Here is a 1,084,256-nt window from a genome sequence, read left to right as displayed (position 1 = left end):
AAAAAAGCAGGATCGTGAATCGAACTTCGTTTAAAAGTATTGAAAAATGTTCTCCAACGAGATCGCAATGGACCGAAATGCTTTTTGATAATTGAACTTTCTAATACTGTAATTCGATTCTATGAAGTCGAAGGTATTCCAGTTTTTCGATGCTTACTGGCAACCAAAAGCAAAGGCCCATGTCCTTTGAGGGGGATGGAGGCTATCGTGGCATCGATGGTATAATTGCCTTCGGCGATTATCTCCGGTATACTGACAACGAAGGAGTAGGTGTCGGCCTTGACGTCAACTTGCACATCTTCTATGCGGAAATTCTTTCCTCCTTTCAATTTCAAGTTGACGCCCTTCGCGTTGATCCTGAGTGAATTAAATTTTTGAGTAGACACATTATTAATATTGTAGCTCGTTTATAATTACATCTTGACACGATTTTTTTTACTAATCGTAAACGCGCATCTCTTACCCGCGTCCCAAGTTCAGTTCCAACTCATCCAAATGGAGGGGGTCAATCGGAGGGACATCAAGTTCAGGAATTCCCGTGATTAGTATTGGCCTCAAATTTTCGACACTGCTTTTCACGCATGCTGACATGTGCTTATCGTTCCGACTACAGGTCCGTATGTAACTGGCTGAGGAGTTTAAACGAGAGGTGAGTTCGATTGATTAAAAATTCAAAGAGAAGAGAAACTTATCGCTAGAGCGCTCGTCGTATACCCCAACTTTGAAATGGAAAAGCCTTACTTCCATTGTCTGGCCAAGGGCCGGGGTAAATTTTAATTTCGAGGTATGTAAATACCTTTCTCAATGCATTTAAATATGAAAAATTTATTCAAATATATATCTCCATAGATATATTCAATACATGTATGTATCTATGATATCACAATTTTAAATATCCACATGTATCGCAGAGCTGTCGGATATCGACAAGTAAAATCACCGCACAATGAATATACGTATATCAAATCGCTCGAAGGTCACAGAATATTTAGCTTCAAATATTTAACGGGTAAATATTAGATTCGATGTGTGATATTAATTTTCAATAGCTCGTTCTCATCTTAGGGATATGAGTGTACATAGTATACCTATAAATTCAATAATTAGCCATGCTTTTTTTCATTACAGTGTCCCGTATGATAATGTTCAACTTACGTATTATTGCATCGACGGAAACAAGCGCGGCAGCGATTGCGATAAATTGTATCAAAATGAACTTCATTATCTCATGAGATGATGAATAATTTCTTACTAAAAAATATCTTAATAATTTCTTCCGCAAAGCGGTCTTTCGATCACTGCTGCACGATCAACAATGTTGCGATCTTAAAACGCGCGTTCTTTTTATACCGCGCTGTGCGTAGTTCCTCGATCAAGTTCATTCGTTTTGACCGGATAGAAGGAAGAAACGTAAGTGGAAAGAAACTTGAATAAGAGGCAAACAACCGTATAACCATTTTTTTCCTTTCTTTTTTTCCCCTCGTTTTCGGTGCCAATTATTCAAAACCATGAGCGCTCTCCTTATCGCCCTGACGGCATCTTTCAACGTGCTCTTCAGCTTCGGTGAATTAACTAATTCCCGCTCCTTAATTCTCGCACGTACAGATATTTACATTCATAGATAAATATATTACATACATCAAATACTGGTCGAGCATTGGCTGCAGCCACCAAAAATCAACTGCGAAAGACGCTTGTTGTTATTCGTGGGAACTAAAATTTGTTTCATAATAATATTAAGCGTCATCAACGTACCTAGCCCTGCTCGGCGACATGTTATTTGACGCTTTTTATTTATTTCCCAGCATATTTATATTTGAATTTTAATAATACGACCTTAAATCTATTCAAGTCAATAACCAAGCACGTTCTTCTGACTCACTTAAATATCTAACACTCCTATGTCGTTCACTCGGGAGATCACATATAGGTATAATTCAAATCCGCGGCTCACTTTGTATTAATCTGCGAGCCATCAAACGACTTCTCGTCGGTGTCGGATTTGTATTGACATACGACGTCTCGCGAATTAATTATAGTGGTAAATTGACTTGGTGTCTATTATTATTAATATTATTTTTATAACGTAATAGAATTTTATGGGCGCAGGCGGGTTAGCGTATAGAACTGTACCGTCTTTCGCGCTAATGATTTGTTTTTTTGGTTTTTTTTTTTAAACTTATTTAGTGCGCTCGTAATTACATCTTATAAAATCTCTTTCGTAATTTGGATGTACTAATTTTCAGATGTAATATAATAAACGATTCCGACTAATTACATATAGTTAAATATTCATTGATTCGAACGAAAAATTGCATTGTGGTGTACATTCCCCGAATTTCGTTTGCATCGTGTGCAGGTAGGAATGGGGGGAAGTCCTGAAAATGTAGATTAGATTAAATAACTGCGAAGTTATGACAATAAATCATGAGATTAACTTGGTACCGTGATATACAAGTTTCAAGTAAAAAGTTTGTTGATCCTTGTCGTTTGACCTCCAAAGATATTTATATTTTACATACCAGCGGAAATATCAATCGTATTAGGCCTAATTATATCCTTCGTATTTTATCGACTGTGAAATACAAGGCAGTCCGAAGGTCAGTTGTGATTCTTTTAATTTGGCACGTCGAATTTATAATTGCGATGAAACCAGTTTTATCGAATCTGCAAAAACAAAAGGAAAAAAGATTACAAAAAATACTGAATAAGGGATCGTTAAAGGATATTTTCATTACATTATACATGTAAAAATGAAAACATTATCTCTCTCGGTCATCTTGTAGTACGTATACGTACGTACGTACACTCGTTTTTTTGATACTATTCTTTGATACTGGTATTGATTCCCCTGTCTCATTATGTAAGTTTATACTGATTATTTATTACAAAACTGAAGATCAGCACCTAGGCCATATAATAAAGTTGTAAAAAAATCTGAGAATCGAAATTATTTATTCAAAAGCTGCTAAACAGACGCTGATGGTCAAGGAGCGGATCTGACCTCCCTACAAAATCGAGATATTTGGATAATGTGTACCTGATATCAGAGATTGGCACCTAACAATGGACACAAGAAACGAAAAATATATTTTCCAGAGAATTTAAATAAGCAACTCGAATGTGATACCAATCTTATTGTCCAAAAGTGAGAACGTAACATCAATTTCGAAGAGTATACATATGATACATTATAGACGCAACAAATTCAGACCGGAGGAGATAAAACAAAAACAAGAATAAAATAAATTCGAGAAAGGAGCAGCTCTGCAGTTTACCTCGTTCGGAGGTGCTGCGGTTTTCCAAGGATGAATTTTTTCGGAAGAAGCTTGTTAAGGAAAAACTTTTTTTAATTCTTGAGAAGAAGCAATCAATACCAGTGGGAAAGGCGAACCTCAGAAGTTTCTATACCTAATTAGATGGCTCACCCCTCTGCTTTATGTACGCTCTGCAGGCAATTAGTGCTGTTCAGCTTTCGGCTATGGGTACGTACGTTATCGCATTCATAAGATCATTACATAAGTATAACTATATGTATATACACTGTTGTATTTGAAAACATGATTCCACGAACAATTATCACCTTTTATTGGAACCTATTTCTCTCATAGAAGTGGATGCAGAAGAGAACGAAAATAATTAGCTTAATTTACGCTTATAGCGTAAATAGCTGCGATTTCGATATGCAGTCCCATAAAGGTGGCGTTTTCTCTCGTCTCTTCATTGTTTCATCTACAAAAAAAAAATTGTTGTGACGGCTAGCTCATCGCGTTGAACAAAAGTAGCTGCTACTGTATAAGACGATTTCCAAATTATTAAAATACTTATAAATTTCCCCGCTTCACGATTTCCTCCAAATTTTTCCATCCCGTATTCAAATTCGTTTCAGCAACAACAACAATTACGTTTTATGGTAATTGATTTCCCCCTCCTGCGTCTCATAATTTTTCCTTATCCTCATTTCCTCTTTTTTCTCTAGGTTGCTACGATTCGACCATAAGTTTTGCGTTTTTAATTTCTGGGCACCTGTGATTATACTTGATCTCAAAAGAGACTCCGAAGTGATATGGATATAGCCAACTCATCCCCCTGTACCTCTTTTCATTATCGAGTATATTGTAATTCATTTTATTGTAGTATGTATACCGTTTTTACTGCTGAGTCTTCGATTTGTTGATGTCGTTTATTTCAACACCGATGCGCTTTGCTCTTCAACACTATTCCCTCGTAGAAGGAGAGCGTAGGTACACCAAATTTTTCGATGTACGTACCTATAATCATTAACCGGGAAACAATTATACTAATACGCGGTGGGTTTTCCGATGATGCGGGTGTCCCAGACCTTTGCCCGTCCATTTTGAATTTGCAAGCAGCGTAGAGTTCGCTACCGCACGGATGAAATCTGATTTTCTTTTACCTTTTAATCAGCTCTGTAGGTGACGTAAAAACAGGCTAACGTATCAGTATTAGTATTAGTCAAGATGAATTTGCCTAATTTCAATAATTAGCGTGTCTGATGACATAACTAGATCGTGTAAGTGATTGAGATTAGACCACTGTCGTTGACTACCAATCTTCAGTCACTTTTTAAAATTACCTTTTATAGATTTCATGAGGCCAAAAGTTCATTAACTATTGTAATCCGAAGATTTTTTTTTATAAAATGAAATTATGGAGACTCACCATTATTGACGGGCAATAATTTGTGGATATTTGTCAGCGACAGGGACTCGGAACTCAACATCAACATAAATTTGTGCATAACCGAATTGGCGCAATTTTTTTGACACTTCAATTTCAGTTAATAAGTTACGAAGATGCTCTATAGAGGTCACGGTGAGTCGAGCGGAAAAGAGAGCTTGTGAGGCAAGCCATGCTTGCAGTTGAAAACTTAAAACCATGTGGCCTGTAAAGAGTTTTGGTGGCCTGTTTACGTGAAACACGGACAGTCCAACGAAATTTGAAAACTGATTATTAGTAACTAATTGAAGATTTAATGTCTTTTTTTATACGAAACAATCGTGGCGGTGGGGCGCCAAAAAGAAAGGTGAATAATTTTGGAAAATCTTCAAATTCACATACATCGTTACCCTCTTCATCTGGTTCAAAGATGGGTTAAGACAGCTTAGGTGGTTACCCACTCTCAATGTCCTTAAATCATTCGCACTGACTTGTAGTACCTCTGAGTATGATCTACCAAACCAAACGAGAAAGCTATGGCACTCGTCGACCGTCCTTATTATGTCACATCAAAGAAAGCTTGACAATGATCTGGAGCTCTATTATTTTATTTTGTTCACAGGCCAATGGGAATGTTGGCAAAAAAGTGGTAAAGGGTCCTCCGTCCAAAGTAAAAACCAAAGGTGCCAAATCAAATCCCGAGGATGACGAGAGTATTGCGAGCAGTGACGAAGAATTTGCTGAGGAAAGGTGCGGTAGTTACATACGTGTATATTTGCAGTGCATTCATTTATTGAATGAATTTTTTTAAATGTCGTTCATTGCATCAGAAGTCTACTTTCTAGTGTTTTCTGTATTACATCCATGTAATGTCTGCATACCATCAGAGACTAGGCTTAATTTTTTATTCCCTTCAGAGAGAGAAAAATTCACCAAGAAGATGAATCCAGTGATGAAGAGGAAGCTGAAACTGCACAAGAAAAACGTTTACGACTTGCAAAGACTTACCTCGAAGAGATTGAAAGAGAAGGTATATTTTGACATTTTGAATCTGAGCTCTGATGTTTAGTTTGATGTCTTCCTTGTTTGCCAATAGAAAAAGATCGTGCAGAATTCGAGGAAGGTGTGGTAACCAAGCGTTTGCAGGATGAGTATCTAGAGGAAAAAGGCAGACTGAGAAAGACAGTAGCTAATAACTACACAGGGCATGCAGAACCATTCTTGCTGCGCTGTAAAGATCAGAAAAGCTCTATTACATGCCTGTGCCTTTCCAGTGATGGAAAATTTGCTTATTCAGGCTCAAAGGATGGAACAGTGGTTAAATGTGAGTACATAAAGAGTAAAGCCAAATGTTAATGAGAAATGTGGCCGTTAGTGAATTAATTCCTCGAAACTTACAGGGTCATTGAATGAAAGGAGTAAGCTCAAAGTTATCAAGGGTAAAAGAAAAGGAACAGAGGGAATAAAGTATGTGCGATGCTTAGCTTTAAGTACGGACGGTAAATTTTTAGTGAGTTTCAAATACCTTTTCAAATCAAACTTCCCAAATGAACCAACAATGTATATTTCCTATGACACATGCTATATTATTTCAAAAGGCTGTTGGTGATTCTGGTTCTAAGGATATAAAAATCTACTCCGGAAACGATCTGACGCATATAAAAAATTTCCAAGGTCATCGAGGCGTGGTCAGTGGTCTTGTATTCAGGAGAGATACTTACATGTTATACTCTGCCTCTGAGGATCGCAGCGTGAAAGTTTGGAACTTGGATGACATGGCCTACGTCGAATCCATGTGAGTAAGACTATGACTATGTGGTACACTTTATCTGTAATGTCTAATTTCGATATCCTTATGATCACCAGGTTCGGTCACCAGAATGGGATCACATCAATAGACGCGCTTTCGCGCGAAAGAGCAATAACCAGTGGCGGTTTCGATGGGACGATACGGGTATGGAAGATAGTAGAGGAGTCGCAGTTGATATTTAACGGTCATTCCGGTAGCATAGACGCTGTGAAACTAATAAACGAAGAGAATTTCTTCAGCTGTGGCGATGATGGCCAACTCTGTGTCTGGGGATCTATGAAAAAAAAGCCACTGTGCTCCGTCCCAGAGGCGCACGGCAGAGACGAAAGTAATGGACGACCTACATGGATATCCAGCATCGCCACTCTACTCAACACAGACCTTGTTGCCTCTGGTAAGTCGCCTCCTATAAACTAGCTAAAACGAGAACAATATTCAACAGGTTTAAAAGCTATGAATGACTTTGCCAAAGAGATGAAAAATACCCTATGAGGTATTCGAAGAGCATGGTTGGACTTTTTAACGCAATTGTAGCTTCCGTTTCAGGTTCCAGAGATGGACTTATAAGGCTATGGAAATGCGGAGAGGCATTTAGAAGCTTGACGCAATTGATGGAGATAAAAGTCTGTGGATTCGTAAATGCCTTAGCATTTACGCCTGACGGAAGCAGTCTAGTGGCAGGGATCGGTCAAGAGCATAGACTAGGGAGGTGGTGGCGAATTCCTGAGGCAAAAAATTGTATAGTTGTTATACCCCTGATGAAAAAAAATTCTACATAACAATCATTGTATTTATATTAATAATAAAACCATTTGGAGCTATTTTACCTGCACGTTTTATAATACCAGATGAAACTTGATCTGTGTTTGATCCTCTCCCGCCCGTATTTGTTTCATTCTAATGTCGATAGCAATTCGAATCTGTGACGAACCTTGAATTTTGAATCTATAAATTACTTTACACCCACCCTGTATATCACGTGCTTAATGTAAGCCAGTCTTGATTAAATGCATGCGTTTTATTTGGTCGACAGCAGAAAACATACTAGAAATACCTTATATCTTTGAAATAGTTGATTTTAAAGATATGGTGTAATTCACAGGAATGTTTTTCGAGTAGTACTACAAAACTGAGGAAGTGAAAAAAAAAAAAATTTCCGAGATCAACAGAACAAAGTGGCTGCGACTGACAAGGAATACCCCGTATACATATGAATATAATCAGAATGGGAATGGTCGCCTACACACGTGGAATACACATCACAGATGTCCGAGCGCACGAACCAGAGTGTATCTGAAAGCAGCGATGGAGTAACATAAGTTTCAGTCAGGTCTGATGAACCGCGACCGAGACTGATTACGTTAAGAGATCAGAGATCACCTACACATTTATGAAAAGATAGCCGCGCAGTTGTCGTCATCGACATCATACAGTTTGTGTAGTGCTCGTGATCAAGCGATCGTTCCTAGATTTACAGCCTCCAGCGTGAAGATGAAGATCACTTACAGGGCGTTTCTTGTCGCTAATTATTTGTGCGCGTTTTGTTCGTTTCTCGCGATCGCCGAGGATCCATCAGTGACATCCGATAGCCAGTCGATCAGCAACGACGTTGCCGAGGATAGATCTTCCACCGCAGATCTTCGTGATTCCGATCATCCTGTGGAATCAACGATCGCCTCGGATAAATATCCACCCCTGAAGGAGCAACTCAACTCTGAAATTGTGATCACTGATAAGACCGGGAATTTAACAATTGGGAAGCTTTTTGACAATGCAGTCGAATCTTACCTCAGTGAGGACTGGGAGAGCTGCGTTGATAATTTTGAAGAAGCTATCAGGAGGTATAAGTTAAACCTGCTCTCTATCATATTCGGATATCCCTTCTCAACTATTGGGAATTGTGCTGTCTCTTTTCGGCTTTTCACAATTTCAATCATTTTATTCGCACTTTGCAGGTATAAGCTATATAAAAAAAGCGTCATTGAGTGTAGACGAAAATGTCGGTGGGAGGCGAACGCAGCGAAACCGATATTTTCGGATGATATTGAAGACCTGCATTTTTATGAGAGAAAAGTAAGGGAGACTTTGTGCCTGATGAAATGCAAGCACGCGAAGAACAACAAAGATATGAAGGCACAGCAGTTACCAATTGACGTTGAAATCAAGTACGTCGAACGCAGGCCTTACGAGTACCTCCATATCTGCTATTTTCAGGTAAAATCAAACCGGAAACGGTATCAGAATACCAAATTTGAAGGGAAAAAGAGAGCCTGCTGGACCCTTTTTGCGCGTCGGTCTGCAACGAGTTAAGGTTGATTTTATCCGAAAAAAATCTCATGTTTCTACTTTTTGTGAACATACAATAGATGAAAAAACATCAGGACGCGGCGAACGCAATTTTCACATTCCTGATGGCACACCCGAAGCACGAACAGAGTGAGAGGAACTTGCGGTTCTACCTGGACCTACCCGATGTTGTTCAAGTAGAAGTAAAGGACATGGAAGCCGCTCGATTTCTTCCTATGTACAAAGCGGGAATCGAAGCACATGACGATGAAAACTACCCGAAAGTCATTGAGGAGCTCGAAAATTCGCTCAAGGCTTACATGGATGCTGAAGACGATTGCCGACTGTACTGCGAAGGATCTTTTGATCAGGGATGGCTCCCGGATTTTACCATGTCTGTCGCAAGTGAGCACAAATTCTATCAGTCTCATTGCAATCACACCTATCAGATAAAAACCTATACTCATTACCGTTGTCTGGATTAGTTCTTAAATTGCGATGATTTTTGTTAAAAAGAATAACTTCAGAAGTTTTAAGAAATACTTCCGAGACTGCAGTTCTAAATTTTCATTAAAAAAAGCACAGTAATAATTAGATTATTGCTAATGTTATAGATCACTTTGCGTACACATTAAAATGCAAGCGTAGCTGTTCTTATGATTTGAACAACGTAAATGGGGAACAACGCAACGACCTACTTATCGACCACTATCATTACTTACAGTTTGCTTATTTCCAAAGTGAGTATCGATTATTCTGCCCTAAGAGTTATAATGTTTATGACATAATATGTATTTTTCAAACCATGATAATGTCGTTAACAATTACGTGGTATAGCGGGAAAATTGAAGAAAGCTTGCGCCGCCGTTGAGAGTTTCCTGCTCTTCATACCAGGTGATGAGACAGTGTTAAAGAACAAAAAATGGTTTAAAGAATTGACTGAAGTTAAACAGGACTACTTCAAGCCACGCAAGGTACATTTCAATGGCTTATAATTCATACATATTCCTGGTGACATGTGCATCCCTTTTTTAGGAAGCTGTGGAATACGTCAGACGTCAGGAGTACGAATTACGAATGCTGCTCTATATCCAGGAGGAATTCACTGCCGTGTCAAATTCTCAAATAGAATCAGAAGTTGCTGACTAACTAGAATTACTAAAATATGGTTGGGTTACTGACATACCTGAGTATAAATCACACCATTCAATTCAGATAATTATCTCGTAGATTTCATTCGGGATGAGTACTACCATCGAGGTGTGAAAATTTGAGTTTAATTCACTGCCTAATTTATACAAATATAATGCCAGTTATTTTATATAGCAAAGGAATTATGACATTTTTCTTAAAATATTTACATTACTTTAACAACGACCACTTCAACTGCTCCTTTGCTGACAGTAATACCTAAAATATAGAGAAAAATCTTGATGCGTGATGTAAAAACTTACTTTGACGAATTAGAAAATTGGTGGTCTTACCTGGGCAACGGTTTGCTCGCCAAGAGGAATGTCTTCAGGTCTTAGAGCAACTCGTGTTGCCACACTGCTCGCATCTGCGTGCAAAATGATGCTGAAGATAGTGAAAAAAAACGTGTCATTAGGTTTGACCAGATACATTTATGGGAAGAATTCTATTCAAGTTTGTCCGGAAGCTGGAGAATAATGTTTCTAAGTATTTGAAGGCTAGAACTACGAAACAGCTTACCCTCCATCGCAAATTTCATCCATTGCTAGCATCACAATATCCAGAGTATCCAATACAGCTCTTTTCTCAACGTTTTTCCTCAGGATTTGACTTATAGAATCGTACAAGCAGTTTAGCACACTCATGAGAATCAACTGTAAAATGAAACGTAATTTTTGACGTTTAGTTTCCTCTAGGCTTCTGAGTCAATACCAAATCTTTGATTAGAATCCAATAAAACTGTGATTACAATAAGTACGTTACCTCATTTTCTCTTGAGCTGCCCATGACATAAAAGAAGAGATCCACATTACTTTTGTAAACACAGGTTAAACCATCGAGCATGATAATTTCGGCGTCAGCTCTGTGAGTTTTGTTGAACAAATTTTTTTCAAATGCATTCTGCTCCTTGGATGTAGGAAATATACTTTTGTCGTAATACTTGGCCAATATTCTGTTGCCATCATTGTCTAGTATGACCATACCCTTAACAGTGTACAGTGAAGGTTCCTGATGGAAAAAGAATTACATTCAATATTATTGTTGTTACGGCATTTGTGCAGATACCAATTTAGTATTCCTCTGAACAATTCATACTTGGAATCATACCGAGTCTAATGAGATAATGATTATAAATAAATCTAGGTAAATTGTTTCATTTAGTGTTGTCACTTTTCAATCGATGTCCGGAATTTCGGATGGTAGAATCACGAATATAAATAGAAGGTGAAATGATTGCTAAGGACATGAAAGAAGGCTGCAAAAGTTTTTTCAAGACTAGAGTTCACTCGTGGTCAGGTTAACTTTGAGAACTGGAACGGTTGAGCAAGGATTGATGAGAGAAAATATTGACATAAAAGGTGTGAAATGTCATACTGCCGAGCCCCCCGATAATAAATGAATCATTTCTATAGATTATTACCCACCAACAATTGCTCTTCCATATTTTTTATCGTAAGTCTGCAGTTTGACTGCTGTCAATGGACGAGGTCTTTTACATACTACGTGTCAAACGTTGGTGTTGGGTCTACCACGATTACTTGTTTACCAGCGCATCTATCGGATTTATTTCGGAGTTAAGTCACTGTTTCCATTGACTGAAGATAACAAGAGAACTAGGGTCTTTAAACGAAAACCTCCCCTGCTCCCCGAGCAGACCCCGGCAGTCTTCAAAAATGTATTTGAAACTAATCATATTCCGATTATGGTTACAACAAAAGCTTTAAATGCCGTCGAGTATACATAAATAGATATATTTACATAAGCTATGAACTTATTATTAGTAAGGGCTCGATGACTAGCCCATGGAAAATGTGAAAGCAAATATACAAAATATGAGCATTTGTATGTAGATACATACTTACGTACAAATCTTTGTATGCGTACTTACGGTACTACGTACGTACCGTACCTACAACTTCCATCCAGGTACTTATATTAAGACAGTGCCACAATATTTACTTGTACGTACACTGTACTGTGCTAAATCTAATAGACGTATTGGAATTAAATTACAGCGGCACATAAGTGTCTTTCAAACGCGTCTATCTTGAGCATAAGTATTCTCTATACCTCGAAAACTCAAGAAAATTTGTACATCGCGATCGCCTATATGGTAGAAAATAAATTTTGACAAAACGACCAAATGGCTCATACTGAGATGAAAAATAAAATGGCAGTCATAACGAACTTTGATCTTCGTCGCCTCGAAGTTTTATGGAAGAAAATGTAAAGGTAAGGTCAAATGATTTCAAATTAAGGGTTTCATAAAAGAAAAATTTCATGACTTCTTCTTGTAAACAGATCATCCTGATGAATACTCGCTACTGTTACCTCAGAGGAAGAACAGGACATTTTGTAGAGCAGCATCTGGCATCCTATGTAGATATTGTCCGACCAAAAAGGCCAGTTTGTGAGCGTATTGACAAGGGGCAGGAACTCTGACTGTCCCACTCCAGTTATAATAAATATGAGTCAATTTATGTATGTGAGACGCTGCAACTTATCTGCATTTAGGCCAGCATTGTCCGATATTACATTGAAGGCAGTTGGAGTGACTGTTCCCGCCCTGACTGATTGTGGAACGATGAAGAAGACGTTTTTCTTGCCAATCATTTATTACGTATACCTACGTGTTTGACGGATTTTTTTGTTTTCAATCACAAATAAAGTGAATTGGTTTATTCCGATACTATTGCATGATCAGTTATGCGACGCGGTGGTTTCATAGCCAGGCGTTTCAAAATATGTAAAGTTCGATCAAAACAAATCGCAGTGTGTATAGCTGATTCACATTACACTTTTAATTACATTTCGCGTTGCGCTGCTTCACTTATCGTTATTAAATAAATATCAAACGCGAAAAATTTAATGCGGCTATCTGCTGATCACATGAAGTAGCCAAAACTGAAGGTCCGTTTTATTGCGTCCCAGTAGTACCTCTCCCAATTTGCCTTCGTTGTATCCGCTTCACTGAAACGACGAACATCTCATAAAGACACGGTAGAGAAGATTGAGAAAAATCACGAAAACGAATCGGATTTCGGGATTAATACAAAACGAAACTGAGAGCTGGAGCGACTTACGTTGACGGTACGCCAGTCTGTACGAGGTTTACTTCGGTGTGGTCATTTTTTTCACTTATTTCTAATGTGACCTTACTAAAATGACCGGAAGGCCACTGCTTGCAACGCCAGTTCTGGATAATTTTCGACGGGGTTACCTCGACGAAGTCTCCGTGGATATTGCCCCCGAACAGTTCAAACTTACCACCCTTTTTCGCTTCCAGCTTTACCGGGCCTTTGGTAAATGCTTGAACCATCTTCACAAATGTAATAGAAAACGAAAATAGCAATGAGTTTCCTAGGCATAATGCACTTTTGAAACTTACAAGCATTCTCATTTCAACGATACCTCGACAGACGTGAATACATTGTAGAACTCCTCAGCTCTGCATTGGAACTTTTGCTGCTGTTTCACCGTGGCTGTTGTTATTTTAACGCCGAGTGGCTGGTCGTTGGATTTCACAATGCTGTTCATCTGCATCTACGGAAATTATGAAAATTCCCAACGATTTATAACTTGCTGATTACATTAGAATGATCAGAAAACGTGAATGGCAATAGGCAAAAGTCAAATGTATTTTAATTGACATCTAGTTAATTGAATTCATTGAGGGGAAGACTCACCTTAGCGTCAAAGCCAGAGGTCATGGTAGATATCTTCTCGTTCATGCTTTCTTTTTTAGGTAAAATCATGCCTTTGCTAAATTCTGTAACAATTTCAACAAATTAGCCATTCGTGGAAAACCATGAATCATGTTTCTCTATGAATGCTCAATCGTTAACCTTCTTTGAGTGCTGCTACGTATTGGCCTAGTTTTTCTCTAATTGTCACCTTTCCTTTGGTATGTAAAAAATGCTTCACAACTTCTCCCTTATCGGTACTATCCTTGAGGGTGATTTCGATCTGTGAATGGAAAGCAATGTTGGTTGATGTAAATACACTGAGGTTTGATGGTAACTTCTGGAGCGTCATACGTTTTTGTGGATTTCACACGTCAATTAAATAGAATGCAATATTGTGAAACGTACATCGACCTCAGAGATGTCATTCTCCTCTGATAAATTGGGTATGTTAATTTTTCCAGTAATGTTGTCTTCCCCACTGTCCTCAAGAACCCATTTAAGTACTAGATTCCATTCGTAAAAAAAGATTAGTTTTCCTTTCCTATTATTTGCAACAGCTTCACCTTCGCATTTCTCAACATCAGTTATTTTGCATTTAACTGTAAAAATAAATATTCAATGGTTGTTATCATATTAGAGATAACCATGAATGAAAAAAGCACTGAAAACTATATGAGTTCAAAAACCTTGGCAAAAGAGGGTAGAGTGTTCACCCTTTATTATGCAGGCAACGTTATATGTATTTGAGATAGTTCAGAACCTCACACACTCACCATCGTCACCTTCGATGATCAGATTTGTAAATAACTCCTTTAGCTTGTCTTGCGACCATGGACAAGCATTCTTCTCAGTCCTGGAACACATGGTAGTTTGTTAAACAGTCAGCTAAGGACATTATGCCTAACCAGAGAGGAACTGAGATAGCGCTGGTTCGGATCAGGAACTCACGTACACTTTTCTTTCTCTTTAACGCTCATGTAGAATGCTATGAATTTTACTGTGCAAGAGAGAAGACACGGTTGGTCCTCTGTCGCACTCATGATAAAAAGCCTAAGCAGGTTCCACTATGAAAGAGAGACAGAAGACGACTATACCTATATTTGAGCATAGAGTTAGCGCTCACTCAACTCTTCTTTGGTTAAGTTGTGTCGACATAATGATGATTTTCTCACAACTTTAGATTTTGATGGGACCCATGAACAACGTTTGGAAAATGTTGTTTACATGCAACTCATAACCGAACCGGTTCAAATGATAGTGTTTCTTAAGCACTGTGAAGGGTGAGTTAAGTGACTGCTCATACCAGTGCCAGTTGTTGACATTGGTCGCATCTGGTCTCTCCTCTACAATCCATCGAGGATCTCCTTCGCCCCATTTGGCCATTGCTATAATCAATGTCCTTGGACAGACAGTCGAACTCAACCTCTTGTATGCTTCGGACAGTGATTTCTTCGCTCGTTGCAGCCCTCGAGTGACCGCCTAGAAAAGACAGAATAGATGTTAACAAAATTTCATGTTCGGTTTGAACGTTACTTCTACTTCATAAAGCATTCGCCTACGTTTGACACTCCAACACTCTTATAAGCAAGGCACCAACTGGTTTTCAGAAATCATTTTATTCACCTGATTGACTGAAACTTCGGCGTTTATGTAGTTCCACAAAATATGAGGCTAATACCCTTTGATGAACTGTGCTGTACGACGACAAGCGTGGTCTATAATCGCGATGATCTATCGTCTTAAACTCGCCAAACGAACTCGCAGAGATTGGACCTCGAATTCTGGTAGAGCCTAGATTATTCTACCGAAATTCTACTGGTCGCGTAGTGGGGGTGCGGCCTCTAGTGTTCAAACACCGAGCAACTATAAGCGTTCAGAACACTGAAAATATTTCAGTGGTTCAGCACGTGCGGCTGTCACAATTCTTCCAAACTGAATGCGACCCTTATTTGTGGTTACCACACGAGAACGGTAAAAATTGGGCAAAACTATGGGCAAACTGTTGCAAAATCGCAAGTGGCATTGAATTATAGAACCGTACGATAGGTGCTCAAATGTGCCATTCTGATGTCAGGGGCGCCATCACACCACGAGCTAAAAGAAAGAATCTTCCAATCGAAAATGATGAATTTTGGATCTCTTCAAGTACACTGGATAATGACGGTTGACACTTTTTTTTGTTGATGACAGACAGTAGATACATATCAATGTATCATATCGATGATTTGGATGTGCTGTAGTGTTTCATTAAAATTCTCAGCATATTATGTGACAGGTTAGGCAAAGATGTGAGCAGTGAGAAGGAATGACAGTTCACCAGATGATGAATCATGAAATATTTGAGACATTACCTTAATAACAGTTATTTACAGAGTTTATACAACGAAATGCTATTGAAGTCTTTTGTAATCAATCACTATGTTTAGGATCTTTAAGTAGTAACGATTTTTATATCATCAGAAGGGTGGTTGAATTCCTCTTCATTGATGTCGAAATCTTTCATCTTCTCTTCCAGCACCCACCACGTATCCATGAAACCAATGTCAATGATTCTATGATGGAATCCCAAGAGTTGTGGTTTCAGATACGAACACCTAGCTTTATAGTGGGCACATTCTTTCTCATAGTTATCCAGCCATATGAAAGATAAAATTCCTAGGCTGAACCTGCGAATAATACCTTCGTTGTAACACTGTTCTATTGATTGAATGTACCCTACGCTCACGGGATTGCGTATTGGCTTTCCCACTAGCATTAGCTTATTTGAAGATTCCAGCAGCAACACTCTGTATGAACTTTCGTCAGGGTTGTGTTTTGAGAGGTAGTATGCACTTCCTAAAACTGAGTCAATAAATACAAGGATTAGACATACGGACAATAACAAAAGATGAGTGTTTAGTAAAAAATATTCTGCTACGTATTACCTCAAAAATATTGTGTGCGTTGTTTTTACTTACGGGAGAAATAAGTGAAGGCCCGAACTGGCCTCTCTTTACATCCCTGCACGACATCCAGAGCAACATCTTTGTAGTCGATGTAAAGGTTCTTCCAGTATTTTGCTGAAAGAAAAAAGCATATTTGAATGATTATGACGACTGTTCTCACGAAGAAAACTAAATTCGCGCTGTATATATATTGTTTAGTAGCGCAATCAACTACGTTTTCCCAGAATAGCACTATAACCTCAGAAGGGTAGTTCAAAAAATCATTTGTATTTACCCCAACGATCCAAAAGTCGTTCCTTCACTTGCCCGGCTACTTCGGAAGTTTGCAGCTTGCCTACGTCAGCAGTATTACTCGTAGATCTTCTAGTTAAATTTTTAAATCTACTCCGACATGACAGCAATGTTCGAGACGTCATGCTTCTGCTATGTTTTGACGTAACCTCCCCTTACCGTACTACTCGACTATGAACGTGGGTACAAAGAGCCAAAAAGTACTCTACAATTGTTGGCTAAAGTAAGGAGGATTATGGAGGGATATCCCTTTTGATAATGAAGAGGACAATCCAGAATGCTTATAATAGATACAGAATCGGAAGATGAACTTTGAAACGACTGGACCGTCAAACAGATCAACCAGAGGTGCGACCGGTCTACAAATGAAGATCAAAATGGAATTCCCAATACCAATTGGAGACACGATGGATATTGGTGGTACGCAACACCTCGAGAAAGAGTGCTACAAACAAGAGCTTATATTACGAGCTGTGCGCCAGGGCCAATCCGACGAGCAAGAAATGTTTTGACTCTACTCCAAGCATGGAATTTGCTATTTCCATACTCTCTGCTGAAAAAAGTCCTACCCCACACAACGAAGATACTACTGATATATTATAATCTGCTTTCAACAACATAGAACTCACAGAGCTCAAATCCAGGTAAACAAGCAAACTGTGCATTTTGCCCAAGATCTGTACGAGCTCTGCAGCGGCTGAGATTAAAAATAATTCCTGTTCCCTAGTATTTTAGTGCTTTTTGGCGTGATATGACAGAAATGATAACATCAGCTTTTACAATATAGCAATGATTGTTTAAATGATTCACCGGGATCTATGATATATACCGAGAATTATTTTTCCTCCACCCCAATTTTCAAAGACTTGGAGTTGTCGATCAAAAATTTTTTTTTTTAAAATGAGCGACTTCCAAAGGAAGATCACTTTTATTCGGCCGTTCATTGGTACAAGCGACGATATTTCGCGAAAAGTTATGCATTCTCACAAGGCTGGTTATTTTTGGTATTCCTAACTATGATTCAATCAACGTGGTATGGAAGGTACGAATTCCGGAAACGATAATAGAGACGAAGTCGTCATTTATGTATAAGTATATACCTATACTATACTTATGTGTGTAGTTATTGAAAAGCCGAAATAGCGTCATACACGTATCGTATATGTATGTATGTATAATACTACATCATAAACCAACAGTAATAACACAAATTTCTCGCAATACTAATTGAGCTAGACATGTCCAGTTCTGAGCAATTATAGGTATAATATAAGTATATAGTCTAGGTTGAGATTAGGACTAATAATAATCATCAATTATTCTTACATGCTGATTGAAAATTAATCGTTGTATTAAGAGTGCGAAGCTGAATCAATTAACATGATAAATTCTAAAGATTTATGTTTTATGTATATTATACGTATTCTATAAATTATACATATCGTCTAAGGGAAGCCATTCGGTATAAGTATATACGGATTATATCATTCTCTTTCATAAATACTGAACACACGATCGAAGTGAACGGCCCGCATGCCATTACATGGACATTGGCTGTACATTTGTTGATGATAATTAGGCCAAAAATCGCACAAATAGTAACATTATAATAAAATACAATTCTCTGTAAGGGTTGAGTCTACGCAATTCTATCGATACCTACATAGGCATATATGTATAGGTATGTATGTATTATTTATACACAATTTGTGGCCAGCATCCGCTGGACTGGAAATACATTGGGGTATTTCACACCGTTGTTCCTCACAATATGCTCAGATCCCATACTGGTAATAATAATAATAATTATGATGATAATAATAACAATTCTGATGAGGATGACGATGAAGATGATCATAATAATAATAATAGCAATGAGTAGTGGTAGTAATAGTAGTAGTAATAGTATAGTAGAAGAAAAAGTGTGATAGTAGTAGTAGCAGTAGTGGTAGTAGTAGTAGTATTAGCATTGAAAGGATTAATTATTATAATAATATTGATAATAATAACTACAATAATAACAACAATGAGGATGAAGACGATTATGATGCTGGTGGTAGTAATAACAACAACAACAGGAGAAATAACTGGAAGTGTGTTAACCTAGTAGAATGGAAATGTAGACGGATCGAGCTACATGTATATCCTCTGAGACTCTGTACCGCAACTCATTTGTTTCGTTTATGGTTCATGCGACATCCATTTGTTAATTTGCATCACAGTGGTAAATATCCATAGTGATACACGATACATATTCCTTTTCATTATTGATCGAATCTTCGGCCATTTACTTTGCAGTCACGCACCACAATCTTATTTTCACATGTTTCACACCACTAACATAAACTTATTTGGCGTATCAACAATTATTGGCGGAATACAACTATCCTTCGCTGACCGATGAAAGCGAACTGCGAGTGGAACCACCTGCACCGGTCACTGCTGTGTGGTGCATTAGATCGGGAAGATCTGGAAGATCGGGTAAGTCCGGTGGTAAGCAGAGAGGCACCGCCGATGGTCCATAAATTGCCTCCTGGACCTCCAACTGTTGTGCAAATTGTTCTTCCAATCTCTGCAAAATCACCAAAATTAATGGTTGATACATAGATGTTTCAACAGTTTGTGAACAACTTCAAACTGAAAATCTGGATCATTTCTGATTACCAGAATTTTTTATTGTAAATAAGTAGGTAGGATTGCAAAATGATGAGTATGTTAGTACGTGATATCACGTGTTTATACACCAGTAAATCAAGGATTGAAAAAATTCTGGACTAATTAAGATGAATTTCACTTGTGGATACCTGAAACAATTTGTAATATATCCAAATTCTAACTGAAAGAAAAGAGTTTCGACTGACCTTTGATAGAGATTTGAGCGCTATCCGAATTGATCTTGGTGATTTTTCGCATCGTTTTACTTATTCCCATTGAATAGTGACGTTCAAAGGGGTATTACAGGATAAATATGCACAAAGAACGATTTCACAAACAAAGTAATATTAAACCTAGATACAAGTACCCAAACCTAGGACGTGGACATAAATGAGAACGCAAAACGACAATCTACACAAATTATACGCATAAATAGAAATTTGACGTCGGATCAACATTGACGAGTTACAATACGAGGCAGGGCAGAGTAACTGAGGTGGTGACTTTCGAGATGAAAAATGCTTGTACGTACATAGCCAGAATTTAGAACAGGAGATGTAGAGAGAAACAAAGTTCAACTTGATTGTACGATGGCTGTAGATGAGTCCAAGAAAACAAGGATTAGCTAAACATCTTTGATGTATTGCCTACAACGAACTCTGAGCTTAGTTTGAATGAAGCGTGTGTCGATTAGACTTACAATAACAAGAGGAGGAGACTACTGGACAATCATTAAAAATTACTGTTTGCGAGGAAAAGGTGATTGGGCTGGAGATGAGTACGGAGATGGCGGTGGTGAGACTGGTGGTGAAATAGAAAAACTTGTGCCAGCATCAATGCTTCCGGCTTCAGAACCAACAAACTTGAGGGCTACACGAGGCAGGCTGAACAGCGAGGAAGAGGATGAGGATGCAGCGAGAGTTCCGGTGCTGGAAGAGTTTGACAATGAAGGGGATTTTGGTAACAGCGGCGACCTGCGCCAGGTGCCTGTGCTCGCCATAATTTGGTTCACCTCGATGTTTGTGGGAGTGGTGTTACCAGTAGTGTCTAAGGAGATTAATGAGAGATGGCTCAGATGGTGCGGCAATGAACCCCAATATCGGGATGCCAGTAATTTCTTCTCCACTGCTAGCTCAGCCTCTAATTTCTACAACAATTTCGTTACGTTTTCTTGGTTATTTCGGCACCACGTACCCGTTTCGATTAGAATAATGTTGCTGAAGATCAGGGCAACCATTGCATATGGGGATGAGATGAGAACCGTTTTCATAAATCTGCGCACCATAAATATAAAGTGAATGACAGAAAAAAATTTGCTACCGACCTGCTTCCGTGGCTTGAGTTGTGCCTTCCACTCCCTGAGTTCTTTTGTGTAAGCCTCCTCTTGTTCCTTGAGCTTCATAGTTTCATGCTCCATAAGCATTTTTCGTTTCTCATTTTGAAGCTGTTCCAACTCCTTGATAGTGGCGTCACTTTGAGCCCGCAGCTCTTCGAGTTGTCTCGCATGTTTCAACTCGAACCTCTGCTGTTCAGCTCTGTACCGTTTTTTCTCATTCTCCTGGAATTTCTTAAGTTTATCACGCTCAGCATCCGGGTCTGGTATGAGAGCGGCAGTCATCGATATCCGCATCGATTCACGGAACATCATCTCCCTGGCTTTCATTTCCGTGCGTATCCTTTTCGGAAGATTTCTACGTTCAACCGTCTGACGTTTGACTAGCTCCTCCTCCTTGCGCTGGTTCATTCGTTTCATTTGTTCCAACTCCTTTTCGTGTCTTATGAGCATCTGGTGCCTTTGCAAAAAGAATATGTCCTTCAGCTGGCGCTTCAGGAGTTGCTGACGTTCTTTAATCTGCCTCTCCTCTAGTTCCCATATTGCCGCCTCTCTTGCTCTCATAAGTTGCTGTTTCTGTTGCAAGAACTGCCTCTCCATGAGAGCGATCCTCTCTCGATGACTGTCGGACAGCCTTCGTAGTGAGATTTCGTGGCTCTCGTTCAACTTTTCCAGAAATACCTTCTCCCTGGCCTCGTGCTCTGCCTCCAATTTATCTTTTCTCGTTTTGAAAGCATTCTTTCGCCTTTCTTTGGGCATCAGGTCGACTTCTTGTTTGAGCAGTCGAAGCTCCTGTTTCAATCCTTCGCGAAATTGTTTCAGCTCCCTTTCTTGTTCGCCACGTATTTTTTTAGAGGCAAGTCTCAGATCGGCTTCTTGCTGCGTCTCGGCACGCTCAATCTGTTGGCGTTGCTGCCTGGCCAGAGTGTCGAGGTCACCCTCTGCCCCGCGCTCCAACATGAGTCTCTCCTGCTCGAAACGCTTTTCCTGTTGGTCCTTTGTGAACTGCGACTTTTGCGACAGATCCTGAAATTGTTTCTGTTCCATTTTCTGCAACATCTTGAGCTCCCGAAGTTCTTGTTTGCGGAATATCTGATCGTCGTAAAACTTTCCGTTCTCGTCGTCCCCGTATATGACTTTTGAGGTCGTGGTAGTGACGACCACACCGTCGATTTCGAATTTTCTCGTACGTTTCCGCGTCTTCTTTTTAAGATTCATAATCTGTATATCCTCCTTCGTTCTGTGTTGTCGCTGGGGCACATCCCGCGTCGTATACTCGGGCGGTTTTCTTCTAAGTACAACTTCGTCGTCGATTTCCGAAGACTGACGGGAATCTCGTCCCAAATGATTGTCTCTACTCGATCCACGACTGTCCTGACTTATCGTCGTCGATATTGACTCTGCGTCCGATCTATCGACGCTTTTGCTGGGCGTGTGGCACCTCGTGGATCCCTCGTCGCTCTGCGACCGGTGTGACCCGCCCTCGTTGCTGCAGCTACTGTCGGGTGAAATGCGTTTATTTCGGGATCCCTTGCCTTCAAATTCCTCCCTCGAATCACCGGCCGAATGCTTCGTCGTTGACCAAGGTGCTGCGGGCACGGCACCGGGAGTACCGTTACCTCGTGTCGACAAAAGACCATTACTTGTTACAGGTTTCGCTGGGTTAACCAGTGCGACGGAGTCGACATCCGTTGAACCTATCGTCGTCCCAGCAATCATCACAGACATTCGAGGCGACGCAACTTCGTCACCGCTGTCGCTCTTCGAACTGGACCGCCTTCTTCTCCTTTTACCCTCTACCATGGAGAGAGAGAGATCCGTACCACTATCACCTACGTTACGTCCGACGACAGACGAGTCCTTGACCCTCTCTCTGTCATCGCCAACGGTAACGACCGACACATGGCTGGTGTCCATCAGTTGATCGACGACGATGGGACTTACTATCACAACCTCCGACTCGTCTAGCTTCTTGCCGATGCACTTTGGGGTGTCAGCTGTGGATATTACGATCGGTTGCTCCTGCGGTGTGTACTCGAGACTGTCCAAACTGGTGAAACCGTCGTCGTCCGTCGAACTTTCGTTGACCTGGGTCTTGTTTGTTTCATTGGCAACTATCACCACTTCAGATGTTGGGGATGGACGACGTGGCGGAGGAGTGGACGTCGCATCTATCAGTACCGGTGGATGGGTTGTTACCACTGTGACTTGGCTCACATTGCTTGCCAAACTATTCGATGGATCTGGTGTTTCCGAAGTTATTCGTACCATAGACTTCTTCATTCTGCCATCGTCATGATGTTCCGATAATTGCGATTTAGCTGTTTGAAAATCAGAAAAAAGTTATCAGTGTCTAAGTAAAAATTGGGTCAAAAATAAAATGCCATGAATAAATAAAAATTTATACCGGTGACAACCACAATATTATCTCCGCTGCCACTCCTCGACGTGCTGCGACTCCTGACGGGCGTTGACGTCACAACAGAGACACTGGTCCCGGAAGATGACCCCCTCCTGTGATAACGATGCGCTCTGTCAACACCGTCTGTGGAAACGTCCTCATCTCCGCCAGCGTCGCTGCTCTCCCATTTCCCGTCAGGACTGCTTGTCCTGTGGATTTCATCCGACTGGGATCTGGATACATTAGTCTTGTCCAAGGATTCATTCCGCGACGAATCGTTGCTCCAACTTTTCAGCAGCGCATTTTGAGCCACGACCTTTGACTTTATATCCTCCACAGAACTGGACTTTGCCGTATCCTTCTCTGAGAGTTGCGAGACGTCACTGGTGCCAGCAGTACGTTTCAAGGTTTCGCTAGAAGCGTGATCCGTGTAACGTTTGCTGGAATCCATGGAAATCCGTTTTTCAAGCACAGCATTGAGCTTGTCTTCAACAGATTTACGTTTCTCCTCCAAACTTTGGAAATTTTCATCCCCGACGAATGGGAATTCCGGTCGGTGATCGGTCAAATACGGCTTTCCTGTATCCCTGTTAAAAGTCGATGTAAATTAATCAAAGCGGAGTATTGAAATTATTATCCTGGCCAAGTTGCCACGAACTAAACTGTATGGAATCAATGGTTCACCTTGTGCGTTCGTCCAATGACGTTTGTTTGACGTAGGCGGATTCGGTTGCTCCATCGGCGTTATAGGATGGTTTTACGGGTGCCGATTTCCGTTTATCATCATTACTAATTTGCCCTCTATCCGTCGCATGTTTCCTTTTTTCTTCTATAGACCTCCTTCTGGTGTTTGCATCTCTCGGTTTATCCAGAGGTGGCTTTCTCCTTTCTTCAACAGACTTCACACTCGGCACTAACTTGAGTCTATCGATACTCTCTTCACCGTTATTTCCCTCGACGTCGTTTCTGCATTCCTCCGCAACGTTTGGTCCCTGACCTGGTTTCTCGTTGTCAATTTGAGAACCCTGTCTCCTCATTGATTTTTTATCAATCGTTGGCTTTTCTTTGCCCAACGAAGACGTTGCGGCAGCGACAGGAGCGGCAGGGGTGGTAGTGTTCTTTTCGTCACCTGCTGCCTTTGGAATGTGTTCTTTTTCGTCAATCTTGCTGCTATCCTGTCGCATCAAAACACCCGGTGGTAGGGGCGCTGGACCCTTATCTCTGGATGATCGACGTTCGCTCGATTCGTGCCACACAGGTGGTTTGGGTGCCTAAAATATAAAGAATATCTTTTCAAGACTATCTATTACTATACGCGATTCTACGTAGACATCCATAGCCAAAACAGTCACGATACAAGATATAGGCAAAGCCGTGCGCATCTTACCAATTTTTTCTCAGTGGATAAAGGAATGTTCTCCTTAGAATCAGTCTTTCGCAACTTCTTGTTCCTCTCTTCCTTCTCACTCTCTCGTTCGCCTTCTCTCTTGTGATTCTCTTCCCCTTGATGGGTTATAGACGGTGCAGCGACGCTCTCCTTCTCTGTCACTGTAATAAGTTAAAACCAAATATCCTAATCAGTGATGTAGACGTGAAGTAATCAAACTTGCAGAGAAGCTGTATGACCTGACCCAACGGGAAATCAGTTTCTTTTTGAATAGCAGGGGTAAATTTAGGTATATAGACAAGGATCGATAGAAGGATAGAACATTAAAAATCTCGTACGTTTAACGTCGTTGTCGCTGCGCAGGGAGGCAGAGTCATCTCCAAGTTGGTCCAGCTCCAGTGGAAGTTGCGACGTGCGCTGTTCCTGGAATGAACCAGTTAGCCTTAGCATGTGGGAGCATCGGTGAACAATATCAATTAAACTGAAGTTTTATTCAACAAGGCATGATTGCGTAGATAGGTATTTCAGATTGGTCTACTGCTGATATGTATAGCAATATTTCAACCATTAATTTCTACAATGTAACAATCACGAATTATTGTAAGGAACAGATGCTCGGGTGATATGAGGTAAACAGTAAGAGCGTGAACCTAGCCGCAGATGTTCAGATTCCAGAGATCAACATTAACAGTGGCTCAATCCATGGAGATTGTCAACTGTACGACAAACATTAAATCGCAATTAATTCGTATTGGTATTAAAATGTCTAGACATTCTTCTACCAAAAAAATAATACCAATGTCAATTATAGCATGTCACTACATACAACTGTATAAAATAATTTTACAGGCAAGGAGCGAGCAATTCTTCGTTTCGTTTTATTGTTTTTTCAAAAGGCTCTGTCAAGAATTGGCAACAACTGATGCTACACACCTATCGAGACAATGAATATCTACTAACCTGACGATCGCAAGAGCAGGCGGAACAGGGGTGGCAGGGCCCGGGCCAGCCGCATGCACAGCCAAATTTTTAAGTTATATGTATACAACTAAGAAAGTATCTGCGGTATTTAGCCATTAATTACATGAGAAAGTTTATCAAGTGGATAATATTTGCTGCATGTTGCACATGGTTACATCCGTATCTTTGATGTACCTGATTCACCTATGCATAGGTACGAACATAACGCGGATAGCCTATTCTGCGTACAGTGCGGCTCTGCACAACTGTTTGAGGCATGCACATTTGATATGCATGCCAAAGTTATTCTATCGTCGTGCACAATATTCCGAAAATATGAGCGGTTGCTCTGACTACAGATTTCTGCAATATCATGGAATTCATTTGAACAGTTAGGGAAAGCGCAAAAGATTTCTATTGGTACAACGAAAGATTTAACATCAATTGACTGGTATTCAATCATAAGCTGCACAAATTCAAATTACCACATCGATAACTACCCCAAAAAATCGAAATGAGATACAGAAGAGAAGGAATTATGAAAATATATTATAGTACGCACACAATCTCACTGATAAGACGTACGCATACGCACGATATGCGAATAATATCGAGTTCACTTGAAATATAGCGTAACCTCTTTGAGTTGAATATAATACAGCGATCAACCAAGCGAACATTGATTGTTTCATTTAGATGCAACAAATTCTGGAAAATGTTACACTATTTAGCAGCTTACCGATCCGTTGATACTGTTCCCTGTGTTTTTTTGCCTTCCTAGCCTTCTACCATAATGCAAGCATGGAATCACAGGTGGGTGTATATTATTCATTCGTCGCTTGTAAGATAAGTTGTTGCAAGATTTTCATTATCAGTCAATGTAAACATGAAATAGCAAGCAGAGTTCAGTTGTCAACAAATCCGTTACAGGAACGAATAACGCTAATTATTTCAAACACCGGCCCCCAAACGCGGCTAGAAATGGACAGTTAAACCCATCAAGTCAAACTACATACTAGGTGCGCCAATCGTGCGTTGTTTGACATAAATCTAAACATTGAGATGTTATACCGATGGAAACTGCTGTATCGTGCCCGTTCTTTGCAAGGCATGCACAGTTTCAATCCTCATTGTATTCATTATTCATTGTCCCTTATTGAAGTCTCTTAGCAAAATTACCATTCGAAGGATATCTCAGCTGACAATGATGAAAATGAAATTCGACTGTATGGGGCGAGTGTAATCGTGAATGCATCCATGTTATTGTGACAGTAGAAACAAATGTAGAACAGCTCCACATTGAAATAATTTGAATTTAAGTCCTACCTCAGCGTCTTCATCGAGGAGCTCCTCTTCGACAACATCAGCCTTATATTCGAGTAATAAGTCACGCACAGGTTTCGCATCGAGGTTACGATTAATAAATGGATGCTTCAGCAATTCATCTGCGGTTGGTCTGGTCGCAGGGTCTTTTATCAATGCTTTGGCAACAAAGTCATTGAAATCCCTGCTCCATTTTCCAGGTTGATCGAGCCTAGGAGGGTCACTTTTCTGGATTTTCAAAAGAACTCGCATTGGCGACATCTCGTGGTTCGGTGGCTCCATTTGAGCAAATTCGATCAAAGTTATACCAAGCGACCATATGTCAACCTGACGAGAGCAAGGAAACAGACAATTTTAAAGCTATTTAATAGACGTGTGTTACAATATCAAGTAGTTCACGTGATATTGACAGCGGTTGAAAATACCTTAAAGTCGTAAGGATTGTCCCGGAACGTTTCGCACAAGACAACTTCGGGTGCCATCCAATAAGGAGTTCCAATGAAGGTATCATGCTTCTGAAGGGTGTGTTTATTTTTTGCAGATACCCCAAAATCGGCTATGGATAAAAATATCAAGAGCAATGTGGCATTCAATGTAAATCTTATTTATCAGGCTCATTATAAATTATAGAATATAAGGCTCACCTAACTTCACACCACCTGCCATAGTAAGGAGAACATTCCCAGCCTTAAGATCTCTGTGAATAACTTTGGATTTATGAAGGAAGGCTAATCCTTGAGTCATGTGTTGGCAAATGTAAGCTATCTGCGCTTCAGTTAAAGCTTTTTCCAGTTCTACCATTATAGAATCCAAAGCTCCACCATCGCAGTATTCTATTAGCATCTGCAAAATATCCAAAATTAACGTAATTACTACAAGGGCTACATGTCCCATTATATTTCAATAATATGTACAGCTTATCAATTCAATTTGAACAGAGCCTGAAATTTTTTGGTAGAAGTTCGTTGTTGTACGCACCCACAATTTTCCCTCCATGAAATAAGCCTCGTGCAGCTCAACGACATTGGGATGCTTACACTCGGAAAGAATATCAATTTCTATCATGAAATCGGAAAGGTCATCCTCTCCTTCCAATGCGCACATTTTAGCCGCAGCTAATTGTTGGGTTTGTTTACTTTGTGCCTATACAGAAGGTGACACAGAAAGACGGTTAGGCTAGAACTTGAATCGATTACCGTGATTAAAGTATTTGACAATAATATATAGTTACCTTATAGACTTTACCAAAAGCTCCATCTCCAAGCTCCCCAATCATCTCCCAGAATTCTTCTGGGTCGCAATCCATTTTTATGTTGTTGAATATCTTTTTTTTTTTGGCATCGTTGCCACCGAAGTGGAACGCTTTTTTTAAATTTGATAGAAACGACATTTTGGAATGTATATTTACAATCCACAATGAAATCTATTCAATAAGTTATTGAACATACCAATGTTCAACTAGAACTTAAGAAGTTTCAACTTTGTATGAAGTGCATTACAAAAGCTATTTTTTGACGACACTGCAATCACAAATATATACCAGAACACCATGGAAGTATATAACTATTTTTGTCCGTAGAACTATGACTCGTGACTAAAGCTAAGCACCACGCAATGCTTGTGTACTCGTTGCAAAGCCAATTACTACGTTATTCTTATGTGTTAAATTATTTTTGACTGCATTCCTGGCTCAGCTTTTGAATGGTTGGCAAATTGAGTTAGATCAGATCCCCGCCGAGGGTCGGGGTGAAGTTGATACAAATCTCTCCCGCATCTTGGCCGCATAGGTTCCTAAAGTTTTCTCAACGAGTTGACACCCACGGTTGTCGCCAATTTTGCAGGGCACGTACGATTTGGGCTGCGCACCCCTTCATCTCTTCCTAATATCTGACTGTGATAACAGTATTGACCGACAATTTTCCCGCCAAATACTGGAACACGAACATAATAAATAGGTGCGGTGTACTTATTTATGACACATGATAATCTGATGAGCCCCTGCTAGTGGCAACCATTAATGTAATAAAGTCGACTGGGTTTAATGATCCTGATGATGTATAAGATTGGAAATAGATATTCAATAAACAAGAGGTAAAACGTCGTTACTGATAGCTCATTATGTGATAACAATGATGCAACAGGAACAGAGATAGTATGGATACAAGTCTAATAATTTTTGATGAGATGGTTCGGTAATACTAGGTAAAATTCGCGTAGAATAAAATTGATCGAAACAAGGTATGTTAGTACATACGTTCATGCAAACTTATACACACTGCCAAAATAAGAATATTTTTCCTTTTCTACGGCCACTATCGCAAGGACGATTACGATTAATCACGATCAAGCTCATTTGCTCTTTCTTTCACTCACTCACTCACCTAATCAACGGATCTATCCAAAGTCATGTTTTTTCCTCCTGAGTATAGAAGCTCGTAAAAACACGACACCACTATGTTACTATGTTCCATAAAAAGAGGGCGGACACTACAGTAGAAAAATGTTTAAAAATTTCTGGGGGTGCAATTGTTAATGTATAATGGGAAGTACACGTAATGAGGCACCACACCGCGAAGTTATTTAGAAATAAGTGACAGAATTTGATAAATCTGGTCGAACACGGCCATTTTCATACCGCGCACACACTCTTAATGGACATGGACAGGGGCTGGGGCACTGATAGGCTGGGGGCACACCACGCCTGGAAGTGACGTAAACCAAGGCTGATCAGATCCACCCAGCTGCAGATCCATGAAATCGGCAAAATGCGAAGTCAAACAGAAGTAAAGAGCTACGTAAGAGTCTGCGTTGTTTGCCTATCGGTTATCAGCAGCTGCCTCACACCTGTCGGCATTCCAAGCAAGGCGAGCTGATATCTAAAGAGTCTCAAAATAGGCACCGATCCTGACCCGAAACGTAGTAGCACCTGACCGCAGCCCGATCAGTGAAGTGCAGTATTTTCGACTTACTGGATACTGCAGACGACCGACGAATGACGACTGAATTTGCCGACGACCACGAGCACACTTTCGATAACGACTGCTACGCTGCGACTACGAGAAAATCGGGAACAATTTCACACCACCGACCCGTTAACTCAATTTTAAACGGGCATTTCGAACCTGGTATAGCTAGGTCGACGCACTGATCTGAGAAGCTCCTCGGGCTCTGTGTCGGGTTTTGCAGTAGAGAAGCTTGGTGGTGCCGGCTCGTGAATGTACATACCTGCAGCACTCTTTCGAAATAGTTACAAATTCACAAGCAGGGTTCGATCAAAGAGGTAGCGATGAATCCTCTGATTAATGCTGATTTCTCCGGCTGCCCCATCCATCACCCGCACGCGCGACGGAGACTGCAGCCTTAAAGCTAAATTAAATTACACCTTCGCTAGCGTGAAGCCCTAGCTATTCGAGATCCTGTTAAAAATCCACGAATACCTTTTATTGAGCGATAACAACGATGATTAACATCGCCACAGGTGTAGATAGCATAGATTCTACATTAACCGATGGATAAGCTGAGTCCTATGCCCATGCTGAGGTCACTACTCAATATTCAGCTTCGTGCTTCCACCCCGAGGCGAATCTACCAAGCACATTGACCGGTAGGCCACAGTGCTTGAGACCCTTCTAGATGCGGCTCAAAACTAGCGAACCTGGCGACGCCACATACCACTGATGAGACCGGACGCTCAGTAGCCCCAATCTTATGGCAAAAACATTGTTTTTACTTGCTGGAGTTATTGGTGTAAAGTAATCAGTTCTGGTGGAATCATCGTTCCTTGATAATATTTGTACTTTCGATATTCATAAGTACGCCGTCGTTGGATTATCTGTCTCAAATATGAGTCGTAGGAGGGCACATGATGACGATGATGGATACGGTAGGGTTATAGCCGTATTACGGTCTTTCCCAATCACCCCATTTCTTACTCTTGATTACTGATGTAACTTTTATTTATTGCTTCGATTTTTTTGATTTAAAAAATCTTTCCTTACGGCCATACGCATTACCTGTATAAACTTTGGATTACCTTTACAGAGCGCGTCTACAAGAAGAGAAGGCGTGTGTCAGAGAATCAAGAAATCGAGGACAGACTCGAGTCGCTTATTCTACGAGTGGGTGAAAAGTCGACATCATCCTTGGAGAGCAATTTAGAAGGGTTGGCTTCTGTGCTGGAGGCTGACCTCGGTTTATTTCGTACTAAAATTCTTCGTATATTGACCGACTGTGCCATCAAAATGCCTGAGAAATGTACTATTTACACAACTCTGGTAGGACTACTCAATGCCAAGAACTTCAACTTTGGTGGTGAATTTGTTGATTACATGGTGAAAAATTTCAAAGACTCTTTAAAGAGTTGCAAATGGGATGCTGCCAGGTATTCGCTAAGGTTTTTAGCCGATTTGGTAAACTGTCACGTCTTATCGTGCGGTTCGCTAATGCAGCTCTTTGACAACATGCTCGATGCTGCCAACGAGGACAGTGTCCCACAAGTCAGACGAGATTGGTACGTCTTTGCAGTTCTCTCAACATTGCCTTGGGTTGGACGAGAACTCTATGAGAAAAAAGAGCAGGAATTGGATCACCTAATGGTGACCATTGAAGTGTTTCTCAACAAACGCAATAAAAAACATCAGCCCGCCTTGAAGGTATGGTCCAGCGATACTCCACATCCTCAAGAGGAATACCTAGACTGCCTTTGGGCACAGGTGCGAAAGCTTAGGCAAGACAATTGGGCAGAGAAACATATCCCTAGGCCCTACCTAGGTTTTGATTCCGTCTTATGTGTGGCTCTTCAACACAACCTCCCGACTCTTCTACCTCCGCCTCATCACGAGTCTTACTCTTACCCTATACCAACCGTCGTCTTCAGGATGTTTGATTATACAGATTGCCCAGCAGAAGGACCTCTGCTACCTGGCAGTCATGCTATCGAGAGATTTCTTATCGAAGAACACCTCAGGCAGATCATCGACAATCACTACCTTGAAAGGAAAGATTGGTAAGTACTCGAACAGTGGTAGTAGAGTTTAATTCGATTGTACTACTATTCAATTCTATAGCATTTAAATGATACAATGATCATACCGTTTTAGGAGACAAATGTAGAACTGTATCATTTATATTTTTAATTCACAGTGCTGCTCAACTTTTGAACTTTCCATACAAAGCAAAAATTCCTCTCGATTATTGTATAGTTGAAGTTATGTTTGGAGAACTCTTTAAGCTTCCCTCTCCGAAGCATTTGGAAATATGTTATGGGTCGATTTTGATTGAACTCTGCAAATTGCAGCCGTCCACAATGCCCCAGGTATGTAATTACAAGTGGATATGTTATAAAACTGAACGATGAAGCTTTGTCGTCAGCTGTAACAAATTGTTTTTTATCATTGACATATTTTCAAGGTTTTGGCACAAGCAACTGAAATATTGTTTCGCCGCATTGATAGTATGGCTGCAGCTGCATTTGATCGTTTTGTTTGGTGGTTTGCATATCATCTGAGCAACTTTCAGTTTCGGTGGTCTTGGGAAGACTGGGACTCTTGTCTACAGCGTGATGCGGAACATCCTCGCCCTAAATTTATAAAGGAGGTGTTATTAAAAGCTTTGAGGTGAGCCACTCTATTAAAGACATATATTATCTCTACCACAATTCTTGCCTTTACTGAACGATATTTTTCCCACGACATTCTGGCCAGTCTCTCATCGATACGATTTCACATTATAGATTATCTTATTACCAAAGAATACGAGACATGATGCCGGAAACTTACGCAGAATTGATTCCTTTGCCGCCAGAACCGATTTACAAGTACACTTCTGAAGGAGCAAGTAAGCATTTGTGTATAATGTTAACGTCCTCTTAGAATTTCCAGGGTTCAAGTTGAAACAAGGATTGAAAAATTTGGCTTTTCGTTTGTCTTATTCGTATTACGATTGCAGTTGAGCCATTTTTTTTATCATAACTTTTTCTTTTTTTTCTCAGGTAGTCTTCCGGGAACCGCAGCTGCCCACGAGCTCGTAGTTTCAATCCGTCGAAAATGTACGCCAGAAGAAGTGTTGACAGTTCTGAATACCCTGCCAGGAGAGGGGGAAAATGAGGAATCAAATACATTCAATCCACTCAAGATCGACGTTTTTGTCCAAACATTGCTAAATCTTGGATCAAAGAGTTTCAGTCACAGTTTTGCCGCCATTGGAAAGTTCCACTACGTCTTTAAGGTTTGTGCCAAAGTTATTGTCGTTATTATGTTTTCTTGACCCAAAAAATCTAATATCATTTTAATCTCGGGCTTTGTCAATAGGTTCTGGCAGAGTCCGAAGAAGCCCAGATATGCATTCTTCGAAATATGCACGCACTTTGGAAAAACCATTATCAAATGATGGTTGTCCTCTCAGACAAGTTCCTTAAAACTGGCATCATCGAGTGCAGCGCCATTGCCAACTGGATATTCTCACGAGAAATGGCATCCGAATTCACAAAGTAAGCAGATAATTCCAGAAATTTTCTCAATCGATATGGACAGTATATTGATTTAAAATTATATTCCAGGCTATACATTTGGGAAATACTCCATCTGACAATCCGTAAAAAAAATAAGCACGTTATCAAACTGAATACAGAATTGACAGATGCGAGAGAAAAGTTGCGAAGGGCGGAAAGTAGGTCTGGTTCTTCTTCCGAAGACGAGGACAACACCAAAGAAAAATCAGGTGAAAGACCGTCCGAAGATGTCGTTGAACGAATGGAAGAGAAACTAGAGGCAGCTCAAGCGGACCAAAAGAATTTATTCCTCATCATATTTCAGGTAGAGTTAGATGTTCTATGTGCGTGTGCATGTGTGGTTACTTGGAACGTTTCGATTTGACAATGGCTTGTTTTCTCTTAGCGATTCATAATGATCCTTTCCGAACATTTGGTAAGATGTGATACCGATGGCGTCGATTACAATACCCACTGGTACCGGTGGACAATAGGAAGGTTACAACAAGTATTTCTAGCTGTAAGTAAACAAGCTACTCCGAAACATATCGCGCCGTGTTGATTATAACAACGAGTGAAATTTGTTTTTCTTTTTTTTCTAATTTTCAGCACCACGAGCAAGTACAAAAGTATTCGTCAACATTGGAAACCCTCTTGTTCACGCCGGACCTGGACCCACACATCCTCGACGTTTTTCACCAGTTCGTCTCGCTACGTGCGTAAAATTTCTACAGATCTGGACGGAGCGTGCACGTATGCCAATCCTGATTTCATTTTATTATCAAAACCCACAGGACAATTACGATCGCAGATTCACCGATGTATATTACCCTGACCTTAATATATGGTTATAGAAACGTCGACTTTATTCATTGACAAACTATTGGCGGAAATTTGGATGTATTAAATCGATGATCGTACGTATGTACATATCATTTGCTATGTAAGGAGACAATTATACGTATTCGAGTAATTCATTAGTTCGCCCGATTCCGTATGCAGATCAATATGTCCGCAACGTCGTCTTTTGATCCCAAAAAAATTGGGCTCCTCTGGTGAATCGTCGATGGCTCGATGTCGAGTATGTCTATTTGACCGTTGGTCGCAGCACCACCGGCCTGCGTTACGATGTAAGCCATAGGTATACCTTCGTAGAGCAGACGAAGCTGAAAAATGAGTTGGTAGGGCCGGATTAAACCTTATACAGCGAATGTCTTGACAATCTGGAAAACGCACCTTTCCCTTGGGACTTGCAGTGGTAGCAGGGTACATGAATATTCCTCCGTACTTCAAGGTCCTATGTACATCCGCCACCATTGAACCCACATATCTGGCATTGTACGGTTCCCCGGTAGCAGGATACTTCTTGGAGTGTACGTAATCTCGAATCGCCGGCTCCCACTTGCCTTCGTGAGCCTCGTTTATGCTGCCGCGAGATAGAGAATAACAATAAACATTGATTTGCAGTAATAGCAACAAACAGCGGCCTGTGAAAATACCTGTAGATTTTTCCTCTTGTTGGTATCCTCATATTCTGGTCCGTGAGTATGAATTCACCGATGGCTGGATCGTACATAAATCCATTGACACCGTGACCTATCGACAACACCATCATGGTTGCTGACCCATAAAGTGCATATCCTGCTGCAACCAGATTTTTACCAGCCTGGAGGGCATCTTTTGCCGTTGGGGCAACATTCGAGGGTTCTAGTTTCTTGTAGATTCCGAATATTGATCCAATCGATATCAAACAGTCAATATTCGAGGACCCGTCCAACGGATCGAAGCAGACAATGTATTTTCCCTGCTTGCCAATTTCCACCTCAATTACCGTCTCGTTTTCTTCGCTCACCAGGAGGCACGTGGTGAATGATGACGTCAGCATATTTATGAAAAGTTCGTTGCTCATCACGTCTAATTTCTTCACCTCTTCACCCTGGACGTTCGTGCTTCCGGCGATGCCATACCTGTTGTGGGAGGTTTTTATTTCATCAAAGAACCGTTCCGTACATGTTCATATTTTAAACTCGAATTTAAACCCGCTCCGTCACTTAAGGGCGTTCTACCCTCGGTGGCGAGTAGACGAACTAACTTTGCCGCAAAGCGCGTGTGGAGATGATTTTAAATTTCAGGCAAGCATGCTGCACCGAAAAACGATTCAGTCGTTTACGATGCGATACATTTTCCATGGCATATGTAATAAATGGAACTGCAGGGGAGAGTGATGAACCGATAAACTTCACGACCCTTGACGTCATATCTAATCGCCATGGAGCTAATCGCTCAGTAGGAATTTCGAAGATAGGGACGACCATGACACTGCATGGCAACATCGTATAAACGAACAGTGTTTACACCTGCATCCTCAAAGCAACCGAAAGTAAATACATGCGCATGTCTAATTAACAGACGTAGTGTGAAAATATGGGTAGAGTGATAATAAAGATAACTAAAAATTTAATTCCATCTATGCTTCAACACAAATTACTCGACATGAGATACTTCAGTCAACGTTGAAAGTCCACATTGCGTAAGTAACGACCACCAACGGATAAAGGTCACCAGGTCTACACTCCGTGACTTACAATAAGATAAACTTGCAAGTTTATCAACTCTCTCTTAATAATACATATGTACACACCTACGTGACGATAGAAACAGAACAATCGAATGATGTGGTCATTTTGCAAGCAAGTATTGTACATTGTTTCGATATTATTGACAGACTGGAAATGAATATGAATTTCGCACGACGCGGTGCCTATTCCAAACACCGATTGTCGAGTAATTGTTGTGTGCACAGCTCGTTAGATAATAATAATAATATCATGATTCGTGAATCAGTGTTCTTGAGGGCTTACATATTAGCGATGCCGGCTTTTCTGACAGCTGAACTAACAGCTTTGACCGCAGTTTGAATGCTGTTCAAAAGTTGGGTGAGATCACCGGTAGCCGATGGTACCTTCCGCTGTTCGGCAAGAACGAACCTCGTCAGGGTCATGCAGTTGGAATCAAAGGGAGGCCCACTTGATGCCATTTCGCTTGGTAGGTAGCTCAAACGAATAGAAAACTGAGCTCGATTGGGAGTCGAATAATTGAACGATTCCGGTTCACCGTTAGCTTTGAGCCTCGAGGCCGTACGTATGCATACTGCGCGGGCCACAGCGGGCCAGCAGAAGAGCGGTCTCGTTATCACAAGCACTCACGATATTCGACAACCGCCTTTCGATAGTCGTTGCTATTTCGATCATCGAAGCTCGATTCTGAGCTCGAGTCGCTTCTGCTCGACGCTCATGTGATTTCACATGGTTTTCGCACCTCCGCCACCAGAAGGCCGTTGACAGAAACTCCAAAGGCCATTTGCATCTTGCTGGTCGCCGTAGCTTTCGTTTGCACCTGTCTTAGTTTTCCGATCTGAGACAATTAATCCTGAAAAATGGCAGCATCGCCAATTTCGGTTGTTCTATTCACTTTAATTTGGGGTGTCGTTGGAATTGTCCTACCATTCCTAGTGCCGAGGGGCCCGAACCGAGGGTAAGAACAATACGTTCGCCGTGCTTTGATTATGCATTGCCGTACACCCATTCGGATGGTGGGCCCATCCCACTTTTTCCGGACTATTTCGAATCTATTTTTCGGACCTATCCCATCGATAATATCAATATGTGTTTCAACTAACACCTGCTTCTTGAATTTCCGATCCTTGAACCTCGATGTAATTATTTGTACTCCTCTTGACGTGCCACGATGATCTTAAAATTGTCAATCTCTGCAATGACCGCCTAAAAAATATTTGCAGGGCAATAGTTTGAATGAATATATCAAGACTGGTATTGAGAACGTGTAAATAGTTTATTGTATTTTCCAGAATACTCCAAGCAATCCTCATGCTGACCGCGGCTACTTGTTGGCTATTGTGAGTAATCATGTACCTACTGTTCTAGCAAGAGTGTATCGTGCGTTAAAGCCATTTTTGTCAGCTTATCTAAACCAGATATGTTTCAGCTGGGTGTGCTGCTACATGGCACAAATGAATCCGTTAATCGGACCAAAAGTATCCACCCATACACTTTTACTAATGGCCCGGGAATGGGTAAGTAGTCGCACATCAATCGGTAGTAGTTCAAATTTGTGTAAAATCTAAAACAACACAAGAAGTAGTAAAGAGTGATCGGAAGATCATAGTACGTCTCATGCTCTATGAATATTTATAATTTGCATCACTCATTTCATTCAAATCTTATTCTGTAGTGATGGATTTTTGTTTGCTTTGTTACAGGGCAGTGCCGTGGATATCTAAGCAGCCTGAGACCCAACTGTTGCATTGTAAATAAATTGAATGAATATGATTCCCTATAAACTTCATAATTAAGATATCACTGTATATTAATTTCTATAGGCTAGTCAGAAAGTTAAAATTTCTAAGCGAGGATGGATTATTCATGTAATCGCTGTAGAGATATTCCAATGATGTATTTCTTCGTTGTTCATTCGTTCGTTCGTATGAATAGAAAAAGTGGTAGAAAAATGGAAAGAGAGAAAAAAAACATAAGAAATAAAAATTAAAAAAAGCTAAGTTTGTCAGTGCTGCGTATTTCATGTGCGATTATTTAAACAGTGCAGAATGAAACCTTCAAATCAAAACAGAAATTGGGAACAGCCTTCACTAGTCACGTGCATGCGGCGCCAGTCGCCAGTCGAATTTATCTTCTTTTACCTTATTAATTACCATGGCTAAGGCTACGGTATCTGTAATTTATTTATGTATTTATATTTCATATTTGATTTACTTCTCAGCATACGGTCATTTACCTACAACATCCTACAGTGATAATAGCAGATATTTTGCTGACTTATCGGCCGCTACTTGCAATTAGTTGAGTTTTTTTTAAGTGAGGACGCTCCTGACAACAACCGGCGAAAACTTGGAGCTTTTTGGTTTGCGAGCCAGGAATGATTCTTGTACGTGGAATTGAGAAACATTGCGAATCGTTGTGCAAATACTCTACCATTTTATATGCGGATATATTTCCCAGCTATAAGCTAGAAACGCAAGGCAAGATGACAGATTTTTTATATTCTAATGTTACAATATTACCTGATGAATAATTAATGATGGATTGAATCGATAATGATATATTGCGAACAATTAAGCTAATCAAACTCCGATACCAATTAACGAGATTTTTTTTCACAAATGTCGACATTTCTCATACATTTCTACCGCCTATATCATTTTATTATCATATACTGCATCATCGGATATTAAATTTGAAGCAAAAAGCATCAAATATGAGCTGCGCTTGTTGTTACCGATTTTATTACTCTCGTTATGATGATCCATTTTCAGGGGTGGGACATTCCATCGGTAACTATTTAATCGATTTATAACACTTTCAGTGAGATCGTTGGCGAACGAAACTTTGATATTTGCGGCACTACGTCCCTGGGGGTCTGCATTGCCATACAAAGACCCATACATGTGGTATTTGAGTGACATGTGGGCGATATCCATGATACTCGATGCTCGCTCCGCACAGCATCTGCAGTCTCGTGGTAACGCGACATCACGACGTTTGTGAAGTTTTTATTTCATTTTTTCCATAGTTTTGCGTATCTCATACGGAGAACACATGAAATTACGTGGTTGATCAACGCGTGCGAAAATCGTATGAATGCCTTTGCTTAAATCGATTTTTTTCTCTGTAGTTGAATGGTAAAATCTATTATCACCTACTCGACGAAGCGACAACTCTTCAAATACGACGATGACGAGGATATCCAAGGACACGACGTCGGTGACATCGCAATATCTTATATTTGATTTTGATCCGGAAATTGACGTTCACCAAGTGCATGTAATTCAGTTTTATATGCTTCGCATCGAATGCCGTAAGAAATTCAGGTGTTGGGCTTCATCGTCCAAATTTAAATCTGCCTCTGAATCCTCTGTAAACTTCTACATCGAAATATTCCTCATCAAGTAATATTCGTAACGTAATGCGACGGATAATAATGGTGTCTATATTTTACAGGTGCGTTATCGGGGTGCATTTTCCCAGGAATAGTTCAATCACCCGCGAACGTTTGCACGCTAGGAGCGCTGCTGCACTACCTTTAGTGCTAACAATGAGAAAAGCTGTAATATTGAGCCTAGGCGCGCGCTGAGAATCTTGATTGTATCTTGGGGGTGTGTTTCGCGTCAATGTAATCTCAGTCAGTTCTTTTGAAATCCACTTGTCACGGGACACCGGATTCGAATGAGATGTTCGTTATTCCGCGACGATGATTTTGGCTTCTTTATAATTCGCATCGATGTGCTATCCTACGACAATATATCGTACTCGCACTACATGTTTAGTTGAATTTGTGAGAAGCGGGAAAGTAACAACGCTGGCTTCTGATTGGCCGTCGATAAAATTGAGCCATCGGAGCGGGGGGTACGGCGTTATCGATTTAAATTTGGTTTCACGGGTAGCACGCGTCGGATACGCGAAGAGTCAGGCGGTAGTTCGTTTCTGCGTGTTCTGTTGCAGTATACTATAGTTGCACACGATACAGTTGAAGAATAATCATGTCGGCGCGCGCTAGGTTAGGTCTTGACCGAGATGACAATAACGGAGACATTAAAATAAGGGAATCCGAGGACTATGGGCGCCGGGAAGTTCTACCAAACAGGACGGACGCCAGGCGCTCCGATATGTCAATAAACATTGACGCTCCCACGGTCGTCAAAGGGACGATTCCGAAACACCGGTAAGAATCTGAATACACCCTATAAATCTAGCACTAGAACTATCCCGAAAAAGCGAACGAAAATCAAAAAAATAATTATGGGGTTACATAGCTCCTAATTCCGGCAGAGTACTGTAGCTCGGCTGAAACGAATGCACGAAATTTCTTTCGCTGTTTGACATAAAAGCCACGCCTAAAATGACTCACCAATTTAATAATATATCATATTCTTCTTTTCGTCTATTATGTTTAATTACACAACGTTAGTTGTAGCCGAAAAAGTTCATGTTTGCAGTTCTGGCAGTCGCTTACAAGTCGGGTTTATTCGCTGTAAATATATCGGTCAAAAGTGGCGCTCTGTGAAGTGTAAAAATGTGATATATTCGTACACATGCAGTGGGAACGTTATTTTCGTTCTTACATCACAGTAGGTTTACCTCTACTATTAACATTACAATCCGAACAAAGACGGTTCAAACTGAACAGCATCATTCTACTGCCGTTGATGCTAATGCATAGTATTTATTATTACTTTGAGTGGAGAACGTGCACTTGCAGTCCTCATACTTGCTGACCTTATACTTCGACCAAGAGACGCGGAAAACAGAATTAAAGAACATGGAAAAATTTTCCTGTGAAGATAATAGCTTTCTCTCTTCATTATCAACGGTTAAAAATCACATACCTTCGTAACTGTACCGACCGGATATTTATTTAATTTCATTGCGACGTGTGCTCAATTCAACAGACGATATTACCGGATTAAGTCGGATCGATCAGTCCGTGTTAACCTGACAGCGTATGTGCGTGAAGTATAGAAATGAAGATAATCATTTTTAACACATGCAGGACGAATCCGAGACTCACACAACGTCGTTAATAGTAAAATACATGAAATTCCATTAACGATAAGACGAAGGAAACGGAAAACCATTCCCCCAATTAGATAAATAGATTGCCAACGGTCCACGGGTCTTGGATTAATGGCAAGTTTTTATTGATGTAATTCTCAAATTATAAAGCGGATACGAACTCAAACGTTTTATCAATTTTTTCTGTTCTTTTTCTTTACTTCAACTAATCTTGCAGATAACGTTGTAATACGTAAAAAAATATCAGCCTATAGCCTGCCATAGATGTCGTTGATCCACCAGAAATATCTCCGATTTCATTGAATGTCACTAATTGTTGTATTTATTTTTTCTAGGCAAGATCTACTGAGATGGAATGGATGGGGCTACAAAGACTCGCAGTTTCGTGTCAACGACAAACAGCAATTAGAGTTCACTGGAAAAAGGTATGCCGATATACCCGGTGATGGAACGAATTTACTATTGATTTTGCATTGATTATCGGTTAATCGATGCAGTTGTCAATAGTATATTGCAGTTTCTTATCGAACTGTCCATCATCCAGGTGTCGAATACGAGATCACTGCGTTATAAGGGAGACGACAGTTGACGGGTCGAATGATGACACAATTCAAATGACTTGAACAGTCAATCGGCCTCGCATCAAATGCGAGTATTTTTACGTTGCCGATAAATAAATAAAAATACCTGTATGCTCGTACACGTTATCGTAGCCTTTAAAAAGTCATATGCGGAAGTTTTATGATTGCAACTGATACATGCCGATAATCTGCTGCTTGATATGCCAATTGCATTACCAATAATAATCCAATTACAGACTAAGAGATAACTGCAAGTAATGCGCTCTATTTTTTTCTATTTTATTGAGAAAAAAAATTATTCATTTTATTCATTCGCAAGATGTTGCGATCGATGCCTACGACGAATGGCTCTACATCAATTAATAAATTCACCAGATATGGAAGATGCAGTCACGGTACAGTTCGGTGTAAAATAATTTCAATACGTGCACGGGTTCATCGGGATATTATCGTCTGATTTAATTTCATGCACGCTTTTTACACAATTTTAATAATTAATGTACTAGTGATGAATATGAATGCCGAATGTATTACCAATGCGAATTTCGTAATCGTTTTACACTCGTCTTGTTGACACGCGCTGTAATAATTACGTATTCGAGTATGTATGGATAACTGCGTTCTTAATATATTTCGTGTAATCACGTAGCCACGGTTTGTTAGCATAAACTAAATATACCTGCATTGTCGATGATTTACGAGCAATTATGATATTAAAAATATCATACCTCGATTACTCGATACAGACATGTGCGTATACCTGTACATTATGTATAGGGGGATAATTGACGTGCGTTGGAAAGGATGATTAGTATTCAATTGATTAGCTGTTCTTAGTTTACAGAAAAGCAAATCATTTCGATTCTGTGTACATAAAGGACAATTCTGGATGATTTGGAAAAATAAAAAATTTAGTAGTCTCAAGACAAATGCGATCACACCGCGGACCTTTTGTACGAGGAAAAAACATTTGCAGATTCGAATCGATATTGCAGAGCAACAATTTTGAATTGAATGATTGTCGATCGTTTATTGCGGTTTCCTGAGAATATTTCAGAGATAATTAATACCGAATGAATCTAAAATTGATTGTCTTGAAAATTACATTATCTAAAAGAGTCCGGGTGGTATGTAAAGCTCATGCAAATGTCATCGACTAATTGTTTGCTACGTTATATTCTGTCGGTGACATCAGAGAAAACAGAATTTCATGTGTGTCCAAACTCCATATGAAAAGTGTTCTTTTCACGTGATATTTTTTTGAAAAATACCGCCCATAGATGCCAAATTTTTTCAATAACAGAAAATCTATTATAACATCAAATAAATAAACATTCGTGTCAATGTCAAAATCAATAACGTATATAGTTAAATTCATGACGTGCAAAAATTTGCGTAAAGCGAAGTACAATGGCAAACATCTTTAGTAAGTACCACTCCGTACGGCTGTATGAGATTCGTACCGCGCTTTATTTGACCAACCCGATTTGAACATTTGCGCGTACAATGATTAATAATTCTTGTAAACAGCCCAAGGTTTTTAGATATACCGCCAGACTGTTCACGTATTCATGGTTCGCTTTGCTTCGCAAATAATATGAAGTTGGCGGTGAAAATGATGCTTCTGATCAAAAACCGCATATAAGCATAAAATTGGAGCTTCGGCTCTTCGCGTATACTTCTCTGTACGGGATGCGCAGAAAATTTGAAATCACCGATTGTGAATTGTGTTTGAAAAGGTAATTGTCACATTTTTCTACCAATTTCAAGTCATTGTCAAGCATTCCGAGCGTCAAATTGATTGTAAATTATGTATTTAATTAGAGAGGCAAGCGCTAAGTCTCACGAGCTATAACGCATCCCTCCATTTGCGTGTAAAAATTGCTAAAATTTTGATAGGATTTTCAGACGGTTGTCGTTTGCTGACAGGGAATGAAATTACGAAATCAGCAAACGAATAATATATGATATCGCCAATTTATTTTTACGCACATAAAATATCCAGGTACGATTACGTCGTCGTTTACAAATACGCACCAGTACGGATCTCATTAGCATATCGAGGTGTTAATTTATCTAATTGTGAGTGTAATTGTAGTGATTGGTGAAAAAAAGTTGTTACGGGTGGACTTTGAACTCACGTCCAAAAATATAGCCCGGCATAAATGTCGGCTCACCCGGGTATTTACAATGTAGAATTCGGAATTCCAGACGTTTTTTAATATCTCAACGCTGCAGAGGTCAAATTTAAAAATTCTCTTGTTTTGTTGACAGGTACCTTATCGGAAACCGCCCGCTCCCCTATTTCACCGAATGGGTACTGCAGGTCTTCAACGTTGATGTAAACAGAACATTTTCTGCCCAACCTTTGCCACAGAGCTACCCGGAGCCTGTCGTCGCTTCGGAATTCATCGACAGTCTCGAGCACGAAAACATCGAATACTCCACCAAAGGCATCGACCGGCTCGTCAGAGCCCATGGACACACCCTCCGAGAGGTGTTCCTCCTTAGGCAAGGAACTTTACCCCGGATACCCGACATTGTCCTATGGCCGAGTACGTTGTCTTCTAGAGTAACGTCGGCAAATATTTGACGTACCATTTGCCGAATAATTACTTGCCTGATATGTCAGCAAACCGATGAAATGGTTTGATTTTTTCAGAGTCCCACGAAGAAGTGGAGAAGATAGTCAGGCTATGCGGAAAGTATATGGTAGCTTGCATTCCCTTCGGTGGCGGCACAAGTGTCAGCGGTGCCACGACGTGCCCTTCAGGTGAACTTCGGACCATAGTTTCGCTGGATACAACGCAAATGAACAGAATTCTCTGGATCGATCGTGAGAATTTACTCGCTTGTTGCGAGGCTGGAATTGTTGGGCAAGATCTGGAACGAGAATTGAAGAAACGCGGACTGACATCTGGTCACGAACCCGACTCCTACGAATTCTCGAGGTATGCAGGCAAGGCGAGAGATGTTCATGAATTATGAAACGACATACTGCAGTTTTCTTTCCGATTTAGGGCAAAGTTATCGTTAGAAATTCAAAATACCCTGTGAATGAACATGTCACGTTTTTTCTCAACCGTTAAATAATGAGGTGACGAAGGCGGCTCGCAATGACTCGAGTAATCCTTTCAGGGATTAGACACCACCGCTACCTGCAAAGAACGATTCATCACTACTCTAATGATATACGCGAATGAACATTAAGTCAAACTATTATTATCCCAAGTTATTCCATGGGCAGTCAACAATCTGTAAATCATAAATTTGCATAAATAACAATCTATCTCAAGTGTCTACTAGCTCGTTCCAAGTTCGCTTGGAAGGAATTCATTGGTCCGTCAGAAGGAGTTAGAAGGTATGAAATCGTTTCGCGATGTTGTTCAAACGAAGACCTTTGATACTTTCAGTTTGGGAGGATGGGTGGCGACAAGGGCGAGCGGCATGAAAAAAAACGTGTATGGGAACATCGAGGATCTGGTGGTTCGAGTGAGAATGGTCACCGGGAGGGCAGGAGCAGGTGGAAATAGCGAAGAAGTAACATTGGAGAGGGGTGCTCAGGTGCCTCGGGTCTCTGTGGGACCAGATTTCGATCACATGATCTTGGGGAGTGAGGGCACCCTTGGCGTCGTAACGCAGGTAGTTCTCAAAGTGCGACCGTTACCATCGGTAACCAAGTATGGGAGCATCGTCTTTCCGGACTTCGAGAGTGGAGTCCGCGCAATGCGAGAGGTATGAAAAAGAGTTCTCTTATTGATTTTCCAGCATTAAAAAATTCGAGTGTATCGAACTGCGAGTACAACTCCTTTAAAACTTTGTAACTTAGGTGGCTCGCCAGCGTTGTCAGCCAGCTAGTATTCGCCTGATGGACAATGAGCAATTCCGATTCGGCCAATCACTTCGTCCGGAAGCCAGTTGGGGGGGCATAATTCTCCAAGGATTGAAGCAGGCCTACGTGACAAGGATCAAAGGGTTTGACTGGAACTCAATTTGCGTTGCTACGCTCCTATTCGAGGGTGAATCGAAGGACGTTAATGTCCAAGAGGAAAAGATTTACAAACTTGTAAAGGAGTTCGGCGGTATTCCTTCGGGTGAATCGAATGGTGAAAGAGGTTACACATTGACATTCGTGATTGCCTATATTCGGGACATAGGGCTAGAGTTTGGAGTAGTATCGGAATCCTTTGAGACTTCGGTTCCTTGGGACCGAGCATATTCTCTTTGTCGCAACGTCAAACACAGGGTCAGCAGTGACTGCAAAACTATTGGCGTAACGCACTTGCACATATCATGCCGTGTAACGCAAACCTATGATTCTGGCTGCTGCATTTACTTCTACATGGCTTTCAATTATAAAGGGTTGTCCGATCCTGTCGACGCTTATGAACGAATCGAGCATAACGCCCGCGAAGAAATATTGTCAAATGGCGGTTCTCTTTCCCATCATCACGGCGTTGGAAAACTTCGTGCCTGTTACTATCCTCAAGCGGTAGGAGGAGCAGGAGTGGCTCTTTATCGAGCAGCCAAAGCCCACTTAGATCCCCTGAATATTTTTGCAGCGGGAAATCTCGACCCGGAGTACAAAGCTGGAGTAACTACTGTGTCGAAGTTATGAACATCGATTAGGTTGGCGCATACCTTGGTAAACACGCGACATTGATCATCTGTAAATTTTATCCAAGAACCCTTTCAGACAAGAAGAGTTCATTTCCGACAACAAAATGTGAATTTTTCCATTCCAAACTGACTGCTGAGGGTGACCGCTAATGTCAAAGCCAAATGTTCAGAAAGATTTTTAGTGAATTCTATTGCCATTGTGAACAAAAGTTCTTCTTACCCGTGAATAACAAGGTTATTAGTTGGTGCGAATGGTTAGTATTAGCATCACTTTGCCAAAAAGTGTACATATTACTTTTTTGAAATGGTTAGCTCTCAGTTTGAACTATTAGTGACACGCCTGGCTTTTGCTTCACTAACAGTCCAATGCTTTTGGGCAAACACCGTTACATGAGCTCACCAGAGGCATGTCGAGAGGGCGATATGAAAATCCAAATTGTGCCAGACATAACGCTATAGTAATAAATTAACTCATTAGAGTACTATAGAAGGATAATCATGGGTAATAGGGAGGTGACGATTGAATGAGAGTAATTAAATAATAAAAAGGCACCGTAGTCTTATAGTACAAATACAGAATTGTAATTGTAACGCTGTTTTTTATAAGTTATTATTATAAATAAGGGGGAAATCTTGACTGTCTGTGATTTCTTTTCCAACTATTACTTCGTCTACGAGAATCGCTTAGATTATAATGTAGAGTTATTTGAGCCATTGTTGGAAATTTAGCTCTGATTACAAGTCTCCTCTAAACGATTATACCCAACAATATAAGAATATCCATGTGTTCTACAATCGAGTTATCAAAATCATTATTCCAAAAAATTAAACAATCATAAACTCAGAACATCCATGCTTTTACCTGATACTAATCGTCACTTAATTGGTAAATATTTCTATGTATATAAAAAAAAAAGGGTAAATTCAAAGAAAACGGAAAATGTACGTGTTTGCATCTCGTTATAATTTGCATATGGTTGGTTTCAGAAATTTGAGAAATTTTTTTTCACCAAAATCGATTGTCTCGTGTAAGTGGCAGAAATAACTTGAAATTTCGTAATCCTATATCTGTAAAGCTTTATGTCGAACAGCCAGAGAATTTATGGAATGCTGAGATGTTGCACAAGGACAGAAAACCGTTTTTTTATTTTTCCAACTTACTTTTAGTAGAGTCTGGGAGTGGTAGTCTCAGATTGAACTAATACACATGTTCTTGATTCAGTGTCCAAATTACTCACGCAAGCACGTTGCATCTTGTTTGCCAAATTTTTTACAGTTGTTAATCAGAGAGGCTTCCTCACCTCCATAGATTCTTTGTAAACACACTTTTGTCCTTTTTTATCATTCGCTCAAAAAGTTTTTTTCATCAATCGTCAACTGTACAGCCTCAAAACCAGCAACTTATCAGCACTCTGCAGCGGTGAGTGATGTTGAGTGTGGTCGCAACTCTAATCGGCACTATTATTGCATTTTCAAACTTGTAATAATCACACTGTAAACACATACGAACTACACTAGTAGTTTTTGTTCATCGTATTATCCCTCTTTAACGACGTGAGAAATAAACATTAGAACACTGTGGGCCTTAATCGAATTCGGTCCAATAGACGGTAAATCCACACGTCCTCTTTGCCATAAGGTCCATGTGGCCAATTTTTTCGAACACTGATACTCGACTTTTGTCAACCCATTAGTTTTACTGTCCCGTCACGCACTATTTTATTACACCGAACGCAAGAATTATATAACTTCGACGTTTGCAAGAATTTCTGACAAAGAACACTGAAGTTAGACAGCAGATGGTTGATTCTCGCCACGTAGGGTTGATAAAAATGAATCAAGATCATACTCGTCGTCGTACTGCTGTTGCTCCCAGAGTTCCGGAAGGCTATTTAATACAGATCGGCTGACACCAGCAATGCCGGAAAATGCAGATCCGCTCCCGTCACCGCTACTAGAGCTGCCTTGACTGTCCGCCTTGCGATCTTTATTGTTGTCGAGTGAGAAGAGATCCAGTAGCTGTAGGATAGAATATTTCGGTGTTTGAAAGAAGAACAGAAAAATCTATCAAGCGTTTACCAGTTCGATAAAAGAAATATTTAAAACTATTAATATCGATATTACCTGATCGGTGCCCATGGTTTCTATGGATGCATTTTCCGTCGATATGACCGTATTGGCAGTGAGTAGTTTGAACTTTTGTAGCCCCATAATTTTTTCCTCCAAAGTTGCCCTTGTTATGAGTCGATATACGTTGACAACTTTTTTCTGGCCGATACGATGGGCTCGATCCATTGCCTGTAAATCTTTCATAGGATTCCAGTCATGTTCGACAAAAATAACCGTATCTGCTCCGGTCAGATTCAATCCCAAGCCTCCGACTTGGGTGGTCAATAGTAAAACATCGATCGAAGGGTCAGCGTTGAAACGAGCAACAACAGAATGTCGTTGCGACGCTGGAACACTGCCGTCCAGACGTAGATATGTAACTGTGGGTAGGTGAACTCGCAGTAAATCTTTCTCTACAATGTCTAGCATAGCCTTCAACTGACAGAAGATCAGAGCTCGATGCTGGCTCACTAACTGCTGTTGCTGACTGTCCGTTGCGATCGTGGAAGTCGAATGTTGCTGCTGCTGACCAATTCCACAATCCAGCAGCAATTGCTTCAAAGCTGGAAGTTTTGCTCCGTGTTCGATATCCGTCAACGAACTCTGTTGCTGTTTGAGAGATGCGCATACCTGTGGGAAATTAATCGGGCAAATTGATGTTCGATGCAGATTGATAAAATGTTAGATTAGTGATTTTAAATTAAAAAATGCGGGGTGCTTACGGTCTGATATTGTGGATGACGAGGTGTCAACACGAGTTTCGGGTGATTGCAAACATTTCGAAGATAACGAAGCGCCTGGAACACGTGTGTATTGGAAGTGTTGTTGGTCGGCACAGAACCACCCAGAGAAGCGGAATGGCGGGTGCGGAAGTCTTCGTACAAAGTACGCTGAAGAGGTGATAGCTCGCAGTAATAATCCTGGGTAATTTTTGGCGGCAAATCCTGTAAGACGTCTTCTTTGTTGCGTCGCAAGAGGAAAGGCAACACCTGAAAAGAATATTGACATATTTATCAAGCGCAATGACCTTTTATTTGTCAAAATGGTGGGCTTAAAATACCTGACGGTGAAGCGCTTCCATTGCCAATGCACCCGCTTCTTGATCTTTAGCGCCAGCTTTAGGCTCTCTACTTGCTAATATGGGTCTTGAGTAGCGAGCTGCGAATTGTTTTTCACTTCCAAGGAATCCGGGCATTAGAAAATCAAAAAGAGACCATAGCTCGAGAACGTCATTTTGTACAGGTGTACCCGAGAGTATCAATCGGTGGTGAGCTCGCAGTCGTTTAGCAGCTTTTGCACTTTTTGTTTTTCCATTTTTTATAACATGACCTTCATCGAGCACACAGTAGTTCCACTGGATAGCTTCGAAGAACTCTATGTCTTTTCGCACGATGTCGTAGCTAGCGACCACCAGCCGATATTTCGTGACGCGGGGTCGAAGTCTTTCTCTTTCGGGGGGAGGCCCGGCGTATTGAAGGGCGGAGAGGTCGTTATATTTAAAGAACTTATCAGCTTCGTAAACCCAATGGCCCGTAAGGGTTGGCGGACAAACAACGAGGCTCGGAGATGTGTGCGGATGGTGGTAATGATCCGTAGCCAACATGCACAGAGTTTGCAACGTCTTTCCAAGACCCATGTCGTCGCAAAGAACCCCGTGAAGACGGTAGCGATTCAAAAACGCAAGCCAGTTCAGCCCCTGGTGCTGATAAGCACGAAGTTCCGCAGACACCGGGACTGGCAATTTCGTGTCAGGTATGCTACGTGGATTTAATAGCTGGTCGAGAAAATGTCTTTCCTGCGCTTTCTCCTCTCTTGATTGAGAATAAAAAGTAGGAGTTTCGTCAAAGATTGCACATGAGTCTTGCCAATGATTAAAAAAGAATCACTATCTAAACCAGAGTAATCGACATACCCGAGTAGAGGTGGATCACCGATAGCCCCAGGATCCAGAGGCATAAGTTGAACGAGTGTGGCAAAAGTTGCGCTGCATGTGAGACGCACTCCTTGATTTTGGTCGCTCATTCTACCAAGTAATGGTACAACCAGAAGAACTGCATACGGTACAACTCCCACACTCAAACTTTCAACCAGACAGGCAAGGGCCTCTGCTGCCCCTTGACGTTTTGCATCGACCTCTGCTGGTATTATTATATGAGCTTTATTTTCGCTCGAAGTTCCTTTGCCACCACTAGGTTCCAACAACGGGATTACAGAATGCACTACATGCTTCATAACCTGTTGACAAAAATGAAATCATTGTAGCAAGTTTGATGTAATTCCGAGTACCTGACACACGAGTAAATCTCACCTCTTCCGTTCGCAGAGTAGCTAAAATGGCGATACAGCGAGCAGCCATATGTCTAACGGCTTTGTAAGGATGTGCTAAGAAATAGCAGAGTTGGGGAAGGCATTCGATGACAGGTAGCAGAAGGGAAGGGTCGAGACTCGGTATAACAGTTTCGAGAACTTGGAGACTAGATACAAGTGTGGTGGCCTCGTCTTGCTTATTCTGTGAAATTAAATAATGATCGGAAGTGAAATTTTTCAAAAGTGGGGGCAGCATGAGGTCCCAAAGTCTTGGAAGACGTTGGGGAAGTTGCGCGCCAAGGAGTTTTGTAATTGAGGAGAGTGCCAAAGTTGCTCCACGACGACGAGTTCTTGCGGCTATCGCTTCTGGCTCCTCACATGCCAGTAACTCTTCCAATGGTATTTCAGTCGTCGGTGGTCTTCCAGGGCCACGACCTCCGTTTCCCCCAAAACCACCACGATTGTAAGCCACTCTTTCAGCGTGACGCTGTCTGTTCGTTAATGTTAAGATCCCCTCGAAAGGTTGAGCATCGCCAGCTACTTTTGGTGTGAACTCTGCATCCGAGCACAAAAATGTGCAGAGATTCGTTGCGATCTATAAAATAAATAATTTTTTCACTTTGCAATAACTTCATCGACCATAATTCGCTCCTCACGAATTTTTAACGGCGTATCCAACCTTGTGATTTGGGGACGGCTGCCTTTCAACACAGAGATCGACCAGGTGCGCCAAATGCAGTGCGGCAAGGCTTTGAAGCTGATTATTTTCTTCACGTTTCACAGACTCCATGAGCGGTTTCACGAGTGGATTCAACGGAGAGTCTGGACCAGGAAGACATCGGAGCATAGTCGCTGCTCCCGCGAGGGCTGCCATGGACGTTACATTGAGCGCATGTTGTTGCATGGCAGTTGCAGTGGCACCAGCTTCTATGGCGCGTCTTCGTTCCTCAAGGCTCTCCAGTACTTTGGGTTTAAGTTTAACAACGGCATTGCTACCACCGGTTGTGCCTCCGATGTTCGCAAGACTTGAAATCGTTCTTCCGGTAAGCACTGTAATCTGCTCAAGAGTCATTACTCCTGCGCTAACTCCTGCTATGTCTAGACCTGTTCCTTCGGTGAGTGGTAACTTATAGTGTTTGAGAGTAGCGACGTAGTCACGCGTCTCTTGCAGTAGCCGAGTAAAGGTTACAGCGATCTCATCATAGTAGACGCACTCGTTTAGGCAGCCCAACAACTTCTCCCTGATAATGGAAGAGATTAGATACTACCATTTACCAATTATCAACTAAATGAAACATTTGGGATGGACGCTACAGGGTGCGGATTATAATGTGTCTGGTAAATACCTCAGGATATCAGGTATCGATGGTGGATTTGGATGTTCGAGCGTTGCCCAGTGGGCCATTGTGAGTCCAGCAACGGTGCGTTGAAGGGCTGATCGTGAGGCCAGGTGAACCAAGAGAACTTTGGCGTAGCAAAGCGCGGGACTCGGTATATCTGCGGTATAATTTACTCCAGGCGCAGGACGTACCACGTAGCATGACAGTAAACCCAGCATTCTTGCAGCCATACATCGTGCTCGTACCACATTTGCACGACGAGTTCCTGGTGCCACTGTTTCTACCCCTCCGATGTATACCTTGAGTTCCGACGTTGGCTTACTCCCCCCGTTACTAGAGTCTGATTGAGCGTCGCTACCGTTTGCGCTGTAACTTTTTGTCGATCTAGCATAATGTAAGAAAGGTTTGACTAAACATGCATCGTTTTCCAATCAGTATACTACACTTGTTGATGTGATAAAATAATCTACCTTGAGTTATGCTGAGTGGTAGTAGTTGTGACTAGTAGAGATGGACTGAACGGAACATGTTCAGGTTGCATCGCGAGACAAAGCCAGGTGCTCACCAAGGGACATGCTGCGTGTAAGAGCAATTCAAGGTCACTCCGTTCGACGAGATTCTGCCAAACTTTTTCCGCTACTTCTTGTATCCCTGCGACGTGTTCAACTAACGCTCGTTGGAAAACTTGACGCAAAGCTTCTTGTAAAACATTGCTACCTGTGTCTCCCCATCGGCCCTGGTCATCCTTGGAATGACTTTCGTCACCGGTTAATGTGAGCAACGTCTGCAGCGTCGCTTTCCGAACACTCGAACTTGAATGACCCAAAAATGGCCACAGCCTAGGTAAAACCTACAGTACAAGTACGGGGTATAAGTTGAGTTTCCACATGATTCTGATGTATGCAGAGAAATGAATAAGAGTTTCTACCTGAGATAGTGGCTGCGGCGTGAGGTGAGCACGGGCAGTGGGTAACGACAAGATAGCAGCCAACAGTCCCATGAAGCTGTTGCAAGCGGCAGCGAGGTCATCCTGTTCACGCAAGAGTTCCCAGAGTCGCAATACAACCGCTTCAAGCTGAGCAGGCGTGAGAAGTTTCGGCAGAATTCCAGCGACTGGAATCAAGGCACTAGCAGCAGCTGCACCAACATCGTCTACAGGATCTGCAAGTCCTCGCATAGCTGCGGGGAAGGCTCTTGGCAGTAATTCGTCGAGGAGGTCTTCCCGTACCGCGAGTAGGTATTTTAGTGCCAACAAAGCACCGTGCCTAGCCTCCCACTCGTTGTGTTGCAGTAGCTTTAGTACAACTGCCAACACTCCAAGGGCTCCACCCTCCTGGATTTCATTGCCTTCTTCTATTTTGTTCTCTAATTTTATTGGCTTCTCACAATTTCCATTGTTTTTCGAAATATCAGTGCACGGCATCAGCAATAGAAGAGAACCGAGCGCTTGGGCACAGGTCTCTCGCACAGGGGCCACGACTTGGTCAGAAACGAAATCCCCAAATCTATCTAAGCCCAAAACACACAGCAGTCGCAGAGCGGCGTCTTCCACCCACTGGCGGTGGTTTTCATCCATCTCTTCTTTCGTTTGATCGCGGGCTTTACCTGCACCTAAGAAGAATTGTTTGAATAGACAATGAGAATCCCTAGTTGCATCAATTCAACAGGACAGTTCAACAGTAGTAAGTGGAGTTTGAAGATTGACAGTTGCTTCGACACCTACCTTTTCCATGCAGGCGTACAAGTTCGCGTAATGCAGTTGCAGCGCCATGACGAACTTCCCACTTCTGGCTGAAAAGATCTTGGCAAAGATTTTCGGCAAATGATTCGAGTGGCCATTCAATTGCGGTATCTGGCCAGCATCCAGTTCCATCCGGAACGCCCAAACAGCCGTTCTCTTCAGTATTCCAGGTTGTTTCTGAAACTGCACTTTCATCTTGCTTTAGTTTTTTTACGGACGGTTCTCCACTCCCGCCCGTTACCGAACTCTGGTGATCCTGGGAATCGTCTGGCTCTCTCGAACGTTGCTTTGAAATCGACTGACGTGCCTGAAAACAGTGGCATCCCGGTGATACTAATAAAACTGCTATTTATGATTTTTCAACAATATTTATGAGGAACAGGTAGGATCTAAATTTTCTGAAAAATGGATTTGACATGTAACATACCTTACGCCGGGCACGGTTCATTTCTCGGCGGCTCAAGCCACCAGATTGACACATGGTTTCATCGATGGGAGTTTTTGTCTGCGCTGAACATGGTGCCTGCATGGAGGGTGCCAGGTCTTCGGTTGTGAACAATTCATTTGTATCAATTCCCATGAGTTGTGGATGAAATCCGAGTTTAGCTGCCATTATCTTCTCTGTTTGATGCGTGTTGGGGGGGTCACTACTTTCCACTACAACCAGATCATACTCGCTACCTTCGGAACCAGTTAGATGCGAACTACGTGCCAAGACTCTTGCCATATCAAAGTCCTGCAAACTCAGCCTGTGAGGTTTGATAGATTGACGAAGTTGTACTTCCTTGTGACCATCTGCAAAATGAGATACAATAGGTTTGTAAAAAATTAGGAATCACAGGAATGGTGAGAAATTAGAGCAAAGTCTCAGTAGCCCAATTTCGAATTTGCAATACGACAATGGCTGTGACAATTTTTATAAACGTCTAATCTGCAGGTTTGAAAGTTACGGAAACGACTCTATCAATTGTATTAATATATTTTATACTCGAAGAAATTTCAGACAGCTAACAAAATTGAGAAAAGACAGATTGGACCAGATAGATTACCCCATTGTTGTTGACTCTGTGGTGCTTCAAGTTTGAGAGGTTGTGGATCCCACTGTGGAACTTGGGCTAAAATCGCCTGGACAGCGTGAGCAGCAGCTACTCTTGTGTCCCATTGAAGCGATTTCAATAGCGTAGATACTCTGGCTAAGAGATGATGCAGTTCATGAGGATGCAGACGTTGTGCCTCGCCAAGCTGCTGTGCTGCTGCTCTTCGTGTTATTGCACTGGACCCTGTCTCTAGTAGCACGAATAGTCTGTCCAGCCTGTGCAAAAGGTATTAAGCTTGTAGGAGTATGAGATTAAAATAATTGTACTATAACTGGCTGGTACCCAAGATGAAAGTGAAAAGTAATGATATTGAGGTATAATTACCGTGACGTCATGATAGTCTACTGGAGTTGGCAGGGGTCAGTTGGAGATTCTCTGAAAAAAAAATTATGCGATTTCTTAAGTTTGTCAATCGATGAATATTTTTATCTGATAAACTTCATGTTTTTGACTTGTGGGCTGAGAAAGCATTCATCCACAAGCTGACAAAATTTTTATTCAAAAGTGAGACTTATTTAATAGGACCCAGGTATTGGAACATGTCTTGAAAGTTTACTTGTTCTAGTATCAAGTAACTTTGATAGTGCCAAATTTGACATAATTCTGGTAACTGTGTGGCAACTGAGTCTTTGGTGGTAGGGCAAAAATTAAAAATGTCATAAAACAAGGATACTTTGGAATGAATGTGCAGATTCATCCAAACTGAATTCTGGTTTCATATTAGAAGATTCTAGCAAACTCCTGATTTTAGCAACTTTTAAAACTGACGGTAGCTTGGAGCAATGAGTCGACTCCTGTTAATGGCAGTTGCAGGTAAGGGATAGCAGCGAGCCAAGGTGGACTGCGATTGTGTATGCCAACCGATATCCATCGTTCTTTGAAGAATGTGGAGTAAAGAGAAATAAATTTGTGCAAGAATTGTGGTGGTGAATCGGTGGAGAACTCCTAGTCGATAATCACAATATGGACATAATAACAATCGTCATTCGTGCAATATGCGTTGGATTGACGTTGTATACCTCAAAGGTAGAGTTTAGTAGGATTTAGTCTCGCGCTTTGGCTCACCTGAGATTCTATTTTGCCTCAGCTAACCTTCATAGCCATATCCCACAGGATAGCAAGAGTAGAAATAGCATTAATTAGAAAAATTAATGCGAAACCCTCGAAGAGAAATAAATTTTTTGGAGAGGAGCGCATCTTACAAGCATCAAATTTATACTGACAGCCATATTGCCAATGAACCCGAGTTTTGTCCGGGGATTTACCTCCGATTGGATGATTTCGTAGGAAGTAGGAAGGGGCTGACCAATGCCACGTGATCCTATAGGCGAATCGGAGCCCGCCTCGATGATACTCTTGTCAGTACAATCATTGAATGCCATCCCATGAATTCAGAAACACATGGGGAAAGTTTTCCAATGACAGGAGCCTAGGGCAAAGGCAACGCAAACGTGTAAATTCTGATGAGTGAGAATTGTTGAATGCAGCGTTGAGTTTGATGGAAATTGAAAATTACGGATTTGGAAGCAACATCAAACACCATTGTCGACGAGCTTCACACCGCAATCTTCGTACGTGCAGCTTACAGCACCCTGTCTTCTAGTTTTAACCAATTCACCTTGAATACTTGCTACGTTATTCACTAAAAATAATATATTTGATATATTGACAATTGACCCTCAAGATTTTATAGTGCAGCATGACCCAAAGCAGCAAAAAAAACGGGCGCATGTCGTCCCTCAAGAAAGTGAACGCTGTTCCGAAAGTGTTGAACGTTAATCGGACGCCCAGCCGACCTAAAAAACGAAAGAGTATCAATCTTGTATTCGATGAGGAAAAGAGACGGTAAGACATTCATCGTAGTAATTTAGATCACAGCCTAGTAGCCCCTCAGAACCAGTCCTGCTTTCCACTCATCGACCTTGCCGCACATATAACCTAATTTATTCTAACCAGTCTAATTCTAATTTGACTCAATACTCATGTGACTGGGTTATAGGGAGTTTTTGGGAGGATTTCACAAAAGGAAATTGCAGAGGAAGAAAAAAGCCCAGGAAGAATTACAGCGACAACTCAAAGAGGAGAGAAAGAAAATAAAGCAAGATGTAAGAATGCGCTCCTTTTTCATGTTCTTTCATTCTCAGTTTACATATTGTTTGTTAAGAGTCTGATATACTTCTGGCATAATTTTGAAGTGATATTTCTCCAAGAATTGTTCCAAGAATATGGTTTTCTGGGTTCACCGATATATTGTTATTGAACAGTAATTAATGTTTATAATTTGATGTTCACCAGGCACGTGAAAGCTACAAGAAAATGTTGGTATCTCGAAGAAATATCCCAGAACTGGAGGAGCTTCTTTCAAAAGAAGAGTACGAGGTAGAAGGACACACTGTAAGCGTGTTGGAATTGAACGCTGCAGATTTGGCTGAAAAGAGTAATTGGATAGGAGAAAACAGAGTATCTTACGACATTGAGGAAGAAGATGAAAAAGAAGAGAGTGAGGATGAGGAAGAACACAATGAAGAACAAGAAGTAGTTGGTATGGAATTGAAAGTAAAAAAAAAAAAGCAAATTGAAAGTGATGAATCTGAAACAAAAGGAATAAAGAAAAGTGGACTAAAAACAAAGAAAGAAGTTCAGCGAGTGATTAGACGACAGGCAACAAAGCAAGTACAGAAAAGTAGAGCCTTCCAGTTAAAACAGAAAATAGAACGTCAGAAAAACAAAAAAGCTTCTTTACAAAAGAAGATGCTGCGCGATAAGGTCAGCAAAAAAGGTTCACATGAAGGAAAGACTAAAAAGAAAGCGCGGCGGTAGAATTAGAATTTTATAATTAGGTTAGTTATTAACCTATACGGACGAAATAGGCATTTAAAAAAATATTGAAATGAATTATTTTGAACTCAATTTGTAATCGTTTCAATATCCTATCACGTTACAAAGTAACAGGCATTAATCTAGAGCAGCGGTGCCCAACCTACGGCCCGCGGGCCGGATCCGGCCCGCGAAGAAGCTCAATCCGGCCCGCGAGCTCCTAGTCGTATATTCGTAAATTATTGCCCAAATACCGCGTATTTTTTAAATTTATTAAAGTATTTTCTGTGAATTTTATTAATTACAATATTTCTGATATTGTTATATGTATTTTATGATTTACATTAAATTCTAAAAATAAATTAAAAAACGCAAAATTTTCATAAAATTTATAAATATTTAAAAAAAATGATTCACCACAAACATATTCGTGAATTCATTTAAAATGTTGAATTTTTTTCAAAGATGTTACTAAGATATGTAATTATAAAGAATCCGGCCCGCGAAATCGTATGTCATGATGAATCCGGCCCACGGACAAAAAAAGATTGGGCAACCCTGATCTAGAGGATCATCAATCATTTTCCTCTGCAACTCGCAGTTGCAATGATGAACCTGAACATAGCCGTTTATTCACCAGGTACGATGTTCAATTGGTAAGTGATGAGAGTGGATTCATAAGATCGGAATAATTGTAGTTGGCAGGATTATATCATATAAGCTGGAATGGATTACAAAGAATTCGAATCGATGAGCAGAGCAGTACCAAAATTATTTCGAGATTCTTTATCAGGCGTTTTGAAGTATGGAGGCCAGAGAAAACAAGGTAATTTATGAAACTACTATATAGTCTAAGTATTAGTTTTAAGAAACTGCGCCGGAATGCATCATCCAATGATGCTAGAAGATTTTGTTTGAATCAGTTCGAATCAACTCAATTGTTATTGAGTAACGAAAGACAATTTCATAAATTATACGACCCGTAGAAGGTCAAACCTGTCGAAACCATTTTGTTGTGATTCTCGTAGAACAAAATGGTGAAAAATTCAGACTTGGTTCACAATTTCGACGTCAAGATGTGCAGGTGAGGCAGTGCCTGGCAGGGTCGGTTGTCAACGAGTTCAAATTCGACAAAAACTTATTCAGCGTCATTGAGGTAAACATAATTATCATTCCTTGAACTTTAACAATCATAGATGGGTTTTTTTTTTGTTGTTTTATCACTACTACAGGTCATACAGCAAATAAACGACAACTTCATAGCTGCGGTCGCGTTAAGTCGCCAAAATAAGAAGGTCCTGCTTTTATTGGATCAACACGCAATTCACGAAAGGATTCGTTACGACAATTTGCTAAGAGGTACTGTAATGGTCGTTGAATGCGAGTGATGACAGTGCTGTTGTGAATTGAGTAACACATACTTGACGATTTCATGACGACCATAGCGATTTTCAGTAATATTATAGTTACATTGTTTTCAGATTACACCTCCTGGGATCGTAAGAGCTTTATACCAGCCAACTTAAGCATACCAATCATCTTCAGTGACCAGCCGATCCCGCTGTGCAATTGGATATTAGAACATTCAAAAGAAGTTCACCGTTCGGGTTTGAGGATAAGATCAGAGAAAATGGGATATTTGACCGTAACTAGCATACCAAAGTGTTTCGATAGGAGAAGGTTCCACCAAAACCGCACTGAATTGGAACGTGTTGTGAAAAAATTGTTGAACGATATAGCTAGTGACTTAAAGAATAATCACTGGAACGTTGCAACTACTCCCAGGATACCGATGACTATTCATAATGCTATTGCGACCGAAGCTTGTCATGGTAATAGTAATTCTTTTTCAATTTAATCTATTAATTTTAATTGTAATTTTCTTCTTCTCAACTAATAATGCAGGGTACTAAATAATAATTTAATGGAAAGGCCTCAGGCAAGTGGGGCATTTCAGTTTCAGTCCAAAAATTGTTCTATCGATAATAAAAATTCTTTGATTGTTTTAGGGGCCATTAAATTTAACGAAAAAATGAACGTTGACCAGTGTACGGAACTTGTGAGATTGTTAATGGACACAGAAGCACCAAGTCGTTGTGCACATGGTCGCCCATCTGTAATACCACTTTTGGAACTTGAAGCCTCTAAAATTCAAACGCAGCTTTTCAAGGTGAGAATCTCATGATAAAGAAAAGGGATAATTTGTAGCTATATTGGGATGCACTAGCGACTTCGAATTATAGGAGTATCGGGTAACGGAATTCATTTTATCGTTGGAAATCGAGACGTAGTTATAGTACGTTTTTATATTTGTCATTTCAAGTTTATACAAGTTAGCAAGGTCGCTTGATGGTTTCGTCCAAGGGTCGACTTGTATTTGAACTACTAATGATTTGAAATATCGCACTAGTAATTACAGTTTCGCAAAAAACAAAAAAGAAGAGATAGCAAAAATTAAAAAAAAAAGTCACAACCAAAATTACCTACTATTCACATCTATAGTTTTTGAGCTATTGTGGATAATTGAAAAGTGGAAAAATGTATCACAAATGCGCCAACTACTCTGAGTAATTAGATTTCTGGATAAGCCCCGAACAGAATTTCTTTTCCAAAGTAGATGATCTTGTACGTGAAAATATTGAAAGGAGTGGCCCCCAGGGTTATAGGACATACGCCGTTCGGCCGTACGTAGTAGCAGATAGTATAAAGGGCCATTTCCAGTTCCGGAGAAGTGCCCACGAATACCGTCGTCACCGGTATCACGATGTCATTTAGGGTGGCGCGTACCTTTACGATGGCGGCATTCTAAAGTGAGAAAAAAAGACTAGATAGAAAATCGTTGTCATAAAGTTTATATTCTGATCTATTTCAGTTGGAATTGGAAAATATAATGCGATGTGAATCTTATTCGATGGAAGTTAAAATACCGAGTCTTCAATGTTCGAATTCGGAAGTTATTGAGTGATCTTTGATCGTCTAACAAATTTTTCTTTTCCGCTTACGTAGTTTGGATGTTGAATCCACCAAGATAGGCTTTGTGTCATGATGCAAAACTTACCGTTCCAAGTTTGGTTTCCTTGATGTAGCCCAAGTAATTAGCTTTTCCAGCAGTTTCCTGGTAGTTGAAATAAACCCAATTTCGTAGCCCAACTACTTGATCACGGATTTTCTCAGCCAGAAAGACGCTCTCGAACCCGCTGCTAGATAATACGTTATTCTCCAATGCGTATTGCGAAAACCATATTCGTTTCAGCGCGTCTTTGAACTCGAATTCATCATTCGGAATCAAGCCTTTGTCAGATAGGAATTTCAGAGCCTTCTTCATGACTTCCGTAGAGGCGAATGTGTTTATCAATTCCGTTTCTTCTGCGCGTCTTTCCGCTGTCGTTTTTTCAGCCTCTTTGAAATCCATCTCATACTTTTCACTGATAGACCGCAACGCAGCAATGGTTGGTATTTTCAATGCTTCGGGATCCACGGTCAGTAAGCTGACAGAAGCAAAACAAAAATATTCACACCACGATTTCAAATTGGTTCAGCGGAATGCCTAGTAAGATATTCTGAAACATTTCACGGGATTCTCGAAGATTTTTCGACGGTAAAAATTCTAAGATTTCAAGAGGTGGGAATATTCAAGTATTTTTTGATCTCAACTCACGGTTCAGAAGCGCTGTCTGTAACACTGTCATCAGTTTTCTGTCCTTGTAGCTTCAGGGTAATGTACTTGAAAGAGTTATGAGTATCCGCATTGAAGAGTTCCTCCGTTAACTTGGCCAGCTCTTCGTTTGACACCAAATTTGTCTGTTCCGGGGGAGCCATCGGATTTCCAGAACTTTGAGCACTCGGTGCGTTCAAATCCGCAGTAGGTTTGACTTCTGCATTTAATGGTATAACACTCGAAGGGGTAGCAGAATTATCCTGCACCGGATTGGTCGGATTCGTTGGATTTGCCGAATTTGCTGGATTCACTGGTGCAGTATCACCAGTTGCAGTCATTGGATTCGCAGGGTTTCCCGCAGGCGGTATAACAGCGCCATTTGCTGCAGGTGCTTGTGGCATTGGATTGCCTTGACTATCCGTTGTCCCGTTATTGTAATAGTTGTTGTAAGTTATCTGAGTATTACCGCCTCCTCCTCCACTGCTCCCTCGAATTCCCCCAGGAAGTAGCCTATTGACCGCAGCATTTACTCCGGCGCTCACCCCCGCGAATACAACAGCCTCTTTGGCTATTTGTCCTATACCACGATTCGACGATCCCGCTGCTTGGGCTGGTGCCAAAATCACCGTTTGAACCGGTGGATTGTACGGCTGACCAGCTTGCTGATGATATGGTTGACCAACCGTTGGAGTGTACGGTTGCCCCATTGGTTGGTGATAAGATGGTTGTTGACCATACGATGGGGGCTGTCCATACGATGGCTGGTGGCCGTATGACGGTGGTTGTCCATACGATGGATTGTACGGTTGTCCTGCACCACTTGGATGATAAGAATGACCGCCGACCGGTGGATTGTAGGACTGCCCGTAGGGTGATCCCACCGCAGGATTGTACGAAGATGGATTATTATTCGGTGGATGATATTGTTGCCCGACTGATGGATTGTACCCCGTTCCGGATTGTTGATAAGGATTATGATTACTTTGGCCGGGATAGCCTGTACAGATAAGAATATACACACGTATAATTTGCCATGATACGTTACATCTGATGGATCATATAATTATGATTCGATTCCAAAATTACGATGAAGATTGTCGCGTGAAAATCAGCAGGGTCTGGCCTTTTGGATATGATTGGTAAAAAAAAATGAATAAATGTATAAAAAAGTCAATTACCGGATTGTGATGACGGAGCATTCACTTTGGTTGCAAGGTGTTGATCTGGTAGCGGCGCAGACGGTTTCGGCCCAACATTTCCGCTATTGGGTCTGTTATGAGATCCTGTGTCAGGAACATTCCAACCAATTTTGCTCGGGTTTACTGGGAATTGTAAAATACAGCCGTACATGAAAATTGGTTTCAGCTGATGCTTGAAAATTTGAATAACTCGCCCGCATTTTTTCAGTCAACTCACCATTATCGTGGTGGGAGGTTGTTGTTCGTGGCCGCGAAGTTGTCCGTGATGCAGGACGAGATCTTGATGAGGATGAAGATCCCGTTCTCTTCCGGCACTCGGCATTTCCTGTCGAGAGATTTTGTGTTTAGATATGTTTCATGAGCTGCGTAATTATCTGAATTTGAAAAAATGTTGAGCGTTTCTTTTTCCCTCAACTCTGAAAGCCCCAACTTTAACATATTTATCTCGTTTAAATTGACCATAGCAGAGGATCGACATCGGATCATGAAGAGTTGTAAAGTGAACAAATTGTCTGCAATTTGCACTAGCTGGTAGTCCAAAGTGAATAATGCGATACTAGTGCGTAGGTATAACTTTTGATTAGCTAACCCACGTATCCTCAGTGCCCCAACCGTAGGAAGTGTGATTTCACCCAATGATAATCCCAATGATGCACCTTATTATGTATGTCCCCTTGAATAAAAGGGTATGACTATATCATTGAAAGTGTAACGCCTATATATCCATCGCTGATTTCAATTATTCCGCTCCGACACGCACCTGAACGTAAACTATAATAGAGATTTTTTTTAGGAAGATAATAAATAATTAGCTCTTTTTGTTTGCGATGTCGTCAAATGTTCACGATTATTTATGCTAAAAATACTCCAAAGTTCTACAAAGTATAGAAATCGAACACCTATCGTATTTCACTTCAGCTATATTTCTCTCAGGTGTCAGGTGAAATACATCGTATAATTAAATGGCTGTATGTAAAGTATGTAATCAGATATTTGTGAGCATCGATCTTTACGTAAACGTTACTCGTTCATCAATTTGTAACGTACGTAGGTGGCACATCGAAAAATCTAACGGGTTTGAGGATAAAATTTTCTAACGTAAAACCGACAGTATAAGGAAACAATGCAAGCATCAGAGTTTCTTGTAACAAGATGATGTGATTCATTCATTCGAACTTATAAACGTTCAAGGTTGGCATTGCAAAGTTACAGTTTGGAATGTACACTGAATTTGTCAAGAACGTAGATTTATATGTTAATCAAATTCTAGAACGTAGTACTTGTACTGTAATATGGAAAAATACTCCATGATACATCCGTTGTTTTTCCGTTTTTTCGTTCGAATTATGATGGAGAATTCGATTTGTATAAAACAAGATATAATTATACAAATGACTCATAACTCCTGCGGAACCGTGTTGAACTATGTCCCAAACTTATCAAGTGAAAGCGAAATGGGATTGACAATTTCTAAATTTTCACATTTTTGCTAAAATTAAAACACTCCGTTCCCCAGAAGGATCACATTAGATATCGACACTACGCAGGCACGTGTAACAAGCCATCGATTATGCAAACAAAATAACATAAATGTAATTCAAATAAATAATTTCTCACCGGCGATGAGACCGATGATGAGCAGAACAATTAGCAAGTTGCTGCACTGCATGACTGCAGACTTCAATATGTTTTAATGACTGATCAGTATCGTTAGTGTTTTTAATTTCTTTACACGCATAAATTATTAAAAAAGAACACAAACAAACGGAACGCGAAATACGACAAGAACGGCTGTTTTAACGATTTACGTTGATGCTGGTCACTCCGCAAAGAACTAAACTGAACTGACAAGTATTTGTAAGCTTTCTCTTCCCATTGATACCCGTTGCTCGGAAACACAATCATGCGGGGCTTCACAAACCGGTGTTGGAGGTATATGTATAGCATAAAGTGGGGATAATTATACGGGCATGATGCTCACAGCTCATTGTCGACCTTGCACATTATACAGAATTTTTTCTTATCTTGTAAAACTAATTGTTAGTAATTATAGTTGCCCGTCTCGATGCAGGTCAGAAGACACCAATTCTCAGGGCTTCTTTTCAATGATGGATATTAACTCCTCTTCATTTATATTAATTAACAAAGTAACTGACACAATTGGTGATACTTTAATTTGTTCCAGAAGAAACTTAATTTCACTTTCACGAAGCGCAGCCGTGGTTTCAGTTTCAAAAAGATGTGAGCTTTTGAAGGCAGAAACGCGCGAATCCTCATAATTGTTATCGCGCGAGAAATGGCGGCATTTAAGTTTGTTGGTATACCAATTTGATTCCATTTTTGTTAAGTTTATCTTTATACAAGTAATCGACTCGTCGGCTAAGTGATACAACCATTATGGTTGTTCGGCGAAATGAATTAAAAAATTGAAAAAAAGAATAGGTACTTCACATTTATTTCATACTGCAGATTTATCGTTAAACAAATTACTCAACGTTGATCACACTCCGACACATCATGCCATCACGCCCTGAGTAGGAAAATTTGCAATACCGGAAGTGGCTATGCAGAGCCCTGATGTATGATATTACTTATGATATGACGTCTGTATGGATATGATGAGGCTTGCATGCAAGTGATGATAAGGAATACTTCTTTGCCTGTCATGTTTTCCTGATACTTTTTTTTGAGCCGAAATTTGTTCCCCATTTTTATTGCAGGACTCTGCATTACCACTTCCGGTTTGGTAAATTGACTCCAAACCTGATTTTGAAATCAGGAGAACATGACAGATGAAGAGGCGTTCCGAGTCTACATGTAGGGCAATAACATGAACATTACGAATTCATGTTTACAGAAAAGTTTAGTCATATAATCAATGCGTCACAATATCAACAATAGATCTATTTGAATTAACATTAAGAAATTAATAGAATTATTCTGAAAAATACCAGGAGTATCCAAAGTCGTCAATTTATGTATGGTAGCACTGCCTATTAATACATAATTAATTGCTGGGCAGATATGATAATTGATGCAGATGCACTGAAGAGTCCTCTGCTCCAGATATGTGATATGACTCTGTAATTTCTACGGACTCTAGCCAGTGATCGCTGTCACTCCATAAGGTAGTGACCTCAACGGCAATGCAGGAACTATATTTGCCGCAAGCCGCGCATATAGAATTGCTTCAAAAGAACGCAAGACTTCATTATCTGGAGCACTGTCCCAAGGCTAATTTGTACGTTACTTTAGAATTGATTCCTATTAGAACACCTCACCAAAAGATTACTTCAATTGCTTCTTATACAGTTTCTATCGTATTCAACATCAATATTGCCCAGTATGTCTTAGGAAACTGTCCATTACGTCCATACTTTCCTCTTAAGGAACAGCATAAATTCACTTTATCTAACAATAAGAATACAAGTAGCGTTCCATTTGGAATCACATCGCACTAATAATGCAAAGACAATCAGTCTGACCGTGACCCTTGAATATGGACATCAACCAGGCTATCAAACTATGAATTGAAAATAATTGTCCACTCAACCAAAGAATTGATTAGGTGCTGCATTTGGTTGGATCTATTTCTAATGCAAGAATAGTCAACCATTATACATGTAGAATGTACGTCAAATTGTATGTAAACAGGTGTCAGGCAACAAATATTATTCGTTGACTTTACCAAGCGTACATTGGATCAATATCTAATCCCTGAAAGAGGAGAAGAACAGGGATCTTTTAATACTTTGGCAACTGTATTGCTCTCTCTCTCTCTTACTGAATTTGGATACCAGAAATAGCGACAGTTACCTATACTCAGCACAGAATGTCGTATTCGTACAGGCAACTAATCGTTAGTATTTAAAAGTCAACGCAGACTTTTTTATCTAAGTTCTCTGGTATACAAACTGCCTGGGTAAAATCTATACATTATACGCTAGTGAAGTTTATATAGTTCTAGGTGACAGTGTTGATCCTCGTTCACAACTGGTGAATTATCAGACCGCTTAATCTTCTTTACTATAATATAGTCTTCAGACATTTAAATATTAGAGACAACAGCTGAAAGTCCAGAATCAAAATTGAAATTATAACCTCCATTTTGATTGGAGTGACGTGTAACGCCTTTTCAAGGCAATGACCTATCATGACCTGTTTTACGTACATGATATTTCACTGATATAAAAGTATGATCTGTATTCAACATCTAAAGTCTTCTGCACTGCCAGAGTCATTTACACCGAACAGATGTTAAATCGACTTATTAAAGCTCCATGATCCAAAGAGGAATTATAACTCATTATAGGATTTATAAATCAAACAAAGTTGAAGTAGATCTGTCCATCATCCATATTGAGTGCTGTGTATCCGGTGATCCTTCGGTGATCTCAATAATTGTTGATGAGAATAGAGGAGATTACAGCCCAAAGGGCATTTGAGACCTTGAATCTGTTTATTTTTTGTCGCATGTAGAAAGTGGTAGAGCATGGACCTGTTAACAAGAGTGTATAAAATTAGACAGGTGTGATAACCATAAGATTTTATAATAAAATCGCGCTGACATATGTGTCATGTTTATAAATACATAAAACCTAATATTTTCAGAGGATCTCGGGCGTATTATTACAAAGTCCAAAATTCAGGAAATTCGGCTACTGCGCCGGTCAGAATAAGGTGCGTGGCTCTAAACTCCTCAAGACACCGACCAATAACACATTGGTTATATTACAATATAATACTGCAGCTGACATCGGAAAGAATATTTGCGGATTCTGTTGGGAGCTGCAGCAGTAAAACGATCCCAAAGGTTACGTAAACCAAAAGCTTTTCGGAGTAGTGATAATAAAGTTTACGCGATTTGAAATATTACGATCCTAAAAAGCGATAATTAAAATTATCACACAACATGTCGAGCACCCGTATGCTCAACCCCGTTATCGCGAATTGGCCTAAACCATCGAGTGGAAATGGAGGGTGTTGGCCCGCAGATCGGACAGTCGGCGCGCGTATTCACCGTATTCGTTCATCGTCAGCGTCTGTCATCACACATAATAGTCGCGCAATGGCGAGTGTCGGTAGTTCCAGTGTTAACGGCAAGGTCTTGAGTTTAGATAATATTAATCCAAACCTGAAACGTATGGAATATGCTGTTCGAGGACCTCTGCTAATCAGAGCTCTGGAAATCGAAAAAGAACTCGCCAAGGTACGGTTATTTAAACGAATCAACACCATGCTTTCGATTGTTTTTCCAAAGTCGTCTGCTATCACCTGTCAGATGTCTGACATTTAAATTTGACAGGTAGCTTTATCATTTACCTTGTTCCCTCACACGTTAATGCAACTGGTGGGATATTTCATTGCATATTCAAGGTTGTTATTATTGTTGATTATTTAATAGAATCTACTATTTCCGTGATTAGAACCCACGAAAAAATAGACTCTGTTAGATAAAAATTATAATAGATGTTTAGATCACTCTTTCATACAGATGCCTTCCACTGGTAATTCACACAATCAACAGTTGGCTGAATGATTCTGCGTCATAAATGGTTACCGTCCTGTTACTCAAATTACTTGTTTCCTGTAATAGATACCTGTGCATGTAATTGAATCAACAATAGCACACACTCACTCGTAAACTTGCCTTGAAATTAAGCCCCGTACTCGAAATGAAAAGACACCTGCATCTGTATCATGCTTTGCCAGTATAAATACAATAAAGATTAAATGATTACATCAATCTCTAATCAGAATTGAAAAATTGATGGATGGATGGATAACATTAGTTCTACCTGTACTTGTACTTGAGATAATTGAGCTGGTAAAAATATAAACTCAAACACGTCGGCTCAACATTACCCAGCATAAATACGAATACCCCTAACAACCCTAATTGCATACGTACACATTACCGTATTACCATACCATTAAACGAAAATTGGCTAATCACACCAGCTCAGGAGTTCTTAGAAACCTTTCTAAATACATTATGCAACATATTTCGTTCACCGCTTTATGAACCCTTGTTATTTTTTGTCTTTTCATTTGAATATGAACACATTCAAATTTACAGGGTGTCAAGAAACCTTTTAACGAGGTGATAAAGGCCAACATCGGAGATGCTCATGCTATGGGACAAAAGCCTATAACATTTCTACGTCAAGTTCTGGCACTCACTGTGACTCCAGAATTTTTAGATGACTCGAGATTTCCAGAAGATGCCAAAAGTCGGGCTAGAGCTCTCTTGGGAGGGTGTAAGGGTGGTAGCGTTGGATCTTACTCGGAGTCGGCAGGTATTGAGGTGATTCGGAAACATGTAGCTGAATACATTCAGGAGCGAGATGGTATCCCCTGCAATTATCAGAATATAATTCTCTGTGGAGGAGCATCTGATGGCATCAAGGTATATTTTATATTCACAGTCTCTCTGTATTTATACTACCGGTTATTACTTTTTTACTTACTTTTCAGTCAATACTAAAACTGTTTATTGAAACAGTCAACGGAAAGCCATCAGGGGTAATGGTTCCGATTCCCCAGTACCCTCTGTACTCTGCAGCGCTAGCAGAATTTGGACTAACGCAAATCGGTTACTACCTGAATGAGGAAAACAAGTGGTCGTTAGATACGAGCGAATTGGAGCGGGCGATAGCGGAAGCAAAGAAAACTTGTACCCCAAGGTGTCTAGTCGTTATAAACCCCGGAAATCCAACGGGACAAGTATTAACTAGAAAAAATATCGAGGATGTTATAAAATTTGCGCACAAGCATAATTTGTACATTATGGCTGACGAAGTTTATCAAGACAACGTTTATGATAAAGATAGTGCTTTCCATTCGTTCAAAAAAGTATTAATTGAAATGGGAGAACCGTATTCGCAACTAGAACTTGCCTCCTTCATGTCAACTTCAAAAGGTCTTAACACTTACCTTATATTTTTGACGTCTAAAGATAAGAGATCTTTGCGTCTCTTCAGTTCTTGATATCTTCCTTTTTTCCTGTAGGATACATGGGGGAATGCGGTCTGCGAGGTGGATATGCGGAAATTTTGAACATGGATCCAGGGGTGACAGCTATCCTGCTGAAATCCATCTCGGCGATGTTGTGTCCAACAATTCTGGGTCAGGTAACGATGGACGTTGTAGTTAATCCACCGAAGCCACATGAACCATCGTACCAGAAATTTCAGCAGGAGAAATCCGAGGTACTTAAATCCCTTGCGGAACGATCGCGCATGGTCGTAGACACTCTGAACAGTATCGAAGGATTCAAGGTAAACCCTGCCATGGGCGCAATGTATGTTTTCCCCCAATTCACGTTACCGGAAAAGGCAATAAAAGCAGCTAAAGCTGAGGGAAAAGAACCTGATGTATTTTATGCGTTCAAATTGTTGGAAGCTACTGGAATCTGTGTTATAGCTGGTTCTGGTTTTGGTCAAAAGCCTGGGACTTACCACTTCAGAACAACTATTTTACCACAAAAAGATAAGATCAAAACAATGCTTGCTAGCTTAAAAGAATTCCACGAAAAGTTCCTCAAAGAATACAGCTAATTCGTCTGGAATCGTCCGATACGCGAGCTAGACTGCCTTTGAACTAATAATTTATTACCGATGTGACCATATCTTCTACATTTAATTGTGTTATACCATATTGATTTGTAAATACATTAGTAAAGAAGAAAGCAGAAAACCAATAACAGAGAATTGTAATTATATCGTATATAATCATAAAGATTTTTAAATTGCAAATATTCAATTAATAAAGAGAAGTTGTTAAAAATTTAAAGACTTACAAATTTCATTTTCCCTCAGCCAGGTAGCATTTTACTTTTTGTTTTAACTGAGAAAAACAAAACAAAGGTAATTATCGACAATTTCAGCTTACAATAAGACTACTTTTCTGAATTTTTTTGGCATCACTCCGTTTTGCAACTGGTAAAAATTAACAAGTTGGACTAATCCATGATAGTTCTAAACATTCACGTTATTCAATACCATAAATTAAATAAACAAATTATATGGGTTACTTATTCTACAGTTTAAACGCATTACAAGAGAGTCAGCCACAAGGCGCTTCCTACAAGTCGTTCGACAGCCTTTCTATCTCCTCCACAAAGAATTTTACATCAGTTTCCGTCACGCCTGAACTTTGCAGGACCAGCCTGAAGAAATTTGGATATTCCCTCAGAGGCTGATAAGTTATTAACATCGATCCCTTGCGTACCATATTTTCCTTGATAAGTGGAGCGATTTTTTGAAGACCCATTGATAATTCTTTCCCTTTTAGGTGTCTTTTACTGGGTGGTAGGTACCAGAAACAAACGTTGGTACATTCTGGTTCTAAGAGCAGCTTCCATCCATTCCTTTCTCTAATAAGATCGGCAAAGTATCTGGAGAGGTAGAATACCCTGTCTATGTGAGCTTCAAGGCCTTCAGATCCTTTTGCTTTCCACATAAACCAGAATTTAAAGACATCAGCTCTTCTTCCGCACTGCACGTGTTTGTCCCCAGAGTCGTAAGACGTATCGTAGAACTTATCTTTCTGGAACAGGTATGTAGCTTTAGCACCATGGGCAGACTGCAGGAGGTTTTCGTGTCGTGTTAAAAGTGTTGAACACTGTTGAGGCGCTGCTAGTAGTTTATGAGGATTCCAGGTTACAGAGTCCGCGAGTTCTATTCCCTCCAGGAGGTGTCTATGTTTTGCTGAAACCAACGCTCCTCCCCCCCAAGCGGCATCTACGTGCAGCCACATTTCATATCGTTTGCAGACTTCGGAAATTTTCTTCAGGGGATCAAACGCCCCGATTACAGTGGTCCCAGCGGTTGCGGATACCATGAGGGGGACACCGCCCTCATCTATGGCCCTCTGAATCTGTGCTTCCAAGTCCGTAACATCCATTTTTCCTTTCGAGTCCACACGTATATTGTAAACATTACGGGTTCCAATACCCAAAAATGCGCAGAGTTTTTTTATCGAATAATGGGCGTCCTCGGAAGTGAATACTACAAGACGAGGACTGGCACCTAAGCCCGATTCCTTCAACTCTGGACATCGGTGATGCCTTGCGATATTCACAGCATATCCATTGGCCATAGATCCTCCGGGACAGAATATTCCATCCCCTTTGCCGTCTCGCCACCCAACGATCTTCCGCATTTCTTTTAAAACGACCTCCTCCATTACAGAGAATACTGGAGATACCTCGAACGTGTAAACGGAGGGATTTAGCGCATCCGTCAACCACTGAGCAGCCAAGCCATATGGATCTATCGAGGAATATAGCTGGTTGATGAATCGAGGATGACCGGTTTTCACACTGTAGTGGATCACGTTTTTCGCTAAGGACAGCAGATCTTCGTGTGACAATCCTCTCGATTCCAAGCCCAAGTCTATGGAAGAGATTAAATCCGTAGGTGCGGTCCACTCAACCACGCGATTTTTTCTAGAGGTACCCTAGAATTACAAATAATTGTTGTAAGGAATATGTTATTGTTGAATTAACATTAGGACTTGTTATGTATGGATTAATGCAATTTGAATCCAAGCAGTGAACGAGCTGCAGTCGTATTTGAAGCAATGACACCATTTTTGAAATATCATGAGAAGATTACAAATCAATGACCTGGTAAGAAGAAATCAATTGATTCTATTTTCAAAGAAAAGTTTGTCATCAATCTAGTTCAATTAATTCCATATCTCACCTCAAACACAGCCTTCTCAATAACGAGATTCATTAAATCTCTGAGAAATTTTTCATGGTGTTCTTTTATCGGTAAACTTTTCCACGTTGCCTGATCACATCCAGATAATCCATTTCCTTTAACAGCCTGAGGGCAGCTATCCACGAAGATTTTCTCCTTCGAAGAATGGTCGTTGGAAATCGTTCGCTGATTATCATCGTGATTTTCGCTGTCGCCGATCGATTCTTTGATGATTTGTATCCGTCCTGACGGTGGAGAAGATGATAAAGTGCAGGCTGAATCCTGGCTTTGATTCCAGGACTGGTCCAGAGTGTCCTCAGTAGCTGGCATCGCTTCCTGGTTAGTGTTTAACTCGATGTAATCCTGAGGACTGTCTGACGATTCGCCTTGGGAACCAACTTTTATAAGCTACCGGGCAACGTAGTCACCAAGGACGAAGGAGACGATAAGGCAGGGGGAACTCCGATGGTCGGCGTACATTGCATGCGGCAGTTCGCAATTCCTGGCTTCATCGCTTAATACGACATATACTGGAATTACTCCACATTATATTCTTAATCAAAAGCAACAGGATTTAATTAACAATTTCAAGCGTACCCTTCTCAATTGTTATCATCATAATCATCCTCTGATCTCTCGCGTATAAACATACTGTAGGATGATTTTGCTCTTGCTTGAAAGATCCTCGCGCACCGCTCACTCTTTCTTCATCCTACTCTGCGTCAGCGGGTAGAAATATCGCATGCGACATGGACATTTTATTATCTTCGACTGCATTTCCTCAAACGGGTTCCAAGCAGTGCATTGACGTCTTTCACTCTTCCCTTATAGGAAAGTCCCATAGCGGTTATTCGCCGAATCAATGTACTCACATTAAAGCAATCAGGTTCTTTTTTGCTTTTTTTTCCATCCCGCATGACGTAGTCCTTAAAAACTTATGAAATAATATTTTCACGTACAATCGACTAGTACGAATAAAAGTATTACAAATTCACTCAAGTGAACTGTTTTATTCATTCAACGAGACGATGATTCAGAAATAGCGTTTATATATCAGTGCGGTGATTCCGATGCAAATATCCTGCAACGACAGTGAGTTGCAAACTCATGACATGTTTTCCCGGGCTTAGCAGGAACGAGAGCGAAAAGTTTATTTGTTTTTAATGGTTTTCTTCTAGGAAAACATACACGGAAAAAGATAACGTAAAAATAACAGGATCATTACACGGGATGGAAACAATTACAAACAATTATTTCCAACCGCTTTCAAAAGCTTTACAAAGACAATCGATTAAACTCGCTAATGAGGACTTGAATTTCCCAGTAAATCAAATAAAAAGAAGAAATTGTTCGGTTTTTCTCTGAGAAAATTTTTGTCTGCTAAACAAAGAAACTGAATAAATAATTGTCCGACTGGTTGATTAATGACACGAGGAAACGGATGCGTATTCTTATGCATATTTAGGTGTATATTCGTACCTAATAATTATGAAATAATAAATGTTAATCCATAACTAAATAAACGTCCGTGGCAGATAGCCTCGGCAATTGCAACATTTTTTGAAAGTATAGATTCCCAGCGGATTATCGACGTTGACCTAGATTTGTCTAGCTGCTATCTAGATATAGTAGAAACTGTAATAATTGCAGGATCGTTAGAAAAAACGTGAACGGAAATATGCTACACAACTACGCGACTATCGGTGTGGTATGTAAAACGGTAACGTACGATTCGCTATTCTCGTAAGTATAGTAAATTCGGAGGAGTGATAATTTACGCGAAACTATCTAGTCGCAATTTTACATAATGATCAAGTTTTCCATTCATATAAACTAATGCGCGTTGATATGTGGTCATTTTAGAAATTGTAAGTTTGATTTCTTATAAATTCACTGATCAAGCTCCTCTCTTTACTTCCTGTATGATCAATCTATCGGATGAAGATCGTCCTTCGAGTAATAGGTATTTCTATTTTTGACTGTATCGAGGTGTGTTTGTGAAATAGATATTTTCTCAGAACTTCCTCATATATTTAAATTTTTATATGAAATTTTGCAGATTACGTAAAATAATGAAAGAGAAGATAAATTCGATGACGATCAATGATTTGTGAAAATCAATTCAATTAGCGGCCGATGCTTCCTTCCTCAAAACTTACAATTACTTGTCAATCAACTGTAAATTTTTGATACCGAAATAATCAAGGCCTCCGGTATTTCAGGTAGCTCTATTATGCCATTGGATTTGTTTAAAATATCTCGATCGAAGGCTGCAGTAGCATACGGAAGTCACATTGTGTTCCGGATTATGATTCAGACACCGAAAATCAATAAAAAAAAAAGATAATAATAGGCTTAAGCGATTCATTAAATAAGTCGGGACGAGCTATAATTATTGTAATTTGCAATTTCCTGTAGGGTAGTGACAAATTTATTTTACCTGCGCACGATTATTGGATGTGGGGAAAAAAAGAATATTTAGTTAATTAACTTTAACGAACGTCTAGCATGAAACTGATTTAGCTCGTAGTCTTCCCTCTGGCTTCTGTTTGAGATAACTTTCACACAATAACGTTGAATGAAACGAATATTGCATTCATTCTTTCATTTTTTTGTCTTTTTATTGTTTATGCTCAATCTTTTCTTGATAAAAGAGCAATGTTCCAAGCAAAGTGATTCAAACGATCTGAATACATACTCTCTAGGTATATTATGCATCCATTATTTATTCACGAATATATGATAATTATAGTATGTACGATACAAAGTTATAGTATTTCATTATAGACAATATTTCTTTATATTTTTATTAGTTATATAATATATATATATATTCTTTATTTTTTGTAAATTTCTTTGAAACAAAATGCGTTTGCAAACATACGCTTATAATTATTTGAGGAATAATATACAACAATCCACCCGATTTAGATTGATCAAAGGATAATACTTGGTAACAAGTTGTAGGGGGGATAAATGGGTGCACGATATATGAGGTATGAAAGTAAACGTACCAGATAATTATTAGACCTTTTCTGAAGGTGACCTTTAGACTTTGAACGCGTAGTTATCACCTGCGCAGGGAATCCAACCGCGACGAAGATCAAGGAGGCATTAAAGAAAACTCTAATCCAAATATGATAATGACAGGTATATTTACAGCAGAATTAAATCAGTCAGAATGTCGTTTAGAACGAATTTTTTTTTCTAAAATGTGCTGTGTGCTTGTAAAATACATTTGACAAAACCTGTGGCCTGGAAATTATGACCACGACCGAGATACTCACGCACCGGGCATTTTTTATTATTTATACTCTAAATCGACCAACTCTCGCGAGGATTAAATCCAAAATAAATTCCAGTTAGGGTAACATACTTATCCGTATCGACTATTATCACCACTTACGACCAGCAGTGGATGGAGTTTTAAACGAGGAATTCCAATAATCGATAATCTCAATGTAAATTTTGAATAAACGCGTACATGATACCAACGAGCGAACAATTAATGAGGGAGAGACGGTGATTAGTTACAGACGCTGATAACTGAAGGGTTTAATGAATCGTTTGAGTTCACCACACAACAATTGATCTGTCTCTGAAACATTATTCAAGGCACTTGGAATAATATACATGAGCTTTTGATTGGCTCACTTTCGTGGCAGGAACTTTCTGATTTCAAAGGATGCTACCTTATCCAAAGTAAGCTCCGCAATTGGAACACCGACGATTTTTCAATGCCAGACAGCATAGGATACCGAGAGGAAAGAAGAAAATTGCACAGAAAAGACCCAGGCACGTGTAATCATCTTCGAGCATACCCACCTGTGAAAATTAGTTGTGGATTACAGCTTTTGTGAATGCATCTTTCATGCTTATTTTTGCTACTGAGAATACGACAGAGTTTCAATTATGTTTAACTAAAATGGCTATTCGCTTACTCGACAAGCAGGGCAAGCTCCGACTAGAATAATTTCTGGTACGATAACAGTTGTTGATACGGGTGCTGTAGCTCCATAGGAAGGCAAATATGTGCCTTGGGAATAAATTCCTTCACGTGGATAATATCCTGGTGGTGGCTGCCATCCTCCTTGAGCTAAATAATCAATCAGGTGGGTTAAGACAATGAGAGGTGATAAATTTGAGTACAATGTCAATCAGAATGATTCGAAGTATACTTGAGTTTTGTACTATTTTTAATTATTCTTTGAGATAGTAATAATTTGTGCATTTACATTGTGGTGGGTTGGTGATAGGTGCCACTGGAGAGTAAGGGGGTGGCCTGTCAGACGCTGATTTTAGGGGTTGCTGTTCCATTGCAATTATTTAGCTAATCGTAAATGTCAGACAGAACCAAGGAGGGATGGCAAAGTGACTAATCTGTCAAAAGCTGATAACAACTACGTCGTACGTAATTCGAGTAGACAATTATGACAGTTGGACCCGGTGACGCAACTATGGGATACAGAATTTTTACTTTGCGGATGAAATTTCGTTTGAACAAACGGTTATGCCAAATATAAAAACGGCATTTTAAACGTGTCTATTTTCTTCCGAATGATTGGAGTAAAATTACAAGATTTCCACACTGACCAAAGAACGACAACAGAGCTGACCACAACGGTCGTGACAATTTTGCTAAATCTCTTGTTATAAATGGCGCGAAAAAGAGGGCGCGAGTTTAAACTTCTCGTGATCTGTCAGATCTTGAAGTCAACAGAGCGCGCTCCCCAAAAAAGTGACACTGAGGCCAAAGGTTGGGATTGATTTTTTGATCATCGGTATTATTCAACTTTGTGGATCAGAATCGTGTTGAAGATCACTACACAGTCAGCCTTTTTCGATTTTTTCCCATTTTTGATGAATTTTCCCGGATATTTTTCATTTTTTTCCTTCTACTCTCATTCATGAGTACGTACATTTGATATATCCCCTGCTATCACCTGATGATGTGTAGTCAAAGTTACACCAGAACATATTTATTTCTAAATTTTTTCTGATTTTTTCAGATATTTTCCAATTTTCTTTCGATTTTTTAATTAATTATTCAATTACCGCATCTTCCCAACGCCAGACTGGCATCTGATGATAGCAAGCAAAGTGACACCATTCCAGGTTCATTCCCAAATTTTGCTTCTTTTTTCTGATTTATTTTCAATGTTTTAATTAATTATTCAAATTAATCCATCTTCCCCGCCGAAAAAGTGACACGTAGCGCCGAGTAGCGTAACATCGGCTCGCGGAACTTGCGTGAACTAAAATTCCAAGTTTCTTGCCCCTTGACGTCAGGAGACCCGCCTTACAGCGGAGACGTCGCATGTAATGCGGGTGCATCTATCATCAGGCGCTTTGGTCGCCGACCCGCATGTAATGCGGGAGTGCATATCGTTAGGCGCCTCGAGGGGCTAAAGAAGATGCGGCGGTGATTGAATGATTGAATCATTACCTAATTAAAAAATTGGTAAAATTAGGAAACAACATGGAAAGAATCTAGAAATAAACTTAAGGTCGTGTCACTCCACCTGCATATCATTGGGTGCTAGCAGGGAATAGGGGAGGTCTATCGATTAATTGAAAATCACGTAGAAAAATTGAAAAAGATTCAGGAAAAATGAGGGGATGAATATATGATCATTGATGACAAGGCAGCGATTCTTCATATTTTAATCTAGGAAGTAAGGATCTGATTACAAAATTGAACACCGACTGCGAACTACGAAGATATTACAATGTCGTTGCTCTTCTGTAAAACCATTTCAATTGGAAATACCATAGATCTAATAATAGTTCGAAGTTGTCGCAAATATCTCCGTGTCAAATGATGTAGTTTTCGAGTGGATAGATTCGCATGCAGAAATGGGTAGAGAATAACCCGAGGAGATCCTGGAATATGCATACGCCTCTCTCTCGATGCACGGTATGAATGCCGGGACCTTTTTTTTCTGAACTGAAGTATGCTGAAATCAGGAAAAAGGGAAATTGAAGGCCAGAATCAAATACCAGAAGTAATGATATAGAATAGCGGCCCGGGAATCCAAAATTCTTACCGAAAATTCAATTTTGTATCAGGAATCGGATTTCCGATAAAGAAATGCTCTAACCAGGCTCTTTACACCAGACATGAATGATACGGGATAAGTAGCGTACAGAAATCAGTTCAACATCCTCCTCTCAGGACTTTGCGAATGGAATCTGCAAGTTGAAGGAGAGGTGGCAATTTTTCCTCCAGTACAACCTCATCGCCACAGTTTTCTTCTCCAAGTTAGTCCACGATCGTTTGATTTGAGCATCCCTGTATTCGAAATAAAGAATTGAAACCAAAATTGAGATCATGCTTATGTTGTTTATAAAAAAACACTGACATTATTCAACAACACCTTGCCTACAACCCTCTCGTTTTGCTGTGGCGCCTACAATTATACTTTGTATACACGGCGACATTATGAACCCAGTTATCCTCTCAGATCTGACAGAGTAACATTCTCGTCGACTCAATTTATTCTTCAGATTCTCTTTGCTCAGGAGTCTACACTTGTCGTGCTTCGGTGTTTGCCTAAGCTTCAAGGATCCTTGTCGTAAGAGCCCCAGTCTATCATCCAAACCAAACTAGAGCCATGCCGAGGCATTTTGCAGGAGAACTTGAACCAGCTCACTGTAAAGTACGGAGGTATTAGAGATTGGAACTGGTGGATTAATACTACGGAAGAGATATTGAAATAGTTACTTGTATAATTCATACGTTTTGATTGAAAGTAAGGGCCCACAGATCCACTCCTTGTCAGGTCTTTGTATGGGATGATTTCAGCCCAAAATAGATCCTCTTGAAGTCTGCCGGTAGCATCTAGTGCGAGTCCTGTTTGATCCGTGTCTTCTAAACGTAGAATATAATTCCCTTAGTTTGCCTGAGCCAATGAATAGTTGCACCGTGTCGCACAGAGCTGTATGGATGCCTCCGAGATGCAGGTAACCTGAAAACGGCATCAAAGTGCAGAGAATCACATCGGTGAGAAGAGAAACCAGATCCTCATCTCTCGACTGACCAGTAAATCTTTTCTAAGCTCACCTGTGGGGCTCTGAGCAAGCAAGACAACCTTTGAAAAATGTCTCGAGATCCAAGGAGGAGAGTAGAGTACGCTGCATTTTGTACATGTTGCCGAATGTCACGCGTTAGAGATTATAAATTAGATGAATTCTCTTAATTTTCTCTGATCTGGGGGGTTATCTGCAAACGTCATTTGCGCGTGGAGTCAAACACGTCAAAGGTAAACGAGAGGGACCATCAAAATGTGCACCCATTCCAATTAATTTGTCAATTACCGCATCTTCCTCTGGTCCTGGAAGTGTTTTATGAAATGCAACTGAAGTTACACCATCGTAGATTTATTTTCAATCTTTCCTTATTTTTTCTAATTCTTCCTAATTTTTTCTGATTTTTTCCTAATTTTTCCTAATTTTTCCTGATTTTTTTCGATTTTTTCTGATTATTTAATTAATTATTCGAATTTTGCGCGCATTTCTCTGGGCGCCGCCATTTTCTGTAAGCTCCGCCCACCGCGAGTACAGCTAGCGCCATGTGGCGGATTTTCGGTGAACTAACCCCTCGAAAAACGCGAAAGTGTTGACCCTTCTTCAAGCGAAACCGAAAAAGTATTGACCGCCATTTCTCTGAGCTCCGCCCACCGCGAGTACAGCTAGCGCCATGTGGCGGATTTTTGGTGAACTAACCCCTCGAAAAACGCGAAAGTTTTGACCCTTCTTCAAGCGAAACCGGAAAACTATTGACCATTTTCTGAGCAAAAAAACGTGAAAGTTTTGACCCTCCTTGAAGCGAAAACTGAAAACTATTGACCACTTTTCCGAGCAAAAAAACGCGAAAGTTTTGACCCTCCTTGGAGCGAAAACTGAAAACTATTGACCACTTTTAAGAGCAAAAAAAAACGTGAAAGTTTTGACCCTCCTTGAAGCGAAAACTGAAAACTATTGACCACTTTTCCGAGCAAATAAACGCGAAAGTTTTGACCCTTCTTGTAGCGAAACCTGAAAAGCATTGACCACTTTTCGAGCAAAAAACGCGAAGGTTTTGTCCCCCTTGGAGCGATACCGGAAAAGTATTGATTTTTCTTGAATTATTAAAGTTCAAAATGGGTCAATACTTTCTATCATCAGTCAACGCGGGTCGGCGACCAAAGCGCCTGATGATAGATGCACCCGCATTACATGCGACGTCTCCGCTGTAAGGCGGGTCTCCTGACGTCAAGGGGCAAGAAACTTGGAATTTTAGTTCACGCAAGTTCCGCGAGCCGATGTTACGCTACTCGGCGCTACGTGTCACTTTTTCGGCGGGGAAGATGGATTAATTTGAATAATTAATTAAAACATTGAAAATAAATCAGAAAAAAGAAGCAAAATGTGGGAATGAACCTGGAATGGTGTCACTTTGCTTGCTATCATCAGATGCCAGTCTGGCGTTGGGAAGATGCGGTAATTGAATAATTAATTAAAAATTCGCAAGAAAATTGGAAAAAATCTAGAAATAACTGTCAAGTTGTGTTACTTCACCTACGTGTTTGTGGGCACTAGCAGGAGATAGAGAAGATCTGGTAATTATTTAAAACATGATTTAAAAATTGAAAAATATTTAGGTCGAATGTGGGATTCTTGGAAACGAGAATCCGACTACAAAATGGTACAACGACGGTAAGCCATTAAGATATTACGGTTTTTCTGCATTCCAAAGCGGAAAATTTGCCATACATTAAAAAATTCGATTGTTAAATCAATTTGGGAAAAATGGAAAAATATTGGAAAATCTTAGAAAGTTGGAAAAACTAATCTCTTCAGTCAAAGCTTTGAGTTTTGAATTGCGACAATCGCTTTCGTATATTTTTGGTTTTTTCGACGAATAAAATAATATACAAGCGTAAAATTTTGTGGAGTCACTTTATTATTCACAATAAATTGCATTGCATGGTTAAAAATTAAGAGATGAGCGAAAAAAAATGATCATCGTAATGATAATGATATACGTTTTTCAAAGAGGATCTCAAATATTGCACGAGATTTTATAAAAAATATATTCTACAATTATTGCATACATGTATGTTCTTTCTTTCTTTCTACTAGCTACGTACCCAGCTTAGGTATGATAGTTTCATCGGAAACTTTCGAGTCACAAAAAATTTCATTGAATAAGTGTGCTCATTTCTTGTGTGGAAAAATATTCTACTACAATAGCATTAATAAATATATCGTATTTTACATAATCTATAGGTATGTATATGCTTGAATAAGTAATGGCACGATCACTAGTAATTTGTTGTTCATTTTTGTTATTATGCCGTGAATGAGAATTGTTCTTTACGGAGGACATGATTTGCTAACACTAACAATGATCATCAGGAGTTTCCGAATTCACACCATTCACATTTTATGTTATTATATTACCCTGTTCTATATTCACCTAAATTTCGTTTTAAAAAGCATTGTCTAATGAGGCGTATATTACCGATCAATAATTTAGTAAGCATAATAATTTAGTAATTCAGTATCGACGCAGTGCCAATACCTTATTGATAATCATAAATTTTACTTATAGGTATTTGTTAACGCCCATTTTTTATAGATTTGCAATTCGTAAGGCAGTGGGCTAATTGTATCATTCTTATGTTTCTTTACATTGCTTAAATATCTCCAAAAGAAAACCAAACACTCATTTGGTATAATAAAGGGGCGGATTTTTACCAATTATTCAATACTGGTACCAAGGTTGACGACGAACCCAGCGAAGTTTCATGCCAGATGCGGTGCGTATTTTAATGCTCGCGCATTCAGCGGCACGAACGGTTTCTTTAACGCTTTGCATGAGATTTTGCGCATTTCCAACGAGCATATCCGTGGCTTCTTGATCTTCCTCCGTACCTAAACGTTGAAAAGGTAATAATTTTTAGATAGCGTCGACGTGGGCGATTATTTTTTAAAACACCAAAACAATATCGACTCAAACCTTTCTCACCGTAAATCTGAGAGATCAATATTTTTTTTGGGGTTGATCGGTACATTGCTTAGCTTGTGGAGGGTGGAGTTCAGTTAATTGGGAAAAAGAAAGAAGGATGTACCGTTCTCAAAAAATTTTTTGCAGTACTAGGGAAGACAAAAGACCGACGTACTTTCTAGTTTTAAAAATTAAATGGATAAAGACATGCTGACGTGAATTTACACGATGCTATAAACTAGATACCAAAGCTACAGAAACACTCTACTTCCTAATCCACTTTGGAATAGAGCAAACTTACTGCGACCAATCAATTCGTCTGCACCAATAGAGAGAGAGAGAGCGGTATGTTTTTCACCAACACACCGTGCATAATTAAGAACAAGAAATCAGAATACCATTAGTTAAAAAAAAAGATAGTTGCTAATTTTAAAGAGTAAGAGCTCAACGCTACAGTAGCAGCCAGAAATTAGAATGACCTGTTTCAAAAATAATTGTTGTGCAAAAATTGATAATTTCTACAACTTGAGATATATATATATATTTTTTTTTTTTTTGTCAACGAATTACCATTTGCAATATCCAGCAAGCTGTAGCGTAAGAAATCACTTCATAAATCATTTTTAAAACGATTGAATGAGTTCTCAATGGAGTGTTTTTTTTTCTAACGATGATGATAAACAACAACAAACATGCCTACCGAAATTTCATTTTTCAACTATCAAAAATTGCAGGTACAAGAGTGCTCATGCAAAATCGTTCAAGCAAATCACGATTTATGTTCAGCTTTTTTTTACCATTTAGTAATAATTCCTCCCAGCTGGGAAGCATTTCTATGCACAAAGAAATCATTTTGTCAGTTAAGCATTGATTATTGTTATCAGCAGTATTGAATTTGAGCGGTATTTACAGAAGCTGCGGTTTTACCTCAACTTGTTAGTTGTTTCTATCAGTAATTTTGAAATGAACGATAATCAAACATGTTGATGTGAACAAATAAATTAAAGTCAATAAACTCTAGCTCACTAGTATGTCTGAATAACTAGCAATTTTAAAAATGTAGCAAGGCTTCATTATCAAAAGTCTCTTCCGAAACATCACTGTCAGTGCATTGGGATTATTATTTAGTTGAAATTGTGAATGTAAAAATTAGTTTACATGACATGTGTGTACAGCGAAAATAATGATCACATGCTAGTCTGTGTCGATTACAGTTATGAAATTAAACAGATGAGCTGTACTATCCTTTTTCAATGAGTGAAATTTTTTTCCAAATTAGAGCAAGTATCTGCAAAGAACGTTCACTGTACCTTGTGCTCCGAGCATAGTAGCCTTCACCGTGGACAGAATCTTGAGCTGTGTACCTATGGTCGGTATACGTTCGCAGACTTGAAGCAGGTTCTATAGAAATAAAGAATTCGATTTCAATACCGTCTTGTGCGCAGAGATAATCCTCATTCTTCATCATGAAAATATCGATGATTGAAATTACCGTGCGAATACGTTTATCCGTGCACTCCCTGGCTAGTTCTTTGGCGAGACGTGTTACTTCTTGAGAAGCTTCCGCAATTGCTTTAGCACAGGCGATCAAATCCCTCTTATTTCCACCTTCGCCTCTAACAAGTCCGGACAATCTTCCCATCAAAATGGCCATCTTCTTCGCTGCAGCTATGATATCGTTATCCTTGCTCGACCACTGACGCACTTCTTGATGGAGGCCGTGCGCTGCCATCTACGATTTTGAAAATTCCCATAATTGAACACAGGGATTTGGCTATATGATATCGAATTAATCAAGAGCGGTGAAAAACTGACCATTATTGGCTGGTTGGGCTGCGGTGCATGCATAAACATTTCATCCTCGTCGTCGGTTTCTGGTGGCGGAGGTCTTGGTGGAGCCAATTCACCTCCAGGTAAAGGTGGGCGAGGCGGTGCCATTTCTGATTTCAATAAGTTAAATGCAAAATTATATAGAATTTCAAAAGTGTGGTGGAAAACCAGGATACCAGGAAAATAGTCGATCGATTGAAAATTTTTTTCAATAAGAAATATTGAAATGGGAATTTTCAAGAACCAACGTTCTGATTAAAACATGAAGGATTTTGATACATTGAAATTACATACATATTGAAAGCCTTACCGCTGTCATATTGACAGTAATCTTGCAATCCTGATAGCATAAAACATGAAAAGCAACAAGTTTCATAAATAGCAAGCCACTGTGTGAGATGCAAATTGATCATGCAACAAAAAAAAAAAAAAACAATCCCCAATATGCTCCCATTGAACATGAAATCATATAATTTAAGTAAGAGCAGGGCTGTTATAGAATCTCTGACTAATTCACCAATTAGAAGTATCAACCCTGGATTTACTTCTCAAGGCTACATTTTCGTACACCTGAATATAAGAACATTCATGTAGCAGGAAACAAATGCCAGCATCCCCTGTGGTATTGGAAATGCAGATAATGTGTCGGTGTTTCTTGATATCCAACTACAATTTTTTATGACTAGCTTACGTGCACATTCCAAAGAGAAACATGAAACTGAGAAAAGGACACTGTTTGCATGTTGCATGATCCGAGATCATGAGATTCGAAAGTTTGTTTTTCATTCTGGAATCTGTATAAATACTGTGGAATGATGATAATTTAGACTTCTGAAGTACAGAAAATGCAGAGGATTCCTAATTTGGTTTATAACGCAATGTTGCCTATATAATTCGGGTGTTGTTAGTCATTCAAATAATCGATCAGGCATTAAGACACGATGCAAAATTTTAAATTTACATTTTACGAAGATTACCTCTGACTCGAATTGCTTGTTCTAATTCATCCTCAGAAGCCAGCTCTTGGTAGAGAAGATCAGGGTTATCTCCTGATAATTGAAAGTGGTTTTGCATTATGTCTATCATACTAACACTCAAAGTTGGAGTCATCGTTGTTACTACTTGTAAATTCAAAGACTATTTTTGATATCCAAAATAGAAATATTCAGTCTTATCTAATAATTCTTTCAATACCTCCACGAGCCCATTTTGGTAAAGGACTGATAGAACGCCCTTGCGTTTTATTGACAGTCAAAGTTGGACTTGTGACACGCAAACTGCTCGGTGATGGCTGATTTCGCAACGGCTGCCCGACTAATATTATGAAAGAAGTATAAAGTACATAGATAACCAAATACGCAAATCATAAAAATTTTGTTGAAAATTCCAGTATTTGTTGATTGGAAATAAAAAGAAACAATAAATGATGAACTACTGAGAAAGATAATAGGAATGAAACCCACTGCAGGCCTTCTAATTGAAAGACGAGTCTATTTTTAAAAGTAGGCAATCCTTTAAAATGAAAATGAGAAAGAAAGAGGGAAGACAACATGCATAACTGCTCTTTTTTTGCAATGTTTTACATGACATTGTACCTTTATCTGTGAAGTAACTGTATTGTTGACCTGGCATTTGTTCCTCTGTAAAAAAAAACAGATGGAATCGTAACAACCAACTTTCGACGATTCAATAATCGATACAATGATTGGGATTGATTGAATTTCAGGGAAAAAAACAAAACAAAAACTGTTCACTTTCAAGAGATTCCCGAAACGACACGTGATGGCTTTAGGTCAAAGGACAGAAAGCAACTTTTTTTGTTTATCAAATTTAGTAGCTACCTAATGAGTCTACATAATTGTAAGGGAGTCGCCTGGTACTGGTGGATGTCGGTCGTGAGAAAATTTCACCCAAAACTGGTTTACTTATTATTTTCCCATATACTCCATCTACGTTGTTAATTTCTTTGATTATTAAATCAGATTAGTTAACATTCTAAAGTCTACTATAATACAGCTTATTAAGTGAAGAGATAATAAATTTGGTACTGTTTGAAAAATTCATTAAATTGTCCATCATTCTAATCCTAGTATTGTTAGATTTGAGTTTTTTAGATAAAAAATTTCTATTCTATGATCAAATCCAAAAGTTTAATGTGAAGTAAAAAAAGCTATGAATAGCGAAGAAAAAGAACCAGTATCAAGAATTTATTCTTCATACTTGCGTATTGAAGAAGAAAATATTGGGAATGATTCTTGACTTACCACTGTTGATTCGAAGCTGAGACATATCAGGAGGTGGGGGAAGATCTGGATTAACTGTAATAGCCTTTCGAACTTTGCCAACATTGGACAAGAGCTGAAATGAAATAATCATCTGAGACTCTAATATGTGACTTGAAATGCAATTTTTCTGGTAATCAAGAGGTTTGATTCAACTTTTATGAACACAAAGCAGATAAATCGTAATAATTTTTTAATTCTCGTAGAACTTACGGCGCGATTACTTTCCCTCCAGCGAGATACGGCCGGTCCATCTTTGGTATTCATAGCAACTGCTTTTGCATCTTGAACCATGGGAGCAACACCTGTTTAGGAATTGGAAAATTTGTAAGCTGAATTTTACCGCAAATTTGGCACCTTTTGCACCATGTTTAGGTAACGAATGAAATTTTGATTTGAAACCTGAATTTACAGAAGAACGTTGTTTCGCGTTATGATTTTTCTTTGATATGTTTCTACGATACTTGGTGTTACCGTGTCCCATGATCGTTCGTTACTGTTGAGAATTTAAGCGTATCGAAGTTGTCTAACGTATGCCAAAAAAACCGGAGTGTGTTAAACTCAATAGAGATTAATTACGAAACCAATTATGTCTGTGTTCTCATCAATTAGGCAAGGAATCGTATTTGGCATTGAAAACAAGAGACGGTCAAACTCTCCAAAGAGCAGTCAAAAGTAATAATAGATACTTGTGAACAAATAAAATCCAACCGATGCAAAATTTTATCTCTGTTCTTGCTTGTCAGAGAAACAAACTCAAAACTAGTCAACTCAAAAATCAAAACCGATGCATAATTTTAAGAAGAATTTTACTCACTATTTTGGAGTCCATCGGCAGCAAGATTGACACGTTGAATGAAAGCAGGATCTTCGCTGTTGTCACTTTCCTGTTTAGCGACGAGGATGACACGGTTAGCGAGCCTTGCAATGGACGCTGTATTGTCCACCATCTTTTGAGGATGATTTTTGTTTATGGCATCATCGCAGAGGAACGAGTGCTTTTGCATTTGCTCTTCTGAGGTTCTGATGAAATCCCCGCTGTCTGTAGCCTCGTCGCACAGGGCTCTTGCTCTTTGAATGGTCTCGGCGTACTGCTGCCGTAGATTTTCAAAGTGTTCATCGGCAGCTTTACTCTCCGGGTACGTCATCCTAATACGACCAGCATTAACCAGTTGGGGTGTCAACGATTCCACCTGTGACGCGCTCACCGCAAGTGCCTCGGCCAATTTTTTATTTCCGCTACTTCCTGTTTAAATAAATTAATACCAAATCAGTAATTCTTTCACGCTCACGCAATTTGATAATCCTTACCTCCAGCAGCGACCATTCTTGCAGTCTTAGCAGCTCTGTTTGAGAAATTTTGGAGAGCATGAGCTTTGTCATTGAAATTTTGTTCCCTTCCAGGCGTCCCTTCTGGGGATAAGACTGCGTCCGTGAATTGTTTTAAAGGTGTTGAAATATCAATAAAATCCTCAACGACTCTGGAAACTACAGCCTGCTGAATTCGGTTCTTCAGTTCGTACAATTTCTGTGACAATTGACGAGCAGTTTCTTGAGCTCTTGGTGTGTTTCCCTGACCACAGGCACAGAGATCACCAAGCTGTCGCGATAAGTTGTCTACTTCGTCGCATAGGTTCAATATCTCTGCTTTGTGGATCCCAGGTAATCCCTCGGCAACCTGAAGAGAGCATGAAAAAGATGTTAGAAATGAAATATCCTAATCACACAGCAGACCTAAGAGTCGCACTTACGTTAGCAAGATGTTGATTCTATCCATTAGTAGCGTTAGAGTTAAAAGAATTATTTTGTTTTTCATGAGCACTGTTTTAAAATCGAAAAAGACATACCTGTTTGCCCTCGTGGACGATCAGAGCGATCGCTCTTTGGCCAAGGCCCTTGTCATCATTTTGAGGGTTGAGGAGCCATTTGTTTGCCTGTTCCAGTCGTCCTGCTACAGTATGTGCTGTTTGCGCGATTCCAGATTTATCTACAGCTACAATTGTAGAATAAACTGTTGAGCGTAGATCATTCAATTTGTCTTTTATGGCACGAGCGAGCGATTCGGCTTGTGGAGTATTTCCTACACAGAAAATTTTTTTGAATTAGACGAACTTGACGATCGAAAAATTTAATCAGTGAAAATTACCTTTTCCATCCTGTCTAAGTTCGCAGAGGGCATCAGTCATCGTGGTAATTTGTGAGGCCAATTTTGTAATTGGTTCTGCTTGCGAAGGAGCCAGACATCTTTCGGCCAAACGTTCAGCCTGTTCCACAATTTGTCTGAGGCTTTTTTCTCCGACACCACCTCTCAGAGCACCTCCATCGTCGAGCCAATCTTGCGCAGCCCTCAATCGCGATTCGATTGCACTTTGCGCTTTTTTGAGGACCTGATATTTGAGAATATTTATTGAAACTTAAAAAAAAATTCAGTATCGATAAACATACCGTTAATTGGTCGGCATCCCATTCTTCCTCGTCATAAGTTGTGAGCTGAAGAACTCTTATGATCTCATTTAGCTCGTCAGACATACGGCTGGAGAGATAATTTCGATTTTCCGCAGCTTCTTCCGCACCTTTACCCCCTTGTGCTATTATGTGGATGAAGATTTTCATCGAGCAAATTAATATTGGTGCCAAAGTTTTTACCTTGAAATAAAAAGCGCGTTGAAATTTTTCTTCTTTGAATATTGAATCAAAAATACACTCTTCAATTCGTTTCTCCATCCTTACCTGATCCAGGCAGCGCACTAATATTTCACGATGAACCTGATGTGTCAGTTCTTTTTCACGCGCACTTACTTCTCGTGAAACTTTACTCAGACAGGGACTAAGATTCTTCAAAAAATGTACCAGATCTTCCATGGTCTCGATCACTTCAGCAACTGCCAAGTAATCCAGAACTCGTTTACACTCTCGGATAATTTTTCGAACCTCGCTCTCGTCGAAGCAAAGAAGGAGCGAACTTGTTCCTTGGAGGATCCCTCGTGATCCCTCTATCAACTTTTTCCTTGAATACCATGAGCATAGGTGTGTTAATATCTGTTTCAGCCAGCACTTTTTATCGCTTTGAATTTAACTAATGATCGAATACCTAGCGGGCCCAGAGTACGGATCTTGTTTAAGCATGGCAGATGCTTCTTCGAGAAGTCTGGAAGCCCCTTCGACCCGGTATAAGGCACCTGGCATGTCTTGTTTGAGTAAAGCATCGTCAGATGAATTGATGGTCTCACGCCCAACCTGGAAATCGACACATGAAAAGGACATGTATTTACTGTATGGTTACAACGATAATTTTCAACTCACTTTGACAAGGTTGGTGACGGCCCTGCTAACTGCCTGGACAGGCCTCTCCAAATCTGGCATGGCATTTCCATCTTCAGCTTCTTCGTGCAAAATGACCAGCCTCGACACCTATGAGAGTGTTAAATAAGGTAATGATTATGACGAAATCTTTTCTCGTTCAAAACTATACAGCTAATATGATCTATGACAATTTATAAATAAGCCTAAGAGCTCACAAGTAATCCCTAAAAATATATTTCTCTCTTTCTATTTATAATTCTTATCAAAATAAGAAACATGATTGTTCCAGTATTATATAACAGGCCAAATTATCAATTGGAGATAAATTCAGCGTATAAATAAAAAAAAATGGAATTACAGACTCCAAATAGTTTGAATATACATAATATGGTCTGATGATTCATAATGTACAAAACGTTGCTATCGGTCCCTTAATTATTCATATTTTTCATTGAGAAAAGGGTATACCCTATATATAGATAAAAAAACAGAATGTTTATTCTCGCAAATGAAAATAACAGGAGTGACCATATATGGTCACGAGATAAAATGCATCATTTCCATAAATCGTGTGGGTATACAAGATCACACAACACGAGACTGAGACTACAGCACATTATGATCATAATCTAAGGCATGATTACCCTGCAACCGTACTTGAAAAGGCAAGGTTCCAAGCTCCCTACAAGTAGGCCATTCAATAAGTCTTGTGTAAGAAGGCCTTTAGAACTCTTCGTCATCTACTACCATGGTGCCGGTTACACTGAGGGAGTCTTTATTTTCTGACAATATATTTTTAGATTTTGGTGTAAACTACCGACCTGGTGCTTCGAGCTACTACAAGAGCTTGCCAAGTGTACAAAATTCAGAATTATAGGTGTGGCTCAACATAAAAGTTCACATGTAAATTGTGTTATTATGATCTGTAATCATGCCCTTTAATAAGTTTCCTACTTATGATCATAAACATTTTATTTTTACCTGTTGAATATGTATGGTAATTTTTTAAACGAAATTGTTGTTAATGTAGGATAATGTCGGAGAAGCTTATCTATATTTCCTTCTAAAGCAAAAATTGACGGTCATGATCCCTACTCTGAAAACTAATGTCAATCTATGGACATGCGATGAGAAATCCTGAGACTAATTTATTGTAGTGAGATCGAAGAAAACAGAAACCACGCCCAAAAAGTGGAAAGAATCAACAACGAAACGTTTATTTTCCAGTTGAATATTACAGAATGTAGAAAGGAGATGATGTCACTGTTTTGTGTGTGTGTGTGTTGTGTGTGTGAAATGTGTCACTCTCGTTGAGTGTAATTCCAGGAGATTGTAATTCGTAAATTTAGATCTAAGTTCATGATTCCAAAACTGGTTGTTTCCACCCTGAACAATTAATTTGTATTATCATAGACATATTGAACTATGGTATTATACACGACGCACAAATGTACACAGTGTGCATTATAGTGAGCCACAAATAAACCTTTTATTGATAAACCCAGTTTAATTTATATCATTTTATTATATTTCTTATTTTTGTTTACGAAGAGAAGATAGGGAACAGAAGACGCCAATAGCAGATTTTCTATCGTTGGTTTAGCTGCTAAATGATGCAAAGGAATGTTGATAGTACGCTTTTTCTACCTCAGCATAAAAATGATGAATATTGACGAATACCTATAAATGTCAGTGACTAACCTGCTGTGCGACAGGTTCCAAAATGCTTTCGATTGTTTTAGTGTGAAATACGGGCATCTTGAGGCGATTTATATTCGGGATTTAGAAGAACACACTCGACGCGATTCACGTCCACTGATTGAAAACTTAAACGATTATTTTTTTCAGCAATTTTTTGCTGGCGTTCAAAAAAAAAAACCGCTCAAAACGGACGAACGAAATAACGCCCCCCAACGTGACAAGGGACCAAAGTCAACTGACTCAAATTTTCAGTCTGTAGCGCTGATCGTGAGATGAGCTTGGCCAACTCTTGACCAACTTGACGAGCTTCGCGTTTCGTCCCTACCACGTGACGAAACGAGGAACAAAGGCGCAATGTATCGAGTTTAAATGAAATAAAAATTTATCATACGCAATTATTAAGCAGAAAAATTTCATCAATGTCGCATTTTACCCGAATGTCCATAGCTTTGGACTCACTATTAAAAATGTAGGTTACGTAGAGAAGCATAATGGAATCAAGTAATGGATTCTGTTGAAAAACCGAGAACTGGAGAAACGCTTCATAACACCAACTGTTGGATAAGCTTCAAACTTCATTTTTTTTCATTTTAAAGTAGGAAACCAATAAAAGGAATAACAATATCATTAGGGAATGTAGAAAAATATTAGCCCCATTGTCAAAAATAGGCAATGTGCAATGCGCTATCCAAGACATATTTACAGTGGGACTGTGCACTCTTTATTTTGAGTACTTTGATAGCATCTTAAAAAGTATAAATACACTCATTTTCAGTTATTCTTTTGAAATTAAATTCACTGTTGATTACCTTAAATTTAATATTGTAGATATCGTTAATCGTACATAATCCACCCAACAATATTCACTTTTTAGCAAAGGATATCTTCATAGCATGAGATGGTGTAATTTTGAACCCTTGAAGCGCGTCTTTAGCAGCTCCAGATTGCACCTCGTTTTCAAATTCGACAAAGGCTATATCATGTCTATTGGGGACCAATCTAACTTCCTTAAAACCAGGGAACTGATTGAACAACATGGACAACATCATCTCGCTTGTTTCATCAGGTAAATTTGTCAGGAACAGAATTTGGTTTGGAGGCTGTTCAGGAACTGCTGTGTTGACCATTCCCGTATGCTGTGGTACTCCGGAATGGTAGCCCGCTTGCTGAGAGTGCTTGGCCTGTTCTTTAGCCCGCTTTTTCGCGCGTTTTGCTTCTTCCTCTGCCGCAGGAACAACACGCTTCGGCTTCTTTGGACGCTCTGCAAACGTCCCCTTCCGTTTCGCAATTACATCGCTGTCGGTTTTGGAATATTGTATCCTCTGGAAATGAAAACAATAAGGGAATCTAGAGCTCAATGTTTCATTTAGGATCTGCATTGAATCAACTGATTTAGAGAAGATAGCCATTGGTTCCAAAATATGCACAAGCAAAGACGTCCAAGTAAAGAATTTTCTATAAGGAAAGACATGTGAACTTCATAGAGATAGTAGTTTTACCATAGGTTTATCGTAGAATGGAAAGCCTTGCATGGATCTGACAGCATTGGTGGCACTTGCAATTTCTTTGAAGATGACGAAAGCTTGGCCACGCATTTTCAAAGTCTTAAGGGCAACGATATCGAGGATCTGACCAAACTGTGAGAATATCGCATAAAGGGATTTCTGCAGTTCCTCTTTGTTTATTTTTTCGTTCAGGTTATTTATGTAGATAGTATTATTGGGCCTGATATCCATCTTGATACGAACTGAAATGAATACAAACATTCTGTAATGAAAGATTTTTCGGATTTCGATATGAAAGCATATCTATTACAATTTAAAATGTCTCTCAAAGTTGCATAGCGTCTGGTCTCACGAAATTAGAAAACATTGCATTTCATGTATTACTTCGATGGATATGAACATATGTAATTTATGTGAAACCAACAAAGGGTTGAATAATTATTTTTCCGGCTCAAAGTTAAAACTTACTTTAAAAATTCACACCAAGCAATCGAACCGTTCATACACGCTCGTCTAGCGTCGAATATAAAAGGTTATGTCAGCCGTTTTTCTATCCTTCACCAATGATCTTCAACTGTCTTCAACCCAATCACACCACGAGTAACTTTACGACCGCGATGCCTCATAGATGGCAGTGTTTGAAACCTTTTGAAAGTTTGAAACGTCCAACAGTCGGCAACAATTGGAACAAAGGGTTAATGGCGGTCGAATTGAATTTGAAATTTGAATAAGCATCGCGCCGCAAAAAATTCTTTCTAAAAAGATATCTGAAGCGCTTGATTCATTTTGAATCAATTTCGAATAGATTATTGTGAAAACTGGATTCAAGCTGTCGAAATGCCGCATTTCGAAGTACGTAAATTTATTTGAAGTAATCCAAGTAATGTCAATTGAAATATGATTGACGCAATGACGTACCACGTTATTTCCTGGCTTTCACGTGATCAGATATAAGGAAAATATACATGGGAAGTCTATCGGAAGTCCGCCAAATTTTTATGACTGTTAATTCTCTTGTAAATCTGATCGAGACCAACTCCCGCAATTATGACTCCTTTCATCTGCTGGTCAATGCCATAGGTTTAGTGACCCTAGATGATGATAATTGTGATAACAATTACTCAAGTACCATCTTATCCTCTTTGATTCACAGGGTACAAAAAAAGTAGTAGTCATTGCATCAATCGTCATCGCAATTGCTGTCCTCTATTGGAAAGCAGAACATAAAATCCCAGAATTTTTGCCCCTTATTACGTCTTCTGCAGTTATATGCCCAGTAGAGCCTTAGGGATTTCCTTTCGCACACATAACGTAGCTTGCGGTTTTTTTTATCATTATTTTTTTATCATTGTTATTTCAAGCCTCAGACTTAATACAAGCAAACTGAAAAGTTTTTGCTTTGTACAGCGATTTATTATAAATCCAGAAAACTTCCTACCCTGCATTCAGTTTACGACCGACAACGAACGCCTTACAATAATTTACACAACTTACTGAAACAACGAAAGAAAGTTCAATTGCGTTATAGGTCAGCTTTTTTGGCATTTCTACGACCTGCAACTTGAGATTATTTTTTCTCTTGGATGAAATACGGATGAATCCGCCGGATACAACCAACGGAAATCGTGGCGACATGAATGACAACACGAGCACGATTTTCACCAATGAAATCAGTGACAACAGAAGATTAAATACTCTTAGTAACCCTTCGGCGACAGCAGTTAGCGAAGTGCATATTCCCGTATCAGAAAAAGAGATGGAAATGAGAAATAGAGAGGGATTCGTGAATCCGGACGAAGTTAACAAGGTGTCGAAAATCTCAATAAAAAAGATCCTCAGTGACGATCCAGACGCCAAAAACCGATCGGGTAATAGCAAACCAGCGTCATATGCAGCAAAGAAAACCGCTGCGCAAGGGATGATGGACATAGCTCTGTTAACGTCTAACGCAAATCAACTTAAAAATCTCGTGGAATATCAGGACAGCTCCTTGATTAGCTTCTACTTCATTTTTGCACTGATTCTCATCAGTCTCGGCTTACAGGTAAATTTCACAATTATAACTCGGAAACGTGATTCAGAAATTAAAGCGTCAAAATTATTGAACAATGGAATCTCCGTTCATTTCATGAAAGGAAATTACTATAATCCCATAGTTAATCATATCCGTGTTTCATTTCACTGGAATAAACATGGTGTAATATCATCCACGAATTGCGTCAATTTTATTTACTTTTTTTACAACAGGTCGGAGTTGGCGTTGGCTTGATATTCAAGGGTCGTTACGATTCCAAGGGAAAGGATAAGGCCGCTGCCGCAAGGGTTAACAAATATGTTATGTCTGCGGTATTTCTAATCACGGTGATAAATATATTTATAGCAGCGTTCAGCATGGGTTCTGCAAAGCCTGCACCTACCGCAGTACAATCTGCTCCAGCAGCTCAACTCTAACGGTCTTACTAATTTGAAGTAATTAATTAATTAATTAATTACCTACCCTAAGGAGAATTACACCTTATCGCATGATCCTCAATTTTGTCACAATTTATATTAAAGTGTGTCATTATATATGTATATTTATTATTGAAAAATAAAATATTTTTTATAAATAAAATAAAAAGAAATATTGTATGACGCTTTTAAGTAAGATCAGACTCAGTACCCTCACCTTTGAAAAAAGTGAAAATTTTGAAGTTTGCAGTTTCTTCTGACTTGTCAAATCGTAATTCTCAAAAGCGGCTATAATACAGATTATACCTGCGGTATTTCTTATCGCATATCGGTGATATGCATAATATGTGAGTATAGGTTGTTTATCGCCTAGCCTTCAGCAAATAGCATGTTTAAAAGCAGAAAGGCGTTCATGCGTCCTTAATAAGCATAAAGAATACGCCTTTTTATTTTGAGTATAGGCCTGCAAAGTAACAATCATGATTTAACTATACCGCAACCGAGGCCATAAATAAAGCATACAAACTCGATTATCATTGGAATATATTTGTATTTTTCCCGCGCTGAGTTTGAATAAGTTCGAGTTTGAAGATCGATTCCATTCGATTAATGAGAATTTTTAAATTATGATTTTAAGATAGGGTCGTCTGATAATCGCCATTAATTGGTAAACAAAAGCTATCTACATCCAAAATTCAATATGTTACTGTACACGAAAACGTCAAATTTTTGTCGAAAGAAGAAATGATATTGCAGCTGTATTTTCATACGAAGAACTAAGAGCTAAAGTTCGTTAATACTAATATAATGGCAAAAGGAAAGGGTGAGCTAAATAGTTATTGAATAGTAAAATTACGAATATAACAAACTTGGTTTTATTTGATTTTTAACATCATAGGCGGTGGTGGAAAAGGAGTGGACGTGAGTGAAAACGATTCTAATTTTACGTCAACGCTCTTGAAATTTTTCTCTCACGAATCCGCAATTCAATTATTCGAATTCAAATTTTGGCAATCAAACTTTGAATAAGAACGGTCTTTTTACAGAAAAAAATTGAGGTCGGAGGAAAGTTCATTCCGGTAGCAACGAGTTCCGCCGGATTTTCCGGAGGAAAATTCCACACGGAATCATCAAATTCGGAAGTGAATTCTACGAAAAAAAGGGGGAAAAAAGGTTACATCTATCGTTCATTGATACAATACCGGATGAAAACATTTTCAACTTGAAATAAATAATTGTAAAGGAAAAAAAATGGGAACAAAATTAGAAAAACAACGATCATTTCGCATATGATTTTGCAGTGGTGCGTTTTGAAGATGGCTGGATATGTAGAGCAGCTGCTCACAATTCGTTGGCAATGAAACGAAGATAAAGTATACAGAAAGAATCATGAAATGAAAGAAATAAGAGGAAACAAAAAAAATTTAATACAATCATCAATATATACATCCGTTTCGGAGACATTATATTATACTATCACAAATAGTATTCGTTGAAAAGTGTATGGACAAGATTAAATCGAATTTTCACATCGATGAACAAAAATATTTTGTAACTTTCACAATCTGTAATGACTAAAATTTGGCAATCGTTATTCCCGGTTGTTTATTCATTGAATATTTATTCTTATTCGGGTGGGCAAAAATCAGAAGTGTGGAGAAAAGCTACAGTTATTTGAAAATCGAAAGCAAACAGAAAAAAAGAGAAATTACTTTTCGAGCATACGTATATACAAAAAAATAATCACCTGTAATAGTTTACAGTGAATGAATATCCAGGAGAGAACAAAGTTACAATATATTATTGGTAATTAGACAGGGATTTTATATCGTAATTATTAATTATTATCATTTTTACGTATCAGCGGTTATTCATTCAATTTATTTGTTTTTTTCCGCTCGATCGATTGAGTATACAAAAATTTTCATTACATATATTTCCATAATTGGTAATTAATCTTCGGGTGAGTTGATCCATCGATTAATTGACAAGTCGTTTTATCATATCGCTGATTATCGGACACCGGAATTTGAAGTTAATCCGGTAATGGTTGCTGCACTACCCTTCGTAACCGTAGGATCGAAACCCGTACTGCCTCGCATATCGAACGCTGATATTACGGCGTTTACTGATACGGTCAAAACCATAAGAATCAGGCAAATATTATTCCAAATGTTCGCTTTTCGTTGGTCTTGAGTCTTATTTATGTTGTAAGTGGAACCCAGGAGAACGCAGATCACGCCTTGTACCACCTATATTTTTGTTTTTAGGAGTCGTTGGGATGTTTTTGGTTTTTATTTAAGGATTTTGGATTTGGATTAAGGATTTTATTAAGAATTTTCACAAAAATTTATAGATTTCAAAAATTAATTTTACACGATCCGTCGATTACGTTGACATTTTTTCAAAATTGTTGAATAAAAATCAATTTCATTTGATATTAAGGCGTAAAAATGAATTTGGTATATAATTATTGAGATGTAAGTTTAATTATTCGAGAGGGATTGAAACGGGCAAAGAAAAATGGAAAAAGAAAAGAAAAAAAGAAACAAATCAATTAAAGCGTATAAAAGTAAAATAAGACATGAAAAAATACCTACCATCTAAATAATGAACTAGAAAAAAACAGAATATGAAAACCGCCTCATCAAATTAATGAGCAGGAACAAAACATAATCATAAAAGACGCATGAAAAATGTGAAATACCGAAAGTTGCAGTGAAATTTCCATTTAACGACTTACAATTGTTAGAGTACAATTATGTACATATTATAAAGCTATAAAAATTAAATCATCATAAGATTTCTAAATCCGTTTGGGGAACAATTTTTGGTGCGATTGTTTCCGTCCGATTGGTTTTCAAGGCACTAGGTTGTTCGGTTAAGATTCGAGCGGTGTTACTGTGTTCTATACCAAATCCTGATATTATAACGTTAATTAAACTTATTAAAAATACGCCTATCAATATCATGTCGTTTATGATCAACGCAGCCCTGTGATCTCGTCGTTTGTTGATATTAAGTCCTCCGACTATCACGTAGAGGATACCCACCAACGCCTGATTATATATTACCAATTTTTATTTGTCAGACGTTTATCATATTGCAAATTGATCCAATTGCAACCGCGTGCTTTCTGTGTTATCAGATTCTAAAATTCATCAAATTGTGATTTTTCTTCTAAATATCGGTAATATTTATCGATCTCCAGAGTTGAGTAATCCGACAGTTTCGGACGTAAGGATAACGTTAAATCCCGTTGGATCGAATGTCGCGATAAATAAATTTACCAAAAAAACAACAAAGCTTAAAGTTACTCTCGCCTTTCCAATCCAATCTACTGAACGAGCGTAACTGTTGTCATCCATCTTGCAATCTCTCATCAAGTTCAACGATAGCGAAAGAAGACCGGAAAAAATCTGCGAATATGGTTTTTTATCTTTTTTTTTTTCTTTCTACTTATCACAATCGTAACTAATCGAGAGAAGTCAAAATTATAATTTTTATCTTGTGAATAAAATTATGATAAGAAAAAAGATATGCGTAATCCGTTTGCAGAAAAAAAAAAATCAAGAACGTTGTCCTTTATCGTCACAATTGGACCAAATTGCAAATTTCATTCATGTCAAATTATGGGGTGCCGTGTAATTCACTACCATATACCTAACAGATAAAAAAAGAAACCGGTAAAAAGCGAAGAAACTGAAATTTTTTTAAAAATAATACCTGAAGTCCAATAGAAACGCATATCAAGGAGAGCATCAGGGTGTAGAATTCGTGCTGTTTTCCAATCTGATTGATGATACGGAAAAATTATTACATATGAGTAATATTAATTGAAATTTTTACGTTACATTGTATCAGATGCTATTTATACCTGAAGTATGTATTTCAATTGCGATGCGTTGGCCGTTAATAAGGCGATGTCCAGCATTCCCTGAGCTATCGTTTTCTTAGTCGCATAACGATTCACATCCAATGACTTTATCTGAAAAACATAGAATTGAATTTATGAATTCGTAAAGAATGAAATTTTTATTCATAATTATCTCTATCATTGGATACAGATTTTTCATACTGCATGTAAAATTTTCTCAGATACGACGCTTTAAAAACTTGAGCCACAGTAACCCTCTAATTTCGAATCATAAACTCACGATATTATCTGCAGCTACACTCAAAATTGACATTATCAGGTATTGCGATGGATGATAATTCCGACAATCAATTCTTGATTTCCGGATTAATATTCTACGTATCTCTGGGTTTGCAGGTACGAACAAGTTCATGCATCAATTCTTAATTACTGCATCGAGAGTGAAGGAAATTTTCTTTATTTTTGTTTGGCTCCAACAGAATGGGCGAAAATTTGAGCAATACGAATTTGTAGACCAACCGCGAATGAAACTAGTTTACGTACTAAAATTATTCAAACGATTTTATGAATTAACGTGTGAATCAACTGCACCTCCTAAAATAAATTGTAGGCATGCATGTGTATCACGTCCAGCGTATAGCGATGCTGGTAATATAATTCATGCGAATTAGTCATTTTCAGAGTGCAGCACAAGGTGAAATTCGCGTTGCGGTAATCTAGGGTACATCGTACCCGCAGCTACTGGACATCCAACACCTCGAATGTAGTGCAATAATACGCGTGTGTGTGTCCTGTGACTTTTTATACGTATTTTGCGACACAACGATTATTCTTTAGATGCGTTAAACACGTCCGTGATGTATATGGATATTTTCCGCTATTTTTCAACTGAACTGGTACGAGGTGTTTTGTGGAAAACTGATGAGAATCAAATCAGAGAATGACAAGATCGCGAAGCTGCGAATGGAATTCGCGGTGCAGGAAAAAATATTGGCATACCAGTCAGTCAAGGTTGTGCGAGTTCATTGTTCATATAAGTACATTGCAATACGTATTTCTTTCCTTTTTTCACTTTGATTCGAACTTTCCTCACTTGTTGTTAATATATTAGAATTTTCTAACACTCTACTCTTGCGGTATTTTATTTTTCTATATGATTCGTACTCATCCTCTACTCTTTCGATTTCAGAAACTTGTTTTTCGGTGTCGGTTGAAACGAAGGAACAAAAAATTGAAAAAGATAAATAAATAAAAATAAATGAAAGGAACACAGAGTGGGAGGACAGTTTTGGGAATTTTCCACTGTACTGCTGCTACAACCAGAAGGGCGTACCCCTCAGTTTCGAAATGACTCGAAAAAGTGAGCAGAAGGAAAAATCACGATTATTTTCTTGTGGATTCTGTCGTTCTTATCTTCGACATGTTCGTAATGACGATTAATATTAATATTAATATTAGGAACGATTCTTACAACATTTACAACGGTCTTAAAACTGATGTCAGCTTTGTCCTCGATCATAGGTGCAGAATTTGTAGAATTAGGGGGGATAGTTGATGATATTATTTTCTCACGATCAACCGAAGCACGATTTTCCAGCTGAATCAAATGATGATTGGAATCATCTTGAGCCGATGATCGGTTCGATTTGTACTTTGAATTTGGATTAGCGTTAGCGTGGTTGTACGGTTCAAAGTCCTGATCAAATCCCTGATTCGCGTATCCTATTTTCGTATCTTTTTTCTCATCTCCGGATTTCACATCTCCGTCAAAATTCAAGATCTGTATGTTACTTTCATAATTTCCGGAATTCTCGGCTCCAACGGACGCGCGAAATGACGCTATGGCTTGAGCCGCACAACCGATCGAACTGTGAGACGGTGGCGATGGTTTCAATTTTTCCAAAGGGTTTTCATAGACTTTTTCAAACTCATCATCCGCACATGTAGCAGAACTAACTTCGACCGTCTTATTATTGTGATCCACGACGATCGATGCAGGTTTTCCAAATTGTGAAGGTTTTAGATTGCTCTCTATCACAACTTTCGAACGATTCGCTGACATTTTTTTGCGTATCACCACTCCCAAGTCCCACTCACGAGTCCCCAATTTTTTCAATTACTTATTTTGTTATAAAATGCAGAAACGATTATTATTATTACAGGTGTTATCATAGCGGTAGAAGATTGTTACGCGAGCGCGACAATTGGCGAAACAGTAGGCGCGATTTGTCTGCAGCTGTGCAAAATATAAAAAAGAGAATAGCTGAATAATGAAGCAATCAGGAGAAAAAGAAGCAAGAAATGAGAAATCTCATCCACGGTATGGCGGGACTGATTCGAATACGGTTTCAAGTGACGGTGAAGAATGATCCGTGAAATGTTGCTTCTTGAAGCGTCGCGGACCAACTGATTGTTATTTGGCAATTGCTGCCGCAATAACGTCGTGAGATAATCTGATCAGTTGAATTATTGCACCTTCGACTTCGATGCGGTTGTACGAAGTGTACCCGTAGTACTTCTGTGTTTTTAATTTATCTAGTCCTCGAGTCCTCCTTTTTCCTTTGTCTTCCAACTTTTCTTTCGATCTGCAGACTGCACACGCTTTCTATACTATACCTATAAGTACCGCAGGTTATCGTAATCGAAATAATTATCGTTGGAATAGTGTAGATAGACGGGGAAGTAGATTGCAAATTGTACACCTGCGTCTATGTCATCATATCCATAATCAGGTGTATTATGATAATGTATGGGTTTCATACATGATAAACGACTAGAAAAGAAACTACGTGTGTTTTTATTCACGATTGTCGTCCGTCAATGGTATTGTGCTAGCAATGGTCACTCATCGAACATTGTTTCGCTCTCTGTTCCGTGTATTTTCCAATCGCTTATCAAGTTTTTTAAAATTAGTTTTCTCAAGTATACATGGCTAACAGTGAGGTGATGGACACCAATCTCAGGGTTTCAAATTATTTCGCATTTTTTAGATTTTTGTCAAGATATGAGAATTTTGAGAATTTAAGAAGTTGAATGGAAATGTAATAAGAGCATTTGATAAATACGAGAGTTCACTTTTTCGCAGATTTGAATTTATGAGTTCTACTGAACATCACCTATCCAAAGTTACTATGTCTGCTTCAAAATGAGAAGTTGAATTTTTTTTCAAACCTGTCGAAACCGTAATTAAGTAAATAAGCAAATACCTACTCAACGTAAAATGATTCCTTTTACATTTTTTTCTTTTATGTTATCTTCAAATACTAAACTTCGCTTGCAACGTTTATCGGGGGTGTAACTCAGTGGTAGAGTGTCTGCTTCGCATGCTGAAAGTCCTGGGTTCAAATCCCAGCTCCTCCAACTACAGTAAATTTTTTTTTTAATTCCGAAAAGAACCTCAATGTTTCAGACTTTGCCTGATAAAAAAAACCAAATTCAATGTCATCTGGACTAACTAAAAATCTCTACTGCACAATTTGTATAAGTATGGAGGAAGAATGGTTCAATGTAATTTGATTTAATTTTTCGCCATGATATGAGATATCAATTCTCGACACCTTTTCGAATCGTTGACTACACGATTTTAATGTTAATTTTTTAATGTTATTCCCTTTTTTTTCACTTCTTTCTGTTCCGTTAATAAATGATAACTATTAATCACTGAGGAATCATCTTCATTGCGATATTTCACAAGGAAGAGGAAATGACCGTGACAATTCCCAATAATCTCATCGCAAGACAATTCATATCTCATGAAACGTCACAGAGTACGTCACGGCTGATTATTCCTCCAATTGAAAGAACAATGTTTCTTTGTTGATTATTTTCATTATCGTATTATAAATCGGACAGTGATAATTATGTGTGTATTGAAAAATGATGATCGACATGTGTCGAGTCTAGCAATTGACGTAATTTTTAATATTTGATACTGATAAATTTTATGAAATAAAACTTAATAATTCAATGTAGACATATGTACTCACCCCAGTGTTCGCGCCGTCAGGATTAATCGGCGATACGGTAGTCGTTGCCATTTTGTTAAATATATCAGAAGCCACAAAGCCGAACGAACGAAAAGAGCAATTGAAATAATCGGACTCAAAAACTGGAAAAAGGATTTTGATTCTGTTAAAAAACGAATTTACAAAGGTAATTTAAATTGCCAAAACACGAGAAACATACGTACCTTTAATTATACCATATCAGCCACTGATTACATATACAATTCAACTCATCAATGGCTCGGAGTTTCGGAAATCAGTATCGATCCAAATGATCTATTATTTGGAGATAATCAGAGTTACTAAGATAACAAAACGAACAATGAAAGGAAAAATACAATACGTTTCACTGTTAGAAACACGGTATTCGATCTACTAATAAAAACCATACATAATACCATAGCGCTTATCAATGTCTAATATTCCATGATTCGATTACAATGTCAAATTGCTTGTTGTTATACAGGATTTACCCGAGCGAAGGTAATTCAGCGATCGTTATCAGTTTCCACTAAAAAATTAGCACCTGAATACGCGAGTAAAAATATGAAAAAACAATTGATGTGGTATCCACTGTGTCTTCAGATAGAATGTAGTGCCGAAATGATATTAGAATGACGGTTTATAGATTTCATGTCTTATATTCACCGTTAATAATTTCTTTCTACAGATTTAAACCACAGTTAACGGCGGGTTTATACTGATTTACGTAAACAAATTTCTTTGCCCCTCTCCCGACTGAATAGCAGCAGTAATTTTTTTATTGCTCAATAATGAATATTGCCTAATCGAAACAAATTAATTTCTACCGATATCACCACTCGACACTGCCGCATTGCGTTGGATAATATCTTTTCGACACTGTCATATTAAAGTAGTATAACTTTAAGAGTTTTTAGACAAAGAAATGACAGCCTGATCGCAGCCGATATTGTTGTGTACCACTTATAGCCATGGTAACAATGCTATGACACATGCAGATATATCAGGAGGATAATATTGAATCATTACGATGCAAGTGACGAACACCCAGAGATCGTATCTAATGTAAAAATGCAGATTTCATTCAGCAAAAATAGCTAGTTTAATCTCAATGTTATGAATCAGATGAATGAACATCAAAACCTGATCGTCGTTATCATCTCATCTTCTATTGTCTTTACTTCCCTTTTTGTGTTATTTATACTTCGTATAGCAAAAAGTGAGGATTGTTTGTTTAAAATAGTTTTTATTGAATCTAGTCACCATCAATATAGTAGTAATAATATTAATAATAATAGTCATCATAATAGTAACCGTTACAAAGACATCCTACTAACATACTTTTTATACATTTTTTTTTTTTCTTTTTCGAATTTTGATGCAACTTATTACGATTTTAGATTCATTTCAGCATCTGTTTTGTTTTTTTTTTCTCTTTTTTCATTCTTTTCATTTTTGAGTCAACTTAAATATCTGTTAATTTGTCACTATAATAACTTAACTGTAGATTTATTGAGAACAAAAGAAAAAAAAAGCATAAAACTTATCCATTTTCCCATATTCGTCTAAAACTTGTTAATTTCGTATACTTAATTTCAATTTATTACGTTCGTTACAAATTGAACCAAAAACAAGGAAAAAAATAAAAAAAAAAGAGAAAAATATATGAAAAATTTTCCGACAAGCTTTTATTAAAATTGGTTTATTTAAATCCCTGATTGTGTTTTCTTTTTTTTTTTTACAATTTTTCATTGAACTTTTTTTTGATTTTTTTTCTTTTCTCATTCTTCTCTTGTGTTTAAAAATAAAATTAGGTTCCCGAAAAGCCATGAGCCTTACCGGGCTTCAACTTCCAAGTGAAAATTTGGGGAAATAACCGACCTGTATCGTACGTCTCCAAAGTTTGCACAGATCTAATCGATAATACGAAGCTAGAAGAAACACTTTTCAACTGTAACGTGTCGGTACTATTTTCTTAGTTTTAATAATAATAATAATAATAATAATAATAGTAATAATAATAATAATAATATTAATTATTATAATTATAATGATGATGATGACGATGATAATAAAAGTAAAAATAAGAATAATTATCCAAAGTTAAAAAGCAAGGTACAAACCTTAATCTCTGATATTACGTGTTGTTAGAGTTGTGCTATTTTATGACGACATTAATAATAAAAAAAGGTTCTTAAAACGTTCCAGTTTAAAAAATGTGTAGGTACTCATGATGTCGATCGCCAATGGTCCCTGGCAAACATTATTCACGTACATTAATATGGATTTAATTATATTTCCCCCTATTTCGTTTCGTCCCAACAACTTTCTATCTACTAAACAGTGATTCACTCCAAGAGAGATTGTTTGTTTTCATATTTTTTGATATCAAAAATATTGGTTGATGAATTGTAGATTATAACGTTATCTTTTGCAAGAAATTTTATCGAATAATTTGGATAAATTGTCAGATCAGGTGAGTAAAATTTGATACGATGAAGACAACATGAAATAAACAAACAAATGAGAAAAATAAAATTATCAACATTATCATATTTGTCGTTGTTTTATTTTATTCCTACGGTGATTTTAATGATCTTGTAATTTAAAAATTTCTGCATTGTAATTATTATTATTGTGTTTCCTTATGAAAAGATGAAACTCTGATTACTTTTTTGTAAAAAAGTGATAACACCGAGTGATGGCAGATATAATTGTTATTCGTTACGTTTATCTTTCTTTCTGTCATTTACTTCTCGTTGTCTTTCGATTTTTTTTTAGTCCCTTAATTGAAAATAATAAATACACATGTATACTCAAATAGTCTCCGATGGACTTTGCCAATTGTGCGCCTGCATTGATAATCTCTGATTGTTACTTGGTTTCAATGGGGTAACACAGTGTAACGAATCGGGAAATCTTTCACGGTAGCGTTCAAGTCGGAGATATTTTACAGTGACGAGTTTACCTGTAAAAACGGAAAGAATATTACGTTAATTTTAATAAAGTGGTCGTGGAATTTCACACTTTGTTGGATCAATTGTCATTCACCGGACTCACTGTCAAACCACCAGCCATGAAGAGCCCGATATGCCTTCCCAGCATCCTCTTGCGACATACATTTCATGTAGACGCAACCCTCTCGACTACCGCGATCAACACGAATGTGCAAGATTTTGACGTCTTCACCACATTTTTCTAATATAGCGTCCTGAACTTTCGTCTCCCAATCATCTTCGAATTCTCTGTAGAATCATTAAAAATAGTTGATCATTATATTATTGTTATTTTTCGAGTCGTAAAAAACAAAATTCAAGCTTGTTTTACTCACACATCTGGGTCAAACATGTAACGAATCTTTAGACAAGGCGTTGGTGAGCATGGCAAACTGTTGACGGAGCCCTCCATTGTTTCAAAAGCCTGTCCCTGCCACACTTTTGTTTTCTTATTTCCAGCTGTTCCTGTTTGAACCGATGATGTATTCAAGTTGTTGCTTGGCAGCCAACGCCAGACATGAAATTCCTCGCCTGTGACTTGTTGCACTTCTTGGCGAACCCTGCAAACAAATTAAGGATAATGAAAATTCATTGAATAGAGAATCCAATCAATAGAAGAAAAAAATCTTCATCTCTGAAGCACCTCATTACCTAGATTCGTTCTCGTCCAAAAACTTCACTGCCTTGTTCCAAATGCTTGCCATCTTTATTCGGTCTTTAGGTGGTATCAAATTGTCGCGTACGTGATTTATGGCTAGATAATTTTCCTGCGTACCACCTGGGCTCGCTACAGCTGCATTTTGATGGTGCATTTCGAGCATGCTTATAATCTCGCTGACCAAACGAAATACTTCATTTTCAGATTCTTTTTTCTGCCTTAAATGCCAGAGCAGTAATTTGTGACCTCCGATGATCAGAAGAGCCCCTAGATTGAATATGAATTTTGACAATATGTTACTTTTAATTTTACAGTAGCAGACACCAAAGAGAACTCAATAAAACACTGAAGTACGATCATTACGGCATAAATTTACTGACATTACGTAAAGCGTACAGCTTTCAATCATGCGTGACAGGTAAAAAGTTAAATGAAAAAACCACAGCATGGATGCAAACAAGTCTTAATTACGAAAATAACGAGTCAGTCAGAAATTTACCGACGGCTACGGCCAAAATCGATGTCAGCATGGTATAAAGTTTGTTCTTGATGAGGCACTTCATTGGAACATCAGGATGTAAAACAACCATTCCAACTTTTCCATTTAAACGTTTTTCCAAAACTCGCTCCTATGAATAAAATTCTCAAATATATTATAAGAACGAATAGGGTTAATTAAATTTTCCAATTCACTATATATCACCATTTTATCGATTATTTTGATGTCCGTCGAATCTTTGTTCTGGTCATCAACCTCAATAAGTGAAATCCCCCATTTGGGATTCTGGAGAATTAGTAACTGCGCATTGTACAGGTCTTCTTTGAGGTCTATTTCATCCTGAAGTAATAGTTTTTTTAATGATTACTTAAATAAATTTTATTGCAAATTTTACGACACATTTCAATTTCTATTTTACACCGGTTTGTACTCACCAAATTTTTACTTGATAACTGCGCAACATCCGCATCCGTCATGTAAGGGACATCGGTGGTATCCTCGCAGTTGTAACTGATAGCTTTTCTTGTTAATTCGAACTGCAATATCTTCAATAATTGTACAGCAGTACCCTCCGTTCCTCTCAAAATACAATTCACTCCAGGTTTATTCCAGTTTGGAACATCCGCTGAGCAGAATGGAAAATGGTTGTTATCTATAATAACAAATTCACAAAATTTATCATCTGTTATAACTCCATCTATAAAGTAATTCTAATGAAAATTATTATTTTTTTTAACGGCAAATATTTCCATGTGTTACATAATTTAAGAAAAAGTTTAAATTTTAATCACTCAGCAACAGAATGTTCCTCAATTTCTTTCTCAGACTATGAATGAAGATTATAAAATGTGGGAAAAGGAAATGAAATTACAGAAACTTTTAAAATCTCCAATACACAAACATTTATTGATAATATAATAACCAGAAAAAAGGTACATATTAAACTGTTAGATTTAATAAGTAATATAGATGATATTAGTAATTTTGTTGAATTATTATCTAAGAAAATCTAGGAGAGTTTGTTATTACCCCTTCACTTTTTATTGTTTTTTTTTTTTTTCTATTTCATCAACTATTCTGCACCATTTACTAACAGTGGCACTTGGGCAAAAATATACTAAAACTAATAATTAAGAAAATTGAAGGGAGCCCTCAGCCAACGTTCTGCGTTTAATTATTCAATACTCAAAAGAGAGCTTTCAATTCTTTTTAGTATTAGCTAATGCACTTCAAGTTTTGTTGCTATTCATATTATCATTAGATTTCTATCATTGACGGAAGAGAAAAATTATTCAAAACACTACCACGCAATCAAAATGTGCAATAAAAATTTATCCATCAACTGAAACACATTTTATTATAAACGAATTCATTGATCAAAGTTAATAGGTATCAATAACACATATCTGAGTATATATATATATATATATATATATATATATATATATATATATATATATTTTTGTTAATTAAAAGACTTCAAAAGTCCAAGTACGTTAAACTGAAGTAATTGAAAAAATTCATGGTCAGTTTTTGAGGACTTATCAGGATATTCTGGATTATGATGATAATTTCTTCTCTAATATCGTTACAAATATCTATTAATCTTTTATAGATTGTGAAAAATATTGCTATAATATCTTTGATATAATTATATAAATCTCTTGTCACTGTATGAGTATAGTATTGTGCCTTGTATCTTTTCAGATTCATATTGTTTTGTTTTCTGTTTTGTTATGGTTCGTACCTACCATCGCTAGATGAGAAGGCGTCGTTCTTTCCCGCACCAAGTCCCAAATAAACGACGGCCAAAACAATGAAAAACAGCAACAAAACGCCCAAGAGTATAACAGATATCAAGTTATGGTTGTTCTTCAATTCTTTACCGTCAGATGACAAAGGAAAGGTTCTTGCTATTGCAGGTCTTTCAGATGCCAAAATATTGTAACTGAAATCAAAATAAATTCATTTTTAATGTTATATTTAATCTTGAGGTAATTGATTTTAGTTTGACAAGAAATTTGACTCACCGTGTAGATGGAGACAGGTATTTCGATTGTAGAGAAGAAAAATGACCGTTAGTATCAGTTTCTTTAACCTCCGGCAATGCTGGAGAGTGGCGTAATATAGGAGCTTAAAAGTGATCAAAAGTTATTTAGCTTCTTGAAAACTCTTTTACTCGAAAACCTAAATCTTGTTCCTAAAAGATACTCACAGCCTAAACTAGATCTCGACGGAAGTTGGCTCGACGATATTCGGCTTAGTCTTCTCGTAAAATCAGATAAATATGGGGTTTCAATATTGGCAAGTGGGTCTTCTTTATCCCTGAAAGCTTCGTCTGTCCGGCTTTGAATGGGAGATATATTGACCTTGAAGTTCGATGCAACGTAATTATCTTCATTGTTGGTGAAAATAGACCTCTGTTTTGATTCGTATGGTTTTGCCGAAGGCTCATAATCAAGATTTGTAGGGACATAAGATGTGGTCTCTCTAGGCTTTGTCTCGTTGACCTTATATTTTGACGTTGAATAATGTTTCTCAGGTTCATCTGTTATATCAGAATCAGAACCAGTCTCCAAGCCATCGGCAGATACCGGCAAGGATTTGTAATTCCTAGTTACTTTCCTGGATGATACAGATTTAACGGATTTAGTAGAAACATTCACAGGGGTTTCAAGTTGTACATAAGGCTCCGGACCTAGACTAGTGTCATGACTATTTGTCCTGGAGGCAGTTCTGCGCCTTGAAGGGCTTTTCGGTGCAACTGCCGGTGCAGGAGGTGGCATGGGATTGGCAAGAGTTTGTCGCCTAGAAGTGCTAGATTTCTTTTTTTTTCCCGTCGATACTGAGTCGTCATCTGTATCATCGCTGCTGTATTTAGCCGCAAGAGACTGTCGGTTGGACCCTTTGAAGCCAGACTCGCGATCCTCGATTAATTTCTTGAGTTTCTTAACCAAGATATTTCTCGTCGTGAGGGTAACAGGCCCCACTGGGTATCCATACTCGGCTAATTTGCTCCGCAATTCCGAGTCTGATAAAGTCTCCACGGACATTGTTCTGGCGAGGTTTCGTCAAAAAGAATAATGATGAAAAATAAATTGAAAAAATACACCGGCGTGGCCGATCTCAGGAGACCGGGGGTTATATTTATCGCACTCACTAAATACTTAATTCAAACCTTTGAAAATGCACAAACGTACTTCAACACCACTCACTTATATCGACTGGCCCCACTTTTACTTTCAAACACTTCACAGAATGGCCCAAAACTAGTCTTAAGAACAATAAATTAATTCAACCTTTTCAGAGGAAAATGGTGAACGCCGTACCGCAACGCACTCGAGTCTCGATCACGCTTCAACGGTCGGAACCAAAACGCGCAAGTTTGAGCGCCAAATTGTGTTTTTTTTTGCTAATTTATACACATGTGTATATTATTTATTTTTAACAATTTATACCCTCGGAATTGAGACATAAATCACGTCACCAGGTGAAAGCATCTGCGCACGAATTTTTCTCCAAATAATCCTCGTATTCATCCAAACTCAATGAGAAAAAAAAACCACATAATTCAAGTGAATAATAAATAGAAATGAGGTAACGCTGCACGAAACAATTATCGACACAAAAAAATTTTCATGATTTCCAAAAAGTATTCAACCACTCGTTCAGGGTGTAATTGATGGGTATTGATTAATTTAAACGTTGATTGGCCTTTGAGATGATTTCCCGTTATATTTTATTAATTATTCGTGCTTCTTATTAAATCGCGGAATTGAAAATGTGTAACTTCCCAAGAATCTTTGGACCAGGGGACGCGTATGTTTGTAGCCAATAGCAACGAGGTATTCGGAACGCGCCATGAAATGAAATGATTTGATTTGGTGATTCAACTCAGAGATTACTGCTGCAGATTCGACATCTGCCATTTTGTTGTGGACGAGGAAAAAGCCTGTGGGAAAATCATTGGTAAAATCCAAAGTGAAGTTAATCGAAAGGGATTCCTCTTTTGACATTCGAGGTTCGAGATTATCATAAAGATCACGTGATCAAAGCGAACAACTCCACTTTCCGCTCATCTGCCAACCTGTCAAACGATTGCAAGATGGTCGTTCTATTCGATAGTTAAGACCGACTTTGATAAATCTGTCTTAATTAAATAATTAAATTAGAAATGATTTCGGTTTAATTTACACGTGATATAGAAAAACAGTTTTATATCTGATTAGAGTATAGGAAATAGTTCCGTTGAAACTGAAGTTAGTTTTATATCTACCATCGAAAATGGCTCTCAGAAAAGTGAAGGGTAATTTCGAGCGCATGTTCGACAAGAACTTGACGGATCTCGTGCGGGGTATTAGAAACAATAAAGAAAATGAGGTATGAAAAAATTAAAACTTAGTACTGCAATAATTTTCAAGTTGTTTCCCTTGACATAACCTTGTTCAAATTGTTCTGCTTTTCATCCGGTTCCAGAATCCTGCAGTGATATTTCATAACGGTATTATCTCATTCACTTGTCATTTTCAGGCAAAATACATCGCCCAATGTATGGAAGAAATCAAACAGGAGCTTCGTCAAGATAACATTGCTGTTAAGGCAAATGCTGTGGCCAAATTGACATATGTGAGTTTTCTGAACTTCGACGTTAGCCACCCTACTCACTATTCTGGCAATAATTCAAGTATCAATCATCTGCTTTTTACAGCTTCAAATGCTCGGCTATGATATCAGCTGGGCTGGATTTAATATCATCGAAGTGATGTCGTCCGCTAAATTCACTTACAAACGGATTGGATATTTGGCTGCAAGCCAGAGTTTTCATGCCGACACTGAAGTATGAATTTGTATTGTTTGTTAGGGAGAATAATTTGAATTACTCATAACTCTTTTTGTTTACGTTTCTCCCAGCTGTTGATGTTGACAACAAATATGGTGCGAAAGGATTTAAACAGCCAAAATCAATACGATGCAGGTTTGGCATTGAGTGGATTGTCGTGTTTCATAAGTCCAGATTTAGCAAGGGATTTGGTGAATGACATAATGACCTTATTAACGTCAACAAAACCTTATCTACGCAAAAAAGCAGTACTTATGATGTACAAAGTTTTCCTTCGGTTTCCGGAAGCACTAAGGCCTGCTTTTCCAAGACTCAAAGAAAAACTTGAAGATCCTGACAGTGGAGTTCAGTCTGCAGCTGTCAATGTAGTATGCGAGCTGGCCAGAAAAAATCCTAAAAATTATCTCAGTCTTGCTCCTGTCTTTTTCAAACTTATGACCACATCTACAAACAACTGGATGCTCATCAAAATAATTAAATTGGTTAGTTTTCGAACATTTTCAAACTATTCAATAGTCAATTTCCTTCGATTGGTTTCATATAATTCAGTGTCATTATTATTTATTTACCTAATTTTTTTCTTTATCAAGAAACAAAAACAAATCACTGATGACCCAAATATTCGATTGTGTTAAACTTTTATATTATGTTCTTTTTTTACATGCATACAGTTCTCTGCAATAACTCTAATTGAACCAAAAATGGGTCAGCGATTGACACAGCCACTGATAGATTTGATATCAAGGTTCATATTACAATGTTGAATACATATAGTATTTATTGTTACTTGACAGACTTGCTGTATAGTTTTCCAAAAGTATTCTTGTACAAAAAAAGAAAAAGAAAAAAAAAACCTAACGCTTCTGTTTTTTTTTTCTGAGTTTTTTCTTTTCTTTTTTGTATGCGAAAAGTTATACATACAACTCCTTTGAATCATTAGAGAATTTTATTATTTTATTTTTTTCATCGTTAGACGATTATACGTAGTGCATTGTGCTGTCCTTATAGATGGTATGTAATTTAATTTGCCAATTCGAATATAGAATGCTGTTATGATGTTTTTCCTTACAGTTTGGCGCATTGACTCCTTTAGAGCCTAGGCTTGGCAAAAAGCTAATAGAACCCCTTACAAATCTAATACACAGGTATTTCGCTATATTATATATATATACATATGTTTATATGCTTTTATTGATTTCAATTTAGGAAAAAAAAGAATAGAGCACTGCAATCGCATCATCATGGGGATTAACTGAAACCCTAAGTCGTCACTTTTGCATTGCATTCTTTTATCACGCATAACCACTGTGAGCTTTAATACATGCTGATTGAGGTCATGCCATTTTTAAATTCTTGAAAGTATATGCAGTCGTCACCAATTACTCAAATTTCACGAGGAATTTACGGATATTATCAAAATTCAAATGACAACTATGAAATATCTGGCGAGAAAAACGTAGAATTCGTTTTTTTTTCAATTGAAACCGCAATATTATCTGCTAACATAATCAAATAATAACTTTGATAAAATTTATGTTGAACGTATTTTTAAAGCTATATAACAATTTTAGCACATCTGCAATGTCGCTGTTGTACGAGTGTATTAATACAGTGATAGCTGTGTTAATATCAATATCATCGGGCATGCCAAATCACTCTGACTCGATTCAGCTCTGTGTTCAGAAATTGAGGATACTTATCGAAGATTCAGACCAGAATTTAAAGTATTTAGGACTTTTGGCAATGTCCAAAATACTCAAAACACATCCTAAGAGTGTGCAGGCGCACAAAGATCTGATAATGCAGTGTCTGGACGACAAAGACGAAAGCATTCGTCTCAGAGCTTTGGATTTGTTGTATGGAATGGTGTCAAAGAAGAATCTTATGGAAATTGTTAGGAAGCTGATGATCCATATGGATAAGGCTGAGGGGACGACTTACAGAGACGAATTGCTATCAAAGATCATACAAATTTGCTCACAAAATAATTATCAGTTTATCACATACTTCGAATGGTATGGATAGAAAGAATTGATTCGAAATTCTTGATAAAGTTTCCACATACTTCAGAAAATTTTTTTCTTTTAATTCAGGTACATTTCCGTATTGGTTGAGCTTACGCGTATGGAAGGTACAAAGCATGGTCAACTGGTGGCAACCCAATTGCTCGATGTTGCGATTCGAGTTCAGGCGATTCGTAATTTTGCGGTTCAACAGTGTGCCTTACTTCTGGAAAATGCGCATTTGCTGACCGGTCAACCTAGAGCTACCATGGCCGAGGTTTTGTATGCCGCCGCCTGGATTTGTGGTGAATTTTCCAGGTCAGTGTATAACTCTAGAGTTTGATATAGTATGTGAATCTTTTCTTTAAAAATTATGTTGTTTATAGTGAACTACAAAATCCTTTTGCGACGTTGCAATCAATGCTGAGATCCAGGGCGTCCACCCTTCCTGGTCATATTCAAGCTGTTTATGTTCACAATATCTTGAAATTGATAGCATGTACTTTGAGTAAAGCGGAAAAAGAAAATGACACCAAAACTATAGAAGAGGTATGATAATTGATTAGACCTTTTCAATTGGAAATTCTCAAACCTATTAACGATCCAAATTTTTCGCAGATATATTCACTCAGTGATAAAATATCCGCGTTTGTGTGCAGCGGTGATTTAGAGGTACAGGAAAGAGCGAGTTCGGCGCTAGTTCTTCTCGAATGTTTGAAAGAAAGTCCAGGTCTGGCGCCGGAATTAGCTGAAATGTTTGTCGGAGAATTGAATCCTGTCGCCCCTAAAGCTCAGAGAAAGGTAAAAGTAGACTCGATGCGATTAATTATCATCAGACGTATTTTTCTGTAACTCCTATTATTTTATGCAGGTACAAATCCCAGAAGGTCTAGATTTGGACGCATGGATAAACGATCCCCCATCTGAGAGCTCTGACTCTGAAGATCTTGACATGAACGATATTTTTGTAAAAATTGAAAAGCCCAGTGACTCCTATCGTAAACAGAATACAGTAGAATTAACACCTGAGGAACTTCAACAGAGACGAGATGCTCGTAAACTAGAGCAAGAAAACAATCCTCACTATTTGAAAGGGTCAAGTAACTCTTATAAAAATTCTTCATCTTATCACAATATTGCGAACAATATCGAGGATGAGTATCAAACGATACCCATTGTGGAATTGAACATACCAGTCTCCCTCGAAATACCAGGTCTGGCAAATTCAAAAAAACATTTCAATCTTCACGTTCAAGAAGACAACAGTGACAAGAGACAGAAGAGACGCAGCAAAAAAAAGCTGTCAAAAAAAAGTAAATTCAGTTTTTTTCTTTGAATGTCAGTTCTTCCTTGCAAAATAACCCACAATGTCTCATAAAAAATAACTCCTTGTTTCAGATAAGAGATCAAATAGTTCCGAAGATGAGCATGAAAGTGCTTATCCTACCCAGCTAGTTAACACGGGTGTTGGCGAATTACCACCTGGTGCTGAGCTTAGCGATGGTGATGATTATGATGCTGCGGATATGAACGATCCTCACAGGGCTTTAGATATGGATTTAGACATGCCGTTGCGAGAGGATGAAAGGTTACCTGTTCCCGAACACAGAAACGTTGAAAATAATCCAACCAACGAAGTGCCTGATGCCAAGCAAAGCAAAAAAAATAAAGTGAGTATCTCTTACTTGGCAAACGATTTCGTTTTGGCAGTTGATAGTTGTTCGATTAAAAATCTTCTCTTTCAGGATAAGGAGCATAGGAAGTCTAAGAAGAAGAGCAAAAGCTCAAAAGAGCATAAGGTGAAGGCGACTAAAATGTTAGAGGAGAATGGAAATAATATAGATCTGTGGTTGTCTGGTGACACCCCTCTGGAAAAACTCGAAAACTTAGATAGCGCTAATCAAATGGAAATACCGAGTAGGCTTCATTTGCAACCAAAGGAAGACGTCAGATCTAAGAGCTTAAAGAATAAAAGTAAAAATAAGAGTGATCACGAAGTAAAGCATAAAAAGAAGAGCAGGAGAGGTCGGGATGAATCTAATACACGCAAAGATAAAAAATCGTCTGGCTATGAAGAAACTGCTGGCATTTCTACTCCGTCGAAAGAAATTTTACCATCTTTGAACCACTTGATGAATCGATCGGATAGTTCCCTGATAAATATTCAATCTCAGTTCAACTTAATCGATTCGAGAGATTCCTACGATATTCTAGCTGCGGATAAAATGGTCAAACTTGCCTACGAACTAAAACAATTACCACAGGAAACAGATAAAATCGTTATTTTCCTTGTTCTAACCAACGTAGGTACGAATCTTTTAAAAGAATTGGATTTTAATATATCGGATACGTCGACATTGAAGCTTTTTAGAAACGTAAGTGAAGCTCTAAATTCTCTATGCTATCTTTTCCAATCACAGTCTTAATTAAGATTTTTTCACGCTTCCAGGCAGGCGATGAATTTGGTATGAAACTACAATTTCAGCTGCCTCCTAATTCTAGCAACGAGGCTCAATTCACTCTCTCCGTCTCTGATGTAACATTTTCTCAGAAATTACGAGGTACACTGACATATATGATTGAAGGAGAATCGAGAACTTCTCAGGAAAAACTTGACTTTGTCGTAACATTACCATGCAGCAGTTTTATGGTGGGTCATTTATCTCATAGAGATATACTAACGGAGTTATTAGGCGGTGGTCAATTAACGGAGAAAACAAAAAGTGAAGTTTATTCCGGAGGACAGGAATTTTCCCAACTACTTACTACAGTCTGCTTCAAATGCCACTTGACTTTAGTCGAACAAATTGATCAAACTGCATCACTCTATGGACATTCCTTAAAGGGACATCATGTGTGCCTTTTATTAAAACATAACGTAAGTGTTGAGACAAAAAAGAAAAAAAGTAAGTTTCGAATCATTTTCACTCAACATTTTGTTATTTTGTTTCAGAATGCTAAGTCGACTCTGGTGATAGAAGGTAAAAGTGACAATAGTTCGTTATTGTCGGGAATTGTTGAAGAAATATCAAGACTTCTGTCATAACGTCGTTAAAAGTCTATATCGGGAAAAAATAATAATGATTCAATCAATATTACCTACATTTACTTATATTCGTTGATATTCGATTCCTACATCAGCATTGCTGACGGACTGTTGAAAAAAAATATATACATACATATACATACATATATAAAATAGAGGTACATACGTCAATATGAGATTAACATGACAGCGTATTCTATTTCTTTCTTTTTGTTAGAACCCCGCGATTATTACTCAAGTTCACAAATCGTTTAAAGAACTTTATGCTGATAATTGTTATGTCAGAAGTGTTATTCATTTACAATTTTCTGAACTATACACACATTTATAAATATATTTACGATAAAGTTAGCTTTATCTTTGAGTTTTTCGCCAGTTCTAAGTTTTTATACGCTCCTGTCGGTACTGCTACTAGTTATAAATGATCCTGTACATAAAAAACAAATTATCATTATTGTTGGAAACAAAACAAATAAATACAATCTGATAAGCTGTATTAAATGTCAAGTGTGTCAGCCTAGCACGTGAATGACTCCTTAATTTGAATTACTTGAGAAACATATTAATATTGTCACTTTACACAATATTTTCTCTTGCGGTATTAGATCACAAAAATGACCAGCTATAATCCTCATAAGCTGATATTTATTGTGTTGTAACTAAACGAGAAAACTGACAGACATGAGTCAATGCTGTAAAGCTAAATAAATGTGTAAATGCAGTTCATCATCAGCTCAAAGCGACACTTTTTCAGTTCAAATTAATCGCTGGCCAAAAATGACTGCAAACCTTTAGACCGTCAGTTTAATACAACTGCCGTGAATTTTTCCAACAATAAACGCCTGCAAGTATCCATTGTGAGATAGTGTGTAAATTAAATATATGAGATCAACTTGGATGAGACTAACTTGGATGAGATCAACGCTATTATATCATTAATCATGTTATGAATTGTATACAGTAAAGTAAATAATATTCAGAATCAACCTACTCCAAAATAATTATTAAAATGTATTTTTTTCGTGATACCATCTCATTTTCTATTTCTTAATTTATTCACCCTACTCCCAATTCTTCAGTAATTGCCTACTGATATTAGGTCAAAAACGAAGGTAAAAATGCATCGAACATGGCGTTATTCAAAGGTAAAGCAGGAAGGTCCTCTCGATTAATTACCGACGTCATGAAGTGGTAGCCATTTTTCCCACGATTTTCTGCTACCACACGACCTGTCAAATTTTTGTTGTTTTCGCAAACAACTTGAATAGATACAAATAGCGAATACTTGATTGGTAAATATCGATGAATTCTTATTATTCAATGTTGAATATATATTATAAACGTGAAAACGCGGGCTTCTGCACGTGCGCAGAGGTATTATACTGTTAAATAGACTTGTTTTAGAGATCTCAACTTGTATACTGAATTCACAATAAGTTTGTTCATCATTATATCAAAGAGAACAACTTGTGGATGTAAGGATAAACCTCAGAGATTTTCTTTAGCAGTCTTACAAATCACTACTGTGTGAAATATCCGCAAATTTTCTCTTCCGATTGATTTTGGGTCACTGCAAACAAAGCTGAATCCTGTCAAGGTTATGCTTCATTTTGCCATTCTGTCGAGAATCAATTTATATTATAATTTTTTTTTTGTGTACAGTTTTCATGCTCTCTTGAATTTTCTTAGCAACGACAATGATTCCTTCATTTTGTATCAGTTAATCAGAATTCATAGAGCTAGTTTCAATCAGGATAGAAGTGACTGCAGTGAGTAGCACGTTTTGATGGGCTTATAGAATGTTTCAGTCAACTGAGCATTGGCTTCCATAGACTCTTTAGTTATTTTGGTCAATTTACGTCTTTATTTCAGATTAGAACAACGTAGTATTGGATCAGTGACGTAGCTTGGCTTTGCAACAACATTTTGATGTATACTTGGAATATAATATCTGAAATATTATATGATGAAACGATATGCGAATTCTTGTTGATCTCGATTCATCGATTATAGGAAACTTCCTTGTGTTCGAATTTCCAAATACTTGATGGTACTTTGAATGGCATGAAATTTCTTCAAACTTATCGATAATAAAATTCTAGGATTTTACTAGGATTTTCAAATAGCTGAAATATTTCTTTCAGGTGCCAGGTGCCTCGGATCACAATTCCTCAAATTGTTGCTGCACAAAAACTTGGATTTGGGTAGAGTATTATCGTGGGTATTTGAAAAATTATTAGCTTTAAGGAGTGTTGCTTGTCAGACAAAGGAAAAATGAAGGTTGATCTCTGGAGGATATGCTGGGAGAAAATTGTAGAGCTTTATCTTACACTCGTGGCTATATTTCTTCTTTTGGGCTTTGGCCAAAGATTTGTGAGTAAATGTGCGTGAGTTGAAATTAGATCAGGCTGTTTCCTAAACAAGCTTTTTTTACTCACTTTGACATCAAACTTTAACAGAAGAACTTCTTTGTCCTCAATTGTCGTGTGTTTTCAAAACCAAGGAAATATGTTTCAATATAGTATCACTAATTTCTATCTATCGCCTCCATGTTACGTGTTCTTCGTTTGCCCTGTGTGAATATTCAACTTATCTTGTTATATTGAGTCTTTTATTCGCTAGCTCTATTGTTAATTGTTGTGATGTATTTCAATCAGTTGTAGACGCAAGATGAAAGTCAAGCGAAGCAAGTCTCGATCACCCGAACCCTCCAGTAGCAATGAATATAAAAGGCCTAGGATCATTGATTCTGATCAAAAAAATGATGACCAGCTTGAATCTAATCTTCTCAACCTGTCGGACGACGTTTTATTGAATATCATGAAATACTTGAATCCGCAAGATCTGATGGCTCTGAGTCTGTGAGTATACCTTGAAATGTTATATGATTTGTAAATAATGTGATTCTTTAATTATGAATACATCGACAGCTGCTGTCAACGACTGGAGCAAGTAACACGTGATAGAACACTGTGGAGTTCGGTTGATTTTCGCAAGTCTCCAATAATGTTAGAGGACCTTGAAAAATATGTGAAATTTTTTAGACCCTGGATAACAAAACTCAGAATACGAGGAAATCTACAATCCGATAGATATCAAGGTCTAAGTCAAAGCTTTTTCACAGCTATTGGTGAGATTTGTAATCGACTTAAAGAGCTGACCGTGGAAGAATACGCGATCGACGGGAACAAAGTAAGTATTAACAACTGAAATTCCCTGCTCTAAAACTTTGAAATTAATACAAAAATATTTCAGATACAAATTACTGATTTTCCAAAAATGATAGAGACTTTATCGCTGAAAGGCTGTGATCTTTATCATCTGCAAACCAACAAATCCTACTTCTTCAAAATGGAACTTCACATGCCGAATTTAACGGTAAGGCACTATCTTACGGCAGTATTGTCATTTCGATCACATTCATAAATCTCTTGGAAATTTGTATTACAGTGTTTGATACTAAGCAATTGCGAGTGGTTTACACCGCATTCTCTGATGGTGATCAGTAAGATGCCTAAGTTGAAAGAACTCCGACTCGATTCGTGTCATCGTCTCAGCGAATGCCTTGCCTATGCGAGTCTGGCGACAAAATTTGGTTTCAAAACCTTAGAGGTAATATCTTCTGAAATTGCCCTGAGTGTACTACATCAAGTTATACAACCCCCATTTTTTTTTTTTTTTCATTACGATTTTGACTGGAGTATTCACCTTTTGATTCGGTAATGTTCTACCAGGTTCTTGACCTGCGAGATACAGCATTAGGAGACAGTGAAATCAGCTGTTTCAAAAGCACGAAGACTTTGACACACTTATATCTAGAATGCCCACCAATGCTTAGAAAAGTTCGACGACCATCAGAAGGCACACCTCCTCATGAGCCGCCGATGCATCGACCAGTATTTGAAGATCACAATCTATTGCAGGTAGTAATGAAAAGCATGAGAAGAAACCAGCAATGTTGTCGTTGAACTTTTAAACAAGAAAAATTTGTTTCAGCTATTAGTTGACGAAGGGAACTTGATGCCTCGACATAATTTTGAGCTGTGTCTCATATCAGATCGTGCTGTATGCGCGTTGGGAAGTTATGTATGTGATCAAAGAATTCTAAATAGTATAGAGGGAATGATTTTTGTTGAGGAGGACAGACGCATTGTCAATAATCCGAACCTTAAAGCGCTGGTTGTCAGGTGAGTCAGATTATTCCATAAACATCGTAAAAAATATAAACAAATACACATCGTTACTACTTTCATTCCAGATATTACCCACAGGTAACGAATCAAAGTCTGGTACATTTGGCAGCGAATGCATCGAGCCTCGAATATCTTGATGTAACTGGCACTGCGGTTACCCAGGAGGGTGTTCAAACTTTTAGATCACAAAAGCCTGGCGTCGAAATATTATCATCTTTCGATGAGACCTGATCTGAGGTATTAAAAGTGTAAGCATCAAATTCAAATGTCAGACAGAATTTTATACCAGTAACATTGGATTTTTTTTCGCATAACGCGTAAATATTACAGAATCAAAATTATGCATTAATATCTGTTTGACGTATGATAAATCGAAAATAAAATAAAATTTATCATCGATGTCCAATGTAAGTACTTTACATGTGGGGAATTCCAGCTCAACTCAACCATGCTCGAAACCTCATGCTCTTCGATTTTTTTTTAACATTTTTTTGGTAGGCAGTACTACTCGAAGTAACTAAAATCAATTCTTTAAGATTTTTTCCGAAAAATCTGTCTTAGTTATGACCTCCATAATTTTGATGCCACTCAAAATTGAGATTTCTTCTAACGACAATATCTTCACAACCGACCATCGTATCAAAAAATATCATCAGATCAAATTTACGTATTTTAGAGTGAAATCTTGAAAAAAATTTATTATGGAATTTTCAACTCCCCATACCCATACAAGCAGGAAACTACCCCTGGAAAGTGAACAATCTGGCTAACAGGTCTTTCAACCCTTTGAAATTGGTTTTGGTTACTTCGAGTAGTACTACCTACAAAAAAAAATATTAAACAAAAATCGAATACCATGAGGTTCCGAGCATGGTTTAGTTGAGCCGGAATTCCCCATATATTATACATTTTCAAATATCTAAGCTATGGTGCATTGAATTCTTTTTTTTTTACTATTAAATTAAATGATAATTCATATTAATATATTGTAAATGGTAATTAAAAGATTGAACTGCAATGACAAGAAATGATCTTGATGATACAATCGATTGTCAACAATAATAATTTGATGCACATTATTTATTCACCAAGAACTCGTGCGTATGCGAAACATAAGGAGATATTCAGAATTTCTTTTATCGAAAATACCTATATGATTTTTGTTATTCTTTTGGAATCTTAATTATTTGGATTATGAAATTATCGGATATTGACCAAATGTTATCGTCTGTGTGCTAGTGTGTTTAGCAATAGAATACTTCGTTCACATTGCGCTTGTATTAAAACATTGTCAATTTCAATATTACTATCAGTACCATTGTTGCATCGAACAAGTTTTTGTATCTGTAAACAATAAATTGTACTTTTTTCAAAGGCAAAGGTAATAGGAAGAGGCTCAATCTGTTCAATTGAAATTTCATGTACAACTCTAGTAAAATCATAAAGATGACTCGCTCACAAATGTATTGGATTTATTAAAAAAGTCGTTCTGAATATCGATCTTGATGTTGCCAAGGATCATGTTAGCCCCAATTGTTGCCCCAATCATTTTTTGGCAGCAAAAAAGGGTCCTACCATGTCCTACTGCAACAGAATGCAACAAAAGATCTCCAAACGCCATCTCGTGGGGTTTTAAATACGTCTTTGACACGCGTGTCTCGTATGCGTGAATATGTGAGAGGGTTACTCATCTCCGTATTTTGTACCAAGTTGTATTTACATCTGTGTGACCAGGGTGAAAGAGAGTATTAGTGTGGATAAGCGTTGTATCGTTTCAGATGTTTGATCCACTTTAGTTGATCCTTTAGTTTAGTTAGGAATGAATAGTGAACCATGGCGTATGTCAATGTTGCCGAATGGAAGACAGATCAGGTGTGTGAGTGGCTAAAAGGTACGTGGAGGATGTAATTGTTCGTCAGCAAATCTTCTCCACGATGAAATAATCGTTCTGTGTATTTATGACAGTAAACTACCTATCTGTTCTAATTACTTTCCATAAGAAATTCCATTTCCTGTGTATACTCCGCTGCCCTACCCCCGGCCTAGAGTTTATTACGTATGTAAGATGTAAGCTGTATTGTGGGAGAAACTCATTTCGTTCATTCACTTGCACTAATTGCGTAACTCATTGATAAATACATTACGTACCACTGTTGTACTACCTGGAGCTAACGTCATTCACTTATTTGTTTATGTCGATCGATGTTGCCTTTGTCAATGTCAAGTTAGCCACACATTATCATTTCATGCAGTTACACCCATTTATACCTGTAAGACCTACTAACCCTAAAGATTTTAAAACGAGCACTCACAATGATGTGTCATCCAGCCATCAACAAATTGACTCGTTACAATAAGCACCACATATCTTATCTCATCCTTTGTTTGCATGCTTATTTTGACAATTGAATGACATCGAATAAATTATGATCCAATAGTTTTCTCGGTTTGTTGGCAGGGTTGGATAATTCTGTACTACCTTACGTTCATAGTTTTATGAATCATGCCGTGAATGGTCAGCAGCTTTTGAATCTTCGACCAGAGGATTTAGAGCACCTTGGCGTACTGAAACTCGGTCATCAAGAAACTATCCTCGAGGCTGTAGAGTATTTAAGGAACTTCCATTATGAACTTGATCGTGAAAACTTACAGCTTTTGGCTTTGCAATTATCATGTCAAGCACATAGCCTGCATAATGAATTATCTCGCCAAACTGATTCCAAACCTGTCACAACGCAAACTTTATCTGACGTAGCCGCAGTTGTAACAGCGGTTAAGCCACTGGTATGCTGGCTTGATCGCTCGCCATTCAGTGGACAACTAGAGTATAATGACAAAAAAGCTGAATTGTTGAAATTGTCCATCGAAATGGCAACGTGCGCACAACGTGATAGATTTGCGGAAAGACCGATTGAAGAGATAAGAACTACTTGTGGGCAACTGGCTAAATTGGCTGATTATATTATTCAAGATATAGCAGATCCCATGATCTTGCAGCCTGCTAGTCTGGACCTAGCTACTTTAAAAAAAAGGCCAGGAGATGATCTGGTAAGTAACAGGCAATCATTCATCTTATATTAAAGGACTCGTATATTTTGCTATAAATTTCATTAGATATTTTGTCTCTATGCCTTGCTAATGATTCCACCTGATCTCAGATATTTTATATTCAGGGATTCTACATCTTACCATCGTTTCATGGCGCACATCAAATAGCTGAAATCAAATTTGGATCTGCTGCGCATCAGTGTGGTAAAATGGAAGAGGGCGATGAAATTGTACAGGTAAACCTATCCCGGCTACATCTTTGAATTCTTTCGATCACTACTGATGCGTCATATTGCTACTGATCAAGATTTTTTTTTTTAGGTGAATTACCAAACTGTCGTTGGTTGGGAACGAAAAAATGTACTGGAGTTATTTCGCGAAAGTCCAGCTGAAGTTTTGTTAACATTAAAGCGAAGACCAAGGCACACTAAGGTGTATGGACAAATATACATAAAACCTTACAGGTTACCAAGCAATAAAAAGACTACGTATACCACAAGGTGGCAGCATAATTTACCCTCGCCAAGACCTGAACTTCTCACTATACCAGATTTTACAATGCCGCTACCCAGGTAAACATTAGTTTACTTATTCCACTTGTATGTGTACCGCATATCTGCATGCTAATTGGTGTACCATACTATTTCGAGCACAATAACATATGACGTATTTTTGTTTATCAGACAAACACAGAAAATTCCCAGTCCAGAACCAGCCAGCATTCTAGATACTGTTATCACATTAGATACCATGCCATCTGATAGCAGTGATTCTGATAGTGAAGTTGAGCCGCCATCGTCCATTCGTTTATATTCTTCAAAACCAAGAAATTTGGTACAAAGGCGTGCTACGATAACTGGAGCTAGTCCAACAACAAAACATGGCGTAGATATCGAACAATTCTGGCGGGAACTGAAAGAGGAGCATATCACAACTTTTCAATTGCGAGACAAGGCTGCGTCTTGTGCTCATGGTTTGGACACCGTACCCTCAAATATAAGGCCACAGACTTATCTGGGCATAGAACAAAGTAAAAGAAAAAAAAAATTGGATGGGCATACCGACGACCGCAAAGTTCAGTTCCAGGATAGATTCGAAGAAGCTGAAAATAATCATGTGGATGATAAAGAAAAAACGAATCAAAACTCACATCCAAAACTTGGTCCTCAAAAAAGCATCTCCTTTGAAACAAATACAGTTTATCCGGAAAATAGACTCATGGATGTAGAATTCGATGTTAGCTCTAACACAAGTGATTCTCAAGTGCCTTTGAATGAATCAAATAAAAATACAACCGATTCTGGTATTATACAAGATGTTAGAATCGGTGAACCCAGTGCTCATCATAAAGAGCGAGGAAAGTTGGACAAAAGTTATAGCACCCCAGCCTATGATTTGACTGAAAATGACTTTGTTGAGAGAAAATTAGCAACTATCGAAAGCCATTCAAAATTGAGCTTAACTTCAAATACATCTAGCTGTTGTTTGAATAAGACTGAATCTTTGACAATTGATGGAACATTGGATAACGATGTCACAAAGTTCGATGATACGGGGCACAATTTGAATTTAGAATCAGAGAACATTGGTAATGTAGCACAAAAAATTAATAATATTGAAAAAAGTATTCGAAACATTGACACTGATGGAAAGTCTAATCTTCCAAAGATGCCTGAAAAAACAGAGTCATCTCAAGGTATTGTACATATCAAAATCAATGACTTTGACTATAGGAATAGTATTTACGATTACCAAAGCGACATTCGAAGTATTCAAAATCACGTGGAATGTAAAAAAGAAACCTGCACCCTCAAAGAAACTTACGTATCAGATGATAAGAGGACACAGAGGATAGATGTCGAGGATACACATGTTGACAATGATTCGCAATTCAATCATAATACCTCGAGTCATGAGAGTAGTGTTGAAAAGTCTGAGTCAACAAATAGCTACAACGAAAATGTGGGTAGCAGTAGCGATGGCGACACAACTATCAAAAAATTCGGAGATATTTTAGAAACTATTAATCACGCTTTGATTGCACACACTAAACTGGTACAAGTAAAAGCAAGAAGTGCTGATAACTTGCACAACAATAATGCAGTACATTCGAATTTGGATGTGAATAAAACTTCAGAATATTCGGAAAATAGTTCTGACACGAGCAGCACGCCAATGTTGGAGAGGAAAATTTCCACAACGAGCGTTCAAAATAACAGTTGTCAATCAAGACAATATGCGGACTGCACTACCAAACCCGAAATTAAACAGAGAATGACACCTCCTGAACCCCCACCGAGGAAATACTACTCAAAACCAGCGCCATTGAATTTATCCAACATCTGTAACTCTTCAGAGGTTCAGGATAAGCCTGTACCTTGCGAAAGGCTCAATTCCAGAGGAGATCTGAAACAATCAGAATCTTTTCTCGATAACTACGTAACTGTTGACGATGTGAATGGCTATCAAAAAAATCAAACCCTAGAAACATACAATGATTTTGTAGAGAAATCAACAGATTTTATCGACGAACCAAGCACCCCTTTCGGTGATTACAAGCCAACCCTATTGACAGATCCGTACGGCTACTCAGAGATTTACGAGGGTCAGTTTAAGGAAGAGAAGGCATTATTTGAAGGCTGTGATACTCAATGTGACAAAATAGGTGCCACAAACCCGATATTAATAGAACAGCATAGGATGGAAAATAATACTTCAAGAAATATGGATTCTCCTGATGGTGTAGGTTGTTCTAGACAAATGTATACTCCTGACTCAAAACCAAAAACATTGGAAAAAGACAAGAGCTCCGAGAAGGGCGTTGTCAACAGAGCTATGATGGTTGCTCGAAGTATAGGCTTACATGCTAGTTCAAGCAAAGCTTCGGGATCTAGTCCACGAAGCAGTCGAAAAAGAAATTTGTTGCTTGCCAGTGAGTCAGCCTTGCATGAATATTATACCTTTATCCAAAGGTTATTCATCCCTTTGCCAATACATTTTTTATTTTGAATTTCAGAACGAAGAAATGTTTCTGTCAAAGATGTTGGTTTAGGAGAACTAGAAGGATGGTTAACGCATCGTAGCAGAGGAGCAGGGGGAGCCTGGGCACGAGCTTGGTTTGTTCTGAAAGGCTCTTCATTATACAGGTATATCATTTGAGTATAATAATTTTTGAGGTAAACAGCTACTCACGAAATAATCTTCTGATTATTTTTCAGATTCAAAACACAAGAAAGCATTAAAGCTGATTGTTTAATCGCTTTGACGGGATTCACTGCATCCCAAGCTACAGAAGTGAAGTCTAGAAAATACGCTTTCAAAGTTTATCACACTGGAACTGTATTTTATTTTGCAGCTGAATCAGATGATTTTTTGTCTGTTTGGTTGGATGCAATCAATAAAGCAACTTTGGGAGCGGAAAGCCATGGCCAAACTAGTGCTTTGTTCAGTGAAACTGACGAAAGTGATGGCGAAAATAAGTCAAAAGCAAGAGGAAGTTGTACACCTGATAAACCAAATTTAGATAAAAAGTTTGGTTCTTTGAAAAAACTTGGTCGCAAAGACTCCGGTTTCAAAGAACAAGAGATCAGTGGTGCAAGCCTGGATAGAAAGTACTTGAGATTTCTCGGAGCAAGAAATCAAAATGTTCCAGTGCCAACCGCTCAATTTAGAAGTTATAGACGTGTTTTGCCCACATCTACACCAAAGAGGTAAAATCGTCAATTCAACTGTGTCTTTGCGCGTTTATTGGTAGTGGGGTATTTGTATAAAGAGCGTTACGTTTTTTACCACAGGAAACAGGATCTAATACCACACTCTCCAGATTTGCAAGTGACGGTCGCAGGCAGCACATTCTACGGGTTGAGTTCTTCTCATAGTGCAACGGATGTGCCAAGTAGTCATGACATGGGTGATTATCGACGAACATCTGACAGGTAATGAAGATACATACCATTTTTTCTAATAAAAAACGTTGATGAGCTTCTCTTCTAATTCCTCTAAATGCCAATAGTTTCTCCTTTACGGACTCAACTATATACACTATGAACAGCATGTTTTCCGAGTGCTATTTCAGTATTAACAACCATCTTAATTTTACATAGGATCTTATTAAAATCGTAGTTAAGACAATAATAATGTTTATAAAGATGTTATGCCTTCTATAATAAATTTTTCAATCGTCAATGAAGCGTGTATTCATTTTGTATGTCGACATTTTGTGCACGTTTGACCCAAATTCCAATAGATCGTTGATTAAATCTGTTAAATTCAAAAAGTATCGGATACAAATTTCCACAAACCATTACTGAGATAAAAAATAACATCTGCATGTAACTAATGAGTTTTATAATTGAACTTCGAATTTTAGATCGGCTAGTTTGTTATTGAATTTCGATGATTGCATGATCAAATGCTTTGTAGCATAATTAACACGTGACGTACTAGTAGCACATTTCGGCTATCTAAATAAATAATGAACTTGCTTTTAGCTGAACTTGATGCAGGTTGGTGAAAGATTGGCTTCACAGCTTCATGAATCATTTATCGCATTATTGCTATTTCAGATCGCTTGTAGACCAAATTCAATTATCAAATCTACTAAGCCAGTAGTGACTCGAAAAAACGTTCCTCTAGATTCAGAATCACAATTTTTTGATATACTCAACGACGAGCTGGGGTGTCATATTTACATGTAGATGATCTCTTCGAATTTTTGTATAATTCTTGCAGTTTGAAAACTGACTTATTATTATACCTTACTATTATTACAAAATTCTATACATAGATCACATAGCAATCGCAGTAGGAGGACAGACGATCTGCAGGGATTTGTTACTTTAGAACAATTTATGCTGTCTCATCAAGAGGAGGATCGTCGCCAAGATGCAGAAAATCGATCAATCTCACCTCGCGTTACGTTATTAACCAGCGATCATGTACATATACAGCACAGGAATTTCAACGATATTTCACCAAACAATGGAGTTATATATGGGCAGACAAGATACTTGGACGATGTTTTACCAACCAACGGCGTTATATATGGTCATACCAGAAATTGGGATGAGACATCTTCCAATAGCAGCAGTGCTTCTTATGGACTAACTAGAATCGTGGATGAAAATCATGTTCAGGGTAAAAGCAAGGAGGTGAATTACACCGATTCTAGCGAAGAGGCGCATACCCAGAACAGAGTCAATGAATATACGAATGAAGCACCCGTGGGGAAAAATAAACATTGTCAGCTAACGCACAGTTATAAAAAACAGTCTGATAGCCACGGACGGAGAAGCAGACCACAAGAAGGGGTGGTGTACTATCCCAATAGTCCGAATGAATCGCTGTATGGCCAGAATTTACCTAGTCTAACAGAAGCGAGTTCACCGCATCATAACCGGCATGAAATGATCCATGGATCAAATAGACAGATGGATGCAATTTATGGACAAAATGCGCATATGTATGGGCCTAGAAGCACTGTGAAACATGATCTTATGTATGGAAAAAAAGTTAGCGACAGCACAAGGGTATCGGATTCAAATGAAATACTTGCTGGTTTGCATTCTGCTCCCAAGAGGCTTTTAAGAAACGAAGGTATTTAGACAATTCTTGATGGTACAAAAGTTATAGAAGAATAGAAAATTTGAATACATATTGTAGAAAAAAAGTTCCTCTCATCAAAAATAGTAGAGTTTTTCCAAATCAATATAAGTTGTAAATTGATTATTGTGATGTTCAAATCTGTTGCAGGATATTCGGGGTCAAGTGGTGATTTGGCATCACCGGTGTCATCGGAAACATTACAACGTGCTAGAAAGGAGGCTTCTGTAACGCGGAAGGGCAGCTTCAATCTGATAGATTGCCGTCGAGATCAATCTACGCCAGACAAACATTGGATGGATTCATTGAGAAGAACTGATAAAAAGAATCAGAGCTCAGACAAAAACAGATTGAAAAATGCGGCGCAATATCAACCTCCACCAATACCAAGTTCACCATTCGAACAAGATGGTATGAGGCCTGCGTTTGAAATGCACTTGGACAAGAGTGAGCATGTTCAGAAAACGAACAGATTTAAAAGCTTGTTCGCAAGCAAAAATCCACAGAAGCCAAATACCTTGGATTTACCCAAGGATCATCAAAAAACGTTATTAGGTAATTTGAGTTGATACAAAATTATCGAAATACGTCAAACATTTATCAAAATATACTCGATGGATGGGGATTTGTTCACAGGTTCCCCGAGACTGCATAGAGCTATTTTCAGAGACAAACGTACCAACCAACAAAGTCATCAAAACAATCGTTCGGGTAGTCAAAGCCCTGGAGATAGTGGAATCAGCCAGTCATTAAGTTCATTTAGCGGAACCAGCCAGTCTCAAACACTCAGTCAGAGCTTCAGTTCTACAAGCTCAGTTAGTGATTGGAGTCCAGACACACCAACAGCGAACACCCCAAAGGTAACACTTTCCCTACCACTTCTCAAATTCCTACTTTCGGTTTATCCTACATTCTTACTTGACCACTGATAATTTTAGGCGTAAGATTTCAGCTCAAATGATGTGATAAAATGCAAATCCTATTATTTCTCATTGCAGTCTGCTCCCACCATAGGCAATGTTCAAAAAAGATCATCGTACTCACACAGGAATTCCCTGGCGCCTCCAACATTGCCATACATTCCACCGCCTACATCGCCACCGCCAGATTATCCAGGGTTAGAATATCCACCAGTATTTGAACCGGGTACCTACTCTCTGACCGATGCTTCTCTCATACGTAACCGCTGCAAAGGTGGTCAAACCAAAAATGACTCATGAATGAATAGACACATTCAAAAGCATATTTCATCGGAATAGGTCAAGGCAAGGTGGGTTTTATATAGTGAGAGAGAATAGCAGTCAATGACACGTTTGAATACAAAAATGATAACTTTAATCACGTATGATAAAACTAAAATCAATCCAGAATCGTTGATTTTCAGATTCGATAGCCTGATATGCCAGAAAAAATTAACATACTAAGCAATTTTAAATGAAAGCCTGCACTGACCAGAGTAAGGTATAACTAGTAATTAAGCGCAAATGAAGGAGCAATATTTCTATATCAGTGGTGTAGTATAGCAATCAGCCGTCCATGCCGTGCCTCTGGATAAAATTAATTGCCTATCAATAGTTTTAAAAAATCTTCATATCTACCTACAAAGAGCAATAAATATGTATCAAAAAGCAATTAATGTTTAGAAGTATTTACGAGCACATAGCCCCTGGATTTTCGAAATTAATGCTACTAATATTTTTCCACACAAGATTCAGTAGTTTCTTTAAACGAACTTGTTAGATAATTAATAGATAGATTTTCTACGCTATAGTATTATTATATATTTATTATTTTTCTGAATATAGTAATATCTATAATAAGGCTCGCTCATACCGAATTTCGGTAACGATAAAATAATTCTAGGTGTGCCTAGCATGGTGAAAATGAAAGAGAATTATTTTTCACTAGTTTAGTATTTCTTATATCGTTTAAGTTCTTCCATGACTAACAATAGTTGTTCGACCGAGCCTTGGATGAAGTATAGATTGCGTTCATTCTGATAACAAAATACCGCGCCTTTCATCGGCTTATGTAAATAATTTTTTACAGATTTTTGACATTATTGAAATTTTATTAGACGAGGTATGAAAGAAAAATGTGATGATATACATTAAAAGTGCCTTTTTCTTTGACGTAATAAATATCCTAAGAGAAACATGTACATATCCTAGCTAGCGATTACGGTTTTTAAATGATATTTATAAATGAGAAATTTACAAAAATCTACTGTGAATATCCGAAACACATTTGCTAGTTTATAAAACTCAGTATTAACATAGATACATCTAGGAGCGATGTAATTCAAATTCGCATAAATAAAAAACACGTGATCACGCAATAATCAACAGGTAGAATATTTCTACTCATGAGATTTCCATTTTTTTTTGTTGTTTTAGAATAATTGGAGTATGAAATTCCAACATAATGTGCAAAATTTTCCTTTTTTATATTCACTGATACCTCTTTCAGTGTCTACTTATTATGCATCTATGTTTTCTCGCTTATTCCCTAGGCTCTCAATATTACACATAACTGTAGAACAATGTGTCCTAATCATACCAAGATGTATATTTTACAAAGCTGTACAATATTATAAAATACAATCAAATGAAAGTAAAAGTAATCATTAATTATTATCCTGAATTTTCTAGAGAATTTTCCAATTCGAAAAAATGATTATGCTTCACTGATATATGTATGTAAGTATCAAGGTCAGTATACATACCGTATATTTGATGCAATATATTAGTGTACACCTACTTTATTTCGCCAAAAAATGAAAATCCACGATTTGAAACCAAAAAAATGTTTACCGCTAATCGAAAAATCGAAGGAGCGGTAAAGTCATTTGTTTTGGAGTAGTTTGAACGGTTTGAACCATGGACCGAATCGTAACGAATCGAGCCGGAAGCACCCGACCTTCATGCGGTACGAAATGTCGTTTCAGAAAAATCGAAAAGCACTTACCTTTTCTCTCCACAGAAAACGTGAAAATCCGGTGTGATTATTCCCAAATGTCTTGGATCCATATCCAACTGCAAAGATGTTGAAGTTGCACAAGAATTGAAAATTATTCAGCTGGAGCCATACGGCGTCCAATAACTTTGATTTGCAGTATCACCATATTTAATTCATAAAATTAAGCCACGTTTTACACCCACATCAGATAGGATTTTTCGATTCATCATTCAGATGACTGTCACAATTTTTTAAATCCGATATTTTAAGGTATAGTTAAATTCACAACGAGTCGCGTGGAGAAGTAGACGGTTCGAAGTTCGAAGATGTAATGGCGCCGCAGAGGCAGCGCTCGGTAGATGTAGGGACCGCATGGAGGCGCGCTCAACCGAGTTTGAGTTCGACCGAAAAAATGGAAATATTTCAAGTGGTTTTATCCGTAACTCAATTTAATCGACCGATTCGTATCCCTGAGGTTAAAATACGTAAGAACAACCGCCCTACCATTGATTTAAAAAATACTTCATTTTTGGCCCGAAAATCGAGAAAGCCAAAGGGGTGCCCTTTGGATTTTTTCTCGATTTTGAGGTCAAAAATAAACCTATTTTTTAAATTGAGTTTTCCATGCTCATCTCATGTATTTTGATCTCAGGAATTCGAATCTGGAAGCCATATAATTCTATCTTCAAAATTGGTCAACTTATCGCCAATTTATAGCTCTGAAATGTAAAGAATCAAGGATATCTCGATGGGATTAATTCATAGCTCAACTTAGTCGACGAATTCGTGTTCCTGAGGTCAAATTACGCTAGAAAAGGGTCCTGAAATTGATTTCGAAAATGCTTTATTTTTTGGCCAAAAATCGAAAAAATTCAAAGGCTACCCCTTGGATTTTTTTCAATTTTGGGGTCGAAAATCAAAATTTTTTTTTCTCCAGGATTTTTGTGCTGTTCTTGTTATTTCTATCTCAGGAATCCGAATTTACAAGTTAAATTGATCTATCTATGAAATCAATCGAGTTATCGCTAATTTTTTCGCTTTTCGGAGCAGGAAAATGGAGCCATTTGAATTGGTTTTTACCGTAACACTAATTCAGTCAATAGATCCGTCAAAGGATCAAGAAAAAATTCAAGGTATTTCACGATTTCTTTTCTTAGATTATTCATTCAATAGTTCGAATTTAAAGTTTATTTTTTTGTGCAACAGATCTTTTAGAGCTTCTATGAGGTCTGTGGCAAGGACGTGTCTGTGGCGCTTGCGGCTAATAAAAAGATGAAAATTATGTATGGGGTTGGAATCGCCATCTTGTAGTCGCCGTATTCGTCTTCTAAACGGTAATTTGACTGTAAACTACAGAGTCGATTCACAAACGTATTGTTTTGTGTAGTACGTACATAAAATCAAAAAGAATCCGCAATCCTCCCAATGAAGCTGTAGGATTGAAGTGCACGGTTTCTAAGGTTTGTAACAAGTGACCGGTTTCATTTATAGCTGAATTTGCGCTCATTACAGACCGTAACCTCTTTTTATTGGTGTTATTTACTTTTGATGCCCACAACACCGCAACCGGTGACTATTTTTTACCTGTAATAGGTGAACACCCAGTGGATTCTTATTTCTCTTTCAATAGATTATTACCCCGATTATTACCTGTTCACATTTTTTAATAACAAAGATTGGGTTAATAGCTCACTAGTTTCATTCACGAATTTAAATCAGTTGATATTTTACTTTCTTTCAGAACATACGCAAATTACTTGTAATATGACAAAGCCGAAATTGGTAACTCGTTCAATAACCAGTACCAGACCGGTCAGCATGACTCTGAATTTATTTTGCTCGGAGGAACCACTTAGCGAATGCCAAGTGGCCCAAAAACAAAAAATAAAAGAAAATTACGATAATGTAAGTGCAGACCGAACGAATCTCTTTTGAAATTTTGCAGTATTTTTGTGCTCATTTTAATCAAAAATACATTATAATACCAATATTTTTATTTTTTGTGTTTTTTGCTCAGGTTGCTTTAATGCTCGAAGAGATTATTAAAAACAGAGGAGGTTCTTTACTCTGCCAATCTGGTGTCGTCAAAGCATATCAGTATACAGTGTTAGTATATAATTATTGTTTGCAAAATTGTTTTTAATTATTCTCAGCAATCTGAAAATATTATTTTTTTATAACAGGCCAGAAGGTACCCCAGGAACTGGCATGATTAAGACTAGCCAGCCCTCATTGCTGAATGTTGTAAGTCGGATGCCCTTGTTGATCAACAGAACAGTATTCAAGCTAGAATCTGATCTCTAACAATCCCCGTTTAATATTTATCTAAAAAAATGTCTCACTCTTAGAACCACAATCAATCGCAGCCTGTAAAACTGAACATGATGGGCAACTCTAGCAATCAGGGAAACATTCAACTTGTTATGGATCCACGGATGGGCGTCATCCTGGGCACCATGTCACAACAACAACAACAACAACAACAACAACAACAACAACAACAACAACAACAACAGAGTAGGAAAATCATTGTATAACAGCAAACTATTGATGAATAGCTTCTGATTTAAAGTTTCATCTCTCCACAGTTACCACACCAGCAATCCAGCCACCTTCTACGCCGGTGACACCGCAAACATCCAATGAAAACGTAATAGCAATGATTATCTTACGATTTTTTGTAGTAACCATAGAAATTGCTCCTATATTACTAGGTATATATTTGTAACTTTTTAACCATACAGTACAAGTACACCAGATCGGGTCGTAGGACAAAGGTTCTGCAAATACAACAGCCTGATATTATCGAGGAGGTGAGTGAGTTGATATTTATATTTTAGGAACTCTGAATCAAATCAAATCGAAGTTATTTCTCCGTTTCTCTATCTACTGCAGCTTCCTAGTCCAGTTTTGAGGAACAGAAACAAAACCAGTTCATCGCATGTCGTAACTCCTAGTAAGTAGTCATAATAAATCAACTAGTATTGACCTAATTTAGTTGCACATCTTTCTCTAACTGATGAAATTCTATTACGGCCATTACAGCAACCACAAGTCCGCAGGGTGTTACAAATCTCAGAATCAAATCTGTCGGCAAACAGCAACAGTCGCAGCAAATTCCATCAGTTGCGCTGAGACCTTCGGAGCAGACTAGTATCGGTGGGATATCTGTGGGAAATAAGAATGCAGGTTCGAAATCTACATACCCATAAAATACTCAAACCTTCTCTCAATTTATCAAAGATAAGAAAGACATCAATCATGCTGTTTTTTTCAGTCGGTGAACAGATTGAGGAATCGAAACGAAATCTACCAGATGGTAGAGAGATAACATTCAATAAAATGAACGGAGGAAGGACATTTCCCTCATTGGTAGTCGTTGCCCGTCCAAACTTAGCCGCTAAGGAAGTTCCACAGCAAATCGCTCAAGCTGAAAGATCAGAATTAGGTATGCTTTATTTGGTTCTTGTGATGACGATCATGTTGGTTACTTTATGAGTAATTATCCTGAATATTGAACCTAACTGTGCAGATGTGAAAGTGAAAAGTGTCCTCATGTACTCCGCGACAAAATTTGCTGAATGGTTAATTCAGCAAGGGTTAGTCAGATCGGAACAATACTGCACGCAACATAGCTCGAATTATCAAAAGACGAAGCTGAAGTTGGGAATGTTCAGCGACTCTGGAACATTCCCATATTCCGGTGGCTACGTGTGGATATCGAGCTGTTGTCCGGATCGTTATGTCTCTGTATTTTCTGGCTCAATCTTTCAAGGAGCCCCTCACGCTCCAACCGTTCTTTTGAAGCTCATTTATCACTGGGCTTGTCAGACGAATGTTCAAAATGTTGTCTCATGGGTTAAAGTCAGCAACATTTATGTAAAAAATTTCTACACCAACCTCAGAAGCATCTGCACCGCCGCTGTCTGGGACAAAAGTCGAAAAATGGGTGGCAAAAATTCGATGGTTCAAGTGGGAGTCATCAGTCTTGGAACCACCTCCCAAGACGGCAATTTAAGACAGGTATGTATCACAAATTTCGTCGTTTGGAGTTGCATTGCTTGGTCTACTTTTTTCTTTGCCTTCAACTGTCAACTCTGATTGAACAGGTAAAAGTGGAAGTTTTGGGTATCTTGAACATGGAATCTCAAGAAATAAGATTGCGAGCATGCGATCCTCTTAATGACGGTGATAGGTCGTTCAAGCGAAGATTTCACAATATTTTGAACCCGCTGAGAGATTGGGTTCACAAGGATTCTACCATTCTAACAGATTTTACCGTGGATAAATCGACGCTGCAGGAAATGGGTTTCCAAAGCGTCATGCAGTCGGCATTTTCCGAACAAAGTCCAAGGAATCTACTAAGCAATTATCATATCATGGAATATCTGAGAAAAGTTGTGCCAAGAATGTTTCAAAATACATTAAGTCTCTTGAGCAGACAAATGATACAGCAATTCCTCGATGACTTGGTTTGGCGTGAAATGTTTGGTAGGACTGCCGCCCGTGCATTTGACAATATTTTATTGCACATAGCAGAACAAACTAGAATAGATTCTTGTAAGTTTCACGAGAAAAGCGATTTATCTATTCTCAATGTATATTCACGACGCAAAAACTTATAGCTTTTCGATTTGCAGCCGACTGTTTGCTGGACCGTTTGGCGAAGATATCTCTGAATCCGTTTCAGGATTGGTCGTATTCTAGTCTGACTCCACCCCTCTGGTCGCCAATGGTATCGATACCAAAAGAACCGACGATCACCAGCGGAGAAATCTCTCAGAATTCAAGACAAATTGAGTCATCTAAAAGCAGCAACAAACCAGGGCCTAAGAGAAACAGGAAAAGACCGTATATTCCGAGAAATACAAGTCCAGAACCTGAAGCAAAGAGACCCACCATAGAACAGAAGATTAAAGATAAAGAAGTCAAAGCGCCTCTTGATATTGTGCAACTTCAAGAATATTACTACGCAGTAATGGAGGGAGAGAGAAGCAAGGTTGTTGGCGAGAAGAGAAATTCTTTACACCTGAAGGTAAGGGCGGCGTGAATCAAAGATGAATATTTTCTAATCTACTGCGACCTTCATTTTCAAGTGAACTTTTTTTTCTGATAATGCGCAGTGTTTTTTGTGCCCGGTGATAATGCGATCGAATACAGAAATCATGGAACACATGGTAACCCACGTTCGACCACGAGTTCCCGGCCACACGGAATCAACCGTTTGTAGATATTGCTGCGCTGTTTTCTCATCGAAACACCAAATGACAACTCACGTTACAGAGGCACACAGTAATATGGGGCGCTCCGCTAACGGTGATATGAAGGTGTGTGCGATTTGCGAACAAAAATTCGGTAAGTCATGAAATTACGGTAGCTTACTCGAAACAAAACGTCAAACTCCTGTATGATCTGGAAATGGAATTGAAGAAAATTTTTGTTTTCCAGTCAACGGATTACTTTTGGCAAATCATATGGCGTCGAATCATTGCCCCTCGGAAATGCCCTATCGATGTGATACTTGTGGCTATCGTTCATCTAGTCATAAAGATCTCATTGATCACTATTACTCTATTCATGAGGAAGGTGAAAGCGTGTTATGTCCTTTTTGTCTAAAGGTAATTAGAAAATGATACATTTTTACTGCCGTAAAATTTTCCCTCGATGCTTAATAAAACAAATTATTTCACAGGTTATTCCGATCTGCAGCGAGGGTAGTCAAAATGCAATTTTGTCAACCGCTCATTCCTACTTACTACACATGCAAAGGCACTCCGTCCGGCGCGAAGAAGGCAGGGGCAATAAATGTAGACGGTGCTGTTTGTGGTTCAATCAAAAAAGCGCACTAATGACACATCAGAGAGAATTACACGTGTACAAATCTGGGCCGAGTAAGTCGGATGGACCCTTTTTTTTCAACTATTGTACCATCTAACTCGATTCTTTTAATTTCTGCAGAGGTAGTTCCGCAATCGATGGGTGAAGATGGTATCATGATCCCGAGACCTAAGATTCTGATAAAACATATAGACGCTGACAGTCCACCACGGGAATTACCAGACAGCGAGACTGTGAAAAAATGGTATGGTGGACCGATTAGAATTCATGCTCCTTCTAATTTGGCATGTCAAGAATGCGAAGAGGATGTGGACGAATATGAACACTATCCGTAAGCATGAAACATCGTCTTGTTTCGATCTTCATTCATGTTAGGTAAAAAATTTTGACTCAAATTTACCGAACGCAAAATTCTAGGGGCGAACAAAAGTGCCAGCAGTGCAAATATTCGACTTGTTGTTGGCGCGCTTTTAAGGAGCATCAGCAACAAATTCATAACACTAGACCTTTGATGATTGGCTCTGTACTTGTATCACCGCTTTTGAACATACCATTAGAAAATAAAATGCAGTGTCCTTGCGGGTTCGGGACCACAGATGGAAATCGATTAGGTAAGCTATGCCAAGTGTTTTTTAAAACTATCGAACTCTAGTCGCAGAATTATAATGGTATTATTTTTTCGTTACAGCTACACATTTGATAAAATGTAAAAGGATATCGGCTTATCCAACCGAGGGTTCTGAACCAAGTGGAATGCTGGACAGCTTGGGATTAGTTCCGAAAAATACTCAAGATGTATGAGTGTCATAATTTAAAATATCTCAGGAATGCGCCATTCAATCATACTTCACGAATTTTGTTTATCTTTGTTTTTTACCGTGGCACATGCCAAATAATAAAGATCCTCATTAAAACAAATAACATCTTTCTCAATATCACTTCATGCTTAACAAACTATAGAATGTAGTTGTACAATGTACATCATGAAACAATTTTGGTATATTCTGATTTAAGGCGGCTGAAGATCCGAAAAGTTTTTACCGGAAGTTGTCAACTGATCTTATGGATACTAGCGATCAGCTGGATCTCAGAGAGGATATCAAATCGGATGAAAAGATTACAGCGGCCAACAGAATGATGGCAAATTCTGTTTCTAAAAGTCCAAGTCCTGAGCCAAAAGAAATTTGCGGTACGTCAGAGAGCCCAAAATCTTCGGCAACAGGTATCAATCTGCCACAGATTTTATAAGATAAACTATTGATATATCATAGAGTATATCACAGGAGTATGAAAATAATCTATAAAAAATATGCTGAAAATGTTTTAGACTTGAGAACATATCCGACAGGAATGTCTTGTTATATTTCTAAATTTCTGCTGGCTTGATTTTCGTTCTGTACATTTGATGGTAAATAAAGTTAAAGACCTGTCATGAATCTTCAACAATTGATAAGACCCAGAACCGTAGCCTTACTCTGCCAGTCGGTACGTGAAACGTAACTTCCACCAAGGTGTCGAGATCCTTGATACCCTGCCCTACCGTGAAGTACTGTCCAGTTGTCAACGATCCAAACCTCTCCAGGTTGAAGTTTAACGTAGTTCTCCCGTGTTTTCTCAGCGACTATTGAAGCTATCATGCGTAAATCGTCATAGTGTTGCTTCATCTTATTTTGGGGGACAGTTCTCATCACAGATCGATCATAAAGGTTGAATCTATAACAGGTGCGAGTATTTACAAAGAAGCATCCATCAGAAAAAAACCAAAACTTGTTCATATAAAGTTTTTCTCACCTTATTTGCAAAAGTTTTTTCGTTACAGGATCCAGCTTTATGATAGGGTCCCGATATACGTGATGCTGACCATCCGCTATGTATGTTGCCGAGATTGGAGTATGTGTTAATCTTTCATAAGCTTCTGGATGCTCTGCTTTTAGTTTGAGAGTGACACTTAAGCCATCCACGAAAAGCGTTTCTCCTCCGATAGGGGCTGGTTTCAACATGTGAAAGACCTGCAGTCTTTGCATTAATATTATGACAGGAAAATTTATATTAGTGATAAAAAGATCGGTGAGTAGAACAATTGATAAAACTTACCCTGCAGCATCGCACCAATAGGTATTGTCTGTGTGAGCTCTGAGAGCAATAGCGGTATACGCGGTATCCTGGAAAACGTGAAGATCACCGTTTTCGAGCACATCAGCATCATTGCCATTATGATTCACTTCCCACATTTCACCAAATAGAGTTTTTTGAACCGGTGCTATCCTGGTGATGACCTCTTCGGTCGCAGCAAGGGTAGGATCCACCTGTAAAATCATTTATAGTGGTTTTTACGCATTGATAAATTTTTATTTCATTCAAGATTCTTACACCGGTGACAATTCCTATCCCATAACGCAGAACGGATGAAATTATAGAGGACAAACCAGCATCATTGTTGAGGTAGGGTTTCAAACCGACTCGGGCTATGTCTGGTAATTTCTGCCATGGAATTCTTGGTATTTTTTCTTCCTCACTATCATCTCCTATGAATCCAGCATTCTTCAATAGCCAAGATAGTTGGTAGTCAGATTTGTGCCCACCCATCCCTTGAAATTCAATACCAAGGAAACTGGCTAATTTGGTCATGAACAAAATTCTTTGACTTACAAGTTACTTGGAGTACTCCCTCAGAGCAATCATATTTTGAAGGGGCTATATTTTCTGGAAAATCTAGAATAGTGATATTCCTCTGATTTGTGGTTGCATTATAACACTCGTCACATCTGTCGGGCAAAAGAAAGATTTCTATTCGGTATCAACGTGAAAATGGAATTCAAATTCCATTCATACCTGCAGTGATCTCGCAGCCATTGATAAAGTACTGGGATAGATTTTACATTTGGAAATTTGATCATAAATAATTCCGTCCCGGAAAAAATTTCTGGAATTTCAACTATTTGCAGATTCTGTTACAAGAATGCAATAACATTAATGAATAATAATAAATTACCAGCTGTCATTTTTCCACCCTAACAGAATCGATGAGCAAACTGAACTTTTTGTAAGATGATTTGTCATAAGATACACCACATCGAATATTAACGCTTTACCAAGAGAACCTGCAGCTCTTATATAGCCCCGGGTATCAGTACAAGTGGAATGAATTGGCTTCAATGATGTTCAATTATCACATACATATGATTCAGAGGTCACAAAGGTGACCAACAACTAATTCAGACTTGATAAGTCTACTGTTTGTACATGCGTATTGAAACACATATAATCAGAAGAACTTCAAAAAATCTTCAATGAAACTTTATACCAAAACTGTTGTAAGTAGTACTTATTGAGTAATAAATCATACTAAATGTGTGAATCTGTTTTGTGAGTAAATATCAGAGAGGAAGAAACCCAATGATAAATAATACCATTATTGATTTAATATTTACATTTTGTATTATTGCTGGGTCTTTCCGTTTGTTTTTCTTTCATTTTTTTTTTCAAACAATACTTAAAATGTTATACAATTTGGTATTTTGTTACATTACTTGATGATAGTTTACAGACCCATATTCTTATATTTATATATTACATATATGAATATGTGTACATCCAGGCGTAACACATACAAATATATATGTATATAATATAATTAGTTAATACATGATTATTTATAATTTACTATAATTCAATAATAATAATAATAATTTATTATTTTATAATATGTATGTTCCATTTTTTAAACGTGTTAATTTCTTCGTGGTTTATCATCATCATCATCATCATCATCATCATCATTATTGTTTTATTATTATTAATATTATTATTATTCCGTTTCATTCCTTCGTTTTTTCTATTTTTTTCTCATAATGAAGCAGAATGGGTTTTTTTTTATACACCGACTTTAAATTTATAGCCTTTATCGTCGCTATTATAAGAATTATATGGGTATTAGGTATAGTAGTTTTTTAGGTATGTAAATTATACAGTTGGCATATAAAAATTACATAAACGACAGTATTACAATAGTAGCGTAGTATAAGTAGTTGAGTATGTAACGTCTTATCGTAGTTTAATTACACTGCCATATCTAGTTTAGAAAAACAGAAGAAATCAAATGTTATTTTCTTACGTTTGTTGTCTTCTTGTTTTAGATACGACTCGGCAAACTAAACCACGACTTGTTTCTCATAATTCAGTTTATTGTATTTACCCGAATCTAATAGTTATGAATTATGAATGATTTACTTAATTTATTTTTTTTAAATCATAAACGAACGTAGAATAGTATGACATCATTATGCAGAAAGTAGCCATGGGCAAATAGTAAAACTCAATTTTTTATATCTCACTGGGCACATCTGCCTGTTTCCAAAGATTTTTATGCATCGGTCACAAGTTAATTTTCTCAATTTTAATAATGTTTTTATTCGAAATGGGATTGCGTGCTATGTGATGAATCATCAGATTTTTTAACACATCTAGTTTGTCGTCTGGGCTTTTTTTCTATACCCTTTGAAGTTAGAAATATTATTATCAATTTTTAAATATGATTTATCATTGCGGCGAAACACAAGACGCTATTTCTCTTACTAGGCTTCAGCCATGCTATACTGTTTCATTTAATTATCAGAACAAATTTCAAACAATAATGGTCTAGTAAAGAAACTTTTATTTGGTATCTTTATTCATGATAATTATTCTGTTTCATTCTTTTGTCTCCAATTAGTGTTTAGCTGCATTACGATTTTAGACAGCAAAGGAGACATGGTTTAATTTCATGATATTAACATTAATACATAACGTCGAAATATTAGATATGTTAACGAATTATAGTAAGAAATTATAAGTGTTTATCTACATTTATACAATTATAACTAATGTTTTAGCTGGGAGAGGGGAACTAATTCAAATTAGATATGTAGAAAATACGAAATCCATCTCAAAGGTCGTGTATGCTTTTGTCCCAGTTATTTACATGGGAATTTTAATTCTTGAATTCATCAATTTCTCGTATGAAATCATTTGATTTGAAACCTTATATCAGCTAACCAAACATTTTTATATTTATATTTCATCTCAAAGGCGAAGTGTTTCTCTTATGATGTATAGCTTTTGATTTTGATGATTAGTATGTGAATAACAATTTTATAACACTTTTACAGGTAACTAAAGCTGTCTCTTAGATACATTATCTATATTATAGGTTTATAATAGAGTAAGGTATATACCTATAAAAAATTAATAAACTTAAGATTAATTAATTAATGCAATTTGCATATTCATATGGATAGGGAAAGAATAAAGTAAAAACATTTTCATACTCAGTATTATTAAAAATTGAGGGAATTAAATAATAGATAAAACATGGCTGAGTTTAATCTGTTTAGATTCAACAGAATGTTATATTTATACCGGTGAGTTTTCTCACTTATTTTTTTTTTTTTGAAACATTAATAATTTGATATGTTGCATCAATATTAATTATTTAAGTTAATCGGTATGATTATCGACATTATACATCTACAAAACATAAGACTTTCTCTTTAAATCTCTATATATTCATCTGTATATATATATATATATTTTGTTTCATATATATGTGTTCATATTTATACAGTTAACGATAGTTAAAACAAGAGAAAGAATTGAACAAAAGTAAAAATGAAATTAAAAAATATTTGGTAACTAATATAAGGTCGTAAGAATTCAACTTTAGTACATTTGAATACTTGTATGCATACACATATATTCAGTAAAGATTTAGTGTGTATTTAAACCAAAAAATTCAAAGCCTGGACAAGAGAAGTGAGTGGAAAAAATTGAAGATTTTCCGTTTCTATTGAGTCAGGATTTGATTTCTTCGAATTTTTATTCTCATTTTTTTGTCTCGATAAAATTGTTATAACAATTACACAATCTTTGGAAACCTGGGGTCACGTAAATGAAAACAATGACCAAAAATCCAACTCACAAATGATTATAAATCCATCATACTTTTGGAATGAAATTCATTTCTTCAAACAAGAAAGGAATAAAAAACAAAAACAAATATACATACTTATTTATAATATCTACATGACTTGCCGTCTTTGTCATAAGTAATGTATCATTACTACTATTATCATTTTTAGTCGACATAATTAAATATACCGATTATTCAAAATATTAACAGAAAAAGGTATATCATTTTAGTACCGTTATCGTTGAAGATAATTTGGTATTCACCGATTCATGTTTTATGATAATGGATGTTTTCTTTCTTTCTGTGCAGCAATATCTAATTGATTGAGAATAACCACAAGAGGCTATCGTTATTTTTTGTTTTCGTTTCCGAAAGTGTTTCAATCTAACTCGCTTGTGGAAAATTGAGTCTTGCTTTAGCATAAAACATATCCAACATTCTAGGTATCTCAAAGTACATTAAAAACTTTTGTGCCATTACACATTTCACAATGATAATTACAAATGTACGGAGATGAAATATGCATATATATTTTTTATCTTGTTCTCTTTTGTGTTGGTTTGGGTTCTTTGTTTGTTACTTTTGGTTTTGGAATGTCCATGAAAAGATTATTCATTAGCTATAATGTATCGTGTTATGAGATTTTGCAGTTGTTCTTTTCTTTTGTCTTACATAAGTTCAGTCATTTGCAAACACTGTGAACCATTCGAAATAGGGTCGAAGACTTGTATACATATTTATCATCCTCATACATATAATAGGTATACTTATAGATGTTTATGACGATGCGATGATGGTTATTATTACAGATATTAGTGCGCGGTATGATTTTTTTTTTTATCTATTTGTCTATATTTATGAAGGTTAAACTATTATTATTTAAGTACTCGTTAGAAGATATTATTTTGATAGTATCAGAAACACAAACCATATATTTATGTATTTATACATATTTTCTTTGAAGTTTTTTTCAATCAAGTTATTATCCATTCAAATTTCGATACAACATATTATCCACCATGCAATGTGCGATTTCAGAGAATGAACATTTTTCGGTTAGCAAAAACAAGAAATTGTCCAAATGTCTCTAGGATGATTCATCACTCGGAAGACACGTTACATGAAGTATTTTATTTATACGTATATGAAAAAATTTGTATAAAAAATGACGAACAGACGTACGTTTCCTGCTTCTAAATGGTGCGATTGTACTCTTTTTTTCTGATATCATTTTATACAGATATTTTGAAAACTGCGATTTCTAGTTGCAATAATAATAATATTAATCGCAACAAAATAATAATAATAATAATAATAATAATAATATCTTTTGCTTATCAGGTCAGAGACCCTGTCCAGTAGGTTGACAGTGTGCAGTTCATAACAAATGAATGGGTTTTTGCAGATATTATTTTGCAGGGGGTATGGGAAAGGGGGGAAACAAACATCAACAACAATGATCTTTCAGTATTCAACAACATTAACAACATCAGCATTAACTTATCGTCATTCACTACGATTATTAGTGTATTTTTTTTTTTCGTTTTCGTTTTATTTCATTTACACGATTTTCTTTTCTTTCTTTTACTATTATTATTGTATAACCAATAATTATTGTTATATAATATTATATCATCATAAATTTTTCCTAATTACAACACCTATGGCATCTCACGTCATTCAAACATCTTTTTTTCTTTTTTTGTTTTTTTTCTTTCTGTTTTTGTATAAAATGTTGTGTGTGTATTTATTTTCATTTCAACTCTCTCCATGCGTATTTTCATTTTTTGTTTAATTTAATTACGCGTTTTGGAATCATGAATACTGTTTTCCGATAACAGTGTCCATCGAGGGATAATTTGTTTCGTTTCTGTTAGTTTTTTTTTGTTTTATACCTTATTTCTCATTAATATCTCTCAATGCATAATCTACAAACATTTAAAATCCATTAAAATAAACGAGACATCTTTTTCTCCTTTTATCTTCAAAACAAAACAAGTTGAAAGTGAGAGAGAGAGAAAAAAAAATGAACAATTAATTAATTTTAATCCGTCTTCTCTCGTTAAAAGTACAGCATGTAAATGTAGCATAAGTAGGTAGGTAGTTAGGTAGGTAGGTAGGTATGTAGGTAGATGAAGAAGTGATATTTAAAGCTTTAACGACTTCAGTTATTAATTAATAACACACTCGCGCACAGATATTTAGCTTGGGGGAGAGGTTTTAGACTAGACATGGTGAGGGTGAAGATGAGGCGGCCTGTTAGACGGGCTCGATCAAGATTTAAGATTATTTGATTCGTCGGGTCGCCTGTCTGTCCCTACTGCCAATAAATTTGCAAACTCTCTTTCGAGTAGCTGCCGTGCCTGGAAAAAATTATGACAAACGATCGCTTTACCTTTGATTTAATTTGATGCTAGGAATTGCTTTAGTTATTTAATTAATTAGTCATTTATTTAAATTTGTATGACTGACCTGTGTATTTTGTGTGGGAATTTGTAAAGCCAACGCAAAACTATTCGCGTCAAACCCTGGGTCCAAAGCTATCAGAGCACCGTGTACTCCAGACTCGAGAAGATTATCCCCATATTCCTAAGGGTGAGAAAAGCGGTGTTTTAGTAAATTAAAATAATTGCAATTTCATACAAGTAGCTAATTGTTCGACATCTACCTTCAAACCTATCGATTGAACAAATCTTATAAGGCGCTCGTTACTCCATACAAGTACGTCGACATTTGCCGTTTCGGCGATCCTACGACGTTCTTCCCATTGTTGACGATCGTAATTTAATCTTTTCAGACAGGATATACCGTATTGAAGACTTGTTCTGAAAATTATGAATAATAAAGTTATTTTTCAGAGACAGAGATGAAGGTGAATGGTATATAAAGGAATTCACCTGTGAAAACTGTCAACCATTCTTAATTGACCCCTAAGATCCTTTTTGGTCAAATGATCAAGCATTCTGGCGTCGACAAGGCACTCCATAAAAGTGGACCGATATTGAGGTAGTCCAAGACTGAGAAGCCAAACATTTCCTATCCATTCGTGGTTCATGTCTCCGAATGCTAAAGTTGTGCGTGATGTTTTTGGAGCCGATGGACTAGTTAGAGATACCATCTCTTGTATGGCTAGTCTTAGCTTGAGTCGATGTAAAGGATTGCTGTTGAACAATAGTTAGATTATTAATAATACTTATTGGGATCACCCAAATACGAAAGTTAAATGAAATTGTCAGAAGCTTGCACGTACCTAATTCCAATTTCGCGCTGTATTTCCGTATCGCTTAGAGCGCTCATTATCGCACCACTTTTTACGTTCGCTCGACACGCAGCGACATACCAGGCAGGCATTCCGACCCATAATTCTAGCCAAACTACTATTGTTGGGCCATTCCACAGAGCGAATGGCGTCCCTGCTTTCATAGCACCCGCGAGTAACTCATGCCGCGAAGAATCCAATATGCTGCTTAATTGAGAAAACAAATAAACGTTGTATTTCAATCAGACTTTTGTAACAGGCACGGCTTGAGCTTATTTCGGTAAAAGACTGTGTTTTGATTCGGGAGCACAATGCCTACCTCTTTTTTTTCCTACGATCAAAGTCTCCTTTGCCACCAAGGGTACCAGCTAATGATATATTGTCACCATAATCTGCATCTGCAGGCGTGCTTGCACCGCCCATTCCTGGGACGTCTCCCGGCATAGTGGTATCCTTTCCTTTCGCCTGTCAAATCATACGATAGGTAAGTATGATGTACTTTCCTCTTTCAATCACAGAATAATTCACGTTCTCTCAATACGTAATAGTGAAGAATAATCTCAACCTTTTCCTTTTTACTGAAGAATCTTCCAAGACTGCTTTTAATCCCCTTTTTCTTTTGTGCCGCAGCAACAGCAGCAGCTGTAGCTGGGCTCATGTTAGACTGCATGTGTAGATGAGAGCTGGATAGTTGTCCGATGGGAAGTCCAACCCCGCCAAGATTATTTTTGTGCAAACTGTCCTGGCTGCTGTGACGTGAGGACAATGGAGAAGGGGGGGTCCCAGAATTGAGAGCGCTGTTGTTATGGTGTCCATGCCTGCTGCATGGAGCGCTAATCTAGTTTCTAATTCTACTCTAGGAGCTTTTGAAGCAGAGCTGAGATAATCATCTCTTGTATACATGTGGGTAATTATTATACATTAATTACCAAATAGCTTAGGTTTAGTCATGCATGACTAGGGAACTTACAGAAATTGTGCGATCTTAGATAACTACTGTGAGAGAAAATAGCGATACTCCAAATTTAAATCTGAAAAGCTTTTTAAGGTTTTTATTGCATCGGTATTTCCTCTAATGATTTAAATAGTGAAATGATTGAATATACCTACTCGGAATTACACGTGACACAGAAAAACCTGTAAACATGGCTTGCTGATTACTCTTTCAAAGTTTATAATAATTTATAATAAGAAACAACCTTGTTTTTGTTGCACCATTAGACATGTGTAATTCCTTTTTTTCCATAAGTTCCCTTGTTTGTTTGAGATTTCGATGTTTGTCATGAATGGGGCAGTTTTGAAGATACATTTCATGTGAATTATTGTTTTTTATTTCTGAGAATTGATTAATAGTTCGATCTCCAGATTTTCCGCCGTTTTTCCCTGAGTTTCTATTACTCTCAGAATAATTATTTTTACTTTGCACAGATCTTTCCCTTTCATCTTGGCAGACATCGTTTAGATAGGTTGTACACAACGGCACATTATACGATTCAATGCATGCAGTATTAGAATTTTTAGTTAACCTGTGCACGGAGTAACCGCTACTTGGAAATCCACTTTGTCCTGTGCGTCTGATAGCATGAATAATATCCAAATACGGAATATAAATAATCGCATGAATCTACAGTCAAATTTTGACTAAATAAGCTGAGAATATTGACATCACAATCATTTTTTTCATTGCATATCTATTATGAAAAATAACTTGAGGCAAAATTTTCCCATACCTTCGTAACTCTTCCTGACTGTGCGCCAACGCTTGTGCAACTCGTTCCAATCTTAATGATCTAGCTGTTAGCGGTGACGCCGCGCCACTTCCTCCGCTACCACCTCCGCCCATGCTATCTCTTTCACTGACCGAGTGTAATTCCTCTCCAGACAACTGCAGCTGCCACAGGCAGAAAGCATTATACCATTTTTGTTAAATTTATGAAATAAAAAAAATAAAATAAAACAAACATCCAACCGTAAAACCACAAACCTGGCTGGCAGGTAAGGACTCGGACAGTTGACCGGGACTAACAAGTGAGGCGGCGTATTGATGAAGATGTGCCGGGGACATCGAAGCTGGTGCCTAAAAGATTAACGTGACGATAATCGACCATTGATACTCAATTTTAAGAGTGACTTACCGTGTGGTATTTGTGGAGGTAATCCCTGTTAGGACTGTGATGAGACTTTGGCGTAGATCGTCCACTCAAAGGTGGAGATGCTCGTTCCAAGCTACGGCCACGAGCTAGAAGGTTCATATGTTCCAAACTTCCTACTCTAGATTCAAGTTCCTCGGCTCTCGCTTCCGTGCTTTGTTTTTCCTCCTGGAATAAGAGTTTTGTAGATCGTTAAACGATAAAATTCCAGCTAAAAAGGTGGTGGAAACTGTACCTGTATTAATCTTATTTCATTATTTATGGCATCTAGTTGTTCTTGAAGCATTAAAGCGAGAGTTTGTGCATCTGTGTGACCAGTCGGACTAATAACATCGGCAGCTGAGCTAAAAATACTTTCATTATCTCCGTCACCCTCTGCGTCACTCGAAACATCGAATGCCTGTTGTACATTTGCAAGTACGTGAGCCTGTTGCAATTTTTCCCACTCTTGTTCAGCTAATGTACGAGCGACGTATCCCTTTGTGGAATCATCGTCCATCGGAGGACGCTTGACTCCTCGCCTTGGTAACGAATGAGTGTCAAAACTGCTGTGACTCGCACTTCTAGAAAAGCTACCTGGATCGACGACATTTGGTGATAAACTTCTCGTTAAAGCATCGGTTTGTTGGATGTTGAAAGCTATTTCCTGTTGAAGCATTTGCCGTTTTACATTGTCAATCTCTAGACGTGCCTTGCCAAGTTCTTTAACAATCTCCTGCTTCTCGTTCTGTAATTCTTCAGCTATTTTTCTTGTTTTCTCTAACTCTTGAGTGAGAGCGTTCTTCTCCTCAAGAGCATGCATCCTCTCCTTCAAATGAACTTGTAATCTCTCATTTGACTCTGAAATTTTAATCGATTATTACTAAATTACTCGACATTTAACATTTTCAAATAATCAGATATATTTTTAGAATATTACCAGACAGTAGTTTATCGACTGTAGTACTGAGTCTGGTGTTGTGTTCTTCATTCATTTTTAGTCGTTGATTAAGACGCATAACTTCTGCGTTCTTTTCTTCAAGCTGAGTTTCTAGCCTCTGAATTCTGTCCTCAGCACTACCGTGTCTCTCTTGGGCCTGCTTATGACATTATACGACTATTATTCCGCCAGTTCATTGCTTAAGAAACCTTTTCAAAAGTCCAATGTAATAACAAATTTTTGACGTAGGTATGTGGCCCTTGTAAAAATATGTCACATAATACCAATGTGAAAACAAGAATTCACTGGCAGTTTCACAATAATTGGTTTTAAAATAGCTAATTTTAGGTAGGGATATCTCTACCATTTTCACCGAATATTGAATTATGTAATTGGATTCTATTTAGCCTAATAGTATTAAACTTGAGATAATTTTCAATGACAGAAGTGGAAAATTAGATAATTTCTATTTAGAATGGGTATAAGACTGGAGTATACATGCAGCTTAGATGAAGACGGAATAAATAATTTCTGTTTTTCCACTTATAAGGCATCAATCGTTCAAGACGTTCAATCAAATTTTGATCCACAAGCTCGTTCATTCATCTACGCCCGAAGATGGTACAACATTGATAGAATAACAAGAAACATCTGTGCATGCTGGTTGTGATAATTCGAGTCTGCAGAATGACATGCGAGAAGGGAATACAGGGTGGGAAATAAAATTGCAAGTCCCATACCCAGCATCAAGGTATATCGAGGACCAGGTAGCGCTCTCGCATCCCCACACTGCGACTGTACGCTATTTTACGTTCATGCAGTTTTCACTCTGGATTTGAGCTACCTGGTAATCTATTAACCTTGCGGTATCGATCGCTACGAAACACCAACATCCCATGGTCTAATATAATCGATGATATTAATTGTGGTAATTTAAATTTTATTAAACATCGTCGGTTAATCTGAAGTATATATAGCGACGAAAAATTGGATAACGGTTGTAGTAGACCACAAGATAAGTGCGTAAAAGGAAAACTCAGAAAATAGAATGGAATGAAGTAACATTCAAGTAATGTAGAGCTAGCGAGCGAGCGGACGTAGCAGCAGTGTGGTGATATGATTCGCCTGCGTACCTGGTTGGGCCTCCTCACCTGGGTCAGAGCCTCCATCCTCTGCTTGAGCTGCTCTTCCATTTCTGGCAATTTTGAATATTGTGCCAATTTTTGTTCAGCTAATTCTAACTTTTCTTGTATCGCAGCTATTTTTTCTTCCTGCAGCTGTAAAACGATAAAAAATTCCAACCGATTAATGGAAACACTTCGAAATTGAATACAAAAATTTGGATCCAAAGAGTTTTGATGTATGGAGAATCGCTATTAACATGGAATTACCTTGAGCTGAGCCTCTTTGTGCTGAAGCTCTTGTTCCAGTTTTTCATTAAGATCATGAAGACTAGTTGATTCTCTTTGAGCATTGAGATACCGTTTTTCTAGGGTGGTAATTCTCTCCTCTTGGTCTTCTTTCTGCGCTACGTTTTCCCGCAAATCTCTCTGTAGTTTGACGTTACTTTCCTGAGACTTCAAAAGTTCTTTTTGCGCCTTTGACAAGGTTTCTTCAAGTTCTGCTACACGTCCACTCATTTCTGCCACTCGACGCTGCCATGTACTCAATTCTGTGCTCTGTAAATATCAGATAATTGTGTAACGGTGCATAGTTTAATAATAATATGTAAATCGGATGTTATACATGATTGGGTGGTAATTAAAGTTGATCTTTTGTGAGTGTTGTTGCATGTCCTATACGTCTATGATTATAACTTCATATCACGCTAAACTTCATGCACTTACAATATTCGAATCACTAAAAATATATCATTCCACACGTCACAGTTCATGCTGTAAACAATTTCTAGACTTTTTTTTATACCCTAAATTTACTATCCTATTTGTATCTGAGATATTACACACAATTTATTACGATTAGGAACAAAAGACTTGACAACACTAATTTACAGTATGCAAATTTATAAATGACTAGTTAAAAAAACAAACAAAAAAAAGGTTATTACGGGCAAATACTAATTCGTTATTAGGTGGGGGGATGGGATGACGGTATAAACTTGGATCATGATCTCTCTATCCTACCTGATTGGGAGCTAAAAGTTTTCCAGAATGAACACAAAACTTTCGGAGTATGTACCATTGATAGAAATTATCTCTCTAAAATGGAGAAAAATAACTCAAAAGCTTATTACTTAGTTTCGATTGTACGGCGTATTCGCGTTATATACAGACAACTTCCCTAAAGTTTTTATGTCGAGTAGTGTGATATACCTATAAATAGATAAGCAATAAGACCGGTGAATCTAGAATTAGAATCTTGCAGAACCTTTGACAAGTTTAGATCTTGGAACCGGACAAGTTACATCTGACCAAACTTGAGTATGAATACATCAATAATTCATGTCTCTTTATAATGGTCGTCGTATTAAAAAAAAATGCTACAGTATCGTGTAATTCTGTGGACGTCAGTTGACAAGAGATAAGACATTAAATAGTATGAATGATGCATATGATTTCTAATGCACATAGGTATGAAAAACTTACACAAAGATTATTGGTAATGTTATTAATACAGCGGGTAGACATACGATGATGTTAACTATCGGGATATTGAGTGACTGTAATTGATATAATTTGCAGAAGTGTTTGTTTTTGCTATTTTTTCGAAAAAATATGAATTGCTGATCACACGGAGATAGTAAATTCATTATTTATTCATACCTGTTTATCAACGGTAGCCTGTAAGTCTATAACTCTTACTGCAGAGTCTTGCTCCGTAGGATCGAGGCTGCCGTTGCTCAACCTTGTTCCGGAGTTGGAGATACTTTGGTTTTGTTGTTGTTGCTGGTTCCCTGCTTGCTCGGCCTGATTCTGCCCGATCACAACACTACATTCAGAATGCCTCGCTTTGCTCGCATTTCTCTTTTACAAAACAACAAATAAACATCACCGCCCCAAAAAAAATTACTTGCCACCACTACTGTAGCTAACTATTCAATTATCATAAATATAATATACCATTAATGTACCAACTAATGCCACCCACACAACCTATCGTGAATACAACTACAAATAATATTACCTATTCCTAATTTCTTGGGTATGGTGCGATACCTCCTTTCTAACGTATGAGGTATTTTGGCCAAAGTCGATGGACCTATGATACTTTGAAAACTATTTATGATATTTCTACTGTGGAACTCACAAGAGTTAGAATCTAATTGCGAACACAAACTCTAGTCTCAAACTGATCTAAAGAAGAAGAAAAAAAAAAACATCCAACATAACGAATTAAGTAAATAAAATTCCTGCTTTTCACATTTTTCACCTCTTCAGAGAATAATTTTACGACCAGATGAGGTTTTTCTAATAAGATAATTATTGAAATTTAACCGCTAATAGATTTTCTGTTGCTCTTTGAAAATATGAATGCTGAGTACAATTAGTAAATAGAAGAGATAGAAAAATAAATATACGCAGACGATCCGATTAATACATTCAATCACAATGAAAAATGACGATCAGCCCATTGGATTACGAAAAAATTGTATGGAATAGTTTTCAAAAAGTTCAAAGCTATATAAATACTTATATAGTATATATATTTATAAGCAATTTTTTAACGATTACTGTTTAATTAGGCAAGATACACTTTGAATTCTAGCATGCGCAAATATATATAATATATATATGTATGTACCATATATTTGAGTACATTTCTCGTGTATATTTTCTTGATGCAAACTATGTATTATGTGTATACGTACAGGTACACCATACACATCATAGATAAGGTATATTTATAAGATATATGTCAACTACTGCGCATTCATGATTACGTCGATGCCGTGTTTGTAAGGGTGATGTGAGTGTATGCAATCCACAAGTTTTTCCTTTTTCTTTTTTTTTGTTTCGTATCTGTTTCTTTTTGTTTTTGATGTACTTTCTTTTTGACGATAATCTGACTAATTGAATAGCGTACCTTATTCTGTTGCTGATTATCCTCCGTTTGGCCATTTTCCTTAGGCCTATCGTCAATTGATTTTGGTTGATGTCCGCTTATTTTATACTGCTGGAGCTGCGGACGAAATTCAATGCTTTAAAAACCAAATATCAAAGCAGAGGTAGAAGAGGAAGATAATGAAATATGGCAAGCTTTTGATTGCGATTCCTATCAATTCACCTCTTCTTTGGTGTGGGCTAAATCTTCTTCTAATGTAGTGTTCCTTTCAAGAGCTACTCGCAACCGTTCTCGAACCTGGAATGAATCGGACGATTCAGTTATTGAGCTTAATGGGAAGGAAAATGGTATTTTGTGCAATTGAACTACCAAAGTATATTTTCACCTTCTCATCTAGGGCTTTGTGATGCTCGAAGAGGCTTTTCAGTGCTTTGAGGACTTCCACCTCCGATGATACACCTGATTGTGCAGCTGCTTGTCGTTTGACAACGGTCATCCTCAGCGAACGTTCGTGCCTCGACACCAGACATTCTAGATGTTCTAATAAAAGCTGTAACGGTGTAAACAACAAACAATTATTTTTCAACCTCGTCTTTGAGGGTAGGAAGAACTGACAACTATAATCACACGATATAACTTGTTCGTCCCAAGAATTGGACCAAGAGAAATTAGTTTGTCGGTGTATGTTAACAATTCGTACCCTCGTGTTATTTCGTTCAGCTTTTAACTCCGAAATTTCTTCTTCTCTTTCCAGAAGACTCTCGCGCGCCGATGTTAACTCTTTTGTCAGCTGAGAAAATTCCTGTAAACAATAACGAAAAAAACGTATCAATGCGAAATTCCACAACCCGGTCCAACTCTGTTCATAATTATTACTAAAATCATCACTCAGCGATAATCGATAAACACCTGTTGACGAGTTTCAAGTACATTTTTTCCTATCTCTGTACGATACAATTAAGAGAAAAGAAACAGAAAAATGACAAAAACGCAGAAGGTTACAAAAATTTCCTTCACCCTCTTTCGTGATCTTTGGATTGTTCTTTCTAATACTCAAATTACTGATTCAGACTCTAAGTTTTTTGGTGTTTTCTGTAACATTTTATGAAGGAATCCCGGGATGGTTTTGCAACTCTATAATATAAGGTGTTCAAAGGTGTAGGATATTGATCAAGCAACAGAGAAAGAGAGTGAGAGAGAGAGAGAGAAAGAAACTGTACTAGGCTGACAAGCCGTAAACGACGAGTATTAAAACATGTGATATGTCTAATATATTTACAGATATTGTAAAGACATAATGAAAAAAAAAAAGTTCAAAAACTTTGTTCCAAAGTGAGAAAAACGGATAGAAAGGAACAACTCGCTCCACGTCTCCGCATTTACGAGGTGGTTCATTGTATAGAAACCACCGCGAATCTCGGGGGAAAAAAAATTATAACGCGTTACATATAAATATACACGGTAGAAACATAGTTATGATATACACATGTATATCAACAAAATGGATTGGAATGCATCAAAGGGTAGACAAAAGCAGAGACGCGAAAAGAAAAATTTTCCGACTCCGCCACACAATTAAAAGAAATTTTTTTTTTTAAATTGTATGTTCTTTTTTCATTATTTTCTTCTGTTCTCCGAGGTGTGTAAGGTGGTATATTAAATAAAAAGTGGGAAAATTCAAAAGCGTCAAAGCGAAAGCTCCTGTGAACCTTACTACAAGCAATAAAAAAAACACTAGTGCGTTTGCAGCGAGGTTTGCAGCGATAGGTGAGAAAATACTAAAACTTAATACGATCAACGTGCTGTAAATATCAGGGCGCAACGACATTTTGCAGGCCGGGTGAAATAACTCCCATTTTCTTTTTCTTCTTCTAGTATTTTAAATACCTGAAGTAGAAGACGATGAAGAACGCAAGGGCAATTTTTTACACCGTTATTTTGTGTATTTTGTAATCGATCAGCAGAGTGGTAATTTTTACACTTTTGCTCTAAAATCAGTTCGAAATCAATCGGGTTTATTTTGAGGGAAGTCGAAACGGCCGGAGCTTTCGAAAGCGCGCCACGCATTTCAATTGCAGAAACAGTTGATTCCGAAGATCCTAATTCGGTCATAATCTTCAACATCGCAGCGCTTTCACTTCCGGACGGCTTTTGATGATCTCTGATTTTCCAAAATGATACAAATTTTCACAATTGATTTTCTACATCCGACTGTGACGAACATGATTCTCCGCCCCTCTTTTTCCTTTTACTATTGCCGAAACGGGACGTAGTTTCGATGACGGCGGTACGTTTTCAGATTTACAGAAACAGTGTCATTGCTAATCTCAACCCTTAAAATTTTAATAATAATTCATGGATAATCCTGACGCGGAAACAGCTGTTCCAGGTGCACGTCGATAACACCAAATTACTGCATACACATCACTGCTGCTGCTGCTGCATTTCAAGTATCTACTCGACATGATGATACGATGCGGAAAAGAAGGCACATATGCATCGACCTGTGAGAAGGTTGGTATGAAAAACCAAACGTACGAATAAAATTAGAAAAAAAAATTGCTCTCTGGATTTTGGGGTGCAGTTCCAACCCTTGATGTAATCGCGTCGTTTATAGCCCGACTTTCCGCGGGATCGTATAGAAAAGAAATCGAGAAAAGGGGAAAAGAAAGACAGCGAACAAAAAACTAACCGATTTATACGTATGAGGTGAACATCGATAAAAGCTACAATAATTCATACGTATGATACGCGATGAGCATCGGCAAACTTATGATGTTTTATATTGTTTTACCTGTTATACCCATATTATTCTCATGGTTACTGGTTAACAATAAACAATAATAAGAACAGAACGGTGATGTTCGAAGCATTGTTACACACGCTACACTATTTCTATCCGACTAAACGTCACGCGATATTCCGAACGTCGATTTTACGATCTGTAGTAAAGCCGGGCGAAAAGCATGCGAAACTGAAATCTGTAACCTATATTTAACGTATTGACAACGCGTGTTCTACACACAAGTGTGCCTGTCGGAAGCTATAGTACTTATACAGATATAAAACTAGAGGTAGTGGAGTAAAAAGAAATTGTAATAAAAAGCTGTTTTCAATCGTTCTTTTATATCATCAGTTATGGTTTTGAATTTAAAATTCATTTCATTTTTATTTTTATTTTTATTTTTATTTTTATTTTTATTTTTATTTTTATTTTTATTTTTATTTTCAATTACACATTTTATGTCACGAACTGCACATTACATCTTCCACAACACCCGTATATCTTTCTTTCTTATTTCATTGTTGTTGTTGTTAATTGTGACTCATTGTTGGGTTTTTTCACACACAAAACATACGTGCGATTAAGAATCTATGAGACAAAAATGCAGCTATGAGAAGAAAAAAATTTGAGCCAAAGAAGCGCATAAAAGTCTGCTGTGTTTTTGTTATCTGCAATAATGTTGGTAATTTTTATTTATTTCCGAACACCCTCTTGCAGGTGGTCTCAGGGAACTCTGAGCAAGTTTACTGGAATAACCTGCAGGAGCAGAAAACAGAGGCAGAAGGGGGAGGAAAAACAGAGAAGAGGGGTGGAAACGAAATACCTGGATGGGTATGAGGTAAGTATTTATATACGTATAGAGGGTAGCGCAGTCGCCGCAGCGACGACATGACATGACATGATGCGATGATGATGTCTATTATTATCGAGCATGCACACTTTTCTAATATTATACCATTTGATGCGGTATAGGAGCTCTACTTCTGCGGATTGATTAAGAGAGGAAAGATGAATTTGATTTTGAAAAAAGTAGGGAAAATCCAACGTCCATAATTTCTGCTGAATTTGCACGTCCTGCGAACTTGCGGGCTTCTTTTTCGGTTGAGACAATAAAAAGTTTGTATTTGACTAACTGAATTTGTGGACACAGCATTAAAAAAAAAGAGAAAAACTGATATCGCAATGAGAGCGACAGAAGAGAAATAGCAAATAGAATCAATGAAATAATCGCACGTCTATCGTGCAAATAAATCCTCGACTGACAATCGGATTTAGGTATAAGGTAAGCTCATGGGTATAAGCCGAGTAGGTACACAATAATGATTAGCTTTGGTAAATTGTAGAAATTTTGCAATCCTCTATCGCAACATTGCAACGAAAGAAAGAAAGTTGATTTCCATTTTCTTTATCTTTTTAAAACGAATTTTATATCCCAGATTATTCGACCGTATATGTGCTCCAAAATGGAATAGCCTGCGCCGCATTTTTATGAAGAAGACGAAGATGACGATGACGATATCGATCACCTTTCTTTTTTCGTTGGCATCAATTCAAACATGATACCGCAAGTATCTTACCCTTAAAATAATTCAAATTTCGGGCCCTCTGTTATGAAAGTCTATCCACAATTCCAGGTGTCCCCTACCGCCGCGTAAAAACCTCATTAAATCTCCATAGTATTAAATTCAAAACGAGTATGACGCGAGGAATGAACGTGCTGAATATATATTAAGAGTTTGATTACAGGCGAGAGATTTTTTTCTCTCAAAAACCGCGCAGTCGAAAAAAATGGCAGCAGGGAGATAATGATGCAGAGGCAGACTGCAGTCGCTTTGCATCCTTCTCTCGTGCTGGGGATCTACAATGATTTCGTGATCGATGACACAATAAGGACGGTAATGACGGAAACGATAATGACGACGTTACGATTCGAAGATCATTTTAAAGGGGATAGCCGGACTATCCACACCGCACCTTAATCTCCGCTTCATTGCCTCGTGGTTTAAATAATAACGTTGTATGAATAATTGTAAACTACGTTTACTGCGCTGCAAATAAAATTTCGCAATCGAGGCGACAATTTTATCACAGATTGTGAGTAGAAGTTTAAATTTTTTACATTATAGAGAAAATCTCCCAGTTACGATACAGAGTATTCGGATAACGTGACGTGCTGGAGAGCGTTTCAGTTTTTCTCTTGACTTTTACGTACGTACGTACCTATCTTAGTTTTCGACAAAATTCACGTACTATCTGTGCTGCGGAGCTGCAGCTTCAAGGTGAGCGAGTGAAAAATGAAACATAAAAAAAAGTCAAAAGAATAAAATTATAAATCTCGATTGTGGTGAGCAGCTACATGAATTACGTATACCAATGGGTGGTATGTGCACTTTGCTGGTTTGATTCTGCAAATGAATAGATCCGGCGAGTTTCACTTTTACTATTCAAATAATTGAGCGCGCTTCAAAGGTCGCTTTCAATTTCGATAATTAATTTTGATTTTTTGAACCAGATAATGACGCGAAGCTTCATTCGTCGATCAAATATTCAATCTCATTTTTTCTTCACAGACCACAGCGGCAGCAGCAGCGGCAACAACAGGACGAATTTTACAACAACAAAAAAGATGTCGGATCACGAAGAAATTGAAATTTATCCCTGCAAATCCCCGGATCACGCGATAATTGTTTCCGACAAAACGCGTAATGACGAGATAGTGGAGATGTTGTTGGAAAACTTCATATGCGATGAGACGATGTTGAAAAGTCTCAAGGAAAGCGAAGGTAAACTTTCCCCGTCCGAGGAAGCAGATTATCAAGCGGACAGTCGCCTCATGATGATGTCAGTGGTCGATGTGGCAACGGTAATTTTAGCGATTCATAAGGAGACTAATCGCATATCGGGAGCGATTTTCTTAATGATACGTGAAATTGCAGACGATGGAAATGAGAAAGGTATTTACAATCCCTATAGCCAAGGACTGTTACGTTCAAAAATAACGAAAGATTTTTACAACTACGCGGACAAGATTGTCTCGTCGATGAACGTTAATTTGAATAAAATTTACCCGAATTGCGGCAAATTATACGCCGAAGTTGAAATAGTAGCTGTTAATAGATTGGATAGAAATAATGGACTGGCATTAGATCTGTACAAAGCTGCTGTTGAGTTACTTAAAACTATGCAAGATGTTAGCATTATTTCCGGTGTCTATACATCCGTTTACAGCAAAAAAGTCGCCGAAAAAATTGGCAAAAAAGTTATAGCTCGATTTGACATAAAAACATTGAAAGATGAAAACGGTAGACCCGTTTTCCAGGACACGGAACCACACAATATCATGACCATGATGGCCATGAGAATTTGATCGAGCGGTCTTATTCGTGAATCTAATTTTTTATTTGATTCTCGAGTTACCGTGTTATTTATTTTTGTAACGACATGGTCGCCATTGTTCTACTTAATTAGACAACGTAGAAAAATAAAACAAAAAATTAGTCTCCGTATCATGCAAAGATTTGGGAGTACGATGTGCCAAGGTTAAACATTTCTATAGCACTGTACAGTTTTGATTGTGATAAATAAATTGAACCTCGCTGCAGACTGTGATAAAAATATCACTGGAAAAAATTTTTTTGTCAACTACGCACCCAACGCGTGATACGATGTGTCGTATCTACACGTGTGTATATCTGCGTTATCGCTATTGTTGGAGGTCCTATTTGTCAAAGATGGGTTCGATGCTTTGCGCGGCGGTAATAGCGAATTAAATCGCTATACAGGGTCGCGCGATTCCCGGTCCTCCTCACACATTTCTGTACATGACATACGACGCTGTGAGAAAATGGAAATAATACAAAAAATAAAGCTGTAAGAACCACGAAGGGCGCAACCAACAAAAGCTCCGGAGGGATGCGCTCGAAAAATTTACCCCTCGAATGTTTTCACACCTTCCGGCAATTTCGCGGAGATGTCGGCCCATTTTTGTTTCTGGGTTACGCCCTTTTGATTTCCTTCGATGAATTTTTTAAATGTCTCGCGGCTATTGCCCCTCGCCACCCACTCCCTTCGGAGGACGTATACTGTAATGAAATCACAGGGATGTGAAGGTGTTCTTGCACGTATGTGATACACGTAGAAGAAAAAAGAAATAAGAAAAGAAAGGCAAATTCGCCCACTCAAATTTTATTAATGGAATTTATCATCACCCACGTGCTGTCTGTCAGTCTGCTGGCGCTGTTACAGTATCTAATCACATTAAGATGGAGCTCTACTGTACTCACACCACATGCCGTAAATAGATAATCTGTCAAAAATCTCAATAAAAAAAAAAAGAAGAAAATTAAAAAAACAGTTCGGACGTGAGTTGATTTCGTCGGTGATTCCGTAGAGTAACGCATAAGATCGGGTGTACCCTCGGCGGGTTGGATTCTGGAAGTGAAATTCTATTTTTCAAATGCGAAACCGCTGCAGAGGAGTTTGGCGAGGATATAATCGAAGATGCCCAATCAGGAAGTGAGGCAGGTACAGTAGGCGAAAAAGGAGACGCACTTGTAGATTGGCTGATCGTGTAGTATAGGTAGGAGACAACGCGCGAGCTCCGGTGAGTAAAATGCGCAAAGAGTGAAGAAAGAAAGTGCGACGAGAGAGAGGATAAAGAGCGAGAAGGGATGAGGATAAAGGGGAAGTAGGAAGGAGTGAAAAAGAGGAAGGGCTAAGGGTGTTTCATTCATGCGCCGGAAGTGAGTATTGATCGAGGGAGCGCACGGTGCGTTGCACTCGGCCACTATCCATAGTCAATCCTTCCTCGTTTCTTCTTTTCATCCTCATCCTCGTTCTTATTTTTCTTCTTTTCATCGTGTGTGTTTACTTCGAAGAATGAACGGAAAAAAGGAAAGTTTCTCACCGCCGACAATTAGCGAACGTCATTAACGCGATTTTTTTTGTTCATCGATCAGACGACGACGCCGATGCAGAGACGAGGTTCGAATTTTCCTCGTTTTCTCTGGCTTCCTTGGAAATTTGGACTCACTCTCGTCCGACAATTATTTCAATTCGTTCCCTGGTCAGAGACGTCGTTAACCTCGACTGACTCGGTGCAACAAACGTGTCAGTATGTGCAAATTGGGATAATTATAGGTAACTATACGCACGCCGATGTTTCTTTCAGCGTTCATCATTGTTGAACCGCTAATTGTTCGAACACCTGTCGTCTAATATTTTAACATCGTATAAACGTACGGCAGGGCTGCGTGTCCGCGCGGGAAACATTTCATCCGCGATAATTGATAAAATGAGAAGGAGGCCGAAATCGGTCCTCCGCAGCGGTCGATGAATTTGTTCCAACGTGGTTTTTTTTTTTTCTCGCTCGTATGAATTATGAAATTTTAATCCTTCAATTTTGCGTATCGCTTCGAATAATCTCATGTACGATGAACTTCGACCTCGCGTTAGAATAATATAATATACCGTTCATACACATGAGCGTGTAGTTTACACAGCTATACGGTAAATAGAGAAGTAGTGTTGCATGCGGCTATAATTAGGGCGCTTAAAAAGCGACCGGAAATGGGCACGGTTTGTACCATACATAAAACATGAACATGATGCGGGTATACCAGCCTTATAGGTATAAGGTAATAGTATAATATGTACAGACGCACCGTGTCTAACCGTATAAAACGTAAGAGGAGAGTTACGCGTCCATGCCGATCACATAATCATCAAATGTCAATGCAATCCCACGCGGATTGATAATTTGATATATCGACGAGCAAAAAATGCAAAAGTTTCCTTTTTTCGTTTCTTCCCTCTCGAATTATCAGCGACGAATAACTCGATAGCCTATATGTGATAGAAACCCGGCGATTATCGCATCTCAATGGCTACCTCGGGATATCGAAAAAAAGAGCGAGGAGCTGAGAATTCCAAATTATGCATCGAACACAACAAGTAGATAAAAGTACGTGACGATAAATGAAAAATTGTCAATTTTGAATAAGTATCGAGTTTGTCGTACGTATGGTTTTGAATTATTCTCCGCAGGAGTTGTCATCTGACCCTAATCGTTTCGTGAGTGTACCGCTTGCGAGTAGTTAATTTTAGTGGCTAATGTTCACATTGCGTGGATAACAAATATTGCGTACGTTCTGCGTAATGTGTACATTTGTTACGAACAATCGTAATCCAAAATTAAGACTATACGTATGTATGTACTATGCAAGACGAGAGATATACGAAACGCGGATACGCAGCGTTATCCGTAATCTCGGATATAACGAGATAAACAATCGATAATTAAAAGAAAGGAAAAAAAAATACGAGATAACAATTATTACGTTAGAATTATGCACACTCATTGCGCAATTGTGCTACGTAAGTACAGAGGTATCTGAGTAATTTCCTCACCTTGAATCAAAATCAAGATGTATTTTCCTTACGGTTAGTTACGTCTTATGCGGTGTGGGTATATAAGTACAGCGCGATGTGTATAGGTAGGTTTTAATTTCATGGTGCATTTGGTGCAAGAATTGCTGCCACTGCTGCATAGGACGTAGACAATAATTTCAACCCTCGATCTGAACTCCCTTTCAGAAAATTCTCGACTTCGTACACACGTGTACGTGTATAACTGTATAGGTTTACTGCTCTTGAGAAGTTCGATTAGCACTCGATCAACCGAACAAACGAGGGGGTGCAGTTCGGATCATGCATGCATATGTGATGTTGTATACACTTGTCTCAGGTACATGTGAAACAGAATACGCGCGCACATGGAAGACCAATTTTTTTTGAACCCTTGCGATAGGGGAAAAAGGGATGGAAGTGGGAAAAAAAATGAGAGAGAGAGAGAGTATTCTTGCATACGTCGCCGTTATGCGGAAAATTATACGTGACTTTCAATGAGAACTGATCAGAGATTGGGAAAATTATTGTCGACGATTTCTCGTGAGTTTTTTCGCGGAATGAAATCATCTTATTTTGCTAATTGTACAAACGATCGTTCTTGGTCGTCTGATTCTCGTAAAGTTTTTAGTTAATCGAAGAAAATTTAATCCGGATATTGGTTCTTGTTAAAAACTCGTTATCAAATAATAATAATTTCTTTCCTATGTCCCTTTTACGTGCTCGAAATCCTATGGAGTGGAAATTTCGCTCTTTTTTGTTAGAGTGGCGCAAATTTCAAAGCAAAAGACAGAGTTATAATTCTTTGAGCGGAAGTGAGCCACTTCTGGCTGAAAAAAGAATGAATTTTCGACAGCTAATAATTTAGGGGGGAAATTCAGCTATTTTCCAATAAATCAATCGCCGAGTCGAGGCAAACTTTGAAGACTGTCGGGAAGGTTGGGTCGCAGCTGCGTGTGTGACGGAAAAATGAATGAATGATGGGTATTGAGAAAGATGATCTTCGGGGATGTGGAATCCCTTCGATTTTATCCTTGATTTTCACCCTGTCCCGCGCGCGCGGCTTTGTCGTAGTGGCGGGTGGCACACGCAGGGTCAGTTTAGCGAAAATGGCGCTATACGGCCCTCCGCCAATCAATAAACCTCGAAATATCTCGCATTTCGAGGTCGTCGTCGCAGCCACTACCACCGCCTCAAACGAATGTAAAACTGAACCAACCAACGGTTCGATGCTAGCCGGCCACATCTTATACTTTTTTACCGCAATCCAGGCTCCGGAGGGAGCCTGTGAGATCCACAGGGTTCTAAAAAAATCTGATCAAGGATACCCAAAATCACGGTTTCATCTCAATCGGTTGAAACAATGCTGTCGAAAAAATTGTCGAAAGAACTCACGTCAAATCCTAATCAGACATAGAGGAAGTCGAAAGAAACTCGGTGAGAAGATTGCAGTTCTACGATAAGAAGATGATCTCGAACTCGTCATCTTCATCTTCGCAATGTATTGATCGTCCTTTTTGTATTTCTGATCGATTATCGCAGTGTTGTTTCCTAAGCAATTAAATACACGAGATACCTAATTCATATTCATCGTACCTGGGGAATGTTGGCGTTTATTTGTCTGTTGAGAGCGTCCCTCTCTTTTTCAACTTCTTGTAGTCTAGCCTCAGCCTCCTGCAGTCTTTCCTGGCTCTCCCTAAGGGAATCCATAAGCTTATCCCTTTCGTCTAACATAGAGACCATCAGCTGTTCGAAATTCGCATCTTCGCCGGAAAATTGTGAACTCCTTTGACTTATGCTGTCTTCCGATATCGTCGGCATTACGTCGCACATCATGTTCCACATTTTGACACAACAATTTATACGATCTTATATTATATATATATATACTTTTGTATTATTATCTTAAACAGACACACATAGACACGCACAAACTTTTTTTTTTAACAGAAGAACCAACGAGAAGCTATTCTATTTTTCAGGGAGCGCCCTTCCTTTTTCTGTTTCGTTTTTGGTTTGTTATTACTTCACTTACGTTCACATTTGATTTGTTATCATCGTCGCTCACTATTCTTACTTTTTTTTCTCGATCGGTGATGACGATGACGATGATGACGAGCGGCACTTTTAGTTGACTATTATTGTTTAGAAAAGAAAGATGTTCTTTTTATATTTTTGAAAGCACGAAGGCAAAGAACGATAATCGAACTCGGGGTAGGGACGAGGTCGGCGCTTTGACAAGACCGAGATCAAGACGACGATGAGGAGGTGAATATCCTCGTTATTGTACATTAGAACCGGATTATTACCGAATATTAGAAAGCGGTAACGAAGGCAAACGCTTGCAATGGCAGAGCGATACGTACAAGTTGAAACTACGAAATATCGGCGACATTATTTACCGGACATAGAAAAACTATACCTGACACACCTACAAATTCCTAACAGCAGCACCCCCAGCCTACACTACTCCATTTTCGATACCGGCGGACATCTTGCCACCTGACGTCACACGTCAGATTTTCAACTATAAACTGGGAATTTATGAACACAAGAGATGAATTATCGCGAGAATTTTCGTCATTGAAACGACCTTGGCGACTCCAAACGGACGACTAGCTCAAGCTTTTTGGTCCGCGAACGGGGAGCTTCTGATTCGAATTTTACGTCACAGATGACGGCACATTATGGAAAAAATTTAGAAGGTCGAAGGGGTCGAAGGGTCGAAGTCGGAGATCAGTGAAGTCGAAGGATTATGTTTGCAGTCTAAACATGGCTGACGATAGTGGTGGTTGGTTTTCAAGGAGTTTAGTAGAATATTTAATTGTTTTTTATTCCGTTAAAAAATGTACACGTTTTATTTTATAGAAAAGTATAATTATTATTTAGTGATATGCCTGGATCGCGGAAAGCGGCAAGGCGAAGGCTGAATCCGCATGAAAACAACAAGAAATGTTTGGGAGGTTAGAATGTTGGAGCAAACGAAATTATTTCATTTTTCGATGATGCAATATGCTGCGAATTGTTATCTCACAGCGATTGATAGATTATACGTATATCCTACTAATATGCTGATATTTTTTCTCTTTCTTTTGAAACGTTATTTAACGTCACACTATATGTTTCAGATGTTACTTTGTACGATTTTGCTAATTCTCCATCTGGTAATCACGCGAGGCTTAAAAAATCAACAACAAACGTATCGTCTGAAGGTTAGAATTCTTTTCTGACAGCTGTCAATCTAGAATAATTCTGGTACTTGACAGTCAAGTTTGATTATTCATATTCAATCTCTGATAACCATCAATATTTCTGCAGTGAAACAAGGTATGATCAAGCAGGAAGATAACCGAGCATGGGATGAAAAGCTTGATGATTTTGAAGGAGATTTTGAACTAGTCGAACAAGAGAATGAGGATGGTAAAAAAGGTGTGTATCTTCATTGCTGGAATTATATTCATGAACAGAAATGTGTTTTTCACCTTCAAACTTGCCCAAACGAGTATTACTAACGATCATTATTCCCTTGCAGAAGTTATCCTTAAAAAACAATCAAAACCTTGCAGAAGAACAAAATTGAAAGAACTTCCAACGGCAGATACAGGTTAGAAAATAGACGAAAATAATATGATTTAGGTTTCCTTCCACATTTCATGATTCATCATTATTTACATAGGTGTTCAATATCCGTTGGATGTTTGGTTTTTGATATCAGAGTACATTAGACCCGAAGATGTTGGAAGATTTGCGGGTATCTGCAAGAGTGCGTTTCATGTTGTAAACACGGCAAAGTTTTGGTTCCACATGTACAAACGGTAACTATATTTTAGACTGACATAAATTTTGAGTTGATTTTTTGCGTATTCAGTCAGTGTCTTATTTTCGCACTGTAGATTCTATAAGTCAAGTGCTGGTCTACCGGAACGTCTCCAACCAGAATGCATGGTGCGCTTATATGGCCTGAGAACTTGCGTCATAAGAACACTTCATTACAGTTATTTTCCACAAAAAATAGACACGCAAGTCTTAGATGCGAGTGTACAAGAGGATCCTCATTCTCTTTTAAAACGTCAGTGCTGTCTGATGTGGCACCAGGTTAGGATTTAGATTCCAGTTCGTACGAAGACGTGTCACATTATCGAACGGATTGTTATTTTCAGAAGGGTAAAAATCAATGGTTCTTCTTCTTTAAACTGAAAGAGGTGACACTAAGCAGCCGTAGACTGTCTTGCCGTAATACAGAAGTGAAGCCTCGGCCAGACCTGATTGAGATGTTAGAGGACGTATCTGCAAATCCAGAAGACAGTTGCAAGATCCTCCGGGTAAAAAAATCCGCCGATGAACATAATAATCAGATTTACCTCTCAGAGGGTTCACATCGTCGGCGTCTTTCAGGTTACATGCTCGAAATATACGTTAGCGCCTCTCGTGATAGGCCTAATTCTGCAGTCGGTATCGATCACATTATCACCAGGCTTTCGTCATCATCGTTTGCATCTGGGATTTGGAACAGCCTTGACACCAAAGACACCAGCGAGCCAAGTGTTACTTTTAGACGGAGTAGTCGGTGTGAGAGTTCTCGATTGGTGGCATCCGTTGTATCCGCATCAACACGCAGCGTCCGCTGTCTTACCACCCTCCGATGACGCTTGGGATTAGGGTTAGTCCATTGGATTCTTTCAGAGTTTCAATAACATTATAAAAAAACTAGAAAATCCATTATCAGAACTCCGTGAGCTATGTGATGATATTAATAGACCCCCCCCCCCCCCCTCTTTTACCCGCCTTTTTTTTGTTTCACTGTTATTTTTGTTATTTTCCGTTTGGAAGTAGTTGCGTATCACCAATTTGTTTGCATTGTTTTTTTTTCCACCCAGTTCCAACTTTTAAATTTATTTTTAAACATTGATCTTACATCCAATACGGGATGTAAGAACAATTTGTTGCTCTTCGAGTTTCCGATCTAGATACTCGGTTTTATCCTTTGCTAAGCTTATCTACCACAGTATTGAGATGGCTTTATAAATTCAATTGTTCACCATTAGAGTGTCATCTTCCAGACGCCAATCTGAGGTATGTTTTAAACTTAGGTTGCATTAAGAAAGGAAATCCTAAAATACTTACAAGTTTGGAGCAACTCTGATCCCCTGCCTCTGTACCGCATATCAAAATCCAGCCGACTTCTAATCATCCCGATCCTGTCGAAAATCTATCCTAAGTCTAGTGTACGGTAAAAAATAATTACAACATTACTTTAATCGACTTGAATAGCCAGTTTATGAGAGTGAGATACTACATGTGACCAAAATAAAGATCATCGCAGCAATATGTTTAATCGTCTGTGTACTATTTATTTACTTCTCATAGCCAAGCTGTTTTAAATTTATTCAACTCTTGATTTTTGTGACATTTGAATTATCATACCTAATTTTTAAATCGTCGAAACTGAAGCAAACACAACAAATGAAAATTCATTAATTTGCGCGCAAGGAAATCGGCGTTCATACAAAGCTGTGCTATCCTCATAATTGATACATCAGAATAATCTTATTAAAAAAAAAAATCTGATATAATGGATAATCCTATAAATGTAGGCCCATTCATAAAATTAATTCACGACTTAATCAAATCTTTTTCCTATTCATCTCGCCGCGATGAGCGTTTTAACCGAAGCGTATCGTAATACGTCTAATAGAAAATAATGGGATAACAAGGAGAATACCGTCGAACTGGAAAATCTGCGCAATTTTTGAAGCGTCCGATTATTTAGAGTGTGGTGAGTATTTTGAAACGAAAGTCCATAGATTCGATCATCTCATTTTTATGAGAAGATTATCGCAACAGGCTACAGAGGTGACATACAGGCGAAACAAAAATAATTAATCAGGGAGTTCTAAAATCTTTTTTTTTTAATTTTTCGCGTTTTTATATCACCACCTCGTAATTGTTACTCATCTCCATAATCACTTGTTCTTTTAGCTTTCGTTTTCGTTATATTCCTTAAAATTATTTGCCTGACGGAAATTAAAAACAATAATTCTTTACTTTGTTTTACTTTTTCATTACTATTATTATTTTTCTTCAGATACTCGTGCCGGTCTTGCTCGATAGTGAATGAAGTATGATAACTTACTAAATGACCAATAAACTCTTTGAGTGCTTTTACATAATTTTCCATTAATAAGTAAAAACGATTAGTAAAGTCATTAACCACCACGGTATAATAAATTGTCTCTCGACGCGCACATCCCTCTTCTCACTGAAAAAATCAAAATTAATATCCCGGGAACATCGCTTGATTTCATTTAACGACTACACATTCAGGTATGTAAAGTATAGTGGCAAAAAATGCAAGCGACATTGAAAAAATTATGAGTATTTACGTGAATGTTGTTTTCATTTATTTTTTTTCATTTTACACCTATGATGCACGAGCTTCTGCACGCAATTTAACAGTTTCTATTTTCACCCCGCCATTTGAATGATCCAACGCGCAGATTAGCGGGGATTAATCTAATCGTTTGAAATAGCATGAAGCAATTCAAGTGTTCGGTAATTCCGAATTACTGAAATTCTATCCTGTTTTTTCTCTCTTGGTTTTATCATATTTTTTTCTTCGTCATCGTGCCTGATTTCATAAAGATACGATGGATATACGCCCGCAAGAGCTCCGAAAATCACTTTGGATTTTTCTGCAAATTTTTCGATCAAATAAAATCAAAAAGAAAAGATACACGTCAGTATCGCCCATCCGATTAATATAAGAGAGGGGAAAAAATTAATTTTGGCAAACAAATTTCGACATTCGCTAGCGACGCGAAACAATCACCCAGATTCAACCGATAGCCGATCGAACTACTCAAGTATAGATCACTGAACTAGATACATAGGTATGTATACATAATCGTTACCATGGAAGCCATCGCAGAAGCCTCGCCGTTATCCGATCTAAACCGATTCAAGTGAGTAAACAATCAAACATTATAATCTGTCATATTAATATTATTAAAAAAAAAAAAAGAAAGGTTCGGTGAGGTATTTCTAAATATACACTCAGGTGGAAGACGTAATTACCGTTTTTTTTTTGCTTTTTTGTCAATAACTTTTTCTTCTGCGATAATGATTTTATTTTCATCGCTATGCCCATGGAGCACAAGTCATCGGATTGCTTCTGTTGCATTTATTTATTTGTTCATTCTTCGCACATTCATTTATTCCCTCGTCGTTCGTTCATCCGTTCATTAGCAATTAGATGGCTTTGTTAATTCTATATTTCCATTTATACGTTACAATTTAATTGTCGAGTACGGTATCATAATACACGTCAATTAACCGAACCAGAATAAATAGCTAGTTATACCTCATGGGCAAAATAGAAAGATCTTCAACTCTTGATTCTACAGTACGAAATACTACGCTAGGTCTATTCTATTGTTTATTTCACTCGGTCATTTACCTTATGTACGTTCAAATATACCTTACATACTAAGTATATACCCGCAGGCTGTTCAATCAAGTTCTCATCCTTGAGTTGCTCTATATTTTCCTCTTTCTTTCTTTCTTTAGTTTTTCTTTTTCCAAATTTTCTTCCTCTTCCTTCTTTTTGTCTAAGGCAAGCGTCGTTGATTCCGACTATTCAGCGCTGGCGGTACCATTTCATGTAGGATATAGTGGATAGCAGCCTCGTCGTTGAATCAAGAGGAAAATGACGAGAATCAAAAAACAAAATGACAGAATTTTTATACAATCTTGGACAATCGCATAGGAAAATAAGGCAGGGCTGTAACATCGACCGGTTCACATCTTCGATTTGGCCAATAACCGTGACGATTTTCTTTAATTCTTATCCAATCGAATGGGGTAGATGTACCAGGTGTAACACTCGACCAATATCCAACTGACAATTTTATTATTAGATGAAATGAAACGAACGTATCGTTCGCACGTATTAATATCTGGGTACGATTTACGGGTTACGTCAATAAATCACATACTTTGACGTATACCTATACATATACCCAGATGTAATATAAAAGTGGCATAAGTAAATTGATCCGAAGAAAGTATATCCTGTCACGTACTACAAACTACTACCCCCATAAGTTTCATTTAGGAATCTGATATGTTTCTACAGAAATCTTTGCCTGCACACTTATATTGTCATTCGTTTCTCGTCATTGTCCGCTTATACGTATTCTATACGCACCATGCAATTGTGCTTTGAAAAATAATGGAGTTTTTGTTTGATTTTTTTTTTCATAACAACGTTTCCACGACGCTTACGAAGTCCTTTTTCTTCGGACGGCCATATTGTCACAGCCCGCAAACAAATTGGACTGAAAAATTCTTTCTAGGCTCTAAGATTTTTATTTCATTTTCACAAAGACAGTCAGCGCATCCATTTGAAAGATCCAAAAAATAAAGTAGGAAAAGAAAGAAGGTATAGATTTGGGAGAGTGAGAGACTGACGGAGAGAAGAGAAGGAGCGACGGGTAAAACTGAGAAATAAAAAAAATGAAAAAATGAAAAAACCGTGGAAAGAACAATGTACCTAATATATAAGGTGTTTGTTATTCTTCGGTGTCAGGGGTGGCTAAACACCGCGAACATAGCGACGAACGCATAGACGGACTGCGGAGAACGAGAAATGCTCTACGATGGTCATCTTTCACCTCTAATTACTTCTGTCAGGGAGGATTGAATCGATCCTCCGTTATGCACGGGGCACGAGAGTTAGTTATATACTTTTGAAAGAAATGAGCTTCTCATTCGCGGCGATATGCTGATATTTTTTCTGTTCCTTTCTTCGACATTTGTTGTTTAATTTTTCACGGTAGGTACTTGCATATTTTATTCTCTCCGTTCGCGCGTATTTACGATACGTGGCTCGATCTAATATAGGAAAACAAAAGATGGAAAAAGGGCCGTGTAATAATAAAATAATCAATCAACCGCGACATGATCACTGATATTACTACGGTGCAATATAGTTGAAATTTTACGAGGTATTTGTAGAGTCGTAAAAACGGAATCAATCAAGTGTTGGAATGATGTATGATTTATATGATGTTACTTAATTTGATCATAACCCTTTCGTTACAGCTGAATACCGGCGGATTAATAAATACAACTATATACAATGTACATCGTTCGTACGAAAGTATGTGTCTCATATTCTCGTCTCATATCTGAATGGATTTTTTTTTTTTTCTTTCAGGAAAATCCACCTGCGTGGCGCACCGCGTTACTCGGGGGTGGAAAAAGAAAATGGAATTATCATTAAAAGAAGAAGCAGACATCAAGTTCAGCCGTACGTAATTCGAATGTATACATATGTATGTATATTCATCGAGGCATTACACGCATTAACATGGCTGCTGGTCAAGATGAAATTTCGTCAATTGACGTTATTTTCGATAAAAGCTCGCGCCGCAGCCAAGGGGCAGGCTTGCAGCTTTTCATATAATAGCCGTTCTCTGAATACGACGTTAGCTCACTTGCATGATTCTGCGCAAAGATTCGGTTACAATAAAGATTTTAGTTGAACGCAGATATTTTTTCATTACAGAAAAAGGGCTCTCAAAATTAGGGAGGGAGGGGGAAAAAAAAGGAAATCCTAAGAAAAAAACCAGAAAAGAAAGGAATCGTCAAACGAGAAGGCATCGCGAGATAAAAATTTTTCCTTTTTTTCTCGAATTTAGTTTTTATTTTTATTGCCCCCAAGAATTTTGTTCCAACAATTTTGCCATGCGGTGGAAGTACACCCGAGGCATTCCATGGCGAATACGTACGTGGACGGAAAATGTGACAATTTTTTTTTTCACAAAATTCCCGTCCCCCTTATTAAGGTTTCGTCAATTTAGAATCTTTTCGATCCGACGAATTCGTTGTGACTGAGGATTCACTTTTTTCCATCCCCTCCGCATTTCGGTTCATGGTTTCTCTTTTATTCTTATTGGATATCCCATTTTTTCCCTGCAAATTCGGGAAGTCGAGGAGTACCTTTTCTTTCTCTTCACGATCACGTGATGGCTAATTATTTATGTGCTTTGTGGGTTGGATGTATGTACCGCGTATGTGTACGGTGTTGCTTTATCGTATAGTCTATGGTTTTATAGTTTTACTACGGGGTCGGAGGGTAGCGCCGTTTTCTACCCTTTTTCTTCGCTCGATCTGCCCTGCAAAAGTAGAAGAAGAAGTGAGTGCGTCTAGGAGGCCATAAACCGACAGCTGTGTACGTATACGTACACGTACCTATACGTGTAACGTACCTGTATATACCTATGTATGAGGATATAACTATACATATACGCACCATTCGCTTTTTACTTTACTGCGCGATTTATAGCTCGGCGTATATTAATCACCGATGGCCTGCAAACCCAAACCTCACAATAAACTGGAATTTGACTCAACTTCGAGGGGTCGTCGGTTGCGATCCGGAATCCGGGGGTGTACGTCTGTAATGCGGATCCGCAACGATACGAACGAGGAGAAATTAGAAACCCGGAACCAACGAGGATCTTTTTCGTCAACCGGTACGTGAATTGTGGTATTACGTTATCGCCGATAATTCATCGCCGGCGATCGAGTAGGTCTAAAAATTTGATGACCTCGTACGAAATAGGTGGTGCCTGGCTCGCTTTGGAAAAAAAAATCGTTATCCATAAACCGATGATATACGTAGAAATGGAAATCGCGAGAGGAACTGGGCCGGTCAGTAGAAAAATTTCGCCGTCTACACGGACACCTTATGTATACATACACGTACCCTTATTTACATATGCATAACACATAACGGTATGTAATCATACGTGCATTATATATATCTAGTCAGGTATAGGTATAATAATGTTGCCAGCGGAAAATCGCGGCTGTTGGTGAAGTTTGAGCGATTGTCGGGTTATCGCGAGAGGGCAGGGACTGCATAGGGGGAGGTAGGAACGGAATGGGATAGGAAGGAAGGAAAGAAGGAAGGAAGAAAGGGAAAAAGGACGAGGGTGCAGGAAACCGGTGGAAAGGGGCAACGCGAATAGCGGCGACGTCGATTAAACGGATTTACAAAGCCGGACGCAGGTCGAATATCCCCATTCGCTGCCGTTGCTGCCTATGCCACTTTCGATCTATCCGTAGGGATATGTGCGACGTATGTAGTACGTAGTACGTATGTAACACGGTCCGAGAGGAAATGAAAGGAAGCGACGGTGGGAGCAGCGGCATTCCGCATTTGTTGTTTATCGTATGTTTGTTGTTGTTTTTTTTCTCTGATCTTCCGAGTTTCTCAACGTTCGTCGTGTTTTCGAAAAAATTCGAAAGGACGGAGTTTCGGAATTAGGAAGGTGTTTCAATGGAACAATATTTATTTTGTCATATTCCCACAAGCGTATGGAATTTTATACGTATATCCCGAAGTGGGGACGATTATTTATTAATAGCTTGAAATTTTAATGGGGAGATCCGCGTACCGTGCATGGCAGGGTGTCGCGAAAATTAGTGACATCGCTTCGAGCGTATCAATTAAGAGTGGCGCAAAAGTTATGAAAAAAAAGCACCAGAGAATTGGAAAAATTTGACAAATTTCAGGTGCAGTCCGGTGTCCAAATTTTTTTGAAAATCAATACACTTTCGCACCGCCCGTGGTGGTATTTTTTGATCTTTCGAGTAAACGAGAGGACCAGAATTTCGGGGAATTCGATATTTTCTCAGGACAGATTTCCGCCGATAAAATCGGTCTGGATGTCGTCTAGTCATTTTCGTAACAGTCGACGTGTATTGTGCCTCGTGAGAAATCTTTCGGAGAGTTGAAAATTTCGGATCGACGCGTTGTCGCGATCCAGGCGAGAGACAAAGCGACGTGTAAGCGTGCCTTTTGTCTTTCGACGCGATGAGGGAGAAGAACCGGAAGTGGCTGTTTCCAATAATATCACAAACCCAACTTCTAGTCTCGCTCTCTCTCTCTTTGAGCTCCGTCATCTGCCTCCACCTGCGACTCCTCCAACTCCGCGGTTACCAGGTTCACTTTCACACTCCGAATCCACGCTCTCGCGTTTCTACCGCTGCGGGGTAGAAAGAGACGCGGCCGAAGAGCGGAGACGCGAGGTAAATCCTCGGGTGTGAAACATCGCGACCGTGCCACCGATGCTTATGCCCGTTGGTCTCTCTCCTAATTATACAAAGGTGCGAGAGGATCCTCTGTGCGCGGAGACAATATACCCTCGTAATATCTCATTTCTCATTTCTCATTCCTCATTATTCCACTCCGCGCTCACACCCCTTCCACGTGTACGCCTAATACCCCCGTACACGTCCAAGCTAGTCGACTCCCTTCGCGCCTATTAATAATTCCCTTGCAAATTTTACCAGCTCTCCGCACCGGGAAGCGTCGAACGTGCTCGGCGTTGCGGTCCTCCGCGTTTCTCTATCTGCCGATTGCGAGTATCACCGCAGAATTGCCATACCGACGCGCTCGGATCCTTCGCCCCGTTCTCCCGCTGCTCCTTCGCGGATCGTCCTGCGGCCGCTGCACCCACCGCACGGGCGATTGCCGCAGCGAATCGTTCGCATCGGACTAAAAAGCCCCGGGAAATCGGATTTCCCGCTTTCCTCAAGCGTTCGAGACCGAATTCTCATCTCGACCATCGCCTCGGACGATTCGGGGGATCCTCCCTTTCGTTTCTTTTTTTTTTATCGGAGATGAGTAGAAATGGTCGCACCGAGCTTCGTCGCGTTATCGCATCGACTTTGATCGTTCTTCGAATTTGGAATTGAATTCGAGAGGGAGAAGAAAACCGGTCGCTAAATGGCGGTTCGGTCAATTAGGCGACCTTTCAGTTTCATCCCTCGGCGAGAAGAATCGTCGCGTACGCGCACACGGCTATGTAGCGCATATGTATACCGCGTACATGTATTGAGAGTATAACGGGAATATAAGAAGGACCTGTGGCGTCCGTCCGACTCTGATTTTGTTTGTTTCGCAATCGTATAGCGAGGCTCCTCATCTCTCGCCCATGCCATTGCTCGCACACATATCCGTCTATTATGTACACCGTGTACGTACGTACGTACCAGCCATGTACGCGTCGCGGTTATGTAGTATACGTATACGTATACATACACGCGGTATTGCAGGCTTGGGGGTTGTTTCATACATGGCAATCCCGATTGGCTGATGTGGGAGGGAGAGTTTCGGGTGGTAGAAGGGGTGAAAAAGAGCGCGGCAGGGAGGAAGGGAGGAAGGGAGGTCGACGTCGTGACGGTCGCGGTCGGTTCGTTCCCGCACATCACCTCCGCCAGCTTATATAAACGGGATGTTCTTCAACGGGGGTTCACACCTGCCGCGACACCGAAACGGAGCAGGCTATCGTTGCGTCCGAGACGACTCGATTCTTACCCGATATCAGGCATACGTTGCGAAAGCACCGCCGGCGTCTACGAATCGAACTCCGTTCGAAAGCCCAGCGAAACCGGACCCCGGAAGTTTACGTTCCGATCGAGGACCCCGTCGCCGAATCCGACTACGAAGAGAGAATCGCACCCGCCTGGTCATCGCCGGCACGCACGCGGTCATCGCCAAAGGTCAGTGCCAACGAAACCGAAAAATATCGAATGGGATTGTGCGATGGTTGTGCGCGTTTTTTTCTTCTTCTTCCTCTTTTTTCAACGGTTTTTTTGGAGCAATTTTTGTACAAATGTACGATTTTTTTGATTACGGACAGTTTGGAGAAAAAAAAACCCCTGAAAATTGTCCATTTTTTTTTCATTCCGCTCGGAGGTTGCAATTATGATAATATCGAGGATCGGGCGATTGTTACTTTTCTCTTACAACCCGTTCAAACGACGGGTAGATTGTACCGTTCATCTCCGGGGTCGATTTCAAATTACCGATCTAATTGATAAAAATTCATTAACTTGTACGAAAATGTAGATATAATATAGGCTCACCGGCTGTAAAATTATACCGCGTAATCTCTAATATCGTACTAAGTAAATCACATTATACGTGCGGTGCAATTCGCGACAGGGATTATCAATACCCGAGTAATAATAAAGTTTGGGCACCCAAAATTTCGTGATCATGTTTCCGAAGTTAATTTTAACGGTGGTACTGCCGAGCGCCTGTCTCTGACAAACAAATTGAAAAAAAAGGACGAAAAAAAAACAACAACAACAAAGAATAAAAACGACAGGACATACGGTACACGTTGAAGTTTCTCCGGTGATAATAATTTTGTCCTCACACCCGCGGAACATATTTTTTGAATAAAATAATTGAACAATGAGAGAATGAAAAATGTTTGTTGTTATAACGACAATGGAGAGGAATATAGTATACGGTATACCGGAGTGTACGAATGATTATTTAAATATTACTATCGACGTTCCTTTCTTTTCATTTTTTTTTTTTTCACCTCGAAAGTGGAAATGAGGAAATACTATGGGCGATAATATATGTATACCGTCCGGTGGTTCATTCGACTTTTATTATTATTCAGGGAACGTCGCTTCGTTTCTTCGTCAGTTGGTGCGAAAATTGCGTACGTACAAATTATACGTATTGCGAGGGCGAAAAATTTACAGTTTTTCTCTCACCGCACGAGATTCGCACCAATATTCCGTCGACTGTCGCGGGATCTTTCGAATCAAAAATTTTCCACTTTTTCCATGGTTGACCTATTCGGTTTTCGGTCGTGATATCGCAAGCTTCGTCGATTCGGCGGAAAATGACGCGCGTAACGATCATTATTTCCTTATTAAATTGTAGCGGGGCACGGAACCTGCATACGAAATGAAAGGAGTTTAGTTGGTCGAAAGATGACGGGGAGAAGAAACAGCAAGGGGGTAAGAAAGTAGAGATGAAAGTGAATCGAGAAAGAAAAATGGAGGAGCGCGTTTGATCTCCTGTTTGCATAAACGCCATTATGGCTACCGTGCGGAGCTGAATTCTGTTTCTGAAATTATAGCTTCTTTTCTCGAGATCAGCGTGTTTTACGACGTCAAATTTCAAATGTTAATCAACGCGCTAAGTATATTTGCTCGATGAGGGTGTAATGAGTGAGACGCGAAATATGAAGTCGATGGAAAATAAAAAACATTCTCGCTAACAACAGCTACGCGACAAATTTTTACACGGAAATAACGGACGAGCGGAGCTAAATGTGCAGGCGAACCGAGTCGAGATTGAAAATATTTCACGAGTAACGCGACGCACTGAAGAGCGAAAATTTCTACGTTTTTTCTTTTTTTTATTCGATGGACAAAAAATTGGTAACAAGAACGATTGATTAACACGTGGAAATTCAAAGACGAATGTCTTCTTCTTTTTTTTCCGCATCTCTTTATAGAAATAATAGCGAAAAAAAGTGAAGAATAAGCGAGGATAATTTATGGGAGATATCTTAACGCCGATGGGTTTTTTAAATATAAGTCATCCCGTGGGCTTCCTTTTGAATCAGGGATTTATTAATATATTACGCGAATTTGTATAGCCGGTAGGGGTGGGTGGAGGTGTGCCAATTATTCGACTCGACAGAGGCACCTGTTGCCCCGAAGATTCATTGGGATATTTTTTTATTATTTCTCTTCTTTCTGATATTGCAAGTAATCCGAACGAATCAGATCTTACGGAATGACCAAATTTTCACGGACATTTTCACTCAGCTAGGACCGAATCGTCGGAAACTAGATATCGTGCGGAGTAACTTGAACGAGTCGTTTTAAATTTTCCGCATCGTGTTATTAATTACACGGAAATTATTACAGAGCAACAATTCCGATTCAATTTTCGAAGGGCCGAGGGGTGCGGGTATTATCCAGGTACACCTATGTACGTAACACACATTTTGAACGTGTGCGGTCGTTAAATCTGATCGTACAGTCCGTGTAATCCACGGAGAACTGTTATTACATCGTATAATTAGAACAAGTATGTTCATATCCGTATCCACGTAGGTACATATACCTATGTGTCGACGTGTATCGCAACTCGGAACGCAGAATATTCGCAAACCGTTGCTGACTTCGCAATCCAAATCAGGGTTGATTCCTCTCCCGAATTCATCTTTTTTTTCTTTTTTTTTTTTTCTCTTTCAACCAACGAAAACTCGACTCTTGCGATCGCCGAAAATTTTAGAAATATTCAAACGGTGATTCGTTGACGTCGACGTTGAATTCGACGAAGCGTCGCGGGGGTTCGCGATTGACCACCGGTTGATCCGGTCGTCCGACTCGTGAAGATTTTCCAGCTGCAACCGGACCCGATGTAAGTAATTAGTTGTCCGACGTAATCCGTATCGCAGGTGAAACGACGATGGAGAGTGGAATGATAAAAGGACGGATGATAATTTCGCCGGCGCGTGCGAGGCGGGTGAAATATGCAACCCCCCGAGTGACGATGTATGCATACCGGAATATGGCGAGGGTCGTGGCAGAAGCCGAGTTATAAAATTGAAATTTTCAAGAGTCGTCCGAGTCGTACGCTGCTGCATTATGTAGCTCATGTTGGAAAATGAACGAGTGCGTACCCCCGTAGTCTAGTTCCCCTGCAGGCGAGCAACGAAAGCGGCAATAAATAATACAGAAGCGGGAGTAAAAAAAATTGAAAGAATTTCTTACCTGTCAGAATCAGACGGCGAAGGAGTTTGTTGTACGCGTCTCGAGCGGCTATGCAGATTTAACGCAACTCCTTGTCTCACTTTCGAAGAACCAAATGGGGGTGGAAATGACCCGACCGCCTGCTTTTTCCGTTTCCGTTTCAATTATCATCGATCGCTGTGTTGTTTTTTTTTATAGACGAGGCCAATTCCGCTCGTTTCCCTCCGCTCGCCGGTCAGCTGCAATCGGCAAAATTGGAGTCGAAAGAGTTTGACCAGAAATACGTGGGGAAACGATCACCATCTAGCCCCCGATTCATCCGGTTGGGTAACAGATCGTGCGGCGGTATCTCCAGGCTATTCGCTAATCGCGAGGTGCAATTTAACGGGCAATCAGATAGTTGAGCCGATGTCGCAAATTAATCGACGACGATACACCCGCGTGTATGAGCGGACATCGATCAGGAAAATTACTCCGTGGCGGTATAACCGCCTCGGAGTACGCTTACGAGGTACACTTAGCTGGTTCGACGTTGGAGCTTTTATTTTTCTAAAAACCTCGAATATTCGGTACGAGCATCCGTCTGCATACCTCGTAGGGTATAGGTGAAAAATTTTAATCAGTCGAACTCACTCGGGAGCGCAGACACGGTCTTGCTCGAATAAATATAGGGGAGAAACGAGGGAAACGAGCCCGGTGAAAAAGTCTAGCCCCAAAACCGAGATCGAATCGATAAATTTTTGAAGTTCTACGACGGCAAAAAAACCGCCGGCCATCTTTTTTCGAGATAATTGAAGATTTTTTGCGACGGTATATACGTATTCCGGTAGCCACCCCGTTAACTTTGTATCAATAAAACCGGCATGGAGGTCCGCTTCGCCCTCTCTTCCCCCCACGGCGTAATTCTATAGCCTCGATTTCATTTTCACCATTTTACATAAGGTTAAACACAGCTGCAGTCGCAGCAGCAGCGGCGGCGGCGGCAGCGCCGGGAGAAAAAGTTAAATCTAAATCTAAATCGTCGTTTAAGGTGTCGCGTCGCGGGGGGTCGTTTAGAAGGAACGACGTGAAATTACCGCTGCCCATAAACGCGTATAACGTGATGTAAATGTGTGGAATAGCTCCGATGTAATCCTAACGGAAAATATAGTTCCTGTTAGCAACAGCTCCGCCACAATGCGGATGCGGATGCAAATTTTAAATCAGACTCAAAGTTTTACTCCGTTTTTTTTTCATTTTTCGCATTCGTTCCCTCTACTTTTCTACCTCTCTTGATAACGGGCGTGCGATTCCCGTTATTTTTAAAACTGACCTAGGATACATCGGACCAAATTACGCAATGTCCTTGTATTTTTACATCGCGATGCGTTATTTTTCGCAATTCTTACGGGGGACGAAGCGACCGGCGCAAAAAAATATTCAAAAGAAATAGAAATGGAAGAAGTTCGTTCGAGTTTCCGATCCAGCGGATTGTGATTCAAAGAAGAAACGATATGAAAGGGATAAAAAAAATATATAAATAAAATAAAACGAAGGACTGAATTGGATTCCTTCGAGTTTAGTACACCTTCGCTGCCTCAAAGGTGTATGCAAATCGGGAAGTATAAAAGAACTATAGGAACAAGGAACGAATCCCATTCCCTTGATTTCATGCGCAGTTTCAATCTTAAAGGTATTAGTTACACTTTCGAATGGTCGGAATGGGCGGGGGGGAAAAGATGCAGGCAATTATTAACGAGTAAGATATACAAACCGAATAAAAAGACAAACGAACGAAGAAAAAAAAAAAATAAATAAAACCAACGGCGAAAGATAAAGGGGGAAAGTTTGTTTCAGTTGTCGCACCCCGTTACATGCATGTGTTTACCTTTAATCGCGTAACCGGGTTTGCGGAAACTATAGGCGGGCGGCGGGCTGCGGCAACTTCCTTTGTGCACTTCCCTGTAAACTCCTGCGTTTTACTCGACTCGTTGTGAAAACAATGTGAAATTTTCCGAGAGAGGGTGGAGATAGGAAAGGGGTAGGAGTCGCCGTCGTCGCGTACACACAGGCGCACACCTAGATATTCGTGACTTTACACTTTTCATCCTGCGACCATCTACGTACGTACGCGAGTGTACATACGTACGCAGGTATTGTGTGCCCTTCATTCCGCGCCCGTATGTTTTATTATCCGTATATTTATTCTTTTATACCTCGTAGAGGAACGCGGGCTAACTTTACGTGTAGAAAGTGGGGATCGAGGGTCGGTTTTTGGAGAATAGCAAGGAAAGAACAGCTTTTTATCTCTAGGCAAACGAGCAAATAACTTTCACTTTTTCAGCGTAGAATGTGACGAGGGGGTAAAAAGGGGGTATGGTCTCGACCCTCCGTACCGACTACGTTCAACCCATATCCTCAGCCCTCTGATAATGCGCGTCTTCTATTTTCGAAAAATTCAACTTATCTCGCATATACGTAGCTGTATAGCTGTAGCTACGTACCGGTGCGCGTACGGAGTGTTGTGTGATTTTATTTTTTTTTTTTTTTTCTATATTCCTTACACAGATAACGCGCCGACAGAATTGACAATTTATATACCGTAGCGTGTAACGGTGTGTCGAAAAAACATTTTACCCTAGAGAGATTTATTGCATTCGCATATCTAGGCAAAGTGAAATAAAAAAAGGACGAATGAAATTGGAGAACATCTGAAAGAGTGATACGATTTTCGAATAATTTCCAGAGTATCGGACAACCCTTGATCAAGATTTTATCAAAGGTTGTTCGATTTTTTCCATTCGTAGTTGTATTGAGAAGAAATGAAGAAAAAAAAAAAACAACAACAACCAAAAAGGGTATCGACGGCGACAACAATGACAATGGTACGTTACAATCGTATAATTCGTTTCGATTTCGTTGAGGATCATATTATGATAACGTGATCGTCCCTTAAGTGAAAAATATCCCGGATGGGGATTACGGGAAAATTGGAGGTGAGAGCCGGCCTCGCTGTTGCCGCTGCTTTTTTTTCGCGGCCTAAAACGAGTGACGGATATTAGGATTGGGCGGATAGAAATCCCTCGGGTGGTTTGGTTAACAAAAAAACTGGAAAAAAGTGAATAAATAAAAAAATAAAACAACGAGAACCGTTACGCATACAACGCCTGTGCCTACCTACGTCTATGAATAAAATTTGGAGAAGAAAAAAATAAATAAATAAATTGGAACGACGCGCACTCATATTGTCGGAATTTTCAATGTCCATCGCGTGCGACGTGTTAAATAATTCGCTCTTTACACACGAGCGGTGAATTTATTTATTTCTTCGTTCGATTCAAGACAATCGAATTTTACCCGACGATCGTCAGACAGCGTGTATTAATCACTCGCGATACCGTACAGGTGTGGCATATGACTCTCCGTCGTTAATTTGAATAAAAAATGGAGAAAATAAGTAAAAGGTAAGAGCAAGAATTTCTATTTCCCATCGATCGCATATTCGGCGCGGTGTTTGAGAAAAATTTCGATGGGAGAATAACGGTGGTAATACTTTATACGTATAATAATGATAAAATAAACGGAGGCGAAAAGCATCTCTACTTCTTTTATGTGGTTCGTGACTGCTATTAAAATAATGGTATACTTAATTTTTATCCACACAATCGCTTCGTTTTTTTTCCTCCCTTTTTCATCGGATCTTGGCTTTGAATGTTGCTTTTTCTTTCCTCTTTTTCTTATTCTTCTTCTTCTTGTTCTTCTGAAATTCAACGCGATCAATTATTCGCAGCGGTTCGCCGACCTTCCGTAACCGATACCCAAATATTTCACCAAATGCGACGAAATTCATTCTCCAATATTTATCGAATCAATATCAGCTATTGGTGGCTACGAAAGTTGGGAAAAACTGTAATTTTATACATCGGTGCGCAGCGAGGTGGGATTTAGATTTAAATTCGAAAGGGGGATGGGGGCGAATCTTGGCGCGGAAATCGTTGCGCAGGGGTTGAAGTTTGAACTCATTTAGCGGTGTATCTACGCGGCGGTACGTAGGTACACTATATCGCGCTGTAGGGGATGCGGCAATTAGTTAATCTCCTTCTAATTACTGCGACGATTCGATTATCGGATCACTTTATCGGTACGGCGAACGTCGGTTGTTTTTAAAGCTTCTGGATTCGCAGATCGCGGATCGCCTGATTCTAATGATTCGGGGGGACGTTGGGAGCGGAGCGCCGCGGCGGGGGCGGAGAATTTGCCTGAGATAATTTATTGCCGATGGTGGCTGCCGCTGCATGGCGTCACTTTGTACCGATTATCGGAAATTACATAGAGAGCGAATATACAATTTGTACCTCCCGCCGTTGCCGTTGCGGTTGTGCCGAGTCGAATCCCGCGTATACCTGCGAATCGGGGTAAATTGCGAACGCCTCGACATCGACGTCGTGCCATTTTCAAAATTCTCAATCCTCCGGACACGAACTGTGGTACAGTACAGAAAAAAAGAAGACCCGGAAAAAGAGAACATCGTCGAATTCGCCTCCTCATCTGACGGACAAGACTAAGCACACCTTGAATCGCGGGCTAGATCCGCGCACCTAGGGCAGCTTTGCCGTGAAAAGGGGGTAGTAAGCTGCGGGTTATAGTCCGCTGAAAGGGGTTCTTCGCGGGGAGGGAGAAGTCGGTGGTAGAAGAGCGCGGGACGAGGGGGAGAGTTAAAACGTTGCGTTTGAAGATTCTGGAGGACCTGCGGATCCCTCGTACAGCTCCTTGTAATCTCTCCCCAGCGAGTCCCGAGTCCCATTATACGGGACAAGCGAGTGTGCGTAGCTAGGGATACGCTCGCGTATACGTATGATCTACACGAGGGTGTTCCATGTACACACAGGTATATTTGTATACATACGACGTCCCTCTTCGTCGCGCGGAGCTGTAAACAAAACGAACCTCATCTTTCCCACCTACAAACCCATTCTGTATACACCTGTACCTGCGTACATAGCCGCGGCGATCTCCTTCTCCTTTTTTTCTTTTTTCTTTTCTTTTCCTTTTTTTTTTTTTTTTTCTCTATCAAACGCATAATTTCGAGTTAATTTAATTTTTTCTCCTCCTCTCGGCTATTTCAATTCGACTCTGTTCGCCGCCGTCGGTTCGGTTTACTCCTCTTAATTTCTGATAAACAGTCGAGACGGTGCGTCGCATGCGGCCGCGGAAAACTAAGGGGATCGTTTGAGGAGAATTGAAATCTATTTCCAACGTCGTAGGTATACGTTCGCTCTCAGGTGGCGATCACACCGTGAGAAACGTGGCAAAGCTTCTGCGAAGATGCGGGCGTATGATACGTGCATCGCGGCAAGTATCTTATATACGTTTATACCTCTCCGCACGTAGCAGTTACAACCGAATTGAATTCTCCGGATTGATCCGCCGTCGCCCGCGCAATTTACACTCAGCAATCCGCAGGAGACCCATCCAGACGTTTTCATTCTCTTAACGCCGGACGTTCCCGAAGAAATTTAAATGCGACACCCGCGCGGCTCTCACCTGCTTTGTGAGTGAGGGAATCGGACCGGAACCTCGTCGGGCGAATACCGAAATTTTATCCGGCGGGATCCCGAACTGCGTTTCTCCGCTCGGGGGGGACGTGATCACCTCGAAGCTACGTTTTTAGTCTTCTAATTTCACGATAAATTTAATGCAAGGGTTGTTCGGAAAATAATTTCTAATTTATGGAGCGATTTTCGGTGCGAAAGAGAGAAGCGAAAAACTCGAAGAAAACTTCGCGACCTAAAATGAAATCGAGAACGGAGGCGGTGAAAAATTTTCTAATCCTCGGCGGCGAACTATAACGCCGATGTCGTCGGGAGAGCGCAAACAAAGTTACGGAATTGTATAGGTATGACGTAACGATACGGTGGGGGCTGCCCGCGAACGTGTGGATACAACCGCGACAGCTTAACAAATATTCTTGATATCGCGAAAAAAGTTCCACTTTTAATAAATATTTAAAGACCACTCGTGAAACGGGCGGGTCGACGTCGACGTCGAATTTATCCCTCACTTTTTGACGAGTTCCTTTTCCCTTGCCGAATATCGACGAGCTCCAGCCGAAAATAGAAAAGGCGATGAATCGAAACCGGTGTAATTTTTTTTTTTTTTGCACCAATCCTTTCCTCGCGTTCGTTACAACTGTATCGGGACGTGAGAGGGCATTATCGTGCAATCAATTAGCTCACCTAATTAGGCCAGCCGAAAACATGCCGAGGGGCTGAATAAATTGGGAGCAAAAAAATTACGCAGGGTGTGTAAGAAACGAAGGAGATGAACTCTCGTCGCACCCGCGGATTGCGAGAAAAAAAAACAGCGGTAAATTAATTTTCGAGCGGGCCATTCCGCGATCGAATATCTCGCGTAACGAAGCAACGACCGAGTCATCTACACCCCGCCAAATATTGTCGACGTGTTACACGTATATAATGTAAATCTATATTCATTGTACCTCAGCCGCAGCTGCCAAAATTATCCGAATTCAAATTTCATTCATTCGTTCGTTCGTTCGTTAGTTTATTTTCATAATTACACACACCCTTGAGTCTTGTTAATTATAACTTGTTTGTTTGCCATAGTTCAAGTACGCATCTGTTCGTTGTAATTTCCGGATATTTGTCGTCGGAGTAAGGGGGTTGGGGGCGGTGAAAAAAATAACATTGTAAAAAAAAAAATTCTTCAGTTTTTTTAATGTCGAGGAATTATGATAGAAAATGGTGGGGAAAAAAGAGGGAATGAAATTACGGTACAGAAAGGTGTCGCTAACGAACTCGAACATGCAGGCATAAAGTGATTTACGTACAATCGACTATAAAGTTGATCGATCACGAGTGTCCACTAATTCCGATGGAAAATCCGAAACGAACAAATTTTTAACAATTGCGATTCCAGGGCATCTTGTTTCTTCGACTTCCCGGCCGTATCTTGTGACGAATTAACTCGCACTCTTCTCATTGCGTCGAATAATGAAACCCGATTATCCGAAAGACGAATTATCCGGGATGTCTGTGTTACTCGAACAAAGTGGCGAAGATGAAGAAGATTAGGACTTTTCCCCCCGACTCCCAAACGGAATCTGAATTTATTATTTTCACTTATTATCAATTTCATTCGTTTCTCATTAGGTAGACGAAATTTGTTGCTCGTGTAACTGCGAAAGTTTGAAAAATTTGAAAAATCTTCGGACATTTTTCTCTTCCAATGATCCAGAACCATTGAAAATTTCCAATACGAAAATGCCAATAAATATTTCATTAATAGGGAAAATTTGAAATTGTTATCGCATATCAACCTCATCCTGCAAAGAAATTATGAGGTCAGCGGTAACAAGATTCGAAAATTCCGCACAACTATTCGACCGTGCATTATTATTCATCAACCGATTAAAATATATTATACGGTTAACGAAATATTTCGCGGTTCATCTTTCGTTGCACGCCCGAATAATTCAAGAATATTAATTCGTTCGTACGACGACGTAACGATAATAATAATAACAACGATAACGGTAATAATAATTCCATTTTTGGGCGACTGGGATTCGAGGGAATAGAGAGACCCATATTTTTACGTACGTACGTAGCGACTGCGTTTCGGAACCATGTAAAATATGAATAACTTTTCACCCAGATATTGTAAAATAATTTATTTCATCCCGTACTCGAACGGTGAATAGTGCAGCTGGATGTTTTTCGTTCGTGAGCTTGAATCGCATTACCGAACTTAAATTTTATTGCAAACATTTTTCACCTCGATTATTATATTTATTATTTTACCGTACACTCAAAATAACGAATAGGTACGTAACAAGTGTACGGTTACACGCTCGCGTACAACAACAATAATCGCGACGAAATTTACGCGAGACGCCATGAATTTTAAACTTGCGAAATCTAAACGATGATTAAATCATTTGTTTTCTCGTCTCCGCGCGCGGTTCTCGTGTTCCGCCCATCTAGAAGTTGGAAAAAAAAAAAAACTAAAAAACTAAAAAACTAAAAAAACTGGAAGAAAGTTCTCCGTCATTTTCCCCCCAGGACCACCTCACCCCTCTCCCCCTACGTAACTACGAAGTATTTTCTTTCGCGTACCCACGTATGGATTATTTTTTTTAAGCCTAAAAATAATCCTCGAAAGGATCGATCGATCCGATCAGCGGCCGGCTGATATGGGAAAGAAAAAAATAATTTGCAAAATTGGACGTGAAAAAAAAACAAAAATAAATAATAAAATAAACAGTCGCTTTCGGGACGACGTTTTAATTATAAATTTTCTTTGACGTATTTTCTTTTAATCTAGATTCTGTTTGTTTGACTGAAAATGTGCAACGTATATTGGATTCGATAAATCTAGTGACATAGATAACTCTAATTATTTATACGACCCGGCAATCGAGTGTCAATTTAATAATGAAATCGATCAAACTTCGTTCACTCATTCGGGCACATCTGTTGCTGTACTCTTGACATGGATGTTTTTTTTTTGTTTTTTTTTTCAAATCTTATCTGGACTAGAATATCTCCGGGGTTTATATCCTCGTCGTATAATCCATCCTAATTTTACTCAAGACTCGACGCGTTTATAAATTGCGGGCTTATAACCGCCGCTTCTTGTACGCGTGAGTACGGGACCTGCGGTAAAATATATATATATCCTTGTAAAAATTTTCTTTTTTCGTTCTTTCACTCGTCTCGCGTTCGTACAATTTTGTTCTTTTCATTCACCGTTAGTTTCGAAACGTATGTAACGTCGGGATTCCTACGGCCAAACTGAATCCAACTCGAGCCAGGATTTTCCTTTAGCCGGCCAGCGCGGTGTGTACGTACCGGGTAATTATTTGGCTCATTGTTCTATCGTCCATTCATAGTTGTTGCACATGTGAGAGAATATACGTATACGGATATCCTACCCCTCTTCTATTTCATCTCGTCAAAGTTGGGGTGGCTTAGATCTTAATTCATTTACATAAGAGTGTGCGCGGTGCGGTACAGGGGAATTAGGCTCGGGAGGTGTTGCGCAGTTTTACAATTTATCTCGTATAGCTTATACCGTGGGGTAGAACCACCGACGTTGGTATGCGTACGCGTGTACACCTGCTCAACCCTTTCTATATACCTTGAGCAAAACCAGAACCAACAACCGAAGGTCGGTCTGCAAAATTTAGATGGTTGTGGATATTACATTCGGTTACTAACTATCAACTCGGTACACCGTAGGCTTAATCTAAACTTCTGCACGAGGGGTAAACATTGTCCCTTGGCTGTGCCACCTGTTCCTATATAGGATCTACGTTTCTCATACCCCGATTAATGAGCCGGAATTTTCGAGGTCCGAATGGAATTCATTTTCTTTTTATTTTTCATCTTTTGATTAGCGAAATCCAGGACTCTTGCACCTGGTGTAACGTCGTTACACCTCTGCTGTACTTTCTGAGACCAGAAGCAAAGGAGGAAAAGAGAAAAAAAATTCATCCGCTCTTGCGTACTTTTTTAGTTTCGCCAAAATTGGAGTGTATACTCTGGAGTACATACATATATTGTAAAATAATTAATTTTTCTTTACGTGAAACATCGAGTCCCCCAAGCCGTGCTGTAAAAATTCAAGACCCAGGCGTAATAATTTGAAATGCAAAATGGGAATTATAAAATAAAAAAAGTGGTTTTACCTAGATTCCACGTAAAGAGCAGAGGGTGGTTCGCACAGAGACGGAGAGAGGGTGAGAATGAGGCGAAAATCTCATTTTCAACTTTGGACATCGTACCGCGAAATTATCGTTGTTCTTTTTCGTTCTCTTCAATTTTTGTCTCCGAAATTGAAATTTCCCTCCAGTTTTTTTTTTTTTCGTTCGATCGTCGAGTGGACAAGAATTAGTCGCCGTTGACGATGACGTCGATCTGTACCGGTATCGCTGCAAGTTTACGCACAGACTCCTCGATCATTTCTGGTTTAACGACGTTTTATCATTTTACAAAACCACGCGCAATCGTCTGACCGTCTTAATTAATTTGTTCAACACTCCGCTTGGGCATAATATTTCTAAGATATATACACAGTATACTGAAATGTACACACTTTTGTCTAAGAGTATAAATAATTCTTCTCCCTCGTTCTGTATAATTCTCGGTACATACATAGGTATACATAGGTATACCTGTACTCGAATCCCTTGCCTCAAAATTCCCCTCGGGTTTTCAAGTAGCTACGCGAAAGAAAATATTTTTCTACTAATTTTCTCCCTGATTAAATCGTTTTAACTTGATACCAGTGTTATGTTGCCAAGGTACCTACACGTATAGCGCAGTCGTACAATTAGAATACGAACGGTCGGTAGGATATTAAAATTCTATTCTATTTTTACCTGTTTTTTATTTCTCTTTCTTTTTGAGAGTTTTTCTTTTTTATCATCGACGACCCGAAGAGAACGAACTATACGAACCACACACGTTCATAGAGTGTCCGAAGAGAAGAGAAAGGAAGAAAAGAAACGAGTGCAATGAATCGAATTGCCTTATTCCTCCAGGGCTGTAATGTTCCCGTGCTTTTTTCTTCTTCTCTTTTCCACTCTTCCTCGCACTTAGAAACGAAAAACAGAGGAGCTGCATACCCTGTGACCATCGATACGTGAATTCATTTGTTGCTCGTAAGCGCAAAGTCCTTTTTATTTTACACTGTAAATCCGTTTCTACTCGTTGCCAAAGAGATTCCGTTCTCCCACTCGTCGGATAATAAATAGCAAAAAACGGAAAAGGTTCGCCGCGCGAAAAACACGAATAGTGACGAGATCCGATGTACCTTGTTAATTCTCCGGAATTGCAAGAATCATTATTCTGCCACATGTTTAAATTAATTCTTCTTTTTTCTGTGGGTGTAAACTGTTTCATAACGAATATGAAATGATACAGAGATAAAAGGATGGATAGAAAAATTGGAAAGACAAAGAAATGATACCATTAGAAATTCTGAAGACGATTCGGTAGCGACAGTCTCTAATCTATAGATCATCGATCTGGTTCTAGTCAAACTGTGGAGTTAGTTAACAACTATAGTTGCGTTTGGTATAATATTTACTCACCTAACCGACTATCTAACTAGCCATAAACTTGGTGTACTTCTTACCTTAACACGGTTTACATGTATAAATATATACGCGCGTATAAATTCAACATTCAATATGCAGTCTGACGTTCCCGAACTTTGATTCACCTACAATAATTAACGCGTGTAGACACGCGGATATACCGAGAGCTAAATTTGCGCTTTCGTTTTCAAAATTGAAATGGCTCGATGAAAATTTTTCAAACTCCACGAAAGTTGATCGGACCACAAGGTGAGTCGTACGAGTGCAAGGGTGGTGCGGTGCACGGATTTTTAGAGTAGAGTATCCCTAATTCAGTTCCAGGGCAAATTAGAATTTAAGATTCGCTTTCGAGTATCGGATGTATTCGGGAATCGGGTATGGCGCCGGCGGGAGTTGGATTCGCGGGAAAAGTCGAAGTGGCAGACAGGCGATGGGGGGTCGGCGGTTGACGCGATGGAATAGCGGGGCGAGTGTTTCAATAATGCGACGTCGAGAGGATTGGGATACGTATTAGCCGCCTTGCTTCTTTCGGTACACCAGCTACCTGCCACCTGCCACCTACCACCTCGGCGACGCCTCTTCCCTCCCCTCCGAGCGAACGGGGTGGTTTTATACGAGGGTTTAGGGGCAGGTTTATTCACCTCCCACGGGAATATTCTCGCGTTTAAATCTTTGCCGCGGAATAATCAGAACGACTGCTCCTCTATCGCCGCCAATCCCCGCGGATCGAAAAATAATACGAAAGAGACGAACGTCGAGTCGTCTACAGCCGCCCCGATAACTCTCCGAATCGCGGAGGTCGAGGAGGGTTCTTCGGATGAGGTTAACGTCGATCCCTACGCGGGGATCACGGCTAACTAACCCGCCGAATAACCGACCGACACCGATCCGAAAATCCTGGTCATTTCTCTCCGGTGATTCCTCGTTTAGAATTCTCTAGCTCCTCGACGCAGTGCAGCTGCAACTTACTTACTTTCAACCGTTTCGAACTCCATTTTCCTTTCCACCCTCCTTTCTTTTCTCTCGCCTTTTTTCAACGGTTCTAATAATTAACTAATAATTCTCTTCGTTGCGACGTATGAATGAAAATTCGAAAAATCATGACAGTTGCGACTCAATACACCGCATGTAACATAGATATTTCTTATTCTCCTCGTGATCATTATTGTTGCCGGTATTTTAATTTTTCCACACGCTCTGGGCGATCGGATTATACCGGCGCAGTGTACGATTCACAGGAGACCGAATACCGAAAATTATCGGCGATCAGGGGCTGCGAATAACATCAAGTTCCGTATACGGCGAGTTGTGCACACAGGGCGCATATCCGTCCACCTCTGTCGATGTGAAAATAAAAAGCGACGACAATAAATGAGATAATGGCGGTAATTGGACACCCACCTCATGGCCCTGCACCACCGGAACGGCGGAGGGGTCAAGGTGAAATCGATCCGTTGAATTCACGTGTCAAGCCAGGGGGAGTACGGTGAACTATACATATATGTATGCCGAATTTTGCGATTCGATAGAAAGTTGTTTGGTCTTTTTTTTTTTTTTCTTCATTCAACGAACGACTCGCATAAACTTCTACGACGTTTGGTTTGTCGTGTACAGGTACGAATCGTTAGCGCGGGACGTCACCGCGTTAAACGCGGAATACCTACCCTTTGAACTTATGCGATCCGCTGCATCGAGAAGGTGCCGTAATATTGTATAATGTTTGCCTACAACCGGTGGGTATATCAGCAGCGACTTTGAGGGTGAACTTGTTCAAAGTTTACACATGTATTATACCTTCGTATATGTATACCTACCCGGCTGGTGGGTGTGCGCACACCTCGGTCGTGTGTACCTAGGTATACAGTTATCCGCTGCGAATCTCCAGAATGCATAGCCCGAGGGAGGCTTTAGTCGTGGTCGTTCCGTTGTCGCCGAGGTAGCGCAGCTTGGGTATCTTCAATCCACTGAAACCGCACGAATCGCGACGATGATGCAGCAACGAATTAACGAGAACTGCACAAGCGAACACAAGGGGTGGCCCGAGTGAACTGGAAAAGATACGACCAACGTATGAGATTTCATTATTTCACTATGCGGGGTGCGAAGCAGAAAAATATCGGAACTTTCATCCCACGTTTCAGGAGACTCATAGAAAGTAAATTTTTTCGTACCATGCGGGAATCAACGTAGCGGGGAGTTGGAAGCAGAGACAAGGTGCCACCACGAAATGTCCGAATTTCGGAATACCCGGTAGATATTCCGTTCGGAACTTTCTCCCGTTCCCTTTATTATGCGCCACGCCTCGTCCCCTGATGTAGAGTTGTTGCATGACAATGCCTTTGGGGGTAGACCGAATCTATTATACCGTAGGAATACACATATTTATGTTGAGCAACTTGCAGTAGGCGTATAGGTATATAATATATGCATTCGACGCGAAGTGGAGTGCAAATAGACGATGCATCACATATGCAGTATACCCGTATTGAACTATACTGACCATCTCTGATTGCAGTTTTCGCGAGTGCAGCTGCATCGTATCTCGAACTCGATCGAACATAGATCGGTATTGGAAAGGGAGGTGAATAAAGCTGATCAAAAATGCAGAGACAGATCGCTCTTTCTTGGATGCTGATTGGCGTGGCTCTTCTGTTGACGGTCTCAATTTCTCCGCCATCGGCCGAAGCTGCTCCTTACAGGTGAGTGAAATTACGAATCACGCGATCCATCGATCAAACCATCAATCGCCATTCCGTCTGTGGTTGCAAATATATTTTCGCGAATGAAGCGGATCGATTAATTATACTCCGATCGTAACAAATCGATGAAATAAATCACGGGTCAGGCTAACAGGTGCCATAAATGACTGTCTAAACAGACTTAAGACGCGAAAGGCTCTAGGAGCTCTTTCGAACAATCTCAAATTACGAGCGCTGTTCATCAGCAGCAGCAGTAGCAGCAGCAGCAGCAGCAACAGTGGGCGAGAATTTAAGGCATTACGTAAATTATATTTTGTTTATTTTATTTATAAACGAAAAGCTGGAAGAGCCATGCCGACGAAAAATTATCCTAATTATATGCGGGGCATTTTGCGTGTACGTATCTTGTACGAATATTTATACAAGAACGAAGAAATCCGCGTCAAAATGGATACCCAATTTGAGCATGCGGTTCGTTGACATTTCGGCGAGCAGTGAAACTTGACTTAAATTCTCCCTCGCAATGCCGTCGACATATCTTGCAAGAACTATAACTGTTTACCGAACAATTTCCACGATACCAGATTCAAACTATTTCCATCACCCGTTCCAAGTTCACGCATAATAGCTACGCTCCTCTGGAAACTTTACACCCCAACCCGACCTGACTTCTTTGACGAGCTCACCGAAATGTGCAGCAGCATTATTTTCATTCGACTAAGAAAGAGAGAATTCCTAATTTTCGAATCCCATTTCTCGAAAGGAAGGGGAAAAAGAGATTAATCATTAACGGTGTGAAAGAATGATTCAAGGGAAATGAAATGGCGGCTCGATTAATTTTTCTTTTTAACAGCGCGCAGAGTTACTGGAATCAACTTGAAGAGGAGGATCCAGAGGTGATGTTGGAGATGTTGGCCCGTCTCGGTCAAAATCTGATTCGCACCCATGAACTTGAAAAGTGAGTTGAGATGAATAGAAAATAATAATAATTCCGAATAAATGATAGATTGAAATAAAATCATGCGATTCTTCATTTTTATAAGACGTATCGTCATTGTTTTTCCGACATTTCGAGTTGTACTTACCTTTTTCATTTGATTCGTTGATCCTCCGTGTTAGGGTTTCTTATTTCGTTCTTATTTCTCATTTTCAGTTCGAAACGTGGCCTCGACTTGGGTCTTAGCCGCGGATTCAGCGGATCTCAAGCTGCCAAACACCTTATGGGATTGGCAGCTGCCAACTACGCGGGTGGACCAGGGAGGAGGCGTCGTTCGGAACAAACTGCGTAAAAACGAATCATTTTTATTATATAATCCAACACACATCGCGTCAAGCTGATGTAATTTCCGCGTAGCTAATTACATACTATATTATATATATAAATATATATATATATATATATATTTTATCCAAACCCTCCGCGTCGCTAAACCCTTTAATTATATATATTATAATCATTTCTTTATTCGTTTCTTTTTGTATTTATTTCTCCGATCAATCGTTTGATTAGCTTTAGCATAGATATATTGAATGCTCCAGATTATTTATGGTCAATTTTTCGAATCCGACTGCACGGTTATGGAATTATGGAAAAACGATAAGAAAAAAATGTAATGGAAGAATATATCTACTGGTTGTTAAAGAAAAAGAACAGCAAGAAGAATAGCATCAATGTTCACGAGGGTATACGGTTGTTGTACATTAAAATGATATGTGATTTGAGGGATACATAGACACCAATATGTTTCTAACAAAAAAAGAGAAAAAGAAGAGGATACAAAGTGAAACAGAAAGTGTATACGATACTTTGATTGTTAAAATAGCGAATTATTAATTATTATTGTAGATACATCACGAGATAATGGTTTTTTTGTTGTTTGTTCTGTTACACATTTTGAAAATTCTTGTTGACATGCATTGTTTATTGTTAATCTTTATGATAATCTATTGTCAATATTATACGGGTGTTATCGATGCTGTTGGTTTGCTTATGTTTCCTTAATTGAGCATTGAATAATACTGGCAATAAAAATAAAACAGAAACAACAAAAATATAATGATGATAAATTGTTCGTTGCAATTATTTGAAAAATAATGACTAAAAGCACAGATTCAACATATTGCACTATGATGATACGTGATTTATGTTGACGGAGATGATGCCTGCTGACTATGGAAAAACATTCATTGTTAGTTGATAAATAGTATAACAAAAGGAAAAATAATAACAATATTCATAGAAAAAAAACGGCGAAACATCTTGTCTTGAATTTCCGCTCTGTGTATCATGAAGTTTTGCCCTAATAGGTATTCTTGTGAATAAATGTTACTTTGACCCAGTGGCATATGATTCTTGCATTGTTCTTTCTCCCCAAACCTCCCATTCAATTCGCGCAACTTATTTTCATTGCTTTTTAGATTTTTTTAATTTTCTCTTGAATCCCCACGTTTATACGATGTGAAATAGCATCTAAAATTGCTCGTTGTATGACCAAAAATGAGAATACTACCCAGTAGAGATGTTAAAGATTTGTTTCATATTGTTTTGTGAATTTCTGTATGTATTTATTTTTTCTTCAGCGCCAAGAATAGCGAATATTTTGAGTTTGTATATAAGTGAATCAACTTTGTTACTTGACTCTCATTATAATTACAACTTTATATCCATATCCTTGATGTGATATTCCTTTTATTACTATTATCGTATCGTATCAATATAAATGTTGTCTTGAATTTGTTCCCCTTATTCTTCCAGATTCTGCTGGCATCTAATGATATGCAATCAAAGTGATACCTTTCCAGATTTATTCCTACTCAGTTCCTTATTATTTCCTATTTTTCCCCGATTTATTTTCGAATTTTTAATTAAGTATTCAAATTACTCTATCTTCCCAGTCGAAGAAGTGACACGTAGCGCCGAGAAGCGTAACATCAGCTCGCGGAACTTGCGTGAACTAAAATTCCAAGTTTCTTGCCCCTTGACGTCAGGAGACCCGCCTTACAGCGGAGACGTCGCATGTAATGCGGGTGTATCTATCATCAGGCGCTTTGGTCGCCGACCCGCATGTAATGCGGGAGTGCATATCGCTAGGCGCCTCGAGGGGCTAAAGAAGATGCGGCGGTGATTGAATCATTACCTAATTAAAAAATCGGTAAAATTAGGAAACAACATGGAAAGAATCTAGAAATAAACTTAAGGTCGTGTCACTCCACCTGCGTATCATTGGGTGCTAGCAGGGAATAGGGGAGGTCTATCAATTAATTGAAAATCACGTAGAAAAATTGAAAAAGATTCAGGAAAAATGAGGGGATGAATATATGATCATTGATGACAAGGCAGCGATTCTTCATATTTTAATCTAGGAAGTAAGGATCTGATTACAAAATTGAACACCGACTGCGAACTACGAAGATATTACAATGTCGTTGCTCTTCTGTAAAACCATTTCAATTGGAAATACCATAGATCTAATAATAGTTCGAAGTTGTCGCAAATATCTTCGTGTCAAATGATGTAGTTTTCGAGTGGATAGATTCGCATGCAGAAATGGGTAGAGAATAACCCGAGGAGATCCTGGAATATGCATACGCCTCTCTCTCGATGCACGGTATCATAGATATATTGAACATAGTTCAATATGTTCAATGTATCAATGACGGTATGAATGCCGGGACCTTTTTTTTCTGAACTGAAATCAGGAAGAAGGGAAATTGAAGGCCAGAATCAAATACCAGAAGTAATGATATAGAATAGCGGCCCGGAAATCCAAAATTCTTACCGAAAATTCAATTTTGTATCAGGGATCCGATTTCCGATAAAGAAATGCTCTAACCAGGCTCTTCACACCAGACATGAATGATACGGGATAAGTAGCGTACAGAAATCAGTTCAACATCCTCCTCTCAGGACTTTGCGAATGGAATCTGCAAGTTGAAGGAGAGGTGGCAATTTTTCCTCCAGTACAACCTCATCGCCACAGTTTTCTTCTCCAAGTTAGTCCACGATCGTTTGATTAGAGCATCCCTGTATTCGAAATAAAGAATTGAAACCAAAATTGAGATCATGCTTATGTTGTTTATAAAAAAACACTGACATTATTCAACAACACCTTGCCTAGAACCCTCTCGTTTTGCTGTGGCGCCTACAATTATACTTTGTATACACGGCGACATTATGAACCCAGTTATCCTCTCAGATCTGACAGAGTAAGATTCTCGTCGACTTAATTTATTCTTCAGATTCTCTTTGCTCAGGAGTCTACACTTGTCGTGCTTCGGTGTTTGCCTAAGCTTCAAGGATCCTTGTCGTAAGAGCCCCAGTCTATCATCCAAACCAAACTAGAACCATGCCGAGGCATTTTGCAGGAAAACTTGAACCAGCTCACTGTAAAGTATGGAGGTATCAGAGATTGGAACTGGTGGATTAATACTAACGGAAGAGATATTGAAATAGTTACTTGTATAATTTCATACGTTTTGATTGAAAGTAAGGGCCTACAGATCCACTCCTTGTCAGGTCTTTGTATGGGATGATTTCAGCCCAAAATAGATCCTCTTGAAGTTTACCGGTAGCATCTAGTGCGAGTCCTGTTTGATCCGTGTCTTCTAAACGTAGAATAGAATTTCCTTAGTTTGCCTGAGCCAATGAATAGCTGCACCGTGTCGCACAGAGCTGTATGGATGCCTCCGAGATGCAGGTAACCTGAAAACGGCATCAAAGTGCAGAGAATCACATCGGTGAGAAGAGAAACCAGATCCTCATCTCTCGACTGACCAGTAAATCTTTTCTAAGCTCACCTGTGGGGCTCTGAGCAAGCAAGACAACCTTTGAAAAATGTCTCGAGATCCAAGGAGGAGAGTAGAGTACGCTGCATTTTGTACATGTTGCCGAATGTCACGCATTGGAGATTATAAATTAGATGAATTCTCTTAATTTTCTCTGATCTGGGGGGTTATCTGCAAACGTCATTTGCGCGTGGAGTCAAACACGTCAAAGGTAAACGAGAGGGACCATCAAAATGTGCACCCAGTCCAATTAATTTGTCAATTACCGCATCTTCCTCTGGTCCTGGAAGTGTTTTATGAAATGCAACTGAAGTTACACCATCGTAGATTTATTTTCAATCTTTCCTCATTTTTTCTAATTCTTCCTAATTTTTTCTGATTTTTTCCTAATTTTTCCTGATTTTTTTCGATTTTTTCTGATTATTTAATTAATTATTCGAATTTTGCGCGCATTTCTCTGGGCGCCGCCATTTTCTGTAAGCTCCGCCCACCGCGAGTACAGCTAGCGCCATGTGGCGGATTTTCGGTGAACTAACCCCTCGAAAAACGCGAAAGTTTTGACCCTTCTTCGAGCGAAACCGAAAAAGTATTGACCGCCATTTCTCTGAGCTCCGCCCACCGCGAGTACAGCTAGCGCCATGTGGCGGATTTTTGGTGAACTAACCCCTCGAAAAACGCGAAAGTTTTGACCCTCCTTCAAGCAAAACCTGAGAAGTATTGACCACTTTTCCGAGCAAAAAAAACGCGAAAGTTTTGACCCTCCTTGAAGCGAAACCTGAGAAGTATTGACCACTTTTTCGAGCAAAAAAAAACGCGAAAGTTTTGACCCTCCTTGAAGCGAAACCTGAGAAGTATTGACCACTTTTTCGAGCAAAAAAAAACGCGAAAGTTTTGACCCTCCTTGAAGCGAAACCTGAGAAGTATTGACCACTTTTCCGAGCGAAAAAAAGCGAAAGTTTTGACCCTCCTCGATGCGAAACCTGAGAAGTATTGACCACTTTTCCGAGCAAAAAAACGCGAAAGTTTTGACTCTCCTCGATGCGAAACCTGAAAAGTATTGATCTTTCTTAAATTATTAAAGCTCAAAATGGGTCAATACTTTCTATCATCAGTCAACGCGGGTCGGCGTCCAAAGCGCCTGATGATAGATGCACCCGCATTACACGCGACGTCTCCGCTGTAAGGCGGGTCTCCTGACGTCAAGGGGCAAGAAACTTGGAATTTTAGTTCACGCAAGTTCCGCAAGCCGATGTTACGCTTCTCGGCGCTATGTGTCACTTCTTCGACTGGGAAGATTAATGAATCTGAAAGTAATTTGAATACTCAATTAAAAAATCGAAATCAAATCGGGGAAAAATGGGAAATAATAAGAAACTAAGTAGGAATAAATCTGGAAAGGTGTCACTTTGATTGCATATCATTAGATGCCAGCAGAATCTGGAAGAATAAGGGGAACAAATTCAAGACAACATTTATATTGATACGATACGATAATAGTAATAAAAGGAATATCACATCAAGGATATGGATATAAAGTTGTAATTAAAATGAAAGCCAAATATACAATGTTGATGTACTTATATACAAACTCAAAATATACGTATAGTATGTAGAATTCGATGTAAGAAACTATGTATATCATTCCTATATGAACGTAATATGAATTGAACAAGATAAAAATTAAGCAAGGGTTAAAACTACACAGCTAACACCGCATACTTTAATCATTGCCAAAAAAAGAATTGAAGTAAAATATCAACACGAACAAAAATATAGAGAGAGCTAATAATTCCAGATATCAATCTTCCGATAATTTACACGAATTAAAATAGAGTGGGTAAATTTAACAAAACTGTAATCATTTTCACTTTTATAATTAATTAATTAAATAAATAAGTAGTTGCTCGAACACCGCATCTACATCTTTCATAATTATAATAATAATAAGAATAATAATGAATAGTTTTTGAATTACAAATACTCTGAAAATTTTCTCACACCAATCGATGCATACATAATATACATGTATAATATACATATGTATCTGTATATGAGGTAATTAACTTATTATCTCTGTTCATGTCGCGAATGAAAATCATAACAATAACAATAACAATAATAATAACGATAATAATAATAATTCCTATCGAACATCGCATTTCAATTTATAACTTGTACAATATGATACACCTACACCTGTGTATACCTATATTCATATACTATATAATATATACATTTTTTACTTAAAAAATAGTACATCATATGACTTATATATATCATTAACATTGTTATCGTTAACAGAACTTGAAAACGTATAAAAATTTTCAAAACGAAAAAAAAATCTCAAAGAAAAAAAAAAGATATGTAATATACAGTAGGCATTTATAGTTGTCGTACGAATCGATCTTGCCCGCCAACTGTGGTATATTTTTACACGTAGCATGAGAATAATAATTATCATGATAACAATGGTAACAATATATATGCAGATATAATGCGAAGTTATGTTCATGTCTATATATCATATAATTTGATAGCAATCTAGAGATTAATTTCAAGAATCAAAAGCCCTGTTTGTCCAAAAAGAGAAAAGAAAAATCTCGTATTGTCAGCTTACTCTTCCCCCCCTTTTCTATTCTCTACAAATAATGTTTTTCTCATGGTTATTCTTGTTGTTTTTTTTTGTGTTTTCTTTCTTTTCGGTATTCAGTATTTTCTTCTACCTTTTTTCTCGGCAATGTATGTGCCTAATACACATACAATATAGTAGTGCATCGATGAACGAGAGAATGATGAGCGATCATATCAAGTATATTAAATATTAATAATAATAATAATAAAATTAATCAATAATCACAAACAATATAACTAATAATCGAAAGAGAACCAGCCTCTCGCGTTATTTGCATAGAAATACGCATTATAATATTACCAAATGTAGGATAGATATAATATTGTACAGTTATTTTCCAAGGTCAAAGAAAAGTCTCAGAAATAATGCAACTAGAAATTAAAGAAAAACTAAAAGAAAGAATAAAAAAAAGCGATCCAACGATCATCATCCCCCCATCCTCACATCTCATTTAATCAATTATATAAACTATACCGCTTCACCCTGTTATGTAATTTGTTACAGGGCATACGCCAGAATCGTTATATCTTTTTACTTCTATCAATATAATTGTAATTCAGTTATAATAATTATTAATATTACGGTTAATGAATCAATGAATGAATTAGAATATTATTATTATTGTTGTTGTTTTTGATGTTGTTGTTGTTGTTGTTATTACTAGATATATATATATACGCTCGTATAGTTTAATAATAAAACTAATAGGACTCGTTTGGCTGGGGCTACGGCGAAGGTGCGCTGTCGGATAAAAGTTCGCTGGGCGTTCCATCGCTGGAATTAACGGAAAATGCCCTTGTCGTCGGCGGTCTACGTTGACGCAGAATAGCTGGGTCGAAATTTGGATGCCTCTTGGCGTGTTTGCTGAAACAAATATCGATTATTGTCGTCGTTGTCGTTGTTTCTCGTTGTTGTCGTCGTCGTCGTTTCTCGTTTTTACCTCAGATGATCGCTCCGCATGAATTTCTTGTTGCAAACGGGACAGGCGAAATTTTTTTCACCTGTGTGAGTCCTCGTGTGTCTCGCTAATTCGTCGCTCCTCGCAAACCTCTTCCCACATCCGGACCAACTGCACGGAAAAGGTCGTTCACCTGGTGTAATTCAAAATTAATTTAATTATAATAACGACAATACCTCATCGTCGAGCGATTAATTGCTTTATTTTACGATCAAAATCTTCGTTATAAGCGAACCCACATACTCGTACATTGCGTGTATGTATTGGCGGAGCGCAACGGAATAATACGCGAACAGTGAAAATACGAACGAGTGGGCGTCGCGACGACGACGTCGGATTTTTATATTCAAAATAATAAACAATTTAACGTGAAAATATCCGCAGCGAAAGAATTATACACACACATATAGTTACAGCTGCACCAAGGCGATCATCCGCGTTACAAACAGATGAAAATCTCAAATTCTCGTCAGAGTTAAATGATCTAGTAAAAAATAGATAAATAAATGAATAAATTATAAAACGAATCGTCAACCAGAGACCGACTATTGATCTTTCTTTTTTTCACTCTTTTTACTCCTCCCGATATTTATTGGTCCAATATAAGAAACTCTTGCGGAGATTGTAAAAAGTTTATACGGGATAATGTCGACGGAAGAAAAAGAGAGTAAGGGGAAAAAAAAAAAAAAGTAAAAATGTCGCCGTGCAGTAGTGCGATGATAAAAATCGGTTGACATCGTTTATCGTTCGCGATATAAACATAGGTATATATATACCACGCACACACACAGCGTTTGAATATATATAAACATACGGGGTGTGTGATAAACCAATGTGCATTAGAAGCACGTGACGTAATTATCAGAGACGCCTATTATCGATTAAAACTTACCGGTAAGCTATGTAACCGATATACATACCTATACGTACGTGTATTGTATATACCGTATAATTGTGTGCGATACGCGGCGTCATATTTTGCAATAACGGTACAGATACGGACATACTTGAAAAAATACAGATAGATGCGTGGTAGGTATACCATACGCGACAACTTTTCGTAGATACGTATAATAGATAAAGAAAGCGATAGAACAGGTAAGAAATGAATAGAGGAGGAGGAGGAGGAGGAGGTAAGCCCGAGCCTTTGTCGGTTCAAGGAAAAACCGGGTCTGTTTTAATACCAAAGAGAGCGGACACAAAGGAGACGACTGTACTCCTCGCGAAGAAATACAGCAGATGACAAGCTGACTGGCTAGCTAGCTCGCCGCTGCCGTTCTTTAAAAGAAGGTGAAAATACATCAAGCCCGTATACACAAAGCAGCAGACGACGCGCGAAGGCTGCACCAGCGGAGAACAAGAAGAGAGGAGGAACTGCAGCCAGCACCTGGTGTGTACCTACAACCCAACTGAAAAAACGAACTTCCTCCGAATCACGTCGCGGAAACCATGGCCCGCCAAAGGTAAATATATCCTCGCGGAGAGAAAAAAGGAGATCCTCGTGAATAGAGAGAGAAATGGGGGAAAAGGCGAAGAGGATTCGACGCGATCGTCCTGCTACGGTGTGTGTTCGCTACGCGTACGTTAATTTTTGCCCACCTTTATCGCCCTTATTTCGCGCCTCCGCGCAGGTGTTGCGCGTACTTTTTACCCGTGAGAAGTACCGAGTAGAAAAGCGGCGGCGGCGGGGCGAGGAGTCCCTCGGACGGAGCGAAGCGAAGAAAGGAAGGAGTATAAGGACGTGCGGGCGGTGGTCTCGGTTTGTGTGGATGAAAATTTTACAACGAGAGCGACAAAGAGGAGCGAATGTATAAAAGAGGCAGAGACAGAGCGGGTTTAACGCACTCGGACAAGGAGAGTGCCGAGGTTCCCGCTGCCCGCTGCTCCGCTACGTGCCCGACCGAACGACCGTATTCGAATCGGAGGATTATTTCCATCACATCGCAGCTTCTCACACCGCGGTCAAACGATTCGCGATTCAAGGACGAACGCGATATGATTGCACCGTGTGATCGGAAACGCGGGGAAATCTAGGTCCGAATTGGATCGACGGATCGATAGGAATCGCCGTTCGAACTTTGGGGGGGGGGGGGGGGGGGGGAGAGGGAGGAGGATCTCTGCTTGGAAATCGAAATTCAAAACACAGCCGAAGTATACGTATACGGACGCGGAGATAAGATGATTTAGTTTTTTGGACGCGCCGATCGGATCGCGTGGATTAATATACGGATATACCTGATTACCTATACCTACGGAGATTACACGTACAGCTGAATAATATGTAACGGACATGTGCCCGACGTTCCAAGGATATCTTCTTTCGTTACACCCTTTTTTTTTCCGCACGATCTATCCACCTGTAGTAGTACAAGGTGTATAAAAATTCAATTCATTTCCTGGATCCGCGTATCGTAGGAGATTAAATTTGGATATACAAAGCGCCGGTATCCCTCGCGATAATCGCAATCCACGCGATTATACGTATATCGGCGTGTCGGTTGTTGGCGCGTTGCACGGGATAGCCGCGGTATAGTTTGTCGAATTCGTTCAAGCCCGTTCTAATCTTAGTTGTTCTAAAAATGAACGAGAGTAAGTGTATAGCGTATACCTATTTACATATGCGTGTATACGTGTGTATATACGGCTATGTACCGAAGGTACATACGGAGGAATCTCCGTAGATATAGCGGACCAACTGTCACGCGCTCTCAGCTGTAGGTCAATGCACACACTTCGGCCCGACGTTGTGAAGAGAAAAAGAAAAAAAAAAAAAAAAGCTTTGAAAAAATCAAGAGAACGGGCCAATTGCGAAAGCAAAAATTATCCCGCGCGCGCATCTCGCTCCATCGCACGTACAAAGGGTAGACGTATTCTTTTTCGAGCTTCGGTGTATTATCCAACTGCAGCAGCCACGTGGGATGAAAAATTGGAGGTCAGTTTTTCGAGCGCACGTGGAATGGAATGGAATGGAATTTTCTTTTTCCATTCCACCGTAGACGCGTCTGTATAGGTAAAATAACTACGACGATCGATTGCCGGATGCATCGACGATACAGCCGCGATATATCTGACGGATGTGCGTACAGCTGTTAGGTGACTGATTTCAGCGTGGCGATAAAATTTTGTTAACAAATCGTCTCAAGATACAAATTCACCTGTAATTTACATTTGAACGTAAAGAGGAGATATATGATTATCGCGTCAATCGATCGATCGATGCATCGAACAAAACGCCTCGGGTCTAACGACGAGACTTAATTATTTTTGGCGACAATATTGTAGACTTTCATCGTGAGAAATGACCCGATAAAACCGAACGAAGTAACACCGAATGTTGAGATTGATAAAATAATAGCGATGCACGGAAGTGAGCGTAGGTATGTTATTGTATGTATATAGGTGTTTATCTTCTGCCGGTGCACGATAACGAGGATAAAAAGAGAAGCAAAATAAGGAGGAAAAGAAACCGTCCTGAAAAGATGTGCTAACAGAGCAAGAAAAGAGAACGGTGATTTGTTGCGCATGTAGACATTACACGACGTACAAATACGCATAGCATATAACAAACAATTAGAGGAAGTTAATTAGCCGGTGGCAACAGTAATATTTACCAATTAGCGTATTTCGTATAGATATTGAATGCATGTGCGCACTTATACCACGATACATACCTATGTACGTACGTATGGCGTATTTGGGATAGAAGAGCGGAACTGCAATAGGGAAAAAAGAGAGAAGAAAAGAAAAAGAAGGGAACGCGAGACAATTGGACGATGGAAAATGGAGCTTATCTCTCCGAAGTATTATAATAATCTCGTATGCGCGTACCGACCTGAGCAACTTGCAATATGTGGCTCACGTATAGCGTTGTGAAATAAAATTGCGTGGATAATTCGTACACACGCATGTATATGTACCTAGGTATATGGCATACGTAAATAAATGTTTTATTTTCAGATAGGAATTGGATCATGAATTCTGCGCTAGATACTAATTGTAAGTGGACGACGAGCGTGTACGTGTATATCTACTTGGGCGCATACATATACGTACAGTATACGATGACGTTATTTGCGGTGCGTTTTTCTTCGCTAAATTCCGCACGTGTATAATCGATCTACGAGGTTTCGTTCGCTCGGCCGATGGGAAAGGAGGATGAAATTTTTTTTCAGTTTCCTCAAGCCTACGAACAGCTCCGGAATAATTCTTTTGGGTATTTTCCTCGCTTTATTTAGTCATTGTACCCGGTATAGGTGCACAGAAGGACCTCCGAGACTTTATTCTAAAGGGTTTTTTCGAGTACCTACTACTATACATATATATTTACGAACTAAAACTCCACATAAAAAGGTCCCAATACTTATTGTCGGTCGCTGAGAACTCAGGTAGGTCCATATAAATGTGGATGCGACTGTACACTTATATACTCCGTAGGTAAAAGTGTGCGTTAATAATATAATGAGAATAGAAGGTACAAAGAAACGGACACGGGAGCAACGGGAGCAGCGGCGGCAGCTGGTTTCCCCTCTTATTTTTTCCTCTTTCCACTCCGCTCCTCGCTTTTCAAAATCATTCGCTAAACCGAAAAGAAAGCAGCTCCCTGGCCGCCCGTATGTGGGCGTTGTCATGTAAAAGGAAAAAAAAAGTGAATTTCATCGGTTTCGAACGAACAAATATCGTTGTACGCACTCGCGAATCGACGACGGTAACATTTTACGTTGTTTGGAATCCGCTCGTCCGTTCGGTTCGGTTGCGAGTTCGACTTTGCTTTGGGTTTGGGCCGTTGGTAGGATAATACCGGATGCCGCACGGCGATCCCTGACAAGTAGTTTAATGAGCATCATTCGCCTCCCTGTGCCGTACGTACGTACGTACGTACATCGTAACCCTTTCGGTTTAGCAACACAACACGCACGTGGTCACGTATACATATGTATGGGTACGGATGTATCGTGGGTCCAGCGGCAGAAGAAGCAGAAGCAGGCGTTGCCTGGATCGAACCCCGGCTATACGTGTTCGCAGTCGCATAGGTACGTGCGTACGTATTCTACACCTCCACGGTAGGTTGTATTACTTGACGGGCAACGAGAAGTGGGTGACATAAGAAACATGCAAATATCTGTACGGGAAAAAGGGCGGACATAAATTATAATGTATAAAACTGTGTTTCAGAATTTCATCGGCGCTGCTGCACCGATTACGATAATTATAACGATGATAAACTCTGGAGCAAAAGTCCAGATTGATATCGCTCAGTCGAAGCGTAGAAATTCGATTAAAACTATAATTGCAATATAAATAAAAATATAGTATTAAAGAGGCGAGCGTTGTTCAAACTGGTGTACACCAATAGAGAGATGTAAAATATCGATTTCCGTCATAATCCATTGATCCGTCCGCACGTGTAATCATAGTGTAATAAAATATTTGTTCGCTCGTACCGCCTGTGACCCTATGACAATAATAATGATGATGACGATGACGATGACGATGACGATAACAACCGAGTTGTACCGTATCGAGTTTTACAAACTCGTGTACGTGCATACGCGTACCGCCGATGTATAAAATTGGTACAGGGTAGTCTTGAAACAATTTTTTCTTTTATTTTTCCTCTCTCTCTTTAAATCGATGAGCCTATATACGTAACACGTACGCAAGTTGTGATACCGTATAGGAAGAAGAAGAAGAAGAAGAAGACCGGTTTTCAAAGAACAGGTTTTCCCGAAAAAATTTGTTTCTTTTCACAAAAGATAACGCACAATATACGGACGCTCCAAGTACACCGAGAGAAAAATCTCTGTGAACGAAATGTAAAAACTTGGAGAGAAATTGGATTTTCGTGTCTGCAATCACGCGTTCGAAATATAATTCAAGGAAGGACGTACGGAACACATCGAGACTTCGACGAGATAAAGGAAATGGAAATGAAATCTTTGCAACAGAGAAAAAGAAATTACTCGAGTCGAGGAAGGAGCACGTGCCAGCGTTGCTGGTGCCATTGTAACGGTTTATATTATAATTTTCTACGCGGTCGATCGTGTGAGGAGATGTGTTGTGTGATGCAGATTAGGTTAAACTTGACCTCGTGCCCTCTGGCCCCGGGAGCGTTAAGCCGGTACAATATAATTCAACGTACGTACCGTACGTACGTACGTACATACATGTGCGTTTGTTCATTATTCGAAACGCGGGCTGCTGCCGCCGCTGTCGTTACACGCCGCTTTCAGTTGTATTTGTATAATGCAAAGTTTTCAAGCCGTTCGAAATTATAACCAGCAATCATTCGCACGGTTTTTCTTCCTTTCCGCGCAGAGTGCACACACATCCATATGGATCGACGCATCGAATTTGTGTAATTACCAGCGCGAACGTGTACGTGAAACGAGCGAAGGTTGAGCTATGAAAAGAAAAAAAAAAAAAAAAAAAAAAAAAAGAGTGAAAAAACAAAACAAATAAATAAATTACAAGTTTATGACCTCGTCGTCTGGAATATTCAAGTGCTATAGGAGGTATTTATAATACATATACAGCAAACGCGATAACGACGACGTCGAAGACAGCAGTTTTCTTTGAAAAAATCGTGTTGTTGTTACGCCCATTTGTTATTCGAGCGACTGTATAATTTGGAAAAAATAAAATTAAAAGAAAGTGAAAAGAAGCGGAGTGATTTTTCCCGATATTTTCTATCGATTTATTTTCACCCTACCGTACACTATTTTTATTCCAGTTTCCATGTGCACGCCCAGACGTATGTACGTACATAACGTTAATGATATGTTTTAAACTATCCACGGCCATTCCATGTACCGTACGATAAGCTATCTAAAACGGATATATAAAATATTTCACATTGGCTTCTTTCATTTTTTTCCTCCATTTTTTACCGAGCAAATAATACAAATGCAAACATACGACCGCGATCGATCGCCGAGACGTGCATCGATACGAAAACTCGGCTATTTCTCCCTCCGGACGATTATATTTTTGCACACGTTATACGACGGGAGTGCGCGTTACGCGCGGTGCGTGCACAGCTACGATGAAATTGAAAAAAGTTTAATTCCGCAACCCCCGAAACGGCATTCGGTGGGGGAATACGAGATGGAATACGACGAAGAGAGAGGTGAAAAATGGCAGACGGTGAGGTAGCGACGCATCGCCAATTTTCAAAAGTACAACGATTCCAGATATGAAAATACACCACGCACGGTAGAGGCGAAGGGCGAAAGTAGTAGTCGAGGGTCGAACGTGGGCGTGGTCCTATAATCGATTTCGAGTCTCAACGTATAGGTGTACGTACCTACGCGCGTAGAGGTAGAGCCTCGTCGGCAACCCCGAGATTATCGAATGAACAAACGTCCGACACCAACAAGCCGGTTATGCTATTTTAACTATTTCCTCCAACATCCCCCTCGAAACTATAAATAATGAACATATGTGAACCGTGCGCTTGTTATAGGTAATCAGATACGCACCTAGAATCTTCTTTCTCCATTTTCTCTTTTATTCTCTGTCACGTCTAACGGAGTTATTCCGACGAAAGAATGTGAATTCAAACCTTTCGTTCTTTTTTTCACGAAATGACGATTACGTAATTGAAACAATTAAATATTACCCGATTGCGAATGTCGCGTAAGTTTTCGTCTTCAATTTTCATTTCGTCTCACAACAACAAGATGAATGCACAACAACAACGATGAAAGGCGTATATGTATGAATTTTTTTTTTTTCATACCAACGTAGCTGTTTGGGAAATCGGGTAACATGTGCAGCAGCAGCAGCAGCAGCCAGAGAGAACATACGTGTACACGTACGTATAGATATGCACATGGAGGCGGATATGAAACATGTGGTCAGCCGCGGGAAACGCGAAATGTCGCCTCTAGTCTCTTTCTCTACAATATTCACGCTGTTCGGAATAATTGTATCATGCGTAGAGATATATCTGCGAATAAAATATCACGGCGTAATTTCAAAACGAACGAACGACCGTCCGTGTAACGAGTACACGTAAAACGACGGTTATTTCCGACCGAGAGTAATTTTCAAAAAGATTTTCCGAAACACTCGCGTTCACCTTTTTCCCCATTTTCTCTCATTACGGCTGACGCAATTCTCGTCGTTAAAAGAGACACAGCGATCGGTGATGAGACTGCGATGCGCAGAGGAGGAAGCGGAGGTAGAAGAAGACGAAGAAGCGAGAGGATCGGTTGTGTGCTCGGAGACGGCGGCATCAGGAAGCGGATAACCGAGGTGGAGAGGTGAAGGACTTTTATCTCTCGGATTAACCGACGAACCGAAACTTAGAGGGGATTTCTCTATCCGGTCTCGTGTAGCGAACAGACGGCCCAGGTCTCACGGATTTGACATTTTTTTGTTCCTTCGTTTTTGTTACCTTTTTTTTTTTTTTTTGTTTTTTTTTTATTATTTCGCTCACACTCGTACGACCAACGCAAATCGTACGCCTCTCTGACCGTGACGTCGTGTATAATATACCAGTAGATATCTGTGTCACGCATGTACCGCTGATGGGAAGCAAAAAACTTTATATGCACATAAAATTCATGCGCCAACTCATAAATTGCAAATCCGAAAAAAGATAGGAATGAAGAATAAAGACGACAGCTTAATAAATGAATATAAATTTTTATTATCTAACCTGTGTGCGTCCTGAGGTGTGCCTTGAGGTGTGAACTTTTTCCATAAACTTTATCGCATCCCGAATAGTAGCACTTGTGTGTTTTCCTGATGTTGTTGATCGACGAGGATCTGTTGGATCTGTTGTTGTTGTTGTTGTTGTTGTTGGAGGACGAGGTGGTTTTCGAACGATTCTTCGATCTTCTTCTGCCGAGGGTTCTGCACCTCCCAGGGAGCGGTTTTCCCCTCATTTTATTTTGGTCGTTGACGAAATCCGGGAGCTCCTCGGCCGTGGGTACGTCGTCCTCCATTTCGATATCCTCGTCCTCCTCATCCTCCTCTTCGTCCTCGTACTCGTCGATATCCCGATCGTGATCCTGGTCCCGTTCTCCCGTCACCCGGTCCCTCAACAATCGCGTTTTTCGCTCGCAATCGACCCCGCCATTGTCGGCGGCGTGGTCCTTGAACGTTAGTATTTTGTCGACGATTTCCTCCTCCGCCTCTTCTTCGAGCGGCACTTCCGGTACCGGTTCCTGTTTTATCCTCGTAAGATCCGTCAGTATTCTTGCCACCATGTACAAGGAATTCGAACCTTCGGATCCCGGGGGATTCGATTGCGTCGTCGTTGTTACGGGGGGCGTTTCCTCGTATTTATTTTCGCCGCTCGCTTCCTCGATATGAATTTTATCGTCGTAGTCGTCGTCCTCCTCGTCCACGACGTCGTCGTCGTCGTTATTCTTTCGATCCTTCTTCACGGAGGAGAGTATTATCTCTACGTTGGGAAGCGCTTCGACGACGACACCGGGACTCGTGTTGTCCATAAAATTTTTGTGCAACTGAGAGTAACGAGCGGACGACAAATCGAGGGGCAAAGGAGACGTCGACCAGTTGTGATCCTTGGCGTGCGACATCGCCAGAAGACACTGAGCGGCGAAATTAATATCCTCTTGAAGGTCCAACGGTTGCCCGGTGTTGTACATTTTCAATTTTTATCAAAATGAATGTTGACGAGAGTCTTCTTTCAACCTCTGACCGATGTATTTTCACCGCCTATTACCGCGACACATTCGCTTTCGAAAACACCGAACCGTATCGGTGGATAGTAAAAAATAAAATTACAAAAACTCCACTCAAGTTTTATACCGCGAGTCGACCGACGAAATAGACGTTACGCCGAACGATAAGGCGACGAACAAAGGAAAAAAGCCGAGTGAGAAGAGAGAATTTCAAGTGCGGTAAAAAAAGAGCACCACGCGACGACGCGACGCCTGGTCATTCGGCAGGACGACCCGCCTCTTCGAAGCGCTGGGCAAAGACTGAGGAGCACCGGAGAAATGACGCACTCCGGATCGCGCGCCTACCCCCACCCCTGTTATTTTCTCCTTGTCAAGCAAAAGCTGCTTGACGACGAACGCCCATGTGCTCTGATGGCGACGCCGACGTTTTTCACCCACGCTTCGTACGATACGCAGGTTGGACCCGACCAGGATTTCAAATTTCAGATGTTTTACTACGAAAGATTGCCGGAATACTCCGGTTGTACGCGATCCACAATCTGGCTAGATAAAAGAAAGTCCGCACGATTAGACCATAAAAAATTTTCGAAACATTTACAGCATCGCCTCAATTTTAGAAAAATAGTTTATGGGCATTATAATTCATTTTTAAAGGGATAACAGTTATAATACTTCAAATGCGTCACGGGCTTAAGTTTTCTAGGCATCTGTTGCGACCTTTTATTTTTTTTTTCTTCATTATCTATTGCATGGATGAGATTATAATATTGTTTCTTTTCCCGCTCGTATTTGCGTACATACATGTATATGAATATATAATATTTATATAATTCGTATATCACATGATATTATTATCATTATTGTTATCATTATTAATATTATTGTTGTTGCTGTTGTTGTTATTATTATTATTATTATGCGGGTGTTTTTATACGTAATCGTGTATTATTTGTCTATAATCTATGTAAGAATTTGTTAATAAAAGCACTTAATTATTAATAATAATATTATGTACGGCATAAATTATTGTGGCAGCTTAAAAATCGTATTTTATATATATATATAATGTATATATTATTATTATTATCATTATATATAGGTGTGTATGGCAATTATGATCTACTAAATTACTTTATAATAATGTTATTAAATAATAAAACCGACTGAAAACAATTTCTATGTCATATTATAATAATATATTATAGTATAGTGCAGGATAATATGAATGTGTATACATATACATATATTAAATTATATACATATTGTCGTACATGTGTCAGTTATATTCATTTATATATTCATATAAATAAAATTAATATCAATAAAAATTCGCATAATTTAAATATCGTACGATTCATTGCTTTTTTTCACTTTTAGTTTGTTTTATTCCTCTGCGTAAATTCTATTTCAAATTTTACTTATTCACAAGATGTCTTACGTAAAATCATAAAATTAGATTGCTTCTTTCTTACATCTTTTTTTTTTCAGTAAACAGCTGCTGCAGTTCGAATAAAATGAACGTGGACATAAAATAAACTACAATAAATGGCAGTGTGTAGTGTAACTTGTATAAAATATATGGGATCTGATTGTCAAGTATATAAATAGAATTTATCCATCAAATTTGATTGGACCTACCGATTCGGAGTGACGATCATTCGAACTGCAACCGTTCAGGCATTGTACATATTTTTTTAGTTCTTTCACTTTTTATGCATGTAAGCAGACGTAAAATTGAATCGTATTTCATGTATCGTGATAACTGCATGTATAACGGTATGTATTTCTGTATTTCATAATATATTTAACTAATATAGGACTACTACTTGGTGACTATAAGGTGTACCCTAAAGGTAAGAGGTTTTTCCCATACCTCGTTCTCCGCGTTGGAATTATTATTGTTGTCATTGTCATTAATCGATGATGAATTTGTCGAGGGACGACCGTGAATTTCTACCATAAATTTACCACTAGTTTTCATACGTCTTCTGAAATGTAACGCCCATACGCCGTGTTTCTTTACCATTTCAAACAAATTGTTATCGTTGCCACGAACTACCGTGTACTCGATGTCCTTGTGCTGGAAATGAATAGGAAATTATGACGATAGTTGAAATTCTATGATCCATAAGTTTAAAAAATGAATTGAGATTTGCAATCGGTCCGTAGATACCTTGACGGCAGGTTGGAGTTTTATTATCCTCATACGGTGTTTGGTCTGTTGCAGACTGATTTTAAGAACGTGTTCCTCCCCGTGATGATGTCGTTTCACTTTGCGAGATCCGTGTTTCTTCCCTAACAGTTTACTAGCTCCGATTTTCGTTATCAATTCCCTCATTTCGGCTGTTCCGTTCTGCCGATTGATCGTCGATGATCTTCCTCTAGCCCCTCTTCTCTGTCTTCCTCCCCCACCCCCGTGCCCATTCAACTGTAGACAGAGTAACGATGCCTTTTAATTCCTCGAACAATATTCGGTAAAACTATAGGCATGATGTCAATCGATTCATACCTTGCAGGAGAAACATCCTTCCGTCGATATGATCTTGTCGTCGGCCGGTGGAATGTGATATGGATCGGGATTTATCGGATACGTTGGAACGTTTCCTATGTCATCGCCGTAACCGGAACTCTGAGCGAGCGGATTTATCGTGGAGAGACAGTGTCCCTGGAAAAAGATACCGAGCGAAGAATGTAGTCGAGAAGAATGTCGAAATTTCCGCTGATACCCGGACACTCGGTACGAGTAATTATACCTGTCCAATTTTTTGGTAACCCGTCGGGCAACCGCAGGTGAATCCGTTAACTCCGTTCGGAGTGCAGCCAAAGGAACAGGGACTTCCGGTGCAACCGGCGCTGACCTTCGCGACGTAAGTCAAGGTGAATAATAATTAACAAAAACCCGAAGTACGTACTCCAAATATAATATCGTTACCTGAACGCATATTTGCATATTATTGTCGAACTGGTAACCGTCGGGACAACCGCAACGGTAACTACCCATTGTATTTATGCAGGTGTTGCCACCGCAAGGAGAACTATTGCATTCGTTTTCGTCGATGCATTGATTGTAATAGAGATGCTGAACGAAACCGTCGGGACATCCGCATCGATAACTGCCCATCAGATTCTACGGAATGAACAAAGTGACCGTGTGATCGTAAGCGCGAAATTATATTTTTTTTACCGTACCTGACAACCGTGTTCGCAACTGGAATCGTCGGAACATTCGTTGGTGTCGGTGCAGAAAGTGCCGGTTTGATCGAGTTTGAAACCTCTGGGGCATACGCATCTGAAACTTCCTAAAGTATTTAAGCAGGTGCCGGGTTTGGGACAGGTGCCAGGTATGTCGATGCACTCGTCGATGTCTGTAAGGAATTATCGACGATTACGATTTCGAGATCTCACTCGGTATTTCATGTGACAAATTGAAGACTCGTATCTCGTCAATTTTACCAAGGCAATTGTCTCCGTGCTGAGTGTAACCCTCTCTACAGCCACATGCGTAACTTCCTTGCGTATTTATGCATTCTTGTTGACAGAGGTGATTTCCGGTGGCGCATTCGTCAAGGTCGCGACAATTCACACCGTCGGGATTCAAGATGAATCCAACTGGACAGGAGCAGATAAAACCTCCGTCTGTATTCTGGCAGTTGTATTTGCACGGTTTCACGCTTAGTTCGCACTCGTTTATATCTGTGAAAAGCAGAAGAAAAAACCAAATGAAGCAGGAGAACAATCGATGGGTACATTTGCATTTTCTCGAAAACTTTCGTACCTATACAGTGAGTCCCGGATTTGTCGGGCTTGTATCCCTTGTTACAAATGCATCTGTAGGAACCCAGGGTGTTGATGCACATGCCGTTTCTGCACAAATCTGGGATAGTTTTGCACTCGTCGATGTCTGAGATGTGGAAAGAAAAAAAAAAAAATGGAAATAACGAGTTAAGCTCCGGAGGATTTTGGAGGATAATTTTTCCGGGGATAACGATTATTGCAATACCTTGACCGTCTACCGAGTAGCCCTTTTCGAGGCAGAGCTCTTTGTAATCCTCGGATTCACGGTGTGGGCATATTTCACAGTGAGAACCCCATGCCGCTCCCATTGTACAGCAGCAATCTGCTTTAGTTACTTTCGGCTGACCAAAATTACGAGTCGTACAACGACCGCCGATTGTTTGTTGGAAGCAGAAGCCCTGCCTCCGATCTGTCGAGGAAAATAGAAGAAAAATGAAGAAATGGAAAATCTATAACTTTCGTATGATTAATCATCAACCTACCAATGCAGGATTTTCCGTCCTGGCTCGTTTCAAATCCTTCGTAACAGTCGCAGCGATAACCACCGTCGGTATTTCGACACACGCCGTGTCTGCACAGTCCAGAATTAATGGAACACTCGTTGATGTCTTTGCACTCGTCGCCGATACCGATTTGCTGATATCCGGACGGACAAATACACATAAAAGTTCCGATGAGATTCTTGCACTGGAACTTACACTTGTTCGCCGGGGTCGTGCACTCGTCGACGTCTGAAATTACGAAGGAAAAAAGTGAGAGCGAATGAGTCGCGTCGATGAATGGCGTTGAAAATTTTTTCCCGTTATAAAATTCTTACCAATGCAGTGACGACCGTCGGTAGCCAACGCGTATCCGTAGGGGCAAATGCATCTGAAGGATCCCGGGACATTGTGACACCTGAATGCGCACTGAGTGCCGAGTTCCTGGCACTCGTTTATGTCCTCGCATACCTGATTAGGACCCGGCGTGAATCCTTCGTTACACGAACACTCGAAACCGCCGTCGACGTTCGAGCAAGTCCCGTTGCCGCAGATATTTTGAACATTGAGACATTCGTTGTCGTCGACGCATTTCCTCCCGGTGGAATCAAGGACGTAACCTGGAGCGCACTCGCACCGGAACGAACCGTCCGTGTTTATGCATTCTCCCCCGACACAGGCGTCGGGCATGAAGAGACATTCGTTAAGGTCAACGCCATGGTCATCGCGGCCGACACCCTCGGGACAGAGTTTCGAAAACTCCTCTGGAAAGACGGAATACGTAAGAAGGGAAATTCCTCGTCGTTCAATTAGTCGAAAAATAAAACCAACCGCTTCCTTCCGCAGGGCATTGTTCGCAGTATCGACCCCAGGCCATTCCCATCGTACAACAGCAATGTTTTCTCGTTATTCCTCCCGCTCTGGGAGCGAGACATTGTCCTCTTCTATAATTATCGTAGCATTGTTCCTCCCTGATGTCCACGCATTTCACCGAGTCGATTTTCTGGCTCAATTTGTAGCCAACGGGACACTCGCATATCACGGCACCCTCCGTGTTTATGCATCTACCGTTCTCGCAGAAATCTTCGCTTTCCGAACATTCGTCGACGTCTGCAGAAACAACAACAACAACGTTACGGAGGTGGGTTTTTATTGGGGTCGTAACTCAAGAGAATTTCGGTCGCCGATACAGACCTAGACATCTCTTCTTGGTGTGGTCAAGTTCGTATCCCTGAGGACAGGTGCAGATGTAAGAACCCATCAAGTTTTGGCACTTCCCCGGAGCGGGACATAAACCGGATACCTGAAACCGAAAGAATTTTATTCTTCTCGTCCCCCCTCCTCCCACGTTCGACGCGGTTCTACCTCCTGACACTCGTCGATATCTCGGCAATGCTGACGATCCTGGGCAAGTACGTAACCGTCGGCACACTCGCAATTGAAAGACCCGATGGTATTCCTGCACCTCCCGTTCCGACACAGGAACGGCATAATTCTGCACTCGTCGATGTCTGATTCGAAAAACGAGAGAATCGTTAATATTGAGATCTTAGCGAGAAACGGAATTTCGACTCACCGACGCAGTCGTGGTTGGCACTGAGCTTGAATCCTTCGTAACAGAAGCACTTGTAAGTCCCCACGGTGTTGATGCAAGTTCCATTGTTGCAGACGTTGGGATTTCTTTGACACTCGTCGACGTCGACGCACGAATCCCTGTCTCTCGTCAGATGGAATCCTTGATTGCAAACGCACTGAAAACTACCTTGGAGGTTGTTGCAGATACCGTTGGCGCAGATGCCGGGCCTTTCGTAGCATTCGTCGATGTCGACGCAGTGTCTCTGATCGGGACCGAGTTTGTAACCAGCCGGACAACGGCATTCGAAATATCCCTGCTGGTTGATGCACTGAGCGTTACCGGAGCAGGGATTCGGTATTTGTTGACATTCGTTTTCGTCGACGCACTGGTGGGACTCCTCGTTGTAAACGTAACCTTGGTCACATTGGCACTCGAAACTACCGGGGGTGTTTATACAGCGACCGTGGGAGCACATAGTCGGCATCAAAATACATTCGTTTATCTCCTCCGAGCTGTTGGTTATCGGATTTTTTATCTGCCCCGGCACCATTCCGCAAAGGATCTCGTGCTCGCCTTGGAGAAGGAATGAAAATACACCAGTCATCGCGATCGTCGTGTCAACGAAATGAGAATAAAAGTAGAATACTAACGGCTTCTTTCGCGCGGGCATTTTTCGCACGGCCTTCCCCAAGCCGCTCCCATCGAGCAACAGCACAACATTCGCGTTTGCGGTTGTTGCATGGGATTTTCGCACCTGCCGGGTTCGTAGGTCATGTAACAAAAGTCTCTCCTCATGTCCACGCACTCCTCTGTTTTTCAGAAATTCAACGAACGTCAGTACAGGTACGATATCGCGTTGAACAAACAAACATACCAAACAAAACTCACTTCCTCCAGGCATCGTTTGATAACCATCGGGGCATTCGCAGTGATATTTTCCCTGGTCGTTGATGCAACGTCCTACCCCGCAAATTGTCGGATGAAGCGCACATTCGTCAACGTCTGTGAAAAAAAAATGACAAAATCAATTCTTCCCGCCTCGTGCGATTCACGTACGATCGCCACTAACCGACGCAGCTGGTTTTCGTATCGTCTAGTTCGAATCCCTCGCTGCAAGAGCACATGAAGCTGCCAAATGTGTTGGTGCAGTGACCGTTCTGGCAAATATTATCGTGTTCCTCGCACTCGTTTATGTCTTCTAAAACGACCGTGATGCTGTTCGGCCTGTATCCCGGCCCGCCAGGGCAAAGAGCGTCGTATTCGTCGGTTCCCGGAGCGGGGCAAGTTTCGCAACGACTCCCCCAAGCCGACCCAACGCTGCAGCAACATGTAGCCTTTGTAACGGCGCTCGACATGTCGAATACGCACTGGGGTCTTCCGCCGTTGAATTCGTAACCCGTGAAACAGGCGGAAGCTCTGTTATCTGGGTGGAGAAAAAAAAAAAAAAGAAAAAAACCATCAAGTGGACCGCTGTAACGGAATCGTCGAGCGATTAATTTCATTATCCCGTCACTTACCAACGCAGGCGTTTCCAGCTTCGACCAGTTCGTGATTGGGTGGACATTCGCAGAGGTATTTTCCCTCGGTATTTATGCAAGTTCCGTATTGGCAAGATTGCGGGCTATCGCACTCGTCTATGTCCGTACAATTGCCCCCAGATCCGTCAAGTTTGTAACCGTCGTCGCAGTCGCAGCGGAACATACCGAATATATTTTCACATCTTCCGAATACGCATAAATTGGTGAACAACACGCACTCGTCGATATCAATGCAAGCTTGTTCATTGTTTTCGTCGGGATGCATGAAACCCATTTCACACTCGCAACGGAAAGAGCCCGGGTAATTTAGGCAATGACCATTTTCGCAAAGCGTCGGATCGTTCGAGCATTCGTCTATGTCTTTGCAGGAGTAACCGTCGCCCCTGAATCCAGCGTCGCAGACGCACTGGAAACAATGAGAACAAAGGTAGCGAAATTAATCGGAAAGATTTTTTTTTTTTTTTTTTTTTTTTTTTTTGTTGATCCGATCAAAGATTCGTCGTTTGATCTCGTCCCCCGCACCTTGAACGATCCCTCGGTGTTTATGCACTGAGCGTTGGCATCGCATCCGCCGTTGTTGGTCAGACATTCGTTGATGTCTCTGCATTCGATTCCATTTCCTGCGAATCCTTCCTGACAAGTGCAAGCGTACGAACCCTGAGTGTTGCGACAATCGGCGAACTCGCTGCAGGTGTAAGCGTCCAGCATGCACTCGTCGTCGTCGGTGCAACCGGCGCCCTTGTCGTCCGGTTTCACCGAGAATCCGTCCTCGCAGCGACAGTTGTAGGAACCGATGGTGTTATCGCATTGACCGTAACCGCATATGTGCGGATGTGTGACGCACTCGTCAACGTCTAGCGGATGAGGAAAAAATTTTTGATCGAAACACAGGTCGAACATATTGTCGGCAAACGATTGTCATACCTATGCAGGATGTCCTGTCTTTTCCTGGCAGCAATCCGTCGGTGCACGTGCATACGTAACTTCCGATCGTGTTGGTGCATTTACCGCCGTTGCAAATCCTCGGGTTTTCTTTACACTCGTCGACATCGGTGCAGGAACGACCGTCGAGATTCAGAGCGAAGCCGTTGCTGAAAATAGAATAAAGAAATGGATGGATGGAGATGAATCGTTACGCGAAGTGGGAAGAAGATGAGCGAAATTTGAATCACCTGCAAGAGCAGGAAAAACTGCCGGGCGTGTTCAAACAGACGTCTTCGCATCCTCCGTTCGTCAACGAACACTCGTCGATATCCTCGCAGTGGGACTTCAGCCCGGTCTGTTTGTAACCCTCGTCGCAAACGCACTGATAAGTCCCCATCATATTCTCGCAAACACCGTTGGAGCAGATGCCGCTGGTCCTCGAACATTCGTCTATATCCTTGCAGGATTCTTTGTCGGGACCGAGTTCGTGTCCCGGTGGGCAGACGCATTTGAAACTACCCTCCGTATTCACGCAACTACCTCCGCGGCATAACCCCGGCGAATTTTCGCACTCGTCGATGTCTGGAATTAACCGAGTTTTGACTTGGCCTCTCGCGGTGGCGAATAATAATTTTTTATCAATCGATCGTATCTTACCCATGCAAATCTTCATTATCTCGCTACTCTGGTATCCGGAATTACAATCGCACTGGAAATTTCCCGGTGTATTTCTGCACGTGCCGTTACCGCACACACCGTGCATGATGCCGCACTCGTCGATGTCTGCGAGAGAGAAGGAAATAAAACGTATGAGAAACGTACGGTCGAATAAAATGCACGAGAGACAATCCCAAATTATCTCGAGTCCCACCTAAGCATTTTATCCCGTTCTCGTCGAGCGCGTATCCCTGATTGCACCTGCAGCTGTAACTTCCTATCGTATTTTTGCACCTTCCGTTCAAGCACATGTTAGGGAACTCCGTACACTCGTTGATGTCCTTTCTGTCGGTGATCCCGTTACCTTTGGGGCAGAGTTCGGCCCTCGCTTGCGAGCCCGGCTTCGGACAGGCTTCGCACGCGTCGTCACCCCATCCCCTTCCGATGGAGCAGCAGCAGAGGGTGCGAGAGAACCGGCCCTCGACGGCGTTCGAACATTCGCCGTGTCTGAATTCGGTGTAGCAGGTTTCTTTCCTGGTATCGATGCAGGTGGTGTCTGATCGTCGGGGGGGCGGGGGGGAGAAAAAAGAGAGAAACAGCGGATTTATCGATTGCGTGACGCGAGACATCGCATAATTATTTACTACTACTAACGTGTAGCGTCCAGAGTGAGTCCGGGCGGACATTCGCATCTGTACGAACCCTCGGTGTTCACGCAAATTCCACCGCCCTTGCAGATACCGGAGTTCAACTCGCACTCGTTGACGTCGGCGCACGATTTTCCGTCGACCTTCGCGTACCCTATGGAACACTCGCACAACGAACGATCGCATTCTTCGCAGGGACTTCCCCAGGCGAGACCGACCGAACAGCAACATTCGGACTTCAGAGCGAGACGAGGAAGATTGTTCTCGCAACGACCGTGAACCACTTTCGTCCAGCAGGAACCCTTTCTGTTGTCTGAAAATTTGACGCAAAGACGAACGTCGCCGCGAACGATAACTCCTATCGAGAAACGAGATGGGCTGCTCACCTATGCAGATGTGTCCGGTGTTGTCCAAAATATAACCGGGCTCGCATTCGCATTCGTAAGATCCCTGGTTGTTGATGCAAACGCCGTTGAAACAGGCGTCCGGCCCCAGATCCTGACACTCGTCCACGTCCTCGCACATCTGATTGATGGCGTTCAGCCGAGTTCCGGTCGGACAGATGCACTGGAAAGCGCAGTTTTTGCGAATTAGGTGATTGTCGTGCGAACTGGTCCAGCGGTTGGAAAAAAATACTATCGTTCGCCAAATTTTCTCTATTCTCAATACCTGAAAACTTCCGGGTGTATTTTTGCACTGTCCACCGCTGCACAGATTCTCCTCCAGGGCGCACTCGTTTATATCCGTGCACAATTTACCGGCCGCGTCCACTTCGTATCCGGTATCGCAAATGCACCTGTGCGTTCCCATGAGATTTTCGCATCCGCCGTTCACGCAGATATTCGGATTCTGCGCGCACTCGTTGATGTCTAATCACGGGGATCGTCGTCGAGGTGAAAATCCGCGGCGAAACGAAACTTGCAATAAAAAAACTTACCGTCTCCGTTGTACGTCATTCCCGGTCCGTGGGGACACAACGCGTCGAATTCCGGTGTGTTCGGTGCCGGGCAGGGCTGGCAATTGCTTCCCCAGGCCAAAGGCTGACCGAGGACAACGGTGCAGCAACAACAACTTGACCTCGTCACCGCCGTCGACGACGGATTGGAACATTGCCCGTCCCGGTACTGCGAGTAACACAAATCGCTCCTGGTGTCTGCGCGAGACGATAACAACGATACGATTAGTTTAATTTCGGGTGAAACTTTCGGGTAATCGGGGCTCGATTGTCGACCACCTACCGAGACAGGATCTTCCGTCTGGACCTAAATTGAAACCGGCGTGACATTCGCACCTGAAACTACCCTGGTTGTTGACGCATCTTCCGTTGTGGCAGGGAGAGCTCTGGCACTCGTCGATATCTGGAATGAAAATCGGTCGTAGGGGGTTTTGTTATTTTCGAGTTTTGTTGTATTTCCTTTCTCCTCAATCGACCGTACCGATGCAATGCTTGTGATCCGGTCCCAATCTGAATCCCGGATCGCAGACGCACTTGAACGATCCCTCCATGTTGATGCATTTCCCGTTGTCGCACATCCCCGTAACGCATTCGTCGGTGTCCACGCAAAATGTATCGTCTCGCGAAGCGGTGAAACCCGGCTGGCACACGCAGTGATAAGAACCCGGTGCGTTCTCGCAACGTCCGTTCAGGCAAATGCGAGGATTTTCGGAACACTCGTCGATGTCTGGAATGAAGATGTGAAAAATAGCCGAACCGAAATAGGATGTTTACGCGGTGGATCGTCACTCACCGACGCACGTGTGCGTTTCGGGCGATACGACGTATCCTTCGTTGCATTCGCACTTGCGACCGACGTTCGCGCTCACCCAATGTCCGTTGTCGCAAGCTCCGGTTATATGCGCCGCGTGATCTGAAATTTGTACGAAAGAAATGTAGCGGATAGGATAGGGATCGAGGATGACGTCGAAGAAATCACGAATATTCACGAGAAACCTACCCGTGCAGTACTGTCCGTCTTCGGAGGCCACCAAACCGGGTGGACACTGACATTCGAATTTACCGGGTAAGTTTCGACAGATTCCCCCTTTGCAGCTGCCGAGCGAACACTCGTCGACGTCTTCGCATCGTCCGTTCTTTTTCTCGTATCCGGAATAACAATGGCATTCGTATCCCTCCTGAGTGTCGACGCACCTACCCTGACCGCATATGTCGGGCCTCAGGGTGCACTCGTTGATCTGTGCCACGTAGTTGATGGATTCGAGGCAGAGTCTCTTGTGTTCCGCTGCGGGGCGTTAAAGGAAAATTTTGAATTTTGCTCTAGGCGCTCGTCGAAATGCGAGCGTATCGGTACGTTTTTTTTTTTTTTTTTTTTTTTTAAACTGACCACTTCCCGGGGGCGGACATTTGTAGCAATAATCTCCCCAACCTCTTCCCATGTTTTTGCCGCAGCAGCAATCCTTTTTGCTCAACCTCATTGCGAGTCGATTTTTACAAGCTCCGTTTCTGTTGACCGCCGTAAAGCAAAGGCCCTGGCGACCGTCTGACGAATGGTAAGAAATTCATGTGAAATCGGTTCGAATAAATCCGGTGAAATTCATCGACTCACCGATACAATAACGCCTGTCTTGGCTCTGAATGAAACCCGGATCGCACAGGCAGTAAAATCCGCCTTCGGTATTAACGCAACGTCCGTCGAGACAAACTCCTTCGTCGAGACACTCGTCCCTGTCCTTGCAGACGTTGGTATCAGGATCGCGAGCTTGTCCCTCGGGACACTCGCAGGTGAACGATCCTACGGTGTTCAGACATTTTCCACCCTCGCACAGACCGGGTATGGCTTCGCACTCGTCGATGTCTGAAACGGAGATCCTCGACCGTTGAAACGATAAACGAACGAACGAAAAAACCGAACGAATCAACTCGGACAAAACTCTTACCGACGCATTTTCCCTGATTAGTTTTCAGAAATCCCGGTTCGCAGTCGAGTCTGGGTGGGCATCTTTCGCAAGGGTGTCCCCACCCCTTTCCAACGGTAGCGCAACAAAGTTGTCTCGTACAAACGACCCCTTGAAGACTGGCCAAGCATTGTCCGTTCCTAACTTTTGTGTAGCACGGACCGGTTCTGTAATCGGTTTCGCACCTTCTTCCGGTGTATCCGTAAATACAGGCGCACCGGTCGGGCCCGATACATCTTCCCTGATTGAGACACGGTTCTCTGCAGATCGCTGAAAATATCGACGAAAAACTTAACCATTGAAACGAAGAAGAGAAATGGATGAGAGTCAACGCCAACGAACACTCACGTTCGTTACAAAATTCTCCCTGGTATCCCGTTCTGCATTGGCAACGTCCGTCGACACATTTCCCGTGAATGCATTGCGCTCTGCAGGAAGCGCCGGCAGCCTCTCCGCGGTGGTCGGTGCTTTGATTTTCAAAGCTAATGTGCGTACCTGGTCGAAGAAGAAAAAGAATAAAGGTGTTGTGTTTTTTACCGTTTATTCATTCGTTCTTTTTTTTTTTTTTTTTTTACGATTCCATAGTTTCCCCGAGAAGAACGGAGCAATCTTTTTCCAACGATTTAAATTAACTACCTACATACACGCGTCCGGTTATATCATACGCATTAAAATCTCCGCGGGGCGCTAAACGAGGAACGTATTGCGTAAGGTTCGTAAACGCCGTGTACGCGCATGAAGAGAAGAAAAAAAAAATAAATAAATAAATAAAAAAGAAGCAATCGAAGCGAAAGAAGTTACATATTTATTCATCGTGTTCCTCGTCTGTACGGAGTACCTATGCGCACGTTTTGAATCGAATTCATTCATTGTAGTGGTCGATAGAAAAAAAAAAAAAAAACAAAGAGAAAAAAAAAAAGAGAAAAATGTTTCTCGTACACGGTCGAGATATTCGATTCGCCATAAGCAACACTAAATTTATCGAGTCTATTTCTCTATGCGTAACGACAAGCGGCATCACTTTTCAACAGTCGCACGATAAATCAGCCCTCTGGTTTGAAGTGGTCGCGCGGTGGTTGAGCTCTCAACAGCTGGGTGCTCAGGCATTTTTATAGAAAGAAAAACAAAAACCACGTTTCTAAGTTCTTAGCGTTTTATTACCCACGCTGCAACGCGTCGTGCCGTATTATGTAGCCTACTCACTGTGTTACAAGTACAGTACAACGGCTGACAAAACGCCAAGTCGAACGAGATGTTTGCTCTCCGTGCCACAATGTAACGAGGTCTCGTGCTCGCGGTATTCCGAATCCAACTTATACGAAATCAGTCGACTCATCGTCGCCCCGTATAATCGAATCGAACACGGGGTGGACGGAATGCGCGTAGCAATTACGATCGGAGCACTCGTGAAAATAAGGCAATCCGAAAGCACGTCGTGACATTGAAAGTTGGGAGCGAAATTCACCCCAAACGGAGAGAAGAAAAATGTGGAGAAAAAAAAAAAATATCGCGAGTTCAAACCGGACGAGGCATTGACTCCTGTAGGCTGCGGTCCAGACGGTCTGGTAGGCGTCCCGAAGGAGATATCGACTCGCTCCGCGTTATTCCCATCGACTTTCAACACTTTGTCTGTTTTTGCAAAATACGCTCGTACCAACGGTTCGAATATTTCGAGGTCGGAATCAGCTAAAGTTGAATGTGCTGTGTCGCAAGTTAGCGACTAGGGAAAAATAGTCGATAACTCTATCGTTTCTAATTTAGCCAACAGAATCGGGATAGTATGCGAAACGTCTCGAACCTTTGTGGTGCCCATTTCCATGATTGCAGACCGAAGCAACGGCTCCACTTTCGCACATGCAAATATTCGGCTGTATGCATCTTCCTTGGTTCCCACATCGCCTCGAGCAAACGGCTGAAATTATAACGGAGAAATTAGAGTTTCGTTTAGCGGAGGATTCGTACGGAGATCCCTCCGAATCCCGATTCCTCGGGTCGTTTGTTTTTCATTCGTCGTTTGCTATCTACGAACGATTACTCACGAACAACGCACAGGCCTGAGTCCGCCTTTTTCGTCCACCCCGGACAGCAGTAATTCTTGTATCTCGTCCTGCAGACGTTGGGCCTGCGAAATGAAAGCAGATCGAATAAAAAATCTCTGACCAATCAAATACTTCGTATACTGCGGAAGCACAATCGCAACTTTCGATGAGTCACTTCCCGTTTTCGCGTCACGTCCAAGTACTGCAACGTGTATATTTTTATCTGCAAAAATTCCGCACGACTTACAGTCGCGGCAACGTTCGTTTCAAGGTCGCACGTACGCGCGGGTGAATAATAAAAAAAAACGAAACGAAAAGAAGTGAAAAAATGAGAGGCAAAAAAAAAAAACTTCTATTCCGACGAATCGACGTGACTCGATTTCCGTAGTGATATTTTACGGCGAGGGCGGGAACAGGAGATTTCAATTAGCCGGGGTGGTAGAGGCGGGCGAGCGACGTGAAAGGCTCGTGGCGCTAACGCGTAGGTCCCAATAATATGACGTAACGTTCGATTGGAAAAATTTTTCGAATATTTTCCGGTCTCCGGCTATTTTTATTCGGTATATTTCTACTCCGGGGAGATAACGAAATGAAAGTTGAACGTACCGAAGCCGCGTACAGTCCCGTGTAATTCCAACGTATACGATACACTTTATTCCCTTCTAATCACGTTATTATCCCCCTTGATCCGGGTCCATCCCGACACAATATTCCTAATCGACGGTGTCGCGTCCCCGTGTTTACCCGGGCATCGGACACACGCCGCTTCACCATTCAATCAGTCCTATTATCCGTCCGTTTCCATTGACGGGATCCTTCAAAATCTGACACGGGGTATAATTCGATATCGTTTATTGACCGGTATCACGTATCGGGCAAATCGTTTTTTACACGCGGCATCGCGTACGCACAAAGAACGAATCGACGTCACACGATCACAACCGTCGATTCGTACGACCTGCGCGGGTACCTTCTTCACGGCTATGAGCGACGTCGAAAAATTGACGCTAATCCCGATCGCGATCCCAATGATCGATGACGCGCTACGCCGCGATCTTCGTTCGTCGACTCCCGATCTCATACGCTGTAAATATGATAAAACGAAACAGAAAATACACGTACCAATTTTATATATATATCATTTTGCGCGATCGCAATCGAGCGTTTTTTGGAAAATCCCGATCCATCGAACATTATCCATCTCCGCGTGTTATTTTCACTCCCTTATGTAACTGCGGTCTCGTGTTTTAAAATCCTTTTTTTTTTTTTCCGTTCCTCCCACCGACACTTCGGTCGGCGTTAAGCCAACAACGAGAAGAAATGTGAGAATTTTTTTTTTTCTTTTTCTAACTTTCAACTTTTTGTGATTTGAAAGAAATTGGAAGGAAAAAAAATTGGTTCATTCGAATGCCCAGGAGCGAAAACAAGGCGCCCATTCACCATTCGGTGCATACGTGTATTACACACACCCCCTCCCCTCGTCGACCGGCCCTGTATATTAATTCACGTCAGCTGCGCCGTACGTCCATCTCGCTTTTTTCATTATTTTTCCACGTTTGCCATCGCCGTTAATAATTCACTCGGTTCTTAATAAAGTTCACTCTCCTATCGCCGAATGGAGAAGTTGCGGTGGTTGTTTGACGATGTCGCGTTACGCTATACGGGAACCGATCATCCTACACGTATGTGCAACAAATCGGCTGTCTCGATACCATATAACGAAGGAGTTTGATAGCTGACGTCTGTAACGCGTGAGTCAGATCTGGATACGTTATTCTTATTTGATATTCCGTTGCGAGAGTTACCGGTACGGTATGATTATCGGCGCCTACGTTCGGCCGTGAGCTACAGGTGAAATTAAATCTTAAGAAACTTTAAACGCGGAGCGACGTCCATTTATCGCGACGCGCAACACACTCCATTATTACGCCGATCTTATGCCGTGCACACGAATACACATTTCCCCAAATCGATCGTTGTGAACGTCATTTTTACGGTACATGACTCCAATCTTCCAGAAAAAGGAGAGAATTTTTTTTTTTTTTTTTTTCCCTTTTTTTCAAGAGCCAGGAGAGGAAGAACGCGCGGCTAATTTATCACGCAGATAATAATATCGGAGCAAGGGGTTGGTGGTAAAAAAATTCGTGCAGGTGTAACACCCACTAATATTGTTTGCGCGTTGGATTGCCTAATCATCGCGCATCTTTTCAAGTTTCTAACGCGAGTTTCACGCGTGGGTTTTGTGTTTCATTATCAGCGTACAAATATTGACTTTTGCCCGATATTACGCCGTTGTAGTGAACCCGTATATTTCGGGTATGAAAACAGAGAACAAAAAAAAAAACAAAACAAACATCGAGAGGACCGAAAGTCGCGTTTTCGTTTCTCATATATTCGTGCGCGTGGCGCGCCGGAAAAGGTAGATCGAAAAACGAGGGAATACGTTCATCTCATTTTTGGAAACGACGAAGGAACGAACGAACAAATCCGAGAATGAACTGTTGGAAACCCGCGTGTATCTACGTCGATACGTTCCGATGAAACGCGTCGACGGAGAGACGGAGAGACGGAGAGAGAAAGTGAGAAAGAGGATCGGGAATTTAAATATCTATTAAGTTATCCGAGTCCTAGGTCTCGAGTGTTTTTCGGTATACAGGGGGGGGGGGGGGGGGGGGGGGGGGGGGGGCGCCTAGCGCCGCGACGAATATGAGGCCCTTAAAAATCGAGGCTCCAACGTAACGATCGCGACAAACTCAGAGGCAGTCAACGTCCGATACGAACCGCCCCCTACTCTTTTTTTATTATTCTTCTTTTGGGCATGGTACAGTTTTTATTTTTCTCCACACTTTTAATGTACCCGTTCAAACGCTCTATAATTGATATGTTGGAAAAATGGTTCGATCATCAACGCCTTCGTCTCGCTACCGATCGCTATTTAATTATACCTGCAGCGAGAGCGATCGAAAAACCGTAGAAGTGAAAATAGAAAAAAAAATCGATATTTTGTTTTTTCTTCGATTAATCAGCTCCAGCGCGACGCTAAACGGGGCGCCAATTAGGATCCCTTTGTATCATTTCAATGATTGAGGATAAAAATTATAATTGTACTCGGAACGCGTGGGTCCCTTTATGGTTCGAATGATGATTACAATTACGTATAACGATAATTATTTTACAACGATTATTATTATTATGAGTGGAATTAGTTGTGTTAATCCATATTAATTGTAGGGTTGGGAGATCAAACGCGAACGGCTGGTATTCCATCTGAGGTCCTCTCATCTAGAGCAGAAGCCGAAACGGATTAGTCAGTTGGAATTTGATAATCGTAGATTTATAATGGTCCATATACGTACGTACATATATATATGTATACATATTTAACTACTGTGAGCGAAGATTAACGACGTTTTCAAACATCACCGTGCCACCCATTCCGCCTTTTACACGTGTCAAAATAATAATCACCCCGCGTGCTCGTGTACGGTGTACGCTTTATGTATATTATATCGTACATTCATCTACTTATTATTAATATTATTTCATTTTACTCTTTTTTTTTTTTTTTTTTTTCATAACCAGAGACTCGTTAAACGAGTTGAACTAATAGGCTAATCGTATACCGAACAATAATTGATTGGATGAATTATTATAATTTTATTCGGAGCTCTTTAAACGGAACTCGCAATCGGACTATTAATTTTTTCGAAAACTGATAGAAAGGAATAGCGTACGTCGATTATTTACACTGATTTCTTTCTTTCTTTCTTTCTTCAAACGCTTTTCGATTCACGCCCAAAGGATCGACCGGATATGTACATAGGTGTTTTTAATTGTCTGACGCTTCAAGCGCGGCGATTAGAAAGGTTTTCTAATGCTTCTCGAAAATCCAGCCACGACGCACCAATTTACGATCACGGCTCACACCTCTAACAATAAGAAAGACCGAGAAAATACACGAAGCTTCGCCGATCCTGGTGTCGAATTTTCGAGGCCCCTGGGGAAAAAATCAATTCCAGGATCAGACGGAGCGTATTTTTGGATTACCGAATTTTCAAAACCGGAGAAAAATAAAAACAGTTTTACATTTTCATCCGCGGGCCACCCCGTAGCGCATGGGTAGGTAGTCGGGGAATTAGTTCGACGAATCACACAGACACACATGGACCGGGTACGAGGATTAAAAATCCTGCGATTAAGGTCATGCGACCTGAGGGCTGCAGGTCTGTGCATACGTAACGGACGGTCGGACTATAGAGACATCCAGCTATTCCTACTCTCGAATTAACTACGAGTCATCGTAAAATATTTTGACTACCGTACGTACAACAGGCCCCACGTAACTAGGATGGAACAAAAGCCTGACAAATGGGATCATCTCCTCCGAAATTTTATTCCGTGAGATCGTTATCAAAGAAAAAGAGCAAAGAAAAATTTATATTAGCGCTTATTTAGGGTCACCAACATCTCGCCGCTTGTTTATAACTCTATAATCTCACAAAGTTATTTATCACACCTGTGTGTGAATAGAACGTACAAATTTTTGTCTCTCAATTTTTATTTCATTTTTTATTTTGTATTTTTTCAATTTTTTTGAGGAGTAGATCAAACTTCCTGCCGTAAAATCGACCTTGCCTAATTATACTACATCACAACGGATATGGAGCAAGAATTTACGAGTCTTGATTTTTTTTTTTTTCTTTTCTTTTCTTTTCTTTTTACCGTCAATGAAAATTTCGTTGCGTAATCGATATTTCAACGTTGGTTTTCCTCTTTTTGGTTCGTTTTTTATTTTTATTTTTCAGTTGTAAGTTTTACGGGATGAGAAAGTCCGTTTGAGAACGATACGCGCGTCAGCTACGGTTGTCAATTTTACAACGTCTCCGCATACGAGCATAATTTGCTCCGTTCGTTACACCGCGGTGCACGAGACTTTGGTTACGGTGGAGAGTGAAAAAAATGATAATCGAAATAGAATAGACCGAGTTAAAAATGATGTCGCGTACGTATCATCGATAATTATAACAACAACGACGATGATCTCGCTATCGCGTAGAGAGTTCACCATTACCAGGGCACGAAATTTTTTTGTGGGAAATCCGTTGTCGAAATGTGCGGTACGCGTGGTTCAAGTTCATGGATTTCAATTCCGATTTCGACTGATCGTGGATGACGAGGACGTTCGGTGCAGTAGATTTAAACAATATGATCGACCGACGTACTTTTTTCTTCTTCAAGTTCCGGAAAATTCGCGCGGAGAATGAAGATAAAAATGAATGAATGAACGGATAAGAAATCGAAATATGCGACAAAAATATCTGACGGTTTACAAGGAGGCACATCGCCGCGATTTCATCATCGTCGTCGTCGTCGTCGTCGTCGTCGTCATCGCAATCGTGTCGTCTAAATAATACGCTATTATGCGGTGTATGAATACATTTTCACATTAAATATTCTAAAATAATTTATTCCATCGGTTGTACAAAGAATAACGATGATCGTCGAACCGACGTGCATGTGAAAATAATTATACAACCAACCAACCGACTAATGCAGCCAAATAAACTAGGGTCAAGGAACACCGCATATTTTCACTCCCATCGTCGTCGTCGTCGTCGTCTTTTCTTTGTACATTTCACACGCATAAACGGCGTTTGTGTAACGATGCAGGTATACGGCGTTCCGTGACACCGGCTACTCCTTTTCACGAAGGTCTTCATCCGTATTTTATTTATGTTTTATTTCAAACATCGAATTATTTGATCAATTAATGAAGATGGATCGCGATATTTTATTGTACCTGTTCGGGGCGCGTAACCTGCAACGGTATATTAATCGCCCGAATTCCGGTGCCGCGGACGTGCGTTAATTAGTCACATTGTTTCAGATATTTTATGATTCGCCAACAGGTAGGTAGGCACGGATATTCAAGGCGGCGCTCGTCACGAATTCGATTTTTTGATCGAGGAAACTAAATAATAACGAATAAATAAGTCTCTACGCCCTTTTTTAATAAGTTTCGCGGCTAATTGATTGTTTCAGGCTAATTATTTTATCAAATCATGCTTATTACGAGCTTGTTATATACCGATTATACATGTGTAGGAAAAAAGCGTGGGTGCGGGTGGGTAGCGTCGTACGATTTTATCTTCACTACGTTATGATATCTGTCGATTATTGTACTAGAAAACTATATAACTGGTGGTGAAATAAGTGAGTGTGTTATGCGTGTGCGTGAAAAATACGTATTGGTATACGTGTGTGAGCACACATCTAGTAACGACAGTAAAAGGCAGCTGAGATGCGATAACGACTGCCCTACAAAACGTTGGACTTTGTCATTTAATACACACATGAAATAAAAATATACGTGTATACGGATAATTATAATTTAAGTAAATAATAATAATAATCATGGTATACGTGAAAATCAATTGCCGCGATCATAGAGAACGTCGCGTCGACGAACGAATCATTTTTATTTCAAGAAACGGAGATTTCGATATTCCAGTTATCCCGATCGACGCGATGTCGTTACCATGTGACACGAGTGCAGGATCGTCGCGATGAGTTTCCTAGATTTATGCTCATTGTCATTTATAAGTATGTTGCACTAGAAACTCAATTGAACTAGAATTAGTTGCCGGCCGCTGCCGCCGTTGAATTTATATTCATAAACCTAATTATCAAGAAACTGGGTCGTCCTCCAGAATATTAAAAAACCCTATATTATAAACCCTCTTCGTCCGACCTAATTTCATTTCGTGTGTACCTATTAGATCTGTTCAAGGTGAAACGTATCTCGTTTGTAGAAAAATCGACAAAATCGTAACGCGCTGAAATTTATATCATAGTAATAAGTGCGCTGCTGCACGGTTGAAATTGCAATTGAAACGTATGATCTGATAAATTCCGTATCCGGTGATTTCCAAATTAGGTATATTGTAGACATGCGCTATGTATGTCGAATTAAATAAATTTCAAATTTATCGCGGTTACAGTATGAATTTTACGGTAAATTTCACGGTCAAAATTATCATTATGAAATATCGCGTATTACAGAAACATATTATGTGCAAATTCAGGATTGCAGCTTGATAAAGTCAATTTTATAATTGATCTATAATTTTCAAAATTGCAACCCGCGTACGCTTATTTTAATTCTAAATTACGACAATTATATCGTTATCTGCGTAATATCGTAGCCGACGATCTACTCAATTGGTGTACATATAAGTATATAATCGTCGCATGTATTTATAAAATTATGAACGAATAAGAACATATACATACGTGTATTCCGAGATAGGTTAGTTTTAAAATTATATAAACTCTAAACCGAGCAAATATTTACGCATCATGGAAAAAACTTACCACAGCGATCTAAATAATTTGATAAATTATTGTGTAATGGTATAATACGCGAACATCGTATAATAAACGCCAGAATTAGCAATTTTAATCGCATTTGTAATTTATAGCTCGTAAATTGGTCGTTGATGTGATTATATAATGCGATATGTACAGTGATCACGATTCGCACGTTCGATCGATGGACAATAATTCAGAGATCCGTTTCTCAGGTTTTTATTTCTTTTCTTCCCTTTTCCTTTTCGCCTGTTTTTTTTTTTTTTTTTTTTCACGCTCCCTCGAATATTTTTTCACATTCCCCAATTCTTCATCTCCATACATTCAACTGTAAAAATGACGAGGAGATAAGATTATATAAAAATGAAGAAAAAAAAAAACAAAAAAAACGACGAATAGCGATCGAACCGTACGTTTCACCGACCGCCGACGATGCACAATGAGTCTGCCCTTTTAAGTATATATTATAAATTACCTACTTCGATTACAATCACATATCGATAGTTTAAAATCGTCGTTTCGGTACGTCCCACCTTAACAAACCCGATCGAATTATTCATCCCTCTCCGGGGTCCATTTCAGTCGTGGGCGTTTCTCATACAATCCAAAACGGCCTGTATTACGGTGCGAATTCTTTGGTACCAGATATAATGATTCCATTCAAAAGTTAATTTCCCCTTATCCCTTGCCCTTGCCGCCGCCACTTCCGATTTTTCTACCCGGCGACCCGATGGGACCGCCGGTCGCAATTTATTTGCTCGGACGTTGTTCGTGATTGGGAAAATTGCGACCTTGGTGGAAATTCATTTCGCGGGATGTCCGGGATTCTAAGGGACTATCGAGTTTCAGGTGATCCGTATGAAAGAGAGAAAGGGTCGACGAGATCCATGAATCACGAGGGGATTCTCGACGGTTGATAATTGTGAAAACTGATTTTCGTTGACAAAAGGTGTGCAGATGAATAAATGACTCACCCAAGAGGAGCGACGGGCTGCAAAGCGTTGTCGAGATCCTGACCGGGACCGATCGCGGTTATTTGTTGTCGATTATTACCCTGCAGCGGATCTTGCCGTACAGGAGTTACCAGGACGACAAGGACGACGGCGACGAGGGACAGGGGGAACGCCGACATCCTCTGCGAAGCCTCGAAGAATTCCTCTTCTATGGGTGTTTCGTTTTGATATTTTCAGATTGAATCCTTTTACTTTTCCGTTATTATTTCATCCGATGTTCTCGTTCCTTTGCACAACAATACTGTGCTGTAAAGTCCACTTTTATGCTTTTGAATATTATTTAATTCACATCAAATTTTCCAAGTCATTAAAAACTCCCGTTTACCTTTTAATTTCAATGTTCACCTGAAAATTTATACACCTTCGGATTAGAAAACGAATAAGAACTCGATTGATTGTAGATTTATGTAATTTTACTTGTAATTCGACCCGTTCGCTCGAATTTTGATTCCAAGAGACGAAAAAAGAAACGTCTTTGTGAATTCGGGACACTGAAATGTTACGCTACTACCGGACAAGAAATGTGCAGACCGATCGGAACGCTATGGATTGCGATTTTTTATTGAAAATTTTTCTCCCTCATTCTCCCCTCACAGTCGAATAGCGAAATTGACGAATGTGTTTTTTCGTCTTTTGGGTTCACGTGAAAAGATCCTATGTACGTATAAATTTGTGTACGTGTGACGATTCTCGTTGCTATCTCGTGGCGTAAATATATACATATGTAATTATGTAGGAGAGTCTCGCCGCTTCTTCTTCGTTATCAACTCTTCATATAAAACACATAACAAGAGAGAGCGAGCTTGAGATGAGTCCATGGGAAGGGCGGGAGCATCGGTATTATAACTTATACTATAAGTATCATACAAAAAGTGCATACGGAGGCGACGAATACCAACGATAACGGTTCAGCGGTTCAGCGGTTAGCGTTTCCCGCCGTTCGTACTTTTAACTTCCTCCTCCTCCTCCTCCTACTCCTACTCCTACTCCTACTCCTCCTACTACTGCTACTACTACTACTGCCGCGACTACTTCTCAATTATTAATTTTCATCTCCCTAATTAGGTGTACCATGAAAAACGCGTTATCGAATCTCTTTGAAAAAAAGGAAAAAATCATTCTCTAACATTGAATCGAATCGATTCCATTGATTCATTTATATCCATCGTTCGCGCGAGATAACATGCATATTATAATGACATAATCAAAATTTGCAGTAATCCAACGAATTGTTATTCGAATACTGTTATTGTCTTTCTGCGCTTGTTATTATAACGCTATACTGTAGGTATAATATTATATCTAATAATTAAAATAATACCGAGTAATATGATTTCATTTTCTAAGATTGAAAAGTCAGAGGGCAAACTGATTGCGCGAGATTCTCCTCTTTTTTTTTTTTTTAAATATTTTATATTTTTTCCTTCTTTCCACGACAAAAATGATTTCGTTGCGTGCGGTCCGAATAAAACTAGACCGATTTATAATCAGCGAATGTACTCATTGCGTACATGGTATGTTCTAGGTACATTTATTATCCATTCTTAGAGATTATATTCACGCGTACGTGGAAAAAAATATTACGTTCTTCGGGGTGAGAGTGCTTTGAACGGACCTATCGATAATAATTAGCGCGATTTAATTATTCATCGTCGTTATTATAATTGTTAATTTTTATTTCTATTTTCTCTCATCGATCTCCTTAATGAAACCAATGTACCCGGTATTAATACGTACATACATCGAGGGTTTTGAGAATCGGAATAACGTGATCCGCAAAGGTGAGCAAGGATTTTTTAAGAAATTTCTTTTGTACAGCAATTCCATTCGAAAAATTGAAGAACCGCGTTTATTTTGGCCCCAAAAATCGAGGGCTTCGCCCTTCCGATCCCGAGCCCTTGAATTATGTACGCACTGGTAACTCGATATTTTTATTTTTTGGAAAAATTATACGATTAGAAATTCAAAGTTGACGCGAGAATCTGCTTGACGTGATAAAACTGTTACAAGGTAAAATGCTAAGCGTATATACGGTTGTAATCATAATCGTCATTGCGTAAAACCGTCACTTATTTGCGTTTAATTAATAATTATTATAATGAAAAAGAAAAATTTACATCTCGAACTACGACAAACATAATATCTGCACGTTACTACGGTAGAGTTACAATCCTTCGATTTTTTCGTTAATGAATAAATTTACATACGATAAAGAACAAATTCTATTTATTCGTTCTTTCGATTGTCTAATAAGTATTGATTAATAATTCTGTGAAGTGTACAATGAAACACCTGTTCGAGTGATTGCGACAAAATCAGCGTTCGATTTTTTTCCGTAAGATAAAAGTGGAATAGAAAAGTTTCTTTCTTTTTATATTATTTTTTTACACTTTCTTCTTTCTTGTGTTTTGTTTTATAATAAAACAGTGATTTTTATCCCAAGGATAATCGTTACTTACGTACATTAATAAATAAATTTAGTAATTGGAAAAAAAAAAAAAAAAAATTTTCGATCATGTATCGTGGAATCTCCTCTTATACCGCACTTGATTAATCAATCAAACAATTAACATCATTCTGCACTTTCTTTTATGAAGAAAAAATTATATCCATCAAAGGACATTATAATACCGAGTGATTAATTTTATTAGGGTGGTTACGTTGTTGAATATCGAGTAATTTTGAAAATTCTTATTGTTTTCTTTCTTTTTAAATATGCCGCGATCGTGCAGATTGCAGCAGGTACAAGACGTGTTCAGGCCCCACGAGATGAATCTCGTTCGGTGAAGCTGCGTGGACGGAACTCTACGCGGCACTGGCGCGTGCAGCGATCAACCACTCCGCTCCGATCTCGTCTTCTTCTTCTTCGTCTTCTGCTTCTTCTTCTTCTTCTTCTTCTTCTTCTTCTTCTTCGTCTTCTTCTTCTTCTTCTTCTGCTTCTTCTTCTTCTTCTTCGTCTTCTTCTTCTTCTTCTTCTTCTTCTTCTTCTTCTTCTTCTTGATCTTCATCTACTTCTTTTTCTCATTTCAGGGCGTACAATCTAAGAGCAAGAGCACCGCATCCAACACACCATTATCTCTTCTTTCATACACAAAAAACCGAAAAAAAATACCCTCATGTGCATACACAGATTCATTCACTCACACGTATACAATATATATTTTATAAAGTCGCCTCTGCCTCCCACGCCAGCGTATGGAGTTCATCTCTTCGTCTCTTTTACTCGCACGAGTTTTCTGTACTACGGTATGTGCGGCGCGGCTAAGTTTTGTTTCTTTTTTGTGAAATCATTCACACTCGTATGATCGAGCACAGATCAAATCAGGCGTGATACCCTCCTTAACTCATTACCGACATATTGTGTTCGAGTTGATAGGAAAAAAATTAACAAGTAGCCGCTCGTAATCCTCCCGCAGGATGTTCGCCAATTGTAACTTCCGGTTTCGATCACGAATCACGCGTGAATATGCACGAGAGAAATTCAACAGGTGCGAATTCTTTTTCTTACGTGCAAAATAAATATAATAAGCGTGGGATCTTTTTCCTTGAAACATACCTATATGTATACCGGTATTTAGGTATGTGACATATTATAAAGTTTTTAAAATATGAAAGAATTTGTTTTGTAAGGTCATTCGAAGGTTCAAGGCTAAAATTTACCTTGCCGCGTGCCGCAGTGTGATTGACAATATGGCAAATATTTGCCACCCGCACACGTGTATAAGCATCTACAATTATACGTGGTACGTGACACGCGTATTTGATAAAGAAAAATTTATGCAAATTTGTTTTTGGATGTGTCACAACTAGGTGTGCTGTATAAAAATACGCTCGTCAACGATCAGGAGGACTCCTCGTAATCGTTGGCAAAATCTGGGAATATTGCTGCGATCGCATATCGTTAAAGAATTACATACATATACATAACCATCCCAGCTGATGGGTTATTATTACATTCCTCTTCTAGTCGAAGGAAGATAAGCGGCTAGCAGCGACAAGCGATGGTACAACGCATACCATCATCGACCGTATAACGTGTAGTACATGTAACTTCGTTACATGTATACCTATATGTATACCTAGGTATATACACATATGATACTTATTACCTCAGGTATATAGGAGTGGGAATAATTACGGAGAGTGAGTGATTGGCGTGAGTGTGTTTGTCAGAAATCAAAGAAGATATAGTAGAAGTAGAAGTAGAAGTAGAAGTAGTAGAAGAAGCTGGTAAAATTTTCTATGCATGTTATAAGCGTATCTGTGACGTCCTCCGTCGAAGGTTCCTCATTCTTATTGTATATCCATCACGCATGTGATCAGAACTAACCGCATTGCGTAACGCAGGTCCACACGCATGTATTTTACCTATACTGTTCCCACATTACATGTACACGTCGAAAATATACGAATAGATAATTATTAATTACCGCACCATCTTTTAACCCTTTGCCTGAACTGCACCGTGACGATCCGCATATTTAACCCCCAGGGTTTTTAATCATTTTAAACGATTTCACCGCACGTTGAACAAGAAGAGTGTCAAGAAGAAGCGGGCAACCGCGGTGAAATTTTCATTTTCATTCTCATTCTCATTTTTACAAACTTGAAAAAATGCTCAAGTCGTACGTGCTCCTCGCGGTTTGAAACGTTCGACAATACGCTTACATTAGTATGCAGTAAATAGAAGATTGATGACATCGAAATAGATTATTTTATCCGTTGCGCGATATCATCGGTCCCCTTTTTCTCAGTATACGATGATAATTGATATTATACCGAGGATCGTGACTAGCTTTCAATTATAATAACTGCAACATAATATTCGACATTTATTGTCACTCCCAAAATAATACCGGGCACACCTGTATGTATATTTTGTACAATCACGATCCCCTCTGCATCGTCTATTTGGTGTCAGATTATATAAAGATGTTGTTTTTTTTTTTTTTTTTTTTTTTAAAAGAGTCGTTACACAGCGGAAGATAAAAAATGAATCTTCGTACGACGATACATCTAAAAGAAACCGACGATAAAAAACTTCTCGAAAATTGTAAGAGCATTTTTTAACCGGCGTTTAATCAGGTGCGACGAGACTTTAGCGGCAAATATAATGAAGTTCTTTCATTATTCGCGTACACGTATGTGCGATTATTTATGTTCACCGTATTATGATAATTCTTGAACGATAATTACGATCGTTAAGGGACGGTGTATTGTTATACGTACCGCAGAGTGCGTAGGGTTGGACGATGTGTGTGTTTTTTTTTTCATTTTTCTCAAGCACAGCTAAAACATATTTTTCGAATTTTTTCCGCAAACTTTTTTCGGGGTCATTACCCCGTGCAATGCCGTTCTTTCATTGTTGTGTTTCATAAACCATTGCGCAAAAAATAAGAGAAATAATAAGTTAAACATGTACGTGCATATTACGTAAAGTTTTGTGACGTAAAGTTCGCGAAACACCTCGATTTTCGCATGCACGCTTTAAGCTCGCTCGTTATTAAAAATTTATTCAAATTTTCGTTGTCGGCTGTCCAGCCCGCTGCAATGAATACATGGTATGTATGTACTACACGCATAATATATGGATAGCGTATAACCATAAGAACGGGAAATGGGGAAACTGGTTTGCTTTTACGATTAGTAAATTGAGCAATCATCATACCACTTCAATCTATACCGAGATTGTTTTATCGATTAATTACTATCGCGATCAACTTTACATTTTTATAATGCACCGCTATGTATAAAGTAGTATAATACACTCCCTGATCCAATCCCTTTCAACTCATTCGTTCATTCTTATTTATTTCAGATGCTCCAGAATTCCATCAATCAGCTGAAAAACTCGTCAAAATTTTAATACGAGTGTTCGGCGTTTTTTGAATTGAGAAATAAAAGAAGAAGATATTCTGCGAACGCCTCACCATGCTTCAGCCTAATTAATTGACCGTGCTCTTTTATAAATTTTCATCATTTTATTGAGAGAATATGATGGCGGTTTTCGGTTGTCGATATGGCGATCACAGAGATACCATAGCTCGATGTCGTGAATTATAATTCAGATCTTTAGCTACCGCATTTCTCGGTACTACTCGATGCAGTAGACCGTCCTTACTGATAGGAAGGTACATTATTATACCTATAATCTGCAGTGTCTGAGCTCAGAAGCCTGGAGCAGGATGCCACTTTTCAACCTGGGCGCTCTATTTCTTCCTCTTTGACATTATTTTTGCTTTTTTTTTTTATTCTTCCCTCTCTCTGGATCTTACGTCCGTCCCTTAACCCGCAGTATTATTATACTCCTCTTTTTATCTATCTCTTTTGCTCATAATCTCGCTGCAGCTAGGATAAAACGTACGCCTTGTACACTTATACACAGGAACCGTGTGAAAAATCAACATTATATATGTGTAAGACCGATAAGAGATTTTAACTCGCGTGATACCTTATAGTTTATGCGCGCACTCCATTAGCGTAACAGCGTTTATTATTTCATTTATGTAATTTTGTTTCTGCTCGAAAATCATCTAGTTGAAAATCAACGCGGGAATATCTCCGTATAGATGATGAGATGAGAAGAAGAATTCACATCCCAGCACGCGGAATACGTCGAAGCGAAAAGCAATTAGTCTAGATTTCGATACAGGCGAGGTTCTTTTGCCATAATCATCGGGCCGTCCGTATAAGTGACTTCCGGTAAAGGGTTGGGCGACTCTTGAAATTGGGTCAAGTGGCGCTCTTCCTTTTCCTTTCTTTTATGTTATATGTAATTATCTACATATATCGAATATGTTTTCGTATGTATATCGGAACCATGATCGGATATTTTCCAATAAAATTATTGAGAATGTAATAAAAGTATATTGCGGTGGTGCTCGTTGACCCCCCCACCCCTCAATTGCCATTTTCCTTATCATTTCATAAATATTTATATAATATTATGATGTGAAATACGGAATTGCAGGAGCAACTGCCGTTTATCCTTTTGTATTTCTGCTGATCATCTTGACCTCGGTTATTATTATATTATTATACCCAACTCACGATCTCTCCCTTGGGAACAAAGCTTCCGGACTCTTTCAACTGACCTTGGACTTGGAAAGATCAAGACCTCGTTGTGTAATTGCTGCCGTATAGAATTCTCCCTCTCTGCTTACTCTCTCTTTTTTCTTCTGCGTTCAATGGAGATGGCATAAGCTAATGGAGAGAATAAATGAAGAAATAATTGTAATAATCGGATTAATGAATTCAATTTGGCAAATCGGTGTTATAGTTATCGTATGCTGTGAAACTTTCTAATTACCGTTTAAATTATCTGGCGCCATGCGGTATGATGGTAATAATAAATAATTCATATTTTCCCGTTACGTTATAGGCATACCCTCCATTCTGCTTAGCGACGACTACCTGTATAAAGATAAATATACCGCTGGTGAAACGGCTCCAGTAGTTGCATAGACCTAAAGTTGTTGTTGCTCCTGCTGCTGTTGCTGCCGGTGGTTCAGTAGCTCATAAATTTGAACGACAACTCGCATAGGTATATATGCATAAATATTTAAAATCCTCCATTATAAAATCCGTTCCCACATTATTATATAACATGTATATCCTCGCTGTGCGAGCCAGATCCCAAGAGAATTGATTCGTTCAAAGTTTGGAAAATTAGAAAAGTATTTGATTTTGATAATTACTTTACTTTTTTCTCTTCGTCTTTTTCTCCTTTTTATTGCTCTTCTCCCTTTCAGATTTTTCGCCTCTGATGGAATCCAAGTAAATGTTTCTTCTCTGATAAGCCGCGTCGTTTCGAATTTTCCACGACTCCATTTTCTCGTTGAAAGTAGCGAAAAGGTTCGAATTCCGGCGTCGCTGTTCATCGAGAAGTTTGGCTTCATCTTCGATATGCGACGCTTGCGATTGTTCAAAATCTTTGAAATTTATCGCTCTTTGATTCCTCAACATCTCCTCATCATCTTCCGTTTTAACCCAGCGCTCCTCTTCTTCATCTTCCTTAGAAATATACGCCGTGATATTCAACTCGGGAAGCCGGGAACGGGTTTGAAATCCTGAAGGTTTCAAGGTACGGCGCTCTGAAGTACTCGGATATAGTTCCGGGGGCACTAAAGAACCGCGAGAATTTACTTCCGACAAAGTAAATTCACCGTATTCAGAAGACGTTAGATTTTCCTCGAGAAATTCATCGCGCAACGAACGACCCCGAAATAAACGTCCCGGTTCCGCATCCTCCCAAGATCTTTTTATCCCCAAAATCTCAAGCTCCCTGCGCTTGTCCTGTTCAACCTGACGAAAAAAAAGAAAAAGAATGGGAGTGATGTAAACCATAATTCTTCATGCGATGGAGTGGAGAAGAAAGAACGATTTCTCCTCTCACCTGAATTTTACCATCAGAATTATCCACCAGGACCTGCATCCTCCATGAGGGTGATTGTAATCCTGTGCGATTGACATTACCGTCAAAAATTTCCTGGGACATTCGTCCGGTTCCTTTATTTCTTGATAATCTTTTGGATTTTCCCGAAGAATTGGACGCCCTGGTATCGCTTCTTGTATCGTAAACTGTTCCTCTTATCCTCGCTTCGGTCGAAACGTTCCATTCGGCGCTGGTAAACGGCCAGGAATCTTTTGCGACGTAAGCACGGATGTAAAACTCAGCTTCATCTTTACCCTCCTCGGGGTCAGGAGCGACGGAGCTGGACCGACTTTCCCTCTCCCCTTCTTCGTTATTTTTCATCTCCATACCTTCTCCGAGCCACAAGCATGGCAAAGTGATAACTGAGCCACCGTTCGCCTCGCAGAGGACGTTCTCATCCCCGTCAACGACCTTTAATCCGATCCTGACGCCTTTATAGCTCAGAGAAAGCCTAATGGTCACGAGAGCGTGGATATTACTTGGTTTGATCCTGATTATCCACCGACCAAGAATATTGTTAAAGTTCGGTAGATAGTAATCAGATATTTCGAGTATCTGGAGAGCACCGGGTGGTCCGATGGGATGGAATTTCGGCGTTCCTTTAACAGTGCTAATTCGTAAATGCCAATGTACTTCCTTGAGCTTGGGAATGTCCATCGATCCGTAGGCAATCAAAGTGTATCCGTCTTTAACGAACGGAAATTTCAATGGCGTCGCGACGCTTTTAACTAATCGCGTGACCTCCCGCTTTGTGGAATTGTTAACCACCCTTACCACGAACCTCTGAAGATTTGTGACCAGATCAATAACCGCGTTGACTTTTTCATTCCGGGATGCAACGTTCAATTGGATCCTCACCAAGGGGATCCACTGCCGGAGGTAGACGTTTCGAGTCGTTCCTTTCCACTCATCGATATCAGCTATGGTATTCAAGTCCTTTAGGCAAGGGTAAAACGTCCCGAATTCGTCAAGGAGAATTCTTCTCAACAAAATTTGTGCAACTGATTCACGTTTAGAGTAGTTGAATAGTTCAAGGAATTTTCTCAGGCTTTGAATGACCTCGGAATGCCTTGGGTTTGAAGGTGAGTGTAGTCGTTTATAATTTCTAATCAACGCCATCCGAAAAAATGCTTGGATCTTGATCGCTGATTTTTCTAAGATCGAACCGGGCTGATCTGGATTCGCTTCTTCAAATCTGTCAGATTTTATTTTTCCCACCCCAATATTCGGGTCTATAAAAAGGACTCTGAGCGAATGGCAAATTTTAGCAGCCTCGGGGACCGAAAACGACTGTTTAGTCACACTGGCCAGTTCCTCGAGGAATGCGCTGTGGATCCTTTTCGGGATTTCTGTACCTTCGGGTAAGTAACTTCTATAAAACTCACGTAGTTTTTCGTTATATTCGGGCTTCCCAAAGGCCTCAATCACTTTACTCGTCGCATTGCTAACACATCTGATGAACCCGTTAAACCTTTCCGATTCCGAACACATGAGATCCTGCACCCTGAACTTGTCCCCCATTTGAAAAATTGTATTGGACGCTATCCTGAGAAAATACGAACTTTCAGCTCGGATGAATATACGGAATAGAAATCGCCCTTCTTCCGCTTCGAATAAAGTTGTTCCCTGGGTAGTGCAAGTTTTTATCAAAGCGACCGGATCCGCGTCGGATGACCTCTCGAAAAAATTGTGCCTCTCGATGATAACATAATCCGTATTCGAAGTGCGTAGTCCTCTTCCGGGAACCGTAGAAAATTCTACCAAAAAGAATTTCGGCTGGATTGAATCAGTGAGAAGATACAGAGGGGTGTTCTTGGCGGCGGTGATTTTGTGCTGCCACTTAAATGTCCTGACGAACGAACTTGGATTCGTTCCTTTAACATCCTTTGACCTTGAAGCAGTCAACGACGTTTCGGTAGCGGTTTGAAGTACGTCGGAGACTCTGGTATAGTACTCGAAATCCGAAGGCATGTAAAAAAGTGAAATTTCTTCCAAGCCCGGCTCCAACTGTTTGAAATCAACCCATTCAACCTCCTCAATTTCCGGACCTTGGAAAACGCTAACGACCTTCAAACGTCGGGTTTCTGACCCTAGGTAATGCTCTCCAGAAATTCCATGCCTCGACGCCCATTCGAACCACCGATAAAGTTTCCATCTAACTTCGGGTGGCGGGATCTGTTGAAATAATCGATGTTATAAATAAATCTGCTGTATAACCATTGTAGAATTGAATTATTAAATTAGAATTTACTCGGTTGGAATCGGTAAGTGTCCCACGGGATTCGGGAATATAAACAGGATATTTGCAACTCGGTGAATTCTCCAGAGGATCGACATCAGTGAGAGTCGCAAAGATCTCGACAAGAGGCTTTCCGGGATTAGCATTGTCTTCGGGATTCTCCGGGTTCTTGCAGGTGTACTTGCAAATCAGATCCCATTTTTCGTCCGGAGATAAGGATCTCGTATCCAAAGTTATGCCGAGCCATCCTGTATTGTTTTTTCTCACAATTATCCACAGTTGAGATTGACTCGCTAATCAAAATCTATACCACTGACCGGTGAGACACGAGACCAGAAACAAATCTGATATCTCTCTTTTCCCGATCCAGCTTAGCGCCGCCAGTTTGATGATCGCTTTGCTGAGTAACATGGGCCAAAGTTCGACGTTGTTATCGGTGCGTGGGAGTAACGGCGTGCCATTCTCATCGACAGGGATTAAATCGTCGACGATAAAACGTCGCCAAAATCCCATGAAGAACAGTCGCACGACATATTTCCCTGAATTTGAAGTTTCTCATTTTCAGACCCCTTAATTTTCAGCGAAGAACATTACCGTGAAGGTTTATAACCGGCCGATGACTGCCCGCCGATTTTCCCGCCTTATTCATCGAATAAATGTTCGACCAGCCTTTCCAAGGGCGAGAGGCACCCAGCCAAACGAACCCTGAGGATTCACCCTCGATTCGAAGACCCCTTCGACCCAGATATTCCAGGTTTCTCATCGTAGATATGAAACTCCTGACGAACTGTATGAAATTGAAAATTATGAGATACATCGATGAATGGAAAGAAAAAAAATACAAAGATTCATGCCTCGCTGTGCAAAATGTGTCGATTATTCTTCACGAAATCCGAAAAGCCATCATCGGGTGAAAAAAGGACAGCTGAATCGCTCTAAAAATTAAATGAAAAAAAAAAAAAAAAATTAATCAGGAAAAGTGGTAGGATACAGAATTGAACGAGTAGCACGGTATATGAAATATCGTACGGATGGACTTTTGAGCAAAGGTCCTCTGATCCAGTCCTGTGGTTCCAGAGACACTGGCATCCATCTTGTCTCTGGGTCCAGAAAGTGACCATCTGCACCTGAAATTCGACGATGGCGAAGGAAGATTCAGTAAACCCCCAATTCTTCTTTTCGTCTCTTACTTTTCAACGAATCCCATTTTTCGGCGTTTAATTCGGCATCGTTCCATTCGGGCCATGGAATTGGGACTGTCGATTCCGACTGATAATCGCTCGTAGATAATTCCCGCGTTTTTCTTGACTTTGTAGACATTTTCGAGGTTTGTAAGGAATCGATAACGGCATGTATTCCAATATGACAGATCGACGGACTGATTGTTTTGTTTCCACGCAAAAATAATTTTCATTTTTTTCTTAGCACTCCGAACTTGTACGTCAAATCATGAACGTATATTTTTCCCGGTCTTAAAACGCAGGGCGGAAATCCCTCGGTGTTTATCGCATTAGGATAATTTTGGGGGGAGAGAATCATACCGCCGTGTTTTTGGTATCTAATTCCATCTTTTCCGGCAGGAGAATCATCCTGTTTTTCTGTCGTTAGTAATCTGCTCTTCATACCGCTATTTATCTGATCACCACAAGCTCCCTGACAACAGTTGAAATGATCGATATCCGCACGGCTGGGTTGCAGGGATTTTGGATCCGGGATGTCATTTCCCGTATAAAACTGGATTCCTGGCTGATTTGAATAAACTTCCATGAAGCGTCCCGAGCCGGGGTGCAGGACTCTTCAAAAGTGAAATGTATAAAACAAAAATGACGATGCGATTCATTCGGATCATGAACATTGCAGGATGTATACCTTGCGTGAAATCTGTAACACCAAACGCTAGGTGAATCTATGCATAAATTATGATCGTATCCACCGCCTGGAACTCGGCAAAGTCTTTCGTTGGTCAGACAAGTTGGAAATCGTAGATCATAGATTGTAGATTTGACGGATCTGATAGCCCCGTTTGGGATGCCGTCTTTGAGGTCCATGAACGTCCATTTTTCAGCGTTTATCGTCACAACATGTTTTTTTAATTCCTTCGCTCCTGTGCCCTAAAAAATTTGATCTAGCGTGAAACATAATTGCCATTTCGAACGTTTTCAATCAAATTATATCGCAATACTAACGTGTCCAGCAAGATTGAAGAGACAACGTGCGGTAACGTTTACCGGGGTTGGTCTCGTAGACGTGGCCTGAATGTTTATATTGAGTTGATTCTCATCAGTCCACGAATATTTAACCTGCGTCAGTAACTTCGCGCCTGAATTATTGCTGAGATTGCTCATCACCTGAAGGACGAACGAGAGACCTTAGGGCTAATACGTATTGAACATCAATTTTTGTACCACTTGGTTTCCCAAAATGTAGGAATCCCAGTTACGGTCATCAAAACCGTGAGATCGATTTTTCGTGTCTTCCTCGAAGTTCTTCTGCTTTCTGAATTTGGAAAGCTGACCGTTAGAAGAGATGTGGTTTTCCACCCGTCCGCTAATGTTTCGAAATTGATTATTTTTATTTTTCAGGTATCCTGGAATTTAGAATGGAATTCGGAATCCAATGCGGTGTCTTGTAATAACCTCGTGAAAATTTCACTCATACACGCAACAGGTAATACCATTCATGGAATCATATCCAAGGACGACGTCGCCCAAAATTCCCTTGTCATTCGGAATTTTTACGGACTGTATACCAGCCCCCCAGGATATAAGACGAACCGAAGATTTTCCAGAATTGGTCATAGTGTATCTATGATGAATATGAACGAAAATTTTAACCGATATCTCTCGTGTTTACTCACCGTTTTATACCTTCTGACGATTTCATAACTCTGTCGAGTTGAATTAGAGCTGGAATGTTGTCTGGGGATAAGACCGAAGCCATCTTCTTGCACAAGGGTGTTTGCAGAGGACATTTGTAACGGACTTTGATGGCACCAGATTATCAGCGATACAATGTTTATAATAATTTTGAAGGTCCAATTAACGAGTATAAGTATTGTAAATTTGTAATATTTGTCGCATCGTTAAATATTATTTGACTTCATTCAGAATACTGTGAATTTTTCTCATTGATTCAAAGTTCTCCATAACGTTTTTTCAACTAAACTGAACTTAGCTGTTAGCAAGAGATTCGAATATTCAAACCGGCCGGCGACCTAATGGGAGCAGCACTGGCTTTACCCGAAGCGCATGCGTGATGATTGGGTTGCTAGAATGCAGGCACAAAACGCAATCGGTTTCTCCTCTACTCTTCTCCAAGTATATTTAAAAAAATCACAAGGTAAGGTATGGAAATACAATCAGGGAGTACGATTATTCAAAAAAACGCTTGTTTTAATGATACCAGGTGTGGCACACAACGCATAAATAGAGGACACCGGTCAATCGGGAGTAATGGGCTCAGTTTCTAGAGCGGAGCGATTTTTTGCTGGGTTTGTCGATTCTTCTGCAATCCCATTTGAAGCCTGTACACCTGGTATAACATTACATTTATCAGTCTCATTGCGTTGACGATCCTTCGTGCAAGGTTTTTCTTCGCCTTTGTTTTTCTGTTTCTCTCCCTTCGAATTTCCCTTACTCGGCTTATCGATTTCTTTAGACCACGAACAGCTCCTGCGATTTGGAGTTCTCGGCAGAGACCAAGAACTGCTACGAGATTTGCGCTTTGCTGATATGCTGCGAGACTTTGCTCTAGTAATTATAACTCGTGAGGATGATCTCCGTTTACGTTTTCGTTTAGTCGAACTCGTCCCAGAACGACTCCTCGAAGATCTCGAAGGCTTTTTAGATCTCGATCGCGATCTTGATCTCGATTTAGATCTTGTATAATTCGTAGCTCTTTTTCTCGAGCGAGATCTACTCCGACTTTTGCACTCATTTTTACTTCTACTTCTAGTTTGACTATGACTTTTTCCCCGGCTTCGAGATCTCCCGCGACTTCGATTCCGTCTCCTGCTTCTGCTTCTACTGCTTCGAGAATGAGATCTTGACCTCGAGTAAGATCTGGATCTGGATCTGGATCTGGATCTGGACCGGGACCTGGACCTGGACCTGGACCTAGACCTGGATCTGGATCTGGATCTAGACTTGGATCTTCTTCGGCTATGTGATCTTGACCTCGATCTCCCGTCCCAGTCGTTTTCCGCATCTAAATCGTGGTACTCGTGCCCGGTTAATTTTGCAAAATACTTGTAGTACTGATCGTTATATAAATGCGGATTGTAAGGCCGAGGTTGACGAAATTGACCATGCCAAGGTGCAAACCCCCTGCCTCTTCCACGTGGGAAACGTCCCCGAGGAGGACCTCTCGGCATGCCACGCATCATCGGAGGAAAAAACATAGGTGGTGCCGCCCCGTAGTACCAGGCAGGATCAAAACCTGGATAAATAACTGAATAGGGTGCTGAATCCACAGGAGGCGGACCTGCTGTTGAGAAAAACAAGATCATTGCTCTGGGGTGGGCGAACATTAAAGGTAGAGATGAGAATAAATGAAGAAATGATAGGCAAATAGTACCCGAAGACGAGGACGGAAGTTGAGTACGTCCAGAGTTAAGGACGCTTTTAATTTTCTTTTTGTCATCGTCCGAGTTGCTATCTGCGTCTTTATCGGAAGTGGATTTTTTTTCTTTTTTCTGTTTCTTCTGTAAGGTCAAAGAATTCATAAATAGGTTTTTTTTTTCGTATGACAAGTTGTGTTTCACTCTTTCGGATAAGTCGGTTACCTTTTTTTTCTTTTCCTTATCTTTCTCCTTCTTTACTTTTTTCTTCTTTGACTTTTTGCTCTTCTTGTCCTTCTTTTCCTTTTTTTTATCACCCTCAGATTCCGAGCTTTCAGAGTCCTTACTGTGTCCCTGTTTCTCTGACTTTTTTTCATCCTTTTTTGACTCGGCATCCAACTTTTTTATTTCTATCTCCTTCTGCTCTACTTTGACCTGAAAATAGCAAGAAATACGATTAAGATTCTACTACAGCGGCAGCGAATACTGCGAAATGCCAGGCATGCGACTCACCTTTAATCTATCAAAGAGTTCGTCGAGCAAACGAATACTCTCTAACTGTCTTTGAGCTTTGATGAGCTTCTTTTCCTCCCTTGCTATTTTCATAGAAACTTTATCTTCCTCCTGCTTACGAATAATCGTCAACGCTTTCCGTTTTCGTTTATCCTCCCTTTTCTGCCGTCTTAATTGTTTGGCACTAAGATCAGCTTCCTCTTTTTTCCTATTTATACAACAAATGCTGGGCAAAATTGGAATCGGATTCGAATTGCAATCAGAAGATAGTACAAACCTTTGTTCTTCTTTGCGGGCTTCAATGGCTTCTTGTTTTTTTCTGAGTTTTTCTGCCGCTAAACCATCTTGGGCAGCAACTCGCTTTCTCTCCAGCTCACGGTGAGCAACACTTGTGTCATTCATATGCTTAGTTTTGTCAAAATCAACCTTTGAGAAACGATCCATTGTAAATCAGAGGCTCAACGACTGGTGAAATCGAATGTCCGGCGGCACCCTACCTTTATCGTAGCTGTGAGATACTTGAGTGGCTCCTTCTTCAGGAGTTTCATTCCACGTAGGGCGTCCATGGCGTTGACAAAGTCCATGTACTCGATGTACTGAATATAAGCATCAAAGAAGAGGCCGTCCCCATAGCTAAACTTTTGAATATTTGTACCGAGTCTCATCCTTGACCTGTAGGGATCAGCTGCAGGGACATCAACCCGACGCAAAGTTCCCCATTTCTTAAATATTTTAGCGACTAGAGGCTCGCTGGGAACTTCGACACCCTCTTCTGCAAACCATTTGACAGGAAGACCCTGAACATGAATGGTATCTGGTCGCTCGCCAGGCTTCAATTCATTCATGTGTTTAGCATCTCTGAAGTAAGAGTCCCAGGAATGCCGGGTAGGAAAGTCATCTTTAGCCTCAGCAGCCCTGACTTTCAGGATATTGGGAAAGCCAGCAAGATTTAAACGTTGAGAATCCAGTCTGGCAAGGACTTGCTGCAATCGGCATCTGTCTTCCAGGTCCCCCTCCAGTCTTATGAATTCCAAAGTACTTTTTGTAACTTTCAAGGATGAAAACTCGTCGGGTCGAACCAGGACCCGAATCTTCTCCATTACCTCCCATGTTGATATTGTTTTTCCTGTTTATATTTTACCAATGCGCTGTAAAACCTGCCAACTCTAGGGAGATTATTTAGCATAACAACTAGAGAGAATAACTTTAATCCCAGCACAATGAAAAAGAGAACAAGTAGACGCGCATTTTGTATTAGACCACGGCGTTGATGCGTAGCTCGACTTAATATTTTACCTGGTATCTTCAGTTGAGGTAGGTTAACGGATACATTAATTTTGGCAATAGGTTTCAAATATAAGCCTCGTGGTGCGTACAACGGAACAACATCGCTCAGGTCCCTGCAGCTCCGAAACCCGTTTACAACCTCTCCGCCACCTCCGACGCGACTTTCCCCTGCCTTTTTAACATCCATATCTAACCTAGCTTATGCTATCAATTTCTATTTATCTACGTAAAATTCTTCAAAACCAAAAGGGCAGGTGATCAATTTTTACGTTAATCACTAGGCTAATTACTAATCGGTCAAAGTTGGCTACCGAGAGGTTGTGTTGGATGTTGGAGTTGCGTGACATCACGTATCGTTCTATAACTATTCTATGTACGTTTGTTATGCCAGAAATGGTTTTAGTAGATTTATATCTTCCAGTTGCGGATAATCGAGTTATTGTAACTACGACTCAAATCTTCTTTTGCTTCGATACTAATATTTCCTTTTCACTATTTGTTGGTTGTACTTTTCGTGCGATGGGAGCCGGCCATGACATGCACACGTCACTCGTCAATGTCATGTGCAGCGCCAGTCGCGGTGAGATCGAGCGTTGTCAGGCGCCGTTTGTACGCTCTCGTTCGGCGCCAAAAATTCTGTTCTGCCAAAACCCCAATGGTTACATCGGATGGTTATATTTCTAATTTTTTTATCTTGTAAGAAAATTGAATTCTCATCACCCTGGAGATCATGGTTTATTTTTGATTGGGTGAAAGTCTCGTTGAACAATAGTGGAAAAGAAAACGTGTTGGCATGATGGTGCACAAAACGGACGCCACTGATTCTGGGACTTTGTTATCCAAACCAGGAGACGAAAAGCCGGTCGTTTTCGAAAGGACGATCGTTGAATACAAGGATCTTTCTCAGAGATTTAAACACGGAAAAAAAGATTTCAGTAAACAATTCTGTCATATCTATTTCGCGAGATTACAAGCTCTGACTGAAGTGCTGATGGAAAAAGTGACTGAAAAATGGGGTTAGTCTTGCATGCTTATTTTGACTTAAATCAAAGAACGTTTTGGTTGAAAAAATCAATAAGTAGCTAGACCAAATCGATCGATTTTTTTACCAGGAGATTTGAAGGGGGGCAGGATCGCAGACCTCGACGGGACTCAAGGTGAACGGTCCGTCGTTATTGGCACCCTTTACAAGCACCAGCGGTTGAAGCCATCGATTCTGAGAGAATTTAGCGAGGAGTACCAACTGGCGCCGCCAGCTCCAAACATTAATTACTGCTCGGACGAGGACCTTTTATTTCTTGAAGATGAAATGCTGAGAATTAAACTGGTTGGAAATCATCTTAACATCGAACAGATGGTAACAGGCATTGTTTGTGGTTTACTGGGAATTTTACAAGATGATGGAACCTTTGATGTGAGATAACTTTTTTTTCGTTGGATCTATCCAGGTTATTAATTTTTTCAATTTTAATACCCTGCTCATTCTTCGCGGACCTTCCAGGTAGAAGACTGGTGTTTTCCAGGTTGTATTCCCAGAACCGTGATGCCTAGCTCTGCAACGAGTGGAAAGATATTGTTGCTATCTGGTTTGGATCTGACTAACAAAGCTGAGAGCATGTCAATGGTCCTACTGACCGAATGGATAAATGGAATGATCGGAGATCCAGCTATCCAGAAGGAAGAAGCCTCAATTGTTAGGGTCATTATCGCAGGTGAATTATTGCAACGCTTATTTATTAAGCTAGAATTCTGACCTATTTGAATATCTCGATCACTAGGTAACAGTATCAGAGGAAGTGGAGAGATTTATACCATCAACAGCCTATTGAGCGAAAAAGCAGAGGATGAAGAAGCTGCCAGAGAAACTGCATTGGCTGCGCAAAGATTTGACACTTTTTTGAAACGAATCGTCGAGTGCTGCTGCGTAACTTTGATGCCTGGAGAGTTCGATCCAACGAGTCACATGATTCCACAACAGCCACTGCATCCCTGCATGATCCCCGAGTCTACTAGGTAACTAATCTCCCTGCTTTCTCCAAGTGATTGATTTTTTTCAGTTTTTATTGTCCTTCTTAATTTTTTCCAGATTCAAGAGCCTGCAAGGGGCTACCAACCCTTGGATCGGTAGCCTTGGCTCCCGCATAGTTGCTGGCTCGAGTGGTCAACCAATTGACGATATAATGAAAGTGTCCGGTGTGGCTGAAATTTCCCCACTCGCTTGGCTTGAGAAGACTTTATCTTGGAGACACTATACCCCGACTTCCCCAGACACCCTTCCATCTTATCCGTATTATGAAAAAGACCCTTTTATCATGGAAGAATTTCCCGACATATACTTTGCCGGCAATATGGAAAAGTACGAGACGAAACTGTGGAAAGGTGATTTGAAAATACTATTAAGTCAATAGAATTTGAAAGAGATTATCCCGGTACCAATCGTAATGATTGTTCTCTGTGATTCAATCTTAGATGAAAATGGAGAGGTGACAAGACTGATTTGCATACCTCGCTTCTCACAGTCTGGGACAGCAGTGCTGGTAGATCTTGAGACTTTGGATACACAGCCAATTTCATTTGGCACAAGTTGATGTTCGTTGAGAATGGGTATCTCCTGAATATGTTTATTAAATTATCATTTTTTTTTTGTCTCTGTTATTAAATTTAATATTTAATAACTTGGACGTGTCTCAGCTGCATGCGATGTAAGTTATAATAATTTGTAAAAATATTTCTACGTTTCTTACGTCTGGCAAAATAATTTCGTGATTCTGCAAGCCCTTGGATAGGTTAGGTTTCCAATTTTTCCAATTTTTTACCATATATCATTTGCCAATGACTTAGAATACAGTCTCTGAATTACAATTCAATCACTATGATTATCGTCTCATCAAATATACATATCTGAAATTTCCATTTCTCTAAAGATATATTTATTCATCCATTTTGGATATTTTTTTCTCGATGCTTTAGGTATATGTAGATACAATATTGAATATCGTAATACTAATTTTTTCGAATTGATATATTATAGCATATTTAAGGAAGATGTAATAGATTTTAGTAGCTAAAATTTGTCTACGTTTTGGCAACATCTTTTTGCTAAAATCAGCCGACGAATAATATTTGAATATATTTTCTCTTTGCCAAATCTTATAATTCCTCTAAAAATATTTTATCTCATTACCCGGAGATATTCTTTGTCGGTAATTGATCTCAATACTGTTTCTTCAATCTTCATTTAAACTTTTTTGGCACATGTTTTAATATATGATCACTACATCATCACTGGTAGGCTACTGGGAAGATTAGTGAAAATTGCTCACTGATTATCGTTTTCATTGCCTCTTAACAGCTGTACTTGGAAATACTTTCCATTGTCTGACTAGAAGAGCAAGATATTGATATCTAATCAGTGTTGCTTCAACTAGTTTTGATCGATCCTACAACTATAAAATAATGCCAACAGAAATAATACCGTCGGTTAGACCGACGTGTAGCGAATCCCATTGAGTTTTTAAAATACGTGACACTTGTCCGAGTTATTTTCCCATGACAAATCAGGCCCGCTGTTCTCGTAAAAACTCTGTGCTTCGGGGCTCGAAGGTCTCGAAGATCCTGGAGAGTTTATATTTATGTGAACTGTTCGATTTGATACGGTTTCGCTGGGATCCTCTGGTATTTGCTGGTCCGAAGATTGTTCGTCATTCCTCATCGCGCATATCACATCTGTCAGCGCTACTATGTAATTCTTTGCCAATGTCAATGTTTCAATCTTGGATAAACGTCTTTCTTTACTTACATGCGGAATTACCTCCCTCAAGGACTGAAATTTATCATTACCGTTGTATTAATCCGTCATTATTTCATGCCCAAAATGTATTTTACGATTCAACAATACCTGAAACGCGTCGTTCAAGCTGTGCATTCTCATTCTTTCTCTTTCATTGCTCTCCAATCTTCTCAACGTTCTTTCTCTAGGTGTAGTCGTTCGAGAATTAGCTCTAGACGATTTAAAATTCAGTCTCTCCGTCCTCCTAGATCTCCTCCTTATAATTCTACCTCCCTTAGTAGAGCTGGATGCCCATTCTTCTTCCAGACTGTCCACGTTACCAGCCCCTGACTTCATTCTCGATTAAATCACTATCTTTGTAACAAATGAAAAATTTATTTCAAATCGTAATAACAAATCCTATAGGAAATGATTTTGATCCGAGTATCAAGACTATGAGTTTAGATCACAGGTAGATCGAAGTTTTGTATTGAAATGCACAAAGAACTCGCAATTGATGATGAATTATTCAAATAATGAAGAATTGATTCGTCAGCGATTGCAAAATTTTTTAATTTTATCACATCAAATGATATAAACTATCACAAAAAATCCGAACCGATTGTTATTAACACTGACACAATGAATATTGAAATTATATTGCGATGCAAGAATGTGAAACTGACAAAATTCGTACGTCAAAAAGAAGTAACACCTCCTGTTTTTCAGCGTCAAAATTTCAGTGAGACTGGTAGATTTTTGAATCGCAAAGTCTACCCGGAAACTTGTTGAGCCCCGTCGAGGCGACGACTGATGTCGCGACGTCGGGGTGCGGCCGGCGCCGTCTTTCACCCCCGCGATTATACGCACACATGTAAAAGGAGTATCACGCCCGCACCTACGGGGTGTTTCAACGAGACGATTCAGAACGTTCCCAAATAATGACGCGGATCATTTTGACGACCTATCACAATAAAATCATCAATTCACGGAGTTGAAAAGAAAATTCCCGCTTCCAAAAATCGGTGAAATTCCAACTTTAAATCCGAGAAATAGATTATTCTATTATCTTCGCTGGATACAAATAGGGATATATATGTAAGTATAATTTTCCATTACCTGCGTAGGCTAGTTTTTTACTGTAATTATTATTCGTAATCGGATTGTACTTGCTTTATTTGTTATCCGCCGTTTTATGGTCAATACTTTTACCCAGAAGTGGGAACATTTGAAATAGATCATACTTTCCGCATGTTCTCTATTTTTCGAGCACCCTATGTGTAGCGAAATATAAGGGTGGTTCGTAAAACGTTTAGGTGGCTACAGGTGGGCGAATGACGTCATTCGCCCACGCGGCTCCTTCATCTATCCATTATTGCGATAACACCGTTACCCGTTACCAGCACCCTACCTCATGTGGCGATTGTAGTGGCGCGCGCATTTTTTGGCCGCGCAAGCTCCCGTATGGAGTTGACGTACCTTTCCTATAGCGCCCATAACAAAACTTATTTAATAATAAATTAATCGAAAAACGGAATGGCATTAACGGATATTCTTTTCCACAGCTTCCTTGTTTATTTTCACCATTTAAATCATCACAGTATTCTAGAATATATAAATTATCTTTGCCCTCAGTAATACTCAAATATTGAGTAAAGCCTCGATGATAGCGCAGTCGTATGAAAATAAGATACCTTGAATTGTTTGCTATTTGACATCTTTACATTTACCGCAACATGCATCGCTTTGTTTTTCCAGTTCTGCTGGCTTGTGGTTCGGAGTCCAAGGACCCAAACTTGCGGAAGCGTAGAAATCCATTGGATACGGTTTCTCCGCGTCGAATTCGGCGAGCTTTAAAGCCACAGCCCCCTCGAAAGGCGTCAATAATGGCTTCTCAAATGCGGTACCCCAATCTATGCTGAGCCTTGGACATGCCACCTGAGATTCGAACGTAGATGATGTAAAAATGAAAACGAATAACACGCGCGTACGAACTATGTGAATAACGCACCTGCACAAAAGCGTCTACGTCTTCAAACAGTTTCAGTTTATCAGGAAATATTTCAGAGAGCAAAATGGTCACAGCTTGTTTATTCAGGGTCCTTAATCTGTTCTCAATAGTCCTGAAAACGGTCGGGTTTCCTTGCCGCCCTAGAGTTCCCAAGATCAATCCATACTTGTCTGCGCTCTTAGTTGTGTCTATTGCCTTTTGTCTCGTTTTCAGCATTGTCTCATGATCGTAGAATTCCTCGGTTAATTTTTTTTCATAAGGGTCGTAGCGATATGCTCTTAACTTAGGATTTGCAATCATTGCTGCCTCTAGGTGAAATCGGCCATCTCCGAGATAGACCACTGCATCTGCGCATCGTATTTGCGGCGCGGTGCATCCCAATACCTGAATAATGTTTGAATTTTTATTTATCCCAGAATGTATTTGAGCAGATTCTCACCTCCCCTGGACTCAGAGGTCTACTTTGTGGAACAGTGACGTCGTATCCAGCTTTTCTCATCTCAACGGCAACTGCTTGTAGCGTAGAGGCAAACTGGATCGTGCTGACTAATGCTATCTTTGTGATGACCGGTAGATTTTGTTGTAGAGATTCTATACAGTGCATCGCATCGATCTTTATGTCGACAAATATGTAGAGTACTTTTATTCCAGTTGTTTGGTCTACCGGAATTAAACAGGAGTGACCATAATGTAGCAGCAAATCGACGTTTAGAGCTTTGGCAGTGTAGTCGTCGATGCAACAGGCACCTAGAGAACGAATTGCTATGAAATCTCACCAACATGAGATTGAGCTAGAATGATTATGTACCATAAGTTACATCCCCCATTATGACTGTCTCTGCATCTGTGAATTCCTCTATTATGTCACATATTGTAGTAGCAAACAGCAAAAGCCCTTCAGGCATCTGAAGAGCGACTCGCTTTGACTTGAGCTCTTTTATCCTCCATATTGTCTTGTGAATTTCAAAGTTATAGTTTGTCGGGAGAGCTGCAATTGCTGCGTTGAGTAAAGGGTCATTTAGCTGCTCTTGAGGAATTTTGTTTATCCTGACAGGTGCTTTGAAAACTTTTCTCACTGGCTTTGCTTTAACCACAACAACTAATTCGCTCGACTCACTCATTATAGTCTATTTTTTTATGATTGGCAACAGAATTTGCGTTTATTTGTCTATAATTTTTTTATATCCTTTGGCTAATTTTATCTTTATCAGTCATTACATCGTTGATCAGCTGCACGTCCGCAAAACTCACTTTAAGGTTATTTTGATTGTGTGTGATTTTCAACACGAGCGTCCATCGATGTGACGGAAATTGAAATCTTTAGGCCGTATACTTATGTTATCGACCAGAGTGAGAGGTACCTTTACAATGTTCAGTCGGTAGCTAGAATCTGCAATATTCTTGGGTAGCTGCCGATTGGGATGCTAACTGAATTCGTTGGATGATAAGCTATAAAAAACAAACCAACGGGAATTGTAGTACAATTTTATGTCCATCTTACCGACCGACTATGAGACATCTTCAATTAACGGATACTAGATGACTAGATCCAGTGATGAAAATTCGATACTTTTTAAATATCAAAACGACGAGTTCACCGTCATTCCGGGAGTCATTTTCCTCTTAGGATATTCCCAGAAGTTCTTTGGGGTTTCCGGGTTCGTATATTTCAGTTATAAATGAAAAAAATCCACATGCAAATTAGGGCTCAAGAATTTCGGCTCGTTCTTATATTGTTATAGTTGAATCATAGATATATTCAACGTTGAATCATGGAAATAAATGGACCGGTCTACAGACTGACGTATTCCCCTTTAGGACTGCATCATTTGTTGCACAATACTTGTAAAAATTTGTAACATCGAGTCTCATTAGTGCCATACAAGTTAAGCCTATAGCCTATTATATTTATTTCGACAAACTCACCAGATGTAGGTATACTTCCACTGATTGTGAGCGCGAAAGAAATTATGTTTGTGGTTACTATCATTGCCGCATCCTATTGCATCGAAGTCCCGCATATATTGAAATATATTGCTTCAATATAATGCATTTTATTTCAATTCATTATATGTATTCTCTCGACTCATAATTGGGACATGCCTCAAATTTTCAGGAATAATACGTAAGTACGTTCAAAGTTTTCTACGAATACAAATTTGATGGATGCAAATATCGAGCGTCCAACAATCGAGACTACGTTGCGAAGTATTCTACACGTGGTGAAATTTTAAGGGTTCCAAAACTTTGGAAATTTTTCATTATTCCTATAAAAATGATATATTCTTCAATACCGTAGGTTCGCGACGTGATATTCAAGATTTTATAAGCTGCGAGGGAAATACCCCCGCCTCTGACGTCACAGGGCTCGACTACCTCTACGGGCGTTGAAATCTCCGCTCGACTGCGGCGATTCTATACGAGATCTCTACGCGGTACGAGTGTGAAAATAACAATCATACGAATGTCGCAAACTTTTCATTGAACTTCCATAATGCAGATCAACTGTGATATACATATGAGGGCTCAAATAGAGAAGATCGCGATTCACCTTTTCTGTGGAATTTCACGGTGATCCCCGCGCGGAAGGTCTCGCTGCAGCAAGGTATACATACATAAGTATATTTTCATCGTATGGCTGCGAAATAAAAGTAAGGAATGCATTCGCAGGTGATTCACAGCCTCTAATTGAGAATGTTGTGTGTATACATCGTGTACCTATAGGTGTACCTATGTAGTTCATTGTGTGTTGCAGTGGTGATAATCAACTTGCAGAGGCAACCTCTGCATCGCCGTTCCGCGGAAACTCGTCATTTCGGGTACATAGTTGGACTTTCACCATTTTGAATTTGGTTGAAACGCTTTCTGCGGGTAGGTAGTAACGCGTCGCGAAGACCCCCAAACTCTTCATTTTTAACGTTTCGCACCTGAAAGGGAAAAAAAAACGATAACCCTCCAAATGAGATCACCGTTTTTCCCGTCCTAAAATTGCCACGATGTCGAATTTCTCGGGACTGAAATTAATTTATATACCGTATAATTATCCCGCAGTTAAAATTTGGCATAGTTTGAAGGCTTACTAACCCGCGGGTCTGAACCTGATAAATATTTTACCGCAAATTTAGGGGCGCGAGGGAGGAAAGGGGGGCGAATGGGGTAAATTTTGAAAGTCTTTCACTTCGAGTGAAATTAATAGATATATTCGGAAAATTCTGTTCATGATTTTTCGTATTGCTATAATCATAACACATTATTATTTACGGTATTATATTTTTCAATGTTTCTTTTTTCTTTTGTACTTTTCATTTATTACATTATGTTTTTACTATAAAACAAGGTATAAAAAGCCAAGAGTGTTCTCGACAACTGGATTAATGACTCGAACGAATGATATAAAGATAAAAAAAGCAGCGATTTAAAAACTATATACAATATAAGGGCACTATAGCTTATCATACGAGATCAATTACATTGAGCATCCATCGTTTTTCTGTTTTTTTTTTGTTTGTTCCACTTATATAAATAAAACATTAGTATATATGGAAAATTTAATTAATATAATACTGAGCTGGTAACGATTTTGGTACCAGTAGAATAATCACAGATTCGTCTATAATATCTGATTCGTCAATATTTTCCGTTTTTTCTATTCTTGCGTGCCTATTTTCACATTTGCTGTACTATGTACATTTCATTGTGCGGGCATGTTTATATGTCTGCGAGCTTTCTAAGTGATATATAAAATAATTGCGCATTCATACGCTTCTCAAAAGAAATATACAAATATAAATAAATATAAATAAATAAATAACGAAAATTTCGGCAATAAATAATAAATGAGTGAATTAAATTAAATTGAACGAACAACAATTAGCATAATAAGACGTATTTCAGTTCACAGGCAGTTTTTTGCAGGTCTAATTTACAGGCCGTGTAGTATGCACAGTCCGTATCTTCGAACCTATTAATTATTAGTTACTAATTATTACTAGCGTTATGTCAATGAATAAATTAAAATAGTTTAAATGTGTAATAGTTATCAACGGCGCTTTTGATTCGATTGATTAATTGCAGTTTGTATACCTATGCAGCGATGCTGGTGATTCTCTTAATTTTGTTAACCGTACCGTAAATCGTTATATTAGCCACATTGTTGCGCTCCGCGGGTGACCATTTGACCGATAATTGTTTGTTGCAGGGTATTTCTACACCAGCTTTCATTCCTACGAGTGAGCAGAGCTCACCGTTGGCCGTTGATCTATCGAGATCCCGTTGATCTTCCGAGCTAGCAGCCTCCGATGATAAATATGTTCCTAATGGAGCACTCGTACCGATCTCACGTCGCAATCTTTCGATGAGCAACATGGAATTGTCATCTCCTGAGGAGAGAGGAGTCTCCGCAGATACGCCGGAGTCTTCGACCCGAAGGTCCGCCCTAATCTGGGCTCGATGTCCTTCGATTCGACGATCCTTGTCGATCGATGGCAGAGATCTACATTCGGCGTTGACGATCAGAGCGATGATCAGAGCGGTATGTATTATCGATCCGTTCACGCAGCCGCTCAATCCTCCCATATTTTTCCAAATCTATTCCGGTTAGAACAATTTCTTCGAGGAGAGAAATAAAACGCGTTCTTTCTCTCGTTATCGTCGCTGGTTCGAGTGGTCGTAATCCTTGCGTTCGAGCCGCACGAAACCGATCCTTTTGTGAGCTTTTCACTTTCTGACGTATACTTATGTGAAAGTAGCGTGTATACTTTTGTGAATTTGTATCTGTAGCTGCTGGTCAGTTAGCTTCTTACGATTTACTGTGATTCTAAAGCTTCCGCAGGTTGGGTTTTATCCTTTTCAATCCGTGGGAGGATAGTGATATCCCCTCCAGCGATACGGACGGGCGTGTGCCACGCGCGTGCAGCGGGCCCAAGACGAGTTTACTCCGCGTTCACCACCGTCGTCGAGTCACACCGTGGTACTCGATGTCCTGGAGATGGAATAACGCCTTCGCCGCTTTAAGACGTCACGATAGTATTATTTGTAAATTTATATTACGTCAATATAAATTTTTCGACCCATTTCCTCATACAGTTTATAAGTATACGAGGGTTTTGTAGAAAAATCGGTGCCGCAATGCAATATTATTTACATTGTTATCCTTATAGCTCTCGACGTCACTCGATTATAATCACTTCCGATTCGACTCGTCCATCTCATTCAACTCAAATTTCAGGACTTTGACTCGAGTCTCGACGCACTCCGTTCCGATCGCCAGGTATCGTCCGACCCGTGGCAACGGGTCCGCTATTTCGGACATGACCCGGAGCGATATAATCATGGAAACGTCTTGGACGGACACCAGACGCGCGTAACTTTTGCATACGCAAATGGGTGATAACGAGCACTTCCCGAGCTGACGACAGGAAGGAAATCCGCGACTATTCGCGTCTTCGCGGTTCTTAATTGAATTACTACGGTGTACGAGTCACGCGAATCGGATCTCGATATTGCGGTATACGCTCAGATCCGTGTTGCACATTTATTAAAAATTCCGAAGTAAACAAAATGCGGCATAATTCGAGCGTGACGATAATTACCGAACTGTCAACGTTAGATTTTCATGCGGCGCAGGTGCGATATTCGCGAATAAACATTGATTCCTGCACTCGTAGTCCGTCAAATTTATCCGGACATAATCCGCACGCGGTGTACGACCCCCTCCACCTGCCGTGTAGAGCGTGTGCCAAGCGCGTGCTGAAGACGTCATTATATATTATCCTGGATCACTTCGTCACGTCTACGTCACTATGTTTTCATTCGTAACGAGTGTGTGTATCCAGATATCACATTCGATGACGCTGTATAAACCATGAGGTTTGTTGGCCCGGTTTCTCCTCGTTGTCACATATCGCGGTTATTGCATGTCTAGTGTAATGGTAATAGTAATGGATGCCCGCGAAATTGAACAAACTGCATACCGCACGTGGAATGCGATAATTAATAGGTAAATAACACTCGACGATTGATCAATATTTTTTTTTTTTTATTTCTAGTTTGTACTTTGTGTATAACGTGCAGCGTATACGATCAGATTATATAGTATAAAAAACGAAAATATTTTCGTTGCGAATAAATTATAAATGTATAAATAAATAAATAACTGTGAACAATCGGAGAAATCGTGGCGAAGGTCGATAGCAGGTAAATTAGTACTGCGGCGCCCAGCTGAGGACGAGTCCGTTCCCTTCTTCGTTAAACGCGATCACCATCTTCGTTTCCAATCCTTTGCAAGATATTACTTCCCCCAGGGTAATATTCTTCACGGGGTTACACGCTCGCCAGGACACACCGTGATCGAATGGGTGTTGCTCCGTTATCGGCAGGATCACTTTCGTCTCCCTTGTGTTCTCGACACCATTCTCGATTCTGTTATTGCAGTCGCAATTACATTGCAATAAGTCATCGGCGAGAGCCTCGTCCTTGGATGCGTTGTTGAAGGGGAGGCTATCGACCAACCAAGTCGAGGCGACGAGGGTTGTTGCGATGATGTAAGATACCGTTAGTCCGTTCATGATTTCAGATTTTTATGATCGACGATTCGAAAATTGATGCAAACAATCGGCGATATTTGAATTTTTCTATTTATCCACCGGTATCGGATTTCTATTTGATTGGACCTTGTATAACAGGCACGTGAAATATCGTTCCTATAAATCGCTCTCCGAACTCTGATCGAATTGACTTCGGCGTGTCCGCTGAGTTACTGTTATCCGTTTAAGGACCTCATTGTTATTTTATAAGACAATTTGCCAAACGGATTTGAAATGCACCCCACTTCTTTCATTTGTGTTTTTAACCAAATTCAGACGTGAATTTCCTAATAAACCAATCATATGATAGGAGCACACGCGTCACTCGTCCTGCAAAGTATCTTTGCCACACGCGCGCGCTTATCGTAACTTACACAAAATTACTCGGTCTTACGCACATTTCGACGGTCATTTGGTCATTTGGTGTACGTTAATGGATCGAGGAACATGCGGTTAGCAGAAACGTTGCTAAATAAGTTTATCATTCATTCATTTAAATTCAATAATTCTAACGCAAATTTCGCCCTGCACGCGTGGGTTTTTTTTTTTTTTTTTTAAAAAAAGGAAAAAAAAACTCATACATTTAAGTTCACCCCTTTGTTGTAGGGTGTGTATAGGTTTTTTTCTGTCTCTTGTTCATACGATGGTTCGTCATTAAATTTATCATGACGCTATACATATGACGCGAAGGGTTCATCGTACCTGCGGTGCAGCACCCGAGATTCTGCGAGCGCCGAGACGCGAAGATGTCTGAAAAGAAAATTAACAAAACTTTGCGAATTCCATTCCTCGTCGATGACTATTCGGCTGAAAAGAATTTTAAAGCGCTGCATAGTTTTCAATATACGAAACAGGAAATACCTTATCCTGCATAAGATGCGAATTAGGGTTCATCCGTCCTGCAATGATTATCAAAGATGCGTAGTATCATCATTTTTCGATAAAATTACCTATAATTACCTAATCCCAAAGATCGAATAATTGGCGATAACTCGATCAATTTTATAGATAGACCAATTCGGCTTCCATATTCGGATTCCTGGGCTCAAAATACATGAAAATACCATATGAAACAATTTTTCAAAAAATGTTGATTTTCGACCCTAAAATCGGAAAAAATCCAAGGGGTACCCCTTTGGATTTTTTTGATTTTTGGGTAAAAAATTAAGTATTTTTAAAATCGATCGTAGGACACTTTTCTTACGTATTTTGACCTCAGAAACACGAATCCGTTGGCCAAATTGAGCTACGAACTTTTCCCATCGAGATATCTCCATTTTTCTGCTCCAAAAAGTGAAAAATTGGCGATAACTCGATCAATTTCATAGATGGGTTATTTTGGCTTTCAGATTCGGGTTCCTGGTGCGAAAATACATCAGGATAGCATATAAAATAGAATATTTTTTTTTGGTCCAAAATCGACAAAATTCCAAGGGGTACCCCTTTGGATTTTTTCGATTTTTGGGCCAAAACTGAAGTATTTTTTAAATCGATCGCAGGACACTTTTCTAACGTAAAATGACCCCAGGAACACGAATCCGTTGGCCAAATTGAGCTACGAATTTTTCCCATCGAGGTATCCTTGATTTTTCACTTTTTGGATCGATAAATTGTCGATAACTCGATCAATTTTATAAGTCTCGTCCTGTTTCATATCGTATTCTGAGTTGTCATCAACTTTTTAGAACAGGATTATAAAAAAATTTCGTTGCATAGCCCGCTGCTGGACGTCATTTCGTGGTCGATTAAATAACATAATTATCAAGAATTGACGACGTTCTAATGCATCGGATATGCGGTTAAACTGCAACGATGTTCACGTACGTCAACGATGAAGAGTTGTTTGTGATCTGGTGAACATTCAATTTCGAATTTCTTCCAGAAATAACATTTCGAAAACGATTAAAAACGATTTGAGGTAAAAAACGATTTGAGTTCGGAAACTCAATAGATGAATCATCGAACGATTATTATTATTATAATAATTATTCGAACAATCTGATGTCGGTTTCGCGGTTAAATCCGTAGTCGTTATTATTTTTTTTCAATCAGAACCATGTAACACATATGGGTACAGGATGTCGTAATTTTTTAAAGGATGGCTAGGTTGATTAGAAAAGTTGTCGGGCAAAAGTTTTTTTTTTTTTTTCCGTTCAACATCAACCTCTCATTTGAAGAGGTGTTCCAAACCGCCAACTTCGAGATCCACGTCGCGATTTATTTCTCGTAGATTCCGAATTTCGATCGAAGCATTTCTGTAATCTCATGTGCGCCACCCGTACGAGAGGCAAGCACGTGGAAAAGGTATGAAATTCGGGATCATTGGCTCGTTCGTTGCGAACGCACCCGTTGCGGTCGAAAAATTCACCGTGAACCGATAAATTTATCGACGTCATAACTTGGGGACCGCGAAAAAAAATCGTGTGTCAACAATGGCAGCGACTAATTATCGTTTCGTATCCCGACACAAACGCAAAAGCGTGCCCTGGCACATTATGTGGTTTCCGTCGTTTGAAGCCAGCTGGAGCAATTTCCTCAATCTCTTCCTCTCTTTCTCTGTTTTACCTCATTCATCCTTTAAATTTCACGGATAAATCACGGAAATGAATGTGATAAGATCAAGAGGAAAAATAGATTGTGGTTAAAATCTGAGAAAAATCCCCAATTATATCCTCATCCGATCGAAAACGGAAGTGAAACAACAATAGCAAACTAACTAAAAATGAGTCATGACAATACAGCCGCCAAGATTCTGGTTTTCTTGGGAAAAAGTTCGGATCGTGCTGGCCGCAAACCTGGAAAAACTGAAAATGCCGTTAAATGGTCATAAAAAATTTGAAGTTATAAAAAGTTCTATATTACCGTTCGACTTATTCATATGCTAATAGAAACCATCCAAAATGTCGCGTGTGTTCGTTCAATTTTTTCATTCAATCAATTTTTTTTATTCTCTAGTCTTTAAATTTCGAAATTATTTCAGCAAAAAGTAGCCTTCCGCATGCTCTAGTTATTGACTGGAAGGAACAAATTTCCCTCATCAAAATTTTTGTGCAAATGGATTGAATCTTATCAAATTCGTACCAGCACCTGTCTTACAACATCATACGTCATGGGGATTCTGTCTCTTTCGTACTCCCAGATTTTTATAGCATCTGTAAATTTATTACGTTACGCGCGTTGAATAAATTATTTGAGTGGACGCATCGGCCGATTGGGTATTATTGTACATTATATGGGCATCATCTACTGGATAATTTGCATAATAAATCAGTATACATTAATTTTATTTATAGATTTCACACGTAAATTATATCGCAGCTGCTGTTTAGTATACCGAACATATAAACCTGATACGAGTTGTCTTTTTTTTCTATTTTTCGAATCCTCCGTTTGTTGTTCCGTAGGTACTTAGATCAACCGGTGTGTAAAGATAAACTTTACTCACACTCATTAGCAATTTTCTTATTTGTAAACAAAACAAGATAGGTGTATACTTAATCGTTGTACAGTTAGGTATGGGTGTGAGTGATTATTCTTATCATTATTATTCAATTTCCCTATTGAACAACGCGTGTAATCGGTTGTTAGCGAACGATTATTGGATTATAAATAGATTTCATAGATATGATACGCGATCTCGCGGAATGTGAATAAAAACCGGACATACGTGCAACGACCGATCGGCTGCATAGATCGTGTAGCTAATCTGTAATTATTTATTCTGTAATTATCTAATATCACTTGTTCAGTTACGTCGTGCACGGTGTGTAGGTTTATACTCGTACACCGTGGTATAACGTTATCGTTGTACGAGATTTGAAAAAAAAAAGGAGAGGAAGGAGGAAAACTATCGGATTTAAAATAAAGAAGAAATCGACGACGTTAATGCTGCAGATGCCGATTCTTGTGACGTCAAGTAAAGAGGTTTCTTCGTCATCGAGGAGCCATTCCCTGCTATTCCGTACCTGAAAATACCTTTCATGTAATCTCCAGTGGGCAGTGGAATTACCTGGATAAAGACACAGACGCATGAAGATTCTATTTTAAGAAACTATAATGTGATCTCGATCTGCAACAAAAAAGGAATTACAAAAATTATCCCTTCGCGGGGACCCATTTTCATAAAACAAATATTACGCAGGTACGTAACACCCCTTCGTTATCGCTTGCATTTCTCCGTTTTTCAAACTTTTCACCGCATTTTTCATCCGTCTAGGTGTGAATACGTACGAGGATTATGGAAAATCCGAATATACTTTGGATCCATTATCATATCCAGGATGGATCTATGTCGTTGAAAAGTGTCGCAATTCAACTGGTAAACTCCAATCTAGCTCAAGACTTTCCTCCACAGATGACCAACAGTTCTTATTCATCGTGTTCTACTGACTAATTGCGAGTCTTTGACGCAGATCGTCGTTGGATATTTAATAACCAAGTGGGAGAGAAAAATAAAGAATCGGATAAATTGTTATCACAGAGCGTGAGATGTGACGAGTTTGTAACAGCTTATACCAATATGCTCATACTATTTATGAATACTATCTTCTCGGTTCAACATTTTTCTCAAATCTATGATCTATACCTGAATCGTTGCAAACCCGCGAATTACGAGTTCCAGGGCGATTCCCGGAATATTTTGATGCGGTCAGGAAAAGGTTGAATGCACTCCGCACTTCTTAAATTCGTTTTGAAAGACGTGCGTCCAATATAGACCGCAAAATAATAGGACATACGTAAATTGTTCCGATCGTCGTCATTATATGTTTATTATTTTCAACTGTAATCAATGTCTGGTCTCTCCAACGTTTCTGATTATTATTTAGTTTTTTCATATTTTGTTCATTTACATCTTGCATCCGATTTCGAAGTTGAACAACAATTAAGCCACCAAGTAATGTAAATAAACGATGCGTTAATATGTCGTACAATATGATATACGTAATGTACGATATACATATAAGGACATCTGATGTGCATAATATAAACGCGATTATACCGCATTGGTATTGTTATCAGTTCGTTACATCTGAATAATCTGATAGTTGATACGCGAAAAACGAAACGCGCGGTTTTCCACAATTACTTGAACAATAAAATCAAGTTAATAACTGGCAGCACGAGCCATTCATTCATTCGTTCGTTCGTTGGTTCATTCATATTTATTTTTTGCGGGGAGCTCGACAACTTGTTATCTACCTCATAGTGAGAAGCGTAGTAACTGATACATTTTAATTGTGCTATTTTTAGAAGAGACTGGAAAGATTGTGAGCGAATGTTTCTATTTTTAAATCACCTACTTATGTATGCCACACTAGCACGGCGTCGGGATTTCGTGACGTAGAGCCAGAACCGGCCTTGCCTTCACAGTGGATATAGTATAAGTCGGTATATTTATTACACCTGATGTTAAAAGGTGGGAAATAATTTACTCTCGGCGTTCCCCATCACTACGTTGCGGTATTTTCATTCATCGTTGCGGCGCTCTTCCCAAATAGTATTGTAGCGTGTATAATGAGACTACAGGTTGGCGTCTGTTTTGCTTTACTTTTTTCGGATAAATAAAATTCAAATTATAGGAAGATTCGTGACGTATAGTGGTCGGTGACGTATACTCATAACTAATACAGTGCGACGACGGGTACATATTTATAGAGATCTGGTTTGTACGCATGTTAATTAATCAGCACACGTGCAGTATTAAACGATTAAACGGCTATGTTTCACGGGATTTTATATTCATTCGCCTGTTTTATATCATCGCCAATTAGTATTGTTGTGAGGCCTTTTTCATAACTTCCGACCGCAAGCTGCAACTATCCTAATTCATTATTTCGCTGACTTTTCATTTTATAATTAAATTGTTGACGATTAATACATGCATGTCATCGATGGGAAATTCACAAGGTTCGTTATTCTCGTTATTAAATATCACCGTTCTTCATTCATTACAGAAATTCAACATATTGATCCGATCGGGGAAAAAATGTATTTGACTTTGCGTTTGGCAATTGAATTCACGTTTACGTTGTTGTTTTACGATATTGCAATGTAGAAGAAATGAAATCCAAAAACCGTAAGATTATCCATTTATATCTCGACGAAGACTGACGTAAAGTGTCATTTATGAAACGTACATACGCACGTAGTCCGCGTCAGGATTTTCCTGATTTCATAGGATTCGCGCGGCTCCGTAGTCTCGACTTGTCGAATATATCGAGTTCCGATTCCAGCGTACCGTTGCGACTATTTGTGCAAACTGCGCCGCACTTCATCTGATTAAAATCTATCAAATTATAATTGGATTTTTGAGTGGTATCCAAACAGATATCTGTGATATAAATTTAACTAATTTTTACACAGTGCGTGAAAAAAAAAAGCGAAAGATGTCTACACCGGTCGTAATTGCTGCAACAGCAAGACACACGGCAACGGTAAGGGACAAGAATTCATTTTCACGTAACCGTTGTTAATTTTGCAGGTTATCAGCTTTATACTATCCAATTTAAACATTACGAAACCTCAGATTCATTGAAACGCTAGTAAGAATGTCGTTTCTTTGATTACGCTAGCTCGAATCTAGCATTCATTAAATTAACTATTCAAACACTAAATTGCTTCACCTAACCTCTACAATCACTGATCGAGCCAGGCGAGTACAGAGATTGAAAGAAGACTTCAGATTTGCTATAAACTAATAAGCATGACATGCGTTCTCCATGATGGAGCAGATGATCCAAGACACGATCAATTTCTCGTTTAGCTGATAGGTAAATTCTCGATCGTGGATCTCTAAATATTTCTTCATTTTGCAGCTCATATTCTTCCATGGACTAGGAGATACGGGACACGGATGGGCTAGCTCTATGGGAGCTGTGAGAGCTCCTCACGTAAAAGTCATCTGTCCAACTGCGTAAATAGACTATATAATATTCACAAGTATTTAATTTTTTCTAAATCTCATGTGTCGCTACTAGTCCCTTCTTATTTTACATTCAGACCAACTATGCCAGTGACACTTAATGGTGGCTTTCGAATGCCTTCCTGGTAAGTATGTGCTGTCATTATCGATAGATCAACGGATGAGTGAAAAAGTATTTGTACGATTCATTCAACATCAGGTTTGATCTGAGATCTCTGGACCCATCAGGCCCCGAAGACGAAGAGGGTATTTGTCGAGCAACTGAAGTTGTGCATTCTTTAATTGCACAAGAAGTTGCTGCCGGTATTCCAACCAAGAGAATTGTTATTGGAGGCTTTAGTCAAGGTGGAGCCTTAGCAATATACAGTGCTCTTACATTTCCTGAGCCATTAGCTGGCGTTATAGCTTTGTCTGCTTGGTTGCCTCTGCATCAGAGGTTCCCCGCAGTGAGTAGCAAACAAGAAATAACTCTCTTTCTGCAACTTTTCACGTCAATGCTCAAGTTATGGTTGATTTTTACATCCAGGATGCAGTAGGCAACAAAAATGTCCCGTTGCTACAGTGTCACGGCGATTGCGATCCACTAGTTCCTTACAAATGGGGACAGATGACAGCTTCTCTACTGAAGCAGTTTATGACAAATACGGAGTTTAAGACATATGGAGGAGTGATGCACACATCTTGCGACGAGGTGAATTATTAATTTTTTTTTATTTCAAATAAACAATCAATAAATATCTACCATCAGTGGTATCTGTAGTTGCCATGCACCGAAATGCGTTATTCTGATCTGTTTTTTTGAAATTCCATTTTCCAGGAGATGCGTGACATGAAAGCGTTTGTAGAAAAAGTTCTGAAGCCATAATGAATGAAACTAATTGTACGAATGTTAAATAAATAATAAAAATAACAAAAGAAACAACAACAAAAACAACAATGATAATAATGATAATAAAAATACCAATAATAATAATAATAATAATAATTACGAGGGTAATGATTATGAATAATAAACTCAATTCCAATGCTACGTTACTTTTAGACATTACTTAACTAGAAGAGAAAATGAAGGTTAGCCGAAATTATGATAATCGTCACCTGTAGTATGTACAAGTGGTTGTTTAAAATTCTCCAATACGCTACACGTTGTGGTAGAAAAAATTATTGAGGAACTCGAGAGAACGTATTACCACGTTACATTGTAATAAAGCAAAGATAAATAGAATAATTATTTAATGGAAATCAAAGTTGATCAACTCTGTTAAACATCTGACTGTACTATAATTAAATTAGGTATACCTGTAATAGGCTTATTTCAAATATCTTCAGATGGAGAACTCTTATCTTCTTCCGTTTCGATGAACTAATTGAATAGTACAAAATATCAAAAGTATTTTGATTTTCCAGGTTCCTCTTTAACGTCTAAGCTATTATTTGCCAAAATTCAATCAAGACTAGAAACAACTATTTATTAATTTTCCGTGTTGAAAATTATTTTGAAACGTTTTGCTGGCAAAACACATTGAATACTTAAGATGTAGTGGTTAATAAATCTGTAAGAAGCATGTGTACAAAGGAAGGAGAAAAAAACGAGTGAGATATGCCTCGGAACAATGAATATTTTCATTTTATTAGAATGTTATCGTTCTTTGCACCAAATATATTTTAAAAAACCGCACTATATTATCACAATTATAAGGCAAATGCAAGTATATTATTAATCGGATAATAATAATAATTAGCTTAATAGCCTTAAGCGTAACCGATTTAGAAAAATAAAATAATCAACTAATTATAGGCGATTTTTCAAACCTTCACTTGTAGATGTAGCTTCTCATTTATATCTCTGCTATTCGTTTATCATTCATGAAAGTATGCTGATTCTGGCCGATCTGTATTGCCTAGTTTTTGTGTTTCTGATGAGAACAACACTGCTGTTTGTATCGACAAGATCGAAAATAGAGGTCAGACAAATATAAGCGAGCCCAATGCCCTTTGACTCCGTGAAACTGAAGTCACCTTTAACAACGTACCCCATCACTTCTCTATCACAGGAATGCCGGACAGTCTTACATTTTGGGAGGTAAAGGTTCTTCATTATTTCAGCCTGTTTTTCCACCACGCTCAGAGCCTTTTTTTTAAGATTTTGGTTTACCAGAGCTTTGGCTACTGCGTCTCCTTGATTGATTTTATTCAATCCAACATTCGATGTCTTCTTGTGCTGCCTAAGTCTCTGCCTTCTCAAACGTCTGAGCAGTGCCAGATGACCCCTCTTCAATTTTTTTCTAGTAGATTCGTTTGGATCCGGTCTTATTTTTTCTACAGGACCTGCCCAATTTTCATTTTCATTCAATTTCTCTAGATCTTCTCGCACGGGTAAACAGACCACGGCAAAATCTCTGGGGCAGCCTCTTCCTTGCATGGAAATTTTCACACAAACCAGACAATTTGTAACGGGAAAAATAGATCTGTCGAAATTAAGTTGATTGTTTTCGTTGTTGATTTTTCTGATTTTTCGACCGCGGTTAACATTATGTAAAGACTCCAGGTTCTTGTTCAAGTAATTCAATAGTTTCTGATCTCGAAGAACATGGAAACCGTCCAAGCCTGTCCATTCTTTAACAAGTAAATTCCACTCGCATACAAAGGGACTAGAAATACCTAATTTCACGTAGTTGACTCTTCTGTTTGGTGGGTACCTAAAATACTTTTCTAGCAGGCTATATTTCGTGCCTGCAGCTTCCTCTGAATATGCTAGACTGTCCGGCGGATTAAAATCTGGTGAATTTAGACTCAGATTTTCAAAAATAATAGACTTCAGCTCCCTTAAACCCCCAGGCTTAGTACATCGTAGTATAAATGATATCCAAAATGGGACTGCCCACCCCGAAGGCAAAACCACATCGATCCCAGAGCTAAAACCTGTGAAAGAAAATTTCCCATCACATCAAAGTTACGTAGGTTTCTAATTTCTGTATCCCAATAAATATTATCTTTTCCTATTCTCACCGATGCCTTTATCCTTACGGCTGCATCCGGGTCTCTGTATTAATAGGATAGGCACCTTATCGATTGCCTCCTGGTCATATTGATCGTCGTTCCCAACTCCTGGCACTAGAGCCTCACTCCTTAATTTATTGATTTCACTCGTGGGTTTAAAATTCTTGAGTATTGACTTTCTGATACCAGATTCCCAGATTGGACTGAAATTCGCCAATGTAGGAGGTGCAGGCATTGTCTCAAAAGGAATTGCGTTCGTCTGAGACTTAGTTCTCTGTCTCGGGTGAAAAAATCTCGGATCCAATACTGTGAAGGCCATAATTATACCTGGAGGAAGTTGACTTGGCGACTTGAGGTTCTTGAGAATTTCGAAAACCTCTTTCTGAACCTTAAATGATTGGAAGTTTTCCAGTGATCTATAATAGTTGACATTCCATGATTCTTCGGCAAGTGTATCCTTCTCAATTTCTTCCACGTCCATTACCTCAACATCTGATACCTGTCTCGTCAGACCAATAATTTCCACATCGCTATCCGGGTCGGAGCTTTCTTTATCTCGCTTTGCGCCTTTTTTTGTATCCTCAACAATGCCCCCAAGTTCCGGCAGGCGTAAAGAATCTGTGAGCACTGCAAGACTCAGGGGCCCGGTTAGTCTGAATCTGATTAATTGATCCCGAAGTAATATCAGTCTACAATTATGAACGCCCGTATATTGCGGGACATAATCGTCTCCATTTTTGTCTTTGTCTAAAGGATGATCTACTCTGAAACCGAAGCTGTCACAAAGTTGCTGCAGAAGATGTTGATAGAATGAGGGATGGGACCAGATCCATATTGTCCTATCCTCATTTTCTATCCCATGCCTCTCGCTTGGTCTCCAAACAAACTGCACCGTACCAATTGGAGATTTTGGGTACCCATTTTTTTCAAAAAACATTAAACTTCCTTCTCTGGTCCCTTGGGAATAAGAACGAGCAGAAAAACTTAGCCTAGTGGGATCACAGTGGGCACTTAATCTCTCAGTGAGTGAATTGAATGGCCCGGTAATTTCTAGGCATGAATAGTAAGAAATGTCTTGTATCAGACAATGCTTTGCAACCGCTCGATAGCTGGATCTGAAGCAACGGTTGTTGGAGTGATCGGGTATCTTGTAGCCCCATTTCTTGATCATGTGAAACCTTTTTGCATGCCAAATGTGAGTCTCCATCCACGTGTATTCCGATTGTCTGCGTTTGTAAGCTGCCAAAAGGTTTTTGGGCCTTCTCCTATGCTTTCTTGAGGGGCGTTTGTTTTTTGGAGGTAGACCCGATTTGGACATCTGGCGAATATGACTCTCCTGCAATCTACGGGGCATCCTTTTTGCGTTGTGAGACATAACACGTCGACGCATGTGTATGGGCAACTTTTGAAAGATCAGCTTAGTCTGTTGAGGGTTATCTGAGGAAAGTTTACCGAATTTTCAAGCTGATAATTACACCAGTTTTCTTTCATTTTTACATTACTTCATTTCGATTCCTCTTACCTATCGAATAGCCCATGGCTGCTATTTCTGTTGCTCTCGACGAAGCTAATTTAAAGATGGAAACTTCTGCTGGTAGGTCTTGAGACCCCCCTAAAAAGGAGTCAAACTGTTCTTTTTCCATCATCTTTGATACTGATTAATCAACGAGACTCATATGACATTCCTGTGACAGAACTCTTTAGAGGAGGTTATGGAATAAACAGCAAAGACATGTGGGGTTTAAGTTGGAATATTCGAACAGCCATGCGTTGACGCGGGAGCGTCAGAAGGTGGTAGGGGTATACCGAATGATATCGACGATGGTTTTCTGCGTCAGTTCGACGCGAGGAAAAAAGCACCTTATTATCAGGGTGTCACAAATGCAACCCAGCTTCACCATCCCAGATTCATTCCTGATTTTTTTCTGATTATATCCATTTTTTCCCGATTTATTTTCGATTTTTTGAATAATTATTTAATGACTCCATCTTCCCCGCCGAAGAAGTGACAGGTAGCGCCGAGAAGCGTAACATCAACTCGCGGAACTTGCGTGAACTAAAATTCCAAGTTTCTTGCCCCTTGACGTCAGGAGACCCGCATTACAGCGGAGGCGTCGCGTGTAATGCGGGTGCATCTATCATCAGGCGCTTTGGACGCTTACCCGCGTTGACTGATTATAGAAAATATTGACCCATTTTGAGTTTTAATAATTCAAGAAAGATCAATACTTTTCAGGTTTCGCTTCAAGGAGGGTCAAAACTTTCGCGTTTTTTTGCTCGGAAAAGTGGTCAATACTTTTCAGGTTTTGCTTCAAGGAGGGTCAAAACTTTCGCATTTTTTGCTCGGAAAAGTGGTCAATACTTTTCAGGTTTCGCTTCAAGAAGGGTCAAAACTTTCGCGTTTTTTTGCTCGAAAAAGTGGTCAATACTTCTCAGGTTTCGCTTCAAGAAGGGTCAAAACTTTCGCGTTTTTTTTGCTCGGAAAGTGGTCAATACTTTTCAGGTTTTGCTTCAAGGAGGGTCAAAACTTTCACGTTTTTTTGGTCAGAAAAGTGGTCAATACTTTTCAGGTTTCGCTTCAAGAAGGGTCAAAACTTTCGCGTTTTTTTGCTCGAAAAAGTGGTCAATACTTCTCAGGTTTCGCTTCAAGGAGGGTCAAAACTTTCGCGTTTTTTTTGCTCGGAAAAGTGGTCAATACTTTTCAGGTTTTGCTTCAAGGAGGGTCAAAACTTTCACGTTTTTTTGGTCAGAAAAGTGGTCAATACTTTTCAGGTTTCGCTTCAAGAAGGGTCAAAACTTTCGCGTTTTTCTAGGGGTTAGTTCACCGAAAATCCGCCACATGGCGCTAGCTGTACTCGCGGTGGGCGGAGCTTAGAGAAAATGGCGGCGCCCAGAGAAATGCGCGGAAAATTCGAATAATTAATTAAAAAATCGGAAAAAATCGGAAAAAATTAGGAAAAATTAGGAAAAATTAGAAAAAATTGGAAGAAAATTAGAAAAAATCAGAAAAAAATTGGAGATGAATCTGAGATGGTGAAACTTCAGTTGCACATCAAAAAACGCTATCAGGGGCAGGGAAAAATGCGGTAATTGACAAATTAATTGGAATGGGTGCGCATTTTGATGGTCTCTCTCGTTTACCTTGACATGTGTGGCTCCACGCGCTAACGACGTTTGCAAGTACCTGCAGATTCGGGATAATTGAGAGAATCTGTCATCGAGATTAATTGTAGCATCAAAGTGCAGCGTCGCAGCCTCAAAAAGTTGAGTGGTATAGCAAATAAATAATAGTAACTGTGATTCGTGGTCAGAATGTGTTATTTATTTATTTATTTCTGTTTTCAACAATATTGCACCCTCTCGAAATTCTATATCTCCGTCCAAACTTCTCCAAAATTTTAATATCTGTAAAGCCACTTGACTTGTGCTCATGTGTTGTGTCAGCTTCTATTTTCCCACGTGGTCGTCGTTGTCGGCACGAAATCAATGACCTACCGACGAGTTATCCAGATAATCATCTGCATACGCTGACAATTTATGCGGATAAATATGTATAAATTACAATGGCCACGAAAATTATACGCAGAGTCATTTCCATACCAAGAGCACCGACCCCTGTCACAGCTTATAAATGAGTTTCGTATTTTACTTTCTCTCTCTCAATCTGCAGTTATGCGCGGACACCATACAAAATTATCTAGTATCAATTACATAACAAGGCCAAAGTTCGTGAAATCTACTGAGAGCGGGTGATTAGATAGACAAAATGAAAATATTTACTCTTTACATCTTGGGGTACTTAAAGAAATACGTCAAGTTGGTCAGTAGCTAAACTACATTGCACCGAACACATCGACGCTTTACCCAATTCTTGCTCGTGAATTTTTACTATGTCGACGATCGTGCGAAAAATTATCACGTCTCCATTGGCACCGAAACCAGTCGCCCCTTACAAGTAATTGGTTTATTTTATTTGAATACTCTGTTTACATATTGATGATTTCTAATCATAAAATCATTTACAGCCAAGCCATTCTCGTGGATCGAACAGTTTATCTGTCCGGAGTATTAGGACTGGATAAGAACACAGGAAAACTGGTAGGCAATGGAGCTGCCGGCGAAGCTCGTCAAGCACTTATAAATATGGGGCACATTTTGGCAGCAGCTGGTTCCAGTTTCGAAAAAGGTATTGCTGTCAAAAATGAATAGATTTCAAATTATTATAATCATTCAGTTACGATTTATTTTCAGTTATCAAGACAACTATATTACTGGATAATATCGATGATTTTTCCGTAATAAACGAAGTCTACAAAGAGTGTGAGTCCCATTGGTATTAAATTAATTATCGACTTATAATTAGCTTTTTGGATTATCACACTGGTCATTGACAATAATTATTTCCAAATCTCATGATCGTAGTTTTTGCCAAGGATTACCCAGCTAGATCTGCGTTTCAAGTTGGGAAACTACCATTGGTGAGCAACAATATCTGTATATCAAGTTGAAATGTCAGATAATGTATAGTTACCAAGGTCGATGAATGTCAAATTTTTCATTTCAGGGAGCATTGGTGGAAATAGAGGCGATCGCTTTGACTGGGAATGTAGAAACAGTTTGTGTCGAATCTACTTCGTCAGAGAAATGACTATCTTTGGCAAAGTTGTGATTTTCAAAGAATATTAATCTACATTATTTAAGTCAGGATTGAAGCGTGTCAACGTTTTATCGCTCTATGAGCAACTCGAAAAAAACAGAAAAATTTTTATGACTGTGTCAATAAAAAAATAATAAATGATCTCTGTTATTCTAATTCCGAATCTTCCTATGTGATTCAGATAACTACCTAGATCTCACGATAACCGCAAGGATGACTAGGTCACGAAATAACCATAATGATTTCTCGATAAGTCGAATTGGAATGCTCAGGAATAGCTTTATTGCAGTTGCCTGGAAAGGCAATGTTGATACAATGTAATTATTTAACAATTCTAAATACGATTATTTTTCGTCCCCGAATATTGTATTCAATATCGAGCAACAATATCAAATATTCATGCCCATTACTTAAAAATAAAATACTTACAAATACAATGAACAATTAAGACGATGAGTTTTAGACTTTTTTTTTAAACAAACCCAGCTTGTCATCTAACAGATCAATGCAACGCCAAGACGGCATTTCCAACATTGAAATGTTTGTTTGATAATCAACCAGCATTAAAATACATATTTTAGTAACGTAACTTTTTGTTACAATGGACAGTCACACAATTTTAGGTATAGAATATAATTAATTAATCTTCATGGTCCTTTAGACAAGCCAATTTGTCAGAATTTATTTTAGACGGCAGACTAATCCCCAACTGGTATCCAATTTTTCAACACAAGCACATGTACCTCGATAACGATGCCAGTTGAGGATTAAAACTTTACTAACTTCAGTTTTTCTTTTATGGGAATACTAGCTTAACTTGCTGGCGAGGGTGCGTTCACAGCTTCCGTTGTGGTGCTGACGCTATCGTTGACAGCCTGTTCCTGGAGTTCCAACCACGGCAGTCTTTTCTGCAGCTCTAGTCTGAACGAAAAAATAATTTCAAACCAATTTAGTTGCATCAATCTGTTTTTCATCAGAATCTCATCCTGATCAGTACCTGTATCTAGGATGACTGATGGCGTAAACGTACGGATCCAAACAAGCAACAGTTTTACAGGTCAATGCTGGAAGCATCGTCACACCTGGTGTCAGTAATGCCTTATTCCCATACGTCCCAATGAATGCTGTTACAGCATATGGAGTCCATGCGAGGATGTAAAGGAAGCAGATAGTGATTGCGGCCTGTGAGATGAAAAGATGATCGATTAAAGATAAATCGTTACTTTGAAACAGAGAAATATTTCTTGTTTTTTGTTCTGGAACGGTTTGTAAATTCAAGAATACCTTTGCAATGCGCACTTCTGCGCTCTGAGCATTGGTGTTTGCGTTACTTCTGAGACTCTCAACATTCATCTTCTTGGCCTGTTCCCTTAGAGCTTTCTCGTGGTTAACCACGTGGCTAACAATTTGACTGTAGTAATAAAGAATGAGCGACATTGGGATGACATAAGAGAAAGTAAATATGGTCAAGAAGAAGTAACGCGTCTCGTTGGTATCAGAAAGATAATCAAACGTGCAACTCGTCAGGAATCCCTCGGGTACGAATCTTCCCCACACTCCCATCAGGGGCATGAGTGCCCATGGCAAAGTGTAGAGCCATATCAGTACAATGAACAGTAACACCTGACCCCGAGACAGTTTTCCATCCAAGGGGTGAGCAATGGTACTATGGGAACAAAAATTCACAGGATGTGGACAATCACAAAGGAGTAGCCGTGCTACGAATTTTAGGATAATTATTATGATTAATTACCTGTATCTGTCATACGCAATCGCAGCATTGGTTATACCGGCGCCTATGCCGGATAACGAACCGACAAAAGCAAATATTTGGCAATATAGATGGCCCAAAGCAAAGCCTGTGTTGAAAGAGTTGTAAATAAAAATGGGGGCCTTAAGCATCATGAAGAAATCGCAGATTGCCAGATTCACCACAAACATATTAGATGGAGTACGTAGTGACTTGGCCCTGTAAAATATAATCAAAAAAAATATATGTATTTATTTGCTCTTCTGATATTTGTTCATCATTCGTACTTGGAAATAAGAATTTGTACTCACGCGCAGAATATCCAGATGACAAGTCCATTGCCGAGGAGAGCGGCAAAGGTGAACAAAATATAGAGGAGAGCCAGCAGGTAGTGAAGGGAGGGGTTTGGCTCCGGGTGGACCAGCCAGTGCTCAGGAATATGTATCAGTTCTTCAGCAGGGACGTTCCATCCAAGCAGGCGTGGTGGACCTGCGGGGAGAACCCGAGCTTCCCAGTGAACGCTGCTGTTTGACATGTTGGCCTACTGCCAGCCAGCCCCTCACCTTATCTCTGGCAAGCCAGGGAGGCTCCTTTTATATCATGCAGCAAGAGCTCACCCCATCTTGCTCTTTATCCACTCCTAAAACTCTAATCCAGTTAAAACAGGAACTGGGGCTTCCCTCGGCTTGGCTTAGGATTATCCGCTTTCACCCCTAGTCAGCAAAAAATTTCTCAAAGTCAAATTCACTGTCATTACTCATACACACACTTTCATACTTATGTAGTTTATATCCATCAGCAATTTCGTATTGTAAAGAGATTCAGTTCTGCAAACTCCTCCGACTACCTTTGAATTATATCCTACATTATGAACAGTGGAAAAGTTTTCTAGAAGGTTCCATCATTTATTTATTTCATTAAATTTTTTTTTTTTTTTTCTTGCCATTTAGCTGACCAGAGGATAAAATCTGCATTATCCAATTGTTAGTTTATCACATTTTGGTATGAGCATAGGTATCAGTACCACAAAAGCGAGTGATTTGAAAACTGTACATAACACACATCGCGTTATTATCTGAATGAGGAATAACTGAATAAGGAATAGGTGAATAATCATGGGACAAACAAAGCAAAAAAAAAGAATCAAAATTTTCTCGACCTTGTATTATTTAAGGCTGAAATATTTATTTTAATTTCTTCCCTAGTCACTCATTAGCGATACAACCAAAACTGTTTACCCAGTTTTGACAGAAGCCAAATACTGTGTAGTCTCTATTGCTATTTCACTCAAATAAAAATAATTTCCCCACAAACCGAGTTTTACAACCAGTGCAAACCTCTCAACTCATTGGTAAAAACAAACTGTATTAAAACTAACGATAATAAATATGTTCGATACTGCATAATTTGTAGAAACCATTGACAATAGATTCTACAAATGATTTGATCTAAAATTATACTGTTGCTCACCCTCTGCCTTGACGCTCTACGACTCCATCTTTCAATCTATACGCAGGAAAGTATCGCTCAGGATTATTTGGATCTTTCAGCAGAGAGTTGGGTTTCGTCGTCGCCTTGGATCCGAGACTTGTATAGCCTTGATCGTACAACGAGCAATACGGAATATTGTGCTCTAATAAAAATTCCCATACTTGGCTATATGTCCAATCTAATATAGGATTGACGCGCATCATAGCGGGCCAACCATTGTCCGTGGGCATAAATGTTTCCAACTTATCTGACCCAGGATCACCTCTTCTCATTCCCATTATTCCAGTATTAAGATTCCTTCGCTCCTCCAACAGTGATTCTAAAGCCGATCGGATGGTTCCTGTCATCCATATTATTTCTAGCCCGTAATACTTTTCTGCGTGTTTTACAAAGTCCTCTACCTGTGTGAATGAAATTATCTTTTGGATATCATACATCAAAATGTCCCAAATAGTTCACGAGTTGATTGGCCACTAAATTTATTTTACCTCTGGAAATGGATCATGAGATACATAGAGGCACACAGGTAGAGCTGCATCCATGATCTTGGCAACGGTTGCCACAAGGTGAAGCACGGCAGTGCAGTCCTTCCCTCCGTTGAAATTCAGAAACATTCCATCAGCATGCCTGTAAAATTTAAGGCGATATTCTTTATCTGTTAATTAGAATCCCGCACTGAGTTCAAGCTTGTAATAATATCTAATCATATTTGACTTACTTTGCATAGCAGAGGCGCAAAACATCTAGAGCTGATTTGATGTGTAGTTGATTCTCACTGCTGGCTATGACCGACTTAGCGTCTTCAAGGCCGAATTGATGGCTTGAATTTGGCAGTCTGGCTGTTAGAGCAGTTTGTAAATCTAGCTTTGCAGTTTCAACTGCACTTTGACTCCCTTCTAGAGTTATTCTTGTCAATGGCACTCGTCCAGGCTGGGGATAGCTTCCAACGGCAACTCGACCTGACCATTTGTTTACAAAATCATCCAAAATATCAACAAACATTAACTCCTTCAGATTCACATCAACAGAATCCGTGTGGAGAGTACTCCCTCTCTGAAGTAGCGGTATTATTACGTCGACGTCTGCTGAAAAATAATGGGGAGATCCAGGCAAGACATAAACGTTGGCTGCTTTGATGAAGGGGTAAGTTTTTACAGCGGCTTTCGTTGAATCTGTGGTAATAGGAATCCAGATATTTTTTGAATGAAGTAACAGTTGCGAATTTTTTTCCTATACCAAACAGTCTCGGTGAGCACAAACCTTGGCTTGGTTTGTAGATAACATCGCAGGGACTGGGAACATTGGCGAGACGTTTAGCTTCTACTTGTCCCGGAAACAACGTGGCATAAATGGCAAGCAGATCTTTATTCTCTTCCAATTTGAGACTCAAACCTTTTGCAACTGCAGCGTAAGTAACATCGTCATGAGTAGGTCCAACCCCTCCCCCTGTGAAAACTACCGAGTATCTTACAGATGCGAGTCGGACTTCCTCTGCAATATCATCGATCTGGGGAAGACAAAAATGTTGAATAAAAAATAGTGGTTCAACAAGCAATTTATTAATTAGATATTCCGGTCTGTACGTACCACGTCAGGAACAATGACGACTCTGCGCAATCTGATTCCTACTGCGGAGAGTTTCTTCCCCAAGTAGGATGTATTTGCGTCTGCTATTTGCCCTCGTAATATTTCATCTCCTACTATTATCAAACCAGCTGTATGTTCTTCCATGGTTTGGTAGTCTCAATTTATATGCTGCCTGGATTAAATTTGGCAACTTATTGACAGTATTCTTAAAAACCTGACGATTGAGTGATGGGTAGCAACTGATGAACAGTAGTGTGAAAATTGAGTAAACAATGGGTACAGGTGGTGAAGAATATTCCTCTTCATTTTATTTTGAAACTAACCATTTCATCATGTGTACAATCATTTTCAAAGAAATTACTAGTTGCGGTGTGAAACGCGCTGATCAGTGACCTATCAAAATTGCAAGCATAATCACCGACGAACAACGTTTAGAACTTTCTCACAGAATACCTGTAGTTAACTTCTACAGATTTATAACAATCAATAAATCAGGAATCTAAACTCATCCCGTTAAAATATAGTTCGTCTATTATAAATCTATTTTCTAGCTTTGAATTGTTGTACAATTTAACACTGATAATGTAATGTGTAAGTATAGATGTATTGCTATCTGTAAAATCGATCTTTAAATATCAGATATTAAGTACGAGTACTTGATTTTATAATTGCATTCCCCCAACCAGGTTAGCAGCTGCTTCAGTTTGAGCTCTTGTTGCCATTCGAGTTTTAGTATTTGCTACCTTCTCTTGGGATTTCTGTTTTTTGTTTGATACTTTGACAACCTTTGGCGATTTTGCCTGGAGGACTTCTTTGCGCAGTTCCACCAGCTGTTTGTCCACATCTGCCGTTGTCTTTCCCTTTGTTGATTTCTTCTTAGATTTTAAGTTCAACTGCGCAGAGAGATTCGTTTCATTCCAACTTCCGTTATGGCAAAATTACTTTCAATATTAATCGTAACTTTAATGTTAGTATGAATCTTGGTGCTTGATCATTTTCCGTTGTAAAATAACGGTTCAATCTATTTATTTTATTGCCTTTCTCTCATAGGAAAATTGAAGAATCAATTGGAGATCAGAGCTCAGAGTTAAAATTCGTTTCAGCAATTACCCAGATTAGTGCCTGGCATAGACGAAGGTCATAATATAAAATCATTATTCGATGTAGTAGCAACTTACTTTCTTCAGTTCGGTGGAGACCTTCTGTGCTTTAGCTTTATGCTTAAGGCTACGAGCTCCTGCTACCTTGAAGACATTTTTGGTCTTGTGAGGTGCCTTGTTCTTTCCCATCTTTTCCTATAACATTATCATCAATAAATAAATCGACATTATCAAGTTTCAATTTCTTAGTCGCCGGCTCATCTCTCATCAAAATATCACTAGTCAATAGAAAAGAGACTCTCATCATTTCTTTGTTGGGGGCAACATTTCTAACGTGATGTATCATCACTATAGACTCGTTTTTTAAAGGTCGCTGGAGTTTTTCTTCTACAAGTAGTTTTGCAAGGACATGGGGATCCTCTTCCTTTCCCAATTTTATGAAGCAGTAAAGATGGACCGTTGGAGGTTTTACAGAAACCAAATCTGCCTCCTCTGTGCTAAACAAGTTCTGAAAGACGTCTAAAAACTCTGCCGCCAAACCTGGAAGATTCATTGCGATATGCTCCAATCCTTCGGCCTTCAAGCTACGTCTTTTCAATATATCTGCCTTGACATCTTCTTGTAAAAATTGCCTACCATCCTTATTAATTGCCGTTATGTTGCCAAATGTCTTATTCAATTTGGCATTTTCTTTCAGCCATTTAATAGATTCAGGATTCAAATCATTTGCAATGACTCTGCATCCTTTTTTAGCCGCGGGTATAGCGAATGGTCCGACACCAGCAAATACATCATAGAGAATGTCGTTAGGTTTTAAATAAGAGACGAGAGTTTGATGTTCTGTGGATAATCGAGGGTTCCAATATACTGTTGCAAAATCAAATTTATAACGGCATCCGTTTTCAGCCACAGTTGCTAGAGTATCTTTCTCCCCAGCTATGATTTCCATAGCAAAATTCCTGTAAGTCGTATCAATGTTACTCAATTTATTTACAACCGTTCTAGTCTGTGCAATTTTGTCCAACAAAACTTCTCCAATGAAATGTTTATGGGGCAGCTGGTTATCCCGCAAATTCAGATGTACAAGGTGTCCTATCTTGCTGTATGCATTAGGAGCTTGAGATATATCCGGGAAAACGGCTTTGAAAATTTGATCGTATTGCCAGTTATCATAGTCGAGTGTAATAACTTTTCTTTGGATCTCAGTGATATTATAATCACGAAATATCTTTCTGTCCAACTCGTCAATATCTTCAAAGTTCTGGATTTTGGCTGGATCCAAACAGGCGACTCTGCCACTGTTAATTGAACTGTCATCTTCATTCTGAATAGGCTTGAATTTTTGCACTTTTAACATGTACTTTTTCAAGGCAGGCATTATTTTTGCAAGATTCACTTTGCCCAGTCGTAATGTTGGGACTTCAACCTGCACGGTAAAAGCAGCACGGTCCAACTTGGTCATTCCACGCACAGCAGCTGGTGGAACCAGCAAGGAAGCCATTACAGTTTTGCAAAAGTGACGGCCAAACTCCATCCGGTTACATGTTGTAAGAGCAGCGATCATACATCCACCCAAGGCCATTAACGGGAACCAACACTGCCCAACAGTACCAAATTGCTTTCTAGAGTTTCACAGCCAACCTCATTTGGACTGTGACAAGGTTTTAACTAAATACTTTCAATCTAGACTACCAATTTCCCGAAGAACTAATACTTTAATTACTTGCCTAATCAGAGCCAGATATGATTAACCACTATAATCGGAGGCATGATTAAGGGATGGGATTCTCTGCTTGACTAGAGACAGAGAGAGCCACGTTTCATGCTGTACGCGATAAACTATCATTGAGTGTTTGTACACAGTTAAATATAACAAAGATTCTAGCCTTCCCCGAGGGTTAGGATTTCGAGAGAAATGTGTGGCAGAAGCATAATACGATTGTGAAAATGCATGTTTGATAATTAACCAAACTTATAGTAGGAGTTATAGATAGTGAAATTTATAAACGAAAAGTAGTTATGAAAACTAGTTACCTAAAGTTTGTATTTCGTAAGTGAGACCACGTAGGATAATTGAAGCCAGGCTTGGGCAGGCGGTGATAACTCAGGTCCAAAAATTGAGAATATATAATCTAATATAAAGCGTACTTTCTGCACTCAAATTTCTGATAAATCATCAGCTTTAGTTGTATCGTTAACGGGTGTATCGAGGTTGAAAAAAAAAAACTGAAAAACCAAAGGGACGCCTGTCCCACTCACGTGCACGTGCCAAAGAGTTGCGTGCCTTGCGGTGCCTATGTTCCTCGTTCCGAATTCAACGCGCTATCGTGGCATTTGTTAATTTGTAATCTGTATGTCGCGCTCGCGCCATCTTCAAGCCACTTACTTAAACTAATTGACAGCGATTGTGAGAATAAAATAAAAATAAGATCAATGGGAAATGCGTCTAGTAACCAACAATACGTCAATGAAAAATTTTCAGAACTAACGATTTGAACGACGTAAGAGAACTGAAGAACTGCATCGGGGGAGAGAATTCCCAGAAGTACGAGAGTGAGTAAAAAGTGTAAAAGCCCAATGACGTTAATTGAAACATCGAGGCTAAGGCACCCCACACTACAAACAACACGCAGTGTAATAAAAATGTGCAACCTATGAACCGCAACGTGAGTCGGGCAGCATAAACGTAGTTGAAATAATTAGTACCAAAAGATGCTGCCGGGAATAGGACTCTTTGGCACTGGACAAGTCGTGCGTGTAATCGTTCCTTTCCTGCGGGCTAAGGGTTTCAAAATTGAGGCGGTATGGGGCCGAACTCTAGCTGAAGCAGCAGAATTAGCGAGAAGCTTGGAAATCCCATTCTATACAAGCCGGATCGATGATGTTTTACTGCGGAAAGATGTTGACCTGATATTCATAATGTGTTCACCGAATTTACATGCACAAATCGCAGTAAAAGCATTAGGGATTGGCAAACATGTAGTCTGTGACAAACCTGCAGGACTTAGTCAGCAAGAAGCTCTCAAAATGGTTCGAGCGGCTCAATATTACCCTTCTCTGATCAGTATAGTTAATCACAGTCTTCGATTCCTCCCAGCTTTTGTCAGGATGAGACGAGCCATTGAAGAAGGTTACCTGCGGGGTCCTGTTACCGTAATAGACATCAGAGTACAAATGGGTTCTCTACTGCACAACGGCTACGATTGGCTTTGCAACGATACCATGGGTGGAGGGATCCTAGCTTTGGTCGGAAGTCATGTAATCGATTTGATATTTCACCTGGTGGGTCAAAGAGCAATCAGGGTTCATGCGGTGGTGAGAACATTTACACAGACAACTCAATTCATCAATGGCATTCGTCATGTTTCCGCACCAGATTTTTGCACCTTCCAAATGGAATTAAGCGGAGGTGCACTGGTTACCGCTACTTTAAGTAATCATTTACCTGGGCAATTAACACAAGAAGTCCTAGTTTGCGGAGCCGGTGACCACCTTGTAGTAAGAGGTGGAGATTTGCATGGGTTTAGAGAAGGTATGAATAAAGATGGAAAGGAAGAGGTACTTTACTCAGATGTTGACAACCTGGAAGACTCTACGATAAATTCCATCGATTCCATTCCTCTGCCCTATGTGAAGGGTCTGAAGAAATTAATTGGTGCTTTGAGAGAGGCGTTTCAACCTGTGGAAGATAAAAAAGGATGGATTAAAGAACCTGTTTCATCTGCAGCAACTTTTGAGGATGGTTTATATGTGCAAGCAGTAATTGATGCTCTGAGACAAAGCAACAAGAGAAGGGAATGGATAAAGGTCTGCATTTTGACAGAAGAACCAGATCCGAATCCACTGCTTAGCGCAGCTGTTAGAGCCACTGCAATTTCAATCTGAAAAACCATGACTTCGATAGGATAAAATTTGTATTAATTTATGTAAGGTTCACGTTCTCTTCTTTTCTTTCATTCTTCTGTCAATAATCAGTATTACCATTAAGATTAATTTGATAGAAATTACATTGGAGAAAGTTCAACGGCAGCTCGACAGTACTTGACTTACGATCAGTAATGTCATTATCGATAACATTTTTGGTTGTAACAACAATTCTGCATGTATCGATAACTTTTCAAGCCCGTGGGAAACATTAACAATGACACGAGTATTAGATAGTATAGAGTAGTATAGTACTCATGTATTTATGAACCATTTATTAAAGAAGCTTCGTATCATTAATCGATATCGAATATTCGAATCTGTATTCCCTCCTGTCAAATTACCAGCTGCGCGCGCGGCCAGAATCAGGGGGATCGACTCTGGTCAGCTGACGTCGATCGCGAAGGTCAATGAACTCTGTGCGTTGCCATATTGAATTAAAGGGACGAAGGAATGCGAATACGATAATGACAACAGGTGTGTCGTAGGTCTGGTTGCCTACCCTATGGCGCCCACCCCTCTTCCACGTGCTCGTAAGGTCATTCATGGTCAGAATAGGATGGAGTCCACTGCTTAGAATCTCGCTTAGAATCAATAAGAAAATGCTCGTTGCGTAAAGTTGTCAGTTTACCAATGATACATACGATTCTATCTTTCTCTATAAACGCAAACGGTTATCATCAGGCGATTATGGGTGAAAATTTTCTCGCGCTGTTCCCAGTGAAAATAAAACAAGGCTCGATACGTTTGAAAATGCAAAGTAAAATACGAAAAAAGTAAATATATCGACGTCAAGAGTGTTTGGTTTACAAACGATTTACAGACTTGTTTTATTATTTTGTGGTGAAAGGCGAAAAGTTGAGGGTAAAAGAAAGTGGGACTACTAAAGAAGTGTCGGGTTGCTGGGGGTCTTCCCGAAATTTGTCAAACCGCTAACTCCTAAGTCAGTCTCAAATCCCTGTCGTTGACTTACTGCCTTTTCCTCGTGTTACAGGATTCGCATCCCTCACGCTAGACCCCTTGTTTCGAGGAAACGAATGACTCTACGTTAGCAGAGGACTAGGACGGATTATCACACGCGACATCCGACCCGCCCGCGTAACCCAGAAATATAAAAATTCAAACGAAGTTGAAAAACGATAAAAATGAATTAACATAACATGATACCAACAACAACACGATTTGAGGCAACATAGGAGCGTATAGTGAGTTTACACATCTCTATCTTTGGCCGCGAGTACGGGTACATCTAGACGGACGTAGACCGTATGGATAGACGTAAATAAAGTTATAAGGGGTCGGAAAGTGGATATAAGGCGTAACTCAACACCAGAAGAGCGAGATGTTTTCCTAATTTCAACTATAGAGACAAAGAAAAAGTGGACAGCGAGACGGGGAGAAGGTATTTCATACCGACGATAAAAACGTTCAAATGCACCGCCTACTTAGAAAAATTCCTCGTTATATCCTCCCCGCGTAAAAAAGAACCACTTTTAATGTGCAAACAGTTCATAGCTAGCCTAAATTTTATTATGCTGATACGTACAGAGAGCCCGCGACGGCGTAGAGAATGTCTCGGTATACTCGCGGGTGGGAAATTTTGCGCGTCTTTTTCCAGGTGGCTGCAGCCGTCGCGATGCTTCCGAAAAATACGGTCGAAGCTCAATAGAAAGAAGTGGAGGATGAAGAAGCAAAAGCATAACAAGTAGGAGGCGTCGCGACGGTGGTTCGTCGTCGTTTAAGAAAAGCTCCGCCCGTTTTCGGTACCTCCCTGCCGAAAGCCATCCCAGAGAAATCTTTTTTTTCTCGTGCTTTTTGCCCATGTTACCATCCCAGTTTCTCTTCCCTCTCTAGTACTCGGACCGTAGGCAGCTACTGTCTCTCATTCCGCGATCCTCCTACCATCTTTCGAGTTGGTTTCATTCTTCGGCTCGTTCGCCAAGAAAAATCTTAGTAAGAAAACCAGCAATTAGTTCCGCGTGACGGCCGATCGAAGTTAGACCCTCCTCTAAGTCGTCGAGGGTCTACGCAAATCGGTTCCAACAAGAATATAAAAACCTCTCACCAACTTGCCAGGCGAAATTTTCACTCACATCTCCTTTTTTTTCGTCCCCGATAAATCCATTCATCTTATAAGATCCGCAGCGAATCAAGGTATTCGCGATCAATCCGCAGCGTGAGTTTTCGTTTCGGGTACGTGAAAATCCGAGGGCTGAAGTGAAGTGAATTCGATAATCAGAATCTGTAAATATCAAGGAATTTCGATTGAAATCAGAGGAATCGGAGAGAAAATAAATTGAAGGAGTCTTGCGGAAACGTGATAGAAATAACAATTACTATCGTACGCAGGGATCCTCGTTGAGATTACCTGTATTGGAAATAAGCTATGCCTCGAAAACGTCGGGCTTCAACGGCGTCTCTTCCTGACATCGATGACGATGATTTTTGTTCGGAAGATAAATACGGGGGTTCGAGCAACAGTCGCGATAACGCTCAGGATTCCATGGACGGAGCGAGGGCGCCGAGGAATGCCGCGAACGCTAGAGAAAGGGCGCGAATGAGAGTACTGAGCAAGGCATTTTGCAGGCTGAAAACTACCCTTCCATGGGTTCCCGCGGATACGAAGCTTAGCAAATTGGACACCCTTCGACTCGCTGCTACCTACATCGCTCACCTTCGCGCAGTTCTTAGGGACGAGGGGGAAACCCACCCGGAAACTACGAGATCCCTCTCTCTAGCTTTGGTAAAAAGCATGAAAAATCGCGATTGCCCACCTCCGATATCATTTCATCCCATTTCTTGTTTACGTTGTTTGTTTTTCCTTTCTTGTTATTTCATTCACACCGTACTTTTCGGGTATCGCGGCCGGTACCAGGTGGATCCGATCGGTGTCGTACAGAGACGCAATGTGCGGCAGCCATAGGCATCGCGCGGAGCATTTTCTCTCCCTGTTTACGTCCGTCCAGGTGGACCGGATCACACCGTCGCGGTCTCTCCCTCGCCCCATTAACTCCGATATAGTTCCGTTGTTGGACTATATCCCGCATTAGTTTTCAGCATCGTAGAAGTTTTGAAAAGACACGCTATGCATCCAGTTCCGTTATACGTACATTACGATTTCTTTTTCATCTTCCATTACTCCGTTTCTAATAATACAGCCCGTCTCGTTTACCCGAATATTTGTACCAGAATTCTAACAAGAAAAGGGATATTAGATGAGCGTCGTGAAAACTTGATAGTCAAAACGATGAGAATTAGTTTAATTGTTTCGTCACCTTTTCATTCGCAGTCCTGGCCATTCGCGATTCAAGGTGGTGGCACGCCGATGTTGACGACAAACAATTGCAGCACCTCGGGATCATCTTCGACATCTTCGTCTCCCGGGGGTCAATTTTCTAGAGGTCATCAATCGCCGCATCACAATCTCCATCAACCTATGCACAATCATAATCGTCTTCACGGTATTCATCAGCAGCCTGTACATCCCCGCCACGAACATCACGAATCGCAGCTACCTTATTACTGATCGATTATATTCAAGGATTAATATTTTAACCCGCTAAACGATCGCTGCGATTATCTTCTAACCGCTGCATGCACCAATGATTTGATATTTATTCCAGTGTGCCTTATTTATTCATAATTAATTAATTAATTAATAATACGATAACAACATGCTAATAATTGTTTGAAACCAAAGAACGTCGGCTAGTCGAATAAACTAAAGACTTATCTTATAAAATAAAATGATTTCATATATTTCCAATAATCGGTGTTTCTCTGAACGTGTATAAGATTTCCATACGCGGGTAAAAAGACATCCGGAAGTCCGAGATGTTCGAATTGTTTTTTTTTCCCAAAGTTTTTTCCTTCTCCTTCTTAAGGGAAGTGTCGGCGTATATTGTAAGGGTGAGGAAGGATGTAATCTGAAGGAGTAAAAGAAACGCGAGTCGGATGAACGGACAAGTTAAACAAACAGTGAGAAGAACCTTTTGTTTAAACCCGATACTAAAATAATAAAGGTATGTATATCCAAACTCTGGACTTTTAACTCGAACAACTGAAACAACCGCAGTGTTTTATACAGAGGAGAGTATACTTTTTTTCATCTTGTCCTTTGATATTTGTTTCTGATAGCGACTTTAATAGTGAAATGAATTTGAAAATCATGGAAATGCGTAGCTATGTACGCGTACACCTGTATCGATGCAAAAGAAATATAAATAAATGAAGTTATAAAAAGTCGTGGTCGGTAAAGTTCCTAACCGTTCGTCGGTACGAAATGGTACTCGTAATTTACAACATAGCAGCAGTTGGTTACTTTCGGACTCGAAAACTGGAAGCAAGTTCCTGCAAACGAGTCAAGAAGGCGCTAGATGCGAGACGAAGTTAAAACAATTAGCGGCATTTACAAAAAAGGATAAGAATGAGTTACTTTTCAGGAAGCAAGAATCGAATATGAATTTATGAATTGAATATGAATTTCAATATCAAATATGAACTAGATAAATGATTTTGAAAAGTCTAGTATCCGCATCATCGGGATGCAGCAACGTTTGGAATTCTTCGACATCTTATACGAATACCTGTAAGAATATAGCGCACGAAACACGATATCGTTATACCTACACTGAACACATATCAGAGCCGGTGTGGCGTGAACGCCTTTAGGTGTGAACAGAACGACAGATTTCTTCAAACAAACCACATCCGGTATGTATAAAACAAATATCAAGTGTAAAGTATAAAGTACACCTTCCTAACATATTTAAAAACAATTCCAGCTATACTCATGTAAAAATAGTAGACTTTCATTTTAAGATTATACGCAATGAGAACGATCGTGCCAAAATAATCGCCCATAGAGCAGCCCGCTGGTTGACGATGGAAAATAATATTTCCAATAGCGAAATCGAAAAGGAACTACCCCTGCAATCTATGCTACCCCTCATACGTTTCTGACAAGGATGTGTCCGAGCCAACGAAAGGAAATTTGTCTTTACCTCGGTAACACAATTTTTCGAATATTCCGATTATCTGAATAATAATTTACTTTTTAGACAGAGTGGATAAAAAAATAATTAAGTGAACGAAATGAAATTAATATCGTAGTAAACCAGGGAGTATTGTGAACTGCAATGATCGTGACGTTGGGTTTACGTGGTCCTTGAGAAAACAATCGATAAAAAACTTCTTGCGAAAAGAGAGTGTCGAATCGGTTACAAAAAACTAAATGAATCAACAGGTGTCGGACATCGGATCGCAAACATGTACAGATTTATAACCGTTGATCTGAAATTCCGCGCTAAAAAAAAATGTTTTGACTCGAAACTGCAAGGCGTTAAATGGGCGATGACTAAATCACTCCGATGGATGGATCGAAATAATGCGTGGAAGATTTTGATTTTTCGCCCCAAAATCGAAGAAATTCAAGGTAAACCCCTTTGGATTTTTTCGATTTTTGGGCCAAAACTGAAGTATTTTTAAAATCGATCGCAGGACGCTTTTCTAACGTAAAATGACCCCAGGAACACGAATCCGTTGGTCAAATTGAGCTACGAATTATTGTTATCGAGATATCTCAATTTTTCTGCTCCAAAAAGTGAAAAATTGGCGATAACTCGTCTAATTTTTCATGTAGACCAATTTAACTTGTGAATTCGGATTCCTGGTGCGAAAATACATCAGGATAGCATATAAAATAGAATATTTTTTTTTGGTCCAAAATCGACAAAATTCCAAGGGGTACCCCTTTGGATTTTTTCGATTTTTGGGCCAAAAATGAAGTATTTTTAAAATCGATCGCAGGACACTTTTCCAACGTAAAATGACCCCAGGAACACGAATCCGTCGAGTAAATTGAGCTACGAATTTTTCCCATCGAGATATCCTTGATTTTTCACGTTTGGATTGATGAATTGGCGATATCTCGGTCAATTTTATAAATAGATCAATTTGGCTTCCAGATTCAGATTCCAGGGATCAAAATACATAAGATTCCTATAGGAACTCCAATTGAAGAAAAAATGTTGATTTTTGACCCCAAAATCGCAAAAAAATCCAAGGTATGCCCCTTGACGTGTTTCGAAGAAACACCTTGGCCTGTGAAAAATTTCAACCTAACGCCACAAAGCAATGCTGTAGTTAACGTAAAAAGAAACGGTGGTTGAGGACGTGCATATCTCTGAGAGAGACGCGCCATACGACGTCCTCTTCGTGAACTCGCGGTTCGACGATAAATAATTATGATAAATTTCAGATTCGCCAGATTTTTATATCAAAGGTCGACGAATGAATTCAATTCTTCTCCGAATCTCATGAACTATTTTTCGGTAGTTATTTTCAACGTTAAATAATCGACACCTACACGCCCATTTCTTACAGGTACAAATATACACATGTATAACATCCTCAGACACACCAGCACGGACTGGCCCAAAGGCCAAGACAGTTAGGTAGGCCAAGGTGATGGCGTTATCACGCGTCAGACAAACACACGCATTTCACATACACCTAAACAGACCATCTCTCTCCCTCTCTCTCTCTCTCTCTCTCTCGGATATGTAAAGAATTAATACATCTGCATACATACGCATTAAATCAATTATGACCAATTGGAATCTGAACTGTCACGATTCATTCATCAATCTTTAATATAAATGAATAACAAAAAAAGCATCCGTCGCGACTTCCGTGCCGATAAACAATACCTGTGTATCGCAGGTATGAAACGAGAGGAATATATTTTATAAATAAACATAATTTCAGTGATTTACCGAGGAGTCGTCGGGAGACCGGGGGGACCGGGGGGGGGAGGGTCCCCGCAGAGAATGAGTCGGGGGAGGAGGAAGAGGAGGAAGTTTTGCAGTCTTCGTTCCATCGTCTTCGTCGTTGTTCGGAACGGTGTACGCGGTGCGGTGCGACGCGACGAGGCGGCGAACGCAGGTGCGCGCCCGCCAGTCTGTCGCCAGTATATCCCCTTTCCCTTTTTCCCCCTTTACCAGCAAACCTCGCGTCAGACTGTGGCGACTGCGGCACGGCCAACGTCGGCAACCCCCCCGTTACCTCTCCGCTCCGCAACAGGTAGGTACGTACGTACGTACCTTTGGATCTGAAAAAAGACGTATACCTGTATACTTTCGTGCGGACGTCATACCTATACAAAAATGTGTGGGTGCAGCGCATCTTGTACACGCCGTACGGCATACGCCACGGTTATACGTCGCGCCGCACCGACTCTTTCGAAGGAATTTCGATATTCCCGTACGCCTACCGTGGACGAGTTTTCGGCCAAGGAGATCTCCGGCATGGCGGGCGAATCGATTGCGATTATTTTCACAATTCTCAGCCGATTATTCAGCTTCGGGAGCCTGTTGCACGTTCCGACGAGATTTCTTCTCCTTTGATCCTCGTATTCGTTCGTCTCCACGTTCCGCGAATGTCCCTACGAACATAGAAGTTTTTCACTTATCGACGACGAAATTGGAAGGAAAAATTAATTCTATACGCGGTACACTCGCACCGCACTGCAGCGATTCGTACGAGATTTGATATCGCTGTCGAAGAGATGGAGTGAAAATCATCGGGGGGGAAAAAAAAAAAAAAGAAAAAAAAAAATAAAAAATACAAGTTCTAGATATTATCGCGTGCACCAGAGAGGGCACATGTACTCGAATAAAATTAGATTCGTTTACAATATCGGAGCATATAATAACAATTGTCAATCGGGATCGGTGCAGACACCTGTGTGGCACAGATTCTCTCGCGCGCAGGTGTTCCAACTTTTAAGCGCGTTTCGTTAATTGTAAATGGCAAAGCACTCGAGCGGATAAACTCGACCTACCTAAACACCTGCTGGTGGTGCGCGTCGCACCTCTGTATATAGTATTACGTATGTACGGCAAAGTTTTTTTTCCATACGTGTACGCACGCCTTCGATGTGCACGAATACCGATACTCCGCCTCTAATTATGTAACGTGGTTAATTAGAAACTCGGAAATAAGAAAAAAAAAAAAAGAAACAAATACATTTCGCGATACAGATGCGTAATATTTGGACGGGTAACACCGAGCGTATCTCGGTTACTCTTGTTATTATCGTCATCGGCATTCCAGAGGCAGAAGGAATTTATCGGTTTTAGGATAGGCTTCGGAAGCCGAGGCGCCCGCGCCGCAGGTGGTCTTCGGCCAGTACCGAAAGACCGTTTCGCATTTTCCACCTGAATTTTACTAGTCGTAATTCTTACACCTGCAGCTGCCGAGAGTCGACGAACGAGAATGGCGCTGGTTGAATATGGAATTTATACTTCACGGCGCCTCGACGCCGGGCGTTAGAGAGAAACTTGCATAATGCGTGTTAATAGGGCGTGCGTATTACATACTACTCCGAACGCACCGAGCGAAAAATACAACTGCCCGTAGTGGCGATTAGGAGGCGATAATTTTTCCCTACCAGGCATTTTATCGATTGAACAATTGTTGTTATATTGTTCAATGCTCTCCCCGCGTCGCGCCCGATATCCACTCGAGAGAATCAAGCACATGATTGTTGCAAAAAATAAAGAAAAAAAAAATAAAAAAAAGTAAAATAAAGAACGAAAGAAAGAAGATAATAATGATTAGTGTGCGATTTTTATTTTTTTTTTCGAGAGAGATTCGAAACGATCTTTAGATAAGGGATATCCGCTACGACGAATCGTGGGATTTGGCGGGCGGTCGTCCGATGCGATCGGGTGTTGCGAGGTAGAAAAATAGGGGAAGTGTGCGGAGGAGAGTTTCTTAAAAAGGCGAGTGCGACGCCGGTATAGAACGCGCGGAGTCGTCGTGGACAGAAGAAGAAGAAGAAGAAGAAGAAGAAGAAGGCGATAGGTACTAGGTGGTAAGAAAATACTTCGGCGTAGGAGCATCGGGGTTTCTCAGGGTTTTCGATTCTCCTCGTCCTCGTCCTCTTCGTCGTTGTACTCTCGGTATCCTCCGCATCCCGAATAACGTGTATACATGCATCGGCTCCCACGATGCTCCGAGTAAGAGACCTCTACTCTCGGTATCCTCCGATCCTCACCGCACCTTCTTCTCCTCCTCCTCCTCCTCCTCCTCCTCCTCCTCCTCCTTCTCCTCCTCCTCCTCCTTTTCTTACGTACGTATTTCTTTCGTAGGAAACTCGATGGCGAGGAAAAGGCTACGGCTCGTTGTTTGCCGGATAGAATGGTACCGCCGAGCCACGTACGTATCGAAGCGCGATGAGCGCAAACGACCGTAGAACCCGAACAAATACGACCCCTCCACCTGCAACGTAGAAAAATATCAGAGGAGCTCGCTGGATCGTTTTCAAAAATGAATCACGCCGTCCGACCGTCCGCGACGGTCGCAAAACTCGGTCGACGATCTCTACACGATCGGATATCTGCGCACACACGGGGTCGGCAGGTACGAATCGTTCGTTGATCGATCGCTAGGCTTGGGCATACCCATCGCTGGCGTCGAGGCGTTTGTACAGTTGTGTGCGCGAGGGTGTAGAGTGTAAGGGTGTTGTAAAGGTATGTAATACGGTCTCCGGCGAGTAGCTGAGAGAGGGAGCGAGCGAGAGAGGGAGCGAGCGAGAGAGGAACGGAGACGGTTCGGACGGATGGACACCTGCACGCCTCTGATTGTATGTAAAGATCGAGGCGAAGCGAAGCGACCGGGTTGGCTCGAGTGGGGGCGAGAGAGCGAGCGAGAGAAGTTTAGTGAGGATCTCGAGAAGTAGCCGCGTCGGGCGGCCGGCTAGCTGCTGTTAACCGGTAGAGCGTAGAGCTCGGCGTACCTACGAACGCGACTCGAAGTGGGTAGGTGCCGCGCGGCGCCGTCGTGATTCAACTCGGTGCGCAGGTGTGCCTCAGACTGGCCGGCGCCTCCCTGGAATGCGCCTCTCCCTCCTCCCTGTAGCGGTGCCGCCGCTCTCTTCTGCTCCTCCCGCAGCTAAAAGAAGAAAGAAAAGAGTGAAATAAAATAAAATAAAAGTACGATAAAAGGTAAAAGGAGCGAGAAGGTGGTGCGGGAAAAGAGACGGGGCGAACTTGCTCCATGCCGGGACTCGGACGCGGCGATCTCGCTCGTCTTTTTCTTCTTCTTCTTCTTCTTCTTCTTCTTGTGCTTCTTCTTCTTCTCTTACTTATTTCTCGGGCACAACCACCACTCGATTACCGCAGCTCTCTTCTTCGCCTCTTCGCCTCGTCGGTGGGTCGCGTCGTCGCCGCTCGAACTACGGAGGGGCTACGTCACGTCCTCACGGCAATCAGTGCAGCTGCCCCGGCAACCCGCCAACGCGTTGCGTTACGTTCCCACGGGCCAACAAACCAAAGCGGTTCCCCCGCTAGCTACAAACCCAACTATATATTATTGCCACGGCGTGTATAGGTATAATGCTCGGAGACCGACTTACTCTTGGAATCGTCGCGTTCGTTCCGAGGCCAGGAGGGACCCGAAGCAGATTTTATAAGCCTCGCCGCCCGCGGCTCCGCCGATATTATAATCCGATGGATCCAGGATCTCGATTCTTTCTACGTCCTCTCGCGATTCTTCTTTACCGCGACCTCGTACACCTACGCGAACGAACACACGGATGAGTTTCATTATACAGTTACGGGGTCCGTTCCGTATGTCCAACGCTCGGATAAGTAAGACGGAAAAAATGTCCTTGCCGAACTCAAAGTCCGTAGCGGGGCGAGGTCGGATTCCTCGATAAATTCATTCCTTCCTTCGCACACTCGATATCGATTCACCCTCCTCTCGTTTCGAGTTTCCCCTAGAGGGGTCTGTGCGGAGCGAACACCGACGTGTAAATTAACATTTTTTTCAACCCATTAAGGATTACGTACGCACAGGCGATGACCGTGCGGATAAGTGAACGCGTCACACCTCGAGACTCTGCAAACATCGAGTAGACTTTATACCGACGATGTCGGTGCTTTGAGATCGTCGGATATTAAAAACAGATGACGAATTTTTTCTTCTCTCTGTTCCTCCTTCTATCCTGCACCCGGTTTGAACAGCTGTGCAAATAAATCCACGAAGACGATCCTCGTTGGAATAAAAGCTCGACGTATTACGTTCCGCTTTGATTTTTACGTAGTACGCCGAAGATTTCTTCCCGCAGAGAAAAGGCACACCTCGCACAACTCTCCACGCTTGGCTATAAATTTCTTTCTACCGTACCTGTATAAACAACAACGAGTAAATAATTAGTTTTTTTTTTCGTTTCTACGGATGATTTTTGGAAAATTATTCATCGTCACTTTCACACAGTTTATTCGAAATTCTATGTAACGTTATACCTCAGAGACAAGCCGTGTAATTATTTTACGGATGTTGTTCAGCGTGTACACACACCAGAGATAAGATTAGGAATCGGCGCACCGAACAACGAGTCAAACTCCTGACTCGCTCTTTCCAGACGAATGACAATTTTTCCTGAAACAAAAATACAACGCGTTACCAGCTGCGGAGAAAAACCGACGATAAATTTTCCAAACGAAACCAAAAAAAAAAACATTTCTCTCGTCGAGTATGTATGGGAGTATCAATTACCCGGCCATTAGCGCTAATAACAATGATAACAATAATCGCCATTATTATCATTATTTCATACGATAAAAAGAGATTAGGTGAGTGTACGTGTACGTGTACGTACATGTGACGAGTACACGTACACGTGCAATGGCAAAGTTGGTGAAATACATAACTATATATAAAGTATATCGTGTGTAGTTGCCGTTGGCGAGCGCAGGCAACACCAGCCAAAGCAGGCGAGCATGCCGCGAGGGATACGGATGGTAAAATGAGGGAAAGGAAAGGGGACAGAGAGGAAGGGAACGGAAGGGTCGGCGCTCACACGTGCGCCGTGCACGTGCACTCCCAAGACCCGACCCAACCAGAGCTCCAGCCTCTGGCACCGGGCACGTAATCACGGATGCCAAGATACACCGCTCGAAATAATCACGCTGCATAAAGACTACTGGGAGCTTGCACGCGGTACCGCGAGTCGATGTATCCGAGAACGATTCGGAAAAGAAGATTTTTGACGTAAAAAAAATTTTCAACCTCTCATCGTTCCCGGAACACCAGGGCCTGACAACCGCCGCCGCGGTTCAATGGTCGGAAGAGAATACCGCGATTCTCGCAATTCAATTATTTTCGATCAGTCGTACGCGAGATTCACCCAAAAATTCGGGTATCGCTGTTAAAAATAAAGTCATTTTTCATAGCGAATCGCATTTGATCGACTTACAATGAATATTTTCAGCGCAAACACAACCCCCCCGTCGTTCTGTGAGGCATTGAGATATTTTTTTCGGCAGAAAGCGAACATTTTCAAGAGTCGGGAAACAAACTGTTATCGCAACCTGGATGACGTGGAAAAAATACTATCTCCAATTTCTCGACGGAGAAGATTCGTTGCGCGTGTGAATTTTCCAGATCGGCTGTACGTATGTGTGACTTGGGAACATCTAGTACAGTTACCCAATTTCCATCGAATCACCCACATGAATAAAATGAATAAAATGTATACGATAAGGGTAATGATATACTATCTATTTCGTATGTACGCACACACCTATGTACGTACGTACGTACATATATACTCGAATAGAATAATGACACGTAGGCATAGTTGACGCCGAGTATAGTCCGAGTCGGCAGCTGCTGTTCTTCAAGTGACGTGAACTTTAAATTGGGTCTAACACTCTGCTCTTCGTCGTATGTGTGCGCGTACTGCGTGCATACATAACGCGAGAGAATCCGTACATAGGTATTCTCTATTCCTATTATGTGCCGTTGAAATTGAAAGAGGTTTTTCTTTTTTTTTTTTTTTTTACCTCGGTACGAGTGAAAAGAGAATATTTTTTTCAATCGTCACCCTAAATCTGTATCCATACGACGTTATATTCCTTAACGTAGGAATTCGTACGTACATACGTATGATATTTTATGTACGGCGTGTAGATATGTATATCTAGGGATTCAGCGAGGACAGGATGCCTACGATTAGCTGACGGGTGATGGCCGGTGATTCCCGTCGAGTGCGACACAGCTGCGTGCACCGAGAGTACAACCAATGTACGTACGTACGTACGTACATAATATCTCGCATAATGTAACACACGTAGAATTATTTTTCGCATACGCGTATCGCCCCACGCCGGATTTTCATATAATACATATCGCGAATGTGTGGCCTATAAAACACTCGTTTTGCTAAGTAGGTATTACGGTGTACACGTATGCATAAATATATACGTCGCGGGGCAGCCAAGTCATCCAGATTAGATTATCGAGCCGCAGATGCGAATATATAGTAAACAAGTAAACAAGTAAACAAATTCGCGAATTTCAATAATACGTACGTACGTACATGTGTGTCTGAATAATGCGACGTAGTCGTAACGCGTGTTTCGATATAATTAAATACCTATACCATAAATTACATGGCGCCGGAGGAATACGTTAACCATATACAGCGCATGTACGTACATATAACTCGATACTATATGTACAAATTGAAGCGCGGAGTTTAACCGCGACTTTATACGCTATACGCTATACGCTATATGTATACGTTGGTATGTATCGGAATAGGTATGAACATAGGTATCGCATACGTATAAGATATTCCGGTGCAAGAACGTCTATAAATAAAATACGTCGTCGGTCGTGTTGCATTTGATTTCTACAGGTACGTACGTACGTATTATACCGGAGAGGTGTACGGTGATCGGTGCGGAAGAAAAATATATAAAAGGACGTCTGTCTGTACGGTTTAATAGTTTACCGTATTACGCGACCGTTCTTTTTTCAATCCGTAAAGCGAATGAATAATCCTTTTCTTACGTAATCGACGTAGATTTCCCGAGATTGCGGGATGAATAATTCTCTCTATATCTAATTGTAAGTAAGTACTATGCAGTTTCCTATCAAATTTGGAGTTCAGGTGTACCCGCGAACTACCGATAAGATCGTGTAAAAGATTGCCGCAGCCGGTGCTCGCGTCCTCGCGGTTCTGGTACACGAAAATTCCGTTACAATTATTAATAACACCCGAGTCCGGTGAAAAAAAAAATAAGAAAATAATATTGCTCAACAAATAAATGAATGATCCATACGATTACTACTCGAGATTAGATAGGAGTTCGTACTTTTTATCGGGTATGGAAAATCCGCAGGTGTGAACATCGGTACGGATCAGCTGCGTGCACTAAATTTGTACTCTCGGTATCGCGAGGATGACGTGGATTATTTATCGCTATCGAAAAAATCTACAGGTGTCGAACGCGACGATGCGATAAAATTTTATCGTTATTGCATAGGTGTGTTTACGCGGGGCATTCTCTACCGAATGACACGGTTTCAAGGTGATGGAAAAATGGAGTTCGCGAATAAACGGAGATTGAGAAATATCGCACACCGAAAATACGAGTGTAGAAAAAAAAAAGAAACACGCGAAATCAGAAGATGGGTGATTTCTCACGATGCGACCCGTTCGCTTCGTTTCCACCGTCTTCGTGCCTCGGATGTGGACGTACGTGTAAAATGTGTGCAGACGTAATAAGATAACGAGGAGATAAGAGTTAGCATCGTTTCTCGGTAATCAGCAAATTGTTTCCCCCACGCGAAAATTGTACAGCTCATTATGTGTAATCATTATTTCGTAGGTAGACGCGTTGCATGCACTCGTAGCTACATGAAATCGCCCCCCTCCGACACGCGTGTCTACGATGACTTTCCTGTCAGATTATTATTTTTGAATAATAAGTGCGCTGGTACCGAACGACGCTCGGGTAGATCCGAGCAATCGATATCTTCCGCACCGAGGCAATCCAGTATTTACCGAATAAATTCGACACCGTCTCTTCAATATCTCGTGGCAACGTCTCCTCGACTCCCAACGTTTTGCCGAGAAACACGAGAGAAGCGGACAGATTTTCATTTTTAGAACAATTTTCTCCACATGCGTATCCTCGCGTACGCTTCGCCCACAGGTACGGGTACGGACGAATTATTTCAGCGTCATCGTACACCTATGTGTAATATTATATTCTCACCGCGACTTGTACAGACGCCACCGCTGTACGTATAATGAATCATTCATAAATCACGATCCCATAGGCGTTTCGCAGTTTGGAAGTACAGGACAATTCGACAAAGGCGTATGTGAGTGGTTCGTGAGCGGTGGCACGGGTTGGGTAACAGTTAAAATTCTACCTTCTAATCCCGGCGCGGAGTAACATCGGTTTTTTTATTCTTTCAATCTTTTTCCTTCAACGCGCACCGAGGAGGGAAAAAGCGATTCAAAATGCGGCGGTCGACTCGCGTCGTACGTACGGATTATACGATGATGTGAGCGATATTATTCTACTTTGTTTTTTATAGAAATAAATATTCAACGCCAACGACGATTGAAACGGTTCCACGGAGGTAAAATTTTAGTTACAAAACCATCGACGATTAGCGATCATCCCAGCTGACTTGAATCTAAGAGCGTAAAAAAGGGGAACAAGAAAAGGAAGAAGAAACGCGACGACTAATCAAATTGTCGAAGTCTGATGAAACAGGTGCTGTATAACGTGTGTATACAGACGGCATATAACACACGCCGTATCTGATCAATGGGAAATTCATTCACAAACTGAAACTCTATATACCTACTACGACATTAGAGAAGATTTTAAACACATTCCCGTTTCATTGAGCGGTGTTACAAATTACTTTATACCTGCGTCATACGCGTATAGGTATACGTATGTACGTATCGTATACGTATCGTATAATAATCGCTAATCGTTTGGTCTAACTATAATGAAGTAATCACGTAATGCGGTTTGTTGTTGAGTTCTCTACAACAATAATATGCCGCGGATGGCTAGTACGTACAGAATCATCTTCGCCGCGGCGTTGTGTCGCGTATAGAGAGACGATTTGCGATACGAATATGAACAGTTTTTCGCAGTCATATTTTCGTTCGGCGAAGTTGCGCGTACGGTACGTATGTCGCGTTACGAATATATCGTTACAAGTTGACGCGATTGCATCGGCATTGCCTTGCAATCCCGCGTCGACGACAACAATAAAGAGACGCGCATAGCCGATATACCTTTACATAAATATTCTCTCCGTTCGTTCGGACGGAACTCGTCGAGGACGCGATGACTGACGACGATGGTGTTCCCTGATTGCGCTTACGATGTGTGTAGTGGTCGTCATTGTGCCGGTTGGCGATGCCCGGTGTCCAGTGCAGTGGCTGGCGCCGCCGGACGTTCGACGGAAGATTTCCCCTTTCTCTCCTCATCGTATAACCGACGAGCCTCGAGACCCCGTCGAGCGTCGACACCCCCGACTAGCAAAGTATTCGATCCTGCAAAACGTCACGGAGTTAGTTGCGTTGTAAATTTTAACGAGCCACGAGTCGTTCGTCGTCGGGAAGTAGCCGACTCGAAATTTCCAAACGATTTCCGTCGTCGTTTATTCGCATTCTTTTTCCTCTTGCGTCTCCGGCCGCTCTTGCGGTGAACGCATATAAGGTACTCGGTGAAAATTACCGGGTAGAAGTTTACGATGTAAGTTGAACCGAAATACAAGTTGGCGTGTCGAGTCTTTCGCTATACGCGCAGGGAAGTCGTGCAACGATTGCGCCGTTGAAGAAGGCGCGGTACTCCCATGGTGGGAGATATCAAGGGGTGCAGAGGGGAGAAAAACCCGTCAGGGAGGGAGATGGCTATATAAACCTGGAGGTGAGGGGCGGAGGTTAGTCGTCTTCGAAGTGCAAGCGTGTTCACGTCGTCCGTGACTCGACGATGCGCAATTAATAAATTTCACACGTTCACGATATAATTGAAAAACAATCGCACGACACGGTACACGAGATAAGGGAAATTTGGAGCACCCCGCGATCGAGGGGGGAAGAATTTGGAAAAAACTGAGATAAACAGACCGGAAGTAGTAATTACAGTAATAATAACAATAATAACAATAATAATAATAATAGCAAGAGCGACACATAATTAACCGCAGTGATTGGAACACCGTATTCATTCAAGTGTGAGAACGTAGACGAGCCAAGAAAATAAGAGACCGAATAAATTGTCGACCGAAGACAGAAAAAAGTGAAGTGCTCTGCATTCGAGTGTATGAATAAATACCACAGTTGCATCGATTACCGAAGGAATATATTGAACGAGATTATTTGAAAAAAAAAAATAAATAAATTAAGTAAAAAGAAGAGGAGCCGGAAGGGATTCCAAGCGTAGCTTACGATTGTGCGCCGTTCTGCTCTGGGAATAATCGCGCGGCGCCTTTATAAGAAGGAACGACATCGGGTCTCTACCGTGAGAAATCAATACTCTTCGTACAACATACGTACTGTTGGAAGTTGAGGAGAGAAGCGGTGACGCGACTTATCGCAATCGTTGGCTGAGGAAAAAAACGGAGAAATTTGAATTTGAGAACATTATCGTTTCTTCCAAAATCGAGTACAACACGAGCGGCCGTCTTTACATAACAAGTAACAAGGCTAAATCAGGAGTATATACATATACGGAAGTGAATGCAGACCGCGTGATAAACTAATTGCTCCGTTTTCACCGTATCCGAGTATACCGAGTTTGAAAGAGGAAAAAAACTTACCAGATCACCGATTAACAATGAAGGCGATGGTGGTGAGTCCGGTCGGTGGTAGAGTTCCGCCTACGCGGGGCGTTTTGCACAACGGTTTGGGCCTGAACGGCAACCGACGAGATATGGAAGCAGAAGAAGTCGCCGCTTACCTAACGAAGTTACGTTCGTTGGTCCCCGACATGCCGCGAAAGCGGAAGTTATCAAAGCTCGAAGTGATCCAGAGGGTGATCGAGTACATATGCGACCTCCAAACAACCCTCGAGGAGACCAACGCTCCGGAGAAATCATCGCAGCAAGTCCCGCAAGGATCGGCTCAAGGATCCCAAGTACTCCAACTGCAACAACGTCAACCTTTGCAGCCACTTTCAAACGCTACAGTTATCGCGTCTGTAATGACGACGGAAACCTCGCCTGGGGTATCTGAACGGTGACGGAAAAAAGACGATAATCATTCTTAATTGATAAACGGTGGTCAGATTTTCAGATATTTAGAAGGGGGGCAAAAGGTAGAGGGAGCATGGAGAATGTAAATACTGTACATAGATATTATACTCATCGTCATTCCTCAGTACACGTCGAGAATAACCACGCGAATACCTCCGAAACCCGCTGAAAAAAAAGAAAAAAATCACAATTAATAACAAACCCAAAATATTTAACAGAATAGCTGCCGCTGGTACATCATACTTGCATACCTACGTACAATATGAACGCATGATAGTAACGGAATTTCTTTAATTTTATTCCATACCTATTCTCTATTATAATACTATAATATATGTAGAAAAAAAATATTCGCCAGTTTATTCCACGATATTATACGAATTTATGTCACGTTGTTTTCATTATTATTATTCTATTATTATTGATGTCTTTTTCTTTGAACAAACGATATTTTTTTCAAATTTTTATCGTCACGTTATCGTCTCTCCATAAATTTATTTTATTGTTTAGATTTTAAAAAAGAATTATTATTATTATTATTATTATTATTAGTAACTATTACGTTTAGATATAAAACTACATACTATGTAATGTATATTTACAAAGACTGAGAAAAAAAAAGATTTAAGTAAATAAAAGTAAATAAAATAAAATAAAATAAAACCTTGTAAATAATATAAGAAAGTGAAGTGATTATTACTTTTTTTTTTTTAATTTAAAAAAAATTTTCTCACGTTGGATGAATGAATAAAAATAAGAAACAGAATCGTGTCTAATTGTTGTACTTGATTAATTGTTTACTCCAATAATATATCAACCGCACTTCTATACGTAGATATTCTGTTTCATGAAACAATATCAGCCCTTTGAGGAAGAAAGTAGGAAAAAGAATTATGGTAGTCAAGTTCCTCTCTTTAGGGTGAATTCACGATTCACGATTTTTTTTTCTTTTTTTTTTTTTTTTTTTTTGATAAGGATGATAATGTATTCATGACGATATTCGTATTCAATGGCTGGAGTTAGTCCTCCTTTTAGCCCAGCTGCACGGATACCCCTAGCTGGTATTGATCCGCGCTTCGAGTCGCGTGCGCGTTGTGCGGGTCTCGGGGGTTTGGCTTCGGCCACCCCGCTGATTTCCATTGCTGGGAACGCGGGGGTGGAAAGGTTTCCACGCGGCACTCAAACGGGAATAGGGGAGAGAACGAGAACGAGGAGACACCCTCGCCGATACGTCCACTCCACTCTATTCCGCAACGTACCACTCCAATCTACCTCCTACTTTCTATTCATATACTGCGGCGGCAGCAGCCGCGGGGGATTTCGGCGAGGGCGAAGGGTGGACCCACCCTCGCCGGAGAGACATTTTATTCGCAAGGGTATACCTCTAGGATGGCTGGTGGCGGATGTGACGGGATACGAACGCATCGATGTCCCCCATTCGTAAATGTTATTTCGTGTCGCGGTAGGAGGAAGATTCGCAACTTTAAATAGATCTGCGTTGGTCGCATTTGCACGCGTTCGCATGAATAAAATATGCAAATAAATCGACGGAAGCGAATGAGGGCAAAGAGCATTAAGGGGAGGGCTTGCAGCCGGAATGGCGAACGCAAAAATGAGTACTCCTCTTTCGTTCGGAAGTGATGCGATTGCATTGGTTCCCACAAATTTATACTGTCAATCAAAAAATTAGTATATTTAAATCAATTATAATCATTATTTTATACACAGGTCTGCTGCCTTATTCGGAGTTCAAAGCTAGTTTTCCCCCTTTTAGGTAACGATACCATGAGATGACCACCAACGTAATAACATTTTGTATGTAGACGACGATTAATAATGGCGATAATAAACAACAACCTAGAAAAAATTTGATGCGGTATACATTAACATATTTATAAAGATGAAATTATTTTTCACCTGATTCGAAGAGCTTATTCCGATTGTCTCTCTCACCTCGCACGTGTGGCACCTTTCATTTGATTTCCACGTTACAGGATGATTACAAATAACTGTAACGATCGAAAATTACATGCGAAGTAATTTAGGGAATTTCAGACGATACCGACTTCGTACGAGTCAGGTATTTAAGTTCAGCCGGTAAAGGAATGACCTTCAATACCTGCATCAGAACTTGTGAATCTTTGAAAAAGTTGCGTAGGTAAAAATATAGGTATAAGAAACGAGTGACTAGGTTAAATGCATGTCGTTTAGAATTATGGATGGGATTGGAGGTACGATTTTATCGCCTCTCTGTCTCTGGCAAGCCACGCTGCGTTCAGTCTGATAGTTTCCACACTTTGTTGTACGGTTCTCTCCGTCCCAGGAGTTGGATGATCGGCAAAGAATTGTTCAACTTCGAGTGCGCTTTCTTCGGTGGCAAAATCTTCCGTTGTGAACTTGACGAGCCTTGAGAGCAAGAAACCCCCCTCGTACCTGTCCATCAGGACTTTCCAATTGTCCTTGAAAAATTGCCAAGCGAGGATTCGTCCCTTGTAGGTCATGGCGACCGACATTATTACAAATACCGTATCCTGGGCCCTGACTTCATCGCTCATAGCAAACTCTAAGACCCGTTTCAACAATCCCTCGTCCTTTATCGCGCCCAAAGCTCGCGATATTCGGTCTTTTTCCTCATGCAGATCCGCCTCCCTGTACAACTTCAACATTGTTGCAAACGTTTCAGCTCCGCCGGCCGAAAGAACCGCCCTGTAAACTGGGCTTCTAAGATCCGCGGATAGAACCTATTGTACGGAGAAAGTAAACTGTGGTGAGCAAATGAGCTGTATACAAAAATTCATTCATACTGATTGACTCTACCTTCGTCCCAGTCACATGCGCCTCGAAACATTTTTTAGCCTGCTCAATAGTGTCCTGATCATTGAGAGCTGCTAGTCGACCAAGTACCAAAGACCTGAGAAGAGTGTCGAGATGACTTTCGTTAGGTTTTGGGTCCCATCCAAGTTTATTGCCGATATCTTTCATCAGCGATCGTCCGAAGGCTTTGAAAGAATCCTCGTAGTCGACATGGGAAAGCAAAACGCCAAGTTTGCCCAGGCTATTCACGATACTGGACCAAACGGTATAGTTATCCTCTGCCTGGAAAGCGTGCATCAGCCGCAGGACCTCGACCGTTGATGCATGGCCTGCCTGGACCATGGCGAACAGATCATCGAGGAGTCCTAGCCTGTCAAGAGGTGGAAGGGAACGGTTTTTGACCGCTGGTAACAGCAGAGACAGTGCCTCGGTGCTGTACCGGGTTCGGTAAAAGCCGATTGTCCCAGGATTTATCTTGACCCAAGCCGACTGCGGCACATCTTTGAGAACAATTTCCTTCGTTGCCTGATCCATCATGGTACTGACCGCTACTTCGTGTGGAGCGGCGGATGTGCTGACACTCACCGGTATCATCCACAGACTTTTTTCTTCGTCCTTGGATCCATCGGCCAAAAATCTTTCCTGAGAAAGCGACAAAATTCGATCGTTTCCCTGCTGTCGCTGATCGACCTGGAATGGAAAGTCAAGAAAATTAATCGAACAACTTCGATATGTGCGTTTCTTATAACACACTATTTTCAGGATACATTACCTTAAGAACCGGGAATCCCTGCTGTTTTGTCCAAGTTGACATGACCGCACCCACGGGCTTGCTACTTGCTTCCTCTAATGCTGCCCAAAGATCTTCTGTCAGGGCATTTGAATATGAATGTCTTTTTAAGTATAAGCTCATGCCCTTCCTAAAGTCTTCGTCGCCAATGTAGCTATGCAGCATCCTGATTACACTGGCGCCTTTGTTGTAGGAAATATCGTCGAAGATTTCATCAATTTCCGAGGGATGTCCGACAGGAACCTCTATCGGGTGGCTATTTTTCAATCCATCAAGTTCTAGAGCTTTGATGTAGGTGTCTGTGACGAATTGTGTCCAAATATCGTATTCCGGAAAAATATGAGCAACGCAGAGAAACTCAACGAATGAGGCATATCCCTCGTTAAGCCAGAGGTGTGTCCACCATTCCATGGTTACGAGATTACCAAACCACTGGTGGGCTAATTCGTGACCAACTACTAAAGCTATCCATTGCTTTCTTACAGCTGAAGTATTTTGCGGGTCAACCAGCAGACAGGTTTCCCTGTAGGTAACAAGACCCCAGTTTTCCATTGCACCGGCAGAAAAATCGGCAATAGCTATAAGATCCATTTTCGGCAGTGGATAGGCAATACCAAAATAGGTGTTGTAGTAAGGCAAAACTTTCGTTGCTACCTCCAAAGCGAATTCTCCCTGCTCTTTCTTGCCTTTTGGCGTGTAAACCCGCACGAGAACTCCGTCGCTAGATTTTCCCTCTACATAGTCGTACTCTCCGACCACCACTGCCACAAGGTAGGTAGACATGATGGGCGTCTTCTCAAACTTTAGAACTCGAAACTCACCCTCCATAGACTCTGATTTCACAGGCTGGAATGGAAGAAAATGAGTTTTATGCTTCAACAAATAGAATTGAGTAGATTTGAGATCTGGCAAGTGCTGTTTGAATAAACTACAAAGGAAATATCCAGAAACTATTTTCTCAATATGTAAAAAAACAATACAGGTACAAATGCCAGGCACTGTTTACCATGTTGGAGAGAGCAACTCGGTCCTGAGGCACAGCAAGCGTAATGTCGAAGGTGGCCTTGAGGGCAGGTTCGTCCCAACAGGGAAAGCAGTGCCTTGCATCTGTTGCCTCGAATTGCGTTACAGCTGCATACTGATCCTCCCCATTAGCTCTGAAATAACATCGTTGAATAAATATGGGCAGTGCTGCTTACCATATTGGAGAGACCAATCTGTGAATCTAGGATCTTAAGATCAATAGAAAATGTAGCCTTGAGGTGCGGCTCATCCCAGCAGAGAAACAATCTACGTGCTGAGATTGGGCAGAGAAATGTAATTGCGCTATACGCATTGACCCCTGAGGCACTGAAATGTATTCTTGCCAGAGAACTCACATAAAATAAAGATAACATGCCGATGACAAGAGTTATGAACGTGAATTGAAATTTCGTCACTGGGAAAAATGACAAATAAAATTTCAACTGAAACTTACCCGGTATATTTGCTGCGATAAAAGCCTTTCATTTTATCATTTATTTCTCCGGTAAATACAAAGCTTATGAAGCCAACTTTTTCGCCAACAGGAAGTTGTTGGGGGAAGACAAGCGTTGCAGTTTCATCTGCGTTAGATAAGTGGATCTGGGCAGCAGCCATTGTGCTTCCATCATTGCCATGAAATTCTGCACTCTTGATGTCAATATCCAGAGAATTCAGGACCACCGTATGTGTACAATTTTTGACCTATTTACCACAGGGTTAATAACTGCTCTAGATTATTGAATTGGTGAAAAAAAACTGAGTGCTTTCAAATGTTTTACTAAGTAGTTTCTGAGAATCAAAGCAAGGCATAAGCAGAAAAGAAGATAGAAAAATGCTTACCAAATGCTTGCAGGGAATGATGATAATGTTGTAGGAATCGTGAAGGAACACACATTTTAAAGCCAAAACAGATTTCAATCTCACACATTCAACGCCAGTCCCCCATTCAAGGGCTAATTTGATTGTTACAACATCAAACAATAATACAACAAATTTAACATCTTGCGTTAGATTGTTAAAAACAATTATAGACACCCGTTGATTGTGATGACTACGATAGGGTTTGTTAACATTTGGTACTTACTGGTTGACATACATACATTTCTCGACAAACAATAGGTAAAAAATGTGTAGGTAACAACAGAAAAAGACCTTTTGCATCCTAATCTAAGACTTACCTCAGATACACCACATTCAATTTCAAATAATAAAATTAAACACACATGCGGCATATGGATTATCAGAGTGAGGCAGATAAGATCAAGTGAGTATATAGCCGTGCGGATGATGAAAATGTATATAAAAAATGACTTACGTCGATGTGAACTCGTTCTTCCCCATTAAACGTGAATTTGGCGAGATCCGGCGTGAGTGAAATGTCATAGTGGTACGGGCGTACGTCGGTTGGCAAACGGCGAAAGGGTTTTTTTTCTGCTGAGGGCATCTTTTGCTTAACAACCTCTTCAACGTTCGTTGTCGATGTCGCCGGAGATGTGGATGAAGCGGCGTAAAAAAACTTTTTCGAAACCTTGACTGTAGCGGCAGTAAGACAACGATGTTCTTGTAGCAGCTGCAACAAACACTTTCCACTTAATCCTTTCTCTTTTTGCAGACTCACAACTTGGCTCACACTACGGCGACCGCAGGCACGAAATAACCGCGAATACATCGAACGATAAACTCGATTTTCAATCTTTTGAACGTGCGACAACGGATTATCTCGAAACAATTGCGCACGCTACCCGCTCAACCCGCTCAGCGCTGATGGCGCTGAAGAGCCGTAATATTTTTTGTTTAATCGTCGTGACGACAAGGGCGCCGATTTTGAATTGATGAAGGACTTCGGGCGGGCGTATTCGGGGCTCCAATTATCGATCATATTCGCACAAAATTTATTACAAAGTCACATTTATTAGTTTAGCTCAGTTATGTCAGCGTCTTGAATAATATAAACCTGGAGTTCTATATACATTCTACCATACGCGCCTTCTGTTCTCAAACAATAATAATAATTATAATAATAACGCTTAATTTCGTTCTACTATAATATTTTTCCGTTGTCCTGTTTTAACATTTTACTTATTTAAGATTTTTCCATCCTTTTTCCTTTGATGCTATTAATTAAATGTGCTGAAAATCGGTATAAATATAAACTACTAGGGGAACAAGGGGCGGAGGAGGGTAATTAATGGCTATCATCGTCGCATTTATAATTTTATACTTTGAATATAAATCGGCGATATTGTAACTTAGATAAAATTTAGAAGACCTGTAACACTTTGATCGGCTTTATAATTAATAATTGGCCAATAGCCACTACGTATTTACCTTCGACCCAGTCTTAAGATACAAATAAACAATCAGGGTAGTTAAAGTTTGCCTGTAAAAGCGTTACAAGTCCTCTTTTAATGGTCATCCTAAGATTGTAGTAATTAGGCAATTGATTTACTTACTATTTTAGTTTATATTCTCGCTAGTCAATCGCCGCCACCCACCCCATGACTATCCATGGTTCGAGTTAATGTGGCAGGGACGCGAGGGTGGCAGTTTAAATTTTTATCCTTTCTTTTTATTGATTTTTTTTCTTCAACTTTTGATTCGTGTCAGTCGACTACATCTAGTATTTGGACGAAGTGCGAGGATGGGTAGTGCGTGCCTGCTTCCTAAATCCAGCGTGCATTTCTTTCAATGTACCATTATTATTATTATTTTTGTTTAATGATTACGTTTGTCTCGAAAAAAAATTTCAGTGCGTAGGTATAGAGCGCATTTTCCTATTTTGCATTGACTGGAGTTTATTACTGTATACGTGTACTTTTTATACAGTGGAACGTAATCGTCACCATTTTATTCTTTTTTTTTTCATTCTATTTTGTATTCTGTTACTCAATTATATAGTATTCTTTACTTTTTCTCTTTTCATCTTTTTGTTTGTGTTCTCCGATGTCTTTCTCCTGCAGTTTTTCTCAAATTTTTTGTAGTTTTAATTACGATGTAGTATTTCTTTAGACCAAAACTACTATCGGATATTGAAATGGAGATCAGGCGGCCCTGAGAGCGAATAAGATAAGAGATAGGAAAGGGAGAGTGGGAGAGAGCGGATAACGCGCCAGGGTCTGGATCTTCAAACTCATTTACCTTGGGCATTATATCTCAGTACTTGATAGCTACGTTAGTCTCAGGTCTTAAGGGCAGAGTGCCGCGATTCCGTGAACAAATGACAGCCCTCGACGCTGAATATGGAGACTTCTGTAATATTGAAATTTGATAGAATAATACATCGACCAAACATAGAACACCTGAGTGAAATTTCCATCATATTCACTTACCGTCAGGTAATTCGTAAAGTTTTCCAGGAAGCGTAGCAAAATAAGGGTGCCTAAGAGCTTCGTCAGCTCCTATCCGATTATCAGGATTTAACTGTAGAAGCGCTGTGGCCATATTGTCACCTTCAGGAACGTCGTACAGTCTAGGAAAAGAAAGCCCCAATTTTTGGGGTGGATAAAAGCCTAATTTGTGGGGTTTATAGCCACGTAGGTGAGTTACACCTGGCCAACTGTCTTCGGTAGGTGTTCCTAGAATTTTGAATATCTTGTCAAGTTGGTCGTACGTATCTCGAACTCCTGGGAAAGTCGGCACCCCTGTCAACATTTCGACAAATATGCAGCCCACCCCCCACATATCTAAAGACGTCGAATACTCCGTTGAACCCAACAAAACATCCGGTGGCCTGTACCACAAGGTCACCACTTCATGGGAATACGTATGTGATGGAACAGACTTGGCTCGAGCCAAACCAAAGTCTGCTAGTTTTAATTCTCCTATTTCACTTATCAACAAGTTCTGAGGCTTCACGTCGCGATGTAAAACCCTCCTGTAATTTTCCCGAACACAAGAATTATTTGATGGAAATCATTTTATTTCTAATACTTTCACTCGAGTTTGCGACAACTTACCTACGATGACAATAGGCAAGTCCTCGCAGTAGCTGGAAAAGAAATAATCGAACATTACGAGGGTCCAGCCCCCCGCCACCACTACCGTGCCTTTCCATATACTGCGATAAGTCCGTGTGAACGAATTCAAATACAAATGTAAGCGTTTCACGGGTATGAACGATATCATGGAGTGTAACTATATTGCTGTGTTTGAGCTCCTTCAAAAGGCTAGCCTCACGAATGGCAGTGAATGGTGCACCCTCTTCTTCCTGTAGTCTTATCTCCTTTAGCGCAACTATCTGGTTTGTCAGGTTACTATACCCTTTAAACACCGTCGCGTACGAACCTTCACCCAACTGCTCCAGCTTTATATATGCGTCAGACTTTCCAAACGGCGAATCTCCCTGAACAAATGAATAGAATCAAGCAGTTAGAAGGACATATCATAAAAATTTATCTTCACTGAGTAACAGAAACCTTGTCGTGCCAAGAAATTTGTGATAAATTTTCATAATTTACCCCAAATGCAGAGAATCGCTTTGCTCGTCTTGGAGGTGGATCTGGTCCTAGAAAAACTTCAGACTTAGGACGCGGGGGACGTCGAGGCCGTAAAATAACTCGTGCCTCTTCCCTTATATCTTCGTCCAGAAGTTTAGAGTCACTGGATACCGATAGTTGTCGATGAACTCTCTCATGTTCACCGACCCCTGCCCACTCTGAAAAAATAATCATTCGCTTAAAAAATTTTTTATCTAACAAGAATATTTAATTCATATAGTTTGAAATCCTATGCAGCAACATGGCTCAGTTCAGCTCCGACCAGTTACAATAGGTGTTGTGACCCAGCAAGGTTGAGCATGAGAGAATAGTAGCTTTTATAAAACAGATGTTTCTATTTGTGAGTCATATATACCTTGCATAGCACACAGCACAGTTCTTATCAATAGCAAACACTGATGAGCAACAAACGTTGTTTGTTCCAAGCAGTATTTTGTCTATAAAGTAAACAGTAACTTGTTTTACATATCCAAATGACACAATCTATGAGGGTACGACGGATAAAACAGAGTAGAATTCTAAATCCCTCTGAGAAACAGTCTTTGCTTATATATTAATGCAAAGCACCCTCTCATCGTTGTTATTATGGGTTCAGTAAATTTTCCAGACACTCAGGTAAAACTTGTTTATAAAATAAGCAATAACTTGTGGTTAGAATAATATGCCAAGCTTCCACGAGTTAATTATATCCTATCTAATGTCTGGCTAAAATTAATTCCTCTAGATTCTCTCTTCTGTTTGCAAATAATAATTCAAAATTTTTTATACATTTGGATGTACCTAAATATAACGTTGATACCAAATCCTGTGGAAAAAATAGGAATTCTTACCAGAGATATGAGATATATGCTTATGTATATCTATACTTACGTCCACAACCGATAAGAGAATTTCAAGATAATGATCAATATTTCCTGCTCAAATTTTATTTGCTTGCTGTGATAGCCGGAAAGTTGCGCGATTATGCATCAATTTCTTGACATTATCAAGGCCAAAAAATTCGAAGAATTCGTAGATAAAATAGAATAATGAACCTGAATTATGACGAGTAAAATGTTTCCGACAAAGTGCTCACCATATCTTCGGTCTTTGTCCGTAGGTATGTTGCCATTTGGCTCCAAGCGATCCAAGAATTCTTCCGAGTATCCATTGTATGGCAGCTGGTGTTCTCTTGTAGAAACTTCATCTGCTTCTTCTTTAGATATAGCTGAAGACAGAATGGACGTAGAATAAGGATGCGTGAAGTTTATTTGTTTTTCATGATTAGCTTTTGAGCAGCATCACTGTGTTAATCAAACGTTTCATTTGATATTCATAGTCTGAAAAACCTACTATACATTGTCTCGAATATTTTCTTATCAACTTCTGCTATTTACAACTCACAATCCACAGAATACTCTAATCGAGATACTAGAAAATGGTAGTGGGAGAATTTCTTTGTGCCAGTAAGATTAGTTCGAGCTTTGCGTAAAGTGATCCATGCCTTGTTACAGCAACCAAAAGGAGCTGTTGCCCTTCCAGAGTACAAGTTGATACACACAAAGTAGAAGTAGTCTTTGACAAATAGGTAAGTCAGTTCTGATCATGGAATACAAGTAGCATAATTAATTCGATGAGCTGTTATGACAATACTTACAGAGTCTTCCAAAACTGTGGCTAAGGCGTTTCTTGAGCTTCTGGACTCTGCTTAAGGCGCCTCCCTTCTTTTCCCGCATCGTTACAGGACCTCAACATACATAAATATCATTTTAATTACATTAATGGAATATACATTATCAATCACTAAGTGCAGATGCTGGTGCATACCAAGAAATCACACTTTGAGTTACAATTGTCAGGTTTGACCATTGCGCTCATTGCTCCCAAGCACTCTCGTACCAATGACATCACTAAACACGACTCACACTCTGATCAATGTATACACGAGTGACCACATATGCCAGTGCCCCTCAATCTTTTTATAATGCTCTGAAGAGAGAGACATGAATACTGTACACTCAATTCAGTCACCCACAAATTATAGTGGGTGATAAATTGTTTTATTTAATAAATTCTCAACACCGGGATGACCCACTAAAGTACTCAATGTATAAATAGAGTAAGAGTTAAGAATTCTGGCCTACCCAGCTAAACTATGAATGCTTACCTGCATCTGATCACTTATTAGTCTACTTTTTCTCAATCTCGGTTTTTGATGATCAAAGTTTCCACGATTTCCGACCTTCCAATAGACAATGATGACATATGACGGATGATTAACGAGTGAGTGATTCAGCTATGTCAAATGATTAATAAATAAACAAATAGTGGTTTGCAAAAGGTCCTCCCCTTCCTGTACCCTTCGGTGGGCCATACATATCTAGGAGACCGAGACATCCTGGTTCTGTTTTCGACCCGCGCGAAAATGTTCTTTTAAGTACAAAGGGGAGTAGTTGTAATGTTGATGGTGAAGGTGAAAAGTTGAAGGAATTTCATAGAAATATTCGTCGACGTAAATGCGGCGGGTGGGGACTCGCTGTGTTTTCAGTGGCGCGATATATTCTAGCGTCTGGAATTTCTAATACCGAATATGAGCTGTAAAGAGACCTCTGGTTACCACTAGATGCTTACCTTCTTTGCTTTTTGAGGCGACTGATGAGCCCTTATCTTGACAGTACATGATTATTCATTCATACACATGGGTGGGGACACATAGGTTCCAATTCTCACCGAACGGTAAAGCGTGCGAGTGATGAGGAACGGAATATCGGTGAAAAGTCACAACACCTTAGGCCGATCGCCATTAAACTTTATCCGGCTAAAATCCTTTCCTTTCACTCGATATTACTGTGTCAAGGAATGCCTCTATTAGGACGATTTTTAATCACGGATTTCAGGACGCGGAGGATTTGCCAGGGCACCGAGCTCAGACTCCTTTGAACCCGGGAAGTGGATCGGTCAAGTTAAAGACCGTGGGGAGGACGATCATGTCTTGCAGTGCGGGAAGCTGAAACGTCGAAAGCCTGACCCTCTGTAGACAAGCTTTGCCTTTTCTCTTGATGATTCGTGAATTCCGAGTTTCGGAATGACCGAATTACTGAGTTTCTGATCCTTGGCACTGCTGCTGCCCACACAAAGCAAGGCTCAAAACTGGCAGGAGTTGTAGAAAACTGATGAAACTGACCGAGTGACTGCCCCCTGCGTAGCACTGTTACCACCTCAAGTGAAGTGCACCAGTTTTAAAACTCGGAACAATGCATGCCCGCAACCCATCTACTTGAACTCGCAACTATCCATTCACGCGACAGAAAAAATTTATTTCGATCATTCCAAACTACAGCTACTGATGCCCCGTTATTTTTCAGATTTCACCTCCCACTGCGCGATGTGCCAATATCAAGTTAACCGATTAATATTCGACATTTAAATCCTCAACTTGCGAGGTTGACTTTTTAAGTGCTTTCAACTCGAAAACTTTTACCTGGGGTTGTGCGCGTGTAAACCTAGATGAGAAAGCGGGAACAAATTCCTTCCCGGATCGAAAGCGCTCGCCGGAGTTCGAACTTCGAGTAACGTCGCGGCGCTAGCCAACTTCAGAATGCAGACGACTGTCAAGTGAATGGGATTTTGTAATTGTAAATATGAATGAATGAATTTTGCATGTGATTTGGGAGAAAAATTGACGAGCGGCGAGTGATAGAAGAAACAGATAATAACGATATTCAATTCTCGAATAATTAAATATCTTACTTCCCTTTGACATTAGCTGGATAAAGTTAAAGCTCTGCTGTATTTTATCATGGATTCGAAGGGGGTTAGTATTGAAACTTTGGACAGTGGCTATAAACAACGAATGGATAGAAAAGAAATTAAAATTCTATGCTTCGATCTCACCGAATCCAGTCAAAAGATGCAACTCTTATGGTGCAGTGCCGGCGTCTTTGCTTTTTATTTACTGTACGGATATTTGCAGGTAAAAATCATCCCTCTGTTTCTCTGCTTTTCTTTCGTTTGAGGACGTTCAAGGAATTTCAATATCTCTTATTCTGTTAAGGAGCTTATATTCACCTTGGATGGCTTTCGTCCTTTTGGCTGGTACCTAACTCTGATTCAATTCACATACTATTCGATATTTGGGTGGATCGAATATCGCATGAAAGGAGTCACACGTAGAATTCCACTGGGAACTTACCTACTCTTGGCTCTTCTTACTTTGGGCACTATGGGATTCTCAAACTCATCTTTGGGATATTTGAACTATCCTACACAGGTATGCAATGTAGTTAGAGACGTGAGGGTCAATTTCCATCATATCTTCAAAATTTCCAGGTGATTTTCAAGTGCTGTAAGCTAGTCCCAGTTTTAATAGGCAGTATTCTTATACAAGGAAAGAAGTATGGTCTCTTGGATTTTTTAGCTGCAATTTTAATGTGCATAGGCCTGGCTTCATTCACACTAGCTGACAGTATGATATCCCCTCGCTTTGATACAATTGGAGTAATGATGATCAGCTGCGCGCTACTCTGTGATGCGGTTATAGGAAATCTGCAAGAGAAAGCCATGAAGCAGCACAAAGCCACAAACACTGAAGTCGTTTTGTTCTCTTACAGTATAGGATTTTTATATTTATTTTTTATCCTATTGGTGACAAGAGACCTACAAAAAGGCGCTGCTTTTTGTGCGGAGGTAAATTGAATTTTCTCAATGTCATTTAGCAATTGAGAGAGCAGATTCAATTCGTGATATGTTCTTTACATCTTTCTTCAGCATCCTATGGAGACCTATGGATATGGCCTGCTCTTTTCAGCTTCAGGATATTTGGGAATACAAATCGTTTTGACTCTGGTGCAAAGCTGCGGGGCATTTGTTGCAGCCACAGTGACCACCTGTAGAAAAGCAATAACAATCTTGATCAGCTTCTTGTTCTTCTACAAGCCATTCACCTTTCAATATGTCTGGTCAGGACTTTTGGTACTCCTCGGGATCTACTTGAATGTATACAGCAAAAAACGAGGCGCCGACGCTAAAGGTGGATTAAAAGAACTATGGATAGGAATTCAACGGTGCTGGATCAGGCACAATCGCATTCAGAGGCGATTACTGATTAATGTTTAGGCCTAGGCTCATTTCTAGTGACAATGTATAACGATTTGGTGAATTAATTTTTTTTGTTATCCAAGTGTTGGACAGTTTATTTTGACACAACGTAATCCCTTCCATCCTAGTTTCCGATTTTCTGATCAGTTCATAGTATGATGATATGGCAGCCAGATTAATCATAGACACAGAGCAAAAGTTTTTAAGATTAAAAGTAATTTTCAGACAAATAGAATTGGGAGAAGGCTTGCAGACCCAGGCGAAACTGAAAATCGTGAACGCTGAAGTCCTCAAGAAATTCGAATGAAGTATTCAAAATCAAGACCACAAGTGGATAGGTGATGACCGAAAGAATTATAAACTATTTTCATGATACCAAAAATTTGATGACATTCAAACTAGCACGAATAATCAATTTGAAAATTAGTCATTGCTGAATAATTCTTGAAAAAAAATTGTTAAGATAAATTTCTAACTATAATAAACCTTTGGAAATGTAGAAGTCAGGAAACATTTCGCGTTTGAAAATGCATTTTTCAAAAGATCGAGATCTCTCGATTCTGAGCTCATTTGATCGACTCATCGGTTATTATCGTGAAGATGTATCTAAACTGTATATGCTCGAAGTGAAATGCGCATGGATCATCATCATATTGCATCACATCATAGTTGGATGTCCAGATACAAAAGATATCTGAACTCATACTGAGCCTCTCGTTTCTTTCTCTTACCTAATTCTTTCGTGAACGTCATCTCAAAAAAGTGGCAGTCTTGTCAGATCATATCTAACTTTACAAACTAAACGATGCTACGCAGTGCAACAAGAATATTTTCAAATGTTGTTAAACGGGGATTCGCGAATGCTCCGGCACAAGAACCAGCGATTCAAGCTGCTTTTACGGTTCAAGATCCCAAAGATTTTGACGAACGTGTGAAAAATTCAAAAATACCTGTAATCGTCGACTTTTATGCTACGTGAGTACGAAAATATATTTTTCAATCATCGTCATCGTTTGACACGAGATCAGTCGGTTATTTATTAGGTTAGAAATGTTATATATCACAATCCAGAAGTAGTCTTCTCAAACTTCTTTCATCCATGCTCTATTTCATTTCTTCTTAGCTAATCTTATATTATCCCTTTCGACAGATGGTGTAATCCATGCCGAATGCTGACCCCACGAATAGAGTCTGTGGTTGCCGAAAAGCAGGGAAAAATTATACTTGCTAAAGTTGATATTGACGAGAACACAGACTTGGCATTAAACTATGAGGTTTGTGTACTTTTAGAGCAAAAGAAGAGGGATTACGTAATTCACGTTGTTCTAAAATTCTCAGGTGGGGTCTGTGCCGGTTTTAATTGCGATGAAGGATGGAAAGGAGTTGGAAAGAATAGTTGGACTACAGGACACGGACAAGCTGCGCCAATTTGTAGATAAATATGTGGACTCGAAAAAATTGTAAATTATTTTTAGTCCTACGGTATTTCCTGTACTAAATACTTCCTATACCGACTACACTAAGGAAAGAGGTTCGACAAGTCACCTATTGTAACAAAATAGATGCAGTTTTATTTATTGTGTAACATAATAAAATGTAATAAATATTCACTGTATATGTCGGATGTTCATAGGAAAATTTGTCCTGTACTTTTTTGAAATTGATAATCAGTTACCTGATTACGAAATGTCTGTTGGTAGAGCCTGCACAATTTGCCGTGCTCTCTGGTATTCTGGGGATTGTGTGGCGTCAATTTTATCATCATCTCCGTCTCCGTCTCCATCTTTGTTCTCTATCTGTTGTTGATCCTCTACATTTTTAATAACATCCATCATTTTTTTTATCAACTGTGTCCTGACCATTCCTTTACTCCCTTCAAAGTATTCCAATGCAATGGTGAACATAGAATCGGGTACAGATTTATCATCCAACAAATGATCTGTCAGCCAGATTTGTCTTAGCTTCTCAAACTTCCATTCACTCCTGGCATGTTTCCACTGCAAAATACATTAGTTAATGGCTAGAAAATGTTTTTCACAGCATTAATCTCTAGTTCTACCAACTTTTGATAGATAGTTCAATGCCTTTTGAGTAGATTCTAGTTTACTGGTTTCTCTTTGTTGAGCAACCATTTGCATGGCTTTTTCTCTTTTTTTTTGCCGTTTAGATGGTTCATTCGGTTTTTTGGGTGGACTCCCGTCATCACTGTCGATATTTTGATCTCTGAAAAAAATGGAAATTGATTAGACAAGCAAGATTTACCTACATTTTACAGAAATATTACTAACAAACCTTTGGCTCTGAATTTTACTGGAGTCACCTTGATCTCCCAAGCAATCATCAGTCGCTTTTTTCCTTTTTCTTTTATTAATTTTCTTCTCATCTTCTGAGACATGTGCCTTAGCAGGGTCTTGCGAGCGCAATTCGTTTTTTTTAACCTTCTTTTTTTTGGTGCGTGCATTTACTTCGGTAGACATCGCGGTGTTATCTGTCAGAATGTTTGCCTGTTTTATGAAAAATAATGTAACTTCTCTTATTTCTCTGACAAGTTAATTATAACATATCTCTTCTTAAACGGAGGGTGAGCAGCAGGGATAAGACGGTGTACAGCCCTGCGTTCTCTGTCAACCTTGGTAGACACCACGTGTAGTTTGTGCTAGGTGTTTTTCACGAAAACCACAAGGGGGCCGCACCCGAAAGCAATCTGGAAAAATCTACATGTCCACTCAGCTACAATCGCAATTAAGATAATTTCTTTGACAGTTGGCACTACTGTAGAAATACAGGGGACAGCTGGAAATAGCAGTAGATATTTTGCGACTTTGATCAACGAATAATTTTCGATTCAGGGTATACGAATTAATTATAAAAGTTCGTGAGTAAAATCGTCGCATCCACTAGTCTACCAGACGGATAATACCTTCAGAATAGTTTTCCGATGTCGGGCTCGGCGAATTTCCAGCGCTTAGATATTTGTGACACATTCTCTAGGTTTTGCCTTTGAGGTATGTATACTGGCTATATGCATGACTATCATGGTTTTCAATGCAATTTCTGGATTCATCCATACTCGTCTATTATGTAATAATATAAATACATATTCAAAGCTATGACATTCACTCAAATTTATCTCCCCTATACCTCCGTACAATGCTCCAGAGACTTTCCCTCCACCTTCAACGAGGTAAACATTTCCCATCTCGTTCTAGACACTGATACATTACCACCAAGATAACCACCTTAGCTGTGAAGTTGAAAAAAACACAATTACAAAATCCATTACTTTTCTGAGATCATTGACCAGAGATTCTTCATTAGCCAAGTCAAGTAGATGTCTCTCAGTATTAATTTGACATGACTGTATTTATGTCTAATTCTATTTATTGTGATTCCAGCTTGTTGTCAGCGCATCCCATATAATTAAAAAAAATAAAACCAACATGACGGAGGACATGTTAGGCTCAGACATTTGCCGAGTCTGTCGCTCTGAGGGTTTGGCGGATAGACCGTTATTCCATCCTTGTATATGCACTGGTAGCATAAAATGGATACATCAAGAGTGCTTACTGCAGTGGATGAGATACTCAAGGAAAGAATATTGCGAGCTATGCGGATACCGTTTTTCTTTCACACCTATTTACAGTCCCGATATGCCAAGACGTCTTCCTCTGAAAGATGTTGTTGGGGGGCTTCTGTCAAGTATTGTCACAGCTGTCAAATATTGGTTACATTACACCCTCGTAGCCATAGCATGGCTCGGAGTAGTTCCACTCACTGCCTACCGTACTTACAAGACTCTATTCAGTGGATCTCTAGATTTAGTCCGGGTTAGTAGTTTGAATAATTGTCATACATCGTAGAATTATTAGATTAGAATATTCTGACGTTTCATCTACCATGATTTTCAGATTATGTCACTGCCTGTGGACATGCTATCAACAGAGAATCTGTCTTCGGATGTGTTTGATGGGTGCTTCGTTGTCAGTTGTACGCTGTTTGGCTTCATCGGATTGATTTGGTTGCGGGAGCAAATACTACATGCTGGCGGACCTGACTGGCTTGAAAGGGACAATGTTCAGCTACCACCGGTAGATAATCCTCCTCACAGGGATGTTCAGGATGGCCAACAGCACCAAGATCAGCCTGCAGCCAACCAGCCACAAGTTCAAGACAATAATAATGTACCTCCTTTTGTAGAAGACCCGCCACTTTTGCGGGAGAGATTGCCGCCTATTGAAGGTTAGTTCCAAGATACTGTTTTTATAGGAAATATGGTTTTTGAAAATAATTTTTCCGTCTCTTCTTTTCTTTAGAAAATGAACTCGAAATCGAGCTGGATCCAGATATAGGCGAAGAGCTGCTGAATAATGGCGATCCACGTCCTCTACAGAATCCTGAAAACCCAGAAATTGGGGAAAATGATGCAATCAATCCACCTGGGGTTGGAGAACCAGATCTTGCAAGAAGAGAAGACGAGCCATTTCCTCCAAGAGATGAGCCTGGAATCGATGGCGCCCAGCCTAATGTACAGGCTGGCGGAGGTTGGCGTGCCCAAGGACAAGGTCAGGGAGAAGCTGAAGAGGCAAATTGGAATCCAATGGAATGGGATAGGCCTGCAGAAGAGTTGACGTGGGAACGTCTGCTTGGATTAGATGGCTCTCTCCTTTTTCTCGAGCATGTTTTTTGGGTCGTTTCATTGAACACTTTGTTCATACTGGTGAGTGGATGAGAAAAAAAAAGAAAACTTTCAATTGAATTAATCAACCTAATCCCTGATTTTATTTCAGGTGTTTGCATTCTGCCCTTATCACATTGGCCATATCACAATAGCGTGGATAGGTCTGCAGGAACATGTGACAGCATCACACTTCGAGGGTCTAGTTACGACACTTTGCGGCTACTGCGTCATTGCAGTTTCCATGGTAGTTCTACACACGTTAGCGGCGCTGCTCGGTCTGCAGCGATCACAGAGAGTTCTTGGCCTTTGTTATGTGGTGGTAAAGGTCTCCTTACTCTCTGTTGTTGAGATAGGAGTGCTGCCATTGGTGTGTGGCTGGTGGCTGGACATTTGCTCGCTTGCAATGTTTGACGCCAGTCTTAGAGACAGAGAATCTGCGTTCAAATTGGCACCTGGAACATCGATGTTTATCCACTGGCTCGTAGGAATGGTCTACATTTATTACTTCGCCTCATTCATCTTATTGCTTCGAGAAGTAGTGCGACCTGGAGTTCTGTGGTTTTTAAGAAACTTGAACGATCCCGATTTTTCACCCATACAAGAGATGATCCATCTTCCACTGCTCAGACATGCCAGGAGACTTGTCGGATCTGCCGTGATATTTGGAACCGTTGTCCTTCTCATGCTTTGGCTACCCGTTAAAATCTTGAGATGGGCTTGGCCAGGTTTCCTTCCCTACACTGTCACCGTTCAGAGTGAAGCACAGGTAAACAGAAAGTTTCCCATTGTCATGGCACAATTTTGTCAGCAATATTTTTTCTGAATAGGTTAGCGAACTTTCATTGGAGTTATTGTTGCTGCAAGTGATCCTTCCCGCACTGCTGGAGCAGTCGCACACCCGTACCTGGTTAAAGGCTTTGCTTAGAGGTTGGTGCAAGGTGGTGGCTTGGTTTCTGGATCTCCAATCTTACCTACTCAGAGACCAGAGCAATGAACCAGAACCAGCGGTGATCGACGAACCCCAGCATCCTCACTTAGCTGCAGCCCACCAAGCTCTCGTGCAGCGTGAAAGACCAGTTGGTTTCCAACCATATGTTAAACCCCGTTGGTTTCCTGCCAGGCTAATCGGCCTTCTACTCTGCGTTTGCATATCTCTGGTCGTTGCAAGTTTGGTGGCAATGACCTTGCCTGTTTGGTTGGGGCGTCGCGTAATGGCTGTTTGGATGGTTGGAGCACCTGCTCCTTCCCCACCTGTGATTATACCAGCTTTAGCCGCAACTGGTGAGTATTTCCGTTGAATCCAGTTTGGTCATTTTGCCGAGCACATTATCATGTTTGTTTCATACAGATGGAGGGGAGATTGTGGTAACGCTCTCTGGGAGAGTTCACGAAGTATATACCGTAGCCTGTGGCACTTATGTCTGTTGGGCCGCGGCTCGGGGATTGGCTCTTGCTTTATCCTGGCTTCCAAGAGGTCGAAGAGCAGTTTTTGACAGAATCAAACACTGGGCAGTACTGGGACTCAAGGCTTCCGTTGCGTTCGTCCTCCTAGTGGGTGTTATACCACTGCTGTTTGGTCTGCTTCTGGAGCTGGTGGTAGTCGTGCCGCTGCGAGTCCCCTTGGAACAAAATCCCATTTTATTCGTATGGCAGGATTGGGCGTTGGGGGTGCTTTACACAAAGATAGCAACGGCGGTGATGATGATGGGGCCCGAATGGCGACTTCGTCTTGCAATTGAGAGGGCATACAATGACGGTATTAGAGAAATGGATTTGAAATTCGTTGTTACAGAACTAGCGGCTCCCGTGATTTGTTGCTTTGGTCTCGCTCTGACGATCCCATACGCGGTAGCCCACAGCATAATTCCATTATTCGTTTCAAACTTACAAACACAAATTTTGATCGCAAGACGTCTCTACCCATTTTTACTCTTGGTGAATTTGGTTTGCATAGTTATAAGTTTCCAGGTCAGACAATTCAAAAAACTTTACGAACATATTAAAAATGACAAGTATTTGGTTGGACAACGTCTCGTTAATTACGAACATCGTAACAAAGCGCAACAACAGCAGAGATCTAGCTAACGCTATGCTTCCCATACGCGTATAGTGAACAGCAACCTAGGCTAGCTTCGTGTACATTCTTAATCAAGTAAAGAAACCATATTATTCAATTATTAAAATTCGTAACTTACGTTAAATATGTTTCAATTTCTAATATTCTTAATATATTTATGTAAGCGGATCTAAATAAATCACAAAGACTGTTTTTTTTCTTACAAAAACTTCACGATCCAGACCTTCCTTTTTTTGTTGTAGAATAAAAAAAAAAAAAAACAACAAATTCGTTTGCAGAACCATGCAAAACTACAGATGCCATATCCTGAATAAAATTAAAGCGGTTTTCCAGAAGTCAGTTTTAATCAGTTGATTTAGTTTATTGTACAATGCGCAGCTTTAGCTTATAAATCTATCAAAAGGAAATGGGTTCAGGTATAACATCGCACTGTAGATACAGAGTGTAAATAATAAAATAAAAATGTATTCTAAGTGTTGTTGGAAATAATCACCTGAACGTATGTACATACTAGGTAATTATATGTACATATGTAACATAAGAAAAGTTGGTTACAAATTACAATATCTCTTTGCATGATTGTGTATACAGAGTCGGCACCATTCTCGGTGTATCAAAAATGCTAGAAATTAAAAGCCTAAATGTTACGGTGGTAACAACTCTCCCTCCAGGCATTTTGTCGTCGGATTTTTGCAGACGCGAACGTTCATTATGCTGAAGATATTGATTACCTGGACACACAAATTAAAGATCAGAAAAACGGATCATGCTAAAGGTGAGAAGACAAATTTTTATTTAACATACCTGGGTCACGTTGGATTTCTTCCAAATAATCGTCAATGTTTGTACATCGTCATCCTTCGCGTGATGAACTGTTGCGTGTTTTTCTATTTTAGCGCAGTAAATACGTAAAGTGATCCCCATATTACAAATTACGACATCGACGCTACGATCTTTCACGTCAATGGCAATGGCAGTGCTGTCGACTGGTCCTGTGAGCCCAAGAAGATATGTCAAGTAGAAGTTGTTGCTCATTTCTTGTGCTCGTTTGGCATTGAGCTTCTGCTTATTGCAATTTGCAGCAATTCTGTAATTGTGAAAATAAAATATGTAGCAAAAAGAAAATGGAATGCTCTCACGGAATCCCGAAGAAAAAACTCACGAGCTACAAAGTTTTTGAGTCCAATGAGGTATGGCCTCATTCTGTATCGATGCGTGCAATAATCGGTGCACCACACAATCGGGATACCTTCTAATCGGAGATGTAAAGTGTGTGTAGAGTGGTACATTCAAAGCGTAATGTCTTGAGTCGGATTCGCTCATTTTAGATGATGTGCAGAAATATTTAGCACGCTGTAGGAAGAAATCATTGCATGAGGGGCATTAGATATCTTGGGCCAGTGAAAGTTGATTCTCAATTAACCACTGACCGTCATAGTTTTTGCGCAAAGGGCGTACAAGACCATTGATCTGACGCTAGCGAGGTAACTCTCCCTATTAAAAGCGCCGTTGAGGTCTGCTTCATAGTGAAGCAGACTCGCTTGCAGGGCTCCTGCGCTCTCTATATCGATATGTATTCCAAGCTTTGCAAGCATAGTCTGGGTTTCAGAAAGAGAACGCATCAAAGGAGGTCGATGACAACGCAGTAGAGCCACGTCTGGAAAGTTTTTGTAGATATGATTCGCAGTAGTGATATTAGCCAGCAACATGAACTCCTCTATCAGCCTGAAAATTAAGAGAATAATTAATCGAAAATAATAGACTAGATGGCACAACTGTATACGAAAAGAATTTTCTCTAATATATGATTGTTTCGTACTTGTTGCTGTCTTCGCGCTTTTCCACAGTGAACGAAACAGGCAAACCCGACTCTCTATCAACGATAACTTGCAATTTCATCTGGTCTATCCTTAGCGACCCTTCTTTCAATCTTCTCTCACGCATTTTGACTGCTAGATTGTTTAGATTGTTTACTATAATGCAAAGTTCCGATACTTTGTAAGGTCCTTTGATCTCTGGAAACTCTTCAGGTGACCATTCTTTCTCTGGATTCATGATCATCATCTGAGCATCTTCGTAGGCCAACTGGCAGCAGGAATTTATCACAGTTTTAGTAAATCTGTGCTTGACTACTTCCGCATCTGGCGTCATCTCAAATATCACAGAAAAGGCTAACTTGTCTAACCCTGGCAGCAGGGAGCATACGTTGCACAGCTGTTTGGGAAGCATGTGATAGACTGAGTCTGATAAATATATTGTTGTTGCACGTTTAGCGACTGCTTTGTCCAGAGGAGAAAATGCACTGAGAAAATGCGTCACATCTGATATATGAACTCCTACCTATAAGTAATTGGAATTTAGCCAGTTGATTCGAATGGAGCAAAAAAATTATGAAACAATGAAAAAAAAGTAATTACTTCATAGTTTCCATTCTCCAAGAGTTTGCATGACATTGCGTCATCCAAGTCTTGGGCAGTTGCTGGGTCAATGGTGAAGATGCACTTCTGCCTCCAGTCTTCTCTCCCATCGATATCGGTAAGAGTTGGCTGGTAGTTGCTCGGTGGTACATCTTTAATCAACTCAGGCGCATAGGGAGTTACATCCAAGTCATTTTCAAGCAAGATTGCCAATGACTCAGCTTTCAGGTCCCCAACTTCACCTATACCGGATAATATCTTCCTGAAGTCAAATCGAAAGACTGAAATCTATGAACTGGGTGTTTCGAGTTAAAAGAAAAATGAGACACATACCCACGTGCAAATCGAACGTCATTCCATGACACAATTTCTGCCAAGAACATTGTATTACTAAATGAATTTGGATCTTTATCAAAATTAGGAGGCCATGAGCTGCGATCGATGTTCAATCTAGGTACTTTGTGATCTTTTGGTGCAAACAGAGCAATTTGTGTGTTTCTGTCTGCCATCGGTTTCAGGAACCCAACTATTTTTCTAGGATGAATTTTTTCCAGTATACAAACAACTGTTGCCGTCTTCTGTACTCTTGAAGTTTGCAATCCATGCCATTTTTCCATTGGATTTATTTTAACTACCACCAAGTCTCCTTCTAGTGCCCGATTTCTATCCAGAAGACCATGTATTAAAAGATCTACTTCATCATTCAACATCGGTACGTAAGCTTCTTTGAAGAATTTCGGATTTATTCTTATATTTCCTTCAACGTATTCGATTTCTGAGGGCTTCTGTGCTGCTAATAATGATCGTGCAGTTTTCTTAGCTATGTAATCGGGGAACTTATTGTTCTCTGGATTCTTCTGGTCGATGCCAGAAGTTTGGGTTTTGGTATGGGTTTTTTTTTTTTTTTCCCCCTTAATATTCGTATTCTCTGTTATGTTACAAATCTCATTTTTCTCCTTTCTTGAATTTGTTTTTTGCTTCCTTGTCGACATTGAAGCTTGAACTACCAGATTAGCTTCCAACCTTTGATTAGAATTATCACTGAAATACACTGAATTTTTTTCAGTTCCTTGATCGGGTTTTGTCTTGTTCATCTGTTGGGCATAAGAACATAAATGAATAAATTGACAGGATCAGCAATGCAATGTGTAGGTAAACATTAATTACCTGCGTCTGTGAAAGTGTAGCCTTTGATTGAACAGCTGAAGGAGTGAGAGAAGCGGCGGCAACATTGCTTATATTGTGGCGTTCAATGGTAACTGGTACTCTTTGCTCAGGTACTTTCGGTCTTCGCAATTGTCTCTTTTTGGGTGCTACTTCAAGCTTAGCCATGGCAGCGGAAAGAAGGAACTGTTCCAGGGGATGGAGATCAGGTTTTTTGTTCCCTCGTTTGCCTCGACGAATTTTTTTGGGGCCACTTGTGGCTGCTGAAGCCTTGGGCTCCTGCCCATTTTTCTCATTCATCGAAAGATGTTGAAAATCAGTCGCTGACAGAAGAATGATGATTTTTGTATAAATGAACTGTTAAAAAAAAAAATAGTGAAAAAAATCAAATAAAAATACAACTATCGCTTTAATGTACTGTGCCGCAATCTAGACGAACGAGTGACGTTGAATGCCAGTGTTTCAGCAGAAATAAACCGAGTTGCTAAATTTTACATAATGTTGCTCAATTTCTTTATAGGTTACACTTTAGTACGTAAGTACAAAACTGTGGCATGACGCAAAGCTGTCAAGTTCCGTATCCAGTTTCGTGGTTCCGATGTCACGAGTGCTCCTTCTATTCTTCTGTTCCGTCTTTCCTTTCTGTTCGGCGCCGCTTTAAAGGTAGGAGTGAAATTTTATGCATTCTTGAATTTTTGATGTTACTATAATTATTTCCTGAGTTATGATTTACCGAGCATAACTCAAATTCTCAAAAAGTATTACTACATTTTTAAAAACTGCCCTTGAACGAACGATCTTTGGCTTTTCTAGACGAGTCGTGACGGTGCTAGCTGACGAGTGTTGAATCTACATGTAAGAACTCGTTACCGGACCTTAGGACTTTGAAAAAACTAATTATGTGAGTATAAATGTTTAATTCCAGCCCAGTATACTTCTAATTGCTCCTTCATCTCGTATTTCTGACCAAGAATATTCACTGACAGTCCCGTAACGTAAAAATCGATGCAGCTGCCATTTTACTTAATGCTCCAATTGTAATTTCAAACAGCAAATCGAGCATAATCCGCCAACTTGCGAGACTTTTAATTTTATCAGAAATGGGCAGACTTTTGCAATTTTTACCCACCCACCATGGAATAATGAATCGGCTAGCTTAATACATGACATTGACAATTGCAATTCCAAACCAATATCAAACATTGTTACAGGACGTACGGAGGATCAGGTGGGGGATATCGAAGTGGTGGCGGTCGTGGGGTTGGTGGTGGAGGCTCTGGGGGACAAAGAAATGGGTATGGAGGTAGCGGAGGGTCTAGTGGTAGTAGTGGTGGACGTTATGGTGGTCGAGGTACTGGCAGTGGTAATAACCGAGGTGGTGGAAGTCACAGTGGCGGTAGCCTAAAAAAACCAAACTGGGATTACGAAAACCTTAAGCCATTCAAGAAGGACTTCTACATACCACATTCAAACGTTTCTAGCCGTCTGCCAAGAGAGGTAGAAGTTTATAGAGGTGACAAACAAATAACACTCAAAGGTGACAGCATTCCAAATCCGATCCAATATTTTGAGGAAGGAAACTTCCCTGACTACGTAATGCAGGGTATTAGAAAACAGGGATTCGCAGAACCAACTGCTATTCAGGCACAGGGCTGGCCAATTGCAATGTCAGGTCGTAATATGGTTGGCATTGCTCAGACCGGCTCTGGAAAAACTCTGGGCTACATTCTGCCAGCTATAGTTCACATAAATAATCAACAACCCTTAAATCACGGGGATGGACCTATTGCTCTGATTCTTGCCCCAACCAGGGAACTTGCCCAACAAATTCAGACTGTTGCCACAGATTTTGGGTCTCTCTCATATGTCAGAAATACATGCATTTTTGGTGGAGCCCCCAAAGGAGGTCAGGCCCGTGATTTAGAACGAGGTGTTGAAATCTGTATCGCTACTCCAGGTCGTTTGATTGATTTCCTTGAGAGAGGAACAACCAACTTGCGGAGATGCACATACTTGGTTCTTGATGAAGCTGACCGAATGCTGGATATGGGATTTGAACCACAAATCAGGAAAATCATAGAGCAGATCAGACCTGACAGACAAGTTCTGATGTGGTCGGCCACTTGGCCCAAAGAAGTTCGCAACCTTGCTGAAGAATATCTAACAGACTACACGCAACTTAACATTGGATCATTAACTCTCTCCGCTAATCACAACATCTTGCAGATCATCGACGTCTGTCAAGAACACGAAAAAGAAACTAAGTTAGATGCTGAATAAAATCAAATGTTTCTGCTCCTTTTGATAGCATTATTGATGTTCATATTGTTTATTTTTCTATGGCAGATTAGGCAGCCTGTTGCAAGAGATCGGCAATGTAAATGACGATGGAGGAAAGACGATTATATTTGTGGAGACCAAGAAGAAAGTAGAGAATATCACTCGAAACATTCGACGCTACGGATGGCCAGCGGTTTGCATGCACGGCGACAAATCCCAACAAGAGCGAGATTACGTTCTTCGAGGTAATATTGTTAAAAACCTGAGCTCAGGTATCATACAATCCGTGCAGCTCGTCTGATTAGCGTAAACCCTTCCAGAGTTCAGGAACAAGAAAGGTTCGATCCTTGTAGCAACTGACGTCGCTGCTCGAGGTCTAGGTGAGCTGAAAATTTAATTAATTTTACCCAAATTGACGTTATAATGAATCCGATTTCTTTAGATGTTGATGATGTAAGATACGTGATCAATTTCGATTACCCCTCTTCGTCCGAGGACTACATTCACCGAATCGGTAGAACCGGACGTTCTCAGAGCACAGGAACGAGCTACGCCTTTTTCACTCCTCAAAACGGCAGACAAGCCAAAGATTTGGTTAATGTGCTTCAGGAAGCAAACCAAGTCATCAATCCAAAACTTAGCGAGTTGGCGTCGAGAGGAGGTGGCGGAGGAGGATATGGTGGCAAAAGTGACAATCCCATTGATTTTCTGCTCATTCATTTTCGTTAAGCATGGTTAATGATGCTAATTCTATCATTTTCAGATCGTTGGGGGTACGGAGGCGGACGGGGACGTGAAAATAATTATTCGGGAGGACACAGGCGATTTGACGGCGGCCGCAGCAACGGGTACAACAATTATAATTGACTTTAGTTCACCGTAAATGTTACTAGTAGTTGCTGTAGATGTATGCTACTAGTAAGATCGGTCTATCGGCGAGACTCTTATTTGATAGGCTCACAAATTTAATTGTGATGCTGTGAAGAGGAAGGCCATACAACTCGTCGAACTCATTGTCAGTCGAACAGCACCTAAGATTTGCTGCTCAAATACTAGGCCATGTAAACACTAAATATTTATCTTGGAAGTTTTCCTTATTTGTGGATAGCCGTTCAAAAGCCGGATTTGATTCTCACTAGACGATTATTATTTATGATAGCTGTATGTTTTAGATTTAATATCTTTCGAAGGCTGTTACTCTGACATTTCAGTATTCATTTATCCGGATCAGTCTGGAATATTCTATTTGGTTCTGACTCCTCCGGGGTACAAAGTATTGTTGCTGAATCAAGCAAGTATTTAAGTAATTACTTAATCTGATCTCTTTGTTATGTATTGATGTGGTAATAAAATAAAACTGTATTCCTTCATGCGTATCGCAATTTCAGTCCAACAAATCCATACAAATCATGGACCAGCCTTATTTGAATTTACCACGATATCAACGTGACGCGCCGTTCTCAACTCGCACTCGCTATTGGATTGTGCTCCGAACGGTAAATTCACGAACTAGCCACAAATCGGTGAAATTACAACACGAAAACAATGTGGATCTGTACACAGTGATATAATGTGCGACTTATAGGAAATCCAAACTTTGATAGACTCTTTGACCGATACTTAAAGTTTAAACTGGCGATAGATTGTTGGTGTTGGTTAGTATTGGATTAGTAGTTTTTTCATGTGCTCCCCACTTGAAAAATGCATGATGACAGCAGCGAAAATACGCTAGTTGCGGGTCAACCGCAGTCGCACACTGACCATGCAATAGCTGGAGCCGTTAGTGGTTTTGTCACCCGTTTCACCTGTCAACCCCTGGATGTCATCAAAATCAGATTTCAGGTCTAAATGTTAAATAATGAATCCCAATTTTCGTATCATCTCAAGAATCAGTACAGCGATGACAGTCGATAAAAATTGATCTCTGTGATGAATGGAATATGAGTCTTGTGAAAAGAAATAAAAACCTTACAACATTCGAATGGTTATCCACATTTTAGCTTCAGGTTGAGCCCATAGCGCACCATCATGTGAGCAAATACCAGTCCATACCCCAAGCCTTTGCTCTCATTGTGAAAGAAGAAGGAATCTCTGCATTATGGAAAGGCCATGTCCCTGCTCAACTACTTTCTGTTGTTTATGGCATGGGAAAGGTATGGAACCATTTATAGCTCTCCAGGTTCTATTTATTTGTGAATTCGTATCTCAATTTGTATCTCGTGGGAGTCTTTATAATCAACTTTTAAATGAAGTATTATCTGTCTGCAGTTTTCTTCGTACAATGCACTGAGTAAATTGGCAAACGAATACACTTTTCACGATCGATGGCAGCATATGATGCATTTTGTTGCCGGAGCAGGGGCTGGTGTTTTTGCAACTATCCTCTCTTTTCCATTTGATACTGTAAGAACAAGATTAGTTGCTCAGTCTTCCAATCACCGTGTGTATCAAGGGATATTACACTGCGGCATGTAAGAGTCTATTTGCATATAGCTCACAAAGATAATGCCGCAGATTATTTCAGTTGGTGTCATTTACACGTGTTGAGAACAGTCTCGATATTTTATCAGATTGTCAATAATTATTAAAAAATTGTGTTTTACCGTTTCAGGGAAATACTGAGGACTGAAACACTGAGGACATTTTTTCGTGGGCTTTCGCCAACCCTTCTGCAAATTGCCCCTCATTCCGGACTACAATTTGCTTGCTATGCTTTCTTTGTGGATGTTTACAGGCAGTACACCAACAACTCAGAAACCACCTTTGGTGGTTCGATGTTAGCTGGCAGTGCAGCTGGTCTAGTTGCCAAGACTGTCATTTACCCGCTAGATCTTTCTAGAAAAAGGTTACAGATCCAGGGTTTCGAACACGGGAGAAAAGGCTTCGGAAAATTCTTTCGCTGCAATGGACTCATCGATTGCCTCGTAGTCAGTGCAAAGACAGAAGGACTGAGAGGTTTATTTAAAGGACTTTGGGCCAGCCAGCTGAAGGCTGCTGCTACAACTGCCCTACATTTCACAGCATATGAGCAGGCTTTAATCCTCCTTAAATCTTTACGATAATTCCTCACCATGAAATTGCAAAGGAGGAACTGAAAAAGTAATTCGAAAGTTTCGCAAATTTCTAGTCAGATAAGGTATTTGAGTCTTGCAGATTTTCATACTTGCTATCACGTTATTCATTTTTTTGCCTAATTTCTACTTTCTGGTGATTTGCATCTGAAAAGCAGCTTGAGACTCTGGTATTACACGGGTTTTATTTTATTTTGTACCATCATAGATAGTGGTACTATGCTTTTCCTAATTTACGCTTTTGATGATGCAACTCCTTTTAAGCTTAGATTATATTACGTAATAATATTTCGAATCTTGACTAGGAATCTCAGAACTGTTGACTAGGCATATCCAATTATATTTGCAACATTTTATATCGGGAAACTTTGCTATCGAAAAAATTGTTTGCAACGGATGCCAGAGATAGCTGTCAAATAACCAAGATTTCTCTTTTTTTTTTCAATAATCCTTTATTACGATTAGTCATTTAGTACATAATGTTAGCATGCCGTATGCTTAAAATAGGCGAACTCAAGTGCTGAACACAGGCTGTACATAACCAAGCATGCACTACCCAAGATGTACGCACTACGTACACAACTGAAATAAATAGCTACGACTAAAAAATCATTTGTGAAACACCGAATAATTAAAACGGATTTCACAAAGGTGCTGATTTTCACAGACTTTGAGCGTCCGACCAAAAAACCTAGTCTGTTCAAAGTGAACTCCCCTAGTTTCATCACATCAAAAGTAATGCTGATTCTACCCATAACTGACAGTGAATCCCATTGATAGCATCAGGGTCTCTTTAATGGCAGGGTGAAGTTGTCTCTCGATGTAGCTGGTCAAGGCCTGGCTGGCCCCCTTCAAAAAGACATCTTCCATTTCTCGAGTGACGCCTTCCCTGACCTGCCAACCTCTACCATCAAAGTCATCTTCTGCCAAGTTGATATTATCGAGATCTTCTTCAAGCAGAAGTTCCCTAGGTCTCTGAGATTCTTCGGTGTCTGGTGCTTCAGTGGTCTCACGTTTGTAGTTGATCTTCAGATCCAAGTTCTCTCCGGTAATGGTTGTTTTATTCTCATGGAAATTCTGAAGATTCTTTGCTGCAGATAGCTTCGGTAGACTTGTAGATGATTCTGTATTCTCCGATAACAGAGAGCGGGCCTTCTTTGCTAAGGCCAGAGCAAAGTCTTGAGGGGTGATGTCTGCAACATTTCTTCGCCTCCTAGAGGAGGATGAGGAGCGTGTTACCCAATCACTCTTGCGCCAGATTCCAGGGCGCAAATCAGTTTCGAAAAGATCTCTGGCCTTTCGAGTTTCTTTGCCAACGACGATATCCTCCTCCGTCAAGGTTGAGGGTAATCCGCGGGGCTCTGCACCCTGGTAATCGTCAGAATTATTCTGATTCTCCAGAGGCGCATCGGTGACCTATCGAAATCATCATATTGTACGGTTTTGAATTGAATAGTTTCATAATGCAATGTGCATGGTTTATTCAATGTTCTAGCAATTTTATGCACAAAGAAGAAATAATACAAGGGTCGGCGGTGTTTATCAATTTGAATTTGAATTGACCGCGCGCTTGATGCGCTGCAACTCAAGTTGCATCGATTATAGGGACAGTTTTTCCCGCTGGGGCGCTACCATTCGCAACCCTTACAAGAATTCCCGCCATTCCGTGAGTAGTAACAATGCAGCGCTGTTGATCGTAGATTCGAAAACCTAACTGTGGCGCAAGCGTACACATAATTATTCAAAATTACCGAAGTTTTTGTCCGTTAGTATGGTTGTAAACAAATGCTCTTCGGCATACTTACATCATCCAGTGTTAACGGTGAATTGCTAAGTATTGTTTGGAGCGGTGGCCATTTATCCTGTCTTTTGATTTGCTTATCACCACGGGTAGGTCTACATCCGAAGGCGTAAATGGATGCAAAACGGGGTTCCAAAAAACTTGATTCGGTGCGAATTCGCATCTGCCCTCTTCCTCTGGCGATTGGGCTGGTGAAAAAGTCTATCCCTGCCCTTCTAAGGCGAAGGGTCATTCTGCAGGATTCTGCAGGGATAGGAGCACGATAATCCAATGGCAATAGAGAAACCCGACCCGAGACCGTAAGATCGTTGAAACTTAAACGTGTCTGTAATGAATTATTACTCGGTTCGTAAACGCAGCGTTCAACTTGTGCCCAAGGACCACCCCGTCCCCTGGTATCCTGAGGGAGCTGAGAAATCAAAAGTGCCATATAAGAGTATGAAAACCCTGGTGAGTTCGAAAGATTTATTCTGATTTCCTTCACCAACGATCATTTCATTGTACCTTAACGTTGACTCTTGACACCGTCATCTCCAGCGGAGCGGATCTAAGGATCTGTTGGTAGATGATTCCTGACTCCACGTGATCATCGTCTTTGAGGCGCGTCCTTCTCGTCGAGTCTCTCCTGAGGGCATCCAAGGCGCGTTCCAAGCGACCACCGCATCCTTCCCAATTTCCTATCGCTGCCTTCGCCAAACCCATCGACGCAATCATCAGCAAAAGTGTGGTCGGTACGTTCGCGGGCATCTCGACTATTCTTCAGGTAGGCCAGCCGAAGCGCAACTGAATGAACATACCATTCATCTCTCTTATTCGCGAAATTGTGAGTATATTCATATTGATACAAATAAGACTAGTACGCGAGTGTATCCTAAGACTCCGGCCCGGAAGAGTACAGGATGAGGATGAGCTTTCTCCATAGGCAGCTGTTCGGAGCACGAGGGTCTGAGCGAGCGCATAAAGCGTAACGTTCGTAGATTTGTTAATTAAGATATGGATAGTTTTCGTTAGAAGGTCAGCGACATATTCGTTTTCCACTCTTTGCCGCTACTGATTCGTGTAAAAGCGTCATCGACAAATTGCCGAAGCCTGTGCTCCGAAATCGAAACACGGGAAGCGAAGCACAACGCGCAAAATAAAAGGTAAATTACGCAGTATACCTAGCCATTTTTATCGGGTGATCCGAATGATGTGAACTGACGATTGCTTTTTGCCATGCGATTTATCAAAGTAATGTAATGTCAACGTTGTTGCATACTTACTTTGGCCCATTAAAATATCTTGGAACCATATCCTGTAGAAACTCGGTGAATTCACAGCACCCGCTCAAACAGAGCATGAATGCAAACTTCCCGAGGTAACGACACGTACCAAGAGACAAGAAGCTACCTGGTGAAACCAGGAAGTATAATTTCGACGGACAATTTGGTTTATATACCGTACATAACTATATCTATATGGGCATGCCATGCACCATGCATGTCAAAATGTTTACTAATAATTGCAACAATGTGACCCAATTTGGCAATTCTCACTTTTAAAATGGAAGAAAGAAAAAAAAAAAAAAAAAATGATGCCAAGTAGATTTTCATCACCATTGCAGCTGCGGTAGCAGCAGTTTCTCGGAGAATTGATTCGCCACAGATTGAAACTATTGAATTATTGTCCATTGTAAGGTAATCCACACTATTGTACCTATAAGGCGATTGCCCAAGCGCCGGGAGAGCTAGCTATTCTTCGCAGATCTGAAATATAAAATCCCTCCACAATGTTATTCTTTCACAAGATCACATTTGACATAATAATTTTATACAATTGAATCTGCATCGGTTATTTAATTTCAGATGATGTAAATGATGCGGGCCGCGGGTCCGCGTGACTGGTTATCTTTTACTTTCCTATTTTCTTGCGCTGGCTTTTTTTACATCGCTACTGCAGTTGGCGCAAAGGTTCTAAACGCCAGCAAATTTCGGTCTATGATCGCTTCGGATTGGGCCACCCGATTGTAATTGAGGTACGTAACACGTGCTGTATGAGTTTGTTTTGTAATTAATCGCTAACACGCGTAAACAACTCACACATTTATTTCGAAGAAAGTTACTCCCAAGCAAAACCAGCTGCGGATGTTACGGGCCGTTGAAGAAACCTATACTATATGCTATAGGTACACTTTCAAATGGATCTCGTGAAAAATATTCCCTAAAAATTTCGGCGAAAACGTCGCTAAAATCCCTGTATCTCCACGCGTGGCTGTGTTTCTTTTACCATATTCGATCGTCACAACAACACAGGTATGATTGAAATTTTTTTCAAATTCACGATACTGACCTTCGTATACTGCGTTCGATCTCCTGCTTCAAGTATCCTTAGCACGGTTGCAGAAGTCAAACGAGAGATTATTGAATGAAATAGAATCCGTTTCAAATTAAGAAAAATCAAGTGAGAAAAATTCCGATTCAGATATCCACGGAGCACCTCCTGCACGCGCAACAATGAAAGTCTGACGAGAGCTCCTCGGTTTCTGGAGGCGATTCAAATAGACGTGGTCCTATTGTCCCGCGAATCGTCGGAGTTCGGAGGAGGGTTTGCTGCGGGCAGTTCGCAACCGACCGGATCTAGTTCGGCACGGTATCTGGGATGGAACACGCCGAGGCACCAGACATATCTACCGCCTCATACCCGTAAGTTGAGACGCATTGTTTACTTTCGCGCGATCCGCCAAACCGCGAGAAAGATTCGCGTTCTTTTACCCGACAACAATAAACTTCTTGGCGAACTCGCAACGATTCCGGTCGAAGGCGTGCCACGTATCGCGCTGGGTCTCGCAGTGCCAGCCAAAAACGCCAATTTTATCGGTCCATCGTTTTTACGGGCCCGTCACGCCGTTCGCGTAAAATCCCACTGCGATCCCTGCGAAAGTCAATGCCAATTTGCCATGCATTGCGCGGTCCAATTGTGAGGGATCGTTGACCGTTTTTATACGCATTACATTATTTAGACGTCTACACGTTGGGATTTTAACGGGATGTATCTCAGGATACTAAAGGATTATAAAGTAAAATAAAATTCATAACAATAAGAATGCAGATTTATGCATAGCAAACTCTTCATTAACGTCGGGAGAAAGTTATGTGAATTACTCAGGACTTGTTGTTGGGTAAAAGTCATGCTAAAATAGTCTCTTCCATTCTGGATCTAATTAATTATAGGTATAATTAAATCAGCATTGAAAATCTTCAAACGCCTGGTGGCGGGCAGCTCATCGCACATGTTTACGTTTCAAGACGCTTTTCGAGACATTGCCCATATGGATTGTAAGAAACCGAACGGACAGGAGTATTGAAAATTTTTCTGATTTTTGTATTATTACAGTTGCCTAGGGGAGAACGTGGAATCCATAAGCGATGGCTTACAGCTATATGGAGCTTGCGATGCGCACGGCAACCATCGAAACTCGACGAATTCAAAGAAATTGCGATCCAGCCATCCAGGGATCAAATTTGTGGTGAGTATCTTTCAATAATTCTTTCAAATCAGCTATCACTTCACGATTCAACGAATATTCTCGTTGGCTGCTGCTGCACTTTCGGTTACTCATGATCAGCCATTAAAATATTACAAGTAAGTGAAAGGATTTTGGAAGAAATCAAGGATGGAAATCGGGATTCACAGTTATTGTATTGTTATTTCAATATCGTTATCCAGCTGACAGGATAATCATTCTTTTATGAAAATTTGTAGTACGGTGTATCGTGTACAGCGATGCTGGAGTCCTCCACCCTTGAGGATCCTTAATGAGGAGCAAAGAATGAAGAGGAAACTGATGATGTTCCAGGTATTCCATTACGCTGTCGTAAGTTGATCAACAACTTCTAGCAAAATATTCAATCTCAAAACACGTAGTTTCAACAACTGATTGGCGAGAACCAGAAAAAAGGCGTAATGAAAAATGGAGGGGGATGTACTTTTTTTTAAACCAGTATCTTCGAATCCGCAGCGAGATGTCCGATGATCAATCTCGCATAACCGCATTCGTTAATAAAAATAATATCTGCTTTAATATCACCGCTACTGGCCAACAAATTTGGGTTCGATGTCCTCCCCAACCGTTGCCATATCTACATTATTTAATCCAAAGAAATCTTGAAAGATTAAAACGATGAAATAACAATCAAAGTACCATTCCGTTAGTACACCTTCGTTGCAAGTAACTTCCGATTTTTATAAATCTATCGCAACGTTTTCAATCAACTCAGTCATATTTCAAACACATAAACTCCGTGTGCGAAAATGTCGCAGCATAATAATTTATATTATGTGCAGAGTATCTCGTTTCAAAAAGCACGGGTATAATATTCGCGTTATCGCAATCGTACACCTAACTATTGTACATACGCATAAATAGTTAACATAATCGCACGGTTTACTAAAATAAAAAAAAAGTATTATGCACGTAATTATATGCTGTCATATGATACGCGTGTATGAATAATAACGATTTGAAAAAAAGGAAAAAAGGGTGTGAAAAAAAATAAAAAATGTCCAAATGGTGCGACGAATAAAAAATTAGACAATTAACAGCAGTCGTTACCATTACTACCTGCGATGGTAATTATTATGTATATGAAAGTCGAATTCATACATCAGCTACAATAAAATACACGACACTAGACTATCCCTCGTGTATAAAAATTGCGGAGAAAATATCGATGAGATAAACAATAAAATATGCATGAATTACTTCCGCATATTTGCGACGATTATTGAGATATTATACAAACCGTTTTCCGGTTTTTTTTTTTTTTAAGTCATCGTAGAGTCGAAATATTGTAGTCCGTGGTGTGATCAACACGTATTCTGCACGGTATTTTCCAATATTCTACTAGCTCTGCATTTGTTGTGGCTTTTTTTTAAAAATATTTTTACAATTTCTTCCTTGCTAAACTCTTGAGGACAATAACGGTTCGGTAAGAAGATAGATTCTGGTAAAAATTCAAGGAGGCTCGTGCTGCTTCTCAGTTTTATATTCCAACAAATTTCGTGTAAAGTTCATTGAAACATTTTGTCAACAATTAAGAATATTGGCGGTACAATGAGACGTGTTCAGAAATCAGAAAATTATATGATGGAAATTACCTTACGTCCCACTAAAATGTTGAGAAATGAGATAAAAGGATGAGGGAATTTTTGGCGCAAAAGATCTTAAAAACTCGAAGAAGAGAGAAGATCATTACCGAATAATACTTGCGAAACTTTTTAATTATTATAATAGCTAGTCCGATAGATTGAGCAATAATTATTTAAATTAGTCACGCGATTAATAAAATAATAATTCTTGGTTCCATAAAAAGAGAAAGAAGAAAAGATCATTGAAAATTATCAAAGAGGTTCTTAATTTTTTTAATTACTCCTCTCACGATAAGCAGACACTGGTTGCCACTGGCCAGAAAATTTCTTGCAAAAGATTTGAAAAATTTCAAACAGCGGGTGCATTTATCATTCGTTTCTCTTTGATCCTGTAGAAGATTTTATTCGGATACATACTCCTTAGTCCGCTTCAGTTAAATATAGGCAAACTTCTGTGAATAATTTAATCCATAATGTGCGACAAGATTTTCAAAATATTTTTCTGTGAAATGATTGGCGAAAAAAATGAAATAAAAAAAGAGAAGAAATTTATTGCTAGGTTGTGTACACGAGTATGGTAGTGGTTATAAAAGACATTCGGAGGATGAGAGGAGCTCAGTACAACCGCGTTAGTCGTCCCGTTCATTGTTGATCCCCAACGCGAATATTATCACAGGGGGGATAACAAATGAGAAAGGGGTAAATTGCGAACACTCTATGCGAGACTTCATTCGTTCAAATAGTAGATGCAGTGTGTGCGATAAGGGCATTGATAATAAATTGAATCAACAGGTACGTCGGTTCATTCAAGTTAATGACGAATTTCTTGTGATTTCAGGATTGTAAAAAGAAATAGAAAAAAAAATAGATGATAATAAGAAAGAAAAAAGATCATGGAAACCCGTCGCTCAATCGCCCGAATTTCACGACTCATATATTTAAATGCACGTAGCGGGTTGGCTGAAGTGCAAACCTTTAATATCTCTTTTGGAAAAGTCCAAATTGTCAAACTCTTTCGAAAGATATTATAAATTTTCCACGATTCTTAAAAACAAGTTATCATTCCAAAAATCTTATTGTTAATTTCATTGATTCAATACAGTTATGCTCACTTCTCTCGTTCTCTCCGAAAGCAGTGCATCGCTGTAAAAAAAAAAACATCAAATTTTACGCTGTGGATAAAGCAAGCTATGTGCGTCTCGAAGGTTTTCTTCTCTTTTTTTTCACGTTTATTTGCCTTTTTTCAATTTCACGTAATTAGTGACGGTGAAAGTCATCGATTAGTCCACATGAAGGATGATCGTTGATACGTATGGTTTAAATATAGTCACACAATTTACACGAATCTGTGTACGTATACCATAATCATAAGTGAGCGAAAATTCAATATCAGTATAATTGAAGGGAAAGAGCGATCGTTAATCACCGCCCATCTAATTATGATATTTCACCAATAACTTTGACGATTTTGTAACCGTAATCATTCTCCGCTCAATACTGTGTTTTCGACGATCGATTTCGAATCGGTTGTAGATGATATCAACCTTTTTCCCCGGTTTGTGGGTCAGCCACATTATCTAATTGTACAATTGTGAATTTAAAGACCGTGTAATATCCGGTACTCTGCACTTTAGATGAATTTTTAGTGGATCAGTTAGGTGTTAGTTAGCATCCAGTTTCACTTGGTTCAAGGAGCGGCTTGTCTGATTATTGTGTAATAATTAGGCGAGAGATACGTTATACCCCGTTTCCTTTTTTTCTTCTTTATAGTTTTATTTGTTTCTCCGCCGTGCAAAGAAGTCAGGTAGGAGCATGTGGCAAAGGAGCGAACGGTGCGGCGTGAGGAAGGATATTTTCCGGACAATAGCCGTGTAACCGTGAGACAGACACGCGGCGTTGTTCTCAAGTTCATTAGTTTCGTCGCTTAATTATTATAAAACTCACCTCGTCGCACCGTAGAGTGTTAATTTTTGCGTGTATATAAAACGAGTAGTTGGATTTATTGTAGTTTCATTCCGTTTGTCCTTTTCATACTGCGTAATAACGATACGGTGCGTTATCGAATTTTCGAATCTATCATTCGCAGTTAATTATATCCCTTCTTCTCACTCTTTTATAAGGTCGATCGAGGTTTTATTCCCCAATAAATTTTCGTTTGATTCTTGTTCTTACTCATTTTCATCGATCTTCACTTTCGATCACGTTCACGTATCTAGGTATACGTTAATATGCAAATACAATCGTTTTCTTTTCGATCCGACCTTTACATTTTATTATTGATATAACATGTAACAACGTCTCATTTTGCGCTATAATATTATATGATTGTTGTTGCATCGGTCAGTGAGAGTAGGCAATTATGATTCCTCATACATATTGCGTAACTTGATCATCACCTATCATATACCAATAAACCTATAAAGTTTTTTTTATCATCATTATGTTATTACCTCTGCAATATCGCGTGTCACATCTGCTTGTATTTCCATGAGACGACTACTCGAAATGTCAACCCCCTACTTCGCGTCGAGATGCGCCGAAAAGTGTACGCAATGGATTTAAAACATATCGATCCGTATAGCTAGACGAATAAAATACGTACATGCTTATAAATAATTCTTTTATATATTAGGCGGGGACATTATCGGCACGTCTGGACTGTGGACTCCGAGACGCGGTCGCCCGTTATGTACTTAACTTATGCGAAGAAAGTTCATTCAAAGTCTCAGGAGTTGCCGCCTCGCCTAGTAACCCGTCTTTTCAAGCTCTTCTATTCACCTGTCGCCGCTTCTGCTTAGAACAAGGAACTTGACCGATCAGAACTGGAACGGATGACTTAGGTCGCCTAACGCATGCCAAACTTATTTCTTTCTCTTTATAAGTACATGATCATCGCGTAATCCGAGTGCACTTGCCGTATAAACCACGCGGCGAATTCATCCATTTTTGAACAGCTAGTCGAGCGGAGGAATTTCGAATGTAGGATAGAAAAATAATTGGGAGGGAAAAAATGAGGCAATCGCGGAGTTCCGAGACAAAAGGAAACGACGAACGCAAGACAAAATCCTGTACATAAAATCGAACTTTCGTGGGAATTCGCTGCAATGTGTTGTCGACATAACGGTAGGCATCGGACTCAAACTTTTCCGCTGCAACTTCGGAGCCTCGTTTCTATCGGGTTCGATTTCACATCTTCCAAGGATTCTCGTACTCGTAGAGTTCTAGGTAAAAAAGAACTTGGATTAGGTCATGACGAGACCGAGAACAATGAGAGAAAAAAGTTAGGGAGAAGAATAAGAGGACCAGGTCGGTTCAATCGGTTACGGAGACGCTGCGGGATCTCTTCTTATAGTGCAGGGTCATTATACTCGACTATAGGAGTACCGAGTGGAATTGATTTTCCTATAGATACAAACCCAAAGAATTAATCGGCGATCTAATGATCGTTCACAACGTGACGTACCTCTCGATGTTTTACTATGCGCTTCGCGTACGTTCAGTTCTTAAATACATACTATATCTTCGGCGACATGTCGTTCGGAATGAAATTAGCTCTTATTATATCGTTCGGGTTCTCAGTTTCCGTCTGGGTAACCCGGTCAGGCGCCATGCGCCATGTATCGTCATTATAAATTTACCCGATCGCCAAAACGGATCTCCGATAAAAATCGAATATACTTATTTCTAACGTTTTATGCGGTTCGCTTCTTCTCCGTTTCCCTCGGAGTGAAATGAGGCTGCAGGGTTGCTCGTCGGTCTCAGTGTGTACAGTTATATCCATAAGTCATCCCAGTTGGTCATATTTTTGTTCAATTTTTTTTTTCTTCTCATTTCATCTCTCCGCCTCACCGCTGTACGTGTATAATTGTCAGGGACAAACATTGGCTTGGCAGAGTGTCGACACATAAATTTTAAATAAAAATTCGCGGTTATATTTCTATTCGGATATCTAACAATTTACCGTACATGATCCGGAGACTCACCGTTGCCTCTGACTCGCGAAATGTTCATTATAATTTACAACGAAAAGTTTCGTATTTTTGCCCAGAGAGCACACAAATTATCACATTCACATCCCCTTCGGAGGCTTCATTAACCCAGAAGGAACAAAAAACCGGTTGAAAAATTCTTCTCTTTCCGTGCTTCATAATTTTTTTGCTCTCACAATCAGTATTCGAAGAATTCAATTTTGTTTCAAATTTTATAATTCATCGAGTACAGTAAAACCAGATGAGCGTGATGAGGAAAACCAAGGTTCGCGTAAACCGCGATTGCGTCCTGCAGATTGTGCAGATGATGTTATGGTCACGGATGATCGGATCGGCATGACTAGTCTAAATTAATTCTTGCGCCGGTTTAGATTTCAGAGTTCAAGATCATTGCCCTATGGGAAACTAGTCGCAATTTGTGGCGTTCGAATTCCATCAGCTTAAAACATTCTCGCATCTTTCGTACCAAAAATCATAAAAAATATCAGCTGAAAGTTGGTTCGTAGGATCGAGTGCCCTCCTTTTTTTTAAATTCCTTTGCGATAATGTATCTTTGAGAAATGATTATTTCTTTTTTGTTCCTAAGGTCTCGATCGGCGAGGGGGTCGGTATTAAATTCCTGGTTGATGGGTCATTGCTTTGATAGCGAAGATGTGGTGGGTTTCAAGTTACCCTTACCGTTAATAAATTCGAGTCGATGTTGTTCTGTAAAATATGAGAAGGAAGGTCAATGAAGGTGCACAAACTTTATCGAGTCGGGTGTCATCGTAGCTTATCCGTCCGAGCTTCATCGCAGTTACCAAAGATTGATGAACTTAAACGGCTATAAATCGAAAGCAAACACGATCGTTGTGTTTCTCCTTTTCGTAACTCATGTTTATTGCGATCCGTAATCGACGATTCCATCCGAGGAAATGAAAAAAGGGAAGAACAGCTGTGTCTATCTTTTTGTAACACGATACACGATATGTTACATTTTTTTAACTTCGTTTTTTCTCGTAACGTCGGTCGCGTGTGAATTTTGGGCTGTACGAGATGGTCGTTTCGAATTTTTTCAGGTTGAAAGTAAAGTAAACCGTTACGCGAGTGTTGCTCGTACCTGTGCAGAGACGCGACGGACTAACAGACGGACGGACGGTTTGGAAGTCCATCTGAAACCGCGACAATAACGCGTGCGTGGTTGAGTGAGTGAGCAAGAACTATGAGACACACAAGTACAGAAATGCGTGCACAAGTATTAAATGTTAACTGGTCGCGAGTACGCGTGGCATGCAAAACTCGTCTAAAATATGGTATCAACGTAACGAATGGTATGCCGCGCGCGCGGAAAGGTCTACAACCTCGAACCGACTGTTTGAAACCCAATTTCGGCGAAGGAACAAGATTGTCGATCGATATTTCTCCGCGAATTATCGCGGGACGAAGTTGGAAGGGGGACAGCACGCGGAAAAGGAGAAAAAGGTCGAAGGGAGTTTCGTCACCGACCGGAGGAGTCCGGGTATACCGTACTCGTTACCCACGCTGTTAATCTACCGCGAAATAAAAGAGACGATGATATTATTCCAGGCGATGACCGTTAGAAGTCGGATGACCGCTTGTGAACCAAACGAGATTCTGAAAATAAATGCGAGAGTCGGTAACGTTTTATAGGACCGGACTACCCCAAGGTGTGATCCCAGGGATGATATACGAATGAAACGGTCGGAAGTTGGCGCGATCGCGATCTCGGTTTTGGTTTGAAAATGATAAGTCGAGGAAGAGGAGTGACAAAGAATTGACGACGAGAGGCATCAAGGAGGCGAGGAGATGTACGTCGTCGTCGTAGTGGTGGTAGGAGGTTCTCTGCACCTGTAATGGTCCGAGACTGGATGGCCAACGACTACGTGCAGCAGAAGGGGATCCTGCAGGGGGACTTGGAAGTCTGGAGGTTCTCTGGTCTCTTTGTCGAGTAGTCTCTAACTGGGTAGTGGATAGCCAGTGGTGGTATACGGGAGTGAAGAAGGTGCAGGTGTGGTGATACCAGTCAGCGAGTTGCCGCGATCCAAGCCGGCCGCTTCTTCTCCTCTCGATATCATCGTCCGCGAAGCAGAAGTCGAGAATACGAGACACTCGAGAATTCAGCGATTCTGAGACGTTATCCCGCCGCCGGAGGACACCCACGCCTACGCGACAAACGTAATTCACACGATTAAATTCCAATAAATTGTCGGGTGTAGTCGAACACGCGCGACAAATAACGAAATCTCGGTTCAGGGGACTAAAACAGGGGTCACTACCCTTGCGGGGAATCGCAAGGCCACCGTAAGCCCAATATACGAATCACCTCATCGCCCAGAGAATACGCAACGTCGAGTGGTTCTTTTTTTTTTTTTTTTAATTATAACTCGATCGGGGTGTGATTTCATATTTACCCTACGCCGCGCTAATCGTTGCAGATCACTAATCGTTCTGAGGAGAATCGAGCGATCAGGGACGAAGGAAAAGAGGAGGGAAGTGAGGTCTGGATAATAATCTTCCAGTCGAGTGAGCTTCATTCTTTTGATAATTTGCTCCTAATAATCTTTCATGCTTCCTCCTCTCTTCCTCGTCTTTTTTCTGTTAATATTTTTCTCTCGAGCAGTTCTTCCAGAAAAATGAACGAGAACGAAACGGTGTTTTTACTTCCCTTTTTTACTCTTTCTTGTAGATCTTATCGCCCTTTACCATCTTATTTCTCGGCTCCGATATTATCGAGCCTGTACGAAGAGTAGGCCTCCGATCTCCGCCATTCCGAGCTCGTTTCCGAGAACGAATAGAATATAACGTTACCCCGCTGCTTCGGGCTGATGATGATTACATAGATTTATGTCTCGTTTTGTACCATATTTTCTTCATACCGCGTCCTTTTTCACCAATTATCGTATACCTACATAGGTATACCAACATCTATACGTTTGGACGCCGGTTCGCTCCGTGCATCGCGATCGGTACATCGACCCCCCGTTCCCTCGCGCCGAGAAAATATTTGAAAAAAAAAAAAAAAGAATCGAAAGAAAACACAATTACAGAGAATCGAGCCGCGAGTACCGTGCATGTAATTTCGTCAGTTATCGGGATTACCGGTACATGTCCCTGGGGTCACAAAAACCGTATAATTAGAACCCGAAACTTCCACTTCTGCAACGCCTGCGGGTGGTGCACAATCGGTTGCGTTAAACTTCAAACGCTAGTTGTTAGGAGCTAATTATATCCAGCCCGACGATTAGATCATACTCGAGGAATTCCGGTATGGGGTACAAAATATTTTCGACGACCAGTAACTCGTTGAATTTGTAGTTTCCTCAAAATGGGTGATGATTATTATACAAAAACCGAAACGAAGGGAAAGGAAAAAACGAAAAGAAGGTGGAAAAAATCAAACGCCCATCCCGCCACTCTCCGCATCGCGCCTGCATTTGTCATAGTAAAGTCCGTGGTCTCGTGGTGGTCAAGGTCGTCGGATCGCGAGTAGAAGAGCAACGTTCCAGAGCCCATTATATATCGTGGTCCAGTATTCTCCAGAGAAACTGGTAGCCCGCGAGCGTTCACTCGGAGTGCTACGGGCTGTCGAGAAGTCGAAATGATTTTTGCGCCTCGCCTACTTCCGGCGAATTATCCCGATGAGTCCCGCAGGTGCACCGAGCTCGTCCGTATAATTTTCACTAATCGTTTCGCATTTTGCAGCGCATGCCTCGACGTCGTAGCGGCGCAGATACGCGGATCATCTTTCGTTTCCATTTCATCTTTTTATTTTACCCACACCATCTCCGACGTCGATGTCGTCGTTCTCAAATAGTGGACAGCGTCCACGGTTATGGACCGTTTCTAATCCCGTTACGTTTCGTCCGTAATATCGAGTCCATTTAGCGGGTGTTTAGAATCGGTCGAAAAAGACCCCGAAAATTTTTGTGCGTCCGGCAATAGGTCGAGGTATGGCGTTACGGTAATTATAACCGCTGCAATCGGACTATGCTTGAAAAACAACGAATTCCAATGGCACAACCTCTGCCGAACGTTCGCCACAATTCTATTATGTAAGAGTCCGTTAAATTTCGACTTTCCTTCACAACCCTGAACAACGGCGAGCGTCCGACAATCCGAATTCTGCAAGTTGAACAAATTAATTACGGAACAAGCAATTTTCAATTTCCTACCCATCGTTCTTCTTACCGTTCTTTTCGCTATACGTGATCCGATTCCCTTTTGTACGTTTTTACACGTACGTACACCTATATATATTTTTCCTTCTTTTAGCCGGGTGATCGGCAAATATGTACGACCGCACTCGTCCCCGTTTCAATTCTCCGTACAGTCGTCGTTCGGGTCGTAGGTTGTCGATTCGCGTGTTCCTGCCGTTCGTATAATATTCGAATGTATCAGACGCCTATACTTACATGGTTCTGTACAGTTAACCGCGTCTTCGTGACATACTTTTGATATCCCAATTGAACGTCCACCTCCGCCGGCAGCTCTGGACCATTTTCATTATTTCGAGTACTCCAATACCCGCCCTCCCACGCCACGGATATACCGATGGAGAAATTGTTTGGAAATAGATTCGAAAAATTCATACCATCTTCTTAGGGATCGTTACCTGTCATAATCGTACGACAATTGGTTGGCGACAACGAAAATCCCGAGGACGAAGATAATCGTTTTCGTTTGCCGTCGAGCGATATTGTTTGTTTTCTATTTTTATTCGACCACCTCTCCGTCTTCTCCTTGACTCACCTTGGAGTCGGTTCGATGATAAAATTCGTCGCTGGAATCGAGAAGATCGATCCGGGGAAAAGAAACTTAATGAGGTAACGGTAGCGGGGCGAGAGGCTCAGGTTGTAGCCTAAGATAACTGTATTCCCCTTCGATCGAAAATCATTCGTCAACCAGCCGGTACCGTACACGTATAGTTCGTGGGAATCCGAGATCCGGAAATACAGGAAATCAATCTCCTTCATGTCCGTGAATTTCGCCGAGGCGATATCCAACGCAGTTTCGGCTGCACCTTGTTCGAAAAATATAACGGAGATCGATGACGCGTGTAGGGCGTTCGATTTGCCAACGAGTTTTGGCACCCACTTGCGATGACGAATAACTGGTCACGATACGGTGTCTATTTTTTTTCTCTTCAATCATTTTTACGTTATCGATGTTACGTGTTAATCAGTCGAACGTGGACGGTAGTTTGGAAGGGGAAGTGAGAATTATGACGGTGTTGAGGTGCCGGGGAAACCGGTTGACTTGGAGTATGCCTGTATATCTGTTATAAATATCTCGGCGATTTTGGGGCGTCACCGATTCGAGGGGTCGACGACCAGCCCGGGGCCTCGTAGACCATCTTCTTCTTTGGGTCAGTAGTCCCACACGGGGAGTACCTACGCCGCCACGTCGAACCCTGATCGGAGTCGTGCCTCCGATTCCCGCTTTTTATCGTGGGAAGGAAATTACAATTGATCGACGCCGCTGCGCGGGTTCCGTCCAACCGTAGAATGAAAATCGAACGATATATTCTGGATCGGGGGCGGAGATCCTGTATCTTGAATAATTAAGATCGAATACGTCACGACCTGCATCGTGAAAAACGTCGGGCCAAGTTTACTGGGTCGTTCGATGCTTCGCTACGTGTTCGGGGTTTTATTACTTACCGGGCAACCGATTTACGAGACGAAAACTTATCCGGATCGTGTCAGGCACGTCCCGACTTATAATTATACCTTCGTGACACGTAGCGTCGCGACGCCTTCTGTATATCACAGGTATAAGAAGCTATTGACCATTGATTAAGCGACGATCGGTTATCGAGCGCGTTCATCTTATTCACGTTATATTGACTTTGCTACAGATAATTGTTTGAGCGATACAAGACTTGTTTCGATAACAACGATCATATTTTTTCAGTTTTCAGGCATCGAACTCACCAAAAGATGTGGTGGGCTTCGCGATGGCTGCTTTTAGCGGTCACATTGATGGCTACCACCCGAGCACTTCCGGTTCCAGAGGAGGAGGTGGACACGTCGACAAAGCTGCTGGGTTCCAGGTGAGTGAAAAGCGACCATATTTTTCATTTCACATGGTGAGACGAGGGTTGTGTTTTTTTTTTAATCCTTTGAATATTTCTCGTGCAGCGTCGTGACCTCTGTTTCTGTGGTGATGGGTCACGAGGATGGTAACGATAAAAACGCGGTCGCCGATTCATCGGAGCAGAAGAAAGGAACCGATTCACTTCCGGCCTCGCCGGTGGATATGATGAAGCCGGAAAGCTTCCAGTTTTACACGGTGGACGACAAGGGGCAGCTAATCACGCGGCAGATGACCGATTCCGAGATTCAAAGCATTATCGCCGCGGGGGGAGGAGCGTTCCCGGCGGAATCCCAGGACTCTGAAAAGAGTGACAACCTCACAGGGGAAATGAAGGTGAATTTCGGTATATCATTCACGGAAAAATCTCATCGTCTTACGATTGATTTTGAATCAATTTTTTGTCGTCTCTGTTCCAGGTGGCCGACGTTGTTCAAAATGTACAAAATGTCCTGAAGGAAGAGCTTAGCAAACCAGCTGCAGCCATGGGAACCGTCCCGACTATTCCTGGACACGTTAACTCGGAGTGGAGCAGCATACTACCTTCGATTTTGGGAGCAGGAGACGCAGATTCTGCCCCGGTAACTTCCGCACAGTCCGATGACTCACTTCCGGCAGTTTTTGAATCGGAACAGAAGAAAAAACCGAGCTCGGTTGTTCCTCAAATCGTTCCTGAAACACAGACGAACCCTCTTGAACCCTCTAAGCCTGAAATCGCGAGTCAGCCAGAAACGATTCTGTTGATATCCGGATCGGAAATCTCAAAAGAAAGCGTGAAACCGAATGATGGGAATGCAGAAAATGAACAGAAACCGGAAGTCGTTGTTAAACCTGCGGAAGTCGAGACTGTGGTATTGGAAAAATTGAAACCGCTCGAAGTAGAACCAAGCAATAAAACTGAAGTTGAATCTGAAACACCGATTATGATTGAGGTGCCCGTCATTACTGCCGACAGTGTCCACGAAGGGATTAAAGAGACCGCGATGACCGAAGATAAGCCAGTCTACCAAATACTGAATACTATATCCGCTGACGAACTGAAGAACCAGAATAGCGCGGTTCCCGAAAAACCAAAGCCCGCCAGTGAGTCTGAAACCAAAGAATCCGTCGCTGTTGCGGAAGTTGAGGAAAAAAAGAATCCCGAACAACCAGAGGTCACGATGACTGACGATCGGGTGTCCGTACCATCGGAGACGGTTGAAAAACTGGTAGAAACGAGCAGTGTTTCGAGTGTGGAAGACGCAGAAAAATCGAAACTTGACGCCGATAAAAAGGAAGAAGAGAATCCCCCTGCTCCTTCGATTTCTCTAGAAGCTCCCGTCGCCCCAGAAAAACCTGCGAAAGAGGAAGAGCCCGCGGTGGTTAGTGAGGAATCAGCAGTGGAAATAAAACTCAAAGAACCCTCGGTAGAATCCACGGACGATGCTTCGGTGAGCAACCCTGAAGAGCTGCAAACCCCGACTCCCTCAAAGAATATTATCGAAGATGGAGCCGATAACGACACTCCCACCTCTCAGTCCACAGGAGCCACTGTTGAGGAAATTGCGAGCACGATGCCTTCCGAGAATAACGAAGAGTTCAAGACCGAAGTGAAACCCGAAGAGGTGCCGATGAAAATCGGAATGGAAACGGAGCTCGAGGATTCCAAAGAAAAAATTGTAGAGACTGTAGTGAGCTCTGATGATAAAAAACCTGACGCCGAGACCGTGTCGGTCGCGGAACCAGCTTTGCAAATTATTTCTGAAGCTACTCCCGATGAGAGTAGCGCAACGATTGCACCTGAAGAATCTGTTTCTGCTTCTCAGAAAATTGAAACTGAAACTGCAGCAGCAGGAGCTGAAGAGATGAACAAGCCTTCGGTGGCAGTCGATTCCACAGGACCGAAGATCAGCGAAGATGCCTCAAATACGCAACCGGAATTACCTGAGAAAAAACCGAGTGTTTCCGACCCTGAAATTAAACCAACAGAGGCGACTATTGGCGATAAAAATGAAGCTGCGGTCGTTCCGGGAAAAAAACCTGAGCCCATCTTGACCGAATTAGCGGATTCAGTTTCTAGCATGATTTCTCAAGTATCTGACACACTGCCTGCCATGGTTCCTATACCTCAGAAGAGTGAGGTAAACGAACAGCCGGCAAAAAGAGTTGAGGAGGGAACGAAGACCGAGGAAGAAGCTGATGTGGAAACCGCGATCAAAACAGAAGTTATGAACCCTGCCGTACCCGAGGTGACGAAAACTCAAGAGACGGAGGCGCCAGCTGAAAATGAATCTGAAAAGAAAATTGTGATGCTGGAAAATACTAAGCCAGCATCAAGTGACTCAAGTCCCGAATCCGAGGAGACGAAAGCTGAAAAGCCGTCTGATGAATCTGAAATGAAACTGGATTCCCTGAAGACCGAAACTCCAGACGCCGTAAATAAGTTGGAAGAGTCGAAAACTGAAATTCCGTCCCAATCAGACGACAACGTGAACAAAAACAAGCCCGAAGTAGTTGCGGTGGAAGTCGAAGATACCCTGGAAAAACAAGAAGTAGTTCCCGATGCTGAGCCGCCCAAGCAGGTGATGCCGAGCGAAGAACAAGCTGATAAAATCAAATCCGACGTCGAAGCACCTATAGTGAGAATCGACATAACTGAGGCGAAACCCACAGACTTAACCACGGAGATAAATAAACCTGAAATCGCCACGGACGAGGCCGGATCGACGGAATCATCGGTTGTCAGAATTCAGTTGACTAATCCTGTCGCGACGATTAACCAAATGATGGACGCGGCTCCTGCTCAAGTCCCACCGGTCTCTGTGGAGGAAATTTCCTTCCCAGAAAACAAAATAACGTCTTCTTCAGCTGAAAACGTTGGCAGCAGCCTCATAGCTGGAGAAAAACCAAGCGAAATTAAAAATGAAACTGACGCTGCTCCCGTCGAACAGCAGATAGATGACGCCGCAGTTGAGATGTCTTCGGTGGAGAAAGTGGAGAAGGTCCCAGAAATCGATGCACCGAAAATCCCTGAATCTCACGTTCCAAATACAAAAGTTGGACAACCAACGGAAACCGCAGAGCCCGGTACTTCTTCACCGATCGCAGAGTACGCCGAAACTAAAATTACAAACGTCACTTCTGCCGTCGACGATGGAAAACCTTTGATCAGAATCGATATCCCGATTCCCAGCGTCAATATCGAACACCCGAAGGCAACGCCGACGAAAAATGAAGAGCTCGCCGTAACTGAAAAGATCGCTGAACCTGTTGTACCCATTACAGAACCCGTCAAGACTGAGGAATCATCTTCCAACGCCGCACCCGCTGCCGAAATGCAGACTACAGAAATCAATTCGATCCCTACCGAAAAATCTGACATTATTGAAGATAGTAGCGTAAAACCTTCGATGGCTGAAGGGGAAAAGAGCGAAGAAATGCCTGAGGTAATCTTAACTACAGAAAATCTTATCTCTGCCGATCCATCCGATTCAGCCGTTTCAGCTCAGAAAGATTCTGAATTGCCTCAAGTTATTCCGACTGAAATAAGTGCCGAGCAATTGCCCGACAAATTGATAACTGACGTTCAAAACGCCGAGGCTGCCGGTCCACCTCCTTCGCAGATCGTAACTCAGACTCCAGAAACAACTCTGAAGGAGACTGAAAAGTTGCCGGAAACCAGCGATAAATCACCCGATAAAATGGAAGACAGCGAATCCGCTGCGATATCCCAATCGACGAAGAACGACGAGAACATATCTTCGTCGAGCGAAGAGAAACCGGCCGAGGAAGAGTCGTCGCTCTCAGGCGAGCCAAAGCCTGTCGAGGAAAGTAAGGATGAAAATTCCGCTCCCGCGACAGAAGAGATGCCTTCTCCCAAGCCCTCGGCTCCTGTCGTGAGGATCGACGTTACCCCTGAAAAGAATGACCCTGAAATTCTAGCAGCCGTTATGCCTGTAACCGATAATTCTGAGAAGGAGAGTTCAGTTGCTGCTGATAACGACAATTATGCGGAGGTTCCGATGCCGGAGATCCTGCCACCAAAAATAGAGGATTTCGTTTTGAAAAAACCAGAGAATTCAGGAACAGGTATGATGGCCGTCGAAAACGCGGAGGAAACGCAACCGACTTCGGAATCACCAGAGAAAAACGATTCTACGACCCCCAAGGCTGACGCAGGTAATTCACCTGTTATTCCGGCAACGGAATCATCAACGGCAAAAGTTGAGGATAATATAGCTTCTGATATGCAAAAAGTCGATGTTCAGGATATTGAAAAACCTATGATAAAAATTGACACGCCTTTGAAAACCCAGGAGATTCGAATACAGGTGAATGACACAGCTGTACTCGTAACGAAGCAGCCTGTGTCGCAGCAGAACGATATTCCTAAAATCGACGAACCGGCTAAAGAACTTCTGGCCCCTATTCCGAACTCTCTGATAAACAAACCCGTGGAAATTTCCGGTTCAACACCCGAATCTAAGCCAACTGATCCAAAGCCCGCGTCAAACGTTGTTTCGGAATCGAGCCCCAAGCCCATGATGCCACCGGATCAAGAATTCATCAAAAATACGAATGATATCGCGAGCAAACCTTCTGTGGCGGCGAAGGTGGATCCGGAAAAGAAGAAGCCCGCCGCAGATCCGTACATAAAACTCGGAGAAGAGGATAAAAAGGAAAAACCCGTTGATTCCCCCAACGCATCGAAAGCCCCGGTGAACCCCAGTGTGGTTTCCGAAGACAAATGGACTTTGATTCCCCAAAATTCGCCGGCTTCGGTTTTAAAACAGCAGCATGCTGACCAGAATAAAAACGACGACGATTCTCAAAGCGGCTCGTCCGTGACCCTCGAGTCTCACCAGAGCGCCGTCAGCCTCCAAGAGAGTACTCGAAATCTCGACAAGGACATCGCGAGCTTCGCAAAACTTTGCAACGATCTGGCGTTCAGTTTTTGGATAGCAACGAATCACGGTCTGAGTACCGCTAGATCACTGGCGCTTTCTCCGTTCGGCATGACCAGCATGCTGGCGATGGTATTCCTCGGAGCTCGAGGGCCGACTTCCGGTCAGATGAACGACATCCTTGGTCTCGACGACGTCGTGACGTTCAATCCTCATTTGGTATTCCAAAACATAACCGACAGCGTGAACTTGGCGAGAGGTCAAGGTATCGCTAACGCAGCTTTCGTGAGAGAGCTATTCTCCGACCGAGTCAAGGCCGGTAGGATTTTGCCATTTTACAAAGAAAGAGCGCAACAATTTTACGACGGGCACGTCGAGGAGGTGAACTTTGCTACGATAAGCGATCTTGTAAGACGTAGGACGAACTTGCTGATCAGACGTCAGACGGGTGGTCGTATCCGTGACTTTGTCAAGGGAAATGTTATGCCACTCCGATCCCCTCTGGCCGCACTCTCTGCGAACGTATTCCAGACGGACTGCACCGGTGCGAGTTCCGACGGTAGAGACGGGGAAATGTATTTTGCCGTACTCCCAGCAGTCAGACAAAGAAAACTGGTACCAGTCCCCGCTGCCGTTTGGCGATCCGGAGTCCTGGCGGGTTACGAGCCAGGATTGGATGCAACGGTCATCTCCCTAGGGGGTGTAGGTGACCTCGTGTCTACCATCTTCGTCCTTCCAGGTCAGCAAGGTCTGGCAGCACCCGGAGACAGTCTGGATCACTTGGAGAGGAGACTTCTGGAGGGTGCTTTCGAAAACCAAGCCTGGGAGCGACTCCTGAAAGTTTTGATTCCGAGGGTGGGACTTGAAGTACAGGTACCAAAGTTCAGTCACAGATCGGTAATAAATGCTACGGCTGCACTCAAGCGGATGGGACTGGACGAGCTGTTTTCGAGAGACGCAGATCTCAAGGGCGTAAACGGAGTTGGTAACGATCTCTTCCTCGCCGACATGCTTCAGGTGAGAAACGATGAACTTTTTCCAAATCATCTTCCAAACAATTCGTACTCGTTCAGCGATGAAGATCTCATTTTTCCCCCTTAGATAAATTTATTCAGCACATGCGGTGACGAAACGATAACCGGCGGTCGTCATCACGTCGAGATATACCCCGCGACTCCTCTTCGCGGTGCCCGTGGCGACGCAAACAAACTCCAAGAAGTTCAAGAGGAACAAATCGAAGAAGGAAAAGTCGAAGAAACTTCCTCCAATCTCGCAGATGATGATCATCCGATAGCCAGGAGAAGCGTCACCGTCGCCGATTACATAAACAGTTCCCAAGCTGCCGAAGAAGAGCAACATTCGCAAGCTGAGGAACGATCAATACGTTCTCCAGTCCTTCCGAAGGGTTCGAATGTCATGGGAAACAAAGCAAAACAAACCGAGCGACCGCGACTAAAAATAGACGGACCTTGTTTATTTTTTGTAAGACACAATCCAACTGGGATGATTTTAAACATGGGGCGTTTTAATCCTCGTTTAATGCCGTAGAATACGTAGATTTTATTCAAAAAATAAGATGGAGTTTAGAACTTATCTGATGGTATAGAGAAATTATGCGAAACGGAATGGAATGAGGCTTGGAGCGGTGTATATAATATGCGAGATTCGCATAAATACTCTGGGTAAGAAGTCGCGGTTATGGTACTACTAGATTTATTTATTAATTGGTAGAGAACTGGGGACGATTATTTTCGTGTTCTTTTTTTATAAAAATTCTAATTTTCGTCCTAGTTCTCTACCGATGTATACAATGATAATTTGAACATACATGCTATATGCGTTTCAGACAAGATCAAAACTTTTTTTCAATCTTAATCACGGTCCAAACAACGAGAGGAAATGACGTCGAAACACTTTCCTTGAATGTGTTTCATTTTTATACAGCTGTAATTTTTTTTTTTATTCAATTTCTTCTCTCGCCTAAACCAGAGACAATTCAATATATCGATGGTGATGATTATATTTGCTTGGACTCTGATTGACATTTTTTTTAAAACTATTTTTCATCGAATATTATACGTAGGTATATGTGTATACGAATACCAATACTTCATTATCTAAGTTTACAACTAACAAATAACAAAATAAATAAATAGATAAACTAAGTTCAAATAATTAACGTCAATAATTCAATACACAGGTAATACTATCAATTTTAACCGCAAAGTATTAACATGATAAACTGATAATTATACAACAATATGATAATAATATGTATCTCTGTATTTGTGAGAATTGTATATACAAGATATGAGTGAGATATATACGTAGATGAATATAAATTAACTCGACCAACTTGAAACACCGAAGCAATCATATTCTGATCTTACGTTAACAATTATGAATCTTGGATTCGATCGAATTTTAACGAAATAAAAAAATTAAACCAATTACCGAATTGCATCGCAATTTAAAAACAAACAACTAAGCGAACGAACACTAATACAGAAGTGAAACGATGTAGCACCATATCTGCATTGTTGTCACCAGACATTGTTATTAAAAATATTTACGAAGAATTTTCTACCCAATTTAACTGGGAAAATATTTAAATACTCCAGACACCTAATGTTATTGTTTTATCTATCCCGGTAAACAAAACAGTAAAACGAACGGAAGAAAAATAAAATAATGGACGGAATTCTGAATGAAAACTAATCAGATCTTTGTGCAGTGGGCAGGTAGCATGTAGCATCGTCATAGAGAATCAGCAGCATCATACGATCAAGGTATTAGTTTTGCTGAAAAGGTGGGGATTTTATCGCGGCAATATCCTACTGGTAAAGTTTACGCTGCTAGTATCATTCGGCCAGGTGACAGAGCCTCTTACGTCTCGATTCATGTGACGAAAAAAGTCGAGACAAAAAAAATAAGAACAATCGGTTCCAATATACGCGGTTGAAATGTGAACCGTACGAGCACATTAATTGTCCTGTACACCTGGCACTCGATAATTAATTAGTTTGCTGCTGAGTATTTTCTTGCAATGCAGCACCGGCGTCGGAATATGTGTTTTGAAAATAAGTTATTTATCGTTAAAATTAAACAAATTACCTGTGCGAGCGTCATTCGGATCCAAGATGAATTAAGACATCAGTAGAAATTATCGAGAAGAGGATAGAATTAAAGTGCAGAATTTCTTACTTATAGCAAACTAAAAACTAAAGTAAGTGTATTACGTTAAAAGTCCAACTCCCACGCCACGTACATTTAATTATTATAATGTTACACGATATGTAAGCACTATATTACTGTAGCTCTACTTTGGGCAGTATGATATGATCCACGCGAAGCTTATACATACGTACGTGTTTCTTTTAAACAAGATATATTATAATGCGAGTCTGCGCACCTAAATCGACCTGTAGAACAAGTAGTACGCATACTTGCATAAATGTTGTATATCACAAGCGACACTCGATTATTAGTATTATATTTGTATGCTCCATTATAGGAGAAAAATATGGTCGAGTATTTAACGTATGAAGTTTACTTGATATTCTCATCGCAATAAGTACAGTAGGTATTATTATCCCGCGATAGATTTCGGAAATTTTATTCCTTGAATCGCGATCGTTCTAATCACGAACATGCACATCGTGCAGCTTATCGTTTAGAATGATGATTAAAACTGTTGTTACAGATATAATAGATGAGATTATCTATCGGAAGAACAGTGATATGCAGCATTGATTCGAAAAAATTCTTTAGCAGTAGGTAATTATAAGATTTCAAAATTTGAGGCAACAATCTGTTCCCCACGACATTATCTCCGCCCGATATAATAATTGCGGTAAATTATGAGTGTAATAAAGTCTCTCATTTTTGCGGTACCTGCGCGCTAATGAACCTGCACGATATACTCATAGGAATTTCAATTCGAATCTCACTTAGAAAAGAATTTTCGTGCGGTTCCGTTGAGCCGCCCCGACATTATAGATAAGATTAATTTCATTTTATTTTTTATCGTTGTGAAACAATCTGGTCCTACTCTGATATCTTGCAAAATCAACCTTGTGCTGAGAAATTTTCGACTTGTCACATATGTTATAATATCACATCAGCGCAGCATCACCTACAGCACAGCTTCGATTAGCCGCGGAAAAGAAATTGATAATTGTCGTAATAACGCCCTGAAAGGTGAGAAATTGTGAATGTATATCATATAATATCTGAAACGATCGTCCGAATCTTGTGTAGAAATTAATTAACCCGCAAAATAATGTGGAATGCGGTGAATTTTTTACAGTACCTAAGTACTGGAAAATATAAAAACCTAAAGTCCATTTTTGAGTACATACGACCATTGAGAATATACCCTATCTATTCTCAATGATACGACCGCAAAATAGGTAAATTATGTACAGTGTAATTATGAATATGTATATTATTATTGCTTCTAGTTATAACAGCCTATCAGTCAAGACGTTTAAATCGCGCCTACGCCGTGCTCATTGCAGATAACAATGACTTATTTATTTTATCATCAGTCATACATATAATATAATGATCACATTCATACATTATTATTTACTTAGAGATATGTGTTGAAATGAAGTGAAACGAAAAAAAGAATACGCTAGCAGGATCCCTGAAAATAAGTTATACTTATTATAAATTTTGAAAAAACATTCTTCTTCTATTGTTGTATGTAATGATACGATGCTGTTTTTTCCAGGATCGGGAAAAAGGGAAAGAATTCCATATTATCACATGTCAAAGTAAAGCGGATAATGTTGCTGTATTGGCTGTTAGTGGTGAGTTTTAATTATCATAATAATTAAACGAAAATGAATGTATCGATCCTTGTAAATATCTTACATCTTTCCGACGTGTCTAAATGCCATCAGAGACCCTGAAAGCAATTAAAATATGTGTCAAATGAAAAGGAGCAAAAATATTTTTGATGTAATTACCAGCCTTACACACTTGACGGGTCGGAGAGCTGATTGTGAGCTGGATCAGGATTTCGTGGGAGAGAAAGAAAAAGAGAGAAAGGGAGAGATAGATGGTATAAATAGAGAAAGAGAGGGAGAGAGAAAGAGAGTGAGAAAGGGGAAACGCAAGGAGTTTGTGCGTAGAGGAGAGAAGAATATTTTTAATAACAAATAGAAAAGCCGTAAAGGGCTAGGGAGAGAAAAAATACGGGTGAAGGAGGAATTGCGATCATTAAATGCCACCGGCGTACGTTATCCGACACACTTACCTCGGCGCTGGACCCGAACAGATGCATCATCACAGACCGGTCGTGATGTTGGCCAACAGAATAGAAGATGATAACAGAGTACGTTCCCAAATCGAAATTAACAGACCTTATACTTTAATCATCACGAGAGCGAAACGCTCACTCGCTTCGCTATCCTTTGCAATTCATACTATCCAAAGTTCACTGCATCAAGTACATTATTCCCTGAGTTACACGAGAAAAAAAAATCAATTCAAAAGGCAACGGATCACCTGTATAATTGAAAAAAAATAATTGCTTGTACACGATCATAATTCATTGTGTTTGTAATAATAAAACGAGAATTATTCAAGGAGGCTGACTGCTCGGGTCGCGCTCTTGCGACTTTGGTCGTCGCATGGGTCGGCGCAGCCCTCGTGGCTTCGGTACTTTTGAAATGGACCGAAATGTGGATCGCTCTCGTAGTTTTGACTTTCCTATTCTTCGCCGCTTGCGGATATGCCGCATACGACGCGAAGAGGACGCACGCAAGAGCTTTGGCAAGGGAAGAAGAAAGGCAACTCGAAAGAAGACAGAGGAGGGAAAGGCACCAGGAATTCTTGTCAGCTGGGATCGACAATTTCCCGGAGGTAGGATCTGAAATAAGAACAATTGGGGATACTTGATTCATTTCCATCTTTCTAACTTGTTGAATCATTCGCAGATAATCGACACTCCCGAGTACCAGACCTACTGGGTTGCGGACCTTCCGCCTTCCTACACGGCAGCGATGGAATTGGAATCTCCCGGAAATCCCTCACGAGCCACGAACGAAGAGCAGCAAACGGGACGCTCGAGGCCGGAGAACGCGGAGGCAGAATCGCCAACCGGGGATGTACCGAGACTTTCAAATCCACCGCCATACGCGATTGCTATTCAATCGGAACCGATATTTATACCGCTCCACAACGTGGGTCTTGTCACCAGGGAGGAATGCCCCCAACACCCACCGACTATTCCGGATCAGAATTCAATCGGCGTTGGTCAGCCGACAATTTCGCCAAACGGGGATCATTCGAGCGATTCCAGGCTAGTCCTGCAAGTTCCTAATCAGTCGAACACGAGAGACGAAGACAAGGTCGAGGAGGGACCGGATCAATCGGTCGACGAGAACGCGGGAGAGAACAACCGTTCGCCACCTCGAAGGACACAGTATTTAACTTCGATAATAAATTCAACATTCGGAAGGAGGGCCGCACGCAGAACGAATAATCAGCAATCGCATCAAACGCAACTGCAGGCTAATTCTAATAGCGCGGGGCTAACTATTACGACGCCAACAAATGCTGATAATAGACAGAATGATCAACAGAATAATCGAAACAGAGAGCAAAATCTCAATGTTAATAACTCGACGAACAATGATAGAAATATTGAAAATAACTGCAGTAGTATGCCAGATCAAACATCATCTTTTCCCACCACGCTTTCTGGCAATTTCAGCAATTGTTAAAGACAAAAATTTTACTCCGCACGCGTGAAGATCGTTATATTTATCTCAAAGCTTCTACCGTAGGTATTCGATATACCTATGCTTGTACTTCCCCGTTGTCAATTGATTTTTTTAATGATTATAATTAATTTTTTTTCTTCTGCCCGCCATTGTTGCAGTAAAATAGGATGGCCGTAGCTGTAGCACGTTGTCACTGTTTCGTGCGTGCGAAGCGCTAAAAAAGTGACCAAGACTTAGCACGACCACGCTGCTTTGGATTTCCTTTTTTCTCTATTTTCATGAAATTTCTGATTTTAGACTGAAGATAATCCGTGGCTGTGTCCGATCACCGTAAAGAGTCTAGCGATACATGATGATTCACTATAGTTGCGCAGTAAGATCGCTGAACATCAATATACGTTGAGAAAATTAGTCACACCTTTGGATAAAGCACGGGCAACATTAATTGATGAATTTCCTCATTACGTAAACCCTTGCGTGATGCGAATACACGTCACTGCGTATACATACTCTCGAACAGTGTACGTAGTCTCGAAACGATTTCGAATAACTAGTTTTTAATATTACGGGTAAGTTATGAAAAATCACTTTAGAAGCCAGTGATTTCATAGTAATCGGTAAAACGTAAAAAAATCCATAGTGTACGTACGCAATTATGTCATAGAACCGAAAATAATATATTTTCTTAACTTCGTAAAAAAAGAAACAGTGTAATATCAGATTCTCTGATTAATGATGATTATATTATTAAGGCCAAATTACCAGAATGGGTTGAAAGAAAAAGTTTGAAATTCTTTTTTCATAAATCGATAATGTATTTAATAATCATCGAAGCTTTTTTTTTTTTTGCTTTTCTTCATCCATGAACTTGTTACACAGTGCAGCAGCTCTCACGAGTATCAAATAATCTTAAATGAATTTAGAGTAAATATTATTATTATTTATAATTTCATCTAAGCAGTTCATTCATTTCTTCTCCTTTTCTTGTTTGTCCTTGTTTTGCTGCAGAGAGCCAACCGCTTGACGTACAGCTTCAGACTGGGGATCGACACCTGGGAGATTTTCGAGTACAGATTGAAGGAACGCAGGATCAGACATTACTGCGGCATAATCCTCTTCCACATCCATCGCTTCGTCTTTTCCAGCTTCAGGCTCCTCTGCAGAAGAAATATCAAACAGGTTCATTATCCTCTCTTATAAAAGATATGTTCACTCGAACTTGCATACGAGATTTTGTTATTCTGATCTCAGAATTAAAAATCCGTTGACTATAGTAGGTTGCGACTGAAACCAATCGAGATATCTCAATTCTTCCGCTGCAAAAAGCAAAAAATCCGCGATAATTTCATCATTTCAACAGATAGATCAATTTCAAATTCCTGGGATTGAAATACGTGAGAATATCATGGGATCCCCAGTGATAAAAGATGTTGATTTTTGACCCCAAAATCGACAAAATTTCAAGGGGTACCCCTTTGGATTTTTTCAAATTTTGGTCAAAATTTTTTATTTTAAAAAATTGATCGTATGGCACTTTTCTTATGTATTTTGACCTCTGGAATCCAAATCTAAAAGAAAAATTGATCTATCTCTAAAATTGACCGAGTTATCGCCAATTTTCAGCTTTTAGGGGTCAAAAATAAAAAATTGATTTTTTAGTCTATCTTATTGTAATTTGAGCTCAGGAATCCGAATCCGGAAGAAAAATTGATCTATCTGCAAAAAGGACTGAGTTATCCCCATTTTTTCGCATTTTTTACCATAAAAATGGAGATATCTCGAAGGGAAAAATTCGTAGCTCAATTTGGACAACGGATTCGCGTTCCTGAGGTCAAAATACATAAGAAAAGTGCCATACGATCAATTTTAAAAAATAAAAATTTTTGATCAAAATTTGAAAAAATCGTAAGGGGTACCCCTTGGAAAATTTTCAAATTTTTGGGCAAAAATTTTTATTTTTTAAAATCGATCGTAGGACACTTTTCTAATGCATTTTGACCTCAGCAACATGAATCCGTTGGCCAAATTGAGCTAAGAATTTTTCCCGTCGAGATATTTCAATTTTTTTGCTTCAAAAAGTGAAAAATTGGCGATAACCCGATCAATTTGGCTTTCAGATTCGGATTCCTGCGATCAAAATACATAAGAATAGCACATAGAATTTAATCTGAAAAAATGTTGATTTTCAATGCGCGTACGATGCTAGTACCTTAAAATTCAATGAAAAGATACATAAAATATGTCAAATCTTACGTTGGTCCTGCATCGACATCTGCATGGCAAATGCGATTTGCTCTTCTTCACTCATATGGGCAAAGTCCGGAACATTTCCTGCAGTAGTAACAACAGCATCTGTGGTTGGCCCTGAGTCCTCTGCACCTTCGAGAGACATGGCCAGGGCCCGTTTTAGCATAGCTTCTTCATTCGGAGCCTCTTTTATTGTCTCCGGTTGCTTCGCTGGAGCATCAGTCGCCTGAGCTCGCCTGGCTTCGTCTTCTTGTCTCTGTCGCTGCTCTTCCATTGAGACACGAAGCGCCTGAGGAAAACCAAAAATTGTCAAGAATTATAGAACAAATTTGTCAGGGAAAAACGCACCAGCGCAAGCTCTGGATCCTCATTGGGATCAACGCCGAACTCAAAAGCGGCGCCGCCCATTCCTGCAGCGCCCATTCCATCCTCCCCTTGAATAATAGGAGAGGATATAAGAGCATCTGATAGGTGGGGACCAGGTGGAACGGTGACAAGATGACTCCCAGTGCCGTCTTTGCCATTCAAAGCGTTTATGAAAGAAGTTAGCACTTCGTTGTTGATGGTTTCTTCGCCAAAGCTAATTATGTCTACGTTTACTTTCTCCTTCTTTAAACGCTTTGCCAGTTTTACCAACTCCTTCTCATCGAGCTGAATAGGACTTCCAACAAACGCTACGATACGCATCTTGTGATTCTTTCCCTGGCGATGTTTTAGGGCAAGCTGAAGATAAAAAAAACAATAGTCAACTAAACTGAAGGTTTATGAAAAACAAGGGTGAACACAAGTCGAAAAAAGTACTCACATGAGCAATTCTGATTCCTGTAATCAAACTCAGGTTTCCATTTGGCTGCACTTGATGAAGTTTTGACAGAATGCGCCCAACATCACTCGTCAATGTAGCCAACACTTCAACGCTAGATTAAATCATAGGCTAACTGTATCATTTATTTTAGATTCTTTGTGTCTCAATTATAACAATGGTAGCAGAGAATCGAAATTGAGATTCATGAGTCTTGACTCATGAGTCATCACTTGGTTATAGTTGTTGAGAGTTTTAGGAAATTAGAAGTGAAGGAACTTACTTGGCCAGTGTTATGAGTCCTACGTTGTTTTCAGGATTCGACCGCGTTTTGGAATGGCAAACTAGATTGACAGCATCCTGTTGGGCCTGTAAACGGGTTGGAAGAAAGTCGCCATTTCTCATGTAGTCGCTGTTGTCGACACTGAAACGAATACGATAAGGATTATTCATTGTATCAGAAACAAAAGGTATCTTTATCAAGTTTCATTGTTCTACAATAAGCCACTAATCCATAGAATCATTCCGCGGTTCGAACAATGAGATAACCTAAAAACTGGGCCAAATAATTAATCCGATCTTGCGGTTCGATGGTTTCAGAAAATTGAAAAACGAATCACAAAGTTGACAGCCATCGAGCATTTGAAAAAAGTCGGTAACTGGAGCAGAGTTGAAACCTTTTATATGTTGACACGAAGCCGTTCAACTTTGCATTGTCACTCCGAAAACACCGACGGTAATTTGAGTCATTTGACGATTTTACAAAATCAAATTGACCAGCAATCGCATGGTCAGGAAAAAAATGTAACCCAGATTTTATCCCAGAACTCAGAGGTCCTCAGATTAGTAGGTAATTGACAGTAATTTAATGATATTTCAGAGCTTACCATATCATCGTACTTTCAAGCACCATCTTGAATAAACTGGTCCGTAATCCACCGTTCCTATTGTGTTCCCCGATTTTCAGATTTTTTTATTTTCCTAAACCGGAGCGCTTCAAAGCGCGGCGATGAAACCACGAACTTCATTCCAAATTTTGAAAGCGTCATGACCAGCGAAACGGTTTTCGAGTTGTTACGATAAACTGAATCCAAAGATAGAATAGGTTCCATGGAATCAAATAAATGGATGCCTGATGACAGGAAGCTCCGTATTGTGTTTTTCAACTTTTCACTTAACTCTGGGGATCAGGTAATTAGATTTCAATGAGTTCCTGTAAATACGATCAAGCTCTCGTTGAGACGTTTGTTCGTTGGAGCGTTGTTGATCTTTAGCCAAGGGTTGAAGTTTGGAACACAAAATTATGATATTGAAATCGTTTAATCATCCTTCTTACAATCCAACAACTCAATATACCTTGTAATACGATCATCATTAGCTTGCACCAACAACACTTTGATAACCCGGTGGCGGAGTTGACTGCGTCGAAGTCCTCTGGGAAAATCTTCTGAACCAACCACTGGAATTACTATTCCTGGATGTGTCAGATAATCTTGAGGTGGCCTGTGCCTGCTGGGAGGAATTATTTCGACTTCATTCATCGAATGCTAGTAGAGAGAAGAAAGAGAAAAGTAACTTGATTCATCGCACCTGCCCTGCATAGGTAGTAGACACCCACTCATCAGCTGCTGCTTTACGTTGTCGTATCGCTCTTTTGTTCTGCCACCACAGGAACAGACTTGCTAGTGCTGTGGCGAATCCTAGAACTGGTAATATAACAGCAAGCAATATTCCTGCATCAGTTACCCCCACGATCAGAGCTGCCCCGACCCCTCCAGCAGCTATGATAAGGATGACAGCGGCTGCACATCCTATCTGAGAGAATCCATAGCGGCGTTCTATTGAGGTAATATATGTACAAACATTAATTCAGATTGACATAATCTATTTTAATTATGAGAAACTCAAACAGATAGGCAAATAATAGTTTGAGCGATTATTTTTGCGCTGAGAATTATAGTTACAGCAGCGATTGTCCGAGGCGTATCCGCATTCGACGAAGAAACGGGCACGTTGATTAATAAGATGAAATAAATTCATGAGATAATTTACCGAGCACGTATACACTAGATACAAACTAGGGCCATGACTTTTACAACCGTGATACTATATTCTGCGATTGACCTCGACAGCGTTATGTATATCTAATATAGTTTGAGCATGTTGAGCGTAATTATTTACGCGACGTATATACTATGTATACCTTTATTTGTTTTCCATTTCTTGTTTACGTGTTTTTTTTTTTACCATATTTCAGGAGCTTGATTCATATGCGCACGGCTTATAATATCGATGTTTGGTTGGTCCGAGCAACAGCTTTACGGCGTAGATGGTCGCTGCCGAGGCGAGAGATTAATCGACAGATGAATGGAATAAAAACAAGGTACGCAAAAAACACTCACCGGTGGTCACAGGTGGGTTTCCTGGTATTCCACCGCTCTCTTGAACTTGATCAATTTCGATCGGAGATGACATGGGCCCTGAGATCGATTTCTTCCGCGTCGCTCATCTTCTCCGAAGAATATGAGGAAAAATTGTAAATATCAGCACAGGGATGGAGTGCATTTGTAAACTACAAAAGGATGACGAATAATTTGCAACGAATCTATCTAGGGAGGTATGTATACAGTAGACATATAGGCATGCATATAGGTAAGATAGACGTGAGAAATAATGAAAAACGATAATAGAATCAGACAGCGCGCAGAGGCGGACTTACCTGCTGATGATGGCTAGTCTCGTGTAACGAATGAATGCTCACCTGTAAATTGTAATAATTGTTATCTGAAAGAAAGTCCGTACGTCCGTTCGAGTTACAGAGAATTTCGATAGTGGGGAAGTGAGGACGCGTACTAATGCGTGTTTATTATCAGCTTTCGACGAATGCTTGTATCTTATCTTCGATTTTACACGCTGCACTGCAGCTGTATAATTATACGTGTTCGAAAGCCGAACCTACATAATCTGGTAGGTGATTCGAAAAGTGCAGAAAAAAACGAAAGAAAAGCATTCTAAAATCGTTTGAGAGTTCGTATTTTTTCATACGTACGGTTTTATTATACATTACATCTACAAATATAATACAAGTACGCTATAATACAATTCACAGTCATTATAAAAAATTGAAATACTTATATACCTTTATTTATTTACATTGCTTCAAGGTATAGGTATAATAATATCAAAAGTATACGTAGAACTATTCATAACCAGAGTTTTGCCTTTCTTCTATCAAACGCCCGACAGCTCACTATAATTATTTTAGCCACACCGTATAGACGGTATTTTAGGGCACGCGACATTAACTTTGCCATGCGTTACTGCAGTATAGTAGCTATAGCAGATTCGGCAACTGGTTGAGGTCACATTATACACGTTGCGGTCAATTAGAACCAATTTACGCGCCAATCCGCCCCCGCGTTATCCCATAAATTCTTAACTTCATATTTATTAGCCTACATCCAAAGGGTTATTCAGTTATTTATTTACTCGCTATATTTTTCCGTTAATTTCTCGCGTGTAGTTTAGTTTTCTTGGTTTTTTACCGTCACTCCTGTTATATGTATTATATTATATTTTTTCATTAACGCATACCTAAATATCACTTGCATATTTGATTAGAATCTATTGTATATACATTATACACATACTTTTATTTCTTTTACTTGATAATTTTATTCGTTTTGTTTCATGTGATCTTTTTTTCTTCCATTGGGGCAGTCTATTGCGTAGTCTTCGGCTTTTTAAAAGTATTATTATAACCGTTTTTGTCGAACGTGTGGTTAAAAATATGTATAGTACAGACATTATACATTATATAAATTCACATTGAATTGCTATAATAATTATCACAAGTTAGCAGCTACTGAATAACTAAATACATGTAACATCTAGCAGTCAGAGGTGAAACGACGATTCTTAAAATATTTGTTCTCAATCACACGTAAGGAAGTGACGATCCGAATTCAAAATCTATGGTCAGTTGAATTATCCTTGCGCCATGTTCGAGTCTCATTCTTCGTCTTTTGTATTATGTTATTTTTTGTTAATTCATTTCTGTCGCGGGGATTAGCCACTTCAGTGCCCCGTATAAATACACACTAATGGTTGAGTCACTGAAATTCGCACGGCTAACAACAAGATTTTATAGCCGCGGTATTGTACAGCCGAGTTTGCGGATCAACATCATTGCCATTTGTTACAGTCTGATGCGTAGAGCAGCATGTATGGGAAAACGCAAGACTAGCCATGCGCGATAATTAATTCTGATCGCGGTTTTCCTCGTTAATATACTATACTGTATGTTTTTTTCTCCGTATAAACATTGTTCTCCCGGTCTGTATTTTCGAGATAAGACATTTGTCAATATAAATGTAATATCAGACCTCTTGAATCCTGTTGACAGAGTCGTTAATTGGAACAGTCGTCGTCACTGTGTGGGCAACTGCCGTTCCCAGTTGCTGGGACGTTCCACCGATCGTGTTGAGACTGAGAGTCGAATATCTCGGGGCCTCGTCCATGAGGGTGGCCTGTTCGTAACTCGGGGGAAGATCGTCCTGTCCGGATAATTTTAGGAACCTTCTTTCCTGCCTCCTTTCGTCCAGAGCCCTGAGTACGATGACCGCGGGTCCCAACACCAGCATAACGGCGCCAACAGCGACCATAGCTACCGCGGCGGCAGCTCCACCGCCGCTCAGGTTCGACATTTTCATCTTATTTTTTGCCTCCAACGTGTTGTCGTATTTCTCGTACGGAGCCATCGGATCCGTTCCCAAAGTTGTGGTGGAATCTCCGTCCTCTTTGTCCTGGTCCACCGGTTCCTCCTCGGGGCCCAATAAGGAGTCTGGAAAATCAGGTAAGGAATTTTTTCCCGACCCGCCGACCGCGCCGCTCCCGATTCTCGGGGACGGTGCGTCGAATTCGTCCAACTTGGAACTTCCCGAAAAATGGTTCGAGGACCGCGACGTCGATAACGGCGACACGGTGTTCGCCGCATGTTCCTGTTCTCCGGAGGTGGAATGCCTCTTTTTCAGGTCGGAGGATATACCGAAAACTTCTTCCCACTCGGCGTCACCGAGAAATCCCGTCTCGTGCGGATTCTTCTCCAACGGAGAAGGCTCGTCGAGACGATCGGATTCCACCTCCTCGCGATCGTTGCTCGATCCGAAGCGCAACGCCGAACTGTGAGCGGCGACGCGATCGTCTTCACCGAAAATTCTTCTCACCTCGGCGTCGACCACGGTTTCGGTAAAGTTCACCTGCGGATCGTTGTACTTTAATGGAAAATAACCACGGACTTCTTTCCTTCTCTACAACTAGGGGATCGATGATCGTTACCTTGGTGGCGTTCCTTGCCTCGGCGGTTTTTTGCAACGAGGAAACCCCCTTCTGGAGGAGAACCATCCCCACTGCGCTCCAGGCAGCCAATTGGAGAACGACGACGATCCTCGAGGCCCACCTGTTCGCCCCTAGCGTAATCGACATCCTGGTGCAAGGGGCCTCCGCGGTCGCTGCGCTGATTCCCAACTGGTACATCAATTATTCCTTCCCTCTGATCAGATCACAGATCCGTGATTTGTCGGACGACCGGTAGCCGTAGGTCATCGATCCACCGCATCGGCGACAGCAACGATGACGGTGGTGACTTTTCAGAGTCGCTCTTTACGATCGAGAGCTTTGCATTACACCGTGCCGTTTCCGTTCCTACAGTTTCTGCCTCTGCTGCCGGTGAACGAGTATCGTAAAAGGGGAATCGCAGACACGGCAGGAGTTTGATCTCAAAGCAGTTGTTTGCAGTGCACGATGAAGCTACGTTGCGCTCGGCGATGAAACGGAAAACTGCCCAAGGCGTGACCATGTTACGGAAAGGAAGACGTGAGCCCGAATAATCGAGCTGAAACAGGTGATGAAAAAATAACGTAAAATTAGATCGATTCATCCCGTATAGAAGCCGGATCGTCGAAACGAAACAAAAACAACAAATAGTCGAACTACCGCTACGAAAAGTTATTTGAAACCGGTACCATCGTCACCGCGACGTTCGTATCACTCTTCGTATACCTTGTTATATGCATTATACATAGATATTCATCGATATAACGTTAATTGTAGTTAATCACGCATTGGCGAACATTCGCCCACGTTCCGCACACGTGTCGTCGTTGATTGTTCCGCAGACCGCATGGTGCGAGTGAAGAGTATCGGTGATCCCATGCGCGTAAGTCGATCGGATGGATCGAAAACGTGTACATACGTATACAACCGGAATAGGTAGAGAACTACGCTATTGGTTGATCGTATTTTATTTATACAATACTATTTCCTTTTAGCGATGTTTAATCGAGCGAGGCAATCGACGCGAACGATCCTTTGTTTCGAAGGTAGACGCACGTAGTGTCGGTTTGTCGCCGAACTGCAAAATTTATACACGCGGATCACCTCGACGATCGCATTCGCCGTGCGCATGTCGCCGACGATGATCTGGCTACGGTCTAATTATTCATCCCGAGGCCGAGCCGACGATAAGTGCAACACTCGAGTTAATTAATTAGCGTATCGTCGGTTTTTTGTTTTCGATGATTCCGAGTCCCTAAAATATTTTGTCGGTTCAACGACCTATAGGTCCCAGGGCCTGTGGCGGTGTGTAAGGTCGGAAAATAATTACCATTACCTCGACCTACTGAAATCCGTTGTTTCAGCTGCGTGACACGGTTATTTCATTTTATTTTATTCCTCTCATCGGTATACTTAGCGTACAATAACGCCAGACTTCGCAGAGTATTTGGGACGGCTTGTAGTACGAGGTACGATATACCGTAGTATTTTCATAGAAAACTATAGGAATAATAATTGAGTCGGTTCGGAAGTTTTATTTTTCCTTTTCGACCCAGCGCATCGCAAGCGATCAGAATTCAATAACTTTTGTTGCAACGGTTACTCGAACGAATCGATGGATAAATTAAATACGATCCCCGGGTGCGTTCGCGTCACGTGCATTGTAGCGCACATGCCAGCTGACCCCAAGTGAACGAATGGTCATCAACGTACAACAGTAATAACAATAATCTTATATATGTATGTATATATATTTTGGTACCGCGTCATTACTTTTTATAAATGTTTTGACAACAAGTAACCGGCAGATTGTACGACTCGAGCGACCGAGAGATAAGAAATTTCTCTATGCTCGACCAAATTTGCTTATCCCGATCCTATTCTCCTCGGTGTTTGTAATTGTCGCCGTTAAATACTCGTATCTTTTTCCCCGTATGCAATCGTTGGATATAGAAACGCACAGAACCCGTGGCGTGTAAGTATTACACGCGTCATGACGGTGAATAACTAATTAGTGAAAATATAATAACGTTAATTATTTCGTCCTCGGGCGTTGTATCCAGTGAAACTATTCCATCAAATTTCTAGGTATAAGCCGAGGAGGCGAAGATAGTTTTTCCTTGTTCGACGAGTATAGCGGCTACTATCGCGTACTTGCATCGCCCTTGAATCGCATATTTCATAATTCACGGTTCGATTATGTGCGACCGGTTTTTCTATCATTTGCTCGGTTACAAAAATATAAGCCCGGTTCGCTCCTCGATATTACCATTACGATATTCACAACTCATTGTTAAATAAATATTAATTCTTCGTTTATGTGTATGTGCACGCATGCAGCCACTCCGATAACAATGAAAATTAATTAGTATGACAATAATTACGCTGAAACTATTTTAACACGTTCGTAGGTATAAATGAAAATATTAACACCGAACTGCAGCATTTGCCGAGGATGGTGCGTCCGAGACTATCTTTAAATTGGCTCTCGTCCAATTATCCGCGAATCTCTTCTTTCGAACCTGAATCTTCTGGCGTATCACCCGCGCATAGTAGGTAAACAACTACTCCGTAGATATCGAAGCCTTGCAATTTTATCGCATTTATTGTCTGTATCAGATGTGATTGCCTCCAGCGGCTGAATTACATTTATATCGTATTGTATTTTACCTATACCAATTGTGAATGCGACTCGCGGCGAAGCTCGTCGGTGAGATTAGACCTTCTTATCACTGAAAGTAAATGCGGAAAAACATGAAACGCATATAAAACAAACGCCCGCAATCGCTCGACCGCAGCCCGGGGTGGACGACTTTTCCGAGTCTCTCCTTGAAGACGTGCATGCGCTTTTTATATAAATACATCAGGCGTAAACGCAAATGCCGACGACGCGTACGACGCGGAGTATACCAGCTACCCACTTGCTAATTTCTCTGTTTTTCATACCGCGAACTGCGCTGCCATGCGATGCCAAACGTGCCGAATAATTCAACCGCGTAAACAATATTTCCGACAAACTTTCGCAAAAAATAAATAAATAAAATCAAAAACAAACAAGTAAAATACAACGGTCGCGGAATTGTAAAATATTTGTACACTTCGGTACGTTCGTATGCTGAAATTCGTGGCAGGTGTAACATCGCTTATTTTACAATGAATTTTTCTATCTTCATTACAGAGATGCAACACACTCACTGGAAGATCTGCAGATCATTGATCACGCCGATGACATCCGATTAATTAGTTCGCACGTGTATCCGGGAGGACGTTCTCGTTGGTCGTTGGCGAAATCGTCGTCTTCGGTGTGATACAAACAATGAAAAGGAAGTTTCTGGGGATCGGCAGGACCGGAATAATGTATTTATCCGTTGATCCGGATCAGATGTCTTCCGGTGCCGACGATAATAATACCGTAGGTATGCTATGCGTGTAATTATATCACGAATATTATCTAATAATTGCCGGCATTATAATTGCTGTTTTTTTTTTTTTTTTGCTACATCGTTATCACACTGTTAAAACTCACGGCACACCTTTGTACGAATTAGTTATCAGTTCGAGAGCATTTTACGAGAGAATGACAATAAACTGATAACGTCTCGATTCCGTATTATTCGAAGCTGACAAAAGTTTCTTACGCAACGATCGATGGTGCGAAGGTGAAGTGAAAAGAAGGATTCATTAGCGATTGTTGCCAATGAGGAGAAAATTCAAACTTCTTGCGGGACGATGATACGGGGTGCAAGGGAAGCTGTCGAGTTCCGCGGTCGCGAGGATGTTTTGGAATCGACCGTAGGTGACGTCTCGGATGTCTCGGGTCAGACTGAGTTGCGATCGGTGCACGAGGTGCCGGAGTGCGACGGGGACTGACGACTACTGGGACCAGAGCGGCGACTCTGGAGTACGCGATATTATACGAAGTTTGCACAATTGCACCAGCTCCCCAGGAGGAGGTGGGTGACTCACCGATTCCGCTGAGTCTCACCCCACACTCTCCATACCAATTGACACGTCTTCCGTAGGATATTAAACTAGTAGCTGCGTTGTGTGTCCAGAACTGGACGCGATGCACACGCACGGTCTCCCTGGCACGCGACCAAGAACCGAGGGGGTGGAGAAAATTACGAATGAGAATATTTGGGAGGATTCGTAAATGGGCGTAGTTCGCGCCGGGAAATAGAAATCACACTCGTGAATTTTATTATTGAAAAGAGGGGGACATAAATAACGACAATAATGAGCGGATATAAATTTGCTGGAAAGAAATATCCTTGAGTTTTGAGAAACAAGGTAATCGATTATTGTTTTATATTTGTGCGCCGCACTTTGTGTTATTGTCTGCGGTATGCAGGTCGTTGTGGACCGAGCATGTCTTTTGTCAATAAATACAAAATGTGGCGTTTTTAATTTTATCCGAGAGTTTGGTCGGTTGCGATTCGCCGGAGACGACGCAAAGAATTCCATGAATCGTGGTACGGTGAACGTTGTAAAATAACGGAAGCAGACCCAACGAATTATCGAACACCGCGGTCGAATACGATCGTGATTCATTGTGTCAACGCTAATAATTCTCGCATCTTACCTCTCGATATAGTTGGAACTCTTTGATATGAATGTTACCGTTATAATTAGATCCTCTATCACCGAGACAAAGTTTTAATCATTCGAGCGTATAACGTAATATGTATATTATATTATTCATTGTTACAATAGCCGCGTCTTACGCTACAGGGAAAAAGTTTTGCGTTACGATCGTAGGTATTACACGTGTGCTTCGCGAGTTTCATATTTCCTTTGCCATTCGATCTGCGATTTCCACTTTGAACGATATTAAAAATAAAAAATAATAGCAGGATTCCGCGCAGTGCGGTAAGCGAGGCTGTAGATTATTCGAATATTATTGCAGAACAAGAATTAGATTAATTATATATGATGACTTCACCGCGGTATATAAACTGTCACCCGATATAAACTAACGCGATCTCTATCCCAGAATTCTGTACTAATTATTAGATGCACTTATTACGCTTGCACATGATCGTTAAAATGAAACGCATATGTATAAAGCGAGGTATATCATACCTACCGACATACGACTGTGTGCTAGAGCTGAGGTACATGAGCTCATGATAACACGGAAAGTATCGGATTCCCCGGTACACCCGTATCGCACTGCACACACACACTCGTGTATAATTATATATCTCCATATTATTGCCGCTGCAGTTGCGAAATCGCGTGATTGCGAATATTAGACTGCACGCGGTATAAATCAGCGATTAAAAAATAGAGGCGGCCACATTGATCCGTTTTTTCACGGAACAAGGAATAAAACTAAAAAAACTCATATCTCCGAAGATCCGCGGTTTAACTTTACAAGCCTGATTTTCTGCGCAGATAATATTTTAACACTATTCTTTCGTAGAATATTCTTATCTCCGCGTTTCGATAGAGCGAAAAAATGAATTATTAAGCCCTGAACGTGTTTTATCCGGAAATTACGGGAACGAACGCTCGAACAATTATAATATCATCGGCTAACTAAGGTATGAAATTTTGTCCTTTAACGCACGAACGCTCATTAACTCATGGCTATTTTTTTTTTTAATACATATTATATAAATTTTTTTGTCTCATCGCATTGTCTCGTATCTCACGGCTGCAGAACCGCTTCCCACTGAAATATGGGATTGCAAGAATTGAACCGAATGCAGAAGAATATAATGAATATGAGATAAATATATACATTGGGCTAACTGCAATTGTATAATAATGAGAAATGAGATTACGATTCTAGCAATGCCTACCGGGCATACGAATCTGCAGTTTAGTATTCGATCCTCGGAGGATTTCACCGCTTAAATTGAAGCCGCATAACTCAAGTTAAGTAGAAGAACAGGTGCGTCGAACAGGTGTGATAAGTATGACAACGCGTGACATTTAGCAAAGATTAGTGTAATTCGTTCGTTGTTGTGGGGAAAATTTATGCGAGTCAGGTCTTTTTATTAATGCGAATCGATAATGAAATTAATGTTACGATCAATATCTGGCATAGATCGTGTGCAGCTGGTCAACCCCTGAAAAGTATGAACGATCGTCGCGACCGAGGGTGATAAATTCGTTGATTTTATCTCGTGTAATGATATAATTACAGAAATTTTTACGGAGAGGCTTGTTATAACCGTATAGTATATTATTTTTACGTACAGTCATGAACCGGTCTGTAAATTGGAGCGGATACGGGCAGGTATAGATATTTTGCTTAATGTATCGAATAACAGGTAGGAATCATGAGACCCAAGACGAAACTCGATAGAATCGTTGATCCTTGTATTTCACATGGCTAATCGATAATGGGTCTAAGATGTGATGATATACGGCCTAGAAGAACGAGGAAAATAAAGACAGCGTGATAAAAAATTTCATGTATTTATGTACATTATACTATTATATTATATTATACGCGTGTCGATGACGAAAACCTTGAACGAACAACGAGCCCTTCTATTGCCTTGCTATCTCGTTCTTTCAGCTCATACATATGATATGTTTGTATTCATCGAAGTCTCGTGATAATCTTGGACATAATTCAATTTTATATTGTCGAATTTCACATTCAAGAATCACTAAATATTAATCGCGATGCTTCTCATAAGACATCCTGTGCGACGTCTCACCGATACGTTGTTGATGCGAGGTATGAATATAATAAATATTTCCGTGCGTTTGCGTATAAAAACGTTACGTAGGTAAATCACGTACACGCGTGCTTCACGGTCCCATATTAGCGCAAAGGTTACAGCTACGCATACAGATAGTTTTTATGCGAGGATAAAGGATTTCAACCGGCATTCGATTCCCTTCCTCATTAGATATCTCATACGTACATCACACCGCAGAAATTTCCACGAAAGGAAGTTAGTATTAATTAGTAAATTAGTAATATTGGTACCATTCGAGTTTTTTATGAATACCAATTTTCTCAGATGAGCACGAATCCGGTAAGGACGATAAGAAAACTCTATATTCTTTCGGGGGACTAACGCTTGGCAGGATCAGCGTCCTGATGTAATTCAGTGCACGTAATTTGTACCTGAGTATCATGCACAATGCATAAAATAGTCGTATACAGTGATTGTTGTACGTAACAGTCGAGAATACTTCGAAATTTTATAAATGTGTAATATTTGTGCGAATATGTACGGTGCAATGTGTTTACCAGTAGTCTGGGATTAAGATAGCCCTGGAAACCATGCTGCGCCTACACGGTAAAAATTAAGCCGCAAATATGTGTACTGGTTCGAACTATACGACCTCATGCTGCAGCTCCGTCGCAGAATTTTTTATTATTACTCTTTCTACCTAGTAGGACAAATAATATCACATACTAAACATAGAGATGTATACACTAGGTGTATATCGCGTTCGTTCCAATTCCTTTGTGCTGCGAACTGTGGTATTATATTAATTATAAAATAATGACACACGGAAAGTCATGTATGCGTAGAATAGTCAACTACGTGTATGCACGCATGAATGTACCTTCTGTTTATTCAACTGATAACTCGCGGGCAACAACGACCACTCTAATTACGACGTACCGGTATTGCGATCAAAAATGAATGAATAAACAAATGCGATAGCTACAAATCTGTAGAAGCTTTGGTTTATAACGATAATAACGGTACAAGTAGTTTAGCTTTTCTAATTGTCACTTTCAACGTTGACCGACAACACGTCCGTCAACGTAGTCAATGCGTTTAGCATTCAAAATGTTACGCGCATTTTTTTAAAGGTCAGTTTCGAGATGTCGATTCGATCGATTCAGGATCGATTATTGCAAAAGCGCTCGTCGACACTAGCGGCAATTGCGGCAATCTCGTGATCAGCTGTTCGAGCAAACTATGGACACATCCGAGGGTTTTAAATTCGTGTCTCGTAGAAAACGAGGAAAGCGTATTTCAAACGCTGTGAGTCGTAACGGGGAACCAAGGAATACCGAAGAAACTGAATTTGATGCTGATAAATTGAGTCGGTGAGTTCATAGCTAAAATCGACATTCAAACGCTGCATTGGCTAACACAGAAAAATTACGGCATCCCTTGTAACCTGGCAATCTCATATATCTTAACCATTTTCAGCAGGCTTAGCGAAGCCCAAAGTGAACTCGCAACCTCTGAATACGTAAATGAGGTTTTTCAGGCCCTCGTGAAATGCCAGAAACTCTTAAGCATCCACAGGATTGAGGAGATATTATGTTATGGTCTCGGCCATTTTTCAGACCATGTTAGTTCCCGATACCAACTTGCCTTACTTTTGGAAATCCGAAAGCGATATAATGTTTCCAAAGTGTGCCTATATGATCCACTGTTTTTTCATAGCGAAGTACAGTGCTTAGAATCACTGGGTTGTCAAGTGCTGAAAAATAATGAGGAGGGAAAGCGAAGAGTTGAAACTACAACTTTAGTCTACCTTCCTCACTGTCCAAAGCAATTGACCAATAATTTTCTGTATGCCAATTGGAGTGGGATGCTGAAGAATTGCATTTTATTATCGAATAGCTTCAAACAGATACTAGAATCTCACACTAGTGCTGTGCTTAAAAGTACAGCCAACTACATAGTTAGGATAAATCCCTTCGTGGAAGAATTCGAACTGCACAATTCGTTTAGGTGTAACAGCATTTTTAACGACTGTTCACTACATGTTTTCACTGAAAAGAATTTGAACAAGGTCTCTGAGATTTTTTGGAAAGATAAAGAGGAACCGGAATATCAAACGGAAGACTTAGAATTCATAACAAATTCTGTTGTACAAAATCTGAAACTCGATACAGGTGTTTAGCTTTGAAAGTCAATGTAAGTTTGTACAATGGGCAATAGAAGTAGTGCTGAACTAGACCCATCAAATGAAATTTTTTTTGATTATTCCAGGTCCTGAGATCCATGATGAACGCAAATTTGAAAATACTGCGGTCTCTGATCAGCGAGATAAGGCATGTAGCAAGAGAAAAGAAAATGGAAGACAACATAATGGTGCAGTACATATTGCAACAGTCGAGGATTCACAGGGAGACTTCCGAGGTACTCTGCAAGGCACGTGAAGAATTGAAATTCCTCGGACAGACGTACCTGAACTACTTGCAGGCGCAAAGAAAATACGAAGAGATCAGAAAGCACTACGCTGGAAGGGGTGAGAGAAGTGTACAGGAAACCGCGGATCTTGTCGGGTTCAAGTTACCCCACGATCCCAAATAAATTTGATAAACTTTATTTATTAGTAGAATAACGTCGATGTAAAACTGTCTCCAGTTTTCGGTAGCAATGTAAAAAAGTGGTTCATACTTTGCTGGTTCATTTCAACTTGATATGCGACCATAAATGCATTTTTGGAAATTTAACGATTCGTAAATCGATTTGATTCTTCTTCTCACCCCCCTTCATTCGATGGCGGGGTCCTCAGAACACTGTTTTGTTTCAGGAGTATTGCGTACGTATTGCTTTTGCAATTGTGGACAATTGCATGTTGCTGGTTCCTTCATAAATTGTACCAATTTTGCAATCCCTGAAGAATTTCTCCTGCGGGAAGTCCGTGGTAAACCCAACACCTCCCATAAAGTCGATGCACTTTGAAGTTACTTTTAATGCCGTTTCTAAATTTGATGAAAAATCAGCAAGCGTTAGGAAGATCTGCCGTCTGCTATAATAAATTTTATTATTTAACAAATATTCCCTTACCAGATGCAACTAGCTTAGCCATAGCTGCTTCCTTTACAAATGGCTTCTTTGCCTCTACAAGACGTGCCGCATTGTAAACCAGCAGTCTAGCAGCCTCAAGATCTGTAACGACTTGAGCAATTTGGTGTTGCATTCCCTGTGTTGATAAAAAATGAACCACATTAATTCTAATCGTGCTGTTACAGGAACTAGTCTTCCCGCGCATAAAAGTCCACTCTCAAATCTTCGAACCTAAATATTCAAACCGGTAATACCTGGAACGAAAAGATGTCTTGTCCAAATTGTTTTCTCTCAAGCGTATAAGGTATAGTGGCATCCAGGCATCCCTGGGCTATACCGATCATCTGGGCTCCGATACCGATCCTGCCTTCGTTGAGAAACCCTGCAGCATATTTGTATCCATGTCCGAACTCCCCAAGTATATTACTTTCTGGTACCTTATGCAAAAATATGTTACATTCAGATGATCATCGATCCATCAGTCATCTCCTACTTCCTCACCAACACCTACCCTGACGTTGTCGAAGTGTACCATACAAGTTCCAGACGCTTTGATACCGAGCTTATCCTCTGGTTTGGCTACCGAAAGTCCAGGAGTATCTCGGTCAACGAAAAAGGTCGTTATACCTCGATAACCCTAAGGTATAAGAGTTTGTTACAATGAAAATATCGATTTGACGCTAGAAAAATAATTTTGGTAACTCACTGCCGAAGGATTTGCGTTGGCAAATACCAGGAACACTCCCGCGATGTCGGAGTTTGAAATCCACATCTTGGTTCCATTAATGATATAATCTGAGCCATCTTTCTTCGCTTCTGTCTTCAATGAAAATGCATCCGATCCCGAGCCTGGTTCTGTCAGGCAAAAACTACCTGGCTGCAAGAAATGTAAGTTTGATTTATTTACATGTTGACTACATAATTATTATGGTCGATTAGATTACTCCCAAACATCTCCGAAGTTTTACAACCTGGCTTATAGCCCTGAAATTTATCATTGCGTAACAATGAGATATCTCTCTATTACTTCATTCCCAGTATCTCCATTATACGGGTTGATTAGGCGCTTATAAAATATGGTTGAATTTACTGATACCCAGAACGGACTGCTTACATATTTCTGCGCAAGATTTGGCAAATATTTAGCTTTCTGTTCCTCATTGCCGACTTTGATGATCAAAGAATTCACTAGGGTATTGTGAATATCAACAAGGGCTCCAACAGCACCATCAACTTTTGACACCTCTTCTACCGTCAATATGGTTGACATAAAGTTGCTACCGGTGCCTCCGTACTGTTCAGGAATTTCCATTCCCATAAGCTAATGAAAAAGAAAGAACTTATAAGTAAACATTATCACAATCAACCGAATTTCAACAGTTTAATTTTAGTACAGAATGCACAATTTTTGAGAATCTGGACCCTTGCTTAGAAGCGAATAGATTATATGTATACTCATATTAACAATCTTTGTCTCATTTGCCAACATGCGAAATTGTGCAACATCTCAGTTATCTGTTGAAACGTTATTTCGTAAGCCAGCTGTGCTGAGTGTGTTGATAGAAAAATGCAGACTTACGCCGTTTTGAAAAAGACTCTGCAATACGCCATCGTCGACCTTTCCTTCTTTTTCCATTTTTCGTACAACCGGTGCGATTTCATCTTTGGCAAACTTGGCGACTGTAATTCATTTGTATGTAAATTCAAGGTAAAAGGGTCAAATGTTGATAATGTTTAATTATTCGGTTAGTCTAACTATGTAAAAATTGTACAAACGTACACACACGATGATAACTCAAATTTATTGTAAATTATACTTTCATTCGCCATTGAAATCAAAGCACGTGTAACGTGTACAGAGTAATAAGCTTTGACAAGGTTTTTAATATCAACTGGTGTAAGCAAGATAATATATTGTTCTGGTTACTCTGCAAAGTAAACAAGCTGATAACGTCGCTCTTACGTGTCTTTTCAAAGCACGCGTAATTCGTCAATCTCGCCCATTGTACTTAATTTGATTTTTTTTTTCGCCAATTTGTTCATGATCATAGAAAATATTCAAATCGGTTATCCCATAGCGTAGAATTTATCGTGAGATAAATTCAACTTCATTAAGGCACAAGTACGATATTATCACCGAAAACGGCTGCCCAATAACACCTATGTCAATATTTCATATCGTATGAATGTGTTGATCATTCGACACTAACCAGTTTCCCTCATCATCAATTCATCGTCGGTGAATTCCGTGAGCGGACGTGGACCCGCTGTCTGAGATAGCGAAGCGGACCTGTGAAACTGTCTTCCTTCTAAAAACCTCCTCGGTAGCTGGAAAAATATTGCCGGAATTATGGGAATTTCTAAATTATCGAGAGCACAGATCGGTAATGCAAAGCCTGTTTTGATAATTCAATTTAATTATTATCGATTTCTAGAGTTCTTAAGTGATATCCAGAACAAAGCAATTCATTTGGATAAATCGAAAAGATCTTAGTACCGATTGATCAATGATCAATGATACTTACTTGACGAACGATTGATCTGACTGAGTTCATTTCGTCTTGTTAATTCGATACAGTTGCTTTAATCTGTTCAAAACGAGTAAAATTATACTTTTGTAATAAAAATCTGAGATCCAGCCGGTCTGGAGGAATTGTTTAATTGGCAACTGCCCAAGTCATACTGCAGCAAAGACTGGGCCTCGGCTTCAGTTCTGTTGCGAATCGGTATACCGGTGGTAGGGAACTAGTTATATAAAAAGAAAAAGACGATACGACATTCTACAGCAAACGAAAAGTAGCGAAACCAACGACCGACTGCTTATAACAGAGACCAATCCCAATGTTGATCGTCAAGAAATGCCTTATCGCTGAAACCTCAAATACCTTATCTACTCATCGCCAACTTCGTATTGAAATATTACGTATTTTGCTACCCGCCATTAATTATTATCCACTTTTCATATTTCAGTACTAATAGATAATTGATACCGTCGTCCAACAGCTGGGGGTAGAGTTGTTTTTCATCTCTCGTAATAAAAAATCAGCAAGTGCGTCGATACGGAACTGATATTGTTCTCGTTTCGTATTTGGAAATTAACTTTACTTGGAATATTTTGATTCTATTTTTTTATTGTTTTCTCTTTGTTATTTTTGCTTAGCCTTAGATTTTATGAAATGGCTAGAAACAAACAAATTACAATTAAAATAACCTTTAGAGATTCAATTTTGGATTGTTTTTTTTTGTTTTTGTAAAGAAAATTTTATTAAACGCCAGTGAAATGTACGGGCTACGACGCACGACGTACTGGTTGTTAGACCTAATATACTTGTAACATCAATTGCTATCTATTGAAGATGATGAATTTCATTGAATGTCTTGCCGTTGATTTGTGAATGTATACGTAATGCTACGTGTTCAAAATAAAATATTGCGAGAATCAATATATTTTCATATGCAATTTCGAAATGTTTCACTGGAAAAATGTTGAACCGGAACGAGAAGAGTAAAATTGGCTTTGTGTCAGCATTCTCGATATTAATGGTCACGTAAACACACCATATTTAAATTATGCAAACAACAATCTGGTCAATAATGCGAGCAGTGCAAACCGATATTTTCGAAAGCATTACGGTTACGGCAACATAACGCGTCATTGCAACGATTATACAGATTCATACAAATTCCGTTGGTCTGAATGGATGTGGGAGAATAGAGCCTTGGATTATGTACCTAGTATATTCTTATGATTGCTGATTAGCATAAGATCATGGAAACAGAATAACAAAATTTCGTGCGGCTGCTAGCGTGTCACCTTCGGGATAGCGTTTGAATAAATTCGCATGATCGAGATTCTCGAAAGTCGCATGATCGAGATTATCGAAATTCGAGAGTTCAAAGATATCGAACACGTGCCCTGCGCAGACTTTCAACTCGTCAGCCGCGTTCGTCTCGACCCTAGCTTTTCCGGCGCTACAACTTCTTCCGGTTAATGTCGCGGTACTCTGCTGTTGTCGGTGAGTGTCCAAAAATAAAATCTGCGTTAATCTGGGACACGGGCTCATTACTTTGTCGCAATATTGCAGAAATACAATAAAAGATGTATTCCTCGTTAAATGATCTCAACTATTTCAGTGCTACGGAAGTTTTCTTACCGATTAAATGTTGATCGAACAAAACTTTGTGACAGCGTAGACAGGGACATCGTCGCACTCCATGTGTGATGATGATGTTTATTTGCATCCCTTATTGGATATAACATAAGAGTCCCGACGAATTTCGGGGTTACGGTCGTATTTGGGCATACGGTATATATGACGATTGGTTTTTTCTACAGGAGACAAGACAGCAACTCCCAAATATGAAGTTTAATAGCTTGGTCTCCTCGTCGCGCAGGAAAAATCGCAAAAGGCATTTTACTGCCCCCTCTCACATCAGAAGGCGGCTCATGAGCGCACCCCTTTCCAAGGAACTGCGACAAAAGTACAATGTACGCTCCATGCCCATCCGTAAGGATGATGAAGTTCAGGTAATGAATTCACAATCTACTGTCTAACTTCACCTAACCTCAAACATCTGGAGTTTCATTTATCGGCTCAAGGCTTATCGCGTCTATCAGTTAATGGGGTCATTTTTGAAAAGACTTTTTTCCTGCTTTAACCTGATCTGAAAACTCATATCGTTATGATGAACCAAACCATTCACAGACGATACAAACAAACGACATTAATTTACGAGCAGCCCCCAAGGTTCTCTTGGATGGCAACTCTATAATTTTGTCCGGTTTGTATTTATGCAGAGAAATTGGCTCTGAACCAAACAGTATTTGTAAAATTTTAATATTAGTACACACCATTTTGTGACTGGCTTTCAAATCCACAATACAATAATGCGTTCCATTTTACCCCTAGGTTGTTCGCGGCCACTATAAGGGGCAACAAGTCGGTAAAGTGGTTCAGGTATACAGAAAAAAGTTTGTTGTATATGTTGAACGAATTCAGAGGGAGAAAGCCAACGGAGCTAGCGTGTATGTCGGCATCGACCCCTCCAAGGTGAGCTTGTGTATTTTCAGTTACTTCATATTTTCATTGAATGTATGAAAAAATTCCAGATGTGTATTAAACGTTTTGACAATGGACATTTAAAATGATGAACCAAACCATTCACATAGATTAGACAAACGGTTCGATTGGTGGCAAGGTGTTCAGGGTTTTCCTCAACATTAAACTGCCAATTTTACCCGGTTTAATCGTTGCAGAGAAGTTGGCACTGATTTAAATTTTAGTGAAAAATCTTCTGCATATGTCAGAGATTGTCTTTGTCTGTGATCGATTTATTGATTTTGTTTCGTTCCTGTCGCAGACGGTAATTGTTAAGTTGAAAATGGACAAGGATCGCAAGAAGATCATTGACAGAAGGAGTAAGGGCCGCCTTGCTGCTCTGGGCAAGGACAAGGGCAAATACACTGAGGACACCACTGCAGCAATGGAGACTTCATAAGCTGTAAAAAATTTACAAATTTATGTACCACAATAAAAGCCGAAAAACCTCAACGGTTGTCAAATCGTTGTTATTTTACAACTTGCTTTGGAAGATATAATTTTTCGTTTGCGTAATGTGTCTGACTAGGTAATCGTTCATGTATTTCTTACAAAGTATTGGGGTTTCACGGACGCACTGATCACTGTTGATTGTTTTAAACTTAGTCTTCCCTAGAGGTTTTGAACGGACTTGAAAAAAATGATTATGATTGGAAAAATACTAATTTAACTTTGAAAGGCACAAACGTCAGAAATTATCTCTTGGGTTGCTGAACTGATAAGTCTTGGTTGAATTCTTTCATCGACGTCTTTTATTTTTCGATCCGAATAATCATACTAGATTCATATTAGACAGTATAAATATTAAAGATAAATAATCAAATAATATATGTTAGAAGCTGCTGAAATTACTCGTCCTAATATAATATTAATGCATCTCAGCTTTTGCGACACTCACGCTAGAGTTCTAGTTCATTTATTTTTATTTATTGAGTTTTTCTTTTTTTTTCTCCTTTTTTTAGTTGTACTTGCATCAAGTTCGTGATATAAATCTCGAGTAGTACTTCAATCTGATTTATATATAGTTTCATTCTGACAGCTTGGAAGTATAGCACGAGTTTTTTCGTTCAACACCTTCTGTGACGAGCATTTCCGTACTAAATGATTGTTAATCATAAAAGCTGCTGCCCACTAATTTCTCCCAAAATTGAAATATAGTCTAGTGTGAACTTCACTACGTTGCCCAGCTTTTTTCATGCTGTCATTACAAAAAGTTTGCAAAATTTGTCGAATCACATAATCATTGTTCCAACATTTGGTAAAATTTGTGCAGTTTTATGATTTTTTATTTTACGAAAGCGTGTACATATTTACAAAAACTTGAAATTCTTTTTTTCTCTAATTTTTTGCAAAAATTTCTAGTTTGTTAATTAAATAGCTGGAGGTATTCATCAAAGACCTATAAGGTGATAGACTGAGTTTCCATCATTATCATGAGTGACAAATTGTTCTCCAAGTTCGTTGAGAAATTCGAGGGAAATTATTTTTTTTTATAAAACGTATAGACTAAATGTGCATAGATCCGATGAACTTGTTTTTGATCAGGTAAACTGAGAATGATATTTTTTGTCGTACTGTGCATGATTTTAAGCCTACAGTTACAGATTCTTCTTAAAATAATTATCTACAGTTAGAAATATAATAATAAAAAGAAGAAGAATTAATATTCTTTGCCCACGTTACATCAATTCAAAGAAAATTGTTCGTAAAAAAAAAATTAGCCGGTTAATGCATCACCAAGCGGTATATTGCCAGTGCTTATATCTCCACTTTCTCCTTTTCATTTCTTTTATCCATTTTCGTTTCGTTATCAAATTGGTTATTGTTTAAAATTAGGCTCAAAATGTTTTACGATGAATTGCTCTACTCCCTTCTTGATCATATTCTTGTTTGCTGACCCACATCTTTTTAAACGTATCCAGTGAAGCTAAAATCGAACCTCCAATCCAGGTACTGTACAGTCTTTCCTGTGGCGCAGATATCTTGGAAAAAAAGAGACATGAATTTTTATGTCATCTTTATTCTTGGGGATTATGAAAAAATTCTAATACTTTGATGTATACACTCACCCTGATTTTGATATCTTTTGGCGACAGTTTGCGAATTTCCGATAGTAACCTGTCTCCAAATCCCTAGAGAAAAAATAACATTCAACTATAATTAGTTGGCCAGATACTACTAAATTCCAAATATTCTGATTCAAGTGCCCGAACACTCACTCGGAAAAGTGTCGATCCTCCTGAGAGCACGATATTCTGATAAAGAACCTTCCTCAGATCCAAGTCGGACTTCTGAATCGAATACATAAGAACCTCATGAAGCCCTTCACATTCCTCACCAATGAGATCTGGTCTGAAAAGTACCTCTGGAGCCCTGAATCTGGCTGGTCCAATCTGAAATACAGGTGCAAAATCATTGATTATTGATTTATTATCTCCCAAAGCATATGTCTTACCTCTAGATTACTTCCATCTGGTAGAGTGTACTGGAATTTTTCCGTTTCAACAGTCTCTTCCTTTTGTGGATTTCCTGCCAAGTAGCAAGACCTCTCTTTAATGGTTCTGACAATTTCAAACTCTGCCGAAGTCTTGAAGTTGATACCCTCTTTGCGTAGGAGTAATCTAAGGTACCTGCTAATGTCTCTACCAGCTATATCAACTCGCATTATACTGTGTGGCATTGCAAAACCTTCGTATATTGGAACAGCATGAGTTACACCATCGCCTGCATCCAAAACAACTCCAGTTGTTCTGCCTGTGGCGTATCTGCAAAGGGACAGATTAAATTATGGATTGAAAAAGAACAAGTTAGTACCTTTTTCACTAAGATTTTGTACAGATATTTACAAACTAAGTACTGCCTGCATCGAGACGAATAGAGCAGGAACATTGAACGTCTCAAAGAATATTTCAGCAGCCTTTTCTCTATTTTTCCTGGGGTTCAATGGTGCCTCAGTTAAAAGTACCGGATGTTCTTCACTAAAAGTTGCTAACTGGTCTTTGCTGTAGACGTATGACCAAATTCTTTCCATATCATTCCAGTCTGTTACAATACCATGTTCCATTGGATAACTCAGGGACAAAAGACCTCTGTGCTCCTCCGCTATCGGACCAACGAAAAGGTCTCCTTCCAAAGCACCAGCCATCACACGAACATGTTTTGGCCTTCCGATGCTGTTATGCATAAAATTATGCAGGTAATGTTACTGTGATTGGAACGCCTGAGTGAATATTAATTAACACATCCAAGTTTGGGCTAGAATGGGCAATAATAGCCCCTCGAGTAAACACATATATGGAATTTCTATACAAAATGACAACCAAATACTTACTAATTTGGAAATCTGCATTTTGGTACCTGACCACCAGCAAATCCCGCTTTTATTACACCGGAACCCTATGGATAAAAGTTCAAATATCAATTTAACATACTTTTTTTTACATCGATTCTATGAGTGAAATCCTGTCAAAGATCGATACGGGATAGGAGATTGTATAGGGGTTAAAATTGTGAAAGATTATTATTTGATGTAGTTCTAATTCTCTATCAAGGCTTGAGGATAATTCATTTGGCTGCTAATTTTTTTTTAGGCATACGAGTCAAGTTTTGACAGATTTTTAACGGTAGTTCTGAATCACTTTGCCCGACAGCCGACAATATGGCGGATTGGATTTTGACATTTCAGATTTTTTAGACAGGGTTATCAAGACTTTTAAAGGTTCTTCAAACACTCACATTGTCTATTACAACCGGTTGATTTACGATAACGTCATAGGGTTCCATCTTAATAAATCCTTTGATTTTACTATCTAATATACCCTTAAATACACTATACCCCGACTGCAGACGCACACCTATTTTCAGGTGAACTGAGAAGTTGGCTGTGCATCGGATATGTCGCGACCCACAAAAAAGTTGATCGATCGATTCCGACTCCTTCACGAGGATTTCAAACAATGATGAGAACGCGGTGAGTTGAACAATTTCTCTTAAAAATAACTTTCAATAATTGTGGCACTTTGAAAGAAGAGGCAGCAAAAATAGAGAACGTTTTGAAAATAAGATTTTTATTACAACGGAACGATATTACAAGAGTGTAGAGAACACGAACATTGAAACGGACTTCAATTATAATATATAAAAGCTCGTACTAGTAGAAAGTTTAACAACTCACAGCCAGGATTTTTAAGAGTACTCCTTTGGTTTTTCTCTCCGTTTGCTATGTACAAGCTTACATACAATGTATGTAGTGTAAACCTATAAGGTTTACAAAGACACAGTTCAAAGGCGATGCGCTGCGATTACTTGTTTGAGCATCTTTTAAAATTTCGTTCATTTTTCTGACTGATAATGAGTAATGAGAGAAAGAGAGATAGATTAGCATTGTATAACTTGGAAATTGAGTACAGTTTGTTAAAATTATGAATACGGTAATCGTTTTACCATCACCTACTATATTCGAGCAAAAATTCAACTTTGAGAACTAGCAAGTGCATCAGAGAGGTTGCTAGACTGTTCGAGATAATATATATTTCTTTATAACATCGTAGCGCAAGGTCTCTTAAGTTTACTTAATAATAGCATTGAATTGGTTTATGTCTATGAAATTGGTTCTCTATTCAATTATCTGCTCAGTTTCTTCAGGCAAACAAGCATTTCATTATAACAACTTTGCAATATACTTTTGCCTGATTTTAGAATATAGCTCCTAAAATTCACTAATGAAGATTCATATTTGAAATTGATATGTCACTACATTATTTAATATAGATATAGCTAATTACTAGTTAGGTTATTTACCAAAGGTCTTTTATCAACGGTTTTCACATCACTCCGAATTTTAAACACCTCCTAGTAAAGTTCAGACATTATCAAGACAATGAGCGAAGTCCATCCTGTAAATGGATGGCTCCCTTTACCCTCCCCATGTGTGTCGCCGTAGTTTTCCCACATGTAACCGGATTGTTTGTACTTGGAAATAACATTCCTTATTAAATTTTGGCGGAGTTCGTTATAGATCTTGAGCGACTTAGCTCGATGGGGTCCCTCATATTTGGAGTAGTGCTTCAAAGACCTGACCACCAGGTAGTTTATGTTCATCCATATAGCTCCACGCCAGTAGGGAGGGTCGTGTTCCGTATTTCTTCCCATGTAAAGCGGTGCATTCTTCGCCAGGGATCTTAAACCATAATTTGTCCAAAGCAAATCGGGGTTCGTCAGGTCCTCCAAAATCTTTCCCAACTGTGGAGAATTTGGTTCAATTAACTCTAGAATAAATGGAAATAGAGATACGTAACCAAATGTCGTGTCCACGTAACGAAGCGTAGGATCCTCCAAAACTACTCTGATCATCTCCGAAGTCGGAGAATGCGACCTAGGTGGTGGCTTGGGCCGTCGAAGAACAACTTTATCCGTGTGTAACCCATAGTCGCAGTAACGTCTTGCTCCTGGAGACCAGTGGAGTTTATTCAGGATGTCGTTGTTAGAAAGGTAGCTAAAGGTGTCCGAGTATTTGCAACCTGGCCGTTTAACTACCTCCGAAATCTGGGCCATTATATTAGCCGAAAACGCGATCCAACATCTTAAATCTACATGACGCTCATCAACGTTTGGATGTGATGCTCTAGGATAATCGTCCAGCCCAGAGGTTAGCGTTTTCGGATTTACCTCCCGGATTGCAGTTGGGTCTCTACCACGCCATCGATAGGTTCCAGGCAAATCTCCAGTCTGGGTTGTGTTGTACCAGTCAAACCAGGTCTGCAATCTGGGATACAATCTTTCCAGTGCTTGAATATTCTTTTCGCTAAATTCCCCGTTGTAGCGTTTCAGAATCGACTGAAGCGTAAGGAAGAATGTGGGTGGATTTGCATTCGTGTTTACCTGAGTGATGAACTCCTCTGGCACTTTTGCCAGAGCTTCTTGACCTAAGATCATCTCTCTTGGTATCCAACCCTCTACGTTCATGAGGTCAAACCAATGAGAAATTATATCCAACTCGATGTCTAGATCCCATGCAGAAATTAGGAGACCATGAAATCCTTCATCCCACAAAAAGCCTCTGGGAAAGAAACTACGGCTCGGTACTCCAGAGTATAAGGGGGCTTTCCAATAAGGAACAGAGCCTTTTGTGTACTCACTTTGTACAAGTGAGCTGCCATAAAAGTAGCCAATAGACCCAATCATGTTCGAAAATGCCATTTTGGCAAAGCTGATTTCGTCGTCTTTGAACCCTTTGGATTTCAGTTTGAACACCTTCTCAAATTTATCATTGAACACTTTTCTCTGCTTCTCTAAAGTTGTATCGTAAGTTTTTCCAGTGAGTTTTTCACCACGATCCAAAAAACTCCCGGATTCAAAGGTGACCTCAAACTCAAAGGGAATCTTTGCGGTTACTTGCGAGACTATGAAATTTGGCTGTACCTCTTTACCCTTTGTGTCTAGCGGTAGCTGCTCACCCCCCAAAATGATTCTCCTCTTTGAACCCACTTTTTGGGATGCCAGTTGCAAATTGTGCAGGACTGTTTCCTTCAAAACATGTAAGCCTGGGGCTGCAGTCACCAGATAAGAATGCTCCTCCACCACTCCACTTATTGGATTTATATCTAACTTGAAAGTACCTAACCCATCGGTTTCCCCTGTGACCCCGGTCAACTTATCATCACCTCCGCTAGCTGCTTTGATCCAGCCTTTAGTCTTTTCCTCGATTGCGGTGTAATAGAGTAGAGAAATTTCTTCTCCATCGCGTTCTTTTTGCTCAGATGATACTGCAATCCTTGCTGTCCAGTCTCCACCATGGCTGCCTCCAAGTTTTTTTACAAATGATGTTTTGATAACTGCTCCTCCATCCAAGATTTCTTGTATTCCAAAATTCCTCCCATCGTGCTCCAACCAAGCATATCTGTATTTAAAACAAAAAGACTGGCTGGAATTTGGTTCAAAGATAAGTGAGACTATGAAAAGGCAGTTATGCACCTGTCCAGTCTGTCTCCTTGTTCACACCAGTGTCTGAATCCCTCTCCACCTTGCCTCAGATGCTGCGGAAAGTACCACATTAAACCGGTTACCAGGGAATGAGGATCTCTAGTTTTCAATGCAAAGTAAATTCCAGAACTATAGGTCCCCCAGTATCTCTCTGGTACATCCAATCCCGTTTCAATAACAAGCTACAGAGTAAAAAAAAATAAATGATGGATCCTGATTACATATTAAAATATGATAGTAGATGATCGAACTTTTGAATGCAAAACTCTTTTACCTTCTCTGTATCAAAAGGGGTATTGACACGGGTTTCGAGGTAACCCTTGTAGCTGAACCATGCCGCAACTAGAATGCACAAAACAGCTAAAATACTATTGAGCATCGGTATCTTGGTCGAATACTCCTTCTTGTTTTCATTGGTGCCTATCGATTTTGCCTTTGGCTTTGGTGGTTTTTCCTGATGCTTTGTCCGGGCCATGTTGGGCTGTAAAAATGTATATCCGATTTGGATTGTTTCACATAGTCTGACATAAAAGAGTGATGATCAAAGTAATGACAACAACGAACACTTGTGGAGACTAAGGGTACCCCTTGTGAGGCTGCGTTGATATAATTTAATTTAAATTCCTAATATTGTAATTTGTTCATTACTGTAATTTGTGATTTTAATAGTCGGCGAAGCAGACCGGCTAAAAGTCGGTGTTAAGCAGATATTTATTTGATCGTTAATAGAAAGTCGTTACGTTGAGATGTAATTTACCAGCCAGAGCTATTCGACGATACCGAAAGCTTAGAGACGTGGATTTTCTCGGGCAAAAATCAGGTGCGATAATACTCGTTGCCCAATCCTTTCGCTTATCAAAATAATAAAAACATCCACGTATGTACGCCCGCCGTTTACCCCGACGCGTGGTGTCATGCGCGAAGTATGTTGGGTTGCCTAACATACCTACGATGATCGTGGGCATGGCGCAGGCGCGATAGTGAAAAAGTCAGCAATATTCAAATTGCCTAGTCTCGATTAATTAAAACTGGCGAACTTATTACCACGCTTGAAAACCCTCTGTACGATAAAATTAGGGATATTCTGCGAATGACAATCTCATTGTTCGTAACATTTTATCTATATTTATTTATCCGATATTTGTGTTATGTTACAAACAAAGCACTAAATTTTACACAATTATCATATCACGGGTAATATAATATTCCGGGAAGAGCTCGTACATTCTTGTTAATTTTTTCTCTTTTTTATTTTGAATTAACGATACAGTTATTGTATCTCTCGCATTTACGATGATACGTATTGTATCATTATCATTATTACTATTATTATTATTATCATCATCATCGGTTTCATCGTCATCATCATAATCATCGTCATCTTCATCATTATAACATCATCAACATTATTATTATTATTTATAATTCATCGATATTAATGACTAATTAGTATAAATTTACATTATGTGCTTACCGCCATGCGTTATGCGCATAATAATTTATTCATTTCTTAGATAGAGTATAGGGACATTCTTACATCGCTGTACGTATTTTATAGTATTATTTCTCTTACTCGTTAAATGTTTAAAAAGGTCGTTGAAACAATGCACATTATTACACTTATACGTATTTACAATATCGGGATTAGATTTATCATGCTATCATCTGTACCAGTAATAGACGTGTACGACGAATACATTTTTTTCCTCTTCGTACATAATGATATTACGATTATTCGCATACCGAGTTACACGAAATATTACATCGATTGCAAAGTAATCACATGATAGAAATATAATATTCATCATAACAGCGTTCATTGGGGGTAGAATTTTTTCAATTCGATTTCTATTTGTGGGGGAAAGAGATCATCTTGCGTATCAAACGAATAGGTTTATATATTTTTTCGTTTTTTCCTTCAATATAATCAGAGATAAGCAGCAAAAAAATCGATGACGGTTTTATCGTTTACCCAATATAATATTCTCTGAACTAATCAATGAAAGCATGAAATTTCACTTAGTTAAAATACTCTTTATTTCTTGTACTATACCGAAAAAAATCGCGCTAATTCTCAAGCTCCTAGTTTTCACACTACTGCTACGTGCGATTAATATTTTTCACTTCCGGCTATGTAATAGGTGTGAACGATCTATTTATATGGCAAGAAAGATTACGATTATATGATTAGAAGGAAAGTATAATTAGGTCCGTTCAAAATCGTTGTACCTTTTGCGTAAATACAATACGACGCAGTAGGAGACAATGTAGTATTTACTTCTACCTTATTATTTATTTCTTTTTCTTTGTTTGTAATAAATAAATTGAAGGAAATATTAATATTTACATAGTCATGGTATGTCTCATATCTGATGACATTTATTACGACGACACCGAGTGTGTAATAAAGTCTCCCCTTATAGTCACTATCTATTCAATAAATAATGGATAATATTTTTATAATATCTACACAAATATGTAATATAGGTATATATATATACATATTATTAATATATATATTTATACACATATATGTATTATCACTATACGTAATATGCGAGATTAGAAGTCAACATCAGCGCTGAAACTTATTTAAAATATTATCAATAATTTCAATGAGCAAATCCTAATTGACCTACAAGTCCTTCGATGATATGAAGAAATAACTAAATTTGTCTTAAATTCGGTGTAAGAACGAACGAATTCATGAAGAAAAGTTCTAAGCTACCGTACAACTACGCAAGTTATATTTATAACAATATAATTTGATACGTTTAATAGTTCAGTTACGCAAAGCTGCACAGATTTCCGAGTAGAATTAAACTCTCTATTAATAAAATTTAGAGCCAATGTCACTAATGAGTAACATGATTAGTATCGATATCTAACAATATTTAATATAATATATATATATATAAGTATATACTATGTATATTTTTTTTCATACTTTCCTCTTCTTTTTTCTTCGTTAATAACAAATTCAATAACTAGGTATAAACAACTCATCAACGGCTCTTTAGAAACATTATCTTTGACAGAAGATAAACGATTTTTTTTCTATGAGAATTAATTTTCAAATTGAAATTTTTTCTTTGCCCCAGTATGAGCGCTTGTTAAACTGTTTTCAATCACACTTTTTCTTCTAATTTCTAATTATGTGACGCATATCATTGGACTATTCTCAATCAATTACAACTTTGTCAAAGCTGAAGTACAAACCGAGATCATTATGAACTAAAAGTTACCCCTAAGTCTTTACCTGTACCACGCACGAGTTTAATAAAGTGAAACTTGCAATTATTATCAAAGAAGAAAGAACAAACACTTTTCGTGTTTGGACGTAACATTTTTGCTTTTTTTTTTTATTTTCCAACTGTAGCACGCTACTGCCTATTAACTTTACTTCTTACATAACGTAATTGTGTGTTCGTATTCATAGTGCGTTACAATAATTATTATTAGGATCTAAATTTCAAGTTTAATTTTTCTAGTGAGTAACTTTTAATGCTGAAAGGCTCTAAATAGGCGCTACAATTAAATTTGAGGAATAGAAAATGGGGAGTACATTTTTGCTGCCACGTAATAAGATGTGCATCAATTCTCAGTCACCAAATTTTCAAAGCCCCTCAGCTAATAGTTGCTAATATTTTTCGTATTAGTATTATTTCATTATTCGGTTGGATAAAAGACCTTTCGATTTTCATGTGCGCCAGTAGGCACGTGGCGAGATTATAATTCTTTGTATTTTTACGTTTTTCTCGTTATGTAAAAAGTAGGAAAATTCGTGTGTATATTAGAATAATTATCGCATAATTGATAAATTGAGAATTATTGAGATCAAAGATTAATCGGAGCCCGGAAACCTGTTTGGTATTCTAGGATCGTATGGAACTAAAAATGTGATTGATCCATCGATTCCTTTTCAAATCAAAACCTCCTTTTTAATTCACGTTTTTCGTCGAATTCGTAATCAATCACGTAGCTATACAGTTTTAATAAAATCTCGTTGCCTAATTAAATAATTGTCATTATACCGAATCGAAGCAATTATTGCTTGTGAAAGATTCACCGACTAGGAAATGGTCACGCTCTAAAGTATGTTCTATGTTCTTTACACAAATTTGGAAGGAATTAGAAATTGAAAGTGACCGGGAAATAATCTAACGCCGATTTCGATTATTAACCCTCGACGAATACCTATCGGTACGAGTAATTTCAGATCTTTTTCTTATTCTCCTCTACCGTCTTTCTGCAAATATATGTCTGACGAATGATTCATCAACGCAAACGGGCAGACAAACCAGCGCATTCAGAAGTCAAGTATTTCAAAAATATTCTATTGGCATTCAAAATATTTCAGAGACACCCCACCTCGATTACCATGAGCGATCATTTAACTCACATGTTAATGTGCTGGTTTGACTGACCGGTCGCGTTGATCACGGTTCACTTTCTCAGACTATCTTTGCTGCTCGCTCTGCTGGTGGACGTTGTGCTTGATTCTCCAGGACCACCGCCGCCTCCGGTATCTCCGTTGATACTTGAGCCAGCTAGCGAAGCCGTAGGTGTAGCAGGTGCCGAACGCCGTCTGACTTTTGTAAGAGCCTTGTCCAAACGTTGTACGAAAGAATCCACATCAGATCTCTTCATACCCAAAGCTGCTGCCGCTGTTAAATACGGTACTGGATAGTTACTGTTGTGCGCTCCCCAGCCTGACAAAAAAAAAATAAGGTAATTAGAAAGTACTTGAAGTATCTTAGCATAATGATCGAGTCGTCTTTGAGTTCATTTTCTTACCTTCAAATTTGTGCGAAACAATATGCTTGCAGTCTGTGGTAGTGATAACTCTGGTACCGCTAACATTTCTCAAGAAGAGTATTGAACTGAGCATTGTAATATGTTTATTGTCATGCTGATGGCTGAGGGACTGCAGCGTCATTCCCATGGAAATAGGATTTCCCTTTGTATCCAAGAGCCTCTCTCCGTGTCTCGAGGCTAGCTTTCCCAGCTCTTCTTTGAGGTATGAATATGTTTCTTTACGCTGTGATATCAACTGTTTATACCCAGCCATTCCAAGCCCCAAAAGAGTTATTAGGACGTCCATTGTTGAACTCGAATTTGCTCGTCCGGGATACATTTTAGAGATTCTATCCAAAAGGTTTATGTCAAACGAACCAATCACAGCTCCACCAACTGGAACTAGGAAGTTTTTATCCGTGCTTTGAACAAAGGCATCCACTCGGCCCTTTCTTGACGCCTCTTGTATCAGATGCATGCACCGCGTGCTCTGTAATCTGTTTCAAAATTCATTGGACCTTCCGCTTGTTATTTTATATTTAGATAGTATGCAACCACCTTCTTACCCATACGCATTGTTCACTAAATGGGGGATATTATACTGCGTACAAAGTGAGGCGATTAGATCAATGGAGTCGCAAGCTCTTGGTGCAAAGCAACTCGTGGTTGTTAGAACGCAGGCCACACTTTCACCTAAAGCTGCCATTTGAGCTTCGAGCCTCGCCATGTCCGTTTTCAACTCGTCGCCGACAATTTGCATCTCAACAACGATCGGTTCTAGCCCCGCGGTCACGATTGACTTAAAACTGGACTTTTGATCGATTCTTGGCCACAAAACATACTTTGCTCGAGGTCTGTCTTGTTTCAGAGTTAGCATACACAGTACCAAACTCATACCAGTTGCCATTGGGGACACAAAACAGCCCGCTATACTTTTTACCCCTGTCAACAAAATTCAAATCCGATATTTTTACCTGGCTAACTTCTCATTTTGTAACAAGTTATGGAAGGCGCATTCTTGTACCCATATATCGAATGACATCCAAGACTAGGGCATTTGTCAGTTTGTACATCAAGCTACTTCCCGCAGCCTTAGGTTGCACCTCTTCGAGGTCGCCAGATCTCCCAATTCCATGGCCCATTCGGAAGTGTCTGCGTGCTACTATGTTGGAAACAATTCTTGCCTCTCTTTCCCCCACGCTGCAGTTTGAGGGAAAGTTATTGCTATCCATTTGCGATAAATCTGAGAAGAATGCTTCTATTGTTGCATCATCCCATCCCTCTTCTGGCCATTTTCGCTGAAATTTTATAAATGAGGAGGAATTTCAGGACTATGTTCAGAATTGTTTCAAATTTTGAATCGCAGTGGCTGACTTACATGCTCTATGAAGTGCCTGATTAGATTTTCTCTAGTCTTCTTGGCGTTGAGTCCTTGCTGCACGTATATTGATGGAATAAGCGTTTCAGCCAAACTGAACGCTAGACTGTTCATTTTTCTTTTCCCAGAACTTTCGATCCACGGAAATGGGCGGAAATAAGACTAGCACAGCATGTTGTATTGGTTTCAATATGAAAACCCCTTTAGTCTACCCATTACCAGAAAAAACAGACGCTTTTTGATCATTGAATCAAATCAGACCACAATTGTTGATCGGATAGATAATTGATCATCAATCCAAATCTGTGTAGTCAATATATATACAAAGTTGCATTAATGAACAAAAGGAAAACTTGCGAAGCTAGACAATGAATCGTTGAATGCTATAATTAGTTTGTTTAAGCTGACGAAAACAGCTGCGTGTACCTTTAATTATCGTGCCACGCTATTCCATATATCCGAATAAGAGAAAAAATGTTAAACTGTGTGCAAAACTGAAAATAAATATAACAGAGTTGTGTGAAATAAACAAATATTTATTTAAAGAAAAATAGGAATAAATACAAATTTGTAATAAAGAAGGTCCTTAACGGAATCAAATGTGTAATAATGAAGCTGAGTTATAAAATAAAACTAATTCATTAACTTAAATAAGTATTTGTAAAACACAAGTATAAAATATTCAATTTCTATAACAATAGTCATTTATCTAGATAACTTATACGTATACGTCTTGTTCGTTTCTGATGTTCTTCATCATAGTGATAAATCTATTGTTTATCGTAGTTCTAGAAAAAAAGAGAGAGAGATTCCGTGGGTGGGAGTAAATATATCACTGAGATAATGAAACGCTTTTGAAGGGAGTTAGTGTTGTGTCACCGAATATACGCGAGTACACGTACGTGTATGGTGAATAATTAATAATAACAGAACGTATGTAACTTGATAATCAAACTCGTGGAGTTTTTATTTAAATAATAATTCGCACGGTTGTTAGCTATGGCATTCTCGTGAGCGTGCAGTGTAGGACCACTCGTCGAAAGTGGGTTGGGCCACTTAAAAACTACCTACAAATTCTTACAATATAGAACAGAGAAGGGAAGTCGTTATAGTTGTGTTGAAATTAAGGGCGAATAAGTACATGATAATCGCTGGGCTCGGCATCCAAGTATTAGGAATAATCATTAATCTAAAAAACTGAGCGCCCAAAGTTTGTCGGTTTGAAGGCGGAGCTCTTTTTTTTTAAAGCGGGTCACGAAACGCACCGAACAAACTGTCACTCGTTAGTCTTTCAGGTTATGTAGATCGAGCATAGCTCGTACCCTCGCACCACCCCGAGGTCACCTTAAATTGGATTAAATTTACGCAATACGCGCTATGCAACTTTATTGTTCAACCGCCAACTACTCTGATAGTCTAATAGATACTTTAATGTTACAACAAACAGTACGATGAACGCCTTTAAATCATGCAGAAATCGACAAGTTTTTATCTTACCAAAGATTTTCGTGATCAGGCTACTACAGACGGACAAACGGACGGCGCTACGGGCAAAGTCGTCGTCTGCTACTTTGACAGCTACTCGGCTGCGTGTTGGACAGGTGAAGATTTCATTTTCCTAGTAAAATATTCGCGTCTTTGTTTTTTGTAATGTCAGTAAATGCTTTTGGAAATAATAATTTCCAAATATTGGTACATTGTTGTAAGCCGCCACTATAGTAATTAAATTTGTATACATATATTTGGTCAGATACAGTCCAATGTAACGTATGGAATGGATTAATGTTTCTTCAGCAAAATGACATACATGAATGCCAGTGACAGTTATGGCAATTATCTATCGGCGTATTCGAATTCAATTATTATTCCATCTGTTCACTGACGTATCAGCTTGAGCACGCAATTCTGGTAGTGGTGTAGATATACTGCTTTGTTCAGGCCGAAGACTTCCCTATCACGACTAATCAATCTCATTAGTTTGAACTATAAATACATAATGAAAATTCAGTTCGTTCGACAATGGTTTGCGCCTTTTTTCAAATTGAAATAAAACAAAGTAGCTCTCAGTTCAATTCCGCCATTCCTGGCACAAAAAAATGACTCTTGAATTCGATCGTTGCGAGAGATTGCAGTATGTCTGCTGGGTTCAGTTGCTAATTTCGGAGCGGTGTAGATTTGCAAGTTTTTAGTGGTGTGGCAAGTGCGGTGACAGCTCGCATTTATGATAGGTTACTTTTTTCAGTATAAAAACCGTTTCTGCCGCATACGACGGCTTCTCAGGATATTCGTTATCTAAACTTCACATAGAATTTTTTTAAATTCTACTCATATTTTTTAAGCGATTATAACATTACTCGCCATTGAAGATTCATATCTTGACATATTTGACTAAGTGTGATAAATATATTTACGATATACATAGGTATGTATCTATACGTGCAATTGCATATTTATTCATTCATTCATTCTAAATATCGATAATGTTGTTGGCGAGTGTCAGACGTGAATTAGGTTTCCGAATTCTGAAAATAGATTACTTGATTTCTTGATCGTTTTTCTTTTTGATATTTTCAGTCAGTGTTCACCATGGAACACTATAACAACGGCGACTCGTTGAGTTCCTTACCTACGACTCCTTTGAACGAAGGTGACAACAATTCTAGCAAAAAATGGTACCGACAAGCGACTCAGAGGTGAGTTTAATTGAATTATTTTTCATGCTTAAATCAACCTCAGTTGTTGTTCTTATCAAAAGTTGTCAGCATTCATAAATTATCATGTGCTACAATCGCATACCTGATCTACAACAACGATAATCGTTCACAGCCAGCTTTTAGCTAAAAGATTATTTGAATTTTATCATGAAAATTCTCACTAATCTTACCAATCATTTGATTCAACAAGCTGGTTCATTGTGCAATGCACTTTTCAATGACTGCATATAGTTGAATGTAGTCGAATTTGGGATGCTACAGGTATAAGCTAGACATTTCATGTTTGGACATTTTGTTTTATTCCGACCTGGTTTTTGTCAAGGCAAAATTATTACCATACAACGAAGGTGGTGATTTCGAAAATCCTTGGAAGTGAAGCTAAACTCAAGAAAATTGGAAAAAACCTTGGAAGTAAAATAAATTCAAGCAAATTCGATGGCGAGAGAAGTCAAGAAGAGATAAATAAGCTTTTGGTTCAAAATTTGCGCCATCGAGAGCACAATCTTTGTTTATGCACCGAGATTTTAAAGGCCTCAAAATATGTTTGTGTGCTTTTACCCCCCGGTGTGAATGCTGCGTATTCAACGGCTAGCGTATTTGTTAGCATAATACGTAGTCTGATAGTCACTATCTGTGTCTGGATGACCTCTACCGATCTCTTTGTCTATATCTCGCATACTGAATATTTCTCATTTCATCGAGCTTAAATGTTAACATACACTACATATTTGGCTTAGATTGGGCAGCAGTCTTAGTTGAAGCGTTAGAGCAGCGTGTGCACATAAATATTTGTCAGAAAAGGAGAAGAAATCGAAGAATTTTCGAACTTCTAGTTATTCGTTCTTGTTTCTACTAATTTATTAACGAAATGAATCCGCATAATGTAGACGTTGTCGTCACTCCTGCTGCAGATACCGCAGGTTAATCATTTACCGTTTATTTTACACGTCGTATTTTCTAAAAATTCTTTCGGAGTACAGACATTCTATTCTTACTTCTCATAAATCTATAAATAATCCCTCTTTAATTTTTCCTAATGTTTATTTTTGGATATGACACAGGTGACCGGGCGTATTTTCGCGAAAGTCTAACTAGTTTTCCAGATAATTTTCTACGTCAAGCAATGCTTGGATTAAATCTACCTTCGTCATCTGGCCTGACTAGAAATGATCGTAGCGAACAGGATTTGGATTGTTTTACCGAGGGTGATCAACGGATGAGAACCGATAAACGCGAGATAGCGCACAGGTAATTGAATGAAGAAATTAAAAGCAAAAAAATAATCACAGATTAGTATCCAACGTGAAACAGATGTTACAAGCGAATTTCTATCATTTTAGAATCACGTTGGTTTTCATAGGCCTGAAAAAAACATTAGTGGTGTTCTATGCTGATAAGATAAGACGCATCACGCGGCCAATTTTCAAAGACTAAAACTTTCCACTAACTCTTCGCAAATTAATTCAGCGATAATTGAAATTGAACAGAATACGATGACAGGTGCATAAATTTGGAGTATTTTGAATATTTTCGAAGCGCTGAAATCATAATCGCATATGTCGGAACTACGAGCGATGTCGCCATACGCAACCAATAGACCTGTAAAAACTAGAAATCGTGTTACAATCTGTTATGTACTGCGTAAACAGAAAACCAAAACTAGAAGATATTTATATTTGAACAGTCTGGGCCTTGAAATCAGTTGGTTTGAACGCGTCTTAAGAAATCCTCGTTGCATCACCGCAGGTACTCAAAATAATCCTTCAATTTCCTAATTAACATTGCATATCCTTTTGCCAAGTTCTGGAAATGCTTCCAGCCAGCGGTACATGGGAATCCGTGATTGTTGCAGTCGGAAAACAAGTTCGATTAATTGGCAAAGTTCTTCGATATCTGCATCGCGCATCATGCATACTCGCGATAGGTATTTCCGCGTTAGTTAAGTTAAATCACGCAACATACTGCAGTTTGGCTATTAGTAAATCAAGGTCAAAAAGCTGGCTAGTATGGGCAATGCAGAATCAATTATCTGTGACATCTTGCATTATAAACCGCTCTCAAAATCTGTCTGGATTATTTCCCGGATTACTTAATTCACAACCCACGATCATCGCACATTGTATACGTATATTACATGTCAGAAGTTAGCCACGGTGATAGAAACTAAATATTAATAATGACAATTATAATAATGATGATTTTGCTCCTCATTTTCTATCGATCTTGGCATAATCAATGCGCTCATTTTCACTTCGCAGGCGCCATACGTCCAGACGTGTTGTTGTTTTATGTTCACAGATGTGCGTATACTTAAGTACGTACACATAAAATCTTCAACCAATCATGCGTTTAATAATTTATCAGCAACAGGTTTATCATATGATTAGCATAATTGCAATTGGGTTATAATATTAATCGACAACCTATTACGCCATTATTATCGTCTCGTTTTGATTGAACTTTTTTTATTAATTTGTTCTTGTTTCTCTGGTTTTTTTCATTTTAATTTTTTATTTATTTCTACTTCATCTCTCATACATGCATTCCAGACAACTCGAGCATATATCTCCGTACATATGTAATTACCGCATACCTATGTGAACGTAAACAAGCTGAGTAGAGGGGCTTATATTCAGTAAAGTGACCCGAGTAGCCTGGTCAGTTTGCGACGGAACATAACTCGAAACTCAGTTCGTTTCGTCTCGTCTGGTTGTCATTGCCTTCTCGCAATTGATCTTATTAAACGAATCTTTCAATTAGTGCGTGTTATAATTATTAGTGCTCATCGCTACACGTGTTGTACAAGTGTGAATATTTGATTGATAATTCTCTAAAACTAAATAAGAAAGGAAAAAAACCGTGCGAAGATGATTTACTGATAATATAACTTCTCGTAATATTATAAGCTCATTTGTCACGCTGTACTTTCTATTCATTCAATTTATTCATTCATACGATTCATAAATCGAATACATCCGGCCGTTCGTACAGAGTTGTTACAACTTTCTAAATCATACACCATCATCTAATTAAAAATCGTGTAGGTAGCTAGGCGTTAGAAGTTACTCATTATAAGTTTTGATCGCTCAAACTCCGTGGGACGATATAAAATTTTTTTCTCCGTCCTAATTAATTTTTCTTTTTCTCACATCTGACTTTGCTCGAGATTTTTTTCTCCAAACTCTATGTGTGGTTTGTTGTCGAGCCGGTGAAGAGAAAGAAAAAATGAAATGAAACTATCTCGATAGATTATTTCAACGGGTTTTTTCCCTCATTGTCATTGATTGTGTGTACGATCAAAAAACAAAGCGAGGGAGTCGACTTTAATTATTCGACGATAAATGACTAAGAAAGTTTTTTTTCACGATTTATAAAGCGCAGACAATGGAAGACGAAGAAAAAATTATACGATATCAATTTCAGGATTCTGATTAGCTCGTCGCTTCTCTGTTGATGTAATTTTGCGAAAAAATATTCTAAGAAAAGAATAAAAGAAAAAAAAAATATCTGCTATCAAAAAAATTTTATCTATCCCCGTAATTATCTTCGCACATTTTCACTATCTTTTAATTCAAGAGAATATCATAAGATTATCACATTTTGATGATCTTGTTCTTAGAAAAGAAAAAATCTTATCTATTATTCTTGCAATATAATTTTCAGATAAATCATCCACGGCTTATGCTTTTTATATTGTAATAAAAATTCGAAGCAGATCGATCGGTCGAATATCATCTTTATAATTTTGTGCTCGTACAATATAACGACTTAATTGAACTGTCAGAGTGACAGACACGTGTGAATCTAGATATCTGATGTTATAAATATATCGATCATGGAGAATGAGCGCGCAGACATTTTAGTATTATATGAGATCATCCACTAATCCTTAATCATCGCACCCAATTAGCTGCTAATATATTATTTCTTTCTCCTCGTTTTGCAGTGAATTTTCGCGTGGTATTCGATAACCGATGATCGTGCAGCGTATAGCGAATTGAAATAAATAAATGAATGAATATCAAGTGAACGCCATTTGATATAGTCTTTCATTTTCTAAAGTTGTGTGGTTTTCATCGATAGCAGCTTGATATTCAGGCAGGCTTTGAATGAGTTGTCCTCATTATTTATTCAGTACCTAATAAGTCGCGCGGCAGTGTCCCCGATATAAAATAGACAACTATAAACAAATGTAAAGCTAGTTAGCTGAAAAACGATAAAATAAACTGCATTATTCGGTCGGTGTGAAACGTGATTTGCCTCGTATTTTTGTGGTTCTTTATCATTTTGGTAATTCCATATTCATATTGAAAAAAGTTATATATACATCTATACAAAATGCGTTTGAAAGACATGTGTGAAGGTGCTTTACCCGCTGCACAATTTGCCAATTCTAGGCTGAACGTACCGAATGAGTGAGTATCAGATAACAATTTTATTGTGAAAAATTTGTATTGTAATCGTCGACATCTGCTTTCCATTTATCGTATCTATACACGATCGCGTTCTTGTCGTTGTTATTATCATTATCCTAACTAATTCAAGAGGTTCAAAGTACCCTTTGATTCCTATATAATTCCACACAAACTGCATCAGATGTGTACTCAGCTGGCGTTGGCGTTTCATCGATCCCCCATTTTTTTCCTATCTGTCTTTTTTCTGAAGATAAAAACGGAAAACAAAAGCAATTTTTTTTTATCACCCAAACCACATCTTCCAGCTGACGTGCTTATCGTTCATTTTGCGCCGATCGGGTTTGCTCTACTTGAAAACTGTACGGCGGATCGAGGCGCGAACGTCGATTGAATCCTCCTGTAGTATAGGAATTCATCGATCGGAAAAACATGTCGCAACCATTTCTATGGCTATAAGTATATTTACATACGCTGTACTGGAAATACAAGTGCGTCACTTTAATGCTATCCGCCCATGATTCTGGTTGCTCCGTAACGTCAAACATGCGATATTATAACAGCCTACGACGTTCGTCGGGCTTAAACCACTTGGCAGTTACTTCCAGTGTGTCAGAGTTTACAGAGGATGGAGTTCCAGCAGGCTGCTTAAAAATTTTTTTTTCACCGCTATAAATACGTCGTATCGTCATTGCTTCATTATTTATTGTTTTCATTTTGTTTATCTGGCGTCTGGAAAATTTCTCATCTAATACTGTGAAAGTATTTTTTGTTCACCAAAGTTTTTCAAGTGCACAGAATAAACCTCGTAGTGTCATAGGAATTTGTGTATCTTATCACCGAAATCAGGGAAATAAACCGACGAATCGAAAGTCTACCCAATGTGCACCGATGATAAATTAAAAGGCTTTGTGTTTTGCTATCGAGTAAAAAGAAAAATTGTCGCGCGATCGAATTTAGGGCAATTAAAGTGCACGTTGTAAACAAATAAATATAAGCTGACTATGAATTGAAATATCATGAGTCGAGAAGTATTTGCTTTAAAAAAAATGCCGACAGGCCTGTTTTCAATCGGGTATGATGCACTACAGATTGCTACGAACAATAGGTAAGCGATATCGGCGAAAACGAATGAAAATTCGAGAGATGCTCCTTCATTTTTGTTTTTTTTAAATTCATGAAACTGCGGTATAATGATGCCGTTTATAGTTCGCAATGTGGCAAATCCGAGAAATGATGGTTTAAACGTACATCCCTGTAATCCAAAAAACTCTGAATCCTTAGCCTCCGTAACAAGGCAGCAGGCCATTAATAGGTATCGAATCTCATCGGTAACTTGGCACTTGAAATGAATTGGGTAATATAGACAGAATCGTCTTCTATGTTGCAGGATATTCGTCAACAGAAGTCTTCATTTGGAAAACATCAAATTCTATGGATTCGATATGGACTACACCTTGGCGGGTGAGAATTTTTAATCAATATTTGCGGCAGCGAATCGATGCGGCGAGCGCGAGCCAGCGATCTTTTCTCGAGCGATGTCTCTTATCTACGACTGAAATAACTGGAACATTGATCTTATTTATGCCAAACTTTCCAGAGTACAAGTCTCCGCAATATGAACAGCTGGGCTTTAATCTTCTCAAGGATCGTTTGGTTTCCTTGGGCTACCCGGAAGAAATAAAAGAGTTTGAATATGACCCTAGTTTTCCTGTTCGAGGGCTGTGGTTCGACACTCTCTACGGTAACTTGCTGAAGGTTGACGCGTATGGAAACATTCTTGTCTGTGTACATGGATTTGAATTTTTAAAACAGTAAGCCCGCCACGCTCGATCATTGGGGATTGTTCGAACGTGTTCATGAAATTTTTCAATCATCTTATCATTCTTTCAGCTCGCAAGTTTACGAACTTTACCCAAACAAGTTCTTGCAACTCGACGAATCTAGAGTCTACGTATTGAATACTTTGTTCAATCTCCCTGAGACTTATCTACTGGCGTGTCTGATAGACTTTTTTACAAACTCCCCTCAATACACCCGAGAGAAAACTGGAGTCAAGGGTGGCGAACTGACGATGAGTTTCAAGAGTATTTTTCAAGATGTTAGAAACGCTGTTGACTGGATTCATCTGCAGGGGGACCTGAAGAGCAAAACTATCGAGAATTTGGATGAGTACGTCAAGAAAGATGAAAGACTGCCTATGTTTTTGACAAGGATTAAGGAAAGCGGAGCCAAAGTCTTCCTTCTCACAAACAGCGACTACGTTTTCACAGACAAAATAATGACTTACTTATTTGATTTTCCTCATAGCTCACGTGTGAGTTGTTATTTTTGCTACTCTACCAGACGTCATTTATCTGCAGAGCTATTTTATATAATGCCGACCCATTTTCTAGACCGAGGAATCCCATAGAAACTGGAAAACCTATTTCGACACTATCGTAGTTGATGCCAGAAAGCCATTGTTCTTCGGGGAAGGAACGATCCTACGACAAGTCGATACAAGGACCGGTGCTCTGAAATTAGGAACTCACAAAGGACCTTTACACTTAGGTACGAAGAAGAAATTGGAGAAATTTTTTTTCTTTCAATTTCGATGATCAAAGACAAGGTTTTCACCAAGGACTTGACTTTTTTATACAGGTGAAGTATATTCCGGTGGTTCGTGCGACGTTTTCACAGAGCTGATAGGGGCGAAAGGCAAGGATGTTCTTTATGTCGGAGATCACATTTTTGGAGACATTTTAAAAAGTAAGAAGATCAGGGGGTGGAGAACGTTCCTAATCGTTCCAGAACTGGTACAAGAGCTCCACGTCTGGACAGATAAGTGTCAGTTATTCGCAGAACTTCAAAGTCTGGATGTTATGCTCGGAGAGATGTACAAGTGAGTTTTCATTTACTCATAAATTTTAGATTCAACAGCTCTGCTTAGGTATCTTGATATCAACTTCGCCTTATTTCAACAGGAATTTGGACAGTAGTACCAAAGAAAAACCAGATATCTCCAAACTTCGGGCTTCGATAAGAGACGTAACACACAAAATGGACTTGGCCTATGGTATGATGGGTTCTCTTTTCCGCAGTGGCAGTAGACAGACCTTTTTCAGTAGCCAGGTCGTCAGGTATGCTGATCTCTATGCTGCAACTTTTCTCAATCTCATCTACTACCCGTTCTCATACATGTTCAGGGCGCCTGCTATGCTGGTAAGATAATTTTAATTCCTCTTTTATAAACTCCGTCGATGCACCAATACTCGATATTTACTTGTTATTCCAGATGCCTCACGAAAGTACGGTCGCTCACGAGCAGCGGTTTGTGATGGAAACGCCGATGATCAGTCGATCGCGTACTTTTAAACTTACCGAAGAAGAAGAGGATCAAGCAAAACCGGTGAACGTGAGTTTTACGTTTGGAGAAATTAATACCATAATTTTTAGGATCAATAGCAGGCGTACGATCAGAAATCGATTCTTGGTTTTTTTTTAGCATGGCATTCTGGACATCGATCATACCGCGAGTCAAATACCCCATGCAAGACCGGAGACTCCGAGAAACGTTACCCACACTCATGACGAAGACTGTAGCGACGAAGATAGCGATTCGCAGAAGCAAGCCAATCTAGAGGCTCGTAAAATTTCAACGAGGGAGGCTAATTGAGATATAACATCACCTCTCCGTTACTCGATCTTCAAAGTTATGCACCTTGAATATAGGCCGATAATTTCTTGCTCTCGTTTTGATTTTACTCTGATTAATATGGGTAATCGATGTTTTAACATATTGACATGTTGTTATGAATGAAATGGATTCATAGTCGAGATTTCTTCTATTAAAAGTAAGTGACGTTGAAATTTTTTAAATGTCTAGATCCGTTGTATATCTTCCGAAAATATTCTAATCGTTATAATACCCATAATGTTCGTTTCATGTATTTATATGTCTGGTGAGTACACGTACGCACATATAAGTACATGTACATCCGAAGAAAGTATAATAAATTATTTTTTATTACATTTTTATTTGACCATTATCAGCAAACTTGAGAATGGAGAACCTTTAAACAAGAAGTAAGCTACACAGCACACTAATAGAATCTGCTGACTAACGCTGCGTTGTGACTATGGTTGTAACAAATACGATGGATGAAGGAGCTAGGCTTCATCCGTCGCTTCATTACAAATAAGAACAATTAAGAAACGTAGGTTAGGCTAGTTTTTTAAATAATGAGATTCTCAAGTACAGATAGTAAAACATGAAACTAAAAAAGAAAGAGATTGTGCATGGTGAATACCAACAACTGATACTTCAATGAATCTATAGGCTATTACTACTCGTGCATAATAAATTATTAATAGAAGTATAGTGTAGGTAGTCATATTGAAAGTTGAACCATCAACGTTGTTATGAATTTTTGATAAAATACATTTATCTTATACCCCAAAGGCACGCTTGGCAATGTTTAATGATAATATTCCATGGAATTTTCAATTTAAACCATTTTAGGCATACAGGACAAAAACGGAGAGTACTTACGGTGTATTTCGTTTATTGTGACGTACGTGAATACAGAATATCATTCAGGAAATCATTATGTACATACATACATACACGGGTATCTAGAGGGAGAGCGAGATTGTTCGTCAGATTTTACATAAACAACTCGTCAAAATATTCCTCAAACTCTTCCTCTCGAGATTTTTCATTGCTCTCAGTGAGCTTTTCTTTCCAAATTTCTGATTCATTTACGGTCTCTTGAGCTTTTGGCTCAACAGTGTCCTCTTTCTCAACTTTAACTACCGCAACTTCGGATGCAGTAACACCACTAGTTGCTGGAATTTCTTCAGTTTTGCCCAACCTTTTCAAAGACTTTTTTCTCTTGATCTCCCGTTTTTTACTGTGATGATTCAATTTTAAAGAACATGGTGGACAAAGTCCTGAAAGTTCAATTGACATTTGAACGTATCTTGTGAGAAAATTGGTTAAACAATCTGTGTTTAAGTACTCACTCAATTTAACTAAAGCATTTTTCTTCTCTCCATGTTCAACGTATCCAAAATTCACCTCCCAGGTTTTCAGGTCATTTTTCTCCTCACATTTTTTGTTTCCACATTGAAACTGTCCTTTACCAGTGACCACTTCGTTTTCAGTTCGCCATCGAAGAGCAACCTGGAGCATTAATGGCTTATCAATGCAAAATCCAACAGAGCTGACTAGAACGCGATACGGCACCTGGTTTTTTTTGTAGTATATCAAGTCTGCAATGCAATACTCTTTGAATAACTTGTCGTAATACTTTTTTGCTAGTCTGGTTTCCCAGTCGTTTGGTACTTCGGTGTCATCGTCCCACAGAAATCTGTGTTGCTCCCGAAGGACATCGGCATCAGTTTTATCCCTCGACCTCGAAACACACGCCGCAAATTCATGTATAGGGAATCAAGATTCGTTTAATCTATTCAACGGAGATTGTCATCAACATCTACGAAATTTTATCCTCTGGGTTTATGCTGACTTACGTATCTCGTTTTAAGGTTAACGCAGAACCTTTTTGATAAACGAAATAATCATTGATCAATTTCTTGTGCCGATCGTAAGCTGTGAGATGAGAGTATGCAGGGAACATGATTCTCTTTAATGTCACATCCAATCTAGTGTCAAACTATTAAGCAAACGACTGACGCTTTGGAATTTGAACTGAAGTTTCCTCACGAATCACCAAATCACTGATTGCTGATGAGCATCAATGCAACCTACAACAATTCAGTGTGCTTTTATAGGCAGCCCACATTACGGCCGTGTACTACGTACGTACGTACCACGGTGCCACTATCAACTCCATACACTATTCCCATGATCTTGTCAAATTTCCCACTCCTAAGCGCTGCTCAATTCGCCGTTAAAAAACCTATAGACCTCATTCAGAAAAATGTTGAATTTTACCTGGAAAAAAAATTGGTTTCTGAAAAAATAGATCTATTTGTTTCAACAGTGACATAACGCCATCGATAAATTATAAATGACGGGTATTTTCTATACGTGATACACACAATTTACACATTGCGATTGCTCTTGGAGCAGGATTTTTAAATGGCTACATAATAACGGTCTCGGAATATTTGGTAGATCGGTATTCACATTATCACGGAGGTTTAAAGTTCATAACTTTTTTTGACAATACTTTTCATAACGTATAGAATTATGAATAGTAACAATAGGTACTAATTTTCTAGATGGAGTAAATGTGACATTGCTGGTTCTAGGCCCTGTAAGAAGCTCTAACTTGTCATCCTTCTAATCAAGCCATGAATCGACGATAATGGTTTCAGAGATTCACGAAAGCTTGGAACATTAGCATGGGATGACATCCGCAAAGAACTTTGACGTTCACTTTCTCGTTAGCTGGGATGAAAATCACAGAACCTTGGGTTAAAACTTTCGACTGACCAATCTCCCCTTTGCCATTAATTATGATCAAAATGCTGGCTGTACTTCTCGGAATCAAGTTGTAAGTAGCTCTACCAGGAGGAATCTAAACATGTTAACATCGGTGAAATTAGTTGAAAAATTAAAGATTAGCTTGGGATTGACAGAACAAGCGGAACTCACGGTTATTTTTGCAACAGCAAAATCTGGGATTGGGGGTCTGAAAATTTCCGTACACTCGTCTTCTCGGAACGGTTGGAACCGTTTTGCGGATGCTGGCTCGCAGTTGTAAGTTAGCATTTCTACCAACGTCTCAATATCTTTCGGTTTTGGAGTCAGTCCTGCACGTACTACGTTATCAGAGCAGGCCATGCACTCGATACAATCTGAAAATGATGATTACATTCGGAAAACGACAAAGAAATTAATTTTCATAATTATCACATCTTACCACCAGAAAGATAGGCATGAGGCTCATTAGGACCTAAAAATAAGGCTTCTCCAGGCTGCAGTGTTATCCAATTGAATAGATAAATACCGAAACATCCAACGTCTCCAGGATATTGAGAATGCAATTTTTCCAGCAGCGCTCCATTAAGAGCTTGTCTACCACATTCGTCTGTTGACCGAAATAGGAAATGCTTGAATGATCGAATAATCTGACGGAAGATTATTAATAGTACCCAACCCAATCGTAATAAACAGGAGTACAAACCTAGATGGGATAATCTATCCAATAATATACGCAGCTGTAAAGCTACGAATTCAGGATCCCTGGTAAGAATATTCCTAAAGCAGTTTTTAAGAGCCGTATTGAGTCCGGCTTCATCTGAAGTAGAGAGCTCCAATATATTATCCTCTCCAACTACAGCACGGAATTCGGGAACAGCATTGAAGTATTGTTTAATTTCAGATATTGGTCGAAACCCACAGAGAGCTTCAAAGGGAGTGAGAGCAATGGCAATTTCCGGCTTATGGTTTGGGTCTTTGTAAACCTCAGGTTGTGACTTGTGAAGCTGCTCCGCATGCTCCTATGATAAGAGAACATATTGAACTTGAATTTTGAGAATAAAAAATCCATTTCTTGTAAGTAGATCTCACCTTATTTGGGTGTGCCTGTATTGACAGAGCCTTATTGATAGACAAGACTTTGAATAAAAAGGGAAGTTCTGATCCAAACTTCTCTTGCACAGCCTGTCCAAGCACGTGGCTATTCTCTGCGATATAAAGTCCGAGTGGCACTCCCTTTTCTTTCACAACTGAGGGCCCGTTCCCATGCGTGCCCATCCACAGCTCAGCATAGGGCTTACTCTCATCCAACGAATAAGAAAAACTTGACGCCTTCATCAACGTTGCCACTGTACTTTTGCTGCCTTTTTCCCCCCAATCATAGGACTGTACCACGCACATCAATTCCATCTTGCAATTGTTCTAATTATCTGTAAAATGTGAGAAGCTGATTATTGGTAATAAGAACATGACAATGCCACTTTGGACTTTCTAATCAAATAAGATAAAATCAACCTTTACATTGAATCAATGACACGATCACGGCAGATGGATGACAAATAAACAATGTAGACTTGTAGACCCAGTTGGATTCATTCGACATAATAATCTGGTTCAGAAGTAGCTGAGCATATGTTTAGACAAATGATGAAAAGATTACGTGTACGCAAGGGGTGAAACGGGTTCAAGGGTGGCCTTTGCGAATGTGTAATGATTTGTCGATTCCTTTTTAACACGACGGAATCGCCGGCTCACGAATCGTGTACCTGATAACCTCGGCGTTTGATATTATGTTACGAAATTTCCAAACACAGCATAGGTCTGTATTCAAAGGTCAAACAGAATTGGGCAAGAATATTTTGTTCAGAAATTAATGAAGATAACGGATACTAATTATTTAAAAAACAATACTTGCCGACCAGTCCGCTGAATAACCGACGTACCGCAAAGTACGAAAGGAGTACTACACGTCACCACGTATTATCTTCAGTCAACGACGCAGGTCTCAAGTCACCTATAATTCAAATAGGGGAACTTTTTCAGAGAAATTTTCGGGTGAACGCGTAAAATATAACGAAAATCATTATATTTTCTATCGCAATTATTTATATTGAATCATAATTAATGGAATTGTATATTGTGTCATATTTTATTACCATGAGGGTTGTCAAGTTTTGATTCGAATTTAGGGGATTTGCTTGCTATTAAAGATCGATTTGAAATACTGTCGGTATCGTGGTCGGTACGTATGTATGTACGTACACCAATTCGGCGTCTTCGCGGGTTCTTCCACAATTTCTAACCTGTAATCAGCGAGTGATCTTATTTTGAAGATTATTTGTGAATAAGATCTTGGAGTAAAATTAAAACAAGTATGGGTGAAAATATTCACGGTACTTTTATATCTGAGAAAGTTTCTAGGATCAGATGGAAACCTGATGATCTTACTGAAGCAAAATCCTTCGTGACAGGAAGTTGGGATAACCCGGTATGAACGACGAAATTTATCTTCAAATGAACATTGCGTGAAAATCTAGCTATCGCTTTTAACATACCGACAATTCTTTGAATGCATTGGATTTCCTCCCATACTCTAAGTATTTTCATCCATATTAATTCATGTCAAACCTGATCTATCGGCCTCATTTTTTAGGTGAATAGTGTTACTTATTGGACTTTTGACACCAATGAAGAAGACAATGAGTCTTATCCTGTGATAATATCATCTCACGCTTTCCTCGGTGACGTTACGGAGCTTAAGGTAATTGGATGATGAACAGATATCCTATATCGTCTTCCAAATATGAAGATATGTCTTGCTAACAAGTGCTTTTGTTCTTTCAAGTTCATAGGCAGGGATCTTTTTGCAGCGTCCTCATCTGTAGGATCTGTGCATCTGCTACAAATACAGGATAATCCTTACGCTCAGTTCAAGGAACACGTTTGTTGGGAATTTATACATAACTTCAGGTGCAAATTTTTTCTGTGTCTCCTTTTCGTTTTTCTTTTAAAAAACGGGTGAAGTATTCTAGTTGAAAATCTGTCATATTTGAAATTACAGAACATCTGATTACGCATCTTGCACTGCATTGTCTACTTTTGAACAGGACATAGTCAGTGTAGGAGAAGATGGTAAAATAAATTTATTAACAGCCAGAGAAAAAACGCCAGTGAGAGTTATTGGTATGTGAAGCAAAAACCGATAAGACTCAGTTTTATCTGCAGTTTCTATAAAGTAGAAACTTTGACACAGATTTACTGTAACTTTTAATTATTTCAGAGAATGCAGATAGTTGCTCTCTGCACTGTGTAGATTTCTTGAAGCACAGCGAAGTATTAACAGGAAATTTGAGGGGCCACATGAAAGTCTGGGACCTAAGGAACAACCAAGATACTCCTACGACAACTTTCATACTTTCTGCGCAAACAAAGGTCAAATTTTGTATTCAATCAGTTGATAAATCAACTGACACTTAGTGAGGTTTGTCCTGATATCAGTGGTGAATACTTTTTCGCTTTTTGCAGACTAGAGCAACAAGCTTGGCCCATCATCCAACTCAAAGACATATCGTAGTTGCTGGTGGCGGTGATGGAAGTTTAACAGTATGGGATCTGAGGCATAACACCTATCCCATATCCCAATTGAACGCACATTCAAGCGCAGTTAGCGAAGTGATGTTTCACCCAGACAGACCCGAAAATTTATTCTCTTGTTCAATCAGCGGGCAACTCTGGCATTGGAACAACGCGCAGAACTCCAAATTAAAATTAGGTGACTCTATGTTTTCTATCTTCCAACGAATTGTTCTACATTACTTTCCTAACACTTCCTGTCCTAATTACGAACATAATTTCATTTTCAGATTCAGGAGATATTCACTGGTTGAACACGATCGGCACCAGAGGAAAAGTTGACGTAAATTCGCTCTGTGCGACACTACACAAGCCCATTAATTCGATAGACATTAACAGATCGACGCTGCTCTTTGGTTGTGATAACGAGGCCATGTATGTGATAAAAAATATTTCACTATGAGCAGCGAACATTGTAACTTTTTTTAAATAAATGTGTATATAATATTGTGCTGGTGAAAATTACCTTAAGCACATACTAGTGTTTCATGTAATAGAACAAATATAATTTTACACAATTCACCCTGTGTTATGAATGGAGTACCATGACCTTGAAATTATTTGAAAACATTCCTGAGTTTTTCCAAATTTTTCCGAGTTTTTCCCGATTTTGTCTCAATTTATTAACTCATTAAACAATTTTAATACCCTCATCTTTCCAAGCCCCTGAAGCCGCTTGATAATGTGCAAGAAAAGTGACACCATCCCAGATTCATCCCCATTTTTCCCCGATTTATTTTCGATTTTCTAATTAATTATTCAATTACTCCATCTTTCCCGCCGAAAAGTGACAAGTAGCGCCGAGTAGCGTAACATCGGCTCGCGGAACTTGCGTGAACTAAAATTCCAAGTTTCTTGCCCCTTGACTCACCGAGACCCGCCTTACAGCGAGTAGGCCAAAGCGCCTGATGATATACGCACCCGCATTACACGGAAATAATGCGGGTCTCCTGACGTCAAGGGGCAAGAAACTTGGAATTTTAGTTCACGCAAGTTCCGCGTGCCGATGTTACGCTACTCGGCGCTACGTGTCACTTTTTCGGAGGGGAAGATGGCTCAATTTGAATAATTAATTCAAACATCGAAAATAAATCAGGAAAAAACGAAAAAAATAAGAAAAAATTGGGAATAAATCTGGAAATAAATCTAAGGCTGTATGACTTCACCTGAATATCATCCGGGGCTCGCAAGAGATGAAAGAGATCTAGTAAATAATTCGAAATCATTTAAGAAATTGAAAAACATTTAGAAAACATGGAGGGAAAAATAAAGAATAATGCCAAGGCAGTATCTTTTTTATTCTGATCTTGGAAAAAAGAATCTGATTACAAAATTAAACAAAGAGAGAAAACTGAAATGACATCACACCGATACACTATATATTATATAGATAGTTATATCATAGCTTATATAGTATGTGTGTTGTTAACTAATGATTGGTACTAATTTTCAGTCAACGTGTGTGTAACTCATTGTTAATGCATGCAATATATGCTTTTAATAAAGGGTGTAAAGAAAAGTCAGCGATTAATCCCTTTCCCCCCCGTTCTCACGTCGTGAATTCAACGATTCCGAAATATTCACGGGACGAAATAATTTGAGGGAGAATAGCGATTCTGGAAAGTGTAGCCGTCCCCGTCCGTTCGTGGTTTTGCCATTTTGTGACGCTTCGCGCGTGCATGCGATAGTTGGATAAACAAATTTCGTTTTTCACTTACCAAAGGCAAAGTCGAGGATGTCTAAGCGAAGGATTGAAGTAGTGGATCCTTATGTAAAAAGAAAGAAGTAAGTCGCAAGTTATAACGAACTAAATCTTCGCCAAAAAAAAAAAAATCCTGACTCACGTTGCCATGTGCATTGTTAAAGATATGTTTCACTTATTGATATGATACGTGCCTTTAAACCATCACCTGGTTTCACAGTTCCTGATATATCTTACTTCCAAAAGCAACTTCCATTCACACTTATCATCCTTGCTATCTACGTTTTCATCGTTCTGACTCCTAGAGTTGTCATGCCATTTGATTCTCATCGAGTTACTCAACCCCAAATTATAAACTTCCCTCTCTATAGAACAAATTGTATATTTGTAAAATCTCATTCATCGTCGTTCAATCATTAGCCTCTAGACTTTTAACCTGCACGTCGTGGTATTCTGGAATATTAGTAATACTTTTGTCACGTTTCAGTGATGGAACAATCGCAATCAATGCGCCAACCTCGACATCGGGCAAAAGTCAAGTGCAACTAAATCCGTACACACACCTTCCGTATACGCCACGATATCACGAATTTTATAAGAAGAGAATAACTTTACCTGTATTCGAGTATAGAGCAGATTTCATGAGGTTACTAGCACAGCATCAGTGCATCGTCCTAGTGGGTGAAACAGGTTCTGGCAAAACTACGCAAATCCCACAATGGTGTGTCGAATACTCTTGCTCGGTAGGAAACAAAGCGGTTGCTTGTACACAACCTAGAAGAGTGGCCGCCATGTCCGTAGCACAGAGAGTTTCCGAAGAAATGGATGTTGCCTTGGGTAAACTTCCTTATCGAAGATTAAATTATTCCGTCAAATAAGTCTTCTAACAATTAGCAGAGTACAGAAAATTAATTCATCTTAAAAAGATCCCCATAATTCTCCAATCTTAGAAATTCATGATAACCAAGTTCTGAATTCCCTAACATTCAGGTGAGGAAGTGGGTTACAGTATTCGTTTTGAGGACTGTAGTTCTCCTAAAACGATGCTGAAGTATATGACGGATGGTATGCTGCTGCGAGAAGGCATGTCAGACCCAATGTTGGAAGCTTACCAGGTGATTCTACTGGACGAAGCACACGAAAGGACTTTGGCTACCGATCTGCTGATGGGAGTATTGAAGGAGGTTGTTAAACAGCGTTCAAATCTCAAGCTAGTCATAATGAGTGCGACACTAGATGCAGGAAAGTTTCAACAGTACTTCGATAATGCTCCATTGATGAATGTGCCTGGTCGAACCCACCCTGTTGAAATATTTTATACTCCGGAACCAGAGCGAGATTATCTGGAGGCGGCGATAAGGACTGTAATACAAATCCACATGTGTGAAGAGGTCGCTGGAGATGTACTACTATTTTTAACCGGGCAGGAAGAAATAGAAGAAGCTTGCAAAAGAATAAAAAGGGAAATGGATAACTTGGGACCAGAGATTGGTGAGCTCAAATGTATTCCGCTCTATTCTACGCTGCCTCCGAATCAACAACAACGAATTTTTGAGCCCGCGCCTCCCACCAAACCCAATGGAGCGATTGGACGGAAAGTTGTAGTCTCCACAAATATTGCAGAAACCTCTCTAACCATCGACGGAGTTGTATTCGTCATTGATCCAGGATTTGCCAAACAGAAGGTAAGTACCGAAGATTCCAGTCATAAGAGATTCAAAATATTTAGTGAGGATTAACATTAATACTGAGCATCGTTCACCTCAGGTGTACAATCCGAGAATCCGGGTAGAATCATTGCTGGTTTCACCGATCAGTAAGGCATCGGCGCAACAACGAGCGGGCAGAGCGGGAAGAACTCGCCCAGGAAAGTGCTTCCGCTTATATACGGAAAGAGCGTACAAACATGAGATGCAAGACAACACATATCCAGAAATTCTTCGATCGAATCTCGGCAGTGTTGTTTTACAACTGAAAAAATTAGGAATTGACGATCTGGTTGGCAAAAATGATCTCTAATTTCTAATATTGCATCAAGACTTGACCTGGACTGGTTTAAATGTTAATGATATTTCAGGTACACTTCGACTTCATGGATCCACCGGCACCTGAAACATTGATGAGAGCGCTGGAGTTGCTGAACTATTTAGCGGCGCTTGACGACGACGGAAATCTGACGGATTTGGGCGCGGTAATGGCTGAATTCCCCCTGGATCCACAACTAGCAAAAATGCTGATTGCATCCTGCAATCACAATTGCAGTAATGAGATACTCAGCATCACGGCAATGCTCTCAGGTAGCGTATTGAGGTTTGGTTAGCAATATTCTTACCAGCTCGCGAATACATCTATAGCACATTTTATCATTACTTTTATTACATCATTTATGAATTTATAAAATTAGTATCGGGTTAGGAGGGTGGTAAGGTAACATGGTTGTGTATTGACGATTGACATGGTATTAGTCCCACAGTGTTTTGTGAGGCCAAACGAAGCTAAGAAGGCAGCAGATAACTCGAAAATGCGATTTGCACATATCGACGGGGATCATCTCACCCTTCTAAACGTCTACCATGCCTTCAAACAGAGTAAGTTAAACCAATATTGATGATTAATATTAGGTAATCTATCGGTCGAGTTTCAAAGAAAAGAAAATTCCACATTGCAATACAGGATCATCCTCGATCGGATGGTCATTTTGCACTGGAGCAGGAAAATGTAAACCACAATTCGATTTTTTGCAGATATGGAGGATGCGCAATGGTGCTACGAGCACTTTGTAAACTACCGATCACTGAAAAGTGGTGATAATGTTAGACAACAATTGAGCAGAATCATGGATAGGTTCAATTTGAAACGCACGTCAACTGAATTCACATCCAAAGATTACTACATAAACATTAGAAAAGCGCTTGTCAATGGATTTTTCATGCAGGTAAGAAGTCTGCATTAATATTTGTACGGAATTTTAGCAATTTCGTTCAAACCTCTTCTACTTGTATTCAAAATTACGTTAATCTTCTGTACAGGTTGCGCATTTGGAACGAACAGAGCATTATCTAACGATAAAAGATAACCAAGTCGTGCAATTGCACCCAAGCAGCTGTCTCGACCACAAACCAGAGTGGGTTATCTATAACGAGTTCGTGCTCACCACAAAGAATTACATCAGGACAGTAACGGACATAAAACGTAAGGAAGTGGTAGCAAAAATATGTAACAGGGGTTCGATGTCTTTGGTGATACTCTTTGAGCTAACGAAACATTGTAAATTTCAGCTGACTGGTTGCTGAAAATTGCCCCGCAATACTACGATCTTCAGAACTTCCCTCAATGTGAAGCAAAGAGACAACTGGAAGGAATTCAAACGCGACTAGACTCAAAACAATACCAAGAAGGTTTCTAACGTTGCTGATTTCTAGCTACGTTACGAATGTTTAGAGACGGATATGAGAAGACCAGCCCTTTGAGCGCCTGATAATCTCGGTTTACAAGGAACGAGGATCGAAAAAGACGTGAAAAATATAATCTAAAACAGTGGCAGTTACTTCGGAGAGTAGAACAGCGGATGAAGACAACTTTTAAACAAAGCAACAACGCGTAAAAAAATGCTTACGTAGATGGACTTTGAAATATGAGTGGAACCAATTATCAATCGGTTTAAAAAAAGAACGGAAATCAGATCCATCGATCAGCATACCGAGGCACTAACTTTAAAAGTATACAAAGCGATAAAAGTTAAGCTGTTGAATGACTCTAAATTGAAACAGAAATCAAATCAGATGAATAAAAGCAAGAGAGCGGTTCATAGAAACTTGTTCAGGCATATTGGATGTGGAAACGAAATTTTGTACCATAACGTGAGTGATATCTATTCTTTTATCTTTGTTTTTTTCTTTATCCTTCGATCGCATTTCTGATTAAAAACCGAATGATTCAATACAGTATAAAAATGAATTCAGAAAACTATGCGATAACAATTTGGTCTCTGTGTATACTGTGCATACATACTACATTCATGTGGCAAATATGATGCGATGGAAAACGTCTTTGATTCTTATATTATTAAATTAATGAAAACCTCTTCGTTATAACTAGAAATAGTTAATTGTATTACTCGACGATAGTTTACGACAACAATAACGACTTGTGAATATTTACGATGTCTTATTTGCTTAATATCTTTGCTTTGATATATCTGCGGATTAGAAAAAAAAAAACAGAAAAAAAGAAATTGGAGGAATATCGTTCTTACTGCACAGGTTTTGTTGCATTTAAATCAAAGACGATATCACAGAATGAAATAAAAACTTACTCGACCAGTGAGCAAACGTTTAGCCTATAACAATCATTGTTTTGCATCACAGTACTTTCATTGTGTAAGAGACCCAAGTTGAATAGTCTGAACAATGAGAGACTGTAAGGCACTTATACAACTTCACATTTTTAATCAGTTAATAAATAATTCCACGCATTCGTAATATCTACGATAGTAATTGCATAATAACACAATTTAAAGAATATTTTTTCATAATTCAAAGTACCCCGTCGAATGAAATTAATGTTTTCTTCGATTAAAACAGGCGAAAAAATAAATAAGAATAATAGAGAAGATTACCAAGTACTACGGACAAGTATACCACGAAATATGGATGCACGATATCTAAAACAATGTTACATGTTTCACTATTCGTAATGACGATGAAATTGGTTTTCGAGTTTTGTAAATATTATAACGTTTCATTGTACTGTATCACTTCATTCCAATAAAACGATGTAAAATTGATCTATATTTTTCACGTTGATTATATTCGAAAAAAATTCAACATCAACGATTTTATTTCACTATGATAGTAGTACAATAATATAAGTATGTATGTATATTACAAAAAATTGCTTGGTGAGGCAATACAAAGTAACACTTGGAATTATATTACCAGGTTGAGGTACATTTGTGATTTCCATAACACTAGATTTCTCTTAGAGTTTGAAAAAAAATCGCTGTTTTTAATTATCAATAACCATTATTACTTGCAGTCGGATATTCAAACTCTAAACGCTGCCTACGACTCCTTCGATTAGCCTTTTTTTCAGCTCCTTTAACAGCGGAAAAAACCGTATCAAAATTCACGTATAATGAAGACTAAAATAGTGCAGAAGAAAAAAGATAAAAAATTTCAAGCACCATAGAAAAATTGGTCTAGTATAAACTTATCTTTAACTTTTGACACCAGCAACGAAATTGACTTCATGGCACATTGCTACACAATAGGAATTGATATATCTTATCCATTCTCACATACGTAAGTATGCAAATTGATACATTCGGATGACTGAAAAATTATAACAAAAATAAGTCTATAATAATCATGAGCAAACTTTATAAATATCATTTTACATTTATATTTCTTTTTTTATCACTTGATATAATAGTTCACATAGTTTGATCGGAATCAAATCTCAAGATTTATCAAACATTCAAAACTCTCCAATATTGAAGAAATTATCATGTTGAAAGCTTCGATTTTATTTTCATTTTATAAATTTTCAGGCAGCCAGTGTTGAAGGTGATCTGGATACGGGTTTTATTCATGTATAGACGGTAAGTATATTTTGGTACGCGTTCAAAAATACGTTGACAACAAAAATTGTATAAGTACCTATTTTTCAAAAATATACCCGACAATAAATACCATTTCATTAGAAAGTAATGTGATAAGTCTCTCAAAAGTTACGTTTCTGTAAAAAATCTAAGAATCTATAATGAACTTTCTTTCTTCAGTTGATTCCTACTAACATTTCAAAAATTCGTTATATTTTTAGATATTTTTGTCACCATCTACCAAATTTGACCTTTTTTTTCTTTCTTAGTGTTCTAATCTAATAGTTTTTGCATTGTAAACGTCGCATACTCTCTTAGTTCGTTATAAGATAAGCGTTTCTCTTTACTATCTCACACACATTTATCAAAGTGATTATTATTACTGTGAATTTATTAACTCAGACAACTAATGAGTAATGTGATGACGATACTGCGTCAGTCAAGAAGAGACGGCTGCTACGATACAGATAAAATAAAGATAATCACAATGACTGGAAAGTTTTCTCCCATGCCAAGAACCGTGAGCAATCAGTTCATAGAAAATGCTAATGAATAAAAGAAAATAGAATGAAGATTTATGAACTTTAAAACTCGAACACTACGATAGGTTAGTGAGAGAAGTTGTGATAAACTCATAGCTTGTTGAGATAATGAATTATAAAATTACAGAATAGGTATGTGATGTATTGTATGACTTAACGATCCGCATTACGGAAGCCAAATAATATAAAAATAGTAAAATATCTCTGAAGAATTTTTGGCTTCGCGGTAACAAAGTTAATTAAGAAATGAGAATTTTATAACATTGCGATTTTTCTTCACTCTGGAACCACCGGCGGCTAGCCAATGTATTTCGTTGATAAATTAATAAATATAATACCGTACCTACTCGTAGTACCTAAATTACAAAGAAGCTAAACAACATTATGCACATATTTTCCTCTCTTTTGTTTTTCAATCTATACATCAGTCACTTAGACTCAGCTTTTTTTTTTTATAGAAAAATTATCGACGTCGAGACACATTTGTGGATCGGTAATTATTAGTTTACCGAAATTACTAAAATATATTCACAATTATTCCGGCAATGTTGAAGAGAATAATGATAAAAAAATTGACGAACAAAGACAACAAATGCCATTTCAAAAATCCCCTGGCGGTACATGGAAATTATCATTTTCACTCACTTATTGTATAGTACAGCTATGTGACATTGATTTTATTTATCAATAATTACTATATTACTATGTATAAATAATACGCTGAACATTCACCTGCAAAAATACCCTTGTTACTGAATCGGCAAGCGCTACTGTTTCAATACCAATATTTTTTTACAATACAACTTGCGAAATAAAATTAACTTATGTACAGATTTAGTGCAGGGTCCGTAACGGAACGACAAACTCTTTGTACCAGCTGAGAGCTTTTTTTTTAAATAATACAAAGTTGTTTGGCTCTGTTTAATTATTATTTAAATAAAAAGAAAAAATAAATAAATAAATGAAAAAAAAAAAATATTATTGCTGCCAAGAAGCATATTGTCTTGATAAAACATGCAGATTGTCGAACAGATAAATGAACAATAACGTTCATTATTCCGTAATTGGCAGGAATCAAGAAAATATTATTTTTTCAATAAATAATTGCGCACATGTTGCGCTTATGGAAAACTGCCTCTTTGCAACGACATAGTATGTTCAATTTGTTGATGTTACGATGAATCCTTGTTGCTTTTCTTCGAAGGAGATGAATAAATTTTCTTATTACAAAACTTTGGTTGCACAGGCTGAATTAATCATACGTTTTCATTGATGCTGACTTGTAAATGCACGTGGAACATTAAATGTGAACAATTACAGACCGGTATACGGATCGAGTTTCTGCCGGGATTAGAAAACAAAACCTCAATAATGATTCCCATGTATCACACTGCACATTTCACGCTGCATTTACCCTGAAATCTCTACTGGCCTTGCAGCGCTTGATTTTGTTTCATGGCTATGAGGTTTGTTATTTCGAGCCTACTCAAATTTAATTCGTTTACTAAATTCTTCCTGTTGCTTCTCCCTCCAGGCCTTCTTTGGCTTTATTCTTTTTAGCTGGCCGTCCCTGATACAAAATTAGTTTTATGGTTTAAGATTTTAATGCACGAAAATTGTCTTAGAATAGCTCATTAATCTTACCATTGAAGATCGACGAGACCTCCTTGCCTGGCTATCACAGCCTTTACTCTGTTAGCAAAATCAATCGCAGTTTCTCCATCCTGCCTGTACATTGGTGGCAGATACCAAACATCACAGACTATCGCCCAGCTGCTCATCATCATATACAGATACTGTATCATGGAATATTTACTGCTATTCCAAAAAGCATCCCCAAACTTTGGGTCGTACTGTAAGAGAAGTGGAAATAGATCATCAAAATTTATGGTAATCGAGAAAGTTACCACAACGCCAGAAAGAAATCATTTACTTTTATCGCAACGGGATATATTACTCCACCGACTTCGAAGCTGCCCTTTTTAAACTGCATTACAGAGGTGTTGTTGATGCAGGTACCCTCGGGAAAGATTAGTATCGGTGGATTTGAGGGATCTGACACATGCTGTTTCAACCTGTACAAAAATTGAAGATATTACTTCTTGCTTCCAATTGACAAGAGTCCAACTTCAGTGGTAACAATTTTTATGAGGTACCTCTTGGTCACGGCTTCTCTGTCCTTCACTTCTGATCGTTCAAACCAAATATGAGGCGAAGCTCGAGCAAGAGCACGTTGCAGGATTCCCAAGAATCCGCCATGTCTTTGTCCTATCTAAAGAAAAGGAACGAAAAAATTTTATTAGCAACATCAGACCGTTTGGGCATAAGTTCTCAAAATTTTCACATTTATAAGCAGTGAATAACAAACATTGTTACGTGACGAGAAAGCATAAATAATTTGTACAAAGTAAACAGGCCAGATCCACAAATAGTATGGGTTGGCATTTGCATATGTATGTGATTTCATGCCAAAACAAAGAACGGACGAGAACGCGCTTCTTATAAGTTTATAAAGAGATACCTGTCTTATTAAGAACGGAAAATAAGTCAACGGTTTCAATACCTAAAACCCAATGCGAAAAATAATCAAACATTGATTTTCAACAAGCCTGTATACATTGGATTTCTATTGGACAGAATTTTGGATTGCCAATTGTCAGCTGTTGAGAAACACGAGAAAATGAAAAAAAAAAGACTAATGTGATTGAAATTAGTAGAAAAGCTGTACAGGTGAGTTAATAGAAAAAGTAAACTATTGCCAGAGTTATAAAAATTTCAACATTTGTTCCAAATGTAAGACGTACCAAAGAGTAACAGTTATCGCGCATGAGAACAAGTACATCGATAGGAGATGTGTGGTTTGCGACGCAAATGCCCCTTAGCGGTCTATTCTCTGCGTTGTGGTAGTTGATTACAGAGGAAAGAGCGCTGGATAGAACACCAAAGCACATTATCGAAACTCTGTGATTCAGCCATCTTTTGAAGCTACCTTCTGGTACATATCCTACAACTGCGGTACACGCCGTCAGCCACATCACCTGCAAGCACAACCTTCATACCTTAGCCAAGCAAATCTAAAAAAAAAGATTAACTGATGCCTGTGGATCATAATACCATTTTGAATCAAAGCAAACATGTTTCCTAAAAGACAAATCTCTTCCATCCACGTGGCTTCTGAGATAAAAACCTTCTTCTGATATTCCAATATGAGTACCTAATGGACTTGATTAGACTTGAATAGACCTTGGACGATCTTAACAATAAGAACATAGACCCCTGGTAAGCGATTGATGAGAAAGCATAAGTATATGCGTAACAGAACAAACATATAACCGTATGGCGAATGAACGACCCACGAGATAGTTAGCCGTAAAAAACAAACAGAGAACAATGATGACAACTTTTGGCCAATGCATAATTTTGAGTACCAACTAAGAGTTACCAATGCAAACGTTGACTGAGTAGATAAAACACCGACGTCGATCGTCGAGGTATGATTAGCGACACAAACTCCCCCTCCCTTTGGTTTATACTCTGGATTGTGTATAGTTATGATACTCGATAAAGATCGAAGCATTATCCTGAAGGTAATTAAAAAAGCTCGGTCGTTTAACCAACGCTTGATTGCTCCTTGTGGTAAGAAACCAATAAGAAATGTTGCAGTTACCAGCCAACATACCTACAGAGCCTCAATATTATTAGAATTTTAAATTTAACGAGTTGTTGGTAGATATGCAAGAAAATTAATTTATAAAAATAGAATAGGATATAAGACAAAAACGAAAAGATATTTTAATTACAACTCGCTAAACAGGACTGTTAGTCAACGAGTTATACTTATAAGAAATTGTTCTTACCCCAATGCAGCAAATGAGAATCCGCAATGGTAGCAGAAAGAAGTACCTCATGATAAATCCAAACATCCATATCACGGTCAGTCTCCACGATATAAATTCGTAGTGTCTATTAGTTCTTGTTAAAAGATTCCAGTTCTGTAAATGTACATTTGATTCGTTAATCATTGAGCCTACAAACTGTTATTCTTTGGCAAATAAAATGTGCATGAACAAACCGAAAGTTACTTTCCACCAATAGTGTAATGAGCAATACTGATTTGAAAAACAAAAGAAAACTAAGGTATTGGGATAATCTAGTAACGTAACAAAGATCGCCTACATAGTTCGTACGTGATACCCACTCTTACCATTGTATATTTAGAAATACTTAATTTCAGAATAAATGAAAGCCTAAATATTGGCAGTAATTCCCACCTTGAGTTCTTCAGCCTCGAACCTAGAAGTGACTTCATCTTCAATGATAGCTTCAACCCCTGCTTTTATGTACTCCAAACAAGTCGATGTATCGAATTCTCTCTTTAGAGTTTCAAAAGAATCCTCTCTTGGTAAACTACTCTGAAATATTCCCAAAACTTGAGTATACATTATATACTTTTCCCTGTATAATTTTTTTAGGAACATATGTTTCGGTGACAATTTCAGATAATTTTTAGCTGTGGGAAAATTTTTTGTATCTCATTCCAATTCATAACGTTTTTGTACCTATAATTGTGATATTGTCATCCAGTTGATTTAAGGTAATCGAAACAGTTAGTAAATTTTCAAAGATAATATTCATATCACTGGTAGATGCCTGTGCTTATTGTAAAAAGTTGATCTAAGCAAAGATATGAATTAGCTGTATGATGAGTGGACTTTTTTCAAAGTGATAAAATTCAGGTTATACAAACAGAATTGTAACTGCTACTCTGTATTTTATAATATCTTACAGAAGCCAACAACAAAATAGTTTCATAAGAACTTTTTTCAAGTGACAAAGAACAAGTAATTAGGAAATAATGGCTAGACCAAAAAGCATTTTACCTCTTTGTTACCATTCACTTCTAGAGAATTTCCATAGGAATTACTGTGGTTATGATTGGAATGGTTCTTATTATTCATATCTGGTTCAGGAACCATTATCAAATCTTTGGATCTTGCAATGACCGAATTTCCTAAAACTCCATTCAGTTTTTTTTCCGTCGCACTGTATTTCCTGCAATTTTTTGTAATGGTGCACGGAGTTGGAGCACCCTCCACATCTTTTGAACCTTCACTTTCATCTTCGCTTTCATCCGACTCCCAAGTTCCGTTACTTTTCTTAACTTTTTCTATGTTCTGTCTGCCGTACTGAAAAATGATTAAAATTAAACAAATTACAGTTTTCATTCAAAGTCTGCGTTCAATGTAAAAATAACTTTAGATATGTATTGAAGTGAAATACTCTTCAAATGCCGGTATGGATTCAGAACACCAGGGAAAAACTATAAATAGACTCCAGAGGTAAGTGTAAATAGCAGCGACAATCACAGTAGCATGTCTCATACATGTTTGGCTGATAGCCTTCTGGTTCTAATGTACTTGACAAAAATGCTTCAATCATTCTTATCTACAGGTTCTATTGCATGCATGCTTAGATCAGTAGATCCATGAAAAGCTTGCATGTGCATAGCAGCCTCTTTGGTCTAGTTGGTCATGAATTTTACTACTAGATTACTATTCAGTGGGTATTCCAGAAATTAGTCCACTTTTCCCCTTTTCAGAGACGGGTAGTTTGCCAATCTTTGTTCATGGTTCATATCCAACATGAATAAAAATTAATTTGCAAACGTTTGAACTTTTACTACACGCATTGCATAAGATATTTACGTTGTATCAGCTGATCAGGAATATCAAGAAGCAGAGAGGAATAGAGTTAGCTAAAAATAACGGAAGAAAGTATGTGAATATCTGTGACAAGATATGCTAATGTTCCACTTAACGATCGTGTTTGTATAATTATTGGTATTTGTTTGAGTTGCATATTGTCATTGTAAATTACGAAACAAAAAGGGGAAGAAATATTGAAATACATAACTATTCTGAAGTTTGACATTATTGTTTAGCAACACAATGGATTTATGATGCAATACCATTGAGAATAGAAGGGTAATACGATACTGTATTATTATTTTGCATGGGGAAGTATGTCAACATTTTGTTGATAAACGCTTTTATAGCAGTCCGTATCATAACTACATTAAAATATTAGATGGCCAAGTGTGAGTCTAAATTGCTCCTTGAATGAAATATTACTTTTAAAATAAAATAGTTTTTCAGTCCTTGAACTTTTCTATAATTATAAAGTACCTGTGTTCATAATCAAAAATACGAAGCGTGTCAGATATCAACCCAAGATAGCTAAATGAAGGAATAAATTATTCTGAGTTGACCTTCTTTAATCATACTCACAAAGTTGAAAATCGTTTAAGAATAAGTATTGGTATCGCCAAACGGAAATGATTGGCAAGTCAAAAGCCATTGAATTCACGATTCGTCATCACAAAACTATGCTCACTTGAATAGCCCTTAAATTATAAAAACGAGTTCTGGCCTTAGAATAATCGAGTACTTGAGACTAGGTGGGTTAATATTTTTGTCGGGATGAAATCGGTAGTGGCACATTATTTTACTCTGACTTATTCATAAACCTATAATTCATCCGGGTAGGAACGAAAAAGCTTCAATTCATGTACAAGGTGCTGCTTACTAATCATGATCATACAAAAGTGCGCTTTGAACAAAAATATCAATTTTATCTCATAGGATCAGATTAATCAACGTTAACACTTGCTCAATTGTGCACTACCAAATAATTACCAAGTCTGAAATTGAGAAGACAAAAATCAAACATAATGAAAAATACAATAATTTTAGTTATTTCTGTCCAATATATGTTCATTGATACATTGCATCATAGAATTATGTGTAATAGCAACAGAATTTTACCGGAAGTAGGACAAGCAACTCCCTTCAAAAATCAAAAAGGTCCTGAAGTGCATCTGCAAATTGCTCTTAAATTCCATTTCTTTGTTACTACTGATATCTGTTATCAGTTATTGCACTGACCACATGCTCAACAGCTGACAGAATGTATATTATTACATTTGCTCTCAAAGATCTGTTAAGTTCATGGAACATGCGATCGATTGTCGTACATGCTTTGGTCAGACAAAGCTACAGGCCACCGTATGATCTATGTATACTTCATTACACCAATTTGATGTTCCAATTTACAAGAACAGTTTCTAAAGTACAAGGTTCCAACATCGTTATAAATAATATCAGATACAATCTAATTCAAATGAACAGATAAATAATGTTACATTGTGAGAATCTATACATTTGAAACAAACTTAAATGTTTATGCTCGTAATTGATTGAATCTATTCGAAGCATGGAAATGTTTTTTAGCCAGTTTGAAATTTTTAAGGATAATTAAAAGAAAAGAGCCATATGTTATCGGCAACTGAAGTGAAGTAGACTAGATAAGAGCTGATCGATGTGAAAACTTGATCTTAAGTAGGGTAATCTCAAGCCTTGATAAAATTCAAGGTCGAGTAGAAATATTTTTGGTAAAACCATCATAATATAAGCAGTGTTGAGCGTGTATTTTAACGACTTAATAATCGCGTGGAAACTATTAGATTTTCTCTGAGAAAATTTTCAATTTTGTCGGAAATGTGTGTTTACAAAAAGTTCAGATTGTCTAAACTGTGGGTTACAATATTCAGTGATTTTTTATTCCAGGGTTAAACGATTATCGGTCGTAGAATTTGTCGTGAAGATCATTGACGCGAGTTCAAGTAATTCATGATTACAAAAGAAAAAGATTCTACACCGAAGACTGTCGATCGAGTAAAGTTCGGTGATCATCTACATACATCGCTCCTAACACCGATTAGGTACGTATGTACGTACGTAGGTATGTACATACATCAGATCACCTGACGTCTACTAATCACCTACCTAACATACGAAATTTTATTTTGCGTAGATCACATGAACGGGTGTAACCTATAAACGTACCTCAAATATCGCCAAGAGTATTTGAACGTAGAGCCTCCTAACGCCAAGCGACTTTCCAATGGATGCCAAGAATAATATAGCAAGTAAAAACATCAAAAACGGAGTCAATAGTAACGAGAATCCGACCGACACAACCGACCACAACAACGCCATTTTGATAACTGATGCGTTTGAGTCTTATGAGCTTTTCGCTCTGCTGAAATAATTTAGGGCCCGCAAGGCAGCGCCACGGGTGGACGTGGAACTGAATGGATGATAGTGTTTTATTTTATTTCTACGGGCCTCCGAATCGATGCTATCGCATGGTTCGCGTCGGAGTTCGCGTCACATCACTTGCGTACTTCGAGTTACATTTCGACCACCAAAATGTCGACCGCTCAGCTGAACCCGAGACCCGTTCGCGTTTCCCCCTTAATTAAGGTATTTTTGTATTATTTTTTCGTACATATCTGTCAATAATGAATGGTGAATCATATCTTCGATCCTTCGGAATATATACATTATCAGAAACTTTTTCCATCGATCGCGTGTAAAGCAGACGACGATACCATCGCACAGTAGTGTGATCGTCGTTCGATCGCACCTAACGTTACATAATTGTTCATTCGAAATCTGTTCGATAAACAATTGAGTATAATTAAAGACACTCGGACATCACCACTATCACTTCTGATTAGCGAACCCCAAAAAGTTGCACAGTCTAAAACTAGATTTTCACCAGTTAAAAATTCTCTGTCATACGTTATCCTCAATGAATTGCTAACAACAAATGTTTTTGCAACAAATTCTCGCCATCGGCAAGTTCTGCCTGGATTTAATCTATCACATCTACACTGACAAATTAACTTCTTAATCAAGTTCTGCTCAACAAACTGACACAGCGTGCAGAGTTATTTGGTTTTAACTTTCCTGATGTATTTTCCTTTCTGCTTTCCCATAGTTTGGACGATGGTCTTTACTTGGCGCAGGAATCTTATGGGGAATTTACCACCAAAATCGATTTTCAAAACGGGAGGCTGAAATCCGCGAGATTGAAGCCAGGGAAAAGGTGATTCGTGACGCAAAACTAGCAGAGGAAAAGAAGCGCATGTACGAAGGTAAATATCATCCCAATTGACACAGTATATTCATAATCCTTATTCTAACACAATAACTGATGGTTAATTTCTCGCATTTGTTTTTGTTTTAGCTGAGATTAAGATGCTCGAAGAACTGAGCAAGTGAACATATGAGTCCATAATCCAGCTGTTTATAGTATAAATTTATGATAACTTTAACTGTAATATAATATTCAAAGAGATTGTACCATGTGCGTCTGACTTTGTATGGAATATACCACTTCGAAACTGTTCGTTGCTAATGTTATTTACCAACAAGCGTTATATCTGATTTATATTGTTGAATGGATTTGAATAATCATACAGCGATTCTATTTTCCTATCTTTTCATCAAGTCAAATTCAATGCATTGTAAATCAGTTTCAAATTCAGTTCGTTGAGCCGTTACCAAATGTCGGTAAGAAATATAAATAATTTTTCAGTCCGTCTCTTGATGCCGCCACTTATTTTTTGTAGTGACACTCAACGCATACATGTACGTACGAATGACATTATTTGAATTAGTACTGCGAAAAATTCTTACTTTCTTAGTCGAAGTTATTTAATTACTCAGCGCGCAATTAGCTGTAACTTAATTAACCCGAAAGAAACAGGACCACCAAATGCACCCTATCTCGTTTTTCAAATATGAGTAGCTGAAGGGAATTTCAAAAGTTGAAAGAATCGAGCTTTTAGAAATTAATGCCCATATACCGGTCTCTCATAAATCCTCGCATATAATTATTCGATTTATTTTATACAGATCGTATGTATAGCGGTACTCTCGGAAATCTATACAAACGCACATACGATACAGATGTTGGCACAGTTTCACCTCTCTCCTTATACGGTAAATCAACGAGCCGCAAGTTTCCAGTGAAAGACTTTACGCACGTATACTTATATTGTTATAGTCTTCTGTCGCGTTCCCATCCATATCCATACCAAATGATACCAATAATGCAGCGAATGACAAACGTGAAGATCGATCCTATACTGTCAAAACTGCAGAGACAACTATTTATTGAAGAGTCTAGTACAGGTATAGATTTTCTGTTAGATAGACCTTTGATTATGGATATTGATACCTGTAGGTGTCGTAACCACGATCGTAACACTCGTCTGGCGGGGCGAGGACGCCTTCTGGTGAGCTCATCGCCGTATATGGTGAAGAGGATGTATGACCACGTCACTCGTGAGCCGCTGATTTTGGTTCACGCACGATATGGGCAGCAGCTATATCACCTGTACGGCACACAATTGAATAATTAAACTACACTAGAATTCAAATTCAGACCCAACCGCGCTGATACTTCGCGATGATCCATTGGGGAAATATATCTCTGTGTGTACCAGATTCTAAAATTTTCTATCTCCAATGTCAGCGACATAAACCTATTAATGGAAAATGAATAAGACAGTACATATTGAACAGGATCATAGTTAATGAAATTATTTGAAAGAACGACCAAAATTTGAACGTTGGTAAAAGCCATGAACGTACACATAAAAGGCTACGACCTCTAATCATTACCCACGCGTTACACCCACAATGGCCAATCTACCCACTCGCAATGACTGAATAAACTTACGTGTGTTCGTAAACGTAAGCTCAGTATCTCAGACTATCAAAGAATGTTAAATATCTTTTTATAATTTTGGTTCGTATTTACAACTTCTTTTATATAATACTTCCAATTAAAATGTCCCGCGGATTCTTCAGTTAAGTATTGTAATAATTATTATGCACACTATACCTACATAGTATACATTCACGATATGTAAATGAAACGACGCTTTTGTGATTGTACTTTTATACCACTTTTAACATTGATTTTCATCCCCGTTGTGTACAACGCAAGGTCATTGCGGTCAATTATTTTTAGAGTACAGATATTGGAATGAAATAATTTTTTGGCACTTTCGCGAAAGTACGATCCAAGAAGGGGAATTTTCAGAGGCATCTGCACTCGTTTAATACAAAGTAATATGACAGAACAATCATTGATTTTTCATTGCTCAAATTCAAAGTTTCAAAGTCCAAACCTTATTAGATTTTGGGAAATCAATTTTGAGCTACGTCGGCTCTCAATTCTGAAAATTCTTGTCTGACTACGTGTACAAGCATTGTAGTAGATGCAATATCTACTCTCATGGTACATACGTCCTCCCCCAGCGATTGGTAGCACGTGTAGTACGCCTATGTACAGTCTCCTGAGACTAAATAGAAGATTTAAAGAAAAGGAACAATTTACACAAGCTACTTCTCAACTGGTGGATCCTATAAATACTGGAGCATCGCGTTGGGTGCATCAGCGAGCGTCGACTTCAGGCATCCGGTTGAAATTACTCGGGTAAAACGATGCTTGGTGCAACCCTAAAAATTTATTTAGAATGAATGCATTTTGAAGGTCACAGGCACGTGAGTATATGAGGGTACGAAACACCATAGGAATAGAAGATGCATGCTGAAACAAACGGAAATATCATATGTATAAATTTGATTCGTACTCGCAAGGTATCACATAAATGTAGTAATATCTGACGATTGCACTTGCGATTTATTGAATGAATTAAATCAAGGTCACCTTATTATGGTCGCCGATCTACGACGAGGTAATAGATGAGAGAGAGAAATTACCATTGGATTTTTACCGCCCTTTGTATTCCTGGACAGGTATATTTGGGTTTTCTCATTTATGCGAACTCGAGTTATATGAGCTGATTGGTATAAACGGTAATCACCTTATCGTTAATGCGAATAATCGAAATGACGACATGGAATATTGTCACCGGTTCAGAAGTGAAATCTGACATCACGCCGGTATACATACGCGATGCGTCGATGTTTTTAGAACAGTTATAACAAAAATAACCCACACACCGCGCTGCGAGTCATTTATTAGTCGTTCGAGAATAATTTCAAACAAATTCTAAAGCTGGTCTGACGCGCCGATTTTCACCGCGTTTGGAAAAATTCTATTTCGCGATTTTCGGACTAGATTAATTACTGGAAATGATGCCGGGATCTAGCGACGCCCTTGTATCCCAGACTGAAACTTCTGGCTGGCAAAATTCCGCCACAAGACGATGAAACTTTTACGTTCATTACAGCCGCATGCGACCGTGTTAAAACTCTTGGTAGCGTAAAGTTCTGAGACGAGTATGGTTTTCTCAACGCGTCAGGGGACCAATGGGGGCGGAGGCTGCCGCTCTCCGTCGTACCGACCAGCGTCTATAAAAGCCTGAAGTTATTTAGAGCCGGGTTAGAACCGCTACATCGTTTAGAGAAGCTCCATCGCCAGCTTCCTTTAAACGTGAGAACTCGTCCTCCAAGCGACTTCGCATATCAGTGACTCGTGCCTTTTTAACACAAAATAAAAAAAACATCAAAATGGTGAGTTTTTAAGTGTAATTAAAACGTAGCATTAATCCGTTCAATACTCACGTACAATTTAATTGGAACGAATTGCGACTTTCCGCACTACGTTTTATGCTTCAACTCACACGCAGTGCAATGGGAGTATAATAACGACTTGGTTAGTCGACCTCTCATGGGATTACCTAAATATTCATACGTAGTACGAAGATGGAGTAGCGACTTTTGTTCTAGAAGCTGCGCTTTTAATGCTGAAAGATATGAATTTAAGTATCAAACAATAGAATCAGAGGGAAGATATATTATTGATCAGTACCGGCCGGTAACCGGTGAAGCAACGTTTGTTTCTGTGCGATAACTTTGGAATTGACTTCTGACCTTTTAATTATTGTTATTTTTATCATGATATAAAATGCGTCGCGACGACGGGGTGTGTAACGGAAATTATAAAGATGGAGGACAAACTTCTTTCGGTATTCGGATGATGAAAACCGGTTGCTATGCCGGTTAACGATGGGCGACTTTCTTGTACCTCGAGTTCAGTGGCGTCGGGTCGAATACTATATCTGGTCGAGCCCGTTCTTGCTGCGCGATGCTCAGATGAGCACGTTATCGGAGCGCGTCGACTCGAATTCCGTTCGAAAACGTCACAGATAAAATGCACGTCGTGTATGATAGATTATCAAGAGATATTCGAACTGATATTATACCTTTTTTTTTTTTGTCATATTCCGATGTAGCGAATTTCGCCCAATTACCAATTTTTTTTTCAGCGTGAGTGCATCTCTATCCACGTTGGACAGGCCGGAGTCCAGATCGGTAATGCCTGCTGGGAACTCTACTGCCTTGAGCATGGAATCCAGCCTGATGGTCAGATGCCGTCTGATAAACTCCTTGGAGCTGGAGATGACAGTTTCAACACATTCTTCAGTGAAACTGGAGCAGGAAAACACGTTCCCAGAGCTGTTTTTGTTGACTTAGAGCCCACTGTTGTCGGTACGTTGAACGAATTTTTGCCGCAAGAATGATGGTATATGCTTTGGAATACTCGTTATTGGATACGTTATAATGAATCTCGAATTTTGATTTAGATGAGGTCCGAACCGGAACTTACCGCCAGCTCTTCCATCCCGAGCAACTGATCACCGGCAAGGAGGATGCCGCGAACAACTACGCCCGTGGTCATTACACAATCGGCAAGGAGATCGTCGATCTGGTGTTGGATCGCGTCCGTAAATTGGCCGATCAATGTACAGGACTTCAAGGATTTCTGATCTTCCATTCCTTCGGAGGAGGTACCGGGTCCGGATTCACCTCTCTGTTGATGGAGCGCCTTTCAGTCGACTACGGAAAGAAATCAAAACTTGAATTCGCCATTTACCCCGCACCCCAGGTCTCCACAGCTGTAGTCGAGCCGTACAACTCGATCCTCACCACCCACACCACCCTCGAGCACTCCGACTGCGCCTTCATGGTTGACAACGAGGCCATCTACGACATCTGCAGACGCAACCTTGATATCGAGAGACCCACGTACACCAATCTGAACCGATTGATCGGGCAGATCGTATCCTCCATCACGGCATCCCTGCGATTCGACGGAGCCCTGAACGTCGACCTCACCGAATTCCAAACCAACTTGGTGCCCTACCCGCGTATCCACTTCCCTCTGGTCACCTACGCCCCGGTTATCTCTGCGGAGAAAGCCTACCACGAGCAGCTGTCCGTAGCGGAAATTACCAACGCCTGCTTCGAGCCTGCAAATCAAATGGTCAAGTGCGATCCGCGACACGGCAAATACATGGCATGTTGTATGTTGTACAGAGGAGACGTCGTCCCCAAGGACGTGAATGCGGCTATTGCAACCATCAAAACCAAGCGTACGATCCAGTTCGTCGACTGGTGTCCCACTGGTTTTAAGGTCGGCATCAACTACCAGCCTCCTACCGTTGTACCGGGTGGTGACTTGGCCAAGGTACAACGTGCGGTCTGCATGTTGTCGAACACTACGGCGATCGCTGAGGCCTGGGCTCGTTTGGACCACAAATTCGATCTGATGTACGCTAAGCGCGCCTTCGTTCACTGGTACGTCGGCGAAGGTATGGAAGAGGGAGAATTCTCCGAAGCTCGTGAAGATCTCGCAGCTCTGGAGAAGGACTACGAGGAAGTCGGCATGGATTCCGTCGAGGGAGAGGGCGAAGGTGCTGAGGAATATTAGACTCAACTTTAGTTTCAGCTCAAAAATGCAATGTTTCTTTTAATAATTTTACTTTCGATCTTTTTCGAAGCGGCAATTCTAAACGTCTCATTCCTCAAAGTCTGACTATTTCATCAATAAAAGTTATCGACGTTTGAAATAATGTTGTATCTTCACTTTCCTTCAACCACCGGTATTTCCCTCATCCCCTCTCTTCATCATCGAGCGTACAAAAATAAAATACACACGATATACCATCTGTTATACCAACTGCGGTATCACCTGTATAAACCCCTCAATTAATTCACCCATCACATACCCCGTCTAGGTATAATCCCCAGGGTTGGTGCAGGCTTGGTTCAGTCATTCCGAATCGACCTCCAAACATATGTTTGGAATGCCGTTGTCACGGTCACTGATCTCTCATAATGTATGTACTTCCCTTTGTATTAGAGATTCCCTCAAATATCGTCCGTTGGGGATGAACAGAATGAACTAATGATGCGTTCTACGGATCTTTGAAAGTCTAGATGAAATAAATAGAGAATAAATTATGGTATTCCAATTTTAATTAACTCCACGTTTGATATAATTACACGGTATGGCGTGTACGAGTATACTATTCGTTTAAATGTCACCCTACTCGGCACGCCCTGTATTTAATATATCTGCGCCACGAAAACCCGTATTGCGGATGTTCAGACGGCGGGTGTCCAAAATATTTGAGGAAATTATTTACAGGGGTGAGGATCGTTGATAAAACAACGAAATATGCCGATGCAGTCGAGATAAGATTAATTTTCAATGTAATTTCGTCTACCGCTTTGATACAATTACCATTAGTTTTGATTGTAAGTAAGTAAAATTGGAAATTATTTAAGTATTATATGGGCTTGGTAAAAACGACCAGCGATCGACTTTGAAGCTTGTCCCATCGTTATTAAGGAGTGATCTCATAAAACTCGTTACAAAAACGTTAAGTAACGTTTACCGGTCTACTAAATATAAGACACGCACCATCGCACCGAGATCAACAAGGCTACGACCATAAACGAATGTATAAAAACATTCCTGTATATGGTACACGTTCGAAGAGTATGTTCCGCAATAATTTTCTTTCAAAAAAAATTCATCAGAAAATTCTGCAGGCGTTGAGAAAAAATTATGAAATCCACCCTACGATACACCCATTTAACTCAGTACACCAATCGCAGAACTTCATCATGAATCTTGATCGTTCTTTCAACATTTGATGGAAAAGTTAACCGAAATCTATAGGTATACGAGAACAATTACCTCAGGGGTGTAAATCCATATCCATCCACTTTTTTTTGCTTTTGCTTTTTTTTTGCTACCGGATGCGCGGGGTGCGGAAGGGTCTGTCGGGGCATCGGTTGTAAGGACGTCATTGCCTCGAAGCCATCTCAGCGAGACACCCTGTATAATAAGAAGCAGTGGATTATTGATCGGACGGGAAGTATGAGTCACAGCGCCCGCGCCCATCGCCGAATGGTTCTGGATGGTAGGGCGATCAGGGTATATATTGAAGCCAACCGTGCCCGCGGGGTGCTTCTTTGACAAGTTCTCGTACGCAGCTCCAAAGTTTAGAGAAGCTCCATCGCCAGCTTCGTCTGAACCCGTATTTTCACGCTAAAAGCTCATCCGAAAACACACTCGAAAAGAAAATGGTAAGAACTTGGATCGTTGGAGCGCATTAATTACGATAAATTCGCAGAATAGATCTGAAAAGAAAAACGAAATATAACGAACGGCTTCAAAGCCGTCATTCTGTGGTAGCCGTATCGCATAAACGGTGACCATTTTCGGTAAAATTACGTAGCAGGAAAATAGTGCGCGGCTGAGAAGACAGTTCGTGGCTACGATTTCAACATCTGAAATTAATCATTTTTTTTCAGCGTGAGTGCATCTCTATCCACGTTGGACAAGCCGGAGTCCAGATCGGTAATGCCTGCTGGGAACTTTACTGCCTTGAGCATGGAATCCAGCCTGACGGGCAGATGCCTTCCGATAAGACCATCGGCGGAGGAGACGACAGTTTTAATACCTTCTTCAGCGAGACCGGGGCAGGGAAACACGTTCCCAGGGCGGTATTCATCGATTTGGAGCCAACAGTTGTGGGTGAGTAATCACTGAAAAAAAAGAAAAATCATGCATCATTACGTGCAAGTTTGTGCCGAAGAAAAAAAAATATGAAGCCATGTGAAAGCTGATTAATTCGCTCAGTCGATTGCACATGGTACACCGGTGTGATATATACGACGCGATTTTAAGCGTATCCTTTACGGATTGTTTTCCTTGCCATTTCTCATTTATATAGACGAGGTTCGAACCGGTACATACCGCCAGCTCTTCCATCCCGAGCAACTGATCACCGGCAAGGAGGATGCTGCGAACAACTACGCCCGTGGTCACTACACCATCGGCAAGGAGATCGTCGATCTGGTGCTGGATCGCATTCGAAAGCTGGCAGACCAGTGCACGGGTCTCCAGGGTTTCCTGATCTTTCACTCCTTCGGAGGAGGCACAGGGTCCGGATTCACCTCTCTGTTGATGGAGCGCCTTTCAGTCGACTACGGAAAGAAATCAAAACTTGAATTCGCCATTTACCCCGCACCCCAGGTCTCCACAGCTGTAGTCGAGCCGTACAACTCGATCCTCACCACCCACACGACCCTCGAGCACTCCGACTGCGCCTTCATGGTTGATAACGAGGCCATCTACGACATCTGCAGACGCAACCTCGATATCGAGAGACCCACGTACACCAATCTGAACCGATTGATCGGGCAGATCGTATCCTCCATCACGGCATCCCTGCGATTCGACGGTGCCCTGAACGTCGACCTCACCGAATTCCAAACCAACTTGGTGCCCTACCCGCGTATCCACTTCCCTCTGGTCACCTACGCCCCGGTTATCTCTGCGGAAAAGGCCTACCACGAGCAGCTGTCCGTTGGTGAAATTACCAACGCCTGCTTCGAACCTGCAAATCAAATGGTCAAGTGCGATCCGCGACACGGCAAATACATGGCATGTTGTATGTTGTACAGAGGAGACGTCGTCCCCAAGGACGTGAATGCGGCTATTGCAACCATCAAAACCAAACGCTCTATCCAGTTCGTCGACTGGTGTCCCACTGGTTTCAAGGTCGGTATCAACTACCAGCCTCCTACTGTTGTACCGGGTGGTGACTTGGCCAAGGTACAACGTGCGGTCTGCATGTTGTCGAACACTACGGCGATCGCTGAAGCCTGGGCTCGTTTGGACCACAAATTCGATCTGATGTACGCTAAGCGCGCTTTCGTCCACTGGTACGTCGGCGAAGGTATGGAAGAGGGAGAATTCTCCGAAGCTCGCGAAGATCTCGCAGCTCTGGAGAAGGACTACGAGGAAGTCGGCATGGACTCCGCCGAAGGAGAGGCCGAAGGAGCTGAAGAATTCTAAGTTGCCCATATTTTAGCTGCAGAATAACAAACCTCGATGAAATACAATACATAGGCTTACTGCACTTCAGAATCCCATAATTTCTTTAGTATGTACGCTATGCAAAACCATCCTTTCAACTCGTGTATGCATGGCGCTGATGATATTAAACAGTGAAAGATCAAAAAACCAAGTCTCGTATTCATACTTATTCAATGTAGTATACTGGTAACGTCGTCAAAGAAAAAGAAAAAACAAACCGTCAGCATGTGATCCCGTATTTCAATCCTCGTTGTTCGATTCATCCTCATACGTAGCTGGGCAATTGCTAAGCCACACGATGACAAGAAATCTGCATCCTTAGTCGATTGTGGAAGCGATTCGAATTTTATAAGCATTCGATCCTTTGCGATCGTTGAAATTCATTCTTATCATGAATTCCGCCCACGCCAATGCAGCCTGCGATTGTGGATAAAATATAAACCGTAGCAAGTCTGATTGTGAGCTAAGCGATATAAGGACCACTCTGGTAACCGTTCGCTCCAAACACGGCAAGTCGACCGTATCCGTGGGCAGCTGTTAACCGGTGTAACATGTTTTATATGAATTCAGAAGAACGATTACATCGTCTCAAGATCTGATCTGCAACTGATACACAAAATATTACAGTACAGAGTCTATCATTGAATCGATTAATCGAGATCACAGAAACTACCGATAAAGAAAATTTCAAAAAAACAATAGAGTAACGGCGGTAGCCATGATTAATCTTCGAGGTGGTATTGTCAACGAATTCTGTAGTCCTGAATTCGTTGGTATTGTTGTCGCAAATATCGTTATATTCAAACGTTATGAGAACGAAAGAAATAAACGGTATTCGGGAATATCGTCAACAGTTTTTTGGTAAAATGATACCATACAGCCTGCCGGTTTCCGGCCGGCTGTTGAGCATTATTATTACTAGGATACCATATCAAGTGACATAATATCACTTTACGCGATGAAAAATCGTATATATCGTAACTCATATACCATCATTAATAAGAGAATTAAAAATATAAAATACATGCCCAATGATACAGTTAATAGCGAAATATCTGTGAGTTTCATATTCAATAATTTCACGGTGTAGAACCAGACGGAGCGTCCTCTTTCAGCAGTCGGTCGACGCCCTTGCGGTCGATGAAAAACCGTTGCGTGATGTAGAGGGGATTGTGCGATGTTAGCCAATGAGAACTGAGAACTAGCTGCGCGGGGGCTGGGTATATAAAACGCAGGCTGCAATGCGACGAAGTTCGAACCCGTGCTAGGTAGTGGCAAGCAGTCGCTAAGCGTCGTAAGCTTTTCGTCGTTAGACTTTCGATAGCCGTTTGTAGAAGCTCCATTACCTGCTTCCGCCAACTCTATTGAGTTTTCGTCCTCTGGTTTCTTCTGGAAAAACTGAAAAAACACTTAATCAACAATGGTGAGTGCTGCTAATAATATACAAAAAATGAATTTGGAATCGATTCATACAGTGTCGTAATGCTTCATACTGATTTTACTTCGGTCGATACGACGCCTCGCCATTTTGAGGAAGAGACGCCGGCCGGCTACACCCCGCTGACCTGGCAAATATGAGTCATGTTTCTGATTCATAATTGACACTCGACTACCCTAAACAGTCGTTTTTAATTGCTTTCAACGTAGATCAGATCGGTCGCCAGAAAAAATTGCTTGTAGTTTTTATGTTGGGATCTAATTACCCAGTTTGGTCGTGTTTTTTCTGATGTATAATATCGAATTTGAAACATTGTTGGAGAACCTTGTTGATTCTTGTAAATGGAATTTTTTGATCCATGAATTTTATGAAACATTGTGTGTTTTTTTCTTCAGCGTGAGTGCATCTCTATCCACGTTGGACAGGCCGGAGTCCAGATCGGTAATGCCTGCTGGGAACTCTACTGCCTTGAGCATGGAATCCAGCCTGATGGCCAGATGCCATCTGACAAGACCATTGGTGGAGGAGACGACAGCTTCAATACTTTCTTCAGCGAAACCGGCGCTGGAAAACATGTGCCAAGAGCTGTATTCATCGACTTGGAACCAACTGTCGTTGGTATGTAACGGCTTGCGGTCTATTATTATTCTCTATGAACTACTTCGCCATGACGTCGTTTTTCATACATGATCTGCAATTTGCGTTACAGATGAGGTCCGCAGTGGAACTTACCGTCAGCTCTTCCATCCCGAGCAACTGATCACCGGCAAGGAGGATGCCGCGAACAACTACGCCCGTGGTCATTACACAATCGGCAAGGAGATCGTCGATCTGGTGTTGGATCGCGTCCGTAAATTGGCCGATCAATGTACAGGACTTCAAGGATTTCTGATCTTCCATTCCTTCGGAGGAGGCACAGGGTCCGGATTCACCTCTCTGTTGATGGAGCGCCTTTCAGTCGACTACGGAAAGAAATCAAAACTTGAATTCGCCATTTACCCCGCACCCCAGGTCTCCACAGCTGTAGTCGAGCCGTACAACTCGATCCTCACCACCCACACCACCCTCGAGCACTCCGACTGCGCCTTCATGGTTGATAACGAGGCCATCTACGACATCTGCAGACGCAACCTCGATATCGAGAGACCCACGTACACCAATCTGAACCGATTGATCGGGCAGATCGTATCCTCCATCACGGCATCCCTGCGATTCGACGGTGCCCTGAACGTCGACCTCACCGAATTCCAAACCAACTTGGTGCCCTACCCGCGTATCCACTTCCCTCTGGTCACCTACGCGCCGGTTATCTCTGCGGAAAAGGCCTACCACGAGCAGCTGTCCGTTGGTGAAATTACCAACGCCTGCTTCGAACCTGCAAATCAAATGGTCAAGTGCGATCCGCGACACGGCAAATACATGGCATGTTGTATGTTGTACAGAGGAGACGTCGTCCCCAAGGACGTGAATGCGGCTATTGCAACCATCAAAACCAAGCGTACGATCCAGTTCGTCGACTGGTGTCCCACTGGTTTCAAGGTCGGCATCAATTACCAGCCTCCTACCGTTGTACCGGGTGGTGACTTGGCCAAGGTACAACGTGCGGTCTGCATGTTGTCGAACACTACGGCGATCGCTGAAGCCTGGGCTCGTTTGGACCACAAATTCGATCTGATGTACGCTAAGCGCGCTTTCGTCCACTGGTACGTCGGCGAAGGTATGGAAGAGGGAGAATTCTCCGAAGCTCGCGAAGATCTCGCAGCTCTGGAGAAGGACTACGAGGAAGTCGGCATGGACTCCGCCGAAGGAGAGGGTGAAGGAGCAGAGGAATATTAGATTATTGCACCTTTTTGAGAACCATGTCCCACTGGCAAAATTATACATTCCCATGCTGTTTTTTTAGTTCATCTCAAACTGGGATTATGGGATGTCTATTACTGAACCAAAAATAAACCATTTTTCCTTTATTATTCAGAGTACGAAATTTCCTTCCCGAACTACGAACAATTTTTACATTGCATAGAATAGGTCTCACTAAGAATGGAGTGGCCATTCCATACCTGGTGTACAATTGAGTGCTATAAGTATGTACTACATGGACGTGAGAAATATATTCTTCACGTCCATGTATGAGTACGTACGTACGTACAATTGATACGTAATCGACATCTCTATGAGATCATATTGAACTGGCATCCGTATGCGCAACCGTTAAATGTAGATTGGTAGCAACACCAGTTCCCTCGACATTTACCGTGTGGCTCCTTGTCTGCTGTCAATTCGTATTGGTAGAGATTTTAAACCATTTAAAAACTGTCCTCGATTGATTGGTAACGTAAATCCGTTCATGCATTTCTTCGGTTTTACTCAAAATTCGACGTATATTATCACACTGAGTATGATCGCGATTATAAATCGTCAATGTGGTCGCGATGATGATAACCTCGAATTTTTTCGTTCTCTTGAAACGGTCCCTTTTGAGCGCGGTTAGTTAATTTCAAGGCGAATACAACTGGCTTAATACACATTCAAATTTACTGTGAGTTCATGAGACACTCATCAATTCCCATAAACTTATAACGTTAATTGCTGCCCATTCATTGAAAATGAGAATTCTAATCCATTAACCCTGGAAAGCTTGATTCCTAATATACACATAATTATACCTATAATATCTCGTTTATTTTCAGAGAATGACCCTCACCCGGGGGTTGGGTGTTTTTGTCAGCAAAGTGAACAAAGTCAAGGATAAACTATTCTCTACGAAGAACTTATTCTACACAAATATTGCCATTTCGATCTCCTTATCCGGCGTAGGAGACACGCTGGAACAACACTATGAGATTCTCCAGGTAATACAACAAACTGTCGATATATTTAAGATGTCAGACATGTGTCTTATATCCTTCTTCAACCTGTTAAGGGTGACTGGGAAAAATGGAGTCCAACTCGAACAAGGCATATGGCTATATCTGGCATGTCAGTTGGCATAGTATGTCATCACTGGTATAAATATTTGGACCGAAAGATGCCAGGTCGGAGCATAGGTATTGTGTTGAAAAAAGTTTTCGTTGATCAAATGGTCTGCTCTCCTCTCTGCATAGCAATGTTCTTCGTCACTCTTGGAATCTTGGAGAGAACCACTTGGCCGGAATTCAAACAGGAAATAAAAGACAAGGCCTATAGACTGTATGTTGCTGAATGGATTGTCTGGCCACCAGCCCAGATATTCAATTTTTACTTCCTTCCTACAAGGTTCAGGGTACTCTATGACAATACCATATCGTTAGGATACGATGTTTATACGAGTCAGGTGAAACATGATAAACCAAAAGCTGAGTTAAAAAACGTTCCATGATGAAGGTTTGTCATTAGCACATTTAATACTAGGCAATTTCTCTGGTTTTTTAAGTAAAATGCCGAAAAAATAAAGGCCGGTATGGTCAAATAATAAGCTCTACATGAGGGAATAGTTAGTTCATTTGTATATTGGATTTTAGCTAGAAAAATGGGCGTGTAGACATTTAGATGGCAAAACATGAGGAGCGATCAAGTAATCGATAGACTGTACATAAAACACAAGAAGCAGAAATGTTTTTGTACATGATATGTGATTGGATAAGATAATTAATTCAGTGTTTCACATTTTCTCGTCTCTGAAGTAGACCTAATAAATTATTTACATAAAACCGTACCTTGAAATTATTTATCAGAACATTCCATCGTGTATCCCAATTGGTACTAGAACTGCAATGAAGAGTAGCAGATTACGAGCAACGTGCCTCCAATCATTCGGCACAGCATAGGGGGCGAGGACGTGTGTGAGCCTGCAAATCTGAGGTAGAAACAATAAAATTAGAGTAGATCCGGTTGCATTGCCAGTAATTTCATTACTACCTCATGACTCGCGCAAATGAAGATGAACGATGTAACGAGCAAATTGAGCACAGGGAATCTGGGCAAGAGCACCAGAACTCCGTGGGAATCAGCAGCCAGCCAAACATGTCCCTGACCCACGAGTGCTTCTAGACTGATACGGCCTAATCCCGCGAGAAGCACGGAGTGTTTTCCTCGCAGCGCTATCGTCGCATTTCTGAGATAGATGTAGCCAATAATCTGAAGAGATGATGTGAGATTAACGGAAAAACAAGTAGCCAAGACTATGAAGAACAAGAAGCAGCAATTACTGGTATAAAAGCGACATAGGAATGAACTTCTTCGCACTCGGACGCGGAATGACAAATTATTGTAAATATGGTATAGGCAACCAGGGAGGCGAGCGCAAGAAGAGGTGCCAAAGCAATCCCTGGAACGTGATCGAGCCTTTGCAGAGCAAGTAAACCTGCTCCAAATCCAACTCCCCAAGCCACACTATATCTGTCTACTCTCCATCGAGACCACCATTCTCTTATGTCGTCATCAGTTGTAACAAATAGTGCCTTCCACGGACGCGTGACAAATACTTTCTCAAAGAAGACCTGTAAATAATTTTAATATTTCAATATCAGGATTTTCGTTGACGTAACCAAGTAAAGGTGCTGCAAACCTCAGACATGTAGAGAACGGTAATAACGCTCATCAAACCGAGGAGCTTTAGAGCTAAATAGAGCAGCGCCCTTGGCCCGTGTTCAGCCAGACTACCTGAGTGTACACGAGGTGGGAGCCACGCAAGAACATAGACGATGAGAAACCAGAATGAAACTAAGGGAACAAAATGGTAGAATTGGTACGGACGATTCATACACAAACACAACGACACGGTAAGGAGGTTCAGCCGGAAAAGCACCTGTAATATAACCGAAATATTTCACAAGGAAGTTGTCACACAATTTTAAAGAAGTAGGATCCTTACCCTTGCAAATCTCACTAGGGATACGTCACCCCTTTGCCAGAAGTAACAGAAATGCCCATAGCCAGAAAGAAATAAGTAAGCAGAGTTGATTAATCTTAAATGCATGTAAATCGGTAAGACATTCCTTGCCCCTGTTACGTGGTATATCAATACAACAGCCTGCATCAATCCTCTCCACTCGTCCGTCTGCTCTCTATTTAGGGCTCTTGAACCACCCTCTCGTTCTTCCGTGAAAAACAAGCCGAGTGCTAAAATATAGCCTAGAGGTAGCCAGAAGCTAAACTCGCTGTAGTACTTGTTTTCTTTCATGAAGAAATTTGTCCTGCAAATATATTGAGAGAATATTTCGATCAGTTTTCAATATGTCAACGTTCGAAACTCGCCTCACCTATCACAGAGATAGAAGTATGCTAAAATCACAGAAAGAAGAGCCAATGATGTTATCAAAGAGTAGAAGTCCTGCTCTTGGGGCTGCTCAAGTTTCGGATCATCGCACTCGATTGTATCTTCGCTACGTTCTACTTCCTGCAAAGTCACACGTGAGTACGAATGACCCGAACGTTGTTTGGATATTTTCCGGTAAATCCATGCGCTGCCACCCATTACTGTGCTGAAATAAGAAGGAATATTTGAGGATTTGGCTTTTAGTATTTCATAAATCTCTTCAAGTAGATGCTCACCACAGAGCAAGAACGGAGAACGTTAGTAATTGGAGCGTTGTCGCAGCTTCCGGATAACTGCAGCAGCTTCCGTCATCAAAGTTCATGTGATCGTTGCAGTAGCTATTGAGTAGGAGCTGAACCTTGTGACGGAGGGAAAGAGGGCTGGCTAGATATCCATCGGGGCTTTGTTCCAAGACACCAGCCCCGACAAGTCTACTACTCTCCCAAAGATGAACACTACTGTGGGACAAGATCTACAAGAGATTGCAAATCTCGACTAACTTTTGACACTTAGGACAAAAGAAATACCAAAAGAACATTTTAAAGTAATCATACCTCCGTGGCTGCTTTGTTGCAGACATTAATCTTTCTGTTATCAACACTGGAAAGCTGCGAAGGAAGCCTCCCTGTTATCACTGGATCCTGCATGATCCAAAGCATCCTAATCCCTTTTTTTGCAAGTGCATCTGCAGGTTGAACCAGCCTTACAAGCCTTTTACTGTAATCGGAATAGAGCTGAGTTTCGCTGGCATTGTTGGCAAGAATGTCAGCTGCTGCACAACCCGCAATTATCATACTAGGGGCCACACCATCCTGAAATTACTCAGGTTTTACATTTTCATAATTATTATATGAGTTTCAGAGTTTATTACCATCTGAGACTTAAAGTCTTTTATCATATCATCATCCAGTCTTGGTCTCCAGAGGAACTGGACATTCAGTCTTAATTGAGCATCGCTAAAGCTGAGATCCGAATTATCGGGTAACTCTGCCAAGTCTGAAGATTTTCTATCAACCGTGAACTGAGATACGAAGGTTTTGTACAGTTGCCTCACTCTCGAGTCCCCAGAAAATGTAAAATGATTTCTATGACCCATGAAGGCCAAATATCTGAGGCACCTTCGACTATCCCTAAATCCAAATCCATAATTTAACATCTTTCAGATTTCAGAATCCTGATAAATTTGAAAAGCTAACTATGGAAATAATTACTGAAATTTGTTACGTTTGAGTGTAATGATGCATCATGCACCCATAGGGTTGCCATTCCTTGTCTCCTTTATATCGACCCTCCGTCAAAAGCCAACGGCAAGAGTCACTACCTATATATATATATATATATATAGATACGAGTATTAGTTGGCAGTTATAGAATAGCCATTGAGTATAGTATTTATTTATATTACTGAAATTAAACTCACTGTAAATGAGATGCATAATTCCATGATATGTAATAAAGCAAAGCACAAGTGCTGCGGCTAATTTTTTAGCACTTGCCACAGTTATGAGGCTTATAAACTGCTCAGCTGACGTCATGGTTGACGCTTACATTTAAGAAAGGTATAATATTATTCTGTAGTATAAAGTCTTTTCGTTAGAACTTTTTTGTAATCCTAAAGCGGTATACTCCGGGAAAATAAACATTGTGCACACTTATCGCCGGCTGTGTCAAGATAACCTGAGAAAAGAAATCGAAATTTTTTAATCTACCTCTTAGAAGACATACTTATAATTCAACGTGGAAAATCACCTCATTCTCTGTAAATCACAGAACACCCGAAAAATAACACCACAACACATTAAATGCATTGACTTTTTGTTATGGCGAAGCCTCGGAAATCCTTCATTTCACCTTTCGGCATATCTGCCATTTTTGTTTGTTAATCAAAACGTCAAAAGTTTGGTCACGGCATATTCCTCAATGTTCACGGGTTGGGTGCCAATGTATTGCCAATTTTCGCAACACGCCAGCCAAATTCTTTAACACGCTTTGAAATTTATTGAACATTACTCAGTCACAATCGATCACGATGATTATATTACATGTCATACATATTTATCCTATTAATCCATAACCATAAATCACAACCATGTATATAAATATAGATTTAGTTACAATATAACATTAAATTACAATAGCAATAGTACAAGGATATGGTTTTGCTTTTGAAAAATCTGTACATTGTATGAAAAAGACCCATGAAATTATGGATGTATAATTCAAAAGGTTTCCGAGTCATTAGTCATATCATTGGATCTTCATTCACACCGGAAAAAAATTTAAAATCTGTACACTTCATTACCTGAATATAAGATATTATTGTACAAAAATTGAACAGCACATGCCTGGCCCCTTAATTGTTCCAGACTACTTTCTGTAAAGTTTAAGCTGGTCTTCTAGTTGATGCATTGAAGAGACCTGGAAGGTGTCGCTTTGCTGTTGCAGAAGCTTTAAGATAGCTGTCAACTGTTGTGTCTCTGCCCTGAATTAATCACATATAATTAAGCATGATCTCAAAAAAAATTTACAGGGCTTATTTTACCCCATGAATATCTATTTCCTTACTCTCTTTCTTTGGAACGTTGCTCCGGCGTCAGAGGTTGTTCTGTTAATTTTTGTCTAGCTAACTTATACTGCGTTTGGAAGCTGTGTTCAGTTGACTCTGTTGATAGTTCCCGGTCGTCCGTATCATCTTCATGAATGTCCTATTAATTGATGAATAGTATGAATAGAATTCGGACTGTAATACTGTGAGCAAAAAAAAAATAGAATAAATGAATACCCGATTTATTTTGAAGAGGGAATTTCCCCACGATACCAGGGCAATGGCAAGGCACGAAATCATTATACTCGCCACGTAAAACCACGTCAAGTTTGCGTAGAATATTCTAAGGTTATCTTTCCAGTCGTTGAGCATTTTTACACTAGCTAGAAGCTGAACGGATACTCATAATTTGATGAATGCGTTCAAGATGTTCTTCCTTATCTATAGCATAAGTTATGGCTCTGGATATAACGCGTGCAGTTGACAGCGTTGACAGCTAGCAGAATACGTAGCAGACGATAAAACCAATAATCTCTGATGCGGTACTACCCGTGTTGTGTTAAAATTCTTCCGGCGATCAGTCGCATCCTATGCTTTCATCAGTTGCTACCATTGCTTTGATGGTAGTACGTACGATCATTACAATCCACGCTCGAATGTACAAATAAATGTTAGCTGCTGAATATTTCAAACATTCTTTGTTGAAACATGTCCAAAAAGTTATTGCACCACGTCAACCGTGTGTCACGATTATTCCAGCCACTTAACGTCGTCCCAAAAGATAGCATACCTCAAAATGAGGTTAATTCAAAAAGCCATAAGGTTGGGAGCAGATTACTGCATAAACTTCTTCCAGTTACTCAACTTAATGCTTTTCTATCCTTTCTAGTTGATGCTTGATGTCGGAATAATAAAGCAGGCGAGTAGCGGAATGTACAACCTACTACCTTTAGGGCTACGTGCGCTGGATAAATTACATGCTTTAGTCGACAAGGAAATGGAAAAGATTGGCGCACAGAAAATATTGATGCCTCACCTGACTCCTAGTAGTCTCTGGAAAAAAACAGGCCGCTTAGAGGAGGGAATCCAAGAACTCTTCATGCTGGCAGATCGACACAAAAGAGAATACATTCTGAGTCCGGTAGAATAATCAAGCCTTTAGGATCTGGTAAGAAAAAAGCCAAGAAATAAACTTTGTTGTAAAACAGGGTTTCAACCACTTTCAGACGTATGAAGAGGCAATCACGCATCTGATCTCTATGAACAGTCCACTATCACCCAAAACACTCCCACTCCGATTATACCAGATTTCTAGTAAGTGGCGAGACGAGAAGAAACCACGACTGGGTCTTCTGAGGGGCCGAGAATTTGTCATGAAGGACCTGTACACTTTTGATGTCGATTCTGAAAAGGCAAGAGAAACTTACGAAAGTGTCTGTGCAGCATATGACTCCATTTTCCAGAAAATAGGGGTGGACTTTATTAAAGGTTCTCCAGATTTTGGAACGCATTTGACATGTTTGTGCAAATTGATTACTTATTTTATATTTGTATTTGCGTTTCATAAGTTATTGGACATGCTGGTCTCATTGGTGGCTCCCATTCTCACGAATATCACTATCTCTCTGATGTTGGGGAAGACAACATTGCCACTTGCCCGAGTTGTAACTACTCTGCAAATACAGAGATACATTCGGAATCAACTTGTCTGAAGTGCCAGACACATCTCCAGCACAATACAGCCATAGAGGTATCCATACTTTCCATATAAAAACTCTAAAAACATTCAGAGAATGTGGACTGCAACAAAGATTCGGCTTTCAGGTTGGGCACACTTTTCTCTTAGGAAAAAAATATTCACAGCCTCTGAATGCAACGGTCTCAGTTAATGGAACGCGTCATCCGTTAGAGATGGGTTGTTTTGGGCTTGGCCTGACTCGCATACTCGCAGCAGCAATTGAGAAGTTATCAACAGAAGAAGAGCTGAGGTGGCCGATTGCTTTGGCACCCTACAGAATTTGTATTATACCCCCTAAGAAAGGCAGTAAAGAAGAGCTGGCAGCTGATTACGCGGAAAGCTTTTATAAAATGATAAACTCGGCTGGGATTGATGCAATTCTTGACGACCGAACAGAATTTACCATAGGAAAGAGATTGTTGGAGGCGAAAAGAACAGGGTATCCATACATTGTGGTGATTGGCAAAAGGGTGATCAAAGAAAGCCCATTATTCGAAGTACATGATCTCAGCAAGAACGAGTTGATAGTCTCCAGTTTCGAAGGTGTCATAGACTATCTATTTACAGCAAATGATGACAAAAGTGATGTTAACAACATTGTGCTGTAAATAATTTCACAAACTAGCTCTAGAACAAATAGTCCATTGGTTTTCACATTGGTGTCTTTATTCGAAATACCCACTTCATTTCAGTTCGACTTTTACTCTATGGTAGGCATTGTTCAGTACACCTCTGAGATTCCAAATATTCTTAAATGACTCTGGTTGAACGTTGTACGATGAGTCGACCGCCTTAGACCAAATCTCTACGACTTTCTCCCCAGTTCTCACCGGAACTTGAGCGCGCCATAATGTCCAGCTCCAGTGGCGTCCAGGTTTCGCTGTATCTTGTTGTAGAATTTGAGCAGTTTGCCACGACTCTCCTTTGTCGGCTGTGACATCGACTCTGATGATCTTTTGACCACCTCCAGACCACGCATACCCTTATAAAATCCATAAAACAGTTAGAAAAATTAATTCATCACCTTATTCCAAAATGCCGAGCTTCATACCTTCTACTTGAATTTTCCCGTTCTCAAGCACCACTTGATCACCAGGCTCCGGTACACAAATAGCAGATATAACGGGGAGTTCTTGTATTGCCGGTGATGTAGAAAAATCAACATTATTCCAATCTGTACTCGGTGAGAATCCTTTGTAGTCACCCTGCTGCCACTGTGAATCGCTCTCGTGTTTTGAGATGACAATCCTCCCTAGATAAACATAGCAGGTTTATTAATCAGAAGAGTTGTACTAGTTAAACAACAAGTTCGTACCTAGCCATTTTACGTTTCTGGCTCCAACTACTCCAGGAACAACAACTCTGATCGGATATCCGTGATCTCTGGGTAATGGCTCTCCATTCATTTCATATGCAAGGATAACATCCCCTTTCGGATCCATTGCTTTACTGATAGGTATGCTCGAGCCATAGGGAGTATTTGAAGGATCCGAGTCCAGCCCTTCGAACTGCAACATAAACATCGTGGAATACCAATCCCTACTGTTTCTGTGATAACCTACGATAAATGCCTACTTGTACATGCTCAAAATCTTCCTCTCGAATATTCAAGTCATTCAGAATGTCACAGAGACGGGCACCGGACCAAGTTGCATTTCCCACTGCACCTACTCCCCAGTTTAAGCCTTTCACCGGCTTCACCTGAAATAAAAAATTCATCATCTGTCTAGGGTATTATTACTTAGAATAATTCTTCTTTTATATACCTCTGTCATTTCTGATCTCCTGTTGCCAGCACACATTATTGAGCAGTCAACGCTATGCTTAGGATATTTTTTTATATCCTCCAATTTGAGGACTTTTTCTGTCACATTCTCTCGAGCTAATTCCAGTTCGTACATTGCTGCATCTATTTCAGGAACTGGAAGATGATTTCTGACATAGAACAGGTCTCTAAAAGTGGAAGACATGAGATAATCAACTCTTACATTGCCTCAAGACGATATTCGTATGTAGGCTTACGTGGATGTATGAAAACTCTGAATTAGTAGAGGAGCAGGAGTTTCAGCGTTAAAAGGTTGCTTGTTATTGATTTTTAAAGCCTCGTGTCTCTTTGGTTCCTTGGCATAAGGATCATATACATCTACAAGGTCTTGCAAAGCTTCTTCCTCAGAAGTATTTCCTATCCTCATAGATTCCAGGAGCTCAAAGATTTCATGTTTCTTGTGATTCGAAAATATGATCCAAAACGGTTCAATTGACGCACCAGCAGCCATGCTTATTTTCTCTGATCCTCCAGGATGTTTATCAATAAAATCCGTTATGTCGTAAACACCGCGTTTGTACGTCACCCAGATGCCATCTTTCTTGTTATCATGTTTCGCTACCTCCTCAAAACTATACGATTTATACCTATTATCAAATTCTCCAGGGCCTACAGGGATCTTTTCACTTTCTTGATCCTTAGCAAAAGCTCGGCGCCCATTCAAAGTATAGTAGTAACAAAGCCCCATGAAAGATGCTGCTCCTATCAAACCATAGTACCCATTCTTCCGTAGCGTAGAATCTTTCGGTTTTGAACGATCATTTAAGAAACGCTTAGCTCGAAGGGAGTACAATAACCCATTGGCAGCAGGTTTCAACAGAATATTCGCAAATGATCTGAAGAATAGGTAAAGACATACTGTTTAAAGATACTATACTTTAATCAATTTATTTCGAATATTTTAAAAGTATAATCACGTGTAATTACCTCCTATATGCGGAATAGATTAGTTTCGAGTGCAGCATATCTTTGGTTTTTCGTCAGCACTTTTTTTTATATTTCCTTTTTTATATTTTCGCAAATCGGACAAACAGTTGGCGACTCTTCTCTGTCTGTGACCATCTATGACGCGTTTGATATCCATTTCGTGGGTTTATCATCGAAATCAGAGTGGATAATCTTAATGTGGGGGACTGCTTCGAAACTATTTCGACAACGAAAGGTTCAAGAGGTTACGGTTAAACTTGACATCGATAGCTGTCAAAACTTTCATTTGAAATGGCGATCATGGACGTTTGAATGCATGAACGTTATAATTTTAAACCAGTTTAAAGAATATATATGAGTTTCAATCGGTCTAACGAAGAGGTTATTCTCTATACTGGTTAGCAGCGTGTTGATATTTTTAAAGAATCCTATCTCCCGCTGACAGGTTAAAGTCACATACGTGGCCAATAATTAAGCGGTGAGTTTTTAAAACTAACTTTTTCAAACATCTATTCATCAAATTAAACCAACGAATGATCTTAAAAATAGACCGTGATTTATCTAGTAAAATTCACTTAAATACGTAATCATTATGCTTTTATGGCCGCACCTATTACGACTTTGCCAACCAAAGTTTTACAATTTTGTAAAGCTTGAAACTTGGAACGCCTTTTTCATATTTACAAGGCTTTTGGGTTGATTCCTTCGTTGGTTCAGTTCGGAATATAATAGTGTAGTACTAGAGCCATTTTTATATTTCAGTTATACTTACAATAAATGTTGCAATAATTTTGAGGAGTGAACATGGCTATAGCAATGCGAAAACGCAGCGGCTCTGGATCCAAACGACAGTATAAAGAGAAGGTCTTGCTCATGTACGAGAGCTTCTTTAAAGGTGATGATCCCACACTGTCAAACCCACATTTTTGGGATGAACTTTTCCTCCTCAAACCAAAGGTATACCATGGAAATTCTTATATTCATATAATGTATGTGTATAGAAAGTATTTGGTAATCTGGTAATAGTTGTGGGATCTTCTTCACATTTCTGATCCACAACATTTCTTGTATAGTAGGATATTTTTGTTTCCCAGGTACCACACATTGAAATTGAGATTCTACGCCTAGCTGCAGACCAGTTAAGCACAATAAAGGAAAATCTAAACTCTTTAGTCTGCCACTGTGTCGATACTCTGGCACACGAACACCACATTCGGGTGGTATATGCCCTTCAAACATTATCTGCAGTTATTCAAGCTATGTACAAAAAAGCAGACCAAGGTGACTGTGGATTCAACTTGATCGATATTTTGGTCGGTTTTGATTCTGCTGAGCAGAGAATGACCACATTGATGCGACACTGCAATAACTTCCTCACAGGTGGTGTTTCAATATCCTTACCAACAGTATGAGTAGTCTAAATAATTACGAAACATTAAATTATCACTTTCAGGTGACTATCCAGATAGTTTAAAAGCCCTATGTCTCAAACTCCTATTGATAATTGTCACAGGGACAGATAATGTCAGTCAGAATACATTGCTTGAATACGTAATGTTAAACAGTGTATTTGAGTCACTAGTACAGGTGGGTGATCTTGTAATAATTAACTAAGAGTTTAGTTTATTGAATTCATAACTAATTGTGAGTTACGTGATATTTCTATGATTGTTCCTCAGCTCTTACGGGAGACGAAATCCAGGGGCCAGCATGGCCATGACGCAGTCCTGCTACTTACTCTTCTAGTCAACTACAGAAAACATGAAAGTGCAAATCCCTACATCGTCAAACTTTCCATACTGGATGACGAAGTGGCACTGAATGGCTATGGACAAGTCATATCTACGTCACTGACAGATTTTTGCAGACAATTTGATCAGCAGAGAGCAGGTAAAAGTAATGCGATAAAAAAATGGACGAAATCATTACAATAGAATAACTTTTTTTACCTTCAGAGATTCAGGCCTCCTGGTTATCCTCATTAACGAACATGGTAGGCAGTATGTTTGTAGGAGAAGAGGAAGCTAAGACACAACAAATCCGTGCTAACAATGCGCTTTTGCTCGCCCTCTATGAAGCAACGCACTTGAATAGATATTTTGTGACGACTCTGGCTCACATACAAAGTGATACTAGTGCCCCACCTTCACCAAATAATACTCTAGGGCCTAATGCAGTAGCACCTGGTGCTCAACCCCAGGACATCATGGCACAGCCCGTGAATTTGCTGGCCACATTTTTTGAATATTGGTATGAGATGTTCAAGAATTGAATCGGAGTTCACCTTCAAATTTGGATATTTGTTTTGCAGCTCAATAGTCACGCAGGGAATTAAAACCCAGGGCAACAAGACAGACGCGATAACTGGGAACGTTAAACTATGTTTTCTCATACTGAGCTGCATCGCAGAGGACCAGTACGCCAACAGCTTAATACATGACGCAAATTTGGCGTTTAAAGCACAGTTACACAGATTGCCAATGAGGCATCGAAAACTCCAGGAGAAGGTTGCTCTTGTCCAACCATTAGCAGCTACACTTCTAGGTAACCGTTGTTTTTCCAGGGTCGATCTTATTTCCAGAACCTTCTTTTCTTTACACAATGTATGTTTTCTTTAGACTTACTTGTCGAATTTATAACTACGCACATGATGAAGAATTTTCCAATCGAGTTATACCTTCAGTGCATTGGCGTTTTGCAAAGACTGCTTTGTTATCAAAAAAGATGCCACGTTAGGCTAGGCTACCAATGGAGAGAGCTATGGACTGCTTTAATAAATCTCTTGAAATATCTGAACTCTTCTGAAAACCAGTTGGTCAAAAAAATAAACATTTTTCATCTCGCCATCCAGGTAGGTTATTGCAGAAGCCTGTTGATGTTACTGCAAGCTTTAGTAACTTTATGATCGTATGATTAAAGATTGTCAACATTTTGAACCTGTTTATCACTTACGGAGACACATTTCTATCGTCACCCAGCAGCTACGATGAACTATTTTATGAAATAATCCGGATGCGGTCCGTCTTCACAAATCTTAATGCTATGGGTAAGTAAAATTCAATTGCGACATATTTTGTAAAGCAGCCTGCTATTATATTGCCAATATCTTATCCAGCCCTCAGATACTCAACGAGTGAAATCTGTGAGTTCAAAGAACATGCCCTAAAGTTGACAAACTGCCTCGTAAATGTGCGAGATATCATAAATCACTTCACTCCAAAGATCGATGCATGGCTCGCGAGTCAGAGCCTCTCAACTCCAACGGAGGAACAGATCTTAGCTGTAGTGATACAAAATTATGATAGTCTCACACTCAAGTTACAGGACAGCTTAGACCAGTATGAAAGATATTCAGAAAAACCAAAACATACTTCGTTTTTTACGAATATGGTAAGTCTTCTTTATGATTCGAAGATTGGAAGTTATTGTTAACATAATTATGATGAAATCACTATAGGTAAGAGAGGTCGTGATGGATACAAGAGGATCGATAGATTTGAGCACGTTGGATACCCAGGCAATACTGCAGGAATTTTCGACTATCTCGTAACGATTTGGACCATGGCAAATGAATAATATTTATTCATTTTCAACGCTTTTGGAGTCAATAAGTGGAGTAGGTAACAGCGCTGTTTGACACTCCGCTCATAAAAACCGATGGAAAAAAATCCATTGTGCCATAAACTGTGGGTAAGATGTACATTGTGAAGATTTTTAACTTTGCTGTAAAAATTCCACACGATCATATAATGAATTCAAAGCATTATAATTCGTCAGTAACATCAGTTGTATCATATTATTCGATCTCAGACGAAACCCAAATGTGAACTAATAATAGATCGAATTCTGCGGAAAATTTTTTAATGAAGGGATCAATGAACGCGATACTGTATTTTAAAATCTAATTTTAAGCAAGTTTTATTCATTCCATAAAGTATTACAACATCCATCTCATTGTGTCAGAGTATACACTCCTAAGCCCCAACGTAATATATTTACTTCCCATAACTCATCGATATTTTCGGTTCAGTGATGTAGTAATATTGTATCACCTTGTTTTCCATCGAACTGCGACGTAATCACTCTTCAATTTTGGTAATGAATTCAAATCAAATCGAAATACAGTAGTCTATATACGATAATTAAATCTGAGATGAATTTCAACATACTAATTCATTAATGAAACCGCAATAAGAATAATGAGATATTTTGTTATAAAAACGGTCTATTTTTTAGCGGATTCCAAAGATGTATAGTATGAAATCTTGAGTGACAAATCATGATGTAATCGTGTAAATTTAACAACATCTGTACTCACAGATTAAGATTTAACTTTGTTCAACTTCTCTTTGGCAAGAACAGCTACTCCAACCTTAGACCTGTTTACTCTTCCAATTTGGGTGCTAATATAATCGCCAACGTCGATAACCTTTTTCAAATCAACCCCAGATTCGAGTCCTTGCCCATTTAAAAAGTAGAGTAAATCCTCAGTGGCTACGTTTCCAGAAGCTCCGGCAGCATAGGGACAACCTCCGAGACCAGCTACCGAAGAGTCGAATATTCTGATACCAAAATCTAAGCTTGCATAAATGTTGGTCAAAGCCTGTCCAAAAGTATCATGACAGTGGAGAGCGTATTGCTCAAAAATTTTATCTGATGAAGAGACTTTTTGTAATTCGTTGAGCAAAGCTTTGATTTTTTTTGGAGTTCCCACACCTATCGTGTCACCCAATGAGATTTCGTAACAGCCAAGGTCCAACATAGATGCTGCAAGGTTTGCGACAACCAATGGTTTTGTTTCCCCCTCATAAGGACACCCTGCAATACAGGATATGTAACCCCTAATTTTCACGTCTTTTCGCCTAGCTTGTTCAGTGACCAGCGAAAACCTTTCTATGCTCTTTGCAATTGAACAATTGATATTCTTTCTACTGAATGCCTCAGAGGCTGCTCCAAAGATTGCAATCTCCTTAACACCTGCACTTAGTGCTTTTTCAAAGCCCTGAAGGTTGGGTACCAGGACAGGGTAGCTTATTTCAGGTTTGATATCAATGCTTTTAAAGACCTCCTCATTGTCTGCCATCTGTGGAATCCATTTAGGTGACACAAAACTTGTTACTTCAATCGTCTTGAGACCTGTCTCGGAAAGCTTGTTGATAAAGTTGATCTTTGTTGCTGTTGGGACTATCAAAGACTCGTTTTGAAGACCATCCCTTGGACCCACTTCGACTATCCTCACCGAATTGCTAAAACTCCTCACCAAGATATAGTTTTTCAAAAACCTGAACATCTTTGTTCAGAATATTATTCAACGGTGGAAGAACTGTGTATATCTGTTTCTGAAATTGATTCAAGATAACTGGTTTATTTAAAGTCAGAATTAGATTTCTAATATTGGTATCGGTAAGTTGTATCCTAGTTCAACGATCAACAAGTGGTAATTTGAAGAATCTCGCACCTTCTAAAGGGTGAGTGGTTCAAAAATACATGACCTATCAGCCAAAGCTACGCAATAATACATAGATGAAATATAACGGGTTGCATATAAGAACTTACTGAATGATAACGACTCTTATCTAATAAATAATCATACGTAAACGTTGACGTAATCGTTGCGTTAAGTATTTCTGCTTTAATTAGGAAAAATACTTCCCCTTTATCGCATCGAGCGGTCACCGAACATTTCAGAGCGGTGCGTGCCTCAATGCGACAAATTGCGACTTGCTAGGACAATCAGAATGCTAGAAAATTCTCCTTTTCGTACGGTGAAGTAGCAAAATCAGTCCCCGGAATTACAATTTAAATCACATCATTCCCAAATTGAATGGCGGATCGAACAAGGAAGAAGGGAGTCTTTTCGTTCGGGTATATTCACTGTTCACCGTGCACTCTGTATACTGAGTTAAATCAAGGAATTTAGAGTAATTAGACAAAATTTCCTGTAAGTGAAGGGCTGAATTCGAGTATTGCCTACCATAGCTTATGAATCCTGGCAATTCAAATAAATTAGTGTAATTGGTTTAGGTTATGTGGGACTGGGAATCTATCGACGCTGACCGCGAAACTCAGGATAAAATGATTTTCAAATCTAACGAGGATCTTCTGAAAGACCGACAGGACACCGAGAATTTTGAAACCACGACCTCCATCATGCAGGTTCGCACACGGACAAGATTCCTTGTTGATTTTTGATTAACACTTGTTCTATGTACCTATTTCTTTTCGCAGGATGAAGTCGAAGCCACCGTTTTCCGCATATATCAAGTTACGCGGCAGCTTCAAGAGCTTGAAGGCAAACTCCCAATACTGGCAAGAAGCAATCACATATTTTACCTCAAAACATCTCTTACTCATCTCTCACAGTCCTATGAGGTAATTCCTGGTATGGTTTGACCAAAAAGTACTCCAGAGATTAAAACTTCTTCTAAATTTTTCTCACACACTGGGTTAGTGCCTCGACAGCAGTAGGCCGTGGCTTTGTTATTGGATTCTTCATGCACTTCAAATACTAGGGGAAACACTCGATGACGAAGACTATTCCCACATCGCAGGATTCCTTGCTAAATGTCAATCTCCAGAAGGTGGATTTGGAGGCGGTCCAGGCCAACGGCCACATCTTGCACCAACTTATGCTGCTGTGAACGCACTTTGCACCATTGGGACTCCCGAAGCTTATAAAACAATTGATAGGTAATCCTCAATGATGGTTTAATTATGTTTCTGAACTATGCTAATTTATAGCTTATTTCTAGACAAGGTCTTCGGCGTTTCTTGAAGTCCTTGAGGGACCAAGATGGAGCATTTAGTATGCATGTTGGTGGTGAGGTGGATATCAGAGGAGTTTACTGCGCGGTTTCTGTGGCCAGATTAACAAACGTTTACAGTTCAGAAATGTTCAGGAATACCGCAGAGTGGATAGCAAGATGTCAAACTTGGGAAGGTGGGTTTGGTGGGTGTCCAGGCATGGAGGCACATGGGGGATATACTTTCTGTGGTTTAGCTGCACTGCTATTACTCGAAAGTGCCAAGCTCTGCGACATATCTTCGCTTCTGGTACGGATGTATTCAGGATATCAAAAATTGACTGGCAGATTAAGGTCTGCCTTTGAATTCCGTTTATCACTTTTGTCTTATATGTCGTCTCCTGTTCGTACATTACTCTAATTCTATTACCTATTTTATATTTAACTTCACGCAAATGCAACTCTCATGGTAATTTGGCTTTCAGCGGTGGACCGTGAACAGGCAGATGCGTCTTGAGGGTGGTTTTCAAGGCCGAACAAACAAATTGGTAGACGGATGTTACTCTTTTTGGCAGGGAGGTACCTTTCCTCTCTTACACTCCATTCTGAGTGAGCTAGGATTTAAATCTGATCATTGGCTCTACGATCAAGAAGCACTGCAAAAATACCTGTTGGTATGCTGTCAGCATCCTTCGGGAGGATTGCTCGATAAACCTGACAAGTAATGAGTATCGCTGCACTTCTACTGGATAAAAAATCAAATTCTAGACGGGAGTCTGAATGTTTTATTTCTGTTCTAGGCCTAGAGATGTTTACCACACATGCTACGCACTCAGTGGTCTCTCAGTGGCGCAAAACTCGCCTAGTCCATTGGTGATTGGAAAACGCGAGGTGAATTCTGTCGACATAGTTCACCCGGTGTACAACTTGGTCCAAACTTCGGCAGCGGCAGCTCTGATCTATTTCAACGAACTAACCATCCCAGATTAAAGCTGAGACTTAACTACATGGCAATTAAATTTAAATTATATTTATTTATCAGATAACACCCTCATGTTCATTATCAGTTAGTATGTTACTGAAAATCATTTGTAGCATGACAATGGGCACCAACATGAGGAGAAAGAGAGAAAGTGCATGAAATACGATATTTTGAATAAAATGGAATATTTATCTCACTGAAATACCATTTATTGTATCATAGATTGCATCCTAGTAGCTTAATAAAGTAGTTTGCACTGTTTCTAGCAATAATGTGCCAAATACACGAGATACAAAAATTTACAGCGCCTTATTTTATGCAACCAACCAACCAACCAACCTCCAGATTCATGTAGTCTTATGTGACAAATCTGCGATCAATACTGTCAATACGGAACTTGAGTTCATCCAGCCCGGACACCGATTAACGCTGGTGGGACGGAAATATATTCATCTTTTTATCATAAATTTAGTGTATATAGGTAATATAATTTTCTCTTTGCTTTTGTCACACTGTTGATAATCAACTAATGTCAATGATATCGATCACAAAACTTCTTTCCACTCTGACATGCTGTGGCGTTATACCAAGAGGTTAAAATAGTGTATCGAATCAATAATCCCTCGAGAGCTACACCGTTAGATGAAAAACGCAGTTTTCTTGAGAAGTAATAAGTTACTTATCACTAGAAGCGATTATATAATATTTATTCTCATTCTTGTAAAGATAATCGACCGATAGGCCCCACATTGAGGGTCATAAAATACCTTATGCAGTGAACTCTTTTGCATCAATAATCTGTTGATAGATCCATCCAAATACCTTGATTCCATACGTATACGTATATGGCGATAATAATGTGATAATATTCTACAGAGTAAAGGATTCACACAAAGCAATAATATAATGATGACATTTTATTTTTAACATCAGAATTTGAAAGAGTTCACCATGCCTAGACGAAAACAGCAGAAGAAGCCCGCTATTGGTGAGGATACAAGAATTGCAGTGAATTTGACTATCAGGAAGCTTTTGGCTTCTTCGGAACAGAAAGAACTGGAGTTTCCATCATCGTACACTGCCGAGGAAAGAGCTTATATCCACGAGCTTGCCAAGGAACTAGGGCTCAAGTCTAAAAGTCGTGGGTAAGATTGGAATAACTCTGAATGCTGATGATGACAGAAAATTGGGATTATTTTGAATAAGTTTGGCTGTGCTTTATTTGCTGGTTTATTTTTTAGAAAAGGTGCAAACCGTTTTTTGACCGTGTATAAACGCGAAAGATCAACGATTGTTCAAGCTGATGCGATGATAAAGTTACAGAAGCCTTCGAGGCAGTCAATATATAATTTGATTCAGAAATTCCCACTGAGTAACAAAGAACGACAAGATTTACTCCCGCCGACCGAAAGAGAGCGAATCGTTAGTGCTGAGGGTAAGAAACTGGGTAAATTGATGACATTATTAATCAAGGGGTTGGAACTTTCTTAACTAGAAACTTTGTTTTTACAATATCACAATTAATTTCTATCTAGTGAACACAAATACAAAAGCGATGGGACGTCTGAATAGTGGCATTCCGCAAGTTCCACAACTGAAGACAAACTTGGATGTTTTACCATTTCGCACATGTCTTCCAGTTTTCAACATGAGAAAAGAGATAACGCAAGCACTCTCATGTAGTCAAGTGATAGTCCTAGCTGGAGAAACTGGCAGTGGTAAAACTACGCAAGTACCTCAGTTTGTTTTGGATTACTGTCAGCAGCGGAACAAAACCTGCAGGATAATTTGCACTCAACCAAGAAGATTATCTGCTGTATCAGTTGCAGAAAGAGTAGCGTTTGAGAGGAATGAAAAGATCGGACAAACTTTTGGATATCAAATAAGACTGGAAAGCCGTGTCTCTCCCAAAACTCTATTGACCTATTGTACCAACGGCGTTCTTCTCAGGACACTAATGGGTGGTGATTCGGCATTGGCTACCATCACACATGTTATAGTAGATGAAATACACGAGCGTGATAGGTTCTGCGACTTCTTATTAATTGCGCTAAGGGACGCACTCGTTAAATTTCGTTCACTAAAGTTGATCCTGATGAGTGCTACTATGGACACTGCTATTTTCCAAAAATATTTCAACGATTGTTCCGTCATAAACGTTCCTGGAAGACTTTTCGATGTAGAAGTTTTTTACCTCGAGGACATCCTCAAACTTACTAACTACATGACCAAAGACATGTCAGTGAAGAAGGAAAAAATGGTGAATAAGAAAGACCAAAAAAAGGTATTGGACTCCTGGACACAATATAAACCCCTGAATTCACCTATTAACGTAGTGTCAGAAAAGTTTCCAATGCCTGCCCCAATTTTGGGGCAGCAAAACGAACCGATTCCAGAAAAAGTGGAGCTGGAGCCCAGGCTAGTCGACAAAATGGACCGCTCGTTATCTGAAGCTTGGTTGTGTGGTGGAGAAGATAAATTTACTCAGCTGTTGTATTTCATTCAATCAGAGAATGTCTCCGTGGATTATCAACATTCAAAAACGTCTGTGACTCCGCTTATGGTAGCTGCTGGCAGAGGATGCGTGGACACGACCGAACGTCTTCTCAACCTGGGAGCAAATCTTAGCATCCGATCGGTCAACGATTGGACAGCCTTAGACTGGGCGAAAAAAATGAACCAAGTGGAATGCACCGAGTTGATAGAGGCCTACATGAAAACTTACGATTGCTCGGTTCAGCATGACCATGATATACCGCAGGATAAAAACATTCCTATATCCGAGGAGGATAAAACGCTTCTTGACGTCTATCATCACACCTTTAACGACGAGAACATTGATTACGATTTACTCTTTTGCCTAATACTTCATATTCATTTGAAAATGCCATTGGGCTCGCTCCTCGTTTTCCTCCCTGGTTATGACGATATTGTAACTATGAGGGAAAGAATTAATGGAGAAGAAAGGAGGATGAACGAAGAATTCCGTTACAATTTATTTATCCTTCATTCTAACATGCAAACAAGTGACCAGCTGCGAGTTTTCAAACCTAGTCCTGAGGGAACTAGAAAAATAATTCTTTCTACAAACATAGCGGAAACTAGCATAACAATTGATGACGTAGTTTACGTAATTGATTGTGGCAAGGTAAAGGAAAAGTCCTTTGATGCTATGTCCGGAGTCTGTACTTTGCGATCTAATTGGATATCTCAGGCTTCTGCTAAGCAGCGTAAGGGAAGGGCTGGTAGATGCCAGAATGGGATTTGCTACCGTTTGTTCTCCTCAGTAAGATTCAATTCCATGGAGCCATATCAGACTCCTGAAATACTCAGATTGCCACTGCAGGAATTATGCCTCTATACGAAACACTTAGCACCTGGGAACACTCCAATAGCCGAATTTTTGGACCGAGCATTGGAGCCTCCTTCAAGTGCCATCACACGGAATGCGGTTCAACTTTTGAAGACGATTGATGCATTGGACCCGTGGGAAGATCTCACAGAATTAGGAAGTCATCTGCTAGATCTCCCTGTCGAACCCCGACTAGGAAAAATGCTGTTATATGCAGTAGTTTTAAAATGTCTTGACCCAATTCTAACTATAGTTTGCGGTTTGGCTTACAAGTGAGTGACTTCCTATCCAATTTGAAAAACGTCAATAAGCTATAGCTAGATTTAGGATGACATTGATCTAATTTTTTCTCTTTTTTTCATCAGAGATCCGTTCATTCTACCTTCACAACCATCACAAAAACGAGCATCCACTTTAGCCCGCAAGGAGTTTTCTGCTGGAACTTACTCCGACCACATGGCTGTCCTGCGAGCTTTCCAAAGTTGGCAGACAGCACGAGCTAGTGGAAGAGAGCGCCAGTTCTGTGAAAAAAACTTCATTTCCGCGGCTACAATGGAAATGGTTGTTGGGATGCGAACACAGCTTCTCGGACAACTCAGAGCCTCTGGGTTTGTCAGAGCTCGTGGCCCTGGCGATATTCGGGATTTGAATACTAATTCTGAAAACTGGGCCATAGTCAAGGCAGCACTCACAGCAGGATTGTATCCAAATTTGATCAGGGTGGACAGAGAATATTTGCAACTGAGAACGCAGTGAGTTGGTTGGATTGTATTTATACCCGTTATAAATAAGACTCGTTTATCTGAGTCCAAAAACTTCATTTTAACAGTAAGGAAGTCAAGGTCGTGTTTCATCCTTCTTCGACGTTAAGGGATTATCCCAAATCCCCGAGGACAACCTCAGCCCAGTCTCACTCAGCAAATGTCGATGCTTTGCCATGTGATTGGTTAATTTATGAAGAAATGAGTAGATCCGGACGTTTCTGTCACGTCAAAACGGTCACCCTGGTCAACCCTATGACCGTTGCGCTGTTCAGTGGCCCCGCTCGTTTGCCAATGGAGATGATTAACGAGGCTGAAAGTAAGAAAGTTCAAGTCCAGCAGTGCTAAGGAAATTAATGAATGTATCTTTTTTCCATTAACCTTTGATTTAATTTCTTTTAGCACTTCCCGAGAGCGAGTCAGATTCCGAGGTCGACGAGGTCCAAGAGGAAATGACGATTTTGAAACTCGACGACTGGGTTGTGTTCAAGGTTGATCCCGAGGCTGCGCAACTGATTTTACTTCTCAGGCAGAAATGGAACGCATTGTTTTTGCGAAGAATGAAAACCCCCAGCAAGCTCATGTCTCAACTGGATGAACAAGTCATCAGGACAGTCGTCGCTGTTATTACTAATGAAGAAAAGGCGTGCGGCCTTCATCAACCTTCGGGAATCGGTCAAAGACCTCGTCCATTGATAGTAGATTATTATCCAGCCAGTGCCAGGCGGGTGGATGAATACGAAGATGTAATGATACTGTTATTTAGCAATGTGTTTAGGCGGCATAAAATATCCTTTGTAGCTTAGAGTCGTGATGCTGCTAGTAGCTGATTGGCAATCAATGTTTTATGATTCCAGAGAAATTTCTAAATTTGTTGGGAACAGCGAATCGCGGGAATCACTGAAGGATGACCGTTCCCATCTGATTCTTCCACCATTCTGAAAACAGCCGTTTCTCAAAATCCCGAAAAGTATTCTGCTCAGAAATTTTCTACTTCTATTCAAAAAACTAATACATTGTCGCAAAGTTAACCCTAGCCGAGAGGTATTGAGGGATTTTATATCTGCGATCATTGAAAATTAATTCGCTTTACCGGTGAGCTGAATCTCGTATGTAGGAAAATTCCAAATTCTCTGTCATATTCTATAAGTACAGACAAAAATTATTCCCTCCAACAGAATGGAAGGAGCCAGCGTATCTATGGATAAAGCAACATGCGAGGCGCGAGAAGATCGATGTGCCCTCCTCCTTTCATACAAGCGAAAAGTTCAATGAAAAGTACAAAGTAAGTTTTGACAAAGTTGAGTCGATTTCATGAAAACTTTGAAAATTTAAATCAACATCTTTCTCCCTTTTTCAGGAGTGCTTGCGAGATCGTCAGCTTCGAATTTGGGTGCTGTTAGAAATTCGAAAAACAGCCACTTCGCATCACACAACAGTCATCACCGACAATATTCTAAAGATAAAATAGCAGCAGCCGTCTTGGAAGATGCAAGCACTTTTCCAGCATTTCAGTAAAAATAACAAAATTTTCCACGATCAAGTTCTTTCAACCGATCGATTGGTAATTTATTTTTAATGCAAACAGAATATAAAAATGATAGTTTTTTTTTTTCCTTTGCAACACAGGTCTAGCATTGTAATCGTCCAGCCTGTAAATTGATATGCATTTTTCATTTCCATTTCTATTCTTACATTTATTGCTTAATGGGACGGTATTTTAATTTTTTTAAATACGTAATATTTAATAATTTTGCAAGGTTGTGCAGTGTTTAATTAATTAAGTTGTTTTCACTAGTCGTAGGTTTTCTAAACTACAATATGTATTATAACGCTGGATGGTTGACTCAAACCATAAATAAAAGCGGATTTATAATTCATTGTCACTACTATGTACAGTTATTGATAGTTTGAAGTGAATCTATGATTGCAATATTAATAGTATTGCTGTTATATTCCAAATATACAATATCAAATTTCTTAGATCTCAGATCAACAGACGTTCCTTCTCTCATTTAGCCGTCAGGATTGCTTGATCTCACTTCCAGATTGCTCGGTAACGGGAGTTTTGGTTTTAGCTAGAAAACAAAAATAGCAGATATTGTCATTATACATTGGGAGGTAGAACAAACGTAGAGAAAAAAATATTGTATTCAATCAAATAAGATACCTTTTGGTTTTGTGCGAACTCGTTGAGTACGTCCTACTCCACGACTCAAGGCTTTGCTTTGGAGTTCCGCTTTTGGTGGGTTTTTCTTTTTACCACGACCACGAGTAGCTCCCTTAGACTGACCTCGCCAACCTCGGCCACCCCGTCCACGTATAATTCCAGGCGTCAGGACTGACGATGTGTCGGTTCTTGCAGAATGGAATGTAGCAGGGACGCGTTCAAAGCATTTATGATAAGGTGTGATGACAGCTTTGTCAATGGGTGGCCAAGGGGGGTTCGGTATTGTTTCAAAGCCTTTATTTTCGTATACTGAGTGAAGGTCAAATACGTTTTTCCTACGAAGCAGACCAAGTCCTGATTGAATGAGGACAAAAGGCTAGTCTTTCGTTTTGAATTTTCTTGATTATGTAATCGGATTCTTACCTAAAACTATCTGCTGCTTCCTGGTAGATGGTGGCAAACGCACCTGTGCTGGGGGTGTGTCTCAGAAGATAATTTCCGGATTTCAAAGTTTTCAGACCACGGACCACGTTGTATAGCACACCTAGTGAGTCGGCAGGGTTCAAGCCATAGAGCCTCTTGATTTCGTTCGATATTGATATAACTGATCTTCTCTCCGTTTGAATGAACTCTGCATTTTTTGCGGATATTCTGACTGATGATAAAATCCATTAGATTTTCAGAACTACGTTATTTACTATCGTTTCTTCTTCAATATGTTATTATGAAACCACGAAGATTGAAACGCACCTCGTAACAGTGATGTATTTGGCCTGTAGGCCAGAGTCGTCCATTGTTTAAAAGCCTCTTCTGCCGAAACCGCCTCAGCACCCAGGGCTATTTGGTGCTCCAACTTGGGTACTAACATTACTGGACACCACGTATCGTCTCCTACTTTCTGTTAGGAATCTAAATTGTTACGTCGAAAATAATAGGCTCATAAACACACGATAATTGGTCAAGCAACACTTACCTCGATTCCATCTATCCGTGTGCGTACCAATACTTTGTACTCCTCAATTTTGGTCTTCAATGGCTCATTGCTAGTATCTTTTGCCGACCCAAGCGAAAAAATCTTATAAGTGACGTTACTCCCGGCTGGCGGGAAAACAGAAGGAGCAAAATTTGTCTCCGCGGAAGATTGAGCAGTGCTATCTTCTGCTTCTTTTATGGCCTCATGGTCTTTCTCTTTTTCATCGTTTGTTTTTCTGTTAATGTTTGCCCCTAAACTAGCATCCTTAAACGAAACACATTCCATCGGTTCTTCTTCAGAATCATTTACTTGTAAATCTGGTGATTTTTCGTGAGATAACAGTCTGTTGTTTATCGCAAAGTCTTCAAATTCTCCCTTTGGCTCCAAAAGAACTTGATCAGTTTTGCCATTTGTGTGGTTTTTTGAATATTCCTCCGAAAAGGTCGATGATTTTTCTGTTATTCTTACCGTACGCTTCAGCGATTCGTTGTCCATTTCTTCTAATTCCATCAGACTATCTGAGTGAAGATTTCCAAAGAGCTCATCTTCACTCTCCTTTTTTGGACTTTCATCAGTTAAGCTATAACAACGATCAGGTTCAGTTAATCTGGAAACTAAATTCTCATACTTGATATAATGTATGATTCCACATAGCTGAAAACACTACCTGATCGAAGTGTGGTGATGTGGATGTAGTAGATGTGATCTGAGGATATATTTATAAATCCATGCATTCTTCTGTGGTACTGTCATAGCGGTTGGCGGCAGTGGTTTGTCAATGTATACAACAACGGTTCCCCTTTTAGTTGCCTTCACTATTACTGGTAGTATCCAAGAGCTGGTATAAACTGGACCAAAATTTAAAGCCAGGCAATTGAGTCCGCTAGATGAAATTACTAAATCAACTTCATTCTCCTCAACGAATCGTTCACAGTTTGGATCCTGACTAATTGATACATTTGAAATGGTGGATCCTGCTTGTGCATCTATTGGAAGATTATTACCTATAGGATAACGGCTCTTCAGTTTGCTCATATGGCATAGTAGCAAATATGGTTTGTGTGTAGGTGGCATTAATACTCTGGGCAGTTGTCCCTGGGAAATAACAATTGATTTGTCATAGTCTATTCTGTCTATCCAACTTGTAAAATTTTGAATAATAAATCCATTGGATCTTCAATGATTATTTACCATTTCAAGAAGGTTGGCTCTCAGAGTCAATTCAATTTTTTCATCAGCTTTGAAAGGTATGTTTGCCCCTGCAACATAGTATCTTGGAAGCTTCCTAACGTTTGCAACTTTACATTTCCAGCGAGCGTTTATATATTCTTTGCCGGTAATGGATAGGTTTGAGCCAGTCCAATGAGACTTGGCTAATTGGAGAAATTCTTCTTGCTCCTCATTTATTGTAGGCAAGAGTTCCTGCAAGACAATGAAGGAAAAATGAAGCGTACATTCAGAAGTTTCAATGCAAAGAATTCAGTTGGTAAATACCAGAAATTTAGTTATTATTAATTACCGTATATAACTCTAGTTCATTTCGACTTTGCTGATTCATTTCTGGTTTTTCATGCCCTGAGAATAGAAGAAGTACTCGAAGACAGATTGCCTGTTGGTTTTTGCTCAAATTTGAAGTTCTGGGGAATAGAAAAGGAGCTTTGACGACACCAGGTACCCAAGGTTTTTTCATAGGGGTGTTTGGCTGGTTGTCACTGAGCTTCTTTGGATCCAAGCTACCGCTCTTGCTATTTTCTTCCACTTCTTCGCCATCGTCGCTCTCAAGTTCTGCAAGAGGGTTTGTGAAAGCGCCGTTCAGTATTTTATATATCACACTCTCATCTTTCATCCGTTGTTCATTGACAAATACATTGTCAATCATGTCTTCTATCGGAGGGTGCCTAGAATCAAAACAACTCATGCCAACGATTCAAAATTCAAAATTGCTGAACACGAACTGTTCTATGTCCGGCTCATCAGGTTAAATTGTTCTTAACTAGCTCTAGGCGAATTGTACCCGAATATGGAGAAATTTTTATGATTATTTAGCTTACCAATCAATGTTGAGAAACTCATCCATGTTATACGATAATTGAAATATTCAATATGAAGATGTCAACGCAGAATTGAAAGCCATCGTGCAAAAGGACAGCGGAATGTAGAATAAATCACTGATATAAATACAAACCATGCGGTCAATGCGGCCGTCAAAGGAACACAAAATTCTAACCTAGAGTGATTGTAATCCATGTGTCTTGTTCGGGACAGAAGGACCGGTCTGTAACGTGTGATAGCTGATTAAAAATCTAGCTCATGATGAGTGATGCTGAATTCGAAGGAGACAGTGACCAAGAAGTCTCAGAAAATCATTCAAAACTACTTGAAGCTGTCACAGAACTTGATAAAGGCAAACGGTTTGTTATTTTTACAGGTTACATTGGACCAGGCTAATTCAGATGGACATCCGAATTTTTATGTAAACCTTTTTCCAATCATAGCGTGAAAAAACCTGAAAGGAATGAGCCGAGTCTTGAAGTGTCAGAATTTCACTTGGTCAAAAGCGGCATTCGAGATGGCAATGCAGTACATCTTCGAGAACTTGCTAAAACTTTGGGGCAGCGTGCAACCCATGCAGAAATTGCTGCTAAGCTCCGAGCTACACAGAAGAAATCTACGACTCTTCCCAAGCCATTGGAAAAACCTGCAGCTGCTAGAGTATAATAAATTAAATGAACTGAAAAATTTGCACAGATCTAACTGTCACATCTTACACTTGCAACCTACATTGATTTGCTTGTGTTATTATATAGATCAAGAGAGCGGTTGGATTTGAGAACATCAAAAAAGATCTAGGGAAATGGGATGCTATTGTGTCAAAGAATCGGACTGCAGAACAACTGCATTTCCCATTGAAACAAACCGACATGAAGCTCGAGACCTCCAACGAATTTCTGAAAAGGTTCAAAGTACAATCAGAACTAGAAATAGCATTGGCTGCTCTTGAACCAATCAAAGAAAATAAGAAGGAGGAACAAGAAAATGAGGTACCTCTGAGCTTGGAGCAAATTATTGAGCGAAGAAAAGAAGCAGCCCGGTTTAGAGCCCAGCAGGTAAGAGACGGGACACTAAACTCCTACATTTTTTAGTAAGAAGATTTCACGATTAATTCCCATAATTTTATTCCAGTCCTATAGAGAAGCAAAAGCATATCGGCAGAACAAAATAAAAAGTAAAAAATTCCATCGAATTGAGAGGAAGCAAAAAATGAAGCAACAACTGAAAGAGTTTGAAGAACTTCAGAAAACTGATCCCGAAGCTGCACTAGCCAAACTTGAATTGTTGGAGAAATCTAGAGCGGAAGAACGCATGTCTTTGAGGCACAAAAGCACTGGTCAATGGGCTAAAAACAAACAGATCAGAGCAAAGTATGACAAAGAGGTAGGGAAGGGATGATAATTTTTCTCCTTGATTTTGGGGATCTCATTTTTAGCCCTGTTTATTCTTCAGAGTCGGCAAGTTCTTGCACAACAGCTTTCAATCAGTAGAGAGTTGACACAGAAGATTAAAAACAATGATAATGATGACAATGACGATGACGACGATGATGATGATAAGGGGGAAAACAAGAGCGATAAGATCGTGGAGCCTTTGTCTGTATGGGATAAGGAGAACCCTTGGATAAACAATACTAAAGGTCCTTCAGAGATTGATGAGTTTATCAGCGGCTATAGGAAATACTGGGATGCAAAAAATATGCAAGAAAAATCAAAGCTATCCAAAGAAAGTCCTCCAGAAAATGGGCAATTAGAAAAAGAGCAGAAAATTGCAGAGACATTTTTCGTACCGCAAATGACAGATCCACCTACAACTTTGAATCCTGTCGAAGAAGTTATTGTTGAACATCCAGAGCTAATGTTTGATGTAGATGATGAAGGTTTCTCGGAAGACGGATCCAATGATGATAATAGAGGTGGAACATTTGTTCATTTGAATTATGAGTTTTTACAATCTAGGAGATTGGAATTAATCTTTTTTTTCCCCTTTGGCAGCCAAAGGAAAATTAGCTGGTAAATTACGTGGTCAAGTAAAGGAATATCAAAAAATTGATCAGAAACTAAAGCAGCTGGATAACGAAGAGACAAACAATAAAAATCAGCTGACGAAAAAAAAGGTTACCAAGGCAGCAGGTACTTCCACATGGCTGATAACCCCGTTAGAAGATTGTGAGGCATTACAAAACAAAACCACCAATAAAAAGAATGAAGATATTGACGATATATTCGACACAATAACTGATAAGATGAGCGCAAAGTTCCGCACAAAGTTAAAGAATTTGAAAACGGACGTGAGTCAAATAACGAAAAGGAAAACCGTAGCGGAACGTGTAAAAAATTCTAGTACAGAATATGTGCCAGATCTTAGTTTCAAAAATCCGAAGCAACGACCAATTATTGATGAGGAAATGTCGGAATCGACCAAGCAGAATCAATCACATTTAAATAACGAAATGGATAAGCTCAGGAAATTAGCCAATACTGCCACTGATCTCGGAACTAGACCTAAAGAGGTGGAGAATGAGATCGATCCGCAGAAATTTATAAATATGAAGCCAAAACATCTGAAATCCCAAGTGCCAGATATAGTTACAGGAGGCGACGAGGGGCTTGATAACAGCGAAGAAGAAGAAGAACAAGATGAAGAGGTGAGGCGGGATTTAATCAGCGAAGCTTTTGCTGACGATGACGTGGTCGATGAATTCAGACAAGAGAAAGAGGAACAGGTATGTGATGTTTAGGATATTTTGTACAAAAAATTTGCGGGATTTTTTTTTCTAACATTGAAAATTTTAACAGATAAAAAAATCGCGCCCAGAAGATTTGGACTTGAGTTTACCAGGCTGGGGTTCATGGGTTGGCAAAAATATTACGGTATCTTCAAGGAAAAAGCGGAGGTTCATACTAAAATTTCCGAAGGATGCTCCTCGCAAAGATAAGAATAAGGGGGACGTTATTATCATTGAGGAAAAGAATCAAAAGATAAAAGAACATCAAGTGAACGAGTTACCTTTCCCCTTTAACAGTGTGAAAGACTTTGAAGCTAGCGTTCGGGCACCCATAGGCAGGACATTTGTGCCAGAGAATGCTCATCGTAGATTGATTCAACCTGCAGTCAAAACTAAACTCGGCAAGATCATCGAACCCATGGACCAGAACTCCTTAGTGGATACCAAAAACATGAAAAATGATCTAAAACGAAAGAGAGTTTTTGCTAGTAAGAGGGATAAGGGAGCAAAAAAAAAATCAACTTAATCAATATCAATTTCCATCATTCTCTCACGTTCCGCATACATATTTGTTACCCTATAACCGTTGAATAATAAATATTGTACCTATCCGCTTGTGTAATCGAGTTCTCTATCCTGCGTTATTTAAAATTAAATATTTAAAGTCAATTTTACGATGAAGATAAGAAAAACTTTTTAATTAAGCAAGTTCCAAAAATATGTACAATGATGAACACGTACGATAAAAAAACGAGGGCATTTCAACTAGAAATAATCTTGACTACATTTTCTGAAATATGAGAGATAAAAGTGTGATTGGGGCCTGGAATACTAATCACTTCTAATTTTGATAAGAATTAAAACCTGGGTCGAATGTTCAAACTGTTGAACATTGTTTGCACAGGGTCTTCGTGAATTTAAAAGCGCGCCCTCCACTAGTCGACAATAATGCGTGCGCATCGGTACAGATCTTTTTTCCGATTGGCGAGTGGTCTCGATTGGGCGGAGAGAAAATCCCACCCATCGTTTTAACACCGTCGTGAGAGAAAGAGAGAGAGAAAGAGAGAGGGATAATCGAGCGTTTTGTTTCCCTTTTTTATTCAGTTTCGCTAAGTCCGTCGGAGAAGCCGGTACCTCTGGATATTGGGGTAACTTTTAAGACGAGAGTAAAACTGCAATCGAATTAACCGCTCAAGGTATTCGCCTCAGAATGGCGGCTGCAATAAAGGAAACCAACGATCCGCAGAGTGTTCATTTTTTTGAGGGGGTTGAAAAACTCCTAGAAATTTGGTTCACCAGCAGACCCTGCGGTACCACCGAGGATCCAGATACTGACAAGGAGAAACATGATCTCCGGAATATTCCCCGGTAAGCTTCATCATCACATAATCACACTCGAGACGTCGAATTATTGGTACAATCTTTTTTTACCAAATATGCCCGAATTTATTAACTGTTCAATCGTTCTCCACCAGTTTGTAGAACGAATTACTTATTCGCTTCGTTTTTCGTGACGTAATTTGCATGTGCAGTATCTCGTCATACATGAACACCCTGTATGCGGTGTTTGATTATAATGAAAAATATCATTGCAAGCTTAATCCGTAAGTGCAGATAAAATAATGAATCTCTAAACCACTGTCATAGAACGATTGTGCGAATTCTAAGAAGAAGAAAAGAAGAAGAACATTAACAACATGCCTGCGGAAAGCTGAGAGCAAATGTAGAATATATTCGGTGGTGCGGTTGCCAATAACCGCGAGAACGCGCTTCGTCGCACTTTTACCCTACATACTATAGTGTGTACATCATCGATTAATAGCGGGCCGACATTCTCAAACGCGTTTTTAGTTACACCATCGGAACAAATGTAAGAAAGTTTTTGTTTTCATGTAGCGGCATTAGTTGAGTTATTTGTGAACAATTCAATTTATTACTCACCTGCAATATTACAATATGATTATTGTAACGTGTTGCCACTGTCGGCGTAATTGAACTTCGACGTACAAGTGAATATAGGATGAGATAGAGAAATTTAGCAACAATTTCTCTGTTTTCTACATTTTATTTGTTATCTGCAAAATTGACTCATAGATCGATAATTATGTATTCATGTTGTGTGCGTCGGAAATTGTAGTCGATCACACCTTATCATTGGCAGTTTTGAAGTATTAAATTTTCTTCATTTCGTATTATCGATCATTTTTAACATATGAAATGTGCTATTTCTATTTGCAGACAAAAATGGGAAAGCTTGTTAAAAATCGTAAGATGCGAGATAATCAGCTTCTGTCGGAACGATCAAATGGACGCTTACGTGTTAAGGTAAATATTATACTGTACATTGTATCGAAAAAGCGTTGTTTCTACTTATTCTAGCATGCAACAACTTTGTAGTAATAAGAATAATCATAATAATAATTCACGCATGGAACGATTACGTGACATACGTTGGACTTATCTCGTCGTATTCATTCATAATTAATATGCAAATTGTGATAACGATTGACTAGTAATTTCATTGCTTCCTTGAGCGAAGAGTTCACGATTTCATCACACGATCAGACGTTGGAAAGCCGGTAGAGGCGAGGAATAGTAAAAAATACGAAAATTTTATAGATAGCTGTAATTTCAATTTGCCAAATAGTTTCGAATTGCACTGGACGTGATGGTTAACTCGATATTTATCTCAGAGATTCAGTGATTTAGTGAAGAATATCCACTGCATGAATTTACAAGCACAATTACACTGCCGTTTTTGCTCGCAGAGTTGAAAGAAAAAACACGTGCATGAATCGAACAACTTCCGTCAGACAGAACATTTTGTTCGATTTTGATTGGAACCCCATTTTCTGATATTTTTAATTGACTGTTGTTCAAAATTAAGAGATCATTCGTACTGTTCTCTTTTCGAAAGATCAGTATGCACTCCAAATTCAAAACAATAAACAGCTGATTCTCGATTATCCTCGAATCACCGCTGCAATGGGCGCGCCCTTTCGGCGGGTAGTGGAAAAATACTAGCAGACGACAATATTTGCAAACGTCAGTTTAAAACAAATGCACCGCTGACATTTCGTGGAATGAAATTCGTTACCAAATTATTTCTTTATCTGCTCTATGTCAACACTTCCATGCCTCCGGATATGAAGTTCTCAGTTTTCAGCGCTCTTCTTTAATCTGCTAGCTACGAATCATAGATGAACCTTCAAGGATTAAATTTGTAATTTCGATCATCTCTTAGCAGAAAATGGGGCGTGAATGTCCTGTAGATCGCTATCCACCGTTGCAAAAGGATGAATCCATGGAGAACATTTTTCTGACTGGCATTCATTAGACTTTTTTGTTTCCACAGTGAAATATTGGGCTGGAAATTCACACTAGAATTTAACTTGTTAATTTCGGCAACAAAGTTACAGAGTATATTCACAGCTTTGATTTTGACTCGAGGTTAAATTTAATCTACATGCGATCGGTCAGGTCAAGCGTTTCGAATTCCCATGGAGCGAATCAGTGGATAATAACTTGAATGTCGAGTAAAGATGTTGGAATGAATAATCTCGCAATGATGTGTTCTTAAAATATACTTATCACAAATGATATTATTAATGAGACGAAATACATACAAGAATTGCTTGCCCCTTGAAAAGCAAAATTGTTAATTTTGAATATTGTACAGCCTGCTGGTGTCATAATCAACTTCCATTAATTAGCCAAACTGATAAAGAAGCCTTGTACATAATAATTTCAATGATCCATGGCTAGATATTGTGATGACTAATGTCGCTGGCCTGGATTGGGATCACAGCCAATATCATGTTTCGGGTAGCATAGAATTACTAAGGGATAGTCTAAGTTTCTTTGAATCATCCTTCAGCTGCGGTGCAATTTTGCAGCTTTTCTTCACCTTTCTGATAAAGCTTCAGGCTATTTTTGCTCCTATGTCTTTAAGCGGGTAATAAACCCACATGTTCTCACTGAACGATCGGCGCCACGTGTATCTGACCTTATCAAGGCATGTATATTACCAGACGTCGTAGGTCGCAATTAATAGTAAACTGCTGATAACCCGTGATTATCTTTTACTCTTTATAAGTCTATTACGATTGTCCCTTAGTCGATATTTCCTTCTAAGCTCAAATATTTTATCACTATGTAATGCAAGTTAAACAGTTTTAAGACACATGGCCTGAATGCCAAAGATTGATAAAAGGTGCCAAGAGTAAAGGTTGCCCTGACCATTCCAATCCTGTTATTGTTAATTTCTCGTTATTTGTTCCGCCGTGTTTTGGTTAGCATTGTGGATAACTGGTCAGTCATTTAGAGCGAAACATGTTTGCTCTTGAGCTTCAGTACTTGGAAAGAATTTCAATCTGCTTTGAAAATTATGTGCATAACTGTTTTGCCTTCAATAAAACTTACTTCTGATTATCTATAATGGCAATACTGTCGTTCAGGAAATTACTTCTAGATTGACAAATTCCTGCTAAGTCAAAATGACACTCATTTCACAGAACACGTATCAGCATACCTATCTCTTACGTTGTTGGCTAGTGCAACGACCAGTATATTGTTTCGAGTACCTATTATTATTTAGACTCTGAGAACCAGCCTATCTCGCTTCTTGGTATATCATCATATTGGAGATAAGGGGCATTGCATTCTCGGGCAGATAATGGGCCCTTTAGACATTGATCTGCCATAGTTAGTCAAGCTGTTTTTAGATGCAAACAAAAGTCAAGCAGCTATCAGAAAATAATCCCTCTATACCATTTGTACAAAAACTTGTACACAACTGTGTGATGCGTTTTTCGTCACTAGAACACTGATTCAACGGTATATATCACTGTTGATGATGAAGGGATATTAAAAGACTTGGCTTAGAACGTGACAGTATATTTTTAGAACCAAGTTATCCTTCACCGCTAGACATAGATCAACTTCCAATGTCAATGCCATTCGATCCATACTGTTGATGATAATTTATTGAAACAAAAAACTCCAATTTCGTACTTGTGATATCTGAGTTTGCAACTTATGAATCTGAAATTTATTTTGATTATTAATTACATGTTCCAGCGAGAGCAGCATGTTTGTCTCAAAGCGTCGTTTGATACTGAAAACTTGCGGAACCACGACTCCTCTTCAGTGTTTGGAACCACTACTGCAACTGGTTGAACAATACACAGGATTTGAAGAAGTTGAGGTAAACTTTGCCCAAAATAATTAAATCATTGATCACCGCTATTGCATTCATAGTAAACTACTTTCCCCAATATTTTACAGCGACCTGAATCTCCCTGCTATCATTTCATTCAACAAATACAGTAATTATTATCACCAGCGCAAGTATCTACTTAATTAATTATAATTAACTATTTGTCGTCGGAGTATCGTGGTCAGATTACTATGCATCTCTTGTTTTTTTATAAAAGTGTTATTAAGTTAAGTACATATATATTTTTATACATCCTCAAAGATCAAGCTGAATCGCAGAGGAAGAAGGAATTTAGAAAGAGCAATTTTAGTTATGGGTGGTGGAGAGATATGCTTAGCTATATAACTTGACCTAGTGCACGGCACAGTAGAATATGTATAAGTCAAAGGTTGCCTACATACCTGTTGGCTTATTGATCTCTGCTGGCCACTATAGCACAGGTTATGAGCTATAACTATGCTGCGATCGAAGTAATGTATGGAGTATTGAAAAAGGATGCGATCGCTATGCAATGTGATCTCAAATATAATCTCCCTGTGTTCTAGGTGCTGCACCATTCTGCATCTGAATGGGATGTTATTACTCCTGTTCAGATGATTACCTTAAGCTGTTGATAAGCCCTAGCGATTATTCTATCAGCGAGCATACATAAACAAAACATTAATAACCAGATTTTAGGAGAAAAAAAAAATAATAATATCAAACAAGTTCCTTCCAAGATTTATTAATTGAAGTATTTCTTAATATATTTTCATCATTCATTATAACGTACTCTTGTTTTTATTGATATTTCATGACACTATTTGATTATTTGAGTGTAGGTAGAAATTAATTAAAAATCACTCGACCTTAAATCTCATGTAGAATTCAATTATATTTTGTGTATTTTTTTACTCTAGGATGTCTTCTACTCACGCAAAAATTACAAGAAACCTGAACTACAGATATCCCCGCATCAAGCATTCGAAGAAGAAGTAGCTCTGCTTGACACATTCTTTGATGGTAAATATCAAGCTTACAACGATTACGCTTTGAATTATAATTTACCTCGCTACTTACAAAATCTAAAACGTTATCCTAGATGGAGAAGCATATTGTCTAGGATCTGTGGACTCAGACTGCTGGTATTTGTACACCTTGAATAGACAGAAATGCTCTGACATCAAGAGAGAACCAGATCAGACGTTGGAAATTCTCATGACAAACCTCGATCCTGAGGTTATGGCTATATTCACACGTGATTTGAGTTCTTCTGCCGCTGAAGCCACCGTTAAGTCTGGAATTGAAAAACTCATTCCGAATATGATCATTGATGACTTCTTGTTCGAACCATGTGGATATTCTATGAATGGCTTATCGAAAAGTGTAAGTAGTGTAACTAATTTCTTTTATCACATGCGTTGAATGTCGGTGGGATTTCAGATGTTTTTCAACAGGCGTTTAATCGTGTCAAGAATTACAAAAGCCATAACGTTATGTAGGACAGATAATCTAAACTCAAACTGACGAATTGAATGACTTTTCTGATTGCATTTTTCTGTTCGTTTAGGGCGCTCCAGAGCTGCCCGATGTGAGTATTATTCAACTTGTAACTTGTAACAAGCCATGAAAGTTTTTGATTCCCAATAGATAGCTGTAGGAACACCATTGAAAACCATAATATTTGAAAAGAGATACAGATGATGCAAACTGTTGAATAATTTCCAGTGTAACGCTGAATTAAATTTCTAATATCATCGCTATTTCTTCTGTTCTAGGGATGTTACATGACGATCCACATAACACCGGAACCGGATTTTTCTTACGTGTCCTTCGAGAGCAATATTCCACAGGCGTCGTACACGGAGGTGATTCGTCGTGTTCTCGATACATTTAAGCCTGGTAAATTTGTTGTCACCGTATTTGCAAATAAGGAATCTGTGGCTACAGAGATGCCACGGGAACTAGACCAGGCAGACAATTTCACTTTTGGTGGAGATTGGTTGCGCCATGACGTACAGTACTGTCGTTTCAAGAACTACGACCTAACATGTGCATTCTATTCCAAATTTCCAAGCTGAGGGTTTGTTGACGCCTCGCTTGTCTATCATTCGCATGAGACAAGTAAGGCAAAAGATCCCTCTTCTTCTCATCCCATATTCTCTTCTCATACATCAAACTCATTTTACTCCGATGAATCCAGTAGCATTGAACATTCAACAAGAATAAAATTTATATCTGGACATTCGGTTACAAGACCAATTATTCTATCGACTTCAAGCAACTCAAATTCTGTCAGAGTTAATCAAAATATTAAAAAGTCCCTCAAACTTGAAACATTTATGGATGATGAATTACAATGCCGACAAGAAAATAATTCTATTGCATCAGATGATTCGCGATCCGCGTCTCTTGCTCAAATATCAATTGTTAATAGACCGGCAAGCCGTTCAAAACTTTACCGCAGGTCCTCTTTGAAAGCCCCGGTGGATGCAGATCAGACAAAAATTTTCAATCAACCGCGTAGTTCTTCCACGGAACTTGCAATGTCCTCAGATAACGAAAGTAAAATCAAATGGAATGAAGAGAACGTACACATTACCTGTAATCCTCTATCATCACCCTATCCATACTCTACTCCTTGCCACAAAAAAGAACGCATACGAGATACCCAGGTGCAGGATGAGGAACCTAAACCACATAGCTGTGGAAAGTTCCTACCGATATTGTCTCTGATTCCCCTAACACTTGTCAGTTTTCAGTATCTCAGTCCAAAGATGAAGTTTTCATGGTGGCGTAATAAAATTTCGTGAAGGCACGCCTAACGGGCATATTATCATGACTTGAGCAAACTTTTATTACTATTAGTTCGAGTCGGGTGTAATTTGTCAAACAATTTGAAACCTATTACCTCCTAGTTAGAACTCACTCCTCGCCAACTAGAGGAAGAGCCTGTTTCGTCCTCTCGTGTCTCGTAATCCTTAATTAGGACATGTAAGCACGGAATTTATGTAGTAAGAGATAAGAGAATCCTATGTGACGAGAGAATGCTCATTCTTTATAACAGATAAGTTACATTTTTTCGATTATCAGCAATCTTAAATCCTTCTTTCATCGTTTGACAAATATTTCCATCTAAACCATTGCTGTCATCAAATTGTTTTTCTTTTTTTACTTTTTTATTTTATTTTCAATATGCAAAAACCATGTAACAATAGTCTTATATTTTTTAATAAAAGTTTCATAGATAAGAGGATTATATTTTTTATAGTCAAATTGAATCCGCCATAACAATAATTCCAAAGGCACAAAACGATTGATTCGTCAGTGTATGAAAAATGAGCAGTATTGATATCGGGGGGAGCGGGGAAGAGAAAACTGTGATCGTATATATGAAATGTGTGTAATAATTCTGTGCTTTATGCAAATATCATTACTAGTTATGCATGCCATAATACAAGCAAACATATAAACTTCTTCTTTCAACTTAACGAACCTCATTATTGTTATCATTCTCAGTCTAATTGTATGGATAAATAGCCTCACCTCATTTAAAAAAAAATTAAGAGAAAATAGAAAAAATAACAATAAAAAAGAAATTCAAGTCATCGGTGCACGTCTACATTGAAATGACTAATCTTCACAGTAGATGAGAATATTGAATATGTACCTAGGTAGATAAATGCAGTTCGTATTAATGAAGCGGAATCATCATATAAATTAGTTTTGTTGTAACTGTTATCATAAATATCTCTATATATATAATTGTCTTTCGCGCAACGTTTATTCACATTATGCGTGTAATAATTGTTCTCAATTTTATTTGTACCAAGAATATTTAGTGAAATTCTCAATGCGTGGATACGCACGTCTGGTGTCGGACTGACGATTAAGTACCTGTAAGTGTGAAAGTAGATTAATACGGAATTAGTGATCGACGTTTTAAAGGTGGTGTATGAATTCTGCGCATTCCTACATGGCCAATTTCACTCTGTTAATTCTCGACGTTTATAGTATAGCTGCTATTAATAGATAAAATTATTGCACTCTGATCCATCGAGTGGTAGGTGGCAAATTATTGAATCGAAGCGTCTATATTGTTACTCTATGCTTTGTGAAGTAGAGTCTATACTGTAAATCTGCCCATGTCATCTGATGATTTGGTTGGCAGTTGAGCCATGTAACGAGAGTAAGTTTTTATTCAAAGGTAGCTGAACAACTGGATCTTATTTACTTTTATAATTGTAAATGTTATAGAGATCACAGGGTACAGATGAAATTATTGAATGTAATGCTTAATTACTGTTATTGATATGATACAGAATAGTAGCATGTGCTGTTAGTATTTTCATAAAGAAATTTTTTCCGATCATTGACAATTAGTAGTAATTGATTAGTCGTCATTTTGTTTCTGTAAATTTCTTTTCTCAGGTACGACGAGTCTTTCAAATAGTGTACTAGACGATCGTCAATATATGGTTCCTTGTCGCAATCTTAGTTAATTACATAAATGATAACATGTACCTCCATTTCGATCCATAGATATTTTTTATGCCCTTTTACAAAGTCTTTGGCTACTCAATGGCCGATATCCCTGATTGTATCATCGGCTCTTTTCATCTGTGGAGTCATGGAAAGTATAAGATGAACAAATCGGTGTTACTACCAGAGCATTCAAATAATAATCCTCGATGAAGTATCCAATGACGTTGAGTACTAAACCTCTGGTGAAAACTAATGAGTGATAACGTTTTACTCAATTTCGATAAAATCAGATTTTCCGATCTGAAATATGTTATGTCAAAAGTCAGCAGCTACAAATTGTTAGAAAGTAAGAATTTTAATTGAAGTATGTTACAGTTATGCACTATTGTATACCTATGTATACACGGGTAGATCATCGTGACATGTTCCAAAATGATGATAATTTGCTGTATGTAAATACCACACCATCAATCATTATTGCATGTTAATAAACAGAACTAATTTATGTATTCTATCGAAAAATAAAAATTATATTTAATCTGGGAGAACTGTCTACCAATATCATTTTCTCTTCTGTCAGTACTATTCAGATTACACCATTCAATTCTCTGGGTTCATTCCGAGCAAGGCGTAAATGCACACCGTGCAATATAGAGTTGAATCTTGCTCGAAATCCACGTGGTTGTTCGTCAAACTTTTGGTCTCTTTGTCGTTTTTGTAACTCCGTCTCAGCATCAAACTTTGCTCGAACTCTGTCTAAAGCTGCATGTTTGAAAATAAGCTTATGATGAAGGTCGAGAGAATTCGAACTCCTCACACGTTCGGTAATTACTTTATCCGTTACCTTGATCCAAATCCATTTCGTCCATCTCCTCATTGTTTATCTTGGCCAGTTCTTTTCTAAAACTTCTTGTTATCCTTTTCCTGATATAATCCGCTTCAATCTCCTGTTTCGTCCTCGGCACTCGAAATCTTATGCAGCAGCACAGCGCTATCATTATCGTTAGCAATATAGAAAGAACGATGCCCGCTAGTTGCCAGACACGAAAACCAGCTACCGTCTCGTCTTCTAGCCATTCTTCCATGCCTCCCTTGACACAGTCTCCTGGACTAATAGCTACTTCGTTCGGAGAACAGGGTGGTACAGATGTGGAGAAAGATATCGAATTTGACGTTGTTGGAACTATCCTTTCGTTCATTTTTACAAATGTCACAATTCATTACTACATGAAAATGAAATTGTTGAAGTTAAAAGATAGTTCCAAGTAAATTTCAATGCACTCTGTTCGAGGGATTGTATCTGACTGAAAATAAAGCATAGGTTTATGATCAAGTTGAGTGGTGTGAAGGGTGTGGCTGGCCACTAATAAATATTTCCAGCTGGCACTCCCTAATTCCCTGCTTCGCATGATCGTAACTATTCTTTGATCAAAGATCAATATCTCCAGGGATTCAACAACAAAATACATTATTTCGCATTAATTTTTGCCAGTGGAAGTACAGAATATGACAAAGATACAATTCTAAAACCCATGCTTGTAATGTAGAGACACGCGACGGTTTCATTACGTAGTGTGAAAAGAGAAGATTTGTAAAATTATTTGTAATATTGTTTTTATTATCTTATAATAATTATTATATAATAAGTAAAGATTGAAAATAAAAATAATGATTTGTTACAAAAACAATGTACTATGTTACGCGGTTACGACAAAAAAACGACGTCGCTTCAACGGTATCCACTTATTTCATTACCAAGTATTCTGTTTTCTGTTTTCCATTTCTGTTCTCTCTTCTTTCGTTTTTTTTTTTATTAGATTACTAGTTTCGTCGAATCTTTCTCTTTAATTACAATAGATCGGTTCTGAGGGAAACCAGAAAATTTTTTGTTTGTTTCTCTTATTTAATGTACAGACCTGGCGTCACTAGTCTTAGTTTATAATGCACAACTTTTTAAACAAAAACTAGAGTCGTAAGGGCTTTGTGCGATACAGGATAGGCATGTTGTTCGATTGAGTAAGTAAAGCTGACACGCGAGATCTATTCACCGGAATCGTCTCGTGTGCGTCGCATTCTATTCATAACAACCCCGGCTGCTGATTCATTCAATGACTAGCAATTAGTGCCAACGAACAAGCATGGAATAGTTTTTTCTTTATGTTTATTAAAATTAATATAATTAGCGCACTGTTAAAGTCGCAATAGACTAATATTCACCATCATTAATGATACGCTTTTTCAATAACGAATTATTACGGATTTAAACAATAACTGGAAACCACGAAAAAATTAAATCAAGTCCTGTAAAATAATGTAACTCTTGTAAATGCAGTAGTGGTACGACGACCAAAAAAATCCCTGAAAGAAATTCCGAGGTTAAAATACATAGTAAAAATAAAAATCAACGGATCCTTCTGTTCGAAACTCAAACTATCGTTTGTCTAGCCTGTATAGCCAAATACTATAGTATAAATTCTGGCTTTGTGGGATGGGAAGCTCTTGGCTTTCTAATCCTATTAAACAGGACCGTCACTTGAAGGACAAATTATTTTGTTGCATGTGCAGACCTTAGATGACGGTACGAGGTAATCGAAAATCCCTCGCTCATCTCTGTTTTAATAAGTATTAACATTATCCATTGACTTATTAGGCTCATTCCTTTCTAATGAACGTTCGGCCCCTGAAAAGAATGGATCGATTGTCACGGCAAGACAAAAACTGGGTGGTCAAGTCTCAAGTGAGGTCGCAAAAATAATTATCAGCTCAATGCGCAGTACTCACGTTATGGTCTTCTTTTCGATGTTCTTAGGCTCGGGTCGCGCGCGATTCAATACTTTCAGGAAGTCCGATGTCTTGGCACGCATTCTTGAATGTATGTATGCCTTGCTACATTTAATATGATAGTGCAGGTAATCTCTGAACATGTGGATCAGGTCGATCGTGTTATTCCGAGCTTCCCTATTCGTGTGTCGTGGGAATAGCACTGCACGGATGAGGTCGATCTCAGTTGGTTTTCAATGGTCACAACCCTTTCAACTTACTTGTTTAATGGATATTTATGACTTACCAAAAGTGATGTATCCCACATTGTCGCCAACTGCTGCTTCGGAATCTTGCAGCTCTAACGGAGGCTCTCGATGACTAAACACGACTTGAGGTGCTGTGTGGCTCGCTCGTCTCCCTTCCTTTAGCTCTTGTAGAAAAACTTTGCCGATGACTACGTCGTCTACATCTTTGAACACTGTACTAAACACTACTGTAACTCTGTCACTTTTTGCCTCTACGTACCTAGGAATGACACAGTGGTTTTTAGTCACTGTAAGATTATAAAAAGCACAAGAAATTGAACAAAATTTTTCAATAATACTCACAATGTTTCCTGATCACGATATTGTATTACCGCTCTTTTGTGACCCTCTTCGCCGGCTTCTTGAAAATCAAAATACTTTTCAAAAACGCTCGCAAAGCAGTGCCTCTTAAGAAGACCCACATTTTTCACTAATGCTTCCCAGTCTTCTGGCAAGTTATCCAAATCTATCAGTAACGACACGTTGTATCCTTGAAGACAAATATCACCAATTATTGATCTAGCGATCATTAAGTCCTGTACTTGATATTTTCGGTAACTTCTGAATCAAGCAATATTAAATTTGGTCATAGGAACACTGATACTTACCATCCTCTGCGGTAGTAAGTAAGGGGCCGTACTCGTGCTTGAGCAATTCATCAGCACCATGTTCTTGCAACTGCTTGTAAAACTTGAGCGAGATACTAATCTGTGTGAAGTGAAACGCAAGTTAAGAGATTGATAATCCATTAAGACTTCATCAAAATATGAAACATACTCTAATTTTGGTTTTGTCTCCACCGACATTTGAAATGTGGAACAAAACTCCATCAAAGTCAGCTACCGTTATATCTATCGATTCTGGCTTGTGACTGTAAGAAAAATGTATGAAAAATTAATTGCGGTAGAACATGCCGACTGATGTAGAGCCATGTGTCAACATCAGTCTGTGGATTTTTTTTTTCAATAGAAATGAACAAGCATGTCGATAGTCTGGAAAAGTATTTCATTCGGTTTTGGAGCAAAGTCTTATGGACAGTATTGTAACCGGAGACAATTACTTATCAGCTTACGGAAAAAGGGGATAGCGAACATTGAATGATATGACGTGATGTGTCAAAATTATTAGAGAAATCAAGGTGAGGTTAGTCTAGGGTCGGGCTCGCACTGTCAATCGGCAATTTTTAACCGCATGATTAATCGAGTAGTGAGTTGAAACGATTCGTAGAGTAATAAAATAAGGTAAAAATTATCTCTGGTGTGACTAGAGACACCGCCCCAACCTCAAAGCCGATCTTGACACAGATAAAAAGCAAATGATGAAGTTTTAATACGATGATGTGATAGGGTTTCAACTCTCCCGAATACTCACCCTGCCAAGGCATTCTTTATTTTGTTATTTAACGTTTCTTCTATTATCCTATTATTGATCTCAAGTAAGATCATTATCACGACTAATATTTTATTATTAGAATATAATATAATACAATAACTAACAATTATCTAGCGGCGGTGTAACCATGAATACGGAATACGACTCTGACTAATTTCTAATCTCTCCACGGTTCGACTTGTGGGTAGTAGTGGGGGAAGTGGGGCTCCACAACCGCTCCGGCGGCAGGAAATCCGCGTTAAAACATGGGAGAGACGGGAGAAACACCCGCCGACAAACCCCTCCTATAGGAAATAAACTGAACAACTAGAATTACGAGAAAACTATCAATCGCTATAGCACACCACCCTGACGGAACTGTCGAACTGGTGACATCTGCAAAAACTTCAGGAAACTCGAATATTGATTGAAAGCAAGCTTCGTTTCACCGATTAAGTGTTAAATTTTAACATTCTTTGAACTAGAGCGCTGTTTGAATCATGGTCTAGGAGTGGTGAGTCCCCTCAGCCAACTTCTGCCGTTCGAGATCCATCACCATCTGAAAATGGCGACTCGATTGCTGAGGGTCAGCTCCGCGCTGAGAACGTATTCGAATAAAACGAGCTATGTCAAGGTAAGAAAATTGATTTATGAATTTCGCTCTTTAACTTTCTCCCTTTTGTTCTGTATCAAACTATAAGACTGTCAACAATCTCTTTGAAAATCACGCAATTACCTTTTTCCGGAATTCTGCTATAAAGTGTTCCTTACGTAATGTAATGAGATAATTCGCGATACTTGTTAAAATTACATTAATAACGATTAACAAATCAACACGACGTACTCTGTATGATATCTTAATTCTATAAATATATGTGGTTTTTTTCAGACTTCGAGGCAATGGAGGTCGACTGCTGCCGCCCTTCAGCAGACATTGATTAATCAGCCCGCCACCAAAATCACTACCTTTGACAATGGCATGCGAGTTGCTAGCGAAGACAGCGGAGCAGCTACTGCAACTGTCGGTTTATGGATAGATGCTGGAAGTCGATGGGAGAATGACCGGAACAATGGAGTTGCTCATTTCATGGAACATATGACATTCAAGGTAGTTTATCAGAGAAACAAGTACTCACCGTTGACATTTTGACTCTCAAATGTGCATTTTTATCATTATTCTTATCTATCCTTAGGGAACTGCCAAACGCTCCCAGACAGATTTGGAACTCGAGATTGAGAACATGGGGGCCCACCTGAATGCCTATACCAGCAGAGAGCAAACTGTATTCTATGCAAAATGCTTATCTCAAGATGTTCCTAAGGCGATTGAAATACTGAGTGACATTATCCAAAATTCAAAGCTCGGTGAGAGTGAAATTGAAAGAGAACGTGGCGTCATTCTGCGTGAGATGCAAGAGGTAGAAACAAACCTTCAAGAAGTTGTTTTTGATCATTTGCACTCGGTCGCTTACCAAGGAACTCCACTGGGTAGAACCATCCTCGGGCCTACCGAAAACATCAAGACCATCACAAGGGCCGATCTTGTGTCCTATGTTAGGGACCACTACCAAGCTGCACGGTAAACAGTGTTATAATTATCTGTGCAAAGAGACCCGAGATCTGAGACGGACGACTAAAATAAATTTCGATGACTATTCCTGTGCTCTAGATGCGTCCTTGCGGGTGCTGGCGGAGTCGACCATTCACAGTTAGTTCAACTGGCGGAGAAACATTTCAAGAACTTGTCCACCACATACGAAGGAGACATTCCCCTGATCGAACATTGCCGATACACCGGCTCTGACGTCCGGGTGCGGGACGATTCCATTCCTCTTGCACATGTAGCAATCGCAATCGAAGGTATGTTACAACGATTTCAGCCATTTCAGAAATCGGTTCATTTGCATTATGACGTTTGATAACTTTTAAGGTGCTGGTTGGTCCGACGCGGACAACATTCCGCTTATGGTTGCTAACACTTTGATCGGGGCTTGGGATCGTGGCCAGGGTGGCGGCGCCAACAATGCCACCAGGTTAGCCAAGGCGTGTGCTGAAGACGGGCTTTGCCACAGCTACCAAAGCTTCAACACCTGTTACAAGGTTGGTATAGGGCATCCATATTCTGAAAGTCCGGATATTTCTCTTTCCTTTCTCTTCACATACATATGACGCAAGATTGGTTTTACAGGACACTGGTCTCTGGGGAATCTACTTTGTCTCTGATCCGATGAAGCTGGAAGCTATGGTTTACAACATTCAACAAGAATGGATGCGTCTCTGCACCATGGTAACCGAACATGAGGTAGAACGAGCGAGAAATATCTTGAAGACGAACATGCTTCTTCAATTAGACGGAACCACTGCGATCTGCGAAGACGTCGGCAGGCAAATGCTTTGCTACAACCGTCGTATTCCTCTTCATGAGCTTGAGAAGAGGATAGACGTATGTAACCATATGCAGTTTTATTACTTTTGCTCACTTGTGGCATATCGGATTACCATTTACAATCTCTTTTTCATGCAGAGTGTCACCGCGAAGAATATCCATGACATCGGTATGAAATACATCTACGATCGTTGTCCAGCTGTCGCAGCCGTTGGCCCTGTTGAAGCTCTTCCCGACTACAACCTCATTCGTGCTGGCATGTACTGGCTCAGAGTTTAAGCCTTCCAGATTACGAGTCGTCGTGAGAAGTCCAACTTTAGCAACACGCTGATGTCTCAGTGAATATGTAGAACATGGTATTGATTGTATAGAGTACAGCAGTAGTATTACGAGGCGTTTAAAATCATCAGAAAATTACCATCATTCCGAGGGCACAAAGATTTTCAGATGGAATAATTGGAGGGCTGTAAAACTAGCAGTTATATACAATTTTATATACTCACTCTGATGAAAATAAGCGGAGTAGTTTGCTAACTTGTGTACACGTATATTGCCCGTGTATGAAAATGTTGAATAGATATTTATATGATTGAAAATGAAAATTATGATCTTGAATTGATGACAATTCTATCCTTAATGTCACCCAGCGATGAAATAGTTGATGTAGTTTACCAAATTCACACAAATAAACTCCAAGTACAAATAAAAGAAGTGAAAAAAAATGGTTGTATCAGACATTCCCAATTTATTCCTAATTTTTCCCTGATTTATTTTCGATTTTTCAATTAATTATTCAATTACTCCATCTTCCCCGCCGAAAAGTGACAAGTAGCGCCGAGTAGTGTAACATCGGCTCGCGGAACTTGCGTGAACTAAAATTCCAAGTTTCTTGCCCCTTGACGTCAGGAGACCCGCATTACAGCGAAGATTTATTTCCGTGTAATGCGGGTCTCGGTGAGTCAAGGGGCAAGAAACTTGGAATTTTAGTTCACGCAAGTTCCGCGAGCCGATGTTACGCTACTCGGCGCTACTTGTCACTTCTTCGGCGGGGAAGATGGAGTAATTTGAATAATCAATAATATGATCGGAACAAATGTTCAAAAATTGGTAGAGCTCAGGAAAAATCTAAAAATAAATTTGAGTACGTGTTACTCCACCTACATATTATTGTGCGTTAGCAGGGGATTGAGGAAATCTGGTATTCAATTAAAAAACCAATTCAAAAATTGAGAAAAATTTGAGAACAAAGGGGGAAAAATAAAAAATAATGACAGAGCAGTCATTCTTCGTATTATGAATGGCATAATTAAAATTTATTTCATACATACGTGATGAGTACCTAAATATGCTTCATGTTCCAACACACTTATGAAATGACAAATATAAAAATGCAACAATGGTCTCCATGCGATTACAGATTTTTATCCTCTAATACTGACTAGATCATTTAAGTTAATACAAAGTAATAATGATACATATTAATCAGTAATGAATTATAATAACCGTTGACCGAAGATAGCAGATCATCTGTCAATGTGATCGCCCACCTATTGACAGCCAAGCGACTTTAAATTACTTAGATCTTCAATACAATTGCCCAAGCTCATTATGCGTACAGGATACTTATAAATAATAGTCGATAAGACCTTATAAAATGACGAAAAAACTCATAATGCTCTCGATTATTGCCATAAAATTAATTACAAATATTACAAACCTTCAGCTTATTATCGTAAAGAAACAATGCATCATGTTTCTCAGCGAGATTTCTACTCCACAATAATTTACCAGCAAGATTATTATTCTTTCGCATAAGTCGTAAAGCACTCACTAACGCAAACCCCTTGTCTATTTATACAGATCAGAATGATACCGTGATCGAAATTTGTATTCAAATTCTTGACAAATTATCTATTGGAAATTGTATTGGTACCTGGAGTACTAGGGTGCGTTGGTGACGACAAAGGGTCTTTGCATACCTTAGAAGTCATCTCTGCCAGTGGCTCAAGTTCTTTAGAATTGATTAACTCAAACTCTGTTACAAAGTAGTAGAAATGCTTGTAGCACGTATTGACGTGAGCCTCCTGAAACAGCACAAAGAGAGTTTCTCTTCAGTTAATGTTGATTGGAGATGATTCCTCATGGAATAGAAAAACTTACTGCACCGATAGCAACGATTCTGTCAAAGTGATGAATATAAACATGGACAAAAACCCTGAATAATCTGGTGAGTATCTTTCGGCATAGAGGAATAAAGGTCTTTGGAAATGGCACATCTGAAATGTGAAAAACCATCAGCTGAATGATATGGTTCAGAAAATCGACAAAAAAAAAGTACCTGTAGACACAGGAAATATGGCCTCGCAGTTTATCTGTGCCTCGATCCACTCCATAAGAAGACTAACATATTGCGGGGCAGGTAGAGCGGTTGGTTTTTTATACTTATCACCATCTGCCCATAGGTATTCGAATCTAGCCCCTCCGCTCATAGTGGGGCATGACGCAGAATCACAGTACTCAGAAATAGTGCCATAAATCAAATTTATTCTGTTAAAAAAGTCCACCACTGCACAAAAACGAAGACAGGTGCATGAAATTAATTCACCATGTTACGAGGCAAGGATTAAAGTAATCAAGATGAAAATCTCACCATGCACAGCGATCCAGTCATTCAGATCCTCGCCAGGAGGTAATTTGACAACAGATCTAAGATTGATCCCAGAATTCAGAGAAGCTTGAGCTTGCTTGTGGAGGGAGTATCTCAGCGTCCCATAAGCAAACTTTTTTTTAGGTCTGAACGTCTGGAAGTAACGTAATAATATTGTCATTCAACAAAAATTCAGTTAAGAAATAATAAGAGGTAGCGAATGGTGGCTGTTGATCCTGAGATAAATTATGTAGCAGATCAGAATCCATTAGGTTATGATAGCGTAAGCTGTCAAAATACTCCAAGTTTATTGTACTACCTCTAAACGCCGTGTTACCTTTCCTTTCTGGAAAAATTCAACGAAGCCACTTAATGCAGCCATCCTTTAAAGAAAAGACTACCAATGTTTGAATAATTACAAAAGTTTTTTTCTAAGGAGTGTAACGGAAGCGCTAGAATCTCGGGAATATTAATAATAAGAATAATATTTGAGCGGACTGCGGAAGGAAGTTGAGGGTTTGATTATACATCTATATCAGCGATGTCACGCGAGTAGTACGTTCGTTGCCGCTACTGATTATCAATGGTTGCCTCTGCGGTTACCCATTTGGACTTCGGACTTCGTTAGTTGCCGATTGCAAAATTGAAGTGCACGGTACATACGTATGTATGTACATACATGCATACACTGGTTTACAGATTATTAGCATCGACGAATATAAATCGAGCACTCTCCGATGAAAGAACCCTTGATCCCGTGAACCGTGGATCCCACGGTTTAAATGCGAAAGACTACCACGTTAATTAGAAATTATTTATCATGTTGAGAACGAAATGGTTAGCCGACTTCTGATTGAATATGCTTTGCCTGTGACCGATGTCTGTACCGATTACATTTGATCTCAGGTACAAATACATGATTGACATTCTCTGGTTACAATCTTTATTCATGGATCTGATCGATCGTGGAACAACAATGGATCATTATTAATTCAATATCCTTCCTACTTATCTCATTAGACTCTTTTTTCCCCTCCTCTATTTTTATCTGTCTGTATTAGTATGAAGCAAAATATCAAAGGTCTTCGCACTGTTATCGTTGTGTATTGTAGCTTGCAATTAGCATTGATAGTTTTTGCTCAAAATTTCATTTATCCTAGGATCGAATGACGGTGTGCGTCACACTTAACCAGCTCTTTTCTAATTTCGTTTTATTTGTTTCCAGACAATTCGTCACTTTATTGTTATTTACACTTACTGTAGCTATTCGAAATGTATTCATTAGGTAAAATATTGTCCACCACATGTATCAGGCGATCTAAACACTCAATGTCAGTCTATTACAAGCTGCCTATGTCCTTATATTATAAAACATTATCACATCAGCAAATGCCAGTTACAAAAAGCACCCAAATCACGCAAGATAAGGTAATAAACACCTTGTTGAAGCCTTACAAAATTCCCTAATTTTCATTGCAAAAAATTCCAGGAGGAATCTGTAACGTTCTCTGCATTACGGGACATCATATCCTTGAAGACTGCCTATGGAGAGTTTAAGTTTCCCAGCATATGGCTACGGGATAACTGCCAATGTGTTTCCTGCTTCCAGAAAGAATCACAATCGCGGACGATTGATTGGGCCCACTTTGATTTTGGAGTTAAACCATCAAACGTTAAATTCGAGGAGGCTAAATTATTAATTGAATGGCCGGACAACCACAAAAGTATCTTTACTCTCGAATGGTTGATCGAGAGATCTTTCACCGAAGAAAAACGCAAATTATTTAGGGCCCAAGTTTATAGATTTGAAAGAGTAACCTGGGGGGCTGAGGACTTTGAAAAATGTTGCAAGAAATTTAATTATCAAACTATTTTAAATGAGTGAGTATCAGTCGGAACATCTACCATACAAACATATCTTTCTAATTTCGATTTATTTCTTAGCGAGTCTGTATTACTGACTTGGCTTGGATCTCTGACAAAGTATGGAGTTGCTATTGTTACCGATGTACCACCTCTCGCAAACAGCACTAAATCCCTCATCGAGCGTGTTGCCTTTGTTAGAAAAACACATTACGGGTATGATTTGTTGATTCATGATCTCTATTATGTTCCTACTTAATCAAAACTTTCAAATTATATATTTTTAAGGGAGGAATACATGGTCACATCAAAAAATGACACCACCAATGTTGCATACCAGTCGACAGTTCTTCCACTCCATACTGACTTACCCTACTACTGCTATGCTCCCGGGGTTAGTATAATGGGTTTTCCCAAGAAACACACCTACTTGAATACAATTAGTTTTTTGATTATAATTTTTTTTCAGGTCAATTTCCTGCATTGTTTGGTTCAAACTCAGGGACAAGGAGGAGAATCTCACTTGGCTGATGCCTTTCATGTCGCAAATTACTTGAAGAAAAATCACCCTGAGGCTTACAGAGTATTGACAAAAACCCTAATTGATTGGAACGACATCGGTCATGAAAATGGAGACCATTTTCACAGTATACATCAAGCTCCGATACTCTGGTAATATCAAAATGAGAAATGTTCATGTCGCGTATGAACATCTACTGTACAAATTGGAGCAATGTTTGAGCAAGTAGGTAATCTTTCTTATTGTAATAGCGAAGATGAACGTGGAGATCTGGTGCGAATCAATTATAGTCAGCCACAAAGGGACAGTCATTTCAACGCTCCCTTAGAGCAGATTGTTCCATGGTATGAGGCAGTCGGCTTATTCACCAGATTTCTTCACAGCCCGGAGTATTTTGTAAAGTTTAAACTTGAAGAAGGTAATACAGTTTTCTTTATTCGACTTGAATAGGTAATTCAAAAAACTTGCTGCTTTTACTTATGGCTCACAGGCGAAATTCTGACCTTTGACAACCATCGACTGGTTCATGGAAGAAGTAGTTACGTAGACACAGTCGGAAGAGAAAGACTGTTGATTGGATGCTACTTAGACTGGGACGAAATCTACTCACGCATACGAGTCCTCAAAAAACGACAGCTCCCAAAAGGTTCATTGTAAAGTAAGAACTAGATCGATTATTTACTTTTGTAAATTAAGAGGGAGCAGAGAAAGCCAGGAAAAGAGGCGTTATGGAATGAATCTGATCTGAATTGAAGAACATTGTTATAATCGATTGAGATTTATTTTCAATAATGATACGTATACATTTGTGGTGGTAAAAAAATTGATTCTCTAAGAATGAAGGTTGGAACTTGTGGTATATTTATTATTATTTACATTAGTCTCCACAATTTGTTCGAACTCTATGAGTCACGTGGTCAAAACCGATTGACAAATACATAAATTGTAAATGTTATGTGAAGTGGCATTGTTACAGATTTGTAACTTTGAAAATATATGTTCAATGAATGCCACGCTACTTCTGTCTTTGAGTAATTTTTGCTGCGTTAGATCGAAGGATTGCACTATCGTATTTTAGCAGCTTTAGCCGTATTATTAGCGAGCGAAAACAGCAGAGCAGCATGGCAAATATACAAAGCTGTACTACTGTATATTGTACTTGGGTATGTATTCCAGCAGAGTTCGATTACTCCTAATATAACGATTTTTGTAACAGTCTTGTAGCTGGTACACCACACCAGGTAAGGCAGTGTATGGAAATACCAAACATAGAACTGGTAATGCAAAGATCTACTAAAAATTATCCCGATGAAATTAGCGGTAAAAAGTGGTAGCACAAATAGCTGCGAGCTTGTTGACATATCAACTTTCTCATTCTTCCTGAACCGTCCCTTCAAGTCTTTCTCTACTTGCTTTAACTTGGCGTAAGATTGAAAATAAGTTTTCCAGCTGGGTAAAAAGTAAGCTAAAGTACCCAAGTGAAGAGCAAGAAGGGCTATGTGAAAATAAGAATTCAGAAATATATCTTCTGGTAAAAATTTCCAGTTGACTGTCCACTTGTATTGAAAAACTCTAGCCAAGTTGAAGGCACCTTTGATGTAAGCCACTGGATTACCATAAAGAAAGGGGAGTCCCAATAAAAATTGTACAGTGGCACAAAGAGCCAATTGAACAATTGTTTTGCGTAGTCCTAAAATTGCAAGGTATGCTACGAGCAGTGTTGGTGCAAAAAGTAAGATATTCATTTTAACAGATACAGCTAGGCTGTAGAACAAGCTGCCCAGGTACCATCGACTGTCCAAAAATAGATTTATGCTCGCGAATAGGAACACCATGGCAATGGGATCGTTGAACAGCCTTAAGATAAATATGGAGTGAATACGGTACGAGGTTGTGCAAGTAAGGATAATCAGGTATGGCGGCACCTTCTTTGTCTTATGGTATATTCTGAACACCAAAATCAAAAGGAGGATGTAAAGAGCAGCAAAGAAGTGCTGAGCACGCCTGATGTTCGTTCCATAGGAAGTAGCGTAGTAGAGTATCGAGTAGATGTAGACAAATCCTGCGGGATAAACCAGAGGCCCCGTGTCACCTCGTAGCTTTGAATAGTCCAGAGTTCCATTCAGAAATCCCTCGACTTCCTGCATGTAGGCGATCCAGTCAATCTCCGTGTAGCGAACTTTTTCGATGACGAATATGTTAACGAATATCTCGAGGATTATTAGTATACAGGCGACTAAAGGCAGTCGTTTTGGATCTGTTATTAGCGAGATAATTTCGCTCCATTTGCAGTTGGTTTTTATCCAGTTGTTTATTAGTTTTCGATACCTTTTAATCAGATACAGGTTAGAACTCTCTCCCCGGGGCGCCATGCTGGCACCGTTTGAAAAGATTTTTAAAAGGACCTGCAGTGGAGCATTGCGTGGCAAGAAAGCTAACTACTTTTGCCGCAAAGCGCGCGCTCATCAAATTCAAATTTTAATTTTTTATCGGACATAATTGATTGAATTTGTTGGGTGTTTTTGACCATTACCATGCATAGGCGAAAGAAATGACGGGATTCGGGAACGATTAATCAGTTGCTTTAAATGTTATTTTAATTTGCATCAAGTTGTACACAGATTCGAATTAATCATTCAATGCAATCCATTGTTAACTCTGTTAAGTAGTCTTGAAGAACAACATTAAAACTTATAATGATAGAAATATAAATGTATGATTGCATGTATCTTTGGTAACAACAATTATGATACTGTTTGTATCGCGTAGTTTTCTGTCATAACAATGTAACGAATAGTGCTGCAGTACCATAGTTTGCTCGTATAGACACAGTTAGTATAAAATACAAGCGATAGACTAGAGGCAAAACGTATCAAATGAATACGCTGCCTTCGATCAAATGCTTTCGTCGTCCTGTTGATGGGCAACAATAATTAATCGAAATGGTGGGATGAGAACAATAAGAGATAACGAACGTATTACGTAATAAATGCTCTATCTCATCGGAGATAATGAAACAAAAATCGTAGCAGTAAAGTGATTGCATTATATTCTAGGAAAATTACTGAAGTATTTATTACTGAAACAGCTTTTTTCTTTTTACTTATAAAATAAATTATTACGAGCTATTTATATTATTATCAAATTACCGTCGAACAATGTTATCAACGTATTTAAAAATTCCTACATCTTTAGTCTGCCAAAATCAGTTCTGACGTAATAAAATTAATTTTACCCACAGGAAGAAATTTCTCAACAATAGAGCTGTAATTGCAACGGAATGTGAACTTGTTCATTAAATTACATATATTGTCTCAGTTTTGTAGATTTCATTTAGCTGATCAGAGAAAAATATAAATAAAAATTAATGGTATTTAAATTTCGTGTCGCATAATAGCGTATAGTTCTGAAATTCAATCCTGTGGTCGTCGTACATTATACAGTATATATAAATTCAACGATTATTCTTAAATACTAAAGACTTTGCAAGGCAGTGTACAGATTCGAAAGCAACTTGTTGATTTGGATACCGTAATCTAATCTAGGTCATATAAAAATGCGCCCTTCATAGATCTGTACATATCTCATTTTATAGAGTTATTCGCAAGTTGTTAGCACTATCACTATTACTATTGTTTTTATTGTTGTTGTTGTTGTTGTTGTAATTATTATTCCTATAATCTACATATATTCTACTTAAAATAATAGTCATTTGTAACTATCAACATCAGCACAAAGGTACGTATTTATAAAATTTTTTCTCTCCTCTTTACTTGATATACTATCATATAATATTGTATCGATACATATCAACATATGTACAAAAAAATCAGTCAAATAAATATGTACTCTCCATACCACGCGTGGATTAGGATTAAAGAATCTATAACAGGGTAATGTAGTTCTACATCTTTATAGCTTGAAATGCACCATGAGTTTCAAACTGCGACTGTAAAAGATTGAGTAAATTATTGTTCTGAATCTATAATTTTATTTGTCTGTTTAGGGCTGTGATGTGATTTATATTCATTTTTGGTTGCAATATTCATATTCATCATTTGTTTTTCTGCGATTGAACATGGTTTTGTCTGAAGGCTGGTTCATCCAAATTGTACCGATTATATTCATTTTTTTGCATTAACATAGAGGTTGTGAAAATAGATTAGACTTCTTCGATCTCGTTATTTCTTTTTTTTTTTTTTATAAAAACGTTATACTAAATAGATTTTTATGGTTGTTTACATATTTGGACTTGTGAAAATTATATTTCGGCAGATATTTTATGTACACGAAATTGCAATATGTTTAATCGACAGTTACCTGTTCGCGAACTTCTCATTGTCTATATTTTAGTGTAAAATTCGTTATACGATTTACAAATAGTACCGTCTCTCAAGCAGATTAAATAATTAAACAACGCCAGATATAGATGCCAGATTTGCTTTACATTTTTTAGCGAACATGTTCAGCTGTTTAGCAATAAAAAAAAATGCCCCTGTTCTCAAAACTTGCAATTGTATTATGAGATTTGCATACTCCGACAACTGACGATAGTTTATTTAATTCACTTTTTAGCACTACTAGTTCGACTCACTTCGGAAGTCTTGTTAATAATATTTTTTTTGCCAATGGCTGACATAGTCCTTGGTGCTGGATTTGATGTTTTGTTAACTTCAAACTTTTGCTGTAAAGAAGCAACGTTTGATTTGCTACTAGCTGCTTTTTGAACTGGATTACCTTTAGCAGTAGTTTCTAAGGGCGGTTTTACCTCATTTTTTGGAGGGACTTTCGAAAGCTGAGCTGCTTTATTCACAACATTTTCTTTAGCAGACAACGATTTCACTATACTGGTATTACCAGTTGGTGATTTCTTCCTATCGACGAGACTAACCGACTTCGTTAATATAGCTGCTGGTTTCGGTGGAGTCGACGGCGACTTTGTGCTTCTTGGCAATGTCGGAGTTTTTTGAATATTTTTTGCTGCACCCACAGGTTTTAGATTAATTCCCAGTACATCGGGCGACTTTGCAATATTCTGGCTACTGTTAGAACAACTAGATACCAGATCAGGACTGTTCGCTGTACTTAGATTTCCCGTCGAACATTTTGGACTAGAGGGCACATTCTTTAATGGCATCGCACTTAAATTTGAGCTTGAACCGTTTCTGTTTAAATTATTTGATGACCGATTTAAATTTGTATTTGACTTATTCAAACTAGGATTGGACTTGTTTAAACCACTGCTTTGCTTACTAGATTTCAAACTTGTATCCGACCCTTGTCTAATTGGTTTGAAATTCGATTCTTGACCTAGCTTAACACCTTTCACATTACCATCCGAAGACTGTTTTGATGTGAAAACTTTTGATAGATTAGGAGGTGTCTTAGTTCTGTTTAAGGGAGGCTTCGTAGGGGCTTTGGACTCATCTTTTTTATCCTCTTTTTTCAAATTTGTCACCAAAGAAGTAAGTAGTCTATTAGACGCAGCTGCCAGAGGTTTGAAATGCATCGCGTTATCCGGAGGCTTTATTCCGAGCTGCTTAGACATCTCGTCATTTATATTCGGATTGTTGGAATTGAATGTATCCGATTTACTCTTGCAATCATCCTTTCGATTTTTTTCCAGTAATTTCTGGTCAGACTCTTTTTTAACTTTTGGTTGAGGCACATTAACAGCAGCTGGATTCAAGTAGCCAGAGCTCGTCGTTGAGCTGGCGGAATTAAATTTCCCAGATGGTGAAGTTGAGTAGACGCTACCAGGGGATTTATAGTGACTTGAATTTATATAGGTCCCTATCGAGCTGTTAGACCCTAAATTTTCAGAGTTTTTATCCATTTCTTCTTTTTCTTTTTTCTTCCTGGCTAAGGTTGATGTCGAATAAATGGAGTCAAAATTTCTGTTTGATATTTCGGAAACAATTTCGGATAGCAGACCCATGGAATCGGAACTCCCTCCCGCCGACTTTGGCGATGTTTCTACAGGCTTAGGCGACTTGTATTCATTCGGTACGTTCTGTATTTGTGGTTCAATTTTCTTACGACTTTTTTCCGGTATTGATTCTTCGATAACTGCATATATATTATCACTGGATGGCGATTCCTCCATTATTTTGCCAAGTAAAGGTTCGTTCACAGAATTCAAACAGTCATCATAAGTGTTGTCTGGAATTTTTTGCACATTCTTAACTGGCGGGTTCTGGTATCCAGGTAATCCAGGTATCTTAATCCCTGACTCTGGAATCTTCTCTGTGGAAGATAATCCAGGTGGTCCTGGAGGTGGACAGGTCGGTCTGGCACTAGCCGGTATGCTCGTGGGTCTTTTATTAGAATTTGCTTGTCTCATCGATCCGAAAGTGTGAATCGCAGGTTTTGCAGTGATTTTAGCATCTCTCATTGACTGTGCACGCATAACAACTGTCTTTTTTTCATCCCCATCTACTTCAGAAACAACTGAAATTACAGGTGTAGGAATTTCAATTTCACTTTGAGGGATGGGATTTGAAATTTCCAAATTTCTCAATATCTCTTTGTCAATAACTTTGTTTGCTTTGTGATGTTGATTCCTTGGCAGAGAGTTAGTCTTTTTCTCATCTTTTCCTGCAGGCTGAGAGTTAGATCTTATAATTCCAGAGTTTGGTCGTAATATCGAAGCAATGCGATTAAGAGCGCTGCCTTTTTCATGCTTTTTCTCAATCTCCGGTAAAATAACATTCGTGAGAGGCGTACTGTTTGGCCTTTGCGGTTTTTGGGGAATGCATGCAACAGATGAAATTTCATGTGTGAGTCTGGTGGGTATGTCAGGGGCAGGTCTGCTAGGTACTTTGGGTCCAATAATTTCTACCGATGTACAAGTAGTCGTCGCAAGGACAGGGCTACTGATTAAAGGCCTTGCGTTACATCCCGGATTGAGGGGGGGCAGCGCAGGTGCTATAGAAGTTTGATTTACGTTGCAAACACCACTAGACAATGTGCTTCGCAATGTATTACTTCGTTGTGTTAATTTAAGATTAGTCTTTATTGCTACGGTTGGAACTACCGGAGGAGGAGGTGCTGGTTTTGTGGGCTCTGCTAGTTTGGACTGATTCTGGATAGGAACAATGGTAAATCCTTTGAAATGACCGAACAGATTGTTGTTGAAACGTTCATCGCTCTCTGTCTTGGGTAACAAACTGGCGCAGGCTGAATCCTGGCTGAGGGTCGAGTCGATCGTCTCAATATTACGAGGTGCGGGGCTTGAACGGTCGATTGTCTTGATCGATAAGGTGTTGTTCGCACGATCAGTCCTGAAATTTTAAGCAATATTTAAGCCAGGAGGTTGTAGGAAAAGTGTAGAAATAAAAGGACATAAAATCACTTCAAAAGTATAGAGTAGTTGTAAAAAGTTTGTCACAAATACGTAAACGCATTGAGGAATAATTATATCAAGTACTCGTATACAATTCTATGCAACCGATTATATGAAATGTATTTCTCTATTGAGAGCTCTTTGTTACGCTCAAGTACACACTACATTAATTATTATCTCCAATGAATGTTTAAATATGTTCAATTTGTTGTTGTAGAACTACTGTGTTATAACAAATTTCAACATGCTTTGCGCATAGAGAAAAAAAAATTACAAAGCACTATTATATAACATTAAGACATGCGAATATGGTGTAAGTAGTGGGGTCTAGTTAGTTCAAGATTAGAAAGTTATCAGCAAGCATCGGAAGTATAAAAGAAGGAAGAGCTCAAATTATAAGAAACAACAGAAAACAGATTTGCTAATAAGTATCAGTTTTATTGCATACAAAAGTACAGACAGTCCGTAGCAAAATACATGCTTAAATAATTAAACTTTATTTATCCGTTTCCGAGTAATCAATTGCTAAGAAAAAAAATTGTTATCGACAACATTCATTAGCCGAATTTTAATGTCGATAGCTTAAATTAATCAAAAGTACATCTGCGCTTGAGTTCGTATATCATGTCCAGCGAGAATTGGTGAATTTTCGGCATCATGTAAAATGAGAGTGCAGAGAATCGAGAACAATTGAATTGAGTCCTGAGTCAAAATATTGGTAATTTGCTAATGAGGGGTCTCTCTACCAGTCGATAACTGGCTGAGGTCGATTATCTAAAAATTTTATCCACACATGAGATTCTAGTGAAATTCAAACCGATTGAAAGTGCCAATTATATTAGCAACTACAATTCGAGCCTGCATGCATTCGATGCACAAAATGATTGTTGATTTTTTTTTCGACTATATCGATAATATCACCGCATAACTTTCATCAATTAACACAACAAAATACTAGTATAATACTAGCATAATACTCAGCTCTCCGAAGTATTCTTTCATGCAATCTAATTAATTTACTCATGCTCACAATTATGGTACATCTTCGCCATCGAAGTGAACATAAAAAATATATCTTTTTTTGTTCTTATAATATTAGTGTATTAGACCAACGTACAGAATGTCGTTGTCAATATGCGAAAGAGACAGTTTTATGTCTAAAACGGATTTGAACTTTTACGTTCATTGAATTTGTGCGATCGCAGAAAATGGATAATTCTAAATTGAATGCATTTAAAAGGCGAAACACTGTCATATTCTGCTTCTTTATCAATCGAGCTTATCTTAATATGAGAATCTGGCAACCGTACCAAGTGAGTATATAGGTGTATATATAGATGTATGATTAATTCTAATTATCACGATATGCAGTAATGATACTATAAGTATATATCTAGATTCTATCAATTATAAAGAATAATCTACTTCTACGATGACCATTGCAATTAAATTGCACAGGCCGGAATAAAATACGGATCTGAGACAAACTGGCGGTAAATTACGAAAATTTTAGAAGATAATCTCTGAATTAATTCAAACGAAGGTATGAGAAAAATTGGGGACTGGGGAACACGTAAAAGGGAGTTTTAAAATGTGAATGGAAGAAATTAGTTTAGAGTCAACCAGTTTGATGACCCGAATCTAAGAACACTTATGTCAAATAGATCACTATAATGTCATGATTTTCTGTTATTGTGACTTAAAACCTCGTTTTCGATATGCAATTGATTATTTCTAATCAGTTTTCCTGTTCATACAATTATCGTGCTTCATCATACCACCACCAAACTGATACCCCTAACGTAATGCATAAAATCACAAGCGCTATTGTTACAGCTTGGCAACGGTTATGATCTGCGTACTAGATTATCGATGATAAAAGTACTTAACGAAAAAAGGTTCACGAGAGATCATCGCTAGGACTGAAAAAAATATTTTAAGAGTACCGATGAAGACAGCGAATAAAAATTCGAATATTTTGACTTCAACTGGGTCAAGTATAAGTTAGAATTGAGATTGAGCACCGTTTGTCGATTGATAAAACCGTAGGCTTTGTAATTTATTTCCACAACTTTGGTTTCAGGCCCTGAGCCGGCGGAGGAGGGGCCGGAGCCTTTTTGTCATAGAACAGTATTTCAGAAGCCGGTGTCTTGTTGGAAACAATAGATTCTGAAGTAAGGGGGGTGACACCAGAACTACTACACGGACTTTCATTCAAGTGCTGAAACTTGAGCTCGGTTTTAAGTATCAAACCTTTAAAATTTTTTGATGGTCTTCTTTGGAAGTTATGTATCTGTTCGGATATTTTAGAACCTAATTCTCGTTTTTGGGGTTGGACAATGGCCGTCTTAGTTTTAACCGAAGTATTAGGTGGGCTACAGGGTAGAGGTGGGGATTCCATCGTGCTACTTTGCACGTATTGCACTTTTGGGTCATTGAAAGTCATGGATTTTTCCCGCTCAATATTATTGCTACAGTGAATAACTTCTGGGTTAGTTGTCGATATCAAACCAGTCTTTGTAATTTGCAAGTGTTGTTTGTCAGGAACGTTCTTGCTAATTGTAAAAATTTTGTTCTGTGGCTCCTTTTCAGATTGGCGAACGAGAAACTGAGGAATTAGTTTTGCGATATTCTCGTACGCCATGTAATTCGCGCTTTCAGAATCATCAGAATTATCACATTTCGGTGCAAGTTGATTGTTGGACCTATTGTGCTTCAATTTAAAGCAGCTTAGATTAGATACGTACGCTGAAGTGGATCCCTTTTTCCATTTATATTTCCCATTGCTCCTCGACCAAAGGAATATAGCGATCAGTGCCACAAGGGGAACAATCCCGAAGAAAATCACGTAGAGCGATATTATGAATTCTTTTCTTGCTGTGAAATAAAAGCAAACAAAAAAATCCTCGTTAGCCATAATCGAATTGAAGAGTAATAGAACATAGGTAGTGACTTTCTTATGTTATGTTGGTGTGATTGAGTAGCATTGAAATGTGTATTGTTTAATGAGATGTCTTCTGTCTTGTGTTCTTGTTTTTAATGTTGAAAAGTTGTGCATGCATAATAAATTATTTATTAACGTTAATTGCGTATATATTTTGAAGCATTCAAACTAAATTAGCTAGGATAAAGAGGAAACAATTTTCTAAAATTTCTAGTATAATGATTTCACCATTTGGATCTTCTGCGGGTCCGCTATTGATAGATCCGCCGACTCCGATATCATCACACCGTGGGGGCTGAAACCCTCGATTACAATGACAATTGCCAAGGCTGTTGCAAACGCCGTTACCGCTACAATTATTAGGGCAAGCACCTCCTCCTGGAGACGACAAGATCCGCGACGCTGAGACTGGCATGCATTTTTGGTTGACGCACATCTATTTGCGAAACAACACGAGTTATCGGGGGTTGGATATATCAGAAATGGTCATCGAGCATTTCTTGTCTCTAATTTTACCTTTCCATTGTCGCATTTTGCCCCATCGGGTACGAGCCCAGGGTCGATCTGATTCAGTCCTAAGTCAACAATGGCTGTCCGGCAAGGGATAATTTGACCACCACTGTTTAAAAACGAGTGACTCAAAATCGCGACCGACTCCATGCCAAACTCTAGTCTCTCGTTCAGATGCTTGCAATGAAGCATACCGCAGAAACTGTCCCTGCAAATGGAATTTATAAATTTAGCGAAGATAAAGAATATTTTCACGACCCGGTATAACATAACTTACGTATCATTGCATCTTATGTAGGTTTTATCTACTTTATTGTATCCGCAGTTTCCGAATTTGTTCCCTTTGTTGTTCATATCGTAACACTGGTCATCGGAAGAAGATCCCGATGGCCCCCAAAGTAACTTACACTGATCGTTACGTGTTCTGCATGTACCTTGATAGCAGAATGCTTTACCCATGCTGCAAGTTTCACCATCCATCTTGAAAACATCGGAGGGACAATGTTCGCTTTGGCCTGTACAGTATTCGGGTAAATCGCACTCGTGTTCCGCCGATCGGCACTCCGATCCAGCGGTCTTTGGCCTACAAGTTTCTAGGTTGCAACATTCCCCGGTTGCGCAGCTAGCGTTGGCATGTAGCATGCAAGTTGTAGCGTTGCAACAAGGATTGTTACAGTTCACTTCTAATCCACAATCGCATTGTTCGCCAGCCTCGACAAAACCATTTCCACACATCGGGCTTCCGAACAGTCTCTCTGGCTTATTCCGCAGGCAGTAATCCATTCCGTGTTCAAACGCAAGAGCCAAATATTCAAGGGAACAAGACGACCAATGCGTGGGACCTGTCGCTCCGCTGGCAGGCGCCATTATACATCTTTCTTCAGGACAGTAACACTCTTGCGTATCGTGCTCCATGCCGAAATTATGGCCCATTTCATGTGCAACCGTCGCAGCTACAAGTCCAATCACGTTCGAATGGTCCATCGATACTCCTCCGGAATATTGATAGGTACAGATCGGACCTTTGAGAGCTTTACCAACGACGCCATTATCAAATTCCACTTTCCTGCGATGATTAAATAAGATCAACGTTCCAGAGATCCCTGGGAGAGATAATATGAAGTAGTTGTACGATTTTTCATAATCTAATTACTCACGTTAATAGCTGAGCATTGTCATTGGGAACATCTTCGACCAATCTCTCTCTTCGATACGCGAGAAAATTGCTCAAAGTTTTTTCTCCATCCGATAAAAGAGATATCTGGTCCGAATATGACCAAACTTCCACACCGACCAAAGCGATGAAAATGTTCAGTGGCATGTAGAGCTGAAATGGACGAACAATTCTTGTTTAATAAGGAATTTCATACGCAACAAATGTATCACACCTCCCTCACTTACAGCATTGATGATATTAGCTATATCCTTGCAGTGGTGATGAACTCTATCCAAGTTTTCACCCAGCTCTGTATATCCCTTCTTATCGATCACCATTACCAATTCCACGTATCGTGATTGCTTGTTAGCATTATACGGACCTCTGATATCGCCAGTGTCCCTCTTATACTGTTTTCAAACATAATAATCGATTATAAGTATACATAAAAAATAAACTAAATTCAAAGAGTCAAGAGTATAGTAAAAACTTACTCTGAGCATTCTGTTTCCTTCATGGGGGTGGATATCGTGATATTGAGTTCCGGTGTATCCTGAAATAACGCAATAGTTTTATTAACGATGATGCCATGGGGACGAACTAGTTTCGCAACAAAAAAAAGACCAAAATCCGCGATGTTTACCACAGGTATTGTTGACAGCTAGATGTTCGTGTTTGTAGATGTAATGTGGCGAGTCCAGAAAATCGTCCCGAGGATGAATATAGTGAAGAGTTTGACCGTCAAAAACGACTCCGCTTAATCCTCTGCACGTCGAAACTGCTGCCCAAGAATCCGGTATTCCCCGAATACTCCCTTGGTACTGACATACTTCTACTTCCTGCAAACGAGATAATTTAAGAGTGAAAAATGAAATTGTGCAATAAGCCCTATCGCCGTTCCACCGTTGTTAAATTAAGTTAAATAGCCAAGCTAGAGAGAATTATAGTAGGTGCAACGACCGACAACTCCCGTGTGATAAAATATCAACGTTAACGCACAATAAATTGGTGTTTTGGCCAAACGTGTGGGCAGGGTCGTAGCGTTATAATAATTGTGATCAAAATTGTTCGGCAGCCCTCCGTCACAAAATTAGGTCGTTGTGTCAAAATTATAGTATATTCAATCTATAAAACGGAAGCTAGATTAAAAGCGCAAGTTTAAAACGGAATGTCACGACGAATAGAAATGTAAATTCAAATACTTTTCCATTATTAATGAGAAATACGAGTGAACAATTTACACTTGAACTGCCATGATGTTCTTTTTACCAAGAAACTAATAAATTAATTTTCTTCGAAACCAAAGGCGCAGCTCACTGCTAATTTCATATTCTATATATATACCTGGAGCCAGTGAGTCACGGCGTCGATTCATAAATGTAAAAAAAATAAAAATTACAAAATTAATGACAGAGAGAACGGAATTGACCGTTGCAAGAGTCTGCAATAGTATGAAAAAAAGTCAGCGCCATTTCGGTGAACAATTTTCGAGCAACAGGAAGGAGCTATTACTCACTCACAACTAAACCTTAATGTTGGTGAATTCTAAGCGTAAAAAAGGACCGAAAAATGAAACAGCTAAACGTCTCATGGGAACAATTTGATAAGGGAAACTGCTAATTCAATTACATGATTATCCAGAATTAGCCTCGGTCTGCGTTTCATCAGCATAAATTTATCGTCAATTATGCTCATCACATTCAGTTTATACAGCAGCTAATATTATAATTGCTCAAAGTCGTTTGGTCAGCTCTTTTCAAATAATCAAAACAAAAATTTACATTTTTTCCCCCACAATCAGCATTGCAACGTACTGTTGTAATTAATCAGCAATTTTCCAAATCTCTTTTTCCATTCAAAGTTGATCAGCTCTTTGGGATTTGAAAGAAAAAAAAAAAAGATAAATAACAGGATCTTTTAATAGTTGAATTTGTGGTTTGAAATTCGGTTGTATGGATATAACGGAACATTGAGTAGGCACCATACACATGTCAAGTGGACTCTGTGTTTCTGGTATCGAATATCCATCTCGCGCGTAACGAAACACCAATTAGATTTTCAGCAGCCACAAAAAATCGGAGGGACTCGTTTCACGTTAATTATTATTTTTAGAATCGTCGCACCTTTCTTTCGACCTAAATGACGTGGTTGGGAGAAAAAATAATTATTAATAAATGGAAACGGATATTTACGTCCTCCGAAGGTGTGTGACTTTTGAACCGGCCATTTTCATCTTGATGACGTTGTTTGTGTCCAACGGGTATCAGGTCGTTGTTCAATCGAAGATCCAAAACTCGTTCGAGACCGTCTACGGTAAATCCGACCGTCAGCAAATCCGCGTGTCTCAAATCCTGCAATGATCATATCGAGATGACTCCCGTGCAAGTTCTTATCAATTAAGGTGAACAGAAAAATAACCACCATAAAATACCAACAAAAATGATACGTGATACGAATATCACCGAATGTAAATCATAATGCGTACGATTTTTTATCATCCAATAATTTAATCGTGGAATCCCTGTACGTACATGCGCTCCTAGTCTACTCCACGTATTTCCGAATCCCATACAGTTTGGAATATTCAAATTATTTCGCCATGCGTGCAGATTATAGTCCCCGTATAACAATAAAAGCGTTTCCGACATCGTCTGTTCTATAATACGAGCACACGCATCGATAATTTTGCAATGTTCGTTCTTTGTTCTCGTCCCTCTCCGTTTATAATTATCATCCATGTAGAATAATGTGCCACGGGGGTACATCGTATACGCTTTGCAGATAAATTATCATAGCTATACGTGCATGGTGTAGCGATACAAAGAAATGCAAGCGGCGAAAGTTAGTGAAAATAATTACGCGTTATTACAGGTGTATGGAAATGGCGGTCGCGGAAAAAGTGTTTGTAAATCATAGAGAGAAAAAAAAAAAAAAAAAACAAACAATAAGTGATAAATAATAAACTAATTAGAGAAATAATGACTGAAATAATGACATTACTACGTAGTTTTGTTCGAGAAAAACAGCGTCACCGCGTATGTGTATATGACCTTTCCGAGACGTGACATTACAAAATTTATTTCTCTGCAGCCTCGACTATGGCGGATTTCGTATTTTTATGTAACGCACATTATACTAATTGTATACGTACACGTATTTACCGACATAGATGTTATATTTAATTACAGCTAAGTAAATAAATTTCTTTTTTACAGGTGTTATATAGTCGTGGTGTGTCCAGTTTCTAATGTTGATAATAAAAATTAACAAAGTCTCAGCAATTTCAATTCGCCGCTCCGCAATTCGTGCGCTCATTAATCAGTATAATCGATCACCTGCATCAGGGTTTCGCGCATTAATTAGTTTTCAGCTATTCGGACTTTCGTGTCGTCCGCCGCCGTCGCTGTTAATGAATATTTGGGGTGTGGCAAGTTGGACGCGCTGACCTTAAATCGCAACAATCTATAGGGTTGCAATTTATAGTCGATATAAATAATCGTAATCATCACGAACTTCGAACACGGAAATATCGCACAGGCGCGGCTTTTAGCTGCGTGCGAATCATTCAAATCCACGACATATCCCATCGCTCCAAAGTACACACTATGCAATAATCGAAGATCCGACCTTTTTGTCATTGGAAAAGTGAAAAAGAAAATGGGGGGGGGGGGGGGGGGGGGGGAATCGAGGATGCGTGTCGAAACGGAGTTAGGAGCTGGATGGACCGTGGCTTACATCTAGCGACGAATTAATTACGATGAGAAGCGGACAAAAGATATAAAGAATTCATTAAATTATGATATCCCACGCGCCATTGAGTATGTATAAATTCGAGGTCTGTTTCTGGTAGACCGGAAATACTAAGTGAGTATATAACGTATCTGTTTATCTATGTACGCACAGCATGGAGATGGGCGGAAGTTGACGAGGGGGATAAAAACTGTAAAATGAACGTCACTCTCGATTATTAGGTATTCACTCGAAATATCGCACATAATTGCGCTATACTGAAAACGGAGAATATTCACCAATTAATTCCTTTCTCCGAGCTTTCGGATTACTTTTCATTTAGTTGAAAAAGTGGAGAGGACAAAATAGAAACATGTTTCCTTTTTGCAGTTGTCAAATCTAGGACTTCACACGATAGGAGGCGTACGAGGATAGGAAGCTTAGGATTATCGTAGTTTTCTTTGTTCATTTACTTTGTTTCCCTCTTACGCAGAACTTCGTAACACGGGGAAGAAACCCTTGAACATGTTGTCAGCTACGCGTGTCTACCACCCACGGTAAAACCCTCCGGTGTAATATTTGACTCGCGCCGCAAGAAGCACTTGTAAGGGCGAAGGCTTTCCAATGTTCGGGAATGGAGATGGAAAAAGATCGACAGATCGAACCGAAGAAACGACGATTAACAAAAATGTCTTAAAAGGAACACGACGAACGCGAGGTGTAGACGAATAAATAAATAAATAAATAAATAAATAAGTACATGGAAAAGCAATGGATAAATCACAATGGTTTCCACGTTGCAGTAGCGTGTGCGGTTGAAAGTTCGTCGTTGTATCGGACAGCGGATAAAGAAAAGCCTTGGACAACACCCGGAGGAGAAAGGGGTGTGTTAATAGCGTTAAGTGACAACCACTCCTGTGCTGCGAGGTGGATTGGGTAAGGTTATACGTTACGAATGGTTTGTGATCAGCTTATGTGAGTCGGACTACGTGTAAACGATTTTAAAGAAAATATTACAGTTGTCGGAAGGCTTTATACATGTGGGGCATTCCACGTCGAACGGGGCACTTTTTCAGAAATATTTTTTCAACTTGAAACTTCTTCGCGCGACGTCTTCAGGGTTATCCAGATATCACTCCAGGACCTCTGATTAATGCCAAAAGCCAAATTTTCACAAGCTACGATTTAATTAGGGTAGAAATTGGGAATGTCGTCATTTTCGCTATTTTCATTATTTTTGCCCCGAAGTTAAATCTTGGATTTTTTTTGATTTTGGGGTAGAAAATCAACATTTTTTTCATTAGATTACGCATGCTATTCTGACGTATTTTTGATATCGAGAATCTGAATCTGGAAGCTAAATTGATCTATCTATAAAATTGATCGAGTTATCGCCAATTTATCGATCCAAAAAGTGAAAAATCAAGGATATCTCGAACATCCGATATAATACATCAATGAAAGCCCTAAAAGTGAAGGAGAGAACCGTGGAAAATAGTCGTCACAAAAAGGTTATCGCGTGTACTGGGTTAAATTATTTTTTTTTCTTTTAACTTTCGTTATAACACGAGGAGCGGCGACGACTTTTCTAAATAGGAAGGAAAAAAATTCATAACGGCGTAGTAATAAATAGCGTCTCGAGGTAATTCCTGGAGTTTCTCGCAAGTTAAACAAGGTATGATGTGGTCGGCTTTGCACGATAACCACGAGCGAAATTCCCAACTGGTTTTGTCTAAGAGATATTTTATTCTTAACATCATGTGTGGTGCATGAGTGACAGCAGCAGCATATTACATCGCGATTAAATTCCACATCGTTTCTACATGTTTGGCATAATTAATGATAAAATGTTGGAAAAAAAAAAATATACAACAAAAAGAATCGTGCGATATGAAGAATATATCGAGGCTATACGAGTCGATCCATACGTCCATCGAATCATCGATCGAATTGTCGCACAATTTTTGCATTTGGGAACAAAAAAATTTAGATATCTCGACCGGACTGAATTTTCTTAAGAAATATTTCTACTACAGTCCAGGATTCATCGCGCGACGACCCCTTTACAATTGCTCCGTTCGCTCCCGTGATCGTTATTTTAATTTAGAGAAAATCGATCCGCGTTATTATCTCCGATACTTTCCATCTTTCATTTTTTTCGGGGAACCCCTCTGCCGCAGGTTCCACTTTATTCGGTGAAACGCTCTCCTGTTCTGGTTCCGATTCAGAATTCCTCTTTCTTCCTAATCGGGTCAGTCGAGGTAGAATAAAATTCTATCTCTCATAATTACACGACAATAAGCAATACTCGTACACACATGAATATCAACAATATAATGAACTTACATTTTCTTTGGTCGATGATATTTCTCGTTTCGTTCTGACGTGAAATACTTTCGGATGAATAACGGAATGTCTGCTAAAGTCGGACGACGGTTCTGAAACACAACGTTAAAAATACACCGTATAATAAAATGATAATTATCCGGGGGTCGAAAATTGAGTAGCAGATAAAAGAGAGAGAGTAACAGAAAATGAATCGTTCCTATAAATCAAACTTTCGGGATATTCACGTACGTAAATTGGAGTGCTCCCATATTCGATAACGCACGATTACAGTATACGTACGTATAGCTGCATACGCAAACGTAAGTACGTACGTATACGTAATACGTCGCTATACGTGCAGCGTGATTACATGTGCAGCTTTATACGAACGACGCGATGCGATACGCCCTAACGGAACTCAATTTTTTTCCTCCTTTTCCATTTAGTTGTTTTTTTTTTCTTCTTTTTTTTTGTCATTATCTCGATTTTCCTCGCAACACGACGAACGCGTACGCGTATGTAGTCGGGAACTGACGTCAATGCGACAATGGCATAGGTGGGATGCATATGTGGTCAATTATACAAGGCGTACGAGTATCGAACCGACTATACGTCGACGGCGATCTCTGCAGTAAATGTTTCCTCGTAACGTACCGCGTCGCCTGGGTTTACGCGCGGACGTCGCTGACGGTCGTAAAAAACGGAAGGAGTTAAAATTATAACGGAAAGTCGAAGATGAAAAAGAAAATGGGATTTCATTATTCTATGAACGAAATTCATTATTTCGTAGGTCGTCATCGTTCGTCGCGCGTCATGGAAGATGTGGATTAGACGAACAACGGGCAACGCGCCGCAACGTTGTCGTAAAGTAATACAAGCTGATCGACTTTATAAGCGTGTATTTGAGCGCGTGATGTCGCGCAGATGTTTGATCAGGATATATATATGCATGGGAACTGCAAGATCCGCCTTCGTCGGTGCAGACACGACGAGACGTATTCGACGTACGCAACACGGCGGTTTGAACGCCGAAAAGCAAGAGAAGAAAAAAAAATAAATAAATAAATCGAGAACATCACGCGATACGTGATCAACGCGTGAAAAATATCCGTTTGGAATTACACGGATCCACGTATTCGAAGAGGAAGAAATCTCTCGAAAGCTATATGATAAGAAATAGCGACGATATCGATAATCACCGATCGAATGAAAGTACAGCAAAATTTACCGTTCGAATTGCTCTTGTACTCGTGAAATTCGACCATCGGATATAAAGCGAGTCGATATCGTTAATGCCCAGAGCTACTCTAATGGACGACCCGAGACGACGTACACGTATTAGGACATTGGCATTTTATATCGAATAATGTACATATAGCTGGACTCGTACACCGTACACACAAGTATACACATAACACCTCTACGGACGTATACCGTGATCATGGAAGACGTTAGAGGAGAAGGTATGGGTACCGCGCGCTTTGTACTCTTGGAAATAAGATTCGCGATTCTCTCGAAGCGAGAATTTCGCACGGAGTCGAGTTGAAATAATTCAAAGACGCATCGGTGCAGCGATGGTACGGGTAATACTCGTCGGGACGAGCGAACCGGTGTGGCAGACTGAGACCGTATTAGGAAACGGACGGCATTGAGGATCGAACGGTAGCTCGAGAAGACTGTAATACGGCGTACACCGAGTGCAGGCGCAACGCGAACTCCGAGTAAATACAACTCGTCGTAGGGTCGCGCTCCGGAGTATTTCTCCTACAAAAACCAAACAATGAATAGCAAAATTATTACCGCTCGTCGAAACGAACGTATATCGTGCTCACGACGACGATCGTCACCAAACGCGTAGGGCGATGATCCAGAGCGGCTCGTGCTGTGGGATGGGGTGTTTATTTGTACATATATACCTATTCAAGTACCATTGCTCCAAGAGCATGTTACGGAGATCCGACCGAACGTTAAAATATCGAAGGGGGGTAGGTTCTCGCCGCACCGATAACGGTGATTTCGCCGACTACGCAGGCACGTCGCGGTATTTCATACGGATATTCGAAAGTTTCAACGGACCCGACGATCACGTCTGGCGAGGGTCTGAAGCTCGACTCCCTTCAGCGGGTGATGCACAACCGAGTGCATAACCGACTAACGTCACGTCTGCGAAGTCACACCCACACACGAAACAATAAAGCTCGCTCACAAAGTACATAGATTGAGGAGATTACAATTTACATCACACTGCGAACACGTGTGTACGTATACCTATTGTAGTTATACCTACAACGCCGTCCGTTGCAGCTACACCCCGTGCCGTGCCGAGTCACAGAATAAAATGAGTCAACACCGGATATGCCGTTCAACTTTACGCCCCGTAGACCCCGCGATATATGGTATAACTGTTACAGCAAATTATGTTCAAACTATGACGCTTCGTATCGTAAAATAATGTTCGATTAATTACGTTGGAAAGAATTAGATAACAAGAAAAAAAAGAAAAGTAGAAACACGTCTTCTGCAACGTGAGACGAGAGAGGCACACCAGTATAGATAACATAATTGATTTATAATTATTATCGTTTGCTGCACGTCTGCGATTTTTATGGTATAATCTATTAAAAGATCGAGTTGACACGAGTATATCAACGATATGTATTTCGAGATTGCATATTTCACGTGTCAGCAGATATACATATTACGATTCGTTGTACAGACGTACTACTTTACGCGTGTATAAATTTGTATCGTCTATCGAACGATTTACAATCATAATCGTGTAGACGTATAAGATATGCAACGGTGACGAATCGCTTCGATCATTTCTCACGACATTTGATTGCATTGATTTTAATAAAATCACGTGTAACGTTTTACGCGATGAATCATCGATTCGTCGATCGTCGATTTCTGTGGGTAAATTCTCAGCTGATCGTAGATCTGTAAACATTTTCTACTCGTCGATAACACGTGCCAAGAACTCGCGAGAAAATTTCATTGTACGACACATAATTATGTTGTGAACGTGGTCGTTCGTTGATGTCGACGATCACCGTCAACGATGCGAAGAAAATCTGAAGAGAGACAGAGAGAGCGAAAAAACAGATATTGTCCGACATGAAAATACATGCAAGATCTTCACCGAGAACGATTGAAACCGTTGAACATTGTATTAAAAATTTATGAATAAATTATGATAATGATAGTTGTATACTTGGAAAGGAATTCGAAGATATTCGCGAAGGATTCTAACGTATCATCACGGAGGACGTCGTAGTAATAATAGCATTTTAATTTTTTTATTCTCTTCAAAATTCTTCTACACTGACGAGGTCTCGATATTTTTCACACTTCGTGGCTCTTTCGATAATTGCTCCGACGTAAAATTGCATCGAATACGTGAATAGGATTAAAAGCTGACGAGAAAATGATACGGGAGATTTGGAAACTCGAAAAGTTGAAAAAAAGAAAGCAAAGGAATTAGGAAGCAACTGAACAGGGACGATTCTAATTCGATTAGATCTATGGTAATATCTAGTTTTAACTGCCGATCGGTATTATAGCAGCTGCAGCAGTTTTAACCGGATTTAGCTTTTACATAGCTGAATGGATATAACGCGATCCAATTCAAACGGCTGAAGAGAGCTGAGCTTTTTATCTGCTGCACAAGTCTGCAAAAAGCTTTCAATTCCTCGCATTGAATTTCCGATTGGAATTCCCTTCTTCTTCTTCTTTCCTCCCTCCTCTATGTCCTCTTTCACCGCCCTGCGATTTGAAATCGAAGTGAAATTTTACCCCAGAAAGAAATAGACTTATAATATGATAAAAATGGTGGACTGCAGGGCGCGCGTGTTCGAAAATAATAAAAAAAAAGAAAAAAGAAAAACCAACCGTGCGCCGATGCAGCTTCGAGAATTTAAATTTAGATTAAAACAGTTCCCGTGTATAAATAAGAACGAGATGTTCGGATGTATAAAATGCAGACTGCACAGAAACGGCAGAAGCAACGGCAGCAGTGGCAACTGAATCTAAAGTAATCGAGTAGGTAGAGGAAGACCAATTGGAAAAAAAAGAACATTTGGGTCAAGTCTTAATCACGTTTCACTCGAACAAATGGATTATTAAAAAATTTGAATAACGAACTGAGACAAAAACGATAATTGAACGACTAATGAATTCAAAAAAATAATTGCACCGTTGTCGACAACTGACGTTATCGGCACAGTTAGTATGCAGGTATATCTATGGAAGAAATAGGTTTCCTACCCTACCTAGTATTTAGATGCATATGTATAGTGCGTATGTATAGTATATGAGTCGAGTCGGTGAGGTATACGTATGCGTGTATCCTGGATTCTCTTCTCAAAATACACGCAGAGCAGCAGCAGCAGCAGCAGCAGCAGCAGCAGCGGCGGTAGTTCCCGTCTGTTTTTTGATTCTTGAAATAACGCCGAGAGTCTCCCTTACATTACAGACGTCGTGTTGCTCCTCAGTCTAAAATGCTCAAGTACCTACTTTATAATAAGACGTTGGCGGCTGAAATACAACCACGTTTAAAAATTCGAATTAAATTTTCCAAGGGGAAAAAAATGAATTGATAAAAATAAGGAAGAAAAAAAAAAAAACAATTACAAGCTTAGTTGGTTCAACATTGCGAGTTGCTGTACGGATTTTTTTTTTTTTTACCCTCCATCGACGCCTTTTGTGTCGGTCATAATGACAATAATAATTTTAACGCTCCACGTTAGCGATCATCGACAATTCAAACTTCGTTAATACGCAGCCGGCGTGTTTCCGGTGTCCAAATGACAATAATAATAATGATAATAAAGAATTAAAAAATATAACGAATCAAACTATCCAAAAATCAGAAAATGCTCACGATATAACAGCGATTCAGAAAAACATTCACGTAATCTACAAGCACGAATGAAACTTATCGACCTGCACAATACATTACTTATCGCAAAATACTCGGCAAGGACTCGAATTTCAACATTAAACACTAACCTTACTCAGTCTAATCAAAGTTAATCTTGTACCTGTATAATAAAAAGTGTCGGGCGTAGCGCGTCGAAGATTCTTCTTTTTATTTCTACCACAGCTCCTTTCAACCGTATAACCCCATAATAGGTTTACATAGCCATCTACCTATATGGCCACAGGTACACGACACACGTTTAATAACGATGAGCATCGCACGATCTTTATTTCTTATCGGAAGGTTTCGATCTGTGAGACCGTATCGTATAAATGGCTCGGCCACGATTTCTTGACGACGAAAACCGGTTCTTTTTAAAATTATGTACATCTAGTTTTTCCCCCGTCATAACTGCGGCAGAAAAATTGACATTCAGGTATACGAGATGCAGCGGCAGGTATAAGCCGACAAAAAAAAAAAAAAAATATCCGCACCCACCTTAAAACAGTCAGGTCAATTTAAACGTGGTACTGGATACCCATGCACGGTACGAGGCACGGGATGAAAAAATATATTCCAAACCGCACAGTTTGACGACGTATCATATCCGCGTTATTTTAGCGTAAAAACGTAACTCTTTTGGCTGCGAAAAAATTGGAGAAAGACGAGAAAAGTTGGTTGACTCGGTGATACGATCATCAATTTCACTTACGTATTATAAATAGTCCGTTTCTTTTAGTCACGGTGCGATGTGTATACGTATGTATAGATGTAGGAATAATTGTACGAGTGTAGCATACAGCGAATTGCAATGGGGAATGATGTGACAAAGCTCGTGAAAAAGAAATATCGAACGAAGCAGCGCGTCGCGAAACGGAGTCTGTCGGCCGTCCTCACATTCGATGACTCACCCTAATAATTCAGGCGTCGGTTGGTCAAGTGTAGGAAGTAACTACGGAGCACGGTCGTTTGATTTTTTGTCCTTACAAAAATTGTAAGAATCTAATTGATATCACGCGATATCGATGTCCTCTTCGCCGTACAGAAGAAAAATACGTAATAATCTATTCGTAACGTGTTGAACTCGACCGCAGAGAGATAGGCTTACGCTGAGCAAGGCAAAATGCGGAAAAACATCCAACAGGAATTCTTTGTCGCCTTTTCATTTAAATCACGTTAAAAATACGTGCAACGTATTCCAAGAGTCGGTCGTTCGATTTTCCTGCGTAATTCCGTAATCCGTTTGTTGTCTTCGTCCAATTTTTTTTATTTTAATTCGCCAAGAACGTAACGTTATCGAGCGGAGACGAATCGATCGTGACGTCATCGCGCCGACAGAAGGGAGGGAAAAGATTAGTATTAACGCGTGCGGGGTGACCCTATCGATAATTAACGGCAGAACGTACACATATTATGACACAGCGCATGTGAAGCGCACGTGTGTAGTCACACACCGTGAAAATGAGAAACGGCTATACAGGGTACGCGGGAATCGGTCACCCTTTATATATTTTCTATTCCTGATCAAGGGTGGAGTTTTACTGGATCCCCGCTCTGCGGGGTTAACCACGGAGGTGGGGGAGGAGCTGCAACCCTCTTGAGATATTCAACACCGTAATACGTATATTTGTACGTGTAAGGTAGGCGCGGCAGCAGCAGCTGAACTTCCTGTGGAGCATTCGAAGCCAGCCGAATGACCACGGCACGGAGGGGGTGGAAACTGGAGACAAAAAGACATTCGTCAGATTTGACACGAGACACGCGACAAGCCGACACTCCTACCCGTGCGAATTCGAACGGTTCACCACGTGCGGTGACATAGGTCCACCGAGAACGGTCGTCGTCGTTAACGTTCCAGGTGCGGGACTCCGGTTGCAATGGATCGTGAAAATTCTGTTCGATAATTGTGGAAATTGAGAACCTCTATGGCCTGTGGGCACCGCGACTGCGGCAGCCGGATTCGAATCTATTCCGAGCAACGGAACAATGCCCCTCACAGTTTAACTTTACGAACAAACTACATATTATACCGCAACCCGCGTACACCGGTGGCTTCGGGGTTTCAACCATGCAGCAGAGTCAACGAAATGCGTTCAGTTTACGAGGTAAATTCCTAATGTAAAAGCACACACATATGTACGGCTATTGTCCAATGACGGGCATCGGCTCTTTAGTTTTCTCGTCGAAAAATGAACAGATGCCGTTAATAATATGTGGGAAGAGAAAAGTACAGACGGAGAGAGTGAGTGACGCCTGAAAGAAAAAATAAATCAATCGCAATTGGGTCGTGATTTCCTAGTCTACGTTTTTTTTTTTTTGCGCCACTGCCTACGTGCGAATAATATTCAAATAAAATACGAGAAAAAAAATACATCAAGTACCACTTCGTCGTAAATAAATTCAAGAACGGACACCCTGTAGACATACGAGTCGCGTTGTAATCGCAACATCAACGGTCGCACACCGCCCACTAAACGTACTCCGCTTTTGGAGTGGACTTGAGAATTGAAAGTTCGAAGTAAGAAAATAATACGGATGATTGAAGACGACGGGATGAGATTATACGATAGGATGGATCATCCTCAGAGACCGAATGAGATCCTACAAATTGTACGTAGGTATAATTTCAGGCGTGTGCCCACACTCAATATCCGAGAGTGCACCGGGACCGCCGTCGCGTTAATTTCAAGGACTAGAAAAGTGGAAAAGTGTAGCTTGCAAATATGGAAAGAAAAACTTATTATATTTCCACGGTGCACGGAGGAGTACGGCCAGACAAAATGGAGGGAAGAATTACGGGGTGATTAAATAATGAACTCAACAACGGGCCACTTTATGCCCTTCGCCGTCAGATGTCAAGAGACTACTGCAAACTTTGCGTACGTATGTCATCAAATATACAAGATGATTCGGAAGTACCGCGCTAAACTTTGAAATTGAATTTGCAAGCGAAACTTTATCGTACTCGCAAGTTCGTCCGACGTATGATCGGAATAAAAAGAATACCAAATGTCAGAGGGACGTCGGTTTTTCAAACACCCTGTGGTGAGTTATCTCCGCTTCTGTGTACGTATGTGTCACGATACGATACGCGATGCGACGAAGAGAAACTCGTAAAAGTCCAACGACATTCCGCCCGCGTTGCAGCAGCTGCAACTCCGTGAAATTCAATTGACAAAATAGTAAATACGGAACATTTGCAAATGTATGAATTCATAATTCCGTGGCATTCGTGTCCGTCCAATAAATTTGAATCCATACTGTCTTGAGACGTTGCCTCCTCGCGACCCTTTCCTTTTTTTGTGTTTCATTTTTCATTTTTCATTTCTTACTCTCTTTCTCTCCGTCCCGGCCGACTTCCACCCTCTCTCTCCCTTCGCAATAAGTCAGCAACGCTGCCATTGTAGCTAGACAAACATACATATACGAGAAAAGGATATACGTTTTTCTTCTCATCTTCTCTCTCCGGGAGAAAAAGGAGAGTGAGATGATAAAAAAACCGACTAGATCTCGACAACGACCTTTGTAATCAACCGGGCACCACCACCAGCTATAGGGTCGTTACACTCGTCGCAGGATGAATTGACTAATAATTGTATCGATGGTAATAATTCGCGTACCAGAGTCCCCCGTCACAATGACAGATCAATAACGATACACAAATACGTTACGATTATAAACGTTGAATGCCAATTTCATTGTTCTTGAGACGGCGTATGGTTACGGTTAGCATTACACTCATTGTGAGTAGTGGAGTTATTGTTGGTAGAAGTGTAAAAACAGTCATTCATTATTTTCAACCAGAGTTGAATACTTACAATGCGTGAATAATAAGTTATTTGTATGGGGCATTCTTCGTATGCCAATTTCTATTTACTTATTTATTTATTTATTCATTCAACTTTGCGTTCTTCATAAGACAAAGTATAGCCGATTGAAGCACTTTGGTAATTCAATAATGCTCAGCTACTTGTGTTTTCATTATCTGACAACCGGGGTTCAAATTGTTAGCCGTAATTGCGCGGGGATTTCATGCTCGTTTTGAATACGACGCTGAACATTTTTCAGCGTATGTATACCGAATATCGCGGTTTGAATGAAACGTAACTATAATTGATGATTCAACGATACGACTGAAGTTCGAAATTCAACTAGTTAAGCACGATTCGTTGTGACTCATCGGAAATATTGTGAAAGGGTCTATGAAAATCGTTATTGTGTACGTACAACCCCATATATCAGATTGGAATGGTTTTTTAATTTTTGTATTCACGCGACTTGGAACGCAAGCCAAACGCTAATCGTTCGAAACATTTTTAATTTGTTTATACCCTGTTAATGGGATGGCGCTGAAAACTATGCAGCAAAAACAAATTCAGATTAATTTATATGAGGAGAAAACGAGAAAAACAAGACTAAATAAAAAATCCTTAATTCTTCAGCGAAAGTGACGAATTTCGGATATTTGCAAGACATCGCAATAACAAAAGAAACAAAGGGGCTAACATTTGTCTACCGATAACGAAATATAGAAATATATTCACCTCTGTTGTCATTCCGATGGGCTGAAATAATTCCGTGTTGCACGAAAACTAGCACCAAGCACAACACTGTACCACTACTGATGATAAAAGAACGATGTGATAAATTAGGGCAGCACCAAATATTAACAATGTTCGCCATGTTTTTCACGAGGAATATCTGTTTATTTATTTTGTGTTATTTTAATTTGGATTATCGTAGCACCGACGACATCGACATTCTGACGTCTATGACTCGTCAACGATACTAGAAATTACTTCTAAAAAGAAATCGTTGCAACAAATATAACCGTAACTATCTCTCGAGCTTCAACCCTCTCCAACGGCCCGCTCCACCCGCTCGGTCTGATGAGCAACAACTGAATAGCGATGATCGCGGTGGTGATCATCGTGAAGTTAGTCATCCAAAAGTCGGGAGACGCACATGCGCGGTAAAATTTGATTCAAATGCGCGGACGCGGAACTCTACGACGAAAGGAATGGTGGCGCGGAAATTTGAGTAACATTCGTTCGGCAAAGATTCTTTTTCGCACAACGAGAGCAATATTAGTTTTGTGACTTGATCAAATTGTGTTTCAGTCGCGAAGTTAGTTCTGATAGAATACTATTCGTGGCTTTTTTACAGGGCTCAATCTCAGAAGAACCAATAGCCACAACATCTGATCATCCGACAATCTGTGGTTCAGGGATATTGATCAAACTTTATATCTCAGCTTATCAGAGCTGATACCAAAATTAAACCTACACAGAAATTTGAACATGGAAAGTAAAATGAAGGAATATCTGATACAAACAATCCTGCGAGACTGTCGAACACAAGAATGCAACATCTCCGGTGATCTTGTTGAATTTTTGGTATGTTATGTACGAATCACAAGGACTTTGAAACCATGATTGTTAATTGCTCGATCCATTTATTCACAGGTAAACTTGATGCTCCTCGATCCAGAGCATGATTTTGGTAGAGAAGATACATGTCGTAATGATTTGACAAGCATCGTCTCTGCGGCTGTGGCTAAGTTGATTGATCGCAGTAGCCCGAGTCTGGTAGTATTAAAACTTCAGTTATATTTCAATAAGCACTACGTACCCAGAGGTAATTGGTAGATGGAGAATTTATTTGTTAGGCAAAAAGTAGCCGGTGTTAATCACACCTGGTAATTTGCCTGTTCAAAGTTAAACACTAACCATTGAACTTCAAACTACGTAATTTTATTCAATTAACAGACGAAGTTATTGCAAAGCATAGAAAATGTATTTACACAAAGACTGCGCCACTTCTGAAGGAAATCTGTAACACGACGTTACAGAAAAGTACTGAACAAGATATTGAAAAATTGTACCAAAAAATTGTTGTGTTTGTCATCTTGTTGAGCGGACTTGGAAATCCTTCGGTACCTGCTGTGCTGAGGTATTTTCAAATTTATTATAGACACTTATGCGTCATTTTATGAATTTCCATATTATTGTTAATAATTAAATTGGGTGAATCTATTAACTTGGATTATAGAGAGGCTAGCGTGGCTTTGCAGAGTGTTTATCGACTTTCTGAATTGAAACATTTTGTTTCTCTGTCGTTGGATGAAAAAGAAAGACAATTGACGGAACTCATGTGTATCGTTGCTGGTATTCGACTCTTCAACCGAGACTTACAGCGAGGGGGCGAAGGAATTGATGACTGTGAGTCGAATAAGAGATGCAATAAACTCAATCTGAGATTCTTTTCACATGCTGGCTCAATTTTCACCAATGCACAGTGACCACTGTCCTTCAAGAGGCAGTAGCAAAGACTCAATCATCGACAATGCACGTTTTGGAGACAATCATGAACAAAGTGTACAATTTCACGACTGCCGTGGACCGAGTAATAATGTCATCATACATCGGGGAGGAAGAAGTTTGTTCAGATAACACAAAGCATTGCACGGTCTCAGAATTAAGTTCTCAGCAGGTCAAATGGGCTGTCGAAATGTTGGCGGCAGGACGTCAACAAGAAATATATATTCGGTAAATTTTGGGCAGAGATAAAATTATATTTGGACAAAGAATTTGAATTTGAAGACAATAATTGAATTTCTCACATTGCACTTTTAGAAAGATCATGGATGATATAGAGCGATGTGAATGCAATGTGAAAAGTTTGATGGAAAAACTACAGGCTCGATTACTCCAATTGCATGGTGCTGTTCATTGCAGAACAGCAATACCCACCATAGAAATATATGTGAGAGAAGCCAGAGTTTATTTATAATTCAGTCCAGGACTGAACAAATGGTTTGAGAAAGCAATTTCTTAAGATATTTTTCTTTCTCTTTACAGCCCCAATTCATCGACTTAGCAAACACTTGGATGCAACTGCAGGATGAAGTTGTCATTTTGAGCAACATTAATACATTTTTATGGGAATTGCAATCCATGACTATAGAGGTAAGAGGGTTTGAGCTTTGAGAACTTATGTTCTTATTAAAAATTTTGAATCATGTAGAGCGTGGACACTTACGACGATGGGTTATTACGTGTATTGGTTGACGATAATCAAGTATTAACAGATGCCGAAAGACTCGAAGAACACATGGGAAAAATGATAAGTAATGAAAAACTACAATTCCAGGATTCTAAAGCAAACATGAAACTATAAAACTGTCTCATTTATAGCCGAGGCAGGAGAATGTCAAATATTTTACCCCAACATCACTAAGGACTTTGATCAAATTCACCTCGAAGTAAGCCAAACTCATTATTCAAAAAATATGATTGGTTGGAGCATAGAGACTCTAGATAATCCGACCCTCTTCCCCTGATCCCCTATCGACATTGCAATCTTATGACTAAGATCTACAGTTATGGTACACTATGCTCTTTCAGTACCTGGGTTTCTGTGCATGGAGTTTTACACAGGGTAAAGGTGCCTTGATCCCAGGAAATCCAAACATCGGTGTCGTGAAGTGGAATGGAAAGTATTTTGCGTTCAGTTCTAGAGTGGCCGCTAGTAAGTTTGGAGAGTGTCCAGAAAGGTGTGCACTATTTTATTTGCACTCCAAGAATTTGCTCGTTATGCTCCATTCACAAAATTTTTCCCAGTCTGCAATAATGAAATATCATTTCTTTGGTATTGTGTAAAATTCCAAAAATAAATGTTTATACCAATGTCACCTCATTAGATTCGTCCATGAGGCTATCGAGTTCGTTTACAAAAATCCCGAGTACATCAACTTGCTCCAAATGTACGATGATGTCAAGCCTGTTAGAAGAGCCCGAACCATGTAAAAATTCATTGTTTCAATCCAAAACTAAATCACTGAAGTCACACGAAGCATAACTAATAAAGTTTAAGTTTTTACCAGATCTGATGCAGCTTCTGACCCAAAGGTGTTGCAAGATCAAGAAGTGCAAACTGATTTGCATCCATTGGAGTCAAATATCGTTGAACATTATACATCAAGTACTTGGGAGTACAGGCGGAGAGCACTGCATCTAGTAAGTGGTATTCAATTTGTGATACGATATTTTGTTTCCGCATTTTGAAAGTCATTCAACACAACTCAAATGGCTCACTGCCTGATCAAGTATTTCAAACTCTGATACGTCATATAGTATTCGATTCGAAATTGTAATTTTTTTTTTATTCTTAATTTTAGGCAAGTATTTGCCAAAGAGCAACGCACAGTACTCAAACTTACAAATCGAATTATCGAAGTAACATTTACACTCATACGGCTCCACCAAAGAATCGAGAGATGCAAACAATGCGAGATAATTTCGCTAATACAAGTAAATTGAAAAATTTCATATTTGGATTGCGTGGAAGATGCGATGACAAGCAACACGTTTTACACATGGAAGAGTCACCGTGAAACAAGCAGTTCCCTCCCTTTTTTAGTTTGTCTATTCGTAAGAGCAGTGTCAGATATTGTTCTTTCGATTTGTTTATGGATTTTATGTAATGGATGACTTTTCTTCTAATGATGACAAAAATCGAATCTTATTCGAAGTCGTAGTGTAAAAAAAAAGTAACGCTTCTAACGCAGTGGTTATAGAAGACAAAAGAAAGAAAAAAAGGGAGGAAGCAATGTTTTTCGAAATACAATCATCATGTAATTACTGTAGTTGTGTTCATTATTGTTGCATATGATTATTATAGAAAACATAAATCAATATGACTCTTATTCGTCCGTTATTATTTATATAAATTTTTTTTATTCTTCGTTCCATTCCTTTGAAATTCCTACTATTCATTTCCGGCCTATTTAATAGATCATATGACATTCGATTAGCTGATCCGATGCATATATCAATTCTGCTATCAATTCAATGTTTCTTTTTTCATCTTGAATAGAATCCGGAAGATTTTATTTTAGACTATAAAATATAAGTATGTTATTTTTTAGGCCGGGGTAAATAATTTATATTGGAAAAAGTAGATAGTTACGCACTACATAATTTTCTGCACATCGTTAACAAGATTTTGTTTCAAAGTACATTTTATGTTTGTAACTCTACCTAAATTATTACTCACAATCAATAAAACATACGTTCATCATACTTCATTTCGTAATCCTATTTTCTTTATTTATTCAAATCTTGTTTTTTTCATCACCATTAATATTATTATTTTTTTTTACTATTCAACACAGTGCGGCAGCGGTAGCAGCATCAGCAGCAATACTTTTTGCAAACATTTTTTCTTATTTTTTGACTTGAAAACTTGTTTCCATAGAATAGTCACTAAAATCAAATGAACTCCTATCACTGTATTTTTTAGTTTTCAGTAATTCATCATCACCATCATAATCATTATCATCGTCGTTGAAAATCTTATACGTTAAAGGGGGGAAAGGGGTCAATTTTTACACCAAAAAACCTACAATTACGACGATAATATAATAATAATAATTTTAATTATTAATTACACATTAATATAGTTATTATATTTTACTCGTTAGGTATTTTTTTTTACGTTTTCTTTTTTTTCTGCCAATGTATAATATATATAAATTATTATACAGAATAAGAATTACAGAGTGTCAATTTTGTTTCGATTCATTTCAAATTTTTATAATTGCGAAAATTTGAGACTTTCTTACTGTCATACTGTTATATATCAATGAGTCATCAGTGTTAAAATATAAAAAATCGTTAATTCGCAAATTTTTGTTTTCTTCAGTTAATCCCTTCTTCGTTTTATCATCTTTCTTTCTATTTTTTGTTGTTGCAATTAGTATATTTTCAATTAAATATACGCACAAACTATAGGAAATGATTTTAATTTCACTATTCCTTATGTGTCAAAAATCAGTTTCCACACGTTAAATATTAAAATTAAACCCTATATATTTTGTTCCAAACACAGCTCTCTTTTCTTGATGCTAGATGGAAAAAAGGAATTGTCGATTTCTGTTAAATAAACTATAAATTATTACATGATCACAAAAAAAGTCACAGAGTTTTAACAAAGAGTACTCTACTAAGTTTTACATACTGCATCTCGATGTAATTATTTATTGTTTAAAAACAAAAAACTATCAATAAAGTTTGCAACAATCATCGGTAATGGTTCTATACATAGGTATACGTATACCTCACTGTTATTGATGCAAAAGAGAAAGAATAAAAGAGCAGTACTCGAAAGATGGAACAATGTAAAAACTGTTTAACGACTACTTACAGTTGCAACGCAAAAACATAACCTCTACCATTCACAATTATGATTGCTTCACCTCAACATTGTTCAATCATGGTAGCACAAAAATGATGTCGTAAGCAATGTGGTTGGTTTACCAAATACTAAGAGTTTTGAATTTTTTCCCTTGCTGTTTATGGGTAGTGCAAACAGATTTTAGTTTCACTTTATCACTCTAAATGATAATTAAATAAATGAAATTTGCTACGACGTTGAGTTGGAATCAATTTTGAATGGTTGAAACGAGGAATGCGTCGCAGTTTAGGTTTTTAGACTAAGAATGTTTCAGTGGTAGTGTAACGATGTGTGGTATATATGGTTGTGAACGGGATGAAGAAGTACATGATAATCATGCGCGTTGCAATATGGAATATAATCTTCAGAGTTCAGAAGTGATTTTCTTTTGTCTGTAGTACTTAATCTAGGAAGTGACTTTTAAGGTATTTCATCATACCAAAGGTCCTGAAACGCTTAACTCCAATAACCTTCATGAGTTCTTCATCACAGATCGCAAACTGCTTGTTCTTCGGATCCTGATTGGAATTTAAAAGCAAATTTTAGTTTTTGGTCGGAATTCTTGAATACTCTATTGGAGAAAAAATTTGGATAATATTTTTATAATACTCACATATAGATTCCTTTCTTTGATAATACTCCATACTTTCTTGACAACTTCATGTCGGGCCATTTGTTCAGCACCAACTACGGCTGCCAATTCAGGTGAGAGTGTAATTGCACGGGTATAACCACCGCCTTTGCCTTTGGCAACTGGCTTTTTGGCTGGTCCAACAGCTTTCTTAGTCTTGCCCCAATCCTCGTCGCTGTCATTATCGCTACCCTTCTTTTTGCCCTTTTTACCAGGCTTGGCTACATAGAGAAATTTCAAGTGTTTAAAGCTGCCCAAGAAACAGTGTTCATAATATGAATTCTCAGATGTGCGGAATTCATCATGGAATTGAGCACAACGCAAAGGTATGGTAAAGCATAAATTTACAAATCCTTCGTGTTTCAAACTTACCACTACCTTTTTTGGGAGTTGGTTTGGCTTTTTTTGGGCTGTACTCTTCATCACTGGCGTCATCATCACTAGCGCTTTCGTCATCATCTGACGATCCTTTCTTGTGTTTCGTAGCAGTTTTCTTAGCAGGTCCTCGTTTGAGTGGCTTTTTTTCTTCCTCTTCCTCTTCTTCTGATGCTTCATCGTCTTCTTCTTCACCTTCGTCAGATTCCTCACTGGCAGCCTTACTCTTCTTGCTGCTCTTCTTACCTCCATCTTGCTTTTCCTGAAGACACTCCATCACCAAATCATCTACTTCCTTTTTCCTGTCAATATCAAAAATCATAAAGTTGTAAGTACTTAGAATGTTTCTTAAAAATTCTGCAGAGTACGCATCTCATCAACGGTCTTTTTTTTTAAATGTGTCGGAGGGGGAACGAGGTGATGATCAGATAGATTTTGAGCTCACACAGAGTCCCTCGCCTTGCTATTGGACACGGTACACTAATCTTGCGCCTCTGTTAATTCACCACAAGCAAGTGCACAATGTCCATTAAATAATAGTAATTACAAGTACACAATGGTGAGTGGAGGCACCGAAAACAAAAACACCACTCAACACAGTCAAAGAATTGGAATGTCTGAATCAATTAATTAGTTTTAGTATTTGTAACCGATACTTTAAATGATCACCTGTTTTCAAGTGTCTGTAAAAGTCAAACATAATTTGCAGATTATCCATATTTCTGTGTTTTTGCAATCATAGCATGCTAGCTTTCAGATGCAGGTGTCACGGTATAATGCAATGCTAGATTAATCAACAAATTTACCGTACATTGTTTTTCATTTTCTCAAATCAAAATTTCTCAAGAAATCAATAACTGAAACGTCAGACCCACATGGCGCTATTTACAAGCATCAATTATTCAAGCTTATCATAAAATGTCTAGTTTTTGTTTACATTCAGTCACCTGATTTTTTTCTTCCTCTTATCACAAGTCAAGCATAATTTTTTTACAATAACACTGCAGGGAAGAATAAGGGCATCATGAAGTAGATACTAGAAGTACCCATTCTTGCAAAAGAGAAGCTCAAATTCCACATTTTTTTCATCTATTTCTGAAGCAATTCAAGTAAACGAAATTTCTGAAGATGTATAAATCACGAAAAAGAGATTTTGTCATTAATTTCAGTAAAATTGGATGTGCCGTAAAATCGGTTGAACGACTGTTTAAGCTAAACACGTGGGAAATAGAATAGATCGCTTTGTTTTGAAAATGTAAAAATTTGAATAACAATCATTGTTTATTCTTCACCTGTCCGTGAGGTCCACGTCAAGTTTCTCTTCTATCTGTTGTCGTACTTTCTTAGCCGACATCGTCGTCAGGTCCGCATCCTTAAGGATGGCTGAAAAAAAAATAATCGACTCCAAAATAAGCGTAAATAAATACTCGAGCTGAGAAATCCGCCTACATTTCCTCGGATATCAGCCAAATGTAACGATTAATTCTAATAAAAATTTATAATAATATTTTCGCTCCTCGTTATATCGTCCCTCCCCCCATTCATTGTGTGAACCCGCTGATTCGGCGGAGGCAAAAATAGTTGAACAAGGAAAAATATGATGATTTTTTGGCATTACATTTTTGAGAATAAGCATCGAGTTTTGTTCGGTTTTTACGTTCTCATCAATCCGGGGATTTCGGCGGGTGGCCAATCAACGCATCACACGGAAGGAGGACGCACCTATTATTTGAATTTACTGGTAAAACGGTTGTTATTTATTATAATATTGTATGGGATTTAAAATCGAATAAAAAATTTGCTAAATTTTGGCGTTTTTAGAATTCTAAAAGAAAATCACAGTATTTAGATACAGCGATGGAAAGGTTGCTATGCAATAGTAATGGCTGGCCAGCTTGGGTACGCTGTAAAGCCGTCTTGTGTCTTCCCCGCCAAGTCCTTATGAAATCCAAGAGTAAAATGTTGTATTTTGAACGATGAACCATCGGTATATTGCTATGAAATATCGCCGTTATTTACGTAGAGGTCCCGTTTTTCTATCACCTATTTTATTGGTTGGGTATTAACAAAGATATTGAGACTTACCGGTGATTTCCTTCCTCAGTTCGTCTTTAGAGATATCGGCCATGGCGGTCTGTTTCGTCGTGCGTTTTGCTACAAACTGAAGCTAAAGCCGGCTGGCCTCCTGTAGCGTCGAACGTACAGTCGGGGATTCTAGTAATGGCCGACCTATCTTTCATGGCGAACTTAAAAAATATATAACTTTTTTTCTACTCATTGAAACGGGGTACAATATGGACCAAATCGTATCAGTTTTTTATTATCAACAAGTTTGTAATGACGCCCCGATCATAATATTGCGATATATCATCGACATTTCTTCATTTTCAGGATTGATAGTACACGATTATCGGCCGCGACTATTTTATGAGCAAACGGTCAAGTTCACTATTTATTTCTCAATAATATTTCATATGAATTTATTCCGTTGATTTATTCAATAAATATTTTATAATTTTATCGTCGTTCCTAGGTGCTTATTATTCTTTATTAATATCCAGTTTGTTTATTTGCTGATTGACATGTTGGCTGTAGTAGAATGCCGCCTCGCGCATTTGAACGAATCAAAATGGTTGAATTATTTTTCCCGCTTTACTATTCATTACTGACCAACGTGTAACCTTACTTCATTATTAAACATCATTCAACCGTTATTTCGAACGTATGACAACGTTATACGGGTCTCAATCAACAGCTAGATTTCCCTAAATCCAAAATACCTCCTTATGAATCGATAATATCGAGCATTTTCTACGATAAATATTATCTCTTCCCTCTCATTCGGTATAATGATATCCGGCTAGCATGGCTTGTTAATACGATAAGGTTGAAATTTTCCCACATCATGGGCCAAAGGACACGAAATTTCGAAGACGAATTATACGCTCGTCGAAATCGAGCATTGAAATGTCAGGAGCGCAATTTCTTTGTTAGAATTAAGAGGGTTGTTTCTCTGGTTGCTGATTTGTCTTTACAGATATTGATATTTCAGATGGAACTTTGTGGACGCTCTGCTTGTAGAGTAGCGGCATCTTGATTTGTAAAATACAAACCACCGATCGATAATAAGCGAAAATTACGCTCTTTTATTTGCTGATGATAATTGTTGCATCTCTGAAACATGATTTACCCAGTGGTTCGATCAACCCCCGACCTTATCAATGGCGAACTTTTGTTCACGTAAGTCGATAAAGTCGAAACTCTGGTCGGAGGCTCCTTCAGCGGTAATTGTTTAAACCAAAGAAGCCGCGAAACGCGAGTATTTGTTAACATTCAAATTCATCTTGCTGGTGAATGAAAAATTTTTACACCATCATCTTTTTAACTATTCCCGATTTGATCAGGATATTTTTTTTTCATCATCTCTCTAGCTTCAGAACCCTTCGGGATTTTTCATTAGATATGTTCTTATTCGTTTCTAGTTTTCATTTGGATTTTCTAATCATTGAACTCTCAGAAGCGAGCCACTTTTGCAAACACTTGAAAAAATCAAGCTCAAACTCCTCGCGCTCAGTTCTGGAAAGACAAAGTAAGTGTTGAAAGAATTTATTAAAAAAAAACGAACGGACGATCGGCGATCAAACGAGAGATTACAAGGGTTCGCAGATATAAATTGTCAGGAAGCGCGAAAGTCCCCCATACGTTGTTGCGAGTACCTCCATGCCTTGTATACCTATGTAACGCAATATTGGACATTTTTCACAAATAAAAAAACTCTATTTATCCAATTAGAATTGATTATGATGTCTATCGACGACGGTATATAAGTTATACATTTATAGCTTTCTTATGTAAAACTGCTTGTGCAAGAAACGAACCTTTATAGAGATAAGTATATGTTTGCAGTAGCAGACTTTTCGCAATTTATAGGTATATACCATATTATATGTATACGATCCCTTAACGGAGTTACAATAATCTTGTTAAAGCGAAGTGGTTCTCAAATTACCTCGAATACCGTTGCTCGGTCTTTGTCACCCCAATTCACTCTCTTACACGACTACTTGTATTTAGTTCAAATGATGAATTTCTTTCATTCCGATCACTCGCCGCAACGATAGAAAAATTTCAACAAAAAATTGCGCGTATTTCGAACGGTGTGAAAAAACTTCTTTGAAACACAACGAATTTCACAGTGATTTTAAACGATTTTAAACGAAATATCGAATTATCAGGGTGAATTTGATTAAATCTCACCAGATTGATGTCACAACGTACCTATTCCAATCGCACCGCAGCTTGCTGCCAATTCTTCCAATGAAGTGAATAACACTTGTACGTATAGGTGTGTCGATATCCTAATAGCGATTATCCGATTCCGGCGATCTAAACTTATCCTCGATGTCTGGATAATCCGTTTGGACTCGATGTTAGCGCCATTTTTTTCGTGTATATTCATTATTGCGTCTCAAAGTTTAGCGGATTTTGTAGTACTTATAAGCTCCGATAATATGGCTAATTCATTTGCGAATCATTGAAACCACTGTAACACAGATATTGAGAACACCTTTTCGGCCTTGACTAAAACCCTAGGAATACGTTGTTCAGGGTAGCAGGCTTCCGTATAAAATAGGGGATTTCAAGAGCAAGGTTCTTAGTGTCAACCGAGCTCCTCGGGAGTCCCTTTAGATATTTGCGCAAAACAATAATAGAGAACGAACGAACGAAAGTTCCGAGATAGTTATTCGGAAGCACACGCGTAATTGAAAAAAAAATAAAAATAAATAAAACAAACAAACAACAAAACAACATTGATATCGACGAATAAGACGAAACGAGGATCTAACGATAAATCAATCCTAAAACATTGCTAATCGAACGATCGAGTAATTGGGGAAAAAACATCGTCGCTAGACGCAAGTGAACGGCGAAAACTATTCAAAGAATAAGGCGTCTGATCGATAATAAGAATCGGAAAGTGAAAATTGATAACAATAACAAATAATAAATAGGTTTAGATAAAAAGAAATAACATGGCGTTGATATTTGGGGCGAGAAATTGGTTGGTGATATTCGTAATCGCAGCTGCATGCACCTGTGGTGCTCGTACGGAGTGCGATGGACGTGGTCAGATTTCATTGCTAACCGGGATCCACGAGGATGGATCATGTCGTAAAGTTTCTAGCCGTGGAGTTCTTCTCTATGAAGCCGCCCAGATTATTTTGGAACAGTACAACGCTAAAACCAACGGATTCAAACTTGGTACGGTGAGATAGATACGGAGGTTTTTGAGATCAGGTTCCCCGGTCCAGCCTTTCGCTTCTTGTTTTCGATTTTAGAACGATTTCGTGGCCCTGACCACTGTAAAATAACAAAACCGCAACGACGAGCAACGAAAAGATGATCAGGATCTCGAGGTGGTGTGTTTGAGTATCGAAAACTTCTAATACCATTTTGTTTGTTTATTTTCTGAGCAGAAATCCAGGTTTTGGACACCTGCGGGAGCATAAGTGGTGCTCTCAAGGCAGCTATGAAAGCTTTGGTGTCAGCGGACGTTAGTTGCCTGCAACCACCGCATTATTTAGGTTGGTTATTATTTTTCTAATACAACGATTGTATCGCGCCTCATTTTCTAAGGGGGTGAAGAGAATAAATAAATTGGACAAATTGATCTCGATTTTTAACGGTTCGCTTGATATTCTTGCAGCAGAATCACATCTATGCACAATGGCGCGTGACTCACATAATTCGAACATAAATAAGCGACGTGTCGTATCGTAGAATACATCTAGCAGTTTAATCTCTGAATATAATTGTACAAGGAAATTCTTTTATGCTACAATTTGACACAAATGACAGAACTTGGTCAAGGCCCTAAGCCCAGCCTCTCTCTCTTTCTCTCTCTCTCCTCCGTATTGTCTCTTAGAAAACTCGATTCGACCGTATAATTATCTCAATATTCTTCGCAGTCATGTAATAACTCCTGGTAACCTAAATATAGAAATGCAGGATAATCGCTCAGAATTGAAAGGAAAATTACACGTTAGTCGTGTCGCGACGAGTAAACCCAATTATGTTCGTGTAGGTTTCTCTTCGATAATTAATTTATACCGACAATAAGCCCGCGTTTACCTATTTTCAGAATTATAACGCAATTACAGACCGTGTTCCGACCTAATCTGTGGGTAAATCCTCATTACTCTTACAAAGAGTGTCTAGACCGTCTTTTTCCCTGACATCACTATACCAGATCGTTGCGCTGCATCCTGCGTATCCCAGTCCCTCTTCCTTCTCGTTTTCCTCGTCTTTTTTCCAGGTAAAAAAAATTGATGACGCAAATCGTACGTACAGGTATTGCGAATTATTTTCACCATCGCGGGTTCATTTACCGGGAAACACACGTCGTTCGCCACGGTACAGGAATACCCGCGACCGCACATACACACACACGCACCGTGGTAGCGAAGATAGTTTTCACGCAATAGAAAGTCGCGGTGTGAATTTTTTCTTTCTTTCTCTCGAGTATTCGCAGGAATATGTCCACACCCATCCAGTTCGCTGGAGCAGGTTTTCGGAATTCTAACGATCGGCTTTATTTTTTTTATTTTTACTTGGATCTTTGTTCGCAGGGATTATTCGATATCCTTTAGGATTGTCCTCGAAAATCTTGAGCCGGCGCATAAAAACGGATGAATAATTTTCGTGGCTCCTACGGTTTTTTGAACACGTAGATTATTTTTCATGTTTTTTTTTTTTGTTTTGTTTGTTTCTTTTTCATCCAGGTATTATCGGCCCGGACAATCCCACGAACGCCGAAGCCGTTCAGAAGGTTACTTCCGTCCTGAGAGTTCCGCACCTAGTAAGAAAATCATCGAGTTCCGCGTTCTTGCATCATTTGGCAATGGAGAACAATTCTTACATCGTTCAGGTACCCATAATAGGAACAGTTAATTAACGATGAATTTTTTGATCCACTTGTAAGGCAACTTTTGAATTTTTGTTCAACCATCCCTTTCGATTACGAAGATCGACGGAGTATCGGTCGCAAACGACGACGCAAGACGCCCCGATAAAATGTACCGAGTGGCATTGAGGTTTAACTTTTTGGTTTCGCAGGGCGTACTCGAGGTAATCGAACGTCTGAAATGGAAATCGTTCACATTGATCGCTCCGACATTCGACGGGAGTGAAGACGACGTACAGAATATTGCGAAGAAATTGACCGTAGAGGCGATAGCGAAGAATTTGTGCGTCATTGTCCACGACAATGAAGAAGGCGGTGAGAACGATTAGAAATTTAGCAGGTTTTTCGACAATACCCTTGTTGTTGTTTACAAATCTGCCTCCTTTCAATGTGAATTCGAATATATATTTTTTTTGCGGCAGATTTCACATCGAATGTCATTCACGTTGGAAAACCTGAAGACAGCTTCTTCGCGGGTCCGTCAAACGCGACTGTTCTCGTCGTCAGCGAAGGTAGCTTGGAGAATCAATTGAATCGCGTCAATTCTTCGAATACGATCATCCTAGTGGAGGACGACAGGTGAAAAAATAACTAGTGTTTTTAAGAATAAATCAAGGAAATGATGATGATGAATGTTACCGCAGGATCTTGATGACAAGTAATAACTATTAATCACACCTTATGCTTTCTATCGGACGGCTCTCATAGCTGGTTACAAGCGGTGTTTGATTTCGCGGAAATTAACAAGGGCAGCGCAGGAATTTCGAAATAAATTCTAGGGAGGGTCGACAATATTCTTCTATATTTGACCGATAGATCGGTAACGCTGTGTCAAGACTTCTCTGTCGACTCATGATTTTTCGAATTCTAATTTCGGACACTGAGGCGAAAGGAGGATATTGGTATTGTTAGGTGTTATAAGTCGGTACTCGTTAAACGAGTAATTATTGTTCATAAATTTTATCGCAAAAAATTCGTCTCGCATTTTTTTTTTTCTTCTTGCCACTGTTCGTGTGTACTTGTATTCCTTCTCAGTTTGTTTTCGTTTCTCTCTTAGTTTTTGCGCAATTTTTAAGAGCGCAGGAACCTTGCATTTGTATGTTATAAAGGAAGACCTTGTTCTCCTTGAGGAGAAAGTCGTTCAACTGACGTGACGTTGAGTCGTAAGTGCAGTAGCTGAATAATGTCTATTATATCTTGTTTCGACGTTGCTAAACATGAACAAAACTAACAGAAAAGAACAAACATTTTTTTCTAACAACACTAAGCAGTTTTGTCGCATTGAACGTAAGATCAGCAAGATGTAACGATCTTATAGCTGGTTTGTTTACCAACCCCAAAGATCCCCGAACTTCTCCAACGAGAATTGTCAAAATAAATCACCTTTTCGACGCACAAGTTAATTTTTAATGTGCTTACACGTAAAGGTTGAAAATTGTTTTTAGTGTTTGCAGAGTCGAAACAAAGGATGAAAGAAATTTTTTCTTTTTGGCTTTCTTCTAGAAACCAATTGAGCGAGCTGCAGGTCAGGGTTGAGAAATCAAAATGGTGGACAGGTGGTAGAACAGGAAAATTTGACCCTGAAGAATTGAGAGACGTCCGGTGGTTACAGGATGCAATAGAAACTTACGGAACGGCATTGGACTCGATTTGGTAAGTCGAAATGAAACGTAATGTTTGGATCGAATCACAGCGATAAAGGTGGCATTTGATCGATGACTTAATTTAAATTCATAATTAATTCAATTCTATCGAACGAAGAAAATTTTTGCATTCAAATCAGTCGAACGTTTAACCCTTTGGCTACGACTAAATATACATATATGTATATTCCGGTAGCTAAAGGGTAAAGAAATATCGAAATATAAAATGAAGAAAACTAAATAAACGGAAGGATTCGAGCCATTCTAGTGATATTTAAAAGTTGCCGTGAACTTGGACGGCGGTGGTTATAAAATAAAATCACGAAATATCCTGTTGCAGTAAGAAAAAGAAGTGTAAATCTCAAGTGAATTCGGCGGACTGGAACGAGATGATCGCGAAGATTTTGTCCTCGCAAAACGACCAGTCGGTTCTGGAACCTCGAGGTCTGAATATTCTGATAAAAAGCAAGGACGGAGAAATGGAGAGTTTGGGGGAAATCCTCGTCAAAGAGAACGAGGCGATCATATCGTGGAAAGATACGAAACCGGCAATTCAAACGAAGAAGAAAGGCGTGGCGAAAACTGCGGATGAGGAAGAGGAAGACGATGACGAAACATTGCCGGAAGTACTCAAAAAGATCGCTGAAAAGTCGAAGAACGACGAAACCACGGAAGGTTGCTTATCCGAGTTACACGAGGCGAAGCTCACCAAAGATGAAGAGGAACAACAAGGGACGCACATCGTCGTTTCGGAAATGGACGACACCGAATGGTGGACGATGGTCGGTGTTGATTGCAACATTTTTCTCTGGCTTTTTTTTTCAATTCGTCATCTCATCCATAACTGAAATTATTCGAACGTCCTTGAACGAGCATTCAGTTGGTCGTCCGACTACGGATAAGTCACTATACCACCCCGCATCGGCACGACGTGTATCTCTTTTCATTCATTGGGTGCTCGGTAATATCGTCCGGTTAAAAGAATACGACGTACGGAGTGCATTCAGCTTCAGAATCAACGATCGTCGGGTAACCACCGTTTATTTGTCAACACGCGCGCGATGATTCATCCTCTGCAACAATTCATGTACCGCACGAAGGTCAAGCGAGCGTGCGGGGAATGACCGAAGACACTTGTTACACAATCATTGTATACGCGTACGCTTTCGTTTCCCGTATGTTGAATTTCTTACGTAGCCAGTCCCAGAAATCCCATGAAACGGAGGAGTATGAACCAATACCGGCGATCTAGAGCGCTTGGGACAAAAGATTATTCATGAGAATCAAAGATATTGTGATGCTCTGAAAAATCTGAAATTCAGTTTTTCGTAATCAATTCTGAAAAAATTGTTTCAGGTTGGCACGGTGAGCGGCGTGGGCGTTGCGATGTTCGTAGTCGGGATCCTGGCGGTCTATATCGTGTACACGAACATCCGTGGACCTCGCAGTCCAAAAGGTCAATCCTCCAGCAGGAGGCACAGCATAGAAACGGGGCAGGGCTCTCCTCGCAGAGTCGGAAGTGACAGGGAGATGCCAACATCCGGTGGTGGCCGATCCCAACGACAACAACGACAACAACGTCCCGTTCATCGAAGAGACAGCGTGCAGAGCAACATATCCGACAGGAGCGTTTGAGTGCCAAATTACGAAGTAAAAAGCTAACGGCGCGGGGTCCCTCTCTGCTCTTTTGATCCCCCGATCGCGCGCCATAAAGTTTGCTTCTGTCGTTTGTCGCTGATCAGGATTATCCGATTTAAGTTTATTCTACAAACGTGTAAAATTCTTGGTTCGTTTTTTTTTTTCCATGTTTTCCAGCTTTCAAGGCGTGACCTTGATGTACCCAAACCAAAATGGTAGCGCCGAAAGGGCCGACCTGACGACTTTTGTAATTTAAGTAAAAAAATTTCATCAATTTTTATTGTTTTTCTTCAAATTACTTTTTCTCTATTTTATACATGGTCGGTTTTCGATCGAATAGAAAAGGGAATCTAGTCAAATTCTAATCAACTAGAACGGGTTCACCTAAACGAATATTGAGCTAATTATGCAGATTTCGAAAGAGGATATTGACGAATAGAAAATGCTGACCTGACATAACTGAACTTAATCTCTGTTATATTATCGTGTAATTACTATAATTTCACAGTTATTGATTCTAGAAGGTAATGTGTATTTATGATATATCATATAATCTAATTATTAAGGTGTAACGATAAGGAGGTCAACCGTGTATAATAAAATGATTACATTGAAAATGAAATAAAAATTATAAACAGATTCACGCGTCATATTCATGTTTAACCTTTCTCAACAAAATACGATCTCTTAAGTGACACAATGTGGCATCGTACGTGGGGTTCTCACGCTACGTGAACAACTGTCGATCAAATCCTTACGATTCTACTCGGCGATAGCGTCGAACGGTCCCAGAAGAACCACAGATTGCGAGAAAATTGTAAAGGCAAAAAAAAATTTGTAGCAAGATTTCATCCGGGATCCATAGTCCCTGAATTTCTTGACGAGTGAAATAATTTGGCCGGTAAAAAATTTCCAAATAACATTCCTCGAAGCCGTTCATATTGAAAGGTGATTAATTAACGGTACGGGGTAATTATTTAACGTGGTGGACGTTATCAAATGAAAAGTAATAATCGTGATTCACAAGTTAGATATCCATGTGTGAATGTGCTCACTTGGAAAACCAGCTATTTGCGAATGTCGTTTCGAAATTATTTATGCGTTTACTTTTTTTTACACCATTTTTTTTCTTCCATGATTGTTATTCACTATTTCCCGATGCCGAGTAATTTCTTGCATCAGCAAAATTGTGCTTAGAAATACCGTACATGTATTTCGTTGCCACAATCCTCGAACACTCTTTGTGTCGTGCATTCTCCCGCGGCGTGCAAAGTCGCGAAGCTCGCCAAAAAGGAGGAGTGATAATGAAATGATGGAGACGAGTGACGTCGTGATTTTAATTAATCCAGGGTCGAAAGATTAGAAAAAAAAAAATAACGACGAATCGTAACGATTCGAGGTGAGAACATTTGTTACGTACTCATTTTTTCCTACACTATCCGAGATGTTGTCGCTTTTATACGTAACGCGTCGCAAACGTACCTCATACACGATATTTGAAGCAAAACGGTTGTGCGATGGTCATATAACCGAGACAATATGCCCTGCAATCGCGGATGCTGCGTATTAAATTATTATAATAGATAGATAAGCTCTTTATCTATCCATCCACTATTGTTTGCGCCACTTGACCCAATAAAAAAGGGTCATTACGTAACTTAAGCTAAAATTCATCAGCGAAATAGTCGTTCGCCCGCAATAACCGTAACCCTCGTCATTACAGATACCGCTGATATTAATTGATCGAGTAGAAATTTGATTTTGATTTTGGGGGCTCGTTCAGAGTCATTTTTAAACTGCGTACTTCGTCACTACGTTTTGACGTTAGTTTATATTAGAAACTGAAAGTTAATTGAACAAAAATTGTATAAGCAACAGTGGATTGGTTAATTCCAACTGTGCCTACAGCAGAGTTTTACACCGAAGGAATGACTGATGGGGAAGCAAAATGAAATGAGAAAAATTTCACTCGTATACCGACATCATTTGTCAAAGACGCACCGCAACGGTGTGAAGTGCACTGATTTATGTTAATTAGTAGTAATCACATCTACTTAAATCTGTACCTGTCATAACTTCATGTCAAATAATAATTGACAAGTTGCACATGAGTGCTTATTGTACATAGTTACGTGAGTATGTACATAACTGCAAATATAGTAATTATAATTGCGAATCACGTATAAAAACGGCAATTCAACTGTTCATAACTTTTCATCACGTCATAAGGAAATTGAAAACGGCACTTGTCTCCGCACCGCAATATATATCCAGGTAGTTTCGATGTCAGCAATAAAGAACATTCAATTAGCTGTTTCCGTAGAGTTCGAAACAGAAAAGAGATAGAAAAAAAATAATTGTGCATCGAGTATGAGAAACAAAACCAGCGATAATCGGTCGCATTGAGTAAAGAGTACGTACAGGTATATAGGTACTCGATGAGGAGGTCACTCGTGCAATTATTTGTTATAAAAAAAATAATAATAACACCAATGAACAATTCCCATGGTTATGCTGAATAAGTAAAATGGCCTCTTTGACGCTACGAATTTCTGTCATATTTTCAGCTCGATCTGTACCGCATTATTTTCAAGTTTTTCCACCCGACGAACGGTACAGCGATACGAGCGAAATGTTCAAATTCTGTCAAGATCCGTTGCGATAGCGAAAAAAAGAAACAGCAACAAAAGATATCGGTAAAATCGTGAAACCATATGATACTAACGAACATAACAGATAATCAGTCCATCGAACGTACGGATCGGGTGTATAATGTAATGGTAAATTATGTAAAAATATGACCAGAATGATAATGATAATATCTTTGGTGAGACCGTGTAAGGTGCAATGGGCTGTATGTATAGGTAATGATCATGAATTCACAGGATAATGATCAAAGCCGCAGCTGATAAATGGAGCATAAATGCAGCGGATAATGCGATGTATTCCGTACGTTTCAGGCAATAATTTATTCCGTTCATTCGGAATCGTATACAACACAAGAACTTTATACGAATCGCTTCTGGCGTTTCTCGCAACTACAAATGGAGGAAAGAAAAAAACGAAAAAGGAAAAACCAAGGAATAAGTAAAAACGAAACCGAACTAATTAATAGTTTAATTTTCTTCGTGTTAGCGTTTTACGATAAGCGGCGAACAAGGTTGAGGTGCGTGCACGGTATTTTATAGCGTTGTACCGTAGGCGGCATGATATGAATGCAGAAGAAGTTTGCGGTTTATGCGCGAAAAATGCTAAATAATAGGTGTTATTTATGATCCTTACGGTTCGGTTTCACGTTGAACGACACCGATGAAACATCCACAACAGGATTCCAGGATTCCTGGGCTCTGAGTAAGTCGGCTATACCGGATCAATTTAAGGGAGTCGGTACCTTGAGAGTGCCGCAATTTCATGTAATCTGGGACTCGGCTGTAAGCGCGGCGATAAAATGAAAAAATAAATGGAAACAAAAAAAAAAAAATAGTTTCACCATCACGGTCGACAACGGTTCAATCCATGCGAATAAAGAAATTTTCAGACGAATATGAATATAGTATTCAGCTGCGATCCATTTCACGTCTAAATAAAATCGATGTCAAGGAGATGTGGTGTGTATTACTTATTTTCAATTTTTACTCGAGCGAATAGAAAATGGAAATCAAATAAAATGAAACTGCGGAGATAAATAAAGTTCGCATCTCGCGGTCTACAGGTGAGGTTCGTCGGTATGCATAGAAGATAATCTGGCAGCCATGACTATTCGCGCGATTGGCGAGCAAACATGTATTTTAATTTTCATCTTTCGTTCTGGTGTAGCTTTTTTTTCCTCATATTCTTCAACGAGTCTGCATCATATACATATACGTTGCATCCACGCCGGCCTCGATAATAAATCGAAATCAACGATTCCTTGCAAAGAAGAAGAAGAAGAAGAAAGTTATGAACCACACGATGCATAATTGTCGGTAGTTGTTCTTCAATGATCGCTTGCGAAATATCCGAAGGTTCTCTCAGATATTTCTCGAAAAAAGAAACGTGAACGAAAAAATGCACTCCGCTGTATTCGGACGGCGGCCGCGATAAAAAAAAAATAAATAAAAACCAAGGAAAAATTGTTTAAAAAAGATGGAATCTCGTACAGATGTAAATAAATGAATTGGTAATTGCGATGAGGTTTTTTCCGAAATTCTTGGTGAAAAAGGACCAAGTGAAAATAAAAAAAAAAACTTATATCTATCAACGAACAAATAGATGAGGAGAGATAAGATGAATAAATAGTCATCGTCATGAATAAGCGATTCATTCGGTTATATAATACACAATAGATGATTAGCTTAGCACTTGTTAATATCAAAACAGAACTGACCACCTCAAGGCAATTATAGCAATCTGATGCATACACGACACAACTAATTGGTATGAACCGTACAAATCCGTGCCACAGGTGGGTCGTCGAGGCGTGTGAACATATAATTGCGAGATACATACGTACGACCGATTAGATTTTCGTATCAAGTAACATAATTAGTTACTCGCATGAAAATACACGTGTATACCTATGGATACAAGTACATATGAATATGAGTATCATGTCTTATGCATTATCTATATCAAATTACACACTCGTACTCGTCGTCGTATAGAAGTTAATCGTGTGTGACTTGAGTTAATGTACGGTATCCACAAATAAATTTCAAAAACAAGGGGGAAAAAAAAAGAAGAAAAATTATCATATTCACTCTTACAGTTATAATAATTAGATCTTTACCTATAGATAAAACTGAATCTCGTGCTTATAATGTAAAGTTATGATAAATCTCTGTTCGTTACGAACTGTTTCTTTATTACTTTTTTTTTCTACCTTTTTCCCCTCCACTCGATTCGCTAATTTATTTATTTATTTATCAAGCTATTTATTCATTCATCTATTTACCGCACGTGTTTTGTAATATTGGCATGATGAGAATTTTGATCGCTTTTTTTTCTTCACCTGAATCCTGTATAGTTGTGCATTGATTTGTCTCTATCGAGTTCGTTGTTTTATGTTCGAGCATCCGTAATTCCGTTATTAGGTGTTCGTATTATAATTCTTCGTATATTCTAACAGACGTATGAAATTTTTGTGAATGTCGTAGCACGTACATATACTCGGAAGTGTCCTGAGAATAACGTTCTGGGAGACTGACGTGAATAACACAATATAATTATCGGTAAAGATGCGATATTTGAGAAAAGTAATCACGTCACCGTTGCAATAAGTCGACAAATACGACATCGGTAGTTAACTACATACATACATGATTCGGATCTGTACGTATCTGTTATTCGCACATCAGCGGAAAATATCTATTAATCACCTGAATAATCGGAATTACCTAGGGCACCAAACTTTTTGTTCCTGTTTTTCGCTTTTTCAATTGAAATCAATTTTTTTTTTCAAGAAACCAAAAGGAAGACCGAACGAAGAAAAAACGTTTTTTTCCTTCGAGTCGTTTCGTTGGTCCTCAAAGATCAAGGACGAGGTCGTTTGAAATTAGTGAAACTGATTACACCTCACAGGATTATGTCCATGCAAATCCCAATTTTGCATCACATAGTGTTTATATATAAATTTATATCGTTAATCAAATCTCGTGCATTTTTTCATTCAGTTTTTTTTTCGTCTTATTTGTCTCTAATATCGTACAAGATCTTCCGTTTCCCATATAACTCTCGATTAATAGGTACATTGGTGTATTGTTAATACAGCTGTTAATCTTATTTTTAATTATTTTTATGTTTTCATGGGTAATATTTAAAAAATAGATGAAGAACAAGTCATTTTTTTAAACGATATGACCTTCAAGGTCCGTATGTATTTCGTTACGACATGGGATAAATTTGCATATATTGCAGCAGAAAAAAAAATAATTGAGTTTCAATATCACGGTCACGTGCGTATATGTACGGTACATATTAGGGTGGATTGTAAAAAAAATTTTGTTCTTTATTTTCTTAGCATGGGGGCAGAATTTGTACCTTATGAAAAAAAAAATTTTTCAAAGGTAGAAAAAATTTTTTACTAGATATTTTGAGGGAGCCCACTCGTTTTTTGAATGAATAATTAATCAAGTGGTTATATAGATATAAAAATTGTCGATTGTGATTGTTTTTTACCCGTTCACTGTTCAAAATTTTTTTCCTATTATTTTTGTAATTCAAGTATAAAATCAAAAAATGATATGGTCTTTTTTGACTTAAGAATTGAAGCTTTCCAAAATCATCTACTCATGCAATCGATCGAGTAATCATCAATTATTCGCTGTTGGGAGCAGAAAAATTACGAGACATATCGAGTGGTTTTAGTCGTAGACCCACTTTGATTCGTCGCAATTTAGGCTTGGGTCAAAATATTCGAATTTCTCGGTCTACGAGGGAGCTCGAGCTTTGCTGGAGTCAGGTAGCCAGCAGCGTAGCGCTTTGTTGTGAGACGTCACCTTCGGGGCTGAGCAGAGGTCACGCCCCACAACAAACCGCGCGCCCGTGGGTACCTGACTCCAGCTAATTGTAAGCTCGGACCCCTCGTAGCCCGAGAAATTCGAATATTTCGACCCATGCAGAAATTGCGACGAATCAAAGTGGGTCTACGACTAAAACCAATCGATATGTCTTAATTTTTCTGCTCCCAACAGCGAATAATTGATGATTACTCGATCGATTACATGAGTAGATGATTTTGGCTTTCAGATTTGGATTCCTGAGCTGATTATACGTGAGATTACTCTTGAAGAACTAAAAACGAATTCGATTTTTGAGCAAAAAATAAATCATTCTTTTAATTGGGTTTAATATGCTTTTCTGACGTATTTTGATCTCAGGAATCCGAATCCGGAAGAAAAATTGATCTATCTCTGAAATTGACCGAGTTATCGCCAATTTTCAGCTTTTTGGGGTCAAAAATTAAAAATTGATTTTTCAGTCTATCTTTATGTGTTATGATCTCAGGAATCCGAATCTGGAAGTGAAATCGATCTATCTTCAAAAATGACCGAGTTATCGCCGAATTATTGCATTTTTTGGCATAAATTTGGAGATATCTCAAAGGGAAAAAATCGTAGCTCAATTTGGACAACGGATTCGTGTTCCTGAGGTCAAAATACATAAGAAAAGTGCCATACGATCGATTTTAAAAAATAAAAATTTTTGGCCAAATTTTGAGATTTTTCCAAGGGGTACCCCTTACGATTTTTTCAAATTTTGGCCAAAATTTTTTATTTTTTAAAATTGATCGTATGGCACTTATCTTATGTATTTTGACCTCAGGAACACGAATCCGTTGTCCAAATTGAGCTACGAATTTTTTCCTTCGAGATATCTCCATTTTTATGGTAAAAAATGCGAAAAAATGGGGATAACTCGGTCCTTTTTGCAGATAGATCAATTTTTCTTCCGGGTTCGGATTCCTGAGCTCAAATTACAATAAGATAGATTAAAAAATCAATTTTTAATTTTTGACCCCAAAAAGCTGAAAATTGGAGATAACTCGGACAATTTTGAAGATGGATCAATTTTTCTTTCAAATTCGGATTCCTGAGATCAAAATACGTCAGAAAAGCATATTAAACCCAATTAAACGAATGATTTATTTTTTGCTCAAAAATCGAATTTTTTTTTGATTCTTCAAGAGTAATCTCACAAATAATCAGCTCAGGAATCCAAAGCTGAAAGCCAAAATTATCTACTCATGTAATCAATCGAGTGATCATTAGGTGGGAGAAATTTTTTACTTGATATTTTGAGGTAGCCCACTCGTTTTTTGAATAAATAATTAATCAAGTGGGGTACTTTCAGCAAAAAAATTTTTTGTTCAACCCACCCTAGTACATATGAGTACATTATGTGATGTATTTGTATACCATAATAAATAGTATCACGGCAATGTGGGTGGGAAATTTCTGAGCATTATAAATAATACTTTGGATTCTATTTATGATCTACATTACGCGACCTCAGACATGTATAAAATATTCACCGAATCATATTGGCGGTTTGAAGGATTCAAAAATTAATTGAATAGGAACTTGATTCCAAACAAAGATCTGAAAAATCGGAGTACGTGATCCTTGGCGGGCTTGGCACGGGAAAGTGATTCCAAATTTGTCGTAATATTGTTAATTTGGGAGCTGTTTAATAAAACGCGAATAGCCACTCCGCCTCCGAGTAGTGCATTGGGTACAGGTACTCGGCGTCGTCCCGTTCTTTTAAATGTACTTGGCGTGTGACTCTGCCGAGCCTCTCGTTGTATGTATGCGTGATATACGTTGCATAAAACGTGATTGATCGGAGCACATGCATAATATATTAATTTACACACATACCGCTATAGACCCGTGCACGTATCACACTTACAGCTTATGTAAAAATTGTACAACTATTCCTACATCTCTTCGAATGATAAATGTTGTGCTCGGCGATGCATTCAGCTTCAGCGCTGCCATACTATACATAGAGTTCAATGCCTATACAAGTGCACGTGGTTTGACACATTGCGGGATGGATTACGGTATGACTATGGTTTTTTTTTTCTCTCTCTTGGTGATTTGATTTTTCGTTGAAAGATCAGACTATCTATCCATATCGTAGAGTGTATAATCGAGCAGTGCGAACACAGGTATACTTTGAACGAGATGCAAAAGTGCCAGAAAAATAATCATTCGAGGAAGAGAGGTAAAATGCTTTCAAGTATAGTATATCCATTGATGAATAAATTAATGAAATAATTGAAATATACAATGATTATTTCATAATTCGATAAAACTACATAATATGTAATTGATGAACTTGAACAGAGACTTGAACAGTTCCGTATGTTTCTCAACTCCGATCTTACAATAATTATTCATGACGTGTATATAATATAAAATTGTACCTATCGATTTATTCCGATACAAATGATAGTTTTCATTTATTTATGTTTTTTTTCTAAATTTTTCCTTTCTTTGCCTCTTTCGTAGGTTGTACCGAGTTGGCGTGTACTTAACGATAGAGACGATGATCAACGTGAATACTTTTATATCTCCCGATAGGTACGTACATGTACATACATATAAGTAGTGTATATCCCCGCGCAAAAGCCCCTTACCAGTCTGCAGTTTGGTATAAAAGCCAGGGCTACTTCAAAGGTTCTTTACATTCCCGTAGTATCCATAGCGGAGGCCACGCAACACACCTGAAGAATACACAGGAAATTTTTAAGGAAAAATTTCGAATTTTGTCGACCGACGAGACGAGCTGTTGTAAAAAAAATTCTAACAATCAAATAAGATATTTGAGAAACTGCAGCTGGTGATATTCTTATTTACTATAAATCATTGGGCGGAAAATAATTTCAATCGACAACGGTTATGATTTGTTTTCTTTCGGTTATTATAAAAAAATATAAAACAGTTACAAAATCAAAATCGTTCGTAACCGGGTCGATGTAGATCGCTGCCTCGTAGATACGTATAAATCTTTTGAATTTTTGCGCTCGTTTTTGTGGCTTCAACGATTGTGGATAAGTGCGGGAAAAAATTGAACAGAAAAAGAAAAAGAAAACGGAAAATTCATCCCCATTCTTTGATTGACAAATCTTACATATACCAGTTCAATAATAGTACTAATAGTAATAATCATTGCGTTCGAAAAATTCTTATCGAGTGTGGAATAAAAGTGCAACGAAATTGATTATTTATATATATATATATACATACATACTCTGATAATACTGTAATTTGTTGTGATAAAAAGACGTGCTGTATATTTGAAAGAAGAAAAGAAAACGGAAATAAAATTATAAGGTAAGAAAATTGAGAATATATATTTATATGAATTATGATTAAAATAGAATTTGATTTGAAAATTAAAAAATTATCCCCTCTTCGTCAATTTCAATTCTCAACTTTTCGTATTAATTAACTATATTTGTTACGTACATTTTCCCTTGATTTTATCTGTTTGATTATTCACGTTATTCCTAGTCCTCAAAATTATTTATGTTTGTTTTTTTTTGCCTTCGGTACACAGCAGTACACACCTATAGTTGATAGTTTCTTATTTATGGGGCATATGAGATAAATCTGTCGATTTCATCGTTCGAAGGTCTCTCGCTGGGAGGTGTAATTGTTAAGTGTAGATCTTCAGAAGGTTGCATTAATATCAATAAACGCATATATATTTATACAATTAATCATTTATAATATGACTTTATCTAATGTGGCTGACAATCGCGAGAATTTTATTCAATTCCGAACACCATCGAAGTTCACGATCATAGATCTGTAATATGCAATCGTCGGAGAGAAAATCAAAAAATTACGAATTGGAGAGAATATTTCTTGTAACAACGAATTCTTTTCATTGGTCGGATTGTTCGCTACGTTGCAATTTTTTTTACATCTATGATACGAGATATATGTAGTTACAGAATTGAACTCTTTAAGCGTATATCACGTAAATTAAGGGATGTAGGTATATAAGTTGCTACTTATTAACGAATCAGTTGGTGAATGCGTCGTCCGTATCATAATAATTTTATTCCGTGCATGTAGGAAATGCATACTAAAGTGCGTTGGTGAAGGAAAATATTACGTGTACCGGGTGCCTTGTTTAAAAATTGTATGAGTTACAAAGGAACATGATTTTTGGTCCGAGGATATATTTTTTATACCCTTGATCGATGAATAATTGGACTCTGATTTCGATGCATTGCGAAATTCAAAATGGTGGTCATGATATATGTATGCACTCGTGTACGAATGCGAAGGCTAGTAACAACGAATAATCCGAAAAAATACAGGTACCGACAGTCGGATTACAATCTAGGAGTTTTTAAGGTCAGCAGATTCGGTGATCATCAATTATTGTAACCGCAGCTATTATTTTACTAATTTTATCGAATCAAAATTGGAAAATTTTCAAAATTTTCTACATCTCAATATTTCAGAACCGTTGCACCCGATCTCAACTCGATGCAATAAATAATTTAAACAGCGATTTCGATACACAGCGATGAGGAAAATGGCCCCAGATTACGTTACATTGATCATTTCTGCAAAATGGTGACTTATGCCTGCTCCAACTTATACGAAACGCGACATATTTCGATCGAATTTCGCGTTCCTACAACATCACATTGAGTGTTTCCCATCCCATGAGTACATAAATTCGTAAAACCTGCGTATGTTATTGACATAACATTTCATAGAGGTCATAAGATTTAAAGGAGAAACGAAAAGGAAAAAAATGAGACGCCCTGCAGATGAAATTCATCCTCATGCGCACATCTTTCGAAAACAATGTATCATACGCCGGCGATCCGCTGCTTTGCTCGTATCGAAGCTGTGCAGGTTCGTTGCACTCGATGCACGTATATTAGATAGGTATGTTATTATTATTATTGTACTTTCGCGGTATAGTCTTCACTGCACCGTTGCAGAATACTGCGGTGCATTCGTGACGAATGTCGGTGTTTTGCAAGGACGACGAGTAAGAGCATGTTAGTCAGCAACAGATTTCCGTGACCCACCGCTGATGTAGAGTCCAACGCGGGCTGCAACTTTCCCGCTGCACGAATACGTGCAATATGCGTACTTGCATATACATGTCTATTCTTTCTCCATAGTTCTACAAACTGTCATAACTCGATTACTTTAAACGACGACGTCATCGCGCCTGCAAACCGCTGCATCGACCTGGAATTGAACACTCGATTTCCTCCTGCTGCTGGTTTTTTTTTTTCTTTGTAAAAAGAAAGAAAAACGAACAGGAATAAATTAAAGATGAAATGAAATATATTGCAAAGTGATTTTAATTTTTTTAAACAATGATACGTTCCCTTTATTGCTGAGATTTTATGAGATCTGTTTTTTTGTTTTTTGTTTTCAATGGAAATCGACGATTCAATGAATTTTTAACCATTTACGCAAGAATTTTCCACTTTACGAATCACAATAATAATTGATTAAAAACAATAACATACCGATACAATGGATGATAAATATATTTTTGTCAACTCTTCGCGTGTGCGGCTGTGTAGATTTTGAACGTGTAGGTTTACACCAAGAATACCCGCGAATCCGCTCTTGGCTTTAATAATAAAATCGGCGAAGAATAATATGAAACCGCACGCTTCGATAAGAAAAAATAAAAAGAAATTATTGGTAACTGGAATTTTTACAAAATCAAACGTGCGGATCACCTTCGTTTCGAAAATAAAAAGGACACGTGATCAAATGCAATTGTAATGCAGGTGAACCGTTTAGCGGAAAGGATGATTGAAGTGTATGACGACGAAAAATATTAATGTATAGTATTCATGGTATTATTGTTGTTTGTGTGATAATTAGTCACCGATGATAATAAATTTCATAATTTCTAGCGGGAGACGCAAAATATGTATATGATATGAATTCGCTTTCTGGGAAGAAGAGTCTGTTGAGCAAATGAAAATAACAAAGGGAAAAATGAGTCTACAGCTCGCGATTTATCGCGGGTATAGTTATCGTGGTTGGAATTGTAACAGTTCTCATATGAAATTCATAAATTAAGATGCAAATACGCGTGCATTTGATAATTATAAAATATAATATGCATTACCGATGCAATAATTGAAACGGGTAACGGTCGCGGATCCGAAGAAGGAGCGATTTCACGCCCCTGATTAACGATGCGAAATAATTATGAAAGTTGACGATTTATTACGACAGCTAAAAGGTAATGATTTTTAATACTTGATCAACTCGACCTGAACGGCAACTGACCATGTTCTGCATCCAGTTCTTATGATCTATAGTACATTATATATTTCTATTATTGAAAAATTTATCTCTCGGTTGATGCAGGTCGCTTTGTGCGCATATCGGAATCGAAGAGACAAACTTGGAGGAAAGAAGGAATTTGAAATGCGGAATACTATTTAAAAAAAACTGCTGATGTATATATCCAAATTTTGATTATTCTTATTTCATAATCACGCCAGGATTCTTTCGTTATAATTCCGCCCTTGAGTTTCGTGTTTATTAGTTCAACCTTATTTGTTCAATCTGGTTCATTCAGGCTTCTGTTCACATGGTACTTTATACGAATAGTTATACCTGGTTTTGTCAGAATAATTCAGACCCTTTCACTTCTGATCGCACCACCGCAATTTAATCGCTTACACCTGGGTATTTGAAAACATATTTTAACTTGCATCTAATAATTCAGATTCTGTACATCGAGATGAATTGGCGACAATTGATTTGGGAAAATCGATTCGCTGCACGGACGTTATTTGATAAGCCGCGTTTCCTTTATCACATTATTTCATTTGTATTGACAATTAGTCATTAATTTTTTTTTACGCAGAACGTATACCATTCATAACGTTCAAGGTATAAAATTCGGCTGTGGAAAGTTTTTGCCTGTTTCGCAGTCCTTCGGGTTGTTCCTTATTAATAATCGAAAATGTTAAATCACATCATGAAACTGCGGCAAACCACCAGATATTATTATTACTATTTTCATTATTTTTTATCTCTAAATCGTAATCGCGATGAATTATTTGAGTTATCATTTGCGAAGGTATAGCAAGCTCATGTGATTTTATAATCGAATAGAATATTCCGTACGGCATTTTATACCAATAGCTTTTGGCTTGTTCTAACTTTCAATTGCTTTTCTTTGACGCTACAAGGGTTTTGTTCAATAAAATATTTGCCCTCTGGGAAACATAATAATGAAAAAAAAGGAATAAAAATTAAAATAATAGAATTAAGCGGAAACGAGAAAGTTATTAAGGTTAATACCTTTTCGCTCCTGATCAAGCTAGGATAAACGTCTTTAGAAAAAACTTGTAAGATTTAAATATAATTTTCTTGTTCGCAACATCTATTCCGGGATCGAATAGCACAAAAGGTAAAATATAAAGATTTAGAAACACGGGTTGATTGATACACCGATCTATCTGCGAACCAGATATTTCGATAAATCATTTAATTAGTTAATTAATTCAGATTGATCTTCAAATTCAGCAAAATGACAACTACACTTGTAGATCCAGACACTTGTTTCACCTTGTTGATTTTCTGTTTCATACTTTACGTATAGCCGGTTACCCTTGGAGGTGAAGATCGCCTGCACTATACACTCTAGTGAAAAGTGCATGTTGTTTTGAAACTCACAATCAGTTTAAAATCGAGAGCGGCCTTGTATTTTTAACTAATACAAAGAAGAAGCGACGCGATGATTTTTTGAAGTAGCGGATATGTTTTAGATATCAGATCTTATAGTCAAATATCTGTTGACATCCTGATAAACAATCAGTTGACAGATCAACATGAAATCAATGGAAATTACAGGATTCTAATCTTGTCAGCTACTAATTATTCTCGATTGATCAGCGGTAAGAATAATTTTCTGCGTAGCATATGCTGATTTGTGCATTATGGTAATGAGCAACATTGCACGAATGTCATCAGTCATGTGAAAGGATCACCGAGATTCCCTTAATGCCCGTTGAATGTTTACCCGCGATTCAATACTTTATCCTCAACTCATCACTTTCTACTCGTTACAAGTAAAACGAAAAAACTGTCAGATATTTAATAATTTGCAGGGTAATTTTGAGCAATTATTAGTAAGGTATTAAATTCTTAAATAAAAACGATCACAACATTGGGTCGGAGCCATGACCTCGCCAACAAATAAAAGTTTCTTTGGCGATTTGTCGACATTGTAATGCAAGAACTGACCCACATGATTAGCTCAGCCAAATTACCATCAAGGACTTCTCTGACCCGTTTTTAATTTTCATGGTCACGGTTATTAATCAAATTGTTTTATGATTCGAACTTTCAGATGGGTTCCTTGAAACAACAGTCATTCCTCAAGGGTCAAAATATTGGTAGAAGGAACGAGGAAGTTTTCATTCACAAAATATTCTCTGATGTAGCTGCAAACAATCCAAATCACATTGCTATTACATATGAAGGTGAGTTTTTGACGCCTAATCTCTATCTCCACTGCATAGGAAAATTAAAATAAAAATCAAACATACAAGATGGAATAAACTGACAAGGGATGAAAAAATTTTCTGTCACTTTTTATAGACGAGTTTGGTAAGGACAGAAGTTTGACTTATCGTCAACTCGAGGCACGGACGAATCAACTGTCGCGGGTCCTATTGAAGCACCGTGGGGAATTAGAGGCATCTGATGCTCTTGTGGGTGTTTCTATGCAACCAACGGACCAGCTGCCGACTATTTTACTGGCGATATTAAAGGCTGGCCTAGCCTACCTTCCGCTGGACCCAGGATTTCCTGCTCCAAGAGTCAAACATATTCTTGCAGAAGCCGAGCCACTGCTTGTGGTAGTTGAAGATGGTGGTAAGAATTCAAAATGAGCCATCTTATGATCTAAAATGAATGATGCATAGAAACGAAACAACAAATATCGAGTTTGCATTCGTGTATCGTCCTAACATCGGTTTGAAACTTTCTTCTAACATCAGACATGGGTTCCAAAAGGTATAAAGTACATATTTCAAATTCGCTACGAGTCTGAAATGACTATTATTGACACGAGTTTGATGTATTTGAAATACCCGATCGAGTTTGTTACTAGCTAATTTTATGTATTGTCCTAAAAAATGTACCCAGCCTCTCATTTTTGCTTTCATAGGGGGGGGGGGGAAAAAAAAACAGCCTCGGCCCTGATTCGCTTGAGGTACGATAGCTAAAATCAATTCGTCTTTTTTTCTAGTATAAATCAGGCCGAGTTACGCAAATGGATTGTTGTTTCCTTGTTGCACAACCAACAATTGAACGAGACCTTGTATATACACATCATAATAATTATGAAATAAGTAAAACGTAGCACTAATTAGATCTCGACACCGCGTTAGTGGCACTATACCACTGCAGCAATTGATCAACAGCCGGATATTAGCCGAGGCTTCCACCATCATCGCTGAATTATGGTCAATTACTTCTATGTACATTCCCCTGTAACAAAACCTTCACGCGCTCATCAATCATTACACATGCATTTAAGTCAGATGCAGAAGACTGCTAATGGAATTAGACAGACGATAGGTAGTTTATTTGGTATGCAAATAGAATTTCACTTTGGATTATGGGCGGCAATACCATAATAAAAATTAGGTGGTACTCGGAAGCTCCACGCCAGATACCTATATCATCTGATACTTTATATCTCTTCGGTAAACTATAGAACGTGTTTGAACAAAAATCGAATCTGGCTTATGCTTCAGCTGATATGACGATCTACGAAGGTGCAACAGCGATCACTTATGAACAACTGCTAGAAGAATCTATTAGAGAATCAACGAGTCCTCTTCAACTCGACGAAGATTCTGAATTAGCGCTCGTCTTATACACTTCCGGAAGCACTGGGGTTCCGAAAGGCAAGTTAAATCGTTCCGCGCACAGACATTGAGCTTAAAAAAAAATTTTACCTGTTGGGTTTTCGTTTGGCTAGGTGTGAGGCTGCTGCATTCAGCGATGATGAACCGTCTTCGCTGGCAGTGGAGAGAGCTGCCTTATTCGGCATCCGAAAAAACCTGTGTTTTCAAAACGGCGCTGACTTTCGTTGACAGTATCCCAGAAATTTGGGGACCTTTGCTACAAGGAAGAAACATCGTCGTTGTCCCAAAACATATCACCAAGGATCCTGAAAGGTTCATCGAGTTATTAGAAAAAAAGAAAGTGAGCGTCTTATTGGAGCAATTATTTTTAAATAAGCCTTGAAGCTGAATGTGTAAACTTACCAATTATAATCTCCACTGTTAGATCGAACGTTTAGTTTTGGTACCATCTTTACTGAGGACATTGCTGATGTATTTAGACATGCAGGAAGACAAACAGTTGTTGGCAAAATTGAAGTTATGGGTCTGCTCAGGAGAGACTCTAGTTGTTTCTCTTGCTGAGAAGTTTCTTGCTAGATTTCCATCTGGAGATCACACCCTAGCTAATTTTTATGGAAGCACAGAGGTCATGGGAGATGTTACATATTACCTCGTCAATCACCCAAAGCAACTTCAGGGTCTGGACAAAGTTCCTATCGGTAATAACAATGACAATTTATATTTCACAAACACTAAATAAAAACTGGCTAACTTGCAACCAATAAATACTGAAATGATTAATTCCATCTCACAGGCAGACCGTTAGACAACACAATCGTCTACCTCGTCGACAAAGAAATGCGACTTGTGCCTCAAGGTGAAGTCGGCGAGTTAGTTTGTGCCGGAAGAAACCTGGCAGCTGGTTACATTCGAGGTCGAGACCCACACCGTTTCTTAGACAATCCTCACACCATTGACCCAGGTAAATATAAAATAAAGATGGCAAGGAATTTGCAAAGGCTATATCGATGTGGAAGAGTTATGGTTTTAATGACTTAAAGGCTTGTTTAGCTAGCTTTGTTTAAAATTAATGGTTGGTCATACGGTAAGGATTTTACTGCTAAATATGTTGCAACTAGTTATCATAACTACATTATGAGCAATATCTGGTTGGAATTCATAATCATTACTTTTTTTCTAACACTACTGATAGATTTCAAATCTTTTATCCCGATGTAATGTTGTATGGAGCATAAATCAGCGTCAGGGGTATGCAAATTATGTGCAAATGTTATACCATATCCTAGTATTCCATTTAAAATAGTCAAGCTTCAGATACATCTATAATTACCTTCGATACCTCTTTATTAAATGCTACTTAGATTGCCGTTATTCATGCTTGGGCTGAAAACGGGTCATGCCACATCAAGGAATTATTATTCATTACACACTTATATCAGAAAGTGGAAATGTAATTTATGAGCAAGGCATATAAATTTTTTATTTATATTTCCAATTGCTTTATTGATTTATTATTCATCAATTTTTTTTATAGAATATTCACGTATTTATCGCACGGGTGACTATGCCAGGATAATAAAGGGGATTGTAATATACGAGGGTAGAACTGATGCCCAAATCAAGGTGCGTGGGCATCGGGTAGATCTTTCTGAAGTGGAACGCGCAGTTGGAGCATCCCCAGCTGTAGATAAAGCTGTTGTGCTCTGTTACAAGCCCGGTGAATTATCCCAGGTGAGCATAAAAGGCTTTTAGGTGAAACACAAAATTTCATCCACAAATCTCACCATATATAAAGTTTGTGAAACACTACAACGTTTGTTCTAGGCCCTCATTTCCTTTGTTACCGCCAAAAACAACACTCAGATCAGCGGATTGCAGATCGAGTCATTTTTGCAGACTGTTCTTCCACCTTATATGATTCCTCAAGTAATTGTAATCGACACCATCCCTCTCTTGGTAAATGGGAAAACTGATAGACAGACGCTATTGAAGCAGTACGAGTCACTGAACTATGGTGAGAAGCTATTACGAATGAATTTACGAATGATCCAAAAGTCAAATATTGCGACGAATACCTGCAATTGTTATTAATTTACAGAAGAGGAATTTGCTGTTAGTTGTAACTATCAGAATGTTCCATTGCATCATCTTCCTGCGGCAAGAGCATTGTTCCCTACAGTCGCCTCGGTAGTAGGGCGTAGTGTCCGAGGAATGGTTTCCATTGACTCAAACTTTTATGAACTGGGCGGAAATTCATTAAATTCAATTTACACTGTAACTAGACTTCGAGACCAGGGTTACCAGATTGGAATAACAGATTTTATCAGTGCAAAAAACATGAGAGAAATACTGGGAAGGATGAAAGTTGAAAGCGACTCTGACAGTGACGAATCTGCTGATGGAGAACAATACATTTTTGAAGAGCTCGATGCTTCGCACAAGGATGACGTTATGACGTGAGATAATAATTGAATCTTGTGTTCATAAAATGAATCTCCAAACAATCTAATGCAACTTATTTTACCTCATTTTACAGAATGATCACAGACAGTTTCTATTCAAAAGCCGATTTGGAACAATGGTTGATGCCTGATGTGACAAGAGAAGATTATACTGATCTGATGGACAAGCTATGGGAACCTCTTGTTGAAAAGAGACTGAGTTTTGTCGTCAAATCCACAGATGGAGAAGCATTAAGCGTTGCACTGAATTTCGATGCGAGAGACGAGCCCGAAATCCATATAACTTCAAAGTTAACAATCGTATTTGACTTCTTAGAGTACCTTGAGGGTCCCATCAGAGATGGGCAACTACCCAAAGGCAAGGGTCAGATTTTACATTGTTTTATGATGGGCACAAGCAGCAATCTCAACGCGGCTGAAAATGTCATTCTCATGAGGCAAATGGAGGAACACGTTCTCCGAGTAGCCAGACAAAAGGGTTTTGCAGGAATTTTCACAACTAATACAAGCCCTTTAACACAGGTAATTTATCAGCTCGATCTTTGCTTGTCTTCAAAATTTTAAGGTGGAACTAACGCTCTGAATTTTGCTTGCAGCAATTAGGGACAGACATTTACAACTACAAAGTTCTATTGGATTATCAAGTTAACAAATACGTTGCACCAGATGGTACGAGACCATTTGGTAAAGCCCCAGATGCTCAACGGGCTGTGTGTTCCTGGAAGACCGTTTAAAGATCCCCAAAGACGGCTAGAGTTCCTCATAATTTGTTGAAATCTAGATTTTTTCTGTTTTGTATTGATACTCAACATTGTGAATTTTGTAGGATACACTGTAAATATTTTTTGTCTGACACAACGGAGATCTTACCAAATAATTTTTCAGTAAAAAATTCAATTCAAAAAAACAAAAAAAAGATGATAAAATAACGATCAACCCACCCGAGCAATGAATCGCTTTGAATAATTAGATTTCAAATTGTGCAACACAACTTGCAATGGGTTTGTGGAGCTAAAAGTTGACCTTAGCATTTTGAATCTGGGCAATCTGTATCCGTAATGTTGAAACAATTTTTACTTTTTGTTATTAAACAATTATGCAAGGTGATTAGAACTGTGTTGTTTGTAGATCTGAAGGAGATTAGTAGACTGTAGGCTATTATGAGATATTGGATTAAGTAGCAGCGACATAGAGATAAGTGAGAAACCCACAATCATTCATGATTATTTATGATATAGCATGTGATTTTATTCATATATAGACATTGTAATATACTGTATATTTAAATGTATGATTTTAGCAACCGAAAGGTCGTTAAAATTATAAATTGTAAAAAAAGAACGAGAGCACTTAGAGTAGTTATTTATCTTTGTGAGATATCAAAATGTTCTCATTACAGGTGTAATAAATCTCACTTGACAATTTCCAAGTTATGTACATTTTTTTCATAAACGTGCCCCAGGACGGTTGAATAATTCTTAATAAGAAAAAGTAAACAGCCACGAACTATGGCAATTCATGTTATCAACCAGATGGCATAACATTAAGCACTTCGAATCGCAACCTCAATGCACTCACTGAGTACAGAATGTAATGACATTATTACCACTCACCTTGACTGACTGGAGAACGACGTCCACCGCACTCAAATGGTAACCAAATCATAACTGATGAACAAGATGCAGGAAGAATACTCCACAGGTAAAACATCACAGCATTATAAGGTTCTCCGCGATTGCCAGATTTATCAAAAAATTCTCTACCGCAGGGGCCAAATTTTTTTCTTTAAACGTCTCGATCGACACCATTTTTCGTCCTTCTGGGGTGGTCACTGTTGCCAAAGACTTTAGTTGGTTCAAGAGATCCTGAGTTTTGTCTGAGATCTCTGATATTATTTGTGCTTCTGTAAGGGATTGGTTTTCGCCAAGTTGAACCATAAACAACGCTATCTCTTTGTGCGCTTTAGTCATCGTTAGACTTTCTAAATGAGAAAACATGGTGTTAATAAATGTAACCAAAACAAGTGGACGAGAAATAATTTTCTTGATTGCTATATTACCTTTGGCTTGAGATGCAACAGTGATCTCTCTGGCGGGTAAATTAACAAGAAGATCATACAACTCTGATCGAGAAGCAACCAGACTGTCTCTACATCCTGCAATGTATGATGAATGACCCTGCAAAAAAGAAATTAACATTCAATTGTTCTAGAAAATCGTCTAATTTGCAAAACTTTTCATGTAAAACAATTGCAATATCAAGAAATTGAACCTTTAGATCTAGAACTTCATCTCTGACAAGATCGACCCATGGGAATAAATTGTTGGTGATATTTCTATGCTTCATAAGAGCGGGGAAGGTTCGTATCCACCTGAGTAACTGTTCTAGGCTGTGATGATATACAATGATTCTCTTTTTCAACAGTATTGCAGTATAAATAAGAATGGTCTTCAATTCAAAGGCTTTTATCAAGCCTCTCACATTTGTGTTTCCGGCAACCCTCCGTCCATTGAATTCATTACAAAGAAATGTCCCGTTTTCATGAGTAACGCAAGAACCTTTAGTAAACACCGATAAATATAGCTGCAGCAACTCTGTCGGAGTTCCAGTCTTGCAGTAAGTTTTACTCAGAACTCTGCATAATGCTTCATATTTTTGCGGGTTGAAATCTTTTGCAAACAAAATAAGTGCGAGCTGCTTTACCTATGCAGAAAAAAATGACATCAATATTTTGTATGCTACAGGGAGAAACCAAATTTTATGAAATTTGTTATATAAGGATTCGGAGCAAAGATATGGTATATTACCCTTGGCAGATTGTCGGACTCTGAAACATCGGTACAATGAACATAAAACCAAGAGTTTGTGGCATATCTTGAGTAAATGAATGGAAGAATATCATTGTGTTCAGATTGAAGGGAACATTTTCTAAGGACAATAGATTTTTGCTGTTCCGTAATGCTAGGGTAATTCCATGTCCAGAGAACGTCTCCGTTGCAGTCTTTTTCTACAACATTATGAGGAAACTTATGATCTGCCTACGTCGAGCTCTGTTACAATTTAGAGAGAAATTTTTAATGATGGTAAGGCGAGCAAATTCAAATTCGTTATCACATTGCACACAGGAAATTCTTGAACTATCTGTGGTCTAAATCAGTACTAAAGCCCTCATAAGTGACGAGCTAACATTCAAAGTAGAAAGAACCGAAATTCACAAAAAGTAGGTCAACTCAGAGTTAAAACATTGAAAAAATTATTTGCAGATAGTTAGGGCAGCAGCTTCAAAACAATGAGACAAAATTACCAATAATGCTGCAGGAAAGCAAGTCCATCGATGGCGCCATTTTACCTCTTCGTGTGTACTACGCTAGTTGCTACGGATGTGTGATCACCCTAAAAGCATAAAGTAAAATCATCTTTTTCATCCTCCGTTGATCAAATTTTTAACTTTACTATTCAAATATTCTGAATTTTAAATTCATTGACTTCAGCTTAAAAGTCCGACCGGTATTGAATCGCTATTATCTTCGTTTACCGTTTTTATTTTGACTCTTGCGTTGGATTTCTCTCTTTCACCGTGAACACGCGGCCTCGCGTCCGAAGTGAACGGTCCGCGGGTCAAAATACTTGTATTTCACCAGTTGTTGTTCACTTTTGAGTGTCTCGTGTTTTTTTATATGTAAATCCAGTGCCTATCGTTAGTTAACAGGATGGCGCGATACGGGCAAAGACCCGAAAATGCTCTGAAAAGAGCGAACGGTAAGTTGCAACTTCTCACAGACGCAAATTTCAACATGGCAGCAAATAGCCCGGCCCTCGACTCCAACTTGGACACGGTTATCCCATACTTCAGGCCGGCATGTCTCTATCTTGATATTCGCTTTGTTTGGTTCATCAGGTGGGGTGTTTTACCGTTTGATTCCTATATCCAAGGTTGGGATGTTTTTTCATTGCTACGCTTGGGTATTGACAGCTGTCATCGCCCTGCAAAAATCTGAAAATTTCAAATTCAACAACCAGTGTTCGTTATATCACTCTTGCTGGATTCAAATGCCTACCTTAAAATTCATATCGCGTTTAAATAACCGTTCAATTTTATCGTTGTCTTTGTAGGAGCACTAGTCACCCCTAATATTTCTCTTCGTTTCTGCAGAATGATGGGAGTTTACAGTCTACTTTTGGGTCAATTTTTACCATAGTATCAGTTTGAAAAGACAGTTTGAGAACTATTTTAGTATTTGGTTTATTTTCAATTGTAACTTGGAACTGCCAATGCTGCAGGTGGGAGAGGTCTTTTCAATCAAACCTATCCACCTATATGCCTTTATTATTTTAACGTGAGTCACAGAAGCTTGTGGGGACTGTCGGATGAAAATATTAATGTCGTGATAGAAGTAGAATCAAAAACCTCTTAATGATGGTTTTACAGCTCGACCGATCTTTAATAATACTTGTACTGAATTCATCTTATAATGCTAATGATTAATTCATTGATGGAGCAACAATTAGTGGATAGTCATTTCCCTGTATGTTTAAAATTTTCTAGATTTTTTGACACACTGATGATAACGGTGAATCAAGGCTTCTTGCATAACTAGTTATTCAGATTTCCTGCAACTTTACAGAGAAATGTGTTAGATGTGACTTTTGTGTAATGGTACCAAATTTCTAAACTAACCGTTGTAAGCAGATCAGATTATGTAATTCATGCTTGTCTCCAAATACTGTGAAAATTCATTAAAATCTTCTGTTTATTGAATTCGATTTGTTTTGTTTTTTTAATTTAATTTTTCTTTCTTTTTTTGTCTCAAACAATGTTTGATTTTAACGCTGTGAGATTTTAGATTGGATTACACACTTTCTTATAATCTGCAAACTTTAACAGAAACTTGTTAATCGAAGTTACATTTCTTTTTCACATGTACGTATGTACAATTTAACTATTAAGATTTATGTTCGTTTCTGACGTTTTGAATCTTGTACAATTTCAGAAACACATAGTAATAGGAAAAAGTCTTGGATTTTCATGCTTAAATTTTGTTCGACACCCTGTTAAGATTGACTTAACTCGAGAAAAGTTAATTGAAGTTATTCAGACTCATCTAATTTCAAAAATTCGAAACTTCATGGATTCTTTTTTCAAATCCAGAATTCATCGAAGTGGGAAAACCGGCACGAGCTTTAGATACGCTGCAGGAAGTGTTCCGGAACAAAAAATGGACTTACAGCTGGTCGGAGTCGGTGTTGGAGCCGATCATGTTCAAGTACTTGGACCTCTGCGTAGAACTGAAAAAGTCTCACATTGCAAAGGAGGGTTTATTTCAGTACAGAAATATGTTTCAATCAGTAAATGTCGGAAGTTTGGAAAATGTAATACGCGGTTACCTCAGAATGGCAGAGGAAAAGACAGAAGCTGCTCGAAAGCAAAGTCAACAAGCAGTTATAGATATAGATGATCTTGACAACTTGGCCACACCAGAGCGCATACTTTTATCTGCAGTAAGTGGAGAAGATGCGCAGGACAGAAGTGACAGGACAATTCTGACTCCCTGGGTTAAATTCTTATGGGAATCCTACTGTCAGTGTTTGGAATTGCTGAGAACCAATGCTCATGTTGAAACTCTGTATCATGACATTGCCAGGATGGCGTTCCAGTTCTGTCTAGAATACAACCGCAAGACCGAGTTCCGTAAGTTATGTGAAAAGCTGCGTAAACATCTTGAAGAGATCTGCAAACTTCCTCTATTGGTTTCAAATGTTTCTATCAACAAAGCTGAGACACAGCAGCTCAATTTAGAGACTCGACTGAACCAATTAGATTCTGCAATTCAGATGGAGTTATGGCAGGAAGCTTATAAAGCCATCGAAGATATTCATGGGCTCATGAATCTTTCTAAGAAACCCCCAGTGCCCAAGACTATGGCTAACTACTATCAAAAATTGGCTATGGTATTCTGGAAAGCGGGTAACTACCTATTCCATGCTGCGGCGCTCTTTAAGCTCCTTCAACTTTCCAGGGAGATGAAGAAAAACATGTCACTAGAGGAGCAGCAGCGTATGGCAAACAGAGTTCTTTTGGCTACTCTGTCTATTCCTCTGCCTTGCGCACATCCGGAATTTGACCGGTTCATTGAGACTGACAAAAGTCCCTTGGAAAAAGCCCAACGCTTGGCTGTTCTTCTTGGTTTAAATCAGCCTCCAACAAGAATTTCACTTCTCAAAGACATTGTACGTTTGAATGTTGTGAATTTGGCATCTCCACACCTCCAGGATCTATACTCTTGGCTAGAAGTTGAATTTCACCCACTGGAATTATGTGGCCGTGTCCAAACAGTCATTCAAAGTCTCCAAGTAGATGAGAACAGTCCATTGGTGCAGTATGTTCCTGCTTTGCAGGACGTTACATTGGTACGCCTCGTTCGCCAAATTTCTCAGGTATATCAGACGATCCAATTTGCACGTCTGCTTGATCTTGCAAAGTTCACAACAGACTTCCACTTGGAACGTCTTTTGGTCGATTGCGTAAGGTACAATGACATGCAGGTACGAATCGATCATGGCAAGAAATGCATACATTTTGGAGTTGACTTGTCGGAGGCTCAAAGAGAAGATCATCCCGATGGTCCTGTTCTTCAAGCTATGCCTTCTGAGCAAATTCGATGCCAGCTTGTGAACATGGCAACGGTCCTACACCGTGCAGTGGCAGTCATCAACCCTAATAAAAAGAAACTTGAGCGAGAAAAACTTAGGGCTACTTTGGTTGCTCATTATCATGAAACAAAAGTAAAGGAGCACCAGAGAATCCTGGGCAGGCAAAAGATTATTGAGGAAAGAAAAGAGTATATCGAACATGTGAATACAGTAAGAGAGGAAGAGGAAATGCGAAGGCAGGAGGAACTCCAACGGCAGCAAATGCTTGCGGAACAAAAACGTTTAGAACTTGAACGCGAGGAAAGGGAGCGAAAGCGACAGCAGAGTGAGATTCAGCAGATAAAAGATCGCCATCTTAAAGAAAAGATCCAGCAAATTTCTCAGACTAGTCATGGTCAAAAAGTGCTCAGGATATACCATGCAGATGAAATCAAAAAGTTGGATGCTGAACAAATTGCTGCTCGTGAAGCTGAAGAGCTTCAAAAAGAAAGAAGAGAAATGCAGCAGAAGCTCAAGTCTCAGGAAAAGAAGGTGGATTATTTAGAACGAGCTAAACGTATTGAGGAAATTCCACTCCTGGAAAAAGCAGTTGAGGAAAAGAACGAACTTGCTAAACAACAATGGGAACAACAAGAAAAAGAGCGCATTGCCGCCGCTATTGAGGAAAGACAACAAGCTGTTGCAACGCGAGAACGTATGCATAGGATGAAAGAAGACCATGATACGTTCCTTGAAAAAATCCTTGCCGAACGCAGGAGCATTTATCTTGAAAAACTCAATGACTGGGAGGCTATGATTCGTGCGGAAAAAGCTCAACGACTCTTGGAACGAAAGATTGATCGCAAAGAAGAGCGCAGGATTAAATGGCTCAGAGAGCGTGTTGAGGCAGCTGAAAGAAAACGAAGAGAAGAGCTGCGCCTTAGGGAAGAAGAGGAACGTAAACGACTTGAAAAAGAGAGACTCGAACGTGAGGAGGAAGAGAGAATTATACAAGAGGAGCTACTTGCAAAGCTAGAAAAACAGGCTGAAATGCGTTTGGCAAAAGAGATGGAATTCCAAAACACCTTGAGGGAGAAAATAGCCAGGGAAAAGGTCGAGACTTGGAGACGTGGCGCAGATAGAGATGCAACATCTGATCGGGATGCTAAAGAAGTTCCACGTGATCGTGACACCACAGAACCAGTCCGTTCTAGAGATGAAGGACCACCACGTCCCTGTAAGTATAGTAGCTCTCAGTGTCGGAAGGTAAATTTTTGGGAATTATCAAACACAGGGTGTCCTACGGTGCTTGAAAATCCTAAAAATAAACTTGGTATTGAATTGGATCCCATAGAAGATCTGAACAAATGCGACTTTCAGATTCTTTCTGAACTATTTTGAATCAAGAATAATTCACCATAAATGATTTGTCAATGCCTTCAACAATTCATGTACTCATTTCTTACATTCACTTTTCCTTGTGAATAACGTAAAAGGTATTGAACAGAAATCGAAGATTTGTTGACACCCTGTTATGAAATTTTCAGCATTTTTCTATCCACCGCTGTACCTCCAACTTTTCATTTTTCATTTTCCAGCAGTCGATAGCTCATGGCGTCGAGGTGATACTTCACGGGACGAAGGATCCCGTGATGAACCAGAACGCTCATGGATCCAGAGGCGCCGTGAGCCTGAAAGTCGTCGTGATGATGACCATGAGGGTTCATGGAAACGTCGTGAGCCAGATAGACGCGATAACCGAGATGATGATGACAGATCCAAACGTCGTGATCCTCCGAAGGATCTCGAAGATGGTGATAGGTAATTTATCCGTCCACAACCTTATTTATCTTTACTTGAGTCCAATTCAAACTGATATTCTAAACTGAATTCTACTGAACTATTTAGATGGAAAAAGCGAACGGATGATCGTGGCGAAAGATTCGACAGAAGAGAAGGCGGAAGAGGCGGGTTCGATAGAAGAGATGATCGTGGGGGCATGGATCGTGATCGTGATCGTGATCGTGGAGGAATGGATCGTGATCGTGGTGGAATGGATCGTGATCGTGATCGTGATCGTGATCGTGATCGTGATCGTGATTACCGTGAGCGTGACCGTGGACAGGTAAGGATATCATTGAAAGTCTCAAAGATTGTGACAACTATCATCAATTCATATTTCCAACAGAAACATGAAAGTGAAATCTGTCGATTATTATTTGTAGGGTGGTGGAAGTTCTTGGCGAGATGCTCCCCGAGAACCTCCATCTTCTCGATCCGATGCACCACGTGGACGAGATGACCGCGGTGACAAAGATCGTTTCATCAAACGTGATGGACCGCCGAGATCATCGAACAATCTTGAATGGCGACGTGGTGACCCATCTCCACGCGATTCACCGAGAGAAGTGTTAAAAAGAGATGACAGGTAGATTAAATTTCTCGATACTTGATGCTTTTAAACGTAGTAACATCTTTCAGGATTCTAGCTTTAATGAGGTACGCCAATAATCTCACCTTTTTTTTTCCCTAGGCGTGACGATAGAGAACGCAAGGATGACAGACCGCCACCTCGTCGTGAAGAACGAAGAGAGCCACCTCCAGCTGAAAACGAGGGCTGGTCCACGGTAAACCGACGTTAAAATCCTTGGTATCCACGAAACATTGGCACAGACATTCTGTGGATGTGATTTAAGGTTACGCGACACATTGTTAATCATAATATTAATTCTCATCTGTTGAAAATCGGTGCGCAAACCTACTACTTGCATTCAAGCCCCTTCCCCTGCAATTATATCAGAACTAGCTTCGCCGTAACCTACTTCTAGTAGTATCTTTCAATCAGGAACTCGTTGATTATAGATTAATAATTCAGTCTCGTTAATGGATGGTCGCAATATTTCTTTTCATTGTAACGACGCGCAATACTTAGAATTAGTGATCGTCAATATATCGGAATTTAATTTAACTTCAATTCGATTTAATTGTCACTTGAGTGAACATCAGCTAACCGATTTTCAATCGGTAGACGTAATGATCGACTTATGGCGAACACTTTCCGGTTGAGCTCAGCCAACGATTGCTGAGTTTGAAATAAATAACAATAGCGATTAATTCTCGTGCGTATTACCATTGGATGTAACCTTTGAAAAACATGTTACTAACAAATACTGAACGACTGCTGTGATGATCTGACTGACAACAACGCAGAAACTCTACCGCATAAAATTCATTCCTTGTATACATTCAGTGCTAAATTTCAACAATTACGTGTGAATAATGGTTGAGAGTCATCAGTTTTATCCAGTAGTGTCGTCGATCAAGTTCAAGTAATCAGGTAATTTTGAACCGATGTGTTATTGAAATTTATGACACGTCCTCTACATTGGTTAACCAGAAAGTAGAAATCTTAACATGCTTTGAAGGGAAGGGTAGAATTTAGGAGAAAACCAACCATCCGACTTGTTTTCACAGCCGATATGATTTCTTTAATCAGCAATACGTGAATTACGATGGTTATCAAGTTAAAAAGAAAAACAGATGAGATGTGCTGCTATTTCTTAATGTATATCTTTTATATTTTTGTCGATTCTTATTTTTTCCTTGTTTTATCATAAATCATCCTCATGGCTATCTGATATTGAGATTGGCACAGAAATTTTTCAAGGCGGAAACAAATTTGATGGTTCCTTTCCTGAAATTCACTCGTAAAGCCGCAGTTCCCTGCTTTATCCTGCGGCTGGTCGAGATATACATATTTTTATCTTATCTTTAAAGTTATTTATCATGAAATGTTGAGAAACTTTATATATTCATGTATGAACCGTGTTAACGAATTCGACACTATTCGGATACGTGTTGCCGGAAACGTTGACGCAGTCGTATGTGTTAATAAATTTCTCTTGTAATCTGAATAATGGTGAATACGTTCTGCCTTCAAATGATTATCCCTCTATCCAAACCCAATACCCATTTTTCACCGATGAGAATCGAGTGTTTCGGCGTAACTGACTGACAAATTCTGTCAACGGTTCCGGGATTGAAATGAGATAATTTTAGAATTAATTATGTTACCGACTGGCTAGCAAAACGTTGGTGTGTGGCGTTGCGGTATAAGATGCAACAGGTCGCGCTGGGTGTCAATTTTATGAATAGTATTCGTTTATGTTCCCCTCCGTCCCAGAATTCCCAGAACATTTCAAATCTGCAGATTTGCCCAAACGTTGTTAATTTAATCGCAAGTGAAAGATCCACAAAATTACTGCGGGTAACAACCTGTTCGTCATGAATATTAACCTGAAATCCGAGGTACTGAACCCCGAAAAATACAAATATTGTTTTGGGTGTTTTTACAACTACTCGTGCTTGACACTATTTTTTAGCCAACCGCTGGTTTTTTCGATTAGGTGATGAATGATATAGCATCAGAGGGGTACAGACACCAGGTGCTTTGCGTGCTGTTCATTTCTTCAAATGTCTACCTGTCCAGGAGGGTAAGTACGTACGTACATCTTTTATGTCAGTCTTTGTTACTACTCACAATTCGACGACATCCTGGGAGCCAAGTTTTGTGGCTTCTTGAGCATATAGTTTTTTGATTCCCCATTTTTTTTGCTGTCTATTTTTTCATCCATACTTTTCAACGCTATCGTTGGTATGGGCACACAAACAAGGGTTTGAATATTCGCCATATGAGAGGACTTACTATTATATCAAGAATAATTTATTAACATTTTCTCTCCTATAAATTACAAGCTCCTTGATCTACGCGTACTTTAGATTTCATCATTGATAATTGAGATAGCCTTATGTTATAGTATTAAATCTATATTCAACGAATGTAGAAATTATACAGTTCTCCACATTGTCATCTTCATGTAAAGCGATGCGATAATAATAATAAAATTAATAGCAGGTGTAATAGAACTAGAAGTTATTATTACTCTTACGTTGGAAGAACGTCACAAAGGAAATGTTGATAGGTCAGGAACAAATCGATGAATTATTATCAAAAGCCAAAATTTGTTTTTCCAATTGTAGAAATGCGTGTGGCAAAAGTATTCAACTGACTCAAATCACACACACGATGTAGAAATGTGTCTAATGAATACATGTTCTGTAGACACATCAAATTATTACTATTGTTGTCATTATTAATAATTAAACGGAATAACTCCGCATGCCTTATAATATCAATTGCGCAATAAATAGAAGTCCCACCAGCTGGTATTCATCAACGAACTACCGCCACACTTTCTATTTACAGTTGGTTTACACTACCTAATTGTTAATATTATTGTTATTATCATATCATTATTATTGTTGCTGGTGAGGTTGTATTTTTGCGTAATACATAGATTCGCACATGCTTACATTTTGTAGTCTCCGACACTTTTGAAATTAAGCATTTATAATTTATAAAACCATGGATGTTGTCACAGATCTCAGAATTATGAATTATTGTAAGAGTTGGTACCGTGACATGTATCTAAAAACTCTTGTCAGAAATGAATGGGTAGATGATATAATTAAATTTTCCAAAATTGATTTGGTTTCATCACTGTGATAAGAAACTCAATCTGAGCATGGTATAAATTACAAGTGGATGAATTGGTAATGATGTTATTCCGATAAACTTTGAAAATTAGTATAGCATAATTGCTGCGGCAGTCTTTTCCTCAAGTGCTGGCGCAGGCTCCGATCTTTCATCTTTGTCTCTTCCCGATCCCCAACCAACCAATGCTATGCTGATCAGATGAACCACTCCAGCTCCAACGACCAACCTGTTGGCGTGAAACATTAAATAATTTGAAAAGTGGAAGAATGAAAAATCGACAAAGGAAATATAACTGAAGAAAAGAATCAGATATCAGTAACCATCCAATGAGTGAGGAGAATTTTTACCAGAAAGAGTATCCGAGCTCTGCAGATCCTTCGCTGGTCCACATATTGTCTATATCCTCTTTAGGCAATACATTGAAGTAAAGATTTGTATAGTATTGAACGAGCCACGTCCCCGTACTGGCCAAGCAAAGTAGAACTAAATAACAAAACACGAAGAATTAGTGTTGATTGATACCTGGATTGTATTATCCGAATCATGTGTCGTTAAGTCCCAATTTGCTTTGAAAGTACAATTTTAAATAAGCAGACTACGATGAGTTGGTCCTTATTTCACTTTTACAACTTTATGTTCCATTTAAATCTTCTTTTGACAAACTTATTTTATACTTTTTTGTACTTACGGGCGAGTATGTTTATGAGGTAAACACCAGGAACGGATAATATTTGTGCTCTCGGTGTTGTCGCTGTATTTAAAACAGCCAGTAAAGCTGCCAGGGCAGCTGCTACCAAAGCGGATGCAGTTGTACCTAAAGTACCTGCCCACAATCCCCACGTCATTACCGTTGGGTCCTGCTTAATCATGTGCGGTACTGAAAATTCACCAAATAAAACAATTTAAAAAATGAATATTTCAAATCAGGTATTCAATTCGAATACAAGTCAGATATGAAGCGGTGGAAAATCATGGATGACTTTGGAAAACTGTATAATTTATGTGGAAGTTATTGTTATTTTTTTTCATACAGTACAGTTGAAACAGGTGTGTCCACATCATGATGTGCATTAGGTAAATTCCCACGGACAAAAAAATACCGTTTTTTCAGACCTTATAATTTCTTTTTTTATTCCTTTCGTCTGGTTTCGAGGTAATATCCGGTCGCCGATGGTGAGAAATAAAATCGTATATTTTCTATCACGCCGTCATTCGGAGTATTCAATACAATCGAATTCAGGTAACTTCCGACTAATAATTTTTTTTGGTTTTCCTTTTCTCTTACGAAAATCCTAGTCGTATACCTGATTAACCCGTCAACTCCGAAATTGATTTTTCCGACACGGTCCCGCTATAGCTTGATGGATATAATGAGATCAAATCGGAGGATTAATTACATTAGAATTTTAAGCACGGAGCAGCTTTTGTACACAAGACGTTTTCAGCGTCTGAACGACGTGTGATAGACGATGTTCATTATTGTCAATGAGTATTATGGACGTTTGTTACTTACACAGTACGTGTCTCGCACCGCTGCACGTTGTGCACGTGACGATGATACTCCATAATACTTCTCAAAAAGCCTACCTCAACAAAATTATAATATATTCTCAGCCTGCATCTTCATTATCATTCAGACTCGCGTTACGTCATGTACGTACGTACACCGTTGTGTATTTATACCTATAGTTTGTCGTACATCTCGCATAACGATGTCGTTGTAATTGAATTTTATTTCATTGATTTGTTCCGGAATTTGGAAATTTTTATCACGTTACTTTAGCGCAGATAACTCTGGAGGCAATATCGTATCAAAAATTCTCTCCTGCGGTCCGGTGCACGCTTGCAATCGGTTTATGTGCTTATACGTTTTGCAATTGTTCTACACACGTACTGTGATCATCAGATCAAAATTGGAGTGAAAACTGACGCGTCCAATTCGCATATGTGCAAAAAATCCCACAGATTAATGAATTTACTTTGTAAATTTGCGCAGAACGTGAAAGGGTATTCGCCTCTTCGCTCGAATGCTCCGCAGCGTGGATCTGCAGCAATAACTGCAGCGCAAGTAGCATTCTAAATTCTCCTCGTCGGTTTGCCGACCCTTCATTTTCCCGTTCGCAGGACCGAAGAGGAAATCGCGCAGCTCTTCAGCGAATTACTAAGTTTTACACATCGGTGCGAGCGAAAAATAACGAACAATTTGGAAAATAGAACATTCAATTTCAAACAAGTGTATCAACGGATTGATATCGATCAGGGCGACCACTGATCAGGTTGTCTGGAATTGCCTTGATAATTAACGTTCGGCCGAAATTTTTTTACACGTTACGCTTGTACACAAGCAAATGTATGCACGTTTAAACCGATGATCGAACGTTTACAACGAGGACTTTCACTTTCCTATGTACAATTTACTCTGCAGCCATTTCAGATGCGTACGAACCACACTTGGACAGATGAAACCATTCTTGCACAATCAAAGACACCGCGGTTTTTAAATTTTTTCTTATTTTCTACCAAAAATTAGGCCGCGTCTTACGATAGGTGAAAAGACGTGCTCCAAAAATATAGTCTGAGCTCCGATCGCAAGATTTGCAAAAAACTCCGGCAGTTAGGAGATTGCGAGCTGCGCACATTATTGTTTGACGTACAGTATACTTTACTTCCGCTATAAAAATGTGTTCGAATATGAAATTAGAAATTAGCCCGATATTCTATGCGTAGAAAATTACAGTCCAACTCGGTATATTAATTACGATGTTAATAAGATTCGGAACATTATTCCAGCCGTTGTTATTGCACGGTTAGTGACCATCACTCCAGATCTTATAACCGACCTCGAACACCGCAAACGGAGTCACGATAGTTTTGCGATTAAAAGTTCCCGTGTAAGAAGATTATTCGACAGTTCCATCGCTGCAGTTATAATCGGATGTTCCGGTTAATCGATCGAACGAACGAACAGCCGCGGATCGATCCGGAATGCCGATTGTCTCATATAATATACCATAATCTGTACCGATGGCTCCGGTTTTATAATTATACCATCGAATTTCGGCATTGATTGGAACTATTTCCGCGTACAGATCGTTAATCGAGTTTATTTTAAATTCGCCGTCGCGCGTCGCGTTTTATAAAATACACATCATCGACGGATATCGATTCTGTGTCACGGGGTCGTGCGCGTCGGACGAGATGACGATGTGCAATTGCAGAGGATTTCTCTGGTCGTCGACAGGCGCTGAATATCCGTCCGTTCGTACATCGTCTAATACGCTTTAGGTATTACAACGTTTCCGCGATGATTCGAGTATCCGCGACCCGTGCAAGATCTTCGACGCCTCTCCATACGTTTGTGCAAATTATACGACTCGACGAAATAACTACTCTTTCGAAGAAAATTCTACTCGACAGAGTTATCGTTCGTTTCAATCCTTAATCGTTGTAGATGAAATTTATTTTTCGTTGAATTTATGTAGTAATTGAAACTATCTAGAAGAATTTTCCAACGTTTCATCACGAGGATTTTAATCAATTCCGACTTGAATTACAACGCCTGTATTCGGGATGACCGAATGACATGCTTTTCCAATCGATTTAGAGCGACTGTTTTTGTCGATTTGTTATTTACATCCAAATCAATTTCTATCGTTTCAAGGACCATAGTTCCCTTCGTTCTCTTTCAATCGCCGCGCCTGCAGCGCGGAGTCGACCTCGATCCGGTAAAAACCAAAAGAATTAGCGTCAATTCCCTCTCTATCTCTCCTATATCCCTCTCCGCGAGATGAATTATACGTACACTAATTTCTATTTCTTCGCGCTAATTTTTTTCATCGTCCCTATCGAAATTACCAACAGATAACATAGGGTTGACAAAATCGTGATCTCACCGGAGACGTGATACGTCCTCCATCCGTAGGCGACGTTCAGTTCCTTTTTCCCTTGAAGAAGCCCGAGGTTCACCCGACCCGCGCTTTCCCGCGGGTTCGGCGTTCTCCAAGGTCTGGCTTCGACCCAATGTTGGGTAACGAGGGCCGCGCAGACGAGTCCTCCACCCAAAAGGGAGAGGAAAAATGTCGCGAAGATGGTTCCTCTCCGGAACATCGACGTCATCTTCTCGGCCCTTCGACGGCTGTTCCCGGGGCAGCTGGCCACTAGGTTTGGAAGAGATAAATTTCAACGAGTGTCCGATCGAGTCGTCTGTCGTTGAAAAATTCATTTCACGTCAGAAAACAGAGATAAGGAAAGAAAAAGACTCACCCTGTCCCCGCGTAGCCTCGGTAAATTGAACCTGATTCAAGCTTTTTGAAAATTCACCTTGTTTGACCTTCTGCGTGAATTGAGCAGCGCTCAATTTCTTGCTAAATTTAACCCTGTTGCAGCTCGACTTTGACTTTGATTTGAATTTGCCAGTTTTCTGGAGCGATGATGGCCGTGGTCGGCGAGCAAAGGCGTACGGTATGGTGTACGGTTGCGCTACGTAAAAATATATGGGTCTGTAGTCTTCATGGGGATGCGGTGGTGGGTAGCAGTTGCTTCCCTTTATCGAACAGCTGTTGTTACACGCACTCGGTGGATTGTTGCTGTACGTGTAAGAGTTTGGGTGATAAATTCCGTACTGGTGCGCCGTTTTTCAAGCCTTTCTCACACCGTTTGCTTAATTTAATTCGATACTTTATTATCTTCGCTATCGATTATCCTCGATCTATTCGATCGCACATGCACGACGGATTTCGATCGATGTAACGACGAAAAGGAAGAGAGAAAAGAAAAAAAAAAAAACAACTTTCACGTTCTTCGACAATTTAGCTCCTCTACGCGTTGCAGCTGATGTCGGTTTTCTCTTCTTTTATTTTCCGATCAATTATGCCCAATCAAACGTCTCGGCGAGCTTCCGTACGGATCTCTGAAAAAAGTCATCATCGATTTACGATTTTATTACTTCGATAAAAAAATTCATACCCGTATAATAATGTATCGTTGTTATCATACCGATCTTATAATGTAAAAGTCTCACGTTCAAGTAATCAAGAGTAGGTACCCATACTTATTCCCACGTTATTCACAAAGTATACGGTATACAAGTATACAGTCTACATATGATATCGTCATATTATAATGGGTGAGATGAGTTTCTCCTATTCAGCAAGCCTCGTGTTATTTTTTTTTTTTTTTCGCGCGTTTCGAATTAATTAAAACAAACCTGAAGATCATAATTATCTAATATATGGAATTACGAGGTAAAAGTACGAGGTATTATATTAGTTTTTTCTTTTTTGCGTGAAAATTTGCTCCAGCACATGCATTCGTATAAAATGAATTATCTTATACACCTATTTCTCGAGACGCAGGAGTTTGGAGAAATTTTTTACACAAAGAACCGCGACGCACATCGCGGGGGTGTTACACGTGTACATGCGTTTCGAGAAATGTGCGAAGAAAAAATAAAAAATTATTCATCCTGCACCGCACGCCGTGTAACAGCATCGTGAGAGTTTGGCGAGGTGCGCACCTCGTGACACTGGATTTAACATCGGATAACGGCATTCATCCACTCGCGCCGGTTACAACCAAACCTGACCTCAACCTCTTCCATCTCGTTCCCTCTCTCGCCGCATTCGACGATTATTTTTATCTCTCGGTATTTTTCATCAAGCCATTTTTTTTTATTCATCTTCATTCCAACCCGAGGAATGCATCTCCCCGTTACCGCTGATATACTTTCCTCTCTCTCCTTCCCCTTTTCCCTCTCTTCTTCCTACTTCTCGCTCTTTTTCTCGACTCTCGTTCTATCCGCGTGAGTATACCTATACCGCGTGCACATGGGTGAGCTCAACGAGTGGGCGAATTGTGTCTTTCTTATTACACTAACCGAGAATTTCACGGACTGTACGGAGATTTCAATGCCCGCGTAGAGAGTTTAAATTATTTCTCATCGTCAAGGCGTTCCCATTTATGATGCGTTTTTTTGCGTTTGTTTGTTTCTGATATTTATGCGAAAGAATGGAAGAAGTTTCACTATTACTGTCGCGGTTAAGAATAAGCGAAAATCATTCTCTCTTATCGTCTCTGTTGCAAAATTGAAAAGATATCTCTTATTTTATAGTATCTTTACGGACCTGTAGATGCGTGTGTATGTAAAACGAGTAATTCGATCATTATTGTAGGTATATAAGGTGCGTGCAGTAGATTATGTACAAGTATACGTATATAACAGGGAAAAAAAATTGGTATAGCGGCTGAGGTATTTATTTCCTTTCGCGACATCGATATCCGGAACATATCCGTCATATGTGTGCACAACGTATATGCAATAGAAAAATTTACATCCGCATATTATATATTGTACACTTGATACATATAATATATGTATATGAATTGATATCAATTGATACCACATAGTTTTTGTTGATTCGTATCAACATTCCATTGCGTCGTACGTACTTTCTTCGCACTGATCTGGAAGATGGATGAAATTTTCGAAAATTGAGACAAAAAATCAACGAATCAGACTACATCTGCAAACCTATGTACATTCAAATATTCCATACCTACTGCATTATGTGTTTTACAAACGTATATAGGACAAAACCGGTTTGTTCGTATACTATGTGCTCAGGTTTCTGTTTAGTCAGGCTTTGGTACACAGTCGTATATGTACCTAGATACTTTTTCTACTTCTATTTTCATATTATATCCATTTTTAATTCCCCTTTTCTATACATCTATATGCAGCCACGATACAGCTATACGTGCACGTGACGCAATCGGACAACCGTTTACTGTTTTCAACCGCATGTGTTCGCGATTATGTTCGTGCCTTGCGTCTTTATATCCTTCATTTCCACTTGATTATGTACTTTTCCTCCGTTCATCTCTCTCCCTTTTTTTATTCTCGTCACTTCGAATCAGCTGAATCGAGAAGAATTACGAATGTAATTGAGATGAAAATAAAGACGACGACGAAGTCGACGATACGCTACCGTGCGGTTCAACTTTATACGCATTTAATAATTATGATCGTCTACCTACCTATGTAACTGGGTCAAACGAGGAACGCGATTTTTCAAACGCTTTCTGCCGCCAACCCGACACCGAGACCAACAATTCAAGTACCCAATTTTATCATCATCTTCATCATTATTCTTGTTATTTCCATCATCTCCAGTTTCTTTATTTTTTTCGTCTAGTTAACCGCAGCTGCAGGATTCGTTCGTGTTGTTGCAGAATTTATTAAATTTATTCCGCGACGATTCTTATTGGAAAAATCATTTTCCTCGCGCGAATGATCTTCGCGACATCCAATCCATTTAATTTTATTACCTCCGTACCTAAAAGAACTTTGAAAACGCAGAAACGCGAAAACGCGCAGGATTCTTGTGCATATTTTTCATTCCAATATGTCAAGCGGATTTTTATACGATTGCTCGTATGAGCAGCAATCGGTCTACGTATTGCGTGATCATCGGTGATCGAGTATTAACGATAACCGGTTTTTCCGTACTTTGTTTATTGATTCGCCTATAGGTGCATAATTACTTTGGAAGATGGAATGAAACGAAGAGAATAAAATGATCGTCATCGTCGTTATTACAGCGATAATTGCGCAACGATTTCATCCAATTATAAATCGCCCCCTTTCGAATACATATTTCTTTGATATTTCTGCAAGGGGCATCGAGATAAATTATTTATCGGACGTCTGTGCATAAATTACGTTACTTTTTTTCATTTTGCACCTACGTCCGAGCCGACGTTCCACAAGATTTATTCAATTCTTTTTTTATGAATCGAAAATTGTCACCGACGGTGGGCGCACACGCGTTGACGTGGTAATTATTTCTATTTTTTTCAAAAAATGATCGACCATAGAAAATTAAAAAGCGGACAAATTTCACCTACATCCGCGTCGATGGCTTCGCTGCAGTATAGGTTTCGCGTAAAGTCTACGAAATGAGTCATCGGCATATCATTACAGGTACATCCGTTTTTAAGTTCTCAATTATTGCAGTGTATCCACCGTAATTTATTATTGCGAATATCGCGGCCTCGAATATTTTAATAAATACATTACACGAATAGTAGAGAGTCGAAACACATTCGTGCAAGAGAGTATCCGATAATTGCTCACCTTGATTAACGAGTCCTGCAGCAGAAACGAAGCATCAGCAATAAGATTCACCAAATCGTAGTGACATAATCAAGTATTCGCGCCGTTGAAGCTCATCGAAATATCTCCTGACGAATTAATTAATGACCGCTAAACATCGACACTGCGGTATAATTATGCGATATCATTTTTTCTTTTTTTCTACACTTGGGCACACGTAAGATTTCTATAGAAGGTAAAAACTAATCACCGATCTCTATCGCACGGGTACCTCAAATTGTTGTTACTATTATTCACCGAACAATGGTAAAGCTCTTTTTATTCTTTTTTGATATTATACGATCGCACTTCTTCGGTTTCTTAATCCGCTACTCACTTTTGTGCAAATTTATATCGCCAATTGCGATGTAATAATTTTTTATTTTCCGAGTTTATTGACAAAATTAATGACTATCTCTTTTGTCATTACACATGTTTCAATGGATGTGATTTTTTAAGGGTCTTGTGTGTTTTCTCTTTTTTCACGTGCGACGTTTTGCAGCGTGGCTCACAATTGGCACTGGGGCAGCGTATGATGTAGCTCTTGATTGCGATAGATAAAAATTTTTACCCGGCATTCGGTGCTTTATTTTTCGTTGAAGAAAGATTCCTCAGTCGTCAGCATAAATTGTCTACTCTGTTACTTTTTTATGTAGGTACGTACGTATGTTTTAACCGTTGAACGTTATAATATAATATTATATGGCAGCTGCGATGTCTCCTGATAAAAATAAGCGAACGGGGTAATTGAATGATAATTTTTTTGACCACCTAATATTATATTATTTTAGTTGTATATTCGGATGCGACGAACCACCGGATCACACCGGACGCCGAACACCTTATTTCAGTTCTCGCGACTAACAGTTTTACGCTTTGCCGATTCCTCGCGTTTCACCGAGGCAGCGTCGACCTGTTTCTTCTTTTACCTCTTTATTATAACTCTGTACCTGTACCGTGGTTGTTTTACCTGCCGCGAACAGGTGAGAGGGCACCACCTCACGTTGTTTTAACTATTTTTTATCATCAGGATGAACAGAGATATTCAGAAGATTAAATCCTGATCGAACCACCCTATTCTGATGTATTACACGCTCAATAATACGAATCTGTTCGCTAAATTGATCCATCATTCGAAATGATCAAGTTATCGCCAATTTATCGATCCAAAAAGTGAAAAATCAAGGATATCTCGATGGGAAAAATTCGTAGCTTAATTTACTCAACGGATTCGTCTTCCTGGGGTCAAAATGCGTAAGAAAAGTGCCCTGCAATCGATTTCAAAAATACCTCATTTTTGGCCCAAAAATCGAAAAAATCCAAAGGGGTACCCCTTGAAGTTTTTTCGATTTTGGGGTAAAAAATCAACATTTTTTTGAATTGAATTTTATATGATATTCTTATGTATTTTGATCTCAGGAATCCGAATCTGGAAGCCAAGTTAATCTATCTTTAAAATTGTTCGAGTTATCGCCATTTTTCTGCGTTGTCGAGTGTAAAAAATAATATTTTCCATTTAGTTTTATATATGCGTAGCTTGTAATTAATTCGTTGGATACGTCAGTCAATGCCTACATATAGATTGCCAAATTGCCACAAGTAAAATGTGTGCAAATCTATTCGTACAGTAGTTGTCGTAATTCGAGGAAATATACCTAGGGAATAGGGAACAGAATGTAATGAGTAGAACTGCTCTGACCATCAATTTTATCAATAAAACATGTTTTTGATGGTAAATATTATTCAAGAAATTATGCATGAACTTCTTCGAGTTTAATCTTTAGATTCTTCGATTTATCCTTTCTTCCGACTCTCATTGTCGGAAATCGTTCTCTTTATTTCTCATCAACAAATTATCGTTATTCAATGATCAACTTTTTGATGATCATGACAATAATTTATGTTAGAAAAGAACTATGGTTCCGTCGGCGAATTCGTCGATGTCAATTTTCGTTTCGGGCGGTTCGCTGTTTATGAGCCATTCGCGAATTAATAATAATCCAATATTAACGCCGTGTAAGACAACCGGTACCAGGAGAATCCTGTATGAGTTTGAAAAATGAGGGAAAATTATTTAAATATATGTCTTAATCACCTGCGAGTAATCGATTAAATGCAATATAAATGCAGTGTACCAAAAGATGCTCACCAAAATGAAAATGAGAGAATTGATTTGGACGTAAATTCTCCTACGATGGTATCTCTGATTGCAACATCTTCCTGTGTAATTATCGCATAATGAATTGCCGAGATTAGAACCGGGATGACGTTCAAACACCCGGCCACGATGTTGGCAATAAAAATACCCTGAAATACAAAATAAGTTGTATTTCTCTTCATGATTATTATTTTTTATTGCCTCAAGTGGCATCAGGAGCTTTTTATCATTTCTTCTTCTCTGTAAAATTATTTGTCAATCCTAGTTGTCATTGTCAGAGCTAATACGGAAACTTACCAAAACGTTAAAATATGTTTCAGGTGGGTTCCAAATACTGTTTATCACTGAAAGTACGGCGGAAATTACGGCTGCTGTGAGAAACAGAACCATAAAAATTACGTTGCTCACCCAAGCTCCTGCGTTCACCAAAGCTGGGATATCTGAAAACAAAAGGGGAACCGAATGCAGCGTTGTAACAGGTTTGACTATTTTTTTTTTTATTTATTTTCGATTGTGCCCTGGAAGAGATGCAAAATTTACCTGTGCCATTCCGCGAATTTACAGTGACCCCGCTGGACGACGAGGATGACCCTCTGGGAGTGCAAGCGAAACTCGGCAAACCACCGGCTAAAAGCGTCTCTACTTCCGTTATCCTCTCTTCGTGTGTCGACATACAACTCCATGCACAGGCGTTCGAACCCCAAATGCAGGTAACTATGGAAAAGGCACATAACGCAACGATTTTTATACTGGTCGATCATTGCACTTTTTCCTCTCGATTATCAACAATTTTTGTTCGTCAAAAGTTGCCACGCAATTAGGATGCGGTGAGAATGAAAATAATTATCTCTTACTGTAAAGATCATATATGGTGGGCGTCTGAACGATTCTTCTTATCAAAGTCCCTTCAAAAAGGCCATAATTCACTTCTGAGTTTCCGTACGCTATCAGTCCCGATGCGGGGGAAACTGTTGAACTAATCCAGTTTTCAGTGGCCATGGATATGCAGATTATAGTCACAGATACGATTGACATGAACGCCGTCACAGTCAGAAACATACTGTATTTTTTGGCCATTTTTGAAAGTGATTTTTATTTTTTATTTTTTTTATTTTTTTATATTCATTGATTTATTTGTTTTTCGATTTTGATTTTTTCCCCTTTTCAAGTATGTATATCCAATTCTCTACTCTGCAAGTTACACAACACTTATGTGTGGTTCTGAATCTCGTTTAATTTGCAATAATTTATTTTTCGCATCACTTCGTTCCAGGGATTAATTTGTTATGTTGAATTTATATTGTGAAAGATTCCCAACACTGCAAAACTTATAGAATATCTTGTAATTTTCACTGATTTACTGCAAATTTCGTTTTTCAACGGTCGAATTTATACAGCGAGGTGAACGCTATCAGATTCTGTCCATGTAGTTGTTATCTTATGCCATAAAAAAACCAAGCAGAAGCGAATCAGATTTCAAATGGATCAATAATTCACTATTTGCTATAACTTAAAAACAACTGTTATTCATCATCCGCTCCGGTAGCTTCGATTATGTATAAATATGCAGTTTTAGCCGTCAGAATGATATCCACCTGTTAGACAAGTAAAATGAAAATTAGATTTTGAAATTTGGAAATGAATTTGATGAATTTCAACGATTTTCACAAACATGTGAAGTAACTGCAGACTATGCAAGCATATCGAATTTCTGAAATCCGACACGTCGAATCATTGTAAATTTTAAAAGTTAACACTCAAATTATACAGAGTGGATTCATACTTTTGAGACACTTTAAAGTCTGGAATTCATGAAATCCTGGTGAATTCAATACATGCAATTGACACCATTTTATGACACTCGGAGTAACATTTCTATTATTTATAAACATGTATGCCAATTCATACTGCAATGAACCAAGCTTGATTAGACAAATTGGAATACGTACATATTAAACGGGCAATAAACCCAAAAAAAAATCAATGAATTGTTTAACGGATGTTATAATTCACTCTATTTGGTCTGCACATCGACTACTTTGCCAATTGGATTCATTCGATAGATATATTGCTATCTTATCATAGATTAGTTTGAAGCACGTCAGCCGATATAGGTATGTCATGTAATGACACACAGCTTTCAATAAGTATTACATTCTTCCTCGTCTACGGTCAACGCCAAGTTAATTTTTTTTCTGCAGTCCTATTCCCTAATTTTTGTGAGACTCTTGTGTGCTGCATCTATGAAATTCAAAAGCTACTGAATTAAATTGATTCAAATTTGTAGTTTTTAAAATAGGATGAGTTGTTAGTCATTTTATTCTGTAACAGCGCGGTATATTTTGAAGCTTGATATTTTCATCTATTCGTATATATACTTTTATTTTTGTGTATATATTTTTATGTACTGTTAGAAAGAATTTCTATTCATCCGACTTATTTCATTGAACGTTAGCTCATTCAAAGCTACAGTGATTGTTGGCTTTGCCGCGATTGTTGGCCAGTAGAACCATCTGTGGACAAATCTAGAACTAATTTCGATTTCAAAGACAACTAACCTGAAAAAATTGCTCAGTCAACGACCGAGAATTGCGAAAGAGGTTCAGTGAGCTCAAATACATTGCAAATGATTCTTGACACAATTGTCTTGACATTGATTCCGTGTTCAGTTTTCAACTTCCTGGAAATTTAATTCTCATTCGTCGTATCGTTGATGATTTGGGACAATCCAAGATTTTGATTTCTGACTGGGACCCTGCAAGTTATGACTGACAGCTAACCTAAAAGTCAAATCTCTCGGTAATCGGTCGATACACGTCGTAGTACTTAGTTTTTAGATTTAAATATGGATAATAGTTGTCCAAATAGACTGCAATCGAACGAGGAAATAATAGAAGAGTTAACACGAGACCTGGCTGAATCTGCGATAAAAATCACGCCAGAAACAGAGAGAACCAATGAAGATCTTGATTTTAAAGAGACGAGTGTTGATGATAAAACAACAAAAAGTTGCACCTCTGGTACCAACAATGATCCCTTTGCCGATATAGGCAAGGATGATCAGGAGTCAGATGATGCGACTAAAGTGAACGAACTTCCGGATGATTTTGTTGACGAAGAAGCATTAAAGGACAGAGAAGTTGAGCTGACGGATGATCAAAGAGAGGTATGTGTTTCACCAGTGTTTAAGTGCTCAAAGATGTCCTGGAGGTCTGGAGAATATTTGTCGCTAACTATGGTAATCCCACGGAAAATTTTTCACCAACACATCTTCTAGGAATTGAAGAAAGAAGCACAGTATCTGAAGAACGAGGGTAATGAGCTCTTTAAAAATGGAGAATACCAAAAAGCTATGGTAACTTATACTAGAGGCTTACAAACCTGCCCTTTGGCCTTTGATAAGGATAGAGCAATTTTGTATGCCAATAGAGCAGCCTCTAAAATTAAATACATGGTGAGAGCGCTAGAGTTTTCCAGGAAAATTCAATACAGAACATCATAGTAGAATGAATCTAGTGGTTCTGAAACATTGACATTAATAAGATCAAAAGTTTCAATCTTTCCTACCACCAGGATGAGAAAGAATCTGCTATATCTGACTGCACCAAAGCTGTAGAGTTGAATCCGAGTTACGTGAAGGCTTATCTGCGTCGGGCTCTGTTGTACGAAGAGACAGATAAACTGGACGAAGCTCTCGAAGACTTTAAAAAGATTCTTACCTTTGATCCAGCTCACAGCGAAGCCAACTATGCAGTAAGAGTAAGTGAATCTGAAGTTGCAAATTACTTTGCTTTGAAGTTGGTTAATAAAAGCATAAAAATTGCTCATAAAGAATGTTTATACTTGCCAATAGAGATTGCCGCCACTCATAGCTGAGAGGAACGAAAAACTGAAAACGGAAATGATGGGAAAGCTTAAAGACCTCGGAAATTTGGTTCTTAGACCGTTTGGTCTTTCCACAGATAATTTCGAGCTGAAACAAGACCCAAACAGCGGAGGATATTCCGTGAACTTTACCCAAAATCCAAGATAATAGTACAGAGAGCTGAAAATATAAGAGATACAAAAACGCATATGGATCTATATAAATATTTATAAATCATCTACATGTTTAAGTTACATAATAATAAATGCCGATATAACGACTGCATATAATTTTCAATAGCTGCGACGACGATCTCTCCTTAACAATTTCCGGTCCCATTGAAATTCCAGAAAATTTCAACCGGTTTCAGAAAACCGCATACGATCCCAGGGGCCTTATACGGCGATGACTTAAAAATTTTCATAATTGGTAAAACAAATTGATAATAGCAGATTGATGCATCACAGGTGATACGTTTATTAGTAATTATGGGAGGAGTAAAAAAGAAGTTGCTGCAAAAAACACTGCGCACGCGAGTAATGAATACCGGCCTAGTCGAGTAGAAAACGGTAGAGGTAGGCGAGAAACCAGCGCTTGCGCGATTCTGGTGTAGCATGGAAATCAGCTCATTACACGCGAAATAGCTCGAAGAAGCACGTCGCTTAGCTCCGAAGATATAATTTGACAGTCTGTTCTATTCGTACATACATGAAGATGTATTAGACTTTCATGCATATCATTAAAAAAAATCTGAAAAAACCACCCCTGTATTGAAGAACAAAGCTCAAAAAACGTCCTTGCGAATTCGGAGCACATTTGCTCAGCCATCTAGCTTTACACGAGAGGCTTTTTCGAGCAACCGGAATACAAGTAAAACAAAATAAGCTGTTAAACAATAAGGAATAAGAAAATAAAAATAAAAAAATCGCAAAGGGGTAGTTTTCCAGACTGTAACTGTCAGCAAATTCCGAACCGTTTAACTGTGATTGAATAAAATCATGTGGTGCATTCGGTTTTGAGAAAACAAGTGAATTTATGAAAAGTAAAAACCTACCGCAACCGGAAATATCATAAAAAAATGACCGAAGGACTCTGCAGCACTGTGGAGGTAAGAATTAAAGGTCGCGTTTTACTGAATTGTATTGTAACTTCCGTCAAAATTTTCAGTATTCATCATCGCAATAATAACGCAAGTTCGATCTGAAAATCTTACACCTCATCCTTATATTATTTTTTCTTGATAGGACTTTCAAACTGCTACTGTCATCATGCGGCACGTCTCTCTGTTTATGCAAATCAATAATTTTACCGTTATACTACACACTCCCCTATCGTTATACTCCGTGTCTAAAAATACACCCTCAACACGTTTTTTTTTTTTTTTTTGAGGTGTAAGAATAAAAAATAACCGACCCGCATGGGTACGAAGACCGTTTACTGTGTGATTTGAGCGAATTGGTTGAACTTTTTGATTTTTTTTTTTTGTCTCATTATCGAAAGATTTAAAGGATGAGGAAAATATCTGGTAACTGAAAAAAACAAAAAGAACGGAAATATGCGAATAAAAAAATTTGATCATTAATTGTTTTAGAGAAATTTTCTGGAGCATCGTGAAATCGATTCAGGTATACAAACATTGATGTACCACTTAACGTTATTACACAACGTAGTTGTGCAGTATTCTCATTCTTATAAATTTAATCTCGGCTTCCGCGACTTCCCACCTCTCTCCTCCCTGGACTTCTATAGGTATAAGCTCATTACCGCACTCACCACATTGCATATATCAAATGCATCATCGTCATGCTTTCTCTTGATACGTTATCCCATCTTTATTACTCGAGCGGCTATAGTGTCATCTTGTTTCTTCGGTGGAATAATATTATATGATAAAGATGCACGCAATAGTTTGTCATATTTTTTTGTCGACCGAACTGTGACTCTGATACGTATTTTTCCTCGTGACTATATCTCATCCCCTTAAAAGCCTTATCTCGTGCAGAACCTCCAACCTGCTAATTCCAGTACCGGTTCAGTCTGTTAATGAGGAAGAAATATATTTCAATTTCACGCATTCCAGAATCTCTGATACTTGGGGGAGTGATATTTTTTTGTTCGAAATGACACTCTGTTTGAATTATTCGTATCACGAAATGGGTTAGCCATTTTTTATTCTTTCTTCTCCCGACACCATGCATTTTTAACAAATACATTAATGAATGAAAAAAGGAAGGAACAAACGCAAAGAACTGTTACGTCGGTTAATTTATTTTTATGATCGAAATAGGAAAGGTCCTTGTACTACTGCGTCGAATGTGGAGTGGAATTCAATAAATGGAAGTCCTAAAACCCTAAGGGGGATGATTTGTTTCGATTGGACGTGCAATGACTACCGATCAAGTTGAACCCCCGAGGTTATCGAACGGCAGTCAATCACGTAATGGGCACCAATACCAATACGGTTCAATTAATAACCGGCTACAGTGATTAAACCACCACCCATTTAGTTTTATCTAGCTCATTCGGAGCGTGGAAGTTGGTAATTTTTTCTACACTCTTCGCATGATTGACGATCCTTTTTTTACGTTCATATGAATGGTGTAAATCGCGTCGAAACAAAAGGAATCAAAGAGCAAAGAAAGAAAATATCCAATCGTCATTGGGAACCAATATGAAAAACTAACAAATTATACCTGCACCAAACGAAACTCGAAAGAAATGATCATTTGCCGATATAAATTATTGAGAGAAACTGGTAGATGAAGATAATGATAATATAAATATCGTTCCACATTTTTTTAATGTTTTGTTATACAACTGAGATAAATAAATAGAATCATGAGAAGGCCTTCAATTACGATCCCTGCCTGCAGGCACGGTGGGTGTATTTTGGTTCGGAGGTGGTTCTTATTATTTACTGGAACTTTAGCCGGGAGCGAGAAGAGTTGGTGGCGGCGGGGGTGGAACAGATAAATCTAGTGGTTGACGTCAAGAGGTAGGTCGGTATTGGTATGTGTGTTCGTGCAATGAGTCTGGAAAAATAAAGCTAATCCAATAAATGAAGACACCCCGTTGTGCTGCTCGCGATGCCTTCTCTTCTTATTTTAATCTTTATTATTTTGCTCCAATCGGGCCTTCTCGCACAGCTTTTTTTCTCTTCCTCTTCCCTGTTATCTCTATTATTATCCGTGCAATCAAATTCACGCATTCAACTATTATATTAGCTTTGATTTTTCAACAGCGGATTTGAAACAACCGAGAATGTGAACGATTCTTTTTTAATCATCGCGTAACACCCCATACGCCATATTATTCGCCATGATCCTCAAATATTATCTCAACCTCGATGCGTGCGTGCTTTTCGCAAGTTGATGTGAACCATCGACAGCTAAAGGATTTTAAGCTCACTTTTTACGAAGGTTCTTCCGATCAATCATCGTGCCTATCTCTCTCTTTCATTCATTTTCTTTCTCTCTGCCTCTAGCTCCATATCCCTCTCTCGTGTGCAACTCTTTTCATCTCCGACCCAAAGTAGATTTTTGTTTAAGTAAAAAATTAAGAGACTCTAATCCGAATTAATGTGCGTGTACGTATGGAAAAAAATCAAACAGGAATTCAAAATGGCGAACCAAAATTTGAACGTACGTAAAGTAAATTATATTTCAAAAATATTCGAAGTGTCAGTGACAAATTGTCAGCGAAGGTAACGATGAAAAATTTGTCGCGAGCGTTGAGGTGATGTATTTTATTATTATTTCTATCATCGCTATTGCGGAGGGTCTTCGGAGTTTGAAGGAGGCGAATGGATTTTTGCTCAATTTTTGTCGGTTTTTCGCGAATACCATTATTATTGTGTGTTAATAAGTGTTGTACTTCGTACTCAGGAATTGATACAGTTTTTCGCGGTAATTATACACGTTATTAGTTTATATACAATATATCAGATATCCATACATACGAAACTGCTTGACGATCGATTACAAATTGGCCAATCACATTGAAGTTGAATTGTGTGTGGGAAGAAAATATATAAAAATAAAGCTGAACAAAATAAAAAGCAGAGAGCAGGCCGTTGACTGAGAATTCAGATGGACTAATTTAATTACCATCGATTTCCAGATGTGGAAAATAAAATTTGTGCGTATAACACAGGAACGTCTGACGTGTATTTCCAAAAAATATTAACAATTGCATTTTCGTTCTCATCGATATAGATTGAAGTTTGAGATTCGGATTCAGTTTTCGAATCCGAATCGTTGCTATACATGACCTATATTTCTGTTGCACACAATACAAATGTGATAAGGGATGGGGTGCTAAAGCGGCGACGCCTCACGCGCGATCAGTATATATCTTTTGATATCGATGCGCTATAGTAGAATTTAGGGTCGGAGAAATCGATGATAGAAGAGAAAAGCTGGCCAAAGTATGTGGAAAAATGGGAAGCTGCAAATGGGAAGCTTGAAGCGTACCGCGAATATATTCGATACCCCTTGGAATTAGGTTTACTTCATTCGCAATATATGAGTAGAATCAGGCATTTTAAATTTTAATTACCCTCGAAATATCCTAGAATATTTCTTTCGTCTTCATTCATTGACGCCATTTTGATTTTTCCATCCCATTTCTGTACAGTATACTTTTAGCAAAAGGTTTGACCTTTGATCCCCGTTTCACCTGACGCACAGAAAAAGCTCGTCGCTGCCATGGAGAAAATCTCAAAGATGCCGCGAGATAAATTTTCGGCCGGTGGTCGGCATCCCCTAGGCAAGGTATTATATTGCAAGGGAGGATATCGTAGGCGGTCGCTTTGGGAGAAGGAGGGATTGATCGTCATGGGCAAAGAGCTGCGGCAAACCGACGAGGAACGAGCTTTTCCCAGACGAGGAAGGAAGAAGGAATCGATGCTAGAGGGAAACCAGCTGCTACTGGTGCTACTGCCCACTGCTGCTTATTCTTCGTACAGAGATCGCCCGATATAATCTACGCCGAAAATGCTATGATGAACACCCCTTGGGATTCATTGAATTTTTTACAATTTTAATTTTTAATTGAACCGCCCCGTAGCACAACGTTAGATCTGAGTTTTGATGACGATATAAGAGCAGTCACAAGGGTCTTGAAAATGAAAGACTCGCATTTTTTGCTTCGAACACCCTCGCTTCCGGAATTTAAGCAGACAGGCGCAACGAGTACGCTTAAAGATTTCCCTTGCTGACTAAAATTGCCAGCTCAATTAACGATCTCTCGTACTTTATGTTATATTTACTATTCAAAATTTGTACGACGTTCTTCTCGTGATCCACGAAATATCTCGCTGCTTTATTTGATATGGATAAAGTATTTATCGTATGCGGTAAAACCATGGATACAACCGCTGACTGATACGATTATTTTTGTATTTCGAGATGCTTAATTGTGTTACAGAAACAGCCGTCTATGAGAAATAAACCACGCAGGTTGACACGGAGGGAAAAATGGCCTTTGCACGTGGGTCTTTTTCTACTTTACGTTTTGGTACAGACTACGACATCGGTTTATACATCAACAACTACAGCGGATGATTTAGATCAGCCTGTTTCCGTCCTATCGCAGATCAGTAAAGACCATGAAACAGCGCGTTTGGAGAACAGGAAGACTCCGGATGACGGTAATAAAGTCGGTACTCCAAGCTCCGTCACGAAAGAGTCATTATTACAAATGCAAAAACCGACAATCGAGAGCCTAAAGGAAAATAAACAGCGTGAAGAACCCAGTGCCCAATCTAAGGGGGAAGCAAATAATCTGCAGAATCGAAAACCGAATACTACGGTAAGTTGGCAGCTTTCATGCGATTCTTCTCTGTTTTGCTCCCCATTGCTTCATTCAAAAAGTCTTCTAAGTAATAACGATGAACTCTGAAATATTGCAGGGGATGCCCGTTCGAGTTACAACAGAATCAGAAGATATACGACCAACTTATAGACCACGCAGACCTAACTGTTCTGCTCCAGCTATTGAACAATTTCCCAGACCGCTGATGGGGCCAGAGGCACGGAAGCATGGTGGCCTGATAATTCATGTGCTTGTCGCTATCTACACTTTCCTTGGATTAGCCATTGTCTGCGATGACTATTTCGTCTCTAGTTTGGACAGGATTTGTGAAGGTGATCATATCGCATGATACATATTAACTATTGGCGCTAACAACCTTAACAACCTCCTTGTTATCCGATTCACAGAACTAAGACTCTCCCCGGATGTTGCTGGGGCCACCTTTATGGCAGCAGGCTCTTCCGCTCCGGAATTGGCAACTGTCGTTATAGGAGTTTTCTTTGCAAAAGATGATATTGGGGTAGGTGGCCTGGTATAGAAAATCTATTATACCATTGCTTTGTTTTTATTCATCTATTCGACATACAAAGACTTCTCTGCTTCAGAATGTAAGATGTTTTAATTTTTCAGGTAAGCGGAGTGATAGGGAGTGCAGTTTTCAACATAATGTTTGTGATATCGGTTTGTGGCCTATGTTCTGGAACAGTCTCAAAATTAAATTGGTGGCCACTCTGCAGAGACTGCTTCTTCTATGCAATTTCCATTCTTGTTATGCTTGGTACTATTTACAACGAATCGATATCTTGGTAAGTATCTCATTTAAACAACTCCCAATTCCTCTTTGCCACATCTCAATACAATGTCATGATAAATCAATTCTAGGCCTGAGGCGCTGCTCATGCTGATAACATACGCTATTTATTGTGTGGTTTTATCATTTAACGAGCGCTTGGAACGCTGGGCTAAGTCTCTGAATCTACCATACCTGCCAAAAGACAGCGATCCTGCCGAAGAGAGTGCGTTGGTTAGCTACAGGTCACTTCAGGAGGAAAGACTCTCTTATACCGGACCTAATTCACCAGTTACCGATCAAATCAAGAGCGAAGGTGCAAAATATGAGCATTGTTTTTTTTCCCCCATCTTACTCTGTAACAATAATTGGAACAGTCTCAAGTCCCTTCATGTAAGCCGTGATTCGATTCTTCCAGGTAACAGTATGCAGGACGGCTCTAATCCGCAGGCTACTAAACCAACACCGTGCCCAGCACAGCCCCAGTATTACAAAGCAAAAGAGGCCGATCCTAACGAAATATCTCCATTAGTTATGCCAATTGATGGAGGAAGGTGGGGACTTTTTTCCTGGGGCCTGGTGTACCCTATACACTTTATGTGTCGACTCAGCATGCCGGACTGTAGGCAGGAAAAATGGAAGAGATGGTACCCCTTCACTTTCTGTGTATCCATGATTTGGATCAGCTTCTACAGCTATTTCATGGTCTGGATGATCACCATAATTGGTAAGCTGTATATTGATTTTATCGTCATCGTATTCTCTGATATCTGTATCATTTGGGCGGAATAATCCACCTACATTCCTCGTTGTTTTCAGGGAGTACGTTGGGTATCCCAGACACGGTGATGGGTTTGACATTTGTGGCTGCAGGAGTGAGCGTTCCAGATGCCTTGTCGTCCTTAGCCGTTATAAAAGAAGGACTGGGAGACATGGCTGTAAGTAACGCAGTCGGTAGCAACGTTTTCGACATTCTGGTTTGCCTTGGACTCCCGTGGTTCATTCAAACTGCTATGATTCAACCAGGTTCACACGTCAATGTTACGAGCAGAGGTACGATAAAACGAATAATATACTTTGTCGCAAATTTCTCGCCATTTTTCACGATTATTTCTGATATTTAAATGCTTTGTTTAGGTTTAACTTACTCGACGATATCGTTGCTATCAACAGTAGTGTTTTTGGTAGTAGCGACTCATTTGAACGGCTGGAAATTGGACCGACGATACGGGGTGGTCTTGATGGCTTGGTATCTGATTTTCATCGCGTTCGCATCCTTGTATGAACTGAACGTTTTCGGTGAAATGAATCCTCCCATGTGTCCCAGTCTGTTTTAAGCAGTAGATAAACAGTTGTGGGATAGATACCAGTGAAAATCTACCGATGCAGCGACAGTGGCAAGAAAATTAAACTCGCAGTCATCACGTTCAGTTTGGTAAGATATTTTTTTGTTATATATTTATCTTGTCTAAGTTTCCACGTAAAAAAATTTGAGCGAAAAAATTCAACACAGCCACATATTGGTGATGACAATGACGCTCGGAAAAGGAATGACCCAGTATTTTGGCATCCGATTGTCTATCCTCTGGAGATTAAGATGTTTGTGAGCTTCCGATAATCAAACATAAAACAAAAAACGATCTTTTAGAGATCTGAAAATAAGAGATCGTGAGCCGAGCTAATGGTATCTGATACCTGTTATCTTGAATCTCTGACAACTTCTTGATGACACAGAACAACTTGTATCGGTATCCTAAATATCTTTACCCCGGTATGAGTAGTTGAAAACATATGTCATAAAAAAAAAAACAATTGATTGATTGTCTAGCTTCTCCCTACTGTGCGTTTTGGGTTAATAGAACATTAGCGATTCAATATAAGTTGAATTAGGGTCAGGATTCCGTCGTACGCTTACAACGAGAAATAGTTTAATTTGATGGTTGCCAGACGGTGCAATGTCACATTATAGAGCTTCCAAATAATGTATTCCTCATTCTGTGATTTCCAGGTTTTATGACAGTTCAATCATATTTGTAATTCGAGTTAACAGTTTATAATAGTCTCAAGTTTCAAGCCATTCCACTCTGATAGCGTCAATTCGTATTAAAACTAATGAATCCCAAACTGATTAGGCTGACTAAATATTACATGATGTTCGTCCATCTGAGCTACGAGAATAACTTGATACACCCTAGGCTAGTTATAAGAACATAGACAGAGGGAATTCGAGGAAACACAATTTATATTCTGCAAAGTATATTTGACTCGATGATGAAATGATGCTTCTCTGAAACGAATTCGTCTCCTTGATCAATCGAGAAGCAGTTTTTTTGTTCTTTATTTTATTTTTTATGATTAGGCGTAATATCATAGTTTCTATTTCGAATTTCCTAATTACAGACCAAAGAGGATTTGTCGCAAGTAACTTAAATCACCGCATTGCCTTTATCTGGATAAATATATATGAGTATAGTACCAGGAAAAAAACATAGTAATCACACAAATTGATCGTTAGATTCAACATGACCACTTCTTTAATAAATAGAAAAAAATGCGGAGCAAAATTAATTTCGAACAAACAAGATGAAAGAGTTACTCAATAGGAATAATTTATTTAGAAGCTCATTAATCTGGATAAAAATGAAAAATAGCTAAAAAAGAGAGAATGGAATGTAACTGCAATGCTGGCAGTTCATTCGAGTTTATTATCCATAATAAGATTTTGATACGGTCGTTACGGGAATATTTTTTATTCCATGAAGAGCGTATGGATTTGATAAACCTAAAAACATTCCAGCGTAAACCATGCGTGTGTATACGGGAGAAGAAATATTGACAAAAATAACGGGGATCTGCCGCATTCGTGTGACAATACATTAATCAGTATTATTATGATTGTTAATTATTATTATTGAAACAAACCATTAGAAGATAGAATTAATGCGTATGTTATCGAGAAATCTTGACACATAAACTTTTCAAACGAACAAATGAACAAGATGTAAGAAGTAAGAAGTTCGCTTAGATATGATGTATGCAGTTCCGTCAAGTTTATCATATGTATATTACATTGCACAAGACATCGAAAGCTTCACTTTAAAACAATATAAATTAGTTTAGTTGAAATTTGTACTAATAATCAAATAACAAAAAAGGAATTAAAAAAAAAAAAGGAAAAATTAGTTCAGCGTTGTTTATATATTTATATATTAATTGTTAGAATTATATTATATATTATGTATAAATGGTCTAATAATAATAGTTGCCATCGACAGTAGGGGATAAAGTTGATTAAGGAAAAAACGGAAGATGAATAAACTAATCTTGGATAAAAGATTGAAAAATGACGGGAGTGATGGCCCGTTTAGCTCGTGACAAAAATGAAATACTTGATGTATTTTATCCCATCTGACGATAGTAACGGTTTGTATATTTGCAATCACATACACAGTATAAAATGTCTGTATAAACGAAAAGAAACAATGGGGTCGAAAATAAAACCAAATAACCAAATACATATAACAATATAGGGTAATGTAAATGGTGTGTAGCTGTTCGTGTATAGCGTAGGAAAGGATGCGACACATCGAAGTAAAGGCTCCTCGCGACACGAGAGGAATATAAATTGATTGAAGAAAGACAATAATTAACGCAGCCTTAACATGATGAAAGTATCTACTATCCTGTATATTTCTTGTGGTTACTTTTCTTAATATTTGTATATTATATTTATATTTATTGAAATTAATTATACGAGCGTTTGTTCTTACAAAAAAAATAATTCATGAACGACGATGTAAGCCGCCTGAAGTCTATTGAAAAACAAACTTCGCGGATTTCAAGATGTGCAAAATGGATTGGCTGCATCCTCAATCGTTTAGATTGAAATACGATAGAATTATCGTAGCATAGAGATATTTTTTGTAGAATTTTCTCAATTAAATTGAATAATATTATTATATCTTCTATTAAACTGACGATATATCACTTGGGATCGGTTTTGGTAATCCCTCACACGATTTTATTCTGTGTCGCAATTTGACATTTCTATTTTTTCTATTTTCCACCAGCGAGTTTCATATGGTAACATTCTCTACATATTGTAATCAATAGCTATCATGCAATTCGGTGTAAAATCTTACAAGCATTCAACTCTAATCTCAAGCAGAATTTGAAAGTATGCAGTTCAATAATTTTAATGAATTTCGCTAATTGTGAATAATGTTGACGGTAATTATCTACAGAATCTTGTAATTTTCAGACTACAGATAATTAATAAAATTGAAAACATTGGAGTTATGATATTTATGCTACACTTATTAAAAATATACACCGTATTGAACAAACGCAATTAAACTCGATCTAGTTTTGAAAAGACTGATCGGCAACCGTTAAGACTGACTGTGAGAAAAAATAATAATCCACAATAAGTATCGGAGCTACAAACGATTGTTTTTACAATGTAACTGATTTTTTTCTTCTTTGTTTTTGGAATAAGTGAATAGAGGTACTTCTGAAAGTGAAACAATGCGATGAAGAAGAACCGAGTAATTCTTTTGAATATTTGGTTCAGTCTGATGAGAACCAATCAATGTAATCAATCGGATTCCATAATATGAACTCAGAATTTGAAGAAAACTTTGTTACAAACTATTGGCCAGTTTTTGAGGGGTCATAATTATTTGAACTGCAGCACATACGTACGAAGTGTTGATATGTACGAATAGGACCTGATAAAAAGTCCTCAGTTAACAAGCATCTATAAAAAGTAAACGAGAATGTCACCATAAGAACTGCGCGGTAATTATTTATTCATGTAGCGTGAAAAAAAAAATAGATACTAAATGTTTAATGTTATCTATTAAAGATATTATGTATGCATACAATACATAGAATCGATGGTAGGAATTTGAGACAAATTGTATACAGTACTTCATCATTGAACGAGTGGTGGAAGTAAAATTTCACGTTTCTCTCACGCATATGAATTATTAGTTAGTTCAACTTTGTTATTTTTTAACACTCGTTCAATTGATCAAGAGCCGCATGTAATATTAACAGCTTTCGGTAGTTTCGAATTATCCAGCGATAAAGAAACCCTTGTAATGAAAAAAAAATTAAAAACTTTGTTGTTCTGTTATCTATAAACTTTGGAATCATATTGAAATTGGCAATGAATATATTTAGTAATAAACTAGCACAATTCAAATAAATACTTACAAAAATATTAATAATAATGATAATAATAATAATAATAATTGCAACGACAAACGAAAATAAGAGATCATCGCTAATGTACCTAGTGACGTGATGATGAAATGTAATGTTAATTGTTATATAAACGTAAAACCTGTGAAATTAAGCTTGATAGATCATTATATATGTATTGGGCTGGACACGTACAGACGTGAGTAATAATGTATTCTGATTGTTTCGTAAGACAATTATTTTGAAATTATCGATTATCGTCCTCTCAATTGATCATGCATGAGTGCATCGTTGCACCACAAGGTCAGTTATGATTAACAATTATTAAATATACGTATATTTTTTTCCAAACAATTATCCTATTTAGACAATATTCTACGAAATCAATTATAGCTATTAGCAATTTGGAATCAATTGTAAACGTGTCCTTATAGTGTACAACAAAAGTCAATATTTCCCCATCAAGTGTTGGGGGGAAAAAAAATCTTTGACGTCACTTCGGTTATAATAATTTCTGTCATCGAATTTATTCCTCCAGATATTTTTCAAAAATCGTTATTAAATATCATTACTACACGAATAATCAAATACCAAAGTTATTAGATACGCCAGATACTATACCATATGTATACACAAGAATATACAAATACGTTCAATTTCTAAACAAATAAAAAAAAAATTAAAAGCAAATTAAAACGACAGTAATAATAATAACAAATAAAAATAATATTGATAATAACAATATATTAGAGAATTAGTGGGAGAATCGGAATAAATTTTATAGCTTGTGGTAACAATTTAAATCAGGTTTATTGTAGCGTAAAAGAAAATTTAGTTTGTCGACAAATTAAATTTCAAGAATCCTAGGCAATGAAATATAACGATGGTCCATGAACCTGATTTTGATTGTTGGTATTGTAACAATAAATAATATATTTCCCGTTGTTGCAACTCTTAGTCCTATTACGTCAATATATAAAAGAAAGAAACAATATATATATACATATATACTAGGGGAAAGTAGGGAGTATTGCACCACATCTAAATTAAATCACTTCATAGGAAGTACAAGACCTCTAAAGCTAATGTCCCATGCGGTTCAATTTACTTGATGGTGCGATGTACGCTTTGTTCCCTTATACTGAGAATTATTATTATATATTAAAATAAATATTTATTATAATTTACGTTCGATCAAAGAAGAAAATTAGACATTATGTACTCCATTGTATTTGAAATGTTTAAGCGTAATAAAGCTATTGCTAAACTCTCAGCACAATGACACATGACATGATTATCATGATGACCATGTAATCATTGAGCTCTAAATGTTGCCCCGAAAGGAGAAATTTTTTAAAAATTATAATCGAAATTAAATGAAATTTGGACATCTTAATCAAATCATGACAAAACCTGGAATCTGAAAGAAAGAGTCGATTCACATGCGCATTTGAAATTCAGTATCATTTATTTACACCTAAGTTACAATGCTATGCAATAATTTAAGAAGTTAAATGGCTTAATTTCACAATGCCTGCAGTTTCATAATATCTAAGTCTAGACGATGAGACAAGGGCACATAGTGGTCAATGTCAGCGAATTCATCGATTTCAGTATTTTCTTGTGGGACTTTGTCAGTATCCTCTTTCGTCACATCAAGTACACCCATGTTTCCGATACTTAAATCAATATCATTTCTTAGGATCTGTTCACTTGATTCTTTCATCATTTTACATTCATTCAGATCAAGGTCAACTGAAGGAATTTCGGTTGGAACTCTGGTATTGCAAATTTTATCAATAATTCCGGACATGTCCGATTCCCATTCCTCGTCACTGGCAAAGTCATCAGCAGTCAAACTGTCCAGCATTCTGTCCAAAGTGTTATTCATTTTTGTCATCCTCTCAGCGTTTTTGATCCTTTCAATTTGCGGCCCACATTTTGCACGTTTGGGAGTAATTTCTAACTTGCTAAATGAATCTTCTAAACTCGGATTTTTTTTTATAACATATTCGTCTATTTTTCTATTATTGGTGACGTCGACAAGTTTCTTTTTACCTCGCTTTGCTGCAGGTCTTTTGACCGCCTGGTTATTTTCTTTAGACTGTTCAGCATTGTCAGGCATTTCAACATTCTTCTTCTTTGCCCTAGATTTTACACTTTTACCTTTCTTCTTGCTCAATTTCTCTTCTTCAAATAATTGGACTATTTCTGGGTAACATTTGACAACTAAATTCTGTGGCTCGATAGTATTGAGCATTCCCGAAAGCTCTTGGTTTTCAGAATCAAGTTTCTCTGTTTTTTCTTCATCTTCACTGGATTTTGAAGCTGACAGTGTTACCAATCCATTCAAGAAATTTTCTGTGTCAGTCCAGACGATTTCATAACTCGCAACGGACTTTACATTTCTTACTTTCTTTATTCGTTCAGGAAACAGCAGCGTCGTCAATGGCAAATCGTTAGAATATTTCAAAAAACTGATATTCTCTCTGAGGGCAATCTCTGGTAGATGGAGTAACTGCCAACGAGTCATCAGTGGAAGAAATTTCTCAAACGAATAATCCGGTTCCCAGCAAACTTTCTTTTCCATAAAAAACTAAACATACGATGAGTAATTATGAGTGAAGTTTATTCACTCTGTCGAAATAGGATTTTCTATGATACTTCGGATTTGACTTACTATGAATTTATTTAGTTTTGGCTGCTGCCACTTGAGATCCAAGCTCGATGGAACAGGACCTTTTCTAACGAGGTACTCGTTTATTATTTCTTCATTGGGAAATGAATCGATTAGGATAGCTTTTTTTCGCATAGCGATTTCATTCTGAATCAGCTTTTTTTGTTCTCTGATGAAAAATTTTAAAGGAAGATTATCTTGGTACAAGTTGTGGTCATTATTATCAACGAAAACAATCATACTTACTTGTAATCACTGCTACAACCCGTCACCGTACAGCAAGTGGAGCATCCAGTTTTTGTGTGAACTCTGACATTACCATCGTGACCACAAGATGTGCATAATTTTGTATTGGCTAATGCAGCTTCCATTTTATCAAATTTTCCGTCCATTTTCCAGCTTCTCAGTCTAGAGATATAGAAAGTAAATTTCAAATGATTCTTTTTTCAATCAAAGAACAAAAATCTGCTGGAATTTCTGTCTAATTAATATTTTACTACAGTAACCAATATTTACCTATCCAATATATTTTCATCACCGATATACTCAAACAACTTTAAAGCCGCTTCTTTACCCACCCCATTTAATCCATCGTCATAATCACATCCGCACAACAATGCCAAAGCTATCATTTTATCCCTATCTAAATTTAACATCTCTTCAGTCTTTTCCATGCTGTAGACATCGATACTTCCAGCAGACGATCCAGTTCCACTGAGATTGAAGTTTCTGTACACGGTCTTTCCCCCATACAGAAAACAATCATTATCTTGACTTACGCAGCCATCAACAATCTGTAAAAAAGTCAATGGAAGTTTGAGTAATTTTATAAAACTTGCATTTAAAATAGTTGATGAGGTGCCGTTAAAGGTGCCGCTAACCCCGTCTGCATTTAGGTAGGCACACATTGCTTCTGCTTCTCCATAGCTTCGAACACATTTGATCCCCATGTAGCTAAGCATTTCTTCACATTCTTTAAGTACATGATTAAATCTACTTCTACTGCTTTTAGCAGCAACTTTTCTAACAGCGATCGTCCCAGTTCTCTTCAACTGCTGGATGTCATTGCGCCTCTCTATTGTCTTCTGTTTTAGTTCTGGAGCTTTACCTTCTAATACAAAAACTGGGCGAATATCTTGTAGAAGTAGATTCATAGTTCGAAAATACAGATTCCTAGAATAAAAAAGCTTCGAGTTATCAAGAGTATCTCGTCCAACACCTTCTGCTCTTACCGGAGGTAGATTTTTGGCTGTATAACATATTCGGTTGCAGTTTGAGTATCGACGATCCAGCAGCTCAAGTCAATGGCTAAAGTTTTACCTTGTAATTCAAAGAGTGGCTTTCTTTCACAGAATGGAGTTAAAATCGTCCACAAATGTTTCACTCCCATCTTTCTCAATAGTAAATAAATGATGCTAATTTTGGAGGCAGATTATATGGTATTAATTTTCTTTGTTTTTCCTACTGATGTATTTATACACGTAATAAATACAATATTCAACGAGAAGCTCGAATGCGTGTCTAACATGGATTGAAACTACCTTGGTTTAATATTTTGTAGAAATACCTTTGATGAGCAGTAAAACAGTATAAACGTCCCCAAACAATATTCAAAAGTCTTCTGCTGTTTGACAGCTGCGCATGGTTATGAATAGAGATAATAAATTCAGACAGAGATCAGTGGCTGCACTTATGTCTGAATTTGTGATATATGTATGTATATGTATGTACGAAAAGTGACAAGTAGCGCCGAGTAGCGTAAAATCGGCTGGCGGAACTTGCGTGAACTAAAATTCCAAGTTTCTTGCCCCTTGACTCTCCGAGACCCGCCTTACAGCGAGTAGGCCAAAGCGCCTGATGATATACGCACCCGCATTACACGAAAATAAATCTCCGCTGTAATGCGGGTCTCGGCGAGTCAAGGGGCAAGAAACTTGGAATTTTAGTTCAGGCAAGTTCCGCGAGCCGATGTTACGCTACTCGGCGCTACTTGTCACTTTTCGGCGGGGAAGATGGAGTAATTGAATAATTAATTAAAAAATCGAAAATAAATCGGGGAAAAATGGGTAATAATCAGAGAAAAATTGGGAGCAAATCTGGCATAGTGCAGCTGGGATGCCTTTGTTTGCACTCAGTTGGTCTTTTTCGTTCGCCTTGACGTGTGTGGCTCCAAACGCAATTGACGTTTGCAGGTAACCCCGCGGATCAGGGATAATTGCGAAAATCCATTCATTATCTCGCATCTAAATTAATTGTAGCGTCAAAGTGCAGCTGTGCAGCCTCAAAATGGTGAGTTTCATAGCTAATGAATAATAGTAACTGTAATACGTGGTTAGAATGTGTTATTAATTTATTTTTTTTCGCGAAGCGCACGTGATGAAATCAATCATAATTAGGCAATAAATTCTCATTAATATACTACCTCTTCGAATTTATGCTCTGTGTATCGCTCCTTTTCTAAATTTTGACGCCAAAAATCTGCGTCAAGCGTTAGCATGAAATTGCACCATATCAATCGACATTCTGCGATTAGATGCAACTTTAGTTAGCTAAGAATTCAACGGCTGCGACGACGAAGACGGCCGCGTTGACATTTGTTACTAAACTATTGAATCCGCGGTGGTCCCCCGTAAACCGAGTCGTTGGCAGGTGCTCGTTGTGCATTTCCCGGCAAATGTAACGATGTCCTTTCATTAGGGTAACGTTTCCAGTGCATCGTGACGGAGTATTGTAATCGGGTTTCTATATTTTTCCATCAAGTGAATCTCCGGTAACAATCATCATGGATAGAAGAAAAATGTCGTAAGTATTTGTGTTACAGAGTGCCGTCAATCATCCTACTCTAGCGATCATTCATTTCGTTGCAAGGCGTTACGATCCAGTCAATCTTGTACGTAGTCACTTATCTAATCTAATCGGACAGATTTCCGCAACCCATAACGTGAATTATTTTTTCGGGCACCAAACGATACAAAGAATGAGACAAAGTTTACAAAAAATTCGTAATCACCATTTGAAAACTCAGCAATAGGTTAACCGATATTGGTTTTGGTGTCTCTGTCACCCGTTATAAAATACCCGACCACCTCCCTCTAACGCTCATATAGCTTATTGGATTTGTTGCTTTAACTTCATTAGTCGTCATTGCTGCACTTAAGTTACCTCAATCGCAATTATGAAACAGCAGAAAGGCTTAGGTGGTACCGACTCTGTTGGGCCTTTGGATTTTAATTAGGTGCATCTGCGCTCTCTCATCGTGTGATCATTTTTCTATTCTTACGACCATGCGAATTGATAACAAGTTTAGTACGTGGTACACTATTCTGATAGTCAACTCGTGCTTAAAAATTAATTAGGTTTATCAGTCGGGTATTATTGACTCTGTTTTATTTAGTGTTGGTTGCAGAGTTTGCAATGAGAGTATGAGAAATCAGCTGACAGAATAGTTTTTCAATAGACACAGTTTCCAAATTTACTAATATCAAGTTAGAAATAAGACAATTATCGTAATCTGTTTCTGAAAGTTTGGGTTTAGAATGAGATCTATCATTTCTCAAACTTGTTAAGTGCAAGGAACGTTTTATTGTAGCTATTACACAATAGTTTTGGCATTTAACTCACAAAGTAGAGTACTTTGAATACACCGTGAAATGGACCTGATGAATTTGCTAATTAAGCTCTGCTGCGGTACTGAATTGCTTCAGTTTTTATTTTGAAACTCTTTCTAGCTGAAAAATCTCATAGTGACTCCAAAAACCAACTTTAACTTGTGTTTTGTAAGAAAATTTTATAATAACATAAATTCATAGTTTTTGGCTTTTGTAATGAACATTGTTAACTGAATAGGTTGAACGAGTCATTGACATTTAATGAAATCAATTCATTTCAGCACGTCAGGGGATTCCCTCTACCAAACTTTGGAAATTCAGAAGACAGCAACTCCGGAGGAGATCAAAAAGACATATAGAAAACTTGCCCTCAGGTATCATCCTGATAAGAACCCCAACAATCCAGAGGCTGCTGAGAAGGTTAGTATCACCTTAGCGAAGAAAATTTTGTTCTTATGCTGTTAATTTTGGATAGTGAAAATAAATTTTTGATTTGTTACAGTTCAAAGAAATCAATAGGGCACATGCCATCCTTACTGATTTAACAAAACGCAACATATACGATAACTATGGCTCCCTCGGTCTGTATGTAGCTGAACAGTTTGGAGAAGAAAATGTTAATGCCTACTTTGTGGTAACTTCTGGTTGGTGCAAGGTAAAAATCTGAAAACTATTCTAAAACGTGGACTTTTGAATTAAAAACTTCAACAGTTTTTGAATTTCCACAACATACTCCGATGCAACATGAAGTGAAAATAACTACAATCTGAATGCTTTTTTTCCAGGCAATATTCTTGGTCTGTAGTATAATAACTGGCTGTTACTGCTGTTGTTGCTGTTGCTTTTGCTGCAACTTCTGTTGCGGTAAATGTAAGCCAGCACAACCAGAGGATAGTGGGGCATATCACAATTTACAGGTCAGTGTTTCATAATCAATAAATTTATCTCAATTGAATTTCACTTCCATAAAGGCATTTTTGAAATTGGAAGATAACAATAACCAAGAATTCCTGAATTGCTTGTGATTTGTATCTAGAGTTCTGTAGGCAGTTTCGCATTCACGATATCCGAAGATTTCTTGTGCTGCTGATTATTTCTTCTTGACTTGGTTTTTACATAGTGAATGCAACTTTGTCCAGAATTCGTTTCCAAACATTTCTTTTGCATTCTCCGTGGAAATAGATCCAAGGAACGAATTACGTGATTTCTCAGGCGCAAAACATACAGTTCTTCAATTGAAATTAGCAAAAAAATGGTTTAATTGTTATAGCTTTGCATATTTGATGTGTGTAGTCGAATGTTAGGACACAGTAGAAGAAAAAATAACGATTGTTTTACTCGTCGAAGAGTAAGCTTTTGGAAGTTATAGCTGAATGTATATTGTACAAAATTTTAGTTTGAATCGGTGTCTGAATGGACGATAGAAGTGATCAATTTTATCTGTACTTTTTGTAGTAAATTATTCTGTAAGTCATTTATCTGCACATTAATTTTTTATTTTTTTCGGGTGTTTGATATACTTTTATCTTATTACCCCTGAACGAAGAATCTGATCTACTTTGACTAAAAACGCTTTTTATTCTGCTCTATAGTTGGCTATAGATGGTTTGGTAATATCTCAGAAAAAATTTTACTTTATGTCTGTGGTCATCAAGTGGTTTATCATACATTATTTGACCGCTTCTTATTACAAAAAAGTTTTGCAATTTAACACTTGACTGTGAAACTTTTCCACCTTTCTTTCCATCATTTTCTTCACGTTTTGTTGTCATAATCTCCTTGTTAGTTTTTTGTGCAATTTTCACTAACACAGTGTGGAAAATGTCAGAAATAACGACAGGATATTGTTTATAAAAAAAAAACCCAACCCTCCGTCAACCACCAGAGGAAGAAGGTATGTAAATTTGAAGTTATATAACTTGGGCGATATAAATAATAATTCCTTTCGCACATTACTCATTAGCTTATTGCCAATTACATTGATCATTCATTGAAAAAATTATAAATAATTATTACAGAATAATTTTCTCACTTGCTGATGGTTGGATTTAATATCATAACGTAGAATTCATTTTATTCCAAATTCAATTTCGATTTTTATCGTCTGCTCTTCATTATAAGTTTAAAGTTTTAACTAAAATGATTAAGGATCGAAATATTGTGACTACAGAGACTCATGAAACTGATTTTCATATCAAATATTGCATCTCGTTGGAATTATGGAAGAGTACCTCCTTTCTCTTGCTACTTTGTATGTATTTTCTGTGCATCTCCTGCCTGACCATGTACTTTTGATGATTGTTTATGACCCTGCAAGTTCAGTTGATCACGTTTACAAATGTCCCTTCTTCCAAGTTGTGGTAAGTATTACGCAATACCAATATTTCTACCGTTATTGCGAGATATTTTTTTTAGTAATTGCTTGGATGGTAACTAGGAAGTATTTTTCATCATTATTGAATTAGACTAATCCACATTTTCTACATAACTGCTTTTGAAACTCATTTTATAGTTTGCAGATGATTCACGTAGAGTATATTTTTTGTTGACAAAAGAAACGTTCTTATAGTCACGTAGAAATATATGGAAAAAATACTTTCAATTATCTCAATAAATGTAGCTATGCCTTGGCTCGGGTTTTGAGCTCATTGTGTATTTTTTTGTAGCAATGACCAGTTTTTCAGCTTGTCTAATGTGCTTTGAAATTGTCAACCATCAACTAAAATTACCATGTGCTTCTTGGGCATGATCATGATGACACAATTTGCTATACTATGCTACAATTAAATCCTTGTTTTGGTAACAAAGAAAGTATATGCCAGATATCTCTGTGAATCCTGATTTGATGACAATCAAACAATAATATCATGACTGAAATTTTAGGCACACTCACATTTTATTTGTACCAAGTTCTAAGAATCGAAAAGTTAACAAGGAGTTGTTTGACAACTTTCCTTTGATAAAAAACGAAGAAACATTTCACCGAAGGGGATTATTTTGCAGAATAAAACCAAAACTCGAGTGGCATTGTTGGGGGTAAAAAATCAAGAAAATAAAAAACAGGACAAGTTTAGGTCATAATTTTCCACTAACACTCGGCACACATTTTTGTTTCACAACATCTATGTTTATTCGGAGCATGCCTTATTCCATTATCATGTGAAAGGCAACAGATAATTTATGGCATTTTATATAAAACTACTATTAGTAACAATCAATCGATTGAATCATATGTAAACTCCTGTCTTCGATGACCTGCTACTTTCGATTTCAATATCTGCTATTCTTAGTTTCACATGAATTTTAATATCGATTCATGTTGTATGTACAAGAAATTTCCGAATATGTATCACATCAGTGGACTCTAGGGAAGCAATTAGTCTTCCTTTACTGATATGTGGATAAATTTTCATTGCCAAGCATGTGCTGCCTGATCTTGAAGGGCATATAGGATAGAAGTTTTGTTTATGTTGTTGTTGTATTGTAGCGGAACCAGAACCCCGAAGGAGGCGTAGTGACTGACCAGCCGAGAGGTGGGCCTAAGGTAAGTCAGCTTCGTGCTGCGCATTAATTTTAGCTAGTTTAACACTGAATTTTACGTCTCTACGTTTTCCACACTGTCTCGAGGTACTGTATTGTCTAATTTAAAAAAAAAAACAGCAAAAAATGGGTACTCAATGAATAAAAATAAGTAAAAATGACTTAATCAAGTTAAGTTGTAGTTCAGAGATCCCACGTTCTCATTCGCTATATGCTACTATAATGGTTTGCAACAATTTTTTGAATGTAAATTAAGTCAGCTCTTTACTTACTAAACACTCATCGGTAACTTAATGGAAAGTTTGAGTATTTTTCTCTCCAAATCAAAAAAGAAATTTGTACCAGCCCAATGACCATTGAATATTTTTGCCTTATAGGAGGATGAAAGTGACGAAGACGCTGTGACGGCACAACCTCAAGGAGGTGCAGCCCAAGGAGCGCAAACTGTATTCGCAATGCCGCCACCACCAACAAAGGCAAATGAAAACACTACCCTCAACAGTGGTGGAGAACGCGTTATTTATACAACTGGTATTTCTAGCTCTTGAATTAATATGAGTCAGTAGTCGTCGATTTGTACAGTTTTTGTCCAAGGAAAAATATTTATCGTAACAATTTTTTTGTTATTCGAGGACAGACTATGTATAATCACGAAAGCATGCCACAAAACAAGTGTTTTGCATAATTCATACCATCGGCTGCACTTACCAATCAAAATGTTATTGTTTATCATTCTTATTTAAAAGTGATGGTACATTCATCTGTTATCACTTTGATTGAATGAACATTCTTCATCGAGCGCTTACTTTTGATTGGAGTTGTTTTACATGCTGAAGCGATATAATCGTTTATTTAAAATCCGGAGTATTTATCAATGACTTTAGTTGATCGGATGATATTTCAGGACACTTGTAATTCTATGTAGTGTAAAGCATGCTCTCCTGCATATTCGTTCCTAAGTATAAGATTACCCACATAATCGATCCTAAGTATAGGTATACACAGCGCAGTTAACACAGCTTATCATTATTCTTTCTCATATTAGATGTTTTACTTTATTTCGCGCCGATGAGCTTCATTAAGAACTTCTTTGCACCCAAGAATACCATTTCAATTTTATGGATATTATTATTGTCACTATTCATCGTATAATTTTTTGTTCTCTGTATGAGATGAAAGTATTGTTGACTTTTTCGCAGTACTTTAGAAGCATGCTTTACTTCTAGCTTTGAGTATAAATATTATTATTATAATTTTTATGATGATACATAACCAGATTAATCATGGATATTGTTCGTACATTCTACGTATTGCCATTAATGAATTAAATTTGTGGGAAATTTTTTTTCACAAAGTTATTGTAAATAAATATGAGGTATTGAAAGAATACCCGATACTGCACTAGTAGTTATAGGTAGGATTTTTTTTGTTTTTCTGTTTTTTGCAGTTGATTTTTATGTCGTGCATAGTCGTAATTACTGGTACATTAGATCGATTAGAATTACAAGACAGTATCTCACTTTGTTTTTGATTATACAATAACAGCACAATAGCCATTTTAGATTTGTATAAATTCTTAGCTTTGCCCAACAAGAAATCATGTGTACAATTTATGTAATGCAGTTTCATTATTATTAAAATAATATACATCTCACTTTGCTTTTATCTTTTGCGTTATTTATATGTTGTCATTACTTTTGCTTATCATACAGATATTTTTTGTTTTTATTGTTGTACTATTTAAGGATGGTCAGAAGTGTGCAAGCACTCGAAAAACGCCGCCTCTGAGCTTACGCTTTTGTTGATTTTTCCGGTACATTTAATACGTTTGAATGTGAAGATAAATGATCGGAGATCAACTTAGCTATTTCTAAAATTTTTTGCACTATTCTTACTGCAGTAATTAATTTGTATTTGTTTAATGTATAGTTTCAAAAATCTTGATGTTATTCGTGTAAAATTTCGTTAATCGCAATCTGGTACATACTAATAGTAACGAATGTTATTTGTAATGTAAAATGTGGTTGTAGCCACAAACCCGTTCGCTGCAGGAGCGACGATTCTGCCATCCAATAATGGACCAACCGAGTGGTAGTCACTTACCACCCGAAATATCCGCTGATAATAGAAAAATCGAAGACGCCTCTATCAAAGTTGCTACCAGAAGTACACCTCCCGATTGAATGACCGAGTGATTATTGAATCGATTCGAGTCAAGTATTGTTTCAATATACAACTTATTCCAGTAATATATATCCTCGTTAAGTTTGAAATTTTGTTGCTATAAAAAGATAGTACACAATAAACGATTTGTGAGCACACAATCTATAGCTAAGCGACATGATTATTTTAACTGAGGTTGAGGTAGTTTTGATTGATTGATTTTTCGAAATTTTAAGAATCGTGTAAATAAGATCATTGTGTATGCAGATGAAAAACAAGAAAAAAAGAATAATGAGATGAACACTACTGTAATCCAGAGTTAGAATGTAGCATGTAGCTTTCCACATGATGATTCTGAGATATGAAATGGCAACTTTTTAATTTCCTTACATCAGTTCCATTTATTGTTAGTTTCATTGCTGGCATTCAAAACACTAAAAATAAATGAATAAGGAATGACAAATCTTACATAATTGCTAGATAATTATTCAACTGTTGAATTAGTCAAATTTTTCTAATATCTTGCACAAGAATTACACATTCACAGATAAAATTTATTATTCTCACTACGGATTGTGAGCATTCAATTATTGTTCGAGGGTGTGATATGCCATTCGAGACCTATCATACCCCTGCCGGATAAATAATCATTTCAAAACGATCAATCGACGAAAGCTCTGATTCAGAATTTTCCTGTATTGTATGGTATTGTGAAATTTTTGCCTTAGCTCTGCCCTCGATCAAATAAGAGTTACGGCAAGAGTGCTATTATATGGTTGGGCACAATGACAATATAATATTATACCTACCTACGCATATACCTAGTTGTATCACTATCGGTTTTGAAATTCGGTCACACGCATTTATTCCTCACAGAGCTATAATGGCATGGATTTCGTTATTATAAATCTATGTACGTACGTTCTATCATGTTAAATATCTTATACGCGTATTGAATAATTTGAATCTATTGAAAAAAATCAATCGAAAGCATCCAGTTCATCTTGTTGGATCTTATGATAAGTTGAATGCAACGGTTCATACTGAAGGGCATAAGTTTTAATCCTGAGTATGGCGTTCAACTCTTTTACCCAAATAAATGATCTTGTAACATTGAAATCGTGTTTGAAACTGTTGATTATTGTTTTATTATAAATATCGAGACTTTATCCTCGTCGAGATCGAACACATATTATGCATAAAAAAATAGAAAAAACGAAAGCATGATAATGTAATTAGTTAGTTATATTCTTCTCCCACGTTTGAAATTGTTAGCATTTTATTCTAATGTTTGTTATGTATAGGCATATGATATATAAACTATCGACGAAATTATTCATCATCTGACGCGATCAGTTTGGCACATTTAAATTGTATAATTTGATTTGATTTTGTACGATTAATTAAATGTAAAAATAGAATTGTATCAATTTTCTGTTATATCATACAATTACGTTATAAACTGATTCTTTTTTCCCAAAGCTGTTGGATATTTTTTTATTTGCAGTTAAATTTCCGTACTGACCTGTGACAGTCGGGGAATCATAATACGAATATAAATTCTTATATTACATGCATACAATAGCAGCAAGTAGAGCGCCTGTGAAAGAATTGCAATAACAGTTACATTCTACATACATATACTATAAAATGGCAATTAAAAACTGATTCGAGAAAACCTTCGTGCCCTGATATTTTGAACTCGTGGATTCATTTTGAATTAATTCTTTGGGTAACTTATTGAATCATTCTTTTACTTATTGCGATTATTTTGTGTCGAATAGCCAGGTGTGCATGATATTGAAGCTCTGATATGATATCAGTACAAAACATTGAAATAATCGAATATGCAGATATAATGTCTTGCAGTCAATCTTTAGACCAGATTTTTAAAACGCTGCATAAGTGTATGAGATTCAATTTCAATGCAATCGGTTTCATCCAGTGTGTTGCTAAATTTTGTCGAAGTTTGTACCGGTCTTAAGGCCAACAACTGTTGCTACAATGATCTCTAAGGAATCAAACTAACGATTTGAAAATCATCGTACAAATAAAAACATTGCAAGAGTTCTGGAGACCCACAATTTATCACGAGAAACCTACGTTTGCATCGCTGCCTAATATCAAAGGTGCTTCCTTCGAAAATCAATCGTTTTTGAAATTGAAATGAAGTATCGTAAAAGGCGATGGTTGTAACTAGTACCCGAAAGAATCTACATGAAAATCACTGCTCAATCGAAATCTTACAAACGTCTGTCAATACATGAATAAAAAGGATATAACTGCGGTAAAGCTCTGTTACATGATAAATTTTACTGCTTCCACGATAATAATGTACACCGAATAAATTAAATGTAAAATGTATTTAATCAAGTCATATTTGAATTCTACAGAGATTATATACGTAAAAAATGTATTGATTAATAATTATTACTGATCATGTGTATTGTTAATGTTGTCGAGAGTAATTATATTAAACATTATTGCATTGTCTCATAATTAACACAATGAAAACAAAATTGAAAATTGAATAAAAAAGATAATATTATAGATGTACGTAACATGTAAGAGTACTCAAAAAGTATACCCATTATTTACGAATTATTTAAATTACAAATTAATTAAAAAAACAAATTACTAATTGCATTAGAATTATATACATATATTATCAAATTAGGTATGGTAAAGTCATCATGTAAAATTATGTGAGAATTGTAAATAAATAAGTATGCAGCTTATACAGTCTTCATTTCCAGTTCCAATCAATATAATTTGAATTGCCTGTGCCTTTCAAATGAGATTTGAATTCGTTGGCTGGAGCGTAACGTCCTCTACGACCGTTCATTGGATTTCTACGGTAGCGTTGCGCTGCGCAGTAGTGTTCGATATCTTCGTATCACCACGTGTTTTGATACGGGTTATTCCGGCCAGAGTTTTAGCGTTTATACTGTGATTAAAGAAATCGTGAATAGTGCTGCTGTGAATTAAAAATGACGAAAAAAGATAAGCAGATCAAAACCGAGCCTGAAGATGAAACAGAGGTAATGGAAGTAGATACGTCGATTGTAAAAGGCAGCAGCTATGAAGACAAATTGAACAACGTTAGTATCATTGCTAACCCCATGGCCTCGAAGAAACTAACCAAAAAAATCTACAAGTTAATCAAAAAAGGTAGGTACTGTTGACTGGGTTTGTTGATTTGTCAGTTCTCAGTCTGTAATTGACCAGCGATCGTTTTCCATCAACCTCAAATTTTTATAATATTCGTATTTGTTTTTCAGCGGCAAAGCATAAGACCTATTTACGAAACGGGCTTAACGATGTCCAGAAGCACATACGGAAGGGAGAAACTGGGTAAGGATGCTGAATTGTACGATGAAGTATTGACTTCTCATTCTTAGTAAATGTGAACCATACACATAGGGTTTTTCTATTATTTATGACCACTTGATTTTTATTCTCGTCCATTAGGCTGGTAGTTTTTGCGGGAGATGTTACGCCAATAGAGATAATGTGTCACTTGCCGGCTGTTTGTGAAGACAAAGACATTCCGTATTGTTATACACCGTCCCGACAAGATATCGGAGTGGCGATGGGCGTGAAACGTGGTAGTTTAATGGTGCTTATCAAGGAGCACCCAGAATACAAAGATCTCTACGATGAAATCAAAAAAGAAATGGTCAAATTGGCGCTGCCGTTGTAAGTTATATTTCCCACATTTGGGACAACATAATCGATTTAATGTATAGAATAATAAATGGCGTGAGTTTCTACAACTGGAATATCCACGTATGGAATGAAATTAGGTGATATAAAATGAGATTTTTTTTTTATTACGAAACGTTTTCCTACATTTGTATTAGCTTATGATTAATTCACCATCTCCTCCAATTCTTTCTCAAGCTATTAATTATTTTTATTGTTTCGATGACATCGTTTTTGGTGTTACAACTGATGCGAGAATCTACATCAGCCATATCCCAGCTATTACAGATTACTAGACGACCAATAAGTTAATAATACCATATTTTCCCTTCCAATACACATTGTGGGAAACCAAACAGAGTTTTGATTAAAGAAAAAGCAGGATACTTTTCACACAATGTGAGCAAAATGAGCAGCAAATCTGCGATTTCCCATTTTTAAGAATAAAATGAACAGATATATCATCATTCATTCGTTCTGCCAATATCGTCAAATTAGCTGGTTGAATTTTCCTGATCATTTTGCAGATCACCTACAGTGATTGTAATGATTGCAATAGTGTGTTTCGTAACCTAACGGTATCTCTGCGACGTTTTCAATATTCCTTATCGTTAGTTACAGTAGAATGCCGAACATCAGTAGAAAATATACACGTATCTGAATTGTAAGGATTACATTGACATGAAAATTGACGTAGCATTAAACTAGGACGTATGTTAATATCCTTACCTAACTTGGTACCCAACATTGAGGCTTTGCCTGTACTGAAAGGCAGTACTAAGTCGCTTCTAAGTCGCTTGATATGAATCAATGAGCTAATCAGAGGACCATTTACAGCGTACGAAAAATTACATGTTACACTTTTTCATGACAAGACATTTAATGTAAGACTTGCAAAAAGTTTCGAATAAGAAATGCATGCCAGTGACATCATTGTACCTTCTGTAATTTGAAGACTGGTCGTAAAATCTGTTCGACAACATTTTGAGTTGCGATATAAAATCATTGTACGATCCCCTATACATTAATTTTTACACACTAGTGGAATGTTTCGAAGGAATTCATGGTATTTTTTGTATGAATTATTCATCATTTTAATGAAATCTCGCTAACTCGCTAAAGTATTATCGGTTGTTTTTCTCCTATGCTAAGTTATCGGTCTACGATTAACAAATTTGCTTACGTCTCACTTTTCTTTTCTTTGTGCAAATTCATTGCTTGTGATAATTCGGATTAACGTTCTTTCAGACAACTTTAGCAATTATTATAGAGTGTTCTCAGATTTCATATCACTCGTCTTAATAATTATAATGAAATTTATCCGTATTGCTTACTGATTATCTTACGTAAGATATTAGTCAAAATCAAGTGTCCTAATCGTTTATTTTCTTACTTATATTGTAAGCGAGGATAATTCTTAGCGTATCTTCACAATTGAATTATATCTTTGGATACGTACCCTCAAGAGTGCAGCGTGAGTGATCCATAATATTGAGATTTGAGTAGTTACGATTGATTTTCGAACGACGAATATTTAATCATTGACAATCCAACTTAGTCAGTACTAAATTCTTCATGTTGAATGATCCTAAATGATTCTATATTCGCTTATATTACATAAATTTAATCGCTGCTATCGTTTCTACAACGTCTTACACAGATGTTGATTTTTCCTTAGCTTGCGCTTCCATATCGAAAGTGTTTCTATTATTCGTCAAATGATCTAACAAATATCTTATTCATATCTATACACACGTACAAACGCGAAGTGATCAATGCTCCGTCATATAAAAGTATCTACAATCGAAGCATGTTCGCTCGTGGGTGATTTTGAAGTAATTAAAAAAAATTTCTAAATTTAAAATTTGAAAAGAAAAACACCAAAGTCGGTAATTATAAAAGCACAGAAATAATAATTATAAGTTATTGTTCACATAGTCGATTCGTTGGAAAAACAATGACCATATATTACGTTCTTTTCTCAGGGTTCGTTTATTGCAATAGAACTATTTTTCGGTACGTGGAAAACTGCAACTAACAAATAAGTTATCACATCACGCTGAATGTAGGTATTTTTCAATGAATATTTTGGACAATGAAAATCACGTTGTTGTTTTATATTCATTCTGAATAGGTAGGCATGAATAGTTGGCTTTCGAAAATACCTTCAAAAAGCGCGGTATACCTACTTGGTTAATTAAATAAGTCGCCTGTCGTGACCAATTAATTCGGAATAATTTCATTTCCCTGCCTATCAGATTATGGAAAAATGCTGCAGGCATATAATTTTCTTCGCCGTTAGCGTTAGATAATTTGAGATTTTAATTTGTACTATATTTGGCTATTTGCGACTTATGTGAGTAAAAAATCTCGGCTGATTAGATTATTATTCTACTTCAATCCACGTGATTCTTTTCGTTTTTCATTCTATGAGAATAGATGGATAGTGGGATTCTATTTGCATGCAAGCGCGATATTGATTCTGCATCAACACATTATCGGATCAGCTGCTCCGATGAATTTTTATTCTGTTTTCTTTTTTTTCTTTATTTTTATCAGCTACCTGTCTCGCGAGGTTTCTCAGATCCGTGATTTTAGTGTTTATTTCTTCTTGATTATTACGGTTGATACGATTTTAATGCGCGAATCGACGTTGGTGAATTGATATGATGTATGAACAGGGCGACGGAATAAAATGATAGTCTAGTATCGAAGAACTGTAGCGAAACACCCTCTAAAATATACCTATAGTACATATCGCGGTTGGTGAAATCGTGAAATATCGTGAGCAATTAAAAAATTCGTTATCGTATATCCATCGGAAGCAAATTATCCCCGAAATGCTTCATTCATTTTTAAATTTCCTCAAATACAAATCGACCACTCCTGTAACACTCTTCCTGGTACTGATCTTCATGTGTATCTTGAGTCGAATCATTTTGTGCTGAAAATTATGACCGCTTTTCGCAATTCGCATTTTGAATTTCAGATTGAATTATACGCAATTTTTTTATTTCCGGGGTCTCGTCTTAGCATTAGATGTTGAGAAATTTGGATAATCGATCAAATTCAAGAAGCAAAAATTCGCAGTTCTCAAAATTATCGGATGCTAAGATTCCTCACTAAGTCCTAAGTGTTTTGGACCCTTAATCGCAGGTTGCTGCTGTTGATTTATTTAATTTCTTGCTCTGTATTCGGAAATTTGTAAATTTATGAACGCAGTGCTCAAAGTAATCTACATCAAACAGGTATTATCGAATTGTAATGATAACGAGCTGAAAGCCGAGAATTCTACGGCACCAGAGTTGAGAAGATATCGTATCATCATTTATTTTAAATCGGCGAACGATCACGCGAGCAGAGAAATCGATTCACTTTCATAGTAGGTAGGTAGATGTACGTAATATGACAATAATGTAATGTAACGTAACGGGAACGTTTGGAATAACACATTTAAACGTATGTTAGAATTGATCATGTGACTGGCACAGCGGATTGTGAAAAGGTATATCAACGCGTAAGAAATGAATTCGATGAATATCGGTCGCGATCTTACAACCTATCAATATCTAACGTATGTGTATAATAATGTATTTTATGGTATATATAATCGAGATGTACTTAAGTATAAATCTGTAGCAGTATCAAAATGGTAAAAATGGTGCAGATGAATACCATCAGCACCGGGAGGATCAGGATGAACCTGACCGAGCGGCTAGAGCCGCCTTGTTCCTGTCATACCGGTTCACCAGATTCTGTCGAAGCGTCGAAGAGTGGTCGATCCGCAGGAGTTTCACTCGCAGGAGTTGCCGCTTCGCGTCTAGCTTTTGTCGAACCCGTAAAACAGAGGCAACCGGATTGGTTACGGTTACGTTTTAACGTTGGTTTGTTCTCCTTATCCTGCTCCGCCAGACATTTCTGATAGTAATCGTAGTCCTTCAAGTACCTGGACAATTGACAAGTCGTATCAAGGGGTGATTTTTTAGAGTCGGGGAGGCTTTGGAAGGTTCCAACAGACATTGCGCGACTCCGCGAAACTAAAAATTCGTTAAACTTTCGACGTGAACAGTTTTTACAAGTAAAATTTACCAGACGGGTGGCCAGCGGTGCTCGTTCAAATACTCCTGATTTTCAGGATGCAAAAGACGAACGCTTCGTGGTGACATTTTACACAACTTGTTGTAGTTTACGCATAAATGATTCATACACCAGTCGGCAAGCTGGTCGGCGTTGTGCAACTGAAATCAGATGCAGACACGATTTTACTTTCAAGATGCGAGTAAATATTCATATTTTGAGAGAACATTGCTCTACATTTACCTTGCAGGGCTCTAGTAGCCTCAGACAATTTTCAACGGCTTCGTTTCCGTCGTTCTGGGAGAGCAAATCGAGATCCTCGATGACTCGATTCTCAACCAAATTAACCAGACGAGGTAGACAAAGACGGTTCGCCAACTCGAGGAGATTCAGACATCGAGCCGACGAAATTGCCGGCACTTCATCCGTGTAGATATAGCAGAGCAGCTTATGGAAAGTGTACTCTCTGACCCCCGGGAACACTATCTGCGGGGGGAAAAATAACAGAAGTATAAAATTTCCATGTAAAACTATAAATTCTAATTGGTGAAAAATACGGTCGTCTTTACGCACCACCTTAGCACTACTTTCGCGAAAGTCACCGGAAAACATTGCCTTCATCATGTCGCATCTGGCGGTCAGTATAGCTCGATGCGCCGGCATGATTCCATCATCCAGTTCGAACATGACATCGGCAAAGAGTCCTACAAGTCCATTATTTAGAGAATAACTTTCGAAGACTTTTTTATGAAATTCTTGAAACAATCTTTCACCTTCTCTGAGGCAAATGTCCTCCAAGCGTTGCCTGACAACCACCTTGTACTGGTTGTTGAGATTGCTGTTGTAAAATTGCTCCCTCGTTTGTATGTTGTTCAGTACCATCAGGAGTTGAGGTAGCTTCAGAAATTCAGCAGCCTGTCTTATTTCCTGCACAGATTATCAATCCTCGGTAGTCGGTTGATTTTATCGCGTAATATAATCACAGTGATTGATGATCCATAACAATGTAGTAGGTATGTCTTTATGTACAGAGGTGACCTAATAACCGAACACTGGTCGATGAATGACTCTAATGCTTTTCGCCATTAGGATTTTGATCGCTAAGACGCACGCATGACTTTAAACAATAAGAAACGTATGATATTCAGAGAGACGTTATTGATGTTATATTACTCAGGAGGACACAATTAAAAATCGTTGCGTTTCAGAAACGCGATTTTTCATGCTCAAAGTACATTATGGAGCTGATGCGGGTATCTAAAATGCTGTGAAATGTAAAATAAAACGTGATATTCAATATCCTAATATGATGCTACCGCTACGATCACTTCAGGCGGACATATTATCATATCTCAACGTACATACCAGTAGCGTATCAACTATGTTATTTAAACGTCTATAGTAGCTTGTGTGGTACTACTAACCAGTAGGAGACCGATAGGAGCTGTCTGAAAGAACACAGTATTTTTGATATCAGGTAAACGAACTAGAATTGCATTCCGATTCGGGTCCACGGTCACGGATATCATTGACACCTCTATAAATCCCATCGGAATTCCAATCGGCGCTACATTAACGTGGTAGTGTGTACTCATTGATTCAAATACTCATTTTACTCTTTTTTTCATTTGCCGGAACAGAATTTTTCTCAGGCTTGAGTTAGCATACTTTCAGGCTTCCAACTCAGTGTGCAGTTTTGGATATATCGTCATTCTCACAATCGGAATTACGGGGAAAAAAAAAAGAAACGAACACGATGTCATGTATGTAATATTTGGTAATTGAATAGCTTGCGGTTGAAAATCGTCGTTGCGGGTAATCGGAAGGGATTTCCGGATGGTGTAATTACCTGCAGATCGTTGTACCGCTTGTCGAGGCTTCCAGCGTATATGAACTGCAAGCATTGTTGCATCGCCGGTGGCGTTATGACTTTAGACAGCGTCACGACGATCGTTTGCTGTTGTACGTTGCTAGAATTTTCAGTCTGCCAATAATAATTTAAAGTATTTAGAATACCGATGATTATCGGCGATGGCGGTGACGCGATATTCCAGTAATTAAATTCCTCCTCCAGAGACAGAGGAACGGGAGTCTCATTTCCTCTTTGAATAATTTCTTGCGACTCACCAGAGATACTCTGATATTCTGGAAAGCTGGGTGATTGAATTCTCGCACTGCTCCCATAGGTTTCCTGTGATTGTCCATCGTCGGAAGCACTTGGAAACTGGAACGTCGTTTCAGTTGCTCCCAGACTCTGTATAGAACAGTTTCGAAAATGATTAAAATCACCCTTCGCGATTGAACCCTGCGATAAAGGGACGTCAAAAAGACCACCGACATTCTCTCGAGTCTGGGAATTTTAGATTTTTTCGATTACCCCCGAATTCAAACTGTCGTACGTGCGATATACCATTTGTCATTTTTTGCATCAGAATCGATAGAATATTTCCTTACTTGGCAGGTTTGCACTGATCGACACGTATCAGACATTCCGTATCGTCATTGAAATCCCCGACCGTCGCTTCCCCGAAAGTGCTCACCTGAAATGTTACAAGAGAAAAATAAAATAGACAAAAAAAAAAAACAGACAACAGGGGTGAGTTTTAAGAGAAATCACGTCGTGAATCGTTTATCGAATGAAAGCTCGTGAAAATTACCATGCTCGACTCGCTAGAGCTGCGCGGTGTCAGTTCCTGCACAAGTTCAATGGAGAATAGCCAGTGAAAAGCTGGTGAAGCTGCCGCGAGTAGGCAACGATGCGCTGGAAAAGACGTTCCTCCAGCTACCAGTATGACGTCGGTGTGCACCGGTTTCATCCATAAAGCCTTGAAGTTTTCCTCGTAGGTACTCGGGGCGAGAGAAACTTCCGGTGGAATCGGCTTCGGTGGACAGAACGGAGCCTGCAGACGTGGGAAGCCAAGCTTTGTTTGATTCGTCGAAATTTTCTCTCTCAAAATGTGAATCTTTACGGGAAGGAGCTCGTACCTGAAGAAGAGGTCGTTGGACTCTTTTCAAATTTGTCATCCAGAATCGTTGTTGTCTCCTCGCAATTAGGGCTGCTCGGATCGAGTTTTCGAATACCTCGTTCACCCCGTGGTACGTGAAAACGCTCGTCTCGTAGTAATAGACGCCGAGTTCTCTTGCCACGGATCTCGCCTGGTCGGGCATTACCAGGTCGCTCTTCCGCGTCGCTCTGAAAAGGTCCGAAATTGGGTTGGGACCGTTTAGGAACAAACTTCACAGGTGCGGACGACAAGTCGACTCACCTGACGAAGGGACTCCTGTCTCTGAAATAACTCAGGTAAGTTTCGTCCCTGTACATGTAACGAAGGTCATTCTTGCAACCGACCAAGAGAACCGGTGTTTGAGGACAGAAGCGACGGATCTCCGGGTACCACATCGCCTTGCAATTCCTCAATGACACCGGATTTGTTATGGAAAAACATAGCAGCACCACGTCCGATCTGTGCAGACCATCGAACGACGTGAAAAAGTGTTTATCCGTGGCATTTGAATCGAACATTGTGGGGAGGGCAACGGAACTTTGAAGAGAATTATTGTTCAAGACGGAGGCGAGCTGTACAAGTAGAGAAATTTCTAAACCGATGTAATCGATATCCTTCGACTGTCGTTCGGTAGTACCTAGCTGGTTTTGCTGTTCGTTTCGCTTGCCTAGTTCGCGGGGGATTAGCGTGTTTATTGTATCGATATACGTAGGATTGCGTTAGAGAGGGCTGGTCTGGTTAGGTAACCCGGTGATGTTGGAAAAGTTATGAAACTAGAGTGGCGAGCGTGAGTCTTGCGATGTTTACCTGCCGTAAGCAAATCGTCGGTCTTTCTCGTGGTCTCCGAAAGTGTCCCATAGCCTGAGGGAGACGTTCACGTTGTCGACCACTTCCCACGAGCGTTCGAGGACCTTGAAAGAATAGAAATCAACATTACGGTCATCTTTCGCTAGACTGCAAGTTTTGCGAATGCAACCGACGGGGTCCGGAAGACGGACGGTGATCGCGTTCGAAGTTTTCGTCACATTCCGCGGCAGTCCGCGGGGGATCGGATAATGAGAAAAGTTGATGGAATACGAGGAAGGGGGGCGAAGCACCGAGATGACAAACTTGATTAACGGTGCCACGTAAACCGGAACTGAAAAGCAATTCGATTTTCGATCACGACCCGGCCGCCAGCTAAATTGATAAGCCGGTAAAAGTGTCAGCTGGAAATAAAGCTCAGAAGAAAGACGTCGACGAGCCAGTAGGAGATTGAAATTATAAGTGTCCCGCGACATGCGAGGCGAAAAAAATTTAGATCAGTATCGGTTGAATACGGTGTGTGAGCATGCACGGTGTGCGGTCACCTGTCGATGAAATAGAGATTAAATCCAAACGTCTGGTGCGTGACGAGAGATGATAGAAAAAACTCGAAGTCCGTGAAAATTACCCAAGTTCTGAGTCTGAGAATTGAATAAACCCGAATATCGCGTTCTCGCTCGCGAGGGCATCTAGAAACTGCACGTTTCACTTTCTCGCCGGCTCGTCTCACCGAAATTTAACTTACATCTTTGTAAATTCTGTACTGATCGATGGCCCAGACGGTGGGTACGTGTGTCGTTAGAAGCTGCGAAAGAGACACTTGTTTGTTACAAGCCCTTGCGCATATCAGACGAGTTTTTCCAACGGCCGTGTCCCCCACGACGACGCACTTGACCAGTTCCTGGTGCGGCTGTTCATTGTCCATCACCGGCAATTAACACCGTTTCTCATCCAATCGTTCTTTTTCTCTCCGTCCAGACCTGCGTCTGTCACTCTGGTCGGTAGCTCGAACCACATTCGTTCTAAAGGACAGAGAAAAAGAGAAAGAAAAAAAAAAAGGGAGGAGTGAAAATTTATTTGATAATTAAAGGTAAGCACCGTCGGTGTTTGAAAATGACGGTGTTCGCCGACAGCGGGACCGGGGGGGGTGAAAACGTTGTGTAAATAAATCAGTAATTTGTTTGAGGGGTTAAAGATATGTAATAGTACACTGTTACCGTTAAATGCATGTACTAGGTAGATATTGATTTGACCCCGCGCGTCTGATTCTCTATATTTAGAGCCAACCTCTACAATCTCCTCGCCTTAACCCTGCGACGGTTGATGAACACGTACATACATACCTATACAATCGCTGCGACTATAGACCAGGTTGAGGTCTTGAGGTGCCGATAAAATATCGGAACTAAATTCGTCGTAGGCTATCGCTGTTTGTAGGATACATTTTACATTATCTTCCCAAAGTCAAAGGGGTTGTTGGTTCCCGTTTCTCAATCGTTGGTCATCCGATTCGTCGACGTTTTTCGAAAACAATTCAAAACGTTATCCGTTTGACGGAGGGGGTTCAACGTCCCTTCTGGTACATGAAAACTACAAATATCCAACGATTGGTGATAATCTATTTCAGTCCTGTCGGCTGTCGGCTGTCGTTGTACCAATTTGTCAGAAATATTGCGCTAAATAAGGAGTCGACCTCACGCATTTTCAATGACACGCGATTTCGTGGCACGAGTCATTACAGGAATAACGCCTCGTGTTTATCACCATCATTTTTGTTATAGCTCTTATTATTATACACGAAATTCGGAACTGCGAGGGAGTCGGAGCTCACCACCCCCGGGTCGACACTAGGGTGGGTTGAGAAGAAAATTTTTTTTAATTTTTTTAGCATAGGGGCAGAATTTGTACCTTATAAAAAAAAACAAATTTTCAAATGTGGAAAAAATTTTTTACTTAACATTTTGAGGTAGCCCACTCATTTTTTGAATAAATAATTAATCAAGTGAGGTACTTCCAGCTATAAAATTTTTTCCACCCTATGATTACTCGATCGATGGCATGAGTAGATGATTTTAGCTTTCAGATTTAGATTCCTGAGCTGATTATATGTGAGATTACTCTTGAAGAAGCAACAAAAAAATTCGATTTTTGAGCAAAAAATAAACCATTCTTTTAATTGGGTTTAATATGCTTTTCTTACGTATTTTGACCTCAGGAATTCGAATCTGGAAGAAAAATTGATCTATCTCTAAAATTGACCGAGTTATCGCCAATTTTCAGCTTTTTGGGGTCAAAAATAAAAAAATGATTATTTAGTCTATCTTTATGTATTATGATCTCAGGAATCCGAATCTGGAAGTAAAATCGATCTATCTGCAAAAATGACCGAGCTATCCCCATTTTTTCGCATTTTTTACCATAAAAATGGAGATATCTTGAAGGGAAAAATTCGTAGCTCAATTTGGACAACGAATTCGTGTTCCTGACGTCAAAATACATAAGAAAAGTGCCACACGATCAATTTTAAAAAATAAAAATTTTTGGTCAAAATTTGAAAAAATCGTAAGGGGTACCTCTTGGAAAAATCTCAAATTTTGGCCAAAAATTTTTATTTTAAAAAATTGATCGTATGGCTCTTTTCTTATGTATTTTGACCCCAGGAACACGAATCCGTTGTCCAAATTGAGCTACGATTTTTTCCCTTCGAGATATCCTCAAATTTGTACCAAAAAATGCGAAAAAATGGGGATAACTCGGTCATTTTTGCAGATAGATTAATTTTTCGTTCGGATTCGGATTCCTGAGTTCAAATTACATTGAGATAGACTAAAACATCAATTTTTTATTTTTGACCCCAAAAAGCTGAAAATTGGCGATAACTCGGTCAATTTCAGAGATGGATCAATTTTTCTTTCAGATTCGGATTTCTGAGGTCAAAATACGTAAGAAAAGCATATTAAACCCAATTAAAAGAATGGTTTATTTTTTGCTCAAAAATCGAATTTTTTTGTTGCTTCTTCAAGAGTAATCTCACATATAATCAGCTCAGGAATCTAAATCTGAAAGCCAAAATCATCTACTCATGCAATCGATCGAGTAATCATCAATTATTCGCTGTTGGGAGCAGAAAAATTACAAGACATATCGAGTGGTTTTAGTCGTAGACCCACTTTGATTTATCGCAATCCATGCATGGGTCGAAATATTCGAATTCTTCAATTTACCAGCGAGCCCCCGAGCTTTGCTCGAGTCAAAAGTAGTCAGCAGCGTAGCGCTTTGTTGTGAGACGTCACCTTGGGGGCTGAGCAGAGGTGACGCCCCACAACAAACCGCGCGCCCGTGGCTACCTGACTCCAGCTAATTGTAAGCTCGGGCCCCTCGTAGACCGAGAATTCGAATATTTCGCCGCATGCATGGATTGCGACGAGTCAAAGTGGGTCTACGACTAAAACCAATCGATATGTCTTAATTTTTCTGCTCCCAACAGCGAATAATTGATGATTACTCGATCGATTGCTGGAGTAGATTATTTTGGAAATCACAATCGACAATTTTTATATATTTCATATGATTTTTGACCAAAAATAAAGTACCCCACCTGATTAATTATTTATGCAAATAACGAGTGGGCTACCTCAAAGTATTTGCCACATTTGTAAAATTTTCCTTTTTCATAAGGTACAAATTGTGCCCCCATGCTAAGAAAATAAAAAAAAAAAATTATTCTCTAACCCACCCCAGTCGACACCCTATGTTCGTTCGAAGGGGTAGCTTTTTTAGTTCCCTTAATTTTCTTGTAGGTAGCGACGACCGTTCGCGATACCATTTTTAGTTTTCGCGTTAAAAGTCGGCGACTCGAAAGCTACAACTTAAACGTGAATCATCTCTTTTCGTTGCGCCGGAAATTCCTGAAAACTTGACGATAGAGCTAGTAGCCAACATATGGGGCTTCCCGCGCAAACTCAACGACTTTCCGACCCGGTTTTGCCGCATTCGCATCGCCGAATCTATTTGTTCCGTTTGTTGTTTTTTCTCCATCTCCTTTTTCGTCGTTCTTTCAGCTCTGACACCATTCGGAAAATTTATATATCGCAATATTTTTTCTACATCAATTTCTTGGAGTCACCGTTATCGCTGGTCCGGGGTGCGCGTACCCTACCCTCCCTAACGAGTCTCAGATATATACAGAAGTACGAAACCAAAAATTTCACGATTCCAGCCCGGTAATGAAACGTACAATTCTTCTCACGATGTTCCCATCTGCTCAGATTCACCCTTTTTCGCACAGAGTGAATTTTGATCGCCCGAAATTGACGCGACCTATATTTCTGTACTTTAACAGCCGATGCGTGTGAGATACGACATCAGATTACAGTGGAATGCGAACGGGAATATACCCGAAACCGTTATGAAATCGAGAAATGGTCGGGTGGAGTGTTTTTTCAAACTCCATTCTTGAAAATTCCGTCTTCGTGGTTCACGCGCTATTCACTTCGCGGTACCACGTGGTTCTCATTGAACGCTCCGAGCGTCCACGTATCGTTCACCATTTTAAAATGAACGAGGGTAATTTTCTCTCACAGTCGGACTACGTGCCGCTTCCTGTTCCTAGCCCAACAAATGACGTTTCGGTATGGGGGAGAATTGTTAACAGAATTCAATTTGATCACATTACGTAGCGTACGGCGGTATAATAATTCGACCTTGTTGCCTCGCTATAGTTTTTCATCGAAGACAAACGCCGGGGAAGAGATGTCTGCGGCAAAATAACGCAACGAATCTCTTTTCGAAATAATGAAAACCGCAATATAGAAACGGGGGTGCCGTGAAAATGAACGAAAAGCAAACTCGAACTATGAATTTTCCCGAAATCCCAGCTACGTGTTTTCCTCACACACCGAAGGTCGCGGTTGTACACAACATACCCTCGAGAACTTATTTTCAACTTGCGGGTAAAAGAGTTGTGAAAATGGTATGAAAATTGAATCGCAACAGCTATAGGAATACGCTGCAGTAAAGCATAAATTTTACCGTCTACCCTAGACGGTCTGAACTCCGAAGCCTTTATCTTAAAGCTGAACTATCGTTCGCGTACACGATTATTAAAATCCGGATTGAACGAACGACGTCCACTTGATAATTTCTACGACACTCGCGGTATCGTTCCACGATAATTTTGACAATTGTGCCGTAATTGGAAATTCGTCATTTCTCGGCATTCGTCAGTTTAGTCGAGAAACTAGACAGTGATCAATTTCCTCGCACTTAAAGTACTGTTTCGTAACCCTGTATGTTTTATCTATCCATTGATTTATTTTTCATTACCGTCAACGGTACCAAAAACGATAATAACCCATTCATAGCTGACACCTTTCAATCTTCGACAATATCGTTATCGTCATTTATTTATGGACCGTGTGGGAAGATTGAGACGAATCCATATGAGGACGAGAATGGGGTAGGCAGGCGGAAATGAAATCGGAAAGTCCGCGTTGGATCGCTGAAAAGGAAGGTGTCGAGGGACGATCAATCCATCGATCATCTGACTCGTCCCGAAGAAATTTCCCTCAGACGAAGTCGATGAATTGACGCGAGAAGAAAAAGGGCACCTATCACACTTCGGATTTCGATGGTACCTGCAGCCGAAATTTCATTCGCAACACGACGACCGACGAAACCCCGAGCCTTCAACAACTACTCCTCGATGATTTTCGCATGACTTTTGATCGTCTCGACTGATAAGTTTTCGGATCGACCTACCTTGACTGCTGCAATGACTCGGCAATCAAGTAAACGATGTGTCCGTAACGCGGAGTCGATACTTCCAGCGTCGACGGAAGGGTATTCGAGGGTCGTAATCCTTGGAAGAGGTTTCCTAGCGAGCGTGATAAAAGGGTAAGAAGAAACAAGTGGCGAAAACTAAGACGAGGTACCGGGGAAAAAAAAATGGAAAAAAATCAGAAACAATTAGATCGGTGCACCGAGCGAATGTCGGGCGTACGCCTCCTCGCGTGTTGACACCTTTTGCAATCGAACGGCCGAAAGAACGATTAAATTATATTTGAAAAATCGAGTGCTCCTTGGTTCCCCCGGATTGTCCGTGGTCACGGTGAACGGATCGCGTCCCATCAACGACTGTCTCCTCTTCGTCGGCGTCGGTTCGGAGGGCGTCGGTACGTCTCGGCGCGCGTCGTCGAAAGCTTCGAATGGTTCATTGAATGAACCCGCGCCGTGACCCCGCGTAGCGAACGCCGGTCGTCAGGTCCTGGCTTCTAGTCATTCGCAATGCTGCAGGGCGTATTTTCCGCACGGACCGGGTCGAAGGAAGAGACGTTGATCCCGAGGGCGACGGAGAAACTTTCGTACCGCGGACCATGGAAGGTTGGCATCGGGCGCCAAACCGTGAACCGATCACCGGGGGTTGCAACGGGGTCTTTTCTTTTTTTTTTTTTTTTTTTTTTTTGTCAGATACGATCCCCCGAGTGGTTCCATTTCCTCTCGAAAAAAATTGACATTTTTGCCGCAATCGCCGCTGAGGAGAGATGAAAAAATGAAAATAGAAGAACCCTTTCGCATAAAACTACTCTCCGAACTCTCACCGCCTCGAATACACGCAGACACACACCACCCCTACGTCGATAATTCCCTGCTATCTATTTTTTGCCCCGTCTACGATCGCGCGACATTTTTACCCTTAATCTATTTCGCCCTCTAGGTGACTCCCGAAGATAAATATACAGGCTCCCTCGGACTACAGAAGATTGGCAACTGGAGCTGCTGCATCTGCTCGATAAATGTCGTACCCTTATACCCACTCATTTTACACCTACGTTCCGATGGCCTTTTACTCCTGCGGCGCAAAACATCCGCCCACCCTCGTAACATCTCGATCTCCGTTATTTCGCCCGATGTAAAAAATAAAGTGGGTTTTCGTATCGTTGAGTCGATTGTGCAGCAGGGCTTGCGAATCGGAGAAGGAAAAATGGACGATTCGACGGTATGGAATGTATTGGCGTAATCGAAAGTTGCCAGGATATACCAAAGGACGAGCGAATATTTCCGCAAAGGGTTTTCACGGCGAAACCGCGCGTGTAACAAGCATGTAATACTGACCCTACCGGATACGCAAGGTCAGTTCTGAATGATTGGTCAGTGATCCCTGAATAATCCTTGCCCTGCGCGTTGTGACTCAACTGCGACACGAGTTGGTAAAGTCGACGGAGGTATGGGGCTTTATTTTTTACCATTCCTTATTACGCGGATATCCGCTGGACGCGAAAGCTATCTTTATCGATATCCAATACTCACGCTCCCGTCGTCATCTCATCCACAAGAATATACCTTTTTCTCGAACAACCTCCTTTTTTATTCTTCCTTATCACTCTCATTTCCAGAATGCCCCGTGAAATATGTTGGCGATTAAAAATCTAATATCAATTCAGAGCCTCTTTCTCTGAGGTTCGAAAAGAAATTTTTCAACTTCAGTTCGCAAATTCGAACGATCTTCGTTCGTTAGAAAATATCGGTGGAGACGAACGAAGTGAATGCAGAATGAAAGGAACATGTAGGCCCAAAAGAGGAAGTCGATCTACCGGAAGGAGTGAAAAATTAATTCGACACGCAACCGGGGCAATCGTCGAAACATCGTTCAATAGACAGAAGCGCCGAAAAGTTTTCTATCATTTTCTGCGAGGTTTAAAAAAATCGGTAGCCATCGGGACCACCCTGGTGCCCAATCGAGCTATCCGGACGGTATTATTGCGATCGTTCTGCGACCGTGCGCACGTTGAATGCCGCTGCTGCTCGCTGCCGAGTGCCGGAGTCCTGGATGACGTCAGCGGGCGAAAAATCAATCCTCGGCCCACCTGTACAACGGGTACCGCAGGATATAGATACAATGTGGATACGGCTATAGATTAGGGGCGAATTTTGTTCGCCCAAAATTAACAATTTTTGGAATACCGCAGATTTTATACCGTCAATTAATATTTGATCCGAAAAGTGGTGCGATGGGGAAAGTTTTCGAGTCGGTGGGAAAAAAAAAAATTACAAACGATTAAATTCGAAGGAATTCGATTTGTTTTTGCACGGAGAAGAGGATCTGCAGAGATAATCGGAGTTATATATAGTCTTGCATTTTTGAATGTTAGGAAATAACGATAATTAGTCTCGCAGGAGCGTCGATTGATCCGATATTCAGTCAACGCTTGGAGCGCTGAAATTCCCAATTTCTTTTCAACTAATATCGTTGGTGTAATTTTTTTTTCGCTCGGACGATCGAGACGGTGATTCGCAACATTATCGTTCACTCCTCGTTTATTTTCTCAAACGTAGCGCAATTATATTATCTCGTGTTCATTCTTGCAAGATGATTGACTCTATTAGTGTCATTCTGGCATTTGGAATTTATTGGATAAGTGACGCCAGTTTTAGAACTGCATATCGCAACTGCAGGAATTAGCGATTCTTCTGCTACTGGCATTTACTCTGGTCTGTCAAAGGTCGTTCAACTTACATCAGCCCCGTGCTTTGTACGCCAGATGCAGCGCCGTTGAACGAAATTTGCCATTTCGCGGTGCCCGAGTGCGACTCGTAATCAATTTACGTGTAACGAACCGACGCACGTTGCCCTCCGCTCGCGGATGATAAAATTCGAAAAACAAAATTTCCACCGTAAAAGGGAAAAAGGTCCCTGATGAAATTCGGCGACATTTCGTCGATGCACCCATCCCTTTCAACGATACCCGAGGTATGTCACTCGACGAAGCTGCGAAAGGGAGACATTTCGCGGCCATTTAAAGGTCAGACAAAGGATCGATCGATCTCCTGGGATATCTTCGCAGCCTTGATCGTTTACTCGGTGTCAAGGTCGGTCGCTAAATTCACGGTCGATGAACGGTGCATTTTTCTTTTCTAAAACAGTTTTTGCCATCGCTCCATAAGTCTCAGCGTCAACTTTCTACCGCGGGATTAATTTGCGTAGGACCAAGTCGCGGCGAAATTCGGAATGCTTGAAGTATCCATCTTAGAATTCGGATGAAAAATCCAAGGACATGCTCATCCCTGTAATTGTTTTTCTTTATTGCGCGTGTCGAAAGCATAGCAACGGCGGAATTCGAGAGACGCACGTATTGTTATCTAGAAATGAATCGTCGTAGTAATCTCACTTGATAATTTTTAAACTGTGTAGCTTTACGACTCATGTGGCGTTCGTCGTAGACGGTACTTATATCGTTAATGAAATAAAAGCGCGCAGATGTGTACGAAACCCAACGGTGTACCTACATATATATATATATGTATGTATATTATTATATTTTATACTATACCCATGCTCCGTATACAACAAGCATTGAAAAAGTTAATTAATAATTGCGAACAAAGAGCATCGTCTGCGGTATTATAATGTTTGTTCAACTCCCGCAACGTATAGCGTTGCAACTGTCGCATTGTTGATTCTGCGGTTTGTAGGGTATTAACAAATTCGAGGTCACATCGTTTATCAATTATATGAATCATGGGGCTCGAGTTTCGTTGGTCGTATCAAAATTTTACCTCTCACAGAGCCGAGAACGAACTCGAATCTGATGCACCGATCGCCGTTTCGAAATTCAACGAAAAACTTCTCCTACAATATTTTGATAGTTTCCAAATTCGATCACCATTGGTAACATATATTCGTAGTATTTCGATATTTTTTTATTCAACGACTAAATTTTCCAAATTCTGATTCCGTTCCGAGTAGAGCGAAAGAGCTTGCGTTTACTTGGCGAGTTAATTCAGCTCAATTAAGTCGTCAAACACATTTTTCAAATCGTTCTAATCTTTTCAACTTATATGTATCACGCATCACATGTAATCGTGCTTCGGTCGTACCCACATCCATGTTCCCATGACATGCGTGACTTGGACTTCTTTTTTTTTTTTTTTTTTCAATCGATCAAATGAGAATATTTTTTACCGCAAACCGCATAATGATCGGTGACCTGCAATTATTGTTCATTTTCTCCATTTTCATGCTGTTCTCGGAGGTAAATTCTGCATCGAATCAAGCCCCTGAGCTTCAAGTTTCGAAAAAGAGTCGTGTAATTAGCCACGTGATATCGAATCGTCTGACTTGGAGGGTAGCATCTGAGAGTGAAACGCAACCCAGATTTGACCACGAATTTAAAAAACGGGAGAGTTGATTTTTTCGCTGCACCGGATGTTCGTAGATTGAATTGCGGTCAATCACTGTTGTAGAATGATCCGAGCTCCGGAGGTCGGTGAATGCCGGCGTTTATTGTCAAATTGTCATCAGAGTTCTACAATTCATTGAATTGGAAAGCTTCGACGCAAACGATCCCATCGTCGTACGATAATGAACGTGAACGGACAAAGAATAGGCGATTTGAAGTAGTTTTCGACTGTATAAACACACGCAGACCGCGCAAAATAATGACGTCGAAAAACTTTTTTATATTTTATTCGCATCGCTATTATTTTCACGTGATGTACGATAGTAGAAAACGAATCGCTTGTGCGTACCTGTTTAATTATTTAGCTAGACGAAAACCTGTTGTCGTTTTTTGCTTTTTATTATTTTTCAACCAACCCCGACACTGTACACTACTCGTTGTAACGATCCACGGGTTACAACGTTTCTCGTAAAATTACCCAAAAATCTCGTCAGATTTTTGACAGGACTGGACGAATGTGGGTAGTCGTAACAAGAGAATCTTCAAGACTTGAAAAAATCCAAATTCGAATTCAGATCTACCCTAGAGGATATTCTCTTTGAAAATTTCGATTTCAATCCTCATATAGGGAACCAAATGAAGAAATGTCGATCATATAAATCCGATTGCATGTTAATATTTTTTCGCAGGTGCAGTCTGTTGCACTCTCGGCGAATTTTTCATAAAATTACATGAACGTTTTTCAGACTTACCGAACAAATCTTTTACCACTTCGGCCCTTATATCCTTGTCCAATTATCACCGATTGACACGATAAATGATAAAAGAAAAAAAGAACAGATGACAGAGAATAGAAAAAGGTAACGGTGATATCAATAATTATTTTTATTTTAAAGCTGCACTTGCAGCACAGAAGCGGTGATACAATATATTTCACATGTTAAAATCCGCGCGTGTCTCGTTTAAATTGGAGTACAGTTTCAATGATTAGAAGGAGAAAGAACAACTTATTTTTATCGGCTCTGCGAGAGCGAGCGTATTTTTCAGCAAACTGCATCGAGGTGCATCGACGACAACGAACTGGGGGCTGCACCAGATGAAGAGAAAAAATGCGGCGCTCGGGTACCAACTACTAAGATGGCGTAGCAAACGTAACGTGTGAAATTTACGTGACGTCAGTGGTGCTTAAAAAAACTGCAGATAAATTCCGTTGCTGTTCGAACAACGTCTCGTCGGATCAAACGAGCGGTTCAACCGCTGGAAATATTTGTCCTCCCTCGCGCCTTCCCTCGTTCCACAGTTTTTGACCAGCTGCATCGCCGCTCCGATCGTGCGAACTGCATAATTGTAAAAGGGTGCGCGGAACTGCGGAAAGTCCGCATTGTTCGAAATCATTCGAATTGAGCACACTTTTAAAGCAACTGTCGTCGTTAAGCTCGAGCTTTCGACTCGGACCGATGCTGCCCTCGGTTGAGAGGAAGTTTAAGAGCTTTTCAAACGCCAACGGTAACAATCGTTCCTCCCGGGCATCTGCAGCCAACAAAAGCTAATAAAAAAAATTCCTCGGGCCTACGTATTTATCCCTTGTTCCGGGAATTTGAAAATTAATTTCGTTTCAAGATTTCGTGGATTTCTTAAGAATTTCATAGGGTCGTTGGGTGCCTAGCCGGGTGCTTTCCTAGTTTTCAAAATCCCGAACAGCAATATCAGGCCGAAGTCTGTGGGGCATAATTCCTACAGAAAACCATATGGAAAATCTTCTTTGGAAAATTGCCACCAGGCCAATGACGATTTTCTGGCTGATACGCTAAAAGAAAAAAAGCTACAGGTTGATTTTCACCGATCGGACGATCACCGAGTTTCCACTCCCTGGCGCGATCCGAGTGCTACTAACCACGGAGACTTTTGGCTGTTTGGTTACCCCTCTGGCCCGGTTCGCCTCTCCTTAGCTGACCTGGACCACCCCGGACTCCTCCGGGGTACCCATGCCGATGGCCAGTTCAGCCCGGACGCCTGATCGACGTGAAAATTCGAAGAAAGTTCAGACCCGAACGGGAAAACCTTCTCAGTAGCTAGCCTCCGAGTAGCCGGATTACAGGAGACGCCACGCTCCCAGCTGAAAGGCTCCTCTTCTCCACAGGACTCGTCGACTTCGCAGATTTGGAGAATTGTTTCGTCCACCGTTAGCGATTTTTCTTCTTTTTTTAATTTTTTCTCCCACAGCGGAGCGTAATTTTTTGTACGAAACGTTTTTATTAAAAAAATTTCTCAGAAATACACAGCTATAAATTAAAATATTTGATACGGTTGTAAGTAGATACGTAATTGAGTTAAAAATTATGAAACTAGAAAACACTTCAAGCGTTCTTGTGTAGGTTTAATTCGGTTAGTGAGTTAAAAAATGAGAGGATTTTTCGTTTGCAAAAAAATAAATACTTCAATCGATGGTTAGTTTTCGGAAAGATCCTTGAATTCCGCTCAAATCGGAAACGATCGACGATTTCGAATTCGGTAAACGCAAACTCTCATTTGTCCGACTTATCTTCTCCTCTCGCAAGTACCAGTCTCTATTTTTTTCAATTTTTTTCTTCCATGCATCTGAAATTTAAAAAAAAAAAAAAAAAAACAATATAATCAGCGCTCATCATTTCTTCGTTAGCACAGAATCACAAAACCCCGGATCACATCCAAGCTTGGAAGATAAAAGAAAACAAAAAAACAAAACTCCAGAATCTGAATACTCGAAGAGATTTCAACTACATTTCGCGACACCTCTGACCACGATCTGTACGATCAATAAATTAGTGAATCGTTGTGAGTATTTACAGACAAACTGGCCGTGGTACATACCGTGTTTACAAATACTCATTACTCTCGGGGACCTTAACCCGTGGACGCCAAATCTTTTGCTCAAACATCTCTACCATTGCTGCTATATTTGCTCTTCCGACAAACAAATATAAGTTTAACGATTATTCGTTGAAAAAAAATCGTGGAATTCTACCGTAGTCTGTAACGGCCGCTGATTCACTTCAGGCGATGTGGTAATTTTCATAGAAAATTCGCGAGCTTCGAAAGTCAGAAGAAAAAAAAAAAATTGCAGAACTTGAAACCCCCGTTGTAAGGAAGGGCGGAGAAACCGCACTCTTGAATTTTTCAAACTCACCGTTCAATTCGCGGAACGTCCCAGCTTTTCCACCCCATTCCTGGGGGAGGATTTCCTTATCGATGTACGGGTGCAATTCTTCGCCACCTCCGACGTGGAAGCGAAACTGTGAAAAATCGAAGAGGAAGGGGTAGATTTTTATCCGGGGGGGGGGGGGGGGGGGGGAAATCGAACGATGCATGGGCTATCGGTGTCCCCGTGAATTACGGTGGCTCTCGAATCGTTCGATTTGTTTTTTACTTCTCACCTTGTCGATGAGCTTCTCCTTCAGCAGTGGGTAAACAACGGTTATAATATTTCCGACGAAGGACGGTGTGTTGAGGTAATGGACACGGGCTAATCGGAAAGGCATGCTGTTTTGAACAGCCACCATTGCTCGGCGCATCACCGATTGAGTTGGGCTGCAACGCGCTACGTGACCCGCACTAAAACCCTGTGCGATATAAATTGTCAGTCGCCTCTTCGGATCCAGCGAATAATTGAAAATAACAACGTTCGCAAAGGTCAGTTTTACCTGGAGATCTATAATCATGACGTTCGATAGACAGACTTCCTCGTTCAGTCGGGAGTCCAGTACCATCATTATGCGTCGCGTTATGGCTTCGACGGAAAATTTCTCCAATCTGGTGTCGACTATCCTCAGCACCGTCACCCTGTAGCCTTCCGAAGTCAGAGAAGGCAGCAGGAAGTATTGTCTGCGAATCGAGCGGGCGATCGGTTTGATCATTCTCTTTTCTTTTTATTTTATTTTTATCGTCGAAATTTTTCATAATTACGCAATAGAATCTCACACGACTTTGCAGCATTCCTGTATATCGTTCGAGAGGGGATCCCTCGCCGCGAAAAATTCCGGAAGGGCGGTTCGCGCGCTGTAATATCTGTCGATTAACTGTTTCGCACGTTCGAGGCTATTTTTGCACCCGAATAAAAATCTCTCCAACCTCACGTCGTCTGAAACGAATTCACCGTCGATTCACACACTTTGGAAAATAATGAAATAATATACGTCGCAATTGTAATGATTGAAAAAATGGAGCGTTCAAATTTTTAAAGTCCCTTCTGGCGAAATACGAAAATTGAAAGAACAAAAAGCAACGAATAGTTACGGCGTAGATAATTTTCGGTGTAGAAAATTTTACTCGGAAAGGTTTCAATTTTTTTTCTCTTTTTACTTATCGCAATGTCTACTCACCTATGTGCTGCGGTAAATGAGGCTGTTTTTTAAGCCATTCTCTGAGACTGATTACGTCACGACGTGTCATTTCCGGATCCGATCTCAGTTCCCGATCTATACGCTCCTGTTGTTTAACAGTCGGTGGAAGCAACGTCATTTTCGAACTGAAATTATTTCATTATATCACAACTTGGTATTACCAACGAATTTCAAGCTCGTACAGTAAATTACAAGTATTCGATAAATTATTTGTATTTATAATGCGGTATTTGCGCATTTGCGTGTATTATGCAAACTTGAGTTACGCATACGGTACGAGTATTATCTAGGAAAGGTTTGTTCGGAATGTGCTGCAATATATGTTCTCGTAATCTTTATCCTCGACGTCGAAAATACGTATAGTAATATTTATTCATTTCTACGCGAACGGGCGGATAGACTTTTCGGAAAATTCTATTATCCCAGTTTCCTTGGTGCTCGGTAAAGGAACGTTAACTTTTACCAAATCATTACGTAGCGAATAACGCGACGGTTACGGTTTCCAGGAAAGTAATATACGTCTAGCCAATCGCGAGTCAATAATTTCCCCATTTGCAGATATTTGCCAGCTTTCAACAATCGCTAATAATACAGTTTGGTGGAAAATAAAACTTTGAAACGACCTCGCGAAATCTTTTCTTTTTTTCTCATACTTTCTGTCAGTAGGTCATCGGTCGGCTGTACCGAGAGCTACACCACACCTGTATTATTTCACCCCGAAATCTTCGCAGCTTTTAGCAATCTACGGTAAACACGGTCGGGGACTCGCACTTATATACGTTCGGAGGAAACTGGTTACTCTACAGCATCTGCAATGCTGTAGATTCGTCGAAATCTTCTTTTTCTTCGTCTTTAATTCTTCGACAAATTTAATCGGATATTTAATTTTTACAATTACTTAGTCTTCTATTTATAATGCGTAGATAGGATGTATGTATCGATCATCTTTCATCTCCGAGGCATATTACAAAAAAATTACCGTGATAAACACCCGTACATCATATTTGAAAAACCAGTTTTCTGGAACACATCACGAATCGTAACGCGAATAATATTTCAGAGTGTCTTGAAGATGACGAACTCTGTTTTTATTTTTCGAACTTCTTCTGATTTCAGTGGGTGATTGCCTTTTTTCCTCCTAAAAGCAATTTTGGTGTAAAAACCGTAATAAAAAACCTTATTTCAATACTCGTGCGGTTTCGGATGTATCGTTCGGTCGTTCGAGTCTTTGACCGCGTAATTAATTCGGTCGTTACATGGGTGTTATACGTGTATGAGAAAATCTTTGATCGAATTTTCTTTCCTCGTAGTTTTACATTACATAATTTACTCCGATCGGGTTACTCGGGTATAACATGGGTATACAGGTAATCGGATCGGTCAGAGTGGAGAAAGTTGCAACAGAAACAAATCGAGCTTGCGATAACGTAGAGTTTGATATTTATGTGGTTATTAATTTTTTCTTTTATTCTCTGAATCGAATCAATTGAACACATTCCATACAGATACGTACAGTTATTCCAGTATCTCCGAAAAATATTCGTTTACAAGATGAAGCCGAATCCAAAAAATAGATTCGAGGAGAGATTATTTTCATTTTAAATGACCCTTATTGGAAAAGACAGAAAAAAGAATGAAATAAAATTTAAACTTAACTGTTCATTTCATAACGGCATTTTTCAGAATGTTCGTAAACCTTTCAAAAGAGTTTCAAGTCTATGCTTCGACAAAATAAGATGACCGAAGGGTTTAATAAAATCATAAAAGTGTACAGATTTAACGCAACAACGACATCGAACTAATTGTCGCAAGACTCATTTTATCCGCGGCTTGCATTACGGAGAGAAGAAAGTGAGAGCGAAAAGTACACGCGATATACGTATACCTATGTACGTACCCTACATATAGGAATTATTCTCGCCTGCGTAACAAATTTGTGATGTGTGCTAGAATTTTTAATGAAAAACCGGCATGGCGACTGCATTGACCGTTCGACTCGGCTGTTAATGCCGTGTGATCGGCATTAGTTCTTGGCAATAGAGTCACGCACATCTTTACACAAGACATGTAAAAGAAATCAGGTTATCGCCATTCCGAGCGAACTGAAGAATAATTCAAATTAGTTGCAATCGCCGTTCATTCCTTCAATTTTTGAAACATACTTCACAAGCAGCGAATAGAAGTTCTAAAAATTTTATCGATATTTTTATTTTTTGCTTGAATGATATCCAGTTCTTTGACCGATTGACCAACAAATCTCCTTATCGATCAAAAAAAGAGGAATCCAATTTGAACGGTTATTTTTCACTCGTAGTTGTTTTGCTCCGTTACCGTTTTCAAAATTCTCTTTTCAGTAAGTAATCGATCCACGCTGCTATTGTTTATTTCGAATCGAAATTTTTCGACGCAAAGGATCCATTACGGATCGTGAAACAAAAAATTCACACATACTTACCCCCTTTGATTGCGATCGTGCGCAATGGACCTTAACGTTACGATAAATAAGTCCAGATTTTCTTCTTCCCGGTGGAATACGCGGCAATATTAATCTTGTATTTCTGTATTTTTTATCTTTCAATCGATTCCTGCACTGTGATGTGGGAACATTAGTGACAAACGATCGATTTTAGACTTTGCCGAACTTCGGTACTCGGTATTTTTAACTTTATTTTATAAATTTAATTTTTTTCATAAAAGTAAGTTATATATCTTATAACGGGCTCGTGACTGCGGGTTACTTCTTTCCGTGTCGTACGACGGGCACTCCTCTTTCAAATGGTTTCTTATTGAGACTCGACAAATATTTCTATATACCAGCTTCCCCACCGTTGACTCGTATACACCAATGACGAAGTTAGTTCGTTCGTTCGTTTTTTTTATTTATTTTTCTCGCATTTGTCGTCACTTTTAATCGATTGATTTTTCGTTATTTATTTAAAAGCCATATGAGTTTATCAACTTCAGGTTGTACGAGTCTTTAAATGCCGTTTTTTCAATATTTCAGTGTCCGTATAATATGGCGTTTGCGAAAAAAATTATTTGTATTGCATTTTTAGTTTTCATTTTATTCGCATTTTTTACAAGTACAAAATTTGTTTAACCATTTATTTAATAACCAATTGTAAACTACGGCATATATCGTGACGTCATCCCATCATGCTAAAATAAAAATATACATAAATTAAAAAGCATGTAATGTTAACAGAAAGAGCACGAGAATTATAATTTGACAATTGCATTAAACATGCGCTGCAATGATTTTCATTTTCGACCTTACTTGACGAGAAAATCGTAGGGCCATGCGTATAGAATTTTCGAGAACGATAAGAATATAGAAATTTGATGTACAATTCTGCATCAAAAAAGAGATAAGAATGATTTTTTTTTTCTTCAGGATGAATTAATTTGCATAAATATTCGTATGACCGTTTCCTATATAGGTGAATTCATCCGTCGCAAAAACTTGTTTTCGTCTGCACGCGAGATAGTGTTTTGAGTTGAGAATAGTTTTGAAATTTTTTTGTTTTATCTTCGAACCCGCATTTTCAGACGGCGTGTAATTTTAATTCAAATTCAGGTTCAATTCGAATCAAATATCAGCATTTTACATTGAATTCGTTTGCTTACGGCGAGGCGGAATCCGTTTTTGCGTTTGTTTTTTTTTTCAGTTTTATTTTTTCTCTCTTCGGAAGAAAATGATTCGACGAGTTCTTTTTTTGTGAAAGAAACGAATTTGCATGGACATTAAATACCTTCAAAAAAAAGCAACTAACGTGAATCACGATCGTGACCCAGATATTCGATATTTTTAAGGACGAGGAATCGGATCGGACGTAAATTTGTGCAATAAAAGATGCGTTTATTATATATTTATCTCCTTGAATTGCGACTGAGGTTTCTATACACGTATGCGAGCAGGGATTGTTGATAATTATCGTTCTTATGAAAAATTAATCCCTGTAAGTTTATAAGCTAGTAATAAAGATAAATGAAGAATGATTATATTACACCGCGTCTTTATTCTCTCTTAATGAATAATGAGTCAAATAAAGATCCGGTTTCATTTTTCTGTAACCTGACGGTATAACTGAAAAAAATTGATCTTCAAGGAAAATCATTGGGGGAAGAAAACGTAAAAATCCGGTGCACAACTCATTCTTAATTTTCTTGAACTCTCGAATAGATGAAAGCTACTTCATTTTCATAGTTTTCAGAATGGAAGAGCTTGACTAGACTCGGTTCATAGGCATTCAGATCTTGTTGCCTTGTTGACGTTGACGACATACGATGACGTTCAATATGCTTGAAAGGAGTTCAGGTTTGAACAAAAATTGAATGAACAAACTGCATAGTTAATAACGCTTGCAAATTAGACGCAGTAGATATTATAGATACATACGCAAATTTTGTTGTCGATGGTTCGTGACGTTAGTCGGATGTACTGTGCATAATACAGTAGTTTTCTATTTTTGAAAGGATTTTTTTCACTACTCGATAGAATTTCAAATTCTACTTTTGCTACAGTACTTTTTCCCCAACTAAGAAACATATCGATTCGGAATTTTTATTTTATCTCTAGATTCTTATCCGAGTCAGCTCCGTTGGAAGTGAACAGATATAGTAGTATGCTCAATTCTCAAAGTTTTATTTTCGATAGAATTTTTCAAAACTGTGTAATCATCATCTTCCGTAGTACGAGTTGCATGGAATCACAGGAGTTCGTCGGGCGAAGCAATTGCGTCTTTTTCCGAAGTGACGAATTCCAGAAATCTTTGATTTTGAATCCCTCGTTCTTGTCTTGCAGAACTGCTCGGGAACGTGGGATGTAAAATCGCGACAAAACTCTGCGTCGGTTTGATCGCCTGAATCGTTTTCGGAAGCGGGATAATTAGTCGAGACAACGGGGTGTCCAGGTTCCAGTTTTTGAGTCGAAGTTGATCTACGATGTCGAGATATTACTCCGAGACTTGGAGCGCACGTTTGCGATGTCTTCGATCGGGATGATCGGCAGAATTTTCTCAGGCATTTGAATCTGAAAAATGTTACGATACTTCAGGATTCCAGAAAAATCACCATACATGTTAATGTTGATAATGTTAATGAATTGAGATTAATTATCGGTCATTCGCTACGAACACTCCTTTCTTGCTACCGCAACAATTACCTGTCCGTTCGAGGTCCTGTTTGACTTTGAGACGAGCTACACGTCGAAGACGTGTTCGTCATGGTTTCGGTATCGGATTCTTTGACGATCTTAACGGTGGATGGGGCGATTCGACACTCCTGGATTTTTCTGGATTTCGGTTTCAATATCGATTTCAATCTGCGAAAGTTCGATTTATAAAGTCGTTCAATATTCTTGGCAACCGATGATCCTAGCGCGTGAAAAATTTAACGATCACTCGCCGATTTCGTCGTGATCTTGGAGGCGGCACGGGACAGGGTGAATTACAGTTTCGGCCACTGCACACCGAAAATTGTTCAGAATTCGACCTCGGAGGGGTAAGAACTCCGACGCTTTGAGATTCCGCATCTCGTTTCGCAGCTGCTGATTTTACGTAGTGACTTTTCTTGTTCCTCGTCCTCGAAAAATTGTAAAATACAAGACTCGAAAATATCGCTTCGTTGTCTCTGAGATATCAGAATCCTCACCTTTTTTTCGTAAAAGCTTCGGAAGATTGTTGCGTGTTCGTCTCCGAGCTTGAAACGGAGGACAGGGAATAATTATGTAGTGGCCATTGTCCGGGACACATTAAAAAAGGGTAGTTGTAGTCCTCGGTTGGATTCTGCAAGTAAATTGGTAGCCATGGATGCGGGCCGTAATATTGCGGATACATGTGCGGGGGGACCATTCCAGCCGCACAGTTTTTCATCAAGGTAGAGGAAAACGGACTGTGGGCCGTTGAAAATAATTCAGGATTAACGAAAATAGTAGATTTTCTGTTTTTATCCCATTAAAAACTCACCAAATTTCAGATTCTTCACAGTGGGATCGAACGCTAACGATTTTAGGACACCTGCGAAGGTCAAACGATTCCTCGTGTAAACACAGTTCTCCTCACGTATCGCGACAGAGGGATGTGAAAAGGGATTCCGTTATCGGGAGGTTGAAGTAAGGCGTTTTTTGAACTCACGTTAAAGCAGCGACTGCACACCAAAGACATGTCACACATGCGCAGCTACAGAGAGCAAGAATTTCGAACATCGCTCGTATCGGGCCCGAAAATATGGCCAGTCGAACGACGTCGTTGGTAAAAATTGTTCACAAAATTTTTATCACGTAAATAATTTGATTCCATTTTTGCTTCGCCGACAAGGAACTGCACAACTAATAGTCTCAACTATTTTATCGCGACTAGGTTCATTTCATACTCTTCATCGCCTTTTGACTCTGCTCGAAATTCTGGAAATCTCCGAGCCAAATCGATTCTTTGTCAAAATTATTTGACAAAAGCCAATTCAGTTCAGCTTGGTACGTGGTGGAGCCGATCAATAAATAACCGCGATGAAAAATTCCAGTTTGAAATTTCGCCAGAGAATTTTACTATACTGAAAAATGGTTGATCTTAACGTGAAAAAGCGATGGTAGACGGGCTCGCGCTTTGCAGTTGTGCATGTGTGACCTGTTTATGGTGTTCTCTGCTCGCTTTATGGTATTTCAACCGACGATTTGTCTCTCGTGACAACAAACGCAATCAATAAGTTATTTCGTAATTATCATGTGTATTTTAATTGGCAGCTTTCCGAAACTCCTGAAAAAAATACAAGAATCGGATTCTAGCGTTTGCTGCGCTGTGAAGCCAAAGAATCCGACGTCGGTGGTCGAGAATTGCAAGACTTCCATCGACGAAACAATGAACAATAAGTCACCCACGAGATGCAACGTGTACAGAAATCGTTCGTACGAGCCAAAATGTACCGTGAAGATCATTCGAAAAACTAAACGGCTCTCTCCTCGCCGAGATGTACATGAAAACGACACCGAGACCAGAAATGACTCGATTTGGCAGGACAATTCGGACAATATTTGCACGGCAAAAGATCGCAACGCCACGTACACCGTAGCCTATTCGAATCCGAAACATTCCGCAGTGCAAACAGATCTCTACCGTCGACGGAGACGATCTGGGTTTCCGGAAAGGGTGGACAGCAGCGATAACGAGATGGATCGAAAGAGACGCTACAAAGTAAACGCTAAATTGACGCGACATCAGTTCAGCTCTTCCGACGAATGCATCCGCTCTAGAGGGGGTGGGCAAAGTATGAAAAAAACAACAAAGAGATTCCCGCAGCTGTTTTCGACTAGGTACGGGTCATCCATTGTCAACAACCGCGACGAGATACGTCGAATTTACTAGTTTTATTACTTATCGTGACATTGAAATGCCTCGCATCGTACAAGTGTAATTGAGTTTTCGATCAGCGATCGATTAGGTGATTGTGAACATTCGAAGATTACGATTCCAACAGTACCGATCCTTCCGGTGGCCTTGATCTGCGTCGTAGTTTATGGATTGTGGCTGTGATCAGGCATGCGATCAGAATTATTGCCGGCGTAATCATTAGATAATATACACGTTTGTCCTGACGAACGTCATTACTGACGTCTTTACTTCGCCAGGAGAGAATTTTCGATACTCCGGAGTATCCGTCGTTAATAATAACTTTTACGTTGTAAATTTCTTCAAGTAGTTGGCTACAGTTCGAAGCGTCACCGTGCTCATCCCTTTTGTCGATCTTCAGAACGTCGGGTCTACGGACTCCAGGCTGCAAGGGATTGAAGTCGAAACAGGCGGTTACCAGAAACGCCCGAATATTGAATTTCGAATTTAACTTACCCGATAATCGGCAGCGATCCATTTCTCCGCAGAATCAACGAATGCCCGTGGGTCATCATTAACGCACGTGGACAATCGTTCCACCGCAACTCGCATAGTTGTGCTTTTAGTTTCGTTCAATAATTTAGGAACTTTAACTTCGATCCATGTCTCGTTTGACGTCACTTCTAGTTTTTCGTTGTTTCTAAAAGCAATGTATGCCGGTACCGTGAAGATTTTTTCGGCGGCCGCGCTCTCCCCTTCCCATCGGTCTACCGAAAAAATGAGAATGCGGTATTTCGATGCGGTTGGAAGATGTAATTCTTCGTTGTAGATGGTTCTTTCCGGTTCGACGGGAATGTGATTCGTGATCGGAAACTTTGTCCTGGGGTGCTTCAGAAGATCCGTCTCCAGGAGCTGCAGGTAACTTCGAAAACCTGTAATTTTTTTACCACTCAGGGATGGAAGTTTCCACTGAATATCGACGATCCCGTGACCTTGCCGATTCACGATCAACTCTTCTGGTTTGCAAGGCGCTGAAAACATGAAAACTCGATATTTCATACCCATCATACGAAAATTCAGTCGTGCATCGACTTTGATGAAATTACGTTACGATTACGTTGCAACTCACGTGTCTTATACAACGAACGAAGGGAAAACGTAACATTCGCCGGTTCGCCTGGTGTCCTTACCCCTCTGTTTGTTGCATAAACCTGCACCTTGAATCAAGCCGACCAAATTTTCTGTTATTACAACTTTTGAAAGCCTTGGTTTACATTTTTCTGAAACGTGATGATCATGTCGGTACCAGTAAAAGAGTTTCAGCTTCCGGAATTGAAGGAAGTTCCAAGTGTTCAGCGCACACGTAATCGTCCCACCACCGGCACTTGAACTTCGTGTCCGAAACAAGACCCAATTGTATTTCCGACACGTTTTTCGTAGAGCCGATCAACACGTGGTAAGTTTCAGTTTCGCCGCAGGGGGGAAAGGGTGGTCGCCATCGCAAGGATACCGAATTGGTATCAGAATCATATCCGTATATTGTCAAATTTGAAACAGCAGGTGGCACTAAAACAGACGAATATGCCGATGAAGATCTCAACGGGATTAGTGTCGCGCAATCGATCTAAAAAATACTTCATTCTTGGCTCAAAATTCCTTCAAATCTACGATAATCCGAACGACGACTGTACAGATATTAATTATATCGTTATATTCTTTGTTACCTGAATTGAGAGTTCGAAGCCTTTTTCCCAGGTGCGTGACTCCATCGACAGTGATCATCACGTGGTACTCAGTGCCGGGTATCAGATTTTCAATAACGTATGGGAAATCATTAGTAGATTTTTTATACATCTCAACTGTTCCAATCATGACTGTTATATCATATGTCATGTTAAGGCTGTACCCACAGGACTGAAAGAACGATCGAAAGTGTGATAAGACTGCTCAGTTCTTACACTGATTGAAGATGACAATTAATCAATGATTACCGAATTCAAAGTTAAGCATCTTTCGCGTGGTGTAATTTCAAATCGTAGTTGTCCTCCTGAAACAGGAAGTGAAATCACTCACTCCACACCACAGAAAACAAATGGCATTGGAATTCTAGTAAAATTCCCAGGTAAACTCGATTCTTCTATAGCGATCTCCGAACTTTACTTGCCTTTACATGCAGTGAGAAAACTATTCGTCAAACGGTTGTCCTTTCTGTTCAATGTTGTATTGAATTCCGTATCTGCTTCGGTCGTTCTCCAATATAAGTGTCTGTCGATTAGTTAGTATTCGGGTGAGCAAACATTCAAAGATTGAGCTTTTATCGAGAAGCCGATAATGACAGGGTGCTAAATTATAAGGTATTTCCACAAGCAATTTCTGCACCCTTTTTCACTATCGGTATCTCGAAGAAAAATTGTGACGACCTACTTTATTTCGTATTTACTATCAGGGAGTAGATTCGTGAGAATAGTTTCGTAAGTAACCGAACTATCTGACTTCGTGACGTTGGCGGTCCTCCGATTGCCTTCGTAATCCTGCAAAGACCAATCAACACAATTATGCCTGGCAGAATTGTCGATGGAAAACTTGGGTAAGCAACTTTTTCACATTTTTCAAAGTTCAGACCAAGATGGCTATTGACATCTAGTAGAGTTCACCGGACACCTTGAAATCAATCCAAACTGCGGTCAACTCGATTCCTTTGATATCGAAGTCCAGGAGTACCTTTGCGGTAGTTTCCGTGATGTCCAAAAAGTAGATTCTATCGATAGCTGAGTGAAAGAAATCGAGTTGAGTTTTCGGAACTTGGGGAACGAGTATACCCAAAATGTGTACTTTCTTGGTCTACTTATTTTCGGATTAGCTACGCTTTACATGTCGTACATACTCGATTTACAAAGCGGTGGCAACTTCTCCGAATCGTAGCAGCCGTTTTTACAGTATCCCGTTATCTTGTCGTATCTGCCTATGCAGTCATCCGGGTTGCGCTTTTCCATGCAGTTGTAACCGTAGTATCCACCGATACATTCTGAAAGAACGAGCGTGTATTGCGCGCATATTCCGATCAATTATACCATGGTCAATTATCCGATTCACCTTCGCTGCATTCGCTGCCGTTGAATCCACGATCGCAAGTGCGACCGGTTGGGTCGTAAATTTCCCATCCTTTTCCCAGATTTGGACAGGAAGAACCACAGATATCCTTCTGATCGTAGAGGTAGTTTACTAAACCTAACGGAGAAGGAACGTTCGTTATCCTTGGAAAGGTGGCATTCGATCGAAACGACATTGGAAACTTACGGTCTGTATCACGAGAAGTTTCGAAAGAGGATAGATTTACTATCAAATTCTCATTGTAGGATAATTTTTGACATCCGAATGAAAGCGAAGATTGCGTGTCCTCTGCGTGAATTTTTGTTGACAACTCCTTCATAGAACCTGGGGGGGGGGGGGAGAAGAAATTGAAGCCAAATTTCAAAGCTTCACTGCTTGGCGCATAAGAACTCACCGACTGATTTGCATTGACGTAGGGTGTCAATCGCCCATCCACCCTCATTTACGTCGCCGTTCAGGATCGTAGTAATTTCGAATCGTAGATTATCCGATCGGGATTTATTCAAAGTTACATTTAGTTTTGCCGTTTGCCAAGTTATCAACCCGTCCATCGTCGGATTCTCGCTACCACCGATGGTCCCGATCTCGATCCGCTTGCCTCGTTCGTCCAACAAGCTAAGATTGAGTTGGCAATCGGGGCAAAGGCCAACGGAAATATCCACGCAGACGTTATCATCATTTTGAACGAATGGCCGTGACAATAACACCGCTTCTTCATTTTTCGCAAGGAGATATTCGTCTGGAAGAGACCGTTGAGATAAAAAATTCAACTGGAATAATTTGAACTTTAACAGAAACTATGGCGAAATACTCACAGAAATGAAATCGAACGCGCGACCCGGATCCGCTTCTCACCGATAAATGAGATACGTGGTACGTTTTATTGAAATTCTCTTCTAGGAAGGGTCTATTGTTAGTTTCGTTGTAAATTCTTATGAATTTATCATTATCACTCCACTTTATCGTGAAGGTACGCCATTCGAACGGGTTGCAAGAATCCGGAGATGTAATCAACTGGCGTACATATTTTAAAGTCAATTGACATTGCATCAAGGCTGTAATTCTACTTTACTTGCTTCCTGATTTCCTATCCATCATACCTCAACAGACGAAGTTTCCGCGCAAGCTCCTAAGCCTTGGGATTCATCACTTGTGCGAACCCCCGTAGGACATGTACGAATAGCAAATTTGTTTCGCTCGAAACTCCCAATGACGATCAACAAGCATGGACCTCTGGTTGGATTTTTAGTTGCGCAAAGAAGGACGTCTACGTCTTCCGACGATCGCACAGAGAGAACTATGGCACTTTTCGAACCCTGAACGTTCCGAACGTAAGTATATCGTTGCTTAAAATCCATAGCGGCATCGAAAGTAAATTCACTGAAATCTGGGAGAGGAAGTTCTCAAGATATGACGCCATAAGTTCATTGTGTACTTCTGACAATGCAATCTACATTGTACTTTTTTTTATCAAATTCTGATTGTTGCCACTTGCCTTCCCAACGATAATCGAAAACGGGACCCATGGGTCGCATCGTGGAATCGACGACATCCCAGCCATCTGAATTTTCCCATGCGAGGGTACACTGTCCGCTCAGGTTCCGGAGTGCACAATCGGACGGATCGATCTGCATCGATTTTTTCGGCAGAAAATCTGAAAAGTATGTGTCAACATTCAAGATTTCGTTATCTCGGATCGTCGAACAATAATTTCCTCATTTCCAGTTTTAGCGATCATCGTTAATAATATCTGTGGAAGATCAAGTCGAAAATCAGGAATGGGCCGAGGTCTGACTGTCCACCGTATTACCGGTCTACTCTAATACCAATCGCCTGAAAATTGTACGAGCCCCAAAATTCTCACTTCCAGTGGTGATATTCCGATCGTAATTCCAAATCAAAGCAGCGTTGTCGTCCTCAGTCATGCAGGTCAGCTTTATTTCGCTCCCATTATCAGTTGAAGGATGGCGAAGTAAAACGAGATATCCGAAATTAGGCAACGCCATTGACACCAGATAAAATCCGAAGAAGACAATGTACGTGAATGAAGTAGCCATTGGGTGGATGAAATTATGCTTCACCGACAAAGTTGAAAATATTTTTATGGTACCAGCTCCTCTTCGCAGAGTTTCGTTTTTTTTTTTTTAAGTTGCAAGTAAGTTAAAATGTAAGGTCGATCCGAATTATTGAGTTTTTCACCGAACCAACGAACATCTTTGTTAAATGGTAAAACTTTACTGAAATAATTCTGCCGGTGAGTGGGAAACTCCACCAATATACGCAGCAACGAATGAAATGACGTGACAGACAATCATACCAAAGACGATGGTGTTGGTGAGGCTATCGGCACTGCAACTTCTGCAGTTATTACAGTTTCAACATAATAGTATAAAGCGTCGACCGAGCGAAGATAAATAGATAATTATTAAGGATTCGCTATAGGTAGTCGAATGAATGTATTTTCAATTTTTTATTTCTCGATTCCTTTGCTGCTTTCATTTCTGTGGGGACAGGGTAATACTTCTGCTCCATAAGACAACGAATCCTGAAAAAAACAGGCAAGAGGACCTGTATATCCACTTCGGAAATAAAATAAATTATTTAGCTTGATGACAATCGAAAAACATGTTTTAAATAACAGAGATTGCTTCTGAAACAAAAATGTAGTAAAAATACACCATTTTGAAATTATTATTCTTCTACGGAGCTGTGGTCCTCTTCGTGACTGTCGTGATGATGTCCGTGATCTTCATGACTGTCGTGATGATGCCCGTAATCTTCGTGACTGTCGTGATGATGCCCGTGATCTTCGTGACTGTCGTGATGATGTCCGTGATCTTCGTGACTGTCGTGATGATGCCCGTGATCTTCGTGACTGTCGTGATGATGCCCGTGATCTTCGTGACTGTCGTGATGTCCATGATGATGCTCATGATGACATGGGTGATCATCATGGTGAAGCCCGTGATGACTGTGTCTTTCACGATTTTCATGTGCTTCATGATCTTCGTGACTTCCATGATGATCATCGCGATGTACGTGATTTTTATGTTTTCCGTAACCCTCATCATCATGATGATCCGACCCCTCTTCAACTACAGTGATTCCATTGATTTGATGGCTGGCCTGATCTCCATGATCGCCTCCATCGACGGTCAAACCACCGGCAGTTTCATGATCCGCAGCATCATCGTTGTGTTCAGAAACTTGGCCTAGAATATTCAATATTTTGTATTACGAAGGGTAGGCGATTCCACCTTTATTTAGGTTGCAAAGATTTTATACAAATTACTATTTACTATTTACTACTTTTTACTACTATTTACAAATTAGAATCTTAATATGGAATTAAATCATTGAAAATGGCTAACAGATATCAGTATTACGCTTTGAAAGTCACACGCGAGAAATCTAAAGATAACAACAAAAATATGGCGACAGTTCAACCTCTTGACCTTTCTAGACCCATTATCTGAAGTGAAGTTTTGCATCGCAATATCATATTAGTTGGATATTTATTACGGGTAGATGTATGGTGTATGTATATTATTTTTTTGTACTCACCTCCTTCTTCACCCACATCTCTGATGTTCCTGTGATGTGCGCCATTTTCAAGAACACGACCTGAAAAACGAAAAATCATTTACTGATACGATTACGCGTGATAATTCCATGCTTCAGATATGGAACAGGTAGACGCAATAAATAAATTGATTTTTTAAAGCTGACCGATTTCTTTTTTTGTATAAGGCGTCGCTTGAATTTTTTTTTTTTTTGGGTCAGATTAAGGCATAGCGAGTACAGAAACAAAATTTCTTTGAATTATTATTACAGAAAAATCCGAGCTGATACGAAGGGATCAGGCGTTGAGACAGTAATTATAAAAGTAATTTATTTACAAATACCTTGAACTTGGTTGCCGAAAACGGTTACAGCTAATAAGCCAACGAATATCTGTTGCCAGCTCATCGTAAACTATGATGCTCCTTCTTCGCGTATCCGTAATTTATAAAAGAATGTTCCTACATTGAGGGTGTTGGGTAGATTCCCGCGCCTGATACATCGTTATCACATTTAAAAATGAACAGATCTTTGAATTATGCTGGAAAAATTTTTTTTTTACGTCTGGAAATTACGTAGATCGTATACGTAATATGTCGGTCAAAAGTCAGACAACCCAGCCGACTCTGACCCACGAAAATTCAGCAGGGCATAAAACAGATAATGAACTAACAACGTAACGAGTCTTCTTTTTCTCATTTTTACTTTCAATCTGCGCAACTGGTTTGATAGTTGAAGCAAGATACTCTGGATGAAGAGCGATTTGGAATTTTTAATGATTTTTTTAGGAACATTGATCGATTGACTAAAAATTTCGGAAATCAGTCATCATGTTCGATGGTAAGAATTCGAATGTGGAATTCAAATGTCTCACTCCTATCTGTTTAAAGCCTTGTTCTAAATTGATGTGGTCCAATAATTGACGACTGATTGATGGCTGTCGAATTGGAAACCCCTACATGCAGTCTTAATGTATCGTGCAGAATATTCACATTAAGCTCGGAATTCGATCGTTTGTACAAAATATTTATTTTTAAAAGGTTACCGACCGAAGACACAAGAAACCGAGTTATTTTGGAGTACAAAATGTTCGAACTTTTTGAAGGCGTATAAATCTGTTTCAGTCAAACCATTACCGATTCATCTATCGTTATATTTTTATTGCCTGCACAACATGTGATGAATCGTTTCTTTTTACAACATTTGCAGGTCTTTACGGCCAGCCGTTGATCATAGGCGATGGTAGTATTTTTTGCAGGTAGTGGTTTGCATCTACAGCAAATTCCCTTGGTCCATCGATCTGGTGAGTCTGATTTCGGTGACTTAGAAAATGAAGATTCTCGCGAACGCTTCGGCCGATGCCGAATACGATCTGCAGGCTTTGATGACTGCGGAGGTTCGGGATCATATTTTTCAGATGATTTTTCCGATTTTCCGCGTCTTTTGCATCGCCATTTCTTCTCTGTTTTTGCTACCCTTGTACAAGAACACGATTTGAAGTAGGCGCAGTATGTTTTCGAGTCTTTTAAGATGTCACCTAGCTTTTCCGGTGATTTTTTTTTGCCTTTCTTGCAGGAAAATATCGACCTCCGAGGTTCAGATTCCTTATTTTCAGAGATTTCCAATGATGAACAATGTTCACTCGGATTTCTTCTCGATTTTCCAAGATCAAAACAAATCGCCCAACGTTTCGGTTGCGTTGTTTCGCGGGACTTATTTCTATTTGCGAATATTTCCTTATTGTTAGCGCGCGTTGCAGTTTTACTATTTTCTTTGTCTATTTTGGAATCAGCAACTTTAATTGACTCTTGAGAACGGTGTCTGGAACTTCTTGCAGTTTTCCTTCGACTCGGTCGTTGATCTGCAGGGCAAACTCGAGAAATCGGGCAGCAGTCCGCCAAACCATTCGTTTCATATCTGGAACCGTTACATTCCGGCATATTTGAAATCCATTGTATGTCCTTTTGAACATAATTGCCGGTAAGTCTGTTTCGAAAACGTACAACAGCAGGTACCATACACTGTAATGAACATGCAAATGCCAATTAGAGGATCAGCAATATAGAGCTAGCCTGACGACGAAAATTTGACAAATGTTAGCTTCATTTTCGATGAACGCCCACAGACAGGTCAACCGCATGAATCGAAAGTTATCGGTCATTCGTAAAGCTAGCCTAATTCATACGCAATAAATTCTGGTAGTCAAATTTCTGTTCTATAGTATGTATACCAGATTCAATTATCTTACCAATCCTCCGGTAATGAGGCAACATACCCAGGAAAGACAAGCACTACACACGCACAGACTGAGAAACTCAATCATGCCTGATTACCACTTGATAATTTACATATTTGATAGTTCCGAATCGTGCAGATAATAAAACACTTCAAGGTTTGAAAGAAAAGCAAAAGATAGTTTCCGCGGCGCTCTTCACAGCAATAAAATGATTTTGATCTATGAAATCTGTAATAACGATTCTAGATCCCAAGTAATGAGCTGCGTCCCCTACAAAACGGATTTCTCAAAGTATCCGTCCAATTATGTGATGTGATCATTGATCATGATGATATTCCAATGATTAATTTTAATTCAGCGATTACTATACTGTCTGCTCGTAAAATCTTCTCTTGCCTGAATATAATTGATAGTTGGAACCTGAAATTGAAAGTTGATGGTTGAAGAATGATTCACTGTCAACAAATAATGATCTCCGAGAGAAGATTTTCGTACAATATTCATATTCGACTGTAGATTTTCAACACCAACCAAGTTTTCATTGATATCTAAAGCTTTGAATTCAAAGATCTCTCGTAGTAACATCAGGACCTTTTCAATCTCATTACCATACAAGTTCAAATAGGAACAGATTCTTAAGGGAATCTGATGATCTCGTAAGTCTACTGATTGTGAATCCCACAGATAATACCCTAAACGATTCAAAATATCCAATTTCTCATGGTAAAGTACAGACATTGTAGTCGGTCGATTCTGAAGATTTCAACGCTGTCACCAAGGAGGATGGGCTGTCAAGTAACTGTCATAGTTTTCCTTGTTATCATTCAAATTCGGAAGTTGCGCTCTTGCCGCGCAATTGGGAGCGAATCAGAGCGGAGTTCTTTTCGTTCCATTACGTTGTGCTGATGGCACAGGAGTGGAAACTCTACCTTGTGTCAGTGCAGGACAGGTAGCCACTGCAGGTAGCGTATCCCCTGACGTCGGCACATCGGTATCCCCCCTACGCCTACCCTCACCTGGCTTACCTGTCCTAGCTGGTCTAGACCTTCTGCATACCATGGAGAACCCTGGCCCAATCGTAGTCCGGTTCGTAGCGCTCAGCAGGTAAGTTGCTCTAATTCCGGTGTCATTTTAATTCACACTTTTGTTATAAACACGCTAATTTGGATACTGCCGAGATGCCACCAGTTGTGTAGAGAATCAATTGGCGCCTTTATACTTCATTACATCCCTATATTTCATTGGATCCTGCACTCATTGAATGGAGTTTTCTGATGCTCAGCTCTAATGACGTTTACCAAATACACTTGTGACACACGGTGTCACACCCACAACTCCAGAAATTCATTTCCAATATCTAGAATGAACACAATGCATGTGTAGTTACCTAACTTATTTTATTGAACTTATTACCTAACGCAAAATGAATCATTTTACTTTATTTAACACTCCTATATTCATATTAGCAATACATGTCATGAAATATCTAGCTAAGCAAGAAGAGTCCTCATCCGCTAATAACTCAGAACAGGTTTCAGACACTTGACTGTTCCCTATTTTAGTGCAAAGAATTCAGCTGACTTTCAGCCAATGGATCATCAATTAAACTTGGTTTCCACAGATAATATGAGTTCCTCGTTGTCTCAAGATACAACCGATAATGTATCTATACCCAGCTCACAGACTGTGCCTAGCGAAGTTCCAAATAATGCAAGGAATTGGGTCCAATTTGATGACGAAACACCACCAGAAACACCAGCACGATTAAAACCACCAGAAAAGGTCGAAAAGCAGAATGACAGTAACCCTGTCGTGATGAATCCCAATTCTGTAGCTGTCAACGTCGAAAAGATTCGTAAACCGGAAGAACCTAGTACAGCCGATCATATCAGAAGTAACGAGTACAGCGGTGCAGTGATATCAACAGAATCCGTCCATATAAATCTAGACAGATCTGGTCTCAACAGATCATTATCTTCAGAAGGCCCCGATCTCAATTTACCCTCCGATGTTAGAGTGACTGACCCAAAAAGTGCATCATTGAAAACGATTGATCTTAGAGATTCGTCAAATGGAAGATCGAGCACCAATAATATTGTGAGCACGCCAATTGGTAATATCAGGCAGGGATTTGCTAATGGCGATACAATCGTCACACTTTTACCCGTCAATACCAGATGGCCTTGGATTACACCTGCAAAATTTCGGCCAGAGTTGGTGCCAGAAGAATTGATGGCTCAGGGTTTAACTGTGAGCTAAATATCTCTTACTTGGAACTAATCGATCATATTATACAAACAAACATTTTTATATTGACTTTAATTTTAGCTGACTGTGGAAGATTACGTGCACGTACTGGAACTCCTTGTTAACGACGTCCGATTCAACATGTACAATATTTGCTACAAAAGGATTTTAGTATTATGGATATTCACTGCTTTTGTCGTACTAGTGGGTCTATTATTTTCTGGAGTAACTGGACTGACATTGTTTGGTCTAGGAGTTATGTGGCTGATTCTTAATGCTGCTGCAATATTCTTGTGCATGTTTGTCAAGATAAAGTTGAATCATAATCTGGAGAAGTGCATGGCCCAAGTAAACAAACATTTATTACGACACAAGATTTTATTGGGACTAGACGATCGGGGCAAGATATCGTGCCACAAAGTCAACCTTTGTTTTATTTATTTTGACACCACCGATTGTATTGTAAGTACAATAAAAATTACCTCTCATAGTTATCAGGCTTAGATTTCCCTATGCCAACATTCAAACCAATATCGTGTACCTGATTACTTGATTGCCGGCTCTTATTTAAATTTTCTCTTTATGCTTGTAACAGAAAAAATTGCAAGAGGTGATCGAGCGTGAGGAACGAGAGGGCCGAATCATCGGCGGTGATGAGGCAGCCGAATCAAAACGTAGACAACAGTTACAGGAAAGGATGGACATCGACGACAGTGATATCGTTATACAAGGCAGCACGACGACAAGAGTATCTCGTAAGCAGGTCAGTGCACATACCATATTAGGTCACATATTAAAAGATGCATATATCTTTTCTTATTGTATAATAAGACGCAGACATTGTATGATGCTGCACAGCAGATAATATTGAATTGCATGCTCTTTTAGTATGTGAACAAAAAATCGAAACTTTCATCTATAAAATACAAGTCGAATGCTGAGAAATTAACATCAGAACTTGCATGAAAAAATTAGCGGGTATTTAGCATCATGATGTTCAGTATGTCTGCGTGGTTTTTCTCCTTGAATTGAGAAGAGCATCCTACATCCTGGCTTCGTTCTTCCTGTCTACATAGCAATATTTTGCACTTCGTTTGCATCTTTTTTTTTCAATCTTATTTATTATTCGTTTTATGCATTTTATTATTTTCTTTTCTTACTTGGATAAAAATATTAGGGAAAAGGGGAGCAAGTTCTTTGTCGTTATGTGCAACGTTGGGCCAAGGACTACCTGCGACATCGTTTGGATTGGACTGTCGATGAAGAGGGGGGTAACCCTTCGTGCCCTCGTCATACTGCATCTGCATTATGTCCTTGTCAATATATCGAAGAATGGTTACGTAATAAACCACGTATTCAGGGCAGAGATTTTTGTCCCGCATGGAGTAGCTTTCTCAGAGACCGAGGGATTTAGCATTGTTCAGAATATGTTATTTTCATATATTCGGGCACTTACCCTCAACTTCAATACAAGAGATAAAACGTGAAACATTTGTATAGCAAAAGAATGGTTCACTTGTAATAACCAACGTATCGTATCCGGAACGTGTAGAGCTTCAGCTCTAACACCGATATCCATCGACGATTGGATACGAATTTAATACACCGCTGCGATATTATGTGCCAAAATGTGTTTATTACATTATTCCAATATTGATACGAATTGTCTCGAAACTATTCCAGGTATATTCTTGAAAGAAAAATATAAGATACATTGCACGAATCGCTACATCAGATTAACAAGTACCGAATCGTATTAAAACTCAAAATATTGTATAGGTTGTTGCCACGCTCATTAGGATTTCAAATCGCGGCAAAAAAAGTACTTTACATCCTTGCGTAGTGGTAAAAAAATACATTCCAATAATGTTAGAGGCAGTCACAACAGGAATTATTTATCTATGTATTACCTAGATATACATATAAAACTTCACACTAACATATTTTTATATTCATGTATATTTTATTACATATGTTATCAATATTTTATTCACTTACATCACAGGCAAATAGTTGTTCAATGCTAAAAAGTGACAGTTTTGAACATTGTTTTATAGAATATCACACATAATATTGGGTGCAATAATTGCATAGAATTAGAATATTTCTATCATTAGCTGCTTTGGAACTGTAGAAACTGTTTTGAAAGTAACAAGGCGCACCCCTTGAATGCTTTAATATCTTCTTTTCATCCCTTCAGCGATTTGAATGTTTCACTTCTGTTTAACATTGCTCATGTTCTTTAATCATGTTATTTGTGTCTGATATGATTATGAATCGAAGTAAAATTTCTATTTGTTTGTCTTTTGACAAGTTTTCTGAAAGCTTGTATCGTGCATGCTGAATCTAAATGCTGTTGCTTTATCGACGCAAAAATGTTTTCAATAATTCCGTCATTATTACAGTGTAATTAATGCTATTTAATAGACTTAAATTCACATCTGTACAGTGTAGTGTAGAATATCGCTGAAAAATTGATATTACAAATTCCATTATTCTCAGTCTAGCAAACGTACATCATCGACGAAGTGTCAAAGTTTGAAATGACATAAAATGAACATTTGAAAATCATTATGCTGTAGCAAACATTTGCTAAATAATTTTGCGGGACTTATTAGAAGATATCAGGATCGAACTGTTGAGAGATCTTGAGATTCCCTGTACAGAAGTAGTGAAATTTAATAATATACTAAACTGGAATAGTAGGTGTTGAACGGTGCTGGTCTGTGTTGGTAGGAGCGGGCGGAGCTGCTGCTGCTGAGATACGTCTCTCGATGGGCGCGACACTTTTCACGGCACAGACTTGACCTGGTTATAGATTCCCAGGAAAGAAATAGAACTGTCATTGGGACCTCGGTACCACCGCGACACTGCGTCTCCGCCCGCTGCCCCTGCCAGTTTATCGAAGACCATCTCAAATACAAACCCAAAGGCAAGTTGACTTTGAGCAGATTTTTTTCCATGCCGAATTACGATTTCAACTGAGCAGTCTCATATTGTCTGTCTAAGATAAAATTAGATGGCCAAAATCTTCAATAGCATCATCAAAATATCCGAGTCCAAATTCAAAATAAGAGTAGAACAATAAAAATACCATATCGTTAACGAGTTGTACCTGATAAAATTAGAGACTGAGATTGAAGTAATGGTAAAATTTTGATGTAAGAACTCTTCTTACGTCGCTGTAACCAATCGCTGATGTTTGACTTCCACAGAGAATTAAATTCAGTATTTCCAAGGGATATTTTGGTGAAAAATTATATTTTACTTATATAAGCAGAATTTTTACAAATTTTATTTTATAATGATACGTTAACAAGTTCCTATGCCATGACTCGTGTCCATAATTTTCATACAATCTCACTGACCGACCGTCTCTGCACCAAGCGCTTGGTTTGTTCTATCGCAAACTAGCACCGTACATTGCACAATATCTCAAATATAATTTTATTCAGTTTTGTAAAACAGGCTTCCAACTAGTAGGAAGAATCTACTCTACTGTTATTAACTACGGAATAGGCTATTTCTCTTTTGGTTGCAGCCTAGCAGGTGGTAGAAGTTTATGTGGTTTTTAAATGACAATTCATATTTTGTTTGAGCAATTCTTAAGCCTTAGTTGAAAGTATCGAATTTGATTAGCTATTGATATCTTGAGGTATTGCTCAATCAAAATTAGTGGCAGCTATTTTAAAAATGCTTTTTGGTGGCAGATTTTTAGTATTTCATAGGACTGATATTAGGATCTGACTTATTTGTGTATTAAAAACCGTTCCTTTAATTTTTTTAATTTTATTAATTGGTGCTAGCAACCCGGGCAACAGAACTTGGAAATATACATATTTTACCAGTATTCTGATTCTCTTTAAAGCTCAAAATTATTAAACGATGACACAGGCGATCAAAATTCGGAGAACCTGTTGATTCGAGTTCCGTTATGTTTTTGTATGTTTCACAAATGATTCAAAGTTCTCGATCAAAGGAATAACCCACCTCATTACATCCGATAAAAGAGCTAAATCAAAAAAATTGAAAGCAATACGTAATACTTGGTTCCTTTTGAAAGTTTTCCAACTTTCACATTCCAATTGATATTCGAAGGTCGAATGAAACAAGAAATTCTAACTTCTTTGCATTAATAGCTAATTGTTGTAAAAATACTCTGAACCACTAATTATTTGCAGTAGTTGCTATTTCTGGTTGAATATGTAATTATTGCAGTTCTCACATCCGTTAGATCATACGTATAGTTATGGTATTTCACTGTACTCCGTCCGAATAAGTTGCAACATTACGAAAAAACGAGCACTATAGTACTTACAATACACCACTCAATTAATCCAGGATACCCAATATTTTCTAATCGGGTAATCCTGATCTGCAATCATGTGAATGATTTAAATGCAAAGCATTTGATGAATTTTGAATATATTATTGAAATAACAAATGACATATATTTTTATGTACACATTATGTATCGTTGTTGAAAAGTGTATTAAATACTTATTATACAATTGCTCGATTCTTTTTTTTTTTTATTATTTCCTTAATGACTTGGAAAAGATGTTCGCTTTATACATTTTCACCGCTTTTGATACGAATATTCAATGCTGGCTGCTTCAATTTTCATGAACCTGGTACTAAGATTTCTATTCATAAAATTCATTGCATTTTACAGGACATCTTTCAAAATTTTTTAACCATTGGAACTTCTGTTATTGAATTGTGACTAACGATTACTTAATAATTGCACGCAGCTGGAAAAAACAATTTGCAGGTAGCAGTTGTATCCAATTCTTAAACAGTGCTGCATAAAGTTTGTTTATGGTTCATTCGTCCGTAAGTATTATCGCTCAGAGGAAGCATACTCGCACGTTTTACTTTTTTTTCATCTATATTGATGAAATTCAATTGCATGAGACTAAAATATTGACCGCTATTTGAATGTTACTGACTGAATTGTTAGTGATTAAAATGCTAATATATTTGATTCAAACGCAATCGAAAAATGGTACTGAAAATGAGCTTCCCTGATAGGTTTAGACTTTTGGTGGGAAATAAGCATGGCTGAAAAGCACTTTGAATATTTTTTAACCACGTCATTGTTCGTTTGTAACGCATCTCAATTTTTTAAGTCTTGTCTTCAGATTATAACTGAATCAAATTGTAAATTATCATTCTACTTTTTCAGGATACCCACCTGGTTTCGGGTGGTGTGCTTATTTTAGAAATCCCCACATGACTATTGGCGAATTACCAGATTTGAATTATCACTAGTGATAATTTTGACAGAAAGTAATAATTACGATACTCATTCGATTATCTTGAACGATTAGCAACAATTAAAGCTACTGCGCTACTGTTGTTAATTTTTTAATAATTTGGCATCGTGTCAAAATCAGCGCGCTAATTCCTCTCCAGACTTCAGCTCATCCGATCTCAATCTGGCCTAAGTAGACAAAATCAACCGAAGCTTCGGATTCCGCATTAAGCGAATCGCTGGGACAGAGATTTGGATACTACATCAAGCAAATCGACAACAAAGGATGGTGCGACGAATTGAGTCGACGATATTTTTGGTAAAGTTTATCCGAACGATTAAACGTTATCAGAGTCGATCATAGCGTTAATAAGTAATATGAACAATTTTTATGCACCATACAATGTGCCTTCGATGAGAAATCAGGATAATGATATTCTTGAGAGTATAAATGTTTAGCTTTTGCAAAGTTCAAATTTGGATCACGTTTACAATTAGATTTAACCAAATAATGGAAAAATTGGCAGCTAGAAAACGCAGGATCATTCTTAAAACGGAGCTGGTAAGCCGAGTTGTATGCGCAAATTTAGAGAGCTACACTTAATGTAATTTTGTTTGCCTTTAATCCATGAAATTGGTTCGAAAGTCCATACCTGCGCTTGGATCGAAACTGCGATCAAAATCACCCCAACTGGGAAGTGGAACTAAAATGTTCCTCTTGATTATTTTGCGGAAAAACTTATTTTTGGTAATATATTCGTATTGATTTCTCATTTTAACTTTTAAGCTTTTGCATGCAATGTCTGTAGAGTCTATTGATCCCACATATCTGGAATGTACAAAACATATGATATCGTATCTTTGTAGTTGTCGAATTTCTTGTCTTCCGTGATGAAGGTATCGAAGATTGAGATACTATGGTATCTGCTTACGACGGTAAAATATAAGCAGAATACGCGAAAAACGGAAGTAAGGAAGTATCTTCATTGTCGATCATATGAATTCCCAAAAAGCTATCCGAATTGTTGGAAATATCAGATAGAGTTCGCTGATTTAAATATTAAATATAGTGAATTGTAAGAATTGACTGTAATACGTGTTAACGCAGTGCCTTAAGCTTCTCTTAATAAGGAATATATAAAGACACTTCAACAGAATGTACGGAGGGATAGAACTGCCGAATCTAGATAGAAAAAAATCATTGATTAAAAGGTGATACATCGATCGCGGTTGACTGTGGCAACAGCAGTTCTTTTCCTAGAATCTCTCGAAATTAGCAATAATAGTTAATTCTGAAATTTATATGATCTGATTATGGCAGCAGATTTGTTGACGCTAGTATAAGAAATCATGCCATATCGAGTAAAACGTGCCTTTTGTAAATTGGATGATCGAACGCTTCTGAACTTGTAGCATCCTCGATTTAGCTTATCAGTCGATCAAGCACGTTATGAAAATGAAGGAAGTCGTCTGAATATTACAAAAAATGTATACAGCGACTAATTAGATCGTATCTTCTATAATTTATATATGTACATCCTTAGCATTGATACTTCTTTCACAGAATTTTGGTGTGTGTTACATTTTTCAAACGGGATTTTTTAACAGCACAAATATAATATTTTAGAATTAGAAATCACGCACTGCACACATTGTGTAATGTACCGTAATACTTCGACGATTACCATTTAGAAGATTCAAGCCAAATCGTATTATTTGTAATTTTGGGCCAAGTATTTTGAATGTATTTATATCCATTTAACTCCGAGTTCAATGTGCATATAACATGTATAAGTTTGAGAGAATAGAATAACTGAATATCTTTTGTGATCAATTTTGAAAAGTATTGGGCACCTTACACTTGATTATAGAAAATGAAACTAGATATGTTTGATATTGTATAATTCGAACTTATTCCCAAGTGATAGGCTGTCCCTATTTTTTTCAAAAAACAGTTGTCTGTATTTCTACAAACAAATTCACTGATTTGGAGCTTTAGTTTAAAAAGTGTATCGTAGATCATTACAACTGAAATTTTTCTAGATAGATATTTCAATAATTATTACATTCTACATTTGTTTGTTGATTATAATTCGTATATTGGAGTATGCATGATAATAAATATTATCATTGTTTTACTAGGACTTCGTAAGCCTGTTTCCTTATGTCATCTGCAATTTTCTTCATTTCTGTGTCGCTAGTTTTTAACTGTTCGCATTCTGTTTCTAAGTTCCCACCCAGTTCCTTTAAATTCTCCTTAACACTGAGGTATGTTTTGAGTCTCTTATACACAGTTTCCATATCGCTAGAGTTCATTGGGTAATGTGAATTCTCACCTACAGATTCCTCTGAAAATTAGATTACGGGTCTATTGTAAAAGGATTTTAAGGCCAGCAATCCGAACTGTTCTTTGTCGCAATTCAAATATAAAATAGATGTTTCATGGCAACGTATCGGTTGTAGCAACAGAAGAGTACATTTATTCTTTAATATATCAAGATTACCTTTTGTAACAAATTTGAAGACGTTGTCATCTTTTTTTGCGTTTCGAATGTCTTCCAATATTTGTTCGGGTAATGGAGGATGAGGTCTTGGCGGTAAATTACTTTTCTTGTTGCCAAACATATTGGGTTGTCAATGTTCCAATGACGTTGTAAAGCACGTTTGGATTATGAATTTTTCAGGTTAAAAGTGGACTGAGCAACTGTCAAACGGACGTGAAATAATTCACAAAAATTCTGTGTGATAGCGCTCGCGTCGCGGTTTAAGGAATTTTTTATGAATGCTTAATTTTTTTTACGTAATAATTGCGGATTGCATTCAGTTAGGCGACAGCCAGGGGTAGTAGGGGGGACGCTAATTTGGGGGCAATCAATTATTTTAATTTTTTTCTAAATTAAAGAAAATAGCCTTCGATTTTTCTTGACTTTTTCATCGTAAAAGTTTTCAAACAATGAGTTTTTTGTGTAATAATGTTGTAGTGTAATGACGGAGTGTCTTATCTCAGTTGACGACAGAATAAAAATTTTTAATTACTCAAAAATATATTTCATAACTAATATATATAATATGTACAATATTCATTACCGAAGAAGTGAAGCAATCAATTATGTATACTATTACAATTTGTCAATTTTGTTGAGCTGCCTGTAAAATTAATCATATTATCGTTATTTTTTTATTATGGTCAATTTTTGAAATATCAAGGGACTCGAAAACAAAATCTGTGCTTATGGGCGTCGCGTTTTGCCTCATCAACAGATATCCTAATCAATTATGCTTTGCACTGCAGATTATATTATTATCATGTTCGATGTTATTATTATTATCATTATAATTATTAATATTATTATTATTGTTATTATTAATATTACGCAGGTAGACGCATTCACACATATTGCGGTGAATATGTATGAACGAAATCAGTTGCTGAAGTGGAGATTTCCACCCAGTCCTTGTTCCTTCCTCCATTGGCCCAGCCGTACCGCGTACCAGCCCTATAGATAAAAAAATTAAAATAGCGATATATCATCGGTATACGCAATTGCAGCTGTACAAGGCGATTTAAAAGTAAAGTCTAATAAATTTCAAGTAGAGGGATGATGATGTGGGTAACTTGAGGGGTAACTATGCTACGTAATTACATTAATATACAGCTAGGTGTTGAATAATCAACGCAAACTTTCAGTGTAGTCACCTGAACATCCGCTTCCGAAAGACCAGTTTCCGCAGCTAGAAGAACGATATCTGCAGTATGGGGAGCCCTGGGACACCTGTTGAATTGTTCCTGCAGAACAGCCTCCTGGTCAATGGTCAAACGAATTATTCTTCGCCCTTGAACGCCTCCGCCATCTCCGGTAGGAGAGAATCCCGGTGAAATTGCGGATTTCAACATCTTGAGGATTTTATTTATTCAACTTTTTTATCGGCTCTTATCTGGAAAAAAAAGTAAATTCGAGAAGTTTAGAAATCAATAGCTATAAATGGGTATACCGTGCAAATACAACGAAGGCGAGACGCATGTTCTTCTCGATATTTGCACTTGCATCCGGTTATCCGATAATTCAGAAATTTCGGTTTCTCAGTTACTGACAAATTTCGCTATCAAAGTTTCAACCTCGATCGTTCTTGACGAGCAAAACGAAAATCCCGATAAAATCCGTAGAATGTGGGCGCAGTACGGCGTGTCGATATGTTGACGACTACGGGAGTTTGCAACAACAAACCGACGTGGCGTTATAAATTTAATTCGACATTGACCTGCGGCTGTGGGTCTAGTTGTAGGTTGAATAATAATATAATAATGTATTTCTGTGAGCTCAGTACGTGTAATAGTGTGATGAAACAGCGGGGGACGATCTTGGTAATTGTCCAGAATCACCCGTGCTTATACACTTGTATCTACACCGTATGTATAGCAAACATAACTAGACGTAGAGGTATGTCGCGTTTAAGTGACCACATGCGATGGCATATCGTACCGAACTAATCCTTCGATCCGAAGCCTACGGTTATAAAAGATTCTTATTTTTTCTTCATCGCGTTATATTTTAATTGTTTCCGCAGTTTCGATTTTCTTTACAATTTTTCATTCGGTGATTGATTTTTTCTTATTATGAGTTGATAAAAAAAACTAAACGAATAAATTTATAGAGAAAGAATTGTTTGCACTGTTCGTGAGCTGTGTCTAAGTGGCACAAAATTTTTGAAAACTAAAATAGTGAGCTGCAAAGAAAGAAAGATATTGAAACTCAAAAATTCAATTGAAAAAAAAACGTTTTGACGGTGTTTGAGAGCGATGACAAGCGAAGGAAAAAGAAAATGCAAAGCACTACAGAGGAATGATATAATATACACGTATGAATAATTATGAAATGAATAAAAGCAACAAAAAAAAAAAAAAAAAACGAACGGAACAGAACATTAAAAAAAAAAAAACTTAGGAATTTATGTAGACAGTGACGTGATACGTATATGAATATATTATACATATAATTAACATATATCTGTTCGCCAGCTATAGCTAATTAAGGAGTTGCGTATCGGGAGACTAGAGTAGTCTTCCGACGTATAAAAGCGACACGTGGGCGTCAGTCGCGTCGTTCTTACGAATGACCTTTTTTCCGTTAAATTGGTTTTATTTTTTGTTACAGTTTTTTTCTCGTAATTTGTTTATTTTTTCTTCATTCCAATTGGTGGGTGACAATTACAAGTACAATTATTAAATTGATCGATTGCCTAGTTAGAGTTCGAGGTGCGTTTCCTGAACAAAGGGTCGCCTTTGAAATTTTCAACTTCGTCTAGTAAATTCCTTATGAAACGTGGATTGGCGTACATTGGAAGTTGAGATTCTGAATATTGTAGAAAATCAACGAGAGAATTTTCGAGCTCTTCCTGGTACACCGAACCCGCGTAACGAGCTTCAATTTTCTCGCGATCTTCCGGTCTCATCTTCAATTAGGTTTGCATTAAGCATACGTGCGGAAACAGGAATTAAAATAGCATTAAGTAGGTGTACTTGGAATGATTAATTATATAAATTCATTTTTCGGAGAAAGGATCAAATTATCAATCTTTATGATCGTACGACCATATATTCTCCTTTTTTTCTGTTAATGAAAAAATAAAGAAAAATAACATAAGACTTTCGAATTTTAGCGAAAGAACAAACTTACAGCTTCCCATTTCGATTTCACAAAAGCTTTGACGCAGTCGTCGATCAGCGTATCACCGCAAACTACCTGTATTATGTAGTAAAGCATTTTGAAAAAATCAAATCGAAATGTCAATCAAGAAGACATGGCGATAGATCGCAGTTTTTTTTTCTCAATATCTGACCGTTGAGGATAGGAGCGTGGCGCGATTTTCAACCCTGAGACAATCGAATCTGTCCAAAAATAGAGCGGCTGCCCATGGTTCGCGAAAGTAAGAATACAAATCCGGAATTGTGGAACTCTGGATGAAAAAAGAGAAACGCAATAAAAATAATCAGTAAAAGATTGCAAAAAAAATTCACTGTTATACAGCGACTGAGTTGCGAAGGAAAAAATTATTAAAACGAAAGTAGGGGAAATAAAATAGTTTTACGGGGTTTACTCAATAAACGTACTTTGAATCTGAGTTTGAGATCGTTCAAGAGCGTTTCGTGCTTGCCCCATATCGCGATGATATTTTCAATCTCGAATTCCTTAAAATCACATCAAAGAAATTACCAATTGAAATAATAATAACGACACCGGGTGGTCGGATTTCCAAACCTTTTTACTGAGACAAGTGATAGTCTCGACGGTTTCGAATTGGTTCAAATGGATTCTAAAGTATCCGATTTCAGAGACGGGGGATCCCGTGATCAGAAACAGGTCCTGCGAACATGAAAAATGTTGAAAGACAAACGAAAAGATTAAAACAGCGTGTTCCTAAAGGGCGACGATCGGACGGTAGCGTACGTCGTTATCGTGAGAAGTTTCCTGACTTTTTCCGGGTTTTTTTACGTTCAGGTAAATAAATCCTCCGGGAAGTTTGCAATAAGTTATTATCGGCATTCGGAAAACCGGTATCACCGCATCCAGTGCGGACACAGCTTCCGTCATCGGACTGTGGGTTGACGAATGTTTTTTCTCGACGTTGTAGTTTTTCGGTTCAAGAATGTCCACGAGTTTCTTGCCGAGCTGATTACCGGGCGAAAAAGTGAAAGTTGAAGACAAAACTGAGGTTCAGAGAAATGGAATAGAGAAAAAAAAGGAAAAAAAAAAATCCAATCAAAGAAGGAAGTCTACAGATTCTGACCCGTTCACCGACTTCGACGAGGTTTTGGTGTTTGTGGGACAATTCGTCGGCGTAAAATCTCCTGGAATATTTGGTTATCGTACCGGCGGCGAAAATAAACGGATCGTTGGTTCGAAATTCTGGGTCTATGACCAGAGATTCGTCGAATACGAGTCCAGCTTGACAAATGGCTGAAACGTAATCACAGCGGAATTCGCGTGAGAGAACAAGGGAAAATTGACGAAGACAAAACGTATCGATCGGAAGGGTTGATCGTCGATGTACCAAGGAAAGTATCCAGATTGATGGTTTTTCCTCGGAAATTGAATAACACGTCGCAACGAAGTTCCTTCCGTTCCAACTTGTGTTCCAATATCAAAGTCTCGATGAAAAAATCATTCTCGTCCTCTTCGAGAACCCAATCGACTAGATCCCAACCAGACAGAACGGTTACACCGGCCTCATCGATGGCATTCGTCACCGCTTCTTCGATCTGTATCACATGACATTTGAAACTTTTACGTCTCGTGATCACGGACATTCTGCACACGTTCACCTCGTTATTTTCAAAAACATCGTACGAACTTCGCGAGGCGCAAATATTCACAAACGGTTCGATTAAAATTATGTTTCCTCCATTGATTCCATATTTCAGAAGGGTGGCCATCGCCGAATAGCAGTCGATGTTTCGTCCGTAGAAGATTATTGCACCTGCGTAAAAATCATCGAGCAGACGGTGACGATATTTTAAATTTCATCGGATACGCGAACGATGAATTTTTCGAAGTAGAAGACGAACTCGAACTGACTGGAGGGATTCGCTGCCACCACTCGTTTGCAGTACTCCAAACAATTGGCCATATCTCGTTCGCTGTTCACCGTCAAACAGTTCTCAGGGTTCGGGTAATCCTTGTGTTCCCTGAATCGCGTTTCGATAAGGTCATCGAAATTGTTAGACGACGTGAAAACTCGATGACTCCAGAATTAAAAGCGTGTGCGATATTACCCTCTTCTCCCAGCTCTCAATTCGTCGATGAATTGTGGCCTTTGATACTGAACTCCGCAAGTCAGGACCAAATAATCGTATGAAATTCTTCCCATGCTCGACACGCTCACGTATTTGTCTTTCCTGCGACGCGATTGAAAAAAATTTATCTAACAACGACGACAAAAAATTAGACAAATCTCTATACTGCAATACCTGCGAATAGCGGTTAGCGTCCCATGGACGACGTTGATCCACGATCTGGATCCGATGAGGTGACGGTAATCCTTTGAATAACGTCCACCGAACGGAAGTTCGTCCTGTTCCAAATCGTCGGGGCGATTTTCGAACGGAATTCCATTTTGGGATACCAGAGTCAAGTTCGTGAAGCCGATCGAGGACGCGTTCGGACTAATTGAGTTGAAATCAGAAATGAAACGCGGTATGTAAAACGAGCCCAGAAAAGAAAGTTAATTAGTCTGGATTCTTTCTCTATTTTTTTTTCTTCGTTTTCATATGAATCTACCCGAAAGCCAGGCTTTCTATAACCGCCAAGCCGCAATCCGAAGCACCGACAACGACGATTCTGACGTTGACGTCGATTTTCGAAACGCTCGCAACCTTCGGCACCATCATGTAAAGTGCAAAATTATCGGTGGGAGTTTTTTCGGGAGCTCGATCGTTCGCTCGATCGTCGGAACGGTGTATTTTCAGCTGTCTCCTCGGCGGAACGGGGATCATTTCGGCCAAAAATGTTGAAATCGGTGCCGTGCGAGTCTGCGGTATACGAGTCGAAACGATGTGGTTGTGATAGTTTTTGGTATCAACGGGGAGGGCGATCGTTGTGGCTCACCAGGGCGCTGCGGTCATCGCGAGACAATCGATAATACAAAGCGTTTTTGTCGAACAGTCGCATCAGTTCTTGAAAAAAGTAACGATGAAGATTCGAGAAGATCGGCATCACGGTCAGATGGATTATACGCGCGTGGCTATCCAGGGGAGCTTTTTCGAAAGATATAAAATCGTCTATCCGGTAGCGATTCCGAATCCATTCGATTTCGTTTTCGCGGCTGAAATGGTTGGGATTATTTTATTATCGTCGGGTGTCCAGGTATTCGGAAATCCGCGATTCGTACCATAGCACAGCGAGTCCTACGAGGGTGTCGTTGCACAGAAACACGAATGCCGAATAGGGCGTGTGACTTTGCAGGGCAAATTCGAGGTCGCCCAAAATATCGGTACCCCGGTTCGGTAAATTTGCGAGCAATTCCGCCGCTGCCGGAACGTCGGAGGCGTTTGCTTCCCTCGTTCTGAAATCGCCGACCACGCTGGCGCGGTGTACCAAATACAATACCATGGGGTAATCCTTGTCGAAACGCAGTGGAACTCGCTGGTTTCACACGGAGAAGAAATTTTGAAAAACGTGAAGAAAATGATGAAAATCAAAAATTGAAAATTATGAGTTTAGAAAAAGTTGGACGAACCACGAAGTTTTGGAGCATTGGAAAAGTCGGGAAGTACGGAGGGATGAGAAAAATGCAATAATCCTGATCGGGGAAACACTCGAAGACGGCTTCGAGGTAATCGTAGGACAACCTTTCGTCGATTCCATCTCTCATGCTGAATAATTCCATGGCGAACGCGTTGCATTCGGCATCGCTACGAGTTCCAGCAGCGAGGAGCGTCCTCCGGGGACTTATTTCCACCGGGATTGACGGGGAAGTGACGCGATCCGTCTCTTCCGAATGAAAATATTCATTCTCATGGATTTTCGCCGACAAACGCGGTGCGGAAGACCGACGCACATCCCTCTCGCTCTCGTCCGGTGCCAACGGTCCAACGTCGTCGACGCTACCGGAATCTACGATCGTCTGTCGCGTTGAGATTATAAAAAGAAACGTCATACTTCGATTTTAGCATCGCGACGAATCATTTTTTCAAATACCGTTTCCACAGGAATTTCGGAAGCTTCGTTTTCTTCGCTCTCTTCTCCGGCGACTCGATCGATCTCAGCGTTGAATCCACCTCCGTCAATTTTCTCGGCTTCGGTATTGTCCGGGATCACGGTTGGAGTACTCTCGAAATCCAAACTCTTGGTTCTTCTGCGACTGCAGCCCGGACAGGGTGCGTCCTTCGACGATTCCTTGCACGCGACCGCCACTCTGTCCTCGGAACACCAAACGATCTCGTCCTCGTTCCACTCTTGAATATTTCAAACGATTCGTCGATTTCCGAGCAAATGATTTCACACTCGAAACTACGTGAAACACGATAAATATCAAACCGGCTCTTTTCGACCAGCGATCTTCGTCCGTCTCTGTACGCGAATCAGCAGACCGCAACGTCGAGGGATTCGAACTAGGTTTGATCTTGCTGTAATCCAGGAAAAATAAATCATCAGAAGCTCCGAAAATTGAGCAGCAAAAAAAAAACCGACGATGGATATTTATCTTCGCATTTTCACGTTCTCAACGATATTTATCGAACGGGATACTAACAAGTGGTCTTTCCTCGAGAGCTCCTCCATGGGGAATATGATTCGGCTGTTGGGATTATAAACGAGAGACCCGTCGAATATCGTTTCATCTCCGGTATTAGTTTCGGCCGTTGTCGAATGTTCTCGCGGCCTCTTCCCGAGTCCGTGATAAGGTCCGAGTTCGAAGTGTTGCGTCAAAGTATCAACGTCGACGATTTTATTGAGGCACAAAACCCCGTTCGCCAGACCGTCCGATGATTCCGCGACGACCATCTGACGAATACCGTCTGGATATCGCATCATCTCGCTTATGTAAAATTCTCCGTAGAGTTCCTTGAACCGCTCGGATTCACGGTCCAGAATCGGAATAATGTCGTCGTTGTCCTCCTCCCTGACGGCCGTCGTTAGTGTCAGCTATTATTGTTATCGTCGATATTACCGCCGTCGACCGATCCCCAGCGTTCACCTACCGCTACCTTACACTATTCGAATTTCGGTAGTCGCGCGACGAAACGCCTAGATTATCAGACGATTTTTATTACTCACACGACACGGCGAATTTTCAATCTTGGACAGTGAACGTGACGGAGACTCAAATAGAGCCCTTGCACTCTGTACGTATCGGTTTCACCGTTCGGAACTATTCTCGTCATATTTTCTTCGATGAATTTTGCTGCGGATATTGTCTAGATTTTTTTATTCCACGTAGGGCTTTATCAATCGATAATCTGTCTACCTGGCGTAACCAATGGCGGCATTATCAGGATAACGTGGGTCGCGTGGATATTCGATATGAAAACTGCGTCCAGCAGACGTTTGTAAAATTCGGAATCCTTGTATCTGACGTCCCATAAAAGCATGTGCACGAATAAAGTATTCCTTTCCGTAATCCCGTGCATCCTGAAAAAGAACCGCTCGACAAAATTCCGTCGTTCACTCGCCAAAAGCTTCGAATTTTCGATTCGGTCGTATTCGAAACTTTGAAATCGATCGACCTGGAGGAAAACTAAAAACCAGAGCCAGGGAACGACGAGGTCGTCGAAGAATTCTCACCCGTAATGTCGGGATATCCATTCCAACCACCCGTGAGCAGGGATCGACGGAATATTCGGATAATTATTGAGAGAAATATTCGAAACCACCTCATCCTCGGCGTTGATCTGCACGAGCGAAATACTCGAAACTTCACTGCATAGCGATGAGTTTTATTCGTTAATTAAATTAAGTCTTTTCGTTATCGTTGATAACTTTATCTGTCTCATTCCTCAAATGAAATCTTACGAAACGATCAAGGGGTCGGCGTTTCCGAAGACGTCTTCGGTTTCCCTTCCCGCGAGTTCTCCCAATTTTTTAAAATCCATAAATTCGGTTCTCCGCCATTTTTCTATGGGGGGAATTTCTCGCCGCTCTCGTACGTCGGAAATCTCTTTCATCCGCATGGTGTAAGTGGATATTCGTGACATACCTAACGATTATCAGGTTATGTATATACCTATACATCCCCCATTCAGGTCCTGCAGCTCTATTATTATGGGCGTACAACGTCCACGTAGGTTCATAAATAAATAAATAGATAAATTAATAAACATCTGCGCCTTAAATCTCTCAGGCACGCGTGTGTGTAATACGTGTACCTACATTATACCTACGTCTGTGTGGATTTTCTATACGAGTTGAGGAGAAAGCTACCGCTGCCTGTGTATCTCGAGTATAAATAAGTATAAGACAGACGTTAGGAAATCGCGGTGATGGGAAAACTTGAAACGCGTGTTAGGAGACGAAACGCGACTTGGAACGCGACACCGCAGCGGAGCAACCGCCGTAAGAACGATGACGAATTGTCAAATCTGGTAAAATTGTGCAAATTTTCACCATAAAAACACATCGCATGAACATAGACCTATATGACGCGGTGATCGAAGAACGATAAGAATAACGCTTTCCAATTAATCGCGTTTGAGAAAAAATTATGGAATCGAAATTCAAATCCATCCATTCGAACGAATCGAACGAACCGATAGAAAATGCATTTGAAAAAGCGCAGAATTTTTTAATCTATCGAAAAATAACACAGAGACGCATGTCGTGTCATTACGATACGTATGTGTGTATTAATTCATCAATCTAATCGTAAATACGTGTGTGCACAACGAGAGTGGACGGAGCGCGAAGGAGCCGGTGAACTTTGTGGGAACTGCCCGAAGCGATCGGGGCAATACCGTCCGTTGCAGACGTCAACCAGACCTGCATAATATAATGCGCCTTGTATTTCTATACGTGTACAACGTTTGTATCGCACAAATATACCTGTATCAAGCGATAGATAATAGACGACGTCCGAGTACGACGCAACGATCTTCCCAACCGTTCCGAAATCGTTGAAACTTGAGAAATATCCTTATAAACTGCGATTCAGCTTTTCTCGATGTTACAGAAAGTCCTGCACGAAGCAGATTCGGATTATCAGTAAGTATATGTGATTTATTCTACTCTGATTGGCTCGGTATGCCGAAGTCGATATAGATAAGAGTATAAAGTGATGCACATGGAATACGTCCACCTATACCTATAGACAGCCCTAATTCCATTGCCTTAATCGAATTTTAAATTAAGTACATGCTCTTTCGTATCTGTGCAGTGAAACGACGACCACGAGCAGAAATAAAATAGAGGAAGAAGCTCTTGCAGCAACCGACAATCTTTCCATTGTACACCTGAATTCATTTTCTTCGCGCACTTTTTTTCCGTACAATCGAACGAAACGAACGATTTTTTGAACAAATTTTTAATTGCTACCACAGCGATGATGTAGGCATGAATGAAATGACACATCGATGTACAATTTTAGCTGATACCTACACAGTCGGGACGTGGTTCGTAAAAATTTTTTTGTGTGGTTTCTGTTCGAAGGTCTCTAAAAACCACTTGAAATCCTTGAATAATTTAAGAGACTACGAGCGTTCGTAGAGTTGTTATTTAATACGTTTATTCGTTATTCGTTCACAGAAAAATAAGCATAGCGTACGACAACCGCGTGTCTTGAATAGAGAAAAAGTTTCAGCACTTTGGTGATAAGTTTTATGGGGCGACACATTTGTAAGTTATTGATGTGCAGTTTATTCATTGGGACACCTGCGATAACAAAACTTGAACTAATAAAAGTCAAGTTGAAGGAATAAAAAAAAAAAAAATGATTCATCGCGCAGATTTTGAGCTAATTTAGATCCAACCTTCCTGTGTTTTTGGAAACTGGCCAAGTACACAACACTACGGTATAATTTTTGACAAAACTATTTTTGAATACAATACAACGTCGTTCTCTTGAAACAACAATAACGTTATTATCATCGTTGCTGTGAATCGGATACGATATCCAACGTATGGTTTTTTCTTTTTTATCACAAGTATTGGACGTAATTATTTAGGGTAGTTATGATTGATAATATGGCGATTTTCCTTGGTTTTGATTGTTGAAATGTATGTCTTTGTAACATAGTCCTCGATATAATCAACATACGCTTTCCACACCCAACTAGAACGAAAATGGTAATATGAAAATTGACTTACCAATATTTGTTGTTCACTTCGAAGGCTGCGGAGAAGAAGTTATTGTTGATGTTATTGCTCTCGCGAATCCAGATGAAGAAAGGATCTTTGCGTTTGTTTTCGAATTATCCGCATTCGCTGTATGTGATTGAAAATTTCATTTGATTATATTCCATATAGTCGTAAGTATTCGACGATGAAAAAAAAAAAAAACAGGAAATGATAGTAGGAGATGCGGAAAACTAACCGTCTGAAAGTGCGTTCCAAATCGCCACAACCGCTTACGACGAAGGTGCGCGCCAAACTGAAGTTCGAGCCTAGGTAGTGCGGTGAATGGGTGATCATGGCATGCGCACCACCGCCGCCAAGTTCAAAGTTTTAATTGAAATCAATCATTCATCGTCGATTATGGCATTGACAAACCGTATCGTGCGTATCTTTTCGTTTCGTGAATAAAAAATGTCATGGGTGTGTACGGAACGTTTCAAATTGAGCGATTAAAAAAGAATTACGCTGAAAAGTGGTGAGAAGAAATGAATGCTTTTTTGTGCGTTGAAAATCTGAAAGCTCTCGTGCTATTTCGCGTATTCAGGACCTCTTACCATTGGACACGAGGAATGAGAGACCGTCTATTCGGTCCTTTTAAATTTCCGTGTAATTTCAATAAGTATAAGTGACTAACCGACCATCGCAAATTGCGAGCGTAAAATCGTGTCTATAGCCAAAAAATATGATCAATGCGCAGTTTGTGAAGCGATTACGTCACATCCTATTTAACTCGGTGAATAATTCATGCGCTGAAATTGCATAGGTTTTTATCTATGAATTGCAATAACATGCGCGTCCTATCTTGAAAAATAGGTGTTCATTCGACCATCGCAATGGGAGAAATAATTCGGAAATAAGTAAAAAAAATAAGTAAGAAATGTACATAAAAAATTTGACAACGAGAAGAAAATGTTTATGGTATTATTTCAAATGATATTCATTATCATTATCATCGGTAAATCGGGAAGTATAAATCCTCTCATAAATTTCTATAAATCATAAAATATATATAGTTTATTGTAGAAATATTTGTGTGGTTAGCTATTTCTTTTGGGTATATGTATGTACATACATGATATCAACGTAAAATAGGGTAATATCGTCGAAAAAAATATTATTCAGAATAATAATAGGCATATTTGTGTCGATAACTATTACAATGATAAATAAATTAATCGTAGAAGTCTTTTAATTAATTGTCAAACGACTCTATGAATCTTTTTGTTATTGTGATTGTGTCGTTACGATTATTATGATTTTTATTATTATCAATAATCAGGTATCAATTTATTCAAATTAAGACCACTATACAATATATATAATATATATTTATGTACAAAAGACACAAATCGTCTGTGTCAAGCTCATGGATATATTCATTAGCGTATTGAAACTTTTTCGTTATGTTGTTTATCGATTAAAATTTATGCTCATCGCTTTTCTAGTACAGGTATATGATAATAATTATAAAATCTGTATAGACGATAAAGACATTTTAATTTATGATTATGGACAGCTGATCACAGCAATAGTGAAAATTTACTAACGGAATTCACTGGTAATTATGTCAAGAATAAAACCGATTGTGAGAAATACGAAAGGTTCGGGATTATTTGTGTCGGGGAGCGGCGTGGGCAGATGAAATTTAGAATTTGACGATCAATTTTACTCCTTATTGATATATCAAATGACTACCTTAATAGTACAATAAGCAACAAGGGAATAAAGCTGCAGTTTATTCCCGCGGACGACTGCACTGCCCCAGGGAATGATTAGCTTTATTCCTGCGTTGCATATGGGACTTTATTCCCGACACAACTGTGAAGACCACTTTTCGTCCCGGTAATTTACATTTTGTCCTGCAAATTTACTTTTCTTCGTAAAATGCAGGAGAAAAGTATAGTAGGGAATCAAATTCAACTTTAGTCCCGCCTTTCAGGTCAAAAAAGTTGTCTGTACGGTTGATTCGGGAATAAATAGATTATTTATATTTTATGCATCTTTGATAACGAATCAAATAAATATGTTTCAGTATGTCATTATTGTTATATTATTGGCATTATGCATAGTTGAAATTCTTTGTCCTAAATTATTGTTATTAATAATATTTCATATTCTGAAAAGATTTGATTAGTCTGATGTGTTGAGAAGCGAGAAGAAAAAACTTGTTCAATTAATGTAGGTATACTATATGGAGATATTAAATAATAAAATTAATACCTGGAACATTAAATTCCGTAGTTTATAACAATATAATTTATTTTTTATAATTACATCACAATGTAGCTCCGCCATTTCCAAAACTATCCTCGGTTCAACTGTTTCGACATATTGTCTGTAATTCGGACTGCAAACCTGCGCCTTTCCAATCCCTATGTGTTTACCCCTGAAATTTCATCGATTTACCAGTTGAGGCAACAAACAAGTTTTTATTGAATCCTATATTTCTTTGCACTCAACGATTTCTTCCCTCTTGGTCAGTTATCGCAGATATGTTATCTGTGCTGTCGTGCGGACTGTCGACTCTATATAAAATGTCATGGCACAAAGGACATCGGTCCTGAACGTATAACCACTTCCTCAAACATACGCCGTGAAAGAAATGATTGCACCTAGTGATCTTTGCGCTGTTCATTTCCTGGTAACAAATAGCGCAAACATCATCTAAGTTTGTCAATTGTTCAGTTTTAGCTTCGGGCAAAGAATTTATTTTGTTTACGGCAGTCCTTCGTTTCATAAAGACGCTCCATCCAGCTTTAGCTTCGCACCAAATATTGAAGTATGCGTGGATGCACATCATTACAGCTCGTATAGCACCGCCAGACTCGAATATCAGAATCCATAAACCGTTGAAAAGCAAAAATAAGCCAAATGCAAATTCTACAGTGTTGCCGAACACTCTTATGTAGTAAACATAATCGTCCAACTGTTCCCAGAAAGAACGACGGCAGGCGTCGTAAAGAAACAGCGAATATATTGCAAGAGAAACTAACACTTTAACTATAACTTCGACACTGAATGCTGTGACAGCTAGAAGCCATGTGCTAATCGGGAAGTGCGACCACAAAAAGCATAACAAATGAATTGGAAAGATGATGAGAAAAGCGCAGACTAACAGAGCTCGCAAATGTCTGTGAAGTGCTGGATTGCGTGAAGCACTGAGTGACATTAGTAGAGGATTCACAATATTGTGAACAAAATGTAAAAGAGCGGTAAATAGGAGACAAAAATTTCTGCACAGCCTATTCAGACGCATCTCTCTTTGGAGACTAGTCAGTCCGGTTTGAAGACAGAGGGTATAAAACAAGATGGCAGAAGTAGTTCCGATGCTCTTGAGATCCTCTTTGTCTTCCGTGAGCAAAATCCATTGGAAGAAACACCCTATGTAGTGACAAATGGAAGATATGATGCTGGTCATTCCGAGAACCGCAGTGAGTGTTTCGCACCCATTAATCAAGAGAGTGCGGATCATTATGTAGTAGTTGAAGCTCTCGTCCTCGTAGTGATTTCCAAGGATTTGTAAAATCTGTTCAGTGACTCTGAGAGTCCAAAATGTTCTCAAGACCCTTGGGACGTTTAATCGAGTCCATTCTGCCTCTACAAGAGCCGACAACCCGTAGCTACTTATGAAGGTACGGGCATGCTGATAACCGGAGTAGATGATTTGACCCATAGAGACCGCGTTGTACCAAAGAACGAATTTTGAGACAGCCAAAGGAAGCAGAGTGGCAAAGACAGGGGCATGGTGCAAAATCCGAACCTGTGGAACAATTATTGTTTAAATTCTAAGTTCATAATAGCACCACGATTTAGGATTATGTTGCTTACCGGTAATGGAAGAGCTGCAAGTATGGAGGGTGCCATTAGGCTGAATACGAGCAACTTTTGGATGATTGAATACCTTGGAGCCAAATGTATATAGCAGAAAATCAGGGCTAGAGTACATTGAAGCATGTAATTTTGTATGACCAAGAACCCTGGGCCGTCAAAGTCTAAGACTTTGTTTAAATCGAGGTTCAAAACATCATCCAATATGCTTGTTGTTGTTCCGTTTACACTGGTGCAAGAAATTATCGCTTTTACCGTGCTGACGTTAGACCAATAAGAGACAAATATTACCCCAACAGATATCAGGTACAAGTAGACAAGGACGAGATGCTTGGTCTGAAGCATAAAGGTGCAAAGCGCTGCAGCGCATCCTGTAATAAGTGAGATTGAAAGGATATAGTATATTCATAACTGCAAACGGCAATAACCGATACTGCACAATCAAAGTTCATAATTTAACTAATCGATCAATAAAAAGCTATTGACAAAACAATGGCTGCGATTTCCTCTCCATAGCATTATATTACTATTCTGTAGCATGGCTGTCAATACTAATGACTTGCAGAACTGGGTATTGAGAGCACTTTGTATAATTAATACAGTGACCTGCGTTTATTGTGAGTTTACTGTCCAAATACTACTGACTAACTGGCAGACTAAAAGATCATTCGACAAATTCAATGGGCCACCCAGAACATCGAATAAAAATTAATAAATACTGTTCATTCTTACCCAAACAGCAAAGGATGAATTTCAGCGCCGTAATTAAGTACAATTGGTAAAATTGCTGATTGGATTCATACTGATGAAGCAAATTGGCCTCCGTTGTAACTCCAACAAGGGACCCAACAAGCGAGTCAGGGACATTTACAAAACCATTGTCGGTCTCATTGAGGACAAGATTTTCAGTTGGTAAACCAAGACCAACCCTAAGCAGCTCATCTATTATAAAAAGTGGAGGTACTCGCATGACCACATCCGCCACGTAAAGAACTCTGCTGCGTATGTTGGTCATGTTTGTCGTTATTGATGTTGTCTTTTTAATTAAGTGGAGTGATTGGGTATGAAATAATGTCAGTTTAATAATTCCCACAATTATTCAAGTTCTTATAGTTTTAATTTAGTTGATTTTGTTATATTTGAAGTCGTTAATCGGGAGCAGTTAGAATCACACTTCGCAGCACCACTCTGAGGTCTCAGGGCCTTTGAAAACACATTTCACCATAAATTATCATTGATATTTAGCTAAAGGTCGTATTCAATTAAACGTATACACAATTTCCAAGTTACTTCGAGGTTAAAAACTGTTACAACATACACACTGAACTTGATACTCCTGGACCCTGCACAAGGATGAATTTTGAACTTTAAAATATACTGAACAGATGGAGCCAGTACAAATCAAACGCAAGGGGTTGAATTTTAAGGGATTCGTTATTTTTTTACACGCGTTGAATAAATAAGCAAACTCCACTGGTGAAACTTGTACCTGCTTGCGCAATAATATATTATCCTTGTTCTCTTTCCTTTCTATTCCGTTTACTTGTAAGCCCCCAATATTTGTACGTATTATAATCGTGTTAACCAATAAACTTGATCCTTAAACGACCAGTAAAAGCAAAAAAGTTTGCAAACAGATCTCAAATCTCGTTTCTTTCGACGAGGTGAAGAATTAATTGGTAATTTCAGCCAGAAATCGAATCACTAAAATTACACAGTTCCTAGGAGTAATTATTGTTACGATTCTGATGACACTCGAATTTATCTGACGAACTAAAAATCAACCTGTCAAACGTAATTGCAGCTGACAGCTGATAATGGCTAGACAGAAATTAAGGCCTAGGCTGCACCCTGCTGGCTCTAAATTGAACGAGATTTTCATTGAGCTATAGTTCTGCAGTTGACAGGCAGAAGCTCTGGCAAAAGGTTTTTCTATTCTTGCAGAAATGGTCAGAAATATGCTGAATACAAAATAAATAGATATTTCAGTGGCAATATTCGCAAGATTGTGATAAAAAATTTCAATTATTTCTCAACAAGCGTTTCACGATGGGGGACAAAGATATCACACATAAGGTTAGTCTTCCCTGAAATCTTTTACTAAATAATAAATTAAGTTCCTAATAACTTGAAAATTAATTTCTCATTCACAGAAGTCGAAAAGAAGTCACAGAAAGCATAGCGACTCAGATTCAGATGGCGAATATGTTCCTTATGTTCCGATAAAGGAGCGAAAGAAACAGCAGTTGGCAAAGCTTGGTAGATTAGGTCAGTTAAAGGACGAAGGATCTGGAGTATTTGGAACCAAGAGTAGCAGTGAGAACGAAAAAGATGATGGAGATGATGATGACGGACAAGTATGGGGCCGCAAATTTAACATATCTCTGCTGGACCAGCATACAGAACTCAAAAAACTGGCTGAAGGTAATAATGTCAATGAGAGATGGGAAACGTACGATTGTTGTATTGTAGAAGTAAAACTGGTCTTTGGGTGGATTATTTCAGCTAAAAAAGAGAGTGCGATGGAACGGCAGCTCAAGGAGGAGGAAAAGATACTGGAAAGTGTTGCGGAAAACAAGGCTTTAATGGGAGTTGCCGAATTAGCAAAAGGAATCCAATATGATGATCCCATAAAGACTAGCTGGCGGCTGCCGAGGACTATTCTAACATTTGACGAAGCACGGCATGAAAGAGTCAGGAGAAAGCTAAGAATTCTTGTAGAGGGTGAAGATGTTCCCCCACCTCTCAAAAGTTTTAAGGAAATGAAATTTCACAGAGGCATTTTAAATGGTTTGGAATCTAAAGGGATCATTAAGCCGACACCTATTCAGGTCCAAGGGATTCCTACAGTGTTAGTATCGATTTCTCAAAGCCTTTCTGCCTGGGACTTCGGCAATAGAAAAAATGAATGTGCTCACTCAGAAGCTTTCTTTTTTTTTACAGATTATCCGGCCGAGATATGATTGGTATAGCTTTTACGGGAAGCGGTAAAACTCTGGTTTTCGTTTTACCTCTGATCATGTTTTGCTTGGAGCAAGAAACAGCAATGCCTTTCATGCGCAATGAGGGGCCGTATGGTAAATGATGGAATGTGAATATCCTGACAAAGTAGAAGATTATTCTACTTTAAAAATTCTATTCTCATATTTTCAGGACTAATCATTTGCCCATCAAGAGAACTTGCCAAACAAACGTACGACATTATCCAACATTATACCAACGCTTTACGCCATTCTAATTGTCCAGAAATTCGTAGCTGCCTTGCTATTGGTGGCGTTCCTGTCTCTGAATCACTCGAAGTCATAAACAGGTCGAAATTAGATTTATTTTTTATCATCACAGGACTTCTCAATACTGTATAGACTGTTGAGGTAGGTAATTCTGAGTTTTATCAAAACCTTCTTGCGTTTCTACAGAGGTGTTCACATAATGGTAGCCACACCAGGAAGGCTAATGGATATGCTGGACAAAAAAATGGTGAAGCTAAGTGTTTGTAGATACCTTTGTATGGACGAAGCAGATCGAATGATAGACATGGGTTTCGAGGAAGACGTCCGAACGATATTTTCTTTCTTCAGGGTAAGTTAGATGATTCCAATAGTCAGAGAACATGGTATAAAGTCCTTTTTTTCACAGGGTCAAAGACAGACGCTACTATTTTCTGCTACGATGCCGAAAAAAATCCAAAATTTTGCTCGCTCAGCTCTGGTAAAGCCGGTAACGATAAATGTGGGTAGAGCTGGAGCAGCATCTATGAATGTCATTCAAGAAGTAGAGTACGTCAAACAGGAAGCAAAGATTGTTTATCTCCTCGAATGTCTTCAGAAAACCACGCCGCCCGTTTTAATATTTGCCGAAAAGAAACAGGATGTCGATGCCATTCATGAATATCTTTTATTGAAAGGTGTTGAGGCTGTTGCTATTCACGGAGGAAAAGGTAAATCAAAATTGTATTTTTTCAGTCGGTGTGCTTCTTCAGAGCGTCGTATCCCACGAGAATATTTTTTTCCCCCCCAGATCAAGAGGAACGATCTAGATCAGTAGAAGCGTTCCGAGCAGGTCAGAAGGACGTTTTGGTTGCGACTGATGTAGCGTCTAAGGGTCTTGACTTTGCCGATGTCCAGCATGTAATAAATTACGACATGCCAGATGACGTTGAAAACTACGGTCAGTGTTTAATTGCGCACTGTAACAACTTCTTGAAATTGTTTCACAATCATTACATTATCTCATTTCATTTTCAGTCCATCGTATCGGAAGAACCGGTCGATCGGGGCGTACAGGTATAGCGACAACTTTTATAAACAAGGCAAACGACGAATCTGTTTTGCTGGATTTGAAACACTTATTGATGGAAGCAAAACAGAAGGTACCGCCATTCTTGTTAGAGCTTTGCTCAGAGAACGAAAAATACTTGGAACTTGGAGGTCAGTTATTTCACTCAACTATCGAATTCTGCAGATTATATACTATTTGCCTCCGTGATTCATTTTATTTTATTTTTCGCATCCTCAGACGAACGTGGTTGCAGTTACTGCGGTGGATTGGGTCATAGAATCACAGAATGTCCCAAACTCGAAGCCATACAGAATAAACAGGCCTCTAATATCGGTCGTCGTGATTATCTCGCCAGCAATGCTGCGGACTATTGATTCGTGTTGGTAATGATAAAATTTGTACATGTAATTGAATAAAGCTTGTGTAAATAAAAGAATTTTTGATACGCAAAAGGTGAGTTTACATTCCTAAAACATGCGTCGTTATCGAAGTACCTACAACATAAGTGGAGAATTGAACCGTTTCAAATCACTAACACAATTGAGATCGCTGGTATATTGATTTCTAGCTATTGATTGAACCGAAGTTAGACCCATTCTCTATGGTTTATCCTATGATATTGTTATCATGCTTTCTACCATCCTATACAAGGGGCTCTGTATCGCGCTATAAACTTATATTATACCTTCACACGTTTCTCCTGCAGCTTATATCGACGTAGTTTTGAAAAGAATAAAGTGGGTAATATAATAAGAATTGAACCAATACTTTCAATACACTGAAGAATTCCACCCCAGTTTCTACCTTCCGAGACTGCAGACGGCATAAAAGGTTCCCATCCCAGACAATAAAACTGTACAAGTTGTACATCATCATGGTTTATTTGAGAATGTATACAATGGGTCTTGAATTTACAAGAATTGAACGGGAATTTTACGGAAATTCGATAATTGTGGACGGTTTGATAGATATTGTTGCTTGTTTTTTGATATTCATTGTCCGGCGAAAAGTTTCTCCAGCCAGTCTCTTGCTTGGGAATTAGCAGGAGCACAGGTGGAGTAAGCTCGACGCGAAATAATTACAGTAGATAATCAGAGTGAGTCTTGTCAGAGATTATATGGTAGCATTAAGAGAGTATAGGAATAATTATAAGTCAAAATGGCAACCGTAAACCGTAGCAACCCAGTCGGAGCCAGAGACTATAAGGCCGCCATTGTTGTAAAATCTCAAGCTCTCAAGTCTTGCACAGGGCGTGCTGAATGGTGAACATTAAACTTGAAGTAATTCTATGTTGCGAAATAGCGTCATTGTGAATGCAATTACGCTAAATACCCGCGTTCATATTCCTCTACAAGCTTGAATATTCATTCCCTTCATAGATACGGTATTAAGTTTCAAACTATTTCAAAGATTGCTGGACCAGCTTCTTTTCTCGGATTTTTTACGAAATTCGCAAAGATCTCGCGCCAGAAAAATGTTCAATTCCAATTTCTCCAATGATAATGTCCAATTTCTTTCATTTGTAGAGTAGAAAGAAAATGGGAACGAATATACTATTATAGGATTAGAACATTACGTTCCAGCATCGCGATTTTTGTTTGATCCAATTACACTCATTCGCTTTGGATCGGTAGGCTTTTTATTCACGGACGGAAAGTTATGGCAGAGACAAAACGTCATTATGCCGCGGGTGTAAAAAAGAAAGGCGAATTGGCCGGGGGGCATATGGAAAAATTGGATGGAAAAAAGCTCCGCGTGCCCGGAAGTCTCGTCACGAGTAGTTTTGTCAGTCGTATAATTTTACAGCGCGATGGCGGAGTGAAGAATTCAAAAATTTCAATTATTTATTCAACCTGGAAACGCACAGTTGGTTCTCAGGGGATTTTCCCCTCTAAGATCCGGTAAAGTATCGGATAATTACGTGCGAAAATTATGAATATACGTGCTCCTATACGCACGTATACATACATAGAATACAAAAATACTCATTACGACTATAGTATATGCCGGATGACGAAACCGCGAAGAGCAGCAAGGAATTACATACGGAAAGCACACGGGGTTTCACTCATTGCTCTCGATAAGTTGGCTCAGAACTCGCGTTGCCTCCTCTTCTTCATTCTCTTTCTCTTCTCCCCGCATGAATACGAGATTACCTTTGATACACACGTAGTATGAGCTACTCAGAACTACCTTCTATACCCACCCCGTACAACCCTTTACTTGTGGAATATTGTATGCTAGATTCAGCATTATTATACGCCGGAGGGTCAGAGGACGAACCATCAAGCCATAAAGCAATCTCCGGATCCCCAGAAAGTGCGAAAATTTTGATCCCCATTTAGTTTAATCCTAGACATTTTTAATAGTCGAGTATTTCTAAAATTACTGAATTAAAACGAAGCTAATCGTTGATCGAAGTCAGGCCATCCGAATCTGAAAAGTATATCGTTTGAATTGACAACGATTTGTGAGCCAAAATGGCGCATTCGATGCCTAATCACGAGACAGAATTCTATCAAACTTCCAAAAATTCAGCACTCAAAAAATTGGTTGAAATATAAAAAATTCTCAAACTCAAATGCGGTGGGTTAGAATCGAATTTAAGCATAGCTACGCAGTTCCACAATGATTCCCTCGCAATGTCTACATCGTTTATCAATTATTCTGCATAAACCGAGCGTCTCGCTTTCTATAAGAAAAAAAGGTAGAGGTTCGCAGGGGTTCTATGGGTTTTCCCCATAGAATTTTCGGCCGATGTACGTCGATCATATCCACCCCCGATCGTATAAAAAATTTATTAACCGCAGAGTTAAAGCATAGGAAAAAAGCTAGGCGGATTCGTCGTAGAATTTAAAGCGATACACATATAGCTATGGGTGAATATATCGATTGAAATATAAAATCTTGATGTACGATACACCCATTCGCTGTGCGTATAACGTACGTACGTACGTCCATAATGTATAAATGTAAAAATAAGGATCCGTATAGAGATATAGGGGAGTCGGAGTGCGTCGCCGGTTTGGTCGCGTGTTCGCGACTGATCCGCGTTATCGTTGAGGGGTCACGGGGTTTCCAATACGGGGTTCGCAGGACGCGGGGGCGTCGCGACGACGCCGTCGTTTCTCTCGCTACCTCCCCATGCGGGGGCGAAATGAAGGAGAGAGACGACCAGTCAGATGAAAAAGGAGAGAATGAAAGAGCCGACCTACTACAGTAGAGGGGAGAAGGCAAACGGCCTTTCGGGCTTTCAGTCTACCGCGGATCGCGATTCTCGCACGTCCGTCCAGGTGCAAAGGAAGGTAGATTTTCGAGCCCGATGAGACCCGAGAGCGCAGAGCACAGGTACACGTGACCTTCCCCAGCAAAATTATCGCATCGTGAAAATTTCGCATTTCGACGAATCAATCGGCGAAAAGAACACCTGGATCGGGGTAACGAACCGAGGTCGGAGTACGATGAAAGATACGAGGTAAAAAGATACCGATTCGCGCGGGGGATATTTTTTTCTTATAATTTTGTACACGTAAGAAATACAACGGGGCCCTGAAATAAGCGAATAATCATCTCTTTGATGTATGGAAGAACACATTCGGAAGAAGAAGACGAAGGAGAAGAGGAGGAGGAGAATAAGGAGCCGAAAGGTGAAAAGTTTGGATTCGTCATCGAGGACGTCGAGTGTTGAGAGCTCGAGTTTGCGGCGATGAGATAGAGGTACCTGTATGCGAGAGAACGGAGAGGACGCGAGAGTCGAGAGATAGAGAGGGACGGAGGTTGTTTAATTCCATGAATGTATGAGTATGGGGTATCCGAGTATTGGTGATAGTTGGTTGGGTACAGTCATTCAAGGAGAATGTAGTTACCTGGCCGACAGAAACGGCAACGGCAACGGCAACGGCAACGGCAGCGGTGATGCCAGATCTATCCGATTATATGCTGCTGGTGGAGCAGGTATAATACATGCCTAGTCTTTTTACGAATCCATGTACTCGTATACCCGATAAAAACGTATCGCAGAATGATTTTGAACATTCACGAAATAACACCTGACAAAGAAGAGAAACAACGCGCTCTCAACGAACAAAGGCACACACGGTCCACGGAGAACTGCAGCGTTCGCAAATTCGAAACTCCCGGAATAATTGGTCGCGTTTTGCATAATCGAAACGCAATCTCGTGAGACGACAAAAATCGGTGTGATATAGTTTAAAAGGTATCCCTACCGTATGAGGATTTCGTTATGGTTAAAAAGTGAAATTTTATGTGCCCCACACGATCTGAAAACACTTTTCGTGATTGCAAGTATACTGTACGATAAACTTAGTTGCGATTGATTATTACTTTACCGCCTATGATAAATTTTTGTTGTCGAAGATAGCTGATCTATTACACAAGATCTGACTATAATTACTGTAAATTACCCTCAAAAGACAAAAAAAAAAAAAGAAACCATGATATTATATCGGTCTTCCACGAGAAACGAACACTGCAACTACATGTATGTATAAATAGTCCTAGCGAAGACGAAAAAATTCGAAAATCTGTTGAAAAAAATATTTCCATGGAGGGTTGTAATAAAAAGCTTATGCAACTTTTCATGCTCAGACTGACTTCGCCTTATCGCTGCCAAAAAATTTTGTCATCCGACGACAGGATGAGTAGGAAACAAGAAAATCGCATCAACGGACTGTCGTAACAGACAGAAACATCGGCGATGAAAAATAGTAGCGTGCAGGAATTAATTTCTGATTGACAAAAAATTTGTTAAAAATCCTGCAGAATATAATGTGCGTATAACGGTGTTGTTGTTTCGTTGTATGTTTACTTTTTTTTTGTCCTTGTTTAAGATTGAAAAGTACCGCGAGTGCTAAACGACGAAAAATACCCGAGAGCGAACTGTCGAAAGAAAAATAAACCCTAGTGTTCTCTGGAAAAAAAAAAAAAAAAATCACACGATTTCCAATAATAAAACATTACGCTCGACGTATATATTCGAAGAAACATATAATCTGTGTAATTTGATTAAGACTATACGTATTAGAATCTGTGATGCGCTTCGAGGGTTTCCGTTGCAGTTTTGTAGCAGCATTATTTTTGTCATTGTTATTGTTGCTCTTCTTGTTACCGTACGTTGGTGTTAAATTTTATTTAGCGAAAGATCGATCGATCGACTCTTCGTCTAAAAAGAAAATTTTGTGCTCGAGTGTTATAACATTTATTGTGATATTAAATAATAATAAGAAATCAAGATAGCGGCGTGATGCTGCTGGCAGCTTTTTTTTTCTTCTATTTCTTTCATTTTTCTGACTCCTAAAAAAGGAGGGGTGCATTTATCGGTGTCGATTAAAGTATTTTAAGAAATTTCAACCCAACCCCTGCGAAGGATAACTCGATCCTACGGTGATTTTTTTTTCAAACAAAGACGACTAATAAGGATAAGAAGTGTTATCGTCGGTGTTGAAATAGATGAAGTAAATACGAGCCTTCACCCGCTGGATATCGCGGTCCTGCAGCAGCAGCAGCTTTTATCGGAGTTATAGAATGTCCTGCGGGGGGACGATATTATGTCGGGGACGGTTGATGCACCTGATTCAGGTCGCCCTCCTCATCCTACTGCTACTTGGGACAGTCTGCATGCCTCTCATTGTTGTCGTTGCTTCGCCTATTCATCCGCTGCCGCCACACAGAGGTTAGTGCACCCTTGAATAAAGATATATAGGTATAGGTATAAAGCGAACCGAACGAGTACAGGAAGAGAAATTGGAAGAACGAAGAAAATTACACACAAAGAACGAGTCTTGAAAGTTCTTACGCATATCGTATCGTCACCTACAATTATACCTGTACAATAGTTTCGTTTGAAGCCGTTCTTTCTTTTTGTTTCGAAGAAAATTGTTATTCTGTGACTCGTTGGCTGTTCCTACAGCGAGGTTGTCATTTTTTGTAATTGAAAGGAAAAAAAAAAAAAAAATACCAACGAACCCGTACGAGTACCAATTACAGAAAATAATGTCGCTCGGAATCATTAGTATCGATGTTGTTTTTTTATTTTTTTTTTTAATTACTTTTCTCTAGTTTTTTTGTCGGTTTTTTTAGTCAAACAAAAATAATTAATTATTATTTTACGCGGCAGCTGTTACCGGCGTCTTTAGCGAGGCTGTAATTTGCATAAACTTCCAGTTGAATTAAGAAAAAAGTATAATATAATTCCTACTAATTACCAGCTGCACTTCTATGTTTATGTACATCTATGCAAATACGTGTACGAGAGAGAAAAATAGAAAAGTAAGAAAAGTAAGAAAAAAGTCCGTAGGTACTATTGTTGCACCGAGCAACGATTTTTTTTCTGATTTGTTCGTTGATTTATTTTTTACTCCATCGACAATCATCGATACGCTACGTGGTATAACGGTATTGAATCTCTGTGAAAATCATCCTGCGAACGAAAAGAACCAAAACTTTTCACACGGAGGAAAAAAATCGAAGAAACGGACGTTCGAGGGACGAAACTCGGACATTTACAGAGTCGGATATTGCGTAGGTTCGACTCTGGACCATACGCGCAACGTATGAAAAGTGAGAGGAAAAAAAAAAAACGCGAAATGGCCGATAGAAAGAGTAACGGTAAGAGAAAGAAGGTACGAGGACAAAAAGAAGAAAAATAAATCGCGAAAGAGATGGGAAAAAATCGAGGGAGGAAACGGGGCCTCGACGAGGTAGAAAAAGAAGAGACGCCCGGCGTCGAGGGCGTCGTGCAGCGGTAACGTGTGAAAAGAGAGGGCCGTTTGTGCGCTGCTGCAGAAAGCACCAGAAATATCCCGAGCATCCTCGTACAAGATCCCACAGGAGCATCGGCTCCTTCTTCCCTCCGCGACGTATCCCCTTTATCTTCTACCTGTACGTACACATCCAGGTGTACCATCTATAGTCGAAAGACTCGGATACGCCGTACAGGGTAGACCGTTCGAAAAAATGCTCGCTATTGAGGTCCGCGAAGTTTGGATTTCGCGTCGCTCCTCTGCAATTCTTGGAGCTAACTCTCGCGGAATCGAAGGGAGAAATAGCCCCGGCCGGAGATCGGACGTGAGATTTTTTTTCCGCCGCCCCAAATTTGGATATTTCCTATTTTGCGAAATATCGAGCACCCCGTACAGCGGCGTTCTCTCTCTCTGTAGCGGAACGAGCTCCTTACCCTACCGTTTCGTAGGTCGGTCGGTCGGGACGGGTGGGGTAGAACTCTGAAGTCTCCCGATTGTGCTGTAAAAGTCGAAGGTGGTGCGGATGAACGGTTCTCCGCAAATAGAAACGCCATATCTATGAGCTGCCTTGTACACGTGAGCGTACCTGAAGCGATAAAAAATTTATTCGAAAAATTCCTTTTCTTCCCTCTACCTTTGACGAAGCTCGGGTGAGGCTAGGTCTATATGTATACCTACGAAATGCTCGAGAGTGGAGAAACGAGGAAAACAAAAATTACGTCCGTTTTGAAAAATTCGCTCGTTGACTCTGAAATTTGACTTGGGGTTTTCTCATCAATTTGAGTGGTTTCTTCCGTGCCGAAAATAAATTCTCGTTACCACAAGCTACGATTTGCGATAATTTTGAAAAAAAAATAAATAAATAAAATTCAGGACAAAGAGGGAATATTCTGACGATTTTGAATGAAAAGGCGTACGCTATAGGTGGGAGATCGGTGGGTTGCAGAAGCGGAAAATCTTGCAACTGATGTAGAATCTCGTTTCCCTTCCTAGTCACGTAGTTTCTTAATTAAAATGTATTTCCGTTATCCCCCTGGTTTCGAGCTCTCAAGGTACAGCATTTTTATACAGAAGATGGAGATTCGTTCCATTTCTAAAAATAGAAATAAAAATAAAAACACGACGATGCGAAACAACATCGGATAAATTGAAGACAAACAAACAGGACGGGAAGAAGAAGAGACGACGGACGGAACGGAAACGATGAAAAACGAGGAGAGAAAAATAGCAACGATAACAACGCGATCGAACGACGAAATAACAAAAAGGACTCGAAAATTGAATGAAAAGTGTAGAAGGAGAATTTTCAGTGGCAGGAATCGAAGGCGATCGGAGCAAGTCTATACATATACGGTAACCGAACGAGAGTACTACGATTAACACCGGTCGAGGTAACTCGATTTTTCGGTTTTCCGAATACAAAATAATAACCGAATATTCCATCTCTGAAATTGCGAACGGTCGAATAAATTGCAAACAAACTAACTGCGGAGTTAATGGAATGCATGAATAATGCCAACGAATCACGATCATAGTGTTCCCCGGACCGCGCACGATACAACGCAGCAAAAACAACCTTCTTTCCCCGATTCGTCGCATTCATCTCCGTTACTATCACATCGCAGCGTAACCTCGACCCTTTCGAATGAAAAAAAAATCTCCAGACGGAACAACTTTTATCGACGAATTAGGGTACAGATTTAACGCGGAGTGGGCGGTAGGTAGGTACGTTATAGGTACATTTATAACCCACGGTACGTGCGCGATCCCTCCTCCTCCTCCTCCTCCGTATCCGGATCCGTTAATGACCCGATATTGAATCGCGATTTGCATTCGAGACGGGATTTTCTCTCTCATCTTTTCCACCGCGAGCCGCGGCTGCGGAGCTTGCGGCGTACGGTAGATCGATGCGTGTCCGATTACGTGTACGTACCTAGATTCGTACTCGGTATATTCGGTAGACCCGCGCGTGTCGTCGCGACGCGACGAAATGGGTGGCTCTGACGTCGTTCAAAGACGTTTTTCTCGACGTACCACCGGGCGGATCGCCCGTCGGAGGGGAGGAGGCGTAAGGGAAAAATAGGGGGGGAGGGTGAGAGAAAAAAACGACGGGGGCGAGGGAAGGAACGGAGAAAATTTGGCACGTCCGCCGCTACCGTCTCCGCGTGGGTACGCGTTCGCACGACATACGCGGAGGAGTGTAACAAAATCTTCTTCGGTTTAACTCTTAGTCGGGGGGGGGAGGGTTGCCGTTGGCTGGCGGTGCACCGGAGATGAGGAGAGCGGCGGCGGCGTCGGGGTGGCGACCGTAGTCGAACCCCTACGCGAGTGCCTCGACTGCGCGCTTAATTAAACCAACCGGGATACGTGACCTGGGGGTAAATTAGACACGTCGATTCGACCCTCTCCCCTCCGCATCCTTTTCACCCGTCCCGTATTACTTCTCAGCGAGCCTCCGTCTATTTGTCCGCATACCTTTTTCTCGCCCTCTGCTCGCGCACCTGACGCCGCTGCGGAACTTTCTAATTCTTGGCTACGCTATTACGTTAACGTTTCTACGGTGAGATTTGATTCGAAGCGCGAGCGACGAGTTACGTAACCCGCGTCCGCACGGTTCTCTCCACGACTCTCGACGATCTGCGCGAGTTTTTGGTTTTTTCCTCGAAGAAATTCCGAAAGATTCGAACAATCGGAAGCGCGTACGGCGGAGAAAGGACGCGGAGCGACGACGAAAAAGGGTAGGGAACCAGAAGGTTTTACTTCTGTTAAACGTCGCAGGGAAACCTAGCAGCTGGGTGGGGTAGGGTAGTAGGAAAATAGGGTAAGTTTGAATCAGTTGGATATCTATACTTTGTTAGGCGACAGTTTGCGGCGGCCACGTGACTTTTCAGAGTCGGATGCGATCTATAGGTGTACGGTTCGTCTGTATACCCTATGTACGTTCGGTGTACATATGTATGTATCCGGTGTATATAATGTATACGTACTCGTATACCAGATTGCGCTGGAAACGGGGAAGGGAGAAGAGAGAGAAATGGGAAGCACGAAGAAGTTTTCCTTTTATATATATAAATGTAGGTATATCGAAGGAATCGAGTCACCCCGTCAGTTTCACCCTTATACATATATATCTATATCTATGTATATACCGCGTCCTCTTGCCCCCCAGCTGCTGTTGGAATTTGCCGCCTTCGATTCGACTTTCAGAGTTCGATTGCCTTTTCGACCTCTCCACCCCCGGCGTTTCCCTCGGCTCGTGTCTCGGGAGGGGGAGGCTAATAAGTAAAATAAAAAGGACGGGGTACAAAAGGGACGGGAATTCGACAAGTTTTACACACCGACTGCGACGTTTTCGACGTCTTCGCGACGTCGAATCGCGACGGGGTTTATTTTCAAAATTCATTCGTCCGAAAGAGTCGAAGACTTAATCGCACCCTAATAAAATGAGGCGTAAAACCGTATATGTATACGTTCGACGGAACGCGCGGGTATCTTACGCCCGTGAAATCCCCAACCGCTTCGCCCGAATAAGAATCCTTACGTCGTCAAAGTTGTTGAAGCGCGGAACCGATCCAGGATCAGAAATCCGATAAACGGCCGACGACTCCTACGACCCTCGATTCTCTCCACCTGTGAGTAAGTAAGTACGTACGTCGCGCACGGGAGCGGAACTCGGGATAAATAAATATCCTCTCGGTCGATCCTTTTCCCCCTTTTTTTCGTCGCGACTCCGATCCGTCATATCTGTAATTATGGGCGGTATAAAACCGTATCCTACCTACGTACGTACGTACGTACACAAAAATTGACCATCAAACATCGTCCGTAAGCCTCGAAGCTTTCGATAATTACGGTAGCGTGTCTACTAAAATGAAACAAATCACCCGACCGCGGATTTATATCACCGAAACGGGCGGCGCGCGCGATCCCCCCCCCGCAACGGGGATAACGGAAGGGGAATTCGGAAGGAGCGAGAGGGGCGGCTTCGGGGACCGGGGGATGGGGTACAGGAAAGGGAAACGACGGCGCCGGTTGCACCGCGCGCGCTGTAACAACCCCAGGGGCGGGGGGGGAAGGGGGGGTGAGATTCGGTACAGTTTACGAATCCGGCCCTCCCCCCCCCCCTCCCCCCACCTCACCCCTTCGCCGCTCCTCGTACATTCAAGAGTAATGGACCGAAATCAGTGGAGTAATTAACGCCGATATACAGAGCTGCGGATGACGTCGCTCACGAACGGTTCTCCCGTACCTCCGGCTCTTATTTCCTCCGAAAAAGAGGCGATTCCGAAACACCGGGAACCCAAATCAACGGTGGTGGGGGGAGGGGAAACAAAAAAGAAAAAAAAAAAACTCCACCGAATTGATGTGGAATCGAACGCGGTATCGTGCACCGAAATTGCTACGCTTCTCCAACGGCGGTGTTCCGCAAGCGGAACAAAAGGTCACACACCCGAAAGAAGCTGTTGCGAAAAAAAAATCGAATTCCGGTATTCCGATCGCGGAAATTCTCTGCCGACGGCGAAGACCGGGGCGCAGGGTAGCGCCGCGGCTCGGTCAATGTTCGTTCGTACAACGGATCGTCACGATATCGCGGTATAATATTCGAAGGTCCGTCGGACCGGAAATTCAGTGACTACAAGTACACGGCGGAACGCCTCCGCACTTCCGGTTATAATAATATGACCAGCGCACACGTGGACGAAACGCAACGTCGCACCTATACACCTGGTCGAAACGTTGAACACGGGCGTCACGTGTGTGTATAACTGAAATCTCGACGGTGGACCGAAGTCCGTCGAGTTTGACGCGGGCGGATGATCGTTATCCGCGGGGTGCAGGTAGGAGAGCCGCGGTGGCGATGCCCGACGCCCCGGTTCGCAACGATGGTCCGAATTCTCGACCCCGTTCGACTAATGGAAAGGGAATTCCGCGGGACATACACACCCGGGTGTATGTATAAGTACGATACGCGTACGGTACGGTATGCCGTCGGTATGACGCGGTCAATTCGATATCGCATACCGCGGGCGTCAGCGGCGTTAACACGCCGTGTGCCTCACCGCGGAGCTGTACGCGGTGATTTTTTTTTCCTCCAGAAATTCCGGAGGAAAAATACGTGCGGACGCGGAACACGAGTTTCCTCCTGTATTTCCTGTTTTTGCTCTTTGTGTTGTTTTTTTCTTTGTGTTTTTTCCTTTTTTGGTCGCTGCATCGAAGTTGACAATGACATCCGATTCTGTTCACAGGTATATCGAGGGGTTCGTACATCCGACATTATGGGGCTGCTTGGTACGACACTTCGGCGTTGCGTCAACATCGCGATCGTGTGCGTCGCGACGCTTCCGACAACCTCAAAGACCAACCCTTGACTCTACGGCTGCACGCCCTCGACAAGTGAGTGCGATTCTGTTTGTTTGTTTGTTTGTTTTTTTTTCCTCCAATTTTCGAACAATCGATCGATTCGCATTCGTAGCCCTCTCCCGATTACAATCGGTAACCGCTGATTACCACCGATTCCCAGAGGAATCGGGAACGACCCCTGCGCTGCGTAATAATCGTCCGGCGGTGCAGCGCCGAACGATTTTGCCGCAGTTGATGAAAAATTGAAGAAACGATACCGCGGAGGAGCAGCCAACCGATCGTCGCGGATAAATTTTCCAACTCGTTCGTCCGCCGAGGAAACACAAACGTGGAAAATCCAGGGGCGAAATAAGTTGGCGAAACAAAATCGACCCACATTTATATACTTGCGCCGTACTCGCGCTCGCGTTAAAGGCTTGTACATTTTTCAATGTTATTTTTTCGACCGAGTTTTACTTTCGGAGAGATTCCCGGGGGAGGGGGGGGAAGAACGGCCGCGGGCATTCGGGCGAAGCTGTCGCCCGAATGCCCGCGGGACAAATACACTCCTAATTTACGTTCTTCGCTTCCAGGGGTCGATCGGGGGTGGGGGGGAGAGGGGTGTAAGGCGTCCCGCGGAAGGCGTCGCGTCGCTTCGAAAAACCCCGGGAAACGGGAGACGGAACGAAGTTTTCCACGCGTTCGTATTATACGTCCGGGTCCGAAAGTGACGGGGAAGTCGCAAATCGTCCTTAACCTCGGAGACGTCTTTTATCCCGCACCTTCCCATTTGTTTTTGTTTTTTTTCTCCTCGTTCGAAATGTTCTTTTTTTTTTATTTTTCTTTTTCTTTTTTTCTTCACACCCGCCTCGGTTCTTTTAATTTATCCTCGGTAATATACCTTTCCGGGTATCGCGCGCGGGCGCCGAAAGCGAGAATTTTCGAGCTGAGGTGGAAACGGGGAAAACGAAAGGTGGTCAATTTTTTTTTCACGCGATATCGCGGAAAATGTCGCGGGAACGATTTTCGTCCGACGCTCCCCGTACGCGACGCGTTCGCTACGTGGGCTGCGGATTTCGCGAATCCACCGACGGAACTTTCCATTGGCCTCAAAATTGTGTGTTGCAACAGACGCGGCGCGTGTCTCTCTCTCTCTCTCTCTCTCTCTCTCTCTCTCTCTCTCTCTCTCTCTCTCTCTCTCTCTCTTGCTCCGTCGCAACGGCGAGAGAGTGGAACGCGGTGATTCTGTTTTATTTGAACTTTAGCATCCCGACAAAAGGGCAAATTCGTCGTCGACTTTCACGTAATACCTAAGCGAGCAAATACAACGGTCCCGTTGGACCGCGGCGTCGCGAGAAATGTGTCGAAAAATTCCTCGACATTTTTCTCGTGTACAAGTAGGAGAGAATAAAGAAAGAGAGAGACGGAAGGAGGTAGTAGAGGGGACGACGGTCCTCGTGACGTTCGTCGTCCGTCTTTCTTTATGTAAATCCACCGAATCCGGGAGACAAGCAATAAAATGTAAAGCAGGACTCCCTGCACCGCTACCGTTATACTCCGGACTGGTGTGTAGGTACGTCTGGCACGAGACACTCAACTTTGAGTCTCGAGTCGCGAATTTCCAAGTTTTATCCGCCTCGCTTGTGCAGTTTTATTTCACCTCGGAACCGTCGGACGGGTGTAAAGATGAGGAGGGGGAAAAGAACGAGCGAGGGGGAGAAAAATGAAGGACTCCGGATCACCCGGACGACCGGAACGGATCCGAATTCGACCGCCGCGATACGATAACCGAGAGGAGGATTCCCCCGTAGCCACCTTGATTTTTTGGGACGGAAACTCCGGAAGGGGAGACAGATGTGTGCGGCCACTCCCTGCGAGCTCTATGTTATTGATTATAACAAACTACGTATAGTTACACTGCGATATTATTCGAAATATGTCTACGACGCCACGTAAATACGTCGGACCCGAGGAGAGACCCACGCGATTCCCTTCCTACGATGGATTTTTACTTTTACTCATCCGTTTCGCCTACTTCCATCGTCGATTCGTCGAGCAGCTTCTCCGCGTTGCCTTCTCTCGGACGCTTCGTGCGGCGGATTTTAGCGCGTGGTCTTCCGGTTTTACGGGATAATCGTCAAAACCGGATGCCACCGACGCGAGAGGTTCGAAAAATCGGTTGCGAACGGCGAATCGGAGTCGCGTAACGAGGAGGTCGTCGCGTAGGAGCGCGATATCCCATTTCTGCCCCAGGGTCGTATCCGTTCCCTTCGGAGAACAGCGAGAATAGTGGAATTCAACAATTGGATGTGAGGTGCTTACGTAGCCGTGCCGTGTAATCGTATAACGATACGAGGAAATACGGTCAAGGTTATTCGTTCATTTTATTAGCAGCGGTTCGTGGACGGGCGGCGTACCGCGAGACGATCGCGTCGGAGCGAAGCCTTTTCGAAGAAGCTTTTCAACGAACTCTGCGCCCACCTACGGTATATAGATTCAGGTATACAGGGTACGCTTCGTTAGGGTATTTCGTCAAAGGGTCAGGGCCGGGGCTCCAGTTCTTTGGACGTGATTGATCACCGGGTCGTGACCGACTCCTGGAATATAACGCCCTACGACCGACCGACCGACCGACGGTGTACGACGGACTACGTGTACGCTTGTAAACCTCGCATAGGTACGTGTACGTACGTTAACCGGGTCGTACACGAATCCGCGATCGATGCAGATTCGTCAAATCCACCTCATCCCGCGTCCTCGCGAAATCATCTCCGAATCGCCCCAACTACCCCGCGCGCGCCCCTCCCTCCCTCCCTCCCTCCCGCTATTTTTAACGCAGGTATACGAATATAATCCCCGTCGGAGCGAAATCGCCGGACAATCTTTGTATCGCGTAGAAAAAAAAGCTCCTCGAACGCCCGCTGAAATCTACGTCTTTCCGGAGCGACGCCACCGACTCGCCGCGAGTCCCACGAACGCGCCGATCGTGAGTGAAAATAAACGCAACAAATGAGGAGAGAAGGCCGAGGGTCTCCTATATTTTTCGATTCAATTTTTTTACGTACCGTTGAACTTACGTACCGCCCTATCAATTTTTCCCCGCGATAAGTTCGCCGATGAATCGAAATCGGGTTTCCGATCGCGCGATCGAGCGACCGCGACGATACAACGCGTATTTTCCCCCCGTTGCGTACGTACGTACTCGCTCGATTCTCATCTCGCACACTCCGCGACCTGGGTCCCGTGGTGTTCTTGCGTTCGATCTGAAATCTGTCGCGTTGCCCTCCCGCCGGGCGAACGCTACGCGTACTCTGAACCTGGGACAGGAGGTGATGCGAATCCTCGATCGGCTTCGCCTAGACGCGCACATCGACTACGTATACACCGTAATTGTGGCCCGTTATTTGGGACAGGGCTAAACGCGGAGGCGACGTCGTCTTTTTTCCAGGGTCATCGCGGGGATATCTCACGTTGAATCTGTCGGCCCCCAAAATCCCCCGAGGCTATTCTGCCCCCCCCCTCTCCTAATTTTTTTCCTCGATTAATCGTCGATTACACAACGTATATACGTACGTCGTTCGAGCGAAGCGCGGCGCCCCGGTCCGGGGAACGGTGTTCCTCGTGGGGCGAAGAGAGAAAAAAAAAAACAAAGAAAAAAAAAAAAAGAAACAAATAGAGAGGAAAAAGGAAAAGAGGGAATGGCGTTACTCGTAATCGCGGTAAGCGGAGTTCGGTAGGTGGAATTTTTTACCAACCTCGCGAAGGACGCGGATGGCCCCGTTTCCGGTATATCTGTAGGTGTGTTCCCCGCACGGCGTATAACTAGACGTAGGTAGATGCTGAGCAAGCATTTGGTCAGCACCGGTGGGGGGGGGGGGGGACGAAGGAGTTTGAATGGGAATTCTGGCGCTAATGATCATCACCTCCGAGCCCTCGGGGTGCAGACTACGACTATATATATCCACATCCACGCTTGACCCTTCGAGCTGATCTTCGCACTTCCGGTCCACCGCCGCCGCCGCCCGGCTCCTTCCTTCGCCCTTTTCCCTTTTCATCCCTTCGAGAGCCGCGGGTTAGCGAGCGGTACGCCGAATCTCGTCTCCGTCGTTGCAGGGGGAGAAAATTCTTCCGGATCTCGGAATTCGGATTTTACTCGAAGACGGATATCGAGCGCCGGATCCGCGACCTTTTCTTTCTCTCGCGCGGTGTTTCAAAAATTCAATCCGTCAGATTTCGCAAAATTCAATTCGCGAAGGGGGTGTGTGTACGCCCTACCGAGTCGGGGATTTCGCGGGATTTGGAAATAAAATTCAACCCCTTTTTAGCCGCCGGAAGAGCTTATCCGTTGAAAAAAATTAGGCGCTACATGATACCCGAAAATTACCTCACCTCCGTAGTCCGACGGGGTCAGAGAATTCAATCATCTTTCCCCGTGATTCGTGCGAGTGAAAGAACAAAATAATAACAACAACAATCGATGACGTACGTACGTACGTAGCAGCGGCAGAGGTCGTATTCAACGATAATGAAAAGATTGAAGAAAAAAAAAAAACAAAAACAAACAAAGTGTTTTCCGGCGCAGGTAGTGCGTGACGTCGCGTTGATACGCGCGTTACGTACCGTAGCACCCACGTATTTCCAACCTTGTTTACCTCCCGCGTACACCTACTACCCCGGGTACGTGTAGGTGTAGCAAATGAACGGTTCGTCGTTTTCAGGACATCGTGTTTCACCGGTGAAAATACACGTGCGATACGTGCGCCCGACCGACGATCAGCCTGCAGCGGCGTGGCGCCTCCGGACTCTCCTCTGATTTTCACCCGCTTCCTCGAGCGTTTCAATTTTATCGATTAAACCGCTTCGCGGAGAAGAGCGTCATAGCATTACGTTACCCCGTTACGCGATGTTTTACTTCTACTTGTACGTATTTTCGCGTAACGCGCGTCGTCAAGCGAAACACGTGATTCGCCCAACGTATCCGATCCGATCTCGATTTGATTTCGCGTCGCGTTTCGCATTTTCCTCCGTCGGTATGACCGAGGAGGACGAGGCGCCTGCGAACGGGGAGAGGGGCGAGATCTCGAAATTGATTTTCACCGCGAATCTCGCGAGATATGGGAAAATAGAGAAAAGGTGGAAAAATGTAGGGAAGTCCGATCGCGATGTGGAAAACGGGGGGAGGGAAAATAGGGGTGGGTTGCGGATCGCGAGTCGAGCGGAGCTGAACTCCGAGATTTACAAGAGCTTTCGCGAAGCTTACGCGTGAAAAGAAAGTCCGCGCGGCACGTGCCCGACTCGTCGAAGCCATTTTTGTTGTCCGAATGACGCTTAATGTGCCGTGCACTTATGAATCTCGCTACATACACAGGTATTACGAATGTTTGTTGAGGTTTCCTCCCGCAACGAAAGGGATCACCTTTTCGGTTTTTTTTTGTTCCAAACCTCGTGCTTTCGCGCTCGTTCGATTCTCGCTGAAACAGCTGCTGCTGCTGTTGCTGCTGCGCAGAGGACTAAAATTTTTCTATTTTTCAGAATGTGGACGATAAAATTGGTACGTGACGGTGGCTTGTTCGCGGACGACGCGATTTTCGAAAATTCCGACGGAATCATATCGTTCGACACGAACAGGGCGTACGTCGGGAGTATTTTGGGTAAGTTTTATTCATTTTTATGGAACGGCATTTTGTAAATTTGCGAAGCTGCACTTTGCGCTCCGCGAAATATAATTCTTGTATGCTTCGTGAAGATTGAAAAGTGGCGATAACGATATCGATGAGGAATAAAATTGAGAGGATGAGAGGGAGAAGAAAAGGACGAAAAGGTGAAAGGATAAGGAGACGGAAGGGATAAAAAGGTATCGGATAACCGGAATACGGAAGGAGCACAGGGATGGGAAAAAGGGAATATAAGGGAAAGGAGATACGGTCGAGCTATAGGTAATACGTAAGAAAAAGGGGAAGTTATGAATACCTGAAAAACCCGGATATACACTCCGTTCGAACGGTTATATTTCCAAGGGTATTGATTTTTTATTTTCTTTCGGTTGTATACCTTTTACTACCTCCTCTGAATTCAATATCATATATCCCACTCGCAAACGCATCGGATCAAAATACGATCCAAAAAATATGAAACGGCGATAATGGATCGAAAATTCGTCGCGTCCGGTCAGAAATGAAACGACGGCGTTACCGAGCGATTGGGATATAAAATACACGGAGTAATTACGGAGATGGAGTCGAGGAAAAATTAAAACGAAAAAAGATAATCAGGGGGTCAGAGCTTGCGATTGGCCGTGATGCGTTGCCCGAGTATCCCGAATCGACGATGCGACGAGAGCTCTTGCGAAAAGTTCATCTGGGGTCTCGATATGCGAGTCTGGTGACTCGAGTGGATGACGACGGGCTGCGTGAAATTTAGAAGTAACTCCGGTGCTCGAGTAAAGGGCGAGAAAAGGGTCCCGTACTCGCTCGAGGACCTCTCCTTCCTCCCCCTCTTCCTTCGTTTTATCGCCACCCCGTTCCACTCGAGCAAAAGTCACGCGCGTAAACATCCCAATCAATTCAAACGGTCGAATCGCGTGCGTTTCGCTATTGCCTCGAATCAACGTGCAGCTTCGGATGTGAATCGAATCTTTTTCAATTGCATTTATTTTTTAAGGATACACAAATTTCAATTCCACTTTTCTGATGACTCTTCATGTTTAGAAATTGTTTCTGAATTCTTTAAAATCAATTCATTTCCTCTATTTGAACCCCTACAGATTATAAACTGGGCCATAAATTACTGAAACGTGACATAGGGATCGATATAAGTGGATTAGGAATGGATCCCATTGAGAGACAGTTGATTTTTCACATTTTCGATCGATAAATTGGCGATAACTCGATCAATTTTATAGATAGGCCAATTTCGCTCCCAGATTCGGATTCCTGGGGTCAAATTACATTAAGATATGATCTGAAACAATTTTTTTTCAAAAGTTGATTTTTTACCCCAAAATCGCAAAAAATCCAAGGGGTACCCCTTTGGATTTTTTCGAATTTTGGGCCAAAAATGAAGTATTTTCAAAATCGATCGCAGGGCACTTTTCCAACGTAATTTGACCTCAGGAACACGAATCCGTTGAGTAAATTGAGCTAAGAATTTTTCCCTCCAAGATATCACCATTTTTATGCCAAAAAATGCGAAAAATTTGCGATAACTCGATCAATTTTATAGATAGACTAATTTGGCTTCCAGATTCGGATTCCTGGGGTCAAAATACATCAAGATAGCATATAAAATGAAATATTTTTTTTTGGTCCAAAATCGACAAAATTTCAAGGGGTACCCCTTTGGATTTTTTTGATTTTTGGGCCAAAAATGAAGTATTTTTAAAATCGATTGCGGGACACTTTTCTAACGTATTTTGACCTCAGGAACACGAATCCGTCGGTCAAATTGGGCTAGGAATTTTTCCCATCGAGATATCTGAATTTGTCCGCTTTAAAAATTGAAAAATTGGCGATAACTCGACCAATTTTATGGATCGATCAATGTGGCCTCCAGATCCAGATTTTCTGAGATCAAATTACGCGAGAATAATATAGAAACTAGATAGATAGGAATATTTGCGTCGCTCAGAGCTGAAAATTTGATTTACCATCTTCATTCGATTACTACTTTCCGTCTTTCAATTATATGTTGGTTCGCTAACCAACTGCTGCAACTCTTCGCTTTTCAAACTCTCCATCTTCCACGTTCAGAATTTCTTCTCTGATTCCCAAATTATGATCCCTATTCAACCCAAACATCAACGGCAAAGTCTCGAATAATTCTTGAATGATAATACTTCGAGTCCGGTACAATCGGTCATCTGAACCAACTAATTTCATTCGCAACATTTCGCTAACTCCTGTAAACCTCCCCCCCCCCGAATAACATTCTCATCGCAGGGTACGATTACCGTCTTCATTTCGTTCGATTATTTCTCTCCCCCCCCCCCCCCCCCCTTCTCTTTTCGAGTCCTTTTCTCCGCTCGGTTCAATTTTTCCTCTGCAGTGTTTTATTTGGATCGTGCGACGATTCGCCTCGTTCTTATTCCCCTTCGATATTTTCACTTCCCTCCTCTCCTCTTCCGCCGGGTGCACGTAGACGAAGAGCGACCTACGGTGGGTACCGGCAAGGGCGGGCGAACAATCTAGGATAATGAAATGGTAATGAAAGCCCCGTATTCCTACGTACGGTGAGAAAGTGCGGTTCCGCAAAGAGAAAAACTGGAAAAAGGAAATGGAATAAAGGAAACGCGGGTTTGGCGTTATTATTATTATTATTATTATTATTATTATTATCATCGTTATCATTATTACATACAATCCGCGTATACCTATGTAGATAGCGCACAGTCGTAGAAGATTGGAGGATATAAGGAATCGCGTGGAAAGCAGGTAGAAAGAAGTAAGAAGAAGAAAAAAGAGCGGAGGAAGAGAGAGAAAAGCTCCGGCAAAAGGACGACGATTCCATTTATAGATATGCAGATCGAGTAGCGGCTGAAATTGCCAAGGAGGCTCCCGTTCCTTCTCATTTCTTCTATGAGCTACCCCCGTTCTCGTACAGGAAGGAGATGGATGTAGATCGTATAACTGTCGCCGGTATAGAAAAACCTAATAAATTGGATACGGCTGACGTTTCGACTCCGATGCAAAATACTTTGAATCGGGGGTGTCCTTTGTACCTGAGGATCTTCCATACGATTCTCAGACCGTACGTACCACCTCCGAAAGACGATAAAGGTAGGAAAGGTGAAGAAAAGGACGAGCGAACGAACGGGTAAATGATACGAATATTTAGCGATCGATTTCAAATCCGTTGGTTGTATCGGTAAAATCACGAGCCGCGTATCTTCTCGCCGAATGATATATTCGTTGTACGAAGACTTGGATTCACCCGCCCCGCACGTCGAACGCATCGTACGCGAACGCTTTGAAACGTGACACCTCCTGTAATTATAACGGCGCGGCGGCGGTATCGGCTTATTGAAAAGCTCGGCAGCGATGTATCGGTAATCGGATTATACGCTAGGCGGAGCGTATAATCGCTTTCGAATACCAATGCATAGCGGATAAGTTAGTAGACTACATCGTCGGACGCGTAAGCTGTTGCATACCGCCGCCGCCGAGAATATGACTGAAAATATATTTTCCAACTTTTTCATTCGTTCGCGTCCGCGGCGCGGAAAATCAACGGGGGGGGGTGGAGGGGGGAGGGGAGGGTTAAAAATCGAGCGACGCTTCTTTCTCTCGGCTCGTCGATCGGCTCGGACGAGTTGCGGGAACTACGAAGACGTTTTCGATGTTTCGAGCTCGCGGTTTCGAACGGGGCGAACCGCGTTAACCCACAGAGTGCACAGGATCACGATCGGTTGTATCGAGGCTTTTGAGGTTTAGCGGACAATTTTGGGTTGGCTTTCGGGTTAAAAGCTTAGGAGGGATAGCGCGGATGACGGTTACCGGTCGGCTCGGGTCGCGTGACGACAGGTAAAATCTCTCTCCGTCCGGATCGGACGGAGAAATCCAGAATTTCGTTTCGTTCCGTTCGTTTTTTGGATTCGATTTTTATTTCGCGTTGGCAGCCCCTCAACGGTGCAGGCGAAGGACACGACGAGCGATTCGACGAAGCGACGTTTTTTCACCGTCGCAAGAGTCGCGTCGGTTATTTCGGCCGCTTTAGATCCACCTTAATTTATATAACCCATTGACGTCACGGCGGCCGGGCATTTTGAGTTTAAAAGAGGCGGAAAGAGGGGGCTAAATATTCAGAACGCGCAGCTTTTACGCAAATGGCTTAAAGATAAAGAGCTGCCGGTGTTGCTCGTGGGGATGGAGGCGCTTCCGGAGACTGAGGAGAGAGATAGAGAGAGAGAGAGAGAGGGTGTCGGACGCGGTTGACTGTAGCAGGCTGACGCGCGTACATTTAAATTGGGAATTAAATCCCGTTCACGGTGGTTTATAAGGGGGTCGGGCGTATTTCGCCGACCTTGGATACATTCTCATCTCCGGTTGATCGCAGCCGTCGACCCTCCGCGCGGGTGACGAAAATTCCCCGCGATTAATCGGGGGGCCCGCGGAAACGGAGGGGGCGTACGGCCCGGAAAAACGCATCGGTTGGGAAAAATCGCGTCGCTTTGCGTCGGACGAAAATTCGAAATTCGACGGGTGGACGATGAGTTTTACCGCAGCAAGGAGAAATTGGTATCTAGTTTCGCAATATATCGCAAACTCGCGGTTTAGTTATTATCGGCATACTTCGGCAACTATTTCCTTAGTTATGCAACCGTTGAATTCGCGGAGAGTGAAATTGTATTCGGAAACATTCCATTGACTGCAGGGCGGTATAATCGTGATTATTATCGCGGGTTATCTTCGGCTAATTACTCGATTTTTGTTCCCGATCATCGATCGATCGTCGAGGTATCCGGATCGTGGATACGGAGAACATGGAATTTTATTTTCACCGTTCGAGCGTTATTTCTCCTCTCGCGGTAATCGGAGTAAGCAAATCGCCGTTGGCCTCCGGAAGGCAAGTCCCGTAATTACCACTTAATGGGTAGATAAAGAATCGTCGATTAAACGCGGTCCTCCGTTGGAATCCGTTTTCTCGCCACGTCGTTTATTTACCGATTTTTCTTCTTCGAAATCCTCACGGATTTCCGCCGGATCGACTAGGGCCGATCGTCGATAAATGGAATAACTCGCTCGTTCAACGTTGTTCAAATAAGTTCAGCGAATGAATTAGCTACTTTGCGCAACGTTGAGATTTGAGGTTCGAGATAATTGCGGTTTCGCCGGCATAGTCGGTATCAAGAATTTATTATCCTAGTATAACTAGTGGTGGTAAACCTGTAAGCCAGTGAACCTGAAACTCTCCATTTCAAATTCCCTCTCTCTCTCTCTCTCTCTCTCTTTATCGCATTATTCGTGTTGCACAGCGGTAGCCTATTATTCCACTCGTTTTATTGCTACCCGGTATTCTCCTCTCTGGCTCCGCCAAATTTGCATTAATACAGCCGGGTAATAGCCGACTCTGTACGGAATTATCGTCGAATGGAACGCACCGACGAAGATGTCGATCGATTCGAAAACTACGAGAAAACAATGCGCCATTTTTCGCCACGTGCGGAGCGCCGATTTTTTCCCACTTTTATTCAAACCCACCCCGAGTTACGACCACGTGCGCAAAATCGCGGCCGGCTAGGGTCTCGCGATTAGATTCGGTTCGATCTCTCAGGGCCGAACGACGCAGGTAACGCGACGGAAGTCGATCCCGAGCGACCGGTTCCCGTGGAACGAACGGAAGCGGTTCGGAGGCGAGAAAGGAGGGGGCGTATCGTAAGTTGCGGTTTGCAGATAAACGAGAAACTGAAGTTAGGGCGGAGAGGGAAGGTAGAGGTAGATAAGGGAAGGCTGAACGGAGAAGGGGGACGGTCCGCGGGCCAACTAGTTACTTCCTCGCGGACGTTAGGCGATCAGAACGAACGTCGGACGGTATGGGTGACGCGCGTACGACGAAAAGACTTTTTTCCCCCCCGCAGCCGGGGGACGCCCCTCGAGATTATTTAAAATATTTCCTCATCTCCGGTCTGCCGTCCTCAGTCGCCGTACCCGGGTAACGATGCGAAAATAAATTCCACCGACGGACTCGACCGACCGACCGACAGACCTCCCTGGCCCTTACACTCGCAGACGAACGAACACTAATCATCGAGCGAGGGTCCGACCTCGCGCAGCAGGTGTTGATGGTGGAAATTTCGCAGTATAACTTACGACGTGATATAATATAATAGTTTTAGTTATAATGTGTAAATGCGCGAGGTTAGGAGACCCCAATTTTCCCCATCCCAGTTTTGGGGTCGCCTTTCACTTCTCAGTTTTCAGTTAAACTCGGTCCTTCCGTACCGAATAAAGCCAGCCGTGTTCGCCCCGTGCCGTTTCATTTGTTTCGTACGCGGCAGAGTTGTTGTTGTTAGGTCCGCGGGGTTGTGATTTACGAAGCGATAAGCCTCCCGCCCATTCGCGTTTCCCGCTCTACCTGCGCCACGAGGCCTTCCACGAGTACGTCGAGACGACGATGACGCTCGTTTTTGACCCTTCGCGGGATTGAATGAAAAATGATTTTCCCCCATTTCCCTCCACCTTCTCTTTGTCGGATGCGTCCCGTTCTGTACGATTTCCAACCGGAGCATCCGTAGAAGTTTTGACCTCGGATTATTCCGGGGGGGGCGCTTGTCGACGATTACCAGACTCCGGGATAATCGAGACTCCCTTCGCACCCCGAGCCCTTCGCTCCTCTTCGCTCCTCGATTCCTCACCGTATCCCGTCATAAGGGTGTACATGGGAAAATCACCGTCGCCGATCGTGACAATGGAAGTCGCGGTATATACCTGTACGGGGGCAAAACTTGGACCTCTTCCACTCGGAGTCTCGCGGTTCGCCGTTCCGATATCGAGGGAAACTTTTCATTCAACCGACGAGAAAAGCTCCGGCGATAATAATAACGAGTGTATTAGCAAGAATAATAACGGGAAAATAAAAAGCGAGCGCAAGGAATGAAAAGAAATCCGGTTGGGCGCTTCGTACCGCGCGAAGTCTATCCCGCGCAGTAACAAGAGATACTTGTCGAAGAAGTAAATTTTTTTTTTTTTTCACATTCAACGAGGTTTCGGATTACCTACTCTCATTGAGCCCGAGGTGAATTTCAGCCTCCTTTTCTCTCCGGGTAGACTTTTATCTCTTTTTGTTTTTTGTTTTTTTTTCATACGGCTATGGGTCGTCGTTGCTTCGGATGATAGAAATATATATAAAAAAAAAAAAAAAAACCTCGAGACCATACGGCGTGTCGGAGGGTCAGCTGATCGCGAGGTGCCGGTTGCCGTCCTCGGTCAGCAGAACGTGGAGTAGAGCGGATACCGCGGAATCCGCGAAACGACAACCTTCGGGATTTTCCGAGTGAATGGAACAGGTGGAAAGTTTTGGCGAAAATTTTTTTTTTTGTTTCTCCTCTTCAACGGAGGATATTACGGAACGTTCAAGTTCGAACTAACCGAAGTCCCGAACTTCCTTTTTCCTCCTCTCCTTCCTCCTCCCACTCTGCTTTCCATTGTGACGGACGTCGTACGTTACACGGGAATCCCCAGATCTCCAAATGAATGGAATATAGTATGATTATGCATAACCCGTCCAACCACCGGCGATTAGCAGGAGAATCATTATTCGAACGAAGCTTATTATCCGAACGTTATCGCGATCCCCCGTTGAAGTTACGGGTGAAAAAGTTTCAGCCGTACAAAACACATTTTGCCTCGCTCCCTATGATATTTCGGGCGATGGCAAAACGCGGCCATCCCGGCTCTCCAAATATCCGTGACAAAATCCTGATTTTTTTTTCGCTACGTGTCGTTTCCTAATTTGTCGAATGCAAATAAAGGAGGCGCGCCACTAGGAAATATCATCCCGAAGTCGAGACGACGTTAACGGTGCACCGGGTTTAATTCCCGTGCGTCGGACGGGGTGTGGGTCGGATCGGGAGGGATGGAGGGAGGGAGGGAGGGATGGAGGTGGGCAGGAGTCCCGCATTCGGGGATGGAATCACTGCCAATTTCCCAAAGTAGTGGCGCGTCGCTTTGAGCACGTACTTCGCGCGAAACTGAAATGGGAAGCAAACGAATTGACGCAGTGGAGGGTAGCTGCGGGGTGGTTCTGTACCGCTGGCCATTGCCACGCGATACAAGGGAATCGTTGGAGGCGAAGTGCGAAATGGCGCCGGCGGAGATCGTCATCTCCGGGGGTTTACCCCGGTGCCTACGGAGATGGAAATCTTTGCGGGGGATGATTTTTTGCGACGATCGGCGAGACTCGTTTGTCAGTTCGGTCGAAAAATGCGACGCGCGCGAGGGTGTGTCCTCGGGAGAGGGAGGACGATGCAGGTGCGGTGAAAATTTTCGTATTTTGCTTGCAGAGGATGAGAACGCGTCGGTCCAAGGAGTCGTTACGGAGGAGGGTCTGTTCGACGGTACCGTGTGGTCGGGACTGGAGGAATATTACATAGAACCGTCGAGCAGATATTCCGTCGAGGACGAGGACACCAGCCCACCCTATCACACCATAGCTTACAGAGCTTCCGACGTCACGTCACCCTCGCAACCTCTTCGCTGCGCCAGCCAGCACCTGAGCCGCGGCACTCTTCGCGAGAGCATCGATCGGTCAGTTTTTTCCCCCCAAAAAAAAAAAACCCACCGAAATCGATCGTTTTCCGTTGCGCCGTTCCGCAATCAAAATAAAAGAAAAAAAAAAATAATAATAACAAATCATTGAGATGAAATTTATCGTCAGGGGAATCACTTTGCGACTCCCCTCGCATTTTTCCCGTCTATCCGCCGTATCAACGTAACCGACGTCACATTCCAGGGTATCGAGAGGTGCGAACGTCAACGGTTCGTCCGAACCACTCTACGAGCATCTGGTGGACGAGGAGATTCGCGCGCACGGCGGCCTTTACTCCAACGAACCAGTTCCGAAAAAATCGGTGACGTCCGCCGAGAGGAACTACGATCTCGAATACCTCGACAGGTTTGCCTCTTTTTCATCGTCGTCAAATTTATTTCACCTCGTAAGAACCTCCGCTACGCTTCCCCCGTCTCGAGTCGAATCGGTTGTAAACATTGGCCGGGTCAAGTCGAGGTCGACATTTCTCGATATTGTTTCGTCTGTGTTTGTCCTACCGACACGTGTTTGTATTTCAATTGGTATTTGTTTTGATTTTCATTTCTGCAATGAACCCGACGGTGTTTCCCCGTCATTGGTGTATACACCTCACGGTATACGCCGGTGTGTGTGTGTAATATCTAGTTCCGTGGTCGCATACCTGTACTTATATTTTCCAATTATTGGAAGTATTGGAAAAATTCTATTACCGGACTCACGTGCAGCGCATCCGGGTACGACGACACACCGTCAATATATCGACGATACGTACGTACTCGCACTTTACATAACACTTCAATTTATTCGCACACACCCGGACGCGAAGGAGACAAGAACAATGAATGAAAAATGAAAGGAGCGACCGAAAGTTCGAGCGTTTCTCCTTCGCGAAATTCAATTTTTTCATTTCCATCGACTTATTTTTCCCTGTTATTCAATCGTCCGTTCGTTTCCGCCGTTTCCAGGGTATACCGCGAACGTTACGCCAGGCATCTCCACAAAAGGGCAACGGTGGATCCTAGAAAAACAACGTGCATGCTCTACTTGCAGGCGGATCATCAATTTTTCTCAAGATACGGAACCGAGGAGGCGTGCATCGAAGTTATGACCAGACACGTGCAAAGAGTTAATTCCATCTACAAACACACAGGTGAGTCGTGGGTGAGAATCGAAGGGGAAACGGTCGCCGGAGTGTCGAGATAAAAAAATTCTCGTTATTGGCGAAGGCCGGTTTGAGAAAAAAATTATCTCTCCGCCGCGAGATGATCGGCTTTATCGCAGACGTGCGAGTGCGACGTACGCGCAAGTATGTATATGTATATCTACGCTGTAATACACGGTGTATAAAAGTAAGGGAGAGGAGGTGGGGGTAAACTTTTCAAACTTGTAAAGATAGGGTGGGTCGTTATACCTTTGAGCCCGAAACACGCGGGGCGATGCGAGTACAAAGTACGGACGGGTGAAGTTGAAGTAGGTTGGGTCGGTCGGCTGGAGGAATATGAAGTCGAAGATGGAAGAGGGATCGGCCAAGAACCCGGGGCGATGGATAAACTGGTTAGTCCGCCGTCTCCGAGCGAGCGGAGACCGTTGCACCTACGCTGCCATTTTACATACCTCTGCGACGCCCTGTAATATTTATACGCGGAAAGAACCGGATCGAGTGGGAAGACGATGATCGAACGACGCTCGTCCCTCGTTGGGAAATACACCGAAATATACACCGGGTACGACGGAGTACCTGCTCGGGCAATCTCTCCGCGGATTCGGTAGCGTCTGCCAGCGATCTCCCTTTCCGCTATTTTATTTCCTCCCTCTTTGTTTTTCTATAATATCGCGTGAGTGCGAAACGATGTGAAAATCGGGTTCCCGCCCGGAGAGGGGAGGAGGCGTTTGGAAGGCGACGGAAACGAGAGGGTTGGTTCGCTCGGTCGTTGGTTCGTTCGTTCGGTAATACAGTCAGATTTGAAGGGGTTGAAAGGTCGGGCGGCAGTAGGTTGCGGAGGTTCGGAATCGAGTGGAGAAAAAGAGAGAATGCGAAAGTATCATTAGCCATTCCGGCTACGGTTCCAACTCCGTTGCCTCTGGTCTTTTTAAAGTACGTTTCACACCTCGTTGACCGATACAACCGTTCGAGTATATAGGGAACGCCATTGTGTCCTCCCCTTAAATTTTCCACCGAACAGAAGCAACCGGATGTATACGATATACCGATACGCGGAAACGTACGCCACGTACGGTGTATTGAACCTACACCTGAAACAGTTTCGGATTGTGGAATTAAAATTGGAAGTACCCGCGTCTATTTTGAGCGCTGCACAATTCCGCGAACAAATGTCAATTGATCGCGAATGTAGGTGAAACGTGGTGTACCTGTGTCACCTCTGTTTCGCATGTATACACCGTTTGTTAGCCGATATTTTTATTTCCACTTTTGTTCTCGGCATTTTTTTTTCTCCATCGGTCCGAATAAAAGTACAGAACTCGCCGCCGTCCCCGTTCTCCGTTCTAGCTGAATAACGAATAGATTTTATCGGATTTTTTTACTCTTCGTCAAAATTATCTTTCCGCCGAGAATTCGATTACCCGTTCGGAGATACGGAGCCCTGGACGTTTCGTTGGAATTGAAAAAATTGTCGGGACGAAACGAAAGGTGAAAATAAACTCTGATTTCAGATTTCAACCAAGACGGTCGCCCGGACAACATAAGTTTCATGATAAAAAGGGTGAAGGTCCACAGCGGAGAGTCGGTGAAAGACCCGAACTACCGATTCCCCGGAAATTACGGCGTTGAAAAGTTCTTGGAACTCTTTTCCGGTGAGTGATTTTTCTCTACCTACCTTTTAACCAACCTTCGACCCCCCCCCCGACCGAGCGAGCCCTTCACGCTCGAAAGTACGCCATTCCCTTTCGAGGACCCGCGACACGACTCGCTAAAAAAACCAAGAAGAAGACGGAACAAGAAGCAATCGCGATCGTTGTACCTCTCGATTGATACTCCGGCACTCCGGGTATCGATGTACGCAATGGTCGAAAGAAAAAGGAAATACCGTTTCCAAGTACATAAATTTGTCAAAATCCAAGAGTAAACTGTGCGCAGTAGCCGATATGGGGGGGGGGGGGGGGGGGGTATGCAATACGTAGGGTAGAAAGCAACCGTGAAGCATAAGCAGAAACAGGAACGGCGGCAGGATTCGGGGAGCGAGCTTTCGACTTTATGTGTGGAGAATCGGGGGCGGCGTACGTACGTACCTACCTACCTACTGTATGTGTGGCACGGCGAAGGAACGAAGGAAAAGCGAGGGGGGTTCCCTGAGTCTGGGGTTTGTATTACGGACGTGCTTCGAATATCGTCAAGATTTGAAACGGCGGCGCAGCGGCTCAGCGTCTAGAGGCGGACAGCTGCGGGCTAAAGACTGAAGAGGTACCCTGGAACGGCAGTTGGTTTATACAAGGATGGGGAATCGTCCATGTCCAGCATTTCTCATTTATTGATAGTCGACCGTCCGCGAATACTTGGGAAGGAGATCGTATAACGAACGGGAAACTTTTGCAAATCGATTAACTTTTCGATCCGAAAATCCGGCGGAGGGCATCCCCCCCCTCGCCGCGCCTCGCCTCGCAACTTGACTTCGGAAGTCGAGCTTCGACGCAAAACTTCGCGAGGACTTTGAAGCGACGGCCTCCTCTTCCATTCCCTCGGAATCGCCGGGTGAATCGGAATAGAGTCGTCGCTTCGATATTCCCTCATCGCCCGTCGTTTTTTCAATTCCAAGAGTACATTGTTTAGAAAATTATCGTTAAACCAACGATTCCACGTCTCAAGTTCCGCGATATCCGGTTGAATTCGTTCTTTCGAAAATACGGAGGGCTTCTCGACGAAGGGGTCGAAAACCGGTGAAAATATTTCGTCGATAACTAGGATGAATCGCTGTTCAAAATGAGGGCTCGTGAAAAAAAGAAACGAAAAATGTCAGCATCGTCGACGTCAACGTCATCGCATACTTGTACACACACGCACACACACAGACACACACACGTACAAAATACATACGGCGTAGAGGTTTCTTAGCGCCCTCGATTCAATTACGCCGAAACTGCAGCAGTACACATTTTTATGATTCCTCAAAGTTTTACGACCAACCGTAGCTACCCCACCCCCCCGTTATATCGCTGCAGGGATCGAGTCGAGCTATACGTACAAGTATGCTCCGATAAATATTAAAAAAAAAAAACGACAGGTATTCCGAGTGATATCTGTAGCCCAGTTTGTTTTTTTTTTTCTCTCTTTTCTTTTCAATTTTATCACTTCTCGCGACTACTCGTGTCCAACGAATTTGAAGTGGTCGCTTTCCCCCGTTCCTCGCAACCGATCGTCGTATCGTAATTCATTCATTCCCTTATTAATTTTTTTTTTCCAGAGGAAGATTACGACGCGTTTTGTTTGGCTTATATGTTCACCTACAGAGATTTTGAAATGGGTACTCTGGGTCTCGCTTGGACGGGAGATCTAAAAAATGCTGGCGGAGTGTGCGAAAAAAATGGGGTGAGTCGCGACGACGTGATTCGTTATTTTTTCTTCTCAACAAACAATGGAAATAAATAATTCTCGTCACGGTCGATCCGCGACGACGTACGACGTCGTACGACGTCGAAGGAAGCGAAAGATGTGAAGAAATCGTTGCGAAATATTTATTGAATGAGAGAAATATGAATTTCTGTTTCAGCACTACCGAGGTAGTATGAAGTCACTGAACACCGGTATCGTCACTTTACTCAACTACGGGAAACACGTGCCCCCAGCCGTATCTCACGTTACTTTGGCCCACGAAATCGGTCACAATTTCGGCTCTCCCGTTAGTATGCGTATACTTACAATTAGTCGATCGAACGCCAGGATCAACTGTGGGCATTCCGATACTTTGGCGAAACAAATGTTGAATTTTCGAAAATTTCATCGAGCGCTAAAAATAATTCCTTCCTTCGGACTTTTTATCGAAGTCACATAAAATTCCCACATTGGCGATATTTTTATACTCTCTCTCTCTATCTGTAAAATTTCGACGTGTTCCGATATGACGTTGTTTGCAGCACGATCCTGAACAATGTACTCCTGGAGGAGAGGATGGAAATTTCATAATGTTCGCACGTGCTACCAGCGGTGATAAGAGAAATAACAACCGCTTCAGTCCGTGCAGTTTGAACGCTATAAATCCTGTACTAAACACCAAAGCGCGTTCGCCAAAAGGATGTTTCACCGGTGAGAAGAATTGCGTTTTCTTTCTTTCTTTTTTCAATTCTTGTACACAGTCATTATCCTCATTGCATTATTGTTCAGAGATACATTTCCTCAAACGCCAAAAGTATACCTGTGTATATCGGTGTACGTAGAAATTTGATCAACTGTCCGTACGTCGGGGAGCTTTCTCACGGTATATCCGAAGGATAATTGCTTTTCCCCAAATCGTCGACCCGGCGCCACGTTTTCGCCGATATTTTTTTAACCGTTAATCGCCCTCTTCACGGTAATTTCATGCGGTATGCGCGCGTTATCAATGCCCAGATTCGGAGCTTTGTAATTATGCCCAAACTCCTTCTTCCTTCCTCGCTTTTATCAGAAGATAACCCTTTCGACTAATTGGCTTGTAGGTTCGGAAGCTTCAAAAGCTTGATTATCTTCGCGCTTTTGTTCATCGAGCAAAAGGGAAAGACAAAATAATTAGCCCCGCGGACTGGAATACATTTTCTTCCATCTTTTTTTTTCACCTCTCGCAACCGACGTTTCAGGTATACGGATCACGCGTGTACGCACGATCGGCATATCATTTTCAATTTCTCAACGTCCGATGAAATTTCGTCGTTTCTGATCGGTGAACTTTACCCTCGAAATTTACGAACTTTTGATATTTTCCTCGCTCGGATTGAATCGAATACTAATTTTCGAGCATTCATCGATTGCCTGCAGCTTCGCTGCGTTGTTTAATTTTATTTTTTCCGACGTTATCTTTTTTTCATATAGATTATTCGCACGCTTTCGTTCCCGGTGAATCGTCATCGTGCGTTATAGTTGAAAAACTAAGTGGGTTCGGGACATGAAAAAAATAAATATATACACAAAAAGAGAAAAAAACAATGAAATGTACCCTTTGAAAAACTTTTTATTTCCCCCGGAATAAGTGACTCAGAAATTTTCTCTTTTCTCCCGCCCCGCCCGCCCGCTCCCTATCCTTCCCTTTATTATTATTATTTTTATTTTTTCCCCACCCTCTCGACGCACGCTTTGGTTTGAGGCCAACGACGACGACGACGACGACGACGAACAACTTCACTAATCAGCGATGAGAGCAAAGAAAAAGGGCAAAAGGGAAGGAAAAAAAAATTGATAACTTTTTTCATAAAGTTGCGCACCGCGTGCCGCCGCTACCGCCAATCGGTATTACCCTCGCTGCTCCCGAACATATTATTATCATCATTGTTTGTATTATCATCGTTCTTGTTACGATTGCCGTGTGCAATACGAGTAATTATAACGTTACAACTCCTTTGTTCGAAAAAATTGAAGACATCAACTCTTTTTTCGTGGTTTTCTTTGTCGTGTTATTTTTTTTTTTCCTTTATTTTTCTTTGTTCGCAGAGCCCCAAGCTTCTCTTTGTGGCAACGGTGTGGTAGAAGAAGGTGAAGAGTGCGATTGCGGATGGGAAGAAGATTGCCGAGATTCATGTTGTTTTCCACAACGTCGTTATCCGCCGGCCGAGGAACCTCCTTGTCGGCTTACTCCTGGATCGATTTGCAGTCCCAGTCAGGTTGTTTGCAAATTATTACTGTTTTATTTTTTTTTCTCTCTCCAAACATATCGCACCTAAATTCGATTAGAGTTTTCCCTTCAGTTTCGTCGTCGTTAAAATGACTGCTTTTTTTCCCCTTTGATCGTCGAAAGAGTGCCTTGTGATTTTTTAAACAATTAACAACGACAAGCGAAGAAGAATGCAGGGGGTGTGGAAAATTTGTGTCACCCCATCCGTGGAGAAGAGTGAAAATAAAAAGCGAATTCCCGCCATATTACAAACGTGTTTTTAAATGTGTCCCGCGTACAGGGTCCGTGTTGCACAAACGAGTGCAAACTTCAATTCGGTGTAAAATGCAGAGACGACAACGGGTGCAGGGATGCAAGTTTTTGCGACGGTAGAGTACCTCACTGTCCACCGTCTATTAACAAACCCAATAAAACCGTGTGCAACGAAGAACTGGTCTGCTTCATGGGGGTGAGTTTTATTTTCATCCCGTTCGCTCGGGTATTTCACTTTTTCTTTGACTTTGCCCCGATTCTTTCGACACAACTGTACAGGGCTTACTGACAAAAACTTGACGTCATTACCGTGAAAATTAAACGTTTTCGAAGCGCGAATGCCACGATTATTGAAATCACGTCAATCTTCGGAGGTTCGGCGAGCGTTCGACCGAGATATTATTTTCGAGTTTTGGAATTCAGATTTTCCGGCATCGATATACACGGAGCGTATCAAATGGAAGGAAAAAATCGTACCTACCTTGTCGGGGGGTGAAAAGATTAACGTGTAACCTGAGACGCGAGGGAAAAAGAGAAGCTCGAGGGGAGGAAAGATACGATGGAAAGTATTGACGAGCCGTCACTTCATATTTTTGTCTACCCGTTGCTCATCTCTCTCAACTAATCCTTTTCCCTTCGCTTCTCTCCGCTCTCTTGTTTGCTCGGTCGTTCGAAGCGCGCGATCTTTGTGAGAATTCCAATCAAAACTTGAAATTGACAAGGAAAAAAGAGAAAAAGAGAAAAATTTATTTTTGACTTGGGCTTCGATCCGTTCTTCCGTGTTTTCTTCGTTTCTCCGTCGCTCTCCCGCGGGGCAGAGCGGGGTGAACATTTTTCTTTTAATTTTGATTTTTCAAATTCCTCACAGGAATGTACCGGAAGTATTTGTCTGGCGTACGGTTTGGAATCTTGTCAATGCATTCCCGGGCCGACCGATCCCCCTACCAAGGCCTGTGAACTTTGTTGCCGCTTGCCCGGCGAAAATCAACCTTGCCTGTTAGTATTTTAAAAAAAAATATCCAGCTACGTAGTTGTCGCGAATGGAAATGTAAATCGTTCGCCTGATTCCACAGGTCTTCTTTCGACTGGAACAAATGGCCGTACGATATACCGGATATGTTTTCGAAACCGGGAACACCTTGCAACGATTACAACGGGTACTGCGACGTTTTTCAAAAATGCAGAGAGGTAAAACGTCGCATCTTCTTATGGAAATTATTTTCGTTTTCTCACTATTCCCTTCATTTTTTTCCCCTCCCCTCATATTTGTTGTACAGGTGGATCCGAGCGGTCCTTTAGCTACCCTGAGGAAACTTCTCTTGTCCGACGAAAGTTTAGCTTCGTTCAAACGTTGGGTGGCCGATCATTGGTACGCCGTTGCGCTCATCGTCCTCGGTGCGATTTCGCTTTTGGTTAGTACACACGATTACCATTATATTTTACACGTTTGCAAACACCGTTGTGTACCATATCGATCGTTCTAAGATTGACTACGTAGAAAAAACAGACTCACTTCTCGGCACATTGAAATTCATTCTAAAACAAGATATACACGCAAACGATCAAGCGCAAGAAAAATCAATCGAATTTTCGCAAGGGAAAGTTATTTGTTACAATAATATATTTGTTTGCAAAACTTTGTTCAACGACCCGTTACAGAGAAGGACGGAGAAGAAGACCGGGGAGAATAATTGCAAGAATTGCAGTAAGTCCGAAAAAAATAGATTGCGAAATGAACAGAAAAAAAAAAAGTACAAGTACAATTTTGAAAATAAAAATATGTATGTAATGATAGATGTACGGATGAAGAATCCTGTAACTCCCGCACCTCCCGTTAATCGCTGCACGGTAAAAGACGAACGCAGTCAGACGCGAGAGCGAATTTATGTAGATGATAAATTAATTATTCGCTATCCCCATCAGACGCAGCTAGTACGAGCGTATCCTCCGAACGATCGTCGATTATCCATCGGCGATAATACGTACGATGAAATTAATGAGAATTAATTGTAGAGTTTACCTCGTTGGCGGGTACCTGTACGTATAAAACCGGTATACCAAGCAACCGAGTCTGATTAGAGAAGATACGCCGTAGGCATCGCGCTAACTAAATCCCGTAGGATATCTTGATTCAATAATCCGCAGGTATATATATCTATATACCTGCTAGGTATATCGTACATTAGACGTTGGAACGTACAGGTGTACCGCCGTACGTGTGCGTTAGACAATAGACCTATACGTGCACGTGTATTCCATGTATCTCTTGATCAAACCTAAGCCAAGCCAACCCGGGCTAATGTAAGCAACGTCAACGTACGGCAACCCGACACTTTACCTATCTCTTAGGGTAGGTTATACGTACAGGTAATCGCCGCATAAATTGAAAACGTACACCACCTACGTGGATATCTACTCGTAGTTACCCCGCCGCGCGCATACGTGTATCGGATAGGCTGATAATCCTGGCGCGGGAAAGTGCTAGAAATTGATTTATTGCAATAGATTTCGCAAAATTGGCTTCCGCGCGTAAGAATGCGAAGTGGCGGAAATTATCGGAGACGCAAAGATCGATTCGTCGTTACAGGTGGCGAGCACGAGACTGTTGGGGAAACGGCCGGACCTGAAATTGAAATCGGTAACGATAATTCACAGCTCGACAACGGAGACGGTCAGACTTCCGCCGGAAGGACAAGGGGGAGTGACCGTTCACCCGCCAGCGGTCAGGGCGAAACTTCCCTTGAGCAGGAAAGTCAGAGAGAAGAGGAGACGACGACGCAAGGTGCCTAACAAAAACTCGTCATCGGGGAACGGCGGGGCGCAGGGTAACGAGAAACCGTCGAAAGTAAGCTATTATTCTCCTTGTTTTCTCCAAAGAATTCCACCGTATTTCCCATTTTTGCCCTCGCGAATTTTAAAATACCCACCCTCGGACATTCGAAACAAGTTACTCAAAGTTTGCCTTTCGCATCTTGAACGCGTGTACGAGATTATCGATACCCTTCGCGGGAGTATTTAATCCCTCGGGAGCCGGAGGCTATTTACCTGAGGCTAATATAGAGGAACCCTCTCTCGGTTCTCCTCTGCTATTGTCTCGATAACGTTTGCCAAAAAATACGCGATATATCGTCGATCCTAAGACAATTTTACGCCCTCTCATTAATTCTGCGAACGTTTGGGAAGGTATCGAAAAAGAAGAGGTCGGTAGCACCGGCGTCTTCGGGATTGGCGGGAAACTTGAGTACTCCAGGGGTATTGGTTCAGCCGTCTGGAACGGCCGAAGATCATCGTAACGAGCCCGCATCAAACGAGGCAATATCGGCGGGGGTAATATCACGAAAACGAGTGGCCGAAGTACTTCTGGCGTCGGGTGTAGTGAAGCAGAAAAAATTGTCAAAAGAGAAGCAACAACATCCGCAAAATCCGACGTCGGAGGCGAACAACAACGTGAACAATACGGGCGCGGGTGCGACAACGACGGCGATACCGATAGCCACGGTACAGGCGGTGACGTCGAACGTCAATCAAAAGAAGCGTAGAAAAAAGGGTAACAAAGAGGTGATAGATTATTCATCGGCCCAGCAACACAACGAGAACGATTCGACGTCGATGATAACGGATTCGGATCCCAAGAGTAAAGTCCGTTCGTGGTTGTTAGCGTCATCCCAAGTTGTTACAGACGAGCCATCGAACATACCGAAGAGTAAATCGACGCCGGCCGGATTAACGACCGTTGGCGGTATGCGGAGTAACGTGGCGTGCGGTATCCGCGGTCGTCAAGTGACATTGAGAAGGCCGACCGACCCGAAAGCCAGAAGTTTGGGGTCGATAGCGCGCAATAACGACCATAATAAAAACGATCGTTTGCGTCTTCAAGTTGTTTACAAACCGCCGTTCAAATTCAGCGTGAAACTAAGGAAAGCTGACAAGGTCGGTGCAGCGTGCAACGTAGCTACGGCGACAGCGGGTCACGGGGCGCAAAGAACTTCGGCCCCTCGCACCGGAGTTTTAGTCAGGACAACGACCGGGGGAGGTGAATCGAAAGCTAAAAAAGGCAGCTTCGGCAACAACGCTAACAGAATAACGAAGCATCGGAGCAACGCCGGTAAAACGGCGAACTTTACCGGCTTGACCCGCGGAACGGAAGATCCGTCGGCGAATTCCGATTTGCACACCGTGCCATCTGACCTCGAAGTACTTCTCTCGGAATGTGAATTCCTCTTCTCGGACGCGTGACATCCAACCGATGACCCTATCGTCGAACCCCGTTGTTACTTAATTTTCGACAACGAACGACGCGACGAACCCGACGACGATCGTTACGTCGAAGAAGAAGAAGAGGAAGTTGAAGAAGGGGATGAAGAAGAGCTCACGATCCGATAAAAAGTGATAACGGTGTCCCTCGTTCACCTAATTCATATTCTGTACAACTGACAGAATACTTTGGGAACAAATATGGTAAGAGTGAAAAAAAAAAAAAAAAATTGGTGATAGCTAACTAAAAAAACTAATAACATTTTTCAACTACTGTATACACACATAGTGATAACGACGTGAGTTGAAAATTACGTTTCATTCACGATTAATGATATCGTTGATTGTGACGGTGATCAACCGCGGATCTCGTTGAAGTGATGATAAAAATAAAAAGAACTCCCAGTTGACTATTTGCGAGAAAACGATTGTTAATCGCACTCAACTTTAACGATGGTGATGGTGAAGATAGTTGAATTAAAAAAAAAAAAAAAAACTCTTCTAACAAGCTCTTGGTAAAAAAATGAAAAATTCGACAACTTACGACGGTTACCCGCGCTACAGTTTTTGTCCAACGGATACCGATTGCGATCGTAACATTATAACGATGTCGACGATGACGGTGATGATATCTGTCGTAATCGTAACGATCATTTGAATTTCGTCTGATCGTCTGCTTTTGTGTATTCCGTTTGCAACTGTGGATTTGCGATCTGATGCTGTTAGAGAGAGAAATGATATTGGAACAAAAAAAAAATAAAAATAAAAATAGGAAATACGAATAATTATGAAAATGTAAATATAAACGATATCCCGAAGAAACAGGTTTTCCCCACGATCATGGCGAAGAACAGTTGAGTATATTTTTTAAAAACTGTAAATACAATATTAGAGAAACGAGAGACGTAAAAGTAATTGGCTACGGGGAATTATCGCACGATTATTATCACGGAGCTCTTTGCGTGACTGACATTCCGATACATCACATTATGTACGATTTACGTGTGTATGTCCTTAGCTAATTTGTCTCACTTTTCCGATTTCATCGTTATCCTCATTGTCACGAAGATTGTAACTATCGGCATTATTGTTATTTCCGCCATTTTAATTATCATTGAAGGAAAGTGAAAAACATCAATAATCCTCGATACGGGAATTCCAATGATTTCGATAACAGTCACGATAATCCACAGCATCCATATTATCGTGGAAGGTCTTCCAAAATATAGCTACTCCTCGCGGATCGTCGTCTGCTTTGTTAGACAAGAAGAGCGATTAGAAGTGACAAAGAAATAAACAAGTTTTAGATAATTACCGAATCTCGCCGCAGACTTGGCCAGCGATTATGCCGTTGTTGTACATTAAAATTACATCGATTGCGATGTAATGAAAGACTACTCGTATGAGCATACCTATACTATTATTACGCATACCATATTATTATAGTTTATCAGTAATTGAGAATGTTATCAAATTGTAACACGTATGTAAGTTATACGTACTCGTATCTACGTAGACACCATAGGCAGTACTGACCATATTACATAAGTGGTATACGGTAACACGTACTTGAGAAATTTCTGAAGCAAGAATTATTGTTATAAGAGGTTTGGCGAAAAACGTGAGAAGTTAAATGTGAATACGTGAAAAAAAAAGAAATTAAAGCGAATAAAAGACATCGGGAGCCCCTGTATTTTTACACGGACTTTGTATCATAAGTAATCTAAAAGTGTTGACAAAAAAAAAAAAAAAAAAATGTAATAAAAAAAACGCAAGAAAAAATGAAAGCTCTGTATATCGTGTATCATCGTCATCTACACCTGCGCGATATCGGGCGATATACCACACATTGTATATCAAAGAAAAAAAAAAAAACGAAAAAGGAAGTAAGGAAAAAAAGACAAACTAATAAACGCATTATTATACATAATTGATACTCGTAAATTTATTACGATACCTATCGATGTCGATCAATGGAGAAAAATGTAACACGACGTAGCAAATTCATTCGGCCAATTATGCTAATTCTTCACATCTACCGGTAGATGAAGTTGCGAAGAAGGGTGTTACGTTTACGTTAACCCACCCCCCCTAAAACAAGAGCGCGCTACATAGAGTAGAAAGTTTGAATGAAGTTTAGTAGAGCTTAAGTTCTGTAAATAATTGCATGCATGGAACGGTACCTATATGTAGATTATGTAGAATAGTTATATCTATATAATTTATAGAGAAGTAAAGTTTGAAGTTGGGCGAGGAGCTGCTTATGAGTATGGGATAGGATAGGTGAGGCAGGTTATCTCGATGGGGTTTTGATATAGGGGGGGGCTGTGCGCCATGCGGAGACAAGTTTTAGGGCGCCGAGCCGCACCGCGACGAACGACGAATAAAAGAAGGAGGAAACTGAGAAGCTTGGCAGTTCTCCACAAGCTTTCTACCCCCGTACCAGGAACGAGGCCGACGCCGACGCCGACGCCGACGCCGACGCTCTAAGCCCCAACCCTCACCCTAAACCTCTTTCCACGTGGCTGATACTAATGCGTTGAATTTACGAGCTCACATTTCTCCGGAGATAATTTGTCAACGAAAGAAATTGCCACTGTGCTCGAAGAATCGCCATATGTGCGTACATGATATACTCGCTTATACGCGGAACACCGCATCTATTACAGGATAGTTATGAATTTTTTAAGTTTGAAAAAATAACTGCAGTTTCAGGGACATGATCGCATTCGAAGTACACAGTTCGAACGGGTGTATTAACGCGGTGCGCCGTGAAATATCGTCGAGAGTCCGCGAGTGAGCAGCCGGTGAGTCGAAATAGGTATGTATGATGGTTTAAGGAAGCGATTGTGGAATCGTGGTGCGATTAATTTTTAGTAACGTGAAAATGATCGCGAGTTAACTCGTATAAATATTTTTGTAGTCCCGCACACCGTTATAATTTATATCTGCATCCTCGTGCGGAGAGTCATCGTTCTCTTTGCTCTTCACCCCCAAGGTCGGTGGGTTCTGCAGCTCGCTTGAATCCCACAAAGCCATTTTACTTAGCCTTAATTAAAACAGCTCCTTTCTCCTTTTTTTTCCCTCATTCTCGTACCTTTTCAGTTCCCATCTTCCACACCTTTGCTTTTCCAACTCTGTGCAGTGGGTATCTCGCAATGTTAAACACCAACTTTGCCCCAGCTTTCAAAAGTTTTTGCGTAGCGAGTCGATAATTAGACGTATTCTCCTGGCTCGGTATGGCCATTCCAGCGTTATTTGAATACCGATTCTCCCCCCTCATTCGTGATTTCCTTACTTACACCGCGATGCGGAGTACTTTCGTCCTTTTTGCCACTTCGCGTCCTCTCGACTCCGCAAAGCTCTTCGCAAACCCACCCCCGTCGAAGAGAGTGCCTTTCAGTTTCCCCTGATTTTCAGTATTATGACGAATACGTCCGAAGAAAGAAGTAGAACATAGATTTCGAGTTTTTCGGAGTTTGAAACGCAACGGATTCGAGTATCTGAATTTTTCTGCTGACTTTTCTCGCGATTGGCGATATCTCACCAGGTTTTTCTCGTTTTCACAATTTTCTTCGCCTTCGAATGTGGCGTCCCACCTGATTTTCGAACCCTAGCGGTACCTAATCCGATCCGTTATACATCATCCGTTGTAAGCCACGATCAGCTTTCTTTCCCATCCATCCATTCATCCGTCCATCCATCTATCCATCAATCAGCATCGCGATTCTGATCCCGACGTGGCACGCCAAAACCCAGAAAATCGATCGGGAACTCAACAACTCATCCCCTCGTTATAATACGCCGCAGGACCTCGCTAATCTTCAACGAATTATTATACCGTCCAGCGTTCTTTTTTCTCCCCGGGCGCTCTAGCTCTTTGTTTTTCTCCCGTTCTACACTTCAAATACTCAATCGATGAATATTACGCATAATTAATTATATGAGCGAGTGAAAATTTATCTCGTTTTTTTTTTTCATTCCTTTTCCAAATTAATGCTCAATTCTCGCGACAATTTCCCTTCAGTTTTTCCCTGTAAAATCATCATCATGTCCCGGTCCGCTCAAAGTTACTTCCGAGAGTGGCGAAGGGAGTGAAAGAAAAAGTGGGAGAAGAAGAAGGTGAAGGTGTAACGAACCACCCCCCTTTAAATTCTCAAAGTTTTGCACGAACTTAATGTAATTAGATATGTCCCAAAAACCGTTTTCGGTTCTCGGTTGGTTCTCTTCTTTCTGCGACGGAACGTCGTGGTTCGCAATTAAATATATCAACGATCTAAACGAACAGCGTCGTCGAATACGTTAAATTCCCTGCAAGCGTGCAGTTCAAGTCACGAGCAACCTTTCTTATCCGCTAAATAAATCTCTGTATAATTCCAGAAAGCTTGAAATTAAAATTTCAAAGAAGACAAGAATATGAATGGACAACCCTTACAATTGCGAAAAATGACAAGATAAATAATTACGACGCTGATTATACAAATATTGTTATCATTCATATTCTCATCGTGATTGGAGCTAAGTTCGTCGTCGCTGCCACAGATGAAAATTAAGATAAATGATCGATGGTAATACCGCGGACCCGCAGTACCCGTGAATAAATGTATGTATACAATCCTTATTTCCTCTATATTCCAACCCAGTTACGCGTATATTTTTTTATTTTTTTTTTTTTTCCCCTCTTTGTCAAAGCACAATATAATAACGTTTTGGCAAAGTGCCGTGACCGATCCTTGAACTTCTCTATCTTCCGTTTCCCTCTCTCTATCTCTCTGTGGTAAAACTTTTCGAAGCGTACACCGCGGAGAGAGAAACTCCAGGCTCCGAGCTGAAACTGGCGTCGTCCTAAATTCTTGGTCTGTTATGAATCAAGCTGAAAATACTTACTCCTCTATAGAATGTGCATCACTATCTCTGCGCTGTCAACAGAACTGCATATAAAGTATGAAATACTAGATTTTATGCGTCACGTAACGGTAAACTGCGAGATAGAATTTCTTGCGAACCTTTTCGCGCCGCATGCTCCGCAAACGGAATTGAATAAACGCGTTCTGGCGTCGGAAAGATGACGGAAAAAAATACAACGCCAGGCGCAAACCGCGACTATAAAATTTTTCTTCGAGCGACGCACGAAAAAAACACACATCGAACTATCGGAAAAATGGAACAAGCACCACCGCGAACAAAACGGAATAAAAAGCAAGGAGAAACCGAAAGTAGGTAATTTGTACCGCAATGGTTTTTTATGTATTAAAATTCAAAGGGAGCGTCACGGCAAATGTCCCGTGACATTGCGCTTTGGTTTCCCAAGTTTCCAGGCATCAGCAACGACGGCATATCTGCAGGAGGAACATAGCCGGCGAGAATAAGAGCAAAAGCAAGTATCGAATGTAGAATGAGAATTGAGGGAATGAAACGGCGCAGGGGGTGAGAATATCGGGAGAAAACGCGAGCGGGCAGGGGGGAAACTGGATTGAAGAGACGTCGACCGGGTGGGGTACAGCCAGACGGAAAGAGGAGCGATCCGGCCAGCCGGCGAACAACGTGTATAACACCGTGGATATAGAGGGGAGACAGAGTCGAAATAATTGAAAATTCCAGCGTGCCTCGATGGTACGACGAGGTATGGCCAGAAAATACTACGTTGCATGTACCCGTAACACGGCGATGGAATGTATTACACGTCGCGGCGGTACTCGGCATTTTAGCTAACTTCGTGACACACGCTAACGGTGCCTCGCGAACGAAACAAACCGACGAACGATTTACCTTTCCGGGGGTGCACTTTCGATAGGTAGAAAAACGGTGGCGCTGTTTGGTAATTCAACGATGAAAATTTCACCGGATTGCGGGCTTTCCGGTAACCGAAACTGCAGTTAAAACATTCAAGGTACGCCAGTGGGAAGTTACAAATAGTTTGTATAGCGATGGTATGTATAATTGAATGTGAAAAAAGGACCATTGCAAATTACCGCATTCTCCATTCCGTGATTCAAACATTCCCAGATGATTTTGGGATCTTTTGTTACTTTTCGTTTCACCCCTCGCTTTATCACTCTCTCTCTCTCTTTTCCTTGTGTTCTTTCTTTTTTGTACTCGATACAATAACTCAAGCGGTTGGCGCTTATTCGCCATAATGCATTCATGGGTGGTAAGCTCTGCACGGGGGTGTAGCTGCTGCTTCTCCGCTGCCTGTTTCCCACTTTGTCGTGGGTAATGGGCCGAACTTGCGTACCCATACCCTTCCCTCTTTCCCTCTTTCCCTCTTTCCGCCTCCAACCCTCTGGCCATAATTGGGTGGAAAGCTGGCAACAATGGACCAGTTTTCCCTCGGCGTATCCGTCCTCCTTGTTTTCTACCCTCGTAGAAAAAATAAAAATCAAATGGCAAAAACTGCGAAAGTAATTAGTATAGAAACTGTGGAAACGAGTCGGACCCAAAAAAGAGAAGAGAAGACGGATCGTGAAAACCATTCTCTATAGGTGTACATCAGATTGAATATCGTTTGCTAACGATATCGATTGGACAAAAGATGAGAAAAAAGTAACGTACACGTTTGACGGGTATTTCGAAGATTCGATGACCGCGCCGTAAGCACAGGTGGTAGGTATAGACTGTACGCTACGATCAAGGGGTTGGTTCCGTTTACCTAGCTAATGCGGTGGCATTAGGAGTCCCATCGATCCTTGCAACTCCGGCAGGGCAATTTCACCTGATAAGCGGCGCAGTCCAGATAACGTACATCTGATAAAAGGCAGACAAATAGGGCTACACAGCATCTTGCCATTCCCTTTTTTCCGTTTATCTTTTCTCTCAGTCTGTTTCTCTTACAATTAGATTAGAACGTTTCCAACTGCCAACCAAAGGAATTAGGTAGTCAAGTAACGCGCGCGTAAGGAGATGAATTTTGTTTCGCCCACAAAAGGAACACACAGACGGATGAATACGAACAAAGAAAAGATGATGGATGTAGTCCTTCAGGGTTCGAGGAGGCTTCCGAAACCATGAAATATACACTGTCATGTAATGACACCGATACGCCAAGTGCAATATTTTAGATTGATGATATTACACGTGTACGAAAACGTGAACGAAAAATCGACAAAATAAGCAAATAGGGCGACCAAAGTTGATAATTGAAAAGATTTCGATTCCACTACGCGGAGGCAACAACTATTCGAAGTGCTCGCTCTCTCGGAAAACCATCGGCGGAGCAGAAAATAAAGAAAAAAAAAAGAAACGTCGAAAGCGATCCGGAGAGCGGAAAATGACAAGAAAAACGAGAAAAAAGACCCCCAAAGATAATAACACAGGTGCAGTGACCGATACCAAAAGAGGTCATCAGGATCGGCTATTCCGTATGGATATAAAGAAGAAGATAAAGAGAAAGGGACGGGCGTCCTCGTATGGTATATTTCATATATTGTACGGCGGTGGAAGCGGTATACCTTCGCAGGAAGTGAACTGAACGAACGCTTTTCTTTTCAGTCATTTTTCTTCTTTTTTGTCCTACCATATTTTGCAGCGTCGTTCCCTATGTAATATATGAAGGCAAGGCGAAGGTAGAAAGATAATCTGAAGTGATCGTTGATCTATTTCCAAACTCCGCAACTGCAAGGTATTTTCCTGTACATGGATAAGTTGTCGAAGCAAAAAGTATACCGGTCAAAAAATAAGCAACGAAAGGGAAGGATCGGGGTGAAGAAGTTTTTTCGAAATCCTTCGAATAACTCCAAAAATGAGTCGATGTGTTCGAAATCAGACAAATGTGAGCGATATATTCCCGTATAATGTAGCTATGAATGAATACTGGAGAGGATTTTATTATACTTTAGCGTTAAAAAATCCTTTTAAATTTTCAGCATGTTCTTGAAGAATTTTCAATTTTTCGGAAGAAACTTCCTTCAGCCTTTGATTTTCGATTTCAGTATCGATATGCAACGATTTTTGTCTCTGCAATATCTCCTCGGCGTAAGCGAGACGTTGATCCACACACATTTTTTTCAATTCCTTGCCGTATTCGATGGCTACGAATGAAAATTGAAATTGAAAAGAAAATATTTTCCGTCAATTATTATAATTCTTTTTTTTTCAAAATCGTACCCTTCTTTCTACGTTCCTCTTTCTTCTCCTGATCATTTTTCAATTCTGTTTCGTACTGTTCTTTCAAATATTTAGCGAAAGCAGCATCAATTTTTTCTTCCTTTTCTCGATTTTCCTTAAGAAGACTTTTCTGTCTCTCCATATCCTGGAGAAGCTCTCTTTTAACGATTTCTTTTTTAATCCTGAGGTTTTTCATTTGATTATCCGCCTCTAATTTTTCTTCTTCGGCAATAATTTCGTCGATTATTGCCTGCTTTTCATTTCTCTTGACCTCGTCATCGAGAATTTTTTTAGCTATTTCGTCCAACCCTTTATCTCTTTGATTGACTTTACTCTTACGCTGTTGAATACGATTATTCTCCTCGATCATTTTGAGTCGGAAAATTTCGGCATTTTTATTGAATTCGTTGAGAATCGCCTCTCGCTCTTTGCTTTTCCACATATCTCTGGCCTTAAAAAAAGCATCTCTTTCTTGTTTGGTCCGTTCAATTTTTTCTAATTTTTCTTGAACCATTTTTATATCGTCATTATGCAATATTTCGCTGACTTGTTCAATTATTTTACGTTCCCTTTGATATTCTTCGTCATTTTGTTGACGGATCATTTCATTGTTGATCAGTTGATCGCACAATTCATTTTTGTACTTGATAAGGGCATATTTCTTATCCAGTTCTAATTTTTTTTCAAAATCGTTATTATTGTACCAAACATTTTTTTTCTCATTGGCAACTTTTTCCTGATACTTGTCCTCTAATCTATTTGCTTCGCGTTCATTTAATTGAACGAGTGCCGCTTTTGATGCGTATGACGATCTCAATCGAAACTCAAGATCCTTCAATTCGATATTTTGTGATCTCAAGAGCTGACGATTCTTCTGTTCCAAAATATCCTTATCTATGCAGGTAAATGAAAAATTTATTCTCATTTCGTTGTTGTTTTTCTATTGAAATTGCGAATTTTTGTGTGTTTTTTTTCGAATTTCAAGTTTTGATGATTACTGGGTCATTATTTCGGTCGTCGCGATCCGATGGTTGAATCCACTATCATAAGTTTTAAACTTTCGGCTCCGAAATCACTCAAAATTTGAAGTTCACCTATATGTATACCGTATAAACTTACTTTTGAGATTAGAAATTTCGTTAGATAATTTTTCGGCCTGTTCAATTTGTTTTTTCAGAACGATTCCTGATTCCTCAGCCCTGAGAAGATTATCCTCTTTGATAGCCTCTCTTCTTTCGAGATGCAAACGTCGTAAAAAATCCATTCTTTCACCCTTGTTAGAAATATCCACGCGACATTTCTCTTTTAAATCTTGAAAATTTCGCCGATTTATTTCTTCAACATTTTTATCAGCAGCTTCCCGTTTCTCTTTGATTTTCAAAGCCTTGTCCATTTTTCAACACCGCTGAATGATAGTCAGGTACGTCCTCCGAACGATTGAGATAAAAAATTCAAGTCACAGATAAAATAACAACTGGTCTTTGATTCGAAAATAAAATGATACCATACCGATCGGGAGGTTAGAAAAAAATCGAACGCTCAATCAATTTTTCGATATTCGTCAATTTTTCGGTTACATGAAAATTCTTGGCACACGACGCGTGCGTGAATTTGAAAAGTCGTATTAAATCGATACAGCTCGTACAAGATATTCTCTAGATACGACATTGTGTTATAGATCTTGCGCGTACACATAGTACATAGGTATAGGTATTCGCATAGGTATGTATACGGTGTATATTTATATACAAAAAGGTTGCCAGTGTAGAATTAGCACAGACTTTGGTGCTTTTACATTTCTGCCAGCCGACCACGAGTCCTTTTTGACGAGGGTCCCGGAACCCGCCGTCAAGTCTGCCTGGAAGCCTCGCTGGAAGCAAACGTTACGTGATCTGCAAACAATTTTAGGCTTTTTGCTGACGTTTTGACATTTCCGAGGCCCTAGACCGTGCGTCACCGAAACACTTTCTCAGCACTAAAATTTATAATTAATCGACTGGCTGATGAGATGTAAAATGAGAAATCCTGAGCAAATGAATCTACCGATAAGTTATATGATGCGAGTCGACGATATGTGTCGCTTACTCGTCGTACGACGACAGAAAGACAGATTTCTTCCCAGTGTTTCGATGTATTCTCATGTATTTTAATCTCAGTAACACGAATCCGTCGATTGAATTTGTCAATAGGCTACGTCTGAAACCAGTCGCGAGATAAATATTTCTCACACGTTTGCAGCCACTGCTTTTGCACATGAGCCAAAAGCTCGCACATCTCATGAATCTCCGAAAGATTCTCGCAGCAATCATCCCTAATTAACATGTCATCTAATCCAGCTAGACCGAAGCTTTTGTAAAAATTTGGGGAGAATTCAGAATGGAAAAAATCAACCTTCAATTCACACCATAATTAGCATATTTCATCTCACGTTGGAATAGACCCAGACAAAAGTTAAAAAATCAAAAAACGAGCAATAACGTCGAACGAAATGAAACAGCCGCACACTGCATACATTATCGGTATGCGTGAATTGAACCCTGTGCCTGTGCTGCGTGAAATAAATTAGCGAATAGTTGGAAGCTACCTGTATAATGATACAATGAAGGTGAAGAGGACGCAGGGGTAGGCAAACGAACAAAAAGTATGTTGGACATACATAAAGAGAAAAAGGGCTCGAGAGCTCTGACTTTTACATTCTTATATATTTTTTATTCCTCCGAGTTGGAAAATGTGACGGGAATTCGGCGCTTCGTTGCCGTAAAAAATATAGCTACAGAGAGGAAGGAGAGGGACGCTATAAAACGAAACAAGGTGCGATCCTGAACATAAACTAAAAGGTATCTCTTCTAGGGATTCACCCTTTATTAAGATAAGTGATCCAGGATCTGTTGTGGGATCAACGTGAAAGCCTTATTTCTATAATATCTCTTTTTCTCCTTCTTCTTGTTTTCTAGTAGATACATAAAGCTTCGTTGCATAGCCTATTTATATCTACGAGAACACGAAATCTCCTCGAATGATCCATAAAAATAAATGACAAAAAGACAATTCCAGAACGACTGACTACCGCCAAACAAAAAGGGTTTACAGATGGAAGAATAATTTCAATTATAACACGTACGAAGCAGAATGATAAGGTTTGCTGAAATCGAATAAAGTCAGTGTGAGTACATTAAAGAATGCAATTTAAAAAAGTTCTGCATTCAAAATCGTTAGTGTAGGTAAAAGAGGATTGCGTAAAACAACGTTGGGCACTTCCCTTTTTGTAAAGGGGTCGCTAAACTGCGGCTGTGGCCGCAGAAGTTCTGCCTTCAGAACCCTAAAAGTACTCTCTGGGGATTCGAACCCAGCACAGAATGATCCGGTGGAAAAGCGCGACCGGCAACATTTATAGGTATCAGGGTATGCGTACACCCGCTCCAACACAAAATGATGAAGGTATAACCAAACGCAGTCTAAAGATATATGTATTCTGTATACCTTGACTGGCAAATCGAGGAAAGATCCCTCGTAAAAGGAATCTGTAGAACGCACATCATATTCGTATATTATGGTAAGAGATGAGAAAACACGATATTCGATAGTTGAGTTACCTACTTACCTATAGGTTGTTATAGATGTAGCTATGCTTTATTTAGAAGGTCCGAAGCACATAGCGAATAGATTTCTGAATAGGTACCCGGTAGGTTCATTTTTAATACCTAAATTATGATAAAGCAATTAAACACATTGAATAATAAGGCCGGCGAGTAATTCCAAATAAACGACAGGGATTGGGAAGCAAATGAAAAATGTGATTATTTATAGTATAATTGTATTACCTACTTGTGATGCAGCGTTTTAGTTGAACAATGAAGAACTGAAGCGGAATTCTATTTGTTCCTATAAGATGTAAACCATTAACCCCATTCTTAACGGTCAACGCGACTAATGAGCCTCGAATCTTCTCGATTGCTTTTTGTCTTTCTGCGCGGCGGGAAAGATCATATGATCCTGCGCTCTCTTGCTGATGATAAACAATTCCGAAAGAGCGAGCTATCAACAAACACAAGAAAGCCATCTGCCCACGATATATTGTACAAATTTAAAGAATCGCTATTCTGATATTGTCCTCTACCGATAAACGAATATTCCTAATTGTAAATCTCCAAATTTGCAATTTTCCAAGTATTTTTGACATTTCATATTGTCCATGAGCTAAACGATACTGATAACGAATGAAAAATTGAGTCAATCAAAACGAGATTGTGAGACTATTGACGTTTCGTTGTTAACAAACCTTCCACAAAAAATAAACAAATTGTAAATGCGGTCCGATAGCCGGGTGATTAATTTATCGTTAGCATCTGAAGAGGTAACCTTTGACAACGATGTCGAAGACAGTCAAATATAATTACAACTCACTTGCTTCATTAAACTTCTCTGCCTGCAAACGTTTAGATATTCATTTCAAAATTGAAATAAAGAATATCGCTTTGTATAATATAATTCTCAGCTGTCACCTCGATGCTGCTGCAGTAACAGCTGCATCTGTCAATCCTGCATCTTGTTCTTTCTGCAACGTTCATACGTCATTGTGCTGATATTTATAGATCGTATCCAACGAACAACATGCATGTATTACCTCCGTACTTAAATGTACAGTAATAATGAGTGTCATAAAAATCCCTGCTTCCATATTTTTCAGAGGAACTAAATTCGATTTGAATGTGATGCCTGTTATTATAAATCATTGCGGAGTGTAATAACAAAGATGTTGACAGATACTTCATATTTTATTGCAGCTTTGTTCGCTGTCTCCTTTGTAATTTGCGATAAACGATAACATGGATAAAAGAGGAAACGACAAGAGTGTGGATAAGTCCAATATAATTTACTATGTCGCCAAGAAAAATACTGTACTAAATAGGATATCCGGAAGCTGTGATGTGAACATAAGCACATTGCGAATGGGGATGTTGGTAGAAGGACTAGAGGTCCTCAGAGATGGAGGACTTCGCGTGAGGGTGAAAGATCCAGGAGGATCTGAAGTTTGGAAGAATACCCAGTGGCTCTGTCACCGTTACGATCTTGTACCTGTTTCATTTATAATGTGGCAATACCTAGCAGCGGTTCCAGGTCCACTAGATAGAGTTAAACTTGCTACGGACAAACAATTATGCAAAGAATTGAATGACATCAGACTAAATAGCGAGGTTTTTGTTCGAACTGACGCTAAAACTTCATCTCCAGAAGTTAAAGCAGTCATTAAGTACATCGGACCTGTACCAGAGCTTGGTTCAGGGTTTTACTTCGGTCTTGAGATTTTGGTAATTCCTAGAAACAAAATTTATGAAAGCTGGGTAGCTGAAAAACATATTAGATTAAGGCCACTTCAAAAACTACTCGGTTTTCAACCCCCATATTACTTACAGGGCAATCACCTCCAAGTATCTCAGAACGGCGTACCGATCGAAGAGTACTTTAGAACATCGCAGGGACATGGAATTTTTGTAAACTTGAATAACATAAGAATTTGTAAAACGGATTTATTGGACTTTGGAGTACCGAGTGAAAAAGAATACACAAATTCTGAAGAGAATGTTACTAGTACTTGTAAGTAAACTTGAAGAATGTTGATTTTTTTGCTATACTATTCTGCCTAGGATCCATATCTCTCTAAACAGATTCTAATTGGCGTTTAATTTGGTTCGGTAGCTGCCACAGTCTCTTCCTGCTTTTACATCCCTGAATAGTCTGACAACATTTATAGCTTTATAAAAATAGCTATAGTCACACAGATGAATAATCACTTGCTGAAAATCAAAAGAATCGAATGTATTCTAATTGTTACAAAAATTTTAATTTTGCGAGAATGATCAGTGGGTATCTAACGGAAATTAATAATAACTACTATGTTTAAAAATAGACACGAGGGTTTCTGGCTTCCCTAGCCAGCTGTTAGAGTACATGAGGAAAAACCTTACTTAGCTAAATAAAACTTAGCACAGTATCATGTCCATCATGTTGCAAAATATTCCTCTTTTTGTGTTAGAACATAAATGGAGCAGTGATTTAGACACTGACACGTATAACGATTTAGAATCCCGAGCTAAAGGAATTGATCCAAAATATGGTAAGCGGTTTTACTATGTTGTGCATTTCATAAAAACGTAACAAACACTTTTCTCCTATTACGTTCCTCCCTGTTGGCTACTTCCATCTTATTGGTTGTCCATATTTATCTATATCTACTAGCATGAATTAAACGACATTATTTTAGATAACGTTCTACCCAATAATGATAATCTGATGGACAAACATCGTGTAGGCGCATCTGTAGAGGTACAATTGGGATCACAGAAATATCCTGGATTTATTAGATGGGTTGGAGCTCTACCGGGTGTTCCACCTGAGAAACTTATCGCTGGAGTTGAATTAGTAAATGTCTTAACGATACTAAAATAGGATTTAATAAAGAAAGGATATTATTTTTTGATTCGTCTTTACAGGAAGATGAACACCCACTCGGAAGTGATGGTACTTGTAACGACATCAGATACTTTCACTGTAAACCACATAGAGCTTTGTTCGTGGACATGAAACAATGCCACTATTATGATAGAATGCATGATGACGATGAAAAAATAAGTGAAATTGACCAATTTGTTAATGCTGGAAGCTCCGTTATAGCAGGAATGGTCAGACCAATATCCGTAAAAGGTGATTTAGAAAGTATTTGTGGAAAATACAGAGGTATTCAAGGCCATCATAACTCGTGTTACCTCGATGCTACTTTGTTCAGTATGTTCACATTTACACATGTCTTTGACAATCTTTTGTTCAGGTAAATATTATCTAGATCGTATTGATTAATGTTTATAATATCCCGAGATTGAACAGCATTAGGTAAAAGAGGACAAAATTTTCAGACCTCCTAATGCCAAGGACTGTCCGCAGTACGATGAAGTACAAAGAGTTCTTCGTGAGGAGATCGTGAACCCTCTGAGAAAAAATTTATTCGTCAGAGCTAATCGTGTAATGAAACTGAGAACTCTGTTAGACAATTTGTCCTCCATTTCCGGTCTGACCAGCGAAGAAAAAGGTTAAACCCTTTCTGTGAAACAGAGGAAAGTTGAGAAACATTCTCAATGTTATTCCTTGATTGTTTCAGATCCTGAAGAATTTCTTACTTCCTTGGTAGCACAGATTTTGAAAGCAGAACCCTTTCTAAAACTTAGTTCTGGTCAAGACGCCTATCATTATCAATTATTTGTAGAAAAGGACGATCACCTGAATCTACCAACGGTTCAACAACTTCTTGAACAAAGTTTTCTAGCCAGCGATATCAGACTAAAAGAAGTTCCTTCTTGCTTAATAATCCAAATGCCCCGCTTTGGAAAGTCATTCAAGATGTATCAAAAAATTCAACCGTCACAGCTGCTTGATGTAACAGATATCATCGATGACTGTTGAGTATTTTTTATGATTTGAAATCTTTTGTATCTGGCTCCACGTTAACCAGCCAAACTTGTGTTATTTCAGCCCCCAGGCAATGTACGGTATGTGGAAAGTTAGCAGAATTTGAATGCAAAGAATGCTACGGTCAATGCGGTGTCGGTCTTGAGAGTATTGCCTTTTGTGTCAAATGTCTAGAGAAGGCAAGTCCCGTTACATACCTATCAAATGCCTATAATTTTTATTTTTTCTCATTTTCTAATTGGATAATATTGAATAACAATTTCAGGTACATAGTCACGAGAAGAGAACGAGCCACAAGCCAAAAAAACTAACAGTCCCGATGGAGTTTGCGATTCTCCAAGAACACTGTCCCGTTCCACGACTGTACTTAGAACTGTCAGCCGTTGTATGCATTGAAACCTCACATTACGTTTCATTTGTAAAATGTGGTTCAGGTTCAGATGCCCCATGGTGTTTTTTCGACTCAATGGCAGATCGAAAAGGTAAAGATTGTGCTGCACCTCTATATTGGGTATAAAATCAATAATTACTCGTGTTTCAGGTGAACAAAATGGTTACAATATTCCGGAAATGGTTCCCTGCCCAGATTTTCCATACTGGTTGAGTGAAGACGGGGCTACATATCTGACAGAATTGACTGACGATAAACAATTACCTGAACACGCAAAGCGGCTGTTGTGCGACGCTTACATGTGCATGTATCAATCACCTGATGTGATGATGTACCGATAATCGATGAATAAAAAGAATAACATTAACTAAATAAAATAAATCATTATGTGTAATTATTAATATTCACAATACTTCACAATACCATTCTTATCATATGATTTTATTTTTTTAACAGATAAAAATTCAATCGAGAGGAAAAACTAGGTAATACTTTTTATTTGAAATTCTAAGTGCTCAAACGAAGCTGTTCGTATGCATAAAGCGCAATATTCAAGTTGTGTTTTCCTTTCGTTTTTTTACATTCTATTAGCTATATGATATGTCTACTTTATATCAATGTAACACACGCAAACAAAATGGAATGGAAAAAAAAGGTGTAATTACTTATTTTATGAACGAGAATTGTAATAATCGTACATGCGTATTATTCATATTCATGTGTGGATAGTTCTGTATCCAAAACTATGCCTCTTGAGAAGAAATATACTACATAATAATTTGTAGCTTAAACTTAAACTAGGTAGTACACGCCATTTATTTGAGAACTGAAAGTATACGTAGCAATTGAGCTAAATAACAGACTCGAGATTGCTCTGAGCATAAAACTTCTTTTTTGACTATCTATCGGTCAATATTTTAGTAAATGTATGCAGAATATTTAAATCCACATGCACACATTTACCAAATTTGTGACTCAACCAATGAAATGATATCGATAGTTATCTTCAACTTTGCAGTTGTATTTTTGTGTTTCGATTCATCACCAAATTTTATGCTGCTCTCGATGTTTTGTAAACACAGCACAGTTTATTATTTCTTCTAGAGTAGATATAATTCTTTTCTATGTTCTGTTGCATTATTATTTTTTTTTTTTTTTATTACCGTAAGAACAATTGTTAGAGTCTTTAGTTGACTGATATTTTTATTGTTTGATACTCTAATAATATGAATGTTACTCCCATAACTTTATTGTTGATTGTCAAAAAAGTCCAAAAATACCTAGATATGGATTATATGCGGCAATTTAAGCGCTATCTTGTATTCTTCACATACCTATTATGATTTCATAGGTTGCATGTAAAATCCACCTCGAATAAAGAAGACAGTTTTTACGTACGGATTGAGAAGAAAAATTCCAATTACTGACCTCAATTACGATCATAATGAATTGATGTTTGATATTAACACCTCCACATGAATTAAAAAAAATTACATAATATATAATGTTATACTTATGTATGTAAGTGCACTATGAATAAATAAAAAACTTGAATACGAACTTAGCATTTCTACAATCATGTCTCGTAATATGTAGGTCAAAGGTTTGAAAAGAATAGAGAGTTTCTTTGTTCAATATAATTATCACGACCATCATCATTATGAATCGTAATACCAATGAGGTTCTTTAGATTACTTGAATCACACTCCGTGAAGTGGTATAAGATTCTTGATGATTATACCATTGGTAATTATTTAGATAAACCTTAAATAAATTTCATTCGTTACTTTGCGTCATAAAATGTAGTAGCTGCTACCTAATAACGGTAAGTCTACACCTGACAATCGATAAAATAAAAGTACCTATATCTACTTATGTATGTACGTCAGGTTTGATATAACTGTTGAGAATCTTAAAAATGAGCATATGCGTTTCTGAAAATTAACGATGGATTCGAATATGCAATTACCACTTTTCTTTGAAAAGGCACATTCTGATTAGAGAAATTACCCCGTTGTTAAGAAGACTGAAATTTTTTGGTAATAACGATGTGATGCTAGCAGCACCAATGTGAGAGTGGTGAAGTTATAAATGATCGTTTTTCTCTTTCATTTGTTCTCTTTTTTTCACCGATTCTGTACCAATAACACCTGAGATACCGCTAATAACGAAGTTAAATGTGTCATAGTATGAAAGTATGTTGCTGAAACAAAAAGAAATAATAAAATATTATTATTCTTTTGGAAAACGATAAACATTATTCTTTTTTTTTTCTCAAGCGCAGCAAAATATTTCACCTGCTTGTATAGTAAAAGAGGTAAGTAATAGCTCATATTAGTCATTGAGATAATTATTGAGCGTTTAAACCTAATGCGCCATGAGAAATTTCAGGAATTACATTTTCTCTCATCACGATTGCATAGGTGCGTGTGTAGACGAATACGTGAGAGTAATGCACACGCCCTGTCACAGATTAAAGAGAAATGGTTGATAATATTTTAATATTTTAACAAAACCACAAAGTATGAGATGACCTCTTTACCTTACTTCATAGCACAGAATACAGCTGAAATATTTAAGACTTCGTTCTTAGACACAAACAAATTCGAGATTTTATCTCTCACAATACGTACGTTGTACGTAAATGTGTATAGTATACTAGGAATACATATTACTCGAATATTTGCATTTTTCGCACAGAACACACGGAAATTGAGTTTTGAGAAACGTTGAACAAAGAATTGCAGAATTGATTGCAACTGTATACTTTTTGTTTTGATAAATGAAAAATCTTTGGCTGGAAAACAAATGAACGGAGAAAATTCGTCATATGATCAGGAATAACAATGCAAAATGTCACAAAGCACACTCCCAAGTCAGCATGACAACACGTAATCTAAAATAACATTTATCGAAAGGTTTTTCAATAACCTAGTCATATAATTATGTTGATTAGTTTTTGCCTCCTTTTTCCTATCGTGACTTATTGTTCTTATCGTTAGCTATCTACATATTCTGTTGCTATTATTCATCTTTTCAACATATCTAGATTATACGAAACAACGCTTAGAAAAGAAAAAAAAGTGTACTAAACACTTACACACATCTGCACCTGCATCTGAGTATGTTTTGCACACTCTGGTACACGTTAATTTGAATAGAAACATCAATAGTAGTCGAAATAGAAAAAAGGCAACAATCCACAGTTGAATTGTGATGAGTACTGTGACCTAAATTTCAATGTAAGATAATATTTACTGCGACTGTTGGTGTTGGCGTTGATCTGCATTCAATCGTCGTCTTCATCCATTGCAAAATCACTGCCGACACCAGAATCTAAAGTGTAAATTGGGCTGAAAAATAAAATAAAAGACAGGAGTGTAAGGCATTTTGAATTTTCGGCTATAAGTTGAATTTTGCTGAAATTGTAACTTACTTTATTGCTCTGCAGGTGAAAAATACAATTCGCTTCAGTCTCTTATTGTAAAAAAAATAATTGAACGACCAAAGACATCCGTCTTCGCCAAACGGGTCTGAAGCCAGATCTGGATTGTAGCTGTAAGGATGCAAGAAATTTAATCGTCATTCCTTTAATAAGCTTATTTGAAGTAACAGTAATTCTAGATACCTATAAATGTCACATTCGGCCATGGATATTTCATCCTCAACAGCGGTCCAAAGTGCAGAACGAAGGGTTCGATAATAATCTCCTGCTGTGGCGCTGAGATTACTATCAACTGCATTCATAACCCATTGAAGGCTTGGCTCTTTGCTAAATTCATGACTTTTAGCATCGGAAAAATCGTAATCTGGATGAAACGCTGCGTTCAGAGTTGCGATCAGATAAAACAAAGTTTTTCTGCTTATGGTGTCACATAATGGCCCATCTTCATCACCGGAGATACTTCGACTGTCAACATGAAACAAGAATCAAAACATTGAAAGAACTAGTGCGTTTTGAATGGACATAGATTCCGCAAATAAAGTCTATAGAATTACCTAAAATAGCTTTGAGCAGGTGACGCTCCCAGGGATGTTTGAGGTGGTGAAAGAGCCTGAAGATCATGAGGAGTGACTCCCTGTTCGGCATTGAATCTTTTGTAAAGCTGTTTATCGTTACCTGCCATTTTACACGAGTAGCTTTCAATTCTGGAAAATTCAAAATACAATAAGTTTTGGCTTCAATAACTCATAATGAAGTTCATACATGTATACCACACAGATAACAAATGACATCAGACTTTTATCTTAATACACAGTCATACTCAGAGCTTGCATTCTCAAAGATATGAACAGCTCGACCAACAATGTCATATTGATAACACAAAATGCGTTTAACTGCGTTCAACAATTCATAAGAGTTTTCAAATAAAAACTATACTTACCGTCCCAGGATTTTACTGTCTCCGGTCTTGATTGACAAGGCACTGTTTATGGCCTCAAATCTGGTGCTTTCCAATAACTTCATCCTGCCTTAGATCTCAGCTTTGGTCAGAATGATATTATTTAATTTCAAAAAATTTAAATGGACCAAATATTATGTTGTGTATTTATAATCAACGTGCGTCTTTCATCCTGTTGATTATTTACCACAATCTCGAGGTGTCCTACTACCTGTATTTTTTTTATGTTTATTTGTTTTGCGCTTTTTTTGTTTCCGTATTTTTTTTTTAATTTTTTTTTAATTTTTTAATTTTTTTTTTTTGTTATTATGTTATTGTATGTTCATTGAAGAAAAATGCGTAATCAATAATACTATATGTGATCAAAGAATGAAGTAAGAATAGATACTTAAAAATTTTGTTGATTTAAGAGACTTATAGGACTTTGGAGGTGGTGAATCTGTATCGTCGACGAGGTGTTTTTGAACATTTTTTTCGGGTGTATGAAGATTCCTTTCCTCTTCGAGTGAACGAAATTAATTTTTGATGCAATGATATTATTCTCTGTATTATTGTGCGTTCGGTACATTACAATATGATTGGAAATAATGTTAGATAAGTTTTTGACGACGCCGTTCAAGGTTTTGTTTATGTTATTTTCTTTCGACTCTCGTCTCTTGACAGCCCGTTGAAAATTTGGGCTTTTTTTAGTGTAACTCTGAAGAATCAATGACGCTCCCTGTATTTTATACCTATATGCAATGACGCTTAATGGTGTATATCGTAGGTGCGTTAAGTATAGTTTTGAAGTAACAAGGTTATCTGAACTGCAGGCTTCTGAAAGCGTTAAATTTATACCACACGGTAATGCCAAGACCTTTATACATATGTATATGTATATACGTATATAGGTATATCTAGGTATGTATGAATGTCAGAATATATTTATCCTCAATTTTTTGCAAGCCCTAATAATTGGGTAATGAATTATTTGGCACGGTAAGAAAACTATCGTGTTCCTTCCTTTTTTCCTTTTTTCTCTCTTAGTATTTGATTTTTCTACTTTGCTGAAGATCTTCTATGATCTCTACTATCACCAAATTCACAGTGTACTATAGGAAACAATAATCCATGATCACAAACATTGTTTTTTTATTTTCACGCACGTAATTGGAGAGTTTGAAGTTTCACAAATAAACACAGGAATACGACGTAAAGAATTGATCCCTGGGATCTATGCACTGATCGCCTGGGATTACTTGTCAGTTGTCACGTTTATAACTAATACTCAACTGATTCTTGACTTTGACGCAACTTGTTTAGCTTGCTGAACATTCAACGACGACTACGACGACGATATTTTTTTATTCCATAACCGTCTCTGCAGTGCGAGTAACAAAGATGGAGGTTGAAGCGTCATCTCTCTCTTTGTTTCTCTTGTCAGTTACGGTCGTATACATGCGCAATGCGCACACACGGCCATGTGCACTGTGAAAATCGACCACACCGACATCTAGCCTTTTAGAATGACTTCGAAATAAATAAAAGTATGACAACGCGAGTGGGATGGAGATCATCGTGTTGGTCGATGTAACGAATAGTGTCCTGTCAAATTTGGAAGATTTTATCATATTGCTGGATGGATTTTCCATCTCATGTAAACAACCTGGCGTGTGGCATTAGAAATTGGATTATTATAAATTATATCGTCCCGTGTGTAATTAATACATCTTCTGTCAATAACTGTTGCGGGACAATCCTGCGTATGACACTTTCAACAATATTCGTCCCACTTGCTTCGTCAAACATCAGGTGAAGAAATGTAAAATTCATCAGCGTTTTTTGAGAGAATTTATTTCTTCCCTAAAATACAACAGTCGTTAATAATATTCTCATTGTAGATATTTCAAAGCACGTCCTCTAACCGAGCGGTGTTATTCTCACTGCAAAAATTTAACATCATATTGCTGATTAATATTTTAATATTGGCTATTTGCGACAAATGTAGAAAACCATGGGGAGAACTAGTCACCTTTGCAAATAATTAATATCAGGCACCTATTGAACTTCTGTACGATGGTCATAAGATAAGTCTCGTAAATACCTTTCCATATATTTCAAACCATGTTGTCCGTCACTGCTGTACGAGGAGTACAGAGGCCCGCTCAGTAACGAATGTTTGAACTTGGGAAGAAAATATATCCAAGCTTTGATCAGCTCACCAACCTGAAGTTGATATTGAAGTGACATGAGAAGTGGGTAAAAGAGTAACAATAAAAAAACCACATGCCAGATAACAAAATACGCAGCTACCTCATCAAACTTTGCTTCGTTCTTATACTCTGAATCTGTAATCAGACGAACTTCATCTTCGGTACGAACATAAAAATCTGGATGTTCTTCAAGCTCGTCCAAATACTTCATCGTCTTTGAATCCACGTCGTAAACTTCTCCTGTGATGTGCTGAATGCAAAGATTGAGCATCTTCAAAATAATTTCAGTTCTCAATACATGAAAATTACTCAACTTACATGGCCAACGTTTGGCTGTTTCAGTAAAAAAGGAATGTTGTATTTGGTAGCAATAACCAAGGGGTATTTTGTGACTGTTTGCCCAATCCCGACAAACTTGGCATAACCCTTATTATTGTTCTCAATGAACTTGTGATTTGGTTCTCCTCTTTTCAAAGTACCATACACGAAAATTCGATTCAAAGGACTCTTGAACAAGTTTTCGTACATCTTGTTTTTTTGCTAATTCACATCACGCCAACTTTCGAAACCTGCAACACAGAGATATTGAGATATTAGGTGAAGAAAGATAACATTGCAACGCATTATCAGGCAGGTTATATAGTATTAATTTTCTTTGTTTTTCCTACTGATGTATTTAGACACGTAATAAATACAGTATTCAACGAGAAGCTCGAATGCGTGTTAAACATGGATTGAACCTACCTTGGTTTAATATTTTGTAGAAATACCTTTGATGAGCAGTAACAGTATGAATGTCCCCAAACAATATTCAAAAGTCTTCTGCTGTTTGACAGCTGCGAATGGTTATGAATAGAGACAATGAATTCAGACAGAGATCAGTGGCTGCACGTATGTGGACGGAATTTGTGATGTACATACGTATGTACGTATGTACGAAAGTGGTTCTGACAGATCGAGAAATGATTCGAAGAGGTAGAGATTATTAATGGATTCTCTCAATTTTCCCTAATCTGGGGGGTTACCTGCAAACGTCATTTGCGCTTGGAGCCACACACGTCAAGGCGAACGAAAAAGACCATCTGAGTGCCAAAAAAGGCAACCCAACTTCACCATGTCAGATTTATTCCCATTTTTTCTCTGATTATTACCCATTTTTCCCCGATTTATTTTCGTTTTTTCAATTAATTATTCAATTACTCCATCTTCCCCGCCGAAAAGTGACAAGTAGCGCCGAGTAGCGTAACATCGGCTGGCGGAACTTGCGTGAACTAAAATTCCAAGTTTCTTGCCCCTTGACTCGCCGAGACCCGCATTACAGCGGAGATTTATTTTCGTGTAATGCGGGTGCGTATATCATCAGGCGCTTTGGCCTACTCGCTGTAAGGCGGGTCTCGGAGAGTCAAGGGGCAAGAAACTTGGAATTTTAGTTCACGCAAGTTCCGCCAGCCGATTTTACGCTACTCGGCGCTACTTGTCACTTTTCGGCGGGGAAGATGGAGTAATTGAATAATTAATTGAAAAATCGAAAATAAATCGGGGAAAAATGGGTAATAATCAGAGAAAAAATGGGAATAAATCTGAGATGCTTTTAATTTGATTGCATATTGCTAGGCGCATGCAGTGCTTTGAGAAGGTGAGCTAATAAACAAATTAATTAATAAATCGAAAAAACTTCAGAAAAGCTTGGAAAAAACTCAGGGAACGTCTTCAAATAATCCTGAAGTTGCTGTTCTTCCCCCCCATATTATCGGGTGCTAGTAGGGGATAGGGGGATCTAGTGATTTGCCAAAAATCAATTTCAAAATGAAAAAAATTCAGGACTAATGGGGGAAAGAATGAAGAATGATGACAAGGCAATGATTCTTTGTATTTTGATCTTGGAAACAAGAATCTGATTATAAATTGAACAACGACTTGGAGATATTACAATTTTATTGCAATTTAAAGTATAAAATTCGCTATACATAGAAAATAAATCGATCGTTAAACCAATTTAGTGAGCATATTTGGATTCTGGGACGAGCCCCGGCAACGTTTTGGCTCAAGGGTATTCTCGCCGCTTGCGGAATTCTTGACGTGGGATCGAATAAAAGTTTTCATTCCTCGTCTGAATGATAATTCAGAAACCAAAAAAGGGAACAAAAATCAATTAGTTTTTCACATCACATCACAAACTTAGTGCCTTTTAGCAGGTGCAAGTCTCTGGTTGTTGACGCTTCTTCCATTCCATCATGATCAACTTCTTCCTTGTATAGCCCAGATCGAAAATAGTAAGTTCGCTTCTCCGAACGAACTCCTAAATTTTGTTCTTTCCAAAATCCTTTGACCACAAAGACGAACAACAAGTTCGAAATGAATCACCCTTTGAAGTTTTCTTCTATCGCGTGGAGGTCGTGAACGCTTCATGTACGTATGGCGGGCGAAGGCCTTGAGATTATTTAGGTTTTACCATTTTACTTATAACAGGCATTCAAAAACATTGAGATTATCAGCTACAAGGAAAAGTCGGTAAAATGAACTGAGCCAAACGAAGAAAAGAAAAGAAACCTTTCAATTGCTAATGACTCGTGACTCGGAAAACGACAATGAAAATAACTCGACAATTGAAGATAAAATCTGACTCATGGTCAAGGGTCAATGTATTATACATTGATATTCACCAACTCGTAGGTCAGCTTATATGAACTTAGATTCTAATTTTAAAATATTTCCAACAACTACATGAAATATCACACTTATTTTGTTTAATTTAGAATTCAAGCATCAAGCAGAAGCCGCGCACCACAATTTCACCTAGCTTCGGGTTTCGTTACCTGCAGCATTGGTTTGTATGTAAGGATAAAATAATCAATGGAAAAATAATTATCGACGCGCGTTTTTCGACCGTTAACGTTAACGATCAAAAATGCATTCCTACTTTCTATTCCTCGGCCAAATCACCAAAAATTCATAATATTTGCCGCAGTTTTAACGCGTTTATTACGCGATTAGTCACCCGGCAAAGGAGTTTTCGGCAATCTTCGATCTCTTCCTGCTTCACACGTGTCTCGCTGTCAACGAATCGCAAGGTATAGATTCGAATTCCTCCATATTATTTCAAAAATGATATTTATCTTCGGAAAAAATAAATAAATAATAATATAGTTGTTAAAATTCATTTGTACAGCTGTGGCTTACGTCAGAAACGCAGAAGTATAAGTCGCTTGAATTTATCATCCATTTGAATTTAGAAATATCCATAAATTCGACAGGCCATAAGTCATCCGGCTCCACGACAAATCTATTCGTAACACCATAGGTTCAATACATGTATCTATGGTAATACCGACAATATGTACACTTCACACAACTAGGCGATCTTATCTACTTTGTACATACCATACAGTGTTCCTCCTGTAAAACTTTATATCTTTATCTACGCGTGTCTGTAATAACACAACATAATCACTAGACGTGTAGTGGTCGTCGGTGATAATTAGAGCTTCAGTCGTAGAATTACATCACATTATTATTATCCTTACAGCCGCGTCCAACGTATAATTCCTCCCTCATTCCGTACGAGAAACTCGCCAGCGTTCTAAACTGCAACAGCAAATTAGATAAATTTCGTCGGTCGTACGGCCGTTCATATTGAAGAAAAGTGCAAACATTTCGTCAGGAAAATATCATTCCAATGTTATTGATGTTCCGAACGCGGGTGCGGGAGTAAGACTATGGATTTGCGTGAATTTAAGTGAGTTTATTAGCGTATAATTCTATCTAATTTCTTTACTATAGTATAAAATTATCAACGTGCGATACACGTACACAAGTTGTATAATTTTTCATTTGTGTCCACGATTGCCAAACGTGAACCAGTTGGCTGATTCGCATATATTTTTACGAATATTAAATCGAAATCCAACAATTTGCCCGGCTTCGAGAAATTACTTTACATCTTAAAGTCAAAGTCGCGCCACTTCCGGTCCCGAAATGGAGGACGATTAAAATTCGCGACTGTTCGAAACGCGAATCTTAGGTTTCGTTTGTTTCCCTACTCCTCGAGACATGTTGGTTGATTTGAAAAAAGATTATTCCTCCTGCTTCCTATCATTAAAAGTGAAAGATGTTAGCAAATACACGAATATCTCACCGCAAAATGAAAAACAAAACTTTACGATATCACTGTTCTCGCGTACACATGTGTGCATCTGTATCTTTTAAACGGTTATTGAAAAAAAAAAGAAACAGACACAAAAGCCATTCCCAAGTTTTTGTCGGTCGGTTTTTTCTCTCCTTAATACACTCGCTGTTTGAGATCCGTAAAAATCCGGTTTATACTCGGTGGCCCTGAAATAAACCGCAAGAGCCCAGCGTATAAGTATACATATCGTACCTATACCTTCGTACACATCTGCACTCATATACCTGTACCAAAGATTTCCGCACATCAAACGATAAGGACTTATTAATAGTACGTGGGGATTATCTTCAAATCTAGGAGACGAGTTCTTCCATTTCATATCTTTCTTTTCCGTCCAACCGACGTATCGTTTATTCCTGATCTAAATTGAGACAAGACAAGACAATCAAAAATACCTACATATGAATATATAAATATATTGGGGAAAAAATAAAAAATAAAAGTAACTCGTTACTATGTCGTTACTAAAATTAAATAAACATCGATGAGTAGGCTATGTATATATTTACCTAACGTATACACAAATGTATCGATACAAATGTATTCTACGACTGGTCCATATATACAATGATAAAAAATGGAATAGAGGACAAAATTATTATTAATATTGACGTAATGGGACATTTTTTTTTGTTTTGTTAGAACGCAATAATGTATTCGAAGGCATCGAAATCAAAAAACAGTCAAAAACCAAAACACCGTCAAACAAAACTTCTATGTACAGCGTAATAGAAGCCGTTTATTTTCTGATAATTACCACGTACACGACGATTCTTATTATATGCTACATACATATGTATATTGCCAAAAGTCCTAAATTGCGATACATAAGTATAGGTATTTAAGAGGCGCGTTACACTCTACGTTACGCTATACTTGTGTGATTTTAGTAGGTACATGTGTGTGCGTATTTGATGATGACGTGACTGAATAAGTGAAGAATATTATTCGAATACATGTACGCGATTCGAATGGTTGAAGCACCATACGAATGAAGCACTAGTCTTTTATTCTCGATATGACAAACGTCGTGGTCGATTCAGTTGCGTTTTAAACGTTGCCAGCCGAAGTTCTGTATCGTTGCATTACATTATAGGGGCACGAGACCTACTTTACAAAAACTAAATGAACGAATCGTTGAATAATCGTCAGTAATCATGCGTCGCTGATAATAATAACCACTGCAACTACGATAGCAACAACAACAATAATAATAATAGCAACGTTATATTCCAACAAGTGTCGTGAAGTTTGATCAAGTCGTATGATATATACCGTATTTTTTATACGTTAACGAAGGTATGTACGTATTACGCATGTAACGAAACATATTTCGCGTAGAAATTGAATTTTTTGTTCACTTTCTTCAAATCGATAGTTCACTTATATTTATAGCTGGTACCGCCGAAGTTTATACGCGAAGATCAGATGGCGCAACAGCCATCGCGTTCAAATTCGAATAATTATTAATTATCGTAGACAAGAGAAAAAAAAAATAATTAAGTGGAAAGCGACAGAGATCGATGTATAATTTACATGTACATTAACGTGCATGGGTTTTTTTTTTTTTCTCTTGACAAATGAGACGGTCTGCACGAAGGTCGAATTATGTTAATAATTTTTATAACCCGTCTGATTCGATCTACATGGTAGATGGTGGTATATGTAGATGTATGCTGTTATATGGTATGCCATTGTAGAAATTTCTTCTTCCGTTTCCCTAAGATTCTGCTTTCGGTTCTTCCGCCTTTGTTTTCATCTTAAGATACATCGCGTAAAAGAACTTGGTGCCAAAAATTCCTCAAGTTTTGCAGAATCCTTGTACCAGCGAAATACTATCATATCGAATTAAATTATTCCCAGGTCATTGAACTTCATTGATAAGATGACAATGTTGATTCATTCGTTTTTTCATATTCTCCGCTTCGTCAGCTGTTATCAATTAGTATATATTTTTTTCCACTTGTCTCCACACTACATTTATGTATAATTACAGTACCTACGAGTTTTCGTTGTACAGGTACGTGGATATCGATGATCTTTTTTTCAAACCGAGCATTCATGTTTTACGTATTTATTGCTGATGCATTATGTACCGTATACATATATGTAACCATGTGAATACGTATGTTTATTGCAAAGCTAGAGCTAACTATACCGAATTTTCTCAGCAAAATCAATTTCATAGCATTGCGAATAAAAAAGACGTGCATATAAAGGTGTGTAAAATTTTTGAACGCGATCGTTTGTCTTTTCTATTGGAAATAAAACAGAATTTGAGTAGATCGTATAACAGAAGTGAGAGTAGGGGAAGACGGTGAGTTTTAAAAACAATGATATATTTATCAAAATTCAAAATAACACCGCGGTGAAAGCATTATAAATAAAAAGACATGTGAGATAACGAAAAAAGTCGGACAAACAATGAAATGGAACGAAATTGAATATGAAATGAACATAATTCAGGCAAATCGTTCATTGAGTTATAAATACTACACCTTCGGGACCTTACCCTTGAAACGCGTATAAACGAATCGAACACTCGATACAGGTGTAGAGTCTCCAGTGTATGCACGTTGATTTCGATGTTATATGAGGAAGTTTAAAGAATTCTCAGGGTCAAGGTGCAATGTGCACTGGTGACGGTGCGGTTTGATGTAGGTGCACGTAAAAATGTACGAATTGCGAGGAAACTTGTTGGTTTCTTTTTGCTCACCTTTGTAAATGTTCATAAAAGGAATAGAAAATTAATGAAACTTGCAAATTTCTTGCAAAATTTTGTGCCAAAATCAAATGCGTTGATTTTTTCTGTTTGTTACCAAGCGCATAGCGATGTGTGATGTATAAAAAAAACAAAACAATTTAACACGAAAAAGCAATTCGCACCCATGTGGTACGAAAGGCGTCAAAGACCTGTGGAAATTATTGTCTACGGTAGTAGCGATGAACAATAATAATAACAGCTCACAATATCCATCTATTCGACTGTATTGACGAAGAAAAAGGAAACTTCAACTCTGAGTAAAAATGATCATCTGATAGGCAATATCGTTTTTATAATTACATTCTCTGGATATCTGATATACATCCTGTGTATAAAAACAAAATACGTCGGACGTGCGTCAATATATTGGATATACTTATAAATTTATATACGCACCTGTTAATGTAGTATAAACCTGATGATCTTGAATTCGCGAAAGATCGGAATCTGATGATATATGTATCATACGCTTGTGATGTATACCTACGTATATCATATATACTTATGGGTATAATACCTATTTTTATATCACGCATTGATTTACGAAACTATTTTGAAACCATTAGAAGAGCCTCGCTAAGACGCATGGAATGCGAGAAGTTGCGAACCATAGTTCTCCTGCGTGTCAGGTGATTTTGTGTCAATTATGATATTCTTTCCAATTCAATCATTTTTTTCGCCACGTATTTTACCTCGATTTTTCTTTTATCGAACAAAATTTTTTCTACCATTATATCACCGCCGTACGGCTCGATACGAATATCTGAAATTTTAAAGAATGAGGAAGACCGCGGTACAAGTCGGTATCGTGGCTATATCCGATTCCCCGCCATATTCCAACGACCTTCGCGAAGAGAACAGGAATTAAACTGCAAAACTTTTAAACTGGAGGAAATAATTGGCGGCGCGAAAAATCAGTGGTGGGGAAGGATATCGGCGGCTAGTATAGAAATAAGAGAAGATTGTAAGGTTTTTAAACAGTTTAAACTCGTGCTTTCAGGAGACTCACCGGCGAAATCATGGTTACCGCATACGCAGGGATCGCCGTATTTGCGGACGTTGTGCTTTTGATATTTAAAATGCTGTACTACGTCGTCGAAAGTATTTTCTGGCTAATTTTTCCGGTCGAAGAAAAAAATGTGAGCGGCGAAGTGGTCCTGGTAAGAAGAAATACAATCTTACATCGACGGTCAATGTTATAGTCAGTTTTGCATTGACTTATTATCACTGTGAATATAACAATTTTCATCGACGTAACTTAGTTTATAACAAGCGGTGTTATATGGATTGTGGTGTAGAGTAGACCTCGTTAATTGATAACTCGTTCATTTAAATCTAGTTCAAGAATGACCTTAGCATTCTGGTACAGAGTACCGATTTGAGTATCATCGAATAAAATCTCACCTCAGCCAGAAAATATTATGAATCATTTTTAATTTTGATCCTTTACTAATTGCCGTTCAATTTTTCTTCTTCAGAGTTTCAAAACCACAATATTATATTTTTTTTTTTTTGTAACAAGAAGTTTATTTCTCGGTAAAAACTATTGATATAAAAAAAAAAAAAAAAAAGACAAATATTAATTGAAGACAGTCTATGATTAACCCAAAATGTAAAACCAGTAATCACATAATCATCGCTTTACGTAATACTGTGGTAAAAAAATTGTTGGCTCTATGACGAATATTCTTTCTTATCAAGTAAATCTGCTTACAGATAACTGGAGCAGGACATGGCATTGGCAGAGAATTAGCTCTGCAATATGCAACTTTAGGAGCAAAAGTTGTTTGTTGGGATTTAAATGAAAACGGAAACAAGGAAACGGCTGAAGAGATAAAGAAAATTAACGAGACGGCATCTGTCTATACTTACAGGTGATTGTTGAAGATTACTTTTTATAGATTGTAATATGGAAATGCTTGATCAGCGATAACTCTTAAATTATTTATCGGATGCTGTTCGAAATGGGATGATTTGAATATCGATCGATAACAATCAGAATTGCAATTTCTACAATGGTGAATTACACCATTACGACGTAAATCTGCAGATTCCGCGCGTCTTGGAAAGAAAAAAAAAAATCTTTGAAATAGCTTCTTGGAAATAGTTAAAAAGTGACAAATGTTTATTATCATTTACCGGTTTGTCGATAATTGAATCAACGTCTCTGCAATCGTATCCCGCATGATCGTCGATTAACTATGAACGTAAAACACGCGTATTCAAAGTCGGGATGGATCTACATCAGAAATTTTCGAATTTCTACGCTGAATTATTTTTAGAAAAATATTTTTACTTCGTGCTTTATTATTTCGCATAGGGTGAACGAAAGTTCAACTACCCGAGGTCCGAGGCATTTGAATAATTAATAATATCGCAATAAAAACACTTCGACGCATTTTTACATTGTTCACCACTGTCAAAATGATCTGTGTCAAGCCTCGGTGTTGATTCCCTCGTATACCTCTTGACTTTCGGTTTTCTTAAAGTTTTTCTCGTTAGTTTGACGGTCTATTTGCAGCCTTCTAATTGGAAGCAAAGCGAAATAAAAAGATCAAATAGAAAGGAGCACGGAGGGAATTTCACAGACGATACAGTTTAATAAATACTTGGCAGATAATGTAATGAATGGTTCACTCTGTTATTCTCATGATTGTCCGGTAGATGTGACGTGACGAATAGAGAGGAGGTGATCAGGGTTGCTGCTGAAGTTCAAAGAGATGTGGGGGACGTTACGATACTAGTAAATAATGCTGGGATCATGCCATGCCATACTTTAATGGATCACACGCCAGAGGAGATAAGAAAGACCTTTGACGTTAACGTGATCGCCCATTTCTGGGTAAGAATTCTTCGAGTGGTATAACGTCAATTCGTCGTTCATATTGAAGATGCCGAAGCCTATCACGGTCGTTATCTCGATGATATTAACACGAGTTCTTTCTTTTTTCCATCAAAGATGCTCCAAACTTTTTTGCCAAGCATGATTAAGAAGAATCACGGACACGTTGTAGCACTCTCGTCGATGGCTGGTATCGCCGGACTTCCAAATCTCGTACCATATTGCGGTTCGAAATTTGCAGTAAGAGGTGAGGCACAGAGCATTCTTATACAGAGAATCTGTCATCGATTAATTCCTATACATATATTTTCATTCAGGTATAATGGAAGCCATTCATCTAGAGTTAAGGGACGCGATGTTGCCAAAGCAGTTGAACATTAAATTCACATGCATATATCCATACATGGTTGACACCGGGCTATGCAAGAAGCCGAAAATGCGGTAAGTTGAGATCTGTTTAAACTGTTGAACCATTTTTTTAACTGCAGATAACTGGATACTAAATCTGAATCGTTTTCAGATTCCCCACCCTCTTTTCACTCGTTCCACCAAAAACAGCAGCTGCTGAAATAGTAAAAGCTCAACGACGTAATGTACAAGAAGCTTCTATACCGAGTGTGTTCTTTCATATCAATAATATCTTCAGGTGAGAAAAATGGCTTTTAAGTATTTGAATTCGTAATCATACCTCAGTCACTATCAAATAAATCTTTTCTGTACTCGTTTTAGGAACTTTCCTGACAAAGTTCCACTCCTTGTTAGAGACTTCCTTGACAGTGGGGTTGAAGCGGACTGATAAATACGTTAATATAATGTCTACTTGGTTCTACGTTACTACACCAATAAGTGACAATATGAATGATGAATTCGGTGAATATTCGCAGAGCTTCGGGCGCCTGGCAAAACAATCAAAATTAGGAGTCGTAATAACCGAAAGATGATCGTCGCTGCAAGCGAGCCATTGTTAGAGTGCATGGTCAAGTACCTACTTACCCTAAAAACTAATAAGTTCGACGCTATCTTTATTTTTATCTAGTTTTAGTTTAATTTTAAGCTCAATAGGAAAGAAATAATCACGTTTCGCGTTACTGTGATTACTTGTCAAATGTTGTTGTTATTGTTGTTCGTTCTTTTTTTTCAACTGTTCTTATACATTGGTTGTTTGTTATATCACAAGTTCTAGTATTATATCACGTTTTATAAAATCGTACATTAAATTGTCTTTTAATATTAATCTACTGATCATGTAGACCATAGGTTTTGTTCACAGCGACTCCCACAATTCGACTTTTTAATAACGTTGGTAGAGTAATTGCAACAGCTGTTATATAAACGAAGTGCTCCAAAGTCTGTGTACAAAAATATCATCTAATAAAAATAAATAATATGCATCCAAGCATTACTTTTTAATCATTCGTAAAAAAAAACTCTGAAGTCACGATAAACAAAACTCTTTTTATTCATATATACCATATAGTTTTACCGCAGAAACTTTGGCTTTTTAGCTAAACTTTTTGGAGTTCTTTGAATATTTTGTCGAGCCCGTCGTAACCTTTAAGACCAAGTTTCGCACCGGCTACTCTGCATGCAAAAGTAACGGCGCTTTGAAGAACTACGCTATCTATGAATTCCGTGTGACTTTGTTCAAGGCTTTCAATATTGTGATTTTGTTTGATTTCGCGCTTGACCTCATTTGATTTAGTTTCTGGGTCTTCATTATGTAGCAATTTCTCACTCAGAGTTTTCATGGGTTGCACACTTTTGTTACTAGAGAATTTAATTTTGTTCAGGTAATGAAGTATTGCTGCAGCAAAAGTATCACCTGCGCCTAAACTGTCGATTGTTTTAGCAGGTGGAAACGCAGGAGACTGAACAATTGTTCCATCAGGGGTTCTTGCCATTGCGCCTCTGTCACCCCAAGCGCAAATTATGGTAGCCCTGTAAACGGTCAATAAAATAGATATAGCAAACTTTTATCGCACTTCAGAAGTGCTAAACTTTGATTAAATCGATGACTCACCCAGACTTTGCTTCTTGGGCTATGCTTCTCAAAGTTTCACTCATATTATCACAGCCTCTGAAGAGAGCAAAGTCCCTGCTAACAAAAGCAACGTCAACATAGGGCAGCAAGTCCAGCAGCTGTTCGTTTGACTTTTCAAGTTCCACACTGATCGTTATTGGCAAGTGGAAAGAATCTGTCGAGTTGTCATTTTGCGTGGAATTTTTCAATGAATTGTTGTATGTTTCTACGTGTTTTATCATAGACAAGACTGTTGTCACATTTCTACCCTGAAACATTGATACTTTCGATGAGAAATGTTACAGATACAGAACCCTGGTGCATCAAATATAAAATTTATGTTAGTCCGGTGGAATGAGATGTGATATTTTGATGAGAAAATAATTTATATCTACGAGAAATGAGCCTCGTACCTACTGTCTTTGTTATTCTGGAATAATCCTGTATGTATGTATGTAAAATTATTACTGGAATTCACCTCAAAATGAATCCAACAATATTCTTCTAAATTTAATTTTGCAAAGTCTTCAAAAGTCAGTTCTGGCAAGCTTGGATTGTGATGCAGTATCGTGCGACTTCCAGAGGTCAAACTCAGGATGACGGTGGACGTGGGACACCCAGCTCCTTCCAACATCGGACAGTGCGCAAAGTTTATTTTGTACTTCCTCATATCATCTTGCAAAAAGCTTAGATGTTGTTCCGAGCTGAGAGTCCCCATAAACTCGCAAGGAGTTTTAGCCAGCGACAAAACTGTGCAATTGTTTGAGGCATTACCCCCACGCTGCCATCGGTGCTCGATACATCTAAAAAAAATTAAAATCCAGGTATTACAGTTGAAATACCAGAGTAAGGTATTCATCAAAAAGACAAAGAGATATAGCAAAAGGATATTATAAATAGTTGATAACTGCTCGAATAATAATCACTACCTCTGCCGACACAAACAAGACTGGTTATCAGAGTGATAATCGGATATTAAATTCATTCGTGAAGATAGATGCCTTGCCCTTGAGCATCGGTCACGATTCCTTTGCATCACCTTTGCTTGGTTCCAGAGATGATTAAAAATCGTAACAGAGCATGTTTCTGTTATACAAATCAAAAGAATAATGGAATAATGTAAACTCGTACCTTTGATCGCTATCCTCTACAGGGAATGTTTTGCAAACTTGAACGATATCGAGACAAATCAGACCAACGCATAGTATCTTTGGTTCATTGGGTTCGGGAGGAGGGGAAGTACCCACAATCTTTTCATAAAAACTGGAAATCATTTCCTCCCGCCTCGAAAGGTCAATAACTTCCAATGACAGGTACTTTTACAACAGACCGAATAGTTAGCCTTAGGTACTAAACTGGAGCAATTGTCACCACGACTAATCTCTGATACCACCAACCAAACCACGAACAATAACCACAGATCACAAACAGTTTTCAAGCCCAGATTTTCTCGCGTGCCCCTCTTGACCTCGTAATATTCTATACTTCTATACCGCACATCGTGACTAATGAACTGAGCAATTAAGCTCTTACTGAAGTGAACTGAATTCTCGGTAGTGTCAAAACGACTGAAGACAACATTATATCAGTGAGACGACAGCTGATAACAAACTGTGGGTGACGCACCAATTTGAAATAAATCGACGCGCGGCGCGCCTAGTGAATTGCGACTGAAGCTTGTCTCACGTAGAGTATTATGGCGTTGAAATGGTAACCAAATTTGAATTATTCTCAACAATGCTATGAATACTTTTCGACTAGAAGCTGATTTCACGTGATTTGAATAGAAGAAAATGTCTATTACAAATCATCGATTCAAAATCCGAAGTTTAAAAAGTTGACTTCTTGTTAGTGAGCTCTAAAATATTTGCGATCAAAGATATTTATTATATTCATGAATCAATGAGGACTGTTTAAAATATGAATATCTACTAAATTTTGATATCAGAGCATCAATTAAAACAAATTAAACTGGATGATCGTAGCTCGCATTCATTAGCTGTCCTATTATCGCTATGCTTGCCTTGCATTTGGTGTACAAATATCTATTCGCAGATAAGAGAACATGGTATCGATTTGAAATGATAAATAACCCTGATGACATTTGTCCCTACTTTCATTTTCACTTTCTCAGAAATCCCATTGCACCCCACATGCTTTAAAAAAGAAAAAGAGAGTCAGCGGTATATGTATCACGACAGAGGTGACAGTAACAGTCTACAATTCTCTATAGAAAGTAATACAAGCTGGTACAACTCATTATCAGAAGTTGACTGTACATACCAAAATTATAAAGGCTCGAAGAATTTGAAAAGCAAGCTTTATCAAAAACTAACTTCGATTGGGAAACGAAATTCATTTCACTACATCAAAGGTGGTGCTCAAACCCCATGTAGTTAAGTTCCAGAGAATATATAATATCAAGGTGTTGTAATTTTTACGAAATTTATTATTTCAAGGCGAAACGGATATCCTGAAATTTTCGGGGGGCACTTTCCACGTACATAAGATCTTTGGGGATGGAAATTGCATGTATCGTTCAATCAGTTACATCATATGGGGAGACGAAAACGAGCACAGATCGCTTAGAACAATGGTATATTCGAAAAAGTTGAAACCTGTAATTGGTTTCACCCTGCAATCTTTTTCGCAGGTAGTAGAACACATAAATGATAACTGGCGTGACTACGGTGCATTCGTTATGGCAGAATGGAATATTTCCAATAGACAAGAATACTACGACTACATGATGGCTAATGGCACGTATGCTACGGAGTTGGAGTGCGTGGTAGCGACAAAATTATACCATATGAATTTGGCAATCTATAGAGAAGTGGACGGAAGGGGTAACTTGGAGCGAATTTTTCACAATAGAGTGAACAAAAATTATCGTACGGCGAGATTATTGTTCAGCGGAAGAACGGAGAGTGGTCATTATGACGTATTAATCCCAGATTAAAATACATCTGAAATCGTGACACTAATTATATATTCATCTGTAAATCAGATTCAAACGAGTTTCATCACTAAATTTACTTTACTGTCTATTTAATTGTGCGTACACGTTAATAAATACCTGTCAATAACTGCGACATTTAGCATATTACAATATTTTCTTGAATATTAACTTAAAAATTAATAACAATCTGTTAAGACACAGGCAAGAAAAATTGAGCTACAAATGATTTGGTAATTGCTGTGAAAAGTGGGGGCTATTTTGCTTAACTTGTTCAATGGACTCTCATCGAGTAAACTCTTGTGTCAAGATATTTTCTTACAAAAATGACAATATCGTTTGAAAATCTTGTAAAATATTATGACACGAAGTCATTGTTCCCATGAGCTACTCTCACCCATGCTATGAACCCTGCCGTAGGGAGAGAAACAAAACCAAAAACATTTTAGTCAGTTCAATGAAAAGTAACCATACAATTAGATCTCATCTCATGAGAACGAAGTTAGGTAGGATCGTCGCAGCTTTGTCTGTACAGCCAACTTGTTAAACCACCAATTGCTTCATGTACGGTATAACTAAAAAATGGGAAAAATTGGTTGTAATATTCAATTTGATGAAATCAGACAAATTTGAACTTACCAGACCGGATAAAGTACATGTGATCTCCAGCTTGACGACAGGGTCTCCTGATCTCGACGAACGGCTTCGACTATATCTCGTGCTGTTTGTTGCTCGGTTTGCTCCATCAACCTATTAGTACAAGACATGCGGTGAATTGGTTTAGGTACACGTACAATGCAAATGATTGGGAGAATGTGTTCAACATAGAGTATTTGATATGATTAAACATACCTAGGCTCTGCCTTTGGAGCAACTGTTGTGAAAATTAGCTGGTTTGCCCGGCTAAATTGCTGACCTATTGCTCCAACAAGCCCTAAAAAGAATCAGAGTATTTGTATGGGACTGTTGAGAGAGAAATGTTTTTGTAGAGTTATCCATCTGGACTCTGGTATTGTTTTTGATACAAGTAACTCACAATCAGAATGAGAAAAACAATAAATGTTATAAACCTGCAACAGCTGCTTTTGAACCTAAATAAGCGTCCTCTGTAGAAGTTGTTGGTAGTACAGCAACAACGTGACTCTGTTTACACTGCAGCATAGAAGGCACGAATGCTAACATTGTCTGAAACGTTCATAAAAAACTTGAATTGTGAATTAATGATAATCTAGATGATGGTGAAGTAAAAACCAAATTGCCTAACCCAATAGTGATTCATGAGGTTTGTTGAAACCGTATCCAAAATATCTTGACCTGAATCACCGGCGCAAGTTATTAACACGTTGACAGGACCGATGTCTCTTTGAATTTCTTGGGCAACATCGAGAATTTCTTGTCTGTCAGTAGGTGCGCATTTATAGAAAAATTTTCTGCGATGTGTTGATATATGATAAAATTCATCATGTGATTCAAACTCTTCTATTCTTTGGTATTGTGATGTAGAATCATATGTTCTTTCTTGTTCAGAATTATAATCATGATCAATGGATGCGACGATGCAGCCAGCTTTAAAAAATTCGTCAGCTATGGCCTTCCCCAAACCCGATTTTGCTCCAGTGACCTGTTTAAAATGCAAAATTCGATATCTTATTTTAAAAAGAGGATCGATGGTAAAGAGAAGTGGTAAACAGGTTTTGGTGTGAATTTATAGCACCTACCACAACTTTGTCGTTGGTTAAATCTCTTGGAGGTTTAGGCAGCAGGCGTTTTATAACAGTGAGTAAAGCTAGCAGGAGACTTATTAGAACTATGGCCAAAACTTCTACTCCGAGAAACAAGAAGGCTATTGTCGGTAGACTGGATGCCCTAGTGTTGGAATTGGATGCTTCATCCGATTGCGAAAACATCCTTTACTGTAATCTAAAATAAAACAAAAACAGAAAAGCATTTAATCAAATATAAAATGGGCGATACCATCGCTTTGTGTTATCAATTTTAATAATTCCAATCTATCCTATCAGCGATAAGAAAATCTGAAAAAGTAACAGGTTGACATTAATGTTATGTAGGTGAATGGTCTATTTGTCAGATCATTGGTCTTGATATTGCGTAAGTATTTATTGCATTAAAATCATCAAACCAAGAGTTGAAATATACAGTGAACATTTACATGAATCTAAACTAAATTTATAAGCATTGATTTTTAGAAGTAGATTACTAATTACCATATCTTGAATTGTACACATTAGTTTGCAAACTGTAATAGCGGTATAACTTGTAGGCGAAAGTTTAGTTCATATTAAATGATAATAGCTAAATAAATGAAAATAGCTGTCCTTGATTTCATAACTATAATAACGTGCGAAACGAGGTCAATTCAACCATGCGAATCTAATAATGTGTCCTTGTAGACTAGCTGGCCTTGAAGAAAGGTCAGACTAGATGTTTCTTTCAGCAATAATTTCGAAACATGTAGGACCGAAACTGGGATTGCATTGGATTATCGAAATCGTTTTCTCATTTGCATTAACGTATCTCACGATGAAAACGAAAAATCATTGACCTAGTATCAGTGATCACATTTCATTGAGAAACAAAAATCCTAGTTCTAAAACAGACATAAAATCGTTCAATATCCATATAATCATCTACTTCAAATGTCAAGTGTGACAGACTCCAAACTTTGTGAATCAACATTTACCAAGGTGTTTGTCTAGTCAAACTAAATACACAAGAATAATTGCAGTGGTACAAGTACACAAGGAATAACCAATGCATTAATTTTTGTACAACACTTTTTTAAGATCAACACCTACAGCATTTTTCGAGTTGTCAGATAAAATGAGTATACATTATTTTGTTGTTTAGCAAACGTATGAAATAGTAACGTTTCAAAAACATTCCTGATACACGTTTTTTTCTCTGATTCAATCATGATGATGCAGAACTAAGTATGAGGAACTTGGCTCAACAACCAGGATATTCTTAAGAAATTATGTAATACCATTGACTGAGCCATGGTTGATTTGAAAGAACATAGTTACATAAAGAATACCAATTCCATAAGCATTTATACCAGACGCAAGGGTGGAGTGATGATGCACAGATGTAAAAAAAATTTCATAGTTTGAGAATATTTATTTGGACTGAAATAAGCTAGTTATAATATTACGTGTCCATTGTCAAAAGAATATCTACTGATTTCAATGTGTTTGAGCCAAGATGAAACTGACGAATGAGTGGTCGAGTTGAAAGTGGTAAAACATTTTTTTTGTGAATAAATGGTAAAAAAAATTAACACATTACTAGTATCCAGTTGAGAGCCTTGTCACGACTTATTTCAACTACAATTTTGGTAGATTGATCAAATGTATCCAATGATCATTTACATTCACGAAATTTTAAACTGGAACCACACACAGGTGAAAACATATGTATATACACAATATGCATAAATTGTTTATATCATGGTACACAAATGTTGTTGCTTTTTGTTCTAGAACATGTATCACATAATGTAATTATTTTGTATCAAAAACGGACCACGTAAAACGTGTGAAGAGTATGTGAAGATAATTAGTAACCATTGGGGGGAAAAGTGTAAATTGAAGTACACTTGACCTTTGAGTCATTGGTTTGTTGACAATTATAATAATCCATACGTCTAATTGACTTTTGAGTGCATGAAACAAGTCCCCTTACCACATTAACACAGGACCAACAACGCTCACTCTTCTGAATAAGCAAACTAAGAAGAGACTGTGAATGCACCACGATACTAAACCAAAGACAGAGGTGGTGACCAGCTAAGCTACAGTGGGGAGAACGGTCTTTCAAAAGTCTAAGGTGGGCAGGCCTAAAATGTGGTTACAACCTAAGGCAAGGTCATTGAGCCTTCCTCTATCTATCCTTTTGGATCTGAGTTAGCAGATATCTTGAACCGTAAATTATTCTCACTATCTCAAGATGACCTTCCATTCTCTGTACTATAGCGTGGCATGGCAAAGGTGGTAGATATAAAATTTCTTATGCATGAGAATCTGTAGTTAATGCATCGAATAAAAAAGAAGTCAGAAATGACGTCAGTACGTAGTACAAAAACAATTCATTTTACAACAAACAATTACTATGCAGTTCTTACAGTCTTTGATTGAGAAAGGTGCTGGTTTTTTAGAGAAACAATGATAGCAGAAGTGAGTGTGTGTGTATGTAAGAGAGAGAGAGAGAAAGAGAGGGAGAAAGTGAAAGAAAGACATGAGAGATTGGAAACTGTTCAAGTATAAGAGCGGGGATGCTGAGGTAGTGAACAGGAAGAATAATGTAAATCTCGCTGCAAAATGTTAAGGTGGAAATTCATTGCTGTCAACAATAAATCGGAACGGTAGTGAAGGTAAAAATAGAAGTGATACATCTGATTAAAAAATGACTCAGTATTTGAAAGAATTAATAATAAATGAGTATATCGAGATACTTACTATACCTATTAATTTATCGAAATATCTTGATTTATCTAGTTATTTATTTATTTTAACTACTATTATACAATTACTTTCTTATTGTATAATGTAAGTTATTTATACCGCCATAGATTTTACGTACCCTCAATAATCAGCTTGAACAAATATAAAAAATGGTATAGCGAGAGTTATGAACTGCAAATAGAGGAATAGGTATGAATGTAATGTATTCCAATTTATAGAGTAGAGAAATCATTATGTAATCTATAAATAGCTAGCATAGAATAAACGTGGTCAACTGTTATTTGGGAATTATTGCGAGTTCCTGTTAAGTTCAAGCCTTCACCACAGCACAACTAGACTGGGTCAGAAGACTTTAGGACTGCCCCTTGTTATTCATACGATAAAAAAAAATAAAATACAATAATCGACGTTTTTGATTTTTTCATTTCTTCAGGAAATCGAGTATTAAACGACTTATGGTATCGGGAAGTATCCTAAAAATAAAATCTTGTTGATTATGACTGTAACACACGGTTGATTCTATATAAATTCAAGAGAATAAACCTATTCATAGAATCCAGTATCATGAACGCCCTTGGAATTGAATATTCAGAATAGTTTCTTCTGATTGCTTCAACTATTTTTTGTGCTGCAGTCTTTTCAGATACTGCTCCAAATATGAATGGAAATCTGTCAATATTAATCGTCAATAAATTTCAAAAAACGATTGGTAAATTCTAGTTTTTGCTTTTCTTTTGTTAGTCAATCACCTATATTTTGGACCTTCGATTAATTCTGAATCAAAGAAATATGGATAAACGGTGGTAAAATTAATCTTTGAACCTTTTGATTGAGATTTGAATTTCTCTTGGAGAGCATCCATTAGACCTTCAACAATTGTTAGCATTCTTTAGTATAAATAAATGAAGAGGAAATTGTTACTATATTTTTACTGGTAAGAGCAAATCTTGACGCACAATAGGCTACCCGATTCGGCAGACCATACAGCCCACAGATACTTGACACAGACACAATATGGCCTTTGTTATTCTGAATCATGATAGGTAGGAATGCTTCGATGGCCTGTTCGTAAGAACATGACCATAAAATAAGGTAAGAATCTTGTTATTCTGGATTTATAATAAATTATATTGGTATCATTGTGATTATTTACCCAAAAGTTGGGCATGACGTTGACTCTGAATATTTCTTCTATTTGGTATAAGTTCTGGTGAAGAAAATTCTGTTGAAGTGAGACAGCAGAGTTATTTATCAAAATGGTAATGTCAGGTATACCGGCATTCCTCATCATACTTGCTGTTTTGCAGACTTCTTGTCTATTTGAAACGTCAACAACAAAACCATATACCTGGATAATATGAAAATTATCTTGAGTGATCAAAGATGATAGAATGTGAAAAAAACCAATTTCTTTTGATTTACTTTTCCTCCGTTTTCTAATATCGCATTCATCGTAGCACGATTGGCATATTCATTGCTGTCCCAACAAACAATAGTGCAGCCTAGAAACGATAGTTGAACAGCCAATTCCCTTCCCAGGCCTCTACCTGTGCCGGTTATCTAATAGATTTGTCAATGTTCCCTCATAAGTGAGAATAATTTTTTTACTTTAACGAACCAAGTATGAGAATACCCTTTGGATTCAGAGAAAAGGATAATTGAAAGCTGACTGATTGTGTGTTGATAGATGGTACTCACTAGAACGACATCATCTGATAAGTTATTCATGGGATGTGGGATCGCGATTCTACAGGCAGCAGTTAATATGGTGTAGGATATTTTTAAACATAGAACAATCATGTCATAGGCAACGCGTGGAAGCCCATATAACGTCAATATATTTGTAATATTACAAAATCTGGAAACAATAGGTTCAAACACTTTCATCAGTTACTGGTAAAATTGTATTAAAACATAGCAGAGCAATGAGGCCCTTGAGGATTCAATTGATTAATTAACTCGAAGGCCATCCTGTTCTTGCTCAACAATAATATGTAAATAAACAGGCAATTTTCTTGAAAAAAAAAAATATGACCTAAATCATAACGACATATATTGTGCAATTAAGACAAAATTAATTAACATTAAAAACCGCCTAATGAGAATATTGCGAAATTTTGGAAACTTCCGACATCGTTGGGAAAGAAGTTCCAAATTTAGTGTGCATGAAAAGGTGACTTTGCCAATCTTGTGAATGGAATTTTACTTATTTAACTTATTATTGGTACTTGGAATTCGAATCGGGGGGGGATGGGTGGACTTGTAGCTTGGACGATATCATGTCAAACTTATTTAAAAAAGGACTCCAATGATGGTTAATACATTAGCTAGGAACACTCCTATTAGATTTGTAAGATTCGACACTTATCGATAGACAGGTAATCATACGTAACCATGACTTTCCATGACATATGAATGATAGAGAAAAAAAAATGAAATCTAACTAGCGACTGAAAAAATGTCAATATAAGAGGAAAAGGAAAAGCTTATTTCGAAAAAATCAGGTTTTATCAAAGCTATTTATTTTAGCGACTCGAACGTGCTGGAGTTTTGAAAATTTAAAAATAAATACCAGATGATTTGACATGCAAATATGCTCGAGATAACCAGTTTCTGACTGAATTGATGTCAGAGACTGAAAGATTATTGAATATTCAAAGTGAGTTTGCATGCATAATTAGAAAGAAAGTAATTAGACTTTTCGAGATAAAACTCTCATTTTTTAGTAAAACCTGTTGCTGTTAACATGACTAATAGTACACATTTCCAAACTATTCATAATAGCATAGAATGTGACCTTACCTTCATAATTGGCATCTTCACACAATCGGTCACAACACGATATGCTCCAAAATTGAGTATGCAGAGCGGCGATATTTTGCTCCACATATTTCCTGTGTATGTTCTGGGCTGGGTAGTTGGCAACTTTCTTGCCATCCACGTGTATAATGATTAATGTGAAGATCTGAAGAGTTGTAGAACTTCATTTTGGGTGGAGGATCCATGCTGACGTAAGCTAAAATGATATACATAATCCCCAAAATTAGGTCCCAAATTTATTTTAACTCAAAAACTTAGAGCAATACGGAAACCGAGGGTGCTATTTAGAAGCAGTAAACAAGGAACTGCCAGCAACAGTGTAACTTGATAAGAATGAAGAAATTTAAAAATGAAACAGAATGATCTTCCGTTCTAGGGGATATTAAAGTACTACTGTGAGCACAACGAAATATAGTGCTATCTTTGATATGCCTGTAAAGCTCGAAGCAAAACATAATGAAATACCTGACAGTTTTGTCAATCAAACAACAATCGAACAGGTCTTCTTATCATTATGCGAAAAATATCAAGACAACAATCCTGCTGGAGCATATGAGATGTATTACAAAATTTGAAAATAAAATGGAAAGTATTTGGCAATCTGTGGTAGTACCGTTTTGCACGCATTTTCCTAATCTTACCTGATTCTGTATGCAACTTTGGAGCGCGTTTTGACAAGAGAAGAGTTTGTCCCAAAGTTTTTCCCATTGACTGTTTTCTTTGGACTGCTTTTTCACCACTTTCCACAGTCCCTTCCTGTGCACTGAATTATTTCACAATCGGTGTCATTATAGATCAGTGTTGACAGTCAACGCTTTCTCTGATCAAGCTGATGAAACGTTGGATGAAACGGTCGGTAAGTAACGGTAGGTTGTAGGTTCGTACGAATACCACCTAGAAATGTGGAGTTCAGTGGGTAGAAATCATAAATACCTAACCAAACTATTCCAGTCAACGTCAAAGTCGAATGGAAACAATGAGAATCCAGTGGGAACCAGCACACAAAGTAATTATTCTGTAACTTAAATCTTGCACAATATTCCTACGATCTATGAAACCGACCACTTGATGCTTGATGCCCACAACTTGCGATCATACAGAGGTTGAGATTTGTTTTTATTATTTTCCCGCCAGTATGATCATTGAATATAGATAGAAGGTATGACGTCGTTAATTGAAGAAAATCGGGATATTCCTCTTGAGCAGAGCAGCCAAAAATCAGTTGCTGGTAATTGAGTTAATATTAAAACATCAACATTCAATTCAAATACGTTTGAATATCTTCAACGATTTTTCAGATGTACTCAAGAAGAAAAAAGATCAGCTCAGAAAAGATATCGAAGAGTTGAAGGCACTCAATTTTCGGATCAAGTGCTCGTTGAACATTTCCAAGTTCGGGGATATCAAACATTTGTTCCAGTCAAAATCACCTCAGTATTTCGCTCCTGGAAAAATTCCAGATGTCATCGCCAAATACACAGATGAACTATATCGATTCACAGGGATTCATTGCATTAAATTTGTGGAAAATGAAAGTCTGTTTAACTTTGCTTGCACTTCAAGTAATGCCGATGGTGGAGCTTATGGTGTGCAGATTAAGAATACTGCAGAAAAGATAATAATTGGCAAATGGATAATGCCCATGTCTGTTGACATGAAAAGTATTCTTAAAGAAACTCCACTCCAGGATCCCGACGAACTTAAGTCGTTCTTGAGAAACTGTAAACATCATATAGACTGCTATACCAACAGAATGAATCAGTTCATTGAGTTGCAGGTACGACTTCATTGCATTTATGAGAAGTTGATGGTAAACTTGAATTGCTCTTGTGTTGGAAAATAATCCAAGCCAAATGTTCAATAAGAATTTGAGGCAGCGATGTTTTGTTACAGGCAGTTATCAACCAGTTATCCCAATGCACCTTGGACACAAATTTGGGTTACACCGTTATAACTTTGAAATTTTTCAACATGCAGGAGCTTGATTCAGAAGAAACACACAATGTTATGCTCTATTTGCTGTACAAATCCAACAGAGTTAGACCGCAAAAAATGACAATTGATTCGTCAAGTTCTCAAGCACTGAATGACACTGTCATTGCAAAATGCAAGAGTTACTTCAAGAATTTCAAGTGCTTCGACTTGAATAAAGCATTTAAAGAAACGATCTCTGCTGTGAATGCTCCTATTATGTGGAAACTGGCGGAAGAGGATGAGGAGTCGCTTGATTTAACGGTAGATATCTTGTGCACTGAGACGAATTATCAGAAAAAATCAATTCTAATTGATCTTCATTAAAAACTTTTGTTGTTCGCAGGATAGCGGCTCCACCAGCTCTGAGGCTAATTTTGTGAGGCAAACTGATGTAACTAAAAAGCAAACAAAACGTCGCAGGGTAACCTCAAGGAGGAATCGTACTTTGTTGGATGATGAGGAAGTTTCAGGTGATTCAAATAAAACACAGGATGCTCTTACGCCAAGTGTGCTTGACTCTATTGATGATAGGGATGAAAAATATATTGAGAAGCGTAGAAAACTTGTCACAAAAAAATCACCTAAGAAAAAGCCACCTAAGCCAAAGAGTATTTCCGAGTCAACTACAAGAGTACTAAAAAATCCATCTAACCGAAGTTTGCGACAAACTACCTTGATATTTAAAAATCAGAAACCTCAAAGCTCAGGCCCTGTAGATGTGGAAGATGAGCCATTATCCAAAAAAGTGTCGACGTTCTTGGAAAACGACACTCCCATTACACAAAAATCAAAAATTAATTCGTTTCTTCCGAAAGAACACAAATTTGGCACCAGTACTCCACTTCGTCCTGTTAAACATGGCGAGATACGTCATGTTGGAAGTATTGGTGGAGTAAGTCCCATCAAATCAAACAAAAGATTGGTTTCCAAAGCACAAAAGCAACGGGCAAAATCCGATTAAGTCGATTCGTAATATGCGAGATAGATATATTTTGTTAATACAGTAATGTAATCTCATAACGAACATTTTCAATAAATTTTTGTAATCTAATAGTAATATTATAATTACTGCAATGCAAAAGAAAGAATCGATACCATCTGCTCGGTGTAAGAGCCGAGGCTCGAGTGGCACATTCGAATCCGAACTCCAAATTTTCAGTGAGGATTGGTGGTAAAGTTGAACACCACTGTGATGCCAGCAGCGGTAACTTGCGAAGGCTAAGTCGTGGGGTGGGGATAATCTTTCCTTCGTGTTAGAGGGGTCCTGGTTGGAGAGAAGTAAATCACCGTTTCATCTACGGAATTTGTATAATTAGGTGCGAATATCTGAGAAATGGAACGCGGAATCGTAAGTGTATATAAATCTTTCAATATTGGGGCGTTCCACCTTGAAAAATTCGCTCGATAAAGTGAGTCGGAAGCTCGGTGATTGTGATCAATGAACTCTTGAGTCTCAAATGTGTTTTGGGGCGTGCGAGGAGGGCGAACAGTGGGCGACTGTCGTCGCGACGTCGCGTCGTCGGCTGTCGGCTGCCTACCTTTGCCTAGTAATCAAGCTTTTACATCATTCCATTCAGTGTCGGCTTTCGGTATTCGTGATTCCAACATTTCGACGCTATACCTTGACGCGAGACGTCCCATTCGTGTTTATGAGAGGTGATTGACCCACTTTCGCCGACTTATCAATCGATATTTTTTTTCCACCATAGCCAATGGATATTCGGATAGCGTGCCGTGTGACATTTTCGTATTAATTTTTTACATATCCCCCCCTGTTCACGTCGACTTCTTCACTATCAAGAACAACCAATTTCTGTACGCTGAGTGACCCAAGTTTATACCATATCATTTCGGGACTGTCAGCCCACACCAATATCCGGAATATGAAAAGGATGCATTGATTTTTTTTCGAAACACTTCAACCTCAACCGGAATGAAATGGAATCCAGAACAACTCGTTCCATGTTGAGTGGTGACGAAGAATAAGGGATCAAATGTTCGATTTATTCAAATTCTCTCTAAATCGTTGAATATTCTAGCTCATTTCTCTACTTGTGCGATATTCTAGGCGTTACATAATTACACCGCATTAATTTTTTAAAGCAAAGTTCACGCTGTCATACTAGCATAATATTATTTTGTTTATTGTCATTCATTGTCAACCGGCTGTGATCTTGTGCCCTCAATATTACCAATAACTATACCAATACGTTTATAACCGATATGACTGTGAGTTGGAAGTGAGAAAAATTAATAAACTGTTTCAGATGAATACTACTTAACAGAAACATCGATTATTGTGCGCCTCGATCATTGCAGTGTATAAAGTTATACCTGGGGGCTTAAGATCTTTGCAAAGGGATAAATGATAGGGTAGAAGGCATGAATGACATCGAGAATTTGGGTATGAATTCCAGTGGAGGAATCGGTTCAAAAATGCCTCATAGTCACTCAACACCTGCTGGTGTAGACGGAGGCAGCCGAACACCTCCAGCAACACCAAGAAAGGCTGGAAAAATGCTTGCAGTTCGTGTACAAATGCTGGACGACACTGTTACCATGTTTCAAGTACAGGTAAATCGAATTTCAGGGCCTTAACTATCTTTGCCGTTACTAATTCTGCAGTTGAATTGTTATTGAGAGCAATAGCTGTGTTTAAATTGATGCGTTGACTGGGATCGTCAATTGGGTAATTCCTCGTTGATTGAAATGACTGACAGATCTATAGGCATGGCACCTCAAGTGCACTCTATAGGCACGTTGCTTGTAGTATCCAAACCTTGACCTGTGTTCTGATTAAATATTATACCTAAACTTGCGTTTTTTACGATTTTTTTCCACTGTTTATTTGACAAGCTCATTCACTGGAATTCAGCGATATTAAAACCTTATCTGAGGACATTCTGAATTATTAATGTAGGGTTTGGCTGTTACTGGGATTAAAATCTGCTGCATAAGACACTTTTATATTCAACATATGCGAGCGAAGGGTGATAGTCAAGTGAAGTTCCTACTTCAAGTTGGGGCACCTGCCTTAGATTAATTATTCACCCTAATTTTTTCTGCAAACTAATAGACTTTAATACATTTTTGTAGGCAAAGGCATTAGGCAGGGTATTATTCGACCAAGTTTGCAAACAGTTGAATCTCTTGGAAGCCGACTACTTTGGTTTGGAATATCAAGAATCTAATGGAACAAAGGTCAGTAATGCATTAAAATTATGACCGAATATTATAATTACTCTCATAACATTTTTGCTATTCCAGTATTGGCTGGATTTAGAGAAGCCCGTTTGCAGACAGGTGGGGCTCACTCTTGTTGATCCGCTTTTGAGATTTTGTGTGAAATTTTACACACCGGATCCAGCTCAATTGGAGGAAGAGTTTACCAGATATTTGTACTGCTTACAAATAAAACGGGATTTGGCTCAAGGGTCATTACAGTGCAATGACAATACAGCTGCTTTAATGGCAAGCTATATTGTGCAAGGTCAGTAATTTAAAGTCATCTAGATATATGAATTTTTTCAAACAATGACGTAACTAATTTTACTCTGTTACATTAAATTGATTGTATCTAGTTACCTCTGCAATTCGTGCGTTTGTACAATTATTAATGCATTCTACACAAAATTGGTGCGGAAGCATTAATGATTACGTTAATTGAAACACAATTGCTTTGTAACGACGGAAATTACTATGGATTATTACGTGTTATCCTTTGCCTGATACCTGCCCTATTTAATTATAACATTGAAGCATAATCAATTGTTTTTTTTGACAGCGGAATGCGGTGATTATGTAATAGAAGATTATCCCGATCACACTTACTTATCGACTTATAAATTTGTGCCTCATCAGGACATGGAATTGGAACGGCGCATCATGGAGAATCATAAGAAACATGCGTAAGAACATTTTACCTCGCTAAATTAATCTCTCACCACAAAGGTTTCAATTTTAGATGGAATCTCTCCATCTCCCACATTTTTTTTCACAGGGGACAGTCTCCAGCAGAGGCAGATCTCAATCTCCTGGAAACAGCTCGGAGATGTGAATTATACGGAATAAAAATGCATCCAGCTAAGGTGATCATTTATTTCGAGTCAGTAAAATCGGGATAAAGTGTTCACGGCTTATAAATAATTATTTTTCAGGATCACGAGGGGGTTTCTCTGAATTTGGCTGTAGCGCACATGGGTATAGTTGTGTTTCAGAACTACACGAAAATAAATACATTCAGTTGGGCAAAGATAAGGAAAATAAGCTTCAAACGAAAACGATTTTTAATAAAATTACATCCGGAAGGTTATGTGAGTGTCTAACAGCTAGATGAAAAGTCTTCTGCCGATTTAAAAATCTGTCGATTTGATATTTTAACATCAAATTTATCACTATAGGGATATTACAAAGATACCGTTGAGTTCTTTTTTGAGGGACGTAATGAGTGCAAGAATTTCTGGAAAAAGTGCGTGGAAAATCATGGATTCTTCAGATGTTCAACAGTGAAACACGTTGTCAGACAAAAAACACGAGTTCTCAGTCGTGGCTCTTCATTCAGGTATTTAGCGGATGAATTTTTATACGGAATCAATGCTAATGGCAATCAAGGTTTTAATTACTCTGAAATGGATTCTGAATCAGGTACAGCGGCAAGACTCAGAAACAGATCGTGGAGTTTGTCCGAGACAACTATGTAAAGAGACAAACTTTCCATAGGTGAGTTAATGACAAGTGAACTTTTGAAATTAAGATTCAGTAATGTTTCTAACCTACGTCAGTTTTTTGTAGGTAGTGCATGTATGGAAATACGTTGATCCTACTAACTTACATACCCCCACACCACTGACCGCGATTTCATTCCAATGAAATAAAAATTCTAATTGACGTCCATATCAGACCCTTGTGAATAATGAATATTTCAAAACATGGCATGGCATACGCAGAGGTAGTTGTTGTGGACCCGGTAGGTGTTGTTATGTCTTGGTATTATCCAAGAATTAATCTGTCTCCTTTTTTAATTCTAATTTCATTGAATTCTGTTTATTTCATCAAGCTGTTTATATGCATATCTCGGGCAACTGTTACTTGCATTTTGCTGAGCTCCCTACTCACGATTCGGTTATTTAAGCAATTTCCAAAATTGGAACATTTACATGTTGTTTTTTCAAACATAACTTCTGTTATCTTGGCGGATATTCCTCTGTTTTTGTTAACGATGTTATTCAACCATCTCACAATAATTTTATCCATTCGTCTATGTGTTCGAACAGGTGCAAGTTCAAAACATTGGCGAGAATGTTGAGAGAATATTAAAACCCTCATATTATTTTGAGCATATTTTGTGACGCAACACGATTACTTAGATCCCTTTACCATCCGGTGTCTTTTGTGTCACTTCTCTGTGCACTTACATTTCATTGGTCAGTGTTGCCTGCACGGACAAGGGTTGCGGGGAGTCAGGCTCATCATCAGGCACGATTTGACCTGAATAATCATTATATACCCTCTTAACATGAATACCTAATTCATTAATAACTTGTTTAATACATATCTGTATATCAACAGTAATTGAAGTATTACACATCACTACCTCAACCATGAATGAAATATTGTCGACAAGATTAGTCATGATGTTTCCTTTTTCTTTTGCTCATTTTTCTCTCATCTAGGATCTTCTCATGCCCCAATATTAATGAAAATAATGACAATAATGCCACTTTAGATATTCCGTTTTTCCAATTGAATATCGATCAGCATTGCTTTTATAAATCTTCATCTATTTTCTAACGATTTTTAGCACAGCTTTGTGTCGGTATTTTAAAACGCGATTTTGTGGATTCAATGTTTGCAACAACTTGACCATCTTTCATGTTATCATAATCATTCAGTTTTTTTCGTTTTTTTTATTTGCAACTAGTACTATATTTCCATTCAGCACCAACAACTACTTGGAGAAATGGGATTATGTTTCATGGGCCCAATTCAGAATTCAACTACCTAGGTATAATTTGCTTCATTCTTCCACCCCTGAAACTACTCATAGAAGTCATCGCAGTGGTTTCAAAACAATTGGACCGTTGCTAAATTGGACGGCTCAGTGACCGAATAAATAGATTATAGAAATTAAAAAAAAATAGATTTCGATAGGGCATTCGACATCGTAAGTCTGATGCTGAACTTGACTCTCTCTTGCTCACAGGTCCAATTCGTTCCGGCAGACTAGCGGTGGTAGGGCATTGCAGGGCTCGGAGGGGGGAGGCTATCGTGGGGCCACTCCAAGCAGCTCCCTTATGGGCAGCTCCAGCATCTCTGCCCACCCCCTCCTGCCCCTTGGCGACCCTGGTACGTACCACCCACAACACCAACCGCTACACATACACCTTATTTGATTCTTTTCATTTGTGCTTTGTCGAAATTATTTATATTTCACGTGTTCTCTACTTCATCAGGCTTCGTTATGTTCTACACTGTTTTTTTCTACTCCACATTGAGTTTATTATACTTTATTGTTCTTCGTTACGTTGTGATTCGAATTCATTTTTGTTTGACTATAGTAAATACCGACTGTCCTATATTGTAGAGTAGTATAGTGTATTACGCTTAGGACGCTTTTGGATTTGTATTGAATATACGTACCATTACTATATACTACCATTACTATAGGATTGTTGGTCAGCTGAAAAGTGAAAGCCCATTCTCAATGAATGATTTGTCTACATTTTTAGCTCTGGGAACACCAGCTCTGTCTCTGTCATGCGGCTCGATGACACTGGATTCTCCGACGACTGCGACGAGTGTGTTGATGGGAGGGATGGGTCACCATCGCGACGACACAGCTACGTCCTTTCGGACGCTCACCTCTATCGACGTCCATTCGCCAGCCACCCCCAGCCTGGCACCAGCACCACGTCAGCTTGCCAGCAGTCAGCAACGGATTTCATCAACAGGTCGTATCAGCCCCTCTAACAGCAGTCCCCCTGAATTCCCACCGCCAAGACCTTTGCCCAGACACCCATGGCAGCGATCAGCCAGCTGTCGCGACCTTTATGCCTCTAGCTTTGAAGATTCTGGCAAAGCGCGATCCAGAATTGACAACAATCCTACAAACTTAGCTTTAGAACCATTTCAACTACCTTCTCAAGGTGAACTTGACAAGCCTATTACGCGATATGACGAAACCAATAGATCGTACAGCGCGGCTAGTTCCAAACTACCATCACTCGATCACGATCCTATTCCAGACAAAGTATACAGCAGTTCTTATCCCGGAACTTCATCTCTGTCCACCGAATCGGGACACGAAGAGTCAGGCCCAGCCGGGGATTTATCGCACGATGATCTTTCGCACGATTCTTACGAATTATTGGAACGTGAGCACGAATTCGAGTACCCAGAGTCATATTCTAGTCCCCAAGAGGAGGTTGTTTCAGAAAATTCTGACGAGGGAATAGATCACGAGTTATTTCAGATGGACTCTGAAACAGACGCGTTTGTTAAGCACAAATCTATTAAGGCTTCGGACAAACAGTATTTTAAATCCGTACTTGCAGACATTAAGAATTTGAAAACGAAATCAATCGATTGGTACCCTCCTTCGTCTAGAACTGATAGTGAATTTGTTATCACGGAATCTAGAATTCAAAGATCGAATACACAAATTGAAAGAAAGTTTGAAGCAAGGCATGTAGATTCTTTGGATCACCTAATCAAACATTCCATGCACCAAGTTGATCAGGATACAAAAGATCCGATGATTAATCAGGTGCGTAATCAAAAAGTAAATTTATTAAACGAATTGAAAAATTTAAAACAAAAAAGTAAAATTACTCATGTTGATTCTGAGGTTTTAAGAGATGAAGGAATTATGCGACCTAAGTCCAGAATCGATGACGACCTCAGTCCCATTGATCTGGAGAGGACTATCTTAGACCACGGTATGCGTAGGACGACTAGAGCAAAGAGTATCGCAAGTTTGGATGACCGGCCTCCTCGCCCAAATATAGAAACTGGCAGCTTAGGTCGTGGACATAGATCTAGAGAAAGAAAGACCAGGGACAGTGAATCGAAGATGGAAAAACAAATGGAGAGGAAGCGAGTTGAGAGAAAAAATTCACGAGAGGCAAGGAGAATAGAGAAAGCTGATTCGAGGGAACGTAGGTCGATAGACAGGCTGGATTCAAGGGATCGCAGAAGCATCGAGAAACTTGATTTTTGGGACAATCACCGTAGACGTAGCATCGATCGTAATGATTCAAGAGAAATTCGCAAAAGCTCGGAACGACTTGATTCGAGAGAAAGGAGCTGCGAGCGCCTCAACTCGAAGGATAGAAATTACGAGCGATCAGATCCAATCAATAGAACTCCACTGCATAGTTTCGACCCTAGTGATTTGAAATGTAAGAGTTCTGAACGGCTAGACTTATACGACATACACAGAACATTGGAATACTTGCATGATAGTATTTGGGCTCGAAACTCCAAAGATAAATCGTTCTCCGATCGAGAGATCAGAGAGTGCAAGGCAAGGAGCTCGGAACTTCCTTTGGATATCCGCGAAGCTTATCAGTTGCGTTCCAGAAATACTATTGATTACGATCAAAGGCATACGCTCGAGAGATTTGATTCGGGTAATAGAAGTCCATTTGAAAAGCTCGGCTATAGAGAACCCAGAGGCAAAAGCGTTGAGAAATTAGACTCACAAAACCAGCTTGCATTCGACTTTGACACTCGTGCTATCGAATGTTTGAATTCACAGGAAAGAAGTATGGTGCAACGTTTAGATTCGAAAGAGAGGGACTCCGACAGGAGGGGTTTAGAAAAATTGAACTCCAGGGAACGGCGGAGTATGGAGAAAAAAAGTTTGGATAGGATAGATTCACGAGAGCGGAGAAGTCTCGAGCGGTTGGATGCCAGGGACAGAAAGAGTCTCGAACGTTTGGACCGACAAAGTAGTGAACGGCAGAAAAGTATCGAAAATCTAGATTCCAGGGAATCTAAACAGGGTAGGGTGAACGTAGGTCAAAAACTAGAGAGAGGAAAATCAGATGAAAAACCACGAGAGAGAGATGATTGGAAGAGTTTGGAGAAGGCTAGAAAAGATGATGAACGTAGAGAAAGAGAACGTCAGGCTAGATTGTCTTCCGAGTCTTGCATCGAATCTGCAATGGGTGTCCCGAATGAAATTGTTAAACCATCGGTATTTACCGAGTATGACCCTATGATCGTTGGCGGTGTAATTCTAGGCTTTGATGATAACGTGATGCCAATTCATACTCCCATCGAACGCACAAAGAGCGATCCAAATCCTGCGCGGCAAAGATTAGGTTCTAACAGCAAACGACATATGCTGACGCATCAAAAGTCTATTGATTTAACCCCTGCCGATTCGGGGGACGAGGATGCATTCTTAGAAAGCGCATCTGTCCAAAAATGTAACGTCGACATTCCCTATACTTTGCATAAACGCCACGTTATGAATGGTACAGCTTCCGATGAAAAATCAGAATCAGACAGTGGAAAGGCTTCCAAGAACGCTGTCAAAAGTTTAGCCAAAGATTTGCTCAAACTACCTTTAAAAACTGTTGCCGATACTTCCTGCTTAGTTTTAACAAAGCTTGCTTCGCCCGATAAAATTTCAACCCTCTCTCCTGATAGGCCGAAAAGTATTCTGATAAGTCCTGATAGAACAAAGCCCAGTCTACACCTGTGCGAAAAAACTAAAGACACGCTGAGTCCAGTTGCCCAACTTTCTCCAACCGATCAAAAGATACTCGTCAGCAATTTATCTCCAACTGATCGGAGTCCGTCAAAAAGTAGCACAAAATCACCTTCAAATTATAAAACTTCGCCAAAATCTTCGTCTCTGGACAGAGCAGTATCTAAAACATCTCATATTGATAGATTGAATACTAAATCGAGTAGTCTAGATAAAAAGTCTTCCAAATTGTCACCCACTGAGCCAAACATCACTATTATACCAGCTATAGAAAAGAAATCTCATAAACTCTCCCCTACAGATACCAATTTGGTTGTCGTTTCTGCTATGGAAAACAGAAAGTCCGATCGTGGTTCCAGAAGCCCGAATTCTAGCAAATCATTTGGAAGGACAGATTCGTCTACAAGTTTTCAGTCCAATGAGCAATTGCACGCTAAACTGACGGACATTGTAGGATTGCAAATAAAACAGAAGTTGGAGCGTAGGGAAAAAGTGGAACTCAAGGTACCTGATAATAATTTGGAAAAACAAGATAGCATAGAAAACGTCCCTTTGCCGGACATACCAACGAAGATTGTTGATCTTGATAAACCACCTTTACCAATTAAACAGCGATTAGTAGAAAAACCGAGTCTTCCAGATAAACCTCCTTTGCCACCGAAACAAAATCTGACAAATAGGAACACCTACTTTGATGAATCATTAGCAAAGGTTTCCGGTTCTGAATCCGACAAAATAATCAATTCATCTGTGAAAGAAGTTGTAAATAATGAGTCAGAAAGTAAGCGAACTGACAAATCTAAGCCACCAGAGAAATCTAGAACGATGGAGAAGCCAAGTATACCAGAAAAAACAAAACGAATATTAGATAAGATAGAATCGAGGTTTACAGAAATCAATAAAAATTCATCCTCCAAAATTTCAAAACCTAAGATCATTGATACAGGTTTTGATGATTTTGTTGATCCGGTAGCAGATTTACCTCTTGACGAAGTACCTGTTAAACCTGCTCTTGAATTTGACAGTCTTAAGGTTCCGGAATTCACACCATTTTTGTTGAAACCTCATGCAGAACCACTCAGATGTAAATCCCTGTCCTTAGCGGAAGAAAAAGCCCCGATTGATACATTACTTTCTCCAGAGCTAGAGAACAAATCTTTTGTCCAAGATGTTTCGCCTAAAAGATCAAAAACATCGAGAAATGATCATAAGAAGGATTTCAAGAAGCAATCTAAATCTTTGGAAGGTGACAAACCTCCTCTGAAAAAAAATCTGTCAAAAGAATCAAAAACATCTCCAGCTAACTCAAAAATTGATAAATCTAAACTGAAGATTGGTGAACTGCCACAGGAAATTATTATAATCGATTCTACGGATGTAGAGCCGGAGATAAGCATTGTGCAAAAGGGAAGGTCCAAATCTGTTACCAGATTATCTGACAGGTCATTTTCAACCTCGAGAGACGAGAAAGATGAACTTAAAAAATCCAAAATGAAATCCACGTCGGTCGACGACGAGCTAATCAAAGGCCCAGGAAACCTGAAGAATGACAAACCACGACCAAAATCACTGGGGATTTCAAAAAGCTTAGGTAGCACGGAGAAAAAGGATTTCGTTGAGAAGGTATCACCAAAAAGATCTGGCAGTGTCAGGAACGTTGTTAAAACCGAACCAACTCAGTCGGTAGGGTCGAATAAAGTTGATACTGGTAATAACAAATCGATGGTGAGAGTCAACGAGACGAAGCTGCCGCTTTCACCAGCTAAAGTTGAAGCACAATTTGATACCACTCCAGAAGAATCTAAAGACAACGTCGAGGCGAAAGTTGCAGACAATCCAGATATTCGGCAGGATAGAAATAGAGACTCAAAAAAATCTCTAGACAATCAAGAATCCCCCGCTACCCTCCATAAACCTGGTCAAGTTCCGATACTGTTTGCTCGGGCTCGTCTCGGACTTTCGGAAGGAAGTGGATTGGGAACTTTACGACGCCAAGGTGCAACGCAATCACCCACCTCACAAAGGAGAGCTAAATCGTTGGATGCGCCTGTTATTTCTGTCCACCGGTTGCCGCCAGCTAACGCCTTTTCAAGTAAAGATGACACGGTTGACATGACGGAGGAAATTGAAGAGCATGTAAATGTTTCTGACGAGAATTTGGCAGGTCATCAGATATTCAAACCGCACTCGTTGCAGATGGAAGCATCACCTAATCATAAATCTGATAGCACAGATCACACAACCATTCCAGAAATGTTCACGGACTCTCTGTCTGTGACCGAAACTTCAGCACAGTATTTAGAATCACCTTTAACTGAATGCAACGAAATTGTAACTTGCCCAGATTTAATACCGTATGAACAAGAGGGTCAAATTTTACCAGGCTCTCGATATCATTCCAAAGAAACGTCTGCCGTGGATAGTAAAGTAGAAAAATTAAGTTCTACAACTAAATTTATTGACCAAAGTTCAGTAGAGTCAGGAGCCGAAGTAGAGGCACTACAAGAAGATTCCAGGACCAAAGTTCCATTGCTCGTTAGTGAAATTGTAGAAAACAAAATACTAAGCCCTAATTGCAGCCATCAAGGTAAAACTAGAAGCGATTTTTCAAGCGAAACAGATAGTTCGGATGCCGGGGTAAGAGATCGTAATCGAAAAAAGAAGGTTTCCTCACATAGCAAAGTTGGAGCACGAAAAATCGAAACTTTGTTGGAAACTAAATTGAAGGAAGAAAAGATTAACGATGTTCAAACTAAATCTAGGTCTTCGAATAGTAAATCATCGAATATAGAAAATAATTGTGATAATCAGAGCACAAAGTTTGTGGTTCATACAGAAGATAACAAGATTTTACCTGAGGATTTTCAATTTTCTCATGAATCCAATAATTCTATGGTCAGGTCACCCATACAAATATCCATAGAAGAATGTTCAGACGACGAAAATCAAGCAATAATCATTGATGATGATAACCGAAGTCGAAGAAAGCCTCGGCTTGATTCAGGTGACACAAGTGAAGAAACTCTAGACGCTTTAGAATCACAGGTGCAAGGTGGGGATAGTGAACTAAGTTCACCTGACTATGGCGTAGAGAAAATGGATGAAAAAACTTTAGTCGAAGTTGAATTAACGCCGGAATATCTCGAAATGAAAAAAGAAGATGACGAAGGTGCTGAGGACTTACCGGAAGATGAGCCGACTACTGTTAATAAAAAAGAAGCCATAGATCCCAACCGTGTGCTAGTCGAAAAAAAACTCAGGTTGAGTACAGAGCGCTCCGCTAGTGAGGATACCAATACCTGGACTCCAGACAGGGAAGATCCTGACTCGAGTTCCTGTTCCATTGCACGACCTCTGGGCATCGGTAGGATACAGCAGATAATCGATAGAACAGAAATAGCTATAATGAAAGAGACAAGAAAAGATGGATCTCAGGAGGAAGAGAGCAGCAGCAGTTCTCTTCCAATACCTAAAATGGAATTGAGCTCGACCTGGAAACCTTTTCCCCTAGAAAGTTCAGGTAGTTCAAGTTTAGAAGATGGATGGTTTCCGCCAGACGATAATAATCACCACCAGTCACAATCAGAAGATAGTAATGGACAAAATGAAGACAGTTTTCAAGAAGATTTGATAGATTTTCCAGCTGGGTTTGGGTATCCAATTGGGCCAGACATATTAGCTAATTATGGAGGTGCTTTCTCCTTGTCAAGAACTTTGTCAAGGATCTCAGAACGCTCAACCACCTCAGAACAAGATAAAAGTGATATGGAAGATTCGTTTAAGCCTAGCTCAAGGTCTCCAAGTTTAGATGATGAATCATTAATTTCTAGTGATCATCAACCCTCCTTGTCTTCCGACCCACCGTCGGGAACTGCTCTGCCTTCTGTTTCAGACGATCGAAGAACGTCTTCTGAATTTCCTGATATTCCTATCGATATAGTAAATAATCAAGACGATGATGCAAAATCGCCAAAAGTGCGTTCCAAGCTACAATTACAAGCCTCTGAGGACTGGCCATCTCCACCTAGCTCTCCTCTTCTCGACACACCAGTTGTAAGCCATGTCGAAACGTTTTACATGGAAATAAAGCCTGAAGAGGCGATAAAGGTAATGGTAACCGATAGCACCGATACAGCAGAAAATGTTGGGCATGATAGTGATTCTAGCGATGAGAACAGAACATTGCACGACGATTTGCATTCAACCTTGCTGGAGGATGGTCAGAGTTCTATCTCCGCTACTACTATTGACGGGACTGTCAAAATAGCTGTTAAACCAAAGTCTAATTCATACATAACTGGATCTTCCCACAGCGAAGACACATCCATGGGTCTATCGATGTCCGAATGGTCAAGTTCTAATAATACTGTCAGACAATTTTGCCAGTACTCGGGAACCAAATCTGACGATAATTCGTTAGCGGAATTAGGGGCATCTATATCAGATTGGTCAGGTAGTACGACAGTTGTACCACAACAGTATTACTCTACAAATCCGACCGAGAAGAGTCAGAGCGATACCACAACTTCTGAAAAAAGTGATACTAGTATGCGACCCAACTCAAAGTGCCAATATGTTGCGAGTTCTTCGGCGGAGCAGGGAGATGACGTGAATCCAGAGGACATAAGGTTTGGGAAGAAACAAGGTCAATTCGAATCTCCGGAAGTTGACGATCGTCAATTCCCCGGTGGATCTTATGAAGATGTCATAGAATTTGACGAATCTTTGCAGTATGACGAGGCCAGAAATTACGAAGCAGCTCAATTTGATGAGGCCAGAAGGTTCGTTGAAAGTCAATTTGATAAACATCATTATGACGATTCCAAATTCGATGAAACGCAAATTCCACGACCAATTTTTACCGATATCTCACCTCCCCAAATAATGTTCCGAAACGAATACGACGAGAGCATAGAAGAGTTTGATGAAATTCCTGATATCCCAGGACCTATTCTCAAAGAAGGAGAAGCAGAAGAAGAAGCGGAAGAAGAAGAAGAACAATTATACGACAATGTGCCCGCTATGAAATACTCTAGCAGTGATCAGGTACAAATGAAAGTTGGTCATGGTGATAGTTCGGAGGATATGCATGAAAGGTATGCTAGCCTTGCTTCTCGGACGAGATTCGAGTATGAACAGGATCAATCGATTGGCAACCAACAAATTCTGGAAGAAAAGTTACAAAAACGTTTCCAAGCAAAGTCATATAATAGGTTTGAAAGAGGGTACTCAGAGCCTGGTTTTGACATACGATATGGTACAAAATCAACTGAACGCCCTGTTATAGTTCCGATTAGAGCTAAATCGACACCTTATTATTCTACCACTAGTTTGAGTGGAGAATCGACAACATCTAGTCCACCAATGCAAATAAAGGCACAAATCAGGACGAAAACCATGACTTACTCGTCTAGTCGAAGTCCCCAAAGTGAGGGAGACACCTCTTCAAGCATGGATAGTCCTGGACATACACCTGAACGAGGAGCTCGAGCATTCAGAAGAAAACGACAGCAAAATATCAAACGACGACACCGAGTTGTCGTTGATCTGGAGGTCAAAGATGGACAAATTGTCTCTAGTACTGACAGTAGTTTCGATGTGGCGAATATCCCTCCTCCTCTTCTGACCGAACAAAGTATTGACATCGACGATGACGAGCTCTTCGTCACAAGGAATAATCGACATCAAGACAATTAAGGTTTACCAACGAAGTAATTGATCAAACAAGAGTTGCGTAAAAAAATCGAACAAATTTACAGAGGCATAAATAATAAAGTGGAGGGTGAAAACTGAGGAATATCAAAAAGGAAAAATATAAATAAAAATAGAAAATATCGTTTCAATTGACATTCCTATACAGCATGTTATGCCTTAAATCTGTATAGTTTTGTTTTTTGAACTTCAATACCTCTAAAGAATAATATTGATTATCATTTAAAAACCGATCGAAAATTTAATTATAAAATATTTTTTAATGTCTATAATTACACGAATTATATGAACTCGTATGCCAAAGGAATTACAAAAGCGTTCGGCGAAGAAGAAAACTTGGGCTTGTATTCAGCGGTTGCCCCTAACTCATTATCAGTCTCGTTCAAGTGCAAGATACGATACAGAGTTAAAGGTGGCTTTATCACAGAGGCGTTTTTAACTCTGCGTTATTCCTTTCGACTGAAATCGCTTTTATTGTTAGTTAGGTAGATTGTTGAATATAGGTCTTGATGTTGACTGATACATACAAGTGAAAAAATTAAGGTCTACTCGAATAATCTGACATATATTTTAATTGTTAGAAATTCTACCGTTTAAACACAACGTCACAATAATAGTACGTACTTAATTTAATTTTATTGTAGAATGACAGAAAAAAAGAAATACCAACAAACAAGACTTACGCAATGCTTTATTAATCGTTAAAGTATATAGGTGAATGTTATATTAGGATTAAAGGTTCTTTTGACTGACAATGAACGAATATGAATACTTCAGTTATCAACTGACGCAGCGATTTGATTGATGAAATTTGGGTTTTCTGAGAACGACAATCATCGCCAACTTTTAATTAGCTCAAATTTTAGAACCGTGACGACAAATTCGGGTAACTTCAACGCGGAATTTCGATTTTTCTAGCCCACTTCTTAACATTATAGGGGAAACGAAAACATTGCTCAAATCTAGGTTTCTGATCGAAGCTTTACTAGCTTTCTCTTTCGTTCTTTATTTCATCTAGTGATGATAGTAGAGAGAGCGTTGGTCTTCAAATCCCTAATAGCTGCCCAGAAACCAAATTTTATAAAGTTCGCCTGACAAAAAACAGAAAATCAACGAACTAAACTGAAATCTGTATAAACAAGTATTCTATTTGACTCTTCCGCTCAGTCATAGAGAAACAGGCCTGCTTGAAAATGACGTTCGTTTTTAAAATCCAAGTAAAAAAATGCCCTTCCGCCCTACTCTGTTAACTATACTAAGGCAATTAAGACATCAAAGGTACATCACATTCACAATCACTTATAAGTTTGAATATATAAATGGTAAACAAAGATTCACCACCCCTCCAGAGCGGAATCTTCTATTTCCTAACTAGTCATTAATCTGCGTCAAAGACAAAAAAAGCTCTAGGAAAAAATGAAAAAGCACGAAAAAACAAAAAGTTGCATTGCGTTCTCAGCTCGTAATATGGTGCTTAGATTTTATACAATTTTCACACCAGAATATTTTGATACTTGACTCAATGCATTGCTTTGATGCTGTCTGGAATAGTTAACACATGCAAAAGTTATTTGAGAATTGGATAGCAAGTGTTATTAACGTAATATATTAGAGCTCACCGTATACCCTGCCTTTACAGCAGTAATTTTACCCCAATCTCGATTTTGCGATGTTCTGTGTATCATATGGAGTTTAAATGTGAAATTTCTTTGAACAGTTGTTCAGATTAGGAAAAGATGCGCCTAGAAATAGTTTCGTTATTAAAAAAAAAAAAAAATCCCAAGACTTACGTCGTTTGATATTAACAAAGGATTGTCGAGTAGAAAAATAATTGATCACGGAACGATTATTTCTGCCTTGAAACAGCTTGTATAAATAGTATTTTTTTTTACTTCGATAGAACTTTCCAAGAACAAGATCTGCAAAGTTATCCAAATCGAAAACATTTTGTCTTCTTATTTATTTATTTATTTTTTTCTTATATTAGATTGCTCAGGAAGATTTAGGTATATAATAAATTGGCATTCTTGCGTCTTGAAATGTGGCGCGGTTAATCAATTGTATTATTATCGAATAAGATGAAATGTGACCGTGACATGAAAATTAGATAGAATATTAATCAGCCGAAGAAGGTCTACTGTAACTGTGTTTATGGGTAGAAGTCGCAGCGAATAATATTTAGCAAGGCAAGATTGAAAACATAAAACTAAAGTAAATGACATTAATATGCAATACAAGTGAATTCACATCCGATGCAGCTGATGCTACAATAATTAATATAATGACATACAGCAATGTATAATTGACTATATTGCACCATTATCCATTGATTTTGAACATACCTGCATTACGTACACTACATTACTGTTAGTGTTTCACTTTAGACTAGGTCGTCTCTAGTTTTTCAATTTTCAATGTATCCCCGTATTCAATTATTAATACACATAATGTAAACGATAATGCATCATTTTTACAGTATACATGACATATATTATACTTATACATAACATACATATATTAAACATAAGTTACCTAGAATGATGTATGGGTTATATACATGTACATGTGTGTATATAGAATATGCTTTTATATACGGATAAGTATAGAGATATACACACACCTACATAGAACCACAAACCTATATTGATTCGTACGCGGTAGTCAATATACGCGCAATTAAGTAATTGAATGAATTTTGACTCGTTGAATTGTTGAAGTATCGTTGAAGGCATATGTTATTTGCAATTGAAATACCTCTGTTAAAATTGTGTCGTTTTTACCGTTGAGTTCGTCACTGTTATTACAACTATAATTTTTTTCTTATGAACCAAAGAAAGCATGAATTTCATCATTATTATTATCGATAGTTTTATGACCTATCACGTACTGTCATAGATAGCTTTCTCTCAACATCCCTTATTTTATGAAAGTTACTCCTTGCATTTGAATCTGCATCGTTATTCATACCCCCCAACGTCTTCGCACACCTTTACGCACAAGTTTTTTAACAAGTGATTCCAGTAAATTTTTTAGATTTTAATTTAGATATACGCTCTAATTGCAATCGAATATGGTGATGATGATGATGATGATAATCGGCCTTGATGATTTTTTTTGCTATTCTCGTTATTCGATATTGCCCAACCAATGAATACTATGTATTACATCTATTAATAGCTATGATATGGGTGTCTCAGATAGAATTATGCTTCTAATAATCCTTGGCGTTCGATTTCATTTAACGCACCATGAAAATCGTCGTCCAGACAGGAACCGTTGACCGAAGATTCTCGCTCAACGCAATAATTAACAAGCAATCCGCTATCGGTTATTTAATTCTCCATTGTAACGATTCTAGTCAATTAATGGTGAAAAATCCAAATGAACGATACCAAAGGGTTATAATAGTCGGATATTTAAATAATGTTGTTTCTCTAGCTTTTTGAGTAACATATAATGACGTTATAATGAACACAAAAAATTTGACAAGTAGATGGTGAAAAGTGGCACTGTTGTTAATTATGGTTACATAGCAACTATCTGTCACCTTAAAACCTACGATGGTAAAAATTAACCATCGACGACGTCAGTTTTAAGGTGCAAGTGCCTTACTTAACTACTTGTTAATTGATATCTCCAGCCGCAGGGCAAAAAAAATAAATAAATAATCGTCACTTGCTAAACATGAATTCAAAATCACACTTATACTATCCAATAACATTCGACATTTCTGGCAATTATTACGATTCTGCGTTGGAGATATTCGGTGTATGAAAGATGTGCTGATTATGTCTAGTAATAACGCCTGCAATCGTTTTGACCATGGTAACGCTTTTAACAGGTGGTGATTACAACCGTTGGACATATTCGAATGGCTATGTCAATTCTCCGGCGTGGCACGTGCCATATCAGGTGTGCCAGGTGCGTAGCGCAATGGTTCATTCATCGCCATGCTCAGTTATCAACCGATTCGTACCGGCTTACCCTCAATGAGCCAAGGTGGTGGAATTTATAGAGCTGAGTACCACGACATAGGATGTGAAAATACAAAAAACTACAATATTACAATGATCTTATTGGATATCACACAGTAGAAGTTCCTGCCTTAGCTGTCCTTTATTGCTTAGCCACTCACTATTTTTTTTAAGTCGTCTTCGTACACCAATTATTAAATTAGTGCTTGGTTTTAGATCATAGAAAGAGAAGTAAACAAACTCAACAATAATGGTGAAAAAATATGCCTCAAGCACACCTCAGTGACAGCAAGAGACTCGTCGAGCACTTCCTCATTTCACTTGGCTTTGTTGCCAACGTTTTTTTTTTTCTCTTCTTCTTTTAATTTCGAGTTCGGAAAGCACCGGGAACATAATATCATTGCGAAGGCTGTACTTGACCAATTGATGTTTGTGAAAAATGTTGAAAAAGATCGCTTCTTGAATGAAGAAATACTATTCTATCGTTGTTATGGTTTTACACCCTTAGAATGAATAATCTAATGTACGATAAATCTGAATTAGTAATTTTTATGAATATTCAACGTTCAAAAGTTGTTGAAAAGTTATTCCATGAAACTTGGAGTTGAGAGATATTTAATAAAGAATTAATTCGGAGATGAATCTGTTATGAATATTGTACAGTAAAGTTTTGATCCGAAACTTCATTTGAAAGTCCAAATTCTAGATAGTGATGAGTAAATATTGAATCACAGGGTTCGGGTCCGTTTTATAAGATCTTTCAATTCGCTACGTTCATCTTGTTTGCAGTAGTCTTCCAGCTTTGTATTTGTAAAGTGTGTATAAATCCTGATGTGCTGTTAGTTACAATCGATTTTTTTCACATCTTATTTTCAGTACATAAACATATTTAATCCTTAATCCTGTGTTGTCTGGTACTGAGCTTCCCGCATCTTCACATACATATATTTCTATGACATATGTATATTTCTACTAATAATTGTTATTTGTGAACCATTGCGTAGCGATCCCTTATTACAATTTACATTCAGTTATTGTTACCGTTATTACGATCACTGCCATTTATCACCATATCTCACTCTCGTCTCACACGTTGTATGCTGAATTGATGCATTTTATCACAATGTACATACCTATATGATTGCATTGTTCAGTGATTATCATTACTAAATTATCGGAACTCATCAGATGTATTCGCAACGATATTCTTTTTTCTATTACTCTAACGGATATCTATTCGACAGAATCAGCAACGCACGTTGCAGCTTCACGAATCTCAATCAAAATTGTTCAAACTCATTATCTGTGCTGACGCTCCCCTCTATAGACATATCAATTCGAACAAAATGTAACAACACCCAAGAACAACGAGCCTTTTTTTCTCATAAAAATCGAGAAAGAGGGAATCCAATGTGGCACCAATTTTTCATAAAACGTGGGAAAAAATTTTCACATGAAACCAATTTTGAAGTTTCAAGACTTAATTCATCTCATCACAATTGTCCCACTAATAAACATAGTCATGTTTGCAAATGAAAAATTCTCGAATCTCTATGTATGAGACATACTTAACCGCATGACAAATTATAAAATAGTCCAAATATAAATAAGCTTATCTCATGATTAGGTGACGATAGTCACGATAAAGCTTGTATGCAGTCTTCTCATTGAATCCATTTTAATTGTTCCAGAATCAAGAAGTATCAACTGTGACTGTTAATTTGGATATCAAATTTTTTATGATGCCAAAAATAGGTCTAATTGTAAGTTAGGTTTGTCAGAATTGATGATATTTTTGGCAGCCTGCGTCTTCCAGTTCGGTGTATGTATACTTATGAATTTGTATACCAAAGTTTTAAACACTTGGTAAAATTTATACTCTAAAAAAGACTTTTTTTTGATACAATTTCCATGCGGTTAGCTCGTTATTTATATTTGGACACAGTAATCATCACCTGTTCATTGTGTTGTAAGTTGGAAAGAATCTTAGTTAAATTTTCCTAGCGAAAGCAAAAGTCTCGACCAAAAAAAGAAAGGGCAAAAACTACCGGAACAAACAAGAGCCAGTCTGCATGAATCAATTTTGTTGCTAAGACTCGGGCGAGAGGCACATATTTCTTTATCATTATTCAACGACTGGGTATAACATTTAAGCGGGTCGTTATAAAACGTTTTTAAATAAGAAATGATGAATATTGGCAAATTTTAACATCTGTTGTCATCGTCGTTACTGTCATTAGAAAATAACATACGATTTTCCAGATGATGTTGAGTACTATTATTCATGTAAAAAGAAATACCGATACCTCTATCTCACGACTTGGATAATAAATCATTGCAATATAGGTATACACATGTTTGCCGTAGCATACCATTTTCTCCGAGTGAGTGATACGAAAGATTAGTTCTTGCGATTTAATGGGGGCATATCGTTGACAAAGGCTCACTTGATTTTGTCTCGAAACAAAATAATATTATTCTTCATTATGAGCTTTATCATGATATTACTGTAAATCAAATTTAGTGAACCAATTCTGCGTCTTCGGAAATCCGTTTGTCATATTTCAGAAAAGAAAGATTTCTTTCTAGATTCTTGTACCTGTAGTACCACGAATTAGCTTATCGGTAAGATTTACCAATAAAAAAGGCCCCCGACCAGACTGATATTCGAATTAGTATTTGATCAAATTTTTGTCAGTATGATGCGATGCCAACTGTTTAATTCTTTCGAATGTGTGTATTTCGGATTATTCTACCTACTTGTTATATTGTTCGTTAGTAAGCTTACCCTAGGCGTTATTGGGAAGCAAAGGAAAAAGAGATACGAAAAGAAAAAATGGTGAAAAATGTAATAATTCAACCGTAGGAAATCCATTGTACATTGATTAATATATAATAATGATAATAATAAATTATATACAAACTTAATTGCAAACAACAAGCAAACAAACGATGCTTCGAGCTACCATCTCTGTTGAGTGTGTTGATTTATTATCGTTGATTTGAATACCAAGACTTTCTCATATATGATCCCTCGTTCAGTTTATTAATTTGGTTGATTTAAACTTCTCGAATTCTTCTTTGATTTCAATTGGTTCATTTATGGCTCTATTTTATTTGAGTAAAATATTTTTATCGCACTCCTGGAATTGTTGGTCTACTGGATGAGAATAACATGTGTGAGTAAGCCCCAAGCTTATCTAACTGTCGACACAAATTCACGTTGCATCTATTTATCGTAGAGAAATAAAAATCTAGGCAATGGTGAGCAACCCATTGATGAACCGGCTATGTCTTTTTTGCTAAATTCAATCCGTTAACAGTAATTGCAAAGGTGTAACGACGTCGTAACGGGACTAGCAACTTTCCTTGTCTCTTTTAAAATGAGTCACCATTGATTAGACCCTTTTTAACACTGACTCGATCTGTACCACTCGAAAGAAGAAAATACCGTCGACAAGCCTGACATTCTAGTTCACTGCAACTACTGTTGTTATCGTTATTGTTGTTGTTGTTGTAATGGTTTCAATCATATTAACGAAAAAATTCTTCATTGAATATCATTTGAAACTTGTTCGTCGCATGCTAGCCTTTGAGTTATAGGCTTCAATTATTTTTTTACTTCTTACTCGCATGATATCATAGAATAAAGTAAGAATTGAAATGACAACTACAGGCTCAAAGATTTGACCCCAGTTATGTTCTCTGATAGTAAGCAACGAATTATTAAGGAGTTACCAATGCGACAGCGGACAGGTATCATCCCGACAAATCGAAGTCGAATTATCTTAGACCCATGATTTTTTATGTTTCGTGTAATCTTTCGAAAGTGGAATGGCGAGGTTTTTGATATGGTTCTTATATTCGTTAGGTACCCTATTCGGAAATGCTATAGTTAATTTTTATAAATTACCGATGATCCAACCAACTCGTAACATGTATTTCGGAAGAATGACTGTTCTATTTACTTAGTTCGAACAAATTAAAATTTTCTTTGAGGCATTATTAAAACCAAGCATTGATAATAAAGCCAACAAAAATTCAATTTACATGGATATCGTTGAAGGAAATTTATTTGCCGCACTAGAGCATGTATATTTTTTCATTGCCAATATTTAATTCTCTATGTGCTTATAAATATGATTAAGGAAATCTCATTAGCTCAATTTTTACCAACAACAATATTCTCGATGTGTTTTATTTACGAGAAACTGTCTACAGATACGGAGTTCGAGTCGCAACAGTCGCCGCCTAAACAAGAAAATAATAATTCGTTCTACACTTCGTCACAAGCTGAGAAATGTTCAAATGGAATTGTTGGCATTGGTACACCCCATGTTCAAAATACTCCGGATTTGAGCCCCGTCAAACAAATAAAGAACGGAGAAGTTGAGGACAAAAAAACTAAGGTAAAAACTTAGCTAACTACAATTACATATATTGAGAGAAGTTACATAATTTTCTTTTATTGTTTGCGTAGCGATGGCCGACCGATAAAGCTTACTATATCGCCAAGGAATTGTTGATGACGGAACGTACGTACAAAAAGGATTTGGATGTAATCAATGTGGTGAGAAATTATTTATAGATGGAAGAATGATTTTTTACTTTGCCATCAAACGGATTGAATGTTTACAGTGGCTCCGAGAAGAAATATCCAGAGAGACTGAACCTGAGGGTGAAACTGCGGTGGGTTTGATCGAACTTTTGGCAGATGCACACGGGCCTTGTCTCCAAGAAATGGAAGCTAGATTAGCTAGATGGGAAGGAAACGCACGTCATAATATTGGAGATTTTCTTTATAACACGTTATTGAACGTACTTCCATTATATGATCAGTACTTGGAAAATCTTATACCAGCTCTGGAAAAAATGGAATACTCCGTGAGAACTTCCAGAAGATTCGATCAACTTTGTCGGGACTTTGAAGCACAGAAACATTGCTATTTACCACTCAGCGCTTTTTTACTGAAACCATTACAAAGGCTGCTACATTATAACAGTATTATCGACAGTACGTAATCTGAGAGTCACCTCTACGCAATTAATTAGTTTTAATTAATAAACTTTCTTTTGGATGTGTTTCAGGGCTGCTCGATCATTATCCGAAGGATCATACAGATTTTGAGGATTGTTTAGCGGCGAGGGATCGTTTAGGCGAAACTTTGCTGGAGGGTCTCACTGTGTTGAATCAAGCGGTAATTATTGCAAACATCGAATACCTTTTAGAATGTTTGTATCGAAAAATTCTTTTGTTTGTTTAGGAAAATCTCGTACAATTATGCGAATTACAAAAGGATATGAGCGGATTTGATAATTTGGTACAAAACGGACGGAGGTTCATCAGACAAGGTTGCTTACAAAAGTATAGCAATAAAGGATTTCAACAAAGAATGTTTTTTCTGGTGAGACCGAAGAACGTCAACGTTGCTTTTATATCATTGGGGACCTTTTTCTAAGCAGATATTCTTTGATTACAGTTTTCCGATATCTTGCTCTACACTTATCGTACCCAACAACCAACTCAGTGTTTTCGAGTACACGGCCAGCTGCCATTAAAAGGTGTGAAAATTCAGGACGGAGACAACAAGACTGGGACACATTTTGCTTTCGTCATTTTTGGACAGGGGAATACGTAAGTTTTAAGCAGGAATTGAACATTTCTCACATCATCTCCCCAGTCCTCATCTGCTACCATGCTATGCTACCATAGATATTCCATATTGGAATATCATAGGAATAAAAGAAATTCATCATCTTGATAATTGTAACAAGTGTACTTAATGAAAGGTCGTTCTTACTTATTCGCAGGCCTTTAACGGTAGCTGCCAATAGCGAAGAGGAAAAAGAAAGATGGCTTGAAGATTTGAATATGACAATTATTCAAGCAAACGAGTCCCCCGATGGAAAACATCCGTATTTGTCAGCCAAATCTTGTAGTGAGTGAACTACCTATTCTTGTACATTGTAATTTTCCAATTATAGTATTTAGTTACGTCGATATTTTTTCAATAACAGTCTTGGGTTCGGCAGATGAAGTTACGGATGACATAGGATCAGATTTGGAAAGATCAACTTGTGGAGGTGCTAAAGCTTCACAACGTAGCAACACGACGGTTCACGTATGTTGGCATCGAAACACCAGCATAAGTTACAGCGATCAACTCAGAGCATTTCAGGTTACAAAATGACTATCTAATCGGATTTCTGCTATAACTGAGTTATTAAAAAAATTTATCTTCGTTATTCCAGAATCAACTCAGCGGATTTTTGTTGAGGAAATTCAAGAACTGTAATGGGTGGCAGAAGCTGTGGGTCGTATTCACGAATTTCTGTCTATTTTTCTACAAATCTCATCAAGATGATTTTCCCCTGGCTAGTCTACCGCTGTTGGGATATACAGTTTCGACGCCGACAGAAAAAGATGGAATAAATAAAGACTTCGTTTTTAAACTACAGTTCAAAAATCATGTATATTTCTTCCGAGCGGAGAGCGATTACACTTTCGGAAGGTAAGTTTTTCGATCTATAAAACCTCGGAAATAGATGCTTGATCGCTATCTTGCTGACGAACTGTAACATCTTCAATTTTAAGATGGATCGAAGTTATCAGAAGCGCGACACAGCAGAATCATGTACCGATGAGCTTTACTCAGAAGGACGATCGTTATTAGGGGAACCAGATGCAAGCGGAGCGCAGGATATCAACGATAATAGCAATATCGGAAAAAAGTTTGAATAGATGTGCCCGTTTTGTTGAACGACGGAGAATATTGATTAGGAATTTGTTATCGGTATAGACGTTGTAGGAATCAGCTCAGGAAAAAATTCTAAGCCCTCACTAACGAGTCAAACTCAAGATTATGGGGCTTTGAACAGCCTATTCAGGTCATAAAATGATGAAAAGTTGCACTAATTGGGTGGGGAATTGATTTTAATGAGCGTTTATCCGCCGAGCAAATTATTTCGTCAAGGATTTGATCAAAATCAGGAATTACTATAAATAAATTCCTAATCATAAGAACACTTTCAACATAATATAAAATACAAATTCACACAATCGAATAATTGATATTGATCGATAATCCATTAGTAGAATCGGACCAATTAATAGAGAAATCAAATGTTTATAGTTTAATTAGGATGAGTCTTTAAAAAGACGATAAATTGTTTCTTGTTGGTATTTGAATAACGATTTTCACGACTTTTTCCAATTTGTTAGAATGATTTTTATTTTAATACCTGGTCAGATTGCGTGTCAAAGTATCTGTGGATTTTTTGTGTGCGAGACCTAGACACGAGTAATGGTTATTTAGAAATGTTTCCAATTCTCACTCAGAGGGTACAAAAATGAATACATTTCAGATGCATTTAGTAGCGACCGGTTTATCTTTTTTTGTTGAGTTTGATTTTTGAATGATATTACATAGTTATTATATGTATATGTAAAATAAATTATAGTTAGTTACCTACCGAAATTCATGGCTATTCAGAACGCAGAATACTGCTCTTCTTCCGGAATACTGCTTGTAACTTCTTTCCGCAACCGAGTTACAGGTGTTCCAATAGATTAATTTATACGTGAAATCATTCGAATCACCGGAACAATATATATATATATTTGTTTTTTATCACAGACTGTTTAGTTAAGGTTATCACATATCTTTTACTTAGTTATCGAATTCATTATTAACGACTGACGTTTGATATTTTATTTAACATATATTTCAAGGTTGTTAAGGATTGATGTATTTATTCATGCAATCATGCTTTAGTTTATCATATTATACTCTTATATCTAGTTGTTTAGAATTTACATAGCAATAACGTAAAAAATAACGAAAAAAGGAGCCTAGCATGTTTTGTGCAAAGCAGAGTAATTTGTTTGGCAGCTTATTAAGGTTAATGCAGTAGTCTAGTTTGTATACTTATGTATGTTCAATTCACTGACTCAAATTAATGTGTTATTTACTCCATTTTTTTTTTTAAACATTTTTAATATCAAATGCACACACTAAGGGTAGTATTCATAGTCCGGTCTTCTCAAATAAGATAAATATTCGAGGACTATGAATACGGCCCTAAATGGCGAATTAAAATTTAAGTTATAGCGATTACGAAAATCTTTTTACTCTGTCATAACGACAATAAAATATTATTGTAGTAACATCACAACGCATATTTGCAATAAATATTATCACCAATTATCACCGATCGACTAATCACAGATAGTCTTTGTTTTTGAAGTTTTCCACATCGCCATCTTCCAATTTCAAAAGTTTCACTTTTCGCTGCTTCCGTTCACCGGTAAGTGGTAAGGTTCACATCTGGTTCACACTTCCGTTCACAGAGTACATTGGTCAACGGGGCCGGGTGGCGGGAAAGAAGAGAAATTTCGAGTGCGATAACCATATCATTTTGATGGCAACAGGTGAAAGCTCATTGAAAACCATGGCTTTCCATGCTGATGGTAAACTGATCTTGGCGAAGAAATGATAAGATTTCAATACACAGCAGAGAAATGACTTACACAGACTGTGATCAAATTTTGAGATGCAACAAAAGTCCGTAACGGAGGAAACGAAAGCTTGCAGTTTCTTGACACTTGATAAGGCTCCAACGTTCTATCTCCTGCTTCAGATTTGCCTCATTACTTATTAAATAAAATTTCACGATGGAAAACAAATCAAACTATGCAAGAAATAATCTTAATCGATTTCATGTCAAAACAATTCGTGAATCCTTGAAAACTTATCCTGACAAATATTCTTCATCACAAAGAGAAACTGTTATAATGCAGAAGATGGTGCTGTTGTAATCGACTCCAAGTATGCCTACATGATCTGACAATGAGTAATGTTCTCCACCGATATGCAGAAGCTGGCAAATGATTACTACGAATAATATTATAACATTACCAATCCCCTATTGTCAGAATCACCGAGGCTGAGAAACCTTGACTTGTTGAGGCGATGAGGTATCAAACAGTGATGAAAGATTTGAGTAAAAGAAAAGATCCGTCTTCTTGTTTCCGGATGGAGCTTTAACATTCTCCCAATTATCATACCAAAGATTTTCATTTCTAGCGACTCACCTGCTAACAAATTTTATTATTTATTTATGAGGATAGGATGTCAAAAAATATTTCATGTCAACAAATGATATATTTTTAGTGCCTATACAGTGAGTTCTTGCCTCCTCTAGTTTTACAGTACATTTCTCATTAGATTTAAACAATTACAAATGAATAGTCTCATATAACACTCGAAACGAAACTAATCAATTCTTCTTACAAATGGATTATATAGTGTTTATTATTATTATTAGTATTATTATTAGTTATTATTATTATTAGTTATTATTTATTATTATTATTATTCATTATTATTATTATTTTGTCCCTTTTGTTTTTTGTCATTTTTTTTTTTGCTTTTTTCCTCATTATTTATTCATTTCTTGGTAATAATAACATTATGATAATACTATTTATTCGTACAGTATTATCTGACATTTAACCTTGAACCGAATAAATTGTACGGTATAAATGAAACGAACACATTTCGTTCAATTGGGAGGTGTCGGGATAAAGATTTAAATATTATTCATAATAAGCTCCGTCAAATGCAGAGTAATTTATTTACCTTGGACTTTTTCTTTTTTTCCTTCATCCCTTTCTTTGGTTTTCTTTAAGTTTATTTGTTCATTAATATATTATACATGTACTCTTAATTTGGGTTGTGGTAGTAATTAATAGTTATATATTGTTAATTGTGTTTTTTTCCGTTGTCTTTTGTATTTGTTTTAAATGAATAATTGCAGCATATACTTACAATTCTTGCTACTATACACTGCTCTAAAACGCTACAAACCGGAGGCCTGAATAATCACCTCTGTTTTCTTTCAAATTTCGAATGTCATCCATAGTTATTGGAGTAATTTTTGTTTTAATTTTTTTTTGATCTTTCACCGTTCAAACAACTCGATCGTACATTATTAGGGGGAAGAATTCGCGTCGTAACCAATGCTATCATACCTGAAGCATTTCCAGTTCGTTCGGTAAAAACTTTTAAGACGTAGTCTTTCTCTCCGACACATGTTGTCAATTTATATTTGTATAGTGAATAAAACTGAACACTATAAAACTCCTCGCATATTCTTATCATTAATATTATTACTCTTATTATTATTATTATTATTATTATTGGTATTATAATTATTATTAATAATTAGTTACAGGTATGTACGAAGGTCAACTATAAGTACTTAACGCTACTTATCGTAAGGTATACATACTTCTCGAAGTGATCCTCGACACAAGGTTCGCGTACACCATCAACTATTACTTCCCATAAGTCATAATTTTTTATTTTCATACTCAAAATACAATACTTTTGGCGATACTTCAATTTTCCTGTTGTACGGTATTTCCTGCTGTAATTTATTCCAATTCTTTCAAACGGTCATTAAAACTGGTATCGGAGTGTCGCCACAAGTTTCAACTTATTGGTAATTTTTTTTTCTTTTCTTTTTTTTTTTGCAACTTTGATGACTTGAGATGACGATAATCAATGGTAGTGACAACGACGGTATTTATGAAGATGGTGATAATAATAACAATAATTACAAAAACAACAACAACAACAACACTATAACAACAGCTGCAGATAATAAATGCAATGATGCGATGATCGCGGTAATAAATCGGTAGCATCTGGCAATGTAAATAGTAATAATATTAATAATAATGATAATAATATTGATAATAATAATAATAGTAACAACAACAATAATAATAATAATAGAAATGTTAGTCGTAAAGGTGACAATGACGATGACGGTAAGTATAATACTATGCAGAGTCTAACGAATTGTTTGTTTCATTAATTACGAATATTGATAATTACATTTCTGTATTTATTTCATAGAGTTGTCGGTGTGAAAATTCAGGCCTCTAACAAGTGAACCGTATAGAAATTCGGTCAGACAAAATGAAGAATAAATGAATAAACAAACGTCGTTATTATCATTACTGTTAATAATAATGTTATTTATAGCTATTATTCATATTTATCATTGGTGATATTAATATTAATATAATTATTCACGTCTAACACGGCTGCGTTGGTTTTTTTTTCTCGCGTTGCTGCGTGTTAAACAAAGATGTTCCGACGGGGTGTAGGCTGGCTGGTTTTGATTACGGAGAACTATTATTGTTATTTAGCAACCCTCACGATTAGTTATTTATTTATTCATTTATTGTTATATCAACGCCTCAATCATATCCCTTCGTATCTATATATTTGTTGATTTATTTATTTATTCATATATTTATTTAGTTATTTATTCATCGATTCATTTATTTATTTATTTATTGATTTTTTCATACGCTATATCCAATTAGTCCACACAATCTCATCGTCGTAAACTATAATTACACTCCGTTACGGATAACTTTACCTTTAATTTCATCTATAGTGTGTTATTTTTAGATACTTATATTGAATCGTTAGTATTTATAAACGTTTTACAACCACGAACACAACACTGCATCATCACCCCGTTGTACCGTCCAATAATTAGGTCTTTTTCATCTTGTATTTGAAAACCAGATAGAACAGCAACGATTCGTTTTGTCTTCATTCATCTTTGCATTCACGTATACCTAATATGTAAGTGTACGTTTGCCAAATCGTTATCTTGTTATCTCACAGCGAAAAAAATGTTCGTTCCGACTTCTTCGTAGCTACTATTAAAATATTTGGTTACGTTAAGGTATGGCATAAGGTAGGTATAAGGTATTATATCATGTATCACTTTATAATAATATATATATATATATATATATACATATATATATTGTACTGTTTTAACCGTACCGTATACATAAATGTTTTAGTTTGTTTAATTTAGTTCTCTCCCTTCTAAATTTCAACCCTCAAATCTGATCCGTATCGCCGTATCGAATGTAATTTTGACTGTCGACGATTCTCAATCACTCGCATCGACTGACAACTACGCCGACACAAATAACGCACGTTGTCAGAATTGTTTATAACAATAACAATAATTATCATGGATATTGTTATTGTTGTTGTTGTTGTTGTTGTTGTTAATAGTAATATATTATTATTATTGATATTCATGTTACCTTCCCGGTTTACCATAAGAAGCGTTACGCGTAGTACCTAGATACCAATTTTGTTTCATCGTCGTCGGGAATAATTTGACGAAAAGGGGGTTCGCCGCTACTTTATTCGTAAATCGGTGACATAATTCTATCGTTTCTTCCTTTTCACTTTCGCAACAATCAATTATTTGGTTTTTTCTTTGTGCATTTTATTTTTTTTTTCGGCTCTTTTGTTACGACTAATTCTCTATTTATCTCTTGCATACAGGGTAGTTTTGTCTTTGATGAGAGGCAACTTTTTTTATGTAATTGTTGGAGAACGGCAAAAAAACGGAAACAAGAAGGTGAAGAAAAATTTATACCTATATCATACTTATCACCGTCTGGGCTCTGTTATAGGTATATCTACTTCATAATATATGAACGTACGTACTACTTATTTATTCAATTTGTTGCTCTTTTCATTCATCTACCTATTAATTACCACTCGATACAATTTTCTAGTTATTTTATTTATTTTTTTTTTCTATAATAATTTCATTTCAATTATTTCAGTAATAATGATTCAGTATATATAATTATTATTTTCCTCATTCATTCACGTTCTTTCCGATTTTGGACAAAAAGATTTTCGTACCTAGAAAACGCGTTTTTGTTACAGGTAATCGTTTTATCTGTTTCTGTGTTTTATCATACAGCCTATCACCCTAATAATAATCAATGACCGGTATATTATATGAGTTCGCGTGATTTGAAAACCTTATGTTGTTTTGCGTGCGCGATTATTGAATCGCGATTAACCGATCAACTAATTAGTTAATTAATGTTTAACGTATATTATAAAATGTTTGTTCAGCTCTGTTCTTCGTAGTTTCATACACGGTACGTTCTTCGTTTGCCTCTTTTTGTTTACAGGCGGTGCATATAATGAACGGTAAAAAATTTCACAACTCCGACTCACTCTTAACATTCCCTAAATATGTTTTACATTCAGTTTCGTATCTCATCATCATCGTCCTCGTCGTCGTCGCCTTCGTCGTCATCTGCGTGACGAGTTCACGACGGGCATTATTTTACTTTTATTACACTGCAGTCTGTTACCCGTTCTTTCATTCCTACTTTCGGTCTTTTCGCGATTCGAAGATGTACCTCATAATACGCGAAGACGGAATCTTTCCAATTGTTAACGAGAGTCGACTTTGACGTTAACGTATGAAGAGAGAAATAAAAATGGAATGAGATGAAACGAAACGATTTTGACGGTGCATCGATGATCATTACAGCAACAACAATAACAACAATATAGCAATGGTGCTTAAAATGACATCATTTTGCGCTGATGCTGGTGATATAGTCGTAGTTCATGGGCACAGGGTACAGGTACTCAACTTCATCTGTACATGTAGGCATAATCAATAGACACGTTATAACAGATTATGCGATACAATTATGTTATGTTGTTAGTGTCGTTGTTATTATTATCATTAGTATTGAATCATTCTTTTTTACCATTCGCAGTTTTATTTACACAGATATACATATCAGTTGTTATATATCTGATCGGTAGCTGTTGGTATTGTTGTTATTACATGATTTTTGTATTTGTTTTTTTTTCTTTATTAGTTATTTTGTTGTATTTTATTATGTTTTTTTTTTTTTTTATTATTACTTTGATAACGATTCTTACGAGCTAGTTATGTTTCTTCTTTGTTATAACTTCTAAGGCCTTGTTTTAACGCTGGTGTTACATTAATTAATATGCTGTCGCTATAATAGGGCAGTGGAATATTATTCTTTTTTATTTTTATTTTATTTTCTTCTCATCATCATCATCGTAATCATATCATCCATCGATTTAACACACAGACAGTCACGATCTATCAATTATACGTATATCATAGACTCTTAAAATTATAAGTCACGAAGAATCGCGATATTTCTTTTTTTTTTTTATATTTTAGTACACGTAACAAGTACACCGGGACGATTCGTGGTTTTCACATATTGTCCCTTTGAATGTATACAATGTAGATTATTCATATAACAAACAAGTTGAACTTCGCGATTGCCCGCGTATCCCGGGAACGACTACAACTGAATCTAAAAGAAAATGAAGTTGTCCACGCGACGAGTAAATTTTTCTTCCATTATCAACATACATACGTACTTACAGATGACTATAACAAGAATAATAATGCCGATGACGGTGATGATGATGATGATGATGATGATGATGATGATGATGATGATGATGATGGTGATGATGATGGTGATGATGATGATGATGATGATGACGATGACGTCGACAACAACAACAATAACAATAGTTTCCTTTCAATCGTATTCTATTTTTTCCAACGACTCGATCATCGTCCAATTTTTTTGTAGCTGTCTCACCCCAACACTGCTGCACCTGGATATTTTGGGATCACGCTATAAACGAATGAATAAAGGCATAAATAAATCAATGAATGAGAGAATGAATAAATAAATAAATAAATCGCTGTGGTTGTAGAATAACATCTTTTTCCCGTCTCATCCCAATAGATTTTCGTGGCATTCCCGCGACTCATTGTCAGTCGATGCTACCGAACCCCGACGCCCGGTAGCCGCGAGGATCAATATTACCCCTCCCACCCCTTGCAAGGCTCTCACTCACCCTCTCCCTCTCTCTCTCTCTCTCTCTCTCTCTCTCTCTCTCTCTCTCTCTCTCTCTCTCTCTCTCTCTCTCTCTCTCTCTCTCTATCTCTCTTTCATAAATTGTCGCCTCATCGCCTCTTCGCCTTTTCATCTTTCTGTTTTTTCGACGTTTTATTAGCATCCCAACCCCCTGTCACCAATTTCTTCGGAATTCTCGAGAGGAACCTGCGTTTTCACTGAATTAATATGTGCCCGGTAGATAAAATAAACAAATAAATCGATCGATAAACTGAGGAAATGAAAAAAATCTGTATCATTGCATACAACGAATAGGAAACCGAAATCGCACGTAGAAATAACGTGTTATCAATTTCGAATCTCGTGAATTGAAAGAACGTCGATCGATCGATCAATTGATACGCTATGCAAACGTACGAGATTTTTCTCTTCTTTTTCTTTCGAGTCGGTGACAAATTCGTGTACATGATGCAGCGGCGATATCTGGTATATCATATACACGGTGTCGTTTTTCGCAGCATCGCGTCTAGCTACTATATTATTATGTAACAGGGTGACGCTGCACCGTGACGAATGTAATGCGTGTTGCGTATTATTTTTATAGGATTCTTTTAATCAATAACATAATGGTCCTATAGAACATTGCTTATCATTTACTCGTTATACATATTATATAACATACATAATATGCATTATATAATATGTATATAATACATATCAACTACATACATACGTAGTTCTTGTATGTATATCACAAAGGCGACACACCGTGACAAATCTTTCCACACATCAATTTGCCCACATATAGTACAGACGATACTAAATGTCGTTCGTTTGTTCATTTATTTATTCATTTCTTGATCCGTTCTTTCGTTTATTTGAGGTATGCTATGTGTACATACATGTAGTCAAACAGGTGCAAGTTGACCAACCGTAGCGGAACTTTGGTCAAATTGGATAGGAAAACAAAAAGAATACTTTACGTTGAAAGAAAAGAAGAAATTGATGAAAATGAAAGATAAAATTAATTATTCAATTTGAAAGAACAAAATGCAAAAAACACTAGTCAATCAATTTCCGGCCGTGCAGTGCCATTTTTATTATGCTATGCTATAATAACAGTTCATGTATACGTCACACCGGAATTTCACATCATTCTTTCATCAACTCTCTATTTTTATAATCTATTACATTATTCAACGATATAATATTGATGAAAATAAGAAAAATAAAACTTAATTACGATGTCAATATTACTATATATATATGTACGTACAAATTATTAAGCTTCGAGCTGTCGACGTTGTTGCTTTTTTTCTCATTATTCCAATCGTCCGTTAATCGCACAGTCGTAACGTTTGATTTCTTTGATTTACGATTCCTTAATTTTGTTCTCTTTCGAAATCCACTCCGTTCGAAGTTAGCACTAGAATATGCTATAAATATGGCGTAATCCAGGTGCTGCAGGTGTGCAATAATTTATACATGAAATCGCTCCTCGTATCCGGTACCGATAACACGTCGTCGTGACACGGACGAGGAAAAAAATATGCCGATGACGAAGACGAAGAAGTTGATACTCGGCGATGATTTCCTACCGCGAATCTTCGTCAATCGTTTATCCGGAAAGATCGAGAACACGAAAGACACGTCGTACATCGTGTCGTTGTTATCGGTGTTGCGGTTCTGTAACGGAAGAGAGAAAAAAAAAAAAAAAAAAAAAACTGCATCTACAACCCTTTCGCACTTGAATCACTCCGCGCGCGCGACACTTACAGCGATCACATATATTATTTTTCTCTTTTATTAATTTATTTTTCTTTCTTTTGTTATTGTTTAAAAATTTCTCTTTTCCATCTTCGTTATTTGCAGTTACACCGTGTTATTATCGTATAAATTCATAGACATGTACGTACCACATACATGTATATAATTATGTATAGTACAATAATATCGTATTATTCGTTACATATTACTATCACTATTATTTAATATTTATATTTTATTTTTATGTTTTTTTTTTTTTTTTACACGTTATTCATCATCATCTCGACCATGATAATAAATATTATTATTGTAATTATTATCATAATTATTCAACCATTCATCCATCCTTACGATGTTCATAATTTGACGTCGGCTTATTATTTCCGCTTCGTTCGTCGATCGATCGCAATCGATCAATTTTGTTGCCGTTGTTCGTATTGTTGTCGTTATTATTATAATTACGGTTGTTATCATCGCCGTTAGTTTTTAATCATATTTATTCGTCACTATGTATACTCGAGTACGACGTGTGTTTGGATTCGTTTGGGTGATTTATCAATTCGTAATTTAAATTTTGTTTTTCTTCGAACATCGTAAATGATCATCTCACCGATGATAAAAATAAAACGAAAATAAAGAAAAACGAGAACAAAAAAACAACAACAATAACAATTATAACAATAACAATACAATATTAATTGGGTGCACGTCGTTTTTAAGGCTACTGCTGCAAACAATTATATATACATATATATGCAGTATATTTATTATAAGACATATATGTATATACCGATATACCTATATAATATAATACGAGGACGTAGGTATATAGCAGCTAAAATGATAATGACGATACTAACGATTAATGACAATCATCGTCTGTGTTTCTTTTTACGTCTACGTTTACGGCCCGGTGAACGATGATCGCGATATCGATAACGACAACGACGTCTACGACTACGACGGGGTTGGATTTTATAATTAGTAACTATCAAAAAAATAACATTAACAACGATGAATATGATAACAGTACTAATAATAATCATAATGACAATAATAATAATAATAATAACAATAATCACAATCTTGACAATCGGCAAACTCTGACAATCGTAACTTGTTCTACGGTTATTGAAATCAAAGTGAAAGAGGAGGACAGAGGGAGGACACCTGATCCCGATACTACTACCACTGTTGTTGTTGTTTTTGTTTTTTTTGTTGTTGTTGTTGTTGTTGTTGTTATTGCTGATTATGAGATACGAGAAATATATGTCGTTTTTGTCCGTGTAATCGTTTTTCTTTTTCACTCTGTTATTATTACGATATAACCAGCTATAAAGATTATTCGATAATTCATCGTTACGGTAGCTGTTGTCGAGACGAGTTATCGAATAAGTGTCACAGATTTCTAATATTTTCGATAGAATTAATAAAAATAACGTTACGATGATCGCTGAGAAGTTGTGTAACCTCTGCATTGTTATTGTTATCGTAATTTTGAGTATCGTTAATAATATTGTGTACAATGATTCTACCGCCACTGGCGTTGCCTTTTCTCTCGCTCTCTGTGTTGCCGTTCGTTTTAGAAGCGGTGAACGATATTTTCGAATATTCCGCGTTGCGACGAAAACGCAACAGCTTAATCTACGATTATTATAACGAACGTAATAATTAACGTCTCTTATCACTTCCAAAGAAATAGATAATAATTTCGCTGCTACTACCGCTGCTGGCGAGGATGCCGATAACGCGCGTGATGAAAATGACGGTGGCGGACAATTGTTATCGGTATTATTGTTGGCGATTTCGCAAGAACGACGACGAGTCTTTGCGCCCTGGACCTTATCCGTCGACGCGGTTTTACGGCACAACGACGACGTTGGTATTAGAAATTTAATCGTGCAACACAAACCTATAAGAGCACCCCATGCACTAAACACGCACGTTATTATTATTATCGGTATTATTATATGAATCGGGGTTGATACGCGCGTCGACGGTGATGCGGCCGACGAGAACATGGAGCCGACACCACCGCTGCCGCAAAATGACGCACCCGATGACGATGACGATGACGATGTCGTCGTTGCGGCCGATGTGCCGGAAGAACTCGAAGCCGGCACAGAAGACGACGACGACGACGACGACGACGACGAGGACGAGGACGAGGAGGACGAAGAGGAGGAGCTACCGCTGGAAATGGAACTCGAAGCGTCACCCGGGTTTCGGTCACCCCCAGGGTTCGATCCGACGTCCGATGAACCGACGGGGGGATATTCCCCCTGCATCGTTTTTCTCCAAGTCAAATCCTGGGACGACGCGCCCTTGTCGCTTCCTGGCGAAACCTGGTGGTGAAGGTGACCTGGAAATCGACGCGCAATCGGGTTATCGAGGCGAGAAATATTCCAAGCCGAGAGAAGTGGGAACGCCGCGATTAACGCCGCCCCGTTTCGTTCGGGTCCGCGATAGTCGTCGTTCACATCGAATGACGACGATGAATATTCGCTCACCCGAAGACGATGGGTTGAGTTCGCAGTGCGGCGCGGTCGACGGATCCCTCCGTTCGTCGCCACCGCGAATTGAAATTTCTACATGTGGTTCGTTGCAATTTGCGCATACCCCAAGACCGGGATCGTCGTCCGAACACACGTGGAAACAACATCCCTCGTCGGCGTGCAGAGCACGCGAGGCCTGCTCACCGGTCTCGGGTATGTTCGGATCTGAAAAAAAAATAAAACATTCCAGAATTACACACGCCTTTGAAACACCCCAAATGGTCGTCCCGGGCCCTCACCTCTGCACAGGAAGGTCGGCTCGCCGGCGTATTGCGTCGGATAGGCCGGGGCCCGATCCCCCGGGAGTAAATAGGGGCAGCGTTGCTCAACCGATTGGCAAAAGGATCGACACGGTCGTATCCGCATTCCAGTTCCCATACTGGGATTATCGGGTACTATCGACAATCCCTCGTTATTGTTGCGCGGCGCGGGATCATCGTGAGCAAAGTAAGGCACCAGAGAGCTGCACACCCATCTTCTATACGCCTCCTGAAATTGCGATACAGATCAATAACTCCTCCTACGCCGTCACCTGCCGCGACGATTAACGTCGCGGGATCGTGCCGAAAGCTGGAGGGCCCAAGAGTCCCCGCGGGACTATTGGGCTTTTCACGGGTTTTTTGTTTTTTTCATCCGCCGATCCATCGTCGCCGTTGGTTTAAAAAAAGATCCCCGCGTTACGCGGGTATTCGACGTACTCTGCGCGAGAACGTAAGAGGGGAAAGCTTTCAACGCTTTCGACGCGATTTCGTTTAACGTACATCGCGTTATTCCACAGTTAAATGAGTACGAGACGATTCGCGTATACCCGTATCGGAAATGCGAGGAGAATCGTGTTTTCGCCGTCGGTCGTTCGCCGAGGGAGGGTTGATATCGGGGGCTACAACGATTGCGGTAGTCCGAGGCGATGGATATCCGCTACGCTTCCGGACATCCATCGCGCCTCCGTCTCCGTCCTGATGTATAATTTCTTTGCTTTTCGCCTCCCACTTTTATTCCGACCCACGCCGCGAACGACGGATTCGCGTATCGTTCTTCCCGTCTTTGTTGATTCGTCCATTCGTCGGGGTTATTTTCATTTTCTTCCGACGATTTTATCGAAGGCAACTCCGCGCTGATAATCGCGATACGTGTATACGGAGCGTATCGTCTTCGCTCGGAGGATCCTACGTCCGCAGCTGCACCGCGTTCCAGGGGTACGGCGGGTCGGGTCGTATCGAGTCGGTTGAGGTTGGTGCACCCCGAGCACACTCCGGTACTACCGGCTGACCCAATTCGCGCCGCTCTTATTCGCTTTTCGACGACCGAACTAGACCGGATGGAACGCGACCCAGACACGACTCGTCCCTATTTTCCCTACGTGCGATACTCCCCCTTTTTTCCCTCCCCCTCCCCCCCCCATTTCGATATCAATCACCCGCCCATCTTTCCTCCCTCTGCTCTCCGTTCCACCGCCCTTGCCCCCTACGGATCGAGCGAAGGGACGAAGCACGTCCACCGTGGCCCAGCGGTAACAAGAGGCAAAACTGAAAGGATCTTACCTACGTACGTACCTACCACGTACGTCGCTCGTATTCGATATTAATGAGAGCTTGGAAATTTTTCGAGTTTTTTTTCTTGCACAACGCGATCGATATCCACCTGACTTACGCACGGAATTGCACTCGTTTCACTATCGCGTCGTATGTAGTACGGTGCACCTGTACAGGTGGAACAACGTATCGTATGATGCGCGAAGGGTGCGGAATCGCCGGTATATGCAAAGCGATGCCACCCCCCCCCCCCCCCCCCCCCCGGTGACCCGGTTACCTCGTTTCGCCCCGATCTCGTCCTACATACGTTACGATACACGTAACGTGTACGCGTGCGTCGTCGCGTTACACGCGTACACGCGTACACATCAATTACCCGTAATATCGTACACGTCGAAACGATCGTCGTTCAAATATTTACGCGGTGTACACACGTCGGTACGTACGTACGTGCGTCGGACGACTGCACTTTCGCGTATACGTATGTATACGATAGCCGCCGTGTTCGACGGCGAACGCGCGTTTTCGAAAAACCAGAAATCCCATCGACTCGTCGGTACGAGGAGTTGCGACGTACCGTGAAATTTTCGATATTTCCCAATCCCGCGGAGCTTTGTAGATACATACAATGCCGTAGCGGATGGGAAATATCGATCTTCGTGCAAAGTCACACGACGCATGTGTATCGATCCGTATTTGTGTTTGTCCCCTTCGTCGCGGGTCTCATTTGTATTTTTAATAAATGCGTGCGGTGTACGGTAGCGGGCGATCAAAGGTAAGGGACAACCTCGACCGGTACAAAGAATGAATGAATCGCGATCGCGCGAGGCACAATTGCAGAAATCGGTCCAGCGGCAGCACTTTTGATGTCATGCGAGAGAGGGTGTACGTATATACATTCATATCCGGAAATAGGCGATGTACCCGCGGCCGTTGTTGATCCGTCCTCGTCAAAGACGGTGAACGTAAAAAAAAAAGAAAAAAAGAAAAAATAAAATAAAGTAAAAGGTAAAAAGTAAAACGAAACGGGGGTATCCCTCGTCGTATCCTTGCAATGGCGGAAAAATGAGCTTGCAAGGATCAAAGGTGATCGATTCGTTAGACGCGGGGGCGTACGCCGAACGTATACATACGTATATCATAAACATTGGACGACATTCGCGTTGCACGTGAGATATACGGAGATCCGATAGGAAATCTCGTGTCGGAGGACAGTTTGCGCCCTCCGAAATGGAGGACTGGACGACCGTTATCCCGCACCGTTGCGACGTTGGATAACGTTAGCCCGCGTATTCCGTAGCGAGCGCGGAAACGTCGGGATAAGATAGCTGAAATTAAAGAAGCCGGGGGATGCGAATTCGATGTTGTACGTACGTACGCCGCCTTCGAATCCGACTCCATTCTTTAGATTATACATACTCTCCGTATCTTCGCGGCGGCGAAGCACCGCGCGCTATTGTACACGGTATAACGTACGGACTAATAGCTCGGCTCTCCGTATACGAGAACGCGCTCGTTTCGCTTCAATTTTCAGAGAGTGCTTCGCCGTTTAACGCGTCCTCGCTTATACACTACGTGTACCTACGTGAAAAACACGAGGGTAGGTTTTAAAAAAAAGTGTTGAAAGCGGCGACCTCCGATCCGCGAACGGTTGAATCCGATCGATGCGAGGTACGTACCTACCCGCCGCGATCCGGATCCGTCGCGAGTGCAACAAGTTTGCAAAAATCTCTGTTGATTTCTCTCGAAGAAGAACAGCGTCGCTGGGACGGTTCGACCGCGGAATCGAGGTAACGACGTTACGGGGGAGATCCGAAACACTCGGCTCGCGCTCCGTTAATCCGGGGGCGAAGGGATCTCGGAATCTCTCTCGATAAAATAACATATCGGGTAAGCGTATGGGAGGGGAAAACCCCCTCCCCCCCCCCCCCCCCCCCTCTCCGTACACACCACCGAGTGTGCGATAAATATTGGAGTCCCTCGGGAGTTTCGAGATGCGCCGTGATTACCGCTGCGTTACTTATATTCCCCCTGCGATCGAGCGACGACGTTGTGTGTCCGTAGGCTGCGCGTCTTTCTGTACACAATAGGCGAAATGTGCGTGAGAGGGATACGCAGGGGGTAAGCGCGACGCCCGAAATATCCGCATTCGTGCGTAAGTGCGTTGCACGAGGGTGAGGATAGAGGGGTGAAGGGGGAGGGGGAAGGGGGGAGGGGGGCGTGAAAACTAATTAATTAGATTAGTTAGCGTCGATGCATCCGCACCACATTCTGCGACGTCGCAAATATCCGGCGTATACCTAAACTAATCTCCGCAATATATTCGCGAGTAACCAGTCCACGGATGTAGGACGCGATACGAATGTAACGGCCGAGGGTTGCGGATAGCGGGCGAATACTTTTCCAATTTCCCGTTTGACTAATTCGACGACATTCGACACCCTCATTATTCCGCCGGATGCTCGGTCTGCCTTGTATACGTTATGTAACGTGCGAGATGTCGACCGACGTTCGTTCAAATTCCGAATCGAAATCGAAATCGGAAGTTGAATCGAAATGAAAATTCAACCCGATTCGATCGAGGGTTGTCGAAATTGAGATCGGAGTCCAAGCTGATCTCTCGATCCGATCTTCTTCTTTGAGAATCTTTGAGAAAACAGGAAAGATATATCCCTCTGTGCTCTACGTTTCGTTTTACAGGGACAGGGACAGGGATCGGACAGAGCGGGAAATGGCTGCGATACAGTAGCCGGCGGCAACGGCGCCAGCGCCAACGCAGCAGGTAAAACAATCAATCAACCGTGGCGGTCAGCCACGTCGTTTTAGGCCGTTCCGAAGGACGCGAAGGTGTCGAAGGCGACGTCGGCGACGCCGTCGACGTAAAGGATGGGACGGTACGTTACGTACAACCGGCGTGAAAAAAAAGTAGAGAAAAAAAAAAAAAAAAACTAACAAAGGGCGAATCTTTTATCCAACACCTGTCCGCGGCGCGCCGCTTCTCCCGGAGATATATTCCGCACCCCCCCTCCCCCTCCCCCCCCTCCACCCTCCCCCCTGTACCGATTCGCCACTCGCTCCACGGTCAACACCGACCGACCCCACCCTCCGCAGCGGTCGAGGGTGCGTGTACATCGGTGTCGAAGAGAGCGGGAAAAACCACCTACCGCTATACCTTCCTATTCGTTACACCCCCCTTTCCGACTGGACTGAATTTTCACCATCGCGGTAGACAAAATGTGGCGCGAATTCGACGTGATCTGTATCGGTGCGAGTATATCGATCGTTTCGTTCGTTTATCCGATTTGGTTCGATGTTTTTCGCCGCGGCCGATATCGGCTCTTCTTCCGCTTCCGTTCGCACCGCGCGCTACATCCGGGTAGAGGTAGGTAGGTCTGCTTCTACTTCCGATTCTCTTCGACCGCTCGGAACTCGGTATTGGACCGGTAGGTACTCGCGTTACGCTCGTACACACTACTTCTTATTCTTCCTCCTTATTTTTCGTTTTCTTCTCGCGCTTCCTGCATCAACGGACCGAAGCTTCGCCCCCTGATATTGATCCATACCGTCCAACACTTCTCCTTCCCCTTCTGCTTCCCTTTCTCCGTTTACTCCTACTCCTCATTCTAATACTACGCCACTCTTCAGCCGCGCACATCCCTCTGGACGACTCTTTAAAGCTTACTCCGCAACGTACATCGCGCGCCTCCCCCTCCCCCCCCCCGCCCCTCCGCCGCTACTTTATTAATCTATACACCTGTGACTACAGGTACGCGATGCGTCTACCCCCGCACGCACTCACGTCTCGCGTATTTTACCACCGACGATCGAATCGCTCTCTCGACTCTCCTCCCCTTGCACCTCTCGCAGTCCAAGGTACCCCGTAGGAATTTCCAAGTTTCAGTTTTTCATCCGACCGCGTGGACCGCGACGCCGCGGAATGCCTCCCTCCCTTATTTCGTTTCTTTTTGTCGTTTGGACGTAGGTGCAGCACGACCTGCATCGCGGTAGCGGCTACGTTATAAGACGAGAGAAATCAATCTTCTTCGTAACACGAGCGGGAGGTGGAGGTGCTGGAGGGTGGAGGTGGCGGAGGGTGGAGGGGGTTGCGATAGACGCGACGCAGTGATAACCCAAGGGGTGTATCGGTAAATCCTAGGCGAGGGAGGGACGCGGAGATCAGCTGCAACAGAGGAGGCAAGAATCGCCGGATGGCTACCGACGTTAAGAGCGCCGCGGAGGCCGGAGCGGAGTATCGCAGCGCCGGTGGCGGGATGCAATTATTTGTGGTAAGATGATCTCAATTAAAGGCGATGCGCGCGAGTTCCCGTAACCTAAATCATACCGCCGTTCTATGTACCTATGTAATACAAGGTACATACCTATGTAACTCTCGTCCGGAGATGTACATGGGTGGTGTATGTAACGGAGGGGGGGGGGGGGGGGCATACGTCGTAACAAGATCGACTCTAGCCACCGCCGGGGAAACCAAGGGAGCGCGGAGGGATCGAGGGATAAACGCGTTACGTCTGAACGATTTTATTAAAGAGAAGGAGCAAAAAATAATGAAGAAAATATTGCAATCAACGATCGTCGAACGCAGCTGAGATGTCGTTGGATATTTCGCAATTTCGCAAGTAGACGTTTATCGCGTTTGTCGCGTGTGCGGAGGAAAACTTTTGTTACATGTATACGCACGTACAATGTATATCAGAGGAGTGAATTATAATTGCGCGTGATCTTTCCCTACGGCGACAAAGTGCGCTCTTTCGCATACACGGCTACGCTGCGCGATCGCTTTGCGGAATTGAGATGAGATATAAGTTTCGTACACAGTTGTATACTACGGTATACGTATACGTACGGTATTACGCCGTGTTGCAGTCGACGCTACGTATCATACCGTATCATCCGACTCCCGAGGGCGATTCGAAAACCTTGGCGAATCGGGCGGCGCTATTAACTTTACAACGTTTCCGATATCCTCGATTTGTCCCTTGCTTTAATCCGACCATTTCGACCCCCTGGTTTAACGACTCCTCCACTCCGTCGTGGATACGAATCTCGTCGAAAACAATTTTGACTCTCGCTCCCGACTAGTTCGGACTCTCGGAAGACGGAGGGCGACGTCGTCCGACGACGCGGACGACGAGTCGGTCGATCGAATGGAAATTTATTCTTACCTTGCAGTGTGAGCAGTTGTATATGACGGAGTAGGGTTGTCCGCAATCGTATCTGGCGAGTACTTCGCCGAATTCGCAGTGTAATCTAGCGGCGAGTGCGTCGACGGCCAGTAATTTTCCGATAGCTAATCTGCACCCTTCGTTACCACCGAGTACTTCCTCGAGGGGTCCTCCTTCGCCGGGTGCCAGGGCGTTCAACGCGGCGTGTTCGCAACAATGTCTCAAGCGCAGCCCCTTCAAATATCTGTAACGATTCTCCCTGACCGTTGAAAATTTCTTCGAACTGTCGTTGCCGAAACCGTTGCGACATATGTCATTTTTGTGCGACTCCTCGAGGTAATAAAGGCACTGTTCGGGCGCCGCCCGCGACCCTCCTCCGGATTCGGATCCTTGGACGAAATCGTTATCGCCGCCAAAGTCTGACCGGTAAAATCTCGACTCGAATTTATCTCCCTTCTCCGCGTTCGAATTCGCGTTATTCGTCGTTACCTCGTCGTCGTCGTCGTCGTCGTCGTCGTCGTGATCGCCGGCTGCTTGGCTGACCACGGCGAAGAAATGATCGCGATCGGTACGCCTGCCGTTGTCCTTGGTTCTCGTCTGCCTACCGTTGCCGCAAGCTTCGGGACAATTCTTCGGTGTCTCGGGGGGCCCGCAACTCCCCTGAAGATCGGCCGGCGCTGGACCCGCCAGATCGCATGCCGAAAGCCAAGGGTTTATTTGGTTCACCTCCCAGGAATACTCCTTGTACGGGTGACCCCGTTCCCTGTCCTTCACCTCGTCCTTGTCCTTGTCCTTGTTCGCGCCCTTGTTCTCACCCGGCGAATCGTTCTCCGAGGAGTTTATCGGACCGATTCGCTGCGACGACGACGAGATCAGTTTGTTGTTGTAATTGTTATCGTTGAAAGAGGAGCTGTTCAACGGATGTTTGTTGTTGTAATTATTCCCGGCGAAGGACCCCCGATCCCCGGTTGAAGGGGCGCCCGCCTTCGTCGCGCATATAACGGTAGGCAGCTGTACGAGCAGGGCGAGAAGGTAGAGCAAGAAGACCAGCTGGCGGAACCTCCAGGTCCTAAATAATTCTTCGAAGATTCTAGTGTTATTGTTATTGTTGTTACTACCGAATCGTTTTGAAGTTTTTAAATTTCGCTCTGCATCGGACCCCCTCCTAACCTGAGGAACCTGAGCCTCGTCCTTCTTCTCCTCCTCCTCGTTATCCACCTCAACAAACTCCTTCTCCTCCTTTTTCTTTGATTTTTTCCTCTTCGAACTCGGATTCCTTTTCCCTTTCGCTTTTTTAGGCTTTTTTATACTTTTCTTGATTTTATTGTTGTTTATAACTTGGCCCTCGCCTCGACCGTTGCCACCCTCAGCACCCGCACCATCGTCTTCAACGTTATATAAGGTAAAAAATTTCAACCTTAATACTGATCCCGTATTATTATTATTTTCGTTATTTCTACAATTGTTACGATTAATATCTTTTTCGCTATTGTTGCTGCCGCTGTTGCTGCCGCTGCTGCTGTTGCTGCTGTTGTTGTTGTTGGTTTTGTTGTTATTATTATTATTAGTAATATTACTGTTGCTATTGTTATTAATATTATTAATATTATTATCGTTATTGTTATGGTTATTATTGTTGTTGTTGTTACTGGTATTGTTAATATTGTTGTTAATATTGTTGTTATTATTCTTACTATTATTGTTGTTAATATTATTGTTATTATTACTAGTACTATTATTATTATTATCCTTATTAATGTTGTTGTTGTTGTTGCTGTTGTTATTGTTGTTTTTGTTGTTATTCCTATTCTTATCGTTATACTTATCGTTATCGTTATTGTTATTATTATTATTATTATTATTATCGTTAATGTTAATGGTATTTATGTTATTAATGTTATTGTAATAACGTACTACGAAAGGTACCACCCCTCTTCTCAAGCACGTGCAGAATATTAATAACGTTCTGCAGTAGTGGTAGTAATAATTGAAAGTCGATAATTTGGATAGTTTTCTTTTTGAATAAGAAGGAACCTCCCCTTTGATGAGGAGGTCCGAATCGTAATCTCCGAGTACCCTTATAACCGGACTGTGGCGATTGAAAATATCGCCGTTTTCCGTAAAGAGATTTAGCCCCGCTCGATCGTCTCCTAGGCCGGCGAGCCCTGTAAGAGGGGCCTGGACGGCCCGGGGCGGGGCCCTTAGAAGTTCCCCTGGGCCAGGATTTTCCCCGTAGTCTTTGATTGCTGACGTTGAGGAGAAATTGAATGGGGACAATGATAGGGTTTGCGAAGAGGAAGCGGTAGCTGTTGCGTTTGTCGATGAAAATGTGAAAGGTACGAGTCGCCCGCTGCTGCTGCTGCTCCTGCTGCTGCTGCTGCGGCTCTTGGCGTGTAATGGAATAATAATATGGAGGGGCGACGTCCGCGGGATATTTCCTCCCCAATTGATACAAAATTCCTCCGCCGTAGAGCGCTTCTGTCGTCGTTGAAACTGTCGCCGATGCTGGAAATGGGGTTGAATCTGAACCCCCACTCCCTATTTCGTCCCTTTCTTCCTTTATCAACTTTTTTATTATCCCGATACTCCTCAACGCCGTCTTTACTCGCTGTGCGGACAACGGCGACGACGACGACGACGACCTCGACCTTATCCAACTGCAGCTTATCCTCGTTATCCTGATACCGTTGGTGGTGCGGCTGAGACGCTCCCTGCAGGACACCAACGGGGATAATATCCCTTTCATGCTGCATTCTGGGACCGCGTTTAACCGACGCTCCTCCTCCTCCTCCTCCACCTCCTCGTCCTCGTCCTCTTTCTCTTTCTCTTTCTTCTCAGTTTCTTCTGTCTTCCTTTTTCTTCGTCTTCTCGTTATCCTCGCGACCCTCGATGCTATCCCTTCGGCCGCACCGGTCGCGTATCCTTCGATTGGGCTGGAAATTCGATTGCGAACGACAATTTCACCTCCGAGTCGTCGAATCACCGCACAATCGACACGTTCCACGAGTTCAGGATCGCAGAAAGGATTCGGTGCATGTATCGGGTAATCGGAGTCCTCAAGGACACACCCCGGCGAGCTGCTCCTCCTCCGACGTAGAGATAATTAATTAATTTATATCATAATAAATCGAGGCACCGTACGTCGCTTTTCGAATCATCTTAACACCATTTTCTTCATCTTTCTCCTCCTCCTCCTCCTCCTCTTCTTCCTCTTCACCTTCCTCTTCTGCAGCTTCTTCTATGCACACGCCACGGCTACATACGTGCATATATGGATACGCTGCAGTTTTATCGTGTGTACGTACGTGTGTAAACTTTTTATAACCAACCCTGGCACCGTTTTCTTACAACCTCCCCCTCGTGTCGTTGCACTTCCACTACCACCACCTCCCTACGTACGTATATCGATATACGTGCATCGTATCATATTAGACGTATACATGTATACATTAACGTATATCTAGAGTGTACCCTCCTCTTACGGTTACTCTTCTCAATGATTCGAAGGGAGTGTTTCTCTTGAACGTTTCACCTCCTTTCCCGATTCGCACATCGCATTGCCCGTACTTTTCCCCAACGATTCAACGGTAATTTCGAATTTTTAACACACGGAACGAGTCCCCAGAGTTCTTTCCAACGGTAAAAAGACACCCTCACTATTTCCAGCGTGGCTGTAGAACGCTCGCTCTTTTTTCCCAGTTTCCACTTTAGAATTTATTTTCATTTCATTGCTTAACGAGAAGATGGATGATTATTTTTGCAGGGAGTTATTTTGTATGTGCCAATCGTGCGACTGCAGGGGGCCGGGGGGATGGGGATTTGTTCAATTATATAACGTATCTCTGCGGCGCCTGATGGCGGTATATAATATACATATACATATATATATCATATATATATCATATATATATATATATGTATATAAATGTGTGTGCGTGAGTGTGTAATAAAGGTACCCCTTCTGAATAACGACGCTGTAATTATATGGCAGTCCTTTTCTTTATTTTTTGGTTTTTTTTTTGTTGGTTTCTCACTAAAACGTTGCACTTCACTGATCGTGTCATCGACGAAAATATCGCGAGATGATTAAATAATTTGCAGGGGTTGGAAAAAATAATCGTTAAGATGATAAAATATACCGCCGCAACACACGACACCAGGCTATACGTGAGATCTCTTACTTTAACTGACCCACGAGTCTAGTTATCAATAATTATGACGACGAAACACCGTTAGCAAGATGAATAACTACGATGTAGCTGTAATATGATGATCATGGCGATCTTTCTCCAGGATCAATTAAAGAGAGAAATACGAAAGGAATAAAGAGGGATCTATAAATTTACGTGTATATACCACATAGATGTACATTTCTCTAATGTACATGTATATCTATATATCTTTGCACGTATATGCGAATATGAGAATATAAAAAATGAAGATGAATCGTTTCTTCTATTTGTTCTGAGCACTTTTGAAATCACACACGTACACCGATGTGCGGTATGTGCGATGAAATAATTGAAGTAACGAGAAACACGAGTAGAAAAAGGTGAGCAAAGGAAAATGGGCAATCGGTCTGCACGGAACTCGTCCGCGGATATCCCAATGATTTTCACACCACGGTATAACGCAACGAATTTTGCGCCGTCAAATTTAGGGAGCAAGAAAACGAGACGTCCGACAACTTTACAAATCCACGTATACGAGGACCGCCCCGCGCGTTGGTTCCGATTTTCAAAGGGGTGAATTTCAGCTATGACTTCGATTCGTTCAAAATATGCATCATTCCCGAAGAGGGTCTTATTTTTTGTGAATTATTTTAACCCCGGAGGTGTGCGAATCGTTGGGTACATTTTAAGGGTAGGTGGTTCTGTGTGTGTACGTATATTATAATAATAAATTAAAACGGCGAACGATCGAGAAGCTGAACCGTACAAAGTAAGTTGCACTGAATACACTGAACGAGGATACGATAAAATAGTTACCGAGTTTATTACAATAAATAAACTTGTCGGATTAATAACCGTTGGGAATATCTCGTCCCTGTTTGAACCGCCACTCAATCGTTGGACGTCGGAAAGTCCGCCATTTTAGTTTTCTGCCGCTCCCCGCCCGGGTAACCCGACGCGAAATTCACTGCCCGAGTTCCACCAGCAGCAGCAAGGCAAGCAAGGCATAGGGAACCGAGGGAAACAGCGGCAAGTAACCACCTCCACCCCCAACCCCTACTCCTCCTACTTTTCCACCTCCCTGTTTTTCTTTTCCTCCACTTCTTCCTACACCCCCGGCGCGACCGCAACGCGAATATATCCGAACTTGTATCGCGCCCTGCGCGCGCAACTCGGATCTGACGGAAGAGGGAAGTTTTGCACCCTTACTTTCTCGCTACAGACCAACCCCCAATCGATTATTCGCAACCAGCTGCGGCAGCGGGCGAGTCGCACGGCGATATAACCGAACTAAAACCTTGTGCTACCCCGTGCAAAGCGGTAGCACTCCTCTTTCCATGTTTCCACCGCCACTCCCCGCCGAATACAAAACCTGAATATTATTTGCGCACGCGTGCAGGTGGATTTTGACCACCCTTCCGAATTATAACAACCCACGGAGGGTTCCTTTATACCACCCAGTCGAAAAAGGAAACTACCGTTACGGCAACGAACTATAATCGCCGTTCGAAACGCGCGCGTCTTTTGGAAATCAGTAACTAGGGGTGCCCGCTGGAATCCTAGCAAATCCTCAGCCAGCGTACCTACGGTCTGACGCCGATATCTCCAGGCATTCAAATCTCAGCTCTCTGCGCTTTTCGTACAACGAACGGTCGGATATTCCAGCTGACGTTCAAAGATTTTTCTCAGTACTCGCATATCGTCGCATATTTATCGTATTCGAAAGGAATTTTTCAAACCCCGGCAAGTGATGGAACATCGCAGAGAGAGAGCGAATTAAATTTTTTTGCAAAAGGATCATTATTATTATTATTCTCAGGAGTTAAATATTTTATCCATAACGATAAGCTTACGGATCGTTTATTCGTACCTAAAATCTACTACTCCTCGTCTACTCGACTATACGCATTTGTTATCACGTCTGAAAAATAAATCGAAACCGAATAAATAAAATATCGTTCACATCGAAAATACGAATCCCCGTAAATTCTGACATAAAAATACGTTTCACTTTCATTGTTAGTAAAAACTGGCATCAGCGGGCTTTTATCTTACATAAACCGAAGCTATGTGTACTATGTAAACCGCTGTTCGTTACATCATATTATATGTATACATTTTAGAAATTTCAACAAGCTGATATAATATGTTTTAATTATATCCATTGTAATTCACTTGTTCCCGGATGAGTCAATCCGACCGAGTAAAATTTCCGAATTACTTCCGACAAATTTGTACGATCGTCTTTTCTGTTCTTTCATCACCCTCGAATACTCTATGCACCGATGCCCACTCAACGTCATCCACGCGATACTTCACGAATGAAAAAAAAAAAATCATATGCATGCATATATTCGAGATCGTTGAATTTTTTTTTTTTTTTCTTCAACATAAACGATGTGTCATAGAAACGTGTTAGTCTACCTTCATGAGACAGTATAAAGGGTTGTTGGTCCGCTCGGCGTCCTTCTTTCTTCCTCAGTCCTCCCTTTATTTCTTTTTCTCTCTCGCGGCTCTTCTACTTTCGTTTATTACATTGTCGCATACCTATATACGCCTATAAATAGGTACGTACATAAGTATAATATATACGTGTATACGTATTGGGGCTGCCCTGAGCCTAGTCGTTGGCAAACCTACCCGATGGTAGGGGGAGTAGGTTCTTAGCAGCATTGTGATTGTCACGTGCAGCCACTCGGGTGTTTCCAGCTACTTTGGAAAGCTCTGCAACAGCATTGGAGCAAACCGCGAACAGCGTTTTTAACGTTATAAGTATTATATGAGAAGTTTTTTTTCCTTTTCTCTTCTTTCCATTCACCTTGCATGTGTGCGTACACTTTTACGCTTACATACATCGTCTACTCGTATCGTAGAACACAATTGATATCCATGTATCGCCGCAATGATAGAGCGTAATTACAAATTACATCATCGCTATTTTCCATTATTAAAAAAATTCCAATATTTTTTTGTGAAATAAAAAAATATAAAATATATACTTTATTTTTATTTCAAATACAAGTGTTATTTATGTAGCTTTTATACAGTTCAACGGATATCGGTAATGAAGATGATGATAATAATAATAATAATAATAACAATGACGATGACGATGGCGACGAAAGCAACAATACTAATGACGATAGAAATAAAAATAACAATGATAACGATACTACAACAAGATTATAACAAGAATAGCCCTAAAATTGGATGGATGTTTCTGTACCCAACCGTACGAATGTTCGACAAACGTCCTATAGGAAATTGTTAAATTTTATTTTCAACTATTTACACAACTTGTTCCAATAAAGAATTTCATTATATATCAATTTTACAAATGCATAGCCGCGCAATGAAATAGTGCTTTACTTTGTTACATTATATTTTAATTTCAATTACAACGTGTATCAACGATAAAGAAAAAAACGAACTGGCGTGTTTAAAGTTTAAAATATTTCGTCTATCTAGATGGATAAAATAAAAAAGACATGTGTATACTTTAGTTTATTATATTCTCCCCCGAACAAAAACCTTCGTGTAGACCTATTTACGCGTGCTATTTGTATATATTTTATTATTTCCACTATGGAATAGTTTGTGATAGAACGATGATTGCTTTTCTTGAATTGAATCAGATAAAGCTCTTTTTGCGTGGGAAAAATAATTCGATGATCGTATACGTGTATACTCTTTCGGTTTTTTCTTTTTTTTTTTCATAATCCTATATCTTATAATCCTATTTCCTGCATTAAATGATGACACGTAAAATTAAAAAATACATTTTTCCCTATATACCGTCCCTCCAATAACGTCTGAATCTTGAAAGTATTCGCGTAATTAATAATTATCTACATGGGATAAGTCAACCGGATATATTTATTCTACCAGAGTCAATCGATATTGGATTATTTTTAGCGAACAATGATCTCTTTTATGTCATTGGATTCTCAACGCAATACGACGCGAACGGATATTTATGATAACAATGAAATAAGAAATACGATTCTTTATTAATAATGGATTCATTTCAATGACATTGTAGAAAAAGAGGTGGTTAACTTATCGTTGAGATACGACAAAGGGAAGTGTCAAGTTTCCGATTTTTTTTTTTTTCTGTATTACTCCAAGTTTCATGCGACATGACCCCAAGTATTCTATGTGTTTATATTTTTCTTAATTTTCATCTGTTTCATACATTACAGGTTATTCGTACAATCGATCCTGTGGAACAAGAACCAACTACGCAACGTATTCGTTACCTCCGTGTTCATCGGATAGAATTGTTGGTATGGGCAATGGATTGGTCGGCACCATTATCGGATGCCCTGAGTTTGGAGCTACCGGATTGACCAAAATTCTTGCGTATCTTGTCGGAGTTACTTGTACGACCGGAGTAGTATCTGAGACGTTCGTGTTTACCGTATGATGTTTCGTGCTGCTCGCAGATCGCTCACGCTCCGGTGGTTCTCCTGATTGTACATTTGACGTTGTAATAGAGAAACAAACAAATGACGCAAGAAACAACTATATCGCTATAAGATTCTATCTGCTGTTCGATTACCGTTTATACTGTGGGTATCTGAAACCAAGAACGGGTTTGCCGACGATTCGCCATTGTTTCCATTCTCTCCTTCGTCGGAAGTTGAATTCACATGTAGCGATGAAACTGAACTGATGTCCAAACTGCTGTCCGAACTGCTACTGGCATCGGATTCTTGTCTATTTCGACTACGATTTGCTCGATCGAAAGGGTTTCCTCTCTGCGGCGCAAATGTACCACCCTGAGTACCTACGTTGTACGATAATGATATGTATTCGGTGAAAAGATAAAGGATGAAGATCATTATAGTGGTTTGAACAAACCTTCGTGACCGTCGCGAATCAGAGGAGTCGTATCGTCAGCGTCCGAGTCGTTTTCGCTGTCGCTGACGTGTTCGTTCGCTGCAAAAACTTTGCGCTTGCAAACTGGACAGACTCTTCTATTTTTCGTTAACCAACGATCGATGCAATTCATATGGTAGGCTGTGAAACGGATAAGATAATCAGAGTCGCCTCGTTTGGTCGCCATTCGGATATTTCTAGACAATTACTTACCGTGAGCGCACGGTAGGACTCTCAACTTCTCACCCTCGGCATAATCTTCTAGGCAAATCGCGCACGTTTCGTAGGGATCCCCTTTAGTATATTTATGAGTTGGAATCTTCTTCAAACTCGATTTTGGCAGTCTGTGTCTCTGCTGTCGTCTTCTGTCCTTGATACATTTTATAACCTGTGGATATACACATTAACTATACTTTTGTTGTGTAGGAATATAATATGAACAAAATATCCAAAAATTCGACCCACCATAAATATAACCATGACTAGGAAGCATATTCCGATAACGATTGCAAAAGGCAATAACAAATGAGTGTTTATATTAAAAGGCAGATCGTCGTTAATGAGCACATAGTACTGTCGATCGTATAGGTAATAGCTTTTCAGTTCCATTCCCGTGTCCTCTCCAACAAACACAGAAGGAATGATAATATCGCTTGGATTTTGTGCAGACATCGGCTCTGTGACATTTCAAATTCTGTATTAAAAAACGATTATACAAAAGCAACAAAACTGAGAGAAATAATCGAATCTTCACCAAGGTCGTCACTGTTGACATTGTGAACTATGACTGCACCGTAACCGGCCTTCTGCGCTGTGCGAATTTTTTCCTCAAAGGTGCAATTGTAGCGTGCTATTAACGCTATCCATTTAACATCACTGTTTGTGTTGTTTGGTGGCGAAATAATCGGACCGCATGCCGTTGGGGGTTCCGCATAGACGACCATGCCCTGTTAAAAAGCAGAAAAATAAGACAATTGCATCTCAATTACCCAACTCATGATTGGCGCAGTCTCATCCAGGCACCACAAGGTTAAAAGAAAGTAGATAATGTTCAGTGTTAAATGATAACAAGTTCTCGATTATGTTTCTGAAAATAGCCAATCGAAGGAAAATAGGCAATCTTTGCAGGGAGTAAAGTATTTATAAACTCGGAACAGGTTTAGATGCCTTGTTAATTTCAATTGGGATGTTAAATTACAAAAGAAACCTTGAACCTCAATGAATCTGAACAAGACGTTGACAGAAGCATCAACATATTCCTTGATATACCTCTTCTTTTTTTTTCAAGCACGATAAGATAAGAGGTTTGAAAACACGGTAAACCAATTAAAGAGAGTACTAAATCTCTTTCACTGTTGAGAGCATGGCTGGTTACATTACCTTAACGCCGTCAAGCGGTATAAGCCCGCCGAATCTAGCTGGAATGTCAAGGTACTCATTTTTGATCTTGTGTTTTCCAGCGCTGGAGAATACCAAGATGTTGGCACCGACGTGAGCGACGCATATTGTCGAAATTGCAAGCCATAGTTGAACCGTTTGGCTTATGCAGCAGCACGGCATTTTGAAATAGTTCAATCGATCACAGATATCATTTATTAAGGTATTCACTGATTTCTGTATTCTATTGATATATTATCGTCTGTCATAGACCATGAGTGTGGGCGCTATCTTCAAGCCCACAAGAATGCCCAAGACATTGTTTCACAAGAAATTAGAACCGATCTGTGTCTGAAATATAAAATATAATCATGCAAGACATCGCTGGGTAATCATTTGTATCGGTTACTCCGATTTGACTCTGTTAGAACGTACATCAGAATGATAGGATATGACCATTTGAAAACCATATAGATTTTAAATTATAATTTGATTGAAAACCACTGTAGCGATTGAACTGACAATGAGTTCTTTCCTTTCAAATGTCGCTTATCGAGCTTATCGCTCTGAAGTTTTATCCCAAAAATGACTCGTACAACATTGCATCGATAAGCCAAAAGTGATTTTTGACAATGAGTACACCTTGATTTTAATATGCTTGTTGTACAAACAGACAGTCCGTGAAATATTCATTCGTATCGCTATGCCCATAGCTTTGATTTGTTGTCCAAAATGACACTTGTCAAAAAGATGCAGCAGACGACACAAGAATAGTGGCAATGGTCAGAAGCAAACGACGAACAATGAGAATGATAGAATCTGTCACAATCTGACATCACATCACCTGACAAACGTTGTTGATCAAAATCGTACAACCCACGCAAGCGCTCTTTTAATGAAAAGATTGCCAATTGAACGACTGCAAATCGTCGTAGCGAAATTGTGCGAACAAGAATGTTCGCATGAGTATATGTTCGTGGGTCAATCCTTCTGCGTTAATTTAGGTTATAGTTGACAAAATATTTGACTCAAAGTCCACGGTACAACTATCCGGAAATAACTACACCAATAATTAATTCCGAAACTGGGCGTGCTGCGTCCTTGACTATCCAGGAAACTTTACAGCGCTGTTCAGTCGCGCTCCCATATCGCAAATATCAAAGCGAACAATTAATTACGCATAAAGGATAACACTCGCCTTTGTTTAAATTACTCGTATCTTACCCTGAATGAACGTAATTCCTGTACAACATTCGTAATGAATATTAATCAGCGAAAATGCACTTTTTTTTCAACACTTTTTATCGTGTACAAATTAATATTTTTCAATCATCTGCTAGGTTAACGTTAATGCGTTAACCACACACGCCATTAATTTCTCAACTGATGTTGTTCTTGTTTTTTGTTTTATTCATTTATAATTTTTTTTTTATGCTTTGTTATTGAACCTTGCGCGACCCGAAGAACTATGCATGTCGGGTAATTTGGAGACTTTGTGAAAGCTCCGCACGGTAGCACCATCAGTCGACAAAGTCTAGAGGTCTAGAGGTCAAACTTATCAACGAGGCAAATATCGCGCCCCCAGAATGCAACTCGAATTACAGCGTTTATTTCATATTTCGCGCTCGGAAATAGAGCGAAAAACAGGTGCGCTTTTTTAGCGCTGAATGGAGATTCTTCAGTCAACGCTTCGTAAAGCAAAATTGCAAGCTGTTAAGGGTGGTTGTCGCAGGATTTTCGACTGGGAATTGATCGAATAGAGGACTTGATCTTTGCAAAAATATTCATTCGAGTTGATGGCGGTGTCAGGAAAACAGTTGAATTTGACTGAACAACCAATTGGAAAAAGCGCGCAAAACTATGCAATTTTCAAATTTGTTTAAACAATCAAAGTATCGGTATCTTTATCATTATCATCATGGTTACATGTGGTGTAGCGTATTCAATGAAAGTAACGGGATCTACACACCGGTAGTGATTACCGGGAGATAATATTGATCGTTTTGAACGCATGCGCCTCTTTTATTTTCTCCTATTGCACACCTACGCAGGTAGGTTACAACCTCGGATCTGTACGTACGTGCATCATGTTCTTGTACTAGTTTCTATGCTTTGTATGCGCTCTGTATTCGCATACACGGAAAAGTTACATACACGTTGTGCATAGGTAAAAACTCCTACGTCAAACGCACCAACCGCAGCTGCAGCCTTAGGGGCAAGAGGGTGTATTGCAGCAGAGATACAATAACCACATGCAATTGGAACAGAATAAGAAGCAGAAGTTGCGCCAATATACTGTAACAATAATTAATACAACGCTGTTGAAACGCCGCACGGTGTATTACGCTATAATACCTAATACCTCGGTTTCGCGATAATATTGTAATATGTTTCATCATTAGTTCTCTGCCAACAAAAGCAGCAGCAGCAGCAGCAGCAGCAGCAGCAGCAGTAGCAGCAGCAAGTAAGATTAGCATATTGATAAAATGTCGCCGTTGCAGTGCCTGAGATTGATTATTATACAACATTCTGAGGACTAGTTTGATCTGGATATCGATTATACAAAAGAGAGAAAAAAGCGAAATTGGATTGAGTGTCTGCACGAGGAACTGCATTACGCTCGATTAATTATACTGCACATGGTGAGTTATTTAAATGACCTACGATTTGCTGTTCAATGGATCATTGGTCCAGAGTTTATAATAAATTAGTCAACAGATGAAATACAATTATCAGGCTTTGATTGTTCATTTTCGAATTGCAAAGAATTGAAATAATTTGGTTTCGGGGTATCGATAATTTTTTGGAGAAAAGTTACGTGAATTGGTTCCATATGAATAATTGAATATTGTTGAATTGCAACAGCAGCCCGTGATAACTGAATAGTTTACGACCTTGATAGTGCCTTGGAAACGTCTGCCTTACCAGGATATCCTGAACGATTGTTATATCAATGCCGCACATATGTAATCAGAATTTTATTTCTGTATCCAGACATTACGCGCATAGAGTGACGTAAAAAACCAAACCGCAAACATGACCTCGTTAGTTTTATCATAGATATTGGAAATATCTATGATTTTATATGATAATTTCAAAATTTTCCGTCCAGCTGCCGCAACTTTCGACGATCATTCTTCATATGCATAACATATGAGATGTAAAGCAAAAAAAATAGAATTACTTCAAAATCGAATCTCAACATTATTTCCATTCTCGGGCAGAGAATGACCTGCTCCATGCCTATCCGATAAATTTGTAAAAGCGCGAAACTATATTCCATGATAAAAATAAGCGGATGAACGAAAAAGCTAAAATTAATCGACGCGTCAATGGTCGGTGGAATAGAATCGTACGTAGTTTTTCTTATCAAAAATATAATTTGCACCTACAAAAACGCGTGGGATAAGATATACCTCACACCATGGCCCAGTTACATGTACGGCGCGGTTAATTTTCGTTATCTAAAATTGCTTTTCATTCCCACGCACTCGCCAAGAACTCTGACCACGTGGACTTGAACGAGTGTTTGACCGACGAGAAATAATACCCTCGAGTTGCGAGCGATTTTTTAGAAATTTCATCTTTTTCAGGCTTTGCTTCGTAGATTTGAAAAATCGTCGGTCAAATACGGTAATCTTATTTTTTTCTTTTGTTCTTCAATTGATGAACTCTATTAGAGTATACAGAGTTTTCGTTGAGGAGAAAAAATAAAGGTCGATTTTCGATTTCCCTTAAAAAATCTAAATAGAAAAATAATTGTAGAGGAAAAAAAATGGTGGACGTTGCTGCGGCGATGCCTACCGCGGCAGGAAATGGCAGCGGATCTTTGATGGGTCGTACACGAGGTGCTCTGAGGTCAATGAGGTCAGTTTTGGGAGGCGGTGGGGAATATCTGCAAGGTTTGGGAAGCAGATTGGGATCTGCTTTGAGCAGTAGCCTGGATGAGAGCGAATTAACGACGACTCCGTCTTCCCCTTCTTCGCCACCTCGACTTCAGGAGTCTTCGCCGTCTATGAAACAGGAAATAGAGGAAGTAGTAAGGAGGAGGAAATTGAGGCTTCCGAGGTATATAGTGAAAGCAGGATTTTCCGTTAGGGCAACAATAATATTCCAAGATACACATGTGATTAATCAAGCTCGACGATCGATCGTTTCATTTCATTAATTGTATTGTTAATTTTGCAGATTCGGTTCCGGTATGTCTTACGAAGACTACGAGGCAATGGCAAGGCATAAACTGGAGCGTCAATGTAGCGCAAATTCATCAAGGTCTTTGAAACGATACCCTCCCGGTATGACGTACGAGGAAATAACCTCGTCGAGAAAATCGCTATCCAATCCTATTGTAAGAACAACCGAATTTAAAAACACTAAAATAATTAGGGGAGAAGATGAGATGATCGATAACGCGCAGGAATTGAGTCCTCCGGAAAGTCTCTTAGGACCTTTACAGGAAAAGGATATAAAAGCCACGGGTGTCGATCCCTACGAAAAATTCAATTACAAAATAGGTATGGTCATTATCGTTATCACCGTTATTTTCTTCAACTGAAGAACTTCTTATCATTAATTACGCGCTCAAAAAGTTTGTACGTTCAAGTGCAGGCTGCTCCTTCATACGATCCAACGAACGAATGAATGAAAACGGATGTAAAAAAAGAAATTGTTTTAAAAATGAATAGATAAATGAATAACTCATCGATTTGCGTAAATTCGATAGTTTTTCTACTTTGAACACTTTTATTCTGTTTGCCGTTTTCTTTTTTCAAAAGCAAGGCCCACTTTTCGGGATATTTTCCTGCAGTTAGGTAAAGAAAAAAGTAAATGAATTAAAAATGTTGTGTTTTATACATCTAGATTTTGTGTGTGCAGTATATTATTACTCGTTATTATTATACACGTATGTATATTTTTCTTTCCTGTTTTCGTTAATTAATTTTCGTTCATATTGGTTTTCTTTGATATCTACGTAGCGCGTGTGCCGTAATCGCAAAAACCATATCTGAGACACGAAAATTTCAAGTTTCATTCTCAGTTTTTGGTCATTTTATACGTATATACGTGAACATTTTTTCGAGGCTCGATTTTGTACACTTTTCATAGCTGTACTACATTCAAATAGTCACATAGATAGCCACGTAGGAATGTACGCCTGGCAAGGTCGATCATCAGAATAAATCTTACCAGACGTACATCGATGTAGGATAGATTTGTGGTAGCCGTACGTAATGACACATAAATAAATTAGCGCAATAGAATAATTCACCCACGCTAGCGAGTACGTATGTGTGTATACCTCTCGACGTAAGGAAGATACTTACGAGAAGAATGACGTTGAAAATGTTTTAATTTCAAATTTTTTCAACATTTACCGCAGATATTCCATGCAGCAGCGGATCGACGAGTGATCAAGACGGGTACGGACCAAGCACCAGTCTAGATTCCAACATGGACGGTCGTAGAACTTGGCACAGATCTGGTAGGATGTTTTTCAATTGAGAAAAAAAAAAACGCTAGAAAAAATGAAACAAGGATTACTGCAAAGAGTGAATTATTCGAGGGTAGTTTGAGACGAATTATCTTCCGACAGGTTCTTCCGGTTCGTTCCAATCTTGGGCGTCGAGTTTGTCCGCCGACAGTCAATCGGAAGAAGCAGCCGCCGATTTTATGAAAAGTTTCGTCCCGATGTTATTCGAATCCCCAGACGCTGTTGACCAAGAGCAAAAAGCGAAATTTGGGCAAATGGTGCTGGTGAGCAGACAATCGCTTAATCATGTCGACGACTATTTAGGAATCATCCCTGCAAAACGGAAGAAGAAAAAGACAAACTGATCATATCCCGTTCATTTTTTTTTGTTTTCGGTCTTGTATCAGACGGAAACGGGCAGAGTTTGGTTTTCGAGGGTAGTGAACGCGAGAAGAGCGAGAGCTTGCGTTACCGAAGGCTCCTTCTACTCATTGGCACAACATTTCGCTGTTGCATTATTCGAATGTCACGAAGCCGACGATTTTGCACCGGCCAAAAGCCTGATGAATATGTGCTTTACTTTTTACCACGAAGGTACTTTAAAAAAAACGATCGCGATAATGTCCGCATATTTCGTTACATTTTATTTGATTCTTTTGACCTTTTCCAGTCGAAGTTCCAGGCCTCGAACCTTATCGCGAGTATCTTTATACTCATCTCAGAGTACAGCCGATATGGACGTCGATGAGATTCTGGACAGCGGCTTTTTTCGACGCTGTTCAATGCGAAAGAGCGACACGTCCGGTACCCCCGAGATCAAAATCGCTAGACGGTGAAGCCATAGCGGCCGACGACAGGAAATTTCAAGCAAACATAGTCTTTGGTCAATTAGGGTGAGTTAAATAAATAACGAATGATAAAAAAAACTGACTCATTGTCAATAGACATCAAACGACTCTAACAAAGTCTATTTTCAGAACCTTCACTTGCAATATGCACGCGTTCGGATTATCGAGAACTCTGTGCTTGGAGTTTTTGAGAAAGCAATGCGCGATCGCTAATTTATCACCTGGTAATTATACACAGAGATATTCTCGCATTATTACCTTTCATTTATACCACGAACGACAATTCTGGTTTTTATTTTTTACGTTTATAATTGCGTATGTTTTGTCCTACTGTTTTACAGAGCAAGAAAAAATGCTAAGAGACAACATCGAGAGAATGTACGACGAGACGGAACCGTGGCGATAATTGTGATGATAATCATAGAGAGCAGCGTCACGAGCGACCGAATTAATTTTCATAAATTAGTTTCGTCATTTAAAAATTTGAATCTCCCGAAGGGAAGAAATTGAAACCTGTATCACGTCCAACTCGGACGTGTTTAAATACAAAAATAATGAGAAATTCGCGTAACATTTTTAAAGAAATAATGCTTTCAAAGCGCCTTGATTACCAAGTTATAATTATTATTAATGCGAATGTTATCAAATATATAAAAGATGGGGCATCGGAAGGTTTCGGTATGGGAGGACGTTACACGTCGTCGTCCGGTAAACGCTATTATCTTTGGTCTTAGGACCGACTCACCCCGCATATGCCTATGAATAAGAATACAGGAATCTTCAAAAATATCACTAGGCGTTGCAAGAACGACTAAACAGTAATCGCGGTAAAATCGCACTCACTCAAATCAAATTGATAATCGACGATGCAACTGATGATATTTTCACATTTTATGATTAAAAAAATATCGTTACAACTTTACAAGTAATTGTGCATGAACGATGAACTTATTATCAATTCCGTTACCTAGCTTTCAACGCATAGACGATTGCGATTATATGATAACGCATATTACATAAATTTTGTATAGGTGTGCCCGTATGTGGATGTAAAAAAAAAAAAAGGAGAAACTTAACGAGTCAATTTTACAATTTGCATCAAGTATATAATGTATATTTATGTATACGATATCGATATATGCACTCATATCACAAACCTATATACATACGTACATATGTATGGACTAAGATTTACTATGTAAATAAATATCATAGTATATATTTATGTTTACTGTAAAACTGACAATAATATATGATCGCAATGATATTTGTCATTGCAACTATTATAGATATAAATCTGAGAAATAGGTATCTGTAAATAGTGTTTTGCGACAAACGGTAAAATCGAGAACCGGTCTGATAAAAATAAAAAAATATCATCGGAAAATCAATGAACGAGTGAATGATTTGATACCCTAAAAAAATCTATTCCTATTAAATCTGAATCTGCTAACTGCGTCGGTAAATTAAATTTTTTCAGAGATGCTCAACCTCTTCGATGACGGCCGCAGCTGAATTACTCGCTTGTTTTCATTTATGTAATTTTTATTTCAACTCCACTAAGAAATTGATTTTTTCCATCGATTCTTAGTTCTCCCGCCTGTCGTTCTGAAACGTAGGAGAAATAGGCTTTCATCGCTCCGCGAGAAAATCAAGGGCATGAAGATGTACTTCCAATAAAGAGTATTTCAATTTATCCGGAGGTCTGATTCGTACCGACCTTTTTTTTCCTGTCTTTCAGAAGGTGGTAACGGGAGCGAAAACAGCGCGAATGATATTCACGTACGGATCGAAAGATGTGGATAAAAAAATAAGGGAGAATAAAAGAAGGGAGAGTCCGGCACATGACCATATATCAGGGGTACCTCTACCCTCCATAATTAGGAGAAATAATATCAATATATCATATCTCGTGTTGGCACGTGTGCCGAGCTGTTTTCGGAATTCGTCCATTGGACGCAACGTAACGCGACGGAACAAATTGAAACATAAGGGAACGCCGCGTACCGTAACGTAACGTTTCTCTCCCTCCGTCACCTTTTGAAAGGGTCTGTAGAAACCTTCCTTATACACCCATTAGGATGACGATACACTCTGCGTGGGTGCAGAAAAGCGGTTGTCAATAACGCATAAAACTATAGTTATCAATTATTGTCCCTAATTTCTACTTGAATTCAACGTTGGGCCAGATTGAACGTTTTTCTTCATTTTTTTTTCTTTTAAATAACGTCATATTATCATCAATTATATCGCTGGATGAAAAACTATGGAAGCTCGAGCTCAATTTCGTTCGTCCGGACATCGTGCGATAGCCGAACCAAAGCTGACTCGACATCCTCTCGTAATAGACACACGTGAAACGGCAATAAACACGAGTGCAGGTGATTATTTCCATCCGATCGTATCTGCGGTTGATTTCACGTAACCAGCGACCAATCGCACGAGGTCAAGAGTTCACGCATTCATACCGCGAGAAGCATCGCTAACGGGTAAACGAAAAGGCGATGTACAGGCCGCGAGTATAAAATACTGCACGTGTTCGTTCGTGCGTGCGCTTCTCATTGTTGGAAAATCCGGAGTCTCCCCTCCGTCGTTTTGACGCTAAAATACAAAGCTAAGTAGATTTCTTTACAAATGACATAAACGACGTCGATTCTTATAACGCGCACACACCTAAATTATCCACACACACACACACACACAGAGGTATATACGGAGGAGGTGTACGGAACACGTGACGTATAAAAAGCTCGCACGAGTAAAAATAGGTTGGGGGTGAACGAGTTATGAAGCTTTCGCCGGAATTGAGTTAAATTAGTCGTACGCTCTTATCTTTATGGGTTTCGACGAAACGTCCGAGCCATGGGGGGTTTCGAACGGAGGGGCAGCTGGAGGGGCAAGGGGTGTATGTAAGTTAAGCGATAAAAACCTGAAGCACACACCGCGTACCCGCTTCTAGCATTACCACCCTCGCGCGCCAATCGATAAACCTTATCGTTTGCAAACTTTATTTATACATATTTATTATTACCGCCAAAACTACAACGTTCTACCGTTCCGATGATCGATAGTTTTCTTCTTTTTTTTTTTTTGTTTCCTTTTCACGGTCGCGCCGCGGAAAGATGAGAAAAAGCTGGAATTTCGTCGAATCTCACGTTCGTTTGCGAAATCAAATTTTACCAAACCCGAACTACTGACCATCGTGCACCGCACGGCGGAACAAGATGTACGATAATTCTCTCTATGATTAATTATATCGTTCTCACTTATTATATTTATACGTGTGCCGCGCACGGGTGTATCGTTTCAACTGCTCCTCGCCGTTCCGAACGAAATTCACATTTCTGCGATCCGTGCGAAATGTGATGTGAAAGATAATTTATTACCTCGTACGATGTAGATAGAAATACACACCTATACACGTGCGTATACGTACGTACCTACGAAGTATCTCGTGTCTATTTTAGTTAATAAATCATCAAGGCGAACCTACGTTTGCGCCGTGTGATACTCCAGTGTAATGGAATTGAGGAAATCATGCTGCGCTATACAAGGAGGAAAAAAGACATGAGGTGGGAATAAAATTTCGGTCACTTTTCCCGCACCCTCTTCGAGCGTACCTGCAATTTTTTCATCACCAGCTTCTTCCGTCTTTTTTTTTCACTCCACGGACAATGGGAAAGAAGAGTGGACGATTTTGCTCCACTCGAGCAATCTTCGCCAATTTTCAAAGATTGAGGATCGAGGTCCACAATCTAAGCCAAGCGGCGATCGATCCTTCGATCGCGATACGCGGACGAAATCTCGTCGAGTTTCTTTGATAATATTCAGGGGTTTCTCCTCGTTTTTTTTTTGTTTTTTACGACGTTTTCCAGGTTTCAAGGGGCGGGAATTGTGCATAAATTCCGTCGCATGTGACGTAACGCCCGAGTCAACTCCATCCGAGTTATCCGCGATACTCGGACGGTGTCGTTACGATACATCTGCAGCGGAGGGATCTTCCCTTGCGAAGCGAAGGTCAACGGTATCCGGCCCTTTCAGGTTGGTTAAGATTACACAGGGTTTGTACAGAGACGAGGCTACCCTCGCGCCCTACCTCCCTCGAACACCGTATATACCGACGAGATTAATAATAATGGTCATATAATAACGATAATGCTAATGACAATAACAATGATGTTTGTAACGATACAACAACAATGCGGTCAGGTATATATACGAATGTCGCTAACGAAATAACGTATCACCTACCCCTAAACGGAACGGAGGGTACGTTAGAAATAACAAGGTCTTCACCTGACCTCTGTACGTAATACCCAACCGAAAGCATTCGTGTATATCTAATTGTAAGCTACGCGACGTGTTGAATAATTAGAAAAATAAATGGCCAATCGAGGATATTCAGTAGGGTGGGTTGGAAATTTTTTTTTTATTTTAAGGTAGCTCACACGCTTTTTGAATAAATAATTAATCAAGTGGGGTACTTCCAGCAAAAAATTTTTTTTTTTCGGTCAAAAATCATAGCCATGCATGGGTCGAAATATTCGAATTTCTCGGTCTACGAGGGAGCTCGAACTTTGCTGGAGTCAAAAGTAGTCAGCAGCGTAGCGCTTTGTTGTGAGACGTCACCTTGGGGGCTGAGCAGAGGTGACGCCCCACAACAAACCGCGCGCCCGTGGCCACCTGACTCCAGCTAATTGTAAGCTCGAGCTTCCTCGTAGACCGAGAAATTCGAATATTTCGACCCATGCATAAATTGCGACGAATCAAAGTGGGTCTACGACTAAAACCAATCAATATGTCTTATAATTTTTCTGCTCCCAACAGCGGATAATCGATGATTACTCGATCGATTGCACGAGTAGATGATTTTGGCTTTCAGATTTGGATTCCTGAGCTGATTATACGTGAAATTACTCTTGAAGAACCAAAAAAAAATTCAATTTTTGAGCGAAAAGAAATATTTTTTTTAATTGGGTTTAATATGCTTTTCTGACGTATTTTGACCTCAGGAATCCGAATCTGGAAGAAAAATTGATCCATCTCTAAAATTGACCGAGTTATCGCAAATTTTCAGCTTTTTGGGGTCAAAAATAAAAAATTGATTTTTTAGTCTATCTTGATGTATTTTGAGCTCAGGAATCCGAATCTGTAAGTAAAATTGATCTATCTGCAGAAATGACCGAGTTATCCCCATTTTTTCGCAATTTTTGGTACAAATTTGAGGATATCTCGAAGGGAAAAAATCGTAGCTCAATTTAGACAACGGATTCGTGTTCCTGAGGTCAAAATACGTAGGAAAAGTGCCATACGATCAATTTTAAAAAATAAAAATTTTTGGCTAAAATTTGAAAAAATCGTAAGGGGTACCCCTTGGAAAAATCTCAAATTTCGGCCAAAAATTTTTATTTTTTGAAATTGATCGTATGGCACTTTTCCTACGTATTTTGACCTCAGGAACACGAATCCGTTGTCTAAATTGAGCTACGATTTTTTCCCTTCGAGATATCCTCAAATTTATGCCAAAAAATGCCTAAAAATGGGGATAACTCAGTCATTTTTTAAGATAGATCAATTTTTCTTCCGGAATCGGATTCCTGAGCTCAAATTACATTTAAATAGACTAAAAAAACAATTTTTTATTTTTGACCCCAAAAAGCTGAAAATTGGCGATAACTCGATCAATTTTAGAGATAGATCAATTTTTCTTCGAGATTCGGATTCCTGAGGTCAAAATACATCAGAAAAGCATATTAAACCCAATTAAAAAAATTATTTCTTTTTGCTCAAAAATTGAATTTTTTTTTGGTTCTTCAAGAGTAATTTCACATATAATCAGCTCAGGAATCCAAATCTGAAAGCCAAAATCATCCACTCATGCAATCGATCGAGTAATCATCAGGTGGAAAAAATTTTTCACTTAATATTTTGAGGTAGCCTGCTCGTTTTTTGAATAAATAATTAATCAAGTGGGGTACTTCCAGCAATAAAATTTTTTTCAACCCTCCCTAATATCCAGAATACGTCGGAAGGTTCGAATCTAAGGACCCGTTATAACGACGTAAACGTAGTGAGTTGAAGCAGAAGTGACACGCGCTCGATTTATCAATGAGGCAGTTATAAGTTTCAGAGAAGCGAAGAGTGCATCGCAATTTTAAATATCACTCGCTTGTCGGATGTTCTACGATTATATAGTTTTACTCTGTATAGTTTCGTGCGCCGCGATACACGATGAAAATAAAAGCGAAAAATCTATTTCCGGGAGGATAGGACAATCAATCACAAACTATTATCGATATCAATCGATCTGCGTATAATAGCTGCAGCGGAGCGCGAGTAGCCGTGAAATGAAAATAAAGAGCCGTTATTTTCGATTTCACGTGATTGAAAAAGAATCAATCATCCGTTTATCATGCAATTTACAAAGCGATAAAATGGGGAGGATAAAAAAAAAATCAACGAATAAACGACGATCATAGAGTCGTTGCCGGCGTGACAACGCGCGCGTGCGGTGGAAAAAAAACCACTAAAGAATAACGAAATCGGTGAATTTGTGGTAAATAAAACGAATGGTACGCTTGGTTTTCCAAAACTCTGCGTACGCAGATTGACCGAAAGAGACGAATAATTTCGTCGAGGTGTCGCGGAAGGGATGACGTGTTTTACGTCGAAGTGCGAAGGGAATCCCGCAGGTTCCATTCGAACGACCGGTCGGGGGTATGCGGCGATGTACATGCGGGTATGCAAAGCGGGCACGTACGGTGGCTCTTTGAAATTCCTCTTCTTGACTCGCTCCGTTTCTCTTTCGGTTCGTTACATTTTATCCTTATTTTCCCACCGTCCGAGAAATATATTCGTTCACAAAATGAGCCGATTGTCGGTATCCTTTGATTACGTAATAAATATTTAATGATCCGCCCCTAATTCCCCGGAGTTTCTAATTTTTCAACTTCTTTTTATCTACCTCGTAATCGTTCGCTCGCCGCTTCCACGCCGCACACGTGTTTGCTCGTTCGAAATTCCGTCAAATATTTACTCGATGAATCCTGTAACATAAGTGGCTGATTACGCGGGAGCTAAATTTCTGGAAACGATCGGAAAAGGGAGATAAAGAAAAAAGAAGAGAGACGGGAAGTGATGCGAAAGTTGCAGGGGGTTATTCATTTTGGAGAAAAGAATCCGAGCGACTTCTTTCCCTTTTATTTCTCCCTCTCTCTCTCTCCGTCTTCGACTTTCGTTGATCGTTATCGATGTTGATATTATCATTATCGCCCTCATATAATTATTATTTTTTTCTCATCCATCGGACTGCAGATTCCAATCAAGAGTTTTTTCCCATTGCCGCGCACCGGCTGCGTTCGATGGCATCCGGGGTCACGCGATCGGAAATCATTCTCCGTGTCCTTTTCTACTCTACACCCATACACACCGTCCGTCCGTCCGTCCGTAGGATAAAAAGTAGCGAGGGGGAGAGAAGAGCAAAAAATAACGAATGATACTCTGACATTTTTCGGTTACCGCGCAGCGCGTCGGGATTCCCGTCGGAGGAACGTACGTTACGCCTTTGTATATGTATATATTTTTCCAATCACGAGTGCGCATCGCGGTGTGGAATTTATTCGCGAGTCACCCGTGATATTACGTTAACAATCGTGCAGGTCGCGACGACTTTTCCCCCCCACCCCGACGATCGACAACCGTGTCAACGGCGATTCGAAGGTGGTGCGGGCTGAAAAAGAGAAAAAAAAAAAAAAAAATAGGAGCGCGTGTTAACAAGATCGTCGCGTGAATATGCCTTACACCGTACATAACGTACATTGAAACTTTACGGGTACATGTCGTATATTATTCTATTCCAGCGCCCTGTGTTCCGTATACGTGGGACAACCTGACCTGGGATGGAATCTGAAGGGTTCGGGGCTGGAAGGGATAGATCGCGTGTTCGCTTTCCTAGCTCTACAACGGGAAGTTAACAAATGAGAGCCGATAATCTATCGCAATCATTTCTGCTTCAGACGTTCCCCTGTATACACACACACGCGCACGTTCAGCTGCGTTGTACAAACGTTAGAGACACCCCCGATGTGTGTACTAGGGTCATTAATTTTCGTCTATTTGCGATGTATCTTTTTTTTCCGTACGCGAGCTTAGGCGATAAAATGTACTGAAAATTAGAATTACGATGGGATTTTTATCGCCAGATTTGTCGAGAATCGTGCGTTCGTTCGATCGGACGAATGACCGGGCGAAGAATTATATTTTCGGTTTCTCCGGTTCGGATTTTCCTCGTCGAATCCTCGGAGGGTTTGTATGGGTTTGTGCGGATAATCGCTGGCGTTGGGGAAATTCTCGCGTTCGTTCGCGAACGGCACGCAGCGTTCCCGTTGCACTTTCGTCGTCGATCCGAAAGCAGCTGATGTAAATTCGCGCTCGCAAGCCCGGCGTGGGTGTTTTACCAGGTGTCCGCGGAAATTCTGGGGTACGGAGTACGGAGGAGGGTCGGAGTGGCGCTTGCGCGCGATCCTCCGCGCGAGGCGAAGAGGGCGTTGCGGAGGGTGAAAATTGTGGAAATTGCCAACGGAGGGGGTAGATTTCAGGAACGAGGGGTACTCGGGTGGCAGTTTGAACATGCCTTCAGTGTACTCTTGCACGTCGCTAGCCGCGTTCGATCCCGACTCGCGGGAAGCTCATTCCGCTCCGACGAAAGCCTACGCGGCGCGAAAGCCGGACTTCAAGGGCGGCAGGCGCGCAGAATTCAAATCCGCGATTTGCGAATGTGATAAAAAATGACAACGTCCACGCGGAACGGACGGGAGATATAAGACGAGGAAAATCGTCCGGGCCGAGGTCGACGCGAATGATGCAGAAATCGAAACGAACGCGAGCTAATCAGTGTGGAAAAAGTAGGTCGAAGTTCGATAGCCGAAATTTTTTGCCCAATAAACGAGAAGGGAATGTAGGACGCCGATTTTCGTCGAGTTCCAAATTCTTTGGAGGAATCCAATCGGTATACGTACGTGCGAAGATCGTTCGACGAGCATTATTTCGGGGGATGGAGTAACAATAATTTTGAGAACATTTCCAGCCGGTCCAAAGGCCAATTAATACAGCGGCATTCGCCCGTCCCCTCCCCCCTCCCGCCCCGGCGGCGAACGTGAAGTCGAGGGGTGCGTTACTCGACGTAACGAGCCTCGGTAATTGATTCGAATAGGCCCTAGAAAAACCCTCCTATCCTTTGTCCTTGGCGAGTCGGTGTCCCTCGATAACTCTATACGGGGACTCTTCTCGTAGTCCTTTTGCGATCTTTCTTTCCCCATCCCATCCCGTCCCATCTCGTCCCATTCCGTTGCTCTTCTCAACTCGGTCGAAAGTACGTGCCGGTTGTGTCGAGTGCCCTGCATATAGGTATACGCGGCATTCCACCGAATAATTTCCCCTTCCATGGGCCGCCGACCGCCCTTCTATTCGCTCCTATTGCATTAAATTGCATCGATCATTGTCGACGGGCGCCCGACCGCGGCACCTCGATTGTTATAAACGGGTATCCTTTCGCGTTTTATCATCCGCAATATCCCGGCCGATATTCCATCGCCGCTTAAATAAACTCGAGCGATTTCTGGGGTCATTGAATCGGGAAATGGTTTCGCCGCGAAAAAATTCAGAGAACCCGGATCCGATATACGCTTTAGGGAGACCGTCGAATGCGAACGAATCTTTGAATCCTAGACGCCCACTAAAAATTTCGTGATTTCCGCCAAATGACGAATCGTGTGTTGTCTATTTTTCAGATGGCGAATCGCGGTTGAGTTGTGACAAGCATCTCTGAAGGTGCGCGACGACACATCGCGGACATGGCTACTTTAACACCGGTTTTAGACAAATATCATCATCTGGATAACATAACGGCGATATTGTCGCCCTACAACGGCACGTCGAATTTGTTGTACGGCGAATACTACGGTGCGGAAAGTATATCGAACTTGGTTAACGGTGAATCGATATTGAACGATAGCATTAAAATAAACGACATCAATTACGCGAGCATAGGGAGATTGCCCTCGTCGTCGTCGTCGCCGTCTTCCTCGTCTTCGTCTTCGCGATCGGCTGCGTCGTCCTCGTCCTCGTCGTCGCGAACGTCGTCCCAGTCCTCGTCGTCGTCCACCTCCTCGATAAACAACAACAACAGCGAAATCGTTCGCGTCGCGGTGTCCAACATTTTGAACGTTAGCGAGATAAATAATTACGGGGCCGGGGATTTCGCGCCGTTGAACAATTTGTTGGGCGGCGGCATAACCGCCGTGAATTACTCCGAAGTGGTACGGGGCACGATATCGTTTTACGAGGATTACAACAACGTCAACAACGACCGAGCGACCGTCGCGGCGATCGACAACCTCATAGAGGACAAGGACGATGCGGACAACGTATTGAACAATTGGTGGGCGATGCTCGCCCTCGTTCTGGTGGTTGGAACGGCGGCCGGGAATATCTTGGTCTGCCTCGCGATCACGTGGGAAAGGAGGCTGCAGAATGTCACCAACTACTTCCTCATGAGTCTCGCCATCACCGATCTCATGGTCGCCGTGCTCGTCATGCCTCTCGGGATCCTCACTCTGGTCAGAGGTGAGTGACGACGGGATATCGGGCAACGCAACGACAACGCGACCGACAAAAAGCAACGACGCGGACCGAAAGTTTTCGCCAATCGCCCTCCTTTTATTATAAAGATTTTTTTTTTCAACCCACTCGGACCCTTTCCAATCCGGACGACACTTCTACTTCCGGGAAGATCCCTTTGAGACTCGATATCTGGGAATTTCATTCCTACCCCCCCCCCCCCCCCCCCTCATCTTTTTTACGGGAGATTACAACAGATTTCAAATACGACGTCGGTCAACGTCTCGTTTTCAAATTCACAGTCGTCGAAATCAGATTCGCGGGAAATCAGCGTCGATTCTTTCCCGATGTCTCTAATGAAAATGATTTTCTAATTTTTTACATGTATTTTTGGTGTCTCATTTCAACCGTTCGGTGTGCAAAATTCGAGAACTCGGTTGTTCCTTCGACTTTGGGAAGACGTCTGCTCGAGATTCGCGAAAAAGAAATATGAATGAAGAGAAAAAAAACTTTCTTTCCAAACGATGGAAACGCGGAGTGTGGATACACGGTGTTATACCTATGTACCTTAGATGTATACGTACGGTATAAATTCGTGTGCTTGCGAAAGGTTGCTTGTCTCCTGTCAGATTAGTCCCTAACAGCTGCTTACGGGTTGTACCCCAGAAGGTCTGATATAAATTTATACCATAGCTGTACGCCGCCGCCCCCCCCCCCCCTCCCTCTTCCCTTTTCTCCCCAACCTTCGGCGGACGTGGACGCGGTCGCGGAAATCCATTGCAGCCATGAATTTTCTTCGCAGGACACACGGAGGGGGGGGGGGGGGGGGGCGAAGGTTTTCAATCTTCTTGTACCGTATCAATTTTAGCGCCTCGTTTTCTCCCTCAAATTGTTATTCATATTTAGACCCGTCCGGTTTTTCGATCAGCACTTACACTCGAGTGTAAATTACGCGGGACATTTCACCCCAGCTACCTCAGGTCGGTGTTCACCTTCACCCGACAAAGACGACTGGGTATTTTCTCGGTGTACACCGATTTCGCTCGCTTCACCTGCGTGAAAATTATCCGCTGCAGTGCAGGAAGCGGTGTCGGTGAAATTTACCTTGGCTTTTAACGGCGCAACTAACAATAAGTGGTCCGTTAGTGGTTTCGTAATAGGGGCTGAATTGGGTGGCCGATGTTGCCGTTGCCGTTGCCGATGTTGTTGTTGTTGTTGTTGTTGTTGTTGTTGTTTTTGTTTTTGTTCTTGTTGTTGTTACGCAAACCACGCCGCTATACCGGCTTAATTGCGGCTAATTGTCCGGGCTACACAATTTTACCATTCGGTGCGAAGCGGGTAAGGTAAATGGAGTCCGGGATGGGAAAACAAAAATATATAAACTTGTTGGCAAAGCCGCGAATTTTCCGGATATCGAGTTTCCGTTTCCCGAAATACTGCTCTGATTTTATACGCAAGAAAGTTGGAATCTTTGGCCGGCGTACGCGCGGCCAATTATCATTGCCGTCGACTTTTCCGTCCCCCTTGTTTCATTTTTTCTCCGTCAACCGATTGAACATTTTTCGTCTCGCTTCTCTCTGCCGCCTACCTTTTTTACGGCTCTCCGATCCGTTTTGTTTCTCCTCACTTCTCGTCTTCGCTCACTCCTTCGCCATCGGACGTCTTCCCATCCGAATTCTTGTTCCGTTTTCACCTTATTATTTACAATTCGCGTGCGTATTATTTCGCGAGTCTGAGGGGTAGATGAAATTTCGAGTCACTTTCATCCTCATCACGCTTTAATAATTATTTACCGCTCCACCGATGAATATTACATACCTACACTCGGGTGGATAGGTATGGGTGTAAATTTAGAATTGATTCGAAAACGAAATCACCGAAACAAGCGCGAAGAATCAAAACGGAAAACCAAAAATACATAATTGAAAGGAAACGCTAACGACGTCGTCACCGTCGTCATTTGATCATTCGCCGGACAATATTAAACGTCAGGTTTGCGGCCTACGTTATTCAGTTTTGGAAAAAATCTCGCGGAAATGCGAGTGGATAACTTTTTCATTCGATCGTACAATAAAATATAAAATAAAAGATTTGAAGACCGAAGCTGCCGGCTCACGCGAATCCATTTCCTATTTATGAATTTCGTACTTAAAAAATGGTAAAAAAAAAAAAAAAAAGCAAGGATAATCGCTTCTGATCCGACGAGCTCTTACCGTTGATTCGAACGAGTAGAACGAGTTTTCCATTCATCCAAATCGAGAATATACGCGGTCATACCCGTAATAAGCGGGGGGTAGTTTCCGTTGGCGCGAAGTGAGGAAAAAAGAAGAAATCGCGAAACGATTAAAAAAAGATCCGAGGGAAAAGTGATGAATTTCCAAAGGTGAAATTAAAGAGCGCGGAGAATCGAATGAAATTCGACCGATCGAACGGCGATAAATTGTCACGCGGTTTTCATACAGCGATGTGAAAATATCCTACTCGTGCGATGCATCCGACGAATCTATTTCCCGTACAAAAATTCCGAGGCTACGAATTGACGATAAATTGCGGTATTCGAGGGTCGGCGCGCGGTCACGTGGTTCCTCCATAGCTACGCCGGTCGTGTTTCACGAATTTACGTTACACAATCGCTCCTCGCACTTCGTGCGAAGGTACAATATATCTATATACGTATACGTTCCATTTCCCTTTTATTTTCATAAACTTAAAATTCCCCCGCCTACGCTTTACCGAATTATTCATGAGACGTCGTATACCGGAGCTCAGCTGCCGTTGCCGCTTCTGCTTCTGCTTCTGACGACGCCGATGCGTAAGCTTCGCGATCTTATCGCAACATTATTTATGAACTGTATACCTACGATACAATATGTACGCTATCATAGGCATATTTCGTAAGCGCAATCGATATACATATATGTATACCCATACCCGTACCGCATTCCGCTTACACCGAATCGACGGAAGCGCGGATTCGTTTCCGCGAGACGTTCGACCGAACTCGAACTTAAAATAAATAAATCGACGTTGAACTTTCGAACGTAGATCCGACTATTGGGAGAAAAGCTTTCGACTTTGCCCTTTTCCCGGGAACTCTGTAAGGGAAGTAAAATTTTGGCAAAGTTCGAGCAATTTCTCCGGGGCAAATTACGTTAGGTATCGAGTTCCGCGGGACGTGCGAGGAAATTACGAAGGAACACGCGGGGTATGTTTGAATTTCATTTAGGGTTCGAACCCGTAAACCACTCGACCACTCGATGCAGTGGCCATTTCTACGGAGATAACGCGTCGTTGACCTGCACGATTCGATTTTCGGAACGCGACGACGACATCGATCCCATCGAAACGTTGCGAACGAGGATTGCTCCGCTCGATTTCATTCCCACGAAGTGTAACGAAGGAAATTTGAATGAAATTAATCGGAACGAAATCGGGGGGTGATTACGAGCGATGAAAAATGTACGCTCAATAATGTACGAGTGTCGGATAAACCGACGATAGAAAAAAAAATCATCCTCACCGATTCGACTCGTCGTCAATTTGATATTATTCTTTCATCCGATACGAATATTACACAACGGCATTCGTTTCGCGTATTGTACGTGGTATAAATACAATTTATACGCATTACCTCGATGGGTTCCAAACGAGCAGCTGGTTTGAAATCACTTTGAGCTTTTTTTTTTTTTTTTTTATTCTTTTCTTTTTTCTTTTTTTCTTTTTCTTTTTCCAGCGCGGTTTACAGGGATGTGTATACCCTACGTACGTACGTCGCGTAAATAAATTATACACATCTACCCTCCGTATTAGAGGTATATTTGATCGCGAGAGGCGGGTACGGGGTTGGTTTATACGCGGTATGTGCGGCGGAATAAAATTTTCTTTTCACTTTTACATATTATCCGATACACCGCAAAATCGTCACATTTATTTCATCCTTATCCTTACATCTTTTCAACCAGAGGACGCTGTCTTTTTTTTTTTTTCTTTTTTTTTTTTCCTCCCCCTCATTACCTTCCTCCACTCGTTTAATTTCAATTGACTTTTCTTTCATTTTTCGTCGTTCTCTCGCATTTTTCGTATCTCTTATTCTGAACTACTACTAAAAAACCCCGAAAAGACGTCGTTCCTACATGAGACCGAATCAATTTTTCAAAGAATAAGACTTGTAATCAGGCGAGGTACACGTCCGATACAAAAAAAATACAGGCGTATAATTAGAGAACGCGAACGGTTGAGGTGAAACGTCCAAAAAAATAACGGGGGTGATCGTCACGTGATAGATACAGCCGTGATCGTGGTTCGATCATCCGATTCCGAAAATGAACGACGCGATGTGTGTACGTACGATGATATTATTGCGCGAAAATTGTATACCGAGTGTGACGTGGGGGAACGACGTGTAACACGTGTGTACTACGTATCGCACGTACATTCGTCTAGGATTATAAGTAGGTAAATATGTAAATATGTAGTCCGTACACGGATATTACGGATATTGTTTGTAGAGCGTGCAGTGAACTAATGTTGACGTTTAATTTTGCGAAATTTTATACGCCGCGGCGGCACCCGCGCGAGTATTATACATACAAGTATACCTTCGACCACCTACACATTTTCCGGACGTCGGATGAACGGTCCTCTGGAAAATATATGATTTCTTTTTTTTTTTTTTTTTTTTATTTTTGTTATTTCATTCGGCGTTAACAAATTGATTATCAAACGCAAAATAATACCGCACTATTTCCGATTCATTTTAGTTAGAGAGGATTTTCAGGTATTTCGGTCGTCACCTGATGCCGCGAGGCGTATGATATTTGACACGTGATTTATGAATATAAATCACCTGTACAGCGAGGGAAAAAAAAATGACCGGCAAAATGGGGTCGATAAAGAAAAGAAAAGAAAAGAAAAAAAAAAAAAAAAAACAGGTTCAACGAAAGAACCGATGTGCATAAATAGGTGTACGCGAGACCCAGGTTCTTCTTTTTTCCTTTTCTTTTGCAATCAAGTTATTCAAATCAGCGCTTCGATGAAAAGAGCACGAGAGGATTTAGTCAATTTCGTTAGATTTTTGGGGGGTAGTTCCAGTCCTGGAGGTATTATACACGTACGTTATAACGCTGTATTGGCCAGCAATCGTTGTGAAAAATTGCTCGATCAAAATTAGCCGTCCCGTCGGTTTCGTCCGATTTTCCGTGATCAATGAATTTTGTCGGGCGCATATATATACATATAGGTAAAGTTTTTATTCGCAGAGCGGAATTTCCAAACCGACTATGATGTTTATGCATTATACATGACGCATCTGATTAAAATAATTCTATTTACACCAAAAAGCAGCTCGAAAGGGGGAGATGAGTGCGTCGGACGTAGATAAGAGAGAAGTTAGCTAAGGTTGGATTAGGTTGCCTTAGATATAGCGCGACGGACGGGTCTCGGAGTACAGCAATTACTTATTCAGTTACGAATTCCAGCTGCTTACTTATTTCCAAAACCAGAAGTGGATGTGAAATCCTTCGTTTCTCACTTACTCCGTACGCGATATTTTCTCCGTCTCTATCCACCCTTTTGGATATTCTTTTTTTGCTGCGCGGGGATGAAACTTTTTCTTGTTTTTTTTTCTACACCGCAACGCTGGGGTATAACTTGTATGCGATTCTCATCTCGTTCGGAGGGTCTTTGAGTTTTGTATAATTGCGCACATATTTTTTCTTCGATTTTTTCGCTTCTTTTTTTTTTTTGAAATCATTGCGGACGCGATTGACGAATAAACGATGCAAATAATTTTAATGGCGTGACGAAGAGAATTCGAATAATTTGTTTTTCTATCGCTCGTACGTCGGATCTTGCAAAGGATGCGGGAATTTCATTCAAAGCGTAAGAGTTCGTGATTTTTCATATACTACATACAAGGAGAAGCATTTCAGAATTTTATTTGCATTGTGGTTCGTTTGAATTTCAAGTTTGCTTTGGTACGTCATGTCGTCTTCCTCATACTTCTTCCCTTCAACTTCGTGTAATTTTAACTCGCGGAATTTCAAAGTTGTACACATTGCATACGTACGAGATAGCTACGAGGCATTCCACGTCAAACGGGCTATTATTTGCAAAAGATTTTTTGAACTTTGTGAAAATTTTTCAAAGTCCTGCACTTTTTGAGTCGAGAAATTGACGATGACTCGATCAATTTCACGGATAGTCCAATTTGGCTACCATATTCGGATGCCTGGGATTAAAATACACAAGTACGGCATATGAAAGAATTTTTGAAAAGACGTTGATCTTCGACCCCAAAATCGATCATTGGAACAATAATGATAACGACGATAATAATAACGACGACGACGAATGAATAAAATCGTTTAGATAAAGCTGAAAGTTCACAGCTGGGGATCGATGCTAAGGTGAACAAGGTACTCGGCGAGGTTATTATTCGCGAAGAAGGGGTGGGAATCGAAGTTCGACTTGAAATCAGCGAAAGGGAAATTACGTCGCTCTCACAATCGGTAATTTATTGGCAGCTAGCGCTCGTTGTAGGAGCTTTTTTTCCAACGGAAAAAAGAAAAGAAACGGAAAGGGGGGAAAAAAAAAGGAGGCGGTGGCGTAAATATCCTCCGGAGTTTCGAAGGGCGACTTACCGCCTCGCACACTGCGGATTTCGAGTCCGAGAATTCAAATTCGTCAATCGACTCTAACGGAGTCAGAAAATAGTATAACGACGCAAGGAACAGGGCATTCGAACGATTTTCATCGTTGTTTCGGGAATCGAATAAAAAAAAACCCAGAGACAATCAAAGTCCCATTGCGTTTCGCGTCGAGGTACGCGAATCCACGAACGAAACTGACCTATCGCCGCGAATAATCGAGTTACTCGCCTCTCTTCGATCCTGGAAATGTCAGGAAGCTAATCGATATTCGGGAAGATCGGAGAAGTAGCGACGCTGTACATTTTGTTTCGTCCCACGTACCGCGGTGGGGATGTGCAGTTGGATTCCGTGCGGAACGTCGCGCGAAAACTATTCGATTACCTCGGGAAATGCAGATTCCAGCTCGAGTCAAAGGAGGATCGGGTCACAGCGAAAACGATCGCGGCTATCCCCGTCGACAAATCTCGCCGAGAGAATTGAACGCCGTTGAATTTTACCGCCGCGCTCGTGACGCGCCCCCAAGTCAAAGTTCTCGCGAATCTGAGAACCTGCGTTGAATAATAAAAACATTTGTAGATAGGTACGTAAGGTAGCCACCTACGCTCGGTTCATTATGCAAATGCGGATAACATTGAACCGGCCGAGTGGCCCAGCTGTTGCCGATACGAGTGCCGGGCGAGCGTTGAAACGGCAATGGAAACGCAAACGGAGGAGTGTAAGTATAAAAAAAGAAAAGGCGAAGCTCAAGTTGAAGCTAAAGCCAAAGGACGGGGGGTTGCTTCTGATGAGGTAATATAATTCCCGAGAGGAATTATATCGCGTACACGGCTATTTATACACCCGTACCGATGTACGGGGTGTTCCGAAGTGGAAGACCGGACGATTTCGCGACACGACGCGAACTAAGGTGATGTAAAAGTGAAATTGTCGGAAATTTTTCGTTTCGGAAATCCGCAAAACCTTCCCGGGGGTTAAGATCCCCTCGTTCCGCGATTACTCGTCGCCTATTTCGTATCTTGGCGTTTCCCGGTTAAGCAAGCAGGTCACGACATGGAAATGGTAATTATCGTCTACGGAAATTACTCGTAGGCACATAACGATTACCTTCAACTATGGATACGTCGTAATTATCTACCGTACGCGTGCGCGCGTTTATGATATCGTTCTCCTTTCAAGTAAATAATATCGGATCGCTAACGTGGACCCTGCCGGCAACGGCGTTCGAACGATACGAGAAAAGAAAATTCCTCACCAACGAGCGACGATAATCATTCGAAATCCCATATAAAATGCGCTCCGATACATCTCCGGTTCTATTTCCACGAGCCCGCAACGAACTTGTCCTCAGGATTTCTCCGTTCTCCTCTATTTTTCTCTCATTTTCTCTCGTTGCCGGACCCACGTCGGATCGATCGCACCCCCCTCCCCCCCTCGCCGCCTCGCCTTTCCGCTTCATCTCTTGGAAAATTTCATCTCTCAAAACGTTCCCGTCGCCCGACGGGGTCACCCGAAATCCCTGTCAAAAATCACCGGGAGAAAAAAGGGGCAACGCGGCGCAAAAAGTTTGGAGGGGGGGGCGGAGGGGAGAAAAAGATGAAGAAATAAACGAAGGTAACACCGCGACGCTCCGAAGTCGGCGAGAAAACAATGAGGATAACATCCTGTTTCACCTTTTTCTCCCCGCTCTTTAGTTTCCCCATCGAGGGAGTATAAAATTCGAATAACGGGGTCGTTAAAGCGGCGTTTACCGTGGGGTTGAATTATTTATGTTTATTTTTTTTTTTTTTTGCCCGATCCTCACCGGTGTCGCGGAGGACGCGGAGTACGCGGAGGACGAGGGCCGCGCGGGACGAGGACGGCAGGATCACCCGGGACATCGGTCGCGTCTGCCCCGCGCGACGGCAATAACGCTGCGAAACTTTAGCACATCAATTTAGTCGACTGCCGCGCGTCTTATCGCCGCAAAAAACTATAGCCGGGGCTTCTTTTTGCCGGGTTTCGTAGACACCCGGGCGTACGGGGTGTCGCCTTTCGAACGAGGAATTCGACCTTTTTCATTTTCGCCGGCTCACGTCGTCGAACGCGGAACGGGACGCCCCGCGAACGGTGTGGCTGTGCGGCGAAAAACTTTTCGGAAACACCAGGCGACGCTTTCGGGGAGAAGAGCGAGAGAAAAATATTTGACGAGGTCGTAGAAACGTGCCGCCGAGTCGGACGATCCCGAGGTCCGACCGTCTCCGGGAAGCTGCGGGCTTCGGAAGGATGGTCAGAGGACTGGGAACTGGGAAAATGAGTGGAATGAAAAAACGATAAGAAAGAAACTAAATGAAACAAGGTGGATTAAAATCAATCGTTGTGCAAACGACGAATAATATCTTATTCCAGTAGACTCCGCTTCGTTACCCCGTTACGGCACGGCGAGTCCTAATTGAAACGCGCGACGAAACGACGTCGATTTGAATATTTCATCGAGACGACTCGGACGGATTATTGACAAGGATAATTATCCACACGCAACGCACTCCGTTTCAATTCAGAGTTATTATATCGTTGTAATAATATACTTTGCGGCGTTCGCGCGGTGTCTGGAGAAGGAAGTGCGTGAATTAGTTATCTCAGTTCGGTGTAAAACTTCCATTTCAAGGGGTACCAGGTAGATGGGTCGCACGTTGGTGTAGCGGGTAGGAACGTACGGGGACGTAAGTACCTCCCTTTCAAAGTTGGCGTTCCGCTCTTCCCCCTCTCCACCCCTGAGCCCGGGTCCTCGCCCTCGACTCTTCCTCCTTCCAGCCCGTCGTCCCCTCGGACAAACCGAAATCCGTCGGTCCCTTCTGCTGTATATTATATATACCGCCGTTTCCGCTCTCCTCTCCATGTAAGTATATCGCCCCGAATCGTACGCATGCCTTCGTCGTACGGGGTGAGTTTCGAAAATTTCGACAAACTCGCCGCGACGTCTCCGCCGCGGGGAAACAAAGATTTTTTTCTTTTTTTTTTTGGAAAAATAAAAAATTCTCGCGGTAGCGAAGGCATCGAGCGGGGTGTGGCTCCGAGAGTCGTGCGATAAAAGAAAAAGAGAAACAAGAAACAACGTAGGTAAAGGTACGGCGTGCGTATAAGTCAGTCGCGTATCCCGTATATCGTATTATCGGCTTTCCTTGAACGGTGCCCGTTGATAAATTCGACTTGGGGAAAAGTTTGAACCCCACGTCACGACCGAGTCACCCTAAATACGGACGCGCAAAAATATGTATCGACGTACACGTATTATACGTATCGAATTCAGTTTTTCAGATCGATATCCGCGTCTGCTCTGGTTTTTCTTTTCTTCTTTTTTTTTTTAATTTATTTATACGCGTTTCTTTTCTCATTCCATAATTCGTTCGAAAACTTTTACGTCGAGCTTTTTTCGGCGAGGAACGAAAACGAAACGCAGTCGCAGGTGTGGACGCGACGATAACATTATTCATTGAGTTTTTATGAGTTGAGAAAAAATATCGAAACTCCGTCGTGTACGCGATGTTTCGCGCCTGTACACGATGACGACGTTAGGATAAGACACCAACGTTACTCGTTCGAATTCACTCTTCTCTCGTTTCCTCCCTCTCCCTCTCTTCCGTCAAGATTCCCGTCGGAAGTCTTCGATGGAATAACCTTTTTCTTTTTTACAAAACTAACGACAAGTTAACAACAACGACGTATCGTAGAACGAAACGTGATACATAGGATCGGGGCGAATCGTGCGTTGCGTCGACACGCGTCGAGTCGACGTGAAAATTCCCTCGAAAATCTCACGGCGACGCGTTATTTACGTTATGTATTCAATCAACAGGTCGTCCGCGGCGTCGTTGTGTGCGGGGGAGGGGGGGAGGGGGGAGACCGTTCTACGTGGAACGTAGGCGGGCTACATAACGTGTGAAATTGATTTCCTTTAAACAGCAACGATAACAACGATATTTAATGACGGAGAGCCAATAACGCGCGGACAGAGGAAATTGATTATTTAATCAAAGCGTGTCAACTACTGTCTGCGATTTAGCCACCGTTGGATAGGTGGGTACTTCTACGTGCGTCCGATGGGGCGGGCTTATTTTTCCGATAAAATATGTCGGAGAAAAAGGAAAGGGAGAAACACGAGGGAAAATAAAATTGAATTTCGAGGGTGGCGCATCAGGTGGTTCCCCCGGGATTTTTTAGCGATGAATCAAATGGCCATAGGCCGGACCGCGATCCCTCAGGAAATCTGTACAGGGGAAAGATAGATACGTTACGGTCGTCGAGTTTTTCAATTTGAAAAATTTTATACCTCCGTCGACGTCCGATTCGAATATTACTCGCGTCAAAACTTGATCATATCATTCAAGTCGGATCGGATCGGGTCCGTCGTTTGAAAAGGGAATCGAAGAAAATTCGTTCTTCCGAGACGGAAATAAAGTCGAAAATTTGAGGAATTCTCTCAAGCGAGTCAAAAGTAACTCTATAATTATTTCGACTCTAGGGTTGATCATCGCGATGATAACTTTTCTCGCTAAAAGGGTAGTTTTACCGCACTCGTACGGAATCGCGAAACGTTCGTATTCGCGGAAGAGGTCGGTTTCGCGAAACGAAAGGTGGATATCTCAGGTGGGTTTTGCTTGACGCGTTCACGTTCCGCAGGAGTAACCCTCGTCAACGCGTCGAGAGAGAGACGAGCGCGATTCCCGCACGCGGCGAGTCCACGTAGGTTTCGCCGGTCACCGAGGTTGTCGTAGGGACGCGACAGTTTCGCTTCATATCACGCGAAGCTCTATCCGAGTTGACCGTCGCGCGTCTCGCAGCTTAATTCCCTTATACTTCCTCCGCAACCTTCGGGTTAATAGTTGTCACTGGTGAACGAGATTACGTCCTCGTCGTGGACGAGGGGAGCGGGGGGCGGGTCCGATGAAAAAATGACGCGGTTCTCACTTCCGCGAATTTCCCTTTAGACGCGCGGGTATAAATTGGCGAATCGTGGAACGATTTCATCGGATTCCGTTGCAACGTATCGAGCCGTGCATCGCTTTGAACGTGAGCCAAGCCGACCCCCGATCGGCGGGCGGCGTCACAGGTAGCAAAAAGGGGTGAAATAATGGATTATACCGGGGGAATCTCGACACGGTTAGGCGAGCGTGTCCCCCGCGAGTTCGCCAACATTTCGCAAGCTCTCCGCGAAGTTGACGGAGCCGAGGTCGCAGGGGGGGTGGGGGAGAGAGAGAGAATCGATCGTTTTTCCCGCGAATGAATCTAAGCTAATTAATTCCCCGCGCGCACCCGATGGGAACCCCGGAGCTCGTTCGGTCTACTTTCGCCGCTACCCCCGAAGTCTGTGTCACGGCTCCGGATTTTCAACCGCTTTTTCATACCTCTCTCTCCGCTTCTCTTCCTTCTCTCTCCTCCCGCACGTATCCTACTCCCGAGGTACTTCCTTATCCCCCTTTACTTTTTTTTCTTTCTCCTATCTACAATCCCTAGAGCCGCAATCGACGACAATCAATGCCGCTTCATCGCCCTCCCCAAATCTTTTGACCAATCTCGATCCTCGACTTCGGCAAGCGATATTTTGATCGGCGAAAACTTGTTACTTTTATTTCTACCGCTGGTTGTTTTTTTTTTTTGTTTTTTTTTGTTCGTATCATCCCTCGCGAGTTTTTGGTTCAATTTTCTCCTCGTATCGATTCCTCGAAGTCGACCGAAACTATACTCAATTAATTCTTTCTGCGTATCAATTTCATTATCTTTTGTTCTCATTCTATTTTAATCACCCGTTGAAACCGGGATAAAAAATGTCACGTGGATTAATTTTCGAAAGCGCTTTACGAAATTGAAGAAATTCGATCAACCCGCGGATATAAACGCGCGGGTGATAATTCTTCGGATTTTTCTTCCATACGCAGGTATCTCGTATCACTCGTAAAATGAGGAAAAACGGATGGGGGGGGAAAAAAAAAAAAAAAAACCAACGACGATCTATGAAAAGATCTCCGCAGGATAGAAAATGACGCGCCGGAACGTCGAGATCTTTGTACTCGACGCACACACGTAGCGCGGTAGTGTGCTCCGAGTCAGAGAGTCAAGTGAAATGGATAAAATGGGTAGAGGAAAAAAAAAAAGGTGAAAAAAAAAAATCGAAAAAAGTACGAAGCGAGAATAAGGAAGGAGAAGCGATGAATTTCCCTCTCGATTTCGCCCTATTCCTCATCCACGCGCGTATAGGTATACCGTAGGAAATACAGTGGGTATCTATCGTGACTTTTAATCGAGAAGCGCGCTTTTTTGCCGATTCTATATATACGTATACGTACACGTATGTATTCTATATGGCATTCTATTATACCCGACGAACCGTACGTTGGCTTTCAATTCTACGTCAAGGATACGTTGATTTTTTTCTCTCACGCGCGCGTTCGTGTTCATTTTTAATATTTTCTTTTCTCGTTACTCGTGTCAAATCTATCGGATGCCCCATTTACCGAAAACTCTTCGTTCTTCCACATTTTCTCACCGAGAATGTCTTTCGTCGAAACATTTCTTCACCTTGTTCACCTGTACGGTTCGTGCGATGTGGTTAATGTTCGTCCGTTCTTCGAAATTAAGAAATTTAATGTAAATGAGAAACAAAAAGCTTCCACAAATGAATTGTATACCCGGTTATACCGTAATGTCGTATAATATTTTGCTGTTTTTTTTTTCGCTAAAATTGGATCGCGTGATGAGATTATATCCGTGCGATACACGAATATCTGCGTAAGTAGATATTCTTTTTTTGTGTTTTTCTTTCATTTATCAAACGAGGCTTACGAGTCCGGATGTAAAGGGTGTCTGATTTCGAAGTTGAAATTATTCGATTTATCGTAATATCTATGTTTGATCTATCGAACCGATGAAAAAAAGGACGCGGATCGCGAACAAGTTAAATTAGTTCTTACCTTACACAGGTATTAAAAAATGAGTACGGGTACCCAGTCACACAGCCGCGATATTAATATCTGGGTTGCGGCGTAGGTGTATGATACAATTCGTACACGTACCATATTCAACTCGAACGTAATTTAAAGTCGAGGAAAAAGGTAATTAAGTAGATCCCGTCACTTTCACGGATAACCCCTTACCATCTACCTACCCTACCCTACCCTCCACCCCCTCGAAAGTATAGTACGGACTCGCGTCACGCACACTTTCTCTCTTAATTTAAACACCGCAGCAAATTAACCCTCTCCTCTTCCCTGCATTCCTCCCTCCCTCCCCCCGTTCTCCCTCTTTTTCTCTCTCTCTCTCCGGCGTACCATCCACCACCCATTCGCTCTTATCCTTTCGAATACGTCACGCAGAACTTTAAACTCTGACCACGCACCGCCCCACCGACGCACGCGACGCCAAGACCTCGCGTCCTTTTCCGCGCCCTCATTCCGCGTATCATTGTATTTATGCTGCAATTGGCCTTCCGTTGCGCCCCAAAATGACGATTTTCTTCAAACGATCGGAACCTCCCTCTACCCGATGACCTGTGTCGAGATTTTCGTAACCGCTAATTATATCCGAAGAAAAAAAAACGAAAAGAACGAAAAAAAAAAAAACGTATCAATTGACCGAAATACAAAGGGAGGCAGAGGGATGACAGGGGGTGTAAAATGATTTGCACCTGAGACAACAGACCGGAGGAAGGCATCGTCGTTATTCCACCTCCGCGATACTCCGTTGCAGTGATTGATGTTCGGTGAAACAATTTGCATTTTAAAAGCTTTCGGTTCTTCATTCCGCGTACGCGTATACACATACGTCTCTATGGTACGGACCGCACACCACCTCACGGGTGTAGATAAATCGTACAGCGGGCCCCAACTTTGCGCCGCACACGTGTTGTCGCCGTTTCGAAATTTGCATGAGCACATATTGTTTTTTTGTCAATTAAGATACGAGACACACCGTTATCGCGACAACGTGGAAAAGACTCGATATATACACACACACCCCCCGTGACAAAGAAAAAAGGATCAGCTCACACCGTACACGCGTCGTATTCTATATGCAAATCGTGATTGTATCATCGGATATATTGTTTGACGGTGTAATTCCGACGGGTTGATAAATTATGTTTCGCATAATTTCTTTTCATTCCTTTTCTGATTCCAGGCTACTTCCCGCTACCGGCGGTCTACTGCTTGGTATGGATCTGTTTCGACGTCCTCCTTTGCACGGCCAGTATAATGCATCTCTGCACGATATCGGTCGACCGATACCTCAGCCTTCGCTATCCCATGAAATTCGGCAGGAATAAAACGAAGAGACGCGTCATATTGAAAATAATATTCGTGTGGCTACTGAGCATCGCCATGAGTCTTCCGTTGAGCCTCATGTACTCGAAGGTATGTGACGCGTACAACTATTTTACACATACGCTGCACACCGTTTATTTTAAATCCCACGAGATAACGGTACAAGGGGTGAATTCGACACCTGGACCGACGCAGAAGACAATCGGGTAGAAATGTATGAATTGATAGCCAGCGAACGCGACGCAAGCATAGGCGGTACGGCTGTATCCTAATCGTGCGAAAAAAAAAAAACTCTAACAATAATTCACCTCTTCCGAGCCGAGGCATCTGTGCGTGTGTACCTATACCTGTATACGTATTATTAATATATAATATGACGGAGACTGGAGGACAGTTTCCTAATTGCCCCAGGGACCGCGATAACGATGTTTCTCTGCCATATTATATATGGACCCGGCAAAATGGCTACGCGCTCCCGTATAACCGTTGCACGTCCGTGTAAAAATTCAGTTTTCGTTGCTTTTTTTTTTTTTTTTTATTACCGTTCTTACATTCGGCGGGCTTCTTCTCGTTTTCTATTTTGTCAGCGATTTTGCGACTCGGCCCCCGCGGTACGGTACGGTATTATTACAGGTGCGTTGTTACACGCGCCCGGTGTACGCGTACACGACGATATACCGTATCGATGGAAAATTACAGTCGCGTTGTATAATAATCGAATATTCCATGGCGGAAATGTACATGGGAATAAAAAAATTTGCGAGGGAGGGAGGAATGGAGTGGTATATACCCGCATATTACGTATAGGTATAAATAAATTGCAATTTTAAGTTCAAAGTCCGTTAAAAGAAACTCAATTCCGTCAACCTCCGGCGATCTTTCCCTTTTCTGCCACCCTGGGCGTTTTCCACGTCGAGAATCGTCGTCTCTCTATCTCTCTCTCTCCCTCTCTCCCCCTCCTCCCCCTCCCCCTCTTCGTCTCTTCCCGGCTCCCTCTTCTCCCTCAGGCTCGCCGTGCGCGGCTCGCATCAAAGGTTAGAATTTTTAATTATCGGAATTGAAGAGTTGCTTCGAGAAAACGTGATTAAGGCTGTAGAGAGCCCAGGCAGCCAACCGCCCGATGCAGGCAGCAAGTCGGACAAGACGCGATACAGAGAGACACCGGTGTACCGTGCAGTATAACGTACCTACTATATGGTACAACGTCATCGTCTAATTCGTCCTCCCAGTTTCGTTCTCGCATCCCTCGAGACACCGATACAACATTCGAGTGTAGCGATAATTATTTTACGACAAAACCTTCGTACTTGTACCGTACACCGCAGTTGGCTGCTGCTTTCGTCCTACGCGACTCCGTCGTCGACGTTCTTAATCTCCTCTTTTTTTTTCTCTCTCTCTCTCCCTCTCTCTATTTACCGACATTTTAATTCTGTTCTCGTTTTTTTCGATCCCTTTTTATAATTTCATTCCGCGTACAGGAAGCTCCGCGGCGGTAATAATTCTTCGTGGATACGCGCGTGCATATTATATACATACATACATACATACGTATACGGGGTATTCCATGCGTGAAAAACTCGACGAGGTTCCGCAGAGACCACGTCACTCGTATTGTACGTACGTCGGTGTTTGCAGGATTTATTCTGGATACCGAAAACAATTATCAATGAAATTAATATACGTTTTCTCAAAATTTGAAGTAAAACATGCAAAACGAAAAACGGCGTTGTCATCTGAAATTATCATCATCTCTGCGCGCTGCAATTGTATCGAATAAGCGACGAATTATGCAGTATATTTGCATGTGGCGTACACGCATCCGCAAAGGTGTGTACCCGTACCTTGGTACGACGTACACGCTGAGGTACACGTTACGTGCATGTATTCGAAACACAACGATCGCGTGCATAGAAACAGACCGCAATAATAATTGATGTGTGCAGTTTAAACCGTGCAACGCTTGACTCGTTTCAACGGATATAACCCAGGTGGTATACGTATACGTACAAGGTGGTGTGTATACACGTACAGGTACGCGCTATACGCGCTACATATCCTAATATACATACATAGTGGGTAGACGGTGTTACACAAAGGGTGGGTGAGGTCAGTTTCGGAACGCTGGCCATTGTGTTGTCGTTAAATTCAATGTTGGCGAATCTATGGTACAACTGTTATAAGTATACGCCGTATATGTATGTACGCGGGGTAATAACTGTTCGGACCGTGGAATTGTACTTGAAATCCATCCGTGAATCCGTCCGTTTCCTTTGCGTACGTAAATCGATGCTTATTGATAATTTTCGATAATATTCGTACGACTTACCTGCGATATTTGATTATCATTTTTTTTTTTTTTCTTTCTTCGCTGCAGCGAGTCGTTTTTCCAAAAATAACGACGACGGCGCACAGTCGAGTAAAAATACAGAAATTCGACGAAATAATTGCGACTTCGTTGATACGATCATTGTTTTTTTTTTTTTCTTTTTTTTTCCCATTGATCGCATCTGTGAAAGTCGAGTGACGAACGGTTGTATTGTTTTTGGGGATTTTTGTTTGGCGGTAATTCTTAATCGATTCAATCAACTTGATCGCCGTAGGAGCGAGGATGGCGATAATCTGGAGATAAAGATTTGGGAGAGACGCCGGTATTATTATCAGTGATATATGTTATTCATTAAAATTAATACGATTACATACGGGTGCATTTTATAGGCGGATACAGAGAAATCGCTTCAGGTTTATATCGGTGCACGATACGCTGGTCAAAGCGACAGTTTCGTTGCGACGAAAATTATATGCAGCGAGAAATTTATTCGTACGATGAGGAAAAACAGAAAAAAGGTGAACGCTATTATTTCGTAAAAAAATGGTGATCGTAAAACAGAAAACCTGCGTGTTGGAAACGAAGTCGTCGTATTTTGGGGAGAAAATTAAACGTTTTGCTATTTCTTGATTACTCTTATTTTTTTCAAGGTTTTTCTTACCGTTGAATATTTCGTTTCTTCTTTCAATCCTCGGTGTATTCGAAGGGCTCCGGAGCTTCGGCTTCCTTTTCTTCGTCCGGCTTAGGACCGAAAGCTAAACGCAGAGAAGATTAAATAAGACGCCGACGTTCTGTACTTTTTTTTTTTTTGTTTTTGCTCGTTTTTGCTCTTTCGGTCGAGTCTTTTTAACGTATCCTCACCGACATCGTTCCTCCCTTCTGGTTCTTATTTTTCGCATCCACGTTTTACTTTCAACGCTCGAACTCGGGATACGAGAGTCCGATGCGAGGCATAAAAAATTCATACGAATGGAAAAATGGCGATGAAACTTACCGGCAACAGGTTCGACGAGTTCTTCTTCGGCGTCGGCCTTGATGTGTTTGACCATAACGATACCGCCGATCCCGACGTCCTTCACCGGAGCGTACTGGCTTCCGGATACCAAAGAAATCAATTTCAATTGTTGCCGAAGAATTCGCGCCGGATTTTGAAGGATCTCGAACGTGGGTTCCGGCTCCTTCTTCTCCTTTTCCTTCTCTTTGTCTTTGTCAGTCTCCTTATCCTTGTCGCCGGTGACCTTCTCCGCGTCCGTATCCTGCTTACTGCTACCAGCGGCGGCGGCGGCGGCGGCGGCGGCGGCGTTCTTTTTCTCCTCTTTATCCGTCTTCTTCTTCTCCTCTTTCACCTCGACCGATTGCTTGGGGGTGGTTACCGCGTCGGAAGTCGAAGGATCCTGCGGAGTATGTAAAAATTCACGATATCGTTACTGCTTTCAATCCTTATCGGGGGGGGGGGGGGGGGGGGAGGGGAGGGGAATGCTCCGTAGTTTTCGTATCGCGTCAGCCGACGATCACTCCCCGTACGGATTTGCGGTAAAATTAACAGGGCGGAGCGATGACAATCTCCGGAGTCGACGAGGAGTCGGAGTCTCTCGCTAGATCGTTGATTGACGGCGTGGGGAACGCGACGCGGAATTCGCTCAACGTCAGAGTTGATCCGGACGAAGAACGAGCTAGGGAACTCTAGTCGTGTCGGCGAACGATCCTGAGATCAAAAAAATTGAAGTGACGAAGGAAAATGGCGCAGCACTTACCACCTCCATTTTTTCGTGCGAATCCCTCGCCCGTCTCTCGGATTCGCGACGTCTGGCCCTCGCGGCTATGCTGAGTACGGCTGTGGTGACCTTCTCTCTCTCTTCCCTCTTTTTTTCTTCGAGCGGTGCCGGATAAGCGTAGACGCTCGGCCGCGCGTTCGATCGTATTTCGAGCTTCGGCATTTTCAATTGCGCGTTGAGGGCTATCAGGCAAGTCGGGGTGAACGCCAGGGCCAAACAATGAGCCAAGGGGAACCAGTACCAGTACTGAGTGAACACCAGGGCGCCGACTACGGCCAACATGTTCGTGTGCCCGGTTCTCGATTGGAGGGAAACGGTCACGTTGCGACCACCTGAAAATCGGAGATAGCATCGAAAATTTAAAAATTTTAGAGACGAAAGATTCGATTCGATTTCTCTTCGTCGATGCAATCGCCTCGCGTATTTCGTTTACCCGCGTCGATGATTCCCTGGGCGAGAATCGCCCCGAATTTCGCCATCACGTCCTCGTGTTTGTCGACGACAACTTTGGCGTAAAGAGCGCGGAAATCCTTGACTCTCGGGCAAGTGGCCTCCGTCTGCTGTATCAGAATCATGGCGGACGCTATCAAAGCCCCTTGTCGCACGAAATTCACCGGGTCATTGGTCATCGGGTCCAGCAGAGCGATCGCCTCCTTCAGTCCGGTGCCCGCGCAGGCTATTCCCAAAGCCATCGCTGCCCCGTAACGAACGTGGGGGTTGTAACTCTCGGCCAACAAAGAAACTACGCTCGGACATTGCTCGGGGGTTCTGGAAATGAAAAATCGAAGGTCATTGAAATCGGTGCGCCGATAAAGGAGCCTTGATGATTCTTGGCGACGTTACTACGACGACCTCCCCCGTTGGATAAAATAATGCGGATGAAAAAGGAATTGCACTTGTGAGTGGAGTGAAGTCATCGAGACGAGGGTCGTCTCGAGGGCGGATTCGAACGCGCGACAAATAAAAACCGTTAACCTTGGTCAGTTTCTAATCGATCGGTGTCGTTCGTTTCTTGTTTCAGGACGACAATTCGGTACTGGTGAACGGTTCCTGTCAGATTCCCGACCCTCTCTACAAGCTAATCGGGAGTATAGTATCCTTCTACATCCCACTGGGAGTGATGCTCCTAACTTACGCTCTCACGGTTCGTCTGCTGGCGGAACAACGTCAGAACATCGGAGGCGGAGCAGGTTGGTCTTCAGGGTGGTTGGGTGGGCCTCAGGGCACACCTGTAGGAGGTTAGTGTATACCTCGTAGTCAGCTGTACACTAACCTTGACAATTGAAATTTCGAAAAACCGACCCTGTCGCGCGGAGGATTCGCGGTGATCAAAAAATAAATAAACGAAAAATTCCCAACGACATTTCCGTCGCTAGATTCCTCGCAATTGCCGGGCCGGATCAAAAATGCCCCGATGAATCGCGAGAGCCGAAGACCGATACGCGCGCATCTATATCCAAGTTCTGGAAAGTCGATATAGCTGGAAGAGGAGGTTTCGGTAGTCGGAAGTTCAACCCTTTCGAAATACCCGCGAGCCTGCCTCCCCCGCAGATTTCTGCAGATGTTAATATAACTTGACGTAGTCAATTAATCTCAATTAGGTGGGTTAGTTATGTCGTTGTCGTATAGGTAAGACGATCCGCCGTTGTTGCAGATGTTGGATCGTGGTATTAGTTGGGGCGGCGGGTATGCGAAAGCCGGGCTGCAGAACCCACGGACGAAATTTGCCTTACCTATGGCAAAATATGCCCGGAGTTCGGTCGAGTATTAATTCATTAATCTTCCCCGACCTTCGCCACCCACGCGCTCCACTTCCGCGAGTTAATAACAATCATCGTCGTCGTCGTTATCGTTTGCGGGATTTTTAACCGTGTCCGCGAGAAGAGCATTCCAGGGCGAGAAATGGATTAGTTGCAACGCGAATACCTTGGTAAAATCTAAACCGTGCGTCCGAAATTTCAATCCGAGCGAATGACGAATTGAATTTCGCGCAGGAAATAGATCGCCACCGGAATGGAAGAAGAAGAGAAAGAGGAGGAAGAGCGAAAAGGATCGAGTCCCGATCGGCCTGCCGTTTTCCACGGAATACCAATTACTTTTCTACACAAAGTCACAAAGCACGGTACACACAGAAACACAGACTCCTCACCTCATCCCCGTGCCGGAGAGGCTGCGCGGGGACGGCGAACGTCCAGAATTGAGTACAACAAACCCAAAAAAAACAAACAATATAATTTACACGAACGCATGCGAAAAATATGAGATGGAGAAAATAGAGAGAGAGATTAACGCGAATCGGAGTCGATAATTGATTGCTAAAATCCGAAGGCGTTGCGTGAAAAAATCTCGAAATTTTCGAGATCATTGGTGAACGCGTTTTTCTTTGTGTCGGCGCAGGTCTCGAGAGAAGGTGTACGTGGAGACGATTGCTGATGAACAAGGGGGAAGGGGGCAGCGGGAGCGGCGGAAGCGGAATAGGCGGGAGAGGAGGCAGCGGCGGAGGAGGAGGCAGCGGAATGGGGTGCGCGGGAACTCCCCAGCATACTTCCGGTGCTTCGACGGACACGGAGCTTACGACCCTCGACACACACGAACTATGGCTTCCGGAAAGCGAACCGCCCCCCTCCGCCATGTCGGCGTTACACGCCTTCGGTGCCGAAATGCTAAAGCTTTCCAGGGGGCTTGAGGGAATGACAAATCCCACTCAAAACGCACCCTCTGCCGTTACCACTAAATCAACCGGCCATCAATTACAGCAACAACAACAACAACAACAACAACAACAACACCATCATTCCCTGCATCGGTGCAGCTTCAGAAACGGGTGAGATATGAATCACGTGGGTTTTACGTTCGCTCATTTTTCACGAGGTACCTTATTTCCGAAAGCGGGTCTCAAATTTCAAAGATATTTCTGACTCTCGATCAAACTCCGCGCACTTTATACAAAGATTTTCAGCTTTTCCGTGTTTACTTTTCAAGGGTTAATGATAATTGGGCGGCCCCGGGCGGAGTAATGGCATTTTGATTAACGTTATCTCTCCCCTCCACGTGCCGGGTGGGCAAAAAATTCGAAGTAAAAAGAAAAAACCCGAAAAGAAAGAACGACAATCGCAATGACAATAAAAATACAGAGGGTGAAAGTTACGAAGGGACGGGATTGAGGGGAAAAGGGGGGGTGGGTGACCTTGGGCAAGAGGAATCTTTTAATCCTTAAAAGTCTCGACGTGAGAGGAACCTCGAGGTTTTGAATAGGTAATAATATTGTGGTTTAAACGTCGTCTCCGTTTATCTCGGCTCATCTTAAATATACCTTATTTTCATCTCGTCCCGCGGCATCGGTAATTCTTTCCTCCCCAGTCAAAATTACCCTCTATAAATCTTGACTCGTCGAGTAATCATTTCGTTCGGAGTACAAAGAAGGAGGAAAAAAAAAAGGTGGAAGAGAATCCGCCGAAGACGAATAAAGAGAAACCCGGGCATAATTTATTTCCACCGCTGTGCAGGCATAATCGTAGGGCTAGGTGAACTCGCGGAAGAAAGAAAAAAAAAACTGAAACTGAAAATAAAAATAAAAAACCGCCCGGCGTCCATTCGGAACGATAGCGTTCAGAGGGTAGGAAAGAGCGATGCGAATTACCCGTTATTGGCGGAAGACTAGTCGGCAAATAATTATAATGCACTAAAATGTTAGCGGGAGTAAAGCCCTTGCGGTGATCCTGATCGTGTCTTGGTAGGATTTGGAAGGATTAGGCGAAGTTTAGGTAGGTTTAGGTTTAGGATTTCGGTCGAAACTCCTCTACTTTAGCGTATAAATCTCATATAGTCTGCAGATTTCGCGTAACCCGGGCGTACCTGTAGGTGATGTGCGTCGTCGTATCGAAAATTCGAGTACACGTATCACAGCGTGGCTATGATACGCGAAATACGTAACATCCATAATAGGCACGGTTCGCTCGAAAACTCACCAACCGCGTTCGATCGACGGACGAGTAAATTTAATTGAAACGGATTTGTTTTTTCTGAAGTTTCTCATTCGGGTTTGAACGAAATTCGACGTCTTTGAACGCAACGTACATTTCCATCCGCGTTTTCTACGGGGTGAGGATTTTTCAAATAAACTTTGGGAACATTCGCAATTTGTAATTTGCGTAGAAGTACACGCGAAGCTAGTGGCTTCCAAGTACATAGGTACACGAAGTTGAAGAACTCGTTTCAGAATTATAATAAACAGTGCGAGATCCGGTGCCTAGTGATACCCTAGGGGAAATTTTAACCTCCGCGAAAAGTCGTGAGTAATTCTCCCTTTTCAGGTAGAACCGTTATGAGTTTCCGAGCTTTCTCTTTACTTTTCTCAGGACTTTTCCCCTCCTTCCCTACCTCCGTATTACCCTCCTCGGTCTTATCCCCTCTCGGCCAACTTTTGCAATACCTTTCACCGGTTTGCCCTCTTGTTCGGAAAAAAAATAGCGCCGAACGTCCTTCTATCCGATCGAACAAATTTTCGTCATCGGTCTACGAGGACGTCGAATATAAAAAGTTCTCTCCACCTTAAATTTGAGATTTTCCCCCGCGGGATAAACAGACCATCGAGATTAAAAATGCAAAGAAAGTTCGTAACGCCCGAATAAAGGTCGCACGAAAAAAAAAAAAGCCTCCGTTCCGAGTGTTTTCCTTCTTTTCTTCTCACTTTTTCCCCTCGAGTACGAACGTGGCACGAAAAGTTTTTCGAGTTATTCATCGCCGTTTTCGAAGTGAAGAAAAAAAAAAAAAAAAAAAACAACTAAATAAAGTGGAAGAAAATGAAAATTACAGCGAACTGTTTTATTTTCGCAGCTACGGCATCCGGTCAAACGCCGTTCGTAACGCCTCGGGAATTTTCGACCGGTCAGGGCGAAACTTTTTTTTCATCCATTCGATTTTTCATAAAAACTGTCACCCGGCGACCGGTTGTCGGATTCCCTTCGCTTCGGGCGTTCTGTTCGTTTATTTACACGCGGATTTTATGCATCCGAGTTTGAGCCAGCGTGTTCGCGAAGGGTGTATCTACAGCTCTATGTATGTACTCGATTTAACTAGCCACGCGCTGTCGGGACAGAAGCCTCGAATTTCGCGCGATATATTCGTTGTTGACACGGGGTAAACATTCGTAGATCGGCGCGGGTCATTTCGGGCGTACATTCGACGACGGCGTCCTCGATCGAACATCCCCCCCCTCCTCCCTCTCTGGCGCAATTTCTGTAGTTTTCGCGCTCGAATCCGGTCGCCGAGCTTCAAGTTTTCCGCTCCGAACGCGTCGATCTTTTTTCTCGATTCTCGCCCGCTACCACTTTTCACCATCGTCGTCGAGAGATTATTTTTCATCCAATTTTTAGCCCGAAACACGAGGCGTGTATATCTTTCGCCGAGGCGACCCGCGCGCACTCGTCAAATTTCTCGAGTGTTAATACAGGTATGAGAAATAAGGGATGATTTACGCGAGTATAAGTCTTCGTTGTCGAGTGCCGCAGCAGCTACCCCGCAGAAAGAGAAAAAGAAGGAAGATTTATTTTAACGTGAATTGTTGGTTTGGTTTTTTTTTTTTTTTTTCTTTCTTTTCATCCGTTTTTACGTTCATTTTTCTTTTATCTTTCGTCTCTTCCTTCCAGGTTTTCGAAGAGATCTCGCTTCCTTTCCCTCTTCCTGATATCTTCGGAATCGGTTCAGCCTCTCATTTTTCCTCGGAACGCCCGAAATGTGCGCACGAATAAAGAGGCGAGGGCGTATAGCTCGTAACGAGGATTCGATGTACCTCGCGGGATAAAGATATTCCGGAAATCGTTCGACCTTTTAATCCCGAAAGAATGGAAACATAAAGATAAATCGATGTAAGGAAGAATGGAAAACCACCCCCGGCTCGACGATTAGCCGGTTATCGGATATTTGCTTTATTTCTTTATTTTTCATTTTTTTTTCTTTTTGTTTCACACCGACGGCGAGAAAGAAAATTTTATCATCTTACGTCGCCTCGTCGTCGAGGTCGGCAAATATCGCTCTCGAGTGCCGATGAAACTGGAGATAGAATCTTGTTTTATTTTTCCCGACATCGACCCGGGGGGAAGGGGGAGGGGGAGGGGAGGTGGGGGGACGGCGAATTGAAAGAGAGGTTTCGGTGTTTGATTATGTGACCATATTGGATACTAGACTCCCGATGTTCGGCCGAGGTATTTTATTGACCAAAGGCTCAAGGGTGACGTGAAACTCGAGATAGACAAACCCATCGAGCGGCAAAGAGCTCTTCGACCTACCGATTCCGACCCGTCCGCGCCCCCTGATTCCCCATTTTCTTCTCCTCTTTCGACGATTTAACTCTCCCGAAGTAATAATGGCCCCCCCACCCCACCCCACCCCACCGCGAAAAAGACGAAAAAGCAACGAACTCGGTCGAATCCGTCTCTAATCCTGTTCAAAAATTTCCCAAAAGGTTCGACGCGAGTCTGACGAGCAGCGCGTCCAGCCTGGCGATGGGATCGGAGGAGCGCTCGAGCCCGCCCCCGTCCTGGCGGAAGCAGCGGCGGAGAGCGTCGACCTACAACGAGGCGCACCTCAGCCGAATGAACAACGCGGTCGAGAAGAAGGTTGTCCGCAAAAGGGCGGCGAGTTTCCACGAGGTAATGTCGTTCGCCGGATCGTCGCCGAGGTCACGAAGCCCTTCGAACGCCCTCGAGAGCCCGCAACAATCGACGAACGCCGCGGCGCACCGAGCGCGGGAGAAAATTGGAAACGTCAAAACGAACGGGCGTTCCGCGTCGTCGTGCGTCGAGGATAGGGAAAAAATAACGGAGGGCGAAACCCCCCTGCCGCTCCCTCCGCCGTGCACGTGTCCTTACTTCGGCGAGTCGTCGGAAAAAGTGTCGATACCGCGCCCCTCCACGGAAGTTATAATAGTTTCCAGCGACACCCTGAAACCGATCGGCAAGAATCACGACATGGGTCTGCTCGGTCGGTCCCCTCGCCTCCAGGAAGTAAAAAGTTTCGACGTCAGCGGATCGGTGGTAACGTGGCGCGGCGGCAGGAGAGGCTCGAGCATGGGCAGCACAAAAACGCTGCTCGCCCCGCCGCGATGCCCGACCCCGTTGAGGAGGGCGGCGACGATGCGTGCCCACAACAACGGGGCAGCGGCGAACGTCGCGGCAAAAAGCACGAACACCTCGTCGCCGTGCCTGTGGAGGTACGCGGGTCCGGTGAGAACCCATCACTCGAGGACGAGCAGCGTAGTGTCGAGGAACAGTTCTCGACACGGCAGGATCATTCGTTTGGAGCAAAAGGCCACGAAGGTGTTGGGCGTCGTTTTTTTCACCTTCGTCATACTGTGGGCGCCGTTTTTCGTACTGAACTTGGTACCGGCGGTATGTCCGGACTGCGAGAAGCGCATCAATCACAAGATATTCGATCTGGTCACGTGGTTGGGCTACGCCAGCTCGATGGTCAACCCGATATTCTACACAATTTTTAACAAGGTATTCAGACAGGCGTTCAAAAAGGTGTTGTTGTGTCGGTACAGGAACCAAACTTGGCGACCGGCCAGATAGGCTTTGCCGAAGCGACGACCCAAGACCAGCGTCAGGGACGCCGCTGAAAGCACGGTTTAGCGATTCCACAGTTTTCTCTCTTTCGACGAGCTCGGTCTCCGAGGGAGAAAAACGAGCGGAATAAACGAGTAAATAATAAGATACTCGGGCGAAATGAGAGTGTAAAAATTTTCGAGTGAAAATAAATGAAGGCGCGACAACGTTCGATGACCGTCGTCGTTGCGACGCCGCCCTCGAAGGGGCGTACAAGTGTAGCCGAAATGCTTATCCCGTTGGAGCCTAGGTACCGAAAACAATACGGGTAAAAAATAAAGGAAATTATAAGAAAAAAGGAGAATGGAATAAAATGGAGGAAGGCGGCGGCAGCGGTTTGCACCCTTAGCTTTTGAAATTTAACGGGCACGACCGACCCCGTTGTAAAATAATGCGACGTCCGCGTCGAGGAAGGCTATACGGTGTATAATAAATCCTGCGAGTGTGCAGCGGCACCGAGAGTCGATGGTCTCGGTGGTGGAGGTGAGGGTGGCGGTGAGGGTGGTGGCGGTGGTGAGGGTGTAGCGGTAGATGGTACAATACTAAAACCTACAATGGGCGTTTAAATTGTGCACTAGAAAGCTGCGGAGAAAGAGCAATATATGGAAGAGAACGTTCGGAGTTGGGAAGAACACACCGGAAAAAAAGGATACATAAAGTACGGTTGAAATGCTTCAACGCGTTCAATTCTTACTTACTTAAATACCATTGTTACGTCGACGGCTATATTCGTAGTTTTTCTCTTTTAAATTCCACGGCGCTGCGCGCTCGCTGATTTTATAGTCATGGCTGTAAATATGTGTACAGGCGTCATGAATAAATATTACCGCATAGACGAAAGAATGTTTGAGTTCTTTATAGTTCATTTACTACTACAATATTGATGTTACCGCGATTGCTGATTTCTCCCGGTTATTGGTACGGACATTTTTTCATTCCTTCCGACAAATTGTCGCGATTCCGTTATGCGTTCGATTTGGAAAAATCACGCGGCGACGTTATTCGCTGTGAGATTTCGTTGCTCTTGTACTCGTTACCATGGGGGGAGGAGTTACTAAATTGTACAAAAAAAAAAAAAAAAACGAAGCGGTGGACGGTGAAAATACCTTGCATTTCAATGAATCTCGAGGTGCTAAAATAAACTTAATGAAATAAACAAATAGGAAGAGACTTCGGACCACGAGAGCGAACGTGAATGAAAAAGTAGACGCAGGAAGACACGTGGGACTGACCACAGTTCGTGGCACGTATACGTTATGCAAATTGTCGTGGGGAAAATTGTGAGAAAAATTTGACCGTTGCCGTTCCGCGTTGAACACGACGACGATACGAATTCGAGTATTTGGAAATTCGGTCGTTCATTTTTCCTTCGCGACGTTCTTCGGAATGCGAAGAGAGAAAATGAGAAAACGGCGTTTCGGTCGAGTTGCCTTCTAGATTTGAATGGCTGGTTTCAACGCAAAGATAACAAGCGCCGGGGCGTCGGCACATCCAGCAGCTATTATACTTACGGAATGTAATACATATACCTAAAATATGTGATATATAAAGCGAAATATCCAATATATAGTACATTAGTCTCTGTACAACTTCAAAGAAACTCCGCCGGAGAACTGTGTGTGTGCGTGTGTAGAAAATAAACGAGATACAGGGGTGCGCGTGTATTTCGGAAACACATCCGTCGTACTCGACGCGAGCATAAATGCAAAAAGCTATACCGGCTGCTGCTGTTTCTGCTACCGTTGGATAAACCACCACCCGTACCGAACTCGTAGTTATGTATAGAAATTGGCTTTCAGCGACCTGTGCATACACCAACGTACAGATACACGCGTAGAAATTTCCCAACCCCGTGTATATCCCACTCCCTTAATTATTCCGTGGAAAACAATGTGACGTGCAATCATCCCTGAACAGTGTTAATGTATCCGTTGTATACCGGGTCGGAAAATTCAACGAGCTATAATACGGCCTCGCTGTATAAATATTTAATCTGTTAAAAAAAACTATAAAATACAACAAACTAAATCGTACGTATGAAATGGTAAGGAAATAGAATCGTTTACAATTACCGCGAAGGAATTTTTCGTTTCGAAAATCGGAAGAAAAAATTAACGAGAAGACAATTGAATCCGATCGATCAAATCGGACGACGCGATGGACTTCTGCATTTTGTGTGCGGACGACGTAGAAAAGCGGCGATGATGTTTCATTTTAATCGCGAACTGAAATGATTCCATTTCGCCACTCGACTACACGTGCAATTTGACGAAAAAAGAAAAATAAATAAAAATCCATTTTCAAATTTATTGTTACATTTATACCGAATAAGGTTGTACATATAATTATTACGTATGTACGGACGTGTGTATCGGTAATCGTGTAACGCAGACGAGCGAAAACGAATACGTGTATCCGTAGGTTAGGTTAGATAACTAGAAAAAAACGATGACATAATATTAATCAAAATCGTAACCGTTATAGTGGAAAAAAGTTGAAGAAAAACTAAAAAAAAAAAATAGCAGAAATTTAAGCGATCGCGCTCGCGGGAACGGGGAGACAAGTACGCTTAATTAAACCGATAAAAAAAAAAAGAACAAAAAAAAACAAAAGTAAAAATACATAAATAAGAGAACAAAGTCATAAAAATAGGGAGCGTGAGAATTACGAATGAGAAGAACGACGAACATACCTACTTTGTACACGAGAACGAGATAATAAGATAATTGTACATACCTATACATAAAATACGAATATCAATAGTGAATGTACCTGTACATGGCATACCTACGTACGTAAATAAGTGAATATTCGATGTACATAAATAAAAATATGATACGATGAGGTTGTCCGATACGTATACGTATATGTATATGTATTGCGTAGGTATAGGAATCCAACGTGCAATATGTGTAGCGGATGAAGAAAATGACAAAGAAACATATATGGATATATACGTATGCAAATAAAGTGAAATACATGTAACAAAATAATAGGGTAATTTCTTCTTTTCTCAACTCAAACTTTTCGTTATTATCCTGCCACGCGACGGATCCGCACCAGATGCGATTCGCGAGGTAACGTAAACTTTACTATTTCATCCCCATTTCTCTTCGATTGGCTTCTTTGTATCTCAAAGCGAATACCCTTGTTTTTCTCCTCTTTCAAACTCCGATCTCGGGATTATTCCCATTCCCATTCCCATTTCTTTTTCTTTTTGTTTTTTTTTTTTTATTATTTTCACCTCATTCCATCGTCGTTATATCCGTTGGAATTGAAAATTTAAAAAATTAATAAGTAGTCAAAAAAAAGAAATTAAGAAGAAAAACTTTTCAACTCTTATCGCGGGCGAGAAAAGAAATCGTACGGAGCCGGAGGAGGTGGAAAAAGAATGAAAATGCGAAGAAAAAAAAAAATAATAAGAGGGAGAAAAAAAGACGACGAATAAAGTTTGAAACAATATCGAGGGGTCGGAGGTCTAAAAGGGTTAGAAGGGGTCGCTGATTCCGATGGGCCGTGGCAGTTTTGAAATCAGATATATATATATCGGGTGTATATTATATAATATTTTACGATATCCGATTGACGACGGCGGGGTGTAGCGCGGAATTTTTATAAGGGTGCAGCGGATCCCGGCACTCCGCGCGACGCGGTGAACGTCGGTGTCGATATTAAATTGCTCGGGATCTCGAGGGCGGCAAAGAATATTTAAAGAAAATAAAGAAACGTACGCCCCGGTATATATTTCTTCTCTCTGCAGCGAGCGATAGGAAAAATAACGAGGAGAGAGATAGTAGGGGGAAAAATAGAAGAGGTGGGGGTACCGTGGGGCGCGGACCGAAGAGAAATAGACGAGTAACGTAGATTATGGAAGGGAAGGAGGGGGGGGGGTGGTGTAATTAACTACGATATGAGACAAATGAAGAGAGAGAGCCGGGGATCCAAGACAAAATAATAACAAGAGCGAACGCTGCAGGAGACAAAACAAGAAAGCACGCGAAATGGAAGAAGAAAACATTTCGTAGCGAATAAAATAAAGAAAAATTACGAGGATAATACGAGGGTATGCGTACAAGGGATGAACCGCGGGTATAGGTATACGTATGGGGAATGTAATACCGATGGAACGGAACGATACTGGAAAAAGGAAAGTACGGGTACCGGCTACCGAAAGCGGAACAAAGTACGAAATGAAAAACAACGAGGACCGAGGAAAAATTCAAGAAATAAAAGCGTCATTTGTTCGTTACGATGGAAGGAGAATGGAGCTGCAGCTGAGGCGGAGTTGGGCGATATAATTAATGTGCGAAGAACGAGAAAAAAGCACCACTCGAGAACATACCTACGTAACGCGTATTACAGCGGGATTGTTTTTTTTTTTTTTTTTTTAACCAAAAGCACGAATTGCGCTAATGCGACTTCCTGTTTAGAGTCGAGATTTTTCCGTAACCGTTGTCTACCGCAACCGAATCTCACATTCGCTCTCGAGTATCGTCGCGTTACGGACGCAATGTTTGCCAAGTTACGAGACTCCGGTTTCCGAATTTCGTCACTTTTTTCGCAGCAAAACGAACGAACATACCTATTCTTGCGCGAGTGCGATTTGATTCGGATAATTTTTAGTTTTCGGTGCGAAGTAGAGCACGTAACTCTTTGACTTTCAGGTGTATATATATATACGTTATAAAACAGGATTACATCGCAGTGAAACGGGAAATAAGAAAAGAAGTAAAAGGAAAACGTCAGAATTCAACGTCGGTATATTCTGATTGAAATGCTAATCTACCGTGATATAATTATACCTGGAATTATAACTTGAAATTTATGCGAACGAAAGGCGACATGGATATAATAACCCAGCACTGTATAACGGGTATATACAGCTATACGTACCGTGAGGTGGTTAGCTACGTTAGCCGGGCACCTCGCATACTTTTCGCACCCCAGAGCAAGAGCGGTGGCTCTCGCGATATTCGATTCGATTTATTACAAATTAGAACAAGCCTCGGCAAACCCTGATCCTCGGGCACGCGCCGGATAATTCTTATCGATCTAAATTATAAATTCAAACAGAATTAAGTACACCGATGAAAAAATAACTAAGTAATTCGTATTTTCTCTTTCTCTCGGTTTCCGAGAGCGACGCAACATTTATAGGTTTTTCGGTTTAGGATCGGAAGCTCTCCGTTATTTTCACCCGTTTAAAACGTCGTCGCAAAAACGCGGGGGGACGTCGAATACCGACGAAGAAGATGGCAAAAAAAAAATTCCACGATATTCATCGTCCGCGCGTACGTTCAATTTTTCGCCGAGTTTTTACCCGCCAAAATGAGAGGGAGATGCGAGAGAGAGAAAGTCGTAGCAGAGAAAGGGGAAAAACACGTCGAGGAAAATTTCTCCTCGTACCTCACGCGTTTTTGGACGATGACTCAAAGAAGAGTATTTTCTACGTCAGAGTTAATAATCTTACGTTAGAACGCCGGCTGGGCTGTAGGATTCGAACTCGCGAAATTGACCACGAAACCGAGAGAGAAAGTGAGAAGAGGAGAGAGAGGGAGAGGGAGAGAGAGAGACGTGGTCTATATCTGTCTGACAGGTTGGTTTATTGTATGATGTATTATAGCGGCGAGCAGACGAGGGCGACCGGAGCTACCGCTATACTTATAACGTACCTCCTACCCTATATGTACAATAATAATACTCTAATCTTCTTATAGTGGGTGACTTTTCAAAGCCTAACCAGCGCTAGCCCAACAAAATAAGCAACTCGCGAGAACGAAACGGAACGGAACGGAGAAAAACGAGAAAAAAAAAAAGTAAAAGGAAGAGCGAAGAAGGAGGCGTGATAGCGATTCACCGAGGAGTGATTCTCTGCACAAGGGGTGGCTTTTATTCGTCGAGCGCTATTTTTGTTCGTAACGAACGCACACGCCGCACGGCCCGGTACGAAGTCGGAGCTGAGAAGTCCGCGCTTTTGGATGAAACTACATTTTTTTTATTTTTTTTTGTCAAACAGCGGAAGAACCCGAATCACGAAACCGTCGGAATTCGCGTACTGCGCGGATAGCGGAGAAACGAAAAAAGGGAATTCCGCATCGGAACTCGATGGACGCAAAAAAAACCGAGTCACCCGTTACATACGCACGGACATTGTTTATATTTCCAGAATATGAAAGGACTCCGACGCCCTTTTCCTCTCTCTTCCCTTTCACCTCCGTTTTTCCTCGGTCTCGTTCCTTTTCGGTACCCTCTCCCCATACCTACGTACAAAATCTCTCTCACACATACCTTGAATATCAAGTTTTTGTTCGGTCTTATTGTACGTCTAATGTATTCGCTTTCCAACCCTAAACCCACGCTCCACACACACCCCCTGTACGCGGTGAGCGAAACCTTCTATAATACGACCTTCTCCGACGGGGGCTTCGCCGAAATAACCGAGACTCTCAACTTATAACGCACATTTATATACACGTGGGACTTTCCGCGTCGATTCGTCATCGCGGAGTCCTTCGGATTCTCCGAAATTTTACCACCTGTACGATTTCGGTCCGCCGTGCAGCTTTCTTCCCTTTTCCTCTCGTTTCCAACAAAAGCCAGGGCCTCCCCGAGAAAATCTGACGAGAAGTTATACCGGGTAAAAATTTTCCTGAAAATTACACGTCGTTACCGCACGGTAATAAGTCGACAAATAACGCGTTACATAGGTATGTACCCGTATCATGTACTACATAACGTATGTATCGAAAATTTACTCCCAAAGGGTCTGCGCCCACCGCAAAATTTCGAGGTGTTAAATAGCGGAATACCGGAATGGATTTAATTAGGTGTTTACTCGGGGTAATTAGGGACGGTACCTCAGACGATCGTTACGCCGCCACCCCCGTCCGAATTTCCCCCTCCGCCTCCGTTTCAACCATCGGCAGCCCCGGGGGGTGGCTCGTCTTCCCCCAAAACTCAACAATCTGAAGCCAAAGCCGCGGCACGACGAGCTCAAATCTCAATCTCAACGGAACCAACCGAGTGTTAAAATTTCGAGATCTGGTAATAAAACGGTACAACGGTCGAATTACGCGACTATACAAAAATAACGAACATCCCTTCGTTGGGGAGAATAAGTATTTTCGAAAGAGAAAAAAAATTGTAACGGAATCAGTTCCACGGGGCACCGCGTATATGATCGCGATACAATATTTGTTTCTTTTCTCCTCCCCCGCGAAAACATGTGTTTGCTATTTATTTCCTTTTTCTTCCGTTTTTCTCTCACAGCACGTAACGTATAAATCTTTTTGCAGAAAACAAAATGGGTTCATTTTTTCCCTCCTTCGTATTTCTCGTATAATAATTGATTATCGTTGGTTATTTTATAGGGTGTCGGGGACCGGGGCGGCGGCGCGGCGCGGCGCGGCGGCGAAAGAGTGAAAAGAAAGGAAGCGAGAAGAAAAAATGGAGAGAAAGCCGATATACGGTCTCGATAACGAAACGTGAAACATGCGATAATCCTTTATCACGAGTACCTAACCTGCGGAAGATTTAGATGCGTAGTCTATTTTTCAGTTACTAGCATTGCATGGCACGCGCGCGCTGCACTTTATAATCTCATTACGCCGGCTTCATCCGAATAAATCGCAATACACCTACAGAAATACTGGAAAATTGAAACATCGATTTTTTAACTAAAAATTCGCAAAATCCAAAGGGGTGGGTGGGTATCTTGAAATGTTCTCGATTTTTGAGCAAACAAAAAATCATTTTTTTAATTGGGTTTAATATGCTTTTCTTATGGATTTTGATCTCAGGAATCCGAATCTGAAAGAAAAATTGATCCATCTTCAAAATTGATATCCAGTAGGGTGGGTTGAAGAATTTTTTTTTTTTTTATTTTAAGATAGCTCACACGTTTTTTTGAATAAATAATTAATCAAGTGGGGTACTTCCAGCGAAAAATTTTTTTTTTTTTTGGTCAAAAATCATAGCCATGCATGGGTCGAAATATTCGAATTTCTCGGTCTACGAGGGAGCTCGAACTTTGCTGGAGTCAAAAGTAGTCAGCAGCGTAGCGCTTTGTTGTGAGACGTCACCTTGGGGGCTGAGCAGAGGTGACGCCCCACAACAAACCGCGCGCCCGTGGCTACCTGACTCCAGCTAACAACTCGGGGGCTCGCTGGTAAGTTGAAGAATTCGAATATTTCGACCCATGCATGGATTGCGATAAATCAAAGTGGGTCTACGACTAAAACCAGTCGATATATGTCTTATAATTTTTCTGCTCCCAACAGCGAATAATTGACGATTACTCGATCGATTGCATGAGTAGATGATTTTGGCTTTCAGATTAAGATTCCTGAGCTGATTATTTGTGAGATTACTCTTGGAAAACCAAGAAAAAATTCAATTTTTGAGCAAAAAGAAATGATTTTTTTGATTGGGTTTAATATGCTTTTCTTAAGTGTTTTGATCTCAGGAATCCGAATCTCTAAGAAAAATTGATCTATCTCTAAAATTGACCGAGTTATCGCAATTTTTCAGCTTTTCGGGGTCAAAAATAAAAAATTGATTTTTTAGTCTATCTCAATGTAATTTGAGCTCAGGAATACGAATCTAAGAGAAAAATTGATCTATCTTAAAAAATGACCGAGTTATCCTTATTTTTTCGCATTTTTTGGTACAAATTTGAGGATATCTCGAAGGGAAAAAATCGTAGCTCAATTTGGACAACGGATTCGTGTTCCTGGGGTCAAAATACATAAGAAAAGTGCCATACGATCAATTTTAAAAAATAAAAATTTTTGGCCGAAATTTGAGATTTTTCCAAGGGGTACCCCTTACGATTTTTTCAAATTTTGGCCAAAAATTTTTATTTTTTAAAATTGATCGTATGGCACTTTTCTTACGTATTTTGACCTCAGGAACACGAAACCGTTGTCCAAATTGCGCTACGATTTTTTCCCTTCGAGATATCCTCAAATTTATGTCAAAAAATGCGAATAAATGGGGATAACTCGGTCATTTTTGCAGATAGATCAATTTTTCTCTCGGATTCGGATTCCTGAGCTCAAATTACGTAGAGATACATCAAAAAATTAATTTTTCATTTTTGACCCGAAAAAGCGAAAAATTGGCGATAACTCGGTTAATTCTATAGATAGATCAATTTTTCTTCGAGATTTAGATTCCTGAGGTCAAAATACGTTAGAAAAGTGCCATATGGTCGATTTTTGAAATACTTTATGTTTAGCCCAAAAATCGACCAAATCCAAAGGAGTACCCCTTGGAATTATTTCGATTCGGGGGTTAAAAATCGATACTCTAATTGAAATTGGGTTTCACATGGTATTCTCATCGTCTTGGTTGCTCAAGATTCATTTTGCTTGACTTTATTTCATTGAATTTTCCTTCTCATATATTATACCGGTTTAACTTTATTCTGCTCACCTCCACCCTTTCGGTAAATGAAGAAAACTTTGAATAAGTGGCTCAAAAAAAGTCTGCCAAAGTGCCAAAATTTATTAATTTTTCGGTAGAACATCAGAAAGTGAATGTCGAATGATCGACCGGACCGACGACGACCGAATAAATTATTCGTGACGAATAAAATTATATCGTGATTCGAATTATTCGATGACACTTGATTATTATAAGATCGTAACGAGCGATGGAGTTTTCGTGATTTTATAATTAGGCGATACTTCAGTCCACGTTAAATTCTTTGAGGTTGTTGATTAGAGAAGAAGTCATTAAAAATAAAGATAAAAATGTATTCAAGAAGCAAGGAAAATGATTTTTCTCGAGTTTCTTTTCGGTCCGTTGAAAGTTTTCAGATAAGCTGTGCAGCAGCTGTGTGAATGTTGTTATTGTTTCCAACGACATTGTATTACATAATATCTATTGGTATGTACCGTGAACCCGTGTATACAGATATATACGTATTATACGTAGGCATAAATACAGGTAGAGCTGTAATAAGGAGCCTCTTAACAAACTGACTCGACATTATTCTTCCTCTCTTCCTGTCTTTCTCGCGGGTTTCAATTCAAGAAACTTTACTCACCGACAATTATTATCGTTGCGACGATTCTATTCTCGTATTACATTATTCGTATTGTATCGCTTTGGAAAATTGGCGACGGGAAAAACAGATGTAATCACGTAATACCTCATTCATTCCCATCCTACTCTCGTTCCGTTTTTTTTTCTCTCTTCCTTTTTTCCTCGACCATTACGATCTAGAGGGAGAATACACGCGGGGCGAAATAATAATTTTTGTCGTTCAAGGCAAAGACAAATAGGAGGATGCAAAAAAAAAAAAAAAACCAAAAATATATACGCAAAAAGTGGATGGGAGGTAGTTGAAAATAAAAGAGTGAAAAATATTTCCGCTAGCTTGTTCGGAATCTAGGCCTCTCGTTTTTCATAATTCCCCGCAGACTGTAGCGTTAAATTTAGACGGGTATAATATTCTCTCTTTCTCCGTCTGCGTATACAGCAAAACCCAGGAGACATTCTCATGCGATGCGACTTCTTCATAATTACCAAGTTTAAATTATCATTTGACAAAACTTTATAACTTCGGTAAGTTACCATAAATAACCAACAACAACCTCCCGCCTCCCGCCTCCCGCCTCTCGCCCCGAAAAACAACCCCGAGCTTTTTCCTCCCCTCGGCGGAGCTCGTGTCGTGCGGTGGTGCCGGGTATGTAACGCGAATTGCCCGACGACCGGGGGACGGGGGTTTCCTCGAAATCGCACTTGACGATGCAATCGAGTGTTACCGCCGCGGAGGTAACCGAGGATCTAATTTCCTGACGCGATAATTTTCCGAACGATCGACGTGATCCGCGGCATCCTATTATAAGGAATTTTACCGTTTCACGGAAGTTAGGTGATCGCAAATCCGCGCTTGTAGTTTCCCTCTTCGAACAAATACCGAGTACAATTACCGAGTGCCTCCTCCTGTAGCGACGATTCGATTCCTAGCACATATTCGACTCTTTAACGCGCCCACCTCGAATGTTCAATTTTATCATCCGCCGCAGATTTGTCGTTTCCAGAACTTTTCCCAGGTTTAGTTGGGGATGTTCAGGTCGCCAAAAAACCTAGCGAATTTCTCCTTTTATCGTCACAGGTGTACTCACGGGGTCATCGGCTCACCGATTGAATGAACTTCAAACAAGATCTTAACGGGATTATCCAAAATGGAATCCGTATTTAAGTTCCAGCGGGAATTGAATGTAAAGAAGAAAAAAAGAGATCGGCAACGAACAGAGATAGAGAGATTAGAAAAAGAGGAGCGCGATGAGCTCTTATTTCGCTTTCATTAAATTTCGAAGAGATCCTAGCGAGAGAGGGAGGTTAATTTCTCCGAGTCGAAACGACTATGAGAAGAGCTTCGGCGAAGAGGGGGGAACGAACTCCATTTGTTTCAGTTTCTCCGACCTCGCAACCGACGCTCCTCGCGTCTCTCTTACTTCGGAAACCCTTCCGATGACCGTTCATTTTTAGAGGGAAGGATAAAGAATAACGAAACGCAACAAAAATGGAATATCCATTAGCGTAACGTATATTTGGCTGGATCGTGTACCGCTGATTACTTTTTCTTTCCATCCTTTTTTCAAACAAGAATAAATCGGTCCGCGATTTTTTACAGATTAAATGGCGGAAATTTTTCTTTTTCTTTTTTTTTTTTTACAAAACTCAACCCGCAAAATTGAATACACGAATATTTGCGTGGGCCCACCGCATTCTAGCTCCGCTCTCTTTGATACCGACTCTCTCTCTCTGGATTTTGCGGTCAAATTAAAACGATATACATGAAAAGTAATCCCTGTTTGATCGATTCGTGAAAAAATGAATAATCAAGTAAATGAAACGGGGGGGGAGGGAAAAAATTGCCGATGTAGAGAAATTGAAAAAAAGATTACGTATGGAGAAAAGGTAACGAGGTGATTCGTATAACGCGTGCATTCTAATTCGTTTTAAATCCGATAAAATACATTCGCCCATTCATCGGAGTCGGATTCATTTCGCGTTAGATTTCGAAGAGAGAGGAAAAAAAAAAACCGGGAGAATTAATTTCGAGAATCGCACGCTACCTGGTATCAAACTTCGGGTCACATCACCGCTGCTGCTGCTGCTGCTGCCGCTGACGAAAATAATAGGAAATCAGCTGACTGAAAAGTTATTCGCAAGCGGAATATTATTATGCCTCGGAGCCGGCGATATTAAAACTGGGAGACACGAGTACCTCACGACCTGCTGGAATCTTCTCAATATGCGCTATAATACTGCGGAAATATTCGTGTCGACTGATTGTTCGATTGCTTTCGATGTGAAAAAAAAAAAAAAAAACAAACGTTCGTCGTCAGTAAATCAGCAAAACGTACTTGTACTCGTCTACCGGTCGTCTTTACGCAAAGTGTACTACACGGAGAAAGGGGTGGTCCGCCCCCACCCCGCAGCTTTGGGGAGCGAGTAAATCGGCAAATCCGAATCCTCTGGCTTCTCTCCGTCTAATCCTCGCAACTACAAGGGGCCGGGGGGGAGTGGGGGAGGGGGGGGGAGGGGGGGAAACGGAGAAAACCTGCGTACGTAACGCGCGAAGGTTTGGACCAAGTTATAGAGTTACCGTATAACTACGGTAAGGGTTGAGCCGATCTGCTCACACCCTCTTGCCGCTTAGCCTTTGTGCCTACAATTTTATCGATCATTAAACCGTTACGACACGGTTCGAAGCCTTTGGTGATCGCGACTACCGGGTTTCTCACGCAAACGCAACTCCGTCGTTCCTCGAATTACAAATTATCGCTACGGCCAACAGCTCGCCGAAAAATCCACGTAGGTAAAAGAAAAACGCGATATGTATCGGCGAAACGATTGCCGTTTCGAAACCGAGGAAAGTGTGAAAATTCCGGTTGAAATTTTCGGAAAAATTAGGCGTACAACGGCGATAAGAAATATTCGGGGTATTACAGAGGCGACGAGATACGCGATAAAGGACGGAGATAAAACTCCGGGACTCGCCGGGACTCTCGACGGTCGACATTCGCAGGGCTGCTGCGGCTGATATATAAACCCATAATACCGAGGCTACGTGAGACTTTGAACCGGAAAAATATAAGCATCTCGACTCGAGAGGAAAAGGAGAGGTGTTGATGGCCACCCTACGCCGCCGCCACCGCCGCCGCCGCCGGTGCGCCCGCGATGCCACTGGAGGCGAAGAGCATTCGTCACGTAGCGGGGCCAACTTGAACTCAATTTCCGTAATGTCTACGGTAACAACCAAACCCGACCCCCTTTCCGTCCACTTCCCTTCACGCCAGAAGCTATAACCCCGGTAAGATTCATGACCTCTGTGTGCAACTCCAGAAACAGGAAGAAGGTAGAAGGTGTATAGGTGGGTCTGCGAGAAGACCGCACTCCCCTCGTACCCATCGGGGAAAACTAGCGAGTCGGCTAGCCCCTTCCCGTCCGAACCCATCGCTCGCACTCGCTTGCGTTATTAATGCGGCGATACCTGCGGCGATTCGTCGAATAATCGGTACATCGCTGTTCCGGGATTTTCGAGAAGCCGCGAACGCGATAATCTCACTCGGAATCCAACGAGAAGCGAATCGGTTCCTCGCGTTCGAGTTGTTCGGAAAAAATTTGGAATCCGTCGAAACGAGGTGAAGAAAAAGACGAATCGAAAAGGTCGGCGAACGCGGGCGTTTCGATCGACGCAAATGGTACAGGTCGCGCCCGATCGTGCAAAATACCGAGGGTGCAGCGCGCGTCATCGGTAGCGGCGGCGGCGGCATCAGCGGCACGGATGGCGAGCGATGGGATTATAAGATAGACTGGCGGGATTACATGTCCTAAACTAAACTAACGTAATCCCCGTGAAAGCTAGACGTCGGGGAACACGCTTGCGCGCGCCACTCGGCGTAAGATCTAGTTACCCCGCTTTTAATCAGAGCCTTAATTGAGGGATAAATGTAAATGAATTCAGCACCTGCGGGATGAGATCCACCCGGATGGTATAACGCGCGATACCCAACCTAGAAACGCCGGCTATAGAAAATGAGTTCCGAGGATCGTGACCGGACTACGACTCTCTTACGGATCATTTGACTACGTCAAAACGAATAATAAGTGCACCCGCGTCGAGCCGCCTTTTGTAAATTCAACCGTTACCGCGAAACTCCCGCGTACCCCACAATCCCCCGCTCACCGCCGCGACGAATATGAGATAAGATAACGGATGTGAGCGATCGACGTAAAAATAAAGAACCCCTGCTGTCGTTTGATTTTTATTTTCATTCACTTCGCATGCGCCCCCGTACGGCGAATAACTTCTATTTTCGGCATCGAGTGAAACTTTATCGGACGGAGAGACGACGGATGTTCGAACGCATGGAAATTCGATTTTATTCGCGAGAGGAGACGCCGGTGTATTTTCATTCGAATAAAAAATGTTTAAAAATGACGAACCGAAACGTGAAAGATCCGGGAGTATATTTCCACTCGCACACCGCAGCTTGTTATTTTCTATCAATACCGCCCATTTCAAATTGGATATCCGGTAGGTAGGTGCGCGCTCGGTGTATGCCGTAATATATTGTATTCCACGTTCGTACGTGTACGGCGTATACCGTACGCGTGTGGCACGTTGACGCGTCTTCTGTAAAAATATATCGCGCGAGAGCCGAGGGGGGATCGAATGCGGTATAATACCCTCCTCGCCAGGTATAGCTTCCTACCCTAAAGATCGCGCGATGTTATCGGGATAAGTTGGAGAAGCTTTGCGCCGCTGATAACCGAAACGGACGACCGAGAGACGAGAGTAAAGAAAACGCGAGGGGGACATCAACGTTGGTCAACTGTCAACGTACGTCGTTTACAACCCTCGTCGCGATCGTCGTCGTTTGAAGCATAAAAAGAGGAAAGTCTTTCGTCGCGCGTCGGCAGCGGTGAGTTCCGACGTACGGTGGTACACACGTATACGTATGCGCAGCGTGCGTCGTCGAATAGAAAATGAAAAAGGAACCAGCTCGACAAACCGATGAAAGAAAGCGGAAAAAAATCGAAAAAAATGAAAAAAAATAAAAAAAAATGGGGGGAAAAAAAATCGTCCGAGTTATCGTGTGCGACGGAACGGATGAAAAGGTCCCCAACTTCCACACCCGCGCGAAGCTTCTCGCTCGGCTCTTTCTACGCGCGTATCGTACATTGCGTGTACGCGGATATGTATGCGTGCTCATAGCATGCAGAAAAATGAAGAATAAGATAAGATTTATTGACGCGCCTTTTTGCGGCGATGTAGCGTAGGACGTGTACCGGTATACACCTGATATAGGTATACAAATATTTGTAAAGGTACGAGGAGGATAACGATGGCGAAAATAAGATGAACCCTTCCACGTACGTACGTAAGTATCTGCGTATACTTCGTAGACCTGTATCGTTCATAAGTATCTTCACATTCCGGGATTTTTTTTTTTTATTTTTTCGAACCACTCGATTCAGCGGTTCTGGACCCGATGTGGATTTAAATGATATAATTCAAGCGATGAAATATGCGTATCTTTGATCGATGATCAACGACTCGTCGCAATTAGTCCATTGTTTGTTGTAATGGAAATTTTTGTTTGTTTTACGTCGATTGGGATTTGGTCAATTCATTAAAATGTATTTTTTAAGATTATCAGTTATTTACAACTCGTACGTAAGTATGAGTCGTACGCGACACAGACTATAGAATCGCGTGCGTCTCGAGATAGAAGTCGATTTTTCGTCCGATAATTGATTAAACTGACTCACCGAAACAGCAGAAATCCTAAACCAGTTACGGCTGCTCGTCTGACATCGTCGTTAACGTCGGAAACCTGGAGTAAAAAGAAATACTGTAGCTTTCTTCTTACAATTACGAGTTTCAATGTTTTCCAATACAAATATAGATTATATCGCAAAAGGTACCTTGAATAAGGAAAACTGTAACGTACCCGGAACTGAATTCTTTCGCATTTGTAAACCTGATATTTTTCGCATTCATAAATCTGATACAATATGAGGTTTGATTACAGTCAAGCAGAGAAATCTCTGTGGAGTGATCCTGATATAAAATGTAGAGAGTTCGTATAAATTCCGCAGGAAGATCGTAGAAATCCCGTCATGTAATTACGCGTACATATAAAATCTCTCGGCAAATCCTCCCTGCAGCGCAGCGGCACAACATTCCGTAGGACATATGTGAATTTTCGTCGAATCATTTTTCTGATCCCGACAGATACTGAAATTCTTACTCGTGGAACTCCCGACATCGGTCGGATCCATGCTGCACTTTGCCCGCACGAAGTCGGTGATATTTTTTTTCAATATTAATTTATTCATACCCGGGTAAGCGCCGCGGATAAAATTTTCGAATCCACAGGGTATACGGATTGAGAAAAATGAATGAAATTCGATCAATTGACGATATCTCACCGCAACGTGTAGTAATTTTCTGATGGCCTGATTATTTCCAGTTCCACAATACGCCATTGCCAGTGTGTACATTCCGCTTCTCCTGAGAATCGGGTCCTTATCGGCACTCAACGACGCGACCAACGGATCAGCCTCCTCGAGTCGACCGTACATCGTGAAAGCGATACCAACGGCAAGACCTCGGAGAATCTTCTCATGCTGAGTTTCTTGGGCGTACTGAAAATTTCGAAAAATAATTCACGATTAATTCCTTCGTACGTTCATTGGTTCATTCGCTCTGATTTCCAATCCCTCGATTGCCAATAGCTTGAATAATGCCAGTGGCGAAAATGAGGAAAAAATCAATTCGCACGAATAAAAGAGAGGGATGGAATAAATAAAAACACGAATTAGGTATGACAGGTTGAAAGTCGGAGATCACCCCTCCCGACCATCATTCGCACGGGTTGTGTGTATTTTTAGACGACCTTTTATTTTGCTTTCAGATTTTTGTTTTTTTTTCGGGTTCATGGAGAGTGTATGATTGAAAAAATTTGTCGAAACCCCTCGCTTTTGAAACAAGCGACGAAAGTCGGACGATGAAATGATTTTATAAAACCGGACCGTGAAATCAACCTTTTTATAATATTCGGCATTCGATTCTATTTTCTTTGTTTTTCCTCAACTTTCAGAACAATCGAGCAAAAAGAAATGTGGATTTTTATCACCGCACATCGAGGGCGGTTGATGCGAATATTAGAAAAAGAATGGATCAACTGTAAGGGTCGCTCATTGATAAGAGGGGAAGTAAAGTATAAGTAGGATTAGCTGGCGGAGGGTAAGAATCCCGAAGGTTTGATCCGCGAGGCAATCCGAAGAAATCCTTTTTTCAGGTATAAACCACGGTAGGTATGAGAAACCACTTGACTTATTCGATCGTGATGTTGCGCAAAACGAGGGAAATCGACGGTAAAGGGGTATAATAATTCAGGATGTACAGCACGTGGCGATTGAAAAATATACAAATTTTCAATTTTCAATTTTCAATTTTCAAGCTAAATTGGGTACCCTAATTTATGTTGATTATTTGAAAATGTTGCCTTTCTTTTTACTCAAATTGAATCGGCTCGATATCGCGTTTTACCCATCATGTAATAGATGGGTGTACGAACCTATATATGAAATATTTGACGAAAATTATCCGAATACACATCTACATATAACTAGGTTACTACAAGTGAAAAACGACACGACGCAATTACCGATTATCGATTCCACGGAGTTGTTAATAGTGAGTGGAGTTCCGAGTTGGCCTGTACACCGTACGTATAGTAGCGTTAAAAGTTTGCCAATAATTTTCCACCGTAGTTCCTGTCTGCTGTAGCAGGTAGATAGGGAGGTAGGTAGCTAACCGAGCCATTCAGGTGGCTGGTGGTGCCTCGTGACTTCATACATATCCGCATATTAGGTATATAGTATATGTGAGGATACATACATATATATGTCGGTACGTTACAATGAATGGTTTTCCCCCAGAGTATAGAAAATCGATATACCAATAAATCGTTGAATTTTCAACCAGGCGTCTTTCGGTCAGGACGAACCAAACGCGTTGCAGATACGTTTGGCCGTTGGCCAGGACTCTATCTCGCCAAATTTCCTTTTTCTTCGTTCCTTTTTTTTATTAGATTCATCCTAACTATGCCTAGAGGATCCCTCGACGGGTCAATTTGCATGTATCGTGTCATCCGTACGGTCACGCGGTGCAATGTAACACTTACTTCCCTACAAACAGCGAGTACAGAGTAGTCGAAATATTCTCTTGGCCATTCCGCGACGCAAATTACCACCGACGATGAGCAAGTCGAGCCAAAAAAAATTGTTGGACAATGTGAATTCACGTCCTTCCCACGGGATAAATCCCAAGGTTTGTGTCCGACAGTGAGATTCCGTTAGTTCCTCACCACTGCCGCGAATTACCGAACTTCCCGATCCTCCGATTCCCCCCTTTAATTTGCTGATCAAAATTCGCTTTGATTCTTCGAGTTTTATCTTACTTCATCAGCGATGCCGCGCAGCTCGCCTGTTAACTTTATACGAGAGCCTCGGGGTCGTAAAATTTCACCGAGTGAAAATTTTTCAGAGTATCCGTTCGGTTTCTCGGCTTTTGATTCTCATAATACCAGCCATTGCGAAAAACCGAGCTAGAAATTCTAAAATAACAGAGTATGAATAAAAGGAAAATGGAGCCGAGGTTTCGACGCACCATTTGTCAGGGACATTTTCAACATCTGCCACTTCGCCAGCTCACCCTTTCCGAATACCTTATACACCAAAGTTGATAAGAATAAATTATGTATCCCCACAGGCCGGTAGACCTGATATTTCTATCGCCTTCGCAGAACCAGAGCTGCAACCCTTTCTCATCGTTTAACTTTCTATTATTTTTTTTTTTAATTATATTCACAGAGGACTTCGATTACTTAGAATCTCTGAGATCTTTTACTTCTCGGATCGTCTTCTTATTTTGCTACATCTTGTCAATAGGAAATTCAAGCTTCATTTGTTTATTCTCTTTGAAGAAAGGTAACATAAGGGGATATTGATTCCGCATGACTATACCGGAATAGGCATATCCGATGTGTGTATAAGTAATACGAGGGAAAGGAAAGGAAATTGAATGTAAACGCGAGTCATCAAGAATATATTCGTTTTCTTTATCCTCGACTCCGGTGAAGCGAGACTGACTAAACTGCCCGGAAAAACAGTTATTCTTTATCTCACGACTTTACGGAATGTTAGACCTAAACCAGGGGTGTCGTTAAGGGACGATATAAGAAGAAAATATACAGGTATAATATACACGAGATTCAACCTCTCCTGATTTGCAAATGGTGATTCTTTGTAGAAACGTTCAATTATGTTTGCGGTTCGTCCAGTCAATACCGATTATCTTTTGCATCTATTATGAATATTATAATAATTACAATTGAAGTCCAATCGCCAAAACGAAAACAAATAACTACGTATTCCGAAACGTATATATCTGACAAGTTTTAACAATAAAAGGGTGATGGAGCGGTAGATTGGACCGCTGATTCAAGATTAAAAATACAATTTAATGCGTATGGATGATTTGATCTACTGACTTCATTTTAAATACGTCTTTCGGACTTCTTTGTTTTACCATTTTCTTCTGGCTTCCGTTCAACTGATCTAATATTTGAGTCAAACACGCGGAAAATTGAATCCTCGAATTTTCCACAAGAGTTTTAAGTTATTTTCAAAGTTATTTTCACGAAAAGTTTGTTTTTTTTTATATTCATTTCAGATAAGAAAAAGACAAACGGTTACGTCCGAGGAAAAAGGAGAAAGTATCAAGTTTTTCCACCCTTTTTCCCATATCTCACTTTGACATCTTCTATGCGCAAAGTTATTGAAGAGATTGCGATAGACTAGAATTCAAATAAAGATGGCGAAGAATTACTCGAGTAGTCAGAGTCTCCGGAAATAAACACTTGTTTTTAATTTCATATATAGGAAATCCATTATCGAAACATCATGATTGAAGGTTTCAATAAGGATCTGATAAAGAAATTAAACCCGACAAGGCTCAAAATTGGCTTAACGAAAACGGCGATACGAATATGTTCATCATTCGAATGATAAATAATGATTTATCTCTGATATATAAGTGTGGACTAAAAAGATTAGAGTATAAATTGACACTCAACGCTGACGATATTCGAACCATGAAGCTCGTCTTGGGGGTGACTCTTGCTATCCTAGCCTTGGGTACGTATGAACCGAAAATACATTTATTCTCTAAACTATATTGCGCAGAATTTCGAATATTCTGTTGATGATTTTTTCATGTAATTTTCCAGCTCATGCCGGGGTTCTTCGTGAAGCTGACCACGAGTACATGTACATTCCTGACGACCAGGGTGTCGCACATCTCGTTGACTTGCTCGAGAAGGGTGAAGACTTGACAGGATTATCTTCGGGAGACGAAGTTTTTACCCGCAATGTTAAAACGATAACATTCAATCTCTTTACACGGTAAGAAATGATAGTCAAGAATTTGAAGCAAATAAAAATATTTATACATGACGTTTCTCCACACAGGAAAAATCCGACCGCAGGTCAAAATCTGACCTTGAACTCTATGACCAGCGTTCGCGAAAGTAACTTCCATAATAATCGACCTACTAGATTCATAACTCACGGATGGCGGTCCAGTCAGTTTTCAGATATCTGTGTCGTGATCCGCGATGGTAAGAGATCTTCGAATCATTATGAATAATTTTCACCCGCGTATATAAATTCGGTTGTCGTTAATTTTCGTTTGCATAATAATTTGTCAGCCTACTTGTCCAAGGGCGATTACAATGTCATTGTCGTTGACTGGAGTTCAATCGCTGGGTCATTTTACATCAGTGCAGCTCCCAGCGTTCCGGGTGTCGCAAACGGAGTAGCTCTAATGATAAACTTCCTTAGCGCGAATGCTGGACTCAACCTCGAAACTACAAAACTCATCGGACACTCTCTAGGTGCTCACGTTGCTGGAATTGCTGCTCGAACGGCTCTCGGAACAATTGATGCTGTCATCGGTTAGTAAAAACTCTAGCATAGAATTCCTTATTATTCAAGTATGATCAATATTCAGCTCTTGATCCGGCACTTCCACTTTTCAATAACGCCGAACCTGGCAGCAGAGTCCATCGCACAGACGCTGCTCACGTCCAGGTGATTCATACAAACGGAGGATTCCTCGGAATTATGGATGCCATTGGCGACACTGACTTCTATCCAAATGGTGGAAGTAGCCAGCCCGGATGTGGTCTCGATCTCGTAGGTTGGTTTCAAACGGTCTATACGCTTTTTCTAGCTCTCACATATTTCTACAATTTATACAGGATCCTGCGCTCATTCTCGCTCCTACCTTTACTTTGCTGAATCGATCCTAAACCCGACTGGATTTCCTGGTACCGCACAACGTACTTCAGTCTTTAAAGCCCTTGATCCGAATCACCGTGTATACATGGGCGAAAGGACTTTTGATAAAGAGTAAGTATAAAAGACTGAACATTACGTTTCCTACTCTGACCGCGAAACTATGGAAAATTAGTTGCTCATTTCACGACTTTTTTTTACAGTGCCTATGGCAACTTTCACCTACGTACCGCTAGGCAGGCTCCCTTTGCTCTGGGATAACATGACGTTTATCGAAGTAATATCCAATTGTTATAACACTCGACAAATAACAATGCAACAATACTCGCTCGCCGAATCATGAATTTGGTAATGGTATCTTACTCACCGCGACCATGTCTTCAATCGCCTGCGTCGATTTCGAACCGAGCATTACCATGCCCATAGCGATACCGGCAGCTTCTCCAGTGACAGCGTCGTCCTGGTAGAGATTAAACTTGAGTTGCTCGTAAACATCCTGTCTGTGCGAGCCCATCGCCGCTAATCCGAGTCCCAAGCATCCACCGTGACGCACCATCTTCATGGAAGAGAAAAATGAAAGAATTCATTACTGCCGATTCTCATTGGCCTTGCTAATTCGTTAATTGCTAAAAATGAAGCTTACTTCGTTCTGAGCATCCTTCAACTGGCCCAAAAGATAATCAGTTATTGTTGCGCCATGGTTGGCGTGAATGAGACCCAAAGCATACAGGCCACCACCTTCGGAATATCCAGCACCAGCCCCTGTCTCTCGTGGCAAATAGGATTGCATCAATGCTAGAGCTTCTTGCTCATGGCCCCTGTGTATGACACCCAAAGAAGCTGTAGCCGTCAATTTAGCCCAATTAGTCGCACGAGCCAGCCACTCCAAGTTGTCCCTGTGATGGAAGAGACGTGATTCGATGAGAGCTGTATTTTTCAATTATATTACTACACGATCAATAATTTGTGAACTTGCCTTAGAAACTGATCACTCGTTGTACCAGAATGCATAAAAGCATTGGCGATTACTGTTGCGGTGTGACAAATTGATACACGGATTGCATCCTTGGTGTTTTTCAAAATTAGCATATCGGTATGATTACTTCTTATCAAAAACTGCAAATGCAAATCTATAGAGACTTCTCCCCCCAAAATACTGGAAAGTGCGTCGACTCGTTCCTGCTGCTCACGTTCCTCTGCATTCTAGTTAAGGAAACACAATATTTGGATTTCGGGAATTTGTAACATGATACAGCAAAAATGATCGTGGGATTAAAACATACCAAGCTCTCAACGCTTCTCTGAGGTTTATCCTCCGCAATAATTCCATTAGAGTCAGATTCTACTGGCGGCGAATCTGCGGGAATATCAGCAGTGGCTTTCACAGCAGGTTTTATTATCGGTTTGACCATAAGAGCGGTTGGAATCGGAGCGGTTGCTCTGAGTGCTTGAAGTACACGTCCGAGAAACTGTTGGGTCGCAGACTCGTAGAGATCGAAAGCAATTTGATAAGCCATCAATGTGGATTCCTGAGAACCCTTGCTCAGTCTATCCAAAAGCTCGGCCACAGCTAGCGGATCATCGAGAAATATTAAGCACTGACACATGTTCACATAATCCGGGGTACCCAGATTACGGTAGAGGCTCACTAAACAGCGCAGCACTGTATTACGGAAACCACGATTTTGTATCAAACTCATTGCCACTTGAAATGCATAAGACAACATGCCGCCGACATCGTCCTAAAATTTCAGGAGATACATATTTTTTATTCATAGTTTTGAACCAATTTATCGTTTTTTGTTTAGTGCAAAACAACTTACAGATTGCATAATCGAAGCTTCAAATATGTCCATGCGACGAGTTTCTAAAGCAAGTCCAAGAGCCTGACGATATTGCCCGTCATCCAAGCACCTTTGAAACATCCTATTCACAATTCCTTCCAGTCTTGGATCAATCGCCTTGTTGGGTACAATAGATTTGCCTTCAGCATCGAAAACACGCTGTTGCGTGTAATAGTCGATGCACTTGGCTGTGAAGGTGTAAATTCATGGAATTTGTCATCTAGTACAGTAGTTTTTGGAATATTAAGACTCACCAATTGTGGTATCAACATACTCGTTACGAGCATTGACATCAAAGAGTTCGCCGGCACCAAGAGCATAAGTGAGAGAATCCTCAAAACTTCCGAGATGATAGTAAACCTTGCTTGCAACAAGAGCGGCAAGTTCATGTTGATTAAATGCCTTGTCTTCATGCAATATTTCGCTAAAGAAAAAGGAATAAGTTACTATTTGAGGATCATAGAGAAGATTATAAGATCTAAAGATAACTTTGCTCCTAATCAAACGACAAAGAGTTTATTGTGTATAATTGAATGGTGGAGTTGCAATGATAAAAAAATTCAAAAGCATATTACAATTCTAAGATCTTTCTGAACACCACATAGGTTACACAAAGAAACATTTGTAGGAGTAGTGATGTAGATGTTAGTATGCTAGCCACTATACTGTTATAGGCATTTAAAACATACATTTTTTCTATCGCCTCAGATATCTCTGGCCAGAACTCGTCAACGATTAAGTCCAACTTCTTCAGAGCAAAAACCTTGAGTTCTGGCATTGGCTCCTCAAGGAGTGAAATTATCCCCGCTGAAAGTAGACGGAAAATAAATTAGACGCGATGAATAGCGAACGTGTTTCTGATATACATGTAAATTCTTGAATTAGACAGAAATCATTTGTACGAGGGATTTTCTGATTACTAGGTTATGTACGACCGATTGTGAGCTTGCAGATCATTGCATGGAGAAACTAGAGGCGAGTGACTTGCATGTCACCGGCAATCAATGAACTTTAATTACAGATTATTTTTTACAGAGATTACATTTTATAGGCACGAGCTACACGGAAATTATATTATATACCTGCAGATGTGATATTCATTGCTTGTTGAAGGAATTTAACAATTTATATTGAATAATTGGAACGCGTCTTAAACACAGCTCAACTCGACACAGTGACGAATCCAAGTTGACTGAACTTGACGATAAATACGAATCTCGAAACACCGAGCGAGATGCGCAGCACCATCGCATACTATTTCATCAGTCAACTTCAAAAGAATACAATTTAGTGTATTGACAAAAGTCTAACCTAAGTAGAGAAAGTTGACGAAATAATTCATAGCAAAGCCATAAAATTCTATTAACTGTGTATTAACGACAAATACCGAAATGGCTGATAAGCCAAAATCAATGAACCAAGTAAAACATGTTCCAAAAGATGCTCAGGTTATTATGTCTGTGATGAAAGACATGGAAATACCAGATTACGAGCCAAAGGTTATAAATCAACTATTGGAATTTACTTATCGTAAGTTTTATTTATACTTCTTCCACCCAGTGCCAATTTATCAGAAAATTGATTAATCACCCATCGTTTATACCCAGGCTACGTAACCTGCATCTTAGACGACAGTAGGGTGTACGCTAATCATGCAAAGAAAAAGTTCATCGACTTAGACGATGTGAGATTGGCTGTCAAAATGCAGTTGGAACGTTCTTTCACTAACCCACCACCCCGAGATGTACTTCTGGATGTAGCTAAAGCAAAGAACAATATTCCCCTACCTTTCGTTAAGCCCAACAATGGACTACGTCTTCCACCTGATCGTTACTGCCTGAACTCGACAAATTACAAGCTTAAAAATGCAACAAAAAAAATTGTCACCAAAGCACTACATACTATTGTAGGCAACAGTTTTAGCGGAGGTCAAACACGTCTGAAAATGGAACCTAACAAAACTGGTCTATCAATAGTCAAAAGACCAGGCACACTTGCCACTGTTGCTAGAACTCAAGCTATTTCAATACCGAAGCCTGTCTTTAAATTTTCGACCGGTAAATATTCAGTATTCAGTCATACTTTCCTTGTTGTATACGGAATGAAAAAACTCATAGATGAATTGTTTCTGCACTTTGCAGATTTGTGGAAAACCCCCCAACCTACTTGTCCTTTCCTGAATGTCTCCCTACACCACCCATGTCGTAAGGAAGTGTTTATTTACGTTTTGGATTGACCAATTGATATTATTCAACTACTGTTATAGGTTCTGCTGGAACTGCAGCAGTGAAGTCAGCAGTCGGAAAACCAAAAATTCAGATCTCTTCTGGTCAGCCTGTTCCCGTTATAAAAATGGAGACTGATGAATCAGCAAAGAGGAAAAGAGAAGAAGAAGATTATGACATTGCTTGAAACAGCTTTAATCGAATCTTAAATTTTGCCTTCGTGTTTGTACCATGTCTATTTTCATGATTAATGTTGTTATAAAAATAAAACTTCCGATAAGCTCCCACCTCTGATGATTAATGTTGTTATTAAAATACAACTTCCGAATAGCTTCCACCTCTGATTTTAAGGAAATTTCACAGGCATAGAATATGTACAAAATTAAGTTAAATCCCTGAGTAATGTTTTGCGGAAACACCTAGTTCCGCCATTTTCGTAGATATCATGTCTATGAAATTTTATTAAAATCGGAGGTGGGGGCTATTCGGAAGTCTTACCTATCAGCGATGTACCTTAGGTGAATTGAATAATTTTCCTGACTTTAAAGAGAAATTAAGAATGAAGGAAGTCATGAATGGGATAGCATAGTTGGGCATATCGAGTATCATTACCTGGCTTCTGGATGACGACATGCGTAAAACTTACTTTGTTTAACACGTCTATTTTCGTCATTTTTGTAAAAATAAATACAATATTTATCACAGTTGTTCCGTGCAGATTTCACAAATCGTTGACACAGATTTGAACGATTCTAGTTGTAAGTAAATCTGATCTCGATACTGTACAATAGATGCTCGTCAAACCGATGATTAATGAGAAGAGTTTGCTAGCATATTTTAAACGTCGGAAAGATTATAAATAGATCAATTGGACGTATCATAATTGGGAAAACTGATACTCTGAGACCCAGCAAGGTAAACAATAACGCCAGTCATTATACTCAGAATTTCAGAAAATTTTGCTAATCGTCGTCCGAGTCATCGACCTTCTCAACGCTTTCTGCCGGTTTTTCATCGTCCTTGTAATGACGATATTCAGGTTTCAATTCCCACATATTTCTATGAGGATTTTTAAGATTATAATTACAGACCTCGTTCAAAATTTCTTTCAAGTAAACCTGCGAAAAATTCTCTTTCTCATAAATACGTTGGAAACTTCAAAAGGAATATAAAACGAAATTTTTAACAACTCACGATGGGTTGCCTGGTGATTTTCACGAGATCTCTGATGTTGTAATATTGATGTTTTTCAAAAGCAGCGAATAGCATATCAAGCACGGCATCTTTGTCATCTCTCATTTTTTTACCTTCCGCCTTCTTCTTTTCAGCATATTCGATCTGCATGGATTATTTCAAACGAGTTATTCGATGATAATAATATTGCATAATGTAATGATAAATGATAAATTTATGCATAAGTATGACATTGCCAAACTTACATTATGTTTATGATCAGAAACTGGTTTGAAATTCTGCACTGCCCTGTCCAACTGTTGTACTTGCCTCTGAGGGACAGACGCTCGTCTTATACTCTCCAACTTAAGTTTCATGTAACAGTTGTCCGCTATAAAAGTAATAACTTGAGAAAGTAGGTAATAATGAAGGATTGTGAACAATTTCAGCTTCTTGCATTTACCATAAGGCCGACATTCCAATTTTTGTACTATCCTGCCCTCCATAAAAAGTTTTTCAGTCTCAGGAACAATAGCATCCGAACTGCTGGAAGCTGCAGACAAGATATAATAGATAGATCACAAGTCACACGTGGATTCTAATGAAATTCCCTTAGTGAACAAAAAGTGAAGATTAAACTCACGCGTGACATGAGAGAACACGCCGAGCATTTGTCGGGTGACAGTTGTCACGTCCAACCTATGCGCCTTTGGAATATCCCCCTCGCCAGGTTCTTTTAGAGCTAATACTGCCTCTGAAAGCCTCAAAGATACTTCCGCCTTATGGCCTAGATTTCTGTAGACCGGAAAATTTTGATGGTAAACAATTCAAGTGAATACAGAATTAACCACGCTGCTTTTGATTTAGATATTGGACAATTTGACCAAGCATGTCATTGGTTCAACTAACTTTGTGATTTTGAGCTTCCCAACTTCAATATTTCCTGGTGCCTTTTCCCACTTGTTAGCTATATACTTAGGAACTTTAACCAGCCAAACTCCTCTCCCTGCATTGCTCAAGTCTAAATCTCGGTCCGTGTGAGGTGGCGGTGCTGACATATTAGCTACAAACCAAAATGTTAAATAAATAATTGACAGCGAGACAACAAGCCCAACTTGTAATAGAACTCTGGTCTTCGTTTCAGCCATAAAATTTCTGTGAGAATTAGATTCAGATCCTTTAGCATCAATTTCAAGATTATCAATCTAACATCTAACCTACGAATTGATTACAGCTACAGACCTGGAATAATTTTACAATCAGAAAAGAATGAAATTGTCACATAGGATTTTTTGGATTATTTTGAAGAAGTCACCAGACGAATTATAATTATTTTTACCATCAAACCTTCAAATCTTTAATAAATAGATGAAAATTTTAATTCGTTAATCACCGTGTCAACACACTGAATTCGTTGACCGTGTGGCACCGTGTGGTGATCAGAGGGGATGGGATCCTCTTTGGTGGTGATGTATTCAATGCAGGTCCAACGAATTCAGAGAGCCGCTGCAGGTCGCGTGCATCGCCTGCGCGGTAGTATGGCCAACGAATTCAGGTCTGAATTCGTTGGTATGGCTGTGTGAGCATAATAAAATAGTACTTTCGATATAAGTAATCGTATGGATATAGGTATAAACTAAAACTTGCACAAGACAATTACACACAGTTACACACCTAATGCGAACAACATGTGATTAGTTCTATACGAAGGATCTGAGAAAAACTTCAAAGATTTTCTGAGACTTCGGTTTCCTGAAATCAGAAAGCGAACTGGATCAGTAGCCAGAGACAGCCTGCGAACAACATTTGATTAGTATATTAAAATCAAGGATCTGAAAAAAAACTTGGAGAGTTCTCTGAGTCTTCGGTTTCCTGCAATCAGAAAGCAAACTGAATTAGTGGCCTGAGACAGCCTGCAATACAAGCTTAATTAGTATTAAAACTAATAATTAAAACCTAGAATCTGTAAAAAAAAGTCTGATTAGCATTAGGACCGAGAACTATTGACTAGGACCTGTAATAAAACTTTATTCGCGTTAATTTTAGTAAATTAGGGACCTAACAATCTGAAAGATAAAATTTCGATTAGCAGCCTAAAAATAATCCCGTGGAAGTCAAGTACCACGCACAAAAAGGTGCGAAAAAACTTTATTCCTTACAATTTTTCGGTTTTTGGGTTTAAAACGCATGAAGCGTTGAGATGCATGTTTTAGGCGCCAAGTCCGCGCGCATACGAGCAGCAGCGACGAAACTTGGGTTTTGGTTTTACTTTAAATTCCTGCAAGAAAATCTCTCAATACATGTTCCCACCACCAAAATCAGTCAAGTTTTTAAAGCGCCTTGCAAGATGGCAAGTCACGCTAGTTATTGTTTTAAAAAGATTCCCAAACGACATGCACAACATTAAAAAATTTTAACACATATAACATGCGATCCTCATCCTCGCGCTATATACCCGCGCGAGCAGCGTCGGACTTGGAATATTTCTGTTAATGGAACTCGAAGAAATGCAATTCTTAATCGCATCCTTCTATTCCAATTAACATAGGGAAGGGAAGGGAGAAAGGTTTGTGGCGTGGCGTTCGGCGATCCTCTTCGGCGCGAAGTCTTCGAGCTCAACGTCCACCTCACTTCCATGCACCACGGCTGGTACGGAGAGCAAGGCGGACGCATTTTGCCCATTCCAAGTGACCACAAATATTACAGGGAAGCGAAAAACGTAATTTAATTCAATTTGTCTGGTTGGGTTTGTGAACTATTGGAAGCTAAAAGATTCATGTTAGATCTCAGCAAAAAGGACTAAAAGACCGCGTTAGAAGAATTACTAGAAAAATATCAAGTAAAATATCGTCAAAAGTTAGCTAAAGCAATTTGATAAACTCTACTCATTGTCAATCGATCACTTGGAGTTGCTGCGGAAAGAAAAGTTGCAATTCCGATTTCTTGCCTGCCCATTTTGTTAAGCCCACATCCCACCCAACGGTTAAAACTATTACTCGGATACACACTGCACATACATGCCTTCGCGATGCATGAATTTACCTATACCTGCCTTTCACCTATATTTATCCAAGAAATGATTTTACTGACGAAAACCCCGATTCGTACTTGCGCCGGCGCAACAAAAACATTCAATCTCATTCACATCTCACATTCATTGCCGTGGTATATCGTTCGAAAACTTACTTTGCCATACCTGTTGTGTGTAAAAATACAAAACGGGCTGCCCATGCCCTGGCCGAAGCCATAATTTGATAAATTTTGAAAAGGTGTGTGTTTTTGCTAGCCGAAATTTATTCAACATTGATAATTTTTGAATGAATTTAATAACTTTAATCTTGACAATAGAAATTATTCGATATAATTATTAATCCAATATTTTAATCAAAAAAGATCATATGTGAAAAAATGAATTGAATTAATTTCACATCTATTTATCAAGCAAGAAAAAGTTAAGGGCTGAAAATTGTGTGTAAGGGAAGAAAATTTTTACAATAATTAGACATCCTGTTATAGTTCTAGTGAATTTACTTATCGGTACCTAAAGACGGGTTTAACTTTGATTCAAATTGAGTTAGATAAATTGAAATATTAAACATGCAAGTGGATAAAAAATTTAGAGATCAAATTCAAAATTGGTTCAGCTGATGGCTGACCATTAAATTGAGACTAGATGGATCTGACTTTTCCCGAAAGCTATCCAATTCAATGCCTGATGTATCTGAAAAAGCTGAACCTATAGCAAGGACCATCGTTCGCATGACAAAATTTTATTACCGATCAGTGATCGACGCAAACGAGAGCGATCACCGAAAATTATATAAAAATTGTGAAACGCGTGAGTCGTTTGAACGACGGTCTTTACCGTTGCCTATGAGCTGCACACTCTTGCACTGAAATTTATCAAAGATGTGATTCATTCGAATAGTTCATATTTGATGAAGTAATGGTTGACTGATTGCTCAAATAATTGATTGGCTGACTGACTAAATTATTATTCATTGACTTTTTAACTGATCAATTTTAATGAAGAGTTTTATAGTTTGACGCTATAGGATGCAGGTGCGCTAAGCTCAACAACAACCAACCCTACAACTACCTGATATAATGAAATTGTAATCCAGGGTGCCGCCACGCCACGCGAAATGAGGGGGTGAGGGGATTGAAAAAATACAACGATCCGATGCCAGCGTTCACCATCGTGTGGGCTGGCAAAGAAATCGAGGAAATCTAACTGCTGGGACTTACTCATCGCTGCCGGTACCAAGACCGGACCCGAGCTGGTTCCCAAGCTAGGGGGTCTCGGATTTTACCCGGAAGTCTCTGCCTCCCTGATGACTATAGCTGATCGTTGGATCAGAAGTTGAAGGGATGCTCCCACGAAGAACGATTCTATAAAAATGGCAAGGGAAAGAACCACGATTAATAAGAATCAAAACTCTCTGAATCAAAGGAAAAAGGAAATAAATGAAGTAGAAACCAACGACAACAAATACGAAAACTAACGGTTAGAAACAAATAATTGTCAACCCCAAATCGAAGTATTAACGCGACGCGGTAGTTGTTGCCGAGCAGTTTCAACGGGTGAACGAATCGTAACGAGTCGAGCCGAATGCACCCGACCGCCAAGGACCCGAAATTTTATAGCACAGAAATTAAGGAAAAATTAATATGATCAAAGCTCACCAATTTTCGTTGCAGGAAGAGCGGAAATCCGGTACGAATCATCCCAGATATTCGTATGCACCAATTATGCACTTCATGCTGATCATTAGGAGATGCTGGAGTTGCGGAAGGAATTCAAAAATTATTCACAATGGCTACCGGCTTCGACTTGTTGCGTCCAGTATCGCCACTATTAATAAGTAATGCCATTTTTGATTCGTTCAACTTGGCAGCGTTATACGCGTGAATAAGCCAGTATTCTTAGATTATTTATCACAAGATTCAGAATTCGTCAATATCAGGTAGAATTAAATTCACAGTGAGTTACACGGAGCACAACTAGACGATTCGAAGTTGGATGTAGAAGTGGCGTCGCCACATAGCGCTGCATACAAAATGGCCGACAACACTACACCAATCAGGGGTCGCGTATGGGCGCGCTGGATCTCGCGCCTTCCACTGACTTTGATACGACATATCAACATTTTTACTGAGTTCAATTTATCGGCGTTATGCACCTAAATGAGCCGAGATTGTTCAATTGATTATGACAAGTTTCAGAAAGCGATATTATTACGCACAGCTATTAAATTTACAGCGAGTTACACGGAGAACAACCAGACGGTTCGAAGTTCGACACCGAAATGATGTCGCCGCGCAGCTCCCCAACTCCTACTGTCGAAAGCGCGGGACAATCAGGATCTGCGTAGAGGCTCGCTATACCCAGCGACTTCCACTAATTCCGGTACGACTATCAACATTTTTAATGCGTTTAATTCAGCGGCGTTATACACGTCAATGAGGTGGAATTCTTCAATTTATGTTTTCAAGTTGTAGAATCCATTAATATCAGTAATTATTTAACTTTACACGTACGTGGAGATCAACTACCGTATTAGAATTAGTCCTTTAGGATAATCAAAGACGCCCTCCATTACCCATAGTTCAAAGCATATTTGAAGCTGTAGTGCCGCAAATATAAAAATACAGAAATCCCTATGCAGTTCCTAGTAGATACGAATCGTTGACTTGATGCTTTGTAATTGTTGCAAGACTATCTTTCTTTATTTAGTAAAAAATATAATTATGCAATTATAGGGAGCTAAAAATGTATGAAACGTCGTTTAAACAATGAGAATAGATATGCCTCCTTCGTAAATTGATTTCTTGCAAGTCTTATGTCGCAATCCAGTTGCAGTTAGCATGTTCCAAGATGCTAGCGATCAGAATTGATGTGATGGATAGCTGCTTTATTGTAACCATATAAAGCCACAGTTTTTCCATGAGGATGCCACTGTGCATCAGATATCACAATTCCTTTAGGAGTTGGTATACAAGCAACAGAATTTGGCGACCATTCGAATATATTCGCACTTTCAGTAAATGCTAAAAGTCGAGTGGATGAGGGATCCCATCGCACGTCTGAAAATTGTTTAAAAATTACTTGTGCATAACAGCACGGAGTTAAACACAAGAAAACTTTTCAGTGACGTACAAAATAAAAACCTACTGGTAATCCTGTTACGAAGCAAGAGATATTCAATTTTATCTGTAGTCACATCCCAGATCCATAATGTAGTTGGATATAATTGATGCCTTGTTGATAAGTATCTACCACAGGCACTGAACTCGACAATATCAATTTCTGGAATTGGGTTCTCTGTGATACAGTCACGTTTCAATGGTGGAAGATTGAAAGGTCTAGTGCGTACTTCTTCCACTACAAGAAACAAGATAATTTATTGGAATTCAGCTCTGTCCAAGTTTATAAATACCTTACTTACAAATGTGACGACAGTGAGATGTGGCATGTTTATTCGTGTCCCTGATCTGCATCACACATTCTTTATAAACTTTAGTTGAGCAAATATCATCCTTGATAATTGGATCATGCTGGAGCCAAGCTAACGGCTTCCAAGTTAAATGATTTAGCAGGATGATCTAAGGAAATTATTGATAGTAAAATGGATGGAGTGCGACTTCAACAGCGCTGCTGATGGTTAGACTTGTTGATTTATGATTACCAGCTTCCTGAATCCAGTGACAGCGAGCAGTTGGCCACTGGGTATCCACCTCAAATTGCTAATACCTTTTAATCGTTTGGCAAACTCATTTTCGTGCTCCGGAATCATCGTGGTCAAGTGCTTTGTCTCTTCATCGGCAACAAATGAGCCGACTAAACTTTCGGAAACTGTAGAAAATACTAATAATTTCGAATGTAGTACGCCGGATGACCAAATACACAGCATTTCACCGTTTGGAACCCAACAAATACCGTCGATGCTCTCCAATCCCTCACATATCAGCTTCTGAAATCAAACATAATAGTATCGTCATGATCATCAACTAATGTCGTTGACTGAAAAATATTGGGTTCATATAGTTATGCCATTGGTAGAGGGTAGATATTGTACAATATCTACTTTCAGCGGTACTAATCTTCAATCAACGACAACGGCGTACAACGGTTATATCAAAGAGAAATACCGTATTCGAATTTTCACAATTTGCCGCCTTCTCTGATTAATAGGGAAATTAATTTCTAGTCATTGGTACTCCATCATAGATAGCTGTCTGCTGTGCACGTGTTGAAGGATCAGTACAACCTCCCAAGTGTCAAACTCAAATTTATATAATAATTCACTGAGGACCAGTTACAAAATTCGTTCTGATAATTGCAATTTGAAAGTATCAACTCAACGACGCAAAGAATGACAACTTCCTATATCAGCTGCGCCTGTAATAGAACTCCAAATTCAGCAGATTGGGGTAGAAATGGTCTGGTTTGTTATGGGGCTCGAAACGCAGTTGCTGTTTATAATCCAGAGGCATCAAAGTTGGGTAAAGTTGTTGAGACTCTCCACAAACACAGTGACAATGTGACAGTTGTGCGATGGATAAAGACCAGAAATGAGGAGCCAGAGACAGAGTTGATATCAGCATCGAGCGATGGAACTACCATAATATGGAGTAAAGTCGGAGTCGTTTTCAAGCCCCTTACAATACTAAAAGATGAATGCGCGGTCAGAATTGCCATAGCTCAGTACCTCGATGAATCTAGAGGTAATAATGGTTCGACCGAATTACTGATTTGTACTGGAAATACAAAGGGACAACTTAAGCTGTGGGAAAGAAAAAATGATGGAGAGATAAGCATTTGCCAAACCATGAAATTTGGCAATAAGCTACTCATTGAAGCTGCCATATGCTTTTTACCTGGTTCTAACATCCCACTAATTGCAGTCGCCATAGAGGATTCAAGCATTGTCTTAATTTGTCGAGATCCAAGCAGAAGAAGCGAACATCCTTTCGTCAAAGTCCAGACTTTGATTGGCCATGAAGATTGGGTACGATGCATAGACTTTACATATGATGACAACAAAGATGTTTTGATGGTCAGTGGATCTGAAGATAATATGATACGATTGTGGCGGATATCAGTTGAAAGAGAAGAAGTTACTACCGACGAACTAAGACAAGAAAAACAACAATTCTCTGTAATAGGTAAAAAGTACAATGTTGCTCTAGAGTCTATTTTGATAAGCCATGAGGGTTGGGTCTATGGAGTAAATTGGCACCCATCAGAATATTCAAAAGGTAAACGACACCAGCCAATGAAACTGCTTTCTTGTTCAATGGACAAAACAATGATTTTATGGGAACCTGAAGCCACTTCTGGAATATGGTTAGAGTCGGTGAGGGTTGGAGATGTCGGTGGAAATTCGCTGGGATTTTATGGATGTAAATTTGGGCCAAAAGGAGACAGTTTTTTGGGGCATGGGTACCAAGGCTCTTTTCACATTTGGGAGCATTCGAAGACAACTGGAAATTGGGCACCAAGATCAGCTCCTAGTGGCCATTTTTCAGAAGCTGTTGATCTGTGCTGGGATCCAAAGGGAAGATTTTTGCTCACTGCGAGCATTGACCAAACTACAAGAGCTCATGCACCCTGGTTCGATGTAAGATCAGGTTCTGAAACTTGGCATGAAATAGGACGCCCTCAAGTACATGGATATGACATTTCATGCCTGGCAATGCTGTCGCCTTACATTTTTGCTTCTGGAGCTGAGGAAAAAGTTGTGAGAACGTTTGGTGCTCCCGCGACATTCATCAATTATCTTAAAAAGCTATCTAATGCCGATGACTGTAGTGGTTTGACTGCAGAAAGTGCTGCTGTACCAGCTCTAGGTTTAACTAACAAAGCAGTTTACGATGGGGAGGTTGTTGTGGGTGAAAATTTGTACACAGGAAATTCCAGGGATTTAAATTTCGAGAATCCTCCAACGGAAGAAGAATTAATTCAGCACACACTGTGGCCAGAGTTACAAAAACTCTATGGGCATGGTTATGAAATATTTTCAATGGCTGCAAGCCATGACGGATCTCTGCTAGCAACTGCCTGTAAATCTTCTTCCATCGAACATGCAGCTATAATTATGTGGGATACAAGAACCTGGAAGATTCAAGATAGACTAATTTCACATCAGCTGACTGTAACACAGATTGAATTTTCCCCAAACGACTATTACCTTTTATCTGTATCAAGAGACAGGAGATGGTCTCTATTTGCTCGTGGGATTGATTCTGCATATAAACTGAAGGCAGCGAGTTCTAAGAAAGACAGTCTTCACAGTAGGATAATTTGGTGTTGCACTTGGTCTCATGATTCAAAATATTTTGCTACAGGCTCTCGCGATGGCAAAATTGGTATTTGGGATCCCACCAACTTTACCGACGAGAAATATCTGCCGTTTACTAGCTTAGAAATGAAAGATGCCTCCGTAACTGCACTCACTTTTTCCCGGAGCAGCGTAGCTCAAAATTCCTACATTATGGCAATCGGTTTCGAGAGCGGAAATATAGAGATTTATAAAATTTTTATTGCAAAGGGCTCGCCAGTTTGCAGAAAATATGATACTCTCGATACTTCACGTGCACATCATCTCGCTGTGAAAAGACTCTCGTTCAGACCACAAAACAATAATTCAATGGCTGAAATTCTACAACTTGCTAGTTGTGGGTCAGACAATATGATTAAAATCCACAACTTCAATCTCAAAGACCTTATGGAATTCTAATTCCTTGCCCTAGATATTTTCTACACTGATAAAATAAACTTATTTATCTATTATTTTCTCTGTCTTCTTTACTCACCCTACTGATTTTCCAGTTACATGTTTTGTAAATAGCAACGTAACTCTCGGTGTCCATCATAATTAAAGCCAATCTCTTGCCGTCTGGACTAAACTTCAACTTTTTGTTAGCAGATGATTTGACATTCTGTATATAAGTTACAGATCTATTCTCCAGAGACCAAATTGATAATTGAATCTGTGAAAAAAACGTGGAACAATATTTCTGTATAGAACGTTTCTCCTACAACAATCTTTTGATTGTTGATTGTTGACAATAAACAAAGGAATATTTTTACGTTATAATCTCCTGTAGTAATAATGTGTCGACCATCCGGTGACCAGGTAACTCTTTCCAGACCAGCACTGCCTTCGGTCAGTTTGCACCTCCAGTCTGGATAGCAAATAGAGAACACTTGAATAACTGCCTTTTTGAAGCTAGCGCATAATATATATTCGCTATCCGGTGTCCATTCTACATGCTACAATAGAAACAAAAGTAGGTGGCTATTCAATTATTATACTTTCTTGAAATCCCATGTAACTTATTCATACTAGCTATGCTTCAAGCTCACCTCTATAATATCAATGAAGGAAAAAGATAGAAAAGTATCGTATGTTCCTGTGTTTTTTATCACCAAGTTTCCTTGAAAAGCAAATGAGAGGAATCTTCCATCACCCGAGAATTTACACAAGTGATTATTTATTCGAAATGCTTCATTCCCAGTGTCCATAGCCATGATGCTGACAACTCTGTGATGCCCAAGTTCATCCACCGTCGATAATCCACAAGCCAATTCACCTGCAATCAGAAGAAAGGGATCTTCGTCAATTGTTGGAAAGTGTTTATCAATTCTTGGTGGATAACTTTCTCCAAATCTTGAAGATGATGTTAAAATCTGATGTACAGATTTTGGCTTCAGGAAGGATCTTTGAAATTTTTGAAAATTGCATCAGCTGGTTTGTGATTGATGTTTTGTTCGTAGTCTGAGTTTTAATGAGTGTCACTAGAGTAGTAAATACATTTTGATAAGTTATACAGTTTTGCTCAATGAGGACACTATTAGATAGTGGTAGTATTATACACCTGTTTCTGAAATTTAATATTGTCCGATAGGGCCAAACAATCACAACATAACTTCAATGAAGATAAGCATCCGATAATTATATAATTAAATCAAATGCCCATGTCGATTGAATTGGAAATCTGTGATATAATGATGGTGTGATAACGGAGTAATATTGCAGAATTGATTCATGTAGAGATAGTAGTGATAGTATCCGTTGCTCAAATTTGATACACTCCACCATCAGTTAATATCGTCAGATCTTGATAGGAAGATTAACAGTCAACAAATACGAGATAAAATGATACACCCTTGTTTTAAATTTTTGTAGATCTAATCTGAAATCTGATATTTAAGTATATGGTGATAACAAAGCAATATTAGTCAATAAGAAAATCTGAGATTGATGAACACGTAGTGTGATTCTATTCTGAGAATACTAGGATGAGAGGAGTATTTAGAACATTGATACCAACAAGAAAATTTGAATAGGATTGTTAAGAAAGGTAGCAAAATCATTAATAATAATAGTTTTTGATGAGTTAACGAATAGTGTATTTTTTCCAAGTTCAACACAATGTGGGTAGATTAGAATTTTATCACGATCAATGTTTCTTAGTCACCAATCAGTTTGAAATCTGAATCAGAACAGAATACGACTAATCATGAAAAGTGATCAAATCTCAGATTCTGATAAGGCTAATTAGAATGATGCCGTAAAGTATAAATGCAAGAGTAGCTGATCGCTGGACATAATTAGTTTGGGATTCAGTTACAAACATGAAACTCTTTCTGATCGCTGCTCTTGCCTTTGTGGCTCTAGGTGAAAACCCATTTTTACTACAATTAAATCTATTGCACACGACAAATTTAGTCAATTTATTAGAGCTATAGTACTTTCCATGTCTCAGAACAGACTTTCATTTGATCAATCTGGAAGATTCTGCAACTCTTGATAAATTAAAGTTTGTTTGTTGTATAGCTAACGCTGGCCCAATAGCTGAGGATGAGCCAAAAAATGGCTACATCTTCATGCCTGATGGCGATGGCTATCCTCATCTGGTTGATTTAACGGAAACCAGCTATGAAACTCCAGAATTGATTCAACGGTCTATCAATGACATTTCCTTCAATCTCTATACAAAGTTAGTATTATACAACTATGATTTGTTGTTGAAATTCTGAAATTGAAGACGACAATCATTTGAATTATTTTTCAACAGACAAAACCCATCCAAAGCTCAAGTCATAACTCTCAACTCGGCTAGCAGCGTCACCAAAAGCAATTTCCGCGCCAATCGACCCACCCGTTTTGTGACTCACGGCTGGCGTTCTAGCGGATCCTCAGATGCCTGTGTTTTGCCCCGCAATGGTAAAAGTTATTTCTAGTTTCATGTGCGTGTATCAAGTCATTTGTTACATTTCATTCTATCTTACAGCTTATCTCGCCACTGGAGACTACAATGTCATTGTTGTTGACTGGAAGAAGACTGCAGGAAATCTCATATATCCCACTGCTGCAAAGAATGTCGCAGCTGTTGCCGCACGAGTATCACAATTTCTGAATTTCATGCATAAAGTGGCTGGTCTTAACTTTGGAACAACAATGCTAGTCGGACATTCTCTTGGAGCTCACGTTTCTGGTCTTGCTGCTCGTGGTGCCAGCGGAACTATTCAAGCTGTTGTCGGTTAGTATTATCCAGTCAATTTCTTATTAAACGAAGCAGTAAAGGCAAATGTAAAAATACTTTATACTTTGAATAGCCCTCGACCCGGCACGTCCAAACTTTGACCATGTCGGTGATGATAAACGTGTCAGCAAATCTGATGCTGCTTACGTTGAGGTAATTCATACTAATGCTGGACTCCTAGGACTGAAAGAAAAGTTAGGTCACAGTGACTTCTTCCCCAATGGTGGCAAAGCTCAGCCCGGATGTGGTCTTGATTTAGCTGGTGAGTATGAAAATGTATTATCAATCTCTCTTTTCGGTTTCCAGATTGTATAACTAACTAAATTCTACATTCCCTGCAGGATCTTGCTCACACGGTCGTTCTTATGAATACTTTGCCGAGTCTATTCGTAATCCAACTGGATTCCGTGCTGCGTCAAATGTATACATGGGTGGTAGAACTCTGAATACGCGGTAAATACAATTAGAATATTCACTCAACGACAATGCTTGACCTCTAGTATACAAATTTATTGACCAATTATTCTTGTTACAGCATAAAAGGAAGCTACACCTTCAACACTAATTCCAAGTCTCCATATGCCAGGGGATAAATAATGCATTCAAAAGAAACAACAATGTTATTATGCCTAATGGCAGTCTATAGTCTATATACTGACTTTTAGGCAACAATAAATGATACATTGACCCAATTCTGGTTGTAAAACACCTATTCTTATACCAAGTCATAATCCCATCACTTACTATCTTCATAGATTCATGTTGAATAATTGATGTGACAATGAAGAGTAAGTAAATTAAATCAACCTAACAATCGCCATAATAGATGAGCAATGTAATCAAATCACAAGATACTAACAAAAGTTAGATGATCGAAAAGGAGTTTGAAGGAAGAGATTGAAGAAAGAACATTATCGGATAAAGTTTTTGTAATTAGATGAGATACAAATATTTCACGATCATAGTGTGTTCGTATCCCATCAAAAAAATGCATATCTTTTCTTTTAATCAACAAGTTTGTTGAGCTCTTTGATGAGCAGATCCCATCAAAAAAATTTACATCTTTTCTATCAATCAACAAGGTTTTTCACGTATCTATAAAGATCTTGAAAAAGCCTTATCGAATGTTCCAGCACGGAAAATCCTTGGATTTTGGCGTGAAGCTGATTGCATTATTGAAAAATACTCGACAAACAGCTGAATCAGAGCTCGAACTGCTCTTGCAATCTTGGTCTCAGCTGCAGGTTATAGCATTAATTTTCTCTATTTTCACCCACTGATGCACTCATAAACATGATAAATACACTAATTAACAAGGAGCTCGAATGCGTCTTAAACATGGATTGAACTTACCTTGGTTTAATAGTTTTTAGAAATACCATGGAAATACCTTTGATGAGCTGTAACACAGTATGAGCGTCCCCCAAGGGTCGCCAAACAATATTCAAAAGTCTTCTGCTGTTTGACAGCTGCGAATGGTTATGAACAGAGATTTCAATCTAGGAAGCAAGGATCTGATCACAAAATTAAACGACTGCGGACTATGAAGATATTACAATTTTTTTGCTTTTCTGTAAAATCATTTTAATTGGAAACACTGATAATGGTTCGAAGTTGTCGCAAATATCTTCGTGTCAGATGATATAGTTTTCGGTTAGATAGATGGATTCGCATGTGGAATGGGCAGAGAATGACCCGAGGACATCCTGGAATATGTATATTTCTCCCTCTCGATGCACGGTATAAATGCCAGGACCTTTTTTCTGAGGTGAAATCCGGAAAAAAATAATTTGAAGGCCAAAATCAAATACCAGAAGTAATAATCTAGAATAGCGGCCCTCAAAATGTAAGGAATCACTGCCTTGTCATCAATGATTATATATTTATCCCCTCATTCTTCCTGAATCTTTTTCAATTTTCTACGTGATTTCAATTAATTAATAGACCTCCCCTATCCTCTACTATCAGCCAATGATACGCAGATGGATTGACACGACCTCAAGTTTATTTCTAGATTTTTTTCATGTTGTTTCCTAATTTTACCGATTTTTTAATCAGGTAATTATTCTATCACCGCCGCATCTTCCCTGGTCTCTCGAGGCGCCTAACGATATGCCCTCCCGACGAAATACCATATTACTTGAATAATTAATTGAAAAATCGAAAATAAATCGGGGAAAAATGGGAAATTATCAGAGAAAAATTGGGAATAAATCTGGGGCACTCGTTGGCACTCTGATGGTCTCTGCGGTTCACCTTGAGGTGCGCAAATGACGTTTGCAGGTAATTCCCCAGATCAAGGAAAATTGAGAGATTTCTTTATAATTTCTCATCGAGATTAATTGTGGCGTTTGTGTTATTTCTTAATTTATTTTTTTTGCAAAGCGCATGTGATAAAACAAATCGTAATAGGACAATAAATTTTCATCAATATTACTACCTCTTTGAATTCTTGGAACGTATGTACATATTACTTATGAATAATAAACGTGATTTTCCAACTATTCGTATTCCTTTGGTCGTTCCGGATCTCTGCGTTTGGAAAATCGGGTGTTGTACGATAACTTGGATCAAATGCTGCTGGAGTTAAGTATATCGGCATGACCTTAAAAGCCTACCAAATATTTTTTTTATAAATTCACCGGTCGTAATTTGAAATTCCGCAAGCATCTCTGTTGCCCTTATGGACGTTGCCATAGGCTCGAAATGCATCGAAATTACTGTCAGTTAGAGCTGTAACTGCATCGATCGCTCTCCTCTCGAAGTTTTTAGGGTCGGCGCAATTTTCAAGTGTCGAATTCGCGGAGCAAATATTTTCCAAAATCCTTCTAAGTTGATCGAAAATTGCTCTATGTACCAGGCGAATAGCGATTACAGATATCTCTTCATAGTATTTATTCGTGGCTGTATTTTTATGATCGCCTGATAAATCCTCTCGCATTGCATTGAAATATTGTGAGACGAAATTCGCAAATTTAGATAGCGTATTCGACTCCATGGCGTCTATTCGGTCCTGCACTTTACACGGATCGTTACCCGCGATTAATTCCATCGTGAGAAACATTTCATTGAATCCCTCCGTAGCCGAGGCTGCTCCGATTTTTCTATATTTTTGAACTGTGGATAAGAATTCCGGCCGAAGCATTGTTATTACGTTCCATTGAATGTCAGATGCATTATTGATAACAGTGGATGCTGCAGCTTTGGTACTTTGAATCAATGGAGAAAATTCGCCACATTCAAATTCCTTCCCCGAAGTAAGATCTCTCTCTAATCTGTTCAGTAGGTTGAAAATTGCATGTACGCCGTTCTTGATTTTTCTAATTACTTCTTCATAAGCGGCTTCAACGGCGCAGTACTGAGAGTCATCATTTACACTTGGTTTGTCTCGCGCTAGTATATCGCCCTTCACTATCACCACTATTATCGTAATCACCAAGAAAATCAAAAGTCTTCTTCCCATCGCGGCAAACTCTCTCTGTAAGACTGTATTTGAATTTGGCTCATATATACCGTCTAGTATATATGTAGAGAGACGTTTTATTGCCATAGCTGGATTAAATAAAACATCAACCATGCTACAGCCGAAAAGTGGGTCGGTGTGTCACATCTGTAAAAATAAGTTGACTACTTTATCATAAAAGGTAAAGTCTGAGAATAGCCTCGTCCTCGAACCACACAGTTATTTAGAATCGATAAAAAAAATATAGTCTGTACGTATGAACATATCAATTTCAATACAATGCGAATAAATGATTAATTTTCATTGAACATTGGATAGCAATATTAATAGATAAAATAACTGAAAAGAAGACAGGTTTAACAGCTGAATTATTATCCTTCCAAATTCCTGCTCACGGATAGGATGCAGTACCTCGTTTATGATAATATCTTGCCAGGTTGTGCAAATTCATTTGCTGTAGTTTTATGGATGATATCATATCTCAGGCCCATATGAAATAATTTTATTTGTAGCCTTCAAGAGCCATTTAAGATTATATCAATTTGATGAGCCTGATGGAAGAATGAAGTGGACTGTAAAAATAATCCTCAAATATCCGCGACTATTTGAATTTTCAGATACTCGACGTGTTAAAAAATGAACTTTTTCAACTACACATGAACTGTTCGAAACGACAAAAGCAAATCTTGACCCACTGGATAAGTTGAAGACTAATGATGTTATACAACCGCTGCAAAAATTGCTAATTTGATAACGTATCGGTCATTTATCTCTTAATGAGAACTGGTGCGGTCCAGAACTTAATACAGTTACAAATAAACATGAATATTTGTAGAGTGAAAGGCACGAAATTCTCAGTTTGGGTAACTTTTGGCAAGAGCGTAGAAATACATTCGACTTAACGATAATAATTTCAGGTAAAAATTGAACGTAGTTCTGAAACTACATACTTTTTAGTGCTGAGCGATTCATCTATCAAAATTTATTCTGACATCAAAAATACTGCTGTCTTGTTATCGACCTACAGAAAAAATCAGTGTAGAATTTTTTGTGGCACGAATTTTCGGCTTATTTACAAGAAGACCGGTGCAATGGATTATTAGAAATTAAAAATGTTGTGAAAATTAGCATTTTGCTGAATAGTCGTTTGTTAAATATACACAGATGCAAGAATTATATTTGGTGTGATTACCCACGTATTTTACCAATGACCATTATGATCACAGGATAATTGCTGAGAATAATGATCCGCTCTTTGATCATTATCTCCCTGCATTTCTTGACGGTGATTAATTTTTACGGCATACTATTCGTTTGTCGAGCTGAAAATGAAACTGTGGTATTGGAGTTAGTCAGTGTCGTGAGTATATTGAATAAATGTTGACTTTTTCTCAGCGATTCTTCACTACGGATTCTCTGATTATTCAACTTTACAGCTGTTTCGACACGGTGATCGTACTCCTGTCAATACCGGCGTGGAAACTTACCCAGAAGATCCGTATCTGAATTCCGAATTCTTCCCAGATGGCCCTGGAGCTCTAATCAATGTGAGAATCGCACAATTTAGAAATCATCGAACGAAGTGCGTATGACTGTTCATTTTAACTTACTGACTCATCCTATCATAGACTGGGAAAAAACGGCAATTTGAATTCGGAAAAGCGTTGAGATCGCGATACGACGAGTTTTTAGGCCCCTTCTACTACCCTAAGATGCTCGAAGCCCGCAGCACGGATTTTGATAGGACAAAAATGTCCCTCCAATTAGTTTTGAACGGTGTATTTCCACCGGCACCAAGACAGCAATGGAAAGACGGGGCGGACTGGCAGCCCATACCTACTAAATACTCTCGCGAATATGAAGACTTTCTGCGGTCCGACAGCTGCCCAAAGTGTGTTTTTTTTATTTTCAAATGATCAAAAAAACTGCAACTATCTTTACTCTTTATTGATCAGATATCTCGCTGAAACCAAGCGGTTTGCCAATACTCCAGAGATGCAGGCAAAGCTAGCCGAATTTAATGATCTCATGAAATGGCTGGAGATAAAGACTGGTAAGGCGTTCGAGGACGCTCGAAGCCTACACGAAATTTACACTACCCTTACTACTCAAAACTCCATGGGCTTGGCGCTTCCGGAATGGGTGAACGAAACTATTCTTAATCGTAGACTTTATGACGGCGATGTATTACACTATGAGATACTCAATGGCAATGTTGAATTGAGGAGATTATTCGGGGGTGAGCTATTATTAATTCATTCTATCACGTCGTTACTGTTGTAATAATATTTATTGTTTCATTCCTAATCCAATGTTACAAAATGCGTAATTTCTGTAACTTATGATTAGTGGAAAAAGTATTAAGCAATTCATTTTCCAAGGAGCGTTGTTGCGCAAAATTATCGACAATGGACTGAAACATCGAAACGGAACCCTTGAAAAGGGTAAAAAACTTTACTTATATAGCGCCCACGATACGACGATGGCTGGTTTTATGTGGACTCTTGGAATCTGGGAATCTCGCTTACCAGAATTTTCCAGCGGCGTGATCATTGAACTTTTGAAAAAAGGAGTCGAATATTTCGTCAAGGTAGGTTTTTGTCTGTCTCACCTTCACTATATTCTAATTTTAATTATTTACCTAGGTAATCTACTACCAAGGGATTCCTTCGGAATTCGTTGAAATGCAGATACCGGGATGCGCTAGGTTATGCCCATTCGAAGAGTTCATCAACCTTTTGAAGGATGTTATTGCAACAGATGAGGATTTGCAATGCGTCTAACGCCAATTAGATAGATCTAAAAATTCAGTCATCGCCGGACTTATATCAATAATTAGTTGATAATATAAATCTTAAATTACTACAGTCTTTTATGATACTTATATATCGTGAAATCAAAAATATGTATAGATAATTTACGTGTGTTGTTCTAAGAGATCCTTCATTGACAGCGAACCCGCAAATCCTCAACGCGCGTAATTCAGTTGTGAATTTTCAAATCTTTCGATTTATTTTCTATCGATCTATGCCTCGAACATCGAAAAGGACTATGGTTTGTTGAAGCTACAATCGGGTATCGGGCCACTTCGAGACACTTACGTTTTAAAGAAAACACGCGGAAAAGTATCTGACTGTTTGCAGGGATATTTAACTACTTTGTTGTGCATACAATCCTCCTTGGTGTTGTGATAATTGCTGCTACATTTTTCTTGGAGGTATGTCAATCACCACTTATTTCGGCGATATTCATCGTTTTAACGTTAAGGTTATGTTAGCAATCTAGAACGACCCGCAGTCACTCTGCGGTTCATTTTCACATGTGTGTGACGAAGCGTCTTGTTCGTTGTACATCTTTTCGCATTGAGCATTATTAATCTACTTCTAAGGATTTGGGAGAATTCAATTACCAACGATGTTATATTTACCACTACCGAATATTGTGCTCTCGATCATAAAACACCAATTCAAGGCTAACCGTCTGCACTCATTACGAAATAATGGCGCCAAAAAATGTAACGTGTTTCACAGATGTGTAAATAATGCCCTATTTGTTCGCTAATTATAAAATAAAAAATTCCCGTATCTTACCCTCTCTGCTTATATATACACACATATTTTTTTCTTAATTTAGGTAAGCATAATTGTTGAATTTGTTTGATATCACACCTTCGTTGTTTTTATGTTTTGCGAATGTTATGCAATGTCTGTGCAATGTATTCTTCTAGATAAACGCACTTTGAAGTCATGGAGGAAGATCGAACGCAAAGTCAAGTACAAGTTTGTACTGCAAAAATAACAGAACCTGTAATAACTGTACCAAATCCGAGGGCTCATCAACAATCATCCGTTGCCCCTCCTTCTTCCGTCTCTGGATTATCAAAGTATGCCCAGTTGTTGAGCGTCATAGAAGAACTTGGTCGTGATGTACGCCCAACATATGCAGGTAGCCGTAGTTCCGCTGAAAGAATAAAACGGGGAATCGTTCATGCCAGAATTCTAGTCAGAGAATGCCTTATGGAAACAGAAAGAAGCGCGCGGCAGTAAATCATTACATCCCCTATATTTTTAGTGAAAACAAGAAGAGCATTCCTAACAAGTAACCAAGTTACCAAGATTGTACTTATTTCATTAGTCATCCACAATATCCATTGAAAAATACAATCATGCTCTCATTGGGAATCATAAGAATGGCTAAACTAATCTGATTTGGTACAAATGTAATCAATTGTGTAGTCAAAAATCAGTCCATGATTGCTCGTTTTCCAATGCTGTGTCCAGTCGTGATTTGAATGATGTCAAACCAATTTTGTTATGGGTAATGATAATTCGAGAAAAAGTGTAGTAAATATATTTTGATGACAAACTTAATCTCTAACATTGTTGACACTAGCGAATATAAGTATACCAAATATAGTTAATTGTGAACAATAGATTGATTAGAATTAACTTGTATATGAAGCGCATCAGGCGATGCAATTATACCTCTGCTTATAAGCTTAGCGTAGTTAAGTGGTTATTGATCACTTTCTATTTTAATGCTGCCAAGACTGAATACGCTGAGAATGGAAATGCAAATTTGTCAATCATAAATACTGGCAATAATGTCTCCTAAACTGATATTTGAAGAGGAACAGAGATATTGTTGTTATAATATTACTATTATGGTTATAATTCAATAGTATTTTTGTAGGGATAACAGCGAGGGTGTGAATTCAACCACTAATATTATGCTTGGTTTTACAAGTACGGAGTCTGAAAAATCTTAGGTGATAAATTTACCCTTGATCTAAAAACGTCCAAGTTGATTGAACAGCCTTCACATGTTGACAAAAAGTACAAACTATCGAGTGTTCTATTCCTTTCCTAGTTGTAAGTTAAAATTACATTGGCACACGATTAGTGTTGTGAACATACTTTAATATTTGAGGAATGCAAAGGATTTGTTCTGATCAAATGTATTCAGCTCATTGTGACCTAATTGTTTCCTGTCATCGGGATAATGTGTGTACAAAATTTTCTTATAAATCTTCGAGTGCTTGTGAGCTGCTGAAGAATCGCGATCATGTAATATAATGTGAAGTATTATTTGTACAAGTTTGAAATATTATTTTTATTTTGTCGCCAAAAAATTCTCCACGTGTATTTGCAGTCATTTTATACCGAGCGTGGAGATCCCATATAATCTCTTTATTGCAGTTTTGTTGGCAATAATGAATATGAACAAGTCTATTTCATAATTCAAATTTTTGTTTGAATATGAAATATGATCAGATTTGTGAGTAAGCCAAAGTAACATTAATTAGTCATTAGGGATTTAGAGTAGACTACGATATACCTATACATACCAAAATATTTTTGTGACCAAATAAACTAAAGAAATAGAAGCCGTTGAATGAAATCTGCAGCTGTGAAAAATTGCTGATCCTGTTAACTTATTGTAAACATCCATAGTTTTAATAAAGCTGTTCACTTTTTGTATTCGTATGCAAATTCGATGTTTTTCAAAAATAACATGTAGAAAAAAGTCGACTTTACAAATATATTACAATGGATTACGGATGAAATTGGAACCTATCGTCAATTAAGATACCTTATTTCTGTTTCAGACGTTAGGAATGAATTCAAAAACCTTTACAACTTTGGATACTTTTGATACAGAGTTTTCCGCAGACTCTGTAGAATGGTGTCCAATAGAAGGGTTTGATAATATCTTGGTGTGTGGAACCTACCAGTTATTCAAAAATGAAGAAAGTGATGAAACGAGTACTTCAAAGAAGTCGAAACGTTTTGGTAGAATTTATCTCTTCCGCATCGACTGTGGTTGTAAACTTAAACTTTTGCAATGCTTGGATGTCCCTGCTGTGCTAGACATGAAGTGGATGCATATAAAATTGAATGATAAAATTTTACTAGGTGTTACAAATGCTGCAGGATGTGTACAAATTTACAAACTTATAAATAATGAAAACGAGCCTTCTTTAGTATTGTGTGCAGAGAAAAGTCTGACAAGTGAGGATAATAATGAAGTATTGGCGCTATCGTTAGATTGGTCATCTGGAAAATTGGACATTTCGGACAATGGCCAAAACGTGCAAATTGTAGTCAGTGATTCAAAAGGATCGATTTCAGTTTTCGCATTGACGGAAGAGGCAACTTTGGAAATAGCGTCTACGTGGAATGCACATGAATTCGAAGCGTGGATCGCAGCCTTTGATTATTGGAATCATAATGTCATATTTTCTGGTAAATAGAAGAGATCTACGTAATTGTTAAGGTATATTTCAAGTCCTTGCGTGGCATATCTTTCATTCAAATAGGTGGGGATGATTGTAAGTTCCAATGGTTTGACCTAAGAGTGAGTACACGACCGGCAGGAGTCAGCAGAGCACATGGAGCTGGAGTGACGAGTCTTCATAACAATGCGGCACGCGAGTTTTTACTGGCTTCCGGAAGGTAATAAATTTTCATCGTCACCTACGTTGTTGGTGTCATCTGAGATCGTTAGACACTGTTATACAATACGAATTCTGCAAAATTTGTGATTATTATTTTTACAGTTATGATGAAATCTTACGATTGTGGGATGTTAGGAGCATTCGTCGCCCAGTGTCCGAAGTTAATCTAACTGGAGGAATCTGGCGTTTGAAATGGGACCCAAAAACCCACGACTATTTGATTGCTGCATGTATGTATGGTGGCTTCAAAATAGTAGATTGTAGAAATAATGACAGACCGAATGTTGTGAGTGAATATATGGAACACGAGAGTATTGCGTATGGCTGTGATTGGTCATTGTTCAACAGCAGCAAGATTCAGCGTCAAGAAGTTTTAGATCAAGCCCCAGGTACTCAAGTTTTGGTTGCCACATGCTCTTTTTATGATCATGCATTGAAACTGGCTGCTATTAATTTATATGACAATGAATGATGCGTGCACAGACAATAGTTGGCGCATCTAACTTAATCATTAAGAATCCAGCGTGTGAATTGTTTTGTAAATAAACTATCGTGTCGGTTAGTAGTTCACGTGGTGGTCTGCAATAGTTCTGAAGTCTAGGTCTGAGAACTTCATTGAAATTCAAATTTTTTACCTAAAAGTGAATTTACAGGTACTTTTATATTTGAAAAGGAAATAGCAACAGTGTAGACTTTCGAATTGTTGTTGATCTTTGCCCATAATTAAGATTAATTTCAATCGGTCGATCGACTTGGCGAATAAGATGATCTTGAGGGCTACGAATTCCACCCTCAGAGAGAGATCGGTAATTTTGCCGCCGTTTGTGCCAAAACCGGATGTGGTAAAGTTGCGGAGGAAGACCATTGTTATGAACGTTCAAATTGCCGGTCAAGTAGCGAATGGCGGTAAGTGTCAGCCAGCCATCTCAATTTCTTGATAGAAATTCTCATATTTCGAATCAAGGTACTTTTATCGCAAAGGAACGACAAAGGGCTAAAAATTTTGCAAAAGATTTGGGAAAAAAATCGTTCGCTGTTATTATTGAAATCTTCATCTAATCATCGTAAAGCTAGCGCGATTGCATAAGTGATATTTTAATTGACGATTGAGGGGGTAGATGACGCTACCCAATACATTGTGTAATTATTGTCCAAGCCGCCCGCTGAGGTCCTGTTGTCCTATTCACCCTTTGCATGGCCATAAGAGGTCAAGAAGTCCGAGGAGCGTACTGAGACCACGATAATTAAGGTGAATAAAACAACAATTTATTTAATTTATTTAACGATTCTCTGTGTATTTCAATATATCTTTGATTGAATTATTTATAAGTTTCGTTCCTTTCGGCCCGTTCTTCTGGAATGTACTTGGCCCGAGACTCAACGGAGTTTCTTGATATATCTTTTGACCAAAAAATATGAAAACTTAATTAGCCGAATTTTTGCGTGTTAATGTTAATTTGGAATCGTTATTGCTTACAACTCTTGCTGAACAATTATCACGATGCGAGAGAAAACACCCTTAACCTGAATAGATGATTGCAAGAGTTGTTACGCTCCGAATAAGATTGTGCTCACAGTTTATGCAGACGTGAACAAGATTTACGTGAATTGAAAAGAAAGAGAAAAAAGATGGAAGGAACAAAAAATCTGTAACCCCTTTTTTTTTTAATTGCATTCACAATTTTTTTCCGGGTCATTTGAGAGAATGGGTATCACGGGTATGAGCTTAAAAAAGTTTTAAACTTTACAGAGGGACGGGAGATAGGAGATTAGGAATAAAATATTTTGGCTTTGGGATTCTCTAGGGTTGTTCAGATGACCACTGTAAACATTCCGCAAACCTCGTATAATAAAAAGCGTACGTACATTGTATACGTGAAGTGCGTACGGTAAACTTATTCCAGCCGGTCCGCCTCGCGGATCAAAAGCTCACAGGGAAGGGGAAAGTAAGATAAATTAGAAAAATATTCAAAACGTCATCCTCGGGAAGTTCAGGGTTTTTTTTCTTTACTTTATTTTCACGTTCTGTTTTATGACGTCGTATTTTTCTTACATTGTTCGGTTTTTTTTTATCTCAAATTTCCAATGTTTCATCCCCTTCCTCCCGAATCTTGAAAATATTTAAATCGAGGCAGAATGAAAGAGCATCGTTAAGGAGCTCTGAAATTGCTTTCGATAGTTTCCATAGTTCAATGGGTAGTTTTCATGATTCAATCGTCACCTTATATGAGTAGATTTATTATAGGTACAGTGGTGGTGGTGAAAGCCTTTTGGTATCGATTCCCACTTGCAGTTAATGTGCCTAATAATCTACGCTTCAATTGAATGTTGGTACATTCAGTTGAATGTAGCAGGATTCGAAATAGTAATTAATCTAATTGTATTATTACTCCAAGGATTCTATTCTTATACCTCGCGGATCTTCTGAGATGTTCAGTTTCCAAGACTGAGATGGAGAGTCTTTTTGACCTTCGGGGTCATGGCATTGGTCCTCGCATAACAGTTTCATAAAATAAAACAAAAGGAACGCCTATCGTTAGTAAATAATATTAATTAAAAGATTTTCGTATTTGTGCTGATCATTTATACACAGCGAATTAATTTGTTCTTATTAAGATTTATGTCGGTACGGTTGATTTTGTATCTCTTCTTTTTGTTAATCTCTTGTTTTTCAGTATGAGTAGTCGTAACAACGTTACGGTGATTACAGAACGAGTGAGATTCCGGTACATCGTATGTAATATAAATCGCGTCGTCGTATGTATAATTTATGTATAAATTTGTGTGTATAATAGATCTGGGACGCGCGGAGTGAGCGTCGCGGGGTTTCGCATAATCACATTTGGGATTCATTAGTGATTAATTAATTGACACGAGAAGCGTTGGGATTTCTAGACATTACTTACTCGTCGTGTACCCGATAATCTATAAATACCCACTTTCCTGTATCTGTTTTTTTCTTCTTTACTTCTCTCTCTCTCTCTCCCTCTCTCTCTGTTCCAATTTGAACCACCGTGTCAAGTGTCTCGAAGAATCCAATTAGTCGATAATTATTATGACTGAATCAGGCACGTAGTTTAAATTCAAATATCCGACTATTAATACCCCCTAAAACAATTCGCCAAGAATATTAGGTGTTCGGGAACAACTAGGGGGGATTACAGAATTTTTTTTAACGAAGTAGATGATTGCGGTGGCCCAATTACCATAAACCGAAAAAGCTCCGATGAAATTGAAAGAAAAAGGTCAGAGAATCTGGTCAACTTATTGTCAAACTGAAGCAGTTGCCCCATAAATATCCACGCAATTGGAGTCCACTCCGCGGAAATCCCCGCATAAATTTAGTCCTTGGTCAAAGTTAGTTTTGGACTATTTTTACGAGTGCGGACCGCGGTCACAAAACGTCCTATATTGGATAGGTGTGTTTGCGTAACTTTATCGTGTAATTGATGACAGGGAGGGGTAGCCGTCGAATACTTTTTTGGAACCCCGTTGGAAATTGAATGAAATCGCAGTTCTTGAGATACCTACGTACGTACGCGAGGGGTGATACAGTTCGGTTTATGAATCGAAGCCCTCGATTTTCTTCGTAAAAATTAATTGAAAGGGTACTTTTCCTCTTTCATTAACCGTTAATGAACGTCATGTGCTTCCTCATCCGAAGTCCGAGGCTAAATTTGCGGCGCCCTCCACCTTCGCAATCGTCACCCTCGACGGATCCCCGAGCTCTTTTGTTATTAATCCAGCTTAAAGTCATTTCATGCCTCAATTGTACGGTGGGTGTAGGATTTGCATTGTTGCCCACCACAAAGCACAGGAACTGCTTGACCCGATTCGACTCGGTACGCGGCGTCTGCATTCTTTGCGGCATTATAAAAGTCAAGTGACATAAAAGGACGGATAATTGCGTAATAGCTCTGGCTGCAGATTTCCCCGAATAACTTTTAATCCCAGCTCGTACGCTGCTTCCAAAAAAAAATTATCCCGTGCATGAGGTCTTTCTTCAGTTACCGCACGTCCGTTATGGATAATTTCTAATATTTCAGAGGTGAAAATCTTTATGATATACCTGCTAGGTCGCGATACGTTGTACACCGGTACAAGAATTACACCGATTCCTCCCTCTAACATATTGCGCTGCGCGGCGGAAAAGGTATTCGGAGATAAGAAATATAATTCGATGCTTCGTATGCATTGGTGTGATTTTTTTTTACTGCCGTTAAAATTGGAGGGAGTGGAAGAGCCGTCGTTGACTCGTGTGACTGAAAATTTTGGATGATTCAGAGGGAAAAAAAGAAAGAAAAAACGTAAATGAAACTTCATGTTTAAAGATGAGATGAGGAAGAAAAATGAAAAGCACGCAATTTTCGCTTGAAAATTGAAGAATTACTGCACTTTAAATGGTTTTAGTTTTACGTAAGGTATGTAAATACAATACATGCATATAAGTAAAATATCTGAAAGGAAATATTCTAATGCGCGAGGGGTTGAAGTGGTAAAGGGATTTGAAATTTCTTTCACGGTTCGTTTATCCCGAATCTTATATAACGATGTATAAATCCGGAAAGTTATGAAATTACATTTATGCTTCGTAAGACTTTTGCTAAACTCCTCAAGGGTTTGTACTCTCTCTGATTCTCTCTGTCCCCCTTTTCGTTCTCTCTTTACTCAGCTCTCCCTCTCTATCTCACATGCAGTTGATGTAATCGGAATCACGGGAGCGAATTCAGAGAAATTCCGTCAACAGTGAAAAATCAAACTTCTGCAGCATCTACTCCACGTCGAAGAGCAAATCCCACAGATGCTGGTTACATCGACCCTTAATTCGGATGTATGCGCGACGAATTGTATATACATAGTATATATACATCTACCCTCCGCGTTATCCGGTTCGTTAAACAACAGATAAAGTAAAGATATATTCCAATCGAAGCACATAATTATAAAGATGAAGAGAAAATAAATAAAACCGCTTTATGATTCATAGTAAGAAATCAATCGCACAATACTATCGCGAGTTTTTTATGTACATGTTATATTTCTCTCAACCGATATATACGTTCTTCAAACCTCACCGCAGACATTCTTTCTCCCCTCGTCTTTAAATTCAAGCTCGTTTTTCAAATCTGACAGGGGACGGAACTAACGACGAGCGAAAAATGAAGGGAGCTTCTTCCTTTTTTAAATGTTTTTTCTCTCCTTCATTTTTATTCATCTTTTTATTTTTTAAATTCCTTTTTTTGTTTTACGCCGGAAATAAACCACCCCGCCCACCGTCGTACCCTTCAGACGGCCGCCGTTGCTACTGGGTTCGAAAAAAGCCGGGCAGATCCCACCGCCCCCAATTTTATATTTCTCAACAGTTTCGGAATTTGATGTTTTTTGTGTGCGTGCGTGTGTGTTTTTTTTTTTTGTTTTAAATTAATTTCAATGGGAGAAAGTAACGATCGCAATGATAATTTCAGGTAGAATATAATAATATCTTTGAAATTATACACCGAGGAAACGAGATCTTCTCAACTGTCGCCTGCAGCAGGATCGCTGTGCTTTACGCGGGTACAGTTGTATGTATTATGAATACACATTCACGATTCGAGAGAAGGGCACGGAGAATTAGGTACTTAATTATCATTCGTAATTTTCTCGTTGCATATAACCGGCGAGCCGGCCTTCGTCCCTCGTTCAGGTTATATCACGTTCCGTCGTTGAAATTAAACGCAAAATTGTTTAGCACGAGAGTAAAACTTGGCTGATTGTGAGCAGGGACACGAGGAAGGGAAATTAAATTAACCGTGTTTTTTTTATCGTCATCGGAATCTTAATTTTTTCGGATTAACCTCTCAATTAGAGACGTATATGTGCTGGAATACGAAAAAACGAACGAAAAAAATGATAAGAAAAACGCAAAAGACAATTGTGAAAACTTTGGGGTGAAAATAACGAGCCAACTAATGCGATCGATGTAATTATAATTTGCGTTGATTCCGGTCGTCGTCCGTTTGCGTTGCGTAATTTTCTCTCGGTCGCGTACAACCCATCCTCGCAGTTATTACATAAATGCGTCGTAAATTTGAAAAAGTATATCACACGGATGATATTATCAACCATTGAATTATTGAAATCCTCCGTCTCCTCTCGCTGCCGCTGCCGCTGCAACGGCGTCTGATAATTTACCATTCAATATCATTTAAGCCCAGATAAATTCTGCGTTCGTGGATAGAATTGTCGCGAATTTTCAGTACGCTTCAGTTGCACGGCAACAGCAGCAGCAACGGTGCAGCCCGGCACGCCTAGAGCCCCGTAAGTGAGAAGGGGAGGCGCAGCATCTTCGCATTTTTCATCTTAATTCGATACCGTCTCGAATAATATCCGGAATAGGGACGCGTGGTCCTGGGAGTTGAACTCGCCGCCGCGTCCAATATGCTACCGTAAATTGCCGCGCGCGCACACACACACACACACCCGTCCGGGGAATAAAGCGACGGATATAATACTTGGAGAGCGAAAGCGAACCAGCCCCGAATGCTTATGAAAAATAGTTTCATTAATTGCGGCGAAAGCTTTTATTCCCAAATACCTACGGTGCGGTCAATTCGCCGACTAATCCGTCCCCCCCGTGGTATCGCCTGATAAATTATTATATTGTTTCGGCGGAAGCTGATCATACACCTCGAACGCGTGTGAAAGATTACCGGCTAATCGATCGCGACACAATCCCGACTAATTTCCTTGACAAAATAATTATAATCTATCGATCGACGCTGTGTGACCTGTGCTTTAACCCGTTCATAGATGAAATAATCAAAACGAGCGATAGACTCGGATTTTTTTATTTCTCTTCCTTGGATATTTTTCACGGGACGGTGATCTACCTTTCTTCGACGAACACCCTGTAACCCCGATTTTTAATCTGTGACTGAGGTATTTTCCGAATACTCGAAAAAAAATATAGCGAACTTCAAGTAACCTTGGAAAAGTTCGCCGCTTGAGAAATATATATACGACGTTACGGTATATTTATAGTTTTATAAATCACGAAACGTTTGGCCGGAAAATTTTTCTGCGGAAAAAAAATTTATCGTCCTTGAGATAGTCGATTGGGCGACGTTGAATGGCCCACCCCGTACGACTATATGTACATATAATCCTGCATGCCCTCGCCGAATTTAAATTCCCTATCCTCCAACAATTAGATTAGGTCCCAGGAGGAGTATCCCGCATATTTATAAGGGTCGAACCTTCGAACCATATGAAATCAAATAAAGGATCGAATACGTTTGTGTAAAGAGTGGACGTAGAGTTGGTAACGTGGTATACATACAGTAAGCCGCGAATCTGGTTTACGCGCCACGCTGGCGTGATTTCTCATGTGGATCGTATAATAAAATCATAGATCCATGTGCTTATCTCGGTTTCTCCAATAACGTGTCCGAATCACCAGTTATCATACTTTCCAATGACGATAAAAGTTTTTTCTCTGCTCTGGAATGTTGAAAAATTATTCTTATAGAGTTTTTTACATTGTATTCGTATGTACTCCGATCTCACAATCCGAATCCGAAAGCCAAATTGGTCCACCTATAAAATTGATCGAGTTATCGCCAATTTTTCGCTTTTTGGAGCAGAAAAATTCGGATATCTCGATGGGAAAAATTCGTAGCTCAATTTAGCTTCCAGATTCGTGTTCCTGGGGTCAAAATACGTTAGAAATGCATCCTTCGATCGATTTTAAAAATACTTCATTTTCGACCCAAAATTTGAAAAAATCCAAAGGGGTACCCCTTGGATTTTTTGCGATTTTGGGGTCAAAAATCAACTTTTGAAAAAAAATTCTTTCAGATCATATCTTAATGTAATTTGACCCCAGGAATCCGAATCTGGAAGCCAAATCGGTCTATCTATAAAATTGATCGAGTTATCGCCAATTTATCGTTCCAGAATGTGAAAAATGATGGATATCTCGATTTTTATTTCAAGTTTAAACAATATCTTGGCAAAAGTGGCCCGTTCGACGCGAAGTGCCCCATGTATCCGGTAAATAAATCCATTCACGTTTCGTTCGCCATGGCGGGGGCTACGGTGGTGTAGCGCGTTGATTCCCCGCGATTGGCGTTGTCCTTAATTCGTTTTTGATCCAGTAATCTCGCGATCCTGAAATGTCGGACTCGCGCGGTACGGAATGATTATTATCCTCACGTACGTACCGAGCACGATGCCACGACCCTCTCTATCTCAAACTCGCGGTAGTGATTAGAGCAACACAACGTTATACGTATACCAACCTGGCCCGCAGCCAAAGTAATACCCACCCACCCACCTTCTATATATACATTCGTGAATTCGTTTTTCGATCTATCTCAGCGGCGACGTATACCTATATGTATATACCTATCTCCCAGCTCCTCACAGCCATACCCTTAAATCTATTTTATTTCATTTACCTGCTTTCTATTTTCCTCGGTTTCTCTTCGACGATGCGGCGAAATATCACAACAAAAGAATCGGTAACTATTCCCAACAATCCGCTATTACTTTTTTCCTCAAATCCATCGATTCCCTCCGTCCTCGGTCCCCCGTTCCTCGAGCAGACGGGGAATGTCCGTCCCTCCCGCACGTCGTGTCTACGGCGGCGGTGGATCTCGTCGAGAGCTTTTTACAGCAAATCGTTAATAACGGTAGACCGTAGTGTTTACGGAAGCAAAAACAAAGTACATTCTCGGCTTGTCCATTGTGTCGGGTAGGGTATTGTCGCGTCCGTCGTGCACATTCACTTTGTCATCCTCGCATGGTTAACTAACGACAATACTAAGCGTCTACATAATGTCGCGGAACTTGCGGCCGCTCCAAGATTTCATTGAACGACGGATAATTCAACTTCCGCCGAGACTTGCCGCGCACCGGTGCGCGTCGCGCGCTAAAATATTACGACGCCCACGCAAAAACGGGGATCGAACGAAATTAAAAAAATGATATCAGGAAACAAAAAAAAACAACAAAAAAACAAAAAAAAACAAAAAAACGAACAAACGCGCGAGCGATGGTAAACCCCGAAGTATAGGCGTTGTTAATTAGTCGCAATTTTTTAATTAGCTCCGCGGTTTTCGCGCTCACAATTTTTCAACCCCCTCGAGTGCGAACGGTGCACGACGAAGGTGCGCTATAAAACCGCCATACGTCGACTAATTAAAATTCATCCCCTTCACGCGCGTTTCTACCCAGAATACGCAGGTATAACTCCGCTTATATCTGGATACAATATTGAAACGTGATTTTCCTACCTATGACCCGACCAACCACTCTTCAATTTCCTGCGCGCTCTGGAGTCCTCCGCATGTTTCGCTGATACAAATTCCATCCCAGCACGCGACCGCGAGCTCTTTGTGCCACCTGTACGTGTATCACCCCGTTCAAGCATCCGAGACGGTGAGTCTGACGTGCTCTCGGCTAAGCTCGAATTAGCGAGAAATTTGTCGATTCGGCGACGATTGAGTCCAAAAAAAAAACGTGAAGCTTCACCGAAAAAGTCGAATTTCCTTTTCGCGACGGCTCTGGCCGAGAAACGAACGAACGAAAGAACGAACGGCGGGTATTCGGAGGGAAGTGGAGGGAAGTGGATCGAACGAGTTGAGAATGTTATAGGGAGGTAGGTAGGAGACGAAGGTTGAAAGAGGGGTTGGACGAGGGTCGGAAGGTTGGGCATCGCGGCCTGGGACGAGAACGGCGAAAAGTGAAGGGCCGATATACGTAGACTCGGTTTGAGGGGGGGGGGGGGGGGGGGGTGGTGCGAGGAAGAGCGGAGACGCAATTAGCCCGAGACAAAGGGAGGTTGTCCCTCGGAGCTCGCGTGCCCTCTCCCCTTTCCCTCTCTCGTCCGTATACCCTCTTCGGGAAAGTGGCGTGTTGTACGGTCAGCTGCTCGAAAAACAGGCGGACATCTCCGCGGCACGGCGCTACACGTATACATATATGTATACCGAATTGACCGGAAGCTATACGCGCATTCGATTCCCCGGCTATCGGACACGAGATTTACACCGGGACTCGATCGACGGCACATCCTCGAATTTCGCTCACCCTTATAAATCTCAACCGCCTCGTCGTCGCTTACGCGGAGGGGCTCGTCTATATTTTCGGGCTATTCCGCGGCCTCGTTCGAAAGCTCGTACGATTATCAAATCACGAGGTAATCCATGGAAATCAGAATCCAGGACTTTGATCTCGTTGTTTCGGTAGGTACGTACCTACCCTACGTACCCTACGTACGTACAACGCGAGCGCGCGCGCACACGCACACGCGCCGCTGATTCACCACCCTCTAATTTGTGCGACTTTTTGTCATTTTGCGGCGACAAAGCCCGTACAAGCCTTCGGTGCGATGTTGCACCGTTCGTAACCCTCGAGCCGAGACGTCAGGGTGAATAAAATTACTTTTTCCCCATGGATACGATCTTCGCGGAAACCTCACGCTCACGTGATCCGAAAAAACGTCGAGTGAACTCCCGGAAAACTTCTAGGTACCAATAATTTCCCTTATGTTTTTCTTGCGGCGAGTTTGACGGGGTAAAACTCGACGAGTCGATGTCCCGCACGTCGCGAAATTCACGGACTCCGTTGGCTCATGGACGGAAAAAAGATTGCGGGCGTTCCGTGTATTCCGTGAGCACGTGTTGCTTCCTATGCGATCGATGAATTATATCCGAACTTTCGGTGAATCGAATGGCGAGGATCCGTACATCGTAAAATCGCGGTGTTCGTTTTGACGTTCGAAGTGGATTGGAAGGGTATGAAAGTCCGGGAGACGACGACGATGCGACATACGTTTCGCGAAACAGCTTAGGGAAAATGTACGGTTGTGAAGTGCGACGCGACGGGTGAAGGAAAAAAAAAAACAAAAAAAACAAAAAGAAAGAAAGAAAAATATGACAAAAGTATATATAAACGAAAAAACAACGTCACCGAGTAATTCATCGCGTCGCAGCGGAACCCCCCGCTGCAGAACACCCCTGCGCGACCACGCTTGCATAAAAGTGCGGACGGCGGGGGTGGGAGGGAAAAATAAAAAGGGAAAAAAGGAAAAATCGAATGAAATGTAACGCGCGCGGAGAACGCGTGAAAGGAAGAGATTCTTCCGCGGGGGTTTGAGTCGCTGCTGTTTTTCTTGGAAAAAGAGAAAAAAGACCGAGTAGAAGGGGTTGATGGGGACGCACTTAGCTAAATGACTTCATTTTTATTACTCCTATTTTCTTTTCTTCTCTTTTCCTTACTCTTTCGGCTTCTCGTTTTATTTTTACGAGCTATCGGCACTCCCGCAGAAGTCCGCGTAACGCGCGAAAATTTCCATCCCCGCGGTAATACGAGCGGAAAAAGAGAGGGAACGTTGAAAGCTATACGGGGGGGGCTTGCGAGGAGGAAAAGATGACGACGGTCTTGTAAAATAGTACGACGTCGACGAGTAAGTGTGCAAATACCGCGCGTCTAGCGAGCAAATTGTGATTTGTTTGCGATGATAAAATTAACGAAAAAATTGAAATTTATATCGTTCCACATTTTAGCCGGGGTTATTTCATGCCTCGCCTTTTATAACCACAATATATACGTGTACAATGTTGGTATGCAACGTGCATACAACCACGTATCCATCCGTAGATATAGGTGCGCTGGGGGCTTCGGCGTCTACATGTACCTGTACCTGTACCCGTCACACACCGTGCGCTCGTTGCAATTTCGCAAGCTGCGTGGAATTCGTGCCACAATAAAAAGAATTCCAGCAACGCTGTCCGTTTTCGAAAAACTAAAAAACCGAGTCCCAAAAAAACAAAATCCAACAAACGATCCACCGAAAAGCAATATTCCGACGCGGACCAACCGCACGCGGGGTAAAACGCACCGCAATTATGATGGTCATTAGCCGTTGACTATTGTCGCAATTGTCCTACGATTTATCAATTTTATAGCAAGCGATAACAGGGGTGTCAAGAGTGATTATTATTATCCGGAGCAGATGGGCGGTGGTCGCGTTATTTGTATAATGCGACGTACTCGCGCTAACGGTGGACGCCAGTCGGAGTTCGAAACTTTTACCTCCTTCGTTATTTATTTAGTTATTTTATTCGTTCGGCTACTTTTTTTGTTATCCCAATTCTTTTTTTTTTCACTCCGTGCGAGCGCCCGCGCGCCCCCCCCCCCCCTCCCCCTCCCCCCGTTTAATAGGCAAACATGCCTCCACCTGAAAAAGATATTGAAAACATAAATTCGCAGTTCGTTCTACCCCTGTCACGGCCACATCCTGTGTTACAATGCGGCTTAATTTACTCTCCTCATACATACATGCATGTAATACACCCCTTCCCATCCCCCCCCCCCCCTGAACGCCACCCCGGTACACGACCGCCTTTACCTACGTCGGTAACGGACGGTCGGACGTACACCGCGAACGCCGGACCCGACCGTTTGTCCGCACGCTCGACCTTGCTCAACCTTCGAAACGCTGGCGCGTTTAATTCCCAACGACTTCGAGGACTCGGTGAATTATCGGCGATTTTAATTCGTCCTGCATTCCGCGGAGGCCGGCGAATTAAACCTGCGGTAAATTAACCGATCCGTGTCCTTTGTTTCTTTTGTCTCTCGATTGAACGGTTCCGCGTATCTGCGGAAATCGAAATTTTTTTCGGCGATTAAAGTCCGATCGAACTTTTGAAAATTTAATCCGCAAGTGAGTCCGGACATCGAACGTCGCGACGACGTCGAAGTATCGTTGTCGTTGGACGGAACGATTGACCCGTGACCCGATTAACCGTCGTCGTCGTCGTCGTCGTCGTCGTCGTCGTTTCGCATGCGTTTTACGACGCACAATCTCCAACGAACCCTCGGAATGAATGACCGTACTCAATTACTGTTTTGGGCAGCTGTCATAGCCCGGTCGAACGTACGGTGGTCTTGACGTTCAATTACATTCTTCACTCATCCGACTAACGGTAAGTAAATAAATTTCAGTAACGGCGAACCAATCGGAACGCTATCGCGATTTATATCGGGACGGCGGCCCTTCGCCGCGAAGCGGATGACCGTCTCGGGAAATCGATCCGTTCTCGCGATCGTCGATCCCCCCCTTCCGCCCCGCAGATTCGAGACCTCGCCTCACACCTCGCCAGTTCGCGACGAGAAAAACTACCCCGATCTTTTTCTTTTTTTTTTTTTCTCTCTTTCAAATTTTACGCAAAGTTTTTCGCTTATTATAACGTAATGAGTTATCACCGGATCGCGGTCGTTCGTAGGGCAATAAAATAGGCGATCGGGGCGAGGGCGGCGGGCAGGGGGAGGGGGGGGGGGGAGGGAGGGGTGCGTCGTCCGTTCCCTAAAATATATCCTCGAAGGAAAAGAGGCCCCCCAGGCCGAAGATAATATCACGCCCGAGTTGAGTTCACCTCGGCTCTCCCTAATTCGCGAGCCAGACCGCCGCGCTTGGCTCCCAGATTCGCAACGTGTGTTACGGTAGTCGACGCCGTCGGGCTCTGTTATAATATAACCACGCGCCGGCACCGCAACCTCAAATATTTAACCATTTAACCGAAATTCAAATTTCAATATTTTCCAAACAAGATTTCAAACCATTTTCACGGCTGACGAGCGACACGCTCTTAGCTTTTACCGCTGCGGACAGCGAGACGTGAAAACAAAAATTTCCGAGATCACCGGCGTCGGGATCAACGTGAAGAGATGAGGTGAGACCGTATGGAAGGAAAAAAATGGGAGATGAAACATCGGCTATTTTTAGCGACAGATAAATCCCATCGAACGAGCTCTCGATACTTTGGCTAAAAGTTTTTTCCCGTCACCGGGATGTGGATATTTAAATATTTCGTATAAAATTTGAGATTCAAAAATGCAAATGAAAACCTTTGCTGTTATTTAAACATGTGGCTCGGTACACCTGCGGAGAATATACCGCGTAATATTGCGGTGCGGAGGTTTCACGCGAGACGGATCGTCCGATAATTAGAAAAGTTTGATCGATAACGGAGGAAAAATTATTAGAAAATGACGCGAGCTGTGTTCGTATGTAACATCTCTCTGCAGAGTCGGGAGATTATCTCGGGGCCGTTGGAGCGCGTTGCGTTTTATTTATTTATTTATTTTTTTTTTCTTTGTTGTTTCGAATAATCCTCTCCGCGTACGAATTTTCTGATCATTACTCTCCATCCGTTCGTTCGGTACCTGCAGCCGATTTCCCATTCATACACAGCGATTCGCGCGGGTTTCGAAACAGGATTTAGTCCTCGCGGGGGATGTGGGCCGTTCTAATCTCGATGTATGGTATTCGAACTCGCGGGGGGGTGGGGGGGGGGGGGGGGTGGATAAAGTTTTGAGGATGTCGCGACTCGTGGAACTTGAAGGCGGCGACATCGGTGGCAGCAGCGGCAGCTTAGCCAGAGGCGAATCTCGTTACCATGGATACATCCGTGGCGCAGGGAACCGTATCCTCTCCGCTCCCTCTCCTCTCTCGCTCGTTTAAATACTCGTCCTAAGGGATTCTGACACACGGAATACCGCGCGTCCCGATCACTTCCAACTTCCAGACACCCGAAAGCCTCGGTACGCGTACCACCCCTACGCTTTTACGACTCGCGAGAGCAACGGCGGAAGTTGACAACGGAAGCGAGGAATGTAGAGGTTATCGACACTATGCTTGAGTAATAAACAGAATGCCGCAAGCTTCGATGTCCCAAAGACAGAATTTCAGATATTTTCTACGCCGCGCCCGCGGCCGCGTTCCGTCCGGGGCGACGGAAATTCCGGCGACCGTCGCCGGAGACCGGTTTCAAAAAAAGCGCGTCGCCGGCGCCCGCTTTCGCGGTATCCGATTGGCCGGAGCCGACGGCCGATCCGTCATCGTCGACTCCCCGCGTGTCCGCCTCGTTTGCAGCGAGCTGTAACTCGAGCGTTTTCTCGTACGAGTGGGTGATCGCGGATCGAACGTCAATCGAATCGATGATATTCAAATCTCGGGGAGCCGGTTGATTGGAAAAATCAACCGACGAGGAGGGAGATTCGGTAGAGGTAGAGGTGAAATTTATCGTCGATTCGATTGTCGCTTAATTCGGAGCGTCGGAATCGAGAAGATCTTCGGAAGAGATCCGCGCGCATATCCCGTGGTATCGGGTATCCGTGTCCCGAGGGTAGCGCGCGAGGGTGAGTCGCGTCTGTTGGAAAGCGGGCGAGTTTCCGGTGTACAAGGTTGTTCCCTCGGAGCGGGTCGCGGCGGAGTCATCTAATTAATTCGTAGCGTGCCAGGCGAGAAAGGATCAATGGGAACAACGAAACAATTCGCCCCGAAGGTAGAAATCCCGCCGGTAAACAACTTCGTCCGTACACTAATTACGTACGAGAACTTGGCGTCGTTTTTCCCGAAAATTTCACTCGATCATAGCCGACTTGATACTTTAACCCGAAGGATTACTCGAGAATTATTCATCAGCAGGCATCCCGACGTTACTTGCGAAAAACGTTTCGCGCCGGAATACAACTCTGCGTTATACACGCTCCGTTGCGGATGTGCAGTCTCTCATTTATCATGCGTAACGTACAAGGTGTCGAATTTCGAACGACGCGTTCCACCGTTCCAAAGAACGTTAGGCGCGACGCGAAACGACGAAAATTCCGGCGGAACTCGAATTCCAATCGGAAAAACCAATCGCGCCTCCGTTCGAGGAAAACCGAAATTTCCACAGGCAAACGATTTTCGGGACCGTCGGACGATCGACGAAAAACGAAACACCCCGTACACCGAAATTTCCTCTCGTCTCGAGCGCCTCCAGCCGGTGTTGTAACTACGACGTGTTACTGATTAAATTGCAACGTCTGTAAACGTACTTATGAAACATCACGTACGTTGTGTGTCTGTGCGATACAGGTCTATAGGTACGTAAAACGTCAGAAACCGTGTTTGACTCTGCGCTACTAAACGGCTCGTACTCGCAAATTTTGAATGACGTTTCATCCCCTGCGAATCGCTCTGGATATCGCGTCATTTTTCCACGTATACAAACGGAGCGATATCTCCGTCACTTCTGATCGCCTCTAAAAAGTAGAGCGGAACAATTACATCGGCGACGATTCACCGCCGCGTGTGATCTAATTTTCTGTAAGGCGTCTCGTTTTCGCAGTCCGACGAACACACCGACGAAACGACCGTAGTACAATCGTTGTCCTTTTATTATTTTTTATTTTCCCCCCCAATTTTTCATTCGCTCGTTTATTTATTCGGTCTCCTTTCTATTAACGAAGTACGGTTCATTCGCTGGCCGGTGTACTACAGTTGTACGACACACGTCTGGACCACGGAGTGAGTTGTTTTCGCGGCAGTTTGAACTTCTCCCCCTTTTCTTTTTTCTTTTTTATTTCTTTTTTTTTTTTGTCCGCTCCGTTTTTTTTCCCCTCTCTTATTTGAGGGTTTATAAATCATCGGACGCCCATAAAAACTGCAAACGGCAATTCTCCGAGGCACGATTAATGGGCTAATAACTACCCCTTGTGCGATATATTATAGCCGGCGCACATTCGGTTATGCTTGTATAAATACGTGTATATATATATATATGGGGCCGCGGTGCTCTTAACGCGGTGAAAAGGAAGAGGAAAAGGAAAATGGGTTACGTATACGTGTGTGTATATATATATATATTATATTCGGACCACAAATGGTCTCTGGTTGAAAATTCGTAAATAAATTCTCACATCCCCCAGACAGCCGCCTACGCCTCGGCTCGCAGCGACCCAAAGTTATACGGCTATGGCGTAACTCCGCGCCGTTGAAATATGGAAATTTCTGGCACTTCGAGTCAGAAACAAGACGGGATCTCCACGCCGGATATACGGATAATTATATGCGTGATGGTTTATATAAATAATACGAGCACCAGCCCACTTCGAAACTCGTCCTCGTACATTATACCCCGTGCACTTCGTACACGGCTCCGAGGAATTACGCGGCTCTACGTTCACCCCCGTTATTCATTTCTATCGACGAGTGAGCACCGGAATCGCGAATCGTACATAATAATTGACCCGCGATCCGCGCATCGAAGCTCGGAATTAATTTTGAAAAGATAGAAACTATCCCCGTACGACTCGGGGCGTTTTTCATATTAGACGAACGTGTCCGCGGCACTTCCGTTGCCGAAAATGGCGAACGTTGAATTGCCGAACATTTTGCACATCCGCAACATCTGCCGTCCTCATCAAAATTCAACGAAATTTCGAACGCGGCGCACCGCTGTAAAGAATATAATACGAACATTTCTGTTTATTCTTTTTCAATTTCGCGACCACCAGCCGGCGAAAAGGTTCGTGGCTCTCTTCCCTCTTTCCTTGAATTTTTTTGCCGATCCGACGAGGCCGCGGGACGCCGTGCAAGGCGTCCTCCTCGCAGTCGCCAACGGGAGGCATTTAGGCCCGGACAATGTTTCCGTCGAATACACTACGGTACTACACCTACATCCGCGGACAAAAAGTACGACACGTAAACTCCATTACCCTGAAAACGGCGTGACGTGTCTCACCTACCTCGCGCCGACTCGCCGGAATCCGGACACCGCGAAAGCGGCCAACTCAGTCAACGAACGCGTGACAATTTGTTCATTCTTTCATTTCTCCCTCTTCACCTCGCGCGGAATGTAATCACCGGAATCCCTCGCTTCTTTTACCGTTTCGTCCCGCGAATATGAATTCGCAGTTGCATCCGTCGACGAGGCCGGGCCTCCCAGCTTTCCTTTTCTCGGGGCAAAAAAAAAAGAGGAGCAGCGTTTTTGCGCATCACTTCGAAAATTGATATTTCTTTTAATCGATTTCGCGAGTCTCGCGTGCGGGAGGATCCGGGGGTCGGGGCGCTCGTTCCTCCGGAGGATCGGAGTCCCTCTCTTTTCTCGCGGGGCATAAAAATGCCCGGCTATTTTTCAGAATGGCAGAAAGCTCCGAGGATTAACAGGGCGAGTTGTACGGGCGGCGCTCCCGCCGGGAGGATGAATCGCTTTCCGCCTGACGAACAAGTCGCCCAGATTTTTAGAGTTCGCGACCCGCTCCTTCCCCCTCCCCCATCGCGCGCGGGGTTTCAATTAATATCGATCCCCGGGAGCGTCGGGGCCGGCGAAAAAATGAGCAAAAGAATATCGACGAACACCTCGAAACTGTCATCCGAATACCATTATTCAGTTTGCCGTAGAGAAAGGGGGCGGGGGATTCGTTGAAAAATTAGTCTGATACGAAAAAACTATTGTTCGAGGGAAAAAGTATCGGGGGAAAATAGACGGGGAAAAAAAGCTCGCCGGATATTCAACCGGAATGTCGGCTTCGCATTCGTCGATGCGAATTTCTAGGTGAAAAAAGCGTTTCGCAAAAATTTTCCGACGTGTTACCGAACGATTTCATACCGGCGCACAGGTCGCGCACACGTACGAATCCTCGGTGGGATCGGATGTATCGTCTTCGCGGGGGCGATACACGCCGCATCGATCGCGAAACGGCGAGGTGTATTAATATTCCGCGATTCAATTCGCATCACGCGATCTCGTCGTCAAGTTTCACGTGCGCCGAGAAATTCTCGCTGTACCTTTCGTGTTTGCCGATTAACAAAAAAAAAAAAAAGAGGAAAATGAAAAGCGAAAAAAACATACCCGGTTTGTTGGCCTTTGAAGTTCCGATAATCCTGATTCATGTTGTGGAGCGGCGCGTATCGCGGCTTTCAGCTTTAACTGTAATTAAATTTATTTAGAACGTTACGGGCAAAAGTGCAGATATATATATATATACGTACGTATACGCGTACCCGGACACAACGTACATTTGTACCTCCGAGAGGCTGCACACGTTGCAATAAATTTTCGCAACCGCGAATCGATCCAGCGTATACTGTGATATTAACTCGGATGAAAAAAAGCCGAGTGATTTTACGGAGGCTACAAGAAGAGTCTCCGCGCGGAGCTGTACGGCGAAACAAAATTGGCTCGACAAATCCGTTTTATTCAACGCGTGTAAGGTCGATTCGGGTTATACACACCTACGGCGTAAACCCCGTTACGCAAGGTCACCACCGGCTGCGTCACGATGAAACGAGAAAAATACGTGTTGCCTGGAAAAAACAAAAAAAATAACCAAATAGACGGAACGTAAGAACGAAGGGCATGATACTTCGGTGTTCCGTTCGAAAGGTCTTCTCCGACTTTGAGTTTATTAATTCCATCCCGTACTCGACATTCGTAGAATTGATGATATTTTTTTTTCTTCATTGGGATCCGATCGAAAATTACCGCGGATTCGATCTTTTATTTATTTATTTAATTTCGGTTTCTACCAAATTGAATATATCGTGTAAGCGTATCGGGACTGAATAACAAGTAACCTATACCTACACTGGCAAAGGGAAAAAAAAAATCTGAACCTGCAGGTGGTGAAGTTCAATCGGAATTCCCATCGACAGGTTAAAAATATGAAAAAGAAAATGGAACGGAGTGAAAAAACCGCGAACCGTATCGAAATTCGACGGAATTCGTTTCTCCGTCGTAGCTCCCGCTGTACAACGAGAATAATAACAACAATATTGACATTATTAATAATTTTCGCTACGTGTACACGGAAGAGTACGGGAGCTCTGTCTCGCATGGGCTGGTTCTCGCGTTGCACACCTTGGCGTGGAGAAATTACCGGCTATATACCACCGCGGTATCGGAGCATCAGTTCCCCGCGGGTGGTATAATTAAAGGAGTCGGATAGATTAGGGGATTTCGTATGGCGAAGGGCTAAGGGCGGGTGGGTGGGGGGGATTCGAAAGGGTTCGCCGAACGCGATGGGAGCCCCGGGGCCGGGGGGTGTGAGAGAAGGATATCAACTAGGAAGCACAGCTCACAATGTGTCACTGATAGGGTAGACTTTATTTATTAGGATCGCCGACTTGACAAAGTATCTTGCTAAGGGAACAAACGGTGTCGGGACTCCGAAGTTCTCTCTCTTTTTCTCCGCTACCCTCCGCCTCTCGATCCGTCTCGCCCCCTCCCCCCCACCGCGTATCGATAATTATTCCGTCGCGCTGCAGAGGGAATCCAGAAATAAAAAAAAAAAAAAAAACGAACGAACGAATAGAAAAAGGCGAAAGAGGTAACGGGGGAAGTTTTTTCTTCTCACTTTGTTTTTATTTCTTTCTTTTATTCCTCTTTCACTCGCAATTAGGATTGTGGGGTAAATTATTCAATATCGAGGAAATTTGAGAGCATCGATTCTCCTCGCGAACTTGTACATATATACATCGCCGAAAAAGAGACAATAATTTCGATAACGATCGCGATGACGTCGATCGTGCGGATGGGAAAAGTTCGACGAGAAGAAAATCGAACGAAACCTAACGCTTGTCGTTATACTTGCGCAGCGGTGATTGATATACATATTTTGGGGTAAGAGAAGAACGGGTATCGTTCGGAGAATTTATTCATTCGTACGTTTATTCATCGATGTATTATTTTTCATCATTTTTCCCACGGTGAGAAAATAAGCCGACGAATATATCGGCGAAGTTAGATTTGTTTCGTTCACGTGCAACCCTTTCTTCGAACACACGGGTACAACGTATTTGCCGTAGGTGTAGAGCTCGTCGGTGACAATTCGAGTTTCATTCTACTTTGATGGAAATGTTTTTTCTCATCTCAAAACGTGAGGTTTCAGCCGTTTAAGAATTTTTCTTCGAATTTTAATAAGCGTTGTAATTTTTATTATAGGTCAAATAAAGAGAGTGTAATATAAAAATAGCGCGCAGCGGGCGCCCGCAGAGTTTCTGGATGGGGACTAATTAACCGACGTTAGTTAATTATAAATTAGATAAGCACAACGCGGCTTTGTAAATGATTAATTTTGCGGGAAGATTCAACGCTTTGTCACAGCGCGACAGTTGGAGCGGACCGAACGTTAATCATAACAGTCGAGTGAGACAGCGATCCGAGTGACTTTGGTCATCACCCGAGGGAATGTCCCCCGTCTGCGGATCTTGATATCCAAAATTGAGGGACATTAACGCGCGACGTCCTCCGAACGAGATCGAGTTCGCGGATATTCGGTAATCGCGGGGCGCGAGTGACGGCGAGGCGGAAGTGATCTTTTTTTTTTTATTTCTTTTCCCTTCTTTCTTTTTGTTTCGCAAGTGGCGCAGAGATACGGTATTTTCTTTGTCGAATATTTATTCAACCTCTCATTGTTGTCTCGGTATTGGTATCGGCTCGATAAGGGAATTCAAAGGTCTATGAATTCAACCGAACTCTGATAAGCGCGTCGAGTTTGAATTCAGCTGAATTTTACTTTTCTTTTTTTTTTTTTTTTTTTTTTTTTTTTTTTTTTTTTTCTGGAAGTAACGTACGGAAATACAGAGCAAAGAATGACGTGGAAAAAAGGTAAAAGAATGAATATAAAAATAAGAAAGTAGGAGGAGAAAAAGAACGAGTAAAAGAACATCTACGGGGTGGAGCGTTTCAACTCGAGACAAGGGGGAATATTTCGAAAAAAAAAAATTATCGAAAGGACGTTTGCCTCGGAAAAAATCTCACGATTTCAAAGAGGGAACGTGGCTCGTGACGTCGAATTTTTCATTCGGTCAAACTTTACGAGGTCGTTCGGAGGTCGAATTTGTTTCTTCGAACGAAATTCCCCGCTTTTGTTCCAACGGAGAGACACGAAAATTTTCATCTAAAAACGATCTTTTTGAAAAACTCGTCGTTCCCGAGGTATTCCGTCGTCTCGGGGCAAACGGTCCACCCTGTACGAAGTAAGAGACGTATATCGGAGTACAATAGATACACGACCCAGATATTCGAGTAGACAGAGCAAAGTTGTTCGGTTCTACAAATACGTGTTGTCGGAGTGGGTATGTACCGTCGAGTTGACGAAAATTCAAACTCCAGTAACCCGAAACGCAGCGATTTCACGCTACGATAAATCAAACGCGATCGTCACCTCCATTTTTCTTCTCAACGTAAAGTTGCGACGCTGTATTGTATAATACGGGCGAGAAATGCGGGGAAAAATATGATCGTCGCCGCACAGATGAAAAGACTTAAGAGATAGGGAGAATTCTTTCTATTTTTCCCTCCCTCCCACCTCCTCCCTCCCTCCCTCCCTCTCTTTCCGCTAGACAATATTGTTTAAATGCAAATAGACGCTCATCGAATGAGAACGCTGCAAATTCCGATCCCGTTGCTCGCCAAGATTCGCGAAAAACTTTTCTCTCTCTCTCTCTCTCTCTCATTTTGTCAGTCTCTGTATATACGAGCGTCGCGATCCGAAATCCGATATCTTTTTTACGTGGGATTTTTGCACCGTTTTGACGAGATCGCTAGTCGTCCGCTCAACGACTCTCCTCGTCGTCGCTCTCTTCCGGACGAGTTTCAGTTAATTTGCATACTTGATAGATATACATAAGAGCAAAGTATCCCAGTCCGTTGATTGATGTTGACGCTGAATCGAGTTACGTTATCCGGCATACTTCTTAACGTCGCGCAACTCGACGATGAGTCGGGTAGTTGTACCAACATAACAGCGGCCAACTATACACACCTCCGCTTTCTCCGGCTGTAGGTAGGTACTCGTAGTTTAATGACTTCGAGTAATAGCCTTTCCAACCTGCACTTCCGACTCCGAAGGCCTTTTACTTTCCATCCATTTTCCTCCTTCGCGTACACACCCACCCACCCACCCACCCACACTACCCGCGCTACCCAACCATTTCCTCCGACTCTTAACGAGGTCCCGAAGCGTTTGTCTTGCGCGAAATAACCGAGAGACTCGCACCCCTGTCGCGCCGATCATTTTCAAGGGGTGAACTTTCGAAACCCGGAGCATATCGGTGTCAACGAAACCGTGTTTCTTCGACGCGAGGATTCCTCGCAATTATATCCTCTCGCAACATCGAGGATCGTCGATCGTTTTCCGCGGCGAAAAGGATGAGGAGGGAATAAGAAAAAAAAAAGAAAAGGAGACGCGCGGTCTCGCCAAAGCGGGAACACGTGAGTGTGGACAAAAGGCGAAACATGCGAATAACCCACCCCCTCGAACGGTTTCGAGTGCTCGCGGGTTACGGCGGGATGAAATGTGGCGTGTTCAAGGAGTTGAAACCGAAGATTTGTGGAGGCATTAGCGGGCGGACGGCGGCGAGTTTCTCCTAGTTTGTTTCCGACTATCCGCGAAGTAAAAAAAAAGGAATCCGGTTGGATTTCGGCGCGACGCACGTTGCGGTTCGAGTCGAGCTATGCAGCGGAGCTTTGCGCTGCGAATGCTTTGAACTCGTTTGTCGGGAGGACGCGGGCGATGCCGAGGGTCGCGAAAATTCTGCGGTCGTCCCGAGTCCCGGTTATTTCCACGGGGGTTTTCCTCGACTTGGGAGATGGGAAGAGCGAGCGGTCGAAATTATACAATCCATTTCATACAATTAAGGGATGACGGCGCTCCGAGTTGTTTACAAGCGTAGGGCCCGGCGCCTATTCGGCAATAAACGCATCCTTAGCGTCCCGTAATCCTCCCCCTCCCCCTCCGCGACCCGACCCGCCCCCGGTTCCCCCTTTTTCCCCCCTAAGTTGCCGCGCAGCGAACTCCGGGTGGGTGAGTAAGTAGCGCGTTTCCCCGAAGAACGACGCTCCTGCGGAGTCGGAGATAGGCGAGGGCAACGGCGAAGGTTACGTAGGTAAGAGACGCTCGCCTTTGGAATATTTTGTTTCCGATAGGGTTCCCCCGAGGGTGTCTACGTCGACGGCGGAGTCGAGGGACCGCTAGCCACCCCCTCGTCGTCGACGACTACCGTTTCTCGAGTCAACTGAGAATCGCGCGCCCGGCTAATTTTCGCCCCCGAAATCCCACCCTCGTCCTTACCTCGAAGGGCGCAATTTCGCGCGAGGTCTGTTAATATGCCGAAACCCTAAACGAGCTCGCCTAAGGTATATAGCAATTAATTCAGCGGTTCTCGCCACCTCCTACGGGATTTTAACCCAACAATGTGTCTCCGTTAACGCTGCGCGGGGGTGGTGGTAGGGGGGAGGGCGGTTCTATCGCCATGCATGAATTAGAAATTTGAAATGTTGCCACTTTACATATTACCTACCCGCGTAACGGTCGGGTTCACTTTCAGTTAACTAAATTGGGAAAATTATCGTCTGACCCCGCGGGGTTATACCCGTAATGACGTTATTCGCGAACGAATGCCGCCTCCCGCAATAATGTCGACGCTTGTATTTTTCACCCCTGTAATCGTACGAGTGAAAATGTTTTCTTCCCAAAGTGTCGCGTTATTATACATTTGCCCCGTATAGTTGTACGTACGTACGTACGTTGCATTATACGTATGTCGCGACCCGCGTCGCGGATTCCGAACAAGTTTTGCGATAAAAACCGGTCGTAGTCGAGCGTCGATTGATATTCCCGCGGTAATGTGTGTGTGTGCGCGCGCGAGGACCTTTTTCGATCGTGTAAAAGTTTCGATCAAAAGTTACCCCAGTTTCGCGTGAAAATATGGAAAAAGAAAAAACGAAAAACAAAAAGACGAAAAAACAAAAAATTCACACAAACCGAAGCGAAAGAAGAAAAAAAGAGAGTGTGGCGAATAAAAAGCAAATAAAATAAATTAAAAGAACTCCGGTAAAAAAAAAGAAGGAATGAATGGAATCGTCGGGCAACTTTTTCCACCTTCATACAAAATCACACGAGTGAGTGTTTTTTTTTGGCTCTTTTTTGTCGTTTTACTTTTTCCATTTGCTTTTTTTTTTATATCGAGTCCCGAGCGCCCGGCTGATACGGGTCGATCCCATTCGGAATATTCGAATCGAGGAAATTGGTGTTGAACTCCACGTCCTCGAAACTCTACTGTACAGTAATCAAGTAATCACCATATTTTTCTACATCTAGTCCGCATAACGGTTCGAGTGATTCAATTCATTAAACGAGAGCGCGTGTACGGCGTGATATTTGATTTGAAAATAGCTTCGGAATTATTTCCGCATTTCCGGAACGCGAGACGACCGGCACAAACGAATCCTTCGGCGATCCCGATTCTCTCGACGATTTCGCCAAAGTTTCGACGAAGCGAAGAAATTCACGGCGTTTCACCGAAAAATAATCGTCCGCACGCGTCCGCTGATTGAAGTGATTTTTTTTTTTTCTTCCAGAACTTATTTTCACCTACGTAATTAAGTCGTACACGCGTACAGGCGGAATTGTAGGAACAGCGGCGAGGCGTGTTCGTCAGATACCAGCCGAATTAATTAAAACACCGAGCGAGTGGCTTACGTGTCGACATATTTTACGACGTGGGTCTCGCCTACGTCGGACTTGGGAAGAGGGGCGGGGGTGGCGAAAGAAACGAATTTGGCGAGGGTGGGTGGGTGTGTTGAGGCGTCGGTTACCGTAAAACACGACTCGTTCTTTATCGTTGTACACGCGGCGAAATATAAACCAGACTACCCCGATAGGGGTGGCGTATACACTTTCGCGTATGGGAAAAGGGTTATTACCAAAAGTTTATACTTCGATTTACCGTACTTTTATTTACCCGAGGCCGCTCCCATTTCCCTTAATATTTCATCTCGCTGTAAAACTCGCGCTCCGCGACCGACGATATTTTACGAGCTTTATACGCCGTGTTCGGCTCGAGCGTCGCGAATCGCGGACTCGTGATACGTGATAATAACTATTTACAGATACGGAGCGCGTTAACAACGAGCATAAAATATCCGACGCCTCCCAGTCGGCCGTTTTCGAAGAGTCGCCGCGCTTGATCGATTCGCTCGAAATCTGGCGTAGAACGTCGTCGCCCCGAGTGTCGTGGAAATTTTTACACACGAAATTCGGGGTACGCTCTGCGTCCGATCGGTTTCGAAACGGCGGCCGAAAGATCGACGCTTCGATATATTTGGAAAACGCGGTCTTCGATCGCCCGATCGACTTTGGGGTTTCGGCGGCGGTCGAAGTTCGTCGGGCTTTAACGATAAATTAGACGGTCGCAGAGGTCAGAGGGATGAAGAGCCGGTCGGGTGAAGAAAAGGGGACGGAATTAAAAGCGAGGACAGTGGCCGCCGGCGTCGCGAGTTAACGTATCGCGTCGTTTGCCCCGAGATAATCGAGCCTCTCGAAAATTCATTTTCACCGTCGCGCCTCGTTTCCCTTTTACACCATTATAGCCTGGGTACGTACGTACGTACGTACGTACCTACGCGAAACAACGGACGCGTGAGAAGATGACCCGAAATAAAAACTAATCGTCGGACGTCATTCGTTTTTGTGGTTCGCGGGGTGGAGCAAAAACAAAACAAACAAAAAACGAAAAGAGGGAAAACAAGGAGAAGGGCGCGACCGTCGGTTTCGGGCGAGGGTGAACGAAATAACGATAAAAATAAAAAACCAACGGTATACGGTGCGGAGAAAAATAAATGAAGTAAAAACGGAAATTGTTATTTCTCTCACGCGGCATCTTCGCCTATAGTTTTTTGCAACTCGCTCACTTCGCAGACGTAATTCTAGAGCGAAACCTCACTGTTCGTACCACACGTACAAAACGTATATATGTATACCTATACCTATAGGTGAGAGCGCGCGGTCTCTTCCCGCGGCACCTTTTCGGTTCTTCCCTCCCTCAGGAGGCAACACCCCGAACGCTGCACAAGCTGTCCCAACTTTTTCTGACTATGTATTATACCCGACAAGCTCGGGCCGTATCGTACGGTACGTACGTACGTACGGTATATACGTCCGTGTGGCTGCGGTGCGCGGGGTATGGGGGCAACGTTAATTGTTTCGCCCGCTAACCTTTGAGCGAAACTTTTCGGCGGATAACAAAGTGTACAACCGTCTTATAAAAACCGCCCCTTGTAAACGAAATTCTTTCCCCAACTTAATTATAAACCTATCCGGATAATGCCGGGCGACAAACGCGGCGATAATCTCGCGGCGTTGAGTGCCAAAAGATTTCCAATTTCATTCCCGGAAATATCATCCGCGCGATCTCGACGCCGTTCTCTCCCCCCCCCCCCCCCCCCCCACACTCTTCTACCCCCCGGACTCCGGGAAGGGTGGCGAAAAAAAAATGAAACACCGCCACCGCCACGATTCCCGTTGAATTCCAAGTAAAATAGAGGCAAAAACGAAGGGCGACGACCCCCGGGGGGATAGTTTTCGACGTCTGCGGGTCATGAGCGCCCCGCGGAATGCGGTAAAAGATATTATTAGGGCGCGGGGGTGGGTGGGGGCGGGGGCGGTGAGTGGGGGAGTAAATATATTTGAATACATTTGTCGGAAGATGATGAGATGGTTAAGATGCATGAGCGAGTCCCTCGCGGTTCCCAGGGGAGAGGACCCCGAGGTGGGGGGGCGACGGGGGGGCGGGGGTGCGAGCGGGGGGGGGGGGGGGTCTCATCACCGCGACAACCCCTCGCCGCCACTTCTCATACTTGACGGAACATCCATCCGCGATCCTCGAATTCATCGAGTCGCGCCGCCGCCGCCGCCGCTCCCGCACCTTTCCACCTCCGTGACTGGCTTCAATAACCTCGACGTCTATATTAACAGTTTCCAATATCACTTTCTGCACCACCCACGGCGGAAAGGATCTCTCTTCAAATTCGCCGCGAATTGCATCCCTCATATTGTGTACCCTCTCTATACATAGGTACACCTACCCATTGACGGGATGATTATGATATTGCGGCGGGCTCTCCGTTCGCGAAACTCACCGCGTTAGAAAAGAAACTCAGCTACCTTTTTTTTTTTTTCTTTTTTTTTCTCTTTTTACCTTCGTCTTTGTACCCGTAATAAATGATTACAAAGAGGGGGAGGGGAAAAAATCCGTTACGTCTTGCACGCGCCACCGCGTAGGGGGATGTTACGTGCGAGGGATGCCCCCCCCCCCCCCCCCCGACGTTGTACATGGACTGCGGAAGATGAAAATGTAAATGAAAATATTTATGCGAGCAAAAGCTTAAAATGAAAAGCCGGAATGAAAATGGAAATTCAGAACTACGAATCACCCGATTTCCAAAAAAGCGCGTTTGAACTTTCGCTATCCCCGATCTGTCGCGCGTCGTACTCGTTTCTCCAGGGTGGTGTTTTTTTTTTTTTTTTTTTTTTCTCCTCCAGAGAGAAAGAGAGAAAGAAATCGCGGTGGTTAGGAAATGAATTCGCGATTCGTTCGGGCGCGTATCGAGTTCGTCGCGAAAGTTTAGTTGTCGGTAATGGACAGGGGGCAAGGGGTCGTTTTATCCGAGCCATCGGAGTCCTCGGTTAGCTCGACGCCGACGCCGTCTAGACCGTCGGTCCCGAGGGATCCCCGAAAGCTTTCGTTACACGAAAGGTGGAACGGAGGAGCGAAGCCTACGAATATAGAAACTGGGTGTATCCGCTCGTAACGCGGTCAAATATCTGGGCATGCAGATCGTCCGTTATCCTCATCCCCCTCCCCCCTCCCCTTGTCCCGCTTCATCCCGTCGCCCAACGTCTACCGGAGCGAAACAACGAGCGATTTCGCTTCTGCGAATACACCTGTATACGATCGTCTGTGCGATCTGCGTAAAAAGTTTTCAAACGAGTCCGAAACGGACCGCTTATTTCGTCGCGCTCTTTTCACGCGTCGGAGATAACCGCGGCGTCATCGGATTCGCCCGGGTGAATTTGCTCCTCCGCTATTTCAATCGGTACACGTACCGAACACCCGTATAAATATTCATACACCGATAAAACCTGGCCAGATGTGACGGATGACAGAGGCCTCCGGTGCGATCCGAAGTATCGACGTTAGGGGGTGACGCGACCGTTATCGTCGTACGCAGGGATGAAAGGGATATTGCGATCACGTGATATGGACCAATAAAAATTCTCATCTCGTTCGTTCTCTGGTTTGTTGTGTTTTTTTCTTTTTCATTCTCTTTTTTTTTAAAGAATAAACGTTATTTTTGTATATCGTACATCATCTATGTTAATATGGAAAAGAAATTATCTAAGTTATTTTCTCATCTTACACGTTGACTCGTCGTTATGATATATGTATATGTTTTATACTTATAATTATTGTGTATATTATATAAATTGGGCGGTTACACCTCGTTAATTTTATACTTGATTGGGGAATGCGCTACCCTCGGGTCGCTATCTCGTCATTCATCTATAGAATTTTATTTATTCGACTAACACCTCACCGGAATTATATTTACACATGTGAACTACGCACCGGCCTCGGAGGGGGAGGAGGGAACGGGGCGGGGGCGGAGGGGGAGAACGACTCAATTAATCGTACCCTGCAAACACACGGAGCGGCGCGTTCAACCTCGCCCTCGATCCCCCCACCCCTCCCCCCCTCGTATTTCTTGGCCACGTCGCGCAACTTCGCAGCTTAAACGGAAACCTGAACTTTGCGAATTATTTTTTGTTTTTTTCGCGAAAATTCACACTTGGGAAAACGCGGCGAGGGGTGGTATGGTACGAAAGGTTCAAAATATCGCGTGACTCTCCCTTCGCGTGTTCAAATGTAATCCGCGTCGACTCGATCGCGTATCGCGAGGGTCGATGTATCCGGTCGATTTGACGCGAAATGCCCCCTATATGTACGTACGTCTAGTGTTTATAGCTGTGTAAAACATTCTTCGAGCAGATCGTGTATATAGAAAAATTGTCTGCGGTGAATTTTTCAGCCGCGCCGGCGAGGATATAAAAACCATATATAGTAGCGGCGTGGTAGTATCGGTGTACACGTGTCCGTGTGTAAAAGAAAAGTCAGCGGAGCACGTGTTTCGCGCGAAACGAATCGAAATTCGAAATATATTTTCAACGGTAAGGAGGAATTCCTTTGAAGATCAACCGGCGGTGACACGGCGGGGTGGCGCCGGTGCATCGGTGTCGAGACGGAGGCGGCGGTGTGTTCGCGGTAAGTTATACCGCGCACGGTCGCCTGTACACACATATGTATATATTCACGGGTGAAAGGTCACGCAGAATTGAAACTACGCGGCGGAATGTGAAATTAAACGGACGCCCTCGGACACGTTTTCCTCTCGTGTGTTTCGAAGATGAAGAAAAAAGGACGAGGAGGGAAGGGAAAAAGACCGGAGGGTCAGATTCGGAGAACTGCGAACGTCGTCGACTGGCGTGGGACGTTTTTTTGATTCTTTCGTTGAGAACGCTGGCGTTTTGAATTCCGACGCGATTCGCTCGTCGTCGTCGTCGCGTCGTGGTTCGCATCTCGCTCTCCTCGTTTCGCGTCCGCTTCGTTTTCTCTTCCCTAAACGTCTTTGTACGATCGACAGGGTGGCGGAGGGCCGCTCCACACTCCGTTCTCTCGACAGGTCGGTCTCTTCACGGGTTCGAGGGGGGTCACGTAACCCGGCGAACAAGTCACCTGGATGTTATCCCCCGGCTCGTACCAAAATTTCAACGGCGCTATCCTCCCGTGCGGCGGATCCCCCGGGTAAGGACATCGCACCTTGCCTGCAAAGAAAACAACGACGTATACATATAGCGAAAAAGGCTGCGATTCGCTTCGTCGCCGTTTCGCGCGGATAAACGGAAAAACAATTTTCCGCCAATTTCGAATTCCCCTTCGATCGTCTGCCTTTTCGAAGAGCCGGGGAAGAAGGGAAAATAGTTGTTTTGATTCCGAGGGCGGAAAGTTAGGCGAGAAAAATAAAATCGAAGGGAAAAGATTACTCGGATATCGCTCGGGACTGCGGGCTAAGTGATTCGGCGTTGAATACCCCGTATAATTCTCGAAACGATCGGAGAGAAACTTTTAAAATCTCGTTACAGCTGCAGGGTAGGAGCTATAGTTTTCCCTTTGGGAGCGCGTAGTTTTCCGCCGGAAATTCACCATCCGTCGGCGAGAGCTCCGCTAAACACGTAGAGCACGAGCGAAGGGAGGAGCCTGAAATATCGGATATCTTATTTCACCCGTCAAGCACGAGACGATATGAACATCTTTTACCGTCATTTTTCTCTTCGGCAGAGTCTGTGCAGCGCCAGACAACGTAGATATATGTATATGTACATATACTATAGTTAGACGTCGTGGAATCGAGTCCAAGAAATTCGTCAAATTTTAAGAAAAATCTTACAAATCGGCGTCGGGTGGGACCAGCTGCCGCTCTCCGTGCATATTATCGAGGCTTCGCCCGTCAGCTGATGTCCGGGTCTGCAGGCGAACTGGACCAGAGCTCCGACCTTCCGTCCGCGGCTCCGTTTCCTCGAATTCGCTCTCTCGTGTTCGACGATCCGACCGCTCTTCGGGGGCACCGGCGGCGGACAGGTTATCTCTGCGGGGAAAAATAAGCGTACGATATAAACGGAGCACGTCGACGAACAACCCGCGTGCCCGTCTGCGAAACAACAAAGGGCCGAAGGGTTCTTTGCGAAGGGAGCGGGGTTAAAAAAAGGAGAAAAGATACGCGGTGGCGTTAATCCTCTTGACGTGCCGCCGCGGGGTCAGGGCTCGATTTCGTTCGTTAGCTGTTCGTGTGTAATACGCTACGCCAGAAGCGAACGTTATTCAGACTCGGCTCCGGATGTAATCTTTAAAACAAACGGAAAACAACGACTCCGGCTTCAGGCTCGACTCCTGGAAGTCGCGGAATGCTAAACGCGGTTTACATATACGAATACGCGTGTCTCGCGTTTCCTTTTCACCCCGAGCTCGGAGGTCATCGAGAAGAATCGACCGGGGGCCCGTTGACCTTGTACTTTGACCCCCTGCACCGATCTCATCGAAATTCGTACAATTATCGGGCGGTTGGATTATTACCAAGTGAAATATGGTTCCGTAATTTTATCTTACTGTTCGCGATTTTTTTTTATGGCATTCTCAGCTAGCGCAAGGGCGAAGTTTGCCGTTTATTCTACTTGTTTTTTTTTTTTTCTTTTTTTTCTTTTATTCGCTCGTCCGTTTAATTTTGCTTTTTTTACCATCGAGCGAACTAATCGCCGGCGAACAAACAGATAAACGGATTATCGAAGAAAACAAACATCGTAAATTGGGGGATGAGTATTCCGGACCGCGCTCGCGTATCGCATAAGTCGCGATATTATACGATGAGTAATCCTAATTAAGAATGAGCTCGCCGTGATATATACAAAATTCTCTAATTTGATTATTCCGCAACCGTCACGGTCAATAACATACCTCCAAAAGTTCGAATCTGCTTATTATTTGGACCGAAACACTTTATCACTTTTTCGTTCGAAACTAGCCACGTTCGTCTTTCGAAATCACGCTGCTTACAAGAGAGCGAGAACGCGAAGAAAAAAAAAGGCTACGATAATTCGCTCTCGAGTTATATACGTATAGACGATGGAACGGAGCGAGTATTGGTACAGCGGAGGTATAATAATTTTATCAGCGTTCCCCTCGCACCCGTGGATAAAATTGTTACCCGATAATGATTGCCCTTGTTGGAGTAGCGAAGAAGTTGAGAAATGAAATTCCAATCAAGAAGTTTTTTCACCCCCCCCCCCCCCCCCCTGCACGTCCGTGCGAACGCGGGGTGTAGCGCTACGCTGCAACGTCCAGAGTACCAATTAACCTGCACAACACCGTAGGACTGCCCCGTACCGTAAACTTGACGCGGGGTTCTCTTATACGCCGTACCGTACCGTACGATCGTAAAAAGCCAGAAGAAGCTTTGTACGACGCCGCTTGTGCTATACATGTAACATATACAGGTATACGCCGCACCCCCGTATATATTTTCCAATCTCCGTGACATTGACACGCGTCAAAAGGAAACTTTTTCACCTAACCACCCGGCCTCCTGGCTGCTGCAAAGTGTTCGCCCCGGAAAACTTTCGAATCCCCCCAGCGAGACGCGAGGTGGATATTATAAGGGAAAACTACCTGCGCGCGTATGAGGGGAAAAGTGCTCGAGTATCAACCAGGTCTACGTTACATTCGCCGCGACGTTCGAGGCATTGCGATAAGAAGAAAGAAAAACAGATCGCTCCGCTCGGCTGAATAAAAAAACGGAGGGGGGGGAGGGGGTGGGGGTGGGGGGGAAAAACAACTCGTAATTAAGAATAATATATCCGAAGGGGGTGACGTGAGCCGGGGTCGATGAACGAGAATGAGAAAAAAGGAAAAGGGTTGAAAATAAAACGAATATTTAATCCCGTACGGAAGGATACGGAGGGATCGGCAGGGAAATTCTTCGGTTGAAACGAACGTTGAAAATTTCCGAGTATAATTGTTTCTTTTTTCTCTTTTTTTCTTTTTCTTTTTTTTCCACCCCCCTCGGATCCGAGTCTTCGACGACCTTTCTCTTTATCTCCTCGCACACGACGGCTCCATTTTCCGCGATTCTTCGGCCCCCGCGGATTCCTTCGGGTTTCGCAACGCTTCTACCGGATTACCTTGTAACATTCGGATGTTCGAGTAGAACCCGCGCACCCGTAACAGGGTGAGGAGGGCGAGGAGGGGCGGTAGGGGTTGAGATGAAAGGGGGAATAAAATTCCTCCGTGTGTACAGGGAACAAGTGGCAAGAGAAACTGCTGCCGGCGAGGTATCCGCGTGATGTAAAGTGATAGTGAGCTTTCGCAGCTTACTCTTGAAGAATTTCAGCCGCACAGATGTTGGCGGTGATCCGCCGCTATACTCCCGTTGCAACGGCGCGAGTTCGCCCGACATTTTATACGCCGTACATCCCCCCCCCCCCCACCCCCATCCCCCACCTGGTTCCTTTATCGTTTCAGAAAACGGTTGACAAATACCCCGACAAGTTTCTCCCCGCGCGCGCTGCCGACGACAAGGAAGCGACGCCAAGATTCACGAAAAACTGCGATCCTGCGGAAAAGAAACATCGCGTAATGAGATAATGAAAAGCAGCCGCGTTTGGGGACGAAAAATGAAGAAAAATGAAAAATGAAAAAAAAAAAAGAAAAAAACCGGAGGGAAAACTCATCCGTCAATTCCGGGGAGTCGACAGTTCGTTAGCGCGTCGCGGGACTACCCGGCGACAATTCTTACGATCAACTCGTCAAATTGGGGTCATTAGAGTTTCGCCAAGTTCCTTATAACTACGCCGACAACTTGGCTCGGAAAGTTCGCCGGACTTAAACTTGAGTTCGGTTTAGTTTAGCTCGGTTTAAGTTGAACCGTGGTCGTGCAGTCGCGTACCCGCACACCGGCACACCCTTCGCAAAGGTTGGTAAATTCCCGTTATTCTACCCCGATTCACCCGACCCCGGACGATAACGTCGATGGAGGACCGCGGTGCGCCGCGCGCGCGAAATTGGGACGCGAATCGCTCGCTCTATTTCCGAGCGATATTCCGACGAGGTCAAGAAATGCATCCTAATTTTCTTACGTTACACATCGCTAGGGGTATACATGTGTACGTATACGTAGCGTGAAATGTAATCGGCCCGCGATGAAAATTTATATTCGCAGGAGCGGAAAGCTTTCACAGATAAGCTTCGACCCCCGGCTGAGGGCGAGAGCGCTTTTATTGCAAAAGCTCCGACTCCGTCTTCCTCGTTTCAGTCACCCGCAGATATCGATGAATTTTTTTGAAAAAAAATTCTACCTCACAGCTCGACCGCTTTTTTCGACGGAATTTTTCGAAAATTCTCGCCCCCGATCGTTCGCTCGATTTCTGAAAAACCGAATCGATAACTCGATCGACGATCGGGTAAATGGATTTTCCGGTAAAACGTTCGACGCTCGAAGAAAATTCCCGCGAGTTTTCGCGGGAGGGAAGTTGAACGAAGCGGACGTTGACGGAGATCAGAGTTTTGTCGGAGGAAACGGACTCCCCCGAGAAACTCTCGGTATCGCGCGGGAAGGTCGGACGAAATCGTGCGTGCGGCATGGGATTAACTATTATTAGCTAGACGCTGAAAGTTCACGCAGAGGTAAACAAGAGGATCGAGCGAACGAGCGAACAAACAAACAAACAAACAAACAAACAAGCGTAGAAACAAACAAGTAAATAAACAAAGGTTATTAATGGCGAGAGTTGAAAGGGCTCCTCCGTATTAAAGGTTGCCCGTGGAATTGAATGTAACCTGTACAGGTCGGTATGGAGTTCGTCCAGACGCCGTCTCCCTCGCACCGAATGCTCTGAGGACCCAAAAGTTTGTATCCCCACATACAGGCGAAAACTACGCGACCACCGTGGCTGTTGTTGTGCTCGAGGAGTTGCAGCGTTGCGTTCGTCGGTTCGACCGGAGGACAAAGGATCGCCTCGCACCGCGGAACCTCGGCGGACCAAACACCTGAAACAAACATCAACCGATCCTTTCACCGCCTCGCCTCTTCCTCCTTCCCTCGTATGCGTAAAATGTGTCCACTCCGATTCCGGGACACCCCGTATATCCCGCGTACGTACGTACAAAGTAGCGGGGAGAGTCGCGAGGTGCTCCGGAGAGGGGCGGAGGGAAGGGAGGATAAAAAGTAGCCGCGCAGGTACGGGGGGAAGGGGGAGGGGGAGGGGAGGAAAAAGGAAACTGAAACATAAGGAAAAAGGAATTGTCCCTTTGAAGAGAAAGGTAGGATGAAGAAAAAAAAAAAAGGAATCGCGATAAGAGGACCGTTTACTTTTACGACTCGAACAATTGTTCACACTGCAGCGGCGGGTCGCGGACTCTCAATAAAAGGCAGGGGTGGTGGTATACCTATACCTGGCGCGGCGTTCAATTACGGACGAATGGCGGGGGCATTTATTTTCGCGACTCCGGCCAGAGCGGAGTTTTGTAAGATTAAACTTTTGAGTCGGAAAAACTGGTAGTAATCAGGACTGAAGTCCAGAAGAAACCGGAGCTACGGGGGATAAAATTAGAAGCTCGGAAAAAAAAGCTATCGCCGTTCGCCTGCAGCGGTGCCGATCCGCGAACGGCGAAAAAAAGCTGAATAAATAAAAGATTTCCCGCGATTCGCGATCTAATAAAGTCGTGCGACGCTCTGCCGATGTAACCGAGATAAGAAGAAAGAAAAAAAAAAAAAAAAAAAGCGGAATTGGCGAGCGACGCGAAGACGAATCGTCCCCCGCCCTCGGACGTGAAAAATAAAGCGGAACAAATTCTAAGGGAACAATCGGCGACTCCTGACGCGTGCTCGGAACAATAAAATTTTTCGGACGAGAAAAACGGAGGGTAGAGAGGAGCGGGGGAAAAAAGTGTAGGTACGCGTATACGGACGGGGGGAGAGAAAAAAAGCACTGACTCACCGTTATACTGACAAGTTATGTTCGGCGCACCCTCCAACCTGTATCCCTTCGGACACTTGAACATTGCGCTCTGGCCCATCCGAGCGCCCTCGATTTTGCCGCTCAACGGTGCCGCCGGTTGTCCGATCGTCGGACAATGGACGTCTGTAACGCGACAAGTAAATTCTTGGGGTCAACCTGCGGCTGGCCCTCCAGTCTTATCGTTCGCGCACTCCTTTTTTCCGTCTCGCAAACTTCTCTTCTCCGTTCTTCGTCGGCTATTTTTTTTTTTTTTTTTTTATTATCAATTCTCGCACCCTCCCGATATGTGAGGAATCTTTTTTTTTTTTCTTCTTTTTTTCTACAACGAAGACCGAGGAAGGAGGCGAACTCGACGAATGAACAATAAAACCGAGAAAGGGCTCAGTTTTCGGTCGAAGAGATTTTCGTATCAGTATACGGGTAAAATACGTCAGTTTCTATGAAAAGTCGGCGACTCCTCTCGACTCTAAAAAATTCAAAGAGGTATCGTCGGATTCGGAAGGAGAACTCACCGACGACGTGCACCCGGATGGAATTGGTCAATCCCCTGGGCGTGGAGCACGTGTAAACCCCGGAATCCTGCGTCTTCGCGTAATATATCGATAACCTGTACTTCCAGTCTCTCTCCGCGGCGGCGATCGCCCATCCTGGAAAACAGAGGAACGAAAAATCGAAGTAGTAATTAACCCGGAGGGTAAGCAGCGTCGCGTTGTCCCGAAAGCTCCGGTTCGCCGACGTCCACCCTGTACACGTGCTGATACCCGTGAACGCGCGAGCACACGGGATGTTTACGCGGCTTAATGTGTATCGAGGCCTAATTCGCGCGTAAGGGGTAACGGAGTACGCGGTTGGTAATAGGCGCGGTATTACGGGCCGGAGGTCGCGCTGTTATTCGTCCGTGACGAACAGATTTGATCGAGCCTCCGGTGTTTATTTATTCCCCCGTCTACGCGAGCCGGGGCCCTCCGATCTCCGACCTCCCGCATCCGACATCCGGCACCCGAGCATCCCCCTCGGTTCCGCAGCCCCCGCAGCCCCCGCACCCTCCGAATTCCCCCATTTTCATCCGAGGGATCTTCGAGTGGCGGAGGGCGGAAGGGCGGAGGCGGAGGTGGAAATGAATCGAGATGAGCGTCGGATCGAGATAACGGTTTTATATCTCCAAGGGCTATCCCTCGATTTTATTCCGATTTGGCGTACATATCACCCCGAATGTCGTACGACGACATTCTTCGCGATCGCAGTTTCATTTTTCCAACGACGACGAGGCGCGCTAGATGACGTTACACCGCGGCGCAACGGAGGACGAGACGACGGTGCGCGTCGAAAGCACCCCCCCCCCCCCCCCCCCCCTGCATTTCCACCCTAACGAATTACGAATACGGTGAGGTATTCGCCCATTTGGATTGCAAATTCGCGAACCGAATTCCACGTACATGTTTCCCCTCCCCTTCCCCCCCCTCCTCCTCCCCACGCGATCGTCGCAGCGAGAGAGAAGAGAAGAGACGATCGGCGAATCGGGCTTTCGTCTCTTCTTCTCCCTCGCTCGCGTCCGCGAGCGATACATCTCGGACCGGCCGAATCGATCGTTGAGTTTCTCCGTTGAACCGACGAGTGAAAATTTTCGACTAGCTGCCGCACGATGATATCACCACGTGGCGGCGGTCTACTTACCGGTGAGATACTGTCGATTCGACGTCCACGTCCATTCCGGATTTCCAAGACGCCTGGCGAAAAGACACTCCAGATGCAAAATGCTGCCGGGAAATACGGCGAGGGCACCGGAGGGTTCGATAGCCGCCGAACCGGCCGGCAAACCGAACAGTATAGTCGGCGGGACGTCGTCTGAAAAGCAAATATTTTCGAGACCCATATAACCACGGGGTCAAGTCGGGAAGCCGGGTGCACTCGCACGCCGAAGAGAAAGATCAAAGGCCGACCCACCCCCTCGCCACCACCCCCGTTCAACCCTTGGACCGCGCGGTCGCCGAGTATCGTCGTTGCGGTGTATAATTCCGAGCGTTCTCACCTATTCAGAGTTGAGATATCGACGGAAATTTCGAGGGAAGAAAGATCGACTATAGAGAAATCGGAGTTTCGTCGGGCGCCGAAACGGCCGAGGATTCGATTTTTCGATTCTCCGCCCGATTTGCATCGGGTAGTATCGAATGCGGAGCGAAATAGAATAGAAAAAATCGAATGCCGTAATCACGCTATATAATTACATCGTTATAATAGCTCTGTAACGAGCGAAGTGCAGCTGCAGCGGGGTGCGGATCCTTTTTTTTTTTTCTCTTTTTTATTTTATTTTTTTTTTTCTTCTCTCTATTCCGCGAACTGCAACTACCGGGATAGAATTTCCGCGTTCATTATATTATCAAAGTAACTAACTGCGAGTACACGACACGAAGTCGGAGGAGAATAAAGAAAGAATGAAGAAAAAAATGAACGAATATAGAGAGAAAAAAATATTCCCAACTATATAAAGCCGCGATTTCGAATCTGAAACGAACTGGTTCGCGGCTGCACCGTTACACGTGTACGTATACGTATGTACGTATACGTGTATTCCGCGGAGTTTGTTCGACGATCCAGACAACCGTTGTTCGCGACGACGACGACGACGCGACGACGTCTCCTATACCGATTGACTTTCCGAACACGTATCCAACCTCGCCGGTCCTCCCCCTTTTTTTCCTCTCTTTTACCCCGCAACGTTTCTCTCGCTTCACGCGCCATTATATATGTATATACCTTATACTTCCTCAATTCGGTATAAAAACTAGAGTCTTCTCTTCTTTTCTTTTCTCCTCTCCTCTCTTTTTTTTTTTTTTTTTATCTCACTTTCTACTTTGCACGTTACACCTACATCCCCGGGACTTTTCCCCTCCCCTCCCCCCTTCCCCCCCTCCCCCGCGTGTACATCATATTTCCGTCTATACTCACCGGCGTGCATGTCAAAACATACGCGCGGTACACACGGGTACGTACCCACCCACGTCCATAAAAACGCGTAGGCGACCACATCACGCTCGCTTTATGTACCGTCTCGACGTCCCATCCCCCCCCCCCCCCCCCACCCTCCGTCTTTTTCCACCCCTTTTTCTCATCATCCCCACGTTCCGTCGCGCGAACTGTACACGTACACAAAGCTCCGAATCTCCCTCCCTCCCTCTCTCTCTCTCTCTTTCTCTCGCCGCACGCTGACATTTTTCCCCGGACAATTTTCCGCTTTGTTATACTTTTTCAAAGAACCGTTAAAATACCGCTCGTGTTCCACTCTTCTCGTGTACAAGCGGGTAGTAGCGGGTACACCCGTCCGTCGATAGAAACCGTACTCCACACGGTGCGAGTACACGCGGAGTTACCGGCGAAAAGGGGGGTGCGACGGGGCGACGGGGTAGAAATGTAATAACGATAACGGTGCAACGACGACGACGACAATAATGAGATAAGAATAAAGGATACGGTGTATTTGCACGCATACGGATGAGAGTTTTATGTTACTCACCGGTGTAATTTGAAATGGCGGTGGTCGGGACGCAAGAAGGTAGTTTTCCATTCCATGCGCCGTTACGACACTGGAGCGAAGAATCCCCGTGGAGTTTGTACCTGCCAAGTTCTCTGCATCGAACGGCGACCCGCGCACCGTTGGGTAGCGTAATCTTATCCGCCTGAAACGACACCCAGCCTCCCTTGTAGCATCCCACCGAACGTCGCTCCCCCTCCCCCTCCCCCCTCCCCCCTCCTCCCAATCCTCCCACCCCCCGCCGCGACGCGTACAACCGATATTCCTTAATCCTCCGGCGAAGCGTCCCGTGTACACAACCGCACCTAGGGGCCACAGGGGTGGGTGTATATCTCGGGGGGATCGGAGAACTCGGAGATCGCGAAATGATAAAAGGGAAGATAATCTCCCGACGTGCGGCGGTACGGGCGGCGAGCAGCTTCCGGCCCGAGGAGGGCGTAACCCCCTCCCCCTCCCCCCACTTTTCCGGGCCCTTTGTCGCCTCCGGGAACGTTCGAACGAAAATCAGAACCGCGAAATATCCGACGGGCGGACGACGAAATCTTTTTTGCAAGTTTTTTTTCCTCGGCCCTCGACCCGCTTTTTCGGAGACACTCGAGATTTCGTAAAATCACGCCGAGCGATATCCGCGAGATTGAGGGCGTACCGATAAAGCGTCCGACAGGCGTTCGGAAACGGTGCGGATTTTGCGTACACCTTGAAGCGAATCATCGTGGCGTCGTCTCGAGAGCGAAACGCGAGCCGCCGTACGGCTGGGGAGGAGGAGGAGGAAAAAAAAAAAAACGGGGAACACTCGCGAGGGAGGATACGGTTTGTCGGTTGAAACGGATACGGAGAACCCGCTTCGATTCGGGGAGCGGAGGAGACGAATTCCTCCCTTTGATCCCGTGTATTATTTCCTTTTACCTTCGGGCCGACGTTTCGCCGTGCGGCAAGTAACTTCAAAGGTGAAAATTTTCGAAACACGGTTACGGAGAGGACGGTTACGCTTAGATTGGTGCGGATCCGCAGCTGCTCTCGCAGGGCTGCGATAAAACGGCGGAAGGCTTGTGCCCGGAAACAAAAGTCTGTCCATATCCGTCTTATCGATTCGAATGAAACATTCAATCCGTACGCGGCTGGTGTATCGTTCGAACGGACACGGTCCGCCGTCGTCGTACAAAAAAAATCAAAAAATCCGAATGAAATCCGTGAGGAGAGGAAAAAAATTTCCCTACGCGGATCCCCGACGATCGATGCGCGGATGCGATCCGGGTGAACCGACGGACGAAACCTACCATCCGTCGAATCCTCGTCCCAACTATTATACGTACGTACGTACGTAGGAATTTTAAGTATAAAGCGGAATATTGGATTGGAATGGTAAGTACTAGCGGCGATGGGTATACGCGGTGTAACGCACCCTGCCTAATGGATTGAAAGGGGCGGGAGGGACCGGGGGGGTAGGGGGAGAAAGGGGTGAAGGGCCGGGGGGTGGGGGGAGGGGTGGTCGCGAGTAGCCTTATTTGGTTACAAATTGGTCGGTTTTGCCCCAAGGGTTACCAATGAACCGCCGTTTCCTGTATCGGAACCCTTAATAATAAGGGATAAAGTCCTTCGGCCGCTCCGACCGCCGCGTCTTATTTATAATAATAAATATGCAAACAGGTGTACAGGTGTGTGTGCGCGTGTGGAAAAGATCACGAGTTCTCTGAACTCCTCGCATCCGAGGGAACGTGTGGATAACCTTTAATCCCATCCACCCGGCGCTTTATTCACGCGTAACGCTGGGCGCGGCCATTTTTGGTACCTTTTGGAAAAATTAATCTTGCGCTTATTACATTTTTCAGCCGGCGAGTTTTTACCCTCGCTCGAATCGTATTGTTCGTTAGCTCGTCGCGACGCGTGGTTTGCACACGTGCAGTTTATTTCGCATTTCTTTCATCCGTTCGTACGGGTAAAGGTATAATGGTACTTTTTCTCGTGGTTTCATTCGTTCGTCGGATCCGGACGCTCGTTGAACGCGATCGCGTGATTTATCGTCGGTGCGTTGGAGGAGATTCATCCGATCGGCGGCGATACACACCGTATTATATATTATACATGTAAGGGGTATACGCGAGGTGAAAGATATCGCAGCGAGGGGTGGGGGGGAGGGGGGGGGGGGAGTAAAGGTGGAGAAGTAAAATGTAAGATGACGTAGCCATTATAAAGGAATATTTGAAGGCTGACGGAATATTGATCGCGGTGAATAAACAAAGGGATGCGGATGGGATCGGAAAAATGAGAGAAAACAATAACGAGTGCAAGACGGTACCACCCGAAGCTTTTCCGCCTTACTTGTAATCAACGTTGTAGTACCTCGGCCTGTAATTTCTCTCGCGGTTCTCGTTTCGATGAGATAAATTCATGGAAATTAATCGCGTCTAGGTTCTCCGTAGGTATGGAAACGATAAAGTTTTTTCGCGGCTGTGCAACGCGTCGCGTTCGAGAGGCGGATACTTACCGATATCGTGATATTTTTGTAAGTGACGATGAGCAACGGATGCATCCCTTCGAGTTTGCATCCTGGTTGTATATTTTCGTTATCTGTAACGGAAAAAATCGACCGTCAATATCGACCTGTACGCACACCGTACGTCAGAGATTATACATATGTATAGTATAATTAATGAATCGTATGACGATTGATCGTCAGCATTAATTACGGATAATTCGTTCGTCCGTTTTTCCCGTGGCTTTGTATCGGAGAGTGTTCGTCGATGTTGTTAGCGTTGTTGTTCGCGTTATCGTTATCGTTATTCGCATACAAATATTACAACGATAAATATAGCGACCAGTACAATAGCGGAATATTTGAAAATGGAACGCACGTAGCTATGCGAGTAATTACTTCTCATCGGATTCACGAGCGTTTAAATTTTTTCTATGAAACGTCGAGCGTGTATAGGTATATGTATAATTTTATAATGTGCAAAAATGTGGCGGAAGGTAATGAAAATACTACAGATGCGGTACACGTCGTACACACCCGTACGATGTATGGCGACGGTGGGGCGGTACGGTCGAATGAAATTAAAATGAAAATTAAGGTAATTAAAAAATGTGAAATTAGTATGCATTACCCTATGCGAGAAAATGCGAAAAGCCTCGTTTACTTTTCCATAAATTACGCCGCGCGCGAGGTACGTACGTAAAAAATACGCGAAACAATTAAGAAATCATCCGAATTTTTCGCGATATCGATGAAGATCGGAGTCTGCATTTTGAAAATTTGAGGAAATTTGACCGGAACTGGATCGAAAATTTCGTCGAGCTACGATTGAAAATCGAATATACGTGAAAGATGTACATCATTTTTGTTCGGATTGGAAAAATTTCATCGGACGAAAAACCTGAAGGAGAGAAAAAGGAGATTCCTTACGGGAATCGCGCTCCGATTTGTTGTTGGCTTCTCGTTTACTTTGTATTTCAATTTTGCCATCTATGTAGCAAATTGTTACGTATACCGACCCTTTTCCACGTCGATTGTTCCTATTGCACGCGGAGCGTATTTGATTTGACGCTATTACGCCGCGCACTCGACTAGATTGTTCGATTTCCACGGACTCTCTACGTGTACCTGCGGCATTAATACCTCGTACGCTTGTATGTGGGGGTAACAGTTTCATTCACATGAACACGTAGAGCTGGTAGATCGCGTGTTCGTGTGCGTCGCGTTGACCCGTTTTGCGCGCAGCTCCAGGTACTGCGGTCATTCGAAATATGAAATTTTCAAAGAAATCGTGGAACAATCAGGTCCCTCGATTGGCTCGACGCACCGGCTCCGGGTCGAAAAATTTCTACCTTCCGCCCCCCGAAACAATGTCCCATTTCGTTCGGCCGCGCAAATTTCTCGATTTCTCGTTACGCCGAACGACCCGCGGCGAAGATTGGACTCTTAGATGCGTTCCTCAAGGTCATTCGGAGTTCGGCGACCTTCGAGTACGTGAAAGAAAATCGTCGCCAGACCACGAGTGCGGTATACGTGGTGAAACGAGACACGTAAATTTGTTTCGTTCGGAGATCGTCTGGAAGAAAACAAACATCGCGTCCCCCCCCCCCCTCGCCCCTGAGGTCAACGAACCCCAGCCGAAGAGTCTCGCGTTAATTGTTCGCTTTTCAGATTCTGAAGAAGTTTTCACTCTTGTTCTTCTTATCGCCGTGATTGTCAACGGCGTCCTCGTTCGACCTTCGTTCGTTCAATCTCCATTCTTACGTAGGCGAGAGTTTGATCCGGTCAAATATTGGCACAACGACGTAAAATCAACGCAATCTGTTTCTCTTTTACGAACGCACCTTGTTTACCCTCGCGACTGCAATCCACAGTCACAGCCGCAAGTAGTTGCAGTAGAAACACTGGCCAGATTGCATCCGGCATTACAAGCATTTCAGACGTTTCGAGATCACGAACACCGCGTCGAATTCCGATCCTCGATCAACGTCGTTGATTCACTTCACACCGATCATTCGAAACAACAACAACGATGGGGTGTCGCGCGACGTCTTACGACGATGCTCGCATATCTCAATGACGAAAAATACTTCGAACGAGGGGACGACGTGGCAAAAACGGATTTCGAAGCGAACCGCATCGGCGTACGAATCGTCGATATCTCGGCGATCATTCTACGAACGAGACGCACAAAATTAAGCGCACTTCAAACAGGCGAGTGCGTGTCGGCTTGGCCTACATAACGTTACCTCTCGACGATTTTCAACGAGCCCCGAGAATTTCGCGCGTGTCCGACCTCGTGGAAAGGCAACGCAGAACTACCACCACCCACCCGAGGAGAAATTTATCCCGACATCCGGACCTGAGCTTTCACCCTCAGGACGCAAGCGCTCCGGCCCAATGTTACACATATATATATATATATACATACCCGTCAGAATACACCGTACCTACCTACATGTATATACCTACCGTATGCACGGGTTACACGTAATCGTTACAAGTTGCATTTCTGCCGATCAAAAGTCCACGCGATTCTTTTTCGGTTTCGTTTGCGAAAATTTCCAAAGCGTCGCCAGCTTCGAGGAAACGTTCGGTTCGCGTCGCCGAATCCGTCGTCGCTCTGGACCACGTCGATTCGCGTCATCGATCCGCGAGAAAAAAATCATAAATCCGCACCACGGGGCCACAGGTACGGCTGGGGTGAAAAGCCCGCGTAAGACGGACGGGAAATCCTCAAAGGGAAAATTTCGCCGTCCTCCCTTACGTTGCGCGGCGGCGGCGGCGGTCCTGAGGGGGCTTCGGTTAGCAACCTGTAGGTAGTGGAAGTCCCTGTCCCCGACGCGTTGGATCCCGGTTTGTATAAAATCCGGTTTCGTACGTGGGGCGGAGGTCGGGAGGCGGCGGTCGGACCGACGACGTAGAGGAGCGCGGAGAATTGGTACGGCGATGTTAGCGAGTCGGTTACCCACAGGATGTCCTGTCCCAGGTGGGAAATTTAGCGTAGTAGTTTCCGAGGAGAGTTGCGTTTCGCAACAACCGTGAGGGCGGGAGGCGAGACGCGTCACCGTGCGGATAACGAATTGCGTCGGATAATCGGAAAATTCGAGGGACGCGGGATCGACGGGATCCGACGGAAATCCGAACGGCGGCGTACCGGCGGCGGCGGCATTCGGGCGGTGCGGGCCCGTTTCGCGTTTCGATACCGCGTTATTGCCGGCGGTTCGCCCGCTCCTGATGAAATTTTAATGAATCCAAAGTTAATGGCCGATATCTACTTTGCGGCGGTTTTCTCGGCCGACGTAGTTGCGGATAAATTAATTTGCACGGGGTAAATAAAATTACGGTTTAATTAAACACCGAGCTCGAACTTTCGACGAGACGAGGGGGCAACTATACCGATCTTATACCGAGTGGAAGATTCACCTCAATCTCCACCTCTATTAGACTCGAAACTACTTTTTCGATCCAACAAAGTTATATAATACTCTGTACGAGACTCCTTTACTTTGATCATCCTTCGAGCACGGAGTAATCCCCCATCGCGTGCCCTCGCTCGCGCTCGCGCGCACACACGCGCACACACACACACACATTTATCTCGGCTCTTATTTCTTTTCTCTCGCGACTCCGTGCAGCCGATATTATTAGGAACGCGTATTCGTTCGAGTCACCCACGGCGAATTGAAAGAAAAAAAAAAAAAAAAACGACGTAAAGTTTCTAGTTTTTACCTGTTGACGCGTAAGGGACGCGGAAGAAAAAAAGGGAAAATTGACGCGTGGGGTGGGGGTTGGGGGGATAAATTTAAATGCAATATCCGATATTGCTCATGGTTAATAAATGATTCTCTCGGGAGCGATATTGTACCTGAATATAAAGGAGCGGAGGGAAGTGAGCACCTCAAATAGCCCCTGGCGAAACTTTTCTCCCATGGAGCAAAGCTCGTATAGGTATGCCCATGCAGCGTACTCCGGAAGTACATGGCTTCCGATTCTCGTCCCGCGGACGCACCTTTACTCGAGTGACAACTCGCGATACCCCGAAAGTTTCGGCGAAATTGCAGACACGCGAGAAACGTCGAACCGGTGTTGTCTGTTGTATGGGGGGGGGGTCGGTCAGGTGGAGCTTTTTTTGCAGACGTCTCGGAGGGACGATGTATTTTTCGAATTTTTTTCTTATTTCCAGTTTTCTTACAATCGAATTTCACGTCGACGTGCACGATATGAATACGTGCGACGTATGTACATTCGGAATTACGCGCTCCCCCGCCACTTATATTTCCATCGAACTTTCTACTCGCTTACTCCCCGACAAAGAAGCTCTTAAGCTTTCGAGGGGAGCTTCGGGGACTTGGAGCAAAAAAAAAAAATAAAAAAAAAAGTAAAAACACGATAAGGGAAGTGATACGCGAGCCCCGCGAACACGTCGGCGGGCCAACAAGGATAGAAGAATAATAAATTCGCCAGATTTTGCGGAACGAAAGGTAAAGAATTGAAAAAAAAATGGAAAACGGAAAACGAAAAACCCTGCACCGCGCTTACACGTCTCCATTTTGCGCCCGCCGAAGACTCGCGTATTTTCTCTCGCCGGGCGCAACGGGCACCCAGAGAATGAAAACAAACAGATATTACCTACGGTGAATGAAATTTGAAGAAAAAAACAAAACGAAAATTAAAGTGGACAAAAAAAATAAACTTTTCTTTCGAATTCAGCGAGTATCACGTAGAGTCGGTGGTACCTACGCTTCGTAATATCGCACGTGCGGGGCTCCGTATAGGTTACCAAGTCTACCGAGACTGGTAAAATAATTCTAGCCATTCAGCTTACTTTTTATTTTGAAAATTCTTTTCTCATCCTCACTCTTTATACCGTACAACTGAATCCGCGGCGAAATAAAATAGCGTATAACGCGATGAGTATAGAAATAATTTATCTTGTCAGATTTGAGAGATTCCAAACGAACTGACCCCGACTCTCCGATTATCCTTGGAGGACTTTTTTTTTTCGCACCTTCTGAGAATAATTTCTCAGATTTATTTTGAAATTTTTTTCTTCCATCACCGTCACAAAAGTTGAAGTTCATTTCGCCGAGTGCGGTATAGTTTTCTTCGTACGTATCCGCGACGTTGATCAACCCCTAGGATTGCGAGAGTGAAAAAAAAAAGTTTGTCGGTTCAAAGTTTCCGTCACGTTTCCAATAATCAACCCCTCGAAATCGTGACCTCGACATTCATTGGGTCGGTACAGCGTCCCTTTTTTCGACGCCAGTTCCGGGGGACTCTTTGGAAAGGGAATACAGTAACGAAGAATTCGAATGGAAATCTTCTTTCAAATTTTTTTAAATCGCATCCCATGTCACCCTGCAACGAGAATAGCATCGTCGGCGATAGACGATTTCAGACGCGACGCCCCTCTGCGCATAGGTGTATGTATCTAGGTGTAACCTCGACAAATCATCGTCCCGACTTAGGCTCGTTTGTCATTTTCGTAATATACGGAAATTGGAAGGTAGTTGTTCGACTTGTTGAGCGATTAACGCATGCTTGTGTAACTGCCCTTGTCATTTACATGCATCGGTTGCGTGAACGGAGCCGTGGACGATACGCGTGATATTATTTCACAGCGCGAATCTGCTACAATTTTTCAAATGGAATCGCGACAATTGTAGCCGGGAAAAAAGAACGATTGTATTTTACCTCGGAATTTTTACGCAGCCTGAGGAATTGCCTCCAATTTTCACGTTGCACTCAGGAGACAATTAGTTTACAGCGAAGGATGAAAGAAATTTGAATAATCGTGTCAAGGGATGCAAGGTGCGAGGGGAAACAAGATGGAATACTTATATTACTATCGATCGCTTCGTGATTTTCACGTGTAGTATAATTGCCATAAGCCCCGAAGCGAGAGCAACGGTATCTAATCGGATTACTGCATCCTTGCGCTACTAATAATAAAGAGGGATCCGAGGATCAACCCCCTCCTACCGTGGCATTCGCGCTGCTTTGTGCAACCGAACAACTGTTGTATATCGCATTATGCCGGGATAACGCGAAACCCTTACTAAAGCGACGGTAGCCATTTCTCGAGAAATTTCATTATATGTATGGGGGCACTTCGCGTCGAACGGGCCACTTTTTACAAGATATTGTTTGAACTTGAAAAAAAAATCGAGATATCCTTCATTTTTCACATTTTGGAACGATAAATTGGCGATGACTCGATCAATTTTATAGATAGACCAATCTGGCTTCCAGATTCGGATTCCTGGGGTCAAAATACATTAAGATATCATCTGAAACAATTTTTTTTTAAAGGTCGATTTTTTACCCCAAAATCGCAAAAAATCCAAGGGGTACCCCTTTGGATTTTTTCGATTTTTGGGCCAAAAATGAAGTATTTTTAAAATCGATCGAATGATGCATTTCTAACGTATTTCGACCCCAGGAACACGAATCCGTCGGTCAAATTGAGCTACAAATTTTTCCCTTCGAGATATCACCATTTTTATGCCAAAAAATGCGAAAAATTGGCGATATCTCGATCAATTTTACAGATAGATCAATTTGGCTTTCGGATTCGGATTCCTGAGATCAAAATACGTAAGAATAGCATATAAAACGAAATATTTTTTTTTGGTCCAAAATCGTCAAAATTTCAAGGGGTACCCCTTTGGATTTTTTCAAATTTTGGGCCGAAAATGAAGTATTTTTAAAATCGATCGCAGGATACTTTTCTAACGTAATTCGACCTCAGGAACACGAATCCGTTGGCCAAATTGAGCTACGAATTTTTCCTATCGAGATATCTTTGATTTTTCACTTTTTAGAGTGATAAAAATCGATTTTAACTCCATGTCACGCACATGATGATTAGAAAATCATTGATCCATAGTTTTTATAAATATATTCATTGTATGTTATCTGGATCAATTCGAAACGCTCCGACGATTCAAAGGTGATGATCGCGAGGGTGGATTTATTACGCATTCGAGAGAAGAAAAAAGATTATCAAGGTTGTAACAAAGTCGACCCTAATATCGTATCGTTAGTCGGCAATATGACTTTGCAAGACGAACTAAAAGCCGCCTCCGGCGTAACACTTCATGCTGCTTATACGGTTCATGACTTTAAGCCAACTTTAGTAGTCACAGTTTGAAACTAACGTATACCGAACTTGCTCCAAAAAGCTCAACGTCTGCACTCGTCATTCCTAATGCGATTATAACGGATAGTAACATCTAGACGAGCGACTACCTACACCAGCCCGACACGCGTGGTGTAAAATTTTTCTCAAAAAATGAAAACATCGCTACGGTCTAGATTTTTTCTTTTTTCTCAACAAATAATCGGCGACTCCGGTGATTCACATTTTGAAACACCAAGATTCGTGAAGTCTGGACTGCAAGGGTCTGTCGTTTCGAACATTTCTTTCTCACGGCCCTCGGGCTGCCAACTTAATAATTTGTAACTCCAGTTGTGCGCTCGACTTCTTCCTCGTTTCTCAACGAAAGCTCGCGCGATTCATGGGTGAGAGATGATCCGAGATCAGCTGTGTAACGCGTTACAAATTTTATCTCCAATCGAGGTCCCTCGACACTCGAGTAGATCCCTAAAAAATTCTCAATCACGGTCCACGTGATCATAAATTTTGCTATTCACCGTCCGCGATGCGGCCGATTTTGCTATATCTACTCGTAAATTTCGTCAAAGCGCTACGTTAGCCTCGCGCGTTTGTCATCGTACTTTTTACGTCTACTCATAAGGCCGTTCCATAATTTCATCCGCGTATAACACGCCAACGGTATAGGTTCTGGAGAGAATTTTACGAGACGAAGAACTATAGCGTCGTCCAGCCGCTCGTAAAATTTCCATGAATTGTGGAGAGGCTTTGACAAAATCCGGGCTTTTGATGTACTTCCGATGTTTCCGTATACTGGACCAATTCGCGGCAATAATTCCAACGCTGTTCCACCGCTCCGCGGTCTCGTTGCCCCGCTATTTTCCGGTATTTTATCAAAAGATTCGAAACCTCGGCGAACAAAAAGCGGCGGCGGCGGGGGGTGATTCGGAAGCGGCGAAAAGTGTTGCGGAGATCGGTCGAAAATGGCGAAGGTCAAACGATCGTATCTTGTGTCTACATAGGTGCGTGTAAATATGTGTAATATCGAACCGGTGCATATGTTGAACCGACAATAACGAGAGCCAAACAAGGACCGATCGATAGAGCTGCAACGGCGCTCGAACACCGCTGCAACATTTCGTCATTTATTTGCTATATTAACTTTGCAAAGTTTCTCTTCCAACGCAGAAATTGAATGGACTGAAATAATGCTCATATAATGTATACGTATATAGCGATGCGTAGTCTGCGGCGTAAAACGAACAAGAGCAGAAAATTCTGTCGTCCATCATGTACAGGTATCGCCGTACCGATCCAGAAATAAAAACTTTTATTTCCGGAATGACTGGATTTCCTATTTTTATTTTTTTATTTTTTTACTTTCTTTCTTCTGAATTATGCATACCGGCCGTTTGTTGTTCTACAGCTCATGAGAGATAGGGTCCTTTACGGTCGATCGGATCCTACGGCGTTGATCATCCGACGAATTCCACGTGACGAGATAATCCGGTCCTTCGGGTTAAAGAGAAAGCCATCCAATGATTCCTCTTCTTCACCAACCCTGATTTAGCCAATCGAACTCGAAGAGCTCTGATTGCATCGAACGGGATTCACTGAAAATGAAAAACTCATCGGATTTGACAGGTGATCGAATTCTTTTCGAAAATCCCCGCAGCGAGCGGACCTACGTGTTCGACGTTACTAATTACTCGTATGAATCAGGTTTAGAAAGTTAATGCCATCGTTCATTACCTTGAAAATATATTCAAACAAATTGGCATTCAAGGTGCGGTTTACATATGGCTCTTTTTTCACCGCGAAAAACCCTGAGCTCTGACCGAGACACTCAATTATTCATAACAGGCAATCACCTAATGGGGGCTGCTTTCTACACCTCGCGGTGCTTGTGGCTCCGTAGAAGAGTAACTACTCGTACTCTTTACTTTGCTCGTCCGACTGTCCGCGACGTCTGCGACAACCACACGTGTGTGCGATAATCATCCGCGTCTCGTCGCTTCGTTAGTTTTTTTTTCGTTCTAATCCTCGGAAATAAATCCTGGACAAAAATTGAGCGAATCAAAAAGGAGAATCATTAGTGTTCGTTTTATTTTTCAAAAGTGCGACCATTTTTTTCCCTGTTTTGTCGGTGTCCGAGCGAACCGCACGATCTGTATAAAGGTAAAAAAATGCAAACGTACGAAACCTGAGATACGATATCGCATCCGATGTAAATTTTGAGGCGTTCGGTCGGATCCAAAGATTCTATTGCACCGCAGCGTCGCCTTTGATTCCAGGTAGACGACATCTCCTTCGCTTGATTAACAGCGCACAAGGTTTATACCCACGTGTACAATGGCCCATAAATCTGGACGCATAACTGCAGTTATAATGGAACAACGTTGCGTGCTCCCATCGATCCTAATCAAATTCATGGCGCGAGGACCGTTATAACCCCGGAGTGAGGTTCGCTCCGGTTCTGCCGGATATAACAACGTGTGCGTACAACTGTACCTACCAGAGATTTCGGCGTTCCCAGATTTTCCGACGGTATAATCGAGATTGTTGTTCGCTGGCGAAATTTGAAACAATTCGTCATACGCGCCGACCGCGATGACCCTCGGATCGAACCGATCGATTCGACTTTGGAAATGAATCGGAATCTCGAGACGAGGGTGGACAAATTATTCGAAGTTCGAATCGTTGCGCAATTATCCCGACCGTGTATAGCTAGCGGGTAAATAGCAAAAGGGAAATAATACTGGGTAGCGGAACTGCAGCGACGGAAGCTGCAGCCCATACCGAGTTTATACGATTTAGGAAACACGTTAGTTCTCAATTAAGCTTCAAGCAGTCGTTTGTACCTTGATAATTGCGGTAACAAGTTTAACAAACACACACGTACGAGTACAGTGTCACGCGTGTACGTAAACGAGCGTACCTAGCCGCGTGTATGTATACTGGGGTAAAAGGTCATCCTCTGCGCACGTGGAGAGCGAAACAATATTTTCCGACTTGTTTTGTTAACGAACGAGACAGAATTGTAAAGTTATGACGAACGACTGTAAACGTACTCGACGGCTAGTAGGGTAAATCGCGAATGTAGCTCCGTAGGTTATACGTCAGTCCCGAAATAGCGAAAACCGTGAATCTTCATCAAACCCCCGTAAAAGCAATTTTGACGTGAAATAACGCGTCGGTTAATTACGAAGAAGATTCGCCCCGTGCGCCGCGCGGCTGACGAAAATTTCGTTCGTCTTTCTCCACGTGTTATCGTACGTAAATTCGAACGATGCGCGCGATCGTCATCCGGCGCTTTCATATCGAATATCGTAACGTTATTCGGATTCCTAGGAAACCGAGCGATATTTTCCTTCGCCCACTTCGGGGCGGTCGATTGATCCTTGAGTCCCCATGTCACCCGAAACCTCCTCGCGGTCACGTTGCAGGCGAACCCTGTTCGCGATTCGATTATTTGTCGAAATACGAGCTCGCATTTACGTGGATGAAAGAGGAGTATATTCGCCAAAGACACCGAGTCCGTAATTGATTCTTACAAAGACGACGTCGCTCTGCGGTGAAATTTTTCGGCACGAACATCATTGAATCATCGAAGATTGATTGACGTCAATTTTATTTAATTTGGCATGGTAAATACATTGTCATTTTGATGATCGTTGTTATATAAAAGTCAACGTTCCGCGTCGTCCACGATCTGTGAAACGCGATTGCTGAATTCGCATAATTTCTCGTCAGGATTCACGCCTGTGGAGAGATCTGCGTCGATCTCGAGGTAATGTTTTTTCTCTTTAGTTACCGGCTCCCATCGAACGGTGATCAAATCATCGATTTCCGGCGTTGGATTTCTGTCGTGTGAAATGAACGATCGATTAATGGCGTCGCTACCCTTTGCGTCGATAATAGATCGGACCTACCCAGTTCTGGCAAAGTCGGTCCACATCCTGACGAATCTGTCGCTAACGATTTTCTCCGCTGATCCGATCTCGTGTTTGCCGGTAAGACCGCCCCGAGAGGCGTAAAAAATGTAGGGCAAATCATCGGCGTGAGCCGTACCTGAAAGAAAAAAACAAATTTCGCAATTAGCACGGCGATCGTTCGAGCGAGCGATTGAGGTGAAAAGTAGTTCTCTTCGGAAAATACCTTTCCGCTCGTCTTTCCGAAGGAATTTCTGAAGCGATTTGGGACTGTCGAACGTAAATTTGTAGAGGTAGGTGGGAGACTTCTTTCGAGTTCGATCCATTTCCACAACTTCGTGAATACCCTGAACGAACTGCATGTTCCCGTAGCATTGGATGTACGAGTCGAGGGTATCTTGCGACACCTCAAGATCGCCAAAGTGAAATCTCCTAAACTCGTTAGCCAGTTCCAATAATCTCGACGGCGCTTCGGCGACCATGTGAGGTGGCAATGTTTTTTCGAAATTCTTATCCACCAGAGCCAACGTCTCGTCGGTGAGATCTGCCGAAAAATTGTTCGGGGTATACCGAGAAAATTCATCCTATCGACCAGATCGAACGAAGCAAAACTCACCAAAAAGAAACACCATGCCCTCGTGACTGTTGTATCCGATTATCGTCGGTACATCCGCAGCTTCCTTAGCAAGCTCCCGGACGGGTCTGGGAATTACCGGCTCTTGACTTTTGTCATCGACGTTTGGATGAAACGGGAATGTCAACTGTAGCTTCTCCTGAACAGACAGAATTCGCGTTTCCAGATATTTGGCGAAAACGCCGACAGGACAATATTGGCATTCGAACGAACCTCCACGGTATGAATGGTAGTTTGCGCTTCGACTAGTTTCGATGCGGGAATCGTCCTTAGATAATCGACTATCTCGCGAGGATCGGTCGTCTCCTTACCGAGAGCGGCTACGAAACGATGAGCGGTTTCGACCGGCGAGGGGGCACTCGCCCAGGGATTGAAGGCCACGCCACTCTGCAGAATTGCTTTGTGGAATAGACCTTGACACAGAGGACATTATTACCGGGAGCGTGACACCCCTGGAAAGGGTTATTATTACGGGTGTACCTCTGGCTAGCGGGGACAGAAGTAGGTAATGCACCGAGGCACCGCCGGCGCTTTCCCCGAAAATCGTAACGTTGTTGGGATCGCCACCGAATCGCGCGATGTTCTCTTTCACCCATTTCAACGCGGCTATCTGATCCTTGAGTCCCACGTTACCGGGCGCCGCGGGGTGATCGAGCTGAAAAAATCCTGCGAATCCACCAGTTTTAGAATCCGTCCGATTAACGGTGAGGCGTACGTCGGTATCAATGTGCTCACCGAAGGGACCGACCCGGTAGTTTATTGAGACGAAAACGATATCCGCCTTCATCAGGTAATCCGGGCTATAAATTTCGTAACTAGAACTACCTAAAATGAAGGCGCCTCCGTGAATCCAGACCATCACCGGTCGCGAACCTTCCAAGGACTTCGAGGCTACATTCAGGTAAAGACAATCTTCATCGCCCACTATTTTTTTTAAAAATGGATCGAATTGCGGGCATTTCGGCTCTTCTTGCATGGCCTCGCGTATCCCTTCCCACGATTGCGGGGGCTGTGGATCCTAGATTCACGTATGGAAAATAAAAAGATTTCATGGAAGAACGTTCTCTGCAGTGCTGGTATAGCTCTTTCTATTCATGGATCTCGGCAATTCAAGGTTGCACGAGAGAAACAGATCACGTGGATGACGTAATCGTAGTGTTGAATACCGAAGGTTTAAATAATTGCTTTTCGTCGCTACATTGAGTATAAAATGCGCCCTGTTTTTTGAATGTACTCGGCACGAAGCTCTACCGGATCTCTCGATACGGCAGTGCCTCTAGTGGTCACAGTAGATACATATGTTGTCTAGCCTAGATATATTGTACGTAGGTATACAATCGGATACCTACGTTGTAGATTTTAGGGCGCGGCACACCGTTGGGTACGTGAACATAAATTACTATTCGTCGAGATATTCGTGCATACTTGTAGCTATAGAACAAAAATCAATGCATCGACGTCTTGTGTGAGCCGATCATCAGTTGTAAACACAATCTGCCGACTTTTACTTTGATCAGAATGAAGGTCGAATTTTGTATGGTTAGGCACGTGACGGTAGTATCGTGAATAACTGTGATATAAAACTCACCGCAAACCTCAACTTCCCGACCGGAGGTGCTGCGAATGGGATACCCTTGAAAGAGATGTAAGAATCTCCGATAACACTTTTCACCAAAGTACCACGAAGCCACCCCTGTTTCACGAGAACCGCCAAACTCCCCATATTTCAATTAACGTGTTCGAGACTGATACGACGAGTCGTGACTGGTAGTAATCGCTGGAGATTCTGTTCACTACTCCGTCTGCGTCACTACTGAATTTTTTCCCCTGACATTGAATCAACTCAAAAGTCGGAGATCTGAGTTGATAATTTGCCGATAAAAATGTATAGTTTACGAATGTACGTAGATAAGATCGTAGTTTATTGAATAAGAGATTTACATCGGAATGACGCGTATAACAACAGTTGTCAAAATTGAATCGAGGAAGGCAAACATTTCCAGCCGAACGTGTTCAAAGTTGGTGTGGGCCTCGGGTTCCGAATAATCAATGTTCAAATAACCGACGAATGATCATTTACTGCTCCTTGGCAAGAGCTTCGATGCGTTTCCAAGCCTGTAGCCTGTCTTCGTTCAGGTTCTTGCCGGGAATAAGTTCCGAGTCGATATCCAGGTAGTGTTTGGCAGAACCGTTCACCGGTTCCCACTTTACGGTAATCAGATCGTCGACGATCGGAGTTGGATTTCTGGGGATGAGAAATGTCTCCACTCGTACATCGGAAGTCGTACAACTATGCGAGAAAACAAAGTCTATGGGGAAAACAAAAACTTCACTCACCCAGTCCTGGCGAAGTCGGTCCATATCCTGACAAATCTACGAAGCACCAACGTCTCTATAGAGTCTGGTTCTATTTTGATGTGTTCCTTGAACCGATGGGCATAGAATAGGTACTGGAGTTCCTCAGCGTGCATCGCTCCTGGATTATGTAAAAAAAGACAGTCTTTTAATTTCAAATATGTGGTGAGTGATTCGATCGACATCGGTCAATTGACCGGACGTACCCTTGACGTTCAGTTTGAACAAAGCCTTGGCGAAAGATTTATCGCTATCAAACGACATTTGGTAGAGGTACATGGGTGATTTTTTCTTCATATGAAGGTCTACCACCTTGTGAATCCCTCTTAGGAAGAATACGTCTCCGGCAAACTGGGCATAGTCGTCGATATGTGCCGCGCTTATTTTTTTATCTCCAAAATAATAGGTTCTAATAGCCCGTGCAATTTCCTTAACTTTGGAGGGGGCCTTCTTAGCCAAATCTTTGGGTACTAACGATTCAAAATCACCGTCCATCTTCGCGAATACTTCTTCGGTCATTCCTGCGAAAAAAGAGGATTACACGGATCAAATAATCTCTCCCAATAATGGAAGATCATTCCGATGAACTCACCCATCAACATGAGGATTCCCTCGTGACTGGTGTATCCGATCATAACGGGCACATCGATACCCTGGTTGATGAATTCCTCGATCGAACTGGTGTTCACGAAGGGTTTGCTACTTTTATTGTCTATCGTAGGCAAGTAATGGAACTTGATGGAATATTTGTCCTGTAAAATGGGTGGTAAAATTTACGAACGGTCGCGGTCTCGAGTGAATGAGAGGTTTTCAGCCACGAAATCTTACTTCCTCGGTAAGCATTTTTTGCTGAGCCTCAACCAGCTTCAAGGGTGGTATGGTTCTCAGAAACTTGACGATTTCCTTCGGATCGGTAGTGTCCTTTCCAAGCATAGACACCAAACGATGAGTATGCAAAATATGTTCCTCTATAGTTGCCCAAGGATTCGCAACTACCCCACTTTGGACGATACCCTTGTGGAAAAGACCTCAACCGGGACAATGCGATTTGAAATGATTATTCAACGGAATTCCCAGTTGCGCAATGGATGAAAAAACAAAAACCTAGAATGTTCACCTTTCGCGAGCGGGGACAACAGCAGATAATGAATCGAAGCACCCCCAGCACTTTCTCCGAAAATTGTTACGTTGTTCGGATCACCACCGAACTGCGCGATGTTTTCTTTCACCCATTTCAGAGCTGCGACTTGATCTTTCAGTCCCATATTTCCAGTTGCGACCTCGTCGTCGAGATTGAGAAATCCTTGAAATATTTCGCGAACGATTGAGTATTATCTACTCAGTCACGTTAATTATCAATAGTCAATCGATAGCAAGATCATAACTCACCTAGAATACCGAGGCGGTAATTGATACCTACGTACACGATGTCTCCATATTCCATTAAATAATCAGGTCCGTACCACTCAAAGCTTCCGTCTCCCATGACGAAAGCTCCTCCGTGAACCCAAACCATAACCGGCTTCGACCCGGTCAAAGATTTAGTAGCGACGTTGAGATAGAGGCAGTCATCGTCGCCCACTATTTCTTTCGTTACAAAATCTTCGTGGGCACATTGCGACCCTTCTTTCAAAGCATCTCGTATTCCCACCCATGGTTCGAGCGGTTGCGGGTCCTACAAATTTGTAAATTCGTCAACTGCTATTTAGCTTTGGCATAGATGTATTGACCTCCCGGCATTACTGGTAATTCAGTTAACGGAACAAGTTATTCTTTCAAACGATTAATCGGGAAATTCCAGATAACAGTTTTGATGAAATGTCCTCCATCGTCCAATCAGTTATAAACACTTGACTGTTGATAGACATCGGAAAACTTCACGCACAGTCACATATCTCACGATTACCTTACTTCATTCCTTTTTATTTAATTCCATTTAACTTTTTGCTTTCTGTTTGATTTTCTAATACTGAAAATAAAATCAGGCGGGGTGAAATGAAACAAAGTTGCGCATAATGAGGAGTAAAAACCGTGAGGAAAAAAAATAACCCGAGTGTAAGATGAGATGTAATAAAATTGGAGTCACTTGAAATTCATTGAACGAATGTTAAACCGAATAAAATGACATATACAATGAGAAAGAATTGAAAGAAAATCGACCGGTTGCGAGTGAAAACGAGATTGGGATTAGTTTTTCGAAAATACAGTCAGATTTACTTAGCGTTAAACAGCGTATTGATTCGCGTTACCTTGGATACAAAATGCGTTATCTTAACTTTCAGCGACTCACGTTACATAAGACACTTATGCTAAAGAGATACGCGATATTAGTAAACAAGGTCACACCCAGACGTATGTAAGTAACATAATTGCATGAGGATTGAATGATGGTCCGACTAACAAGTCGCGACCATATATTCAGATATATTCCACCGTCGAAGGTATTCGGTGAAAATGTTCAAATTCGAAATAACGAATATGAATAAAAAGATGAATACTGTAATATTTACCCTGAATCTGAGGTCGCCAACCGGTGGAGCTGCGTAAGGAACCCCTCTGAAAGCGATGAAAGATTTCCCAAAAGCGCTTTGGATCTCGACGCCACGAAGAGCGCCCTGCTTAACGGTGACTACTGGCTTGCTCATGTTGAACTGACCAGACTGTCTCGAGTCAGGCGATTAAAACTGAATAGAATCATTCTCAGAGAACGACCTTCGATGTATGTAGTCATCTCTGACAATCACAGTGTCCTCGTAAATGTAACCACTTGCACTTTTTTCTCTTTTTATCATCCAACTGCATAACAGATCCAACAACTGATACTCATCGTTCGATACTCATCGAATCTTTATATTTTTTAATTACAGGAAGTGGTAGAAATCTTTTCATTCGCTTATATCCTGCATTGTTGAAATTATCGCTTCGAAGCTTAACCGTGACAAAATTTATGCCCTGCCCCCTTTAATTTAGCAAATTATTTAATCGGATTATCCAATTGTGAAGAAAATTTTGCTGTAATCTGCCTTTGCCGAATGACATTCGTTTCGATGATAAACTTTTGAGATCCCTCCGATTTTGTGATTCACCGGATCGGTAATGACGCTCAACAATAATCCAATGCAGCAGCTGTAGTCGTAGCGTGCGCTCACGTAATTTTGGGATGAAAAATCCTGACGCTAAAATTAGTCAACTCGTAATAACAAGTAGCAGTACCAGCAGTGATGGTCATTTGCACAGACCCACCAGCCGATGCGTTTGTATGTACATCGGTAGACACGCAACAAAATTTGAAAATTTTGTGCGGTCGATTATTGAGATACATAAGTAAAAATGCTCTGACAAGTATGGCGAAAATAATTGTGGTGAGAATCAGTTCAGGGAAATTCTGCAAAATCTCGTAGAACTTGTCGAAATTTTGCGGAGAGATAATAGTTCATTGACTCTACTGATCGCCTTCGGACGAAACGATCCTGCACATGAAAGCTTCATCGTAAATTGGCAATTATGATCAATCAACGTCTCGCAAATGTCAAATAAATCAACAGCTGCTGAGATGAGTCTTCGTCGCCAGCAGTAATGTCACACCTTTCATGGAAGTTTAGGAAATTAATAATCTTTTTAAAAGAACTTTAATTTAAGCCGATCTGAAAGCGCGTTTATCTCTTACATCTTATCCTCGAATTATGCGTACCTTCGGTACAACTTCTGGCTTTTCTACTGTTTGTCATCGATAAGCAATTTTGATGAAACTTGATATTTTTCATTCGGATTATGTAATACTTCTAAGACTGACGAATAATTGAAACATATGTCATCTGTCGCGGTGTTTCGAGAGCTGCGTGTGACGCAGTTATGATTGTCAAATAAAGTTCGGCCTTGCTACCAGAACGATTGTGAGCAAATAATGATTTTGCGAATTGACGAAGAGCTCGAGTTCATGTAATTCGTTAAAATTTCTCACTCGTCAGTTTCAGTTTCTCGTTATTTAGAAATAATCAGCGGCAACCCTTGATGCTATAGTTGAATCAAAAACTCAAATTCTTGTAAGATTTTGAGACTTTCAGTGGAGAATGATTTTCCAACTGTTGAGCAAACGGAATACTTCGAGGTCGGAATGGTTTACAATATACATAGAAAAGAAATTCTTGAATTGAGCTTCTATAGAGGTTTGTTTAGACTCTAGTAGGGTTTTGCAATCTACTTTATGCCATATTTACAGGATACCATTAGGTTTGGATGGTCATTTTCTGAAAGTAAATGAGCCAAGTAAAATGTACGGTTTGTTGATTAGATCATCATTTACCGATAAAAGGGGGTAGTAGCTCTGCAGTTTTCCTGCAGTTTTCCTGCAGTTTTCTTAATGGCAGCGACATCTATTCGAACAAGAGGAATTAAATCTGCATTTCTCTCGTTGGTATGAAATCCGGTCGCATGCGACAGAGGATACGTTACACATTATTGTAACAGAGTAGTGAGCGAGTAACAATGTTACACAATATTTGGGTGTGTGCTTGACGGAAAATCGGTAAATTGATGAACAACTGGTTAAAAAAGAATAAGCGAGTGATGCGGCTGAGTAGTCCATATCCCAGACACCAAAACGATTTCATAAATATTTGATTCACGGGAATTTAAACCATGGTTATATTTGGAGTGTGACTATTCGTGCAATTTTTAGGACGTGACGTGTGGGATCGAGGTTTTATTTATAGACATTAATTAGTAAAATAATAAGCTTATTAAGATGGAGGATATATTTCACTGGTGTCGTGAAGGAAATGCAATGCAAGTTCGCGTTTGGCTGGATGACACCGAACACGACATGAATCAAGGGTACGGAAACGAAACCTGTCTCATTGTCATATATGGATATGCAGCTGACATGTGTCCATGCTAATTTGTGGTTTTACGATCTGAATTTATCGCGTGTCTCGACCACAATTTTCTAAGCTATGAACAACGCCCAAAGTTTGCTACCGACTTTTACACGTATATTCATCCTTGTTAATATTAGTATTTTCATTCAATGATAATGTAAAATTTAATTTACGGTTTCCTTTTTTGAAATCAGAGATGACCATGGATTCAGTCCACTGCATTGGTGCAGCAAAGAAGGTCACTCTAAATTGGCAGAGCTACTGGTCATACGAGGTGCTCGTATCAATGCAACGAACAGAGGAGATGACACGCCTCTGCATCTCGCCTCTGCACATGGGCATAAAGAAATTGTTCAATTGGTTAGTGAGAGCATCCTGCTGTATAATCCATGGCTCTTGATTGTCTCATTTTTATTATCTCATCCAATTTTTCTGCTATTGATTAGCTGTTGAAAAATCGTGCCGATGTCAATGTCACCAATGAGCATGGGAACACTGCTCTCCACTATGCTTGCTTTTGGGGTGATCAAGCCGTTGCAGAGGAGTTGGTCGCTGCTGGGGCATTAGTATCCATTGCCAATAAGGATGGAGACACCCCATTGGATAAGGCCAGGGGACCTTTGGCAAAACGATTGCATGGTAATTGGACATCAGTTTACAACAACGTTCCAAACTTATAGGCATAAATGTTTCCATGGCTAAGAACTTCTTGTCTGCCTTCAGATCTGGCTGTTGAATATGGACAGGACTTGAAAAAGATTCATTTCAAAGACCAGAGTTGGCTGGGACTGAAGACGAGAAGCCGTAAGTTCAGAAATAACTAAACTGAGGCAGTTATCCACATTAAATTCATGTATTTTCAGGGGATGCAACTTTATCCAGACACAAAGGTATCAATATGGCAGATCTGTCTCTGCACACCCATTTGGCTAGTACTCCAAGTGGCGAGACATGGAGAGGTCGTTGGCAGAATAATGACGTTGTGGCAAAAATACTCAATCTCCGCGAATGTACAGCCAGAATCTCAAGAGACTTTAATGAAGAGTTTCCAAAGCTCAGAATCTTTTCTCATCCTAATATCCTACCTGTGCTTGGGTGCGTCAATCAACCACCACAGCTCGTTACTGTATCCCAATACATGGCCAGAGGTAGCCTGCACAGACTCCTACATGGAGGAACCGGCGTTGTTGTCGATACTGCAAGAGCCCTACGATTAGCATTAGATGTCGCGAGGGCTATGGCCTTCCTCCACGGGCTCGAAAGGCAAAGCAGGTGCAGATTTCAGTTGAACAGTAAACATGTTATGGTGAGTTTAATGCCGGGTATCTTGTTAGTCCATCTGATTTTCATTCCCGTGCTAATTTGGAATTTTTTCATTCCGCATAGATTGATGAGGACCTCACAGCAAGAGTGAACATGGCTGATGCTAAATTTTCGTTCCAAGAAGTTGGACGAATTTACGAACCGGCGTGGATGTCCCCAGAAGCTTTGAACAAAAAACCAGCTGACATTAACCTTGAGGCTAGTGACATGTGGAGTTTTGCAGTTTTGCTCTGGGAATTGGCCACCAGAGAAGTACCCTTTGCCGATTTATCTCCCATGGAATGCGGTATGAAGGTAAGTTTCACCTGAGGTGATCGAAGTTGAGAAATTATTTCCACAATGATCAATCATCATTGTGTTAATGTAGATCGCCATGGAAGATCTACGCGTCAGTATTCCACCTGGGATTTCTCCGCAACTGGCAAAGCTGATTCGTATCTGCATGAACGAAGATCCTGGAAAACGTCCATCTTTTGCTATGGTTGTGCCAATTCTGGACAAGATGAAACGCTGAAGAGTGCAAGAACAGCCAAATTGTATTCAACTGTTATTGCCTCACTATACACGCATAACATGGTAACAAGCATCGACGAGCTTTCTTTAACTTATTTTTAGAACTTGACATAATAATGATAATTGTTACTTTAACAATGCGAATGTAATCAAATATTCACACGGTGCCTCCAACGTCTGACGATCATATATTTTTTTTTAATCTATACAAAACGCCTGCCTCTATCAATCTTCCAACATATGCAATGTTTATTATTGCACACTGATATACACATATTTATACATTATATATTTATATAGTATGTTATGAATTGATAGATTAATAGATGCATTATTGTTAACGCTTTTTATACGAAAATCTTTTTGTGTTTGATTTTTTGATATTTTATTTAGGTGTTCGAATCGTAATTTCGTTTTCTTTGGTACACAATGCTGTGTATGCTGTATACACATACCACTGCCAATTCGTCTGATTACCAAAACAAAACAAAAAAATTAGTTATTACTCATCGATTAGAAGAGGCAGAAATTTATCTGCATCACACTTGCCACTACGAAACATTTATGTACGTCTAATATGCTGTTAGGTGTTCTCGTTTTATGATTCATCTATCGACAGTTATGATGCAAAAAAAAAAGAGTTCAAAAGAATCAAACTTCTTATATTTATAAGTCCAATAATCTTGTCGTTTTACTCTATGGTGTTACTCTATAATTTTGTTCTGAACTAAAAATAAATAACTTTCATACTCAAGTGACAACGACCTTCAGCGTGTATTCGAATCTCAACCACTATCTCAACGCAAAATCTGAACGTTGTGACTAGCGACACGCAACGGGCGACTAGGAAATCAAAACTAGAATCAGCTGACTATTGTGACTGTTGTCATCGCGTAAGCTAACCCTAAACAAGCTTTGTTTATACTGCCGTTGTAACTAGTGAAATCACCGATCTCTATAGTGAAATAGAAAATTCTTCGTAAGTTTCAACCAGAATGACACGACATGCACGAAATTGTACTGCTGGTGCAGTCTACACGTACCATGAAAAAAAGAAAGATGCAACAGCTTCTGGGTACGGAACCAACAGTCAACGCGTTGGAAAAGATTCTTTGAAGGATTTTGACTGTTGTTGTTTAACATTACAGCCGTGCAGATATCCTGTGGTAACGTGAGTTACTTTTTTTTATAATTTATCCATCAGCTCAAAAGCCGAAAAGATCGACTGTTAATGTATCCCACAGGAAAGATGGCCACCTATTTGACAAGGAGGCAATATTGGAGTATGTTTTAACGAAAAAAAAGCAGTTTGCCAGAAAACTGAAGGAGTATGAGAAGCAAAAACAGAAAGATGCGGTAACAGATCAAGTTTATACTTGCTTTCAATACTTGTTCTAAACTGAACCAACCTTGGAGTATGATTTGAATTTCTAGGACCAATCGAAGGAGCAGTCAGCCAACGAGGAATTACAGAAACTCCAAAACTTTTTGAAGGCTGAGAAGAACATCGTATCTCTGAACAAGCACTCAGTTGAAGAGCCAGGATCGTCAATATCGAACATGAGCAATGGGAGGGACAAAACATTACCTAGTTTTTGGATCCCAGCTAAAACACCACAAGCAAAAGAATTGGTTTTACAAAAACCTGATAAAAATATTTACTGCCCGGTGAGCGGAAAGATTTTAAAATTAAAGGATCTCATTCCGGTAAAATTCACAGAGGTCAACGACCCAGACGATAAGAAATCACTGATACTAAAGCAGGCGCGGTATATGTGTCCCGTGACCCACGATGTCTTGAGTAACAGCGTACCTTGTGCAGTTATCAAAACGACGTAAGTATTATATCTCGTTCCGATCTATCCATTTTATTCTATATATTACATCTATGTATTTTATTTTTATTATAGAGGTCACGTTATAACGATGGAATGTGTCGAAAAGATAATCAAAAAAGATTGGATCCACCCTCTGGACGGCAGCACACTGACGGAAAGTGATATTATTCCGCTTCAAAGGGTAATTCATTTCTCCATCTCCTACTGCGATATATTGTCATTGAGCGAAATTCTATCCAATTATTATCTACAGGGTGGCACAGGGTATGCAGCTGCAAACGACGAACTAGAAGGAAAACATCAACGGCCTGTGCTGCAGGCTTGATATTTTTTATTCATACTAATCTAATTTTTGTCTTCGATGCTCCATCTCCATGATCAATAAACAGTTGAAAAAATTTATGTGTCTATTGCAACTATTGTATCGCGCTTTCACCCTCCTCGTAATGATTTTGTACCTAACGACAGAAGTTGTGTGAGCGGAATTTCAATGGCTAATAAATACTTGAATGAAAATTTCCAAGTCAAACTGGACGGTGGCGCCCTGAGGGATATGGTAAATAACAGCTCACATTTCGGCGAGAGTCAGGACGGTGATCCTCTATCGAGAAAGCGGCAATCTGTGCAGGACGCTTCGTCATGTAAGAGAAAATCAGCCGTGGAACGATGCAAAAATTCGTCAATTAAGGGGGTAAGTTCAAATCCTCTTTTCAAAAATTTATTATTTCATAAATGTATGTGAACATCTAAAAATCCACTTCGAAAAATCTTTTTAAACTGCAGCACGTGTCACTCTAACAGATACGATTAATTTCGCGCAGATAGTAGAGCAATCGCGAAATTCCGCGCATCCGAAACTCGTCGCACTTCGTCAATACGCGTGTAAAAATTTTTGAACACCACATATTTCTCTTTTTCATGATTTCGATTATTCGAAATAGATTCCTCTTCCGACTCGCAATTTCAGCGCGATACCGCTTTTCACCTAAAATATTCGTTTACTTTCGGATTTTGGCCTCCGGTCGCGACCACTCGATATGATTCCATACGCGCGCGCGACATTTCATTCAAAGATTCCCACAGAATGATGTGAACCCTAAATGCAATTATTACACGCGTATACAAACTGTGCTATCGCAAACGCAAACTGCATACATAACGAAACTCAAGTCCAGTTTTCCGCACGGTATCGTATTAAACGATACGCCCGTGTAAATATAATATGTAAATACTTATCTGTGTACAGCGGTGATACACATGCGGTATTCAATTCATACACGTTCATGTATGTATTTATTCGCGTCGTCACGTACAGCATAAACCGGACACAAACCATGAACCTCCAGGTTTCGAATACATACGTACACTATATCATTTCCATGTATTTTCCGAATCTTATTTTTTTGTTCTCACAATTAGACTCAGTCGTTGCATTGCATTCGTCGCCAGCTGGAAAATAACGATACGTTGCAGTTACCGATGCACTTACACGTTACTATTAACCCGCGATGCAGTCGATGAAATGAACGTTACGCAACTTTATAGAACTTACGTAATCGGATATAGGAATAATTGATGATTAATCGGCATAAACTAACACAGATTATGTACATGTTCCTATACCGTGCTTTTGCGTAGAAGGTTCTCATGGTAGAACCAGTGAGTTGAAGCGAGAACATTTTTGGCTATCCAAATAGCACCGGGCTGTCCTTTTCTACTTCCGGTCTAGGTAGGGTAGACTCAGTCTCATTACGAGGGTCCATATTCCACTAAAAATATCTCACTCTTTTCAAAAGACTGCGAAGTCTTGTCAGAAAAATTTGAATCCTAAAAATCGCAAATCGCATATCCGGAGAAAGTCGTTCGTCGATTTCACTCACAATCTTTGATTTTTCTACGAGGACCTTCCTCTGATATCAATTGACGCAGTTTCGAAATGCCGCAGCAGCCGTCCTAGCAAAGTCCCCGCATTCGAAAAATTAATTTTCGCGTATTTTTTATCGGAATTTTCCCTTCTTTCATTCAGTTCTTACAGCTGTAGATTATCTTACGATAAGTACAAAATTATACATTTCTTGTTGTATTGTATTTATCAGATTGCGTAATTAAAATATTCATTGTACAACGAACAAGGTGCCCGTTTCACAGGGGATAAAATGTCCAATTAGTAATTATATTATGGGTGTGTTACGGTTCGAACGAACGACCACATTCAGGTATAAAATTCCGCCGGCGCAAGGGCTGATCCGAAGCGAAATAAAAAGGAGACGCGGACACGAGATCCCTCGATCGCGCGTTCCGAAGCAATCGATGCGAAGTATTTTTATTTATTTATTTATTTTTTGTTTCTCTCACCCGATGACCATTCACAATTTTACGCACATTTATCCGATACACCAACATAAGTCGGTTGTCTTCCGAATTTCTGACGTAACGCTAACGCTGCACTGATACACATGCAAATCGAGATGTTACGCAAGTGCAGCGATAGTAACAATAACCGAATGGTATACGCAGGTATACCTATGTATAATTCCATCAACCCGCGTTCGCGTATTCAATTTTCTTGAATAAACATACGGATGAACTTTCTTGCGATACGATAATAGCCCATATGCATATACACTATACCTATATACCTCTGTGCACATGGATACGTAGGTGTATACACAGGTGAGGTGGCTATTTTATATAGGTGCTTTCACGCAACCGCGAGGAATGCGCGAATGGGTCATATCGCGTATTTACGACTGCACTGTAGTCGCCGAGCTGCGGAAAAGGTCAAAATAGTACAACGCTTACCTACGAGAGATTTGTCTGTACGAAAGCTCGCGAGTTCATGCAATTACACGTCGTAATCTATCCCATCGGCTCACCTACACACGTGTACATCGAGTAAATGTAATATGTGCTGCAGCGTACAACTCACCGAATTTGAAATTTGGGTAAATTTGAAATTTGGACGTTTCGTGGATGATTCCACATCGAATCGTCGGACAAAGGCGAACGTATAATATCTCGCAGACGCTCATGTGCCGCTGCAGCGTCTGTAGTACGATACGACGTATACCTACCCCTGTTATTATTAGAAAATATATATCAATCGCGATTCGGAAGGTGGACCTCGTCGGGGGTTTACCTGCGAACAGGTGCGCGCAGTGTTACTGACAGGAAGGAGACAACAAGGACAATGGCCCATTCCCTCATCGCCACCTGATACCGATATTCTGCTATTGGCATCGCAAAAATATTCTGACGAGCTATACGTATACACATTGCGCACAAATACATCCTACCTGTATACACAGCACAACACAATACACCATACAAAGTAAACACGCATACATACGATATACATGGGTATTGGTCCCTTGCGGGTTCTCGAAAAGTTTCGATTGGGCGACGTCTTGCCGTTTACTACGAATCTCTTCCGATCGAAAAACTGAAAAGATAAAATCTCATCGTAGTGCTCTGACAATGAGCCAACGGGAAAATAATGAAAGTAATTATTTAAATTGTCGGTTATCGTCAGCCCACAACGCTCGGATATTTGGATACGATTTTGTTCTGGGGGACGAGGGGGTAAAAAAATTTTCCAACTCCCTGACGTTAGAAGAACCACGTCGACGTATATATATATATATATATACATAGTAGTTGCCACAGGTCTATACACGTACAACGACTTACGTTACGGAGGTATATACTAAATAAGTATATATGTAAATTTCACGCAAAGTCAAACTATAATATCATACTAAATTAGGGATGAAAACCTGTCGGCAACAGAATTTCAACGTTTACATAACTCGGTACGTACTTACTCGAATATAACAACTCCGTATTGTCCACTCGTTCACTTCATGTACATTAAGATATTATCGGTTATTGTACCTACCTACGAGCATTTTCATGCGCCGTTCGTGTATTTCGTATACGTACGCGTATACCTATACATTTACAAGTCGCATTGAAAAGCTGTGACGCGCGGAACCAGACTCGAAGAAAACGGTCTCATTGTGGGCTCGGATCCTGTTTTTATATTCCGTAAAAATCGTCCGTGCGACCTTATCGCGTACCTCTCGTACTCGGAATCTGATTTTACATTATTACAAGTAAAACGTTTTCCCATTCGAATGGAGATTCAAAAATTTCTTTTCGTTTATATTACAGCATAAACATATTTTGGATTTGCAACGGAGAGTTTGAACTTTCGGGTAATTGTTTTTTATCAATTTCGAAACGTTCGAGCTCCTAGGAGCACGAAAATTCCAAACCACCCCTATCGCGGACCACCCTAATGTAAATATAGTTCAGAATTCGTGAATATAATGGGGTGCATCGACGGTCTTGTGCATCGCGGATGGAAGGGGATTTTTTTTATACCTTCCTTTTTTTTTTTTTTTTTTTCCGCTTCTTACGATCTGCATGGATAAGCGAAATTAGGGTGTCGTAAATATCGAACTGCAGAGCTCCGTGTATAGCTATATTTGTCATTATAAAGTAGAAGAATAAGGACAGGGCAATTTTACCCGTGAAACAAATAACGAATTGATCAGCCAATCGTAAAAATTGAGAGTCGAGCTAATTATTCTACTCGGTAGGTGTTTTTCCCTGATTATTTTTACGACCAATTTATATCCACAGCATTTATGTATACGTACAATATACACGCCCGTTTATTTATACGCGTGAAAATTATATCGATGATAATTAGTAAGTCGAGATAATTGGTACTGTGTACAAATATCGTACATAACTTCGTACGTATCGCGAAATAAATTTAATTAAACAGGGTCAGCTGCAGGTAAATTAAAAAATCACCCGGATTCGTCTTACGTTTCGAAAACTCTTTGCGAGTCGAATCGAAAAAAGAATCCGCGATAAAACTGAGAGAAAAAACTCGACGGACGTTCTTGTCAATTATCGGACGCGTGTCGAGTGACCACCGAGGATATCGTTTTACCAATCAAAGAACGTCCGGAAGGTACAAATAATTGACCATCTTCGAGGAAAAGGGACGCGGCGACGACACCGCGAGGCTGCACTCTCCGAGGGTGGTTGGTTATCCCGTTCCGATTCGACGGCTCATTTTCTTCGCCGCGTAGTTTCGCGTACGCATGTACGAAACGAGGGCTAGGTATTTCTTTAAAAAGGCATACAAAGCCCGAAAAACGGGCGTGCTTGACGCGCGGTGTCCAGCTACACCGTACAAAGAGAATAATGGAGTAAAATTTCGAGCAAATTAATTGTCAAAGCCGATAATCCTCAGTAACGAGATAAAAGTTCCAGTAGCTTGTTACCCGCGATGGGTATCATCGTATACCGGACAACGAACGACCCGTGTCCGTTTTGTGTACGCGCATACGTATGTACGCGGAACAGCGTGCGCTCCCGATGCAAGAGGAGAATCGGTGGTCACTTCAAACGTCCACCAATCTGGTCAAACTCCCCCGGTTATATTTCTAATTACGTGCAACTCGCGATCGCAAACACCGATTGTAAGCCCGTGAAACGCGCGCGGTGGAACCCCGTAAGCCGGGGACACATACCCGTACCTCGCGCACATACGCGAATATGCATATGGCGCGGTGATACGTATGTACATATGTACGATAATGCGTACCCAATCTACTTCCGATAAATAAAATGTTTCCCAAGAAATAAGCATATTATGTACACACGTGTATGTGAACACGAGTGTTGATTCAGCACTCCGTTGAAAACTTTTCTCATATGGTGCACGCCGTAGATGTACGGTACTAAAAAAAAAAATGATACATCGATAACCGCGCGCACGAGAACTTTTTGAAATATTCGGTCGATCAATTTTTTTCAATTTTCCATCGAGCGACGCGTGTCGGTCGAACGCTCTACCGGATCGTTGGAAGGAACCAGAGGGGGAGGGGGATGTAAAATTTTCGGAACAATATTTTGGTGTAAATAATTTGTTAGCCAAATATATTTATGTTATACAGAGGAAGAACCCCCGTCATTGGCGGCGCAACCCCTGGCATCGAGGCGCCTGCGGCCGCCCCCAACAGATACGGTATAAGCGTAGGGGCGCAGGGCGTTCCAGTCACTCCCACCGACGTCGGGACCTCGCCACGTGGTCTTTCGAAACGTCCACCCGCTCCACCTGCGTCAAAATTTTACACGCTTCGTCGAATCACCTTGTCTTGTCCCCGCTGCACCTCGTCGTACAGGTAGCGAACGTATGTACGTAAGAAACGGAATAATTAACGCATGAGGTGTCGTCTACGAATGCACATTCGGCAACCCCCGGCGAACAGAGAATCTGGGGGGTAAAAATTTTCACATCCTCCCCACGATGGTTTTTGACCTTTTCCAGATTCTTTTGGATCTTTTCTTTCGTTCTGCCACTCGGGAGCAAATTAACGATTTTTTTTCCGGACCCTTCGCAGCCTTTGGGAGGATCATCCCGTCTCCACCGATTCGGTGCCTCGCTGATCTCGAATAGAGCAACGATTTCGGAGCATTTGACATTTTTTTTCAACCGGTCCGATACGGTGTACGCCACGGGCATAATGATCGAACGATCGAACGGCGAGTACAGCCCTCTCCGCGGTATAACTCTCGCTTAGGAATAAAATCACATTCGCTCTTTACATAATTTTCCCGGTCGAGTCGTAGTTCTCGTCGTTGGCGTCATCGTCGTCGTCAACGATCGGGTCTCGCGGTACCGCACAGTCCGCGTTGTGCCGTCGCGGATCGAGTCGGGTGAACGTGCAACGGAAACCCCGACTGCTGCGTGGTACCGACGGAATATATTCGAAAAATCGGGACGGTTGGAATTTTTTTTTTTTAAATTCGCACTACGATTACCCGAATCATTTATCGAACGCATAATCGAATCCGATTTTCAATCCGATTCTCTATATTTTTTTTTCTTTTTTTTTCTCACGCACACGTCGCACGCGCTATAATCGAGGGGTGGTTTCGCACAGGATCGTGGTTTGAAACGACGCAACTGAATATAATTATTTACGCATAAGACGTAACGATAGACAAGAAAATGTACGCAGATATCGCAGTGAATTCTTGAGAAGCGTCTTCGGCCCCAGTTTTCAGTGAAGTAAAATGAGATTGTTCGTTCTATTCGCTCACCCCGGATTCTCTGGCCAATTAAAATTTTCATCCAGTGTTTTAATTGCGACGTCCTTGCGATAATCAGCGATAGTCGGTGATCAAAAGGTGAGAATAAATCAACCAGGCGAAGTGCAGAGGTACCGGTGCACACATACACCCCATGACCTAGTCTCGTATGTTATACCCCCATACGAGTACGTGTAGATCTAGGTATGTATGATGTGTAATACGTGTATATCGGTATCAAGATTACGAAGGGGCTAGAATAGAAAAGATCCACTTACTACACATGTATGTACATGCACGGTATGGGTATCCAACATCCGTAATTCCCTTCAAATCCAAACGCGAGGAGGGTGCAGATCGTCCTAACGATACAGGGACTCAAGTTATGTCAAAAACAAAAAATAGAAAAATTCATCCCCACTTTATTACCCTATAATATGTCTACTTCTCTTTTTCAATTCGTTTCGTATTCAATGATTGTAAATTATTTCTTTCCAACTTTAAAAAAAAGGAAAAAAAAACGGATTTTGGAATTATTTATTCAAGGTAAAAGAAAAAGTACACGACAGATGGGAATCGTATAGATGAGTCCACAAAAATTCATGCAAAACTAAAAATATATTGACCTGTATGTTTTTTAAGAATTATCGTCCATTAAATCCAGAATGATATCTGAAAGACTTTTCTAAAATTCTAAATTCATTTTCAAAAATTTCTGGACTACCCCATTCTACCCGCCGTACCCCATGTTGCCCCGCGTTCCCCTACAAATCGTTTGAGGGGCTCCTTCGCCAGATCTAATCGATCGATATTGCACGATACACATGCACAGGTGGTTTCACGATTTCATCCAACCGGTACGCTTGAGCAACGTCAGAAATTTTTCTAATTAATCGAACGACGCTCGTTGCTATCAGCGCGTCATCGGCATCATCGTCATCCGTGTACCGCAGCCGCGTAATTTGCATATAAGCTCATTTCGCTCTCGTGACTTTTCTTTTCCTACTCTTTCACGTTGCACGCGTAGAGAACGTATCCGACGAATCGGCGAGAGTTTATCTATTTTACGCGATTCCGAACGTCAACCTCGAGACGTCGGAGCTTTTTTCGCACGCGTTGCGTAACGTCGTGTACATTATACCTTCGTATCGAGCAATCGGTTGAATTTTTTTCCCGAACTCAAAAGAAATGCAGGGAAAACTTTACTACGTCTCCCGCAGGCACACGGGTGCGCGTTCGTTGTACGGTTCAGTTTTTGTTTAAAGTCGCGATATTTGCGAATCTATGGTTGAACGATACGCAGACGACTGGTGAATAAATCTTCACCGAAATCATCGAAGGATACGATATCGATGCAGAGCCGGATCGGGAGATGAAAATTATATCCTGTTTAGGTATACATATACATATATATACGTGCGCATTACGTTTACAAAGCAGTTATTTCGCCACGTTATTTTACCCACATGTATAGATATATATATATATGCATAGGTCGCGTATACTTTGCATAGCGTTGTATATCCATCCACCGGTGTACCGATGCAGGTTACACCTAACCGGATTTCAAAAGATCGAAATCTCTTGTAGTCTTACGGCCGCTTGATCGTTTCGTAATATAGGCGACTCGCACACACACACACACACACACGTGTAATTACTCATATACATATACATATGTAAACTATAATCGCCCGGCGTATAAACTTTAATACCAAGTAAAATTAATCCATCGAAATGCGTTGAAAGTACATACAGGAATAGTTTACATACATACACCGTATGGTTATTGGGCCCTGCGCGAGCTTTCCACATAGGTATAATATTATACACATAAACACGAATCACGTAAGATAATAATACCTAATTAATTGTTGTGCCAATGATTTCTTGTACGGTATCACATCCCCCAGTCCCGAACCCCCGTGACACCTGCGTCAAACCGTAACGCGGTATGAAAATTTCATGTGGAAGAATATCATTCGACCGGCCTTTTATATCGATAATATAATGAAAACGCTTCTCTTGTCATCGCTGATATTTTTAATTTTGAAAATTAATTTTTACAACTCGATTCCTCTTCAGATGGGGATCCCTCGGATTGGTTATCGGAAGAAGTAAATATCATCGGGGGCGGTGCTCGCGTCGGCTGGAATGCCTGCGTGAAACACAAGCCCCATTTTCATGTGAAATTGACGAAGTATAAAAACGGTAAAATTGTCGAACTTGATCGTTCAAGAAGTGATAATCCCTATAAACGCGCTTCGCTATAATAAAGGTGAAAGAGGAACGTTCGGAAAACTGCGCGCGTGTGTTTATGTATCCGCACAGAAGACGGAGTGTGTGAAGTAAGGGATAAAGAAAAAAAAAAATAGAATTTTTTTTTTCAATAAAATAAACGACAATATGGTGGCTCAAGAGATGGCTCAGGGTTACACCCGACTTCTTCACGGCGCCCAGGAACCCCAGGAGTTCACCTCGCTCGAGGAATTGAAACCGAGATTGCTGCAGGAGCATCACAATCGCAACCAAACGGTTTCGACCACCACCAATTCGCAGCTTTATCATCATCCCGGGGAACAACAACCCCAACAAGAACAGACTTATTACACACTCAGCGAGATGCCGGAGTAAGTGAAACCGCCCGTCGTTACGGGGATTCCTTTTTTTCCGTCCGACGAAAACAATTTCGAATGTAACGCGTTTCTTTTTCGATCATCTCCAGGTGAAAATATGCCCGACTGTAAAATGTAATATATAAATACAGATGGCGAGATAGTTTGAGAGAAAAAAAATTGAGATCCGTTTCACCCCTTTATCGTCGTTCGATGTTACCGTATAAAATAGACCCTCGAGAGTGAAAGAATTTAGCCCAGTTTCTCATCGGCAGTGACACCCGTCAAGGGCAGGTAAATAGACACGAGTCGCCTAGACTCCGTTGTGCGGCGTGTGTCCCCAAGACTCGTAATCTCGTTAGTTGTTATCGCACGGAACCTCGCGTGAACTTCGCGTACACGTACGCGTTCATTCACTCCCGTTTGGTCTACATAATTTACCGCACGTGTGTTTACTCCGCTATGGAATTATAACTAACAATGAATACACCGGGTATACGCGTATGTGTGTACCCACACGATATCCGATCGCGCTAGAGCCGATTTTATTTCATTTTATTCGTTTACCGAGAAAACGCTAAACGCTAATGAACGTTATTTAAGTTCGCGTACATTCGTTTCTTTTTGACGAAATATGCACGATTTACGTAATTTCAAACACACGTGCGGTGCGCCGTCAGCCCATATTTCAAAGAAACGAAGTAGGAATGTCGAATTAAAAAAAAAAAAGAAATCATTCTTTTCATGACATCGGGGTCTATCCTCAAATTTGTACATTCGTCGGTCTCAACGTCGGTCGGATTTCGATTGGAACGATGTCGGTCAAAATGATGTAAGAATTTCCCTAAAAATCCTCGCCCCATTTTCGCAAAACTTAACAATACATTTATCGATTTTCGCATCGATCGAACGATGAGCAGGGGCTTGTCGTGTTCGACGGTGTATTTCGGGGAGATCGACACGGGCGTCGACGAGCTGACGGTGTCCGCCAGCGGAGGTGCCGGCGGACCCTTGGGAGGCGGCGTTCCGACCCCCAGAGGACCCGGGGGGGCCGAAGCGGCACCGCACATGGAAACGCTGCAGCAGGGGAGCGGAGGGGTGGACGGTGTCGGGGTGGTGACCCACCACTTTCAAAACGTCACCCACCACCAGCACCATCATCACCATCACCAACACCATCAGAGTCAGAGTCCGAATAATTATTCGGCCCACACACCCCTCCACACCCAACCCTCGGAGTCACCGTCCTCGGTCGATGGATTCGTCACGTCGTCGAGGAAACGAAAAGTTTCTTGCAAGTTTGTAAATTTTCATACCCCTTATTAAGCTTAGGTCCGATTCGAATGTTGAGCCTACGATTCCGAAATCCGTATGAATGTAAAGTGTACAATATTCTCGCAGGTGATTTTCGAATGTAGCGAATGGAAGGAAGTTCGGAGAGGTTTGTCTTTCTCGACGTTATTTACACTGCCGATATTTCTCGTACATGCATCGTATGTCGCGCGGTGACTTATCGGAGTATCGGGCATAAAGTTGGAGATCTCCGATGTATTAGATTTACACAGCGGCGGGGTGTAGTACCTACAAACGGAAAATATACCACGTAGCTCCTGAAACCTCGGAAGTGCCGAACCTCGATCCACCCTCGATCGGTGGCAGGCAGCTCGTGGTATAGGTATGCGTACATATAATTCAAGTTATATTATATCTGCGTACACCGATAAGTCTTGGAGAAACTGTACCCACAGGCGTACGAATTCACAGAGCCAAGTATAATTGCCAATCAAAATGTCGGCTGTCCGTCAAAGGGTTAACTTGTAATAATTATCACCCCCGCGAGAGATTTGTACGTCTTATATGACGTGGACCGAACCGGGCGACCGTTGCCTGAATCGCGAATCGAGCTGTCGCAACGCACCGACGTTTTCTTCGAAAATTCAATTTCGACGACAGTTGGAATTTTTTGCGGAAAATTTTTCTCTTCAATCGGTAGAAAGGGTACATCGTTGTAAAGAGTTTTCAAAGTTCCTGCAAACCCGCACAACTTTTCGAGTGCGTTAATGCGACGTCGCTCGCCGTTCCGAACAAAAGTGGAAACACAAAAAGTGAAAAGAGAAGAAATATTCACACGCGGCAACGGTGAAAATATGAAAATATTAATAAATGAATAACCTGCAGTACACGGAATCGAGCGCAATTAAACTTTGTCAAAGGGTTGTACGTTGGGCGTATACGGTACGTTGGTAACTTCGGTTACCTTATTGGAATATAAGGTGCCTCGCCGCACAAAGTAGCGATCAAGAGGCACCTTATACTTTACAAAGGAGTCGCGGGAAGCTCTAGAAAATATCGAAACTCGAGGAACATTTCAAGACAAACCGCATAAAGTTCAAACTCTAGGTGCGAATACCCATGTAGGTACACGCGTATACCTGTGTAGCTATACGGTACGCTTTATATTTGTACGGATCGAAGAATGTGTCTGTATACCGTATACCTAATTATTTTTCGCGTCGATGAACCAAAGGAAGAGTTCGAATTCGTTGATTTTTTTTTTCCTAACTTTTATCTTTCGTAGGGGGGAAAAAAAGCAAAATTTTCTCGTCGTTTTGGGGATGAAACAATTGATAAAAAATAGTCTAATGTTAAAATTATTCGCAGCGACCTGAGCGAAATCCAGAGCGATGTTGGGGACGATGCAAAATCCGTTCGCACCAACGACGACAGCAAAAAGTGAGTGAAACTATAAAATTCCCATGCATTTGCTTCACGTTACGTTTACGCATACGAATTCCGATAGGTAATGGTATACACTGTGTGTGCCTGTGATGTTATATATTATGACACATTATTTATATGATATAAGAGACTTTGAAATCGTGGAGAAAATACCTTGACCCTCAAATAGGTTCACGATATACATATAGTTCTCGATGTGGCTTCCTATGTCGTCATTATCCGAGCCAATAAACTATACATAAATATTCAAGGCCATATATGAATACACCTGTGTGGATATACGTATACCTATCCAGCTAGATATACGTAAATATAAAATATACATACATATATGTGCATGAAAAATTTTCGTGCAACGACGATGGTTGCGAAAATGTTATTCGATACTCGGGTGGCGTTAATTGGTATATACCTGTATATTATATTCCGTTGTACATGGAGATTTGTAATTAATTGAAATTTTCACTTCCGTACGTGGGTGGCAGGCAAAATCACAGTGAAATTGAAAAACGCCGACGCGATAAGATGAACACCTACATAACGGAACTTTCGGCGATGGTCCCCATGTGCCATGCAATGTCAAGGAAGTTAGACAAGCTTACTGTTTTAAGGATGGCCGTTCAACATCTCAAGACCATCCTAGGCGCCACCACGCCGTACACGGAAGGGCATTACAAGCCGGCCTTTCTGAGCGATCAGGAACTCAAAATGCTCATCCTGCAGGTGAGTCTGGGATCCGAAACCCCGTGAGCTCAAACGTAATCTCGGTATTTTTGAGAGTTTTTCTTTTTTTTAATTTCATCGCGGTTTCTCGTCTCATTGCCTGTCGCCGATTCAAACACACCGTGACAGTCGACGTTGTATTTACTATGGAAAAAAATACATATCTAGTCGCGAGTGTATTTCTTGCTACTATAGAAGCGGTGACAGGGCTTCTATGTATCCGTCGAATACACGCTGAACTTAGAGAGATAGAAAGGCTTCTATTCCTCGGCGATTTCCCCGACTGGACCTCTAAGACCAAACCGTTGCGATATTTCACAATGAAATTTTATAATACCATAGCTCGAATACTCTCGTACACGCCCCGTTATGTGTGTGCGCACGGTCCAGGTATGCCGGGTGCGGTCAAATATACGTGTACATATTTGTAACACACGCGTACACGTGCACCGGGGAATTTGCGAGTAAATCATTGGGGAGTTGATTGGTTTGTTTTTTACTGATTCCTTTAGTTTGTTACGTCTGTTTCAGGCAGCCGAAGGTTTCGTGTTTGTGGTAGGCTGCGATCGTGGCCGTATCCTTTACGTTTCAGAATCCGTATCGAAAACGCTGAATTATTCTCAGGTGGGTTGAACAATGTCGTGTCTGATGAAACGAAACCTACGGGTATCCGCGCGTTGGTTAAAGACTCTTGAAAATTTCCAACGATCTTCCTCCAGGGTGATTTGCTGGGTCAAAGTTGGTTCGATATACTGCACCCGAAAGACGTTGCCAAGGTCAAGGAACAGCTGTCGTCGTCCGATCTCAACCCCAGAGAAAGATTGATCGACGTCAAGAGTGAGTTGGATTTAATTATTCGCGATTTTTACAGCGTAATCTTGACCCGAGTTAACATACGATGCGTTATGCGTATCATCACTAATGCCTTATGACGCGTTTCGTGTCGGTCAGAATCAGAATCATCGGGGTCTGTAATGACCCCGTAAACTATGCGCACGGTTTGCGAAAGTCGCACTATTCCGTGTGTATACGTACGTACGTACACATAATGAAATTCTCGAGAGCCTGGTTAAATCATCGTTTATATTCTTAGTGTAAAATATATTTCACTTTCCTATTCGCGCGGCAGCGCTTAGCGTAGTAAGGCTCCCGTTCCATATTATTATACATAGTATACCTATACCCCGCGCGTGGGTGAAAACGTGTTATATAGATTGAAAACTGAATAAGTAAATAAATAGACGAATTTAAAAAAGGGAAAAAAGATATTTTAATTAATTAGATCAAGCGTACTTGATTACCATCTTCGATGGATCATTATACTCTAATTGTACGCAAGTTGTCATTTTGATGCGATACACTCAATGATCCTGATGATTATCACTGTATATACCCAGGTAAAATAGTTGATCGGTGTTCATTCCGGTTTAAAATCCGAGTCTCGCAGAATCTGCATAGCTATGATACACGCGGAGCAGAGTTATACATAACAGTTAAGAACGCGTGTGTTCTCCAGACGGAAACCCGCGTGCAGGCTTTCACACCCGCGTTATTATTATCATCGTGTATGCACATAGTATGTACAGTATTAGTATATAGGTAGTTTCCTGGTCCTGTGACCCGCTCACCTCAGTCACGAGAGCATTTCTTTATCGATATATACCTGAACATACGTACTCGTGTGTTGAGAAGGTATAGATACACACAAAGCAGCAATAAAAGTGTCTCGCACGTCAAAGGCCTACGACACCCTATGGTCTATTGTAAGCCATTTCGTATGTCGCTCTCTATTTCATTTATTTGTATATTGGTCGTGGTTTTTTTTCTACCGCGGGTATAACGAAGATGAAAATACTTTTTAGCCATGCTTCCGGTTAGAACGGACGTACCGCAGGACGTTTCGAGACTATGTCCCGGTGCTAGAAGATCATTTTTTTGTCGAATGAAACGTAAACTCGACAACGTGCGATGCGGAGATCCCCAGGTTAAAGAGGAGGCCGATACAACAACCGGATGTCATCGTAGAAAGAAACAGCAAAACATTGGTAAGTCGTCTCCGAGGTATTCTCGCTTCTCACGAGTATAATATACCACGCATCGTATTCGTAGTATTCTTCTCCGTCTGCATCTTCGGCAATGTTTCGCGCATGATTGATCAATGAGATAGCATAGGTGGACGTGTGTGTTTCCTACGTGGACAGACGGTCCACCGTAGTACGGCTTTGTAACGTGAAATTTCAAAGAAGGATGAAAATATCTCCTCTTCAGTGACTCGGACACGCGCGAATCATCGTCCTTTAGATTTCGTCTTCACCTGGCTGGACATCCGTCTTTATTAAGCATTGAAACGAAGCTATGGAAAATCGATGAACTTGTCCTCGAGTCGATACGCTCAACGTATAATCGTCAAGGTATCTTCACGTCAATTACCGATCGACTGGTTTGCTTCGGACCAACCAAGTTTCAATTGCATAACTGGATTATTATAGATTAGGATTAGGCGGATCAACGCTCGTCCCTTAGAGTTGGCGGTACGACATATCCAATTATCATCACGTCCGTGTGTACACACACGTATGATACACTTACACCATTCGACAAAATTAGCGGAACACCCCCTACGTGTTCAGACATTTTCAGATGGCTTGGCCAATTAACGAAATATTCAGTAACCGAGGTCTCTGACAATAAAGTAGAAACTTAATTATTGACACCAACTTCCTTCGAGTTTTTTTTTCTCTTTCTCCGCAAACTCAATGTAAAAATCTATAAAAAGCTGTGCGAAGAAAAAAATTACGTCGACTTCGAGGTTTTGCTACGAAATTTGGTGTACCGATAATCTTCGTTCTGAGAATTCTTGATTAATTTCAGAGCGCAAATATTGCGTGATCCAGTGTATGGGTTACCTAAAGTCGTGGGCACCGACTAAAATTGGCCTTGAAGAACAAGAAGGCGAGGGCGATGGGGAGACGTGTAATCTTTCGTGTCTTGTAGCTGTGGGGAGAATTCAACCGTCGATTTCCGCTTTGTCAGCACCACGAAGACCCCAGCTTCGCACCATTCAATTCGTATCGCGTCACGCAATGGACGGAAAATTTTTATCGGTTGATCAGAGGTCAGTTATAGTATGTACAGTTGTAAATATTATTATCGAAATACCACGAGGAACTCGAGAAGAAGAAATTGAATTAATAAATTGCGTTTACATGCATGGCTTTCAGAGCCACCCTGGTACTCGGATTCCTCCCTCAAGAATTACTGGGCACGAGTATGTACGAGTATTACCATCACGACGATATCCCTCACCTGGCCGAGTCCCACAAAGCGGCTCTTCAAGTTTCCGAACAAATCACCACGCAGGTGAATCAATGGAGTCGTTGACGATGAGTTGTGAAAATAAAAGCAATGGTATTTATCGGTTTTTGTCGCGAACGTGTTACAGGTGTACAGGTTTCGGAGTAAAGAAGCGAACTTCGTTAGGATGCAATCCGAATTAAAGTCCTTCAGGAACCCCTGGACAAAGGACGTCGAATCTTTGATAGCCAAGAACTCTGTGATATTGTAAGATTCTGTGTTGAGAAAGAAATTATGCGTGGGAGAGCGGAAATTATTGAATAAATAACTATTTTGTATTCTCCGCAGTTCCGACGCGAGACAAGTCGAGAGCAGCGCGACGAGATCTGAAGGATCGAGCGTTCAAGGAAACTTTGATTACTTCACCCAAAGTAATGAGGATGTCTGTTGATTGTGGATATCTTTGACCCCTACAATTTCATTTATCCCATTTACTTCTTGATTACCGTTTCACAGGCAACGGCGGTCTAGAGAGACTGATCACAAGCCACGTAGAAGTGAGCAAAATCGGTCGACAAATAGCTGAGGAAGTACTGGACTCGCAGCGCAGAGGGGAAGACTCATCCCTAGGGAGCAGTCCGGATCCCGGATCAGAACCTACCTCCAGAAACACAGAGGTAAACGAGCAATCAAACTGCCATCGAAGTTTATTAGTAACGCCAGGGATCCGTTCAAAATTATTAATTATTAACAGAGCTGTTCGCGTCTACAATTACCCAACTATTTTTTTTCTAACAGTCGCAGATATCGACGACGGTCTCCTCTGACAAAGTTTTGAAAATCACAGCGCCCGGTGTGAGCAATGAAAACAGCAGCTCCGATACAACGAGAAATCCCATGAGAAACAACGTGCAATTGAACAGCACCCCTAACGATCAAGGTCAAGATCACCTCGGACTTATTTCTGTGAAATTTATTAGGATATGCGATGTATTCGATACAACGCGTCTTTGGTCTTTCTGACATTGGATATTATGAATTGAAGTCGACATGTGACCCTCCTTACAGGTGTAGCACCGGATGAAGGGATGATCGAAATGATGGGGGGTGCCATCATCAACGAATCTCCCAACCCGATGCCAACTGACGGAAATGACGAGGCAGCTATGGCTGTTATAATGAGTCTTCTTGAGGCTGATGCGGGCTTAGGGGGTCCTGTAGACTTTTCGGGACTGCCTTGGCCACTTCCGTAATTATGAAACTGTTACGTCGAAGGATAATTGTAACGCAAGAAATGACACAAGTGAAACGGTGATCTCCATACGAGTGTTTTTAGAGGATAATCGGGAACGTGTAAATATATAGATATTATATAGCTACATCGTTGAAAATGTGGTGTATATGTAAAATTATGCTGTTCGTGTGATTAATGCATAATTGAATTAATTGTAGGTTTGAAAATTTCAGCGGGTCTGAATTTTGAAGCGGTAAAAAGTTAGAAAATTATTCATTGTTCGAATGTGTGTTGTGATCGTTTAATATTGTGTCTGCGTCCAATAATCGATTGACTAACTTTTCATCGAAGGTACGACCTGAAGACCTGAAGATGACTAATTCGGATAATTTAAAATGCTGTTGATATGTAAGGACATCGATGTGTGTACAATAACAACGGAGGACCAAGGCTGTGTACAATGAATTTAAATCACCGCGTCTGGATCGAGTTTAACGTTATTACCGTAAGATAAAAGAACGAATGAATAATGCAGAACTGTTTGTATGTATGTATGGCTTCGAAATAATTACGACGTAAGATATCGTCGTGGTTTAAAAGACTGGTAAACATTGCAGTGACTAACGAAAATTGGTGTGCAACGGAAATGGTTTGATACTATGCGTGAATAACTTATTGTTAGACTTTTGCGCGGAGATTTCGATCCGGAGGTGAAGTATAGAACTGTAAAAAAAAATGGGCGCTTGCAAATGTCAACTATGGTGATCGCTACGGTACCTCTAACTCTAGTCTAAAATATCTTTTTATATATTTTATTATTTTGTGTTTCTCAACAGCATATAATTGCATATTGCTGAATAATAATAAATTACATCCCAAAAATATGACTTGTTGTGCGCTTATATGAATATACCAATCTCACGTAGACAGGGGACTTGAAATGAAGAACTTCACCAACTTCAAAAGCGGACGCATGCTGCAAATCATACGACCAATTATCAATGATTGACCCAAGCGAGACATTGATTTTGAATGATTAATGTTATTGATTCAAAAAACCATTGCATTTACATAGTATGTAACGTATACTACTGTCACATAAAATTTGATTCACACCGTATAATGTACAAAATTTGATAGAGCATGAAAGATGAACCCCTGAGCTGAGCCGATGGACGAACTTCGGATCAGAAAAACTGGACGAAAAACTTCATGAATTATGAGCTTTTATGTATATCGAAAGACATTCATCTTTGGAGTATACATGCTTCATTTTGCATTCCATTTGTCTAGGAGGTAGACTATATCATCTTATCGGTGATACAGTTTCAACTTTCAACTTGCGTTTTTTTCTGTTCTCTTCATCACTGGTTTGTTTTTTTGTATTCACAATTAGCCTTTCTTGATTTACAATAGATTCGGTATCAGAGGACATGACTTCAGCCTTTATTTTCGCTTTCATCATACTTCTCTCGTCACTGGAATCATCTTTTTTTTGCTTACGTTGCTTGACTATGTGGATATCTGACTCGGCGTCTGATGATAAAGCTTCGACCTTAATTTTACGCTTTTTCCAACTTCGCACGTCATCTGACTCGTTCTTTATGTTTCGATGTTTAACGGTATCGCTTACTTCAAAGTCGGTTTCTTGAGACGATGTTTCATCCTTAGTCTTTTTCTTCTTCTTTGGTTTTGACCGGACATTTTCGTCAAGGACCTCTTTTTTAACTTTTTTCAGCTTAATCGGCAAAGTTTCTCCGGCAGAAATACTATCATCCTCTTTCTCTGTTCCGTTCTCTGAGCAAACCAACTCAGATTTAACATTCTTTTTCTTTTTTTTTTTTGTAAGGATTCTATCATCTTCTAACGGCGGTGATTCAGCTTTGACTCTGAGTTTCTTTTTCTTCTTTATATGACTTTCGTCCTCACTATTTTCTCTTTTCAGTTTTTTCAACTTCTTGAGCAAAACTTTATCATCGACGTCGTTTTCCTCCACCTGGACACTGGTGTTATCAAAGCTGGTGTCCTTTGAAGATTTGTCTTGTTCTGCTTCGTCATCCGACGCAAAGAAAAGTTTTTTATTTTTTGGCTTGACGTCTGTGTTGTCTGTCTTTTGAATAGTGCTTGTAAATAGCCTACATCCCCGCAGATAATCTCTGAAGAAAAAGTGGATGATCAGGTGATATACTAAGTCCAAATTAACACTGGTAAATAATCTAAGTCTTCAGATCATGTATCTACTTACTGTGAGTCCAGTGAACCTCTGATGTATGGTAGTTTGTCTTTGATATCTAAGTAGGTAATTGTAAATCGAATTTCTTGCCCTATCTGAATTGAGTTACCCAACCAATTTTCATCTCCATCTGGCCGCAGTATGGATACATTAAATGCTTTGTGCACCAAAATTCCTATATGGTCCTGGCTTTTTTTATTAACAATACCTGAAATAATTATTTCAAATATTAGTGAGCCATTGTCACAAAGCAGGAAAGGACAGCAAGGGAGATCAATAACTTATGGGTTACAAAGCGCTACTGGTTTACTATATGCATTGCCTGAGTTAATATTTTCAATGGGTGAGGGTGCTGCGCCTGTGTTACAGAATGAGTTATCTTCAAGTGTAATAGATGGGTATTATAATACCTTTCAGCGAATCTCCAACGTTGGGTCTAAAGACATAAAAATCTACTTCCACATCAATGTGGATGTAACATGTATCATGTAAAATTGATCCCATCCTGCTGAGTAATTTAGGATTCTTGTAGGCTATAATAATTCCATTCAATCTGAAAAAAGTATTCTTGAAAAGCCGCTTAGACGTAACCTCAAAGCAATGAGGAACTTGGGGTGAGTATAACAGATAATCAAGATGCAAAAAGGTTGAATGAATATTGAATAATCATACTTTGCGTCATAAGAATTAATCGTGGCAGATAAAATCTCGCGCAGAGCTGAGTTTAGATCAGTGAGATGAAAGGGATGCAACCCCAAGTGTCTTCTGGACCGCTCATAATGTACGTGCGATTCTTCATCCTCAAGAAGTTCCTTCAACTCCAATTGCGTCCAAGTAATAATCCCAGTCATCTTGCATCCCATTATTGCATTTTAACTGAAATAGAATTAACAAAATCCACCCCTAGCACACTGTAGTAATCTCAATCGTTGAGAGTAAACTAACCTGTCTAACCTCACGATTTAACTAGGATTCAACTCCATTCTTCAGTCAACGCTCCACGTGTCGTGAGTGGTGAACTTGGGTCAGGTTAGATTAGAACTTAATATGTGTAGCCGACTGATATTATACATGATACCTCACAGGTGTCATTCATGCGTGTAGTGGTATGGAGCTGTAGCAGATAGATGTGGGCCAAAAATATGGACTCCGCTGGGTCTTTATTCTGTGACACCGAGAATCTATTCTCAAAGCTACCCTTTCTGTTCTCAATAATCAGACTACGCTATTAAAAAAACCGTTACTGATAACGAGAAACTGAAGAAATACTGTGCCAAGCATCAATGATCTGTACTATTGACATTTTTTGGTCGTGAAAGTTCTGTGTACATATTTATAAATCAGTGAATATCTCCATCGCGAGCATTACTTCTATATTAGCATATTATATTAAGAACAGTGTGATCAACGTATAGAGATCAATGAAGTGCAATGAAAAACGGTACTGTCATTGTGTGTAGTGACAGGTAGGTATCTATTCTCAATGGGGCCATCGACTTGGCAACTGTACAAACAAGACATGTAATTTTATTGTCATTTATTGTTGACAGATGCTGTGTTATTTAATTTCGAACATTCTGTAATTCATGACAAATAAGGCATATTGGATGGAAAATTGCAGCAATGAAGCGAAGCTCTTCCATCAGATTTACAACAGCTTGCGGGAAGCCTCTAGTTGTCAGCGAACCAGCAATGAAAAAAGCTAAATTAATGTATGAGGGTGTCTCCGGAGAGCACTTGCTGCTGGATAAGGACCTAGTTTGGTCAGAGAATTGTGAAAATGTACCAAAAAATAGCCTATATGCGAACAGTCATCCGGTTAAGATAAAATCAAATGTCACAAGTACCTCTTCATCAGAGCGGGCATTTAAGCAAGTCAAAAAATATCCCAGTCAAGAAAAGATTAGCAGTGACTCAAGTTTGCCAAATCATTTGGCTAGTGAATCAAATAAAGCTGTTGAATCGTTGTTTGCTAATGAAAGACAGTTGAAAATATCTGAAGTAGCTGCTTCTACCACTACTGTAAAGAACTTGCTCCCCATTGAACTTAGAAATACCTCTGAAAAGTTTGTCACATGTGGCAGGCCTCTAACTATTAGTAAGACAACAACCAGTGGAAATTGTTCTATAGGTTTTACAACAGCTGGTGGTAAACCTTTAAGTGTTAGCGAACCAGCAATAAAACAAGCCAAATCGATGTATGAGGGACTCTTAACAGAGCAATGGGATCTAGACAAGGATCTGAAAGGACCTAAAAATGGTCAACATATATCTCAAAATAACTCAGATACTATAAGTCACCCGGTTGAATCTGAATTAAATAATACACACACATCTTTATTAGAGGAGGCATCTTTATATGCAGAAATGCTCTCCAGTAAAAATGAGATTGGCAGTGAAGCAATTTCACATAATCATGTAGCTGGTAACACACATGCAGCTGGGGGATATTCAGCTGCTAATAACAAGCCATTGAGAGCATGTGAAACAGCTTTGGTAACAGCAAAGAACTCATTTGATACCAACTCTAGTATTACCTCTCAACGGCCTCACACTTTCAGGACGCCTTTACTTGATAGTAGCACAACAATGACGAGCAAGTGTGCTGTTGGATTTACATCAGCATCCGGTAAGCCTTTTGTTACTAGCAAAACAGCAATGACAAAAGCCAAATTGATGTATGACAGTATCTTAGACGAGCGATCAGTGCCAGGTGAGGAACTGATAAAGCCCATGACCAGTAAACATATGCCAGAAAATATAACACACAATTCGAGTCACTCAGTTGCATCTAAATTAAATTACACACCAACCTCATTTTTATCCCCGCATGGTGGAACAAGCTCTGTTAAAGAACAGATTCGAGAAAAACCAATTTCACTTGATCATACACCTGTTGCCTCAAGTACAATCACTGGATTTGTAACCGCTCACGGAAAGTCATTGAATGTATCAGAAGGTGCACTGGCAAAAGCAAAAAATTTGTTGACTTTAGATCTTGAAAAAACTTTTCAACAAAATTCTTTGATTGAGCCATTCAAATCTGTAACTGATACAGGATCAGATGAAAATCTCTCTCATAAGAAAGCAGAGAGTGAATCACTAGTTAATAAATCAAGTGGAGAAAAGCTCATCTCTGACTCTCAAGTATGCAAATTGTCTGACAAAAAAGCCTCCGATAGTGATAGAAAAAGAGACAATTCAGGTCAATTTTGCATGAAGCAAAACAAATCAGGGATTTACACTAGATCTGAAATGTTTGAAACTACAGATAGAATCATGTATCCTAAACTTGAGCCACAAAGGTCTTCGCCTTTCAATCAGGACATTGATATTCGGCAACAATTGCTGGAAAATTCAATATTTGTCATATCTGAAGAAATCACTGCAAGCACTGAAGCACTCCTGGCAGATGAAGAAAATTCAGATGATACCAGCAAATGGGCTTCAGCAATCACTTGCAGTCCAACGATCATCGAAGACCGTATGATATCTGCCCGTCCAATTACTGTTGATGAAAGCTCTGATACTGTGCAAGAGCTTCCAATGAGTCCAATATTAGGATTTAGATTCCGTGTACAGAGGAAAAATAAACGGAGAAAAAGAAGTTCGTCAAAAAGTTTAACAATAGAACCTGGCCCTCTGAAAGATGTTGGCTTGACAAACAGTAAGTCCCATTTGAATCTCATGGTTTAATGTACATGTTTATTCGTTGAAAAATGCCTTTGAAATATCCCAAACATTTTTTCACAAGGTTTGGCAGAGAAAACTGGTGCTGGAGACTCTCCACAGTGTTCGACTATAGCAGCTTCAGATTCCTGTAATGATCCTAATACAAACTTAAGTTCAGTAGTTGAATCAAATTCACAGTTGAAAGTAGCAGCCACATTGAAACCAATGTCAAAAGAGATTGACACGACAGCAGCAGCAGATATCTTGGAGAAGCGTCTTCTAGCAAAATTTAGACAAGTACTCACATATAACATCTTTGAACAAACACAAATTACTATTCTGTAAAATCCCTTCTGATCATTGATTTGCTATTCAAGGAAGAACAAATTCAATCTAAAAGGAGATCCAAGCCTAATTCGATGGAGAGCAATCTTTTGCATCGTAAGATGCAAGATAAAAAATCACGTGTTTCTTGGCGAAAAGTAACGAATGGAATACCCCCTAAACCACGAACTTTGTCAGAGGTAATCTTTTTCTATTAGTTTCTTCGAACTCTGTGTAATATTGTATTAAATTTGTTTTCTTTAATGGCAACTTCATTCTTGCAGTTAGTGGATTCAGGTATTGGATTGGATGTGATGGAAATAACTGCGGCCAATGCTTCGAGCTATAGATTCAAATGTTCTGACTTTTTCAGGTAATGGATTCTGAATACGTTAGATTTTCCATAAATTCTGAACGTTTTGAAATTATTTCAGCTCTGAAGTGATAAACAGAAACATTGACGGACTGGATATTGGTGATGGCGCACAATTAGTTCTTGACAAAAATGGCTATGCAGGGATTCTGGAATTTGAACGTGCCTTTCTGACAAGTCCTGGGGTGGATCCAACTCTGGTCCCCGACCGATGGATTGAAAACCACTACAGATGGATTGTCTGGAAACTTGCATCCATGGATAGGATGAACTTTGGGATTGTATTAGACAAGATGCTTACACCTCATCATGTCATGGAACAACTGAAATACCGATACGATCGGGAAATTGACAAAGCTGAACGTTCAGCGCTACGGAGAATCATAGAAAGAGATGATTCTGCATGCAGACGCATGGTCTTGTGCGTGGCGACTGTTACTAAGGTAAAAATCGACTGTTGGATGGATAATCGTTACAACCATAGATGTTAATCATAATTGTTTTTTTCTGCAGCTCACAAAGCTCCCATCTTCGCAATCGAGGAGTCCAAGAACAACTCCAATATCACACTGGATAATTGAATTGACCGATGGATGGTACAGCATACCTGCGACCATTGACGAAGCTATGGTTCATTTCGTAGTTGTTGGAAAAGTGCGAGAGGGTACAAAACTAATTACTAGTAGAGCTGAATTATTGAACTGCGATCAGGGCTGTTATCCTCTCAATGTAAGCGATACAACACAATCTACATTTCTTATTTCAATCACTTTTTGAATAGGTATTTAATTGGAATCATTATTACAGATTCCAGTTGACGCATCCTTGAAGATTCATACAAATTCCACGAGAAGAGCTAAATGGGATACCAAACTCGGGTATTGTCAGTTTAGTTGCCCAATATCCACATCACTCACCTCTATACTCCCAAACGGCGGATTAATCGGCAAATTGAATACGACTATCGCGCGGGTTTATCCACTTCAGTATTTTGAGAGGAATTCCAACGGAGAAGCAAGTAAGGAGATTCCTTGTGACAGTGTTGTCAAATTACATCCATACATCCGCAATCATACAATTTTGAAAATCATTTTCAACTGTGTTCTCCATAGTATTCAGGAACAGCAAATGTGAAGATAAGGCTGTAATGATGTACGAAAATGACCGTCAAGCCAAGATAGATGCTATACACTCACAAGTACGAAAAAAGTTTGAAAAACAGGCGGAATCTATCACATCAACTACCCAAAATTATCGCGGATTCTCGGGATCTGATTTCGAACGAGAGCTTGAATCGATGTTGCGCGAAAGTTTGCCTTCTCCGCGTAAAACAACTTCAGTGCTTAAAGTCCGAGTGGTGGATGATAATTGTCTTGCTATGTTGACGATTTGGGCTCCGAGCGATGATGTCATCGAGACTATGAAAGAAGGAAATCACGTTTCTATCCACAACGTACAAACGTCGGGCAGAAGGTTTGCCAACACATTCCAACCAGATCAGCGATTTGATCGGTCACAAGCCACCATGCAGCGTTTGTAATTTAAATGTCTATTTTTTGTTCGAAATTTAGAGGTGGTGAGCTTCAGCTGACGGCCGGTCGCCAATCTTTTGTGAAGCAGGAGAAAGCAAAAAGCACAAATTTTCCTCGGCGATCTGTAACTTCCATACCGGAAGTTGCTGTGCCTGGGTTCAATCCTCCGTATGCCGAATTTGACGTCGTGGGGATTGTGGTATCGCTGAGCTCAGCACCGTATGTGAGTTTTCAATCAACCTTTTGAAACGCTGCTATTGACGGAGTTTGATTTTATCCAAAAACATTGCGATCATTCAAATCTGACGAATATAGACGTTCCGTTTCGTAGGGTATGAAAAATTTCGAAGCCGTGAATCTGGCCGCTCCAAGTCCTGACCATTCATCGAGTTCGGCGTACATGTCGATCCTTTTCTGGGAGGGTGTCGGGGCTCACGGTTTCTCGGATATTCTCTCTGTCGGGTCAATAGTGGCTTGCACTAATATTCAGTGGCGTCGAGGTGCGCCAAGACCCATCCCTATTGCGTACTCGACAGAAAATTCATCGTTCACCCGAAATCCGCGACAGGCTTACCTGAGATCGGGTTTTGACTTCATCAAGAAACAGATTAAGGTAATCCTATACCCAAAATAGGTTTGGGGGCGTCGTACCCCCGGAATCCGCGATATTTTCGTGTGTTTGTGGATGCTTATTACGTTTATTTTGCAAAGACAAGTGTTTCCCGGCTGCTGGAAAGTAACGTCAACGCATATGTTTGTTTGCTTTCTATTGTTTGCCTCTAAATTGGTAAGTATTTCTTAGCCAGTCCCACGCGCGTCTCGACTCTCCAATTATTACGCATGGGAACTATACAAGACGGCCAATTATCCGTTTTTCCATTGTCTAACTTCACACATACGCCTGATTCTTGCGGTTATTACCATACGTAAAGGGTACCTACGTGCGTTTAATAATTTGCAATTAAAGATTCTACAAAATCCCATCTCATAACATACGAGTGATGGTCTTGTATAGGCATATATTTTACTTACGCGGCGAAAGCGCGCTCGTATTCTCATACCCTGTAACGGAGCAGGTATTACCTTACTACTTTCTAGTAAAAAATTCAACAGATTTAAGAATATCTCTGACCCAAACTGGCATCTCAAATTTTATTCGAACGTGTTTCAAGGATCTTTCGGTCTACACTGCACAGTGTGCTAGCCAAATTTCAATGGAGCAACAAAAGAGATTCAGTCTTCATCGGCCCTTTGCATCAATCGGAGCTCCAGGAGCAGCATCTCCATCCACAAGTTTAGCCTCGGAGTCAAATTCGCTCACCCCTCAAAGGATACAGAGTCCTCAAGTAACATCTGCAACGCGTTCCTCGTTAGCCACTACTCCGGCAAGATATTCTATTCAAAGGCGGTTAGAGAAACTAGAATGGTATGGGGAACCGCCAGAGCTATCACCTGTTGCTCTAAATAACAGTTCTAGTAAAGTTACGCAACAATATGTTCCACCATTCTTGATTTCGGAGCATTAGATAGACGTAGGATTTTAGATATAGTGGGAATTGTTATTCGTTATGACCATGTATTTTTGTTTCGTTTCTCTGTACAGTTTGATCCCATAAGTTACCGAACAAAAGCAAACCTAGAGCGAAGTAAAGGCGATTGACAAATTTGTAATATATTTATAGATTTCACCGGCCTTGAAGGTCGACAATATTCTTTGATATTTTCTTTGACAATTAATTCTACTCGTAAATTGTATAGTATTCAGATACAAAAAGATACCGCTGTAACAAAGTTTTCCATTTCAATATAATTATGTGTTAACCGAAGCTCAGAGTATCTATGCAATTTCTGCACATTTCCATCGAGTAACCAACCATTGATACCCCTCGGTCCTTTGCCTGACTTATCCAGTGGGTCAGGTATACATTTCAAACTGATATTCGATGGAAAAAAATCGGTACACCGCGATTTCAACAACAGGGGGGCGGGTGTTCGCGGGTACTTTGAATCAAATTCGAAACCCTTCGAATCCGGCATCGCGCGTGCGCGAGACTTCAGGAGTGCCGGTTACTCAGGCTCCTGTACGAACCATCGGGCAGTTTGACTCCGGACGGGGTGGAAGAAGCACGTGTCGGCGTTGGAAGTTTCAAGGATCAGCTGAGGTGCGACCGGCGTGTGACGCGTGTTCTGACATCCGATAAAAAGCGCGCTAAATTTAGGGTGGATCGGATTTTTCGTGAGCGATATACGGGGAAGGATTTATGTTATTTGACCAGTGCAAGCCCTGTGCAATGTTTTAATGTAACGATCATGAAGTGCGTGCGCGAACTGTTTTTTTCTCTTCACCTCCAGTAAACAGATCGAGTGAGATGGTCCCCGATAATCCGCCTCTCATAATCGTGCAGGCAATATTTTGTCCGTTGTAATTTAACGGAGAGTCGTCTATCGAATTTTCGAACTTTTCCCTCTCGCCAAAAATTAGATAATAAGTGCAGTTCAGCCATGGTCGACATGCAAAAAGTGGAGTTTGCCGTTGGCAGCGAGGTGTCACCGGCTTCATTTTACAAAAGTGCATTCGCGCGATCCTTTGCAATGAACTCTCGAGAGACAAAATCCCTCGATTTTGGTTTCATGAACAACGAAACCATCGCCGAAGAACCAACGGACTGCAACGTCAACACCGACAGTAAGAATAACAACTTTGTATCACAGCACACCGGTGGCAAACAGAGCTGCAACACATCGGACGTTAAATTATGGAGAATCCACGAGGTAAATAATTGAATAATTACTGCGATTTTATGTCTACTACAATGCATCCAAACAGGGTAAAAGCAGAACGTTCCCACGGACCAAATTCCCGATAATCGCTATGGATGTACGTTAGGGTAGTCCTTGACAGGGTTGTTCTCGAGTTTCGATGCTCCCGGGGATTTAAACGCTTCCAAACAAATTTGAAGACATTCCCTGAAAATTTGAGCTTTTAATATCAACTCTAAGATAGTCCGAATTGCCACCGAAGTTTCTTATGGGAATAACATGAGAATAACATGTTTGTCCTGTGAAATTTTTCATATTTTAATAGACAATTTAACGCTCGAGAAAAAAAGTCTTTTATGATTTTTCGCTAAATCGACTGTTTACAAAGTTACAAAGTTATTCCAGTGATAATTTTATGTAAATTGAACTTTGACCTCGAATTCAACTTTCAAACCAGTAGATTTAGGGAAAAATCATACAAGACTTTTTTGTAGAGCGTTAAATTGTCTATTAAAATATGAATTTCCATAATTTTCTATACATTTGTCAACGACCCATAAAATTTCGAAGAAGCAAACATGCTATTCTCATGTTATTTCCATAAGAAACTTCGGCTATCGAAAGCTCAGATTATCAGAAAATTTTTTTAAATTTATTTGGAAGCGTCCAAACCCCTGGGAGGATCGAAATTCGAAAACAACCTTTTTAAGGACCACCCTAATGTACGCAAACTTCGAATGGGGATGGTCTCATTCGAGTCCGCATCTTATCTCATTCATTTAGGGCGGTGAGCAAGGATCGTGAGGACAAATTCGTTCATCACGACGATAAGTACGATATCAAAGAATTGCGCAAGGCGGTTCAAGATTCTATAGTCTGGCAATTAAGAAAATTTCCGTACTACAATACCGCCGTTATTTCAAATCTCCGGGTACATTACCAGATCCTCGCGTGGTTAGGCCACATCATTTTGCAACTCGATTTAAATACAATAAACAGAGATCTGGCGATGGTTTTTCCTATTGTTTACCGTACTGTACGCCCGGTGTTGAACCGGATCGCATATCGCGTGTCGAAATACGGAGGTATAACTTTAAACGCTCTTTAATTTAGGAACCGATCCTTGGCCCGATTTCTGTTCTTTTGATATCAAGTTTTTCATCGCCGAAATCAATTCCAACTTAATGCCGTTTTTTATATTTTCCATGTACAGAGCGCTACCGACAATGACGCGGCGACAGAAGTGAACAAACTTCGAAAGGTGAGTAGATGAAAAAATAAATATATATATATCATTACGGTTTCATTGATCGCGGATATTTACGGTCGATGACCGGAATTTCTAACTGTTACTCTATCTCCACGTTATTCGCGCTTCTTCCCAATGATCGTCGAAATAATGGAACTACCGTAGAGCGGGTTGTCGAACGGAGAAATTACTCCTTCTTTTCACATAATTTTTCTCCATTCGAGGCTTCCTTGGGGAAGGGCACGCACCTCGTTCTTCAAAATGACTAAATCGTGCGGCTGCGTTGTATAATAGAATATCGTAATCAGTCGCTGTGGCATCGAATTACGGCGATAATTAATATCGTTTTCTTAGCTATACCTATATGTATTCGACACGGTGTCCCCGTACGTTGAGCTGCAGTATAAACGTGACACTCGATAGCGGGGGTATCTTTTATCGCCGGTTTTATATTATAATCGCGATGTACAAATAAAACGCACCACACCGTTCAGTAGTTTGAACTAGTTACTCCGACGCTCTTATCTCCCATTGAGTCCGTCTCCGTATGGAAAAGCACCGAAATTCAGAATAAAAAGATAAAAATTCTTCACCATCGATGAATCGAGATACGCGTTATCTCCGGTGATCCAAATAAAGGTAAAAGAAGAAAAATTTCGTCGATCTGACGAATCTTTTGTCGCGCAAACGAATGGAAGTTTTGCAAAGGTAATTTTATTATTCGAGCATTGTTATTGTCCCCGTTGTTCGAAATCCGTGTATAGGTATACAACACAACGGAGAAAATTTTAGCTCGCTAATCCACGCGTCATAATTATGCAGAATTTGTGAAAATCTACCTGCACTATTACACGGGACAAAAGAACGCCATGGGATACCAGAAATCGTTACCCTCCGCCGAAATAATGGAAGCGATGCCTCGTCATTGTTTGCGAAATAATGGGAACTGGAAAGATTGCCGTTTCGATGTTTAACATTTCTAATTAACCCCCTGCGCCAACTCGCCCCGGAATATACGCGCGTCCGTGCCACTTCGATCCACGACGAAGCCAAACCTACCGAAAACTATTACCAGGACTTAACGCGGGTATACGACCCGTCGCAGGGACAGGTGCTAGAAATTTCAGGGACTCTGGGAAAAGCCCGGAATTAATTTTTCGGCTTTACCTGAGCCCGCGTATACGTGTATCCACGTGCATACATGTGTACGTTCAGGATCCCCCCCCCTAATATCTCAGCTGCGTTTTCCCTCCGCGGCGTCTACGAGGAATCCCGTACGCGGAAGATTCCGTTTCGTCCGAGAGGGAATTAATAACAATGAAAGATGTTGGACGCGGCAAACGACGATGCGAGGGGACCACCGAGTGAAACGAAAACGGATGCGAGTGGTCACCTGACTTCCGGCCGACGCAACGTCGTCGAAGCTGCGGTGGAAAAACTCTTTTTCCAAAATTTCATCAAAGTTCGTTCGCCCTTCCGTTCGACCGGTGAACCCGAATGAACGAGAAAACAAAAAAAGATAAAGGACTGAAAAAATATCAACGCCGTAAAGAACCGTACGTGTGTGTATGTCGTGTAGCTACACATTCTGACCGATAATAATTACGACAGGGGCTGAAGCGAACTTCCGGTGTCCCGCGTTGTACGCCGACTCGGCGCGCACGTAGTCGTGAAAAAATAGATTAGAAAAAAAAAAAAAAAGGGAGAAGAATTGTGGGAACGGGTTGAAAAACCGTTTTTTAGATTATTTCAAACCACATATCGTACACGTCCGACGCGTGGAAAGTCTCCAAATTTTACGACAAATCGAACATGTTTTTTGTGTTTTTACCTCCCGGTTTGCGTTAAGGAATTCGAGTCAATCGATAGACGGTTAATCGCGAGGCGTTGCGAAGACAAAAAGATTGTTAACAAAAAAACGAATTTAATTTCTCCGAGGATGTGCGAAATTTCGAAAGACCGTTAATCCGTCGAAGTTCGTCCGACACCTACGCGTTCCATCTTCCGTCTCGTCCAGTTTGTTTTTTTTTTTTTTTTTTCCTAAATTCATTTTATCCTATTTTATTTCCACGGCAAAGTATGCTCGCAGGTGGTGAGTCAGAGCCAGGAAAGGAAGGAAGGGATTCGTGCGTGTCGAACAGCCACGCACTGTTAGAGGCGCCTCGTGTACTTTGTACCAACAATAAAAAACGGACCCTTCTTACCGATTACGATTGCTGATTACTAATGAGAAATTTCAATTCTTTATCCTTCTGCGATGGATATTTCACTTTGTTCAATATTTGTTTTTTTTTTTGTCCCCTCCTCTTCTTTCATTTCTTTTTTCCCCTTTGCAGCTCTTCTTCGTCACTCGAAGTGCATTGCCCATTTTTTTTTTTTTTTCTTTTCTGATCACATTATCGCAACGCGTACATTGTATTGTAAAATTTTTGCCTGCACATTAGCCAGTTTCATTCGCGAAGAATGTACATAATAGCGGTCCGGGTCAACGAACTACCTATTCGCAACATTCGCCGCTGCAGATCCAATTCATCGCCGGGGGAATACGCTCCATATGCATATAAATTCACGTACATACAGGTATGTAATACCTAACCGATATAAAAGGTGGATATACGTTCGAGACACGAAGGAGGGCGAGAGTAGCTATGAATTTCCTTCAGGAGTTCAGATCTTAGATACACCAGTCCACGGGGTGGCTCGAGAAAAAAGGTCCTTCATCCCCGAAAGGTGCGCCTCGATAAAAATCGAACGAGGTGCGACGAAAAGTTTTTCTCACACCGAAGACTGTACGTCGGGGACGAAAAATGTGTTCTTCTTTTTTTTTTTCCTCTCTCGAAAACACCGTGCATCAGGGACGAAGTGATTTTATTGCCCTCGTTTTGTCGTTCGCCCTCGGGAACGGGCCGATGCAGCCAGCTGTCCTTTGCGCAAATTGCCGTTCCCGTGTATATACATATTTATTGTAAACGACCTCGTTTCGCTGGACAAACTTGCTTCTTTTTCGTCTATCCATGGTTGGTTTTGTTTGTTTTTTTTTTTTCTTCTCTTCTTCTTCTTTCCATCGCTTCTTTTCCCCCGTGTGCGGGTCGTGGCGCGTATACTTTTCATTCAGGTTCCGCTTTCGTCTATTGATTTACAAAAAACCGCGTAGGTCGCCGTGGGACCGCAGTCGCGGCTACTTCAGAAATACGCGACCTCCGGAATCCGGGATAGTCGAGTTTGAATTATTAATCTTCGAGTCGCCGGCTGCCCCCGGGGGCCGCACCCCGAATCCGCAACCGCGATTCTAAATTGCACTTTCGTTGAACGCGTACGTGGCGCCTGGTATCGGAAAAGCGAAAATAATTTTCTGCTCCAAAATGTAGTTCGCAGCGAAGCGAAGCGAATTTGCTGATGTAATTTTTGCGAATATCGGGGCGGTCGAGCGGAACGGATTAAAATTTAATCTTATAAAACGGAGCGATATCGCGCGACGCGATGCAGTCCAATTCGGTATGATTGGTGTGTCTGGGGGTGGAACGCACGCGATCGTCGCTGCTTTAAAATATGCGAGGGATTAAAATTTTTTTCGCGAATTCAGCAACCCCGCCAAGCTGCACCGGGTGTTATTGTCTCCCTCGTAGATGTAATCTAGTTACACTCGCGGGGTTGCTGAACTCCGGAAATATAAATCCAACGATATTTCGTCTCCTTCTCTCTTCCTTGTGCAGTTTTCGCGATATTTTTCGCCCGCTAATCCGTAGCCCGCGGGCATTCACACGATTTATCGGATATTAAATATAAATGCATCGGAATTTATGAGGTCCGATAAGATAAAGACGAGGGTTCTTTCTTTTTTTTTTCTTTCTTTTATATCGCGTTTTTTGATCGAACGAATATTTGTCGCGAAATCGAGACTCCAATTTATTATCTATTTCGAAGGATCAGAGCGGACTGTAGATGACATCTGAAGATATTATCGGATCTGATTATAGCCATATATTATTATCGGGCATCGGCAGAAATTCTTCGAAAAGCACGGATCTTATCTCGCCCTCTCAATTTGGGCATGATACGCACGTTACGTAGTGTTTTATTTTTAGCAATATGATATCGGGTGTCGCTGTTCCTCCAGCTTTTGCTAATGAGGTTGCCGGTCCGGTTCGCACCTTTTATATCGAACCCACCGCTACACGATCGAGGTCCTTTTTCGAGGGTAGCAGCGACTTTATTTTAAATCCAGCGATTTTATACATCGAGGAGTCTTGCTCTCTTCTCACTCACTTCTAGTCGAATATGATTCGCTCGATTCGAAAATTACAATACGAGACGAAGCGGAGGAGGAGGAGGAGGAGGAGAAAAAGGCGGAAAGGAAAAGAAGAACAAGAACAACGAGAGGAGAGGATCGGGCAAATTACGCTGGGAGGAGATAAAAGTAAATAAGGACATATAACACAGAGAGACTCTAGTCGCTAACGGTCGTTCGTCGTTCATGCAGCGGAGATTTCTTCAGCGGTATCTTCTTCTCTTCGGACCGAGTTGACTCCTCTCACGCGGGTTCTTGAACCCATAAAACCAATCCCTTCGCAAAATCTAAGAACCATTCGCGTTTACCGTTGATTCCAATCTCCTCCCGTACCTTCGTGTGTAACGTACGGGTACATAGAGGTATTTCGTCTTGCGCGTATCGCCCGTCCGCCTTGCAGCACGAATACGATATAATATAATATAATATACACCGATGCAATAACGCACAGCGCACGGTGTCGCTCGCACACGGTACACGTCTCGTCATTTCTTCCGCCTCCTTTCCTATAGGACAGATATCTACGTACGTGTGTAATTTTGCAACGCGCACACGTTTACCCGGATTTTCGCCACCTAAGATATTACGTGACGCGTCGTCCGCACGCCCGGCAATCGCACCGGGGAAATGCAGGTATAGGCAGCCTCATTTTCAATTACGCGCTACCCGCGACCCGTCGTTCAACGATTCCGAACGAACTATTGTTCCCGAGATACGAGATTCGATCGGGCCAATTTATCGACCCTCGCCGATCCGAATTAAATTTTTCTATTTTTTGCTTTTTTTTTTTTTTTTCAACGTACGAGAAACATAACCGTACGTTTCCTGTTCATGTGTATATAATTACGCTGTGGAAGAAATGAGATGAGATTTGTCTGGAAATTTGTATAGTCAAAGACAAAACTATACACCGTTATATATTGTATGTGGGTAAGTTCGATTTGAGATTGCGTAATGATAATTGAAGACTGAAAATCTATTATGGGGGTACTTTTACTTTGGAAGGGGGGCATCGATCGTGTGTCCTGTACAGGCATGGGTAGGCGGGTTGAAAAATATCAGTAATCAATATTTATTATATAATACGTGTGCGTTACGATACGCGTACGTAATCGCAGATGGAATGGAAAGGAAATTAGCCGCAGTGGCAGGCAACCGGTCAACGCCATTCGCCGTGTATATTATTGTCATTTCATTTAATCCGCAGATGCGAGATATGCGGATGGAATGCAGAGAGAAAGAAAAGGGAAACGAGAGCGCGCCTGGGAATCTCTTTTTCAGCCCTCGCAGGGGTGAAAGCTTCTCTATTTTCTTTTTTTCTTTTTATTTTTAACGACACGGCGCGATCGTACCGACAATATCTTTTTTTTTTCCATCGAAATCTCCTCGGCGTCGCAAGGTTATCGCGATTGAGATTTTCTAATCGATCGTGTTACGTGATGATTTCGCGGCAAACGATAAGAGAAAGAAAAAATGGAAACGAATCGTTCAAGGACCTGCGATCCGCTCGTGAAAAAAAAAAAAAAAAAAACCACGACGTACCACGGGATGGACGTGCTCGCGTGTACGCTGCACCTTCGTATATGTACGTCCGTATACATATCGCGTTAAAATAAACCGGAAGCTTTTGATTAATAGATATAAGATGTAATTAGGAGTCCAGGCAGTAGGTTAGATTTCTGCACATCATACAAACCGAGGTGGACACGGAGACGCGGTGTTATTTTACCCAGTTGTCCACCTAGTGGAATAATCACCGAGTATATAAAGAATCGCTTAAAATTTATTACATGTATCAACCGTGTGTGTATAATGTACCCTCCGTACAGCGCGCGTCATACTCGGAGGATCGTTTTCAGTGCACGTGCGATCGGTCGCGAGAATTACATGGAGGAATCGAGAACGGAGGTTTTTTTGGTTTCTCCAGGGGCTGGAGGAACTGCGTTTGTTCGTCGGATTCCCTCGGTCGGTCGGAGCGTGTGTAACGATGCTTTTTTCAAGAGCCGAATTAACGCCTCGGTGTTCGTTTTGATTCATTTATTTTTTTTTTTTTCTACTGAAATAATTCTTCCGTGAACCGCGAGCGAGTCATTACACTGACAAAGCAGCGGCTATTACATGACTTTGTTTTCTTCGGCTAACAGTAAACCGAAACAACTGCTCGAACGAGGGAACGACACCGCTGTTCCTATTCCTCCGAATCGCGCAGGCTACGCGAAAGAACCGGATTCTCCGGTTTTGAGAAAACGCCCGAATATTCAACGCTCGAAATCGACGAATAAAAGGGTTGAAACCAGCAGCCCTTAAATATTCGGTCTACTTCACTTCGGCTCGATCGTATCTAATTAAGACACGACGTGCGTCGCTGCGGCGGCCGTAGCTCGTCTTTTTGTTTCTCTAAATATTTCATTTTTCATTTCTCATTTCTTATTTTTCACTTTTCTCTCCCACGTTATTGCGGCGTTCGGTTATCGTTCTCGCGTGTTTATTTTCAAAGGCGTAATTTTGACGAGAGTTGACGGAAATATATCGGTAGAGCCCTAGCTGCTCGCGGGGTTTTTCAAACACATGTATCTAATAATAATTGTACGATGAGTTAGCGGAGTGCTCTACATAAATCCTACGCGCATTTCTGGTCTACGGTGTTTTTTATTTTTCACGTCACTAAAACGCATGCGAGAACGATCGCGTTTCGACCGATTTACGCAACTCGTTACGGCGATGCCCTTTGTTCTTTTATTTTTTCTCTTCCGACTCAAACGCGATCTAGAAAAATCGCGTGCTCTTTGAAATCGAAACTGAAAAGCCCGGATAAAAAAACGAACTCGATAAATTATCGCAGCGTGAAAGAAAAAAACGCAAAATTCGTCGAAATGGTACAATATCGCGGTATACCTGTACACAGGTGCAGGATAAGATACAGCAGGTTAATTAAATATCTCAACGATGCAGTCCACATAAATTTACGTCTCCTCGCCGTCGTATATCCAAATACACAAAATAGAAGCGGTCGCGGTATACATGCACTTTCTCATGACCTAGGATTTACCCCGCACTCGCGTTACAACGGCACAAAATGATGCAGTAATAAATATATAGCTGGTATACCGCATCGCTGCAATGCACATTGAACAGTGAGACACCAGTTTATGCATCGCATATTCGATAATGTAATGTTGCGATATTATTCAGCGTCGCTAGCTATTGCCGAGGAAACGCGTTATCCTTACAGGGTGGTGGTGGGCCGAGAAATCCGCGGAACGCTACACGACGAATTCGAACTGACACGGCTAAACTTCTCTCTCGTAATAACACAACCTACTTTCGTTCGGACACGCTTCTTTCATGCGCTTTTTTTGTCGACAGCCGACGAGAAATTTTAGGAATTTAAACAAAAAAATATACATCAAACCAGAGTTTCGCTTTCTCATGCGGTTTTCGTATACCTGGGTAAACAAGTTTGGATTTTTTTATCTAATTTTCGCACCCTTATTCGGGTTTGGATCATTAGAATCTGTATCAGCTTTTTTTTAGGCCACCCCGTACATACGTATGCATACGTATAATGTAATTTATCAAAATTCCAGAATCGCATTTGACGCAATTGTGCGCTCGTTACACGGTCGATTCATTTTTTTCCGTTGCACGAAAGAAAAAAAAGCAGATTAATCGCAGACGCGGTGATTGAATTAATTACGTTGCACGGCTCCGCGGAGGTGCAGCGACGACGACGCTACCATTTATGGGACAAACGCCGTTGCGGTAAATCGAGAATTTAGCTCAAGGATCGGATGAGCCATGTACCTGGAGGCGAGAGTAAAATTCATCGGGATCTCGAACGAACCGTGAAAAATTGGCCAAAAAATGACTCGTCCCACACGGACGTCGCGCGTGGTGTGTACTCTCGGGTGTCCATAAATCAGCGATATTTAGTACATAGATATTGCGGGTTATCGGACGCTGATCGTATATCTCGTGTCGCGCGGGTACCGCGTGTAATGTGCAGGTTGCGATAGAGCAGCGTCCTCCGGACAGTGGACGACCGTCCACCTCTGATAGCGATTCGTTATACCGCGACGTCTGGACGGTATCCAGCCATCGTTAAAATCAGCCGATGGGAAACACCGTACCTCTTACTTTTATCAAAATGTCGTAGGACGCGGAGGACGAATCGAACAAATAGATCAGCAATTCCGTCTCGCGTTTTCACACGTGGTGTATGAATATGTGTACGCGTGTAATTCAGGTGTAATGAATTCCGTGTATTGTAGCCAGTTAGCTGATATTCAATATTCGAGGGCTGGGTGGACCGTGTCCTTGGGATATGAAATTACATACGTATCTGCGATTCATTCATTTGGCGCGACGTGGATTACACATCGCGCAAGTGTGCGCAGCTCATGGAATATGGGTGGTTGTATATCAATGGTAAAAATAACGTATTATATATTATACATATATATTTCGCGCGCGAGTTAAACGGTGCGGTTTCTCCTCGTAGAGAAGAAAGGGGAACAACCCGGGCGTTCGGATTTTATCGTCGTCATCGCGTTGTACGGGTTCCTTCGATCCTATACTTCGCCGCTGCCGTTGTGCATTATTCACGCGTTGCAAAATCCAACCATTTCGTGGGATCAGTTGAAGAAGATGAACAAATCGCCCTCCGTTGTACAATCCAGTTATATATGTATATATATGTACGTTTCATAAAATCGTAATCGAATGAGATCATTCATCGCTCGCATCTTCGCGTAATCTCTCCGTGACATCCGCGAACGACGGAGACATTAGAGGGAACGATGAATTTCCGAGGAAAAGCGAAACAACGATTCAATGTATAAAATGTAGGTATACCTATGGCGGCGGTATTCGCGTTATAAATTAGAATTTTACGGGTCTCGATTTCACCCGGCGATCACGCACCGAATCTTTTTACATCCGGACGCTACACGCACTGCAGCTTAAGGAGGAACGAACGAGTTCTGCCGTATCTAACGAAATCGGCGTGAAAACTCTGGGGAAACTTTATTTAACCGGTCAACGTTACACACGAGCTCCCGAGACCGGATGGGATGTAACGCGATAAAAGGAAAAGAAAATTTGAGAAAATTCCGCGCGACGTCTGGCGAACCTCCGCAGCTTGTCGCCGCCATGTTTCGGACACGCACCTCGGCTGTTGTCGGAGAATGAGAAGAAAAAGTCGCGCCGTTGGATTTTTTCTCCGACTAGCGTGGGAGATACACGATTCGGACTTTACCCCCGCGATTGTACGAACCGCGTTCCCGAGTGGTTCCACTCCCGTTTTTCCTTCCGCCGGTGCACGGTCCGAGAGATGCGTCGTGTCTACGGAAAATCTGGGTCAGGAAGTCGAAGAATTCTTCGAGAGAGCCGAGTCGGCTCCTCCGGTCTCGCGGTTATACTCGGCTGTGGATAATTTTACCCACTTCCGACTCGTATTCTCGACGCGCGGGTGAAATAATTCACGCGATAACGCGCCCAAATTATCGTACCAACGCTTATTTTAGGGGCGAAGGAACGAAATCAAACGGAAATACGAAATGGCCGAATAAACTCTGACCTTTCGCTCGTCTGTCTGACGCGGAAGAAAGAAAAAAAGAATATATAGAAAAATAGAAGCAGAATCCGTACGGAATATCGCGTTTACGCGTAGTACTACGTACGTACGTACCTACGAAAATCACCGGTGTTTTCAACTGCATCAAACTTCCGGCGGGGTACAGAGGGAATGCCGATCAGTTTCCGGTGTACGCAGGTAACGCGCGTCGGATAAACGCCGTATCATCGACGAATGATCTGCCGATCTCGCGTCGATTTAGCAGCTCGTTATGCTAATGAGTCGGCTAAAAAATAATTATTTCTTTATTTTATTTTTTTTTTTTTCGTTCGTTGTTTCGTTCGCCTGCCTACAATTGGTCGGGTACGTCCTCTATAGATACCTAGACGCCGCTGTGTGGATATTACGAAATAACAGAGGCAAACGCGATCCTCATTTGCGCGTATAATTCAGGGTTGCGTAGATTATTATACGCGAGGTACAACGAAACGTGAAGATGATCCTCGCGATGCGACCTTACGGCTCGAGACGTCCTCACGACTCGCGTCATCCTCGAGCGGACGACGGACTGATTTTTACTTTTCCTTCGCTCCTCGAATCGTTGTAGAAATTATTCCGAGGCTCTATACATACGTATAGTCGGAATCGGTGTTCTCGAGCGGTAGGTGGTGGGTACGCTGAATCGGCCCGACGTACGGCGATAATCAGAGCATGTTATATAAACGCTGTGAACGCTAGAATGCCTCGGTAATCGCATCTCGACCTTTCTACACCGGAGAAAAAATTAGCGGGGCACCCCCGTGCGGGTGCGCTAATTCTCAGACGGCTGGATCGCCTTCTAAGTAGCCTCGAGATCTCCAGGTTTCGGGGAAAGCCTCGGTACGCCCCCGAAAATTCACCGGGACACCCCTTCCCGTCCCCCTTTCCTCGTTCCGTTCTCGTCGCGAATCTTACATTACATTACATTAGCGTCGATGTCGCAGGAGGAGCGCGTCGCCACCACCCGGCACTGGTTGAAATTCGACGTTTGTCTCGCTTGCTACGCGAAGAGCTCGCTCTCGCTTTTCACGGACGATGTTAATGCTAATGAGATGATTCCGAGTTACGAGAAACGAGCGGCTTCGCCGCGGCGTGTATATTTACACTCCGTGTTGTTGTTCGGGTATTCGGAAGTCAATCGGCAGGCCGTGTGTGTGCTCCGTGGAACGATGATCGTTACACCGCGTGCTTTGTTCCAGTCCTTGAAACTCGCCACTTCGCCGGTTATCGTCGTCGATGGCCAAAAAAACCTACCTGCCGATCGTTCTAAGTGGCGAGTCTGTCCGCTCGTGTAAAATGTAGATTACCCCCCGACGAAACGAGGGAAACAACATCCGTCGCGATGCTTCGGATATCCGTTTGCGTATTCGACTAGTGGATTCCGAAGGATGGATCGTTTTTCAACCCAGTCGGGGTTGGATCGATTTCCATAGGGATTGGGTTGAATTTTGAGCGGCGACGGTGTTGGGGAGAGCCGCATCGGATGGAACGCGCGTACGCAGCGTGGCTCACGCCGCCCACCGTTGCTGAATGCGGTATAACAAGGAGGAGAAGGCGTCGCGGCGCTGAGCGTCGTCCCTCCACGTGTTGTTTCTTTTTGGCGGTGGTTCTCTCAGCCCGTGAGTTTCTCATCACGGAAAATGTCTCGTTCGTTTTTCCGTTTTACCAACTAACCTCCTCATCCGAGAGGAATTTGTCCCGTCGGTCTAAATTTAATGCGACGTAGTTAATATTAATTACCAGCTGAAACGCCGTAACACCGGACCACGCGTCGTAGAGTCAAACCCACGGGGAATCGACGCCTTCGAATCGCGTAGGGTGAGGAGAGTAGAGTCGATCGACTGGCGACCCTTTCTTCTTCTTCTTCTTCTTCTCCACCGCGAGCATAGGACAGTTTCCTCTTAAAATCGAAGCATTAAATGTTCGTCGATGATCTTTGGAAACCATTGGTGATCGTGACATTCCGTCGCGCGATGACTCGATTCCGTCGATGACGATCGGCGGTGGTCACCTCCAGCTTCCGATGACTTGTACAACGCGAAATGGCGAAGTTGTTCGGTTCGCGCGTTGGACTCCCGGTGACCCGGTAGCCGGGGAACAGGTGTTCGAGTTCGCGGTTCCGCCGCGATCGTACACCGATACTAGAGACGGAGTTCCAAGGCGTGTCGCGATGCTCCTCCAGCCGCCGTGTTTTCGACGCCATGGTGGAGCGTATTTTTAGTGCATTCCGGTGCAATCGGAGCGGTACAACGACGTGTATTCTCGCGCGTCGACCAGCTATAGTGTACGTAAACGTGCCGCAGCAGCAGAAGAAGAAGGAGAAGAAGAAGAAGAAGATCTCTCGCCCGAAGATTCTCTCCGCGGGTCGTTTTAATCCTCGACTAATTTATAGACCGTTGGCCACACCGCTTTTTCACGCGGGAGACGCGAGCATTATCTCCGTAAATTAAGCTGCGCGGAATCCGAGGGAAAAAACGGTACGACGATCGAGTATCTCGGTGATTTTTCTTCGGAGTTTACGAATCCGGAATATTCCAGAACCTCGAATCGCCGCCGCGATTGCGTTATTATATATTTCACGTTTTTGCCATCGAGAATTCGATCGTCTGAAACGACCCGAATATGATCTGGTCTTTGACGATGACAAAAATTCGGCATATTGCTTTCCAAATTGTTACCGAGGAGTCGAATCCGCGACGAAATCGAGCGACGAAAATCCGGAATTTCCGAGATTCCTCCGATTTTCCAGCGAGTCAGCGATCGTCGTCGTCGACCGCCTGCAGCAACGGCCGGCGATAATTAATTGCATTAAAAAAATTTCACCGCGACGATTTCTTAATAAGTCTTTTCAGAGTCCGAGTCCTCCTATCTCGGCAACTCTGTTCGGTCTCTCTCCTCCACGGTGGAGTAAATAGTCGGCCATTAGTTCCGACTGAAACAATCGGTGAACTAATACAAACGACTGGAAAGTTTGCGACGCGGTATATTTTGAGCCTTGTCGCGGTTGTTGTCGTCCTCGAACGGTACGTCGCACTTCCTACGAAATAGACGACGACGACGACGTCTCTTCCCTTCGATGCAGTTATTCCACGGGATATGACGTGTCTTCGTGAAGAAAGGAGCTTTTCGGTTCTTCTTCTTCTTTGTTTTTTTTCTTTTTTTTTTTTTTTTTTTGTTGCTATGTTCAATGAGATGCCGGAGTTCGAAAGTATGTTCGATTCGTTTCAACTTGGATTGTACGGTACGAATATAATTTGAAAGGATTCATGTTTCGCGTCTATCTGATTGGCATTTACAACGCTGTAATTAAATCTCGTACAAGATTAATAGAAACTCGACGACGTCTGTGTATCCCAGCTACGGCGATCGGCAACGCGATGCTACGAATAATATCAAGTTTGCGTATCCACGGGTCTCGAATTTCGCAAATTCGGTCAATAATATCGATACCTCGCGAGAAACTTTCGTGTCAGTTCGACGAGTTCGCGTGTCCCGCGATTCGATTCCTCTTATTTTGCCTATTATTTTCCATTTTTTTTCTTTTTTTTTTTTTTTTACCACACGATACTTCTGACGGATCGTTTTTCCTTCTCCTTCACTTTTCTCTCGTTTTCTCGCAATTCGTTTCAGGAGGCATCCCCTGCGTACGAGAGTAGGTATATATCCAACTGCTCTATTTTACGACGCTAACTCTGAATGAGAGCGCATTTCAGAAATGTATATACCGAGTATATTTATATATGTCGCGTACGTGTAGTAGGTATAGGTATATCGGTAGTGTACGTATACCTATACCTCCGAAGACACATGTTTCGCGGTATGTCAGGGTGACAGCAAACCAAGCGAAGCGACTGACGCGACCGATGCCCCCTGGAAAGTCTAGTCGGGGTTTCAACGCTGCATTGAAGTCGAATTACATGTAGACTTTCAGAAACAAGAGACGTGAAAAAAGGAAAAAGAAAAAAGAAATGGCAGATTTTGAAACGGAAATCAGAATTAAACGCTCAACGGAGTCTCGTATACATATATTTTTGTCTGTCGAAAACTGAGGGAATAGATTTTTTTATTCCGTTCTTTGATATTCCGAGATTTTTCATCCGCTCCTTTGAAAGAGGAGTTTGGAAACTTGAATGAACGGTCGATGGAACTCGAGGATCGGGTGGGCAAGTTTCTGATCCCGAGGTTGAGCGCATTTTAAATTTCTTCTCGTGGGTTTTTTTTTTCTTTTTAGTTTCAAGGCTAACCTTGAGTACACGGCGTATTCGAAGATTAAAGCGTAATACGATTACGAAAGTAAGAAATGTCCAAAGCTGGAGATCGCGGATAATTCAATGTAGGAATTCTTGTGTTTTATAAAGCTTCTTCAATTAGACGTCGAGAAGTAGAAGGTGCGCGAAAATCGAGAGAAGAAAAAAATAAGAGAAAATAGAAACGATCGGTTTTTTTTATTTCTCACGACTCGCGATTTTACCGAAGGATGATTGGCGGATGTGGTGAATGTTGAGTAAAAAACTCATATCTCTTTACATTGTCTGTACACAATAACGCGAGAGTGACCTGGATATTATTGGCCGCGATCGGTTGCGTAATTTTTGGCGAAATTATATTAGCGTCTGTACGTATACCCACACTTGTGTCGTACTGCGGTGACAGCGTTTAACCACAAATTTGTCGTGTCCGTAAAATTCGTGGCTTTTTAATAATCAGATTTCAAAGGTCTGTCGTGTTTCTTTTTCCTTCATCTACCGTTACGGGACTGTCGCTTCTATTTTCATACTCTTCATCCAATTGCGCGGATAGATTTACCCAAAAGCCCCCGGGGCGACGTACATTTTTTTTTTTTTTACTCGCAAAAAAAGTCACGTCGTTTCGTAAAAAATCACAGAAATTTAGAAACTTATTATCGTCATTTTTTCTCATTAGGTGGTACACGTACACCTACACGCGTATTAGTTTTCTTCGCGTTTTTTTTTTTTCCTAGAGATTGAAAAACTCCATGAGAGAAAAATTCCATTAGGCAAGGTGCACGCGTTATGCGGCAAGTGTTTCCCCTTTTGAAAGTGGTGACTGCTGCTGCTGCTGCCGTAGTTACTCCCGTAGAAAAGGTTGTTCATTGTAGCTTTTATAGTGTATACTATAAGTTGACTTTGGTGCGCCGGATGCGACCACAACTTCGCAGCCTCATGCAGTTTATATATTCCCTCGCTTACTTTATTTGTACTTTTATTTCTTCCTTCTTCTTTTCTCTCCTCGCAACCGTGCCCACCTCTTCTGGATTCGAGGTGGCGAGGAACTGAGTATTTTTTTTATTTTTTCTTTTTTTTTCAATTTCTGTTTCGAGGTAGGAAAAGAGCCGGCATATCTCCACAGTTGTTACGGCCACCGTCGAATCGCCACGCGTATAAAGATGGGGATTTCAGAGTAGTCGAAATTATGAGAAAATGTGACGGTTGCAGCAGGTGAAAGTGAAAAATGCGGGTCGCGTGGGCGTTGCAACGAGACTTTTTGATCGCGGACATTTGTAGCGCGCGGTCGTGTTATACCCTTCGGCGGTCCTATGTTGTATCTCGTTATTTTTTTTTCATACCTTTTGTCTTCCCTCTTTCCTCATCTCCGCAGACAATGGTCGACTCGGTCGATGTAATATTAATATCGGATCGCGCGCGGCGAATACTATGCCGTAATTCGCTACATAATTATATCACCCAGAAGACTCTGCGCCTTTTGCAATACGAAAACTGTTAAGCGTTTCAAAGTATATCCTATGATCCAACGTTCGTTTATTATTCGATCAGAATCCGCAGATTGCAACTCGCTTTGTCGGAGCAAAGTGTAATTTTCACCGAAAGCCTTGCTTGTAGTACACATCAAAGACGTAGTTTACAAGCCTGTAACGACCTCTTGAGCAACTGTATCAACTCTCCGGGGTATACGCGATATCGAATTGAAATTATTGCACTAAAATTTAACGCTCGACTACCTTCGTAACTGCGTTCGTTAAAAGTCTCGGATTACCATTATTGTACCCGCGAAGCGATAAACGATCGTAGAAATAGATTTTTCTTCTCCAATTTTGAGACGAGCTGACGAATATCGAGTATCGAGACTCGCGGATCGGATTGCGTCTGTAACGAAATGACCCCCGTGTATCTCGGAGCCCCGAAAATTGAGCAATCCGCGAGACCGGGGGAAAAAATTTACATAGAATCAAGCAAATTTTGCCAAGTACGGCGACGAGACTTACGGCCCGCCTTTCGTGGGAAAGTGCAAGATTACTTTCTCCCCTTCTTCTCCGTTTTACCTTACATACCACATATTTTTATGCCATTTTCCCTCTCGTTCTCACAGCCCGTTATGTATTTTATCTATAGCCTCATTCGATCGCTGCTCTCGCTGGGATCGTGTTAATTATTATTTTCGGATAATCATCGCCATTGAATCGCCATTTTAATACCTCGTCCGATTCCACCCCTTCGCAAATCACAGCCTCCGAATATATACCTATGTACTCGCAATTGAATACGTTTCCTATATATGTATAATGAACCGTTGGCGATATAATACAATATAAATTTACGTTTAGAAACTCTGCAGGTTTTTTATCGAACACAAAAGTACAACGATACAACGAAATATATGCGAGTGAAATGTTTCAAATAACTGGAACAATCCACATAGCGTTCTGTACACGGACTCCCAGCTTTCGTAATTATATTCATTGTTATAAATCTTTTTTTTTTTTTCCTCTTCTTCTGGAATATGTACGAATCGAATACTTTTGAAAAAAGAGAATCAAAAAAATAGTCAGCAGATACAGAAGTTCGTCGATTCCGGATGGAATGCCCTGTCTACGCGTCTGAACTTCGTTGTAATTGATCCTTTCTCATTCCCTCGCGATTTCATATACTCTTCGTAACTCTTCGACTTTTTTTTCCACGCGATCGTCGACGAAATTCCTCCGCTTTGAATAACCAGAAAATTGGTCCGATTCTTCGTTGGTATTTACTTTGTTGTCCAACGGTAGATCGGGATGGGCCTGCGACAAAAATCCGACAAAGCGAAAGGAGGAAGTTATCGGTATCGAGGGGAATTTTGACTGGCGTGACAAAAATCGTTGGACCGTTCAGTCTGGTTCCCCGATACCTTTGTTTGTCCCTCGTTCGCGTGCATCTACTTTTTCACTGACGCGGGAAAAACTTACTCACGAATTATATCGACATACACGATGAATTACGGTCCGGAGCGATCATCCCACGGGATGGGAAGGGGATATAACGATGGGAAGATATGCGATCCGCGCGATCGCAAAGATACGAATGTTCTTCCTCGTTTTTCTTCGGAGGAAATGTGAAATTCACGCGTATCCCAAATATCGTAGGTGTGCAAGTATAACGCACGTTTTTCAAACCAAACCCATATGACGTCAGCGCGACGGTCTCTCCTCGGACTGCGGATAGAGGATAGTATAGAACACGGCGGTGCCCGGTTCGAGTCGAGCGCCCATGCGAATCCTCATCCGCTCAGCACCGTCACGAAGAACGTTACACGTTGTGTTACGCATAGCGGTGTGCGTATAATCTCTACGCGCGATACCTGTCGTGTACGTAAAATGCGTGTGGATATGCGTGGAACGACGGAAGACCCTATCGCGGCACTACGAACGCTAATCGCGCCGGACGATATCGCGGTTTTGACGTACGAAGGGTTGGAATTGTTTTTTTTTTCTTTTTTCTTTTTTTTGTTTGTTCAGGACGAAATTGCGACTCGATTCTTCGTCCGCGTTGGGTAGTAGGTACATTATACGCGTTTATGAATCACCTCGTGCCGAGGGTGTAATTAAGAGAAACGAGATATGATTTGCGACCTGAAGCGTGAAATGGGAAGGTGAGGATATTAAAATCTCGCTAAATGTATAAGCCGGAACACGGGGATTTATTTCTTCGGGAATAAGATTATGCGGCGCGGTTGTAATTACGGTATATAGGTGTAACGTAACGTCGCGGACCACACTGCGAACCGTTTCACTTGTTCGAGGATTTTCGGCTCGGATTGTATTCCCTGAAAACGCAACAGCCGACGTTATAATCATTTCTCAAAACGGGGAATCTCGTTTCCGACTCTCACCCGTCTTGAATCGATTTTTTCATCTCTGATCTTTAATTTTCTCGATTCCAGGAGTGCCAAACGTTGGCGGAAGAGAACAGGAGGTTGCAGGGTACGCTGGCCGCGGGAAGAACGTCGCACTCTCGAGTGATAGACAACGTCCTTCTGCAAACTCAGATCGACACACTTCAGTGGCAGCTGAAACAGGTCCGTTCAATTTTTTGGGACAATCTCTAAAATCGCGCTATTCGGCTCACGTACCGAAGCTAACGACTTTTTATCGCCTCCTTGTTTTTTGCAGACGGAGGCAAACCGGCAAATGTACCGCGCGCTGATGGGTCAGGTCGTCAGGTTTCTGGAGCGAGCGCACAAAGGCCTCGATATCCTCCACGAGAAATCCAATCCAAAGAGCACGAAGACCTTGAGAGTGCCGAGGAGTCGCAGCGTCCACGCGGTGGACGCCTCGTCGCCGAGTCGCGCGGCCGATCCGACCTCCGCCAATTTCGCCCGGGCGAAATCGGTGACGCAGATATCGCCGACGAGCAACCCGATCCGCGATTCGACGTCCGTTTGGTCGGTTCTTCGTCGCAACGACAACGGGACTCCGCTCGGGACGCCACCGAGGCCCGACCCGCGGGAGCTCAACGACAATCGCAACCAGACGCACGACGGCGTCGTCTACAGGAGGCGTCCCAAGCAGTCGGAGAACAATCCCGACGAGGTGCCGCCGGAGAGACTCGCCCAGGAGGCCTTCCGCCTCATGAGGACGGTCCAGTCGCTACTGGCCACCCGGGAGCCGGACCTCGTGCGAGCCTCGGAGGGCGAGGAGAACGGCTCGCCGTCCCCTAGTTGCGATCACGAGATGTCCTTGCCGACGAATTTCGCCAATTCCACGAGCCTCCACGACTCCTCGTTTTCCGCGTGCTCCAGCAGCGACCGCGCCAGTTCGAGGACCGACCACGACACGTCGTTCAATTTCCGCAAGGTATCGAGCGAGTCGAACGGCTCGTGTCTTATGCCGGGTGTGAGGAGATCGCTCGACGCCACCTCCCTGCATTCGGGGAGCAGTAAAACCACCGAAACCACCGAGGAAGAAGACCCGGGGCCCAGGTCGCTGCTCACCGGCGTTTTGGAACGAGAATTTTCCGGCACGCCGTCCTCCACGCCCATCAGACGGAAGAAGCCCTCGGAACCGGACGTACCCATTTTCAAGCCGAAACCCACGGCGAGCGTGAGCAGCGCGGAAGACGAGAGCGGCTTCTCTTCGATGAGTTCCTTTCAGGACGTCGGTCTGCCGGCCGCCCCCTCGCCGATAAAGGGATGCCACACGGAGGTCGGACTGCCGGAAGTACCGATCAACAAGGTCAGACACAGAAGATGGAGTTCGACGCCGGCGGAAATGCAGGCTCTCCTCAACGGGCGTCACAACGCGAGTTTTGCCGGGGCGAAAACTACCAGCGAGGCGTTAAAGGTGCTTTGGGTATAGCGAAAGCACGATTGTTAACGGCTTTTATGGTTCGCGAGAATAACGACGGCGCAACTTTTGGTTACCATCATCCGTAACATCGACGATACCCATGTGAATCCTAGATACCGCATATAAGTATAGAGCCGCCGAAAGTCACACACGTGTACAAATATTTGTGTAATATTTCTTATTAAATATCCTATCGAACTACTACGCTACTTCGTCACCTATAGGTATATATACCGCAGACTCGATACAATATACGCATATACGTAATTATTCGCTATTAATTAATTATTCGATTAATTAACCAACAGCTTTTATTGCAGAAAAGAAAGAGGCGAGAAAATTATCGACTCATATTTTAATAGTAACTTATGTATGCATGACGTATCTCTCGTTGCAGATTTCAAACTTTGAAGAAAAAAAAAAAAGAAATAATAAAGTTCAATCCTACTTTGTGTAAAAAATTTTACGTATAAACGATCGGAAATTAATTCCGGTCGTTGCAGCGCAGTCTCGACTCGCATTTGATCGTCACATAGATCACATTTTTATTGCCTGCGTATTAATCTGTATGTATTCATGAACTTGTGTGTTTGCGTTATGTTTCTTTCTTTCATTTTATTTTTTTTTACCATTTCATTTCAAAGTTCTTTTTCGTCCGCGATATTTATTGTTATTATTTTCATATTTTACGTGACACCGTTCCGTGTAAGCCGCCAGTACATGGAAGAAATGAATAAAAGTACAGTTAACAAGCAGGATCGGAGGATCGTTGAGATAAAAATTACGAATGAAAACAGTTTGGAAGAAAAAGTTGGCGCAGTAGAACGGATCTTTTTTTTTTTCTTATTTTTTGCATTCGCGTAGCCGGTATTGTCACAAAGTTCCGTTTCGGTGAAATTTCATGTAACGTTTTTACAGTTTGGTATGTCAGACGGTGTAAAAAGAACTTCGCGATTGTCAAATCGTCAAAATCGTAGTTTTTTTTTTTTTTTTTTGTCACGTTTTTCAATTCACCCGAATTTTTTTTTTTTTTTTTTTTTGTAACTTTAAAAAAACCGTGCAACGTATTTCATGCACACGAATTCACGTACGGTCGCATGTTTTTCTATGTAATATGTAGGGAGTAATCGTACTTAAGTATGTAATTTTATATTTAAAACGTTGAACACGTTAATTATTAATTGTACTTTAATAATATACTCCTGAATATTAAACCTATACCTACAAATCATACTCGGCGAGCCAATAAACCAAAGTAAGGACGTAAAGGCAAAAACAAAAAAAAAATCGTTAAAAATTATGGTTTCTGGTGTTATCTTAAATGTAACGTTGCTATGCGGATATTCACAGATATCTGTGAATTACGCAGTTGAAAAAATTTACATCAATTAATTTCTAGAGATAGAACGTTGAAGTGATAAAATATTATTTGAGTAACTGTTCATATAATAAATAACTCGATTGTCACGTTCGGTTGACTTGTACAATGAAATGATTTTGTGAAAACCGTTGAATTTTATTCATTTTATTTTCATACATCGTCGTTAACCCTTCGCCAATCGCCGAGGGGGTCGAAATATCTTTTCAGATATTCAGAATCCTCGAAGAAGTTCCGACTCGAATTGTTACCCGTTCCGCAACACGGTCGGTAATAGTCGGGCGAAGTATTTTGTTTAAAAAGTCCACCACCCTGTCGCGAGATGGCAACGGCAGCCTCGTTTCTACCCCCCCGAGCTTTCTCGGCATTCTAGGATTCGGCATGCCCGTGATAAGGTCAATTACGATTCCAAGATGGAGTCGTAAGCTGGAGTACCCGTAGCTTTTCGTGTTTGAACATATTTAGCATGCTTGTCCACATCTAAAAAGCTCACTCGTACTCCGTCGTCGACTTTCATATCATCTTCCCACTTGTCCTATGCGAAAATAAATACAATGAGTCTCGGAGTGGCGTCGAATCGACGTAATTGAGATTTGATACGTCGTTCGACAATTCTCACCAATCTGAGAAAACGCCCCCGAGGAATGACGAATTTCTCATCGCTCATAATTCCCAATAATTCGAATCTCTCGAACCACGGCCATATCATGAGATCCAACATTCCGGGTCTGTTTCCCCCGAAGAAAGGTTTGCCTCTTTTCTCCAGTTCTTTTTCAAAGATTTCAAGACCGTCCAATATCGCGGCGGATTCTTCGGGTTGCACCGTTGAGCTGAACACGATCTTTAAAATCGTAAAAGATCATCAGATACTTGGTCATCGCGACGAAATGCAACGATATAGAATCTAATCGATCATACCTTGAAAAAAGGTAATATCACGGAGTTGAATCTTTCGACGAGTAATTTGTCTTTGGCTTTTAGCAAAGGATCGCTCGGGTAGAGAGGAGTTTCCGGAAACGCTTCGTCCAAGAAATCGGAGACGATCAGACTTTCGTACAATATGCTACCTTCCTCCAGTTGCAGCACGGGGACTTTGCTCAATGGATTCTTCTGAGCCAGCCATTCCGGTTTCTTAGTTAAATTCACCCAAACCACATCGTACCTGAATTATGTACGTAACGTTAATCGAGCCGTTATCGGTAAAATCTGTAGTATTTCAGCAAAATAATCATCGACTCGCTTTCAAAATTTGTCAACTCATGAAGATTAACGAGCGTGATAAATCTTCGTCCGCATCGAATTTCTCGCCGTCTGCCGCTGATTATTAGTAAAGATTATTGCCCTTCGCGAACGAGGCGACGACATTCTGTTTCGCTTACGCCTATATTACTCCTAATAATCACGTGTATAAAAACTGTATTTTTCTCACGGAATTTTTTTCACATCCAATACAAGTTGGGCCCTCTGAGCGTAAGGGCAAAATCGCATGCTGTACAATCGCAATTTCCCAGGTACCAAGGGCGGATCCGGCGATCCTGTTGAAAAATTTTGGTAAAAGTTAGAAGATTATTCGAACACGGAATGGGCGATATTCGACAGACTTGAATGAGTCACTCACCGGTTGACAGATGTTTGGAGGTCATATTTGATTATGTTGTTCTCGCGCGAGAGCGAAGAGCTGATAATAAATACGTGCGGGACGGTCAATCCTATGGTATCGACTGACCACATAGATTGCTCGGCGTCTCGTGAACGTGTTACGTATCGACGAGTTGAGCAACTTGATGAGTATTTGAACGGAAAAACTCGTTCGGGAGGGGCAAGTCCGACGTCACCAGTACGGCGTTAATGTTTCAATTAAGCGCTCGGCGTTATCAGCGAAAACTATTATATTATTTTCATTGGGAACGCGCCCTCGAGGTTTCTAAATTACTTAGAGGATTCGAGTTTTGATGCACGACGTTCTACTTGATATAAACGACAGGAAATCGATTGAAAGTAACTAGCCTTTGCCTCGTACGGCGCCTATAGCTGTTCTGCCCTCACAACGTGAAAGTCATTCGGCACACCTATAGTTGTATGGATCTTATTGAAATTTCCCATTTTTCAAGCGTTCGTAAAAATTCAGTTTTGGGATATTTCGTAGTGTAGTACTATTTATTTTTCATTAACAATGAGATATGCATCAGTCATAATATAGAAAACGCATAATTATATATAGAATTAAATAATATTTCACATTCGTCGACCGATATGCGACATACCGTATCAGTAATTTTGGCAAGTGTCAAGGTTCACGGATTATTCGTTAGATGTTCAAAGTATAAAAAAATGTTGAAAAACGATCAATAAATAAAATAAGTATCGGATCAGTCGACCGTTACCACCTCGAAATAATCCTGAAATCCGTCGTTGGTAGAGTTATCGGATCGATTCGAGGATATCGTCGGTAATTTAACGAACCTCGTTCTCTCCCAGGACGATACCGTCGTTTCCTTGGAATCCTCGAGGTCCTTGAGAGTAATTATTTCCGGATACGTCGAATTCTTATCACTCGATTTGTCTTCCTCCGATTTCGTGAGCCTCTCGATTTTACCGGGACGATTACTCGGCGCGCCCCTGGAATTCAGTTTACCTCGCGGATCTGAATCGGCTGCTTCATATTTTTCGAATATCCTTCCACTGCCGGCTGCGTTTCTGTTGTCTCTTCTGAAAATCGATTCGGAGTCGCTGGTATTTTTCGAGTCGTTCAACGAGACGTTGAGTTCGCGGTTCCTCCTGCTGTCGGCAGCAGCGAATGAATCCGTGGCATTCGGAGGTGCTTCTCTGTGGAGGTACGCGACCGGCCAATGTCTGCCATTTTGTTGCAGTAGTCCAGGTCTCGGTATTTCCCCGAAGGCTTCGTTGTCCTCCTCTTGTTCGGTGTATCTGTCGCTGGACGGACGATGTGGAGGAGAATTCGAGGGGCGTTGTGGAAAGTATTTGTCGCTGCAAGGCCTCCATTGGTCCTCGGACGGCCCTACGTAACACCTGGAAACACGAGAATTACTCGAGGATTCGGTCTCGCGAGGACTCGAAACGCAGATTTCTGTTTCATTCGTACCACGGGTATTGATATCCTTGAGAGTATCCACAGTGGTGTTTCGGCTCGCAGCAGTAATCCCAGGTTCCATATTCCCCACCTTCCGGTTCGCAGGACCAAAATCCTGCGACTTTGTTCCTTTCGCATTTTGTTCCTCGTTTACAAGGACGACCGTTTACGGTGAAATATCGGAACGCCGAACCCCCGTGTTCTGAAAAGCGAGTATTTCGAGTCACGAATCTCAGGATCCTTCCGTTGCAAAGAAAAAAAAAAAAAGAAGTTTTTCACCCTCCTGGAAACTCACTGTGTGAAAAACTGTAGTAATCATCTTCGGGGTACCGATTACCGAATCTGCTGTCTGTATCGGGATATGGATTTCCTCCCGCAGGACCACCGTATGATGGTCCCAGGGGATCCGGTCGATCGGGGTTGAAAGGACGTCCCGAATAAAAACCGCCCTCGTTCGCCCCGCTTCCAGGACGAGGTCCGAACCCCGCAGATGGACCGTAGGATCCGCCTCCTGGTCCACGATTATCCGTGTCGGGATAACGGCCCCCCTCGAATCCTCCGGTTCCTCCTTGATCGTGTCCCCCGAAAAACGGTGGCTCGAGATGAGGCGAATACGCTCCCTGAGCATGTCCTCGGTCGGGGTAATCCAGCGGTGGCGTTTGCGGTCGATGGTGAGGATAACTCGGACGAAAATCTGGGCCGATCACGTCGTCGCCAAAATATATCCCGATAGAATAATCGCCCGCCGAACATCGCGGCTCGAAATCCTTCCAAGCGAACAACAGGTAACCGTCGCCGTGGACGTAGTCCAAACCCGGGCGGAGATCACGGTGCGGTACGTCGCTCAGAAAACAGTTGTGCTCCTCCCGATCGCTGGACATCCTGCGGGAAGAGAAAGGAAGAATTCAAATCGTGACCGATAAGAGGGTCGAAAATAGCGTTACCTGTAACTGCAGGACATGCAGGGTAGCGCGTCGCGTTCTCGCATTTCGGAGCATCTCTGACGGCAGTGCAATTCCGATGGCACGTAAATCGACAGGATCACGGCGTCCGGGGTGAGTCGGCAGGGTTTTTTATACTCCGCGTAACAGACTGGAGAACAAAAAATTGACGAGTTGGAAAAATCGGAGCACCGAATTGGGACGAAAAAGCGATGCTGGAATCGTCGAATTTATCGAACGTTTTGTCCGATCGCGATCATCTTCCGTTGCGACCTACCGTGATCCCTCGTCATCGGTCTATCCCGCGAGTTTCCCGCGTCGTGATCGGGTCTTATTATCCTGCGTTGATTCAACGGCGGAAACGGCGACGGTTCGCATCCCCGACCGAAACTTCCTCTCTGATACAACTCGGCCCCCTCCAGGTCGGGAAGAGAAAGGGGATCGAATTCCTGGGATGGCCAGTCGCTCAGGAAACAATTGGCGGAAGGCAATCCGTCCGCCGGGACGTGACGATCGCCGTACCTGTGAAGATTTACGATTTTTTTTTATTCGAAAAGAAATCATCCCGCGATTATTTATTAATCAGGATATTTCGTATACCTGTAGACGAAACTCCGGCAGGTGAAGGTCTGCGATTCGACGCACTCCGATTCGCAGTCCCCTATTCCTTGCGAGAATATCGACTTCCGCACCACTTCCGGTGGTATTCCGCAGCCGCTTCTCACCCGCCAGAAGCACTCTGCAACGAGACGACGATAACGTTCTCCGAACACTCGAATCCGGCTATACACTCGTTCCGCTTATATTGCATTATATTTTCAATTGTACCTTCCGGCGGCCGCCGATTCGCCGGTCTTCCGGCATCGCAGGATCCGCCGCTTCCGGTCATTGAATAAATGTCGTAATCTCGGTCGGGTTCTATGTCGTTGTAAAAGTCCAAATCCCTGTACGATATCTCGCTGAGGTGACAGTTGTCCGTCGGCGCGCTCGCCGCCACCGTGTACCTTTGCGTTTTCGTCGTAAAAAATCGATGAGCGAAAATCGTCGATATTTTTTTGTCGGCGACAAACTTGAGCGAATCGCGAGGGGTATACTTACCGATAACCGAAGGTCATGCAAATCCGTTCCCTCGCAGCGGCGCAAAGATGCTCGCAATGATCGAGAGTCGGCGTCAGGTAGCTCTTCGTCACTATCCCTCTTCGGAGCTTGAATCCCGCACCGGATCTCACGGAGCACGTATCCTCACCGTACCCGTGGGGTCCCTGAACGAAGTATCCGGGATCTCCGTTACCGCCGATCGCCGGAATCCGATCGTCTCCGTGGTCGTAAACTCCTCTGTTCGGCTCACCGATTTGGGGGACGAACGGACGCTTGGGGTTCTTATCACCCTGTCCGAAATATCCTCCCTGCGTTTTCACCACCTCGTGACCTTGGCCCAAATAATTGGTGTTGTAACCGTGGGATCCGGCGTAACCCGTGCCGCGATTCCAGCCACCCGAATAGAGACCGGAGTCTCCCCTTCTCCCCGGTTGCGGATCGTACGTCCCGATTTCGTTGGTTCCCAAATCGTCGGTGTTACCGTAATGCCGACGCTCGTCGTAATTGTAACCGTAGCGACGACGATCGATCTGATTTACCCTTCGGTTGTACACCTCCGATTCCGGTATACCTTGGTCCTTCGGGAGATAGGGCCTCCCCTGGTGTCCGAAGTATTCGAATCTCACGTCGTCTTCTATGGGCTTTAAATTGGCGATCGGGAAACGACGAGGATACTCCGGTACCCCGTGTCCCCAGTGGGCCGGATTTCGCCTCCGCGCGTTGTCGTAATCGTCGTAAGATTCCGGGAGTCTGGGGTGATGGTCCGCGGCGGGGCCCAAAGGCCGGGGAATCTCCCCGGATCCGGGAGGCCTGTGCCCCGGTGCGGGTGCGACGGGTCTCGGGAGTTCGTGGGGATAATCGTTGGCCCCGTAACGATTAAAACGCCGATTTCCGTACGGATTTTGAGCAGGTTGCCCGTTGTTCGTCCAAACGGTGGATTGGGGATAGGGGGACGGGCGGAACGGACGGCCACTTTGGCAGCCGAAATCACGTTCGTAGTAATCGTAACGGGGCTCATTGAGGATATCGCGGGCGACGTCGATCTGCGACGGAGGCATAGCGGTCAGTTCGCACGTCCCGTACTTGATACGACCTCGACTGGGACTTCGCGACCCTCCCGGATGTCTGCGAATTGAAATATCGAGGTGATCGCCGCGGGTTCCCCATACCGACGCCACTCCAACGTCCGGAAAATTGACTCCGGACGAAAAGAGCGACCTCGCGTTTCCGAGAGTTGAAAAAATTATTCCTATCTTTCATCCACCTCGTTTCTGGGTCACATTCGAGACGCGCAGTATCATATTCGTTATTATTTCCGTTATTGTTTCATTTCTTGTTGTTGTTGTTGTTGTTGTTGTTTTTTTTTTTTTTTTCTCTGTTTTCAGAAATCGTGTCGCGTAAAATTGTGCCTGGTGTAATCAAACGATGTGTAATACACGATGAACGCGGGTGACCAACCCAGATACGCGCACAGGTAGAAAAAAGAACTGCCGCAATCGTTATCCCGTTGGTGGGAGCGTGAAAAGAGGAGCTGCAGCGATTCGTCGTCGGAGCACAGGCGATTCGTTTGAATCCCTTTCGAGTTCGGTGAACGAAAATTTTCGGATTTTGAATACGGAAATATCATATTTACCTGTAATTGAATCCTTCGCAGGAGAAACCTTTTTCGGAATCGCAAACTCGACCGCATTCCTCGATGTGCTCGCAGTCCACGGCCCTCCTGATGTGAATTTCCGCGAGTCTTTTTCCCCCGAATAATTTCCGATAACATGCTGTAAATTACATAATTTATTTATTTGTTCCACGTCGTTCGTTACGCTCCGTCGATTCGTTACGTTTCATTTCATTCGCTGGGTTAGCGATCGCGCGAATCGTTTATCGAAACTTGCGTCGCGTGTGGAGCAAACTTACGCTGACAATTCCCTCCGCTACTTCGATCCTCTATGACTATTATGGAATTTTGACCAACGGAATTCGAGATCAGGAATCGGAGTATCACAAGCGACGCGATCGACGAGCGAATCATTTCGTGTATTTTCCCTTATTATTTTCATGGAATATTGTCATCGCCGATCGATAAGCGTACACGCGGATACAAGCGATGGATTATTGGAAATCAAATTCGACGATTTGCTATTTGACGACGTTCGTTTTTCCACCACATAATTGCCTTTCCGTCAAAATTGTGGGTATAATTTATTAGCGGACACCTCGCGTGTACGGATAACGTATTACGACGTAACCCAATGTTTAATCAAACTGGAGAGCGAGTAACCATCAAATTAGAGAATCCCATCGTTTTATAGAAAAGTGAATGTTTTAAGTGCGAATAGTGGGAGGATATTCGTGACCGTGCAACGGCGGGTTGGAGGGGTCTCGATCGTATCTTCGCAAACAATCGTTACTAAATCGCCTCGCGGTTTCTCGTTTTTTTATTTCTCTACGTATCTCTTGGTAAAAATTCCCAATTCTCCGCAACGTCATCGGAAAAAAATTCTTCCGCAGCTGCAGGGAGACCGGGAGCAGCAAATTCGGTTTTTCTATTCATCGCGGGCGGATGTTTACCGTCGTGTTGTTTACCGATCGTAAGAGGCTCTCGAAATCCGCCGTGCATTTCGGTGATACGGGTGGCGGCCTGTCGGCGGACCGGAAACGGTTAATTTTCTTATCCTCGCTCGCATCTCACGCCCAATGAGAATTACAAGGTGGCGAACGACGCCGGTTCTTCGAGATATCGTTGGACAGGATTTTCGAGCGGTTACCTGTGACCTTGTCGACGCGCACGACCAAGGTCTCGAACTTTATCGCTTATTCTTTTCGCGCAAAGTTACGATCCTTACGACGATCGCCTTGAAACAATCGCACACACGTACGCTCCCGACGATAATTCGCTTAATTTTTGAACGAATTGTTCGTTTTGTCTTATTTTTTTTTTTTTTTTCAATTATTTTTTGCTACCGTATAATTATACGCGATCGCCCCGGCGAACGACGTCAGCGTTATTGTCGTCGTGTGTACGGCGACGTTCAGAAATTGCGTAAGAATTACGAAGATCGACGGAGGTAAGAGAGCGGGCGGCGAGTCGCAGGACGCCCCTCTTCCGGTATGACATCGCGTGACGCACGTCCGACTCGAACGGATTGCAACCGCATCGGAGAACTCACGACCCGCGGCTTTCGACGTTTCGGAGCATCGCGGCGAACGTAATACGTACGCCCTCCGTGCGCTAACGCCGTACTGGACATCGATGTCATCGCGCGAGTTAATTAACTTCAAGATTATCGAAAGGCTTCCGTTTTCGCGGTTTGATTCGCGTTACATACGCGTGTAATCGGAACTGAGGCAACTAGGGCCCATCGTTCGTTTCCAATCTCGATCGTAACTCTCTCGTCCTAATTTTTTCTACCTTTCAATACGACACTGCTTTTGTTTTTATTTCTAATTACCATTCTCCATTCCTACGGTGCGTCGTCATCGAACGCGGGCTTCCATTCAAGTTACGCGCAGATATAACGTGAATGCATACTATACGAACAACGCAGGAAATGTGCATCCATGCAACGCGACGCGGTGCAAGTTTTCAAAGAGTTTAGAATCTGTGTCATTGCCGTTGACGACGCCATTATATTCGTCTCCGGCGCGCTGTACTCGCGTGTACCTATACATGTATAACAACAACGATCGGGGATCATATTTTCCCCGCGCTAGGGAAAGAGGGAAAAAATTATCCTCACACATCGCGCTCCCTCGGGACGGCGCCTCCTCGTAGACGTTTATCCCGTATCGATTTCCGGTCTCTATGGTGTAGACGTAGTAGTCGCGATCCCCCCCGCCTGGACCGTGCGGATTTCCGTCTCCTTCGTAGAAGTTGTGGTTACCCGCCCCGTAGATATGATTCGTCGGGTTCCCGGTGTCCTTGTGCTTTCCGAAATTCGACGGGGAACCGTATCCCCCCTGAGATTGCCAGTTTTGAACGCCGTAAGGAATTTTGTTGGCGTAGGTGTAAGGTCCGTTGGGATTGTCCTCGTCGAACGGCGGGGGGCCAGGATACCCGAACTGAGGCGTGACCTCGGTCACCTGGTAGCCCGGCCGATGATCCCGCGAGCCGTAATCGTTGCGATGATTCTTCTCCGCGTTCGGATCCAGAGTAAATATTGGAAATCCGTTGGATCCGGGGGGCTTTTCGTGGGGGTCCCGGACGTCGGGGTTGGGCCCGTCGATCGTCACGGTCCCGAAACCTCCGGGCCCCGGAATCACGCCACCCGTCGAAAGAGGCTTCGAGGTGACAGCGACGGGGCCTTCCTTGTCCCGGTCGCCGTGGACGTCGTAGCCGTCGACGGGATTTTTCGTCGGATAACGGGACGCGAGGGGGTTGAAATCCGTCGGATTTCTCTTGCCGCTTCCCAATTTGTATATGCGATCCGGCATGCAGTTTGGCGAACTCTGCTGACGTATGTAAATGTCGTAGTCCGAATCCGGTAGGAGTTCGTCGCCGTTCGGTATTCGCGAACCGAGAACGCAACTCGCGTTCCCCTTGGGACCGATGCTGAAAGTTTCGACAAAGGAGATGGATGATTCGAGTAGGCGATCGTTATCCCTCCACCGGAGGATAGAACTCCGTTAGTGATTCTCACCCGAAACTGAACGTCTCGCAGGAATTACGTTTCCGCGAACATTCGTCCTCGCATTCCGTGACGGTCGCCGCCTTGGCATTCCCGAATACATCTTTGGCGGGGAGTGTCGATCCGATGGCGATTCTCGTGTAGCAATCTGCCTTTCAAAAATCACGATGAATTTCTCACTGTCGATGAAAAGAAAATAGAAAATAAAAAAGTCGAAATCATCTTTACGTTACCGTTGGCGATGATGACGAGTTGGTTGTCTATGGTGATGCTTTTTACCCTCGTTATCGCGCAGGCGACGAGGGTGAAAACTGCGAGCGCCAGAATTCGTCGGAATTTCATGACGATGATTACGCCGCCCCGAATGTTAATCTCTCTCTCAGAGTTTCAACTTCACTTTTTTTTTTTTTTTTCAAAAATCGAAATTCGCCGCGAGCGCAATGTATAAAAGTTCGTACGTAATCGAGGGATCCTTGTTATCCTCGTACGGCGATGATTACCGGCGAAAATTATCCTTCACCTGAACATTTATTCACCTGTGTTCGAAATATATGTGTACTTTATTTGTCGCACCGACACGCACATGGGCTACGATAGCGCGAAATTTCTTAGTCATCTCCCATTTGCGGATGAAAAAATGAAGGAGTAAAATAAATAGCCCGGACGATTAGCTCGTTAAACCCGGAAACAATTTTCATCCGTCATTGTGATTCGCTTCTGTGTTTCGCGAGTTTTTTTTTTGTTTGCCAACGTATCCGAGAGATGATATAAAAAAATATTAAAAAGCGAAGATTTTCATCACTCGCGAGACGCTCTTCTTTCGCAACGTCATCCGGCAGGACATCAGAGGACGTACAATTATTTCCAAAAATCACGTTACACTAAATTCCATCAAGTTGGAGGAGGTAGTTGTGTCTCTTGCGATTAACGTTCGACTGGGAGTCAGAGCTAACTGTAACGGAGTCTTATTGCGAAGCCCGGGATCTTTTTATTTATTTTTTTTTTCATTCGTCCATTTGTTTTTTTTTTTTTTTCTTCCTCTCTTCGCGAGCTCTTGGTTCCTTCACGCTCGCTTAATCAGATACGCTCACATACCGAATAGTTTTACATACCGCCTTACCGAATATCCACAATATTCGCAATACGCTCTACGATCGTAACCACCTTACCCCCCTCGACTCCCCGCACGACTCATGGGAAATACATAATTAAAACCACATCGTGAAAGACGTACGTATTTAATATGTCTACGTGTACGTCGACTGTACGAGGATCGTCAAATTATACATGTATATTCTGCTTCTTACGGGCAATGATCTCCCGTGATCTTCCGGTTCCAAGTTTCTCACCTGCCGAAGTATCGCCGATTACCGCAGAGTTATGACGTTGGAAAAAGGAGTAGGGCTGAAAACGAATCGGGGGGTGGTGGAAAAAAAATCAGCAGAGTGCAGATAACAGAAATGACGAAATCATTTCAACAATCATCCGACAATTATCGAGATAATCGGTCGACGATTCTAGCTCTTCAGTCGTTTAACCCTGAATGGTTTTACAGCCTATTGTGTTACGCGAAGGAATTACGGTAATTCAACGCAACTGGTAATTGTTATACGACGTACAATAGCCGTTAATCATTATTCGATTATTCATTACCGATGGGTAGCCGATTATTCCAAAAAAATCATTACGTTTCACCAAATCGCAAAGAGAGAGAATCGAAAATTCGACGAGTTCATTTTTATTCGATATAATATACATCTGTACAGGCTGTAGCAGCTTACGGTTATAATAGGCCTAGTTGCATACTGAATATCGCAGTTACGCAATGATAAAATGGGATGGGACGTGATGTCGAGCGAGCGAACGAGCTCCCATAGACAAAGGTGGGACTTGACGCATCGCGGATCCGAAGCACCCATGTACTGTACATACAATCATACGTATGTACCTATGGACTATACCTGTACCATTATGTATTACATTACAACGAGAGTTAGTCTAATGACTTGTGATCTTTTTATTCTCCCATCGCTCGCTCGTGGCAAAGAAATTCGACGCAGAGGTGTTACAATTTCTCGTTCATTTCGCTGACTCTGTTACATATACGTACACGTATACGAGTATTCGAGTACATACGTACGGGATCTACGTGACATTATCGAATTTTCATAGCTAGTTACTTTTACTTATTGTTTTTTTTTTTTGGTTTTACTTGTAAATTATTTTGAGCCGATGACGGTTTTTCTATGGCCGTGTAAATGCATATCTATCTACACGTATTACATAAGGTAGATGTAACAGAGACGGACCAAGTCATCGACCTGGTTGTTGCCCCGAAGAAGGTCATTTCCCTTTTTATATCATATAAGCATGTAACCTTAACTATATATTCACTAAAGTAGAAGAGCTGCCGTTCACGTTTTTAATTCTCAGATTGTAAGATACGTGGCAGAACGAAGAAGAAATTAAACCCGCTTTTTTGTTACCTTTTTATTTTTATCGTCAAAAATAATTCCGGTGGTAGAAATGAAAATATTTTTTAAAGAAATTAAAATAAAAAAAAAAAAAAAACTTTGGTGCAGCTCTCATTGTTAGTATTATAGAACCTGATATTGCGTTTTATTATTATTTTCGCACGTTCGCAATAATATAACAATTATTATGTCTATGTTTGACTTTAATAATGTAATTATTAGTAGCGCAACCCCGTCCGTAATGTATTATATCATACGAACACGTAACGATGGAATTGTGAAAATTGTCTTCATTTTTTTAGCTCTCAATTATCGGCAAATCAAATCTTGTACCCATGAACGCTAAAATACAGGTCACATTGGTCACCCTTTCCCTACTGCAGGTGTACAAAGTGCTCCGTTCTTTTTCTTCTCTTCTCTCTTTTTCTTCATCGCCCATTATTAATTACATCTTATTCTTTGTTCACGCGTAATTTCGTCGCATCCGGTATGGCGGTAGCAGAAAACGTAGATAATCTGACTCGTCGATCTCCTGCTTGATGATGGCTATTCGTGTGTCGTTCCATGTGCCTCCTCGTATACGTACATTAAAAGCCTCCTGCGATTACCTTTGTGTTCGATTTGATCTTACGTATCCCTTATACGATATACGTATACAGTATAATATGTATATACACATAATATAACTATTATACATTATATACTTTGTACCTTGTACCAGGTGAATATTTTCATGGTTCGTAGACGTCGCGCCGAAACGTTTCATTTTATTTTTCAAAAAGATATTCCGGTGGATTCTTTTTACCCACTATTACCCGCTCGCGGTGTCGACCGATTCCGAAGGGAACCGTTCGCCGATAATTATTTCATATAACAAAATCGCTACGCGTTTGTATGGCTAGTATCGGCTGTAAATTATAACCCGTTAGAATGAAATAATCCAGCCGCAGGTGGAATAAGCAATTTCGGGATGCCGAATTTCCCACCGTGCGTTGAATGAATGGCAAAAGCAGAAGATCGCAATTAAATGAGAGGATCGTAGTATTGCCTCCGAGCAATGTCGACCGTTACAAGGTGAAAGTCGTAAAGTTTGAATAGGTGGGTTTTTTGTGCAATTTTATTTTCTTTTATTTTTTTTTATTAAAAAGTAAATAGTTCACTACTTTATTAGCCTCTTCGCGAACATAGAAGTTTGTACATATTTTTTTGGATCAATATGGGTTACAAAGTACAAAGTTGAGACAAATTCACAATTAAATCTAGCACGATCTCGGAAATTTCGGCCTGGGGTCTAAATGAGAGCTTACTTATCAGTATATTTACTAAAATTATTATGAATATCTACATACTCATCACTTACATAAATAACGAATCTGTATAACAATAATAATCACAATAATATCAATAATTATTTAGTGTGCATTTTGAAGGCGTATATAGAGATAATTAGAAAACGAAATGACAAAATTATAATCGCATGCTTCGTCTTTCTTTTATTTTTATCTTTTTTCTTATCTCTTGTCGAATCGTTGGACGAATCACGCGATGAAGACAGTCTTGAAAAAGAAATAGGTAAAATCCGAGGAATTGAAAAATTTAGTTTGGATTTCAAAGACTAGATACATTTTCATTAGCGGCAACTAGAAAAACGCGATTTTACCAATTGAGCAATCAGTCGTAGCATAGGGAACTGAAAAATCATTCAGGAATAACCTTGACGATTATCAGCTACGCTTTACGCGCGAAGACGATAAATAATCAACCGATGTATAATGGGGAAACCAGAGATGAAAATTTAGGCACTGTTGTGGCGAAATTATAGAGATCACGGATTTCTATCTGAGACATTACCGCGTTCACTTTATTCAAGATTATTCGATCTAAAGTTACATCGAAACTTGCGCTACCGGAATTACTGATCATCGTAAAAAAAAATTATCGTTACTCGGTAAAATCTCTCAACAGCACATGTAAGTTTTCTCGGTAATTCCATGCGCTATACTTCCATTGGTAAAACTGTCTTCGCTTGAAGGACTTGCCGGTTGTCCAGGACTGTCTAGTTCCGGGAAATCATAGATCTTAAAACCATTCAGAATGGCGAGGGTGTCATTTCTTGAATCTTCGTTAATTCTAGAGCTTAGTTTTTTCAATGCCGACGCGACCGCATAAAATACTTGGTCCACTCCACCGTCGTCATTGACGGCCGATGTCTCGTAATAAGTTGCGCCTATACTATCGGCATATTGTTTACCTTCTCCAAAACCCACAACTCTTCGATCGCAAAGGTCACTTTTATTGCCAATCAAGACTAGAACCATAGATTCGTCAACGTTGCTGTTCAACTCCATCACCCAAGACTTCATTTGTTGAAATGATTTTTCATCCGTCAAATCAAATACAAGCAAAGCTGCATTTGCATTTCGATAGTACATCGGAGCCATTGATCGAAAACGCTCCTGACCAGCAGTATCCCATACCTGCAATTCAAAAAGTAAAATAATCGATTGTCTGATAATCAGAACCCGGTATGAACCTTTGGATTTATTCTTACCTGTAGTTTGACTTTTGCTTCGTCGAGTTTTATCACACAACTGAAAAATGAAGCACCTATAGTTGGACTCAAATAATGACTGAACTTTTGTTTCATATGACGATATATCACCGTTGTTTTTCCAACACCTGAAACAAATATCAAGAGATTGTCGATATTTAAAATTTTATAATATAACCTTGGGAATCAATGATGCATATCTATAATTGTACGATGACAATGCCTCAGATACTTCTTGCAATATACATGCAGACATTTATGTATGAGTATTGCACTATTGATAATATAACCTTACCGTGAGCACCCAGAATAACAACTTTTCCTTGGATAGTTTTCATCCTCTGAAAGATCGGCTTTAACTGATGCTCACATATCAATATATCTATATTTTAATCGTATGACTAAATAAATTACAACCGCGGCGCAGCTTCTTTATAATTTAAAAATGACAAGGCTTATACACTCATGTTTTGACGTTTCACTATTCCCACACTTTGCTCAGCTGTTCGATGGCCTCTGTTATTCTCCACTGTCACACACCACTGAAATACAGCTATACATATGCTTCAGTGGCACACACACGTGTCTAAAAATTTCTCCACACGGAAAACTCTACCTAGATCTAAAAGACTAGACCCAAATGCTTTCACACGAGTTTTCGTGACACTAAAAAAAGCTAGAAATGGTACTGGAAACGCTGAGATCTCTGTTGAAGCCAATGCTGAAACAGTGTGCAGGGTGAAACCGACCTTACTCGCCGTTGATATCGTCAGAATTCTGCTAGGTGATTTTTCAGGCGATTCTAGAGGGCGTATACAGCCATCTACAAAGAAAGCTCTGTTTTACAAGGACCGGATTTTTATTGCCTTTTTTCATTGAAAATCCTGGAGAAAATGTTCAGACAAAGAATTTCTAGGGTATGAGGAAAAGGGATCTCGATTCCTGGTTACGACTCACGAGGCAACATCAGCAGCCCGTTCGCAGAATACGATACGCTTCTTGTGAAATCAACCGTTTACCAAGCACTTGACTGAATTTTTATGCGCTTCTGAGATTCGAACGAATCGCCCTGTTCGCGTTCTTTTTCTTACCCCCGCACCCGACGGTATTCCATCCGCCAGCTCGAACCACCACCCCCGCTTCGAGGAGATGATAAAAAAACAAATAACAAATAGGGCTGAAAAAACAACGCGAATAACTTGGATAACTGCGCGGAGGTTGTTATTCTCGGTATGGTGCGGGCCAAACAATCGTCTCCGGCGGATGAACTTGTTTTGTATATCGGCTAGAAATAAGGCGATGGAGATTGAATAAATTTCCATTCAGTAAATACTAAAGATAAAATCGAAGACTCTTGTTCGAGCTCGGAATTTTATCCGTATGATTGGGTATATCCGAATGCGCAGCCCCTCGCAACCAAATGAAACGGCAAATTGCTTCGAATAAAAATCAGTATTCAAAAGGCGTGGGTCCTCCGGTATTATGGTACCAATTTGCATTTGATTTTTCAAATTTTCTAATAGGTATATTTCACAGGCAGAGATACACCCCTCAACTTTGCAGACGTGACTCTCCTCGTGCGGATAACGGATGATTCCTCTGTGGATGGTGGAAGCGCCAACGGTTTCCGGTGCTGCAGCACGGGGTTGTGTTCATGAGTTAAATTCTGTAAGGAAGGCATGTGTATGTATACGGTTATGTAACATAGGTAGTCGTAGCTGCAACTTATATATACATATATATACATTCGGCTATGTGTACGCGGTATACGTACACGTGTATCCGGCGATGTGAGAGAGGCGATCAACAATGGCGGCGTGACCTCAGGAGCCTCTGTTCCCGGCGCCATTTTACGTTGATTAGGATGCGGTTAGCTCCTTTCGACCCCCGACTGCTCCCACCCCCTTTTTCTCCCTCTCTTTCTCTCCCGCAGCCGTTTCGCTCGAATGCCAGCATCCTCCCCCGTCGTCCTCTTACTCTCGCACTCAACTCGCGCCCCGAACCACTTACACACAATCAGCTCGCCTCTCCTTCGGGAACGAAAGCTCCGAGCTTCTCCGCGTTGATCCGGTCTGCTGCCGCTGTTACAGCGTAGCTATATACACATATATTGTGTACGTAGGTTTATACAGTTGTGATCTATTGGCTTCCTCGATATTTACTAGCTGCAAACTTCTCCTAGAAAAGTATATACGATTCTCTCTTTCACCCTTCACCATCTCGACGTCGACTGCAATACACCGTTTCACCTCGAAAGCTCCCAGTTGTGATAACCGACTGCAAATTCGCGAGAGAAAAAAAAAAAAAAAGAATCATCGATCATTTTCACAATTTAAAATCATTTTTCTTTCGGAATCGAACGCCAAAGGGGGTGGAAGATATTCCCACCGCAGCGTACCGCGCGTGATTACACTTTTTAGGAACTCTAATGTTCTTCGATCACGTCAGCTATTTTCAACGGTAGCGTTGCCAAAATAAAAATCTCTCCTCTCCCGATCCTTTAACGTATTTTCGTACGTACGAGTAGAAAGAAAAAAAAGGTAGCGACAGAGAGGAGAGAGGGAGAGGGGGAGAGAGTGCGGAGGGAGTTTGGACGCGGTATAACGTGGCGGACATCGCCCGCGCCAGTCGGTTCGGGGGTTGCGTCGTCGGCGCCGGTCTTCGTCGAGTTGATTGTCGCAGATCTTATTATCCCCTCTCTCGGATTCTAGGGACGGCTAGGGAAGCCCTATATATATATATATATATATATATATATATATATGTATGTATATATATATATCTTGAAACGGGGGGCCCTAGCCCGGGGGTAACCTTGTTAGCGCTAATGACGGCCTCTGCCGCGAGGTACGCGCGAGCCAACTCGCTGCAGGGACGTCCTTTCCCAAAATCGCACCCCAATCCCGAGGCATCGTAACGTACGCTCTTCTCCGCGAAGAACAAAAAATTTCACAAAATATTCTTCGGCTATGCAAAAATGTTATCTTCCCATTTTCAGCTTATTGTTAGATTCTGCGGTGCTCCGAAAAGCTTCTTTTTCTGTATTGCATTCGGATCAGCTGTGGACGGATCTGGACAGGTTGACCCCGTGGTATACTCGACGTCAAATCGTAGTGGATCTGGTCGGATCTGATCGGATTGAAAAATCTCAAAATAAGATAAATTGACGTAACAGCGCCGATCCTGACCAAGGAGTGATGCGAATCGTTTATCGCGGTTTCCTTTCATTCCCAACAAACTAGAGTCCGAACAAACACAATTCGAGTGAAAGGAGTCGCTGACGACCACTTCCCATGTCTTTCGATATAATCCCACCCAATTCGGAATAGAAAAAAACAAAGTTCCATGTACTTCCACATGCTTCCACGTTCCACCTATATGTACTAAAGATGAATCGAAAGTACAACGATGACGATGAGGATGACGCCAATAACGACAATAATAATAACAACGGTAACGATAACAATACCGTTGAAGAGGCACCGGTTGTACGAGGTGGTGAAATTTCTGAACCGCAATCGGGGTATGGCACGTATAGGTATGCGTGTGCTCGGTTTGTATACATACACACAACGGAGACGGTATGGCATGGCAGGCGTCTCTCGAAACAAACGACCCGGGCTACGATAGAATCGAGCAAGCAGTGAATCACCTAAGCACTTGTTTACCCAGGGAATCAGAGATGCTTCCAACTTGCTTTCCCCCGGCAGCACGGCCATCATCCCGGCAGAAGCAAAACGGAGCATCACCAACACCGTTGCGATGCTACCTTCCGTTCCGACCGTCCTCTCATTCCTACCGCCGCACACACGTACGTATAAAGATATGTAACCGTCTTCCCACACGCGCACACACACGTATACTCGTACATACCTATGTACCCAATACCCGTACCGCGGTACGCGACGGTGATGCGGTGCGCTCGCGACGGCACTAGAATCGCTAAATGTAATTCGGTTAAAAGGGTTTTAGCAATACAATGCATATAAACATGAGTGCCAGCTCCTCTCGGTTCCTCTTACCCCTCGTCGCCACTCGGTTCGCCGATTTAACGTTATTCGCCGCTCCGCCCCCCCGCCCCCCGCCGCCGCTAAGCAGCTTCGCTTTTCCAAATTTCGCCCATTTTCTATCCTCTTGCAGATTCGCTCATTTTTACTGCCGGGGCTCCACGGTGCGTAATATGCCCTCCTCGAGTCTGGCGACGTCTAATCGCACCTTACGTCGTATACTTACGACGTGATTCGACTTTCGTGTAGTTTATATGTTCCCCAAATTTTCACACGAAATCAAAGCGCCTCGTGCAATCGAATAGATAATTGGCAGCGGGACGATTCGATAAATCGGCGAAGAGCGAAGCGGCGCAGTGAAGTCGTATGTGTACCTGCTAAGGAGAGAGGCAAAAAAATTCAGCCAACCGTTCCGCGAGGTACGTACCTACGGGTGGGTACGGGGTCGGGCAAACTTCGGAGACATTGATCTGTATTCATCAAATATAACTTTCCTCCTGCTTTCGAAGCGAATCTCGACTTCCGGCTCACTGGCTCGCCGCTCCTCCTCGCTCTTTCCTTCCTTCCTCTCCCTCCTCCTCCTCCTTCTCCTCTTCTCCTTCTCCTTCGTCCTTTTCGCGTCATCTGCATCTTCGCGGAATCCAGGGCGAATCTCGCGTAGCGAGGGGGTAGGTGTTATACTCGGTGAGGATTTCGCGAGAGCCCTCCGCGCGAAGCGGGCGTTCATCCGTTCGTTTATCGTTCGAATCGTCCGTCCGTACGTCCCGCAGGATGTACGTACGTATATAACCTGCGTGGAATATAGGCGACGTAGGTGGAGGAGGAGGACTACGACTACGGCTACGACGTCGCGGAATTCGTAACTGCGGATTAGCATGTCATAAATACTGATCGCTCGTACAAACGCCAGAAGCTTCGACTTCGCTTCACGAAGCGCACCAAATCCGCGGAATAGGGATATATATACCTAGATATATGTATATATATATACCTCGCAGTGTCGTCGGTTTGACTATATTTATAGCGGGTGTACCTATACCCGTACCCCGAGCGTATATATACACTACGCGTATTATATTATACCCGGTGAATTTATCTTGTGTGTACTGCGTCGTTTCAATTTGCCAAGAGAATGATGACCGTGAATTTATGGGGTTCGAAGGCCCGCGGCGGACGTTGGAGAGGAAGAATTTCTCTGATAATGAATTTCGCGCGTCGTCGTCTTAATTACCTCCCGACGTCTGATTTTCTCGACGATTTCACCTGCGACGAGGAGGGCATATGGGTACATGGGAAGGATGCGTGTATCGATGCGAAAGAGTCTGTGATTCAAACAACTGAAATTCATTCTTTTCGTATAATTTATTTTAGGAACTTGTGTATAATGTCATCATTATACATTTGTATATCAGTTTTCTCCATATATTTGTTCGTGATCGGTGTATATTTATTTATTCAAGTTTCTTCCTTTCTCCTTTCTCCTTTTTTTTTTTGCTTTTTTCACGCTTCTTCAAATACGATACCGATAACGCGGCATCGTCGTCGCGTCGCCATCTTGTCGTTCATTTATAGTCTAGCTATACAACATCGTATCTTAATACTGAAACTAAAATATCCGTATATAACACTAAGTGTAGGTAGGCATATAATACTGTATACATATGTATAATATAGAATATTCGCTCGTCTCAAATTTGTCACTTTATTATTCAATGGATTTTTCTCCTTCCCTTTTTCGCTTCTTTTCTTCTGATTTTCACTCACGTAATATACAATCGTTATCATTATCATTGTTATTGGTATTATTATTATTATCGTTATTACTATACTTATGTGTCTAACACGTGGAATTATCATTAATGTTTTTGGCTCCTTTGTATTTTATATATATATATATGTATATGGGTATTAGGTACGCGTACCTGTATCGTACGTTCAATATTCAGTATGTATTTCGAAATTATAGTATATATATATATCTTATCGTTTATTTTAATCGTACGCATGTTATATATATGTATGATGTATGTATACCTGTTACTTTTTTTTATACAGAATTATCTTCTAATATTTACAACGATCTTACAATCAATATAATTATACACGTAATTATCTATTAATTATATATATAGTGTAATAATTTCACACGTACACGTCACGTATACACATACGTATTATACGACGCAATAATATACAATATGCATGGGTAACGTCGATACATCATACACGCAAAAAGATCCAAAGTTTAAAGATCGTCCGATAGAAAATTATCGTAGTTCGCTCACCCGCACTGACACTCCGTTAAATGATAATAAAGATAATATTTAATGAAGTGCTAATTACATCGAATCAATGTCCGCGTTAAGATTCATATTGAAAATATATATATACCTATATATATAAATAAGTAATCGACGTATCGTTGATTCGTTTGTTATCGATCGATCGATCGATTATACGACGTAGGGACGGTAAAGAGTCTCGTGCAATTCCGTGATTCCTCTCTGATTACTCTCCTGCGACGTCCTCCGATTTTCCTCACCCGCGCTCGCCGCGCTTATGCTCACGTCACTTCCGCTCTCCCTGTCCACGCTCCGCGTACTTCCTGTGTCCTCCGATTTACCGCCGCTAGCACCCCGCGCCTCCTGCTGAGCCTTTTTGCTCCTCTTCCACTTCATGCGACGATTTTGAAACCAGATTTTCACCTGCCGAATCAAAGAGAGACGAATTCAAATTTACATCACCGACGTACCAGCGTCGCGACTTTATCGCGATTTACGTTATTTCGTGAGGCTCTTACATTCTTCGGGCAACTTATATACGTATACGTTGTTTTATATAGGTGCAAGCTTTTTCCCCCTCCGGCGAAAAATTTGACGTAAATCTTTCAGACAACATATCATACACCCGCCCTGCACGCGAATTTTCCCCGTCTACGGCGATCCACCTCTCTCTTTATCATTTTACATCCCCTTTCCCCCTCGCCCTCTCTTTCTCTCCACACCCCCTTCGTTTCTTGGCGGCACGCTCACGTGAATACGAATCAGATTTCAAGGGGGTTCCCTCTTTCTTTCCTCCATACGCGATATATACGGCTTACGAACGCCCTCCTCATCTACTCCGAACCGAAGAAGAGAGCGAAAGAAAAGAAAAAAAAAAAAAACAGACATAAAAATCATGGGAGTCGTGTAACAAATTTCATACAACCCGCGCCACGGATCGCCCCCGTAGGTATCAATTCTTCGTCGCGTTTTTATTCTCTTTTCGTTTTCATTTTCATTTTTTTTCTTTTATTTCTATGGATTTGCTTCTATCGAATAAACAAAGAATAGTTGAATTCATTTATTACACCTACCCACCGTGTAGCTTCGCGTTACCTACCGGGAGGGGTGGGTTACAATTACCGGCGCGGAATTTTCCGAGGGAGTCGGGGGTAGGTGGTCGATGCGAGGGGGGTAAAGGGGGGTAGGGGGGGGGGGTGGAACATGTGCGTGCAGTAGAATCGGTAAAACATCGAAACAAATCAGAGGCTGAGCCGTAATAATTCAGACTTTCACGCATACGCGCGTTTAATGTATAAGGTATATGTATGTATAACACTATGTGTACGGGCATGTACAGCTCTGTTTGCCGAGCTATTCGTCAGTCAGTAAGCTTCCGAGTTATGTTTAAGTTCCTGAACTATGCGAGATTTAGGGGGGACGGGGGTGGGGGTGGGTGCGATGAATAATTTCCGAATGTCTTGAGGCCGTTCTAACCGGGCAACGATTCCACCATAGATATATGATTCCACGATCGTTGAGTAACGAAAGCGCACCTGCGTTTCGGTGAGCATCAACGACGTGGCCACTTCGAATCTCTTCGGTCTGCTCAGGTATTTATTTTGTCGAAATTGTTTCTCCAGTTCGAGCAACTGCTGCGACGTGAAAGCAGTTCTCGGTCGTCTGGTTTTTCCGAGTAACGTGTGCTGGGCCGCGCAACCTGTAACAATGTTAAGACAAAGGTCAGGTGCAGTGTTCCTTGTTTTCGCTTATTCAAAATTTGCGGAGGTGCGCGTCGTCGTACAGTTGGTACAAAAATGGTATCGGATGGATGCTAATGCAATTATGTCTGGTGCGCGGGGTCCCGAGGGTAACGAGGGTGGGATAATTTGGGGTCGGGATCGACGAAGTTAGACGGGGGTCAGCGGCTTACTCCGTACGTGCCGCGAACCCCGTCCGACTTCCGCCCCAACAATTAGCCTCGCCATTCACTTTTCCCGGTCGCAGCAAACCACCGCGTATACGTGGGGAGGAAAACCAAAGCAAAGGGGGGGGACACACGCCAATTGCGACCGGGGTCAAAGTGGTTCCAAATTAATCATTTCATTTCTATGGAAGAAATCTTAACACTTTACCGCTCGGGATTTCAGTTTTTTTCCTACCATTCGCAGCGGGTATTTTCCTTTTTTCTTCGATTAGCCAAATTTTTCCGGGGCCTCGTTACCTGCGGTAAACTTTGTCCGGTTTTCGACTAGAAAAATCGATCCTTTTTTCCGATTTCATCCGGAATCGGAACGACGAAAATCATAAAAATCGTAGATCCCTTTATTTCATGGTACAGTACGTACGTACCTTTCCAGGATATACACATATATATGTATGTACGAGATACGTATGTATGTGCGTATCTTATGTACATTATATATACATATATAGAGGCATTGACTATTCCGCGCCTACTGTCAGTATTTGCACACATGCCAACGTTTAGCTTGTAACACGCGTCGGTGCACATTTTGGACCGACTGATTCACTTACAATATTACACAATTACCAATCATAGCAGGTTATAATTCGAACGGGGGGGTCGCAGCCCGTATATCGCCTTGCTTATTATCGTTGTTGTTGTTATTATTATGATTTTCAGGGATCGAATCGTCGTATTCATATACGTTAAGGATATTGGCGAAAAGGACCCCGACGCTGCGAGCTCGCTACTCTTTACGCAAGATAAAATCTTACGCTACATGAACAAAATAATAACACAATATATATAATAACGTACGGGGATGCGTCGTACCTATATCCGTATATTGTATACAAGTACGAGGATTTTTTTTCCCTCGGATAGTCAAATCGAAATTACAATGTACACGTATCCGATGTATCTTGTGTATTTGGATAAAAAGATAAAAGTGCAGCAGCCTCACTATCAGCTGCGTACGTGCGACGACGAATTAAATGATTAAACGCTTGTTCGCTTCGAAGACAGTCACGTGCAGGTATACGCCATGTGCCTACTTATGTCCCCCGTGTCTATATGTATGTATAATACGTAACGCACATCGTGTTAATCTTCTATTTGTCGCCTGCTCCGCACTGTTGCTGCTGCTGCTGCTGCTGCACCGAAGGCAACAGATTTTCGAGTATTTATCTACGGCATTATGTCAACGTTCGTATTTATTTAATTGGGACACCCATATGTCGCATCGATACAGATATAAGTAGTACGTGTATACCACGGTTGCGTGCGGGAAGAAAGGCGTGAAAAAAAGAAAAAAGAAGTATTCGTATTCTCATATTTTATTCGTTGTACGTCGCTGTATAGATATTAATTGCGAGCGACGACGGAAGAATGACGAATATATTACGTCGGCGAAAAAATTTATCTACGGAGGTAAAAAAACGTAGGTGAAGAATAAATGACGAGTCAAATAACGGCGACAGTGATAACAATAAGTGGATCGACGGGGGGGTAATATAATTGTTTGCAAATGGCAGCGAAATCGCTGCTCCGCAGCACCGCTTTTATACAATCTTTATATATATATATATGTATATATTTATGTACGCGTGTGTACGCTGGCCATATGTGACTCGGTGGGGGGTCGCCTCGTTTACACCCCACGGCACGAGACGTCAACAGTAGGCAATAAATACCACGCTAAATGCTAATCCCACCACCGAGCTACCCCCTCCCCCCCTCCCTTCACCCCGACTGCAAATTTCAAATCTAGAACCAAAGGGGTCCGGGCAGACAGACGCAGTCTGCGATTCTATGCGTTTTGTGCGTTTTTATTGGCGTGTACCGAAACTGCGGAAGATCTTTTCTTTTGTTTTTATTTTTTTTTCTTTTGAAAATTTAAAAAAACTCTTCGCAGACAACGAGAGCGAAAAATCGCTTTTGGACCGGTGTAATTTTCTGAATTTCGCGATTCTCTCGATTATCGTATAATCAATTGTAGAGAACTCGGGCGTATTTTTCGTGCGCCTCGGGTCGCTCCGTCATAGCGAACCGGCTCATAAATAATAAAACGATTCTCCCCGAGCGAATCCCTCGCATTGTGAAGGACGCGTTAAGTACATACAGATAATAGTCGGTGTTTACCGCTGTGATGATTGGGACGATTTAAGGGTGGCGTGGCTTTAAATGGCTAATGGGGACCAAATAAATTAAATTATCATGATAAAAGTGGAGGTGGCGGTTCCGCCGTGGGGTGGAGGGGGGGGGAGGGGGGGACCCCTCGCGAGCGGGGCGTCGAGGACCCCCGGGGGAGAAGCAGGGAAAAATAAGGCGAATAGCCGAAAAGGGATGCGAGCCCCCCGCGGCGTAAATGGGGCCCCGAATAAGAGGCGACCTCGGTGAATGGATCTGATCGTCCACTCGATAAAGCCGCCCTCCTTGTTTACTGACATCTGTCACCGTTTATCGGTACGGCACCCAGTCCCCCTCCTCCCTCTCTGATTCCCTTCACTTTTCCCTTCCGAACACCGACCGCCGCACACGCACGTGCCGGGCGCCCCCCTCCTGATTGGCAATTTCCGATCGATCCCGATCTTCGATTGGTGTAAAATTGACCCCCGACGGAAAGTGCTACGCACGAGCTACGGACATACCAATAGGGGATGATCTGCCCTGGATGACGTACAATTTTCCGTCTCTCTCTCTCTCTCTCTCTCTCTTTTTTTTATTCCTGTTTGTCGACACGTACAGGTCGCGTTGCAGGTCTCTACGCGTCGTTCGGGACACCCCTACGGATTTATATTATTTATTTTGCCACGGTCTATTTGTAGTTTGTTAGCGCCTGTCCTATACGTCGCGTATCGTAGTGCGTACGACCGACGCGTGCTCCGAACCGTCTCAAGCCTTCTGTCGCCCCGAACGAGGCGAGAATTGAACGAAATTCAGCCCGCCAAGTTCGGCAGTTCCGACCGCGATTCGATCCGGAGATTTGGAGTTTCTTGCGCGAAAATCGAGACGGCGATTTTCCACGCTGATTTCAATAATTTTCGACGTAGAGGCGGATTAATCTTGCGGCTCGTTCGGGGCCACGGGAATGTGAAAATCGAAATAATCGGACGCTGATTTCCGACGATTCGTGGACCGTGGGGATAATTTTCATACACGCGTGGGACTCGCTCGTTTACAGGGACATAAATATTCGGCAACCCTCGTTAGGCGAGGGTTCGTTTAATTCCAGCTAATTACTCGGCGCTCGCTTCGTAATTTCGCCTACATACGCAAATGTGTTGTACGCGCGTTTCGACGACCGTTGCGGTTTCGAAGATTTTTCATCCCCTCCCCCCCTTTTTTCGTCGGGGCGAAATAAGATGGAAAAAAGTGGAATCGAACGGACAAAACGAAGATATATAGGTACAGCAAAAACGAACTTCGTGACGTCGCGTTGCGCGCACGTTTACACACGAACGCGTTTACGTATACCTACGTGGATACCGAGGTATAACAGGGGCGATAACGAAATACCGAATTTCAAGTAGTCCCCGGGTTCTAATGGGGACCAATTATCCGATCGCGAATTGCAAATTGGAATTACCCTTCTAAATCACCGTGTATCCCTAACCGCCCGGCCGAACCTTACGAGTACCGCGGAGGGTGGTATGGGGTGCGCGAGAAGCCCCGCCTATGCTATATATATACTTCTCGCTTTCCCCCCCGTCTCTCCCCCGTTTCTCTACCCGGGATTCTCTCTACGTCGCCCCGCCCCCGAATTATTCCGCACCCCCGCGCCTCGTCGGAGTAGCCTGTATACCTCCGACGAATCTGGCACCCCCCGCCTCGCCCCTACGCCGCCTCCGGAGCGCCGGCCTCGCTTCTGCTCCCCCGTTTTCAACCCCCGTACGACCCCCCCACCCCCGCCCCCGCCGCAGCTCCCTCCTCGAACCCTCGCGAACAAGTTAGCCAAGTTTTATCTGGCTATTTTCCTTACCCGGAATGGCCGAATTTAATCCCAAACTCGACTCGCCACAAATCACGCCGTAAACATCCTTGGGAAAACGTCTATATGTATACACGCGCGCGTGTTTGTGTGTATACGTGTGTACACACCGGTGTATATAGGCGTGTGCGCGCTTCAAGAAAATAATGCGGGACGAGCGCAGAGAAGAGAAAGGAGAAAAATGAAAAGATTATGACGACGGTAGCTGTAGGTATGTACACATCGCTATACGTACATTATACGTATACGCCTTTCCCTGCAACGACGTACGTAATATTGCAATACAACTGCGAGGGAAGAAAACTCACACACCCGCGTCTATACACGTACATTTGTCGCGACAGAATCGCTTCTACGTGATCCGAAAATCTCCGTTGGGATTCCGTTTTCCTCGTCTCGTAAAAACGTTCGCCGTTCGCTCCGACATACACCCCAAAACGGTCTATAATTTTCCAAACTATCCAAACGTCTTCTGCATGCTCTCGAAAAAATCCGGGGGATGAACGCCGGACCAATTTTTTTTTATATCAATTCGCGAAAATTTTCGCCCCCGCGATTCGCGCTCTTTCGGAGTAGGTCGCGCGCAACACGCGCCGTTGTGTAATTCGAAAGGGAATTTCGCGTGCACGGGGATTCGGGGCACGCGAGGTGTCGCATATACATAATCCCGTGTAGATTAAATTCGGTAATGGTGTTTCTGAATTAGCGAGCTAGTTTGGCCAGCCGCAGGCAAACAGATCTTGGTTAGCCGATGTGTACATCGCAGCAGCATCAACGCCGACGCCACCGCGTCTATATACATACATACATCCCGTGCGCGTATAACGTAGCTATAGATGCGTACATGTACGGGTATACGGATATACATCACCACCGCACGGATCTGCGATAATTTATTATTCGTCAGGGGAAAATTATTTCATTAATTCGTATACCTGTGTAATTCGTGTATCCGCGCATAGATATGTATATATACACGTATACAAACGAAATGGAAACGCGGGAAATCGACGATATCGCGGCTATAGTCGAGCTTGATTGTTTCCCGATAAGAAGTATTTGGTCCAATTAACAAGCGAATTTTTTAACCGAGGTACCATACACATAGGTGTGTACCTACGTCCGCCGTACACACAGAGGCCACTTCACTTGGCTACGTGTCGTCGCCATATGCCGAGAAAAGATACATCCGCGTATTAATACCTAATACCTAATGTACCTAGTCGTACCTTCGTAGCGTACACGCACTTCGTGTGTGCGTATCGGTATATATATATATATGTATACGTATGTATAATTCAATGAACGTTTCCGACTGTAGCGCGTGAGCCGCGATTATAACTTTATCTCCGCGTCCGGCACATCCGTATGCCTGTAGCCGTCAAAGTACATGGGTAAACAAATCGCAGATGGAACGGATCAGTAGTACATGTTAGTCGCGATTTTATGTACGTATACGTATGTAGGAGGTATGTAGAGAACGAACGACGACGACGTTTTTTATTCCCGCGGTATACCGCGTGCGATCGACGTATCGCTCGCGTAATTAATTCGGTATATCTTATTGTAAAATACCGAAGTCCGGATGAAATATCCCGTCGGTGAAATTCGTATTCGTGTACACCTGTACAATTGTACAGCTACATATACAGTAGAGAGAGGGAAAGAGTATTTAATACGCGGTTACCATGGAAACGCTATGGCGGCGAAGCTGCTCCGGGAGTCGCGGGGGTGGGTACGGGAGTCGGGGGTGGGAGGGATGAATGGACGGATGGATGACGCACAATTAACTAATTAAATCATCCCCCGACTACCGTTCGCCCTTGTGCGCGACACGGTCCTCCGGCTCTTCCTTCCTTCCTTCTCTCTCTCTCTCTCTCTCCCTCTCTCTCTCCCCCCTTTTTTTTTACCCCCTCCGACATCGGCGTGTGCGCCGGAAGTCCCCCGAGTATCGTACCGCGGGGCCCCCCCCCCCCCCACCCTTTGTTAGTCGACGTTGAAGAACGAAAAAAAGGAAAAGGACGAGGCGAAAAAGTGATAAAAGTAAAAAAAAAAAAAGGGAAGACACCAAGGATAACTTTTGCTGCAAACCTTCTCTCTTAATTTCTCGACTTTCGCTTTCGTTTATCCGTTGAATTTTTTTTTTTATCACCCCCCCATCGCGATTAAAACAACCTTTTCCTCCGTAATTTTTATGCACATTATAGGTCGTAATATCGGCACCGCGGTTTCGATAATTTTGTGTAAATTAGGCCGCGGATGTTGAGGAAGACGATTATTTGCGATTCGGCGATACGAATTGTTAATCAAACTTGCGGATATCCACCCCGGGAAAGTTCGTCGCTGCAAAAAACTAAAAAAATAAATCGAATAACACTCGCTCTCCGATGCATCGGCATTTGCATAGATTCCATCGGCGCATACACATACATAGAGCGATACCGTGTATTTACTGCAATTTACGTTGCGCTCCGCAACCAATTTTCGCCAAGTTCTCCTCTCTATTTTTTACCATCGACTCTTCGCTGGTGGTGGTTTCTTTTTTTCTCCACTTTTTTCACTCGCGGTATAAAAAACGTACCACGTACCCCGGAATCGTTCGACAACAACGACCAATCGGCATAGTCAGCTCTGAACAGAAACCGAGCAATTAATCGGTTCGTAAAAAAAAAAAAAAAATAGAAGAAGAGATCAAAAAAATGCTACTCCAATTTCCTCCCATGTACGTACACGGTCGCTTCGCGCGTACGTCGTCGTGTACCCTATGCGCGTTTCAACGTTATTATATTTATCATATTTCATAAACCTGCGGTGTACTCGCGTACCCGTGCGGTGCGGTTAAATTTTCCGGTGTCAGCAGAGCGAGCGCGCCGCTTCGGCGGCTATTAGTCGTTGTTGTACAATATTAAGTGTCGTGTGCGCGGTGCGACGATGTTTAAAGACAGATTGTCGCATTAGGGTACGCGGTAGCCCAGGTATAATACCCGGGCTACCGTGCGGACCCGTCGCGGTACTCGCGACGTAAACGCGTACGTTTTACAAGCTCTTTCGACGAACGAACGACGACACAGATAGGACAGTGTTGACATGCCTAATGCACTGTTAAGCTAAACCATATTGGTCGGACACTCTATGAACTTTTTTTTATGTACCCTACGCAACCTATGGGATAACCGTTATTGTTCCGGCTGGAAGAGATAAAAATTTAATAAACTCGCGACGCGGTTCGATATTCGCTGGCGAAAAATGTCGGTGAATTCGAGAATACCTTTTTTCACTCGGTCTCTCGATGACACCGACCTCCGCGAATACTAGAATTTCTCCGTATCTGCACGTAGATTCGCCGATACCGATTGATTTATGACGCCGATGCGGTCGTTGGTACAAATTAATTTTACCGCGGATCGTTTTTCGTTTTCTTTCTTTTTTTTTTCTACTTTATTAATTGTAATCGATTTTTCCATTCATTTTTTCTACAAATACCCGGTAGATTCGATCTTATCGGTTTATATTGCGTCTAGGTATCGCGTCTCGATACACACATCGTACGATTCCGCTGAACAATCGGCGGCTCATTGTTCGGAAAATAATATATTTAATTCTATCGTTGGTTGTTGAATGAATTTATGATCGGCGGTATAGAATCGATAAGAAACGTCGATGTAACCGCGCGATGTCATAAACGGTAGATCAAGAATAAGCTGTCGCAGATTACGCTGACGAACGGGATATAACGCGATAAAAACAACGAGCGACGATAGCTTATTATATTTTTTGTTCGGAACCTGTAACTCACTTCTGGTATCGAGATCAACGAACGGAAAGGTGACGTGGTCGAAACTTACCGACCAGATCCGCCGGGAGTCTGGGGTACAACATTCCGGTCCTGGCCAACCATTCGAGCTGCAGAGGATGAATGTGATGTTGCTGAGGGTGCGGACCTCCCGACTGCGGATGACCCACCGGTTGACCCTCTTTGTGTATCGAATGAAAAGCGCTCCCCGCACCGGCGGGGTGGTAGTACAGACTACCCGGGTGTATGAGGGGTCCTCCGGGATGCAGGAGGAGTCCTTGACTCTGTCTCACGACACCGGGACTCGCGTAAGGGTTGGGGGCTTGATTCTGGTGGTTGTTGACGAGGCCGTTCGTTCCCGTCGCGGGGTCCTCCGAACCGGGGGATATCGGGGGACTCGACGTGGGACTCCTGCTGGTGTTGCTGAGGGGACTGGCACTTCCGGTACGATTGTTGGGATCGGTGACGTCCACGTGATCTACGTCGACGCTGGTCTCGTCCTCGGTGTTAACGTTCGTCTCCCGCAATCTTTCGTTACCGTCGCGCTCGAACCTCCCCACGTTGCCGAGGGGCTCCGAGGATCTGAAAACCTGCAGAGCCTGGTGCCTGAGGGCCGACTCGCCGCTCTGGTGTACGAGGGAGTGGAGAGGATGCTCGCCGCGGTGATCCGGGCCCCGGTTACCCGAAATCGGCGACTCCGATCTCTGGCTCTGCTGGACGATCGTCGGACTGTCGTTGATTCGAAAGTTCTTCTGGCCGCGATGCCCCGCGGATTCCTCGACGGTCCCGGTATCCTGTTGGTTATTTTGTCCGGTGGCCATGCCGAGCAACGCGTCGATGCAGAAGGAGGTTTTGCCAGCGGAATTGTTATGGCTCTGTATGTGACTGGCGGTGTTGTGCGCCTGACTAGATAAGAAGCCGTTGTCGCGAGGCGACGAATTCGTCAGATTCTGCAACAAGGATCTCCTCTGCTGCTGATTATTGGGGTTGTTGTTACCCGGCGACGTAGTCTCCCTCGTTCCGTTCTTTCCGACACTTTGTTGATCTTCTTTGAACCTTTTCGCGACGTTGGGGTCATCGCGGTACAAACGCACCCCGTTGTTCGTACCGCACGCTATACCCTCCTCCGTTTCGTCGTCGACGGAATGCGCTTCTTCCTTGAAATCTTTCGGCGACCTCACCCTCAGCTCGTGAAGGTGATGCGAGTTGTTCTCCTGGTTGTTGTGCTGCGGGGATTTCCCGTCGTTTTCGGACAGAGGCGACGACGTTCCCGCTGGATCTTGAAGACGACGTTGAAGGTTGTAAACGTTCGTGTGCCTCGAGTGAGCGTGATGGAGGTCCGTGTCACCTGGGGATGCGGACACCATGGGAGAACCGTAGTGTATCGCACCTGTTGACGCCGCCATGGCGCTGGCGGATTTTCTTCTCGTTTTTCCCTTTGTTTTGTTTTCTTTTTTTTTTTTTCTTCGTCGGTATCAATTTTCACAAACTGCACACCCGGTCGTCAAAATTGCATAGATCACTCGTTGGAAAATTTGTTACCTCAACTATTTATTTTTATCATGGGTACACCTAACAACCCGCACAATCGAACCACCACTCATATGAACAACTGAATAAATAAAAACGAAAAAAACTCTCACACGTACGATTTAAAGTCTTCCTTGAATCCCATTGACTTTTTTTTTTCCCTCGAGTTTTTCGGCAACGAAACTTTACATAATCTGCACTTATCCTTACCGCAGAATTCACAGGAACGTTAATCGCTCGTAAAAAAATCACGATAATCCCTCGAAGCGATTGAAAAAAAAAAAATGAACAAAAAAATTCACTATCGACGATGAAATTCAGACGTTCGGAATCATCGAGCGGGGATCGACGCACTCGCGATTATCGTTATTGCGATCATCGTCCTTTTCACTTCACGAGAGAATGACGAGAGCGAAGTCCGTTTTCGAAATTCGGCGGATTTTTGATTTTCGTTATCGATATACACGGGGAGCTCCTCCGTTGGGTCGCCCGACGATGCGTGCAGCGTCGAATGTGGTCCGTCGGTTTGTCCGTTGGTGGTGGTGCTGCCCGTCCTCCGTTGTCGGTGGTGGTTTTGTGCGCTGGTCGCAGATCACAAAAGTACGTTCCCTTTCCCCCCTTGTGTCCCGTCGCCCGCCACCCCTCTCCCCCTTCGATTCTCCCCTTTGACTGCGCTACGCGAACCGCTCATGACTCCGATTAAATTCGGGGTGTCGCTCCGCCCCCGTGACTTCGTCCTATCGAATGGCCACGCCTACTTCGGGGATTCCCGGTTCACTACGTCGACGTCGCGGCTCTAACCAACCGTCAGTATTGGCAGGATCAGGATCAGAATCGGGATCAGAATCGGGATGACGATGGAGATGGAAATACAAACGGCGTCATATCTCCAGTTGTCCCGCGATGTACGGTACCCGGAGAGCCGGAGAAACAGGTGTAACGACGATAGCGAGGATAATAATGACCTTTGAATCCTTTTAATTTCAAAATAAGGGACATCATTTTTTGTCTTTGGTGCACAGGACGATGATCGGACAAAACTACCGGAATCGACGGGAGATCGGAATCTGGTCTAACGATATAAAAATCGTACACACTCGACGCGCACGAGTCGGAAAATGAGTGAAATTTGACGTATCGTTAAATTTGGATACAGGGTGAGTCACCAAAGGTGACCCAATGGGCGGAGACTAATCGACTCTCACCGTTGATTGGCCGTGAAAATAGGCGTGGCTTCGATCGGTCTCCGCCCATTCGGTCACCTTCGGTGATTCACCCTGTACACAGTTGCGTGAGCTTCTTCTTCGCGATGAAAAAGATTTTGTTGCACATTCACTCGTTACGTTAATGTACACGGGTTTTCAGGCACGTTCGCTGAGCTTGGCGCGACAAAAATGAGAGCGAAACGGTGTAATTATTCGACACTTTGTCGAGGCTCGTGAGACATCGGCGCGCCGCCGAGTTACGAAATCATTCCGAAATGTAGCGACGCGATGACCGTGATCTGTTCTTTTTTGACGAATGCTGTACGCGTTGTACACCCAGAGATGTTTGCGCGTATTAATATCATAGGTGTACGTAGATACGATGCATTGTTAGCAGCTATTATCGTGTCCTATCTTTATGGTTATCTACGAACTCGTGTTAACGCGATGATCTCTTTGTGTAATGTACTATCGATGAACACGTCGAATTATTATCTGGTATATATACAATTACACGTAGTGACTTTAGAGTAATTGCACACATTATCGAGTCATTAAGCCACATCCGGTCGTAAATATCGTTCGAACGATATCTACGATTTCGATAATTGATTATTATTTTTTCAATACGAGCAGCTTCGTTGGACCGCGAACACCGATTCTTGCGCCTTTCTCTCTAAATTTTTCATTTCGGATCCTCTCGGTTTTTACTCTCGCGCGAAGAAGCTGCGCCTTGTTTTTCATCGGACGCACGTTCTTTCGTTGGGCGGCAACGTGGAATTCCGGTCCTACGGAACACTCGAGATGACCTTTGCAGTACAGTCGAGTGTATTTGCCTCCTTGGCATTCGATGATGGATCACCAGCTCAACCGAAGGAACCCTGCCACCCGCCAACGCACACCATTCGATGCGCCGCGATCCTCTTACCTCAGCTACCGTTCGAAAATATACATACGTACGCCTACGTACATACGTATGTAAGATGGACGCGTATATTTATACATGACCCTGCGACGCATCTCGAATCTCATGATATACAAGGGCCGCGCGAAGACCTGCGAGCGGAAAATTTTTCTTCTTCTTTCCTTTTTTTATTCCAAGTTTTTTCCTTCCATTTTTTTTTTCTTTTTCTTTTTGGGACTTATTAGGTATTCCTCGGGATTGAAAAGCGTGTTTATTTTAACGTCCGAGCACGTCTAGCGAGCATCTATATTCCATACGTCTGCACATCAGGGTGTCTGATATTTAACAAGTGTAAAATTTCGATGCAGGATCAGTTGTGGATATCGAAACCTCGGAAGAAAAATAAACAAGTTTTGCCGAGAGAAAAGAGGAGAAAATTGCAGATCTGTTTGAATTCGACAATTATTGATATAAATTATCGAAATGGAACCTCCTTTATAAAAATTATGACGTAGTATAGGATTCGTAGAGGCAATGGGACCTGCTTAATTTCTCAAGGTGCAGTCGTAACGATCGTACATAAAATTTGGGAGTAAAAAAAAAAAAAAAAACGGGATAAAGGAAAAAAAGGAATTGAAAAAAATCAATGCGCGATAAGTACGAGAAACGGGATTTAAGTAGGTATATATGTATACGTATTACGACCGCAATACCCGGTGAGTGTAATTGGTCGGTACCACTGTTTGTCCAAGATATTGATTGTAAATATTGTTCCGTGTGCACATGTGTGCGTATGTACCTGTATATATATACATGATTATACGTACATGTGTTAACCTGTACGTATATACAGTGTGTGTATACGATTGCGTAAATGACTAATGGGATTCTACACACGTATACATTTACATTAGCTTTAAATTATACCCTAAATTAGCATATAATTAGTGTGACTGCCCTCGTGTTTGACTTCCTTTTTTGTCGATTTTTTTTTTTCGTTTTTGTTTCATAATAATTTCTACACACATATCCGAATTCTGAGTCGCGTAAGGATAATTTGGGTGAGGAGAAGAATTCATCGAATATGTACTACCCGTGTGATGTATTGCGAACTCGCGAATACATCAGGTAATTAAGATGTTCTTAATTACAAATTAAATTAAGATTACACGGCGATGATTAATGGTGGGATATATATATATATTTATTACCATGTTTATCCGCGATCAAATAACGGCCTAAGGTAATCCGTTAATAAGCCTATAATTATTAGATTACGCTAATCCAGGTGTCACAATAATTATTACGTTCGCGGCATGAGTATATACCTATACGTTTGACGTTCTCCCGGTTATATCGATACTCTTTTTCCTTATTACTCATTTATTATTACAGCTAATCTCCGACAGCCTTCCGCGTGCACGTATGTCGTGCATTATACATGGGTAGGTAGGTATACCCAGCCGACGAGAGAGTGTAGAAATTATTATTCGGTGTAACGAGCAACAAATAAATTTCCATTCGTTACGTCGTCGGCATCGTACATGTATCGTTAGCGTTTAACGCCTGATTACATTGCGAGCAATTACGCGATATTTATAATTCGTCGTTCGTCGCGTATCGATCGTTTAATTGCGATATTAATAGGATTGTCGTCGCGGTTTCGAGTGGAAGATCGATCGCACGTTTGTACGTACATACCACGGGTATTGAATTACACGGGGTATACGGTGCGCATCTCTCGAGGCGAGGCGGCGCGAGAGGAGAACTTACGAGAGCCATTACTGTAGCAGCTCGTACGTTATGTTTGCTTTGAGCAGCCCCGGCAGATGACGACTGACAACTGATACCCGCACTGATAACGGGGTGTTGCTCAAATATTTGAAATTTCAGTAAATAGGGAGACTAAATAAATATGAACCTCGCGTACCTACTACCTGCGCCTCCGTACGTCCCACGTGTACCGTACCACCTATCTACGTGTACGACAGGTACGCCCTACGTACAAGCGCTACACCGTTGCATGGGATGATAAATAATCCGCGCGTGCGAATCGTCGAATCTTTCGTTTGCGCGTAGTCGGTGTCGTTACGCGGTCGGTGTAATTGATTTTTTTTTCAAATATTTCGCGTTCGAGAATTCGACTGTACAGGACGGGATGAAATCTGTGGCAGCGATCGGTCGAGTTGTGCACGTTTCAGGGGGTGGGGTGGGTACGTCAAATAAGTTAATTGACGTGTCATTATCGGTGTAATTAGTATGATACTTTTCTTTTGTTTGTTTGATTTTTCCTTATCCCGATATGATCATCGCGTTTGTAATCGGTCGTCGATTTTTATCGGCGAGTTGTTTTCATTCGCTTTAATATCTGTACGCGTATAGATTTCGAGTTTTTATTTTATTTATTTTTTTCTCCCTAGTAAAATTCGCTAATTAATTACGGTTCAAACCGGTCTTTCGTAATTAGTATTTATCGGAGGTACGATCTCGCGTGATCGATCAATGGGCTATCATCGTATAATTATTACGATATTGTGTAACTTGAATCCACATGTACGTGTAGCGTGCTATGTGCTTCGAAACCACACGTCTGTATCGCCTCGCTCCGAATCAAATCAAAATGATCGATAAATGAGTGACAGCGTGCAGACGAAAAAGGATTAAAAACGACCGCATAGTACGCACGCGTAACTCCATTACAATTAAACAAAGCTATATGCATATATTATCAATTATGGAGGCATAATTATCATTGATCGAAACAATAACGAAAAAAAAAGTTGTGTAAACTTCGAATATTATCTACGACGCGTCCTCGTACAAACGAGACACTCCGTACATGTGGAGACGTATACGTCTATGTATAGGTATAGTTGAATTTAGCTGCAGGATTATTTCGTAAGATGAGATCAGTTTGCCAGAAACAATTACCCCGGTATTATCCCAGGAGTACAATTATGCCGCTTAACGGGTATCATGGCGTCTTCTGTTCCCCTCCCTCCTCTCCGTCCTCCTCTCCTCTTTGTTCCACCGGCCCCCTCCCCCCTTTCTTCCTCCGCGTCGGGGAGAACCCTTCGCGAACTCTGTACGGCCGCGAAAGTCGTCCGCCGTAATTAGAATCTCCCACTACGACCCTCCTCCCCCCCCCCCCCATTTCTAGTTTCACCCTCGTTTCCTTCGTCCCCTTTCCACCCCCCGTTTCGGCTCGCGACCGGCCATTACTTTTAATAGCGTTGTTAATGAAACTAGGTGTCGCCAAATTAACCCCTCATTTCAGCAGCGCTCATTCCAACGAAACAAACCAAATCGGGTATAAATATTCAATTTTCATAGGGCACAACGAACTCCGAAAAATCATTCCTCCGAGTGTGATGGAATGGACGGGTCTTTTTCTCTATTACGCTTTTCCTAGATTTTTCATTGCCATCGTTATCATTTCAACGATTGAATATAACCGTGGCGAGTGATATTTTGAACGAGACTCCGTACGATTATCTAGAGATTATTGTAACGATATCGTCAGCCGTTACGGGGATGAATATCCATAGTTCGTTCGAACTGCGAAAGAAGGGTTGCTGTCTTTCGTTTTTCAAAATATTTTTTCACGCACACGAGGATACGATTCTTACACACATACGGATTCGCTCAGTTCTCGAAATAGTTGGTAATCGGGGGGTTCTGAGAACCACTGCACCTCGCTGATTACCGCGGTAACCGCCCCCCGAGCGCCAATTAATCTTAACTTTTACGGGGCAAACACTTTTCATTAAGCCCTCCCTATATCCTCACCCTCGAACCCCCCCCCCCTCTCTCTCAACCCCCTGGACGTACCGACCCAACCTTTCCAGCAGGTATACGGTGCACGTGTATGGGGCATTCTGCGTCAATTCGATCACCGTTCGACGCCGGCAGCCCTTCGCTTCGTTGAAACTTTGGCGAATGATTCGGCGGCGTTTCGATTTCTTTTTCCCGAGGAATCGTTTGTCAAGACGTTCGGACGTACGCGGCGATTACTTATCGACGTTCCTCCGCCGGTCGAATTGACTCGAAATGCCCCGTATATGTTTGTCGTCTATATATACATGTATAATGCGTCCGTGTAGATCCTTGGTTTCTCCGTCTTCCGTCGCTATTCTCTTTCCACCCCCCGCCCTCGGCGGGTTCCCTAACTTTTCACTCTGTCTATCGTCCGTATTTTCTCTGGAAGAGTCGACTCTTCTTCTTCTTCTTCTTCTTCTTCTTCTTCTTCCTTTGCTTTGGAGCACTTATAGGGTTTCGGGGGACGAACGGCATCAAAGCTATCGAGCGAGAGACGGGGGGGGGGAGGTGGAAAGGAAAATGGCTCCCCAGACAAGCGTTTAATCTGGCTCTAATTAACAACTTACCCCGTACCAAAGACCCCTGACCTCCATTCCCCCTTCCCTTACTCTATACTCCTATCACGGCGTCGTCTTTTCATACACAGTTTTCACTTTTGAAATGATTCGAAAAAAATACACCCCTTATCGTGGTCGATCTTTGACTCGTGATTTGACGATCATTTTGTTATTCACGCGAGATTCGTTCGTTCGCGAGTTTTTGTTTTTCTTCACTCCATATTTCTTATTCATTTTCGAGTGCACAATTTTTCTTCGTGCTTTTTTTTTGCTTTTTTCTCAAGCAGTCGAAGCTCGAGGTACAGATTTAATCTATTGAGTCAATGATCGGCGACAAGTTGTTATCCCGCAATTGTGTAGCTGTCAATCAATCGAAATCGATTGTGATCAATAACATGTATTCATTACCAGATTAGCGTTATATTTAGAATCGTTTTTTTCCAGTGATACCGACCGATGCAGTTATTGAACTTCGTCCCAACTGTAATATCATCCGACGAAATCTCTACCCACCCTCGGTTCGGAATACGTGTAAAAATTATTTACCCTCTGGAGATAACCGCGTCTAGATACGCAAGATTTTCCACCCTATTTTGGTAAGTGACGTTAACGGGGTGCGTTACCGACTGCTGTTTGAAACTCCCTTTTTTCTTTCTTTCGAGTTTTATTTATTTCTTTTTATTTCTTCCGAGGAATGTTTTTCGAGTTGGTAATTCGGAGATTATCGAAAACTATACCGATTTTTGAGATCGTATTTATTGTCAGTTCGGATACATTTATTTTGAAATGGATATGAGATACAGGTAACGATAACGAAGAATGTCAATTGATCACGGATTCTATCCAGGGTACGAATTTTCTTATGTTCGCATAAACTCCAGGCGAATGTTCTCGGCCGCAACCAAATCCCCACGAAACAACACCGATGAGAACTTGTCTTCCGTCCACAGTCGTCGTCAACGGACCACCGGAATCACCCTGAAAATTATTGAATGAAAAAAAAACGAAAACGAAAAGAATTAGGTTTGTTTTGGGAGAAGACGATTTTTGACGATTGACAAAATTCACCTTGCAAGAATCCCGACCACCTTTGCTCTGACCAGCGCACAGGTAAATGTCGTCGATATTTCTCTCGTGTCCAGCGTCAGCGAACCATTTCTGACACACGAAGTTCGGAAATACCTGAGGGAGGGAAGAAGTTTTTCAGAAATTCAATTTTCATTATTTCGAAAGGGTTTAAGCGCCGATTGATTTCAGGACTCACCTCGATTTCGACCTCGTTCAAAATGGCTGGACCGGATTTTTTTTCGCTGTGCCTCGTACGTCCCCATCCGGTGACCGTTGCTCTTCGGCCGATTACGATTAGATCCGGTGGGGGTAGACAAACCGGAATGATATGTTGGTCGAATTTCACTTTTCTGTCCAATTTGATGAGGGCGACATCGTTGCGGTGACGTTTGTCGGAAAACTGGGGATGGATCTGTAAGATAATAAGGTGAGAAATGACAAACGTTATCGGTATCGATGATTAAAAAAAAACAAAACAATCATTTCTAATCACCACCACTCGTAGCGCCTTGTACTCCTCGTGAAGCAACTCTTCCTCGTCTCTTTTCACGTCGAATTCACCCAGACGAATCTTGAGATCCGTTATTTTTTTACTGTCATTGTGAAAGAGAGAAAAAAGAAAACATGAGTAAACGAATAAATGAATAAACGAAGGGATGAATAAGGGTCGCTTACTCGTCCACGCAGTGCGCCGCCGTCACGATCCATCGGTCGTTCAAAAGTGCTCCTCCGCAATAAGGCTTGCCCTTGAGGGTTGGTTTGTACATCGCCACCTAAGACGCGATCAACATCCTCAAATTAACAACGATTCTTTCGATTGAGGAGAAATTTTTATTCCTACCTGCCAAGGGTGGCTTCCGAAACTCGAATTTCTACCTCCTATGATCCTCTTGATCCTTGTTCGCAACTGTCCGCAGTCTGAGAAGGTCGAGTAAAAAACGAAATATGCATTAATATTCGCGATAGAAAAAAAAAAGTTCTTCCAACGACTCGAGAAACCTTCTTTTTTCCGTGCACGGTTTGATCGAGAGTATAGAATGCACGTTGACGACATGCGAATACAAGTATAATTACGAACCGCGATAATTAGTAGAGTCTTTGTATTCTCCCCTTTCATAATTATCGCTAAAGAGCTGTCTGTCTTCCTCGTCTTCTTTTGTTGGCGACGAATCCGTTGCAGATGGAGTTATTTCTTGAGATTTATCATCGGTCTGCGTTACTTCCGGAAGTTCGAAAGGTGCAGCGGTGGGTGCCGTTGATCCGACGGGGTTTTCGACAAACTTGTCGTTCTCGTTGATATTTATTTTATCACCGTAGTCTTTTCCTCCAGGTGGAATCTGAGGCCCTCGATAGGAAGCGTAATTGAACCAGGGCAGCTGATTGTACATCGAATAATCGTTGCCCATGTACGGCCGTTGCACTGTTGATAAATTATGAAAATAAAAACATATTTACATCAATTCCAATCGGCCCGTGTAATTCGGGTGACGTCGTATGATGTTCGGATATCGCGAAATAACCGTTCGGCGTTATTGAAGAGTTTCGATTTTAATTCTTGCGTATTTTTCTGCAGAAAAAAAATTTCACGTTCGCGATTACAGAGTGAAATGCCGTTGAATTATCTCTACGGGTTAGCGACTATCTCGAGTATATCGCATATATACAGCTAGTGAATTACGATCGGTGGAATATCGTTGGTATGGAGATCATTCATGCGAGCGTTGTAATAAACTTGGTTTATTCTCCTCGCTGACTCAATTACCGCCAATGATTACAATTAATTAACGTTAATGGAGCGGCCGAGTGACCGAGTGACCGATATATCGATCGGCGTATCCCGCGAATAAGGATGAACAAAACGATCACTTACAAGTTCTGAAGAGCAGGCCAAATCCAAAATTCGTTAGATCGTTCGTGAAATCGCGAACGCAGCAGGACAAACCGTTCGAACAGAAACCCCGCGGATGTCCACCGTCCAACAAACAATTGTACATTTTTTCACACGCGAAATTGTTTCCCCTATAATTACAAATTTGATCGATACAATTCCCCGTCATCAGAGACGAGGAGACTAGCGCGGCGAATAAGTAAAAAATTCTCGCCTCCATTTTCGATATTATTTATTTTTTTATTTATGCGTTTATCTACTCCACGGTGCGTTTTACAATAAAGATATCTGTACGCCCGCACTCGTCGAACATTAACTAACTTATGGATGCGGCATTGAAAATCTTATTCGTTTTTATGCATCTCTCCCTTCTTTTTCGCACACTCGAATTCAACAGAAATTTCCCCCTCTCGTTCGTTAGTCACCATTTCTCATCCCCCGGTCGTTGTTCTTTGTTTTTCGTATTCTCGCTTATTTGATACACATTCGCGGTGTAATCGATTCGCAGGAAATACCCGTAAATAATTTAACGGCTGATCATTCGGTTGGAGAAGAGAAAAAAAAAAACACGAAGAAGCACGCGTTCAAAAGGAGGAGAAAAATAGATAAAAAAAAGCGTAATTATTAACTAGAATACACGTACTCGCACCTCGTGCTGTACCGATGTTTACGCTTTTTCAGAACAAAAGTATCTGCACTCCCGCATATGTTCACGCGTGTATTCGTACGTACTTGCAGATGTGCTTCTTATTCAAGGTGCGGTAAAATATGATTCACTATACATAGGCGGCGTACCGAACGAGATAAAGAAGCCGCTAATACACAGCAATAATATACGGAATAACAAAATACAAAATTACAGACGTTCGAGTGCGATATACCTAACTAAGCGACGCGTCCGGAAAATAATGAGTCAATAATAAGTATCTGATACACGCTATGCAAATACTACGTGCGTAACGATTCCTCCAATTGCAGGTAATTCTCCACGCGCTGTTATAATAACACAATCTCGTAAGATTCTCCTTAAACTGTGCGTGTGTGTGTTTTTCATCCTCACCCAATTCTCCATGTTCCACATAAGTTTCGTTTCGATTCACTACTTTTCTCTCTCCGGCACCGATTAATCGTATATAAATATATATATTACACTGATCAAACATTATAATAATTACGTTCGCGTTATCGTTTACCGCGAAATAAACGCACGCGTCTACGTACACAAAAAACATTACACAGATACGATACAGTACAATAATCATATTCGAGGAAAGATTTATTTTACAAAAATTATTTTTCTCCATTATTGATAATAATAATAATAATAATAATAATAGTTTTAGAAATAATGACGGCAATAAACGTGTATTATACTTTAACGATTCGATGGTAATTATAATATAACAATACCATTAATTACAATAGTAACATTAACATTAATATTATAATAATTTATCTATGACGCTTGTAAACCCGCGCGAAGTTTATCGCGCTTCTATATAGGTCGACTACGTATGTACGGATTACGGTAATTAAATTATGTTGACAATTTTTTCTTTTTTTTTTTTTCAACCTAAAATCTTGCAACTTCCGATCTCATTCGTCACGCGAGACGATGCGCCGATCGATTCGCACAGAAGCGTGATTTTGGCTACGATATTCGGCAATTCGGTAATTGGTAATCGAAGTTTCGATTCACCATTACGTACAGTTGTACCAAAACTTACGGTCTTGATAATAAAATTGACTACATTTTTGGCATACACCTATCATTTATCCATATTATTTCTAATAAATGGTTTGGTCGTTACGAAGTCCGATGATATATAAGGATGTCTGTCGGGGCGCAGGTCCTCGCGAGGTCATTTTTGAATTTCTGTCGCTTGTACACCCCCTCAAACCCTTCGGAATATATTCAAACGAAAACCTGCCAAGTTTGAGCTGTTCAATTGCAAAAATTCAAAAATAGATCTCTTACGTAATTCCTGCTTTTTTTCTTTCGTTTTTTTTCCCCGCACAGATCTCGATCTCCGCGACTGGTGATAATAACATGGAATATTCTTGCTGTCACGCGATCGGATCGTTCTGAGATTTTAATAACGCGTCAATCGATGCACATCCATCGACACCTACGTCGGACGGTGTTGAGTTTACTTACATTTTAATTTTCATACATCGAATCGACTACGACGATGTCTTCGTTATTTTTATCATTACTATTACACGGTTATTAATAATTAACTCATCACTTTGTCTATCCAAGGTACGAATTTTTGAATATTTGTATAAACGCCGGGCAAATGCTCGCGGCCACAACCGATTCCCCACGAAACCAGACCGATTAGGACGTGTCTTCCTTCCACAGACATCGTCAAAGGACCTCCCGAGTCACCCTGAAAAATAAATCCACACTGTCATGGAAAGCTGCGAGAAATTATTCAACCATCGGAAAAGCGAGATCCCTCATTTTTTGAACGAAGAAAAAAAAAAGAAACGAAGATAATCAATTTTCGAGAGAAGTAGACTGAGGAATTCGAGCAACTCATGTTCAATCACCTGGCAGGAGTCTCTGCCTCCTTCTTTGTAACCTGCACAAAGAAATACGTCGTGTATCGTCTCCCGTCTCCCTGCGGCTCGGAACCATCTTTGGCATCTTTCGTTCGGAATAACCTGCGAAATATCGTGGGTATTATTTGGCCACCCTCCTCGTCCCGTCGATGTACTTTGTAATCACCTCGACGTCGACTTCTTGTAAGACCGTGGGGGCCGAACTTTGACCGTGTCTCGTCCTACCCCATCCGGCGACCGTCGCGGTTTTACCGGTCAATTTTAAATTCCTCGCCGGAAGACAGACGGGTACGATGTGCTGTTTGAAGGTCACCGCCCTCGACAACTTCACCAGGGCAACGTCGTTCCGGAAATCCGTCGGAGAATACTGGGGGTGAACCTGAGACGGAAGTAAAAAAGAATTCGTTTGGCTCTCACGACGGGCGATTCGATCGAATCGTTCGAAATTTCCTCGACCACCCTGTTTATTACGAGCATTGCCGCTCGGCGAAATATATATGTATATTTGTATTATTGCGGTACGAGAAACGTATCTATACTAAAAGTGAGCGGATTAAATCTCACCTCCTTTCTCTCGATATTGTACTCTTCGTGAAGTAGACGTTCGCCGGTATCTCGTACGTCCCATTCTCCGAGTCGAACTTTCAAGTTATTGTTCGGAGACCTTATGTGGTTCGATCGAAAAATAAAAATTGTTTCTTTTTGGTGTTTTTCATTTTGTTTTTCATTTAGTTTTTTTTTTTTTTTTGGTTCATCAACTTCAATAAGCTGGTTGTTTTTTCGGACATTTTTAGACGATCGTAATACTCACGTTGCCACGCAGTGAGCTGCTGTCACGACCCATTTATTATTTAGAAGCGCACCACCGCAGGATAATTTTTTTGACAAAAATCCTGATTTTATTATGGCCGCCTGTCGGCGAACGAACAAAAATGAGAAAAACAACGATTAAACACCTTCGCTCGATTATAGTTGATTTTTTAATTGTCAATGGGCGTTGAAAGTGAAATCGCTTCATCTCGTCGATTTTATTTCTTTTGAACATACCTGCCACGGATGGCTGCCAAAACTGGAACTATGACCACCTACTATACGGTTACTCCTTGTGTAAAGTTCTCCGCAACCTGTAAAATATTTCAAACGTAAGAAAGAGGAAATGATGAACAAACTGCGAGGACGTGAAACGTCGATCTAATAGTTCCCAAAGCAGAAGTACACAAAATTATACATGGTGCTCTTTGATGTACACGATACGTATTTATTTATAATACACATCGACAAACTCTTGCGTCAAATTCTGCGATATGGCGTTCGATCTAATCGTGCTTGATAGCTGTAACATTGCGTGCTGAAATAGAGAAGAAACAACCCCCGAGACGCGACCACCGATCGCCGAAATATTATATTATATTATATGCAATGATTGTGCAGTGCAAAAGTGCACGCATGCGATGATGAATTTTTTTTGCTGCAGGTGCACCGTCTCTGTTTCGTTCTTGTTGCTGCTGTTTTTTCAGTTTGTTTTTTTTCACCATTTTTCCGTTACGTTCGCTTGTCCGAATAATCCGTCCTCGTCCTTACAACCTTTCATTACTGTTTTATTTCTCTCCGTATTTCTTTCTCTTGGTTAGATTTTTTACAATTTATGATTTATCGTTCTTGTTATTTATTTCTTTTTTTTTTTTCGTTTTTTCTGTAAAGACATAGGTGGGTAATAATGTCCGCTGCATTACATGCGCGTGCAGCTCTGGTAGGCACAGATTGTTAGCTTTGCTATTTTTTTTCTCGTACTTTTTTTTTCGTTCAGTTTTGATACACCATAAGCGTTACACGCGGTTGTAATACGCTGCACAAAGGGTGTAGATATGTATAGCGAAAAAAGAACTCTCTCGAAAACTTTCCAACAATCAGTTGAATTAGCGAAAACCGATTCTGAAATAACCGACGTGGAGATCGCGCAGGATAATTTTGACAAATTGTGGCATTATGTGCGATTTCAGATTTCTCGCAAAAAAAAACAAGGAAATTACGCGGCGTTAATCTGTGTCCTCTACGTTCACGAATTAAATAAAAGTATAGAAACGTCGAATTTTTGAAAATCGGAGCTTGGAAAAAAGTACAAAAAATCGAGAAGTATATGACTAGAAAAAATCTCTCGAGCTTTATTTCGTATTTCTTTTTTTTTTCTTTTTTTTCTTTCTGGAATACATCATCCTCCAAGTACTCGCGTCTTCGTCTCGGTCGTAGTGAATAATTCGTTAATTCGTCTCCTCGTAAAATTTTGTACAATGCTTTTGTTCGAGCGTGACGTGTTTCACGTGTAGTATTACCGCGATAATTATCCGCAGCGGCTCCTTCGCCGGGGTATTCCTCGTCGGTCGCAGCGGGATATCCTTCGTGGTACTCGTCCGGGGGGTACTCACCCCCCTGGGAATAAGGGGGACGAGAATTCGGAGGCCTTCCGAAATTTCCGAGGTCGTTCGGACGGTCTATCAGGTTCCAATGTTGGTTGACGAAAACCGGGGCGTCGAGGTAGTTCGGTTTTTCGCCCCCGAAATCGCCCTGCTGACCGTGATGATCCCCGAAAACATAGGTCGGACGGTAGGGTGGATAACCAGGTTTTGTCGGACGACCGGCTGACGGAGACGTCGATTGCGAAGGCCGATTGTATATCGCCACGTCATCTTCCAAGTACGGACGTTGATGACCAAGGTTTAACGCGAATGCTATAATTTCATTTGTCTTTTTTCTCTTTGTCTTTGGTGTCTTTTTTCGCTAATTTATTCTACGCGTACGTATCCTTGACATTTTTTTACTCGCCGCCAGTTTTTTTTATTTCATCCGAAAAAAATCTTTGGCTTCCAAAGCCGCGGGTACACGACTCCCTGGAGGAACCTCGGATCCCTCTTCTTTCATTTTTGATCCCTGATATTATTTTCTAATCTAATTGCGCGTGATCTATGCCACGCAGACCTACGGAGATGCCATATTTTTCGTTCTTCCACGCGATACAATAATAATTGCGCGTTGAGCAACCGAAGACAACCGCTGTATACTCGCACATACATACATAGCTATTTGGCGACAAAGAGGTAGTTTGCAAAATACGAGGAACTTTATCATTAGAGAGGGACTGAGAAATCTTGCGAAATTTCGGAAGTCAGTCTACAGAAAAATTATGGCCTGTATCGTACAGGTGTACACCTATGTGTACACACGCATACGTTCGCAGTTGTTGCGCATCTCATTTTCGGTTGAAAGAAAAATTAGAGAAAGAAAAAAAAAAAAAAACGCTAACCAGACGTCGTAATCGAATCGTTGTGGACGGTGAATTTTTTCTGCCCGATTAATTTTTCGGTGCAGGGGTGGGGGGGAGGGGGGGGGGATAAAAAAAAACCGGAACTTACTTGCGTTTTGTAGAAGACCTACGGAGGGTTCCGGATCTTTTTCCGGTATGTCGTCGTCGTCTACGCAGCAACTCCAGATCAATCCTCCCGAGCACAAGTCCACGGGTCTTCCGCCCCCGAGGACGCAGCTTATGCTCAAACCGCAGTCGAATTTTGCTCCTTTGTACTTGCAGGTTTGAGGGATCACTGAAAACCGTTTAAGAGGTAGTTTTATACTCGGGGTTCGTTACTCCGCCATAATTGTACGATCGACCGCATGGTGCGATCGGTTGAGATTTGTCAAAGGGATAAAAACGTCTCCGATATTCCGCACCGTAAAACGTCTCGAGTTACTTGAGAATTCTGCGCGCTCTGTTTCACGGGGTAAATGCAACAACGATCGCGATCAACTCCTTCTTTTTATAACCAGACGGTATGATATTCTCGCCTCTCATCACGCCGCGCACAGCTGATATACTTATACCTAAGGATACCGGTAATCGCGATAGCAAAAAAATAAAAAAAACCAAATCAAATAAAAAATGAATATACATAGGTATATATACATGCGCACGTAGTACGTCGCTTTCGTTCCGGCGAATTATCAAAGTTTGGCGAGTGAAACTCAATTTGAATGCTTGCGCACCGTATAATAGAACGTGAAAGTGCGACGCGGGAATGTTTTTTTTTTTTTCCATTTTTTTTTTTTTTTTTTTTTCTCGATAAACCAAATCGCTAACGGTTCTCGAAATTTTCCCCCTAAATTAATCGGCGTCGATGAAGTTTCAAAATTGTTCGCCTACTTCGCCCCAGCATGTCCATTATGCTGCTCTGGACGCTGTTTCCGGTTCCCCTGGGATCGTCGACGCTCGTATAGTTCCGTCTTTTTCTCAGAGCTTCGACGAGCAACGCTCCCTGTTCCTGGCTGCTCAATTTCCTCCGTCTCCCCTGTCTTTCGGAATTGTTGGTTCCGTAGAGTCCTTGATTCTTCGCGCCGTTTTCCAGTTCCTCGAGCAGCTCGGCGGGGTCCACTTCCGGTTTGTCGTCGTCCTCGGAAAATTCTTGAAAATATTCCGCTCCCGCGCCCGGCCCTTCGATCTCCCCGCGGTTTCCGGAGTCAGGGAGTAGATGTTCCGACTGACCTTCGTTCTCGGGGCGAAAAGCGTCGCCGTTCACGATCCCCCATGACGGTCGATGAGGCTTGCTACCGATCGGTTCTCCCCTGTCGACGACATTCTTCAAGGTCGTTTCGATCGCTCTGTTTTCCCTGACGAACTGAACAGCTGCCGCGTTTCTGAAACGATTCAGAATAACTCCGGGCGATTGACCTTGCGGAAAGGTGACTTCGGTTATTCCGGAAGCGGGAGCTCCGTCTCTGCGACGTTCGGGAATATTCGCGGGATTCTTATTGTTTCCCGTAATCCAGGGAGAGTAGGCCGAGAGACGCGTGTTCATCGCCCTGTATGTTTCCATGTCGTGAAAATCCCGTTGGTTGCAAATCACCGCCGCGACGAACGCGAGCAACACCGTGAAGCACAAGCCAATTTTAACCCACATCTCGTATTTCATATCTCCTTGTATACGGAATATTTTTCACCCAGTTTTTCTAAGCGTATACCTCGACAATTAATATTCTTCCGCAATGTATTTTCCTTTATTTGTTTATAAATTTCTTCTTTATTTATCTCTCAGCAGTTTCTCAGGCGTTTTCCGTCGGTCATTTTTCTTCCACAATTTCCTACCGAATACCACAGTTCAAGAATTTCTTTCAATTATTTTCCAAAACCTATTTTTACATCGATAACTCGTAGTCCCGTTCGCGGATCACGGCGAATCTTATTGTCCGATCACCGTGCGATTTCATGATGACGAGAAAAAGTGGAATTGATGCACAATTAATGAAACGAAGCGAAGAAAAAAAAAAAAAAAATGACAATTATTCGGTGGGCTTCAGCGATCGCGTGCCTCCCAATCGCAATCGGTATCGACGATTTTCTTCCTTTTCTTTTTTTTCTACCGTTCACGGGAGCACCGCCGTTTTCGATTAGCGGGACCATGCGGCGCTGCGTCCTTTTTTTGTCGTCGTTTCCCCGTTTTTATTTTTCCTCTTCTTGTCGTCGAATTTTCGAATCCACCGATTATCGTAACGCCGAGCGGAAATCGTCGACGCCTGCGACAAACCGCCTTTCGCACGTGGACTGACTCGACTCCGTTACAAGAGAGTCTTCGCTCTTGGGAGTCGCCTGCTTTCACCGGACAACTGCACCAGCTTTCCCGAACCTCCGACTCCGAGGTTTTTCCCCCCACTCGTAATTCGCCCTTCATTTTCAGCGATTGCCCACTTGATGCAGATTGTTCGGTTTTACCCGTATTCCCCCGTAATTTAACGACGCTCGAAATTCGACGCGAATTTTCGCTAGCGTACGCGTCTCGTACGGGAAAATAGGGATACGATCGTCGCCCCCCCGGGGGAAAGGGTGCTCGACAATGACCTCGA

General features: G+C 40.6%; 162 protein-coding genes, 10 long non-coding RNA genes, 1 other non-coding gene and 1 pseudogene across 387 annotated transcripts in view; 82 read left to right on the top strand and 92 right to left on the bottom strand.

Annotated features, from left to right (window-relative positions):
- Positions 1–4,297, bottom strand: part of LOC105688451 — a 4,814-nt gene extending 517 nt beyond the window's left edge. Inside the window, exons 1-7 of one of the 2 annotated variants that reach the window (XM_012404798.3) lie at positions 4,147–4,297; positions 3,825–4,026; positions 3,584–3,732; positions 2,523–2,667; positions 1,156–2,378; positions 464–629; positions 158–357 (exon numbers count right to left, since the gene is read on the bottom strand). In XM_012404798.3, coding sequence (XP_012260221.2) covers positions 158–357; positions 464–629; positions 1,156–1,222 — 433 coding nt within the window. In that variant the 5' untranslated portion in view covers positions 1,223–2,378; positions 2,523–2,667; positions 3,584–3,732; positions 3,825–4,026; positions 4,147–4,297. Of the gene's footprint in view, positions 1–157; positions 358–463; positions 630–1,155; positions 2,668–3,583; positions 3,733–3,824; positions 4,027–4,146 lie in introns of both variants that reach the window. The other variant, XM_020853788.2, reaches the window with a different exon arrangement.
- Positions 3,373–7,311, top strand: LOC105688449 (U3 small nucleolar RNA-interacting protein 2). 4 transcript variants are annotated; one of them, XM_048650829.1, is made up of 8 exons: positions 3,373–3,485; positions 5,303–5,430; positions 5,598–5,710; positions 5,777–6,004; positions 6,081–6,190; positions 6,279–6,475; positions 6,547–6,884; positions 7,025–7,311. In XM_048650829.1, exons 1-8 carry the CDS (start codon positions 3,420–3,422, stop codon positions 7,267–7,269), a joined length of 1,425 nt encoding a protein of 474 aa, XP_048506786.1. In that variant the 5' UTR covers positions 3,373–3,419; the 3' UTR covers positions 7,270–7,311. The 4 variants fall into 4 exon arrangements, with proteins under 4 accessions (XP_048506786.1, XP_020709446.2, XP_048506787.1 ...); XM_020853787.2 differs by having other exon boundaries at positions 3,405–3,485; positions 7,037–7,311; XM_048650830.1 differs by lacking the exon at positions 3,373–3,485 and adding an exon at positions 4,782–5,047.
- Positions 6,741–8,015, bottom strand: LOC125499990. The gene is made up of 5 exons (XR_007277156.1): positions 7,875–8,015; positions 7,545–7,783; positions 7,318–7,421; positions 6,976–7,213; positions 6,741–6,907 (listed from the first exon to the last, which is right to left on the bottom strand). It is a non-coding gene; the product is annotated as an uncharacterized LOC125499990 (long non-coding RNA).
- Positions 7,777–10,130, top strand: LOC105688450 (cartilage-associated protein-like). Its single transcript, XM_012404797.4, has 6 exons — positions 7,777–8,331; positions 8,446–8,704; positions 8,857–9,181; positions 9,391–9,516; positions 9,614–9,750; positions 9,812–10,130. Exons 1-6 carry the CDS (start codon positions 7,982–7,984, stop codon positions 9,923–9,925), a joined length of 1,311 nt encoding a protein of 436 aa, XP_012260220.2. The 5' UTR covers positions 7,777–7,981; the 3' UTR covers positions 9,926–10,130.
- LOC105688452 (coatomer subunit zeta-1) lies at positions 10,034–11,547 on the bottom strand. The gene is made up of 5 exons (XM_012404801.4): positions 11,392–11,547; positions 10,730–10,975; positions 10,487–10,620; positions 10,261–10,351; positions 10,034–10,186 (listed from the first exon to the last, which is right to left on the bottom strand). The coding sequence occupies exons 1-5, from the start codon at positions 11,407–11,409 to the stop codon at positions 10,139–10,141; spliced, it is 537 nt and encodes a 178-aa protein (XP_012260224.1). The 5' UTR covers positions 11,410–11,547; the 3' UTR covers positions 10,034–10,138.
- A 1,016-nt stretch (positions 11,548–12,563) lies between these two features.
- Positions 12,564–15,811, bottom strand: LOC105688506 (activator of 90 kDa heat shock protein ATPase homolog 1). Of its 2 annotated transcripts, none has more exons than XM_048650843.1 (9): positions 15,213–15,811; positions 14,957–15,132; positions 14,427–14,506; positions 14,059–14,252; positions 13,813–13,933; positions 13,654–13,736; positions 13,379–13,510; positions 13,051–13,286; positions 12,564–12,937 (listed from the first exon to the last, which is right to left on the bottom strand). In XM_048650843.1, exons 2-9 carry the CDS (start codon positions 15,034–15,036, stop codon positions 12,853–12,855), a joined length of 1,011 nt encoding a protein of 336 aa, XP_048506800.1. In that variant the 5' UTR covers positions 15,037–15,132; positions 15,213–15,811; the 3' UTR covers positions 12,564–12,852. The 2 variants fall into 2 exon arrangements, with proteins under 2 accessions (XP_048506800.1, XP_012260309.1); XM_012404886.3 differs by having other exon boundaries at positions 15,277–15,811.
- A 148-nt stretch (positions 15,812–15,959) lies between these two features.
- Positions 15,960–17,743, bottom strand: LOC105688507 (mitochondrial import inner membrane translocase subunit Tim29). The gene is made up of 3 exons (XM_012404887.2): positions 16,873–17,743; positions 16,611–16,712; positions 15,960–16,494 (listed from the first exon to the last, which is right to left on the bottom strand). The coding sequence occupies exons 1-3, from the start codon at positions 17,012–17,014 to the stop codon at positions 16,085–16,087; spliced, it is 654 nt and encodes a 217-aa protein (XP_012260310.1). The 5' UTR covers positions 17,015–17,743; the 3' UTR covers positions 15,960–16,084.
- Positions 17,744–18,029: 286 nt separating this feature from the next.
- On the bottom strand, positions 18,030–30,451 carry LOC105688434 (serine/threonine-protein kinase 10). 8 transcript variants are annotated; one of them, XM_048650811.1, is made up of 14 exons: positions 30,071–30,451; positions 29,330–30,001; positions 28,180–28,879; positions 27,927–28,091; positions 27,593–27,791; positions 27,374–27,504; positions 26,952–27,275; positions 25,004–25,088; positions 24,666–24,826; positions 23,963–24,549; positions 23,285–23,865; positions 20,869–23,198; positions 19,751–20,691; positions 19,320–19,461 (listed from the first exon to the last, which is right to left on the bottom strand). In XM_048650811.1, exons 3-13 carry the CDS (start codon positions 28,336–28,338, stop codon positions 20,284–20,286), a joined length of 5,130 nt encoding a protein of 1,709 aa, XP_048506768.1. In that variant the 5' UTR covers positions 28,339–28,879; positions 29,330–30,001; positions 30,071–30,451; the 3' UTR covers positions 19,320–19,461; positions 19,751–20,283. The 8 variants fall into 8 exon arrangements, with proteins under 8 accessions (XP_012260190.2, XP_048506768.1, XP_048506772.1 ...); XM_048650815.1 differs by having other exon boundaries at positions 29,918–30,001; XM_048650810.1 differs by having other exon boundaries at positions 29,330–30,451.
- A 141-nt stretch (positions 30,452–30,592) lies between these two features.
- On the top strand, positions 30,593–34,292 carry LOC105688490 (nuclear cap-binding protein subunit 1). Its single transcript, XM_012404855.3, has 10 exons — positions 30,593–30,831; positions 30,990–31,953; positions 32,091–32,262; positions 32,358–32,563; positions 32,680–32,783; positions 32,938–33,173; positions 33,257–33,435; positions 33,505–33,760; positions 33,842–33,955; positions 34,045–34,292. Exons 1-10 carry the CDS (start codon positions 30,792–30,794, stop codon positions 34,156–34,158), a joined length of 2,385 nt encoding a protein of 794 aa, XP_012260278.2. The 5' UTR covers positions 30,593–30,791; the 3' UTR covers positions 34,159–34,292.
- Positions 34,279–36,612, bottom strand: LOC105688491 (fructose-1,6-bisphosphatase 1). Its single transcript, XM_012404856.3, has 4 exons — positions 36,297–36,612; positions 34,935–35,402; positions 34,672–34,861; positions 34,279–34,601 (listed from the first exon to the last, which is right to left on the bottom strand). Exons 1-4 carry the CDS (start codon positions 36,470–36,472, stop codon positions 34,413–34,415), a joined length of 1,023 nt encoding a protein of 340 aa, XP_012260279.2. The 5' UTR covers positions 36,473–36,612; the 3' UTR covers positions 34,279–34,412.
- Positions 36,613–36,733: 121 nt separating this feature from the next.
- On the top strand, positions 36,734–38,011 carry LOC105688269 (V-type proton ATPase subunit e). The gene is made up of 4 exons (XM_012404427.3): positions 36,734–36,969; positions 37,304–37,351; positions 37,441–37,528; positions 37,715–38,011. Exons 1-4 carry the CDS (start codon positions 36,872–36,874, stop codon positions 37,733–37,735), a joined length of 255 nt encoding a protein of 84 aa, XP_012259850.1. The 5' UTR covers positions 36,734–36,871; the 3' UTR covers positions 37,736–38,011.
- Positions 38,012–39,154: 1,143 nt separating this feature from the next.
- On the top strand, positions 39,155–46,880 carry LOC105688426 (alkyldihydroxyacetonephosphate synthase). Of its 2 annotated transcripts, XM_012404750.3 has the most exons (7): positions 39,155–39,293; positions 39,471–40,191; positions 41,378–41,467; positions 43,898–44,178; positions 44,286–44,574; positions 45,037–45,358; positions 45,453–46,880. In XM_012404750.3, the coding sequence occupies exons 2-7, from the start codon at positions 40,010–40,012 to the stop codon at positions 46,239–46,241; spliced, it is 1,953 nt and encodes a 650-aa protein (XP_012260173.2). In that variant the 5' UTR covers positions 39,155–39,293; positions 39,471–40,009; the 3' UTR covers positions 46,242–46,880. The 2 variants fall into 2 exon arrangements, with proteins under 2 accessions (XP_012260173.2, XP_048506784.1); XM_048650827.1 differs by lacking the exons at positions 39,155–39,293; positions 39,471–40,191; positions 41,378–41,467 and adding an exon at positions 43,217–43,362.
- LOC105688425 (TATA-binding protein-associated factor 172) lies at positions 46,804–56,060 on the bottom strand. 2 transcript variants are annotated; one of them, XM_012404747.3, is made up of 15 exons: positions 55,903–56,060; positions 55,162–55,212; positions 54,790–55,052; positions 54,168–54,535; positions 53,723–54,047; positions 52,928–53,610; positions 52,470–52,849; positions 52,006–52,383; positions 51,339–51,900; positions 50,661–51,254; positions 50,265–50,587; positions 49,413–50,163; positions 49,075–49,341; positions 48,368–48,982; positions 46,804–48,262 (listed from the first exon to the last, which is right to left on the bottom strand). In XM_012404747.3, exons 2-15 carry the CDS (start codon positions 55,170–55,172, stop codon positions 48,032–48,034), a joined length of 5,751 nt encoding a protein of 1,916 aa, XP_012260170.2. In that variant the 5' UTR covers positions 55,173–55,212; positions 55,903–56,060; the 3' UTR covers positions 46,804–48,031. The 2 variants fall into 2 exon arrangements, with proteins under 2 accessions (XP_012260170.2, XP_012260171.2); XM_012404748.3 differs by having other exon boundaries at positions 52,006–52,371.
- A 134-nt stretch (positions 56,061–56,194) lies between these two features.
- Positions 56,195–57,747, top strand: LOC105688267 (nucleolar protein 12). 2 transcript variants are annotated; one of them, XM_012404423.3, is made up of 4 exons: positions 56,195–56,408; positions 56,531–56,682; positions 56,837–56,942; positions 57,133–57,747. In XM_012404423.3, exons 2-4 carry the CDS (start codon positions 56,537–56,539, stop codon positions 57,655–57,657), a joined length of 777 nt encoding a protein of 258 aa, XP_012259846.2. In that variant the 5' UTR covers positions 56,195–56,408; positions 56,531–56,536; the 3' UTR covers positions 57,658–57,747. The 2 variants fall into 2 exon arrangements, with proteins under 2 accessions (XP_012259846.2, XP_012259847.2); XM_012404424.3 differs by having other exon boundaries at positions 56,522–56,682.
- Position 57,748: 1 nt separating this feature from the next.
- LOC105688397 (DNA mismatch repair protein Mlh3-like) lies at positions 57,749–67,399 on the top strand. 5 transcript variants are annotated; one of them, XM_048650836.1, is made up of 8 exons: positions 57,749–57,795; positions 58,216–58,294; positions 58,353–58,480; positions 58,641–58,810; positions 58,887–59,013; positions 59,136–59,486; positions 59,664–59,824; positions 67,123–67,399. In XM_048650836.1, the coding sequence occupies exons 3-8, from the start codon at positions 58,381–58,383 to the stop codon at positions 67,309–67,311; spliced, it is 1,098 nt and encodes a 365-aa protein (XP_048506793.1). In that variant the 5' UTR covers positions 57,749–57,795; positions 58,216–58,294; positions 58,353–58,380; the 3' UTR covers positions 67,312–67,399. The 5 variants fall into 5 exon arrangements, with proteins under 5 accessions (XP_048506793.1, XP_048506795.1, XP_048506794.1 ...); XM_048650838.1 differs by lacking the exon at positions 57,749–57,795 and having other exon boundaries at positions 58,219–58,480; positions 58,731–58,810; XM_048650837.1 differs by lacking the exon at positions 57,749–57,795 and having other exon boundaries at positions 58,219–58,480; positions 58,683–58,810.
- On the bottom strand, positions 59,943–64,343 carry LOC105688394 (endoribonuclease CG2145-like). The gene is made up of 6 exons (XM_012404661.3): positions 64,129–64,343; positions 62,729–62,836; positions 62,491–62,634; positions 61,313–62,309; positions 60,713–61,142; positions 59,943–60,459 (listed from the first exon to the last, which is right to left on the bottom strand). Exons 1-6 carry the CDS (start codon positions 64,178–64,180, stop codon positions 60,226–60,228), a joined length of 1,965 nt encoding a protein of 654 aa, XP_012260084.2. The 5' UTR covers positions 64,181–64,343; the 3' UTR covers positions 59,943–60,225.
- On the bottom strand, positions 65,838–67,265 carry LOC125499989. The gene is made up of 2 exons (XR_007277155.1): positions 67,110–67,265; positions 65,838–67,009 (listed from the first exon to the last, which is right to left on the bottom strand). It is a non-coding gene; the product is annotated as an uncharacterized LOC125499989 (long non-coding RNA).
- LOC105688396 (alanine aminotransferase 2) lies at positions 67,320–70,299 on the top strand. Its single transcript, XM_020853785.2, has 4 exons — positions 67,320–67,720; positions 68,591–68,920; positions 68,989–69,433; positions 69,523–70,299. Exons 1-4 carry the CDS (start codon positions 67,424–67,426, stop codon positions 70,068–70,070), a joined length of 1,620 nt encoding a protein of 539 aa, XP_020709444.1. The 5' UTR covers positions 67,320–67,423; the 3' UTR covers positions 70,071–70,299.
- Positions 70,209–72,664, bottom strand: LOC105688395 (cysteine sulfinic acid decarboxylase). Its single transcript, XM_012404662.3, has 2 exons — positions 72,222–72,664; positions 70,209–71,973 (listed from the first exon to the last, which is right to left on the bottom strand). The coding sequence occupies exons 1-2, from the start codon at positions 72,549–72,551 to the stop codon at positions 70,597–70,599; spliced, it is 1,707 nt and encodes a 568-aa protein (XP_012260085.2). The 5' UTR covers positions 72,552–72,664; the 3' UTR covers positions 70,209–70,596.
- Positions 72,665–74,929: 2,265 nt separating this feature from the next.
- Positions 74,930–76,872, bottom strand: LOC105688253 (brain protein I3). The gene is made up of 3 exons (XM_012404404.3): positions 76,457–76,872; positions 76,163–76,317; positions 74,930–76,046 (listed from the first exon to the last, which is right to left on the bottom strand). The coding sequence occupies exons 1-3, from the start codon at positions 76,536–76,538 to the stop codon at positions 75,915–75,917; spliced, it is 369 nt and encodes a 122-aa protein (XP_012259827.1). The 5' UTR covers positions 76,539–76,872; the 3' UTR covers positions 74,930–75,914.
- Positions 76,873–81,142: 4,270 nt separating this feature from the next.
- LOC105688480 (vinculin) lies at positions 81,143–91,591 on the bottom strand. 11 transcript variants are annotated; one of them, XM_048650138.1, is made up of 22 exons: positions 91,329–91,591; positions 89,628–89,735; positions 89,416–89,561; positions 89,055–89,331; positions 88,770–88,970; positions 88,471–88,711; positions 88,172–88,404; positions 88,076–88,093; positions 87,636–88,002; positions 87,142–87,570; positions 86,538–86,629; positions 86,307–86,400; positions 85,638–85,682; positions 85,237–85,356; positions 85,020–85,091; positions 84,353–84,382; positions 84,028–84,152; positions 83,705–83,944; positions 83,523–83,613; positions 83,010–83,045; positions 82,514–82,531; positions 81,143–82,139 (listed from the first exon to the last, which is right to left on the bottom strand). In XM_048650138.1, exons 1-22 carry the CDS (start codon positions 91,383–91,385, stop codon positions 81,970–81,972), a joined length of 3,210 nt encoding a protein of 1,069 aa, XP_048506095.1. In that variant the 5' UTR covers positions 91,386–91,591; the 3' UTR covers positions 81,143–81,969. The 11 variants fall into 11 exon arrangements, with proteins under 11 accessions (XP_048506095.1, XP_048506097.1, XP_048506098.1 ...); XM_048650140.1 differs by lacking the exon at positions 82,514–82,531; XM_048650141.1 differs by lacking the exon at positions 84,353–84,382 and having other exon boundaries at positions 91,329–91,589.
- A 435-nt stretch (positions 91,592–92,026) lies between these two features.
- LOC105688263 (U1 small nuclear ribonucleoprotein A) lies at positions 92,027–93,457 on the bottom strand. Of its 2 annotated transcripts, none has more exons than XM_012404415.3 (3): positions 93,302–93,457; positions 92,828–93,075; positions 92,027–92,650 (listed from the first exon to the last, which is right to left on the bottom strand). In XM_012404415.3, exons 2-3 carry the CDS (start codon positions 93,062–93,064, stop codon positions 92,192–92,194), a joined length of 696 nt encoding a protein of 231 aa, XP_012259838.1. In that variant the 5' UTR covers positions 93,065–93,075; positions 93,302–93,457; the 3' UTR covers positions 92,027–92,191. The 2 variants fall into 2 exon arrangements, with proteins under 2 accessions (XP_012259838.1, XP_012259839.1); XM_012404416.3 differs by lacking the exon at positions 93,302–93,457 and adding an exon at positions 93,144–93,260.
- An 813-nt stretch (positions 93,458–94,270) lies between these two features.
- On the top strand, positions 94,271–95,566 carry LOC105688273 (ninjurin-1-like). The gene is made up of 2 exons (XM_012404431.3): positions 94,271–94,877; positions 95,081–95,566. Exons 1-2 carry the CDS (start codon positions 94,428–94,430, stop codon positions 95,282–95,284), a joined length of 654 nt encoding a protein of 217 aa, XP_012259854.1. The 5' UTR covers positions 94,271–94,427; the 3' UTR covers positions 95,285–95,566.
- A 1,122-nt stretch (positions 95,567–96,688) lies between these two features.
- On the bottom strand, positions 96,689–101,613 carry LOC105688447. 3 transcript variants are annotated; one of them, XM_012404791.3, is made up of 4 exons: positions 100,633–101,597; positions 99,162–99,272; positions 99,011–99,076; positions 96,689–97,536 (listed from the first exon to the last, which is right to left on the bottom strand). In XM_012404791.3, the coding sequence occupies exons 1-4, from the start codon at positions 101,221–101,223 to the stop codon at positions 97,297–97,299; spliced, it is 1,008 nt and encodes a 335-aa protein (XP_012260214.2). In that variant the 5' UTR covers positions 101,224–101,597; the 3' UTR covers positions 96,689–97,296. The 3 variants fall into 3 exon arrangements, with proteins under 3 accessions (XP_012260214.2, XP_020709324.2, XP_012260215.2); XM_020853665.2 differs by lacking the exon at positions 96,689–97,536 and adding an exon at positions 97,570–98,343 and having other exon boundaries at positions 100,633–101,613; XM_012404792.3 differs by lacking the exon at positions 96,689–97,536 and adding an exon at positions 98,350–98,703 and having other exon boundaries at positions 100,633–101,613.
- An 836-nt stretch (positions 101,614–102,449) lies between these two features.
- On the top strand, positions 102,450–102,521 carry Trnaa-cgc. The gene has a single exon. It is a non-coding gene; the product is annotated as a tRNA-Ala (tRNA).
- A 681-nt stretch (positions 102,522–103,202) lies between these two features.
- Positions 103,203–111,209, bottom strand: LOC105688446 (inner nuclear membrane protein Man1). Of its 5 annotated transcripts, none has more exons than XM_048650149.1 (12): positions 109,516–111,209; positions 109,331–109,433; positions 109,052–109,248; positions 107,735–107,952; positions 107,505–107,639; positions 107,301–107,430; positions 106,795–107,068; positions 106,479–106,703; positions 106,208–106,392; positions 103,564–106,115; positions 103,351–103,441; positions 103,203–103,269 (listed from the first exon to the last, which is right to left on the bottom strand). In XM_048650149.1, exons 1-10 carry the CDS (start codon positions 110,351–110,353, stop codon positions 105,964–105,966), a joined length of 2,457 nt encoding a protein of 818 aa, XP_048506106.1. In that variant the 5' UTR covers positions 110,354–111,209; the 3' UTR covers positions 103,203–103,269; positions 103,351–103,441; positions 103,564–105,963. The 5 variants fall into 5 exon arrangements, with proteins under 5 accessions (XP_048506106.1, XP_048506107.1, XP_048506108.1 ...); XM_048650150.1 differs by having other exon boundaries at positions 103,639–106,115; XM_048650151.1 differs by having other exon boundaries at positions 103,814–106,115.
- A 188-nt stretch (positions 111,210–111,397) lies between these two features.
- LOC105688477 (AP-3 complex subunit delta-1) lies at positions 111,398–118,215 on the top strand. Its single transcript, XM_012404839.3, has 14 exons — positions 111,398–111,680; positions 111,831–111,926; positions 112,009–112,137; positions 112,212–112,622; positions 113,212–113,285; positions 113,712–114,155; positions 114,234–114,461; positions 114,530–114,692; positions 114,762–114,944; positions 115,015–115,456; positions 115,542–115,813; positions 115,889–116,518; positions 116,593–117,021; positions 117,097–118,215. The coding sequence occupies exons 1-14, from the start codon at positions 111,585–111,587 to the stop codon at positions 117,187–117,189; spliced, it is 3,690 nt and encodes a 1,229-aa protein (XP_012260262.2). The 5' UTR covers positions 111,398–111,584; the 3' UTR covers positions 117,190–118,215.
- A 112-nt stretch (positions 118,216–118,327) lies between these two features.
- LOC105688414 lies at positions 118,328–122,767 on the top strand. 9 transcript variants are annotated; one of them, XM_012404721.3, is made up of 10 exons: positions 118,328–118,481; positions 119,062–119,239; positions 119,334–119,393; positions 119,847–120,050; positions 120,120–120,381; positions 120,445–120,567; positions 120,640–120,801; positions 120,924–121,112; positions 121,186–121,376; positions 121,448–122,767. In XM_012404721.3, the coding sequence occupies exons 4-10, from the start codon at positions 119,860–119,862 to the stop codon at positions 121,611–121,613; spliced, it is 1,284 nt and encodes a 427-aa protein (XP_012260144.2). In that variant the 5' UTR covers positions 118,328–118,481; positions 119,062–119,239; positions 119,334–119,393; positions 119,847–119,859; the 3' UTR covers positions 121,614–122,767. The 9 variants fall into 9 exon arrangements, with proteins under 9 accessions (XP_012260144.2, XP_020709442.2, XP_012260145.2 ...); XM_020853783.2 differs by having other exon boundaries at positions 119,334–119,406; XM_012404722.3 differs by having other exon boundaries at positions 119,316–119,393.
- Positions 122,768–123,065: 298 nt separating this feature from the next.
- LOC105688413 lies at positions 123,066–132,650 on the top strand. Of its 3 annotated transcripts, XR_007276960.1 has the most exons (13): positions 123,066–123,273; positions 123,841–124,430; positions 124,556–124,666; positions 124,752–125,002; positions 125,114–127,362; positions 127,447–127,576; positions 127,649–128,140; positions 128,225–128,365; positions 129,217–130,025; positions 130,182–130,586; positions 130,668–130,891; positions 131,030–131,301; positions 131,416–132,650. XR_007276960.1 is itself a non-coding variant. In XM_012404717.3 (12 exons), exons 1-12 carry the CDS (start codon positions 123,216–123,218, stop codon positions 131,249–131,251), a joined length of 5,682 nt encoding a protein of 1,893 aa, XP_012260140.2. In that variant the 5' UTR covers positions 123,066–123,215; the 3' UTR covers positions 131,252–132,650. The 3 variants fall into 3 exon arrangements, 2 of the variants coding, with proteins under 2 accessions (XP_012260140.2, XP_048506093.1); XM_012404717.3 differs by having other exon boundaries at positions 131,030–132,650; XM_048650136.1 differs by having other exon boundaries at positions 123,071–123,254; positions 131,030–132,650.
- A 1,083-nt stretch (positions 132,651–133,733) lies between these two features.
- Positions 133,734–140,263, top strand: LOC105688364. Of its 3 annotated transcripts, none has more exons than XM_020853767.2 (21): positions 133,734–134,122; positions 134,196–134,323; positions 134,731–134,894; positions 135,007–135,095; positions 135,173–135,233; positions 135,338–135,506; positions 135,578–135,639; positions 135,734–135,802; positions 135,885–135,945; positions 136,026–136,178; positions 136,267–136,437; positions 136,522–137,012; positions 137,099–137,549; positions 137,630–138,024; positions 138,113–138,344; positions 138,438–138,607; positions 138,682–138,880; positions 138,948–139,158; positions 139,245–139,438; positions 139,516–139,622; positions 139,842–140,263. In XM_020853767.2, the coding sequence occupies exons 2-21, from the start codon at positions 134,275–134,277 to the stop codon at positions 140,073–140,075; spliced, it is 3,732 nt and encodes a 1,243-aa protein (XP_020709426.2). In that variant the 5' UTR covers positions 133,734–134,122; positions 134,196–134,274; the 3' UTR covers positions 140,076–140,263. The 3 variants fall into 3 exon arrangements, with proteins under 3 accessions (XP_020709426.2, XP_012260015.2, XP_020709427.2); XM_012404592.3 differs by having other exon boundaries at positions 133,737–134,122; positions 136,035–136,178; XM_020853768.2 differs by lacking the exon at positions 133,734–134,122 and having other exon boundaries at positions 134,254–134,449.
- LOC105688365 (trimethyllysine dioxygenase, mitochondrial) lies at positions 140,147–143,316 on the bottom strand. 6 transcript variants are annotated; one of them, XM_048650158.1, is made up of 7 exons: positions 141,820–143,316; positions 141,660–141,775; positions 141,477–141,592; positions 141,198–141,415; positions 140,922–141,133; positions 140,619–140,843; positions 140,147–140,540 (listed from the first exon to the last, which is right to left on the bottom strand). In XM_048650158.1, exons 2-7 carry the CDS (start codon positions 141,722–141,724, stop codon positions 140,267–140,269), a joined length of 1,110 nt encoding a protein of 369 aa, XP_048506115.1. In that variant the 5' UTR covers positions 141,725–141,775; positions 141,820–143,316; the 3' UTR covers positions 140,147–140,266. The 6 variants fall into 6 exon arrangements, with proteins under 6 accessions (XP_048506115.1, XP_048506114.1, XP_012260020.2 ...); XM_048650157.1 differs by having other exon boundaries at positions 141,660–141,762; XM_012404597.3 differs by having other exon boundaries at positions 141,660–141,750.
- A 3,031-nt stretch (positions 143,317–146,347) lies between these two features.
- Positions 146,348–166,822, bottom strand: LOC105688363 (liprin-alpha-1). 2 transcript variants are annotated; one of them, XM_012404577.3, is made up of 21 exons: positions 165,912–166,822; positions 155,826–155,927; positions 155,511–155,675; positions 155,348–155,422; positions 155,147–155,242; positions 153,886–154,086; positions 152,494–152,781; positions 152,236–152,379; positions 151,103–151,262; positions 150,419–151,023; positions 150,169–150,351; positions 150,018–150,110; positions 149,764–149,924; positions 149,560–149,607; positions 148,599–148,851; positions 148,353–148,498; positions 148,025–148,240; positions 147,672–147,935; positions 147,443–147,599; positions 147,247–147,363; positions 146,348–147,137 (listed from the first exon to the last, which is right to left on the bottom strand). In XM_012404577.3, exons 1-21 carry the CDS (start codon positions 166,158–166,160, stop codon positions 147,048–147,050), a joined length of 3,813 nt encoding a protein of 1,270 aa, XP_012260000.2. In that variant the 5' UTR covers positions 166,161–166,822; the 3' UTR covers positions 146,348–147,047. The 2 variants fall into 2 exon arrangements, with proteins under 2 accessions (XP_012260000.2, XP_048506094.1); XM_048650137.1 differs by having other exon boundaries at positions 148,599–148,854; positions 153,886–154,035; positions 165,912–166,821.
- LOC105688366 lies at positions 159,790–161,525 on the top strand. 2 transcript variants are annotated; one of them, XM_012404599.3, is made up of 2 exons: positions 159,790–160,189; positions 160,481–161,525. In XM_012404599.3, the coding sequence occupies exon 2, from the start codon at positions 160,537–160,539 to the stop codon at positions 161,275–161,277; it is 741 nt and encodes a 246-aa protein (XP_012260022.2). In that variant the 5' UTR covers positions 159,790–160,189; positions 160,481–160,536; the 3' UTR covers positions 161,278–161,525. The 2 variants fall into 2 exon arrangements, with proteins under 2 accessions (XP_012260022.2, XP_012260021.2); XM_012404598.3 differs by having other exon boundaries at positions 159,792–160,004.
- A 246-nt stretch (positions 166,823–167,068) lies between the features above and the next one.
- On the top strand, positions 167,069–169,650 carry LOC105688249 (transmembrane protein 183). 2 transcript variants are annotated; one of them, XM_012404398.3, is made up of 8 exons: positions 167,069–167,278; positions 167,444–167,527; positions 167,634–167,744; positions 167,848–167,919; positions 167,992–168,130; positions 168,209–168,410; positions 168,476–168,637; positions 168,711–169,650. In XM_012404398.3, the coding sequence occupies exons 1-8, from the start codon at positions 167,209–167,211 to the stop codon at positions 168,972–168,974; spliced, it is 1,104 nt and encodes a 367-aa protein (XP_012259821.2). In that variant the 5' UTR covers positions 167,069–167,208; the 3' UTR covers positions 168,975–169,650. The 2 variants fall into 2 exon arrangements, with proteins under 2 accessions (XP_012259821.2, XP_012259822.2); XM_012404399.3 differs by lacking the exon at positions 167,444–167,527.
- Positions 169,651–173,533: 3,883 nt separating this feature from the next.
- LOC125499803 lies at positions 173,534–175,838 on the top strand. The gene is made up of 4 exons (XR_007276795.1): positions 173,534–173,625; positions 174,434–174,549; positions 174,664–174,853; positions 174,943–175,838. It is a non-coding gene; the product is annotated as an uncharacterized LOC125499803 (long non-coding RNA).
- Positions 175,839–177,620: 1,782 nt separating this feature from the next.
- On the top strand, positions 177,621–197,058 carry LOC105688259 (diuretic hormone class 2). Its single transcript, XM_012404410.3, has 4 exons — positions 177,621–177,890; positions 194,525–194,708; positions 195,562–195,666; positions 195,862–197,058. Exons 2-4 carry the CDS (start codon positions 194,611–194,613, stop codon positions 195,995–195,997), a joined length of 339 nt encoding a protein of 112 aa, XP_012259833.1. The 5' UTR covers positions 177,621–177,890; positions 194,525–194,610; the 3' UTR covers positions 195,998–197,058.
- Positions 197,059–198,049: 991 nt separating this feature from the next.
- Positions 198,050–199,867, bottom strand: LOC105688285. Of its 2 annotated transcripts, none has more exons than XR_007277267.1 (5): positions 199,506–199,867; positions 199,166–199,410; positions 198,803–199,092; positions 198,488–198,732; positions 198,050–198,397 (listed from the first exon to the last, which is right to left on the bottom strand). It is a non-coding gene; the product is annotated as an uncharacterized LOC105688285 (long non-coding RNA). The 2 variants fall into 2 exon arrangements; XR_007277266.1 differs by having other exon boundaries at positions 199,182–199,410; positions 199,506–199,863.
- Positions 199,868–201,016: 1,149 nt separating this feature from the next.
- On the bottom strand, positions 201,017–213,057 carry LOC105688258 (zinc finger and SCAN domain-containing protein 16-like). Its single transcript, XM_012404408.3, has 3 exons — positions 211,746–213,057; positions 203,066–203,216; positions 201,017–202,989 (listed from the first exon to the last, which is right to left on the bottom strand). Exons 1-3 carry the CDS (start codon positions 212,701–212,703, stop codon positions 202,851–202,853), a joined length of 1,248 nt encoding a protein of 415 aa, XP_012259831.2. The 5' UTR covers positions 212,704–213,057; the 3' UTR covers positions 201,017–202,850.
- A 372-nt stretch (positions 213,058–213,429) lies between these two features.
- On the bottom strand, positions 213,430–238,659 carry LOC105688441 (fibrillin-2-like). Of its 3 annotated transcripts, none has more exons than XM_025746343.2 (40): positions 238,148–238,659; positions 235,650–236,033; positions 227,308–227,390; positions 227,067–227,180; positions 225,617–225,763; positions 225,251–225,538; positions 224,920–225,168; positions 224,698–224,853; positions 224,311–224,595; positions 224,104–224,223; positions 223,792–224,037; positions 223,594–223,713; positions 223,293–223,508; positions 223,025–223,224; positions 222,742–222,922; positions 222,363–222,668; positions 221,923–222,264; positions 221,709–221,834; positions 221,300–221,633; positions 221,052–221,218; positions 220,650–220,981; positions 220,107–220,533; positions 219,659–220,012; positions 219,478–219,591; positions 219,240–219,398; positions 218,590–219,162; positions 218,379–218,524; positions 218,208–218,316; positions 217,845–218,123; positions 217,352–217,777; positions 217,017–217,265; positions 216,740–216,943; positions 216,515–216,640; positions 216,193–216,432; positions 215,929–216,104; positions 215,672–215,866; positions 215,493–215,597; positions 215,249–215,404; positions 214,913–215,167; positions 213,430–214,819 (listed from the first exon to the last, which is right to left on the bottom strand). In XM_025746343.2, exons 2-40 carry the CDS (start codon positions 235,805–235,807, stop codon positions 214,562–214,564), a joined length of 8,721 nt encoding a protein of 2,906 aa, XP_025602128.2. In that variant the 5' UTR covers positions 235,808–236,033; positions 238,148–238,659; the 3' UTR covers positions 213,430–214,561. The 3 variants fall into 3 exon arrangements, with proteins under 3 accessions (XP_025602128.2, XP_025602129.2, XP_025602131.2); XM_025746344.2 differs by having other exon boundaries at positions 238,152–238,659; XM_025746346.2 differs by lacking the exon at positions 238,148–238,659 and adding an exon at positions 237,981–238,122.
- Positions 238,660–246,880: 8,221 nt separating this feature from the next.
- LOC105688496 (galactose mutarotase-like) lies at positions 246,881–249,584 on the bottom strand. The gene is made up of 8 exons (XM_012404865.3): positions 249,229–249,584; positions 249,036–249,166; positions 248,767–248,948; positions 248,548–248,709; positions 248,231–248,472; positions 247,552–248,156; positions 247,391–247,488; positions 246,881–247,296 (listed from the first exon to the last, which is right to left on the bottom strand). Exons 1-6 carry the CDS (start codon positions 249,330–249,332, stop codon positions 247,772–247,774), a joined length of 1,206 nt encoding a protein of 401 aa, XP_012260288.2. The 5' UTR covers positions 249,333–249,584; the 3' UTR covers positions 246,881–247,296; positions 247,391–247,488; positions 247,552–247,771.
- Positions 249,585–249,732: 148 nt separating this feature from the next.
- Positions 249,733–253,251, bottom strand: LOC105688536 (A-kinase anchor protein 17A-like). Of its 4 annotated transcripts, XM_012404940.3 has the most exons (8): positions 253,031–253,248; positions 252,729–252,832; positions 251,930–252,598; positions 251,710–251,858; positions 251,433–251,640; positions 251,145–251,354; positions 250,937–251,063; positions 249,733–250,846 (listed from the first exon to the last, which is right to left on the bottom strand). In XM_012404940.3, exons 3-8 carry the CDS (start codon positions 252,530–252,532, stop codon positions 249,801–249,803), a joined length of 2,343 nt encoding a protein of 780 aa, XP_012260363.2. In that variant the 5' UTR covers positions 252,533–252,598; positions 252,729–252,832; positions 253,031–253,248; the 3' UTR covers positions 249,733–249,800. The 4 variants fall into 4 exon arrangements, with proteins under 4 accessions (XP_012260363.2, XP_012260362.2, XP_012260361.2 ...); XM_012404939.3 differs by having other exon boundaries at positions 249,733–250,843; positions 251,930–252,558; positions 252,729–253,251; XM_012404938.3 differs by having other exon boundaries at positions 251,930–252,558; positions 252,729–253,250.
- Positions 253,252–253,332: 81 nt separating this feature from the next.
- On the top strand, positions 253,333–255,872 carry LOC105688516 (DNA polymerase delta subunit 2). Its single transcript, XM_012404902.3, has 6 exons — positions 253,333–253,735; positions 253,832–254,133; positions 254,221–254,431; positions 254,498–254,732; positions 254,806–255,098; positions 255,189–255,872. Exons 1-6 carry the CDS (start codon positions 253,513–253,515, stop codon positions 255,305–255,307), a joined length of 1,383 nt encoding a protein of 460 aa, XP_012260325.2. The 5' UTR covers positions 253,333–253,512; the 3' UTR covers positions 255,308–255,872.
- LOC105688518 (protein dimmed-like) lies at positions 255,355–257,900 on the bottom strand. 3 transcript variants are annotated; one of them, XM_012404905.3, is made up of 3 exons: positions 257,186–257,900; positions 256,618–256,863; positions 255,355–256,542 (listed from the first exon to the last, which is right to left on the bottom strand). In XM_012404905.3, exons 2-3 carry the CDS (start codon positions 256,843–256,845, stop codon positions 256,234–256,236), a joined length of 537 nt encoding a protein of 178 aa, XP_012260328.1. In that variant the 5' UTR covers positions 256,846–256,863; positions 257,186–257,900; the 3' UTR covers positions 255,355–256,233. The 3 variants fall into 3 exon arrangements, with proteins under 3 accessions (XP_012260328.1, XP_048506809.1, XP_048506810.1); XM_048650852.1 differs by having other exon boundaries at positions 256,618–256,859; XM_048650853.1 differs by having other exon boundaries at positions 257,204–257,900.
- Positions 257,901–258,040: 140 nt separating this feature from the next.
- Positions 258,041–259,810, bottom strand: LOC105688517 (2-(3-amino-3-carboxypropyl)histidine synthase subunit 1). Its single transcript, XM_012404903.3, has 4 exons — positions 259,308–259,810; positions 258,939–259,246; positions 258,500–258,883; positions 258,041–258,426 (listed from the first exon to the last, which is right to left on the bottom strand). The coding sequence occupies exons 1-4, from the start codon at positions 259,618–259,620 to the stop codon at positions 258,196–258,198; spliced, it is 1,236 nt and encodes a 411-aa protein (XP_012260326.2). The 5' UTR covers positions 259,621–259,810; the 3' UTR covers positions 258,041–258,195.
- Positions 259,811–271,330: 11,520 nt separating this feature from the next.
- On the top strand, positions 271,331–272,915 carry LOC105688503 (acyl-protein thioesterase 2). Its single transcript, XM_012404879.3, has 6 exons — positions 271,331–271,517; positions 271,899–271,996; positions 272,083–272,130; positions 272,205–272,451; positions 272,532–272,696; positions 272,823–272,915. The coding sequence occupies exons 1-6, from the start codon at positions 271,470–271,472 to the stop codon at positions 272,868–272,870; spliced, it is 654 nt and encodes a 217-aa protein (XP_012260302.2). The 5' UTR covers positions 271,331–271,469; the 3' UTR covers positions 272,871–272,915.
- Positions 272,916–273,548: 633 nt separating this feature from the next.
- On the bottom strand, positions 273,549–276,774 carry LOC105688502 (ribonucleases P/MRP protein subunit POP1). The gene is made up of 3 exons (XM_012404878.3): positions 276,528–276,774; positions 275,015–276,442; positions 273,549–274,927 (listed from the first exon to the last, which is right to left on the bottom strand). The coding sequence occupies exons 1-3, from the start codon at positions 276,649–276,651 to the stop codon at positions 273,870–273,872; spliced, it is 2,610 nt and encodes an 869-aa protein (XP_012260301.2). The 5' UTR covers positions 276,652–276,774; the 3' UTR covers positions 273,549–273,869.
- A 1,517-nt stretch (positions 276,775–278,291) lies between these two features.
- On the top strand, positions 278,292–279,803 carry LOC105688362 (rutC family protein UK114). 2 transcript variants are annotated; one of them, XM_012404575.3, is made up of 5 exons: positions 278,292–278,636; positions 279,031–279,191; positions 279,257–279,325; positions 279,428–279,483; positions 279,570–279,803. In XM_012404575.3, exons 1-5 carry the CDS (start codon positions 278,569–278,571, stop codon positions 279,651–279,653), a joined length of 438 nt encoding a protein of 145 aa, XP_012259998.2. In that variant the 5' UTR covers positions 278,292–278,568; the 3' UTR covers positions 279,654–279,803. The 2 variants fall into 2 exon arrangements, with proteins under 2 accessions (XP_012259998.2, XP_012259999.2); XM_012404576.3 differs by lacking the exon at positions 278,292–278,636 and adding an exon at positions 278,677–278,960.
- Positions 279,804–279,916: 113 nt separating this feature from the next.
- On the bottom strand, positions 279,917–282,015 carry LOC105688361 (opsin, ultraviolet-sensitive). Its single transcript, XM_012404573.3, has 5 exons — positions 281,724–282,015; positions 281,416–281,631; positions 280,947–281,328; positions 280,660–280,844; positions 279,917–280,583 (listed from the first exon to the last, which is right to left on the bottom strand). Exons 1-5 carry the CDS (start codon positions 281,945–281,947, stop codon positions 280,475–280,477), a joined length of 1,116 nt encoding a protein of 371 aa, XP_012259996.2. The 5' UTR covers positions 281,948–282,015; the 3' UTR covers positions 279,917–280,474.
- Positions 281,988–287,885, bottom strand: LOC105688359. The gene is made up of 11 exons (XM_048649227.1): positions 287,625–287,885; positions 285,793–287,187; positions 285,669–285,734; positions 285,174–285,383; positions 284,944–284,956; positions 284,491–284,645; positions 284,164–284,410; positions 283,622–284,075; positions 283,392–283,530; positions 282,883–283,304; positions 281,988–282,125 (listed from the first exon to the last, which is right to left on the bottom strand). Exons 2-11 carry the CDS (start codon positions 287,170–287,172, stop codon positions 282,110–282,112), a joined length of 3,102 nt encoding a protein of 1,033 aa, XP_048505184.1. The 5' UTR covers positions 287,173–287,187; positions 287,625–287,885; the 3' UTR covers positions 281,988–282,109.
- Positions 287,886–288,224: 339 nt separating this feature from the next.
- Positions 288,225–289,814, top strand: LOC105688360 (glucose-fructose oxidoreductase domain-containing protein 2). The gene has a single exon (XM_012404572.3). It carries the CDS (start codon positions 288,303–288,305, stop codon positions 289,473–289,475), a length of 1,173 nt encoding a protein of 390 aa, XP_012259995.2. The 5' UTR covers positions 288,225–288,302; the 3' UTR covers positions 289,476–289,814.
- Positions 289,815–291,617: 1,803 nt separating this feature from the next.
- On the bottom strand, positions 291,618–300,093 carry LOC110117136. 6 transcript variants are annotated; one of them, XR_007277231.1, is made up of 9 exons: positions 299,935–300,093; positions 299,317–299,881; positions 298,655–298,799; positions 296,788–296,958; positions 296,291–296,625; positions 292,790–292,948; positions 292,289–292,707; positions 291,883–292,054; positions 291,618–291,756 (listed from the first exon to the last, which is right to left on the bottom strand). XR_007277231.1 is itself a non-coding variant. In XM_020853700.2 (6 exons), the coding sequence occupies exons 2-6, from the start codon at positions 299,576–299,578 to the stop codon at positions 296,530–296,532; spliced, it is 576 nt and encodes a 191-aa protein (XP_020709359.2). In that variant the 5' UTR covers positions 299,579–299,869; positions 299,935–300,093; the 3' UTR covers positions 295,826–296,529. The 6 variants fall into 6 exon arrangements, 1 of the variants encoding a protein (XP_020709359.2); XR_007277230.1 differs by having other exon boundaries at positions 299,317–299,869; XR_007277232.1 differs by having other exon boundaries at positions 292,625–292,707; positions 299,317–299,869.
- LOC105688275 (transcription factor 21) lies at positions 291,664–293,289 on the top strand. Its single transcript, XM_012404433.3, has 2 exons — positions 291,664–292,257; positions 292,804–293,289. The coding sequence occupies exons 1-2, from the start codon at positions 291,901–291,903 to the stop codon at positions 293,038–293,040; spliced, it is 594 nt and encodes a 197-aa protein (XP_012259856.1). The 5' UTR covers positions 291,664–291,900; the 3' UTR covers positions 293,041–293,289.
- Positions 300,094–305,661: 5,568 nt separating the features above from the next.
- On the top strand, positions 305,662–307,819 carry LOC105688251 (DNA-binding protein inhibitor ID-2-A). The gene has a single exon (XM_012404401.3). It carries the CDS (start codon positions 307,187–307,189, stop codon positions 307,589–307,591), a length of 405 nt encoding a protein of 134 aa, XP_012259824.1. The 5' UTR covers positions 305,662–307,186; the 3' UTR covers positions 307,592–307,819.
- Positions 307,820–309,269: 1,450 nt separating this feature from the next.
- LOC105688520 (puromycin-sensitive aminopeptidase) lies at positions 309,270–314,027 on the bottom strand. Of its 4 annotated transcripts, XR_007277227.1 has the most exons (7): positions 313,547–314,002; positions 312,686–312,933; positions 312,215–312,365; positions 311,191–312,054; positions 310,422–311,108; positions 309,558–310,345; positions 309,270–309,461 (listed from the first exon to the last, which is right to left on the bottom strand). XR_007277227.1 is itself a non-coding variant. In XM_012404907.3 (6 exons), the coding sequence occupies exons 1-6, from the start codon at positions 313,898–313,900 to the stop codon at positions 309,818–309,820; spliced, it is 2,832 nt and encodes a 943-aa protein (XP_012260330.2). In that variant the 5' UTR covers positions 313,901–314,027; the 3' UTR covers positions 309,270–309,817. The 4 variants fall into 4 exon arrangements, 3 of the variants coding, with proteins under 3 accessions (XP_012260330.2, XP_012260332.2, XP_048507219.1); XM_012404907.3 differs by lacking the exon at positions 312,215–312,365 and adding an exon at positions 312,408–312,558 and having other exon boundaries at positions 309,270–310,345; positions 313,547–314,027; XM_012404909.3 differs by having other exon boundaries at positions 309,270–310,345.
- An 82-nt stretch (positions 314,028–314,109) lies between these two features.
- On the bottom strand, positions 314,110–319,722 carry LOC105688333 (cyclin-dependent kinase 14). Of its 3 annotated transcripts, none has more exons than XM_012404518.3 (7): positions 319,338–319,722; positions 318,364–318,453; positions 317,803–317,934; positions 316,689–316,885; positions 316,188–316,573; positions 315,561–316,105; positions 314,110–315,480 (listed from the first exon to the last, which is right to left on the bottom strand). In XM_012404518.3, the coding sequence occupies exons 1-7, from the start codon at positions 319,384–319,386 to the stop codon at positions 315,410–315,412; spliced, it is 1,470 nt and encodes a 489-aa protein (XP_012259941.1). In that variant the 5' UTR covers positions 319,387–319,722; the 3' UTR covers positions 314,110–315,409. The 3 variants fall into 3 exon arrangements, with proteins under 3 accessions (XP_012259941.1, XP_048507224.1, XP_012259942.1); XM_048651267.1 differs by lacking the exon at positions 319,338–319,722 and adding an exon at positions 318,874–319,321; XM_012404519.3 differs by lacking the exon at positions 319,338–319,722 and adding an exon at positions 318,534–318,675.
- Positions 319,723–319,790: 68 nt separating this feature from the next.
- On the top strand, positions 319,791–321,885 carry LOC105688336 (adenosine 3'-phospho 5'-phosphosulfate transporter 2). 3 transcript variants are annotated; one of them, XM_048651269.1, is made up of 5 exons: positions 319,791–319,929; positions 320,072–320,679; positions 320,761–320,976; positions 321,036–321,392; positions 321,474–321,885. In XM_048651269.1, the coding sequence occupies exons 2-5, from the start codon at positions 320,506–320,508 to the stop codon at positions 321,819–321,821; spliced, it is 1,095 nt and encodes a 364-aa protein (XP_048507226.1). In that variant the 5' UTR covers positions 319,791–319,929; positions 320,072–320,505; the 3' UTR covers positions 321,822–321,885. The 3 variants fall into 3 exon arrangements, with proteins under 3 accessions (XP_048507226.1, XP_012259944.2, XP_048507227.1); XM_012404521.3 differs by lacking the exon at positions 319,791–319,929 and having other exon boundaries at positions 320,152–320,341; positions 320,473–320,679; XM_048651270.1 differs by lacking the exon at positions 319,791–319,929 and having other exon boundaries at positions 320,152–320,395; positions 320,473–320,679.
- A 572-nt stretch (positions 321,886–322,457) lies between these two features.
- On the top strand, positions 322,458–323,420 carry LOC105688339 (thioredoxin, mitochondrial). Its single transcript, XM_012404526.3, has 3 exons — positions 322,458–322,778; positions 322,954–323,077; positions 323,142–323,420. Exons 1-3 carry the CDS (start codon positions 322,609–322,611, stop codon positions 323,265–323,267), a joined length of 420 nt encoding a protein of 139 aa, XP_012259949.1. The 5' UTR covers positions 322,458–322,608; the 3' UTR covers positions 323,268–323,420.
- LOC105688338 (uncharacterized protein C7orf50) lies at positions 323,350–324,533 on the bottom strand. Of its 2 annotated transcripts, none has more exons than XM_012404525.3 (3): positions 324,096–324,533; positions 323,867–324,026; positions 323,350–323,800 (listed from the first exon to the last, which is right to left on the bottom strand). In XM_012404525.3, the coding sequence occupies exons 1-3, from the start codon at positions 324,278–324,280 to the stop codon at positions 323,483–323,485; spliced, it is 663 nt and encodes a 220-aa protein (XP_012259948.2). In that variant the 5' UTR covers positions 324,281–324,533; the 3' UTR covers positions 323,350–323,482. The 2 variants fall into 2 exon arrangements, with proteins under 2 accessions (XP_012259948.2, XP_048507230.1); XM_048651273.1 differs by having other exon boundaries at positions 323,888–324,026.
- Positions 324,534–324,596: 63 nt separating this feature from the next.
- On the top strand, positions 324,597–328,750 carry LOC105688330 (E3 ubiquitin-protein ligase MARCHF6). Its single transcript, XM_012404513.3, has 7 exons — positions 324,597–324,808; positions 325,199–325,630; positions 325,712–326,042; positions 326,117–326,520; positions 326,591–327,247; positions 327,309–327,762; positions 327,830–328,750. The coding sequence occupies exons 2-7, from the start codon at positions 325,244–325,246 to the stop codon at positions 328,564–328,566; spliced, it is 2,970 nt and encodes a 989-aa protein (XP_012259936.2). The 5' UTR covers positions 324,597–324,808; positions 325,199–325,243; the 3' UTR covers positions 328,567–328,750.
- Positions 328,751–328,889: 139 nt separating this feature from the next.
- LOC105688331 (DIS3-like exonuclease 2) lies at positions 328,890–332,802 on the bottom strand. Of its 2 annotated transcripts, XM_012404515.3 has the most exons (9): positions 332,542–332,802; positions 332,143–332,462; positions 331,309–332,069; positions 330,976–331,237; positions 330,378–330,898; positions 329,989–330,283; positions 329,721–329,911; positions 329,363–329,645; positions 328,890–329,289 (listed from the first exon to the last, which is right to left on the bottom strand). In XM_012404515.3, exons 2-9 carry the CDS (start codon positions 332,437–332,439, stop codon positions 329,203–329,205), a joined length of 2,697 nt encoding a protein of 898 aa, XP_012259938.2. In that variant the 5' UTR covers positions 332,440–332,462; positions 332,542–332,802; the 3' UTR covers positions 328,890–329,202. The 2 variants fall into 2 exon arrangements, with proteins under 2 accessions (XP_012259938.2, XP_048507220.1); XM_048651263.1 differs by having other exon boundaries at positions 332,143–332,802.
- Positions 332,654–335,791, top strand: LOC105688332 (ATP-dependent RNA helicase p62-like). The gene is made up of 7 exons (XM_012404517.3): positions 332,654–332,802; positions 332,953–333,040; positions 333,351–334,403; positions 334,486–334,664; positions 334,740–334,799; positions 334,862–335,107; positions 335,183–335,791. Coding segments are annotated over exons 2-7 (1,644 nt in total). The 5' UTR covers positions 332,654–332,802; positions 332,953–333,038; the 3' UTR covers positions 335,287–335,791.
- Positions 335,792–335,923: 132 nt separating this feature from the next.
- On the top strand, positions 335,924–338,102 carry LOC105688337 (mitochondrial thiamine pyrophosphate carrier-like). Its single transcript, XM_012404523.3, has 4 exons — positions 335,924–336,261; positions 336,420–336,572; positions 336,688–336,890; positions 337,031–338,102. Exons 1-4 carry the CDS (start codon positions 336,121–336,123, stop codon positions 337,479–337,481), a joined length of 948 nt encoding a protein of 315 aa, XP_012259946.2. The 5' UTR covers positions 335,924–336,120; the 3' UTR covers positions 337,482–338,102.
- LOC105688334 lies at positions 337,923–341,758 on the bottom strand. 2 transcript variants are annotated; one of them, XM_012404520.3, is made up of 4 exons: positions 341,620–341,758; positions 339,796–340,074; positions 339,296–339,700; positions 337,923–338,906 (listed from the first exon to the last, which is right to left on the bottom strand). In XM_012404520.3, exons 2-4 carry the CDS (start codon positions 340,036–340,038, stop codon positions 338,238–338,240), a joined length of 1,317 nt encoding a protein of 438 aa, XP_012259943.2. In that variant the 5' UTR covers positions 340,039–340,074; positions 341,620–341,758; the 3' UTR covers positions 337,923–338,237. The 2 variants fall into 2 exon arrangements, with proteins under 2 accessions (XP_012259943.2, XP_048507225.1); XM_048651268.1 differs by lacking the exon at positions 341,620–341,758 and adding an exon at positions 340,554–341,370.
- A 3,295-nt stretch (positions 341,759–345,053) lies between these two features.
- On the top strand, positions 345,054–367,072 carry LOC105688406 (microtubule-associated protein futsch). Of its 6 annotated transcripts, none has more exons than XM_048651260.1 (8): positions 350,337–350,582; positions 354,321–354,459; positions 354,548–354,836; positions 354,920–357,498; positions 357,544–360,400; positions 360,485–362,609; positions 364,122–364,200; positions 366,418–367,072. In XM_048651260.1, the coding sequence occupies exons 2-6, from the start codon at positions 354,347–354,349 to the stop codon at positions 360,929–360,931; spliced, it is 6,285 nt and encodes a 2,094-aa protein (XP_048507217.1). In that variant the 5' UTR covers positions 350,337–350,582; positions 354,321–354,346; the 3' UTR covers positions 360,932–362,609; positions 364,122–364,200; positions 366,418–367,072. The 6 variants fall into 6 exon arrangements, with proteins under 6 accessions (XP_048507215.1, XP_048507217.1, XP_048507214.1 ...); XM_048651257.1 differs by adding an exon at positions 350,843–350,930 and having other exon boundaries at positions 354,920–360,400; XM_048651261.1 differs by lacking the exon at positions 350,337–350,582 and adding exons at positions 350,619–350,762; positions 350,843–350,930 and having other exon boundaries at positions 354,920–360,400.
- On the bottom strand, positions 366,912–370,271 carry LOC105688407 (26S proteasome non-ATPase regulatory subunit 4). Its single transcript, XM_012404703.3, has 6 exons — positions 370,057–370,271; positions 369,453–369,593; positions 369,173–369,284; positions 368,716–369,090; positions 368,374–368,656; positions 366,912–367,277 (listed from the first exon to the last, which is right to left on the bottom strand). Exons 1-6 carry the CDS (start codon positions 370,080–370,082, stop codon positions 367,087–367,089), a joined length of 1,128 nt encoding a protein of 375 aa, XP_012260126.1. The 5' UTR covers positions 370,083–370,271; the 3' UTR covers positions 366,912–367,086.
- Positions 370,272–370,470: 199 nt separating this feature from the next.
- LOC105688412 lies at positions 370,471–372,053 on the bottom strand. Of its 4 annotated transcripts, none has more exons than XM_048651281.1 (4): positions 371,931–372,053; positions 371,572–371,678; positions 370,760–371,007; positions 370,471–370,681 (listed from the first exon to the last, which is right to left on the bottom strand). In XM_048651281.1, exons 2-4 carry the CDS (start codon positions 371,642–371,644, stop codon positions 370,544–370,546), a joined length of 459 nt encoding a protein of 152 aa, XP_048507238.1. In that variant the 5' UTR covers positions 371,645–371,678; positions 371,931–372,053; the 3' UTR covers positions 370,471–370,543. The 4 variants fall into 4 exon arrangements, with proteins under 4 accessions (XP_048507238.1, XP_012260139.2, XP_020709294.2 ...); XM_012404716.3 differs by having other exon boundaries at positions 370,471–370,678; positions 371,889–372,042; XM_020853635.2 differs by having other exon boundaries at positions 371,889–372,039.
- On the top strand, positions 370,877–373,709 carry LOC125500063. Its single transcript, XR_007277237.1, has 3 exons — positions 370,877–371,015; positions 371,427–371,552; positions 373,575–373,709. It is a non-coding gene; the product is annotated as an uncharacterized LOC125500063 (long non-coding RNA).
- On the bottom strand, positions 372,187–374,704 carry LOC105688409. 2 transcript variants are annotated; one of them, XM_012404705.3, is made up of 2 exons: positions 374,507–374,704; positions 372,187–374,442 (listed from the first exon to the last, which is right to left on the bottom strand). In XM_012404705.3, exons 1-2 carry the CDS (start codon positions 374,702–374,704, stop codon positions 373,549–373,551), a joined length of 1,092 nt encoding a protein of 363 aa, XP_012260128.2. In that variant the 3' UTR covers positions 372,187–373,548. The 2 variants fall into 2 exon arrangements, with proteins under 2 accessions (XP_012260128.2, XP_012260129.2); XM_012404706.3 differs by having other exon boundaries at positions 372,187–374,427.
- Positions 374,705–377,782: 3,078 nt separating this feature from the next.
- LOC105688410 (protein FMC1 homolog) lies at positions 377,783–383,903 on the top strand. 11 transcript variants are annotated; one of them, XM_048651276.1, is made up of 4 exons: positions 377,786–377,915; positions 382,299–382,538; positions 382,645–382,789; positions 383,437–383,903. In XM_048651276.1, exons 2-4 carry the CDS (start codon positions 382,408–382,410, stop codon positions 383,758–383,760), a joined length of 600 nt encoding a protein of 199 aa, XP_048507233.1. In that variant the 5' UTR covers positions 377,786–377,915; positions 382,299–382,407; the 3' UTR covers positions 383,761–383,903. The 11 variants fall into 11 exon arrangements, with proteins under 11 accessions (XP_048507237.1, XP_048507236.1, XP_048507233.1 ...); XM_048651275.1 differs by having other exon boundaries at positions 377,788–377,919; XM_048651278.1 differs by lacking the exon at positions 377,786–377,915 and adding an exon at positions 378,657–378,793 and having other exon boundaries at positions 382,648–382,789.
- LOC105688408 (short/branched chain specific acyl-CoA dehydrogenase, mitochondrial) lies at positions 383,758–387,264 on the bottom strand. Its single transcript, XM_012404704.4, has 9 exons — positions 386,766–387,264; positions 386,451–386,568; positions 385,820–385,920; positions 385,355–385,561; positions 384,947–385,117; positions 384,752–384,877; positions 384,495–384,677; positions 384,241–384,376; positions 383,758–384,155 (listed from the first exon to the last, which is right to left on the bottom strand). Exons 1-9 carry the CDS (start codon positions 386,793–386,795, stop codon positions 383,980–383,982), a joined length of 1,248 nt encoding a protein of 415 aa, XP_012260127.2. The 5' UTR covers positions 386,796–387,264; the 3' UTR covers positions 383,758–383,979.
- Positions 387,265–388,101: 837 nt separating this feature from the next.
- Positions 388,102–389,792, top strand: LOC105688436 (60S ribosomal protein L26). Its single transcript, XM_012404769.3, has 4 exons — positions 388,102–388,256; positions 388,577–388,768; positions 389,151–389,291; positions 389,602–389,792. Exons 2-4 carry the CDS (start codon positions 388,601–388,603, stop codon positions 389,737–389,739), a joined length of 447 nt encoding a protein of 148 aa, XP_012260192.1. The 5' UTR covers positions 388,102–388,256; positions 388,577–388,600; the 3' UTR covers positions 389,740–389,792.
- Positions 389,793–390,068: 276 nt separating this feature from the next.
- Positions 390,069–393,232, bottom strand: LOC105688435 (actin-related protein 1). Its single transcript, XM_012404768.3, has 7 exons — positions 393,075–393,232; positions 392,671–392,735; positions 392,186–392,512; positions 391,795–392,104; positions 391,559–391,732; positions 391,409–391,471; positions 390,069–391,321 (listed from the first exon to the last, which is right to left on the bottom strand). Exons 1-7 carry the CDS (start codon positions 393,120–393,122, stop codon positions 391,178–391,180), a joined length of 1,131 nt encoding a protein of 376 aa, XP_012260191.1. The 5' UTR covers positions 393,123–393,232; the 3' UTR covers positions 390,069–391,177.
- LOC125500064 lies at positions 392,402–400,918 on the top strand. The gene is made up of 3 exons (XR_007277238.1): positions 392,402–392,535; positions 393,204–393,309; positions 400,779–400,918. It is a non-coding gene; the product is annotated as an uncharacterized LOC125500064 (long non-coding RNA).
- Positions 393,390–397,250, bottom strand: LOC105688354 (mannosyl-oligosaccharide glucosidase). 4 transcript variants are annotated; one of them, XM_012404553.3, is made up of 4 exons: positions 396,969–397,250; positions 396,595–396,801; positions 396,312–396,502; positions 393,390–396,237 (listed from the first exon to the last, which is right to left on the bottom strand). In XM_012404553.3, the coding sequence occupies exons 2-4, from the start codon at positions 396,793–396,795 to the stop codon at positions 394,191–394,193; spliced, it is 2,439 nt and encodes an 812-aa protein (XP_012259976.1). In that variant the 5' UTR covers positions 396,796–396,801; positions 396,969–397,250; the 3' UTR covers positions 393,390–394,190. The 4 variants fall into 4 exon arrangements, with proteins under 4 accessions (XP_012259976.1, XP_048507221.1, XP_012259973.1 ...); XM_048651264.1 differs by having other exon boundaries at positions 397,061–397,250; XM_012404550.3 differs by having other exon boundaries at positions 397,078–397,250.
- On the bottom strand, positions 397,426–404,416 carry LOC105688357 (O-phosphoseryl-tRNA(Sec) selenium transferase). 3 transcript variants are annotated; one of them, XM_012404569.3, is made up of 6 exons: positions 403,993–404,416; positions 402,496–402,703; positions 402,142–402,415; positions 401,684–402,059; positions 401,118–401,614; positions 397,426–401,032 (listed from the first exon to the last, which is right to left on the bottom strand). In XM_012404569.3, the coding sequence occupies exons 2-6, from the start codon at positions 402,607–402,609 to the stop codon at positions 400,767–400,769; spliced, it is 1,527 nt and encodes a 508-aa protein (XP_012259992.1). In that variant the 5' UTR covers positions 402,610–402,703; positions 403,993–404,416; the 3' UTR covers positions 397,426–400,766. The 3 variants fall into 3 exon arrangements, with proteins under 3 accessions (XP_012259992.1, XP_020709421.1, XP_048507223.1); XM_020853762.2 differs by having other exon boundaries at positions 402,496–402,798; positions 403,993–404,027; XM_048651266.1 differs by lacking the exon at positions 403,993–404,416 and adding an exon at positions 402,922–403,042 and having other exon boundaries at positions 402,496–402,798.
- LOC105688356 (cytosolic purine 5'-nucleotidase) lies at positions 403,277–413,635 on the top strand. 8 transcript variants are annotated; one of them, XM_012404555.3, is made up of 10 exons: positions 403,277–404,096; positions 405,070–405,188; positions 411,012–411,085; positions 411,222–411,435; positions 411,515–411,938; positions 412,018–412,174; positions 412,265–412,505; positions 412,588–412,825; positions 412,899–413,018; positions 413,109–413,635. In XM_012404555.3, exons 1-10 carry the CDS (start codon positions 403,947–403,949, stop codon positions 413,277–413,279), a joined length of 1,908 nt encoding a protein of 635 aa, XP_012259978.2. In that variant the 5' UTR covers positions 403,277–403,946; the 3' UTR covers positions 413,280–413,635. The 8 variants fall into 8 exon arrangements, with proteins under 8 accessions (XP_012259978.2, XP_012259981.1, XP_012259979.1 ...); XM_012404558.3 differs by lacking the exon at positions 403,277–404,096 and adding an exon at positions 404,508–404,917; XM_012404556.3 differs by lacking the exons at positions 403,277–404,096; positions 405,070–405,188 and adding exons at positions 405,281–406,129; positions 406,271–406,457.
- Positions 413,636–414,151: 516 nt separating this feature from the next.
- LOC105688262 (protein FRA10AC1) lies at positions 414,152–415,559 on the bottom strand. 3 transcript variants are annotated; one of them, XM_012404414.3, is made up of 5 exons: positions 415,436–415,559; positions 415,136–415,369; positions 414,852–415,020; positions 414,629–414,788; positions 414,152–414,556 (listed from the first exon to the last, which is right to left on the bottom strand). In XM_012404414.3, the coding sequence occupies exons 2-5, from the start codon at positions 415,240–415,242 to the stop codon at positions 414,270–414,272; spliced, it is 723 nt and encodes a 240-aa protein (XP_012259837.2). In that variant the 5' UTR covers positions 415,243–415,369; positions 415,436–415,559; the 3' UTR covers positions 414,152–414,269. The 3 variants fall into 3 exon arrangements, with proteins under 3 accessions (XP_012259837.2, XP_048507228.1, XP_048507229.1); XM_048651271.1 differs by having other exon boundaries at positions 414,629–415,020; XM_048651272.1 differs by lacking the exon at positions 415,436–415,559 and having other exon boundaries at positions 414,629–415,020; positions 415,136–415,397.
- A 16-nt stretch (positions 415,560–415,575) lies between these two features.
- LOC105688240 (mannose-6-phosphate isomerase) lies at positions 415,576–418,071 on the bottom strand. 3 transcript variants are annotated; one of them, XM_012404384.3, is made up of 6 exons: positions 417,967–418,071; positions 417,144–417,481; positions 416,758–417,073; positions 416,494–416,661; positions 416,226–416,428; positions 415,576–416,148 (listed from the first exon to the last, which is right to left on the bottom strand). In XM_012404384.3, exons 2-6 carry the CDS (start codon positions 417,459–417,461, stop codon positions 415,942–415,944), a joined length of 1,212 nt encoding a protein of 403 aa, XP_012259807.2. In that variant the 5' UTR covers positions 417,462–417,481; positions 417,967–418,071; the 3' UTR covers positions 415,576–415,941. The 3 variants fall into 3 exon arrangements, with proteins under 3 accessions (XP_012259807.2, XP_012259806.2, XP_012259805.2); XM_012404383.3 differs by lacking the exon at positions 417,967–418,071 and adding an exon at positions 417,567–417,960; XM_012404382.3 differs by lacking the exon at positions 417,967–418,071 and adding an exon at positions 417,573–417,959.
- Positions 418,072–418,214: 143 nt separating this feature from the next.
- Positions 418,215–420,206, top strand: LOC105688539 (nucleoporin Nup43). Its single transcript, XM_012404947.3, has 7 exons — positions 418,215–418,539; positions 418,705–418,812; positions 418,897–419,021; positions 419,113–419,234; positions 419,332–419,483; positions 419,577–419,823; positions 419,915–420,206. Exons 1-7 carry the CDS (start codon positions 418,426–418,428, stop codon positions 420,085–420,087), a joined length of 1,041 nt encoding a protein of 346 aa, XP_012260370.2. The 5' UTR covers positions 418,215–418,425; the 3' UTR covers positions 420,088–420,206.
- A 1,094-nt stretch (positions 420,207–421,300) lies between these two features.
- Positions 421,301–426,172, top strand: LOC105688511 (putative pre-mRNA-splicing factor ATP-dependent RNA helicase PRP1). The gene is made up of 9 exons (XM_012404897.3): positions 421,301–421,469; positions 421,874–422,223; positions 422,377–423,071; positions 423,154–423,384; positions 423,464–423,683; positions 423,852–423,974; positions 424,131–424,321; positions 424,416–424,578; positions 424,665–426,172. The coding sequence occupies exons 1-9, from the start codon at positions 421,420–421,422 to the stop codon at positions 424,790–424,792; spliced, it is 2,151 nt and encodes a 716-aa protein (XP_012260320.2). The 5' UTR covers positions 421,301–421,419; the 3' UTR covers positions 424,793–426,172.
- A 35-nt stretch (positions 426,173–426,207) lies between these two features.
- On the bottom strand, positions 426,208–443,992 carry LOC105688462 (glycerol-3-phosphate acyltransferase 3). 13 transcript variants are annotated; one of them, XM_048650040.1, is made up of 12 exons: positions 443,662–443,992; positions 443,404–443,544; positions 437,620–437,776; positions 432,411–432,716; positions 431,802–431,942; positions 431,388–431,522; positions 430,973–431,209; positions 430,335–430,568; positions 429,687–429,802; positions 429,464–429,605; positions 429,175–429,383; positions 426,208–429,100 (listed from the first exon to the last, which is right to left on the bottom strand). In XM_048650040.1, exons 4-12 carry the CDS (start codon positions 432,504–432,506, stop codon positions 429,013–429,015), a joined length of 1,398 nt encoding a protein of 465 aa, XP_048505997.1. In that variant the 5' UTR covers positions 432,507–432,716; positions 437,620–437,776; positions 443,404–443,544; positions 443,662–443,992; the 3' UTR covers positions 426,208–429,012. The 13 variants fall into 13 exon arrangements, with proteins under 13 accessions (XP_048505997.1, XP_048505995.1, XP_048505996.1 ...); XM_048650038.1 differs by lacking the exons at positions 443,404–443,544; positions 443,662–443,992 and adding exons at positions 438,787–438,908; positions 439,173–439,729; XM_048650039.1 differs by lacking the exons at positions 443,404–443,544; positions 443,662–443,992 and adding exons at positions 438,787–438,908; positions 439,277–439,729.
- LOC105688463 (ATP synthase subunit e, mitochondrial) lies at positions 435,722–436,785 on the top strand. Its single transcript, XM_012404821.3, has 3 exons — positions 435,722–435,854; positions 436,375–436,531; positions 436,624–436,785. Exons 1-3 carry the CDS (start codon positions 435,801–435,803, stop codon positions 436,656–436,658), a joined length of 246 nt encoding a protein of 81 aa, XP_012260244.2. The 5' UTR covers positions 435,722–435,800; the 3' UTR covers positions 436,659–436,785.
- On the top strand, positions 439,803–442,267 carry LOC105688289 (tubulin alpha-1 chain-like). The gene is made up of 3 exons (XM_048650042.1): positions 439,803–439,928; positions 440,684–440,906; positions 441,002–442,267. The coding sequence occupies exons 1-3, from the start codon at positions 439,926–439,928 to the stop codon at positions 442,126–442,128; spliced, it is 1,353 nt and encodes a 450-aa protein (XP_048505999.1). The 5' UTR covers positions 439,803–439,925; the 3' UTR covers positions 442,129–442,267.
- On the top strand, positions 439,814–448,998 carry LOC105688288 (tubulin alpha-1 chain). 3 transcript variants are annotated; one of them, XM_048650044.1, is made up of 4 exons: positions 439,814–439,928; positions 444,024–444,246; positions 444,446–445,548; positions 448,844–448,998. In XM_048650044.1, the coding sequence occupies exons 1-4, from the start codon at positions 439,926–439,928 to the stop codon at positions 448,865–448,867; spliced, it is 1,353 nt and encodes a 450-aa protein (XP_048506001.1). In that variant the 5' UTR covers positions 439,814–439,925; the 3' UTR covers positions 448,868–448,998. The 3 variants fall into 3 exon arrangements, with proteins under 3 accessions (XP_048506001.1, XP_048506000.1, XP_048506002.1); XM_048650043.1 differs by lacking the exon at positions 448,844–448,998 and having other exon boundaries at positions 444,446–445,744; XM_048650045.1 differs by lacking the exons at positions 439,814–439,928; positions 448,844–448,998 and adding an exon at positions 443,635–443,795 and having other exon boundaries at positions 444,446–445,744.
- LOC105688287 (tubulin alpha-1 chain-like) lies at positions 446,844–448,998 on the top strand. The gene is made up of 3 exons (XM_012404439.3): positions 446,844–447,016; positions 447,427–447,649; positions 447,741–448,998. The coding sequence occupies exons 1-3, from the start codon at positions 447,014–447,016 to the stop codon at positions 448,865–448,867; spliced, it is 1,353 nt and encodes a 450-aa protein (XP_012259862.2). The 5' UTR covers positions 446,844–447,013; the 3' UTR covers positions 448,868–448,998.
- Positions 448,999–449,084: 86 nt separating this feature from the next.
- Positions 449,085–450,720, top strand: LOC105688293 (mpv17-like protein 2). 4 transcript variants are annotated; one of them, XM_012404444.3, is made up of 3 exons: positions 449,085–449,517; positions 449,722–449,883; positions 449,955–450,720. In XM_012404444.3, the coding sequence occupies exons 1-3, from the start codon at positions 449,464–449,466 to the stop codon at positions 450,387–450,389; spliced, it is 651 nt and encodes a 216-aa protein (XP_012259867.2). In that variant the 5' UTR covers positions 449,085–449,463; the 3' UTR covers positions 450,390–450,720. The 4 variants fall into 4 exon arrangements, with proteins under 4 accessions (XP_012259867.2, XP_012259871.1, XP_012259870.1 ...); XM_012404448.3 differs by having other exon boundaries at positions 449,093–449,319; XM_012404447.3 differs by having other exon boundaries at positions 449,093–449,361.
- On the bottom strand, positions 450,272–459,497 carry LOC105688211. The gene is made up of 24 exons (XM_048649226.1): positions 459,363–459,497; positions 458,633–459,271; positions 458,377–458,563; positions 458,186–458,311; positions 457,926–458,118; positions 457,662–457,862; positions 457,297–457,592; positions 456,556–456,648; positions 455,146–455,262; positions 454,893–455,032; positions 454,699–454,809; positions 454,461–454,501; positions 453,748–453,870; positions 453,552–453,648; positions 453,199–453,457; positions 452,882–453,139; positions 452,564–452,799; positions 452,272–452,493; positions 451,884–452,205; positions 451,578–451,817; positions 451,219–451,509; positions 450,929–451,147; positions 450,727–450,866; positions 450,272–450,298 (listed from the first exon to the last, which is right to left on the bottom strand). Exons 1-23 carry the CDS (start codon positions 459,398–459,400, stop codon positions 450,741–450,743), a joined length of 4,575 nt encoding a protein of 1,524 aa, XP_048505183.1. The 5' UTR covers positions 459,401–459,497; the 3' UTR covers positions 450,272–450,298; positions 450,727–450,740.
- On the top strand, positions 453,759–457,264 carry LOC105688290 (probable proline--tRNA ligase, mitochondrial). 2 transcript variants are annotated; one of them, XM_020853814.2, is made up of 5 exons: positions 453,759–453,886; positions 455,762–456,013; positions 456,099–456,360; positions 456,441–456,622; positions 456,697–457,264. In XM_020853814.2, the coding sequence occupies exons 2-5, from the start codon at positions 455,765–455,767 to the stop codon at positions 457,216–457,218; spliced, it is 1,215 nt and encodes a 404-aa protein (XP_020709473.1). In that variant the 5' UTR covers positions 453,759–453,886; positions 455,762–455,764; the 3' UTR covers positions 457,219–457,264. The 2 variants fall into 2 exon arrangements, with proteins under 2 accessions (XP_020709473.1, XP_012259864.1); XM_012404441.3 differs by lacking the exon at positions 453,759–453,886 and adding an exon at positions 455,476–455,694.
- LOC105688294 lies at positions 454,303–455,353 on the bottom strand. Its single transcript, XM_012404449.3, has 3 exons — positions 455,110–455,353; positions 454,893–455,032; positions 454,303–454,809 (listed from the first exon to the last, which is right to left on the bottom strand). The coding sequence occupies exons 1-3, from the start codon at positions 455,242–455,244 to the stop codon at positions 454,695–454,697; spliced, it is 390 nt and encodes a 129-aa protein (XP_012259872.1). The 5' UTR covers positions 455,245–455,353; the 3' UTR covers positions 454,303–454,694.
- Positions 459,498–459,698: 201 nt separating the features above from the next.
- LOC105688286 (armadillo-like helical domain-containing protein 3) lies at positions 459,699–463,311 on the top strand. The gene is made up of 11 exons (XM_012404438.2): positions 459,699–459,840; positions 460,125–460,319; positions 460,457–460,742; positions 460,816–460,949; positions 461,042–461,252; positions 461,318–461,612; positions 461,674–461,906; positions 461,981–462,213; positions 462,282–462,408; positions 462,478–462,752; positions 462,820–463,311. The coding sequence occupies exons 2-11, from the start codon at positions 460,167–460,169 to the stop codon at positions 462,910–462,912; spliced, it is 2,040 nt and encodes a 679-aa protein (XP_012259861.2). The 5' UTR covers positions 459,699–459,840; positions 460,125–460,166; the 3' UTR covers positions 462,913–463,311.
- Positions 463,265–465,059, bottom strand: LOC105688292 (hydroxymethylglutaryl-CoA lyase, mitochondrial). Of its 2 annotated transcripts, none has more exons than XM_020853815.2 (2): positions 464,919–465,059; positions 463,265–464,701 (listed from the first exon to the last, which is right to left on the bottom strand). In XM_020853815.2, exon 2 carries the CDS (start codon positions 464,650–464,652, stop codon positions 463,684–463,686), a length of 969 nt encoding a protein of 322 aa, XP_020709474.2. In that variant the 5' UTR covers positions 464,653–464,701; positions 464,919–465,059; the 3' UTR covers positions 463,265–463,683. The 2 variants fall into 2 exon arrangements, with proteins under 2 accessions (XP_020709474.2, XP_012259866.2); XM_012404443.3 differs by having other exon boundaries at positions 464,821–464,948.
- A 101-nt stretch (positions 465,060–465,160) lies between these two features.
- On the top strand, positions 465,161–467,389 carry LOC105688291 (protein farnesyltransferase subunit beta). Its single transcript, XM_012404442.3, has 7 exons — positions 465,161–465,303; positions 465,387–465,518; positions 465,591–465,734; positions 465,814–466,052; positions 466,115–466,415; positions 466,591–466,826; positions 466,906–467,389. The coding sequence occupies exons 2-7, from the start codon at positions 465,390–465,392 to the stop codon at positions 467,093–467,095; spliced, it is 1,239 nt and encodes a 412-aa protein (XP_012259865.2). The 5' UTR covers positions 465,161–465,303; positions 465,387–465,389; the 3' UTR covers positions 467,096–467,389.
- Positions 467,390–467,435: 46 nt separating this feature from the next.
- On the top strand, positions 467,436–473,086 carry LOC105688454 (3'-5' RNA helicase YTHDC2-like). Of its 4 annotated transcripts, none has more exons than XM_012404803.3 (10): positions 467,436–467,568; positions 468,021–468,232; positions 468,329–468,534; positions 468,623–470,711; positions 470,805–471,191; positions 471,269–471,519; positions 471,603–471,946; positions 472,058–472,295; positions 472,379–472,485; positions 472,561–473,086. In XM_012404803.3, the coding sequence occupies exons 2-8, from the start codon at positions 468,039–468,041 to the stop codon at positions 472,067–472,069; spliced, it is 3,483 nt and encodes a 1,160-aa protein (XP_012260226.2). In that variant the 5' UTR covers positions 467,436–467,568; positions 468,021–468,038; the 3' UTR covers positions 472,070–472,295; positions 472,379–472,485; positions 472,561–473,086. The 4 variants fall into 4 exon arrangements, with proteins under 4 accessions (XP_012260226.2, XP_012260227.2, XP_048505988.1 ...); XM_012404804.3 differs by lacking the exon at positions 467,436–467,568 and adding an exon at positions 467,615–467,754; XM_048650031.1 differs by lacking the exon at positions 467,436–467,568 and adding an exon at positions 467,616–467,754 and having other exon boundaries at positions 468,329–468,522.
- Positions 472,760–476,670, bottom strand: LOC105688456 (little elongation complex subunit 2-like). 3 transcript variants are annotated; one of them, XM_020853812.2, is made up of 9 exons: positions 476,529–476,670; positions 475,863–476,241; positions 475,535–475,765; positions 475,011–475,438; positions 474,344–474,923; positions 474,121–474,268; positions 473,794–474,025; positions 473,371–473,705; positions 472,760–473,278 (listed from the first exon to the last, which is right to left on the bottom strand). In XM_020853812.2, the coding sequence occupies exons 1-9, from the start codon at positions 476,588–476,590 to the stop codon at positions 473,223–473,225; spliced, it is 2,451 nt and encodes an 816-aa protein (XP_020709471.2). In that variant the 5' UTR covers positions 476,591–476,670; the 3' UTR covers positions 472,760–473,222. The 3 variants fall into 3 exon arrangements, with proteins under 3 accessions (XP_020709471.2, XP_012260230.2, XP_020709472.2); XM_012404807.3 differs by having other exon boundaries at positions 476,395–476,582; XM_020853813.2 differs by lacking the exon at positions 472,760–473,278 and having other exon boundaries at positions 473,568–473,724.
- LOC105688455 (U3 small nucleolar RNA-associated protein 14 homolog B) lies at positions 476,615–479,734 on the top strand. Its single transcript, XM_012404806.3, has 7 exons — positions 476,615–476,754; positions 476,839–477,055; positions 477,151–477,450; positions 477,527–477,778; positions 477,848–478,310; positions 478,390–479,120; positions 479,194–479,734. Exons 1-7 carry the CDS (start codon positions 476,654–476,656, stop codon positions 479,647–479,649), a joined length of 2,520 nt encoding a protein of 839 aa, XP_012260229.2. The 5' UTR covers positions 476,615–476,653; the 3' UTR covers positions 479,650–479,734.
- Positions 479,735–480,223: 489 nt separating this feature from the next.
- LOC105688508 (S-adenosylmethionine decarboxylase proenzyme) lies at positions 480,224–486,563 on the top strand. 2 transcript variants are annotated; one of them, XM_012404888.3, is made up of 7 exons: positions 480,224–480,491; positions 481,362–481,448; positions 484,203–484,329; positions 485,241–485,343; positions 485,423–485,706; positions 485,891–485,911; positions 486,099–486,563. In XM_012404888.3, exons 1-7 carry the CDS (start codon positions 480,334–480,336, stop codon positions 486,399–486,401), a joined length of 1,083 nt encoding a protein of 360 aa, XP_012260311.1. In that variant the 5' UTR covers positions 480,224–480,333; the 3' UTR covers positions 486,402–486,563. The 2 variants fall into 2 exon arrangements, with proteins under 2 accessions (XP_012260311.1, XP_012260313.1); XM_012404890.3 differs by lacking the exon at positions 485,891–485,911.
- On the top strand, positions 486,406–489,350 carry LOC110116793. The gene has a single exon (XM_020853678.2). It carries the CDS (start codon positions 486,663–486,665, stop codon positions 487,131–487,133), a length of 471 nt encoding a protein of 156 aa, XP_020709337.1. The 5' UTR covers positions 486,406–486,662; the 3' UTR covers positions 487,134–489,350.
- LOC105688210 (transmembrane inner ear expressed protein) lies at positions 489,142–490,265 on the bottom strand. Its single transcript, XM_012404327.3, has 2 exons — positions 489,650–490,265; positions 489,142–489,567 (listed from the first exon to the last, which is right to left on the bottom strand). The coding sequence occupies exons 1-2, from the start codon at positions 490,002–490,004 to the stop codon at positions 489,392–489,394; spliced, it is 531 nt and encodes a 176-aa protein (XP_012259750.1). The 5' UTR covers positions 490,005–490,265; the 3' UTR covers positions 489,142–489,391.
- Positions 490,266–490,402: 137 nt separating this feature from the next.
- Positions 490,403–493,467, bottom strand: LOC105688248 (actin-related protein 2/3 complex subunit 2). The gene is made up of 7 exons (XM_012404396.3): positions 493,245–493,467; positions 492,651–492,744; positions 492,482–492,581; positions 492,177–492,363; positions 491,873–492,093; positions 491,587–491,788; positions 490,403–491,485 (listed from the first exon to the last, which is right to left on the bottom strand). The coding sequence occupies exons 1-7, from the start codon at positions 493,316–493,318 to the stop codon at positions 491,458–491,460; spliced, it is 906 nt and encodes a 301-aa protein (XP_012259819.1). The 5' UTR covers positions 493,319–493,467; the 3' UTR covers positions 490,403–491,457.
- A 250-nt stretch (positions 493,468–493,717) lies between these two features.
- Positions 493,718–496,232, top strand: LOC105688241 (mitochondrial-processing peptidase subunit beta). Its single transcript, XM_012404385.3, has 7 exons — positions 493,718–493,878; positions 494,134–494,352; positions 494,438–494,823; positions 494,914–495,104; positions 495,175–495,344; positions 495,433–495,687; positions 495,769–496,232. The coding sequence occupies exons 1-7, from the start codon at positions 493,810–493,812 to the stop codon at positions 495,907–495,909; spliced, it is 1,431 nt and encodes a 476-aa protein (XP_012259808.1). The 5' UTR covers positions 493,718–493,809; the 3' UTR covers positions 495,910–496,232.
- A 683-nt stretch (positions 496,233–496,915) lies between these two features.
- Positions 496,916–498,757, bottom strand: LOC105688487 (MOB kinase activator-like 3). Of its 2 annotated transcripts, none has more exons than XM_012404853.3 (5): positions 498,615–498,757; positions 498,281–498,431; positions 497,969–498,196; positions 497,791–497,906; positions 496,916–497,714 (listed from the first exon to the last, which is right to left on the bottom strand). In XM_012404853.3, exons 1-5 carry the CDS (start codon positions 498,657–498,659, stop codon positions 497,538–497,540), a joined length of 717 nt encoding a protein of 238 aa, XP_012260276.1. In that variant the 5' UTR covers positions 498,660–498,757; the 3' UTR covers positions 496,916–497,537. The 2 variants fall into 2 exon arrangements, with proteins under 2 accessions (XP_012260276.1, XP_012260275.1); XM_012404852.3 differs by having other exon boundaries at positions 498,597–498,741.
- A 68-nt stretch (positions 498,758–498,825) lies between these two features.
- LOC105688485 (gamma-butyrobetaine dioxygenase-like) lies at positions 498,826–501,678 on the top strand. 4 transcript variants are annotated; one of them, XM_048650891.1, is made up of 8 exons: positions 498,826–498,944; positions 499,503–499,705; positions 499,767–500,158; positions 500,222–500,356; positions 500,429–500,534; positions 500,610–500,812; positions 500,912–501,078; positions 501,151–501,678. In XM_048650891.1, exons 2-8 carry the CDS (start codon positions 499,550–499,552, stop codon positions 501,315–501,317), a joined length of 1,326 nt encoding a protein of 441 aa, XP_048506848.1. In that variant the 5' UTR covers positions 498,826–498,944; positions 499,503–499,549; the 3' UTR covers positions 501,318–501,678. The 4 variants fall into 4 exon arrangements, with proteins under 4 accessions (XP_048506848.1, XP_048506849.1, XP_020709361.2 ...); XM_048650892.1 differs by having other exon boundaries at positions 498,938–499,183; positions 499,563–499,705; XM_020853702.2 differs by having other exon boundaries at positions 498,938–499,183.
- LOC105688486 (lethal(2)neighbour of tid protein) lies at positions 501,499–503,059 on the bottom strand. Its single transcript, XM_012404851.3, has one exon. The coding sequence runs from the start codon at positions 503,030–503,032 to the stop codon at positions 501,725–501,727; it is 1,308 nt and encodes a 435-aa protein (XP_012260274.1). The 5' UTR covers positions 503,033–503,059; the 3' UTR covers positions 501,499–501,724.
- Positions 503,060–503,239: 180 nt separating this feature from the next.
- Positions 503,240–531,134, bottom strand: LOC105688427. 2 transcript variants are annotated; one of them, XM_048650886.1, is made up of 12 exons: positions 531,003–531,134; positions 518,691–518,782; positions 514,808–514,966; positions 513,259–513,454; positions 513,110–513,168; positions 512,861–513,025; positions 512,617–512,786; positions 511,737–512,525; positions 511,466–511,667; positions 511,178–511,385; positions 510,753–510,882; positions 503,240–507,943 (listed from the first exon to the last, which is right to left on the bottom strand). In XM_048650886.1, the coding sequence occupies exons 1-12, from the start codon at positions 531,016–531,018 to the stop codon at positions 505,225–505,227; spliced, it is 4,905 nt and encodes a 1,634-aa protein (XP_048506843.1). In that variant the 5' UTR covers positions 531,019–531,134; the 3' UTR covers positions 503,240–505,224. The 2 variants fall into 2 exon arrangements, with proteins under 2 accessions (XP_048506843.1, XP_012260174.2); XM_012404751.3 differs by lacking the exon at positions 531,003–531,134 and adding an exon at positions 528,138–528,478.
- LOC105688209 (cilia- and flagella-associated protein 206) lies at positions 528,662–532,200 on the top strand. 2 transcript variants are annotated; one of them, XM_012404326.3, is made up of 13 exons: positions 528,662–528,989; positions 529,059–529,230; positions 529,362–529,545; positions 529,645–529,814; positions 529,892–530,141; positions 530,229–530,358; positions 530,454–530,561; positions 530,620–530,722; positions 530,790–530,857; positions 531,000–531,148; positions 531,296–531,397; positions 531,479–531,611; positions 531,773–532,200. In XM_012404326.3, exons 1-13 carry the CDS (start codon positions 528,894–528,896, stop codon positions 531,986–531,988), a joined length of 1,881 nt encoding a protein of 626 aa, XP_012259749.3. In that variant the 5' UTR covers positions 528,662–528,893; the 3' UTR covers positions 531,989–532,200. The 2 variants fall into 2 exon arrangements, with proteins under 2 accessions (XP_012259749.3, XP_048506844.1); XM_048650887.1 differs by lacking the exon at positions 531,773–532,200 and having other exon boundaries at positions 531,469–531,601.
- A 356-nt stretch (positions 532,201–532,556) lies between these two features.
- Positions 532,557–537,074, bottom strand: LOC105688526 (upstream activation factor subunit spp27). Of its 2 annotated transcripts, none has more exons than XM_012404916.3 (5): positions 536,921–537,074; positions 536,128–536,218; positions 534,833–535,137; positions 534,443–534,681; positions 532,557–534,347 (listed from the first exon to the last, which is right to left on the bottom strand). In XM_012404916.3, the coding sequence occupies exons 1-5, from the start codon at positions 536,961–536,963 to the stop codon at positions 534,231–534,233; spliced, it is 795 nt and encodes a 264-aa protein (XP_012260339.2). In that variant the 5' UTR covers positions 536,964–537,074; the 3' UTR covers positions 532,557–534,230. The 2 variants fall into 2 exon arrangements, with proteins under 2 accessions (XP_012260339.2, XP_012260340.2); XM_012404917.3 differs by having other exon boundaries at positions 534,839–535,137.
- A 2,416-nt stretch (positions 537,075–539,490) lies between these two features.
- On the top strand, positions 539,491–545,719 carry LOC105688519. Its single transcript, XM_012404906.3, has 8 exons — positions 539,491–540,097; positions 540,313–540,420; positions 541,618–541,763; positions 541,952–542,114; positions 542,222–542,378; positions 543,303–543,452; positions 543,783–544,224; positions 544,799–545,719. The coding sequence occupies exons 1-8, from the start codon at positions 539,869–539,871 to the stop codon at positions 545,075–545,077; spliced, it is 1,674 nt and encodes a 557-aa protein (XP_012260329.2). The 5' UTR covers positions 539,491–539,868; the 3' UTR covers positions 545,078–545,719.
- Positions 545,720–553,845: 8,126 nt separating this feature from the next.
- On the bottom strand, positions 553,846–562,008 carry LOC125500031. Of its 5 annotated transcripts, none has more exons than XR_007277206.1 (3): positions 561,867–562,008; positions 561,555–561,769; positions 553,846–554,288 (listed from the first exon to the last, which is right to left on the bottom strand). It is a non-coding gene; the product is annotated as an uncharacterized LOC125500031 (long non-coding RNA). The 5 variants fall into 5 exon arrangements; XR_007277207.1 differs by lacking the exon at positions 553,846–554,288 and adding an exon at positions 554,907–556,791; XR_007277209.1 differs by lacking the exon at positions 553,846–554,288 and adding an exon at positions 556,798–558,260.
- Positions 554,279–565,355, top strand: LOC105688392 (mycosubtilin synthase subunit C). The gene is made up of 12 exons (XM_012404659.3): positions 554,279–554,898; positions 559,937–560,069; positions 560,188–560,463; positions 561,351–561,503; positions 561,578–561,804; positions 561,889–562,162; positions 562,258–562,425; positions 562,999–563,195; positions 563,289–563,478; positions 563,563–563,920; positions 564,001–564,448; positions 564,523–565,355. Exons 2-12 carry the CDS (start codon positions 559,937–559,939, stop codon positions 564,658–564,660), a joined length of 2,562 nt encoding a protein of 853 aa, XP_012260082.2. The 5' UTR covers positions 554,279–554,898; the 3' UTR covers positions 564,661–565,355.
- LOC105688393 (putative DENN domain-containing protein 10 B) lies at positions 565,149–567,480 on the bottom strand. 2 transcript variants are annotated; one of them, XM_048651112.1, is made up of 6 exons: positions 567,462–567,480; positions 567,231–567,319; positions 566,734–566,933; positions 566,198–566,629; positions 565,986–566,103; positions 565,149–565,907 (listed from the first exon to the last, which is right to left on the bottom strand). In XM_048651112.1, the coding sequence occupies exons 2-6, from the start codon at positions 567,268–567,270 to the stop codon at positions 565,636–565,638; spliced, it is 1,062 nt and encodes a 353-aa protein (XP_048507069.1). In that variant the 5' UTR covers positions 567,271–567,319; positions 567,462–567,480; the 3' UTR covers positions 565,149–565,635. The 2 variants fall into 2 exon arrangements, with proteins under 2 accessions (XP_048507069.1, XP_012260083.1); XM_012404660.2 differs by lacking the exon at positions 567,462–567,480 and having other exon boundaries at positions 567,231–567,338.
- Positions 567,481–567,485: 5 nt separating this feature from the next.
- LOC105688391 (eukaryotic translation initiation factor 3 subunit A) lies at positions 567,486–574,470 on the top strand. 2 transcript variants are annotated; one of them, XM_012404658.3, is made up of 6 exons: positions 567,486–567,685; positions 569,076–571,793; positions 572,158–572,377; positions 572,465–572,681; positions 572,782–572,984; positions 573,090–574,470. In XM_012404658.3, the coding sequence occupies exons 1-6, from the start codon at positions 567,637–567,639 to the stop codon at positions 573,196–573,198; spliced, it is 3,516 nt and encodes a 1,171-aa protein (XP_012260081.2). In that variant the 5' UTR covers positions 567,486–567,636; the 3' UTR covers positions 573,199–574,470. The 2 variants fall into 2 exon arrangements, with proteins under 2 accessions (XP_012260081.2, XP_012260080.2); XM_012404657.3 differs by having other exon boundaries at positions 572,155–572,377.
- Positions 574,471–575,261: 791 nt separating this feature from the next.
- On the bottom strand, positions 575,262–585,183 carry LOC105688530. 2 transcript variants are annotated; one of them, XM_012404926.3, is made up of 6 exons: positions 584,248–585,183; positions 580,377–581,022; positions 580,007–580,270; positions 576,802–576,990; positions 576,461–576,596; positions 575,262–576,339 (listed from the first exon to the last, which is right to left on the bottom strand). In XM_012404926.3, exons 3-6 carry the CDS (start codon positions 580,227–580,229, stop codon positions 576,201–576,203), a joined length of 687 nt encoding a protein of 228 aa, XP_012260349.1. In that variant the 5' UTR covers positions 580,230–580,270; positions 580,377–581,022; positions 584,248–585,183; the 3' UTR covers positions 575,262–576,200. The 2 variants fall into 2 exon arrangements, with proteins under 2 accessions (XP_012260349.1, XP_048507070.1); XM_048651113.1 differs by lacking the exon at positions 584,248–585,183 and adding an exon at positions 583,149–583,168.
- A 772-nt stretch (positions 585,184–585,955) lies between these two features.
- Positions 585,956–588,487, bottom strand: LOC105688260. 2 transcript variants are annotated; one of them, XM_012404412.2, is made up of 6 exons: positions 588,373–588,487; positions 587,278–588,018; positions 586,964–587,137; positions 586,721–586,863; positions 586,415–586,572; positions 585,956–586,307 (listed from the first exon to the last, which is right to left on the bottom strand). In XM_012404412.2, the coding sequence occupies exons 2-6, from the start codon at positions 587,498–587,500 to the stop codon at positions 586,169–586,171; spliced, it is 837 nt and encodes a 278-aa protein (XP_012259835.2). In that variant the 5' UTR covers positions 587,501–588,018; positions 588,373–588,487; the 3' UTR covers positions 585,956–586,168. The 2 variants fall into 2 exon arrangements, with proteins under 2 accessions (XP_012259835.2, XP_012259834.2); XM_012404411.3 differs by having other exon boundaries at positions 588,207–588,467.
- Positions 588,488–588,640: 153 nt separating this feature from the next.
- Positions 588,641–590,569, top strand: LOC105688257 (tetratricopeptide repeat protein 1). The gene is made up of 4 exons (XM_012404407.3): positions 588,641–589,589; positions 589,701–589,877; positions 589,997–590,182; positions 590,277–590,569. Exons 1-4 carry the CDS (start codon positions 589,269–589,271, stop codon positions 590,454–590,456), a joined length of 864 nt encoding a protein of 287 aa, XP_012259830.2. The 5' UTR covers positions 588,641–589,268; the 3' UTR covers positions 590,457–590,569.
- Positions 590,570–590,700: 131 nt separating this feature from the next.
- LOC105688483 (probable sodium/potassium/calcium exchanger CG1090) lies at positions 590,701–603,373 on the top strand. 3 transcript variants are annotated; one of them, XR_007276952.1, is made up of 9 exons: positions 590,701–591,396; positions 595,716–596,099; positions 596,200–596,434; positions 596,510–596,622; positions 596,733–596,908; positions 596,985–597,619; positions 597,712–597,945; positions 598,030–598,327; positions 598,406–603,373. XR_007276952.1 is itself a non-coding variant. In XM_012404848.3 (9 exons), exons 1-9 carry the CDS (start codon positions 591,367–591,369, stop codon positions 598,227–598,229), a joined length of 1,905 nt encoding a protein of 634 aa, XP_012260271.1. In that variant the 5' UTR covers positions 590,701–591,366; the 3' UTR covers positions 598,230–603,373. The 3 variants fall into 3 exon arrangements, 2 of the variants coding, with proteins under 2 accessions (XP_012260271.1, XP_048506065.1); XM_012404848.3 differs by having other exon boundaries at positions 596,985–597,208; positions 597,311–597,619; positions 598,030–603,373; XM_048650108.1 differs by having other exon boundaries at positions 598,030–603,373.
- Positions 603,374–603,545: 172 nt separating this feature from the next.
- LOC105688252 (flap endonuclease GEN) lies at positions 603,546–606,505 on the bottom strand. 2 transcript variants are annotated; one of them, XM_048650106.1, is made up of 7 exons: positions 606,345–606,505; positions 606,010–606,192; positions 605,659–605,950; positions 605,294–605,571; positions 605,024–605,185; positions 604,781–604,946; positions 603,546–604,696 (listed from the first exon to the last, which is right to left on the bottom strand). In XM_048650106.1, exons 2-7 carry the CDS (start codon positions 606,165–606,167, stop codon positions 603,626–603,628), a joined length of 2,127 nt encoding a protein of 708 aa, XP_048506063.1. In that variant the 5' UTR covers positions 606,168–606,192; positions 606,345–606,505; the 3' UTR covers positions 603,546–603,625. The 2 variants fall into 2 exon arrangements, with proteins under 2 accessions (XP_048506063.1, XP_048506064.1); XM_048650107.1 differs by having other exon boundaries at positions 606,319–606,484.
- Positions 606,506–607,379: 874 nt separating this feature from the next.
- LOC105688473 (dnaJ homolog subfamily C member 5) lies at positions 607,380–617,139 on the top strand. 2 transcript variants are annotated; one of them, XM_012404833.3, is made up of 7 exons: positions 607,380–607,579; positions 608,667–608,805; positions 608,888–609,040; positions 609,171–609,302; positions 611,873–611,929; positions 612,303–612,456; positions 613,956–617,139. In XM_012404833.3, exons 1-7 carry the CDS (start codon positions 607,560–607,562, stop codon positions 614,018–614,020), a joined length of 720 nt encoding a protein of 239 aa, XP_012260256.1. In that variant the 5' UTR covers positions 607,380–607,559; the 3' UTR covers positions 614,021–617,139. The 2 variants fall into 2 exon arrangements, with proteins under 2 accessions (XP_012260256.1, XP_012260257.1); XM_012404834.3 differs by lacking the exon at positions 611,873–611,929.
- LOC105688472 (H/ACA ribonucleoprotein complex subunit 2-like protein) lies at positions 616,966–617,929 on the top strand. The gene is made up of 3 exons (XM_012404832.3): positions 616,966–617,259; positions 617,370–617,442; positions 617,560–617,929. The coding sequence occupies exons 1-3, from the start codon at positions 617,079–617,081 to the stop codon at positions 617,789–617,791; spliced, it is 486 nt and encodes a 161-aa protein (XP_012260255.1). The 5' UTR covers positions 616,966–617,078; the 3' UTR covers positions 617,792–617,929.
- LOC105688470 (rho-related BTB domain-containing protein 1) lies at positions 617,901–637,936 on the bottom strand. 5 transcript variants are annotated; one of them, XM_048650103.1, is made up of 16 exons: positions 631,701–632,044; positions 631,440–631,598; positions 626,425–626,701; positions 625,683–625,786; positions 625,137–625,334; positions 624,856–625,063; positions 624,528–624,770; positions 624,325–624,410; positions 623,998–624,124; positions 623,720–623,854; positions 623,295–623,318; positions 622,644–622,797; positions 622,444–622,574; positions 622,114–622,356; positions 621,883–622,031; positions 617,901–621,739 (listed from the first exon to the last, which is right to left on the bottom strand). In XM_048650103.1, the coding sequence occupies exons 3-16, from the start codon at positions 626,602–626,604 to the stop codon at positions 621,529–621,531; spliced, it is 2,193 nt and encodes a 730-aa protein (XP_048506060.1). In that variant the 5' UTR covers positions 626,605–626,701; positions 631,440–631,598; positions 631,701–632,044; the 3' UTR covers positions 617,901–621,528. The 5 variants fall into 5 exon arrangements, with proteins under 5 accessions (XP_048506060.1, XP_048506061.1, XP_012260252.1 ...); XM_048650104.1 differs by having other exon boundaries at positions 631,440–631,554; XM_012404829.3 differs by lacking the exons at positions 631,440–631,598; positions 631,701–632,044 and adding an exon at positions 636,610–637,936.
- Positions 637,937–638,090: 154 nt separating this feature from the next.
- LOC105688268 (alpha-tocopherol transfer protein-like) lies at positions 638,091–643,022 on the bottom strand. Of its 4 annotated transcripts, none has more exons than XM_048650117.1 (7): positions 642,692–643,022; positions 640,216–640,367; positions 639,815–639,974; positions 639,538–639,718; positions 639,271–639,456; positions 639,024–639,129; positions 638,091–638,455 (listed from the first exon to the last, which is right to left on the bottom strand). In XM_048650117.1, exons 2-7 carry the CDS (start codon positions 640,352–640,354, stop codon positions 638,295–638,297), a joined length of 933 nt encoding a protein of 310 aa, XP_048506074.1. In that variant the 5' UTR covers positions 640,355–640,367; positions 642,692–643,022; the 3' UTR covers positions 638,091–638,294. The 4 variants fall into 4 exon arrangements, with proteins under 4 accessions (XP_048506074.1, XP_012259849.1, XP_048506075.1 ...); XM_012404426.2 differs by having other exon boundaries at positions 640,216–640,361; XM_048650118.1 differs by lacking the exon at positions 642,692–643,022 and adding an exon at positions 640,938–641,729 and having other exon boundaries at positions 640,216–640,361.
- A 216-nt stretch (positions 643,023–643,238) lies between these two features.
- On the bottom strand, positions 643,239–646,493 carry LOC105688279. 2 transcript variants are annotated; one of them, XR_007276953.1, is made up of 3 exons: positions 646,371–646,493; positions 645,401–646,253; positions 643,239–645,268 (listed from the first exon to the last, which is right to left on the bottom strand). XR_007276953.1 is itself a non-coding variant. In XM_048650121.1 (2 exons), exons 1-2 carry the CDS (start codon positions 645,460–645,462, stop codon positions 644,917–644,919), a joined length of 414 nt encoding a protein of 137 aa, XP_048506078.1. In that variant the 5' UTR covers positions 645,463–645,976; the 3' UTR covers positions 643,239–644,916. The 2 variants fall into 2 exon arrangements, 1 of the variants encoding a protein (XP_048506078.1); XM_048650121.1 differs by lacking the exon at positions 646,371–646,493 and having other exon boundaries at positions 645,401–645,976.
- A 303-nt stretch (positions 646,494–646,796) lies between these two features.
- LOC105688544 lies at positions 646,797–647,729 on the top strand. Its single transcript, XM_012404957.2, has 2 exons — positions 646,797–646,889; positions 646,976–647,729. Exons 1-2 carry the CDS (start codon positions 646,819–646,821, stop codon positions 647,592–647,594), a joined length of 690 nt encoding a protein of 229 aa, XP_012260380.2. The 5' UTR covers positions 646,797–646,818; the 3' UTR covers positions 647,595–647,729.
- On the bottom strand, positions 647,578–652,972 carry LOC105688543. Its single transcript, XM_012404956.3, has 17 exons — positions 652,534–652,972; positions 652,165–652,323; positions 651,770–652,056; positions 651,485–651,683; positions 651,064–651,408; positions 650,856–650,993; positions 650,652–650,786; positions 650,443–650,583; positions 650,220–650,326; positions 649,983–650,089; positions 649,723–649,823; positions 649,550–649,605; positions 649,283–649,472; positions 648,865–649,124; positions 648,688–648,775; positions 648,075–648,589; positions 647,578–648,003 (listed from the first exon to the last, which is right to left on the bottom strand). The coding sequence occupies exons 1-17, from the start codon at positions 652,724–652,726 to the stop codon at positions 647,692–647,694; spliced, it is 3,333 nt and encodes a 1,110-aa protein (XP_012260379.2). The 5' UTR covers positions 652,727–652,972; the 3' UTR covers positions 647,578–647,691.
- On the top strand, positions 651,936–652,876 carry LOC125499914. The gene is made up of 2 exons (XR_007276954.1): positions 651,936–652,330; positions 652,395–652,876. It is a non-coding gene; the product is annotated as an uncharacterized LOC125499914 (long non-coding RNA).
- Positions 652,973–653,124: 152 nt separating the features above from the next.
- On the bottom strand, positions 653,125–654,773 carry LOC125499913 (histidine-rich glycoprotein-like). Of its 2 annotated transcripts, XM_048650120.1 has the most exons (4): positions 654,575–654,773; positions 654,234–654,293; positions 653,348–653,881; positions 653,125–653,214 (listed from the first exon to the last, which is right to left on the bottom strand). In XM_048650120.1, the coding sequence occupies exons 1-3, from the start codon at positions 654,636–654,638 to the stop codon at positions 653,361–653,363; spliced, it is 645 nt and encodes a 214-aa protein (XP_048506077.1). In that variant the 5' UTR covers positions 654,639–654,773; the 3' UTR covers positions 653,125–653,214; positions 653,348–653,360. The 2 variants fall into 2 exon arrangements, with proteins under 2 accessions (XP_048506077.1, XP_048506076.1); XM_048650119.1 differs by having other exon boundaries at positions 653,125–653,881; positions 654,575–654,765.
- Positions 654,774–654,918: 145 nt separating this feature from the next.
- LOC105688278 lies at positions 654,919–656,614 on the bottom strand. The gene is made up of 2 exons (XM_012404436.3): positions 656,479–656,614; positions 654,919–656,251 (listed from the first exon to the last, which is right to left on the bottom strand). Exons 1-2 carry the CDS (start codon positions 656,551–656,553, stop codon positions 655,355–655,357), a joined length of 972 nt encoding a protein of 323 aa, XP_012259859.2. The 5' UTR covers positions 656,554–656,614; the 3' UTR covers positions 654,919–655,354.
- Positions 656,615–657,431: 817 nt separating this feature from the next.
- Positions 657,432–666,114, top strand: LOC105688398 (transmembrane protein 268). Of its 5 annotated transcripts, XM_048650113.1 has the most exons (7): positions 657,606–657,845; positions 658,088–658,716; positions 658,795–659,175; positions 659,309–659,476; positions 661,450–661,645; positions 663,468–663,549; positions 663,902–666,114. In XM_048650113.1, the coding sequence occupies exons 1-6, from the start codon at positions 657,842–657,844 to the stop codon at positions 663,509–663,511; spliced, it is 1,422 nt and encodes a 473-aa protein (XP_048506070.1). In that variant the 5' UTR covers positions 657,606–657,841; the 3' UTR covers positions 663,512–663,549; positions 663,902–666,114. The 5 variants fall into 5 exon arrangements, with proteins under 5 accessions (XP_012260090.1, XP_048506070.1, XP_048506068.1 ...); XM_012404667.3 differs by lacking the exons at positions 657,606–657,845; positions 663,468–663,549 and adding an exon at positions 657,432–657,570; XM_048650111.1 differs by lacking the exon at positions 663,468–663,549.
- On the bottom strand, positions 665,474–666,850 carry LOC105688399 (UPF0449 protein C19orf25 homolog). The gene is made up of 2 exons (XM_012404669.2): positions 666,475–666,850; positions 665,474–666,318 (listed from the first exon to the last, which is right to left on the bottom strand). The coding sequence occupies exons 1-2, from the start codon at positions 666,593–666,595 to the stop codon at positions 666,098–666,100; spliced, it is 342 nt and encodes a 113-aa protein (XP_012260092.2). The 5' UTR covers positions 666,596–666,850; the 3' UTR covers positions 665,474–666,097.
- Positions 666,851–666,995: 145 nt separating this feature from the next.
- On the bottom strand, positions 666,996–668,241 carry LOC105688400 (homeodomain-only protein-like). The gene is made up of 3 exons (XM_012404671.3): positions 668,088–668,241; positions 667,668–667,906; positions 666,996–667,467 (listed from the first exon to the last, which is right to left on the bottom strand). Exons 2-3 carry the CDS (start codon positions 667,863–667,865, stop codon positions 667,393–667,395), a joined length of 273 nt encoding a protein of 90 aa, XP_012260094.1. The 5' UTR covers positions 667,866–667,906; positions 668,088–668,241; the 3' UTR covers positions 666,996–667,392.
- Positions 668,242–668,656: 415 nt separating this feature from the next.
- Positions 668,657–671,276, bottom strand: LOC125499779 (cilia- and flagella-associated protein 61-like). Its single transcript, XM_048649225.1, has 8 exons — positions 671,021–671,276; positions 670,757–670,926; positions 670,462–670,638; positions 670,228–670,386; positions 670,080–670,157; positions 669,809–669,925; positions 669,646–669,711; positions 668,657–669,421 (listed from the first exon to the last, which is right to left on the bottom strand). The coding sequence occupies exons 1-8, from the start codon at positions 671,274–671,276 to the stop codon at positions 669,209–669,211; spliced, it is 1,236 nt and encodes a 411-aa protein (XP_048505182.1). The 3' UTR covers positions 668,657–669,208.
- Positions 671,277–671,482: 206 nt separating this feature from the next.
- Positions 671,483–677,756, bottom strand: LOC125499778 (cilia- and flagella-associated protein 61-like). Its single transcript, XM_048649224.1, has 12 exons — positions 674,933–677,756; positions 674,743–674,869; positions 674,219–674,587; positions 674,005–674,093; positions 673,666–673,922; positions 673,205–673,591; positions 672,857–673,110; positions 672,702–672,790; positions 672,247–672,568; positions 671,937–672,185; positions 671,742–671,864; positions 671,483–671,654 (listed from the first exon to the last, which is right to left on the bottom strand). Exons 1-12 carry the CDS (start codon positions 675,093–675,095, stop codon positions 671,483–671,485), a joined length of 2,601 nt encoding a protein of 866 aa, XP_048505181.1. The 5' UTR covers positions 675,096–677,756.
- A 7-nt stretch (positions 677,757–677,763) lies between these two features.
- On the bottom strand, positions 677,764–683,409 carry LOC105688475 (protein TRC8 homolog). Of its 3 annotated transcripts, none has more exons than XM_048650109.1 (5): positions 682,351–683,409; positions 681,619–681,989; positions 678,345–681,550; positions 677,990–678,255; positions 677,764–677,880 (listed from the first exon to the last, which is right to left on the bottom strand). In XM_048650109.1, the coding sequence occupies exons 1-3, from the start codon at positions 682,631–682,633 to the stop codon at positions 680,246–680,248; spliced, it is 1,959 nt and encodes a 652-aa protein (XP_048506066.1). In that variant the 5' UTR covers positions 682,634–683,409; the 3' UTR covers positions 677,764–677,880; positions 677,990–678,255; positions 678,345–680,245. The 3 variants fall into 3 exon arrangements, with proteins under 3 accessions (XP_048506066.1, XP_048506067.1, XP_012260260.2); XM_048650110.1 differs by having other exon boundaries at positions 677,990–678,059; XM_012404837.3 differs by having other exon boundaries at positions 677,990–681,550.
- Positions 683,410–683,440: 31 nt separating this feature from the next.
- LOC105688476 (ATP-dependent RNA helicase abstrakt) lies at positions 683,441–686,348 on the top strand. The gene is made up of 10 exons (XM_012404838.3): positions 683,441–683,694; positions 683,772–684,042; positions 684,124–684,469; positions 684,562–684,695; positions 684,772–684,928; positions 685,035–685,197; positions 685,255–685,555; positions 685,636–685,785; positions 685,863–686,045; positions 686,134–686,348. Exons 1-10 carry the CDS (start codon positions 683,668–683,670, stop codon positions 686,268–686,270), a joined length of 1,869 nt encoding a protein of 622 aa, XP_012260261.1. The 5' UTR covers positions 683,441–683,667; the 3' UTR covers positions 686,271–686,348.
- A 2,795-nt stretch (positions 686,349–689,143) lies between these two features.
- On the top strand, positions 689,144–725,196 carry LOC105688474 (disintegrin and metalloproteinase domain-containing protein 10-like). 2 transcript variants are annotated; one of them, XR_001103192.3, is made up of 18 exons: positions 689,144–691,588; positions 697,904–698,051; positions 703,530–703,648; positions 711,994–712,237; positions 712,443–712,604; positions 713,204–713,388; positions 714,912–715,052; positions 716,657–716,781; positions 716,963–717,091; positions 717,327–717,495; positions 718,870–719,039; positions 719,331–719,498; positions 720,171–720,298; positions 720,376–720,490; positions 720,580–720,714; positions 720,962–721,007; positions 721,890–722,147; positions 722,486–722,626. XR_001103192.3 is itself a non-coding variant. In XM_048651511.1 (18 exons), the coding sequence occupies exons 2-18, from the start codon at positions 691,441–691,443 to the stop codon at positions 723,536–723,538; spliced, it is 3,597 nt and encodes a 1,198-aa protein (XP_048507468.1). In that variant the 5' UTR covers positions 689,146–689,371; positions 689,485–691,440; the 3' UTR covers positions 723,539–725,196. The 2 variants fall into 2 exon arrangements, 1 of the variants encoding a protein (XP_048507468.1); XM_048651511.1 differs by lacking the exon at positions 720,962–721,007 and having other exon boundaries at positions 689,146–689,371; positions 689,485–691,588; positions 722,486–725,196.
- A 6,184-nt stretch (positions 725,197–731,380) lies between these two features.
- On the bottom strand, positions 731,381–732,591 carry LOC105688206 (meiosis-specific nuclear structural protein 1-like). The gene is made up of 2 exons (XM_048649223.1): positions 731,660–732,591; positions 731,381–731,583 (listed from the first exon to the last, which is right to left on the bottom strand). The coding sequence occupies exons 1-2, from the start codon at positions 732,582–732,584 to the stop codon at positions 731,381–731,383; spliced, it is 1,128 nt and encodes a 375-aa protein (XP_048505180.1). The 5' UTR covers positions 732,585–732,591.
- A 3,226-nt stretch (positions 732,592–735,817) lies between these two features.
- LOC105688428 (ubiquitin carboxyl-terminal hydrolase CYLD) lies at positions 735,818–739,892 on the top strand. The gene is made up of 10 exons (XM_012404752.3): positions 735,818–736,013; positions 736,444–736,968; positions 737,074–737,254; positions 737,922–738,079; positions 738,151–738,485; positions 738,571–738,743; positions 738,813–739,109; positions 739,184–739,299; positions 739,386–739,602; positions 739,662–739,892. Exons 2-10 carry the CDS (start codon positions 736,486–736,488, stop codon positions 739,850–739,852), a joined length of 2,151 nt encoding a protein of 716 aa, XP_012260175.2. The 5' UTR covers positions 735,818–736,013; positions 736,444–736,485; the 3' UTR covers positions 739,853–739,892.
- Positions 739,884–745,289, bottom strand: LOC105688429 (repressor of RNA polymerase III transcription MAF1 homolog). Of its 2 annotated transcripts, XM_012404756.3 has the most exons (6): positions 743,897–745,289; positions 743,511–743,660; positions 743,140–743,421; positions 742,948–743,067; positions 742,770–742,864; positions 739,884–741,714 (listed from the first exon to the last, which is right to left on the bottom strand). In XM_012404756.3, the coding sequence occupies exons 1-5, from the start codon at positions 743,977–743,979 to the stop codon at positions 742,801–742,803; spliced, it is 699 nt and encodes a 232-aa protein (XP_012260179.1). In that variant the 5' UTR covers positions 743,980–745,289; the 3' UTR covers positions 739,884–741,714; positions 742,770–742,800. The 2 variants fall into 2 exon arrangements, with proteins under 2 accessions (XP_012260179.1, XP_012260178.1); XM_012404755.3 differs by having other exon boundaries at positions 739,884–742,864.
- Positions 745,290–745,716: 427 nt separating this feature from the next.
- Positions 745,717–747,246, bottom strand: LOC105688387 (putative gamma-glutamylcyclotransferase CG2811). Of its 3 annotated transcripts, none has more exons than XM_012404655.3 (5): positions 746,851–747,246; positions 746,425–746,675; positions 746,207–746,356; positions 745,998–746,119; positions 745,717–745,836 (listed from the first exon to the last, which is right to left on the bottom strand). In XM_012404655.3, the coding sequence occupies exons 2-5, from the start codon at positions 746,632–746,634 to the stop codon at positions 745,800–745,802; spliced, it is 519 nt and encodes a 172-aa protein (XP_012260078.1). In that variant the 5' UTR covers positions 746,635–746,675; positions 746,851–747,246; the 3' UTR covers positions 745,717–745,799. The 3 variants fall into 3 exon arrangements, with proteins under 3 accessions (XP_012260078.1, XP_012260075.1, XP_012260077.1); XM_012404652.3 differs by having other exon boundaries at positions 745,721–745,836; positions 745,926–746,119; positions 746,851–747,238; XM_012404654.3 differs by lacking the exon at positions 745,717–745,836 and having other exon boundaries at positions 745,883–746,119; positions 746,877–747,246.
- A 777-nt stretch (positions 747,247–748,023) lies between these two features.
- On the bottom strand, positions 748,024–749,629 carry LOC105688390. The gene is made up of 2 exons (XR_007277036.1): positions 749,488–749,629; positions 748,024–749,389 (listed from the first exon to the last, which is right to left on the bottom strand). It is a non-coding gene; the product is annotated as an uncharacterized LOC105688390 (long non-coding RNA).
- Positions 749,630–749,668: 39 nt separating this feature from the next.
- LOC105688384 (short-chain dehydrogenase/reductase family 16C member 6-like) lies at positions 749,669–757,289 on the top strand. Of its 2 annotated transcripts, none has more exons than XM_012404640.3 (8): positions 749,669–749,842; positions 754,057–754,216; positions 754,773–754,930; positions 755,721–755,898; positions 756,016–756,145; positions 756,216–756,339; positions 756,419–756,544; positions 756,628–757,289. In XM_012404640.3, the coding sequence occupies exons 1-8, from the start codon at positions 749,823–749,825 to the stop codon at positions 756,692–756,694; spliced, it is 963 nt and encodes a 320-aa protein (XP_012260063.2). In that variant the 5' UTR covers positions 749,669–749,822; the 3' UTR covers positions 756,695–757,289. The 2 variants fall into 2 exon arrangements, with proteins under 2 accessions (XP_012260063.2, XP_012260064.2); XM_012404641.3 differs by lacking the exon at positions 749,669–749,842 and adding an exon at positions 751,280–751,591.
- LOC105688383 (ketohexokinase-like) lies at positions 756,993–759,509 on the bottom strand. Of its 2 annotated transcripts, none has more exons than XM_012404639.3 (4): positions 759,050–759,509; positions 758,397–758,721; positions 757,919–758,187; positions 756,993–757,836 (listed from the first exon to the last, which is right to left on the bottom strand). In XM_012404639.3, the coding sequence occupies exons 1-4, from the start codon at positions 759,190–759,192 to the stop codon at positions 757,404–757,406; spliced, it is 1,170 nt and encodes a 389-aa protein (XP_012260062.2). In that variant the 5' UTR covers positions 759,193–759,509; the 3' UTR covers positions 756,993–757,403. The 2 variants fall into 2 exon arrangements, with proteins under 2 accessions (XP_012260062.2, XP_048506350.1); XM_048650393.1 differs by lacking the exon at positions 759,050–759,509 and adding an exon at positions 758,848–759,040.
- LOC105688386 lies at positions 759,492–760,877 on the top strand. 4 transcript variants are annotated; one of them, XM_012404650.3, is made up of 3 exons: positions 759,639–760,292; positions 760,378–760,514; positions 760,572–760,877. In XM_012404650.3, the coding sequence occupies exons 1-3, from the start codon at positions 760,016–760,018 to the stop codon at positions 760,875–760,877; spliced, it is 720 nt and encodes a 239-aa protein (XP_012260073.2). In that variant the 5' UTR covers positions 759,639–760,015. The 4 variants fall into 4 exon arrangements, 3 of the variants coding, with proteins under 3 accessions (XP_012260073.2, XP_012260072.2, XP_012260074.2); XM_012404651.3 differs by having other exon boundaries at positions 759,647–759,986; positions 760,053–760,292; positions 760,378–760,877; XR_007277035.1 differs by lacking the exon at positions 759,639–760,292 and adding an exon at positions 759,492–759,628 and having other exon boundaries at positions 760,378–760,714.
- A 59-nt stretch (positions 760,878–760,936) lies between these two features.
- On the bottom strand, positions 760,937–769,069 carry LOC105688385 (short-chain dehydrogenase/reductase family 16C member 6-like). Of its 4 annotated transcripts, XM_048650394.1 has the most exons (8): positions 768,817–769,069; positions 768,158–768,371; positions 762,593–762,794; positions 762,139–762,495; positions 761,945–762,059; positions 761,727–761,808; positions 761,514–761,624; positions 760,937–761,449 (listed from the first exon to the last, which is right to left on the bottom strand). In XM_048650394.1, the coding sequence occupies exons 3-8, from the start codon at positions 762,779–762,781 to the stop codon at positions 761,377–761,379; spliced, it is 927 nt and encodes a 308-aa protein (XP_048506351.1). In that variant the 5' UTR covers positions 762,782–762,794; positions 768,158–768,371; positions 768,817–769,069; the 3' UTR covers positions 760,937–761,376. The 4 variants fall into 4 exon arrangements, with proteins under 4 accessions (XP_048506351.1, XP_012260066.1, XP_012260068.1 ...); XM_012404643.3 differs by lacking the exons at positions 768,158–768,371; positions 768,817–769,069 and adding an exon at positions 764,577–765,514; XM_012404645.3 differs by lacking the exons at positions 768,158–768,371; positions 768,817–769,069 and adding an exon at positions 764,181–764,555.
- LOC105688205 lies at positions 765,590–767,155 on the bottom strand (annotated as a pseudogene).
- Position 769,070: 1 nt separating the features above from the next.
- On the top strand, positions 769,071–771,200 carry LOC125499942. 2 transcript variants are annotated; one of them, XM_048650391.1, is made up of 5 exons: positions 769,071–769,181; positions 769,310–769,403; positions 769,474–769,952; positions 770,069–770,410; positions 770,493–771,200. In XM_048650391.1, exons 2-5 carry the CDS (start codon positions 769,337–769,339, stop codon positions 771,108–771,110), a joined length of 1,506 nt encoding a protein of 501 aa, XP_048506348.1. In that variant the 5' UTR covers positions 769,071–769,181; positions 769,310–769,336; the 3' UTR covers positions 771,111–771,200. The 2 variants fall into 2 exon arrangements, with proteins under 2 accessions (XP_048506348.1, XP_048506347.1); XM_048650390.1 differs by having other exon boundaries at positions 769,084–769,403.
- A 171-nt stretch (positions 771,201–771,371) lies between these two features.
- LOC105688367 (FERM, ARHGEF and pleckstrin domain-containing protein 1) lies at positions 771,372–797,763 on the top strand. 6 transcript variants are annotated; one of them, XM_012404601.4, is made up of 21 exons: positions 771,372–771,497; positions 772,417–772,723; positions 773,246–773,350; positions 773,417–773,639; positions 773,934–774,057; positions 774,150–774,237; positions 774,307–774,462; positions 774,550–774,710; positions 774,794–774,868; positions 776,352–776,494; positions 776,878–777,099; positions 793,775–793,962; positions 794,034–794,123; positions 794,192–794,567; positions 794,642–794,751; positions 794,818–794,958; positions 795,034–795,188; positions 795,365–795,492; positions 795,572–795,732; positions 795,806–796,065; positions 796,149–797,763. In XM_012404601.4, the coding sequence occupies exons 2-21, from the start codon at positions 772,532–772,534 to the stop codon at positions 796,225–796,227; spliced, it is 3,177 nt and encodes a 1,058-aa protein (XP_012260024.2). In that variant the 5' UTR covers positions 771,372–771,497; positions 772,417–772,531; the 3' UTR covers positions 796,228–797,763. The 6 variants fall into 6 exon arrangements, 5 of the variants coding, with proteins under 5 accessions (XP_012260024.2, XP_012260023.2, XP_048506346.1 ...); XM_012404600.3 differs by lacking the exon at positions 771,372–771,497 and adding an exon at positions 771,656–771,805; XM_048650388.1 differs by lacking the exon at positions 771,372–771,497 and adding an exon at positions 771,673–772,145 and having other exon boundaries at positions 795,587–795,732.
- A 7,645-nt stretch (positions 797,764–805,408) lies between these two features.
- Positions 805,409–816,986, bottom strand: LOC105688203 (the record flags this gene model as incomplete). Its single annotated transcript, XM_048649325.1, has 4 exons — positions 805,409–808,467; positions 808,616–808,825; positions 808,900–809,149; positions 815,373–816,986. Coding segments are annotated over 4 exons (3,564 nt in total), but the record flags the coding sequence as incomplete, so codon positions are not given.
- A 5,810-nt stretch (positions 816,987–822,796) lies between these two features.
- Positions 822,797–827,275, bottom strand: LOC105688510 (E3 ubiquitin-protein ligase RNF13-like). 3 transcript variants are annotated; one of them, XM_012404892.3, is made up of 8 exons: positions 826,647–827,275; positions 825,806–826,153; positions 825,180–825,372; positions 824,891–825,102; positions 824,639–824,813; positions 824,408–824,566; positions 824,106–824,333; positions 822,797–824,013 (listed from the first exon to the last, which is right to left on the bottom strand). In XM_012404892.3, the coding sequence occupies exons 2-8, from the start codon at positions 825,983–825,985 to the stop codon at positions 823,784–823,786; spliced, it is 1,377 nt and encodes a 458-aa protein (XP_012260315.1). In that variant the 5' UTR covers positions 825,986–826,153; positions 826,647–827,275; the 3' UTR covers positions 822,797–823,783. The 3 variants fall into 3 exon arrangements, with proteins under 3 accessions (XP_012260315.1, XP_012260316.1, XP_012260319.1); XM_012404893.3 differs by having other exon boundaries at positions 827,027–827,275; XM_012404896.3 differs by lacking the exon at positions 826,647–827,275 and adding an exon at positions 826,238–826,633.
- A 322-nt stretch (positions 827,276–827,597) lies between these two features.
- On the top strand, positions 827,598–832,696 carry LOC105688538 (uncharacterized protein KIAA0513). 4 transcript variants are annotated; one of them, XM_048651501.1, is made up of 11 exons: positions 827,598–828,099; positions 828,205–828,444; positions 829,568–829,870; positions 829,991–830,316; positions 830,578–830,613; positions 831,183–831,284; positions 831,396–831,556; positions 831,680–831,866; positions 831,943–832,165; positions 832,250–832,344; positions 832,462–832,696. In XM_048651501.1, exons 3-11 carry the CDS (start codon positions 829,578–829,580, stop codon positions 832,524–832,526), a joined length of 1,488 nt encoding a protein of 495 aa, XP_048507458.1. In that variant the 5' UTR covers positions 827,598–828,099; positions 828,205–828,444; positions 829,568–829,577; the 3' UTR covers positions 832,527–832,696. The 4 variants fall into 4 exon arrangements, with proteins under 4 accessions (XP_048507458.1, XP_048507457.1, XP_048507456.1 ...); XM_048651500.1 differs by having other exon boundaries at positions 827,598–828,444; XM_048651499.1 differs by lacking the exons at positions 827,598–828,099; positions 828,205–828,444 and adding an exon at positions 828,478–829,154.
- Positions 832,697–840,577: 7,881 nt separating this feature from the next.
- On the top strand, positions 840,578–872,376 carry LOC110117141 (5-hydroxytryptamine receptor 2A). Of its 3 annotated transcripts, XM_048650999.1 has the most exons (6): positions 840,578–841,023; positions 841,909–842,743; positions 857,536–857,768; positions 862,801–863,017; positions 864,177–864,603; positions 868,243–872,376. In XM_048650999.1, exons 2-6 carry the CDS (start codon positions 841,972–841,974, stop codon positions 869,348–869,350), a joined length of 2,757 nt encoding a protein of 918 aa, XP_048506956.1. In that variant the 5' UTR covers positions 840,578–841,023; positions 841,909–841,971; the 3' UTR covers positions 869,351–872,376. The 3 variants fall into 3 exon arrangements, with proteins under 3 accessions (XP_048506956.1, XP_048506955.1, XP_048506957.1); XM_048650998.1 differs by having other exon boundaries at positions 840,578–842,743; XM_048651000.1 differs by having other exon boundaries at positions 840,580–842,743; positions 862,801–862,969.
- LOC105688488 (26S proteasome non-ATPase regulatory subunit 1) lies at positions 860,330–896,164 on the bottom strand. Of its 2 annotated transcripts, none has more exons than XM_020853779.2 (14): positions 896,043–896,164; positions 893,313–893,430; positions 892,878–893,047; positions 892,603–892,811; positions 892,063–892,521; positions 891,756–891,982; positions 891,423–891,675; positions 891,147–891,335; positions 885,845–886,060; positions 885,182–885,246; positions 862,213–862,547; positions 861,759–862,111; positions 860,999–861,398; positions 860,330–860,759 (listed from the first exon to the last, which is right to left on the bottom strand). In XM_020853779.2, exons 2-14 carry the CDS (start codon positions 893,399–893,401, stop codon positions 860,689–860,691), a joined length of 3,036 nt encoding a protein of 1,011 aa, XP_020709438.2. In that variant the 5' UTR covers positions 893,402–893,430; positions 896,043–896,164; the 3' UTR covers positions 860,330–860,688. The 2 variants fall into 2 exon arrangements, with proteins under 2 accessions (XP_020709438.2, XP_012260277.2); XM_012404854.3 differs by lacking the exon at positions 896,043–896,164 and adding an exon at positions 893,706–893,860.
- Positions 889,461–891,123, top strand: LOC125500011 (phospholipase A1 VesT1.02-like). Its single transcript, XM_048651003.1, has 7 exons — positions 889,461–889,618; positions 889,711–889,885; positions 889,952–890,100; positions 890,191–890,436; positions 890,493–890,681; positions 890,743–890,893; positions 890,983–891,123. Exons 1-7 carry the CDS (start codon positions 889,471–889,473, stop codon positions 891,038–891,040), a joined length of 1,116 nt encoding a protein of 371 aa, XP_048506960.1. The 5' UTR covers positions 889,461–889,470; the 3' UTR covers positions 891,041–891,123.
- On the top strand, positions 893,825–895,135 carry LOC105688270 (transcription initiation factor TFIID subunit 9). Its single transcript, XM_012404428.3, has 3 exons — positions 893,825–894,153; positions 894,231–894,680; positions 894,890–895,135. The coding sequence occupies exons 1-3, from the start codon at positions 894,015–894,017 to the stop codon at positions 895,033–895,035; spliced, it is 735 nt and encodes a 244-aa protein (XP_012259851.2). The 5' UTR covers positions 893,825–894,014; the 3' UTR covers positions 895,036–895,135.
- LOC105688266 (general transcription factor IIF subunit 2) lies at positions 895,495–899,428 on the bottom strand. 4 transcript variants are annotated; one of them, XM_020853782.2, is made up of 8 exons: positions 897,696–899,428; positions 897,264–897,596; positions 896,931–897,084; positions 896,665–896,816; positions 896,485–896,574; positions 896,288–896,412; positions 896,043–896,186; positions 895,495–895,966 (listed from the first exon to the last, which is right to left on the bottom strand). In XM_020853782.2, the coding sequence occupies exons 3-8, from the start codon at positions 897,077–897,079 to the stop codon at positions 895,811–895,813; spliced, it is 816 nt and encodes a 271-aa protein (XP_020709441.1). In that variant the 5' UTR covers positions 897,080–897,084; positions 897,264–897,596; positions 897,696–899,428; the 3' UTR covers positions 895,495–895,810. The 4 variants fall into 4 exon arrangements, with proteins under 4 accessions (XP_020709441.1, XP_012259841.1, XP_012259840.1 ...); XM_012404418.3 differs by having other exon boundaries at positions 897,369–897,596; XM_012404417.3 differs by having other exon boundaries at positions 897,361–897,596; positions 897,696–899,427.
- Positions 899,429–901,673: 2,245 nt separating this feature from the next.
- Positions 901,674–910,786, bottom strand: LOC105688247 (WD repeat-containing protein WRAP73-like). Of its 3 annotated transcripts, none has more exons than XM_048651001.1 (8): positions 909,967–910,786; positions 906,394–906,620; positions 906,118–906,300; positions 905,841–906,017; positions 902,711–902,995; positions 902,471–902,627; positions 902,197–902,406; positions 901,674–902,108 (listed from the first exon to the last, which is right to left on the bottom strand). In XM_048651001.1, exons 2-8 carry the CDS (start codon positions 906,556–906,558, stop codon positions 901,903–901,905), a joined length of 1,383 nt encoding a protein of 460 aa, XP_048506958.1. In that variant the 5' UTR covers positions 906,559–906,620; positions 909,967–910,786; the 3' UTR covers positions 901,674–901,902. The 3 variants fall into 3 exon arrangements, with proteins under 3 accessions (XP_048506958.1, XP_012259818.2, XP_048506959.1); XM_012404395.3 differs by having other exon boundaries at positions 909,930–910,063; XM_048651002.1 differs by lacking the exon at positions 909,967–910,786 and adding an exon at positions 906,906–907,450.
- Positions 903,182–905,817, top strand: LOC105688246 (elongator complex protein 2). The gene has a single exon (XM_012404394.3). The coding sequence runs from the start codon at positions 903,398–903,400 to the stop codon at positions 905,762–905,764; it is 2,367 nt and encodes a 788-aa protein (XP_012259817.2). The 5' UTR covers positions 903,182–903,397; the 3' UTR covers positions 905,765–905,817.
- On the top strand, positions 907,549–909,268 carry LOC105688271 (pancreatic triacylglycerol lipase). The gene is made up of 7 exons (XM_012404429.2): positions 907,549–907,708; positions 907,868–908,030; positions 908,109–908,257; positions 908,325–908,573; positions 908,650–908,838; positions 908,918–909,029; positions 909,112–909,268. Exons 1-7 carry the CDS (start codon positions 907,666–907,668, stop codon positions 909,167–909,169), a joined length of 963 nt encoding a protein of 320 aa, XP_012259852.2. The 5' UTR covers positions 907,549–907,665; the 3' UTR covers positions 909,170–909,268.
- A 2,029-nt stretch (positions 910,787–912,815) lies between the features above and the next one.
- LOC105688274 (venom acid phosphatase Acph-1-like) lies at positions 912,816–914,955 on the top strand. Its single transcript, XM_012404432.2, has 7 exons — positions 912,816–912,956; positions 913,266–913,399; positions 913,476–913,586; positions 913,668–913,930; positions 913,995–914,278; positions 914,421–914,629; positions 914,685–914,955. The coding sequence occupies exons 2-7, from the start codon at positions 913,283–913,285 to the stop codon at positions 914,820–914,822; spliced, it is 1,122 nt and encodes a 373-aa protein (XP_012259855.2). The 5' UTR covers positions 912,816–912,956; positions 913,266–913,282; the 3' UTR covers positions 914,823–914,955.
- Positions 914,956–915,096: 141 nt separating this feature from the next.
- Positions 915,097–919,066, top strand: LOC105688250 (diphthine methyltransferase). Its single transcript, XM_012404400.3, has 4 exons — positions 915,097–915,256; positions 917,648–918,284; positions 918,359–918,494; positions 918,599–919,066. The coding sequence occupies exons 2-4, from the start codon at positions 917,657–917,659 to the stop codon at positions 918,966–918,968; spliced, it is 1,134 nt and encodes a 377-aa protein (XP_012259823.2). The 5' UTR covers positions 915,097–915,256; positions 917,648–917,656; the 3' UTR covers positions 918,969–919,066.
- A 28,321-nt stretch (positions 919,067–947,387) lies between these two features.
- Positions 947,388–963,053, bottom strand: LOC105688200 (locomotion-related protein Hikaru genki). 2 transcript variants are annotated; one of them, XM_025746759.2, is made up of 9 exons: positions 962,568–963,053; positions 960,736–960,818; positions 958,233–958,395; positions 956,396–956,566; positions 955,234–955,368; positions 954,701–954,844; positions 953,541–953,750; positions 949,603–949,800; positions 947,388–948,979 (listed from the first exon to the last, which is right to left on the bottom strand). In XM_025746759.2, the coding sequence occupies exons 1-9, from the start codon at positions 962,656–962,658 to the stop codon at positions 948,774–948,776; spliced, it is 1,401 nt and encodes a 466-aa protein (XP_025602544.2). In that variant the 5' UTR covers positions 962,659–963,053; the 3' UTR covers positions 947,388–948,773. The 2 variants fall into 2 exon arrangements, with proteins under 2 accessions (XP_025602544.2, XP_048505361.1); XM_048649404.1 differs by lacking the exon at positions 956,396–956,566.
- An 8,402-nt stretch (positions 963,054–971,455) lies between these two features.
- On the bottom strand, positions 971,456–974,275 carry LOC125499677 (juvenile hormone esterase-like). Its single transcript, XM_020853764.2, has 8 exons — positions 973,998–974,275; positions 973,145–973,427; positions 972,890–973,075; positions 972,623–972,822; positions 972,392–972,548; positions 972,002–972,319; positions 971,776–971,914; positions 971,456–971,706 (listed from the first exon to the last, which is right to left on the bottom strand). Exons 1-8 carry the CDS (start codon positions 974,130–974,132, stop codon positions 971,532–971,534), a joined length of 1,593 nt encoding a protein of 530 aa, XP_020709423.2. The 5' UTR covers positions 974,133–974,275; the 3' UTR covers positions 971,456–971,531.
- A 35-nt stretch (positions 974,276–974,310) lies between these two features.
- LOC105688199 (esterase E4) lies at positions 974,311–977,455 on the bottom strand. The gene is made up of 8 exons (XM_048650699.1): positions 977,275–977,455; positions 976,154–976,439; positions 975,882–976,067; positions 975,593–975,792; positions 975,357–975,516; positions 974,971–975,285; positions 974,747–974,885; positions 974,311–974,654 (listed from the first exon to the last, which is right to left on the bottom strand). The coding sequence occupies exons 1-8, from the start codon at positions 977,407–977,409 to the stop codon at positions 974,486–974,488; spliced, it is 1,590 nt and encodes a 529-aa protein (XP_048506656.1). The 5' UTR covers positions 977,410–977,455; the 3' UTR covers positions 974,311–974,485.
- Positions 977,456–979,168: 1,713 nt separating this feature from the next.
- Positions 979,169–982,231, top strand: LOC105692541 (integrin-linked protein kinase homolog pat-4). The gene is made up of 7 exons (XM_012411820.3): positions 979,169–979,597; positions 979,836–980,001; positions 980,088–980,280; positions 980,365–980,445; positions 980,505–980,947; positions 981,028–981,258; positions 981,332–982,231. The coding sequence occupies exons 1-7, from the start codon at positions 979,509–979,511 to the stop codon at positions 981,476–981,478; spliced, it is 1,350 nt and encodes a 449-aa protein (XP_012267243.1). The 5' UTR covers positions 979,169–979,508; the 3' UTR covers positions 981,479–982,231.
- LOC125499975 lies at positions 980,036–981,420 on the bottom strand. Its single transcript, XR_007277137.1, has 2 exons — positions 980,727–981,420; positions 980,036–980,259 (listed from the first exon to the last, which is right to left on the bottom strand). It is a non-coding gene; the product is annotated as an uncharacterized LOC125499975 (long non-coding RNA).
- An 88-nt stretch (positions 982,232–982,319) lies between the features above and the next one.
- LOC105692542 (nitric oxide synthase-interacting protein homolog) lies at positions 982,320–983,717 on the top strand. Its single transcript, XM_012411821.3, has 5 exons — positions 982,320–982,648; positions 982,722–982,833; positions 982,912–983,312; positions 983,388–983,496; positions 983,569–983,717. The coding sequence occupies exons 1-5, from the start codon at positions 982,473–982,475 to the stop codon at positions 983,638–983,640; spliced, it is 870 nt and encodes a 289-aa protein (XP_012267244.1). The 5' UTR covers positions 982,320–982,472; the 3' UTR covers positions 983,641–983,717.
- A 187-nt stretch (positions 983,718–983,904) lies between these two features.
- LOC105692556 (protein cycle) lies at positions 983,905–1,001,918 on the top strand. Of its 8 annotated transcripts, XM_048650695.1 has the most exons (16): positions 983,905–984,006; positions 989,294–989,534; positions 992,517–993,061; positions 993,967–994,344; positions 995,708–995,779; positions 996,271–996,508; positions 997,040–997,132; positions 997,228–997,345; positions 998,371–998,553; positions 999,380–999,623; positions 999,730–999,868; positions 999,951–1,000,069; positions 1,000,151–1,000,233; positions 1,000,319–1,000,479; positions 1,000,601–1,000,742; positions 1,000,871–1,001,918. In XM_048650695.1, the coding sequence occupies exons 3-16, from the start codon at positions 992,838–992,840 to the stop codon at positions 1,001,053–1,001,055; spliced, it is 2,379 nt and encodes a 792-aa protein (XP_048506652.1). In that variant the 5' UTR covers positions 983,905–984,006; positions 989,294–989,534; positions 992,517–992,837; the 3' UTR covers positions 1,001,056–1,001,918. The 8 variants fall into 8 exon arrangements, 7 of the variants coding, with proteins under 7 accessions (XP_048506652.1, XP_020711790.2, XP_020711791.2 ...); XM_020856131.2 differs by lacking the exon at positions 989,294–989,534 and having other exon boundaries at positions 983,927–984,006; XM_012411845.3 differs by lacking the exons at positions 983,905–984,006; positions 989,294–989,534 and adding an exon at positions 990,006–990,530.
- A 140-nt stretch (positions 1,001,919–1,002,058) lies between these two features.
- LOC105692550 (DNA-directed RNA polymerase I subunit RPA43) lies at positions 1,002,059–1,004,358 on the bottom strand. 2 transcript variants are annotated; one of them, XM_012411834.3, is made up of 5 exons: positions 1,004,224–1,004,358; positions 1,003,942–1,004,145; positions 1,003,680–1,003,822; positions 1,003,282–1,003,477; positions 1,002,059–1,003,192 (listed from the first exon to the last, which is right to left on the bottom strand). In XM_012411834.3, the coding sequence occupies exons 2-5, from the start codon at positions 1,004,130–1,004,132 to the stop codon at positions 1,002,343–1,002,345; spliced, it is 1,380 nt and encodes a 459-aa protein (XP_012267257.2). In that variant the 5' UTR covers positions 1,004,133–1,004,145; positions 1,004,224–1,004,358; the 3' UTR covers positions 1,002,059–1,002,342. The 2 variants fall into 2 exon arrangements, with proteins under 2 accessions (XP_012267257.2, XP_012267256.2); XM_012411833.3 differs by having other exon boundaries at positions 1,004,215–1,004,351.
- A 25-nt stretch (positions 1,004,359–1,004,383) lies between these two features.
- On the top strand, positions 1,004,384–1,010,996 carry LOC105692549 (breast cancer type 2 susceptibility protein homolog). Its single transcript, XM_012411832.3, has 12 exons — positions 1,004,384–1,004,735; positions 1,004,820–1,006,936; positions 1,007,024–1,007,238; positions 1,007,319–1,007,465; positions 1,007,550–1,007,638; positions 1,007,700–1,008,081; positions 1,008,152–1,008,367; positions 1,008,446–1,008,656; positions 1,008,751–1,009,111; positions 1,009,210–1,009,393; positions 1,009,502–1,009,783; positions 1,010,343–1,010,996. The coding sequence occupies exons 2-12, from the start codon at positions 1,004,893–1,004,895 to the stop codon at positions 1,010,694–1,010,696; spliced, it is 4,485 nt and encodes a 1,494-aa protein (XP_012267255.2). The 5' UTR covers positions 1,004,384–1,004,735; positions 1,004,820–1,004,892; the 3' UTR covers positions 1,010,697–1,010,996.
- An 80-nt stretch (positions 1,010,997–1,011,076) lies between these two features.
- LOC105692477 lies at positions 1,011,077–1,034,167 on the top strand. The gene is made up of 4 exons (XM_012411703.3): positions 1,011,077–1,011,942; positions 1,013,144–1,013,191; positions 1,031,257–1,031,391; positions 1,031,486–1,034,167. The coding sequence occupies exons 1-4, from the start codon at positions 1,011,673–1,011,675 to the stop codon at positions 1,032,668–1,032,670; spliced, it is 1,638 nt and encodes a 545-aa protein (XP_012267126.2). The 5' UTR covers positions 1,011,077–1,011,672; the 3' UTR covers positions 1,032,671–1,034,167.
- LOC105692545 (pyrimidodiazepine synthase-like) lies at positions 1,034,157–1,035,818 on the bottom strand. Its single transcript, XM_012411829.3, has 5 exons — positions 1,035,658–1,035,818; positions 1,035,469–1,035,574; positions 1,034,958–1,035,201; positions 1,034,659–1,034,880; positions 1,034,157–1,034,574 (listed from the first exon to the last, which is right to left on the bottom strand). The coding sequence occupies exons 1-5, from the start codon at positions 1,035,680–1,035,682 to the stop codon at positions 1,034,440–1,034,442; spliced, it is 732 nt and encodes a 243-aa protein (XP_012267252.2). The 5' UTR covers positions 1,035,683–1,035,818; the 3' UTR covers positions 1,034,157–1,034,439.
- Positions 1,035,819–1,036,167: 349 nt separating this feature from the next.
- Positions 1,036,168–1,044,379, bottom strand: LOC105692478. Its single transcript, XM_020856112.2, has 12 exons — positions 1,044,025–1,044,379; positions 1,043,804–1,043,939; positions 1,042,904–1,043,715; positions 1,040,803–1,040,941; positions 1,039,170–1,040,294; positions 1,038,900–1,039,075; positions 1,038,672–1,038,810; positions 1,038,349–1,038,593; positions 1,038,075–1,038,222; positions 1,037,426–1,038,012; positions 1,037,143–1,037,332; positions 1,036,168–1,037,069 (listed from the first exon to the last, which is right to left on the bottom strand). The coding sequence occupies exons 1-12, from the start codon at positions 1,044,131–1,044,133 to the stop codon at positions 1,036,409–1,036,411; spliced, it is 4,467 nt and encodes a 1,488-aa protein (XP_020711771.2). The 5' UTR covers positions 1,044,134–1,044,379; the 3' UTR covers positions 1,036,168–1,036,408.
- Positions 1,044,380–1,047,385: 3,006 nt separating this feature from the next.
- Positions 1,047,386–1,049,509, bottom strand: LOC105692495 (ras-related protein RABF2b). Its single transcript, XM_012411722.3, has 3 exons — positions 1,049,112–1,049,509; positions 1,048,817–1,048,944; positions 1,047,386–1,048,742 (listed from the first exon to the last, which is right to left on the bottom strand). Exons 1-3 carry the CDS (start codon positions 1,049,152–1,049,154, stop codon positions 1,048,224–1,048,226), a joined length of 690 nt encoding a protein of 229 aa, XP_012267145.2. The 5' UTR covers positions 1,049,155–1,049,509; the 3' UTR covers positions 1,047,386–1,048,223.
- Positions 1,049,510–1,054,166: 4,657 nt separating this feature from the next.
- Positions 1,054,167–1,067,898, bottom strand: LOC105692479 (homeobox protein Hox-B1a). The gene is made up of 3 exons (XM_012411705.2): positions 1,064,887–1,067,898; positions 1,056,641–1,056,804; positions 1,054,167–1,055,528 (listed from the first exon to the last, which is right to left on the bottom strand). Exons 1-3 carry the CDS (start codon positions 1,066,238–1,066,240, stop codon positions 1,055,277–1,055,279), a joined length of 1,770 nt encoding a protein of 589 aa, XP_012267128.2. The 5' UTR covers positions 1,066,241–1,067,898; the 3' UTR covers positions 1,054,167–1,055,276.
- Positions 1,067,899–1,073,589: 5,691 nt separating this feature from the next.
- On the bottom strand, positions 1,073,590–1,083,992 carry LOC105692548. Its single transcript, XM_048649221.1, has 16 exons — positions 1,082,563–1,083,992; positions 1,081,781–1,081,966; positions 1,079,421–1,079,497; positions 1,079,185–1,079,285; positions 1,078,938–1,079,037; positions 1,078,540–1,078,752; positions 1,078,362–1,078,475; positions 1,078,048–1,078,198; positions 1,075,788–1,076,033; positions 1,074,996–1,075,337; positions 1,074,759–1,074,835; positions 1,074,593–1,074,690; positions 1,074,411–1,074,510; positions 1,074,114–1,074,329; positions 1,073,918–1,074,031; positions 1,073,590–1,073,827 (listed from the first exon to the last, which is right to left on the bottom strand). Exons 1-16 carry the CDS (start codon positions 1,083,326–1,083,328, stop codon positions 1,073,672–1,073,674), a joined length of 3,057 nt encoding a protein of 1,018 aa, XP_048505178.1. The 5' UTR covers positions 1,083,329–1,083,992; the 3' UTR covers positions 1,073,590–1,073,671.
- Between the last annotated feature and the right edge of the window lie 264 nt (positions 1,083,993–1,084,256).

The sequence above is a fragment of the Athalia rosae genome, chromosome 2, assembly GCF_917208135.1.
Source record: "Athalia rosae chromosome 2, iyAthRosa1.1, whole genome shotgun sequence".
Classification (NCBI taxonomy): domain Eukaryota; kingdom Metazoa; phylum Arthropoda; class Insecta; order Hymenoptera; family Athaliidae; genus Athalia; species Athalia rosae.
This window is presented reverse-complemented; position numbering and strand designations above follow the sequence as displayed.

Excerpts from the sequence above, each read along its gene's own strand:
- LOC105688449 (XM_048650829.1), top strand. The coding sequence starts at position 3,420 with ATGGCTCACCCCTCTGCTTTATGTACGCTCTGCAGGCAATTAGTGCTG. Across the intron at positions 5,431-5,597 it reads GAAGAATTTGCTGAGGAAAG|AGAGAGAAAAATTCACCAAG; the intron begins GTGCGGTAGTTA and ends TATTCCCTTCAG. Across the intron at positions 6,476-6,546 it reads ATGGCCTACGTCGAATCCAT|GTTCGGTCACCAGAATGGGA; the intron begins GTGAGTAAGACT and ends TATGATCACCAG.
- LOC105688450 (XM_012404797.4), top strand. The coding sequence starts at position 7,982 with ATGAAGATCACTTACAGGGCGTTTCTTGTCGCTAATTATTTGTGCGCG. Across the intron at positions 9,182-9,390 it reads TTTTACCATGTCTGTCGCAA|ATCACTTTGCGTACACATTA; the intron begins GTGAGCACAAAT and ends CTAATGTTATAG. Across the intron at positions 9,517-9,613 it reads ACAGTTTGCTTATTTCCAAA|CGGGAAAATTGAAGAAAGCT; the intron begins GTGAGTATCGAT and ends TACGTGGTATAG.
- LOC105688452 (XM_012404801.4), bottom strand. Across the intron at positions 10,621-10,729 it reads GCAGCTCAAGAGAAAATGAG|TTGATTCTCATGAGTGTGCT; the intron begins GTAACGTACTTA and ends TTCATTTTACAG. Across the intron at positions 10,187-10,260 it reads GCGAGCAAACCGTTGCCCAG|GTATTACTGTCAGCAAAGGA; the intron begins GTAAGACCACCA and ends TCTATATTTTAG.
- LOC105688506 (XM_048650843.1), bottom strand. The coding sequence starts at position 15,036 with ATGGCCAAATGGGGCGAAGGAGATCCTCGATGGATTGTAGAGGAGAGA. Across the intron at positions 14,253-14,426 it reads GATCATCGAAGGTGACGATG|TTAAATGCAAAATAACTGAT; the intron begins GTGAGTGTGTGA and ends TTATTTTTACAG. Across the intron at positions 13,934-14,058 it reads ATGACATCTCTGAGGTCGAT|ATCGAAATCACCCTCAAGGA; the intron begins GTACGTTTCACA and ends TTCCATTCACAG.
- LOC105688507 (XM_012404887.2), bottom strand. The coding sequence starts at position 17,014 with ATGACGTCTCGAACATTGCTGTCATGTCGGAGTAGATTTAAAAATTTA. Across the intron at positions 16,713-16,872 it reads ACGACTTTTGGATCGTTGGG|CAAAATACTGGAAGAACCTT; the intron begins GTAAATACAAAT and ends TTTTTCTTTCAG. Across the intron at positions 16,495-16,610 it reads GGCCTTCACTTATTTCTCCC|TTTTAGGAAGTGCATACTAC; the intron begins GTAAGTAAAAAC and ends TTATTGACTCAG.
- LOC105688434 (XM_048650810.1), bottom strand. The coding sequence starts at position 28,338 with ATGTCGTTTCTATCAAATTTAAAAAAAGCGTTCCACTTCGGTGGCAAC. Across the intron at positions 27,505-27,592 it reads GGCAGGTGGTGTGAAGTTAG|CCGATTTTGGGGTATCTGCA; the intron begins GTGAGCCTTATA and ends TTTTATCCATAG. Across the intron at positions 23,866-23,962 it reads TCATTGGACGAACGCACAAG|GGATACAGGAAAGCCGTATT; the intron begins GTGAACCATTGA and ends GACTTTTAACAG.
- LOC105688490 (XM_012404855.3), top strand. The coding sequence starts at position 30,792 with ATGAGTCGTAGGAGGGCACATGATGACGATGATGGATACG. Across the intron at positions 30,832-30,989 it reads TGATGACGATGATGGATACG|AGCGCGTCTACAAGAAGAGA; the intron begins GTAGGGTTATAG and ends TTACCTTTACAG. Across the intron at positions 32,263-32,357 it reads AGCCGTCCACAATGCCCCAG|GTTTTGGCACAAGCAACTGA; the intron begins GTATGTAATTAC and ends CATATTTTCAAG.
- LOC105688491 (XM_012404856.3), bottom strand. The coding sequence starts at position 36,472 with ATGGCATCAAGTGGGCCTCCCTTTGATTCCAACTGCATGACCCTGACG. Across the intron at positions 34,862-34,934 it reads ACAAGAGGAAAAATCTACAG|CATAAACGAGGCTCACGAAG; the intron begins GTATTTTCACAG and ends ATCTCGCGGCAG. Across the intron at positions 34,602-34,671 it reads CTGCAAGTCCCAAGGGAAAG|CTTCGTCTGCTCTACGAAGG; the intron begins GTGCGTTTTCCA and ends CTCATTTTTCAG.
- LOC105688269 (XM_012404427.3), top strand. The coding sequence starts at position 36,872 with ATGGCAGCATCGCCAATTTCGGTTGTTCTATTCACTTTAATTTGGGGT. Across the intron at positions 37,352-37,440 it reads GCGGCTACTTGTTGGCTATT|CTGGGTGTGCTGCTACATGG; the intron begins GTGAGTAATCAT and ends GATATGTTTCAG. Across the intron at positions 37,529-37,714 it reads TACTAATGGCCCGGGAATGG|GGCAGTGCCGTGGATATCTA; the intron begins GTAAGTAGTCGC and ends GCTTTGTTACAG.
- LOC105688426 (XM_012404750.3), top strand. The coding sequence starts at position 40,010 with ATGTCGGCGCGCGCTAGGTTAGGTCTTGACCGAGATGACAATAACGGA. Across the intron at positions 41,468-43,897 it reads TTAGAGTTCACTGGAAAAAG|GTACCTTATCGGAAACCGCC; the intron begins GTATGCCGATAT and ends TTTTGTTGACAG. Across the intron at positions 44,179-44,285 it reads CGACATTGTCCTATGGCCGA|AGTCCCACGAAGAAGTGGAG; the intron begins GTACGTTGTCTT and ends TGATTTTTTCAG.
- LOC105688425 (XM_012404747.3), bottom strand. Across the intron at positions 52,384-52,469 it reads ACCACTCAGCATAACTCAAG|ATCGACAAAAAGTTACAGCG; the intron begins GTAGATTATTTT and ends ACATTATGCTAG. Across the intron at positions 50,588-50,660 it reads CTACTCTGCGAACGGAAGAG|GTTATGAAGCATGTAGTGCA; the intron begins GTGAGATTTACT and ends TTTTGTCAACAG.
- LOC105688267 (XM_012404423.3), top strand. The coding sequence starts at position 56,537 with ATGACCCAAAGCAGCAAAAAAAACGGGCGCATGTCGTCCCTCAAGAAA. Across the intron at positions 56,683-56,836 it reads TTCGATGAGGAAAAGAGACG|GGAGTTTTTGGGAGGATTTC; the intron begins GTAAGACATTCA and ends ACTGGGTTATAG. Across the intron at positions 56,943-57,132 it reads GAAAGAAAATAAAGCAAGAT|GCACGTGAAAGCTACAAGAA; the intron begins GTAAGAATGCGC and ends GATGTTCACCAG.
- LOC105688397 (XM_048650836.1), top strand. The coding sequence starts at position 58,381 with ATGGATTACAAAGAATTCGAATCGATGAGCAGAGCAGTACCAAAATTA. Across the intron at positions 58,481-58,640 it reads TGGAGGCCAGAGAAAACAAG|AAGGTCAAACCTGTCGAAAC; the intron begins GTAATTTATGAA and ends TACGACCCGTAG. Across the intron at positions 58,811-58,886 it reads ACTTATTCAGCGTCATTGAG|GTCATACAGCAAATAAACGA; the intron begins GTAAACATAATT and ends TCACTACTACAG.
- LOC105688394 (XM_012404661.3), bottom strand. The coding sequence starts at position 64,180 with ATGCAGTGCAGCAACTTGCTAATTGTTCTGCTCATCATCGGTCTCATC. Across the intron at positions 62,635-62,728 it reads AACCTCCCACCACGATAATG|TAAACCCGAGCAAAATTGGT; the intron begins GTGAGTTGACTG and ends TACAATTCCCAG. Across the intron at positions 60,460-60,712 it reads AGGAAACCAAACTTGGAACG|AATGCCGCCATCGTAAAGGT; the intron begins GTAAGTTTTGCA and ends TTCTCACTTTAG.
- LOC105688396 (XM_020853785.2), top strand. The coding sequence starts at position 67,424 with ATGTCGAGCACCCGTATGCTCAACCCCGTTATCGCGAATTGGCCTAAA. Across the intron at positions 67,721-68,590 it reads TCGAAAAAGAACTCGCCAAG|GGTGTCAAGAAACCTTTTAA; the intron begins GTACGGTTATTT and ends TCAAATTTACAG. Across the intron at positions 69,434-69,522 it reads CTTCATGTCAACTTCAAAAG|GATACATGGGGGAATGCGGT; the intron begins GTCTTAACACTT and ends TTTTTCCTGTAG.
- LOC105688395 (XM_012404662.3), bottom strand. The coding sequence starts at position 72,551 with ATGCCAGCTACTGAGGACACTCTGGACCAGTCCTGGAATCAAAGCCAG. Across the intron at positions 71,974-72,221 it reads TTGAGAAGGCTGTGTTTGAG|GGTACCTCTAGAAAAAATCG; the intron begins GTGAGATATGGA and ends TTGTAATTCTAG.
- LOC105688253 (XM_012404404.3), bottom strand. The coding sequence starts at position 76,538 with ATGGAACAGCAACCCCTAAAATCAGCGTCTGACAGGCCACCCCCTTAC. Across the intron at positions 76,318-76,456 it reads TATCACCAACCCACCACAAT|CTCAAGGAGGATGGCAGCCA; the intron begins GTAAATGCACAA and ends TTGATTATTTAG. Across the intron at positions 76,047-76,162 it reads GAGCTTGCCCTGCTTGTCGA|GTGGGTATGCTCGAAGATGA; the intron begins GTAAGCGAATAG and ends TAATTTTCACAG.
- LOC105688480 (XM_048650138.1), bottom strand. The coding sequence starts at position 91,385 with ATGCCCGTATTTCACACTAAAACAATCGAAAGCATTTTGGAACCTGTC. Across the intron at positions 84,383-85,019 it reads ACAAGCAATTCGAGTCAGAG|GATTGCAAGATTACTGTCAA; the intron begins GTAATCTTCGTA and ends TTATGCTATCAG. Across the intron at positions 84,153-84,352 it reads TTACTGTCAATATGACAGCG|AAATGGCACCGCCTCGCCCA; the intron begins GTAAGGCTTTCA and ends TATTGAAATCAG.
- LOC105688263 (XM_012404415.3), bottom strand. The coding sequence starts at position 93,064 with ATGGATATCAGGCCCAATAATACTATCTACATAAATAACCTGAACGAA. Across the intron at positions 92,651-92,827 it reads CATTCTACGATAAACCTATG|AGGATACAATATTCCAAAAC; the intron begins GTAAAACTACTA and ends TTTCATTTCCAG.
- LOC105688273 (XM_012404431.3), top strand. The coding sequence starts at position 94,428 with ATGAATCCGCCGGATACAACCAACGGAAATCGTGGCGACATGAATGAC. Across the intron at positions 94,878-95,080 it reads TCATCAGTCTCGGCTTACAG|GTCGGAGTTGGCGTTGGCTT; the intron begins GTAAATTTCACA and ends TTTTTACAACAG.
- LOC105688447 (XM_020853665.2), bottom strand. The coding sequence starts at position 101,223 with ATGTCAGCGAATCGTTCGAAAGTTGTGATAGAGAGCAATCTAAAACCT. Across the intron at positions 99,077-99,161 it reads AATTGAAATACATACTTCAG|ATTGGAAAACAGCACGAATT; the intron begins GTATAAATAGCA and ends ATCATCAATCAG. Across the intron at positions 98,344-99,010 it reads GCGTTTCTATTGGACTTCAG|GCGTTGGTGGGTATCCTCTA; the intron begins GTATTATTTTTA and ends ATATATAATCAG.
- LOC105688446 (XM_012404790.3), bottom strand. The coding sequence starts at position 110,353 with ATGTCCGTGGAGACTTTATCAGACTCGGAATTGCGGAGCAAATTAGCC. Across the intron at positions 107,069-107,300 it reads GATTTTGGCCGTAGCCGTCG|GGGCTCTTCTGATCATCGGA; the intron begins GTAAATTTCTGA and ends TATTCAATCTAG. Across the intron at positions 106,393-106,478 it reads TACATGTTTGACCCAGATGT|AGAATTCGAAGATGATTGGG; the intron begins GTGAGTAAAACA and ends ATGATTCTACAG.
- LOC105688477 (XM_012404839.3), top strand. The coding sequence starts at position 111,585 with ATGGCTCTCAGAAAAGTGAAGGGTAATTTCGAGCGCATGTTCGACAAG. Across the intron at positions 111,927-112,008 it reads CTGTGGCCAAATTGACATAT|CTTCAAATGCTCGGCTATGA; the intron begins GTGAGTTTTCTG and ends TGCTTTTTACAG. Across the intron at positions 113,286-113,711 it reads CTTACAAATCTAATACACAG|CACATCTGCAATGTCGCTGT; the intron begins GTATTTCGCTAT and ends TAACAATTTTAG.
- LOC105688414 (XM_012404719.3), top strand. The coding sequence starts at position 119,698 with ATGTTTCAATATAGTATCACTAATTTCTATCTATCGCCTCCATGTTAC. Across the intron at positions 120,051-120,119 it reads GATCTGATGGCTCTGAGTCT|CTGCTGTCAACGACTGGAGC; the intron begins GTGAGTATACCT and ends ATACATCGACAG. Across the intron at positions 120,382-120,444 it reads ACGCGATCGACGGGAACAAA|ATACAAATTACTGATTTTCC; the intron begins GTAAGTATTAAC and ends AAAATATTTCAG.
- LOC105688413 (XM_012404717.3), top strand. The coding sequence starts at position 123,216 with ATGGCGTATGTCAATGTTGCCGAATGGAAGACAGATCAGGTGTGTGAG. Across the intron at positions 123,274-123,840 it reads GGTGTGTGAGTGGCTAAAAG|GGTTGGATAATTCTGTACTA; the intron begins GTACGTGGAGGA and ends GTTTGTTGGCAG. Across the intron at positions 125,003-125,113 it reads TTTACAATGCCGCTACCCAG|ACAAACACAGAAAATTCCCA; the intron begins GTAAACATTAGT and ends TTTGTTTATCAG.
- LOC105688364 (XM_020853767.2), top strand. The coding sequence starts at position 134,275 with ATGGGGTTGGAATCGCCATCTTGTAGTCGCCGTATTCGTCTTCTAAAC. Across the intron at positions 134,324-134,730 it reads CCGTATTCGTCTTCTAAACG|AACATACGCAAATTACTTGT; the intron begins GTAATTTGACTG and ends ACTTTCTTTCAG. Across the intron at positions 135,946-136,025 it reads ATCGCATGTCGTAACTCCTA|CCATTACAGCAACCACAAGT; the intron begins GTAAGTAGTCAT and ends ATTCTATTACGG.
- LOC105688365 (XM_048650157.1), bottom strand. Across the intron at positions 141,134-141,197 it reads GGATAGGAATTGTCACCGGT|GTGGATCCTACCCTTGCTGC; the intron begins GTAAGAATCTTG and ends ATGATTTTACAG. Across the intron at positions 140,541-140,618 it reads AAAAAACTTTTGCAAATAAG|ATTCAACCTTTATGATCGAT; the intron begins GTGAGAAAAACT and ends CACCTGTTATAG.
- LOC105688366 (XM_012404599.3), top strand. The coding sequence starts at position 160,537 with ATGTCGGATCACGAAGAAATTGAAATTTATCCCTGCAAATCCCCGGAT.
- LOC105688363 (XM_012404577.3), bottom strand. The coding sequence starts at position 166,160 with ATGTGGAACATGATGTGCGACGTAATGCCGACGATATCGGAAGACAGC. Across the intron at positions 155,423-155,510 it reads ACAAAGCCCTAGATGAGAAG|GTTCGAGAACGGTTGCGAGT; the intron begins GTGAAAATATAC and ends GATTCATTCCAG. Across the intron at positions 148,852-149,559 it reads AGCGGTTACTCCGTGCACAG|GCATGGACACCATAACAACA; the intron begins GTTAACTAAAAA and ends TCCATGCAGCAG.
- LOC105688249 (XM_012404398.3), top strand. The coding sequence starts at position 167,209 with ATGCCTGGATCGCGGAAAGCGGCAAGGCGAAGGCTGAATCCGCATGAA. Across the intron at positions 167,745-167,847 it reads GAATGAGGATGGTAAAAAAG|AAGTTATCCTTAAAAAACAA; the intron begins GTGTGTATCTTC and ends ATTCCCTTGCAG. Across the intron at positions 168,411-168,475 it reads GCTGTCTGATGTGGCACCAG|AAGGGTAAAAATCAATGGTT; the intron begins GTTAGGATTTAG and ends TGTTATTTTCAG.
- LOC105688259 (XM_012404410.3), top strand. The coding sequence starts at position 194,611 with ATGCAGAGACAGATCGCTCTTTCTTGGATGCTGATTGGCGTGGCTCTT. Across the intron at positions 194,709-195,561 it reads GCCGAAGCTGCTCCTTACAG|CGCGCAGAGTTACTGGAATC; the intron begins GTGAGTGAAATT and ends TCTTTTTAACAG. Across the intron at positions 195,667-195,861 it reads CGCACCCATGAACTTGAAAA|TTCGAAACGTGGCCTCGACT; the intron begins GTGAGTTGAGAT and ends TCTCATTTTCAG.
- LOC105688258 (XM_012404408.3), bottom strand. The coding sequence starts at position 212,703 with ATGTACAACACCGGGCAACCGTTGGACCTTCAAGAGGATATTAATTTC. Across the intron at positions 203,217-211,745 it reads ACACCTCAGGACGCACACAG|GTGAACGACCTTTTCCGTGC; the intron begins GTTAGATAATAA and ends GAATTACACCAG. Across the intron at positions 202,990-203,065 it reads ATGCGGAGCGATCATCTGAG|CAAACACGCCAAGAGGCATC; the intron begins GTAAAAACGAGA and ends TATTTGTTTCAG.
- LOC105688441 (XM_025746343.2), bottom strand. The coding sequence starts at position 235,807 with ATGTCGGCGTTCCCCCTGTCCCTCGTCGCCGTCGTCCTTGTCGTCCTG. Across the intron at positions 225,539-225,616 it reads GGGAGAATTTTGTAACGAAC|CGATCTGCAGAGAACCGTGT; the intron begins GTGAGTGTTCGT and ends CGATATTTTCAG. Across the intron at positions 215,168-215,248 it reads AAGGATGTTTCTCCTGCAAG|TTGAATGGGCACGGGGGTGG; the intron begins GTATGAATCGAT and ends CTCTGTCTACAG.
- LOC105688496 (XM_012404865.3), bottom strand. The coding sequence starts at position 249,332 with ATGTCCTCTGCAAACACCCTTGTGCAAGAAGATGGCTTCGGTCTTATC. Across the intron at positions 248,949-249,035 it reads TGGATATGATTCCATGAATG|GATACCTGAAAAATAAAAAT; the intron begins GTATTACCTGTT and ends TCTAAATTCCAG. Across the intron at positions 248,710-248,766 it reads ACATTTTGGGAAACCAAGTG|GTGATGAGCAATCTCAGCAA; the intron begins GTACAAAAATTG and ends TTCGTCCTTCAG.
- LOC105688536 (XM_012404938.3), bottom strand. The coding sequence starts at position 252,906 with ATGGATGTTAAAAAGGCAGGGGAAAGTCGCGTCGGAGGTGGCGGAGAG. Across the intron at positions 251,859-251,929 it reads ATCTCACAGCTACGATAAAG|GTTGATTTTGACAAAACTAA; the intron begins GTAGGGTGCCGC and ends CGTTTCTCAAAG. Across the intron at positions 251,641-251,709 it reads GCCCGCAAAGAAGAACAAAG|GAAAAAAGAGGAAGCTGATC; the intron begins GTTTGTACTATC and ends TTGTATAAATAG.
- LOC105688516 (XM_012404902.3), top strand. The coding sequence starts at position 253,513 with ATGATGGTGCACAAAACGGACGCCACTGATTCTGGGACTTTGTTATCC. Across the intron at positions 254,134-254,220 it reads AAGATGATGGAACCTTTGAT|GTAGAAGACTGGTGTTTTCC; the intron begins GTGAGATAACTT and ends CGGACCTTCCAG. Across the intron at positions 254,432-254,497 it reads TGTTAGGGTCATTATCGCAG|GTAACAGTATCAGAGGAAGT; the intron begins GTGAATTATTGC and ends CTCGATCACTAG.
- LOC105688518 (XM_012404905.3), bottom strand. The coding sequence starts at position 256,845 with ATGAAGTCAGGGGCTGGTAACGTGGACAGTCTGGAAGAAGAATGGGCA. Across the intron at positions 256,543-256,617 it reads GCTTGAACGACGCGTTTCAG|TCCTTGAGGGAGGTAATTCC; the intron begins GTATTGTTGAAT and ends GATAAATTTCAG.
- LOC105688517 (XM_012404903.3), bottom strand. The coding sequence starts at position 259,620 with ATGAGTGAGTCGAGCGAATTAGTTGTTGTGGTTAAAGCAAAGCCAGTG. Across the intron at positions 259,247-259,307 it reads AATGGGGGATGTAACTTATG|GTGCCTGTTGCATCGACGAC; the intron begins GTACATAATCAT and ends TTCGTTCTCTAG. Across the intron at positions 258,427-258,499 it reads ACGTAGACGCTTTTGTGCAG|GTGGCATGTCCAAGGCTCAG; the intron begins GTGCGTTATTCA and ends TTCGAATCTCAG.
- LOC105688503 (XM_012404879.3), top strand. The coding sequence starts at position 271,470 with ATGTCTACACCGGTCGTAATTGCTGCAACAGCAAGACACACGGCAACG. Across the intron at positions 271,997-272,082 it reads AAAGTCATCTGTCCAACTGC|ACCAACTATGCCAGTGACAC; the intron begins GTAAATAGACTA and ends TTTTACATTCAG. Across the intron at positions 272,131-272,204 it reads GGCTTTCGAATGCCTTCCTG|GTTTGATCTGAGATCTCTGG; the intron begins GTAAGTATGTGC and ends ATTCAACATCAG.
- LOC105688502 (XM_012404878.3), bottom strand. The coding sequence starts at position 276,651 with ATGATGGAAAAAGAACAGTTTGACTCCTTTTTAGGGGGGTCTCAAGAC. Across the intron at positions 276,443-276,527 it reads AGCCATGGGCTATTCGATAG|ATAACCCTCAACAGACTAAG; the intron begins GTAAGAGGAATC and ends AACTTTCCTCAG. Across the intron at positions 274,928-275,014 it reads CCGTAAGGATAAAGGCATCG|GTTTTAGCTCTGGGATCGAT; the intron begins GTGAGAATAGGA and ends TTTCTTTCACAG.
- LOC105688362 (XM_012404575.3), top strand. The coding sequence starts at position 278,569 with ATGGCCACGAAAATTATACGCAGAGTCATTTCCATACCAAGAGCACCG. Across the intron at positions 278,637-279,030 it reads ACCCCTGTCACAGCTTATAA|CCAAGCCATTCTCGTGGATC; the intron begins ATGAGTTTCGTA and ends AATCATTTACAG. Across the intron at positions 279,484-279,569 it reads AAGTTGGGAAACTACCATTG|GGAGCATTGGTGGAAATAGA; the intron begins GTGAGCAACAAT and ends TTTTCATTTCAG.
- LOC105688361 (XM_012404573.3), bottom strand. The coding sequence starts at position 281,947 with ATGTCAAACAGCAGCGTTCACTGGGAAGCTCGGGTTCTCCCCGCAGGT. Across the intron at positions 281,632-281,723 it reads GTCATCTGGATATTCTGCGC|GGCCAAGTCACTACGTACTC; the intron begins GTGAGTACAAAT and ends TATATTTTACAG. Across the intron at positions 281,329-281,415 it reads ATTGCGTATGACAGATACAG|TACCATTGCTCACCCCTTGG; the intron begins GTAATTAATCAT and ends TTGTTCCCATAG.
- LOC105688359 (XM_048649227.1), bottom strand. The coding sequence starts at position 287,172 with ATGGCCTTGGGTGGATGTATGATCGCTGCTCTTACAACATGTAACCGG. Across the intron at positions 285,735-285,792 it reads ATTTATTTATTGATGATAAT|GTAGCAGGAGCTCGTAGCCT; the intron begins GTTATAGGAAAA and ends AATGTCTTCAAG. Across the intron at positions 284,411-284,490 it reads TCGTCATTGTTCCTGACGTG|ATCGATGATATTGCAGAGGA; the intron begins GTACGTACAGAC and ends TGTCTTCCCCAG.
- LOC105688360 (XM_012404572.3), top strand. The coding sequence starts at position 288,303 with ATGCTGCCGGGAATAGGACTCTTTGGCACTGGACAAGTCGTGCGTGTA.
- LOC105688275 (XM_012404433.3), top strand. The coding sequence starts at position 291,901 with ATGCCTCGAAAACGTCGGGCTTCAACGGCGTCTCTTCCTGACATCGAT. Across the intron at positions 292,258-292,803 it reads GATCCCTCTCTCTAGCTTTG|TCCTGGCCATTCGCGATTCA; the intron begins GTAAAAAGCATG and ends TTTCATTCGCAG.
- LOC110117136 (XM_020853700.2), bottom strand. Across the intron at positions 296,959-298,654 it reads GTTTCCTACGAAAGAAATAC|GGACATTCGCGGAACGTGGA; the intron begins GTACGTAAGAAA and ends CTATGTTCGTAG. Across the intron at positions 296,626-296,787 it reads TGGCCGAAAACTCGTCCACG|ATCCAAAGGTACGTACGTAC; the intron begins GTAGGCGTACGG and ends GTCTTTTTTCAG.
- LOC105688251 (XM_012404401.3), top strand. The coding sequence starts at position 307,187 with ATGAAGGCGATGGTGGTGAGTCCGGTCGGTGGTAGAGTTCCGCCTACG.
- LOC105688520 (XM_012404907.3), bottom strand. The coding sequence starts at position 313,900 with ATGTATTCGCGGTTATTTCGTGCCTGCGGTCGCCGTAGTGTGAGCCAA. Across the intron at positions 312,934-313,546 it reads AAGAACGAGTTCACATCGAC|GTCAAAAATTGTACACATAC; the intron begins GTAAGTCATTTT and ends TGTGGTAAATAG. Across the intron at positions 311,109-311,190 it reads AGGGATTCCCGGTTCTTAAG|GTCGATCAGCGACAGCAGGG; the intron begins GTAATGTATCCT and ends TTTCCATTCCAG.
- LOC105688333 (XM_012404518.3), bottom strand. The coding sequence starts at position 319,386 with ATGTACTGTCAAGATAAGGGCTCATCAGTCGCCTCAAAAAGCAAAGAA. Across the intron at positions 316,574-316,688 it reads AGCGATTCTCTGCATTTGGG|GGAGATTCGCCGTTTGGAAA; the intron begins GTAAATTATGAA and ends TCATTTGTTCAG. Across the intron at positions 315,481-315,560 it reads ACTTTACGAATTACCTGACG|AAGTCTCCATATTCAGCGTC; the intron begins GTAAGTGAATAT and ends TCAATATTACAG.
- LOC105688336 (XM_048651269.1), top strand. The coding sequence starts at position 320,506 with ATGGATTCGAAGGGGGTTAGTATTGAAACTTTGGACAGTGGCTATAAA. Across the intron at positions 320,977-321,035 it reads ATTTGAACTATCCTACACAG|GTGATTTTCAAGTGCTGTAA; the intron begins GTATGCAATGTA and ends CAAAATTTCCAG. Across the intron at positions 321,393-321,473 it reads GCGCTGCTTTTTGTGCGGAG|CATCCTATGGAGACCTATGG; the intron begins GTAAATTGAATT and ends ATCTTTCTTCAG.
- LOC105688339 (XM_012404526.3), top strand. The coding sequence starts at position 322,609 with ATGCTACGCAGTGCAACAAGAATATTTTCAAATGTTGTTAAACGGGGA. Across the intron at positions 322,779-322,953 it reads ATCGTCGACTTTTATGCTAC|ATGGTGTAATCCATGCCGAA; the intron begins GTGAGTACGAAA and ends CCCTTTCGACAG. Across the intron at positions 323,078-323,141 it reads ACTTGGCATTAAACTATGAG|GTGGGGTCTGTGCCGGTTTT; the intron begins GTTTGTGTACTT and ends TAAAATTCTCAG.
- LOC105688338 (XM_012404525.3), bottom strand. The coding sequence starts at position 324,280 with ATGTCTACCGAAGTAAATGCACGCACCAAAAAAAAGAAGGTTAAAAAA. Across the intron at positions 324,027-324,095 it reads AGTAAAATTCAGAGCCAAAG|AGATCAAAATATCGACAGTG; the intron begins GTTTGTTAGTAA and ends CATTTTTTTCAG. Across the intron at positions 323,801-323,866 it reads CATTGAACTATCTATCAAAA|TGGAAACATGCCAGGAGTGA; the intron begins GTTGGTAGAACT and ends TGTATTTTGCAG.
- LOC105688330 (XM_012404513.3), top strand. The coding sequence starts at position 325,244 with ATGACGGAGGACATGTTAGGCTCAGACATTTGCCGAGTCTGTCGCTCT. Across the intron at positions 327,248-327,308 it reads CCGTTCAGAGTGAAGCACAG|GTTAGCGAACTTTCATTGGA; the intron begins GTAAACAGAAAG and ends TTTTCTGAATAG. Across the intron at positions 327,763-327,829 it reads ACCAGCTTTAGCCGCAACTG|ATGGAGGGGAGATTGTGGTA; the intron begins GTGAGTATTTCC and ends TGTTTCATACAG.
- LOC105688331 (XM_048651263.1), bottom strand. The coding sequence starts at position 332,439 with ATGAATGAGAAAAATGGGCAGGAGCCCAAGGCTTCAGCAGCCACAAGT. Across the intron at positions 329,646-329,720 it reads ACTCAAAAACTTTGTAGCTC|AATTGCTGCAAATTGCAATA; the intron begins GTGAGTTTTTTC and ends TCACAATTACAG. Across the intron at positions 329,290-329,362 it reads AGAAATCCAACGTGACCCAG|GTAATCAATATCTTCAGCAT; the intron begins GTATGTTAAATA and ends TTGTGTGTCCAG.
- LOC105688332 (XM_012404517.3), top strand. Across the intron at positions 334,665-334,739 it reads GCGAGATTACGTTCTTCGAG|AGTTCAGGAACAAGAAAGGT; the intron begins GTAATATTGTTA and ends AAACCCTTCCAG. Across the intron at positions 334,800-334,861 it reads CGTCGCTGCTCGAGGTCTAG|ATGTTGATGATGTAAGATAC; the intron begins GTGAGCTGAAAA and ends CGATTTCTTTAG.
- LOC105688337 (XM_012404523.3), top strand. The coding sequence starts at position 336,121 with ATGCATGATGACAGCAGCGAAAATACGCTAGTTGCGGGTCAACCGCAG. Across the intron at positions 336,573-336,687 it reads TTGTTTATGGCATGGGAAAG|TTTTCTTCGTACAATGCACT; the intron begins GTATGGAACCAT and ends ATCTGTCTGCAG. Across the intron at positions 336,891-337,030 it reads GGGATATTACACTGCGGCAT|GGAAATACTGAGGACTGAAA; the intron begins GTAAGAGTCTAT and ends TTACCGTTTCAG.
- LOC105688334 (XM_012404520.3), bottom strand. The coding sequence starts at position 340,038 with ATGCCCGCGAACGTACCGACCACACTTTTGCTGATGATTGCGTCGATG. Across the intron at positions 339,701-339,795 it reads TGTCAAGAGTCAACGTTAAG|CTCCCTCAGGATACCAGGGG; the intron begins GTACAATGAAAT and ends TTGATTTCTCAG. Across the intron at positions 338,907-339,295 it reads CACCGTTAACACTGGATGAT|GTCACCGATGCGCCTCTGGA; the intron begins GTAAGTATGCCG and ends TGATTTCGATAG.
- LOC105688406 (XM_048651258.1), top strand. The coding sequence starts at position 354,347 with ATGTGGTGGGCTTCGCGATGGCTGCTTTTAGCGGTCACATTGATGGCT. Across the intron at positions 354,460-354,547 it reads ACAAAGCTGCTGGGTTCCAG|CGTCGTGACCTCTGTTTCTG; the intron begins GTGAGTGAAAAG and ends TTTCTCGTGCAG. Across the intron at positions 354,837-354,919 it reads ACCTCACAGGGGAAATGAAG|GTGGCCGACGTTGTTCAAAA; the intron begins GTGAATTTCGGT and ends TCTCTGTTCCAG.
- LOC105688407 (XM_012404703.3), bottom strand. The coding sequence starts at position 370,082 with ATGGTGCTTGAAAGTACGATGATATG. Across the intron at positions 369,285-369,452 it reads GGACTCATAACACTGGCCAA|CGTTGAAGTGTTGGCTACAT; the intron begins GTAAGTTCCTTC and ends GATTTAATCTAG. Across the intron at positions 369,091-369,172 it reads CAGGAATCAGAATTGCTCAT|CTTGCCCTAAAACATCGCCA; the intron begins GTGAGTACTTTT and ends TTTTATCTTCAG.
- LOC105688412 (XM_048651281.1), bottom strand. The coding sequence starts at position 371,644 with ATGTCATCTCCGATCGAAATTGATCAAGTTCAAGAGAGCGGTGGAATA. Across the intron at positions 371,008-371,571 it reads AAACCCACCTGTGACCACCG|AACGCCGCTATGGATTCTCT; the intron begins GTGAGTGTTTTT and ends TTACCTCAATAG. Across the intron at positions 370,682-370,759 it reads CTACTACCTATGCAGGGCAG|CAGGCACAGGCCACCTCAAG; the intron begins GTGCGATGAATC and ends AATTCCTCCCAG.
- LOC105688409 (XM_012404705.3), bottom strand. The coding sequence starts at position 374,704 with ATGTACCAGTTGGGAATCAGCGCAGCGACCGCGGAGGCCCCTTGCACC. Across the intron at positions 374,443-374,506 it reads AGGCAAGGAACGCCACCAAG|TACAACGATCCGCAGGTGAA; the intron begins GTAACGATCATC and ends TTTCCATTAAAG.
- LOC105688410 (XM_048651276.1), top strand. The coding sequence starts at position 382,408 with ATGGACACATCCGAGGGTTTTAAATTCGTGTCTCGTAGAAAACGAGGA. Across the intron at positions 382,539-382,644 it reads GATGCTGATAAATTGAGTCG|CAGGCTTAGCGAAGCCCAAA; the intron begins GTGAGTTCATAG and ends AACCATTTTCAG. Across the intron at positions 382,790-383,436 it reads TCGGCCATTTTTCAGACCAT|GTCCTGAGATCCATGATGAA; the intron begins GTTAGTTCCCGA and ends TGATTATTCCAG.
- LOC105688408 (XM_012404704.4), bottom strand. The coding sequence starts at position 386,795 with ATGAACTCAGTCAGATCAATCGTTCGTCAA. Across the intron at positions 385,921-386,450 it reads ATTGATGATGAGGGAAACTG|TCGCCAAGTTTGCCAAAGAT; the intron begins GTTAGTGTCGAA and ends AATGAATTACAG. Across the intron at positions 384,678-384,751 it reads TACACTTCGACAACGTCAGG|GTACCAGAAAGTAATATACT; the intron begins GTAGGTGTTGGT and ends TTTTTGCATAAG.
- LOC105688436 (XM_012404769.3), top strand. The coding sequence starts at position 388,601 with ATGAAGTTTAATAGCTTGGTCTCCTCGTCGCGCAGGAAAAATCGCAAA. Across the intron at positions 388,769-389,150 it reads GTAAGGATGATGAAGTTCAG|GTTGTTCGCGGCCACTATAA; the intron begins GTAATGAATTCA and ends TTTTACCCCTAG. Across the intron at positions 389,292-389,601 it reads TCGGCATCGACCCCTCCAAG|ACGGTAATTGTTAAGTTGAA; the intron begins GTGAGCTTGTGT and ends TTCCTGTCGCAG.
- LOC105688435 (XM_012404768.3), bottom strand. The coding sequence starts at position 393,122 with ATGGAACCCTATGACGTTATCGTAAATCAACCGGTTGTAATAGACAAT. Across the intron at positions 392,105-392,185 it reads ATGCAGGCAGTACTTAGTTT|ATACGCCACAGGCAGAACAA; the intron begins GTAAATATCTGT and ends GTCCCTTTGCAG. Across the intron at positions 391,733-391,794 it reads CAGATGGAAGTAATCTAGAG|ATTGGACCAGCCAGATTCAG; the intron begins GTAAGACATATG and ends CCTGTATTTCAG.
- LOC105688354 (XM_012404553.3), bottom strand. The coding sequence starts at position 396,795 with ATGGCCCGGACAAAGCATCAGGAAAAACCACCAAAGCCAAAGGCAAAA. Across the intron at positions 396,503-396,594 it reads CCCCTTTTGATACAGAGAAG|CTTGTTATTGAAACGGGATT; the intron begins GTAAAAGAGTTT and ends TTTACTCTGTAG. Across the intron at positions 396,238-396,311 it reads CAAGGAGACAGACTGGACAG|ATATGCTTGGTTGGAGCACG; the intron begins GTGCATAACTGC and ends TTTTAAATACAG.
- LOC105688357 (XM_012404569.3), bottom strand. The coding sequence starts at position 402,609 with ATGAACAGTCTAGCGTTCAGTTTGGCTGAAACGCTTATTCCATCAATA. Across the intron at positions 402,416-402,495 it reads TCAGGCACTTCATAGAGCAT|CGAAAATGGCCAGAAGAGGG; the intron begins GTAAGTCAGCCA and ends ATAAAATTTCAG. Across the intron at positions 401,033-401,117 it reads TGTTTCGCACAAATTTGAAG|GCTGGGGAGCGCACAACAGT; the intron begins GTAAGAAAATGA and ends TTTTTTTGTCAG.
- LOC105688356 (XM_012404555.3), top strand. The coding sequence starts at position 403,947 with ATGAACGCCTTTAAATCATGCAGAAATCGACAAGTTTTTATCTTACCA. Across the intron at positions 412,175-412,264 it reads CAAAGGACCTTTACACTTAG|GTGAAGTATATTCCGGTGGT; the intron begins GTACGAAGAAGA and ends TTTTTTATACAG. Across the intron at positions 412,506-412,587 it reads ATGCTCGGAGAGATGTACAA|GAATTTGGACAGTAGTACCA; the intron begins GTGAGTTTTCAT and ends TTATTTCAACAG.
- LOC105688262 (XM_048651271.1), bottom strand. The coding sequence starts at position 415,242 with ATGTTCCCTGCATACTCTCATCTCACAGCTTACGATCGGCACAAGAAA. Across the intron at positions 415,021-415,135 it reads TTAACCTTAAAACGAGATAC|GTCGAGGGATAAAACTGATG; the intron begins GTAAGTCAGCAT and ends GTGTGTTTCGAG. Across the intron at positions 414,557-414,628 it reads AAATGCTTTAGTTAAATTGA|GACTTTGTCCACCATGTTCT; the intron begins GTGAGTACTTAA and ends TTGAACTTTCAG.
- LOC105688240 (XM_012404384.3), bottom strand. The coding sequence starts at position 417,461 with ATGGAATTGATGTGCGTGGTACAGTCCTATGATTGGGGGGAAAAAGGC. Across the intron at positions 417,074-417,143 it reads TACAGGCACACCCAAATAAG|GAGCATGCGGAGCAGCTTCA; the intron begins GTGAGATCTACT and ends CTCTTATCATAG. Across the intron at positions 416,149-416,225 it reads TTGCTGTTGCAAAAATAACC|ATTCCTCCTGGTAGAGCTAC; the intron begins GTGAGTTCCGCT and ends TAACATGTTTAG.
- LOC105688539 (XM_012404947.3), top strand. The coding sequence starts at position 418,426 with ATGGGTGAAAATATTCACGGTACTTTTATATCTGAGAAAGTTTCTAGG. Across the intron at positions 419,484-419,576 it reads TACTTTCTGCGCAAACAAAG|ACTAGAGCAACAAGCTTGGC; the intron begins GTCAAATTTTGT and ends CGCTTTTTGCAG. Across the intron at positions 419,824-419,914 it reads GAACTCCAAATTAAAATTAG|ATTCAGGAGATATTCACTGG; the intron begins GTGACTCTATGT and ends TTTCATTTTCAG.
- LOC105688511 (XM_012404897.3), top strand. The coding sequence starts at position 421,420 with ATGTCTAAGCGAAGGATTGAAGTAGTGGATCCTTATGTAAAAAGAAAG. Across the intron at positions 424,322-424,415 it reads TCAATGGATTTTTCATGCAG|GTTGCGCATTTGGAACGAAC; the intron begins GTAAGAAGTCTG and ends TCTTCTGTACAG. Across the intron at positions 424,579-424,664 it reads GACAGTAACGGACATAAAAC|CTGACTGGTTGCTGAAAATT; the intron begins GTAAGGAAGTGG and ends TGTAAATTTCAG.
- LOC105688462 (XM_048650032.1), bottom strand. The coding sequence starts at position 435,587 with ATGGCGTTGTTGTGGTCGGTTGTGTCGGTCGGATTCTCGTTACTATTG. Across the intron at positions 431,210-431,387 it reads TTCTCATTTGCTGCATTGGG|GTATGTTGGCTGGTAACTGC; the intron begins GTAAGAACAATT and ends GAGGCTCTGTAG. Across the intron at positions 430,569-430,972 it reads CTCAGTCAACGTTTGCATTG|GTGATGTGGCTGACGGCGTG; the intron begins GTAACTCTTAGT and ends TTGTGCTTGCAG.
- LOC105688463 (XM_012404821.3), top strand. The coding sequence starts at position 435,801 with ATGTCGACCGCTCAGCTGAACCCGAGACCCGTTCGCGTTTCCCCCTTA. Across the intron at positions 435,855-436,374 it reads GCGTTTCCCCCTTAATTAAG|TTTGGACGATGGTCTTTACT; the intron begins GTATTTTTGTAT and ends GCTTTCCCATAG. Across the intron at positions 436,532-436,623 it reads AAAGAAGCGCATGTACGAAG|CTGAGATTAAGATGCTCGAA; the intron begins GTAAATATCATC and ends TTTTTGTTTTAG.
- LOC105688288 (XM_048650044.1), top strand. Across the intron at positions 444,247-444,445 it reads TTTGGAGCCAACAGTTGTGG|ACGAGGTTCGAACCGGTACA; the intron begins GTGAGTAATCAC and ends TCATTTATATAG. Across the intron at positions 445,549-448,843 it reads TGGACTCCGCCGAAGGAGAG|GGTGAAGGAGCAGAGGAATA; the intron begins GCCGAAGGAGCT and ends GCCGAAGGAGAG.
- LOC105688289 (XM_048650042.1), top strand. Across the intron at positions 440,907-441,001 it reads CTTAGAGCCCACTGTTGTCG|ATGAGGTCCGAACCGGAACT; the intron begins GTACGTTGAACG and ends ATTTTGATTTAG.
- LOC105688287 (XM_012404439.3), top strand. Across the intron at positions 447,650-447,740 it reads CTTGGAACCAACTGTCGTTG|ATGAGGTCCGCAGTGGAACT; the intron begins GTATGTAACGGC and ends TTTGCGTTACAG.
- LOC105688293 (XM_012404444.3), top strand. The coding sequence starts at position 449,464 with ATGATGATAACCTCGAATTTTTTCGTTCTCTTGAAACGGTCCCTTTTG. Across the intron at positions 449,518-449,721 it reads AACGGTCCCTTTTGAGCGCG|AGAATGACCCTCACCCGGGG; the intron begins GTTAGTTAATTT and ends GTTTATTTTCAG. Across the intron at positions 449,884-449,954 it reads AACACTATGAGATTCTCCAG|GGTGACTGGGAAAAATGGAG; the intron begins GTAATACAACAA and ends CAACCTGTTAAG.
- LOC105688294 (XM_012404449.3), bottom strand. The coding sequence starts at position 455,244 with ATGCTCAACGACTGGAAAGATAACCTTAGAATATTCTACGCAAACTTG. Across the intron at positions 455,033-455,109 it reads CCCTCTTCAAAATAAATCGG|GACATTCATGAAGATGATAC; the intron begins GTATTCATTTAT and ends ATCAATTAATAG. Across the intron at positions 454,810-454,892 it reads CAACGTTCCAAAGAAAGAGA|GGCAGAGACACAACAGTTGA; the intron begins GTAAGGAAATAG and ends TGATTAATTCAG.
- LOC105688290 (XM_012404441.3), top strand. The coding sequence starts at position 455,581 with ATGTCCAAAAAGTTATTGCACCACGTCAACCGTGTGTCACGATTATTC. Across the intron at positions 456,361-456,440 it reads AGGGGTGGACTTTATTAAAG|TTATTGGACATGCTGGTCTC; the intron begins GTTCTCCAGATT and ends GCGTTTCATAAG. Across the intron at positions 456,623-456,696 it reads AGCACAATACAGCCATAGAG|GTTGGGCACACTTTTCTCTT; the intron begins GTATCCATACTT and ends TTCGGCTTTCAG.
- LOC105688211 (XM_048649226.1), bottom strand. The coding sequence starts at position 459,400 with ATGCTGCACTCGAAACTAATCTATTCCGCATATAGGAG. Across the intron at positions 452,494-452,563 it reads TTCTCCGTTCTTGCTCTGTG|CACAGTAATGGGTGGCAGCG; the intron begins GTGAGCATCTAC and ends TTCTTATTTCAG. Across the intron at positions 451,148-451,218 it reads CCTATGTCGCTTTTATACCA|ATTATTGGCTACATCTATCT; the intron begins GTAATTGCTGCT and ends TCATCTCTTCAG.
- LOC105688286 (XM_012404438.2), top strand. The coding sequence starts at position 460,167 with ATGGCTATAGCAATGCGAAAACGCAGCGGCTCTGGATCCAAACGACAG. Across the intron at positions 460,950-461,041 it reads TATTTGAGTCACTAGTACAG|CTCTTACGGGAGACGAAATC; the intron begins GTGGGTGATCTT and ends ATTGTTCCTCAG. Across the intron at positions 462,753-462,819 it reads CTTCGTTTTTTACGAATATG|GTAAGAGAGGTCGTGATGGA; the intron begins GTAAGTCTTCTT and ends AAATCACTATAG.
- LOC105688292 (XM_020853815.2), bottom strand. The coding sequence starts at position 464,652 with ATGTTCAGGTTTTTGAAAAACTATATCTTGGTGAGGAGTTTTAGCAAT.
- LOC105688291 (XM_012404442.3), top strand. The coding sequence starts at position 465,390 with ATGTGGGACTGGGAATCTATCGACGCTGACCGCGAAACTCAGGATAAA. Across the intron at positions 465,519-465,590 it reads CCACGACCTCCATCATGCAG|GATGAAGTCGAAGCCACCGT; the intron begins GTTCGCACACGG and ends TTCTTTTCGCAG. Across the intron at positions 466,416-466,590 it reads GCGACATATCTTCGCTTCTG|CGGTGGACCGTGAACAGGCA; the intron begins GTACGGATGTAT and ends TTTGGCTTTCAG.
- LOC105688454 (XM_012404803.3), top strand. The coding sequence starts at position 468,039 with ATGCCTAGACGAAAACAGCAGAAGAAGCCCGCTATTGGTGAGGATACA. Across the intron at positions 468,233-468,328 it reads CTCAAGTCTAAAAGTCGTGG|AAAAGGTGCAAACCGTTTTT; the intron begins GTAAGATTGGAA and ends TTTATTTTTTAG. Across the intron at positions 471,192-471,268 it reads TATTTGCAACTGAGAACGCA|TAAGGAAGTCAAGGTCGTGT; the intron begins GTGAGTTGGTTG and ends TCATTTTAACAG.
- LOC105688456 (XM_020853812.2), bottom strand. The coding sequence starts at position 476,590 with ATGGATTACAATCACTCTAGGTTAGAATTTTGTGTTCCTTTGACGGCC. Across the intron at positions 475,439-475,534 it reads GAGCCAACCTTCTTGAAATG|GGACAACTGCCCAGAGTATT; the intron begins GTAAATAATCAT and ends GTTATTTCCCAG. Across the intron at positions 474,924-475,010 it reads CATCACCACACTTCGATCAG|CTTAACTGATGAAAGTCCAA; the intron begins GTAGTGTTTTCA and ends TCGTTGTTATAG.
- LOC105688455 (XM_012404806.3), top strand. The coding sequence starts at position 476,654 with ATGATGAGTGATGCTGAATTCGAAGGAGACAGTGACCAAGAAGTCTCA. Across the intron at positions 477,056-477,150 it reads AAAAACCTGCAGCTGCTAGA|ATCAAGAGAGCGGTTGGATT; the intron begins GTATAATAAATT and ends GTTATTATATAG. Across the intron at positions 479,121-479,193 it reads GACAAGAGAAAGAGGAACAG|ATAAAAAAATCGCGCCCAGA; the intron begins GTATGTGATGTT and ends AAATTTTAACAG.
- LOC105688508 (XM_012404888.3), top strand. The coding sequence starts at position 480,334 with ATGGCGGCTGCAATAAAGGAAACCAACGATCCGCAGAGTGTTCATTTT. Across the intron at positions 484,330-485,240 it reads CAGGATTTGAAGAAGTTGAG|GATGTCTTCTACTCACGCAA; the intron begins GTAAACTTTGCC and ends TTTTTACTCTAG. Across the intron at positions 485,707-485,890 it reads TGAATGGCTTATCGAAAAGT|GGCGCTCCAGAGCTGCCCGA; the intron begins GTAAGTAGTGTA and ends CTGTTCGTTTAG.
- LOC110116793 (XM_020853678.2), top strand. The coding sequence starts at position 486,663 with ATGGATGATGAATTACAATGCCGACAAGAAAATAATTCTATTGCATCA.
- LOC105688210 (XM_012404327.3), bottom strand. The coding sequence starts at position 490,004 with ATGAACGAAAGGATAGTTCCAACAACGTCAAATTCGATATCTTTCTCC. Across the intron at positions 489,568-489,649 it reads CGAAATGGATTTGGATCAAG|CTTTAGACAGAGTTCGAGCA; the intron begins GTAACGGATAAA and ends TCAAACATGCAG.
- LOC105688248 (XM_012404396.3), bottom strand. The coding sequence starts at position 493,318 with ATGATCTTACTTGAGATCAATAATAGGATAATAGAAGAAACGTTAAAT. Across the intron at positions 492,364-492,481 it reads ACTTACTACCGCAGAGGATG|GATACAACGTGTCGTTACTG; the intron begins GTAAGTATCAGT and ends TTTGTCTTCAAG. Across the intron at positions 491,789-491,872 it reads TGTGGGATACATCACTTTTG|TGCTATTCCCACGACACACG; the intron begins GTAAGTCATAAA and ends TCATCCGTGCAG.
- LOC105688241 (XM_012404385.3), top strand. The coding sequence starts at position 493,810 with ATGGCGACTCGATTGCTGAGGGTCAGCTCCGCGCTGAGAACGTATTCG. Across the intron at positions 494,824-494,913 it reads GACCACTACCAAGCTGCACG|ATGCGTCCTTGCGGGTGCTG; the intron begins GTAAACAGTGTT and ends CCTGTGCTCTAG. Across the intron at positions 495,688-495,768 it reads AGCTTGAGAAGAGGATAGAC|AGTGTCACCGCGAAGAATAT; the intron begins GTATGTAACCAT and ends TTTTTCATGCAG.
- LOC105688487 (XM_012404852.3), bottom strand. The coding sequence starts at position 498,659 with ATGGCTGCATTAAGTGGCTTCGTTGAATTTTTCCAGAAAGGAAAGGTA. Across the intron at positions 498,197-498,280 it reads TGACTGGATCGCTGTGCATG|TGGTGGACTTTTTTAACAGA; the intron begins GTGAGATTTTCA and ends GTTTTTGTGCAG. Across the intron at positions 497,715-497,790 it reads GAATCGTTGCTATCGGTGCA|GAGGCTCACGTCAATACGTG; the intron begins GTAAGTTTTTCT and ends GTGCTGTTTCAG.
- LOC105688485 (XM_048650891.1), top strand. The coding sequence starts at position 499,550 with ATGTATTCATTAGGTAAAATATTGTCCACCACATGTATCAGGCGATCT. Across the intron at positions 500,159-500,221 it reads TATCAAACTATTTTAAATGA|CGAGTCTGTATTACTGACTT; the intron begins GTGAGTATCAGT and ends TTTATTTCTTAG. Across the intron at positions 501,079-501,150 it reads AAAGTTTAAACTTGAAGAAG|GCGAAATTCTGACCTTTGAC; the intron begins GTAATACAGTTT and ends TATGGCTCACAG.
- LOC105688486 (XM_012404851.3), bottom strand. The coding sequence starts at position 503,032 with ATGGCGCCCCGGGGAGAGAGTTCTAACCTGTATCTGATTAAAAGGTAT.
- LOC105688427 (XM_012404751.3), bottom strand. The coding sequence starts at position 528,276 with ATGGCGAACATTGTTAATATTTGGTGCTGCCCTAATTTATCACATCGT. Across the intron at positions 513,026-513,109 it reads AAGGAAACAGAATGCTCAGA|TATAAGAGGGACACTGGCGA; the intron begins GTAAGTTTTTAC and ends GTTTGAAAACAG. Across the intron at positions 507,944-510,752 it reads AAAAAGGGATCCACTTCAGC|GACTGATCGTGCGAACAACA; the intron begins GTACGTATCTAA and ends TTAAAATTTCAG.
- LOC105688209 (XM_012404326.3), top strand. The coding sequence starts at position 528,894 with ATGGAAAGTAAAATGAAGGAATATCTGATACAAACAATCCTGCGAGAC. Across the intron at positions 529,815-529,891 it reads GGGCGAAGGAATTGATGACT|TGACCACTGTCCTTCAAGAG; the intron begins GTGAGTCGAATA and ends ACCAATGCACAG. Across the intron at positions 530,723-530,789 it reads ACACATGGGAAAAATGATAA|CCGAGGCAGGAGAATGTCAA; the intron begins GTAATGAAAAAC and ends TCTCATTTATAG.
- LOC105688526 (XM_012404916.3), bottom strand. The coding sequence starts at position 536,963 with ATGGCCGATATCTCTAAAGACGAACTGAGGAAGGAAATCACCG. Across the intron at positions 536,219-536,920 it reads ACTGAGGAAGGAAATCACCG|CCATCCTTAAGGATGCGGAC; the intron begins GTAAGTCTCAAT and ends TTTTTTTTTCAG. Across the intron at positions 534,348-534,442 it reads TCAAAGAAAGGAATCTATAT|GATCCGAAGAACAAGCAGTT; the intron begins GTGAGTATTATA and ends AATTCCAATCAG.
- LOC105688519 (XM_012404906.3), top strand. The coding sequence starts at position 539,869 with ATGGCGTTGATATTTGGGGCGAGAAATTGGTTGGTGATATTCGTAATC. Across the intron at positions 542,379-543,302 it reads ATCCTAGTGGAGGACGACAG|AAACCAATTGAGCGAGCTGC; the intron begins GTGAAAAAATAA and ends GCTTTCTTCTAG. Across the intron at positions 544,225-544,798 it reads ACACCGAATGGTGGACGATG|GTTGGCACGGTGAGCGGCGT; the intron begins GTCGGTGTTGAT and ends AAATTGTTTCAG.
- LOC105688392 (XM_012404659.3), top strand. The coding sequence starts at position 559,937 with ATGGGTTCCTTGAAACAACAGTCATTCCTCAAGGGTCAAAATATTGGT. Across the intron at positions 563,479-563,562 it reads GTACGAGTCACTGAACTATG|AAGAGGAATTTGCTGTTAGT; the intron begins GTGAGAAGCTAT and ends ATTAATTTACAG. Across the intron at positions 564,449-564,522 it reads ATACAAGCCCTTTAACACAG|CAATTAGGGACAGACATTTA; the intron begins GTAATTTATCAG and ends TTTTGCTTGCAG.
- LOC105688393 (XM_048651112.1), bottom strand. The coding sequence starts at position 567,270 with ATGGCGCCATCGATGGACTTGCTTTCCTGCAGCATTATTG. Across the intron at positions 566,934-567,230 it reads GCTTTCCTGCAGCATTATTG|AAAAAGACTGCAACGGAGAC; the intron begins GTAATTTTGTCT and ends ATAATGTTGTAG. Across the intron at positions 566,104-566,197 it reads ATGAAGTTCTAGATCTAAAG|GGTCATTCATCATACATTGC; the intron begins GTTCAATTTCTT and ends TCTTTTTTGCAG.
- LOC105688391 (XM_012404657.3), top strand. The coding sequence starts at position 567,637 with ATGGCGCGATACGGGCAAAGACCCGAAAATGCTCTGAAAAGAGCGAAC. Across the intron at positions 571,794-572,154 it reads TGAAGGACCACCACGTCCCT|CAGTCGATAGCTCATGGCGT; the intron begins GTAAGTATAGTA and ends TTCATTTTCCAG. Across the intron at positions 572,378-572,464 it reads GATCTCGAAGATGGTGATAG|ATGGAAAAAGCGAACGGATG; the intron begins GTAATTTATCCG and ends TGAACTATTTAG.
- LOC105688530 (XM_012404926.3), bottom strand. The coding sequence starts at position 580,229 with ATGACGTCGATGTTCCGGAGAGGAACCATCTTCGCGACATTTTTCCTC. Across the intron at positions 576,991-580,006 it reads GAGGACGTATCACGTCTCCG|TACCGCACATGATTAAGCAG; the intron begins GTGAGATCACGA and ends GTGAATTTTCAG. Across the intron at positions 576,340-576,460 it reads GAGCTCGGATACTCTTTCTG|GTTGGTCGTTGGAGCTGGAG; the intron begins GTAAAAATTCTC and ends TCACGCCAACAG.
- LOC105688260 (XM_012404412.2), bottom strand. The coding sequence starts at position 587,500 with ATGGCCAAAAAATACAGTATGTTTCTGACTGTGACGGCGTTCATGTCA. Across the intron at positions 586,864-586,963 it reads AAATTCGCGGAATGGCACAG|ATATCCCAGCTTTGGTGAAC; the intron begins GTAAATTTTGCA and ends TTTTGTTTTCAG. Across the intron at positions 586,308-586,414 it reads ATTCTCTCATTTTCATTTTG|GATTCTCCTGGTACCGGTTG; the intron begins GTGAGCATCTTT and ends AAACTCATACAG.
- LOC105688257 (XM_012404407.3), top strand. The coding sequence starts at position 589,269 with ATGGATAATAGTTGTCCAAATAGACTGCAATCGAACGAGGAAATAATA. Across the intron at positions 589,590-589,700 it reads TGACGGATGATCAAAGAGAG|GAATTGAAGAAAGAAGCACA; the intron begins GTATGTGTTTCA and ends CACATCTTCTAG. Across the intron at positions 589,878-589,996 it reads CCTCTAAAATTAAATACATG|GATGAGAAAGAATCTGCTAT; the intron begins GTGAGAGCGCTA and ends TCCTACCACCAG.
- LOC105688483 (XM_048650108.1), top strand. The coding sequence starts at position 591,367 with ATGACCGAAGGACTCTGCAGCACTGTGGAG. Across the intron at positions 596,435-596,509 it reads TTTGGACAGGATTTGTGAAG|AACTAAGACTCTCCCCGGAT; the intron begins GTGATCATATCG and ends TCCGATTCACAG. Across the intron at positions 596,623-596,732 it reads TTGCAAAAGATGATATTGGG|GTAAGCGGAGTGATAGGGAG; the intron begins GTAGGTGGCCTG and ends TTAATTTTTCAG.
- LOC105688252 (XM_048650106.1), bottom strand. The coding sequence starts at position 606,167 with ATGGGAGTGAAACATTTGTGGACGATTTTAACTCCATTCTGTGAAAGA. Across the intron at positions 605,572-605,658 it reads CCTACCTAAATGCAGACGGG|ATTGTTGATGGCTGCGTAAG; the intron begins GTTAGCGGCACC and ends ACTTTTTTACAG. Across the intron at positions 604,697-604,780 it reads CAAAACTAAATAAATTCATA|TTTTTTATGGAAAAGAAAGT; the intron begins GTAAGTCAAATC and ends TCGTATGTTTAG.
- LOC105688473 (XM_012404833.3), top strand. The coding sequence starts at position 607,560 with ATGGATAGAAGAAAAATGTC. Across the intron at positions 609,041-609,170 it reads TAACTTCTGGTTGGTGCAAG|GCAATATTCTTGGTCTGTAG; the intron begins GTAAAAATCTGA and ends CTTTTTTTCCAG. Across the intron at positions 609,303-611,872 it reads GGGCATATCACAATTTACAG|CGGAACCAGAACCCCGAAGG; the intron begins GTCAGTGTTTCA and ends GTTGTATTGTAG.
- LOC105688472 (XM_012404832.3), top strand. The coding sequence starts at position 617,079 with ATGACGAAAAAAGATAAGCAGATCAAAACCGAGCCTGAAGATGAAACA. Across the intron at positions 617,260-617,369 it reads CTACAAGTTAATCAAAAAAG|CGGCAAAGCATAAGACCTAT; the intron begins GTAGGTACTGTT and ends TTTGTTTTTCAG. Across the intron at positions 617,443-617,559 it reads ATACGGAAGGGAGAAACTGG|GCTGGTAGTTTTTGCGGGAG; the intron begins GTAAGGATGCTG and ends CTCGTCCATTAG.
- LOC105688470 (XM_012404829.3), bottom strand. The coding sequence starts at position 626,604 with ATGGACAATGAACAGCCGCACCAGGAACTGGTCAAGTGCGTCGTCGTG. Across the intron at positions 625,787-626,424 it reads AGTACAGAATTTACAAAGAT|GTCCTCGAACGCTCGTGGGA; the intron begins GTAAGTTAAATT and ends TATTCTTTCAAG. Across the intron at positions 622,357-622,443 it reads GCGAAAGTAGTGCTAAGGTG|ATAGTGTTCCCGGGGGTCAG; the intron begins GTGCGTAAAGAC and ends TTCCCCCCGCAG.
- LOC105688268 (XM_048650117.1), bottom strand. The coding sequence starts at position 640,354 with ATGACGTTGCTTCCACCGACTGTTAAACAACAGGAGCGTATAGATCGG. Across the intron at positions 639,975-640,215 it reads TCATTTACCGCAGCACATAG|ACGACGTGAGGTTGGAGAGA; the intron begins GTGAGTAGACAT and ends AATTCGTTTCAG. Across the intron at positions 639,130-639,270 it reads AGGAGAAGCTCATCGACAAG|TTTCGCTTCCACGTCGGAGG; the intron begins GTGAGAAGTAAA and ends GATTTTTCACAG.
- LOC105688279 (XM_048650121.1), bottom strand. The coding sequence starts at position 645,462 with ATGACGAACACGTCTTCGACGTGTAGCTCGTCTCAAAGTCAAACAGGA. Across the intron at positions 645,269-645,400 it reads ACAGGACCTCGAACGGACAG|ATTCAAATGCCTGAGAAAAT; the intron begins GTAATTGTTGCG and ends AACATTTTTCAG.
- LOC105688544 (XM_012404957.2), top strand. The coding sequence starts at position 646,819 with ATGGTAGACGGGCTCGCGCTTTGCAGTTGTGCATGTGTGACCTGTTTA. Across the intron at positions 646,890-646,975 it reads TGTTCTCTGCTCGCTTTATG|CTTTCCGAAACTCCTGAAAA; the intron begins GTATTTCAACCG and ends TTTAATTGGCAG.
- LOC105688543 (XM_012404956.3), bottom strand. The coding sequence starts at position 652,726 with ATGGCTACTTCATTCACGTACATTGTCTTCTTCGGATTTTATCTGGTG. Across the intron at positions 649,606-649,722 it reads TTTTCTCACTGCATGTAAAG|GAGGACAACTACGATTTGAA; the intron begins GCAAGTAAAGTT and ends TTCCTGTTTCAG. Across the intron at positions 648,004-648,074 it reads GGATCGCTGCCGATTATCGG|CCTGGAGTCCGTAGACCCGA; the intron begins GTAAGTTAAATT and ends AATCCCTTGCAG.
- LOC125499913 (XM_048650120.1), bottom strand. The coding sequence starts at position 654,638 with ATGAGCTGGCAACAGATATTCGTTGGCTTATTAGCTGTAACCGTTTTC. Across the intron at positions 654,294-654,574 it reads TTTCGGCAACCAAGTTCAAG|GTCGTGTTCTTGAAAATGGC; the intron begins GTATTTGTAAAT and ends TTCGTTTTTCAG. Across the intron at positions 653,882-654,233 it reads AGATGTGGGTGAAGAAGGAG|GCCAAGTTTCTGAACACAAC; the intron begins GTGAGTACAAAA and ends TGAATATTCTAG.
- LOC105688278 (XM_012404436.3), bottom strand. The coding sequence starts at position 656,553 with ATGATTGAGTTTCTCAGTCTGTGCGTGTGTAGTGCTTGTCTTTCCTGG. Across the intron at positions 656,252-656,478 it reads GCCTCATTACCGGAGGATTG|TGTATGGTACCTGCTGTTGT; the intron begins GTAAGATAATTG and ends TGTTCATTACAG.
- LOC105688398 (XM_048650111.1), top strand. Across the intron at positions 658,717-658,794 it reads TGATGGCTCAGGGTTTAACT|CTGACTGTGGAAGATTACGT; the intron begins GTGAGCTAAATA and ends CTTTAATTTTAG. Across the intron at positions 661,646-663,901 it reads TCTCAAATACAAACCCAAAG|GATACCCACCTGGTTTCGGG; the intron begins GCAAGTTGACTT and ends CTACTTTTTCAG.
- LOC105688399 (XM_012404669.2), bottom strand. The coding sequence starts at position 666,595 with ATGTTTGGCAACAAGAAAAGTAATTTACCGCCAAGACCTCATCCTCCA. Across the intron at positions 666,319-666,474 it reads CTTCAAATTTGTTACAAAAG|AGGAATCTGTAGGTGAGAAT; the intron begins GTAATCTTGATA and ends TCTAATTTTCAG.
- LOC105688400 (XM_012404671.3), bottom strand. The coding sequence starts at position 667,865 with ATGTTGAAATCCGCAATTTCACCGGGATTCTCTCCTACCGGAGATGGC. Across the intron at positions 667,468-667,667 it reads TTTCGGAAGCGGATGTTCAG|GGCTGGTACGCGGTACGGCT; the intron begins GTGACTACACTG and ends TTTTATCTATAG.
- LOC125499779 (XM_048649225.1), bottom strand. The coding sequence starts at position 671,276 with ATGTCCGTGATCACGAGACGTAAAAGTTTCAAATGTCATGTGATACAG. Across the intron at positions 670,387-670,461 it reads GAGGATTTATTTACCTGAAC|GAACACGCTGTTTTAATCTT; the intron begins GTAAAAAAACCC and ends GTCGCCCTTTAG. Across the intron at positions 669,712-669,808 it reads CCACGCTCCTATCCTCAACG|GTAGTTTGCGGTGATACGCT; the intron begins GTCAGATATTGA and ends TACATAATACAG.
- LOC125499778 (XM_048649224.1), bottom strand. The coding sequence starts at position 675,095 with ATGCACGGGATTACGGAAAGGAATACTTTATTCGTGCACATGCTTTTA. Across the intron at positions 673,111-673,204 it reads CAATGCTCCAAAACTTCGTG|CGAGTTCCACTGCGTTTCGA; the intron begins GTTCGTCCAACT and ends GTGTGAAACCAG. Across the intron at positions 672,569-672,701 it reads TCCCCTGGATAGCCACGCGC|CCACAACGATCGCCCTCCCC; the intron begins GTATAATCCATC and ends CGCCCTGGTGAG.
- LOC105688475 (XM_012404837.3), bottom strand. The coding sequence starts at position 682,633 with ATGACCAACATACGCAGCAGAGTTCTTTACGTGGCGGATGTGGTCATG. Across the intron at positions 681,990-682,350 it reads ATTCATCCTTTGCTGTTTGG|GATGCGCTGCAGCGCTTTGC; the intron begins GTAAGAATGAAC and ends CACTTATTACAG. Across the intron at positions 681,551-681,618 it reads TTGCAGCTCTTCCATTACCG|GTTCGGATTTTGCACCATGC; the intron begins GTAAGCAACATA and ends ATTGTTCCACAG.
- LOC105688476 (XM_012404838.3), top strand. The coding sequence starts at position 683,668 with ATGGGGGACAAAGATATCACACATAAG. Across the intron at positions 684,470-684,561 it reads GTCCAAGGGATTCCTACAGT|ATTATCCGGCCGAGATATGA; the intron begins GTTAGTATCGAT and ends TTTTTTTTACAG. Across the intron at positions 684,696-684,771 it reads GCGCAATGAGGGGCCGTATG|GACTAATCATTTGCCCATCA; the intron begins GTAAATGATGGA and ends TCATATTTTCAG.
- LOC105688474 (XM_048651511.1), top strand. The coding sequence starts at position 691,441 with ATGTCCTGCGGGGGGACGATATTATGTCGGGGACGGTTGATGCACCTG. Across the intron at positions 698,052-703,529 it reads CGGCTGCACGCCCTCGACAA|AATGTGGACGATAAAATTGG; the intron begins GTGAGTGCGATT and ends TCTATTTTTCAG. Across the intron at positions 712,605-713,203 it reads GATCTCGAATACCTCGACAG|GGTATACCGCGAACGTTACG; the intron begins GTTTGCCTCTTT and ends CGCCGTTTCCAG.
- LOC105688206 (XM_048649223.1), bottom strand. The coding sequence starts at position 732,584 with ATGAGAATAAATTTTTCATTTACCTGCATAGATAAGGATATTTTGGAA. Across the intron at positions 731,584-731,659 it reads AGAGGAACGTAGAAAGAAGG|CCATCGAATACGGCAAGGAA; the intron begins GTACGATTTTGA and ends TTTCATTCGTAG.
- LOC105688428 (XM_012404752.3), top strand. The coding sequence starts at position 736,486 with ATGGATAAAAGAGGAAACGACAAGAGTGTGGATAAGTCCAATATAATT. Across the intron at positions 737,255-737,921 it reads AGAGAATGTTACTAGTACTT|ATAACGTTCTACCCAATAAT; the intron begins GTAAGTAAACTT and ends ACATTATTTTAG. Across the intron at positions 739,110-739,183 it reads AACAGATATCATCGATGACT|CCCCCAGGCAATGTACGGTA; the intron begins GTTGAGTATTTT and ends GTGTTATTTCAG.
- LOC105688429 (XM_012404755.3), bottom strand. The coding sequence starts at position 743,979 with ATGAAGTTATTGGAAAGCACCAGATTTGAGGCCATAAACAGTGCCTTG. Across the intron at positions 743,661-743,896 it reads GACAGTAAAATCCTGGGACG|AATTGAAAGCTACTCGTGTA; the intron begins GTAAGTATAGTT and ends TGAATTTTCCAG. Across the intron at positions 743,068-743,139 it reads GCCGAATGTGACATTTATAG|CTACAATCCAGATCTGGCTT; the intron begins GTATCTAGAATT and ends GCATCCTTACAG.
- LOC105688387 (XM_012404654.3), bottom strand. The coding sequence starts at position 746,634 with ATGTACGAAAACTTGTTCAAGAGTCCTTTGAATCGAATTTTCGTGTAT. Across the intron at positions 746,357-746,424 it reads AACAGCCAAACGTTGGCCAT|CACATCACAGGAGAAGTTTA; the intron begins GTAAGTTGAGTA and ends CTTTGCATTCAG. Across the intron at positions 746,120-746,206 it reads ACGAAGCAAAGTTTGATGAG|GTTGGTGAGCTGATCAAAGC; the intron begins GTAGCTGCGTAT and ends TATCAACTTCAG.
- LOC105688384 (XM_012404640.3), top strand. The coding sequence starts at position 749,823 with ATGGATTTGCGTGAATTTAA. Across the intron at positions 754,931-755,720 it reads GCATCTGTCTATACTTACAG|ATGTGACGTGACGAATAGAG; the intron begins GTGATTGTTGAA and ends ATTGTCCGGTAG. Across the intron at positions 756,545-756,627 it reads CATATCAATAATATCTTCAG|GAACTTTCCTGACAAAGTTC; the intron begins GTGAGAAAAATG and ends TACTCGTTTTAG.
- LOC105688383 (XM_012404639.3), bottom strand. The coding sequence starts at position 759,192 with ATGATTTCCAGTTTTTATGAAAAGATTGTGGGTACTTCCCCTCCTCCC. Across the intron at positions 758,722-759,049 it reads GTAGAGGATAGCGATCAAAG|ATGTATCGAGCACCGATGGC; the intron begins GTACGAGTTTAC and ends AATTTTTTTTAG. Across the intron at positions 758,188-758,396 it reads ATTGTTGGATTCATTTTGAG|GGTAGAAATGTGACAACAGT; the intron begins GTGAATTCCAGT and ends TCAATGTTTCAG.
- LOC105688386 (XM_012404649.3), top strand. The coding sequence starts at position 760,016 with ATGACATTTGTCCCTACTTTCATTTTCACTTTCTCAGAAATCCCATTG. Across the intron at positions 760,293-760,377 it reads TTCATTTCACTACATCAAAG|GCGAAACGGATATCCTGAAA; the intron begins GTGGTGCTCAAA and ends TATTATTTCAAG.
- LOC105688385 (XM_048650394.1), bottom strand. The coding sequence starts at position 762,781 with ATGTTTTCGCAATCGGATGAAGCATCCAATTCCAACACTAGGGCATCC. Across the intron at positions 761,625-761,726 it reads GCTCCAAAGGCAGAGCCTAG|GTTGATGGAGCAAACCGAGC; the intron begins GTATGTTTAATC and ends TTGTACTAATAG. Across the intron at positions 761,450-761,513 it reads CATGTACTTTATCCGGTCTG|TTATACCGTACATGAAGCAA; the intron begins GTAAGTTCAAAT and ends CCCATTTTTTAG.
- LOC125499942 (XM_048650391.1), top strand. The coding sequence starts at position 769,337 with ATGACGTCGTTAATTGAAGAAAATCGGGATATTCCTCTTGAGCAGAGC. Across the intron at positions 769,404-769,473 it reads CAGCCAAAAATCAGTTGCTG|ATGTACTCAAGAAGAAAAAA; the intron begins GTAATTGAGTTA and ends ACGATTTTTCAG. Across the intron at positions 769,953-770,068 it reads ATCAGTTCATTGAGTTGCAG|GCAGTTATCAACCAGTTATC; the intron begins GTACGACTTCAT and ends GTTTTGTTACAG.
- LOC105688367 (XM_012404601.4), top strand. The coding sequence starts at position 772,532 with ATGAATGACATCGAGAATTTGGGTATGAATTCCAGTGGAGGAATCGGT. Across the intron at positions 772,724-773,245 it reads TTACCATGTTTCAAGTACAG|GCAAAGGCATTAGGCAGGGT; the intron begins GTAAATCGAATT and ends ACATTTTTGTAG. Across the intron at positions 793,963-794,033 it reads TTGAGGACAAAAAAACTAAG|CGATGGCCGACCGATAAAGC; the intron begins GTAAAAACTTAG and ends TTGTTTGCGTAG.
- LOC105688510 (XM_012404892.3), bottom strand. The coding sequence starts at position 825,985 with ATGCCGTGCTGCTGCATAAGCCAAACGGTTCAACTATGGCTTGCAATT. Across the intron at positions 825,373-825,805 it reads TACCGCTTGACGGCGTTAAG|GGCATGGTCGTCTATGCGGA; the intron begins GTAATGTAACCA and ends GCTTTTTAACAG. Across the intron at positions 824,334-824,407 it reads GATTCGCGACGGTCACGAAG|GTACTCAGGGTGGTACATTT; the intron begins GTTTGTTCAAAC and ends CGTACAACGTAG.
- LOC105688538 (XM_048651499.1), top strand. The coding sequence starts at position 829,135 with ATGGTCGGTGGAATAGAATC. Across the intron at positions 831,285-831,395 it reads TAGAACTTGGCACAGATCTG|GTTCTTCCGGTTCGTTCCAA; the intron begins GTAGGATGTTTT and ends ATCTTCCGACAG. Across the intron at positions 832,345-832,461 it reads GATCGCTAATTTATCACCTG|AGCAAGAAAAAATGCTAAGA; the intron begins GTAATTATACAC and ends ACTGTTTTACAG.
- LOC110117141 (XM_048650999.1), top strand. The coding sequence starts at position 841,972 with ATGGCTACTTTAACACCGGTTTTAGACAAATATCATCATCTGGATAAC. Across the intron at positions 863,018-864,176 it reads TCAGGGCACACCTGTAGGAG|GTCTCGAGAGAAGGTGTACG; the intron begins GTTAGTGTATAC and ends GTGTCGGCGCAG. Across the intron at positions 864,604-868,242 it reads CGGTGCAGCTTCAGAAACGG|GTTCGACGCGAGTCTGACGA; the intron begins GTGAGATATGAA and ends ATTTCCCAAAAG.
- LOC125500011 (XM_048651003.1), top strand. The coding sequence starts at position 889,471 with ATGTTCATCATTCGAATGATAAATAATGATTTATCTCTGATATATAAG. Across the intron at positions 890,437-890,492 it reads AACAATTGATGCTGTCATCG|CTCTTGATCCGGCACTTCCA; the intron begins GTTAGTAAAAAC and ends ATCAATATTCAG. Across the intron at positions 890,682-890,742 it reads ATGTGGTCTCGATCTCGTAG|GATCCTGCGCTCATTCTCGC; the intron begins GTTGGTTTCAAA and ends CAATTTATACAG.
- LOC105688488 (XM_012404854.3), bottom strand. Across the intron at positions 892,812-892,877 it reads GTATGTTGATACCACAATTG|CCAAGTGCATCGACTATTAC; the intron begins GTGAGTCTTAAT and ends ACACCTTCACAG. Across the intron at positions 886,061-891,146 it reads CGATTGAAGACATGGTCGCG|TACGCCCAAGAAACTCAGCA; the intron begins GTGAGTAAGATA and ends CGAAATTTTCAG.
- LOC105688270 (XM_012404428.3), top strand. The coding sequence starts at position 894,015 with ATGGCTGATAAGCCAAAATCAATGAACCAAGTAAAACATGTTCCAAAA. Across the intron at positions 894,154-894,230 it reads ACTATTGGAATTTACTTATC|GCTACGTAACCTGCATCTTA; the intron begins GTAAGTTTTATT and ends GTTTATACCCAG. Across the intron at positions 894,681-894,889 it reads TGTCTTTAAATTTTCGACCG|GTTCTGCTGGAACTGCAGCA; the intron begins GTAAATATTCAG and ends CTACTGTTATAG.
- LOC105688266 (XM_020853782.2), bottom strand. The coding sequence starts at position 897,079 with ATGTCAGCACCGCCACCTCACACGGACCGAGATTTAGACTTGAGCAAT. Across the intron at positions 896,575-896,664 it reads CGTGTTCTCTCATGTCACGC|CTTCCAGCAGTTCGGATGCT; the intron begins GTGAGTTTAATC and ends TCTTGTCTGCAG. Across the intron at positions 895,967-896,042 it reads AAATCACCAGGCAACCCATC|GTTTACTTGAAAGAAATTTT; the intron begins GTGAGTTGTTAA and ends AATTTTTCGCAG.
- LOC105688246 (XM_012404394.3), top strand. The coding sequence starts at position 903,398 with ATGACAACTTCCTATATCAGCTGCGCCTGTAATAGAACTCCAAATTCA.
- LOC105688247 (XM_048651001.1), bottom strand. The coding sequence starts at position 906,558 with ATGGCTATGGACACTGGGAATGAAGCATTTCGAATAAATAATCACTTG. Across the intron at positions 902,996-905,840 it reads GTAACTGGAAAATCAGTAGG|AAGCTGATATGTGAGGGATT; the intron begins GTGAGTAAAGAA and ends GTTTGATTTCAG. Across the intron at positions 902,407-902,470 it reads ATCTCACTGTCGTCACATTT|TGGAAGAAGTACGCACTAGA; the intron begins GTAAGTAAGGTA and ends TGTTTCTTGTAG.
- LOC105688271 (XM_012404429.2), top strand. The coding sequence starts at position 907,666 with ATGAAACTCTTTCTGATCGCTGCTCTTGCCTTTGTGGCTCTAG. Across the intron at positions 908,031-908,108 it reads TCCTTCAATCTCTATACAAA|ACAAAACCCATCCAAAGCTC; the intron begins GTTAGTATTATA and ends ATTTTTCAACAG. Across the intron at positions 908,258-908,324 it reads CTGTGTTTTGCCCCGCAATG|CTTATCTCGCCACTGGAGAC; the intron begins GTAAAAGTTATT and ends TCTATCTTACAG.
- LOC105688274 (XM_012404432.2), top strand. The coding sequence starts at position 913,283 with ATGATCCGCTCTTTGATCATTATCTCCCTGCATTTCTTGACGGTGATT. Across the intron at positions 913,931-913,994 it reads CGGTCCGACAGCTGCCCAAA|ATATCTCGCTGAAACCAAGC; the intron begins GTGTGTTTTTTT and ends TTTATTGATCAG. Across the intron at positions 914,279-914,420 it reads ATTGAGGAGATTATTCGGGG|GAGCGTTGTTGCGCAAAATT; the intron begins GTGAGCTATTAT and ends TCATTTTCCAAG.
- LOC105688250 (XM_012404400.3), top strand. The coding sequence starts at position 917,657 with ATGAATTCAAAAACCTTTACAACTTTGGATACTTTTGATACAGAGTTT. Across the intron at positions 918,285-918,358 it reads TCATAATGTCATATTTTCTG|GTGGGGATGATTGTAAGTTC; the intron begins GTAAATAGAAGA and ends TCATTCAAATAG. Across the intron at positions 918,495-918,598 it reads TTTTTACTGGCTTCCGGAAG|TTATGATGAAATCTTACGAT; the intron begins GTAATAAATTTT and ends TTATTTTTACAG.
- LOC105688200 (XM_025746759.2), bottom strand. The coding sequence starts at position 962,658 with ATGCTTGTAATGCCGGATGCAATCTGGCCAGTGTTTCTACTGCAACTA. Across the intron at positions 956,567-958,232 it reads CGCCATTTCAAATTACACCG|ACGACGTCCCGCCGACTATA; the intron begins GTGAGTAACATA and ends TTTGCTTTTCAG. Across the intron at positions 949,801-953,540 it reads CTCCATACCGACCTGTACAG|AGATAACCTGTCCGCCGCCG; the intron begins GTTACATTCAAT and ends TTTTCCCCGCAG.
- LOC125499677 (XM_020853764.2), bottom strand. The coding sequence starts at position 974,132 with ATGGGGAGTTTGGCGGTTCTCGTGAAACAGGGGTGGCTTCGTGGTACT. Across the intron at positions 973,428-973,997 it reads TCGGGAAGTTGAGGTTTGCG|GATCCACAGCCCCCGCAATC; the intron begins GTGAGTTTTATA and ends ACGTGAATCTAG. Across the intron at positions 973,076-973,144 it reads CTACCGGGTCGGTCCCTTCG|GATTTTTTCAGCTCGATCAC; the intron begins GTGAGCACATTG and ends GTGGATTCGCAG.
- LOC105688199 (XM_048650699.1), bottom strand. The coding sequence starts at position 977,409 with ATGAGCAAGCCAGTAGTCACCGTTAAGCAGGGCGCTCTTCGTGGCGTC. Across the intron at positions 976,440-977,274 it reads TTGGCGACCTCAGATTCAGG|GACCCGCAACCGCTCGAACC; the intron begins GTAAATATTACA and ends ACAAATTTGTAG. Across the intron at positions 975,793-975,881 it reads GTTGTCCCCGCTCGCGAAAG|GTCTTTTCCACAAGGGTATC; the intron begins GTGAACATTCTA and ends GTCCCGGTTGAG.
- LOC105692541 (XM_012411820.3), top strand. The coding sequence starts at position 979,509 with ATGGAGGATATATTTCACTGGTGTCGTGAAGGAAATGCAATGCAAGTT. Across the intron at positions 980,002-980,087 it reads ATAAAGAAATTGTTCAATTG|CTGTTGAAAAATCGTGCCGA; the intron begins GTTAGTGAGAGC and ends GCTATTGATTAG. Across the intron at positions 980,281-980,364 it reads TTTGGCAAAACGATTGCATG|ATCTGGCTGTTGAATATGGA; the intron begins GTAATTGGACAT and ends GTCTGCCTTCAG.
- LOC105692542 (XM_012411821.3), top strand. The coding sequence starts at position 982,473 with ATGACACGACATGCACGAAATTGTACTGCTGGTGCAGTCTACACGTAC. Across the intron at positions 982,649-982,721 it reads TGCAGATATCCTGTGGTAAC|GAAAGATGGCCACCTATTTG; the intron begins GTGAGTTACTTT and ends TGTATCCCACAG. Across the intron at positions 983,313-983,387 it reads TGTGCAGTTATCAAAACGAC|AGGTCACGTTATAACGATGG; the intron begins GTAAGTATTATA and ends TTTTTATTATAG.
- LOC105692556 (XM_048650695.1), top strand. The coding sequence starts at position 992,838 with ATGGTGGCTCAAGAGATGGCTCAGGGTTACACCCGACTTCTTCACGGC. Across the intron at positions 997,346-998,370 it reads AAGATTGATCGACGTCAAGA|CCATGCTTCCGGTTAGAACG; the intron begins GTGAGTTGGATT and ends AATACTTTTTAG. Across the intron at positions 999,624-999,729 it reads TTTTTATCGGTTGATCAGAG|AGCCACCCTGGTACTCGGAT; the intron begins GTCAGTTATAGT and ends CATGGCTTTCAG.
- LOC105692550 (XM_012411834.3), bottom strand. The coding sequence starts at position 1,004,132 with ATGGGATGCAAGATGACTGGGATTATTACTTGGACGCAATTGGAGTTG. Across the intron at positions 1,003,478-1,003,679 it reads CGTTGGAGATTCGCTGAAAG|GTATTGTTAATAAAAAAAGC; the intron begins GTATTATAATAC and ends TAATTATTTCAG. Across the intron at positions 1,003,193-1,003,281 it reads AGAGGTTCACTGGACTCACA|AGATTATCTGCGGGGATGTA; the intron begins GTAAGTAGATAC and ends CTTTTTCTTCAG.
- LOC105692549 (XM_012411832.3), top strand. The coding sequence starts at position 1,004,893 with ATGAAGCGAAGCTCTTCCATCAGATTTACAACAGCTTGCGGGAAGCCT. Across the intron at positions 1,007,466-1,007,549 it reads AACCACGAACTTTGTCAGAG|TTAGTGGATTCAGGTATTGG; the intron begins GTAATCTTTTTC and ends TCATTCTTGCAG. Across the intron at positions 1,008,368-1,008,445 it reads AGGGCTGTTATCCTCTCAAT|ATTCCAGTTGACGCATCCTT; the intron begins GTAAGCGATACA and ends TCATTATTACAG.
- LOC105692477 (XM_012411703.3), top strand. The coding sequence starts at position 1,011,673 with ATGGTCGACATGCAAAAAGTGGAGTTTGCCGTTGGCAGCGAGGTGTCA. Across the intron at positions 1,013,192-1,031,256 it reads AAGTGAACAAACTTCGAAAG|GAGTGCCAAACGTTGGCGGA; the intron begins GTGAGTAGATGA and ends TCTCGATTCCAG. Across the intron at positions 1,031,392-1,031,485 it reads TTCAGTGGCAGCTGAAACAG|ACGGAGGCAAACCGGCAAAT; the intron begins GTCCGTTCAATT and ends TGTTTTTTGCAG.
- LOC105692545 (XM_012411829.3), bottom strand. The coding sequence starts at position 1,035,682 with ATGACCTCCAAACATCTGTCAACCG. Across the intron at positions 1,035,575-1,035,657 it reads CTCCAAACATCTGTCAACCG|GATCGCCGGATCCGCCCTTG; the intron begins GTGAGTGACTCA and ends ATTTTTCAACAG. Across the intron at positions 1,035,202-1,035,468 it reads TTGGATGTGAAAAAAATTCC|GTACGATGTGGTTTGGGTGA; the intron begins GTGAGAAAAATA and ends TACATAATTCAG.
- LOC105692478 (XM_020856112.2), bottom strand. The coding sequence starts at position 1,044,133 with ATGAAATTCCGACGAATTCTGGCGCTCGCAGTTTTCACCCTCGTCGCC. Across the intron at positions 1,039,076-1,039,169 it reads TGCATGACCTTCGGTTATCG|GTACACGGTGGCGGCGAGCG; the intron begins GTAAGTATACCC and ends GAAAACGCAAAG. Across the intron at positions 1,038,594-1,038,671 it reads TGCCGGAGTTTCGTCTACAG|GTACGGCGATCGTCACGTCC; the intron begins GTATACGAAATA and ends AAATCTTCACAG.
- LOC105692495 (XM_012411722.3), bottom strand. The coding sequence starts at position 1,049,154 with ATGAAAACTATCCAAGGAAAAGTTGTTATTCTGGGTGCTCACG. Across the intron at positions 1,048,945-1,049,111 it reads TGTTATTCTGGGTGCTCACG|GTGTTGGAAAAACAACGGTG; the intron begins GTAAGGTTATAT and ends TATTTGTTTCAG. Across the intron at positions 1,048,743-1,048,816 it reads AAGCAAAAGTCAAACTACAG|GTATGGGATACTGCTGGTCA; the intron begins GTAAGAATAAAT and ends TTTGAATTGCAG.
- LOC105692479 (XM_012411705.2), bottom strand. The coding sequence starts at position 1,066,240 with ATGGCGGCGTCAACAGGTGCGATACACTACGGTTCTCCCATGGTGTCC. Across the intron at positions 1,056,805-1,064,886 it reads ACTCCCGGCGGATCTGGTCG|GTTGCGCGGCCCAGCACACG; the intron begins GTAAGTTTCGAC and ends ACATTGTTACAG. Across the intron at positions 1,055,529-1,056,640 it reads TGATGCTCACCGAAACGCAG|GTGAAAATCTGGTTTCAAAA; the intron begins GTGCGCTTTCGT and ends TTGATTCGGCAG.
- LOC105692548 (XM_048649221.1), bottom strand. The coding sequence starts at position 1,083,328 with ATGAAATACGAGATGTGGGTTAAAATTGGCTTGTGCTTCACGGTGTTG. Across the intron at positions 1,079,498-1,081,780 it reads AGGTCTTCTACAAAACGCAA|GTTGCGGAGAACTTTACACA; the intron begins GTAAGTTCCGGT and ends AATATTTTACAG. Across the intron at positions 1,074,691-1,074,758 it reads TCGGAAGCCACCCTTGGCAG|GTGGCGATGTACAAACCAAC; the intron begins GTAGGAATAAAA and ends ATCGCGTCTTAG.